Raw genomic sequence first — 1153433 nt, 5'->3', positions numbered from 1 at the left:
ATCATGCCCATTTCAAGTAGCTTATGTTAGATTTTATTATGCAGAACGTTAGTGCTCCCATACACGAGAGAGTGGGAGCACTTTAATAATGATCGTTCTTCCTGAGCTGTATGGATTTCAATTCCCATTATGACGTGTTGGTCCATGCCCTCCTCTTGTCAAGATGAGACCACCCTCAGGGTGAAGAAGCAACACCTTATATTCTGTCTGGGTAGCCTCCAACCTGATGGCATGAATATCGATTTCTCCTTCCAATAAAAAAAATTCCCTTCCTCTCCCTACTTACTCTATTTCCCACTCTGTCCCCTTCCCTCCTCTCAGCTGCCTATCACTTCTTCCTGGATCAATGCCTCCTTCTCTTTCTCCTATGGTCTACTCTCCTCTTCTATCAGATTCCTTCTTCTCCAGCCATTTACCTGTTCCACACACCTAGCCTTGCCTATCACCTTCCAGCTAGCCTCCTTCCCCTCCTCCCACCTTTTTATTCTGGTGTCTTCCCCCTTCCTTTTCAGTCCCGAAGAAGGGTCTCAGCCTGAAACAGTGACTGTTTATTCATAGGTGCTGCCTGACCTGCTGATTCCTCTAGCATTTAATGTGTGCTGCTTTGGATTTCCAGCGTCTGCAGACTTTCTTGTGTTTAGATATAATTTAAGATTATTTTTGAATCAGAAATGTTTTAAGTAAATGGAGTACATGTTTAGAAAGGAGGGTCGTGGAGGATGAAGCTGTCTATTTAAGACTGAACCTCTTTAGTGATATCAATGAGCCTTGGAAACAACCTGCACTCATACAAGCAACATTCAGATGGCAACTAACTATTACAAATCAGTTAGATATGCAATCATTTTTCTGTTAGTATGGCATTCCAAAGCAATTCAATGATTTAAAAATATATGCCATTGAAACAAAAATAAATTAAGTAATCAAGCAAACCCTTGCAAGGATGGTAATATTCCTGATTCAGATTATCGTTGTTTGCTTACATAAAAATCAATGCACAGTGGGATTTCTTTTGTGAGAACAATAAAAAGGCTTATGTAATTTATCTGATTCTCATGAGTACTATTCTAGTGTTTATGATCTTTAGCACAACATTTGATATATTGTAGCCTTGAGGTATCAAAGTTGATTAAAATGGAGTTTATCACAATGATAGTTGAATTGGGGCATCTTTTAATATAATCACTTCCACATTAACTATTACTTTTCCATTGCATATGTTATGCTTTGTTGCTTAATTTGTTGCTTAATAACCCATTGTATGAGTTATTTTATATTGTATTTTCCTTCACATTTGTTTGAGCACATTAAGAGATGCCACATCTTAGTGAGTAATGCCGACACCCTAGTGATCAGGTGCAAGAGTCTGATTTTGCCCAGGGTGTTCTAAATTAACCAATAGTATCAAATAGCCCATTGTCACCCTGCCCAAATATATCACTGACCTAAGTCAATGCAAAAGTAAACTATTGGAGTGCATAATGGTTGTAAAGGTCTTCTCCAGTCCATGCACCCACAAAGAGGGCCATAATCAGAGTCAGACATACTCTCCAGCCCAAACAAATTTCTGGAGAATTTCACTTTCAGACATTAGGTAGGTGGGGTTGGCCCATGATAGAGTAGACTGTATATTGCCAATAAGACACTCCTCGTATTAATACTAAGGATGGAAAGCTGGAATGTAACAAGCTTCTAAGCAACTTACACTGCCCAAGTGGGATTCGTGGAGCAGCATGACGTTGCTGATTGTGTGTGTCGTTCACCCAGCGAATGCATCTGAAGCTTCATATTCAACTTTACAGCTATTGATGACATAAGTAAGACTATTGATGGGATACTGTGTACTTTCCTGGCCATCCTACAAAAGGATCCTATCATTAAACTGAAGAAGGTGCAAAAATATTTATGAGGAATTGAATTGACTTTGTTTCTTACATCCTTCACGTACATGAGGAGTAAAAATCTTTACATTACATCTCCTTCTAAATGTGCAATGTTCAATCATAGTAATTTATAATAATTTATAATAATTAGAACAGTCAATGTAATATAGAGTACACTTAAATCACGTGAGTTCATCAGTCTGATGGCCTGGTGGAGGAAGCTAACCCAGAGCCTGTTGGTCCTGGCTTTTATGCTGCAGTACTGCTTCCCGGATGGTAGCAGCTGAAATAGATTGTGATTGGGATGGCTTGGGCCCCCAATGATCCTACATACCTGTCCTTGTAAATGTCCTGAATCATGGGAAGTTCACAACTACAGATGCGCTGGGCCGTCCACACCACACTCTGCAAAGTCCTGCGATTAAGGGTGGTACAGTTCCCATACCAGGCAGTGATGCAGCCAGTCAGAATGCTCTCATTTGTGCCTCTGCATAAAGTTCTTGGGATTTGGGGGCCAGTGGGATATGCCATCATGTGATGCACACAGGTAACAAAGTTATGGGACACTCACGGGAATCGATACTGTGGACAGGTAACACCTCCCCGTAAGAAAAGAAAAATTTGATCTATCAAGAGCAAAATTTTAACTACAATTTACAAAATATATAGGCATCCGTTAGTCTCATGAGACCATGGATTTATGCCTTGAAAGGTTTCCAGGGCGCAGACTTGGCAAGGTGGTATGGAAGACCAGCAGTTGCCCATGATACAAGTCTCCCCTCTTCACACCACTGATGTTGTCCAAGGGAAAGGCACTAGGGCCGATACAATTTTGCACCGATGTTATCGCAGAGCAATGTGTGGTTAAGTGCCTTGCTCAAGAACACAACATGCTGCCTCAACTGAGGCTCGAACTAGCGACCTTCAGACCACTAGACTGACGTCTTAACCACTTGGCCACGAGCCAACACTTACAAAATATACAAGTATTTAAAATCCACAAAATGCCCAATACACATACAGTTATCTACAAACTAATATAGCATATGGCAGGAGTGTATACAAATATCAAAATTCCACTCCATTAATAAATAAAAATTACATTGCAAGTTCAATATCTGAACAGACAGTGGGCAATTACATTATCTTGGCCTTTAATGTGAGTTATTAAGAGATTATATTCTTGCAAAATCAAACTCCAATTGAACAACATTCTATTTTTGTTTTTTAGTTTACTCAAAAATACCTATGAGTTATGATCGGTGTAAACATACACATCAAAATGTTGCAGAGCCAAAATAAGGGATAATAATTCCTTTTCTATGATTAAGTAATTTCTTTGATGCCCATTAAATTTCTTGGAAAAGTAAGCCACAGGATTGTCAACATCATCGTGATTTTCCATTTGCAGTAACACTGGTCCTGCAGCCTCGTCACTGGCATTCACAGCTAGGGAAAAAGGCTTTGAAAAGTCAGGTGACCTGAGCACAGGTTGGTGACATAGGATAGCTTTCAATTTATCAAATGCAACCTGACAAGGTTCCTTCCAAACAAACTTCTCACCTTTCTTCAGGAGGTTAGTTAATGGAAGGGCAATCTCAGCAAAGTTCTTACAGAACTTGCGGTAATATACTACTATTCCCAAGAATCTTTTGAGGGCCATTTTACTGGTTGGAGTGGGAAACTCTAAAATTGCCTGAACAGGAGCCAACCTGCCTTGACTCACAACGTAACCAAGATAGGTCACGTGGCATGTTCAAATTCACTTCCAGCTAAGTTAACAGTTAGGTTGGCTTCTGAAAGCCTTTCAAACAGATTTTTCACTGCAGAGATATGTGCTTCCCAAGTGTCATTCCCTGTCACTAAATCATCAATACAGGCATCTGTATGTCTTAACCCTTGAATTACTGAATTAATTAGAGGGAGGAGAAGATGGCGGCACGACACAGCTCGCAATGGCCACTCCGTTGGTGATGTCTGTTATTTATCAAGTAGGGTGCCGTGCACAATCCTGATTTGATGGAGATGGACGTGAGAGCATGGAGGAACATCTGGGGAAATTTCTGAAATGCTTGCTTTGCTGCTGCTGCTACTGTGTGATCCAGAATCTCTGGAGTGGAAGGCCCTGAGTCCTCGGCTTTGCTTGTTGCTCGGCGGCTGGGGTGGAGTCAAAGCACTCGGCAGAGGATGGTGTTCGGAGAGGCTGTGTCGGAGGGCTGGTTGGAAGCTCGAAGTTTTCGGACGGACTCAGATTCAGCTGCAGTCGGGTGCTTCCAATAGTGCTGCATCGGCAAGTTTGCGGTGCTTGGGGGTTCATAGCAGGGAGAGTTTCTCCCTTCTACTGTCTGCATGAGATGATGAGGCTATTGACACTTTGAGACTGTTTTTTACCGTGCCCAAGGTCTGCTCTTTATCAATTTATGGTATTGCTTTGCACCGTTGTAACTATGTGTTATAATTATGTGGTTTTGTCAATTTTAGTGTTGGTTTGTCCTGTGTTTCTTGTGATATCATTCTGGAGGAACACTGTATCATTTTTTAATGCATACATTTCTAAATGACAATAAACGAGGTGTCATAAGGCGGTGGCTAGGAATGAACCCAAGTGCAAGACACAGACACTGAAGTACTAGGGACAGGACTAGGATACATGGTGAGGGCAAGGACATGGACACGAAAATCGGGAACCCGGGACAGGACTGGACAAGAGAGCTAGGAGCCTGGGCTTGGACTCCGAGCCAGAGACTGGACAAGGACCCAGTATCTGGGTCTTGCCTCTGGCTTGGACCCCAGAACTAGGCATGGACGAGGCTTGGCTGGCAGGCAGGACAAAGCTGGAGACTTCAGGCTTGAGGCTAGAGACTAGAGGCGAGGCTTGGCAGGAGGCAGGGGGCTGGAGTCTTCAGGCTTGAGGCTAGAGGCTAGAGATGAGGCTTGGCAGGAAGCAGGGGTCTTCAGGATTGAGGCTAAAGGCTAGAGGCTAGAGACTTGAGGCATGGCTTGGCAGGAGGCAGGAGGCTGGAGTCTTCAGGCTTGAGGCTAGAGGCTAGAGACGAGGCTTAGCAGGAGGCAGAGGTCTTCAGGATTGAGGCTAGAGGCTAGAGACTTGAGGCGAGGCTTGGCAGGAGGCAGGAGGCTTCAGTCTTCAGGCTTGAGGCTAGAGGCTAGAGACGAGGCTTGGCAGGAGGCAGAGGTCTTCAGGATTGAGGCTAGAGGCTAGAGACTTGAGGCGAGGCTTGGCAGGAGGCAGGAGGCTGCAGTCTTCAGGCTTGAGGCTAGGCAGGAGGCTGGAGTCTTCAGGCTTGAGGTTAGGCAGGAAGCTGGAGTCTTCAGGCTTGAGGCTAGAGGCGAGGCTTGGCAGGAGGAAAGAGGCTGGAGTCTTCAGGCTTGAGGCTAGAGGCTAGAGACGAGGCTTGGCAGGAGGCAGAGGTCTTCAGGATTGAGGCTAGAGGCTAGAGACTTGAGGCGAGGCTTGGCAGGAGGCAGGAGGCTGCAGTCTTCAGGCTTGAGGCTAGGCAGGAGGCTGGAGTCTTCAGGCTTGAGGTTAGGCAGGAAGCTGGAGTCTTCAGGCTTGAGGCTAGGCAGGCTCCTCCTGGGCAGGGCGTGGTTCACCTGGGCAGGGTGCGGTACTCCTGGGCAGGGCGTGGTTCACCTGGGCAGGGAGCAGTACTCCTGGGCAGGGCGCGGTACTCCTGTGCAGGGCATGGATCACCACCCAATGGAGGCATGGAACAGGAAGGGACAGAACCAACCGCAGGTAACAGCAAGACGGCCTGGCTTACCTGATGGAGGCAAGGGACAGGAAAGGACAGAACCAACTGCAAGTGACGGCAAGACGGCCTGGCTTACCTGGGTGGAGGCAAGGGACAGGAAGGGAGGTAGGTACAGGGTGGCTCCAGGACAAGACTGCAGGCGAGATGAGGCGAGAGTTACCAGCAAGACAAGGCAAGGCTTCAGGCAATGGAAGGTGAGATGTGAACTTCAGATGAGGCGAGAGTTACCGGCAAGACAAGGCAAGGCTTGTGTCAAAGCAAGGCGAGGCGAGAGTTACCGACAAGACAAGGCAGGGCTTCAGGCTAGGAAACAGGAGGCAGAGGAAGAGATACAAGGAGTAGGACAAGAACAATCCAGCAGCCACGCCTTGGTGTCTGAAGGTATTTATGCAGCCAGCCCCAATGAGCATCAGCTGCCTCAATTAGAGCTCAACAAGAACAGAAACAGGGTAGACAGGAAAATCCGGAGAAAGGGTCGATGGACCGGACCGTGAACCGGAATACAGGCTTCACAGACCAGACCATGACAGTACCCTCTTCCCTCTACGGGAGCCTCCTGGCAACCAAACAGGGTATCCAGACTATGGACAACCCGGGTGGGTGGGAGGGTATTTAACAGAAAGGAACCCCGGATGGAAAGAGGAAAATGACAATGTCTGTGTCGCTGGGTCCATGGTTGGCTGGATTGTTCTGTCATAAGGAGGGAGGTGGGAACGGACCCAAGTGCAAGACACAGACACTGAAGGACTAGGGGCAGGTCTAAGATACAGGGTGAGAGCAAGGACATGGACAGGAAAACTGGGAACCCGGAACAGGACTGGACAAGAGAGCTAGGAGCCTGGGCTTGGACTCCGAGCCAGAGACTGGACAAGGACCCAGTATCTGGGTCTTGCCTCTGGCTCGGACCCCAGAACTAGGCAAGGACGAGGTTTGGCTGGCAGGCAGGACAAAGCTGAAGTCTTCAGGCTTGAGGCTAGAGACTAGAGGCGAGGCTTGGCAGGAGGCAGGAGGCTGGAGTCTTCAGGCTTGAGGCAAGAGGCTAGAGACTAGAGGTGAGGCCTGGCAGGAGGCAGGAGGCTAGAGTCTTCAGGCTTGAGGCTAGAGACTTGACGAGGCTTGGCAGGAGGCAGGAGGCTGGAGTTTTCAGGCTTAAGGCTAGAGGCTAGAGACTAGAGGTGAGGCTTGGCAGGAGGCAGGAGGCTGGAGTCTTCAGGCTTGAGGCTAGGGGCGAGGCTTGGCAGGAGGCAGGACGCTGCAGTCTTCAGACTTGAGGCTAGGCAGGAGGCTGGAGTCTTCAGGCTTGAGGTAGGCAGGCTCCTCCTGGGCAGGGCGCGGTTCACCTGGGCAGGGTGCGGTACTCCTGGGCAGGGCGCGGTTCACCTGGGCAGGGCGTGGTACTCCTGAGCAGGTTGCGGTACTCCTGGGCAGGGCGTGGATCACCACCCAACGGAGGCATGGAACAGGAAGGGACAGAACCAACCGCAGGTAACGGCAAGACGGCCTGGCTTACCCAACGGATGTAAGGGACAGGAAGGGACAGAGCCAACCGCAGGTAACAGCAAGATGGCCTGGCTTACCCGACGGAGGCAAGGGACAGGAAGGGACAGAACCAACCGCAGGTAACAGCAAGATGGCCTGACTTACCCGGCAGAGGCAAGGGACAGGAAGGGACAGAACCAACCACAGGTAACAGCAAGATGGCCTGGCTTATCTGGGCGTAGGTATTGGACGGGAAGGGAGCTAGGTACAGGGTGGCTCCAGGACAAGACTGCAGGCAAGACGAGGAGAGAGTTACCAGCAAGACAAGGCAAGGCTTCAGGCAATGCAAGGTGAGACGAGAACTTCAGGTGAGGTGAGAGTTACCGGCAAGACAAGGCAAGGCTTGTGGCAAAGCAAGGCGAGATGAGAACTTCAGGCGAGGCGGGAGTTACCGGCAAGACAAGGCAGGGTTCAGGCGAGGAAACAGAAGACAGAGGAAGGGAAACAAGGAGTAAGGACAAGAACAATCCAGCAGCCACACCTTGGTCTCTGAAGGTATGTATGCAGCCAGGCCAAAATGAGCATCAGCTGCCTCAATTAGAGCTCAACAAGATCAGAAATGGGGTAGACAGAAAAACCTAGAGCAAGGGTCGATGGACCGGACCGTGATCCAGAATACGGACTTCACAGACTGGACCATGACACGAGGACTGAGTGTCCTCGTAATCTAATCTAATCTAATCATTCTCTGGAAGGTTCCTGGAGCACTCTTCATTCCCAATGGCGGAACATTGTATTCATATAACCCAGATGGCGTTACAAATGCAGAAATGTCTCTACATTTATCTGTCAATGGAACACACCAATACCCTTTTAACAGGTCAATCTTTGTAAGAAACTTAGCTTTTCCAAACTTGTCCACACCATCATCTACCCTAGGGATTGGATACACATCTGTTTTTGTTACAGCATTCACCTTTCTGTAATCAGTACAGAACTGAATACTACCATCTGGTTTAGGCACCATGACACAAGGTGAACTCCAACCCAAAGTAGAAGGTCTAATAATATCATTTTCTAACATATACTTAATTTCTTGTTTGGCTCGTGTACATTTTTCCACCTTCATTCGATATGGATGTTGCTTTATGGGTTTGGCATTTCCAACATCTACATTATGTGAGGCTACTGTGGTTCTTTTTGGAATGCCTGGAAATAAATCCCTAAATTTCATAATTAACTGCTTCATTTGCTGCTGCTGCTGTGGCTGTAGATGAGCCAATTTCTCATCAATATTTTCCAAAAATGTCAAATTTGTTAGTCTGGTAGAAATAATGTTCAGTTTAAAATAAGCCTTAGATGGATCAACTACCAAATTCCCAGGGAGGTCAAAATCTTTTTTATTGAAAACAACAGTCATAGCCACGGACTATTTTTCATAATACGGTTTTATCATGTTTACATGACAAAGCTGCGTTGGCCTTTGTCGATCTGGTGTTTTTACCACATAGTCCACATTATTAACTTTAGTTATAATCTTGTAAGAACCATGAAATTTAGCTTGAAAAGGGTTCATTTGCACAGGGAAAAGAACCAACACATTATGTCCTGGCTTGAATGACCTCATTCTAGCTTCCTTGCCATACCAAGTTTTCATTCTTTCCTGAGCAGATTTTAAATTTTCCCTTGCTAAACTGCAAGATTTTTGCAATCTCTCCTTAAGTGTTAAGACATAATCCAGCAAATTAGAACGTAGTTCTTTTTCATCCCACTGTTCTTTTAACAATGCTAAAGGTCCTCGGACTCTGTGCCCAAACACAAGTTCAAAGGGGCGAAAGCCTAGGGACTCCTGCACTGACTCCTGTACTGCAAGCAAAAGCAAATGAACTCCCTCACCCCAATCCTTCTCATTTTCAACTCAAAACAGCCTAATCATGGTTTTGAGGGTAGAATGGAACCTTTTTAAGGCTCCTTGCGATTTTTGATGGTATGCAGATGATATAATTTGTTTGGCTCCCAGTTTATAAACTACCTGTTGGAAAAATCCAGACATAAAATAACTTACTTGATCAGACTGGATTTCTTTTAGCATCCCAAATAAAGTAAAAAAACTTTATGAGAGCCTTCGACAAAGTTTTAGCTTTTACATTCCTGAGAGATATTGCTTCTGGAGACCTAGATGCTGTACACATGATGGTCAGCAAATATTAATGGCCAGCTTTAGTTTTTGGCAATGGGCCAACACAATCCACAATAACTTTAGAAAACGGTTCACCAAATGCAGGAATAGGTTGCAATGGGGCCACTGAGGTGACTTGATTAGGTTTGCCCACAACCTGACAAGTGTGACAAGTTTGGCAAAATGCCGCCATATCTTTCCTCAACCCAGGCCAGAAGAAGTGTTTAAAAACCTTGTTCACAGTTTTATTCACGCCAAGATGGCCACCCAAGGGCATATTATGAGCCAAAGTTAAAATCTCATTCCTATAGACTTTAGGAACTACTACCTGGTGAACATCTGCTCAATCCTCACTTGCATGAATCTCCACTTCCTCATTAGCACTCCACTCTTGAAATAATACCCTACTAGCACCTTCTCAATCTCATTATTTGGGAGAGCTTTTCCTCTTAAGGTGGTAATCTTAGGGTCTCTGCTCTGCTCCACTATAATCTCCTTCCTAGACAGAGACAAGTCTTTATGGTCAGACTTACTACAAAGCTCTTGATCAAACAATGAAGGTAGAAAAATTACTGACAAATCATCAAAATCTGTATCCCGAATTGAATTGTCATGGGTAGCAGACCCATGCTGCAGAGAACCACCTGCCTTGGCAAACTTTTTGGCCATAGCTCTGGTTACTGCACGGGAGGGATGCATGTTGGAATCCATCTTTGGATCATCAGTGATTGGCTTAGTAGTCAGCTGCACTGCTGTAACAACTTTTCCTCCTGCTAGGTCGTTCCCTAACAATAAGGAATCACCATCCACTGGTATTCTGGGACGTAGTCCTATTTTAACAGATCCAGAAACTAACCCTGACTTTAAAACTACTTTGTCCAGAGGTAAAGACATAAGGTGGCCTCCAATACCTCATATAAGATTTACCTCATCAATGGCAGACTCATCACTAAACTCCAGAACACTATCTAACATAGTGACTGAGAAGCCCCAGTATCCCGAAGATTTTTTATGGGTAGTTGGGTGGACATTTCATTCATGGAAACAATTCCCTCTGACATAAAATGATCAAATCCCTTCCTAACTTGGTCAGACCCTGACAGAGCCTCCTTTGAACGTCCCGAACCCTGTGGGTTTATGGGTTTTTCAAAGTGTTGCACACAGGCACCTGGAACTGCCTCCTTTTCCTTCTTCTTCAGATGGAAACAGTTAGCCATAACATGACCAGGTTTCCTACAATAGTGACAAATAGGGCCAAAATATTTTCCCTCACTTGCTTCCCTTCATCCTTATCTTTATCACTAGCTTCCAATTTAATTTCTGGTTTACCCTGGCTATCCATGCTACTCTTTTGGAAAGCTTTACTCAGCGTTAACTTACTCTTGTGGGTTGGAGCAAACTCATCTGCTAATTTAGCAGACTCTTGCAAAGTGGCAATGTCCTTCTCATCCAAATATGCCTTTACGTCATTAGGGATGCACCTTTTAAATTCTTCTATTAAAACCAACTCTTTCAAGTTGTCATACCCTCCCTTCACATTTTTAGAGGTGCACCAGTGCTCAAAACACACAGATTGGTCATAGACAAATTCTACATAAGTCTGGTTCACAGATTTCTTCAGGCTTCTAAATCTTTGTCTATAAGCTTCCAGAACCAATTCATAAGCTTTAAGTATAACCTGCTTCACAGTATCGTAATCAGCTGCCTGTTCACCGGTTAAGGCCATATAAACCTGTTGTGCTTTACCTTTAATTACACTTTGTAAAAGAACAAGCCAGCTCTCTTTTGGCCATGGTGAACTCCGAGCAATTTTTTGAAAATGTTCCAAGTATATATCAACTTCTGCCTCATTAAATGGAGGAACCAATTTAACTTCCTGACTAGCAACAAATAGTACAACCGGTTTCCTCGAACCAGCTTGCTTCTCGAGCCTTAACCTCTGTATCGTTAGCTCAAATTGCCTTTGTTTTTCTGCAGCTTCTGTCTCTTTATCTCTTTCCCTTTCTGCCACCTCTACTTTAAATCTTTCTGACTTCATTTGTTCCAGTTGTAGCTGCATCTCAAGTTTATTTACAGGAAACTTCTCTAACACCTCTTCATCAAACACTTTAGTAGCTGTATAGTGCTCAGCTATTTTCCTCTGAATCATTAGCTTTGTCATAGCCAGCCTTTATGTCAGTAAGCTCCAGCTCTTTAGCAATTTCCAGCACCTCACCCTTTTTCACTTTCTCTAATGCCGCAGGGGTTGATGATTATAGGAAGTCCCTAACATTCATTACTGCTGATTTCCACACACAAACCAATCAAACAAAAGGAATCAGGTATGTCCCTTTCTCCAATTAATAAGCTCTAAATTTGTTCACATCCGGACGAGCCCCCAATTTTTATGTTATGTACCAGCAACAATAGAAATGAAATGAAGTCGGGGTTTTATAGATAAACAAAAAAATTTATTAACCTTTCTTCAAAAACATAGAAAAGTAAACAAACAACTAGCTTAAATGGAAGTTAACAGTGTTATGCGTCTATAGCTATCAAACAGTCGAACTTAGAGACGATTCTTAAAAGGTCTTACTCAAGCACAGTCTTAAACTGGTAGTTTAAGAAGTCCAAGTGATTCATGAAATAAGTGAGAGGAGTAACTTCTCAAAGCAGCGATGAGGCGATTTTTGAAGAAACAAAGAAACCGTTGACACCAATCCCAGTCGAAAAGTGCCATTTACAAAGAGACTACGAAGAGTGAGTTTTCTCAGAGTAACTGACCTTTCACCAAAGTGGTCACCACACAACACCCAAACCATGTAAGGGTTAACAAAAGTGTGTGCCACGTATGGATTATACCCAGTGTCAGTCACACCCGAAATGCACCAAATGCCACTGATTAACCCCAATCCTTTGGGTTGGTTTAAGGCCTGCAATCTTCACTCTCTCCCTCTCTCCTTCTACAATTGCGTAACCACTGACTGTGACGCCCCAACAAAGCGACTCCCAACAATCGATGGCCCCCTTTTTTATACCAGTGGGATATGCCATCATGTGATGCACACAGGTAACAAAGTCATGGGACATTCACGGGAATCGATACGGGAATCACGAGACACTCATGAGAATCAATACTCACAGGAATCACGAGACACTCATGGGAATCTATACTGTGGACAGGTAACAATTGATAGAAAAAAATTCAAGGAATACGGGCCAAATGCAGGCAAAGATGATTCAGTCTGTTAGGCAACTTGTTTGGCACAGATGAGTTGGACCAAAGAGCCTTTTTTCTGTGCTGTATAGATCTACAACACTATGACGACAAAATATTAGGTCTTGTCCACTTGTGAGTGCATTTTTCATAGTAACCTCAATGGCCGTGAAAACTAACTTCTACATATGTAGAGTCTCAGTTCTTCAAATTATAATTATTATTGAAAATACAAAACAAAATACCTTGTTTGCAGTGGAGACTCATTCTTAGTAGCATCGAAAAAATAACTTAGTCTCATTTTCCAAGTTAGTTCTGGTAATTAAAGTCATTGTTTAACAATGGCCACCTCAGCAGCACAGGAAGAGGTGCTGAAAGGATCTTTAGGTCAGGAAGATCTGAAGTGAATCTTGAGTGTAAAGACTACAGAGTTGAAGATTATCTATGGAATATAAACTCCTCTTGGGCTTCCGGCCGGGTACAGGTATCAATTTTAACCAACGTTTCGATGACAAATTTTGCCACTTTCATCAGGGATGATTCCTGGGCAGATCTAGTCTGGTGGTGTATATACCCCCCTTATCTATCCCTCCAGCTTGGTTAGTCCTCATCTAATCAGGTTTCCGCAGTCTCATCTTGTTTACTATCGAATTCCAGTTTTTACTTCGAGCGAGACCTTTGTCTTTGTTAAAATTCTTTTCCTTCAGTTTTATTTCAATGGCTTCCTTCACCAGGCAGTCCCTAAAGCCATTGGTGCGACACTGTAGTTTTGTGCCATCAAAGTCAATTCTATGGCCATTGCAAATGCAATGTTCTGCTGCTACTCATTTCTCCAGGTAACCCAAACAGATTCAGCCGTGATGCAGGTTTCCACTGTGCGCTCAGTCTGGCCGATATATGTTGCTCCACATTCACGGGGAATCCAGTAAATGCTAGCCATCCTGAGTGTCAGGTCATCTTTGACCCCCCCCATACGCTGTGATTTGAGCTTCCTTTCATGTTTGTAGATGGTATTAATTACATAGTTCATCAGGATCGCGACAATCCTTCTAGAAACCGTAGAAATATTGGGAAGACACTCGGTAGCGAAGGTCTCACTATATTTAAGAACTTGAATTTGAAAAAGGTAGGGCAGCAGCAACCTGACTGGATGAGGAATAACAAATCAGGAGGGATAGACAAGTGGGGTATATATACCACCGGACTAGACGTGCTCAGGCCTCATCCGTGATGAAGGTGGCTGATTTTGTCATTGAAACCTCGGCTAAAATCGATATCTGTACCCGGCTGGAAGCCCAAGAAGAGTTTATTTGTTGTATATGCTGGGAAAGCACTAGATCCTTTTTCATTATGTATGGACATTTGTAATAGGAAACATGATCAATGTTAACAAGTTACATATGTAAACAGAGTTATATCCTCCTTAATTTCAAAGTTAATTTAAACACCGGGGGGTTGGGTTTTATTTTGTTTTACTGAAGAAAGCAAATACAAGGAGTACAGAATGTGGGACAGGCAGTTATGATGAGAATAACAAAACTAGGTGTGATGATTCATAAAAACATACACATTAGACTTAGAGTGCTTGAGCATAACTAAACAACATATGTTTAATAATAGGGCACATTGAAACAGGATATAGAGGTGATTAGTGAGTCCTAGCTCAAAAGACGGTCAGTTCATTCTTTAATCTTCACAGGTACGAGATAATAAAGCAATAAAGCAAGGAAAGGAAAAGGAGATGTGTAACAGTGTTGAGTAAGAAAAATATAAAGCTACAGAAAGGGAACATACAACATCCCTGAGGGATCTAAGATTGAATCTATTTAGTTGGAATTAAGAAACAAGGAAATTTTTCTGTTTTTGGGTTTATATTATAAATCACAAGATAATAATAAGAAGCTAAATATATACTCGGGAGGAAAGTGCTGCATAATCCACCACGCTGATAGCAGGTGGTATTGTACGGAAGTGGAATTTTTAGGAGACTCATCAATGTCTTTTGGACACCTTGGTTCTGCTTTATAACACAATACCTTGATGTCCAACTGCACAGTAATAAATCAGGCAGAACTGGATCTAGTCTTAAGAAATGACTTGGATCGAGAAGAAAATACAATGGAAGGGCATCTCAAGGTTTGCTAGAGGGAAAGATAGGAAGAAAGATTAAGTAACATTACCAAGAGTACTCATTTCAATAAATTCAAGTGGGACCTGCCCCTGGCAATTTGGAGACAGAGCTCAGTTCTTCACAAGAGAAGCCCGTACCACCTTTGAGAACATCTACATGGAGTGCTACCACAAGAATGTAGCATCCCTTTTCAAGGATTCCCAGCATCAATTCCATGCTCTCTTCTCACTGCTGCCATTTGGAAGGAGGTATTTTGTTCCCACATCACCAGGTTCAGGAATAATTATTACCTGTTAACTATCAGGCTCCTGAACCAGCGGAGATAATTTCACTCACTTCAATACTGAACTGATTCCACAAGCTATAGACTCACTATCAAGGATTCTACAACTTATGTTCTCAGTATAATTTATTTACTATGAATTTATTGTTATAGTTTTTTTGTATTTACATATTTTGTACATTGGCTGTTTGTCAGGCTTTGTGTATAATTTTTCATTGACTCTATGGTATTTCTTTGTTCTAATGAGAACAAAGCCACCTTCACAAATTCCTGTTGTCTGCAATGGCCCTGCAATTTCAGTCTCAGAGTCCGATATGAGAGTACCCTTCAGGAGGTTGCACCCATGGAAAGCATCCGGCCCAGACGGGGTAGCTGGTCGAGTACTAAAGACCTGTGCTGATCATCTAGCTGTTTACTGTTAATTTTAACCTCTTGCTTTGGTAGTCTGAGGTACCCATTTGCATCAAGCAGGCTTCAGTTATACCACTGCCCAAGAAGAACCTGGTACCCTGCCTCAATGACTATTGTATAGTAGCACTAATCCACTATAATGAAGTTCTTTGAGAGATTGGTGATGAAACATGTATACTCCTGCCTGAGGAGTGACTTAAATCTGCTCTAGTTTGCCTATCGGTGCAAGAGGTCAACAGCCGATGCTATTTCATTGGCTCTTCACTCAACCCTGGAACATCTGAACAGTGAAGATGTAAACATCAGGATGCTCTTCATTGATTACAGCTCTGCATTCAGTACTATAATCCCCTCCAAACTAATCAATAAGCTCCAAGAGCTTGCTTCAATACCTCCCTGTGCAACTGGATCCTCAATTTCGTCACTTGCAGACCCTGGTCATTATAGATTGGCATCAGCATCTCCTTCACAATCACCATCAGCCCCCTGTTTTACTCACTTTATACTTATGACTGACAGGCTAAGCACAGCTCCAATACCATGTTTAAGTTTGCTGATGGCACCACTGTCAGTGGCCAAATCAAAGCGATTAGCCAGCAAAAAGGAGTGAGACTGAAAATCCGGCAGAGTGATGCCACAACAATTACCCCTCACTCACTGTCAGCAAAATCAAAGAGCTGATTATTGAATTTGGGAGGAGGAAACCAGAGCTGATGAGCCAGTCCTCATTGGGGGATCAGAGGTGGAGAGGGTCAGCAACTTTAAATTCCTCACCATTATCGTTTCAGAGAATCTGTTCTGGGATCAGCACAAAAGTACCATTACAAAAGAAGAATAGCAGTGGCTCTGCCTTCTTAGAAGTTTGCAAAGAATCTTCTATAGCTACGTAATGGAGAGTATACTGACTGGTTGCATCACAGCCTGGCATGGAAACACCAATGTCCTTGAATGGAAAAGCCTACAGAAAGTAATGGATACTGTCCAGTCTATCACACATAAAGCCATCCCCACCACGGAGCTCATCCACAAGAAGCACTGTCGCAGGAAAGCAGCACCCATCATCAAGGACACCAAACACTCATGCTATGGTCTTCTTACTGCTGCCTTCAGAAAGGAAGTACAGGAGCGTCACAACGCATACTTCTGGGTTCAGGAACAGTTATTATCCCTCAACTATCAGCCTCTTGAACGAGAGGGGATAACCTGTCTCGTCCCAACACTGAACTGTTCCCACAATCTGTGGACTCACTTTCAAGGATTCTTCACCTCATTTTCATGGATTCAGAAAAGACAGGCCCTGTTTCACAGACTTACTGGAGTTCTTTGTGGGTATACTGAGCGGAGTGGATAGAGGGGAACTTGGACTTCCAGAAGGCATTCGATAAGGTGACGCATAAAGGACATCCATAAGATAAGGATGCATAGAGTTGGGGGTGATAGATTAGCACGGATAGGGGATTAGTTAACCAATAGAAAGCAGAGGGTTGGGATACATGGGTGTTACTCTGGTTGGCAATCAGTGGTGAATGGTGTGTCGCAGGGATCGGTGCTGGACCCATAACCATTTACAATAGTCAGATAGTCAGATATGTGTGGATAGTCAGAGGCTTTTTCCCAGGGCTGAAATGGTTGCCACAAGAGGGCACAGATTTAAGGTGCTTGGGAGTAGGTACAGTGGAGATGTCAGGGGTAAGTTTTTTTATGCAGAGAGTGGTGAGTGCGTGGAGTGGGCTGCTGGTGACGGTGGTGGAGGTGGATACGATAGGGTATTTTAAGAGAGTTTTGGATAGGTACATTCAGCTAAGAAAAATAGAGGGCTATGCGTAACCCTAGTAATTTCTAAGGTAGGGACATGTTCGGCACAACTTTGTGGGCCAAAGGGTCTGTATTGTGCTGTAGCTTTTCTATGTTTCCATGATATATATTAATGATCTGGAAGAGGGGACCAGGTACAGTGTATCCAAGTTTGATGATGATACTAAATTGAGTGGAAAAGCAAATTGTGCAGAAGATACGGAGAGTCTGCAGAGAGATACAGATGGGTTAAGTGAGTGGGCAAGGATCTGGTAGATGGAGTGCAATGTTGGTAAATGTGAGGTCATCCACTTTGGAAGGAAAAATGAAAGAGTAGATTATTATTTAAATGGTAAAAAATTGCAGCATGCTGCTGTGCAGAGGGACTTGGGAGCTTGGTGCATGAATCACAAAAGGTTGGTTTGCAGGTGCAGCAGACTATCAAGAAGGCAAACGGAATGTTGGCCTTCATTGCTAAAGGGTCTGAATTTAAGAGCAGGGAGGTTATGCTGCCATTGTACTGGTGAGGCCGCACCTGGAGTACTGCATGCAGTTCTGGTCTCCATACTTGAGGAAGGATATATTGGCTTTGGAGGCGGTGCAGAGGAGGTTCACCAGGTTGATTCCAATGGTGAGGGGTTTGGACTACGAGGAGAGATTGAGTCACCTGGGACTGTACTCACTGGAATTCAAAAGAATGAGAGGAGACCTTATAGAAACATATAAAATTATGAAAGGGGTAGATAAGATAGAGGCAGGAAAGTTATTTTCACTGGTAGGTGAGACTAGAACTAAGGGACATAGCCTCAAGATTCGGGAGAGTAGATTTAGGATGGAGATGAGGAGAAACTACCTTTCCTAGAGAGTGGGGAATCTGTGGAATTCTGTGCCCAGTAATGCAGTGGGAGCTACCTCAGTAAATATACTTAAGACCGGGTTGGATAGATTTTTGCATAGTAGGGGAATTAAGGGTTATAGGGAAAAGGCAGGTAGGTGGAGATGAGTCTATGGTCAGATCAGCCATGATCTTATTGAATGGTGGAGCAGGCTCAATGGGCCAGGCGGCTGACTGCTGCTCTTATTTCTTATGTTCTTATGTTCTCGATATTTATTGCTTATTTATTTTTTATTATTATTTAGTCTTTTTATTTGCACAGTTTGTTGTCTTTTGCACATTTGTTGTTTGTCCATCTTGTTGTGTGAGGTTCTTCACTGGTTCTATGGTGTTCCTTTGTATTTGTTGTGAATGCCTGCAAAAAATGAACCTCAGGGTAGTATATAGTGATATATATGTACTCTGATAATAAATTCACTTTGACCTTTGAAACTCTCAGGTGGAATGGAAGGATGGGCTGCTTTAAATGAAGAGCTGCTTTGAGTAAAATCTAGTTTCTCATAAATGAAAATGCAATAAAATGAAAGGTGGAGCTCCTTGGCTGATGCAAGAGGTAAAGAGAGCAAATGACCAATATAATCTTGACAACAGGAGAAGAAGCGGGTGAATAGAGAGAAGTGCAAAACTAAAAAGGAGGAGGGTTAGTGTGAGAATAGGTTGGCAAATTTGATGCAAGGAAATTAGTTATCCTCTGCATGTAGGATGAATATGGAGATTAATTGTAGAGGTAAGAGTCGTTGCTGAGGAAGTATCCAGGCCTTGTGGGTTTTGCTGTTGTCATGAGACTGATACTCTAATGATTCAGATTGTAGTTTGTGAAGTCTTGACGAAGAATTTTTGGCAAGTTATTGCAGTACACTTTTAGATGGCACAGCATCACAGCTTATCTCAGAACATCAGCGACCTGGTTCGATCCTAGTCTCTGGTGCTCAGGAAGGGAGTTTTGACGCCCTTCCTGTGACCTGATGGATTTCCTCTGAGTGTTACTGTTTCCACAATATCCAAAAGACAGCATTTTGTAGGTTAATTGACCACTGTAAACTATCCATTATGTTGAATGGATACTAGAATCTTGAGGAAATTGTTGAGAGTGTCTAGAGAAAAACAATGGGATTAGTCTAGGATTGATGTAAATGTGTCTTAATGGTTGGTTTTCTTGACGGTAGGACTGTTTCCATGCGATAATTCACTATGACTCTATGACATTTTAGATAATGACATTGAAACAATAGTACACTGGTGATGGAGGGAATGGACAGGCCAATGATGAATTTCCTTATTGTTGGAGCTCCATTCACCTATCAGTTCTTTTCAGTTGTATATTTCGGATAGTGGAAGAGCTATTGGGAGTCATGAGGTGAGTTAAATGCTACTGAACAACAAGATGCTGACCTATTTCTGTGGCCACAACACATGCTTGGGAGTTGCATTTTCCAGTCAGTGACTATCACCTCTTCTACACTTCAACCCTATGGGTGCAGGTGGCGGGGAACACAAAGAAAGTACCACTGCTGATTATCAGATAGGTTATTAGACTCTCCTCTGTTGGGGATAGTGCAGCACAAATATTTCTTGTCCTTCATCAGCCCAGCTTTTGTTTCAATCACATTGCATGTGGGAATGAAATTTATATATTTAAATAAAGTTTATAAAAAATCTTTATCTCCCTTGAAAACATTCATGTTTTATTGTTTTACAACATTGAACACAATGGATTTAATTTGTCTTTTTTGACACTGATTAACAGAAGACTCTTTTGTGTCAAAACAAAAACAGATCTAAACACAGTGATCTAAATTAATTACAAATATAAATTACAAAATAATTGATTGCATAAATATTCAGCCCACTCCCCCTTTAATATGACACACCAAATCATCACTGGTGCAGCCAATTGGTTTTAGAAGCCTCATAATTAGTTAAATGGAGATCTGGGTGCAGCCAAGATGTTTCAATTGATTGTAGTAAAAATACTCCTGTATCTGGAAGGTCCAACTGCTGGTGAGTCAGTATCAGAGTCAGACTACACCATGAAGACAAAAGAACACTCCAAGCAGCTCTGAGAAAAGGTTATTGAAAAGCACAAGTTAGGAGGTGGATGCAAGAAAATTTCCAAGTCGCTGAATATCCCTTGGAGTATAGTTAAGTCAGTCATCAAGAAGTGGAAAGAATATGACACAGATGTAAATCTGACTAGAGCAAGCCGTCCTCAAAAACTGAGTGACTGTGCAAGAAGGGGACTAGTGAGGCAGGCCACCAAAAAACCTATGACAACTCTGGAGGAGTTACAAGCTTCAGTGGCTGAGGTGGGAGACTGCACATACAATAACTGTTGCCCTGCTGCTTCACCAGTCACAGCTATATGGGAGACTGGCAAAGAGAAAGCCACTGTTAAAAAAAACTCGCAAGCAATATCGGCTAGAGTTTGCCAGAAGGCATGTGGGAGACTCTTAAATCAGCTGGAAGAAGGAAGAAAACAAAATTGAGCTTTTTGCCCTTCAGACTAAACACTTTGTTTGGCGTAAGCCAATTACCGTACATCATCAAAAACATACCATCCCTACCGTGAAGCATGGTGGTGGCTGTATCATGCTGTGGGGATGCTTCACTGCAGCAGGCCCTGGAAGGCATGTGAAGGTAGAGGGTCAAATGAACGCAACAAAGTACATTGAAATCCTGCAGGAAAACCTAATGCACTCTGCGAGAGAATTGAGATTTGGGAGAAGATTTGTTTTCCTGCAAGACAATGACCCCAAGCATAAAGCCAAAGCTACACAGGAATAGCTTGAGAACAACAGAGTTAATGTCCTGGAGTGGACAATTTCGAGTTCAGACCTCAATCCAATTGAGAATTTGTGGTTGGACTTGAAAAGGACTGTTCACTCACGAACTCCATGCAATCTGACAGAGGTTGAGAGACTTTATGAAGAAGAATGTGGAAAAATTGCAGTGTCCAGATCTACAAAGCTTACAGAGACCTCTCCACACAGACTCAAGGCTGCAATTGCTGCCAAAAGTGCATCTACTACATACAGACTCGAAGGGGGTGAATACTTATGCAATCAAGTATTCTGTGTTTTATATTTGTAATTAATTTAGATCACTTTGTGGAGAACTGTTTTCACCTTGACACAAGAGAGTCTGTTTTCATTGATCAGTGTCAAAAAAGCTAAATTAAATCCACTGTGATTTAATGTTGTAAAACAATAAAACGTGATTATATATCTAGTATATAGGTGCTAGAAGGTTTGTGAACCATGTAGAATTTTCTCTGGTTGTGCATAAGTCTAACTTAAAATGTGATCAGATCTTTATCCAAGTCCTAAAAGTAGATAAAGAGAACCCAATTTAATAAATAACATAAAACATTATACTTGTTCATCTATTTATTGAGAAAAAAGATCCAATACTACATGTATTTGTTGGTAAAAGTATATGAACCTCAGAGGTATTGCCTTCTACAAAAGCTATTTGGAGTCATGTGTTCCAATCAATGAGATGACATTGGAGGTGTAAGGTCTATTTCTGCATAAACGAATGTATAATTTTTTTAAATGTTATGTATTTAATTGAGTTCTCTTTATCTAGTTTTAGGAGTTACATGAAGGTCTAATCACACTTAAGTCATATTTATGCAGAAGCAGAGAAAATTCTACAGGGTTCACAAGCTTTCTAACACCACTGTGTATATATATTTCCGTCCATAGGGTGAATGGACAGAAACATGATCAATAAACATCTCCACTTTTGGACATAATAGACGGAAGCAACTTTAATGAATAAATGCCACTTGACAGCTCCTGCTGTCAATTTGTCACTTGGAAGGAGCTTGTCGGGTAAGTGATTTGCCACTTTGAATTTAACCTGTCCACAATATCCTACATGCTAGGATTGTTGCTATGCAGTAATAGCTAAGTTGAGGCACAGCTAATCCTGAAGCACATCTTCAGTGGTGCAACAGAGATGTTTCAATGCTCACAGCTAGTGCACTTAACCATCCCTTGACAATGTAAGAGATTTCAGATGCTGGAAATGGATGCTGCATGTTTTGAGAAAAATATGATAGTCAGGACAGTGGAGATGTCCATGGTGAATCAATCATTTGTGACTTCTGTTTGAAGATGACTGCAAATATTACACTTTGTTGTATGTAATGATCTACTGGTCAGATCATCCTTGATGCTCAGGGAGCCACCTCTTTCATTCATTGTTTAATTGTCAACTAACATTCATAAGTGGATGCAGCAGAACTGTAGGGGCTTGATCTGATTGGTTAGATTATTTAGATCTGTCTACAGCTTATTGCTTTCATGGTTTAAAATGCATAGAGCTCTGTGTTGTGGTTTCACTTAAAAGAGCATTTAATTTATTGTAGATAGGATGCATCGCAGTTTGCTAATCAGGTCTAGTTTGAAGTTAGGAAGATGTTGTCCGCTGATTCCAAACTTTACTTGGTACAATATAGTGCCCCTCAGGCATTATTAAAAAGAAACTATGGCTAATTCTAGTTCTTAACTGGTATTTATCTTTTAATCAGCATCAGTAAAACAGACTATATGATCAATATCACATTTTATTTTAAAGACAGTTGTGCATAAATTTGCTGTGCATTTTCTACTTGTCAAGAGTAGCTAAACTTCACAAGAACACCATTTGCTGTGAAAGTGCTTTAGGATAGTTTGAGGTCATGAAAAATGATGCAAATCAAGGCTTTGTTTTTTTCTTTGTACGTAGATTGATATGGTCAATTTTACCATTTCCCTTCATTGCTGTGAAATCTGTGACTAATCCACATTTCTAATATTCATTTGAACTTGAATCTAGTGCCATGACTTCTTCCCCACACCCTCCCCATTCAGGAGCCACTCAACAATCTAACTAGATCCTCTCTTTCATCGCTTTACTGGATGTTTTCTGTGGACTGTAGCTCAGTTTCTATCAATCTACCACTGCTACCCTGCTCAAGATCTTCAGGGACCCTGACTCTCTCTTTGGAGCTGTCTTGCCACATTAATAACTTTTGAAAACTTGGTACCTCCTGTATTTCTTTTAACAGTTTTATTTTCTCCCTCCTTCTTCCTCACATTGCCATCATCTTCCTCTGCTCCAACCACTTCTATATTTGTTTTGGAATCTCATGTGGATAGGGTGGTGAAGAAAGCTTTTGGTATGCTGGCCTTTATAAATCAGAGCATTGAGTATAGGAGTTGGGATGTAATACTGAAATTGTATAAGGCATTGGTAAGGCCAAATTTGGAGTATTGTGTACAGTTCTGGTCACCAAATTATAGGAAAGATGTCAATAAAATTGAGAGAGTACAGAGAAGATTTACTAGAATGTTGCCTGGGTTTCATCTCCTAAGTTACAGAGAAAGGTTGAACAAGTTGGGTCTTTACTCTTTGGAGCATAGAAGATTGAGGGGGGACTTGATAGAGGTATTTAAAATTATGAGGGGGATAGATAGAGTTGACGTGGATAGGCTTTTTCCATTGAGAGTGGGGGAGATTCAAACAAGTGGACATGAGTTGAGAGTTAAAGGGCAAAAGTTTAGGGGTGACATGAGGGGGAATTTCTTTACACAGAGAGTGGTAGCTGTGTGAAACGAGCTTCCAGCAGAAGTGGTTGAGGCAGGTTCGATGTTGTCATTTAAAGTTAAATTGGACAGATATATGCACAGGAAAGGAATGGAGGGTTATGGGCTGAGTGCAGGTTGGTTGGACTAGGTGAGAGTACGAGTTTGGCACAGACTAGAAGGGCCGAGATGGCCTGTTTCCGTGCTGTAATTGTTATATGGTTATTTAGAGATGCAGCCCGGTATCAGGTCCTCTGGCCCAGTGAGCCTGTGTCACCCAATTACACCCATGTGACCAATTAACCTGACTCATATGTCTTTGGAATGTGAGGGGAACCAGGAGCACCCGAAGAAAACCCAGATGGTCACGAGGAGAATGTATAATCTCTTTGTAGACAGCAGACGGAATAGAACCTGGTTTGGTGGCACTGTAAGAGCATTATGTTAACAGCTACGCTATTGTGCTGCCATGATCCTTCATCTAAAGGATTTCATTTTACACTGTCTTTAATAGGCAGCTATGTGAATAGTTGACAAACCACAAGCTAAAAAAATTAGCAATAGAAAACGTAATTCCTTTTGCCTTTCAAATTGCTGTTTATTTTTACATTTACTTCGACAATCAAAAATCCTGGAAGAAGACTGAATTAACACCGATCTTCTTTGTAATTTGCATTTTTTACAACAATAGCGTGGTAAACCAGGAAAATTAAATGGAGCAATAAATCTTTCGTGGACAACCACTGCTCATAGAATGCAGGCTCAGGAGATTTTAGGTGGCAGTATTTATATTTATAGGGAATGCAACTAATATTAAAGCATCAGGAAGATGTGTTTCGTTTGACATAGTCCAGACAATTAATTGTAGTAGGCTTTAAAACCCAAGGTCTTGGCTTTCTAACTGACACCATGTTAGCAGAAGCTGTTGAGATGTAGGAACTTTGAATGGACAGTGTTTTTATATATTTGGATTGCTTATTGTAGATTTGCAGGATTACTAATATGCTATTATTAATGCTCCTACTGCTACCTAAATTTTACTCATTGGAATGTATTCCTCTTTCAGCCTCGATTTTTTTTTTGCTGTTTCTAAGAGACCGAGAACATTGTTCATATCATGTCACCATAAAATGTTTGCAGGATAATAGTAACTTAGAATTATATGACAAGTAAGAATAATTCAAAATAAGTTATACCAACAGGGCATAGCTGGAGGCAACAAATAATTGAAACCTGCTGGCAGTTCGTAGTGATAGGACACTGCTTAACAATTCATGCAATTCTGAGTCTGCTTGCAGTCTAATAGATGAACGTTAATGTTGTTATATACCACAAAGTAATTAATAATGGCTTCAAGTCCAAGATTCATTGCATCCCCGAAATACACTGCAATTTGTAATTTAGATTAGGGGATTTCCTCTGGCGTGGCTCGTGCTCAGTCAATAATGTTGGAGGAATTTGTTCTTGGGTGGGAGTGCTAATTCTGCAATTTAGTGCCTTGTATTGTCTATATTTTATTCCGCAATTTAATATCAGCTGTACTTGCACTTTCTCCTAGAAATTTGGTTCTGTTGAAGTCACTGGAATCAAATTTCAGCATTGGAATAGAATGCAGAGGAAAGGCACATTTAGCACAGGCTAACGACAAATCTTTTGCCATCTGTATTTCTCTTACTCATTCATCTTACCCTACTCTTTAAATGCCATCGCTCAAAACAATTTCTCTCTTAGGTGCATATATTTCACTACACTCTTAGAGTTGCCAAGAGCCTGAAACTCACATACATTTCTTGCAACTTCCAAGTCACTGCTGATTTTCCAATATAACAGATATTTCACCTAAAGACATTGCAACATAAAGCAATAACAGACTTTTCTCTCTCTCTTGCTGAAGAAGATTGCACATAAGTTTTATCAGCAACAGTCCTACAAGCCTGTGTCCATTGGTTCACTATCCTCTCAGATGAGGAATTCAACAGGACACCCTATAAGCAAAGGCTGATATGTCTGCACAGCAGAATGCTTGGGACATTGAAAGAGCTGTGCGTAAAATGTCATGGCTTTGTGGGAGAAGTCAGTACACAGATTTGTGCAAATCCTGAACAGACACAAAATGCTGTAGGAACTCAGCAGATCAGGCAGCATTGATGGAAATGAATAGACAGTCAAAGTTTCGAGCTGAGACTCTTCTTCAGCATATGCAAATCTTGAATCTTAACCTTTCCAGAATAGAATTGATAATCAGTTTGTTTACACACTTGCAAACCCAGAAAGTCTTGCTGCAAAAGCCATCCAAAGTTTGAATCTATAATGGAATCTATCATCTATAATGGGATCTATAATTGAATCTATAATCTATAACGGAAGTTTAGATTTTTGTTATGCTACCTCAAAGTGCTACCAACATAGGCCGAGGTAACATTGTATAAGAGCATTCTGCCAGTGTATCTGCAGATTTGTGTGTCTCACTGGCCACACCGCAGCCACTGGCGTGGCACCATCTCAGAGTAGTAAGGAGGCAAGCCACGCTTGTAAGGACACAGCTTTTAACTGGAAAACCGCTGCTATCTCACGTAGCCCAACTGGTTAAACTGTGCGATGCAAACTGAGAGATGTTATTTAATCTTGCAGTACCAGCCTTAGAGTTAGATTAGATTATATTTATTTATTAATTGCAGAAACAGTGAAATGTGTTGGTTGCGTTAACAGCTAGTACAAACTGGGGATGTGCTGGAGGCAGCCCGCAAGTGTCAATATCATTCCGGTGCCTGCATAGCCACAATGTTCAGCGGAACAACAGGTAAACTAGCATATAACAAGCAACTGCAAAATGCACCCCCTTTCCCATCCACATATACAGATGGGCCTGCAACCCTAGGACAGGTTGCCTCCAGGCCTGCGATTTCCAGACTGTGGCTCTGGACTCACAGACATCAGGCTTCAAACTCTAGACTTAACAAAACTCAGGGTCACAATCTCACCAATCTTTGACTTTGACCCCAGGACATGCCTCCAACCTCAGGACCTGCCAGCTGATGTTGAGGCCCCAATTCTGATACTTGCTGACCTTCGGGATCACCAGTCCTTCTTGGGCCTGCTGGCCTTCCACCTTGGTGCACTCCGACCTGAACTCTGTCTTCTGGCTCCTCCCCCCAACACTTCATTTGCTGCTTGTGACTGCTCAGTATCTTCGTCCCTGTCTCTACCGCTAATCTGACCCCCAATTTCCCATTCTGTCCCCAAAATCCATTGCTACAAACCTGAAGGACTAAGTTTGCGTCGCATACGCAACAGACATCACAGCCTTCTTCACTCACTGTACTTCACCAGTCCACAGGAAGGAGGAGGTGCTATGACAGCAGCACTCTGACACTGTACGGTGGCTGTTAAGCTGTCTCTATGTGGCTCACCCACAGCCACAACAGTAGTCAGCCACATTACTTCCATGCAAATGTTTAAACCTGCCGATCTGTTTATTCTGCTCTGGAAACCCTGCATCCAGCTCCTTACAATCAGTGCTGGAGTTCCTTCTTCACTTCTCCACACCCCTTCCACCCTACCACCACAACTTCATCAATTCCTGTCCATCACCTTATGTACAGGCACTTCCATGCCCAGCGTTACTCCATGTACATACAATCAATATATGTATATAAGCTATCGAATGTATTTATATTTATTGTGTTTTTTATTATTGAATCCTTTATTTTATCGTGTATTTTTTTGTGCCACATTGGATCCAGAGTCACTATTATTTCATTCCCCTTTACACTTGTATAGTAAAAAATGACACTAAGCAATCTTGAATTTTGAATTTTGAATCTTCAGCTCCTTGACAGTCAATTCAGGTTTCTCAGTGAATCAAGGATTTTATCATGCATGCCCATAAACATCTTGCTGTCCACAGTCTCAGCAATGGTTGCGGCACTGGTGGCTATCAGGGTGAGGGACATCAAGTCAACAAATAAAGTTTAAGATATAGTAGACATTAATGTAAAGGAGAACCATACATAGCTTTATAGAAATTTCAAGTAGTAATCAGTTTTGAAATTAAAATTAAAAGTCTGGCTCACAGCAGGAGGCTGCTTAAGAGATATGATCTGTAAGTTAACATGACTGTAAAGACAGACATAAGAGACTGGAGCAACATGATACATGCTGTTGGAACTCAGTGGGTCAGGCAGCATCTATGGATGGAAATAATAGACAAAGTTTTAGGTTGAGACCCTTCATCAGGACTGGAAGGGACAAAGGGGGAAGCCAGTATAAAAAGGGAGGGGAAAGGGGTCAAGAAGTATGGACAGAATGGATTGAGGTGGGGGTGGGTTTAGGAGGACAGTGGAATTTATATACGGAGCTGGGTGTTGATAGGTGGAAGTGACAAAGTGAAGAAGGTGGAATCTGATGGGGGAGGAAAATGGAACATGAATAAAAGGAAGGAGGTGGGGAAAGTATCTACTAGGAGGAATTTGAGGGTGGTGGGGAAGAACTAGGGTGATGGGAGCTAGGGTAAAAAACAGAAGGGCAAAAAGGACAGAAGGAACTCATTACCAGATGTTAGGGAATTCAATGTTTAAGATCACAAGACATTCTTGTGTGCTTTGACCAAACAGAGGGGCTTATGGAGCCATGATAATTGGTATTTACGTATCCAAAGCCAGTCATGTAACACTTATTTTAAGTGATTTTGATCTCTCTCTTCAGAAGCTTTTAGACATTCATGTGAATTACTTTGTCCTGTTGTGACAGTGATCAAAGTCACCAGAGACACTGAAGCTGGTGTTATAGAAGTCTTTATTCATCGCAACAAGCAGATATCATTCCAGAGACACTCTCAGTAAGGTTCACAAATGCAAAAATACATCAGGTTTTAATACCCTTAAGATCAAAGCTAATTGTAGCTGATACAATACAATTCCAATAGTTACAATGACATCATTTCCTTTTTGTTTGGTTGACTATGCTTCCTTTGAATTACATATTTACAGTGACAAGACACCAAGACACCTCTGAATGTTCAAACATCCTTATCACAAAGTAATTCACACAAACAGTCTAAAAGCTTCTGGGGGCAGAAATCTCACATGCCCAAAATTAATGTTGTCAGGACTGTTTCTGGGCACACAAATATCATAAGTACACAAAAATCCATTGATTGCCTATACCTGTGGCCATGTTTGATATGCTGAGTGACAAAATCCATCTGGTCTGCCAGCTTGAACACAACGCAATTGAACCTGAATCAGAATCAGAATCAGAATCCGGTTTAATATCACCGGCATGTGTCGTGAAAATAGTGACAGCAGTACAATGCAATACACGATAATATAGAAAAAAAAACAAGAAAATCAATTACAGTAAGTATATATATGTATATTCAATAGGTAAATTTAAAATAGTGCAAAAACAGAAATAATAGGCGGGAGGAGGAGATAGCAGCACGCTGCACGTGCACAGCCCTCCGGTAAAAATGATATCGTATCCGTTAAATAGGGGCCGTGGACAATTCTGACGATGGAGACAGGTGTGAAAGCACAGAGGAACATCCGGAGAAATTTCTGAAACTCAGGTTCACTGCCGCTGTTACTGGGCGATTACTCTTCCGAGGGAAGGCCCCAAAATACCCGGCTTTGCCTGTTGCTGGCGACCGAGGCTGAGGTTGAAGCATTCGGATAGAGATGGTGCTCCATACTCGGTGTCGGAGGGCTGATCGGAGGCTCGAAGTTCTCAGACGACTCAGAGTCGGACTGTGGTCGGGCATGGCAGGGAGAGTTTTCATCTTTCTCCTGTCTGCGTGAGATGTGGGACATTTGAGAGACTTTGAACCTTTTACTGTGCCATGGACTGTTCTTCATCAAGTTATAGTATTGTTGCACTGTTGTAACTATATGTTATAATTATGTGGTTTTGTTAGTTTTTTCAGTCTTGGTCTGTCCTGTGTTTTGTGATATCACACCGGAGGAAATATTGTATCATTTCTTAATGCATGCATTACTAAATGACAATAAAAGAGGACTGTGTTTCTTCATAATCTAATCTAATAGAAGTGAGGCAATGGTACAAATAACTTAGTCTATGTTGCTTTGTTTCAATCCTGGTGAATTCCTCCCATAATGGACACAGTGATTAAGATTGACGGGTTCACTGTACGCTGTAAAGATAGGACTGTCGAGTCTCTCAAAAGCAGAGGTGAAGGTGTATACCTCATGATCAGCTCCTCTTGGGGCACAAATGTGTCAGTAATGTCCCAATCCTGCTCACCAGACCTGGGATACCTGGCAATGAAGCGTCATCCATTTCATTTGCCATGGGAGATTTCAGCAATCATTTTGGTAATGGTACACATTCCACCTCAGGCCAATTTCAAACAGGTTCTAGATGATCTGTGTGACGTGATCAACAAGCATAAAACTTGCGAGGGCTATTTCAAGAGCAAAGAAACAATTCCAAGTGACATTGGAGGTGACATTAGATGCACCGTAGGGTTTGCATGCATTACTTCCTACAGAGCAAAACCCAATAGCATGAATGACAGCGATGCTTCACTATCAGACGAGCTCAACATCTTCTATGCCTGCTTTGAAAGAAGATAACTGCAGCTGTGAAGATCCCCGCTGCACCTGGTGACCCTGTGATCTCTGTCTCGGAGGCCGATGTTAGGCTGTCTTTAAAGTCTGGGTGGCTGGTGAAGCTCTGAAAACTAGTAGCAACCAACTGGCAGGTGTATACAAAGACATTTTCATTCTCTCACTGCTATGATCGCAAGTTCCCATCGGCTTCAAAAGGGCAACAATTATACCAGTGCCAAAAAATAGCAGTGTGAGCTGTCTCAATGGCTATCATGCAGTAGCACTCTGTCACAACCACGGATTTGGCAGCGCAGTAGATACGGCAATTGCGCTTGTGAATTTTCACATATCAGGTAATTGTTATTTAATCGTGATAGTATTTAACTCCATTCCTGTCGTCATAGTGCTTGTCGAGATTTGGACAGAGCATAGCAACGCTTTGCTGCTGTTTTGTATTCGGCCTTCCCTGACTTATTGGACTTTCAAATCAACTGGCTCTGAAGACTAGTGGTATTCGTTGAATGTTTTGATGTTCTTTTCAGCCACAGTGTAGGCTTCATTTTCCTTTGAGAGTTTTAGTTAATGGCTCTGTTTGGACTAGCATTTATTGTTTTATTTTCCCTTTTTCGTATTAAAGTCTGTGAACTTCGACCTGCTTCAGTGTCTCTCACACTTGGGGCCAAGTCCGAACCGTGGTGACAGCAAGTCTCGACAACAGAAAGTTGGACCCAGACCCATCTCAACCATTCATTGTTGAGATGGATGCATCCGATGTAGGCATTGGAGCTGTCCTCTCTCAGTGCTCGTCTGCGGATAGCCGGCTGCACCCTTGTGCCTTTCCTTCACGTCACTTGACTCCAGATGAGAGGAATTACGACATCGGGAACGGGCAGCTTCTGGCTGTCAAAGAGGCCTGAAGGAATGGGGACACTAGCTGGAGGGGGCAGAACATCCATTCTTGGTCTGGACAGATCACAAGAACCTCTCCTATGTTCACGATGCTAAGAGACTCAACTCTCATCAAGCCCGGTGGGCTCTCTTCACCCAGTTCAATTTCGTCCTCACTTATCGTCCTGGCAGTAAGAATACAAAGGCCGATACTCTCTCCTGGCAGTTCGATGGATCTGAGGACAATGACAATCCAGAGCCAGTTCTTCCTCACTCGTGTATCGCTTCTCTGGTGATCTGAGGAATAGAGGCAGAGGTGAGGGTTGCCCAATAATCAGATCCAGGCCCAGATGGGGGATCTCCCAAATGGCTGTATGTCCCTGCTGCGTTGTGTTCCAAAGTGTTGGAGTGGGGTCACCCTTCCCATCTGGCTGGACATCTGGGAATTCAATGGACCCGAGTTTATAAAGAGACCATTTTGGTGGCCATCTATGTCCCAGGATGTCCATGAATTTGTATCTGCCTGTCCTACTTGCGCGCGGAACAAGACATCACGCCAGCATCCTGCGGGTCTGTTATGACCACCGCCTATGCCCCACTGCCCCTGGTTCTACCTCTCAGTAGATTTCATCACTGGTCTGCCCCCATCTAATGGAAACTCCACCATTTTGGTTGTTTGGTGGATCGGTTTTCCAAGGCTGCCCACTTCATTGCCGTCCCTAAGCTCCCATCGGCTCATGAGACTGCCACAGTCATGGTTCAACATGTGTTCAGGCTCCATGGCATTCCTCAAGACATAGTGTCCGATCGTGGTCCACAGTTCACTTCCCGCTTTTGGAAGGCTTTCTGCTCTCTTGTAGGGGCCACGGCCAGCCTCTTGTCTGGCTTCCACCCCAAATCTAATGGCCAGACCGAGAGAATGAACCAGGAGTTGGAGGCAACCCTGCACTGTCTTGCCTCTTCCAACCCCACGTCCTGGAGCTGCCAACTGGTTTGGGCAGAGATCACCCACAATAACCTCCAGTCGTCCTCCACTGTTATGTCTCCCTTTGAATGCCAGAAGGGATTCCAGCCTCCACTCTTCCCTGATCAGGAGATCGACGTGGAGTTCCTGTTGCTGAACAGCTGATCCAGCGCTACAAGCGCACCTGGAAATGAGCCAGGGCTTCTCCGCTGCGCGCCCAGAAACAGCATTCCCGGCAGGCAGATCAACTCCGTCGACAGGTAAGGCCATTCAAGCCAGGAGAGGTGGTCTGGTTGGCATCAAGGGATCTTCCCCTGAAAGTCGAGAATCAGAAATCGGCACCGCGCTACATGGGACCATTTGTAGTGGAAAAGGCTGTTAACAAGGTGTCCTATAGATTGCGTCTGCCAGCATCATTGAAGGTCCACCCAGTATTCCATGTTTCCCAGCTCAAGCCAGTTACTACCTCTCCCCTGGTCCCAGTCACCCTATCTCCCCCCTTCCCCGCCTGGTGGATGGTTTCCTTGTCTATACTGTGCGGTGCCTCCTGGCATCTCACCGGGTAGGTGGTAAGGTCCAGTACTTTGTGGACTGGGAAGGGTATGGCCTAGAAGAATGTACCCGGATCCCAGCGAAGGACATCTTGGACAAGTCGCTGATCCAGGACTTCCAGCGGGTACAGGTCTGTGCCGCCTCAGGGGCTGCACCTAGAGAGGGGGGCCCTGTCACAACCACGGATTCAGCAGCACAGTAGATACGGCAATTGCACATGAATTTTCACGTGTCAGGACATTGTTATTTAATTGTGATAGCATTTAACCCCATTCCTGTTGTCATAGTGCTTGTCAAGACTTGGACGGATCATAACAACGCTTCGCTGCTGTTTTGTATTTGGCCTTCCCTGAGTTATTGGACTTTCAAATCAACTGGCTCTGAAGACTAGCGGTATTCTTTTAATGTTTTGATGTTCTTTTCAGCCACAGTGTAGGCTTCATTTTCCTTTAGAGTTTTGTCAACGGCCCTGTTTGGCCCAGAGTTTTATTGTTTTATTTTCCCTTTAATACTGTTGGTATTAAATTCTGTGAACTATCGACCTCCTTCAGTGTCTCTCACTTAGGCCGGATAAATCCGTAACCGAAGTCTTTTCTCTTCGTTTTGACCCTCCGTCCACACTGAAACGGCGTTTTCCTCCCCTGAAAACGGAGCTTTTCTAAAACACCCTCCAGAGTGTTTAAATCTGAAAACGCCGGTTGGCCGTTGTAGTGTGTACGGGGTAACCGGCTATTTTAAAAACTGCTGTCATGACGTGCCGGAACAAATGGTGGCGGCAGCGTGGCATTTCATTGTTTTCTTGAACGCAACCTCCAAAACCACAACAATATTTGGTAATAGATGTGTAACAGCCTAATGTACCATTGTATGGAAATACAAGATAACACTGATGCAGACATGTTTTGTACACTTAACAAGGTGCCTTATTAATGTATTGCTTGTGCAAACATTCAATAGATGCAATTGTCACTTTTGCCCAGTAACTTGTTTTATTGCACATGTTAAATACAGCAAAACAATACACAAAGACATGGCAAAAGTAAAGGCAAACAAATGAGGTAACAGCAAATTTCACTTTTGCCCAGTAACAAGCCTTATTGCATTTAGTTGTAGCTGTCAACCCTTTCATCGGTGAAGAGACTATGGCTGCAGGAAATATCTCTGGACAAATGCGCACCAAGTCTTTTGTTTGGCAATTTCCTTTTAAGTTTTTCTAGTCTGTAAATGGACAAACGTGCACCAAGTATACCGTTTCCTCTTCGCTTGTTTTCTGTGTGTCCTGTGCATGCCCAGTAGGAGAAGATTTGCCCAAATATCCGTTTCAATGTGGACGGAGGTATTTAAAAAAATGTCTGGTGTAGACGCCTATCGTTTTTACGTGAAACCGGCATTTTCAAAATTATCCGGTCTAGTGTGGACATAGCCTTAGGCCATATCTGAACCGTGGTGACACACTCACATCCATGGTGATGAAATGCTTTGAGAAGTTGGTCATGGCTAGAAGGTACTCCTGCCTCAGCAAGAACCTGGACCCTCTGCAATTTGCCTATTGGCACAATAGGTCAACGGCAGACACAATCTCAATGGCTCTTCACACAGCTTTAGACCACCTGGACAATACAAACACCTATGTCAGGATGCTGCTCATTGACTATAGCTCAGCTTTTAACACAGGCATTCCTACAGTTCTGATCGAAAAGCTACAGAGCCTGGGCCTCTGTACTTCCCACTGCAATTGGATTCTCAACGGCTAACCGGAAGACCACAATCTGTACAGATTGGTAATAACATCTCCTCCTTGCTGATAATCAACACTGGTGCACCTCAGGGATGTGTGCTTAGCTCACTGCTCTACTCTTTCTACACTTATGACCTTGTGGCTAGGCACAGCTCTAATGCCATCTATAAGTTTACAGATGATATAACCATTATTGGCAGAATCTCAGATGGAGATGAGAGGGTGTACAGGAGCAAGATATACCAGCTAGTTGAGTGACACCACAGCAACAACCTTGCACTCATTGTCAGTAAGACCAAAGGACTTCAGGAAGGGTAAGATGGGGGAACACAAACTAATCCTCTTAGAGGGATCAGAAGTGGAGAGAGTGAGCAAGTTTCAAGTTCCTGGCTGTCAATCTCTCTGAGAATCTAACCTGGCCCCAACATATTGATGTAGCTATAAAGAAGGCAAGACAGCAGCGGCATTCATTAAGAGCTTGAGGAGATTCTGTTTGTCACCGAAAGCACTTGAAAACTTTGATGGATGTGATTTGGAGAGCATTCTGGCAAGCTGCATCACTGTCTGGTATGGCGGGAGGAGCGGGGGCTACTGCACAGGATCGAAAGAAGCTACAGAAAGTTGTAAAATTAGTCAGCTCCATTATGGGTAGTAGCCTCTGTAGTTTCCAAGACACCTTCAAGGTGTGGTAGTGCAGAAAATTATTAAGACTCTCCATCACCCAAGACACACCCTCTTCTCACTCTTCTCATTGTTAACATCAGGAAGGAGGTACAGGAGCCTGAAGACACACACTCAGCGAGTCAGGAACATCTTCTTCCCCTCTGAATTTGATTTCTAAATGGACTTTGAACACATGAACACTACCTCACTTTTTTTATTATTTCTCTTTTTGTGTTATTTTTAACTTAACAATTTAATATACACATATATAAAGATATATATACTAACTGTAATTGATTCATTGATTTCTATATTTATCATGTATTGTATTGTACCGCTACCGCTAAGTTAACAAATTTCATGTCATATCCTAGTGATTTTAAACCTGATCATGACCCTGATTCTGATTCCGATACAAGCCAATTTGTGTAACCCCATTGTTTCAATGTTTTGCTGTTGCACATGCAAGCTCTTAGGCTGTGAGCCAATTTAACTTCAATTTACTTCTTGCAATTTACAGTAAGAACTGAAGGATAATTGCAAGCCTCCTGAACATTTACATTTACAATAAGAACTGACGCCTGGTTCATGTTTGAATGACAATGACTCATCTACGTATTCAAATACCTCTGCTGGGATTGTTAGGGAGTATTCTGGAGTTTTGTGAATATAGCAGATATTAAATCAAACAAGAACCTGGCTTCAGTTCTTAATATAAATGAGTTATTTTCAGTTGAGATCTGCTCTCATTGCAAATACATGCAATGGCTTTATTATGTTCCTCCTATACCTAATAAAGTTGCTACTGAGTGTATGTTCATGTTCTTTTGCTGCTGTAGCCCATCCACTTCAAGGTTCAGCATGATATGCAATCAGAGATGCTCTTCTGCACACCACTATTGTAACATGTGGCTCTTTGAGTTATTGTCACCTTCCTGTCAGCTTGTCTGACCATTCTCCTCTGATTTCTCTTTCATTAACAAAGCACTTTCACCGACATGGCTGCCACTCACTGGATGGCTTTTGTTTTTTGTACCATTCCCTGTAAACTCTGGAGACCGTTGTGTCTGAAAATTCCAGGTGGTCGGCAGTAGCTGAGGTACTCAAGGTACCTTGTCTGGCACCAACAATCATTCCAAGGTCAAAGTCACTTAGATAATATCTCTTCCCCATTCTGTGGTTTGGTCTGATCAACAACTGAACTTTTTGACCATGCCTACAAACTTCTATGCAGTGAGTTGCAGCCACTTGACTGGTTGATTAGATATTTGTGTAAACAAGCAGGTGGACATGTGTTACTGTTAATGTGGCAACTGAGTGTGTGTCAATATGTCTACACGAAAAATTGTGAAGTAAACTGTGCTTGTAACTGTTGAAAGTGCATTCATTCATTTTGTGCTTAAAGAGTAGAGAACTTCAGAATATTTTTGGGTTTAGAGGAAAGTTTTGGGTTTTTCCCAAGGATGTCAGTGCAATTGGATTGATTAAGTTATAAGGAGAGACTGGATAGAATGGGGCTGTTTTCTCTGGAGTGTTGGAAGCTGAGGGGCACAAACTTTTTCCCAGGCTGGGGCATCTAATTCCTGAAGGCATAAGCTTAATGTGAGAGGGAAAATATTAAATAGGGCAGAGATTTGCTTTGGAAGATGGTGGGGCTGGGTATATGAAATAAACTGCCAGAGGAAGTGGTAAAGGTGGGTACAATTACAACTTCTAAAAGACAATTAGACAGGTACATACATAGCAAAGGTTTAGCAGGATTCCAGCCAAACAAGGCAAAAAGGACTAGCTCAGAGAGCCATCTTGGGCAGTATGTGGACTGTTTTCACGCTGTAGAACTCTATGACAATGACTTTACCCGCCATCAAAATCCAAATTTCTCAGCTCTTTGTCCATAGTCTTGTATGCCATGGTACTTCAAGTGCTCATCAAAATACTTCTGAGGTATTACTTAAGTACCTGCCTCTACAATTTCCTCATCATTTCTGCTGAAGGGTGTTGAAGATGAAATGTCAGACACGGACACCGCTTGACTAGCTGAATTAGTTATAGACTCATAGTACACTACAGCAGAAGAGACTGCTTTTACGCCCATCTAGTTCATGCTGAACTATTATTCTGCTTAGTCACATCGATCTTCACCCAGACCATAGCCATCCAGCCTCTCCCATCCATGTAGCTAACCAAATTTCTCTTAAATTCTTCCAGTATTTCTGTTTTTATTTCTGCTTTCATAAATGTTGTGGAATGATTGAAAATGTAAATCCAAAAGAAAATTTGAATGGCATTTGATGATGGTAAATAAGGTTCCTTCTCTATAACATTCAAACTGAGATAACTGCCACATTTACGACTTAGCTGCCTGTTGGTTTAACTTGATATTTTCTCTCTGATTTTACAAATGCCTTGAATATCCGTGACAGTGCGTGTGATTACTGGTAAAAATATTCAACAGTATTTTACACCTCTGTTGTCCTAACTAAATATCCATATTTATATTTCTTCCTTTCTAACAATGAACTTCAGATGTCACTAACTTTGAAGAGAATTTCAACACAAGACAAAATATTGAATGCAAGTACGTTTAGCAAGGAAATGGCAGAACTAGAAACGATATATGATCACAACAAATTGTCATGCAGTGTGGAGTTCAGAAACATGAATATTGCTAGGGCACGGAAAAGAAACATGGTATTAAAGAGTAGAGAACAATTAGGAAGAATGGAGTGCACAAGGAAAAGATGGCTGTAACATGCTTGTCAGTTTGCTTGGGAAGTGAAGACATTTCATATCTTAAAGAAAGCAATCACAGAGTGCTCTGTTACTCTATTCAAGATCTCCAATACAAAGGCTAAACATCAAGTCCAATGCCAGAAACATTTTGTAGAGCAGAGTCAAAATAGAGAAAAAAAACAGCTGGCTTAAAGCAGCAGATCAGTTCAAAACATAAATACTTTGCTACAAAAAGCTACTTCCCCTAAACATTTACAATTCTAATTAAAGTAAAATCAATTTTGAAGAAATTCTGGAATGACTGAAACAGTTCAAAATGCTTTCATTCTTTGTGGTCACCAATCCCCTGCCTCTGCAACATCACCCAATTCAGCCACGCCTCTGGTCATTCCTGCTGAAGCTCTCTCCCACAACCCTGTTACTGACAAACTTGCCTACTGTGATACCATTGACGCAAGTTCAATCCACTCAGAAAAACTAAACCTGCTCTCTTCACCCATTATTCTTGTGGACAAGTGTCTTGATTTTAAAATTCTCATACCTGTTTTCAAATTCACTGTTGTTGCAACCCTTCCTATTCTGTAAGTCTAGGGAGTATTTTGCTCTTTCAATTTGGACTTCTTCATCATGATTTTAATAGCTCCAACACTTAAATTTTTGCCTTCTGTTGTCAGGAACTCCCTCCTTAAAGCTCATCATCTCTCTACCTTCTCCTCTTTTGAGATAGTCTGAATAGATACTTGTTTGACAGAAATGTCTCCTTCAAAGGTTTGGTTTTGAATTTTGCTTGATGATGCTGCTGTGAATGCCTTGGGACATTTTGCACTGCTAATTGTGTAATAATGATCACAAGCTGTTATTGTTCAACATACCCAAACAACCTAGAACAAGCAATTAACAGAACTAATATAATCTTGAATTAAATTGCTCAAAAAATAGAATGTAAATCAAATGAGATAGTGATCAAATGGTAGAGTGCTCCAATGAAATTACAATCTTATCTAGTCATTGTGCTTAAAGAAGAAGCTCAGGACAGAGAACAATTAAGGTTTTGATTTCTTATTTCAGAGGTCCAGCTTTTGAGGAAGAACTGAGGTAAAATGATCTTTCAAGTCCAGGAATAAGAGCTGATCTTGTAAAAATAAAATAAGTTGAAAGTATAAAAGATGCTGATATGGTAATGACCTTAAATTCAACTTCAGAAGTGCAACGAGTCTCATGTAAAAATTAATTTTAGGAGAAAGTCAATGGAACAATTTTATTCATTGACAATAAATAATGTATGAAGTAGATTTTCAGTCAGAACAGTGAAGGTGGGGCAGTGTGGAGGTGGATGGAAAGCAGAGAACCTTTTAGTAATAAACTGAATGGTGTGTCCTGTAGTTTTTCATTAATTTTAATGTATTTCCTTGTTTTACCGTGAATGCCAGCGAAGCTGTGGATGCGGGGATATGTAATTGAAAATTGATGGTCTGTATGACAAGAAACAATTCTTTAAAATACATAGAGAAAAATAACTGTTTTATTGTAATCCTCAGAAATAAGCAATAAATTAATTAATGCCTGAAGACCAAATCAAAATTAATGTTGATTTATGAATAAATCATGATAAAATTGGCATTCAACCATCTATAGGTCTTCCACATACAAAGAGCCAATAAATTACGTTGAAAGGGGTTGACTGCACCTCCCAAAACACTGAATTCTTGACTTCCTCATCAGCAGATCATACATCTACTCATAATACATATAGTAGGGATCTGCTCTATGCTAAATAGTTCTGATATTCATCAACCTGTGCATGTAACTCACCAGTAAAATAATGAACATAAGAAAAATCCCCTGACATCCCTATAAATACACACTAGCCAGAACTCTGTGTCACTGACTTTTCAATAAATTTTATTGCTGGAATTCCAATACCAAGCAGTTTCTATTTATCTATGCAAACTTCAAAAATAATATCTTATTTTGTGGTGTTTTAGTAACTGCAATTCCCAATCCTAATAATATTTATTAATTCTGCTTACTTCCAGCTATTTTTGTGGTTCAGCACATCAATACTAAATGTTAAGCTCATAACAATACATCATTCATGGTTAAACTGGCTGCCTTCTTCATTCAGAAATGCAACACCTCTTCGCAATTCACTTAACATAGACATTGAGAAAAGATGTCCCATGGCTTGTTGATTTTCCTGTAACTTGCAAGTATGATTGTTCACCCAGTTAATGAGGTCATTTGTCTCCAGGTAAATAGTATATTTGAAAAGCAGTTACACTATCACTGAGGTTGTTTGGGAAGAGAGCTTCCACTTTGGTAAACTTGGCAATGGTGTTGACATTTAGTACTGGGAAATTGGCTTTGATGTGTTAAATAACTACAGTATTAAATGCCAATTGAAGTTCCTCTCAAAATCTTGTAAAACCAAGTAAAAATTGGTATTTGTGTGTTTTCCATTTAGAAGTGTTGCACACCCCTGTCAGTTCACTGTCTCTCTCATTAACATTGTTTCAATGTGATTAGTATATTTCTTACAAATTTATTTACTCTTGACAGTTTTACATCTGTGCGTTCTGCAGCATGCTCTTCAGTTTTATCTTTGCAGTGTATATGGAGAATCCCCTATTTTCTCCTCAGTTCAGCATCAGGGCCCAGGAACAACAGGGAGAGGAATGGTAATAATAAACACAGAGATCATTGTTCGTATATCACAGGGTATCATCAGCGTAGTGGGGGATCTGTAAATTAGGTTAGAGGGACATGTATCTTGGGAGAAATACTACGTATTGATAGGTTGCAGTCTGGGATAAAGTCTCAGGAAAATGGGGCAGGGGCTGATTGGATGGCTGGATTCACACATAAATCATGGCCCAGAGGATCAAGGTGAGGGAAGCAATTGGGATGCTTTCACATCAAGATGATGCCGCATGTGTGAGTGAATGAGAATGTCACAGGGAAGACAAAGGTGGATGCTTTCACAGGAGATTGTACAGAACCAGGAGACTACAAATGGCACAATCCTTCTGTATGAGCAGCGTGCTGTTTCATAGCTCTAATGTTGCCGGTTCAATTCTGATCTCTGGTGCTGTCCGCGTGTGATGTGTGACTTTCTCCTAATCACTGTCTGTCTTTCTTCTGAGGCTTCCAGTTTCCTCTCAGTCCCACTGTACTGGATTAATTAACTTCTCTAAATTGCCTGCTGTGTTGGTGGCTGAAGGTAAGAAAGTCAATGTGGTGTAAAAGGAGAGGGAACAGGAAAATAAGCAGGGGTTACTCTGAGGGTCAGCATAGACTCAAAGGGCCACCTAGCCTGAATCTCTAAAGGAACAACCGGGAGAAGAAAGTTTGATGTCTTCACTGAGCAGGGCAGCATTATCAGGGAGTAGATCATTGTCCTCAGGAATTCCACTCACAAGAAAACAAAGAAAAAGAGCAGGAGTAAGCCACTAGACCTTTCAGACTTGCACTACCGTTCAATGTGATCATGGTAGATCAACCCTAGTCCTTTTTTCTGCTGGCTGACAATTGTCCAGAACCATAGTGATATCACATGTCAGCTGTTATCCGTGAATGGAGAGACCCTGTGTGTTAGCTGCTAGGTTTTTGTTCACTCCACTCATGAACTCATCTCTGTTCTGTAGCGGCAGGGACTTGTTACTGCCACCGACTAATTAACACATTTCCTCATCAGGAGCACAGCCCTGCTCACACTGCACAGAGGGTAAATTCTGAAGACAAGAGTGAACACAGAAGATAGAGATAGAAAATATATTTGAAAGGTTAAGGAATTGAGGTTGTGGCGAACTGGCATAGAAAAGAAATGGATGCCAGAATTGATCAGATGTAATTGTATTGAATTGTTACTCTGAGGGTCAGCATAGACTCAAAGGGCCACCTAGCCTGAATCTCTAAAGGAACAACCGGGAGAAGAAAGTTTGATGTCTTCACTGAGCAGGGCAGCATTATCAGGGAGTAGATCATTGTCCTCAGGAATTCCACTCACAAGAAAACAAAGAAAAAGAGCCGGTCGGGCAGGCTTGAGAGGATTGTTGGTTCACTCCTGCTCCTTGTTTCCTCGTGTTTTTGTAAATTCAGTTTTAAAGACAGATAGGGATTCCACTGGTACTGGGTTCAATGATGATAGAATCGCAATTCTCTAGCTCACGTTCTCTGAATATTAAACATGAGTCCCCTGCAGAATGGAGCTCCACTGATGTGTAAGAAAAAATAGTGAAGAATTTAACACAAAATGCAGCGAGTAATACAACTTGGGTCAGGCAGTGTACAGATAACTAGTCAATAGCAAGTCATTTATGTTCTGGATAGGTGAAAGGGGTTTTCAAATTCTCACAGTTCTGACAGAGGACTGTCATACTTTTTTAAGGGTGTGTGAGGAACTATGTAGGCCAATATTGATTGCAATATTGCAAAAAACCTATTGAAGCTAGCACTGAATATAGTGACAATATTTACCAGAGTAAAAATTGGAAAACAGTAGAGGAGGGGAAAGATTACTTCTCATGTTGTTCAATTATGTTTTTTAATAACAATGTGAACTACAGATATGGACAGAAATATCATTCATTCATTGAAAGAAAAGGGAAATAATAGAAAAATATGAAAAGGAAAAGAGGATTCTAATGATATGAAGTTGCAATGGCTGTTTTCAGTTAGTACACTGAAAAAAATGGTCCCTTATATATTTTTGAGTAGCTTGTGAAATTGTCTTCCAGCTACTGGTTCAGTAAACAGAACCACAGATTCATTAATCCTGCTATTGGTTTTTAGCAGTTACTGTGATTAACTCTGCTTATTTGAATTGGACCAGCTATGGTGTGTGCAACAGACACAATTTCAGAATCAGAATCCAGTTTAGTATGTCCTGAAATTTGTTAACTTTGTGGCAGTAGTAGAATGCAATACATAATAATAGACAGAAAAGTGGTGAATTACAATATGAATATATACAGTGGCATGCAAAAGTTTGGGCATCCCAGTCAAAATTTCTGATACTGTGAATAGCTAAGCGAGTAAAAGATGAACTGATTTCCAAAAGGCATAAAGTTAAAGATGACACATTTATTTAATACTTTAAGCAAGAAAACTTTTTTTATTTTCATCTTTCACAGTTTCAAAATAACAAAAACGGAAAAGGGTCCGAAGCAAAAGTTTGGGCACCCTGCATGGCAGTACTCAGTAACACCCCCTTCGGCAAGTATCACAGCTTGTAAATGCTATTTGTAGTCAGCTGTTACGTACCCCGTAACTGGGTTGCCAAACCAGCAGAAATGGACCACTTAGTTGGAGTCTGGATTACTGGAACTAAGAAAGTTTTATTAAAGAAATAAGTAACACAGTACTCTAATTGTAAGGATATGAATGCAACAGATTAGCAATGATAAAACACACATGTACACAGAACTAGGGTAATAGGAATCAAACAAGCTCTATCGCAGTCTAGGGGTAAAATGATCAGTCTCAAGTGACGCAGAGTTCATTTCAGCTTAGGACAGTTCGCAGTAATCGCTGTTGTGCCGTTGGGGAGAGAGAGAGATAATGCAAATTCTGATTCACACAGACCTTTGTTCTTGGCAGTTAGCCTTTGGGCGAACCCTTTTATGTCTTTTGTGGTCACCGACTGTGACCCCCTCCGTTCCGGATACGACCATTCTTCCGCGGTGAACCTGGCACCCAGGCAAGGGCAGACACACACACCAGGTTCCCGCCGATTGTACCTTTTCACCCTGTGCGTCTATGGTTCGTTCCCGCAACCTGACTTCCAAACTCCTACCAACTTGTGGGGGCACACCGCTTTTCCAGAGTCTCATTATCTCGTGATCTCATGGTGTGTCGTGCCTTAGCGAACCTGTTCCTTTTATCCCCCTGCTGGGGTATCGCCTGTCCATCAAACTTCAAACAGTTCAGGTTCAAAGCAACCGGTCTGTCAATATTCGGAACTGTGTCTCTTTTCGTTAATCTTTCTCCTCTCTCATTAACATTTTGAATGCTTCTCCATTGTCTCACTTATCTCTCTCATTAGCATCAATCTTCTGATAACTTGGTTTTTCGTCACACAGCTAATAGTCTTTCAATTCTTGTTTGGGTGATTTTCCCCCATTCTTCCTTACAAAAAGCATCTAGTTCTGTGAGATTCTTGGGCTGTCTTGCATGCACTGTTCTTTTGAGGTCTACCCACAGATTCTCAATGACGTTTAGGTCAGAGGTCTGTGAGGCCCATGGCAAAACCTTCAGCTTGCACCTCTTGAGATAGTCCATTGTAGTCCTTTGCTCATTGCAGCCAAAAAGTTCTATTCAAAAGGTTCAAAGGAACATCTAAACAAGCCTGATGCATTTTGGAAACAAGTCCTGTGGACTGATGAAGTTAAAATAGAACTTCTTGGCCGCAATGAGCAAAGGTATGTTTGGAGAAAAAAGGGTGCAGAATTTCATGAAAAAAACTCCTCTCCAACTGTTAAGCACGGGGGTGGATTGATCATGCTTTGGGCTTGTGTTGCAGCCAGTGGCATGGGGAACATTTACTGCTAGAGGGAAGATTAAATACCAGCAAATTCTGGAAGCAAACATCACACCGTCTGTAAAAGAGCTGAAGATGAAAAGAGGATAGCTTCTACAGCAAGATAATGATCCTAAACACACCTCAAAACCCACAATGGACTACCTCAAGAGGCGCAAGTTGAAGGTTTTGCCATGGCCCTCACAGTCCCCCGACCTAAACATCATCGAGAATCTGTGGATAGACCTCAAAAGAGCAGTGCATGCAAGACGGCCCAAGAATCTCACAGAACTAGAAGCCTCTTGCAAGGAAGAATGGGTGAAAATCCCCCAAACAAGAATTGAAAGACTTAGCTGGCTACAAAAAGTGTTTACAAGCTGTGATACTTGCCAAAGGGGGTGTTACTAAGTATGGACCATGCAGGGTGCCCAAACCTTTGCTTCAGGCCCTTTTCCTTTTTTGTTATTTTGAAACTGTATAAAAGTTTTCTTGCTTAAAATATTAAAGAAATGTGTCATCTTTAACTTTATGCCTTTTGGAAATCAGTTCATCTTTTACTCGCTTAGCTATTCACAGAAACAGATATTTTGACCCCAAACTTTTGCATGTCACTGTATATATATATATGTGTGTGTGTGTATATATATATATATATATATATATATATATATATATTCAATAGTTAAATTAAGTAAGTAGGGCACAAAAAATATGAATAAAGAAGTAGTGAAGTGGTGTTCGTAGATTCAATGACCACCCAGTAATGGGATGGCAGAGGGGAAGAAGCTGTTTCTGAATCATTAAGTGTCTGTACTTCCTTATCAGAAAAGGCTCCCTTTATTCTCACTCTTTGCCTCCTGCCAAGCAGCTAATTAATCTACTAATCTTCTCTAGATTTGAAAAGGTCTTCTGAACCAGAAGACTTTTGTTACTATTTCTCAAACAAGTTATCAGTGTCTCATTTCACAAACACTGCCACATCTGAGGGCCAGCCCTTCATATACATTGTCATACGTAACAGGACAAGGTAACTTGAATTATCCAAGAAGAATTGAAATAAGAATTGAAGTAAATAACACCAACATCTGCAAACATGCCCATTCACTGCGAGCACTACGTATTATATTCCCACTGGCATGATTCAGAATAATATCCACTAGGCAATAAAAACCACCATGAAATAAACATCCAAGTCTCATTTATAAATGAAACAATGATAAATTCCTTACAAATGTTAGCTAATCGCTCCCCTGCATTCACTTAGTATCCGAGACAGATGCTATCCCAGTTGTCATAGCCCTCTTGTGGGTTGCTGTTGGATTCACTGGAGGTGGCTACAGATTGCAGTCTCAAACTGCAGTAGGCCAAGGAATCTTGGTTTCTACTGGTAACCATCCTTCCTCCACCATCAACGCTGCTCTCAACCACATCTCTTCCATTTCATGCATGTCTGCCCTCACCCCATCCTCTTGTCACCACTCCAGGGAGAGGGTTCCTCTTGTCCTTACCTACCACCCCACCAGCCTCCGCTTCCAGCGCATAATTCTCCATAACTTCCATTATCTCCAGTAGGATCCCACCACCAAGAATATCTTTCCCTACCCCACACATTCTGCTTTTCAAAGGAATCACTCCCTTCACGACTCACTTGTCCATTCGTACATCCTCATTCATCTCCCTCCTGGCACTTATCCTTGCAAGTGGAACAAGAGACAGTCCTTCCAGGTGAGGCAACACTTCATCTGTAAGTCAGTTGGGGTCATCTACTGCGGTCGGTGCTCCCAGTATATTGGTGAGGCCCGATGTGGATTGGGAGACTGCTTCACCGAGTACCTATGCACCATCTGCCAGAAAAAGTGGGATCTCCCAGTGGCCACCCATTTTAACTCCATTCCAACATGTCAATCCATGGCCTCCTCTACTGTCACAATGAGGCCACACTCCGGTTGGAGTAGTAACACCTTATATTCCATCTGGGCAGCTTCCAACTTGATGGCATGAACATTGATTGCTCGAATTTTCAGTAATGCCCCCCGCCTTCACTATTCCCCATTCCTATTTCCCTCTCTCACCTTATCTCCTTATCTGCCTATCACCTGCCTCTGGTGCTCTTCCCCCTCTGCTTTCTTCCATGGCCTTCTGTCCTCTCCTATTAGATTCCCCCTTCTCCAGCCCCCTATTTCTTTCACCAATCGACTTCCCAGCACTTTACTTCACCCCTCCCCCCTCCCGGTTTCACCTATCACCTTGTGCTTCTTCATCCCCTCACCCTACTTTCTTACTCTGACTCCCCATGTTCTTCCCAGTCCTGAAGAAGAGTCTCGGCTCGAAACATCGACCGTACTCTTTTCCATAGATAATGCCTGGTCTGCTGAGTTCCTCCAGCACTTCGTGTCTGTTGCTTCTACTAGCAGCATCTCAGCCTCCAGAAGTCCGGCATGGTTGGTCGATGGAACTTCTAGGCTAGCCGAAGGCAGAAAAGGTCACAGTCTTTCTGTGAGAAGCTGCCATATTTATCTTCCATGAAGCAAATCTTCGTAACATCTGGAAGACTGATTTTTCCTGGATTACTGTGACAGCTTTCAGTTCCCTTTGTCTCCAATCATGAGGACTACAATAACGGACCTCTTGTAAAATGAAGAGGAAATATTGTTTTTGCTATCTACCACATTGTGGCTCTTGTACTTTATTGTCTACCTGCATTGAATTTTCTCTGTAATTACAATATAATGTTCCGCATTCTGTTACTGCTTTTCACATTTATACTACCTCGATGTAATTATGTTTGGAGTGATCTGTCTGGATGACAAAGCTTTTCACTGTATCTAGGTACATTTGACAATAACAAACAATATTAATTAAATGCAGCAGACCAAACTTCCAATGATGGGTGGCTCCTATTCACACTCCAATGAAAGTTACGAAATTAGCATTGAGAAGCTGTATTAAGTTTAGTCGCAGAGGAATACAGATTTGTCCCAAGGTGGACACAGTTGGTGATCTGTTTTTCATACTCTTTGATAATGTGTGCATGCCTCCTGACAATGCATCAGACACCTCGCTGAGCCTGCTCAAGTATCAACCTTCTGGAGCCTGGTCCATTTAGGCACATTTCTGAGTTCCCTGCAGCAGGGCTTTTTGCGAACCTTGCTCTCCAATGAATTTGTACTTAAAACTGCCTTGCTCAATGCTCACGCTTCCAGTCTTTTAATAAGACCATAAGATATAGGAGCAGAATTAAGCCATTTGGTTCATCAAGTCTGCTCCGCCATTTCATCGTGACTGATCCACTTTCCTCTCATCTCCAATCTCCTGACTTTTCCCTGTATCCCTTCATGCCCTGACCAATCATGAATCTATCAACCTCTGGATTAAATATACATAAAGACTTGGCCTCCACAGCTGCCTCTGGCAAAGATTCACCACTCCTTGGCTAAAGATACTCCTCCTCATCTCCATTTTAACAGGACGCCCCTCTATTCCGAGGCTATGTCCTCTGGTCTTAGACTCTCCTACCGTAGGAAACACCTTCTCCACATCCACTCTATCAAGGCCTTTCACCATTCGATAGGTTTCAATTAGGTTATTCCTCATTTTTCTGAATTCCAGTGAATATAAGTCCAAGGTGAAGATCCACTCTCTCTGACAAACTCTAACTTGTCCATTTTCTTTAGCTTCAATTCACTGCTGGGTTGACAATAGGGATCCCACTATTGGGATCATGCTCTCTCCTATATGGACACACAGATATACTTGCCCCTCTTCTATTATGTCCTGGCATCTCTTGGTTATATGTTGTTTTTTTTCATACAAGAGAGAGGCAAGAATGATCATCAGATTCTGCAATCAGTTGCAGAACGTGAGAATCTTGGTTGCATATTTGGCATTGTATGCAAGTTGTGAGGAAGATGAAGTTTATTAGTGAGTGATATGAATAGCAAGTGAATTAGTAAGTCAATTTAGCAATGTCTGAGACTTGAGTGCAGCAGTAAAGTATGCAGAAAATATAGCATTTGAGGATGCATTCACTGATCGTAATCATACTTATATCTTTGTATGATACTGCCACCAAAACCTCTAGCCTTGTCTCCTAGTATTAAGCAATATATTTATCTATTATTACTACCTTCTGAAAATGAACTTGAAGAGTATCCTTGTTCTCATTAATGTTGACTTTGCTATTACATTCCACAACCTTCAAGGCTTCCAGAACAGTTTGCAATTCTTGGAGTTCATTATTTCCAAAGTTTTATCATTCATTACTGATTCCTATGTCAAATTCATTGTTAGTAGGACTATCAGCTGCAGGAAACTATTCAGATTGATACACTTAATTCAGATAATGTTCAATATATTTTTTAGAGTCGTCATTAAATAACTTCTGGTTAGCAAGAAAGGGGCAAAGGGGTACATTGGGAAGCCATCTTCTCCAAATCCCCAATCCAAGTCTCTATGTCCCACATTATACCAATTTGAATAGAAGGTGTATTGCTCTAATCATTGTAGCTGAAGATGTTGTAGCACTTCACTCGAGCAATACGCAAGTACCTTTAACATTTATATAAGTTGGCTCATTACCAGTTTTTCAGTGTTAATAGAATCAGAGAATCGTAAAGCTATACAACATGGAAACAAGCCTTTCAACCCAACTCATTCATACTGAACAGGTAACTTAACTGAACAGTTCGGCCCATATCCTTCTAAACATTTTCTATCTATGGAGCTGTCTAGATGTCTTTTAAATGCTGTAAATGTACCTGTCTCTACCACTTTCTTTGGTAGCTCATTGCAAATACCCAGCACACAACATGTACAAAAAGCTCCTCAGCTCACCTTTAAATTCTCTCCCATACTCTGTGAAAAAAACTGACCATTCATATGTTTACTGGGATGGGAAGAAATGCCCCTGCTCTTGCAAGTAGCTTCCATATGGTTGAGTTGAGGTGCTCTCCAATCTTGACAATTTAGTTGCAAGCCTTTTATCACCATACGAGGAGACATCATTGGCGTGCTGTTAATTGTTAATTAACCTCCTCTTATTTACCCCTCGATCGTGACCCCACTAAGGAGCACCAGGCCATTGTCTCCCACACCATCATCAACTTTATCCACTCAGGGGATCTCCCATCCACTGCTACCAACCTTATAGTTCCCACACCCCGCACTTCCCGTTTCTACCTCCTACCCAAGATCCACAAACCTGTGTGTCCTGGCCGACCTATTGTCTCAGCTTGCTCCTGCCCCACCGAACTCATTTCTGCATACCTCAACACGGTTTTATCACCCCTTGTTCAATCCCTTCCGACCTATGTTCGTGATACTTCTCACGCTCTTAAACTTTTCGATGATTTTAAATTCCCTGGCCCCCACCGCTTTATTTTCACCATGGATGTCCAGTCCTTATATACTTCCATCCCCCATCAGGAAGGTCTCAAAGCTCTACGCTTCTTTTTAGATTCCAGACCTAATCAGTTCCCCTCTACCACCACTCTGCTCCGTCTAGTGGAATTAGTCCTTACTCTTAATAATTTCTCCTTTGGCTCCTCCCACTTCCTCCAAACTAAAGGTGTAGCTATGGGCACCCGTATGGGTCCTAGCTATGCCTGCCTTTTTGTTGGGTTTGTGGAACAATCTATGTTCCGTGCCTATTCTGGTATCTGTCCCCCACTTTTCCTTCGCTACATCGACGACTGCATTGGCACTGCTTCCTGCACGCATGCAGAACTCGTTGACTTTATTAACTTTGCCTCCAACTTTCACCCTGCCCTCAAGTTTACCTGGTCCATTTCCGACACCTTCCTCCACTTTCTAGATCTTTCTGTCTCTGTATCTGGAGACAGCTTATCCACTGATGTCTACTATAAGCCTACTGACTCTCACAGCTATCTGGACTATTCCTCTTCTCACCCTGTCTCTTGCAAAAACGCCATCCCCTTCTCGCAATTCCTCCGTCTCCGCTGCATCTGCTCTCAGGATGAGGCTTTTCATTCTAGGACGAGGGAGATGTCTTCCTTTCTTAAAGAAAGGGGCTTCCCTTCCTCCACTATCAACTCTGCTCTTAAACGCATTTCCCCATTTCACGTACATCTGCTCTCACTCCATCCTCCCGCCACCCCATTAGGAATAGGGTTCCCCTGGTCCTCACCTACCACCCCACCAGCCTCCGGGTCCAACATATTATTCTCCGTAACTTCCGCCACCTCCAACGGGATCCCACCACTAAGCACATCTTTCCTTCCCCCCCCCCCACATTCCACAGGGATCGCTCCCTACACAACTCCCTTGTCTATTCGTTCCCCCCATCCCTCCCCACTGATCTCTCTCCTGGCACTTATCCGTGTAAGCGGAACAAGTGCTACACATGCCCTTACACTTCCTCCCTTACCACCATTCAGGGCCCCAAACAGTCCTTCCAGGTGAGGCAACACTTCACCTGTGAGTCGACTGGGGTGATATACTGCGTCCGGTGCTCCCGATGTGGCCTTTTATATATTGGCGAGACCCGACGCAGACTGGGAGACCGCTTTGCTGAACACCTACGCTCTGTCCGCCAGAGAAAGCAGGATCTCCCAGTAGCCACACATTTTAATTCCACATCCCATTCCCATTCTGACATGTCTATCCACGGCCTCCTCTACTGTAAAGATGAAGCCACACTCAGGTTGGAGGAACAACACCTTATATTCCGTCTGGGTAGCCTCCAACCTGGTGGCATGAACATCGACTTCTCTAACTTCCGCTAAGGCCCCACCTCCCCCTCGTACCCCATCTGTTACTTATTTTTATGCACACATTCTTTCTCTCACTCTCCTTTTTCTCCCTCTGTCCCTCTGAATATACCTCTTGCCCATCCTCTGGGTCCCCCCCCCCCGTCTTTCTTCCTGGACCTCCTGTCCCATGATCCTCTCGTATCCCCTTTTGCCTATCACCTGTCCAGCTCTTGGCTCCATCCCTCCCCCTCCTGTCTTCTCCTATCATTTTGGATCTCCCCCTCTCCCTCCAACTTTCAAATCCTTTACTCACTCTTCCTTCAGTTAGTCCTGACGAAGGGTCTCAGCCTGAAACGTCGACTGCACCTCTTCCTACAGATGCTGCCTGGCCTGCTGCGTTCACCAGCAACTTTGATGTGTGTTGCTTGAATTTCCAGCATCTACAGAATTCCTGTTGTTTGCTGTTAATTGTGGTGTGTCTTCCAGATGCTTGGTCTTTATTAACAGCACATTGATGATGTCTCCTTGTACAAGTAAATTGCTGAGATCAGAGAACAACTCAATCCAATCATCAACATTTTCCGAATTATTTCCAGCATCCGTATCCCAACAATGGTTGTCTTATACCGGATGCAAAAAGTTTTCCTGTACCTTTGATCCAATAATGCATAAGTCCACATTTAACTGCAGTAATATTTGTCATACAATGTTAATTCTATCTTAAGTGCACACATTTTGTATTTTTACAACTGAATTCCAAAAGCTGAAGAAAATCATGCATCTCTGCCAGAAGTTGGATACAGACCTTGGAAATACTGTTTTGATTTTTGTGAAACTATTTCATATTCAGAAGATGCCATTCTGTTTTGAGCAGAAACATCTACAATAAAACTATATAGTAAAAATGGGTGCTATCTTTTAACTAAAACTCATTTTTGGAATGGTTCAGTTGCTTTGAAGTTGAATTGACAACTTCATTTCTTTATGTGTAGTTATGTATAAAACTGATTTAATTGGGGTTAAATTGTCCTGGTCAAATGGCAACCATTGTGAAATCAGATGAGGCGTGTTTACTTGCTATTTCATGACTTTATTGAATAATTACAATAACTCAGATATACAAGGCATGCACAGGCTTACTCTCATCCGTCCTGGCAGGCAATGAGTATAAAAGACAGGAAGTCATGAAGCAATAGTATGAAATTTAGTTCGCTCATACTTGGAGTATTGTGTGCAGTTCCGTTTACTACAGTACAGGAGGGATGTAGAAGGTTTGGTGTGTGTGCAGGGGAGGTTCACCGAGATGTTGGCTGTATTGGAGAGTATTCATTATAAGAACAGTTAGAATAAACTTGGATTATTTTCCTTGGAAATTTGGAGGCTGAGTGGTGTCCTGAAAGAAGTATGTAAAATTAAGTGAGACATGCATAAGATAGATAAGGTAGTCAGAGGACTTTTCCTTGGGTGGAGCATAGTTGGAGACATTATGAAAGAAATTTATGAGATAATATCTGTTTCCACACAGAGGATAATGGGTGCCCAGAATACACTGGCAGGGTAGATGGCGGAGCAGATAAAACAGCAACACTTAAGAGGCATTTAGATAGACAGATGAATGGGTAGGGAATAGATAGATGCAGATGGGATTAGTAAGGTCAGCATCATGGTTGGTGTAGCCCAGTGAACTGAAGGGCCCATTCCTGTACTGTATCTTTCTATGTTCTATGCCCTATGTCAATAAAACAAACAAGGACTGCACCATAGCTGAAATCCCTAGGACATGAATTACATGGTCTTCCTTTTGATGTTGATATATTGATTAAAGCACCTAATCGATTCATATTTCATTGCCAAAATATTTTCAGAAGCATTTTTTCTCACTCCCTCTCGATATATGACTTTTTAATTTTATTGCCTTGGTGTACCATTCTACAGTGTCTTCCTGACTGATCCTCCTATGAAATAACATCATGGAGCCACACATAACATGGGATTCCATCAGGGTCAGTGCATTGCAGAAGGGGCAATTAGCAGAGTTCCTCTGTTCTGCATTTCCTCGCAGTTTCAGGACTGTATTATGCAGCTTGTCTGTCACATCCCTTAAGGCTCAGCAAACACATGGGAGTGGCAATAAATCTTTGCAGTTCCCATTTGCAACTTGACGGGTTCATTTTAAATGCATTTTTAGTGTAACAACTATCCAAGTGCTGTTTCAGAATCAGGATCAGGTTTATCACTGACATATGCCATGAAATTTGACGTTTTTCATCATCAATACATAGGGCAATACATAAAATATACTATAAGTTATAATAAGAAATATATATTAAAATAAATAAGCAGTGGGAAAAGAGAGCAAGATATAGTGAGGTAGAGTTTATGGGTTCATTGTCTGTTCAGAAATCTACTGGCAGATGGAAAGAAACTGTCTCAGGCTCCTGTCAGACCCCATTTTGGCCAATTTCAAGGTTCTTTGGGAAGTAATAAAGATTCAGTGATAGGTACAAGTATGGCTAAACACAACAGAAGTAGATGAAATCTTACAAACACACCACAGTTGCTTTTACATTCCCTTGGGAATTATGTCATCCAAGCACTGGGAGGAAAATGTTTTATGGCAGTAAATGGCTATTATCTTTCCCATTCTAATTTACTTAGTGACATTTCAATGTCAGATTATAAAATTGTAAAGGTCACATTGCTTAATTGGATGCAAAGGTTTTAGGAAAATACGATATTGTCATGATTTGTAAAGTGGTAATTGTTAAATTGTTGAAATCATTAGAGTTGATTTAATAGCATACCAATACTGGAATAATCATCAATCTTCAATAATGAAGATCAGCAACAACTCATGCATAAAGGAAATCAAAAGTGCATATATTATCTACATGGAATACTACATGCATAAATCATTTACACATGGTTTAAACAATTTCATCAGACATGTTAAAGCGCACATTTTTTGTACAATTTTATATAGCGCTTTCAGGATATCTTATGATGTTGTTTAGTTAGAAAACATCCTACTGTGGACTGGAAATGATACTGCATGTATTGAGTCAGATTAATCAGCAATTTTAGGAATAACATTTTCTATCCAGTCTTCTTAGATTTATGGGAAATTTGTTTCATTATGTGTAGGTAAATGCAGACAAAGTTTCTCTTAATGAGTCATTAAAGATCTTATCAGGTTTGGATATGGCCTAAGTGTGGAGTGAGAGAAACTGAAGCAGGCTGATAGTTTACAGACTTTAATATGAACAGTGTTAAAGGGAAGATAAAACAATAAACGCTGGGCCAAACAGGGCTGTTAACTAAAACTCTCAAAAGGAAAACAAAGCCTCCACTGCGGCTGAAAAAAACATCTAAACAGTAAATGAATACTGCTAGTCTTCAGAGTCAGTTGACTTGAAAGTCCGATGTGTCAAGGAAGGCCAAATGCAAAACAGCAGCGAAGTGTTGCTATGCTCTGTCCAAGTCTCGACAAGCACTATGACGCCAAGTATGGAGTTAAATGCTATCACGATTAAATAATAATTAGCTGACACGTGCAAATTCACAAGTGGAATTGCCGTATCTACTGCGCTGCGGAATCCGTGGTTGTGACAGAAGACATTGAGTTTAGGAGTAGGGACATTATGTTGCAGTTATATAAATCATTAGCTATTGTTTTTAAAAACGCACACAACAGGAATTCTGCAGATGCTGGAAATTCAAGCAACACACATCAAAGTTGCTGGTGAACACAGCAGGCCAGGCAGCATCTCTAGGAAGAGGTACAGTTGACATTTCAGGCCGAGACCCTTCGTCAGGACTAACTGAAGGAAGAGTTAGTAAGAGATTTGAAAGTGGGAGGGGGAGGGGGAGATCCAAAATGATAGGAGAAGACAGGAGGGGGAGGGATAGAGCCAAGAACTGGACAGGTGATTGGCAAAAGGGATATGAGAGGATCATGGGACAGGAGGCCCAGGGAGAAAGACAAGGCGGAGGGGAAACCAGAGGATGGGCAAGGGGTATAGTCAGAGAGACAGAGGGAGAAAAAGGAGAGTGAGAGAAAGAATGTGTGTATAAAAATGAATAACGGATGGGGTACACGACTCCCTTGTCCATTCGTCCCCCCCATCCCTCCCCACTGATCTCCCTCCTGGCACTTATCCTTGTAAGCGAAACAAGTGCTACACATGCCCTTACACTTCCTCCCTTACCACCACTCAGGGCCCCAGACAGTCCTTCCAGGTGAGGCAACACTTCACCTGTGAGTCGGCTGGGCTGATATACTGTGTCCGGGGCTCCCGATGTGGCCTTCTATATATTGGCGAGACCCGACGCAGACTGGGAGATCGTTTTGCTGAACACCTACACTCTGTCCACCAGGGAAAGCAGGATCTCCCAGTGGCCACACATTTTAATTCCACATCCCATTCCCATTCTGACATGTCTATCCACAGCCTCCTCTACTGTAAAGATGAAGCCACACTCAGGTTGGAGGAACAACACCTTATATTCTGTCTGGGTAGCCTCCAACCTGATGGCATGAACATTGACTTCTCTAACTTCCGCTAATGCCCCACCTCCCCCTTGTACCCCATCCGTTATTTATTTTTATACACACATTCTTTCTCTCACTCTCCTTTTTCTCCCTCTGTCCCTCTCACAATACCCCTTGCCCATCCTCTAGGTTCCCCCCCCCCCCCGTCTTTCTCCCCGGGCCTCCTGTCCCATGATCCTCTCATATCCCCTTTGCCAATCAACTGTCCAGCTCTTGGCTCCATCCCTCCCCCTCCTGTCTTCTCCTGTCATTTTGGATCTCCCCTCCCCCTCCCACTTTCAAATCTCTTACTAACTCTTCTTTCAGTTAGTCCTGACGAAGGGTCTCGGCCTGAAATGTCGACTGTACCTTTTCCTAGAGATGCTGCCTGGCCTGCTGCGTTCACCAGCAACTTTGATGTGTGTTGCTCGGAGTATTGTGTTTAGTTTTGGCAGCCCCTGTTATAGGAGTGACATTGTCAAGCTGGTGAGGGTGCTGAAGGGATTTGCAAGGATGCTGCCTGAACTAGAGGGTCTGAGTTGCAGGGAGAGGTGGCCTCTCTGGATCTTTATTCCTGGGGCACAGGAGAATCAGAGGTGACCTCATCAGTTTAAAAATTCATGGGGGACCTGGAAAGGGGGAATAGTCATAGTCTTTTTCTCAGTGTGGGGAATCCAAAATGAGAAGGCAGAGACACAAGGTAAGAGCGGAGAGATATAAAAGAGACCTGCCAGAGGAAGTGGGCGAGGTGGGTACAATTGTGACAATTGAAGGGCATTGGGAAGGTACATGGAAGGGGAGCACTTGGAGGGTTATGAGCCAACCACCGGCAATTGGGTCAAGCAGAAAGGATGCTCCTGTCAGTACCTCCAGTTGAACTCTGTCCTCTTGTGTTTCCCTTAGCTGTCAGTCTGCGGTTTTGTATTGCCATGTGCTCCTGTCCCCGCTCCTGCTCTGCTCCAGCCCCTGTATTACTGAGTATTCCGTCTCTCATCTGTTTCTCATTATTACCTGTATTGCTGCCACTTCTGTCTCATTGTTCTCCACCTTCCGTCTGCCTCTCAGTGTATTTCAGTCCTATGTTTTCAGCCGTTTGTTGCCAGATTGTGCCAGTGAGTTTTCCTGAGCCTTTCCAGCATTTGTATCTGAACTCTGTCTGTCTGAATATTGACTCTACCTGTTTCCGGATTCTGGCTTTTGGATTTCTCTGGATGCTTTGATCTCTGCCTGAACTTTGACGCTGACATTGTTTGCACCTCAGGATTTGTTACTCAATTAATATCACTGTGTGCACAGTACTGGGTCTGTGATTGGATCCCTCTTCCAGTGCCCTGACAGCACATTAACATTAAATGTGCTGTAGGTCAGTATGGTCCAGATGGGCTGAAGGGACTGTTTCTGTACTGCGTTTCTCTATGATTCTCAAAGTCACCACTTTGATTACATTAAAAAAAAGCTTTGTAAAGGAAATCAAGACACAATATGCAACCAAATTAGTTTCAGATTTAAAAAAAGCAAACCAAGATTTGGTATTACAATTATAATATTGGACATGGATACTGATTATAATACAGAAGTCACGTTGGAACCCTGTTGTTTTTCAACCATATAAACAACATGAATGTTACAACTAATTTTGAATTTCTCAAATTTATAGCAGTATTAAAATAAAGAAAACAGCAGGGTCAGAAGATAATGTTAATAATTTGTAGAAGGATATAGATCATTTCTGCAATTAGAGAAACTAATGGAAAATTAATTTGAATACTGGCAGATGTAAATTGCATCTTTTAGAGTAGAAAAACAAAACAAAATGAATAGCTAGGGTATAAAATGAAGAGAATACAATTAGGACGAGGAAATATTGAAAGTGGCTTGGGAGCCATCACTAAATGTCAAGGGAGTTGGAGTAGCAATTGCAAAATCAGATAAAATGGTGGAACATGCATGCAGTGAGACGATCCAGCACTTTATAATGCATTGGTCTAAGCCTTAAGGAATATATGTACAGAACTGATTATCCAAGAGTGCAGACACATTAGAAGGTTGCAGAGAAAAGCAATAAAAAATATTTCAAGTATGAGATAAACATGTGCTTTAATTCTGCCTTCTGTAGATGAAGTTAATTAGGTACTTCAATGAAATATATAAAGCATTAAATGGCATAGATAAAAATATTACTGCAAAGGTAGGTCAAGTAAATTGGCTCAGAGAGAAAAATATCAGGAAGTAGAAAACACATTTAAAACTGAATGATTACCATATTAAATAATCTACCCACAAAGGCTCCTCATTAACCATCATTCCAAATGCATTTTGGTTGGAAACAAGGTGAGATAATGACTGAATGTTTCCTGGGATGAATAATCTTGTCTCAGCTTTGTTAATCATATCTTCCTCCTGTTCTATAATGAGATTTGTCTTACCTACATGAATAAGGTATTTGATTTGTGAAAGTGCAGAGAGTGACAATGGGTTTGAAGATTTCTGTGAAAGGATTGTACATTTTTTTTAGGCTGTGGATAAATTGTTTTGAAAAGTGTGAAGTTTCTCTTATTATTTGCACTACATTTTCGTCAGGCATGGTCCTAAAGCAAAGTTTTATTGATTAAAATCAAAGAACAGCAGATGCCTAAAATCTTGAAATACTCAGCATGCAGAGCAACATCAAAGGGGCCACAGAGTTAATATTTCAAGTCTAAGATTCTTTATCATCAAGGAAGGAGGAAATATGGGCAAAGAGAGACTGAAACAATGGGTCTGTCCAGAGTCTAGACAGACCTACTTGGGGAGTAGGAGAAGAGAAGTATATGGGATTGGAGGACTATGAAGTTGGAGTTTATGGAGGGAACATCTCACAAAAAGGTTCGGGGGTGGGGTGTGTGGTGAACAAATGGCTGAGAGTTAGACTGTTATAGACCTATGAATCTCACAGCTTTCTCAACTATATTTCCTTGTATGCTGCATTTCCTCCTAAGTAATGAATCTGCTTTATTCTCCCAGTTTTGACAGCTAGATCATATTTGCTCTGTTGATGAAACTCTACAATTGAATGCCTTTTGAAGAGTCATCACTTTTCCTTAATCATGGCTTCCCCTCTACCACAGTTGAAAGAACCTCTGTCCCCATCTAACGTATTGCATTCAGCGGTCATGAGCCTGTGTTCTCTGTACTGCTTGGGCGATACCTTTTCCAAACATCTCCATTTCTGACTTACCCAATATATTCCTTTCAGCTCTCCCCTGTGTGGCTGTGGCCTACTACACTATTCCAACAATGTGAAAAGTGAGCCTAAAGAATATCATCTCTTCTTCAGTCTGGTCATGTTGCAGCCTCTGGGATTTAGTATTGAGTTCAATAATTTCAAATACCTCAGTTTTCCTGTGTGCATCAGAACTGGCGAATTCTGCTGAAAAGTTACCCATAATAACCCAGTTTAGATTCTCTGCACAACAGCTACATGATCTGCTGGACATTTTCAGCATCCCCATTTGATTTCAAGTTTGAACAGCAGCTCTGCATGCATGTTCCACCATTTTTTCACATCTTCAGCATGCCCCTATGTTTGTCTTCCCTCTTGAACCTCCCTCTTTGTTTTATTAATCGGGTAGCTCGATGCATGTTGAAATTGTGGGGGTGACCATGGCTTCACCCCATTGGACATATTCCTTTTCTCCTGTCCATCTCTTACTTTCTTTATTTCTTCTTCTTTCAGCTATTGGAGTCTGTGGTAATGTGCTTTCAGGCTGATTGAGTGATCTGCGCTTAGCTGTCTCAGAGTGAATTCAGAATCAGAATCAGCTTTATTATCATCGGCGCGTGACGTGAGATTTGTTAACATAGCAGCAGCAGTTTAATGCCGTACATAATCTAGAAGAAGAAAATAATAATAATAAATAAGTGAATCAATGACAGTATATGTATATTGAATAGATTAAAATCGTGCCCAAAACAAGAAATATTGTATATCTAAAAAAAAAGTGAGGTAGTGTCCAAGGCTTCACTGTCGACTTAGGAATCGGATGGCAAAGGGGAAGAAGCTGTTTCATGTGAAATAGGTGGCCGAGAGGCCAAGAAACCTGGAGTCAAGGCACGAGCTCGAGTTTAGCTTCTTTTCTTCCCAATCTCGATGATTCAAGTGTCGAGGAAGATTGAAATCAACGAGGATGAGAGTGGAAGGCAAGCGGATGTTCAGCGCTGTGTGCCTGGTGGTGACTAGTCTCTCTTTTGCTCTCTGCTCCTGGAGGAAGCTGCCTGCATTCAACTGGTTGCTCTCTCCCTTCACTCGTTGCTGCAGGAGGATGGTACTGGGGTTTTGGGACTTGGGCAAGATTTAATCAATGCTGTTTGCAGACTGGACTCTGCAGTTCATATTACGATATGTTTCTGGTTGTTACTCTTTTGTTGTTATTTTGTGTGATTTTGCTCGGGTGGCCTGTTCTCAGTGAGCAATGCGGTGCTAGACTGAGCTGAAACTAAACTTCCCTGGACTTTCGATGACTTTGTAGTTTGATGGTTTTATATTCTGTACTTTCCACTCATTTCTTTTTGCCACTTACATAACAGTGTTGGGGTTTGCTGTTTTGCTTTAATTGGGTTCCATGATTTTCTTTGTCTCATGGCTGTGTGTGGAAAACAAATCTCAGGGTTGTATACTGCACACACACTTCGATAATAAATGTTCTTTGAATCTCGAATCTCTCCTCCATCCTCTCTGCAATATAATATTAACGTGTTTTGTCACTTTCCCATTGGAATAGAGGACCTTTTTTTAAATGAAACATTAGCAATGTTATAACATTCCCCCCAGTGGCCTGAATAAGTTTCTGCTGCAAGTTTCTCAAACAATTTGGACTACGTTGCTAAGTTCTGGCACAAGTGCCCTTTACTGGACACTATCATGAAAGAGAGAATATAAAAGCTTATATTGGCTGAATAAGTTCTGAGAACCCATGTCTGGTAGGATATACATCAGATAATTTAATAATTGCTTCCTCCAGCAAACAGGCAAACAACCCATTTCCCATCAGCAATATTCTGTTAACTTTAATAAACTGAAGTATTAACAGAAATGATAAAAAATTCATTTTTCTTCTGACAGCTGGCTGGACTATTTCATTACTCTGTTTTGTTTTAAATTCTAGGCATTCCAGGGCAATCATCAGCAGTTTTCAAGTGCTTTCTCTGCTGCTCATTGCTTTTGATCAGGCATCACAAGCTCTTGGAAAATTTCATACACTGTAGGATTTGCTGTCTGCTTATACAATTGACTTAGAGTTGTGCCTTCAGTCATGCTGTCTCCATACAGTTACTGCGCCAGCATCTAAATGACAATGTGGATAATTGCCCGGGTGTATCTCATTAACAAATCCAATCTGACTAATCACTGTCCAGTCAGTCTACTCTCAATCATTAGCAAAGTGACAGAAGCCCTCGCTGACAGTGCTATTAAGAGGCACATAGCCACAATAAGCCTGCACATTCATATCCAATTTGGGTTTAAGAGTTGGTTCCAAGATCAGGTATCTTTGAGTGAGTGAATGACCATGTGACATCCCAATACCTTGACACCATTGATGTGGAACAAATCAGGAGCATGATGAAATACTGTCCATTTTCCTTAATGAGAGTGACCCCATTAATTGCAAGATGCTCTCCACAGAGTACCCAGGACATCTTTCGGAAGCAGTGACTCAGAAAGGCAGCGTCCATTATTAAAGACCTCCAGCACCCAGGGCATGCACTTCTCTCACTGTTAACATCAGGTAGGAGATACAGAACACTGAAGGCACACACTCAGTGATTCAGGAACAGCTTCTTCCCCTCTGCCATCCGACTCCTAAATGGGCTTTGAAGCTTTGGACACCACCTCACTTTTTTTAATATACAGTATTTCTGTTTTTGCACATTTTTAAAATAATCTAGTCAATAATGTAATTGATTTACTTGTTTATGTATTATGTTTTTTTTCTCTCTCTCTCTCTGCTAGATTATGTATTGCATTGAACTGCAGCTGTTAAGTTAACAAATTTCAGGTCACATACCGGTGATAATAAACCTGATTCTAATTCTGATTCTGAAAGAAGTCTTCCTGCTGAGTTATGGCAGACACATGAAGGGTAAAGGACTCTACATGATCAGTTTATTGTCAAACCTTCTCACTTGAGGCTAATGGCACAGATGACAAAGACCTTCAATCTAACGTGTTTGTGAGTTCCCACCTTCCAATATCGGATGTGGGAAAGTAAATAAAGCAGAAAATGAGAAGTCATTGCAAGCTCCTGTTCTCTGAAGGATTTGCAGGCACATAATCTGAAGTGATTTCTGAGGTGAACTAACTATTGAACTAGGGCTTATCATAGAAGCCCGGAGAAAAGTTGAATTGGGTAAGATATGTCAAAGCCAGCAAGGAACTGAAAAACCCCCAGAAGTCACCAAATGATGTCTTATGCCGGCCTTGCAGAATGATAAGCAAAAGTGGAATATACAGCGCATACGGGATACCAGTTAAAGCAGGTAACATTCTGAACTAGCCATGGTTGAAAACTGGGACTGATAGATCTGAATTCAAATCAATATATAGTCACCAAGGACATTTTTTTAAGGTTTTTTTCTGGTCATGGAGTATCCATCAATGTGTAAGGGTACAAATGAACATCTAAACAATAGCTTGCCAACACTGGCAGCACAGATAAACTCGTTTTCAGATAATTTCAGGATCATCCGGGAAGCTGAGAGCTTCATAGACGAGGCTTTTATTAAGGTGGTCATAGCCAAGGTCCAGACTTCAGATAAGTGAGTGACCAGTGTGAAAAGTAAGGGGATTACTGAGTCAGTTCAGGGTTCCTCGGTGGCTATTCCCCCCATTAACGGGTATACCCCTTTGGATACAGTTGAGGGGGATTTTCTTTCATGGGCTAGCAGCAGTAGTTTATCTCTGGTAACGTGATGGGCTCTGAGGCTCAAAGTGAAAGGGTACAGTCAGACAGGGTGACAGTAATAGGGACAGACAGGAGATTCTGTGATTGTGGAAGGGATGACAGGAGAATGTGTTGCCTCTCGGATGCCAGGATCAAGGATGCCTCTGAGCAGCTGCAGAAATTTCTCAAGCAGGAGGGCAAACAATCCGAGGTTATTGTACATGTTGGTATAAGTGACATGGGCAGTACAAGCCATGAGGTTCTGCACAATGAGTAGAGGGAGTGAGGTAAGCAGCAGGATATCAAGGGTAGTGATATCTCCAGTGCCACATGCTGACAAGGTCAGTAACAGAAAGCCAGGCCAGAAGAATTTGTGGCTGAGGACCTGACACAGGGGTCAACAGTTCTGGGTCTGGGACCATTGGGTTCTCTTCTGGTGTAGTGGCCAGAACCATCAAGAGACCAAGATCCTTGCAAGGAAATCTGCTTGCTTCACGGGAGGATTTAAACTAGATTGGCGGGGTGGGGGGGGGGTGTGGGTGGTTGTAGCCTGAGCAGGCACAAGTCATGGGATAATGCATGAGAGGACAAAATAAATAAATTTTGGGCACAGCAAAGACAAAGAAAGGAATGCCCAATTAAACTGCACTTGGTTCAGTGCACAAGGTTTAACAGGTAAGGCAGATGAACTCAGAATATGGATTGGGTCAGAGGACTGGGGTGTTATAGTCATGACAAAACATGGCTGAGAGAGAGCGGGTCTGGCAGCTCAGCACTTCAGGATATAGATGCTACAGGATGGGATGATGCTATTTTGATAAGGGAGTGCATTGCAGATTACCTAGAGATAACATTTTTAAGGGATTATTCAGCAAATCCATATGGGCAGAAACTATAAGGGGAGGATCACTCAAATGAGGCCACATTACAGACCTCCCCACACCCCAATGCTCATCAGGAAATTGAGGAGCAGATGTGTAGAGAAATTGCTCATGGTTTTATGAATGGTGGTTGTCCATCGTGTCCGATGATGACAGGAAGCCTGTGAGGGCAGGAGTGCTTTTAAGGTGGAAAAGCTATTGCACTGGGCAGTTCCATTCTTATGACTTCAGAAGTCTGGGTCCAGTTGTACAAACAAGAGTCACAAAGTGGGCTCTTCCTTGGTTGCAGTGGATTGCCATGACAACTCCTGCACCTTGCCATGATCTTTGCTCTCCACAGAGCATTGCAGCACCACTTTCCTGGCCTTTCAGTCTCACTGAATATCTCATCCGAGATGCTTCAAGCTGAAGCTGACTTCACATGCTAGGGCAGGCGTGTTCACATCTCACCAAGGTTTGAGGCCATGGGCTGCCCTAACTTGGTTTAGCCAGCCTGTCAAAGCTGTGTACCTGAAAGTGACTGCTGATGCTTGCAGCTTCTTGGAGCCACAGGTGAGAGCTGAGCGGCTGGTGAAGATGAAAGGTGACTGAGCTACCCCGGAAAGGAAATGACAAGCCCCTTCACCTGCTCCTCTGTGGACACCCCATACACCTCAGTTTGAGGAATAATAGGGTTGTATTAGTGGAAATTTTACTTTCTCCATTATTATCTGGATTACACAGAGTGTTGAAGGCCTGGATGGGGTGGAATGTGTGAAAGATGTTCAGGAAACTTTTCTGAATCAATATATAGAGGGTTCTACTCAGGACTGTGCTATACTGGACCATATTTTAGGGAACGAGGCAGGACAGGTAACTGAAGTAACAGTCAGGGAGCACTAGTGACCGTAATTTGATTAATTTTAAGGTAGTGATGGAAAAGGAAAGAACATTTTCACTTCTGGGGTGCCTTGAAGGCGACAATCCCATGCCGTACAGGTCGATGGATATGATTAAGTATTCCCATTTCAGCCTGATACAGCAGAGAATCACAACTGCTTCCATGGTCTAAACAGTTAATAATGACATCTTGATGCGAATGAATAATCTATCGCTGCTTAAAGACGATGGAAGCAATGCTGATTGTGGCCGTACTTCTCGCTGGAAGAAGCTTCCTCACAGGAAATGTGGCTGCTGGTCAGGGACACCGTTGTGTTTAAAAATAAAACGGGGTTTCCGACTCCCAATACCCACCAACGCACTGGCAAACGTACAGTCTCCAGTAAATAACTCAAACTTCTCAGAGCTAGGGTATTGTATCAGAGGGACATTAAGACCAATTGCATCCTTTGTTTCATGGAATCCTGGTTAACCCCTTGCATACTAGATGCCGTGATTTAGATTGACGGGTGCACTATACACCATCACAATAGGACTGTTGAATCTCTCAAAAGCAGAGGTGGAGGTGTATGCCTCATGATCAACTCCTCTTGGGGGCACAAATGTACCTGTGTTGTCCCGATTCTGCTCACTAGGCCCGAAATAGCTCTCAGTTAAGTGCTGTCCATTTTGCTTGCCGCTGGAGATTTCTGTGATCATTTTGGCAGAAGTGTACATTCCACCTCAGGCCAATGTGAAGCAGGCTCTGAATGAACTAAGCTAGGGGTCGCCAACCCGTCGATCTTTGAGACTTTCCCCGTAGATCCTGAAAAAAATCAAAAATAAATACATAAATACTGCTGTAATGTGAGCATTATAAAAGTAAGTAATACTAATTAGGATAATGGTAATATAGCAATATTTTTGCTACTCAACGCTGTTTATAAAGAGCGATTGTTTCCGGGTTGCAGGGGCACCGCGTTTTCAGCGTAGCTTGTGCTGCATCAAAGTGACCAATCAGATTAGATAAGAGTACAGACTGTCGCAAACATCAATATACGGCAGTGGTCCCCAACCTCCAGGCCGCGAAGCATGCAGTGGTGCAGCGGTAGTCGGGATGCACCCAGCAAATCTTTAAGGAAAAAAAGCCCAAATAAACCAGCTAATTAATTAGGTGCCGCCCGGCACATAAATGTCGGCCCAGATCAGAGGCAACGCAATCGGCAATCGCTTGTGATATCCTGATAACATGGCGGAGACTCCATGAAAGAAGGTGAAAACGTACAAATTCCATCCAGAATGGGAAGAAGAATTTCTATTTACATTCATAAACTGATGGCAATTACTACTGATGGGCCCCCAACAGTGCGTTGGTTTTACAGCACTAAAAGCCAGTGCCTACTTCATGTCAACTTATCTATGTGAAATTGCATTTTCACTGATGAAAGTTATTAAATCTAAGTACAGGAGCTGACTTACTGACAGACACCTCACTGGGGTTGCCAACTTTCTCACTCCCAAATAAGGGACAAAGGTAGTAGTCAAATCTCGGGACATTTGTGTTTACCCCATGAAAGACTACCATGACCATGAAGCCTTGCACAGGCACCTGTTTGCACGTGTATGTATGTGCTGATTTTTTCCCCCATGAATTGGCTTAATCTTCATTATTTCTACTTCATATAGGCTGTGTATTTATCATATCATTCCTGCTTTTACTATATGTTAGTGTTATTTTAGGCTTTATGTGTTATTTGGTATGATTTGGTAGGTAATTTTTTTTGGGTCTGGGAACGCTCTACCTTAGCGGGGGGGAAATACAGGACAAGGCCCGTCCCGTATGGGACAAACCAATTTAGCCCAGTATACGGGATGTCCCTGCAAATATGGGACAGTTGGCAACCCTACACCTCACAGACTGTCTCAGACTGGCTGTCTGTAGTTATGAGCCAAATTTCAGGAACTAGCAGAAAGTATTCAGCCCCAGTCATTACACTGAATGCAACAGTTAATTTTTATTCATTTATTTTTCATGTTGAAATAAAGTTAAATAATGAAACTTAGAGTTAAAGGTGTGAAGTATTGTAATATTCTTAAAGAAAGACAGCTATGGCCCGTTTGATATGATAGTTACAGTGTTTTCTTGTTTGAATTGATTTGAAAGTTTGACAAAAGTATTTTGTGTAATTCAAATACAACTAGCCCAAATAAAAGGTCTCAAATTGGAAGTACAATCTGAGCTGTTTTTTCTCTGAACGATTTAGAAGGTAGATCTTGTCTTTCACTGAGGTCGAGATAGGGAATCTTGGGCTTAAAAAGGTTGGTGACCGCTAATCTAAGCAATGGGATCAACCTGCACAAAAAGCACACCCTGACATCTTCACCATCATTTTGGGGTGTTTTAACCAGGTCAGCTTGAAAACGTCACTAAATAATTACCATCAACAGATCACTTGTACTTCCAGAGGAAGCACACACTGGACCACTGTTACAGCACCTTCAAGAATGCCTCCCGTGCCATTCCATGTCCACACTTTGGAAAGTCCGATCACCTGGCTGAGACTGAAGACTGCAGCACCAGTACTGAAGATGAAGAAAGTATGGACAAGGGAAGCACAGGAGCGCTTACAGGACTCATTTGAATCAGTGGACTGGACTGTATTCAGGATTTCGTCTTCAAATCTGGATGAGTATGCCACAGTTGTTACCAACTTCATTAAAACCTGTGACGATGAGTGTGTGCCAATGAAATCTTGCTGTACATTCCCAAACCAAAAGCTGTGGATGAACCAAAAGGTTCGTCATCTGCTGAGGGCTAGATCTGTGGCATTTAAGTCTGGGGACCCAGGTCTGTCCAAGAAAACCAGGTATGACTTGTGGAAGGCTATTTCAAGAGTGAAGTCACAATTCCGAGCGAGGTTGGGGGTGACATCAGATACATGTCAACACTGGCAGGATTTGCGGGACATTACTTCCTATAAAGCGACATCCAATAGCATGAATGACAGCGATGCTTCACTACCAGACAAACTCAACGCTTTCTATGCCAGCTTTGAAATATAACCACAGCTTTGAAGACCTTTGCTGCATTTGAATCAAACAACTGGCGGGAGTATTCCAGGACTTTTTCAACTTCTTACTGCTTCAGTAGAAAGTTCCCATCTGCTTCCAAAAGGCAACAATTATATCAGTGTCTAAGAATAGTGGTGGGGTTTGCTGTTTTAATAACTATCGCCCAATAGCACTCATATCTAGAGTGATGAAATGCTTTGAGAGGTTGAAGGTGGCTAAAATGAATTCTTGCCTCAGCAAGGACTTGGACCCACGGCAGTTTGCCTATCGCTACAACAGGTCAATGGCAGATGCAATCTCAATGGCTCTTCAAACGGCCTTAGATCACCTGGACAAAACAAACACCCATGTCAGGATGACCATAGCTCACTGTTTAGTACCATCATTTGCACAGTTCTGATTGATAAGCTACAGGACTTGGACCTCTGTACCTCCCTCAGCAATCGGATCCTTGAATTCCTAACCTGAAGGCCACAACCTGTGCAGATTGGCGATAGTATCTCCTCCTCGCTGACGATCATATCAAACACATGTGCTTAGCCCACTGCTCTACTCCCTCTCTGCCCATGACTGTGTGGCTAGGTATAGCTCAAATGCCATTTATAAATTTTCTGATGATACAACCATTGTTGGCAGAATCTCAGGTGGTGATGAGAGGGCGTACAATAGCGAGGTATACCAACTAGTTGAGTGGTGTTGCAGCAACAACCTGGCCCTCAATGTCAGTACGATGAAAGAGCTGATTGTGGATTTCAGGAAGGGTAAGACGAGGGAACACAAACCAAACCACACAGAAGGATCAGAAGTGGGAGATAGTGAGCAATTTCAAGTTCCTGGGTGTCAAGATCACTGAGGATCTAACCTGGCCCAACATATCAATGCAGCTATAAAGAAAGCAAGACAGTGGCTATACTTCACTAGGAGTTTGAAGAGATTTGTTTGCCACCTATAACTCTCAGAAACTTCTATAGATGTACTGTGGAAAGCATTCTGACAGGCTGGATTACTGTCTGGTATGGGGGCAGGGGCTATTGCACAGGACCAAAAGAATCTATAGAAAGTAGTATTGTTAGTCAGCTCCATCTTGGGAACTAGCCTCTGTAATATCCAAGACATCTTCAAGGAGCAATGCCTCGGAAAGGCGGCACCCATTATTAAGGCTCCTCATCACCCAGGACACGCCCTCTTCTCATTGTTACCATCAGGAAGGAGGTACAGAAGCTTGAAGGCACACACCGAGCAATTCAGGAACAGCTTCTTCCCCTCTGCCATCTGATTCCTAAAAGGACATTGTATTCGTGAACAATATCTCACTTCTTAAATATATACTGCTTCTGTTTTCGCACTATTTTAATCTATTTAATTACAAATATATACTTACTGTAATTGATTTGTTATTTATTTATTTATTTCTAGGTCTGCATAGGGCTGCTGTTGCTACGTTAACAGATTTCACGATAAATGCCGATGATAATAAACTTGATTCTGATACGTTCACAGATTAGAGTCCGAAAATGCAACAGGCTAATTTTGGGGGAATTGGGCAGGATCCGGCACAGGTTCATTGGGTGAGTCTTTTTAAAGGGAAAGGAATGAATAACAACTTTGAAGGGTGTGAAATCATGAGTTCACGAGCGGCATGTTCCTGTTAGAGTGAAGGGTTAACATGGCAAGTTCAGGGAAACCTAGCTAATGAGAGATATTGAGAGTCATGTCAAGGAAAAGAAAGAAGCATATATTGGTTTTAGGAGGTGGGAGACAAGTGAATCCATTGATAACTACATAAAAATTAAGAATTAAGAAAATTCTTAAGGAGGAAATCAAGAGCGCACAAGCAGGGTATGAGATGGATCTGGCAGGCAAGGTTAAGAAAAATCCCAAAATGTTCTATAGCTATATTAAGTGTAAAAGGGTGGCTAGAGAGAGAGTAGGACACCTTAGAGTGCAACAGGACCATCTTTGTCTTGGATAAGATTTTGAACGAATGTTTTTCCTCAATGTTTACTGAGGAGAAAATCACTGTGCTCATGAGATACAGGAACCAGGGGAAATGTTTTGGATAACTTTCATATTACCCAGGAGGAGGTATTTGTAACCTTATAGGGCATTAAGGTGGATAAATCCCAGCGCTGGACCTAAACCATCCTTGGACTTTGTAGGAGGCTAGAGGAGAAATTGCAGAGGCCCTTGAGGAGATACTTGCTTTATTGTTAGCCTCTGGTGAAGTTCTCAAAGCCTGTAAGGTGGCTAATATTGCTCAGTTGTTTAAGAAGGGTAGCATAGACAAGCCAGCAAACTGCAATCTGGTCACCCTGAAATCAGTAGCAGGAAGTTAGCATGGTTTGGTTTGTATTCTTTCGTCTTACCCTTCTTGAGGAGATTGCACTTGATTAAGCTTTTAGAGTATTTTTTTTGAAAGGTAACCAAAGGCAGATGCTGTCTATCTGGAATTTGGTAAGGCCTTCTACAAGATCCTGCATGATAGGGTGGCCTGGAAGATTAAGTCCAATGGAATCCAGAAGAGCTAGTTCGGTGGATTCAAAATTAGTTCCGAGGGAGGAAACAGAGGGTGATGGCTGATGCTTGTTTCTCAGAATGGAGGCCAGTGATGAGTGGTGAGCTGTAGGAGTTGGTGTTGAAGTCCTCATTATTTGTTACTTGCGTAAATGATTTGATTGATAGATAGATAGATAGGTAGGTAGATATACTTTATTGATCCTGAGGGAAATTAGGTTTCGTTACAGCCGCACCAACCAAGAATAGAGCATAAATATAGCAATACAAAAACCACAAACAATCAAACAACGATATGCAAACTATGCCAGATGGAAATAAGTCCAGATCCAGTCTATTGGCTCAGGGTGTCTGACTCTCTATGGAGGAGCTGCAAAGTTCGACGGCCACAGGCAGGAACAACCTCCCGTGATGCCCAGTGTTGTATCTCGGTGGAATATGGCCGGAGTCCAACAGCAAAAAGTTCAATATCCGGTCTACAAACACGTTCCTCGATCGTAATATGACCAGGATTGCACCATCTGTTGTTAACCAGAACAGTAAGCCCCCAACTCCTTTACGCTTACCGTTCTCAGTGCACTTCCGGTCAGCCATCCATGGAAAAGTTTTGATCGGGTATGCGAATATGAATTTGGATGTGAATGCGCAAGATTTCATCAGTAAGTCTGTGGATGATACAAAATTAGAAGGTATTGTTGATAGTGAGGAGGGTTATCATCGATTACAATGGGATCCTGATCAGTTAGAGAAGTGGGCCCAGGACTGCCAAATGGATTTCGAAACAGATGAGTGTGAGGTAATGCATTTTGGCAATTCAAACCAGAGTAGGACTTAAACTATAAATGATAGGACATTGGGGAGTAGAATGGAACAGAAGGACTTAGGAATACAGATGCATAGTTCGTTGAACTAGATAAGTTGGTAAAAGTGCATTAGCGCGCTGGCTTTCATTTGTCAGAGCCCTGAATATAGCAGTTTGCACATTTTGTTGCAGTTGTACAAATCATTGGTAAGGTCACATTTGGAGTATTATGTTCAGTTTTGTTAACCCTGCCATAGGAGAGACATGGTTAAACTGGAGAGAGTGTGGAAAAGATTTATGATGATGTTGCCTGAGTTTTCAGGAGATTTATGACTAAAGTGCCTGAGTTTTCAGGAGAGGTTGGTCAGGTAAGGTGTTTATTCCTTGGAGTGTAGGAGAATGAAGGGTGGTCTTATAGAGGTTATAACGTCATGAGGGTCAGTGATAAGATAGATGGTAGCAGTCTTTTCCTAAGGCAGGGGACTCCAAAACTAGAAAGCATAGATTTAAAGTGAGAGGGTAAAGATTTAAAAGGGACTCAAGGGGCAATTTTTTCAAGCAGATGTGGTGAGTATATGGAACTAACTGTGAGAGAAAGTGGTTGAGGCAAGTACTACAGTATCATTTAAGGTGCACTTGATCGGTACATGGAGGAGCAAAGCTTAGAAGGTTATGAACACAGAAAACTAGGGCTAAGATGGATGGGCGTCATGGCTATTGGACCAAAAGGGCTGTATCCGTGCAGTATTGTTCTGTGCCTCTATGACGAATGAACTGCATTTCACTAGGCAAGCATTCAGAAAATTCAGCAAAGCTTTTGGATTCAGATACATACTGTAAGCTTGTCAGCATGGCACCAAGAATCCAATGAGAAATCTTAACAACACTATTAAATAGAAGCTGTAATGTATGAATCTAGTTCTTTTAGAGTAATGACCCCTGCCCCCAACACTACGTATTTATCTGCTGTCAATACCTGCAATTTGTTCTCTCTGTCTTGCTGCAATGTGAGTACACCAGTTAAAGCCATCTCACACATGTGTGCTTTTATTTAATCTATATGTAGTTGTGCACAGACCCAACACAAAAAAAATTTGAAAATAAAATGTCAAGGGACACTTCCAAAGGTCCTTTATCATACTCCTTGGAGATGCCATAGTGTTGTCAGAGAATTGGTGATGGACCATTTCATGACACTAACATTTGTCACTTAAGAATTACTTCTCAAATCAAGTATTACCAAAGAATTTTCATTATACTTGCAGCAAAGAAAAATTTGAGCAAAAGCACATTAATAGCACTTCTTTTAGTGAGGGTGTCCTGGCACTTGTAGAATGAATGGAAACTGCCCTGTGTAAAATCAGATAATCAGGACAATAGATAATCATCAGTTGGTAAAGAAATGAGATCATGTCCAAAGTATTTGCAACTCAGCTGTCGATTCAGAAAGCTGATAGAAGAAACTAAAATGCTTCATCAAAAAATACCAAACCTGACCTAACGGTGAGTGAAAGTGAATGAAGGTGCTTATCAAAAATGTGGAGACCACTCACTCAATTAGATATGTGGTATATTTAACAAAATGCAACAATAATAACAAAAATCCAGTTCAGATCTTTAAAAAAAAATTATTTGCTCAGAGAAAAATCTGGCTTTTGAACTGAAGGTTTGGACATGCTGTCTAGTCGTTTCCTAGGGGACTTGTCAAAGAAGGTTGTTATAATTTATACAAACAGCAATATCCGTTCTCTGCAGTTTGTGAAAATAATGAAGGATAAGTCGGCATCAAATATGTTCTGTTGCACTGGACTGGACTTCGCAGTAGTGGTAATGATGAGGTGATTAGAACTTATGTTATTAAGCAATAAATCAGAGAGCTACTTTCAGAATTGGTATAGTTACACGAAAACTAGGTTGCTGTCTGGTTTGCTCTCATTCTTCAGTACACTATTACTGCACTGAGAGAGTCAGTATTCAGACAGTAGAATTGTGTGACTTTAGCTCCAGATAAATGGCCGGAAAGAGTAGGACATCCATTCAAAGCTAAATGAATTTTTAACAGTTTATTAAATGTTAATTGCACTAAATAACAAACTCAGTCTTCTTCAGATTTTATCTAAGTGGGAACTTAAGATTAAGATAAAATATTTTGTTTTCTTTTTTGTCTTTTATCTTCCTTATTTAATGTTTCTTTCCCCCTTTTGTTATTTTGCCTGCCCTCGCTATGAAATTTCACATTGAATTTACTACTCTGCTTTATATTTCCAGGGTTTTGTTTTGCTGTGCCTCTCAGGAATGATTTTCCAGTGTAACTTGTTGCAGGGCCCATGTAGGTTCCAGATTCATTTAGGAAGTGCCAGAGTAACAGAATCCTGGTGACTCTAAATTGCCATAAAATCTGAAACGAGACAATGAGCAACTATAAGGATTTGAATACTAGGTGCAAAATCAAAGCTGTGATCTGAAGTGTTTTTACTTTTTTAGTATTTAGAAGTTTATGACAAGAGATAAAATCAGTTTAAATGTAATTTCATTTCATTTAGAGAATCAAATTGATTGCATTGGAAAATTCTCAGCTCAGGATTAAAGATCATGAGCTTAGGCCTTCTATTTGATAAAAGTGCGTGATATGCTTTAAATTGACTCTCCAATCCAGTAATGTATAAATGGCAATTTATTTCTTGACCAAGATAGTTGACTGGCAGTCCTTATGTGTATCTTTTGTTATTTATCGATCCCTTCAAAGAAACACACCTTTTTGTGACTTGCTCAACATTTCTTTTTCATCATTCTGGGCTGGTGATTTGTTTGAACACTAAAACAAAGAAGGATTGTGAATTTGAATATTGTAGCATAGAGCAACTTTAAGCATATCTCTTGACGCCTGAATATCCATTGGGAGATTACTCTCTCGACTTTTAGCAGAATTCTCATTCTGCGTAGTACACACTTTCTCATGTTAAATTCCTCTACAATGACATCTACAGTAAGCTCTTCATCCTCTATGACCTGACAAACAACAGCTCTCATTTACTCATGGAGTAAATCAGGCTCTACCAACCTTATATCCGCTGAACCCATGCAGCTTAAAAGGCATGAACTGCTTTCTTTGTACTCACTGGGTTTTATTTCTTTCTTATTTCATGATACAGCATAGAATAGGCCCTCCTGGCTCTTCGAGCCATGACACTCCAGCATCTGACAACTCCACAAGCCCGAATAACCTTAATCTAATCACGGGACAATGTACAATGACCAATTAACCGACCTGGTACGTCTTTGGACTGTGGGAGGAAACTGGAGCACCCAGGGAAAATCTGTGCATTGTTCGGGGATGACGTACAGAGGCTCCTTACAGAACCGTGCCCGAACTGAACTCCAAACGCTGGAATGCACCATCACACCAACCAGTACACTACTGTGGGTTCTGTGGCTTCCTGCAATTTGAAATACAGGACCCCGGGTGCCTCTTCATTATTTGTGTATGGAGGTCAGGATCATGGTCATGTTCAGCTTGCTAACTTCTGGATCATTCTGACTCAGATTCAGATATAGATTAATTTATTGCCATATACACCAAGGTGTATTGAAATTCCCTGTTTACATAAATTTCACATGATAATAATACATAAATCAACCGATAAATACAATTATGAGCACGAAACTGCAGAATTATTCAAGGATTGAAATTGGTGCAAAAGGGAATGCTGAAGTGACAGTACAAGAGCCACAGGACTCGCACCACCAGGTTCAAGAACAGTCACTACCCCTCAACCATCAGGCTCTAGAATAGAAGTGTATAACTACACTCAACTTCACTTGCTCCATCATTGAAGTGTTCCTGCAACTAATGATTTCACTTTCAAGGGCTCTTTATTATGTTCTCATTGTTTATTGCTATTTATTTGTATTTGCATTTGCACAGTTTGTTGTCTTCTGCACGCTGGCTGATCTTTCATTGATCCTGTTATAGATACTATTCTACAGACTTGCTGAGTACACCCACAGAAAATGAGTCTTAGGGTTCTATATGGTAACATATATGTACTTTGATAATAAAACTTACTTTGAACTTCAAACAGAATAGCTGAGAGAGGTAGAGTTACGAGTGCTTAAATGTGGCAGCACTACACGGAAGGGGGTGTGAAAGAGGGGATTGGTTCAGCACAATGACACAATTGAGGAAGAAGCTGTTCTTAAGTTTGGACAGGTGGGATTTCAAGATCCTGCATCTTCTCCTGGAAAATCGAAGAGAGAAAAGAGAGTGGCCAGGGTAGCAGGCATACTTAATTATGCTGGTAGCCTTCCTGAAGTAATCAACAGAATCAGAATCACTTTACTGCCAGTATGTGCAACATAGCAGAACTGATTGTGGTTCAGTGCCAAGGATAAAAAGCAGGACAATACCATGACAGATAATACAATTGCAACTAAAAGTTTATAAGACAATAGTGCAAATGGTCATAAGCAATCAACGATTAGCAAAACAGTTGCATGCGCAAATGTCAATAATCAAACTTAAATAAATGTGAACATATGAACAGTCTCAATAATTATCAACGGAACAAGGAGAGCAGGAAAGACCATTTAATGGATGTTGCGCAGGGACAGTTAGGGTATTACACTTGATGAGTTTTATTGAGAAACTGGAGAGCTCCAGGATAAAAGCTTTAGAGATGGTGTGTAGTCCTGGTGGTGATGGACTTGTAGCATCTCCCCGATAGCAATTTGACTCCGAAGGTGGGTGGCATCAGCAGTAATTTTTTCAACTCTTTTCTTCACTCTGGCAATGAACAGGACTTCTAACGTCAGTAGCTGACAGACAATGATCTTCTCCACCGAGTAGACCACTCACTGCAAGCTGGACTTGGAGAGCGAGGAGGCGGCGGGAAACCAAATGGTGACACAGGTGGTCACAATAATTTCAATGACGGCTGAGTAAAAATTCATCAGGATATGTCTTGAGATGTTAAGTTTCCTAAGATGGCATAGGAAGAACAATCTCTGCTAGGCTTTCTTAGTGATGAGCATAATGTACTTGTCTACTTCAATGTATTGGTAATGGTAGTCTTCAGGAATTTTAATGCCTTGACCACAGACACAGCTTGACCATTAATTTACAAGGTGGGGCAAGTAAGGTGTTAGTAGCAGAAGTTAACACTCACTTTTACCATCCTGATAGCATTAAGCTCCAAGTTGCTATGAGCACTCATGATGCAAAACAGTGTACACTGTTTGATAGCAGATCACATCATTATTAGAGATGAGACCAACTACATTCATGTCCTCTGCAAACATCAGGATTTTAATGGATTTGTCTGTGGAGGTACAGTCATTTGTATAAACTGAGAATAGGAGGGGTGAAAGAACACAGCCCTGGGGTGTGTCAGCACTTATAGATATTGGATCTGATAAGTAGGAGCCCAGCCTTACATACTGCTTCCTTCCTTATTAACCCATTGACAGATACTGTAGGGGACATCTAGCTGGGTTAGGTTGCTATGGAGCAAATCCGAAACATAGTGTTGAAGGTGGAGCTAAAAGCCACAAACAAGATCCTCATATAAGTGTTAGAGGAGTTCAAATGTTGAAGAATGTAGTGATGATACAAGTTAACTGCATCTTTAACTTAGCGATTTGCACTATAAGCAAACTGTAGCAGTTCGAGAAGATCAGTAATGGACTTAAGGTTGCCTCTCTAACTGAAAGCTTGTGAGAAATGGATTGCCTCAGGGATCATGCTGGTCCATTGCTGTTTGTCATCTATAGCAATGATGTGGGGGTATAGTAGTTAACTGGATTAGCAAATTTGCAGATTGCACCAAGATCGGTGACACCAACCCTGTAGCAGGATCTGGAACTGCTGGAAAACTGAGCTAAAAACTGGCAAAAGAAAGTTAATGCAGATAAATGTGAGGACTTGCACTTTGGGAGGACAAACGAGGGTAGGATTTACACAGTGGCTGTGATTAATGTGATAGAGCAGAGGGATCAGCGAATGCAGATCAATAATTCCTTGAAAGTGATGTCATAGGTACATAGGATCGTAAATATATTTTTTGGCACATTGGCCTTCATAAATGCAAGCACTGAATACAGCAGTTAGGATGTTATGTTGAAGTTGTTTTAGACATTGGTGAGGCCTAATTTGGAGTATTTTGTTTAGTTGTGGTTACATACCTACAGGGAAGATATGATTAAGATTAAAAGAGTGCAGAGAAAATTTACAAAGCTACTACCGGTTCTTGAGGGCCTGAATTTCAGAGAAAGGTTGAACAGGTTAGGACTTTATTCCCGAGATCATAGAAAAATAAAGAGAGATTTGATAGATATATACAGATTTTGTGGGGTATTATATAGGGTAAATGCAAGCAGGCTTTTTACTTACTGAGGTTTAGTGAGACTCGAACTAGAGGTCGCAGGTTAAGGTTGAAAGGTGAAATGCTGAAGGAAAACATGAGGGGAAATTTCTTCACTCCGAAGGTGGTGAGAGTATGGAACGAGCTGCCAGCGGAAGTGGTAGATGTGGGTTTGATTTCAACATTTAAGAGAAATTTGGATAGGTACGTGGAAGGGAGGGTATGGAGGGCTATGGTCCAGATGCAGGTCGATGGGAAAAGGTAAATAAATAGTTCAGTATGAAGTAGATGGGGAAAAGGCCAGTTTCTATACTGTAGTGTTCTATCACTCTATAATATTAAAATAAGACCAGACATTTAATATAAAAACATTTTTGAATAGAAATAGACTATTTTATTTGGTGCATAAGAGAATATTCATTGCCAATCAATGCCATTTAAAATAGATTACTCGGTAAGGCTTGCATTTCTGTTTATGGGAGTGCATGATGTGTGCATTGACTATTATGTCCATGAACTTTACATATCATAAGTTCTTCATTAGCAATATTGAAAGCTTTTGAATAAATCCAAATATTGTTTTAAGTATATATTTCAATTTTCAAGCTAAATTCTAAATTAATTTTAAAATACATTCACCAATTGACGTTAGATCTGTCATAAACATCACAAGCACAAATGCAGGCAATGAATTAATTAATTAGAGTGAATAATATATAAACAAATATGCTAAGAGAATCTGTATACAGTATCTAGTTCTGTCTCAAAATGAACAACGTTTGATAGATTAGTAAGAGTGTCAAAGGTTACAGGGAGAAGGCAGGAGAATGGGGTTGAGAGGAAAAACAAACTTTCTATGATCAAATGGTGGAATGAACTCAATGGACTGAATAGCCTGATTCTGTTTCTATGTTTTATGGTCTTAATAAATGAATATCCATTGCTGATACTAATTAAGAAAATCAGGCGAGAAAAAAAGGGTGTTAAAACCATATTGTCACTCCAACAGTTAATGAAAGTAGAACTTAAATGCAGAAATTTCAATTGTGAGTTTCAACAGACCAGTGTTGTCACACATCCCTGTGTCACACTCCACTGAAAAGGTTTAGTGCAGCCTTCCATATTGATGTGCTTCAGTTTATATCAATTGTGAGCATGTAGCCTAGTAGCTGTGAATTTCCAGGCAGTTCTTAAATGAATTCACCATCTTACAGTGAGCACAATACCAGCTGTAAGGGTACCAGTGACTGAATTTTGATGCGTTCATGGGAGGGGTTTGGAGGGTCAGAGGGCCCAAGACAGGCTTATGAAGGACAATGCCCACTGCAGGCACGTGCTTTGTACAGAAGACACCTCAACAATCAGGCTCTTGAACCAGTGGGGATAACTTCTTTCAACTTCACTTTCCCCACCGCTGAACTGTTCCCACAACCTATGGACTCACTTTCAAGGATTCTTCATCTCATGTTCTTGACATTTATTGCTTGCTTGCTTGCTTATTTATTTATCTATCTACAAACGTTTGTATTTATCTATTAATATTATTTCTTTTTTGTACTTACACAGTTGGTTGTTTGTCCACCCTTGCGGGTGTGGTCTTTCATTGAATCTATTATGGTTCTTAGACTTATTGAGTATGCCTACAAGAAAATGAATCTCATGGTTGTATATGGTGACATATGGTGACTTTGATAATAAATTTACTTTGAACTTTGACTCCAGAGCCCTTCCAGCACTGTAATCAGGTGCTCCAGCAGAAAATTACCACAGAGGTCGCCTGTGGACTTCATCTCTTCTCTTTGTCTTAGGTGGTCTTCCTAATGCAGTAGGGAGCAAAAATGCTTGTGTGGTAGCACAGATAAGCATTGGCAGCCTGGGTTGATGATAATTACTGTTATTTGCCGATGTAAGGGTGTATTCTGGAGTTATGGTGTATAGCAATTGTTAATTTCAATAGCAACCTATCTTCAGACCTGAATGTGGATTGTAGATTGAGTTTAAAATGCAGCCCAGAGCAATGCAGTAGTGTTCTTGGAGCTGCAGACTGGGTTGATTGCAAAGAAAGAAACATTCCATTTGAACTGAGATGTCTGCATGTGCATGAATGCAGCTCAGAGTCGATAGTGGTTAACATTCATTTTGGGCATCTTGAGTGTTTGTGCGAAGATCTAGGTGTTTGAAAATTATATATACTTCAAAAGAAGCATTGCAGACACATTGTAACTATAGAATTGTCCTACTGTTACCTTTGATCTTTAACATATAAAACTGTCATGTAATATTAGGTCAGGAAAGTCTCTTTTTCTGAGTGTTTCAACTATGATGCCCGTTTGCTTTTGCTGAAGAAAGACTTCTATATCCACCAGCTTCAGTGTCTCTCCGGTGATTTTGCTTACACACAAGCTATACTGACTAACCCTAATAAGTCCCTGTCTATCTAAATATTTATTGTATCCATTTCCTTTGAAAACTTTCCAATAATTTTCCCACAACTGATGCCAGGCTCACCCACCCATAGTTTCTTGCTTTTTTTCCTTCGTGCCTTTCTTAAATAACAGAACAACATCTGCTATCCTCCAAGCAGTTGGAGTTCTCCTTCACCTTGTCTGAAAGAACAACTTCATTCCCTCTTTCAGCCTCCTGATTTCCTTTGTAAGTGTTCTCTTGCATTTCTTATACCCTTCAAGTACCTCATTCACTCCTTCCTACCCATACCTGCTATACATTTCCTTCTTCTTCGTAACTAAGACCCCAATATCTCTTGCAAACCAAGTTTCTCTAAACCTGTTATCCTTGCTTTTTATTCTGACAGGAACATACAAACTCTGTACTCTCAAAATTTTACTTTTGAAGGCCTCCCATTTACCAAGTACGCCTTCATTGGAAAACAAAGTGTCCCAAATCACATTTGCCAGATTCTTTCTGATGCCATTAAAACCGGCCTTTCTCCAATTTAGTCATAGTCATAGTCATACTTTATTGATCCTGGGAGAAATTGGTTTTCGTTACAGTTGCACCATAAATAATAAATATTAATAGAACCATAAATAGTTAAATAGTAATATGTAAGTTATGCCAATAAATTATGAAATAAGTCCAGGACCAGCCTATCGGCTCAGGGTGCCTGACCCTCCAAAGGAGGAGTTGTAAAGTTTGATGACCACAGGCAGGAATGACTTCCTATGACTCTCTGTGCTGCATCTCGGAGGAATGAGTCTCTGGCTGAATGTACTCCTGTGCCCACCCAGTACATTATGTAGTGGATGGGAGACATTGTCCAAGATGGCATGCAGCTTAGACAGCATCCTCTTTTCAGACACCACCGTGAGAGAGTCCAGTTCCATCCCTACAACATCACTGGCCTTACGAATGAGTTTGTTGATTCTGTTGGTGTCTGCTACCCTCAGTCTGCTGCCCCAGCACACAACAGCAAACATGATAGCAATCTCGCCTGAGGACCAAACCTGTCCTTCTCCAAAATTATCTTGAAACTAATGGCTTATGAAAACTACATGCAAAGTGTTTCCCTATACAAGTAACTAACTTCTTCCCTGTCTCTTTCCCTAATAGGAGATCCACAATTACACTCTCTCCAACTGGCATTTCAATATACTGATTAAGGAAACTTCCCTGAACACATTTGATAAACTCTATCCCATCCAGCCCTTTTACAGTATGGGAGACTTAGTCAATATATGGAAAGTTAAAATACTGCTATCACAACCTTATGTTTCTTGCAACAGTCTGCAACCTTTCTATAAATTTGCTCCTCTAAACTCCTGGGACTGTTGAGTGGTCTGATCCCATTAATGTGGTCATCCCTCTCTTATTCTTCATTTCCACCCATATGGCTTAGTAGATGAGCTCTCCAGTCTGCCTGTCTGAGCATTGTCTTGACATTTTCCCTGACTAGTAATGCCACCCCTCCTCTTTAAGCCTCCTGCTCTATCACATCTAAAACAACAAACTCTACAACAATGAGCTGCTAGTTCTCCCCTCCTGAAACTAAATCTCACTAATGGCTACAATATCGTAATTTCATGTGCTGATCCATGCCCTAAGCCTAGCCATCTTTCCAACTGGAATATACACAACTCAGAACAATATTTCCATCATGTTCAACCTTTCAATTCCTGACTTTGTAGGCTTAACAGCATCCCTCCCCACAAACACTCTACTATCTTTTCTGGTGCTCGGGATCCTATCCCCCTGCTACTCTAGTCAAAATTTTCCTTCATGCACAATATCCTGAGCCATGTGTTAAACTGTATGATGTTCCTACTTCTGGCCTCACTAGCTCGTTGCATGGGTGGAAATCCTAAGATCGCCACCCTGCAGGTTCTGTCCTTTAACTTAACCCTTTACTCTCTGAACTGACTTTGCAGGACCTCCCCACCCTTCCTACCCATGTCATAGATACCAACGTGGACCATGATCTCTGGCTGCTCACTCATATAAGAGTATGACCCAAAATGTTCCTGACCCTGGCAAGTGGGAGGCAACCATCCAGTAATCACATTTTAATTCATAGAACTTTCTGGCTGATCCCCTAAACATTGAATCTCCCATCACTACAGCTTGCCTCTTCTCCCAATTTTTCCTCATGTAGTTAGTAATGCCCTTTTTGGCCCAGACACATATGTCGGGTTTGTTATTGGCCAGGTATTCCTGAGCCACACAGCCAGACTCAATGTCAGAGATCTGACCACTGTGGCTTTCCTCTGCTAGGTCCCCCCCAAAGGTATCCAAAATGGTGTGCCTGTAGTTGATGGGGAATGGCAACAGGGGTATTGGCTGCCTACCTCCTTTCCCATCTTTCTCATCACTCAGCTACCTGCGTCCTGCAACTTGGGTGTAACTACCTCCAGGTATGACCTGTTGATCAACCTCTCAGCCTCCCGAATGGTCCAGAGTTCATCCAATTCCAGCTCCAATTGCTTAATGTGTTCCGAAAGAAGCTGTAGCTGGATGCACTTCTTGCTGGTGTAGGTGTTAGTGACACTAGAGATCTTCTTGCCTTCCCACATCCTGCAGGAGGAGTATTCAGTGTCTCACCTAAAGCACAAATGAGTAATTGGGAGTCGCAGTACTTTCTCAATTTTGCAGTACTGTCAGCCTGAATCATACATTCAAGCTTCTGCATTATGTTATGATTTTACAACCCTCTGTTTCAGTCTTCCATAATTTCATTTCATTTTAAAACAAAATGAAATTAAAGCCCAGGATGCTGCCATCAAGTCTGGTCACAGAACAGCTCTCAGAGCAGACAGGAGAAACCTCATCTTAGGCATCTGGAGAGCAAAGACTGCCTACTCTCAGAAAATTCAGGAATACCTGTCCGATAACAAACCCAACATTTATATGTCTAAGCCACAAAAGGTGTTACTAACTACATGAGGAAAAATGGCGGCGACTGTACCAGTGTACAGTCTGACTGTGAGACTGTGAGACTGTGTACAGTCTGACAGTAAGACTGTACCAGTAAACAAAAGGCATTACTAACTTCATGAGGAAAAAGAGTGACCACAGTACCAGTGATGCCTCTCCAGCTGATGCTCTAAACACCTTTTATGTATGCTTTGAGACATGCAACACAACATTGGCATAAAATCTATCCCTCTCCTAGGTGACAAGCCACTGTCCATAACAGCAGGAGGCATGATAAAAACCTTTGCAGAGAGTCAACCCGAATAAAACGGCAGAACCAGGCAACATCCAAGCCAAGTGCTCAGGGAGTGTGCACACCAGCTCACTGACATCTTCATAGTGTGGAAATATATCTGTAACCCTGAAGTCCTTATGAAATTGTAACTTTTTAAAAATGTAATGTGACAAAAGGGGTCTATGGAATCTCAAGGTGTTTTGCTGCTTTGATTGAAAAAAACTTACAAGTGTGTTTGTGTTATATGGGAGGAAACTATTTTCTTTTATGACAGGCAATTTGTTTTATGGCCGGAGGGTATGTCTTGACAATGGGGAAACGATGGAGCTTCCAAAGATCAAATGGGAGAATGAGATACGGATGAAGATAACAGATGAATATAATATTATGGAATGGAGCAACGTACTTACTGTTCTTGTAAAAAAAAGTATAAAAGCGCTTTGGTTGAAACTTGGCTGGAAATATACCTCCCATTGCAAGTAAAATAATAAACGCATAAATAAGGTGATTCACTCTAAATTTATTGTAGCTTGCTTCTGTATATTAGAAGACCTAGCTGAATGGTATATGACAATGGATATTCAACACTTCATTATTCCAGGCTGCTGTCCCTACATGCTGCAATCAGGCACCATTGTCCCTGTATGAAAGACATCTACAACTTCAGACCTAGATGTCTAATGCCTGGTGGCATTGACGCCAATCATGATGAAGTGCTTTGAACAGCTGGTAATGGCACATATCAAAAACTCCATTCCTGCCCCATTGGACACTCAGCAATATGCTTACCAACAGAACTGCTCTAGGACAGATGTCGTAGCGTCTGTCATGCACTTGGCTCCAACACACTTAGAAAACAAGGACACTTGTGTCAGAATGCTGTTTCTGGATTCAGTTCAGCATTCAACATTATTGTCCCACAGACCTTGGTGAATAAACTCCTATTCCTCAGCCTCCACGGTGGAACTGGGTGTTGGACTTCCCCATCAGCAGACCTCAGATAGTCAGGATGCACAACCGCATCTCCCTCCCCATCAACATCAACACGGGTGCCCCCAGGGCTGCGTGCTGAGCCGAATGCTGTACACTCTGGTCACACGTGACTGCCCGAGTAATCACATTGTCAAGTTCACTGATGATACAACAGTTGTGGGGAGAGGGGTCATCACCAGCAAGGATGAGATGGCCTACAGAGAGGAGGTAGAAGAGATGAAGGCCTGGTGCCAGGCAAATGACTTCTTCCACAATGTCAACAAGACAAAGGAGATGGTAATTGACTTCAGGAGAACTAGCACCATTCACTCCCCTCTTTACATCAGCATACAACAGTGGAAACTGTGAGCAGTTTCAAACTCCTGGGAGTGCACATCTTGCACAACCGTTCGTAGTCCCAGAACACATTCTACACAACCGGGGAAGCTCACCAACATCTTCAGTGTCTCTCACTCAGCACTTGGGCCATATCCGAACCTGGTGACAGTCTATACTGACGTCAATCCACAGATTTGAAGTAGAGAGCATTCGAGCAAGCTGCATTGCTGCATAATATGGAAACTTCACTGTGGCGGACAGGATTGCTCTGTAATGGGTAGTTACAACTGTCCAATCCATCTCCGCCCACTATCAAGGACATATATTCAGAAAGGTGCCAGAAAATGGCCAGTAACATCAATTAGGATCCCAGCCACACTACTCATGGCTGTTTATCCCATTCCTATCAGTGAGGGTGTTATGTAGCACACACGTCATAACCACCAGATTCAAATAGTTAAGAGACATGTTTCCGCACGATTAGAAACAAAGAAAATGTAATTATATCATGTTATTGAAATGCTCCTTACTGCCTCAAAATGAATTGAGATAGCTCTGAAACACAGAGGCTTAGAAATTCATTCCCACAGGAAAACATCATTAGTTATTACGTCCACAGAGTTTACCTCACAAATGATGAGCTGAAATGTGTTTATTTCAGTTCCCAACTTTCAAAAGCCCAATTTACAGACACTGTTACATACAGATGAGGTCCCATTATATTATTACATTCAGAAGTCCAACATACAGTATGTACAAACGATCAGTCCTATCAGGACAAGCCAGTGAGCACTGCGAGGGTCATGTTTTTTGACTTCTCCAGTGCGTTCAACACCATCCGCCCTGCTCTGCTGGGGGAGAAGCTGACAGTGATGCAGGTGGATGCTTCCCTGGTATCATGGATTCTTGATTACCTAAATGACAGACCACAGTACGTGCGCTTGCAACACTGTGTGTCCGACAGAGTGATCAGCAGCACTGGGGCTCCACAGAGGACTGTCTTGTCTCCCTTTCTCTTCACCATTTACACTTCGGACTTCAACTACTGCACAGAGTCTTGTCATCTTCAGAAGTTTTCTGACGACTCTGCCATAGTTGGACGCATCAGCAAGGGAGATGAGGTTGAGTACAGGGCTGCGGTAGGAAACTTTGTCATATGATGTGAGCAGAATTATCTGCAGCTTAATGTGAAAAAGACTAAGGAGCTGGTGGTAGACCTGAGGAGAGCTAGGGTACCAGTGACCCCTGTTTCCATCCAGGGGGTCAGTGTGGACATGGTGGAGGATTACAAATACCTGGGGATATGAATTGACAATAAACTGGACTGGTCTAAGAACACTGAGGCTGTCTACAAGAAGGTTCTGAGCCATCTCTATTTCCTGAGGAGACTGAGGTCCTTTAACATCTGCCAGACGATGCTGAGGATGGTCTACGAGTCTGTGGTGGCCAGTGCTATCATGTTTGCTGTTGTGTGCTGGGGCAGCAGGGTGAGGGTAGCAGACACCAACAGAATCAACAAACTCATCCGTAAGGCCAGTGATGTTATGGGAATGGAACTGGACTCTCTCACGGTGGTGTCTGAAAAGAGGATGCTGTCTAAGTTGCATGCCATCTTGGTCAATGTCTCCCGTGCACTACATAATGTACTGGGTGGGCACAGGAGTACATTCAGCCAGAGACTCATTCCTCTGAGATGCAGCACAGAGTGTCATAGGAAGTCATTCCTGCCTGTGGCCATCAAACTTTACAACTCCTCCCTTGGAGGGTCAGACACCCTGAGCCGATAGGCTGGTACTGGACTTATTTCATAATTTACTGGCATAATTTACATATTACTATTTAACTATTTATGGTTCTATTACTATTTATTATTTATGGTGCAACTGTAACAAAAACCAATTTCCCCTGGGATCAATAAAGTATGACTATGACTATGACTATGACTATGAATGGCAGAATGCCTTTTCTCTCTCCACTTTTAGTAATCGTTCTTTTTTATGGATCTTTATGTGCCTTTGATACCATTCATTACAATATGGTGGAGGTATGGTTATCATAATGAGCAATTTTATGTATTTTCTGCATCATGGACAAAATGAACTTATGGGCATCTGTGAAAAATGGAACCCATTTATTACTTGGGGATGGCTTGTAAGTTGATTCAATCATCTTCTTCAGCAAAGGGGTACTGTCTGCCCGATTGTGAATAGCTCCAGCAGGCTGGCATCTTCTATTGTGGTTGTTTCATTTTCCATTCCTGTCTATGCTATCTCTTCCTAAGGAACCACAGTTGAACGTAATTACAAAATATTTGGTATCGTTGAAAAAAGCCACACTTTGAAAGTTGTTAAATGTGCCTTATCATTTTTATCAGATCAGCACTGCAATCTAGCTGTGTTTTCTTTGAATATATATTTTCAGTCATTAATATAAAGTCATGAAAAAGGATCTAGAGCTTTCCCGGCATATATGACGAATATACTCTTCTCGGGCTTCATGCCAGGTATTAATATCGATTATAACCGACATTTCACTGACAAACTGAGCCATGTTCTTCAGGGATGATGCCCAGGCATGTCTAGTCTGGTGGTATTTATACCCTTGTGTTCCATACCTCCTGATTGGTTAGTCCTCATCCAATCAAATATCCACTCTCCCACCTTGTTTACAACTGAATTCCAGTTCTTACTTAGAGTGAGACCTTCATCTTTGTTGAAATTCTTTGCCTCTAGTCTTATTTCAATGGTTTCCTTTACCAGGCGATCCCAAAAGCCATTGGCATAGCACAGTAGCTTTGTGCTGTTGAAGTCAATCCTATGGCATTGTGAATGCAATGCTCTGCTACTGCTGATTTCCCCAGGTAACCCAAATGGAGACAGCCCCTGTGCTCCTTGATGTGCATTTCCACCGTGCTCCCCACCTGGATGATATTCACTGCTCCTCAATCATGGGAATCCTGTAAACACCAGCCATCCAGAGTCCCATGTCATCTATATATTAAGTCCTGTTTTTCTCACTGTCTTTTAAAGCATTACTCTACTTAAAACCTAGTACTCAACACATGATCCAGAAGTACATCAAAGTTGCAGTGCCATGGAAACCTAAAACTGCTAAATTGGAAAGGAGTGAGAGAAAGGTGATCAATGGTAAGGTGTGGATAAGATAAGGACATCTTGCCAAGTGAGCAGTTAGTGAAGGGGTTTAGGTGTCTAGTGAGATTATGAGCTTCTAGCTGGATGTTCAGAGCAGTGAAGATCGAGTCAGATGAAAGCTGTGAGTATTGGGAATGGATAGGGTACCCAAGGGAGAGCCAATATGTAAATAACTTAAAGGGAACCTTCCAGAAAAATGTTCCATAACTGGCCTTAGACCTGCTGAACATAGTCTTCTTTAAATAGCACAGAAATTACTCACAAACATGATGGAAGCCTTCTTGCATTCAATTGGCCTATGGATGATCGGGACATTACAACCAAAAATTAACGGAAGTGGAAGTGTGGTGCATATTGTTGAATATCAGTGCACATATCTTGGGTCCTTTTGTGAGTTACATGAAAGAAACCAGACCAATAATTACAGATATTGCACTCTATGGAGGAAGTCAACAAACTTAACAACTTACTTTTCAAAGCAATTGATCACGAGACACACTGATACAGCAGGCTGCACAATTTATTTTTCTGGTATTAGGTTATTGTATGTGGTGCCATGTATACCCTTATAATTCACAAGTGCAATGATATTTGATCTGCAGGCAAATAGTCAGCTAACCGGTGAATTTCTACTAATGGCAAATGAGCAAGTAATTAAGAGGTAAGTTCTGCGAACACACCACGTTTGCGCACAGAGTAACCAACTTGACATTTCAGGCTGAAGGCCTGTGAAGTGAGAAAATAAATTGTTGTTTAGTTGCAAAGGGCAAGGAGCAATGTGTAGGAAAAAGAGAACACCTCTCATAAAGTGATGCTAATGATTCCACTCTCTATAAAATCATCTGGGTAACAGATTAATGAGGGCATTTAGAAAGAGAGAAACCAAACTCGAAGGCATACTGAAGCTATGGAATAACATTAGAGCATTGTTGAAATTTAAAACCAAAGAAATGCCCAGTGGACTTTGCAATGCCTCTGGAGAGAGTAAAAAAAATGGAGTTACTATTACAGTTGGATCACCTTAGGGCAGAACTGGCCAATTCAGGTCAGGTGACCTGTCACTCTGTTCAATCCACAAGTGTCTGCCACTTCAATAGAGACTGAATGACCATGTATCAGAACACTTCTATTCTGCAGTAGAACAGGGGTGTTTCGCGACATGGTCATTTAAACAGCATTTGTTTTTCCTTCTTCCTGGTGGACAACCATTGACTCGAAATCTTAATTTTGTTTCTCCTTCCACAGATGTTGACTGCTTTTCTGAGTCTGTCCAGCATTTTCTGTTTTTATTTCAGGTTGCCAGCATCTGAAGTCCATTGGTTTTATATTTGTTTTTAGGATGTGAATTAAGGCTGGACTGAAAGTGGAACATCAAGAGGATATTTCAGATGATTCAACAGGACAAGAACAGAAGCCTCAATTGGATCCTTCACGTGTCATGGTTAAATGTCTCATTTGAAAGAATACTCCAACAACAAAGCTCTTTCTTAGTTCTAATTTCCCTAGCTGATGTATTCTGATTCCTAATGAGACCTAGTCCTTTAACTTTCTAATTCAGTGCTAATTGTTTTCAACCGAGCCAAGACAGCACAGAAAAGAATAATTCAATATGAATCAAAGATTAGATGGAGTACGCTGACAGCAGTTGAACATGATCTTTTTTTTCACAACAACCTGTTGTACAGCTTAACAGTTCTTTTAACTAATGTTAAACCAAACATTGGATTTTAATTTGACATTTCATCATCTCACACTTTTATCACTGAATGTGAGGAACATTTTAATATCACTCATGAATTTCACAGTACAGGGAATTTGTACTTTTCACTTAATGAAAGGTGTATGGAATCATAACATTTACAATATTGAAAAAGGCCACTGCAGACTTTTCAAATGGGAACACCTACTTTAGTTGCATCTCCATGCACTTTTCTCATATCCTCTATATACTATTTTCAAAGACTTTCTAATGTTTCTTTAGTTTCTACATTATCAAGCATCTGTGATAAAGTTTGCCATGTCTGAGTAGCTATCTGTATGAAAACATATCTTTCAACCTCCATCTTCTTATTAACACCTGCATTTCTGGGCCCCAGCCTCAAGCTTGCTTTACTGCATTTTAATATCATTTAAACAGAGTCATATGTTACATGCAACCTTATAAAATGTAAAAAAAAATTGATTTTCAGTGGTGAGAATCCCAGCATAGCACTGTCGTTTTTCTTGTGTAACAGCAAGCCATGCTAGTTTCAGAGCATGCTCCTTTGTTGAACTTACAGCTTCCAGTACTAAATCTTGCAACTGTGATCTTGGCAGCCAGCTCTTAAAGGAGCATACCACAATGTGAGTGGCTGTTATTCCGACACAGGAATGTTTTCCTACTTAAAGAACATTTGTAGCAATAATGAAAGATGTGGGAGCTGTTCCCATAACCTAGTCCTGTGCTCAGAAGTTACTCTTCCTGGAGATCCAAAATAAATTGTATCCACAGAAATACTGGTACCTCTAGAGATAGGAGGTTGGTTGGAAAATATGCCCAGTGTACCCCTCCTCCTGATAGTTATCACTGAATATAGGTGGAACAAACTGCCAATAGATGTTGGGAATGCAACCATCAGGTGTTACCAGGTTCTGAGGTTCTATCTTCCCCTGTATTGTAACGGATGAATCTGTCCGAACTGCTGTGGAATGCATTATGCTGTTCCACCTGTCCTGTGTAGAAAGTTTGTGCAGAAGATCACCTTTGACCAAATACCAGTCAGACAATGGTCCCTGTTGGATGGTTCTTTGGGCACATTATTGAAATCACTCAGCTGAATGCCTTGTCACCAGGATCTTCAAATAAGCCTCAGGACCATTCTTAGCTGGTAATGAGATAGACTTTCCCTGTCAAATCTTCTGTGCCTAGTTGTAGTTTTAGTGTAGTTTGAAACAGCCCTGGTGGGGCACGACCACTATCTATCACATTATGGAATGTGAATTTAATGAGAGGGTCTGGAAAGTGATGCAGTGACTTCACCGAGTTTCATCCTGAGCAGATGCCTAACACAGGACACTTTATTCGACAAGCCCTGTGAACAGGAACTTCAACAGCCATTGGAAGATTCAGTCATGTACCCACTGCCCCAAAACACACCTTCCAGTGCATGGAGGTTCTCAAGAGAAATAACATGGCAAAGCAGCAACCCTGGTTCGATCCTGACCTTGGATAGTGTCTGAGTGGAGTTTCTATTTTCACCTTGTGAGTGTGTGTGTGTTTCCTCCGGTTACTCTGGTTTCCTTCTACATCCCAAAGGGTTGGTAGATGGATTGGTCACTTGTGTGCAGGAGAATGCTGCAAACTGGAGGATGGGGATTTAATCGGATTGTGGAGTGAATAATAAAATGGGATTAATGTGGGAATAGTGTGAATAGGTGGTTGATGGCCAGAACAGATTCAGACAGTTGAAGGGCTGATCTCTGTATTGTACAACTCTGTGGATACTGTGGATTTACACATACTAAGGACCAGGATTACGGGAACCAATGAAGCTTGGTGCAATGGCTGCAAATCCTTATGTCACCGCACACTTGAAGAGCTAGAACCCATGTAGAAACCCTTCAGATATTTTGATCATATTTTGATTATGTGAAAGAACATTTGAAGTTATTCTGATATAAAGCTGTGAATGCCAACGTATGACTGCACCATATTATAGCATTTCTGAAATGGAGTAGCTGGAAAACATCCATGCCAGCATTGAAATAAAATCTTCCTTGGGGAAATGCATTAATACTGGTGTGACCTCAGATGTTCTAGGTCATTGTAAAGTATTCTAATCTTACAGATGCTGCACTTGATGTTTCCTGAATCCCAGGTTGGATTACTAGTTTATAAGAAATTTGAAGCAATCCATTTTCAATTTAATGCCAAATCGTTGTTTACTGCTGGCTAATGTTATGTCTGTGTGCAATCCTGAACATGAATATTTTATATAATCTGGCAATTTTCCACTTGTAGGGGGCAAAGAGTTGTAAAACCTGAGTTCCTACTAATTATTAGAAAAGGGGATAAACAACATTACCTTTACAGTCGAGATAAACAAGTAACATTTAGTTTAAATCAGCTTCCAATATGGATTAGAACCAGTTTCACTGTGGAGAATTGAGTACTTTAGACTAAATCTAATTCAATTAAGTACTTGTCCACAAATGTTTGTATCCTGCATTTTAAATTAGAAAGTGTTCTGATTACACACATTATGGGCTTCTACACTTGATGTTAAGTTCAACAATTTTAGATAATGATTCTCCTGAACTCATTTACACTGCAGCTTTAATTTTAATTTCCATACATGTCCCATTATCATCCACTTTTGTTGGCTAATTATCCATGATCTCTTTTGTTACTTAATCCCTCTGACACTGCACCTTATTACAACCTTTCCCTTTACTCACTCTTCCTCTGTCCACTTTTATCACATTTTAAAAATGACATCATCTCTTTTTTTTTGTAGCTCTGGTTATAAATCAATGATTGGAACACTGACTGTAGCTTTCCATACAAATTGCCTGAACTATTAAGTGTTTCCGGCTTTTTCTGTTTTTAATCTCCTTTCAAATGGTTTACTGGTAGATTTCTAATGCTAGAAAATGTATCAAGCCAACTGGTCCTAAATCACGAAAAGATGATCATGAATTCAATGACTTGAGGCCATTCTGAGAACAATAATCACCCAAGTTCCTATTCAATGGACAGCCAGTAATGGTTTTTGCAAAGTGAGTGTCTGTTGGTTTTAAGTGAGTATAAGGTCTGACTTGTCTCTCAATGTTACTTGAGTTTGTCAATGACATTATTGAAGACTGTTGTGACTTAAAAAAGAGTTATGGTAAAATTGTGCATTGAAATTTTTGGCTGTAGTACTCATTCATGAATTTCATAAATAAGTACTTGTCGTGGAAACTCTAACTAAGAACACCAGAGTGACTTCGAGTTTCGTTTTAAGAGTTCATTAACATGATACTATGGAGAGTCTGCAGCAGTCTCCACAGCCACCAGATCTCTGAATTCTAGGTTATACAGAGCTCATATTTATACAGCAAGACAAGCAACTTCACATAACTTTGTTTGGCTTCCCACAGTCAGTACATGAACAATCGCTTAAATGACTTGTCAATTATTCTCTCAGCGCGAGTCTAACAGCTCTCTTTGACCCTGTTATCAGGGCTCATAACTTACCCCCAGATGCATCCTCCCTCCTGGTTCCGGGGGCCTAGTATCTAATTAATTGGAGTCATTGGTACTGTGCTTATCATCCAAGATTATTCTTGATACGCATCAGCAGTCTTAAGCCCAGCTATTCCAGAATGGTCAAGTATCCCATCAGACACTAGTTTTCAACCATTTCTACTGCAGTATTCATTCATAAATTAATTAAACCAATGTTTGTTAATATCATTGGTGCCAAAATCTTTCAAACTCTGTGTAGCTGTACATCTTACTATTTTGGGATAAACATGGGTATGGTTGTCATAAAGAACTACAGCACATAAACAGACCCTTCAGCCTAGCTAGTGCATGACAAATATTATTCAGCCTAGTCCCATCGACCTGTGCCTGGAGCATAGGTTTTCATACTCCTCCTGTCTATGTAATTAACCAAACTTCTCTTAAATGAATAGAGCTTTGACCAGCGACACTGGAAGTTTGAGAGGAGGGGATTTCGCTCAGGTCCTCTGCCCAAGTAGAAAAATAGAACATTGGGTCATGGCAGCGTAATAGTGTTTTGACCAGTGACCAATCTAGACATTGAAAGTTTGAGAGGAGGGTGTTTCACAGCAACGGGTCATGACAGCATAGTAGAGCTTGGCCAGTGACCAATCCACATTTGAGATTGACTAGCAAAAGCAATTAAAGAAAGACAGTGACCATCATTGCAGCGGCTGTCATCTGCGTGGACAGAGTCAGGGTGGTGAGCTTGGGGCTTTAGCTCCTCAAGGCTTCAGTCAGAGAAGGTAGAAAAGAAAAGCTCAAGGTAAAGTTTTTTTTTCCTTCCCTTCTTTATATCTGCTGAGCTAGGACAGTAGAGATGCCAGGCAGGATAGTGGAATGCTCCTCTTGCGGGATGTGGGAAGGCAAAGAGACCTCTGGTGTCCCTGATGACGACAACTGCGAGAAGTACATCCAGCTGCAGTCTCTAAAAATCCACGTAAAGGAGGTGGAGCTGGAACTGGATGAACTCTCGATCATTTGGGAGCCTGAAGGGGTGATAGATAGGACATATAGAGAGGTAGTTACACCCAGGGTGCAGGACACAGGAAACTGGGTGACAGCAGGAAGGGGAAAGGGGTTAAGGAGCAGGTGCAGAGTACCACTGTGACCATCCCTCTCAACAATAGGATTGATCTAACAGAGGAAAGTCGCGGTGGTTGGGTCTCCGGCATTAATTCTGCCTCTGTGACTCAGAAGGGGAGAAAAGTGTCACCCTGTGGTGATAGGGAATTCGTTAGTTAGGGGAAAAGACATGAGGTTTTGTGGGTGAGAATGAGGTTCCTGGATGGTATGTTGCCCCCCAGGTGCCAGGGACCGGGACATCTCGGATCGAGTCCTCAGCATTCTTAAGTGGGAGTGTTAGCAGCCAGAGGTCATGATCCATGTAGGTACCAATGACAACAAGGATGAATGACAACATTCTGTGTAGGGAGTTCATTGGGAGTTTAACATAGGTGCTAAGTTAAAGGGCAGGACCTCCAGGGTTGTGATCTCAGGATTCCTACCCATGCCACGTGCTGGTGAGGCCAGAACTAGGAAGATTATACAGTTCAATATGTGGCTAAGGAGTTGGTGTAGGATGGAGGGCATAAACCTTTTGGAACATTGGGCTCCCTTCCAAGAAAGTGAGACCTGTACAGAAGGGACTGTTTGCACTAAACTGAAGGGAGAATAATATCCTAGCGGGAGGGTTTGTTAATGCTGCATAGTGGAGTTCAAACTAGAGTTACAGGGGATGGGAATCAGAGTGCCATCACTTGGAAATCCCCCTTCAAGTCACTCACCATCCTGACATGGAAAGATATCGCCGTTCCTTCATTGTCGCTGGGTCAAAATCATGGAATTCCCTCCCTAACAGCACTGTGGGTGTACCTTCACTTCAGGGGCTGCAGCAGTTCAAGAAGACAGCACATCTCCGCCTCCTCAAGGGTATCTAGGGATGTCTTGTCTTGTCTTGTCCGTACTGCACCAACCGCCACTGCTGGGCTATAAACACGCAGTCCCTCATGCATGCAGTTGTAATTTAAATTGCGGTGTTTAGGAGCAGCAACCTGAAGGCTTTACTATCAGTGGCAGATTTAATGTGTGGCGGCAGGGAGTTCCAAACTGGAATGGTCCCAGGGTACAGTGAGTAGCGGTAGCAGTCCTTGTTGGTCTTGAATGGACTTGTAGTTCAGGGATTGGTTTTGTCGGGTTGCTGCTCTGTTCTTCTCTTTGCACAAAAGGTGACTAATGTTGGATGGAGTTAATGAATGAGTTTCCTTGTAAACTGTAGTAAGCCTGGCTAATGTGCGACGTCTTTGGAGGGTATCCCATCTGAGGTCGAGAAGCATCTCTGTAATACTATGGGCAATAAATGCTGGCTTCCCACATCCCATCAGTGAATAAATAAATAAATAAATAAATAAACCCGGACGTAGATATGAGAGAGATGTTCAAGAGACATTTGCATCAGTATATGAATATGTACAAAATGGAGGGGTATGAAACATGTGCAGCTAGTTGGGATTAATGTCATTAGGCATCATAGCTTTATTAGTTTAGCACAAGATCATGGGTTGAAGGCTCTGTTTCTGTTATATATGCTCTATTTTCTCTACATAACAAACCTGCCATCTCAGGGATGAGTCTGGCAGGCCCTTGGTTTATTCCTCCATTCCCAATCTATCAGCTTTAGGGACAGAAACTAGATCTGCACATCATATTTTAGATGTGGTCTCAGGAGGGCTTTATATAATCGGAGCAAGATACCTTTACCGTAGTATTCAAATCCTGTTGTGATAAAAGCCAATATACAATCACTCATCCAACTTCTTGCTCAGCCTACATCGGGATTTGAAGACACTCTGCAGGTACGGCAAAGAAAGGAATCCCTGTACATTCCTAATCAGTAACTGAGCTGTGACCGATGCCACAAGTACATGTTTGGATGTTCAGTGAAGACAGATTCACGCTTGGTAGTGAGAGCTTCTGTGTTCAAATAAACAGCAAACATTTATTTAACTGCCTAGGAACAAGCTAGTCAACAACATTTACTTTGCTTGTAACACTCAAACAAAATGTTAATGTACATCAAATTAGTCCTCTCCAATAAAACTCAGGCAACAATAGTGCAGACATACTTTTCCCTTTGTTACAATAACATTCTGTAGTAAAAGCTTTCATTTTTGTAGTCTTGTAATTTGCTACGTGCATCAACGCCTGCGCACAGTTAAACTTGCTGTCTTATATGAGATCCCTTAAGGAAATGCCCCAATTTCAAAATTCCTACTTTTAAGTTAAAATGCACTATGACTTTATACTTTATACTTTATACTTTATTGTCGCCAAACAATTGATACTAGAACGTACAATCATCACAGCAATGTTTGATTCTGCGCTTCCTGCTCCCTGGATTACTAATCGATAGTAAATATTAAAAATTTAAATTATAAATCATAAATAGAAAATAGAAAAATGGAAAGTAAGGTAGTGCAAAAAAACCTCTCATATTCTCCATGATAACAGGAATTCTGCAGATGCTGGAAATTCAAGCAACACACATAAAAGTTGCTGGTGAATGCAGCAGGCCAGGCAGCATCTATAGGAAGAGGTGCAGTCGACGTTTCAGGCCGAGACCCTTCGTCAGGACTAACTGAAGGAAGAGTGAGTAAGGGATTTGAAGGTTGGAGGGGGAGATCCAAAATGATAGGAGAAGACAGGAAGGGGAGGGATGGAGCCAAGAGCTGGACAGGTGATAGGCAAAAGGGGATACGAGAGGATCATGGGACAGGACGTCCGGGAAGAAAGACAAGGGGGGGGACCCAAAGGATGGGCAAGGGGTATATTCAGAGGGACAGAGGGAGAAAAAGGAGAGTGAGAGAAAGAATGTGTGTATAAAAATAAGTAACAGATAGGGTACGAGGGGGAGGTGGAGCATTAGCGGAAGTTAGAGAAGTCGATATTCATGCCATCAGGTTGGAGGCTACCCAGACGGAATATAAGGTGTTGTTCCTCCAACCTGAGTGTGGCGTCATCTTTGCAGTAGAGGAGGCCGTGGACAGCCATGTCAGAAAGGGAATGGGATGTAGAATTAAAATGTGTGGCCACTGGGAGATCCTGCTTTCTCTGGCGGACAGAGCGTAGATGTTCAGCAAAGCAGTCTCCTAGTCTGCGTCGCCAATATATAAGATGTGCTTTTTCCCTCCCCCCATCTCTCTGCATTCTGCAGGGATCGCTCCCTACGCAACTCCCTTGTCCATTCGTCCCCCCAATCCCTCCCCACTGATCTCCCTCCTGGCACTTATCCGTGTAAGCGGAACAAGTGCTACACATGCCCTTACACTTCCTCCCTTACCACCATTCAGGGCCCCAAACAGTCCTTCCAGGTGAGGCAACACTTCACCTGTGAGTCGGCTGGGGTGACATACTGCGTCCGGTGCTCCTGATGTGGCCTTTTATATATTGGCGAGACCCGACGCAGACTGGGAGACAGCTTTACTGAACATCTACGCTCTGTCCGCCAGAGAAAGCAGGATCTCCCAGTGGCCACACATTTTAATTCTACATCCCATTCCCTTTCTGACATGTCTGTCCACGGCCTCCTCTATTGTAAAGATGAAGCCACACTCAGGTTGGAGGAACAACACCTTATATTCCGTCTGGGTAGCCTCCAACCTGATGGCATGAACATCGACTTCTCTAACTTCCGCTAAGGCCCCACCTCCCCCTCGTACCCCATCCGTTACTTATTTTTATACACACATTCTTTCTCTCACTCTCCTTTTTCTCCCTCTGTCCCTCTGAATATACCCCTTGCCCATCCTCTGGGTGCCCCCCCCCGCCTTTCTTCCCGGACCCCCTGTCCCATGATCCTCTCGTATCCCTTTTGCCTATCACCTGTCCAGCTCTTGGTTCCATCCCTCCCCCTCCTGTCTTCTCCTATCATTTTGGATCTCCCCCTCCCCCTCCAACTTTCAAATCTCTTACTGGCTCTTCCTTCAGTTAGTCCCTGGCGAAGGGTCTCGGCCTGAAACGTCGACTGCACCTCTACCTAGAGATGCTGCCTGGCCTGCTGCGTTCACCAGCAACTTTTATATTCTCCATGATACCTGCATTCCACCAACTAACAGATTTCTGACTTGTTTTTTTTTATCTTACTGGTCACTAAGTTGACAATAATTTAACCTCTGGAATGCCTTTCCTAAAACTCTCCACTTCTCTATCTCACTTTCTTCTCTAAGTTGTACCTATATTTGCCTCTGTGCAAAACTGCTTTATATAGTTGTCTACTGATGCTGCCTGAACTGATTTTTTTTTATTTCAAAATATACTTTATTCAAAAATAAATATATACAATAAACCATTCAATAACTTTTCATCCTTTACCTACGTTTCCATTATACTCAGTAAAATATCCGTGTTTATAGCCACCCACGTGGCACTCCAGTAGTTCAGCTTAGCATCTCATTGTTGAGGGGTATACTCCTCGCCCACCGACCCCTCCCACTCCCACGGGTGGAGAAAACCTATACTGTGGTCCTTCCCCACCGGGCCCTTGCGGTGGCTGCACCAAGTTTCAGTGCGTCCCTCAGCACGTACTCCTGCAGCCGAGAGTGTGCCAGTCGGCAGCATTCTCCCACGGACATCTCCATGTGCTGGTAGATCATCAAGTTTCGGGCTGACCAAAGAGCGTCTTTCACCGAGTTGATGATCTGCCAGCAGCACCGGATGTTGGTCTCCGTGTGCGTCCCCGGGAACAGCCCGTAGATCAGAGAGTCCTCTGTTACGCAGCTGCTGGGGACAAAACGTGACACTAGCCCGTCCATCCTCCTCCACACCCTCTTTGCGAACTGGCAGTGTGCAAAGAGGTGGGTCACAGACTCCTCCTCACTGCAGTCCTCCCGTGGGCAGTGGGGTGCGGGGACGACATTCCGGGCGTACAGGAGGGCTCTGACTGGGAGGGTCCCTCTCACCGCCAGCCAGGCGAGGTCTTGGTGCCTGTTGGTGAGATCTGGCGATGAGGCATTTTGCCAGATGAACTGGACAGTCTGCTCAGGGAACCACCCCACTGTGTCCATCACGTCCTTCTCCTGCAGTGCCTGCAGGACACTTCGTGCCGACCACTGCCTGATGGCCTTGTGGTCAAAGGCGTTCTCCTGGAAGAACTTTGCTACGTGGGACAGGTATGCCGGCAACGACCAGCTGACTGGGGCGTTGCGCGGGAGTGGGGCCAGACCCATCCTTCGTAGCCAGGGCGACAAGTAGAACCTGGGCACATAGTGGTACTTGGTGCCCACATACCTGGGCTCTATACACAACCTGATGCAGCCACATACGAAGCTGACCATCAGGGTGAGGGCGACATTGGGGACGTTCTGATATGTTCTTCCAGCATTTTGTGTGTGTTATTCTGAATTTTTAGCATCTGCAGAATCTCTGGTGTTCATGACTTAGTGTCCTGTTTAGTTTAATAAGACTTCATGAGAAGTACCTTCGAATATCTTACAATGTTGAAAGGTCTTTGGTTATACTGGTTAAGTAAAGATGTATCAAAAAATTGTCCTGTCTATAATAGCCCATAAAAAGCTGATCATGTCTTTAATGATCTTAGGCTATTCTGAGGAAAAATAATCTCCAGGGGTACCAATTGATGACCAAACAGTGATTGTTATTGGAAAGCGAGGATCTGTTGATTTTAGCACAGATCTGACTTTGCTACATTGTTTGAGTTGAACAGCCACTAACATTAATGAAGACTATGGAGGATTAGTACATGGTTACCGTGAACTTGCAGGCTCATTTCTGGACGCAGTGCTCATTCACAATTATCACTGTGTAACTAAACTGCTGTTTGCTATTGTCAATGTAAATATACTGACCTTAAATACAAGCTAATATTGTGACACCAGTTATTGGAATTAAACATGTTATGACTAAAGCCGATTGTACGAGCAATGACTGGGTATTTGGAACTTTGCAGTACAAAATGAATCACGAAAGGCAGGTTTCTTGGCCAAATTACTAAATACCAGAACTGCAAATGTGCTGTGCAGAAACCAGTTGCTGCAGTTTCTTCATTTTAAACAGAGATTATATTTAAAAAAAAATCATTACCTCTGAGGTATTTGAGCTGGCCTTAGGTCATGTAGGAATTGTAAATCATGTGAAGAGAGAATCTGAACATGGTTTAGTATTGATACTAGTATTTGTGTTGGTTTATTATTTTCAGTTGCTCCAAGATACAGTAAAAAGCTTGTCTTGCATACAGTTCATTCAGGTCAAGTCATTGCACAATGCATTGAAGCAGAACAAGGTAAAACAATAACAAAGCAGAAAAAAGTGTAAAAGCTACAGAGAAATTGCAGTACAAGAAAACAATAAAGTGTGAGATCATAGCAAAGTAGATCCTGAGGTCAAGAATCCATCTTATCAAACAAGAGGTTCATTCAATTTGATACCGGCAGGATAGAAGCAGTCATTGAGTCTGGTCATCCACGTTTTCAGGCCTTTGCCAGAAAGGAAAGGGGTGAAGAGAGAATATCTGGGATGGAAATGGAGGGCTTTAATTCTCCTTGCAATGAGAGATATAGACAGAGTCCTTAGAAGGGAGGTTGGTTTCTCTATGTCCGCAACTCTCCACAGTTTCTTGCAGTCATGTGCATAGCAGTTGTCATACCAAGTGATTATTCATTGAAATAGATCACTTTTATGTCTTACATTATGCATTCCAATGTCGCAACTAAGGCTGTGTTTAGACAAATAATTTTACTTAATAGTGTGTGTACATTGGGTTCTATCTGAGTTGTTTTAGTGTCAATGAAAGATTCTATAGTCTCATTATTTTTGCAAAAATATCCTTGTTACTTCATCAAATATGCAGCATCTTCCAGAGATGTACTGATACAATAGTACAAAAATAAATGTTTTAAACATACACTGGTCAGTTATAGAAAATCGAAATTTCAGGAAACAATGTAACTTTTTTGAAGGAACACATATCTTCCAGATGAAACATGGCCAAAATTTATCAAATGGGTGATAAGTGTGGGATTTACAGTGATATGAGAAATAATCATAAGAACCACACAAACAAGGGAAAATGGCCTATAAGTGAGCTTTGGTTTCACAAAGTGTTCCTTATCTCCTAAACACTGTGGCAATGCAGCTTCACAACAAGGCCAAACGTATGGAAAGCAGATGCAGGCCCATTAGGAGAAAAGACCCAGTAATTCTTGTCAGATTGCTCAAGAGAAATGTCACAAAATGTAAACCAATGTATATGGATGAATGCCAAATATCATTGAAAAGATCAACTGAGGTCATAGCATGGAGACTGGGCTTTTGGCCCACTAAATGCATGCTGACCACCAAGCATCTACCGTATCTGCACAAATCCAACATCAATCCTCCACACATACTGACCACCAAGCATCTACTGTATCTGCACAAACCCAACATTAATCTCCACACATTTTTCAGCTTTTGCCAGAATCTTTCACCGATGAAGGCAAGTGTGTCATATACATTCTTTATCACCCAGTCTAACAGTGTCATCACCAATCCTGCCAACATCCTGGTCAGTCCCTTCTGCTTCCCCTCTGAGCACAATTACATCCTTCCTATTCCCAGGCAACTTGAACTGCACACAATATCCCAAGTCTTGTCTCACTGATGTCTTGCACAGTTGTGCACCTGTAACATACTAACATGATATTCAAATTCCCGTACTCAGTTCCTTGACCGATGAAGGCAAGCTTGCCATAGGCTTTTTTCACCACTCTGTCCAAATGTGCACACATTTTCACTGCTGTCAAATTATAGACATCTGTGGGGAAGAATGTCACATACGCAGATGTTATTTATGCTGATTTCAAGACTCTTACATGAAGAGTACAGAATAAGACTCATTGCTGAAAGAAGAGGAGGAGGGAGAAGAAGAAGTCTCTCTGTAGGAGGTGTTTAGGAAGCACTTCTTCCTGAACTGTAGCAATGAAGATTTGTTAGGCAATCTGAAATTCAGCAATGAGGTCATCACTGAAATCTGTCACCTGGTCACAGAGTCACAGAGTTAAACAGCACAGAAATAAGTGCCTTCCTGAGAAGTCCCATTTGACCATGTTTGGCCTATATCCCTCTAAATCAGTGGTCCCCAACCAGGGGTTCACAGACTCCTCTTTAGGGGTCCACGGCATAGAAAAGGTTGGGAACCCCTGCTCCGAATGTTTCCTATCAATGTTTCTATCCAAATGTCTTTTAAATGTAGCAATAGTTCCTGTCTATACTATTTCTTCTGGCAGCTTATTTCATATAACCACCATCTTCTTTTGTGAAAATATTGTGTTTCAGATCACCTTTAAATCTTTCTTTCTCATCATAAACCTGTGTTGTCTAGTTTTACATTCCCTTATAGACTGTGACAACACTATCAATGTCCTTCTTGATTGTATAAATCTCTAAAAGGTCAGTCCCTAGGTTCTTCCACTCTAGGGAAAAAGAGCCCAGCCCATCCAATCTCTCCTTTTACCTCGAGCCCTCCAGTGTAGTTATCATCGTTGTAAATCTCTTCTGCACTCTCTCTCTGTCTCTCGTTTAAGCACATTTCTGTAGTATGACCAGCAATTTCTGTAGTATGACCAGCAGATATGCACACAATACTTCAAGTGCAGTTTTGTCAGTGTCTTGTACAAATCCAACATGATTACATGATATCCCATCTCTTGTAATCAATTTACCACCAATGAAAGCTAATAAGCCATTCACACTCTTTACTGCCTTCTTGGCTAAAACTGTGTCACCACTTTCACGGAACTATGCATTGCTGTTTGGTCTTTCTATTCTACAACACTCCCCTGGATAGTAGCTTTCACTATATTGGTGAAATTATATATAAAAAGATGGGAGACAGCAGAAGTAGAGCATAATTTATGACTGGCTGGAACAAATATGGAGTATCTGAGTTGTAAAATTGACATAATTCTATGTTGATCATAAAGTCTGAAGTAATACAGCATAGAAACTGGTACTTTGGCACAACTCATTCATGATGGCCAAGATTTCCATCTAACCTAGTTCCAGTTGCCTGCATTTGGCTGATGTTTTTCTGAACCTTTCCTATCCATGTACCTGTCTGAGTTGGTTAAGATGGCGCTGAGCTGCAGTCTCTGTCAAGATTGTGGCTCAGGCTAATAGATTCTTATGTTTGTAGGTATTATTGCGAGCCGAAACAGCCAATACCTATTGGTCAGCTGAGAACCAATCTCAGATTGGTTGTCAGCTGACCAATAGCAACAATGACCATTCACTGATTGGTTGTTGTTCCTATTAATGTCTTGAATGCTCTTTTGGCAAACCATTTAAATAGTCGTGCTTTGGGATGTACTGTGGAGGTTTGAGATTTTTGTGGTTGCATGATTTTTATGAATAAAGATTAATAATGAACTCAGGCTTTGTCCTGGCTTTGGGACTCATCAGTACTTATAGATGAGCAAACACAACAAATTGGCGACAAGGTGCTGGATTATATCAACATGGCAATTTTACAGAAAACTTATGTGCAATCCTTCAGCAGCAGCAAGCTCAGTTTGAGTTGGCCCAGATGAAGTTAATCGGAACCTTGAGCAGTGGGTTATCAGTGATCAGACATCGGTGTCAAACACTGAACAGAACTTGTGTGTCAGTTGTTGTATTCATTACCAACTTCCATTTCGATACTGCTTCAGGAATAATGTTTGTTCTTTCTTTTTAAATCTTTTTATTGAATTAGTACACAAAAGGTAAACCATGTAGAAACTAATACACTGTTGCAATATAAATTTACAAGAGATATTAATACACAAAAAAATTAGTACAAACAGTGCAGTTTAGATATAAAATAACAAGGTAATATAATAGTATACTAATTTTCCATGCATATCAATAAAGAGAAGAAAAAACCCAAACCCCCCCCCCCAAAAAACCCACCGTGCAACTAATTTAAAAAGCAAAGCAAAGTAATGGGCTAACTAGGTAACAAGTAGACTTAAACAACTTAAAACAATCACATCCTCAAACCCGACCTCCATTAAAAACAGTTAAAAAGCAAGAAGGGAATGTAAATAGGGGCAAAGAGGAAAAAAAATTACATTAAATGAAAATGTTGAATAAAATATCTCCAGGTCGGTTCAAATTTAACTGAGGTATCATTAAGATTACTTCTGATTTTCTCCAAATTTAAACATAGTATCGTCTGAGAAAACCAAAAGAACGTAGTTGGGGCATTAATCTCCTTCCAATGTTGTAAAATACATCTTTTCGCCATTAAAGTAAGAAATGCAATCATTCTACAGGCTGAAGAGGAAAGATTACTGGAAATTTTAGGTAATCCAAAGATAGCAGTAATAGGATGGGGAGAAATATCTGTCTTCAATACCTTTGAGATAATATTAAAAATGTCTTTCCAAAAAGTTTCCAAAGTAGGACAGGACCAAAACATATGAGTTAAGGAAGCTATCTCTCCATGACATCTGTCACAAAGAGGGTTAATATGAGAATAAAAACGAGCTAATTTATCTTTAGACATATGTGCTCTATGAACAACTTTAAATTGAATTAGGGAATGTTTGGAACAGATAGAGGAAGTGTTGACTAGTTGTAAAATATGCCCCCAGTCATCCGCCAAGATAGTAAAGCCCAATTCCTTTTCCCAATCTAACCTAATCTTATCGAGTGGAGCTTTCCTAAGTTTCATGATAGTATTATAAATAATAGCCGTTACACCTTTCTGACATGGTTTAAGGTTAATTATAGTACCTAAAATATATGTAGGGGGTAACGTCGGAAAGGAAGAAAGTATGGTACTTAGGAAATTTCTAACTTGGAGATATCTAAAAAAATGTATTCTTGGTAAGTTATATTTATTAGATAATTGTTCAAAAGACATAAGAGAGCCATCTAAAAATAAATCCAAAAACCGTAATATACCATTAGTCTTCCAAATTTGAAAGGCACGGTCCGTAGAAGAGGGGGGAAAGAATATATTGCCTAAAATAGGAATTGCAAGCCCAAATTGATTAAGATGGAAAAATTTTTGGAATTGAAACCAAATACATAAGGTATATTTAACTATCGGGTTACAAACCTGTTTATGGCGTTTCAAATCAAAAGGAAGAGAAGAACCTAAAATGGAGCCAAGTGCATAACCTTGAGCAGATTGTAATTCCAATACTACCCATTTAGGAATGGATAGTGCTTCTTGGTCAAGTAACCAAAATTTCATGTGTCGAATATTAATTGCCCAATAATAGAATCTAAAATTAGGTAATGCCAAACCTCCATCTCTCTTAGCTTTCTGTAGATGTATTCTACCCAGTCTCGGGTTTTTATTTTGCCAAATAAATGAAGAAATTTTAGAGTCAACTTTGTCAAAAAACGATTTTGGAACAAAAATCGGTAATGCCTGAAATACATATAAAAGTTTTGGTAGAATAAACATCTTAACAGCATTAATACGACCAATCAAAGTTAAATAAAGTGGAGACCATTTAAATGAAAGTTGTGTAATGTGATCAATTAAGGGTAGGAAATTAGTCTTAAATAAATCCTTATGTTTACAGGTAATTTTAATCCCAAGATATGAAAAATGATTATTAACCAATTTAAACGGGAGGTTCTGATATAAGGGAACTTGCTTATTAATCAGGAAGAGTTCACTCTTACTGAGATTTAACTTATAACCTGAAAAAAGACTAAATTGTGCTAATAAATCTAAAGCTGCAGGAATAGATTTCTGAGGATTAGAAATATATAAAAGTAAATCATCAGCATAAAGTGATACTTTATGAGACTTTAAACCACGAGTTATACCAATAATATTTGGAGATTCTCGAATAGCAATTGCAAGAGGTTCTAATGCAATATCAAATAATAAAGGACTAAGAGGACAACCTTGTCTGGTACCTTGAAAAAGAGGAAAAAAAGGTGAATTTAAAGAGTTAGTACGAACTGAGGCCATAGGAGAATGATATAACAATTTAATCCAGGATATAAATTTCGGACTGAAGTTAAACATTTCAAGCACCTTAAATAAGTAAGGCCATTCGACTCTGTCAAAGGCTTTTTCAGCGTCTAGGGAAATGACGCATTCAGGATCATTTTGTGATGGGGTATAGACAATGTTTAACAGTGTATGAATATTATAAAAAAGAGTAACGACTTTTAATAAAACCCGTTTGGTCTTCCGAGATAATATAAGGAAGTGATTTTTCTAATCTGTTTGCTAATAATTTAGAAAAAATTTTAGAGTCAACATTTAATAAAGATACAGGTCTATAAGATACACATTGAGCAGGGTCTTTATCCTTCTTTAATATTAAAGAGATCGATGCTCTATAAAAGGATTCGGGAAGTTTACCAATTTTTAATGAGGCCTCCAGAATCCTGAATAACCAAGGGATTAATGAAGATGCAAAAAATTTATAAAATTCCACGGTAAACCCATCAGGACCAGGAGCTTTCCCCGGATTCATAGAAAAAATTACATTCTTAATCTCATCAGTGGTAAAGGAAGTGTCTAACATAGAAGATATATCGTGTGAAATCTTAGGGAAATCTAGGTTATCTAAAAAGTCATACATATGTTTAGAGTCTCGTAGAAACTCTGATTGATATACGGAGGAATAAAAGTCAAAAAAGGATTGATTAATCTCAGCCTGATCAAATATCAGTTGATCTTTTTGATTATAAATCTGATTAATTTGAAATTTAGTATAGTTAGTCTTCAACTGATTAGCCAACAGTTTACCAACTTTGTCACTATGTATATAAAATTCGCTTCTTGTTTTCATTAATTGATTTGCAATAGAGGACGAAAGTAATAAACTGTGTTCCATTTGAAGTTCAGTTCTTTGTTTATACAACTTCTCAGAGGGAGCTGTAGCATATTTCTTATCAACTTCCTTTATCTTGTCCACAATAACCAGCTCCTCCTCCTTCAACCTTTTCCTCAAAGCAACAGAATACGAGATGATCTGACCACGAATATAAGCTTTAAAAGTATTGCAAAGGGTGTTCATGGATATATCCTCCGTACAGTTGATTGTAAAAAAGAGATCAATCTGTTCATTCATAAAGTTAACAAAAACTGAGTCCTGAAGCAACAGCGAATTAAAACGCCATTGTCTATTATTTTGTGTATTGGCCGATATTTTAATAGAAAGCTTAAGTGGAGCATGATCCGAAATGGTTATAGAGTCATATTCACATTTAACCACTGAAGAAATCAGACGAGAGTCAATAAAAAAAACAATCAATTCTTGAATAGGAATGATGAACATGTGAAAAAAAAGAAAAATCTTTTTCCTGAGGATGCAAAAAATGCCAAATGTCCGTCGACCCGGAATCTGAGAGAAATGAATTAATCAAGGTTGCGGATTTATTGGGTAGAGTCCGTAAAGGAGCCGAACGGTCCAATAATGGGGATAAACAAGTATTAAGATCTCCACCCCAGATTAGTGAAAACTCATTCAAATTTGGGAACAAATTACATAATGATTTATAAAATACCGGACAGTCCAGGTTAGGAGCATAGACGTTAACCAAAACTACCTTTTTATTAAAGAGTAAACCACTAACCAATAGAAATCTACCACTTGGATCAGAAATAATATCGTGTTGTACAAAAGTGATTGAGGGATCTATAAAAATAGAAACTCCTCGAATTTTGGCGTTGGATTTCGAATGGAAGTGTTAATCCTTCCAGAACTTAAAAAAACGTAACCTGTCCCCCCTCCGCACATGGGTTTCTTGTAAAAATAGAATATGTGCTTTAAATCTCCGGAATACTTTAAAGATTTTTTTCCTTTTTATTGGGTGATTAAGACCGTTAGTATTCCAAGAGACAAAATTAATAGTAGACTCCATAATCCCTAAAGTCAACCCTCAAATAAAAGAGGATTGACAATAGGTTCGACCCACGAACGCGGAAAGGGAACAGAATAAACAAGAGATAACGGGAAAGAGAACGCGACCAATACTTCGGTAATATAAGTAGCCCAAGAAGAAAGAAAAACTAAGAAGTGAAGCCCTCCCCCCACCCCCCCACCCCATAACCACAAAGCTAAATCTAAGATAGACCAGCCAGAAAGAAGCCAGCACTAGAACTACTCCCATGACTTCCGATAGACGCTCACTAAAAAAAGTGTATGTATAAAATGATCAGCTAAAGTTATAAAACAGTAAAAGAATAAAAAAAGTACACCGATTAAAACGAAAACGATATAATACAAAGAAAAAACAGGTACATATAAAGAAAACCGTTACCCTACAACAGACCGTATAATTAAACAAGAAAATGAAATATTAGCATAGACTAGCCAAGAAAACGACAAAAAATACATTTGAAAACTACAAAGTTTAAGGCCTCTGGGGATATACGTAAAATGATGCTGTGGGAATGGCCACCCAGAATCCCCAGGGAAGAAGAAAGGAATGATGCAGTTAAAAATAAGTTTGGTAACCATATTAATTAAACCGAAAAAAAAACCTTTCTGCCCTCCTATAAAGCAAAAAAAATTAAACCCAACAGATTAACTGCCTCCAATCAAACAGAGATGATTTAAGAGTACGATTAAGTTGTTGAAGGCAAAAGTTGATCCGGGTAACTCTGGGCTTCCGATGGAGAGTCGAAAAAATGGGAAGACCCATCAGACAATTGAATCCTCAGACCTGCCGGATAAAGCAACACTGGTTTTAAATCCATCTTGTAGAATTCTGACATCACAGATCTGTAACGGACACGTTGATCACGAACCTGTTTACTAAAATCTTCCACCAAACGAAAGCGAAGATCTGAGAAATCAATGTAACCTTTAGGTTGAGCAAAGCGAAGTAGCTTCTCCTTGTCTTGAAAATAATGAAATCGTAAAATAACATGCCGAGGTTTATCTGACTTAGGCAAATATAATGGGACTCTGTGAGCCCGATCCAATAGTGGTGGTTGATCAGGAAATAAGGTGGGAAATGAATCTTTTAAAAGTTGAGAGAAAAACTTTATTGGGTCACCAGATTCAGCAGCTTCACGAATACCAATAATTTGAATGTTCTGTCGTCGCATTCTGCATTCTAAGTCAGAATTTTTAAAGGTCAGAAAGTCAAGTTTTTTCTTCATTACAGTAATTGTTTTTTTCAATTTTCCCCATCATTTTGTTGCGTGGATACTTGGAGATTAGATATAGCAGTCTGATGTTCCGTGATAGATGTTTTCATTTTATCAATTTCATCGATAATTTTCTGTAATTTAGTTGAAATTTCCGCACGAATCAGATCCGATATAGCTTGCATGGTTACCGTTGGTTCAATCGGAGGGGGGTTGGTAACTTTCGGTCTAACCGGAGGTTTGCCGTCTTTCCCGTTCTTAGACATAGCGGACCTTAAATGCATCCAAATATATAATAACAATCTGCTGCAAAGTATTGTAAAAATCAGTGCCTTAAAAGTTAGCTTAAATATAGCTGATCATAGGATAAAGCTCAGAGGTAATGGAGCGAGTCAAGAACACAACTTTACTCCATGAGCTCTACCGGAAGTCTCCAGGAATTATGTTTGATTCCTGGTTCAAATGTTTTGAAGATATATCCTGGGTCAAGTTCACCAGTTAAGATGACTCATGGAAGACGCACGCTTTGCTCCAAAACTTAGGTACTGCTGAACTTGAGCATTATTTCAACTTTATCCTGCCCCGGAACCCACATGATCTATTGTTTGATGCACATGTGCAACAGCTAACAAGCACTTCTGGAGAGCAATGATCTCTCTTCAGTGTTTGCTACCATTGCGTAAAACTCGTTAAATACGACACTGATTACATCATCACATAAGTCGGTGTCATCAATCGCGAATGTGAAAAGTTCAAGCTGGGTAACATGACTGAATAACAGTTCAAATGACTGATTTTTATTTGCGGACTTCAGGCACCTGATGGTGCAGGCATTCACAAATGGCTCCTGGCCACACTGGGAGCAAGACCCTGATATGATTCTCGAAGCTGTAATTCAAGAATATCAACGTTTGATCAACCTAGTCAAACAGAACTATGTCAATGTAGTTTCCAATGGCCCAGACATCATCACTCAGCAGGTCTCCAAGCAGCAAAACACAGCTTGTTGGAGCTGTGGTGTGTGGCGTTATGCAAGAAACTGCAATACAAGAAATATATTTGCAGCAAATGTTAACACTGTGATCACAAGAAAAGATTTTTGCTGTCCTTCACTTCCTTCTAGGCCAGTGAAACATAAGGGCAAGAGGTTTCAACAGCCATCAAACTTTACAATGAATCTAATGTTCACATTGAAAGTTCACCCCCAGGAGATGGTACATCAACATATTTATCAACAATCAATTGGTTAAGCTACAACTCGATACAGCATCCGGCATCACCATTACCTCTAAACACACGTGGCGGGCATTTGAGTCACTGCCAGTCTAATCAACTCATCATCCCGTTTGCAGTGTATCGGGTGGAACCCTTCAGATGATTGGTAAACTGCACTGCATGGTGAAGCTGAATGGTAACCAAGTTTATGGTTACCTATCAGACCATACAGATCTGAATGTCCTTGGCATTGACTGGATGGAAAAGCTTGTTCAGTGGAACATCCTGTGGGTGAAGTCTTTACGAAGACATTGGCCATTCAAGCCACATCAGTCGAGCCGTACCACCATCAGTATGTGAGACCATACAACAACAACAACTGCAACAGCACTATGCAGCAGCGTTTCAAGAAGGTTTAGGTTGCTGCACCAAACTGCAGGCAGAGCTCCATCTTCATCCAGATACAAAGTCAGTCTTCTGTCCCAAAAGACGGGTACCATATGCAACCTTACCAATCATGGAACAAGAGCTAGCTCACCTACAAGCTGGTGTGATCAAAACTGTCAACTGATCACATTGGGCAGCTCCAAATGTCATCATCAAAGCCAACGGTACAGTGAGACTTCTCAACTGGCCTCAATGCAGGTCTGGAGGCACAGATGTACTCACTACCAGTACTGGCAGGTCTCTTTGCCAAATTGAATCGTGGTCACTACTTTGCAAAGTTGGACTTAGCTGAAGCCTACCTGCAGGTAGAAGAGGCAGAAAATTCACAGGAGCTTCTCATCATTACAACACATCAGGAGTTGTTTTCCTTCTTCCGTCTGCCTTTCAGAGCAAAGGCAGTTCCTTCCATTTTCCAACAGCTGAGTTGTATTAATGATGTTGCCACTTACCTCAATGACATCATTGTGATGGGAATGGATCAGACAGGACTATGCCAATGCCTGGACCACATTTTGAATGAACTACAAGGCTTTGGATTGTGACTTTAGGCAGAAAAATGTCATCCATCAAGTCTCTTGGATTCATCATAGATAAGCAGTCATCGCCCAGATCCCGTTATCTTAAAGATGCCTCCACCATCAGATAACAGCGCCTTACGATCATTGTCGGCGTGATCAATCATCATTCAGCATTCCTCCCAGCAATGCACTGGCTGAGGGAGTCATTCAACAAGGGTGGGAAGGGTGGGAGCCCTTCTCAACATTAGATTAGATACAACTTGATTGTCATTGTGCCGAGTACAGATACAAAGCCTATCTTCCTGCTGTCATCATCATCATCATCAGGTGCCGTGCCCAGTTTGAGCTTCGACTGCCATGGCCCACACACTGCTGTTTCGGGTCAAGTGGATCAATTCATTGGTATTCATTTCCAGTTCTCTGGCTGCTGTCTCCATCATCATTTGTCTTTGTCTTCCTTTTGCTTTCTTCCCTTCAATCTTCCCCATAATTACTGTACTTTCTAACTCCTCTTTCCTAATCACATGTCCATAGAAGTTACATTGCCTTTTCATGATCTCATACATTATTTCTCTTTTTGTGTTTGCTCTGTTCATAACATCCTCATTAGATATTCATTTCATCCATGATATTCTTTGCATCCTCCTCAAAAACCATATCTCTGCTGCTTCACACATCAAAGTTGCTGGTGAACGCAGCAGGCCAGGCAGCATCTCAAGGAAGAGGTACAGTCGACGTTTCAGGCCGAGACCCTTCGTCAGGACTAACTGAAGGAAGAGCTAGTAAGAGATTTTAAAGTGGGAGGGGGAGGGGGAGATCCAAAATGATAGGAGAAGACAGGAGGGGGAGGGATGGAGCCAAGAGCTGGACAGGTGATTGGCAAAAGGAGTATGAGAGGATCATGGGACAGGAGGCCCAGGGAGAAGGAAAAGGGGGAGGGGGGCGGAAAACCCAGAGGATGGGCAAGGGGTATAGTAAGAGGGACAGAGGGAGAAAAAGGAGAGAGAGAGAGAGAGAGAGAAAGAATGTGTGTATATAAATAAATAACGGATGGGGTACAAGGGGGAGGTGGGACATTAGCGGAAGTTAGAGAAGTCAATGTTCATGCCATCAGGTTGGAGGCTACCCAGACAGAATATAAGGTGTTGTTCCTTCAACCTGAGTGTGGCTTCATCTTTACTGTAGAGGAGGCCATGGATAGACATGTCAGAATGGGAATGGGATGTGGAATTAAAATGCGTGGCCACTGGGAGATCCTGCTTTCTCTGGCGGACAGAGCATAGGTGTTCAGCAAAACAATCTCCCAGTCTGCGTCGGGTCTCGTCAATATATAGAAGGCCACATCGGGAGCACCGGACGCAGTATATCACCCCAGCCGACTCACAGGTGAAGTGTCGCCTCACCTGGAAGGACTATTAGATATCAGATGTGATAGAACCAGTCTCTCAAAGCACTTTGCAATGATGGGGGTGAGTGCAACTGGGCGGAAGTCATTCAGGCCCGTGGCAGTGGAATGCTTCAGCACTGGCACAATGGTGGTGATCTTGAAGCTTGTGGGGACAACTGCCTGGGCCAGGGACAGATTGAAAATATCCATGAAGACCCCGGGCCAACTGCCCTGCACAGGCTCTGAGCACATGGCCAGGTATTCCATCGGACCAGCTGCCTTCCATACATTCACTGAGCTCATGGTGGCACAAACATCAGAGGTGGAAAGTGAAAGAGACAGTCAACCAGGTGGAAGATCCGCTTTGAGGGTGACCTCCTTGTTCTCTCGGTCAAAGCGAGCATAGAAGTAATTGAGCTCATCAGGGAGGGAAGCAAAGCTGGAAGGGGACACAGTACTAGGTGGTTTGAAGTCTATAATGACCACATGCACTGGGAGTCCGAGGAGTTGAAATTCTCCTCGATCCTCTGTTTGTAAATGTGTTTAGCCTGAGAGATGCCCCTCCTCAGGTTGGCCCTGGCTGAGCTGTAAGCCTCCCGGTCTCCAGACCTGAAGTCTGAATCTCTGGCTTTGAGCAGGAGGTGAACTTCTCTGTTCACCCATGGTTTCTGATTGGGGAAAACTTTTATTTGTTTTTGTGATGTCACTCTGTCTACACACTTGTTGATGTGCTCAAGGACAGAGTTAGTATATAAGTCAATGTTAATCTGAGAGTCTGTGTGTCATGGGCAGCAAACGCGCTCCAGTCTGTGTGCTGGAATTGGTGCTGAAGAGCAGAGTCAGCACCCTCCAACCAGATCTTAATAGTCTTCACTGTGGTTTCACACGTTTAATGACCGGTCTATACTTGGGAAGCAGAAACAATGAAAGATGGTTGGACTGTCCCAGGTGGGGGAGGGTAGTGGCTTTGTAAGCGTCAGCCATATTTGTGTAGACATGATCTAAGCTTTTATTTCCCCTTGTGGTGCATGATACATTTTGGTAAATTCTTGGGAGCACAGTACGTAGGTTACAATGATTAAAGACCCCAGCGACAATAAAGGCTCCGTCTGGATATGAAGTCTGCAGCTTGCTAATAGTGGCACTGAAGTCTTTCATGGCTGTTTTAGCATTAGCATCCGGTGGAACATAAACTGAGACAGCAATGATGCATGTAAACTTAATAATCAGGTATTACAGATCAGCAGAGCAATAAGTGTCAGCAGTGGTAGAGTTCGTACACCATGATCAATTCACGTAGATGCATAAACCACCTCCCCTACTTTTACCTGTCGCTGTTGCAGCTCTGTCAGCCCTGTAGGCCGTGCGCCCTTCCAGTTCCACCACGTTGTTTGGGACGTCACTGTTTAGCCACGTCTCTGTAAAAAACATGACGTTGCCATCCATAAGCCTTCTTTCTGTGAGGGTCCAAGTCCTTAGATCATCCAGCTTGTATGTCAGAGACTGAACATTAGCGAGGAAGACGCTAGGAAGTGCTGGCTAGGTAGGGTGCCACGTGGAAATGTCCAAACAATGCCAAGAGCCTTTTGATCAGGTAAAGGATATGCTGTCATCTGACATTCTCTTGACACGTTTCAATCCAGAGTTGTCAATAGTCGTCACAACGGATGCATCGATCTACGAGTGGGAACTGTCATATCCCATATCTTCCCTGATGGTTCCAAAAAATCTGTCATGCATCAGCCGGATTACTGACCACAGCAGAAAAGAACTAATGGACAAATCACAGGAGCTTTGCTGTGAAGAAATTCCACAAGATGCTTTATGACGGATGCTTCACTCTCAATATGATCACAAGCTACTGTTGTCTGTCATTGGGTCTAAGAAAGGCATCACAGTGTGTCCGGCTAACCATCTACAAAAGTGGGCAGATATTCCTGTTTCTGACAACAGTGCTCAACTCAGTTCACAGCAGGTTGCTCCATTCTGCCAGAACAGTGGAATTATCCACATCCGCTCACCCCCATATCATCCACAATTGCTGCAGTCTGCACCCTCTAATTTCCCTTTTAAGTCTGTTCTTTAGAATTGATGAAATGATCTGGTGCTTTTACGATCTCCTGGGGGATTCAGTGAACTAGACCCTTGAGAGTGCAGGTATAGCCGGAGCGGATATTGCCTGGAAAGTATGCTGCATCAAGGATCAGTGGCAGAGACGAACCTGTGGTTGGCTCCATTACTCCATGCTGATTGAAGCGTTGAGCAAGGTTAAAGTAGTTGAGGACAAGAGTGGAAAATGAGCAGGTGTCCAGGGCTATCCACCTGCATTTGACAGGTCTCCCTCCTTTCAGGCTTCTACCATTGGGTAGGAGGTGCAGGAGTCTTGGGTTACACACTGCCAGGTTCGGGAGCAGTTGTTGCCCTACACCTGTCAGGCTACTGGACTAGCTTCACTTGCCTCGTTTCTGAGGACTCTGCGGTTAATATTCTGTGTGTTATTTGTTTACTTTTTTACTCTTTGCACATCGTTAATTTGTTTTTGCACATTAAGTGTTTGACAGGGTTTCGCTGTGTGGGGCTTCTTACTGGGTTCTATTGTATTTCTTTGTTTTGTGGCTGCCTGCAAGAAGATGACTCTCAATGTTGTATGCATACTTTGATAATAACTGTACTTTGTATTTCAACAAAGTTCTCATCTGCATCCTCTGAAGCAAAAGCTGTGTGTGAATTCACCTTCTGGTGAACTAGCTCCTTCAGCTCAGTTTCGCTTTTGCTTCACATGTCATGGCTTCTTTGCTGCGACAATCATTCCTTGCTGTCATTTAGGAGGTTTAGGATGTGTGCCTTACCCAAGTAATGCAATCTAGTTACCTGAGGTCCTGTTTTAGCAGAGGAAACTAAGGTGAAACTCCAGCACTGTACTCACTGAGGTCTGCATTAAATATATGCTGGTATACAATAAAATATTAAAGCAATGAGATCACTTCCAGTCAGATGACGGCGTGAGCAAATAGAACCCATTAAAAAGCCCCACACAGCAAAACCCTGTCAAACACTTAATGTGCCAAAAAAACTAGGTTAAGGCTGGGGCACTGTTCATTAAACAAAACATTGGAAATGATAGGGAAACATCAGACAGGATTGTGTGAGGAATGTCAGGAAGAGGAGTCAGTAGAACATGTAGTTCTGAGTTGCAGGAAGTATGGGATACAGAGAGAGACGTTGAGAATTAATCTAAGGGAATTGGGGGTGCAGGAATTCACATTAAAAGGGTTGCTGGGCATGGGTGAGAGAGCACAGGTCAGGATATTTTTAGCTTTCTTAAGGGATACAGGGGTCTTTTATAAGGTATGACGGATAAGCAGGAATAGGGTACTAGGATGGCCAAAGATGGGAGGATAAAGTGTAGGTTAGGGTAGGAGTGTGTGTGTGTGTGATTGGGTGAAGGGATTTAGAATGTAAGTTTATCACACACTCTGGAGCAGAAGGAGGCGGTAATGCCATTAAACTGGGTGCCAACTGCCGTAAAACAAGATGGAGAAGAAGTGGAGAAGGCGCTCACAAATACAGCGGCCTCTTGGGGCAAGCAAAGGTGCGTTTTTCTTTGTAAAATCTGTTTTTTTTTGAAGATCCAAAGACAATTATGCTCCAAGAACATTGGGTTAGTCCATCAGTGAGCTACTTGTTGATTGGAATATCTGGACTGGTGTCGGTGGTGGAGCCGGCTGAGGTGTCGAAGGACCCGGTCAGGAAATCAGAGGAGCCCACCAGTGTGTCGGAGGGGCAGATTTGGGTATGGAGGAGCCGAGCTGGATGCAGACAGTGCTGCCCGCTACTCGGAAGATCAAAGTTGGTGCAGTATAACCGTGGGAGATTGTCTCGGACATTTCATTTGCAATCGCAAGACTCTGTTGGACAGTGATAATGAAAGTTGCCACAGGCCTGTTAACTTTGTCTGGTGGAAGGACAGTCGACATGGGAGCTATGTAGCCTCGGTTGTAGGGAGAACTGGGCCTCAGGTGAACGATGCAGAAGTGCTACAGTATGGTCGAGTTCGGCTGGGGCTTGGCCTCACCCATTGGTGCTGCCCTCCTGTGTTCAAGTGGTGTAATGACAGACTGTGTTGCGTGCTTCTGTACACTGCCTGGAGCCTTTACCATCGACTGCTGGATATTCATTGTTGCTGAGGGTCTGGGACTATATATATGTTTTCTGCTGATTGAATATGTGTCTTTGAATTTGTTACTCACTTTTTTTGGATGTTTGCTTGCTCTTTTTGAATATTTTGCACCTTGGACCCAGAAGAACCAAATTTAACTTTGATAGATTTTTAAATCTGTGAATATCATGGATTTTTAAACACTATTAAAATTCTTGACAACTTTGATAGCTGCATTCCCGAATCTGCTTTCTGTCTAAGCTTGTCAGGGGCCTCTGTACTGCAAAATACTAATCACCAGTAATATGTTGTTGTCTAACTCAAGGCAGCAGAGTGGCAGCAAAATCAGTCCAGGTGAGCAGGAGTGCGGAGGAATTGCAGGTAATGACTCTGGGCCAGGTCCAGCACAATCACAGCTGAACTGTCTCATTCAGCTCTATCTGTGGATGGCTTGAAAGATAACTAAAAACTTGATTTGATTTAACTGCCAGTTCCAATGGCTCAGCAATAAAAGATCTGCCAACATTGAAGGAAGGCTGCAGCACTGTCTGAAGAACAATCTTCCTGCCACCCTATTCCTCTCTGCTCCACCTTCTCTCGAGTCAATGGTTCAGTGGTTCCATTAATTTAATATCAGAGAATGCATACAGTATACAACCTGAAATTCTCATTCTTCGCAGACATCAACGAAACAGAAAAAACCCCAAGGAATGAATGTCAGAAAACTTTGGAACCCCAAAGCCCACCCTCCCCCTCCCCTTTCCCCACTTGCTCCAAACAAAGCACCAACCCCCACCACCCACCATGCCAGCAATAGAAAGGCCCCCTGAAGACTATGATCTAGAGCTCATCAAAAACTACCGTCCGTCCCAACACTTCGATATGTCAACAGGCTCTCTCTCTGCCACTAGTGAGGGAGAGAGAGATGTTGCTGTATCTATAGCAAGAGGGGAGTTTAAGAGCTCGCCGTTTTGATGTTACAATCTGCAGCATCATGTACTTGGGTTCCCCTGGCCTGAGAACCAGACTCTCACTCACCATCAAATGAGACAGAGCGAGATCGCTCGAGCGCAGAGGCCTCCAACAGCTGTGTCCACTGTTTCAATCCCCCACGACACTTCACTTGGGAACATTGGCGGGGAACTGTGTCATCCACACAGCCGCACCCCGAAGGCCCACATCTTCCAGGCTGCTCCTGGAGATCCCGAAACGCAGGCCGCTCAGCAAGTCCTGAACGTGAGAAACCTACTGCCTGTGATGAATGTGGTTTGAGCGCAGCTGTAGATCACTGACTCTGACAGGATCTCAGCAATCTTGAAAAGGAATAAAGAGACATGAGAACAGGAAATTTTTAACATTTGATAAGATGTGAGGACAGAGAATGTGGTTCCTCCTTGGTATATGCTAAAACAAAATGGAAGTCTTTAATAAATAAATAAAATGGTGTTAGCTTGGAGTGGGATTGTCTTGAGAAATAGAAGACAACCTGTCCACAGGGATGCTTTGAGAAAACCAAGGAAGCACAAGTCTGCTGCCATAATAGTGGAGAGTGGTGAAAAACAGGTTTGTCTGGGCTGAAGTTGTAAGACATAAAGGAGGAGGGAAAGCACTAGTGTAGGAGGTTTTGAAGAATTTAAAAAGGTACACTTTCTTTGTGCAGGGGGAGAATTTTGTCTTTGGCTAGGTTATGGCGAGTGCTAGTGCTAAGACAGGAAACAGTACGCTGAATCAGAGTTAGAGTTAGAGAGAGAGAGAGAGAGAGAAAACAGGCTATGTGAAAGATTGTGGGTCCTCTCCCATATTGCAGAGATCGGCTGCTTTAGTGGATGATAAGTATTATTTTGATTTCTGCACTGCGACCATTGTAGATATTTGTTTTATCTTTCTGTGCTGCATTTTGCTAGTTTTAATAAAGTGCTTTCTTGTGGTTTAATGCATGTGAATTGTCTCCTTTGTTTGTGAATGCATATGCAAATACCCTGAGCTAAATAAGAAAAGAACACATAACAAATTTTACAATAATTTTCTTTTGTTACATAAAACTACAGATGATCTTACGATGTCAACCCTGTATTTCATCACTGTCATCTTCAGATTCATTGTCAATCATTTAATTATAACTTGTGGGATGTTGCTTTGTGTAAAATGGTTGGCTATAGATTTATTACTGGCTGGTGTTACTAACTGCACTATACTGTCACGGCAGGAATTTGTTTTTGTTTATGAAATATGAATTTTGAAAACAGAATATAACCGGCTGCCAACTGTGTACAAACTGTTAAGATCTGGATTTCTTGAAGCCTTCCTATCAACAGTTGTTGCACTTTGAAACAATACATTGCACTTGAAGGGCTTTGAAATGTTTCTGACAGCTGTGATAAATACAAGTCGTTAAGGAGGTTGTCAATACCCAAAAGGAAGTCTTGATTCAGGCAGCCTGAATGTGGTCAAATTTAGTGACATTTCAGTGATTTTCATTCAATCAAACTATGGACATTGCTCAAAACAATTCAAGATTACAGCATTATCTCTCTTACTCCACAGTAAAAGGTTGGCTTTGGGTTTTGTGTTCTGGGCAAGGAAAGGTTCTTACCTGAATCAAATGAAGGTTTAATCATGACTTGCAAGGACTTGAAGATCTGCATTTTGTTCCTTTAAATTTTGAATGTCAGAGTCATACTTGCAAACAGACGAATTAAAAGCGTGAGTGGATCACTCCCCGCTCCCCACCCCACCACCTCTCCCTGCCAAGCAATCTCTACCATTTAGAACATAGAACAGAGAACAGCATGGCACAGAACGGGCACTTTGGCCCATGATGTTGTGCCAATCCATACAAACCTACTTCACAATCATTCTAACCCTTCCTTCCTACACATCCCTTGTACCTCCATCTTTGAGCTTATCTTTAAGTGCCTCTCAAATGTATCTCTTGTTTCAGCCTGTACCACCACCCCCAGCAGTGATCTCTAGGCACTGACCACTCTGTGTCTAAAAACCTATTTCCGACATGTCTGATAAACTTTCCTCAACTTACCTTAAACCGATAGTTCTGGTAAGGTCATTTCCATCTGGGGAAAAGGTGCTGGCTGTCCACTTTATCTATGCTTCTCATAAACTTAGCACCAGATTTCAGTCTACCCTTGAAATATCACACCTTTCTCATCAAGTATCCATCTCCCTCAGCCTTAACAATATTCAAAGGTTCGTCAGGAAAACATCTAAAAGAAGGAATTGTTATTGCTGTGTTCTTTCTAATTCAACTCCTTTATATGCATATTTCAGAGTGCATCTGAATTTAACTGCATTGCTTTTTAACTGCTCTAGCATTTTTGAAAAGTTTTAATGAAAAAGCAGGTTCGAGCAATCTCTAACTTTCAGAGGTTAGGCTGCCCTGTCGATACTAAAACTCACTCGACAACATAATTGGAGCATTATTCAAATTGTTCCCACTGTTTGGAATGAGTATGATTATTCTGCTTGCTGTCTCTTAGACAGATGTCTGCTGATACCTGATGGTAGTCAGATTGGCAGCATGCAGAGTCATAATTCCACTCCCTACAAAGGCTATACGACTTGCTGGTGTGCAAATAAAGAAATACTTCTTGATTAAATTTTAAGTTCTCTGAAATTTCGTGGTGGGTTTCCAATGCAAGATTAACCCAGCATTGGAGAGGGATAGGAACAGACAAGTTAGGAAAGCGTTTAATTGGAGTAAGGAGAAATATGAAGCTATTAGACAGGAACTTGGAAGCATAAATTGGGAACAGATGTTCTCAGGGAAATGTACGGCAGAAATGTGGCAAATGTTCAGGGGAATTTGCGTGGAGCTCTGCATAGGTATGTTCCAATGAGACGGAAAGGATGGTAGGGTACAGGAGCCATAGTGTACAAAGGTGTACAAGAAGTAAAGAAAAACTTACGAAAAGTTGAAAGAACCAGGTAATGATAGAGATCTAGAAGATTATAAGGCTAGCAGGAAAGAGCTTAAGAATGAATTTAGGAGAGCTGGAAGGGCTTGGCAAGCAGGATTAAAGAAAACCCCAAGGCATTCTTGAAGCATGTGAAGAGCAAGAGGATAAGGTATGAGAGGATAGGACCAATCAAGTGGAACAGTATTGTGCTGTAGGTTTTCTATGTTTCTATGTAAGTCTTTAATTTTACTCAGTTGTTTAACCTGCATATTCCTTCTGAGATTGGGTTTCAGGAGATCTGAGTGTGAGTGCAAGGGCTGATTCAGGAACAAGGTAGCTGGTGAGTTTTTGGTAGTGGAGTTTGCTGCACTGGAATATGCAAAGACGAAATTGGCGTGCTTCTGTTTCAGTGTAGAGTGTTCTGCTGACATTACTTGCAATATGTTTTATAGACCCTAGGCAAACTTTTCTGCCAGACCATTTGTAGCTGAGCAGTATGGTGCAGATATAGTATGCCTAATTCCATTCATTTTCAGGAATGACTGAAACTGTTCCATAACAAGCTGTGGTCCATTGTCACTGACTAAATACTTTGGAACACCAGTCCTTGAGGTGAGGCTTCTGAACACATCAACAGTGTGCGGAATGTAGTGGAAGTTATAGGGAACATATTTGGACACTTTGTAGCTGTACCACTACTACCAAAAATAATTGTGGCCATAAATGATCCTGCAAAATTCACACAAATCCTTTCCCAGGGATGAAGAGGTACTGCTCCTCGCAACTTCTGACATGTTGGCATCCCAAACAGTGCATGGCAAGCTGTTCAATCTGCTGACCTATCCCAGGCCACCAGGCAAAGCTTTGGGGCAATGCTTTCATTTTGACCACACCCAGATAACCAGTATGTATTGGAACTCTTCCAAAATTTTAGCTCTCAGCTTGGATGGTACTCCCCACGTAAGGCAACCCCTTCAAGAGCAAGTTCATCATGGTGGAGGTAAAAAAGGGGAAAGTGGATTTTCTCTTGTACGTTCCAGCCATTTTGGTTTGCCATGTAGACTTGAAACAGTGTGGGCTCCTTTCTGGGTACCCTTTGGATAATCTCTGCCATAATAAGAAGACTTTCAATTTGCATTAGGGAGAATACATTAACAGAAGTGTCCTCTTTTGTAAATTTTTCAGCTATTTCCTTATCCAGTCATAAATGGAACAATCCGTTAGCATTAGTTGTCCTCTTAAACTTAATCTTGTAATTGTGTGCCCCAAGAATCATAGCCCATCTCTTCATTTTTAGTGGAACACCAATCTGTGGAATGGAAATGGACACGAGGTTGATGATCAATAATGAGGTATATTCTCACACATGCAGGTACTGGTAGAAATGTTTGACACCCCAAGCCAGACTCAAGGCCTCTCTGTCAATCTTTTTCTCTGCAATGGTACGTTAATGTGATGCAAAGGCTATGAGGTGCTCACTCCCATCACTCACAACATGTGGCATGACAGCACCTATACCATAAAACGAGACATCTGAGGCAAAACTTCACTGGATGATATGGATTATAATGTGTGAGTACAGTGTCTGACATCACCATTTCCTTTGCCTTTTGGAAAGCCTCCTTGTACTGCTTTGTCCATTGCCATTTCTTCCTGATCTGTAGTAATGAGTTCAATGGGTGGAGCACAGTAGCCAAGTTTGGGAAGAACCTGTTATAATAGTTGACAAATCCTGCAAGAGACACGTACTTTTGTCTTAGAGCATCCACCACTGCTTGAATTTTCTCAGCACACTTGTATAATGCTTGTGCGTCAACGGTGTGATCACAGTAAGTGATGTTTGGTTTAAAGAATTCACACTTGTTGCATTATACTCTGAGCCCATAATCTTCTAATCTTTTTAACATTGTCTTGAGATTTTGAAGATGTTCCTTGTCATTCTCTCTGGAAACAATGATATCATCTAGGTAACACTGAGTGCCTTGCAGCTTTATAGCACTTGGTCCATAATTTTCTGAAGGAGTGCAGTTGCAGATATTACTCCAGAAATAAACCTATTAAAGCGATAAAGCCCCTAGTGAATGTTTATGGTGAGAAATGCTTTGGACTCTTCTTCCATCTCCATCTGCAGGAAGGCCTCAGCTGACAACTTCGCTGAAGGTTTGCAAATATATCCTTTATCCTAGTTAGAGTGCACTGATCTACTTTCAGTACTGGGTTGATGGTGACCTTAAAATCACCACAGATCCTGACAGATCCATTCTTCTGGGACCACTGGTATTGCCCACGGGCTCCATTCAAACATGGAAAGAATTCCTGCAGCCTCTATACGAACTAGCTTACTGGTTACTTTATCATGGATGGTATCAGAAACCAGACAGGCTTTGTTAAACTTGGGTGTGGCATTTTTATTTAACGCTATTTATCCCTGATATGTTTGATTTTTCAGGGGTCATGCTTGAACATTGTTGCAGCATCATCCAGTACCTTTCCTAATTCACTTTCAATTGGATCTATGGCAGGGAATGTGGCATGCAAATAGTGGATGGATTTCTAATCACATTGCAGTTGTCTCAGTCAATCATGGGCCCACAATGCTGGCCCTCCTCTTTTTACCACACACAAGCCCAATGTAGCTTGTTGGTTGTTATATCTCATTGCTATGAATGTCATTCCCACAGGAATGATCTTTCCTCCAGTATAAATTCTTCGTTGGATATCTTCAGGCTTCAGTTCAGTATCTTTGAAATGTCATTCAAACTCATTTTATGGAATGCTTGAAATAGCTGAGCCAGTGCCCAATTCCATTTTAATTAATTTGCCGTAAAAATATAGCTTCTTTTGTAAGCTATATTGCTTGTTCAATATTTTAGTAGTTCAGTAGCTCCATTTAATATCAGAGAATGTATGAAATACACAACCCGAAATTCTTGTTTTTCGCAGATGTACATAACATTTGGATCGGGACTACAGAGCGTCGTGACAGCTGAATTGTGCAGGAAGGCAGTTTTTTTTAAAAAACTTCTTCAAGTGCAAGAAGGGCGAGACTGCACAGGCGCGTGACGTCAGCAGGACCGCGCGGAGAGTTTAAAAAGGGGACCATCCTATACAGCGGGCAGCTGTCGGAGCGGTAGCAGAGTGTAAGGCTTTGGCTTCAACAGGCTTCGGCAATAAACGGGAAGAGGCGAGAGCGAAGCGCCAACTCTTTTTTTTTCCTCCCCCCCCCACCCCTTTCGCGAATCGGCCTGGACAGACAGGAACAGCAGGGCTCTCACAGCTAACAGTGCAAGCTAACGGTTTAAAAAGTTTGTCTGTTTAGCGAGGTAAGTGGGTGAGTAGACTTATTTTTCCTGTTTCATTCGTGTAAAATTAGATAGCATACCTGCAGGGTTAGTGCTTTATTCAGGGTGTCAGATGTGGGAATCCTGGGAGACCTCCAGCCTCCCTGATGGCCACATCTGTGCCAGGTGCACAGAGATGCAGCTCCTCAGAGACCGTGTTAGGGATCTGCAGCTGCAGCTTGATGACCTACTGCTTATCAGGGAAAGTGAAGAGGTGATAGACAGGATCTACAGGGAGGTAGTCATCCCTAGGCTACAGGGGTCAGAACACTAGGTCACTGTCAAGAGAGGGAAGGGAAATGCCCAGATAGTGGAGAGCACCCCTGTGGCTGTCCCCCTCAGCAACAAATATCTTGTTCTGGATGCTGTTGAGGGGGATGACCTGACAGGGGACGCCCACGGTGACCGGGTCTCTGGCACTGAGCCTGGCGCTGTTGTGCAGGAGAGAAGGAGGGTGAAGAGAAATGCGGTACTCATGGGGGATTCCATAGTCAGGGGAACAGACAGGAGATTCTGTGAGCCTGACAGAGATACCCGTATGGTGTGTTGCCTCCCAGGTGCCAGGGTACGGGATGTCTCGGATCCGGTCCCGAATATTCTGAAGGGGGAGGGTGAGCAGCCAGTTGTCTTGGTACATGTTGGCACCAATGACATAGATAGGACAAAGGAGGAGGTCCTGAAGAGAGATTTCCAGGAGTTAGGAAGGAAGCTGAGAAGCAGAACCTCCAGGGTAGTAATCTCGGGATTGCTACCTGTGCCACGTGGTAGCAAGGGCAAGAGTAGTCGGATCAGGCAGATGAATGCCTGGCTGAGAGACTGGTGTAGGGGGCAGGGCTTCAGATTCTTGGATAATTGGGATCTCTTCTGGGGAGAGTATGACCTGTTCAAAAAGGACAGGTTACACCTGAACCCAAAGGGGACCAATATCCTGGCGGGAAAGTTTAATAGAGCTGTTAGGGAGGGTTTAAACTAATTTGGCATGGGATGGGAACAGGAATGATAGAGCGGAGGAAGGGGAAAACAGAAATAAATCTAAGATAGTGAGCAGTAAAGATGTCAGGAAAGACAGGCAGGTGATGGGGCAAATGCGTAGCCATTGCGATGAGTTGCAGTGCAATAAAGTTGCAGTGAAATCAAATCAAATACTGCTCTTAAGGTGTTGTACTTAAATGCACGCAGCATAAGAAATAAGGTGGATGATCTTGTTGTACAGCTACAGATTGGCAGGTATGATATTGTGGCCATCACTGAGACCTGGCTAAAGGATGCATGTCTCTGGGAGCTGAACGTCCATGGATACACGGTGTATCGGAAGGATAGGAAGGTAGGCAGAGGGGGAGGCGTGGCTTTATTGGTAAGAAATGATATTAAATCATTAGAAAGAGGTGATATAGGATCAGAAAGTGCAGAATCTTTATGGGTTGAGCTAAGAAATCGCAGGGGTAAAAGGACCCTGATGGCAGTTATTTATAGGCCTCCAAACAGCTGCAGGGATGTGGACTACAAATTACAACTGGAAATAGAAAAGACTTGTCAGAAGGGCAGTGTTATGATAATTGTGGGGGATTTTAACATGCGAGTAGATTGGAAAAATCAGGTCAGCACAGGATCTCAAGAGAGAGAATTTGTAGAATGTCTGCGAGATGGCTTTTTAGAACAGCTTGTTGTTGAGCCCACTAGGGGATCGGCTGTACTGGATTGGGTATTGTGTAATGAACCGGAGGTGATTGGAGAGATTGAGGTGAAGGAACCCTTAGGAGGCAGTGATCATAACATGATTGAGTTCACTGTGAAATTAGAAAAAGAGAAGCCGAAATCTGATGTGTCGGTGTTTCGGTGAAGTAAAGGAATTTACAGTGGCATGAGAGAGGAACTGGCCAAAGTTGACTGGAAAGAGGCACTGGCGGGAAAGACAGCAGAGCAGCAGTGACTGGAGTTTATGCGAGAAAAGAGGAGTGTGCAAGACAGGTATATTCGAAAAAAGAAGAAATTTTCGAGTGGAAAAAGGATGCAACCGTGGTTGACAAGAGAAGTCAAAGCCAAAGTTAAAACAAAGGAGAGGGCATACAAGGAAGCAAAAATTAGTGGGAAGACAGAGGATTGGGAAGTTTTTAAAACCTTACAAAAGGAAATCATTAAGAGAGAAAAGATTAACTATGAAAGGAAACTAGCAAATAATATCAAAGAGGATACTAAAAGCTTTTTCAAGTATATAAAGAGTAAAAGACAGGTGAGAGTAGATATAGGACCAATAGAAAATGATGCTGGAGAAATTGTAATGGGAGATAAGGAGATGGCGGAGGAACTGAACGAGTATTTTGCTTCAGTCTTCACTGAGGAAGACAGCAGGATACCGGACACTCAAGGGTGGCAGGGAAGAGAAGTGTGCGCAGTCAGAATTACGACAGAGAAAGTACTCAGGAAGTTGAATAGGCTAGAGGTCGATAAATCTCCTGGACCAGATGGAATGCACCCTCGTGTTCTGAAGGAATTAGCTGTGGAGATGGTGGAGGCATTAGCGATGATCTTTCAAAAGTCGATAGATTCTGGCATGGTTCCGGAAGACTGGAAGATTGCAAATGTCACTCCGCTATTTAAGAAGGGGGCAAGGAAGCAAAAAGGAAATTATAGACCTGTTAGCTTGACGTCAGTGGTTGGGAAGTGGTTGGAGTCAATTGTCAAGGATGAGGTTGCAGAGTACCTGGAGGCATATGACAAGATAGGCAGAACTCAGCATGGATTCCTTAAAAGAAAATCCTGCCTGACAAACCTATTACAATTTTTTGAGGAAATTACCAGTAGGCTAGACAAGGGAGATGTAGTGGATGTTGTATATTTGGATTTTCAGAAGGCCTTTGACAAGGTGCCACACATGAGGCTACTTAACAAGATAAGAGCCCATGGAATTACGGAAAAGTTACATACATGGATAGAGCATTGGCTGATTGGCAGGAAACAGAGATTGGGAATAAAGGGATCCTATTCTGGTTGGCTGCCGGTTACCAGTGGTGTTCCACAGGGATCAGTGTTGGGGCCGCTTCTTTTTACATTGTACATCAACGATTTTGATTATGGAATAGATGGCTTTGTGGCTAAGTTTGCTGATGATATGAAGATAGGTGGAGGGGCCGGTAGTGCTGAGGAAACGGAGAGTCTGCAGGGAGACTTGGATAGATTGGAAGAATGGGCAGGGAAGTGGCAAATGAAGTACAATGTTGGAAAGTGTATGGTTATGCACTTTGGCAGAAAAAATAAACGGGCAGACTATTATTTAAAAGGGGAAAGAATTCAAAGTTCTGAGATGCAATGGGACTTGGGAGTCCTCGTACAGGATTCCCTTAAAGTTAACCTCCAGGTTGAGTCAGTAGTGAAGAAGGCGAATGCAATGTTGGCATTCATTTCTAGAGGAATAGAGTATAGGAGCAGGGATGTGATGTTGAGGCTCTATAAGGCGCTGGTGAGACCTCACTTGGAGTACTGTGGGTAGTTTTGGTCTCCTTATTTAAGAAAGGATGTGCTGACGTTGGAGAGGGTACAGAGAAGATTCACTGGAATGATTCCGGGAATGAGAGCGTGAACATATGAGGAACGTTTGTCCACTCTTGGACTGTATTCCTTGGAATTTAGAAGAATGAGGGGAGACCTCATAGAAACATTTCGAATGTTAAACGGCATGGACAGAGTGGATGTGGCAAAGTTGTTTCCCATGATGGGGGAGTCTAGTACGAGAGGGCATGACTTCAGGATTGAAGGGCGCCCCTTCAGAACAGAAATACGAAGAAATTTTTTTAGTCAGAGGGTGGTGAATCTATGGAATTTGTTGCCACGGGCAGCAGTGGAGGCCAAGTCATTGGGTGTATTTAAGGCAGAGATTGATAGGTATCTGAGTAGCCAGGGCATCAAAGGTTATGGTGAGAAAGCGGGGCAGTGGGACTAAATAGGATAAAATGGCAGAGCAGACTCGATGGGCCGAATGGCCTACTTCTGCTCCTTTGTCTTATGGTCTTATGGTCTTATAAAAACAGAAGGTTACCACCAAAGAAAGAGTGCTGGTAAAAATGTTAGACTGCCAAAACCCTCTCCCATGCATAAGCAGTAGCAAAACATCAATCCTCCCCCTCCACACTTACTTCAGCAAAAAGCATCAACACCCTCCACCCTCCAAGCAAGCAATAGCTAAGCCCCCAAGGAAGACCATGATTGGCAGTGACACAAAAACTAATCATTCACCCAATAACTTGACATGCCACAGGCTACATCTCTCTAATAAAGAGGCAGGGTTGTCACCCAGTGAAAGGGGAGTCTAACAAGTCAAAAAAAAGACATCTTGCTGCTTATGATGTTAAAGTCTGCTGCATCGCTTTTTTTCTGAGTTCTCTGACTTGAGAATTGGCAACGAGCTCTCTCCCACCATTGAGAAAAAGAGAAAGAGAGTGGTCAATTCATCGAGTACAGAGATCTCCGACAGCCGAGCTGTTGTTCCTGTTCTTCTGTTTTCCTCCACAATGCCTCAGTTGGTGACACTGACATAGAATATACTCATCCCAAGGGCCTCACAGCCTCAGCACCCCGAGGGTGCACTCAGCTTCTAGGCCATGTCCTTGGGATATCAAAAAACGGCCAGTCGGTGAGCCCTGGGAACAAGAACCATCGCCAAAAAGAACTGAAGCTTGAGTGCAGCTATAGATCAGGGACTTTGAAAGAACCCCATCCACCTTGAAAAGGAAAAAAGACATTAAAGTAAAAATTAAGCTATTTCCGCAGATGAGCTTGAAGAAGCTGTTCTCTAGCACCATTGTAGCCTTGCCCAATATGCGGCTTGTTAGTTTTCATATTTTAAACCTCAAGGCTTTTCAGTCTTTAGTCACTCTCATCACTATCAGATTTTTCATCAACAACATGCAGATTTTGCTCTTTATGAAACTGCAACTTAACTTTTTATCTTTATCTCTTCCCTGTGCAGTTCATTTATTTCTGTCTACCCAACATGCTCTATCCTACGTTGCTGAATTTTCTGCAGGTTTCACCCTAAAACTGTATTGGTCTGGTGTATGTGAGCCCCTGCCACAATAGTAACATAATTGCTCACCCAGGCAGGTTTCTGTTTAGATATTGCAATTTTGTTCACACTCACTTTGATTGCTGACCGTAACTCAGTTGTATCTCTGGCTGCTGTTTTTATTGATACAGCGATTTCAACTGCTCTGATAATGTGAGTTGTGCTTCAGTTAGGAGATGTTTTTGAATGGTTTCTTGTAAGATACCACAAACTAAATGATCTCCAATTGCCTCATTAATCCCATCACAGAACTGACGGCACTTGGACAATTTTTTGAATTTAGCCGTGTATACTGAAATGGACTGCCCTTCTTCTTGATTCTGCTTGTGAAACCTAAAGCATTCTGCAATATACAATAGTTTTGGTTCTAGATTCTCCTGTATTATATTTATGATATCAGCAAAACTTATTTCAGCTGGTTTGGTTGGAGCAGTTAAATTTCTAAGCAAACTGTATATTTTACCACTTATTGCACTAAGCAAAACTAATGCTCATTTCTTATTAGCTATTCTATTTCCCTTTAAAATACTGTTCAATTCATTCAGTATATGTCAACCAGTTATCTGTTGTGCAATCAACTCCATCTATCTTTCTAATGTAACCAGGCATTTCTGCTTTTTAAATTTATTATTATTATCACTGTTTATGAACCATTGAATTTCATCCATTTTTTGCCTTTTTAAAAACTCGTATCTATCGCATTCCTTCTGAAGAACTATGAGCTGCGCTTTTCTTTTAAATTCAAACATCTGTCCCCCTTTGCGAAGAAAAAACATGTTGCACCTCAATAGATACAGCAGGTAGTCATCTTGGGTTCATTTTAAAACTTCCTCACGCCACTGTTATGTTTTGTAATCTAATCGAAAGATAAACGAAGAATCCAGGATACAGGACTACTTAGTTTCTCTTTAGTACGGTTTTCAAAGATGGCATGCTGGTGTGATGATATATGCCATTCACATACTTCTTACATGTAACCTGCAATGCATTACGTAAACAAACAAAGTTTTATTGAACAGTATTACTTAAACATTACTGAAATACTAAATGCACTACAGTAGTAACCAAAGTTCTGTTACGTTCAAGCCACAGTATTTGTGAGACATTCAAAATGCACATAAATTAACCCTTTACAATATATTCCACCCCTTGAATGTTACAACACCATTACCTTCAGCCTGAAAGCTTTCATTCAACCCCATGGACACCACACCATATTCCAAGCAAATTGCAAAATCACTGAGCATAAAAGCAAAATGCTACTGTAGCACCCAGTGAATGACAGCCGCCTACCAGCCTTCTAGTTCTCCAATGGGTCACCAACTTCCTCCCGGGGAGTTATGGAGCTGATCTCTGACCTTATGTATCTTATCCGTCAACTGTTGGATATGATCAGCCAAATCTATTACACTCTCTGACTCATCAGGGATGTATGTATGACATCCCTAGCCTGTCATGGCACAGGTACCTCATTACTTTGTCAGGATATAATCTAATACCATTCTATTCTGTCAGAGGCCATCAGGATGACCTACCTTCATAACTTGGCAGTACCATGGGAGGGAGGTGTTTGTTAAAGCAATCTGTGAAGCAATCTGTGATACCCCTTTCCTGATGTTTTGACTTGGGTCGGGTGATCAGCCTGGTCATCACTACACATACCATATGGCACAGCATATCCCAGTACAGCAGCCAGACTAACCCGTGGGGAGCCAAGTGTAGGCCCGGGAGCCACACACCCAGTACATGCCTTTGAATGTGGGAAACAAGCCTTCCCCAAAATTTATGTTACCACTATAGTAATGCCACACTGCTCTATGCCATTAAGGTGCATAGTGAGACACGAGCTATTCCCCATCTGAGCCAGCCTATCATAACAGCAATGGAAATTATTCCCAGCTCATGGTATTACATTCAATGTTGGTGCATTGTTCTTACTCTGATCATATGTTGGTACATGCCATCCCTTAAACAGACCCCATTCTACAGTCCCATGACGGATTCATTCCATACATTTCATTCAGAGGAATGGGAATCAGTGCTCCCATGCCAGAGTGCATCAAAATCAGGAAGCGCACCCAACAATATATTCATATGAAAATTCTGAGAAAGGTATATTAATCGAGATCACCATCACTGTTGTGGCAAGGAGCAGCAGTAATATCATGGTCATCTCTGAAATGAAGGAAAACACACTATTACTTCCTTTTAGTTAATTGCTGGGTGTTCAGACACCATTCTCTGCCCTCCCAAAAGCACTACCCACCATGTATTGCCTACAATCCCACAGTCACCCCCACCCCCTTGCAGCCTAGTTGGTTGCTGTACCCATGCCGTCCCCAATTCCTCTTCTAATTCCACCTCCTCTAGTTTTGCAGGGTCAGACACTCTCAAATGTCAGAACATCGGGGACCCTCCCTGACGTGCAGGTTTGAAGTTCAATTTGTCCACTTACCAAATCCGGCTTGCCCCTGTACCCAGGGGCCCACTGGCCATCCCATTAACTTCACCTGCTGGCAAATTGGACAAATCACTGCCGCTGTTCTGGCTTCATCACATCTCGGTGCCACCTGTCGGGTCTCTGTCCATTTCCATACTCCTTCCACCCCTCGACAATAGAAGAGTGCTGAACTCGGCCTTTTTTGTGGTCGTCTTTCACCCATTGCATGATGAGTAGGTAGGGTCTGAAGACCACCACCTCTGAGCCCGTCTGATGCTTGCTGGCTAAGAGAGCCCAGACAAATGCCAAGAGCTGTCTCTCAAAAGGACTGTATCTGGTTGCAGCCCCAAGAAGGGTCTTAGTCCAAAACCTCAAGGGACCCGATGCCCTTTCATTTGCTGCCATAGACTCCAGTCAGCCATTTGAGAAGTGGTAGTTTGTACCCCATGTTGTCTTGGGACCAGGGGGCGGACTTGCTCAACAGCCTGTTTGGCAGGCTCAAAGACTAGTCAGAACCCCACAGAAAAAGGGTCTTTTTCCAAGGCACTTGCTATAAAGGTCTCAGTGTTATTGTTAGGTGGGGAAGATGTTGTTGCCAAATCCAGAGTAGCTTCACAAAATGCTTAGTCTCCTTCTTAAAGGTGTGGGGGGGGGGGGGGTGGGTGGACTGCTGCCCTCATTACTTTTCCTTCTGACTGGGGCCATGGTTCTTGTTGGGATTAATAGATCATCCACCCTCCCTCAGGGAGGTAACCACCTTGTCTAGTCCCTCCCCCACTATCTCCTCCAAGAGCCCCCACATCTCATATCCTTAACAACCACGCCGCTGATGATTCTCCTGATTTCAGTCTGTACCAATTCCCCACCTCCACCAACTCCTTGAACGAGTAATCCTCACTCACTACTTTGGTCATCCTTCTGGGTCTGCACTCCTGCTCTTCCTCTAACTGAATGTTCTGGGGTGTGGGACTCTCTTGGACTGTTGAGAGACCGCGCAGGCTGAGGGCCATTTGAAGGGAGGTTGCTCAGGCCATGTTTTTGTGGATGTAGGAACCCTAGTTGGTTGTGCTTTCAAAGGCAGAAGTCAGCTTTACATCCTGTCCTGCTAATCCCCACCATTGAAGCAAATATCTTTATCCCAAGTATCTGGGTCATTGCCCCATAAAGTAAGAGCCCAGATCTTTGCTGGTTCTGGCTACCCATTAGACCTTCAGTCCATCTTGGGCAGGTGTCAGGCATTTTTGACACTCTTTTCCTTCATTCCTTTGCCCGAGTGTGTGTTGAAAGGGTGGTCTCCACCATGATTGTGAAGCGCCGATTAACTACATCCACCTCATGTTTAAGATTCCTTATTTCCTTCTCTTTTTAAGAGATTGTCATGTGTTGTTGTTTAATGATGGCCGCTAACAGCCAAAATGCCCCCCTCTTGTTCAGAACCCTGACCCCTTTAGTATGGACATAAGATGGTATCCCATCTCTCACCCTCAGGGGCCCAGCTTGTCCATCCAAGTCATTGGCACACCATGCTCTGCCATCAAATTAGCCAGGCTGCCAAACCCCACAGAGTTATTGCTCCACCACAGGAAGGGGTGGGGTGGGTGGAGGGGTACGCCTCCTGCTCTTATTTCTAAACATTTTTGTAAATATTTTTGCGTTCTATCGCACCTGCCAGATCCTTTGCCGACTGTGCCAAAATGGTAGAGCTATACATAACAGCATCTCAAACCATCCAATCAGAACCAATCATCACTTGTCACCACTTGTCACGAGTCCCATCCCTGTGTTCAACTGACTTTCATGTTCCCATGGTTGTTCGCACAGTAGTATCGCATTCTCATGGTTGCATTCCCATAGTAGAAATCAAAGTTCTGTTACATTCAAGGCCACAGTCATGGTGAGATGTTTGGCAAGCACAAAGTTGAATCCTTTACAATACCAGACACCACTGAAGATTTCAATGGCACAATGACATTGGAACCTTGGCAAAATGACACATATCGTATCATCAGTCATGATAGTGAAGGTGACTGAGGTTCAATGAACTTTAGTGTTTGAAAGCCAAATGGACCTGCTGGCTTTAACATGGCAAAATTTGCCTCAATGTATATATCCAAGACATTGCAGATTTAGTTTTCTATTGTGCTGTCAAAGAGCTTCACCAGTATCCTGGATATAAGATTGCAACTTCAGGCAAACATTGAAACTCCTGAAAATACAATGAGTGACATTAATTTTGGGAATGATAATAAATGCAAAAGAGTACCAGCAGCTAGTTTTATACAAGGTACAAACTTACTCTATGTTGGGAAAGAAAACAGCCAAAATCAAGTTGTTAATGCTGTTGGTTATGATCTCACTATAACATTGCAAGAATTGTTTTCCTTCTTAAATAGCTTTTTAATGATAAAGTATTAAACACCTTTGAAATAATAGTAATAATCATAATAATAATAAATAATGTAGGATTGTACAACCTATTGTATATAATTTGCAATTTCATCAGAAGGACTTATCCGTCAACACAATCATTGTACCCACTAGATAAATTGTAACTGCAATTGGAGGAAGGGTTTGGTAGTTTAAGCAAAGTCTGTCATTCAGTTTCATTGCAGAGGGGAGAAAAAGTACGAGGAAGACCTAATTGTGGACATGTATACAAGTTTAATATTCTCCTGGGAAAGAAAAAGCTTTTTCAAACATCTATGTATCATGTTGACTTCTGTTCCAGAATGACATGAAATTTACACAAGATTTTGTTTTTTTCTCCATCTTTTGATGCAGTAAGAATGGACAAACTACTGTAACATATTACCCTTAGCCCATTTATTATGTCTTGAGGATGGTGTTTCCTTATACATGTTTTAATTTAAACTAGTAGCAGAGTAGAAGCAAAACAGAATTGTGAGAATAGGCTTAAATTATTCCTCATTTCTTCTTCAGATTACTCACACAATAGTGGAACACAAATCCATTATTTCTGAATTAGCTTCTGCACACTAAAACAATTCATATTCTATAACTGAAGCATGATTAACTGACTAAGTACAAAATGTGATACTGAATCACACAGAGAATTTCTACATTTAATTCTTTATTTCTCTGACAATCTGCAATGCTTTTTAAACAGGTCAAGTTCTGGTGAGACTCTTCAAACATTCACAATGAAGAATATTCATTGACACATAATAATCTGAAGAAGAAAATATTATTTTAAAATTAGGTACATGGTTTAAATCACGTACAGAAAACAAAGAGATAGAATTAATGGTAGTAATGCAGAAACTGAGTGGAAGATAAAACAACAAAAATAAATTTAATTCCCTGAATGTTAATTGAAGGAATGTGCCTCTACAATTGCAAAATATAACAATTCAGGATCAAGGACTTTGTTCAGCAGTCTGAAAAAAACAAGTTCAATTAGTTTCACTATTATTCTGAGTAAAGTCATTGTACCAGCCTGAACTCTGATGGAATTATATATGTTTCAGTAAGAGATGATTGGCACAAACTGAGATGTGCCATATTCAATTACCACTGAAGCCTAGCTAAGATGATGGGAAATGGCAATGGCTCCTAACGTTGACCAGACCACGTCACGCAGTGACAGGGGAAGCATACATCAGTAAAACACGTCAGTTTTACAACATACTTAAAGAGATGTGAAGTAAATTGTGTGGGCAAGAAAACTGAAATGTAACATTGATCTATTCCTGACAACAACAGGGCCTTGTGTTTCTTTAAGTCGCTTTAATGTAGCAAAATATTCCACAATGTCACTTAGGAATGTTACCAGCAAAATTTAATTCCAAGACACAATGAAGATATAACAGAAGATTTGCTTGGCCATTAACATAGGTTTAAGTGCCTTAAAGGGGGAGAGATGGAAAGAAGTGGAGAAGCCTGGTAAAGGAATTCCAGGGCTGAAAGTCTTGATGGCTGAATATATAACCACTAATGGAGATGGAGCTGTATCTGGTAATGATCAAAGTGCAGGATCTGAAGAGTTCAGACACCTTGAATGGTTGTAAACTAGAGGAGATTAGATAGTGAGGAATGAGGCATGTAGAGAGCTTGAAAACAAGACTGAGAACTTTAAAATGAAACTTTCTTGAACATATAGCAGCAAGCACAGGGTAAAGAAAAGATTATGGTGACCACAGACATTCAGGTAATCTCAAATTTTCCAAGGGTAGAACAATGGAGGAATGCATTAAGATAGTTTCATATACCAAAATGCGAAAGAGAATGGATTAGCATTTTAGTTGCAATAGTAAGGGCAGAAAGAGTAATCTTATAGAAGTGAAAATAATCAATCTCAGTGTTGGAATGATTAAGTTGTGTACAGGTTATCTTTATTCAGGTGGAACACCAATTTTCCAGTCAGTCTGGTTCAGTTTCATACAGATGCCCGAGAGAAGAATAGAATTTATAGCCTAGAGTGGAATTTATGGTAGGATAATGGCCTGGAAATTCCTTCACAAGACTCAAAAAAAGTTTCAATGCTGTTGCAACTTTTTAAACTTAGTGTGTCTAATATTGTATCTTTTTTAGTATTTTCAAGCCCTTTATTTCATAGACTGCTGACATTTCTGTGGGATTTTCATTTGCCCTAGCATGTCTTTTTCCAAAGTAGATCATCATCTGTAGACAGAAGTTGCTCTACAGCAAGCTAACCCAGCTAACTGTACCTTAGAGTATCAGCCAGTGAATTACAAACTTTATGGCAGGAAGACAGCAGTATCTAGGGGTGGGTTCCTACTTCTCTGATCCAATGTCTATAAACACTGGCACTCCCCAGGACTGTATTTATTCACGGCCCCATTCTCAACTTCTATCAATGAATGTACCTCCACAGACCAATCCTAAAGATTGCCAATGACATGACTGTAGTTGGCCCCATCTCTAATAATGATATGACCTACTATCAAAGAGAGGCTGTCTTGCAGTATGTTGTGCATGTAACAACTTGGAGCTTAATGCTATCACAACAATGGAGCTGAGGATTGACTTACACCAACTACCTCCTATCTCCCCCCCCTTAGAAATTAATGGTCAGGCAGTGTCAATGGTTGAACCATTCAAATTCCTGGGGACTATCATTATCAATACACAGAAGTGAGACAAGCATGCTATGTTCATCACTAAGAAAGCCCAGCAGAGTTTGTTCTTCCTATGCCTGCTTAGGAAACTTAACATTTCAGGATATATCCTGCAGAATTTTCACTCAGCCATCACTGAGAGTGTTGTGACCACCTCTATCGCTGTTCAGTTTCCCGCTGCCTCTTCCCTCTCGAAGTTCAGGTTGCAGTGAGTGTTCCACCCAGCAGAGATGATCATTGGTCATCAGCTGCCGATTTTAAAAAAACCTGTTTAGCACCAGAACAAAGAAAAGAGCTGGAAAAACTACTGCTGACTCCATCCACCCTAGCAGTCACCCTATTCACCAAATTACCATCAAAGAAGTCCATCACCACCAGAACTACACGTCATGTCCAAAGTTTATTTCCTGTAGCTATCCAGCTTCTCAACAAAACTCATCCAGATGTAATACCCTAACTGTCCCTGCACAACATCCATTAAATGGTCTTTCCAGTTGATTAATTATTAAATCTATTCATATGTTTGTGTTGGCGCGTGGCCAAGTGGTTAAAGTGTTCATCTAGTGAGTTGAAGGTTACTAGTTCGAACCTTGTCTGATTCAGCGTATGTGTCCTTGAGCAAGGCACTTAACCACACATTGCCCTGCGACGACACGGGTGCCACGCTGTATGGGTCCTAATGCCCTTCCCTTGGACAACATTGGTGGCGTGGAGAGAGGAGACTTGAAGCATGGGCAACTGCTGGTCTTCCATACAACCTTGCCCAGGCCTGTGCCTTGGAAACCTTCCCAGGCGCAAATCATGGTCTCATGAGGCTAACGGATGCCTATAAATTCATATGTTCACATTTATTTAAGTTTGATTTTTGACATTTGCACAAATTGTTGATTGCTCATGGCTGGTTGCACTATAGTCATGTAAAATGTTGGATGCTGTTGTTGTTTCTGTTATGGTATTGTCCTGTGCTTTATCCTTGGAACCGAATCACAATCAATTCTGGTATGTTTGACAATAAAGCGATTCTGATACTGATCATTCTGCCATATTTCACTGTTTGGTAGTGACTGCTGCATTAGGGAGCCACCTGAATTCTATACTCAAGGAGAGAAGTTTTCATCTATCTTTCCTTCACAGGGGTAGTGGAAATATTGTGGGGATGTTCCAACTTCGCAGGCTCTCATAGGGCATGTATTAATTACCATTTTACTTCTTACAGCGACATGGGTCTCCCAAAAGCAGCACCTTGTTCCAGTGCTGTAGTTTCCTTGCTATCAACTTGCATAAAGACTTGTCTCCTGTGAGCAATTTTGTTCAGCAATTGCTCCAGCTCGACGCGGGTCTCTGGAAACACGCTTCCCCCACCCCTTCCATCATCACAGCATTCATTCACTAAGTAGAAACCCTTCCCTGCAGCTGGAAGAACATTGGTTGTATTGAGGTATCTCCCTTTAAGAGTTGGCTGCAGAAATCATGGCTGTGGGGCAAAATGCTGATAAGAGCAAGATTAAGCAGAAGTATCAACAGATCAATAGAATATTCTGCAGTAAACCGACAGTGTGGCATTGTATGAAGAAATTCAATAACCCTGCCCTGAGAATGTTGCAACTGAGGACCAATTTCTTATGAGACTTTCACAGGCAGTATTAAAATGACACATAATATTGTTAAACTGCCATTAGAAGGTCATTATGTTATTATCTGTTTCTAATTAATCATTGGTAATTAGTTTCTTAATGTCACGTACGCTGAAATAGAGGGGAAAACCTTCTTTTGCATGCCACCCACACGGGCCTTGAAATAATACCAACATTCCAAAAACTGAATGAGTAATCAGGAAACATTAGCACCGGGCAACTCCCTAATTACAAACACTGAACAAGCATTGAAGAAATCCAGCCACTGATATCCAATCCATGACATTTCAGACCAAGTTGTTTCATCACTGAAGATATATTCATATCAAAGATCATTGAATACTTAGAAAGATATCGAATTCCTTTTCCCATGCACCACTAAAGGGAATCTGCCAACCAGCAGGGTAAAAAAAGTAGTAGGGGCAAAGCTCTTCCAAAAAAACTGAAACTGGCAGGAGGGGCCAAATGTTCTTCTCTTGTGTTGCATTAAGTTTGCATAAACTGCAATCGCCATGTTTATAACCCAAGAAAGAAAATGTCATGATGCCATGCATATTCATTTGATTATATTATCATTTTTAAATTATCTTTTCTCTCTGCATGCATCCCTCTTAGCTTTTCAATTTTATCATCAGCAATTACTCAGATTACTTCATAACTAACTCTTATTAGACCAAGCAGTGATGGTGGGAGACTCCACATTAGATCTAGGTTAATCTGACACTGCAGGTATATTCCAGAGAGGCGAAAGAATTGGATTTAATATCATCCATATTACTGAAGTCATTACTCCTGCTACCATACAAACTGTGTTAACAAGGTGAAAGGATAATCAGCTTTAAAGTAATCTGATTCAAATGTTTGCAGCACTTTAATATAAATTAAACATTTTTAAGGAACACCTTATTTATCACTGTCCATTGTCATTTGGCAGTAATATTCACCCAGGAAGCTTTTTGCAACTGTCTGCATCAGGATCTATTTTGAAATTAGCAGTGACATTCATGATTGATGGAAAAGTTTTCTATTTTGTTAAGGAATGAAATTTGAAATGTAAAGGTTCTTGAGGGATCCTGGTACAAAGTGAAGTAACATGCAGAGAAGTTAACTGGATATACCAGATTAGAGAGTGGCATGATAATATTGGCTTTTCTCATGGTTCTAGTCTGACTGTGCAGAAGCACACAATGATACACATATGTTCAAATGCCTCCTACAATATTACACTTATTTACATACAGGATAAAACTTATCATCTCTGCTCTGTATTTTTCAAGTTGACGGACCTTTTTTAAAAAAAAAATCATGCAGTTAGATACCTCAACCACGGGAAGAATGACCAATATCCTTTAGGTAAAAGGAACAACTTGGTGGGTGAAAATGTGTTACCTGGGGAGCCCACACCAGGCTTAGGTGGGATTGTGGGATATAGTGATTTTCTTATGTGCCTGATATGTGATGACCATACAGTTAAAAATCATGACTTATTTATGATTACTGTTGTGTTTGTTCACCTATAACTACTGATGAGCCCTGAAGCCAGGAGAAAGAACAAAGACAGAACATGAAATAAATGTTTACTCAGCAACCAATGAGTGAAAGTTAGCCTGGACTTGGTCTGTCAGCTGACCAATAGACCGTGGCTGTTTCAGTTCACCCATAACACCTCACTCTTGAAGAAGGTTATCTGTAGGATTTGAGCCGAGGATTGATTTAGATTGGAATAACTGGCTATCAGTCCTTAGTCATGCTGGCACTGGTAGTTAGTTTGGTTTGGTCAATCCATGGGTTATGTCGGGATAACCACTGGAGACCAAGCACCAGTGGTAGCTCAGGGAATCAACCAGATAGAAGGAGAGTTGTTCCCTATGATTGCCTTCCAGTACAAGTTGGAAGAGTTTAGTGGAAAGGTGGATCTGACTGGTACTCAGATGCCGACCATCCAGGGGCTTGACATTGATCTTTTCTCTCAATTTCTGAGTCAGAAATCCCTAGAGAGATATCCATGAGATTCCTGGCTGCCCCTGAGTTGATAAATACGTGAAGTTCATGGGTCTGAGAACCCAATGACAAGGAAGCTGGAAGCATCACAAGATTAAGGGAAGCCAATTGCAGGGAGAACTGACCTGACAGAATTCCCCTCCCTGCTGAAAGGTATCCACGTTTACTGGATGTTTGGGACATGATGCTTGGAAATATCCTGGATCACCACAACAGAGGAAGGAAACTTCTCCTGAGCTGATCTCATTCCTCCTGAGATAGGCATATGCTTCCCCACTTGCAATGGCTCCTCTGTGGACTGGGTACTGAGTGATGAGGGAGAGGGTGAAGACAGACAATGATCCAAAGAGTAGGAAGGTACTCTTTCCTTGCACCACTCAGTTACCCATCCCTTATCTTGAATGGCCAGATTAATCAGGTCATCCAGACTGTCCTGCCCATCATGGATAGCAATCTCATGTTGGACATCTGTGTTTTGTCTGTGATGGAAGGCAGTGATGAGGAATTGCTCATTCCATCCTGCGTCCATGGCAAACATGCAGAATTTAACTGTATAGTCTCTTACTGTCTCTCACTCTTGGTGCAGGTCTAGGAGTTGATGGGCAGCCTTCTGACCCCATACTGGAAGGTCAAAAACACCTTAACTCAGCAACAAATTGTGAAAACAATTGGGATGCAGGGGAGCCTTGATCCCATAGAGTGTTGAACGGGTTGAGTGGAGGTCCATCCAGGAGATTTACCATGTACGCCAGTTTATGCACAGCATCACCAAACAGACTGGGCTGGGCTTGGAAAGTCAGCTCACACTGAGTAATAAAATTCCTACAGCAGTCAGGGTCGCTAAAGTATCTGCTCAGCAGAGCAATACATGGAAGTCAATTCTGGTCCAGACGCAGGAGCTGGGGCATTAGTAGCAGAAGTTATTGGGCAACAGAAAAGGAGGATCTATGAGATGCTGCAAGTGGGACTGACATGGCCAAAGATTGCTGAATTGCATTTGCAAGAACGCTAATCGCAGTCAGCTGATGTTGGCTGTCGGCTGTAAGCTGATGGACTCTGGCTGTGAGAGCAGAGATCACTGCCACCTGATTATGATTGCTTGTGGTGAGCTGTTGAAGTATGGCTGCCAGGAATGACACCTGTTCCTCCAGCTGAGACTCGGCTTGTGAAACTGAGGTTTTCTGTCGTATTGCTTTGGTCACTTCTCCCAACACAGATTCAATCACCTGCAACTTCTCCCCTACCTGGCCAATGAATCTCAGGGCCAAGGTCAGCTGTTCTCTCTCTCTTCTGGGTCCATTTTCATGGTTGAGACTTGCTGTCAACACGTTCGGATATGGCCCAAAGCGTGGAGAGAGAGAGACACTGAAGTGAGTCAGTAGTTCATTGACTTTAATGAGTACTGTTGCAGAATTTAAAGGAAACGAAAAACAATAAACTTTAGGCCAACTAGAATGAAAAGAAGGGAGCTAAATGCCACCATAATTAAATAGTAATTAGCTGGAACATATATATTCACAACCAGGAATGCCAAACCTGTTCTGTAGCCCACCTACACTAGCATGAAGCTCCTGTTGCAGAGTTCATGGTTGTCACGTGAAGACCGGAAGGCTGAGGCCATAGCTGTGGATCAGCTCTACATGGGATTCTTTGCTGTCAAAAGCACTGAGTACACTGCTTGCATACAGATGTGGTATCTTCATCTACGGAGTACACAAGTCTTCTTGCTAGGGCTTTCTTTCAGTTGATGCCCAGGTGACCACGGTTGAATTGTTTCAGTAGTTTTGGTCGAAGTACTCATGAAATCACTATTCTGTCTCCAAACATTAGGCAGGAAACCACAATTAAGAGTGATGTATAATGCCAGTAGAAGGTTACGACATCTTCATCAACTTTGACTGGCCATCCATCAGTGGGGTATCTGAGAGGTATGATGAACAAAAGACCTGCAGCTGTTTCTGCCCTGATTTTGTTGACCATGACCAGAAAACCTTCAGCTGCATCCAGTACAACCCAGTAAACTTTGAGATCAACTGATGCCACAGCCACAACTGCATCTTCATGTTCAGTATCCTGCTGATTCATAGGTCTGGAGAGGGGATCTGTCTGACCAAGTTCCCGGTGTGTACTTGATTTCAATATCGTAGGCTAGGCTAATAACATCATTGCTCACCTTTATAGTTGGTTTGCGCTGTACACCAGGATGCTTTTATTCATCCCAAAAATGGACAACAGTGGTTTCTGATCAGTAAGGAGAGTAAAACTTCTGCCATAACGCATGTTGTGGAATTTCTTCATAGTCAAGATAATTCCCAAAACTTTCTTCTCAATTTGTCCATAGTTCCTTTCTGCTGTGGTCAATAATCTGGCTGAATGCATGACACATTTCTTAGAGCCATCAGGGAAGATATGGGATATGACACTCATACCCCATAGTTGGACGGATCCTTCACAAATTACGTTTGGCATCTTTGAGTTGAGATGCATCAAGTGAAGGTTGGAGTACAGCATGTTCTTCACCTGATCAAAAGCCTCGTGGCATTCTTTGGACCATTTCCACGTGGCACCCTTGTTGTGCAGGGCAACAAGTGGTTCCCTCAGCCTATCCATTGCTGGGAAGAATAATCAGTAATGACTGATCATGCCCAAAAATGATTGTAAGGTGCTAGCAGAGGCATATTTAAGATAACAGCAATGATTCCTGGATCTGGGCAATGACCATACTCATCTATGATGATAGAACTCAGCAGGCCAGGCAGCATCTATGGAAAAGAGTAAACAATCATCTTTTCAGGCCGAGACCTTTCATCAGTACTCTTTTCCATAGATGCTGACTGGCCTGCTGAGCTCCTCTAGCATTTTGTTTGTGTTGCTTTGGATTCCATGTTTGTCATCTATGATGTATCTCAGATACTTGATTGAAGGCATCAGGGAGCTGAATTTTTCTGCCTAGAGTCTTGTAGTCTGTTCAAAATGTGGTCCAAGAGGTGACATAGTTCTGTCTGTTCCATGGCCATTATAATGATATCATTGTGGTAAATGACAAAACCGTCAATACCACTTCGCATGGTATCCATAAGCTGCTGTAAAATTGAAAGTACTACCTTTACCTCGAAAAGCAGATGGAGGAAGGAATACATCCCCTTATGTGTTGTAATGCTGAGAAGCTCCTGTGAATTTTCTGTCTCTTCTACCTGGCAGTAGACTTCAGCCAAGTCCAACTGCAAAGTAAAGACCATCATTCAGTTTTGCAAAGAGATCTGCAGGTTCTGGTAATGGGTACCGCTGTGTCTCCATAGCTGGTTTGAGACCAGTTGAACAGTTTGCACACATCCTCACTGTACCATTGGGTTTCTTGATGATAACTACTGGAGCTGCACAATGTGATCAGTTGACAGTTTTTCATCACACCAGCTTGTTTTAGGTGACGTAACTCTTGCACCACAATTGGTAAAGCTGCATATGGTATCGGTATTTTGGGACAGGCTTCGTGTCTGGCTGGAGATGCAGTCCTGCTTGCAGTTTGGTGCAGCAACATAAACCATCTCAAAACACAGCTTCATAGTGCTGGTGCAGTTTTTGTTGTATGGTCTTACATACTGATGATGGTATGACATCGAATGACATGATTTAAGTGGCCACTGCCTTCATACAACACTTCATTCAGAGGGATTCACCAGGCACCAAGCTTGTTCATCAGGGACATTCAAATCTGGCTGGTCTGTTAGGTAACACACACCATTAACTTAGTTACCGCTCAGCTTCACCATGCAGTGCTGTTTGACAATCAACTGGAGGGTTCTACCTGATACACTGCAAGTGGGGTAATGAGTTGATTAGATTGATGGGGACCTAAGAGCTCGCCACATGTGTTTGGAGATTATGGTGATGCCAGATGCTGTATGGAGTTGTAGCTTAACCAAGTGATGGTTGATAAATATGTTGATGTACCACCTCCTGGGGATGAAGTCAACCTTGAACGTGAACATTCAACTCCTTTCAGACTTTGATGGCTTTTGAAACTTTTTCACTGGCCTAAAAGACAGTGATGGATGGCAAAAGCCTTCTTTGTGACCAGAGCCTTAGCATTTTCTGCAAATGTGTTTCTTGTGTTGTCAGTTTGCTGCGTAATGCCACACTCCACAGTTCCAACAAGATATGGTTGGCCGCTTGGAGACCTGCTGAGTGATGAGGTCTGGGCTACTGGAAACAGCACTGACCCAGTTCTGTTCGACCAGGATGGAATCGTGTTTCAGGCTTACCCACTGCTGGCGTTTGTGAGTGACAGCCTGCAGAATCGTATCAGCGTCTTGCTCCAGTCTGGTCAGCAGCAGCTTGTGAACGTCTGTATCACCAGGTGCCTGAAGTTCATAAATACAAATCAGGCACTTGAACTGTGATTCAGTTATGTTAACCAGCTTGAACTTTTCACATTCACGACTGACGACTCTGCCATATGTGATGAAGTCATTACTGTCATGTTTAACAAGTTTTAGACAGTGAAAGCAAACATTGCAGAGAGATGACTGCTCTCCAAAAATGTTTGTTAACTGTTGGATAATTTATCAAACAATAGGTCACCCGAGTTCTCAGGCAGGATGAAGTTGACATAACTCAGCAGTACCCGATTTTTGAAGTAAAGTGTGTTTCTTCCACGAGTCATCTTTACTGGCAAATTTTACCTGGAATATATTACCATAACATTTGAACCAGGATTCAAATGTAACTCCCGAAGAGGCATCGAACTGGAAGTTGGTCTTGTGCATTGAGACAGGCATAATTAGCAATCCTGTAGTTAGGGATCATAGAAACATAGAAAACATACAGCACAATACAGGCCCTTCGGCCCACAAAGCTGTGCCGAGCATGTCCCTACCTTAGAACTACCTCGGCTTTACCCATAGCCCTCTATTTTTCTAAGCTCCATGTAGCCATCCAGAAGTCCCTTAAAAGACCCTATCGTTTCCACCTCCACCACTGCCACCGGCAACCCATTCCAGGCACTCACCACTCTCTGTGTAAAAAACTTACCCCTGACATCTCATCTGTACTTACTTACAAGCACCTTAAAGCTATGCCCTCTTGTGCTAGCCACTACAGCCCTGGGGAGAAGCCTCTGACTATCCACACAATCAATGCTTCTCATTATCTTGTACACCTCTATCAGGTCACCTCTCATCCGCCGTCGCTCCAAGGAGAAAAGGCTGAGTTCACTCAACCTATTCTTATAAGGCATGCTCCCCAATCCAGGCAACATCTTTGTAAATCTCCTCTGCACCCTTTCTATGGTATCCACGTCGTGAGGTGACCAGAATCGAGCACAGTACTCCAAGTGGGGTCTGACCAGGTTCCTACATAGCTGCAACATTACCTCTCGGCTCTTAATCTCAATTTCATGATTGATGAAGGCCAATACACCGTACGCCTACTTAACGACAGAGTCAACCTGCGCAGCAGCTTTGAGTGTCCTGTGGACTCGGACCCCAAGATCCCTCTGATCCTCCAGTCTTCCCTACTATTCGATGCAATGAAACTCAGTGAGAGCTGCCACTTAACAGACAGGAGATTTTGCTCAAAAGATCGTGAATTTTCTGACTTTTCAATTAATAAATAAATAATTACAGTGAATAATTGTTACAGCTTGCAGAAACAACTGATGCCGATTGGTCAGCTGATGACCAATCCCAGGCTGGCTTTCGCTGATTGATTGTTGTTCCTAACAACATCTCAAATGTTCTTGGGTATCCCATTTAAATAGTTGTGCTCTGAATGCTCTGCCTTCAGGGCAGATTATACTTGGTGTGGTGTCCATCATGTATTTGACTGATCGCGTGTTCAGAGATATGCACCATGGTAATGTCCTATGTGGTTGCCTTAAGTAAACTCTTACGCGAGGTGGACGACACCAGGATCATTTGTGGGCATTCCATTGCTGATCTCAACACTGGACTTGCTGAAAGAAACAAACTGACAAAACATCTTTACATTCTGCAGGAGAAGGGCTTCAGTCTCCCATTCAGACCTGCTCCTATGGAAGCCAAAAACAATATATGATTTCTGAAAGCTCTGTGGAAACAACAACATCAAAGCTGTTTGTATTGGGCTCCACACATCAAAGTTGCTGGTTCCAGCATCTGCAGAATTCCTCGTGTTTATGTTGTATTGGGCACTGTGGAATTCCTGATCGCTGCCAGTGCTTCATCTTTACATCCTGAACTGTCACAAGAATATAATCCACCATAGTATCGAAATTGTAGTCCACAATATGTTTGACTCATTATAAAATGGGAATAACTGTATGGAAATGTTAACACGTCATGAAAACATGAACAAAATGTAGTTTTGTTGGATTGACATTAATCAAAGCATGATAATGAAAATGACTTCAACAGAATAGAATGTCCTAAGCAGAGTACAATGTGCAGACAATATAACCAGCAGGCAACGGAAGACAGGTTTCTATGAATCTGTACCTACCCTGCACCACTTCACTAGGGCCAGTTCAAGCTGGATGGCTGCTGACAGTTATGTAAGAACCATTTCCTCAGGGGACCATGTCTTGTGAACGCTGGGCCTCAGTCCTACCCTGCAGGCTCAGATTTATGAAAAATTGAGAAGCAGACCAGAGGTCAGATACCACTCTAGCCTCTTCTGCTGTTGACTCACCATTGAGTTCAGCAACGGACACTGATACAAACACCGAGCTCATCTTCTTTGTTTTATAGTTGGGAGAGCAGATGTATGATTGATGACCTCTTTAGTTTGAGTGGTGTCCCAAACATGTGGAAAAAAAAATGAAATATTTTACTTTAATTTCTACGTTTTATTGACTAAGTTATTTCTAATTACCTCTTAATTTTCAATTTGTTTCAATAGTTCTTCAGTATCTCCAAAAGTCAGGGATGTTTAGAAAAACTTGAAACTGATCACGACCTTATGAGATGCCCAAGGGTACAAAAAGTCAGCACACCTCTGGCCCTGCGCATTGAGAATTGGTACTTCAGTGTGAATGAGAGGACACCATTGGTGATGATTCCAGGGAGTCAGTGGTATCCAGGTTTAACCTGATAATTAAAAACCTCACCTTTTGATTCCTAAACACAAGGAAGTACAGTGTAAAATCAATCAACGTATTCTTATATACAGTGCCTATAATAAGTATTCACACCCTTGGCAGATTTCATGTTTTATTGTTTTACAACATTGAATCACAATGGATTTAATTTGGCTTTTTTGACACTGATCAACAGAAAAAGACTCCTTCATGTCACACTGAAAACAGATCTCTACAAAGTGATCTAAATTAATTACACCTATAACACACAAAATAATTGATTGCATAAGTATTCACACCCTTCAAGTCCGTGTTTAGTAGTTTCACCTTTGGTAGCAATTACAGCCTTGAGTCTGTGTGGATAGGTCTCTATCAGCTTTGCACATCTGGACAAAATTTTCCCCATTACAAAACTGCTCAAGCTCTGTCAAATTGTATGGGGATCATGAGTAAACAGCCCTCTTCAAGTCCAGCCACAAATTCTCAATTGGATTGAGGTCTGGCTCTGACAAGGACATTAACTTTGTGATTTTTAAGCCAGTCCTGTGTAGCTTTGGCTTTATGCTTGAGGTTATTGTCTTGCTGGAAAATCAATCTTCTCCCAAGTCGCAGTTCACTTGCAGACAGCATTCGGTTTTTCCCCAGTATTTCCCTGCATTCATTTTACCCTCGACCTTCACAAGCCTTCCAGGGCCTACTGCAGTGAAGCATCCCCACAGCGTGATGCAGCCACCACCGTTCTTAAGGGTTGGGATGATGTGCTTTTAATGATATGTGGTGTTTGGCTTATGCTAAATATGGTGTTTAGTCTGATGGCCAAAAAGCTCATTTTTGGTTTCATCAGACCATAGAACCTTCCTCCAGCTGACTTCAGAATCTCCCACAAGCCTTCTGGCAAATCCTTGCTGAGATTACAAGTGAGTGTTTTTCAACAGTGGCTTTCTCTTTCCCTCTCTCTCATAAAGCCACAACTAGTGAAGCACTCAGGCAACAGCTGTTGGATGCGCAGTCTCTCCCATCTCAGCCACTGAAGCTTGTAACTCCTCCAGAGTTGTCACAGGTCTCTTGGTGGCCTCCCTCACTAGCCCCCTTCTTGCACAGTCACTCAGTTTTTGAGGATGGCCTGCTCTAGGCAGATTTACAGCTGTGTCATATTCTTTCCATTTCTTGATGATTGACTTAACTGTACTCCAAGGGATATTCAGTGACATGGAAATTTTCTGACTTGTGCTTTCCAATAATATTTTCATGGAGTTGATTAGAGTGTTTTTTTGTCTTCATGGTGTAGTTTTTTCCAGTATACTGACTCACCAGTAGTTGGACCTTCCAGGTAGAGGTGTACTTTTACTACAATCAATTGAATCACCTTGACTGTACACTAATTATCTCCATTAAACTAATTACGCAACTTCTAAAACCAATTAGCTGCAACAGTGATGATTTGGTGTGTTATATTAAAGGGGGTGAATACCTATGCAATCAATTATTTTGTGTTTTATATCTGTAATTAATTTAGATCACTTTGTGGAGATCTGTTTTCACTTTGACACAAAAGAATCTTTATCTGTTGATCACTGTCAAAAAGCAAAATTAAATCCACTGTGATTCGATGTTGTAAAACAATAAAACATGAAAACTTCCAAGGGGGGAGAATATTTTTTATAGGCACTGTATGAACCCTGTGCTTCTTGGTTTTGTTCTGCATTTAAATCCCCCATCCCCCCACAGTTATATTTATAAATTTCAGAACTGAATGCAGTATTCAATCATCTGATTAAGGCTTTGTGCAACAGAAGCTGTGCCCATGTTTTTAAATACTAAAATCTTGTTGTTCGTAGGCAATATTTCATTATTCTTTGTGATCAAATTTATCTGTCTGTTCTGTACCTTTAAATGTTTTTTTGTATTTTTCCAGCTACCTTAATTAGCCTGTCAAATGCAAAGTTGAGTCAATTGTTATATGCACAGGTATGCATGTGCACAGGTGTAATTAAAAACTTATTTGACCTGGACTCACTGCAACTTGCCTGTCACCACAATAGGTCTACTACGGATGCAAACTCACTGATGAAGCTGGCGGAGTTTAAAACTATCTGCAGCTTTTTCTGATCCTGTGCAATGGCCCCTCCATATCAGGTGGTGTTCAATGCTCTCCAAGGTACACCTGCAGAAATTTGTGAGTGTCTTTGGTGACATACCAATTCTCCTCAAACTCTTAATGAAATATAGCCACTGCCATGCCTTCTTTGTAATTGCATCAGTATGTTGGGCCCAGATTAGATCCTCAGAGATGTTAACACCCAGGAACTTGAAACTGCTCACCGTTTCCACTTCTGATCCCTCAGTGAGGACTGGTGTCATCCAGTGCACGTGCGCTGCTACCATCATGGAGGAGGTACAGGAGCCTGAAGAAACACACTCAACGTTTCAGGAACAGCTTCGTCCTCTCTGCCATCAAATTTCCGAATGGACAATGGAGCCATGAACACTACCTTACTATTTGTTTCCTCTCTTTTTGCACTAAGTAAATTTAATTTTCTTTTTTTATATGTGCTTCTTAATGTAATTTGCACTTTTATTATTATGTAGTGCAATGTGCTGCTGCCACAAAACAAAAAATTTCATGACATATGCCAGAGATACTAAACCTGATTCTGATTCTCATTTGCAGCAGCATCACAGGCACATGGTATCAGATATATAGCATTCATTGGAAAAATATAAATTAAACATTGATTATACAAACATTGTATGTACCTTCCCACTTCCTTTGACTTTCTTTCTCATATTTGCACACATTGAAGATAGGAAAGCAGAGTTCCATAAGCAGAATACGAGATAATACCAGTCACTTTCCCGACAGTCAGCATATAAGCCCATTGCTTACAGTCTCTGTCTCCTGTCTAGCAACCACTTACAACCCACAGCACTGGGTTACCTACTGTTCTAAATATTCTCACAGTTCTGAAAATAAAAGTCATGCACTGAACTTCTATCAAAATTTTATTGGGATTCATAACTATTCCATTATTCAGGATAAATTATGTCTCCATCAGAAAATCCAACTGTTTTGGTCCAACCTTTCAAAATCCGCACTGACCCTCTTTGATCAGTGAGTGCAGTTCCAGATTTTCAGTCACTCTGCTGAGACAAGGAACAAAGAAGAAATACAGTAAAACAATTGCATGCGCTCGTAATTGATATCAAAAAATTTTTAAAAAATGCTTCTGATAAAGGGCGTTTATCAGAAGCACTTTGGATTCAAATATTAATTCTTTTACTCTTTCTACAGATGCTGCTTGACTTGCTAATTGTTTCCACATTTCCTGCTCCTTTTTAGAACGTTTACCTATTTTTACTTGGATTCCAATTTAATTAAGACAGAAAAGGTTTATAACTATGGAGTTTAACAATAGCGTCAGTAGTTCTTATGGTCTTCTCTCATTTTTTGTTCCCTTGATCCAAATTCAAGGGAAGAAAATTGAACCTAATTTAGGCAACATGGTACCATAATGGTTCGCACAACACTTTACAGTACGGGTGATTCAGGTTCAATTCCTGTCGTTGCCTGTAAGGAGTTTAAAGAGTTTGTACATTCGCTTCGTGACCACATGGGTTTTCTCCGGGTACTCTGGTTTCCTCCCACGGTCCAAAAACATACCGGTTGGTAGGTTCATAGTTCGTTCTAAATTGTCCCGTGATTAGGCTAGGATTACTATTGGGAGATTGTTGGCTGGTGTTATTCAAGGGAAGGGACTATTCAGCACTGTATCTCAATAAACAAATAAATAAAATTATTCAGTTCAATAAGTAAGCTAAGCAGGCATAACACTTTACTAGTCGCTGGTTTAATTGTTTACTGTGCACTTGGTTGTCCAGCTGCGGCTTTTTCCTATACCTTCCTTGTGGATCTTGCCTCTTAGAAAGCACACATGTGCCATTCTTCATCATCTGAAAAAGAGATAATTAAATCTCCAGTCCTCATTCAACCTGACTTGTATTGTGTCCATTCACTGATTCATAGGAACCATTGCTGTAAAAACATGCCTGAGGACAGAAACTCACATGTAATTACTCTTGATTTCAGTCTCATTGACTATTAAATTAATAAGATCTCATTATCCACAGTTCTAAAAACTAACTGTCAGGTGCTTGATGTCTGATGGCTAAACAACATTAATGCAAAATGACATTAATATGATTAAAATATTGCTATAACTTTCAGAGGGAGTTAAAATTAACTGTAGTTGCTACGTATACATAAAAGAAAAAGAGAGAAATGCATTGTTTGTGTCAAATCAAATCAGTGAGGATTGTGCTGGGAAGCCCACAGATGTCACCTCACTTTTGGCGCCAGCGGAGCAGGCCTACAACTCATTACCCTAACCATTCATCTTTGAAGTGTCTTTGAAAGGGCGGGAGGAGAAGATGGTGACGTGCCTGCGTATGCACAGCCCTCCGGTGAAAAATGATATCGTATCTGTTAAATAGGGGCCGTGGACAATTCTGATTTGATGGAGAATGGACGTGAAAGCACAGAAGAACATCTGGAGAAATTTCTGAAATGCCTATTCGCTGCTGTCGTTACTGTGTGGTTAGGAATCTTTCGGAGGGTAGGCATCAAAATCCCTGGCCTTGCCTGCTTTTGGTGACCGAGAAGGAGGTTGAATCGTTTGGACAGAGATGGCGCTCAGCACTCGGTGTCGGAGAGTTGATCAGAGCTCGAAGTTTTCGGATGACTCAGAGTTGGATTGTGGTCGGCATGGCAGGGAGAGTTTTTCTTCCTTCTCCCATCTGCGTGAGATGTGGGATATTTGAGAAACTTTGAACTTTACTGTGCTCATGGACTTCTTCATCAAGTAACACACATCAAAGTTGCTGGTGAACGCAGCAGGCCAAGCAGCATCTGTAGAAAAAGACGTTTCAGGCCGAGACCCTTCGTCAGGACTAACTGAAGGAAGAGTGAGTAAGGGATTTGAAAGTTGGAAGGAGAGGGGGAGATCCAAAATGATAGAAGAAGACAGGAGGGGGAGGGATAGAGCCAAGAGCTGGACAGGTGATAGGCAAAAGGGGATATGAGAGGATCATGGGACAGGAGGTCCGGGAAGAAAGACAAGGGGGGGGGACCCAGAGGATGGGCAAGAGGTATATTCAGAGGGACAGAGGGAGAAAAAGGAGAGTGAGAGAAAGAATGTGTGCATAAAAATGAGTAACAGATGGGGTACGAGGGGGAGGTGGGGCCTTAGCAGAAGTTAGAGAAGTCGATGTTCATGCCATCAGGTTGGAGGCTACCGAGACGGAATATAAGGTGTTGTTCCTCCAACCTGAGTGTGGTTTCATCTTTATAGTAGAGGAGGCCGTGGCTAGACATGTCAGAATGGGAATGGGATGTGGAATTAAAATGTGTGGCCACTGGGAGTTCCTGCTTTCTCTGGCGGACAGAGTGTAGATGTTCAGCAAAGCGGTCTCCCAGTCTGCGTCGGGTTTCGCCAATATATAAAAGGCCAGATCGGGAGCACCAGACGCAGTATATCACCCCAGCCGACTCACAGGTGAAGTGTTGCCTCACCTGGAAGGACTGTTTGGGGCCCTGAATGGTGGTAAGGGAGGAAGTGTAAGGGCATGTGTAGCATTTGTTCCGCTTACACGGATAAGTGCCAGGAGAGAGATCAGTGGGGAGGGGTGGGGGGGATGAATGGACAAGGGAGTTGTGTAGGGAGCGATCCCTGCGGAATGCAGGGGGGGGTGGGAAAGATGTGCTTAGTGGTGGGATCCTATTGGAGGTGGCGGAAGTTACGGAGAATAATATGTTGGACCCGGAGACTGGTGGGGTGGTAGGTGAGGACCAGGGGAACCCTATTCCTAGTGGGGTGGCGGGAGGATGGAGTGAGAGCAGATGTACGTGAAATGAGGGAGATGCGTTTAAGAGCAGAGTTGATAGTGGAGGAAGGGAAGCCCCTTTCTTTAAAAAAGGAGGACATCTCCCTCGTCCTGGAATGAAAAGCCTCATCCTGAGAGCAGATGCGGTGGAAATAGAGGAATTGCGAGAAGGGGATGGCGTTTTTGCAAGAGACAGGGTGAGAAGAGGAGTAGTCCAGATAGCTGTGAGAGTCAGTAGGCTTATAGTAGACATCAGTGGATAAGCTGTCTCCAGAGACAGAGACAGAAAGATCTAGAAAGGGGAGGGAGGTGTCGGAAATGGACCAGGTAAACTTGAGGGCAGGGTGAAAGTTGGAGGCAAAGTTAATAAAGTCAACGAGTTCTGCATGCATGCAGGAAGCAGCGCCAATGCAGTCGTCGATGTAGCGAAGGAAAAGTGGGGGACAGATACCAGAATAGGCACGGAACATAGGTTGTTCCACAAACTCAACAAAAAGGCAGGCATAGCTAGGACCCATATGGGTGCCCATAGCTACATTTTTAGTTTGGAGGAAGTGGGAGGAGCCAAAGGAGAAATTATTAAGAGTAAGGACTAATTCCGCTAGATGGAGCAGAGTGATGGTAGAGGGGAACTGATTAGGTCTGGACCTCCCCCTTCAACTTACAAATCCCTTACTCACTCTTCCCTCAGTTAGTCCTGACGAAGGGTCTCGGCCTGAAACGTCTTTTTCTAAAAAATTTCCAGCATCTGCAGAATTCCTGTTGTTTGCGTTCTTCATCAGGTTATGATTTTGTTGCACTGTTGCAACTATATGTTATAATTATATGGTTTTGTCAGTTTTTTCAGTCTTGGTCTGTCCTGTGTTTTGTGATATCACACCGGAGGAAATAATGTATCATTTCTGAATGCATGCATTACTAAATGACAATAAAGAGTCTTCATTATCTAAAATGTGGGAGGAAACCGGAGAACTGTGCAGTCACGGGGAGAACTCCTTATAGAGAGCAGCAAGAATCAAACACTGATCTTACAGTTGGTACAATGAGGTGTGGCATTAAGCACCATGCTACCATGCAGCCTCACAGAAGGAGGCATATCTTGCAGATAAAGCTCTCTGCTGTATTCATATTAAATAGTTTATATGACCCACATGATGTCGAATAACCTTGTAAGTATTCACCGGCTGCTTCTTGTTTATCGTATATAATGTTTATCACAATGATGATGTTGCTGCTCACAACATCTCAGAATCTGCACTAATGCACTTCCAGATATAAACGTTTTAGACTGGAAGTAATAACATATCTCATGAACGTGTACTTACATCTCATATTTACTTTCAGTACAAAACATTTCATCTGGCAGCATTGTAATGTAGTGGTTAGCAGAACACTTTACAGTACGGGCAACCCGGGTACAATTCCCACTGCTGCCTGTAAGGAGTTTGTACGTTCTCCCTGCGGCTGCTCAGATCTCCCCCTGGGTGTTCTGGTTTCTTCCCACAGTCCAAACACGTACTGGTTCATAGGTTGATTGGTCACTGTCAATTGTCCCGTGATTAGGCCAGGGTTAAATCGGGGTTTACTGATGGTGTGGCTCAAACGGGCCGAAAGGGTCTGTTGCACACTGCAACTTAATAAATAAATAAATACCGGGGGTGATTGGTAAGTTTGTGGCCTAAGGTAGAAGGAGTCAATTTTAGAAAACGTAGCACGTTTATTTTTCAACATAGTCCCCTCCTACATTAACACACTTAGTCCAGCGGTCGTGGAGCATATGGCTCCCTGCTTTGTAGAAGTCGGTGTCTTGGACCTCCAGAAGTGGTCCGCAGCAGGGGTGATTGATAAGTTCGTGGCCTGAAGTAGAAGGAGATGATTTATTAAATTTAAACTTTCTGCATAAAGAGTTGAATTGCATGTGCATGTAACGAGAGCCGCATAACTCATCTCCTTCTACCTTAGACCACAAACTTATCAATCACCCCTGCTGTGGACCACCTGGAGGTCCAAGATGCTCTCGTTACATGCACGTGCAGTTCAACTCTTTGTGTGATAATGCAGAAATCAATCACCCCTCGTATACATTTGCAGTGTGCAGCTAGGGCTGTGACATGTCATATGAATTTAGTAATTTCACAGCACTTAACACTTTCATCAATGTGATGTCAAGTCTGAACCATCCTGTATGGGCAGAATGGAGATTACTTGACATATACTAGAATATTGTGAAAACAGGGGTATCACCCCAATATTGTACCTATTTCATTGTGTGAGCTGTACATTTGCATCTTTGAAAATCTATGCAGAGCTTTCTATTGGATGAGTTCATAGGAAGTCAGTCAGCCTGGCCAGACTGTTTCAGAAGCATATAGTGAACCTGATCTTATCAATATCAGAAGGAAAGCTGTTTTGGGACAGAGGTCCATATTATCTCCTATTTGGTGTCAGTGGAAAGTGGAACAGTAGGCTTAGTTTTATGATCAGTGGTCAAGCTATGGAGTTCATCATTAATCTTGAAGAAATTCTCCCAAATCCCTGCAATGCATTCTTTCTCTATTCCTATAATATATTATTATCTAGTTTTGTGACAGCCAATATCCCAAATCACAAAGCAGGACATAATATAACGATTTTTCTTTCCATAACTTTTTGATACACTGCAAAATAAAGTTTGGAACGTGCATATTAGATTGAAGTATCACAAATTTTTAAAATATAGATTTTATTATTTAACAAAATCAATGTTAAAACTTGCTGCTAGCCAAGCCCCACACAATCCATGTGATAAGCATCCATGAGGCAAGCACACATCTAACTTTTGTAAATCCCTGAGCATTGACTTGCTGTGCACAGTGACAGCATCTTAAATAATAAGATACCATTACAAGATATGAGGGCAGGGCAAAACATTCTTTACCCGATAAATAGCTGAAAAAAAGTCACGTGCCCAAGCTTAGCCCACTGTCAAATTACCATGCACTATGAACATTCTCACTGTGTCAGATTAGGAATATTAGATCTAGTGCAGGTTCAATGTCACATTCCCCAGTATATCTATTGGAATTAAAATTGGAATAGGAATAAAAAAATATATTGAAGAAGTGCAGCAAATTCGCTTTCTGCCACTCAACTTCACAAGGTCTCTCGAATGTACTGGGGAAACTTGGTTATTGTTGACAGGTTGTGATTTTTCCCACTCTTACAGGATTCTCACAACTTAGTAGTATCCACACAGAGAAATGTCAGCACTTTGGATAGAATTGTTTACATCTCCCAACAGGTTCTTGTGCCTCATGTTTTGAAATATTTAGCTTAAGAAATTACAATCTGCTTACATAAAGTTAGTTTACTTTTCAAGTCAGAAATTTGCTAAGTAGTAATTATACATTAATATCTTGATTTAAAATCCTCAAACAAGAATGCATTATATTGTCAGCTTGTTTTACAGACAAAATAACAAATAAATATCTGGTGATTCACTGAATTACCAGTGTGTACCTGGGCATGTTTGCAAAGCAGTGAATATTTTGGAGAAGTAGGGAATAGCAGGCAACACTTGTGAAATTTTGAGTACTTATTCACTCTTTTAGATCTAGGCATAACTAGTTTGGATTTTGTTCTTTAACCATTCCTACCTGCAGTTGAGAAGGTAGTGGTAAGCTCCCTGATTTAATTTTTAGAGTTCTTCTTATCAGTGAAGATACTCCCACAGGACTGGAGAGGGAGTTCCAGGACATAGGTCATTATATTTCTAGATCCATCTGGGGCACAACTTTGAGGGTTGGTCCAGCTGTGCTTGCGATCAGTGTTAACCCCCAGGATGTTAATGGTGGGGTCTTGTTTATGGTAATCCAATTGAAAGTCGAGAGTAGGCCATTGTACCTAGTCTATTGGAAATTGTGATTATATGATACCTTTATAGGTAAATATCACTTGCCACCTTTTAACCAATACCTGAATGAAGAAACTCTCTTTGGGCTTCCAGCCAGGTACAGGTATTGATTTTAATTGATGTTTTAACGTCAGACTCTGCCATCTTCACCAGGGTTGATGCCAAGGCATCTCTAGTTTAGAGGTATATATACTAGACGTACCTAGGCATCATCTCTCATGAAGATGGCAGAGTTTGTCATCAAAACATTGGTTAAAATCAATATGAGTAAGGGCTGGAAGCCTGTGAAGAGTTTATTCATCATATATACTGGGAAACCACTAGATCCTATGCCTGAAAATTTTGCGTATAGATCAGAATCCGAATCAGGCTCATTACTACTAGCATGCATCGTGAAATTTGTTAATTAGCAGCAGTACAATGCATGATAACATAGAAATAAATAAATAAATCACAGTAAATAAATATATATGTACCGTATACTGAATAGATTAAAATCATGCAAAAACAGAAATAGTATATTTTTTAAAAGTTGAAGTAGTGTTCATGGGCTCAATGTCCATTTAAGAATCCAATGGCAGAGGGGAAGAAGCTGTTCCCAAATCACTGAGTGTGTGCTTCTGTATCTCGTTCCTGACGGTAACCATGAGAAGAGGGCATAGCCTGGGTGATGGGGGTATTTAATAATGGATGTTGCTTTTCTGAGGCACCACTCCTTGAATGTCTTAGATACTCTAGAGGCTGGTACCCAAGATGAAGCTGACTTCTTCTTTAAAGCTGCATTAATATGTTGGGTCCAGGTACAACCACAAAGATCTGATACCCAGGAACCCGAAATTGCTCATACTCACTACTTCTAATCCCTCTATGAGGATTAGTTTGTATTCCCTTGTCTTACCCATCCTGAAGTCCACAATCAGCTCTTTCATCTTAGTGCCATTGAGTGCAAGGTTGTTGCTTTAATGTCACAGTCGGATTAGGTTAGCTTGCTGTTGGGACCAATTACACACATCTCACCTCTTGAATACAGCTCTTTGATCCATGTTGGACAGACTTATAATGAGGCCTGAAGTATATGATCCTGGTAAAACCCAAAATGAGCATCGGTGGGCAGGTTATTGGAATACTACTGCTGCTTTATTGCTGACACATTCTATATTTTTGCTGAGTCTTTAGAAAATCTAAATACTATCTTGGTTTCGTGCTGTCTATATCTTTATACTCAATACCATGTTGAGACTTTGAAGCTTCTGTAAAAAGTTGTTTAGAAATGAAGGAAGATTACTTTGTAGGCATGCTTTTAAATTTGGGGATTTTTAGGTTGAACAACCTATTAAACTTAACACTCAAATATATTCTAACTTTAATTACTTTAATAATTGTAATCTAAAAATGTATTAAAACACATTTGGTCAGAATGCTATTGTTTACTCAGTAATGCAAATGTCATTTTATAATATCTTTTAATGAAACCAATTATGAACACTATTGCTTGTTGATCTTTTTTGAGCTCTATAGAGATTGACAGAAACAAGCCTTTGTCTGAAAGTGTACTCTAAATCTTTCAACGAGCAGATAAATGTTACCATAAAATAAAAGGAATAGGAATAGGCCATTCAGCTCCTTAAGCTTGTTCTACTGTTCAATATAATCTGTGTTGAATTGTATTTTGACTCCTTGGGTTCATTACAATTAATTACCTTTCTTAAGAAATAACTTTAGTTCTTTATATTATTTCTAAAATAATTTTAGTTTTGTATTTTCACTTAACACAGACTCAATAACTTTATATACAGTTTTCCACACTTACATTTCCCTTCATGTATCAAAGGATTGTCTGTTATAACTTGTGAATAGGCTAATATTTATTTATAGGGTCATGCTCTCTTTTTCTGGAACTGCACCATAGGAAATAGTTTCTCTCTGTCTACTCAGCCTCCACATTAAATAAGCTTAAACACCTCAATTTATTCTTCTTTGCTGAAGGGAAGTTCACTTCAGCACATTGATCTCACAAATTAACCCTTTCATTCAGATTTCACGTGATTTTGTACTTCATTTTATCTCCACAAGGCCACTTATGCCTAAGTAAATAGTTGGAGAAAAATACGGGTTTAGAAGCATGTCTATTTTACATCTGGACTGATGTACTGTAGACTGACAAAACGTTTCGTGATGTGTCTGAAGAATCAAGGACTTGGACATAGTGCTCATAAATTATTTCAATATCACTGAGAATATTTGTGTTTAAAACTGTGCTTAAAAATAAAATCAAAAATTTGGTCACCATTACCAAAAGAGGGAGCTGCATATCAATGCAAAAATGCTGGACATCTTGAAAACCAGAGGATAGATTTAAACAATAACTGCTTATGAACCCTGACAGTCTACTTTTCATCCCTATTTTCTTAAGCTTCCAAAATATGTAGGAAAGATTTTCCATGAATATCTGAGAACCTTCTGAACTCATTATTCAGTGCAACATACACAAAATGCTGGAGAAACTCTGCAGGTCGGGCAGTTTCTAGGAAGACGAAGGAGCAATTAATTCCATAAGGACTGATGAAGGGTTTCAGCCACGAAACATTCATTTTTTATTCCTCTCCATAGAAGCTGCCTGACCTGCTGAGGTCTGAGTTCTTCCAGCCTTTTGTGTGTTGCTTTGGAATTCCGGCACCTGCAGAATCTCTTGTCTTTCTCATTATTCATCCATGCTTCTCATTTTGTAGGAATTATTCATCGAATAGAAGTATCAGGCTCAAACACAGTCTCTCTGTCTTTTCTCAGCATAATGACTATGCACCCACAATTTCCTGTTGGTTTTCCTTTCCACACCTTGTAGCACATTGGGTGACGACCTTGTCATTCCTTCAGCACTTTTGTCTGTTTTTATGAGGCCGAGCTGCTAGCTCGACACTCAACCTAGCATGGATGGACAGGTTTACTATACACTGTCAGGATAGATCTATAGAGTCTCTCATAGGCAGAGGTAGAGGTATATACCTCATGATCAACTCATCTCGGTGCAGAAACATATCAGTGTTGTCCCAGTCCTGTTCTCCCGGCCTGAAACATCTAGCAGTTAAGTGCCGTCCTTCTTACCTACTGCGGGAGTCATTTTGGTAGCAGTCTACATTCCAACTCTGGCCAATGTCAATCACGTTTTAGATGATCTGAGCAATGGGATCAAGATGCATGAAACAGTACATCCTAAAGCCTTCACCATCGTTTTGGGAGGTTTTAACCAGGCCAGTCTGAAAAAAATCACTAAGCAATTACCATCAACAGATCACTTGAAATACTAGAGGAAACAATACACTGGACCATTGCTACACCACCATTAGAATGCCTACCATGCTATTCCACGCCCTCACTTCAGGAAGTCTGAGTATAGGCAGAGACTGAAGACTGAGGGACCAGTAGCGAGGACTAAAAAGGTATGGACAAGGGAAGCACAGGAGCGCCTACAGGACTGCTTTGAATCGGTGGGCTGGACGGTATTCAGGGATTCATCTTCGAACCTGGACGTGTGTGCTGAAGATGTTGCCGGCTTCATTAAAACCTGTGTGGATGAGTGTGTGCCTACAAAGATTTACTGTACATTCCCAAACCAAAAGCCATGGATGAACCAGCAGGTACGTCATCTGTTGAAGGCTAAATCTGTGGCTTTCAGGTCTAGTGATCCAAGCTGGTACCAGAAAACCAGGTATGATTTGTGGAGGGCTATTTCAAAAGTGAAGGGACAATTTCGAACAAGGTTGGAGGTGACATCGGATGTACAACAACTCTGGCTGTGCTTGCAAGACATAACTTCTTACAAAGCAAAACCCAATAACATGAATGGCAGCAATGCTCCACTACCAGATGAACTCAACGCCTTCTATGCCTGCTTTGAAAGGGAGAATATAACTACAGCTGTGAAATCCTTGCTGCACCCGATGACCCTGTGATCTCTGTCTCAGAGGCTGATGTTAGGCTGTCTTTAAAGAGAGTGGACCCTCGCAAGGTGGAAGGTCCCGATGGGGTACCTGGTAAGGCTCTGAAAACCTGTGCCAACCAACTAGCCGGAGTATTCAAGGACATTTTCAACCTCTCACTGAATGGGCAGAATTTCCTACTTGCTTCAAAAAGGCAACAGTTATACCAGTACCTAAGAAGAAAATGTGGTCTGCCTTAATGACTACCACCCGGTAGCACTCACAGTGATGAAATGCTTTGAGAGGTTGGTCATGATTAGACTGAACTTCTGCCTCAGCAGGGACCTGGACCCATTGCAATTTGCCTCTTGCCACAATAAGTCAATGGCAGATGCAATCTCAATGGCTCTCCACATGGCTTTAGACCACTTGGACAACTCAAACACCTATGTCAAGATGCTGTTCACTGACGAAAGCTCAGCATTTAATACCATCATTCCTACAATGCTGATTGAGAAGTTGCAGAACCTGGGCCTCTGTACTTCTCTCTGCAATTGGATCCTCGACTTCCTAACTGGAAGACCACAATCTGTGCGAATTGGTGATAGTATCTCCTCCTCACTGACAATCAACACTGGTGCACCTCAGGGGTGTGTGCTTAGCCCACTGCTCTACTCTTTATATACTCATGAGTGTGTGTGGCTAGGCACACCTCAAATACCATCAATAAATTTGCTGATGATACAACCATTGTTGGTAGAATCTTAGGTGGGGTGACGAGAGGGCGTACAAGAGCGAGATATGCCAACTGGAGGAGTGGGGTCGCAGCAACAACCTGACACTCAACATCAGTAGGACGAAAGAGCTGACTGTGAACTTCCAGAAGGGTAAGACGAAGGAGCACATATCAATCCTCATAGAGGGATCAGAAGTGGAGAGAGTGAGCAGCTTCAAGTTCTTGGTTGTCAAGATTTCTGAGGATCTAACCTGGTCCCGACATATTGATACAGTTACAATGAAGGCAAGACAGTGACTATACTTCATTACGAGTTTCAAGAGATTTGGTATGTCAACAAATACACTCAAAAACTTCTGTAGATGTACTGTGGAGAACATTCTGACAGGATGCATCACTGTCTGCTATGGAGGGGGGGAATACTGCACAGGACTGAAAGAAGCTGCAGAGGGTTGTAAATTTAGTCAGCTCTATCTTGGGTACTAGCCTACAAAGTACACAGGACATCTTCAAGGAGCGATGTCAGAGAAAGGCAGCGTCCATTATTAAAGACCTCCAACACCTAGGGCATGCCCTTTTCTCATTGTTACCATCAGGAAGGAGATACAGAAGCCTGAAGGCACACACTCAGCAATTCAGGAACAGCTTCTTCCCCTCTGCCATCTGATTCCTAAATGGACATTGAACCCTTGGACACTATCTCACTTTTTAAATATATATTATTTCTGTTTTTGCACAATTTTTAAACTATTCAATATATGTATACTGTAATTTATTTATTTACTTATTTTTTTCTTCTTCTTCTATATTATGCATTGAATTGAACCGCTGCTGCTAAGTTAACAAATTCCACGACACATGCTTGTGGTAATAAACCTGATTCTGAATTCTGAATTCTGATGGAAAGTGTGCAAGGAGCCAGTTGGATTTGAACCTCGAAGTCTGCTGTGGATGCCACTACACCACTGGCTGACAACAGTTCCCTGTTACCAGATTGCAAACAATCAGAAGCTCTGAGATTAACTGCATTGAATCCTGTGAAATTGATTGCCGTATGATTGACAGTGCATATTTTGAGCTTTAGAAAGATGAAACTCCTTCAAATTTGCCATGGGAATGTCAGGCAAAATAAAACAAGAATTACAATGTTATAATTTCCTTATTTGCTGACAAGGATGGCCATTACCAGAGGGAATGCAAGCAAGGAGAGAGTATAATTATTAGCAAGATCGTGTCAAAACAGATTGCCAACTGGATATTGCTCCTGCCCATCATATTGACAATAAGTTAGTAGAAAGAGACAGGAATAGGAAAGCCTGAAAAATTGTATGGCACTCTGTCTGCTTGTCCTTCATGATGAAGAAATATTTGGTCACCAATTGATATATGTTCTTGAAAGTCATTGTAAATTCTGTGTCCTTCATTTGACCAGGACTTCACAGATGAATCCACCAGGCAAACAAATCAACTAATCGTTAAAATTAAACCAAGTGTGTCTCCTGGAAAGTATTCATTGTGCAATAATCAGGTTGAGCAGTTTGACAGCTTTACTTCTTTGCTTCATCTTTGAAATAAAAAATGTCAAGTGATTGGCAGCTTAAATCAGAAATGCTGCTAATAACAATTGAGAAGTTGGGCTAATGCTCAAAAAAGTTTTACTCACACAGCAAGCCAAGTAATGAGCAGCTTCACATAATCAATGCATTTCTGCATGGACCAGCTTCTGCTGACCACTTCTCCCTCCATGATTCCTCCCTTATCTAGTTGTTAGCGGTCCTCTTTCAAACAAGGCTGCACTAAAGCAATGAACTTCAGAGTGGGTACTTCAAAGGGCATCCATTCAACAGAAAAGTGTATTTGTGCAACATTTTGTAAAAAAGTTTTAAAAACTCCTATTGTGCTTCACAAGAGCGTAGCAGGAAAGTATCTGCTGTAGGTGGAGACGTTAGAATGAGTGAGTCATGGAGGAAGGTCACGAAACAAGAGATTAAAAGGTGGAGAGAGAGGATTGAGAGAGAATTTCACAGTTCAAGGCCCATATGGATGCAAGCATGTAATGAATGAAATGAGCAATGCAGAGGAGGATGAAAATTAAGAAAGGTTGCAGAGCTAGAGGTGGCAGAGGGTGGGGAAAGTGAGGAATTGAGGAATTTAAACAAATGGATTGGAATTTTAATGCCAATATGTTTTGGATTTGCAGACATTGGATTGGTGAAAATAAATCAGTTAGTGAGAATGCGAGCAGAATTCTGGATAGTTTTGATGTCACAGAGGTTGGTAGAAGTGTTGAACATTTCAATGCTGCAGAGAATATTACCGAGGAGGAGGCTGGTAGTTCTCTGATGTATGGTCATACAACATGGAAAAATATCTCTTCCACCCCTGGGTCTCCATCCACCAGGGGCAACTTACGGTGAGCAAGAAACGGACATATCTTTGTGACATTGGAGATAACTCACTCAGCCACAGGGAAAACATACAAATTCCACAAGCAGCATTGGAAATTAGGATTTAATCTGTGCCATTGGAGACAATAGACCCTAAAACTGCTGCCCAATTACTTAATGCTGGAGTTAACAGTAGACATGAGGCACCTCCCCAACTACAAATCTCTCTCAGATTGTCCAGGTATCCCTCTGTACCCTGCTCTCTTCTGTAGTCAATAAGCTCTCCCTCCAGCACTTCAAGTGAGATCAGTTTCCATATTCTTGTCATTCCACAGATAAAGAAATGCAATCTAAATCTCACATTCATTTTGTCAGTGACTATCCTTCATATTTTTCTTGATTCAACCGCAAATTGAACCATTTCTCCTGACCCACCATTATCAAGTTCCTTTATATTTAAGAAAAATGTCTCCACACATCTCACTGTTTTTCCAGTGGGAAGGATTATAACTTGACTCATCATTCCTGTGAACTGCGTCTTTTCACTTCTGTCATCATCCCTGTAAATTCACTTTCTCCTGTGTATTAATATCCCTTGCATAGTTTCAAAACAAGATTTTGGAAGAGATGAAGATAAATGTGTCTTGTTTTAACAGTGCAGGGTTTTCAGTGACCACACCGGAAATACTCCTATAATTTTGGTCTCTTATACTTAAGCATGATATGTTTGTTATGAATGAAAGGGCAATTAAGTTTCTCTTGACGGGGTAAGAATTTTAACAAAGACGAAGGTCTGGCTCTAAGTAAAAACTGGAATGTGATTTTAAACAAGGTGGGAGAGCAGAAATCTGATTGATTGAGGACTAACCAATCAAGAAGGATATACAATGGGAGTTGTGTATATATACCACTGGACTAGACGTGCCTAGGCATTGAAACATTGGTTAAAATTGACACCTGCTGGAAGCCTGATAAGAGTTTATACATCATATACACTGGGAAAGCATTAGATCCTTTTTCATTTGATGATGGCTGTCATATTAGGAAACGTTGAATAGGTGAGCTGATATCAAGACCTTCAGGACCTCAGACTTGATGTGGAAATATGTGCTGAGCAAGGATGTAATGGATGTAATGACATCCTTATACAGTATATCATAAATACTCCATGATTTCCATGACCTCATCTGATTGCAAAATGACTTCTTTGAAAGAGAATGTAATCAGGAAGGTAAACACGAGGAAATCTGCAGATTTTCAAGCAACACACATAGAAATTACTGCTGAATGCAGCAGGCCAAGCAGCATCTACAGGAAGAGGTACAGTCGACGTTTTGGGTCGAGACCCTTCGTCAGGACTAACTGAAAGAAGGGATAGTAAGAGATTTGAAAGTGGGAGGGGGAGGGATAGATCCGAAATGATAGGAGAAGACAGAAGAGGGAGGGATGAAGCTAAGAGCTGGAAAGTTGATAGGCAAAAGGGATATGAGAAGATCATAGGTCTGGAGGCCTATGGAGAAAGAAAGGGGGAGGGGAGAAGCCCAGAGGATGGGCAAGGAGTATAGTGAGAGGGACAGAGGGAGAAAAAGAGAGAGGAAAAAAAAATAATAAATAAATAACGGATGGGGTACGAAGGGGAGGTGGGGCATTAACAGAAGTTAGAGAAGTCAGTGTTCATGCCATCAGGTTGGAGGCTATCCAGACGGAATATAAGGTGTTGTTCCTCCAACCTGAGTGTGGCTTCATCTTGACAGTAGAGGAGGCCATGGATAGACATATCAGAATGGGAATGGGACGTGGAATTAAAATGTGTGACCACTGGGAGATCTTACCACCCCACCAGCCTCCGGGTCCAACATATAATTCTCCGTAACTTTTGCCACTTCCAATGGGATCCCGCCACTAAGCACATCTTTCCCTTCCCACCGCCCCCCCCACCGCTTTCGGCAGGGATTTCTCCCTACGCGACTCCCTTGTCCATTCGACGCCCCCCCCCCCAATCCTTTCCCACCGGTCTCCCTCCCAGCACTTATCCTTGTAAGCGGAACAACTGCTACACATGCCCTTACACTTCCTCCCTCACCACCATTCAGGGCCCCAGATAGTCCTTCCAGTGAGGCGACACTTCACCTGTGAGTCGGCTGGGGTGATATACTGCGTCCGGGAGTACTCCCAATGCAGCCTTCTATATATTGGCGAGACCCAACGCAGGCTGGGAGACCGTTTTGCTGAACACCTACACTCTGTCCGCCAGAGAAATCAGGATCTCCCAGTGGCCACACATTTTAATTCCACGTCCCATTCCCATTCTGATATGTCTATCCATGGCCTCCTCTATTGTAAAGGTGAAGCCACACTCAGGTTGGAGGAACAACGCCTTATATTCTGTCTGGGTAGCCTCCAAGCTGATGGCATGAACATTGACTTCTCTAACTTCCGTTAATGTCCCACCTCCCCTTTGTACCACATCTGTTATTTATTTATTAGTATTATATGTATTTTTTTCTCTCTCTCTTTTTCTCCTTCTGTCCCTCTCACTATACCCCTTGCCCATCCTCTGGGCTGCCCCCATCCCCCTTTCTTTTTCCCTGGGCCTCCTGTCCCATGATCCTCTCATATCCTTTTGCCAATCACCTGTCCAACACTTGGCTCCATCCCTCCCCCTCCTGTCTTCTCCTATCATTTTGGATCTCCCCCTCCCCCTCCCACTTTCAAATCCCTTACTAACTCTTCCTTCAGTTAGTCCTGACGAAGGGTCTCAGCCTGAAATGTGGACTGTACCTCTTCCTATAGATGCTGCCTGGCCTGCTGCGTTCACCAGCAATTTTTAGGTGTGTAACCAGGAAGGTACTTGGTTCCTTGGCTGAAGAACTTGTGTCTAGAAATTATGCACTCAGCTTAAAATAATCTCCAGGTAGCTCCTTACTTCCCCTAACATGCTTAGTGCTGCTGCAGCACCTCAGGCTCTGCCTCATGGACCTTGGGCTTTGGATCAATTGGTTTTGTTTCCCATGGCACTGACTGCTGTCTTTGGTTTGCATGATTGTTCAGGATACAACATAAGGTGATGAAATGCCCTCTCCTGATGGTGCGAAGACCAGTGGCTGTCACAGTACTCCTATTGTATTCAATGTATCTCCATTTAGTTAATGTTGTTTGAGAACATACTGATATGGACAGTCTTAGAAGCTGAAGGTTGCCTTTGCTCAGTAGGATTTATCCCATTGACAGTGAAAGTGTCCAATAGTGTGGGCTCCCTCAGGGTAAAGGAGCTGTGCGTGCCCCTCGAAAGCATGACATCCCGCAGTTGCGGCGACTTAAGATTTAAAATGGACCCAGGGGTCTGGACAATACACACATATATTTATCTGGTTGTGTTCTTACTAATACTCTATATGTGCTTGTATGTGTGAAGACTGGTCCTCAAAGCCTCGGTGTCGCCTAGTGGATGTTGGGTGCCAGTAGACAGATGATACCGATGGGTTGTGGGACGTGTTTCTGAGTCTGGTCTATATGTATAGATACATATGTAAGACTCATTGCATCTAGTGGCATGATCTCGGGGATGGCCAAACACCCTGGACCAAACTTTAGCACTCTCGTTTGGGTGGATGCTGCGTGTTGTGTCCCCTGTGTAACATCAGTACCCCGAAATAACATTCAGTCCACAATGTGCAATTAAACGATTAAGATTTTATATTTAAGTATGGGGTTAGTAGAGAAGCAAAAGAAAAGGATAACAAATAAAAGGCGCCAATAATCTCATAAACATGTCTGGTGCACAAACGTTGGAGCTCACGGATTCCCTTTCGCTGATCCTTCTTCACTAGTCAGACTCTAGGCTCAGACCCCGACTCCAGGCCCAGCGGGTCTAGCAACTGTCTCCTCAAGCTACGTCTTCTCTCTTCATCCTCCTCGCGCCTTCTTCTCCAAGCCCGCGCAAACTAACAGCTTTCACACAGACAGAAAGAGTAACACCTATCCCAATTGTTTAGCAAATGAATATAAGTCCCGTTATCACTAATTATAACCCAAACACGCTGCTACAGAGAACGTTACCTCATCAGTTAACATTACAGAGAAGCCATTTCATTATACACTACAGAGAAGCCATTTCATTATTAGCCTTAGCAAGCAACATGAAAGAAGAAACCCTTACATATATTATGTGTTGTACTTTTACTGGTATTCTGTATGGGTTTTGTTGACTTGTTTGTGTGAGGACTGGGCATCAAGATGCAGTGCTCTGTGGGGGAGAGGCGGGGCTCGGGACTCTTATATGATTGCGAACTTGTGTGTGCTTACAGTGTGTGGCTGTTTGTAATATATGTTTGCATCTTGACCCCCCGTATAACACTGTCTCGTTTGGCTGTATTCATGAGTTTTCATATACTGTATAGTTACATGACAATTAAACTTGAATTGAATTCACCATGATCCACAAGAAAATCCATAATGATGCTCCTCTGGATAAAGTCACATTTTGAAAGATTTGCACTTAATAAAGGAGGTGCTTGTCAATTCATTTCTTCTAAAAGGAAGCAGAATAAACTTCTGACCATAAGCCCCCACCTCTTGAATAAATAACAATCTCCTCCAACCATAAATCAGATAACCCTCTGGCATATTAACTCTATTTCTCTTCCTATGGGTGCAGCCTGAACTGTTGAGTTTTTCCAGCATTTTCTGCTCTTTCGGACACCGAACGTCTGTATTTCTTTCTTCTGATTTTCAGTTAAGCTCTTTGCACTTTATAGACAATTGCAATATATAAATTAAGAAGCACTTTGAATGCCTTGTCAGTTGTTGTCACTATATTCTTTTCTCTGTGTTCTTATTTCTCTGCGCCACTCGAGACTGTATTTGACAAAAAAGTTAAGAAGTGGTAGGAAACTGTCTTTTGGGAAATTACTGAGAAAGTTACAACTTTGGATAAAGCAGAGACTTCAGTTAATACCAATCAATTCTTTACAAAAGCAATTCCCAGCTGTTCAAACCCAAGAAGTGCTGTTTGTGAAGAAAAGCTTATGCATACTTGCCTTTTAGTAAATGGGAAAGATTGTCGTTCTTTCTACAATCATTTCTGGATCAGGTGATCTTCCTTTAATTAGTTAACCTATATTCCAGAATACTGAAGAGATTTAGACAAGTGATAAAAACTATATCAAGGTGTGGTAATTTTCCACTTTAATTTTAGGTCTGGGACTCTGTGTCTCAAGACTAAGTAGAACTCCTACATTCAATCTGCAGAAGTCCAAAAATAGATCAAGGTTGAAATTTAAGCAGTTGGTTCAATTGTAATAATCTTCCATCTGCATTTTTAGAAAAGCTGTTTCATAAAACATTTTCATTCTTTGAACGTATTAGATTACTTCTGAGGAAGTGGCAGGTGCGTATGTGGCTTTTTGATGGCGCGGTGAATCGATTGTACTTTCTACTAGCAGAGGGCTTTCATTTTTGGAAGCAATCTTTTGAGTGCGCATGTGTTTTCTCTTGGTGGGCCTGGTTCATTACTCTCATGCTGTAAGTTGCCCAGCGTGTACTGTTGCTAACATGATTCTAAAAACGTTTAATCACATGACTCGGTTGTAGTTCTTGATCTGTGCATTTCTAACATTTGGCGACAAGATCAATGCAGAAATGGTCCCTCTACTCCAAGCACCCAATTCATTTTGGGCTGCAACTTTGTCAAAAGTAACCACCGGAATGCGGCTGCAAATGGAAAAATACCTCTTTGGACTACTCCGAACTCCGCGCCAATTTAACACCAGCAGCAACGCTGGAAGAAGCAGTAAAACTCAAGCTGCCCTGGATGAACTTGAGACAACTCAGGCAGAAATGCTTTGTTACTCTGCACCCAGGGAATGAATCCGAATTAACAATGCGTTGGAGTCTTCGGACAACATTCGGGGGATGCAAGACAAAGTCTTTACAGTGTGCTTCAGGTTCGTGCAGCCATGGCAGAGCACTGACAAAAACGTAGATGATTTCATCACAAGACTGGCCCTAGTGGTGCAGGAATGCAGTGCAAAGCTATTCTCCAAACAAATTTGAAGAAGCAATACTTATCCAAGATTTGATTGTTGGAGTCCAAGCTGGGAGGACACAGGAGAGCCTTTGGTCTGAAAAGCATGATTTGTCCTGAGACACGGCATGCTGCACAGCTTGCCAGGAGGCACTCAATTACATGGATTCAGTGCCACTTCCCACCCCATCAGTACTGATTCAGAGAGTACTGGAGCGAGAACCCCTTCCAAAAACGTCAATGGTTGCTAGCAGAAACCGACTCACAGCTTATAGTCTCCACAGAGATCAAGTAAGCCTTCACAGAGATGCCATCACCGTGGGGAAGCTCACGCCCAATAGTCTGATTGCAAGCATCAAAATGCTGTACTGTCAGAAGGTATGGTACCTCAAGAAAGTGTGCTTCACTAAGCAACGTGCCATGAGAAAAAGGTGGAATTCAATTTCACACAAGGAGATAGCTGGAGCGAATAAGCGGGCACTATTTTCCAAACCAGCTACATGGGCCACCAACGCAAGCCTCCTTACTCGGTTGCACTCACAGTGGACAGCCATGCTGGATACGTGGACAGCTTTCACCTTGGTAAGTGAGTTTGTTTCTGCCAGATCCCAAAATTATGACCACCAAACCCGGTGTTTTGCAGCTGCACAGGAGACAGCAGTGTCTCCGGCAGAAAGGGGTTACTAGGCAGACCTGTTTCACTTACCTGTACACATGGCCAGGGGATGGTCTGATTTGCTCTGTAGAAATTGGATTAAAATGATTCCGTTGGCGTTGTCCTGCATCAACCATATTGTAACTGTAACCCTCACCCGGGGCTCATATACAGATCTGGCCCGTTAGCTAACTCCGTTAACAGCCATGGGACTCTGCAGTGAGAATGCCACCTTTCATAAAAGATTTACATCTAGGGTCAGTATGATTTGGGGTTCAAACAAACAGGAATGTCCTGATCTTCTGACTAAAGGAAGCTCAATTTGAGCGAATGCTGTGTCAATACTAGCCATACACCATTATTGGTAGCCCAGAAATGACAGATACACGAGCATAAAATTATAAAGAAAGTATATTTACTAAATTTTCAACTTTTACAAACAGTTACAGAAAAAGAAAAGAAAGGTAAAGGGCCCATTACAGTTAAACCAGTCCAATGTGCACATGATTGTTGGAGCTCACACTGAAGTAGTTGGGGGTGTATCTCTTTACTCACTCACTGGACCCACGGTCTGCGTGAAAACACTCGCCACATTCCAAACTTCCCTCGAAGACTATCCCGAACTAACAGGCTCCCTCTCTGGAGTATTGGCCCTTCCTCCTTGGAGCCATTCACCTGCACAAAGCACTTCTTGCATGGGAACGCTCCTTCCAACGGTATTCTGCGCAAACTTCCCTTGTGCCTCGCTTCAAATCTCCTGCCAAAAGATCTCAAACCAGTCAACGATCCTTCAGAAAACTCTTTCCCACAGCCTTCTAGAACTTTCTCTCACATCCCACAATCCTGATTGGCTGACTCACATTCCTAAATTGGACAACATGGTCCTTATCTTAGCTAAAGCTAAAACACACTTTCCAGCATAGCACACTGCTTTTACAGAAAACCACTAATATAAACTATCTCACAGCATAGCAGCAGAAATCTTAACCAGAGCATTACAGAGGGAAACCCACATTGAATTCTCTATCACCAAAGCACCAGTGGGTTTTCCAAGCAGTTTGGCAGCTAGGTTCAAGTTCAAGGAGAACTGCCAGTTGAAGTTTTATAAGGCTCACTCAGTGCCATATGTGGTGGGCCTAAAGGTAGAAGATAAACTACTTCTAAAGGTAGAAGAGAAAGTAAACACAGAGCAGATCTCTTACAGCCAGCCATTCAGAAATGTACGGCAAGCAAGAGGCCATGAAACAAAAATACGAAATACACACTAGGCTGTGAATTTTCGGAGCCAGAAACAAAGTCTGCATGTTCATCTCACATGAAGAAAACTGGCTACTGGCTGTCATTCAGCATTGTCACAGTCAAGATGAAGAACTTGAGCTAACCAATGGATGAATTGTTAAGTGATGTTTGAATCATCTACACTAATGAACTGATGGTGGGGGGGGGGGGGGGGGATCCCAGAGAAGCCTTAGGAGATTCCTTTGCTGATGAAGCTAGCAGGAGTCAGAACACTGGGTCACTGTCAAGAGAGGGAAGGGAAATGCCCGGATAGTGGAGAGCACCCCTATGGCTGTCCCCCTCAACAACAAATATCTTGTTCTGGATGCTGTTGAGGGGGATGATCTGATGGGGGACGCCCACGGTGACCGGGTCTCTGGCACTGAGCCTGGCGCTGTTGTGCAGGAGAGAAGGAGGGAGAAGAGAAATGCGGTAGTCGTGGGGGATTCCATAGTCAGGGGAACAGACAGGAGATTCTGTGAGCCTGACAGAGATACCCGCATGGTGTGTTGCCTCCCAGGTGCCAGGGTATGGGATGTCTCGGATCGGGTCCTGAATATTCTAAAGGGGGAGGGTGAGCAGCCAGTTGTCTTGGTACATGTTGGTACCAATGACATAGATAGGACAAAGGAGGAGGTCCTGAAGAGATTAGGAAGGAGGTCCTGAAGAGAGTTAGGAAGGAAGCTGAGAAGCAGGACCTCCAGGGTAGTAATCTCGGGATTGCTACCTGTGCCACGTGCTAGCGAGGGCAAGTGTAGTCGGATCAGGCAGATGAATGCCTGGCTGAGAGACTGGTGTAGGGGTCAGGGCTTCAGATTCTTGGATAATTGGGATCTCATCTGGGGGAAGTATGACCTGTTCAAAAAGGACAGGTTACAGGGGACCAATATCCTGGCGGGAAAGTTTAATAGAGCTGTTAGGGAGGGTTTAAACTAATTTGGCAGGGGGATGGGAACCGGAATGATAGAGAGGAGGAAGGGGAAAACAGAAATAAATCTAAGATAGTGAGCAGTAAAGATGTCAGGCAAGACAGGCAGGTGATGGGGCAAATGCGTAGCCATTCGGATGAGTTGCAGTGCAATAAAGTTGCAGTGAAATCAAAGCAAAATGTATCAAATACTGGTCTTAAGGTGTTGTACTTAAATGCACGCAGCATAAGAAATAAGGTGGATGATCTTGTTGTACAGCTACAGATTGGCAGGTATGATATTGTGGCCATCACTGAGACCTGGCTAAAGGATGCATGTCTCTGGGAGCTGAACGTCCATGGATACACGGTGTATCGGAAGGATAGGAAGGTAGGCAGAGGGGGAGGCGTGGCTCTATTGGTAAGAAATGATATTAAACCATTAGAAAGAGGTGATATAGGATCGGAAAGTGCAGAATCTTTATGGGTTGAGCTAAGGAATAGCAGGGGTAAAAGGACCCTGATGGCAGTTATTTATAGGCCTCCAAACAGCTGCAGGGATGTGGACTACAAATTACAACTGGAAATAGAAAAGACTTGTCAGAAGGGCAGTGTTATGATAATTGTGGGGGATTTTAACATGCGAGTAGATTGGAAAAATTAGGTCGGCGCTGGATCTCAAGAGAGAGAATTTGTAGAATGTCTGCGAGATGGTTTTTTAGAACAGCTTGTTGTTGAGCCCACTAGGAGATCGGCTGTACTGGATTGGGTATTGTGTAATGAACCGGAGGTGATTGGAGAGATTGAGGTGAAAGAACCCTTAGGAGGCAGTGATCATAACATGATTGAGTTCACTGTGAAATTAGAAAAAGAGAAGCCGAAATCTGATGTGTCGGTGTTTCAGTGGAGTAAAGGAATTTACAGTGGCATGAGAGAGGAACTGGCCAAAGTTGACTGGAAAGGGACACTGGCGGGAAAGACGGCAGAGCAGCAGTGGCTGGAGTTTATGCGAGAAATGAGGAATGTGCAAGACAGGTATATTCCAAAAAAGAAGAAATTTTCGAGTGGAAAAAGGATGCAACCGTGGTTGACAAGAGAAGTCAAAGCCAAAGTTAAAGCTAAGGAGAGGGCATACAAGGAAGCAAAAATTAGTGGGAAGACAGAGGATTGGGAAGTCTTTAAAACCTTACAAAAGGAAACCAAGAAAGTCATTAAGAGAGAAAAGATTAACTATGAAAGGAAACTAGCAAATAATATCAAAGAGGATACTAAAAGCTTTTTCAAGTATATAAAGAGTAAAAGACAGGTGAGAGTAGAAATAGGACCGATAGAAAATGATACTGGAGAAATTGTAATGGGAGATGAGGAGATGGCAGAGGAACTGAACAAGTATTTTGCATCAGTCTTCACTGAGGAAGACAGCAGGATACCGGACACTCAAGGGTGGCAGGGAAGAGAAGTGTGCACAGTCACAATTACGACAGAGAAAGTACTCAGGAAGCTGAATAGGCTAAAGGTCGATAAATCTCCTGGACCATATGGAATGCACCCTCGTGTTCTGAAGGAAGTAGCTATGGAGATTGCAGAGGCATTAGCGATGATCTTTTAAAGGTCGATAGATTCTGGCATAGTTCCGGAAGACCGGAAGATTGCAAATGTCACTCTGCTATTTAAGAAGGGGGCAAGGAAGCAAAAAAGAAATTATAGACCTGTTAGCTTGACGTCAGTGGTTGGGAAGTTGTTGGAGTCGATTGTCAAGGATGAGGTTACAAAGTACCTGGAGGCATATGACAAGATAGGCAGAACTCAGCATGGATTCCTTAAAGGAAAATCCTGCCTGACAAACCTATTACAATTTTTTGAGGAAATTACCAGTAGGCTAGACAAGGGAGATGCAGTGGATGTTGTATATTTGGATTTTCAGAAGGCCTTTGACAAGGTGCCACACATGAGGCTGCTTAACAAGATAAGAGCCCATGGAATTACGGGAAAGTTACATACATGGATAGAGCATTGGCTGATTGGCAGGAAACAGAGAGTGGGAATAAATGGATCCTATTCTGGTTGGCTACCGGTAACCAGTGGTGTTCCACAGGGATCAGTGTTGGGGCCGCTTCTTTTTACATTGTACATCAACGATTTTGATTATGGAATAGATGGCTTTGTGGCTAAGTTTGCTGACGATACGAAGATAGGTGGAGGGGCCGGTAGTGCTGAGGAAATGGAGAGTCTGCAGAGAGACTTGGATAGATTGGAAGAATGGGCAGAGAAGTGGCAAATGAAGTACAATGTTGGAAAGTGTATGGTTATGCACTGTGGCAGAAAAAATAAATGGGCAGACTATTATTTAAAAGGGGAAAGAATTCAAAGTTCTGAGATGCAACGGGACTTGGGAGTCCTCGTACAGGATTCCCTTAAAGTTAACCTCCAGGTTGAGTCAGTAGTGAAGAAGGCGAATGCAATGTTGGCATTCATTTCTAGAGGAATAGAGTATAGGAGCAGGGATGTGATGTTGAGGCTCTATAAGGCGCTGGTGAGACCTCACTTGGATTACTGTGGGCAGTTTTGGTCTCCTTATTTAAGAAAGGATGTGCTGGCGTTGGAGAGGGTACAGAGAAGATTCACTAGAATGATCCTGGGAATGAGAGGGTTAACATATGAGGAACGTTTGTCCGCTCTTGGACTGTATTCCTTGGAGTTTAGAAGAATGAGGGGAGACGTCATAGAAACATTTCGAATGTTAAAAGGCATGGACAGAGTGGATGTGGCAAAGTTGTTTCCCATGATGGGGGAGTCTAGTACGAGAGGGCATGACTTCAGGATTGAAGGGCGCCCTTTCAGAACAGAAATGCGAAAACATTTTTTTAGTCAGAGGGTGGTGAATCTATGGAATTTGTTGCCACGGGCAGCAGTGGAGGCCAAGTCATTGGGTGTATTTAAGGCAGAGATTGATAGGTATCTGAGTAGCCAGGGCATCAAAGGTTATGGTGAGAAGGCGGGGCAGTGGGACTAAATAGGATAAAATGGATCAGCTCATGATAAAATGGCGGAGCAGACTCGATGGGACGAATGGCCTACTTCTGCTCCTTTGTCTTATGGTCTTATGGTCTTATGGTCCCAGCAGATGAATCAATGGACGCTTCATCAAAGGACGAGGAGATTCACTGTCCACTGCTCTTGATATCAGTTAACTAGGTGGGCACAGAGTGAGAAGCTGCTCACCTCTGGTGTTTGTGTTTTTATGTGTGTGCATAATAAAGAACCGCAGTTCCCAGTGGGCAACTGGAAGTGACATTGGCAAGCTGGTCGCATTCGCTCATGTCAAGCCGCAAGCCATTACCTGTAACTAAATATGTGATAGCGTTTTTGCCCACACTGTTTGTCTTTATTAAGAACAAATATATTGTGGTGTCAGAAGTCGGTGTGAGGTCTGAACGTGGAGCATAAATATATCGTGAGGGATTAAGAAAGAGATGCTAGGTTCTGACAAAGCAAAGTTGCTGGACAGACAGCAACATTGTGTCCTGAAGCTACCTTTGTTCACCAAATTCACCAAGACAGATTCAGGTGAGAGCCCGAAATATCAGTCATGAATATACTAAGCCCTCCCGCACCTATGCAGTTTAACAGCAATCCATCGGACAGCTAGAAGTGCTTCAAAGAGCAATTCAAAATATATATATAGCAACAAGCAGAGCGGGAGGGGCTGCTGAGTATTTGAAAACATCTATCTTTCTACATGTGTTTGGCAATGATGCTTTGGACATCTTCAACAGCTTTCAAATTGATGAGACAGCCTTGACATTGGACGCTGATGACAAAATTTGAGGAGTATTTTGTCCCATGTAAAAACATCACTTTTGAAATATACAAGTTCTTTTCCTGTGACCAAAAATAAGGTACTAGCCTTGACTTAGCTGAGCCTCACACACTGAGTAAGTTCTGTCAGTTTGGAGATTTGAGAGACTTACTAGTTAGAGCCAAGATAGTCTGCAGGATCCCAGATAATGGCCTGCATGCTGTGAAAACAGAGGGACAGAGCACAAAGCAACAGTGAAGTAAGAGAGGCTCAAACAGCAAATGTGGAGGAAGGCACATTCAAAAGATGTGTCCTGCTTTTGGAAAATCCTGCTATAATTGTGGGAAGAGGAATCACTTAGCAAATTGCTGCAGTGCTGGGGCTACCAAGAGAAAGGCGCACATGGTTGCTGACGAAATGGTGGAAGTCTTAGCGGATTCTTTACAGATTGCTAGAGCTGGTAAAACAGAATGGATTGTTTCAGTGACTGTGAATGAGACAGTAATTCCATTCAAACTTGGTATCGGAACCCAGGTGAATCTGCTGTCCATGTATGGTTTTAAGACTCTCAAAATAAAGGGCAAGGTTTATCTAGTGAAGTTAAATATGACATGCTATACTGGGGAGAATGTACCAGTAAAAGATTGCTGTATAGTAGCCTGCAAGCATAAGGGGCACAGCTACTGATCGTAGAAAAGCCATTAGGTCTGAGTGCATGCAAAAAGCTTAAACTGGTGAAAAGAGTTTTCATAGCGACTCTATAGTCCAAAAATGACAACACTTCACTTATGGAAGAGTACACAGATATCTCTGAGGGGCTCAGATGCTTATCTGGTGTACACAAAATTTATGTAGATGAGACAGTGGCTTCTGTTATCCATGCATGCAGGAAAGTTCCATATGCATTTAAAGACAAACTCAAACAAGAACTAGCATTCATGCCATACGGAAATGCCATACAGAAAATTGAAGAACCAACAGATTGAGTGAGCTCACTGGCAATTGTGCATTGGTTACAGGATGAGTTGCAATGTAAAAGGTGGACAAAATCAAAAAGCATTGATACAGGACTGAGGGTGTTATATTTGACAGCTCAGTATATGGAATGAGGTTGATGAACAAATTAGCAGGCTAGTTGTTGTAGGCATCACTGAATCATTGCTGAAAGAAGATTATAGCTAGCAGCTTAATGTCCAAGGATACGCATTGTATTGAAAGGAACTGCAAGGTTAAAAAGACCCTGATAGGAGTTATATACAGACCCCCAAACATTAGTATGGAAATGATCTGCAAATTACAATGGGAGATAGAAAATGCATGCCTTATAATAGTCATGGGGAATTTCAATACGCAGGTAGATTGGGAAAATCAGGTTGGAGCTGGATTCCTGGAGGGTAAATTTCTAGAGTGCCTACAAGATAGCATTTTAGAGCAGTTCATGGTTGAGCCCTCTAGGGGATCAGCTATTCTGGATTGGGTGTTGTGCATTGAACCAGAATTCATCAGAGAATTTAAGGTAAAAGAACCCTTAGGGGTAAGTTATCATAATAAGATTGAATTCTCTTTGAAATTTGAGAAGGAGAAGCTAAAGTCAGATGTATCGGTATTACATGGGAGTTGACCAGAATTAATTGGAAAAGAACACTGGCAGGGATTTCGGCACAGCAGCAATGGCTGGAATTTCTGGAAGGCACAGGATATATACATCCCAAAGAGGAAGAAGTATTTTAAAAGAAAGATGAAACAACTGTCACTAGCAAAAGAATCAAAGCCAACATAAAAGCCAAAGATAGGGCATATAATAGAGCAAAAATTAATGGAAAGTTAGGGGAGTGGGAAGCTTTCATATACCAACAGAAAACAACTAAAAAAGTTATCAAGAAGGTAAAGATGGAATACAGAAGTAAGCTAGCCAATAATATTAAGGAGGATACCAAACATTTCTTCAGATACGTAAAGTGTAAAAGAGAGGCAAGAGTGGATATCAGTCTATAGGAAAACAATGCTGGACAGGCAGTAACTGTGGACAAGGAAATGGCAGACGAACTGAATAAGTATTTTGCATCATTCTTCACTGTGGAAGACATTTGCAGTATGGTGGAAGTTCCAGGTGTCGGCGGTCAAGAAACGTATGGAGTTAGCATTACTAGATGGAAGGTTCTTAGGAAACTGAACAGTTTGAGGGTAGGTAAGTCACCTGGACTAGATGGTGTACACCCTAGGGTTCTGAAAAAGCTAGCTGAAGAGATTGTGCAGGTATTAGTAATGATCTTTCAAGAAACACTAGAGTCTAGAAGACTGGAAAACTACAAATGTCATTCCACCCTTCATGAAGGGAGAGAGGCAGAAGAAAGGAAACTATAGGCCAGTGAGTCTAACCTCAGTGGTTCGGAAGATGTTGGTGTCGATTATCAAGGATGATAATCATATACTTGGAGGAACATGATAAAGTAGGCCGTAGTCAGCATAGTTTCCTTAAGGGAAAATCTTGCCCGACAAATCTGTTGGAATATTTTAAAGAAACAACAAGCAGGATAGACGAAGGAGATTCAGTTGATGTTGTGTACTTGGATTTTCAGAAGGCCTTTGACAAAATGCCACATATGATGCTGCTTAACAAGCTATGAACCCATGTTATTATAGGAAAGCATGGTTAAAGATGTGGTTGATTGGCAGAAGTCAAAGAGTAGGAATAAAGAGAGCCTTTTCTGCTTGGCTTCCGGTGATTAGTAGTATTCTATACAGTTCTGCGTTGGGACCAACTCTTTTTACACTATATCTCAATGATTTAGATGATGGAATTGATGGCTTTGTTGCAAAGTTTGCAGATGGTATGAAGATAGGTGGAGCAGCAGGTAGCTTTGAGGAAGTAGAGAAGCTACAGGAGGACTTAGACAGATTAGAAGAATGGACAAAGGAATGGCAGATGGAATACAGTGTCAGGAAGTGTATGATCATCAACTTTGGTAGAAGAAATAAAAAGATTGATTATTTTCTAAATGGAGAGAAAATACTAAAAAAACTAAGGAGCAAAGGGACATGGAAGTCCTTGTGCAGGATTCCCTACAGGTTAATTTGCTGGTTGAGCCTGTGGTAAGGAAAGAAAATACAATGTTAGAATTCATTTCAAGAAGACTAGAATATAAAAACAAGGATGTAGTGTTAAGACTTTATAAAATACTAGTGAGGCCTTACTTGGAGTATCGTGAGTATTTGTGCCCCTTATCTTTGAAAGGATGTATTAAAACTGAAGAGGGTTCAAAGGAGCTTCAGAAAAATGATTCCAGGATTGAATGGCTTGTTATATGAAGAGCGTTGGATGACTCTGGGCCTGTATTCGTTGGAATTCAGAAGAGTGAGGGGTGACCTCATTAAAACCTATCGAATGGTGAAAAGCCTTGAGAGAGTGGATGTGGAGAGTATGTTTCCTGTAGTGGGAGAGCCTAAGACCAGGAGGAAGTTTAGTCTCAGTATAGCGGGGAGTCCTTTTAGAATGGAGATGATGAGGGGTTTCTTTAGCCAGAGGGTGTTGAATCTGTGGAATTATTTGCCACAGGCAGCTGTGGAGGCCAAGTATTTATGTGTATTTAAGGCAGAGGTTGATAGATTCTTGATTGGGCAAGGCATGAAGGGACATGGGGAGAAGGTAGGAGACTGGGGCTGAGAGGAGAATTGGATCATCCAAAATGAAATGGTGGAACAGACTCGATGAGCCAAATGGCCAAGTTCTGCTCCTATCTCTTATGGTCTTATGGTCTCAAAAGGAAATTGGTCCTTTGTGGATAGGTCTAGACACAAAAGATTAAGAGAGAGCATTTTAAATTGCCAACACAAGAGGAGATCATATTCCATCTTGCAGGTGCCAAGTGATTTTGCAAATTCGACACGTCATCTGAGCTTAGCAGATGAAGCTTGATGGGGCAAATTCAAGACTGTGTTCTTTTGGCACACCAGAGGGAAGACAGTTTCCACATAGGTCCTCTCCCCACAAGAAGTCTACCATAAAACCATCCACATGATCTTTGAGGGCATGCCTGGTGTTGAGACCATGAACGATGACATTATCATCTGGGGGCCCACCAAGGAAAAGCATAACGCACAACTGAGGCAGGTGCTTGACGTGCCACAGAATGTTAATTTGAAGGTAAATAAAGCAAAATGAGAGTTTGGTGTTAAGACACTGACTTACATAGGAGATGTCATTTCGAAAGAGGGAGTGATGCCTGACACAAAAAAAGACGTCAGCTATTGAGAACATGGAAAGGCCCCAAAACAAAGAAGAGTTGAGATGCTTCCTGGGGTTGTTAACTTACCTGGATAAGTTCATCCCTTGTCTATCCACAGTGTCAGCACATCTAAGTTCACTCCTTGAGCAAGCAGAGTGTTTCTAGAGGCGGAAAAGAATCCCAACTGAAGAGCCCTGTTGATGTTTTATGCTGCAGAAAGATGTACTAGGATCTTGGCCGCGGCACCCTGTTATGGCCTTGGAGCAGTACTACTGCAGCAGCATGATGACACATGACAAACTGATGCCTATGTATCAAGGGTTTTAACAAGTGCAGAAGCCAACTTTGCACAGATAGAGAAAGAGCTTCTTGCCCGCACGTATGCATGTGAAAGGTTCCATCAGTACATCTGTGGACAAGCTTTTGAAATGAAACCAGACCATAAACCACAGTTCTCAAATTTGTCCAAACCACTGAATGACTCTTCCATGAAGATACAGCGCATTTTGATAAGACTGCAGAAATATGATGTCAAGATGATCTACATGTCAGGAAAGTATATGTTTGCTGCTGATGTGCTGTCTCAAGCAGTCAGCAAGAAAGTAAAGATTGACCAAAAGGTTAATGCAGATACACAGGCCTATGTTGACATGATTGTCACCTCCATTCAAGTACCTCCTGATAGAACAGAGAAGATTACGACTGCAGCAGGGACAGATGAAGCAATGGAAGTACTCAAAGAGACAATACAGAAAGGATGGCCAGCACCTAAGAATGATTGTTCAATGTGTATTTAGTATTTTGGGCATGCAGAGTTGAACTGTCACTAGTGGAAGATATGGTCTTCAAAGGGAAATGGTTTCTGCTCTCAAACCTTACTCTAAAGTCAAAAGAGAGACACTACAAGTTGTATTTTCCGGAGTCCAGCATCTTTAGTTGCTACCAGAAGCATACTGAAATTTGAAGTTTGTTGAGGAACCTTTACTGTTGATAACATGCATTAGATGTCATCAACAGTGAATATGTTTCATCCCTTCGTTTGCATTCTGTTACCTGTTTCTGCAATTGTTTGCTGAGAACTTGGGCTTTTGCCCATGCTGGCATGAACTCTTCCAGATTTGGGGTTGGGCCGTGGTTTGTTTTGATTGCCTCATTTAGAATTTTGGATCGAAATATTTTTTAGCTATCTATTTGGCCTGTCTCACTCACAAGAATGGGTTTACAATGCCAGTAGATCTAATAACTTTGGATATTACCCCCTCTGGTCCACCTTTTGCAGTTTCCTTTCAAGCTTCCTCTTCAGATCAAATGGAGAGTTTATAATGGGTTTTGCCCAACCAAATACTCTACATATATGTATCGTTCCAAAATCCAGTCATTTTTCAGAGATGGATATTCTAGATTTGATATTGGTCTTTTCATTTCCAGTCCTCATTTCTGTTCATATGTTTTTGTTTCCGATCTGCATATTTCCCAATTGCTGAGTTGGCAAACTGATCCATATTTTGGGCATTTTTTCCTCTCTGTGAATTTGCCTAGTCTGCCTAAGAGCCTTCCTCAGTCTGGTTCTCATTCTGTTGTGCTTTAGCATCGTGTCAGCTGCCAGGAGGTTGGCATTTTCATCTTTCTACAGGTCAGCTTCTGTTCCCTAGCCACATCCATAGCTCATGCTACAGTAAGTTGCATGTTTTTGATCAAAACTCTCTGCAAATGAATGGGAGTCACTCATGTTCCATCTAGATCCATCAACTTTCATTTTATGCTTTTACTTCTAAGTTGTTGGGGTTTACTTGTTTCTTGTTTACTTTAGAATTCAATTCCTCTTAAGCAGTTTTGTCTCCAGGTGCGTGTTAAGCTTTCCATAGACCTCAACAGGATTTTTATTCTAAGTGTCATTTATTTCACAGTTGTTGAAAAGATCAAATTGCTTTGTTCCTGACCTCATAAGGATATTGCTGACCTTTTGTTTGTCACTCATGCCTTCCAGGGAAAGTAATGATTGTCCGTTAACCCTTCTCAGATTTTACGAATGCTGCCACAACGTCATTAACTTCCCATTTTGTCCTGTGTTGGAACTATGGAGATATCACAGCATCCAACTGCACACAGTACCTCTATCACATGTCCTGATTGAGTTTGTGATGAAATTCTTATGAATTCCTGCTAAGGTGAGGAACTTCGTTATGCTGTACTACAACGATTTCCAGATGAGATTTTCCACTCAGCAATTTACAACTAGGTGGCAGAGCTTGAATGTTGGAATCCCAATGGGATTTGTGATTTAACCCATTCTTTTTGTGTTAGCCATGGAGGTCATTGTGAGGGCTGCAGAATCAGTGGGACCAGGTGTCGCACTTGATGACGGAGGGGAGTTACCATCAATACGAGCATTCATGGACGATCTCACCTTTTTGGTCTTAGCACGGAGGCAGTGGAAAATGTACTATTTAGACTCGAGGAGTTAATGGATTGGGGAAGAATCAAGTTCAAGACCGAGAAGTCAAGGAGCCTTGTTCTTAGGAGAGGAAAGCTGGTTGACTTTCATTTCACCCTTTGTGGAGAGGAGATTCCATCCATTCAGGACTAACCAGTTAAGAGCCTCAGGTGATGGTACACAGAAGAGCTGAGAGACACCAGGAGGGTTCAAGAGACAGGAGAACAGATTAGCAGAGGTCTGATGTCTGTTGACAAGTGTGGCTTGCCTGGCAAGTTGAAGTTGTGGTGCTTGCAATACGGACTGATGCCATGGATAACGTGGCCACTAACTGTCTATGAAGTGGCAATGTCCCATGTTGAGGCAATGGAACGGAAGATCAACAAGTATGTGAAGAAGTGGCTTCGAGAACCAAGCAGCCTCACCAATGTTGCAATTCACAGTAGCCAGACAAAGCTTACCATCCCAGTGCAATCTCTTGTTGACGAGGTCAAGGTAGCCAACGTAAGATCATTCTTGATGCTTCGAGACTCAAAAGACCCTGCCATCAAGAACACCCAGTCGGATGTGAGATCAGGCAGGAAGTAGTCAACCCGTGTAGCAGTTGATGAGGCAGACTCTAGATTGAAGCACAAGGAAACAGTTGGGGCTATCGAGCTAGGCCGCCAGGGACTTGGATGGACAACCCACAAGTGGTGGTCATCTTTTACAGGTGAGGATCGCCATGAGCTTGTAACACAAGAAATACAAGAGGTAGAAGAGGAGAATAGGTTAGCTAAAACAGCTGGCCTGGCCAAACAAGGGGCTTGGACCCAGTGAGAAAGTGTTGAACAACGATATCTAACTTGGAATGCTCTGTGGCAGATGGAACCGCTCTGCATTTCTTTTCTGTGCAGAGCAGCGTACGATCTGCTCCCAACACCAGCCAACCTCAGCACCTGGTACAAAGATAAGACAGACAGGTGTGCTGCTTGTGGCGAGAAGGGAACACTTCAGCATATCTTGAGTGCATGCAGAGTCAATCTTTCCAGCGACATGTACACTTGGAGACATAACAACGTTCTCAAAGTTGTAACAGAAGTGGTTGAGCAGAGAGTACTGCAGCACAACTTATCTCAAGCCCCATGCTGCACAGAACATCACATATCATTTGTGAAAGAAGGCTCCAAGTCAAGGGTGTACAGCACAGGCTCACGATCAAGCATACTTTCTTCAGCCAATGATTGGTGTGTTAAGGCCAACCTGGATGGGAAAGGCAGTTTCCCAGAGCAAATAGCTTTCACCACATTGTGTCCAGATATAATCGTATGGTCTGACAGCAGTAGAGAAGTGGTTATTGGTGAACTCACAGTCCCCTGGGAAGACAACATCAATGAAGCCCATGAGCGCAAGTTAACCAAGTATGCAGAATTAAGATCAGAGTGCAGAGACAGAGGGTGGAAGGTCTCATGCTATCCATTCGAAGTAGGCTGCCGTGGGTTTATTGCGTTCTTTCCAGAAGTGGCTGCGTGACCTTGGCTTCACCAGAAGAGAGATCAAGCCAACCAGTAGGGCTGTAGCTGAGGCAGCAGAGACAGGATCAGCATGGGTGTGGACCAAGTATATCCAGAGGGGCAGATAGTCAGAGAGTGTACACATATCTTTTGCAAACCCTTCAGTAGTTGCATAGACACCTGAAGAGCAGACTATCTGTTGGATGGAAGCGGCCAACAACTCTGATAGAGACAGATGCCAAGTTTTTAAGCTCACCAGTGGGAGGTGGTGCTTTAGTACTGCTCGAGGGAGTCTTGATCATAAGCAGGCCGAATCTCCTGAAGACAGGTGGCAGATCAACTGATGATCCCACTGGTGATAGCACAGGACAGTTAACATCTTAGTCCACGTGTATTTTCAATGCCAGAATCTTTTTCCTTTACTTACTTGACTGCTCTCAGCATGCCATGTATTGTTTTCAGAACACTAGTTGTTAATGAGATCTGTAGCTCAGCAACCTGCTTATTCTTAAGTCTGAGTACAGCAATGTAAATTCCATACATAAAAATATATTGCATCAGTAAGTGAAGCAGTACAAGAACAAAATAATATAAATAGAGTACACCTGATAACATAGCTTATTAATTTTACATTCATATAAAATTTGCAATAATATTTGATGGCTTTGGACCCGTATTCACTGGAGTTTAGAATAATGAAGGCAGATCTCAATGAAAGCTATCAAATATTGAAAGACCAAGATAGAGTGGACATGGAGAGGATGTTTCCTATAGTGTCTGAGCCAAGGACCAAAGGGCACAACCTCAGAATAGAAGGACATCCCTTTAGAACAGAGATGAGGAGGAATTTTTTTAGCCAGTGAGTGGTGAATCTGTGGAATTTATTGCTACAGACAACTGTGGAGGCAAAATCATTTCGGTCTATTTAAAGTGGATGTTTTTGGTTTCTTGATTAGTAAGGGCATCAAAGCTTACAGGGAGAAGGCCGAAAAATGGGGTTGAGAAGAATAATAAACCAGCCAAGATGGAATGACAGAGTAGACTCAATGGGCCTAATGGCCTAATTCTGTGCATATATTTTATCATCTTTGTTATAGCATGTATCTTATCTATTTTATGTTGTGCTTAAAAAGGATATCAATTGTCTGCTAGATACTGAAAAAACAGGTTACATCCAGTGGTAGAAATTTGACCATGGTATTTCATCAAAATGCCAATACCTTCACATTGTCGTTGTCCTACTTAATATTTACATATATTTTGAACAGTATTTTTGCCAGTTGTATCTCACAGAGCCCACAGTTGAACTTAGTCAGCAGGCACGTATCCACAATGCATGCCATTTGTTTGGTTTGCACTGCAGCTGGTGACTTGGTCAGCTTAGAAACCTCAAGGTGGCTGAACGCTTTGTTCAGTTTGGAAGTGAATTTGAAAGCCACACCGATGTGGCAGGTTGAATCCAGAAAGTGTACACTTGGAGTCACGACAAGGAATAGCTTTCTGACAGATCTAATTACCAGTGGATCTCATTGGTGACTATCAGGCCTGCACATTCAGGCTCCTCCCAGTCTCCATCCGGCTAACAGCAGTCACCTGCCATTCATTTCCAACTCATCACCTGCAGGCTATTTAAACTCAGCTCTTATCCACAATCCTTGATCACTCATACGAACCTGCCAGACTCAACCAGTTGCTCCTAGCCGTCAGTTACCTTGTTTCTTTGTCATGTTAAGTATTTCTTCTCTCTTGTTTTGTGGCCACTTGTGGCTTGTTATTTGCAATTTATAAGTAAAATATCATTTACTGCATTGTCTACTAATTGTCTTCATTGCTCAGGTTTTGGGTTAAGACTCCTCTACATCTCCGGACAGGATGGGTGAACAGATGATTGACCCAGCAGAGTACGCTCGCCTAAAGGAAGTCATCCATCAACGGAAACACACGACCCTGAAACAGCAGTTCTATATTTTGTAACTTCTAAATATTAAACTAATTCTAAGGAAGACATAATAGCCCAAAAATATGGGTGTAACTGCAAGTTTCTTAAAAGAGGCAAGCACGTATTATGTGGCAGCATGATGATGTATGGAATTAATGTATTTTTACATATAACTTGTAATTAACTATTTAATCAAAGAATACTTAATCAAGCAATATATATATATGCAAGATTACGAAACATTACTGAAGTATTAAATACAGAACTCTCCTCCCAGCTTAGTTAAAATCTCCAACTCAATGTAGAATGCATTTCAACTATATACACAGTATAAAATTTTAAATTGCCCCCATCCGGGCTGAAAGATTTCATCACTGTGGAGGCTTGTAGGTTAATTCTTTCCTGGCAAGGGAGGTCACTCTGCTTGACTGGTGAGATTTGAGGCTATGGTTCTGAGGCCTCCTCTGTGGTGGTTGTAGGAGTTGACTCTGAGACTACAGAAAGTGGTTCAAACAGCTCTGGACACCTTTCATCTCCTTATCTCCCACTAGATCTAGTTCAATCCCTTTCTTTTTCTTTCTAACACTCCTTCTCTTTTCACACCATTCTCTGACCATTCACATTCTTTTCCACCCATCTCTTTCCTCCTTTTCTTCTATTTTGTGCATCTTGATCTTAGGAAGGCCCACTTAGTTCCCTGAAGTACTCTCTTAATAATCCTTCTATTGCTCTCTTTTCAATCTGATCTCTCCTCTTGATTTCTTCATCCATAAGATCATCTGACAAATCCTGTTTTTGTATCTCCATTGACTCCTTTCTTTTTGGCCTTCCATTCATTTAACTAGGCTTTGGTCTTTGCATTTACTTTTACAAGCAACTTTTTGTCTCCCACTTGAAGTTCATACAATAACCTTAATGCACACAGAGTAGATTCTGGTTCTTTATACTCACAAAAGCCGAATGCTTGTAACTTTCCTGGGGATACTTGAACTCTCTTTCGGCTTAAGGCGTAGGTCACATTTTGCAAGTAACTGCCTTCAGAGACTTTCTTAGATATGCTGCTTACAAGAACTATTGTAGTCAGACCACTGCTTTCATCACTTTCACAATTCCTCTGAGCAACATGCTCCTTCCTTGGTCCAATCTGCTTTCCAACCAGAGCCACAGAAGTTGGCCCTAAAGCCTGTTTGTCCTCTGTTGGGCAGTGGTTCATGGTATCTGGCATGGAGACTGTTGTGGCATCATCCAGCACCTTTCTTAGTTTGCTTTCAGTTGTCTTTATTGTAGGGGATGTGGATGGATCACCAATCAAGTTGTAGTTGTCTCAGCTAATCAAGTCCCCACAATGCTGGTCCTCCAGTTTTTACCATATAGTTTGGCTTGCTGGTTGTTGTATTTCACTGCCACAAATGTCATTCCCACAGGAGTTATCTTTTCTCCAGTATACGTACTTGGTAGAATATCTGCAGACTTCAGTTTGGTAGTTTTGAAATGCCGTTCAAATTCATTTTGTGGAATGACTGAAACAGCTGAGCCAGTGTCCAATTCCATTTTAATTAATTTGCTGCTCACTTCTTGTGTAAGCTATATTTCTTGTCTATTGTTAGATTTCACATTGTAAATCTACGACTACTCAGTCCTGTGTCATTCTCATCATTATCAGATGTTTCATCAACAGCATGCAGCTTAGTGCTCTGTTTGAAACTGAAACTTAACTTTTTAGTATTTTGTCTTCCCTGTGCGACACATTTATTTTTGTCTGCCCAGCATATTTTTTGTACGTGTCCTACATTGTTGCATTTTCTGCAAGTTTCGTCTTTAAATCTGCATTTGTCCGGCGTACGTGAGCCCCTGCCACAATGGCAACACAATTTGTTCACCAGGCTGGTTTCTGTTTCGACAATGCAATCTTGTTCACGCTCACTTTAATTCCTGACTGAAACTCAATTGCATCTCTATTTGCGGTTGCCATTGTAACAGCGATTTCAACTGCTGTTTTAAGTGTAAACTGTGCTTCAGTAAGAGCTGTTTTTGAATGTTTTCTTGTAAGATTCCACAAACTAAATGATTTCTAAATGATGTGTATCATTAAACCCATTACCAAACTTATGATGCTCAGACAGTCTTTTCAATTCAGGCACGCACACTGAGGTGGATTCTCCTTCCTTTTCAGATTCCACTTCTGAAACCAAGTGTGTTCTGCAATCAACAATGACTTTTGTTCCAAATGTTCCTGCATGGGGTCAATAATAGCAGCACATCTAATTTCTGGTCTTTTAGTTGGATCAACCAAACTGTATGGCTTTAAACCTAATGCATTAGCAAAATTGGCACTCGTTTCTCATTGGTTATCTCATTTTCTTCAAAATACTGTTCTGATAGTTCAGTATATTTGAGCCAATTACCCATTGTGTTATCAAACTTGTCAACCTCTCTGATGTAGCCAGCCGTTTCTGCTTTTTTAATGATTATTATTACCTGGTACTCACTCTTTATGAAGTCTGTTTACAGCTTCTCTTTCCCTTTTGAAGAACACGTGCTGATCTGTTTTGCCATTCCTCACTGCGTTCCTTTTAGTTTGAGCATCTCATTGCAATTAACAAAATATTAAACTAATTCAAAGGATGACACAAGAGTCCAAAAATGCAGGTGTAACTTCAAGTTTACTTTAAGCGAGATGCACACGTATCACATGGTAACATGATGATGTATTAAATTAATGTAATACACAACAAGCAAGAAACAATTGATCATCTGCTCGCCACTCTCAGCCAACTGTTCATCTGCATACAGCAATCTCTTGCCAGTCAACCTCCTTGCTCTGAGTTCTGGATTCCAGTGCACAAAAATTTCAACAGATCCTCAACCCGAAGCTGCAACTCCTGTCCTAGTGCACCTTACATTTCAGGCTCCAGCCACCTCTGTATGTTATGGACCGAGTCAAGATTGCCTTTATCGTTTCTCTTTTGACTGGGTGAGTTCTAATCTGTGCTGCTGCTAAATGGATTAATAAATCCCCCATCTGCAACCAATATGAAGGTTTTACCGTTGAAATGTGCCAGGTTTTCTCGAATCCAGGAGGCAGTGGATTGGTTACTTCACCTGCATCAGGGCTTATGCTTGGAGCTGGATTACACTGTTGAATTCAGGAACCTCACAGCAGAATGCGGCTGAAATGCGGAAACACTGCTGGTCCATTACCATTCTGAAAACTGGCAGAAAACTGCCCAGCAGATTATCGGCACCCAATCGCCCACCATTGAGAACATCTACCATAAACGCTGCCTGGGCAGGGCGAAAAGCATTATCAAGGATGCATCTCACACTAACCATGGACTTTTTACTCTCCTCCCATCCGGTAGGTGCTACAGGAGCCTCCGTTCCCACATCAGCAGGAACAGAAAGAGCTTCTTCCCTGAGGCTGTGACACTGCTGAACCTCTCATCACAGCGCTAAGCACTATTGCACCCATATTGTACTGTCTCAGTACCTTTATATTTGTGTGCTGTAGCACTTTTTTTATTCTCAGTTATTTTGTAAATAACACTATTCTTTGCATTTCTGGTCAGAGGCTAAATGCATTTCATTGGCTTTGTATCTGTACTCAGCATAATGAAAATAAAGTTGAATCTAATCTAATCTAATCTAATTCTGACCTCTCGGAGTGCTTAAAAGATCCCAGTTCTGCTCCCGGAACCATTTCAGGCTCCAGGACTCTCAACTGTAATGCCTCCAGAACCCATGCAGTTAGTAGAGCTTCTGTAAGCCACCTCACCTCAAGAGCATGAGCCAGATGGAGAAACAACTTGTGAGCTTATTGCAGACCTATCGATCACTCACATATCAAATGCCCACCGCATTCAGGAAAAATGGCACCACCAAGTAGAGAGAAGTGGCCTTCCATCTAATGGGCTCCGTCTGGACTCTTGTTCCAACACCATAGCCAACTCACTCTCTCTGTCCTCTTCCACGTCCTGATGGCTCTCGGCACACAGGAGGCTCTGGATTCTAGCGCAGCACGCAACTTTCTGAACCAGACTCTGTGTGTGCAGCTTGGACTCTGTACTGACTATTGCTGGACCTTCTTTGGAATCTGGGATAGTGATAACATGGACAGAGCCTGTCCACATCAGCATTGTAAAGCACCGCGAGTCCATCCAACTCCTCCGTATCGACTCACCCAACACTCCTCTCATCTTGGCTTATCCCTGGCTCTAAACACTCTCATTTCAGCTGGTTATTTGATTCACTATTGAGTTCAAAGGTTCAAAAGTACAATTTAATGTCAGAGAAATGTATACAATACACATCTTGAAATGCTTTTTCTTCACAAGCATCCATGAAAACAGAAGAGTGCCCCAAAGATTGAATGACAGTTAAATGTTAGAACCCTGAAGTCCCACCCCCTCCCTCACGTAAGCAACAGCGAGCCACAATCCCCCCTCTGCCCACCGGCAAAAAACAACCAGCAAAGACACGGACTTGCAGTTACCCCAAAGACTTTGTGTTTCACCCAGTATTTGACAAACCACAGGTTGTCCCTCTCCCTAATAAGGGTAAAAGAGGTGTCTCCATTTTTCCCAGCGAGCAGGGAGACATAACAATCAACTCGGTGGTTTACAATGTTAAAAATCCACCATGTCGCTTTTCTGGAGCTCTATAGCAAAAGTCTGGACACACAGGTGCAGATATTCTGACTCCCCTGATGACACATGGGTCTCCTGTTGTGACACCGACCCTTGATCCGCCCATCTCCAGAGCCCCGAGATCCCAGACTTCCAAATACGAGCTGGACTCTTAGGCCAAGCCTTTGGCATGCCGAACAACAATGGCCAGTTGTGAAATCCTGAGAGTTGGTCCCATTCCCGCAAGGAACCTTTGGGGACCCACTTGCCTGCAACCACAGTTGGCTTCACCCGTAAATCCATGGAGATGAAGGAAACTCTCAACCTTACCCAACCTTCACAGGAATACTATGATAGAGCCATCATCTTCAGTAAAGTGCAAGCCAGTAACCTGTTGCCTTGCAGACCACAAGACTGCACAATCAACCTCCTCCCGGGCACCATCCTTCCCTGAATTTTTCTGATCTTCCTCTCCCCTCCTAAGACTCAAGCCATGACTGACTACATCACCGAAGAGCTACAGCATGGCTTTATTTGACCATCCCGTTCCACAGCCAGTTTAGGTATTTTATCTGTCAAAAAGAAAGAAGAAAGGTGGGAGGTGGGGAGTCTTCTTCCCTGTATTAACTATTGTGGACTCAACAAATCACAATTAAGAGCCACGGCCCTCTTCTCTTGATGGATAGTGCATTCAAAACACTTCATAGGGCCCAGAGCTTCACCAAAGAGAACGTACAACCTGATGCACATCCGCCAGGGGCATAAGTGGAAGACGGCGTCCATAATACCCTCTGGCCACTACAGGCCATAACCCACTGGTGATCCTCATTGGGCTTTCCAACCATCCAGCTATTTTCCAAACCTTCACCAATAAGATCCTGCTAGACATTTTACCCAGGTATGTGTTTGTCTACCTCGTCGACATCCTCACTTTCTCTAAGAACCCCCAAGAACACATTTGCCACATCTGTTCAGTCCTTCAGTGTCTCCTCAAGAACCAGCTGTAGGGCAAGTTAAAAAAGTGCCAGTTGTACACCACAGTCATTGCTTTCTATTGTTATGTCCTTTCAGCCTAAAGTATAACCGTAGACCCAGAGAAAGTGCACATTATCATTAAACGGCTCTGACCGCGCCCCCTCAAACAGCTTCAGAGCTTCCTGGGCTTCTCCAACTTCTACCACCATTTCATCAGGAACTACAGTCAAATCGCCACTCCTCTCATCTACCTCACCAGCTACATGATGTGAGCATGGGGACCATCCTCTCTGAGTGAGAACTGGATGGGAAGGCAAATCCTTATGCCTTCTTCTTGCTCAAGATGAACAATACACAGTGCCATTATGAAGTAGGATTCAGGGAGCTACTCACCATTAGATGGGCCTTTGAGGAATGGAGACTTTGTCTGATGTGAAACACCAAGTCCTTCCTGATTGGGACGGACCACCAGAACCTTATATCCATTCAACAGTCTGCCAGTTCAACCAATATCAGGCTCCTCATTGAGCAACTCAACTTCATCATTTCCTACCGATCCAGCCTCAGTGAGTTTGTCCTCTGGTGATAATCCGCAGAAAGAACAAATCAACAGATGGAGTTTCAATGATGCTTTGACGCCTCTAATCCTTTCACCTGGAAAAAATACCTGCTCTGGGCTGAACTGTTCCATAATCTACACGCCTCTTCTGCCACAGGAATGTCACCCTTTGAAGTGCTTCATGTTTACCAATGGAGGAGCCAATAGTGGAGTTCCTGTCTGCCAGGGCCCAGGCTCCCTGATGCTGGAATGCTCGGAAGAATGCACAGTGGGTCTTCCTAACAGCCATCCAAGCTACTGCCTCCAGGCTAACCACTGTTGTGCTCAGCCAGACTACTCTAACATGGGTATTATGTCTGGCGGTCCACCTGAGATCTGAACAGAAGCTGGTGCTGAAACTTGGGTGGTGACTTGGATCTGCTCCAGTTTGTCTACCGAAGCAACAGGTCCACAGGAGATGCCATCTTATTGGCTCTTCACACAATCCTGGAACATCTGGACAGCAAAGATGCATGCATCAGGATGCTCCTTATCAATTACTGCTCAGGAGATGGGACGAGACATGCAATCCTCATTGGATGATTAGAAGTGGAAAGTGTTAGCAACTTTAAATTCCTTGGTGTCACTATTTCAAAGGACCTGTCCTGGTCTCAGTATGTAAATGCTATTATGAAGAAAGCATGGCAGCGCCTCTTCCTTAGGAGTCTGCAGAGATTAGACATGACAGCAAAAACTTTAATAAACTTTTATAGCTGTATAGTGTAGAGTGTATTGACTGGCTGCATCTTGGCCTGGTATGGAAACACCAATATGTTTGAATAGATAATCCTACAGAAGGTAGTGAATTTGGCCCAGGACATCATGGGTAAAGTCCTCCCAACCCTTGAGCACATCTACATAAAACTTTATTGTAGGAAAGCAGCATCCATCATCAGAGACCCTCACAACTCAGGCCATGCTCTTTCTCTTGTTGCTGCCATTGGGTAGAAGGTGCAAAAGCCTCAGGACTTGCACCTCCGGGTTCAAGAACAGTTGCTACCCCTCAACCATCAGGCACTTGAACTAAAGGGGATAGCTCCATTCACTTTCCCAGCCAGTGAGATGCCCCCTCAACCACTTATGACACTTTAAGTACTTACTATCTCCAACTTCCACCATCCTTCAGGATCACACTTACCTTCCTTGTATCCTTCCTCTAGCCCTTTGTCCACAGACAACTGAGTCCACCTGAGCCTGCATTTCTAGAACCTAAGATGATGGAAGGTGGTTCAGTGTACACGGTTCACCGATTGATGGAATCACAGCATCTGCAGTAGCTCTATGGCTCAGAGAAGAGATTTTGGTTGCTGTGTAGTTACATTTTGGATCCATCACTCATCGAGGAGTTCCACTGGACATATCCAGATTATCCTGGGCTGACATGGGCCACTCATAGGGGACATTCCTGTCAGGCCTGCATATGCAGTTTACTCCCAATCCCCACTCAGCTAACAATTGTCACCAGCCACTCATTTCCAACTCATCACCTGCAGCCTATTTAAACCCAGCTCGCATCCACAATCCTTGTTCACTCATATGAATCAACAAGCCTCAACCAGTTGCTCCTAGCCTTCAGTTATCTGGTTGCCCTGTTGCGTTAAATATCTGTTCTCTCTTGTTTTGTGGTCCCTCATGGCTCATTACTTTGCAGTTTATCAGTAAAACATTGTCTACTGTTAAATCATCCCTGCTGCTCTGCTTTTGGGTCAAGCCTCCTTTACGTCTCCTGACAGATACAAGACGTGCAACAGATATCTAGAAAGGTAATTGAAGAGCAACGGTTTTGGTTTGGCGCAAGTTGCTGTGATGACTGCCGTTGCATTGAAAATTAGTCAAGTTTACAGAGTCCGAGGCAGATTTTGCTTGGATTTACCATTGTCCCACTAATTGGGGATGGATGCATGCAGGAATTGAGTTGGTGCATAAAATCAATAAACTTGAGAGTTTGTGCATCTCACTGATATTAGAAATCCAGGAGTGTTCACAGTTCATACATTACAAAATTCTCAATAATTTCAGTGAATGGAATGGTTTCAGTGAATGGTACATAGAATGGAACTTTATTGTCATTGCTCAAGACAATGAGATTGCATTGCTATTGCAGTCTGTGCAATAAATACAAATTATTTTTACAGTGAATCAGAGTTTAGGCAGAACATCAATGAGCTGCAATCTCCATCTGGGCCATGGCTCAGTTTTGTTTGTTTTCTAGGTCTGCTAGGATGGTTTTGGGTGCAGAATGAGCAGTTAGAGATCAGGTTATTGTTTACAGACAGGTATGTGGTGAGTTAGAGGTCAGGCTGGAAGCTCGGACTTTGCTCTGTGATCTACGTTCGAAGGCCAGCGATGATGTAGACAAAAGACATCCTTGGACAAGTGTTAGGCTGGCAAACACGGTGGACGAAGACCAGAGAAGGTGGAGGTTGGTGGCCTCTACCCTCCCTGCAAGGTCAATGAGTTCCCCGTGGGATCAGAGGAATCAGAGGTCTGTTTTGGCAGGAGGTGTGAGGGCCTGTGACCCCCCCACACCCCCCTTGTATGCAAGTCGGCAAATCCCAGAGACTGGAGTCCGGGGGGACCCATCATCAGCGAGTCCTGATGTTTGAAGCCCAATGGTCAATGGCTGGAGGCAGAGTTTAGGAGGGATGATGGTGCCTAATGGCAACTCCTTTGCTCGCATTTTTGGAAACAATTCTATTTCTACCTTTGATATCTCTTTTTTTCCCTTTCAAGGGTCTTTTGAAGACCCTGACCTGGAAGGCTGGAAGACTAGTGTGTTTTTAAGGTGTTGGATTTTCGTGACTCTGGAGACAGGTGGATTCAAGGCCTGTGCTGCTGCCTCATGTGTTGTGTGAGCCGGAAGATCATAAGCAGCAAGCTGACTGCTGGGTGTGTGCCCAAAGACCCAAGTTCTTTGGGCACAGAGCTTGGAAAAAGTGATGCAACAGACTTTTAACACCATAATTCAGTGAATTGCTTTGTTATGAAACCCCTCTTGCTGTGAAACAGGGACACCTCTTTTTCTCTTATTAGGGAGAGAAAGAGAGCCTGTAGTACGTCAGGTTACCAGGTGAACGAGTAGTCTTTGGGATACTGTAATCTGTGTCTTTATCGATGCTTTGCTGCACACTTGAGTGCTTGGTGAGTGGTGCTAATGCTTTTTTGCTGGTGGGGGGTAAGGAAGCTCATTGCTCTGCTGCCACTTACATGTGGGAGAGGCGATTTGGGGGGATTTTGGTTCTAACAGTTAACTGTCATTCAGTCTTTGGGGCACTCTCCTGTTTTTGTGGATGTTTGTGAAGTAAAAGAATTTCAGTAGTTATATCCTATACATTTCTCTGACATTAAATGCCCCTATTGAATCTATTGAACCTATTGAAATTCGGAAGCTGAAGCCCAATGGCCAAAGCCTTGGATCTGTGTGTTCACTGGAGAAAATGGAGGCTAATATCAAAGTTCAAAGTTCAAAGTAAATTTATTTTCAATGTTCATATATGTCACCAAATAAAACACTGAGATTCATTTTCTTGTAGGCATACTCAAGAAGTCTATAGAATAAGAACCATAACAGAATCGTGTAAGACCATCCAACAAAGGCATTCAACCAGAGTGCAGAAGACAACCAACTTTGCAGATACAAAAGAAGAAATAATAATAATTAGATTAGATTAGATTATGAGGACACGCAGTCCTCTTTTATTGTCATTTAGTAATGCATGCATTAAGAAATGATACATTGATTTTCCAGAATGATATCACAGAGACACATGACAAACCAAGACTGAAAAACTAACAAAAACCACATAATTATAACATATAGTTACAACAGTGCAAAGCAATACCGTAATTTAATAAGAACAGACCATGGGCACGGTAAAATTTCAAAGTCTCTCGAAAGTCCCATCATCTCACGTAGATGGGAAACCTCCAGTGCCGCAAACTTGCCAATGCAGCATCCTGGAAGCATCCGACCACAGTCCGACTCCGGTCCATCTGAAAACTCCGAGCCTCCGATCAGCTCCCCAGCACCGATGCACCGAGCACCATCTCTGCCAAGCATTTCGACCCCAGCCCCGGCAACAGGGGATACGCAAGGCTGAGGATTTGGAGCCTTCCCTCCGGAGATTCTCGATTGCGCAGTAGTAGCGGCAGCAAAGCAAACATTTCAGAAGTTACTCCAGATGTTCCTCCGTGCTTCTTCACGTCTGTCTCCATCAAATCAGGATTGTGCACGGCATCCTACTTCACAGATACGATATCAATTCTGAACAGCCGCATGCGCTGCTTCGTACCACCATCTTCTCCTCCCTCCTCCTAATAATAAATAAATAAGCAATAAATATCAAAAGCATGAGATGAAGAGACCTTGAAAGTGAGTCCACTGATTGTGGAAACATTTCAATGATGGGGCAGGTGACGTTGAGTAAAGTTATCTCTGATGGTTGAGGGGTAATAACTGTTCCTGCTTCTGGCAGTGTGAGTCCTGAGGCTCCTGTACCTTCTTCCTGAAGGCAGCAGTGAGAAGAGAGCATGGCCTGGGTGGTGGGTGTCCCTGGTGATGGATGCTGCCTTCCTGTGACAGTATTTCACATAGATGTGCTAAATGATCGGGAGGGCCTTACCTGTGATGGATTGTGCCGTATCCACTATATTTTGTACAATTTTCTATTCAAAGGCTTTGGGGTTTCCATACCGGACTGTGATGCAGCCAGTCAGTATACTCTTGGCTACTCATCTATAGTTTTATATGTCATGCTGAGCCTCCACAAACTCATGAGGAAGTAGAGTCATTGTCATGATTTCTTCATAATTGCACTTACGTGCTAGGCCCAGGACAGGTTCTCCGAAATAATAACAGCTAGTTACCCTTGGATGAGGACTAGTTCATGGACCTCTCGTTTCCTTCTCCTGAGGTCAATAATCAGCTGCTGGTCTTGCTGACATTGAGTAAGAGGTTATCGTTGTGGCACCACTCAGCCATATTTTCAATCATCCTCCTTTGTACTAATTCATTACCACCTTTGATTTGGTCATGCCACTGTGGTGGCATCGGCAAACTTGAATATGGCAATGGAGCTACGGAGGGCCACATAGTCATCAGTGTAAAGTGAGTAGAGCAGGGGCTCAGCACACAGCTAGGTGGTGCACCTGTGCTGATGGAGATGATGGAGGAGACGTTGCTGGCAATCCAGACTGACTGGGGTCAACAAGTGAGGAAATCCAAGACCCAGCTGCACAAGTGGGTATCAAAGCCAAGGACTTAGAGTTCACTGATTACTTTTGGGGAGATGATGGTATTCAATGCTGAGCTGTAGTTGATGAAGAGCATGCCGATACATGCATCTTTGCTGTTTGGATGTTCCAGAGTTGAGTGAAGAGCCAATAAGGTGGCATCTACTGTGGACCTGTTGCTCCAGTAGGCAAATTGCTGTGAACCTAAGTCACTTCTCAGGCACAAGCTGATATATTTCATTGCCAACCTTGTAAAACACTTAACTGTGAGTGTAAAGTTAACAAGTTAAATCTGTCTCTGATTCTGTTACAAGTGCTACTAGGTGATAGTTACTGAGGCAGGCCACATGCTCACACACTGGCTAAAGATCTCAGTGAAAGCTCCAGCCAGTTGATCAGCACAGGTCTTTCATATTTGGCCAGATACCCCATCTAGACTAGATGCTTTTTGTGGGTTAACCCTCCTGTAGTCTGCTCACACGTCATCTTCAGAGACTGAAATAGTAGGATCATCAGGGAATGTGTGAGTTTGTGATGGTTCCTCCAGGTTTTCATGGTCAAAGCAAGAATAGAAGGCATTGAGCTCATCTGTTGTGAAACCCTGCTATCTCCTGTGTCTCTTGGCTACTCATCTATAGTTTTAGATGTCATGCTGAGCCTCCACAGTTTGTGGTGGTAGTATTCAAGACCTGCCACAGCTCTCGAGCATTTTTTGCTGTTTCAAGTTTGGTCCAGGATTGTCACTTCACTCACGAGCAGGCTTTCCAGAGATCATTCCTGGATCTCTTGTAACTCTCTTGGTCACCAGATTTGAATGTCTTTGATCTGGCTCTCAGCAGACTGTGGATCTCATAGTTCATCCGGGGCTTCTGATTGCAGGAAGACAGAATGATTTTGTGGGGACGCAATCATCTACAGCTGTTTTAATGAAGTCTGTGACAACCATGGTGTATTCATTCAGATCCACAGATGAGTTCTCGAACGCAGCTCAGTCCATTGACTCAAATCAATCCCATAGCCTCTCCTTTGCCCTCTGTGACCACCTCTCTGTTGTCCTCATCTCTGGAGTGTTGCTCTTTAGCTTCTGGCTGAATGCAGGACAGCCAAGTGATGTGATTTACTGAAATGTGTTCAGGACACAGAATCCAATAGAGTCTGGATGACCAGCCTTTCCTGGAGTGGGAGGACTGTGTGTGTGTGTGTGTGTGTGTGTGTGAATGAGCTTGTTCTGCTGTTATTTTGTGGCTGTTTTCCTGCTGAACATTGTGGGCCTGCTGTGTTAGCACTAGAATGTGTTGTAACACTTGCAGGCTGTCCCCAGCAGATCTTTAGGCAGTGTCGGTTCCTAATTCGAATGACACATTCACTGTATGTCTTGATATACATGTGATAAATCAATTAATTAAATCTGAAGCTAAATGCTGATACTTAGATTTCTTCTCTCAGGCATTTGGATGCAGAAGTTTTCTCTCCATTCTTTATCCTATCTCAGGTTTGATAAAGAGTTACATCTGCTAAAATCAATACAATTTAGCAATTCATAAGAGCGAAAGACATGTGATGTTGCAGTCTCTCATATACCTGCAACATATAGAAAAACATATGGTCGCTAGTTGGTCACGTAAAAAGCAGAGAACTCAATGACCAGATTATCTGTTGGTTAAGAGATGAATATTGGTCAAGTCCTCAAGAGAAGAACCATGCCTTTCTTGAATGTTGTCATGTGATCTTCTGTGCATACCTGACAGGTTTGTTGTTTTACACCAGGCTAGAAAAGCTGGGGCTTTTATTAATACAGTTTGCCTTTGACATGAAATTCTCTGTAGTAATACTTGATAATACAATTAAGTCTCATGCTCTATTTCTCCTGCTTATAATACCTCTGTACATTAGAGATTTGAGTTCTTCAGTAGCTTGAACCCAGTGGGCAGAATATCAGATGGTAAAACTCCCCTCCACACACACTTTTAGTTACCGGTTTAAAATGCCAGATTAAATTTTTGCTTCAGTTTGGTTGGACCGAGATTTACAGCAGGTACTGTAGTCCACCCTTCAAGATACCAAAACAACATGGAAAAGAAGTCCTCTAATCTTGAATTTCATGTGCCTTATGTAGGCACTGATCTCAACTCAGCTTAATTCTTCACCTAATGTGACATTGACAACATGACAAGTATTTATGGCCAGACATAATTGTTCACGTGCTGCAAGGGCATATACGATTCAACAGCATTGTTGTGGATCTGGAGTTACAAACCTATTGGCTGAGTTAAATGCTGCATCGCCTTCCCTAAAGGACATTACTGAATCATAGATTTGTAAAACAACTTATTATATTCACAGGCACCATCAAAAATGCTAGTGGTTTTTAAAAAATAATCTTGATTTGTTGAATTAACTGGATTTAATTTTTAGTATACAGCAGTGGAATTTGAATGCGGATTTTAGTTATGCCTCTATCCTGTACAATGACTTGGCACCATAAAGCATTTTATTTTCTGTGAACTGGGATTTGTTAGATTTGGCAGAAAATGAATAGTATTAACTTTATTTGTAACACCAAAATCCACTGTTTCTAACATTTTCAATTTAAGAAGTCAGAGAATATTATATTTTAATTATACATCTGCTTAAATTAGGACTTCCAAGATTTTTCAAAGAATCCTTCCGTGAGGCATTTGAAATTTATGGAAATCCGGTCATCAATAAATATTTAAAGCTGTAGTTGATTGTTTCTCTCAACAGCCAATAAACAATTTTTAAGCATCAGTGGCTTCAGGCAATTTAAAAATGTGTCAGTGCTGACATTACAAAGCATGGGTTAGCTTCATCTAATCACATGGCAGACTGGATGCTTGCATTTCTCTTGATGATTGTTGGTTTTTAGAAGGTCTTTCCTTCTTACCCACTTTGCCTTCCCAAAATACTGAAGAACAAAATAACCTAGGATAGCAAGTTGTATTCCAATGTTAATTTGAATGCAATCATTATATCTGCAGTGTGGTTAAAAATAGTTTAATAATGCAATGGCAGACATCTTTGTCTCAATTGATGTTAGTAAATTGAAAGTTGTAGAAACTGTAGTTTACCGGGTCGGTATGGTAGCATAGCGGCTAGCATGATGGTATTACAGCACCAGCTACCTGGGTTCAATTCTACAGCTGTCAGGAGTTTGTACATTCTCCCCCGACTACTGGCTTTCCTCCAGTTGCTCCTGATTCCTCCCACATTCCACAGATTACGAGTTAGTAGGTTAATTGCCCACATGGGTGTAATTGGATGGCGTGGGTGTACAGTCATTAGATGGCATGGGCTCAGTAGGTTAGAGGGGCCTGCTGCTGTGCTGTATTTGAAAAGAAACAAACAAATAAATAAAAATGGGATTCACTGTGACACAGGATTGGTGCTTGCTTTTTCAGTTCAAACCAATTGATTTCTCACATCTGTCTTCTTCTAAACATATCTCCAGGCCAAGGAAGACAATAGCGTCAGATTTAAAAGGCGGATTTCCATCTTATGAGTGATTTTAAATTATGACGTGATTTGCAATTAAGCACTCTTTGAAGATGGCACTAAATGGCCAAAAATATCATAAACTTGTAAACTTGACTCTGCCTTTAGCAAAACGATTCCTTTTAATTGAATGGTGCCATGATGCTTAAAGTTCTAGAAGTACCAGCTATGTAGAAGTGACAGGTTTCTCATTCATTCATTCATTCAGCTGCCTTGCCATTCGGCGTGGGCAATCATTTCTCTCCATCCGTAGGTTTCTGCAGCACTTTATTGCCAGGCGTTCATTTAGCACTGGAATTACAGATATATCATCTCCACCAGTCATATTTTAAGTCATGATGGTCAATTTATTTAAGTCATCATGGAGTTTTTGTAGCTTGTACTTCATTTTATGCTTCAAAGTCCAATTTAAGCTCAAAGTAAGATAGGCATAGGTTAAATGTATGCACATGTACAATAAAAAGTTTACTTGCAGCAGCATCACATGTACATAGCAGCATATAAGCAGCCTTCACAAGAAAATCATAAATCAAACATGAATTATACACAATTTTACGAGAAATTACAAGGTTTTACAATGTTTGCTATGATGTACCGTATACTGCTTCTATGATAGCTTTCGACATTCATGAAATTTTAAAAAACAAAAAATAGAGTATTTACTTCTATTTCATTTATCTCCTCATGTTGTTTTTGACAGTTGCGTGCACAAATTTCTTCCCAGATCGAAAATGTCCCTGTAATGGATTTCTGATGCTGATGTTTCTGCTTTCAGTCATGGAAAAATTTCAGTAGGTATTTTACCTTTAAAACCATTATTGGCAAGAGAAGGAGTCTAACTATAAGATCCTTTACATCTAATTTATCAGCCCATATTGAGCATTAACCAAATTTACAGTGCAGTGTTCCCACAGAGTATGGGAAACTATTAAAGTTATTGGGGTCTCTTCCAGGCGCATGCAGAGATGGCCAAATATGAACTTAAAAAATTCTTCCTGTGCTCACTTTAGAATCTGATTCCTAACTCCATGCGTCCTGGTCAGAGTCCTCAGAAGAAAAGACTGAGTGACATTTCTGTCATATGCAGCCTAACTATGAAGTGGTCCTAATTGAACAGTTTGTCTTAAGAACAAACAGGATGCTGGAGCGATTCAACAGGTCAGGCAGCATCTGTGGAGAGAAATGGACTGTTAACACTTTCGGTTGGGAATCATCATCTGGGTTGAAAGAAGAGAGATAGACAGTATAGAAAGGTGGAGGGAAGGGGTGGAGCAAGTGCTATCAAGCGATAGCTTTATTGCAGTGGATAAGTCATTAAAGTATCAGATTTACAGAAAGATTTTGTTGAGAAACAGTGTGTATAGTTGTTCTTCTGTCAGCAGATTAATTCTGGTTATTCAACCATCTCTGTTCGTCAATATTGCTTTCAGCTTCCCTGATTTGTTCCAATGAGCTCACAAGAGAACTGAGGTTTTGACTGGCAGAAAGACTTCCAAAAAAACGAGTTCAAAATGGTATTCCAAATTACAAGGGAGAAGCTATTTCCATGGATGGTCTATGTAGGGCCAATTCTCTAATCTATATGTTGTTGCTAGATGCTGATGAAATAGAACTGATCTGGGCCTCCTAGGAATATCTGCTCAAAGGAATATCTGCTCCAGCACAGAAGAAACCCACCTAGCCCATCTGACTGGCTCTTTGTAAAAAAAGTATAAAATCATTCCTTTGTATGCGAATGCACTGCATCCAAGTCTTCATCAAGTTTTCTTCTTCAAAGTTTCATCTCTTTTAAAAATCATTGGGGATATTGTTGTCACTGCTGCTTCTGGGACAGTGTTCCATGTTCTAACATTCACTTTTGAAAAAAATCTTCCCAGCTTCATGAGACAACATAAAACGTGTGCCTTCTATGCACCATGAAAATAACTTCTCCCTTTTCGTTTGGAAACCCTTTTAAAACTTTTTTTTAATTGTTTTTTTCTGCCAATCAAAAGAACCTTGTTAGCTCATAACTTCTGCATAGGATCATAGGAAGTAGTTAGGCATTTTATCTATGTTTCTGTACATATATTGCTGTGCATGAAATTTTAAGTGCATTAAACCTCCTTTTCCTGCATGATGTAATTGATTCTTTTTTCAAAGTGAAATGCAGTAATTACCATTTCTGGGGTACTTTGCATCATGGGAAGTTTCATCTGGGCATTTACCAGTGGCCACCATTTACCTTGATGTAATTTCCCTGTCAGTGGCACAAAGTGTGATGGTACTCTGTTGCAGCATTCAAGGAGTACTTGTACCATGTTATCCTGGAGGTTTTCATCATTAGGTATTTATAGACCAAGCTCATTTTACTTTTGTAGTGCTGAACTGAGAAGCTAGTATGAGAAGCCATTATTTATCTCCATCCATGCCCACACCTGTATTTAGCAGCACAGGGTATTTCAGTGCCTTGAGACAGCTCCAGCTAATTGGCCAAGCCCTGCTGAGCACATATCCTAGTTGTTGCAGTCTCCACAGTTGGTTTAGCTACTGCTTTGGGGTGAACCAGCTGCCAAAACTATCAAACAGCTTGATGTTTCCAAGCATGCAAAACATTTTCCATTTTGTTTTTAACTAAGGAATATTAGGCAGGCCAAAGCTATACTCACTTGTTTAGATGAATAAAAGATTATCTCATATGCCATAGTCTCGAGGTAAGAGTCAGCCGTTAAGGACAGAGATGAGAAGAAATTTCTTCATGGAGCATAGTGAATCTTTGGAATTAAAGACTCAATCGCTGAATATATTGAAGTCAGATACAGCTAACATTTTTGATTTTAAAAGAATCAAGGAATATGGGGTTAATGCAGTGAAATCAAACAGAGTTAAAAGACAGGGCATGATTTTACTGAATGGCACAGCAGGAATACTACCTCCTACTTCTATTATGTTCTTAACAATTAAACATGTAATTAAACAAAAATGTTAAATAAAATATATCAAAATATAATATTATGGATGCAAACACTAGAAAACACCTTAAAATAATCAAACACATTTAAATTAATTTAATTCAAAGGCAATAAATGGTCTGAGCTTACCTCTCTCACACAAGTGTTAATTTCTCTTGAATTAGAGTTACCAAATCATCACCAGGTCTGCAGACTCCCAGCATCGGTTGTCCTGTGTGCCTCAACTAACATGGGCTCACTTTCCTGCACTTTCCCAAAACTTATGCTTGGGAATTAAGCATAAGTACAGGAATTTAGCAGTCCATTCCTGGACTCTTTCAAGAATCACATGCCAGAATGCAAAGAAGGGCCCTTAACAAGGTCATCCATGGAATTCATACTTGTGTGTGAATCCCAAACTCTACATGGTTACAGAGAGAGATGATAGTAGCTGCACTTAAATCTAGTGACAATTCTCAGGAAAGTCCAAGCTGGAAAGTATGATTCACTTTGCAACTTTCTAGACAGAAGACGGTGTAAACACTCACTGGTTCATCTGCCAGGGAGGCAGCAGAAGGAAGAATGTCAAGATTTCCGATCATTAAATTTTCACAAAAAAATTGTGCAAAGGATGAAATTCTTATAGATGCAGAGAGTACAGGGAGGAGAGAGAAAAAAAAACAAGTGGGAATCTATGTGATAAATCAGTAGTGAAAAAAATCTAACATCCAGAGGAAGAAATACCAAAAGCACAAGATAAGAACAATAGTGTCTTTGTCTGAAATTGATCAACTCAGTATTAATACCCATAAGCAACAATGTACCTGTTTAGAAAGTGCAATGCTGTTCCTTGAGCATACATGGAGCTTCACTGGAACATTGTGAAGTGCCAAAGATTAACACGAAGGTGGGAGTGGGATGGAGAATAGAATTAATAAATGATCCAAAGCTCAGGATTCTTTATGCAGTGTCCCAATTGATAGTTTGATTTCTTACTGTAAGGAACACCACACTAAGCCATAGAGTTATGTAGCATAGGAGGAGGCCCTTTACCCTGCTAATTCTGTGCCAGCTACTAAGTATCCATTTACCCTAATCTTACATTCACACGTTTTATCAAAATTCCATCACTATTGCTCAGATCACTATACAAAAAAGGCAACAAAGTGGCAGCTTGTCAGTCTGCTGGTCTTTGGATGTGGGCTTTCAGAAGTAACCCGCATGGTCACAGGGAAAGCGTGCAAACTCCATGTGGACAGCACCAAAGGTCAGGATAGATTCCTAGATACTAGAGCTGTGATGCAGCAGCTCCATTAACAGAACAGCAAAGAGTACTATGTTAAAAAGAAGTACAAGTAAATCGTTTCACCTTTTGAGGGAGGGGAAGAGGAACTGGACAGATTTTGTATCTTCTGCTGTTGCATGGGGAGGCCTAAGGAAACAGAAAGGGCTCTAAGTGATGACTGACAATAGGACTAGTATGTGATAGATTTTGTTTCAAAGCATTTTGGATGGGTTATAAAGGGCATGTTTAAAATGCACAAAGAAATTAATATGCAGCCCGCATTGTGAGACAATAGTTTCAAAGCATTATGCTGCGTCTGAGTCAGATTACTATGATTACACTGTGCTACCATGTAGCAAGGCAGAGACTTCATGTAAAGCAGATTTAAAAGTAATTTAAGAAAAACAGAACTCATAAAAGCTGTCCTCCCACAAGCTTTGTGATAAATGCATAACCCTTGAAGCTTTAACATTGCTGTGACATCATCATCTTATGTGTATGGTCAGCAGAATCACTGATTATTATACGTTTGTATATATAGAATTGTACAGCACATTACAGGCCCTTTTGGCCCACAATGTTGTTCCGACCCTCAATCCCTACCTCCCATATAACCCCATACCTTAAATTCCTCCATATACCTGTCTAGTAGTCTCTTAAACTTCACTAGTGTATCTGCCTCCACCACTGACTCAGGCAGTGCATTCCACGCACCAATCACTCTCTGAGTAAAAAACCTTCCTCTGATATCCCCTTTGAACTTACCACCCCTTACCTTAAAGCCATGTCCTCTTGTACTGAGCAGTGGTGCCCTGGGGAAGAGGTGCTGGCTGTCCACTCTATCTATTCCTCTTAATATCTTGTACACCTCTATCATGTCTCCTCTCATCCTCCTTCTCTCCAAAGAGTAAAGCCCTAGCTCCCTTAATCTCTGATCATAATCCATACTCTCTAAACCAGGCAACATCCTGGTAAATCTCCTCTGTACCCTTTCCAATGCTTCCACATCCTTCCTATAGTGAGGCGACCAGGACTGGACACAGTACTCCAAGTGTGGCCTAACCAGAGTTTTATAGAGCTGCATCATTACATCGCAACTCTTAAACTCTATCCCTTGACTTATGAAAGCTAACACCCCATAAGCTTTCTTAACTATCCTATTTACCTGTGAGGCAACTTTCGGGGATCTGTGGACATGTACCCCCAGATCCCTCTGCTACTCCACACTACCAAGTATCCTGCCATTTACTTTGTACTCTGCCTTGGAGTTTGTCCTTCCAAAGTGTATCACCTCACACTTCTCCAGGTTGAGCTCCATCTGCCATGTCTTAGCCCACTTCTGCATCCTATCAATGTCTCTCTGCAGCCTTCGACAATCCTCTACACTATCTACAACACCACCAACCTTTGTGTTGTCTGCAAACTTGCTAACCCACCCTTCTACCCCCATATCCAGTTCATTGGTAAAAATCATGAAAAGTAGAGGTCCTAGAACAGATCCTTGTGGGACACCACCAGTCACAACCCTCCAATCTGAATGTACTCCCTCCACCACAGCCCTCTGCCTTCTGCAGGCAAGCCAATTCTGAATCCACCTGGCCAAACTACCCTCGAAAGCCTTCTGTCTTTCTGAATAAGCCTACCTTGTGGAAACTTGTCAAATGCCTTACTAAAATCCATGTAGATCACATCCACTGCACTACCCTCATCTATATGCCTGGTCACCTCCTCAAAGAAGTCTATCAGGCTTGTTAGACACGGTCTACCCTTCACAAAGCCATACTGACTGTCCCTGGAGACCATGATTCTCTAAATACCCATAGATCCTATCTCTGAGTATCTTTTCCAACAGCTTTCCCACCACAGATGTAAGGCTCACTGGTCTATAATTACCCGGACTACCCCTACTACCTTTTTTGAACAAGGGGACAACATTTGCCTCCCTCCAATCCTCCGGTACCACTCCCGTGGACAACGAGGACATAAAGTTCCTAGCCAGAGGCTCAGTAATCTCTTCCCTCACCTTGTGGAGTAGCCTGGGGAATATTCTGTCAGGCCCCGGGGACTTATCCGTCCTAATGTATTTTAACAACTCCAACACCTCCTCTCCCTTAATATCAACATGCTCCAGAACATCAACCTCACTGATATTGTCCTCACCGTCATCAAGTTCCCTCTCACTGGTGAGTACCGAAGAGAGGTATTCATTGAGGACCTCGCTCACTTCCACAGCCTCCAGGCACATCTTCCCACCTTCATCTCTAATTGGTCCTACCTTCACTCCTGTCATCCTTTTGTTCTTCACATAATTGAAGAATGCCTTGGGGTTTTCCTTTACCCTACTCGCCAAGACCTTCTCATGCCCCCTTCTTGCTCTTCTCAGCCCCTTCTTAAGCTCCTTTCTTGCTTCCCTATATTCCTCAATAGACCCATCTGATCCTTGCTTCCTAAACCTCATGTATGCTGCCTTCTTCCACTTGACTAGATTCTCCACCTCACTTGTCACCCATGGTTCCTTCACCCTACCATTCTTTATCTTCCTCACTGGGACAAATTTATCCCTAACATCCTGCAAGAGATCTCAAAACATCAACCACATTTCCATAGTACATTTCCCTGCAAAAACATCATCCCAATTCACACCTGCAAGTTCTAGCCTTGTAGCCTCATAATTTGCCCTTCCCCAATTAAAAATTTTCCTGTCCTCTCTGATTCTATCCTATAATGCTAAAGGCCAGGGAGCGGTGGTCACTGTCCCCTAGATGCTCACCCACTGAGAGATCTGACCTGCAGCTGTATACAGGCTGTAGCTATTATTTTCTTCCATCTGTGAGTTGCTTTACACACTAGATCCCGAGCTTCAGCAGCAAGGTGCGTTATTATAGCAGAAGTAACATGAGGAACCCAATAACCTAAAATAAAATTGTGCCCAAGTACAAAGAAGAGTTGCATTAGATTGTGCTTCTGAATGGAACACTCCAGCTGCCTGGTGCTCCGTGTCTGATCATTGCAGTGTGGTAATCATCTGAGTTCCATTCGGCCACTGGGTTGAGCAATGAGCCCAGCACTGGTGCTTGATCACAGTGAACTGAGGGCTAGAACACATTTTGTATCTGGACCAATGGCCCTCAGATGCAAATTCTGGTGTATTCATTGCAGCCTGTCTCATTTAAATGGGGTCACTGACACGGGTAGTAGAGGTAAGGGATGTGAAAAGTTTTCATTTCTTTATTTTAATTAATTGGTTAAAACAGTTAAATGTATTTTAGTTAAGTCCATTAAATTTTAAAATTAATTTTCTTAAAATAAATCTATTTCAGCTGTTTTAAATTATTGCTCATTTGTATGTAAAAAGAAGCAATTGAAAAGATTTTGGCAGCACGAGCTGAGCAAAGAGCAAAAGGGTGGACAGAGGCAGGTCATTTGCTTCTGCCACTTGAGGCTTAGAAACTGTGTATGCACTGGTTCACTTTACATCTCAGCTGCAGAAATGACGCCTCATGTTCAGTTCGACCCACTGGGCTACAAAGTGGTGTGTGTTGCTCCAGGCGTTTGGCAGGGATCATAAACCAAGTCTCAGCTCAGATTGAATCCAGCCTTTCATTTGGATTATTGAATTTATGTTAACAAAAAAATCCCTGCTGGAACACTTCCTTTTCTTTTGCCCTGATTTGCTAATTTTAAAAAGCTGCTATTTCATGCCTCATATGCCAGATTATTGATAAAAATAGAGAGATGGGAATGGTTTCATCAAGGAAAAGAAACTGGAGCAAGATGCATTGACTCTAAATTTTAGTTGCCCCTTAGGAAGTTGCAGCTTTCTGAATTGAATCGTGAATTATCCTGGATGCTAACATCCAGTGCCACATGCAATGTCATAAATAGTGGTAGATCTTACATATATAACCACTATACAATTATTAAGAGTAAGAGATTATTGAACAAATTGAAAGGTATGATTCACACTTAATAATAAAGCACACTTTGCAACACTAGTTTATTAGTATAAACAAGTATTCCTCAATGTGTTGAGAGCCTAAAATTTGTCATGCCAATGGATTGTGCAGGATTAGTTATTCCAATTTCCATCGGTTTTATTGCTTTCACAGAGCAACAGGGGGGAAGAAAGACAAAATGGCTGATGAAATAATCCATTAGCTCACAGCAAAGACCCCTCATTGTGCTTATTTCCACAGCAAACCTTATGAGCTTGCGTATCTCAGACTCAGCACCCCAAATTTGAAAGGAAATCATTGTTTCCAGGATAGTTAATTGTTTGCAAAAACAGTGTACAGCTACTTGCATTAATCTATGCTTTAGCCCTAATCACCACCAATGCCTGACAGTTTAAAAAATGCAGTAATCATGTGGAGATTACTGTAATTGCCTCAGCAAATGATGACGGATATTATAACGATTAACTTTTACCTATTTGTTTGCTTCTGTTGGCAATTATGATATTTCACCCATCTTCTAATGATTGCAAGAATTAATTATAATTCATGCATAATTGAGGTGGTCTTTGTCTGCAGAAATTACAATGATAAACCTTCAAAGTTTACCAAACAAATTAGAAGCTGGTTTAGCTGTAGCCAGTGTAAATGAGTGCAAGAACAAAAAATTTAATTTCCACAGCTGAACAGTACATTTGACAGCTGGTAATGTTAAGTAATATATTGTGACTGCTCATACATTTAAATAAAATAGCCAGCAAACGTGAGTATAATATTAAAATAGGCACAAGCAAGAATAGAAAACTTTATCCAATGGTTTCTTGCCCTGAGAAAATAACTGGAATTTTAAAATGCATACTACTAGTTTACCTGCCACACTCCCACGGGCCTCTATAACTAACCAGCTCAAGCTTTGATGATGCCACCGTCTTTGAATGGAAGTAAAAAAGAAGCAACTTTCCCACAAGTTAATCCTGCTGGGAATCTGTTTGTGCATTAAGCATGGCCTTGAAAAATACATTTCTGATCCTGTTACAAAATCATAGGATGCCTCCTTCCACTGTCTCTATGTCCTGGCATAGCAGTAAGTATAGCTGTTATCTCATTGCCAAGTTATTGGAACCTTGCAGCTTCTAAATTGGTTGTTGCATTTGCTGCATCACCAATATGATCGCTGTAAAGTCTTTTGGGATATGCTGTGACTGCGATGCAAGAGAAAAATTCAAAACTTATTTTCCCTGTCTCCTAAGTCCCTTGTGCTGGACTGGTCCTGTATGAATGTTCTTTCATGTTGGCCCCTTTTCTCATCAGCATTTTTATCTTTGTATTGATTTTTGCCTGCTGGAGGAATTCAACAGGTCAGACAGCATCTGTAGTGCTGCTTGACTCACTCAGTTGCTCCAAAAATTTGTTTTCTGCTCTAGCATGTACTTGTATCTCCATTGATTTCTGTCTCTTCCGGGGGATTTGGAATCTGGATTCGGAATTGAGATACAGGCTCAGAAATATCTCTGGTCAACATTCCTGTTGTTCAGGAATTCTGCAGGAACCTGTTTAAGAGAGTAACTGCAGACCTGCATGGCTAAAAAAGCAGATGGCTGTCAACTGAACTTGATATGTTTCCTGGAGATGTCAATAAAATTTAACTTTGGAATCAGTCATGAAAGCTGCAGTACGTTTATGATCCAACATAAAAGTCCCTGAAGAGAAGACAGTCTTGTTCCATCCATCCTTTGATCAAAACTTTTCTGACATCAGGGTGCACCCTACATGAAAGTTTGAATGCTGGCACATCAGTCAAATTTTGGGAGGCTGTCAATGTCTGCTTGGAAATTATTGTCATGTTTTATTCATTGGCTTCACATGCTACTGCTGAAAAAGATGGCACACTAAATTCTACTCAGTACACAGAACAATTTATAAACAAGAGAATACCTGCTGATGCTGTACATCCAAGCAAACCGCAAAATGCTGAAGGAACTTAACAGGCCAGGCAGCATCTATGGAAAAGAGTACAGTCGACGTTTTGGGCTGAGAACTTCTGGTAATGACCTCCTCTCCTTCACCAGTCCCATTCCCATTTCCCTTTCTCACCTTATCTCCTTACCCGCCTATCACCTCCCTCAGGTGTTCCTCCCACTTTTCATTCTTCCATGGTCTTCTGTCCTCTCCTGTCAGATTCTCCCTTCTCCAGCCCTGTATCTCTTTCACCAATCAACTATCCAGCTCTTTACTTCACCTCTCCTCCCACCGCTTCCCCCCCCCCCCCAGCCTGTTTCTTCTATCACCTTGTGGGTCTTCCTCTCCTCCCCACCACCATCATTTTTTTTCCAGTCCTGATGAAGGGTCTCAGCCTGAAACATTGACTGTAGTCTTTTCCATAGATGCTGCCTGGCCTGCTGAGTTCCTCCAGCATTTTGTGTATGTTGCACAGAGCAATTTATAAAATTAGTTTAAGCAAAGTGACAATGTATCTGGTTTCACAGGAAGGCCTGGAACAATCATAACAATAGGTTAACTTTGCAGGGAGATTTGTTTTTGTTGGTTGCCTGGAGAAGTGAGCCACAAAGAAACTTATTATTATATTTAGGTGCTTTAACCCAAACTTCAAAGAAATCTGCTTCTGTTTAAATTCTTTAAATAGCATGCACAATGACTGTGTCCAGATAGCTTAGGTTCAGGTTGGTAGTGATGTGATTTAGGAATCCCACAGTGTGATCAGTACTGCTGCTCGAGTTCCACTAGTTAAAGAGAGCGTTGATTGAAACCGTTTGTAACCGCTTAGGGCCAGGTTGTTTTGTGATGGTTCCCAGCGGTGAAAGACATTTGTCCCTCCTTTCAAAAGATATCAAGGGCACATGAGGAAGAACATATCTATGCAGCAAATGATAATGACCTTGTAATCACTGCTGTGAGGTGGTGGAAGTGTAAATGATCAATGATTTTATAAGAAATTTGGATAGACACTGGCAGGAAAAGAATTTTCAGGATTAAGAGTAAAGAGTAGGTGCTCAGGATTGACTGGATTGCTCTAAACAGTGTGTGAACTCAAGGGGTCATTGTTACATGATTATATCCCTTATGGTGTTTCCTTTGCTGTAAACTTACTTGAAGTAGCATCACAGGTATGTAGGTTCAGGGTATGAATTAACATAAACAGTGAGAGAAAAATAAGACCATAAGATATAGGAAAAGAATTGAGCCAATCGCTCAATTGAGTCTGCTCTGTCATTCCATCATGGCTGATTTATTATCCCTCTCAACCCCATCCTCCTGCCTTCTCCCCATAACCTTTGACGCCTTGTCTAATCAAGAACCTATCAATAGATAGATAGATAGATAAATAGACATACTTTATTGCTCCCGAGAGAAATTGGTTTTCGTTACAGTTGCACCAACCAAGAATAGAGTATAAATATAGCAATATAAAACCATAAATAATTAAATAATAATATGTAAATTATGCCAGATGGAAATAAGTCCAGGACCAGCTTATTGGCTCAGGGTGTCTGACCCTCCAAGGGAGGAGTTGTAAAGCTTGATGGCCACAGGCAGGAATGACTTCCTATGATGCTCTGTGTTGCATCTCGGTGGAATGAATCTCTGGCTGAATGTACTCCTGTGCCCAACCAGACCATTATGAAATGGATGGGAGACATTGTCCAAGATGGCATGCAACTTGGACAGCATCCTCTTTTCAGATACCACCGTCAGAGAGTCCAGTTCCATCCCCACAGCATCACTGGCCTTACGAATGAGATTTTTGATTCTGTTAGTGTCCACTACCCTCAGCCTGCTGCCCCAGCACACAACAGCAAACATGATCGCACTGGCCACCACAGACTCATAGAACATCCTTAGCATCATCCGACAGTTGTTAAAGGACCTCAGTCTCCTCAGGAAATAGAGACGGCTCTGACCCTTCTTGTAGACAGCCTCAGTGTTCTTAGACCAGTCCAGATTATTGTCAATTCGTATCCCCAGGTATTTGTAATCCTCCACCATGTCCACACTGACCTCCTGGATGGAAACAGGGGTTACCGGTACCTTAACTCTCCTCAGGTCCACCACCCTTTACATATACCTGATGTCTTATCCTCCACAGCGCTCAGTGGTAATGAATGCTACACATACGCCACTGCCTGGCTACTGTGAAAAACAAGATACCAGTGCAAAATAAACACCATCAAAGACAAATCTATGGTAGTACAAGAAAATCTTCTGCACACAGACTGCAGTGCTGTGTAGGGGGAGGCCCACCCAGGGATGATTATATCTGTTTTGTTAGATAACAACTACTAGGATAACTTGCAATACATCAATGTGAACACCATGTTGAGAAACGTCTGCTTTGTTGTAGCAGTCCGAAACGAATCCCAAAAACATAATTGTGTGAACCTTATGCTTGAAATCCCTGCTGTGTATGTGGCTTTCACAAGTAGTGTTAAGGTGGCCCATAATGTTGGACTCCCTTCTCCAAATCCCCCACCTTCCTGTTCTATATTAGTTTCTTTGATCAGCTTTTAGCCACTTGCCCAAAAATCTCCTTATATGTTGATGTCACATTTTTTTTTCCTGAACACATTCACAATATCAAAGGCGTTGGTAACTTTTTTGTTGGTCACATTTTTCAAAGGTTTCAAAGGTACATTTAATGTCAGAGAAATGTATACCATATGCATCGTGAAATGCTTTTTCTTTGCAACCATCCACGAAAAACAGAGGACTTCCCCCAAAGAATGAACGACAGTTAAATGTTAGAACTCCATAGCCCTCCCACGCACAAGCGGCAGCAAACAATGATCCCCCTCCCTCCACTGGCAAAAAAAAGCATTGGCACCCGCCACCAAGCACTCAAGCGTGAGCAAAACAACAGCAAAGACACAGACTTGCAGTACTCCAAAGCCTACTTGTTCACCCGGTATTCGACATACCACAGGCTCTCTCTTTCGCTAATAAGGGAGAAAGAGAAAGAGAAAGAGATGTCTCCATTTCACAGCGAGAGGGGAGACATAACAAACAACTCGCTGGTTCATGATGTTAAAAATCTATTGCATCACTTTTTTTGAGCTCTGTGCCCAAAGATCTTGGGTCTCTGGGCACACAGCCTTAGATCTTCCATCTCCCATGACACGCCGATCTCCTGCCTGGACACCGACCTCCGATCCCCCGTCTCCAGGGCTACAAAACCTTGGTCTTCCGAAAGCCAGCAAAGCTCTTAGGCTGTGCCCTTGGCGTGCTGAATAATGGCCATTCATGTAACCCCGAGAGCGGGTCCCATTCCTGCAAAGAGCCGTAATCGGCGTGTAACACCAGGTCAGGGTCTTCAAAAGAACACTGAAAGGGATAAATAGAGATATTAAAGATGAAAATAGTGCTGTTTCCGAAGATGCAAGCAAAAGAGTTGTCCTTGATCCTCCTAAGCTCCTCCTCCATTACTCCTTTATTTGGAACAGTGAAATATATTTTTTGAAATACAAGTTGTTAGAATATGAATGATGACCTTATACAATTAAAACTTGATCACAGAAAACAGTCAGAACATCTTTCAACACTTCCATTCATATCTAGCAGGCAATTACTGATTAACTTGTGTTTTTGCCAGCTCTGGCGTGACTGTCATTAAAAACGCGGAACTGCTCAACAGAAGAGCAGAATCACGGATAGAAATGAGTGAATCAGTGAACTGGAAGAAGATGTAATGATCAGCTGCAAACACTTCACCCATTCAAATAGAATTTGTGCTTGAATTGGAATAGGTTGTGCATTTCCCGTAAATGATGTTTCAGTGATTCACAGTACAAGATTCAACCACCTGTATTAACAATTTTTATTTCAACACCAGGAAGCATTTTTTACTATTGTTTGTACTCCTCTTCTGTGGAACGTGAGCAGTTTTTTCTTTGCTGTCAATCATATAAATAAGATAATTACTTAATTTGCAAAGTGCATATCTAATGTTGTTTTGAGATTTGGGTGTCTCAGACTGTTGAATGAGGATAATAATTTGTAAAACATTACTGTATATTATTCAACTTGTTGTAGTCAATATTTCTCTGTCATAAAATAAGACTAAAAAGATAAATCTAAGTCTGAAAAAATTGTTTGGCTTTCAAGTAGTAAGACAGTGCAGCTCTTTCTTTCCTGGACTTCTTTCATCGACTATGGCAAAGCATTCCATGTAACACAAAGTTACATCCTCCTTTGATGATCTAAATTATATTTTTTCTTAATCTGATTTTAATAAAAATCAACATTTCCTCTTGTTATAATCAATGGCTCTAATGTCAACACCCAAAAATTACTGAATTATTTATTGAGTTGAGTTTTCTCACTAATGCAATGAATAAGATCTTTAATTCAGTCGTCCATTCTCAATGTTGCTGACTTCATTCCCTCTTGCTGTTAGAAATACCTATTTGGAAATTGTAGTTGGGAAAGAAATGGGTGAAATGAAAGAGGCAGATTGCCCTCATCTGTTCTCGCACCATCCTGAAGGTCAAGTCAAGATCAACCCTAAGTCAAATTTATTGTCATGCATATAGGTAATGGTGAGGTTCAGATACATTTGTTTGCAGCAGCATTACGAGCACACGGGTTCAGACAGCACACTAAACATAAATATATATAAATTATACATAAGACGATAAGATCATAAGAACGTAAGATATAGGAGCAGATTTAGGCCATTTGGCCCATCGTGTTGGCTCTGCCATTTCGTCATGGCTGTTCCATTTTCCCTCTCAGCCCCAGTCTCCTGCCTTCCCCCTGTATCCCTTCATGCCCTGACCAATCAAGCATCTATCAACTTTAAATACCCAAACAGACTTGGCCTCCACAGATGCCTGTGATAACGAATTCCACACATTTTCCACTCTCTGGGTAAAGTAATTCCTTCTCATCTCCGTTCTAAAATGATGCCCTTCTATTCTGAGGTTGCATCCTCTGGTCTTAGACACTCCCACTGTAGCAAAACCTTCAGAATTGCTATATTGTCTTTGCAGATAAAGATAATTTTCTTGGTACTCTAAAGAAATTTGAGTGGAACTAATGGAATAAGGTCTCTGATTATGACCTCCTGCTTCAACTATCAAAATGCTTTCAATGTTGAATTAAAATGTACAGTAATGGTAGAACAAGTCTTAATTGATAGCATGGCATTTAAAGAGAACAAAAACTTTGGACTATGTTAAATAAACTATATGACACAAGGTAGGCCAATTTAGATTTCAATAAGTTATATGAATTTCTTGCAGAACATAAAGATGGGCATGTAGAAAAGTGATTGTGAGATTTCCACTGGCTTCCACAATTATTCATTGAACAAACTTCAAGCCTACATCATTAAGGACTTAGGCCAATCGATTCCGCCACACTTAGCTTATACTCCCTAAGCTGTACAAAAGAATATTCTGTATTATTACAATGAAAAGTTGTTTGGACAAACTGAAATGGTAGGATGCACATGAACAAGTCCAATTTCATCTTCTCACGTGGATTGTTAACTATACATAGAATAACATGAATTTATGATTTTTCTCTAATACATCTACTGGTTTTTACTCTCTCAGCTTCAAAAAGGATCTGGGCAGCACAGGAGATGTAAATGTACGTGGCTGATAAAGTACAGCTTTCACATATGTCAGATGCTCAAAAGCCAATTACGATAATAGCTTTCAACATTCAATTCTCTAGTCCAGTTCACTCAGAAACTGGAGAAATAGCAAATCCATCTGGCTGTATAAATCAAAATTCTTATTCTGCAATAGTTTAAAGCATAGGATATTGTCAATTATAATAGTTAAATCATTTGAACATACAAAATAAAAGTAACAGGAAAGAAAACCAGGCAGCTCTATGCATTTCAAATCATTAACCATTCATATCTGCCTTGAACTCTCTATGCACATGGATATGCACATACTATATCTTTTCCTCACAAATATTTTGTCTGGCAGATCTTTCCTTCCTTAAACAAATAACATTCAGATAACATTCTGCAAGTAACATGTGATTTTAACGTTGCAAACCAATGGATAATACCTTTGACTAGTGCCCTCATAACAGAAAAATGGAAGGATCATTTGGTATTTCATATGGAATAAAAAACATTTTTGTTGCATTTCCCTATGTTATTTTTTCCTCACTAGTGTGCAACACAGAATGACCTCGCACAGAGGTTAAGCATTACGCACTTTGTGCCTGTGCTGACTTCTTGAAAAAGCTATCTGATTCACTGTACTCCCACACTCCCCCTTGCAAAAATTCTGCTTTGTTGTGAATGAACCAAATTTCAACTTGCAGTTGGTGCATTGTTGTATGAAATAAGGCGACCTCATCTCATTTCTTGTTTTATTGCCAATTATTTTAATTGCATTTCTAACATTTATCACCACTCCTGCCAGAGGGAACTCTTTCCCTTTGTGCTTTATCAAAATCTCTACTTAGTTTGATCTCTACTATTAAGAATAGAAACCAGTTACTCCAATATCTCCAAACAACAGAAATTCTTTATTCATACATTAAAATCGCTATACAAGTACAGCGATAGTTCTTTTGTTAATCTAACAACAAACTAGCATGTCACAATTTATTACTGAATCCATGGTGGATTGTGCAAGTTTCTATCCAAATTGAACTAACCATATAAATAATAGGGACCAGGACTTTTGTATAAGATAGTTTAGCAAACTGAAATCCATGACATTTACTTGCTTAACAAGTGGTAGAAGCATATAGCATCAGAAATGACCAACTTGTTAGAATAGCTAGCTTTGGTATAAAATGTATTCCCTTCGATGACATGTACTTTTATTTGATCAGACCTTTGCAATATCTTAAGAAAAACAACCAGCATAGTAAACTCAAACACGAGGAATTCTGCAGATGCTGGAAATTCAAGCAACACACATCAAAGTTGCTGGTGAACGCAGCAGGCCAGGCAGCATCTCTAGGAAGAGGTACAGTTGACGTTTCGGGCCGAGACCCTTCGTCCTGATGAAGGGTCTCGGCCCGAAACGTCGACTGTACCTCTTCCTAGAGATGCTGCCTGGCCTGCTGCGTTCACCAGCAACTTTGATGTGTGTTGCCAGCATAGTAAACTACTACAAAGCTACATGCTTCTCAGTGTTTGTTGGCAACACACACAGACAGAAGCTCAAGATATTGATTCATTTGTCCTGCACAAATTCTATCTGAATAGATGAACACCAAATCATTACCTTCCATAGCTACTTCTGAACTCAAGCCACCACCCACAAAAGTCCATCTTTCTCTCAAGCAATTGTCAGATGCATGGAATTATTTTACTATCTTTTGTATGGATGTTGTCCCAGGACCAACACTTCCCAGGCCTAGGGCAATTTTAGCATTGGTATTGAATTATTATTGTCACATGTATCAAGATACAAGCTTGGCTTGCAAACTATTTACACAGATCATTACACAGGAATAAGATAAAACAATGATAATGTACAATAAAGTGTAAAAACTATTGGAAAAGTGCAGTGTAGGTAAATGATAAAGTGCAAGTCATAACGAGGTGGATTGTAAGACCAAGACCTCCAAGAGGACCACAACCTTGTCATGGTTTGGAGGCTTGCATGCTTCAGTGACCCTAAGAGCTACGTTGGCTGGAGTCAGGGCTTTATGATCTGGCTCTTGATAGGATCACCATGCCAAATAGGTCAAAGGATAAAGGTCAGACTAAAGGTGGCCCATCAGTCTTTCAGTTTCAAGGGTTCAGCTCAGGGCTAACAAGCCTGACTGATAAAACAAGATTGTTACAGAAACAGCAGTGAAGAATGCTTCTCCATCTGAGTGTGATGTCTCTATCCGGAACTTGCACAACTTACATTAGTGAAAATCGAGCTACTGACATGATGAAGGAAGCCCTGCATGCCACCAGAGATGGAGGACCTTCATTGTTGCCCTGAACACCAGTGGTATAATGGGCAGTAGGTGTAAGATCGAGAGTCCATGGTATTGTATAAGAGGTCTATTTTAGAGTCTGATAAAAATGATATAGAAGCTGTCCTCGCAACTGGTATGCTAGGGAACTAGGGCTTTATTCTTTGGAGAGAAGGAGGATGAGAGGAGACATGATAGAGGTGTACAAGATAATAAGAGGAATAGCCAGCACCTCTTCCCCAGGGCACCACTGCTCAATACAAGAGGACATGGCTTTAAGGTAAGGGGTGGGAAGTTCAAGGGGGATATTAGAGGAAGGTTTTTTACTCAGAGAGTGGTTGGTGCGTGGAATGCACTGCCTGAGTCAGTGGTGGAGGCAGATACACTAGTGAAATTTAAGAGACTACTAGACAGGTATATGGAGGAATTTAAGGTGGGGGCTTATATGGGAGGCAGGGTTTGAGGGTCCGCACAACATTGTGGGCCGAAGGACCTGTACTGTGCTGTACTATTCTATGTTCTATGTATGCAGTCAGGCTTCTGCCTGTTGGAAGGAGGGAGCAGAGAGAACATCTGGAGTGGATAGGGTCTTTGCTTATGCTGGCTGATTATAATTAGAAATATAGACTAAGTTCATAAAGGTTCCTGTGATGTGCTGAGTTGTGTCCACAGCTCTCTGCATTTTCTTGCCGTCACTTGAAGTGTGTTTGCCATACCAAACCATGAATACTGTTTATGGTGCATCAATTAAAAAGTGGTCAGTTGATGGGGATGTGCTGATGAAGGAACTTGGCACGAAGTGTTGACTCTGCCTCACTTGCAGAGTTCCTCCAGCATTTTTTACGTGTTACTCTGATTTTTATTGGCCTCCTGAGAAAATAGAGGTGTAGGTGAGCTTTCATAGCATGACATTAGTGTGGTTAGACCAGCACAGGCTCTTGGTGATGCTCACTGAATCTCTTAATCCACTCAACCTGAACGGCCGTGCTCCAACAGGGTGGACTGGAAAGCTCGTCTACCGAGGGTATAAGTCTGGAACTAAGGATTAAGAAAGGTATGACCATATTATATTATAGACCACCCAATAATTAGAAGAATTTAGAGGTGCATTGTTGTAAAGAGATGGCAGGCAGTTGCAATAAACATTAAGATTATGATAGTATGTGATTTTAGGTTTCCATATATTGACTGGGATATTGGCACGTGGCCAAATGGTTAAGGCGTCAGTTTAGTGATCTGAAGGTTGCTAGTTCGAGCCTCAGCTGAGGCAGAGTGTTGTGTCCTTGAGCAAGGCACTTAACCACACATTGCTCTGTGATGACACCGGTGCCAAGCTGTATCAGCCCTAGTGCCCTTCCCTTGGAAAAGATCAGTGACGTAGAGAGGGGAGACTTGCAGCATGAGAAACTGCCGGTCTTCCATACAACCTTGCCCAGGCCTGCGCCCTGGAAACCTTCGAAAGCACAAATCCATGGTCTCTCGAGACTAATGGATGCCTATTAGAAATATTGACTGGGACTCCCATACTGTAAAAGGGTTCAATGGGATAGAGTTTATCAAATGCGTTCAGGAGAGTTTCCTTAATCAATATATAGAGGTCCCAACTAGCTAGAGTGTGAAACTGGATCTCCTATTAAGGAATAATATAGGACAGGTGACAGAAATGTGTGTAGGGGAGCACTTTTAATCTAGTAATCATAATTCTATGAGTATCAAGGTAATTATGGAGAGAGACAAGTCATCAGGTTGAGATTCTGATTGGAGAAAGGCCAATTTTGATGGCATTAGAAAGGATATGGCACCTATGGATTGGAACAGGTTATTTTCTGGCAATGAAATGCTTGCTAAGTAGGTGGCCTTGAAAAGTGAACTTTTGAGAGTACAAAGTTTACATGTTTCTGTCAGAGTAAAAGGAAAGGATGGCAGGTTTAGGCATGTGCTCCTCCTCCTTCCCTTTCTTCCATGGTCTTCTATCCTCTCCTTCCTCTTACTTCACCACCTCCCCCTCTCCCAACTTCACCTATCACCTACTACCTTGTACTTCTTCGTCACTTATCCCCACCTTCTTACTCTGACTTTTCATCTTTTTTTTCCCAGTCTTGCTGAAGTGTCTCAGCCCGAAATGTCAGCTGCTTACTCTTTTTCACAGATGCCGAGTTCCTCCAACATTTTGTTGTGTGTTGCTTTGGATTTCCATCATCTGCAGATCCTCTTGAGTTTTCAAAGTCACTACTTGCAACCACTTTCCTCGACATTATCTTTGTCTTTTAGCTCTCCATTTTCCTGCGGTCCTACTCAGTATTCATTGTTAATTGTTTTATGAAGTCATCTGTACTATCTTACACTTTGAGAGATGAATTGCCAATTATTGTTGTGCATCTTCTTTTGAACTGCTTGAGCGGAAAAATACCTTTCTCAGGATACCAAGCTACTCCAATTAATTTAGTTTCCCACACCTTTCAAAATTAACTTCCAAGATTTGATTTAATTGTCCCTTAAACACCACAATGAATTTCCTGTAAGTGAGCATCTTTAGAATGGCTTTGAGTAATTTCTGCAACCTGTCATAAAATTGACAAGATTTTCTGTACTGCTGCAGAAGTTGGCTCTGTCGGTTTGCTAAGCTCTGTCGGTTTGCTATTGTTCAATCTGGAATTTGCAAAATGCCTTCTCCAGCTATTGTGTGCATTTAGTGGAAAAGCAGGAAAATAACTGTGGGGAGTCCTGCAGTCCTATGGAGCAAGGGATTTAAATTCCTAAATATTTTTCACCAGACCATAAAAAAGCTGTGTGTTATAAGCAATGCTGCAAATATATGTATTGAGTGATATGATGTTAATAGTTGGAAATTAATTTGTGAAATTGCTTCGAATCTTTAAAGAGCTGCTTTGAACTCCAGTGTCAAAATCCAATTAGGTTCATAATGTGTGCACTAAACCACCACTACCTTGTTGCACCAGGCATTGGATTCACCTTTGGCATTTACCAGGTTACTGAAGGAGTAATTTCCCACTCTGTTCCTTGCTTTGGATCTGCTGTTGAACTTGCAGAAAGACAGTAAGAACTCTTGCCTGTGAAGGCTTATACAGGAAATTAAATGCTGAGCTAAAACCCTTTCCCTCTGGGACGTATGAAACTAAACAACAATAGCAGATCATTAGAAAGTTACCTGTTAACATTTTACATCAGAACTGGCAGATGGTCCATTACAGGCTACAAAACAGCAGATTACTTTTGTGTGCCTATCCTTGCAGTACTACAGTGCCTAATAAAAAATTTTAGAAACAAGTGTTTGTCTTCATACATTTTATCATTGACAGTATAAAAGACAGATTTACATAATGCTAATTCAAGTTTTTACAGGAAACCACTTAAGTCATGAATATCCTTAACTATAGCCTACAAAGTTACTTCAAAACAGACAAATGGGAGTTGCATTTATACTTAACTGGTGCTAGAATTAGCTTCACAGCAGAGTGATGTACAGTGTGAACAATTGCTTTTCATTGTGCAGATGCCAGGCTTACCTTTTGTCCTGTGCTCAGTAATAACTTCCTGTGATGTGCTGACTTGCACAGAATAATTATTCCACTCAGATCTTCTGTTTGATTTCTCTTGACTGGTGGCTGAATTCTTGAGTAAGCAGTACTGATTGTCATAATGAGATTTGGATCAAGGTGAAATGAGATAACAGAAGTTTGAGATAGCTGTATAAAAATATGGACGTAGCATTACTTTGCACTGACATCAGGGGAGGCAGTGAGTGTGGGGTTCGTTGTTCAGCTCTGTAGGTTCCACCTTTTGAACTGTTACGGCAATTTTTGGGGTTAGGACATATAGCAAATATTGACTTCAGTGACTAACCATCAGATCTGATTATGCATTGAAGATTAAATTTAAAATGCAGCTCAGAACAGTAAAATGCAGACCAGACGGAGCAGGAAACAGGCACTTAACTGATTGTCTACATACTATTCGCCTGATTCCAAACAACATTGTATTGCATGGATATGACATCAACTCATACTTATTTTGGGTGAGATGGTGGGAATATCCAGGCATTTGAAACTGTTACATGTAGCTCAAAGGAAGCATTGTAAATATGGATTTGTTTGAATTGTCCTTTGATTTTTAGCATGTTAAAAATTGTGCAGTGTTTGGTCAAGGAGACATTCTTCCACTGAAAGGGTTCTCAATATGATGTCTATTATATCTCATTTTGTCAGATAAAGAGGCTTCTTCATTCGACCGGTACATCACTACAGTGATTTTGTTCACAAAACAACATGAGCCACGGTCTTGAAAGGTCAAATCTTGATTGGGGCAGAGCAATGTATCTTCTTTAGAATATAAACAAAGAATACCGGATGTACCTTCGCATTCTTCTGAGTGAAATGTTCTACGAGTCTGTGGTGGCCATTGCGATCATGTTTGCTGTTGTGTGCTGGGGCAGCAGGCTGAGGGTAGCAGACACCAACAGAATCAACAAACTCATTCGTAAGGCCAGTGATATTGTGGGGATGGAACTGGTCTCTCTGACGGTGGTGTCTGAAAAGAGGATGCTGTCCAAGTTGCTCGCCATCTTGGACAATGTCTCCCATCCACTACATAATGTACTGGTTGGGCACAGGAGTACATTCAGCCAGAGACTCATTCAACCAAGATGCAACACAGAGCGTCATAGGAAGTCATTCCTGCCTGTGGCCATCAAACTTTACAACTCATCCCTTGGAGGGTCAGACACCCTGAGCCAATAGGCTGGTACTGGACTTATTTCCTGGCATAATTTACATATTACTATTTAACTATTTATGGTTTTATTACTATTTATTATTTATGGTGTAACTGTAATGAAAACCAATTTCCCCCAGGATCAATAAAGAATAACTATGACTATGACTATGAAAGGGGAGCTATGGCATACATTAACACCATCTCACTATTTTTGCTCAACTTCAACGCTATGTAGTTTATTTAATTTTTTATATATATGGTACTAAGTAAAAGTAGCAGAGAAGCATTCTGTAATGATCAATAAACCAATTGTTCAGAATCAAATGACCTTGCCTGCTGTCACAGGGCTGGGTGTGTATGCACGTGCACCACCACCACTCTCCACCCCCGGCACTCCTTCTCTGCCACCCGCCTCACACTCCTCCCACAGTGCCCCACACTTGCCATTCCTTGCATATTTTGCTTCTGCCAGATTTACAAACTCACCCTCCACTCCACATTGACAAGCACAGTACCGTGCAAAAGTCTTAGGCATCCTAGCTATATATGTATGTGGGATGTATTATATTTGTAATTTATAGTATTTTATGTATTGCAGTATAATGCTGCTGCAAAATAACAAATTTCATGGCATGTCAATGATATTAAGACAGACTCTCATTCACATGAACCTCAATATGACTATTGAAAGAAACAGGTTTTGCCGTTTGTGAATTTGAGAGAGCTGGGAGACATTTTCCTCATTTTATAAAACTCTGTGCTTTTTATCAATATCTAACGAGGATGTCATGAACAGAGCAAACACAAAAAGAGAAATAATGTATGAGATCATGAAAAGGCAACGTAACTTCATTGGACATGTGATTAGGAAAGAGGAGTTAGAATGCACGGTAATTATGGGAAAGATTGAAGGGAAGAAAGCAAGAGGAAGACAAAGACAAATGATAATGGAGACAGCAGCCAGAGAACTGGAAATGAATATCAATGAATTGATTCACTTGACCCGAAACAGGAGTGTGTGGGCCATGGCAGTCAAAGTTCAAACTGGGCATGGCACCTGATGATGATGATGATGATGATGACATGCCTTTTATAACTATGTGATCACCTAGGTGGTTATCAATACAGACTAGACTGAGCAGAGTCAGTGAGAATTTATGAAAGGGTTATTATCTTTGACAAATCCATTGGTGTACTTTGGGAACATATCTAATGGAGTAGAGGTAGATAATCGAGCGAATATGGTGTATTTAGATTTTCAAAAGGTTTTTGATCAAGTCACATACAGGAGGTTAGAGAATAAAATTAACATGATTAGAAACTGGGAATTAAAACACTGGCATAGACTGAGACAAGAGGCAAATATTGAGAATAATCAGATCTTTCTTTCATTAGGCGGCCAGATTATGTTACTACAGAGATACCTGGATGTGCTTGATATGTACCTATGTCAACAATTTGGCTAAGGAGGCCAAATATCAGATTTACACTGTTGCTGATGATACGAAATCTGGCAACTCTGTATGTCATGGGGAGGGTGTAAGGAGACTCTGAGAGGATAGCTAAGTTTGGAGGCAGGAACACAGCAGATAGAATATAATATGGAAAATGTAAAGTTATCCTCTTCGGTACAGACAGCAGAGGAGTATTTTTTTAATTGGTTACAGGTTGATGAGACCAGTGTAGCATTATGTCACAGTTGTAGAAATCAGTTAGGTAGGCAAATGAGGTGTTGGATTTATTGCAGTACTGAGTACTAGGATAAAGAGGTCTAACCATGAATAAACTCTTCTTGGGCTTTCAGCCGGGTATAGGTATTGATTTTAACAGACGTTTCAATGACAGACTTTAGCCATCTTCATCAGGGATGATGTCTGGGCATGTCATTGAAATGTCAGGTAAAATCGATACCTGCACCTGGCTGGAAGCCTAAGAAGAGTTTATTTATCATATACACTGAGAAGGCACTAGATCCTTTTGGTTTTACCATGTTTACATAGGGCCTTGATGGCACCACACCAAGAGTTGTGTGTGTGACTTGAGTCACCTTACAAAGAGTGGTTATGCTTGCTTTGAGAAACTGTAATGAAAGATGATTGGACCAGTTTCTGAGATGGTGGGCTCTCTGTATGACCCGATTCTGAGTAGGTTAGGATCAGACTCATTAGAGTTTAGAAAAACAGGAGGTGAACATATTGAAACTTAAAAAGCTTCTTAGAGGGATCAGCAGGCAGGATGCAGGGAGCATGGTCCCCTGGCTGAGAAGTCCAGAACAGATAGATAGTTTCAGAATTAGGGGTTGGTCATTTAAGACCGAGAGGAGGAGACATATTTTTCACTCAGTAAGTCATGTACCTTGGCAAATCTCTGCTCAGTTGGCGAGTTCATTCAAAACACAGATTGATTTGATTTCTGGGTATTTAAGGAATTAACGAAAAAAGGAATTTATGCAGGAACAGGACACAGAATGAGAACAGCCACAATCTGGATGTTTTCTAATTCATATACTCAGAGACACCTTTATCAGGTATACCTGTTTACCTGCTGTTCAATGCAAATATCAAATAAGCCAATCATGAGGAAGCAATTCAATATATAAAAGCATGCAGGCATGGTCAAGAGGTTCATTTGCTGTTTAGACCAAACATCAGAATGGGGAAGAAATGTGACCTAAGTGGCTTTGTCTGTGCAATGATTGTTGTTGTCAGGCAGGGTGGTTTGAGTATCTCAGGGGCAACTGATCACCTGGGATTTCTACACACAATAATCTCTAGCGTTTACAGAAAATGGTGTGAAAAACAAAAAAAAAAAACACCCAGTGGGTGGCAGTTCTGTGAGCGGCAATGCCTTGTTAATGAGAGAGGTCGGAGGAGAATGGCCAGACTGGTTTGAGCTGGCAGGAAGGCAACAGTGACTTAGATAATCACACATTACAACAGTGGTGTGCAGAAGAGCATCTTGAAGTGGCTGGGCTAAGGCAGCAGATGACCACACAGGTTTCTACCCTTGTACCTAATAAACTGGCCACTGAATGTATTGTCTTAAGTTTGTCTCCCAGCTGACTGGAGGAGTCGGACCTTTGACTCTCCGGGATATAAAGACGTCCCATACAGGGAGGTAATCTTCATCAAGAGCTGAGTTTTTCAATATAAATTAAGTGAACCTTACTCACACTGCACTCCTTAACAGATGCCTATTGCATCAATGGTCAGTGGGGAGATGTTACGTGATGTACAAAACTTCCTATATTCAGCTGCTTAGGTTGTCTACATACTATCACACAAAGTAGCACAAGGCAGAATCACAATTAGAATCAGCTTTGTTATCATTGACACTGGTGGTCATTTTTTTTCTGTTTTGTAGTAGCAGCACAGTACAAAGACATAAAAAAAAACTTACTGTAAGTTGCAGTAAGAAGTAAATAAATGAATAGTACGAAAGAGGACTAGCAAGCCAGAGCTCATGGACCAGAGGGAAAGCAGCTGCATGAGAGCTTTCTGTCTATTTTAAGCAACATCAATTTCCAGAACTATTCTGATTCCAACTATATTTCCTTTTTATGCAACTTCATTTTACTCCATCTCATATCTTGCCATACTGACTACAAACAGTGTAATTAAACATTAGATTAAAAAAATATCATGTGCAATTCAGCTCCCTGCTTGACTCCACCATGGTGGCGCGTCAGATAGTGCTGCTGTATCATGGATGTAGTAACCTGGGTTCAGCTCTGACCTCTGGTGCTGTGAGTGTGGATTTGACATATTCTCTGTGTGACTTTGTGGGCTTTCTCTTGGTCTTCTGTGTTTTTATTTCTCCACATTTCAAAGATGTTCTGGTAGGTTAGCTACTTGCAGTACGTTACCCCGGTGTAAGTGGCTGTTGTCAGAATCAGAAGGGTGCTAATGGACAGATGAGGGAATCGTTTACAGGGAAATAAGCGGAGAATGGGTTTGATAGGATTGCTGTGAGCAAGAATGGAACTCTCATCTTTCATAAGGAAATATCCAAACAATTGTTTAAAACTCTTAAACTTTCCACATTTCCCCTAAATTGCTTGTGCTACAATAGGGCATATAGATCTGTACATAGTATTGTATAGAATACTGACGTAATCTCCCTGCTCCTTTTATATTGTTCATCAAAGGAAAGATGTCATATTCCTTTTTTAACTACCTTACTAACCCATCCCACTTCCTTTAAGGATCTCCGGCCATAAGTACCAAGGTTCCTCTAATTTTACACACCCCCTCACTATCTTCCCATTTATTTAACACTCAAAGGCCACTTTATTAGGTAAATTTGCTTACCTGCTCATTCATGTAAACATCTAATCAGCCAATAATGTGGCAGTAACTCAATGTATAAAAGCATGTAGATGTGGTCAAGAAGTTCATTTGTTGTTCAGATGAAACAGCAGAACGGTGATGAAATGTGATCTAAGTGACTTTGACCATGGAATGTTTGCTGGTGCCAGACAGGGTGGTTTGAGTATCTCAGAAGGAGCATATTTTCCAGGATTTTCATGCATAATAATTTATTGAGCAGAGTTTCCCAATCTGAGGTCCATGAACCCCTTGCTTAATGGTATTGGTCCATGACATACAAAAAGGTTGGAACCCCTACTCTAGAGTTTACAGAGAATGGTGCAAGAAAAAAATCCAGTGAGTGGCAATTCTATGGGTGAAGTCTTGTTAATGAGAGAGGTCAGACAGGAAAGGTCAGATTGGTTCAAGCTGACAGGAAGGTGATAGCAACTCAAATAACCATGTGTTACAACAGTGGTGTGCAGAAGAGCATCTCTGAATGCACAACATGTCAAAGGTTGAAGTGGATGGGTTACAGCAGCAGAAGACCATGAACATACACTCAGTGGCCACTTCATTACGTAACCCCTGTACCTAGTAGTGTAAATTCCTTTAACATCTTATTCGTTCCCAAAGACAGTGTTGTACACTTCTCAAAATGGATCCCACTGCAGCACAATCAAAACGCCAAAGGAACTCAGCAGGTCAGGCAGCGTCTATGAAAATGAACAAACAGTCTAAGATTTAAGTCAAAACCTTTCATCAGCACTGGAAAGGGAGGAGGAAGACATCAGAAGTAACGGTGGGGCGTGGTGAAGCTAGAAGGTGATAGGAGAGGCCAAGTTGGTGGGGACAGTAAAGGGCTAGAAAAGAGGGAAACCGTTATGTGGGAAGTGACTATGTGGGGAAAGGGAAGAAGGAGAGGCATTGGGGAAGGTGATATGCAAGTGAGTAAAAGAGGTAAGACCTGAAGAGGAGGGACGGTGGATGGGAAACAAAAAAAAAGAGATAGAGTAAAGAAAAACTCACTGGAAAGAGAAAGCAATGTTCATGTCACCAGGTTGGAGGCTCCTTAGATGGAATATAAGGTGTTGCTCCTCCAACCTGGGAGTACCCTGAGAGGAGGCCATGGACCAATATGTCATAACGGTATTGGGAGTAGAAATCAAAATGGCTGCCCACTGAGAAATTCCACGGATGGCGGATGGAAAGGAGGTGCTTGACAAAGCGGTCCCCCGATTCACATCAGATTTTACCAGTGTAGAGGAGGCTGCGTCAGGAGCACCAGATACAATTGACAACCCCAACAGATTCACAGGTGAAGTGTTACCTCACTTGGAAGGACTGTTTGGGGCCTTGAATGGGCAGGTATAGCATTTTGCTTGCTAGCAGTGATATGTGCTAGGAGAGAGAATTGTGGCAAGGGACAAATGGACAAGGGAATCACAGAGGGAGTGATTCCTGTGGAAAGCGGAGAGTGGAGTTGAAGTGAAGATGTGTTTGGTGGTAGGCACTTACTGCTCTCCTTCCCACTGATTAGTTTTTCAATATCTTTCTGCAGTCCAAAACCATTAAATCAGAGAGGTCGATCTCCATAGGAAGCAGTTTAACACAGGCCCCGCTGTTGGATACAGTGTGGAGTCTAGCAGTGAGGTGGGTTAATGGATCTGTCACTCAGTCAATGCCTGACTTTACAACAGAATGGACGTAAAAGCAATTGGCTAAATGCCCTCAGTACCTCTGAGAACTGCCGGCCACAATCTACTTGATTAGGCACATTGTTTCTCTAGAATTATATCTTCAAGATTGAATCAAAATCACACCATGGTAGATAATAGGTAAACTGCTAAACATTTGTAGAAAGCATCAGGTGACAAGGAAGGAGATGCGTGGAACATAAACATGAGAATAGATCAATTAGGGCAAATGGTCAAATAGAATGTTATTCATTCGATGTAATCACCACAGTCATTGATAATTCCAGTACACTTCACAGCATGGGTTTGACATAAAGTCTGTGCATTAAAACCCACTGCATTTTAAATAAGAATGAAACAACTCTGTAATTTAGAGGAAAGCAAACAAGGAAATTTTTGATGTGTATTTAACCTACAAAAGTGCAACTGTTATGTTTTGCAACTTCAAAATACTAAACTAGAGGACTTGGGGTCTGAAGTGTGAGTCTAACTCGTGTTTACTTTTAACGAGTGCACATGTATCACATGGTAGCCTGGTGACAAATGCAATTATGCAATTCACATATTTTTACACATAACGCATAATTAATTATTTCAATGAACAGGAATTCTTAATCAAACAATACACATATATACACAAGATTACTCAAGTACTACTGAAATACTAAATACGCAATACTCCTCACTGCTTAGCTTCAAGACCAACTCAATGTAGAATGTATCTCAACTGTATTCACAGTATACTACAGAGTACAACAAGTATGTACAGACATCCGCAACATAGTAAGTTTTAAGTTGTCCTATTCAGGCCTGAAGCTCTCGCTGATTTGAGGAATAATATCTTTCCTGACAAGGTGGTGGGCGGGGGTCACTCTGTATGACAGGTGAGACGTGCCTGTGAAACTATCTCGGGTTCTGGAGCCTCCTCAATGGTGGCTGTAGAAGTTGACTCTGGGACTACAGGGATTGGTTCCCTCACTTTCCTTCTCCTTTTCTCATCTTTTCTCTTTGGATTTAGTTCGATCGGTACTTCTCTCCATTTCAACTTCTTGTCTTTCTGTTTATCACCTTTTTGCTTCTTCTAGTTTCGTGCGAGGATCTCTGAATTTGCTAATTTCTCAAGAAATTAGGTCTCATTTATCTTCCATTTCCATCGCACTTATGTCATCCTCCCTTTTTCATTTTTCTTCTTTCTAGGATGTGCATCTTGATCTTGAGAAGGTGCATTTAGTTCACTGGAGTATTCTCTTATGAATCCTTCTATTGCCCTCTTTATGATCCGATCTCTCCTCTTGGGATCCTCATCCACAACATTATCTGGTGAATCCCATGTTTTCATATCTCCCATTGACTCCTTTCCTTTTGGCCTTCCATTCACCCAGCTGGGCTTTGGCCTTTGCAGCTACTTTTACAAGTAGCTTTTGTCTCCCACTTGAAGTTCATGCAATAATCTTAAGGCACTCAGAGTAGATTTTGATTCTTTATACTCATAAAAGCCGAATGCTTGCAACTTTCCTGAAACTCCTTGAACTCTCTTCGAGCTTAAAGCCAAGCCGCATTTCACAAGTAATTTCACATATCAGAAACTTTCTCAGATATGTTGCCTACCAAAACTGCTTTTGTCACTTTTACAATTCCTGTCGGCAACATGTCCTTCCTTGGTCCAATATGTTTTTGAACCAGAGGCACAGAGGTTCGCACCAACATCTTTTTGTCCTCTGTTGAGTTCAGCATAGAGACAGTTGTGGCATCATCCAGTACCTTTCTTAATTTGCTTTCAGATGGCTTCATGGCAGGATATATGGTACGCAAACTGTGGATGGGTCTCGAATTAAGTTGTAGTTGTCTCAGCCACTCACGTTTCCAAAATGCTGGTGCTCCATTTTTACCAGACAAGCTTAACCCATACATACTGTTCGGGTCAAATTTGACCCGTTTTGACATTTGACAGCAGTAAAAAATGCCATTTTTTAAGCTGAAATTTGATGATTTTTCCTAAAGTGACCTGAAATGTGCAAAAATGAAAATATTTAAAAATTTAAAAATTGCAGGTGAACACTGCAGACCAGGCAGCATTTATAGGAAGAGGTATATATGCTCTATAGATGTTGCCTGGCCTGCTGCATTCACCAGCAATTTTTATGTGTGTTGCTTGAAATTCCAGTATCTGCAGATTTCCTCGTGTTTGCATATTTAAAAGTGTTATACTTTTGTACAGGTGCTATGAATTTTTGTACATTGAAGCTGCTCTGGGTCAAATTTGACCCATATCTGTTGAAATGGATTTTAGATCTCTGAAAAATTAATTAAGGATTAATCACCCATTTATTAATGTCAGGTAGGCTATTTATACATCCTAAATAGATCTGTGGTTCAAAATTTGGTATTTATGAGGGGATTCCGGGGTTGGGTCAAAATTGACCCGGACCATACCATGAAGGTATAGAATATGAACAGTATGTAAGGGTTAATATGGCTTGTTGATTGTTGTATTTCACTGTTACAAATGTCAATCCCACAAGAGTTACCTTTTCTCCAGGATAAGTTCTTAGTTGAATATCTGCAGACTTCAGTTTAGTATTTTTGAAATGCCATTCAAACTCATTTTATGGAATGACAGTGAAGCAGCTGAACCAGAGTTTAATTCATTTACATTAAATTGCTGTTCATTAATGGTGTAAGCCATATTGCTCAATTTTACAATGTAGATCTCAAGGCTAACCAGTCCTGCGTAACTCTCATCATTATCTGAATTTTCAATGACAGCATGCAGTTCAGTGCTCTTTTTGAAACTGCAACTTGACTTCTTAGCTTTTTCTGTACCTGTGTAGACCACTTAGTTTTGTCTGTCCAGCATGCTCTTTTTGGCTGGCTGACATGCTCTTTGTTGCATTTTCTGCATGCTTGACCTTTAAACTGTATGCCTTTAACCCCAATGCACTCAGTAAAATTGGTACATGTTGTCTTTGATTCAAAATAATGTTCAATTTGCTCAGTATATAAAGTCCAGTTGTTTGTTGTGTAATCAAACTTGTCTGTTCATGCAATGTAGCCAGCCATTTCTGCTCTTTTTTTAATAATTATTATCCCCAAGAACTCTCTCCCTGAATTCTTCTATTTACTGCCTTTTTTTAACTCGATAGTTTCTGCAGGTGCTGGGAAGTGTTTTTTATTTGCCATTCCTCTCTGCGCTGCGCTTTTTTTGGTTCGAATGTCTCGGTGTGCTTCAACAGGTTGATAGCTGTCAAAGGTACCTCATTGCCATTCTTATGTTTTGTAGCTTCAAAATGTTAAGTTTATTCAAGGGAAGACACAGGAGTTCAAAATGTAAGTCTAACTTTGTGTTTACTTTAAGTGAAGCATGCATGTATTATGTAGTATATGTATACAAAATTACTCAAATACTACTGAAATATTAAATACAAAATGACAACCTCACACAAAATTATCCATATTTTATGAAGCAGTAAATATAACATGAAGAGCTATTATCAATCTGATAAGTATTTTTCTAATGTAAGTACAATTTGTGCAGGGAATCCTTAAAGATAGGGGCATAGAAATTGTTCAACACTGTTTTATTTGAGTTGAAAACAATATAATAAGTTAACTGTATGCTGTTTATGAAAGTCATACATATATTAGATTGATAAGATCACAGAATACCATTGTCAGATTTCTCTGTGTAATTCTCACAGATGAAAGTACCTTGAATTTCTTTTTGCTAGAGTTGTATTGCTACAATTGCAAAATTTAATCCACTAGTGCTGATTGTGCCAGGTATGTTATTAGCAGTGGTAATATAGTGGTATTTATTTGCTTGCCTTGGACTCTTGAAACAGCACAAAAATCTAATTCTCATGGTTAAAATCACAAGTTGACAACTTATGAGGAATGCTAATAATTGTTCAGCTTCATCATTAATTGTAAAATACCATAGTTGTATTGTAGATAACACATCCTCTTTACAGGTACAGGGCAGTGATTCAAATAAAATAAATCCAGCTTATCCATTCTTTCTTCAGTCCTGACAATATACTTCTGAGTTGCCTCTTCACCCTCTACAGTGCAATTACATTATTAGTAAAATGCGGTAACCAGTTCAGTATGCAGTAATCAAGCTCTGTCTTAACCAGTGCTGTATCCATATTTAGCATAAATTCCCTGCATTTACAGTGCATGTCTTGGATAATAAATGAAAGCTTCTCATGTGGCTTTATAACCATTTTGTCAACTGTTTAATCTGCATATCCTGATACCTTTAAGGATCATTCTGTTGCAAATACTCAGAGTTTACAACATGTAGCCCAGATTTAAAGGGCACAGACCACAGTGTAAGCTCTTCCAGTTCCATTATAATGTGGCTATTGACTGAATTCATACTGCAGTAATTGATGAGGTTCAAACAGTGCTTCAGAAGGGTAAGCCTAATGAAGAAGCATGTTCATTGTACAAATGGGTACAGGGATGTCCAGTGTTATAAACATGTACTTTTGGCAGGGCGTTCACAGGGAGGCCCAGGTGTGTAATCTCGAAATGCCTGCACTTTGGAGAAGCTTGTCCTGTAGCAATGCCTAGTCCCGTTGGCTGAAGAAAAAATAGGTGTGGTTCCCTGTCCTTAAGTGTGGAGACCAAGAAACTTCCTAAATGCAGTGGGGAGCAGCAAAAAGTAGTTTGGAATAGTCATGAAACTAGGAAGCTGAGTAACCATGACTCAGACGTCCATGGGTTAAGATATTTGCGGTCATAGGAGGTCATAGATCTCAGTAATCTCAGATTGTTGGCTTATGAGGAAGCATTATTTCAGGAGAAAAGGATTTAGCAGAACTTCCTTGTTCTGCAAATAGGCTCTGCAGTTTTTCAGGCATGTAAGCTTAAAGAACTCAACACTGATTCACTTTGCTTGTACCACAATCGAGGTCATTTCAGGGAGCTTTACATCGTGGAAAAAGTATTTGGTGTACAATTATCCTGTTACAAAATGCAGAACTGAAATTTCTCTCAGATAAAGATGTTTGGAAATGGCAAAGAATTGCTGTATTTCAACTTCAGCTGACTTTCAACAGCCTGGTGAATTTCCAGCCTCATATCAGTGGTGGCCTCTTTAAAGATTATACATATGGTCTAAGGTAAAGTTGAGGCTTTTTACAGGAAATGATGAAGCTGTGCAATTTTTCTTTTGGATTCCTCACAGATTGTCCTCATGATTTTATTCACAGAACTTGGATGTTAGAGCAAATACCCCTTAGAAACGATGGTGCCTTCATATTCAGGGGCAGGTGGCAAAAGTAACTGTCTTATAATTAAGCCTTGAGGAACAAGAGATAGACTAATAGTATGATATTTTTGGCTAATGATATGCATAATAAGTGATAATGGTTATATGGAAAAAATTGCATCCTGATTCACTTTAATCTAATTTTGCTAAAATACAAAATGAACTTGTACCCCAATGTACATAATCTGAACCAGCATTATCAACAATAAGCCACAGATGGGCCTGAGTTTACTTTTTGACAGTCAAACCTTGTTGGAACATATACTCTTTATCATAAGTTGAACTTCATTTGAGTCAGGTCAAATCAAGTCAAGTTTAGTGTTATACATTTACAGACATCCCACCCTGCAAAAACTCATTTCAGGGAGGTATCACCACCATTTCAGGGAGGTAGCACACCCACCCCCACCCCTGCAACACCATATCCTCCCCACCCTGTTGACCTCCAAAGGTGTATGTAATACTTCATTCAGTGATTTTGTCTAATCTGTAAACTAAGTTGGGTATATGCAGAAAATGTGACATTAAAATATGTACTTATATTATATTATATTATCATGTTTATTCTATTACAACTTTAAGCAAGTCTACAGGGAGTTTGGCCTCATCACGTAGGGCATCAATAGCGTAGCTCCTTAGCAGCTAGCCAGCTAGTTCAAATAAGGTTAGCTGTGCTAATGAGTGAATGACACCTATTAAACTCATCTCAACATGTCTTTTACATTTAAACCCACCATGGACAATAGAAAAGTCACTGTTGCAAACAGTGCAGTGAGCAGCACTGTCATTATTTTTGAGGTCGACTGTAACGCCCACCCACAGAAAACTGATAGGTCTACTTAGCAGGGGTCCCCAGCATTTTTTGCATCACAGACCGGTTTAATATTGACAATACTCTTGCGGACTGGCAGACCGGCGAACAGTGGGGCGGTGGGGGTGGGTGTTAATCACCACTGGAATATAGATGATAAGTCAATTATAAGTCAATAGCATCGTAACATTTTAAGTAAAGTTTGGATATTAAACACACATATAACATCATTGCAACACACCAATATCGCTGAATCAGTGGGAGCTCTGGGCTTGTTTCCCTGCAACAAGACGGTCCCATCGAAGGGTGACGGGAGGTGGGAGACAGCGATACTCGAAGGGGGTTCCTTATGTCCAGACTATTCTGCAATTTAGTTTTCGTTGCATTCATTGCAGAAAACTCCGTTTTGCAGCGATATGATGTTGGAAATGGAAACAGCGTTTTCAGTGCTTTCATGGCTACCTCAGGATATTTAGCCTTGACTTTGATCCGGAATGCCGGCAGAGATGTTATGTCAAACATACTTTCAGCCCACCATCATTTGCAAGCTTGAGGAGTTGATCTCCTTCCCGCACTGACATGGATGATGCGCGGGTAATGACATTGCGTGCGTTCAAGCTCAACAGTGGGTGACAGGGAATGAGGAAAGGTGCAGCTGACTCATATCGCCGAATCATATCATTTCCTCGCGGTCCAGTGGATGGGGACCACTCTTAGCACGAAGAGAGACCAATCAGGATGCTTGCTCTCGCTCTCCCTCTCTTTCTCAAAAAAATCTATTTCCGGGATATTGTATATAGTTTCCGGGCATCAGGGAGCCACTATTGATATGCAGGAGACTCCCGGAACTTCCGGGAGAGGTGGGATGTCTGCATTTATAGCATCAAACAAGACGTTTCTCTGAATCAGGGTGTAAAGCACAGTAATATACATAACACACGTGACAGAAAGTAAATTGTCAAAGTAAAGATGAAACCTACAGATGGATTGCACATAAATAAACAAATTAAAGTGCATAAATTAAATTTTGTAAGGTAAAGAGCAGATTAACTAATGACACTTTGATTGCAATGCAGTAGGGGGTTTAGAAGCCTACTGGCCTGAGGGAAGAAACTGTTTCCCATCCTGAACATTCTTGTGTTTATACATCAGAGTTTTCTGCCTGATGGTAGAAAGTCAAAGAGGATACTGGATGGATGGGTGGGATCCTTAGTAATATTAAAAATCTAGCATACACCGCGCTCCTGATAAATGTCCCCGATGGATGGTAAGGAAAGGAGAGCCCTGTGATTCTCACTGGTTTGGGTAGCCAGTATGATTTTTTTTAATTCATCCATACCTTCCTTCCGTAGCGTACCTGAGATGGCCATCTTCCCATGGATAGGAACACTGTCATTGTTTTTGTTAAACAGCATTAAGCAAACGCTTCTCACATTGAATTGTATGAAAGACTGATGTAAATGAGAAATGGGATTGCATGTCAGAGTCCTGTACTGATTGGAAGTTTGCCTGAGCAGCTTGTCAGCACTTGCCATCCAACAAATCGTTGTCTGATGTTAACACTGCTGGAGTTGCTACAGTGATAGAACACCAAAGAATTTGGCGTTGCTGCGTGTGTGTTTGCACCCAGTTTTCAAAATATTTGCCAGAGCATTTTCTCTTTCTGTTCAGTCTTTTATTTGCCTTAACTCACCCTTGATCATAGGAATGGATTCCAGCCACAAGCACCACAAAATCATAGTAACATTAAAAGAATGACACTGATAATTTTTTTGACCGCACTGCTTTCTTGTTCTCACATGCAAAGTGGCATTTCTGGACTAAACTTGAATAACAGAGGATTGCTTGACAACGATGGCAGCGCGAGACTGGTAGCACCTCCTACCAAGAACCAAGGTTTCACTCCCAGATGACCTCAATGTCTTTTATGCTCACTTGACTGACAGAACATAGAGGCAACTTCACAAAACCCCACAGCACCTGACAGCCCTGTGCTCTCTGTCTCTGAGGCTGATGAGAGAGTATCCTTCAGGAGAGGGACCCCACAGAAAGCACCTGGCCCAGGCAGAGTACATGGTTAAGTACTGCAGACACATGCTAACCAAGTGGCTGGAGTGTTCACCAACATCTTGAACTCTCACTTTGGCTGTTTGAGGTATCCAACTGCTTCAAACAGGCTTCAATCATACCAGTGCCCAGGAAGAATGCAGTAACCTGCTTCAATAGCCATCATCCAGTAGCATTTACTGTACATCCACTGTGATGACGTGATTTAAGAGGTTGGTCATGAAACATACCAGCTCCTGCCTGAGGAATGAAATGGATCTCCTCCAATTTGCCCACCATCACAACAGGGAAACATCATTGGCCCTTCAGCTACAGTAGCTCTGGATCACCTGGACAATGAAGATGCATACATCAGCGTTCAATATGATCATCCCCTCTAAATTCATCACTAAGCTCCAAGACCTGCCCCTCAATACTTCCCTGTGCAAATGTGCTTTACTCACTTTAAACCTATGATTGTGTGGCTAAATACAGTTCAGTACCATTTTATGTTTTCTGATGACACCATTGTTGTTAGCTGAATTAAAGGTGGTATTCAATTGGCGTTTAGGTGGGAGATTGAAAATCTGATACAAATGTGCCACAACAATAACCTCTAACTCAATGTCATCAAAACCAAATAACTGATTATCGTATAAAGGAAGAAAAAGCAAGTGGTCAATCACAACACCCAAATACCCCAATCTATTTCCCTGTAACCTATTCACTTACCTTTTAATCAATGCCCATTAAACCTGACCTCTGACCCTCAGTTCTTCTGCCAGCCACCTCCATTGGGGGTAATTTACCATGGCTAATTAACCAACCAAGTGACATAATTTTGGGATGTGGCACGTGGTTACAGGGAAACTGCCAACACCATAGCAACAGGACCAAGGGTGGGACTTGAACCTGAACTTGAACAAGAGTGGTGAGACAGCTGCACTACCTGCAGTGCTATTGTGCTGATAGCAAGCTAGAAGCAGCTGAAGCTCTGTCCTAATACATTGATGTGAGTTTTAAGCTCATTGAGAAATAAATTTTAAAAATTGTGCCTATTTCTTTCCTAACTGTATTTTTTAAATCCAGACTTGAAATTAAGTATATTTATAAGCCATAATAAAATCATTTCTCTCAGGAGTTTTTAGATGCAATGCAGTAAGCAATAAACTTAAGTACATTTCTAAGTAAATGAACAGAATCCCAGTTGTGAATTTTGTCAATGCTTGCATATGAAATCTAGAAAGATAAAATTCATAGTCAGCATATCACGATCACTGTCTTTTAATTGTAAACTAAAGTGGCTTGTCTTTACAGATCACCAAGCTGAAGCACAATGAATAGGACTTCTCAGATGTCTAGCATCATAAACATAAAAATATGGCATAAGCTTGTGAGCATTGATCAAATGGAGTATTGATCTTCCTGACTGAGGGAATTACACTGTGAGCACTCACTCTGGATTCTAAGGCAAAAGTTTACATCTCTGTTTTGTATTCAAGACTGTACCACATACATATAAAGATCTTGGGTTTTACAGAGGCAATTGGTCTCAGAGAACAAAGCTTCAGATGGGAAGAGTAATTAATTAAGAAACCAAGAAGCTGGCAGAATTTTTGTAAAGATTTTCCACACATTAAGTTCAATTCAGATTGTAGCTGAACCTTCACATACACTTATATCATGATTGTTTCAAGTAAAATAAATAATGATCTTTTTTTCAGTTTCAGTTTTATCTTTCTCATTAATTGGACTACTAAAGTGCACTTGCATGTCTGGATATCACAGATCAAGACTGTAATGATGTCATTTGAATAGCTTTTATGAAAAATTCCTACAGTGGCTTCTCAGTACTGTTAAAACAAAGGAGGAGAATTCTATCCAAAACAATATGATGAACGGAAACTCCTTAATGCTATATCAAGCTGTCAATCCACCTCAGAGTTAGCAAACTGATGAAAAGATAAAGGACTACTGCACTCACCATCATGGGGCAACTTAAGAAGGGCACTTCTCCCCTGTCTGTTGGATTCATTGGGAAACCTCCCATAGATCAGCCCAACCAACCTGATCACTGAGCCTGCAATAGGGTAACTGGTACTTCTACCACTAGGCCATTGAAATTAATGAGAGGAATTGGCTGTCGGGAGAAGGATTTTTAATTTGGTTCTGTTAAGTGTGTTAAATAGTTTAATTATTTTAAATGTTCATTCACCCATTTTATGGATTATCATGTAGACCAAACTAGTTATCAGACTTCTGCTGTGAATGAAATCAAACCTGGGCTAGTACTTCAGTCCCACTCTTGATTGTCCTCTTTTCCAGTCCAATCAAATAACTCAGGTGCACGAAAACACCAGTGGTTCAAGAAGTCCAAATTCCACTTTCAAGGACAAATTATAAAATGGAATTCATGGTAGTCGTGTCTGTGATATCTAGTAAATAAAAAGAGTAGGATAGATAGAACTATAAGACATAGCAAAAGATGTTTAATTAGGAGGGGGAATTGTAAGTAGTTGTTTCTCTTCTCATTTTGATGAGTAGATGACAGTGCTTGACATATCTGTGATTCATCTCCAAACCCTTGGTTATCATGCACAATTTAATCCTTGCAACTAGTATATCTTCTGAAGGCGAGGAGGCAGATCAATGAAGTTGAAGAATCAAAGAACAAAGTATGGATAGTGATGGGGCAAGATCAGAAAAGACACGCAGCACTGTTTTCAGTTGAGGCAGATGGGAAAGGTAGATAATCCATCTGATAAGCTTTATGGTTGCTAACTTTTGATATACCTGAGCTCATGTGATGTCAATCAGAAAACGCTGTAATGTTATTTCCATAAATAATAATATTAATAACCATATAAAAACAGATGGCATGGAAATACACAAGCAATGTGCCAGAGATACTTTACTGACATACTTGCTTCATATAAATATTAATTTTTTTTTCCATTTTAACTATTCAGTATGCTCCTAGTCAGTTACTGCCTGTTAGTCCATCTGTTGTAGGCCAGGTGTGGCAATTCTGCAATGAATTTCAATCATATTCATAAAGAGCAGCTTAATAGTTCACTGACATTCAACTTACAGACGATCTAAATGCTAATTCTGTCAGAATTTCTGAAGGTTCTCTCAAGCAGCAATCATTCCCAAGTGTTTGATTTATGATTTGTAGAGTTTTTTTTTTGGTCATGTCCTTTGATATCCAATGGTTTCTTCCACTTCAGAGCTGCTTAAAGCCCAGTGGCTGGTTTTATATCATATTCCAAATGGCACAGGTTTGATGGAATTGTACAGACACATACAAGTTTGTAAGGTTTGATATACAATGGAAAAAACAGAATTCTTTTTCCTGAGGATGAGATGCATATTGATATTCCATAGAAGGAAACTCTATATGATTTCATTTGCCATACTAGTAATTTTGCATGCATTCAGTTCCCTCTCTTTTACATTCTTTAGTCTGAACTGCAGCTATTACATGTTGGGGATTTTATTTCTGCATTTCAAATGTGATTTAGTCACAGATCATTTGTGTCGGCCCACGTTTACGTATTATTTCAATAAAATTGGGAAAGTAACTGCATCCTAAGAGACTGAAAGTACTGGGACAAGGAAATGAATAAAATATAATATTCAGGTTTGTGGATTATAATGGAATGTCAGGAGACTAGGAAGAGGCTTAGAATGTGAAAAATTTGAAGTGTAAGAGTACAATTTTTGTCAAATCAAAACCATTTCAATGTGACAGCAAAATTACAATTTCAACCACCCCCCCAAAAAAATGTGCAATGCCTTCAGATATGTGAGTGAGCTCTGCAGCTTGTGACTGTTCTTCACAATGGGATCTAGAAACCTTTTGGGCTGCAGAGGATTTGTTTGGCATTTGTAAATCTGTGTTAAACAATTGCTGTTTATTTCATGAGTCTGCTGCAAGAAAACTCAGTAGTGTAGAGGATGGGGACAGACTTACAGCGGGACCAGATACGAGGTGGTATGGGAGAGAGGGTCCTAGATGTTAGGATTGTGGATCCAGATGGCTGAAGAGGGTTCTCCCCACTTCCACTCAACTCTCTGCTTTCCACAGCGATCACACCCTTACTTGCCAATTTGCTGGGGCAGTCTATTGTATCTGACACTCACAAAGCGTTTTTGTGTATGTTGGTGAGATCCATTGTAAGATGGGGGACTGCTTTATCAAGCACCTCTGCTCCATCCACCAAAAGTGAAATTTCCTGATGGCCAATCATTTTAATTCCTATCTCCATCCTGTTTTGACATGTTAGTCCATGGCCTCTTCTTCTGTTATGATGGGGCAACTCTCAGGGTGGAGGAACAACATCTCAAGTTCTGTCCAAGTAGCCTCCAACCTGATAGCACGAACATCAATTTCTCCTTCCGGTAACCTTTTTTTCTTTATTATTTATCCCCTCCTCTATCCCTCTTCTTCTATTCCCCTCTCTGGCCTCTTACCTCTTCTTCTCACCTGCCTATCACCTCCCCCAGTGTCTCTCCTTCTCCCATGGCCCACTCTCCTCTCCTATCTGATTCCTTCTTCTCTCGCCCTTTACCATTCCTCACTGATCAGTTTCAAGCTTTCCCTCCTTCCTCTCCCGCCAGTTTTTTATTCTGGTATCCTCCCACTTCCCTTTCAATCCAGATGAAGGGTGTCAGCTTGAAATGTTGACTGTTTATTCATTTCTATAGATTCTCCCTGACCTGCTGAGTTCCTCCGGAATTTTGTGTGACTTTGCATGCAGCACCAATAGGAATCATCAAATATTTCTGTGTTGGACTGCAACAGCTGAAATCCACAGTCACAGCCATAGGTACTTCAATAAACAGCATCATTTTAAGACATTCAAAAAATCTATTGATACTTAAAATCAAACAGCCGATTCGAGTTGTGAGTGCAGTTCCCCCTTAAGAAAAAGGAAGTGGGGATGCTGTGCTGGTCTACAGCTATGATTGAAACTCAGAGGTTTTAGACTTCATCTCTTGACTATCCTGCTGTTGAATGTACAGACTCTTAAAAATAAAACTGAAGACTCCAGAGCAAGATTGCAGTACCAGAGGGACATTGTGCACTGCTGTGTACTCTGCTTTACAGAAACATGGCTCACACCCACAATTTCGGATGCAGCACTGCAGCACTGCTTAACCATTCTTCACAGAGACACGATAGCTCAGTCTTTTAAAGACAGAGGAGGTGGACTATGCTTTATGATTATCTTATCATGGTGCACAAGCATGGCAGTTCTGTCTCAGTCCTGCTCACTCAACCTGGAACATCTAGCTATCAAATGTCATCCATTTTATCTGCTGAGTGAGTTTTCCACCATCATCCTGGTAATGGTGTACATTCCACCTCAGGCCAATGTCAGGCAGGCAGTGGAGGAACTGAGCAACATAATCAATAAGCAAGAAACTGAGCACCCTGATGAGGGAAATTTCAAGCAGTTCAACTTGAAGAAGTCTCTGGACAACAATCACCAACTTATCACCTGTGGAACCAGAGGAGCCAACACACTTGACTACTGAATGCTTACTATGCCATCCGATGCCCATACTTACGAAAGTTCGATCACTTGGCTGTACTTCTACTCCCAGTGTATGGACTGAGACTAGAGACCACAGCTCCAGTGGTGAGGACCAAGAAGGTATGGTCAAGGGAGGCAGCGGAGCGCTTACAGGACTTCTCTGAGTTGGTGTACTGGACAATTTTCAGGATTCATCCTCAAATCTGAATGAATATGTGACAGTTGTCACCAACTTCATCAAGACACGTGTGATTGAGTTTGTGCCTTCAAGAGCATACCAGACATACCCAAAATAAAAGCCATGGGTGATCTAGGAGATTTGTAGTCTAGTGAAGGATAGGTCTGTGGCAAGAAGAACTATGCAAGAAGTCCAAGTACAACCTAAGGAAGTCTATTTTAACCTAAGGAGGTTAGAGATGAAATCAGATGCACATCATCTCTGGCAAGGTTTGCAGACCATTACTTCCTACAAGATGAAACCTAACATCATGAATGGCTGTGATGCATCACCCCCAGATGAGCTCAGCACCTTTTATACATGCTTTGAAAGGGAGAATAAATCTACACTCCTGTGAATCCCTGCAGGATCTGGTAACCCTGTGATCTCTGTCATGGAGGCCAATGTCAGAACATCTTTCAAGAGGGTGAACCCTTGCAAGCCATCAAGCCCTGTTGGTGTACCTGGTAGGGCACTGAAAACCTAAGCCAACCAACTGGCGGAGTGTTCAAGGACATCTTCAGTCTCTCACCGCTGCAGTCAGAGGTTCACACCTGCTTCAAGAGGGTAACAATCATACCAGTGCCCAAGAAAAGTGAGGTGAGCTGCCTCAATGACGGTCACCATGCGGCACTCACATTTACTATGATGAAGTGCTTTGAGAGATAAGTCATGGCTAGAATCAACTCCTGCCTTAGCAAGGCCCTGGACCTGCTGTAATTTGCCTATTGCCACAACGGGACTACAGCAATCTCACTGGCCCTCCACTCAGCTTTGGATCACCTGAACAATAGAAATATCTACGTCAGGCTGCTGTTCATTCATGGCAGTTCAGTGTTCAGCACAGTCATACCCTCAACAGCTCCAAATCAGCCCTCTAATCGACAAGCTCCAAAACCTAGGCCTCTGTACCTCCTTCGTCTAATGGATCCTTGACTTTCTTACTAGAAGACCACCTTCTATGCCTGTCGGAAATAATATCTCCTCCTCACTGTCTATCAACACTGACGTACCTCAAGGAGGAGTACCTAGCCCACTGTTCTACTCTCTCTACATCCCCAATTATGTGGCTAAAAAACAGCTCAAACAGCATCTATAAATGTGCCAATGACACAACTATTGTTGGCAAAATTTCAGATGGTAACGAGAAGGAGGTGTGAGATAGATCAGCTGAGCGATGTCGCAACAACGACCTTGCACGCAACATCAGTAAGACCAAGGAATTGATTGTGGATTTCAGGGAAGGTGAATCTGAGGGAACACACATCAGTCCTCATTGAGCGATCAGCAGTGGAAAGTTTCAAGTTGCTGAGTGTCAACATCTCTGAGGATCTAACCTGGACCCAGTATATTGATGCAGCTACCACGAAGGTATGACAGTGGCTATGTTTCATTAAGAGGTTGAGGAGGACTGGTATGTCACCAAAGACGCTAGCAAATTTCTACAGATGTACCATTAAGAGCAATCTAACCAATTGCATCATTGTCAGGTATGGAATGCCTAGTATACAGGATTGAAAAAAGCTGTGGAAAGCTGTAAACTAGCCAGCTCTGTCATGGGCACTAGCCTACTGAGCATCCGGGACACCTTAAGAAGGTGATGCTGCAAAAAAGCGGTGTCCATCTTTAAGAATCCCCATCTCCCAAGATATGCCCTATTCTCATTGCTACCATCAAAGAGGAGGTACAGGAGCCTGAATGCACACGTTCAATGTTTCAGGAACAGCTTCTTCCCCTCTGCCATCAGATTTCTGAAAGCACAATCAACCCATGATCACTATCTCTGCATTTTTTCTCTCTTTTTTGCACTTATACACTACAAATAGTAATTTATGGTTTTTAATATTATGTACTGTAATGCACTGCTGCCTCAAAACAACAAATTTCACAACACATGCCAGTGATATTAAACCTGATTCTGATTTTGATTCTGTTCGGGGTGAGGCTCAGCCTCTGGGGTGAGGAGATGAGCTGATTGTGTGGGGAAAGTGGTGTGACGGTCAGCTGAGGCTTTGGAAGTCAAATTATGTTGATGGGTAGTCAGGGTTTGGGGTGTATAGTTGGGCACGGTTAACTGACAGACAATTTCATGAGCAATTGATTCAGAGAGTGTGATTATTCAGCTTCTTACGTTGAAATATAACCCTGCTGGATTTTATTCTGTTTGTGCTGCCAACTTTAATTGCGATGGTGCTGCCACCTTTAAATTTGAAAGTCGGTTGGACCATGTGAGGAAAGCAGCCATTTTATTTTCAATGGGGTTTCAGTTAGACTGAAACACATTTGCATAATACTACATTGCTACATTGTCTTTCCTTTGTTTACGCCATCATAAATCATCATCCGTAAATGTTGTACAGTTCATAAATGATTACACTATCTGAGAAATATTTTGTGTTAATATTGCATAAAAGTTTATTCCCGGTTATTGGTATCGTGTTAGCTATGTCTGGCTTTTTGTTGGCTACGTGTAACAATCTATGTTCCAAGCCTACACTGGTGTCACTCCCCAACTTTTCCTACGCTACATCGATGACTACATTGGCACTGCTTCCTGCACCCATGTGGAGCTCGTCGACTTCATCATCTTTGCCTCCAACTTCCATCCTGGCCTCAAACTTAGTTCGTCTGTTTCTGACCCCTCTCTCCCCTTTCTTGATCTCTCTGTCTGCAACTCTGGAGACAGCTCATCTCCTGATGTCTATTATAAACCCTCGGACTCTCACACCTACCTGGACTATACCACTTCCCACCCTGTTACTTGTAAGAATGCCATCCTCTTCTCTCAATTTCTCTGTCTCCACCACATCTGCTCTTAGAATGAGTCTTTTCATTCCAGAATGGAGTCATTCTGAAGTCCTCCTTCTTCAAAGAAATGACCTTCTCTTCCTCCACCATCAACGCTGCCCTCAACAGTATCTCTTCCATTTCACACACATCTGCTCTTACCCCATCCTCCCGCCATCCTAACAGGGATAGAATTCCTCTTCTCCTCACCTACCGCCTACCAGCTTCCGTGTCCAAAATATAATTCTTTGTAACTTCCGCCATCTCCAATAGGATCCCAACACCAAACACATCTTTCCCTCCCCCCTCCACTTTCTTCTTTCCACAGGGATCACTCCCTACGCGACTGCCTTGTCCATTAGTCTGTCCCCACTGATCTCCCTCCCGGCACTTACCCTTGCAAGTGGAACAGGTGCTACACCTGCCCCTACACGTGCTCACTCACTACCATTCAGGGCCCTAAACAGTCCTTCCAGATGAGGCAACACTTCACCTATGAGTCTGTTGGGGTTATCTACTGTATCTGGTACTCCTGGTGTGGTCTCCTGTATATCGGGGAGACCTGACGTAGATTGGGAGACCACTTTGCTGAGCATCTATGCTCCATCCACCTGAAAAAGTGGACACTCATTTTAGTTTCACTTCCCATTCCCATTCTAAAATGTCATTCCGTGGCCTCCTCTATTGCCGCGATGAGGCCACACTTAGGTTGGAGGAGCAACACTTTTTATTCCGTTTGGGTAGTTTCCAACCTGATGGCATGAATATTGATTTTTCGAACTTCCAGTAGTGCCCCCCCTCACCATTCCGCATTTCCTTTTTCTTCTGTAACCTTATCTCCTTACCTGCCCATCACCTCCCTCTGGTGCACCTCCCCTTTTCTTTCTTCCATGGCCTTCTGTCCTCTCTGATCAGATTCCCCCTTCTCAGCCCTGTATCTCTTTCACCAATCAACTTCCCAGTTCTTTACTTCACCCCTCCCACTATCAGCTATCGGCTTCTGTTTCTTCCTCTCATCCCCCCACCTTCTAATCCTGACTTCACATCTTTTTTCCTCCAGTCCTGATGAAGGGTCTTGGCCTGAAGCATTGACTATACTCTCTTCCATTGATGCTGCCTGGCCTGCTGAGTTCCTCCAGCATTTTGTGTGTGTTGCTTGTTAACTTAATGAACGCTTACATGGTATTAATCTTCTCACATAGTTTAAATCTTTGTTTAAACATTTTGTATATGATTTTTGATTATTTATATGTACCTTCCAAGTGAGGCAACATTTCATCTGCAATTCTGCTGGGATCGTCTATTTTCTCTGTTGTTCAGGATGCAGCCTCCTCTACGTTGGTGAGACCCGTCGTAAATTGGGGGACCACTTCGTCAAGCACATCTGCACCATCTGCCATAAGCGGGACTTCCCAGTAACCAAACATTTTAATTCCGATCGCATTCCACTTCCAACCTGTCAGTCTATGGCCTCCCCTTGTGTCAAGATGAGACCACCCTCAGGTTGGACGAACAACAATTTATATTCTGTCCAGGTAGCCTCCAAACTGAAGCCATGAATATCGATTTCTCCATCCAATAAACAAATTCCACCCCCTCCCCACTCTGACTTCTTACTTCTTCTCACCTGCCTGTTACTTCACCATGGGTCTCTTCCTCCTTCTTTTTCACCGATGGTCCACTCTCCTCTCCTATCAGATTCCTTGTTTTCCAGCTCTTGACCTTTCCCACCCACCTGACTTCAGCTGTCACCTTCCAGCTAACCTGTTTCCACTCCTCCACCTTTTAATTCTAGCATTACCTCATTCATTCTCAGTCCTGAAGAAGTATCTCAGCCCAAAACATCAACTATCTATTCTTCTGCATAAATGCTGCCTTATCTGTTGAGCTCATCCAGCATTTTACGTGTGTCACTCTGGATTTCCAACATCTACAGACCTCCTCGTATTTATATTTTATATGCAAGTCGAGCTTCATATAATCCTGATTTCTTATGAATGTGCAAAATAATCGTCATAAGTTTGCTGCATTAAGTACTTATGGTATTTTTCTGAGCAACACATACAAAACGCCGGAGGAAATCAGCAGGCCAGGCAGCATCTATGGAAAAAAGTACAGTCGATGTTTTGGGCTGAAACATCGACCATACTTCTTTCCATAGATGCTGCCTGGCCTGCTGAGTTCCTCCAGCGTTTTGTGTGTGTAACTTGGATTTCCAGCATCTGCAGATTTTCTCTTGTGTATGGCATTTTTCTGGTTTGTTCTCAGTTTTACTCTTACTCAATTTTATGTGTGTGCGCTGCCCGAATAAAACACTCGGAGCTTGGACGCTGCTTACAACTGAATTGTGTACTCCCAACATCACACCCGGAGAGTAGTACAGTAAAAAGATGAAAACACAGGTGGTCAGTCAGCATACAAACAGTCGACAACTGAATAACAAGCATTATGGATGAGAGATACTCAAAACACACAAAACCACAGGAAAGACAAAGCTCACCAGACAGAGTGTCTGACAGCAGTTCTCATCGGAGTTCATTGTGTTTGTGCGGACCATCGGTTGTTGCTGCAGCAGCACGAGCCAGAGTGAAGGCAGAGGTTGCACGAGCATGTGCCACATTTGCAGAGATGGCGATTGTCATTAAAACAGACAAATCTGGGCTAGAGGCTCATTTGGAAGCCCTGCACCTTCAAAAAGAGGCTGCATCTGCTATCGCTGAGGCAGAGATATTGCAGGTAGTGGAAGAGGAAGAGGATGAGGAGCTTTACAATAGAAAAAGCCACCCAGCAACAATACAGGGTACACATGAGTATGTGAGTGATTATGTCAAGCACTAAGCCAAATATCTTAGCCAGCGGTCTGAGTCTGCCTACTGCACAAAACAGGATCAATGGTCTCAACACTCTATTCAATTTACCTCTCACATTTTGCCATCAGTACACTGTAGTCATGGTCATCTCTATCCCCCGCCCCCACCCCTCCCAGTAAATTACTTAAGGAAAGCTCAGAGATACTGAATCCTTCATATACATTATGTAACTCTTACTTACCTGTCCAGCATCAAACAAGGCATTCTTCTACAATTAAAAGAGGTCACAATGGCAAAATTTGACAGTGACAATCCACATTGACAGCCAAAGTTTAACAAGCTTCAGTACAAAGTAGTTTCCCAGAAGGCCTGGTATTTCAGTCTCTTTTCCATAGATGCTGCCTGGCCTGCTGAGTTCCTTCAGCATTTTTCGTGTGTTGCTTGGAATTCCAGCATCTGCAAATTTTCTCTTGGTTGTGTACTTACCTGAAAGCTGTTCGGAGTCTTCAGTCATGATGAATATGGCAAAGTATCTAACACACAAAGAACTCATGAGCACCAGCCTATCATATTTTGATGACAGCCCCAGAAAGTTACCGAGCACGGAAGTCATCTTTTAATAAAGGTGAGGAATTGGACTTGCTGTCAAAATAGCTTGGTAAGGAATCAATGACTATGTTAAGTGTTTTAGAGCAGTTCAAATAAGCAACCGAGCTGCAGCTTTAAGAATGACCTGGGACAGGTTCAATGAATGTCACAATGCAACAGAGGTAGTAGAACGTGGCCTATTTAAGAAGCTGGGTGGTTTTCCAAAGATTTCAAATAAAGGTAACTTAAAGTCAAGAAAACTTGGAAATCTGTTACTGGAGCTGCTTTCAGCAAATGGAAGATTGTTATCTGCTTGGTTTAGCTTATATAGACAGTGCCTGCGGTATTAGTCCTATTGTTGAAAAGCTGCCACATTCTTTGCAAAAGAAATGGATTTATCAAGGTTCAAAGTATAAAAAGAAGAATGCAGTCACATGTCCCGCCTAACTTTCTTGACTGACTTCGTCGGCTATCAACCTAAAATAAGAAAAGACCCCAGCTTCACTCTTCCCAGCCACAGCTCCTCTTGGACTGAGGAGCCGCCTTTGAAGCACACAAACATTAGGACTCCTGTGTCAGTACATAGGTCCAATGTCTCCTAACTGATAGCTCAGGATGAATCTGCACTTAAAGATAACCAGCTAAATATTGCCCTATCCATAACAAACTTCATCCATTATGAAAGTGCAGTGGCTTTAGGTTAAAAACCAATGAGGAATGAAATGCTTACCTGAAAGAGCATGATCACATCTCACAGCTAACTGCAAGGCCATATTAAAGTGTGCTCAATGCAATGACAACAGCCACGTTACAGTCCAACATCCTGGTTCTCCTCCGTGGACACCTAAGGTTCCAGATCACATACAGAGCATTGCGGGGATGAAGAGGAAGAAACTTCGCTATTTGTGGACTCTTAATGCACAGGGGTTTGTAACAGCAATCTAGCACTAAATTTCAAGATATACTCAGTTAAAGTGTATCCTAAAGGACAACGAGAGAATGCTTTCATGATGTATGCTATGCTCCATGACCTTTCCTGGTCAGTGTTCTTTGATCAGTTTGGTATCAATGTCGATTCATCATCCTGCATCTTGAAGACCTGTGCTGGTGTAATGGAAAAATCAGGTAGAGGAGCAATGGGTTATCAGATTAAAGCATGAAATAGTGGCATTACTCGTACACTTCCAATACTAGATAGCTGAGGAGGAATAACAGTTCATGAACTTGGTGGGACAGGTCATATGGCTCCTGTACCTTATTCCCGACAGCAGCAGTGAGAATAGAGCATGGCTTAGATGGTGGGAGCCTCTGATGATAGATGCTGCTTTCCTGCAACAGTGCTCCATGTAGGTGAGCTCAATAGTGCAGAAGGCTTTACCAATAGCAGACTAGGCTGCACCCACTACTTGTTGTAGGTTTTCCATTCAATGGCATTGGTGTTTCCTTACAAGACTGTGATGCAAGCAGTCTAGATATGCTCCACCGCTCACCTATAGAAGTTTATCAAAGTTTTAGATGACATGCTGAAGCTTCACAATCTTCTAAGAAAGTAGAGGTTCTGCTGTGCTTTCTTTGTAATAGGCGTTTATGTGCTAGACCCAAAGTGAATCCTCTGAAATTATAACACTAAGGAATCTAAGATTGCTCAATCTCACCACCTCTGGTCCCCTGAAGAGGCTGATGGACTTCTGGTTTCCTCCTCCTGAAGTCAATAATCATCTCCTTGGTCTTGCTGACATTGAGTGAGAAGTTGTTGTTGTGGCTCCACTCAGTCAGATTTTCAATCTCCGTCCTGTCTGCTGATTCGACCAATGACAGTGGTGTTGTCAGCAAACTTAAATACGGCATTGGAGCTGCGCTGAGCTCATAGTCATAAGAACAGGGGCTAAGCACACGGCCTTGTGGTGCAACTGTGAATCTGGTGATTGTGTAGGAGATGTTGTTGCCAATCCAAACTGACTGATGTCTGCAAGTGAAGGAATTGAAGGTACATTTGTACAAGGAGATACTGAAACTTAGGTTTTGGAATTTATTGATTAGTTTTGAGGAGATAATAGTATTGAGTGCCAAGCTGTGGTCAATGAAGAGCATCCTGATGTATGCACCTTCACTGTTCAGAAGTTCCAGAGTTGAGTGAAGAGCCAATGAAATGACATCTGCTTTTGACCTGTTGTGATGGTAGACAAATTGGTGCATATCCAAGTCGCTCCTCAAGCAGGAGTTAATATGTTTCATCACCAAACTCTCAAACCACGTCATCCCAATGGATGTTATTGCTTCTGGAGAATAGTCATTGAGGCATGTTACTGTGATCTTCTTCGGCACCGGTATCATTGAAACCTGCTTGAAGTAGGTGGGTACATCAGACTGCCAAAGCGAGAGGTTAAGGATATCAGTGAAGACTCGAACCAGTTGTTCAATACAGGTCTTCAGTACTCGGCCAAATACCCTGCCTGGGCAGGATGCTTTCTGTGTTCTCCCTCCTGAAGGATGCTCTCATGTCAGCCTCACAAACTGAAGTCACAGGGTCTTCAGAGGCTGTGGGGGTGAGGGTGACTCCATGGTTTGATGGACAGAGTGAGCATAAAAGGCGTTGAGCTCATATGGGAGTGAAACAGTGTCATCTGTGTCTCTTGGTGTCACTTTGGAGGAGGTGATAGAACTCAAGCCCTATCACAGCTGTCGCGCAACTTTCAATAACTCAAGCTTGTCCCAGAGTTGTCACTGCATATGAGATGGCTTTCTAGAGGTCATACCAGGACCTCTTGTATTTTACTTAGTTGCCAGACCTTAATGCCACTGATCTGGCCCTCAACAGATTGAAGATCTCTTGATTCATCTGGGGATCCTCGTTTGGGTAGACTGTGAATGGTTTTGTGGAGACCATTTATCCACAATTGTTTTTGTAATGTCTGTGACAGCCATGACATATTCGTTCTGATCAGCTGATGAGCCCTCAACCATGTCCCAATCAACCAACTCAAAGCAATCCCATATCCTCTCCTTCTGCCTCCTGCAGTCACCTCTTTGTTTTTCTTATCTCTGGAATCTTGCTTTTTAGCTTCTGCCTGTGTGCATGTAGGAGGACAGCCAGACGATCAGATTTCCTGACGGGCACAGGGCAGCCAAGTGGTTTGGGGATGGAATGATAGGCATTCCTAATCATAGTATAACAGAGATAGAGTGCGTTGGACCCGTTGAGCTGCAGGTGATATGCTGATGACAACTAGGCTGATACTTCTTCAAACAAGCCTGACTGAAGTCCCGAACAATAATTCGAAATATATCGGGGTAGTCTGTTTCTTGTTTGCTAATTGCTGCAATCATACCATAAGACCAGAAGATATAGGAACAGAATTAAGCCACTTTGCCCAACGCATCTGCTCTGCTATTTCATTATGGCTAGCTTATTATCCCTCTCAACTGCATTCTCCGGTCTTCTCCCTGTAATTTTTGATGCCCTGACTAATCAAGAACCTATTAAATCTCTGTTTTAAATATACTCAATCACTTGAGCTCCACAGTCATCTGCGGAAATGAATTCCAAAGATTCACCACCCACTGGCTAAAGAAATTCCTTCTTGTCTCTGTTCCAAATGACATCCCTCTATTTTGAAGTTGTGCCTCCTTGTCCTAGAGTCACTCACTATAGGTGTATCCTCTCCACATCTACTTTTTCTAGGTTTTTCAATATTCAACAGATTTCAATGACATTCCCTTTCATTCTTCTAAACACCAGCAAGTACAGAACTAGAGCCATCAATGCTCCTCATATATTAATCCTTTCATTCCCAGAATCATTCTTGTGAATCTCATCTGGACTCTCTCCAATGCTAAGGGGCTCAAAGTTTCTCACAATACTTCAAGTGTAATTTGACCAATGGCTTATAAAGCCCCTGCATCTCATCCTTGCTTTTATATTCTAATCCCCTCAAAATTAATGCTAACATTGCATTTGCCTTCCTTTCCACTGTCTCAACCTGCCAGTTAACATTAGGAAATCCTGCAGAAGCATTCCCAAGTCCCTTTGCACCTCTGATTTTTGAATTTTCTCCCCATTTAGAAACTAGTCCATCTCTTTATTCCTTCTCCCAAAGTGCACTTCCAAACACTATATCCCATCTTCAACTTCTTTGCCTATTCTCCCAGTCTGTCCAAGTACTTCTGCAGACTCCCTGATTCCTCAGCACTACTTTCCCCTCTACCTATCTTTATATCATTTGAAAACTTGGCTACAACATATCAATTCCATCAACCAAATAGTTGATATATAACATGAAAAGAAAAAGTCCCAATACTGACTTCTGTGGAACACCACTAGTCACCATCAGGCAATCAGATAGGCCACTTCTATCAACGTTGCTGGTGAACGCAGCAGGCCAGGCAGCATCTCTAGGAAGAGGTACAGTCGACGTTTCAGGCCGAGACCCTTCGTCAGGACTAAATGAAGGAAGAGTTAGTAAGAGATTTGAAAGTGGGAGGGGGAGGGGGAGATCCAAAATGATAGGAGAAGACAGGAGCGGGAGGGATGGAGCCAAGAGCTGGACAGGTGATTGGCAAAAGGAGTATGAGAGGATCATGGGACAGGAGGCCCAGGGAGAAGGAAAAGGGGGAGAGGGGGAAACCCAGAGGATGGGCAAGGGGTATAGTGAAAGGGACAGAAGGAGAAAAAGGAGAGAGAGATAAAGAATGTGTGTACATAAATAAATAACGGATGGGGTACGAGGGGGAGGTGGGGCATTAGTGGAAGTTTGAGAAGTCAATGTTCATGCCATCAGGTTGGAGGCTACCCAGACGGAATATAAGGTGTTGTTCCTTCAATCTGAGTGTGGCTTCATCTTTACAGTAGAGAAGGCCGTGAATAAACGTATCAGAATAGGAATGGGATGTGGCTCTTGGCTCCATCCCTCCCCTTCTTGTCTTCTCCTATCATTTTGGATCTCCCCCTCCCCCTCCCACTTTCAAATCTCTTACTAGCTCTTCCTTCAGTTAGTCCTGACGAAGGGTCTCGGCCCGAAACGTCGACTGTACCTCTTCCTAGAGATGCTGCCTGGCCTGCTGCGTTCACCAGCAACTTTGATCTGTGTGGCTTGAATTTCCAGCATCTGCAGAATTCCTCGTGTTTAGGCCACTTCTATTCCCACTCTTTGTCTCCTGTGTCATGCTGCTAGAGTCTTCAACAGTGAAGATTGATTTATTAAGTTCATCTGCTGTTTCTTTGCCTCCATTATTACCTCATTTTTCAAAGGTCCAATATCCACTCTGTCCTCTCTTGTGCTCTTTATATATTTGAAAAAATCTTTTGGAATCCTCTTTTATATTATTGGCCAGCTTACCTTCATATTTCTTTTTTCCTACTGTTTAGGTTTTATTTTTAGTTGCCTTTTGTTGTTTTTTTTTAAAGTTTCCCAATCTTCTAACTTCCCAATAAGTCTTATTATATTATATGCCCATTCTTTTTTTCTTTATGCTGTCTTTGATTTCCTTCTTAGCCACGATTGCCTCATCCTCCCTTTAGAATACTACTTCATTTTTGGGATGAATCGATCATGCACCTTTCGAATTGCCACCAGAAACTCCAGCCTTTGTTGTTCTGCCATCAACCCTGCTAGTGCCCCCTTCCAATCAACTTTCACCAGCTCCTCTTTCCTGCCTCTGTAATTCTCTTTCTTCCACTATAATACTGAAGCATCTGACTTTATCTTCTCCCTCTCAAACTCCAGGGTGAATTATGTCTTTACCATAAGCCCCCATGAAATCTGGTTCATTACACAACATCTAATCCAGAATTGCCCTGTGTCTAGTGGGCTCAACCACAAGCTGCTCTAAAAGCCATTTCATAAGTATTCTACAAGTTCCCCCTCTCAGTATCCAGCACCAGCCTAATTTTTCCACTCTATCTGTATATTGAAATCTCCCATAACGATTGTAACATTGCCCTTATTACATGACTTTTCTATTTCCCATTTAAATTTATATGCCACATACTGGCTGCTATTAACGGGTGGTGTATAGCTCCCATGAGGGTAATTTTACCCTTGTAGTTTCTTAACTCTACCCAAAAAGATTCTACATCTTCCAATCCAATGTCATCTCTTTCTAAGGATTTGATTTCACTTCTTACCAACAGAGGTACCCCACCCCCTCTGCCTACCTGCCTGTCCTTATGAGACAGGATGTACCCTTGGATATTAAGCTCCCAACCATAATCTTCTGTCAGCTACAACTCAGTGATGTCACTACATCATACCTGCCATCGCTAAATGTTCTGCAAGATCGTCTACCTTATTCCATACTGTGTACATACATCTATTGATGCTTCTGGACACACCTTCAGTGATGTTCCTGGAATCATCAGCTGTTTCGGATCTTTCAAAATCATACAACCTCCTCCAGGTGACCCAGCCAGGGCTGATCAGACCCCAGCTTGTGTCCAGATGGCTAGCTACTTATGACTCCATGGCTCCCCTCTTTTGAGCCACAACCATCTTGAGTCCCTCTCTGCCGCATCGGTGGTACTGCGGATGGCTCTCCTCTTCCTGTCTCCCTCGATGCCCAAAATGCTGAAGGCTCTAACTAAAGAACGGGCTACGAATCCCCTACAACCAACCTCCACTGGGAGACACCTCGCTCTCCATCCAGCCTGCTGACAATTGCTGACCAGTCCTGCTTACTTGGAGAGCTTCCGTTCAAAGGCCTCTTCCAAGTTATCTTCCCATGGGACTGTCAGCTCCAGCAGCACCACTTGCTTAGTCGACTCAGACACTAGGAGCATGTCTGGTCACAGGGTGGTGGCTGCGATATGGTTGGGGAACTTAAGGCTGCCCTTCGAGGTCCACCAACAGCTGCCAGTCCCTTGCAGAGGTCAGAATGCCTGCAGATGTTCTTTTGGCAGGTATTGGCTGCTCCCCAGCTCTGACAAAGGCAATGGTCTGCTTGGAGGGTCGGTACTGCTTCACCCACTCAACTCCTGCGCTGACAGCTTCAGTGATGGTCTTCAGGACCTGATCATGCCTCCACCTGTACCGTCCCTCACCAGGTGCCCTTGCACAGCCACTGAGGATGTGCTTCAGAGTTCCTCTCTTGGAGCACAGTGGGCACGCAGATGTCTCTAACTTGCTCCATGTATACAGGTTTGATGGGCTTGGAAGCACATCGTACACTGCCTGGATGAGAAATTGGATGCGGTGTGGTTCGGCTTTCCAAAGATCAGCCCAGGTCACTTTCCTCTCAACCGCATTCTCCCATCTTGTCCAAGCTCCCTGTTGCTTCATTCCCACCGCCTTGCAGGCTCTCATCTCCTCCACTACTGCTCTCACCTCCTCCTGAACTAGACTATGCCTTTCCTTCCCTCTGGTGTCCATTTGGGGAGTTGGAAAGGATCCTAGCCCAGCTCGGCCTCGTGTGACCATTCCCACCAGCCTCCTGTGATGCAGCCTCGCCTCTGCCTCCTGAACAGCTTCCTCTGCCCTCCACTTCCTGCCAGTACTTACTTGGATCCCTGCTGTAGCCACCTTCGGGTCACTTGAGTCCCTATACTGTAGCACTTCTCTGGCTCTTGTTACCTTGAATTCTTCCTCCAAGGATTTGAAGAGCAGTTGCAGTTTGTTGTGGTACAATATACTGTGTGATTCCTTTAGTCCTGTTTTTATCATCCTTTTTGATTTTGTCCCCATGTTACACCAACTCATACCACTGACTGTAATCTTCCCCTATAATCTCCCAATCCTTCCTCACAATCTCACTACACTCCGCATTGAACTGACTTGTTCACCTACTGCCCTCTCATCCTGGTTCCCATCCCCCTGCCAATTTACTATAAACCCTCCCCAGCAGTTCTAGCAAACCTGTCTGCAAGGATATTACTATCCCTAGGGTGTAGGTTTAAGCCTTCTTTTTTCTACAGGTCATACTTCCCCAGAAGGGATCCCAAAGTTGTAGGAATCTGAAACCCTGTCCCTGCGCCACTTCCCCAGCCACTCATTCATAATGCTGTCATCCTATTCCCACCCTGACTAGCACTTGGAGTATCAGAGATTACTATCTTGGAGCTCCTATTCTTCTGCCTCTTCCCTAACTTCCTATACTCACTGCCAAGAACCTCTTCCTCCTTTGTACAAATGTCCTTGTTCTCAATGTACACCATGACCTCTGGCTGCTCACTCTTTCCCTTGAGAGTCTTCTGCAGTCACCCTGAGACATACCTTCAGCAGCTGCATAACATTGGCCTTTGCTGGTATGTAAAGTGGGGCCACAATCTCAGAGGAGAACTTTCTTGGTAAATAGAATTGTTGGCACTTAATCATTAGATGTTCTCTGTCAGGGGAACAAGACCAATTATGTCTGAGTACCACAAAGTGTTGATCACGAAACACAGACTCCACTTTTTGCCCTTCTTGAATTTCCAGTTCATTCCATGCAGAATATCGAGAAACCCTCAGGTCTTACCACTGTAGCCGGCACGTCTTGAGTGAGCAGTGTCTCCATGAAACACAGAATGCAGCAATCCCTCATTTCCCTCTGATGCAGCAATCTCGCTCTTAGGTCCTCAATCTTGTTCTCCGGTGACTGTACATTTGCTAATTTGTTAATTCAAAAAACTCGCAGGATCAGGAGCACAATTCATAAATGTTTCAGACTTCTCTTAAGCTTTCCCACTCTTATTCCAGCCCTGTGGAATCCATCATTTATCCCATTAGTGTCAGATTTAGGTTGCAGAATCTGGTCAGAGCTCATTTTGGACAGAAGTATGGAAGCAATAATATTGTTTTTCTAAATTCGTTTGAGAATGACGTAAAAGCCAGGGACTAAAATCAATCTTACTTTGTCTGGTGTCAGCATCAGATTTGATTCTCTTCTGCTCTGCCCCATCCTACTTAGTGCTCTTTCTTCCTGTTTAGGAAGACATATTTTGAAAGACCATGCAATTTGCAGAGTCTTTTGCACAAGTGGTACCAAAGAACAGAAGGGATTCAATACACTTGGGAGGAAAGTCATTGGACAGTTCTGCCCACGGTAGAGTGAGCAGAGCAGACACCAATTAAAGTATTAAACGGTTAGCTCAGAGGAGAGCAATTAGGATCTAGAACTGAGGTTTTAGCTTCTGAGGACAAAGATGCTAACTCCTAGGATCCAACCTTCCAAAGAACACTGCTATCAGCAGATAAACTGTAGTGCAGGGCCCGAAGGAGCCCCTTCTCTATTATCCTCCTGGCTAATATGTAGTCTCTGGAAAATAACATTGAAGACCTCAGAGGAAGATTGCAATACCAGATGGATATGTGTCATCTGTTCTCTTTACTGAGACAATTTTCTGTCATCATCCTGGTAGCAAAGTACATTCCACCCCTGGCACACATCAAGCTGGCAGTGGAGGAGCTGAGCACTGTGATAAGACAGCACATTCTGATGTCTTCCCAATCATGTAGCGAACTCCAACTATGCCAGATTGAAGAAGTCTCTGACAAACAACCACCAACATGTCACCTGTGGAATCAGAGGAGCCAACACATTAAATCAATGCTATACAATCATCAAGAACACTTACCCTGTGATCCTGCACTCGCACTTTGGCAAGTCTGATATCCTGGCTGTACTTTTACTTATGGTATATAGGCAGACACTGAGAAGCATAGAAACAGTGGTAAGGACCACAAAGGAGTGGTCAAGGAGGCAGGGGAGTGTTTATGGAACAGTATTAAACAAGTGGACTGGACCATATTCAGGGATTCACTTTACAATTGGAATGAATATACCATGGCCATCACTGTCTTCATCAAGACTTGAATGGATGAGCGTGTGGATTCAAAAGCAAATCCAATGTTGCCAAACTGGAAACTCTGGATTAAACCATGAAATTCGCCGTCTGCTGAGGGCTGGGTCTGCGGCATTCAAGATTGGCCATTCAGAATCCTACAAGAAGTCCAGGTAGACCTGCAGAAGGCCATGATGAGAGTGAAGGTAGAGACGCAATCAAATGCATGTCAGCTACGGCTGAGTTTTGCAGGCCATTACTTTCCACAAGATCAAACCTAACAGCATAAATGGCAGTAATGCTTAATTTGCCAATGAGCTCAATGTCTTTTGAGCACACTTTGAAAGGGAGTGTAACACTGTACCTGTGTGAATCCAGACAGCATCCAGTGTCCCTGTGATATCTGTCTCAGAAGCCAACGTCAGAACATTCTTCAAGAGGCATCAGGCCCCAACAATTACTTGGCTGGGTTGGAAAAAACCTGTGCCAACTAACTGGCTGAGGTGTTCAAGGACATCTTCAGTCTCTCAGTTCTGTAGTCTAAGTTTCTCACCTACTTCAAAAGGGAAGCAATCATCACAGTGCCCAGGAAGAGCAGGATGAGCTTCCTCAAAGACTATTGGCCAGAAGAACTCACATTTACTGTAATGAATTGTACCAATGTTTATTGTATGGGGATGTTTGATACAATGTTAGAGTGTTGTTATTTCACTTTGTAGAGAAATAACTGGTTAACCATGTTTTGGAGCTAATCATGTTTGTTCTTGTGTGGAGACACAGGGGCTGCAGAGTATAGAACACACTAAAGGTTAGAGGAATTTAGCAGGTCAGGCAGCAATCGAGAGATATGGTGTAACTTAGTTCCTTGTGTGGTTGTAACCCAGCGGTTTGGGACAGCAGCATGGTGCAGCTGGTGGACCTGTTGTCTTTCAGCTCCAGGAACTGGGGTTCTATCCTTACATTTGGTGCTGTCTGTGTAGCATTGGCACATTTTTTTTTCTCTGGGTTTCTTTCAGGTGCTCCAGTTTCTTCCCAAAGATGTGAGGGTTGATAGACTAACTGGCCATTGCAATTGTCCCCAGTGTGCAGATGAGAACCTAGAGCAGGGGTTCCCAACCTTTTTAATGCCAGGGACCACTACTATTAACCAAGAGGTCCATGGACTGCCAGTTAGGAACCTCTGATTTAGGGGGATTGATGAGAATATAAAGGCAATAAACTGAGATTAATGCAGGGTTATTGTTAATATATATTTCATGGTCAGCGTTGTCTTGCTTGGCTGAAGTACTTGTTTCCATGCTGAATTAACTCTGGGACTCTGGGCAAAGTTAGAAAAAGTTTATGAATGTATGTATGCTGGAGTGGCTTCTCACTGAAAGGTGAGCAAGGCAAACAGTGGGGTCAATCCTGCTGTTATATCTACCCATTTTTTTCTGATGTGCAATGTTTTCATAACAGGCTGAATGAAGACCTCCTCTACAATGGCATGGAGTCTTTTTAGATATTCTCAGCATTCCTTTGATTTGTTCTGTAATATTTCTGATTAACAAATATCTATGTCTTTGGTATTTATTCCTGCATCTTGTTGCTTGTGGTCCTCAGTGGGTGCATGACCCAGCCTTTCAGCTGTTGCCTGAAAAAAATCCTCACAGATTCATTCAAGACAATGCTATTTATTGACTCTTGATTAGTAAGTCATCAAAGGTTACAGGGAGAAGGCAGGAGAATGGGGAATAGTAAGCAGATAAATAATAAGTCAGCCATGATGGAATGGTGGAACAGAATTAGTGAGCCAATAGCCTAATTCTACCTTTGTCTTATGGTCTTATCCTGTTCCCATATTCGCATGATCTTCCCCCCACCATTCACCTGCACACTCTGGATAATTTGCTCTGATTAATTAACCTGTATGTTTTTGGCATGTGAGAGAAAACTAGAACACCTGGTGAAAACCTAGGTAGTCACAGGTGAAATTGCAAACTCCACACAGACAGCACTGAACCTTAATCATTGAAGCTGTAAGTAAGGCTGCAACCTGAAGAGGTACAGCACTCTGCAGCCCAGAGTCACGAATCTGTACATCTTGCCTTCCAGCAACAGCTGAGCAGTGTCAGATGTCACATCTTGACATCAAACATGAAACATCCTGTCATGAAACAGCTTTTAACCTCTTCATTAAGTGATGAGCAACCAGAACGTTTTGATAATTTTGGATTACATCAGTCCAGTCTTTTGTACATACATAATGTATTGTAGCACAGTGGTTAGCTCACATGATTACTAATTTGGAGGCTTGACCCTATAGTACAAGAATTGAGTCGAAGCCATACCACAGCAGCTGATTAACTGAAGTTCTGTCAGTGAATCAGGTTCTGGAACCTGTTATAGAGAACATTAAGCTATCAGACTGTAAAAAAAATTTAGTGGTCCTCTTTTAGAATGAATCTTGTTTCTCCCTACCTGACCTAGTTTCTTTGACTCCGGACTATGAGAATGTAGTTGTCTCTTAACTGCTCTCTGAAATGAGCAAGCAAGGTACTCACAGACAAAATGGAGATGGCTATTAAATGCTGCCCTCACCGTTAACAGCCATATACTGAGAACTTTCTTTTAAACAAAAAGAATATCTTTCTTTTTAGGCAGTCTCTTAGGACCGAGCCTGAGTTGCGGGTTCAGAGACAACTAATGAAACCAATATTATAACTGTATACTTTCAGAACTGCTGACTGGATGAGTGGATAGGTAATTTGGGAGCTTATGTACTCCTACTGCCATTTAATCAGGCTCCTGATGCGTGTCTTATGACTAAACACTGGACTAGCCCATTCTCCGTGGTGAAGTCTCCATGATTACAGGATTTTTCTTTCATGTTGCCCTTCCAGAGGAAGGTATTAAAACAGGCCCTCTCCTGCCCAATATCTCTTGGTCAATGCGGTGATACCTACTGTATGTCAACATGTGGAAGGCACTCACAGTATGGTGGAAGTTCCAGGTGTCGGAGGTGTGAAGTGTGTGAAGTTTCCATTACTAGGGAGAGGTTTCTTGGGAAAATTAAAGGTCTGAAAGTAGATAAGTCACCTGGACCAGATACTGTACACTCCAGAGTTCTGAATGAGTTAGCTGAAGAGATGGTGGAGCATTAGTAATGATCTTTCAAGAATCACTAGATTCTGGAATGATTCTGGAAGACTGGAAAATTGCAAATATCATTCCACTCTTCAAGAAGAGAAGGAGGCAGAAAGGAAACTGTAAGCCAGTTAATCTGATCTCAGTGGTTGGGAAGATGTTGGAGTTGATTTTTAATGATGAGGTTTCAGGATACTTAGAGGAATATGATAAAATAGGCCATAGTCAGCATGGTTTGCTCAAGGGAAAATCTTGCCTGAAAGATCTGTTGGAGATCTTTGAAGAGTGAGCGATAACTTCATTGAAACCTATCAAATGGTGAAAGGCCTTGGTAGAGTGGATGTAGAGAAGATATTTCCTGTGGTGGGAGAGTCGAAGACCAGAGGACACAGCCTCAGAAAAGAGGGGCATCCTTTTAGAAAGGAGACAAGGAGGAACTTCCTTAGGCAGAGGGTGGTGAATTTGTGGAATTCTTTGTTACAGGCCACTGTGGAGGCCAAGACTTTGTGTATATTTAAGGCAGAGGTTGATAGATTCTTGATTTGTCAGGGTATGAAGGGATATGGGGAGAAGACAGGCGATTGGGGCTGAGAGGAAAATTAGATCAGTCATGATGAAATAGTGGAGCAGACTCAATGGGCCAAATGGCCTAATTCTGCTCCTATATCTTATGATCTTATGGTCTTAGGTCTAAATTAATGGGCTATGTTAGTTATGAGGCCATCAGTTTTAGAATTGTTCATGAGTGTTCTGACATGCTAGATCCTGAACTGTGGAGTGGAGCTAGCCTGTAACAGGTTTCTTTTAATGTGCATCCAGCTAATACATGGGCTTCACAGTGCGAAGTCTTGATTCAATGGCAAGAGAAACAAAGATGAGCAGAGACCTGAATCTGTTGTATGGGTATTAGTGTTCATGCATAAAGGTGGGCACACATACAGCTGAAATTGCACATGTGCACACTCGTTCTGATGGCGCACGCGCGCGCACACACACACACACACACACACACACACACACGTGTGCATGCTTGCACACCCATGCACACCCATATATGCTCACTAGGGACAAACAGAACACACAGTTGGGCACAGGCATGGAAGTCCTTCCCATTGCCTTTATCCGCGCTCCTCACCTGGTCATCAGCCTTCTGCTAAAACCCCAACCACACTCCCAGCTCCTGGAACTTCAGGATCAATTTACACACCTTCCCACAACCCTGATTCCCAGCCTTCAGCTGCATTCCAACACCACAGGTTAAAAGATGAAGTAAGGGTCAAGTGCCTAGTTTAAGTTAGGGCTGTAAATTTGCAGCTGGAGCTGAAGTTGGTGTGGTACCTTGTACCACAAGCCAATTACAGTATCATCACCTGCTGCCTTAAGTCAAACACGTTAAGTGCTGGATGACAGGTTCAATTTTTATTTGGAAGTTCTGTTTTAAATACGAATTGTTAGGCATTTAGAAAAAAGGGAGATACAGCAACTTTCTTAGGCTCATTTCCAAGTCTGCACATTTCAAATCAGCAAGTCAGGAGGCAGTTCAAAAACTTCAAAAATCCAAGACTGAAAGTATCTAGATCTTGATATTCTAGAATTTTACATACAGTCACAGAAATAATTTTTATTTTTACAGTTACAATTCTTTCCACAACCACATTTGGGAAAGTTAGTGGATGCCAACTGCAAGGTTATTGGCTCACGTTAGTATGGGCAATTATAGCTACTTCTTGCTCCTTTAAATCTAAGCTTTTATGAAACTCTTCCACTGTCAACGATTTTATGATAGCTGGGATGAATGCAGCAGACAGCAAATTTACCGGTTAAGTTTACTGCCCTTTCTCTGGGTTTGAAAGCAAGGTTAGGCAAATTTAAAAGCGGGAGGAGTTTAGACTCTTTCATGGAATTGATCTAAATAATGAAGGCTGAACTAATATAGAAACATAGAAACATAGAAAATAGGTACAGGAGTAGGCCATTCTGCCCTTCGAGCCTGCATCGCCATTTATTATGATCATGGCTGATCATCCAACTCAGAACCCCGCCCCAGCCTTCCCTCCATACCCCCTGATCCCCGTAGCCACAAGGGCCATATCTAACTCCCTCTTAAATATAGCCAATGAACTGGCCTCAACTGCTTCCTGTGGCAGAGAATTCCACAGATTCACCACTCTCTGTGTGAAGAAGTTTTTCCTAATCTCAGCCCTAAAAGGCTTCCCCTCTATCCTCAAACTGTGGCCCCTCGTTCTGGACTTCCCCAACATCGGGAACAATCTTCCTGCATCTAGCCTGTCCAATCCCTTTAGGATCTTATACGTTTCAATCAGATCCCCCCTCAATCTTCTAAATTCCAATTAGTACAAGCCCAGTTCATCCAGTCTTTCTTCATATGAAAGTCCTGCCATCCCAGGAATCAATCTGGTGAACCTTCTTTGTACTCCCTCTATGGCAAGGATGTCTTTCCTCAGATTAGGGGACCAATACTGCACACAATACTCCAGGTGTGGTCTCACCAAGGCCTTGTACAACTGCAGTAGTACCTCCTTGCTCCTGTACTCGAATCCTCTCGCTATAAATGCCAGCATACCATTCGCCTTTTTCACCGCCTGCCGTACCTGCATGCCCATTTTCAATGACTGGTGTATAATGACACCCAGGTCTCGTTGCACCTCCCCTTTTCCTAATCGGCCACCATTCAGATAATAATCTGTTTTCCTATTTTTGCCACCAAAGTGGATAACTTCACATTTATCCACATTAAATTGCATCTGCCATGAATTTGCCCACTCACCCAACCTATCCAAGTCACCCTGCATCCTCTTAGCATCCTCCTCACAGCTAACACTGCCCCCCAGCTTCGTGTCATCTGCAAACTTGGAGATGCTGCATTTTAATTCCCTCATCCAAGTCATTAATATATATTGTAAACAACTGGGGTCCCAGCACTGAGCCTTGCGGTACCCCACTAGTCACCGCCTGCCATTCTGAAAAGGTCCCGTTTATTCCCACTCTTTGCTTCCTGTCTGCTAACCAACTCTCCACCCACACCAATACCTTACCCCCAATACCGTGTGCTTTAAGTTTGCACACTAATCTCCTGTGTGGGACCTTGTCAAAAGCCTTCTGAAAATCCAAATATACCACATCCACAGGTTCTCCCCTATCCACTCTACTAGTTACATCCTCAAAAAATTCTATGAGGTTCGTCAGACATGATTTTCCTTTCACAAATCCATGCTGACTTTGTCCGATCATTTCACCGCTTTCCAAATGTGCTGTTATCACATCCTTGATAACTGACTCCAGCAGTTTCCCCACCACCGACGTTAGGCTAACCGGTCTATAATTCCCCGGTTTCTCTCTCCCTCCTTTTTTAAAAAGTGGGGTTACATTAGCCACCCTCCAATCCTCAGGAACTAGTCCAGAATCTAACGAGTTTTGAAAAATTATCACTAATGCATCCACTATTTCTTGGGCTACTTCCTTAAGCACTCTGGGATGCAGACCATCTGGCCCTGGGGATTTATCTGCCTTCAATCCCTTCAATTTACCTAACACCACTTCCCTACTAACATGTATTTCGCTCAGTTCCTCCATCTCACTGGACCCTCTGTCCCCTACTATTTCTGGAAGATTATTTATGTCCTCCTTAGTGAAGACAGAACCAAAGTAATTATTCAATTGGTCTGCCATGTCCTTGCTCCCCATAATCAATTCACCTGTTTCTGTCTGCAGGGGACCTACATTTGTCTTTACCAGTCTTTTCCTTTTTACATATCTATAAAAGCTTTTACAGTCTGTTTTTATGTTCCCTGCCAGTTTTCTCTCATAATCTTTTTTCCCCTTCCTAATTAAGCCCTTTGTCCTCCTCTGTTGAACTCTGAATTTCTCCCAGTCCTCAGGTGAGCCACTTTCTCTGGCTAATTTGTATGCTTCTTCTTTGGAATTGATACTATCCCTAATTTCTCTTGTCAGCCACGGGTGCACTACCTTCCTTGATTTATTCTTTTGCCAAACTGGGATGAACAATTGTTGTAGTTCATCCATGCAACCTTTAAATGCTTGCCATTGCATATCCACCGTCAATCCTTTAAGTGTCATTTGTCAGTCTATCTTAGCTAATATGTCGGTACAAAGGTAAAATAATAGAGCTAAATGCATTAATAGCTGTACTATGGAAATGAATTGAGACAATACATTAACACCAACTAGAAATTCTCCACATTGATATACGTACTGCACATGAGAGTGACAGAGCTGTGCAGCAGTCATCTGGTAACCCTAACCCTAACCCTAACCCTGCCACTTTGATCTGGCCCATGTCTTCATTAACCAGGTCCAACACTTGCCTTTCTTGGATCTTGCCCCTCCTGACAAAGGTAATCGGGTTTGTGGGGGTGTGGCCAGGGTTAATCGGGATGTGCCTAGGGTTTGTGGGGGTGTGTGCCTCTTTGGACGTTAGGATTAGTTTTGAGTGTTGGGCTGGTGGATGTATATGTGTGACTGGGAGAGGTAAGGCTGCAGAGTTTTGAGTGGTGAGGTATGAGGTGCTATGATGGTAGGCTCGTGTGGTGAATCCAGGTTAATCTGGCCCATGCCTTTCATTATCGTGGTCCGCATTAGGGTTAGGGTTGTGCTCATCTGAGCACATCCTCAGCGGCTGCGCAAGGGCACTTGGTGAGGGACGGTACAGGTGGAGGCATGATCAGATCCTGAAGACCATCGCTGAAGCCGTCAGCACAGGAATTGAGTGGGTGAAGCGGTCCCAACCCTCCAAGCAGACCATTGCCTTTGTCAGAGCTGGGGAGCAGCCAATACCTGCCAAAAGAACATCTGCAGGCATTCTGACCTCTGCAAGGGACTAGCAGCTGTTGGTGGACCTCGAAGGGCAGCTGAAGTTCCCCAACCATATTGCAGCCACCACCCTGTGACCAGACGTTGTCCTAGTGTCTGAGTCTACTAAGCAAGTGGTGCTGCTGGAGCTGACAGTCCCATGGGAAGATAGCTTGGAGGAGGCCTTTGAACGGAAGCTCTCCAAGTACGCAGGCCTGGTCAGCAACTGCCAGCAGGCTGGATGGAGAGTGAGGTGTCTCTCAGTGGAGGTTGGTTGTAGGGGATTCATAGCCTGTTCCTTAGTTAGAGCCTTCAGCATTTTGGGCGTCGAGGGAGAGAGGAAGAGGAGAGCCATCCGCAGTACCACCAATGAGGCAGAGAGGGCCTCAAGATGGCTGTGGCTCAAAAGAGGGGAGCCATGGAGTCATAAGTAGCTAGCCACCTGGACACAAGCTGGGGTTTGATCAGCCGTGGCTGGGTCACCTGGAAGAGGTTGTATGATGTTGAAAGACCCGAAACACCCGATGATTCCAGGAACATCACTGAAGATGTGTCCAGAAGCATCAATAGATGTATGTACACAGCTTTAATAATCTCTGTTTAAATCCAAGCCAGATTGAATTCCTTTTGAATTTAGACATGCCTCACTTTTTCTACTGGGGATAAATGTTCAGTGCAATTCTTGCGCCCTGTTACAAATTGCTCAGTGTCTTGGAGTTCACAAGAATCTCTGTTGTGGAAAATAGTATTTCCTACCTATACTGTGGCATTAGTCTCCACCATAGATAGCTTGAGTGCGTACATTCTCTAGTGAGAACCCTCAGTAGGTTCACTTTTATTATTTTCATGCTCCAGTGAAAAATGAGCAAGATTTTTTTTAGGCTTCTTTCATAAACTCACCAGCTGAGTTTCATTTCTGGCTTTAAAGGGGTGATGGTGGGGGGTGGACAATGTTGTGAGGAGAGCCTATCTGACCAATATGATTTATTTCTTCAGAGGATCATGAAGTGTGTTGCTGATGGCAATGCAGCTAATGTAGTCTCTATAAAGTTCAGTAAGGGCTTGCACAAGATTCCTTCTGGAAAATTTGTCCAAGAAGTTAGAAACAATAGGATCTACAGTATGTTGGCAAAATGAATCCAAAGTTCGTAATAGGAACAAAGGGATATTTTTGGAAGCCTGCTATCAGTGTTGCGTCTAATAAATTAGGATCGGAACAACTGGGTTCACAGATGATGCATAAATTGGTAGTGTTGTTGATAATGAAGGACATGGTCGTCAGCTACAGAAAGATATTAATAAGTTGGTAAGAATGGCAGATGGAAATTAACCTTGATACAAATGAGACAATGTACTTTTGGGAGGATTAATAAGGCTTCTGTACATACAATATAATGAACAGTAGAGCTCTATGGATTATTGAGACAACAAGGGACGCCCAAGGATCCTTAGAGTTTGTAGCACTTGTAGTTAGGTAACATTAAAAGTGCAAGAGATCAGAGCTAGAAATCCAGAGCCACACTCACAAAATGCTGGAGGAGTTCAGTGGGCTGGATAGCATGAATAGAGAGGAATAGACAGACGACATTTTGAGCCAAGACCCTTCATCAGGAGGAAAGGAAGAGAGAAGCCGGAATAAAAATGCTGGTGGGGTGGTTGTGATGGGAAGGAGTACCAGTTGGTGGGTAACAGGTGAAACCAGGTGAGAGGAGAGATGGGTGGGTGAGGGAGGGAAAATGTAGTGAGAAGCTGGGAGGTGACAGGTAGAAGAGGAAAAGAGCTGACGAAGGGGGATGGTGGACCATGGATGAAAGGGAAGTCGGATGGGCATCTGAAGGTGGTGATGGATAGGTGAGCAGAAGAAAAGTGTTAAGAGGGGAGCCAGAATGGGAATGGAAAGAGAGGGAATGGGGAAGGAGTAGAAATTATCAGGTTAGACAAATTTATCTTCACGCTTTCAGGTTGGAGACAGAATGTGAGGTGTTGCTTCTCTAACCTGAGAATGGCCTGATCATGACTGTATTGGAGATCATGGATCAACATGTCTAATGGGAATAGAAAGTAGAATTAAAATGGATGGCCAACAGGATATCCCGGCTTTTATGCCAGATGGAGCGAAGGGGCTTGACAAAGTGGTCCCCCAGTCTACACAGGGTCTCACTGATGTAAAGGAGGCCACGCCAGGAGCACTGGATATGGTAGATGACCCTGACAAGCTCATGGGTAAAGTGTCAGGAGGATAATCAGTGGAGAGGGATGAGTGGTTAAGGTAGTCATGTAGAGAGCAATTTAAATTACAAAAGCATGGAAGGTTGCAGGGCAGGTCTTGGACAATGGGATAACTATAGATACCCAATGGTCAGGAATGAGATAGCAGGCTGAATATCAGCTGCTCTGTTGTGTGATTCTGTGAGTCCATTGCAATGGATATACTTAGTATGCAAGCTCATCTCTTGAATTGGTAGCTTTGTTACTTTCTCGTCCTATGCTCTCTGAACCACTGAAAACAGCTTCATTTTCTCTTTTTCTCCATAGGCTGTCTCCAAGTAACAAATGGCTTTTGTTTTTAGAGAGGCCTTACGCTGATTTGTCCATAAGATGGAAAATATGCAGTTAACAAAATTACTTTATCTGGTAACTTTTGGCTCCAGAAGCATGTAATGCTGAGCAGAAAGAACAATTGCTAAAAGTGCTGAGAGAAAAGAAACTAGTTCTGCCATCTGTAGGAATAAATATACATACATAAATAGAACTTTTGAATTTAATCAAAGCTTGATCATACGCGTTTTCACAAGTGGGGTGTTCTTAACCTGGGGATGGACCTTCAGGCACCACTTTATTAGGTACACCTGTACCCCTACCTGTTAATGCAAGTATCTAATCAGCCAATCATGTGGCAGAAATTCGATGTATAAAAGCATGCAGACATGGTCAAGAAGTTCAGTTGTTGTTCACACCAAACATCTAGAATGGGGAAGAAATATGACCTAGGCGAATTTGATCATGGAAAGATTATTGGTGCCAGACAGGGTGGTTTGAGTATCTCATAAACAGCTGTTCTCCTGGGATTTTAATGCACAGTAGTCTCTAGAGTTTACAGAGAATAGTCTATAAAACAAAGAAAACAACCAGCGAGAGGTGGTTCTGAGGGTGAAATGCCTTGTTAATGAGAGAGGTCAGAGGAGAACGGCCAGACTGGTTCAAGCTGACAAGAAGGTGAAAATAACTCAAAAAACCATGCATTACAATGGTGTCTTGTATGTCTGTGGCTTGCCGTTGAGCATTGGGCTTCTAGGTTTCTTGAGCACCTGTATTATTAACTGTTGTCTTAATGAGATTCATTAAGCCCTTGTGTTTTCTGTTTAATCTGGTCAGGTTAATTATGACTGGTGTGGGTTTCCCACATTCTAGCATTACTTACTGGGGCTCTTGTTTAGTACCTTAGCGGAGTCTTTGTGGAGAATGATTTGTGTCGCAGTGTCGCTTGGTCATGCTTCCATTGCCAAGTTGGTATTCCTATCTACAACCTCTTGTTTCCATCTCTTCATGGGAAGTCTGTCATTCCTCCTCACCTGGGTTGAGTCATTGCCAACAGTCACCATGGCAGCCTGCTGCTACTCTGCACCTGGGTCCTGTCCTGCCAGCGAACACCATGACAAATGCTGTGCAGAAGACCATTTTTGAATGCTCAACACGTCAAACTTTGGAATGCAAAGGCTACAGCAGCAGAAACACACATTCACTAGCCATTTTATTAGGTAAAGGAAGTATTTATTTAGGAGAAAAAAATTGCACTTTTAAGAGTATACAGTGCAAGTGCTTTTCAAAATCTCATGACATATTAATATTTACAAAGAACATTAGTGATTCAATCACTAATTTTGTTAATAAGCATGGTAGTTAAAATATGCATAGTAAGGTCCCCAAAAATCAACAAGAGCTGACTTAATTATTGTTATTGGTGCATATTGAGGGATAGACATTGGCAAAAATGTTAAGAAGGCACTTTATTTTGTACTCAGCAACACAATACCTGAAACCTCTCAACACAAACTCTTAAGGCATTTGGTCTGTTATCATCTCAAGATGCACTATTAGGATATTCAAAATAGTAACACTATGACCAACTTATAATTTTTTATGTGGTGACATTGACAAAGGTGGACAAAGGGTGAGAAAGAGGTTAATAAGACATAATACATTTGGGGCTTTGTTAATAGAGCTATTTGGTATAAAGATACAAAGTGATGGTGAACCTTTATAAAACACTGGTCCAGACTCAACTACAGTATTACATTTAATTCTGCTCATCTAATTATGGAGATGATAGGAAGGCATTAGAGAGGGTCCAGTAAGATTTATGAGAATGATTTTTGTGGGGGAGGATTACATTCATAATGGCAAATGAGAGAATTAGAGACTGTTTCTTTATATAAACAGATGAGGGTTCTAGATAGATAGTGGGAGGCTTTTCCCTTTGACAGAGGAGATGAGAACTAGAGGTTGCAGAGGTATAAAATAAGAGGGAAGAGAATTAAGAGTAACACGAGGAAAAAATATTCTCATGTGGGATGTGGAGACGATCTTGAAAGCATCACTTGCAGATGTGGTAGAGGCATGTTTCCATCTTGGCCTTCTAGGTGGACTTGGATAAATCTATGGAACAGAAAGCTCTGCAAGATCCAGGAGAAAGGATCAGTGGATAGAATTAGGGAGCTGATAGTGCTGTCATGGACAATGATAGGCTGGAATGACCTCCTTCTATGTTGAAAACATTCTATGATTCTATGACATCCTGAAGTACCAATGGTAGTTCATTCCCGATAGATTCACAGAGCTATGCAGCACAGAAATCAGGTCTTTTGGTTCAACTCATCCATAGCCTCATAGTTGACTAACTGAGTTAATCCCATTTGCATATTTCCATATCTCAATAATTCAAAAAGTTTGAAAGGAATAGTCAATCTATTGCAATAATGATCACTGTTTTAACACAGGCTTTTCACCTGGTGCTTTGCTGCATGATTAAAAACAGAAATCAAAGTGAAGTTGGGTCAATCACTTGTATAATTTAATTAAGAAAGCTGATTTTGAGTCATTTCAAAGTTTTAGATGGTAATATTCAAGCACTCCCAGGTTAAGTCTGGTGGTGTTGAATTTCCTTAGAGTGCATACTGAGGAAACTAAGTGATCATACTAAGATTATATTTGTTAGTCCAATTGCAGCCCTATTAATTCAAATTCTAGTCCAAATCCATAGTTAGAGGATAGATTGATCTCAGTAGCTGCTGAATGCAAGTAAACAGTTGCCTTGTTGACAGATTCCTCACGTATTCACTGAAACTGACACACGGACTGTGGTAACAAGCCAGCTTGTTCCTTTAGAATGCCAAACAGCTTTTTGCATGACTGGTCTTACCCCAGTAGTAGGCCAAGTCAGGCTGGTTGCAGCCAGTGGTCCAAGAGGAAGCACCGTTGTTTAGCTGATTGCTGCAAAGTACATCTTGAACCCGCTTTAAGGCTAGTTTGAGTTGAGTAATAGGCACACATTTCTCACTCTATCCTGTAGATCAACAATGTGTGGATTCAACAGAAGAGACTAACTGTGCTGGGATTTCTCAGTATTTATGCAGTGACATCTGCCTCTATGATACTGTGCCAGCTAACCTGACAGAGAATGGGAATCCCCACTAACTTGAACTCAAATTCCAGCCCAGACATTGGGATATGAAAGTGCAGTGGTTTATTTTACAGATAATACTCTATTTTCATGGTATGTTTGTTCTTGATACTTCAAAGTGATATTAATAAACATTAATATATTTTACCATTCTTGAAATTACTTGCAGAAATAATTTTAATTAATTAATTTTAAATGCTCAGTGTAGCAGAAACCATTAAGACCCTTTAAAAAACTCATAGGCTTTGACAGAAGGCAAATCTCTACCTTCGGTCACACCTCCTGTAGGGTTGTCTGGACATTAGGGGAAAAGGATCTCAATAGTACACCAAGTCAGTTCTAAAGCACCACCACTTCATGCTGCCCAACTCCAGAAGAGAAGGACCCAATTGTCTGCAAAAGTGTTGGAGGAGGGTGAGAAAACTCAGGTGTCTAATCCAGGCTGAAGTCGAACACAAGCATAATTCAACCCAGTAACTTGCCGTCTCCACCTCTTACAACGATGCATGCAGGTGCAGTATATATAACAAACAGATTGTATGTAAGAGGTTTGTGTGCTCAAGTCCACTATGCAAGTGCACAGGGATGTAAATTAATGTTACTGAGGCCTGAGGTATCAATATACCAAATGAGACATTTGTATACTGTATATCAAAATGTTTCTTGGTAGTAATTTACTGAAGCTCAGGGAATTCTATACACAAAACTAAAATGCTATAAGACATGGGAGCAGAATTAGGCCATTCTCCCCATTAAGTCTGCTCCGCCATTCCATCATGGCTGATTTATTAACCCTCTCACCCGATTCTTCTGCCTTCTACCCAACACCTTTGATACCCTTACTAATCAAAAACTTCCACTATCAAATTCAATTGTCATTCAACCACTGGTGCAAAACACTGTACATATGAACAGTCACACAGAGCACATACTGCATACCACATATGATTATAATAGAAGAACAACATTTAGTTACAAAAAAATCTTTCATCTTCTGCTGTAAATATATCTAATGACAAGGCCTCCACAGTCCTCTGAGGTAATGATTTCCATAGATTAACATCCCTCTGGCTAAAGAAATTCCTCCTCATCTCTCTTCTAAAGGGACTTCCTTCTATTCTGAGAGTATGCCCTCTGATCCTAGACTCCCCTCTATAAGAAACATCCGCTCCATGTCCACCCTATCTAGGCCTTTCAATATTCGATGGGTTTCAATGAGGTCACCCCTCATTCTGCTAAACTCAAGTGCATACAGGTCCAGGGCAATCAAACACTCCTCATATGTTAACCCTTTCTTTCTCAGCATCATTCTCGTGATGCCAGCACATCCTTTCTTAGATAAGTGGCCAAAGCTTGCTCACAGTGCCCCAAGTGCCTGACCAATGCCTTATAAAGCCTTCTCATTACATCCTTGCTTTTATATTCTAGTCCTCTTGAAGATAAATGCTAACATCGCCTTCCTTACTACCAACTCAACCTGCAAGTTAACCTTCAGGGAGTCCTGCAAGAGGACTCCCAGGTCCCTTTGTGCTTCTGATTTTTGAACTTGTTCCCCATGTAGAAAATAGTCTATGCCTAGATGCTGATGTGAAAATAGAAAATGCTGGGAATAATCAGCAGATCTAGCAGAAAGAGAAAGAGTTAACAATTTAAATTGGTAATTACAGTATACATCAGTGCTTGATTGTTAAGATGTTGCCGATTGTCATTGGCTTTCAGATTTTCACATCATATAGACTCTGTCCTGGGAATGCCCTGGTAGTGAGGACAGTTTTGCATGGATGATTTAAGTTAATTATCCTCATATAGTCCCTGTGGAGGCACATACGCTCAGCAGAGATTTTACTATCCTATACAAAGTATGTTAAACCTCCTGTCCAATGGAGCTTTTAATTATGGTTGTTGGCTTTAAATCACAGGATTGTGGGAAGGTGATAATTTTCACAGGCGCATGTTTTACAGTGAAGCGCTTTAATTCATACCTATCAGCAAAGGCTAAAAAAAAACTTTAAAATAATCATTTCTGACATCAACAGCCTCGATGTGGCTGTTTGGTTTAATAAGATGGTTGCACATCAGCAATAAATTACAGTTTTACATTCATGCTAGTGAATCAGGTTAGGTATTAAAATGATGACAGATTTAGTGCAATTTCAAATTAACATGTAGTAATTATATACTTTAGTGGAGGAACCAAGCTACAGAGTTGCATTTCCTTAATGAAGCCAGGCTGATTTTTTTTTAATCATTGACTTTCCCAATTTTTTTGAATGTCCTTGGTGACTGTCGTAGCTATTAACATATTGTAACAAACTAGACCGAGGATGCAGTTAGTGCTTTGAAATAATAAGTTTCACATCAGAGCCTTCTTGCTGCCAAAGTCTTTATTAAAAGTTACAGCAGGGGAAAGCTTTTTGAATTTTACAGGGAACCCATTAAAAATTTAGGACTTCAGAGGTATTGGCCTGAACTGACAGCATGGGAGAGAACCTGGCATTCTGAAGGTCATTATGAATCAATTTCCTATTGACACTATCCAATATTTTTCAAATCTTCGCTTTGATTTGGTCAATATTTTGTACATTAAGAAGAATGATACAAGATCCATGGATGCTTATCAATATAAACTCATTTCCATCTATTCATCCACATTTCCTGATGCATTATCAGTAGGAAGATTCCTCTCGTCTGTTCTAACAATGATTTAATTCCAATGCTGAAAAACAACCCTGTTCCATCTTTACAAAATGCCCATGTTATCAATAACAGCTGTCTTTTGGTCTCGCTGAAATACATTAGAATTAGAGCCAATGAAGTACAGTGTGTGTGTTGGATGCATATCTCCTTAAGACTGACTTATGACTGAAAATATTTTCTATTTATGTCCGTTACAACCAACGTGAAGAGAACAACCCGTGCCTTTAAGGAAAAACAAGAAAGCATGGGAGATTTATGGTTACAAAGCATGGTCACCCTACAAATTGTACTGTGAAGGAGCAATTGAATGGGCTTACCCTGATGAACCTAATTGAAACAAAATTCCAGGTCCATTAATGGTTACATTATAAATTCTTTATCAACTATCTTTATTCTTGTTCACAATGAATAGATATTATAATAGGCACTTATTGGAAGGAATTTCTAAAGGATGTGTGGTGGAGAGTATATTGACTGGCTGTATCACAGCCCGGTAGGGAAACACCAATGCTATTGATTGCAAAATCCTATGAAAAGCAATGGTTGCATCCCAGTTCATCATGGGTAAAGCACTCCCTAACTTTGAGCACACCTACATGGAGCTTGTTGCAGGAGAGCAGCATCTATCATCAGGGACCCTACTACCTAGGTCATGCTCTCTTCTCGTTGCTGCTATCATAAGAAGGTACAGGAGCCTCAGGGCTCACAGCACCAGGTTCAGTTTATTACTCCTCAACCATCAGGCTGTCGAACTAAAGGGATAATTTCACTCAGCTTCACTTGCCCCATAACAGAATGTTCCCACAACCTATGGACGCATTTTCAAGGACTCTTCATCTCATTTTCTTGATATTTATTGCTTGCTTATTTATTATTATTATTTCTTTCTCTTTGTATTTACAGAGTTTGTTGCCTTTTGCACATTGGTTGAACACTCAAATTGGTGTTCTCTTTCATTGATTTTATAATGGTTATTATCCTATTATGGATTTATTGAGTATGCCTGCAAGAAAATGAATCACAGGGTTGTATATTGTGACATATATATACTTCCAAAATAAATTTATTTGAATTCTGACCTTGGAGCATTGAACACTAAAACCCTACATTATGTGGAAGTTTAAAGTTTCTTCTTACATGAAGTATTAGTTTAGATTCAGTGGGATCACTCATCACTCTGTGCTGGAAGGTCCTGAGTTCAAACTGCATGGCAGAAATCTGAACGGTTCCCACACAATGTTGCACGGTCAGAAGTTTTGCTCTGCAGATGAGCTGTTAGACCAAGGTAGACATTATATGTTTCTTCAGAACCATTAAAAGAATAGTACCAGAGATACCAACACCTGAAATAGATGGTTTGGTCATTCAACTCATTATTGCCAGTAGGGTCCTGTTGTGAATAAATTGGCTGCTGCTTTTCCAGGTAAGTGTGAGATGCTTCATTTTGGTAGGTCAAATATGATGGCAGAATGTAGTATTAATGGTAAGACTCTTGGCAGTGTGGAGGATCAGAGGGATCTTGGGGTCCGAATCCATAGGACACTCAAAGATGCTGCGCAGGTTGACTCTATGGTTAAGAAAGTATATGGTGCATTGGCCTTCATCAATCATGGGTTTGAGTTTAGGAGCCGAGAGGTAATGTTGCAGCTATTTAGGACCCTGGTCAGACCCCACTTGGAGTACTGTGCTCAGTTCTGGTCACCTCACTACAGGAAGGATGTGGAAACCATAGAAAGGGTAAAGAGGAGATATACAAGGATGTTGCCTGGATAGGGGAGCATGCCTTATGAGAATAGGTTGAGTGAACTTGGCCTTTTCTCCTTGGAGTAATGGAGGATGAGAGATAACTGGATAGAGGTGTATAAGATGATGAGAGGCATTGATCGTGTGGATAGTTAGAGGCTTTTTCCCAGGGCTGAAATGGATAGCATGAGAGGGCACAGTTCTAAGATGCTTGGAAGTAGGGACAGAGGAGATGTCAGGGTTAAGTTTTTAACACAGAGAGTGGTGAGTGCGTGGAATGGGCTGCTGCTGATGGTGGTGGAGGCAAATATGATAGGGTCTTTTAAGAGACTCCTGGATGGATACATGGAACTTAGAAAAATAGAGGGATATGGGTAACCCTAGGTAATTTCTAAGGTAAGGACATGTTCCACACAGCTTTGTCGGCCGAAGGGCCTTTAGTGTGCTGTAAGTTTTCTATATTTCTATGTTTCTACTTCAAAAACATGTAATTAACCATAAAATGTTTGGAGGTCATGAAACATGTTACAAGGCAGAATCTTCTTTATAGATATCGTTTGACAGAAGATTAGCAATTTTGCATATTTGCTTTAAAAATAAATATTGTGCAAAATTACAGGAGTAACATAAGTCACCAGGTAGACCAGATTTCATAAATTGCTCTCAAGACCATAATAAATCCAAAATTTTGAGAATATTGCAATTATTTTGTAGTATGGGAATTCCCATGTGTTGGAGAAAGATGTGCTCTGTGTTTATGAGCTTTGCATCCAATGAACTAGTTTTTAGGAAATCATTCTGTAATACAAGAAATACAAGAATACAAGAGGGTGATAATTTATACGCAGCCATTTTCCACCCATGAAGACAGATCATTTCCCATTAACGTTAATGGAATAAATGGAATAAAAGGAATGCTTGTTTATAAGACAAAGCAGATGCTCCAAAACTGTATTGCAAGGCTATTTTATATCACCTGAAAGAACGAGTGGGTCTTAGTCATTGTCACAATGATTTTAGTATCTGTAATGTCTACAGCTACCAATTCTTTCTTGAAAGGAATATATTCTTAACTAAGGGAGGTGCTTTGTGCAATTATGAATAAAGTCATATCACATGATTGATACACTTTTCAAAGTTACCTTTGAACAATATTGCCTTCTCTTTATAGAGAAATTTAATGTGCAAATCATCAACAATATATATCAATAAACTCACACCAACATTTGAGTGCTTACAATTATGAAGTTATGTAATTGATAGCTGTTTATGTATCACCAGTCTCTCACTCTGTACATCCACAAATATCTTTACTATAAGCCATATTCAACATCTCTGAAAAATCCAATCCAAGTGCAGGTACTTCAAATAGTTTCTCCAGTTTGCCTCTCATTCAGTTTGAATCTTCCTGATTCTCTCAACGTTTTGTGCTTTTGCCTTGTGTCCCATTTCTCATTCTGTCTTCATGGAGACATCAGACCCTTCCTTTCGTCCTTTTGAAGTGTTAAAGCCATCTTCACTGTCTCTCCCTTTCAGAGCTTCTCCAAGGCTTTCAACTTTTCCATGACTGCTTTACATCTGATTTATGGTGCCCTGACTATACCGTATTTGGCTGACATTGATGTATCTTCACCTGCTGTGAAAATTCTCATGGGATCTTTGGAGTTTTTGAACAGCCTCCACATTGCAATGCAGTCCTCTTTGAAAGCATCTATCTCAATCTGCACTTGGATCATGCCATGCAGCAACTCAGTAAACATCAAAGGTCCTGTAGATATTGAGCTCTCCACCAGAACTCATGTGTTCATCCTCTGCATCAATATTATCTGCACCAGATTCAGTTCGTTTTCCTGGATACAACTCTCCATTTTCTATTAAATTCACACTCAGTTTCCGGACTTCAAATTTCTCAGGCAGCAACAGCTTTAACGTGATATTGGTGTCATGTCAACGGGATGGATCATTATGAAGGCAAAGGACAGAGGTAGAGCTGCTGACAAGAATCCCGAACAAAGTATTTTAAACACTGATCTGACAGTTGTGACTGGTACAGAATGTATGGAAGTTATGCTATATGGTGCACCCATTCTTAAAGGTAACACTACATTATAAACAGGACTCAGGCTTCTAAAGTGAGATCAGAGCTAACAATCCACTGAGCTAGAAATGTGTACCACTAGATGAGCCATACTGAATCTAAACACTTCCTAATATTGCAATGTTTAGTTATACAGTCATAAAGTTCTATAGCAAAAGGCCCTGTTTGTCCATGCCTACCTGAACATCCCATTTGCCTGTACTTGGCCTATGTCCCTCTAAACCTTTCCAATCCATGTCTCTCTCCACATATCTTTAAAATGGTATAATTTGTTAAAGCCTCCATCACTTTCTCACTTTCTATATACCGACAATCCCTTGCGTGACTTTAACTTTCAGATCTCCTCTTATCTTAAACCTGTGTTCTCTAGTTCTAGACTCTTGACTTTTGCCTCCTCTAAACACTCTCCAAAGTCAGCACATCGTTTTTTAGTTAAGGAGCCTAAAATTGCTCAAAATACTCCACGTGAGGCTTTGCCAGTGCCCTATAAAGCCTTAACATTATTTCCTTGCTTTTATATTCTAGTCCTCTTGAAATGAATGCTAACATCACATTTGCCTTCCTCACCATTGACTCAACCTGTAAATTAACCTTCACTGAATCCAGCACGAGGACTCCCAAGTCCCTTTGCACCTCGGACTTTTGCATTTTTGAGAAGGCTGCACTTTTGTTTATTCTGCGGAAGTGCATGATCATACACTTTTCGGCACTGTATTGCATCTGCCAATTTTTTGCCCATTATTCTAATCTGTCTAATTACTCTGCAGCTTCCCTGTTTCCACAACACTACCTGTCCCTTCACCTACCTTCATATTGTCCACAAACTTTGTCACAAAGCCATCAATTCCATTATCTGAATCATTGACAAATAATGTAAAATAAGCAGCCCCAGCACAGACCCCTGTGGAACACCTCTAGTCACCAGAAGCCAACCAGAAGAGGCTCCCGTTATTCTCACTCTATGCCTCCTGCCAATCAGTCACTAGTTCATCCATGTTATCATCTGTCCTGTAATACCACGGGCTCTTATCTTGTTAAGTAGCCTCAGGTGCAGCACCTTGTCAAAGGCCTCCTGAAAATCCAAGTACACAACATCCACTAATTCTCCTTTGTCTATCCTGCTTGTTATTTCCTGAAAGAGCTGTAACGGATTTTTCAGGCAAGATTTTCCCTTAAAGAAACCATGCTGACTTCGACATATTTTATCATATGCCGCCAAGTACACCAAATCCACATCTATAACAATCGACTCCAGCATCTTCTTAAACACTGAGGTCAGACTAACTGGCCTACAATTTTTTTTGTGCCTCTCTCCCTTCTTGAAGAGTGGATATCGTTTGAAATTTTCCAGTCTTCCAGAACCATGTTAGAATGTATTGATTCTTGAAAGATTATTAGTAATGCATCCACAATCTCTTCAGCTATCTCTTTTAAAACACTGGAATCCAGTCCGGCTGGCCCAGGTGACTTATCTACTTTCATATTTTTCAGTTTCCAAGCACCATCTCCCTAGTAATGGCAACTTCACTCACTTCTGCCCCCTAACACTATCAAACTTCCAGCGTACTGCTAGTGTCTTCCAGAGTGAAGACTGATGCAAAATATTTATTCAGTTCATCCGCTATTTCCTTGCTCCCTGCCCCCCCATTACTACTTCTCCAGCAGTTCAATATCTACTCTCAACTCTCTCTTGCTCTTTATATATCTGAAGAAACTTTTGGTATCCTCTTTAATATTATTGGCTAGCTTACCTCATATTCCACTGTTTCCCTCTTTATGGTTTTTTTAGTAGCCTTATGGTGGTTTTTAAAAGCTTCCCAATGATCTAACTGCTCAATAATTTTTGTTCTATTATGTGCCCTTTCCTTGTCTTTTATGTTGCCTTTGACTTTTCTCTCAGCCACGCTTGAGTTATCCTGCATTTAGAATAGTTCTTCTTTGGGATGTATCCATACTGCACCTTCTGAAGTACAGCCAGAATTTCTAGACATTGCTACTCTGCTAGTGTCTCCTTCCAATCAACTTTTGCCAGCTCCTCTTTCATTCCTCTGTAATTCCCTTTAGTGCACTGTAATACTGATACAGCTGACTTTATCTTTTCCCTTTCAAATTGCTGAATGAGTTCTATCATATTAAGTTCACTGACCACTCACTGTTCCTTTACCTTAGCTCTCTAATCAATTCCTGTTCATTGCATAACACCCTATCCAGTGTAGCTGACCCCCTAGTGGGCTCAACCACAGGCTGCTCTAAAATGCCATCTTGTAGGCATTCTACAACTGCTTCCATTGGGATCCAGCATCAACCTGATTTCCCCAATCTAGCTGCATATTGAAATTCCCCATGACCATCAGAACATTGCATTTTTGACATGCTTTTTGTAATTTGTCGCCCACATCTTGGCTACTGTTCAGAGGGCTGTATATCCTGCCCATCATTTTTTTTTCCCTCCATGCAGTTTCTTAGATCTACCCACAAGGATTCTACACCGCCTGATCCTATGTCATCTCTTTCGGAGGATTGATTTCACGTTTTACCAACAGAGTCACACCAGCCCTACTTGCCTGTCCTTTCAATGCAATGTGTATTCTTGAATGTTAAGCTCTCAGCTATAATCTTCCTTCAGCCATGTCACAGTGATGCTACAATGTTATATTTGCCAGTCTCTAACTGTGCTACAAGTTCATCTATCTTATCCTGTATACTGCGTGCATTCGGATATAACACTTTCAGTTCTGTAATCATCACCCTTTTCGATTTTGTCCTCCTTTTACATTGCAACTCATCCCACTGACTGCAAGTTTGCCCTGTCCTTGCTAGGAGTCTCACTACACACTGCCTCTGTAAATCAACTGCCCCACTCTTAGCCCTATCACTCCAGCTTCCAACCTCCTGCAAGATTAGCTTAAACCCTCCCAAACAGCTCTCGTAAACCTGCCCGCAGGATATTGGTCCCTTTCGGGTTCAAGTGTAACCCGTTCTTGTTGTACAGGTCGTAATAAGCCCAGGCGGGATCCCAGTGATCCAGCAATCTGAACCCCTACCCCCTGCACCCATTCCTCAGTCATGCCTTTATCTGCCAAATGCTCCGATTCTACCCTCACTGGTGTGTATCACAGGCAGCAATCCAAAGATTACTACCCTGGCCATCCTGCTTTTCAGCTTTCTACTGAGCTCCCTAAAATCTCTCTTCTCATCTTTCCAAACTACGTCATTGGTGCCAGTATGTACCCAAGACTTCCAGCTGCTCAACCTCCCTTTAAAATGCTGTTAATGAGATCTGAGACATCCCTGACCCTGGCAACTGGGAGGCAACATGTCCTCTTTATGTCTCTATCACATCAACAGAATCTCGCCTCTATTCCTCTAACTATGGAACCAACATTCTGTTATAATTTGATTTTCTTTTGTGAAGACTTGGAACTTGTAGTTTGGCTGAAATGGAATAAGCACACACCTCAAACTCATGCTTCAGTTGCTCTAAAATTACACGCAACCCCCGTTGAAGAACGATGTAGAAGAATTAATTTCTGCAAGTGTTACTTTCAAAGCTTCAGTGTTGAAAATAAATTATCTTATCAACATCTGCTTGGGGGTCAAAATTTTTAATCATAATCAGAGTTGGCTGAGCAATGTTTCATCCATGCATTTAATTGCATCTTCAAAATTGTTTACCCCAGTTCCTAGCAGCCTGAGCACCACAGTATAACCATGTTTTTTCTGTGCATAGCATGCTTCAAAATTATCCTGATACCATGTGGCTTGGTGGAAATTGGAACCCCTCTCCAATTCTACAACTATTGCTTGAATTACATAGGGAGATTGAGGTTTCACTTGAATGAGCTTCATTTACCAATTTAATGTTTGCAATATATTGTCATTCTTATTGACGGAGGTAATGAGTAGAAGAACTACAATGGCTCTCAGAGACTTAAGTTTGATCTACAGTTAGGGAAGTAAGGTAATAGCTTTGGTCTACACTGTAGTCTAAACAAATGACAGCACTAAAGTGCACCGAAGTTTTGGCATAAACAAAATCTTAGTAAGCTTTAGAACTGGATTTTCAGCTACTGGATTTATTTGAAACCCTCAGATGCTGTTTTCTTTTGCTGAATTTACTCCTAGGTTTACTTTACCAAAAGGATATTTGTATGCTTTATGCTGTTTGGAACTGCAGGATAAATTGCATTAACATTGCTCACTTAAAATTACAGACCTTAGTTTATGCCCAGGCTCTGCATACACCAGTTACATTGCTCAACTTTCATTCCCTAATTTTGGTGTTCCCATCTCCTTTGATGGTATAAAGTAATCCTTGATATAAATTGATCCACAGTGTATTCGAAATTTCCTTATGCAATTTAAATATTAGCAATAGTCTTCATCATTAACTTAAACTGTATATTAATAAAAATATAAATAGAAGCAAAACAGGTTCTGGAGTCCCATGTTCCTGCTTCCCCATTCAGTAAGGTCATATCTGACATTTTAACTCAGCTCCACAAACTCATATTTCTTGATCCTGAGCATCTAAAAATCTGACTCTGTCTTGAACATACCCAGCACTGAGCATCCTCAGCCCTACTGAGTAAAGAATTCTAAAGATTCTTTACAATCTGGTTGAAGGAATTTACTTGACATTGTGTTCCTGAATAGCTAATCTCTTATCTTGAGGCTGTAGGCCCTGGTTCCAATCATATCGGCTAGATAAAACATCAAAGGTTCAAAGGTCAAATTTAATGTCAGAGAAATGTATACAATATACATCCTGAAATGCTTTTCCTTCGCAAGCATTGCATATTAACCCTGTTATCACCTAAGCAATAGCGTACATTTCATTGAAATATTGCTGCCCTTCCCTTTCATCTGAATGGTAGAGTAGTGCCAGGTCTCCTTGATTCCTTCTTACAGGATAATTTCAATTCCAGGAGTCAATCTGGTGAACTGATAGACACTTCTGGAATGAATAGGGAGATACAATATTCCAGAAGTGGCTTCACTGAAGTCTTCTATTATCGCAGTCATATCTCTTCATTCATGTATTCGTGTTCTCTCGCAATAAAGGCCTGTTTTTAAAATTTTTTTTTAATCTGCACATTGAATTTCAGTGATTCATGTCCATCTACATCCAAGACCTTGTGATCACCAGCACCTTTCAATTTTTCATCTTTAAAAAAAAATCTAGTCTTCTGCGTTCATTCCAAGTGGATGACTTTCACGTTGTTCACATAATATTCCTTTTACCATGTCTTCGCCCATTCACTTTGCCAGCTTGAAATTCCCGGAAGCTCTCTGCATTCTCTTCACAACTCACGCTCTCACCCAACTTCGTATCATTGACACTCGAGGACAAGTTATATTCAGTTCCTTCATCCAAATAATTGACTGAGATTGAAAACAGCTGAGCCTACAGTGGTCACCCCTGCATTATACACCCTCCCAAACTGACAACAACCCTGGTATTTTCAAAAACCTTATAAATTATATTTGGGAAGATGCTACGTTTATTTCTTGCATATGTATGATTTTCTTGTTGCAGCTGTACAAAATATTGAGTGGACAACACTTTAAGTGTGGTGTACAATTAGTAATAATATGTTGCCACAGGTGGCCGTGGAGGCTAAGACATTGGGTATTTAAGGCATAGGTTGATAGGTTCTTGATTAGTCAGTGTATGAAGGGTCACGGGGAGAAGCCAGGGGATTGGGGCTGAGAGGGAAATGGATCAGCCAAGATGAAATGGCAGAGCAGACTCGATGAGCCAAATGGCCCAATTATTCTCTTATATCTTATGGTCTTACATAATTAGAAATTAAAAGAATGTCATTGCAAATAAATATTCTTAACTTTTTGCTGAAAATGCCATTTTACTTAATTTTGTATTTTAAAACTAACGTAAATGTTGGACGAGACAGAAATACAGTAAGTATTTCAAGAAATATACTGGCAAGAAGTACAATGAGTGCACTTTAGGGGATACTGAATTAATGCAAGAAAGTTGCTCTAAAGAATAAGATTTGTGATCTTTATGGAAAACAGAACAGGCATGGGGTTTAAATCCTTTATAGTCCCGGGATCACACCAGTGGGAATTTACAAGATCTACTTTCACTGGGCACACAAGAGTTACTGATTGTGATGAAAATCCATCAAGGAATACAAAAATAGTAATCTGTGATTGTGCATACTGCAACAGTGTGAGATACTAAAAGTTTTATAAGTAATTTTCAGACACCTGGTAAGATAAATTTCAATGCACCCATGCAGAACTACTTAAAAATTCTAAACAAGTAAAGAATCTTTTCTCCATCTGTGCTGATCAAGATGTGCAGAAAAATATGTGATCATAGGACAAGGTACTTTCCAACCTCTGAGCTATGGGTCAAATCCAGTGCTTCATGGATTCAGCACAATGCCAAACATCTGGCTCTTTTCTGAATACTCTCAAAAAAGACCCTCAACTGCAATCTGACTGAGGCACATGCTGCATTTAGCAATGCACGTGAACTACGGCAAGGATAAAAGATATCATCATCTTTTCACTTGGGATGGGAAAATCAGATGGAAAATAGAAAGCATCATATTGGAATGGCTTCTGGTACTTCCTGTTAATGAGCTTCAAGAAGCATTAATGAGAGCCTAGAGCATACCACGAGAGTAATATGATAATCACAGACTCAAGATCTCAAGAATGAAAAAGATAATAATTAGACAAATGAGGGAGTACATTTTCTAAGACATTCCAAAGTAAAGCTAAAAGTGAAATTACTCTTCATCACGTGTTTTGCATTGGTCAACTTAAGGATTTAGTCATCGGTTCATAAATTTATATAACAACAATAGTCCTTTCAGCCCAATTTGATCATGCTGACAAAAATGTAATACTGAGCTAGTCACATTTGCTTTCATTTGGCCCTTACCCCTCTAAACCTATCTTATCAACATAATCAGTTTGCTAATAGTAGGAATTATCTTCCTCCGGGAGGCTGGCTGCAGTGACAAGTCCAGTGTTAACAGCAGTGAGGTCCCAGACCGCTTCCCGCTCCAGGTTCATAGGTTGTCACACCCTAGTGTTTAAATTTCTGCCATTCACAATCGTCCCTAATCATTCCCAATGCTTCCAAGGTTAAAAAAATAATGAGAAGAATTGAAATTGTAAGTAATCTTAAAGTTAAAGATGTAAATCCACATTTCCAATATGACAAGGGGTGATTGATAAGTTCATGGTCTAAGGTAGAAGGAGTCAATTTTAGAAAACTTAGCTCATTTATTTTTCAACATAGTCCCCTCCTACATGTACACAATTAGTCCAGCGGTCGTGGAGCATACAGATCCCTTCTTTGTAGAAGTGGTCCACAGCAGGGGTGATTGATAAGTTTGTGGCCTAGAAGGAGATGAGTTATTAACTTCAAACTTTCTGTATTATCACTCAAAGAACAGAACTGCACATGCATGTAATGAGAGCATCTTGGACCTCCAGGTGGTCCACAGCAGGGGTGATTGATAAGTTCATGGCCTTAAGTAGAAGGAAATAAGTTATACAGCTCTCGTTACATGCACATGCAGCTCAACTCTTTGAGTGAAAATACAGAAAGTTTGAAGTTAGTAACTCATCTCCTTCTACCATAGGCCGCGAACTTATCAATCACCCCTGCTGTGGACCACTTGCTGGAGGTCCAAGACGCTGACTTCTACAAAGAAGGGATCCGTATGCTCCACGACTGCTGGACTAAGTGTGTAAATGTAGGAAAAATAAATGTGCTAGGTTTTCTAAAATTGACTCCTTTCACCATAGGTCACGAACTTATCAATCACCCCTCGTAAAGTTAGCATAATTAAATTAGATAAATGCTTTACATACCTTCCTCCTGGCATCCATTTTCTCACTTTGAGCTCACTGTCTATACATCCACTTAACGTGGCTTAGGTTGAGTGGGAGAATGTCCCAACCTGTGCTGTTCCATTGTATTCCACGAGGAACCCCAACATGCAGAAGCCTGCAGCAGGTGCTCCATTCAGCAGAAGTTTGTGCCACAACCTCTGATGAGGAATTGTCTATTTATGGGCATATCCACCAACAGATCTACTTGGTAATCTTGGTAGAACAGTTTTCTTACCTGATTGATATTGCTTCCGACATTTCCTGATTCGGTCAGGGCATCAAAGGACATGGAGGGAAGGCAGGTGTATGGGGTTGAGTGGGATCTGGGATCAGCCATCATGGAATGGTGGAGCACACTCAATGGGCTGAATGGCCTAATTGTGCTCCTATGATTTATGGTCTTATGGTCTAAGAGGAGCATTGACCTTAAAGCCATCATTTGGTCAAGTCATATAATGAGAGTTTAGCTCACGTAAAATCAGTTGAATTGATTTTTGCATATAAAGCAGGAAAACAGAATGTTATCAATCCGAAAGATTTTCTGTATTTTATGCAGATATTACCTGACTTCTGGCGTCGTCTGTTTTTACTTCAGATTTTTCTCTTCCTAATTTTTACTTTGCAATAATTGTTTTCAATCAGTAATTTTTCTTTGAATGTTATGGGTGAAGTCACACGTCTTCATTATCAAGGTCACGCAAACCTGTCCTCCAGGCAAAAGCTGTCCTGAAAATCTCAATGATAATTATTTAAAATAACTTGGTCATATTAAACTGAGGAACTACTGCAGTTTAACACATGAATGTGGAGTAATTTAAAGCAAGTTACTGAAGTTTCGAAAAGAATTCACAATTGCCACAGGCATGAAATGAATGAAAACTCTATAGAAAACCAGCTAAAATTGAAAACAAAACCAAAAAGATACACAAATGTTCTTCTTGTATTCTTATTCAGAATCCAAGAGGTTTAAAATATGATTATTGAGGTCATCCTGTGCAAACTACATTTAGTCACAACCAGTGTAATTTGAGTTGAGGCTGACTCTAAAGAAAATGAAATATAATTCAATAGCAATGACAAAGTACTATTAGAAATAATGGCTACCCTTTGAGGTAATGTTTATGTCACCAGATGTAACAGGAGCAAGTAATTCAGATAAAATTGGTGCCTTTCTTTCCAAGAGTATTCAGTAAATGCATCAAGTGGTCCAACAGAATATAAGAGTAACAAACTTTATGTCGTAATTGATGTAACCTCTTGACAGTTTACAATCCAAACCTGAGTTATTGCAGGGTTAAGGGTGTTTGTGTCTCTATGAATGATGTTGCCTACATTGAAATCTACTGGACACAAAACTTTAAACAGATAAACGTTTGCTTATTACTGGATAACAGACACACAAAAAAAAATCAAGTACAGAAGGGTGTGGGTATTTAATACTGAGAAATTCAAAGCTTGGACAACATTTTCAAGCATAAACAAACAACTTTTCCAGGATATTGAAAGGATAGCGAGTGACGTGTTGATAGATTCTGCAAGAAGGTAGTAAATCATTCTTGAGCTTTAATACCCCACATACGTACCATAATGCCAGAGCTAACTTGATTCATTCGATGGCACGTCCAGAAGCACTGTGTTTGCAGAGCCCTCAGCACTGTCACAGACCCCTCCCATCTGCCTCATGTTCTCTTTGGCCTCCTACTGTCAGGCAGAAGGTACCTGCACTATCAGACCAAGGACTTTTAGGCTTCTTCCCCCAGACTGTGAGAATTCTAGACACGCTGCTGCCACCCACTACATATTATTTACGACTGCATCAGTAGCATTATACTGTGTATATTTAACTATATGTTGTATATGCACTTTATGTCAACTTGTACATCAACAGAATCCTTTCTATCTGTTAATATTATTGTGTTAATATTACTTTATGTGATATATGTTTTGCACCTTTGTCCTTTGTTTCATTCAGCTGTATATGGGTATATATTTGAATGACAATGAACGTGAACTTGTATAACTCCTTTACGTTCCAGGCTGACTGTAGTTCAGCTTCAACAGCAGTCCTGTGGCACTGGTGAAGTTGCTGTCAGAGGACCCAGAGTTCTCCTGCCTTTAATGGGTTGGGACATTAGAGCGGTTAGGTTTTAGCCACTGGTTAACTTTAGGAGAAGCAGCACTGACTCCTTAGTGAATCTCCAATATAATTACACTGAAAGAGAATGTGATTCCACTGCTCACAATGATCATTTAACTATTTTCCAGAGGTGCTGGTGGAGAATTAGAAATAGCTCTTGTCATTCTACTTCCTTTGAAGAATCCTATCTACATTGTGAATGGAGTAAAACACATGGTATTGACTGTCACAGCATGTCATAGAATCGTGCAGCTTGAAGAAGAACAATAAAGTTTAATTGAATGAATTGATGATAATTTGCAACCTCAATAATTACTGAAGAGCCATATAATCTTTGTTGATTAATGCGGATGTGAAAACTAATGAGCATACAATAGTGCCTAGCAACGAAGTTTAGTAATATACAGTATGTACTTATCAGAGTTCTTGCCCATTATTTCTAAATATGTCTTTGTACTGATACAAACAACACACATCAAAGTTGCTGGTGAACGCAGCAGGCCAGGCAGCGTCTCTAGGAAGAGGTACATTCGACGTTTCAGGCCGAGACCCTTCGTGAGTCCTGATGAAGGGTCCTGGTCTGAAACGTCGACTGTACCTCTTCCTAGAGATGCTGCCTGGCCTGCTGCGTTCACCAGCAACTTTGATGTGTGTTGTTTGAATTTCCAGCATCTGCCGAATTCCTCGTGTTTGCGTCTTTGTACTGATACTGGATTTGATTTAATCTCTCTGGAGTTTTTTCTACCAATGTATATTTAATGTGACTTCATCTCATTACAAGAGGAAATTGAGCACGAATATTTTACTTTTATAGGGAACAAAAATATCGACAATATTTTTTTCAGCGTTTTTTCAACAAGTCCATACAGACCTTATCCTTACAGACAGTCCGTCAGCATTGTAAAATAATCATATCATCAAAGTTAGGCTTGTCTGGCACTTCTAAGTCCCATTGTTTGTGTTTCAGTTACTGAGTTTTTCCAAGTGTGTTATAGAACTCTGTACCCATTTCCTAGAGACTCAGATACAGTGAAGAGTGTTGGAGACCCTGGGGAAACATGAAAATAGATCTTACCAGGATGCCGTCAAACAGCAGTATCATCCACTGAAACGCTGTTCAAGGAACACATACCAATGGGACCACATCACATACCATCCTGAAAGCATTCCTACATCTTTGCAGGGATGAGATCTTGAAGCTCTCCACTCAAACACACAACGGAGGCAGTATTTCAAAAAAAATGGCTCATCAGCTTCTTCGGAGATTAAAGATGGGCAATAAATGCAGGTCTTGCAGTGAGGCCCACATAGTAAGTTTTGGACCAAGTGCTGGTAAGTGTGATTAGTATGGCTCAGCATTTAATGATCAGCATGGATATGGTGGGTGGAGGGATCTGTTTCTGCTTGTGTGTTTGATATGATAAATATCAAATAAAAATTAGCATTAAAAAGGAATAAATGAAAACAACCAGCCTATTAAACTTCCAGGTTACATGGTCTTTCTAAGCACTCAATGCAGTCATCTGTAGAATAATTTCAAATGCAATAGAAAATAACATATGGACTTTAAAGATGAAGTACCAGTGAAAGCTTAAGTGGCTACTCTGATTATACAGTGAATCTGAAGTAAGAGATGTACTGCCATTTAGCGTCACCTCATGGTGATACAACGATTGCAAGCATTAAGTATTTTTTTTAAAGATCAGAAATGTTGCCATGATGGAAGACAACCATACTGCAAACTTGTGAGGATCTCAAATAGCTTGTATAACATGATTCACCAAGAGTTAACAAAAGATAACAAAGTAGTTTATCAAAAGGAGGAACAAATCTGGTAATGGCAGTGTATTAAAACAAACAATGGCAACTTCTGGAGCATGAACAGTGCAGTTAAATTGAAAATCCAGCTGTTTGCTGTCAAATATTCTCTCCCAACCAAGAATGCATTATTTTGTAACAGTAGAGTTCATTGAAGAGACAAATCTTGAGGACAGAAATACAAACATCAGTAAAGAGATGCACTAAAATGATACACACAGAGAACCCCACACTGGTCTCTCCTGGTTCTGAAAAACATTCATTGGTCTGAAATATTCACTCGTTGAAGTTCCTCTTTCTCCACAGATATTATCTGATCTGCTGATTAATTCCAGGCTAGCATGACCTGTTCATGTTAGCAAACAAAAACTTTTCATATATAGGCATATTATCATATGATACTATTTTTATGTAACATAAATTTCCATCCATGCCAATTTAAATTTCTACACATTGACTGTTGAGGAACAATATTAGAAGAACTAGAAGCATAGTGCATTGGATTTTTGCATTTCTGACAACTGAAACTGGCAGACTGAAGATCTTCAGAGTAACTCCTACTATCACCATCTGTTCCTTTTGTTCAATCCATCAGATCTTAACAGAAGAAATGGAGCTAATGCCAGGAAGGCCACAGTTAACCCTTACATACTGTTCAGATTTTATACCTTCCCAGTATGGTCAGGGTCAATTTTGACCCTAGCCCAAGAATCCCCCTATAACAAGTGTCTATACCAAATTTTGAGCCACTGATCTATTTACAATGTCAAAATAGCCTATCTGACATTAATAAAAGTGTGATTAATCCTTAATTAATGTATCGGAGATGAGGGACAGTGTATTTTTTAGGTTTTACAGCACTCGTCATTGGAGAAAAAACAATACACTGTCACACAATTATTTTACCTAAGACATGAAAACATAACAGCCATAAAGAATTAACTATAGTTTATTGAAACTGAAAATGGCAAGAACATTCTAGAACTGTGGGTTTTATTATATAACCATTTGTAACCATTACAACCAGCAAACACTGTCCTCATTGCTATATCATAAAAAGTCCAACTAACTGCTATCTAATTATAACTATTAACTATTAATTCAACATTAAATAACATTTAACCAAAAAACTAAACAAAAAAGTAGTTGCTATTTGCAAATTTGTCTTTGCATTCAAAGCAGTAGTGGGAAACCTTTCTAGATCTTTCTGTCTCTATGTCTGGAGTCAGCTTATCTACTGATGTCTACTATAAGCCTACTGACTCTCACAGTTATCTGGACTATTCCTCTTCTCACCCTGTCTCTTGCAAAAATGCCATCCCCTTCTTGCAATTGCTCCGTCTCCACCGCATCTGCTCTCAGGATGAGGCTTTTCATTCCAGGATGAGGGAAATGTCCTCCTTTCTTAAAGAAAGGGGCTTCCCTTCCTCCACCATCAACTCTGTTCTCAAACGCATCTTCCCCATTTCATGCACATCTGCTCCCACTCCATCTTCCCGCCACCCCACTAGGAATAGGGTTCCCCTGGTCCTCACCTAACACCCCACCAGCCTCCGGGTCCAACATATTATTCTCCGTAACTTTCACCACCTCCAACGGAATCCCACCATGAAGCACATCTTTCCCTCCCTCCCCGCTTTCCGCAGGGATCGCTCCCTACGCGACTCCCTTGTCCATTCGTCCCCCCATCCCTCCCCACTGATCCCCCTCCTGGCACTTATCCTTGTAAGCGGAACAAGTGCTACACATGCCCTTACACTTCCTCCCTTACCACCATTCAGGGCCCCAGATAGTCCTTCCAGGTGAGGCGACACTTCACCTGTGAGTCCGCTGGGGTGATATACTGTGTCCGGTTCTCCTGATGTGGCATTCTATATATTGGCAAGGCCCAACGCAGACTGGGAGATCGTTTTGCTGAACACCTACGCTCTGTCCGCCAGAGAAAGCATGATGTCCCAGTGGCCACTCATTTTAATTCCACATCCCATTCCAATTCTGATATGTCTGTCCACGGCCTCCTCTACTGTAAAGATGAAGCCACTCTTAGGTTGAAGGAATAACACCTTATATTCCGTCTGGGTAGCCTCCAACCTGATGGCATGAACATCGACTTCTCTAACTTCCGCTAATGCCCTACCTCCCCCTTGTACCCCATCCGTTATTTATTTATATACACATATCCTTTCTCTCTCTCCTTTTTCTCCCTCTGTCCCTCTCACTATACCCCTTGCCTATCTTCTGGGTTTTTCCCCCCCTCCCCCTTTTCCTTCTCCCTGGGCCTCCTGTCCTGTGATCCTCTCATATCCCCTTTGCCAATCACCTGTCCAGCTCTTGGCTCCATCCCTCCCCCTCCTGTCTTCTCCTATCATTTTGGATCTCCCCCTCCCCCTTCCACTTTCAAATCTCTTACTAGCTCTTCCTTCAGTTAGTCCTGATGAAGGGTCTCGGCCTGAAACGTCGACTGTACCTCTTCCTCGTGTGTGGCACTTGCATATGACCCTACCACATTTGCTGCAAGGAGTCGATGTTTTGCAGTCCTTTTTTGCAGGGCGGAGGTTGCATCTCCATCTCTTTTGTCCCCCTGTGTTGGTCTCTTGTGGGACTTGTTGAGCAGGGCCAGGTTCAGATTGCTACATTGCCCTTACCACTGCTGCTGAGAATGCTGCATGGGGAATATGTTCTCACCTTTGCATAGAGGGAGTCACAAGGACCTTTCCAAGCTCCTCCAAAAAGAACCTCCTCCAGTTCCTCTTGCTTGCCCTCCAGGTAGGGCTCAGGTCACCCCAGATGACAAAGCCATTGTATGTGGAAATGCCAATGATGTTATGAAATATAGCGAGAGGCCAGCGGGATGTTCTCCTCTTGCAGCTGTATGTGTTTGTGACTTTGTCAAGGTTGTCAAACCCCCCTTTGTTGGCATTGTAGTCCAGGATGATGGCTGGTTTTCTGCCCCCTGATCGCTTACCTCTGCAGCCTTATGTAAAGTGCTCACAAGGATCACATTCTTGTTCTTCTTTGCCATATACGACACAACTGTGGTGTCATGGGTGAAAGCAAACTTCGACGACAAGACGTCTCTCCCCCTTCTTTCAGTCAGAGCAGGTGGCAGCTCCAGCTTGTTCTGCCTCACGGTGCCCACCATTGTGGTTTTCTTCTTCAGGAGCGCCTGACCAAGCTCATGAGATGTGAAGAAGTTGTCACAGGTCACGTTGTGTCCTTTCAGCCCTTCTGTCATGTCCAACACGACGTCCATGCCTTGCTTTCTCTCTGGGCCTCCCACAGCTGGCTTTCCAGGAGAACAGGAAAGTAGATAAAATGTCAAATGCCTGTGACACAGCCAGTCTTGTGGGTCCTGGAGTCTTTTGAATGACATCTTGTGCTGCCATCCTGCCTGCAGCCTTATATGGAAGTGAGGACCAAAACAGGTCTCATTGCCCTTGGACATAAATGTCTCCCTTGCTTCCTCCTCCTCTCTCTCAGAGTCATCTTTGTCTGAGGGGCTGCAATCAGAGTCTTCCTCCATGTAGTCCTCCTGCTCTGAAACTTCCTCCTCCAATTCGCTGTCTGTGTGTTCATCTTCGAACACCTGAACAATTACCTCCTGAGCACAAAGTCTACGTCTAACTTCCATAACTGCCGACACTAAAATGGATGCTCAGCTCACCATGTGCTTGCAGATGCAGATCTCGTGACAGGGTCAAGGCACCTATGACCTTTTCAGGAGTTCTGTGCAACATTAAACCACCAATAGCCGTTGCAATCAGTATGGGTAAAATTTGACCTGGAACAGCTTCAGTGTTGCAAAAATTGTAGCACCTGTACAAAAGTTTAATTTTTTGAAATCTTTTCGTTTTTGTGCATTTTGGGTCACTTTAGGAAAAGTCATAAAATTTCCGCTGGAAAAAAACGGCATTTAGGGAGTTTTCACCATGGTTAATGGTCAAAAAGGGTCAAAGTTGACCCGAACAGTATGTAAGGGTTAACAACTCTGGAATAGTCAGTAGGAGGATATTTTGTTTGAAATACTGGAGGAGAACACCAGCCCTCAGAAATGTTTCATTTTCCCTTGTGTTTCCATTGTTCCCTAAGCAACAATAATTTCATTCTCCTTTACACTTGTGTACTGAAGAATGACAGTAAACAATCTTAAATCTGGAATCTTGAATGTTCCCTTCCATGTTTCCACCAGGATCCAATATATTCAGCAAACTGATGACAAAAAAGATTTGGTATTTTTAACATCATCTCCCATTTTAGCTTGAATCTCCTCCCTTGGAAAATTACTCACAATTAGTTCTTGCCTTTTCAAATGGGGGAAACTAATCAACTAATCAAAGAAAAACAACTAATTTGACATTTTAACATCTTTGACTATAACTCATTTTACAACATGTAATTTGTTGGCATTTTGATGCCTTGTAGTCATCTTCTGCCCAAATTGTAACATTTTACAAAATTAGCACTGTTAATTCCTTCACTTTGATGTAATGTGTCAAGAGGCAGCCCCTCAGTTTACCCCATGTAGTGCCCATTCACTTATCAAAAATTTCAACAATACCATTTAGAGTAAGTGAATGCCTCTCACAAATTTAACGTTCTACTAATGTGTCCTGTAATTTTGTGTTTCTTTTTTCCTTCTCTACTGTTGCTGATCCATTATTATAAAAGGTTAGTCTTTCACTTCCAACAACTGTTAAGGCCAAAGCTGCACGTTTCCAGGTTGCCCTTACCCATCGGGAGTATTTTACCTCCAGTAATAAGAAACTTAACTGCAAGGAGGAAGGACATGTTACTACACAATAAAATTGGCAAACTGGAAGGACTACGGGAGGTTTCAGTGCACCCAAGTATTAAAATATCATGAAATGTTTTCTGAAAGACTTAATTATATCTAAATGTTCTTTCTTTTGCACATTAAAAAATCAATAAATTACTATAAAGTACATTAACAAAAACACAACTGAGTAATAGAATTAAGAGAAAATATTTATTTTAATGGTTTTAAACAAACTATACTCCCCTTATCTTAGAGTGAGTTAAACAAGGAATAACTGTACCATAAAATGGCAACAGGATAACGTAACAGGTTAAACCGGTTTCAACAATTACTGTATGTTATTGTAAGCAAGTCATAAATCAAAATAGTCAATTATCTCTGCTTGCCTTCTGGCATTCATTTTTCTTGTTCAATTATTCTTAGCATCAACTGCAATGAACTGAAGCAAGTTTCATAATTTAATGTTAAGAGAAACTCGGATCAGTTTGATTCTGCAAATGTTAATCTCTCACTTGAGCTGACAATCAACTCAGATCTAGTTGTAATTGTCACCTGCATCTTGCAGTTTAATCCTTGGAATGGATGTCTGCTAATGCAAACATTGTATTGATTAGGATAGAACAGAGCTTGCAATATCAGTCAATATACTGTACAGTCAGTGGTCAGCTTATTAGGTACTCCTGTACACCTGCCCGTTAATGCAAATATCTAATCAGCCAATTATGTGGCAGCAATTCAGGGCAGAAAAGCAAGCAGGCATGGTCAAGAGGTTCAGTTGTTGTTCAGAACAAACATCAAAATGAGGAAGGAATGTGATCTAAGTGACTTTAACTGTGTAATGATTGATGGTGCCAGACAGGGTGGTTTGAGTATCTCAGAAACTACTGATCTCCTGGGATTTTAATGCACAACAGTCTCTAGAGTTTACAGAGAATGGAGTGACAAACAAAAGATCATCCTGTGAGTGGCAGTTCTGTGAGCAAAATTGCCTTGATAATGAGAGAGGTCAGAGGAGAATGGTGAGATTTGTTCAAGCTGATAGGAAGGTAACAGTAACTCATATAAACATGCATTACAATTGTGGTGTGCGGAAGAGCATTTCTGAATGCACTACACATTGAACCTTCAAGTGGATGGGCTAAGCAACAGAAGACTATGAACATACATGCAGAGAGGCATTTTATTAGGTACAGGAGGTACCTAATAGAGTGGATACTGTGTGTATTTCCTAACATATTTTCTAATGACTTTCTAATCAGAAAACCACAGTCTGTGGTGATAATATCTCCTCCTTGCTGATGATTAAAACTGATGCACCTCAGGGGTGTGTGCTTAGCTCTCCGCTCTACTCTCTCTATAGTCATGACTGTGGGCTAGGTATAGCTCAAATACCATTAAAAAATTGCTGATGATACAACCATTGTTGGTAGACTCTCAGAAGGAGATAGGAGGGCATACAGGAGTTAGATAAACCAGCTAGCTGAGTGGTGTCACAGCAACAACCTTGCAATCAACATATCGATGCAGCTATAATATAAAGAAGGCAAGACAGCAGCTATATTTCATTAGGAGTTTGAAGAGATTTGGCTTGTCACCTATAAAACTCAAACAATTCTATAGATGTACCGTGGAGAACATTCCAATGGGCTGCATCACTGTCCGGTATGGGACCAAAAGAAACTGAACGAAAGTTGTAAAATTAGTCAGCTCCATCTTGGGTACTAGCCTCTGTAGTATCCAAGACATCTTCAAGGAGCGGTGCCTCAGAAAGGGATATCTATTATTAAGAACCCTGGCACCCAGGACATGTCCTCTTTTCATTGTTATCATCAGGTAGGATGTACAGAAGCCTGAAGGCACACATTCAGTGATTCAGAAACACCTTTTTCCCCTCTTCCCTTCTGCCATACGATTTCCAAATAGATATTGAATCCATGAACACTACCTCACTTTTTTGTATTAATTCTGTTTTGCACTATTGTTAATTTAACTATTTGATATAAATATACTGTATATACTTACTGTATTTGATCTTCGTATTATCATGTAATGCATTGTACTGCTGCTGCTAAGTTAACAAATTTCATGACACGTGCTGGTGATAATAAACCCGATTCTGATTCAGATTCTGTTTCGGTTGCATGATCAATGATTTTCTGCATTTAGAACTTTCAAATAGCACACTGGTTGGGTAAACAAAATTAGTAGTAAACCTGAGAATGTTGAATTCTTGAAGCATATAAGAGCTGGGTTTCCAGATCAGTTTATTGAGGAACAAATATTTTTGAATGTTATGAAATTGTGTAGGGACCAATGATCATATGATGACAGAGTTTTAAATAAAGATTGAAAGTAAACTAAAATGTTAATCTTAAGAAAGCAACTTATAAAACCATAAGATGAGAGATGTGATTGCATCATACTGATATAATCATTATAAATGTGAACTTGTCAATGCTTGACTTTTAAAGAGTTATATAATGCAACATAAAAAGTGGTTCAGCCATGGCTAACAAGATAAGATATTTTTGGATCAAAGCTTATAACACTGCCGAAAAACAGGCAGTATGCCTGAATACTGGAGAAATTCCAGAATTCAATAAAGGATAATCAAGTTATTGATCAGTAAACTGAAAGAAGAATATGACCTCAAACAAGCAGAAAAATAGATTGAGGAGCATCTGTTGAAAGGTAAAAAGTGAAAAGGTATGCTAAAGTTAACATGGATTCCTTATGGACTGAGCAGACAAAACAATATGATTAATGAAATAAAAAAGAAATTAAACAAATATTTTGTACCTATAATCAAAGAACAGGACATAGAAAACTTTCCAAAACAGAAGAGGACTGCAGGCCTGGAATGAATGAAGACAATAAAGAAACTAGGATGAGAAAAGTTAATGGGATTTGAAGCATGCATCCCAGGGATTTGGAAGTATGGAGAAAGTGACAGTGCCGGTTGTAATCTTTCAAACTTTCATGATTTTTAAGAGTTTTCAATGGATTGGAAGGTGGCAAATATAACCCTATTATTTAAGACAAGGGGAAGAAGGTAGATAGCCTAATATGAACAGCAGGGCATATAATGGAATCTATTGTAAAATGCAGTATAAGTATTTGTTTCGCATGGACTGGAGTAGCACTGCAATCTCATTGCCTTGAGCGATGAAAGTAAAGTTCTGTTATATTACCAGGGAAGTGTTAATGTGTTACCTGGAAAATAATATTAGAATTAGGAAGAGTCAACATGACTTTATGAAGAAAGATCATATATTACATTAACAATGGAATATTTAGAGGTTATAAAAAGCAGACCAGATAAGGATGGACCAGATGATCTGGACAGAGTGACAGAATCATAGAACACTACAACATAGAAACAGACTCTTTGGTCTATCTAGTCCATGCTGAATTGTTATTCTGCTCAGTCCCTTCAATCTGCACCTGCATCTTTCATCCAGGCACATATTCAAATTATTGTTAAATATTGACATTGAACCCACATCCACTTCTGCTGGCAGCTCATTCCACACTCTCACACCCTCTGAATGAAAAAGTTCCCCCTCATGTTTCCTTAAACATTTTACCTTTGACCCTTAACCCATGACTTCTAGTTCTAGTCTTACCCATTCTCAGTGGGAAAAGCCTGCTTGCATTTAACCTGTCTATACTCCGAATGATTTTGTACACTTCTATCAAATCTCCTTCATCCTCATATGCTCTATTGAATAAAGTCCTAAACTATGCAATATATCCTGATAACTCGTGTCCTCAAGTCCTGGGTTTTGCACGGTCAATTCGGCATGGACTAGATGGGCCAAAGATAGGAAACACCTCCTCCTCTGTACTCTATATACATCCTATGACCTCATTGTTGCTTTTCCTCACTTCTATAGACTCCATGTCCATCACCTGAGTAAACAGAGGTGCAAAGAATCCATTTCAGATCTCCCTCATCTCATTCGGCCCACGCATACATATCAACTCTGATCTTCCAGAGGACCAATTTTGTTCCCTGCTATCCTTTTGCCCTTATTTTATCTGTAGAAGCCCTTGGGATTCTCCTTCACCTTGTCCACTAGAGTAACCTCATGCCTTCCTGAGTTCCTTCTTAAATACTCTCTTGCATAACTTATACTCCTCAAGTACCTCATTTGCTTCTTCCTGCCTATACCAGCTATGACCTCCTCCTCCTTCTTCTTAATTATGGCCTCAATATCTCTCAAGAACCAAGAATTCCTAAATCTGTCACCGTTGCCTTTTGTTCTGACAGGAACATACAAACTCTGTACTCTCCAAATTTCACTTTTGAAGGCCTCTGAATTAACAAGTACACCCTTGTCTAAAAACAACCTAACCTAATCCACACTTGCCAGATCCTTTCTGAGACCACCAAAATCAATCTTTTTCCAATTTAGAATCTCAAGCTGAAGACAAGACCTATCCTCCTCCAAAATCATCTTAAACTATTAGCATTATAAACACAAGAAATACTGCAGATGCTGGAAATCCAAATTATTGTGCACAAAATACTGAAGGAACTCAGCAAGTCAGGCAGTATCCATGGAAATGCAGAAGCAGTCAATGTTTCAGGCCAAGGCCCTTCTTCAGGACTGAGAAGAAAGGGGGAAAACACCAGAATAAAAAGGTGGGGGGAGGGGATGGATAGCTAGAAGGTGATTGGTGAAGCCATGTGGTGGGAAAGGTAAAGGGCTGAAAATGAAGGAATCTGATAGAAGAGAAGAGTGGACCATAGGATAAAGGGAAGGAGGAGCTGCATCTGGGGGAGGTGTTAGGTAGGTGAGACCAGTTAAGAGGCCTGAGTGGGAAATAGAAGAGGGTGGGGGAAGTACTTTACCGGTAGGAGAAATCGGTATTCATGCCATCAGGTTGGAGGTTACCCAGATTCAATATTTGTTGCTCCACCAATGATGGTGGCCTCATTGTGGCATAAGAGGAGGTCATGGGCCCAGATGCAGAGCAGAAATGGGAATGGGAATTATATTGTTCAACCTCCAGGAAGTTCCACTTTCGGAGGATGGACCACAGGTGTGCGATGAAGCGATCCCCAAATTTACGATGGGTCTCACCAACACAGGGGAGGCCGCATTGGGAGCGCCAGATAAACTAGATGACCCCAGCAGACTTGCAGGTGAAGCATAATGCCTATATTGACATTATGATCACTGGATGTAAAGAGTTTCCCTATACAAGCTTCTGCCTTGTCTCATTTCCTAATTGGGGATCTAGTATCACACTCTCTCTATTTGAGATCTCTGTATGTTGGTTAAATAAACTTTCCTAAACACATTTGACAAACACTATCCCATCCAGTCCTTTTACAGTATGGAAGTCCAAGTCAATATGTAGCATGTTAAAATCACTTGGTATCATGATCTTATGTTTCTTGCAACAGTCCACGATCTCACTACAAATTTCTCCCTCTAAATCCGACTGACTGTTGGGGGTGTCTATAGTATAATCCATTAATGAAGTCATCCCTTTCTTATTCCTCTGTTGTACCCATATATCCTCAGGAGATGAGCACTCCAGTCTCTCCTGTCTGAGCACAACTGTGATATTCCCCCTTACCAGTAATGCCACCCCTCCCTCTTTCATCCTGTCACTCTATCAGATCAAAAAATACTGAACCCTGGAACAATAAGCTGCCAGTCCTGCCCCTCCTGAAACCAAATCTCACTAATGGCTACAATGTCATAATTCCACATGCTGATCCATGCCCTAAGCTCACCTGCCTTTCTTACAGTACTCCATGCATTGAAATTTACACAAATCAGAACATTAGTGCACCATGATAAACCTTTCGATTCTTGACTTTATACGTAGGTTTTACAACATCTTTCCCTAGTATCATTCTGATGTCTGCTCTGGTGCTCTCACTCCCATCCTCCTGCAACTCTAGTTTAAACCCTCCAGAGCATCACTAGCCAACCTTCCTGTAAAGATAATAGTCCCCTTCCAGTTCAGGTGTGAACTATCCCGTCGGTACAGGTCCCACATTCACTGGAAGAGAGTCCAATGATCTGAAAATCTTAAGCCATCCCTCCTACACCATCTTCTTTGCCATGTTCTAAATTATATGATCTTCCTATTTCTGGCCTCAGTAGCACATGGTATGGATAGAAGTCCTGAGACCACAACCCTGGAAGCCCTGTGTATGAAGTCTGGCTGCTCACCCTCCCACTTAAGAATGCTGTGGATTCGATCCAAATAACCCTGACCTTGACACCCGGGAGGCAAAATACCATCTGGAAATCTCATTCTCATCCATAGGACCTCCCATCTGTTACTCTAAACAATGAATCCCCTTTCATTACAACCTGACTCTTCTCCCCACTTCCCACTGAGCCATTGTCAGTGCCAGAGCCCTGATGCTGGCTTTCAAAAGCTAGGTTATTCCCACCTCCCCCCAAATTATCCAAAATGGTACAGTTATTGAGGGGTACTGCTACAGGGGTATCAATACTTGGGTGCCTAATCCCTTTTGCCCTCCTGATGATCACCCAGTTACTTGTTTCATGCAGCTTGGGTGTAACTACCTCCCTGTATTGCTTGTTGAACAGCCACTCTTCCTCCTGAATGATCCAGAGTTCATCCAGCTCCAGCTCCAATTCCTCATTCTGGTCTGAAAGAAGCTGCCACTCGATATACTTCTTGCAGGTGTAGTTCTCATGGACACCTTGAGGTCTCATTGTCTTCCACTAACCTGTCTGGCATACCTGCTGCTCTAACTGTGTAATAAGAAAGAAGTAAAAATGTTAAAAACAAAAAAAAAATCTAGCTACAGCCTCTGCCTCTTCTCATCCAAGCTTCTATAAACCAAAGCCTCAACTCCCCAATCTACCATTGGCTAACTCACAATGGCTGCTCCCACAAAGCCACTTTAACCTAACATCTTGTTATTGGCCCTTGCCAAGTGGCTAGTTACTCATAATCCAACATCTCCTCGACAACTGTGACATACAGAATGTCACAAGTGTCGTCGATCACTTCTTTTGAAATCATAAACGACTCACAGTCTCGAGTCTCCTTGAGGACTATGGCACGCAAAATATCCCGGCTGCCTCCACTCACTTCTTTTGAAATCTCCTGCTACTCACAATCCAATGTCTCCTCGGGAATTGTAGTGTGTAGAATGCCTCGACTGCCCCCACTGATCTCTACTGATCCTGCTTTAATTCTAAGTTTATTTTTTCAGAAGTCCTTTCAAGCTGTTACAAGCACTTCTATAGGAGATTCTGTAGATTTTCTCATGAACTCAATGCTTCAGGGGAGATGAGGCTTGGGGAGCAGGATTAGGATGTGGGATTATCCCTTTGCCTTTGCAGAGTTGTGCAGTGTGCAGAAGATGAAGTGGCAACATCTACTAAGTTTGTGCTGAATGCATTTTCTGGATCGATAGAGTGAATAAAATCTTATCTTCAGGAAAATCATGGTGTTTCTATTGCAATATTTGTAGTCTTATGGATCTTACTATTCCTATGCTCTACTGTTGTAGAAGCACAGTACACTGACAAAAGACATGGGGAATGATGTGAGCAGTCTTTGATCTCTATTTAGACCTGCATTCCACCTTTTCTTAAAACAAACTATAGATGAATGCAATGGGCCACAAGATGGTGAAGACTCATGTCTTTGCCTGACTTGCTACTCCTGCCATGACTCTGTCTGACCTATCTGGGCAGCTGAAAATGACAGTGAACAGTGATTGAGAATAGAGAACAGTTTAGCACAGGAGCAGACTCTTCGGTGAACCATGTCTACTTCAATCATGATTCCAATCTAAACTAATTTCATCTGCCTGCATATGGTCTCTATTGCTGCATTCACTGCCTAATCATGTATCTGTCTACAAGCCTCTTAAGCATTAAGGTTGTTGTTCAACACCTCTTTAGCAATGTGTTACAGGCACCTATCACTCTCTGTGCAAAAAACCTGCCCAACAAATCTTCTTTAAATTGTGTGCTTTGCTGAAGTCCATGTAGCAACTTTCACAGCCCTACTGTCGTCAATCACCTTTATCAAAATCTCTGCAAAATTTGTTAGACAGGTGCTCTCCAGCATAAAGTCATCCTAACTATCTTTAATATGTTCATTCTTTTCCAAATGAAAGTAAAACCTACTGTAAAGGATCTTCTCTAGTATATTCCCTACCACTGGTGTAACATTGCCCATAAGCCTGACATTTCCCTGCTTTCCACTTCTTAAACACTGGAACAACACTGGTTAGTCTTCAGTCTTCTGGCATTTTGCCCATGGATGGTGGATGTAAAAGATATGTGTCAAGGTTCCAGCTATCTTCTTCCTTTATTCCCTCAGTATCTTGGAATCCATTCCATCAGGCCCTGAGGACTTCTCCACCATATTACTGATCAAGACACCCAATATCTCTTCCTTTTTAATGTGGATATATTTCTTTAAAACATAGCATTCGCCAATGCGCTGAGTAAAACCCTTTCTGTTCAAGTAAAGATGTGGGTTATTAAGGGGAGATATGTAGACGTTAAATCACCACAATAGTGATGGTATTATAGCTTAGGGAGTTGGAGTTTGGAACATTTTGGGGCTACCTGTCAGGAGTTTGCATGTCCTCCCTGTGACTGCTTGGATCTCTCTCAGGTGCTCCGGTTTCCTCCCACAGTCTAAAGACGTGCCATTTGGTAGGTTAGTTGGTCATTGAAAATCGACCTGTGATTAGGTTAGCGTTAAATAGGTGGGTTGCAGGTCAGTGAGGCTTGTTGTTCCAGAAGGGATTGTTCCACCCTGATCTCTGAACAAAACAAAATAAAATAAATGAGTACGGGAGGTAGCAGCCTGAAATTCAAATAATCCCAGAGCTTCCACATCAAAATCAAATCAAATCAACTCATTTCTTTACCAGTATTGTGCTTTGGTAGTCTCTCCAATGTAGCAGGAAGCAGAAAGTAAAAGGGCAGCTGAAGATCTTCTGGTTCACCTGGAAGGACATTGTGATAAGGAAGCAGAAAGATAATGTAACAGGAATCCAAAAATGTGATGACAACCAGGAAAACTTAAAAATACATTGTTCTTCGGAGAGGTATATGGCATGAGGCGTCTCTGAAGACTCTCTGGGAATAAACTCTTCAATGGTAAACATGTCTGTGCCTTTTATCCCAAGGTCCCTGCTCCATCTAAAAAATCATTCAGTATTTTAACTGCACCCTGAGTAATGGAGTGGTACTCGTGTATCACACCTGAGGCATTATTGGAATAACTATCTGGAAAAAAAAACATTCACTGTTAGTTGTAGCACCCTCTGGGAGCTTGGAAAATGTTTGATCAGCTGACAGTACCTCGGTGCTTAGTAAAGGTCTTGATGTTGGCAGTCTGCCCCATAAAGCATAATGAGCTAGTCCTACCAAATATTCACAATGCAAAGACTTTACCTTGAATTTATGTCAGTGCAGGTGGAAATGCGCTTCATTTGGTGTGCAGCTGTTTTTGAGATTGTGCATGATTTATCTGGCGAATTTCATGAGTAGTGTCATTTCCTTCTTATGGAATCTACTTCTGCTCAAATTGAAGTAGATTGGCTCACGTAGAGCTGAGAAAATGGATGACAATTGCCACAATTAAAGATCCTTTGACAAATCCGGTGATCTGCACATGGGTCTGAAAGAGACGGGGAAGGTGTTAAATAGAATTTTTGCATTTGTATATACTTGGGATACGGGGGGAATGTCAACTCGGACCATGAGAGGCCTGTGTCGGGCATTTTCATGCCTTACAAGGCGCAGATTGGAAGTCTGTGTGTAGCGCCGCTCCTTGCACAGACAATAGAGCGATGTGTAATTAAATGCCTTTCTCAAGGACACAAACACGCTGTCACAGTTGAGGTTCAAACTAGCGACCTTCAAATCACTAGACGAACGCTTTAACCACTTGGCCACGTGCCCAACACCACATGTTGGGATACAGACACAAGGTCGATAGACTGAGGAAAAAGGTAGTGAGGCCATGGATCACATCTGGATTAGAGAAGAGTAGTTGCTTGCTGTCTGGAGGCAAATTTGGGTGGATAAATCTCCAAGGCCTGATCAGGTACCCCCTCAGGCTTTGCAGGATAATGGGACAATTGTAGGGGCTCTACCAAAGATACTGAAAGCATCCTTAGCCACGAGTGAGGTGCTGGAGGATGAGAGGATAGGTAATATTGTTCTGTTGTTCAAGAAAGGCCTTAAAAATAAGATAGACATTTCTGGGATAGTGAGCCTGCCTTCAGCTATGGGTAAGTTAGTGGAAAGTATTCGAAGGGACAGGATATTTTACTATTTGGATAGAAAAGGTATGACTAGGGTTTTCAACATGGCTTTGTTTATGGTAGGTCATATTTAACCAGTCTTACAGAGTTTTTCAAGGAGGTTACCAAGAAGGCTGATGAAGGAGGGCCGGTGGATAAGACTATCAGACTATAAGACACAGGAGCATAATTAGGTCATTTGGCCCATAAAGTCTGCTCCACCATTCTATCATGGCTGATTAGCTATTCCACTCAACCCCTGATCTCCCTGTAGCCTATGACACACTGACTAATCAAGAACTTATCAATTTCCGCTTTAAGTATTCTTAATTTGGCCTCCATAGCCATCCATGGCAATGAATTCCATAGATTCACCTCTCAAAGGATAAAGAAGTGCCTCCTCCTCTCTGCTGTAAATGGATGCCCCTTTATTCTGAGGCTGTTCCCTCTGGCTTTAGTCTCACCCTCAATAGGAAACATCCTCTCCATGAACACTCTATCCAGGCCTTTCAATATTTGGTAGTTATCAATAAGATTGTCCCTCTTTCTTTAAAATTCCAGCAATTACAGGGCCAGAGGCATCAAATGCTCCCCATACATTAACACTTTCATTCCTTGAATCATTCTAGTGAATCTTCTCTGGACCCCCTCCTATGTCATCACATCTTTTCTGAGCTACTGGTGTGGGTCATGAGGCTCCAGTATCTTCATTCTTATGGCCACAGCAAGAAGAGAGCATCACCTGGATGGTGGTGTCTTTGATGATGGACGCAGTATTCCTGTGACGGCTCTCCATGTAGATGAGTTTAATGGTGAGGTGGGCGTTTCCTGTAATGGACTGCACCATATACACTTCATTTTATTGACTTCTTCACTCAAGGGCATTGGTGTTTCCATACCAGGCTATGACACAACCAGTCAATTTACTCTTCAACACACATCTAAATAACTTCTCAAAGGTTTAGATGACATACCTAATCTTCGCAAGCTTCTGAGAAAGTGGACGTGCTGCTGTGCTTTCTTCGTAATAGCACTTAAATGCTGGGCCTAGGACAGGTCCTCTGAAATGATAACACTGAAGAGTTTAATGTGGATGACCCTATCCATCTCTGATCCCCCATTGTGGGGTGGCTCCTGGTCCTCCGGTTTCCTCCTCCTGAAGTAGAAGTCAATAATCAGCTCCTTGGTCTTGCTTGCATTGAGTGAGCAGCTGTTGTTGTGGCACAAATTAGCCGGAATCTCCCTCCCAATTCATCACCACTTTTGACTTGGCCAATGGAAGTGGTGTCATCAGCAAACTTAAATATGGCAGTGAACCTGTGTTTAGCCTCACACTCAAAGTATAAAGTGAGTAGTGCAGGGGGCTAAGCTCAGAGCCTGTGCTGACGAAGATTGTGGATGAGATTCTGTTGCCTCTCTAAACTGCAAGTGAGGAAATTGAGGATCCATTTGCACAAGAAGGAATTGAGACCTAGGGCTAGAGGCTTATTGATAAGCTTTGAGAGGATGGTAGTACTGAATGCTGAGCAGTAGTTGATGAAGAGCATACTGATGTATCCATCTTCACTGTCCCGATGTTCCAGGCTGAGTGAAGAGCCAATGAAATGGTATCTGTTATGACGATAGGCAAATTGGAGCAGATCCAAGTTGCTTCTCAGGAAAGGAGGTAATATATTTCATCACCAAGCTCTCAAAGTACTTCCTCACGTGAATGTAATGTTACTTACACTCCAGCCAGCTGATCAGCATACATCTTTAGTACTCGGCCGGTTACCCAGTCTGGGCCAGATGCTTTCTATAAGTTCACCTTCCTGAAGGATGCTCTCACATTGGTTAAACTATACTTAGCTTTTGGGGATGGTTGAAATAATTAGATGTCAATTATCTCAATAAAAATCTCTCACACAATTTTCTGCTATCTCCTCCAGTAATATCTAAAATAATTTAATCATTTGAGATGTTTTGATTGACTCCAGAGCTTTTACATAACCGGATAAAATTGCAAGGAAGTTAAAGGTAAGCTAGTACATCATAGATTCAGATAACTTTGGAACCATTTCATCTCTTTCATAATGTTGGAGATGAGGTTGTGAATTTCTCCATGAACTTCACGTCTTCAAGTTTCAAATCGTCAGGAGGGATGTTGTTGATTTTCATTTGGCGCTTACCTTCTCCAATTGTGTTAGACGTACACTGCAGTATCTATGTTGGATGCACGAATTTGTTTTTAAAACACTCTTTGTAAGAAGACAGTGCTAACACACTGTAAGTGATTGTATCTGTTCCTAAAATTTTGAATTGATCCATATTTTCTCAGAATTTATCATGAATACCTTTGTGCAGCAAATGAAGGGTGCAAAGTAACCTCTTTTGTGGATGGCGTCAAAGGCTGATTGTCATGTATGTTTCAACAAATGAGTTGAGAATGATCTGAAGCTCAGAATGCACAAGTGTTGGTTGCATATTCCAATTCAGTGAGAGTTAGGTTGTTGTGCTTTGTAACTCCAGAAAATAGTAGTGGGCAGCTGTCGATCTCAGGGGACCATGGGTTTGCGGCTCTGGTGGACTGTGTCCTCTTCAGGGCGCAAGCCTGGGTGGGAGGATATGAAGAACTGGCTGTTGCCCATGCAGTGGGTTCCCCTCTCCAAGTCACTGATGTAGTCCAAGGGAAGGGCAAGCGCCGATGCAGTTTGCACCAGTGTCGTCGCAGAGGTTGCCAGAGTGAAGTTGTAAAGAACATCAAACTGCCTTAGGGATCCCAGCTCCAGTTTTCTTCCTCAGGGTTTACTCCCGAAGCCTTTCCCATGGGTGGGTATGGCCGCAAGGCGGTGGAAGTTTAAAATTAGAGTTTTCCTGCTCCCAGGTGGCTGCCGTCCAAGGCTGATGAACCCCGCCTGCCTGAAGCAACTGGTTTTCAGGCACCAGTGGTCCACCTTTGCCCCTTGTCTTGTCAGTAGAAACAGTTCCACCGGGCCTAGTAGCTAAGCCACACATGAAGGCCAAGAGTTGGACTTGGTAGTCAGAGGGTGCTAGAGACGCACGGCATTTGGAGCACTTTATAGGCAGTGGGAGGTTATCCCCACTACCACCCCTGGCTATGACAACCTTGGGAACCAACTCCAGAAAATAATCAAAGGAGAAACAAGGGATCCAGGAGAGGTTCGTGTACTCTTAGTTTTACATTTAGTGTGGTGCTCACATATGACCTGATAGCAAAATAATGGTATGCCATTCACATACCTCTAGTTATGACCCCTAATGAACTATGTGCCAAAGAATGCTTCATCAGACACTAATGACCAGCACTGTTTATTGTTTTTGTGTTAAAATGCTTTTGTGGGATTATGGTGGGAAGTTCCAATTCATTTATTATTGCATTTTAGCTTGGGTTACACAGTTATTTGCATAGAACCATAGAATCATAGAACACTACAGCACAGAAAACGGGCCATTCAGCCCTTCTAGTCTGTGCTGAAACACTATTCCGCTAATCCCATTGATCTGCATCTGGTCCATAACCCTCCAGACCTCTCCCATCCATGTACCTATCCAATCTATTCTTAAAACTTAAGAGTGAGCCCACATTTACCACAACAGATGGCAGCTTATTACACACTCCCACCACTCTCTGAGTAAAGAAGTTCCCCCTAATGTTCCCCCTAAACCTTTCTCCTTTCACCTAAAGCCATGTCCTCTCGTATTTTTCTCTCCTAATCTAAGTGGAAAGAGCCTATTCACATTTACTCTGTCTATACCCCTCATAATTTTGTAAACCTATATCAAATCTCCCCTCATTCTTCTACGCTCCAAGGAATAAAGTCCTAACCTGTTCAATCTTTCCTGTAACTCAACTCCTGAAGACCCAGCAACATCCTCGTAAATCCTCTCTGCACTCTCTCAATCTTACTGATATCCTTCCTATAGTTAGGTGACCTGAACTGTACACAATACTCCAAATTTGGCCTCACCAATGTCTTATACATCCTCCCCACAACATCCCAACTCCTATACTCAATACTTTGATTAATGAATGCCAGGATGCCAAAAACCTTCTTTACAACCCTGTCTACCTGTGACTCCACTTTCAGGGAATTATGTATCTGAACTCCCAGATCTCTTTGTTTCTACAAACTCCTCAGTGCCCTACAATTTGCTGTGTATGTCCTACCTTTATTTGTCCTTCCAAAATGCAACACCTCACACTTGTCTGCATTAAATTCCATCTGCCACTTTCTGGCCCACCGCTCCATTTGGTCTAGATCCCTCTGCAACCTTTGAAAGCCTTCCTCGCTGTCCACAATGCCTCCAATCTTGATGTCATCAGCAAACTTGCTGATCCAATTTACCACATTATTATCTAGATCATTGATATAGACAACTAACAATGGTCCCAGCACAAATCCTTGAGGCACACCATTAGTTACAGGCCTCCAGTCTGATAAGCAATCATCTACTACCACTCTCTGTCTTCTCCCACACAGCTTGTGTATTTGTGGGTCACCCTGACTGTAACTGGGGTGTGTGATGGTCACCTCCCCCGTCTGCATGAGACTGGTTGGGTTCACTCTCTGGGTCATGGTGCTGGTCTGTTTTGTGTTCATCACAATAAAATAGTTGTGGAGTTTAACGAGCTTCCTCGTCTGTCATTTTGGACCAAGTGCTCGCCACATTGGTGTCAGGAACGGGATTAGAAATTGACAACAAGACTGAAGTGCTAAGATGTCAGATAGAGCACCTTAAAACCTGGAGAATAAGTGGAACTTATGCAGGTGGAACTTGGAGGAAGGTTCTGGGAACCAAGCATTGTGCCTTCCGAGGGAACCCCGATGGAGTGAGCATACCTGGGCCCCCAACCCAGGGGTCATGATGGAGCGCATCACTCTCCTCCATCGCGACCCACTCTGGGGATCCCAAGATACTGTAGCCATGGGAGGATGGGCACCATGGCAGATGCTGCCAGAGCAAGATGAAGACCAAGGGGCCTTGACGATTTGCGCCTCAAGGTCCACCCTGAAGCTCCCAAATACAATGGTACCAGTCGCCTGGAGCCTTACCTGGTGCAAGTCAAACTTGCTGCACAGTGCAATGGATGGAGCCCTACCGAGACAGCGGTGCACCTTGCCCTGGCACTGGAGGGACCTAATGCCGGAGGAGCAGTATGATTACAGGGCCCTTGTAGTGGAGCTGGAGAGGTGTTTCGAGCAGAGACCTTTGACAAGAGGCAATGAGGGAGCAACTGTGCAGCAGATGGCGCCATACGGGGGAAAGCCTAGGGGCATTAGCAGTTGATCGCCACCACTGTGCTCAGCATGGCTACCGCCCAGTTCCCTCCCGCGGCCCAGGAAGAGCTGGCCCTCTACACTTTTGTAGAGGTGCTGACGCCAGCGCGCCTTTGGCAGCATGTTCACTTGACATCATCGTCGCTGGATGAGGTGCTGGCCGAGGCAGGGAGAGTTGAAGCAAGGTGTTCCAGCATTGCCCTGCACACTGCAAGCCCAGGCTTGTGTCATCAAGGTGGAAGAGGACACTGACAAGGAGGAGCCCGTGAGACAGGTACGAACTGCACTGCGCCGACCCTACTGCGGGCCACGAAATGATCTTCAACCGGGGAGGTGAGGCAGGCCATTTGGCAGGAACTGCCCTGCACCGGAACCACGCCGCAGTTCAGCGCAGCCATCGGGAAACGCCAAACGGGCAGTGCTGACCGAGTCCACCAGCAGAACCCTGCCATTGTCACTCCTCCAGGTGAGCCATTTTGGTGAAGAACAAGGATTATACGTGGACAGCGTGGTGCCGGGCATCAGATGCCATGCATTGGTGGACCTGGGGTCAACCATCACTATCATCCGTCCTGGTGTTCTCCCCAACACAGACCAGCCATCCCTGCCTAGGTCACTGACGACGGTGGTCCAGCTGGCTATGGTCACTGGTGACTGTGTGGCGATGCGAGGGAAGAGGTGCTGTGCATCGCAGAGGGGAAAAACATGGTGGAGCAGGAGGTGACATCCGAGAGTCCAGCATCTTTGGCCTGAACCTGCTGTCCTGCTGGGGGACTCGCATGAATGTGTTAAGGCCTCTACCTCGGTGCCGAAGCTGTGGCTCTCCGGCGGGGCAGTGCCATGAATGGGACCTAGCGCAGGCAGCAACCACCAACGGCTCGCGGCCATGCGGCGCACCCCGCAGAGGCCCAACGCAACACAGCCGATCCAGGGGCAAGTGATGGTGATGGCCCTTCAGGTGACAGACAGTGACGACCTCCCCCCTCTGGAGCACGAGTGATCTTGTGCTGGCCCGGGTAAGGGGATGCCTAAGCATGGGGTGACGGGGGGATTAGACAGATGTCTCCATCCTGGATCGAGAGACTAAAGCTCTATACTCTCAGTGGGAAACGCTGGAGGTGCGCGACTTGTTGCTGTTCCGGCGGTGGCAGTTGACTGACAGTGACAGACGTCCCTTGCAGCTGGGGAACCCCCGGGGGCTCCGTGCCATGGTGCATGGGCTGCTGGCAACTGGACAATTCGGAGATGCAAAGACATTGGGCAGGCTGGGCAAATGCTTCTACTGGCCTGGGTACAGGCGGGACGTGGAGCTATTCATGTACTGCTGTAATGTTTGCACGTCCCAGAAGGGGCCAGACTGCCAGTCTAGGGTGCCAGTACAGATCTACTGCCACTCCCCGAAGAAGGGACTATCCTCCAGGCTTGGAAGCCACTGGAAGGACAGATGCTCAGTCGCATCTTCGATGTGGTATATCGTGAGCAGTTGCATGAGCAGGGAAAGGCAGTCGTGTTGCGCAGGACTGGCTTGCACTGTGTTGGCCCTTAGCCACCACTAACCCAGCGAGGCCAAAACAAGTAACACTCGGGGTGCCCTGCCTCTTGTCTCACACAAACAGGGCCTTGCCTGGAGGGGGCTCCAGAACCCCCAGTGCCTCAGGCGACAGTGGTGGCCATCACCAGAACTTTTGGACTTGATTATGGACTCTGGGATTGCTGAGGATGGCTGACCCCTCAGGTGGGGGCAGTGTGACACTCTGAGGAAGAGTGGTTGGTAGCCACCCCCGCAGTTTTAAAGACCAGCACTGTTTATAGTTCTTGTGTTAAAATGTCTTTGTGGGATTATGGTGGGAAGTTCCAATTCATTTATTGCTACATTTTAGCTTGGGTTATACAGTTACTCGCTTGTGTCTTTGTGGGTCATCCTAACTGTAACCAGGGTGTGTGATTGTCACCTCCCTCCATCTATATGAGACTGGTTGGGTTCACTCTTTGGGTCATTGTGCCTGGCCTGTTTTGTGTTTATCACAATAAAACAGTTGTTGAGTTAGTGAGCTTCCCCATCTGTCATTATGGACCCAATGCTCACCATAATATACAGTGGTATGCAAAAGTTTGGGCACCCCGGTCAAAATTTCTGTTACTGTGAATAGCTAAGCGAGTAAAAGATGACCTGATTTCCAAAAGGCACAAAGTTAAAGATGACACGTTTCTTTAATATTTTAAGCAAGATTACTTTTTTATTTCCATCTTTTACAGTTTCGAAATAACAAAAATGGAAAAGGACCTGAAGCAAAAGTTTGGGCACCCTGCATGGTCAGTACTTAGTAACACTCCCTTTGGCAAGTATCACAGCTTGTAAACACTTTCTGTAGCCAGCTAAAAGTCTTTCAATTCTTGTTTGGGGAATTTTTGCCCATTCTTCCTTGCAAAAGGCTTCTAGTTCTGTGAGATTCTTGGGCCGTCTGGCAACACTGCTCTTTTGAGGTCTATCACAGATTTTCGATGATTTTTAGGTCAGGAGACTGTGAGGGCCATGGCAAAACCTTCAGCTTGCGCCTCTTGAGGTAGCCCATTGTGGATTTTGAGGCATGATTAGGATCATTATCCTGTTGTAGAAGCCTTCCTTTTTTCATCTTCAGCTTTTTTACAGATGGTGTGATGTTTGCTTCCAGAAATTGATGGTATTTAATTGAACTCATTCTCCCCTCTACCAGTGAAATGTTCCCCGTGCCACTGGCTGCAACATAAGCCCAAAACATGATCGATCCACCCTTGTGCTTAACAATTGGAGAGGTGTTCTTTTCATGAAATTCTGCACCCTTTTTTCTCCAGACATACCTTTGCTCATTGTGGCCAAAAAGTTCAATTTTAACTTCATCAGTTCACAGGACTTGTTTCCAAAATGCATCTGGCTTGCTTAGACATTCCTTTGCAAACTTCTGACGCTGAATTTTGTGGTGAGGACGCAGAAAAGGTTTTCTTCTGATGACTCTTCCATGAAGGTCATACTTGTGCAGGTGTTGCTGCACAGTAGAACAGTGCACCCCAGCTTCAGAGTCTGCTAAATCTTCCTGAAGATCTTTTGCAGTGAAACAGGGGTTTTGATTTGCCTTCCTAGCAATCCTATGAGCAGTTCTCTTGGAAAGTTTTCTTGGTCTTCCAGACCTCAACTTGACCTGTTAACCGCAATTCCTTAATTACATTACGAACTGTGGAAACGGCTACGTAAAAACGCTTTGCTATTTTCTTATAGCCTTCTCCTGCTTTGTGGGCATCATTATTTTTAATTTTCAAAGTGCTAGGCAGCTGCTTAGAAGAGCCCATGGCTGCTGATTGTTGGGACAAGGTTTGAGGAGTCAGGGTATTTATAAAGCTGTGAAATTTGCATCACCTGGCCTTTCCTAATGATGCCATAGCCCTAACAAGCTAATTAAGGTCTGAGACCTTGGTAAAAGTTATCTGAGAGCTCAAATCTCTTGGGGTGCCCAAACTTTTGCATGATGCTGCTTTCCTTTTTTTTCACTCTAAAATTGTACAAAACAAAAATAATACACTAATCTTGCTTAAGATGTTGAAAAGAGTGTTTCATCTTTAACTTCTGACTTTTGGAGATCAGTTCATCTTCCACTCACTCAACTATTCACAGTAACAGAAACTTTGACTAGGGATGCAGTATACATCATAATGCAACTACTCTATAGACATCCACAGCATGGTAAATTTTAAACTGTCTCATTCAGGCCTATGGATTTCATCGCTGTGGAGGATTTCTTACAGTTGTGGGATAACGTCTTTCCTGTCACTGAAGGTCAATCTGCTTGGTGGGTGTAAATGTAGTTATGAAACAATCTCATGTTCTGTGCTTCCTCTGTGGTGGAGGTAGAAGTTGACTCTGGGACTGCAGGAAATGGTTCTGACAGCTCTGGGCACCTCAGTTCTAGATGTGTTGGCATCCTGAACAGTTCATGTTCAGCTGCTCATTCTGTTGATCTATCCCAGGCCATCAGACAAAGCTTTGAGCCAACGCTTTCATTTTGATCATACCTAGATAACCAGCATGTAGCTCCTCCAACACTTCAGCTCTCAGCTTGGACAGTAAATCAACTCCCACATAAGGCAACATTGCTTTTATATTCTCGTCCTCTTGAAATGAATACTAACATTGCATTTGCTTTCCTCACCACAGACTCAACCTGAAAATTAACCTTTAGGGAATCCTGCACAAGGACTCTCAAGTCCCTTTGTGCCTCATTTATTTAAAATTTTCTCTACAATTAAAAAGTATTCAGCCATTTCATTTCTCCTACTAAAATGCATGACCATACACTTCCCAACACTATATTCCATCTGCCATTTCTTTGTCCATTCTCCTAATCTGTCTCAGTCCTTCTGTAGCCTCTCTACTGCCTCAAAACTACCTGCCTCTCCACCTATCTTCATATTGTCTACAAACTTCACAACAAAGCCATCAATTCTATCATCTAAGTCATTGACATATAACACAAAAAGAATCGGTCCCAACACAGACCCCTGAGGAACACCACTAGTCAGCAGCAGCCAACCAGAAAAAGCTCCCTTTATTCCCACTCTTTGCCTCCTGCCAATCAGCCACTGTTATATCCATGCTAGAATCTTTCCGGCAATGGGCTCATAGCTTATTAAGCAACCTCATATGCGGCATCTCGGCAACCAGCAGTCCGATATCCACTCTCGACTCTCTTTTACTCTTTATATAGCTGAAGAAGCTTTTCATATCATCTTTAATATTATTAGCTAGCTTACTTTCGTATTCCATCTTTACCTTAATTGCTTTTTTACTGCCTTCTTTTGGTTTTTAAAAGCTTCCCAAATCTCTAACTTCCCACTAATTTTTGCTGTAATTTATATGCCCTCTTTTTGGCTTTTATGTTGATTTTGACATAACCTCAAGATTCTGGGGAGTGAGGAGGATCTGCTTTTCCCAGAGCGTGGTGAATCTGTGGAATTCTCTGCCCAGTGTAGCAGTGGAGACTACTTCAGTAAATATATTTAAGACAAGGTTGGATAGATTTTTGTACAGTAGGGGAACTAACAGTTAGGGGGAAAAGGCAAGTAGGTGGAAATGATCAGTCATGATCTTATTGAATGGCAGAGTAGGCTCGATGGGCCAGATGGCCTACTCCTACTCGTATTTCTTATGCTCTTATGTTCTTGAGTTGACTTCCTCTGTTAACCATGGTTGTGCCATTTTTCCTTTAGAATACTTATTTCCCTTTGGGATGTATATATCCTGTGCCTTTTGAATTGCTTCCAATAATTCCAGATATTGCTGCCCTGCCACCATCCTTTCCAGTATTCTTTTCCAACCAATTCTGACCAACTCCTCTCTCATGCCTTAGTAAATTCCCTTTACAGCACTGTAATGCTGACACATCTGACATTAGCTTCTCCTCCTTGAATTTCAGGGTGAATTCGATCGTATAATGATCGCTTTCCCTGAAGGGTTCATTTAGCTGAAGCTCACTAATCAATTCTGGTTCATTGCACAACACCTAGTCCAGAATAGTTGATCCCCAATGGGCTCAACCATGAGCTGCTCTAAAAAGCTATCTTATAGGCACTCTAGAAATTCACCCTCCTCAAATCCAGCACCACCCTGATTTTCCCAATCCACCTGCATGACTACTGTAATATTGCCCTTTAGGCATACATTTTCTATGTCCCGCTGTAATTTGTAGGCACACCCTTACTACTGTTTGGGGTCTGAATATAACTCCCATCAGGGTCTTTTTATGTTTGCAGTTCCTTAGCTCTATACACAATGATTCAACACCTTCTGACACCATGCCACTTCTTTCTAATGATTTGATTTCATTTTTTTTAACAACAGAACAATGATGCCCCCTTTGCATTCCTGCCTATCCTTTCGATACAATGTGTATCCTTAGACATTAAGCTCCCAGCTATAATCTTCTTTCAGCCTTGGTTCAGTGATGCCTTCAACATCATACCTGCCAGTCTGCACCTGTGCTACAAGCTTACCTACCTTATTCTGTATACTGCGTGCTTTCAAATATAACACTTTCAGTTCTGTATTCACCCTTTTTGATTTTGTCTGCGTTTTATGCTGGTTATCATCCTGTTGAGTGCAATTGTGCCCTATCGACAGCCTCTCCTCACTACACATTTCCCCTGTTTGTAAACCAGCAACCTCATCTTCAGCAATATTATCCGCCTTTCCTACGATACTTCTTGCATTGAAATACAGGCAGCTCAGGACACTAGTCACACCATGCTCAACCTTTTGATTCCTAACTTTGTCCGAGGTCTTACCAACATCTGCCTCCATGACCTCTCCACTTGCTGTTCCGGTACTCTGGTCCCCATCCCCCTGCAACTCTACCTTAAACTCCACCGTTCAGAATTAACAAACCTTCCTGCCAGGATATTAGTCCCCCTCTATTTCAGGTGCAAACAGCTTCTTCTGTACAGGTCTGACCTTCCCTGGAAGAGAGCCCAATGATCAAAAATTTGTATGTCTTCTCTCCTACACCAACTCCTTAGCTATGTATTAAATTGTATAATCTTCCTAATTCTAGCCTCACTAGCATACGGCATGGGTAGCAATCATGAGGTCACCAACTCTGGAGGTCCTGCCATTTAACTTAGCCCTTAACTCCCTGAACTCCCTCTGCAGAACCTCGTCTCTTGTCCTACCCATGTCATTGGTATCTACATGGATCATGACATCTGGGTGTTCACCCTTCTAGGTAAGAATGCTGAGGACACATTCTGAGATATTCTGAACCCTGGCTCCAGGAGGCAACATACCATCTGCGAATTTTATTCTCACCCACAGAACCTCCTGTCCATTTCCCTAACTAACGAATCCACTATTTCCTCAGTGTGTCTTTTCTCCCACCTTCCCTTGCGAGTCATAGAGTCAGACTTAATGCCAGAGACTCGATCACTGTGGCTTTCCTTTATAAGGGCAATCCTCCCCCACCAGAATCCAAAGTTATATACCTATTGTTGAGGGGGGTGGTCACTAGGGTACTCTTCTCTGGCTCCTGCTACACAGTCTTTTGTGTCCTGCACCCAGGGTGTAACTACCTCTTTATATGGCCTGCCTATCACCCCTTCAGCCTCCCAAATGATCTGGAGTTCAACCAGTTCCAGACCAATTCCTTAATGTGGATTGTTAGAAGCTGCAGCTGGATGAACTTCTCACAGTTGTCATCGTAGGAATACTGGAGGTCTCCCTGCCCTCCCATAAGAGGAGCATCCAACTAATTTACCTGGCATCTCTACTATCCTAGCTGAGCAGAAGGGAAGGGAATAAAAGAACTTAACCTAGAGTTTTTCTTTCCTTTGCTTTCTCTGACTGAAATTTCTCTTTGTTGAAGCCTCAGAGAGCTAATGCCTCAAGATGCCCACTCTGACTCTGTTCACTCAGACTGCAGCTGCTGTGCTTTTCTCTACCTTCCTTTAATTTGCTCTTGCTAATCAATCACAAACACAGATTGGTCGCTGGTCAAAGAATTTATAAAGCACTGGTGAGGTCTCACTTGGAGTATTATGAGCAGTTGGGCCCATTCTCTTAGAAAAGATGTGCTGAAACTGGAGAGGGTTCAAAGGAGGTTTGCAAAAATGATTCCAAAATTGAATGGCTTGTCATATGAAGAGAGTTTGATGGCTCTGGGCCTCATTCTTTAGAATTCAGAAGAATAAAGGGTGACTTCATTAAAACCGATCGAATGATGAACGGCCTTGATAGCATGTATGTGGAGAGGATGTTCTCTGTGGTGGGAGAATCTAAGACCAGAGAATGCAGCCTCAGACTAGAGGGGAGTCCTTTTAGGATGGAGGTGAGGAGGAATTTCTTTAGCCAGAGAGACGTCAGTTTGTGGAATTCATTGCCACAGGCAGCTGTGGAGGCCAAATCTTTATGTATATTCAAAGCAGAGGCTGATGGATAGTTTATTGGTCAGAGCATGAAGAAATATGGGGAGAAGACGTGAGACTGGGGCTGAAAGGAAAATTGGAACAGCCATGATAAAATGGTGGGGCAAACTTAATGCACCAAATGGTCTAATTCTGCTCCTATATCTTATGGTCTCATGGTCTAATATGTCAAGAGGAATATCCTCTTTGGTAAATTTTTTAGTTATTTCCTTTCCAAAGGATAAATGGAACAAACTTTCAATATTTCCGTGATTAGATGTCCCCTTGAATTTGATCTTGTAATTGTGTACTCCAAGAAGCAGAGTCCATCTCTGCTGTTAGTGGAAACGCTTTCTGTGATTGAAGTTGGACATATCGCTCGATGGTCAGCAATGAAGGTAACCTCACTCCCATAATACGTACTGATTGAAACATTTTACACCTGAAACCAGATTCAAGGCCTCTCTGTCAATCTGTGTGTACATTTTCTCTGCAGCAGTAAGGGAATGTGATGCAAATGCTATGGGGCGTTCATTTCCATCATCCATTTTCATGTGGCTAGACTGCAGCTATTTCATATAGCAAAGCATTACACGCAAGCATCATTGGTTGATGTGGATTATAATGTGTGAGCATAGTGTCTCACGTTACTATTTCCTAGCCCTTGGAAAGCCACCACACACTGCTTTGTCCATTGCCATTTTTTCTTGATGTGCAGTAACGAGTTCAAGAGTTGCTCCACAGTAGCCAGGTTTGGCAGGAACCTGCGATAGTAATTACAAATCCTAAACAGGACCACAACTGTGGCACGTCCTTTGACCTTGGGGCATCCACAACTGTTTGAATTTTCTCAGCACACTTGTGTAAATTCTGTGCGTCAATGGTGTGACCACAGTAAGTGAGACTTCATTTAAAGAATTCATACTTTTTGCATCATGCTGGAGCCCATGATCTTTGAATATTTTAGCACTGTCTTGATATTTTAGAGATGTTCTTTGTCAGGTAACACTGGGCAACCTTGCAGCACCTGGTTCATATATTTCTGCCAGAGTGCAGGTACAGATGTTACTCTAAAAATATGCTTATTATAGTGATAACACACTTTGTGAGTGTTCATGGTGAGAAACACTTTCGACTCTCCTTCCATCTCCATCTGTAGGTAGGTCTCAGCTAAGTCCACTTTGCTGAAGTGAGGGTTTGCAAAGATATCCTCTATCCTGGGCCGAGAATATTAACTTGCACTCAGTTCTGGGTTGATGGTGATCTTTAAATAGTTACAGATCCTGACATACACATTCTTCTTAGTGACTGGAATCACTAGCATTGCCCATGTTCTCCACCCAGTCATTGAAAGAATTCCGTTAACCTTCATGTGACCTAGCTCACTGGCTACTTTGTCACAGATGGTATATGGAACCAGACAGGCTTTGTAAAACTTGTGTGTGGCATTTTCATGTAACATGATTTTGCTGTTGATGTGTTTCAGCTTTTGTATGCTCTCCTTGAACAATGCTGTGTCATCATCCAGTATCTTTCTAAATTTTCTTTTTTCCAGTTTACTCATGTGCAGGGAATGTGGCTTGCAAATGGTGGATAGATCTCCAATTAAGTTGTAGTTGTCTCAGCCAATCACAGCCCCACAATGCTGGCCCTATTGTTTTAATCACATACAAGTCCAACGTGGCTTGTTGTTTGTTGTACTTCATAGTTATGTGTGTCAGTTCCACAGGAGTTAACTTTTCTGCAGCATAAGTTCTTAGTTGGATATTTGTAGGTTTCAGTTCAGTATCTTTGAAATGCCATTCACAATTATTTTGTGCAGTGACTGAAGCAGCCGAGCCAATGTCCAATTCCATTTTAATTAATTTGCTGTTCACTTCTGGTGTAAAACTATATTGCTTGTCTCTTGTTAGTTTTCACATGGGAAATCTCAAGGTTACGCAGTCCTGTGTCACTTTCATCACTATCTGATTTTCCGACATCAGCTTGCAGATTAGTGCTCTCTTTGAAATTGCATCTTGACTTTTCTTTTTCTCTTCCTTGTGCTTTCCATTCATGTTTGTCTGGCCGAGATGCTCTTTGCCTGTGTCCTACTTTGTTGCATTTTCAGCAAGTTTCACCCTTAAACCTGCATTGGTCTGGTGTATGTGAGCACCTGCCACAATGGTGACACAATTTGTTCAGCCAGGCAGGTTTCTCTTCTTATGTTGCAATTTTGTTCAGACTCCTTTACATTCCTGACTGCAACTCACTTGTGTTTCCACTGAATCAGTGATTTCCACTGCTCTTTTAAATGTGAGTTCTGCATCAGTTAGGAACTGGGTTTGAATGTCGTCTTGTAAGATTCCACAAACTAAATTATCTCTCTGTGCATCATTAAGCCCATCACTGAACTGACAATGTTCAATTTCTTCAATTCAGCCATTCAAGCTGAAATGGACTCCCCTACCTCTTGATTCCATTTATGAAACCTAAAGAAAACTGTAATCAACAATGGTTTTAGTTCTAAATGTTCTTGCATTATGTTCACAATATCAGCAAAGCTCATTTCAGCTGGTGTAGCTGTTAATCTTATAAGTGAACTGTTTGCTTTTCCACCAATTATACTCAGTGACACTAGCTTTTTATTGACCATTCCATTTGCTTTAAAATACTGCAAAATTCATTCGGTATGCATAATGCAGTTACCTGTTGTGCAATCAAATGCATATATCTTTGTGATGTAGTCAGCTATTTCTACTTTTACTTATTTATTATTATTATCACCCAATACTATTTATGAACCTGTAAATTTTGTCCATTTTCTGCTGTTTTTCTTTTAATTCGACCGTCCCTCTCTTCTCCCTGCTGAGGAAATCATTGTGTCATGCTTCAGCAGGTAGTCAGCTGTTTCAAGTTCATTTTAGAAATTGCTCATCACCACCATTATATTTTGTAATTCCAGAAACTAATTGGAAGAAAAACAATGGGAGCCAGGAAATGCTCATATACTCTTAGTTTTTCATTAAGTCAGGTGCTTACATATGACGTGATGGCACTAATGACGTATACCATTCACATACTTTTACATATAACCTGTAATTAATTATGTAACCCAAAAAAATGGTTAAGATATTTACAATATTTTTATAATATTTCTGAAATATTAAATACATTACATAAGTGACTTTGGTTCTAGAATAGTGACCTATGTTGAAAAGTTTCCCATTTGCAGATCACATCCACTCCAGCAGAAAGTTAATAAGAAATGTCTTGCAGTTTTTCAGAAACATAAATTGAAAACTTTGTACAGTCAATCATGTAACATTGCTTGAAAGTATCCTGCAGATTGGATCTGTTGTAGATCTATTGGTTAAGATCATTGTGCACATCTTACACTGGCCATTAGGTAGCAGATGTAAAAATAAAAAAATAATTTCCACAGGTAACCAAATTGGGGAAGGGTCCCCTGCTGTACATGGAATCAAAGAGTTATAGAAAAATACAACACAGAAACAGGCCCTCTGGCCAACCTAGTCCATGCCAAAACCATCTAAGCTTTCTACTCCCATCGACCTGCATAAGTTCATAGCCCTCCATACCCCTATTATCCATGTACCTATCCAAACATCTCTTAAACATTGACATTACGCCTGCATGCATCACTTGTACTGCCAGCTCATTCCACTCTCTCATGACCCTCAGGGTGAAGAAGTTTCCCCTCATGATCCCTTTCAATTTTCACCTTTAATTCATGACCTCTGGTTGTAGTCCCACCCAAACTCAGTGCCATCTCCTATGGGATCCCACCACCAAACACATTTTTCCCTCGGACCCCAATTTCTGCTTTCCACAAGGATCACTCCCCACACAACTCTCTTGTGTATTCGTCCCTCCCCACTGATCTCCCTCCTGGCACTTATCCTTGCAAGCAGAACAAGTGCTACACCTGCCCATACGCCTCCTCCCTCACCACCATTCAGGGCCCCAAACAGTTCTTCCAGTAGAGGTGACACTTCACCTGTAAGTAGTTGGGGTCATCTATTGTATCCGGAGCTCCCGGTGTGGCCTTCTGCATACTGGTGATACCCGATGTAGATTGGGAGACCGCTTCGCCAAGCACCTATGCTCCATCCGCCAGAAGAAACGGGGGTGGACACAGGAGTACATTCAGCCAGAGACTCATTCCTCTGAGATGTAGCACATAGTATCATAGGAAGTCATTCCTGCCTGTGGCCATCAAACTTTACATCTCTTCTCTTGGAGGGTCAGACACCCTAAGCCGATAGGCTGGTCCTGGACTTATTTCATAATTTACTGGCATAATTTACATATTACTATTTAACTATTTGTGGTTCTATTACTATTTATTATTTATGGTGCAACTGTAACGAAAACCAATTTCCCCTGGGATCAATAAAGTATGACTATGACTATGACTATTTCCCAGTGGTCACCCATTTTAATTCCATTTCCCATTCCTATTCCGATATGCCAATCCATGGCCTCCTCTACTGTCGCCATGGGGCCACACTCAGGTTATAGGAACAGCACCTTATATTTCTTCTGTGTAGCCTCCAAGATGGCATAAACATCAATTTCTCCCCCTCCCCACCACTTTCACCAGTCCCCATCCCCTTTTCCCTCTCTCAACTTATCTCCTTGCCTATCCATCATCCCCTCTGGTGCTCCTCCCCGCTTTTCTTTCTTCCATGGCCTCCTATCCCCACCTATCGGACTCACCCTTCTCCAGCCCTGTATCTCTTTCACCAATCAACTTCCCAGCTACTTACTCCACCGCTCCCGCACCCGGCTTCACCTATCACCCGGTGTTTATGTCTCCCCTTCTCCACCTTCTAATCCTGACCACATCTTTTATTTCCTCCAGTCCTGCCAGAGTCTCAGCCCAAAACATCGACTGTACCTTTTTTTCATAGATGCTGCCTGGCCTGCTGAGTTCCTCCAGCATTTTGTGTGTGATGCTCAGTGGAAAAGGCCTGCTTTCAGTTACCCCATCTAAACCCCTCATAATTATGTATACCTCTATCAAACCTCCTCTCAATCTTCTACATGCTATGGAATACAGTCCTAACCTACTCAATCGTTCCTTATAACTCAGGTCCTCCAGACCCGGCAACATCCCTGTAATTTTTCTCTGTACTTTCCCTTGCTTACACTTTTCCTGTAAGTAGGTGACCAAAACTGCACACAATACTCCAAAATGGCTGGCATACAGCCTTTTCAACTTCTCATCAGTCATGGTGGTAGCAATGATGGAGCAGATAATCTGCTGTGAAATGGAATCAAAAGATCAATTTCAAAGACAGAGCCATGTTTGAGAAGTTCTTTTAAGTGTTTCTTCCAGTGGTCACTGACTGCCTCCCTGAAAAGATCATCATTGCTTCTTGCTTTCAGACGGTGGAGCTCAGGTGCCTGAGCTATAGATTGCAATGTCAGTGCTGAAAAATCAGTGCATGTCAGGAGTGTCAACTAATCGCTGGACCTCTTGTGCACTTTCCACTCCACCATCTGTTCCTAAGATCATGAGCTTTCTGTTAAACATTGGCCTTACAACTGTTTCTTTTCCCTGGAGCTCCAGGGTAGTTTCAAAACCAAGAACCCCTCACTTCCCTAAGAAATTAATTCCCAGCTCTCCTGGTCAAAACTGACATTTTTTGGTATAAAGCTACAAAGCATGGTACTAAGCATTTTTCATTATATGTAAGAATGTACACTGGGATTTACTTCTGACTATTTTCAAAGAGTCAAGTTAAATATTGTATACATGTATTTGCAATCTTAATGTATTTCATAGTTATTGGAAATTTGGAACTGTGGCATAACCCTTGGGATTTTCATTCACCCTGTCTGTCATAGCAAGTTCGCGCTTTCTTCTCGCCTTCCTGATTTTCCTCTTAAGTGTTCTCTTGCATTTCTTTATTCCATAAGTGTCTCGTTTATTCCTTGCTATTATACCTACTATGCACCTCTTTCTTCTTCTTAACCAGGGACTCAGCAAAGTACCCTAAAACTGTTAGCCTTGCTTTTTATTCTAACAGGAACATACAAGCTCTGTATTCCTAACATTTCACTTTTTGAAGGTTTCCCACTTACCAAGCATCCCTTTGCCATAAAAAAATAAATCCACACTTGCCGGATCCTTTCTGATGCCATCAAAATTGGCCTTTCTCCAGTTTAGAATCTCAACCTAAGGATCAGTCCTATCCTTCTCCATAATTATCTTCAAACTAATGGGATAATAAGACCATAAGACATAGGAGCATAATTAGGCTATTCAGCCCATTGATTCTGCTCCACTGTTCCATCATGGCTGATCCCAGATTCCACTCAACCTCATACTTTTTCACCATGTCCTTTGATGCCCTGATTGATCAGGAAACCATCAACTTCTGCCTTAAATATGCTTCTGGATTGGCTTCCGCTGCAGTCTGTGCCAAAGCATTCCTCTGGCTCCCTCTGGCTAAAAAAAAAATACCTCTTTACCTCTGGTCTAAAGGATCGCCCCTCAATTTTGAGGCTATGCCTTCTAGTTCTGAATACCCCCACCATAGGAAACATCCTTTCCACAACCACCCTATCGACTTTTCAGCATTCAATATGTTTCAATGAGATTCCCCCCGCATTCTTCTAAATTCCAGTGAGTACAGGCCCAAAGCTACTAAATTTCCCCATATATTAATCCCCTCATTCCTGGAATCATCCTCATGAACCTCCTCTGGGCTCTCTCCTATGACAACACATCCTCTCTGAGATATGGGGCCCAAAACTGTTGACAATACTTTAAGTGCGGCCTGACTAGTGTCTTATAAAGGGTCAGTATTATCTCCTTGCTTTTATATTCTATTCCCCTTGAAATAAATGCCAACACTGCATTTGCCTTCCTTACCACAGACTCAAGCTGTAATTTAACATCCTGGGAATCTTGCACGAGGACCCCAGGTCCCTCTGCACCTCTGTTATTTGAACCTTCTCCCCATTTAGATGGTAGCACACACTATTGTTCCTTCTACCAAAATGCATTATCATGAATTTCCCAACACTGTATCCCAATCAGCCACTTTTTGCCCATTCTTCCAATTTTTCCAACTCCTTCTGCATTTGCATGGTTTCCTCAGCACTATCAACCCCTCTGCCTATCTTCGTATCATCCGCAAACTTTGCCACAAAGCCATCAATTCCATTATCTAAATCATTGACAAACAGTATGAAAAGCAGCGGTCCCAATACCGACCACTGAGGAGCATCACTTGTTAGCAGCAGCCAACCAGAAAAAGGCCCCTTTTATTTCCACTCGCTGCCTCCTGCCTGTCAGCCATTCCATCGTCCATGGCAGTATTTTTCCTGAAAAGCCATAGGATTTTATCTTGTTAAGCAGCCTCATGTTTGCCATCTATTGCCTCTCCTTTGTCCACGCTGCTTGTAACTTCCTCGAAGAACTCTAATAGATTTGTCAGGCAAGACTTCCCTTTACGGAAATCATGCTGACTTTGACTTATTTTATCTTTAGTCTCTAAGTACCTTGAAACCTCATCCTTAATAATAGACTCCAACACTTTCCCAACCACTGAGGTTAGGCCAGCTGGCCTTTAATTTCCTTTCTTCCTAGGTTCGTTAGGTCGATGTGGATGACCACCAGGTCCAAACTGTTCCCCTACACACACTCCTGTCACCTGCCCTGTCTCGTTACCTGCTAGGAGATCCAGTATCATTTGCTCTCTGGTTGGGACCACTATACATAGAAACATAGAAACATAGAAAATAGGTGCAGGAGTGGGCCATTCGGCCCTTCGAGCCTGCACCGCCATTTATTATGATCATGGCTGATCATCCAACTAAGAACCCCGCCCCAGCCTTCCCTCCATACCCCCTGATCCCCGTAGCCACAGGGGCCATATCTAACTCCCTCTTAAATATAGCCAATGAACTGGCCTCAACTGTTTCCTGTGGCAGAGAATTCCACAGATTCTCACTCTCTGTGTGAAGAAGTTTTTCCTAATCTCGGTCCTAAAAGGCTTCCCCTTTATCCTCAAACTGTGACCCCTTGTTCTGGACTTCCCCAACATCGGGAACAATCTTCCTGCATCTAGCCTGTCCAATCCCTTTAGGATTTTATACGTTTCAATCAGATCCCCCCTCAATCTTCTAAATTCCAACGAGTACAAGCCCAGTTCATCCAGTCTTTCTTCATATGAAAGTCCTGCCATCCCAGGAATCAATCTGGTGAACCTTCTTTGTACTCCCTCTATGGCAACGATGTCTTTCCTCAGATCAGGGGACCAAAACTGCACACAATACTCCAGGTGTGGTCTCACCAAGGCCTTGTACAACTGCAGTAGTACCTCCCTGCTCCTGTACTCGAATCCTCTCGCTATAAATGCCAGCATACCATTCACCTTTTTCACCGCCTGCTGTACCTGCATGCCCACTTTCAATGACTGGTGTATAATGACACCCAGGTCTCGTTGCACCTCCCCTTTTCCTAATCGGCCACCATTCAGATAATAATCTGTTTTCCTATTTTTGCCACCAAAGTGGATAACTTCACATTTATCCACATTAAATTGCATCTGCCATGAATTTGCTCACTCACCCAACCTATCCAAGTCACTCTGCATCCTCTTAGCATCCTCCTCACAGCTAACACTGCCACCCAGCTTCGTGTCATCCGCAAACGTGGAGATGCTGCATTTAATTCCCTCATCCAAGTCATTAATATATATTGTAAACAACTGGGGTCCCAGCACTGAGCCTTGCGGTACCCCACTAGTTACCGCCTGCCATTCTGAAAAGGTCCCGTTTATTCCCACTCTTTGCTTCCTGTCTGCTAACCAATTCTCTATCCACATCAATACCTTACCCCCAATACCGTGTGCTTTAAGTTTGCACACTAATCTCCTGTGTGGGACCTTGTCAAAAGCCTTTTGAAAATCCAAATATACCACATCCACTGGTTCTCCCCCATCCACTCTACTAGTTACATCCTCAAAAAATTCTATGAGATTCGTCAGACATGATTTTCTTTTCACAAATCCATGCTGACTTTGTCTGATGATTTCACCGCTTTCCAAATGTGCTGTTATCACATCTTTGATAACTGACTCCAGCATTTTCCCCACCACTGACGTTAGGCTAACCGGTCTATAATTCCCTGGTTTCTCTCTCCCTCCTTTTTTAAAAAGTGGGGTTACATTAGCCACCCTCCAATCCTCAGGAACTAGTCCAGAATCTAATGAGTTTTGAAAAATTATCACTAATGCATCCACCATTTCTTGGGCTACTTCCTTAAGCACTCTAGGATGCAAACCATCTGGCCCTGGGGATTTATCTGCCTTCAATCCCTTCAATTTACCTAACACCACTTCCCTACTAACATGTATTTCTCTCAGTTCCTCCATCTCACTGGACCCTCTGTCCCCTACTATTTCTGGAAGATTATTTATGTCCTCCTTAGTGAAGACAGAACCAAAGTAATTATTCAATTGGTCTGCCATGTCCTTGCTCCTCATAATCAATTATATATAGATTAAGGAAACTTTCACCCCAGCTTTTGTCAATTTATTTTACATGGTAACCCCAGCAGATAAAATTCATGTATAAAAGGGAAAATATCATTCTGAAACTATGGATGTTTAAGTAGTAACAGATGATAAATTCAGCATTTATCTAAAGAATTGTCAGGATTAAAGTTTGTGACTTTCCAACTGCATTATAGGTGGGAGTCTGTCCACCTTTGCCTTTGTCTCCTTATGCTGAAATGTTTTATTGAAGAGATTTAAATGAGAGAATCTGTAATTTGAAATGAAAACTGATAGTAGAGTTTGAACAACGATTCACACAGATCGGTGTTCCAAAGATTTTAACATAACAGGTCCTTGAGAAATGACAGGTGACTAAAAGATAATATTTTGTCATGTATTCAGTTTAGAGGAGAATCAATCATAGGTTTATAGAATCAGAATTTGTGGTTTAGAAAAAGGCCATTCACAACTATTCACGATAACAAGACATAAATTGTTTTCACAGCAAAAGTCTAAGCTCACATCCTGAGGGAGGTGAATAACCAGAGGTAAAACTCTAAAGTAGATAATATTTTGCTCTGCCTCTTTCTGATCCCTAAAGATAATTGAATGAAAAATCTTTGAGTGCTATCTAAAATTGCAATCTCTAGTATTCAGGCTTGATCAATTACAGCTTATCCTATCAACTGCTGAAAGGAACACATTTTTTTATTTCATACATTCTTATATTCTTAACGGATTTGTGTCACCCAAGCCCAGGGTGTGATGTTTAGTGCATATCTACCAAAACAGTTGCTATGGCTAAAGATGGCAACCATAGTTTTATGCAAAGTATTTGATTACAGCTGTACTTCAGTTACTTTTTTAAATGGCTGTTCATCTGCACTGGTTATCATGGAACTAATTGACATAGATTTGCATTTACTGTTACCATTACATCATCTAACACTCGAGGAAATTAATTTCTTCCATTTCCTCTTCCCAGATGGATTTGTTATTTGCATGTTCATTCATTTTTGTTTTTTTCGAAATAATTTCCTATTAATAAAACGCTATTTTTAAATTGAGGTAATTATATGGTTTTATGATTTAAAGTCCAATATTAAGTCTTTCTGCCTATGAAAGCAATTATAAAGAAATTATGTTTGTAAGAAAAGCTTTTGGCACATTGGCCTGCATAAATCAAGGCACTGAGTACAGAAGATGGGATGTTATGTTGAAGTTGTAGAAAACATGGTGAGGCCTAATTTGGAGTATTGTGTGCAGTTTTGTTCACTAAAACCTACAGGAAAGATGTAAATACAGTTGAAAAAGTACAGAGAAAATTTATAAATATATTGCCGGGTCTGGAGGACCTGAGTTATAAGGAAAGATTGAATAGGTTAGGACTTTATTCCTTGGAATGCAGAAGACTGAGAGGAGATTTGATAGTATACAAAATTATGAGGAGTATAGATAGGGTAAATGCATATAGTTTTTTTCCACTGAGAATGGGTGGAACTACAACCAGAGGTCACTGGTTAAGGGTGAAAGGTAAACAGCTTAAGGGGAACATGAGGGAAAACTTCTTCACAAAGAGGGTTGTGAGAGTGAGGAACGAGCAACCAGCACAAGTAGTGCATGTAAGGTTGATTTCAATGTTTAACAGAAATTTGAATAGGTACATGGATGGTAGAGTTATTGAGGAGTATGATCTTGGTGCAGCTTGATGGGTGTAGGTGGATTAAATTGTTCAGCATGGACTAGATGGGACAAAAGGCCTGTTTTTCAGTGCTGTATTGTTCTATGACTCTAAATAATAATTCTTTATGAGTTTTATATCATGGACTAACCCTATTTTACATTTTACTGAGCCTAATAATGCAGGGGACTTGACATATTACAGAATATTCCATATGTGATTTTATCACTTAGTTTCTCTTTTTCCTAAAATCAATCAAATAGCACAATGTGTCAGGACTTAGAGTCATAAAGATTTACATTTCAGAAGAAGAACAGTTAATCCATAGGATTTTCTTTTCTAGGATAGCCAAAACTCTCCTTTCTCATCAAATATTGAACAAAATGTCTCATAATGAGATATGCTTTGTTTGCTCAGCCATTCCCAATGCCAATGTATTCCAAGCTGTCTGTTCACAGTGTTAATGACAATTTTAAAACTAATAGTTTCACATTCCTTGTTCTTGAAAGTAAGAAAATAACAAATGGAGTAGAGTAGGCCATTTGTCTTCTTGCACTTGATTCACCATTCAGTAAACACAAGAGATTTGCAGATGCTGGAAATTCGGAGCACTACACACAAAATTCTGGAGGAACTTAGCAGATCAGGTATCATCTGTGGAGGTGAATAAGTACTCAATATTTCAGGCTGAGACCCTGTCATCAGGACTGGAAAGAAGGGAGAAGAAGCCAGAAGAAGGTAAGAGGAAAGGAAGCAGTACAAACCGGCAGGTGATATGTGAAACTAGGTGAGAGGGATGGAGGTGGATGGGGAAGGGAGTTGAAGAGAGATGCTGGGATAAATGGAAGAAGTAAAGGGCTAGACGGGTACTTCCAGGTGGTCGTGTTCCTATGCCGTTGCTATTATTTTTAATAGAAGTCAGGTCTTCATCAATTAAACTAATAAAATGCTAAATCATTCAATTCCTACTCTATTATCGGTAGTAACTTCCAAACAAATTATTTCATTTAAGTGAAGACTTGTGATCCTTTTTATCAAAGAAGTTATGCAAACAAATTGGATGAAGATCTAATAGGTGCATAGAAAGACCAAAGCCTACCAAATATTATCATATGGTCTTTCTCTAATGGTTGTCAGACTAAGCCTTGTAGCATTTAATTAATTTGGAATCTCTTCAGCTAATCTTAGGGAGATTACTGTTATAATCCACCCTAGTTCTGAGTTGTCATCTTGAACCATGCTTGTTCATCTTGTTGCTTTGTGTTCTATAATTATGATTTGCAAATGGAAAGTCAATAAAACTGGCTTGACTTCAGACTTAGCACTGGACATTCATTAAGTATGTTTTAATTAGTTGTCAGATGTGAGATGCCTTATGATCCTGCATTAACCACAGGGGACTGTCAAGTAAAATGAGAAGTGTCACATAGTTTCAGTATTGCACCATAGGATAGCTGTTTTAAAATAATGAAGAATGTCAGATCTCAAGGATAGTCATCTATTTTTGAGATAATAAATGACATATAGGCATACAACTGAGAAGAACCCACATGACCTTGATTGATCTTGCATGCATTTCTTTATAACAGTAAACTCAAAGGGTTAAGCCTCTCAGTAAATGAAACTGGGAGATAGTGAAAGAGTAATTCTAAATGATAAACCAAGGAATGTGCACAATAGGTATGATGAGCAAAAAATTCCTGTTTTGTTTAATCTTATCATCAGGCATAATAGAAACATAAGTGTGTTTTCTGACAAAGATAGGCTTTATCAATGTGTCATAACTTTAGCATTGTGCATTTCGGTAAAGCATGGATACAAATAAATTTTCATTGTGTAACTCAATTTATTTCACTATTTTATTCAAGTTACATTCTTTCTGAGTACAAAGCTTGTCTGCCCCCATTAGTTAGTCCATAAATTATACGACTGAAAAGCAATTCCATTATCTATTTGCTAACTTAGTAGTAAACCTAAAGCTTGGGTGTTGAAGTTCGAATAGAATGGAATAGGCATCCAAATAAAACCTCTGAAAGATTCTGAGCATGTAAGTCTCCACTGGATCACCAGTAATACCAGGTCTGCAAAGGTCAGGATGAGAATGAATCACTCCTAGATCTGACTGAGTCACATTGAAGATTTTCCATTATCATTACAATGAACTGGACTTTGCTAGTTTGTGCTGTATCCCAAACATATAGATTGAGAAGGATCAGAATACAGGCAACTTTTACGGAGACTCATTCAGAAGCCATGATTTTAAATTTCATTAAGCCAAACTCCCAGATCCAGTGTCTGATGTCACAGCAACACACCTTGCACTCAGTGTCAGTAAGACCAAAGAACTGTTTGCGGACTTCAGAAAGGCTAAGATGAGGGAACATACTTCAGTCCTCATCGATAGATCAGCAATGGAAAGAGTGAGCAATTTTAAGTTTCTGGATGTCAATATCTTTACCCTGGGCCCAACGTAATGATGCTGCTACAAAGAAGGCACGACAGCAGCTACATTTCATGATAAACCTGAAGAGAACTAGTATGTCACCAAAGACTCTTGCTGATTTCAACAGATGTACCGTAGAGAGCATTCTGACTGGCTGCACCACCATCTGATACAGGGGTGGTGGTGGTGGGGGGGTACTGCACAGGATCAAAATAAGCTGCAGAGACTTTTAAACTTAGTAAGCTCCATCATGGGCACTAGCCTCTGTAGTATCCAGTATATCTTCAAGGAGCAATGCCTCAAAAAAGTGGCTTCCATCATTAAGGACCTCGATCACCCAGGACATGTCCTGTTCTCATTGCTACCATCAAGAAGGAGGTACAGGAGCCTGAAGGTGCACACTCAATGATTCAGGAACAGCTTCTTCCCCTCCACCATCCAATTTCTGAATGAACATAGAACCAATGAACACTAACTCACTACTTTTTTATTTCTATTTTTGCACTACTTATTTAAAGTAATTTAACTATTGATTGTATATACTGTACATACCTAATGTAAATCACATTATTTTTTCTCTATTAATATAGATTGCATTGTACCGCTGCTGCAAAGACAACAAATTTCATGACATATGCTGGTGATATTAAACCGGAAACCAGGTTATGCAAGACGAGTTACTCCTTTAAAATTGTTTAACTTTAGTTTTATATTTTCAATTTGTGCCTTTAAGTGTTCATAGTTACATTTGCTTTTTAAAATAATTTTAAATAGTTAATAATTTTAAAATAATTGAAAATATTTAAATTACTTCCTTGACTTCTAATAGTTTTTAAATAATTAAATATCCATCACAATTTCACAGCCAAAAAGGTGCCACAGAGACGTTCAGTATGTTAAAGAGACTGCTCTAAGTACTCAGCAGGTCAGGACACATCTATGGATAATTCAGGTCAAAGGCCCTCCATTCTGATGACATCCTAAGAAATGTTAACCCTGTTTATCTTCCTAGAGCAGCGGTCCCCAACCACCGGGCCGCAAACCATGTGCTACCGGGCCGTGAGGAAACGATATGAGTCAGCTGCATCTTTCCTCATTCCCTGTCATGCACTGTTGAACTTGAACATAGGGTTGCCAACTGTCCCGTATTTGCCGGGACATCCCGTATACTGGGCTAAATTGGTTTGTCCCATACGGGACAGCCCTTGTCCAATATTTCCCCTGATAAGGTAGAGCGTTCCTATGAAACCTTTCCTGCCAAAGTGGCATAAAGTGAAGAAGCAATTACCATTAATTTATATGGGAAAAATTTTTGGGCGTTCCCAGACCCATAAAATAACCTACCAAATCATACCAAATAACACATAAAACCTAAAATATCACTAACATATAGTAAAAGCAGGAATGATATGATAAAAACACAGCCTATATAAAGTAGAAATAATGCATGTACGGTATAGTCGGGAAGATTAAGCCAAAACCGATTTGTGGAAAAATATCGGTGTTGTGCACAGAGGTGCCCGCGCAAGGCTTCATGGTCATGGTAGTCTTTCTCGGGGTAAACCCAAGTGTCCCATATTTGATTGCTACTTTTGTCCCTTATTTGGAAGTGAGAAAGTTGGCAACCCTAACTGTAAAAGACATGTTGAGGTGAGTTTAACCCTACTTGAACACCCCCACCCAGTCGGTCGGTCCGCAAGAATATTGTCAATATTAAACCGGTCCACGGTGCGAGAAAGGTTGGGGACCCCTGTCCTAGAGTCATGGAAGCAGGTCCTTTGGCCCAGTTGTTCATGCCGACCAAGTTGCCCATCTAAGGGGAACGTCGACTCAGACCATGAGAGGCCTGCATCAGGCATTTTCATGCCTTACAAGGCACAGATTGGAAGTCTGTGTGGGGCGCCACTCCTCGCACAGACTAGAGCAATGTGTGATTAAGTGCCTTGCTCAAGGACACAAACACGCTGCCACAGCTGAGGCTCGAACTAGCAACCTTGAGGTAACTAGGCGAGAGCCCTAACCACTTGGCCACGTGCCCATCTAAGCTAGTCCCATTTGCCTACGTTGTACTTATATTCCTCTAAATCTTTCCTACCTATGTACTGTAAGTGTTCAAATGTTTTTCACACATTTTATTCTACCTGCCTCAGCCACTTCCTCTGGCAGCATGTTCCATATATGCACCATGCTGTGTGGAGGTGTTATTGCTAAAGTGCCTTTTAAATCTTTCTTCCTCACCTTAAACCTATGACATCTGGTTTTTGGTTCCCTTTCCCCAGGAAAATAATTGTTTGCATTCACCCTATCCATGCCCCCTCCTGATTTTGTACAAAAATATAAGGTCACCTCTCAGATTCTTATACTCCATAGAATAAAGTCAGTCTGCCTATAACTCAGGCTCTTAAGTCCTGGCAACATCCTCATTCTTTTTGCACTCTTTCCACCTTAGTGACATATTTCCTATTACAGGGTAACCAAAACTGTACTCAATATTCCAAATGCATCTGACAAATATCTTAGACAATGACAATATTACGTCTCAATTCCGAAACTAAACACAACACCTTCTTCACCACTCTGTCTACTGGTGGTACCATTCTCAGGGAACTATGTACTTGTGTGCAAATGTCTTTCTGTTCTCTCCTGCTGCAGCCTGACCTGCTGAGTATTTCCGGCAGAATGGTCACCCAACATTATATTCATGAAGAAGTGATTTCATTTACTTTGATTTCAACACCAACAGTACGGCATCTTCCACATTGGGATTTGCCATCATTGCTGGCTTCCCGCAGGTGCAGGCAGACAATTACTGTAGTCATGTATCCATAAGACTTTTCCATTAATACATCATCTCTTTTTATCAACAGTGCAGAGTTCTACTCTTCCAATGTACAGGTGGTTGTCGAACATGAGAGGAACTTATATTTGGTGAATATTATGTTTCCAAGTAGCACAAATGACTCCTTCATCCTGGAGTTGGCAACATCAGGCATGTCCAACAATCAGTTCTGCCTGGAAGGATGGACCTTGGGCACAAGCTCGGAAAATGCAGGACCACATGAAAATGAATGAAATCAAACTACCTTTAACCCACTAAGATACTTAACATCAAGGTAATTTTCTAATAATATGCAAATTCTCTTCATATCCAACTGTGACACCCCACCAGCACTGAATGTAATAAAGCAGGAAATTAATTTTATACTTCTACAGATTTTGTACTTTGATGAATGTGCTGTTGAAAGTATCTCAACCGTTGGCATCATTGTCTGCTACAACAATTCAACTGACTAGGAATGTAAGAAGCTGCAGAGAGTTGTAGAGTTCCCCTACAAATTATGGACTCATCCCTATCCACCATCAAACGTACATGAACTGTTGCCTCAGGACGTCTTCTTATCACAACCATCATCAGACAGAAGGTACAGATGTCTGCAGTTCCACACCACTAGCTTATAGATCGTCTACTTCTCTTAAGCATTCAGTTCTTGAACCAACTTGCCCAAGCCTAGTCACTGTCTCAGCATAGCAATATCACGAGCACATTGACTGTTTTGCACTATCATGAATTTTTATTTTGTTCTGATACTGTTCATTCATGTATAATTCTTGGATAGTTTATGTATAATTTAAAGCAACACACACAAAATGCTGGAGGAACTCAGCAGGTCAGGCAGCACCTATGGAAGTGAATAAACAGTTAATGTTTCGGGCCAAGAACCTTCTTCAGGACTGAAAAGGAAGGGGGAAGATGCCGGAATAAAAAGGTGGGGGAGGGGATGGAGGATAGCTAGAAAGTGATAGGTGAAACCAGGTGTGTAGGACAGATAAAGTGCTGGAGAGGAAGGCATCTGATAGGAGAGGAGAGCGACCATAGCAGAAAGGGTAGGAGGAAGGGAAGGGGAGGTGATAGGCAGGCGAGGAGATGTAAGAGGCCACAGTGGAGAATAGAAGAAGAGGGGAGAGAGAGGGAATTTTTTTTTCCAGAAGGAGAAATCAATATTTATACCTTCAGTTTGGAGGTTACCAAAACAGAAAATAAGCTGTTGTTCCTCCACTCTAAGGGTCGCTTCATCTTTGCATAAAATGGATAGACAAGTCAGAATGGGAATGGGAAATGGAATTAAAATACTTGTCAACAGGAATGTTCGGCTTCTGGCAGATGGAGCAGTGGTGCTTGATGAAGGTCATTGTAATCAGTATAAGTACAAATTGAAGAATTGGCTCCTTGTTATATTCAATGCCTACATATTCCAAACCAGTTACGTCAGTAAATTTAAACCTTATAAAGTTCTGACTAAAGCTCATTGAATTTAGTTTTTTCCATCTACATGGAAGGTGGCTGCTGAGTGTCCCTTCATTTTGTGTTTTTGTTTTGAATTAACTATCCATTATACTACACTTTTGCGTTGCTGCTGATTGGAGCAGATTGGGTTTGAACTGTCAGCCAAATGGGGTTCAAGGAGTGTTACATACGATATAGGGGCAGAAGTAGGTCAGACAGCTCTGTCCTTTTCCACAGACGCTGCCTGACTTTCTGAGTATCTCCAGCATTTTGAGTTTCTATTCATTAAATTCTTTTCCAAAATTAGAATATTATCAAATAAGGAAAAATAAACAGAATGATCCAGTATTTTATCAATATTAAAAGAATCGGAGATGATCTAATTGAAAAAAATATAGATTCTGAAAGGGGATGATAGGATACTTTTTGGAAAAATCTTAACAGTAACAGATTTGGAACAAAATACACAAACAGCTGGAGGACTTCAGTGGGCTAAGCATCATCTGTGTGAGCAAAGAGATGGATGACATTTTGGGTTAGGCCCCTGTATAAGGTCGAAGAGCGCAGAGAAGATGGTGGGTATAAAGAAATGAGGGGGAGGGCTGAAACAGGGGCTGGTAGAAAGAGATAGAACCAGGTGTAGTGGGACTATGGGCAGATGGAGCCACGTATGTGTCAGGAATAATTGCTGGAGATTTGGAAGTGAAATTAGGCTGAATTTATTCACTCATGGGGTGGTGGATCTTTGGATGTCTTTACTCTGGACTGTAATGAATGCTTGTGTTGGCACGTGGCCAAGTGGTTAAGGCGTTCGTCTAGAGATCTGAAGGTCGCTAGTTCGAGCCTTGGCTCAGAGAATGTGTTGTGTCCTTGAGCAAGGAACTTAACCACACATTGCTCTGTGACAACACCGGTGCCAAGCTGTATGGGTCCTAATGCCCTTCCCTTGGACAACATCGATGGCGTGGAGAGGGGAGACTTGCAGCATGGGCAACTGCTGGTCTTCCATACAACCTTGCTCAGGCCTGCACCCTGGAAACCTTCCAAGGTGCAAATCCATGGTCTCACGAGACTAACGGATGCCTATAATAATGAATGCTTACTAATTTTAAATCTGAAAGTAGAATTTTAATGAGTTTATGGAGATAAATGGAGCACAAGATTTGCCTACGTTGAGCTGAGGCAGAAGAGCCAAGATCTTGTCAAATAGTGAAATAGCTTGAAATACTGTATGATCCATTTGTGCTTCAATTTCTTATTTCTTGTGCCTTATATAGAAACATAGAAACATAGAAAATAGGTGCAGGAGTAGGCCATTTGGCCCTTCAAGCCTGCACCGCCATTCAGTACGATCATGGCTGATCATCCAACTCACAACCCTGTACCTGCCTTCTCTCCATACCCCCTGATCCCTTTAGCCACAAAGGTCTTATCTAACTCCCTCTTAAATATAGCCAATGAACTGGCCTCAACTGTTTCCTGTGGCAGAGAATTCCACAGATTCACCACTCTCTGTGTGAAGAAGTTTTTCCTCATCTTGGTCCTAAAAGGCTTCCCCTTTATCCTCAAACTGTGACCCCTCGTTCTGGACTTCCCCAACATCGGGAACAATCTTCCTACATCTAGCCTGTCCAATCCCTTTAGAATCTTATACGTTTCAATAAGATTCCCCCTCAATCTTCTAAATTCCAGGGAGTATAAGCCTAGCCAATCCAGTCTTTCATCATATGAAAGTCCTGCCATCCCAGGAATCATGAATAAATAAAATATTAAGTTGAGAAATAAATCATGGTTGCCTCAAGATTGATCTATCTCTTTCTTTACACAATTTACAATTTGATTCAGATTAAAGCAATTAAAATTAAATCAAGATGCTTGAAATTTTTATTGGCAGCTGATAAACAGTGAATGAATGTTCTGGCATGACGTAACATGAAAATTTTTACTCCTAATGTATTTGAAGTATGTAAGTAATACAGTCAATTCAATTCAATGAAGAACCATGTATACAAAAAAACCCACATTTTGTGTTTGTGATTCACTTTATTTGCAATAATTATTTAATCTTTTAATATGTACTCTCTATGGAATACAAAATTGTAAAATCAACTTTACTCAGAATAAGACAAGGATTAAAACTTGCAGAATTTTGGCATGGTGGAGGTATTCTATTAATACTCATTGCAGATCTAAATAAATGATGAATTTAATTACTGGCATAAATCCTCACATTGCAGAAGCTGAATTATTTTAACAGGTTGCTTCAGCATTAAAATCCTGCATTGTATTTAGACAGCATTAAATAAATCATATCTGCAGATAGAGTTCAATTTTAAAAAATACAATGGGGTCCAATTAAGTAATTTTAAACTTGCTAGGACTACTTAGTGATACACTGTTGTGGTACTTGAAAATGCTGTGATGCATATTTTAACACTGCCTAAGTTTGAACTAAATTTGCTGATTAGAGTCAAAACAAAATAAAACATACTGTAATTTCTAGAAATGTATACTGAAATTGCCAAGATCAGCATTGTGGTTAATATGAGAATCTTGAGGTATGGTCATACTTTCAGGTGACTTGTTTAGACATGACTTGACAAACCCTGTCATAAGGTAAGATCTCCTGACTTCTGCCTGTAAACCTTCATGCCCTAGCTAACCAACTAACAACTCTACTGTAAATAGACCCAATGACTTGGCCTCCACAGCTGTCCGTGGCAACGAATTCCACAGATTCACCTCCCTCTGGCTAAAGAAATTTCTGCTCAACTCTGCTCTAAATGGACGTCCCACTATTCTGAGGCTGTGTGCTCTGATGCTAGACTCCCCTACCATATCCTCTCAACATCCACCCTATCAAGGACTTTCAATGTTCAATAGGTCTTAATGTCATCCTCCCTTATGCTTCTGAATTCCAGTCAATACAGGCCCAGAGACATCAGACGCTTCTCATATCAAAAGCCTTTCAAACCCAGAATCATTTTCATGAGCCACCTTTGAACCTTCTCCAATGTTAGTTCATCCTTTCTTACATAAGGGGCCTAAAACTGCTCAGAATACACAAAGTGAAGCCTCACTAGTGCCTTACAAAGCCTTAAAATCCTTGCATTTATATTCTAGTCCTCTCGAAATGAATGTAACATTGTATTTGCTTTCCTCACCACCAACTCAAACTGCAAATTAACTTTTAGGGAATCGTGCACAAGGACCCCCAAGTCCCCTTGCACCTCAGATTTTTGAATTTTCTTTCCATTTAGGAAACAGTCTACACTTATTGCTGCTACCAATATGCATAATATTTTAAATATAATGTAAAAATCAGAATCAAAATCAGAATTTGTTAACTTAGCAGCAGCAGAGAAAAAAATAAAATAAAAATAATAATAATAATAAATAAACAAGTAAATCAATTATGTATATTGAATAGGTTTTAAAAAACATGCAAGAACAGAACTACTGTATATTAAAAAAAAGTGAGGTAGTGTCCAAAGCTTCAATGTCCATTTAACAATCGGATCGCAGTGTCATGATCCGGTCTGTGAAGTCCGCATTCTGGTTCACGGTCTGGTCCATGGAGTTGGGACTCCGGGTCTTCCAGCTGTCCCTCATTTGGTTGAGTTAATCATAGGCACGTGATTCCCATCTTTGAGCTTGGAATATAAGTAGCCTTGGGGGTGAGTGTAGGCTGCTGGTTTGTCTTGTTAGTTCCCCTTGGAGCAACCTGCTCATGGAAGGCTAGTGAAACCATTTGTGGCCTCTAGGCCTGGTTGGAGGACCACTGCTTCATGGAGCCTTGTTGCCACTTGTTGGAGTAGTCTTTGTGGTATGGGTTTGGCTGTTTCCTGGGCCAGCTGAGTGGCTGTCAGCCACTCTGAACTAGGTAGGGATCTGGCTGTTTCTGTAGCCAGCAGAGATTGCTGGCTGAACTGAGACTTGGAACTACCCTGGAGCAGAGATGGAGCTGTCTGTTGTTCTTTGGTGTTTGTCTCTTCTTGTCCTTGCTTCTGTGGGGGAAGTCAAGCTGTTTTGCTGTTGCCCTGTGGGAGGACATGTCTTGTCTTTGCCTCTGTTGGGTGAGTCTGGCTGTTCTGCTGTTACTCAACAGGTGGACCTGTCCCACCTTGGTGTGGAGATAAAGCTGAGTCCTGGCTTATCTATGGATGAGTCCTGGCTCTATGTCTATGTTCAGTCCAGTCTCATGTTAGTGTTGAGTTAAAGATGAGTCTTGGCTTTCTGAAGGATAAGTCCCAGCTCTCTGTTGATGTAAAGACCCCCAGCCTGTCTCCAAGCTCCATGCTCGGGCTCCAGGACCCCCAGCCTGGCTCCAGGATCCGTGGCCTATTGTCCCCAAGTGTCAGGCTCGGGTTCCAGGACCTGCGGCCTGCCGTCCCCAGCCTCAAGCCTCCAGTCTCGGGCTTGGACTTGAAGCCTTGTTTCCTAGTCCATGGTTTCTGGTCCTGGTCCTGCTTTCCCTAGCCCAAGTCTGTGTTCTTGTTCCTGCTCCTGGTCTGAATCCTGTCACGTCCCTACTCTAGTCAAGTTCTGTTCCTTGTACTTCAGTGTCTGTACCTTGCATTTGGGTCCGTTCCCAATGCCCCATCGTGACACGCAGAGGAGAAGCTGTTCCTGAATCGCTGAATGTATGCCTTCAGGCTTCTGTACCTCCTACCTGATGGTAACAGTGAGAAAAGAGCATGCCCTGGAAGCTGGAGGTCCTTAATAATGAGCACTACCTTTCTGAGACTCTGCTCCCTAAAGATGTCGTGGGTACTTTGTAGGCTAATGCCCAAGATGCAGCTGACTAGATTTACAACCTTCTGCAGCTTCTTTCAGTCCTGTGCAGTAGCCCCTCCATACCAGACAGTGATGCAGCCTGTCAGAATGCTCTCCACGGTACAACTATAGAAGTTTTTGAGTGTATTTGTTGACAAACCAAATCACTTCAAACTCCTAATAAAGTATAGCTGCTGTCTTGCCTTCTTTATGACTACATCAATATGTTGGGACCAGGTAAGTTCCTCAGATCTTGACACTGAGGAACTTGAGGCTGCTCACGCTCTCCACTTCTGATCCCTTTATAAGGATTGGAATGTTTTCCTTCGTCTTGCCCTTCCTGAAGTCCATTTCCAGGGCATCTGGGCGTGACTCAAGTAGCAACAGTACTCTCAATGGATGCGATTAAATATTTCTGTTTCAGCCTGATACAGCTAAAAAGCACAACTGCTTCCAAGGTTAGTACACTAACAAAGATGTCTTAATGCATTTTAGCAAACCAGAGCTGCTTAAAACCAACGGAAACAATACCGATTGTAGTCAGAAGTGCCCATGGAGGACACCTCGGAGGAAGCGCAAGTGTAGATCAGGGTTACAAGTGCATTTAAGGAAATGGGGTTTTCAGCTCCCTATACCAACTATCTTGTTGGCAAATGCGATTCTTGAAATATTATTACCTAATGCCTCCACAATCTCTTCAGCCACCTCTTTCTGAACCCTGGGGTATAGACCATCTGGTCCAGCTGATTTATCTATCTTCAGATCTTTCAGTTTCCAAAGCAACTTCTCTTCAGTAATGGTAACTTCACTTACTTCTGCCCCTTGACATCCTGGAACTTCTGGCATACTGCTAGTGTCTTCTACTTACTCATTTCATCTTCCATTTCCTTGTCCCCTGTTAGTACCTCTCCAGCATCTTTAGTGGTCCAATATCTACTCTTGCCTCTTTTTTTACTCTTTATATAGCTGAAGAAATGTTTGGTATCATCTTTAATATCATTGGCTAGCTTATCTTTGTATTCCCTCTTTTCCCTCTTTATGACTTTTCAGTTGCCTTCTGTTGAATTAAAAATTTTCCCAATCCTCTAACTTCCCACTCATTTTTGCTCTGTTATAAGTCTTCCATTTGGCTTTAATATTGGCTTTGACTTCCCTTGTCAGCTGTGGTGGCATCATCCTGTCTTTAGAATGCTCCTCCTTTGAGATCTATCTATCTATCCTGTGCCTTCTGAATTGTTCCTTGAAATCCCAGCCATTGCTGCTGTGCTGTCATCCCTGCTAGTGTCTCCTTCCAATCAACTTTAGCCAGGTCCCCTCTCATACCTCTGTAATTCCCTTTACTCCACTGTAATACTGTTACATCTGTAATCGGGTGACCATCTGCTCTTATCTAGTATTGTTAAAAGTGTACTTAGTTGTCTGTGCCTTTAAGGGAGACGGTGATGTCATTACGCACACGTGGGCTAGTAGGGAGACCATTTTGCTTTCTGCTGAAGACGTGCTAGGGTGTTGGAATTGAGTTCCTCCCGAGGCTGGGCATGGTGAGGAAAGGTGAGCATTAATTGACGATATCCATGTGAATTTGTTTATTCTTGTTGGTGAATCAAGAATATTGGTAATTTGACATGTTTTACATGTGGATGCTTTAAATTTTCATGAGTGAAGGAATCAATGCTGGGTAGTGTGGCTTATACAAAGTTCCTCACCATCCAAGTAGGTCAGTCTTCTTGTAATATAACTACCAGGCAATGCCTTGTAAAAGATGTGCCAAAGTGTACCTTTTGTCTAACTTTATTGTATCAGGATTGATTGTGAATGTAACCGCGTAATGTGAATACTTAGTCTCTGTTCAGAAGTTCAGCACGTGTGTACTAAAAAGTAGTAGATGTCTTAGATGAGATGTACTCGCTTACATTTTTCACTGTTATGTATAAGATGCAGGGTGGGTGGGATTCTAATGTTTGTATTGTGTTCCTTCAGAATTGCCCCTACTGTATTAGTACCGTATTCTGGTATTTTTGATACTGCATATGCAATTCTGTTCATACACAAGGGTGTGGATCAAAAGTTAAACTGAGATTGTAACGGCAAGAGCTAGTTGTAAATTGGTTCGTTTTGTTTTGCGACCCTCGTCTGGCACTTATACATATAAGACAGATAAAGGAATTAAAACCTGAAAAAGTCTTTGTTGTCTTGAGTGTGTACTTTTCCCCAGGCTACAAAACATCTGACTCAAATTACAAGGTGAGTTCTATCATATTATGACCACTGGTTCTCTCAGGGTTCCTTTAGTGTCAGCTCCCTAAACAATTCTGATTCATTGCACAACACCCAATCCAGAATAATTGATCCCCAGGTTCACTCAACTACGAGCTGCTTTCAAAAAGGCATCTCATAGGTATTCTACAAATTCCCCCTCTTGGGATCCAGCACCAACCTGACTTTCCCAATCTACCTGCATACTAAAATCCCCCATAACTATAGTAACATTTCCCTTTTGACGTGCATTTTCTATCTCCCATCTTTGCAGCTGTTCAAAGGCCTATATATAACTACCATCGGGGTCTGTTTACCCTTGCAGTATCTTAACTCTACCCACAAAAATTCTATATCTTTGGATCCTATGTCACCTCTTTCTAAGGATTTGATTTCATTTTTTATCAACAGTCACCCCACACCCTCTACCTACCTGCTTGTCCTTTCAATACAATGTGTATCCTTGGATGTTAAGCCCCCAGTTATAATCTTCTTTCAGCAACAACTCAGTGATGCCTACAACATCATACCTACCAACCCCTAACTGTGCTTCAAGCTTGTCTCCCTTACTCTGTATACTGCATGTATTCAAGTATATCACCTTCAGTCCTGTATTCATCACCCTTTTTGATTTTGTCCCCATTCTACATTGTAACTCATCCCATTGACTGCAATTTTCTGCTATCATCAGCCAGTCCTTGCTAGCAGTCTCACTACACCTGCCTCTGCTTGTAAGCCAGCTCAGTCCTATCAATCCTTTCCCATCCACTGGAACAGCACTAGCAAACCTTCCTGCAAGGATATTTGTTCCCCTTGAGTTCAGGTGTAACCTGTTCCTTTTACACAGGTCATAACTTCCCCAGAAGAGATCCCAATGATCCAGAAATCTGAACTCCTGCCCCTTGCACCAGTTCCTCAACCACACATTTATCTACTAAATACTTATTCTTACCCTTAATATTGTGTGGCACAGGCAGCAATCCAGAGATGACTATCTTGGTGGTCTTGTTTTTCAGCTTTCTACCTAACGCCATAAAATTTCTCTCCAGGATCTTCTCACCTTTCCTACTTGTGTCATGGTGCCAATATATACCAAAAGTTCTGGCTGCTCACCTTCCCTACTTTAGAATATTGTGGACCCAGTGTGAGACAACTCTGACCTTGGCACCTGGGAGACAACATACCATCCAGGTGTCTCTATCACATCCACAGAATCCCATATCTATTCAGCTAACTATGGAATCTCCTATCACTGCTGCAGCCCCCTCCACCTCTCTCCTCTTCTGAGGCACAGCACAGACTCAGTGCCAGAGACTCAGTCGCTGTGGCTCCCCATCTGACAGATCATCCCTCTCAACAGTATTCTTATTACTGAGGGAAATGGTCACAGGGGTACTCTGTACTATCTTCCTGACAGTCATCTAGTTACCTTCCTCCTGCAACCTTGGGGTGACTACCTCCCAGTAGCTCCTATCTATCATTTCCTCATTCTCCTGTAAGAGCTGAATGTCACTGAGCTGCAGCTCCAGTTTTTCAACATGTTCTCTGAGGAGCTGCACCGTGGTGCACTTTGTGCAGATGTGGTTATCTGGGAGTCTGTAGGTCTCCCTGAATTCCCATATCTTACACCAAGAACATAACACTGCCACTGGAGTCATTCTCACTGCTCCATCTATGCACAAACAGATGAGGAATGAAGAAGAAACTTAGCAGATACTTACCTTGGCAACCATGACCTCACTTAAGTTCGATGAGCCAAAGACAAGGCCTCCCCACTCTAACAAGAGCCCACTCCAACAATGGCTACTTCACTTGCCCCTGCCTTGTTTTATCACCCTTGCTAATGAATCATGTTCATGAAATGGCCACAATTCAAACTCCAAAAATTGATGCAAAGTGCTGCTTTTTACTCTTCAATTGTGTCCCTATATGAAATCTCCTCTTTGTCTCGCATTCTTGTTCACTGGTTGGCAACAGTTCAAGCTCCTTCTGTGGTAGAGCTGAGGACACTCTCTCTGCCACAGTGTGGAACAAATGCACTCTAGGTGATTGTGAAGTACCTAATGTTTTTTGATTGCTTTCAAATGATTGTGCTAGTGAGAGATCTATTGATAGCTATTTATAACCAGAAAATAAAATGTTAAAGGCTATTATGTTGTCCAGATTATACTAATTCTAAGAGCCATGTTTTTATCCTTTTAGCAATGCTGATATTCCAATAATATCCCTGTACCACAAGACTGGACCATTTGTAATCATGATGAATTATGTTTGTACTGGATGGGAGGCAACCATACTGACATTATCATGTTTAAATTGGACTGAATGTATCTGAAAGATAGTTACCATTTTTACATTGAAGAGAAAACTCAAACAAGAAAATCTACAGATGCTGGAAATTGGAAGCAACACAGACAAAATGCTGGCATCTCCAGGTAATACCAAACTGGCAAGAGTGGAGTGTCAAACTATCCCCCAACTTCAGCCAGTAGCTCAAAGTAAAAATCAACCAAGATTTTACAGGATCAAATCAGTTCCCCTTTAGTTAGTCTATGTTAATTCCTGTGTTATTTCAACACCAAATATGCAGAAATCAATGTGATAGCAGTAAAAAAAATCACAATCCACAACTATCTTTTTAACTCTAAATATGAGTTGTTTTCTCCTGTGCTGCTAAAGTTCCTAACTTGTAATAGGTAATGGATACACAATGGTTGCATTTTACATTTAAATAACCACTCTTCAAAAGCAGAGAGAGCTTATAGGCATATGTAATAGTGGAGAGAACTGGGGAGGTGGGTGTTATAGTATCAGAGCTTGATCCTGTCCCCACAGTTTCCAAAGTGAGTAAATGGCATTTCCAGAGTCTAGGCTGAATCATTGAAGTCAAATTGGAGTACTTCAGCAGGTATCAGTGGCCTCAAAGCACACTAGACCTCATTCCTGGGGTCGTTATGCTCCGTCTTGTCCCATTCCAGTCAAATAGTTGCAGTATTATCTGAGATATTGGGGAATTTACTATGTAATTTTCTTCAGGAAAACTTATTTTTGTGTAGCATTTGAAGACTGAATAGAATGTTGACTTTCTTTTATGGTAATATTCATCAAGCATAGACATGACAATTGATATTTGTACCTGTTGGGAAGTGGCATTTTCTCTATTCAATAGATTGGTAGATAGGGAAGTAGTTCAGAATTTGAGAGATTTTTAAAGACTCTGCCAAATGGAACTGTCAACCTGATCTTTAATGGAGAACAAACATTATGGAGTTTCTTAATTATAAATGTCAAGCTGCACTAAGCCTCATATATATTCAAGCTGCTAATTTACTTTGGTAGTGATGTAGCAGCTGTGAATTTGTACTGGCCGTCAAAATGCAATATGCTCATGAGCAGTAAGTCAAAACGCAGCTACAAATCTGTTCCTGGTCTCTCAGGTGTCATTTAATCAATTTTCCAGCTTCCATTCTCTTCAGAAAATTCTGACTGATACCACAGTATAATTCTTTGCACGTGTATCCCACTCATAACTTATGCAAGTGACCATTCACGATGCACCAGCCAAATTGCTAAGTGATGGAAAGCAAGCTTGTAAGAGGATGGAGAGGAATGAAATGAATCAAACATCAGTCCAGCAATTCTAAGCTAACTATAGTGTGAGTATGAGAATTTATAGTCCTGCTCCTATCATGGTTTAGATTTCAGTAAAAGAGGAATAATAGATATGCTTGAAAGGTTTTTGTCTCCATGATTTACAGAAAAGTTGTGTTTTCTACAATTCTTTCCTAAGGCAGGTGCACAGGTCCCTGCTGCCACTGATTAACTGGCAACTTGTTAAAGTAGAAGTTACTAGCAGTCTGCTTTAAGGGAAGAGGGATTTACTTGCTGACCTTCACTGCTTTCCTGTTACAGTATGCAGCAAAAACAATTGACAGTGGGTGAACGGGAACCTTCGCTAACACCTATGACCTATGCTTCAGGCAACTAAGCAGATTACGCTCTTTCAAAGCCATTGGGGTTCAACATGAGAGCAAAGCAATTAGTGGAAGTGAGATTAATCTGCCCTGAATATTTACCAGGAAATGACAGGTTCACCTGTTAATCCATGAATGCTCTAGAAATAGAAATAACTTCTCAGCCTTTCACTTAATATTTCCTGATTTCTATTTCCAAACCTAGGAACCAAATCACTGAACATTATTATTATTTTATCACTTTAAAGGTGTTTTGATTTTCTGAATTATTTCTCTCATTTTGTTTACGATATGAATTCCTTGGATCAGATAATCTATTTTGTATACTTCCACTTACATTGAAAACTGTATCCTCATGAATCCTTTGCTCATGTTTAAAACTTACAACTAAATGTGCTACAATCACATTAATTTTAATCAACTCATACAATCTGTGTAGATATATCTACTTAACACTTAACGGGTTGGAAAAATGTGTTGTATCTACCCAAACACTCAATGGGCTGGCAATGAATAGGTTCAATTTATTTTAGAAAGTGGTGACATAATTTACACTACACTAAAACATGTATCTACAACAAATGCTAAAAGAGCTCATGAAGAGAGTGTCATGGAGTTTCCAGGAATGATACCGGGGATAAAGTTTCTCAATTGCATGTGGAGATTGGAAAACTGGGACTAGTCTTTGAGCAGAATAAGATTATATAGATTAAAAAGTGGTGCATTGAAAATCATGCTACTGTTTTCAAGTCATTCAGAAGTAATTTTCCATTAATAATAATAATAAATAAATACTTTATTGATCCTGAGTGGGAAATTGTTTTGTTACTGTAGCAGCATTTTGAAAAATAGCCTTTAACCAGATACAAGATTGAAGAATTCAAAGTAGAAAAACAATTTTTCATATTCTGGTGAAGTATCTTCAGTCTGAACTGTTTCCATAGATGCTGGCTGGCCAGATGAATGCTTCCAGTGTTTTCTATTTTAATTTATCATTTTTTCATTATTGTTTAGAATTTATTGCTTAGCAGGTTTGGCAGTAACATTCTCAAGTGAATTAGATAATTTTCTGCAATTCAGAAGTTTGTTACAGGGCTGCTGAGATAAACTAGGGAATTATAGCTAAGTTAGTTCAAGTCCACACAATAGGATGAATACTCTTCTCCAGGACTGAAAATTCCACATTTCTGTGGAGCAACTGGGAGTTAACTAACTGTGAAGAATAGATCATCACTTTAACCACCTAAGTTTAATAATTGAGAAACAGATGAACGATGGGTAGGAAGTGAGAATCAAATCAGATATAGAAAGACAAGTAAAGAGAAAAAGAAATTTGGATAAAAAGAAAAGGCAAAAACAGAAAAAGAGAGTAGAATGCATCGTAAAACAATAAGTTTCAAAAATAATGAATGATGGTTTATAGAAAAAAGAAGTAAGAATTGTATTTTTTCACTTTTAGGTCAGAAAGTCTGATTAGCATTGAATTATCAATGATAATGACACCAGCATGATGCAAATAATTTAGAAACATAGAAAACCTACAGCACAATATAGACCTTTTGGCTCACAACGCTGTGCCAAACATATCCTTACCTTAGAACTACCTAGGCTTACCCATAGCCCTCTATTTTTCTAAGCTCCATGTACCAATTTAATCACTGTAATGAGCTTAATAAGCAATTGTTATAGAAATCATGTATATTCTTATAAAACTCAAAACTATAAAGTCCAGATGCTGGAAATAAGCTGTGGAAAATGCTGGAAGTACTCAGGTCAAGATGCATTTGGGTCAATGATCTTTGATGTGTTCAAAGATTTGATGAAAGGTGATTAACTAAAGCAATAACTCTGCTCTTTTCTGTGAAGTTGTATAGCCTTCTGATTGTTTCCAGTATTTTCTGCTTTTAAATTGATGAACTAACATGGAGGGTTAGATTATGGTTGAGCAAATCAATGGAGAAGAGCAAGTTCTGGAGATCTGCAACATGCAGTGTTTTAATTAACCTCAATTTGCTGTTCAATTTGTCCAGTGCAATCGAGAAAATTGTCACCAAACTGTCACATTGCCACTAAAAATTGTCTAATTGTACTCCAGTGCAGGGACACTACAGATACAGAAAGCATATACTGTAGAATGTAATTATAGCTGTCAATCAGTCAGGCCAGGAAAGAGCAGTTTGCAATCGACTGTGATTCATTTTAAATAATGAGCTAATAAGTCCTGAGGCCTGTGGTATCAAGTTGACACCAGACACTTGGTAACAATCAACCAGTTGAGCAAGAAATGGTCCTTGAACAGTTTAGCTATTAATTATGCATAAATATATAGAAACACTTACAAATATAGGACAATAAGATCCTGGATAGAAAAAAACGTACATGAAGGATTCCTACTAGGTTCATAAAGGGAAGGTGCTGGTATTAACTCTCCGCTCTGCTATGAGGTGGAGGCAGAAATGTTTGAAGAGAAACAGAAGGGAGATGAGATAATTATCTCTGAGTTGTGTCTTTAAGACAGGACTTCTAGAACCAAGTTTAAATAAGAAGGATTCTAAGCACCCAGTTAAGGCTTTGCTAAAGTTGCCATTAGATTTTTCTCAGATCTGGAGAGATGCTGGGTTCCCTGCTTCTCCCATCGCAGTCAGGGAGTCACTTTCTATTTATAGGCAATGCTAGTGGAGATCTACCCCAATATCTTCATGGCGCTACTTATACTCTTCTGTGGCATTTGGGATAGATTTGATGCACATATCAGAGTATACAGTTAACATCATTTGCACAGATATTAGAGGTATCAAATAAACTTGAATGATTTTAAATGCGGATTGTAAAATAACTAAGTGTAATTATCCGTTGAGAAAATTTCACTGATAATAATTAGGAGCCCGCTACATCCTCTAGCACAGTGTATGTTGCACCTCTCACTGAACTGTCTGGAACCCTGGTGAAGGATCCTTAAGAGTTCAGACTTTTCAACTGTTCAGCTGCCCCCAAGGGTCCTGCTACAAATCGTTTTCTATCATACACTTAAGATCTGAGTTCTGCATAATATTTGCATATAGCTCTCAAAAGACTTGGGGGGTGGTGGAGAAACAAGATTAACCAGAGACTGACAGGAACAGCATTTGTCTCTATTCTAGCATTAGGTATTTTACAATAGTACATCTGCAGGAGTAAATTAGCTCCCAAGCGGCTTCCGTTCTCTATCTTGCTGTGGTCTGCAGCTATATTTCATGTACATGCTGACTTCTTAACTCCGAAGATTGCTCTGGGAACGAGTGCTGCTTCACCTATGTAAGCAAAGAGCAGCACTGAAAAGCTGATATGATTTTGTTCACCACATTAAGATAACAAATTAATGGGATGCATGATGTAATTGTACTGAAAATTATGTCCCAATACTGAAAACATCCATTGAAATTATATTTTGTGTACTGCTGCAGCCAAACTGATTATTTGACCAGATGCCTTCCACTGAGCTGTAACCACAGTAGTAATGATGTCAAACATTACTATTATCAACAGCTGGATAAATAGTTTGATCCTGCCCAGGGGTCTGACATACTAATGGGTTTACACCTTGTACACTCCAGGCCAGAAGGGTTTCACTCACCATTCCTGATTAAGTCATCCAGTGTGTGCCTGAAACTAGGGCTTGAAATCAGATTTTTAAAATCGGAGACGTACACACATTGGGCTCCTTCAATGAACTGGCATAAAATTTACAACAGTTTACATCAAGTGAATTTAATTTTCTGGTTTTCAGAAATTTTGCAGCTGAGTTTGTGCTCATTAACAGGGTCACTGGAAGCTGCCCACCAAAAGATAAGTTTAATATTTTATTTTCAGCAAACCTTGTGGAAAATGAAATTCTGTTACAAAAATACATAAGAAAAATTGAACTTATTTCTGCATAAAAGGCAATAGAGTTCTTGAGGTCTTTCCGATTGTGAAAGGGGTATGTGAGTATGGTACGGGGGTTTATCCTTTAAAAATCATGTAGAATATGAATTGTAACAAGAATTTTGATACATTGTTGTACCATTGGTGCTGAGTGTTGACTTCCATCAGCAAAACGATGCTTTGTTGGTAGCTCTCTTCTCTATTATTGACCTTCATCAGCGGCTATAGCTGCAGACACTGAAGATAGTGAAAAGAAAATGAAATATTATTGTCAGTTTTACATTAGATCTGCAGACACTGCTAATTCTATTTCCAGTGTTGGGAATTCTATTGGTGCTGCAGACTGAATACCCATGGCAAACAGAAACAACATGAATGTGATGGACAACCTATCATTGTTCTTGTTGGTTATATGGGTTTGTAGTCTATCTCACATGTGCACATCCACATTTTTCTCCATGGGCCAATAGTTACCTGTATGTGTTACACTGTAACACACACACTCAGTACCTCCCATATCTAATAAAGTGACCACTGTATGTTCATTGTCTTCTGCTGCTGCAGCCCATCCACTTCAAGACTTGAGGTGTTATGCACGCAAAGTGCAAGGTAAATTTATCATCAAGGCACATATATGTTACCATATACTACCCATAGATTCATTTCCTTGTGGGCAAGCTCAATAAATCCGTAGTAGAATAATAATCGTAATAGAATCAGTGAAAGACCACACCAACCAATGTGCAAAAGACACAAATGATGCAAGTAAGTAAATAAGCAAGCAAGCAAAATCAAGAACATGAGATCAAGAGTCCTTGAAAGTGAGTCCATAGGTTGTGGGAACATTTCAATGATGAAGTGAAATTGGGTGAAGTTATCCCTTTTGGTTCAAGAGCCTGATGGTTGAGGGGTAATAACCATTCCTGAACCTGATGGTGAGTCCTGAGTCTTCTGTACCTTCTTGCTGATGGCAGAAGTGAGGAGAGAGTGTGCCTTGTGTGTTGGGTGTCCCTGATGCCAGATGCTGTTTTACTGAAACACTGTTTCATGAAGATGTGCTCAATAGTGAAGGGGACTTTACTGGGCTGATTGTTCATTCAAGGGCATTGGTGTTTCTATACCAGAGTATTATGCAGCCAGTCAAGGTACTGCCCACTACCCACCTATGGGAGTTTATTAAAGTTTTAAATGTCATGCCGAATCTTTGCGAACTTGTAATGAAGTAGGAGCACTGCTGTGCTTTTTTCATAATTCTAATTATGTGCTGGGCCCAGGACAGGTACTCCAAAATAATAACCCTGAGGAATTTTAAGTTGCTGACCCTTTACACCTCAGATGAGGACTGGCTCATGACCTCTGGTTTCCTCCTTCTGCAGTCAATATTCAGCTCCCTGGTCTTGCTGAAATTGAGTAACAGGTTGTTGTTATGGCACCACTCAACCGGATTTTCTATCTCCCTCCTATATGCTGATTCATCACCACCTTTGATTTGGCCTGCAGCAGTAAACTTGAATGTGGCACTGGAGCGATGTTTAGCTATGCAGTCAGAGATGCTCCTCTATACAGCAGTGTTGCAATCCATGGTTATTTGAGTTACTGTTGCCTTTCCATCAGTCTGAAACAGCTTAGCCATTCTCCTCTGACCTCTCTCATTAACAAGGTGTTTTCACCAACAGTACTGCAGACCACTGTTTTTTTTTTGTTTTTGCACCATTCTCTCTAAACTCTAGAGACTAGTGTGAATGAAAATCCCAGGAGATCACCAGTTTCTTAGATACTTAAACCACCCCATCTGGCACCAACAATCATTCCATGGTTAAAGTTACTTAGATCACAGTTCTTCCCTATTCTGAAGTTTGGTCCGAACAACAAATGAACCTCTTGACCATGTCTGTTTGCTTTTATGCATTGAGTGATGGGCTGGTTAGATATTTGAATTATTGAACAGGTATACATGTGTACCTAATAAAGTAGTCACTGAGTCTATATATTTTTTTTCCAAAAGCAATGCATGTTGAAGGGCATGGTACAATTACACAGCATCCAGTTAACAATTCTACTTTCAATAATGTAGATAGAGCATGTCAGAAAATTGTTGGTTAGTTTGGAGCATTGTTAGAAGTCCATCAAGAGATTAACTCTGAGTAGCAGGGACACTGAACACTGCAGAACAAATAGTTGAAGCCAGTACTTGTGCCAATGAACCCAATCTCAGAGTGTGTCTATTTTATTTGCTTTGTATTAGTTAGAAAGTAAAATCAACCATTGATGGTCTGTCTGAATGTAGGCACGAAGCAACAAAATGCCTCTCTCTGATTCTCTCAATTACTTCTAAGTCATATGTCCTACCTTCAGCTTTTCCTTCCTCAGTAATGCATTACAGCTTGGAAGATAAACTGATGCACACTAACATTGAAATTAGCTGTTTCTGATTATGCATTCTGACTCTTCATTACTGACGTCATTACTTACTTATTTTTATTTTGAGATGCAATGCAGAACAAGCTTCTCAGACCCAGTTAGCTGCATCGCCCAGTAAAGTACCTATTTAACCCTAGCCTAATCACAGGACAATTTACAATGACCATTTAACCTACTAACCGATTTGTTTTTGGACTGTGGGAGGAAACCAGAGGAGTCACGGAGAGAACGTACACGCTCCTTACAGATGATGCTGGAATTGAACTTTGAACTCCAGTGCCCTGCGGTGTGAGAATGTCATGCTAACCATTACGTTACTGTGGCACCCCTATTAGTAGTCTATAGACAGCTTAGAAACAGCAACCAGGTGAAGCATTGTGTACATTGTGACTGATGACAAGAGATAGGTTTCAACAGCCCTGAATCTCTGCCTGATCCCAGGAATAAACTTGCTGCTGGGCCTGACTTTAGGTTTCTACAAACCATGATTAGGGGTTAGGGATACCTAGACCAAATCCCAAATACCATAGCAAACCCTGTTTGATCCTCAGAGCTTGAATTCAGATCTCAGTCCATATGAAGATCTGGACCTATGCAGGTCTAAATTTGTGTAGCATGAGAGTACAGCAGAGGTGGGCATAGGTTTGCCATTTTGAATCAGAGGAATATAATATTAACGGGGTCAGGCTTGAAACTGGCTAACACTATGATACTAAACAATACCCTATCTTCTTTTTATAACCAGCCCGAAAATCAAATACCCTGGCATATTGGCCCATGCCATTTGGTTTTAGTTTTGTAATCTCTATATCTATGGTTTTCTTGCATGGAGAAAACTGCAGACTCACTAACGTTTGGCTGAAGAAATTTTTGAGGGATGGTCAGTCCTTATGTTGAAGCTGTATTTTCCCTGGTTCAATGCTTGGTTCAGCATTCACAGTAATTAGTTATGTACAAAGATCAGAAAACTGACCTCCTCATCTGATGTTGCAATGGTTTCTCAATATGAACTTGATAATTTATCTTCCTTTCTGGAAACAAGTTTACTTCCTATCTATCTTGTGGACCAGTTATAGTTTGAGGAGCATTTATTGCCTCCTGGCTCTGTTCTCTTCGCAAACCTCCTTTGTGAATGAACATAGACAGTGTACATCTGAAGGCTGCTTTACTGAACATCCACTACAAATGAGCCTGCCCCTACCCTCACTTAATGTGTGCACAAACCTCCTGCAGGAAATAATTTTACCGCTAGTATTAACCTTCTTCCTCTATGTTTGAGGTGTCCAGGCCAACTCTAAAGTTTCAGCTTCCTCCCAACAAACAAGTGCCAGATCTGCACTTATTAAATCGAAGATCATCTAGGTCTACAAGATTCAGCGATTTTGTCTTAGCCCTGTGACCCTTTGGGAGAAAATTAATGGGACAAAATCTACACTTCCAGTTATTTTATCGCCATCATTAATATGGTTGTGCACATCAGCAAGTCGAAGTGAAGTGGCTGTTGACATCGGTACTGACACCCAGTAGTCACATGCAGTTGCAGCAAAATTATATCCGAATTTCCCTTAAAAGTTCGAAGCACTGAAGATATTAAAAACACAGGTGTTATTTCAAGGATTCAATCTCATCACAGGGGTTCAGGCAACTTTTACAAATCTCTTGAGCACTGCTGTCATGGTTTATAATGTTACCCACATCCTTAATGAGATTACTACCTTGTAATGCCTTCAAGGGATCAATTATTTTCTATTAAAAAAATAGGCTTTTGAATTAGTAGAGACTGACTTTTGAGATAATATTCACTTTCTTGCTTCATGTATGGAGACACCATCAGAGGTTGGCAGGTTCTACAGAAATTGAAAGGACACCTGGATGTATATCCCTAAGCAGTTATCTCTCACTGAATTCTCTACTAAAACAAGCATCAGGGGACAAGAGCGTGTGATTTCTCTATTGACTTCTGGGGACTACCTTTTTGTCAGGATCAGAAATTGCACGTTATCAGTGCAATTAATGATACCTGCAACTTCTGAGCAATCAGCCTTCAGGTTCTGCCCTGCAGTTGCTGAATGCTTTCAATCAAACAAGACTTGCCAGCGACTAAGAGCCAGGAACGGAATGACTTAGTTATTGACATTTGCTTTCTGACATCATGAAAACACTCAGCTGCTAAAGGGCAGAGCAGTAATTTGTTAAAGGCACTTATTCAGTCTGAGTTTAAAATGTCATGGGCCATGAAGACTTAAAAGGAGCTCAGTGGCTTTGACAGCAGCTAACTGACAAATCACCATCAAGGAGGTCCTGGGACAGAGCTTCAGGGTGTACCAGTGGGGGAGCAGTTTGTTGTGTATTTGATATTTCAATAATATTTGAGTAATCTTGTATAAATTGTTTAAGCCTTTTTTGTTTAAATAATTAATGAAGTAAAAAATGTTAATTGCACATGCTATCACTCGCTTAAAGTAAACTTGACTACACCTGTATTTCGGACTCCCCGCATCTTCATTTGAATTAATTTGATGCTTCTGAAGTTACAAAACTTAACACAATTTGCCCATGACGACTACTCTGTTCTACAGGGCAGAGAGGCCTTGAAACGAGAGGGATATGGGCTGCAAAAGGTGTTGCTACAGTGTGGCTACCAAGGGTGAGCAGGAGAACGGTCTGGCTCCAGAACTTCATACAACAAGCAGAAAAAATACAACATCCTAATCTGAAACTAGCACACTAAATGAAATTATTCAGGAAATTATCGGACTGTGCAGATTGATTGCATATGCTCATCTCAGCTGCAAGATAAAATAAAAATTAGAAGAGTAAAGTGTGAGAGGAAAAGAATCTTGTGATCCTTGTTTGACACAGGCTATCTACAGGTACATAAAAAGACATACTACATCAGGATTCTAATATATAAGTAAATTTATTATCAAAGTACAAGTATATCGCCATATACAACCCTGAGATTCATTTCCATTTTCCTCAGGCATACTCAGCAAATCTATAGAACAGTAACTAAAACAGGATCAGTGAAAGATCAATCTGATGGCAGAAGATCTCAAACTGTGCAAATGCAAATATAAATAAATAGCAATAAATAACAAGAAGATGAGATAATGAGATAAAGAGCTCTTAAAGTGAGATCATTGGTTGTGCGAATATTGGAATGGATGTGCAAGTGACTGCAGTTCTCTTCTTTTGTTTGAGAGCCTGATGGTTGAGGTGTAGTATCTGCTCTTGAACCTGGTGGTGTGAGTCCTGAGACTCATGATAGGATGCACTTTAACAAAATTCTGGATCCCATATTATAAAAACAAAACAAATTAAATAGAAAAGGTGTAAAACAAAGTTCAACAAGGAGAGTGGAGGTACTGATCGCCAATTGCCACAGGATGGTTTGTATTACTGATATGGCCATAACTGATAGCGCTAGATATAAACCCCTTCTCTCTCATTTCTCAGCCAGTGATGTCATATGGCACAATGATTTTAAAAAAAGGAAAAACAAAATATTAGGCAAAAATATTTCCTGTAAACAGAAGGTCATCTGAATGTAATCAATTGTACTTTTGTGAGAGGTAGCCTTAAATTTAGGCATGGTGAATGATGTGTAGATTAAATGTTGTGTCAGGTGCTGAGGGACTGTGTGGCCCAGCTAACAGAGGTCTTAAAGGACACCATCCAACTATATTGGACCCTTTCCAGTTTGCCTATCACTCAAACTGATCCACTGACAATGCCATCACCTTGGTTCCCTGCTCTATCACATCACACTTAGAAAATGATGCGTCATACACCAGGATTAACTTCAGTTCAGCATTTAACATGATTATCACCCAGAAGCTGGTGGGTAAACTGCCATTATTGGCACTCAACACCCCTCTATGTAATTTGATTTTGGATTTCCTGATGGAAAGAACTCTCTCAGTCCAAGTTGGCAACGTCATCTCAAGCTGCTTCACGCTGAGTGCTGGTGCTCCCTAGGGCTGTGTGCTCAGCCTGCTGTTGTTCACACTGCTGATTCATGCTTGCACTGCCAGATCCAGCTGAATCAGCATCATCAAGTTCGCTGATGATTCAATAGTGGTTGGCCACACCAGCAACAATGATGAGCTGGCACACAGAGAGGAGGTAGAGAGGCTTGTCAACAACCTGAGTCAACATTGTCAAGGCAAATCAGATGATCATGGATTTCAGGAAGGGGCAGGGGGAACACTCTCCATTGCACATCAAGCAGATACAGTGCAGAATAGGCCCTTACGGCCCCCTAGGCCTGAGTCGACCTAGTAGTAGTAGGCCCTTCGAGCTACACCGCCCAGCAATCCCCCAATTTAACACAAGCCTAGTCACGCGACAAATTACCATGACCATTTAATCTACTGACGGGTACATCTTTGGACTGTGGGGGGAAAACCGGGCACCCAGAGGAAACCCACGCTGTCACAGGGAGAACGTGCAAACTCCTTACAGGCAGTGGTGTATTGAAATTGGGTAACCTGTACTGTAAAGCATTGTGCAAACCACTTACACTACCATGCTGGCCTGTTGATTTTGGTCTGGGCATTCTATTGAGCAGTAATGTATTGAAGTTCAGAAGACAAACAGATGCACACTAACATTAATTAGTGTGCATCACATGTTTACTGCTGCTACTGCAACATTGATGCTTGCTGAGAAACCATGTGGACTTTGAAAGGAAAAATTAAGCATAAATGGTAAGTCAAAAGGCAATCTTCACCTCGGACATTGTCAAAGAGTCCTGATTGGTTAGTTCTCATCCAATCAGGTTTCTTCTGTCCCACCTTGTTTGCAATCAAATTCCAGTTCTTATAGAACAAGACCTTCTTCTTTGTTAAAATTCTTTCCCTCCAGTTTTATTTCAGAGGCTTCCTTCACCAGACAGTCCCAAAAGCCATTGGCGCAGCACAGTAGCTTTGTGCCGTCAAAGTCATTCCGAAGACCATTGTGAATGCTACCGCCGATTGCTCTGGGTAACTCAAATGGAAACACCTCCTGTATTCCTTGATACAGCTTTCCACAATGCAACTTGCCTCGCCAATATACACTGCTGTGCATTCGCAAGGAATCCTGTAAGCCCCAGGACTCCCAGGTCATCTTAAACAACATAACCTGTGATTATCAGCAATAGGTGGCCTGAATCTCCAAACTTCAAATAAGTCACAGTCAGGAATGAATAATTTTCCAGCACTTTGGGAAGAATTTCTTCCTTTGGAGAGTAGTTGGTATGTGAAACTCCCCACCACATCTGAGCAAAACCTGGACAAACAATGATGGAGAAAGAAGCAGGATATCTTGAAGTGTGAGAGAAAGATGATTCAAAGAAGATCTGTATGGAGTACAAAATGAAGCATAGGTCAGCTACGCTGAATAACCACTTCATGAGCTGCAGATTCTATGGTGCTTCCCACAGAACTCACAGAAAATGTTGGAAGAATTCAGCAGGTCAAGTGGTACCAGCTGAAGTTTCGGGCAGAGATCTTTCTTCAGGACTGAAAAAGAAGGGGGAAGGCACCAGAGTTAAAAGGTGGAAGGAGGGGAAGGTGGATAGCTACAAGGTGACAGGTGAAGCCAGGTGGGTGGGAAAGGACAAGGGCTTGAGAAGAAAGAACCTGATAGGAGAGGAGAGTGGACCATTGAAGAAAGGGCAGGAGGAGGGGACCCAGAAGGAGGTGATAGGTAGGTGAGAAGGGGTACGAGGCCAGATTGGAGAATAGATGAAGAGGGGAGGGGGAGGGATTTTTTTTTAAACTGGAAGGAGAAATCGGTTTGAGGCAACCCAGGTGTTGCTTATTCCACCCTGAGGGTGACCTCATCTTGGCACAAGAGAAGGCCTTGGACAGACATGTTGGAACTGGAAAGAGAATCGGAATTAAAATGTTTGGACACTGGGAAGTTTGGTGGATGGAGTGGAAGTGCTGGATGTAGCAGTCCCCCAGTTTGTAACGGGTCTCACCAATGTGAAGGAGGCTGCGTCGAGAGCATCGGATACAAATGACGACCCCAGCAGATTTACCGAGGAAATGTTTCTTCACTGGAAGGGCTGTTTGGGACCCTGAATGGAGGTGAATAGGCAGGTGTAGGACTCAGGCTGCTTTCAGGGATAAGGGCCAGGAGGGAGCTTAGTGTGGAGGGATGAATAGATAAATGAATTACTGAGGAAGCAATCCCTGCAGGAAGTGGAGACAGTGGGGGGCGGGGGGAGTCCAAAACATCGACTCTTTATTCATTTCCGTAAATGCTGCCTGGCCTGCTGAGTTTCTCCAGCATTTTGTGTGTGTGGCTTTGGACTTCCAGCATCTGCAGACATTCTCGTGTTTATAATTTGCTTCCCACAGATGTCATCATGAAGGGAAGCTAAGAGCTTTACAAAAAGAGAATGTAGCATAACAATTTGTTCAATAATTCCTTAGTACACAAGAAAGGAAAGAATACAAATAGCAAATAGGAAAGCACTGGTCTACTACATACAAGTAAAGCGTTCACTTAAATAGACAAAGGAAGTTTAGAAAGCCAGATGAGTGGATACTTTATTTTTATCAGTACGAATACTTGTAATTATCTGATATTTAACTAATCTCATTAGCATTCTACCAAACATAATGAGGATTACAGTTCATTAAAAAGACAACAAATCAAAGCAGAGCTACTTAAAAAGCAGATATATGAGAGAAGCATCAAACTAATTCATGGGGCTTCTTCAACTTGAGGTAACCAAGAAACTTATTAAGAAATCGAGTAGCTGCTTATAACGAGAAACTTTCAACAAAATAATAATCAGCAACCAGTCAGGATAGGTGTTATCTCAACAGCCAATATCACACCTGAGTCTAATATGGATGCTTCAGGAGAGAGACATCATTACGAAAGATCAAGTTGGGAGTTAATGATAAGAGAGAGCTTCTATGGAACATTTCATATGCTCATGTCCAAAGGATGTGGTGAGTGGTAAAGCTAGGGTAGTCTTGGGTTTTGTGGGCTTCTGAATGAATTTTGCTCTTTTCTATGCCTGATCAAGTGTGGTGCCTCATACTGAAGTGAGAACTTGTGGCACCTGAGGTGGTGAGGATCTCATTCTGGTTGGAATTAAGAACTTTCTTTGAGACATTGAAGGCACCTCCTTCCACTCCGTGATGCAAAATGTTAACTCTCTATGCCACATTGTGCCACAATTCTCCATCTTCCTTCCCCTTTCCATCTCTAACCCAGCTCTCATCCCTACTCTCTCATCAATGAATCCACACCCAGCATTTGCAAAGCAAGCCTTTTGCTGGCTGCTTATCATCATGATTTCAGCTTCTGTTGGATAGCTGGATGACTTATCAGCAGTTCTTTATTGTGGATGGTCTGAACTAGTTAGAACTCTGCAGCATGATCAAAAGATGAACGGCTTTGTGGCTTGAACAGTTTAATCTGATCAGGAGAGCAGCAGAGAATAGTGCTTTATGGGATAGAATAGCTTGCCTGCTATTTGGTTGCTACACTGAAGGCATTAGAGGAGGAGATGTTGAGTAGGAGAGGAGTCTTCTATATACAGGGTTCCTGGACATGCTCAGAAGGGAATAGGAGTACATAGCCTTCATTGTTATCACTAGAAGTTCTGAAGATTTGAATACATCATCACATTGATTGTTGCTAGCCTCATATAGATTTCTCACAATCTATACACGCTCATTCAACTATAATGATCACCGGCCCAAAACCCACTGCATGGTCCTCATTGGCATTCTTGCTTTTCTCTTTCAAAACATAGCTGTGGACAACTGAAGGCACCAGAAATAAACCAGAGCAAGCAAGGAATGGATTCCAGCCCAAAATATCAAGGGCAAGGTGGAAGAACAGTTGCTGTAACAGTAGTTGCTTTAGCTAATATAATATCCTCATGTTTTGAATTTGAACCCAAAATACCTAATAGCATTAAGATGAGTAGCAAGTGACTGGTAGAGTCTGCACCATGCTGAGAGCAAAAAGCAAAAAGTTTTTAAATAGCTCAGTTGGATGTCTTTGTGTTCAAAAAGTAGTGATTTTTTTTTGTCATTGATAGTTGGTGAGAAATAAGCAATAAGACAATTCGGAACCCGTTTTGGCAAAAACAAAAACTTCTGTTCTACTTCTCATCTTCTTTTCTCCAGTCCTGCCAAAGGGTCTTGGCCCAAAACGTCAACTTTACTTTTTTCCATAGTTGCTGCCTGGCCTGCTGAGTTCTTCCAGCATTTTGTGTGTGTTGCTTGGATTTCCAGCATCTGATATTTTCTCTTGTTTAAGACTTTAATTTGTCTGTTTCCACGACCCTTGCCTCATTCCTGTTTGCTGATTTGTAGATTGTGGTTCTTACAGGGCATCATTGAAAGCATTGTATGAAGGCAGTCCATTATCTGTGTTGATTTTGTTCACACCTGCAGTCAACCAAAAGAACATGAAATCATACACTGAATTAATCTCTCCATCGATAACTATTAAGAAGTAATGCACATTATCTTAGTACCATTGTAGTATTGGTAGTAATCTAACTTGCTCTGTATTTCATTTAAATATGTAATGTGAAACTTCAGCTAATTGGGCAGCAGCTTAATTGAGGAAGAACGTATCCTGATATGTCCCATTTAACTTGTGTCCAAAGTATTCTTTAACGGCACCTTCAACAAAATCTCCAACTGCAAGAACACGGACTATTTTGTCACCAGGCCTGAAACCACATGCTCAAATTTCTTTGCTATTTCCTTTCTTTCATCTTGATCATTCTGTCCAAGATGCCTTGAGATTTTCTCCTCTTCCCTTGCCCTAAACCCATATCTTATCCAGTGATTTCCCTCTGCTATTTCCATCTTGCCCATGAAACTCATATACTGCTGTCCTGATCTCTAACGTAAACTTTACTTATAATTCTCTCCAATCCTACAGTACTCCCAGAATTCTGTCATCAAGAAAATAAGAGGAGATATGATAGAAGTATACTAAATTATAAGGGATAAAGGGATAAATACATGAAAGCTTTTCCCCTCAGGTTGGATGAGACTAAAACTGGAAGTCATGGGTTTAGGATGAAAAGTGAAATATTTAAGTGGAAATCTGAAAGGGCACTTCTTGCTCAGAAGATGGTGCGATAAAAGGTCACTGATATGGCCTAGTTCATCTCAGGAAAAACCCTCTCCACCATTGAGCACATCTACATGAAGTATTGTCGTAGGAAAGCATAATCCAGTCATCTATCATCAGGGATTCGCACTACCCAGGAATGTTCCCTTCTTGCTGATGCCATCAGGAAGATGGTACAGGAGCCTCAGGCTCACACCACCAGGTTCAGGAATAGTTATTACCCTTCCACCTTTTGAACCAAAGGGAATAATTTCACTCAACTTCACTACATTACTGAAATGTTTCCACAAATTATGGACTCTCTTTCAAGGACCCTTCATCTCATGTTCTCTATGTTTATTGCTTATTTATTTTTGATTATTATTTCTTTCTTTTTTTATTTGCTGTTTGGTGATTCGGTTTTCCCCCACAGTCCAAAGATGTACCAGTTGGTAAGTTAATTGGTCATTGCAAATCGTCCTGTGATTAGGCTAGGGTTAAATTGGGAGTTGCTGGGCAATGTGACTTGGAAGGACCTATTATGCGGTGTACTTCAGTAAGTTGCTGGTGAACGCAGCAGGCCAGGCAGCGTCTCTAGGAAGAGGTACAGTCGACGTTTCAGGCTGAGACTTTTCATCCTGATGAAGGGTCTCGGCCTGAAACGTCGACTGCACCTCTTCCTAGAGATGCTGCCTGGCCTGCTGCGTTCACCAGCAACTTTGATGTGTGTTGCTTGAATTTCCACCATCTGCAGAATTCCTGTTGTTTGTACTTCAGTAAGTGTTGTCTTTTGCACACTGGTTGAAAGCCCAAGTTAGTGTAGTTTTTCATTGATTCTATTATGGTTATTATTCTGTTATGGATTTATTGAGTATGCCTGCAAGAAAATGAATCTCAGGGTTGTATATGGTGATATATATGTACTTTGATAATAAATTTACTTTGAACTTTGAACTTTGAGTGTGGAATGAGTTGTCAGAGGAAGTGGGAGATGTGAGTTCAGTTGTAACATTGAAGAGAAGTTTGGATGAGAGAGGTATGAAAGGCTTTTGTCTGTGAGCAGGTAGATGGAACTAGGCAGTAGACTGGGCTGGCATGGAGCCAATGGGCCAAAGAGTCACTTTCCTTTCCGTAGTGCTCTATGACTCTATAAGTCTTGGCCTCTTATCCCCACTCCTTTCACCTTGATATTTGTAGACATCTCTTTAGCAGCTGTTAAGTAGTCCTAACGACTGTGTAAGCCATAAAAACCTGGTCACATCTCATTCAAAATATACACACTTTATCAGTGAGAAAAAATAATAAATAGTTGATGTTTTCGTCAATTCGCTGTTGATACAAGCAGCAGAAAATAATTACAAACGTAGCTGCAACCCTTGCTTTTCTGCAATTGACACAATGTGTGCAGGCATTGATGTTTGAAATCCTGTGCCCTGTTGTGAGTACTAACAGCTATACTATCAATCCCATTGTAATCTGCAGGGCATAATACCAATTGGAAGAAAGGACATGATTGATAAGTAGCTAGATGTGGAATCTATATACATTGAACTATAGTTTAGAAAAGGGTAAATCAATCACAGAACTGTGAACATGAAATAGAAAGAAAATTATTTTGTGTTCTTTCACTTTTGAGATGTGGATTTTTTTGGTAAGACCAGCGTTTATTGTCCATTCCAAATAGCACTTTAGATGGTGGTGTTACGTAACCGGCAACAATGAATATCAATCGGGTCAGGTCATAAAAAAACAACCAAACATTTATTAAACACGGATAAACAATAAAAAACAAATGACAACCTTAACCAGAACTGCTATGCGACTGTTCAACAAATCACCACTCAGTACTGGTTCTTAAAGTGATAAATGTGAAATCAGTTCTTAAAGCGGTAAAGTCAAACACAGTTCTTGAAGTGGTGAATTCGAAAGTCCAACAGATTTATACATTCAATAGAGAGAGACTTCCCTGGAGAACGATTTCTTCATAGATGTGACTTTCCTGCTCGTTCTGTCCAAAAGATTCACGATGAAGGAAATAAATGGCTTAAAGCAACTGACCTTTCTTCTGGCGAGCAAATCCTGCATGAACTACCTTTCTCTTTTGGCAGGAGTTATCTTCGATGCAGGTCACTACTTCTTCAACAAAGACTCAATAAGGACAATCCTTTGTTAAACTTCCGAACATTACCAATTTTTCTTAATCCTTCAGATCCTGTACTTCGATAAAGTCTTCATTCTCCAATACAACTGAAAAGGTACATCAACAAATCTGGCAGAAATAGGTAAACTGCCAGTCCAGCACTATTGTACCTTACAATAGAATGTAAAACTCCATTTTAAAAATGAAACTGCGTCATAAAGCAAATACGCAACGGAACGGAGTCTTGAACTAACGTTCTAGCTGGAAAACTGTGTCACCAGGGGTCTTCCCTTTATGCCCGTGGTGAACATGTCATTGCGTGACCTCACATCGGCGGGAAAGTTACATCAGGTGAACTCCAAAAGACCATTACATCATTCTTACAAGGAAGTCACAAGATCTCCTTGAGGTATGTAACACCTCCCTCCAAAAAAAACAATTTGGTCTCTTAAGGAACAAAATTTTAACAATTGACAATTTACACAAAAAAAATACAAAGGTATAAAATTAACAACAATATACACAGTATTACCTTTCAGCACTTTACAAAATAATATACAATAGGAGTGTTACAAATATTAAAATACCAATCCATAAAAAATCTTTCATTGTACATTTAACATCTAGATAGACAATCAGTGATCACATTATCTTTACCTTTAATATGAGTGATCAAAATATTATACTCCTGTAACATTAAACTCTAATTTAATAATCTTCTATTTTTGTTTTTCCTCTTACTCAAAAACACTAATGGATTATGATCGGTATAAACTGTGAGTTGTTTACGAGTAGTACTAACATACACTTCAAAATGTTGTAAAGCCAAAACAATGGATAATAATCCCTTTTCTATTGTTGAATAATTTCTTTGATGGGCATCAAATTTCTTAGAAAAATAAGCTACCGGATGATCAACTTCATCACCATCATCTCTTTGAAGTAGCACTGCTCCTGCAGCTTCATCACTAGCATCTACAGCTAACGAAAATGGTTTTTCAAAGTCAGGGGAATTGAGTACAGGTTGACTACATATTATAGTTTTCAATTTATCAAATGCTTCCGGACAAGACTCTGTCCAAACATTTTTTTTATTTTTCTTCAAGAGATTAGTTAATTGAAGAGCAATATTCGCAAAAGTCTTACAAAATTTTCTGTAATATCCTACCATACCCAAGAATCTTCTGAGAGTTTTCTTATCGGTTGGAGTGGATACTTCTAAAATTGCCTGTACTTTTGCTTGAACAGGAGCTAATTTTCCTTGACCCACAACATAACCAAGGCAAGTCACTGTGGCATGACAAATTCACTTTTAGCGAAGTTAATAGTTAAGTTAGCTTTTGAAAAGCTCTCAAATAGTTTCTCTACTGCAGTAATATGTGCTTTCCATGTATTATTTCCTGTAATTAAACCATCAATATAGGCATCTGCATCTTGTAATCCATGAATCACACTATTAACCATCCTCTGGAAAGTACCTGGTGCATTCTTCATCCCAAATGGAAGAACATTATATTCATAAAACCCAGATGGGGTTACGAATGGTCTGGTCATGCATGCAGCCTAGTACAGCAGTTCCGATCAATTCTTACTTTCTTCTTCTTACTTTTTAATTTATGTTTTTTTGTATATTTTTTTCTCATGGTAACACGTCGAAGCTGCACCCTCTCTAACATACTGGTAGAGAGAGTTTTATTTGGGTTTTCTTTAGCGCTGGAAATGGTTACATCCTGACACGCGGGACAGTAGCAAGGTCGCATTGTGTATTCCACGGACCAGCAAATACCAACCGGTTTAGCGAACAGAGCGGAGGGCACCCCTGCTGAAATCTGGAGGAAAGCACACAGAGGGGGATCACAAAGCCGAGGAAAGAGGACCGGGTCGAGACAACAGAGACTTTTGGAGAAGAGGAGTTCAGTGGGTAATACTGTTCTGGCTGACCGGAAGTGCACTGAGAGTGGTAAGCGTAAAGGAGTTGGGTGCTTACTGATCTGGTTAACAACGGATGGTGCAATTCAGGGCATAATGCGATCAAGAAATGTGTTTGCAGACTGGATATTGAACCTTTTACTGTTGGACTTCGGCCACATTCCACCGTGGTACAACACTTGGCGGCACGGAAGGTCATTCCTGCCTGTGGCTATTGAATGTGCAGCTCCTCCCATGGAAGGTCAGACACTCTGAGCCAATAGACTGGTCCTGGACTTACTTTCCATCTGGCATAGTTTGCATTTTGTTGTTTGATTGTTGGGGGGTTTTGTATTGCTATATTTACGCTCTATTCTTGGTTGGTGCGGCTGTAATGAAACCAAATTTCCCTCGGGATTAATAAAGTGTATCTATTTATCTATCTATCTGTCTAAATGCAGAAACCTCTCTACCTCTATCCATCAATGGAACACACCAATAACCTTTCAACAAATCAATCTTTGTAAGGAACTCGGCTTGTCCAACTTTATCCACACAATTATCTACCCTAGGGATTGGATATGCATCAGTTTTTGTCACAGCATTCACCTTCCTGTAATCTGTACAAAACCTAGTACTATTGTCTGGCTTAGGCACCATAACACACAGTGAACTCCAATTCGAATTAGAATGTCTAATAATGTCATTCTCTAACATATACTTAATTTCTTTTTTGGCAAGTTCACATTTTCCCCTGTTCATTTGATACAGATGTTGTTTTAGGGGTTTTGCATCTCTAACATCTCCATCATGCGTAGCTATGGTAGTTCTTCTAGGAATGTCTGGAAATAAATCTCTATATTTAAAAATTAATTGTTTCATCTGCTCTCTCTACTCTGGCTGTAAATGAGCTAATTTTTCATCAATATTTTTTAGAATTTTTGAATTTGGTAACCTAGCAGAAATAATGTTGGGTTTAAAATTAGTTTCAGATGAATCATCCATTAAGTTTTTAGAAAGATCAGACTCTTTATTGATCACAACATTCATAGTAGCAGCTTCTCTCTCATAATACAGTTTTATCATATTTATATGACACAGCTGTGTTGGCTTTCTTCGATCTGGGATTTTTTATCAGATAATCCGTATCATTTACTTTAGATTTAATCCCGTAAGGACCGTGAAACTTAGCTTGTAATGGGTTCGTTTGCGCCAGGAAAAGAACCAGCACCTTATCTCCAGGCTTAAATAACCTCTTTCTAGCTTCCTTATCATACCAAGTCTTCAACTTCTGTTGAGCCAATTTTAAATTTTCCTTTGCCAAGCTACAAGCTTTCTATAATATTTATTTAAATTTTAAAACATAATCTAGCAAATTAGTGTGTACTTCTTTATTAATCCACTGTTCCTTCAACAAAGCCAAAGGTCCTCGAACTCTATGCCCAAACACAAGTTCAAAAGGACTAAAATCTAATGATTCCTGCACTGTCTCTCTTACTGCAAAAAGTAGTAAATGTATACCTTCATCCCAGTCCTTTTCATTTTCCCCACAATACGTCCTAATCATAGTTTTTAATGTAGAATGGAATCTCTCCAAGGCTCCTTGTGATTCTGGATGATATGCAGATGAGGTAATCTGTTTTGCTCCCAGTTTATAAACTATCTGCTGAAACAATCCAGACATAAAATTACTACCTTGATCCGATTGTATTTCCTTAGGCAACCTAAAATAAGTAAAGAATTTTATAAGAGCCTTCATCACAGTTTTGGCTGTTATATTCCTAAGAGATATTGCCTCTGGAAACCTAGACTCTGTGCATATAATAGTTAACAAATATTGATGTCCAGTTTTAGTTTTTGGCAAAGGACCTACACAATCTACAATGATTTTTGAAAACAGCTCACCAAATGCTGGAACTGGTTGCAGTGGGGCCACTGGAGTAACTTGGTTAGGTTTACCCACAACTTCACACATATGACACATTCTGCAAAATGTCGCTACATCTTTTCTTAAACTAGGCCAGTAAAAAATTTTTAAAAACTTTGTTCATAGTTTTCTTTACACCTAAATGGCCACCCAAAGGAATACTATGAGCCATAGTTAAAATCTCATTTCGATAAACTTTAGGAACTACTACCTGATGATTAACTTCCCATTCCTCACTAGCAGGAATTGTAGGCGATCTCCACTTTCTCATTAATACACCCTTTTCAAAATAATATCCGACTGCCAACTTCTTAATTTCACTATCTGGAAGAGCTTGCTCCTTTAATTTAACTATCTCAGGATCTCTACCCTGCTCTGCTATCATCTCCTTCCGAGATAAAGACAAATCTTCATGGTCAGACTTACTACTAAAATCCTGATCAAATAATGTAGGTAAGAAAATTTCTGACACATCCTCAAAATTTGCATCCCAAATTGAACAGTCATGGGTAACAACCTCATCCTGTACATCAGTCTTTTTAGCCATAGCTCTTGTCACAACACAGGAAGAACCTGTGTTAGAATCCCTCTGTGGTTCCTCAGAATTAGGATTTATTGCCATATGCACTTCAGGAAAAACTTGTCCACCTGCTAAGTCATTCCCTAACAAAAGAGAAACATCATGCACAGGTAAACTGGATTGTAGTCCTACCTTAACAACCCCTGTAACTAATCCTGACCTTAAATTTACTCTATGTAAATGTACTGGCATAAGGGTACTCCCAACTCCGCTTATATAGTTTACATCAGCAATGTCAGACTCATCACTAAACGTTAGCACACTGTCTAATATTAGTTATTGAGAAGCTCGAGTGTCTCTCAGTATTCTTATTGGTACAGGATTGGATCCCTCTTTCAGGGATATATACCCCTCGGTTATAAAATGTTCATATCCCCTCTTAAATTGGTCAGAATCTGACAAAACTTCATTAGTATTCATCAAACTCTGTGAATTCACAGGTGTTTTAATATGCTGCACACAAGCATTTGGGACTGCTTCCTTCTCTTTCTTTTTCAATTGAAAACAGTTAGCTATTATATGTCCAGTCGTTTCTTGCAGTAATTACAAATAATACCAAAATGTCTTTCCTTCACATATCTTCCTTCATCCTTACCTTTCTCACTAACTTCAGATTTAATTTCTGGTTACCTTGACTCTCTGTGCTATTTTCCCTTTTAAAAGTTCTCCCTGGAGAAAATGTATTCTTATGAATTAAAGCATACTCATCAGCTAATTTAGCAATCTCCTGCAATGTAGCAGTATCCCTTTCATTTAAGTATGTTCTCACTTCAACAGGAATGCTCCTTTTAAATTCCTCCAGTAAAATCAACTCTTTTAATTTATTATACTCCCCATTCACATTTTTAGAGGAAACCCATCTCTCAAAACACACAGATTTCTCATAGGCAAATTCCGCATAAGTTTTTTCCACAAATTTCTTCAAATTTCTGAATCTTTCTCTATACGCTTCCGGAACCAGCTCATGTGCCTTTAATATATGCTGTTTAACAATATCATAATTCAGTGCTTGCTCAGCATTTAAAGTTGTATAAACTTGTTGTGCCTTGCCTTTAATTACACTTTGTAACATCACTGGCCATTCCTCTTTCATCCACACTAAACTCAGAGCAATAGTTTCGAAATGCTGGAAATATTTGTCCACTTCAGCTTCATTAAATGGAGGAGGAAAATGACCTCACGGCCAGCAATAAACTGTTTCTCAGAACCAGAAGACTGATTTCCCTTCCTCAATTTCTCCACCTCTAGCTCAAATTTCCTCTGGTTTTTAGCTTCTCTTTCTTTAAATTCCCTAAGTTTACTTTCCTCTCTTTCTTCAAATTCCCTTTTTTTATTTGTCTTTCTTTCGGCCATTTCTGCTTTAAATCATCCAAACTTTATCTGTTCAAGATGTAACTGCATTTCCAGATTACTCATTGGAAACCTATCTAACACCTCATCATCAAACTTTTCCAAACTTATATAATGCTCAGTGATTTTTCTTTGAATTAAAGCCTTTGTTGTACCCTTCGGAATTCCTTTAATTTCCAACCTCCTAGCAATCTCCGATACAACAGGTTTTCTTGCATTCGCTAAAAACAGGTCAGGCAAATCCATAAAGTTGTCAATATTCATTGCAGTCAAATACCACTCACACACCAATCAAACTAAAAAAAAAAATTGGGTATTTCCCTTTTCCAAATCAGAATGGCAATTAAACAAGCTAAAAAATTTGGAACAAAATCTGGACGAGCCCCGACAATTTATGTTACGTAACCAGCAACAATGAACATCAATCTGGTCAGGTTATATAAAAGCAACCAAACATTCATTAAACACGGATAAACAATCAAAAAAAAAAATGACAACCTTAACCGGAAGTTAACTGCTATGCAGCTGTTCAACAAATCGCCACTTGGTACTGGTTCTTAAAGCGATAAATGCGAAATCAGTTCTTAAAGTGGTAAAATCAAATACAGTTCTTAAGATGGTGAATTCGAAAGTCCAACAGATTTATACATTCAATTGGGAGAGACTTCTCTGGAGAAAGATTTCTTCATAGACGCGACTTTCCTGCTGTTTCTGTCCAAAGGATTCATGGTGAAGGAAATAAATGGCTTAAAACAACTGACCTTCCTTCTGGTGAGCAAATTCTGCATGAACTACCTTTTTCTTTTGGCAGGAGTTATTTTCGATGCAGGTCGTTACTTCTTCAACGAAGACTCAATAAGGTCAATCCTTTGTTAAACTGACGAACATTACCAACTTTTCTTAATCCTTTAGATCCTGTACTTTGATAAAGTCTTCACTCTCCAATACTACTGAAAAGGTACATCAACAAATCTGGCAGAAAGGAGTAAACTGCCAGTCCCGCACTATTGTACCTTACAATAGAACGTACAACTCCGTTTTAAAAATGAAACAGTGTCATAAAGCAAATAAGCAACGGAACAAAGTCTTGAACTAATGTTCAAGCTGGAAAACTAACTGCGTCACCAGGGGTCTTCCCTTTTATACCCATGGTGAACATGTCATCACGTGACCTTGCATTGGCAGGAAAATTACATCAGGTGACCTCCAAAAGACCATTACATCATTCTCACAAGAAAGTCACAAGATCTCCTTGAGGTATGTAACAGTGGTGATGGAAAGATTTCTTGAATCCATTTTATATTCCTGATGATGAAAATATACCCATAGTGTTTTAGTTTGTGTGTTCCAGAATCTTGGCTCAATGAATTGGCAATATATTTCTAAACCCATATATTGCCTTCAAGATGTTAGACTTGAAAAAGTCGGCTGACTTTGTCTTTCCACAATGTAAGGCGTACGCGTCTGACAGATGATAAGAAATGACCTTTAGTTTCATAGAACACTACAGCACGGAAAGCGCTCTTTAGACTATCCAGTCCATGCTGAACTGTTATTTTACATAGTCCCATTGACCTGCCCCTAGGCCATAGCCCTCCATACCCCTCTCATCCATGTACCTATCCAAATTTCTCTTAAATGTTGAAATTGAAGCTGCATCCATCACTTCAATTGGCAGCTCATTCCACACTCTCAACGTACTCTGAGTGAATAAATTCCATCTCATGGTCCCCTTCAATGTTTCACCTTTCACCCTTAACCCATGATCTCCAGTTCTAGTCTCATCCAACCTCAATGAAAAAAACCTGTTTGTATTTACCTCATCTCCATACTTCTTAATTGTGTATACCTCCATCAAATCTCCCTTCATTCTCCTACATTTTAAGGAATAAAGTCCTAACCTATTCTACTTTTCCTAATAACTCAGGTCCACAAGTCCTGGCAACAGTCTGATAAATTTTCTCTGTACACTTCCAATCTTATTGATCCTTTTGTGTAGGTCAGTGACCAAAACTGGACTCAGTACTCCAAATTAGGCCTCACCAACATCTTATACAATCTCAACATAACATCCCAACTCCTGTACTTTGATTTATGAAAGCCAATATCCTAAAAGCACACTTTACGACCCTATCTGCCTGTGACACCACTTTCAAGGAATTATGAGTACGTATTCCAAGGGTCTTGGCCTGAAATGTTGACTGTACTCCTTTCCAAAGATGCTGCCAGGCCTGCTGAGTTCCTTCAGCATTTTATGTGCGTTGCTTGGATTTCTAGCATCTGCAGATTTTCTCTTGTTTCCCTCTGTTCTACCATATTCTGCTGTGCCTTACCACTCATAGTGTAAGCCTTACCCTTGTTGGTCCTCCCAAAGTGCAACACCTCACAATTGTCTGTATTAAGTTCCCTCTGCCATTTTTTAGCTCATTTCTCCAGCTGGTCCAGATCACACTGTAAACTTTGATAGCCTTCCTTGCTATCCTTACAACCCCAATTGTTGCTGTCATCCATAAATTTGCTGACCCAATTTACTACGTTATCATCCAGACCATTAATATAGATGATAAACAGAAATGGACCCAGCACTGATTCTTGTAGCACACCACTAGTCACAGACTTCCATTCTGAGAGGCAAACATCTATTATCATTCTGTGGTTTCTTCCATGTAGCCAATATATCTCATCCTGAGGGCCAAGCGACTGAAACTTCTTGACTAACCTCTTATTCAGGACTTTGATAAAGGCCTTGCTAAAGTCCACGTAGACAACATCCGCTGAATTTCCTTCATCAAGTTTTCTGGTAACCTCCTCAGAAATCTCTATAAGATTAGTTAGACACAAGCTGTCACACACAAAGCCTTGTTGATATTCCTTAATCAATCACTGTCTATCCAAATGCTTGTATATCTAACACTCACAACACGCGGCCCGAAACATCCACCGATCTTTTCCACAAATGCTGCCCGACCTGCTGAGTTCCTCCAGTGTGTTGTGAGCGTTGCTTTGACCCCAGCATGTGCAGATTATTTTGTGCTTGTATATCTGATCCTTTAGAATACCTTCCAATAACTTACCCAAAACTGACGTCAAGCTCACCAGCCTATAATTTCTTGGTTTATTCCAAGAACCTTTCTTAAAAAACAGAAAAACATCAACTATCCTCCAATCCTCCGGCAATTCACCCATGGCTAAAGATATTTTAAACACCTCCGCTAGCACCCTTGCAATTTCTACGCTAGCCTTTCACAAGATCTGAGAAGCCTCTTGCCTGGATGTGGAGATTTATCTACCTTAATTTGCCTCAAGGCAGAAGTACCTTCTCCTCCCATTATCTATATATAGTCCATGAACTCAATGCTGTTTTGCCTCACTTCTACAGTCTCCCAAGGCACAGATACAAAATTTAATTTCAGATCTTTCCCATCCCTTTCGGTTCCACGCATTGATGACTACTCTGATTTTCAAAAGGACCAATTTTGACCCTTGCTATTCTTTTACTTTCAATATATCTGTCATGATCCGGTCCGTGAAATCTGCATTCCAGTTCACGGTCCAGTCCATGTTCCTTATTCCAGGTTTTCCGGTTTTCCCCAGTTTCTGCTGAGACAGTTGATTCTCGTTTGGGCTGGCTTTGTAAATAGCTTCAGGATTCAGATTCTGACTGCTGGATTGTTCCTGTACATACCCCCGTCTAAATCCCTTCTGTTCCCCTGCCTTCTGTTGCCTCGCATCGCCTCGTCTGAAGCCTTGCCTCCCCTGAACCGTCTGCACCGCTGTCTAGTTCAATCGCCGGAGCAAGATAAGGAACTGTCTATTGTTGTTTTGAACTGTCTCTGTATCCCCGCCTTCACTAGGTAGGTCTGGCTGTTTACCACTACCTAGTGTTGAGAACCATCTGTATCCATGCCTTCGCTAGGTAGGTCCAGCCGTTTGCTGCTACCTAGTGTTGCGAACTGTCTTTGTCCACGCCTTCGCTAGGTAGGTCCAGCCGTCTGCCGCTACCTTGAGTTAGGAACTGTCTCGTCGTATTCTGCATTTTGTGTAATGAGTCCCGGCCCTACGTCCTGTTTCCAAGGAGGGGTCCCGGCTCTGTTTTCCATGTTCCTGTCTCTCCCTTGACCAAGGCTCTGCATTCCTGTCTCTCCCTCGACCTAACCAAGGCTTCGGGGTCTTGTCCAGTCCTAGCAATGATCCAAGAACCTTGTCCTGTCCAAGCCATGGCTCTGTGTTCTCGTCTTGTCCATGTGTCTCGCCCAGCCCAGGAGTACCTTGCCCAGCCCGGTGCTGGGGTTCCCTCATCCTGTGCTGGGGTTCCCTTATCCCGTCCAGGAGTTTGATGTCCAGTCCTGTTGCCTCTCCTCGTCCTGTAGCCACGTCTTGTCCTCACCTAGCTCTGGAGTCCGAGCCCGAGTCAAGTCCCAGGTTCTGGGTCCTTGCCCAGTCTCTTGCTCGGAGTCCAAACCCAAGCCTCGAAGAACCCTCATGCCTCGAAGAACCCAAGCCTCATCATGTCTTTGCCTAGATCCGGGGTCCGAGCCCGAGTCAATACCCAGGTTTCGGGTCCTTGTCCAGTCTCTGGCTTGGAGTCCAAGCCCAGGCTCCTAGTTCCAAGTTCCATGTCCTGGTTCCGTTAGCCTAGTCAAGTCCTAGCCCAGGCCCTGTGTCATGTCCAGCGTCCTTTCTTCCTCTCTCCCCTTGTTTCCTTGTCACGTCTAGTCCTGCTCCTTGTACTTCAGTGTCTGTGCCTCGCTTTTGGGTCTGCCGCTCCCAGTGCACATTATGACAATATCTGTAGAAGCCCTTGGGTTTCTCCTTCACCTTGTCTGCTAGTGCAACCTCGTGCCTTCTTTTAGCCCTCCTGATTTCCTTCTTCAATGTTGCATTTCTTACACTCCTCAAGTTGTTCCTACCTGCCTATACCTGTAATACTCCTTTTTCTTAATTAGGGCCTCAATATCTCTCAAAATGAACGTTTCCTAAACCTGTTATCATTGCCTTTGATTCTAACAGGCACATACAAGCTTGGTTCTCTCAAAATCACACTTTTGAAGGCTTCCCACTTGCCGAGTACACCTTTGCCAGAAAACATCCTGCCCCAAATCACACCGATACCATCAAAATTGGCTTATCTCCAACTTAGAAACTCAACTCACAGACCAGACCTATCTTTTTTTCATATTTACTTTGAAACTAATGTCATTGTGATCACCAGATGCAAAGTGATCTCCTACATAACCTTCTGTCACCTGCCCTGTCTCATTCCTTAATAGGAGAACAGGAATTGCACAGTCTCACATTGGGACTTCTAAGTACTGATTAAAAAAAAACTTTCCTGAACACATTTGACAAACTCTATCCCATCTAGTCTTTTTATAGTATGGTAGTTTCAGTTAATTGTAGAAAGTTAAAATTATCTGCTATAACAATCTTATGTTTCTTGCAACAGCTTGTAATCTCTCTACAAATTTGTTCCTCTAAATCCAACTCACTGCTGTGTTAGCTCTACGCAATTTGTTGATGATCAACATTTCAGCCATGGTGCTTTGGTGCCAGAAACTGAATGTTTAAGGTAGGGGGTCAGAGGCTCAGGGATTTATGGTTCTTGTTTTTTTTGTCGGAGACAAGTACATAAAAATGTTTAAAACACAGAAATGGAATCCTAGGGGATTTCACCTCCTCATACATAAAGGGTAGAGATATAATGTTGTGTGAAAGCCCTTCCCAAGCCAGGATTTAAGCAGTATGACCAGAAAAGAACCAGAGCAACCAAGAATAGGAAGCACAGTAGAATACTTAGGGATTAATAATGTCAATATGATATAGCTTAAGATAATGTTCATAGTGATAAAGCATTAAGATCTATGCAATTGATAGGAAGAAAGAGCCAATATGAGGGAAAGATTGCAAGGCTAAAGTGGAAAAAAATCCAAACAAAAGGACATAACACCAATGTGAAAATATGAAAGAAGGGATTGAAAGAGATAAGGAGAAAACATATCTATAAGCAATGAAACAACACTGCTGCAAATGAAATGCATTTGTTAAATAAATTGGTAAGACAAGCTTGAATCTATAACAAAATCCACATGTCACAGAGTCACAGCAAAGAAACACAACCTGTGGTGTCCAGGTCAACCATTGGCTTTAAACTAATTCTATGTTAACTATCCTATTTGATTCTCCTAACTGTTTGTCAACTTCATTCAGATTCTACCTCTCACCAACACTGAAGAAAATTTATCATGCACAATTTATCTCCCCACCCATGTGGGAGTGGGAAGAAAGAAGATCACTTGGAACGTTTCATCCTCCATTATCGTCATCACCTCCTGAACATCTTGTTTCTTCTCCTGAGTGCTCTGAGGGGACTCTTCCATTCATGGCACTCTAGTCCTGTACTGAAACACTTGAGTGCCTCCAGAACCCTCCCTTACATGTGCAGGAGTTATGCACCTACATTTTTATTGATCTCTACCAAACTTTTCTTATTTATCTCATATTTTTCCTAATGTCAGGTTCTTGAGAACTCTGCGACTTTGTCCATTGTGTTGTGAAAAGCAGGAGTGATTCAATGATCAAAGGAATGTTGATGCAGCAACTAATGGCAAGATTAAATAACTAAGGTTGGATCTAATGGAGAAAGATTGGAGGATTGCATATCATGACAACTAAGAGCTACTTCCTTCACACTGTTAGAAATCCAACCTAAAAAGCAGCGGGGGACTGTCAGGATATCTCAGGAAGAAATAACAACGATGGCTGAGAAAATGAAGAAAACAACACATTTAATGTGAGACCAACCTTCATCCTTCATCGTGTCCATCCACAGAAGTTTGGTGGGACCCTCAATAGAAAGCTGCTGAGTTATAGTGGGAATTTGGATATATTTTGAAAATTTCCATTGAAAATTTGTATAATTAATAAGCATTTTCTCCCAACTAAGCTATTCTATTGTTTCTAATTTTAGTATTCAGGGGATTAAACTTTAGCTGTGTAGAAACTGGTGAGAGTGCTCCTCGGTGATTTTCCCTGCTCACTTTAACTCTTTCGACTGAATGCATAAATATACTGCTTAGTAAATAAAGAATCAAAACTGAAGTGACATGCTGTTTGCTGATACTGCAGCAGTTGTGACCCACACACCGCAGCACCTCCCGAGCTTGATGGATTGCTTCTCCCAGGCCTGCAAGGAATTTGTTCCATCAGCCTGAAAAAGACAAATTGGATGTTGTTCGACACTTCACGTACCTGGGGTCCATCTTCAGTGACAACCTCTCCTTGGATGCAGAAATCGGCAAGCGCATCAGGAAGGCTGCAACAATTCTTACTTGGCTCATCACGTAACACTGGGATGACTGTGTACAATGCGCCTGTCACCAGCACACTGCTGGTACGGCAGCAAGGCCTTGCCAATAAGCAGGAGAAAAGGCTCAACACCATCAGTACCTTTGTCGCATCTTGGGCATCTCCTAGAGAGAGAGAGAGTATTCAATGCTGAGGTTCTTTCTCATTCTGGCCTCCCTAACATGTACACCCTGCTCAGGCAGCAGAGGCTGCACCGTCTAGGCCATATCTGCCGCAAGCAGGATGGTTGCATCCCAAAAGACATCCTCCATGGTAAACTGGCTTCAGGTAAGAGAACCGCTGGCCACTCACAGCTGCACAAGGTTGTCTGCATGTGGGACATGAAAGCACTAGACATCATCACTGAGTCCTGGAAGGAGCTTGCAGATAGCGGCACAGATGGAGAAGCATCCTGAAACATCACCTGAAGTCAGGTGAAGAAAATTCCTCAGCACAGCAGAAGATGAACGGGCTCATAGCAAGGAATGCTGCCTCACCAGCAGAGTTGAGGCCACTTACAGATGTGAGCTTTGCAAGAGAGTCTGCCACTTTCATATTGATCTCAGCAGCCACAGGTGGCACTGCACCAACAGCGTAGGTAGCTCGGGCACAACCATGACCAATGGAGGACCTCACAATAAAATAATGAGCCAACAAGAGAAAACCTGCTGATGATGGAAATCGAAAGCAACACACACAAAATGCTGGAGAAACTCAGCAGGCCAGGCAGCGTGCGTGGAAAAGAGTACAGTCGACATTTCAGGCCCTTCAACAGAACTCAAATAATGAACAAGATAATTCACAGGGAATTAGACTGACCTGCTGGGGAATAGAATAGAATACTAAGTTCATTTATCACTGAAGGGATCAATAAAGATTGGTTGGGCCAATCCTTGGTAAATCGTAACACTGCATATCATTTCAGGGGATTCTTGCCGTTTTGAATCCAGAACATACCTGCAGTAACATACATAAAGAAAACAGCAAATGTAGGAGGTCCATTAAAATTATTACGTCCTTTTGCTGGGTCTACTCCAAAAGGCAGGTTTAATACCCATAAGTCTTTCATAATCATCTCCTCCAACTCTCCTGAATATTCAAGTTCAAGTTTAATTGTCATTAAACCGATCAGATTATCCAGCTAAACGAAACTTTGTTCCTCCAGGGTCAAAGTTCCAAACACAGTACATACTGTCACACACAGCACACAGCACACATAGTTACAATAGCACATACAGTCACAAAATAATGTGAGCAAAAGTCTTTGAGTGACCTGGCCTGGAGTTTGGTGGTACATGGAATGTTTTCCTGGAGGCAAGGTTCTGCAAGAGCAAGCATGCAGGAGTTCCTCATCTTGCGCTGGGTCAGCCTCAAAGGCAATCCAGCTGCCTTCCGGGGACCGAGCACTGGAGAGCAGCAGAGACAGGAGAGCTGCCCTACAGAGGCCAGCCCCCAAGCCAGCACAGATTCTGGCACACCCGCCGTGCTTCTGTTCTCTCCCACGCCACCTCTGGCTCCTCCTTCCCTGGCAATGCCGCAATGCCAGTATGAGGGCCTGGTCTGCGCAGCAACCTGAAGCCACGGATCTTCTCTTATATCGGTCACACCAATGAACAAATGAACTGGATATACGGGAACCACACCGGATCTCTGAACTCTGTCATATTTAACCTAAGCATAAGTTAGCTGTATGATTTATTTGTTTAGGCTACATATGCTAGTCTCATTTATGCCTCTGTATTATGGATTTGGATCTATTGCACATGACCTTCAATAATTAAGAAAATCAATGGTAGTTACTGCAACCTCTGCTTGCATATTCCATTCTTTGAAACAGTATGGGCAAAACAAATGACACATTCAGGAATATGCAACGTGGAAATTAGAAAGCGGTGATATTTTTATACTTATAAAATTCTATTTGTGCTTTTGGAAATGTCTTTAGGTCATTCATAATTAGATGAATCATCATTTCCAATTTATTCATTTGCATCAAAACTTACAATTCAGAATACCAAACGTGCAGTATGAATCATTAAGAATCGTATTCAAGAGCTTTATTTGCAAACTTTACAGGACCAGATTAAATTAATTCTTCTTTGCATTTTATTTGAAAGCCATTCAATTTAACATTGGTGTTTCAAAGTGAGATTGAACTAATAACTCCAGGTGAGTCCAATTTCAACCAGAATGTGTGAACTTTGAAATCTGTGTGAAATACAAATGGCAGCTTTAGTGTATCTCTTTGATGTCCAATGGTCAGATGTAAAAATGAATGTCCTTCAAGTGAAGGAATCTCAAAATACTGCTTTTGGACACCAAAGGAAACTAAGGCCAAGTCTTAAAACTTTTGCTGGGATGTCTTCCATTCATTCAATTTGACTTAAACTGAAAAATCTCATTTCATATGAAAAATGAAAAGAACTGGATGTTTCTAGTTGAATGTACTAATCTGTCCAGTTCCATTTTCTGTCACCTATAGTACATTTAATTATTTTATGTGATTTCGGGCAAAGAATCATTCCTGTAGTAAGGATGTATTGTTTCACTACCTGTGTTTCATAGCAACACACATCAAAGTAGCTGGTGAGCGCTGCAGGCCAGGCAGCATCTCCAGGAATAGGTACAGTCGACGTTTCGGGCCTAGACCCTTCATCAGTCCTGACATAGAGTCTCGGCCCGAAACGTCGACTGTACCTCTTCCTGGAGATGCTGCCTGGCCTGCTGCGTTCAGCAGCAACTTTGATGTGTGTTGCTTGAATTTCCAGCGTCTGCAGAATTCCTTGTGTTTACCTGTGTTTCATAATTGTGTTGCAACATTAAAATGTACATTTTCTATTTTAATTGACCATGATTGGCCATGAGTGAGTATGATGAAAGGAAACATTTCAAAGTATCATAGGAAGAGTAGCAGAGCAAAACAAATTAGAGGAACTCTCTCTGCTGTATGGATGCAATGTTTTATTGGGTTGATAAGGAAGAAAAAGCTGGGAGCATAGATCGCAGAAGATGCTGTACAAGTGCTTCTCCAGATGGTAGATGGAATGGTGCGAGGAATAATGGGAAAAAAGGAGAGCCATAGGGAGATACATAGACAGTTTAGGAGTGTGCTACCAGAGAATGCAAGATATATCACCGCTTACCAGCTAGGGCCAGACTTGCTGTGCTACTTAATACTGCACCCAGTTGTGTGGATCAGAATGTGTTCTTGCACATTCTCAGTTAAAACTATGAGGCAGAACCTACATTCATTCAAAATCCTTAGGACATCCTGAAACACATCATAGCCCAGGAAGCATTTCTGAAATGTAGTCAATGTTATAAACAAATGCAGCAACAAAATTGGTTACCACAGTACGTCACAAACAACAGTCAGACAATAATCTGCTCACTTACTTCAGTGGTGCCAACTCAGGGATAAATACTGGCCTGGGTCAAATTCAAATTAACTTGCTGATTGATATGTCTGCCTGAGAAGGAAGGCTCAAATTATTGGTGGATATGCACATTTTATGATGTACAATGTCTGAGTCAATGAATGAGGTGTCAGGTGCATTCAAAGCAGACTGAGAACTATTAAACACAATAATTAAGGATTTTTAAAAAAAATTACGACTAGTTTAGCCAGGTTATCAACAAATAATACCAAATTTATAGAAATAACAGTTAGTACTTATCTTGTGTATAATTTGACAGTGTGCAAATTTCAAAATGAAACCAATTTACCTATTTTTCAATTTATTTTACTAAACTGTTGCTGTTTTATTATATACAACATTGGAAAAGTATTTCTCCAAGGCAGGATAATTACATAGTGGGCCTTTTCCTTTTAATACTGTAGAGTTTGTGTTTCCCATATATTGTGTCCAGAATATTATTAAAGATGTTTCAGATCCCACTCCTTCCTTCCCATTTTCTGATTATCCATACTCTTGTCAACCTATTTGATCCTCGGCTGAGTTACCATTACAACATACGTTCAGTCACATACCCATCTCATTCTGCCCCCATAATATTACATATCTCAATTCCATATTAACCTATCTTCTGTTCAACTCCCCCATCAATGATCTTGTTACACACAGACTCAACCATTCCAATGTTTTCTTCACCCACCTTCATAAAGTTCAGCACAGCCAAAACTATAGTCAGTCTTAGTTAAGCCTAGATGTACTTTACCTACATTCATAAAGAGCAGCCCTAATGCAAAGTGGTTGTGTTAATTAATATTAAAATATAATTAATTTAAATAAATTGTAGCATTACTAAGTAGCATTTCCCTCCTGTCTTCTCCTATCATTTTGGATCTCCCCCTCCCCCTCCAACTTTCAAATCCCTTACTCACTCTTCCTTCAGTCAGTCCTGACAAAGGGTCTCGGCCTGAAACGTCGACTGCACCTCTTCCTAGAGATGCTGCCTGGCCTGCTGCGTTCACCAGCAACTTGTATGTGTGTTGCTTGAAATTCCAGCGTCTGCAGAATTCCTGTTGTTAGCATTACTAAGTGTCTTATTGTAATTATTAGGTGGGCTTCAACTCTTTCTATGTGACAGAAAATCCAGTTATTGACAGCACAAGCGTCAGGGGGTCAGCGTCACGGTCTGGAGGCAGGACTTTAGGCTCTGCTATCTGTGGACACACCCTGCTGATGGATCTACTTTATTTAACAGCAGGAACAGGAAAGCCAGCAAATCACTGGAAGCTACACAGCTGTGAATGGTAAAGAGCACTACAGGCAGCTCACGAGGGACATACGGAATATTTGTGCTAGATGCAGTGCAGTCTAACCCAAAATCTCTTTCAGCTACATTTATATTAATATCTGTAAGCTATATGTTACTTTCCTCCCCCAACCACCCACCTTCCTCCTCACCTGGTTTAACCTATCACCTGCCAAATTATACTCCTTCCCTTTCCTTCACCTCCTTATTCTGGATTCTGCATCCTCTCTTTCTAGTCCTGATGATGGTTCTTGACCTGACCTTTGACTGTTTATTCCCCTCCATAGATGCTTCCTGACTTGCTGAGTTCGCTGTGTTCTTCCAGCGTGTTTTTTTTTTGTGCACTGCACAAGAGGGTATCATATTTGCAGTTATTATTAACCAGTAAATAATTTATGTGACAACATCTCAAAGAAATTCCATTATATATTCTTTAATTTACTTCAATACCGCCTTCTCGCTATCTTTCAAGGATTTCCTTAGCCACTTAACCCATAAGCACTAATTTAAAGAAAATGTGTAAGGATTAATATACTCAAAATTGTAGAGAACATGAAGTATTCCTAAATATGTATTTATCATTTAGATGAAATCACAGCCATTTCTCACCAGGAATAAAAACTGCACTGGAGGATTGGTATTCTTTTCTTCATAATCTGAAGCCTAAGTTAAATTGGATTACTAATTGGATTGCAAGTAACAATTAGTGCATCTGTAATATCTAAAGTAATCATTACCTTACTATTTTTATATTTTTTTCCAATCAAGAGAAGATATAAATAACATTTTAAGTGACAAATGTTACTTCCGACAAAACTTACATTCTGAATATAATTCACATCTCAACAATTCTGCTTTCAGATGTAATAGAAATGCATAGAGAATTCCATCAAGGAGAAATGTCAGTTTTTTTTTTGCTGAATGCAGACCATCAACAGAATAATGAAAAAAATTGATATGTAAATGATCATTTGTAAAACAGTAGCATTCAACAGTTAACTAATATAGCATCTTAGTTATACTAGCTTAACTAATAGCATTCTTTAATTATTTTTATATTTTCCAGTATTTCAAATTGTATTGACGAATGGCTGTGTTGAATGATTAATTCTGTTAAGTATGCTATTCAGCGCACAAGTGAGTAAGCAGATAGTAGTTTGTCACAGATCTGATCGCTCATGCTGAGTTACAGTTACATATTCATATTTGATTGGAAGCAAAGGTTTTACAATGGCTTTATCAACTTGAGTCAGGAAGTGATCCATTCAGGTTTATCATTTTTCAGTAACATAAAATGACTCTTGCTGACAAGTATGTGAAGACCCACTGGACGAGGCAATACATGAAGCTGGCTCCTTGTTAAGATGCCACTGACATTCACAGACTCGGCTGATGCGTGAAGGGCCAGACTAGCAAAAACTGAGCATTGGATAGCACCCAAGGAACTGCCTGTATACTTGACTCAGAGTTCAGGGAATATGGAAAAGAATAAAAAGAGGGAATTGATGTATGAGTTCAATTAATTTCCAAATTAATTTTCCATTTTAAGATAATGAATGGTTTAATGGTAGAGCTGAAATCGTCCCATTAATGGAAGACAGCAATAATGAATAGATTTCTTAACAGTACTTTATCGTGTCTAGGATCATCAATAGTAGAAGCAACCAGGTTTCCAAAAAAAATTAGGCTTTTAAAAGATGTTGACTGTTTAACTGTGAATCTATAGGCTATACGTTTCAACTGACAGTAGCAAATTTAGCTCCTCTAAGATTATGCCGTAAATTTGGTACAGAAAGAAATTGGAATTGAATTGAAATTGACCATTCAAGATCATGACAGCATCTTTCTATGAGAGTTTATGACTGTAGGAGAAGCACGTCTTTAAAAGCTTGGTTTATGACCCTCTATTCAGAGAATGGCTGAGAGGAGCAGTGTAAGAGTTAGGTAGAAGGCGTGCTTCAGGAAGAACAGACAGTTGAGTTACAAATGCAAAACTTAAGAAATCACAAGTAATAGGAATTAGCCTAAAATATGGGATTCCTCCCATGGTATTGAGGAATCATCATATATTATATAATATTGCAAATTATTGCATTGGTTAACACATACAAAATGCTGGAGGGACTCAGCAGACCAGGCAGCATCTATGGAAAAGTGTACAGTCGAAATTTTGGGCCGAGATCTTTCACCAGGACTGGGGGAAAAAGATGAGGAGTAGAGTTAAAAGGTGGTAGGAGGAGAGAGAGAGAAAAACACAAGATGATAGGTGAAACTGGGAGGGGGAGAAGGAAAAGGGGACGGGGAATGGTGAAATAGTGTTGTTCCTCCAACTTGAGTGTGGCTTCATTGCAACAGTGGGGGAGGCCATGGATAGACATATTGGAATGGGAATGGGAAGTGGAATTAAAATGGGTGGCCACTGGGAGATCCCAGTTTTTCCGGCAGATGTAGCGTAGGTGCTTGGCACCAACCCCCTCACCATTACCCACCGCCCTTTTCCTCTCTGATCTTATCTCCTTGCCTGCCCATCTCTGGTGCCCCTCCTTCTTTTCTGTTTTCCATGACCTTCTGTCCTCTCCTATTAGATTCCCTCTTCTGCAGCCCTGTGTCTTTCTCACCAATCAACTTCCCAGCTCCTTGCTTCACCCTCCTCCTCCTGGTTTCACGTATCACCTTGAGTTTCTCCCTCCCCTCCCCCCACCTTGTAGTACAAATCCTCATCTTATTTTTCTCCACCAAAGGGTCTTGACCTAAGTATCAACTGTTCTCTTTTCCATAGATGCTGCCTGGCCTGCTGAGTTCCTCCAGCATTTTGTGTGTCGCATGAATTTACAGCATCTGCAGATTTTCCCTTGTTTGTCATTGCATTGATTCTTTCAATTATGCCGTACTGTTATTTCTGATGCATAATGAACTGACTGTGACAGAAAATATATAGATATCAGTTAAGTTTATTGTGCTGGATAATCTTTTTCTTTCAATCTAAAGCATTTATTGAAGATTCACTATTATTTAATGTCATTTCTAGTGGACAAGTGTAAGGAGAACAAAATGATTGTTACTTTGGATCCGATGCAGCACAAGAAAAAATAAGATAAGGAACACAATAATTATCAGAAGATGTTAAATATGTATACAGAAGATAGGTAATCTACATAGATTGATTGTACTTTCATAAAGTGATGCTCAGTACAGTACATAAGATGTCTGACAGGAAATGATAACATTGTGGTGGAGGGTGTGGAGGTGTGGGTTAGTGGGTGAACGTGTTTATCTGCTGCATTGCTTGGGAAAGTAACTGCGAGTCTGGTGTACTTGGTGTGAATGCCACATGGCCTTCTCTCTGATGGGAGTGGGACAAACAGTCCATGAGCAGGGTGAGTGACATTACTGGCTCTTTTCTGACACCTTTCTGTGTATCTTGTAATAATTAAATTGCATTTAGAATTGGCCCAGTTTCCTGCGTTAGAAGACTGACTTCACTTGTATAGAACACATTGACTACAAATTATTTTGGGTCATTCTAAAAATAAAGAAAAAAATGACATTCATAAAAAGACGTGAAAGGGATTGCTTCTTCCTCTACTATTAGATAGGTACTCAGAGATCAACATTGTTCTTCACCTTAAAGATCATGAATTTGCATGGATGTAGACATTTTCTTTGCTGACTGTCTGCATATTGTATCCTGTAGGCATATTCTAAGAGACCTTAATCCAAAAATGATCTACTTTCAGTTCTATTACAGCAAGAAGAATCCAGGAGGATGGAGAAAATTTCTGAAAGCCATTCTCAACATTCTTCTGACTCCTGGGAATCACTGCCCCTCACAATTCAACATGGAGACAGAAGGTTGTGTTTGAATCCTAGTGTTCCAGCATCACTTTCCTCAGACAGCCAAGACTTTGCCAATATACTGCAGGTGCTGGAACATTTTTCCATTAATGTCTGCCTTTATTAAGAAGTGGCTTTTGAGCCATGGAAACTGTTTTATATTTTCCAGTGTCTTTGGATCTTGATTATAAGGGGTCAGAGAAGTGTGGCAGAGTCAGGTTGATAAAGGACCCGTATTATCAAGATATTTAGGGTTGATGATGAGCTAATGCCATTAACTACATATTCTATCCAACACATGGATATTCTGAATTCCATGACTGCACAGAACTGTAATTGGACTGCTTAGTATAAATAACTTGGTTCCATACTAAGTGATCTAACATCATGTAAGGGATCATCCACTAAGTTTATTGTAAGGCACATTTTCTCATATAATTCAGGGAAGGGAACAACTTGGAGCTCAGCTATCAAATGTGATCATATGCCACCATTGACTTTGCACCAGAAATCCATGACTAATGTTGAGGTTAGCTTGAAGACAATGGAGAATGAGCAGTCTCCTCTTTACACTGTAGAATAATTCCACTCTAGCAGGAAGATGAGGTGAAGAACTGAAACAAGGAATTTCGAGAAAAGGTTTAGTGTGATATCCTGAATGTGTTTTTATCCCATTCTGCACTGTATTTGGACCTGTGATGGATCTGTTGATTAGAATCTCCACTTGCAAGTCTTTGTGTAGCAAACATAGACTTGTAACACATTTTCTGAAGGTAGCCAAATTTAAGAAGGAATTGAAGGCACTTGTGAGGTCAAGGAAGGATACTGCCATCTACATTTTTCTTGGATTTGTTTCATGGTGAAGATATACCCATTGTACTTTTGAAGGATATTGCAATGGATTTTCTTTAAATGGTCATTTAAAAAAATTTTGTTACTTTTGGAAATATTTGTCTTTGCTGAACAGAGCCTACTCCCATTTGGATAAGCAGGGCAGCACTGTGAAGATCATGTTCTTTGATTTCTCAAGTGCCTTCAATACTACACAACCCTCATTGCTGGGGGAAAAGCTCCATTCAATGCAAGTTGGCACTTCCATTGTATCCTGGATAATGGACTACCTGACTGGCAGACCACAGTTTGTGCAGCTTCAGAGCTGTGTGTCAGACATGGCTATAAACAGCACTATGGTCCCAGAGGGACTGTATTGGCTTCCTTCCTGTTTACCCTGTATACCGCAGACTTTAGATACAATGCTATGTCATGTCACCTGCAAAAATTCTCTAATGACTCAGCAACAGTTGGGTGTATAAAGAGAGGATGGGAGAATGAATACAGAGCTCTGGTGGAGGACTTTGTCAAATGGTGCAAGCTGAACCATCTGCAGCTCAGCATCAGGAAGACAAAGGAGATGGTGATGGACTTTAGGAAGACTAAGCCTGCACTCTCCTCTGTTACTATTGATGGTGAGGACGTGGATGTGGTGAGGATCTACCAGTACCTGGGGGTGCACCTGAATGACAGACTTGAGTGGAGCACCAACGCAGAGGCTGTTTACAAGAAGGGTCAGAGATGCCTATACTTCCTGAGGAGACTGAGGTCCTTTGGAGTATGCAGGCCTCTCCTTCACATGTTCTACCAGTCTGTTGTCGCCAGTCCAATCTTCTATGCAGTGGTGTGCTGGGGCAATGGCATCAACATGGGTGATGCCAACAGGCTCAATAAACTGATTAGAAAGGCTGGCTCTCTTACAGAAATCAAACTGAACACACTGGAATCTGTTGTAGAGCAAAGGACCCAATGGAAAATCCTGGCAATTCTGAACAATGTTTCTCACCCTCTGCATGCCATCTTGGCTGAACAGAGGAACACATTTAGTAATAGACTAAAATAACTGCGCTGCTCCAAAGAGCGCTATATGAGGTCATTACGCTCTATAACGAGTCAACCTACAACCGGGGAGGTGATGACCCTCTCCCGTTAGACTGTTTAAGATAACTTTTTTTTATTCTTTCTTACGTCTCTCCTAACATTTATGTGTCTGTGTGTTTGTAATACTACTGTGACACTGTAATTTCTTTCAGAATCAATAAAGTATCTATTTATCTATCCATCTTTTGAAAACTGTTATTGCACAAAAAGCTAAAGATATTGTACACAACGACACAGGCCTCACATAATACATGAATAGGCTTTTTCTCTGTTTGCTTCTGACACCGTAGAGCAAGCTGAGTGACTGGGACAATCACAGAGGGCATTGTCAGTGGATTGTGTTGTTGGGAAGGAGGCTGGGGGAGGCCCAGGATAGGGGCAATGGAGTGTCAAACCATCAATGGAGGGGGAGGGATCAGAAAGTCATGAGTCAGACCAAGACATTGGATCGTGGTAGAGAGCTGGTGGTCATGAGTGGAACCGGGACCATTTGATTAGGTATATCTGGGGTAGGTGTAGTAAGACAGTGATGCAGATGTGAGGTTTGGTTCGGATACCTGATTGGGTTGGAGGAAGGTGAAAGCCTGAGTAAAGCTCCAGCAAGGACCCAGAAACAAAATTGTGAATTAAACAATGGTGCCATTTTAATAGTAACTAGACCATAAACAAACTGAAAATTACATCAGCTTAAATGGTTTCCACATAAGATGATTACTGACAAATCAAATGGTGTTTTATTTTCATCAGTAAGGTGATTGTATGAATTTGTGCCATAATGACAAGAATTACTGTACATATAATCAGTTATAAACAGTGGATACAAGGATCCCACTTTTAACATTTGGGTTATTTACTTGGTTGAGCCAGATAAAGAAATAAATTTGTAAGTTATCAACCAGCACACATTTGTTTAAGTCTGTCTCATCATATGATGTCAATTGTAACTTCGTGCAATGTCACTCAAATTGAAGTAGGATGCCCAAGGGGATTTACGTTACGATTCACAGACTCACAGATTTTGTGGTTCAAAAGCCTAGGTTTGTGCCTATAACAGTGACAAGCACTGGTGTTTGTCATACAACAGCTAAAGTTGCATATTCAGGGGAGAGTTTCTCATTGATTTAAGGCATTCTTCAGCTGATGATTTTCTCAAGATATCTAGTTCAATATATCTTAATATTTTGTAACTTCTGGTGAGACAGATTTTCCCCCAATAAATATCTCCATTAAAAAAGTGCAAAAGCAGTGGACAGCTGTATGCAAATGCCAAGAACATCTCATTGGTGACACAGAAGAGTATTGATTAACGCAACAATGTACAGTGCCAGTGATTAGGGTTCATTTCCCACCGCTGTCTGTAAAGAGCTTGTACGTTGACCATGTAGGTTTCCTCCAGGTGATTCAGTTTCATAGTCATAGTCATAGTCATACTTTATTAATCCTGGGGGAAATTGGTTTTCATTACAATTGCTCCATAAATAATAAATAGTAATAGAACCATAAATAGTTAAATAGTAATATATAAATTATGCCAGTAAATTATGAAATCAGTCCAGGACCAGCCTATTGGCTCAGGATGTCTGACCCTCCAAGGGAGGAGTTGTAAAGTTTGATGGCCACAGGCAGGAATGACTTCCTATGACGCTCAGTGCTGCATCTCTGTGGAATGAGTCTCTGGCTGAATGTACTCCCGTGCCCGCCCAGTACATTATGTAGTGGATGGGAGACATTGACCAAGATGGCATGCAACTTAGACAGCATCCTCTTTTCAGACACCACTGTGAGAGAGTCCAGTTCCATGCTCACAACATCACTGGCCTTACGAGTGAGTTTGTTGATTCTGTTGGTGTCTGCCACCCTCAGCCTGCTGCCCCAGCACACAACAGTAAACATGATAGCACTGGCCACCACAGACTCGTAGAACATCAGCATCGTCCGGCAGATGTTAAAGGACCTCAGTCTCCTCAGGAAATAGAGACAGTTCTGACCCTTCCTGTAGACAGCTTCAGTGTTCTTTGACCAGTCCAGTTTATTGTCAATTCGTATCCCCAGGTAATTGCAATCCTCCCACGTACAAAAGTTGTACAAATTAGGGTTAATAAATTGTGGATGCTATGTTGGTGTCAGAAGCATGGCAGACCTTACAGAGCGTCCCCAGTTTATCTTTGAACTGTGTTGGTCATTGACACAAATGAGGCATTTCGCTGTATGTTTCGATGGTTTGAGGTATATGTGACTAATTAGGCCAATCTTTATCTTTATTTACGACTGACTGTAACAATCAGGCAGTGTTTAAAAGTGATTAAAATTGATTGCTTAGTTTGAAGGACGGTGATTGAAATGGACATAATAACAGACAAAATCAGCATAGTTTTACTACATGTAAATCACTTTTGTCAAATTGCCTGGAGATGTATGCAGATGTAACAAGCTATATCAATAGTGGGGAAACTGTAGATGTAGTGTATTTGGATTTTAGGAAGGCATATAACAAGATGTCACATACTGTAGGAGGCTAACCATTAAACAAGAAGTCAAGGTACTAGAAGAAGTATGAAGTGTGTTAATGTGGATTGAGTATTGATTACACGCAAAGGACAGAAAAATCAGAATATATGAGTCTTTTCTGGGCTAAGGTACAGTACTTTGCTCTCAAATCTTGTGCTTTGGAGACTCTGGTTAAGAAGAAGAAGGAGGTGCATAGCAGGTCCAGGCAGGAAGGAGCAAATAAGGTACTTGAGGAGTATAAAAACTGCAAGAGAACACTTAAGATGGAAGGCAGCAGAGCTAAAAGAAGCATGAGCTTGCTCTAGCAGAAAAGGTAAAAGAGATTCCCAAGGGTTTCTACAGATATATTAAGAGCAAAAGGATGACATTTTGGACAAAAATGGTCCTATTGAAGATCAGGGAAGTTGTCTATGTGTGGAGCCAAAAGGGATGAGGAGATCTTAAATGGGTATTTTGCATCTAAATTTACTTGGGAGGTGGACACATAGTTTATAGAAGTGGGGCAAAACATGAGGGAGGACATGGACCTCATAGAGATTATATTCTTGAGGCAAATTAGGATGGATAAACCACTAAAGCTGGACAAGATGCCCTCTTGGACCTTGTAGGAGGTGAGTGCAGAAATTGCAGGGTCCCCAGTAGAGATACTTAAAATGTCCTTAGCAACAGGTGAGGTGCCAGAAGATTGGAAGATAGCTAATGAAGTCCCATTGTTTCAGAAATCACTAAGAATAAGCCAGATTAGGCTGGTGAACCTAATATCAATAGTAGGTAATTTATTGAAAAGAATTCTAAGGGACCAGATATATAGTATTTGGATAGGCAAGGACTGATTAGGGACAGTCAACATGGCTTTCTGCATCGTAGGTCATTTCTAACCAATCCTATGGCATTTTTCAAGGAAACTACCTTGAAAGGCAGTGAATGTTGTCTACATGGACTTTAGCAAGGCTTGTCACTTGACAAGGTTCCACATGGGAGGTTGGTCAGGAAGATTCAGTCACTTGGCATTCAGGATGAAAAAGTAAATAGGATTAGATTTTGGAATCGAGGGAGAAGCCGGAGAGTGGTAGTAGATGGATGCCTCTCTGACTGGAGACCTGGGACCAGTGGTGTGCTGAGTGATATTTTGTAACCTCTGTTGAGGCAGAATTTTTCCCCAATGAATAATTCCATTCAAAAAATGCAAAAGCAGTGGACAGCTGTATGCAAATGCCAAGAATGTCTCATTGGTAACACAGAGGAGTATTGATTAATGCAACACTGTACAGTGCCAGTGATTAGGGTTCAATTCCCACTGCTGTCTGTAAAGAGCTTGTACGTTCTTCCTGTGACCATGTGGTTTTCTCCAGGTGATTCAGTTTCCTCCCATGTACAAAAGTTGTATGAATTAGGGTTAATAAGTTGTGGATGCTATGTTGGTGTCGGAAGCATGGTGACATTTGCAGAATGCCCTCAGCATGTTCTTGACTGTGTTGACTATTGATACAACCGCGGCACTTCGTTGTATGTTTCGATGTACGTGACAAATTAAGCTAACCTTTATGTTCATTTATGACTGACTGTAAAAATCAGACAGTGTTTCAAATTGATGCACTACGGTCCTGCATGGGTGACTGGTCAAGAAGATTCAGTCACTTGGTGTTTAGGATGAGGTGGTAAATTGGACTGGTGTTAAAATGATTGCTGTGATGCGTCTAGTGTGGTAGTTCTTGTCACTCTCACTTTCAGCTTCCACCGCTGGCTAGCAGTCTTGTGAAAAGGAGACTTGAATGTATAAGTCTCTCCCTGCCCATACATAGCCTCTCCAACAACAAGCCTCATATAGTGCTTCCTTGCTGACAAAACACAGAAACTGAACTCTTTTTGGACTGGGGCTGAATTACAGAGGACAGGGAGGAGGTCTGGCCCCTGCACATGTAGCACTCAGGCCCTCCGGTGTGTAGATATTCCCTGGTGCTCGTGAACCAGCTTCCCGGCTATGGGTAAATAGCCCTACTGTCTTGAGGGCAGCCTCAGGAGAGACGAAGGCTAAGGGACAGCAAATCCAGAGTGGAGCCCCTAAGGTGGCTGGACATCATTGAACATCCTTCCAGCAGCTCCTGCAGGCAAGCCGGTGCCAACCATATTGTTTCCAAGCTTTCCTTTGGACTACATTGGTGAGGCCGAGAGGGGGACCTTGATGACTGGGCATCTCAGGATCTCAATAATGGGTGATCATCATCACCCATTGTCCTTCCAGACAGACGTTTACCAACAACTGCAAATAGATTAGACATTGCCATCTGGGGAAAAGCCAGAGGCTGGTGGTAGATAGTTGCCTCTCTCACTGGAGACCTGTGACTAGAGGTGTGCCGCAGGGATCAGTACTGGGTCTGCGTTGTTTGTCACCTATATCAATGATCTAGTTAATCATGTATGAAACTTGATCAGCAAATCTGCAAATGAAACCAAGACTGGAGGAGTAGTAGACAGTGAGGACCTCTATTAAAGCTTGCAACAGGATCGGGACCAGTTGGACAAAAGGACTGAAAAATAGCAGATGGAATTTAATATTGACAAGTGTGAGGTGTTGCACTTTGGGAGGACAAACCAGGTTAGGGCTTCCGTCTTGAATATTATGACTCTGAGAAGCGTAGTAGAACAGATCCGGGAATACAGATCCATAATTCCTTGAAAGTGTCATTACACCTTTATAAGGACATAAAGAGAGCTTTTGGTACAAGGACCTTCATAATTCAGAGTACTGAATTGAGGAGTTGAGATGTTTTGTTGAAGTTGTATAAGACATTGTTGGGGCCTAATTTGGAGTATTACACCCAAGTCTGGTCACCTACCTACAGGGAAGATATCAAGAAGATTGAACAAAAGCAGAGAAAATTTACCAGGGTGTTGCCAGGACTTGAGGACCTGAGTTATTAGGAAAGGGTGAATATGTTTGGACTTTATTCCTTAGAGCGTAGGAGAATGAGGGGAGATTTAATAAAGGCATACAAAATTATGAGGAGGTTTAGATATGGTAAATGTAAGCAGGCTTTTTTCCACTAAGGTTGGGCGAGACAAGAGCCAAAGGTCATTGGTTAAGGGTGAAAGGTGAAATGCTTAAGGGGAAGATGAGGGGGAACTTTACACAGAGGGTAATGAGTGTGTGAAACAAGGTGCTAGCCCATGGCTTTCTAACTCTAATTACTTTTAATTTATATTAATAGACTGAAGGAAAGGTCTTAGATGTCCATGTTTCCTGATAGTTCAAAAGGTGGGGCATGTTGTGGGAGTGGCTTTACTTCGTGAGAGGTTTGAGGAGTCTTGATATATCACCAAACACTCTTGCAAATTTTACATATGTAGGGTAGGGAGCATTCTGACTGGTTGTATCACAGCCTGGCATGATGTCTTCAATGCACAAGATTTGAAGACACTGCAGAAGGTTGTAGTCTCAGTCAGTTCTATCACAGGCACTACTCTCCCCACTGTAGGGATGACAGCATGCATCATTAAAAATCCCCACCATCCGGGACATGCCATCTTCATGTTATTACCATGGAGAAGGCACTGGGGCCTGAAGACACATGCGCAATGTTTTACGAACAGTTGTTTGCCTCTACCTTCAGATTTCCGAACAATTCATGAACCCATGAATAAAGATTCAAAGATTCAAAGTACATTTATTATGAATGTACGTATGCAGTATACAACCCTGAGATTCACCTTCCCACAGACAGCCACAAAACAAAGGAAAACCATGGAACCTGTTCAAAGAAAAATATCAACCCTGAACCACATGCAAAAAAATACCCATATCGCACCAACAACAAGAAGAAAAAAAAGGGCAAAAAACACAGTGTATAAAATAGCAACCCACAAAGTCATCGATAGGGTCCAGGCATACTCAATTCAGCTTAGTTCAGTTCAACCAAGCGCTGTGGTGTTCTTACCTGCAGGCCACCCCGATCAAAATCGCACAAAGCAGCAACAAAAAAAGGAGAAACCAGAAACCAGGAACACATCATAACGTGAATGACAGAGTCCAATCCCCAAACCGTCTTGACTAAACCTTGCCCATGACCTAGGACTCTGGCAGCACCCTCCAACAGCTTCGAGAGAAAGAGAGACCACTCAAACACTGGGACCCTCCTCCGGGAGTAGCCTGTCATACGCAGATACTTTCCTTTGGCAGCAGTGAGCGAGAGGCTGGTAGATGGTTCTGAACACTTGCTCGTCTCTCACCCTCGCCTTGATGATTTCAATTTTCCTCAACGCTTTAGTCAGTGAGATTAACAAGAAATGGACTTGATCATGGGCTCATACTCCATCTTCAGGCACTTAGGCCACAAAACCTCACCGAACCTCACCGAACACTGTCGAAGACAGCAAAGCACCAAAACACTCAATTGGACCGAAAACATAGCACCAAAATGTAGACCAGTCTCCAACAGTAGCAGAATCATACTTGAAAGAAAAATAGGATGTAAAAGAAGTGAAAGAAGTAGCTTCATGAACCGTCTGAAGGATGTTGCCCTTGGTTGCGTTGTTCACTGGCGCCATCTTCTTCAAGCGTCCACCTCAGTATTTGTCTTTTGCGCTATTGATTTATTTTGAAATTTATAGTAAATCTTTGTTGCACTGTATTACTGTTGCAAAACAATAAATTTCATGACATATGTGCTACAGTAGCATTTCAGTTAGGATAACATTTTTCTGGTTGGCTGCCGGTTACCAGTGGAGTTCCACAGGGGTTGGTGTTGGGACCGTTACTTTTTACAATGATTGTCAATGATTTGGACTACAGTATTAATGGATTTGTGGCTAAATTTGCTGATGATACAAAGATAGGTGAAGGAGCCGGTAGTGTTGAGGAGAGCTAGAATATAAGAGCCGGGATGTGATTTTGAGGCTCTATAAGGCACTCATGAGACCACACTTGGAGTATTGTGTGCAGTTTTGGGCTCCTTATTTTAGAAAGGATATACTGACATTGGAGAGGGTTTAGAGAAGATTCACGAAAATGATTCCAGGAATGAGAGGGTTACTGTATGAGGAATGTCTGGCAGCTCTTGGGCTGTATTCCCTGGAGTTCAGGAGAATGAAGGGGGATCTCATAGAAACATCCCAAATGCTAAAAGGCCTTTACAGATTAGATATGGCAAAGTTATTTCCCATGGTAGGGGATCCTAGGACAAGAGGGCGTTACCACAGGATTGAAGGACACCTTTTTAGAACTGAGATGTGGAGAAATTACTGTAGTCAGAGGGTGGTAAATCTGTGGAATTTGTTGGCATGAGTGGCTGTGGAGGCCAAGTCATTCAGTGTATTTAAGGCAGAGATAGATAGGTTCTTGATTAACCAGGGCATCAAAGGGTAGGGGGTGAAAGCAGGGGAGTGGGGATGACTGGATGAAGTGGATCAGCCCATGATTGAATGGCGGAGCAGATTCAATGGGCCGAATGGCCTACTTCTGCTCCTAAATCTTATGGTCTTATTATGACAGGGCCAGAGAGCAGGATTCAATTCCTGCTGCTGTTTGTAAGAAGTTTGTACGTTCTCACAGTGACTGCATGGGTTTTCTATCAGTGCCTGTGTTTCCTTACACACTCCAAAGATGTACAGTTTAGGGTTAGGATTAGCAAGTTGTGGCAATGTTATTTTGGTTCTGGAAACATGGCCACACTTGCGGGCTGCCTAGCACATCCTCAGGCTCATCAGTCATTGGTGCATTTGATGTTTTATGTACATGTGACAAATAAAGTATTCAGCCCCTTCCCTCTCCAGTCCTGACGAAGGGTTCCGGCCCGAAACGTTGACTGATCGTTTCCACGGATGCTGCCCGACCTGCTGAGTTCCTCCAGCGTGTTGTGAGTGTTGCTTTGACCCCAGCATCTGCAGAGAATTTTGTGTTAAAGTAATCTTTTTTCCTTCTTCTTCATTTTTATATAGCAATGATAACCTGATTTTTTAAATTCAAATTTTTATTATTATTTATTCTTATTTTACAAAGCAGCACAGCATATCACAGAGCAGATATAGTACAGCATATTTACACAGCCATCCCATGACAGGAAAACAAATAAAACTTAAAGACAGAAAGAAGTTCTAATTTAAGTTTAAATTAACATACAACCAAAATTGATCCCACGGGTCTTGCACTTTTCCCTCACTGTTAATTCCTCTCAACGTGTGGTCATATGATGAAATCTTAATCATTTCCTCAGTCCATTCCTTCACAGTGGGACATCTGTTTTTTTTCCAGTTTTGCAATATAATTCTTGCAAGCTGTGATGAGACCCACCTTTAAAATAGTAAATTTGTCACCTGATTCAGATTTCGGAAGTATTGTTACAATTGTACAGGTACTGGTAAAGCCAGACATGGAATAACAGACACAGCTTTGTTCTGCTTAATTAAAAAAGAATATACAATACTGCCACTGGAAGCAGTCCAAAAGATATACACTTGGCTAATTCCTGGGATGACATGGTTGTTGTATCATGAGTGGCGAAGAATGCATTTCTATATTGCTTGAAGTACAGAAGAATAAGGGGTTTGAAGGATCTTCTTCTCAAAGTGGGCCATAAACCTCTGGATTCTCTGTCCCACAAGACTGTGGAGGCCAGACCAATGAAGATATTTAAAGAATAAGTCGATACAATTTTGAACTCTCAGAAATTCACGGGCATTTGGGAAACAGATACAGAATAGAAGAAGAGGCCTGTGATACAAGAGGTACTGCAGTTGCTGGAAATACACACAATGTGCTGGAGGAGCTTGTATTGAATGGTGTGGTAGGCTTGAGGACTGAGTGGCCTTCTCTTGTCCCTATTTTCTTATGTTGTTTTATTTTTATGCATGAAAACCAGCAAAAACTTTTGACTGATTCCATTCCTTATCTGTAAGTGATCACTACTGTATTCTAATTGTATGAAACAAATCAGATTGGGGTGTACTTAATCATTTTGTTACCTGTTGAGCATCTTTTAATTGAATTGAGTTACAAACTATGATCTATATAATGATAGTTGCAGCTAAAATCAGGAGTAAATTAATCAGCTGGTGACTATGAATACAATGCAAGTGCAGAATCATGTGTTGCTATGTTGCAGCCAGTAACTTTCCCCAAACTTTACTCTGCATTGTTAGCTGAAATGTGTCTGACAAAATTTTCAGTAGCCCAACTCAAAAAGTTCAAATTTATTATCAAGGTACATATATGTCACCACGTACAACCCTGAGATTAATTTTCTTGCAGGCATACTTGAATAAATCTATAATGGAATAATAACCATCATAGAATCAATAAAAGACTGCTCCAATTTGGACATTCAACTATTAGCTGACTAACATTTCAGTGAAATATTAAAACTAAATTTCTTTTCAATTCTGAAGATCTTGTATTTATCTTGAGCATTCACACTTCATCTTTCTGGAAGATTTCTTCAGGAACCATCAGGCTTTAGTATATTCCTGATAAATACTTCTGTATCTTTTAAGGGGACTTCAAACCTTCTAAGTTACATTTTCAGGCATTCTCAATGGATGACTACAGGTTAGGGTTAAGGGTCTGTTCTCTCCAGTCAGTTAAAACAACCTCTCAACATCTATCTTGCAAATTTCAGATAGAGCAGGGGTGGCCAACTTTTTACATTCCATGCGTCAATCTTTTCACTCACGAGTTCGGATGTACAATACGACTCTTGTACCCCCATTCAATTCTTGTAAAAATATGTTAATATAGAACTCGTGCGTGAAAAAAATTGACGCATGGAATGTAAAAGGTTGGCCACCCCTGATGTAGAGATTGAATCACGTCAGCTATCTATACAAATCCCATTTTCCAGGACTTGACCATAGGTATTTATCCCATAGTAATTCAAATCCTCATCTAACTACTTACTAAAAGGAGAGGACCTTTTGCATACTCTCTGATCCAGTTTTCAAACACTCTCTGAATGAAAAAGTTCTTACACAAATTTAAGATCGAAGACTTTTAATGTTATTTCCAGTACATAAGTGTAAAGGCAAAGAAAATAATAGTTACTCTGAATCAAATGCAGCACAAAAAACACAATAAGAGAAAGAACACAATAATAAAAAACACAATAAGTATAAACACATAAGATATGTTATATGAGTACATAGATTGGATGTCCTTAAAGTGAAGTAAGTCTATACATAAGATAACCAACAGGAAATAGTGAAGCAGTGGTAGTTGGGGTGTGGTGGGCTGTGTTATTGGGTGGAGGTGTTGATCAGCTTTACTACTTGGGGAAAGTAGCTGTTTTTGAGTCTGGTGGTCCTGGCATAGATGCTACGTACGTAGCCTCCTCCGTGATGGGAGTCGGACAAACATATGCAAGTTGGGGCAGGATCCTTCTGGATATTACTGGTCCTTTTCCAGCATCTTTCTGCACATATGACTTTGATAGCAGGTAGTCTGGTGCCGGTGATACATTGGGCAGATTTGACTGCCCGTTGTGGAGCCTTCCTGTCTGCCGCAGTGCAGTTTTCCTACAATGCAGTGATGTCGCATGTTAGAATGCTATCTACTGCACATCTGTAAAAGGGCATGAGTGTAGATGTGCATAACCCAGCTCTTTTTAGTCTCCTCACAAAGAAGAAGCTTTGGTGATCTTTCCTAATTGTGTAGGTTGTGTTCTGGGACCATGAGATATTGTGTGACATGTGCATCCCAGGAGTTTGAAACTGCTTGGTGTTTCCACTGCTGTGATGCCGAGGTAAAGAAGGATGTGAGTACTGAAAGTTGTCCTGAAATCAGTAACCATCTCCTTTGTCTTATTGACACTGAGGAAGAGGTGATTTGCCAGGCACCGGGTCTCAAGCTCTTCCAATTCCTCTCTATAGGCTGTCTCGTTGTTGTTGGTGACGAGCCCCACCACTGTCATGTCATTGGCAAACTTGACAATGCGATTACTCAGTGTTTGGCCGAGCAGTCATGTGTAAGCAGAGTGTATAGCAATGGGCTCAGCACACAGCCCTGGGGGACAGCCATGTTGAGGATAACTAGGAGGGAGGAACGATTGTGCTTCCTAGTTATTTAAGGTCTGTTGGATAGTTGCACAGTGGTGTATTTAGACTGAATAATAGGAGCTTCTTCACCAAAACCTGTGGGATAATGATGTAGAATGCCAAAATGAAATCCAAAAATAGCATTCTGACATAAGTATCCTTATATTCCAGGTGTGTCAGGGCCAGATGCATAACAGATGGTCTGGCATCTGTTGTAGAGTGTTCTGTCCTTAAGCGTGTTGCTGAGTGTCCAATGTGACAGGAATGGAGTTTTTGATATATGCCATTACCATCTGTTCAAAGCATTTCGAAGTTCAAAGGTCCAATCTGATGTCAGAGAAATGTATACAATAGATATCCTACAATGCTTTTTCTTTGTAAGCATCCATGAAAACAGAGAAGTGCCTCAAAGAATGAACGACAGATAAATGTAAGAACCGCAAAGTCCCCCCCCCCAGCTTCCCCCCTCCCGTGCAGAAGCGGTTGTGAGCAACAATATCCTCTCTCCCCACCAGCAAAAAAACAGGCATCGGCACCATCACCAACCACCCAAGCGTGAGCAAACTGATAGCAAAGACACAGACTTTCAGTTACCACAAAGACTTCGCGTTACACCAAGCATTCGACATACCGGAGGTTCTCTCTCTCCCTAATAAGGGAAAGAAAGTTGTCTCCATTTTCCCAGCAAGCAGGGAGTAACATAACAAACAACTCACTGGTTTACCATGTTAAAAAGTCCATTACTTTGCTTTTTTTTGAGTTCTCTGTCTGAAGATCGCAAAGATCCCGAGTTCAGGCCCATAGTAGATATCCTGACTCCCCCAACGACACATGGATCTCCTGTCATGACACCAACCCTCGATCCGCCTGTCTCCAGAGCCCCGAGATCTTAGGCTTCCGAGTTGGAGCCGGGCTCTCAGGCCGAGCCCTTGGCGTGCCGAACAACGGCCAGTCGTGAAACCCTGAGAACGGGTCCCATTCTTGCAAAGAACCAAAGTCAGCGTGTAATTCCAGGTCAGGGTCTTCAAAAGAACCCTGAAAGGGAAAAATAAGGATATTAAAGATGGAAATAGAGTTGTTTCCAAAGATGCAAGCAAAGAAGTTGCCATTTAGCGCCATCTTAACTCTGCCTCCGTCTTATGGTGATCGGTGTCAGTGCCACTGGGAGGTAGTCGTTTAGTTCTGAAGTTGCAGAGTTCCTCTCCCTTACCTTAAAGATATGCTCTCTGATTCTCGATCACTACTCAGGGGAAATGTTCTCACTATCTATCCGATCTATACACTGCGTCATTTTTTATACCTCGATCAGGTTCTCTGAACTTTCTGTGCTCCAAGAAAAATATACAGTGCCTCTCGACTCTCTCCTCTAAGCTGAACACCCATCACAGGCAGCACCTTTGCAATCACCTCACAGACAGAATAATATACCACATTCTCGCTGCAGCATAATGATTTTAAAAATATATTTGTACTATAGCCTCCTTCATGTCATATTCCATGCTGCATGCCTTCACAATACCTTTGTAACCTGTTCTCCTTCATTGTCGAACGTTTGTATATGTATGTACCCCCACTTTTACTGGGCGTCTCTGGAGAACCAGCTCGTTAGCCCCTCGCTAACAGCCACTGGATTCCGCGATGATAAACGCACCTTTCTCCGCCTTCACACATCTACGATGTATACACGTTGGTCCCGCCAAGTCCATGAGGTTCGGATGACTCACCCACCCACAAACCCTGGTTTGTGTGTATGCTGTGTGAGTTACTGCCCCCGGCAAGAAATAACAGATAGTGCGCATGCGCCGGTCGTGCATGCAGCCCGTTACAGTTGCTCTGTAGTTTCTTACTTTTAAACTTTTTAACTTAGGTTATTTGTTGCATTTTTTTCTCATGGTAACACGTTGAAGCTGCACCCTCTCCAACATGCTGGTGGAGAGAGTTTTACTTGTTTTTCTCGTGCTGGAAATAGTTACATTCGGACACGTCTCGTTAGCGTGGCAGTAGGATGGCCACATTGTTTATTCCAGGGACCAGCTGATTGCACTCATGCCCGCCGGTTTAGCGAAGAGAGCAGCGGACACCCAGGCTGAAATCTGGAGGAAAACACACAGAGGATGCAGAGGGGGATCAAAAAGGCGAGGGAAGAGGACCGGGTCGAGACAACAGAGGCTTATGGAGTAGAGAAGTTATAAGCCGTGTCTCCCCTCTCTCATCATGGGAAATGTGAGATCGCTGGGGAATAAAATGGACGAACTGACGGCGCTTGTCAGGAGTCAGAGAACATTTCGGGACAGCAGTGTCATGTGCTTCACTGAGACATGGCTGCACGAGGACATACCCGATCAAAGCATTTCCATAGAGGGCTTCCAGACCGTTCAAGCTGACCGGAATTGCACTGAAAGCGGTAAGCGTAAAGGAGGGGGGCTTGTGGTTCTGGTAAACAACAGATGGTGCAATCCTGGGCATATTACGATCAAGGAACATGTTTGTAGCCCAGATATTGAACTTTTTGCTGTTGGACTCCGGCCATATTATTTGCCAAGGGAAATCTCACATGCAATTGCGGTTGTTGTGTACATCACTCCCTCTGCCAACCCGACATCGGCGTGTAACAGCATTTACACTGTCATAGCCAGATTACAAACCCAGCACCCGAGTGCCCTCATTACCATCTCGGGTGACTTCAACCATGTTATCATGGCTAGAACACTGCCCAACTTCACGCAGTATGTGAGCTGTACAACCAGAGGGGAGAGGACTCTGCTTTTGATGTACGCTAACGTTAATGATGCACACAGATCCTCTCCCCTCCCCCCACTGGGAAGGTCAGATCACAACCTAGTCCATCTAAAACCCTGCTACGTGCCTCTGTTGAAGAGTAAACCTGCAACCTCGAGGACAGTGAGAAAATGGTCGGAGGAGGGTTGTTTAGAGGTGACAGACTGGCAGGCACCCTGTGAGCCACATGGAGAGGATATTGATGGGCTCACTGAGTGCATCACTGATTACATCAACTTCTGTGTGGACTGCAATGTTCCTACAAGAACTGTCCTTTGTTATTCAAATAACAAGCCATGGGTAACAAAGGACATTAAGGACATCCTGAACGCTAAAAAGAGGGTGTTTAGAGATAGAAATAGGGAGGAGCTGAAGGCAATACAGGGGGACCTGAAAGCCAGGATCAGGGAGGCTAAAGACAGGTACAGGAGGAAGCTTGAGTGGAAACTCCAGCAGAACAACATGAGAGAGGTTTGGAGGGGGATGAGGACCATCACTGGGTTCCGGCAAACTAGCGACAGAGGAGCTGAAGGCAGTGTGGACAGGGCCAATGAACTTAACCTGTTCTTTAACAGATTTGACATTGTGGCCCCTGCCCATGCCTCACGAGTCATCTGTTGTCTGCCCCGAATCAACACATATTCCATTCTCCCCTCCTACCCCTCCTCACAGTCCCCCACCCTGCTCACATGACTATACCCCTTCCCCACACGAAACCACCATGGTGGGCTTCACAGCTGAACAGGTGAGAAGACAGATGAAACGTCTCAACCCAAGCAAGGCTGCAGGACCGGATGGTGTCAGTACCAGGGTGCTCAAAGCCTGTGCTCCTCAGCTATGTGGAGTACTTTGCCATGTATTCAACCTGAGCCACAGGCTCCGGAGGGTTCCTGTACTGTGGAAAATGTCCTGCCTCTTCCCCGTGCCAAAGACGCCGCACCCCAGCGGCCTCAATGACTACAGACCGGAGGCATTGACCTCCCACATCATGAAGACCCTGGAGAGACTTGTTCTGGAACTGTTCCGGCCTATGGTCAGGCCACACTTAGATCCCCTCCAGTTTGCCTACCAATCCCGATAGGAGTTGAGGATGCCATCGTCTACTTGCTGAACCGTGTCTATGCCCACCTGGACAAGCCAGCGAGCACTGTGTGGGTCATGTTTTTTGACTTCTCCAGTGCGTTCAACACCATCCGCCCTGCTCTGCTGGGGGAGAAGCTGACAGCGATGCAGGGGGATGCTTCCCTGGTATCATGGATTCTTGATTACCTGACTGGCAGACCACGGTACGTGTGCTTGCAACACTGTGTGTCTGACAGAGTGATCAGCAGCACTGGGGCTCCACAGGGGACTGTCTTGTCTCCCTTTCTCTTCACCATTTACACCTCGGACTTCAACTACTGCACAGAGTCTTGACATCTTCAGAAGTTTTCGGATGACTCTGTCATAGTTGGATGCATCAGCAAGGGAGATGAGGCTGAGTACAGGGCTACAGTAGGAAACTGTGTCACATGGTGTGAGCAGAATTATCTGCAGCTTAATGTGAAAAAGACTAAGGAACTGGTGGTAGACCTGAGGACAGCTAAGTTACCGGTGACCCCTGTTTCCATCCAGGGAGTCAGTGTGGACATGGTGGAGGATTACAAATATGAATTGGGGATATGAATTGACAATAAACTGGACTGGTCAAAGAACACTGAGGCTGTCTACAAGAAGGGTAGAGCTGTCTTTATTTCCTGAGGAGACTGAGGTCCTTTGACATCTGCCAGACGATGCTGAGGATGCCCTATGAGTCTGTGGTGGTCAGTGCTATTACGTTTGCTGTTGTGTTCTGGGGCAGCAGGCTGAGGGTAGCAGACACCAACAGAATCAAGAAACTCATTTGTAAGGCCAGTGATGTTGTGGGGATGGAACTGGACTCTCTGACGGTGGTGTCTGAAAAGAGGATGCTGTCCAAGTTGCATGCCATCTTGGACAATGTCTCCTAGCCGCTAAATAATGTACTGAGTGGGCACAGGAGTACATTCAGCCAGAGACTCATTCCACCGAGATGCAACACAGAGCGTCATAGGAAGTCATTCCTGCCTGTGGCCATCAAACTTTACAACTCCTTCCTTGGAGGGTCAGACACCCTGAGCCAATAGGCTGGTCCTGGCATAATTTACATATTACTATTTAACTATTTATGGTTTTACTACTATTTATTATTTATGGTGCAACTGTAAAGAAAACCAATTTCCCCTGGGATCAATAAAGTATGACTATGACTATGACTAGATTGTATACTGCATACAATTTATAGAGAAGAAGTTATTAAATGAAAGAATAAACAAACAAAAAGGGTCCATTACACTTAAGCAGTCAAATGTGACTTACGTTGGAGCTCATCTTGAACTTGTCTGGCCCTTGGTCTGCGTGGAGGCAAAAACCACCTACTGAACGTTGCTCGCAATCCATCTCAAGCAAATGGGTCTCCCACGGGTGTGTTGGCTCTTCCTTCTTGAAGCTATTCACTTGCACAAATTTGTGCAACAGGGTCGGCATTCTCAGCCACCTTTTTCCACTGTCTTCCACCGGCTCCCGTCAATAAAGTCAAAGACCCAGCATCCTCCAGAACCTTCTCCAAATTCCATTATCCTGGTTGGCTCACAGCGCATTCCCACGTTGAATAACAAGCCTCTTATCTTAGTTCAAACCCAAACAAGCTGAAAGCAGAACAGACTGTTCTGACAGAACTGCTAAAATGAAATATCTACAGCAGAGCAGCAAAAATCTTAACCAGGGCATGACATGAACATCTAGGAATCTCTGCTCCTCAGTACCTCCTGAATTCATTGTGTAAGTTCTTCCAAAAACATCATCTCACATCTTTCAAGTTTGAAATCCATCTGCCACTGATCAGCCCATTAAACAATTAATCAATAGTGTTCTTTACCTGAATACTATTGACTTCATTATCAACACTCTCAATTTTTAAGTCATCTGTGAACTTGCTAATCAGACCTCCAGCACTCACCTCCAGTGGTTCAGTGCCTCATTCTTTCAAACCCTAGAGGAGGTGAATTTATTTTTCCCATTGCCTTCACACAGAAAATGCTTCCTAGATTAGTAATCAATCTTATGATCTTCTGTTTTAATAATTCCTGCATAAAACAGACATTTACTACATGACTTTAAGGCATTGCTCATCCAGCCTACAGGTGATCTCATTATGGCAGCAGACAAGGCCATGGACTGATCTGTCGGAATGGGAATGGAAAGCAGAATTGAAATGGGTGGCTACAAGGACACCTTATATTCTGTCTGGATAGCCTCCAACCTGAACATTGATTTTTTGAACTTCTGGTAATTGTCCCCCACCCTTCTCCTTCATCAGTCCCCATTCCTGTTTCCCTCTCTCACCTTATCTCCTTACCAGCCCATCACCTCCCTCTGGTGCTCCTCCCCCTTCCCTTCCTTACGTGGTCTTCTGTCCTCTCCTATCAGTTTCCCCCTTCTCCCACCATTTATCTCTTCCACCAATCAACTTCTTTGCTCTTTTAACTTGCACTGGACACTTATAACTGATTTTAAACTGACGTGGGGCTGTTGTGTTCTACTATTTATTGTTATGTTTATTATTTAGCATTGCATTTGTTATGTTATGATTGCACTGCCCCTGAGAAATGCTGTCTCATTCTGCCCTGTAGAGCTGATGTATGGTTAGAATGACAATAAATTTTTTGAATCTTGAACCTTTACCTCACCATCTCCCCCGTCCTAGTTTCACGTATTACCTGCCACCTTGCATTTCTTCCTCCCCTCACCCCACCTTCTAACTCAACTGACTTCTCCCCTTCCATTCCAGTCCTGAAGAATGGTCTCAGCCCAAAATGTCAATTGTTTACTCCTTTCCATAGTTGCTGCCTACCTTGCTGAGTTCCTCCAGCATTTTATATGTGTTCGTTTGGATCTCCTGTGTCTGCAGATTTTCTCATGCTTCTGACTGATAGATCTCCCTTGGCAGATAATACGGATGACATTTGACCAAAAGATGTTCCAGGTTGGGTGAGCAGGATTGAGACAGAGCTTCATGTCAGTGCACTATGATGAGTTAATCATAAAGCACAATCCACCTCTTCTTAAATATAGCGGAATCAAAGGTTGTGGGGATAAGGCAGGAACTGGATACTGATTGTGGATGATCAGCCATGATCACAGTGAATGGCGGTGCTGGCTCGAAGGGCGAAATGGCCTACTCCTGCACCTATTGTCTGTTGTCTATTGTCCTCTACCTTAAAAATTTTTAGCTGTCCTGTCTTTGTGGAGAATGACAAAACCACTGGGCTACACACTGCTTCTAAATGGGGAAGAAATGTGATTTAGGTGACTTTGACCGTGGAATAACTGTTGATGCAGATGAGGTGGTTTGAGTATCTCAGAAATTGCTGAGCTCCTGGGAGTTTGCAGAGAATAGTGCAAAAAATCCAGTAAGCAGCAGTTCTGTGGGTAAAAACACCTTGTTGATGAGAGAGGTTAAATGCAGAATGGCCAGATGAAAGTGACATTAAGTCAAATAACCATACATTACAATATAAGTATTCAGGAGAACATCTCTGAACATACAAAACATTGAACTTTGAAATGAATAGGCTGCAGCAGCTGAAGACCATGAACATAGGCTCGGTGGTCACTTAATTAGATACAGGAGGTACCTAATAAAGTGGCCATTGAGTGTATGCAGCTACAAAAAGAACGTGCAAATTCCATACAGACAGCACCGGAGGAGCACTGAATCCAAGCTGAACCCTGGACAAGCAGCTCCACCAGCTGTGTTACTAATTTGCAACTCCTTGAAGGGCTGGTAGCTTATGCAAATAGTAACCAGATTTAGATAAGAAATGAGTCGAATATTAAAACTTGGCTCTCAGTCAGAAACCAGCAGGGGAAGATTTTGGGTAAGATTAGTTCTATAAGTCCATTCTGCCTGGGACCAAATGTGAGCACATTTCATTTCTTTGAGAAATGCTTGCACAAGGAATATCTCCACTGGTTAGTCTGGAAAACAAGATTCAAGTAATAATTATTTTAACGATATCCATCATAAGGACATTTTAGTGTCAATATTATAACTTAGTTTGCTCCTTATAGATACTTGACTCTAGAAGTGGGGCTGTGAACTATCTATATTTATGTACATTCATAGAAAATGGCTGGAGGCACCAGGAGAGAACCTTTCAATTACAATTCCTGTAAGTAGGGATATGGGGTTAATGATTATATCATTAGAGCTTCTTCTGTATGATTTCATGTTCTCCTCAGTCTTTGTATCCCCTCTCCTGAAGGCAATGACAGGGGACCTACATCTCATTTTTCCTTCATCTGATGCCTTCCACTGTCTAGTAGAACCAATAATTTTTCATGTTTGGCATTAAAGTTTCATGAGCTATTTTCATCATAACTAGGCACAATCCTAACCAAAACCTTCCCCTGCTGACACCGGTCCAGGAAGTATAGCAATATCCGCAGTCACACTGAGCCGTTTCCCACCACACATAGTCCTTGCACAGTGGTTGTTTTGAAGCATTGCCATTAGACGTTAGTATAGCCCAGGTTAATTAAACCCAAAGATGTAATGTTAGAAAGCTCCACCTATGGAGGGATGAAAACGAGGTTCACCAAATTTTTAAAAGAAAAGAGAGCTTGAAAAAAATAGCTATGAAAGAATGAGGTGTGGCTAATGAGGCAGCAAACTATAAAAACTAACTAAAAGTATAAACTGTTAAAAATTGAGTTAGTGGTTAGTATCTCTGCTCTACTTACTGGAAATCCTCAGGGTGAAATGTCTGGAGGAGAGACAACATTGATAAAAGACTTCCTGAAGCTACAGCTATAATGAGCACCAGCTACAGAGAGACGAAATCGGCAGAGAGTGATGACCAAGAACTCTACCATGATATTGTTATTTTGAAATAAAAAATAGAATGTGTATAAGAACTGATGGATTGCAATCCTGTTGAATACAGGTTAAGGTTTTATTTGTGTAAGTATTTGTGAATCAACTTTCCGTGGACAAGCCACCATTTCATCCAACAAACCAAGAAACAAGACAGTGAGCCACCCAAGATCGAAGAATCACCACGAGAGTGACATCTTTTGAGACATAGAGGATTTAATACGGTTGGATGTATAAGTTCATTTCTCATTCGAATTATCTGAATCTGATTTTCTGGAAGAACTAATTACTTTTGCAAAGACTTTGATAAGTTACTGAATGATATTTACTTTGTTTAAAAGTTGCGATCTTGGAGTTAAGCTGTTAGAATTTTGGGGGTGCTGAATTTGAATTTGTTGACATACTAGCCTGAACTGAAACTGAAGATAACCATAACACTTAAGAATAGGAATTCCATTAGTTTTCTAACAAACTAAGGGTAAATAAAATGGAAAGGTTAGACTGTAAACATTTAAATAGGGAATAACACTAGATCTAATTAGGTAGAGAAATTGGAGTAATAAAGGTTATTCTAATGAATCTCACTGTTTCTAACTAAAAAGGAATTTGGTTTTTGTTTGATATCGGAGATTTGGAACCGACGCAGAATTTTGTAATTTTGAATTGTTCTTACTCACGTAAATATTTTGTAAATATTGTTAACTTTTATAAACAAACTTACCTCTAGAAATGTGTGTTTTCTATTCACTGCCTCCTTCCGATACCTAGGCTTCTGATGGCCCACTAGCACCTAGTGTAGTACTAGTCCCTAGTGTAGTACTATGTAATTTGATTTTCAAATAAGGAGTGTGGTGATCAGTCACACAAGATGAAACAAGCACTACACAGGTGTTACATTGGTTACATTGAACCAAACAGGATCAGTTCTCCTCAGCAATGCTGGGATGTAAAGGGCAAGTCAACACCTTTTTCTCAAGCTGTTGTGGGCTGATGCAGGCTGAATGTCAATTCTGAATTCTGATCCTATTGGCCAGAAATTCGGGAACAGATTCACTACTATTTCTAAAACCTGCTTACCAAGTGGACTTCAACAGTGGCCCCATAGTGTCTGCTGCCTTATCTGGCCATGTATTAGAAGCTGTGTGGATATAGCTGAGAACCCTAGAGTAAGGACACTGGCAAATTCCCTTATACTCATCATATGGCCTAAATGTATGGTACTCCTATATTAATTTCTACTGGGGACAATATGTCCTGAGGCTGCAGTGTAATTCCATGGGAAAGTCTTAGATACTATCTTCAAGACAGTATTAATTTTTTTTTGTTCTATTTATTGAGATACAGCAGGGCCTTTGTGTCGCGCCGCCCAGCAATCCCCCAATTTAAACCTATCCTACTCACAGGACAATTTACAATGACCAATTAACCTACCAACCAGTATGTCTTTGGACTGTGGGAGGAACCTGGAGCACCTGGAGGAAACCCACATGGTCACGGAGTGAACATACAAACTCCTTGCAGGCAGCGGCAGGAACTGAACCCTGGTCACCTGTACTGTAAATCGTTGTGCTAACCACTACACCACTGCGCTGCCCCTGAGTTCTGCTCATGGAAGTCAAAATCACTGAAGCTCAGATTCTTCAAACCTTCCAGCTATCGTCTGCCATATGTTGCTGCACATTGCAGCACAGGGAAGTCACTATCAGTCCACACAGGCTTTAAAAAGGTGTGCAGCCTTATTATCATCCTTATCCAATTCCACAGTTGCGGAGCCAATATTTGAATTCTCCTATCAACCCAGAAGATAATTTTCCCTCCTGTGTAAAATTTGTGTCCTCCATAAATATGCCTCTCTAATTTAGATATTCCTTGAAGTGCCAGCATCAGAGTAGATTATTGGAGTCTGTTCAGCAAAACATGATCTTCTTCCTAGTCTGCTTCATGCACTATCTCACACACTCTACCAGCATGAAACAGCATTAGTTTCTGCCACACCATTCCTATAGTGGCCTCATTAAGGAGCAAAAAAAATCTGAGGCATCTTTTTTATGACATATACCTGTATCCTTTTATTGCACATTGTAGTGATGACAAACGCGTTGATTGATTCTGATATTGGGAAAGAAACAAGAGAAATATCCATTAGTTGCCAAAAGTACTTCGCAGTTAACTCACAGTAAAAATCGAGTTTACTTCCACATTCTTTTAAAGATTTTCATCAATTTTATGTAACTTATTTGTCACATTTTCAATCATCTGCTAATTCGCTATCCAAAGAGTCCTAGTCATTGCAAATACACAGTCAGACAAGTATTTATACTGATGATGCTGAATTGGCTTGGATAGTCCCTTGGCTTTTTTAACTTTCATATTTCTGGAAGTTGCGCTAAGTACAACTGCTTATCATATGACATGAACCTTCACCAACAGCATTCAGACATTCATACACTCAGTGGCCACTTTATTAGGTACAACTGTACACCTCCTCATTAGTGCAAATATTTAATCAGCCAATCATGTGGCAGCAGCTCAATGCATCAAAGCATGCAGACATGTTCAGGAGGTTCAATTGTTGTTCAGACCAAACATCAGAATGGGGTCGAAAGGTGATCTAAGTGATTTTGAATCAGAATCAGATTTATTATCACCAGTATGTGTCGAGAGATGTGTTAACAGCAGCAGCAGTACAATGCAATATGTGATAATGTAATAAGAAAATAAATAAATCAGTCAATTACAGTAAGTATATATATATATACGTATATTAGACCATAAGACAAAGGAGCAGAAGTTGGCCATTCAGCCCATCGAGTCTGCTCTGTCATTCTATCATGAGCTGATTCCACTCCCCCGCCTTCTCACCATGAATAAGATGATTAGATTAAAAATAGCGCAAAATAGAAATAATATCTATTTGAAAAGTGAGGTAGATAGTGTTCATTGGTTCAATATCCATTTAGGAATTAGATGGCAGAGGGAAAGAAACTGTTCCTGAATTGCTGAGTGTGTGCCCTCAGGCTTCTGTACCTCCTTCCTGATATTAACAATGCGAAGAGGGCATTACCTGGGTGATGGGGGACTTCAAAAATGAATGCACCTTTTAGAGGCACCACTCCTTGAAGATGTTTTGGATACTATGGAGGCTAGTACCCAAGACGGAGCTGACTAATTTTACAACTTTCTGTAGCTTCTTTGGGTTCTGTGTGGCAGCACCCGCACCACCCACCTCCACCCCCATACCAAACTGTGACGCAGCCTGTCAGAATACTCACCACAGTACAGCTATAGAAGTTTTCGAGTGTTTTAGGTGACAAACCAAACCTCCTCAGACTGCTAATGAAGTATAACTGTGAGCTTGCCTTCTTTATAGATGCATCGATTATGTTGGAACCAGGTTAGATCCTCAGAAATCTTGACACTGAGGAACATGAAATTGCTCACTCCCTTCACTTCTGATCCCCTTATGAGGATCTGTTTGTGTTCCCTCGCCTTACCCTTCCTGAAGTCCACAATCATCTCTTTCATCTTACTGATGTTGAGTGCCAGGTTGTTGCTGCGACACCACTCAACTAGTTAGTATATCACACTCTTGTATGCCCTCTCATCTCCTTCTGAGATTCTACCTACAATGGAATGACCATGGAATGTTTGCTGATGCCTGACAAGGTGGCTTGAGTATCTCAGAAACTGCTGATTTCCTGGGATTTTCACACACAACGGTCTCCAGTGTTTACAGAGAATGGTGTGAAAAATAAAGAGCATCCCGTGAGCGGTACTTCTGTAGGCAAAAATCTATTGTTAATGAGAGAAACTGGTCAGAGTGATTCAAGCTGATAGAAAGGAGACAGTAACTCAAATAATCAGATCTTACAACATTAGTGTGCAGAAGAGCATCTCTGAACACACAACACATCAAACCTTAAAGTGGAAGACTACAAACATACGTTCAGTGAGCATTTTACTAGATACAGGAGGTAGCTAATAAAGTGGTCTCTGAGTGTATATGCGCATATCTACCAATTACTGAGTCAAGATTATGCCACACGCAACTTAGTTCTTTGGTAAAATTGTGTGTCCCCTTTTGGTACCTTACCCCTACCTATTCCAGATAATAAGCATACTATATTCTGAAATGCATGTTTCGTGTGCAGCACTTCTCTTACCATTGATATTGTGCACAATTTTATAAGGTCTGCTAATTAATTGCAATGAAAATATTGCACATGTTGAGACCCTATTAACATTCTATCCTAAGAACCTGTTTTGATACTAAAAATATAAATTGTTCTTCACACATTTGAATGCACCTCTCAACTTAATCAATGTTTAGAGAATAAAATAATATAAGTACAAAGTTTTAGCCCAAAACTGTGGGTTAAAATAAAATCTAAATTTTATTCTAGGTTTCTCCTCTAATCATCTGTTCTGCATACAGTTCAGTTGTGCAGTCCAAATTCTGTTTAGTTTATCCAGGAATAAAATTACCTTCAAATCATCAGCAGATCTTCTTGGATAAGAATTCCTGTTTGCTGTCAGCCATGGTTCATAGTTGGAGCTCCAACCTCTAAGTCACATTCCACTTCAATGATCTTAGATTCTAATTCAGGTTAAAATATCAAAGCAGAACATATTAAACAGACCAAATTGATCATATGGCATTGTTTCATTTCAAAGCAGGGTAAGGGAGCCATTACTAATGCTCTTTCTTCAACCAGCACTATTAAAACAGATGATCTGGTTATGATCAAGTAGCTGTTAGTGGGACTAACCTGACTGCCAGAATTTTTACATCACTACACTGTAAAGATTTTTCAATATTTGTGAAGAAACCCGAGACACAAGAGAAGGGGTTAGACAGGATAGAAGTTGAAAGGCTGTTTCCTTTTGCTGGAGAATGTAGAACTATAGAGAAAAATTCACATCAGAATCAGAATCAGGTTTATTATCACTGGCATGTGACGTGAAATTTCTTAACTTAGTAGCAACAGTTCAATGCAATACATAAACTAGCAGAGAGAGAAAAAATAATAATAATATATAAAATAGAACACAATAATAAATAAACAAGTAAATCAATTACATATATTGAATAGAGTTTTTTAAAATGTGCAAAGACAGGAATACTGCATATTAAAAGAAAAGTGAGGTAGTGTCCAAAGATTCAATATCCATTTAGGAATTGGATGGCAGAGGGGAAGAAGCTGTTCCTGAATCGCTGAGTGTGTGCCTTCAGGCTTCTGTTCCTCCTACCTGATGGTAACAGTGAGAAAAGGGCATGCCCTGGGTGCTGGAGGTCCTCAATAATGGATGTTGCCTTTCTGAGATACTACTCCTTAATGACATCCTGGGTACTTGTAGACTAGTACCCAAGATGGAGCCGACTAGATTTACAACCTTCTGCAGCTTCTTTTGGTCAAGTGCCATAGCCCTTACATACCAGACAGTGATGCAGCCTGTCAGAATGCTCTCCACAGTACAACTATAGAAGTTTTTGAGTGTATTTGTTAAACATACCAAATCTCTTCAAACTCCTAATAAAGTATAGCAGCTGTCTTGCCTTCTTTATTGGGGGTAAGGTATTGGTGTGGGTGGAGAGTTGGTTAGCAGACAGGAAGCAAAGAGTGGGAATAAACGGGACCTTTTCAGAATGGCAGGCGGTGACTAGTGGGGTACCGCAAGGCTCAGTGCTGGGACCCCAGTTGTTTACAATATATATTAATGACTTGGATGAGGGAATTAAATGCAGCATCTCCAAGTTTGCGGATGACACGAAGCTGGGTGGCAGTGTTAGCTGTGAGGAGGATGCTAAGAGGATGCAGGGTGACTTGGATAGGTTGGGTGAGTGGGAAATTTATGGCAGATGCAATTTAATGTGGATAAATGTGAAGTTATCCACTTTGGTGGCAAAAATAGGAAAACAGATTATTATCTGAATGGTGGCCGATTAGGAAAAGGGGAGGTGCAACGAGACCTGGGTGTCATTATACACCAGTCATTGAAAGTGGGCATGCAGGTACAGCAGGCGGTGAAAAAGGCGAATGGTATGCTGGCATTTATAGCGAGAGGATTCGAGTACAGGAGCAGGGAGGTACTACTGCAGTTGTACAAGGCCTTGGTGAGAACACACCTGGAGTATTGTGTGCAGTTTTGGTCCCCTAATCTGAGGAAAGACATCCTTGCCATAGAGGGAGTAGAAAGAAGGTTCACCAGATTGATTCCTGGGATGGCAGGACTTTCATATGAAGAAAGACTGGATGAACTGGGCTTGTACTCGTTGGAATTTAGAAGATTGAGGGGGGATCTGATTGAAACGTATAAGATCCTAAAGGGATTGGACAGGCTAGATGCAGGAAGATTGTTCCCGATGTTGGGGAAGTCCAGAACGAGGGGCCACAGTTTGAGGATAGAGGGGAAGCCTTTTGGGACAGAGATTAGGAAAAACTTCTTCACACAGAGAGTGGTGAATCTGTGGAATTCTCTGCCACAGGAAACAGTTGAGGCCAGTTCATTGGCTATATTTAAGAGGGAGTTAGATATGGCCCTTGTGGCTACGGGGGTCAGGGGGTGTGGGGGGGAAGGCTGGGGCGGGGTTCTGAGTTGGATGATCAGCCATGATCATAATAAATGGCGGTGCAGGCTTGAAGGGCCAAATGGCCTACTCCTGCACCTATTTTCTATGTTTCTATGTTTCTATGTTTATAACTACCTCGATATGTTGGGACCAGGTTAGATCCTCAGAGATCTTGACACCGAGGAACTTGAAGCTGCTCACTCTCTCCACTTCCAATCCCCCTGAGGATTGGCATGTGTTCCTTCGTCTTACCCTTCCTGAAGTCCACAATCAGCTCTTTCGTCCTACGTTGAGTGCCAAGTCGTTGCTGCAGCACCACTCCACTAGTTGGCATATCTCACTCCTGTACTCCCTCTCATCACCAACTGAGATTCTACCAACAATGATTGCATCATTAGCAAATTTATAGATGGTACTTGAGCTATACCTAGCCACAAAGTCATGTGTATACAGAGAGTAGAACAGTGGACTAAACACACACCCAGTGTTGATCGTTAGCAAGGAGGATATGTTATCACCAATCTGCACAGATTGTAGTCTTCTGGTTAGGAAGTCAAGGATCCATTTGCAGAGGGAGGTACAGAGGCCCAGGTTCTGCAACTTCTCAATCAGGATTGTGGGAATGATGGTATTAAATGCTGAGCTATAGTAGATGAACAGCATCCTGACGTAGGTGTTTGTGTTGTCTAGGTGGCCGTGTGGAGAGCCATTGAGACTGTGTCTGCCGTTGACTTATTGTGGTGATAGGCAAATTGCCATGGGTCCAGGTACTTGCTGAGGCAGGAGTTCAGTCTAGTCATGACCAACCTCTCAAAGCATTTTATCACTGACAATGTGAGTGCTACCAGGTGATAGTCATTAAAGCAGGCCACGTTATTATTCTTAGGCACTTGGTATAAGCAAGTGGTAACTTCTGCCCGTAGCAGTGAGAGGTTGAAAATGTCCTTGAATACTCCTGCTAGCTGGTTGGCACAGGTTTTCAGAGCCTTACCAGGTACTCCATCGGGACCTTCCACCTTGCAATGGTTCACTCTCTCTAAAGACAGTCTAACATCGGCCTCTGAGACGGAGATTTCAAGGTCATCAGGTGTAGCAGGGATATTCATAGCTTCAGTTATGTTCTCCCTTTCAAAGCGTTCATCGAAGGCGTTGGATTCATCTAGTAGTGAAGCATCCCTGCCATTGATGCTATTGGGTTTCGCTTTGTAGGAAGTAATGGCTTGCAGACCCTACCAGAGTTGCCATGCATCCGATGTCGCCTTCAACCTCGTTTGAAATTGGCTCTTCACCCTTGAAATAGCCTTCCGCAAGTCATACCTGTTTTTCTGCTACAGGCCTGGGTCACCAGACTTGAATGTCAGCAGACAACGTACCTCTTGGTTCAACCACAGCTTTTGGTTTGGGAATGTACCATAAGTCTTTGCGGGCACACACTCATCCACACAGGTTTTAATGAAGTAGGTAACAACTGCAGTGTACTCATTCAGGTATGAAGATGATTCCTTGAATACAGTCCAGCCCACCGATTCAAAGCAGTCCTGTAGCTGCTCCTGTGCCTCCCTTGTCCATATCACATAATAAAGGATGGATGTTCTGCTATTGAGATAGAGGAAAATTTCTCTCTATTTTGTGAATTTATTAACTTCTCTCATATATTTTGCTAAATACTCAGTTATTAATATTTTCATATTAAATGCTCTTTTGACATCTATCAAGTCACTGCCATTTTTCAGAGTAACCCCATCAATTCCATTCCTCCACTTACTTCTTTGGTAACACATTCTTTCTCACACACCTATCAACTCCACACTCTACCTACAGTAAGGGTAATTTATGTTGCCAATAACCTATCAACCAGCATATTCGGTATTTGGGATGAAACTGGATCACCCAGCGGTAGTCAAATCCATCACAGGGAGAACATGAAAGCTCTACACAGACATGTGAATGTACTTGACTAAGCACATACAACATGAGAATATAGGTGTATGGGGATTGGTTAGGAAGATGGATGAGAGACAAGATCACATATTATTGAATGCTGGAAATGGCTTAATGAGCTACGTACTTCACCCAAGGTCCTATGCCTTCATTCCAACAAAAGATACAATATACAGTAGATATACATGATTTTTTAAATGTTTTAGATGCTGGAAACCTGAAATAAAATCAGAAAATGAAGAGAAGATTAAAGGTAAATTTATTTGACACATGTACATTGAAACATCAAAGCATACAGTGAAATACATTGCATCAAATCAAACCAATGCGGATTGTGCTAGGACAGCCCATGAGTGTCACCATGCTGACATAGCATGCCCACAACTCAGTGACTCTAAACTGTATTTCTTTGGAACTGGGAGGAGACACAAGCAGACTCTTTTCAGGAAATGTTAAAAAACAGAAAAAGAGAAAAATATTTTTCCAAACATCACAGACCCAAAACATTAACTGATTTGCTTTCCATCGATGCTGCCTGATTTACTGTGCTTTTTTGGCAGTTTCTATTTTATACTATATAATTCAGTTTTTCTTCTTTCTAAAGAAACTTCATTAAGCCTACGCTAGTGAGTCTCAAGAAGAAAAGCAAAATCACAGTTTGTGTCAGTAAAATATTTCTTTAATCTCTTTTCTATTGTATTAGTCAGTCGCTATCAACAAATTGCATGATTATAATTAATATTTCGGAAATGAAAAACTATAACAATGTTGATACCATACCAAAAATCATTTTGCAAAATGTTGGAATAAGTAGCTGATTACATAAAAAATAATCACAATAAAAGTAATAATCCACCATCTGTTTGGGTTTATGATAGCTATATTGCAGCGAGAAAAACATATACCTCATAAAAGTATCTGGACAGAAACCAGAACTTAAAATATCTGTGGTTTTATTAACAGAATCCTGAAGGCTAGAGGTTTCATTGTGAGCATCTGTGTATGTAAGTTCTGCCTAAAGCACCATCAGCAGTATGAGTCCAGTGAGTTCAAAGCTGTGCCTGTTCAATAAAGTGTCTCTATACCTCCAAGTTTTTACTCAACAAAATTTCAAAATTCCAGAAAATGTTTCAAAGTAAAATACTTTAAATATATGTTTATATTTAAAAGTACTAACTTATATCTGTGGACCTAATCTTCGATCTACCGTTGCTTAATATTAAATAATAATATATAAAAGTTGAAAAGATAAAGCTTATTTTTAGCAGAATTTGCTTACATAAGTGAATACCTTAATAATAAAATAAATCCAAAACTTTCCACAATATATATGCTACAATCTAAAGTTCCATTATCATTTCTGGAGCTCCATTGAATATCAACATAGTCAAATTAGCAGAAGCTCCCAGTGGTTATTTGCTCACATTTTTTAATTTACCACCAAAGATCGTTTTGAAATTGAGTGCCTAGAAATTGGAAAGAATGGCACATTCAATGCAGGTTAGGATTCAATTAAAATTAAAAATCAAACTTAAACGAAAATAATCAGGGACTCAGTAGAAGATGTATAAGCTTCAGTATCTCCAACGCACTACTGCACAGAGGAATCAAAGTGCTGTCTTCATGAATTTCATTCTTGAATGTGTGATCCGTGTACAGTGTAGGTCAATGCTCATGTTACCCACTTCACTATTACTTAAAGAGAACCTGCTTCACTGTGCTTCAGTCCATGGAGCCGAACACAGGTGGGAACTCTATGCAATACACTTAACTGCTTTTGCTATTTCCACACCGTTCAGTCCAGCTCCTGTCAATTAAAACCAAACCCTATCTTGTCAGACTGCTGAAAAACCCTTCCCCAGCAATTGAACATCGATCCAAAGTGCAAACCATCCACGGCGGTTGGCCTGATCAGAGGGGATGATGAGATGGCCTACAGGGACGAGGTCCAGCACCTGGCTGCGTGGTGTGCCGACAACAACCTGGCTCTCAACACCCAGAACACCAAGGAGATCATTGTGGACTTCAGGCATGCTAGGAGCCACATTCGCATCCCCATTTACATCAACGGAGCTGCAGTGGAGCGGGTATCAAGCTTCACTTTCCTTGGTGTCCACACTTCCAAGGATCTCACCTGGTCCCTGAACTCCTCCATCCTGATCAAAAAGGTGCAACAGGGCCTTTATTTCCTGCAGAGCATCAAGAAAGCTCACCTCTGTCCCAGGATACTGACGGACTTTTACCGCTGTACCATTGAGAGCATACTCACCAACTGCATCTCAGTGTGGTATGGAAATTGTCCCGTATCGGACCGCAAAGCACTCCAGCGTGTGGTGAAAACTACCCAGCGGATTATTAGCATCCAATTGCCCACCATTGAGAACATCTACCATAAACACTGCCTGGGCAGGGCGAAAATCATTATCAAGGATGCATCTCACCCTAACCATGGACTTTTTACTCTCCTCGCATCCGGTAGGTGCTAGAAGAGCCTCCGCTCCTGCACCAGCAGGCACAGGAAGAGCTTCTTCCATGAGGCTATGACGCTGCTGAACCTCATATCACAGCGCTAAGCAGTATTGCATCCGTATTGTACTGTCTCAGTACTTTTATATTTGTGTGCTGTAGCACTTTTTTATTCGCAGTTATTTTGTAAATAACACTATCCTTTGCATTTCAGGTTAGATGCTAACTGCATTTCATTGGCTTCGTATCTGTACTCCGCACAATGATAATAAAGTTGAATTTAATCTAAGCTAACTAAAGAAAAACCTGGAAAGCCTGTACCGTGAAGTGCATGGGGAATTGTGGCAAAGAGGCCTGCAGGCAGAGGGAAGCTCAGCGATCAAATGGGGAGCATTAGCAGCAAGAATCAGATGCCGAGGTGAGGGTGGGGAGGGGTGGTGGTGGTGGGATGTGGGGAAGAAGACATTCAGGATGAGTTTTTGGAAAAGTGTGAGGGTGGATGTGAAAACAAAATGGGAGAGGTAAATGTTGACGGATAAATGTCATGAAGGTGAACAGTTTGGGTGTGAAGTCAATAATGTGAGGGGATAGAGCTAATGTACAGCGTTCAATATTCATATGAGTTACATGAGCTGAAAATTAGCCAGCAATTTTATTATTAAAGAATTCTCTCCTGGAGAGAGTTATCAGTGCCAGCTGTGCATCACACACCCTGAGGGCTCTGAAGAGAAAGTGTATCTCCGGAATATACAATTCTCAGTATGTTGAGTTCTTTGTGAATTTTGAACGTTGAAGAGGATAATCCTTATTTGGTATTTGTGTGATTCACTTGGGCATGGTGCAATCACAAAAGGTATGTGGGCCTAGGTGAGAGTAAGAGTTCGGCACGGACTAGAAGGGCTGAGATGACCTGTTTCTGTGCTGTAATTGTTATATGGTAATATGGTTATATGGTATGTGCCTGTTTGGTTCCATCTAATGTTAAGCTTGTTGATAGTTCGTCCTGCTTTACATTTATCATGATTTTATGTAGAAAATTGATGTTACTAATGGCCTGCTTGGCTATCATTGATGGCAACTAAGGATAACATATATTAGTGGATATATGGATCATACAATGATCAAATAGGTAAGGATGGAAGATTTAACTTTTAGGATAAATATTAACAAAATATAAGTTTTGTTTCAATTCCAGGCAGTTTTAATTAACTGTATTTGCATGATTTTTATATCAAATATTGAAAGGTCTAGCTAGAGTGTGGAGAGGCCATTTCCTATAGATGGGGAACCTAGGAGTGGAGGGCACAGCCTCAGAATGGAGAAATGTCCATTTTGAACAGAGATGAGAAGGAATTTCTTTAGCCAGAGGGTGGTGAATCTGGGGAATTCGTCACCACATGGCTGTGGAGGCCAAGTTGTTAGCTACATTTAAAAGAGAGGCTGATAGGTCTTGATTAGTCAGGGTGTCAAAGGTTAAGATGAGAAAGCAGGCTTGAGAGGAATAATAAATCAGCCATGATGGAATGGCAAGCAGAATCCATGGGCTGATTGGCCTAATTCTGCCCCTATGACTTATGGTCTTGTGCAATTACTTTGTCCTGATGCGTAAGTGATTATTTGTGCTCGCATCGGGGCTTTGGCGATAACGGGTCGAGGCGAGGTAGGTTGCCTATGTAGGATAAGGACTGTGTATGTCTGTGAGGCCGATGTTCTGTACTGGGTGTCAGATGTGGGATGTCTGGGAGACTCCCAGCCTCCTGGACGTCCACATCTGCACCAGGTGCGTCGAGCTGCAGCTCCTTAGGGACTGTGTTAGGGAACTGGAGATGCAGCTCAATGACCTTCGTCTGGTCAGGGAAAGTGAGGAGGTGATAGAGAGGAGATGGATGCATTTGTCACGCCGGTACCTGGGGAGACAGATAAGTGGGTAACAGTCAGGAAAGGGAAGGGCAGGAGTCAGAGTCTAGAGAGTACCCCTGTGGCTGTCCCCCTTAACAATAAGTACTCCTGATTGCATACTGTTGGGGGTGACGACCTATCTGGGGGAAGCAACAGTGGCCATGCCTCTGGAACAGAGTCTGGCCCTGTGGCTCAGAAGGGTAGAGAAAGGAAGAGGATGGCAGCAGTGATAGGAGACTCTATAGTTAGGGGGTCAGACAGGTGATTCTGTCGACACCAGAAAGAAGTACGGATGGTTGTTTGCCTCCCAGGTGCCAGAGTCCAGGATGTTTCTGATCACGTCCACGATATCCTGAAGTGGGAAGGTGAACAGCCAGAGGTTGTGGTACATATTGGTACCAACGACATAGGCAGGAAAAGGGAGGAGGTCCTGAAAGCAGACTACAGGGAGTTAGGAAGGAAGTTGAGAAGCAGGACCACAAAGGTAGTCACCTCGGGATTACTGCCTGTGTCACGTGACAGTGAGTATAGGAATAGAGTGAAGTGGAGGATAAATGCGTGGCTGGGGGATTGGAGCAGGGGGCAGGGATTCAGATTTCTGGATCATTGGGTCCTCTTTTGGGGCAGGAGTGACCTGTACAAAAAGGACAGGTTGCACTTGAATCCCAGGGGGACAAATATCCTGGTGGGGAGGAATGCTAAGGCTATTGGGGAGAGTTTAAACTAGGATTGTTGTGATGTGGGAACCAAACTGAAGAGACTGGGGAAGAGGCGGTTGGCTCACAAGAAGAGAAAACTTGGAGACAGTGCAAGAGGGAGGATAGGCAGGTAATAGAGAAGGGACATGCTCAGACCGATGGTTTGAGATGTGTCTATTTTAATGCAAGGAGTATTATGAACAAAGCCAATGAGCTTAAAGCGTGGATCAATACTTGGAGCTATGATGTTGTGGCCATTACAGAGACTGGGATGTCTCAGCGGCAGGAATGGTTACTTCAAGTCCCAGACTTTGGATGTCTCAGGAAGGATAGGGAGGGAGGCAGAAGAGTTGGGGACATGGCACTGTTGATCAGAGATAGTGTCACGGCTGTAGAAAAGGAGAAAGACATGGAGAGATTGTCTACAGAGTCTCTGTGTGTGGAAAATAGGAATAGGAAGGGGTCAATAACTCTACTGGGTTTTTTATAGACCACCCAATAATAACAGGGACATCGAGAAGCAGATAGGGAGACAGATTCTGGAAAGGTGTAATAATAACAGGGTTGTCATGGTGGGAGATTTTAATTTTCCAAATATCAATTGGCATGTCCCTAGAGCAAGGGGTTTAGATGGGGTGGAGTTTGTTAGGTATGTTCAGGTAGGTTTATTGACACAATATGTAGATAAGCATACATGAAGAGAGGCTATACTTGATTTGGTATTGGGAAATTAACCTTGTCAGGTGTCAGATCTCTCAGTGGGAAAGCACTTGGGAGATAGTGATCACAATTCTATCTCCTTTACCACAGCATTGGAGAGGGATAAGAACAGACAAGTTAGGAAAGCGTTTAATTGAAGTAAGGGGAAATATGAAGCTATCAGGCAGGAACTCAGAATCATAAATTGGGAACAGATGTTCTCAGGGAAATGTACAGCAGAAACGTGGCAAATGGTCAGGGGATATTTACGTGGAGTTCTGCGTAGATACGTTCCAATGAGACGGGGAAAAGATGGTAGGGTACGGGAACCGTGGTGTACAAAGGATGTTGTAAATCTAGTCAAGAAGAAAAGAAGAGCTCATAAAAGGTTCAAAAAGCTAGGTAATGATAGGGATCTAGAAGATTATAAGGCTAGCAGGAAGGAGCTTAAGAAAGAAATTAGGAGAGCCAGAAGGGGCCATGAGAAGGCCTTGGTGGACAGGATTAAGGAAAACCCCAAGACAGTCTATAAATATGTGAAGAGCAAGAGGATAAGACATGAGAGAATAGGACCAATCAAGTGTGACAATGGAAATGTGCGTATAGAACTGGAGGACATAGCAGAGGTACTTAATGAATACTTTGCTTCAGTATTCACTATGGAAAAGGATCTTGGCGATTGTAGGGGATGACTTACAGAGGACTGAAGAGCTTGATCATATAGATATTAAGAAAGAGGACGTGCTGGAACTTTTGGAAAGTATCAAGTTGTATAAGTCACCAGGACTGGACGAGATGTACCCGCTACTGTGGGAGGCAAGGGAGGAGATTGCTGAGCCTCTGGTGATGATCTTTGCATCATCAATATAGATGGGAGAGGTTCCAGAGGATTGGAGGGTTGCGGATATTTTTCCATTATTCAAGAATGGGAGTAGAGATAGCCCAGGAAATTACAGTGAGTCTTACAACTCCTCCTTTGGAGGGTCAGACACCCTGAGCCAATAGGCTGGTCCTGGACTTATTTCCTGGCATAATTTACATATTACTATTGAACTATTTATGGATTTATTACTATTTAATTATTTATGGTGCAACTGTAACGAAAACCAATTTCCCCCCGGATCAATAAAGTATGACTATGACTATGACTATGACTATGACTTGAGTGGTTGGTAAGTTGATGGAGAAGATCCTGACAGGTAGTATTTATGAACATTTGGAGAGGCATAATATGATTAGGAATAGTCAACATGGCTTTGTGAAAGGCAGGTCGTGCCTTATGAGCCTGATTTAATTTTTTGAGGATGTGACTAAACACATTGATGAAGGTAGAGCAGTAGATGTCGTGTATATTGTTACATACCTCATGGATATCTTGTGACTGTCTTATGAGGATGATGTAATGGTCTTTTGGAGGTCACCTGATGTAATTTTCCCGCCGATGTGAGGTCACATGATGACATGTTCACCACAAGTATAAAAGGAGACCCCTGGGGTGACGCAGTTAGTTTTCCAGTTAGAACGTTAGCCAGAGACTCCGCTCCACTGCATATTTGCAGTTTCAATTTAAAACGGAGTTTTACATTCTATTGTAAGATACAACAGTGCTGGACCAGCAGTTTAACCAATTTCTGCCAGGTTTGTTGATGTATCTTTTCAGTAGTATTGGAGAGTGAAGACAGGAACCTGAAGGAGTCGTTCGACGGTTGAAAAGGATCGACCATTATTGAATTCGTTCAAGAAAAAGTGATCTGCATGAGATAGCCTCTGCTAAACGTGGCAGAAAAGGCTGTGCAGGATCTAGTATACACAGGAAAAAGGTCATTGCCTTTGAATGGTGTAATTCCCATTGTCGTGAGTCCTGCGGACTTGGCAAGATCCGGCTGAGACTGGCGTGACGTCGTGTCTTCAAGGAATTCTTTACTTCAGGGAGGGAACATTGACCCAGACCATGAGAGGCCTGCATCAGGCATTTTCATGCCTTACAAGGCGCAGATTGGAAGTCTGTGCGGCCGCCACTCCTCGCACAAACTAGAGCAATGTGTGATTAAGTGCCTTGCTCAAGGGAACAAACAGGCTGCCATAGCTGAGGCACGAACTAGCGACCTTGAGGTAACTAGACTAATGCCTTAACCACTTGGCCACATGCTCTTTACTTCAGGAAAGTCTCTCCTAATTGACTGTATAATTCTCTTGGAATTTCGAATTTACCATACTAAAAACTGTGTTTGAATTTACCGCTTTGAGAACTCTTTCACATTTATCGCTTTAGGAACTAGTACTGAGTGGTGGTTTGTTAAATGGCCGCATAACAGTTTACTTCCAGTTAAGTTTCTCATTTGTTTATATTTTTATATTGAGCAGAGTTTAATAAATGTTTGATTGTTTTTATAAAACCTGACTCAATTCAATTCTATATTCATTGTTGCCAGTTATGTGACAACATGGATTTCAGCAAGGCATTTGACAAGGTACCCCATGCAAGGCTTATTGAGAAAGTAAGGAGGAATGGAATCCATAGGGACATTGCTTTTTTGATCCAGAACTGGCTTGTCCACAGAAGGCAAAGAATAGTTGTAGATGGTTCATATTCTACATGGAGGTCCATCACCAGTAGTGTGCCTCAGGGATATGTTCTGGGACCCCTACTCTTTGTGATTTTTATAAATGACCTGGATGAAGAAGTGGAGGGATGGGTTAGTAAATTTGCTGATGACACAAAATTTAGAGGTGTTGTGGATAGCGTGGAGGGCTGACAGAGGTTACAGTAGGACACTGATAGGATGCAAAACTGGACTGAGACATGGCAGATGGAGTTCAACCCAGAAAAGTGTGAGGTGGTTTATTTTGGTAGGTCAAATATGACGGCAGAATATAGTATTAATGGTAAGACTCTTGGCAATGTGGAGGAGCAGAGGGATCTTGGGTTCCGAGTCCATAAGACACCCAAAGCTGCTGCGCAGGTTGAACTGTGGTTAAGAAAGCATATGATGCATTGGCCTTCATCAGTCATGGGATTGAGTTTAAAAGCTGAGAGGTAATGTTGCAGCTATATAGGATCCTGGTCAGACCCCACTTGGAGAACTGTGCTCAGTTCTGGTCACCTCACCAGAGGAATGATGTGAAAACCATAGAAAGGGTGCAGAGGAAATTCACAAGGATGTTGCCTGGATTGGGGAGCATGCCTTATGAGAATAGGTTGAGTGAACGTGGCTTTTTTTCCTTGGAGCAACGGAGGATGAGAGGTGACCTAAGACAGGTGTATAAGATAATAAGAGGCATTGATCGTGTCAATACTAAGAGGCTTTTTCCGAGAGCTGAAATGGCTAGCATGAGAGGGCCCAGTTTTAAGGTGCTTGGAAGGAGATACAGAAAAGATGTCAGGGGTAAGTTTTTTACGCAGAGAATGGTGAGCTTGTGGAATGGGCTGCCGGCGACGGTGGTGGAGGCGGATACGAAAGGGTCTTTTAAGAGACTCCTGGACAGGTACATGGAGCTCAGAAAAATAGAGAACTATGGGTAAGCCTGGGTAATTTCTAAGGTAAGGACGTGTTCGGCACAGCTTTGTGGGCCAAAGAGCCTGCATTGTGCTGTAGGTTTTCTATGTTTCTATATTCCTATCACGTCTAGGGAGAAAGTGTGAATAATACATTGAGGGAAAGGATCAGTCAAGAGCATACTGAATGTGAAACACATTTGAAAGTCTAAATGGCCAACTTCTACTCCTATTTTCCATGTTTCTTTGTTTGTACAGTCCTCTAATGGCAACAGCTGACTCAATGATGCTAATTTTACAATTGAAACCCTATTTCAGGCATAATAACATCAAACCGTCTGTTAAAAACAGAATATTGGTAAATATACAATGAAAAGCAGCGATAGAGACCTGGACAGGAAAACCACCTACACTGGATATTCAATTACTCAACCATTAAAATAATCACTACACCCTGCCATCCTTCAAAATGCAGGAATAGAAAGTACAGGGAGTATAAAGATTATGATTATGCAACAAGAACTTCACAGAGGTGTTAAGTCTAATTTCAGATTTATTTTGGAAACAAACTTTAATAGTTACACATCTTCTGGAGTATTGTCTCTAATTTTTGGTAGATTCAGATTTATTTATTACATGTACAGTATATTGAAATATACGGTGAAATAAGCCATTTGTGTTAACAACCAACACCCCTAAAGTTGTGTCGGAAGCAACACACAACTATCGTCGTAGTTTCTGATGCCAGCATGGCAAGCCCACAATGCTTGGCAGAACAGCACAGAGCACAACAAAATGAAATCACAACAAGCAACAACAAAACAGGTCCCATTCCCCTCTCATGCCTTCTATTGCACCTTCCCTCCCTCCACATACACTGACTCGCCTCCATATCTAGAACAGGCCTGAGGAACTCCATTATTCAGGCTTTGGCCATTGGGCTAGGATATCTTATTGAGTAAGATATTTTTGAAAGAAAATCAAGCTCTTTGAGATGTTCTAGAACAGGGGTTCCCAAACTACGGTCTACAGACTCCTTGGTTAATGGTAAGGGTCCATAACTTAAAAAGGGTTATGACCTCCTGTTCTAGAGGAGAATTATTAGAAAGCTACTGAAGGCAGTTTTTTGAAGAAACTAGCAAAATTGAGATTTTTCTTCTTAGAACAGACATGGTGAAAAGGAAATTTACTGGAGGTATTCAAATTCATGAGCTGTTTTGATAGAGCCAATAGCAAGCATTGGTCTTCATAGCCAATGTGTTGGTAACCAAAGATTTAAGATTTTTTACAAAATTACCCGAGGTGAAATGAAGATGATATTGTTATTCAATGAAAATGATTTCTAAAATGGATGCCATAAGAGAACTCAATAACAACTTATGATTTCTAATAAACCTACAGGGAAAAAGGATTTTACTGTACAGTAAGTTAGTGAAAAGAAAAGGAATCAAATGTAAAAATGTCTCAAAGTGTTAGTACAGCTGAAATGGACTAAATGAAGTCTATTTCTGTTGGATAATTCTATTGTGTTTTTTTCTACACATGATAAAGTGAGTGGCAGAAAATAGTTAATGTTCTTCATGAGTTCTACATTTTTATCTTCACACTGAACTATATTAAAGTTAGCTTTAGAATTTATAAAAGATGGGGATAATTATCCCAGAGTTATAAACATACTCAAAGCAATAAATATTTATATGCAACCTCATCCAGATGGGATACACCCTTGAGTCATTAAGGCTCTGAATGATGAAATACAAGAGGAGCTAGTTAAATTTTCAATATTCTTGATCTTTGAAGCACTGGGAGACTTCCCACATGGTTGCAATTTCCAGAAGAGCATGGAAACATTAATTAGTCAGCTTTTGGACTGTAGTTGAGAAAACTCAAAGGTTCTTTTATGAAATGCTATAAGCTTCATCTAAATGGTATTGAATGTTGATTTAAAAAGCACTGATGCTAAGATAGAAGGTCAGGGTGTAGAGCAGGCTGTGTTTCAAGCATCTACTCGAATTTGCAAAGGAGACCAAAACAATGGACTATATTCAGTCATGGCAATGGGCTTATCCTGCATAAAGCAATTGATAAGGCACCACTTTCAAAGGAGAGCAAAGCGTTTTCTTTCACTGGTAAATTGATTAAACTACATAAATTGCCAATAAATGGAGCGTGCACTGTCTGGCATCCATTAACAACCAAGATTCCTTGTGGATAGCTTTGGGAGTGCTTTTGTTTACACAGTTCAGACAATGGAAGAACATACTATCTGTAATGCTATGAAATTTGCTAATGACTTCAGGCTGCATTGTTAGGTTTTCCTGCAAAGTGGAGATAAAAAAGCAATTTGATTAGAATTGAAGGAGATTTGAAGGTGAGCTAACAAATTGCAAATTTAGCTTGTTTTGAACAGAGTATAAAACAATGAATATTGATGCAGGGACTAAGTAAGGGTAATATGGGACAATGTATGCAATGTACAGTTTTCCATTAACAGGAATAGAAAGAAGATAAGAGTTGTCCTGGGTGCTGATGATTGTGGCCAAAAAACATCCAGTCGACATAAGACAATACAAGATGGTAGAAACTGGGAAGGAAATGTGGGACCTAAACTGGATAGTGCATATGGACTGGAGCCAGAAGATTTACACAAGATTTATGCTGCCAGTAGATTATCATGATTTCATTAAGCCAACCCTGCTACCCATGTTGTTTGTCGTGGTGTATCACCGAGAAGCATATTTCCAAATGCAGATGCAAGATGGCCATTTAAGGAGCTAAAACAGTACTGCTAATAGGAATCAAAGAGGAAATTCTACACAGCCTGGAGTCATACGATTCACAAAGGTTGTTAATGATCAATCTCCATAGCCACTGAATCTAAGACTGAGCTGTAACAGAGCTTAACATAAAGCATAGAACAGTACAATACAGTACAGACACTTCAGCCCACATTGTTGTGCTGACCTTTTAACCTACTCCAAGATCAATCTAACCCTTCCTTCCCAAATAGCCCTCCATTTAATGATGTAAGAATCTCTTAAATGATTCTAAAATATCTGCTTCAACCACCACCCCAGCTGTGCATTCCTTACACATACCACCCTGTATAAAAATAAAATTACCTCTGACACCCTTCCTTCAATCACCTTAAATGTACGTTCTCTTGTTCGAGCCATTATTGTCCAGGGAAAAAGGCAGCCACTATCCACTCTGACTATGCCTCTTTTCATCTCATACATGTCCCTCAATTCGCTTCTCATCCTCATTTGCTACAAAGAGAAAAGGCTGGCTTGCTCAGCCTTTCTGCAAAAGGCACGGTCTCTAATCCATGCAGCAAATTTCCTTTGTACCTTCTCTAAAGTTTCTGCATCCATCCTAGAAATGAACACAATACTCCAGATGTGGTCTAACCAGGAATTTATAGAGCTGCAACATTACTTCGTGGCTTTTGGACTCCGTCCCTCAACTAATGGAGGCCAACACACCATATACCTTCTTAACCACCCTTTCAATTTCCATGGCAACTTTGAGGGATCTATGCGTGTGTACTCTGTTGGATTCGACTGTTTAATATTTATTTTTCTTTGCAGCTTTACAATTAATTGGCTGCTGGTATTTTATATAGTTACTTATATACAAATAACAGTTTAGTATGTTTCCTGGTGATCAGAGTATGTATATGCAGTTGTTTAGTATATCCGCTAGTGGTTACATTTGCATGATTCCGGAAAGCTCGGGAAGCATTGCTGTCACTGCATTACTTGAATAGAGACTTTCTGATGGCTTATTGTTATCTGAGAATTTGAATGGCATTTTTCTTATCACTGTAATATAAAAGGGCTGATCATGCAGAGGCCCCATCTGTTTTTTTTTTGGGCGTTTTGCTTCTATCTCCCTTAGTAAACTCTATTGCTGTTCATTTTCAAAATGTTTTGTATTAGTTCTTAACAAAATGATCATGAAACAACCGGTTTTGTGCCTCTTTCCTGACTTCTGAAAGAAACTTGGATAAAAACTTCTTTTTTAAAAACTTCTTCGAGTCCAAGAAGCACAAGACTGCGCAGGCACGTGATGTCAACAGGACAGCGTGGAGAATTTAAAAAGGAGACCACCCTATACAGCGGGCAGCTGTAGGAGCAGGCAGCGGAGTGAGTGGGAGCAGAGTGTAGGGCTTTGGCTTCAACAGGCTTTGGCGGTAAACGGGAAGAGGCGAGAGCGAAGCACCAACTCTTTTTTTCTCCCTGCCCCTTCCGCGAATCGACCCGGACAGACAGGAACAGCAGGGCTCTCACAGCTAACAATATGAGCTAACAGTTTAAAAAGATCGTCAGTTTGGTGAGGAAAGTGGGTGAGTAGACTTATTTTTCTTGTTTCATTCCTGTAGAGTTAGGTAGCATGCCTGCAGGGTTAGTGCTTTGTTCAGGGTGTCAGATGTGGGAATCCTGGGGGACCTCCAGCCTCCCTGATGGCCACATCTGTGCCAGGTGCACCGAGATGCAGCTCCTCAGAGGCCGTGTTAGGGATCTGGAGCTGCAGCTTGATGACTTACTGCTTATCAGGGAAAGTGAAGAGGTGATAGACAGGAGCTACAGGGAGGTAGTTGTCCCTAGGCTACAGGGGTCAGAAACCTGGGTCACTGTCAAGAGAGGGAAGGGAAATGCCCGGATAGTGGAGAGCACACCTGTGGCTGTCCCCCTCAGCAACAAATATCTTGTTCTGGATGCTGTTGAGGGGAATGACCTGACAGGGGACGCCCACGATGACCGGGTCTCTGGCACTGAGCCTGGCGCTGTTGTGCAGGAGAGAAGCAGGGAGAAGAGAAATGCAGTAGTCGTGGGGGATTCCATAGTCAGGGGAACAGACAGGAGATTCTGTGAGCCTGACAGAGATACCCGCATGGTGTGTTGCCTCCCAGGTGCCAGGGTATGGGATGTCTCGGATCGGGCCCTGAATATTCTGAAGGGGGAGGGTGAGCAACCAATTGTCTTGTCACATGTTGGCACCAATGACATAGATAGGACAAAGGAGGAGGTCCTGAAGAGATTAGGAAGGAGGTCCTGAAGAGAGTTAGGAAGGAAGCTGAGAAGCAGGACCTCCAGGGTAGTAATCTCAGGATTGCTGCCTGTGCCACGTGCTAGCGAGGGCAAGAGTAGTCAGATCAGGCAGATGAATGCCTGGCTGAGAGACTGGTGCAGGGGGCAGGGTTTCAGATTCTTGGATAATTGGAATCTCTTCTGGGGGAAGTATGACCTGTTCAAAAAGGACAGGTTACAGGGGACCAATATCCTGGTGGGAAAGTTTAATAGAGCTGATAGGGAGGGTTTAAACTAATTTGGCAGGGGGATGGGAACCGGAATGACAGAGCGGAGGAAGGGGAAAACAGAAATAAATCTAAGGTAGTGAGCAGTAAAGATGTCAGGAAAGACAGGCAGGTGATGGGGCAAATGCGTAGCCATTGGGATGGGTTGCAGTGAAATCAGAGCGAAAAGTACCAAATACTGGACTTAAGGTGTTATACTTAAATGCATGCATAAGGAATAAGGTGATGATCTTGTCGTACAGCTACAGATTGGCAGGTATGATATTATGGCCATCACTGAGACCTAGCTAAAGGATGCATGTCTCTGGGAGCTGAACGTTCAAGGATACACGGTGTATCGGAAGGATAGGAAGGTAGGCAGAGGGGCAGGCGTGGCTTTATTAGTAAGAAATGATATTAAGTCATTAGAAAGAGGTGATATAGGATTGGAAGGTACAGAATCTTTATGGGTTGAGCTAAGAAATTGCAGAAGTAAAAGGACCCTGATGGCAGTTATTTATAGGCCTCCAAACAGCTGCAGGGATGTGGACTACAAATTACAACAGGAAATAGAAAAGGCTTGTCAGAAGGGTAGTGTTATAATAATTGTAGGGGATTTTAACATGCGAGTGGATTGGGAAAATCAGGTCGGCACTGGAGCTCAAGAGAGAGAATTTGTAGAATGTCTGCGAGATGGCTTTTTAAACAGCTTGTTGTTGAGCCCACTAGGGGATCGGCTGTACTGGATTGGGTATTGTGTAATGAACCGGAGGTGATTGGAGAGATTGAGGTGAAAGAACCCTTAGGAGGCAGTGATCATAACATGATTGAGTTCACTGTGAAATTTGAAAAAGAGAAGCCGAAATCTGATGTGTCAGTATCTCAGTGGAGTAAAGGAAATTACAGTGGTTTGAGAGAAGAAGTGGCCAAAGTTGACTGGAAAGGGACACTAGCGGGAAAGACAGCAGAGCAGCAGTGGCTGGAGTTTATGCGAGAAGTGAGGAAGGTACAAGACAGGTATATTCCAAAAATGAAGAAATTTTCGAATGGAAAAAGGATACAACCATGGTTGACAAGGGAAGTCAAAGCCAAAGTTAAAGCAAAGGAGAGGGCGTACAAGGAAGCAAAAATTAGTGGGAAGTTTTTAAAAGCTTACAAAAGGAAACTAAGAAGGTCATTAAGAGGGAAAAGATTAACTATGAAAGGAAGCTAGCAAATAATATCAAAGAGGATACTAAAAGCTTTTTCAAGTATATAAAGAGTAAAAGACAGGTAAGAGTAGATATAGGACCAATAGAAAATGATGCTGGAGAAATTGTAATGGGAGATAAGGAGATGGCGGAGGAACTGAACGAGTATTTTGCATCAGTCTTCACTGAGGAAGACATCAGCAGTATACCGGACACTCAAGGGCGGCAGGGAAGTGAAGTGTGCACAGTCACAATTATGACAGAGAAAGTACTCAGGAAGCTGAATAGTCTAAAGGTAGATAAATCTCCAGGACCAGATGGAATGCACCCTCGTGTTCTGAAGGGTGTAGCTGTGGAGATTGTGGAGGCATTAGCGATGATCTTTCAAAAGTCGATAGATTCTGGCATGGTTCCGGAGGACTGGAAGATTGCAAACGTCACTCCACTATTTAAGAAGGGGGCAAGGAAGCAAAATGTAAATTATAGACCTGTTAGCTTGACATTGGTGGTTGAGAAGTTGTTGGAGTCGATTGTCAAGGGTGAGGTTACAGAGTACCTGAAGGCATATGACAAGATAGGCAGAACTCAGCATGGATTCCTTAAAGGAAAATCCTGCCTGACAAACCTATTACAATTTTTTGAGGAAATTACCAGTAGGCTAGACAAGGGAGATGCAGTGGATGTTGCATACTTGGATTTTCAGAAGGCCTTTGACAAGGTGCCACACATGAGGCTACTTAAGATAAGAGCCCATGGAATTACGGGAAAGTTACATACGTGGATAGACCATTGGCTGATTGGCAGGAAACAGAGAGTGGGAACAAAGGGATCCTATTCTGTTTGGCTGCCGGTTACCAGTGGTGTTCCACAGGGGTCCGTGTTGGGGCCGCTTCTTTTTACATTGTACATCAACGATTTGGATTATGGAATAGAGGGCTTTGTGGCTAAGTTTGCTGACGATATGAAGATAGGTAGAGGGGCCGGTAGTGCTGAGGAAACAGAGAGTCTGCAGAGAGATTTGGATAGATTGGAAGAATGGGCAAAGAAGTGGCAAATGAAGTACAATGTTGGAAAGTGTATGGTTATGCACTTTGGCAGAAGTAATAAACGGGCAGACTATTATTTAAATAGGGAAAGAATTCAAAGTTCTGAGATGCAACAGGACTTGGGAGCCCTCATACGGGATACCCTTAAGGTTAACCTCCAGGTTGAGTCGGTAGTGAAGAAGGCGAATGCAATGTTGGCATTCATTTCTAGAGGAATAGAGTATAGGAGCGGGGATGTGATGTTGAGGCTCTATAAGGCGCTGGTGAGACCTCATTTGGAGTACTGTGGGCAGTTTTGGTCTCCTTATTTAAGAAAGGATGTGCTGACATTGGAAAGGGTACAGAGAAGATTCACTAGAATAATTCTGGGAATGAGAGGGTTAACATATGAGGAACGTTTGTCCGCTCTTGGACTGTATTCCTTAGAGTTTTGAAGAATGAGGGGAGACCTCATAGAAACATTTCGAATGTTGAAAGGCATGGACAGAGTGGATGTGGCAAAGTTGTTTCCCATGATGGGGGAGTCTAGTACGAGAGATCATGACTTAAGGATCAAAGGGCGCCCATCAAAACAGAAATGTGAAGACATTTTTTTAGTCAGAGGGTGGTGAATCTATGGAATTTGTTGCCACGGGCAGCAGTGAAGGCCAAGTCATTGGGTGTATTTAAGGCAGAGATTTAAGCAATGGGAACCTGTGGAAATGCATTTGTGGATGAAATTGTGAAAAGGGCAGAACTGGCAGAAATAAAAGTACCAAGAAGATATGCAGTGAAACCAGCTACTGGCATTATGGAAACAAAGTTCAAATCAGTGTCTCTGTCAAGCATACAAAATATTCAAGAGATGCAAGCTCAATGTTCCAACTGGGGAAAGCGGTTCTGAATAAAGATTGGTGAGAAGTTAAACAGTGATGAAGTATGAGGATATGGCACTAGTCACTCCAACTGTGTTGTTTCCCTATCTGCCAGACTAAATACACTCCCTAGGACACATCAGAGTGCAAACAATGATTGACAGATTCTTCCAATGGTGATGGAATACAAAGTTCAGGACAGGAGCTCAACAGATGTTTGAAAGGTGCATGGCATGCCAGAAAATTAATCTAGGGGCAAATGAAAAGCTACCACAATTAATTGATCTTGCCCCACCTAGGCCAGTTTTACACTTACAGGTGGGCTGCTTTACTTTACCTAAATTTCAATGATACTCAGACGCACTGGTGATATGGACAAGTTTTCAAGATGGTTGGAAGCTATTCCAGCAAGGAAAGCACTACGAAACAAACAGCAAACACTCTGATCAAGTCTATATTCCTAGATGGGGACTGCAATGTCACATCGACTTTGACCCAGGAACACATTTCACTGGGAGAGTTTGTCAGAAATTATGTCGACGAATGAGCATTGAATGCTTTTTTCATTGTCCGCATCACTCAGAGTCATCAGGACAAGCTGAATGAATGAATGGAACCATCAATCGACGACTAATTAAGTATCATGTGGAAAGGGTACCATGGCTTTCTGCTCTTCCCATAGCCTTGTGCAGCATCAGAGCAGACCGAAAGAAGCAAGCTAAAAGAAATCCATCTGAAGTGGTAACAGGGCATCCTATGTCATTGCCAGTAACCCTCAATGTCAGAGAGGCTGATGCACACATTATAGTTGACAGTTTAGTTAAATATTGTATGAAAGTAATCCAAACTGGCCAGTCTGCTTCTCAATAGGTTTCTGCTGCTCGGAGTGATCCAACAGAGAGAGGACATGCCCTAGTTCCTGGTTGTGTTGTATTGAATTTTGTAAAATACCAGACTCTGAATCTGGAGTATTGTGTTCAGTTTTGGTCACCAAATTACAGGAAGGATACTAATAAGGTTGAAAGAGTGCAGAGAAGGTTTACAAGGATGTTGCCGGGACTTGAGAAACTCAGTTACAGAGAAAGGTTGAATAAGTTAGGACTTTATTCCCTGGAGCATAGAAGAATGAGGGGAGATTTGATCGAGGTATATAAAATTATGCTGGGTATAAATAGAGTGAATGCAAGCAGGCTTTTTCCACTGAGGCAAGGGGAGAAAAAAACCAGAGGACGGGTTAAGGGTGAGGGGGGAAAAGTTTAAAGGGAACATTTGTGGGGGGGGCTTCTTCACACAGAGAGTGGTGAAAGTGTGAAATGAGCTGCCAGACGAGGTGGTAATTGTGGGTTCTTTTTTAACACTTAAGAATAAATTGGACAGATACATGGATGGGAGGTGTATGAAGGGATATGGTCCATGTGCAGGTCAGTGGGACTAGGCAGAAAATGGTTTGGCACAACCAAGAAGGGCCAAAAGACCTGTTTCTGTGCTGTAGTTTTTCCATGGTTTCTATGGTTTCTACAAGTATCTGAACAGTTCAGAATTCCAATTTAATTCTTTGTGAGCTCGTAGCATGTAGCATATCTGTACAAGGTAAACACTGTAGGTTTGTTGATGTCCATTGTTTGCTGATAGCTGCTGTATACTTTCTTAAGGCCAATTTATACTTCTGCGTCAAATCTACGTCGTAGGTATGGCGTAACCACGTATCCTACGCCTAACTTGCGCGTCTCCAAAAATGTAACTACGCGCCACGGCTACGCAGACCACAACAACTGTGATTGGTCTGCTTGGTAGCATCGCATTTCCTCCTACACATTTCCGGTTGCTTCTTCTTCACCACCATTTTCGAATTGAGAAAGAAGAGAGAAGAAGAACGTGAGTTGAGTGTGAAAATGAACCAAATCGAGGAGAGGTTAATTGAGAAAGTCCGAAAATATGTACATTCGTATGACTCTTTGTCGCCAGACTATAAAGACTGCCAAGTGGCATCAAATTCGTAGGAAGAAATTTCCAAAAACAGAGGTCTAGACATCATGGAATGCACAAAGGAATAGAAAAACTTGAGGGACAAGTACGTGCACATCCGGAAAAGACTCTCCAAGAGGAGTGGGGACCCAGGCGGAAAAAAAAAATGCCAGCGTTTTATTTGTTTCTTTCCCAGCTGGCACCACATAGTAGGCACCAGGAAACAGAGTCAAATTATGATGATGACAAGGTAAATGTAACATGTTCTTTGTATCATAAACCTTTATGTTGTTGTAAGTGTTTAGGCTAGCTAGCAAGCAAGCAATGCTGTCTAGTTGTAAACACAGCATACTGATTTACGCAAAGATCGTCGTTGTCGTAGCTATCCCCCGAGGTCAAGGATGATGGTCTTCGTTCTGAAGAAGTGGCCCACAGAGTGAGGATGCCTGTGCGTGTATTTGTTTAACATGTACTTGATGTTGCACTCCAAGAAGCACACAATACTTCATAAATCAACAAACTGATTCCAATGGCATGGAAACCACGACGATTGGAGCAGATGGATTTGTTGCAGCCTTCATCCGCCTTCACAGCCGTTGAGTTCGAAGTAACTTTGTCCGCCTGTTCCACCGTTGAGGTCTTGGTTGGATTGTTCTTTGTCAAGGACCTCACCCTCGACCTTACCGCCATGGGTGACCCTAGGAGCATAGCTCCAGACGGCATTGATCTCAGGATCACAGGACCACACAAGCTTCTCCACTGCGACAAGGTGACATCCATGGAGAAGTGCGCAAAGATAATGCTTCCATGAAAGATTTTAATTGTATCTGGCCTGCCCATTATGCAAACGCAATAACCAGTATTCTGCCAATGTAGCCATATGCCGATTTCTCGTTTTTATAGCTCTGCCAATCTATGTACAGACACTGAATGCATATATTACCTGTATGTATATTTACAAAGAATAACTTAAACTATTTGCAATTCCTTTCATAACCACAGGGTGGAAATGATTCGACCTCAGGGTTGTCCACCTCTTCAGTTGCTGAGGAAAACCAACCACCAGACAATCCATCTTCACGTGCAGAAACATCATACAGTAATGAGCCAGCTCCTCTGTCCCCCCACCCAGCTACTCTGCCCCCCCACCCAGCTCCTATGACCCCATACCCAGCTCCTCTGCCCCCCCACCCAGCTCCTATGACCCCACACCCAGCTCCTCTGACCCCCCACCCAGCTCCTCTGACCCCACACCCAGCTCCTCTGTCCCCCCACCCAGCTCCTCTGTCCCCCAGCTCAAGGATGGCACAGAAGAAGAGGACAGAACATGTGATGACTGGTTTCAGAAGCAGATCACCCAGTTGGATGAACGTAGGGTGGAACTGCAACATAGACTGCTGAAAGAAGATGATGAGGTCTCCAGGTTTGGGCAAGCAGTTGCTAACATGCTGCAGAGGCTGCCGGAGGAGCACAGGCCACAGGCAGTGTTCGATGTCCACAAACTGCTATCTGAGAGGCAGCAGCAGAAACAATAAACAATTGCATATTTTATTATTTTTTTATATAACACTTTGCACCTTGTATAATATTGTGCACGTTACTGCAAGTAAATAACAACTTCATTTTGTAACAGGTCTTTATTTTTTTATTCGAACAGCTACATGTTATTTATGGGTTCATTTATTTTATGGCCTTACAATTTACTGATTAAGTTGGCCATGACACTCTATGTTGTTCTGCCATGGCAAGATTCCATGGGGTGATTGAGAAAAGGCCATCAGGTCATTCCGTACACCAAGGGCAGCTCTGGTGAAGCGGCGCCTTGAAAGGTAATGAGAATCTAGAGGTTCCAAGTGACTGGCGTCCCCTGCCACCACTCTTCGCCACTCGCCTGGCTGAGGCGACCCTGTAGCGCCTGAGTCTGCAAAATGAGCAGGGATGTATCTGCTCACAGGTGTGTTGGCATCATCAGTGTAGGCGAGGAGGTTGTGTAGAGCGATACGAGCTTTGACAATGTTCACTGCTGTGTCAGGCAGGAATTCTAGTGGTTGACCGAGGATTCTCCAACTTGCCACCAAAATGCCAAACGTGTTCTCAATAACCCGCCTGGCTCTGGACTGACGGTAGTTATACATCTGCTTTTCCATGGTCATGTTCATCCCTATTTAGCAAACATAAAACATAAAACATAGAGTATTAATGAATAGGAAATCATTATGTGCCAATGTAGCTGTGATCACTACAAACATTTAGGGGTATATATATATAAAATCACACAAAGCAAGCAGTATTACATAAAATTACATGAAATTAATTCTCATTGAATTCAATGTCTCTGACATACCTTGAAAGGGACGCATGAGATTGTTGTGTACAGGGAACGCAGCATCACCAACAATTACATGCAGGATTGTGACTCCTGTTCCAGGAAGATTGGCTGGCGGGGCAGGTTCAGCTTGTGTTCAAGCAGCATAGAGCCAAATCTGCTCTCCTTGAAGATGCCCCCGTCACTTTCCCGTCCGTATCCCCCTACATCCACCATGGTAAGCCGATATCTGGCGTCACAGACAGCCATCAGGACAATGGAGTGTGCGCCCTTGTAGTTGTAGTAGCCACTCCCGGCGTGCGGCGGTGCCTTGATGTTCACGTGTTTTCCGTCTATGCTGCTGACACAGTTCAGAAAGTTCCATAGTCGCCAAAAATCAGCTGCAATAGCTTCCCATTGGGCGACTGAAGGGCAGGGTAAGAACTCTGGCGGCAATGCTTCTGAAATTATGGAGACCCTGTGCTTGACGCCAGTTTGTAACTAGCTGCTACAGCCTGTTGACTTCCACCTGAAGCTAAAACTTGAATGGTGATTGCCAGTCTCTGAGTATACTGTGCGTACACTGATGCGAAATAAATGGTTGGAGACGATGAACCAAATCGTAAATCTACCTGCCGACATCTGAAAATATTTGAAAGGCATTTCCTCATCCATGTCTCAGTGGCCGGACAAGCACAGAAAATTCACCCTCTTTCTGCCTCAATCCGTTCAATGGTCGTACACACCATCTCCTCCGATGTCTTCGCTCTTTTCTGCATTGCAGTAATTTCAATAAAGGTAACTCTTGTTCAACATTTATTAGCTCCACCTCCAACATGATGCGCTCAGTTTCAGTCGCCATTGTTTGAAGTACACAAAGAAACTCAACACAGTGCCGTAGAAACTCCACCGCCAACTAGCGTTTTGGCGGTGAATTGCAGAGTGACGCAGACACACCAACGCACAAGTATAATTGCTCCCAACAGCGTAGGCCACTTGCATAGGTTACGGCGTAGGCTATGGCGTACAGCCTTCGCAGAAGTATAAATCAGCCTTTAGACTCAGGCATCATTAACATCAAGTTGTCTGTGAATGACTAAATGCCTATTGGTTACTTTAAGAGCTAGGTTGATGGATTCTTTTTAGTGTCTGTCAAATTGGCTATGGTTTCTCTTTTGCATTCAAGCTTATTGTTTATATGTAAAATTAATGTTCTTTTGTAATTAAAGGCATATTAGGTCTGAAGCATTGGTGGACTGATGAATAAAGAGTGACCATTAAAACAAAGGTTCTGAACTTAAAGAGGGGTAACTTTGAAGGTATGAGACGTGAATTAGCTAAGATAGACTGGCAAATGACATTTAAAGGATCGACGGTGGATATGCAATGGCAAGCATTTAAGGATTGCATGGATGAACTACAACAATTGTTCATCCCAGTTTGGCAAAAGAATAAATCAAGTAAGGTAGTGCACCCGTGGCTGACAAGAGAAATTAGGGATAGTATCAATTCCAAAGAAGAAGCATACAAATTAGCCAGAAAAAGTGGCTCACCTGAGGACTGGGAGAAACTCAGAGTTCAGCAGAGGAGGGCAAAGGGCTTAATTAGGAAGGGGAAAAAAGATTATGAGAGAAAACTGGCAGGGAACATAAAAACTGACTGTAAAAACTTTTATGGATATGTAAAAAGGAAAAGACTGGTAAAGACAAATGTAGGTCCCCTACAGACAGAAACAGGTGAATTGATTATGGGGAGCGAGGACATGGCAGATCAATTGAATAATTACTTTGGTTCTGTCTTCACTAAGGAGGACATAAATAATCTTCCAGAAATAGTAGGGGACAGAGGGTCCAGTGAGATGGAGGAACTGAGCGAAATACATGTTAGTAGGGAAGTGGTGTTGGGTAAATTGAAGGGATTAAAGGCAGATAAATCCCCAGGGCCAGATGGTCTGCATCCCAGAGTGCTTAAGGAAGTAGCCCAAGAAATAGTGGATGCATTAGTGATAATTTTTCAAAACTCATTAGATTCTGGATTAGTTCCTGAGGATTGGAGGGTGGCTAATGTAACCCCACTTTTTAAAAAAGGAGGGAGAGAGAAACCGGGGAATTATAGACCGGTTAGCCTAACGTCTATAAACGTTGGAGTCAGTTTTCAAAGATGTGATAACAGCACATTTAGAAAGCGGTGAAATCATCGGACAAAGTCAGTATGGATTTGTGAAAGGAAAATCATGTCTGACGAATCTCATAGAATTTTTTGAGGATGTACCTAGTAGAGTGGATAGGGGAGAACCAGTGGATGTGGTATATTTGGATTTTCAAAAGGCTTTTGACAAGGTCCCACACAGGAGATTAGTGTGCAAACTTAAAGCACATGGTATTGGGGGAAAAGTATTGGTGTAGGTGGAGAATTGGTTAGCAGGCAGGAAGAAAAGAGTGGGAATAAACGGGACCTTTTCAGAATGGTAGGCGCTGACTAGTGGGGTACCGCAAGGCTCAGTGCTGGGACCCCAGTTGTTTACAATATATATTAATGACTTGGATGAGGGAATTAAATGCAGCATCTCCAAGTTTGCAGATGACACGAAGCTGGGTGGCAGTGTTAGCTGTGAGGAGGATGCTAAGAGGATGCAGGGTGACTTGGATAGGTTGGGTGAGTGGGCAAATTCATGGCAGATGCAATTTAATGTGGATAAATGTGAAGTCATCCACTTTGGTGGCAAAAATAGGAAAACAGATTATTATCTGAATGGTGGCCGATTAGGAAAAGGGGAGGTGCAACAAGACCTGGGTGTCATTATACACCAGTCATTGAAAGTGGGCACGCAGGTACAGCAGGCGGTGAAAAAGGCGAATGGTATGCTGGCATTTATAGCGAGAGAATTCGAGTACAGGAGCAGGGAGGTACTACTGCAGTTGTACAAGGCCTTGGTGAGACCACACCTGGAGTATTGTGTGCAGTTTTGGTCCCCTAATCTGAGGAAAGACATCCTTGCCATAGAGGGAGTACAAAGAAGGTTCACCAGATTGATTCCTGGGATGGCAGGACTTTCATATGAAGAAAGACTGGATGAACTGGGCTTGTACTCATTGGAATTTAGAAGATTGAGAGGGGATCTGATTGAAACGTATAAAATTCTAAAGGGATTGGACAGGCTAGATGCAGGAAGATTGTTCCCGATGTTGGGGAAGTCCAGAACGAGGGGTCACAGTTTGAGGATAAAGGGGAAGCCTTTTAGGACTGAGATTAGGAAAAACTTCTTTACACAGAGAGTGGTGAATCTGTGGAATTCTCTGCCACAGGAAACAGTTGAGGCCAGTTCATTGGCTATATTTAAGAGGGAGTTAGATATGGCCCTTGTGGCTACGGGGATCAGGGGGTATGGAGGGAAGGCTGGTGCAGGGTTCTGAGTTGGATGATCAGCCATGAGCATAATAAATGGCGGTGCAGGCTCGAAGGGCCAAATGGCCTACTCCTGCACCTATTTTGCTATGTTTTTCTATGTTTTCTATGTTTAATTGATTTTTAAGGGAATGCTGAGCACTGTGCTAATGAACACAAGTTACCTGAAGGAAGGAAATCAGGCTGAATTAAGGGAATGAGAACTAAACAGCGAAGTGTTTGTCTGCCTCTGTGTACCTCTACGCTTATTAAACTGATATTTATTTTGGGTATCTCTCACTCAGTTCTTTCGCTGAGAAATCATGACTGATACAAATATCTAGGGTGATTCCATGAGAGAGTCAGAATATGGAGCTCCCCCGACAATAGCTACAATCAAGTGTTGCCTAAGGATCATGAGCCCTGGAATCTTTGTGACTAGCTATATAGTTACTACATGGTTTATTTGTGCTTTCTATTTTATGATAATAAATTAGGCTTTAGTTACTTGTTGTGATTGTACGCTTAGTACCACATCTCCTGGACACTCAAATAGTTTGGGTTTTATCAACACTGGTGAGTGAGTCATGATTAAGAAACTACATAAGGATCACTACGGTCTCGATGGGAAAGTCCTTATCAAGCACTGTTAATGACCAACTTGGTGGTTAGAAGGTAGAAGGTAACAGTACAACGATACATGCCAGCCACTGCAAGTGAGTTAAAGTATTACCTTACGAGGACAGCAAGCATTGCGGTTAATGTGTTAGTAATCTCTTGACCCAGTACCTACACTGTTGGGCTATAGTGAGCAAACCCCTATCCAGCCAGAAAACTTCAAGCAAGTCAATAATTGCTGGACATTATGAAATTTATTCCAATATTAGGTATTATTATATTTTTACCATTTTCCCCTACTTACAAAGAGTAGTAAGATTCATACTAAAATGCTTTATCATAATTTGCATCTTTTTACTCATTTAATGGTGATCATTATTAGAATAGTTCATACTCACATCACTTGCCTACTAATCTCCCTAATATTGACATAACCCTATGAATGCTTTGAAGAATATATACCCTTTGAATTTTCATAACTTAGGTAGTTTTTGATTACTTTGTACTTAACCTAGATACCACAAGCTTTTCTGTCTCTGAATTTTCAGATGTAATGATTCTAAATACGTGATTTAGAATCAAAGGAGGGATTCCTGTCTCCAACTGTTTAATTGTCACTTTCTTTGCAGCTTAACAATTAATTGCCTGCCTGAATTTGATATAATTACTTAAATGCACATAACTGTGCAGTATTCTTCCTCGTGGTCACAGTATGTATATGCAGTTGTGCAGTATTCTTCCTAGTAGCCATAATATGTATATTCAGCTGTTTAGTATATCTCCTAATGGTTACTCTTGCATGATTCTGGAAAGCTCTGGAAGCTTGTCTGGCACTGCATTATTTGAAAAGTGGCTCTCTGGTGAGCCCTCTGTTATCTTGAATTCGAATGACATTTTTCTTATCTACGTAGTATAGAGAGCTGGCTGCATAGCAGTGCCTTCTTTTTTTCTTTTTGCTTCTTTCTCTCCATTTAGTGGACATCAATCACTATTCATTTTCATCCCCCTTTGTTCTATTAACACTTAATAACACGATTGTGAAGCAATATGTTTGCGCCTCTTTCCTGACATCTGAAAGAGCCCTGCATTAAAAACATCAGAATCCAACAACCCCAAGATTCCTCTGTTCTTTCACACTGCTGAGAATCCTACCACTACCCTTGCATTCTGTCTTTAATCTCAACCTTCCAAAATGAATCACTTCACACCTTCCTCGTTTGAAATCCATCTACCACTTCTCAGCTTAGCTCTGCAAACTGTCACTGTCCTAAGGTAACCTTCTACACTAGCCACAACACCAAAATCTTTCATGCCATTTGCAAATTTACTAACCCAGCCTTCTACATCTTCATCTAAGGTTACATCCACACTACGCCGGATAATTTTGAGAACGCCGGTTTTGAGTAAAAACGACAGGCGTACACATTAAGCATTTTTCAAAATATCTCTGTCCACACTAACACGGATATTTGAGCGAATCTGCTTTACTGGGCACGCGCAGGAGACACAGGAAACAAGTGAAGAGGAAACGGTATACTTAGTGCGCGTTTGTCCAGTTACAGAGTAGAAAAACTTCAAAGGAATTGCTCTTGGCTCTCGCGCAGGAGGACTTAAAACTAAAAAAAAACAAATACTGGAGTGTGTGGAGGCAACCGACAGGGAGTTCACGGACAGTATGACCCGGCTGACGACGAATATTGAAAAACTGACTAACTCGGTTGCATTAATAAAGCACCTTGTTAAATGTATAAAACACGTCTGCATCAGTGTTATCTTGAATTTCCATAGAATGTTACATTAGGCTGTTACACATCTATTGTCAGAGAAGTACTTGCATAAATAGGTAAACCACCTTCATACAAGCAAGGACAGAAAGCAAAGTGAGTATACTTATTTATTCAGTAAGCTATGGGTCAAAGTATTTGGTGAGCACATTTCTAACTCTTCTGGCTTTAGTCTCATTGTCGTCTGTTCTGAAATTGTTAGGTTATGTGGGGGGTTGCGTTCAAGAAAACAACAAAATGCTGCCGCGCTGCCGCCATCTGTTCCAGCACGTCATGACAGCGTTTTTAAATAGTCAAAAAAGCTCACTTTACAATTTAACTCTCACGCCGTTCACACCGACCGCGCGTTATAACAGCCGTCCGGCAGTGCTTGCGCAGTACCAAGCAGAAGCAGAAAAAGCATTGTTGTTGAGGTGTTGTCATGACAGCATTTTTAAATCTCTCCGTTTACCCTGTACACACTACAATGGATATTCGGCGTTTTCAGATTTATTCACTCTGGAGACCGTTTCTGAAAATCTCCGTTTTCGGGGGGTGAAAACGCTGGTTCAGTGTGGACAGAAGGTCAAAACGAAGAGAAAAAGCTTAGTTTTCAAAATTATCCGGCCTAGTGTGGACGTACCCTAAGTCATTTCTAAACAAGACAAAGATCAGAGGGTCCTAGAGCAGATGCCTGCGGAATGCCTGTAGTCATGGAGCTGCAATCAGAATGCATCCCGTCTACTACTACCCTCTGCGTTCAGTGGGCAAGACAGTTCTGATATCATTAGGATGTAGTGAATCACAGAAAATATATTCAAATGAATAGAAGCTTATTTACAAGACAGCACAGTGACTATTCACATGTTCTCAAAGGTATTGGTACAAAACTGAATGTACTAGTCTGTTAAGGAAACTGCTACATTGTTCATGGCATAACACATAACTCTGCCACCTAACAGGATTATTTTAGATAAAGGGAAGTGTCAAGTTGCAAAGACCTTCTACCAATGATAAGATTGGAAATGGGGATATTCACTCCTGCCTCAGCAAGGACGAGGACCCATTGCAATTTGACTATTGCGACAATAGGTCAATGGCAGATGCAATCTCAATGGCTCCCACATGGCTTTAGACCACCTAGACAACACAAACACCTACGTCAGGATGCTGTTCATCGACTATAGCTCAGAATTTAATACCGTCATTCCCACAATCCTGATTGAGAAGTTGCAGAACCTGGGCCTCTGGACCTCCCTTTGCAATTGGATCTCTGACTTTGTGGTGATATCATGTGTAAGAACATGATTGGAGAGAGTTCTGAGCATGAGCAGAAATGGCAGAATGATCTGGAACATGACTTGGTAAAAACGTGGTTGATGCTGTAAATAAAAGCTCTAATTCTTCCAGAATATGATTCTTTATTCTTAACTCATGGTAACATATAAATATAAGAACACAACATGGTGTCAGAAGTCGGTCTGGAAGAATAATATGTTCGCTAACACGGGAGAAGCGAAGCTAATCGAAGAAAAAAGAGTTTGAACTGTTTTGGTGTTTGTTAAGTTTTAAAGATGGAAGGTTTGCAACTTCCACCAACACTTCAGCTGACTGGGAACGTAGCTGAGAACTGGAGAGAATTCAAGCAGCGTTTTGAAATATATTTATCAGCGCACGAAGCTGATGGAAAACCAAAGAAAAACAAAAGCTGCGCTTCCACTCCACAGTAGAGTTGATAACACAATTGAGGTATATAATCACTTTATTTTTGAAGATGGAGATAATTTAAAATTGGAATCGATAATTGGACAAATTTGAAGCATTTTGTATACCGAAGCGTAATTTGACATATGAAAGGCACAGATTTTTTACACGTGCGCAGAGAACTGGTGAAACAATTGATCAATATGTTACTGAATTGAGACACCGGAGGAAATCATGCTGGTTTGCAGAATTGACAGACTCTCTTATTAAAGACAGAATTGTTTGTGGCATTCGGGATAATGGTAATAGACAATAGACAATAGGTACAGGAGTAGGCCATTCAGCCCTTCGAGCCAGCACCACCATTCACTGTGATCATGGCTGATCATCCACAATCAGTACCCTATTCCTACCTTCTCCCCAGATCCCTTCACTCCGCTATCTTTAAGAGCTCAATCTAACTCGTTTCTGAAAGAATCCAGAGAATTGGCCTCCATTGCCTTCTGAGGCAGAGCATTCCACAGAACCACAACCCTCTGTGTGAAAAAGTTTTTCCTCAACTCCGTTCTAAATTGTCTACCCCTTATTCTAAAACTGTGGCCTCTGGTTCTGGACTCCCCCAACATCGGGAACATGTTTCTTGCCTCTAGCATGTCTAATCCCATAATAATCTTATATATTTCAATCAGATCCCCTCTTATCCTTCTAAATTCCAGTGTATACAATCCCAGTCGCTCCAATCTTTCAACATATGACAGTCTCTCCATCCCGGGAATTAACCTCGTGAACCTACGCTGCACTCCTTCAGTAGCTAGAATGTCCTTCCTCAAATTTGGAGACCAAAACTGTACACAATATTCCAGGTGTGGTCTCACTAGGGCCCTGTGCAACTGCAAAATGACTTCTTTGCTCTTATACTCAATTCCCCTTGTTATGAAGGCCAGCATGCCATTAGCTTTCTTCACTGCCTGCTGTACCTGCATGCTTACTTTCAGTGACCGATGAACAAGCACACCTAGATCTCGCTGTACTTCACCTTTTCCTAACTTGTCACTATTCAGATAGTAATCTGCCTTCCTGTTCTTGCTACCAAGGTGGATAACCTCACCTTTATCCACATGGTCTGAAAGAAAGACTGTTAAGGGAACAAGACTGAGACTTGGACAAAGCTTTAATGCTCTGCAAAGCTTTGGAAACCATGACGTCACAGGCTAAAGAATTTTTCATTGAGAGCTGCAACGTAGACGCTGTAAGAAAAGTGCAAATTTATTAGAAATAATAATAAAATGACAACAAAACTGACGGAGAGCAAAATGTCATCTGAGAGAAAAAAACTAAACAGTGTGCAGCGTATGGGAAAATGTGCAACAACTGCAATAAGAGTAATCATTTTTCACGCTGTTGCAGAAGTAGGAAGAAAATAAAGCAAGTAAGTGCAGTGCTTGGAAATGAACTTGAGGAGTTTTATATAGATGTACTTTGTGAAAACAAACAAAGTGAGAATGACTGGACTATTCCATTGCAAGTGAACCAAAACAATATTCTGTTTAAACTTGATGCTGGAGCACAAGTAAATATTCTTGCAGAATCTGAGTTTAGTGCATTAAAATCAAGACCAAAGTTACATAAGACAAATATAAAAGTGACTGGGTATTCAGGTGCAGACATTCCAGTTAAATGAACATGTGTGGCAAAAGTATCACACAAAAACATTTTGCACACGCTTTCATTTGTGGTGGTGCCAAAGAATGTACAGTCAATACTGGGTTTATCTGCCTGTGAGAGACTGAATTTGGTGAAGAGAGTTTTAGTCCTGGACATTGACACAGAGTCAGAATATAGTGACAGAATGGAACGGCTGGAAGTCATAGAAAGCTCCCAGACCCATCCCTTTGTTACCAGCATCTGACAAAGTATTGTCACCAAAACCAGGAGTTGCAATGTTGCCCTCTGGAAGTAACGTACATGCATCAATGTGCCATGCATTCCATCACAATCTCACCTCCGCAGGAGGACAGAGGCCAAACTTGCCGGTACTGTACAATACTGATCTGAAGCCAAACAGAAGAAGGAGCAGCGTTAAGAAGAAATCGCAAAGTCCTCAAGAAAGAGCCAACTTCAGAGTTTCAATTAACCGATGCAGACCAGACAAAACATGGAAATAACAACGAAACACCAAGAACTGTTTGAACCACTTACAAGGCCTACGTGTTCGTAAACCCTCAGAGAGACTGATAGAGACATGTTAAATTATGTGTTTGTTCTGGTTAATGTTGCTAATTGTGTTTCTTTTTAAGGAAAGGAAGATGTGATGATATTACGTGTAAGAATGTGTTTGGAGAGAGTTCTGAGCATGCGCAGAAATGATAGAATGATCTGGAACATGGCTTGGTAAAAATATGGTTTGGTTTTGTTGCTGTAAATAAAAGTTCTAATTCTTCCAGAATATGATTCTTTATTGTTAACCCACGGCACGTATAAATATAAGAACACAACAGACTTCCTAACTGGAAGACCACAGTCTGTGTGGATGGGTGATAACATATCCTCCTTGCTGACGATCAACACTGGTGCACCTCAGGGGTGTGTGCTTAGCCCACTGCTCTACTCTCTATATACACATGACTATGTGGCTAGGCATAGCTCAAATATCATCTATAAATTTGCTGACGATACAACCATTGTTGGTAGAATCTCAGGTGGTGACGAGATGGCGTACAGGAGTGAGATATGCCAACTAGTGAAATGGTGCCATAGCAACAACCTGGCACTCAATGTCAGAAAGACAAAGAGCTGATTGTGGACTTCAGGAAGGGTAAGATGAAGGAGCACATATCAATCCTCAAAGAGTGATCAGAAGTGGAGAGAGTGAGCAGCTTCAAGTTCCTGGATGTCAAGATCTCTGAGGATCTAACCTGGTCCCAACATATCGATGTAGTTATAAAGAAAGCAAGACAGTGGCTATACTTCATTAGGAGTTTGAAGACATTTGGCATGTCAACAAATACACTCAAAAACTTCTATAGTTGTACCATGGAGAGCATTCTGACAGGCTGCATCACTGTCTGGCATGGAGGGGCTACTGCACAGGACTGAAAGAAGCTGCAGAAGGTTGTAAATCTAGTCAGCTCCACTTTGGGCACTAGCCTACAAAGTACCCAGGTGATCTTTAGGGAGCGGTGTCTCAAAAAGGCAGCATCCATTATTGAGGACCTCCAGCACCCAGGGCAAGCCCCTTCCCCACTGTTACCATCAAGTAGGAGATACAGAAGCCTGAAGGCACCCCTCAGTGATTCAGGAACAGCTTCTTGCCCTCTGCCATCCAATCCCTAAATGGATATTTGAAGCTTTGAACGCTACCTCACTTTTTTTTAATATACAGTATTCCTGTTTATGCACATCTTTAAAAATCTGCTCAATATACGTAACTGATTTACTTGTTTATTTATTATTATGTTCTACTTTATATATTTTTTCTCTCTCTCTACTAGTTTATGTATTGCATTGAACTGCTGCTGCGAAGTTAACAAATTTCACGCCACATGCCAGTGATAATAAATCTGATTCTGATTCTGATTTATTGTTGATTTCAAGAAGTACAATTCTATTCCATACTTCCCGGGTAACAAAGGACCCCATTCCTGTTTCAAGGAAAATCAGGTCTGGGTTGATAAGTAACAAGTGGCAGGCAACAACTTTCTCCAGTAAATCAGATTCAACACTCACCCTCTATACACAATGCAACCACCAGTGCTAGGACCCCCACCGTCAACTTCTTGGACATCATCATACACTAGAAGTTTGATTTCTCAAGCTACATCAGTACTGTAGCGACAAGAGCAGGTTAGAGAGCGAATGAAGAGTACATTCTGGTTCCTCAAAACCAATATGGCATGGTGATAGATATTCCTGGATGAATTCTGAAGGTAGTTAAGAAACTCAACAACACTAAGATGGAAGTGGCTTGGTTGATCGGCACAACACCCACCACCCTGAACATTAATTTCTTCCGTCAGTGACTCATCATAAACTTTGATGTGTTTATAACTTTCAAAATTATGGAATGTTATTTAAGCTAATACATTTTAGAAGTTATTCAGTATCCTAAAGAATTTATGAATACTGTAGAGAGTCATTCTGCATGATAAATACATGCAAATGGAAGCATAGAATTTTGATGAATAAAAAGGAAACTTGTTCTTGAGAAATAAAGGTTGTTATTGTTAAACATCTTACTGTGAAATATGGAATAGGTGAACAGATTATTCATATTTTAAAAAGACCCGCATTTTTAATGAGATTAGGTCTTTTTAATATGCTGTGACTAATAATGCATCTTTGTTTTCCTCATCAGTACTGTACAGATGACCACAGTCGGTACATATTGGTGAAAACATCTCCTCCTCACTGATAATCAATGCAGGTGCACCTCAAGGATGCATGTTAACCCACTGATCTATGCCTCTATACTCCTGTCTGTATGGCACAGCACAGCACATGTTCAATCTAAAAATTTACGGATGATATCGCTGTTGTTGGTAGAGCCTCAGAATCAACAGAGAGGTACACAGCTGTAAGGTAGATCTGCTGGTTGAATGATATTGCAACAACAACATCACACTCAGCATCAGCAAGAAAAAGGAATTGATTGTGGACTTCAGGAAGGGGAAGGCAGGAGAATACACAGTAGTCCTCTGGTCGGTGTTGAAAATGGTGCGCAGATTCATGTTCCTGAGTGAGAGTATCTCGTGGATCTCCCCTGGGGCCAACACATCATGTTGGACATTCCAGTGGTTATACTTCGTTAGGAGTTTAAGGAGATTTGGTATGTCAACAAAGACTGCTGCAAATTTCTGTAGATTTACGAAGGAGAGCTTTCTGACTGGTTGCACTACAACCTGGTAATGAGGCTGCAATGTGCAGGAGTATCAGTGAATACAAAGGGTTGCAGACTCTGCCAGCACAAGCCTCCCTACCATCAAGAAACAATGCCTCAGGAAGATCCTCACCATCAGGGAGGGATACAGAGTCTGAAGACTCACACTTAATCAAAGTTCTAAGTAAATCTATTATCAAAGGACATAGATGTTACCTTGAGATCCATTTTCTTGATGGCATATACAAGGAATAAAAAAACACAATTGAATTTTATCAAAAACTATACATAAATAGACAAAGACTGACAAACACTGATGTGCAAAAGAAGTCAAACTGTTCAAATACAAAATAATGCTGGGAATATAAGTCATAAAGAAACCTTGAATGTAAGTCCACCGATTGTAGAACCAGTTGAATGTTATGGTAAATAAAATTATCCACACTGGTTCAGGAGCCTGCTGTTTGTACGATAATAACTGTTCCTGAATCTGGTGGTGTGAGACCCAAGACTTCTGTTCCTCCTACCCTAGGTTGGGGTCTTTGATGATGGATGCTGCTTTCTTTTGGCAGTGTTCTATGTCATATTAAAGGTGGAGAGGGTTTCGCCTGTGATGGACTATCCAACACTTCCTGTATCCTTACTTGTTCCTAGTCATTGGCATTGCCATTTCAGGCCATGATGCAACCAGTCAGGATACTCTCCTCTGTGCCTCTATAGAAGTTTGTCGAAGTGTTTGGTGATACGATGAATTTATGTAAACCTTTAAGAATGTAGAGGCGCTGCTGAGCATTCTTTGTGATGGCATTTATGTGCTGGTCCGAGAGAACCTCTGACATGTTGATGCGAAGGAATTTAAAGCTATTGACCTTCTCCACCTCAGTTTCAAAATGTGGACTAGCTCATTGGCTTCCGCCTTCTTCTTCCTATAGTCGATAATCAACTCTTTGGTTTTGCTGATGTGGAATGAAAGATTATTGTGGCACCATTAAACCAGATTTTCAATCTACCTTCCTGTATGCTGATCCAAAGCCCACTTTTGATTCGGCCAGTAACAGTGGTGATATCTGCAGACTGAAATACAGCATTGGAGCTGTATGTAGCCACACAGTCATAATTATAAAATGGGTAGAACACAGGGTTTAAGCACACAGCTCTGTGGTGCACCTCTGCTGTTGGTGAACGTGGAGGAGATGTTATTGTCAGTGTGTACTAACTGGGGTCTAACAATGAGTAAATCAAGGATCTAAATGATCCAAATTAAGCTTTCAGTGATTCAGAAACTGCCTTTCCACTATATGATTTCTGAATGGTCCATGAACCCATAAACACAATCTCATTATTTCTTTTTATTTTGGTGCACTTGTTTATTTTGTAATTTTTTAGTAATTTTATGACGTTGTACTGTACTGCTGCTGCAAAATAACAAGTTTCACATCATTTAACTCAGTGATAATAAAGCTGAATCTCATTCTGATTCTGAAAATCAATGCACAGGCATTGGATGAGGACAAAGCAACAATGAAATGTTCAATTAGTGTTTTAACATTGCTAGATTACATAAAGCAGCATAATGGCATAATTTTGTATGATAAGTTGTTTTGACAAGTACTGCAGGCAAATTTTACAAAAAAGGGCAAGCAAATCAATAAAAGCAACATAATATTATTTTAATAAACAATAAATAGAGCACTGTGTTGCACTTCTAATTCCTTCAGTTACGATTGATATTTTCTTTGCATTATAAGAACCTAAGACCATAGATATAGCAACAGTTTTGGGATTTCACCATTCAATCATGGCTGATTTTATTCCAAGCCATTCTCCTGCCTATCCCATAGTGCTTAAACCCCTTTCCAATCAAGAAGCTATCAACCTCTGTCTGAAATAGACCCAGACTTGACCTCAGTAGTGCCTGTGGTAGTAAATTCTACAGATTCACCTCCCCCGGCAGAAGAAATTCATCCTCTTCTCATTTGTATTCTGAGGTTGTGCTCTCAGATCCTAGGCTTCCTACCAAGTTAAACGTCCTCTCCATGTTAACTCTATCCAAGTTATCTGTGTTTTTTTTTTCATTGTGCATGGAAGCTCACCCATCTATTACCCTTGATCAGCGAGGGTCAGATTAAAGGGGCATGATCATACTGTCTTGCAAATTGGAAAATATTGTGAGAAGAAGGAAAAATGTGACGTCAGAGGAATGAATAAATACATGTTGGGTTATCCTTGATGATTTCTGCAATGTCACTGGCCTTGTAACATTGTTGCAATTATCTGTCTAATAATTGTAGTATACAATAGTACTCACTCATTTGTGCATCTTCATGAGAGAATTTCCTGAATAAAGTATCATAGAACTGCTTCCTGATATCCTTTAAAAGTTTCTTTCAAACTTCCAGCAGTAAGTGAACAGTAAATATAGCACTGGAATTTCTCTGCAGTGATAGTTTACTCTCATCAACTGGTCATCCCCAGGAGAAAGCATTATGCCAACCACTATCCTCCTAAATGGTGTGATGTCTGAGCAATACCTGGTAATTTAAGTGGCAATCAGCTGTTTAATGAACCTCTGGGTAGCTATTCCCAGCATAAACTATAGCTCCTTTCACTGGAATATCTGCTAAAACAGCATTTCAGCATAAGACACCATCTTGTCACCTCGAAGGTTCTTAGCATCTAAGGCAAACCAACTTGGTAAACTTATTTAGTGATCAATAACTCAAATTGGAGAATGGATGCCCAATGTTAATCTTCTACTCTGTAAGGATTCCAAGTTACAATTTCACGTTAATTATGTCATGATGATTATGATTCAATTTTTGAACAGCGATAAATTTTCATGACTGGATTTATTTATGAATATTAATTATTAATCATAAATAAATTGTAAGAACAGACAAAATTGGCTCATAAATAAATCTGTTAGAGCCTTGAATTTAGATGATTATCCCTTTATTTGCTACTTAAAAGCATGAACAGGAATGGTGTATGACAGAAATAAATGCATACAACGACACCTCAAATATTTGTCTTGTGAAGTCAACAAAAAAAAAAGAGTACAACCAGGCAACGATAAGAAGAAATGCTGCTTTATAAGTTTGATTTTGATGGTTTTTGACATTACAGAAAGCTTAGGTTGTATAAACTGGGCAAAGTTTTCTAACAGCCTAGAAGATTCTCTGCTAAAGGTGGCTTCATCTAATAAGGGTAGAACGAACATTCTGGCTTGCTCGTTTTTGGGGGAGGTATGGGCATGACTGGCAAATGGGTCTCTGCTGTCCATCTCTAATTAATTTGAGAAGGAGAAAATGACACACATTCAATGTTTTCAGAAGAGCTTTTACCCAGCTGTCATCAGATTTCTGCATGGTCCATGAATGTTACCCCCTTTTTTAGTTTTGCACTATTTAATGTTTATGCAAATTACAGTCAACACATTCCATCACATATGTTAGTGATAATAAACCTGATTCTGATTGATTCTTATTCTGTGAGCCAGTTTTTTGAACTGCTACAGTCCTAGTGAAAACACTTCCACTATGCTGCTGAGTCAGGGGGTTCCAAGAGATAGATCCTGTAACATGGAAGGAACCAGGATATATTTTTTTTAAGGTGGGGAAGTGTTTAATTTGAAAGGTAGTACGAACTAGTGCATGGTGAAAATGATGAACAATGCTAAAGGGTGATATTCTCCAGACTGCTCATACAGCTACTTCTTTTACTTCTCTTACATCTTCCTTTTCTTTCAAATGTGTTTCTGCTACGGTGACCTACTGTTGGAGCCCGTGACCTACTCTTCCGTACCTGTGATCTATATTTTGACGGCGCGTTTTCAAGCCGATTGAGCAATCTGGCGCTTTGTTGTCTCCGTGAGGGTTCCATGAGGCTGTAAATGAAACATGGGGCCTGGAGACTAAGAAGCCTAGATCAACTCCATTCCTCATCAATCTCGCTGATTAGTATGCTGAGGGAGATTGACATCATCGAGGTAACTGTGGAATGATGAGCAAGCGTTCAGCTCTGTCTGCCAGCCTCTTGTTGGCTGCTGCCAGAAGGGGTCTGCGTGTGATGGTCTCTCTCTCTCTCTCCCTCTTGCTTGCTGCTCCCAAGGTAAGGTCTTTGCATTTGAATGATCTCTCTCTCCCTCGATGCTGTTATAAGATAGTGCCGGAGAAAGGTTTAATCAATGTGATTTGTCGGTTGGACTCTATATTTCACGTATGTTGTGTTTCCAGCTTCTGGTCGCTCATTTTTTTGTTGCTGATTTGGATGATTTTGAATCGGGGCAGCCTGCAGTTAACAGACACTAAGCTGAACTGAAATATGTCTGGATTCTTTCAATTTTGTGTTTTCTATTCTGTGTTTTTCATTCTTTTTTTTTGTCGCCACTTGTGCAATTTTTTTTTGTGCATGATGGGGGGAAGTTGATGTTTTTCTTTGAATGGGTTCCATGGTTCTTGTTTGTTTCGAGGCTGTCTGTGGAAAGATGAGTGGGATTAGTGGGATTGTATTACAGACCACCCAATAGTCAACGAGACTTGGAAGAGCAAATCTGCAGAGAGATAGCAGGCAACTGCAGGAAACATAAAGTTGTGGTGGTAGGGGATTTTAATTTTCCATACATTGATTGGGACTCCCATACTGTTAGGGGTCTAGATGGTTTAGAGTTTGTAAAATGTGTTCAGGAAAGTTTTCTAAATCAATATATAGAGGGACCGACTAGAGGGGATGCAATATTGGATCTCCTGTTGGGTAACAAATTAGGGCAAGTGAAGGAAGTGTGTGTAGGGGAGCACTTTGGTTCCAGTGATCATAACACCATTAGTTTCAATTTGATCATGGACAAGGATAGATCTGGTCCTAGGGTTGAGGTTCTGAACTGGAAGAAGGCCAAATTTGAAGAAATGAGAAAGGATCTAAAAATCGTGGATTGGGACAGGTTGTTCTCTGGCAAAGATGTGATTGGTAGGTGGGAAGCCTTCAAAGGGGAAATTTTGAGAGTGCAGAGTTTGTATGTTCCTGTCAGGATTAAAGGCAAATTGAATAGGAATAAGGAACCTTGGTTCTCAAGGGATATTGCAACTCTGATAAAGAAGAAGAGGGAGTTGTATGAAATGTATAGGAAACAGGGGGTAAATCAGGTGCTTGAGGAGTATAAGAAGTGCAAGAAAATACTTAAGAAAGAAATCAGGGGGGCTAAAAGAAGACATGAGGTTGCCTTGGCAGTCAAAGTGAAGGATAATCCAAAGAGGTTTTACAAGTATATTAAGAGCAAAAGGATTGTAAGGGATAAAATTGGTCCTCTTGAAGATCAGAGTGGTCGGCTTTGTGCGGAACCAAAGGAAATGGGGGAGATCTTAAATAGGTTTTTTGCATCTGTATTTACTAAGAAAGCTGGCATGAAATCTATGGAGTTGAGGGAATCAAGTAGTGAGACCATGGAAACTGTACAGATTGAAAAGGAGGAGGTGCTTGCTGTCTTGAGGAAAATTAAAGTGGATAAATCCCTGGGACCTGACAGAGTGTTCCCTCGGACCTTGAAGGAGACTAGTGTTGAAATTGCGGGAGCCCTGGCAGAAATATTTAAAATGTCGCTGTCTACGGGTGAAGTGCCGGAGGACTGGAGAGTGGCTCACGTTGTTCCGTTGTTTAAAAAAGGATCGAAAAGTAATCCGGGAAATTATAGGCCGGTGAGTTTAACGTCAGTAGTAGGTAAGTTATTGGAGGGAGTACTAAGAGACAGAATCTACAAGCATTTGGATAGACAGGGGCTTATTAGGGAGAGTCAACATGGCTTTGTGCGTGGTAGGTCATGTTTGACCAATCTGTTGGAGTTTTTCGAGGAGGTTACCAGGAAGGTGGATGAAGAGAAGGCAGTGGATATTGTCTACATGGACTTCAGTAAGGCCTTTGACAAGGTCCCGCATGGGAGGTTAGTTAGGAAAATTCAGTCGCTAGGTATACATGGAGAGGTGGTAAATTGGATCAGACATTGGCTCAATGGAAGAAACCAGAGAGTGGTGGTAGAGAATTGCTTCTCTGAGTGGAGGCCTGTGACTAGTGGTGTGCCACAGGGATCAGTGCTGGGTCCATTGTTATTTGTCATCTATATCAATGATCTGGATGATAATGTGGTAAATTGGATCAGCAAGTTTGCTGATGATACAAAGATTGGAGGTGTAGTAGATAGTGAGGAAGGTTTTCAGAGCCTGCAGAGGGACTTGGACCAGCTGGAAAAATGGGCTGAAAAATGGCAGATGGAGTTTAATACTGACAAGTGTGAAGTATTGCACATTGGAAGGACAAACCAATGTAGAACATACAGGGTTAATGGTAAGGCATTGAGGAGTGCAGTAGAACAGAAGGATCTGGGAATACAGATACAAAATTCTCTAAAAGTGTCATCACAGGTAGATAGGGTTGTAAAGAGAGCTTTTGGTACATTGGCCTTTATTAATCGAAGTATTGAGTATAAGAGCTGGAATGTTATGATGAGGTTGTATAAGGCATTGGTGAGGCCGAATCTGGAGTATTGTGTTCAGTTTTGGTCACCAAATTACAGGAAGGATATAAATAAAGTTGAAAGAGTGCAGAGAAGGTTTACAAGGATGTTGCCGGGACTTGAGAAACTCAGTTACAGAGAAAGGTTGAATAGGTTAGGACTTTATTCCCTGGAGCGTAGAAGAATGAGGGGAGATTTGATAGAGGTATATAAAATTATGATGGATATAGATAGAGTGAATGCAAGCAGGCTTTTTCCACTGAGGCAAGGGGAGAAAAAAACCAGAGGACATGGGTTAAGGGTGAGGGGGGGAAAGTTTAAAGGGAACATTGGGGGGGGGCTTCTTCACACAGAGAGTGGTGGGAGTATGGAATGAGCTGCCAGACAAGGTGGTAAATGCTGGTTCTTTTTTAACATTTAAGAATAAATTGGACAGATACATGGATGGGAGGTGTATGGAGGGATATGGTCCGTGTGCAGGTCAGTGGGACTAGGCAGAAAATGGTTCAGCACAACCAAGAAGGGCCAAAGGGCCTGTTTCTGTGCTGTAGTTTCTATGGTTTCTATGGTTTCTATGAACCTCAGGATTGTATGCTGTGTACATACTACGATAATAAATGTGCTTTGAATCTTTGAATGATATCTTAACCCCAAACAATATCTGCTGCAGAGTGTATAGATTATTCATAAAACAGAAGATCTCAAACTAAGTTTCATAGTTTATCAGATAGCTCCTTATAAAGTAATTCTTTGGAATAATCTATCAATATTGTTGCACCCACAGAGTAGAGGTCACATGTCACAATCCTAAACATTGGGCCTTAAAATGATAATTATTATTCATAGCCAATATTATATATATAATTTTCCATTTTGTTTTTAAAAACAAAATTAATTTGTTGTAAGATGCTTACAAATATTACAAATTTAACTAGGTCATGGACTTTGCATACTCTGGGATCTTCACTGTGGTACTGGTGTTAATATGCTTTGATCGGCAGATTCCCTTGAAACTGATGGAGTATCATCCTTCTTTCAGCTCAATGATGACTCATTTTGTCTCTTCAGAAATATTTGACTCTCGTTTTTACCCTAAACATATAGTAATTCCCAATCAGATCACCAGCTAAGACTGGTGAAACTGGGCAAAGACAGGAGTTCATTTTGCAGATGGGATCATGCGTCTTCACAGTAACCATTGAGAGCTGCATGAAGAGATTCCTGCATCGATACCCCACTGGTTACTGGACTTTAAAATTCTTTCCCCAGGGCATCCACTGTTGAGCTACATACCTAAATGCTCACAATGGAAGAAGAGAGAAGTGTAGAAGAAAAGGAACATAGCGGTCATCCATGAGTCCAGACTACTTCAGCTGATAGATTGTTCCGATCAACCTCTACACTGTGAGTAGCCCCATGTCACTATGAGATGATTGAGGGACTGCTGTTTGCAGCTCTGAAGTGATTTGTATAAATACATTGTGCACAGTGAACTACCAATTCTGCCTCCATTATCCTGGGGGCTTTCAGATGCAAGCTGCTGATTTAGACCCTTTAAATTATGTCTTATTACAGCACCATGTACTCTTAGTTATTTTGTAAGTATTCAGTGATTACAAAAGCACCTTCAGGCATACCTTCCCCTCCTCTCCCCTTTCATACTTCTGACTGTTTAGTTCTCACCTCCACTCTACTTCTCACAGGACATTCCCATACAACTATGGTTATTGCCCTGTTATCGTTTCCCACTGTGCAGTGACCCAAAAAATACCATGATTCGCTCCTTCTAAAATTGAGCATTGCGCTTGGTCCTCACAACGTGGCCTCCTCCGTTTTAAAGAGAAAGCTCATGCAGATAGGATGACCACACACAGAGTAACTCCATTGTCCACAAGAGCAAGCTAGATCTATACAATATCAATGCACCCCTGTCCTTGCCTGCAAAGTAAACTCTTTTCACTTTTCCAATTTTGATGAAGCTTAAGAGTTGATGCTGTTCTCCCTCCATTGATGTTGCCTGACCTTCAGTATTAACTGTTTTGTCAAAAACATAAGAAATAAGAGCAGGAGGTGGACCAATAAAACCATCAAGCCAAGGAAGAACATGGCTCTTGTTCCCAGCTCCACTTCTTCATTTGTTCTCATAACCCTTGCCTTTCCTTTCAACCAAAAACCTGCCATCTCAGCTTTGATTACCTTCAACAATTAAACTACCACACAGCTCTGAGGCAGAGAATTCCAACCAGTCACAATCCTCTGTGAGGATCTATATTGCCCCACAGAAAAAAAAATCTTCACAGCATTCACATTACCAGGCCCCCTCAGGATCTTTCATCTTTTAATCAGTTCACTTCATTCTTCTAAAGTCCAGTGAGCACAGGCCTGATGTATTCAATCTTTCCTCTTCAGTGCAGTGATTATTTTCTGAACTTCCTCTAATGCAAATTTGCCCCTTCTTAAGTCCACCCATTCATTATGTGCCATGTCATATGATGTGGGCGATTATGGTCTTTCCGTCACCATGATTGTTCTTGGCAATTTTTTCTACAGAAGCGGTTTACCATTGCCTTCTTCTGGGCTGTGCCTTTCCAAGATGGGACACCCAAGCCAATGTCAAAATCTTAAGAGATAGTCTTCCTGGCGTCAGTGGTTGCATAACCAGGGCTTGTGATATGCAGCAGCTGCTCATATGACCATCCACCACCTGCTCTCATGGCGTCACATGACCCTGATCTGGTGGGGGAGGGGATGGTGATAAGCAGGTGCTATACCTGTTGTCTTAAGTAAGGATTCCAAAATTGTAAGCAGTACTCCAGGTGTGGTATTCTTCCAGCTAAAGCAACACTCCCCTTTGATTATATCCCATCACCTTGCAATAAAATCAACATTACATTGACTTTCCTAATTACTTGCTTTAACTGTACATGAACTTCCTGTGTATTGTATTCTGTGCTTTATCTCTACTGAAGCAGTATTTTATTTTTCGGTTCCTAATACCAAAATAAATGACTATTTACTTAACCTTTCCGCAATCCCTTAACAGATTTTTGCATCCTCCTTGTAAGCTGTTTCCAACTACCTTTCCATCATCAGCAAAGTTAACCATAATACTGAGAGCACTTGCCTGTAAATTAGCAGGTCAGACTGTAAATAATTGAAGTATCAGGAATGAGCCATGTGGCCACCTACTAGATTCTGGTGACATAGTCAGCACCCAAAAGCTCCAATACCTTCTGGCAAGTGAATGAATGCACTGCGCATGACTTGTGATAGGGACCGACGTCAAGATATTGTCAGTCATACTATGATTGTTCACCAAAAAAAATGTCCGGCCCAACTTCTCAATGAGTGCAGTTTCGTTCGGAAGTGATTGCTAATGCCACTTAGTCTGCCAGATAACACTCAGGCAGCTCAGTTGAAAATAACTTTCAGCCTCAGATATCAAACATCCAATAGATTTTAAATTAATATTCTACTAGTCACCAGGGAAATATAAGTGTTGTTGAGGTTAGAATATGCTATCTAATCTCTGGATTTCATTAAGATTTGTAAGTGAGTTGTAACACTGGGGGATACTTTTGGTACCTTTATTGACGTTACAGTAGCTGCACCTCAATGCTTTTTAGCTCTATAGAAAACTGAGTAAGGTGCTGTTATTACAGACAACACTGTTAACAGCATAAAATATAATTCTAGTGACAGGATTAATGTAGACCAAGTTTATAGAAAGTCAAAGTGAGAAGAAACTAGTGGTTTCATTTTGTTTTGAATATTTACTTAAGGAGAAAATAGATCTCATTCCTTTCTTACAAAAATAATGCCAACTTAGATGTTTATGCTCAGGTTTAATCAATATAGAAATATGACTTCTGCTTAAGAGTGACAGCATTGTGAAAATAGGTGTTTGGTACTGTTTTGCAAATCACCAAGTAGGCAGTATATCAGTGTAGCTACATCATTTAAACTGATTGATGGATGGCCAGATACACTTCCAATTTACTGTTTCTTACCAGATAATTTCAACAAACTCTGCAATATGTTACACAACTGAAGGAATATTCATGGGCAGATGACAACAGAACCCATATAAATTCAGATATTGGAATCTAGAACAATCAACAAAATGCTGGAGAAACTCGGCAGGCCAGGCACCATCAGTGTACCGAAATGGACAGTTGATGTTTTAGACTGAAACACTTCATTTGGACATATTAATTTTCTTTCCTTATTAATAGTCTTGATTCCAAAGCCAAAATATATCTCCCATCATTTATTTCCAATTTCTTACTTCTCTCACAAGTTCATATTATCTTCTAATTCATATTGAAATATTGCACTAAGGCACCTATGGAAAGCTTAGCCACTGGACATTCTTTGTTTTTTATTCACAGTAGTAAGTGTTGGCCAAGGTTTGGGGACCCTCCTTCAACTGTGTTGATCCATAGCTTCACAACTTCCCTGCCCAAAACATTTGGTGATTCTAGCTCTCCCATGTCATTTAACTGTCCTTAAACAGCTCCTATTTTTGATCAAGTTTCTGATCACTTAATCTAACCCCATTTGGTAGCAACTGTTTTCAACTCAGATCACTGGATCATAATCAAATTTATGTATGTATTAGCATAGCTTGGACTTCAAGTTGACAGCTTCTGGAAGATAAAGATCTCTCTGGAAAATTATTCATCTGGCATAGGAGCTTTGACTATTTTTCTTCTCTAATGGGAAAACTGAATGACATTATTGCCAGCAGGGAGTAACCAACAGCATGATGTAAATAAAAGGCTAAATCTTCAATTATGCTAGAACATAACTTTTTAAAATTCTTTAATTATTGAGACACAGTGCAGAATAGACCCTTCCTGCCCTTCAGACTATGCTGCCCAGCAACACTGATTTAACCCTGGCCTAATCACGGGATGATTTACAATGACAAATTAGCCTAATAACTGGTACGTCTTTGGACTGTGAGAGAAAACCAGGGCATCAGGAGGAAACACACACGTGGTCACAGGAAAAACATAGAAACTCCTTACAGACGGCGGCGGGGAAATGAATCTGAGTCACTGGTACTGCAAAGCATTGTGCAAACCACTATACTACTGTGCTGTTCTATCCTGGGCAATGGCTTTGTTCACTGATGCAACAGGAATAAATGTCTTTTTTTTGATTATCCATAAATAGCTGATATTAAAACTCTAAGCAATAAAATTGCAAATATGAAATACTCAAGAAAGATTGCTCATCAAGTTTACAACAGTAATATGGAGTTTTTATGACACCAGTTTTGAGTTAATGGCTTTACGGCAGATTTTTTTTTGTTGCTGTGAACTCCAAAAGCAAATCATCCTGTGTAATTATTATTATTTATTTCCTTTGAATGGAGGGTAGTTGCTTACTTGATGGTGATGTACTATATGCCTACGCTGATGGCCTTATACTTGGCAATTATTTGCAAGTAAGATTGTTTGTCATATTCTGTCTACAAATATGTCTTTCTGGTATATAATTTATTATATTTGTTGGTGCTATACTATTTGCTAATCCTACCATTTGTAAATTATTAGCTAATATTTGCGTGTAGTATACCTTTTTCAGTGTTCTTCTTTCCAATATTTGTTGATGTGTACCAGCTGCCAATCTGTACATTGTGCTTCAAGAAAGGTCGTAATTACAGTGCTTCGCCCAGAGAGATGAATTATAAAACTGTTAATCAGCTTTGCTGAACTTTATAATTATCGGCTGGAAATATTAGATAAGGTGTAAGATTACAGCCCTATTTGGGTCTGATATTTATTACACCGATGATTAGCATTCACTTGAAAATAATTAATAAGCTCAAAATTATCACATCATTTGAAAGTTAATAGATTCAAAAGTAATCATATTCACAGTAGAATTTGGCTCTAGACTAACTGATTGAACTGGATGAGCAGCCACCTCAATTGCATATTGTGTCCCAGCAAGTCTTATACTTTATCTTCCTTATTTAAACCATGGTGTTCTTTGTCAAAGCTATCCTTACATGATGAAGTTTCATGAAACTGGTCCTCCAATTTCATTATACTCAGTAATTATTACAGTGCATGTAAATATTTTGCATATAAATGCATGCTCAGTTTAGTTAGGGTTGAATAAACATACATTTTTAAAAAAAATTTCTTCATGATAACCTGAACTATTTAGAATCAGAGCAAAGAACGCACACGTACATTAAAATTATCCATTTGTAATTTTTAACATGAACAAGTGGAATGTGCCATTTTGTTAAAGCTGTGGCTAATCACCCTGAGATTTTTATCAACAGTTGGAAGATTAGAGTTGTATTATAATCTGTAGGGTAGAATGTAAAATATCTGCATTATGCAATGGATGATTTCTATGAAGAATTGCTGTGTGTGTGTGTGTGTGTGTGTGTGTGTGTGTGTGTGTGTGTGTGTGTGTGTGTGTGTGTGTGGATATACAATGAATCACAGAAAATCTAGCAAGCCATTTCTATTCCAGTCATGGCATTATGGTGAAGTTACCTGCTGAGCCTTGGTTGAATCACACCACAGGCACAAGGATAAGGTTTTATTTTGACCCAACATGGCAATGTAATCAGTTACACTGGGGGACAGGATGAATGGTTGGTGACTGGACGATTGATTCAAAGCAGAAAAACAACTAGGTCTAATGGGGAATGATCAGAATCAAACTGGTTAGTGTTGCTTGGTCAAAGTCGGCAGGGTGCATTAAGGCACAGACTGATAGCTGGGTTTAGTCGTCACTCAGGTGACTAAGTCAGAAGTGCAATTGTTGATTGAGGCCTGTGATCATGGGTCTGGACTTGATGGTGGTTGGTGATGTGTTGGCTATTGGGATTGTCTGAGCAGCAGCTCATTGGGAGTAGTTATCGTTTGGAAAAGGTTGTGAGCCTAGGGAGAAGGGGGTTGCCACAGCTTACAGGGAGGTATTGTGGGAATTACTGAAAAGTATCTGTCAGTTTGGAACTTGCTTCGGGAAATCCCCTTTAAGTCGCACTGTAAAAAGGGCTTCACAAGTTACGAAAGCCTGAAATCTGACACTGAAGTTGTGGAAGTAGTCAAGAAATGCATCATATGTTTTTGGATGGTTGTAGGCATATCCGGTGCCCTCTGTCCATTTCCAGTAGCCTCCACCAAAGGGTTCCGGCCCAAAACGTCGACTGTACTCTATCCCATAGACGCTGCCTGGCCTGCTGAGTTCCTCCATCATTTTGTGTGCGTTGCTCAGATTTCTAGCACCTGCAGATTTTCTCTTGTCCAGTGCCCTCTGCCCATTAGACTGTCAAATATGACCATTATCCACAATAATTTTCATATGATGCTGTATTCTCCGGTTATCACTTCAATTTTATTTTGGAGTTTTTTTAAAAAGTGGATCACATAACACATAAAATTGCAGCCATATGTGATCCATGAGAGATATGGAGGTCATATTTCTCTTCACCCAAGAAAGCTGTTGCTGCAGCAACTTTAAACTCAGTGCAGCAAAACCTGTGCTGCAGTTAAAACTGTAACCATGGAAATCAAAACCTAATGGGTGCCTCAAAACCAACTGCAACCAACATCCAGTTAGTTACCTAAGGCAAGTCTATAATACACCTTATTATTACATTTACTGTAGCTGTAACAAAGTCAGATCTGCTTGCCAACAGTTTCTGACTTCCAGCTAGAAATTTTTCAGGAAGTATTTGCAACAGGACTAGCAAAGCACAATGTAACGGTTTAATTGGAATCTTTTCCACCTTGAGCTAATCCATATACTGTATGTTCAGTTTCCTTGCCTTTCTTTCAATAACACAGCACTATTCCACATATAATCAATGCCATTAACTCTTTAGATTTCTGTATCAATCAGCAAATATGTTCTTTGATTGATCTGTGAATTTATTAGTTGAATATGCTTGTTGGATTTTGCTCTTTTAGAATGACCTTACACAATGAAATGTGTATTTTGTTGTCTGGTAATATAGAATGAGCTTCCTTTTCATAGCCTTGTAATGTCACATTAATCAAAAGAAAAGGTGAGTGCACAGTGAAGTAGGAAACTGATTGGGGAGAAAGGCAAGGAATGTATTTATGGAAGACAGTCAGCATAGGAGATGAACCGGCAGAAAAGGAGTGATAGAGGAGTGTGAGGAAGAAGCTGAACAGTGAGCCTGGGGAGTACATGGAGTAGGTGCCAGAGATTAGAAAACATTACAGTGAACCAGAGGTGGCAGGGGCAATGAATGCTTGGTGATAAGCAACAGCTTTGAAAATTAGATGATGTCTAGAGCATTAGAGCACAATATATAATGCACAAATCCATTCTTCAAGATTATAGCAAATCTCCTATCTCAGTACCTTTTTTGAACTACCTCCATCTACTTTAGATGATTTCATTGAATCAAGGTCCATACTCAATGGAGAGAATTACAAAGATTCACCATGTGCTTGAAAAAACGTTTTTCATCTTTGTCCAAATAGCCCACCACCTTTTCAGAGACAGTGATCCTTGGTGCTAGACTCCTCAGCTGGCAGAAGTAATGATTCTTCATTCAATCTGTCAGGCCTTTCAAGTTTCAATGTGATCTCTTTCAAACTTCTCAAAAATGCATTCTGTATCTACTCAATCTCCCCTATATTACAGTCATTATCCTTGTCTGCAACCTTTAAAGGCAAATACATCCTTCCTTAAGTTAAACTTCAAAGTTCTATGTATTACTCTAGGTGCAGTCTCACCAAAATCCTATAATATTGCAGTAAAAGTTCCTTCTTCCTCTTTGCAAATCCTCTTGTCATGAAGACTAACGTAGCATTTGCCTTCCCAATTACTTACTGCACCTGGATGTTGAAGAGAGACTTCATAAGAGAAAAAAAAGCCGCACAGGGAACTAAACAGGGTGAAGGGGGAATCGGAGCTGTGAGAGCTTAAGAGAGAAGTGAAACTACGGACAGCATGTCAGGCAATGGAACTACTGTAAATGGAAAGAGAAGATGCCATATGTTGCCCAGCAAGATGCTACCATAAGTATAATAATCACTAGTAGTAACAACCTTGGCAAATTGAACAAGACCACGATACGGGGATCTGATGAACCTGAGATAGGTGGGCAGTGGACCTGAGGTTTGTGTCCTCTTAGCCTTTGGTACATGAAAAAGAAATGGATCAAAGTGCCCATTTGATAGCTGAGAGCCAATCTCTATCTGATGGAGTACTGAGGTACCAGGCACATATAGGCCTCTGAATGACCTCAGCAAATACTGAGTGATTCACTATCCAGTAATGAGTTAAAGGGATTTTAAGGGCTCAGATGCAATGGAACAAGTTTAGATAGGAAAGCATGGAATGTTAAGAAATGTAGAGTCATCCAAGAACCAGCTGTTAGGTAACTGGAACTTCAGCAGCTCTTTTGCAGATGTCAAATAATTTGAGAATATGTAAAAGCTAATGAAAAGTAACAGCTCCAAACCTCTACGCAAATTAAATATGGCTGTTCTGGTTAATTGGGTCATCAGTTAATTGGGGCAGCCACTTATTTGGGACAACTCTTAAAGAACAAAACTAATGAAGAAAACAACTGGAATTCCATTAATTTATTTAGGCCACTTAATTGGGACGGGAGACTGTTGTATAACAACTCCTAATTAGTGTCATTTACATGTGCTTGTGTGGCCATCAGACACTATACTGTGCTTAGAACGATTGGTTTTTAAATAGCATCAGTTGCAGTGATTTTTGTCGCTGATAGCTAGCAAGAAATAAACAGTATGACAATTCAAAACTGTTTTACTCACTGTGTTTTCAAGCATTGAGGCTCGGAGATGCCAGAAACAGCTGGGAGTGAAAATGAAATGATTTCACTACTTTAATGGGCAGACTATTATTTAAATGGGGAAAGAATTCAAAGTTCTGAGATGCAACTGGACTTGGGAGTCCTCGTATAGGATACCCTTAAGGTTACCTCCAGGTTGAGTCGGTGATGAAGAAGGCGAATGCAATGTTGACATTCATTTCTAGAGGAATAGAGTATAGGAGCAGGGATGTGATGTTGAGGCTCTATAGGACACTGGTGAGACCTCACTTGGAGAACTGTAGGCAGTTTTGGTCTCCTTATTTAAGAAAGGATGTGCTGATTTTGGAGAGGGTACAGAGAAGATTCACTAAAATGATTCCGGGAATGAGAGGGTTAACATATAAGGAACATTTGTCCGCTCTTGGATTGTATTCCTTGGAGTTTAGAAAAGTGAGGGGAGATCTCATAGAAACATTTCGAATGTTGAAAGGCATGGACAGAGCGGATGTGGCAAAGTTGTTTCCCATGATGGGGGGGTCTAGTACAAGAGGGCATGACTTAAAGATTGAAGGGTGCCCATTCAGAACAGAAATGCCAAGAAATTTTTTTAGTCAGAGGGTGGTAAATCTATGGAATTTGTTGCCACGGGCAGCAGTGGAGGCCAAGTCATTGGGTGTAATTAAGGCAGAGATTGATAGGTATCTGCGTAGCCAGGGCATCAAAAGTTATGGTGAGAAGGCGGGGGAGTGGGACTAAATGGGAGAATGGATCAGCTCATGATAAAATAGCGGAGCAGACTCGATGGGCCGAATGGCCGACTTCTGCTCCTTCGTCTTATGGCCTTATGGTCTTTAACAACTTAAAAAATACGACGAATTTGAAGGTATCAACATTCATCTTGACTGTTACCTTTGGTCAGAACTGGCCACACCCCAATCCACCACTTCAACAGGCAGGGTAAACCAGATGAGGGTAGCTGGCGGGTCTCATACCCCAGTGAGATGGCGACATGCCTGTTATAGCATGCAACGTCTGCTCCAGCAGACTGGGCAGAATAATTTGCAGTGAAATCCAACAGCCAGGAAGGCAGTTCTACAATGCTGCATTGAAAAAGAAGGACATGACAAGCATAGAAGATGTCATGGTCATCCACTGCACCCAGAAAAGACACCAGTTGTGACATCTACTCAAACCACTGACCCAGACTTATGAGGTCAGGTGAGTGGATCTGCCCCAGTGCAATGGCATTTCCAATTCAAAAATGCTTTTTCACAGGTCTCCTGTCATCTTCGGATACAATGGACAACCATCAGTAGCATTGGTAGTCTTCTAATTTGTCTGTATTTCATTTGAATACATCGTTTTTTAAAACCCAGTTAAGCGGTACTTTGTTTTATTAAACCTTTATAACTGTTTCCATGAAACTTCTGCTATTTTAGAGAGCTGCTTAATTGGGCCAAAATGTACTTGCTCTGATGTGTCCCAATTAACTGGAATCCACTGTACAGTTCTCTGACTACAATGGGAATAATATATTTGACAATAATTTATTAAACCTGGATGCAATTTATGCAATGAATGATTCAACATTGAATTGAATCATGTATGGTATCTGGGAGCCAGTGCAAAATTATAACCAATTACTATACAAGCATATAATATCCAGAAAGATGAATAATTATGTCCTTCAGAAGTTTCCCTTATGTGACATATAAAGTCCGTTTACTCCATAGTTATCTAGCTAAAAAAATATAATTACTGAATAAATGACTGGTTTACAAGTTGAAAGTAAGCTATTAAAGTTTTCATTGTAATGAATAAAGTAGATGCTTTAAAGTCTTTTACTTGTTGAGATATAACATTCTTCCTTGCAATTATTGAAATTCTATGTGTCGTTTGCTTTCCTAATTGTAAGTAACTAAATAGTTTTAGTATGCAACACTGTGGTGCGTGTGAACAATTTCATCCACCATTCCTATCTGACTTTGTTAGCAATATCTGGAATAGAAAACAAAACAAAAATGATGGTGCTGAAGAGGTCAAACAACACCTGTGACAAAATAAAGTAAAATTTTCAAGTTAGTAACCTTTCATCATACTCAGTGCTTCAGGTTAATCATCTTTTCAAGGTCTTTAACCTGAAATGGTAAACTCTCTCTTCAAACATGCACTCATGCTACTTAACTTGCTGAATACCTGGAGTATTTTCTTTTTTTATTATTATAGATTCACCATGTCTGTTATATTTTGCTTTTGACCTTTAATCAGATTGATTTTATAGCAGTTTTCTGCATTGCCTTTCTACAAGATGCACACGGCCCACTTCAATCTACAGGATATTATTTTACACCTATTTTCTATTGTCAATAAACTTCCAGTAAAATATATATCAGTGCAGAATATTTCAGCTGAACTATAATTATAGACCGTGAACATCCAAATATAGGAAGTATTTTGAATTGCATTGGACTGAGGTGAAATTATGGTGATTACTCTTCAAACTCAAATGAAAAATAAAGTGTGCTTCAAACTGCGATACATTGTGATTGAAATGAGTTGTTTCTAATAAATGAGAACACAACAGATGATCAAAGTACATCATACAGGGTTAGGTGAAGAATGCTCACATAGGTAGGGGAATATTTAACTAATTGTAATCAGAAAGTTTGGATAAATGGTTCATTTTGGATTGGCACTCAGTAGCAATTGAAATGGCACAGGGATCAATGCTGGAGACTCATAATATAATCTCCATTGATGATCAGAGACTGAATCTGTTATAGCTAATATCACTGATCGTACAAATATAGTAAGTTGAGAGGAGGATGAGAGAAGCCTACAGTTATGACACGATTCTGAGCGTGCCAGCCCCCAGGGTTTAGATGCTCTAACTCGCCAGAATATGGATAGCTGGCACGACCCCTTTAAAGACCTAGGCCTGTCCCGCGAATCAGCGGCCATGTTTAAGCACCAATATTTTAATATTTAAAGAGCACCTGAACTGAGGTGTGGTGCTTAATCATCAGATCAACTTTGGATTCATGTCTTGCGTCTAGCTTAGAACACTCTTCTTTTCAGTCGTATATCGTGTATTGATTCTAGTCTCCAGCAACTGGTTCCTCACTATCCTCACCTAGGTCTCTCATGACACCTACAAAGGGATGTAGATAGGTTAAGAGAGGAAGGAAGAGATTGGTAGTTAGAGAATAACAGGGGTCAATGAGGAATTGGAAGGAGAGGTTATACATTTCTGGAAAGAAGTTTAAAAAATGAGTTAGTATTTAAATGCAGTGAGAACTCAAAATGTTGCAGCATGAAGGATTCTAGGGTGGGGGGGTGTCATAGAAATACTAAAAAGTTAGCTTGCAAGTACAACAAATAATGAGAGTACTGAGTTGCTAGTCTTTATTGCAAAGAGTAAAGAGTATAAAAGTAGGGAAGTTTTGATGCTTGATGCAGATGAACAGTGTTAAATCCATCTATGGCCTTTATGTTTTGGAAAGAACGTGTTTGCATTGGAGATACTACATAGAATATACACCTGACCAGGGTGAAATGCTTGATGCATTAAGAATGATTGAACCGTTTGAGTCTACGTTCATTGAGATATGGGAAAATGAGTGGTGATATTATTGAAACACTGGCATTGTGAGAGGGATAGACAGGGTGGATATTAAGAGGAAGTTTCCCCTAATAAGTCTCTGGAAATAGGAGGCATTGTTTTAGATAAAGCAGTTATCCATTTCAGATGGAAAGGTAGAGGTACTTCGTCTTTTAGGGGTTATGAACCTTTCTTATTCTCAATCCTAGAAGCTGTTGAGGCCGAGTCATTGAATATACTCAAGACAGAGACTGGCAGGAAGTTGAAGGATGTGGGGAAAGATCTGGAAAATGATGCAAAAGGAAAGATTGGATCAGTTGTGCTCTTATTGAATGATGGAGCCAGCAACTGGGTTACTGTTGGTGATTTTGTATGTGATATATCCTGCTACAATGTGTCATCTGTTTAAATTAGATGCAAAAAGTTATTTTCAGTATTATTTTATACTTCCTCCTTTTCCAGAATTCCTTCCTCAAACACAACAAAACACTTTGATTATTATCTCTATAAGACGTGCCTCAGAGAGAAGATTAGGAATACAAAAACAGTATGACAACTATGTGAGAAAATGAATATGCAGTCAGTGACTAAGCTAGCATGGGATGGATACATAAAGGTTAATGTTGTGAGATTCTTATTAAAATCAACATGACAAATGATTGAATTCTGTGTAGTTGCATGCAAAAGTTTGTTTCATTTGCCATATATTTCCTCAGACAAATAATATTTTTATAATAGAGTTCATCTAAAGTTTCTGTTTGATTGATTTCTAATGAAAGATATGAGGTATTTTGCAAAGCATGGGGAATTAAAATGTTTCTGTTCACCAATAATTAAGTCAAATTTTAATTAAAACCTTCTTATGAAGTGGGGGAAACTAAATTAGCTTTCTAAAATATATGTCCTCAATTGACTAAAAATTTTCTAAAATGATTTCTTTCTAATCTTAATGAAAACTTAGTTCATCAACATCTCCCACTGAATAATTAGGTTAAAATTATCTCCCCAATGGTTAAGTATTCTGCTTAGTGCTCATACAAACAGAATTGCAGATCCAAGTTTCTATGATCTTGCCAGTCTGTGCTAGGTTTAGCAGACACCAGGCAGGATAGTACTAATGCACTCCAGCTCCATATTAGGAAATGTGGATAGCTGAATCTGAACTGAGCAGCACAGTGGCAAACTTGTTGAGCTACTGCCTCATCATTTGACCAACTGAGGTTCAATCCTGACGCTGAGCATTGCCTGTGTAGATTTCAAATGCTCTTCATGTAACTGCCTTGCTTTCCACCCAAATCTCAAACACATGCAGGTCACCCAGCCTCTTAAACTACACTTTGTGTGTGGATGGTGTGGAGAAGTAGAGAAAATGTGGTGAGTGTGAATGGGTACTAGATAGTCAGCACAAAGCCAGTGGGCTAACAGGCCTCTAAGACTTCAAGGCTTCAAAACAATCAAGCATGAATACTTGAGCTCACTTAAGATATTTACTGTATGAACATGGAATGCCAAAGGTCAAAGTTCAAAGTACATTTATTATCAAAGTATATATACATTATAGAACCTTGAGATTCATCTCCTTATAGGCAGCTACAAAACAAAGAAACGCAAAAGAACCCATTTAAAAAAAAAGACCGTCAAGCACCCAATGCTTAGAAAAAGAAACAAATTGTGCAAACAGTAAAAATTAAGAGTCAGAGATAAATAGAAAGAGAGAGGAAGACTGAGGCTCAAGGTGTCTACTATTCATGAATGGCGGAGAGATTAAAGGGGTAGCTAAGCCATAAATTGAGAGGTTGACGAAGGGTTTTGGCTTGAAACATCAGCTGTTCATTTCCTGCTGCCATTGTTGCCTCACCTGCTGATATCCTTCAGCATCTTGTGTGTATTGATCCTGCAGAATTTGTCAGGGTTTTGAAAACAAAAATCTGTGGTTTCAGGAACCTGCAGATGAAGTGAAGCAGAACTAACTAAGTGGAAACATACAGAACTCAAAAGCATCACCACCTTTGCATCCAGTCTTTACTCGACTCTCACTTTCTCCAAGTCTTCCTATCTTGATTTTTCTCAGGGAATTGGTTAGTGGCCAACATACATTACAAGTTAGTAGTTCCCAGAAATATGGAGTTTCAGCTACACATCCTCCCACTCTGGTTCCTGTCGAGATTCTATTCCATTCTGCCAGGTTCTCTATCTCCATCACATCTGTTCTGATGACAGGGCTTTCCATCTGAAAGATTTAAGATTTCTATTTCCTTAATGATGGCTTTATTTCTCAACCCTATCTATTCCATTTCTTGCAACACACATCAAAGTTGCTGGTGAACACAGCCGGCCAGGCAGCGTCTCTAGGAAGAGGTATAGTCGACGTTTCGGGCCGAGACCCTTCATCGGGACTAACTGAAAGAAGAGCTAGTAAGAGATTTGAAAGTGGGAGGGGGAGGGGGAGATCCAGAATGATAGGAGAAGGCAGAAGGAGGAGGGATGGAGCCAAGAGCTGGACAGTTGATTGGCAAAAGGGATATGAGAGGATCATGGGACAGAAGGCCTAGGGAGAAAGAAAGGGGGAGAGGGGAAAACCAGAGGATGGGCAAGGGGTATAGTGAGGGGGACAGAGGGAGAAAAAGGAGAGAGAGAAAAAGAATGTGTGTATATAAATAAATAACAGATGGGGTATGAAGGGGAGGTGGGGCATTAGCGGAAGTTTGAGAAGTCAATGTTCATACCTTTTTCTCCCTCTGTTCCCCCTCCCTATACCTCTTGCCCATCCTCTGGTTCCCCCCCCCCACCTTTCTTTCTCCCTAGGTCTCTTGTCCCATGATCCTCTCATATTCCTTTTGCTACTCACCTGTCCAGCTCTTGGCCCCATCCCTCCTCCTCCTGTCTTCTCCTATCATTTTGGATCTCTCCCTCTCCCTCCCACTTTCAAATCTCTTACTAGCTCTTCTTTCAGTTAGTCCTGACGAAGGGTCTCGGCCCAAAACGTTGACTGTACCTCTTCCTAGAGATGCTGCCTGGCCTGCTGTGTCTACCAGCAACTCTTATGTGTGTTGCTTGAAATTCCAGCATCTGCAGATTTCCTCGTGTTTGCATATTTATATTCCATTTCTTTCTGTTCTCACTCAGTCTCCTACATGCAGAGCAAGGATGGGGCTCCTGCTCTTCTCACTTTATCCAAACAATCCGTATCACGACAATGTTTTGTTCTCTCCTCTATTCTCTCACTAATTATTTCTCTATTGGAGAGATTAGTTAGCATTAACAAGCATTCAGCTCAGTCTCCAAGTTGACAACAATCCATGTCACCCAGCTATAATATTATAACAGATAATAGTATAACCAATATAACAGATAATTTCCCATCAAATAATGCAACCTTCCCCTCTATACCCTTTTCTGAAGGGTCTGTTCCTACCACATTTCTGTTCTTCCATCTCCATCAATATCCAGTTTCCTTCTCACCAAACCTTTCCTTGAACCACAATAACCGCCCTTTCACTTCTTCTCTTCCCATCACCCAAGCACTTCTTCCAGATGAAGATGCAATTTATTTTCATTTCTAATTTAGTTTATTGCATTCCGTGATCCTACTGTGGCCTGTTCTATGTTGTAAAAACTAAATGAAGACTGAGCACTGGTGTTGCAGAGGATCTCCCTTCAGTCCAAAAGAATAACCCTGAGTTCGCAGTTGCCCATCATTCTAATTCTCCATTCAATTCCAACTCTGCCTTTAGACTTTTATACTATTCCAATAATGTCCAATACAAGCTTGAAGAACAATATCTCATCTTCTTCCTAGGCATGCTCCTGCCCTCAAGACTAAATAATGAATTCATCAGTTTCAGATAACCAGCCTTTCCATTTGGCATCAGGATTGATGTGTTTTAGAGGTATGAGCAAAAAATTATCAATGGGTTGTGTACCTGCTAGAAATAGGGCAAGGTTGACATTTTGAGCTGATCAAATTTCAATATTGAGGAGGATCACTGGCCCATAATGTTAGCTTTGCTCCTATCCCCACAGATGCAGCCAAGTACTTACAAATTTTTCTGTTTTGGTTTCAGATTTCCACCATTTATTGGTCTCCGAATATAATTCAGTTTTTTATTCTCTGACCTATTTTTTTTCTATTGCTTTATTAAAGATTTCCAGCAGCTGCTGTGTTCTGTACCTCAGTTCCACCATCTTTTTTGCTCTTATTCTCCCTTTCTTGCTTTACATTCACTACAGAATAACTACCATCAACAAGCCTTCAGCACCATCTCCCAATTGGCACCCAGCACCTGTCTTCTCTTAGTCTCCATTTTATCACAGACAATCCCTTGGTTCTTTTCACACTTTTCTCTTTACTGCGAGCATATGTATGTATTTCCTACTTCCAACAAACGGTCATCAACAGTAACTTAGGTTCCCTCTTCCCAGATGCAGCTTGATTCGCTGATTATTTCTGTGTTTTATTTCCTTTGAGGAAACTTTATATCCTCTTCTCTGGTTACTTTTACATTGATAACAAACCATATCTAGTAAATCTTTACTTGGCTTTTTAAATATCATACTTTTTTATTGAATTGCCAATTTCATTTATTTCAACATTTTGTGCATCTGCACTGAATATTTTGCCTGTGATCCTGTAGATTTGAAAAATCGTTGTTCACTTTTTGTGCCATGGTTTAGTATGTGTATATCCCTGTTGAGTACCTAACTTTCCTAGTCATGATCTACTGCATTATTTGAAGCTCATGTTGACTTTATTTGTGTTAACACTAAAAATCCAATAACACAAGAAATATAATACTGTATTACAACATAGGTATCATCACTCGCACTGTCCACAAGCTATAAATCCATCAGTGTTCTACGACCGGCTGAGCCCAGGATCCATGTAAGTGTCTTTGCAACAAAAACTCTCTCCTGTTGAGTCAATAAATGTAGTTATTGGACAACATAGGCCATAGATTCAATCCTTATCTTTGCTGAGTTAATCAATCTCAGCTATTCAACAGGCTTGTGCTCTTTGCAGTTTCTGAGTCAATGACTTATAAAATCAATCAAGTTACTTGTTATCCAAAGAAAAAGACTTGCTTTTATAAATAGTGCTTTCCATATCCTCAAGACAGCCTTCTAACCTTAATTAGCTTAAATCTACAAGTACTGTACCTTCTTCCCTATGACATGCTACGGAAAACAATCAGGTGAATGACCTCCTAAAGCACTTGTGGTGTTAATAGATGCATTAACACATTTTGAATGGTGTTTACCACTTTCAATGTAGGAGATGTAGCAGAAAATTGAGGATCAAATGAACAACTCTAGAGCCAGGATGGGAATCTATATCTTAGTTAAAGTGGTTGAACAATTGTTTGGGAATCAGAAATAGTATTCCTTCTTCAAAATTGGGCATATTGGACTTCAGTCCAATCTGGAAAAAAAACAGTATTTACAACACAGCACAGAAACACTACAACCTACAGGTTCTTCTCCAGGGAATACACCTTGGAAATACTTTGGTGGGTGTTGGGTCTTAATTTTTTTGTTTAACAGCAGTGTCAGGAGTGTCTTTATCATAAACTGTGATTCATTCAGTGATTCAAGAAGGCACTTCACTGTCACGTTCTGAAGAGCACTTAGGAGCCAGCACTAAGTCCTGACCTGGTAGAATGGCTGCTTGGGTTGAAATGCTTTGTGCCTGGAGAGCTCTCCAGTACAAAGAGGTGCTGCAGATTAAAAAGGGCGCACATACAAAAAAACGTCATCAAGTCAATATTGATTGTCTGTTGTGTTCAATGGACAAATGCACATATGGTCTCAACAATATATTCTGGTCTAATTTGTTGGCTATGTGACTGCAAAAAATATCAATTCCCTTTTTCCACTAACTGTTATCTGCATTAAACCAAATGCTTGGTAAAATAGCCTATTTTTTCAAGTCACAATGGGAGAGCGCAAATAGGAAAACAATCTAAATTCTTTTGTGATTTTGAAAATGTGTTATATTTTGGAGTCATTTTAATGATATCATACACTAAAGTATATTTCCTCCATGAATTGAAGTTCAGAGAAGGAATATGCTTCCTGTGAAAAATCTCTACGTGTGCTTGAATTCACACATTGGACATAAATATTTCAAAGAATGCAACTTAGGATGTCATGTCACCAAAACAGTAAGTAATGCAGATATTGTTTTAATATTAAAAAAGAAAATTTCAGCTATTTTTACAATGATTCAGGTTATATTACTGAGTCCCAAAGGTTGCCAAGTATACAAAACAAATGCAGCCTGTTTAATGCTACTACTGCTGAAAGTATCATCAGTTACTTCCAATGCAATTTCTCACTTAAGTTAGCCTGTCTACCACTGTGGCCAGTCATTAAAGTGAATATTATTGCTGTGACAAACCTGGCTTTCTCATTCAATAATATGCTTCTATACGTCACTGCTAAGAGTTTCCACTACTTTTCTATAGTAATTCACATGGTTAAGTAAACACCCTGCATATAGTGTAGAGTGAATATTTTTTGCTATGGAATTTAATCATCAGATTGTTAGTTGAGTCATACTGTGCCAAATCCTGTATGAACCGCACATGATACTGTTCTTCCTGTTAATAATTAGTTACTAACTTGTTTCTAGTCAGAACATGGACTGTATAGGCCTGGTGTTGAATGATTTTATGAATCTAACAGCCCATACAAATTCTCTTATTCAGTCACTAAATGGATCTATGCTGTGAATTTAGAAGAAAGGGCTGACTCTGCAATGGCAATTTCCCCCGAGATCTTACATAATTGAACAGAATCGTTATTAAATGTATTAGTGACATCTAGTGGCAGATCAATGAGTTTTTTGGTCAACCTTTAACTGACAGGCTGCCAAATTTGAATATTTGCTATTCCAGTCGATTGAAGTACAAGATATCTATTCATAATTTAAACACATGGCTAGGCACAACTGGATGTAACCACACCACTCCATTAACTCTCTTCACATTGCTAGATGTGTCATCTTTCTGATGAGGCAGTGAACTGAAGCTCTGGAAATCCTCTTCCCAGGCATGAATGTTTCTCACAGCCCTACAGTCACTGCCCAGTCTTACTTACCCTTGAGAAGGTTCTGGTGCTATATTAGTAGTCAGCAGCAATCAGATAACGATTCTTTAATGAAAGCAATTATTAAATATTTTACACCTTCATAATAGATGCAGACAATGAAAAATATAGAGGTTTCTGCATTGACAAATAATATTAACTCTCCAGAAAGTTGGTGCAATAGCTACTAAGTATACTGATAATTTATTTTATTGTAATATTATCTTCAACATCTTCCAATGGGCTAGGTGTGACTCAAGGTAACAGAGAGGCTTCTTCTTGATTTCCACAGTTACATATTATTCAAACCCCCTGATGTCATACCTGGGCAAAATCTGTCCTGAGGTTCTGAGTGGTCACTATTATTCACATCTGAAATTTAGCTCTTTTGTCCTTTTTTGTGTTAAAGTTATACTGAGGTAGAACCAAGTTTTCTTGACAGAATCTAAATGGGCAATTGATATGTTAAGTTGGTAAACCTTTCTTGATGACAGTTTCAGTGAGACTTTCAAAGATGGTAAGAATTAGCTTGGTATGATTTGTCTGGCTCTTTTGTGCGAACAATTGTCAATGGCACAGGTACCCCTGAATATCAACCATTTAGTACCACAGCTTGTACATGATCTGAACAATAGGATCATACAAGTTAGTTAACTTCATGTAGAGTGAATTACATTTGTTGAAGATTGTGATGATGAGGACTGCAGGTGGAACTTCAGCTGGAGGACCATCTTCAAACTGAATATGACACTAGTCGCTTTCTGCTTCTCTTCACTCATAGACTGATATTGGCTATGTTGAGAAAAGAGCAGTTCATGAAGTCTCCTCCTTTGATTGGTAGTTTAATTCACCACTACTATTCACAATCAGAGTTAAATTTACTATCACCAGCATATTGTTTTCACAACAGCAATACAATGCAATACATAAAAATAGAGAAAAAAACTGAATTACTGTAAATATGTATATAAAATAGTTAAATTAAATAAGTAGTGCAAAAATAAAAATAAAAGTAGTTAAGTAGTGTTCATGGGTTCAAAGTCCATTCAGAAATCGGACGATAGAGGGGAAGAAGCTGTTCCTGAATTGTTTAGTGAATGCCTTCAGGTTCCTGTGCCTTCTTCCTGATGGTAGCAATGAAAACAGAGCATGTCCTTGGTGACGGGCATCCTTAATGATGGACGCTGCCTTTTTAAGGCATTGCTGCACTATTGGATGAGCGAGGACATGTTTGGATATTGTCAAATTTTACTTACCAATATTTTTTCATGCCTTCCCATTGTTATCTTCATTTACATTTTAATTTCACTCTCAAGCCATATTTTTTCAGTTTGTTTGTACTCAGGAAGAAAGAGCACGTACACTTTGCACAGACCATCTATACTTCTCACTGCCTCAGTAAAGTGGCCAGTATATGCAAAGATCCTACCCAGACATTCTCTCCTCTCCTCCTCCCGTTGGGCAGAAGATACAAAAGCCTGAAAGCTTATAGAACCAAGCTTAAGCTTCTCTCCTGCTGTGATGACTACTGAATAATCCCTTTGTATGATAAAAATGGACTCTTGATCACATAGTCTATCTTGCACCTTATTGTCTGCGGGCACTGCACTTTCTCTGTATCTAACACTTCATTTTGCATTCATCTACTGCTTTTTCCTTGTACAACCGAAAATGCTATTGTAATGAAATGTTCTGAATGGATGGCATGTAAACCCAAGCTATCCCCCGTAGCATGGTACACATGGAAACAACAAAGCAGCTTACTAATTTACTTCTATAGTTTCCATCATCTTCCAGGCGTTATACTGCAGTAAGTTCTTGACATCAGACCTAATATTTCCTTTATTGCCTTAAATTAGCCTTGAATCACTTTCTTAAGTGTCTCTCATGACTTCATTTACCACCAAGTCATAACGTCCAGTACAATTTTGTTCAATCTCTTCACAGTTGTATAAAATTGGACTTAGCCCATTTTAAAACTGACATTCTACGTCTAATTTCATCTTTTCCACAACAGTACTAAATCTAACTGTATTACTGTCACAGCCATAAAAATGCTCTCTTTCTACTTGCTCAGCTTTCATTCTCAAAATTAAATCTAGAATTAATACCTCTATTGTTGTGCTCGTTATATATTGGCCGAAAGAGTTCTCCTGAACAATGAGTTCTTACGCTGTATCTAGTGCTTCCGGTGTAGTCTCCTCTACTTTAATAAGACCAGGTATAGATTGGGGGACTGCTTCATCAAGCACCATTTTTCCATCCACTATAATGGGCAGGATTTCCAACTCACCATCTATTTTAATTCTGTTTCCCATGCCCATCACAACATGTCGAACCATGGCCTCCTCTACTGCCACGAAGAAACAAATCTCAGGTTGAAGGAGCAACAAGTCATATTCCACCTGGGTAGCCTCCAACCTGATGGAATGAATATTAATTTCTCTAGCTTCCAGTAAAGTCTCCCCTCCCCCTTCTCTCTTTTTCTATTCCCTATTTTGGCTCCCCACTTACCCCTTCTCTCCTTTTAACCTGCCTATCATCTCTTTTTGGTGCCCCTCCTCTTTCCCAGTCCTCTCCCCTAACAAATTCCTTCTTTTTCAGCTCTTTAACTCTTCTATCCATCACCGTAAAACCATAAGATATAGGAGCAAATAAGGCCATTTGGCCCATCGAGTCTGCTTCGCCATTTCATTATGGCTGATCTAATTGTCCCCAGTCTCCTGTCTTCTCCCCATATCCCTTCATGCCCTGACCAATCAAGAATCACCTTCCTATTTCACTTATCTTAGCTTCCTCCCCCAGGCACCTACCATCCCCCTCACTTGACTTCGCTGAAACCTACCAAGTTACACTCCTTTCTCTGCCTCCCCCACCTTTTTGCGCTTCTGGCTATTTCCCCCTTCCTTTTCAGTTCTGATGAAGGGTCTCGGCACAAAATGTCAACTGTTTATTGCCCTCCTTTGTTGCTGCCTAACCTGCTGAGTTCCTCCAGCATTTTGTGTATTTCTCCTGAACATAATTGTGAGTATTCTGTACTCTACCTTCCACACTGCTGCATGTCAGTATTATTAGGGCAAGTTAAATCCTCCAGTACTGGTCCCTGTGCACTTGTCAGAACTTTGCTCTTCTCTCTCCCTCAGACTACTTTGAAGCCTATTGTAAAACCACAACAATGTATATGACTCCCTTTTTTCTCTTACATTCAACACATGCTGCCTCATTCAATGATCCTAGACACTAGACACTAGAATACTACAGCATAGTACAGGCCCTTCGGCCCTCGGTGTTGTGCCGACCCATATATTCCTTAAAATATATGTACTAAACCTACACTACCCCGTAACCGTCTATTTTACTTTCATCCATGTGCCTGTCCAAGAGGGTCTTAAATACCCCTAATGTTTTAGCCTCCACCATCATCCCTGGCAAGTCATTCCAGGCACCCACAACCCTCTGTGTAAAAAACTTACCCCTGATGTCTCCCCTAAACTTCCCTCCCTTAACTTTGTACATATACCCTCTGGTGTTTGCTATTCATGCCCTGGGAAACAGGTACTGGCTATGCACCCTATCTATGCCTCTCATAATCTTGTAGACCTCTATCAAGTCCATTCTCATCTTTCTACGCTCCAAAGAGAAAAGTCCCAGCTCTGCTAACCTTGCCTCATAAGACTTGTTTTCCAATCCAGGCAACATCCTGGTAAATCTCCTCTGCACCCTCTCCATAGCTTCCACATCCTTCCTATAATGAGGTGACCAGAACTGAACGCAATATAGTACTCTAAGTGTGGTCTCACCAGAGATTTGTAGAGTTGCAACATGACTTCTCTACTCTGGAACTCAATCCCCCTATTAATGAAGCCTAGCATCTCATAGGCCTTCTTAACTATCCTATCAACCTGTTCAGTGACCTTGAGGGATGTATGGATTTGAACCCCAAGGTCCCTCTGTTCATCCACACTCTTAAGTAACCGACCATTAACCCTATACTCAGCCTTCTGGTATGTCCTTCCAAAATGCATCACCTCACACTTACCCAGATTGAACTCCATCTGTCACTTTTCTGTCCAACTTTGCATCCTGTCAATATCCTCTTGTAACCTTTGACAACCTACAGATCCATCCACAACTCCTCCAATCTTCGTGTCGTCCGCAAACTTACTCACCCATCCTTCTGCCTCTTCATCCAGGTCATTTATAAAAATCACCAAGAGTAGGGGTCCCAGGACAGATCCCTGCAGCTCTCCACTGGTCACTGACCTCTAGGCAGCCTTTTTCCACAGCTCTGCTTATTTCTTTAATGAATATTGCTCAGCCCTCTCTATCTCATTCGAAAGCTCTTGAGATGACAAATGCAGTTCTCCTTGCTTGAAGCCACTTGTTCATCAAAGCATTCATATCATACATCCAGCATTCTATCAATATCTTCAACTGTTTCATTCAACATAGTGCTTGAGGTAAATTCCAATAAACCTACTCAGATTCCCTTCTTTGCCCAGTTCATAAACTATGTTTCCTCTGTCCTTAAATTTTCCCCTTATTGATCAAGCTTCTCATTCTGTCCTTTTTCCTTTCAAATCATTGTTCAACTTGCCATGTAAGTGTCTTTCCACAAACAAGAAAAAGTCTGCAGATGCTGGAAATCCAAGCAACACACACAGAAATGCTGAGGGATCTCAGCAGGCCAAGCAGCATCTATGGGAAACAGTACAGTTGAAATTTTGGACCAAGACCATTCATCAGGACTGTCGAGAAAAGATGAGGAGTCAGAGTTAGAAGGTGAGGGAGGGAGGAAGAAACACAAGATGATCAGTGAAACTGAGAAGGGAGAGGAGTAGGTGAGGTGAAGAGCTGAGAAGCTGATTGGTGAAAGAGATACAGGGCTGGAGAAGGGGGAATCTGACAGGAGAGGACAGAAGGCCATAGAAGAAAGAAAGGAGAAGGAGCATCAGAGGAAGGTGATTGGCTGGTAAGGAGATAAGGTGAGGGAAAAGGGAATGGGAAGTAGTGAAGGGGGAAGGGCATTACTGGAAGTTCAAGAAATCGATGTTCATGCAGATCTCGGACAATCTCACCTGGTCCAGGACCACCACTGGGATTGTGAAACGGGCCCAGCAGAGATTGCACTTTCTGAGGAAGCTTAAACAAGCATCACTCCCTCCGAACATCTTAACTACATTCTACAGAGGCATGGTTGAGAGTGTGCTGACCTTATGCATCACAACCTGGTATTCCAGCTGCAGTGCTGTCAACAAAAAAGCCTTGCAGAGGATGGTTAGTGGAGCAGAGAAGGTTATTGGGGTCTCCCTACCTTCTGTCCAAGATCTCTTTCAGAGTCGATGCCTCCAGAAGACACGGTACATCATTAAAGACCCCTCACACCCTCTCCATGAACTGTTGTTCTTCTGCCATCAGACAAATGTTACAGGAGCATCAAAACTAAAACCACAAGGCTACTAAACAGCTTCCTCCCACAGGCAGTCAGACTGCTAAATAGCTGCTCTACCTGACTCTGCTTTGGACACTTTTAACTTGCACTGGACACTTATAACTTGATTTTAACTGACATGTGGCTGTTGTGCTTTACTATTGATTGTTATGTTTATTATCCAGTGTTGCGTTTGTTATGTTATGATTGCACTGCTCCTGAGAAACGCTGTCTCATTCTGCCCTGCAGAGCTGATGTACGGTTAGAATGACAATAAGGTTTTTTGAATCTTGAATCTTTGAAGCTTTGAATCAGATTGGAGCTTGGGTGCTTGGCGAAGTGGTCTCCTGCCACCTTCTAACTCTGACTCCTCATCTTTTTTTCTCCAGTCCTGATGAAGGGTCTTTGCCTGAAACATTGAATATACTCTTTTCCATAGCTGCTGCCTGGCCTGCTGAGTTCCTCCAGCATTTGGTGTGTGAAGCAAATATCTTTCCTTCTTCTTCTTACGCTGTCCAGTGAGTGAGGATAACTGGCTTCCATTCTGGTTTTATGAGCTCTGATCCACAGACTTTTCCACTGATGGGTCAGGAGGAGTTTGATGGAGAAGACAAGCAGGTAGCTTATGAGCTAGTGCCCTTTCCACAGGACATCTTGTATTCTTAATAAACATGTCAGGTTTCTCAGTACCAATCCAAATGTTCTCAAAGTAGGTCTAAACTCTCCCCATCAACACTGATAAACCTATCTGTGAGGATATTTGTCCTGTCTTGTTAAATGAATCCATCCAGAATGTAGCAGGAACACCTTTCCCAGAAATAGTCCCAACAACCATAAATGCAAATGTGAGGTTGAACCTCACATCCAACTATATTATCATCCTTTGTCGTACCAAGAGTCACAAAGTCATAGAGATATAGAGTGACACTGCATGGAAGTGGGTCCTTCTGCCCAAGTGATCTATGCCAACCACAATCCTTATCTAAGTAGTCCTATTTGTCTGTGTTTGGCAGTGTTCTGAAAATTACCACCTTTGAGGTCCTGCTTCTCAGATCGCTTGTTTAAATATTCACGGTCTGTCTTCAAGAACCTCAGCTCTTTTACTGCCTATGTTATATTGTAGGAAACTGAGTTATTCGGCATTTTGGGTTCTTACTCCTTGGAGAATAGGAGATTGAGGGATGATTTCATAGAGGTAGGGTATAGATAGGGTGAGCGGTCTTTTTTGCAAGATTGAGGGATTGAGAACAAGAGAGCATAGCTTAATGATTAGAAGTGAAAGGTTTACTAAAACCTGATGACAACTTTTATTACACAGCGGGTGGTAGATATATGGAACCAGCTGCCAGATGAAGTGGTTGAGGCAGATACATTAGATATATTTAAGAAGTAGATATGTGGGTAGGTACATGGATGGCAAGAGTTTAAAGGGATATAGATCAAGTTCTAGGAAATGGGACTAGCCTGAATATACTGTATATTTTGATCAGCATGCACATGTCTGGGTCAAGAGTCCATTTTCTGTACTGTACAGCTATATGACACTATGCCTATTCAGTCACAGGCTATTCAGTGCATCCCTCCAGAATGTTCTGCCATTCAGCCATATCTATGATCCTATAGATAATATGTGTGACCACACCATCACCTACCTGTCCTTTCATTACTATTGCTTTCTTGAACTTACTCCTTCCTGTTTCTACAGCTTAGTTATCTATACTGCCCTCTCTCAAAAGTCCACCTTGTTGAAGAAACATTCATTTGGCAAGGGAGATTATTAAAATTTATGCATTGAATGTATTGACCATAGTAAAGGCTAGGAAATAACAGCATTTTGCAGTTCACCGTTTACTGTACAATTTACTGTTTACCTGTTTGTTAACTTACTTGTGAAAATATTTTGTCAATGTGCTGGATATTTTGTCTAAGTCCTGATGAAGGGTCTCAGCCTGAAATGTCAACTATACTCTTTTTCATAGATGCTGCCTGGCCTGCTGAGTTTCTCCAGCATTTGGCATGTGTTGCTTGGATTTTGAACATCTGCAGATTTTGTCTTGTTAATGATTGTCTATGTTCTGTGTGTGATATATGTATTGTGGATGCACCGTGGTCCGGAAGAGCATTGTTTCATTCGATCAGAAGACAATAACCTTGGACTTGAACGTAATACCTGCCATTAATTTCACCCAGAAATTACTAACTTGCTGGGTTATTTCAGAAGCCAGTTTAAGGGTCAATCACATTGCTATGGATCGTCCATTCCAAATAATGGAAGGGAAAGTAAATAGTATTATACACTGACCTTTAGCCCAGTTGCATCATAGTCAGTTTTACCGATAGCAGCTTTACAATTTGAAAACTCATTTTATTATCTCAATTTCAATGTGTCAACTTTTGTACTGTTGTCTCAGGAAGTAGTCATCTGAATCCCTGGGAAGTAACTTTGCTTTTCTATTTGCAACTCAGGCATCAGCACAGGCAATTGTAACTCTCTAGTGGCATAAATCAAAGAAGAACTTCATTATTCTCTCAGAGTTCTGGTCAATATTTATCTTTTAATAAAAGATAAAAGAGATAGGTGCTGTTACATGTTATTGAGTGTATGACATTGTTTTGCATGTGAATGGCATGTCTCCTACATGATGAGTATAAATCTTCTCAACTTTGTTCTTTTTTATCGAGGAACATACTGTTTAAACAATAGTTTCTCCTAATATTTGCAATGAATGCGATATAGACTATCACTGTCATATCTATCTGAAAATCTGATTTCTTTAGTTTTAAGTATTTTGAATCAATTTTACTTCAATCATAACCTTGTTTTTCTTCTATTTTCCTCCTTTTTGAAAAATAAATGATGAGGCACTAGAAGTGAGTGCAAGGTAATAAATATGTTCAAAAGAAATTTCAACGGCTTATAAATGGTGTCGAGATGAAAAACAAAATACAAGCAGAAACGGTAGAAGAAAGAGAGAGATGATATATTAGAAGTCTTTCACATTTATTTTCTTACTTGATATGCAGTAACTTGTTTCTGAATAATTGTCTATTGTGACAACAGTGTTTTAAAATGTGTACAGGTCAGGGTGAAGCCTGACTCAGGACATGGAGCTTTTCCTGGTCCCACTAGCAATTGAAAGTTTCAGTGGAAGTTGTTTCAGCATCCTAGTGTGTGACTTATCATTTCAGCATATGTAAATCTGACACCGCACTTACAGCACGTATGCATTGTTATGCACATATGCACAGTCGGAAATGATCCTTGAATAAACTTGACTTACTATTGCAGCTTTCTGTACTTACCATGTATCTTTCTGCATATGTGACATTTTACTGGCTTTAAGTTTAGTAGCCCGTAGGAGCTTATATGCATTACACAAATTGTTCCTACTCATTTATAAAGTTAAGAGGTTTTATTCCATGTGAATGGCTAAGGCAACAAACTTGTTACATTGCTGTAACTATATGCAGAAAACCAGTCAATTTATTGATTCAGCTCTACTTATTGTCAAACTCCTTATTCTTCCCTTACTCAATGGTCAGAAAACACTCCACCGATATTTCACAGCCTCTTGAAAATAGGAAAAACCAAATTAAAATAGCTTCCAACCCACTTGATGAAAGATAGACATTTTGGTAAATTCCTGCCTTCTGTCTAAAAGTTTCCGATCCATTGATTACTATTACTATAATGTTAACGTGATTACTTCAGATTATTACTGGTATCTTTCACTCACAACAGCCTTCTCCAGGCAGATGGGGCTTGTCAGCCATGGTTGGCATCTCATCCAGGAAAAGGAAAACTTTGATCTGAAAACTTCACTGGCTTGTGGCTTTACCCACTCATGGAGAAGACTTTGGGAGTAAACCCCAAGGAAAAATCTGGAGCTGGAGTCCCTCAGGCAGTCCTACACTGAGCTCAATGCTGACTGGCAATGCCTGCAACGCAGCTGGTGCCAAACTGTATCAGTCTCTGCCATTCCTTTCGATTCATCAGTTGGAGAGGGGGAGCTTGCTGCATGGGCAACAGCTTGCTTTCCATATTGTACGGTGCTGGCATGTTGATTTTGACAGCTATGACACAACATCCATGGTCGACCCTGACCAACGGATAGCCATTGTGATCACAAGTGCCTTCTCTTTGAGTAACTACAGAGAGCTCCCACCAACTCTGCACTACTCTCAACAAAAGAGTACATTCTGTCATGTTTTTGTAACTGATAATATTCCCTAATGCCGGCCGGTTTAGCGAGCAGAGCGGCGGACACCCCTGCTGAAATCCGGAGGAAAACACACAGAGGATGCAGAGGGGGATCACAAAGCCGAGGAAAGAGGACCGGGTCGAGACAACAGAGTCTTTTGGAGAAGAGGAGTTCAGTGGGTAATACCATTCCGGCTGACCTGAAGTGCACTGAGAGTGGTAAGTGTGAAGGAGTTGGGTGCTTACTGATCTGGTTAACAACAGATGGTGCAATCCGGGGTATATTATGATCGAGGAACGTGTTTGCAGACTGGATATTGAACTTTTTATTGTTGGACTTCGGCCACATTCCACCGTGATACAACACTGGGCGGCACGGGAGATTGTTCCTGCCTGTGGCCCTCGAATGTGCAGCTCCTCCCGTGGAGGGTCAGACACCCTGAGCCAATAGACTGGTCCTGGACTTATTTTCCATCTGGCATAGTTTGTATTTTGCTGTTTGATTGTTGGGGTTTTTGTATTGCTATATTTACACTCTATTCTTGGTTGGTGCGGCTGTAACGAAACCAAATTTCCCTTGGGATTAATAAAGTATATCTATCTATCTACCTATCTATATCCCCTTCTTATCCTAAATAAAACACCTATTTACCTGGAGAGATGATCTTATTTCCCTTATATGGAAATTGTCAACCAAATTTTCTCAATGTTCACAATTTTTTAGGGTGATGCAAGTCCATGATACTTCATAGACAGTTAGCGTTCCACCCTTGAACTTTTTATAAGATCTTAACATGCTCCATCATGTGAAAAATTGACCCCAGGATTCCAAACATAGCCTCAACCTCCTCCCCCACAGCAGCTTATATAAAGTAAGGATAATATTTAGAGATACATAACTATCAATGTCCTATTTTAGTATCGTAACACCTACATTTTCTTCACAGTAGATTATTAAACAATAGCCTCCACATAGTCCGTTTGAACATGCTTCCTGCATGGTGTAAAGTGGATTGGCATTGCTGTTACTCAAGTAGATCTTGCATCCTTTATTAACATTAAATTAAATTTGTCTGGCAATGCTCATTTCCTCATTCTATCCACATCAGTCTGCATGCTACCGCTCTAACAATGAACCCTTGTTCAAGTGCCTGGATAACTCCCAAATGCCCTCATAAGGAATGCAATGGAGCAACTTCACCAGTGCACTGAGAAAGGCAAGTTACCAAGACCAAGCTAATTAAATAATAGTACAAAATTATGACAATTTTTCTCGCAAACAACAGGAATTCTGCAGATGCTGGAAATTCAAGCAACATACATAAAAGTTGCTGGTGAACGCAGCAGGCCAGGCAGCATCTCTAGGAAGAGGTGCAGTCGACGTTTCAGGCCGAGACCCTTTGTCAATTTTTCTCATCCATTTTCAACAGTCATCCACAGAATGGCTAACAGTTCCTCCTTAATTTGTTGGTATCAAATGAATTTATTTCTCTGAGAGCTCGTATTCATCTTATTGTTCGAAATTCCAACCTCAGTTCTCCAGTCAGGGGAATTGGAGAAGCGACGTGAACGATTGTAACATTGGAACAGCAAGTTGCTGACCTCCTGCTCTTGCTTTTGCAAGAGAGCGATCTCTCTCTTCCTCGATGGACGCAGACAGAGAGAGCCTGTCTGAGACACCAAAGTGCTGGGTAATGGATTGTAGTTTTGGATGGACTCTAGATCAAGGTCACTTTGGGGAATTTTGCTATTGCTTGCATGGTGGAAGTTCGGGGTGTTGGCGCTTCTGCCGGCACGAGTGGGGGGAGGGGGATGAGGGTCCATGCTTCTGCTGCTGCTTGTGCATGGGAGGGGAGGGGGCTTTGGGGTTCTAATGTCTCTATCATTCAGTTTTTGGGGAATCTTGTTTCGCGGATGTCTGTGAAGAGTAAGAATTTCAGGTTGTATACTGGATACATTCTCTGATGTTAAATTAAATCATTTGAACCAACACATAATTTGCCATTAGATGCATGTTGTAACATGCAACCACATCATTATGAGCATAGACATCTTTCAGTCAATCCTGTGTAAAACAATTGGCGGTAAGCTTGGATCTATATGCTGTAGGTGTGATCAAAATATGTGCTTTTACTGTTTCTCAGGAATGTCTATCAAATTAGTCGTGCGACTTGTACATTAAGTAATTCTTGTGTGCTGCACTGTATATGTAGCTTTACTATGGAGCAGATTTAGCTAAGTTTTGCAGCATCTCTGCACTACGTGTTTGGCATGCTTGTGAGAATGTGGGAGATCTGCATTCTAATGGGGTTTCCAGGCTATGCCTCATCACTGGAGACTTGTGCAGAATCCAATAGCGGAGCTCAGCTTTAATAATAGGCAACTTGCAATCTCATCCCACATTATGTTAGACATGGTACCAGATCTTTAAGCCCCTATAGAGTTTCATAGCCAAAAGGAAGATAAGAATTAGAAAGGTCAACAACACACACAAAACACTGGAGGAACTCAGCAGGCCAGGCAGCATCTTTGGAAAAAAGTACAGTCGATGTTTTGGGACGAGACCCTGCAGCATGTCCCACAATGTCGACTGTAATTTTTTTCCATAGATGCTGTCTGATCTGCTGAGTTCCTCCAGCATTTTGTGTGTGGTTGCACGGATTTCCATCATCTGCAGATTTCTTCATGTTTGTGATTAGATAGGTTAAGTTCCTTTTAATTATTAGTGTTTTAAGTAATATTTGAGTTATTTAAAATCCTTCTCATGCCATAGGTGATTTTATTTATTTTCATTTGATTTAAATATCAATAGTTTTTTTAAAATGTTTAATTGTTTATTTAATGTTTACCATAACTTTTTTCTGAATATCAAGAAAATTCAGACAAATTGAAAAAGCTTGACAGGTTTGACAGGTGGCAGAGTTAGAATTGTGATCTGCCGTTAGTCACAGCTTTTCAGAGAAGATTCATGGGTGAAGTTTTGTCCAAATGCACGCGGCCTTAATGCTTGGTTCCAAGGCATTCTTTGTCAGCAAGATGTGTTTCCGGTTTAAATAAGGCAAGGGCAAGATATTATTACCTGTACTTCACTGAAGGCTAATTCAGTGAAGTCCAGGTAATAACATATGATGTAATCTAAGTATAAGATCCAGGAAATGCTATAAATTTGATAAACAGAGAGGTGGAAATGAAATACAGATGAGTTGTACAGAACAAATTATGGAGTTTTGCAAATAAATAATGGGATTTAATACAAATGATATACATGGAAAGAGAAAATAATGTAACATTTCAGGTCAGAAGTCTTGAGCATGCAACCTTCATGGTGTAGAATTGGTTGGATTTGCTATTATTCAATAACGTCTTGTTTCTCCTGCCTATTCAGCTCTGATGAAGAGTCATCGACCTGAACCATTAATTTGGTCGCTTTCTACACAGACGCTGCCTGACTTGCTAGTTGCTTACAGCATTCTCTGATTTTATTTCCATTTCCTTTTACCTTTTCAGAAAAAAAAGCGTCGCATTAAATCAGTGATCTTAATATAACACCATTAATCTCATATCTCACAATGGTAAACCAAATTTGCACAACTCTATCTCTCTCCACCGCTTTTCCTGTATAATTTCCTACTCTCCTTGGGGTTGTGACATTGCTTCCAATCAAATGTTCTGGATTCTGATGTGGCTGGTGAGACTAACATAGGATCTACAAACTTTGTTAAAGGTGGGGAGCTGAGGGAGTCACCTGAGAGAGGATGTGCCGCCTCTACTGGATCACCTCTTATTCCCAGTGAGGTGACAGATGTTCAGATAGTGGTATCTCAGATGTTCCTCCATTTTGTGGCATCAAGGGTTGGGCATCCAAATGTATCAATGAGGATGTGACACTTTTCCAAAGTGGGCCTTGAACATAATCCTCAAACATTTCATGTGTTCACCTGGTAATCTTTTGCACAGCAGAGCTATGTAGGAAGCCTGGTATTAGACGTGCAAACAATGCAGCTTGTTCATCAGAAGTGACAGAACATAAATAGGTGTTTGGTAATAAAAATGCTGACCTGTGTGAAGTCAGTGATATAGGTTTCTCTTGTTAGTAGAGGGGGAAGACTTTGGACTTTATTAGTGGTAACTCTCTGGTGCTCTGAGATGTCTGTTGATGATATAGGTTGACCTTCACTAATCCGACTACCTGTCATCCAGTTCCTTCAATAATCCACACTGATTTCAAATCTTCCGCACAACTGTAATTTCAAATTTTCCGGGCCACCGCACTAATCTGCTGCACATTGTTTTGGTTGCGCTAGATCTGTTCACGTGTTGTCGTGCTCTTGTAAGCACAGATAGGCGATTCCTGCTTGTTTTCCTGCATTTATTAACATCATTTGCGTGAGGCGCGACCGCCCGGCACCTGCCTGTCTCTCCCGCCCATGGCGGGAGAGCTGGTGCATGCTGGGTCGGTCCGCCTGCTGGCAGATGCGCACTGCCCTCCGGGTGTCGCCCGGCCAGCACTCCGTTCTCTTCTGCCTACAACCTCAGATCAGACATGGTGACCCACTGAATTTAAGCATATTATTAAGCGGAGAAAAAGAAACTAATGAGGAACACTGTAGTCTTTGGGGTAACCGCAAGTCTGTGTCTTTGCTATCGCTTAGCTCATGCTTGAGTGCTGGTAGTGGGTGCGCTTTATTTTTTGCCGGTGGGGAAGGGAGATTATTGCTTGCTGCCACTTATGCGTGCGAGGGAGGGGGGAACTCAGGGGTTCTAACATTTAGCTGTCGTTCATTCTTTGGGGCACTCCTCTGTTTTCATGGAAGGTTACAAAGAAAAAGCATTTCAGGATGTATGTTGTATACATTTCTCTGACATTAAAGGAAACTTTAAATCCTTTGAATTCTTTGATATTTAAGGTATGATGAGGCGGTTAGCTATTGCTTGATGTGATCCTTCTGTAATTCGGCATTTTCACTAATCCGGCACTCCTCAGGTCCCAATGGTGCCGGATTATAGAAGGTCGACCTGTAGTACCTGCTACTGAACAATTGCTTCACAGCAGATCGTAAGCTTTGTGCTTGGTTTGAGTCTTGATCTTTGAATGCTCTTTTACTCAAGGAAGCAAAAACTTAACTGCACACTGAAGGCAATGGTGCACTTTAACATAGATGTCTGCTTTCAGTGAAACTATCCCGCAAGATATGCAAAATAGTTCACATCTTACTTGTTGACATTTATTACTGGAGTGCAGTGTGCTGCAATGGGAATGACTGGTAGAGGACTTCTCTTTTGTGGGTATTTAATATGCTTTAGTTTGTGCTTTGATGATGACTTGGTATATGGCCTCTGAATGTGTGCACATTTATTCTGATATCTGCACTCAGCAGCTCGGTGACTCAGGTTCAAGTGACCTTGAGGCTTAAATGGAAGAGAAGGAGTTTGAACAGTTTCTCTCTAGCACTCTAGATTAGCATCATTCTGGCAAGAAGCGGGATGAATGTTCATATTAGCCAATTCTTTACTTCAAAATTAATGGAAAAGGATATTTGCACATGAATGTTTCAGCTACTTTAAATGATAAAAGATGCACAATTAAACAAAACAAGCCAAAATGTGACACTGAAAACTGCTATCACATTGACTGGCTTGCCATTGAAATTCATTGGCAAAAGTTTCTACAATAGATATGAACCTGTCAGAAATGATAAAAGAAATCTGTTTTAGAGCCATTACACTCTGCATGCTTAATTTAATTCATTTTAACAATGAATTCATTGCTTATTATGGCTAGTAAACTTCTGACATTGAAAATTAACTATTTGAAGTTATGTATTACTTAATATCATTTACAGCTGTGAAGATACTGAAAAATAAAGCTCTGTTTTCTTTTACTTTTTGTCTCTTTTCCCCTCTTCCTCACTCACTTGAAATCAGATATTTTCCTCTCTTTATATAACTGTTACAGTAGAGAACTCACCTATCATTTAATGGTCTTTTCATTTTGTTGTCCTTCTATCAGAATGGTTAGATGATACAGAATTGATTTCGCTATCCTTTCATGTCTCAGGTTTTCTTCACTGGAAAACTATTAGGTTGCATCTCTGGCAGTACATGGTGTGAAATATCATTGAACAACTAAACCGTGCTTAACTAAAAGCAGACAGTATCAGCTTCATTATAAATGAAAATCCATTTCTCCCTCCTTTAACATCAACCACTTTGTCTAAATGCTTGTACACTCTTCCTTAATGTGACTCACTCCAACTCTGTGCTTTGTGATAATTCTCTTTTTTATGGATGCTGCATAAATATAAATTAGTGATTTTAATACAGCACCATTAATCTCATATCTCACTTTTGATGTTCCTTTAAATTATATAATTTGGGAAGATCATAATTTTAACAAACACAAGTGCCTTATTACATCTTAAAATTTATAACTTAGAATATTCTGTATTTTGGCAAATCTACTTCAGCATTTTATTGTGAAGTAAGAATAATATTCTCCCTTTAAATTACTGCTTGACGGTTTATGCTGCATTTGTATTTTAAATACATGAATCGTGACAAGCTTTAACTCAAAAACCCACAATGGTGGACCAAATTGGCAATTTATTACATAGACGCCCCCGTGTCTATCCTTCAGTAATTAAAAAAATCTATGATGATGAATCATTGGCTGTGCTGAAGGTAAGATAATATGTCATTGCTTCATTTGCAAGCTAACTGTCAACCACCATTTCCCATGACAGGTTACATCCTCTCCCATTCCAAATGTTTTAATTTACCCACTTTGGTATCTATTGACAAATAGCTATTCATCAAAAAGTGAGCTTAACCGTTTGATTATGGAGTTTTGTCAGCATTGTTTTCCAGTCATCCAGCATATGGAAAGATTAGGATTAGGGGCAAAATCAGGAAACTGCCATGGAAATACCTGTAGGAATGTTCTGTGTCTTTTTGTTGCATGCTCAGTAAACTAACATAGGTTCATTGCATGGAAAGAAAGAGGCCATATGATCCCCAGTGCTTGTGTTGGCCCTAAGGTGGCCCATCCAGTTACCAATTCTCCATAATACTGCATATTTTTTCCATTGAAAATTCATTCAATCCCCTTTAAATGTGTTGTTTAGCATTTTTTATCTACCCTTTCAGGCAGCTTACTATAGATCACAGAAACTAATTGTACCTTCTTTTCTGAAGAAACCTCTGTTTTTGTTGTCACTCACATCATTTCGATATCTATTGGTAACTAGCTCTTCCACTACCGGGAACACTTTCTCTTCACTTATTCAATGAAAATCATTCACTATTTTGAACATCATTATTAAACCTCCTTTCAACCTCTTTTGAATTAAGAAGAACATCGTTTCCAAATTTCTCCTCATAAACGTGAATTCATCCCAGTCCCAGAAACAAATCTCAGTTTGTCATTCAGCATCAACAGAAAGAAATTTACAGTTGACTTTTTTCGGATGAGACCCTTTATCTAGATCTATTTCATCTGGTCCAGAAGAAAGGACATACACTGTCTATTTCTCTCCATAGATGCTATCTGACCAATTGAGTTTTCCTTGCATCTTGTGTGTTGCAAAACATTGCAGTCTCCTGCATTTCCAGTCGACCATAGTCCTATCACTGTGGTATTACTGTATGTAAATATGTACTTGTGATGTAAGCATATATCTGATGGAATGATGTTTGGTACTTGGCTGTTCATCTTCAAAAAAAGGATTTGCTCTTGTACTGAAGCTCCAAGTATCCCATGGGTTTACACTAGTTGTACACAAACCACATGCCCAACACACTACAAGCACAGTACCACAGAGATTCATAAGGAATTCTTTCCACCCATATGTCCAATTACATAAGAAAGATGCTGAAGTTACCTAAGGGTGTTAGACCCAGATTGCTTAAAGGCTGTTTAAAAATGTAAATTGTACACCAAAAGGTTTGATTTCAGAATGAAAGATTACTGTTATTTCTCGCTGGAATTAGATGTTGAAGATTTCATGAAAGGCAAAATAAAAACCAGAACCTATTCAGATACATGCAACCCTTGAAGGTTTAGGACAGGATTTCACGGAATTCTCATTTGGAAGAACTACAACATCATTGTCTAATACATGAAGTCACCATTAATTATCCTGTATTAGTTATGTTGTGCAATTATAAAGATTTCCTAAGATATTTTATACATCAAAAAATCTCAGTATTAAAATTATCAGAAAGAAAGCAGCAGAATAATGAATCAATTGAAAATTTAAGTGGTGTTAAAGAGTATAGTGATTGATAAGTTTGTGGCCTAAAGTAGAAGGAGTCAATTTTAGAAAACCTAGCACATTTATTTTGCAACATAGTCCCTCCTACATTTACATTGTTAGTCCAGCGGCTGTGGAGCACACGGACTCCTTCTTTGTAGAAGTCGGCATCTTGGACTTCCAGAAAGTTGCCCACAGCAGGGGTGATTGATAAGTTCATGGCCTAAGGTAGAAGAAGATGAGTTATTAACTTCAAACTTTCTGCATAATCACTCAAAGATTTGAACTGCACGTACATGTAAGGAGAGCTGTATAAGTCATCTCCTTCTGCCTTAGGCCACAAACTTATCAATCACCCCTCCTATGGACTACTTTCTGGGGTCCAAGACGCCAACTTCTACAAAGAAGGGATCCGTATGCTCCACGGCTACTGGACTAAGTATGTTAATGTAGGAGGGGACTATGTTGAAAAATAAATGTGCTAGGTTTTCTGAAATTGACTCCTTCTACCTTAGATCATGAACTTATCAATCACCCCTCGTGTAAAATGATAGTGTACTTGGTTTTGTAATTAGAAAGAGAGGCCCAGTAAATGCATTGAGATATACAAACGTTTGTAGATCTGGAAATGAAGAATTTTGGGATGACTATAGATGATGATAAAACCTATTTCCAGTGTAGTCATACTTTAAATATATTTAGTAGAAGAAAGGAAAGTAAACTAAAAAGAATCTATGAAATAGAAAACATAGAAACATAGAAAACCTACACAATACAGGCCCTTTGGCCTACGAATTGTGCCGAACATGTCTGTACCTTAGAAATTACTAGGCTTACCTATAGTCCTCTATTTTTCTAAGCTCCATGTACCTAACCAAAAGCCTCTTAAAAGACCCTATCGCATCTGCCTCCACCATCGTTGCTGGCAACCCATTCCATGCACTCACCACTCTGAGTTAAAAACTTACCCCTGACGTCTACTCTGTACCTACACTCCAGCACCTTAAACCTGTGTCCTCTTGTGGCAACCATTTCAGCCCTGGGAAAAAGCCTCTGACTATCCATGCGATCAATACCTCTCATCATCTTACACACCTCTATCAGGTCACCTCTCATCCTCTGTTGCTCCAGGGAGAAAAGGCCGAGTTCACTCAACCTATTCTCATAAGGCATGCTCCCCAATCCAAGCAACATCCTTGTAAATCTCCTCTGCACCCTTTCTATGGCTTCCACATCCTTCCGGTAGTGAGGCGACCAGAACTGAGCACAGTACTCCAAGTTTGGTCTGACCAGTGTTGTATATAGCTGCAACATTACTTCTCGGCTCTTAAACTCTATCCCACGATTGATGAAGGCTAGTGCATTGTATGCCTTCTTAAGCACACAGTCAACCTGTGCAGCTGCTTTGGAGTGTCCTATGGGCTCGGACCCCAAGATCCCTCTGATCCTCCACACTGCCAAGAGTCTTAACATTAATACTATATTCTGCCATCATATTTGACCTACCAAAATGAACCACCTCACACTAACCTGGGTTGAACTCCATCTGCCACTTCTCAGCCCAGTTTTGCATCCTATCCATGTCCTGCTGTAACCTTTGTGTCATCAGCAAACTTACTAACCCATCCCTCCACTTCCTCATCCAGGTCATTTATAAAAATCACGAAGAGTAAGGGACCCATAACAGATCCCTGAGGCACATCACTGGTGACCAACCTCTATGCAGAATATGACCCGTCTACAACCACTCTTTGCCTTCTGTGGGCAAGCCAGTTCTGGATCCACAAAGCAATGTTCCCTTGGATCCCATACCTCCTTATTTTCTCAATAAGCCTTGCATGGAGTACCTTATCAAATGCCTTGCTGAAATCCATATACACTACATCCATTGCTCTTCCTTCATCAATGTGTTTAGTCACATCCTGAAAAAATTTAATCAGGCTCGTAAGGCATGACCTGCCCTTGACAAAGCCATTTCTAATCAAATTATGCCTCTCCAAATGTTCATAAATCCTGCCTCTCATGATCTTCTCCATCAACTTACCAACCACTGAGGTAAGACTCATTGGTCTATAATTTCCTGGGCTATCTCTACTCCCTTTCTTCAATACAGGAACAACATCCGCAACCCTCCAACCGTCCGGCACCTCTCCTGTCTCCATTGATGATGCAAAGATCATCGCTAGAGGCTCAGCAATCTCCTCCCTCGCCTCCCACGGTAGCCTGGGGTACATCTCATCCAGTCCCGGCGACTTATCTAACTTGATGCTTTCCAAAAGCTCCAGCACATCCTCCTTCTTAATATCTACATGCTCAAGCTTTTCAGTCTGCTGCAAGTGATCACTACAATCACCAATATGTTTTTACATAGTGAATACTGAAGTAAAGTATTCATTAAGAACCTCGACTATTTCCTTCGGTTCCATAAATACTTTCCCACTGTCACACTTGATAGGTCCTATTCTTTCACGTCTTATCCTCTTGCTCTTCACATACTTGTAGAATGCCTTAGGGTTTTTCTTAATCCTGCCCGCCAAGGCCTTCTCATGGCCCCTTCTGGCTCTCCTAATTTCCTTCTTAAGCTCCTTCCTCTTAGCCTTATAATCTTCTAGATCTCTAACATTACCGAGCTCTCTGAACCTTTTCTTTTCTTCTTGACTAAACTTATTACAGCCTTTGTACTGTACACCACGGCTCCTGTTCCCTACCATAACTTCCCTGTCTCATTGGAACATACCTATGCAGAACTCCACACAAATATCCCCTGAACATTTGCCACATTTCTTCCATACTTTTCCCTGACAACATCTGTTTCCAATTAAAGCTTCCAATTTCCTGCCTGATAGCCTCATAACTTCCCTTACTCCAATTAAACAGTTTTCTAGCTTGTCTGTTCCTATCACTCTCCAATGCTATTGTAAAGGAAATAGAATTATGATCACTATCTCTAAAATGCTCTCCCACTGACAGATCTGACACCTGATCAGGTTCATTTCCCAATAACAAATCAAGTACAGTCTCTCCTCTTGTAGGCTTATCTACATATTGTGTCAAGAAACATTCCTGAACACACCTAACAAACCCCACCCCATCTAAACCCCTTGCTCTAGGGAGATGCCAATCGATATTTGGGAAATTAAAATCTCTCATCACGACAACTCTGTTATTATTACACCTCTCCAGGATCTGTTTCCCTATCTTCTCCTCAATATCCCTGTTACAATTGGGCAGCCTATAAAAAACACCCAGTAAAGTTATTGACCCCTTCCTGTTCCTAACCTCTACCCACAGAGACTCTGTATACAATCCCTCCATGGCGTCCACCTTTTCTGCAGTTGTGACACTATCTCTGATCAACAGTGCCACACTCCCACCTCTTTTGCCTCCCTCCCTGTCCTTTCTGAAACATCTAGAACCCGGCCCTTGAAGTAACCATTCCTGTCCCTGAGCGATCCAAGTCTCTGTAATGGCCACCACATCATAGCTCCAAGTACTGATCCACGCTCTAAGCTCATCCGCTTTGTTCACAACACTCCTTGCATTAAAATAGACACATCTCAAACCTTCGGTCTGAGTGCGTCCCTTCTCTATCACCTGCCTATCCTCCCTCTTGCACCATCTACAAGCTTTCCCTATTTGTGAGCCAACCTCCTCTTCCCCGGTCTCTTCAGTTCGGTTCCCACCCCCCAATAATTCTAGTTTAAACTCTCCCCAGTAGCCTTAGCAAACCTCCCTGCCAGGACATCGGTCCTCCTGGGATTCAAGCGCAACCTGTCCTTATATATTGTAGAAACATCACAAACAAGGTCATACATTTACTTGAAATAAATCAGACTGCTAGAAATACTCAATGAGGCTGTGGAAAAAAATACAGTTAACATTTTTTTGTGGATCACCTCATAAATATTTGTGCTTTGATACCTTGCCTTCAACATAATAAAATATGCGAAGGAACTTCACAGGTGCTTTGTCAAACAACACATGATGTTCATATCAGACATAAATTTTGACAGACTTACTGTGAATTTCTGTAGGTCAGACAGCATATAGAGGAGGAAAACAGTCAATGTTTTGAGTTGAGACCTTTCATCAGGGCCAGAAAGGAAAGGTGTAGATACCAGAATAAGAAGGTGGTGAGTGAAGGAGTACATGATAGTGAGGAGCAGGTGAAGGGGAATGTAAGTTCAGGTGGGGGATGATGTATCAAGCTCAGAGAGGATAGGTGGAAGACGTAAAGGGCAGAAGCAGAAGGAATCCCATTGAAGAAAACAGTGGACCATGGAAGGAAGAGAAGTAGGAGAGGAACCAAAGGGGGGTGATGGGCGAGAAAGAGAAAAGAGGATAACTAGAATGAGGAATGGAAAAAGAAAGGAGAGAGAGGGAAAATATTACTGTAAGTTAGAACAATCAATGTTCATACCATCAGGTTGGAAACCATCTAGGTGGAATAAAATGGAGGTCATGGCAGACATGTGAGAATAGGAATGAGCAGTTGAACTGAAACAGGTGGCCACCAGGAGATCCTGCCTTTTGTGGAAGACTAGGGCGTTGTCAGTCTGTGTTGGGTCTCACTGATGTAGGGGAAGCCATATTGTGGACACCATATACAATAGATGACATCAACAGATACAAAGGTGGAAACACTAATAGCGCTTGAATGGAAAATCCTGCGAAAAAATAGTGGATACAGCCCAGTCCATCATAGGTAAAGCACTACCCACCATTAAGCACATTCCCACAGAGTGCTGTTGCAGGAAAGCAACATCCATCGTCAAGGACCGCAGACCATCTAGGCTAAGCTGTCTTCTCACTTGCTATCAGGAAGAACGTATACGAGCCTCAGGTCCCACACCACCAGGTTTAGAAACAGTTATTGTCATTCAACCATCAGGCCGTTGAATCAGAGTTGATACCTTCACTCGCCCTATCACTGAACTCTTCCTTCAACTTATGGAGTCATTTTCAAGGACTCTTCATCTCATCTTCTCAATATTTATTGCTTATGTATTATCATTATTTCTTTTGTTGTATTTGTTCAGTTTGCCCATCCCATTGGGTTCAGTCTTTCATTGATTCTACTGGGTTTCTTGTATTCACTGTGAATGCCCACAAAAAATGAATCTGAGAGTTGTATATGGTGACATATATGTACTTCGATAACAAGTTCACTTTGAAGTTTTTGAATTTTGTTTGGGGCCCTGAATGATGTTGAGGAAGGAGGTGTAGGGGCAGGTGCAGCACTAGTTATAGTTGCACTGATAAGCAGCAGAAGGGAGATCAGAGGGAGAGATGAGTGGACAAGGGTGTCACGTTGACAGTGATCCACATGGAAGGTGGAGGTGAAGGTGGGGGAAGATAAGCTTAGTGGTAGAATCATTTTGCAAATGGTGCGTTACAGAGAATGACATACTGGATTCTACTCAAACACGAGAAAATCTGCAGGTGCTGGAAATTTAAGCAACACACACAAAATGCTGGTGGAACACAGCAGGCCAGGCAGCATCTATAGGAAGAAGTACAGTCAACATTTCCGGTGGAGACCCTTCATCGATTTTGTGTGCAAAGCATCTTGTGTTTGTTGCTCGATTCTACTCCCTTCCTTTCCAACCCCGATGAAAGATCTCGGCCTGAAACATCAGCTGTTCATTCCACTCCATAGATGCTGTTTGACTTGCAGATTTCCTCCAGTATTTTATGTGTTGCTCAAGATTTCCAGCACCCTGCAGAATCTCTTCTCTTTATGCTGTGTCTTTTGCTGGATTCATATTATTTTCCCAATCCTTCACCACTTCCAGAGGAGAGAGATTATGAATATGGTTTTAGTTTTGTCCATTTGGATTACAACAGGTCTGTGTGTGTGTGTGTGTGTGTGTGTGTGTGTGTGTGTGTATGTGTGTGTGTGTGTGTGTGTGATGTATATAAAGCAATCTGCAATATTAAATTCGCAGAACTTTATGACAGAAATCTACCCCCTATGTCTGAAAGTGTAAGGGTGCTTGCTTCTCTTTCTCTTGTGCTAATAGACCTGCTGTGTTTTCTCAGCACCATTACAGCTGAAGTTGAATTAATTCTGAAAGCCTAACAGTAAATCACATGCATCGTGATTAAGTCAGGCAATACAAGCTTCCTTACTTAGAGTGTTGCCCCAGTCTGCACAAAAGCAGGTGAGACTTTGGTGCTTCAAAAACTTAGTGCAAACAGGATATTGTTTAGTATGAAATATGACATACAAAGCTCACTGTAATCTATGGCAGAAAGCAATCTGATTAAACCCATGGTCAACCACATGAAAATGCTATTTTATATTGAAATTGTCACAATAGGTGACTATGTCTTATTGATGGCACTGAAGTATAAGTCCATCTTTACTGTGATTAAAAAGCTGATGAACAAGAATCTGCCAAATTACTCATAACATAAAAATATGGCTGTAATGGCTCAGTGATTTACTATATTTTAATTTAATACATCCAGTAATTTCATTTCATATACTTTTTTTGTAAATTGGATTGCTTTTAAAAAATGTGCTTCAGTGGCACATAAAACATTCCAGGTTTGCTCCTTTCATTCTTGGTCTCCGAACCACTTAAACAAGTGACAGCTTTCATTCACCATCAGTAAGAGGGTCATTACAACTTGAAATCCATTATGTGACTGTCAATTATTTAACAATATGCAGTGATTGATAGATGACAAACAAATTAGAATCCAGGGATTCTCTTTCTCATGACGTTATCATCGGAAAGGAGGTACAGAAGCCTGAAGACACACTCAGTGATTCGGAAATAGCTTATTCCCCTTTGCCATCCGATTCCTAAATGGACATTGAACCCATGAACACTATCTCACTGCTTTTTTTTTATTTCTGTTTACTACTTAGTTTAACTTAACTATTTATATATATACATACACACACATATATATATATTTACACTATATACATACCTACATACTGTAATTCAGTATGTTTTTCTATACTCATTTATAATGTATTTCATTGTACTGCTGCCATAGAGTTAACAAATTTCATAACATTTGCTGGTGATATTAAACTAGATTTTGATTATTGGCGGAACAAAGTGAGCTCAAGACATCGTAATCCTACGTAAATTATATTGAAATGTATGCTACCACCCAATATTTTTAAGATAGCTATTATTTTGAGAATGTCAGTGCTTCATTAAATATTAATCATTGCAGACTGGTTCAGTGGCTTTGCTTGTTCTATTTAATATATCCACCAGCTCTACATGAAGGAATAAGATGCAGATAGACCTCTTCTGCTTTTCTTTTGTACACTATCCTTTATTATGTCACACGGTATGTGGCATATTTATTGAAAAGCTTTCACTGATAGTCCTCTGGAGAAGGATAGACACAAGGATACTCAGGAGAGCACAATGGAATGCATAGGCTTCATTCATTGTGACAAATCATCCAGATTGGGTTTCTCTGAAAGCACAAGTTACACACAAATACTTCACTCTTTTATCAATGTGCTACTGACATCTTTTGAAAGGGGCAGCCCAATTAACTGTAAAAGCACAGACGCTCTGATAATTAAGGAACCAATGAATAATTACAGAATGGCACCAGCAGTACTTTGAAGAAGCTAAAGAAAAACATATTTGTATGGATAAAAGCAGAACTGATAGCTGTGTAATTGGCACTAAAGTACCAAGTAACACCTCTAAGGCTGTACGAAGAAACTTATAAAAGGGTGCCTCATCAGATAAATGACAGCTAGGACTCAAGAGACAAACTATGGAAGAGTTGTGAAACTGAAAACTTAGTAAATATTGTCTAGAACTAAATAGTTAACCTTTGAGTTGTTTGAACTAATCACAGTTAATAAAGTACAATTATCAGTCAAAAGCATTGTCTGCTGAGTTTTATTGAGTGTTGTATTTAACTTGCAACACTCATTTCCCAGGCCAATGCCCAGAGCAATAAGACTTGAATATAGGCAGTCAGCTCTGTCAAATAGGCCACACTATGCAAACACCAGGATCCCAAAGCAGAAGCTCTATTCTGAGTTCTTCTGAAATTGCCAGGTGGAGAGAAGAAAAAAAAAATTCAAGGATTTTCTCCTTGTGTCTCCTTGAAATAAATGTAACATCCCCACTAACTCGTGGGAATCTGCACTCCAGAACTGCTCAAGGTTTGGGATGACATTGAGAACCTTAAGTCTATGCATCAGTGGTAAACAGAAGTAAGTCCAGTATCACAGGTTATGTATTCGTCCACCCTTTCAGGGACTTAAAGGCCCACCTGTCTTTGGCTCCTGTATTGACCTCATCAACCTGCTCAGAACTGGAGTGGGAGAAAGATATCTTCAATCTCATGGGATGGTTTAAGAAGTAGAATTAACTGGCAGCCAGTGATGATGTGCTCAAATCTCTGGATGAGTCTTTCAAAGTTCCAGTAATGGCAACTAATTATTTAATATATGATTTCATTAAAATAATTTACTATGATTAATATGTGCAGCTGTAAAGCTCATCTCCATAGCAAAATGAAATGAGTATTGTTATGCTTTACAAGCACTATTCAAAGAAGCATCCGGTTTAAGATCATAATAATGAGGAAACCTGCAGATATGAACAATATAAATGATAGAATAGGGGTCTGCATTTTACAGCCCTCTACATGGTCATGGAAATCCCAGTGAGTAATTAAGCCAATTTCATTGCTACTGATACAGGTCAATTGCCAAATCTGTGTTGCTGTTTTATTTCTGTGATTGGTGCGTGCAGGCAGCATCAATTGCTTCTTTCACTGGCTTGTGCCTTGGCAATGGTTGGCCATTAAAATCAATCTGTGCTACCTAAACTCCACCTGACTTGTTAAAATGAAGTGTGTTTTGGTTGTAGGAGATCTGGCAGATGTTCAGAACATTGTCTGATTTGGAAGACGTTGATAAATCACATTCAGAAGACATAAGAACATAAGGAGTAGGAACAGGAATAGGATTTTCAGCTAATAAGATCATGACTATTTTTTCTGCTTTAGCTCTACGCTCCTGCACTGACTCCATGCCTCTTGATTCCCTTAACATCAAGAAATTTATTAATCTCTGACTTGAATATATTCAGTGATTGAACCTCATAGTCCTCTCGAGTAGAGAGTTCTGAAGATTCACCAAATGAAGACATTTTTCTCCTCTCTGCCCTGAATGGTGGACCACCTACTTTGAGACTGTGACCCCCTAGCTCTTAAAACCCCAGCCATGAGAAACAAAATCCCTACCAATCTCTTCTAGAATGAAATCCATTTCAATAAGATCATATCTCACTTTTGTAAAATCAAGATAATATTTAAATCTCCATCCCCAGGATCAATTTGCTGAACATTTGCTGAATTCCTTCATTCACTGGATGCCCTTTCTTCGGTACAAAGGGAAAATAATATACCAAATGGCTGAGTAGTTTTAAATGGAGGTATTTCAAAACTTTTGTTAATTGTCATAAACACAAAGCTAGTAAGTATCTTGATTAGAACAGTTTATGTCCTAGAACTGGCAAAGAGATTCTTGCATTCCATATTGAATAATGAGTGCTATTTGGATAATATTTTAATGATGCATGAACACAGACACATTGTCTTCCAGCAGTCTGCAATCAGGAAACTATCTTGGGAAAGGCAAATTATCAATTTAAATATTTTCCTTAACAGCAACCTTCCTTGGAAGCCTGGAATTTTACTACTGGGTTCCCCAGGCTCCGTGAAGTTATTCAGTGAAGAGAGAGTAGCAGAGGTTGGAAGCTGAAGGTTGAAAACCAAACTCTGAACCAAACACAGTTGATTTATTAAGTTAATTTTTCTTCCCAAGTGTTGTGATGGTTATTTCCTTGGCGATCTCTAAAGAAAGTTTGGAGCCAACTTGGGTTAACTTTGGCAACCAAGCAGTAGACTTGGTCTGACAACCTCTCTTATTGCAGCTTCAACAAAGATGTGGCAATGATGCTGTTCATTTAACAATGCAATGGAGGCCCCTGAGAACGAACAGGCTGGACAGCCACAGGATCCACATGACAAAGGATAGCCTCATGCTGGACCATCTGAACACCAAAGAAGAGCTTGTTATAGAGGAGTTACTCTGAGCCCTCAGCTACAAATGACAGCACAGATTGCATTTTTGAAGGCCCGAATATGAACATAAAAATTAGGAATAGTAGACCATTCAGCCCTTGCACTTGTCCTGTTATTCAATAACATATACAGCTTGTCCCACATTCCAGTACATCTGTTGATATGTTAGTATCTAAAAATTTAGCAATAGTGAAGGATACTGCCTGTGAAGTCTAAGGTTTACACGGGTTGTCAGTGATAGGAAGAGTTTTAGAAGGGCTGGAGAGGTGCAGTGAAGTGGTTAAGAGTGTGAAATGCCTATCTCAGAGCCATTACTCCCATGTCCACTCCTTCATATCATTTTGCCTTGTTAAGTGTTTGGCTCATGGGTCACTGTAATGTAAGAGGAGCAACAGGAAGTGATCTGTCATCCCATTCAAGGTGGTTTTCATCACACTGAAATCCTTTGGATGGGTTGGCATGTACTGATAAACTGCAGTCTCTGATGTTCGACTGAAGTGGCCATTCTTTCCATTGGCAAAGCAATCACTTGAGAGTTCTTTGACACCATATCCTTCATGCACAAAGTGAGAACTTCCACTCTTATCAAAGCTGCATATCTGCAGACACTCACCTCTTCTTTGTTACTCATCGTATTCAGCAGATGCTTTATCTGACTGAACAAGCCACATTTTGTACTTTATCCACTGACTAAACACATCTCGTTGGGTGATTCAACTGCTGTTTTTACACTACTCAGAAAATAATTTGTCCACTGATTGGACACAGCTCATTGGATGATTCGCCCACTGGGTGAGCAGAGCTCCTTGTGTGCTTCACTGGCTGATGTATGCTTTCCTTTGATGTCCCCATCTTCATGAAGACCTATTTTGATGTGAGAGACAACAAGTGAAAACACACCTGCTTCATCTATGTGAAACTTCAAAGCTGGTGGATGGTGTCATAGTATTATTTTCTTATCATCAGTCACAGTATACTAAATAAAGCATAAAAGAATACTACCATAATAGAATCAATGAAAGATTGCCACAACTTGGGCATTCAACCATGGTGCAAAAGACACAAACTGCGCAAATACGAAAAGAATGAAGTGATAAAAATAAAAAGTAACAAGCAATAGATATCAAGAACATGAAATGAAGAGTCCTTGAAAGTCAATCCATTGGTTGAGGGAACATTTCAATGATGGGGCAAGCCAAGTTTGGAGAAGTTATCCCCTTTGGTACAAGAGTCTAGTTGCTGAGGGGTAATTACTGATCCTGAACCTGGTCAGGTGAGTCCTAAGCCTCCTGTACATTCCTCCTGATGGCAAAAGTGAGATGAGAGCATGGCCTAGATGGTGGGGGTCCTTGATGATGGATGCTGCTTTCCTGCAACAGAGCTCCGTGTGGATGTGCTTCATAGTGGGAAGTGCTTTACCCATGATGCTCTGAGCCATAACTACTACTAGCTGTAGGATTTTCTATTCAAGGATATTGGTGTTTCTATACCAGGCTGTGATGCAGTTGGTCAGTATACTTTCTTCTGTGCACCTATGGAAGTTTGTCAAAGTTTTAGATGTCATGCCATATCTTTGCAGACTCCTATGGAAGTAGAGGCACTGCAGTGCTTCCTTCGTATTTTCACTTACATGCTGGGCCCAGGACAGGTCCTCTGAGTTAATAACACCAAAAGAGTTTAAAGTTGCTGACCCTTTCCAACTCTGATGGTCCGATGAGGACTGGCTCATGGATCTCTGGCTTCTCCTTCCTGGAGACGATAGTCAGGTCTCCTGTCTTGCTGACATTGAGTAAAAAATTGTTGTTATGGCAGCAGATTTTTAACCTCTTTTCTCTATGCTGATTCATCACCCCCCCTTTGATTTGGCCTACAACGGTGAACCTGAATAAGGCTGCGCCTAGCCACACAGTCATAAGTGTAAACTGTGTAGAGCAGCAAGATAAGCACATAGCCTGTGGTGCTCCTGTGCTGAAGGAAACTGTCGAATTTTTGCTGCCAGTTAGAACTAGCTGGGGTCTGCAAGTGAAGAAATCGAGGATTGAAGTGCACAAGGAGGTATTGAGGCCAATGTCTTGTAGCATATTGATTAGTTTTGAGGGGATGATGGTATTGCATGCTGAGCTGTAATCAATAAAGAGCATCCTGATGTATACATCTTTGCTGTCTAGATGTTCCAGGGTTGAATATAGAGCCAGTGAGATGCTGTGGACCTGTTGCTCCATTACGTAAATTGAAGCAGATCTAAATCACTTCTCAGGCATGAGTTATAACGTTTCATCACCAAACTCTCAAAATACTTCATCGTTGTGGATATACCATTCAAGAAAAAGTTTGTGAACCCTTTGAATTTACCGGGTTTTCTGCACTAATTACTCATAAAATATGGTCAGATCGTTATCTAAGTCACAGGAGTAGACAAACACAATCTGCCTAAACTAATAACACACAAACAAATGTACTTCTTTAGATTTAGATTATGTGAACACTCAGTCCTCATTTATTGTCATTTAGAAATGCATGCATCCATTAAGAAATGATACAATGTTTCTCCAGAGTGATATCACAGAAAAACAGGACAAACCAAAGACTTAACACTGACAGAACCACATAATTATAACATATAGTTACAGCAGTGCAAAGCAATACCATAATTTGATAAAGAACAGATCATGGGCACGGTAAAAAAAGTCTCAAAGTCCCGAGTCGAACAACTCCCGAGTCCCCGATTGCAGGCGGCAAAGGGAGAAACTCCCTGCCATGAACCTCCAGGCACTGACAACTGCCGATGCATTGGAAGCACCCGACCACAGCCGACACTGAATCCGTCCGTCCGAAAACTTCGAGCCTCCGACCAGCCCCTCTGAGACAGCCTCCCGAGCACCATCCTCTGCCAAACGCCTTCCACCTTGTCCCAGCCGCCGAAACAAGCAAAGCTGAGGATTCAGGGCCTTCTCCTCCAGAGATTCCGGACCACACAGTAACAGCGGCAGCGAAGCGGGCATTTCAGAAGTTTCTCCAGATGTTCCTCCGTACTCTCACGTCTGTCTCCACCAAATCAGAATTGTGCACAGTCCCCTCCTTGACAAATAACTGCACGTGCTGTGTCACGCCACCATCTTCTCCTCCTCATCATTACTGAGTACACCATTTAAACAATCACAGTCTAGGTTCAAAAATGTATGTGAACCTCTGGAGTAATGCCTTCTACAAATGCTATTTGGAGCCAAGTGTTCCAATCTGTTAGTTGAGATTGGAGGTGTGGGTTGTAGAGGTGGTCTGCCCAATGAAAAAGACACACTACGTCAGGTTACTATCAGAGCCTGCTCTTCTCAAGAAAAATCTGTTTATGTGCACCATACCTCAATCTAAACAACTTTCAGAGGACCTTAGAAGAAGAATTGTTCAGATGCATGAAGCTGGAAAAGGCTACAAAAACATTTCTAGAGACCTGAGTGTTTATCAGTCCACAGTAAGAGAAATTATCAACAAATGGAAGGAATTCAGTGCAGCCCTTAGCAATGGACATCCTGCAACGACCACATCAAGAGCACAACGTACAATGCTGAAGGAGGTGAAAAAAAACCCAAGGGTAACAGCAAAAGACCTGCAGAAATCTCTAGAACTTGCTGAAGTCTCTGCTCATGTGTGCACTATAAGAAAAGCACCGAAAAAGAATGATTTTCCTGGAAGAAACCTTGGAGGAAACCATTGCTCTCCAAAAAAAAAAAAATTGCTGCACGTCTCAGGTTTGCGGAGACCACCTGGATGTTCCATAATGCTTCCGGGACAATGTCCTGTGAGACAGAGTTGAACTTTTTGGCAGAAATGCACACTGCCATGTTTGGAGGAAATACGGCACTGCACACCAACACCAAAACCTCATTCCAACTGTGAGGCATGGTGGAAGGAGCATTATAGTTTGGAGCTGCTTTACTGCCTCATGGTCTGGAGAGCTTGTAAGCACCGACGGAAAAATGAATTCAAAATTGTATCAAAACGTTTTATAGGAGAATGTAAGGGCGGTGATCCATCACCTAAAACTGAATAGAAGTTGGATGATGCAACAAGACAATGACCCAAAACACAAGATTAATTCAAATACAAAACAGTTTAAAAAGAAGAAAATTCGCATTTTGAAGTGGCCAAGTCAGAGTCCAGATTTTAACCCAATTGAAATGCTGTGGCATGATCTGAAGCAAGTTATTCGTGCAAAGTATCACAAAAATATTGACGAACATAAACAGTTTTGTCTGGAGGAATGGCCTAAAATTTATCCAACCCAATGTGCAAGACTGATCAACGATTACCGGAAACTTTTGATTGAAGTTATTGATCTACAAGGGAGTCACACCTGTTATTGGAAGCAAAAGTTCACATACATTTTCCAACAAATCCATCTAATATTGGATCATTTTTCTCAATAAATAAATGAACAAGTAAAATATTTTTTGTGATATTTGTTTAATTGGGTTTTTAATCTTGTTTGAGGACTTTCATGAAGATCTGATCACATTTTAGGACATACTTATGCAGAAATAGAGAAAATTCAAAAGCATTCACCAACTTTCTAGCACCACTGTAAGTACTAATGGATAATATCCATTGAGGTAGGTTATTACATTCTTCTTGAGCACCACCAGTATAATTGAAGCCTGGTTGAAGCAGATTATCTCAGACTGCTGACGTGAGAGGTTAAAGATCTCAGTGAACACTCCAGGCAGTTGATCAGCAAAACCAACAATATGGTATTTTACTAATGAAACAGTTTAGAGTGCTAGCTGTTATACCTTAAAAAAAATATTTCCAGCAGTCAGCCTCTGTAATATCTTTATTTGCACTAATGTAGCAACCCAGAGAGCAGCAGGTCACAAGATAATCTCTGTAAAGGTCTTAAAACCAATATTAGAAATGTCACGGAATAGTTGGAAAGCATACGCTAGGAGATAATGTGGCTTCAGAGTGAAGGACCTCAGCTTCCAGCTGTAGGTCTTGTGGGATAGGTGACAATCTCCTGGGACGTTAATAAATTAAATTTTTCTAGGTAGGAGGGTTTAGACATTCCAGTATGTACGTAAACACTTTTCTCGTGTTGTTGACATCCAGTTTGGTTGCTGAATGCAGTGTGGGAGAGATAGAATTCTGAAACCAGGTTAGTTCTTTCTCATGTTTCCCACAGCCATGCATTCTGATACCTCAGTCCCTCCAGGACCACCTCCTCAGCAGAAGGTGAACTCTGCATTTCTGTTATACTACTTTGAGAAGGTAAAGAAGGGAGCAATGAGTGGAGCTAATGGGATAATATTCACCAGGTAGGGTGTCACTGTGACAAACTTTCCTCAGCTACTGCAAAGTTAAATCATGGAACAGTGAAACCACCTCTCTATTGTTAACTGCTGCAGCCATTTCCTGCCCTGTTGGCTATAGGCACCTCCCTCCCATACACAGGGAATAACTCTGTGTAGCCTTACTGCCCCACCATAACACCCAGTAACATGTCACTGAGTCTGAACTCTGCTTTGACATGTCCAGTGTTCATTTCTCTTTCTCTTGAGATAGGAAATACCAGAAAAAAATCAAGTCTAATTCTCCAAAGACTCCTTTAAATACTGTAATGGACTGTATCTGAGTCATGATCATCATCTTTACCCAGCTTCTCAATTGCTCAGGGAATGCAGAACCAGGAGCTAATGAAAAGGCTGAGTTATAGCCCAAACTTAGCATTGCTCTGAGCAATCTGAAATTTGAAATTCAGCCATTTAAGTTGGTCATGAATTTATTAATTATTCACTGCTGGTAAGGTGCAGAATAAGGCATTAGAATGTTCTTGCAGTTATATATTCACAATTGCACTATTACTGTAACCCACAAAGCTTCTGAGCCTACAAATATTTTCACCCACCAGCACCAAGTTGGTGACATGACGGCATGTGCTGAATGCACTAAAATTATTTTTGGATATTGCCTGAATTTTCTTTTAATGTTTGAATATCTTTTTCAGTTGCATCTCTCTGATAATTATTCTGTTTACAAAATACCTCAGAGATGTACCAGTTCATTACTTAAAGCAACCAGAGGTAAGCATGTCACAGAAGAATGTGAAGCATATTTTGTAGCTAAATATAAGGGGGAAAAATTTTGATTTTGCACTATTATTTTGTCCATCTTTCCTCAACTTTCTGCTTTTGTCCCTTGATAGAACTTAATTCATCTGAGTATGATTTTCCTTCATTCCCCCACTCACATTCTGACATGGCCTACTCTACGGCCATAATGAGACCAGGTTCAGGTTGAAGGAGCAACAGCTCATATTCCATCTGGCTCTTCTCAAACTTAATGGCATGGACGTTGATTTCTCTAACTTCCAGGAAATTTTAACCCCTCTGTCTTTCTCTTCACTCTTTTTCCATTCCCTACTCTTGCTTCCCTTTTACCTCTTCCCTATTCCTCATCTGCTTCCTCTGGCTGATGAGCCTTTCTTCCATGGTCAACACTCCTCTCCTAACAAGTTCTTTTTTTCAGCCTTTTATTTTTTTCACCTGTCTCCTACCAGCTTCTCACTTCATTCCCCCTCCCCACCCCCCTGACTTCACCCATCACCTTTCAGCTTGTACCCCTTGTGCCCCTTCTTCTCCCCCCAACATCTAATTCTGACTTCTTCCCCTGTCCCTTCCAGTCCTGATGAAGGGTCTCAGCCCAAAATGTCAACAGTTTGTTCCTCTCTATAGACGCTGCCTGACCTGCTGAGTTCCTCCAGCATTTTGTGTGTTTTACTCTAGATTTCCAGCATCTGCAAAATCTCTTGCATTTATTAATTCTTCTCATTTGCCTTTTTGCTCTTCAGTCATCCCTGGACATTGAGGATGACTTCCTACTACTCTAGTTTTGTGGGTTTTTGAAGTGGTTAATAAGGCCGATATGAGAACTGCTGACTCCTCTATAGATGGGCCAGTGATCAGACAGTAGGTGGGTATCTTGAGAGGTGGTCCACTCCTACAACTGCTCATGCAATCCTGTACGTGCTCTCTGCATATGCCTGGATCTGAGGTTCTCAACACCACTCCAAAGGTTCCTTCTGCTCTTCATTGGTTAAGGCCCTAAGGTTCCCAAGAGTCAGGGGGAATATTGCCTTTCTTCAAAGAAGCCTTGAGCACCTGCTTGAATGTTTTTTCTCTGTTGGCTTGGTAATCCCCTCACCCTACTATCTCCTTTGGGACATTGGTGGAATAAAAAAGGTGCATGAAGATCAAGACACAGACCTGGCACAAAGCTAATGATTGACTGGACTCCTATATACTTGTGAGACCTGGCCTAGCTACAGCAGGTATTTGTCTATAACCATTAACACACTGGGGTAGGAAATGGTTTCCAATCTTTCATTCTTAATGAACTGTGCAATTTTCCCCTAATGGAGATACCATTATGACATCACAGAATCAAAGGTCTCACAGTTTTAAAAATAAAATGCTGATGTGCATTAAAATCCATTCATGAAATGCTGCCACATTAAGGAAAATGAAATTACAATCAGGAAAGGAAGGTGTATCATTAACAGAGAAATACTGTTTCAGAAACAGATAGGACAATTCACCTTACTTAATCATGAATTATATAACACAAACCATGCCAAAAGAGATGATACAAATGTTGGTTACTTAAAAGATAGTGTAGAAGGGGGTATAAAATAAAGAATTGGTATTGATGAATTAGCTGACTCTGAAATACTGTGCAAAATGGATTCCAAGCACATTTGAGTGCAAATTAATTTTGATTAGATACCTGATGTCTATTATACCCCAGAAAATAGATCAGACCACACCATTTCTATTGGTACTGCACCCTGATTTAGTCATAATTTTAATGGTGTGCCTTGCATTATTTTTCAAATAGACAGTGTTACGTACCTCATGGATATCTTGTTATTGTTTTATGAGGATGATGTAATGGTCTTGAGGAGGTCACATGATGTAATTTTCCCGCCGATGTGAGGTCACGTGATGACCTGTTCTCACCAGGTATATAAGTGTAGACCCCTAGTGACACAGTTAGTTTTCAGTTAGATCGTCAGTCAGATACTCCGCTACGCTGCGTATTAGTCGTATGACACAGTTTAATTTTAAAACGGAGTTTTACTGTCTATTGTAAGGTACAGAAGTGTTGAGCCGGCAGTTTCACCAATAGCTGCCAGGTTTGTTGATGTACCTTTTCAGTAATATTGGAGAGTGAAGACGGGAACCTAAAGGTATCGTTCGTTGGTTTTGGAGCGGATCGACCATTATTGAATTCATTCAAGAAAGAGAGATCTGCATGAGATAACCTCTGCTAAAAGCAGCAGAAAGGTTGTGCAGTATCTAGTCGACAGAGGAAAAAGGTCAGTGCCTTTAAACCATTTTATTTCCGTCGTCGTGAGTCCTGCGGACAAGGCAGGTTCTGGCTGGGATCGACAGTAACGTCACGTCTTCAAGGAATTCTTTACTTCAGGAAAGTCTCTCCTAATTGACTGTATAAATCTCTTGGACTTTCAAATTTTACCATTCGAAGAACTGTGTTCCAATTTACCACTTTAAGACTGTTTTCACATTTACCACTTTAAGAACTAGTACTGAGTGGCGGTTTGTTAAATGACCGCATAGCAGTTTACTTCCAGTTAAGGTTTTTCGTTTATCTTTTTACTAATTTTGAGCTGAGTTTAATCAATGTTTATTTGTTTATAGAACCTGACTCATTACTATATTCATTGTTGCAGGTCACGTGACAACAGGCATACTCCTTTATTCTGTATGTTGCACACCCAAGTCCAAAACATTCAAAGGAGTAGTCTCAATTCTGTGCAACACCAATTTGATACTTGCCCTAAAAACGTAGGATACATACGTAAAACAAATGCTTTAACTGAGAAAAGTAAGCTAAGTTTGAACAACATTCAGTTGCCCAGAGACCCTCTGGCGCAGAGAATTCCAGATTCACTATCCTCTGAGAGAAGTTAGTCTGGGTAAATTGGTGCTGAAGACAGGCTGCAGAACATCACATCTCTTGGTAACAGCCTTCGGAGACCTGAGCCGAAGAATATATTCTTCATTAAAGTGATCCAGGCGGGATCTTGTATCTGAGCGTTTCGATTCGGTATGTTCAGTGCACGTGCACAGTCCTGTGCCTTCAGAAACTGGCTGGGACGCCTGCAATTCCCTAATCTGCAGCTTTCATTCAAAATATATTCCAATGGTATAACTACAGTGGAACTCATTGAATAATTGGGTTTGATATCGATATTGGTTTATTATTGTCACATGTATCAAGACACAGTGAAAAACTTGGCTTGCATACTGTTCATACAGATCTAATCAATACACAGTGCATTGAGATCGAACAAGGTAAAACACAGCAATGCAGCATAAAGTGCAAAAGCTATATAAACAATAAAGTGCAAGATCATAACAAGGTAGATTGTAAGATCAAGAGCATTTTGTCATGCAAGAAACACACATCAAAGTTGCTGGTGAACGCAGCAGGCCAGGCAGCAACTTTGATGTGTGTTGCTTGAATTTCCAGCATCTGCAGAATTCCTCATGTTTGTCATGCAAGAAGTCTGTTCAAAAATCTATTTCGAGTGGGATAAAAGCTGTCCTTGAGCTTGGTGGTATATGCTTTCAGGCTTTCATATCCTCTGCCTGAAGGAAGAGAGGAGAAGAGAGAATGTCTAGGGTGTGCAATGTACAACGTCCAGTTATGCTGGATGCTTTACTGAGACAGTAAGGAAAATAACAGATTTCCTAGAGTAGAGGCTGGTTTATTTGATGTACTGGGTTGTGTCCACAACTCACTGCAACTTGCAGTCCCGTGTGGAGGATGCCATATGAACCTGTTATGCATCCAGTAAGATGTGTTTCATTGATAAAGATTGATAAGGATGAGTTTGTCAGTAGTGAAATACCACATCAAACAACTCCAGATAATCTGAGCATGTCCTGAGGACTTTGAGAGTATTTTTCTGAAGTTACCTAGGAGCTGTCCTGATATCAGCAGAATGGACCTCTAAGTGGTGACATATAATGAACACAACTTGTTGTGCTTCATGTTTTTCTGTGACTCGTCAATGGCAGACATTTTCTGAAGATTATGTTTCTGTGGGAAGGGGATGAAATATGATTGAGATGAACAGAAGTGTGTCTAATGCTATTAAAATGTCATAACCACTAATGCGGATTGCAACAGAAGTGTCCAAATTCATTTTGGCATTGGTGTAACTACATTTAGAAATGATCACTAATGTGATTTACCCTGGATTAAATCAATTTTGAATTGCATAGCACTGAAAAAAAAGTGTTGTTTTGTCCCAACTCTTGGCACACAATTGCAAAGTCACAGTTCCTTCCATTTATTCTACATTTCTTCAGATTCCAAGATAACCTAGAACACTTCACACCCAATGAGTTGCTTTTGAAAATACGATATTCTGTTTTTGTGATATTGATCGCAAGGTAAGTGCTAATGGGAAAAGGCAACAAACTCCCCTGGAGTTCAATTCGGATAAGTGCAAGTTTTGCATTTCAGAAAGTCAAATCCAGGTAGGACTTTCACAGTGAATGGCAGGGCCTCAGAGGAGTGTTGTAGAATTGGGGGACTTTGGAGAACAAGTACATGGTTCCCTAGAAGTGCAGTCCCAGGTTGACAGTGTGGATGCCTTTTGGCACACTGGCATTCATAAGTCAGGGCAAGTTGAGAGGTCATAATGCAGTTGGACAAGACACTGGTGAGGCTGCACTTAGAGTATCATGTTCAGTTCTAGTCACCCTGCTATAGGAAAAATGTAATTAAACTGGAGGGGGTGTGGGAATGATTTACAATTGAGTGACTGAGTTTGTCACGTCACCGGCAACAATGAAAATAGAATTGAGTCAGGTTTTATAAAAACAAACAAACATTTATTAAAATTTGCTCCAAAATAGCAAAATGTATTTAAACGACTAACTTAACCGGAAGTTAACTGCTATACGGCAACTCTGGAACAGTTCTTAAAAGGGTAAATGCGAAAACAGTTCTTAAAGTGGTAAATTCGAACACAGTTCTTAGAATGGTAAATTCGAAAGTCCGAGAGATTTATGCAGTCAATTAGGAGAGATTTACCTGAAGTAAAGAATTCCTCGAAGATGTGTCATTACTGCTGATCCCAGCCAGAACCTGCCTTGTCTGCAGGGTTCACAACGACGGAAATAAATGGCTTAAAAGGAACTGACCTTTTTCCTGGCGAGCGAACCTTGCACGAACTTCCTTGCTCTTTTGGCAGGAGTTATCTCAGATGTAGGTCACTATCTCTTGACTAAAGAATCAATCAATAAGGTCGATCCTTTACGAAACTGCCAAATGACACCAACTTTATTCGACTTAGCGAATTCCTGAATTTTGGTAAGGTCTTTACTCTCCAATACTACTTACAATAGAAAGTAGAACTCCATTTTAAAACGAAACTGCGTCATCAGCCGAATACGCAGCAAAAAACGGAGTATCTAACACAAAACTAAACTGAAAACCCAACTGTGTCACATCAGGAGTCTCTTTTATATACCTGTTGAGAACAGGTTATCATATGACCTCACTGGTGGGAAAATCACATCATGTGACCTCCGCAAGACCATTACATCATCCTCATAAGACAGTCACAAGACATCCATTAAGTATGCAACAAGTTATAAGGGAGAGGTCTAGGATTTTAGATAGGGTGGATGTGCTCAGTCTTTTCCAAGATTTGAGGAATCAAGATGTAGAGGGCATAGGTTTAGGGTGAGAGGGGAAAGATTAAAGGGGAAGGACTTTTTTTTTTAACACATAAAGGGTGATATCTATGGAATCATCTGCCAGAGGAAGTGGATGTTAGGCTCAATAAAAATGTTGAAAAGACAGCTGGACAAGCACATGGATTGGAAAGATTTAGAAAGTTATAGGCCAATTGCAAGCAGATGGGTCTAGCTTTGAGGGGCATCTTGTTTGGCGTAGACCAGATGGCCGAAGGGCTTGTTTCCATTCTCTCTGACCTCTTCTCTCCAATAGTTCTATCGCACTAAAAATTGAATGATGCTATGGGATTTTCTCCAATCCAGTTGAGAGGAAGATAGCATCTCAATCAGAACAGTACAGTAGCATAATGGTTAGCAGAATGCTTTACAGTATCAGCGACCCAGGTTCAATTCTCGCCACTGTCGGTAAGGAGTTTGTATGTGCTCCCCATGACTGTGTGGGTTTCCTCCAGGTGCTACGGTTTCCTCCCACAGTTGGTAGGTTAATTGGCCATTGTAAATTGTTTTCATGATTAGGCTAGTGTTAAATTAGGAGAGGTTGGACAGTGCAGCTCAAAGGGCTAGAAGGGCCTATTCCATGCTCTACCCCAATAATAAGTAAATAAACAAAGCGACAAAAGGGTCACCTCTGAGAATACAATACTACATCACTGCATTGAAACATCAGCCCAGATATGTTCTCAGGATTCTGAAATGGATCTTGGACCCATGTCTAGTCTAAAGACATTGTAGCCATCATTAAGCTGGGATTGGACTAATGCAAAAGCCATAACTGAGACCATAGTAGAATTAAATCTTTGCTCCTCTGATGTGACACTTAAGCAAGACGCAGCTTCCGTGCTTTTACCTGTTCCCAAGGTGAAGGAGATTGTTGAGGGTTTACTCTCTTATCTGTGATAATACATCTCACAATACTTCAGGAAAGTTATATAACCTGGAACTAATTTAAATTGCTTCAGTTCAACTGTGTATGTTATTACAAAAAGAGGTTAGATGTGACGGAAGTACAACGGGGCACAGCCGTTCATTAATAAATCTACAGGCAGGAGATATGAAAAATGTAGAGGATATGTAATAACACAGGAAAGCTGAAAAACCTAGGCCCTTTCTAACTGTTTGTTTGGAGATTGCGCTTTGAAGCTGAATTGTTATTTTCCATCATTTCATAAATTCAAGCTTTGGGAATTGCACAGTCCAATGACTGAAATGTTTAACAATTGAAGCTATTGAGTAAATTGTGCCACTTTTTTTTCCATTTTGGCTGACTTTTTGACGGCATGATCAATATGCACAGCAAATCCATACACTCTTTAGTTAGATCTGAGTCTATCAAAAATGATGACACATTTCATTCATAAAATGAGGGAAGAAAATATGAGACAAAACAATGAATGAATGCGAACTGGGAAAGTGGGCAAGATGAGGAAGCTCAGACCAGCTGTTTTGCAGTGACTAATAATTATCTATCATACATATGTAGACACATCTGTATCAACAGCTATAAATATCGAGCCCTTTGTTGAAAAACTAATAAATTGAAATTAAAACTATGGCATAAAAACATTAACTTATAAAATTAAGAAATCTATTTTAATTTTAGCAGAAAAGTCTTTTCAAGAGAGTTTTGGAAATTTCCATTGTATTGCTGATTTTGTAAGTATTTTCATTCTGTCCTCCTGAGTACTTCCTTTGTAGCTATAAAAGCATAATTATGGTATGTGTTTAAATTTTCCACTTCTGTTTTCAGATTTCAGAGGATTTATGGATGTGATATTCACTTTAATTATTTGACTCGAAGTTCTTCAAGATTTACATCACCCAGCAGACCCTTGCTGTAATAAGTTATTTTGTGAATGTATGTACAGAATAAGGTAAGTTTCAGGCCATATAATTAACTAGTAACTAAATTACAGTGTCAGCTTTCTCAGTGATGGCATGCATTTTCAGCTGACAGTGCACAAAATCAACATATTATTGCCGTGCTTTGAATTTTTAAAGGTTTTTTTCAGAAGGTAAAGAATACACTTCCAGTATTAAAGAACAGTAATTAAATGGTCATTTGCAATGGAAATCACTGTTCACTTTGTCTCTAGCTCCACTGCAACCTGGTCATCAATTATTAAGCACAGGTACAAGAGAGGTCATTCTGTTACTCAACACCCATTTATTGAACTCTGTTTTGCATGTCTTAGTGCCTTTATATATATATGATTATGAAGACACGTAGTCCTCTTTTATTGTTATTTAGTAATGCATGCATTAAGAAATGATACATTATTCCTCCGGTGTGATATCACAAAACACAGGACAAACCAAGACTAAAAAAACTGACAAAACCACATAATTATAACATATAGTTACAAACAGTGTAACAATACCATAACTTGATGAAGAAGTCCATGAGCACAGTGAAGTTCAAAGTTTCTCAGATGTCCCACATCTCACGCAGGCAGGAGAAGGAAGAAAAACTCTCCCTGCCATGCCAACCACAATCCGACTCTGAGTCATCCGAAAACTTCGAGTTCTAATCAGCTTTCCGACACCGAGTACTGAGCGCCATCTCTGTCCGAACAATTCAACCTCCTTCTCGGTCGCCAAAAGCAGGCAAGCCCGGGGATTTTGAGGCCTACTCTCTGAAAGATTCCCGACCGCACAGTAACGACAGCAGCGAACGGGCGTTTCAATAATTGCTCCAGATGTTCCTCTGTGCTTTCACATCCATTCTCCATCAAAAATTATTCTGAATTTTGATGGCTCAAATTTTGTAATCCCACATTCATTTTCACTTTTAATTTGAGTTTTAAATCCAATTCAGATTTGGTGTGATTGGTGATGCTAATATGAAGGACACTGAGAGTGTTACATCCTAGGTACTTGCTGTCACACGGTTTGCAAAGTTTATGCTGGGATATTAAGGGGACAAACACATCTTCCTTGTAAGTTAACAAAAATACACATTTGTCGAAATAAAATGAATTTTCTAACTTATGAAGCATGGATTCTGGTTACCCTTGGAAAAGAACTAATATTTGCAATTGAGTTAATAATACATTTTAGTCCATAGTAGAGCCCTGTTTACTCATAGACCTACATTAAGGTCTGGGTCAACTGAATTGGGTATATGAGCTCGTATTAGGTAAAACAGAAAGTTTCAAGTTTTTGCAGCTTAGAAGCCAAGCCAGATCCCCAGTGCAATAATAGTAGATTGTAAATACCGCCTTAAATAGATGTTAAACTGTGTCTCCAATCTGTCTCTTGAACGGGGTTTCAGAGATGCCTCACATCAGGGAGATCTGGTATCCTGTTCAACTTTCTATTCTCAGCTCCTCCATTGGAGCTCAGCCTACAAATTAGTCTCTGCTCATCGAAGTGCATCGTGCAAATATTTCACAGCCCAAATACTTTCCAATATTTCAATACAGTAACCTATTGCATGGAATCAGATCTGGTATTATAAATGGGGTGTATTTAATACTTCAATAATATTAGAGAAAAACTGTACGTATATTGTTTGATTGAGCATTCTTTGGTTGTTCACATAATTCATTATGGGTTATATGTAAGAAGTACATAGATGGTAGACGTCATTAGGACACCAAGTCTTATGTATGCAACTCACTGAAAGAGAAATGAAGTGTCACATTTTCCTAAATGCCTTTACTTTTCCTTTCAAATAGTTTCTGGAGTTACAAATCACAAAAGTGATGATGAGGAATTTTTTAAATGAACCCGAAGAGTCTTACTACATATTAAAGCACAACCCGTTTTTTTTTCCCTTTGGAAGGGGAGAGAAACATTCCTCTTAAAAAAAGAAAGAAAAATGAAATTCATGGATACATAAGTAGCGAGTACTGGGTGATAATAATAAATAAATAAATAAATAAATAAATAAGCAGAAATGCCAGCCTATATCAGAAAGATAGATGCATTTGATTGCGTAACTGGATGATGTATACTGAATGAATTGTGCAGCATTTTGAAGCAAATGAAATAGCTAATGGAAAAAAATGAGTGCTAGTGTTACTGAGTGCAATAGATGGTAAAGCATAGAGTTTGATTACAAGTTTAATTGCTCCAACCCAAACAGCCAAAATGAGCTTTGCTGATATCATGAATGTAATTCAAGTATATTTAGAAACAAAACCATTGTTGAATGCAGAATGCTTTAGGTTTCATAAGTTGAAACAAAAGGAAGAGGAGTCCATTTCAGCTTAAGTGCCTAAAGTGAAAAGATTGTCTGAGCACTGTCAGTTCAGTGATAGGTTGAATGATGCACTGAGAGATCGTTTAGTTTATGGAATATTATAAGCAAGCATTCAAAAATAGCTCCTAATTGAAGCACAATTAACAATTGATAGAGCAGTATGAAGGGAAACAGCAGCCAGAGTCACAATTGAGTTGCAGTCAGGAATGAAAGCGAACATGAACAAAATCATAATGTCTAAATAGACACCTACCTTAGCTTAAAAAATGTGTTACTAATGTGGCAGGGGCTAACATACACTAGACCAATGTAGGTTTAAAGTTGAAACTTGCAGAAATTGCAACAAAGTAGGACACATACAGAGAATATGTTGGCCAGGCAAAAATAAATGGATGGCACAAGGAAGAGAATAAGATATAAAGTCAAGTTGCAGTTTCAAAAAGAGCAATAATCTGCATAGTGTTGATGAAAAATCTGATAACGATGAGAGTGAAGAGGAACTGAGTTGCCTTAAGATTTACAATGTGAAATATAACAAGTGACAAGCAATATAGCTTACAAAAGGAGTGAAAGGCAAGTTCATTAAAATAGAATTGGATGCTGGCTTGTTGTTTCAAACAATCCACAAAAGGAATTTGAAAGGCATTTTAAAATACTGAACTGAAACCTGCAGATACCCAGCTAAAAACTTATACTGGAGAAAAGATACATTAACTCCTGTGGGAATGATATTCGTAACAGTGAACTACAACAACCAACAAGCCACAGTGGGTTGTATGTGGTTAAAAACAGGAGGGCCAGCATTGTGGGATTGTGATTGGATAATACAGCTACATCTTGATTGGAGATCCATCCTTCATTTGCATGCCACATTCCCTGAAACAGAGTCAACCGAAGGCAAATTAAGAAAGGCAATGGATGATGCTACAGCAGTGTTCAAGAATAGCAAAAGAAAACTCAAACATATCAAGGGTAAAATAGTGTTGAATGAAAATGTCACACTCAAGTTTTCCTTTGCCTATCTGGTTTCTTATAACATCGGTAATAAAGTAGCCAGAAAACTAGATTGCAAGGAGGCTGCAGGAATTCCTTTCAAGGTCCAGTGGAGCCCACAGGCCATGTCAGTGCTCTCAGTAACCAAGAGGTATGGGTCTGTCAAGATCTGTGGTGATTTTGTCACCATGAATCCAGTACTGAAAGTAGATTAACTCTGCCTGGGATAGAGGATATCCTTGCACACCTTTCTGGAAGGAAACACTTCAGCAAAGTAGACTTAGCTGAGGTTTACCTACAGATGGAAGTGGAAGAAAAGTCCAAAGTGTTTCTCACCACAAACACCCACAAAGGGCTTTTTCACTACAATAGACTTATTTTTGGAGTAGCTTCTGCACCTGCTGACAGAAAGTTATGGACCAGGTATTGCAAGGCTGCACTAGTACTCATTGTTACCTGGATGACATCATTGTTACCGGTGAGGATGACAAAGAGCATCTCCAAAATCTCAAGATGGTGTTAAAATGATTAGAAAATTATTGGCTCAGAGCACAATGCAACGAGTATGAAATCTTTAAAGCAAGAATCAAGTGGTCACAGCATTGATGCACAAGATTTACGTAAGTGGGCTCAGAAAATTCAAACAGTGGTGGATGCCCAAGGCCAAAGAATATGTCACAGTCATAGTAATTTTTAGGATTTGTACATTAAGATAACAAGTTCCTGTCAAACCCAGCTACTGTGCTCCACCCCTTGCACTCATTACTACAGATCAGGAAGAAATGGCAATGGCAAAGCAGTGTGAGATTGCTTTCCATTTTCAATCCACAAAAAGGTTTTTCCCTAACCGCAACAGCACAAATGCAGAGATGGGCTCTATTTTTTGGAAGACCAATAACAAGATTGAATTCTGGAGGACAATTAATCATGGAAATGTTGATGGATTGTTTGGTTTGTCCTTGGAAAAGGAGGTACTTTGAAATTTTTCAAAAGTGGACACTCTTTTTAACATCTCCCCAATGCAAATCGAAGGACATCTTATTATGGCAGAGATGATCCAAAGGGAAACTGAAAACGACCCCATGCTCTCTCAGGCCTACATTGCAACCTAAAATGGCTGGATTGTGTAGCAGAAATTCCAGTTCCCCTAAGTTTACCAACACCGAGATGAACTTGCCCTTGATTAGGTTTGCCTTATGTGGGGATTGAGAGTTGTTGTACCATCCAAACTGAGAGAAGAAATATTGGAGGAGGTATACCAAGGCATTGTCAACATGAAAGCATTAGCTTGAATCTTTACCAGGGATAGATCAGCAGATCAAGCAGCTTTCCATGTACTGTTCAGGATTCCAAAACTTCTTGAAGATGCCAAGAGCAGTACCTTTCCATCCCTGGGAGTGGCCTGAATTGTCTTGGCAGAGTTTTTCAGGAAAGACATTATTCCACAAGCTATAGATATAGATATATATAATGACTGGAGAGAAACATGTTACATATTTGAGTTGAGATGCATTCTATATTGTTGGAGTTTATAGCTAAGCAGTGGGAATGTACTGTATTTAAAATTTCAGTAATATATGAGTAATATTGTAAATATTCTGTTTGAGTATTCTTTGCTTGTTTACATAATTCATTTTGAGTTATATGTAAGAAGTACGAGAATGACTTATGTATGCACCTTACTAAAAGATAAATCAGGTAGACATATTTTACCGGGCTCTTGTGTTTTTCTTTCAATTGTTGGTAGTTTCTGGAGTTACAAAGCACTACAATATATTTCAAGGAATCAGGTTTTCCTTTATGCCACTTCAGATACATCAATTCCATAAGGATTTCTTTGTTAGTTTGCTGGAATATTTTCCTTTTTAAACTACTATTTCCACTTCGCAGAGACCATCCTTAAAATAGGATAAAGACAAAACAGCAAATGCACTTCTTTACTCAAACATAAAGAAAAAGCGCATGCATCACTTCACATGATATTAACCTACTGCATAGAAATGAATCTTTGTTGAGAACTACACTTGCTTCTCATTCCCGATCTCCAGTACTTCTCAATTACAACCCTTTTCATTGTTCTTTATTTTCAGCATTGAATCTCTTGTCTCTTTTCTGGAGTAAACTAAGAGAGTGTACTGTATATTGCAATGTACAGTGGAAGTGTGTACTCCGTTAATTACCTTGATTCCACTTGACCTGGTAAAGGATACACACAAAATTCATGGTCCCTTTCTTGCCATGATAGTGTTATCCAGACAGGAGTAGTTATAATATTAGTTCCTGAATGGGGTCGGGGGCAAGTTCAAGTGTGGATTACATAAATGGAATGTCAAAGGAAGGCTGATGAGTTTACAAGTGTGATCAAAGTTTGTGAAGGCAATCCCCCAGTATTTGCACTAACTGATAAGGAAGTAGTGAAGCATGCCTGTCACTGACCTCAGGAAATGCCCCCACAAAGAAATGACCAAATGAACCATTCAGACCCAGACCAGTTACATTCACAGCCCAGCATCTGGCATTACAACCCAAGTAGTGAAGTGGAAATTAATCACCAAACTGCTTTGCAAAACGTACTTCCTTTCTATCATGATATTTGTTTTAACCCATATGTTGAAACAGTAAATAAAAACTTAGAGCTCTCCTACATTCACTGTATTAAGGCCATGAAGACTTCAGCTTTGAGGAAATATTTCATCTGGGCAATATGGGGTACTCTGTTTCATTCTGTTCTGCTATATTCAATATAATAATAGCAATCTTGCAGGGCAGCCAATGCTGAGACCTGACCTCATTAATAAATCTTTATTTAGCTTTGTAAATCAGGCCATGTGATGCTGGCACAGTGAAACCATGAAACAGTCATTTTTTTTAGTAAATATAACGTTTTGATAGCTATTGCTTTTTAGTATAACACACTCTTTTTAGTTTGCTTGGAGATATGTTTTTGCACATGTTGCAAATTAATACGTAGTTGGGAATTAAATTAGAATATTTCTTTAATTAAGACTCTGAACATTTCACAAGGACAGAATGAACATAAAACTTATGTCACCATATTTCACAAAATGCCAAATATGAGGATGAGTTTTAATTAAACTTTAATTCTGAAGCATCATTTACAGGTCTAGAGCTGCAGTCAAGATGGACTTTACATTGAACAGAAACATGAATAAGAAAAAAATAACATTGAAATAGCTCATTTCATGACCTCCTGAAGTGTTTTACAATGGATGCAAGACCCCTAAGCTTCTGTACTAAAAAAAGGAAATTCAGCAGCAATTTATCTCTGACAAAAGCAGGCAGAACTGCTTTCGTGATGTTGATTGAGAAAGAATCCTCAGATCAACATGGATAACTTGCTATTTTTGAAAGGAGTGACACAGGATCTTATAAGTCAACTTAAGAGGGGGCCTTGTCTCCTCTATATGACACCAACACTTACAGTGCAGGTTTAACTCAGCATGGCAATGGAAAGTCAGCCATTGTGCTCAAGGTTTACCCTGCACAAGGTTGTACACAGAGACATGGGATTCTTAATAATTACCTCAAGCAACTATGAGGCTAAAGACTTAAGAATTCAAATTCACCTAAAGGCCTAAATGACATTCACATACATTCCTCCATAAGCCAGAAAATTTAAAATTTTGGATGCCATTGGAATCCATATCCTCTGATTCATAAGTAAGACCACCAACAACAGAACGCCAGATGACAATTGATTTATTTACTCTGTCAGATGCTCCTCAATCAGTGGGCACATGTGAGTACTGATGGAGGTGAAGTGTAGAAGAGCATGGTTTCTTGGCCCATTTTTCCCACAAATTATCTTCTTACTATTGCTTGATAATGGAACATGTTCAAATACTAACTAAAAAAACAGTGGATACGACATGTTTTTTTAAATGTTGTTCCTGTTCCCGAATAACAACATGTCCTTAACGACAGCATAGCTGAATGTCACCCTGCAGGTAATAAGTAATAATTATAACATTTATATTCTAAATACTTACTCTTCAGAGAAACCACCATGGACATTTAGGAGAAGTTGGAATACACTTTCAGCTCCTCAAGGTTTTTGTACCATTCAATTCTTCACCTTACTTTACCTATTAAGAGTTCCAGAGGCCTTAAAACCTTTCCTAATAAACTCCATCAAATAGCTTTGACAGTAATTAAAGAAGATAGTTCCAGATTTACATCATACTTCAGTGAAAATGTCCTTGCATCAGCTTCACAGTACTAACTTTCATATCGGATTGTATTGTATTGGCAAATGGGCAACTGTTGCATGGGAAATCACTATCTTGTATGGATCAGCACTTTCCACACCTGTAATGGTGCAGTGAAGTTGGGAGCAATCTGTAACATCCTCCACTGAGGCCCTGGTCACAATTTGTTTCTCATTCCTCAACTTTACATCAACGATAATGGTCTTTCAAGTGTAGCCACATTCTTCTGGTTAGGGATCACTGATCTTCATTGAACATGTAGGTGTGCTGGAGAGGCCAGAATGAGAAGCAGGGTGAGGTGCATGAGCTAAGGTAGTGTGTCACATTGAGAAAGATCTCACCCATTATGTTACTTTATTCTATAAACTCCACCAGAGGCAGACACTTTTATCTGTCTCTTCAGCTCTCCTTTAATCACTGTAGACCTCTAAATTAGATCATTCCTTATTTTTATTGCATTTAAGCAAATACAAGCCTAGTTTGTGCAACTTATCCTCATAGTTTAACCCCTTTATTCAATTCATCTTTTAGTTAATGTTTGTTATCCCTTATTCTGGTGAACAGTTTAAGTATCCATTTAATTACAAGTATGAACGGAATCTATCAACCTCACAGTTTGCTCATTGAGTTAATAGTTGTAATTCCAGTTAAAACAGTAGAGTGGATATAATTGTGAGAAATTATGCTTGAAACAAATTAGACTACATGCACTGACAATGGTGCTTGAATATAAATGTCTTGATTGCAGGTATGACTTTAAATTACTTCCCCCTTTGTACAATACTGGAATGGTTTACTTACACTGTCGCTGTTGTGTTTTGTGATGGAATAATGGTGAGCAGAGAATGATGCTAGTAATATCTGAAAATGCATCATTGAGAATGAAGTTGCCAGAGAGTATTTTAAATATATTCTCATCACTCTCTCCTCCTCCATAATTACCACCATCATTGCCCGCTGTTTTAAAATCCAGTCCTATTTTCTTTTTTTACCTGTGCAGTTACTGAATTAGTGCCAATATATTTCAACCAAAAAAAACAAATGCCGATGAAATGCTTTCATTTGTTCCCATAGTATTAGCTGATATTTGAAGTACTCTGCCAGATGACATGGTTATTATATTTCAGTGTTCAGATTCTGCACTCTTTTTCTCTCCCACTTTCATGGCATTCCTCCTTCCACAAACACATTATAATACAAATTAGGAACTAAAGTAGGCCTATTGCTCCACCACTCATGGAGAATCTAATTGAGACCCCAGCTTCATATTTCCAAGTGCCTGCACTACGTATTGTGCTGAAATGTTCTATGTTCACATTTTTTACACACCCTGCCAACCCTTCTTATCTTTGATTATCAAGAATCTATCTTCCTACTGTCATCATCATCATCATCAGGTGCTGTGCCCAGTCTGAGCTACGACTGCCATGGCCCACACAATCCTGTTTCAGGTCAAGTGGATCAATTCATTGCTATTCATTTCCAGTTCTCTGGTTGCTGTTTCCATCATCATTTGTCTTTGTCTTCCTCTTGCTTTCTTCCCCTCAATCTTTCCCATAATTACCGTGTATTCTAACTCCTCTTTCCTACTCACATGTCCAATGAAGTTGCGTTGCCTTTTCATGATCTCATACATTATTTCTCTTTTTGTGTTTGCCCTGTTCATGACATCCTCGTTAGATACTCATTTCATCCATGATATTCTTTGCATCCTCCTCAAAAACCACATCAATTCATTTCCTCATGTTACTAGATATTGTCCAACATTCTGATCCATATAACATAACTGGATAAACGTAATATTTCAGTACTCTGAGGCGAGTTGTCATGCCTACTTTAGTATTGGTCAGTATACTCTTCATTCTCGTAAAGGTGTCTTTTGCCATCCCTATTCTTCCTTTGATGTCCATGTCGCACCTGCCATCTGATGTCACCCAGCTTCCTAAGTAGCAAAAGTTCTGTACTTGTTATATGTCTTCCCCATTTATTCTCAGCCTGCAGATAGGGTTCTGCTTCTTTTTGGATATCACCATACATTCTGTCTTTTTGCAATTGATAGATAGACCCATTTTTGCACTTTCTTCAACAACTATATCAATTAAGTTTTGTAGTTCTTCCTCCGTACTTGCAATTAACACAGTGTCATCTGCATATCTGAAATTATTGATGTTTTCACCACCAACTTTGATTCCCAAGATGTCTCTTATTTTTTGTAATATTGTTTCACTGGACACATTAAATAAAACAGGGGAGAAAACACACCCTTGTCTAATGCCTCTCTTGATTTTCGTAAACCGACTCATTTCTCCATCTATTCTTACAGCGGCAGTTTGTTCCCAGTACAGATTTCTGATTAGGCAGAGGTCTTTTGAATCTAGATCTAGAGTTTTCTGTAATATTTCAAATAACTTATTGTGCTTCACTTTATCAAATGCTTTTGTGTAGTCAATAAAACAAACAAACAAATCTTTTTACACTTGAATAACTTGTTCTGATAGTATCCTTATCATCAATATTACGTTTCTTGTACCTTTGTCTTTCACAAAACCACATTGTTCTTTAACTATTTCAGCTTGTATCTTACTTTTAGCTCTTATCATCAAAATTCTTAGAAGTATCTTGGTGATATGACTCATTAAACTTATGGTCCTATGTAATTCACATTCTATTATTCCAGGTTTCTTAGGAAGAGTGATAAATACTGTTTTTTTCATCTCTTCTGGTATCATTCAGTGTCATAAATATCATTGACTAAATCAGTAAGTTTTTCAATTCCATAATCTTCAAGGGCGATAATTTGTTCAATTACTAATTCATCAGGACCTGCTGCCTTTCCTTTCTTCATCTTATTTATTGCATTATGAACTTCAGATTTTAAAATACTTGGAGCTTCAATGTTTTTCTTAATTTCTGGTTTTCACCTCGATCGTCTTTAAACAATTCCTGAATATACTCAGTCCATCTGTTCATAATCTCATCTTTTTCCATGATAATGGTACTGTCCTTTGCTTTCAAACATCCACCTGAAGAACAGAGGAGCTTTTTACCAGTGATATTCTTGATTTGTTGATGTAACCTTTTTGGATTAGTAATAGGGATTCTTTCTATTTGCTCACATTCCTGGATTAACCATTCTTCCTTGGCTTTTTGACATATGCTTTTAACTTTTTTATCTGAGGACTTATATTCTTCTGTCTCCTTTCTTCCATTAGATCTTTGATTTCAGCTGTCATCCATTTATTCTTTGTACTTTTTTCTTTTTTAGGAATCGCTGACTTAAATAGGGAAGACATTAAAAGATTCAGTCCAAATTCTACCTGCTGTATGCCTTTAAAATATTCAAGCTTTGTCTTCCACCACCCTTTGAGGAAGAAAATCCCGAAGTCTCAAGATCCATTGAATAATAAACATTCATCTCATTTTTGTCTTCAGTGGGGTGATGGCCTTAAACAGCGACCACTAGTTTGAGATTTTCTCACAAGGGGAAATATCCTTCCACACCAATCCTCAAAACCTTACGTTTCAATCAGCTCCCCTCTTGCACTTAAGAGTGATAATCATAGAGTCATACAGCACAGGAACAGCATCATGCCATCCTCATTACATACCTACATTACTCTGATATGACTGAATTTGGACTGAATCTTTCAATGTCTTTCCCATTTAAGTGTGTATCAAGAAGAAGAAAGAAGAAAGCCCTTAACTCCGAGTGGAATCATCAGGACGCCGTTGTGATGGCGTTTTTTTTTAGCAGGCTTTCTTATTTTTATGAGGCCAAGTTGCTAGCTCGACGCTCAACCCAGCACGCATGGAAAGAGTGCAAGGGAGCTGGCTGGATTCGAACTCGGGAGCCTTCGCTCCAAAGTCCGGTGCCACTACGCTACCAGCCGGCTAACTGTGTATCAAAATGCCTCTAAAATGTAGTGATTGTATCTAATACCACCTCCTCCTCTGACACCATACTCAGGTAGCAACTTATATTATGTGAAAAATTAAAGCATTCCCTCACCAACTTTTTCTTCAGTTGGATGTTTTACATATAATTTTAGGCCACCATACTCAACTCCAAATCTAGTTGACCATCACAACTTAACTTCAGCTTTGCACTCTGCTGATTTCCTGTTGCTCAGGACTGTTTAACGTAAATATTTTCTGCACTCTATTCAAATATGAAGCATCAATCCAACTATATGTGCTACCCAGCACAGTGATTTAATTGAATTTGGTATAAAGTAAGCGTTAAGTGCCTATGACCTGTCTTGCAATCAAAATGTATTTGCATATGATATTTTTTAATACTACTTGCCTAGAAAGTAGATGTCATTTCTTTTTGTGGTGTGCTGAACGTGTGTTAATGCGCATGTGAATCTCCTATAAAAAGTGAAATGGGCCAAAATTATACTAAGAATACAGTAGATTGTGGTGGTTTACATCCAGAATCAAGTCTAAAAACAGGGCCTGTCCAGTTCCCAATGGGTGCTGAATGGAAAATGTGTATCTTTGATGTGTTGTTTACTGCGAAGCATTTTGGACCATTGAGGTTCTTACCATTCGGGAGCCACAGAAAGAGCAGTACAATACATTGCCATGAAGGTGAGGGAAAAGTCAGGAGAGGAGTGATCTTATGTGCTTGTAGACATAATTATATGGCCTGTGTCATGAGTGATATCATTACTCTCTCCTCAAGGAGAGGGATGATCAGTGAGCCAGAGGTTACAGTAGATTGTACTGACATACTTTATATGTTGCCATCAGTGAAAATGCAACCAGTGACGAGGTTTCAAATTTCCCAAGTGCAAAAGATTGAGGCTGGGCAAGATATCAATGTCAGAACGGAGGTCCTTTAATTGATGTCCCACTGCTGATATCAGTGTGAGGTTCTTTCTGTGGATGTTTAATGTGACCAAGGAAGGGAATGAATGCAGTGTGACGTATTTCATATGCTGGCTGTGAGATTGAGAATGAAGAAACATTGGACACACCAAGTAAAATTGCAGACAAAATTGCCAGTCAACTTGCCCTTGGGTTCAATTTCACCCAGAAATGATCAGGGAACTGGGTTATATCTCTTCTATTCAATTCTGTATACTAGTCACTCATCTGCATTTTTATCAAGTTGGAAAATAACAATAACCAGATTTTAATTGTTTAATTCCCACACCTCAGTAACAGATAAAATACAGGTCTTTGAATTATGACAGAACTCTTGTTGCAGTGACACAAACATTATCAGTGTTAGGCACTGAATTGCAATTTGGAGCAAGACTGGGGCTGATTTTCCTCTTGAGACGCTGGTGCTGAGGTCGAAATGCTGATATTTCTGCTGACCACTACAGACATTATATAGGCCAGGAATTTAAATTGTGGCCTTGTTGATTGGTTGCAGTATGATCTTATCAACTGAGATTCAAACTTGTTTCAATTGATTAACCTGCATTTTAACCTAAACATTTTTACTTTTAAAGCAAGTGAGCCATCAGGAAAATATTCCTTGCAGGTAGAAACGACAACCTTGTGCTTCTCACACTAATATAAATGACACTGCTAATGAGTCCTTAATAAACGTAGGCATCTGCATTTCAAACGAATACTTCATCAGCTGAAAGGTGAACATTTAATCTGCAGATAAATGCAATTTAAATGGGCTAACCTGTTCAGAATTTATCAGAGTTGGTGAGATTCCTTCTGTAGCAGGTTACTGCATTGCCTGTTCCTGTGCAATGCTGATTATGTCCAATGAAAGATTGTAAATGATGACAATAATTGATTTACATTACTTCCAACTGTGTAGTGCTCTCAAAATGGGCTCCCCTACAGGGGGGAAAGCAAAATCAAATCTGGTGCCACCGTGGCAGAACACTTCCATTACCTGCCACCTTCGAGTTCAAGTTCAAACTTATTGTCATTCAACTGTACTCATGTGTACTGCTAAACAAAACACAGTACATATATCACCTACAGCACATAAAATAACATTAACACAATAATATCAACAGATAGACAGTATGCTGTAGATGTACAAATTGACATAAAATGCATATACAACATATAGTTAAATATACACAGTATAATTCTACTGAGGTTGTCATAAATAATGTGGACTGGGTGGTAGCAGGCTGTCCAGAAGTCGTACAACATGAGGGCAGAAGCTGTTACCCAGCCTAACAGTCCTTGTTCTTGTCCTGTGGTACTACTTCCTGATGGTAGAGGGTCAAAGAGATTGTGGGATGGATGACACGGGTCCTTGACAATCCTGAGGGATCTGTGAACACAGCACTTCTGGTGCTTATCCTGGATGGCGAGGAGTGAAATCCTGATAATTCTCTCAGTTGTCATCTACTTTAATGGTCCATCTCACTCTGACCCCCTCATTCAGTGAAACTTAACATAAGCATGAGAAACAACGCCTCTACTTTCAACTCAACAGTGAATTCAACATTTTCTGATACCTATCTTGAGTCTCATAGTTTTACAATTCAGTTTTGCTTTCTTCATTTCATCATGTTTCATTTGCCCCTCCTAGTTAGACATTCCTTCAGAACCCTCTTTCATCTAGTGTCACCAGCACATAATATTCAACCTTTCCTGGTATCCATCCAATTACAAACATTCCATTCTGTTCCTCCTTTTTTGCTGCTCAATCTTTAACTTGCTTCATATTTAATCTTCAGATTGAAATGTTAACTCTGTTTATCAGATGCTGCCTGGTCTGCTGAGTGTCTCTATTTCAGGCATCTATATAGCTTCATATTCCCATCGTTTTTTTTCCTGTGGCAGTATCTTCACTGCACACCAGTTCAAGGAGGTAGTGCACCACCTCTTCTCAAAGCTAATTAAGGATCAGCAATAAATGTTGTCCTTGCCAGTGATGCTGAAATCCCTGTATTGATAACAGTAGAAAGACTATTGATATGCAACTCATTTCTCTTGTTCTTTGGATGTCTGGATATAACTTCTTATTTCAATGTAGGTTGCACTAAATCATTAAGTCAGACAGGACAGTTATTTATGTTCAATGGAGAATGCAATCTAGGGCAACCCCTTCCAAGAAAGCAATTGCCAAATTAAGTGACTAGAGATGTTTGCAATCATTTAACTGGGGCAATTCCACAGACTGGACTAGTTTCAGGTATTCCCACATGATGGAAAACATCTTTAACGTTGACACAGAACATCACTGTAAAATGAGCCTGTTAATCCAGGCTCCAGTGGATTTATCTACAACACCATGGACTCACCTACGATGGTCCAAATGGGTAGTCTGAAGCCCCATAGATTTCCCAGGTCTCAGGACGGTAATTCTGTCCACTGAACCTTCACTATATTTAAAATAAGCCTGTTGTGTATTACAAACTTTACATAGTAAGTAGCCTTACACTTCACCAATTAACCTGTTATCTACATGTTATCTAGAGTTCAACACTCCTGGGTGGTAAGGTGAGGTGAGAGATAATAGGCAAATAATGATCCAACTTTAATGCCTCAGAAGCAAAGTAGGTAAATGAAGAGGGCTTCCTTCTCAATGACAGGATTGGCAGATGAAGGCTATCATGGAAGATGAAACTCTGGCTGCCTTGGTTGCCCTGCCATAGGATTTAGATACATCTGCCAAGGTTTATGTAGTCACTGATCCAATCGCTTCCTCTTGTTAGAAGAAACCATGCACCAATTTCTTCCCCATTATAAATTCCTTCCCTGCAGGACTCCTGTGGAAAGTGAACAAGGGCAACAGCGGCAAATAAAGCGATCCTTAAGTCTCTCTGACATGTAGGATTCTGACGTGATATGTACGATTTTGACAAGAAGAGAGATGACACTCTACGTAAGCGCAACACTATAATTAACTACAATGAGAAGAAATGGGAATCAGGAGAATTAAAGGTTCAGCATTTTACTTTATGGAATTAACTTCATGTACACAGTGTATATAATGGTTTCCAAATGTGCATCTGGTTTTTGTGTTCTGTTTTACAATTTAATTTTTAAAATTATTGTAATGTTCTAATTTTAGCTTTCTTCTTTTAAAACTTCTCAAGTGATTTTTATTAAATTCCATGAGTGGTTTGATTGTGATCCCAGGGGTTGCTGGTTGGGTAAGGAGAGGCTTCATGAGCTGTGAGGATCATTCACAGAGTATGTCTGGGAGAGATTCTGTACTCTACAGAGGTGATCCTGATGTAGAAGATACTGAGTTCACAGCAGATTACTATATTCAACAGCACACAAGGGTAGATAGCTGGTGGTATAAGAAAGAGCTGGTGATCCTTTATTTTACAGAAATGTCTATTGATCTTGAACTTCTGCTTTCGAATTATTAGTTTAAGAACCCTTTAATGCGGGCCTTAAAAGGAGATCAGATACAAATGATTTAGTTGGAATCCAACAGTGACACATCTGGTAGAAATGCTCCCTCACAGCTTCAACAGCTGGGGTTAAATATTGACCTCTGGTGCTGACTGTGTGGAATTTGATTGTTCTCCCTGTGACCGCACTGGCTCCCTCCCACATCCTCTGTTGGGTTGATGAATAAACTGCTCCAGTGTGTAAGTGAGTGATTGGAACCTGGGGCAGAGGGAGGGTGGAGATCTGATGGGAAATCTGGGGAGAATAAACTGCAATTAGTTCCGGCGGGTGTATGATGATACGTGCACTCTCTGGGCAGAAGGACCTGTTTCACATCACTCTGTGACCTTATAACAATGACTAAGTTTATTTACAAAGTTCATTCCATGATTTCAATTCCATTCTCCCACCCAGTGATCCTATTACACTTGCTTGGTTATCGCTGAGCAAACTGGAAAACTGAGGTTGCCATAACCAATCCATCATACCAGGAAAGAACATTGCTTTAACTGTAAGGTTAGCATGCTGTTCCTTTATAACATCTAAAGAAACAGGGGTTCTCATAAGCTTTGAATGTGTACATCTCTTGCACCTCCCTTTGCTGCATGGCTAACAATGTGATGAAGTAGATCTGTTTACTCAACTGTAACAAAGTAGATGTAATTATTACGCTGGAACAAAAATCCAATCAGCATGGGAGGACTGATGCAGGTACCAATGAAATAGACCTTGTTCTAGGATTACCTCAAATCTCACACCTTGAGGTCAAGATCATTGTCATCCGCAGCTTCTTAGTCTCAGGAACACACCAGGTAGTAGCAGCAGATATATTCCAGGTGTCTTGTTTGCCACAGAATCAGGGCTGTCACTACAGCTCTGTACGTGAGGACCAGATTTTATTTCTCTACTTTTGCTTCAGCAGGGAAAATGAAGCCAAGTGGATGCATGGAATTGCCAGCATTATGATCTTAATGATGACCAAAAGTGAATATCCATTGAGCTCACCTCGGTTGCTCCTTTTCCAAGCTATTCTCCTTGCTTAATGTATGTCAGGAGCACATTAGCCCAAGGGCAGTAAAATATCGATAGGTTATATCCTCTCTTTCCTTGACTTTTTGCTGATCTCGTTGAAAGTTCTAGCAGAGTTCAACACCATAGGAGCAGGTGGGTTGTTTCTCTTGACTGAGCTATCTAGAAACTTGAGGTACAGTCTCAGAACAATGTAGTCCATTTAGGAAATGATGTGATTTTTTTTTACTTAAAGGGTCATGAATCTTAGGAATTATCTGACCCAGAGGTCTGTGGAGATTTAGTCTTTGAGGTCATTCAAAACAGAGACCAAGTGACTTCATCTTCTGAAGGGAATCAAGGTATGATGAAGATAAATGGAGCTCACCCATGTTCTTGAAGAATTGAAGAATAGGCTGGTAGGGCCAACTGCTACTTCTAATTCTTATGCCTTGAATCCTGCCCACTTTCCACTACCATTTGAATTAGACAACAGGAAGATTGGCAGAGATTCCCACTGGACTCTCTGGAATTTGCTTCTACTATCTGCATCATTTCAGGGGTACCATCCACTGCCCACCAGAAAGGCATTCTTATTCTGTTATAGTCTGCTACATCCTATACAACTAAGTGGAAGAACTGAAGGAAATGAAGGAAACATGACAAGCACATGCAGCAGGAGTGATAGGAATCAAATTGTAACAAATAGCTTAGAATGAAAGCCTTCTCCAGGCGTACATTCAAGAACTGCCTAATAGTCCACAAACTCCTATGAAGACCCAGAAATTTCACTCTAACAGTGTCATGACGAGAACCTTCACAAATGATCACAAATACTGTACCACCAGTAATTATCATTGCTCTGACAATTTCCATTTATTTATCTCTATGCTCTGGATTTGAAGATATGCTTCATTTCCTTTGTATCATTATCCATGTTATCAAATTACGAGTACTATCATGCTAAAACAGGAAATGGAATTTTGTCAATACACTCATGATATTCTGTTTCATAAATGCACAACACAGGGGCTGATTGATTGCTGACTGGCAAGCATCAGCACATTTAATTTCACAACTTAATAAGAATTACATAAGAGAGGCTGAAGGCTGTGGAACAATGAGCTAATTATGAACAACAACCTAAGAGCAACAAAGGTATTTTCCTTCCTGCAGATTGGGGGCTTCTTTTGTAGCAATGGCGTGAGTAAACGTCTGCACAGCATAGGCGCAATTCTTGTCTTGGCATAAGTTATATTGACATCCATGAAGTAAAGCAAGAAGATTTCTTCTGGTGGGTGACAAGACTCCTCCTGTCTGCATTAAAGAGATTTGTCTTCCTGGAAGTAATTCGGCAATAACATGCCCAGCACGGAATCGTCTAATGCTGTGCCATCAAGGATTTAATATACAGCAGTAAATAGGTTGCCAAATGTTAAAGAAGCAGTCCAATTGTTAAAATAAAAGGTATGACTTGTGGAGGGCTATTCCAGGAGCCATGAAACAATTCTGAGAGGGGATGCATGTCAACTCTGGCAGGGTTTGTAGGCTTTTACTTCCTACAAAGCAAAAACTGACATGAACAGCATGAATGGCAACAATGCTTCACTACCAGATGAGCTCGACACCTTTTATGTTCACTTTGAAAGGGAGAATCAAACCTATGAGATTCCCTGCAGCATTTGGTGATGCTGTGACTTCTGACTCGAAGGCCGACGTCAGGCTGCTCGCAAGGCAGCAGGACCTAATAGAGTATCTGGTAAGGCTCTGAAAATCTGTGCTAGCCAACTGGCAGTGATGTTCAAAGACAGTGTCAATCTCTCATTACTGTGGTTGGAAGTTCACTCCTGCTTCAAAAGGGCAACAATTATACAAATGCCCGAGAAGATGAGCATGAGCTGCCTTAACAATGGTCATCCAGTAACGCTTACATCTATGGTGATGAAATGCTTTGAGAGGTTGGTCATGGCTAGAATCAACACCTGTCTCAGGAAGGACCTGGACCCACTGCAATTCACCTATTGCAACAATAGTTCTACAGCAGATGTGATCTCAATGACTCCCTACATGGCCTTGGAACACCTGGACAATACAAATACCTATGTCAGGATGCTGTTTATCGACTATAGGTCAGCATTTAACACCATCGTTCCTATAGTCCTGATTGACAACCTACAGAACCTAGGCCTTTGTACTATAGTCCTGATTGACAACCTACAGAACCTAGGCCTCTGCTACTGGATCCTTGATCCAGATCCAGCTAGAGCATAATCTGTGTGGGTTGGTAGTAACATCTCCAGCTCGCTGCCAATCAACACCAGTGCACTACAGGGATGTGTGCTTAGCCCACTACTCTATTCTCTCTACATCCACAATTATGTGGCTAGGCATAGCTCAAATGACACCTATAAATTTGCTGATGATACAACCATTGTTGGAAAAAATTTCGGATGGTGACGAAAGGGCTTACAGGTGTGAAATATAGCGGTTCGTGGAGTGCTGTCACAGCAACAACCTTGCACTCAACATCAGCAAGACCAAAGAGCTGATTGTAGACATCAGAGAGGGCAAGAAAAGGGAACAGAAACAAATCCTCATAGAGCGATCATAAGTGGAGAGAGTGAGCAATTTCAAGTTCCTGGGTGTGAATATATCTAACCTGGACGCTATATATTGATGCAGCTATTAAGAAGGGAAGACAGCAGCTATATTTCATTTGGAGTCAGAGGTGATTTAGTTTGTGAACTAAAACACTGGAAAACTTCTACAAATGCACCGTGGAGAGGATTCTGACTGGCTGCATCACCATCTGTATGGGGTCGGAGGGTAGGGGAAGGAACCGCACAAGAGCGAAATAAGTTGCAGAATCTTGTAAGATTAGCTAGCTCCATCATGGTTACCAGCCTCTGTAGTATCCCAGACGTTTTCAAGGAGTGGTGACCATTATTAAGGACACCCATCACCCATGATATGCCCTCTTCTCGCTGTTACCGTCAGGAAGGAGGTACAGAAGCCTGAAGGCACACACTCAGTGATTCAGGAACAGCTTCTTCCCCTCTGCCATCTGATTCCTAAATGAACATTGAACCCATGAACACTAATTCTCTGCTTTTTATTTGATTTTTTTTTGCACTACTTACTTTAACAGCTATTTAATAGACATATACATGCTCACAGTACTTCAGTTTTATTTTCTCTGCATTTATTTATCATGTTTTGCAATGTACTGCTGCCATATAGTTAACAAATTTCATAACATATGCCAGCGACATTAAATCTGATTCTGATTCTGATTCTGAAATGGTCCAAAACAAGATCAAGTAGAAGAAGACTGTAATTGTGAGGATATTTTCTTTGCTGTCAAAATGAGAGCCATTTTCGATCTAAACACAGTACAGTTGTGTTTCTCTTTCAGCGTCACTTATCTTCTAGAATTCGTTCCGTTTCCATAAGTCTGTTGTTTGCTTCTAAATTCTTCTAGACAGGAAATTGGATCAGTTGGACCTTATTTACCACTGGCAATATGACTGGCTCAGTGTTGTTGGTGTACAAGGTTACATATTAGATCAAATCATGCAATAGAGCAATAAATGCTTAATTATGCACTAATATAAATCATTTACCAGTATATTGTACAGTAGAAAATATCTTGGATCCATTCAAAGTTCAAAGTAAATTTATTATCTAAATATGGACTGTATATTTCACTATATGCTACCTTGAGATTCATTTTCTTGCAGGCATTCACAGTAGAACAAAGAAATAAAATATATAATTAATAAAAATCCACACACCAAGACTGACGAACAGCTGATGTGCAAAAGATGGCAAACTGAGCAGATGCAAAAATAAATAAATGCATACATATGTACTGATAACATGAATTGCAGAGTTCTCGACAGAGAGCCCATAGGTTGTGGAATCAGTTCTGAGTTTAGTTTATTCACATTGGTTCAGGAGCCTGATTGTTGAAGAGTAGTAACTGTTCTTGAACCTGGTGTTATGGGACCTAAGGCTCCTGTACTTTCTTCCCCATGGCAGCAGCAGGAAGAGAAAATTGCTTGGATTTTGGAAGTCCTTGATGCTGGATACTGCTTTCTTAAGCCAGTACTCCTTGCAGATGTATTCAATGGTAGTGAGGACTTTGCCTGTGGTGGACTAGGCTGCAACTACCACTTTTTGTAAGTCTTTTCCTTTCTTGGGCATTGATGTTTCCATGCCAGGCTCTTACACAATAAGTCAGGGTATTCTCCACTGCACATCTCTAGGAGTTTCACCAAGTTTTAGATAACATGCTGAATCTGTTGAGCAGCTGCCATGCCTTCTTGTAATGGCACTTATGTGCCCATGCCAGGACAGAATCTTTGATATGATAACACCCAGGAGTTTAAAGATACTGACTCTGTCCACCTTCGATCCCCTAATGAGGACTGGCTCATGGACACCCAGTTTCTTCCTCCTGTAGTCAAGAATCAGTTGTTTGGTTACAATGATCTCGAGTGAGAGGTTGTTGCTGTGGCACCATTCAACAAAATGTTCAATCTCCCTCTTATATTCCAATTCATTATCTCCTTTAATTCGGCCAACAACAGTGGGATTATCAGCAACTTAAATATGGTATTGGAGCTGTACTTAGCCTTACAGTGGTAAGTATAAACTGAGTATATTCTGGTACCTATTTAAAATTACTTTCCTTTTTCAGACATGTTGTTATTGGGGAATGGATTGTGGTAGAACTTCAAGAAATAAAGACAAATTTTTTAAAGGAGTTAAATCACAAATACGATACACTATTTGATTGCAGTAATATGTATTGACGAAGGTGTAATTATTCAACATAATACCAAGTTTTTGTCTCCAGGTTGTCTGAAGGTCTCTCAAAAGTTTGCAGTTTTTCATGCATGGGTTCAAATCCCAGGCTAACTACATTGCATATTTTAAGAGAGTTTAGCATCAGGTTTTCATGAAGAGAACCTATCCAAAGCATCCTGCAGCATTATCTCATTAAACTGAAAGTTGAGTATAGAACTTGCAAGCACTTATAAAAATCCCCAAGGTAGCAAAGGATTAGAACAGTGCTCATGTTCTGACCCAATTTTAACTCTACAATAGACAGTAAATAAAATATTGAATTCTATTCATAACATGAAAATTTCTATTTTTTTCCAGATCTTTTGAGATGTACAGTGTTAAGTATCAAAATCCAACTCCACCTGCTTCTGTAAGCTGTTTTGAATTGACTGTAATTATTACTTTAACACAAAAAGAATGGTGCTGTGTTATTTATTTTTCAGTTAATGGACATATTCCAAATTTATTACAGACAAATGCAGGCAGTTAATTGACCAAAGTAATGAGAACTAGAAATAGCTCATTTTAAAAGCCCTCAAAGATATAATTATTGCTTTATGAGCTGCAACTGCAGAAAGCTGGGCATGAAGGTACCACACTTTATTTCATTGGAAATGAACTTGGTAAGAGTAAGAATTTAAATTTCTTTGTCTATTGTATTTCTTTCAGTTTATACTTCAGATTTCCTTTGATGCTTCAATGAACAATTCTTCAAAAGTATTAGTTTCATATCAAAGCAGTTAACCATTATCAGTTTCACTCAATTAGACATGGGAAGCCTAAAGTACAATAGCTTTTGATTAATAGAAAGGGCATATGGAAGATATGGCAAAACATAGTAGTAAAGCAAATAGAAACAACCAGCCAAGTTTAATCTTTGTCTCCAGTACTATATGTATGGAGTTTGCACTTCTTTCTGTGACTGTGTAAGATTTCCTGGGTGCTCTTGTTTCCTCTCACATACATGCAAATTGGTAAGCAAAGTAGCCACTGTAAATTCCCCGTGTGCAGCTCAGTTGCAGGACCTGTGACAATTGAAGGCAATGTGGGGAAAATTAGTAATTGAGTAGGAATATTCTGAGCCATCATGGACTTATAGATTCATACAGTTCTTCAGTCCAAATAAACCATGCCAGCCCAGATGTCCCTCCAAGCTACTCCAATTTGCCTGAATTTGGTCCATATTCCTCTAAACCCTTCTTAATCATGTACCAGTTCAATTATCATTTAAAAACTGTTATAGAACCTGACTCAACCACTTCTTGTGGCATCTCATTCCATATGTGTACAGCCCTCTGTGTAAAAATAGTTACCCCTCATGCTCCTAGTATATTTTTCCTCTCACATTTCAAACTTAAGCTTTGTAGTTCTTGCTTTTCCAGCCTTGGGAAAAGATCTGAGTGCATTCAGCCTGTCTATACCCTGTCATTTATACACTTCTATAAGTTCAAATCTCGGTTTCTAATGCTCCAAGGGAAAATCTCCCTGTAACTCAGACCCTTGTGTCCTGGAAACATCCTTCTAAATCTTTTCCTGCACTGTTGTCAATCTGAAATCATCTTTCCTATTGCAGCGTGACTGAAGATGAACGCAAATGAAATCCTCCCTAAGGAAGGGTCAGGACTTGCTGCAAATTGGCTACCACCGCAATAGATTCTACACTCGATGTAATCTCACTGGCTCAGCCTTGGACAACTGGACAATACCAATACCTGCATCAGGCACTATTTATTAATTATAGCTCAGCATTCAATACTATCATACCCTCGGTTCTAATCAACAAGCTCCAAAACCTGGGCCTCTGTACCCCCCTCTGCAAATGGATCCCTACTTCCTCATCGGGAGACCACAGTCAGTGAAGATCAGAAATAATATCTCTTCCTCACTGACAATCAACACCAGTGAACATCAAGGATGCGTGCTTAGCCCACTACTCTACCCTCTCTACACCCATGTATGTGTGGCTAGGCACAGCTCAAATGCCATTTATAAATATGCCCATGACACTACTGTTGGCAGAATCTCAAACGATGACAAGGAGGTGAACAAGAGTGAGATAGATCATTTGGCTGAGCTGTGTCACAATAACAACTTGACGTCAGTAAGACCAAGAAATTGATCATGGGTGACAGAAAGGGGAAGTTCAGGGATCACACACAGAGTCCTCATCAAGGAATCAGTGGTGGAAAAGGTAAACAGTTTCAAAGTCCGGCATGTGAACATCTCTGAAGGTCTATCCTGGGCCGAAAACATTGATGCAATTACAAAGAAGTCATGGCTATATTTCATTAGGAGTTTGAGGAGAGTCGGTATGTCACCAATGACAGTCACAAGTTACTACAGATGTACTGTGGACTGCATTCTAACTGGCTACATCATCATACAGTATGGAGTGGCCACTCAACAGGATCAGAGAAAATGGCAGAAAATTGTAAACTGTGCCATCTTCCATCATGGCCATTCCCCTCCCCAACATTGACGACATCTTCAAAAGACAATGCCTCAAAAAGGTGGTATCCATTATTAAGGACCCCCATCACCCAGGATATGCCCTCTTCTCATTGCTACCATCAGGGAGGAGATACTACCCTGGAGCATCTGGACAGAAAAGATGCATTACATCAGGATGCTCTCCGTTGACTAAGCTCTGCACTCCATAATTATCACCTTAAAATTAATCAATACGCTCCAAGACCTTGGCGTCTATATCTCCTTGTGCCTCTGGATCCTTTATTTCCTCACCTGCAGACCCCAGTCATCTTGGATTGGCAACAAATCTCCATAATCACCATCAGCACAGCTGCATCACAAGGCTATGTACTTAGCCCCCTGCTCTATTAGCTTTATTCTTGTGACTATGGGGCTAAAACGTAGTTCCAATGCCATATTTTTGTTTGCTGATGACACCAATGTCATTGGCCTAATCAAAGGTTGTGATGAATCAGCATATACAGCATAAGGGAAACTGAAAATCTGGCCGAGTGGTGCCACCACAGCAACCCCTTACTCAAAGTCAGCAAGACCAAGGAGCTGATTACCTACCTCAGTAGGAGGAACCTGAAGGTCCATGAGCTAGTTCTCATCAGGGGAGGCGGAGAGGGTCAGAAACTTTAAATTCCTCGGTGTTATTATTTTGGAGGACCTGCCCTGGTCCCAGCACTAAAGTGCCATTGCAAAGAAAGCACAGCAGGACCTCTGCTTTCTTAGAAGTTTGTGAAGATTTGGGGCATAATCTAAAACTTCTATAGTTAAGTGGTGGAGAGTATACTGACAGGTTGCATTATGGCCCAGTATGGAAACACCAATGCCCTTGAATGGAAAAGCCTACAAAGAGTAGTGGATACAGCCCAGTCCATCATGGGTAAAGACCCCCCCCCACCACTCAGTACTTCTGTACCACTGAACATATCTGCAAAGAGTGTTGTCACAGGAGAGCAGTATCCATCATCAAGGACCCCACCATCCAGGCCATGCTCTCTTTCCACTGCTACATCAAGGAGATACTGAAGCTTCAGGACCTATGCTACTGGTTTCAGGAATGGTTATTACCTCTCATCTATCACGTTGTTGAACCAGAGGAAATAACTTCACTCAGCTTCATTCATCCCAGCACTGACCTGTTCCCACAACAGATGGACTCACTTTCAAGGACTCCACCTCATATTCTTGATATTTATTGTTTACTTGTTTTCTTTTCTTTCTGGATTTGTATAGTTTGTTGTCTTTTGCACATGGGCTGTGTGCAGTTTTTCATTGATTCTATTGGGTTCTTTGTAATTACTGTGAATGCCCGCAAGAAATTAAAAATGTTGACATATATTGAGGAAGGAGGAGAAGATGGCGGCGTGACGCAGCATGCGTGGCCGTTCCAAATGATATCATACCTGTGAAGTAGGATGCCGTGCACAATCCTGATTTGATAGAGACAGACGTGAAGAAGGACGGAGGAACATCTGGAGAAATTTCTGAAATGCCTGCTTCGCTGCTGCCGCTTCTGTGCAATTGAGAATCTCCGGAGGGGAAGACCCCAAATCCTCAGCCTTGCCTATTGCCCGTTGCCGGGGCCGGGGTTGAAGCACTCAGCAGAGATGGTGCTCTGTGCATCGGTGTCGGAGAGCTGGTCGGAGGCTCGGAGTTTTCGGACGGACTCGGAGTCGGACTGTGGTCGGATGCTTCTGGGATGCTGCATCAGCAAGTTTGCGGCGCTGGAGGTTCACTGTCTGCGTGAGATGATGGGACTTCTGAGAGACTTTGAGATTTTACCGTGCCCATGGTCTGTTCTTATCAAATTACGGTATTGCTTTGCATTGTTGTTACTGTATGTTATAATTATGTGGTATTTGTCAGTTTTTCAGTCCTGGTTTGTCATGTGTTTCTGTGATATCATTCTGGAAAAACATTGTATCATTTCTTAATATATTCATTACTAAATGACAATAAAAGAGGACTGCATGTCCTCATAATCTAATAATATATGTAGTTATAATAAATTTACAGAATTTTGAAAAGGAGCCTGAATACACATACCTAATGTTTCAGAAATGGTTTGTTCCCCTCCGACATCAGATATCTGAACGGACAAAGGACCAATCCATGAACATTCCCTCACTAAATTATTTTGCTCTCTCTTTGAACTACTGATTTAATTTACATATACAGTGGATTCCAGTTAATTGGGACACATCAGGACCAGTACATTTTTGGCTCAGTTAAGCAGCTGACCCACTGAGCCGAAGTTTCAAAGAAATAGTTAAAGACATACAAAAAAGATAAATTAATGTTTAACTGAGTAAAAATGTAAGTGGTTTAAATGAAATCAGCACAAATTAGAACACTATCAACACCAGCTCAGTACCATAAAACTGTAGTTCCTAATAGTTATAGACAAAGGAATTCATCTACAGTGTATACTGCCATGTCATTTTGATTGACAGCTAACACATAAGCGCAGACACCTAGTGCAGACGATGGACTACCTTCATACAATGCATTCATACATTGCATCCTCCAAATCTTCATTTTATTGTAAAATTCAAGATAATTGGCAAAACCTTTAAATTCTTCATAGTTCCTAACTTATTGAAGTAGTGCAATCATTTCATTTTCACTTCCGGCTATTTCTGGCACCTCCAAGCCTGAATGCTTGAAACCACAGTAAGGAAAACAGTTCAGATGTGTTTTAATGCTTATTTCTTGCCAACTACAAATGACAAAGATCACTGCTTTTTGAACACAAACACACACAGCTCACGCTATTTAAAAACTGTTCACTCTAAGCACAGTGTAGTCGGCAGCCACACAAGTGCACGCAACTGATACTAGTTAGAAACATCGGCAGCAGTTTCCTGGCCCAGTAAAGCAGTACAGTTTGCCAAATAAACAAAGGGAATCCCAGCTATTTTTTGATTAGATTTTGTTCTTTAAGTATTGTCCAATATAAGCAATTGCCCCTATTAACCAATGGCCCAATTAACTGCATATCCACAGTATGTATATATAAACTATAATATATAGAATGATAAATTACAATTATACTTTTATAATTGTTGTAATTAGTGTCATTTATAGTTTTAATATATTATACTATACTGCTACCACAAAACAAATTTCATGACATGTACCAGTGATATTAAACCTGATTCTGATTCTGATTCACAATGCTCACCTATGCCCTGTACAAAAGCAACAGAACTGCTCAGCTTCTACACTCGGTGTTCTGACTGATGAAGGTGTGCACGCCAAAGGCTTCACCATCCTGTCTACCTCTGACTCCACTTTCAGAGTACAACATACCTAAACTGCAAGAGGAAATCTGCGGATGCTGGAAATCCAGGCAACACACACAAAATGCTGGAGGATCTCAGCAGGCCAGGCAGCATAGGTGGAAAAGAGTACAGTTGATGTTTCGGGCCAAGATCCTTAATCAAACATGGAGAAAAACAGGTGAAGAGTCAGGATAAGGAGTTGGGGAGAGGTGAGGAAGAAGCACGTTGTAGGTGAAACTAGGACACGGGGAGGGGTGAAGTAAAGAGCTGGGAAGTTGATTTGTGGAAGAGATACAGGGCTGCAGAAGGGGGTATCTAATAGGAGAGGACAGAAGACCATGGAAGAAAGAAAAGAGAAAAAGAAAAAAAGGGGAGCACCAAAGGGAGATGATGGGCAGGTAAGGAGATAAGGTAAGAGAGGGAAATGGGAGTGGGGACTGGAGAAGGGGATGGGGAGAATTACCAGAAGTTCAAGAAATCGATATTCATGCCATCAGGTTGGAGGCTACCCAGATGGAATATAAGGCATTTCTCCTCCAACCTGAGTGTGGCCTTAAAGTGACAGCAGAGGAGGCCATGACTCCTCATCTTTTTTTCTCCAATTCTGATAAAGGGTCACGACCCAAAACATCAACAGTACTCCTATACATAGATACTGCCTGGCCTGCTGAGTTCCTCCAGTATTTTGTGTGTGTTATCCAAACTGCAAGATCCCTTTGTTCCGCAGCACTCTGCAGGGACCTGCCATTTACTTTGAATGTCCTACCTTGATTTGACTTTCCAAGATGCAACACCTCACACATGACTTGATGGATTGAAATAGCCTCAACCACTTTCGCAACTAACTATGGAAACATAACCCAAAATATAATTGGACAGCTGCCTTTCAATTGTCATATATAATGACAGTATTTATAAAAATTACAATCCTGATAAAAATGCAATTGTGTGTAACATTGAATTAGTTTATTCTATCCAGCTGGCTTCATTGAAACTAATCCTGCTTGCATATGATATAACTGGACAAAATTCAGGAGATCATGAACCAAATCAAAGGAAAAGTTAGCAAGGAAGTAGAAAGTTCTTAAGAAAATTTTAAAAATTAAACCTGTAAAATACAATTTATTTGAATTGCTAGGTAGTTTTTCCTTTGTTACTATGATTTATGACGGCAAGTATGATGTACAAATGTATCAGTTTGAACGCATGTCCAGGCATCTGGTGTTTCTTGTAAAAATCATGACCCTGACTGATATGAAAACTTGCCTGCAAAGCCAGCATTTATAAATATATAATGGGAAGGGTGTATAATACAAGATGAAGGAACATCGGAATGAAGAGACAATCATCGAGTACTGTGGAATCATCTCAATGTCATAGAGTACCACAGCACAGAAACGGGTCTAGACTACGCCAACTTCATCTTCTGCCTGGTCTCATCCACCTGCACCTTGGCGAAATCCCTCCAAAGCTCTCTCATCCATATTATTTTGGACAATAATCCAACCTGCTCTTAAAGGTAGATAGAGAGATAGATAGATAGATACCTTATTGATCCCAAAGGAAATTACAGAGTCACGGTAGCATTACAAGTGAGGAGATATAAATATTGGAAGAGAAGTAGGAAGAATAAAAAATAGTATACCACAAACAGTCTATCAGGAGGGTGTCATCACCTCTCCGGCTATAGGTTGACTCATTATAGAGCCTAATGGTCAAGGGTAAGAATGACCTCATATAGCACTCTTGTAGCAGCGCAGTTGACTTCGCCTATTACTAGAAGTACTCCTCTGTTCAGCTGAGGTGGCATGTAAAGGGTAAGAAATATTGTCCAGAATTGCCAGGATTTTCCAGTGGGTCCTTTGTTCTAACACAGCCTCCAGTCTGTCCAGTTTGACTCATATCACAGAGCCAGCTTTTCTAATCAGTTTATTGAGCCTGTTGGCATCATCCATGTTGATGCCACTGCCCCAGCACACCACCATATAGAAGGTTGTACTGGCAACAGCAGACTGGTGGAACATGTGAAGGAGACTCCAAAGGACCTCAGTGTCCTCAGGGTGTACAGGTGACTCTAGCCTTTCTTGTACACAGCCTCAGTGTTGGCGCTCCACTCAAATCTGTCATCCAAGTGCAGCCCCAGGTACTTTTAGGTCCTCACCACGTCCATGTCCTCACCATCAATAGTAACAGGGTGCAATGCAAGCTTAGTCTTCCTTAGTCCATCACCATCTCCTTTGTCTTCCTGATGTTGAGCTGCAGATGATTCAGTTTGCACAGTTTGACTAAGTTCTCCACCAGGGTCCCGTATTCATCCTTCTGTCCTCCCTTTATACACCCAACTATTGCTGAGTCATCAGGGTATTTCTGCAGATGAAATGATTCAGTGTTGTATCTGAAGTCCGAGGTATACAGGGTATACAGGAAGGGAGTGAATACAGTTCCCTGTAGGGCCTCAGTACTGCTTATAGCCCTATCTGACACACAGCTCTAGAGCCGCACAAACTGTAGTCTGCCAGTCAAGTCGTCCATTGTCCAGGATACAATGGAAGTGCCAATCTGCATTGAACGGAGCTTTTCCCCCAGCAGTGAGGGCTTTACACTTTTGAAGGCTCTTGAGAAATCAAAAAACATGATCCTCACAGTGCTGCCCTGCTTATCCAAATGGGAGCAGGCTCTGTTCAGCAGGCAGATGACAGCATCACTGACAGCATGCTCCTGGTAGGCAAAAGGCAAATAATATAATTGAACCCATATCCATCACTCCTGTTGTCAGCTCATTGCACACTCACACTACCCTTTGAGCAAAGAAGTTCCCCTCAAATTCCCATTAAATATTTCACCTTTCACACTAAATCCATGACACCTGCTCTCAGTCTCATTCAATTTGACAGGGAAAAGTCTGCCCTATTCTGCCTTCTCCTTTAACTCAGGTCCTCAAATCCAGGCAATATCCTTGTATTTTTTTACACGCTTTCAAGTTTATTGATATCTGTGCTGCAGGTAGATGACAAATGACAATAACTGCACACAATACTCCAAGTTGACTGAGGTTAGAGGTGGAATCAGATGCACATCAAGTCTGGCAGGGTTTGCAGGTCATTACTTCCTGCAAAGTGAACCTGACATTATGAATGGCAGTGATGCTTTCGACTTTTATGTGCGCTTTGAAAGGAAGAATAAAACTGCACCCTGCAGCATCTGATGACCCTGTGCTCTCTGTCTTGGAAGCCAATATCAGAACATCTTTCAAGAAGGTAAATCCTTGCAAGGTGTCAGGCACTGATATTATGCTGGGAGAATTCTGAAAGCCTGCATACAAGAACGTACAATCTCTCACTGCCACAGGCAGAGGTTAGAATGTGTTTCAAAAGGGTGACAATCATACCAGTGTCCAAGAAGAGCAGGTTGAGCTGCCTCAACAACTATCACCCAGTGGCACTCACATCTACTGTGGTGAAGTGCTTTGACAGGCTGGTCATAGCTGGAATCAGCTCCTGCCTAAGCAAGGACCTGGGCCTACTGTAATTTGCCTATTGCCACAAAAGGTCTACACTGGATGCAATCTCATAGGCTCTCAATTCAGCCTTCGATCACCTGGACAATAATAATACCTATTGTATGATCAGTCTGCTGTTTATTGATTCTAGCTCAACGTTTGACACAATCATACACTCAGTTCTAATCACCAAGCTCCAAAACCTGGATGTCTGCACTTCCCTCTGCAAATGGATATTTGACTTCCTCACCAGGAGACCACAGTCTGTGCAGATTGGAAATAACATCTCCTCTTCACTGGCAACCAACACTGGTGCACCTCAAGGATGTATGCTTAGCCAACTGCTCTACTCTGTCAACACCTATGACTGTTGGCTAGGCACGGCTCAAACAGCATCTATAAATCTGCTGAAGGCACAACTATTATTGGTAAATCTTCCGATGGTGAAGAGAAGACATATTAAAGTGAGATAGATCAGCTGGTTGAGTGGTGTTGCAACAACAGCCGTGCACTCACTATCATTAAAACCAAGGAATTGATTGTGAACTTCAGGAAGGGGAAGTGAAAGGAACACACACCAGTCCTTATCCAGGAATCAGCTGTGGAAAGGGTGAGCAGTTTCAAGTTCCTTGGTGTCAACATCTCTGAAGACCTACTCCGGGTCCAACATATTGATGTGAATACATAGAAGGCACAACAGTGGTAATACTTCATTAGGAGTTTGAGGAAACTCACAAATTTCTGCAGATGTACCTTGAACAGCATCTCCAACTGGGGCCACTACACAGGATTGGAAAATGCTGCAGAAAGTTGTAAACTTAGCCAGTTCCATCATGAGCACTATCCACCCCAGCGTCAAAAGATGATGCCTCAAAGAGGTGACATCCAGCATTAAGGATCCCCATTATCCAGGATATGCCCTCTTCTCATTGCTGACATTAAGAAGGAGGTACAGGAGCCTAAAGACACACATTGAACTATTCAGGAACAGCTTCTTCCTCTCCACCATCAGATTTCTGAGTAGACAATGAACCCATAAACACTACCACACTATTTTGTTCCTTTCTTTTTTGCACTACTTATTTAATTATATATACATTTTAAAATAGTGATTTATAGTGTTTTTATTAATATGTATTGCAATAACCTGCTGCCGCAAAGCCACACATTTCATGACATATGCTAGCAATATTAAACTTGCTTCTGAAGTGCAAATTTGTCCTCACCAACACCTTATACAATGTCATCACAACAGTCCAACCCCTGCACTCAATTCTCCCATTTATGAAGTTCAATGTACCAAAAGCTCTCTTTATGACCTATCTACCAGTGATGTGAAATTCAAGGAGTTAGAGATTTGTATTCCCAGATCATCTTATTATGTCACACACCCCAGAGCTCTACCATTCACTCTCTCATCTTGGTTTGGCCTAAAGTGCAACACCTTCCACTGGTCTGCATTAAAATCCGTCTGCCATTTTTCAGCCCATTTTTACAGATCACACTGTAAGTTCCGAAAATATACTTTGCCTCCAGTCTTGGTGTAATCTGCAAGTTTGCTGATTCAGTTTACCACATTATCATCAATATCTTTAATATAGATGTTTGCTGATTCAGTTTACCACATTATCATCAACATCTTTAATATAGATGTTTGCTGATTCAGTTTACCACATTATCATCAATATCTTTAATATAGATGTTTGCTGATTCAGTTTACCACATTATCATCAATATCTTTAATATAGATGATAACCAACAGCAGGTCCAGCACCAAACCCTCCGCCACACCAGTAGTCACAGGTTTCCAGTCAGAAACAGCAACCTACAAGCACCTCACTGGCATCTCCCATTTAGGCAATGTTGAATCTAATTGACTACCTCATCCTGAATGCCAAGGGACTTAAACTTCTGACCCAGTTTTCCATGTGGATCTCTGTCAAAAGCCTTGTTAAAGTCCATGAGAGCAACATCTGCTGCCTTTACTCCATCAGATGTATGAAGAGTAAAAGAGAGGTGAAAGTGAAAATTAGACCACTGAATAATCACTCTGGACAGGTAGCCATGGGGGAAAATCACAGACAAATTTACTAAGTATTTTACGTCATTCTTCACTATCGAAGACACTAGCAGTATGCCAGAAATTCAAGAGTGATAAGAGGCAGAAGTGAGTATTGCTGCCATTACAAAGGAGAAGGTGCTTGGGAAGCTGAAAGATCAGAAGGTAGATAAGTCATTTGCACCAGATGGACTACACCTCAGACTTCTAAAAGAGGTAGCTGAAAAGATTGTGGAAGCAGTAATAGTGATCTTTCAAGACTAGATTCTTGAATGGTTCCGGAACCCTGGAAAGTTGCAAAGATCAGCCCACACTTTAACAAGGGAAGGAGGGAAAAGGCAGGAAATTATAGGCTAGTTAGCCTGAATTAAGTGGTTGGGAAGATGTTGGAGTCCATTATTAAGGCTGAGGTTTCAGGGTACTTGAAGGCACATGATAAAATAGGCTAAAGTCAGCATGGTTTCCATAAGGGGAAATCTTGTCTGACAAATCTGTTGAAATTCTTTGAAGAAATAACAAGCAGGATAGATAAAGGGGAGTTACTGGATGTTGTAGGAATTAGCCAGATTAAGATAATAGGCAAAGAGTGGCAGATTGAACATAGTTAGGGAAGTGCATGGTCAAGCACTTTACTAGTTGAAACAAACATGCAGACCATTTTCTAAACAGGGAGAAAACTCTGGAGTGCAAAGGGACTTTGGAGTTCTTGTGTAGAATTCCCTAAAGGTTAATTTGCAGGTTGAGTTGGTAGTAAGGAAGGCAACTGCAATGCTAGCATTCATTTCAAGAGGACTAGAATATAAAAGCAAGATAGTAGTGCTGAGGCTTTATAGGAATTGGTCAGACTGCACTTGTAGTATTATGAGCACTTTTGTGCCCCTTACCTAAGAAAGGGTGTGCTGGCATTGGAGAGAGTACAGAGGAGGAATGATCCCAGGAATGGCAGGGTTAATGTATGAGGAGCATTTAATGGCACAGTGCTTGTACTCATTGGCTCACAAGAGTTTGAAGAATGGGAGAGGGGGATTTCATTGAAATCTGTTGAGTACTGAAAAGTCTGGATAGGGACATGGAGAGCATGTCTCTTATGCAGGGGGAGCTCAGCGTTGGAACAGAAGGACATCACAAAAGAATGGAGATGAGGGGTTACTTCTTTAACCAAAGGGTGGCAAATCTGTGGAATTCATTGTCACAGATAGCTGTGGATGCCAAATCATTGGATACATTTAAAGCAGAGGTTGATTGGTTCCTAATTAGTGTGGGTGTCAAAGATTATGGGTAAAAGGCAGGAGAATGGAAGGATAATAAGTCAGACATGATGGAAAGGCAGAACTGACTCAATGGGCCAAATGGCCTAATTCTGTTCTTTGTCTTATGATCTTATCGGTTTTCATGGTAGCCTCTTCGAAAAACTCCATGTGATGAGCAAAACACAACCTACCACGCATAAAGACATGTCAACTATCCTAATCATGCCCGTCTAATCAAATACTTACATATCCTGTCCCTTAGAACACCCTCCAGTAATTTACCCATGACTGAAAAGAGGCTCACTTTCCTATAAATTCCAGACTTATTCTTAGGGACTTTCTTGACCAACAGAACAACATTAGCTATCTTCTAGTCATCCAGCACACCACCCATTGCTAAGGACACATTTAGCATCTCTACCAGACTCCTGCAATTTCTGCACTATCCTCCTGCAAGGTCTAAGTGAATACCTTGGCAGGCCTGGGAATTTATTCATGCTAACTCATCTGGATAGCTGTAATCTAGATATGCTCCACAACCTCACTACACTTGTACCTCAGTATTATAATCTGTGTCTGTCTCTAGAGCAAATATGGAAGAAATTCATTTAACATCTCCCAATCTCTTTTTCCCTCCATACATAGATGACCATGTTGATCTTCAAGCAGACCAATGTTGTCCCTTACTACCCTTTTACTCTTAATACAGCTATAGAAACTCCTGGTATGCTCTTTCACTTTGTCTGCCTGAGCAACATCATCTCCTCTTTAGCTCACCTGACTCAAGGTACTTCCGGTATCCCATCAACTCCAACACTATAACTACACCAAAAAAGTTTTCTTTAACCAAAATCCCAACTATTTCTCCTGAGCTGTGAGTGTATTGGGTCACGTGTGCTTGGAACTCACCAATTATACATATTAAAATCATTATAAAGTAGTTCTTCTCCTTCTCATTGCAATTTTATTATAGGCAGTGAGAGCACAATGAAATCCTGAAGGCTGATGAGAAAACAGTGTCAATGAGCATCAAGACTTGAGCATCTTTTGTGTTTCTGCATATGCCGGGGCAAACTCTATATCATTGTGCTGAAATACTGTAACTCTGTTACATTTTGCTCACTGCCTGTCTTTTTCTCTTTCAATGTTGTGAAACCTTTACCACTCTAAAATTTTTACCAGGTACTGTGTTCCATTGTTAGAATTTAGCCTCTGTGTTGTTTCAAAACTGATTTCTGATTTACCATGTCATTTCTTCCAATATTTACAAATAAGGGACCACTTGATCCAGTTTTAAAAATCAATACTTCAACAAGAACAGAAAAAACATGCATGGAATATCATGACAATGATGGAAAATTCCACAGGCTTCCATCCACTATTGAAGCAGTATTTAGCCTCTAAATATAAGAATTCAAGGAGTCATTTTAATGATTATGCAAGGTAGAAATATCAAAGAGTTGGCTTTATAGTAGCAACAGGTAATTCAGAATAATTTCTGGGTCTCCACTCTTTAACCTCGAGTGTGAAGGTTATTCTAAAGTGAACTGCTCATGAATCCCTCTGTTTTGTGCCTTTGTAAAGCTCAGCCTGGAATTGTAGGTCATGATCAGTGATTGAAGTGCCTCTGCACCATTCTGAAGAACTTCAACAAGGATACTATCTGTTCCTGAGTGATTGCTACTTTCACTTGGTATACATCGCCCTGCAATGGCAGTGATTCTGGAGCAGATCATTTACAATGGCAAGGACTAAGTGGCAATGCTGTTATGGGTTGAGTCATGAGTAAGAAAATACTCTTTCTGAAGGACACTGATTTACCCTTTGTCCTTGGTAACCTTTCGATTGTGCTTGATTTCAGCGTGATGGCTCCTCGGCCACTCGCATTACAGCGCTGAAGAATCCACGGATGTTACTGTCATCAGTGATTTGATGAACCTCTTGCACGCTCCTATTCCTCCACAGCATTTTAAAACTTGGATTTTCTATGGGACATTGGCCTTCATGTACCTATAAAATTTGTTCTTTTATTTAAAGGTGTAATGTATTTCAGTGCAAGGACATCCTGAGTACCTTTTGTGTAACATAGAACAAAGAACAGAATCAGCTCCTTCAGCCCACAATATCTACGTCGAACATGATGCCAAATTAAACTAAACCTATCTGCTTGCATGTGATTCATATCCCACTATTCCTGGCATGATAATGTACCTATCTAAATGCTTCTTAAATACCACTATCATGTCTCCTTTTGCCAATAATCTTGGTAGCTCATTTCAGACTCCTGGTACTTTGTGTAAAATAACATACCCCTCTTATCTTAAAGCTATATGCACTAGTATTTGGCTATTCTACCAGATTTTCACTATGCCAATTAGTCATCAACTTTAATTCAGCCAACAACAGTGGTGTCATCAGCAAAATATGGCATTGGAAATTGTACTTGGCCACAGAATCATAGGTATAAAGCAATGGTGATTGTGGAGGAGATGCTGTTGCTGCTCTGTACTGACTAGGGTCTGCAAGTGAGGAAATTGAGGATCTAGTTGCAAAGGGAGATCAAGGAGCTCAGTGATTTGCTTCAAGGGTATGAATGCTGAGCTGTAGTCAATGAAAAGCATCCTGATGTATTGTCCGTTCATTGTCTAGTGCACGAATGAAGAGCCAACAAAATTACTTTTGCTGTTGACCTGTTGTGATGGCAGGCAAATTAGAATTGATACAGGTCACTCCTCATGCAGGAGTTGATATGGTTCATGATCAACCTCTCAAAGTCATTCAGCACAATGGATATAATTGCTACTGGACAATAGTTATTGAGACAAACTACCACATACTTATTGGGCACCTGTATGATTGGTTGAACTAGCTGAATGTCTCAGACTACCGAAACGAGAGGCTGAAGATGTCTGTGAACATGCCAGCCAGTTAGTTAGCACAGGTCTTGAGCAGTCAGCCAGATACGCTGTCTGGGCCAGATGCTTTCCACATGCCCACATGCCTGAAGGATGCTCTCACATGGGCCTCAGAGACTGAAATCGCAGGATCACTGGGGGCTGTGGTGGTTTGTGAAAGTGCCTCTATGTTCTGTCGGCCAAAGTGAGCATGAAAGGCATTGAGCTCATCTGGAAGTGGAACCTCGTTGTCATTTATGCTGCCTGGTTTTTCAGGAAGTGATGGCATTGAAGACCTGCCACAGCTGCTGAGCAGCCCTCAGGTTTAGTCTGGAATTGTCACTTTACATGTGAGATAGTTTTCCAAGTGTCATGCCTGGACCTCTTGTACTCTCCTGGGTTGCCAGTCCTCAACACCACCAGTTTAGCCCTCAGCAGAATGCGAATCCCTTGGTTCAACCGGAGCTTCTACTGGGGGAAAATACTGAATGATTTTGTGAGGACACAGTGTCTATGAATGTCTTTATAAAGTCCATGACAACCGTGGCGTATTCATTCAGGCCTTCTGATGAGTCCTTGAACATGGACCAGTCGACCGACTCAAAGCAATCCTGTAGGTGGTCCTCTGCCTCCCATGGGCATCTCTTTGTTGAAATTATCTCTGCTGCTTTGCTCTTTAGTCTCTGTCTATATGCAAATAGGAGGAGGAGAGCCAGATGATCAGATTTCCCGAAATACCCTCAAGAGGTGGAATAGTAAGCATTCTGGATGGTGGTGTAACAGTGGTCGAGTGTGGTGGGTCTTCTGTTGCTGCAGGTGGTGTGCTGATGGTAGCTCAGCAGAGATTTCTTCAAGCATGCCTGAATGAAGTCCCCAGTAAGGATGTGAAAGGCATCAGATTAGACTGTTTGTTGTTCCTTATGGCTCTCAATATATCCAGTGCCTGGGTGATATCTACCTTTGCCAGTATGTATACTGCAGTCAGGATCATGGCAGAAAACTCTCGTGGTAAGTAGAACAGTTAAAACTTTGTCGTTAGAAGTTCCAGGTCGGAAGAACAAAAGTGATTCAAGTCCTCTACTTACAAGCACCAGAATGAGCTTATCATATGCAGATATGCCATCTCTGCCACCAACTAGTCCATCAGTTAGATTGAGAACCTCTTGGTATGGATCGTGATGTCTGGAATGTCAGGGGTGAACCACGTCTCAGTGAATCAGAGAACATAGCAATCTCTCATTTCCTTCCAAAACAGTAACCTTGCCCTTAGGTCCTTTACCTTGCTCTCCAGTGACTGCACATTGGCCAGGAGAATGCTAGGGAGAGGTGGTCATGCTCCCTGTACATTTTGTAAACATCTATCAGGTCTTCCTTCAGTCACCAGCACTCCAGAGAAAGTAATAAAAATACAAGTTTGTCCAATCACTCCTTACAGCTAATACTCACTAATCCACGCAGCTTCTGGGTGAACCTCTTCTGGACCCTTTCCAGAGACGCCATATCCTTCCAGTAATAGGGCATCCGGAACAGCACACCTATTACAAATATGGTCTAAACAAATGTTTATACAGTTGTAACATGACTTTCTTTCTCTTATATTCAAAGGCCTGACTGATGGAGATGAGCATGCCATGTGCCTTCTTTACCACTTTCAGGAGCTATGGATTTGCACCCCAAGATCCTTCTGTACACAGATGCTCCAAAGTGTTCTGCCATTTACTGTACACTTTCCCATTACATTTGACCTGCCCAAGTGCAACACTTTGTGCTTACCCAGATTAAACTCCAAATGGCAGGCCAATTCCTTCTCCTGGGATCCAACACCAACCTGATTTTCCCAATTTACCTTCATGTTGGAATCCCTGATGACCACTGCAACATTGTCCTGTTTATGTGCTTTTTCAAACTCATGTTGTAATTTGTATCCCATATTCTGGCTACTGTTTGGAGGCCTGCATTCAACTCCCAGCAGTGTCTTTTCTTTCTAAGGATCTTGTTTCATTTTTTTACCAATAAATCCACTCTCCCTCTTCTGCCCACCTGCATGCCCTTTCATTACTATGCGTATCCTTAGATATTAGGCTCTCAGCTGTGGTTCTCTTTCAACCATAACTCAGTAATGTCCAGTGTCATACCTGCCAATTTCTAACTGCGCCACAAGATCACCTACCTTATTATGTACACTGTGTGCATTCAAATATTATATCTTCAGTCCTATATTCACCAGCCTTTTCAATTTTATCTCTGTCTTTCCTGAACTTAAACTCTTATCCCTTTCTAAACACTTTTATCTTATTCTTTATTCTGGAGAATTCTTTAACCTCTCCTGCACTCTCTTTCCCTGTTACATTATCCATACCTTTCCAAGTTGTTGAATACACCCCCTATGATTTAGTTTAAAGCTATATCCACAGGCTTAGTTATATGATTCGCCAGAACTCTGATCCAAAAATGGTTCAGGTGGAGTCCACACCATTGGAACAGCTCCCTCCTCCCCCCATTACTGGTGCCAATGTCCCACAGATTCAAACCCACTTCTCTCACACCAATCTTTGAGCTACACATTTAATTTTCTGATCTTCTATTAATCCTGTGTCAACTTGCACATGGCTCAGGAAGTGTTCCAGAGATTATTACCTTTATGATTCTGTGCTTTAAATTTGTCCCTAGCTACTCAAATTCCCTCAGCAGAATCCCCACCTGTGATTCACGCGTAAGGAGATTTGCTCTTTTACTCTTTTAAAGCTGTTACATTATTGCAGGTTGTTGCTATGCTGGCTTTAATGGCACAGATGGTGGGTCTGTAACTTGGCAAGAGGGGAATCAAACTGATGAAGTGACAGAAGCACACCTGAGGAAACGATTTCCTGCTGTGGGAAGGTTTACATCCTTTTGCTATCCTACTGAAAACCTCACTGAGTGAGTGAATGGATTTCTAGGGCATCATGCAGGGTCACTGCACCTGATATTACATTTCAGGTAAGTTGAAAAGGACCTTGCTTTACTTTTGCTTTGTTTGCTTTAAAGTTAAATTTATATTTTGTGAAAGCCGAGTGGAGCTTTAACTCTTTTTTTTTTGTTTTTGGATAGGATTTAGGGTTTAGAGATGTGAGAGAGGTGAGAAGTTCCAAACTGATGGGTGCAAGTTCCCAGTGGATAGATGCCAACTGCTGATGGATAGGTTAATTTATTACCCAGCCTTAACAAGCTCCAAGTTTACCTGGTACTAGCTATGGGAAATCTATACATCCAAAAGCATCACCATGTAATTCAAGTCATAACAGAACAACCCTTGAATTTGTCTTTTGCAAATTGAAGTCCAATTAACAATGAAAAGATAGTTTGTAGCATTTTACAGGCTACAACTTAATTTATGAAACTATGAATAAGGAACATAAATAAGGAAGAGATGACGACTTTAACCTGAACAGAATTTATTTTATAGGAACAATAATTAGCTGTGCAAGCAATTGCGAAACATAATGAAATACATGGTTTCTAATTAAAACACTTATTTGGATTACGCATCTGACGGCACACCAACAAAATTATTTTATTTGAAACTTAATTTTGAATAAATTAATTTCATTTTTTTCATTTCTAACGATTAGAGTTCAGTTTGTGCTACAAGTTGTCCCCACTGCTCAATAATTGGCTTTGCAGTGGTATTATAAAACCTCATCATTATAAATGTAATGATATTACTCCTTTATTGCACTTTGCTTCACTTTTGATGGGATCAAGTTTGCATAATGGATTATTAATAACTTTCCATATTTCTCATTTCTTTGCCTGCAGATTCAAATGCCTTCTTTATGACAAACCTTACTGTTACCTTGTAGGAGGCTAAGAAACAAAAATTCTTTCCCCCTCTGTCAATTGTTTTGTGTGGGATTATCTAAGAATGATCCTTGGAGATTTGTGCAAGATCTGCAACTTAACAACATGGCTGTTCAGTTCGCAGTAACTTGAAAGGTCATGTTTTACCAAAGTACTCATTTATTAATGGCAAACATTGAAAATTAAAATAACTAAGTACATTAAAATACAATTTGGCAATTACTGGACAGGTTTGTGAATGGCAATCTCTCTCACTTTGGGAATTATGAAGAAACTGTTATCTGATTAGCTGTAATATCTCAAATTCTATTTTGAAGAAGCATTATGAATGTGATTCATCTAGAGAATTCAAAGGAAGCGCGTGTTTTATACCTGCAAATTGATATAATATTATGAAACTCAGTGCTGTCCAAAAATAATGACTTTTTTTCTAGACAGAAAAGAATAAGATGTACAGGAATATGCCTCCAGCTTGATGACTTCAATGACTTTCAGCCTATGGCTGCCTGCATTAAATATTTATAAGTAAATATTTGTTGAAACAATTCCAAAATATAGAATTTGCATAACCAAGATTCTAATTTGTAACCAAATTTCACTCAGCTGTATCAAGATGACAGACTTATTACTCAGAGTTATGGGGGCTAATTCTTGGCTGTAGAAATATCATGACCTCTTCGTACATTCAAACAATCTAACAATTATTGCTCAGTACGGAGGGCTGGCTGGTACAACTGTTTTATTATAAATGTATTATAGATATAATTATTAGCCATTTTCAGAGGCTATTCTCATGCTAAATTAATCTACAAGGAAGTATACATAATACTGATCTTAACTTCTTTGAGTTAATGACAACCTTTAACTGTATTTTTATGAAAGCACTGTAGCTTGCTTTACAGAAGTCTCATTGGTGAAGGTGTAATGGTATAGAATGTAGTCAGCATTCAAGGCTTTCCATCTGTTTAAATAAGGAATGTAAATGGAAAAAGGATCTAGTGCTTTCCTAGCGTATATGATGAAAAAACTCTTCTTGGGCTTCCTGCCGGGTACAGGCATCGATTTTAACCGACATTGTGATGACAAATCCCACGTGATTGTAAACAAGGTGGGAGAGCAGAAACCTGATTGGATGAAGACTAACCAATCAGGAGGTTCAGAAGACGGGATATAAATACCACTGGATTAGACATGCCTAGGCATCATCCCTAATGAAGATGGCAGAGTCTGTCATCAAAATGTCAATTAAAGCAATACCTGTACCGAGCTGGAAGCCCGAGAAGTGTTTATTCATAATGTAAAGGGAAGTTTGTGGCCAGGGATTTGTGGGGGAGTTGAAGGGAAAGACGGGGATTGAGTTGATAAGTGGAAGAGTCAATTACAAAAGCTGATGTTAAGAGATGGAGTGAGGATTAGTTGCCAGCGATGGGGGCTGCAATTGTGCTGGTGAAGGAAGGCACACGGAGGTCACAATCAGTGCACTTAGCTTCAGATTCATTTATTTACCATGTGTACATTGAAACTTACAGTGAATTGTATTGTTTGTGTTAACAGCTATCACAACCTAATGATGTGCTGAGGGCAGCCCACAAGTGTTGCCACACATTCCAGCACCAACATAGCACGCCCACACCATGCTCAGCAGAACGGCACAAGAGACAATGCAGTAAGCAACGAGCAACAGCAAAACAACCACACACACACACACACACACACACACACACACACACACACACTACCCCAGGGCAGGCCACCCACCGGGTCCAACCTCCAGTGGATTCACACACAATGGACCTCCAACTTCCCCAGTGATCTCAGACTCGTAGATGCAGGGCTTTGGCCTTTGGTCTTTCAGCCTCCATACTTCTGATCAACCGCTGGGCTTCGATCTTCAGTATCGGCCGCAGGACTCACCAATACTGGGACCCTGAACTCCAGTGCTCGAACTCCGATTCAAGGTTAGTAGTTGACTTCATGGATGCAACCAACAGTCGAAGAGAGGCTGGTGACTGAGGATCACAACGAGTACACAGTAATTGTTTCATCATTTAGGCCTGGCAGCAAATACTTGGGAGGCAAAAGCTGGCAGAGGGTCACATTTGGGTGATTGGATGTGGTCATGGTTGGGGATGAAATTGGTGATCTTGTGGGAGAAATGGTTAAATACTGTATATTCCTTAACCTAGTTGAACTAGGTGCCATTACTAGCCTGGGACTTGTTCAGAGTAGTCTTCTTTAAGTTGCATGCAGAATGGCTGTAGGTTTTTATGCATTGCTGTTGTATAAGCATATAGCAGAAACAGAGCTATAAACAGAACATTCCCTTATAAAGCAAAAACCCACAACTAACAGCAATGACAAGTTCAACAATGTATCAGACATACCACTTGGTATTGTCAGTTCTTAGCTGTACACTCATTGAAAAGCACAGCTTTCCCTTTAAAAAGGTAACTTAACTTATGCAAGTCATCATTTATTTACATTTATATTTTGGATTATATAACACTGGACAGCAAAGAGTTTGCTTCCTGAATACTTATAGGTGTACCTTATGGATTTTGGACTGCTGATCATGAAAATCAGTATGAAATTTCCCTATCACGCACCATTTTTTTGAAATCATCAATAAGTGTTACTTCAATTCATAATTCAAGTCAGAATAACTGATACCAAGATTAAGTAAGAAATTTTTGTTGGGCCACAAATCAAGCAGGTCATCAACGACAGGCAATTCAAAGAACTTCTAGTGGGACTGCAGAAAATCACATGAATGGCATTCAAGGATGTTTTGAAAATTATCTTGGCAATTACAGAGCACCAAACTATGTGCAGTTGGTTGACAACATGCTTCTAGCATACAAAACCATCAAATGCAACACGTCACTAAAGACTCATTTTCTACGTTCCCATTTAGAAATTTTCCCTGCCAATCTTGGCGCTGTCAGTGATTAGCATGGTGAAAGGATTCACCAGGACATTGCAGTCATGGAGAAGCAGTATCAGGGCACACACAAAATACTCTGCAGATGCTGGGGTCAAAGTAATATACATAACACGCTGGAGGAACTCAGCAGATCGGGCAGCATCTGTGGAAATGAACAGTCAACGTTTTGGGCCAAAACATTAACTGTTGGTCCTGGTCCGAAACGTTGACTGTTCGTTTCCACGGATGCTGCCCGACCTGCTGAGTTCCTTCAGCATGTTGAACAGTATCAGGGCAACTGGAATCCATCAATACTAGCCGATTATTGTTGGACGCTTAAGTGTTGGACACTCAGTATTTGCCTCAGATACTGAGTACAAATGAAAATCATCAACAAAATATTTTTAGCTTAGCTGGTCTATTGCAAAGTGTCAGCAGCGTTATGCAATTAAGCTTATTATATTTAATAAAAATTATTTTTTATTTCTCCGAATTCCTATGTGATACAAGTAGTCTGAAATCATATTTCTGTTCTGCTTCATACAGTCTATCATAAGCAAAAAAAAAATTCAAAGAAATTAGTCCTCCAGTGTAATCAGTTAACATTTACATCCATACATAGTTTGGCATACAATCAACTATAAATTCACTGGAGCTAATTATACCTACATTCAATGAACTTTTGACTTTGCTGTACTATGCAGTCCAGGTACTGATAATTCCATCGGATCACTTTTCAGAGAAGTCCCCGGTCTGTTCTGTAATTGCTGCTGAACATAAGAATCTTCATTTTTTTGGAATATATTTCCATATATCCCTTGGATCATCAGCTTCTCCATGTCACCTATCCTGACACCAAAAAGACTTAATAGAAGCTACTAACTCTTATCTGTAACCACGGTAGTTAAATTTGTACATTGCATTTGGGATACTGTATTGATACCATAGACTTTACCACTGGCTCTGGACTCAGACACTGATTACATCTTCAGACTCTTTATCTTTGTCCATCTGTGTTCCCACCATCCTGCAACCTGGCTCCTATTCTACGTCAATGTAAACACTGAACTTTCACCTTTTTTTCGCTACAACTTTTGAAATCTGAACAACATCTCCTTTGGCTCATCCAGTCTGAATCGCCTCCAAGTCCTTCAGTTCTACTGTGACTGTTTTCAGTCTCTCTTGACACTCTCCAGCTGCACAATACTGGACTGATATTAGTAAGTTTGTACCTGCCATGACAACCCTCAAAGCGTCATTGGAACTTTGAACTTGTCTCTATATTGCAAAGCAGTTCTTCCTTAAAGCATCCAATTCAAACTGTGTTTAGTTCAATAGTTTTACCAATTTTGTAAATAGCAGAAGTCCTGTACACACTGAACTTTTCCACAAAACGTACGTGGTCTTGCCAAAGTCTCACCTAACTTGGCACTGATCATTTTGTAGGTTCTTGCAAAGGAACTGCTGTTATCCTGAATTAAGTATAGACTGATTCACTCATATTGTTTAAAAAAAAGATGCAGATGGAGAAGGGGGAATCTGATAGGAGTGGACAGGTCATGGAAGAAAGAAAAGGGGAAAGAGCATCAGAGGGAAGTCTTGAGCGGGTAAGAAGGTGAAGGAGGGAAATGGGAATGTTCTGATAGGAAAGGGAAAATGGCCATGGGAGAAAGAAAAAGTTTCTCCCTTTCCAGTCCTATATCTCTTTCATCAATCAACTTCCTATTTCTTTACTTCACCCCTCCCGCCACTCCTGGTTTCCCTTATCACTTTGTGTTTCTTCCTGCCCTGCCCCCTCTGAATCCTCTTGTTTTTTCCTCCAGTCCTGATGAAAGGTATCGGACAGAAATGTCGACTGTTTACTCTTTTCCATGGATGCTGCCTGGCCTGCTGATTTCCTCTAGCAGTCTGTGTGTGCTTCTTTGCATCTTCTGCATCTGCAGATTTTCTCTTGTTTGTGACTAAACGGTTTTCGGACGTCATCGTGTTCCTGTTTCACATCATTCCTCATTTTTGTATCACCTAATCTTTCAGTTTCACTTTGTATACAACACCTGGACACTTCTAACATACTATAGGTTTAACTAAAAATTTAAAAAAAACCTCAGATGTTGGAAATCTGGAAACACTCAGTAGATCTGAGCACTCAAGGACAAGGGATCAGATCAAGATTCAGATGAAGACTGATTAACTTGAAACATGAACTCTTCTGTATTTCTCACAACATATGCAGTTTGCCTTCTCAGTATTGCCAGTATTTTCTATTTTCTTACTTCTTCTCTGGAAAGTCTCAGAAATAACTGATTAGCTCTCCTTTCAATGAAAGATTCACAGTCTTTGCCACGTGGACACTGGGCAAATTCAATTGACAATTGTGCTGTGCTATATCACCTCTTCCCTGTTCGCAGGACCTTCCTATGAGAAGAAAAGTATCTGCAGCCACTGCAGTCTCACCTTAGTTTTCTGCCACTACCCTAACTGATCACACAGTGTATACTGAACAATTATTTTCAACAGCAAACTTATTGCAGACATAGCCTGTAACCCTGCATTGCCTGTATCTGGAAGCTGAAGGCCAATGATCTGCTGGGGTAAGGCCAGTGTATATCAAGGTGCAAACACAGGTTAGATCTCTTCTCTGTCCAAAGTTCCTATCAAATAGACAGTGTCGGTGATACAATCTTACCTTTTCCAGGATCACTGGTGAATGGGCATTGTCCCCAACTATGATAGGCAACTCAAACCATCCTCTTGTAGTGAGTCAGCAATTTATTTCCTCCAGATCCCAGAAGATTCCCCCTTCCTGTATAAACTGTGCTTTGTTTTGCCTCAGTAGAATATGGTGCAGATATTTCACACATCCTATCCTATGAAACAAAACAAATTGCTGCAATATCAAAGCACATGTTCGCAGGAAAGAACGCACATGGACGCAGGAAAGAAACACGGATGGTAGTTTGCCTCCCAGGTGCCAGGGTCTGGGATGTTTCAGATCGCATCGACAATATCCTGCAGTGGGAGAGAGAACAGCCAGAGGTTGTGGTACATATTGGTACCAATGACAAAGGTAGGAAAAGGGAAGAGATCCTGAAAAAAGACTTTAGGGAGTTAGGAAGGAAGTTGAGAAGCAGGACCGCAAAGTTAGTAATCTCAGGATTACTGCATGTGCCACGCGACAGTGAGTACAGGAATAGAATGAGGTGGAGGATAAATGCGTGCTAAGGGACTGGAGCAGGGGACAGGGATTCAGATTTCTGAACCATTGGGACCTCTTTTGGGGCAGGTGTGACCTGTACAAGAAGGACGGGTTGCACTTGAATCCCAGGGGGACCAATATCCTGGCAGGGGAGGTTTGCTAAGGCTACTGGGGAGAATTTAAACTAGAGTTGTTGGGGGGTGGGAGCCGAACTGAAGAGACTGGGGAAGAGGTGGTTGGCTCACAAATAGAGAAAGCTTGGAGGCAGTGTGTGAGGGAGGATAGGCAGGTGACAGAGAAGGGACAAGTGCAGACGGACGGTTTGAGATGTATCTATTTTAATGCAAGGAGTATTGTGAACAAAGTGGATGAGCTTAGAGTGTGGATCAGCACTTGCAGTGATGATGTGGTGGCCATTACAAAGACTTGGATGGTTCAGGGACAGGAATGGTTACTTCAAATACGGGTTTTAGATGTTTCAGACAGGACAGGGAGGGAGGCAAAAGAGGTGGAGGCGTGGCATTGTTGATCAGAGATAGTGTCACGGCTACAGAAAAGGTGGACGTTATGGAGGGATTGACTACAGAGTCTCTGTGCATGGAGGTTAGGAAGAGGAAGGGGTCAATAACTTTACTGGGTGTTTTTTATAGGCCGCCCAATAGTAACAGGGATATCAAGGAGCAGATAGGGAAACAGATCCTGGAAAGGTGTAATAATAACAGAGTTATCGTGATGAGAAATTTTAATTTCCCAAGTATCGATTGGCATCTCTTTAGAGCAAGGGGTTTAGATGGGGTGGAGTTTGTTAGGTGTGTTCAGGAAAGTTTCTTGACACAATATGTAGATAAGCCTACAAGAAGAGAGACAGTACTTGATCTGGTATTGGGAAACGAACCTGGTCAGATGTCAGGTGTCTCAGTGGGAGAGCATTTTGCAGATAGTGATCATAGTTCCATCTCATTTACAATAGCATTGGAAAGAGATATTAACAGACAAGTTAGGAAAGTGTTTAATTGGAGTAAGGGGAATTATGAGGATATCAGGCAGGAAATTGGAAGGTTAAATTGTGAACAGATGTTCTCAGGGAAAATTATGGAAGAAATGTGGCAAATGTTCAGGGGATATTTGTGTGGAGTTCTGGATAGGTATGTTCCAATAAGACAGGCAAGTTATGGTAGGGCACAGGAACCATGGTGTATAAAGGCTGTAATAAATCTAGTCAAGAAGAAAGGAAAAGCTTACAAAAGTTTCAGAGAATTAGGTAATGTTAGAGATCTAGAAGATTATAAGGCTAACAGGAAGGAGCTTAAAAAGGAAATTAGGAGAGCCAGAAGGGGCCATGAGAAGGCCTTGGCGGGCAGGATTAAGGAAAACCCCAAGGCATTCTACAAGTATGTGAAGAGCAAGAGGATAAGAAGTGAAAGAATAGGACCTATCAAGTGCGACAGTGGGAAAGTGTGTATGGAAACAGAGGAAATAGCAAAGATAATGAATTCTTTACTTCAGTATTCACCATGGAAAAGGATCTTGGTGATTGTAGTGCTGACTTGCAGCAGAATGAAAAGCTTGATCATGTAGGTATCAAGAAAGAGGATGTGCTGGATCTTTTGGAAAGCATCAAGTTGGATAAATTGTCGGGACCGGATGAGATGTACCCCAGGCTACTGTGGGAGGCGAGGGAGGAGATTGCTGAGCCTCTGGCAATGATCTTTGAATCATCAATAGGGACAGGAGAGGTTCTGGAGGATTGGGGGGCTGCAGATGTTGTCCCTTTATTCAAGAAGGGGAGTAGAAGTAGCCCAGGAAATTATAGACCAGTGAGTCTTACTTCAGTGGTTGGTAAGTTGATGGAGAAGATCCTGAGAGGCAGGATTTATGAACATTTGAAGAGGTATAATAGGATTAGGAATAGTCAGCATGGCTTTGTCAAGGGCAGGTCATGCCTTACGAGCCTGATTGATTTTTTTCAGGATGTGACTGAACACATTGATGAAGGAAGAGGCAGTACATGTAGTGTATATGGATTTCAGCAAGGCATTTGATAAGGTACCTCATGCAAGGCTTATTGAGAAAGTAAGGAGGCATGAGATCCAAGGGGACATTGCTTTGTGGATTCAGAACTGGCTTGTCCACAGAAAGGAAAGAGTGGTTGTAGACGGGTCATATTCTGCATGGAGATCGGTGACCAGTGGTTTGCCTCAGGGATCCGTTCTGGGACCCTTACTCTTCGTGATTTTTATAAATGACTTGGATGAGGAAGTAGAGGGATGGGTTAGTAAGTTTGCTGATGACACAAAGATTGCAGGTGTTGTGATAGTGTGGAGGGCTGTCAGAGGTTACAGCAGGACATTCATAGGATGCAAAACTGGGCTGAGAGGTGGCAGATGGAGTTCAACCCAGATAAGTGTAAAGTGGTTCATTTTGGTAAATCAAATATGATAGCAGAATATAGTATTAATGGTAAGACTCTTGGCAGTGTGGAGGATCAGAAGGATCTTGGGGTCTGAGTCCATAGGACACTCAAAGCAGCTGTGCAGGTTCACTCTGTGGTTATGAAGGCATACAGTGCATTGGCCTTCATTAATCATGGAATTGAAATTAGGAGCCAAGAACTAATGTTGCAACTATATAGGACCCTGATCAGATCCCACTTGGAGTACTGTGCTCAGTTCTGGTCACCTCACTACAGGAAGGACATGGAAGCCATAGAAAAGGTAAAGAGGAGACTTGCAAGGATGTTGCCTGGATTGGGGAGCATGCCCTATGAGAATAGGTTGAGTGAACTCGGCCTTTTCTCCTTGGAGCGACGGAGGATGAGAGGTGATCTGATAGGGGTGTACAAGATGATGAGAGGCATTGATCGCATGGATAGTCAGAGGCTTTTTCCCAGGGCTGAAATGGTTGCCACAGGAGGACACAGGTTTAAGATGGTGTGGAGTAGAAACAGAGGAGATGTCAGGGATAACTTTTGTACGCAGAGTGCGGTGAGTGCATGAAATGGGCTGCCGGCAACAGTGGTGGAGGCGGATATGATAGGGTCTTTTAACAGACATTTGGATAGGTACATGGAGCTTAGAAAAATAGAGGGCTATGGGTAAGCCTAGCAATTTCTAAGGTAGGGACATGCTCGGCACAACTTTGTGGGCCAAAGGACCTGTATTGTGCTGTAGGTTTTCTATGTTTCTATGTTCATGGTTACTTCCTTAATCAACAAGCAGCCTTAAATTTTTATCTGTTTGCTTTTGACTTTAGCCTGACCATATACTCATGGACGAGATCTCGGACCCAATCTCACAGCTCTCAAGCCTATCTGATGGTGCTGGATTAAAAATGACTCTTCGAGGCTTTAACTATGCTCTCAGAAGTAACAGGATCAACAGAACGACATTTAATGAAGGCAGTAACCCAGCTAAATGGCAATGTTTGGTATGACATTGTACCAAAGACACACCACATTCAGTCCTTAAATGGATATTCACACTGCTGTACACAGCAATATGAATATAGAGGCTCTGAAGGCCTGCTCTTGCATAAGTAGCCCAGGAAATATGTTGTACATACCTCTGTGCATAAAAATTAAAAGGTACTGCATATCTGCGCTCCTTAAGTTATTAGTGCGAAAGATTTGCATGAAAAAAAAATTCAGACTTCTGCAAAACTGAGTGGATTAAAATCTGATCTGAAAAAACTAGATTTCCATTGCTCTGGAGAAATCTCCAACTGCAGCAAAGGTAAGTTCAACGAGTATATGTTCTTTCCCCGCTTTACTCATTCACGTTGTTTTAAGTTTGCAGTTGACAATGCTATGCGAACGCAAAAGATCTGATTCTTTCACTTATTATTCCACATTTTCTGGAATGTGTTATAATTGTTTGCTATCCAAAAGGAGAAAATACACTTTTATAATCATTGCAGCTCATTGTGACTTGCACATTTTTAAATTCTTGTCACATGGGTTTACTTACATAACAGTGAGTGCCTGTGTAAATCTCACACATTGGTTCCAAAGTGTTTTGTAGAACGGGAATAAATTACTGATTATTACTTCATTTAAAGTGTCAGATTCATGTGGATCCTCAAGTTCCATCCAATGTGGTCAAAACAATTAGGTCTTTCAATTTAACTTGGAACTCATTTTGGGGTAATATGTTTGCCAAAAAATTCAAGAGATTATGAACTGTATTCTATAATATGTAAATGACAAACAAATCCCACATCACAATCTCTGTTAGTTTAAACATCTTTGGCATGATCTACATTCTAATTTTACTGTCATTGAATTAATGGAGCAATGGGATTAGACCGTCAATTTTGATCACATCATTAGACAATGTCTGATGATTCTACACCTTGTGCATAAAAGTGATTTTGGCTCAATCTGCAATCAGAATCAAGCGGCTCTTAATAGAAATGCATTAAACATACACATGCTTAGTGTGATCTCACTAAAGTTCTATAACACTGTGCATGTGTAGCATCATCAACAACACTTGACTATGACCATCATTCCTAATAATGGGTGTTAAATTGAGTTGTAGGTTAACCTCTGGGCTTCGCAGCCAACATTCATTGGCACCTGTTCTTTGTTTCTTTTACCTCTTTTTGCTAGAACAATAACTCCAAGCTGCACTCACAAGGCTGCTGAGGAAAAAATGAACTGTCTGTGCCTCTGATGCCTCATGTTTCAGATTTCCTTTCTTGTTCAGGCTCGTATTGGATTTCAAGCTGTCTTTATGAAAGAAGTTCACTCAGCCAATAACTGAAACTCATGTGATTTACAATGGCTTTGGAAGAAATGTCGTAAGTGAACTGAAGTTGAATAGCACCCATCTTTTTGGTGATACGTGTGCTCTGATTGGCTCATGACTCCCATGTGGATCATATGGTAGCCAGGTACCATTTTGATATGTACATTCATGCATCCACACTGAGTATTGGCCATAAGGTGTGCAGAACAGTGGATTGGGCTGCCAGAATTAATCTAATGGTTTACCTAAACTTCACTAATAGAGAAGATGTTCAGCAGCAGGAAGAGAAATCCCTCAAGCCCCCTCGCCATCCTGTTAATCATAGGCATCATTAATTGTTTGCTGGTTAATTGCTGGTTGATTTATTTTGGATGTTTCTACAACCATTTTGTGTTTGGGGGGCCAAGTGAAATAGTTAAGAGAGAGCAAAGTCGAGACACCCTTTCCACATCCATGGAAAACTAATCTGCTAGTAATAGCAGTCACTGCATCCTCAGTTCCTCAATCAACCACAATTCCATGCCTGACTTGTTCTCTGTAGTTGCTAATCCTAATATCTGCTTGACCACAAGGTGGAATAAAATAAACACCAGAAAACACGCGTACCAAATCGAAATTTCCCATAAAATGTACTCAAATTCTGAACAAAAATCAGAAGTCACCCTAGTGCTGCTTTTGTGCGTGACTTGCACTGTCTGTGCTTTAGCCAGTCTCTGTTTCCCCAGTGGAATCCCACTGGCTGCTGCATACCTAGCAAAAAGCTAGTCACTTCTTTGCTTGTAGGTATCAACAGTGAAAGATTGGTCACTTTTAGTGCAGGTGTCGATACTGGGAAAACATTCATTATGCAATTTGGATTCAGATTTGTTTACCACATGCATATGGAAACATACAGTGCAATGTGTTGTTTGCGTTAACAACCAACACACCTAAGGATGTGCTGGGGGCGGGGGGCAGCCCACCAACTGTTGCCACATATTCTGGTGCCAACAGAGCATGCCCACAATAAGTGGCAGAACGGCACAGAATACAATGTGTAACAATCAACAACATAAATAAGTCTCTTCCCATCCTTCCAACATTCCTCCCATCCACCCACTCACGCGCACAGTCCTCTAACTCCAGCACAGGCGTCAAGTCTCTGTAGTCTCTGTGCTTTGACAATCAGGCTTTGCCTCTTTTCCTCCATCAAGTCCTCAGTATAGTGTGTGTCAATCTTGCTTCCAGATTAGATTATCCTTCATTATCTCTACATCCACCTGAAGAGAGCCATTTTAGAAAAATTGTGGATTTCCTTCAGAAATTTTCAGCAGCATTAAACTTGGTACTGTCAGTCAAGGACTATCTCCAACAATGGAGAGACTATGCATCTACAAATGAGATCCATTGGCACTGCCAAATCACCATCGTCAATATCCTGTGGGCATCTATTGACCAGAAACACACCTGGGCCAGCTGTATAAATACCGTGGAAACCAGGGCACTTTAGAAGCACCGTGGCAACACAAGATACCACAAATGCTGGAATCAGTAGCAACAAACAAACTGATGGAGGAACCCTGCAAACATTGAATCATGATCCAAAATGGTGACAATTCATGCTGATCGACCTGTTGAGTTCCTCCATAATATGGTCAGAGAGAGAATGTCTTGCGTTAAGTAACTCAGTTTCCACCATCCACAAAGCACAAATGAAGAGCCTGCTCTTTGGCCTGGTTAAGTAAAACCCCAACAACATCCACCAGGATAAGCCAATTACTTGTCTTGTAACTCACCCACAATGCTTGAAAATTCATGCCCTTAAAGATGATTTCAACAAGCATCATTTACAAAATATACTGCACTTGTGTAATGCCCTGGTTAAGATTTTTCTGCTATGCAGTAGGTATTTCAGTTTAGCAGTTCCGTAAGAGCAGTCAGTTCTGCTTTTAGCATGTTTGGGTGTGAGCTGAAGATAAAGGCCTATGTTGTTCAACTTGGGAATGTTGTATCAGCCAATCAGGATGATTCAGTTGGGAGAAAAGTTCCAGAGAACGCTGGGAAGAGCTGTTTTAGTGACGGACTCTAGGGCGGGTCGAGGTCTTTTTGGTGGGAGCTGGGAAAAGACAGGAGGGAAGATGGCTGAGGATGCAATCCCTGCTTTGTGCTTTGTGCAAATGAATGGCTTTAAAGAGGAAGGACCAATACTCCAGTGGGGGAGCCTGTATGTTCAAGATGGATTTCGAGCGACATTGAGAAGGTGATGCATGCTTTCACGCAGACTGTGGGTCCTGCAGGTGAGTTAAAGACAACTTCAAGATGAGCTGCACATTTGGACTGGTTTAACTGTAATAGGCCATTTTAATTTTTTTCCCCCACTAACTGTTCAATAAAGCTGAAATTTGTGAATATACTTCCTTTATAATTGTATGTGGTATGTTATTTCTTGCTGGAGGCTAATTGCTTGGGGACCAATAAAGCTGAAATTTGTGAATATACTTTCTTTATAATTGTATGCGGTGTGCGGTATGTTATTTCTTGCTGAAGGCTAATTGCATGGGGACAGTACTTATACAGTATTTGCACAGATCAGGGTTCGAGTGGTTGAGACATCCTAATTTCCCAAGTCATACCGACCTTAGTAGTACGGAGCTTGAGTAAGGTGGTTTTCTCCCACTGAGTCCAGTGGTTCTTAGTGAGGGGCTAATGAGCTGTGTCTCTAGAGATACCCTTTGACTTGGAAATGTATTGCATTTACATCTTTGCCATTGAATATGTTAGATCAAAATTCTGGAACTCCCTATCCAACACAACTCAGGAAATACTTTACCAGAAGAACTGCAATGATGCAAAAGCTTTCTCATAAACAATTACAATTGGACAATCACAGTTTACCTTGCAGGTGATGCCCACATCCAGGTATTCCGTTGTGTTTGCTGCCCTTGTCCTCGCAGAATAGTGAAGATATTCGTACAAGAGGTTGAAGAAGATTCTTGATAATTTGTTACAGTAGTGGAAACACAGTGACACAGGTACTGGATGGGTTAATATCGCGTGGGCTACTTCTACTGGGTGGTGTTGTGGTTTGGATTTGCATTTATCTAAAGAAGAGAAGAGTAGTGTATCAAACTCCAGTATAGTGCAATAAAAGGTTAAGCAAGACATCTGCTAACAGTGTGAAATATTTTAAGCACCCTGAAAATAATATATAAAATCTTCTACAACAAGGCTGAGTCCAGCCACATCCCACTGAATCAGACTCACTGAATATCACTGGCATATGTAATGAAATTTGTTGATTTGTGGCTGCAGTACATCGCACTACATAATAATTTTTTAAAACTATAAATTGCAATGAGAAATATACATATAAAATTAAATTAAGTAGTTCAATACTCCAAGTGAGACCTCACCAATGTTTTATAAATCCTGGAAAAAAATGAAGACCATATTAACAGACAGAAAGATGAGCACGTACACTAAAAACAGAATACTGCAGTGCTACATTTATTCTATCCTGCCTTATGGAAGTGAATGCTGGACAATTTCCCCAGCAATGGAAAAAAGACTAGAAGCAGCTGAATTATGGTTCTACAGGAGAATGTTAAAAATATCATGGACAACACACACATCAAATGAAGAAGTTCTCAGAAGAGCCCAAGCAGTTCGATCACTCATACCAACAATAAGAGAAAGACAACTCAGATTCCTCGGACACATCATGCGGAAGGATGAATTAGAAAAACTCATACTCTCTGGAAAGATTGAGGGGAGCAAACCTAGAGGAAGACATCGGCTTATGTACAGCAATAGTATAGCTAGCTGGCTACACATCGAGGAAATGGAAGTCATCCAAGAAACGAAGGATAGATCTATATGGAAAACCATGGTCACCAAAGTCCGCATCAGATATAGTACCTAGACAGACAGAGAGTTCAAAACGGGAGTAAAGAAAAAAGTGAGGTAGTATCTATGGGTTCATTGTCCATTCAGAAATCTAACGGCAGAGAGGAAAAAGCTATTTCTGAAATGCTGAGTGTGTGCCTTCGGGCTCCTATAACTCCTCCTTGATGGTAGCAGTGAGAAGAGAGCATGTCCTCGGTGATTGTGGTCTGTAATAATGGATGCTGCCTTTTGGGGCATTGCCTTTTGAAGGTGCTCTTGATGCTGAGGAGGCTAGTGCCCATGATCGAGTTGGTTGAGTTTACAACTTTCTGCATCTTTTTTTGATCCTGTGCAATGTTTTCCCCATGCCAGATAGTAATGCAACCAATTAGAATGCTCTCCACTGTTCATTTGTAGAAATCTGTGGGAGTCTTTGGCGACATACAACATTTCCTCAAACTCCTAATGAAATATAGCCACTGTCGTGCCTTCTTTGTAATTGCATCAATATGTTGGGCCCGGATAGATATAAGATCATAAGAACTTAAGATATAGGAGAAGAATTAGACAATTTGAATGATTGAGTCTGCTCCACCATTTCATCATGGCTGATCCATTACTCCTCTCAGCCCCAATCTCCTGCCTTCTCCCCGTATCCCTTCTTGCCTTCACCAATCAAGAATCTATCAACCTTTTCCTTAAATATTCATAAAGATATAGCCTCCCCAGCTGCCTGAGGCAACAAATTCCAAAGATTCATCACTCTTTGGCTAAAAGGATTCCTCCTCATCACTGTCCTCAATTCTGAGGCTGTGTCCTCCAGTCTTAGACTCTTCCACCAGAGCAATCATCCTTTCCACATCCACTCTATCAAGGCCTTCCACCATTCGACAGGTTTCAATTAGGCCACCTCTCATTCTTCTGAATTCCAGTGAATAAAGGCTTGGGGCCAACCAACGCTCTTCATATAACAAGTCATTCAATCCTGGAATCATTTTTGTGAACCTCTTTTGAGCCCTCTGCAGTTTCAGCGCATCCTTTCTGAGATAAGAGGCCACAAACTGCACACAATACTCCAAGTGAGACCTCACCAATGTTTTATAACTCCTCAAAATTACATCTTTGCTTTTATATTCTAGTCCTCTTGAAATGAAGGCTAACATCATATTTGCCTTCCTCACCACTGACTCAACCTGCAAATTAATCTTTAAAGAGCCCTGCACAAGGATTCCCAAGTCCCTTTGTGCCTTGGATTTTTGTCTTTCTCCCCTTTTTGAAAATAGTCTACCCTTTTATTTCTTCTACCAAAGTACATTACCATATATTTTTGACATTATATTCCATCTGCCACTTCTTTGGCCATTCTCCTATACTGTCTAAGTACTTCTGCTGCCTCTCTACTTCCTTAAAACCACCTACCCCTCTACCCACCTTTGTATCATCTGCAAACTTTGCAACAAAGTGATCAATTTCTTCATCAAAGTCATTGACATATAATGCAAAAAGAAGTGGTCCAAACACAGACCCTTGTGGAGCACCACTAGTCACTGGCAGCCAACCAGAAAAGGCTCCCTTTATTTCCGCTCTTTGTCTCCTGCCAATCAGCCACTGATTTATCAATGCTAGTATTTTTCCTGTAATACCTTGGGCTCTTAACTTGTTAAGCAGCTTCATGTGTGGCACTTTGGAAAAGGCCTTCTGAAAATCCAACATCACAACATCAACCGATTCTCCTTTGGTTATCCTGCTTGTTATTTCTTCAAAGAATTCCAACAGATTTGTCAGGCAAGATTTTCCCTTCAGAAAACTATGCCAACTATGGCCTATTTTATAATGTGCCTCCAAGTGCCTCCACTTTGGAAAAGGCCTTCTGAAAATCCAACATCACAACATCAACCGATTCTCCTTTGGTTATCCTGCTTGTTATTTCTTCAAAGAATTCCAACAGATTTGTCAGGCAAGATTTTCCCTTCAGAAAACTATGCCAACTATGGCCTATTTTATAATGTGCCTCCAAGTGCCTCCACTTTGGAAAAGGCCTTCTGAAAATCCAACATCACAACATCAACCGATTCTCCTTTGGTTATCCTGCTTGTTATTTCTTCAAAGAATTCCAACAGATTTGTCAGGCAAGATTTTCCCTTCAGAAAACTATGCCAACTATGGCCTATTTTATAATGTGCCTCCAAGTGCCCTGAAACCACATCCTTAACAATCAATTACAGCATTTTCCCAACCACTGAGGTCAGACTAACTGGCCTATAATTTACTTTCTTCTGCCTCTCTCCTTTCTTGGAGTGACATTTGCAATTTTCCAGTCTTCCAGAAGCATCTCATAATCTACTGATTCTTGAAAGATCATACTGATGCTTCCACAATCTCTTCAGCCACCTCTTTCAGAACACCATTGCAACATCATCTGCTCCTGGTGATTCATCTACTTTCAGACCTTGCAGTTTCCCAAGAACTTTCTCCCTAGTAATGCAACTTCACACACTTCTGACCCTTTATACTCTGGAACTTCCACCATACTGCTAGTGTCTTCCACAGTGAACAATGATGCAAATACTTATGAGTTCCTTGTCCCCTATTACTATCTCTCCAGCATTGTTTTCCAGTGGTCCAATATCCACTCTCAACTCTCTTTTGCACTTTATGTATCTGAAGAAATCTTTGGTATCCTCTTTAATATTTTTGTCCAGGTCACTTTCATATTCCACCTTTTCCTTCTTAATTACTTTTTAATTGTCATTTGTTAGTTTTGAAAAGCTTCACAATACTCTAACTTCCCACTAATCTTTGATCTATTATATGCCCTCTCTTTGGCTTTATGTTGCCTTTGACTTCTCCTGTTAGCCACAGTTGTGTTATCTTGCCTTTAGAATACATCTTCCTTTGTGGGATGTATATATGCTGTGCCTTCTGAATTGCTTCCAGAAAAATTTCAGCTATTGCTGTTCTGCCATCATCCCTGCCAGTGTTCTTTTCCAATCAATATTGGCCTGCTCCTCTCTCACGTCTCCGTAATTCCCTTTACTCCACTGTAATATTGATATGTCCAACTTTAGCTTCTCCTTCTCATATTTCAGGGTGAATTCGATTATATTATGATCACTTTACCTTAAGGGTTCTTCTACCTTAAATTTTCTTATCAATTCCGGTCATTGCACAACACCCAATCGAGAATAGTTGGTCCCCCTAGTGGGCTCAACCATGAGCCACTCTAAAAAGCCATCTTGTCACTTTAGAAACTCCTCCTCTTGAGATCCAGCACCAACTTGATTTTCCCAAGTCTTCCTGCAAATCTTCCCAAAGCAGGATGGCAGGAGGAGAAGATGGCAGCGCGCCTGTGCGTGCGCAGCCTTCTGGTGAAAAATGATATCATATCTATTAAATAGGGGCTGTGGACAATTCTGATTTGATGGAGAATGGACGTGAAAGCACAGAGGAACATCTGGAGAAATTTCTGAAGCACCCGTTCGCTGCTGTCGTTACTGTGTAGTCGGAAATCTTTCGGAGGGTAAGCCTCAAAATCCCCGGCCTTGCCTGTTTTTGGTGACTGAGAAGGAGGTCGAATCATTTGGACAGAGATGGCGCTCAGTACTCAGTGTCGGAGAGCTGATCAGAGCTCGAAGTTTTCAGATGACTCAGAGTCGGATTGTGGTCGGCATGGCAGGGAGAGTTTTTCTTCCCTCTCCTGTCTGCGTGAGATGTGGGACATTTGAGAAACTTTGAACTTTACTGTGCTTATGGACTTCTTCATCAAGTTATGGTATTGTTGCACTGTTTGTAACTATATGTTATAATTATGTGGTTGTCAGTTTTTTCAGTCTTGGTCTGTCCTGCGTTTTGTGATATCACACCGGAGGAAATAATGTATCATTTCTTAATGCATGCATTACTAAATGACAATAAAAGAGGACTAAGTATCTTCATAATCTAATCTAATCATATTGAAATCCCCCATGACTGTTGTAACATCGCTCTTTTGTTATGCCTTTTCTATCTCCCATTGTAATTTGTAGACCGCATCCTTACTATTGTTTGGGGCCCGTATGTAACTCCCATCATGGTCTCTTTACCCTTGCAGTTCCTTAGCTCTACCCACAATGATTCAGCACCTTCCAACTCTATGTCACCTCTTTCTAATGATATTATTTTATTTATACCAGCAGAACCACACCAACCCCTCTGCCTACCTGCCTGTTCTTTTGATACAATGTATTCTTAGACATTAAGCTCTCTGTTATAGTCTTCTTTCAACCATGATTCAGTGATGCCCACATCGTACATGCCAATCTATAACTGTGCTATAAGTTCATCTACTGTATTCCATATACTGCGCGCATTCAGATATACCAACTTCAGTCCTGCGTTCAACCTTTTTGATTTTGTCTGCTTTTACATTGCAACTCATCCTGTTGACTGCAATTTTTCCCTGTCATCAGCTTCTCCTTGTTAGGAGTCTCATTACAGATTGCCTTTGTTTGTAAACTAACTACCTCATCCTCAGCACTATTACTCTGGTTCCCATCTCATTGCAAGATTAGGTTATCTTCAAAGATATTGACACCCAGGATCTTGAAACTGTTCACCCTTTCTGCAGATGATTTCTTGATGAGGACTAGTATGTGCTCCCTCGACTTCCCCTTCCGAAGTCCACAATCAATCCTGATGAAGGGTCTCGGCCCGAAACGTCGACTGTACCTCTTCCCAGAGATGCTGCCTGGCCTGCTGCATTCACCAGCAACTTTAATGTGTGTTGCTTGAATTTCCAGCATCTGCAGAATTCCTCGCGTTTGCATTCCACAATCAATTCCTTGGTTTTACTGATATTGGGTGCAAGGTTGTCGTTGCAACCCCACTCAACTAGCTGATCTATCATGCTCTAATAACTTCTCGTCACCATCTGAAATTCTACCAGCGATAGTTGTGTCTTCAGCAAGTTTATAGATGCAGTTTGAGCTGTGCCTAAGCACACAGTTATAAGTGTTGAAAAGAGTAGAGCAGTGGGCTAAGTACACATCCTTTCGGTACACTAGTGTTGATTGTCAGTGAGGAGGAGATGTCACTTTTGATCCCAATTGATTGTGATCTCCCAATGAGGAAATCAAAGATTCATTTGCAGAGGGAGGTACAGAGGCCAGGTTTTGGAGCTTGTTGATTAGAACTGAGGGTATGATTATGTTGAATGCTTAGTTGTGATCAATAAGCAACAGCCTTATGTAGGTAGTGCTATTGTCTAGGTGATCCAAGGCCAAGTGGAGAGCCAGTGAGGTTGCATCCACTATAGACTTATTGTGGCAATAAGCAAATTCCAATGGGTCCAGGTCCTTGCTTGGGCAGGAATTGATTCAGGCCATGACCAGACTCTCAATGTGTTTCATCATAGTAAATGTGAGTGTAACTGGATGGTAGTCATTGAGGCAACTCACCCTGCTCTTCTTGGGCACTGGTGTGATTGTCGTCCTCTTGAAGCAGGCAGAAACCTCCAACTGTATCAATGAGAAATTGAAGTTGTCCTTGAAAACTCCCACCGGTGGGGTGGCACAGGTTTTCAATGCCCTAACAGATACAGCATCAGGGCCTGACCCCATGCGGGGGTTCACCCTCCTCAAAGATGTTCTGACGTTGGCCTCCAGGACAGAGCACACAGGGTCACCAGATACTGAAGGGATTTGCATAGGTGTAGCTTTATTCTCCCTTTCAAAGCATGCATAAAAGGTGTTGAACTCATCTGGAAGTGAAGTACTATATAGACAATCACGAAATTAGGTTTTGTTTTGTAGGAAGTAATAGCCTGCAAACCCTGCCAGAGCTGATGTGTGCCTGATTCCATCTGTAACTTCAATTGGAATTATTTCCTGTCTTTAAAATAGCCTTCCATTGGCTGTACCTGTATTTCTTGCATAATTTTGGATAACCAGTCATGAATGGCACAGATCTAGCCCTCAGCAGACTACGAATCTCCTGGCTCATCCATGGCTTTTGGTTTTGTTATGTCTGGCATTTTCTTGAAGGCACACATCCATGCATTCAGGTCTTGATGAAGTCGGTGACAACTGTGGGATATTAATTCAGATTCAAAGGTGAGTCCCTGAATATTGTCCAGTCCACCAAATCAAAGCAGTCCTGTAAGCGCTCCTCCGCCTCCCTTGACCATACCATCTCAGTGCTCACCATTGGCTGTGTGGTCCTTAGTTGCTCCCTATATGCCAGGAATAGAAGCACAGTCAGGTGATTGGACTTTCCAAAGTGTAGACATGGGATGGCATTTCTACACTTTTGATGGTGGTATAACAGTGGTTAAATATGTTGGCTCCTTTGGTTCCTCAGGTGATATGTTGGTGGTACCTGTTCAGAGACTTCTTCAGACTGGACTGGTTCCCCACAATGACAGGGGCATTTCAATATTACTTACCAGTGTGAAACAGCTGCATCAACATCCTGGGGGTCGTCACTGATCTAATTTCTAGCAGATCAGCCATGTAATGTTGGAGCTGGCTTGGGACTATGTATTGATCAGTAAATTATTTTATATCATGTGACTTGGTGAAGCATTTCCCTCATCAACAAAGCACGAGCACTGGCATATGATAGGCTACTCTTCACTTGGCAAGGTCACAGTACAACTCAGCAATCTTAACACCATCCTGGAAAAACTGCCCGTCACACCCTTCCAACAGGTCTAGCACTAGTCTGAGAAAGAAAGAACGCTCTGGCTCATAGCTTGTGGAAAATGTTTAGAATATCAGCAAGCAAGCAAGTTCATTTGTAGAGCACTTTTCAAACACAAGGCAGTTCACAGTGCTTTACATAGAACAAGATACAACAATCACACATCAAGTTTCAGACAATATATAAGAGAATAAAATCACACAAACAATAGATATAATAAATAGAAGTTACAGTGCAGGAGATTCTAATTAAAAGCTACAGCAAAATAAAAGTTTTAAGCCTCACTTTAAAGGACCTTAAAGTTGGGGCAGACTTCAGATCCTCTGGAAGGTTAATCCAGATATGTGGAGCATGGTAACTGAAAGCTGCTTCACCGTGTTTAGTTTTGACTCTGGGGATGGTAAACAGATCTGTCTCAGATGACCTGAGAGTTCATAATGCAGCAAGAGATTGGCGAAGTACTTTGGCCCTAGACCAATCTGTGCTTTATAAACCAGTAGCAGTATTTTAAAGCCAGTCCTCTGATGGACAGGAAGCCATTGTAGCGATCTGAGAACTGGAGTGATATGTTCTACTTTTTGGTCTTAGTGAGGACTCCAGCAACAGTGTTCTGAATGAGCTGCTGCTGTCTGAGAGAATTTTTACAGGGACCTATGAAAATGCCATTACAGTAGTCAAGCCCACTAAAAATAAATGCATAGAAGAATTTTTATAGATCTTGCTGAGACATAAGCCCTATAAATCTTGCTATATTTTTAAGACGGTAGTAGGCTGACTTGTAATTGTCTTAATGTGGCAGATAAAATTTAGGAGTATTTATTACTCACAATTGTGATGCATTTGTGTGCCGCGACACTTTGTGACATCAGGCTCTCTGACAAAGGGAACACCAGTATCAATCTGTATAAGAAAATGAAAGGATATTCTCAACAATATTTCATACCAACAACTTTTAAAAGATGAGAAGGTTGGTCTATCATTAGCAGTTAAGGGAATTAGATACATATATTTTGGAAACACAAACACGAGGAAATCTGCAGATGCTGGAAATTCAAGCAACGCACATCGAAGTTGCTGGTGAACACAGCAGGTCAGGCAGCATCTCTAGGAAGAGGTACAGTCGACGTTTCAGGCCAAGACCCTTCGACCGTACCTCTTCCTAGAGATGCTGCCTGGCCTGCTGCGTTCACCAGCAACTTTGATGTGTGTTGCATATATATTTTGGATCTGGAGTGATGATGCTATTGAGTCAAATGAGAACCTGAAGGCACATGACTGAATGACACTGAGATGCTGCCACCCGTGGAAGAATCTCAAATGGAGGGAGACAGTACAGATTAAGGGATGGTCATTTAAATCAAATAATGATGAATTTCTAGAATTTTCTACCCGGGATATTGTAGAGGACACATCATTGAGGATACTTAAAGAGGACATTGATACAATTTTGAAAGATTGGGGAAGTAAAGGGCAATGGGGAACTGACAGAGAAGAGGAGATGAAACCTGGGGTATTACAGTCATAATCATGCTGAATAGAAGGGAGGGGTCAAAGGTCTGAGTTCTGCTTCTATCTTTTCTATGTTCTTATTTTCTTTATTATGCAAGGACCAGGGCTACAAGTCAATGGAAATATCACTATCTGCAATTTCCCATCTAGTCTCATATCATAGAGCACTAGAAATATTCTACAATTTTTTTTTATCATCAATTGATTAAAATCTTGGAACTCTTCACCTTACAGCATTGTGGAGACACCCACCACAGAAAGTCTGCAGAAGTTCATGAAGGCAACTCATTAGCACTTTCTAAAGAAAATTTGGTCTGGGTAATTCCACACATATAATGTGAATAAGTAAGATAATTACACCATGGCAAGGATTTTCTTCTGATCCATGGGCTTCACGCAAATTTCACTAATATTGCTCTGTGAAAGTAAGTCCAGGCATTCTGTGTCCTTATGGAAGTAATTCATACAGAATTATTAAACCTGGGAAAATTTCTGGAGTATTACTCACAAAACTGAATATTATAATGCATTTTTGTGCCATTACACTGAATGTCGTCAGGATTCCTGACAACTCAGGAACATCAGAATCAATCATCATTATGTCCTATTCTAATATCTACAACACATGCCCTTCAGGCATTCAGGATGATTTGCCAAAGAATGATCAAAGCTAGATAGCTTTCTCTTCTCATTTTGGAGTGATTAAACCAATTGTGTGCTCCCTATGACAAAACTAACTGACATCAGTTAACTCAATGACGTGCAGAGATTAAATCTGAGGGTTCTTTTGTCTGTGTGTTCCCAGTGTCATTGCTCAGAGAGACATCAAAATCCAGCTTTGTTTAACTGTCGGTTAAATTAATTCCAGTCAGGTTCATTGATATCACACCGAGAAGAACAATATTTCTTTTATTGCTCTTCATCCATATGACTGAACAAAGTCATCAATAATCACTAAAATATTTACACTTAGTGGTCACTTTATTAGGTACTGATGTACATGCTAATGCAAATATCTAATCAGCCATTCATGTGTCAGCAACTCAATGCATAAATGCATGCAGACACGGTCAAGAGGTTCAGTTGTTGCTCAGACCAAGTACCAGAATCAGGAAGCAATATGATCTTAGTGACTTTGACTGTGGAATGATTGTTGGTGGCATATAGGGTGTTTTGGATATCTCAGAGACTGTTGATCTCCTGGGACCACGACAGTCTCTGAAGTTTACTCAGAATGGTGTGGAAAGCAACAAAAACCATCCAGTGAGTGGTAGTTCAGTGGTCAAAAGTGCCTTGTTAGTGAGAGAGGTCAGAGGAGAATGACCAGACTGGTTCAAGCTGACTGGAAGGTGACAGTAACTCAAATGCGTTATGACAGTGGAGTGCAGAAGGACATCTCCGAACACACAACACGTGGAAGCTTGAAGTGGATGGGGTACAGCAGCAGAAGACCAGGAACGTATATTCTGTGGTCACTGAGTGTATGAGGAAATAATATTTGCATATTGAGCAAAGGGTGGTAACAATACTTGATACATATTGGATAAAAAAATAACGCAGAAAGAGAAAATGATCTTAATACGTCGAGTAGTCTGGTCTAGCTATAAGCTAACTAGTTTAGCTCTGCCATTGCTCAATACCTATACCTTAGGAAACTATCATAAACTCAACTTCGGGAAATAGTAAAATATAACCAGGCGTTTGTCACTTTGCGTGAAGTTAATAAACGTTTCTAAATGGATATGTTCCAATTCAGTTCAGAATTGTAGTGATTCAGCTCTGTAGGGCTCCCCCGAAAATAAAAGGTGTGTTTAACCCTGAGCGTGGCGGTTAGGTGTTTGGCTGATTTCGTGTCGGTTATTCATTTAGCCGTCAGCCCGAAAATACAATGCAACAAACGAGGAAAGGAGAGAGGGGGCAAGACAAGCAAAGGGCAATGATGAAAAAATGCAGATGCTGACCAGAAAATAAAAGGGGAAGTTCCAACTGCCGAGAGAAAATGCCAGAAAAAGAGATCAAATAATAATAGAAAAAAATAACGAGGGAGCGGGATATGGGTCGTCAGCTGCTAAAAACTAACAAACTCCAAACGGCGACACATCATACTTAGCCATTGGAAAATCAGACGGAGTTCTGACTGGGAAAGTAGTCAGAATCTCTTGTCATTTCGACAGCGGCCAATGCTTGTGAGAATTCAGTGAGCGAGTGGGGGTAACATTTTGACCTTCCACAAACTGCGACCTGGATCAGTTCATCGACAGGGGTGACCAAAATGCAAAACAATTCTATATGCGAAAGTATGAAAATTGAAAACAAAGATGATGATATGTCCAATTATTTCTCAGGAGAGAGGGAACGTTGTGGAAGCAATTGGGAATAAAAAGGAAGAGTGTAAGGTCTAGGTTTATCCTGAAACGAGATCACTTTGATTTAATCATATCCATATAGTATATATTCCTCATATATTAACAGCACAAAGTTTTTCATAAGGTTCTATATTATTTTTCGTCTTGCAAACACAATTTGAATGGTTTCTACACCATTTAGACCATCGATTCAGCATTTTATTGCTTTTATGCAATTCCTATATCCAGGCAGGAAGAGAGAAGTGCGTAACTTTGTTAGTAGCCTGGCAACGGGCTACAGTGATTTTAAAACTGAGAGATGATACAGCATGAAATGTGACATAAGCACTTCCTCACTTTGCAATAGGTTGGGTTAATAAGATATCCCAATAAGAATCAGACTTTATAAGAAACCGGCGGTATGTCCCCATTTATGTATTTTAAGTTCTTTTTTCCTCGCTGTATATTTGAATAAATCAGAAATTAACTACTCATTTGTTCAAATGTAGGAGGAACAGTAATAAGGAGAGAGTTATTGACTTTAGTTATTCATGTGCTCACAGAATGTTGTGATTTTTGTCCATACACAATTTACAGTTGAAGCTTCCTTGAATCCTCCGGAGTCAGACGATGAAGAAGAGGTTGCAGTCACAGTACTGTATCATCTTCCAGCAGCGTAACCTTTCCATCAAAAACGGCAAACACTATTACATTAAAAGTAGTTTTTCTGTGTCCAGTGCACATAGAGTGCTTATAATGGACCCACCCACTAATATTAATATATTGCAATATATACAATGCTAATTCGATAGGCAGCTGTCCTGTGACCGTGTTCCATCTATCACGGCCCTGATTTGTTTCAACTTCCGCTAATCTATATCATGTTTGAAGTAGATTGTATGAAATGGCATTCATTTCTATGTTGTCCAGCTGGTGCTGAAATGAAATCTCTTCGGTTCACAGGGGTTTGATGACTTACTAAGGAAGACAAACGCCGGAGCAGGGCATTGTCAGGGTTATTATCTGTAACTGAAACGTATTGAAAAAGACAAAAATAATTTTTAAAAGAATCAGAGGCAGCAGTGAAACTCGGTACCCACGAGATGTCTCCATTTAAAGGACAAGACCGATGATTCACTTTTAAATACATGAACTGGTTAATGTTTGAAGAACAGAAAGATGTCTGATCTGTGGTGATCTGTCCATGGGTGACGAGGATGTGTCTGGCGCCTTTGTTTCCCTGTGTACATTTCACTCAATCTCTAGTAATGCCCATGCCGGCCGCGGTACTTCCATGGAGGGAATGGGTCACTCGGTGTGAACAGTTTTTAAAAAGAGCACAGCCGGCACCACCGAGTCTTCAGAAACGATGAAAGCAAATCATGTTTTTAAAACTGAGATTTCGCTAGTAACTTTGATCTTCTCCAGTTGCTCAGCAACAACAACGCCTAGCTACATCTTTTCGATTTGAAATCTTCCCACTTCCTCCTGATCTTTAAACATGTCAGCGCATTAAAATGAAGGGAGAGTGCGGGGCGGCGTCCGTTGAACAAGAGGGCGTCATTGTCAAGTACCTTTTGTTCAGCCTGTTGGTTTTATTGTTACTCAGAGTTCCGTACCTACACTAAATGCACAGCCTTTCTAATCCACTTCCAAAATACTCATTTTTAAAGACTTCCGTTTGTTAAATCGCACTGGATTTGAACCGATTCCCTAGACAATTGTTCGCTTAATAAGTCCGAGTGGCAGAGCAATGCGTGCATTAAACTAAATCAGACCTTTTATTATGGGTCATCTCCCCCGCCTCCTACACTGACATTAAACCAGTCGAAGATATCACTCCGAACAAAACTGAGTAAATTATTTACAAGCGAAATGATACCACTCTCGAGACTCCACTGTAAGTCTCTAACTCTCCTTGGTAGGTTAGTGGCAGAAGATAATGTTCTTCTCAAGAGTTTACTTGAAGCAGTCCATTTCAGACTCCTAATTCCTTGCACTGTAATGAATTCTCCTCCAAATCGGAAGAAGTAACCCTTCAGTGGGAACTCCTGACGTGATATTATGGTGTGCTGGACTGGTCACTTTCGTGATTTAGTCACAAACTAAGGGAATTCTGCGTCTTAAAATATGGGCTTGACATATAGTTTAAAACACACGCCTACACACAGATTACACAAGGGTTTGGATACGCGCCGCATTGACCCGTGAGTAGACGCGAAGCCGATGAATTCCAGCTTCTGTATTTGAGGAGTATTCCATTAACTTTAACGCGCATTGAACGCCTGGCGCGGCGGAGATGCGCGCAATATAAATGCACGACTTCACTTAGAGTGAAATCTAATCGGGTGCAAAAATCTTTATCTCCGTTGATCCGACGGGGAAAGTAAGTGCAATTGCAACAGGTGGAAACTAAACAGGGCAGCAAGGACGTTATTGGGGCACACGCTTACAATTGGCGATAATGGCTAGGAATAAAATCCATGGGTGTGTAGTTAGTAACAAAAGATTGAAAATTATCGGTTCAGTTTGTTCAGCTCACATTTCCAAAATCTCCCTTACTGTGGCCTTGAGTTATCATAAATACAATATAAGCACTGCGGTAGAGAAATGCGCATACTTGATATTTTTTATTGCAAAATGACTGAAGTTGATTTTATAAGCATTTGCCAACTGTTACAGTGCAACTCTTCCCGCGGAAAATCTAGTAATGGTTTAATATTTCAATCCTACACATTAAACGACTGAGAAAATAAATCATATGGGTCCTTACGAGCTTCCAAGCGAGCAATCCCATTGATGAAAAACAGAAAATGCTGTAAACTTCCACCGGAGAGAAGCATCTGTGAAAGGGGGACAGAGTTAATCTTTCTGTCATAAACGAGTCTTCGAGGCGAAATGTCAACTCTTTTTCTCCTTCCACAAATCTGCTTCAACTGCCGAGTGTTTGCAGCATTTTCTGTTTTTATTTCAGATTTCCGACATCTGCAGTGTTTTTTTATATCTTCACTGGAGCAAAGACACCAGTCGCACCCCAGTTCCCCTATTCCCAATACCTCGAAAATGTGTCCTTTTTCAGGTTCCTCCTTGAGTTTGTTTTGCCATTACCTCATGCAAATCTGCGCGTCTTTGGAATGGGAGAGTAAACCGGAACAGCGCGGGGGAAATCCTAGTAGTTACGAGATATATGGACAGCCGCTATGGTACCCGATTTTTGGGATAAGTACTCATGACATTTTTTCCCCCCTGATGCCTGCTATCTTTACCGGCTTCTCTGTATTTACATTTTCCATTGATATTTTACCATGTTGCTAGAAATAGCGATCTCAACAATTCCTCCTCCTTCCCCTCCCCCCCTCCCCGTTCTACCTTGCCGAAAACACGGTCATCATTTAGAATGCTTAGTAGCTAAGATATACACTCACTCGTCAAGTTGCAAGGAATAGAATTGCTCGCTCCAACAGCTGCAGGAGATGAGTGACTCCTTGCCAAACCTAACCGTGACTAGCTGCGATCTAGTATTTGTCAACTGCTATCGCAGAGGCGATCGGCTGAAGAATTGGGTCCAATAAGCTTTTGCAGTGAGATGGCAAGAAGGTTCTGTGCGGTTTGATCCCCTTTGCCCACGAGTTACTTGGCTTATTTAATATGCAAGGAAGAAAAAGGGACATGACTTGCAATATAAATACGTTAACCAGAGTGTATCACTGGTTAATACGTGATCGCCACGTACCCTGCAATCTGATGTTTGCTTTCATTCTCCCAAAATTGCCAATGGGTTTTGAAAACGTTCTTTGAGCTTCACGCTAATGTGGATGTGTGCATTGGGAAATTTCTGAAACCCCCACTGCCCCAATTCTCAAGTAGAGTTCGCTCACCCATCTCCTCAGGTTGATAACGAATCCACTTTCTCAGACTTATGGCGAGAAGCCAAAATTCAAGCCCATGAATGAAGTTGATAGACAGCTTTAATTATTTGCTTCAGTTTCTAATAGTTCAACATCAATTCCAAATCCCTGTAATAAAGTTTTGCTTTGGGGATTGGATACTGTCAGATGAGAACGTGGCCTCTTTACAAAGTGTTCCATTAGCCCCGACCAGTTCCTCACCAGACAGAGACTTCATTAGATAAGAGCTTGATCGACCAAGGATCGATTTAAGCTTGTTTAGTTATTGATTAGATGCAAACAGGCGCTTAAACTCAACGCCAGCTCCAGAAGTACCCATTCTGAATAACCGGCTGTGCCAGCCTCCACATATATCTCCGCATGTGGCAGATATACTGGGGGGACGGCATTCCAGATGCGTTCAGCAGTTGTTTTTTTTCCTCTCTCTCTCGCTCCCTGAATCTTCCCCTCTGTTTTTGGAAATGATCTTTAAGTAGAAGGCAGGGTCTGATGCAGTGACGTTGGTTGATTGGGGGGAGTAGTGCGTGGGTTGGACTGCTGGGGTGGTGGTGGTGGAGGAGGCGGAGTGGGATCGGCGCTCAGCTTCACTCTCTCTCTCTCTCTCTCTCTCTCTTTCTCTCTCTCTCTCTCTCTCTCTCTCTCTCTCGTTTTCTCATCTCGGTGCCAACGTGAGTACCATCAGGAGCGACCGGAGCGAACCGCGCACCGCGGTAAGTGTTGGCATTTTTATTTAATTACAAGAGTATTCGCCGCTGCACTTAATACCAATTCGCGGCAGATCCCAGCGCAGCCCAGTACTCGCTCAGCCAGCGGGGATGTAAATCAAATAAACGGGTTCTCGTCTCCCCTCTTTAAATGATCCGGAGCAGTTGTTACTGTTCTGTTTGCTGGTCCTCGTCTCAGAGAAACGGTATTTTGCTAGTATGTAATGCATGCTCTCCTGCGAGGCTTGGGTGCGCCGCGCCGTTTTTGTGATATTTAGTATGTAGATAGCGATCTCTCTCCATCAGACACTGCTGTACGAGGCATAAAAAAGATCTTATTGCTGCCCCCCTTCTGAACCCCTCCCACTCCCCGCCACCCCTAACCCACAGCCTTGCTCCTATATATCAATAGTACCAACCCGGGTTAGTGGAAACAGATCATATCTCTCCCAAGATCTGATGTTCTGAGAGAGACAGAAAAAAATGCTCTCGAAAACTTCCACATCTTGGTGGAACCGAAGGAATTTTCGACTGCGGTCGGGTACTGGGATTTAGTACAAGCCCATCCTGATTCTCTTTATTAAAAATAAGACTTTTTTTTGTTTTCTTCTCCTCTGTGGGTAGAGATTACCCAGTTTGCCGCAGTGGAGAGCGCTCCTGTTTGATTTATACTGTGTATATCTATTAAAATAGATACCTCAAGCCGTTTGTTTCCTCGGCGGATTGAAAGAGATGCTTCTGGCGAGCTCATGGGTCACGAGCATGTGGGAGCTGATCGTTAGCGGCGGGATCGGGAAGCAGGGCAGGAGGAGCTAGTTTGTGCTCGGGGAGAGATCGCTGGAGAGAGGACCGCGAAGACAGCAGCAAGGCGATGCAGCACCTGCTTCTCTTCCTCGTCTACATGGACCCACTGAACTTGCTGCTCTGCACAGGGAGGACCCGCAACAACAGGACGCTGGCCTCTCCCCGGCGTCAAGGGGGCTACACTTCCAAGGTGCAACAGATCAACACCACCGTGGTGGTGCCGGTTCTCCAGATCAACAGGATGAAGCCTTTGGTACTGCAGCACTCCGAGAAATGCCGGGGTCATTACGACGTGGCGGGTCAGTGGGACCCCGATTTCGAATGCAACAGGACTTCCTACAATTACTGCTGCGGAACCTGCTACATGCGCTACTGCTGCCAAGACAAAAACTACCGCCTGGAGCAAAACAGCTGCAAAAACTACGTGACACCCAAAGTGGAAATCCAAGTCACCACCGACCCAGATCGGGACGAACTGGAGAACGTGTACGATCCCAGCAAGGACAAGACCAACAGCACGGTGTACATCAGCTGCGGGGTAGTCGCCTTTGTAATTATTGCTGGTGTTTTTGCCAAAGTTGCATACGATAAAGCGACCCGACCTCCTCGTGAAATGAACGTGTCTAGGTAAGATCACGCTTTTGGCTTTTGATTGAGAATATGTGTGTGTGTGTGTGTGTGTGTGTGTGTGTGTGTGTGTGTGTTGTGTCTTCCAAATGTCCACAAATTCCAAGTAGTTCTTCATTATAACTTCTTCGTCAAAGATTCTCAAAGGAAAATCGCCATCATTACAAGCTTATCACGGAGATGTGTTAATGTCATTAATATAGAGGAAAATAAAGCATAAACCTGACAAAGAATGCAACAGGAATATGGGTGATGACCTCAGGAAAAGTCTGGAATATCATCTCTCAGCCTAGATATTGATATGGAATAATAAAATTACCTCAAGTGAGACAAAGTTTGAGAGACCTCTTGGAACGAATTTAGATTTTGGAGCGGTGGGTTACAGATAACAAGTTTTCTAACTCAAATTGAAGAGGCACAGCGCAAAAAATCAAAATTCTGCACTACAATCAAACAAGGTATCCACCAATTTACTTTAAAGTGCTGGGAGAAGAATTTTAAAAATTATTTGAAATATTGTTAAAAAGGTGACCAAGTGATTTTTTTTCAATTCACTTGTCAACAGATCCAGTTTGAAATTGGTTTTGTAGTATATAGCCAGTAAATTGGGTCTGTAGTATGTTACTGAGTATGGTAGAATATATTAACTTATTGGGATCTCGTTATATAAATGAAGCTTATTTAGAATAAACCTTAGATTTAAATTATCTCTGCCATTAAAAAGTGGTAAGGTCTGGAAATGGGCATTTGTAAAAGCACTGCAGCATAATGCTTAGTTCTATGTGAAAATTAAGTAACATTCAGAAAAAAAAGGACAGACACTGTCTTGTGTTGACTCTTGGCATATTACCTAAATTATCAGCTGTGCAGGCAAATCTTATTGCTTATAATCATGGGTGACGGTTAAAGCCCAAAACTAAAGGTAAAGTTTGGGATCATCAGCATCCACTTTCAAAGTGATAGATTTTTTTCTATATTTTTGTAATTTCTTCTCAGTTACAAAAGAGAATTATTCCTTTAGAAAGCAACATGAAACTGTGCAGGGAATAATATGTCTATTATTATTACTCCTGATGGAGATTTTCTATGTAAAATAACAATACATTTTTTGGTTTTCTATCTTTCAAATTATACAGTATCAGAGAACATCCTGTACATTGAACAGTGTACAGTTATTGCGTAAAGGGACCTTTATTTCTTTTGCATTGCTTTTAATTTCATCTGCCCATTTTCTGATATAAAACTTACTGCACAAATATCTGCTTGTACTGTGGAATTAATTCCACATTACCACATTGTCATTGATGATATCAGATGTGCACCTTTGTTAAATCTACTGAGCACATTGGGCAGAGATGTGTGCTTGCCTTTGGTATATTGAATCACTACATGGACTGTGTACTACTCTAAGCTTATCTTGAGCCCTTTACAAAGCTACAAGCAGTATATTGGACAACCTTATGGTTCAATATTTTCAATGCAGGAAAACAAAATCTGATACTCCTCTTCCCATTTAACTGACATCAAAATAACAGAAACCTGCTCAATCAAGCACACTCAAAAACTATTTTTTTTTTTTGCAAGGCGCTGGCAGAAGAATAACTTATGGCTGCTATGTGTAATGACACACTTCACAAGCTCTGGCTCAAAACTAAGAGTTGTTGTATAACTATTAATCACATCATCATTATCTCTGGGCTGATTGCCATTCTTCCATTTATTTTTCCAACATTCGCAAACTTCACACATCAGCAGCTGAAGATGGAGAAAGTGTGAGAAGTCAAATGACACCAGCTGTAATAATCTTGTATTTTCATAGTGAATGGAGTATGCTAGCAGAGATATGAAGCGGTAATTGCATCATAGAATTATGTTACAATTACAATGTGTTTGAGTTTTGCTCTCTGAGTTATGGCACGATTAAAGACTGTTGGTTTCATTGAGCAATGCACAAAATTCTGAAGGAAATCAGCAAATCAAGGAGCATCTATGGAGAAGAATAAACAGTCAAAGCTTTGTGTAGAGACCCTTAAAGTGGACACTTTCAACTCCTCTGTAGATACTGCCCGACTTTGCTGAGTTCCTCCAGAATGTTGCTCAAGATTTCCAACATCTGCAGAATCTCTTGTATTCTTGCTTTCATTAATGCTTTATATCTTACCATCAGCCATTCCTTGATTTGCATGTAAGAAGACAACATCTTTGTACCAGTGGATTGTAAGTATTTTGCATAACCAAAGTGTGGGGCAAAAATGAATTAAATGGATATTGCAGCAACCAACCATCTCACAAAACAGTAGGCATCGCCTCAGGTTTTCAATGAATTCCTGCAAAGCGTATTCATATGTGTGTAAGGGCTTTATTTATTAAAGATGATATTTAAAAATAATATGTCAATTTATCAGTTCTAGGAATGTTGTCAATGGTAGCATTGACTCAATAATCTTTAAGCATGGATGCTAGATTTTTCAGTTAAATTCAAAATATTTTCAATTAAAAGCCATACTTAATAAATTACTTCAAGAGCTTCTTATTTCTATGCATGTCTGGTAGATTTTCTGTAAGGAGATAAGTGAGTATTTTTAAAATAAATTAGAAAAAAATGGTGTGTGAGGTGTGAAAGTCTTAAATTATGAAGTTCTACTTTATTGTATATAAAATTAATTTCGAAATTGAACCACTCATCCTTCTTCTGTATTATCTAAATGATAGATGTATAACATAACCAAGTATGCTGCCAGTATAGGTATGGCGCCTAAGCCATTGGAAATCATACTGTGCAGTCAGTGCAGTATGCGGTAGTGTCCAGTGCATTGGAAATCCATGTTTGTTGACAGCATAGTATACAACATTCAATGCATGGATTGTCCTAATATACTCTTTAGTGCTCTGTACAATGCTATAAAAGATCAGAACATTTAGTAGGCTCTAGAATGCCATTGCAAAAGGACTCACATTTTTGATCTACTGTCAAGGCAATGCATGATTTCAGAAATTGTAGGAATCTTGATTTACTTTCAGTGTAACAAGTAACTCAATGTTTGGAAAATTGATTCATACATAGAGAAGTATAAAGTGCCCAAAGAATCATTGCAAACTATTAGATTGATAAACAATATCCGAAGTACTAAGATTCATAGTACATAGTCAGTAAGCATTTGGTTTTCTGGTCCAAGGTCAAAATGGTCTACAATACCTAAAGCATTGCAAATCCGGCAAGTTGTTGATATGGTGTACAATGCACAAAGCATGCAAATTACTAAAATAACTTCAAGTGAAGCTTTAATGAGCATTGTATACTGCCAGTGTGGTGTAAAATGGATGCATAAAATTCTAACAGTGTGAACTATTGTTACTGAATGCAATATATAATGAAAACTGCATTGGTTCGCTGTCAGTGTAGTGCACATAGCTTCAATGATTAAGAAAATGTTTGTTCAGTTCGAGGCAGACAGCAGTCATAAAGCACAGAAATGGGCAATTTGATCCGCCATGATCATATCGATCTTTTTTGTTTAACAACACGAATACTGTCACTAGCTCTGCTGGCACCCTGTTTGAGATACTGACCGCTTTCTGTATCATGAAACATATTCCTCAGATCCCCTTTAAAACTCCATTCTCTCAATAAGGCAATGCACTCTTCTTTTTGATGCTCTTATCATGAGAAGGAAAGATTCTGACTATCCCATCTATCTATGCCTCTCATAATCTTATACCTTTCTGTCCAGTCATCTGAGCCTTCTAAATTCCAGGGAAAACAATCCCAGTCTGTCCAATCTCTCCACATTGCTATCGTCCTCTGATTCAGGCAACATTCTGCAAACCTTCTCTGCACTCTCTCCAGCACAACCACATTTGTTCTATTGTTTGGTGATTAGAAGTACACTCAAACCTTCATTTTTGGACTCAGAAGTGTTCATAGCATCGCAACTGTTATACTCTATGCTCTGGTCTATGGCCGCACACATTCCTTATGCTTTCTTCACCACCCTATTGTTCTGTGTTACCATTTTTAGGAAATGGTGGGCTTGCATCCGGAGGTGTCTCTGTTCATTCTCATACCTCGTTGCCCGAAAATTTATTGCATTATTTCCTGCTAACAACTTTCCTCACCTCTAATACCTCCCATTTATATGTCATCTGCAGGTGCACTAAAATATTGGTGGGGAGTGGGAAGTGGTGCTCAGTAAATCAGGCAACATCCATAAAAAGAAATAGTTAACATTTCAGATCAATGCTGTGTAGCTACCAACTAACTAACCCTCAGAATATGTGTATTTCTATACACTTGTCAATTCTAATGCAAAGAATCATGCTGATCAAAATGCATATGGCAGGCTTGACAAATAATTTTATATTTTTGATGTGGTAAAGACCTTTTAATATCAGTTGTATGATTGTATAATTATTGATTTTGGTAGATTCTGATGTGAAAATCTAATTTACAGAATAATGGCAAATTCAACAGATTAAAATGATGTTGGGAACATTGATAAGCAGCGACTGAATGAAGCGCAGTAATAATTTAATGAGTAAAGGTCACTGAAATTATTAAAGATCCCTGTGGACTGGATTGTTAGTCTCAAAGTGGAATATGAGTTGAGTGAAGTAATCAGATAATTAAAATTAGAACAAATTGCCCAATACGTAAATGTACAAACCAAATCAATAAATCCGCATGCTAATCAACTTCGGGTTTCCTGTCACCCCCACGCAGCATACTATCCTTTGAGCTTCCAGCAAAGGAACCTGATCGAGCCTCTGCTCTGTGAAGTAGTACTGCTAAGTCATTCCAATGCCTGAAACATCTAGAAAATACACTCTCTATTCAGAGTTATCAACCCTTTAACCATCAATTAGCCAGGCCAATATTCTAGCACAGGTGACTGGCAGGTCACACTTAAGCATAGATACTTGGCACTAAAGAACTGGTGAAAAGATCAGTTTTATATGGTACAGAATAATTGTGGAAGACTGTAACTCAATTTATGGCGGGGAGGGAACGTCGACTCAGACCATGAAAGGCCTGCGTCGGGAATTTTCATGCCTTACAAGGCACAGATTAGAAGTCTGTGTGGGGCACCACTCCTCGCACAGACTAGAGCAATGTGTGGTTAAGTGCCTTGCTCAAGGACACAAACACGCTGCCACAGCTGAGGCTCAAACTAGTGACCTTCAGATCACTAGACGAACGCCTTAACCACTTGGCCACGTGTCCAACTTCTGTAACTGTGCTAAGTTATGAAGCTCTCTACAGTTGCAGTTCCATTCCCAATGTCTGTTAATTTGTCAGAGCCTCAGTTGGGAAACTATAAGTGCAAAAATGCTCTGTGCCAAGAAAAGAGAATTCAAAAAGTCATTCTGTTCAAAGCCACTAATTCAAGGTCCAGTTTATTGTCATGTGCATAAGTTCATGCATACACAGGTGCAAAGGAAAACTTACTTAATGAGGTCTGTGGGAAAATGCATATTTAGATAGATCTTTATTGATCCCAGAGGAAATTACAGTGTCACAGTAGCATTACTAGTGCACAGATATACAAATATTAAAAGAGAAGTAAGAAACAATAAAAAATAAGTCACCTCAAACAGTCTAACAGGAAGGGATCATCACTTCCTCAGCTATAAGTTGACTCATTATAGAACCTAATAGCCAAGGGTAAGAATTACTTTGCTCTGTGGAGCAGTGCAGTTGTCTTATTCTATTGCCCCAGCACATCACCAAATAGAAGATTGGACTGGCGACAACAGACTGGTAGAACATGTGAAGGAGAGGCCTACATACTCCAAAGGACCTCAGTCTCCTCAAAGAGTAGAGGTGACTCTGGCCCATTTTTTACACAGCCTCTGTGTTGGCACTCCACTCAAGTCTGTCATTCAGGTGCACCCTCAGGTACTTGTAGATCCTCACCACATTCGCATCCTCATCATCAATAGTAATAGGGAGCAGTGCAGGCTTAGCCTTCCTAAAGTCCATCACCATCCCCTTTGTCTTACTGATGTTGAGCTGCAGGTGATTCAGCTTGCACCATTTGACAAAGTCCTCCACCAGGGCCCTGTATTCATCCTTCTCTCCCCCCTTTATACACACAGCTATTGCTGAGTCATCAGAGAATTTCTGCAGATGACATGACTCAGTGTTGTGTCTAAAGTCTGGGTATACAGAGTAAACAAGAATGGAGCCAATACAGTCCCCTGTGGGGTCCCAGTGCTGCTTATAGTCATTTCTGACATACAGCTCTGAAGCTGCACTAACTGTGGTCTGCCTGTAGGTAGTCCATTATCCAGGATACAATGGAAGTGCTAATCTGCATTGAATGGAGCTTCTCCCCCATTAATGAGGCTGTATGGTATTGAAGGCACCTGAGAAATCAAAAAGCATGATCCTTACAGTGCTTCCCTGCTTAACCGAATGGTAGTAGACTATTCAGCAGGTCAGTGACAGCATTCTCGACTCCAATATGTCCCTGGTTGGCAAACCGCAGGGGATCGAGGGCTGATCTAACCAGGGGTCAGAGGTGAGCCAGGACCAGCCTCTCTCGGGTCTTCATGATGTGTGAGGTCAGAGCCACTGGACGGTAGCCATTCAAGACTTTTGCTTGGCCCTTCTTGAGTACTGGGACCACACAGTCAGTACCCTTTCCAAGCTCTAACTCAGACTGGAAGTGCACTGGAGAACTCCACATGGCTGCTCAGCACACGTCTTCAGGACCTTGGGGTTCACACAATCTGGTCCCAATGCTTTGTTGTATCTGAGTTTCTCCCAGAGCCCCTTTTATTTAGAGATAAGAAGGAAAAAATGTTGAAAATACTCAGCAAGTTAGGCAGCACATATGAAGAGAAAATAAATTAGAACTTCAGAATTTCAGGTTCATAACCTCTCATCAGAAATGGCAAAAGTTAAAAATCAGATATCTTTTAAGTAAGACATAGCTGCAGTGCATGATAGTTGACTAACTCTGAGCACAGATTACCCATCATCACACATCGTTTCTTTCTTGAAGCAAGAACTGGAGATTCAGAACCTTTTTATATACTTCATCTGTTTCATTTGGGACATGCAGCAGATATGCTGACCGGCCAATCCGCAGCTCCCAAAATAATCCCACAAAGACAGCAAACGCTGAAACTTCAGAGTGGGTTAGGGACAGGCTTTTTTTTTTGGTTGCAAGGAATTTATAAAGATAGAAAGGCGCAAAGCATTAAATGAGGACATTTAATCACAGTGGTGAGAACTGTACATCTAAAGCGCCTTGCTCTCCGTCAGTGGTTCCACTGACTCTTTCGGTTTTCATTTTTTTCCCCACTTTATTCCTGTCTAACCATTCCCTGCGCCAATCAGTTATTTTGAGATGACAGTGTGTTATCCTTATGTGTTTTATTATTTAGTTTTTATTCAGTTAGGTGTTTGATTTTGTAACGAGTAAATATAGCTTTTTATAATTGGATTAAGCAGGTTCTGTAGAATCATTGACCTGTGAAAAGCCATGTCCATAACTCAAGACATTGGATGAACTAACTGCCAGCCACACCAGACTGAAGGGAAGCATACCCAACTCAGCACAGGGAATGTTAGCTTTTGAGCTCCGTTCAACATATTTTTGGTTTTCAATTCTTCATTTTGGAGATTGACATCTATCAGACTGCCAGACTATAAAACCCACCTGATATTGGAGGGACATCAGCAACAAGCAATATTGCTTTTTTTTTAATAATAGAAATGAAAAATCAATCATTTTAATTTAAACATAAAATACATATAAATTTTCAGACATTTAAAATTTTTAATGAACTTTTCTATATAATTCATGGAGTTTGAAGTTTTGTATCACACTGAGAATTGTTTTTTTCTTCAACCAATATCGCATATAACTCCACATGTCAGGGAGGTTTGGTTTTTTTGAACAATCAAGCAGTATATTTGCACAAGATATTGATCCGTAATGTTGCACAGAAGGATAAAAAGGAGGAGGGATGTAATTGAAGGTTGAAAAACAATTGCAGGTTTGAGAAAATTTGATAAGAATGGGAAAATATAATAGTAATATATAGCTCTGAACAAGCCTCAAGTTAAACCTATAAGCAGATGGGGGTCCTTCTGTAGGATGTTGGTTTATCATAGCAAAGTTATCCATGTGGCATACAACACAATCTTTGCTCCTTTAATACGTGCATTTATCCAATCATAGAATCTCCTGTTAGTATTTACCGTTCTTTAAGGTTGCTGAAAATTACACAGTGCAAATATACTTCAAGCACAATTCGAGGATTTTAACTTTGTTTGTCTGAGGCATTGGGAACTGAGGTACTGGGAACTGTTTGCATTTATTGTAAACAGAGATAGGTTGCATGTAATCTTTCAATCTAAGTTATTACTAGCTAGGATTAAGGCTGTTAAAGAGGATTGTGCTGCTGGCTCTAGTGGAATTCAGCCGAAGACCAACAAATAAGTGGGGAATGGCTTTTGCAATCCCTGTTCACATATATAGAGGCGAGTGGTATAGATTTATTGTTTGGACGTCAGAAAGTATTGAGGAAATTGTCATTAAAATTAGATTCGTGAAATTAAAGGATGAGTTGCTTGACACGGCTGAAAAGAATTTTCTAGAAAGGATCATGATTAATACATTCCATTGATAACTTGGCTGAGAAGAAATTTTTGGAGACTCTTAGCATGGCCTCTAGAAAATGTTTGCGAGGGTATTTGAGGAAGTAACAAAATTGTTAGATGATAAATGCCTCTGCATTCCCTGATGAAGCTCACTGATGAAAAGCAACAAGATTGAGTTTTGTGGGACTTGCAGGCCAATTTTATATTGGTAAGGAATATCTTGGAGATGGTACTTGCTAATAGTCTTAGCCCTTGTATTAATCTATAGGAGTAAATATTTGTTGCCTATTTAATATTTGAGTAATATTATAAATATAGTGTTTGATTAAGCATTCTTGTTCATTTAAATAATTCATTACGGGTTATATGTATAAATATGTGATTGCATACACCATCATGCTACCACACGATATGCTGCACCTTGCTTAAAGTAAACATGAAGTTAGAACCATATTCCCGGTCTCCTGGGTCTTCCTTTGAATTAGTTTAATGTTTTGAAGTTACAAGATATAACATTTACAATGAGGTATATTTAAAATAAGCCTGAGATGGCTATCAACCTGTTGAAGTGCAGTGAGACGTTTGAACTGAAATGAAAACAACGAGGAATGCTTGTAAAATACACAGTCTGGCATGTGCAGAAACTGTTGAATTTAAAAAAAATCAATAAATGGAAGAATTTGTGGGTTCAGAAAGTGTGAGTGCCTGCTGGTAGTATTACTTATAAAAAGCACAAGTGGCTGGCTACATCGGAAAGATTGACACATTTGATTTCACAGCAGATAACTTGATTTTATATATTAAGCAAATGGAACAGTATATTGAAGCAAATGAATTAGCCAATGAGAAATGTGTACAAAATTTGCTAAGTGCATTGGGTTTAAATGGATTTAGTTTGCTTCCAATTTTAACTGCTCCAACCAAACCTGCAGAAATGAGCTTTGCAGGAACATTTAGAACCAAAACCATTGTTGATTGCAGAGTGCTTTAGGTTTCATAAGCAGAATCAAAAGGAAGGGGAGTCCATTTCAGTGTATGCGGTTGAATTGAAGGAGTTGGCTGAGTATTTTCAGTTCAATGATGGACATAATGATGTACTGAGAAATCACTCAATTTGTACTCTCTGGCTATCCATCCCATAGGATGATGATGGATCTTTTCAGTCTGTTAGTGGGATTTGATATGTGCGTCCTGGAGTGGCTGTACAGGCCGATCATTGACAGGCGCTGCTTGCCACATACTTTGCAGGTGAGGCCTGGAGGGGCAGCAGGGGCAGAAGCTCTGTTGTGGCATTTCCTGTGCCTTCCCTCTGTTGCTTCATTGAGCTTGTTCTCAGCAGCATCCACACCTTTTCTGATGGCGCCCCTCCACTGTGAGCGATCTTGAGCCAGATCCTCCCATGTTGATGGGGCAATGTTAGCTTTCTTGAGGCTCCTGTGCAGAACATCCTTGTACCATAGTCACTGGCCTTCTCGTTTTCGGGTACCACTGGACAGTTGGCCGTACAAGATGCCCTTGGGCAGTCTTCCGTCAGGCATTCTGACAACATATCCTGCCCAGTGCAGTTGGCCTGACATCACCAAGGTTGAAACTGTTGGCATTTCAGCTCGAGTGAGGACCTCGGTATTGGAGACCTTGTCTTGCCAGGTGATCTTCATCAGAGAATGTAGGTGACGCTGCTGCAGTTGGTCAAGCTGGCATAAGTGTCTCTGATATGTCTCACATCCGTATAACAAGGTTGATATGACAATGGCCCTGTATATCTTGCACTTGGTGGCCAACCTGATGTTTTGTGACCAAACTTGATCTTTCAGCTGACCAAAGGCAAAGCAGGCTTTTCTGGTTCTTGACTCAATCTCTACATCCAAAGAAGCTGAGGATGTTATTATGCTGTCCAGGTAGCAAAACTTGTTGACAGCATTGAGACGAGTGTCATCAATAAGGACAGTTGGTTCTTTGTAGCTTGACCCAGGAGCCGGTTGGTACAAAACTTCCATCTTTTTCAGGCTGATTGTCAGTCCGAAGCTTTTGGCTGCACTGGCAAAGCGACTGGTGATCTCCTGTAAGTCTTGAGAGAGTGGGCAACCAGTGCACAGTCATCAGCAAACTGTAGCTCATGCACCACAATGTCTCTGACTTTTGTTTTTGCTCTCAATCTTGCGAGGCTGAGGAGCCCATCATCAGCCCTCATTCATAGAAAGACCCCTAACTTCAGGTCTGATGTGGCATCCTGAAGAACAGCAGCGAAGAATAGTCCAAACAGAGTAGGAGCCAGAACACAACCCTGTTTTATGCCGTTGCTGATAGAAAATGGGTCTGACAACTCACCACACATGTTGATGCGGCCTTCCATGCCCTCGTGGAACTGACGGATGTTGTTTGTTAGGCGTGAGGGGCAACCGAATTTTAGTAGGAGCTTCCACAGGCCATCTCTACCAACAGTGTCAAATGCTTTGATTTTATCAACAAATGTGAAATAGAGACTTTTCTGCTGCTCAACACATTTCTCCTAGAGTTGCCTCAGCGAAAAGATCATGTCCACTGTACTACGGCCTGTTCGAAAACCACACTGGCTTTCTGGAAGGATGTTGTCTCTGATGTCGGACACCAAGCCTCTAAGGATGATCTTCACGAGGCATTTTCCTGCAACTGACAGAAGAGAGGTGCCACGGTAATTGTTGCAGTCTCTCTTGTCTCCCTTGTTCTTGTAGATGGTCATGACTGATGCGCCTTTGAGGTCTCGTGGTAGTTCTGCAGCTCCCCACAACTTTGTGAACAGCTGGTGCAGGCATGATGTCAGTGTGTGACCACCATACTGGTAGATCTCGGCTGCGATACCGTCAGGCCTTGGTGCTTTGTTGGGTTTTAGCTGTCTGATGGCTTTGATGACCTCATGAAGAGTAGGGGGAGCATCTAGCTTGAACAGTATGGGTCGAAGGTGTACTCTGCCCAGTGCTTCATGAGTGATGGTTCCTGGTCTGGTCAGCAGCTCGTGGAAGTGTTCTTACCATCTTTTCATGTGCTCTGGTTTCTCAGTGAAGGTGGAGTTACTGTCCTTGTTCAGGAGTTGTGAAGTGCCTTGTTTTGATGGACCATACACAACCTTGTTTGCTTCATAGAAGCTTCTTGAGTCATTACAGTCAGTGAAGGCTTGTAACTCCTTGGCCTTGTTCGCCCACCACTGGTCTTTCATAGCTCTGAGCTGCCTCTGCAAAGTTGATTTTGCACTCAAAAAGGCACATTTTTTTGTAGAATATTACAAGAAAACATTCAAAAAGGGCTCCTAACTGAAGCACAACTCACATTTAAAACAACTGTTGAAATTGCTGTTTCAAGGGAAACCACAGACAAGAATGCAATTGAGTTATAATCAGGAATCAAAGAGGCAGCTCATTCAATTCAGCTGAAATGGTATTCCTTCCTTTCGATTCCACTTATGAAACCTAAAGTGTTCTTCAATTAACAATTGTGTTAGCTCTAAATGTTCCTGCATTACTTTGACAATATCAGCAAAGCTCAGTTCTGCAGATTTGGTTGGAGCAGTTAGACCTTGAAGCAAGCAGAGTGGTTTTAAACTCAATGCATTCAGCAAAATTGATACTCAGTTCTCTTTGGCTGTTTTGTTTGCTTCAAAATGCTGTTCAATTTGCTCAGTTTATAACATCCAGCAATCTGTTCTGTAATCAAACCTGTCAATCTTTCCGATTTAGTTAGCCATTTTTGCTCCTCTTTTTAAAGATTATTATCACCCAGTACTCATTCTTTTTGAACCCGCAAATTAATTTATGGATTTATTTTAACCTGGCCGTACAAATTGTGTTACTGTTGTGGCAGGGGCTCACATACACCAGACCAATGCAGGTTGAAAGGCGAATTTTGTAGAAATTCCAATAAAGTAGGACACATACAAAGAATATGTCAAGCAGACAAATATAAGTAGATTGCACTGACAAGAGAAAAAGATAAAAAATCAAGTTGCAGTTTCAAAAAGAGCACTAATCTGCATGCTGTTGATGAAAAATCTAATAATGACTAGCCTTGAGATATACAATGTAAAAACTAACAATAGACAAGCACTGTGACTTACATTAGGAGTGAATGGAAGTCGATTAAAATGGGATTGAACTCTGGCTCGGTTGTTTCAGTCATTCTGCAAAATGAGTTTTAATGACATTTCAATGATACTAAACTGAGCCTGCAGATACCTAACTAAGAACTGATACTGGAGAAAAGATAGCTCCTGTCGGAATGACATTCGTGACAGTGAAATATAACAACCAACAAGCCACATTGAGCCTGTATTTGTTAAAAACAGGAGCACAAGCATTGTAGAAGCATGATTGGCTGAGAGAACTACAAATTGATTGGCGATCCATCCATCATTTGGATGTCACATTCCTCCAATGAAGCCAACTGAAAGTGAATTATGAATGGTCCTGGTTGATGCCACAAGTGTCTCCATGTGGAATACCATGAACTATTGTGCAACAGTATACAAACAGGTGTTGGTGCCAATCTCATATTGGACCAAGGAAGGACCATGCTGCTTGGAGGATTTGTGAATGTGACAAAAGCAGTGGTCCCACTTCAACACTTTTTGTAGGCAACATATCCAGAGAAAGATAACATGATAGCAAACTGTGTCCTGACCACTCCCATCAGGTCTGTCATATCTTATCCTCCAGGAGCTCAAAGTTATCCAAAAATCTGCACCCAGCACCTCAATTTACACCATTCTGTTCTCCTACCACTTCTTACATTAGCTCAACTTCGGCACCACAGTCACGCCCTGATACAGCTGGTAGCAGTGGTGGTAGAGGCGGATACATTAGGGCCATTTCACAAACCTTTAGATAGGCTCATGGCGATAGAAAAATGGAGGGGTTATATAGGAGGAAAGGGTAAGATTGATCATAGAGTAGGTTAAAGGGTTGGCACAACCTTGTGGGTCACAGGGCCTGTAGTGTGCTGTAGTGTATTATGTTCTATCTGAGGAAGCTTCTGATATGTTAATCAGGCAGTTATAAAATCTGGCTTGGTTTTAAGCTGGAACAGAGTGCATGGAACTTCAGGAAAGTTGCAAGCATTTGACTTTTGTGAGTATAAAGAATCAGAATCTACTCCGCATGCATTAAGATTATTGCATGAACTTTAAATGGGAGACAAAAAGCTGCCTTTAAAAGTAGATGCAACAACCAAAGCTCATCCCAATGAATGTAAGGCCAAAAAGAAAGGAGTCAATGGCAAACAAAATCAGAGAACTTGTCAGATGATGTTGTGAATGAGGAAACCAAGAGGAGAGATCAGATCATAAAGGGAGCAATAGATGGATTAATAAGAGAATACTTCAGTGAACTCAATGTACCTTTCCAAGATCAAGATGCACATGCCAGAAAGAAGAAAATGGAAAAGAAAAAGAATGACAATAAGTTGAAAAGGAAAGAAAAGGTTCCAGGGCTGTCAGAACCGCTTCCTGCATTCTCAGAGTCAGCTCCTACAACCAGCACAGGGGAGGGCCCAAAGCCTGAGATTGTTTCACAGACACAGTTCTCACCTGCCAAGCAGAATGACCCCCCTTGTCAGGAAAGATGTCATCCCACAAGAGTAAGAAATCCTCCACAGTGATTGAATCTTTAGGCTTGAATGGGACAATTTAAAATTAACTAAGCTGTGTCCACACTCTCTGTATATAGTAGATGTATTATATAATATACTGTGTATATAGCTGAGTTGCATTCTTTATTGACTTCTTTATAGCTAAGCAGGGAGGAGTTTTGTGTATTTAATATTTCAGAGTTATCTGAGTAACATTTTAAATATATTGCTTAATTGTTCATTTAAATAGATCATTATGAGTTATATGTACAAATGCATGAATTCCATATGTCTTCAAAACTATCACGTGTTACAGGCATGTCTCGCTTAAAGTAAACATGAAGTTAGACCCATATTCTTGGACTCACATGTCTTCCTTTGAATTAATGTTTTGAAGTTACAAAACGTAACAACATTAATTAATGAACGTTTTCTGTCCTTTTGTTTTATAAATGGAGGCATCAGAAGAAGTTTGCAAAAGATACAAAGATATATGAAAATGTAATAGCCTTAGACAGAATCAATTTGACTGGATAAAATGAAGGAATGGTTCTGGCAGACAGCATTTAATACACAGAAACATAGAAACATAGAAAATAGGTGCAGGAGTAGGCCATTCGGCCCTTCAAGCCTGCACCGCCATTTATTATGATCATGGCTGATCATCCAACTCAGAACCCTGCCCCAGCCTTCCCTCCATACCCCCTGATCCCCATGGCCACAAGGGCCATATACAGATGCATAATTCAAGTGGCAGGTTCACTGCCAAATGTTGTGTACCATTGCTTTTTCAAAGCTGGTGAATGAGGAAGGAACTCTTGTGTTATCATACATTAGTCTCTGAAAGCTCTTCACAGGAGACACAAATAATTGTAGAAGAGGGTAGGATGCTAGTTCGATCACATATAAAATATGGACTTTGACAAACAGGACCTTGATTTTATCCAGTTGCATAGATATGGAATTCTTGAAAATGATTTTCATGACACTTTATGGATGGTTACCTAACTTAAAGATACTTAATAGAAACTTAGAGAGTTTCAGCTTCATCATATATAGACAAATGGGTTAAAGGGGGCATAGTGATGACCTTTAAAATTCTAGTAGGATCATATGTTGTCCAAAGGGACAGGTTATTTGACCTTACAAAGTTATTCATAGATATATGAAGAATTAAAAAAATCAATACAGTTGAGTAAACATAGACCTTCTCTGAGAAAAGATTTGTAGGTGTTTTCTCAATTAACAACATTAAATGAGAGTTTGGTACATCTTTGTTAGCTGTTTGCTTTAAGAATCATTGAATTAAGAATATGGATAAGCCATGAATATTTTGAATGTCTTAACTGTCTCAGAAGACTGAATGCCCTATTCCCGCTTCTGTGTCCCGAATATAAAACTAGGTTAGATGTGAAGAGGTACTTCTGTTTGCTAAAAATTATTGACCTTGGGATTTATTACAAGTGCGCAGAAATCCAGTACGCGGTTAAAAATGAAACTGGATGTGTTTCTATGAGCACATCAATTTATAGATGTAAGGTGGTCAAAAAGGGCTGTGACATGTCACTGTTCTGAAACTTGATAACTTTCGGTGATTAGAGCCCAATTTCTCACCTCTTTCTCCTGTTTAGCTTTCTCCATGAGGCTTCATGATATTGTATGAGGGTCGATGAAGGTGTTGGAGCCCGGAACTCATGTAGTGTGTTAGGTTGAATGGGCCTGGTCTTTTCTGTTTTGCTGTCTGAGATCATTTGATAAATGATAAGCTTTTATCACTCAAGCTTGGAGTTAACTAACCATAACCATTTTACTTATTTCCTGCCTTATATTAACATGGAGACACAAGAGACAACAGACAAGATGCCGGAGGAACCTGGTGGGCTAAGCAATACTTGTGGAGGGCCCTGATCCGTGCCCAAATGAAGAGTCTTGACTTAAAATGTCGACTCTCCATCTCCCTCCACAGATGCTGCCTAACCCTTTTGTTGCTTGTAGAGACATGTGGCAATACCCTGAGTCCATCAGTGAGGCTTGTCAATAAATAAAGATGAAAGAGGTGTCAGTTTTCAGTTATTTCAACCATTCCCATATTAGCTCTATCACTATTTATTCTATTGAGGTATAATTTGGTGATATTTTTAATTATTTCAAATTAACTAACAATCAAACTGTAAATTTCTAAATTAATTTACTTCATGGTTCTCAAATACAGTTAGGGTATTCATTCATTTACATATTTTATGTTGATCTATAATAGCAAGATTTTAATTAGCAGACAAGAACAATGATACAATTTAATTTAATGATACAATGATACAATGTGGGTTATGAAGAGAATGTTTTAAATATATTGCACAAAAATGCCAAAATTTACACTTATTATGCATGCTCAGCAAAATACATTGCAAAATCTTTTCTTTTGTTCCTAAAGTGGAGTGTAGAGGGAACTGTTTCCAAGTTAAATTACAGCACTTTGGAATTCAACTGGCAATTTTCAATTATGGTCACTTAACAGATCTGACAATATTTCCATATCAGGGGCATATTAAATGATGTCCCTCCTCCATGATGCCAGAGAAATTAATGCACGTTGTTTTGAGGACAGCCTGCAAGAACCAGGTTTTAATAGTGCTGCTCTATGGCAGGACCCCAGTCTTGCAAATTCCTTTATTTTGGAACCTCTCCATTGTACAAATCTCTCACCCACCAATCTTCTTACCCTCTGACACATCACCTTCATAACCAATCCTCCCAACAACTTCCCAATGACTCTGAAACCCTCTGAGATTCTCTTGTCCATGGCTCTTCTGACCCTCTTTAACCTCAAATCTTCCTAAGCCCATGTCTCTCCTGCTTACCAAATTCCTAGACTCCATGACAATCCAAATTCCAACCCCCAATTGACCAATTCCTGACTCCTTCACTGTTTTTTCTCCTTGATTCCCCAACACTTAGCCCTCAGTCTGCCTTACCACATTGCATTCCGCTCCCCCTTACAGGACACATTCAGAAAATGTGCAGTTTCTTCTTTCTTTTGATTAATGATGACCACCAAAGGTTCACAGCTCTAAGGTAATATTTTCAAAACCACTGTTCACTGGTATGATAAATAAAACTGCCTATAAATATCCTACTCATGAAATGGCAAATATTCAGTCTCGTGTATTAGATTGGAGCAAATACAGGTGCATTCATTTTTTGGATCTGTGAAATGTGTCACTTGAATCTCCAACATATGTTTAGTCATTGTTGACAAGAGAGGGCAGCTGTTACAACTGGCATTTACAATCAAGGAATGAAAATGATCACATATTCATTTAAAGATATGTAGCTAGTCTATTTAGTTTGTTTAAAACATTGGAAGAGCTGGTATTTTTAATATAAAAATCCAAGTTTAATTTCTTTTGTGAAAGGCTATAGCAACCAAAATTCTTAACAGGATGATGAAGGGTTTTGAAAAAATAAACATGGAAAACTTTATGCTAATAGAAGGGTTGAACATTTTTAGTAAATGTCCAGTGCTGGATAATGAAAAATTAGGTAATAATCCACTCCCAACAAAGAGCATGAGGTGCCTGGGTTCTTGTTGCTTGCTACTGTTTAGGAATGTTAAATTGATTACTTATGAGTAGAGAATTCCATAGAAAAATGTCAGCTTTAAATAAAATAGATTTGTATAGCAAATACCTCTCATTCAGTTCAGACCGTTCTTTCTTGGGTTCCAGATAGTTATGAGAATACTTTTGGTAAATATCCAGAGATGGACATTATAGCTTTAAATCCCTTCCATTACCAACTATATTTGATAATATCTTATTGCTTATCTTATCCATGTTATGAGGAAGTACAATATATTGGAAAATAATATTAGTCTTATATCAACAGTTCAGCTTCCTGGCTATGAGATGTCATCTGTATTACTAAAACTATTGTACAGATGCAGACAGTTCCTGTTTTGCTACTGCTTGATTTTTAAGAATTTACATGGTGCTCCAATATTCAAACTGAACCAACCTAATCAAAGTAGCTTCGGTCTACTTCATACTATTTCCTGTTAATTAACTGCTTAAGTATTCACTGAGGGCACCACTGAATGATCTGTTCTTTACCTCTGCCAACATAGCTAAGCATGTTCTCTCATGTGGAGATAATTTGTTGCTTTCGCTTGGCATTTTCTGGAATGGTTCTTAAGGTTTACTTGGGTGCCTGTGTCGTGGGATGGAAGTGGGAGTATTTGACAGTCCCGAACCCTAATTAGTTTGTTTCTTAAAAGACCTATCTGTAATGTATTCCTGACTCTATTGAGATACAGCATGTATCTCTATTTAGAGTGCAACACCACCATCAAAGTTTGAATAACAATTGTGATGGACATTAGGAAGAAGAGAAGATAGAGAAATCATGAAATAAATGCCACATTACATCACCGAGTATTAGACCCCATCATGCAATGGTTTATTGTGCCACTCTAATGCCACCCTTTTAACAGGTTAGGATTAAATTCTTGTTACTTAAAACAAACTGCCATCCTTTCTTGGCCATATTAGTTCTAGCTTCAGTAATTCATTATTTGTGATCAATAAAGGTTGCGTACAGAAAATGCAGAACAAATCCACCAGCATTCATCCAAAAGGAACCATTTTCTTCCATATTATTTATTACATGTTTACTACATTTATTATAGTTAGTACCAATTAATATGATATTTTGATTGCCTTTGTTCAAAGTATAGTCTGTGTAAAGGTTGAAATTTGAAAACACAAGGCTGGTACTTTAGGTCTTATATTGGTATTTAATGCTAAGGATGAATTTGAAAATTATAGGGGTTCTGTTAGAGCCTGCAGTTGATTGATAGTCTCATGCTGACCATACTAGTGACCTATATATATTTTTGAACATCCTGACCATGAGTGGAATACTTATTACGGAAATAAAAATGATTCATGAAAGTAAATGGCTTTAATAGAAGGAATTGATAAATAGCAGAGTTTCAAATGAAGCAGGGAGAATCAAGGCCAGACAATTTTGTGCTCGCTAATTGAAGAAAATATTATTAGAATTTAAAATAATTAATTTTTCCAATGTCAACTAATGACAAATTTAATTATTGACTGATGTGGAAAAATCAATTGGTGGCTGTAACTACCCAATTAAACACTTTCTGTAAATTGGCTACACTGCATTAATAGTCGGTGAAATTACACTATTGTTACACTTTAAGGATTGTAAATTTGCACATCTCTTTGCATATTTCAATATTACTTGAGAACTAAACCCAGAGCTACTGCTTGTTTTGAAACCTCAGAACATCTGCTTCTTTGAGGTATAGATCACATACTTCAACTCAAAATTTGACAGTGCGAAACATGGCTTGCTGTGAAGAGACTGAGAGAACGCAACCATAAGGGCCATGCAATTTGCCTTGGATCAATGCTTTTAAATTTAAGCATAATCACCCATACAAATACAACAAAATCATAATCCTCATTCTCTTGGTGGTTTGTTATTCATTTCTGGGAAAATGCAACCTTAAATTTCCATGGATTGACAAAATAAGCTCCAGTAACATTTAAAAGTTAATTTTGAAAAGAGATGCTTTAGCTTAAAAAAAAAATCAGCTTCAATTCTTGTAAACTGACGAAGACAAAACTGTAGTTTGGAAAGTAAATAGCTATGTCTGTCATTCTTGTCTAATTGGAAAGCTTGAATGTCTATCCTACTGTGTATCAACTATGTTGCTAATAAATGCAGTTAATAGTTCAGGCTCTAAAATATTCTAAATGTGTGCAGTTAAAAAAAGACTAAATGACTTCTGCTTTAATTGTGATCCCTGTTGAATACCATTTGTTACATCCTATGAATTAGGATATCTATTCATGATCCCAATTCTCTGATGGACCACATACGTTTGGAGACCAGAACATGACTAGTTTGTGACATTAGAATGTTACTGACAAGAACAGGTAATTCGGCCCATCAAAGGTGGCCAAATTCCTATTCACATAGTGTGTTGAAATAACTAATGAGTTTAAATTTGTAAGTCTCTAAGGTACTACACTCAACTACACAACTAGGTAGTTTGTTCCATGTGTCCACAACTCACTATGTAAAGAAATGCTTCCTGGTGTTAGTCTGAAATCTTTCCTTAACCAGTTTCCACCTATCGCTCTGTGTCCTTGATGATGCATTAATCTTGAAGTAGCAGCTGGCATCCACCTTACTTACACCTTCAATAATTTTGAATACTTCTATCGTGTCTCCTCCCATTCTATGTCAACCTAGGCTAAAAAGAATTAATTCTTTCAATATTTCTTCCAAGCTCATACCCTGCAGACCTGGAATGAGTCTAGTCACCCTTCTCTGGACTCTCTCTAGTGCCTTCCCATCCCTCACACAATATGGAGACCAAAATTGCACACAGTATTCAAGGTGTGGCCTCACAAGTACATTATACAGCTTAAAGAGAATGTTTTCTGACTTGAACTCCACTCAGCACATTATATAGCCCAACATTCTATTAGTCCTCCTAATCGTTTCTGTGCGTTATCTACATGTTAAAAGTGATGAGTCTACCAGGATGCCCAAATTCTTCTTATACAGTGCATTTTCTAACTCAATTGTATGTTTATATTTAATAGTTCTACATGCTATATGTAATACTTACACTTACATTAAATTTCATCTGCCATTTATCTGCCCACATCTGGATTTTGGTTAGATCGAACTGTATTGATCCAGCTGCCTGAGTTTCATCAGCCCGTCCCCCTAATTTTATGTCGTTGGCAAACTTTTCTAGTTTACTTGTTATGTGCTTATCCAAATCATTAATGTAGATTAAAAACAGCAGCACCCTCAAAACCGATCCCTGCAGAACCCCTCATCATTACTCGTCATTTTCTGTTTTTGAGCCAATTCTGTACCCATTTGCACAGCTTACTCTGAATTCCTACCTCCTGTCATCTGATTATTAACCTCTCATGGTGTACCTTGTCAAAGCTTTCTGAAAGGTCAAGTAAATGGTATCAGCCACTCCATTGTTATCATAAATTTTAGTTGTCTCTTCAAAGAACTCCAGCATATCAGTAAAACATGATTTCTCCTTTCTGAATCCATGCTGACTTGTTGCTAACATGCCTGTTCTTATCAGCTGATTTTCCATTTCATTCTTTATTATTGTTTCCATTATCTTGCCTGCGATGTACGTTAAGCTTACTGGTCTATAGTTACCAGGGTTAGTGTGGTCACTCTTCTTATTTACTAGGACAATTTCCAGTCATAGAAACATAGAAACATAGAAAACCTACAGCACAATACAGGCCCTTTGGCTCACAAAGCTGTGCTGAACATGTCCTTACCTTAGAAGTTACCAAGGGTTACCCATAGCCCTCCAATTTTTTGAGCTCCATGTATTTGTCCAGGAGTCATTTAAAAAACCCTATCGTATCCGCCTCCACCACCATCGCTGGCAGCCCATTCCATGCCCTCACCACTCTCTGCATAAAAAAAACTTACCCCTTAAATCTCCTCTGTGCCCACTTCCAAGCATCTTAAAACTGTGCACTCTCATGTGAGCCATTTCAGCCCTGGGAAAAAGCCTCTGACTATCCACACGATCAATGTCTCTCATCATCTTATACACCTTTATCAGGTCGCCTCTCATCCTCCGTCGCTCCAAGGAAAAAAGGCGGAGTTTCACTCAACCTATTCTCATAAGGCATGCTCCCCAATCCAGGCAACATCCTTGTAAATCTCTTCTTCACCCTATCTATGGTTTCCATATCCTTTCTGTAGTGAAGCGAATAGAACTAAGCACAGTACTCCAAGTGAGGTCTGACCAGGGTCCTATATAGCTGCAACATTACCTCTCAGCTCCTAAACTCAGTCCCACGATTGATGAAGGCCAATGCACCATATGCTTTCTTAACCATAGAATCAACCTGCACAGCAGATTTGAGTGTCCTATGGACTCGGACCCCAAGATCCCTCTGATCCTCCACACTGCTAAGAGTCTTACCATTAATACTATATTCTGTCATCATATTTGACCTACCAAAATGAACCACCCCACACTGATCTGGGTTGAACTCCATCTACCACTTCTCTGCCCAGTTTTGCATCCTATCAATATCCTACTGTAACCTCTGACAGCCCTCCACATTATCCACAACATCCCCAACCTTTGTGTCAACAGCAAATTTACTAACCCATCTCTCCACTTCCTCATCCAGGTCATTTATAAAAATCACGAAGAGTAGGGGTCGCAGAACAGATCCCTGAGGCACATCACTGGTCACCAACCTCCATGCAGAATATGATCCACCTACAGCCACTCTTTGCATTCTTTCTCAAGCCAGTTCTGGATCCACAAAACAATGTCCCCTTGGATCCCATGCCTCCTTACTTTCTCAATAAGCCTTGCATGGGGTACCTTGTCAAATGCCTTGTTGAAATCCATATACACTACATCTACTGCCCTACCTTCATCAATGTATTTAGTCACATCCTCAAAGCCATGCTGACTATTCCTAATCAAATTATGCCTCTCCAAATGTTCATAAATCCTGCCTCTCAGGATCTTCTCCATCAACTTATCAACCACTGATGTAAGACCATACACTCGTCTATAATTTTCTGGGCCATCTCTATTCCCTTTCTTGAATAATTGAACAATATCCACAACACCCCAGTCCTCCAGAATCTCTCCCATCCCCAATGATGATGCAAAGCTCATCACCAGAGTCTCAGCAATCTCCTCCCTTGCCTCCCACAGTAGCTTGGGGTACATCTCATCTGGTCCCGGTGACTTATCCAACTTGATGCTTCCCAAAAGCTCCAGCACATCCTCTTTCTTAATATCCACATGCTCAAGCTTTTCAGTCTGCTGTAAGTCATCCCTACAATCGCCAAGATCCTCTTCCGCAGTGAATACTGAAGCAAAGTATTCATTAAGTACCTTTGCTATCTCCTCCGGTTCTATACATACTTTTCCACTGTCCTTAGGGATTTCACCAGTCTTCAATGACTTTTGAAAAATATATGTTAGGGGTTTGTACATATAACCTCACTCCTCTTAAAGTACTCTTGTGTATATTATATGTTGTCGGGCCCTGGAGATTTATTAACTTTCAGCCTTTTTAGCTCAAGCAAGACCTCACTTTCTAATATCTCCAAGTCACTTAAAACAACCTTATTTTTCTCTACACTTACTGGCATTTTGCTAACATCTTCGCAAGTGAAGTATCTACTATGTTGTTTTCTGCCTAATTTAACACCACACTATTATTCCGAACCACAACTCCTTTCCTTGACTCTTCTTTTACTTCTAAAGTATTGAAAAAATCCCTTCGGGTCAATCTTAGCATTATCAACAAATTCTATCCTGATTATTAAAGACTATCAGATGTAGACAAGCCTCTTCTCTTGTTGGTGCATTAACACAGGGGTCCCCAACCTTTTTTGCACCTTGGACCGGTTTAACATTGGCAATATTCTTGAGGACCGGCCAGCGGGAGGGTGGGGAGATGTTCAAGTTCAACAGTGCGTGACAGGGAATGAGGACAGGTGCAGCTGACTCATATCATTTCATATCGCCAAATCAGGAGGGAGGAGAAGATGGTGGCGCGACACAGCGCGCGTGGCCGTTCCGAATGATATCTTATGTGTTAACTAGGGGCCGTGCACAATCCTGATTTGATGGAGACAGCCGTGAAAAGCACGGAGGAACACCTGGAGAAACTTCTGAAATGCCACTTCGCTGCCGCTGCTACTGTGCGATCGAGAATCTCCGGAGGGAAGGCCCCAAATCCCCGGCTTTGCCTATTGCCTGTTGCCGGGGCCGGGGTCAAAGCACACGGCAGAGATGGTGCTTGGTGCTCGGTGTCAGAGGGCTGGTCGGAGGCTTGGGGTTTTCGGACGGACTCAAGAGTCGGCTGAGGTCGGGTGCTTCCAGGGTGCTGCATCGGCAAGTTTGCGGCGCTGGAAGCTCATAGCAGGAAGAGTTTTTTTTCTTCCTTCTACCGTCTGCATGAGATGATGGGATCTTCAAGAGACTTTGAGACTTTTTACCATGCCCATGGTCTGTTCTTCATCAAATTACAGTATTGCTTTGCACTGTTGTAACTATATGTTATAATTATGTGGTTTTTGTCAGTTTTTTAGTCCGTTTGTCTTGTGTTTCTGTGATATCATTCTGGAGAAACATTGTATCATTGCTTAATGCATGCATTACTAAATGACAATAAAAGAGGACTGCATGTCCTCATAATCTAATCTAATAATCTAATCATATTGTTTCCTTGTGGCCTGGTACCGGTCCACAACCCGGTGGTTGGGGACCACTGCATTAACATACTGAGTCAAAAATCAATCATTTAATAACTCAATTAATTCCCTTTCCTGTAACCATTATTCACTGGGTTTTCCCACACAATAGTTGGGAAATTAAAGTCTTCTATAACTATAACATTACCCTCAGAACTTGTGTTCTTAATATTCTGATAGAGTTGCTCAATAAAATCACTATCTGCACTCTGGAGTCTATAACATACACCTAATGTTATTCCTTTATACTTATAGCTTTCAATTTTCATCCAGATATCTTTACTAAACCTCAATTCATCTCCTATCTTAAGCAGCCCCACATTTAAATTCTCTATTCTGTATATGGCTACTCCTCCACCTTTATGATCTTGCCCATCTTTCCTAAGTAAAGTATATCCTTTAATACTAGATTCATCACCATCCTTTGTCAGCCAGACGTCAGTAATTGCTATTATGCCACACTTGCATATAGTTACAACGTATTTATTTTATTCTTAATACCTTGAACTTATACAGGCCATCCTGAGTCTATTACTGATGTTTTTCAACCTATTTCGGCCAATTTTTAAAATAGTTTTAAAGCCTATGATCAGTTATTCTCCACTGAGGAGTTTAAGCAGTTGAGGCTGGTCTGTTCTAAGAGCTCTGTCTCCCCTATTTCTGCCCAGTACAGGTTCCATCTGCTCCAAGAGCTGCCTCAATATCCTGGGCTGGGGTGTCCATCCTAGGCTTTCATCCAACATCTGGAGTTTGCTACACATTGGCACTGCTTCCTAGAAAGCTTAATTTGGGCTCTTCCCTTTATAGAAGAGGTAATGAAGTTCACATAAACATTATATCACTTTATCTTTCAGTCATACATACCCATCCATGCATTAGTCCTTTCTGATTATCTCTGTCTCTCCATCCAACAGTACTGTAAATTCTGAAAGATTTGCCTTTGTGTTTCAACTTGAGTTTAAAACACTGCCTTACTTCTTGCTCTCTCCATCTGCTACAACATTACAAAATCAGAATCAGAATCAGGTTTAACATCACTGGCATATGACATGAAATTTGTTAACTTAGTGGCAGCAGTACATGATGAAAAAAGAAAAAAAAAGACTGAATTACAGTAAACATATATTCATTTAGAAATCAGATTGCAGAGGGGAAGGAGCTGTTCCTGAATCATTGAGTGTGTTCCTTCAGACTCCTTGCTGATGGCAGTAACGAGAAGAGGGCATGGCCTGGGTGATGGGGGCCCTTAATAATGGACACCACTTTTCTGAGTCACTGCTCCTTGCAGGTGTCTTGGATACTACAGAGGCTAGTTCTCATGATGGGGCAGACTAATTTTGCCACTCTCTGCAGTTCACTTTGATCCCATGTAGTAGCCTCCACCCCCATACCAGATGGTGATGCAGCCAGTCAGAATTCTGGTGCTTATCCAATTCTGGCCTTCTGTCCATCTCTGAATTCTCCAGAGCAACCAATCGCTTTGGGAGGTTTGCCACTGCAACTTGGAATGGATTAAGCTAATGTGGCAGAATGGCTGGAGCTGTAGCAGTAGGTCTGAAAATGATGGGATTGAGAAGGGTAAGTCAAGTAAGCCTAACAGGAAAAACAGGCAGGGCCAAGGTAATGAACGTGACAGGAATAATTATCTAAAGTGCATTTTATTTTAATGCAGGGAGTAAAACATGTAAGGCAGATAAGTTTAGTGTCTGGATTATTGCAAGGAACTATAACATTGCAGCCACCACAGAAACTTGGTTGAGAGAAGAGTAGGACTGGCGACTCAATGATTGAGTGTATAGAGGTTTCAGATATGATGCAGAGAGATGTCAAATTGGTGAGCAGTTGTACTGCTGTTTCAGGAGAGTGTCACAGCCGGAGGAGAAGGGGGCATCCTTAAAGGCTCATTCAAGGAGATCATATGCTGGGAACTCAGGAACAAGAAAGGTCTGTTACTATGATGAGTTATACTCTAAGCCTCCCAATAGCTAGGGGGAGCTAGAGAAACAGATATACAGTCAGAGCATGCAGAGATATAGGTCAACAGGTGTGAAAGATATTCATGTTCTGGGGCCTAAGACACATTTTGCTGACCTCAGCTTTCAACTACAGCATTGTGACCTTTTCTAAGGGTTAGAGTTGTTTGTGACAAAGTTAAACTTCTAACAAATATTCCTTGTTCAGTTTCTTGTTGTAAACAAGTAAACAGTGATGTCTTGTAGGCCCATGTCTATTCAACGTAAGACAATGGGTTTATGTTAACTGGCCTGCATCAAACCAGACAACATTATTGTGAATGAGTTCAAGGAAACTTGCAGACCAGACTGAGTTCATGGCTTAACACTTCAAACATGGTCACAGGTTGATCAATAAATTATTGGGATATTTGTGTACTCCTATAGTCAGCCCTCACAGCATTAATTGTGGTCTAAGATTGTGGTCTAGGATCTGTATCCTCGGAAGCTTTTTGACCATCTATGTGAATTACTTTGTCCCAGCAAATGTTTCTGAAAAATATCACATGTAAATAATGTCAACTCATGTCATGTTCAGCTATACTGTATAAAACATCAGTTAGACCACATAAAAGTACTGTGTGCATTTCTAGTCCCCATTACAAGAAGGATGTGGAGGTATTGGAGATGGTGCAGAAGAGATTCTCCAAGACGTTGCCTGAATTGAAATGCATAGGCTATCAAGAGCTTGGATAAACCTGTATTGTTTTATTTGGAGGCTTAGGAGTGACCTAATAGAAGTGCACACAATTGTAAGAGGGTTGCATAGGGTAGATAGGCCAAGCCTTTCTCCCAGCATGGAAATATCGAATATTAGAGAGCATAGCTTTAGGGCGACAGGGGCAACATTTAAAGGGGATGTGCAGGTATTTTTTTTGCATAGAGAGTGTTAGGTGCTTGGAATACAGTACCAGCAGCAGTGGTGGAAGAAGATACAACAGTGATGTTTGGGCACTTTAGGTAGGTACATGAATATGCAGGAAATGGAGGGATATGGATATATTCCTGGGATGTACTGTTCTGAGTTCTATGCTCCACTTTGCAAAAGAGCAGAGTATCTGACCTTGTGAAAGTAAGGAAATAAATTACAAAGGATGATAAATCTGGAGAATACCTTAAAGTATGTCAGAGAAGTAGGGCACTTACTGAGACTCAAACTGGTGGGATTGTAATTAGGGGCAGCCTCAGCTGCCAGTGGTTGGTGATGGTGGAAGATTGAAATCTTTGGTTGGGATAGCCATGTCTGGAGAGATGATTCCAACAGTCAGGTCAGGAGATTAGAGCGTGGGGAGTTAGTTTGAGAGATCAGTGACTTGGGCGTAGTCTGGTGCGACCTGTCATCTTCAGGGGGTGGCTGAGTAAGGTGATATCTCATGGGTGTGCAGTCAGAGTTCCAAGAGAGAACTGGGTAAGTCCACAAAGGGCACTTATGCGTATCAGGTTCTCAGTACTGTCCTGGGGTCTCTTCGAGTGTTCCCTTTAAAGAGCACTGGAAGTCTTCTTCGGGCAGACTGCTCTAGGGATAGCTTAGTGCAGCTGAAAGTTATGAAAATGATATGCAAATATGCATTGCACACAACTGTATACCCATTTACATGTCCAGGGGTCTCTGTTACATGCAGAATACACAAAAGATGCAGAAGAAAAAAAATTCAGACTGTGCAAATTGCCTAATCTTTTATAAAAATAGAGTCTTCAATGAAGTTGCTTAATGCAATGTGAAAACACATGATTCCATGCAATCCAATTTTGCTACCAAGGTAACTTATTTGTTGAAAATGATGCTGTACAAAGAGCTGAATGAACTGATTGGCAAATCATTGTTGTAAGTTGACATGTTATTGATACCCTTGTACTTTGCATGTTTTTGTATGAAAGAAACAAATGTAAGTTGAATCAGTCTTTTAAATTGAAACATTAAGGCCTTTCCAATTGATTAGAAGTTTGCCTCAAACCCAGCAGTATCCCAGTTTTGACCTTGCTCTGAGCAGTACTTGCAAGGTCCATTTAGATTGAGCTTAAAGGTGTTGTAAGTGTCCTAAGAAGGGTCCCATAGAGGGTCTCCCCCTCTGTGGACTCAACTTCTGCTGGAGAGCTAACGCACACAAAAAATGTCAGGCAAGGACAGTAGGCTTGTCACTGAAGAATGCGGGTGGTGAGTAACTCAATTTTGTTCATTATGTAGAACGTGAAGAATTGGGACTTATTGTTGATGATGCTGGCAGTTAAAGTCTGACAATTGGCCATAGCTCTATTGGAACAAGAGCAACTTATTCAGCCCTCTGAGTCTATGTTACCATTGAATGAGATTGTGGTTAATTTGGGTCCTATCTCTTTGACACCGCAGTGCCCAATCAGTTAGATATAAAGTTTAACTATTTTTGAACTTGTATTAAACTCCAAGGTCAAGACCATCAATTGCTGATGAAGGGACAACAGCTAGAATTTCAGATTTGATCTTGACATACTGGAGCAGGTATGGAGGTCAGAAAAAGTACAGATTACTGTCTTTGACAGCTTGTAGAGTGAGGAAAGAGAATGTAGGGAAAGGGGGAGCGCTGTGCACACCATGACATAGACACCATGGGTCAGCATCTAATACAGGTTAAGCTATCAGCACTCTTGGGCAATCTGTTCCCCTGAGATGCCGAGAATGTAAAAAGAATTCATTTTGCTGGATTTCCTCCTGATTTTTCCTAATCTTTGTACTGGGGAATGAGTGCTCCCTGAGGGTATTGTAAGGGAACTTAGTCCTGTACTCTGTGTACCTGCTGCACAACAGAAGCAAAACAATTATAAATGAATTGCAGTTCTCTTATTATTTACATGGTGACTAGCAACAATCTGATTTATGTTTGGAATGTTGATATTGCAGTTGTCTTAGTGATAAGCCTGTTTATCTTATGTACTTTATGTACTGGCTACATTTCTGTATTTTCCAACTGAAGTCAAGAATATGTTAATATAAAGCATAATAATTCCTAATTCCTTTCATACTCTTTAACACTCAGCAAATAACATTTCCAGAGAGTACCCTAATACTTAGAATACTATTTATGAACATTTCAATGATCAGTGAGCTTCTTCAAGGCATGTTTTTCTTGTTCTCTGCTTCTTTCTGGATGTCCAATCCCTATAGACCTCTATCCACAATTAAGAGTGGATTAAAGCTCTCTGCTTCTTTCTGGACAATAGACCCAACCAGTTTCCCTCCACCATCACTCTCCTCGTCTCATGCACCTGGACCTCACCCTCAATAATTCCTCCTTTAGCTCCTCCTACTTCCTTAAAACAAAAGGTGTAGCCATGGGTGCGTGCATGGGTCCCAGCTATGCTTATCTTTTTGTCGGCTACATGGAACAGTCTATGTTCCAAGCCTATACTGGCATTGTTCACCAACTCAGCCTACGCTACATCGACAACTGCATTGGTGCCACTTCCTGCACCCATGCTGAGCTCATCAATTTCATCGACTTTGCCTCCAAATTCCCCAGTTTACTTTGTCTGTTTCCCACACCTCTCTCCCCTTTCTCGATCTCTCTCTCTACACCTCCAGAGACAGTCTTTCTACTAATATCTTTTATAAACCCATTGATTCTCACAGCAGTCTGGACTACACTTCTTCCCACTCTGTCACTTGTAGAAATGCTATCCCATTCTCTCAGTTTCTCCGCCTCTACAACATCTGCTCTCAGGACGAGGCTTTTCATTCCAGAACAACTGAGACCTCCTCCTTCTTCAAAGTGAGGGTCCTCCCTTCCTCCACCATCAATGCCGCATCTCTTCCATTTTGCACACATCTGCCTTCACCCCAAACTCCCACCGCTATGCCCGAGAAAGGATTCTACTTGTACTGACCTACAACCCCAAGCCTTCGCATTTAGCACAGAATTCTCCTTAACTACCACCATCTCCAATGGGATCCTACCACCAAACACATTTTTCTCCCCACTCCAAACACATCTTTCCCTTCCTCGCCCTCCCCCCACCACGTTCCACTTTCCGTAGGAAACGCTCCCTACGCAACTTCCTTGTCTACTCATCCCTCCTGGAACTTATCCTTGGAAGCAGAACAAGTGTCACACCTGCCCCTGCACCTCCTTCCTCACTACCATACAGGGTCCTAAACAGTCCTTCCAGGTGAGGCAACACTTCAACTGCAAATCTATTGAGGTCATCTACTGTATTTGGTGCTCCTGATGTGGCCTCCTGTATATCGGTGATACCCTACGTACATTGGGAGACTGCTTTGTTCCGTCCGACACAAAGAGCAGGATCTCCCGGTGGCCACCCATTTCAATTCGACTTCCCATTCCCATTCTGACATGTCAGTCCATGGCCTGGTCTGCTGCCGTGATGAAGCCATACTCAGTTTGGGGGAGCAACACCTTATATTCTGTCAGAGTAGCCTCCAACCTGATGGCATGATCAACGATTTCTCAAACTTCCGGTAATTGCCCCACCCCTTTTCTTTTTCTGTTAGCAACCAGGGTGCCCAACAGTTCCCTTTGACTCGTGGCACAGAACGAGTTCATGCAATTTAACAGTTATTAAGTCAAGTACACCCTCTCAACTCTTTCTACAGATCTACAGAAAGCAGGTCGTGCAACGATGCTGCGCTGGCTGGAACTAAATGGTGAAATAGTTTCCCCATTCCCCATTCATTCTCCATTCTTGTTTCCCTCTCTCACTTTATCTCCTTAGCTGCCCATCACTTTCGTCTGATACTCCTCTCCCTTCCATTTCTTCAATGGTATTCTGTCCTCTCCTATCAGATTTCCCCCTTCTCCAACCCTTATCTCTTTCTCCAAACAACTTCCCAGCTCGTTACGCCACCCCCTCCTCCTCTCCTGGTTTCATCTATCACTTGCCACCTTGTACTTCTTTCTCCCCTCCCTCAACCTTCTTACTCTGACCTCTCCCCTTTCTTTCTGATGAAGGGTCTTAGCCTGAAACATCAACTGTTTATTCTTTTCCAAAGATGCTGCCTGACCTGCTGAGTTCCTCCAGCATTACGTGTGTATTGCTTTGGATTTCCAGCATCTGCAGATTTTCTAATGATTTTTCTTGATATTTCTTAACTCTTTTTGTCTTGCTCATGAGTAATAACAAGCATGGAGATAGTGAAGTCACACTTGAAAACATTTTCCGAGCATAGTTATTAAAGAAAGGGTGAAAAACCCACAAGTAAGCCGTGAAACTACAATGGCCGATGTGAGCAAAACTCAGTGCCATTTTTGGTTCTTATTCTAGGAGATGACCATTTTGGTTTCAGCCAAAAAAAAAGTTTTTAAAAAGATCAACTACTTTCCCAGTGTATATGATGAATAAACTCTTCTCGGGCTTCCAGGTAGAGATGTTGATTATAACCAACGTTTCAACGACAAACTTCACCATATTCATCAGGGATAAATAGCGAAGTTACAATTGCCAACGTTTTCTGAGCACAGTTATTAACAAAAGGGTGAAAAACCCATAATTAAGCCGTGAAACTATGGTAACTGATGTGAACAAAGCCCAGTGCCTTTTTACAGTGCTTCATCCCAGATGGAGATGGCAGAATTTGGCATCGAAACGCCAGTTATAATTGATACCTGTACCCATCTGGAAGCCCGAGAAGCGTTTATTTGAAAAAATAGCTTCTTTAGGCATCTCTGATTTGCCAGTTTTGCTGCAGTACGTCCTGGATCTAATATGAACTGGATTTCTTCCTATAAGTTCAGGGTTCCCTCCTGATATAGGTGCGATGATACGACAGAACATAGAATATAGAAAATCTACGGCACATTACAGGCCCTTCGGCCCACAATGTTGTGCCGACCATGTAACCTGCTCTAGCAGTTACCAAGAATTTCCCTACTGCATAGCCCTCTATTTTTCTAAGCTCCATGTACCTATCTAAGAGTCTCTTAAAAGACCCAATCCTATCTGCCTCTATCACCTTCACTGGCAGTGCATTCCACAAACTCACCACTCTCTGTGTGAAAAACTTACCTCTGACATCCCCCTTGTACCTACTTCAAAGCAACTTAAAACTATGCCCCCTCATGTCAGCCACTTCAGCCCCGGGAAGAAGCCTCTGACTATCCACACGATCAATGCCTCTATACACCTCTATCAGGTCACCTCTCGTCCTCTGTCGCTCCAAGGATAAAAGGCCAAGTTCACACAAACTATTCTCATGAGGCACGCTCTCCAATCCAGGCAACATCCTTGTAAATCTTCTCGGCACCCTCTCTATAGCATCCATAAATTGCTCTTATTTTATTCCCATTAAAGATGGCAGTAATTTCAAATGAGGAAAAAATAAACTATGCTAACAATTTACTGTTTATTCTATGTTCCATGTTAATTTCATGAAGCAGCAATTTCACAGTGCATTAATGGCACATGGTAAAGTCAGGAGTAGAGATTCACTAAAATCAAAGTCTCTATTCTGTGAGTTTGAGTTGTACTAAGGAGTGTTATCTTTATTAAGAAAAAAAGTTATTTGTGCAAAATTATATCTATTCATGGGACATCAATTACTAGCTAACTACTCTAAAAAAGATTGAGTGCTCCAATAAATCTATATTGATACACCAATTATATGTGAATTGCTAGAAGTGATATTTTTGGAATGCTTTCCATTGTTTGGGCAAGTACTCATCATTATACAGGTTGATGTTTCAGTGATTACATGGGCTTGGTGCTGTGAAGAGTTAATGTAGTGCCATACTTATTTGAAATAGTCAGCTTGCATAAATATCTGAAGGATTACAGTATAACTGCAGCAAGGTCAAAACTAGAACAACAATTATTATTTTGAATCAGTACTCTAACTCCATGTATTAATAGAAAGTTCGACAAGATGCGTTCAGAAGGAAATCAATAATTTCAAAGTCAGGAACATCATTAAGGAAATAAAAATCTAATTATAATATTGAAAAAGTAATCAAGAAATGGCTAGCTCTGCTGAGTAACTTAGAACCTCAGTTGTAAAATGGATACGGTCAATTGATCTGAATTGTCCAACTTATGTTGGTCAAAAATCCTGCTTAGTGACATTTCAGTATTTGATTGCTTTTGCAGGGACTGGAAACAATGATCATTAGAATGATCATTTGTATGACACAGGAAAGTGTAGCAACACTGTTCTGTGAAACTCACAATTAAAATTCTTGTATTTAAGTGTGACTTTCATTAACTGCTACAGCAGCGTTTCTCAACCTTTTTTAGCCCAACACCCCCTAAAGCACCTTCATACTTGCCAATGTTCCCCTAAAGCAGCTTCATGCTTGCTAATGCCCCTCTTAGGCACAATATACTTTCCAGCATCCCCATAGTGTGAAAATATGTCTGCCATATGCCACCATGAAAAAGAATGATTCTGCTTTAAATTTTTATTTGTCTTTAAACCCAGTTTACACAGTACCTGTGAGTTGTACAGCAGCTTCAATATCAACGTGATCTTTGAGCTTGATGATTTTCAGCACGAGTTGAAATATCTGGTTCAAGATGTGACAGCAAAAGCCATAAGTCCCCACATGTAACAATGTCCAAGCAGTTGCTGTATTTTGTGAGTATGTGGTTCACTCCACTGAAGCCTCTTTCAACAAGGTAGGAGGATGGAAATGCAATGAATAGCAGTTTGGCTTTTTTTTCTGAAGACCGGGAAACTTTGTATGACAGTGTAGCCACATACCACAAAAGCTGACATTTTTGAATAGCATTTTTGCTTCTTCACCATTCTGAATTTCAATAATTTCTTCTTACAAGCTCTCTTCCTGTTCTTCCACCTTGCAAAGAAATGGGTTGATTACCCAGTCCAGAATTTTCATATCATTCCAATCCTTAAATCTATTCGGAAAATCCTTCTTCAGTGACTGCAGGTGTGAGCAGTACTCTTGCAAATCACTGTCTGTGAAAGAGAATGCCATACTTTCCATGCAGAGAAACTGTGAGAATATTCTTCTCTCAATGTTTTGCTTATATATTTCTAATTATCTGATAAAAGTGGACACTGCACTTTTTGTCTGGATTAAATTGAAATTCTCACCCTGCAGTTTCCTATTTAGAATTCACTTTGCCATACAGATAGTTTGGTATGCCACAGCTCCACGTAAAAGTTCAATCTTGTTTCCCAAGCTCTTGTTGACTTCGAGAAGAAATTCAACCAGAGTCCAAAAGATCAAAGAAACAATTTAAGCAGCAGTCTTTTGTCAGCCAATGCACTTCAGTGTGAAGAAGCAAATGTTCAAACTCTTCATCGTTACCTTGGCATAACTGGAGAAATATTCTGCTATTTAATGGATGAGCTTTAATTTTGTTTATAGCAGATATTACAAGAGTCATGCTTGAAAAAAGTCACTAGTTGAGTGTTTTGGCTGTGAGATGTGGATGATGAATTGCACAATGGATTGCAAACAGTCTTGGAAGTTATTTTTTCATAAATGCCACTGAACCAGCATGGCAACCTGTCATATATGGCGCTCCATCTGTTGCACAAGAAATCATGTTCCTAATTGGAATACTGTTATCCTCAATATACATTTTGACTTTGTCATAGACTGGCTCTCCATTGATATTTGTTTTTAGCTTTTCATAAACTTTCCCATTTTTGATAAACCGTTCATATGCCATTAGCAATGCCTTGTTGTCTCACACAATTGACTCATCCAGTTGTATTCCAATTTCTGTGTTTTTTGTAGCTCTGTGCATAGCTGATACTCAATGTCTTCACTCATTTTGTCAGTATGACAAGCTACAGAGTTATTACTCAGAGGAACTGATTTTAAAATATTGGCATCCATTTTGAGAACAGTGGTGAGCTCTTCTGATATAGCGGGCATTATTAAACTTTCAGCAATTGTATGAGATTTTCTACACTTTGCTATCATTTTGGAAATGTTATAAGAAGGAATGAGACCATTTTTAGCTTGGTAAATGACTCAAGTGTGCAACGCTTTTCAAATGCTTCTCTCATCTTCTGGAACTGAATAATTCCATAAGTAGCCTTTTCAGAGTGTCTTTTACGGAAGTGTTCCTACAATTTTTATGGTTTCATGGCTTCATTAGACAATTGTTGTTTAGTTGTTAAGTCTAGTCTGACTGTTTCTGACCTCATGGAATTTATCCATAAGCTTTTCTTGGTAAATTACTAGAATGGGTTGCCATTTCCTTCCTCATTAGACCATATTTAGTCTGACCTCTCTGCCATGACCTGTCCATCTTGAGTAGCTCTACGTAGCCTCACTGAGATGCACAAGCCCCCTCACCATGTCAAAGTAATGGTCCATGGGGAGGTTGTTAGACAGTACAATATTACAAATAAGACACATGAGGTGTCACTGATTTGATGGGAATGGAATAAATCCATATTCCAGGTATGTAACAGTGTATTGATGCACTTTCTATAGTTCCTGTTTCTTCTCAGGCTTAGAATTCAAGACCTTACAGGCATAGAGATCACGCTATTCATATATATCCAAGATTAATGGAGCTCAGTTAAATTAAAAAATGAACACAAACTGGGAATGCCTTTTGGATGTTGATAATGGTAGTGAGTTGACACAAATAGAACGATGGTAGCGGTAGCAAAGGAACGGCGAGGCGAAGATGAAGATGATTGCAACAACGAAAATTACGTTGACAAGGATTCAGATTGGAATCTGAATGTTAGTCACGCTACCTTTATACAATGCCACTTAACACAAATGACCAATCATGTAAGGCCACATAATCCCCAATGATGGTTCCTGACTGTGCATATAAACACTTCAAGAGGAGTCCCCAGGGATGGCAGGTTCACTGATAGACTCTATTTCAACATTTGGTTCCAGCCAGTGCTGTATCGTTGCACAACCTGCTTTCCATAGATCTGTAGAAAGAGTTGAGAGGGTGTACTTGACTTAACAACTGTTAATTTGCATGAACTCATTCTGTGCCGTGAGTCAAGGGGAAATGTTGGGCACTCGGGTTGCTAATTTATGCATCCCCAACAATGCCTGTTTTGTTGGTTAGTTTGGATGAGATTGCTGAGTTTCAGACATGTTGCGATGAGTGCTGACCGCCTGCAGAGCTCTGGTTCTTTCCATGTTCCAGTGCCTCATCTTTTTTTTTGAAAGAGCCAGCTCTACTAACAGCCTATTTCTCCTGATGCCTCCTTTGGACATGTAGCCTCCTCTTTGGGGGAGGGGGGTGAGGCACCATCTCCGTTTAGGAATCACTGTTCTGTCGGGTTTTGGAAGAGGAGCCACCTGCTGTTTGCCTCCATTTTGGGCATGACCCTGAACTGGTCAATATAGCAGTACTGATCTAGCATCCTCAGTGTTCCTTTTGATTGTGGTGAGGTAAACCTAATCAAGTCAGTGTTTTGGGGAAGCTGGGAAGGTTCGCTCAACCAACTTTCATCACAATGATTGGGTTGAAACTTTCATTATTTAGGCCACTGGAGCATTTTAATAATTTCCTTCTCTGGGAGATTTATTAAAGGAAAGAATGAATTGTATTCAAATTAAACTTTTCAGGTAGCTACTGAATTTATATTTATCTTCTTACAGAGCCTTTTAAGTACATCCAAAAGGGACTTTCTACCAGTGAAGCAGTTTTGAACTGTAGACCTGTTGCAAAGTGTCTTAATATCTGGTTGATATAATAGTGTTTTCCCTTCTCTGTGAACATAGTTACTATTCAATGAAAAAAGGTTTTCCATGCATGGATTTATAAATAAAGGCAAACATCAAAATGCAACATTAAACATTTCTATATTCCTCTTTACTTTGAACATGAGACTTAGTCATCCAAACCCTGGCACTATATTGACAATATGGGAATGCCGGAACTGGTAGTAATCAGAACATTTCAACCGGAGTGGTCGGAGTGCCATAAATGAACTGATGGAATGATAAGAATAATGCTGTAAATAAAACTTATACTTAGTTTACTTCTGTATATTCTGCAGAAATGCAGAGGTAGCCTGATAATATCAAACTTTCTTCACTTGGGAAAGTTTAGTGCTCCATGCCTTCCTTAAAAATATGCCACCTATTTGAACAGTTATTTGAGTAGGCAAAGAATAAGCCAATATGGTTCTATCTGAAAACCTTGCTCCTGAGCTATTTTTAAAATGACAGAAAAACACACATTTTTCTCTTTTAAATCTCGTCGATCATTGATATACTCAGCCCTCTTTCAGATGATGAGGAACTGCTTATTTTATAAAAGATACTGCAGCAAAGACGCCCTCTGCTCCCTGATTTCTCAGCTAGAATGGAATAGAACTTCTGGGCTTTCAAAATTATTAGTAATGTTCCACTGACTGACCTGTCCAGAATCAAGTTCAGATCATACTATGATTAGACCTAAAATGAACTATCATGGAAATGAAAAATGGCTGCTCCATTTACTGTCCATTTAGTAGGAACATGCAAGGGAGGTTTCCTGTTAAATTAAACTTTAAAGCTATCTAATTGTGAGCCTAGCACTTCAATTGCTGTCTTGTAAAAGCAAATTTTACATCTTGGTTTTGGAAGAATCTCACTTTAAGATCTAATTTATGAAGAATATTGCCTGTCCTTGCAGCAAGCATAGGATTCTGAAGCAGAACAGAACTAGGAAATGTAATGTTCAATTTATAATTGGGACTTTGAGAGCAGGCTAATTAAAGGTTTAAATTTCATTTTCATTCCTTTCTTTTTGACAGGTGTATAGAAAGCTAAAGTTCAGAAAGTATTTTGCTCCAAACCATAAAATTATTAACTCTACCTGTATTTATTAGAGCTTCAGATGTGTGAAAAACAGAGTTTTGCTCTGGACATTTTCAGTACCATTATTGTAGGAAACAGGTGAGTGGATAGAATTTTCTATTTGCATGCTTCTCACAAGTTTAAATCAGCTTCTGGATGTATTCTTCATATGGCCACAAAACTCCAGGCACATGCTTTTTTAAAAAATTTACTTTGATTGTCTCATCAGACGGTCCTTTTTTGTATTCACACTTCTTGTGAAACCTTAAAACCTCAAAAGAGATCATGCTTTGGTCTTTGGAAGCACAGGAATGCATGGTCATTTCAAGGGAAATCATCTCAAATTAGAAATCTGTTGCAATTAATTTTGCTCTTCCACAAACAACGCTGCTATCCATTCATCAGGTTAAAAAGAATAGGTTGCCTTTGCTTTGTGCCTTTCATTGTCTCAGAAAATACTACTGCAACTGAGGTAATTCGTGATGATGTGTAATCACTTTTGTAGATAACCAATTGGAACACAGCAGGTTCCCACAAACAGCAATGTTAATTAACAGTTTATGTTGATAACCTGATGATGATAGCTATTTGATATTATGCTAATTACAAGATAATAGCTCATAATTTACCTTAGTCATTTAAATAAAGTGCATATAGCAGTTGACGCATTTGTATTCTGCCTCCATTGGGGAATTAAATATCAGGATGGGACAACAGTGTGCACCCAACACTATACTGCCCATTTAGCACTTACAATAACCAATGACTTCTTCCCCAGGTGTTTAACTTTTCACTGTCAGTTTAGTTGTTTCCATTTGTGTCCTCTGTAATGTCAGAATGTCCTCAGTGACTAGAACAACAATCTTAATTAAAAATTACTTAAGTTGACTTAGATTGCATTAGTAATTATTTTAATCATAGTCATAAAAAAGTACACCACAGAAACAGACCCTTCAGCCCTTCTAGTCTGTGCTGAAATATTTAAACTGCCTAGTCCCATCGACCTGCACCTGGACCATAGCCCTCTACACCCTTCCCATGTACTGCACCTATCCAGACTTCTCTTAAACATTGAAATTGAGCTCGCATGCACCGCCTGCACTGGAAGTTTGTTCCACACTCTCACAACTCTCTGAGTGAAGAAGATTCCCCTCTTGTTCCCTTTAAACTTTTCACCTTTCAGCCTTAACCGTTGACCTGTAGTTGTAGTCCCACTCAGCCTAGGTGGAAAAAATCCTGCTTGCATTTACCCTCTCTATACCCATCATGATTTTGTACACCTCTATCAACGCTCCCCTCAATCTTCTACATTCCAAGGAATGAAGTCCTAACCTATTCAATCTTTCCTTAGAACTTAGGTCCTCCAATTCTGGCAACATGCTTGTAATTTTATATGTACTCTTTCAATCATATTTAATTCTTTCATGTAGATAGGTGACCAAAATTATGCATATTCCTCCGAATTAAGCCTCACCAATGTCATTTACAACTTCAAAACAACGTTCCATCTCCTGTACTCAGTACTTTGATTTATGAAGGTCAGTGTGTCAAAAGCTTTCTTTATGACCCTATCTACTTGTTACACCACTTTCAAGGAACTATGGATCTGTATTCCCAGATCCCTTTCTTCTACCACACTCCTCGGTATCCCTACCATTCATTGTGTAAGAACGACCCTAGTTGACCGTACTGAGGTGAAACACCTTGCACTTGCCTGCATTAAATTTCATCTGCCATTTTTCAGCCCATTTTTCTTGCTGGTCCAGATCTCTCTGCAGCTCTGATAGTCTTCCTTGCTGTCCACCACATCCCCAATCTTGGTGCATTCCACAAATTTGCTCATCCAGTTAAACGCATTATCATCCAGATCATTGATATAGATGACAAACAACAATGAATCCATCGCCGATACCTGTGGCACTTCACTAGTCACAGGCCTCCAGTCTTAGAGGCAACCATCTACTAACACTTTCTGGTTTCTCCCACAAAGCCAATATCTAATCCAATTTACCACCTGATCTTGAATGCCAAGCAACTGAACCTCTTGGCCAACCTCCCATGTGGGACCTTGTCAAATGCCGTGCTGAAGTCCATGTAAAAAGCATCCATTGCTTTTCCTTCATCAACTTTCCTGGTAAATTCCCCAAAAAACTCCTTGATTAGTTAGATACAACTGACTACACATAAAGTCATGCTGACTATCCCTAATCGGTCCTCGTCCATCCAAGTACTCACATAACCTGGTCCTTTAGAATACTTTCCAATAACTTTCCCACAGCGTAACAACATTAGCTATCCTCCAATCCTCCAGTACCTCCCCTGTCGCTAAAGACGATTTAAATATCGCTGCTACGGCTACTAGAATTTCTGCACTTGCCTCCCACAGGATCCGAGGGAAAACCCTGAGAGGCTCTGAGGGTTTAACCACCCAAATTTGCTTCAGGAGAGCAAACACCTCCAGCTCTGTAACCTGTATAGAGTACAGGATTTCACTGCTACTTTGCCTCACTTCTATAGGTTCTGTGTCTATCTTCCCAGTAAATGTAGATGCAAATAATCTATTTTAAATCTCCTCCATATCTTTTGGCTCTACACATAGATTACAATTCTGATCTTCCAGAGGACCAATTTTTTTTCCTTTACAAACATTCTGCTCTTAAGATAACTGTAGAATCCCTCAGTATTCTTCTTCACCTTGTCTGCTATGAAAACTTTATGCCTTCTTTTAGCCCTCCTGATTTCTTTCTTCAGTGTTCTCTTGCATTTCTTATGCTCCATAATTACCTCATTTGTTCCTACCTGCAATATTTGCTATGCACCTCCATTTTTTCCTTAACCAGGTCCTCAATATATCTTGAAAACCAAGGCTCTCTACACCTGTTATCTGTATCTTTTATTCTGACAAGCACATACAAGCTTTGTACTCTCAAAATTTCACTTTAGAAGGACTCCCACTTACCAAGTACACCTTTGTCAGAAAATGGCCTGTCTTAATCCATACTTACTAAATCCGTTCTGATACTATACCACCAAAATTGGCTTTTCTCCAATTTAGAATCTCAACCATTGGACAAAACCTATCTTTTCCCATATTTTCTATCTTTGAAACTAATGGCATTATGATCACTAGATGCAAATGTTCCTTACAGAAACTTCTGTCACCTACCCTGGCTCATTCACCAATAGGAGATCAAGTATCGCACACTCGCTTGTTGAGACTTCTATGTATTTACTAAAGAAACTTTCCTGAACACATTCACAAAATCTATTCCATCTGTTTCATAGTATGGGAGTCCCATACTGTGGATAGTTAAAATCACCTACTATTATAACTTTATGTTTTTTGCAACTGTCTACAGATTTGTTTCTCTAAATCCTGTGGACTACTGGGTGGTCTATAATATAACTCCATTAATGTGGCCATAACTTTCTTATTCCTCTGTTCCACCATGAAGCCTCATAAGACGAGCTCTCCAGTCAGTCCTGACTGAGCACTGCCATGATATTTTCACTGACTAGTAATGCCACCAGTCCTCCTTTAACCCCTCCCACTCTATCACATTTAAAACATTAGAAACTTAGAATACTAAGCTGCCAATCCTCTCTCTCTTGCAACCAAGTCTCACTAATGTCTGGAATTACATCCATCAAGAAATTAGGTTGGGCATTTGCATGATCTATTCACACTAGCATGTGTGGCATTTTCTCAGGTCAGATAACATACACATGGTACAGTATGTTTCTTCTTGTCAATATGAGCTAGACCATTGAATAGTCACAATATAACCACAGCTACCTTGCTCTGCTTTGTTGCTTTAATCTCTATTTAACGGGCCATTCTGCAGAAATACTTGATGGGTTGACTTCAGATCTAATTGCAGGCTTCTCAAGACGCCTCCAAAGGTCCACAGAACATGCTGCAACTAACAAGGAGAACTTTTGTCAGCATTTAGCAGCCGACGTCCTCATTGACTGGAGACTCAATGGAGACAAATCTGAAGATGTCACTGAGGTGATGGAGGGTGGATTAGGGATCGCAAGGAAAGAGGCTATGACATCCTCATCAGCTAGGTATGCATGCCCACAGAGCTTTTGGAAACATAATATCCAGAGTTTTCTTCTCTGATGAATAATATCTTCACAGTCTCAGGTTTCCAATTTGATATCACAAAGATGTGTGAAATACTGCAGGAAGACCGTTGCTCCGGTTCTTGTGCTCTGATAGTTTTCTCTGTGGTGATCAAAGTCACTCTACATCTCAGCTTCCTCACCAGAGGACCTTCCCTACCTCCTGCAGCATACATTGTCTTCCAGTTTGCTGCTCAATACTGCATCAGTGAGGTTACCTGGGCTTTGTTTCCATGGAGAGGTGTATTCAGTACTGACCAGGTAACATCTCAGTCAGTGGGATTTGCTAGTAAGTACAGGCAACTATTGATAGTCACAAGACTTTTCATCTTAGTAAGCTGGAGATTTTCCTCAGCAGGGAAGATTTCCATTCCTTCATTATCCAGTGACAGTGAATCATTGGAAGATCAACCTCAAAGCAAGTATACGTGACTCATTCATCATCAGGGAGACAAGCTGCCAGTCATGTTGAGCAACAAGTACTGCCTGATGAGAGGGATTATGGGAGACAAAAAGCTATACTTCCTTTGTAACACACACAAAATGTTAGAGGAACTTAACAGGTCAGGCAGCATCTATGGAAATGAAAAAAACAGTCAACGTTTTGGGCTGAGAGCCTTCTTTAGAGCTGGAAAGAAAATGGGAAGGTGCCAGAATAAAAAGTTGGGTGGAAGGGAAGAATGATAGCAAAAAATTGCAGCAAATCTGGGTGAATACACTGTCAAAGAGTCAGAGGGCTGCAGAGATCACAGAGGGGGAGCAGAGACAAAGGGTTTCCCTGCTTGTTAGACCAATTTACAGCTAAGAACCTCTACAATCATTATAAAGACTTCATTATTGCTTTTGTGCTGCTCAATCTAATTATTGAAAGACCATAGACAGTGTCGGTGAAGGAGGAGCATGCAGAATGAACCCTGAGAGATGTAAGACTCGGGCTCAAGAGTGACAGGATGAAGAAATAACGGATAAAGAAAACTGTCAGAAGAAGAAGATCACCAACCTCATCTACCAGTGGAACAGAGGCAATATGAGACTCCCTAACAGAGAGGAACTGCTGAACTAGAACATAGGACAATGCAGTATAGGAACAGATCTTTCAGCCTACAATATCCACAGCAAACTTCATGCCAAATTAAAAAAACAAAACTTATTCTTCCTGTACAGGGTCTATGACCCTTTATTCCTTGTACATTTATCTGTCTATCTGAAAGTCTCATAAATGACACTAATATACAGTACCTGGTTCCAACCCTTCTTCTAGCAGACCGTTCAAATAGAGACTGTACGTATCACTCTCTGTTAAAAAAAAACTTGATTTGCACGTGTCTTCTAAATTTACCCCCTCTCAACTTAAGTACATGTCCTCTGGTATTTGAATGTAGTTTCCAAGTCGGACAAAGTGATCTCTTCCAAGCTCTGACCCTCAATATCAAAGTAGCTTAACAAAGTATTCACAGAAGAAAGTTATTTAATCTTCTATATCAAGCAATCAAAAAATTGATACACTTAGCCTAACCCCACCTTCTGGTGTCAGCTCCATAGTGTTGCAGATCAGCTGTACACCCAACTACATCATAGAATGTGTTGAGGGTTTCTGCCTTTACAATCATATCAGGCAAAAATTCAAATCCATTCCATCTTCAGTATGAAAAATCATTTCTCTATTTCCTGTCAAATCTTTCTACTAATTATTTTAAATCTTTGTCATTTGATAAAGGTAACTTGTCCTTCCTATTTATGGTATCTAAGCTCCTCATAGTTTACTACCCCATCAAAGTCTTCTTTCAACCCCTCTTTGCCAAAGCAACTTACCCCAAGAGAACTTCAGCAGTTAATTCACCTGCTTCCAAGCATGCAAGTCCAGGACTTAGGCAAAGTGACCAGTGATTAATGGGATGTCCATTATTCTTTAGAAGTGGAGCTGGAACTCCACAGTGTTACAGAAGGAATCCTCCTCTATTAACATGTATCAGTCAGACCTGGAATGGGGATGATAATCACATTGATTTGGATGGGCTACCCAGCCCTGCAAGTTAGGTGGTAAAGGTAAATTTGTTGTTTATTTTTATTTTAGTTTTAATATCTTAATTACTTGTTAATGTCTGCAATATTTTGATTATAGAACTTTTTAAAGACAGCGATCTTATTAACTTTTCATTGTTTCTGAATATCAGACACTGTGGCACAACTAATCGAGCTGTTACTTCACAGCTCCACACACCTGAGTTAAATCCCGACCTCTAGATGGAGTTAGCATTTTCTCCCTATGTTCCAGTTCCTGCCATATCCAAAGGACATCCGGGTTGATAAGTGTAAGTTGCCCCTCATTGTAGATGAGTTGTAGAGTTGGGGGAAGATGTGTGGAGAATACAATAGGTAAGGATAGAATTAATGCAAAAACAATGTGTTTGGTAGTGAGTATGGATTTGGTGAGCTGAAAGGTCTATTTTCATGCTGTATCTTGGAAGGAAGAGAGACGGAGTGGCTCAGTGGCTATCAGAGTCCTGATGATAGGCAGATGATACTCCACATGAAACCCACTGACCACAGAGTCTTTACCATCCTCGGGCTAGTGCAGTGAGCTGCGTGTTATTTTGGCAGGGGTCATCTCATTTGGCCTTTAACATTTTGCTCAGATAAGTTTAGATCAGCTGGGATCAAATCCAGCTTGACTTGGCCAATTGTTATATCAAGTACGTTGCTTAAATCTTAGTGCAGATTCTTCCTTTCTGCTTAAAGGATTCCAACAGATTTGTCAGACATGGCCTCGTCTCTAGATAGAGTATTATTCCTGCCTTCATTATACTGTCTAATGTTTTAATTGCTGCGGATGTCAGAGTTATTGGGTTATAGTTCCCAAGGTTACCTTTATATCTTTTTCTATAAATTTAACATATTTGCTGTTCTTTAATCTTTGGACGGTAATCCTATTCTGAATGCACCTTTGGAAATGCTTACCATCTATGCTGGTTATTTGTCTGTATTTATGCCCAAAGCGCACCTCTCACCAGCTGTGGCACAGTTGGTAGTATCCACACATCTGGATCAGATGCGTTGTAGGTTAATTTTTCGCTCCAGTGAACAGTCTGAGTGATTTGTTTATTTACTTATTGAGATACAGCACGCAATATCTCTTTCTGGCCCTTCGAGCCATGCAATCCCAGCAATCCCCCAATTTACCCCTAGCCTAATCACAGGACAATGCACAACGACCAAGGGTTTCGGCCCGAAATGTCAACTGTACTCTTTTCCATAGATGTTGTCTGGCCTGCTGAGTTCCTCCAGCATTTTGTGTATGGTGCTCGGATTTCCAGCATCTGCAGACTTTCTCTTGTCAAATCAACTTCTTTTGGACCATTGGAGGAAACCAGAGCACCCAGAGGAAACCTGTGTGGTCACAGGGAAAACGTGCAAACTCTTTGTGAGCAGTGGTGGGAATTGAACCCTGATCGCTGGTACTATAAAGCATTGTGTTGATCACTACACTATCATGCCTGATGTCCCTTTGGATGTTGTGATTAATATAAGGCCTTGTGGCTTAAGGTGAATGTGGCATTATTTTAAAGAGTGGCAGGGTATTCTCTGATATCCTGGTTAATACTTATCTCCCAATTAATATCTCCAAAGCCATTTATCCAGCCATTGCCTTCAGCAGTTTACGAGTTTGCTGTGTGTAAATCGACGGCTACAGTACAATACAATACAATACAATACAAGAAGGGTTTCACATCAAAACGATTTAGTTGGAAAAGAAGCATAAGATAGATAGATAGATAGATAGACATACTTTATTGATCCCGAGGGAAATTGGGTTTCGTTACAGTTGCACCAACCAAGAATAGAGTATAATCCTGAGATCAGGAAAGCGATTACTTTCATGATTTTTTTGATTCAGCTTCTAATATCTTAATATTTACTCGTCTTGACAATTCTCTAATGTATGTACCTGTCATCTTAACAAAAAATGCATCAATGCAATGCAAATGAGGATTTTTAGATTTATGTCTATAAAGGTTCTCAGTCATCCAGGTTATTTTATATCAAGCAATAGTAAATCAAGGCAACTGGACTTGCTGTGTTGTCTACAAGATATTTTGCCACTCATCCAAGAAGCTTCTTCAATTCTAACCCATGGTCGGCAGTTTTCCAGTTTATAAACTCTATGAGTTGTTTAAAGGTATAGCAATCACATGAGGGTCGTTAAAAGTCATAGAGATAATGAGAGGTAATCTTTGCATGAGTGGAGGTGTGAACTGTTGTGGAGACGCTGGGGTAGAGATGTTAGGACTGCATTGTAAGTAGCTGATAAGTGGTGTCATACCCCACCCCCTCAATTCAGGGATGGGTTTTCCAATTTGGCAAAGATAGCTTCTTTAAACCCTCTTTCAATTTGCCTGTCCTCCCTGTCCAAAATGTGCACATTGTTATTATCATTATCAGTGAAATGACGGCAATGTTAGAAGCTATAGTAATTGTTCAAGCACCACTGTCACCTTGGGTACTGCGAGTGTGTTCCTGTAGTCTGACAAATCTAAAATGCCTGTTTCATGTTTAATGACATGCATATCAAATGTGTGCATTGTACTTGTGTGCATGGCGCATTTTAAAAACGCTGCAATAATTTCCTAAAACCTTGGGTTTCTAGCAGAAATTAGGTGACTGAAATTTTTAACAGTATAGATTCCTGCTGCCAGTATGACACAGGATTATTTACTGTCCTATTTGGGTGATAGTTATGGCTCAACGGTTGTATTCTCCATTCTGAATCAGAAGGTTATATGTCCCTAAACAAGGACTTGAACATAAACTGTGGCTAGCGTTGTATTATGACAGTGAAAGTAGTTCATTGGTAACAGGTCTATAGAGGTGGTAGAAAACATAAAACAATGTGTTTAAAAGACATTAGGCTGCTTTTTTTTGTTTGTTTGAGAAATAAAAGAAAACAGGAAGATTTTGCCTCAATGTCATACCACATGAATGAAGCCATAGGTTGAGTACTCAGTATTGTTCTCGACACCACATTACAGAAAGGACATGTTTACATTTTAGGTGTGGTAGATCGCACCACTGCTTGTAAGGAGTTTGAACATTCTCGCCATGACTGCTCCAGTTTTTCCGGGTGCTCTGGCTTCCTCCCACAGTCCAAAGACATACCAGTTGGCAGGTTAATTGGTCATTGTAACCTGTCCCGCAATTAGGCTAGGTTATATCGGGGAATGGCCGCGTCGCTTGGCTCAGCTCGAAGGGTCAGAATGGCCTATTTGTTCTGTACTGTATCCCAGTAAATAAATAAATAAATCACTAAGACTACTTACATCTCTGGAGTGAAAAATTAACCTACAAGGCTTCTGATTCAGATGTGTGGATACAACCAACTGAGCCACAGACTAGGATACCTAACTGTGGTATTTAAAGTTACGATTCCGCAAACAGAAATGATCTATTTCCCTTAACAAAAATCAAGGGAAAAAGAAAATCATTGAGAGGTTGATAGGAGGTTTGGAACAGCTTGAAGGGACTTAGAGCATAAAGCATATTTAAAATGTATTTGGATAACATACTTTAAAAAAAAGTATAACATGCAGAGCTGCACGCTAATGCTGAAAGGCAGAATAAGGTCAGGTAATATTTGACTGACGTAGACACAACGGGCCAAGTGCCTCCTTCTGTGCTGCAACTTTTCAATGGTCTAGTGTAAAGCACTTTGAAATGAGGTTGTGAGAAGTACTTTAAAAGCCAGGTCTTTTGATTGAGTAATAATGCATAAGTACATCAAATCCATTTAAATTTGGGAGCTGATAAAATGTTGATTTTCAAAGTTATGAAAGATAAACTGATCTCCCAACAGCAAAAAAATACCAAAACATGGAACCAGGCAATCATGGGGAGTTTGCTAGAAGTATATAGCACATTGAAGAAAGAAAAATATATATATTGCTCGTGGAAATATGACTATTAATAATATCAATTAACATATTAAGTTCTAGAAATTCCTTGGTCTACTTCTCCAGATGATTTCGTATTTTTATATGAAGCATTGTTATTCCCTATCATCATGTATGCTTACCACTTTTAATGCAGGTGACTTTTGGATTTTCACACAATCTATCTCTTGTAAATGGTCTTAAGTCACTCTACCAGATTCAAAACCGAGCAAGCCTTAGTTTACTTCATTGCTCTATACCAAGATGCAGAAGGTAACTCCACCAATTTATACCTGCAATTTAGACTGACATTTTCATCCAGTTTATCTAGTAAACCTGGTATCTCCTCCTCCTCCTCCTCCTTCATTACAGTTAAACAGGTATAACTTTTATTCTCTTGCAGTTTGTGGTAATACTGTGTGTTATTCTGATTTCATGCTGGCACTTTGCAAAGCCCCTTCAGTTATGGCTGGTTCATTCTTTTTAAAGTCCACATTTGATCTCTTCAATTTTTATCAATTTTCTCTTTTGATTCCATGTTTTCTTCCTCAGTCATTCACTAGTTATCCACGTGCTTCCTGTTCCATGGTGTGGGTTTTGCTAAATTCTGGCATATTGAAAGCTGCTATTCTTGAAAGAACACAAGAAAATAGCCAGAGTAGGCCACTAAGCCTGCTCCACCATTCAAAATGATCATGGCTGATATATGCTAGACTAAACTATTCTCTGTGTCAGTTCCACATAAACCTCAATTTCTCAAACTATCAAATATTTATCTACTGTAACTTGTACCCAAAGTATAATTAGTGATCTGGCCTTAGCCACTCTCAGGAACAGAGGATTCAACAGATTCACAACTCTCTAAGAAAATAAATTTCTATGTATCTAAGTTTGAAATTATCAGCCCCTTATTTTGAAACTATGGCTCCGTGTTTGTGACACTGCCCCTATTACCACAGTTTTCTTTCCCTTCTTATTGGAAGATATATTAAAAACTTATTATGGGACACCACTACATCGACCAGTTTTCAGTATTTCTCCAGATAATGATCACTTCCCTGTTCAAAATGGCTCAATTCAGGAAATGAACAGGGAGGGAAATCAGATCTCAGCTCTTGTCAGGCAAATTCCTACTGGTAGTACTTTGTTTTTGGCCAGAAGGTTGTAGTTCAAGTGCTGCCCAGACTTGAGCATAAAGCTTTGGACTGGAACACCAATGGAGTACTGTAGGACTACTGTACTGTCCTTTCTGCTGTCATATGGATGAGGAATCAAATCTAGACTCTCCTATTAGATGAAATGTAAAAATATCTCCAGCTGCTTTTTCAAAGAGAAGTCAAATTATTCCTTATGTTATCCTGAAATTGATATCATAACACTGGATTATCAGTGCATTATAAAGTTATTACTTGTGGGAATATCTGTGTGGAACAAATGATCTCCAGGTATTTCTTCAGATTCCAACATCTGCAGTCTCTTGTGCTCTACATTCCATGTGCAAACGGTTGCTATACTTCTGTATTAGAACAGTGATTACTCCAAAAAGCAACTGAGTTTAGAAAGTTTTGAGTTGTAACAAATGATTGCAAGTGCTTCTTGAATCATATTCTTCGATTCCCTTTACTGCAAGATCCCACAATGAGCTAATGGAGCAGGTAATAAGAAGTGGATAACATGGAACTGAAGAAGATTGGAAATGTTTCTCCTTCTTTCAGCATTATCAGAAGACTTTTTTTTAGCCATATGAACTGGCATTGTCTTCAGTTTAATATGAAAAACATCTCCAAAAATTTAAATGCATTGATCTAATCATTGATTAGATCTTAAACCCAGAGCATTGTCATCAGATATAAGAATATTAGTAACTGAACAGAGTTGCATGGTGTATATAAACAAACTATAAGACCGAAAACCCATAAGGGATAGGAAAAACAGAAATAGGCCATTCAGCCCATAAAGTCTACTCCGCCATTTCATTATGGTTGATTCATTTTCCCTCACACCTATTCTCCTGCCTTCTCCCTGTAATCTTTCATACTTTAACCAATCAAGAACCTTTCAACCTCCGCTTTAGATACATGCAATGACCTGGAAACCACTACTGTCTGTGGCAATGAATTCCACCTCACCATCCACTGGCTAAAGAAATTCCTCCTCATCTCCATTCTAAATGGACATCCCTCTATTATAAGGTTTTTGTCCTGTTCCTAGATTACCCCATAATGGGAAACATACTTTCCTCATCCACTCTATCTAGGCCTTTCAACATACAATAGGTTTTACTGAGATCACTCCCCCATTCTTCTAAATTCCAGTGAGTACAGACCCTGAGCCATCAAAAGCACCTCATGGGATAACCCTTTCATTCCCCGAGATATGCTCGTGAACCCCCTCTGAACCCTCTCCAATATCAGTAAATCCTTTCTTAGATAAAGGGCCCAAAACTGCTCACAGTACTCCAAATGAGGCCTCACCAGTGTCTTATAATGTTGCAACATTACATCCTTGCTTTAATATTCTGGTCCTCTTAAAATGAATGCTAACATTGCATTTGCCTTCTCAACCTGCAAGTTAAACTGTAGGGAATCCTGCGCAAGGACCCCAAGTCCCTTTGCACCTCAGATTTTTGAGTGCATTGACCATGCACTTCCTGTCATTGTCTTCTCTTTGCTACTTCATTGCCCATTCTCCTAATCTGTGTAAGTCCTAAGTCCTTCTGCAGCCTTCCTGCTTCCTCAACACTACCTGCCCCTCCACCTATCTTTGTATCGTCTACAAACTTGGCCACAAAGCCATCAATTCCATCATTGACATAGTGTAAACATAAATGGTCCCAATGTCGACCTCTGCAGACCACTACTAGTCACTGGCAACCAACAGAAGAAGGTTCATCTATTTCCAATCTTTGCCTCCCGCCAATCAGCCAATCCTGTATCTATGTCAGTACCTTTCCTGTAATACTGTGGGCTCTTAATTTGTTCAGCAGTTACCCAATAATGTTAGCTTGAATCTGTATGGTAGCATAGGGTAACAACTACTCACAGATTCCATTTAAGTGAGACCTAGGGCTTTGAAAATTACTTTTACCCCTTGGCCATTTTAGTCTCTGATCATTCAGCTAGATATTCAATTTGTCTCCTGAGGTCCAAGATGCAGTAATATCTTGTCTTAATAAAAAAAAAAATCAGATGTTTAGCAAATTCAAAAGTTTGGCAAACTACAACAACCTTCAAAAGAGGCATTGCTTTAAAAGGTGAATTTCAAATTGAAAACCATTTCCAAAATAGCACATGTTTGATTGAAAAAAGGTTTCCAAAACAGTGCATCTTTGATTCTGTTTGAATGGCTGTTCCATTCACAATTGAATTATTAAAAATTGCCATTAAGTGGTAATTGCAAGGCCTTGTATAGGTAAGTATGGTTTAAAATTATTTCACTGATTCTTCATTATGGCAACAATTCTGTTCCTTCTGAATGGGTTATAAAAACACATTCTTATTAATCAGCATACAAAAGTGCAAACTTCTAGACAGTTTTCAGTTCACACATCTAACTGCATGTTGCTACCCTCTTGATCATTCGTATTATTCACAGAAATAAATGTCTCACCAGTGATTCTGACTTTCTTGAACTCTGTAACAGTGGTATTCCTTCAGCACCAACTGCCTCCCACACATTTCAGAAAGATCACAGAATCTCATCACACATTTCAGAAGAAAGTAAGAATTGCTAGATGAAAAAAGTTATCTCTTTCATCTTGTACCATATTATAATATAAAATCATGACAGAGTTATTGATTATGACAAAATCACTATAAATTGTTCTCCAACAGATTCGGAAATAAAGTGAGAAAACACTTTGTGAATCATAGTTCCAAAGTCACATATTTTTTCTCACTTATCACAAATTTAACACTCAATCACTAACATAATTGCTATGATTTTTCAGCATTTGTGTTGATAGATTTTGGAAGATTCTCTTGTCAATTAGGAAGTTCGGAAAATCAAAGTTCAAAGGAAGTGTATTATTAAAATACATATATATCACCATATGCAACCCCGAGATTCATTTTCTTGCAGGCATTCACAGTAGATACAAGAAAACAGAATAGAATTAATGAAAGGCTGCATCCAACAAGCCGGACAAGTACCAATGTGCAAAAGATAGCAGACTGCCAATACAAAAAGGAAAAACAATAAATAGATAGATAAATAGATTGACAGATAAATAGCTAGATAGATAAATGAATAAATAAATAGATAAATAAATAAGTAGATAAATAAATAAATAAATTGATTAATTAATTAATAAGCAAGCAACCTGAGCTGAAGAGTCCTTGAAAATGAGTCCATATGCTATGGGAACAGTTCAGTGAGGAGGTAAATGAAGTTATCCCTCTGGTTCAAGAGCTTGATGGCTGAGGGGTAGTAACTTCCTGAACCTGGTTGTGTGGGTCTTAAGGCGTCTGTATCTCCTTCCTGATGGTGGCAGTGAGAAGAGACCATGGCCTGGATGGTGGGGGTCCTTGATGACTGATGCTACTTTCCTGTAGATGTGCTCTATGGAAGGAAGGGCTTTACCTGTGTTGGACTGGGCTGTTTACACCACTTGGTTCCCCAGCTCATCAGGTTAGTTCCTGGCTGCAATTGCTGGTGCAGCCCATTGAATCCATCTGCAGAGAAAATTTTTTCTGGTGTTTGATTTGGTGTTTTTTTTTATCAGTGGGTTGTGTTTTTTTAATTTTATATTTAGAAGTGTGATTATTTTTTAAAATGTATGAATTATTTATTTCATTTGCAATAAGTTTAATCCTGAAAAATGCTGATGCTTTGAGAGATGGCAGTCTGTTGGACATTGCCACCTGTCAAAGACTATCAGAGGAGTTTTCTGGGCAGAGCTTGTTCTAGACCATCGAGATCACTCTGAGGCCCTCCACTACTCACGTGCTTGTCAACAAGGTCAGTCCTTTACAACTAGTTAAGATACCCTTAGGGAATGGGAATCTGAAATGCAGGTATGGACAAACCAAAATGTAGGTAAAATCCATGCAAAATCCTACACAAGTTAACATCATAATTAACTCCCTTCAGGTAAAGTCTCTGTCTTCTGGATCTGCTGTTCTGGAACAGCATAGTTTACATGATCAGCAATCAAAACAGCAATTACTTCACCTCTTTGACTGACAACATCTGCTTATGGGGTAGTTTTCAATTGTGATTAGAATGCTCCACAGTCTTCTGAGGCTGATTGCAACATTTCTATATAGGTACAGCATCATTTCATAAACTGAGCTCTACACTGACCTTTGAGTTGATCCCAATATCTATTTACTTTCTAATTATTGAGCATAATTGTAAAGCCTTCAGTTTTTTATAAACCTGGATCCCTCAATCTCTTACATTTGCCATTCATCTTATTTCTTCAAGTTTAAGCAGAAGACCTTAATCATTTTACATTTCTATTCATTGAAGTTTGCATGTTACTGGTCTACCCACCCAATTTTCAGATATATTCAAATTTGTCCATTCTTTGCTGATGTTTCTTTAATCATTAGCTTGGTTTAACCACAATGCTCTTGTTCTGTAGTTTCAGAACATTTAGAAAGATATTGAACAAAAGAGGTGCTAATATAGACCCCTGTGGGATCTTAGTAGTAACATTCTGGAGTTTGGTGACAATTTCAGGCTCCAGGCTTTTCTGGTCATCTAATTTTGAATCTATTCTTAAATATTTCCACTAACTCTTGCTTTATTTATTTGTAATATTAAATATTCTTGAGGAATCGTAAATACATTCAAATTAGATTTGTAAAGCTGGTATAATGCAGAATTCATGAAACCTCAGAAGCAGTCTTTCATGATTTCGCTTCTGTTCAGGAGCTACATAATCTTAAATGATAGGTTTATTTAGCTTCACATAACATCTCTCTTTGTCCAGTCCTCAGGCACTTCTTGAGTACTTGGTGATTTCTTCAGAGGTGGTGTTAAGTTATTTAGATGGCTCCTTTATTTCCTGAAGGATACCCTTCTGTACATTCCACCCCCTGAGGGTTATGTTCCTTTTCAACAGTCATGTTAGCAGTGTGAATAATGTTACCACTTATTCAGCAGTAGCCTCTGCGTCCCTTTCAAGATCAATAAATTAACTGCCTCCTTCCTGCGAAGGCAAGGTGGAAAACGATGAAATATATTTAGAATTTACGTGACATCACGTGTTCCAACTTGAACCCATTTTCAGTTCTCTCTCTCTAACCTTGCCTTTCCTTGATAAAACTAAGCTGTTTTACTTTCGCACCCTTCTTTTCTCCTTGCCATGCCATATTCAACTTTTTCCTTTTCTCTTTTGATGCCATTTTTATACTTCAGTTGTGCTTTTGGTGTTGAATGTGACTGGAATTCCAGTTTTGTTTGTAGGTTTAAATATTTTATTTCCTCTTTGTGCTGATAGGTAGTGTTGTTCAAATGCAGCACTTAAGCTTGGTACCTGCCTTTACTTGCGTTTCGTTTCACTCCGAGGGAGACTGGATATCAGAGAAGTTGATGAGTGACACTAGGAGAAGCTGCTTTTCCTTTCCGTTTTACCTGGGTATTTCATAGTAAATTTTAAAAAAAGTCCAAGAACTAAAGGTGAAGTAATACAATTCAAATAAAAGCAGTTACATTTGTACAGATAGCAGCTGCAAAGTACCTAAAATGAGGATAGCTCCTTTTTTGTGTAAATTGATCGAGAGAGAGAAAGGCCATCACCAGGCAAAGTATTTCTAAGAATAGTAATTAATTACTCATCCATTGAGAGCATTATTCATATTGCCTTATGTTTTAGATCCTTGTAAGGTGAATAGGGAGACATCAAATCAGCTGGGAGCATAGCAAGGTTCACAGGTGCATGTCTAATGAATAATAGCTACGTTTGAGGAAGGCTCCCAAAGGAGGAAAGGGAGCAAAGCTCAAAGTCAAGTAACAAGACAGAATGCATTGTTAATTTCTATTCATAAAAGCAAAATGAACAATTCACCATTTGTGTTCAGAGGGAAAAAGAGGCTTGCCAAATCCAAAAGTTATTGCAGAATTGTTGAACAACATAGAAAAAAAAAATCTGCTTGTGATGTTTAAGAAACACTTGATTTCTGCTGGAAGCAATTGCTCCAAGAAGGGAAGCTGAGACTAGTAGGAACTTTGGCTTTTTGCTCTTCATTCCCTCTCCTGACAACTGTCTATCCATGATGCATGCAGAGCAAAGGAGGCTTATAAAGTGGAGAGAATAAAAGAAAGACTTACAGTTCATGGAGGAACATGAGTGAATTTAACCCTGCCAAGCAATATGAACAAAAGTTGGCAAAGTGTGAGAATATAGAACTGACCAGCTTTAAAAGCATAAGAAAAATATGATCTTCACAATTTAAAAAAATTCAGGCATGACTAGTTCCTTTGCCTCCCACACAGAAAGACAACAAGAGTCAGGAAAGTGCGGGCGGGGGTGGGGGGGAGCGTAGAATAGAGCAGTGGGTGTAGAGTTTGTAAGACAAGCAGAAATCAGTTAGTATGTGAATTTGACGAGGGCCAAAGCTAATTGCATGTGAACCTGACAGACTCGAGTAGATAATTTATCAATAAGCATTTGTGAAGAATCAAACCAAGAAAACATAGGGAACAAGAGAAAATCTGCAGAGGCTGGAAATCCAAGCAACACACACAAAATGCTGGAAGAACTCAGCAGGCCAGGCAGCACCTAGGAAGAGTACAGTCAACCTCTCGGGCCGAGACCCTTCGGCAGGATGCATAGTGACACACCTTCCCTCCACCTTATAATTCTGCTGTCTCCTTGTTTCAATTCATATGAATGGTCTCAACCTCAGATGTTGACTATGCACTTCCCTCCACAGATGTTGCCTGTTCAAGTGTGTTTTTCCAACATCTCAAGTATTGAACTTAGTAGCGAAGTTTCCAGGATGGGAACTTTACGAGAGAGCATGCTCCCAGTTGATCAGATTATCTTCTATACATCTTATCAACAAACTAAAAACCAAATTAAAATACACATATGAAGGCTCACACTACATTAAGAAAAGAACACTTTGAAATAAGCTAAATAATCAAAGTTGGAAATAACAAGGGGAAATTTATAATTGATCATCGTAAATTTTTCTGTGATTAGGCTAGGGTTAAATCAGCGATTACCGGGCTGGAGGGCTTGTTCTGCACGATATCTCAAAAAATAAATAAACTAACTGCAGGAAACACTACTGGTAAAAGACGTGAGAGAACAAGCAAATATACAAGCACAGGCCTGGCCACTTACCAGAATGATCAATACAAGTTAGCCATGGAGCAAAGATGCACTGCATCAAAAGCATACCGGGTAGAGTGAAATCAAAGTATCCAGAACATGAGAGTGGGTTTAAAATCAAGTGTAAATGGGTCAGGGAGCTTAACCTACGCATATCATAATGGAAACGAAAGAATAGATATTAGTTACTGCCAATATTTCCTAATGAAATGAAGTTAACAAAGATCCAAAGCTTGAAAGGGGAAATACCTAATATCAATCACTTCCAACAAAATCAAGTTGTCTGCAAGGAACATTGATTGCAATCACAATTTATTGAACAATGGCTTGGAATCTGTACAATCATTTCTCTCCAATGAAATATTCACTGATGAAAGGTCATCAACTTGAAATGTTAACCCTGTTTCTCTCTTTGCTGATTATGTTTGAGATGTTGACTGTTCCTTTTTAATTTTCTTTGTGTTGTGCAGGAATATTATTTCTGAGCTAGTTGCCTAGCACAAAAATTGTTCCTACCGTGCTTGTGTTGATAGCTATTGGAGAAATAAGCAAGCAGGTCCGTGTTGCCTGTCAACAGCTAAGATATCAAGAGCTGTTAAAGTGATGGAACTTTTGGAATACTATATTCTTACACTTGTAGGAAGGGGCAAGATGCTATCTTTAAATTTATGTCTGTACTTAGAGCTGCCATAAGTAACTATATAACATGGAGAATAGTTTCATTGTAAATTGGTTTTAATTATAGGAAATGAGTGACTGTCAGATGAAATGAAAAGTATTTTTAAGTGAAAGATTAGCACAATAATGCTAATCAAATGAAAGATATGGACAGACTGTCACAGTCAGCATTGTTTTGCTGCAGGTTCAGCATTAACATAAGTGCGGATATAGGCCTCCGTTAGTCTCATGAGACCATGGATTTGCACCTTGGAAGGTTTCCAGGGCGTAGGCCTGGGCAAGGTTGTATGGAAGACCAGCAATTGCCCATGCTGCAAGTCTCCTCTCTCCACGCCACCGATGTTGTCCAAGGGAAGGGCATTAGGACCCATACAGCTTGGCATCGGTGTCGTCGCAGAGCAATGTGTGGTAAAGTGCCTTGCACAAGGACACATACGCTGCTTCAGCCAAGGCTCGAACTAGTGACCTTTGAATCACTAGACGAACGCCTTAACCACTTGGGCATGCGCAGATACGATGTAAACAAAATGGTAAATAGTGAAAAGTGAATTCATTAACTAAAGAAGAGAATTGGCACGTGTAGTATGTCACAATGATTTGTTTCTAGGGATGTTCACCCCGTCTTTCATACCAACTCCACTTACACTGTCATCCCTTGCCTCCATTCCCCTTAAGCCTTCTGTGGTCATGAATAAGCAGCTGTCCAAACTCTGTAGCTATGGTTTAGGTCTACAGGTCAGAAGTCACACCTGAATAGCTATTTAGAAATAGGAGCTGCTACAAACTAAGCAATAAAGCCTGTGCTCTTTCATTTTCCATTTTTTTTATCTTCCATGACTTTTTGACTTCCATAATTCTCATTACCTCCTACACCACCCAACCAAATCTTGGAAAATTCCCCATTTTCTAGGCTCCAAACTTTTAAAGTTGCTTGCCAATTGGTGCATAAAGGTTATTTTTTAAATAAATAAAGCTACATTAGAAGTGAGGTGAATCATGTTTCTTCCTCTAAATCAGGATGTCTGAGAATCCAATCATCTGATCCATTGTTTATCTGTGCTCAGTAACAAAGTTTGTACAGGACAGTGGGTGAGATTACTCATGGATAGTTTGTGTTCAGCAGAAGCACCGCTTGCAAGTGTAGCCTTTACAATATGTATGAGGTTTGGTCAGAATTAACTGTAGCCCTGGGTCATAGAAGCCAGTTCTGGGAAAATTACTCCTGGTTGGTGTTCTTTCACCTCAAAACGAATCCGCCTCCCCTAAATCAGAAGCACACTCCTCATCACTGGCAGCCGAAAGCTGTCATCCTCTGATTGCTTGACCTGATATTTGAACTCTAGTCACAGTTTCACAACTTGCAACCATAATGCCCCCCCCAACCCAATAGTTCTAATATGCGATTCATTCCCAGAACAATGATGTATCTATGTGACTTTACTTGCTGCATAATGGTGGGAAGCATGAAGAAAACTTATCAATACAATGTGTCTGATGGTCGATGCTTAGCATTAATGCTAACATATGATGGATTTACTGGGCTGTAGTATTTCGCAGCAGTTGAGTGTTGAATAATGCATTCATCGGCCTGAAATCCCAATGAATTCAAGAGATTGTTTTAAGTCATTAAAAGTTTTTTAAACAATTAATATACTACATATAATGACATGGAGACACAAGATTCTGCAAATTCTGGCAATCTTCAGCAACAGAAACAAAATGCTGAAGGAACTTATCAGCTCAGCCAGAACCAGTGGAAGGAACTAAACAGTCACTGTTTGAGGCTGAGACCCTTCATCAGACCTATTGAGTTCCTCCAGCATCGTGTGTGTGTTGCTTAATAAATATAACAACTCATTACTCAACAAAATTGCAAGTATTGGTCCAGAGTTCTTTAATGTTCGCAAAACACCTGCGTATTGGTATTAGTTTATTATTGCAGTAAGATCAGAAGCGATAAGAGCAGAAATAGGCTATTTGGTCCATTGAGTCTGCTCTGCCACTTTATCATGGTTGATCCATTTTCCTTCTCAACCCCATTCTCCTCCCTTCTCTCCATAATCTTTCACATCCCGACTAATCAAAAACCGAGCAAACTCTGCCTTAAATACACCAAATGCCTTGGCCTCCACAGCTGTCTGTGGCAACAAATTCCACAGATTCACAAACACAAAATACTCTGCAGATGCTGGGGTCAAAGCAACACTCACAACACGCTGGAGGAACTCAGCAGGTCGGGCAGCATCTGTGGAAACGATCAGTCAACGTTTCGGGCCGGAACCCTTCGTCAGGACTGAAGAGGGAAGGGGCAGAGGCCCTATAAAGAGGGTGGGAAGGGGAAGGCTGGTAGGTGCCAGGTGAAAGACCAGTAAGAGGAAAGATAAAGGGTTGGGGGAGAGGAAGCAGGGAGGAGATAGGCAGGAAAGGTGAAGAAAGAATAGGGGAAAACACAATGGGTAGCAGAAGGAGGCGGAACCATGAGGGAGGTGATAGGCAGCTGGGGGAGGGGATAGAGTGAAATAGGGATAGAGGAAGGGAGGAGGAGGGAATTACCGGAAGTTGGAGAATTCTATGTTCATACCAAGGGCTGGAGACTACCTAGATGGCATATGAGGTGTTGCTCCTCCAACCTGAGCTTAGCCTCATCATAGCAGTAGAGGAGGCCATGTATGGACATATCCGAATGGGAATGGGAAGCAGAGTTGAAGTGAGTGGCAACTGGGAGATCCTGTCTGTTGTGGCGGATGGAGCGGAGGTGCTTGATGAAGTGGTCCTCCAATCTGCGTCGGGTTTCACTGATGTAGAGGAGGCTGCACCGGGAGCACCGGATGCAATAGATGACCCCAACAGACTCACAAGTGAAGTGTTGTCTCACCTGGAAGGACTGTTTGGGGCCCTGAATGGTGACCACCCCACCAGCCTTCGGATCCAGCACATTATCCTCCGCAACTTCCGCCACCTTCAACAGGACCCCACCACTAAGCACATCTTCCCCTCTCCACTTTCCGTAGGGACCGGTCCCTTTGCGACTCCCTGATCCACACGTCCCTCCCCACGGATCTCCCACCGAGCACTTATCCCTGTAAGCGTAAGTGCTACACCTGTCCCTACACCTCCTCTCTTGCCACCATTCAGGGCCCCAAACAGTCTTTCCAGGTGAGGCAACACTTCACTTGTGAGTCTGTTGGGGTCAGCTATCGCATCCGGTGCTGTGTCCTGGCGAGCGGAGCGAACCCTGAGCGGGGGCTTGGGACCCGGTGGAGTTCAGAGGAGATCAAATGGTGGAAAGTGGATATTGCGTGAGCTCCAATGAATTATTTGTGCACATACTGAATAAAGATATAGTAGCACCTTTCTAAAATTTTATATTTTGGTTCTCTACTAACCCCATAGTTCAAGTAAGAATTATAAAATCTTATTTATTTAACCGCATCCCGTGTATGGCTTGTCATTACGGGGTACTGATTTGAAACAGGGGACACATCACACAGTTTTCAACCAGACGAGAGTTCTAAGGTTTGGCTGGGCAGCGGGTAATCACCCAGAGATCACGCCACCAGGCAAAGTGAGTGTTACATATAAATTCTTGATTTCCCAATCTACCTCACCAGAGATGATCTGCACTGTACCTGTACCTTTACTGCACTTTCTCTATAACCTCATAACAAGAAGTAGTTTATGTGATTTCAAAGCCTCTGCATTTTCTGGCCATTGGGAGAGGACAGAAGAGAAAGTGATTGAAATGAACTTGATTCTGTTGACTGTTTGTTATGACATAAAGGCACTGTACTTTTTCTCAATGCTTTTTAAATGGAATTTCACAGGGCCCTGGCAGATATTTTACGAAACCAGGGACCAATCCCAGTACCACACTTCGAGAGGGAGAATATGACAGCAATAGATGGATCACCCAAGGATAGCTCGCCTGTCAGAACCACCAAAAACCATTTTACGCCAGTTCGAACATCCAAGGGTAATCATGGTAAGTCAAACTTCATCTAGAGACTGGGTTTTTATGTTTTTCATGACTTCATCTTTCATTGTGACAATAAATTTCTGCTTGGTGCAGAAGCTCTCTAAGACACTTCATTCACGTACTATGTAATAAACTAGACCTAGATCAGAGCAAGGTAAGTCGAAAACCTAAATCAGCAATAAAATCTGAACACATTTGATTTTTTTTCATCATTATGGCTGTTAGACATTGATAAGATTGAATATGACAACCATTAGAAGACTAATAACTGAGACAGATCAGTTATATACCTGGAGGAGTATTACATATAACTGTCTGACACATGGGCAGAGTTGTGCTGTCAAGTAGCTGTTTCTCATTTTTGGAGTTGGCAGTTGATAAGGTCCTTCTTCTTAATCTGATGTGATTGATAATCACGCAAGCATTAAAAACACCAGTGAGCCGCCCAGCATTTTCATTATCCCCCATTCCAGATAAGTTTCCAGGCTGGAGATTGTCTTGCGGCTTCAGTACAGCACAGATATGTGCTGGGTTATTTGACCTATTGAGTCCATTCTGACTCTACATAAGAGCAGTCCAACCAATTCCATTCCCTCAATCTCTCTCCACAGCCCAAAATCATTTTCAAAATATTGAAGAAAGGACCTCCAGAGAACAATGAAATTGATGCATCTACTGTATTGTTTTTGTTTGGATTTGACTCTGGTGTAAATTAGCTGCTGCCATAATACTTGCTTCATTCCTCTGATTTCCTAATTCTCAATGCCATATTGATTTTAGTTCAACTTTCACCATTCTCAACGACCCGTATCCTTTTTTTTTTGGCCATTGCATCACAAATAGAGCAGAGCAGGACAGATAAAGGGCCTTCAGCCCAGAATATCTCTGCCAAACATGATGCCGAATTAAGCTAATTCTCCTCTACTTCTACTTGAGCCAGATCCTTCGTTTCTTGCATATTCGTGTGTCTGTGTCACAGGCTCTTTAATGCCATTCTTATATCTGCATCCATAACTACCCCAGTGACCCATACCAGACAGTAAAAAAAACTGTGTAAAAAAAAAATCTGGCAAACACATCTCTTTTAAATTTCCCCCATTCAGCTTTAATGCATGTCCTCGAGTACTTGACATTTCTACCCTTTGGAAAAGACTCTGACTGACTACTCTATCTACGCCTTTCATAATATTATAACTTCCTGTCAGGTCACCCCTCAGCTTCCAAGGCTCCCAAGTCTAAGCTCTCCTTGTAGCTCATACTTTCATGGAGGCCACACCCTTATAAGCCTTTTTTGCACCCTTTTCAAAGTATTGACATCTTTCCTGTAATGGGGCAACCAGAATTGCGCACAGTGTTCCAAGTGCAACATAACTGAAGTTTTATTAGTTGTAACCTTACTTCCAGACTCTTATACTCAATGCCCTGACTAGTAAAGACACTTGCATTACTTTGCATTCATTGCTTTGATTGCTTAAATCTATCTACCACCTGTTATGGTACTTGCATTTGGGGCAGCAATGAAGGTCCTCCATCTCTGGCGGTGTTCAGGGTTTCTTTCATTGTGTCAGTAGATTGGTTTTCACAAACAGGACAAAATTTGCAGATGCTGCAAATTCAAGCAATACACACAAAGTGCTGAAGGAACTCAGCAGGCCAGGCAGCATCTATGTAAAAAGGGGCAGTGGATGTTTCGGCTTTTACTTTTTTTCCGTAGATCATGCCTGGCCTGCTGAGTTCCTCCAGCATTTTCTGAGTGTAGTTTGGTTTTCACTACTGTCATTCATGCAGGTTCTGGATGGAGACTCAGGAATACCATCGCACTCAGATGTAGAAGAATTCTTCAGTAACAGTTTTGTTTTACCCAGTCAGGGTTGTTAGCACTGAGCTGAGTCCCCGAACCTGGAGGACGGGTGCACCACTCTCAGTCTGGCCTCTACCCTTTGATCTGTTTTTTGTTTGATCTTTGATCCTACCAAGAGCCAAAGCATCAAGCTCTGACTGCAGCCAACATAGATATGCGGGTCATTGAGACACACAAGCCTCCAAACCCTGTGACAAGGAATTGCCTCAATATTAAGCCATAATGATACCTCGCTTTTAGTGATGTGATCTAAAAATTGGATGCACATGACAATAAAAGTAGTGTTTTGGGTTTTATGTTCGGAATCAGTCTTCCATAATAAATTGCCATTTTCTAATTGATGGACATAGTAAGTATGACGATGACGGTTTGACTATGATGTAATCGTAATTTGGTGGATTATAGTGTTCTGAGGTTGAACAAAACACTTGCTTATCAGGAGTTGGCAACACTTCTTAAGGGGAATAATTAGGAGACATTACTTATGAAAGACCATCGCTATTTATCAACAAAACACAAGATTGGCTATTAATAACTGACCTGCATTTCAGCACTGGCCTGCGTGATCATCTTCCAGAGCTTAAAGAGTCAATGATACCTCACATTGTCAACTTTTCCTCAGTGATAAGTTCTTTCTCCCTTTCCCAGTTCCAAAAATAAAGCTCTGTCATTCTCAGTTTGCACACCTTGCATTTCCAAATTCTAAGCTCCTGGAGAACATAGAGAAGGCTGTGCCTGAACTAAATGAAAATCAATGAAGAAAATGGGTTATAAAGCTCTCCTTGTACTTCATGAATCTGAATTCAGATATTATATACAGTCTGCTTCCACCATAAGAGCTAAGTGTTAATGTAGGTTTTAACAGAGATGAGCAAATCAGAAAAAGCAATCCTTCATTCAATGTTAAGTTAACATGAAACTGATCCAAGAATAAACAGGATATTGGGGTAGGGAACTAGCGTTGTGACAGAAACTCACTGCTATTGTGGCTCTGAGATTAGTGTTACGGTGCTGTATTGAGGCAAAATGACTGAAGATTTGTTCTCCACCTCTGTATCATATTTAAGGTCATTCTTGGAGACTAATTCAATGAAATTTAGATGTAAAACCAAACTCTTTTTTGATAAAGGACACTTCTTTGGAACTTAGATTTCATGGTCATTTTCTTCAGCAGTATGCAATTGAAAATCAATATATCTCCGAGATTTCCATGTTTTCAAACAAGGCAAATGGGGAATTCAACTGAACGTCTTTAACTTTGAATCCCCATGCTGACCCTGGTATAAATTCTGTGTTGGAAGCACATGGTACCATTCTTTGTACAGTGAATCATGCAAAGCAAGGGAATTTGGACCATTCTACCCAGGGAAAATAGATCATAGGATAGTCCCAGGAGAACGGTATTCACCAAGATACATCCTTGGAAGTCTGTAGGTGAGTATCGTAGTTGTCTATGTTTTCAGGAGTTCAACCCATACTGAGAAGTTTCTATGACACCCCTTATCTAACTGTCTTTCCATTCCATGACATGAAGTCAATCCTTTCCCACATTCCTCCTCCACTGCCATTTCTGACAACCTTTCCCATATTGATGCCTGTGCTTCCAGTCGATATCTCCTTCCCCTCATCAGCAATGGCCACCCCCTGATTATCTCTCCAAAAATTTCTCCAGCCTCCTCCAAATCCCAATGCCTTTGACTGGCTGGTGACATTTCTCCAATTTATAAGCTGTGCTCAGACATCAATTCCAACATCTAACTGGTCTTTTACTCTGAAAATGGGCCTGACCTCTCAAGCCTTGCATCAGAAGAAAAACACTGGATACATTTTCATCCAGGTGAAATTGTAATACTCAATAGCCTGAAAGCGAGGTCTCAGGCCATAAGATCATAACATAGAGGAACAGAACTAGGCCATTCAGCCCATCAAATCTGTTCTGCCTTTAAACCATGGGTGATTTATTTTCAACTCCATTGCCCAGTCGTTTCACATAACCCTTTACCTTCTTACCAATCAAGAACCTATCAAATTTACCCTTAAATACACTCAATTGTTTGGCTTCCACTGCCCTCTGTGGCAATGAATTCCACAGATTCACCACTCTCAGGCCGCAGTCTCAGGTCAATGTTGATGCAGTGAGATTGCGTCAGTTTCTGTGCTAATGCATTTTCATCTTTCTGGCACATCTTTGAGAGTGGACTAGAAATTCAGGGCATTGTATTTAATTATTGTAAATAGAATAGATTCTTGGGAGTTTGAGTTTTACTCAGTATTGTTAACCTTTGCAGTTTTATGAAGGCATGTAATACAGTTGCCAATACAATTTAGTATATACTTGCTTCCATTAGGCCACACTAGTAGGTTTCAGAAAAGGAATAGACCATTGAGACCCTCAGGGCTTTCTATCAGTTCAAGCAGGTCATAGTTCAGATGCAACAAACTCCATTAACCCATTAGTTTTCAATATCCTTCAGCTTACTTTCTATTGATTTTAGTTTTGGAAAGGTCAATTGACACAACAACAATAATCATTTTTGGGCAGATTTCTATCATTTTTGGTGTTTCATAATTTGATTCTGAAATATCAATGACCATGTTCATGCCTTCTTATCCTTCCTTTATGTACCCCGTTAAATCATTTTACCAGTTTACTGAGTCACTTTTAAGAAAAATTTAGCACATTGATGCAACCTCACACAAGTTAATCCTTTAGGTGTGAACAATTCTGTTATAGCTTCCCTGAGGCCAATATGTCTTTCCTTGCATTTAATGGTAAATACTACAGTAAATAGAATATTTCTGGTGGTTTGTCTAAGGCATATCTTCCTCCTCTTTTTATTCAAGGCTCTTTGAGAGAAAGTCTTGTTCTTTAACCTTTGTATTTAGAACTTAAACATCTCTAAAAATGCCACATCTCTCACCATCTAGAATATAGGAGAGATCTGTCTTTATGAGTTTAAAGGGTATGACCACACATTTTCCTACATTAAACTGCATCTGCCACTGTAGTCTTCATTTTCAAGTCCTTTCTCATTCCGTATTCTTTTTTTCAGAATTGGAATCAGGTTCATTATCACTGATATACAGTAGGTCATGAAATTTGTTGTTTTTGGTGGCAGTACAATACAATACATAAAATATACTCTAAATTATAATAAGAAATATGAAATATAAATATATGCAAAGAGAGAGAGAGATATAGTGTTCATTCAGAAAGCTGATGGCATAGGGAATGGAACTGTTCCTAAAACATTTATTGTGCATATTCAGGCTCCTGCACCTCCTCTTTGATGAAGAGAGCACGTTCTGGGTGGTGGGAATCCTTAATGTCGGACGCCGCCTTTTTGAGCCATCGCTTTTTGAAGATGTCCTCAATGCTGGGGAGACTAATGCCCATTGTGGGCTGGCCGAATTTACAAACTTGTGCAGCTGTTTCTGATCCTGTGCAGTGGTCCCTCCAGACCAGATAGTGATGCAACAAGTTAGAATGTTGTTCACGGTACATCTGTAGAACTTTGCTAGAGTCTTTGGTAACATACCAAATCTTCTCAAACTCCCAAAGAAAGGCAGCCACTATATTATGAAGAAGGAATGCCTCCTCAATAAGAAATACTGGGTGTTGCCTTGACTCCATTGTCCTGAAGTCAGCAATCAATTCTTTGGTGTTACTGACATTGAGCTCAAGGTTATTGTTGCAACACCATCAACTAGCCGATCTGTCTCACTCCTGTACCATCATGATCATTCCCATATGAGATTCTACTGACAATGCTGCACCCTCAGCAAATTTATAGGTAGCATTTGACCTGTGCCTAGCCGCACAATAATTGGTATAGAGACAGTAGAGCAGTGAGCTAAGCACACATTTTTGAGGTGTGTTGGTGTTGATTGTCACTGAGCAGGAATTTTTATTTCTGATCTGCATTGACTGTTGTCTCCTAATGAGGAAGTTAAGGATCCAGATTCTGAGGGAGGTACAAAGGCCCAGGTTTCAAGCTTATTGATTAGTACCGAAGGGGCGATTGTGTTTAACACTGATCAACAATCAGCAGCCTGACAGTAGGTGTTGTTGTTGTCCAGGTAGTCCAAGGCTTAGTGGAGAGCCAATGAGATTACATCCACTGTAGACCTATAGACCTATTGTGGCGGTAGGCAAATTGCTGCAGACCGAAGTCCTTCTAGCCACGATTAACCTATTTATTTCTTATTTATTTTGATTTATCCTATTTATGTTGAAGCATCACTTCGTACCAGTGGTAAATATAGGTGTTGTTACACCTCTTTTCTGTTTCTTCATCCTCACTTTAATAAGGAGTCGGCCATTTATGATGAAGTTGCAGAAAAATTTCCTCAGTTTGCAGGTGCTGAAGATTTGAAAATTTTTAATCCAGGAAGGTCATGATCGATTGATTTATTTCCAAATATTAATGGGAATGAGGATCATGATGAAAAGTGATAGTGAGGTGGAACGGAACCGTGAATTGATGGATGGTGGAAGGGCCAAATGGTCGACTGCTGCTTTTATTTCTTCTGTTCCTAAATACATGGAAGGCAGAAGCCCAGTGTAAATCCACATGTTACACCTAGGTATTTGGAAAATGACCTCCTTATTCCTACCATCCAAACATTTACATATGAATATATCAACCGCAGATGCTGGAATCTGGAGCAACAAACGAAGTGCTGGAAGAACAAAGGGCCAGGCAGTATCAGTGGAGAGAAATGGGTTGTCAACATTTCAGATTAACGAAAGACAGAGGGGAAGAAGCTAGTGTAAAAATGTCAAGTGAAAGGGTGGAGCAAGAATACAGTTAGTGTGCATTTGTTTTCTAATAACTTATCATTTGGAACCTTATCGAATGCCTTTTCCAAGTCCATATAGAGAAAAAATTATTGATACCTGCATATATTTGGGTGACCTGCTCTGAAAAGCCAGCTAAATTAGTGAAACCTGACCTTGCTTTCACAATTCATATTGACTGTCTTGCCCTAAATGTTCAGTCATTCTATCCCTAATGATAGAGTCCAATAACTTTCCCACAATTTAGCACTGCAGCGTGAACACAGAATTCAATGACCCATTTATAAATTACACTCTTAATATATTGCAAAAATAGGTTATAGAATTTCACTTGGAAGCATAGCGACTTCTTGTGAGGCTTAAAAAAACAACTGGGTCTCTATCATGTACTGTGTTTCCCAATTAAGTAAAACAGTTATCTATTAGTATGGATCCTTTCCCAGCTGTGACTTTCTAACTTTGACCCTTGATTAAGGATAGGTAATATATTAGTTTTTGCCAGATTTCTGAACTGAGTTATAACTTGTGGAGTCCGTTTGTGAAAAGGATGCCCTGCCCACCTATAGGAGTTGCCTGACTTTTACTGGGAAGTGTGATATGATTGCTTTTTGTTGGGGTTGTTCCCTAGGAGGTGCTGCTATTGCTTCAGTGGGTACAAGCTCACAAGTTGACTGAGCTACAGTCAGAGGAGCTGGAACTGCACGCTTTTGAATGCATCCTTTGATTCACAGGCAAATCCAGTGAGAAGCCAGAAATAATCACTGAACCAAACACCACTGAGGTTCTCAAGAGTGCTCAAGCATATGTAGTGATCCAATCAGAGAACACCCTTGTTCACACAGGAATTCTCATAGGAACGAGGTCCCCAGTCCCTCCTTGGGAGTCAGTAACCAGCTCTCGGCTATTCAGTGTAACAAGTTTCCTGTGGGGACTGCTCATTTTACACCCTCCATCGCTGTGCCTCATGTCTCAGTTCCTCAGTACCATTTTACTTTTCAGTTGATGTGATGATGGCATTACTGAAGATTTCTTCCTCCGTCTATTGGAGGTAGAGTACAGAGGGGTTTTGTTTGGATAACATTTACAGATAATCAAGCTGACAGCAACCTGAAACTTCAACAATTCCTTTCCTCCCGCCGATGTTATTTGACCTGCTGAGTTCCTCTGGCACCTTGCTTGTTGCTCAAGGTTTTGGCATCTGCAGCTTACTGTGTTTCTCTCTGCTTGTATTGTCTTTAGCCGAGAGGAGTCTTCGCTCTGAGTTTATTTGGAATGAGATCAGTTGCAACTGCTCTTCTGCTGTTTACAGAGCTGCTTTTCAGTTTAATGCTGCACCAGCCCGCACTCCTGGACTTTGTGGCCCCCTGACATGGAGGAGAGTGAACAGGTTGGGGAATGGCTCATGAGCTGCTCTTGGGCCAAGCCAAATTGGCAGTCAATACGAACTGGGCAACCTCTTTGTTGAACACATGTGCTCCATCCACAGGGGCCATCTGGATCTCCTGGCTGCCAGCCATTTTAATTCTCCTCCCCATTTCCACACCAGTATGTCTCTCCTCTGCCTACTCTACTGCCAAGGTGAAGCTAAGCACGAACTAGAGTAAAATGATCTCATGTTCCACTGGAGGCACGAGCACTGGATTCTCCAACTTCCAGTAAACTGCTCCCTTCTTTGTCCCTCTTCTCTCTATTCCTGATGTACCTAATCTCCATCACCCTTTCTCTTTTCCCTCATCCACTGCTCTCTCGGCCCTCCTCACCTTACCTGTCCCCCCTCTTTGACTACATGCTTCACCTTCCTTTCCTATCAGATTCCATCATTCCTTCAGCCCTTTTGTCACTTCCACCAATCACCTCCCAGTTTCTGGCACTATTCCCACTCTCCCCTCTCCCACCTTTCCAACAGCCCTCATCACCTGAATACATCTTATCACCTACCAGTTCATGCTCCACCCTGTCCCTTCAGCTTATTACACTCAATTTTTCAGTCCAAATGAAAGGTCTTGACCAAACTGTCAACCATCCATATCCCTTCATAAATGCTGCTTGAATTGTTGGTTCCTCCAGCCTTTTGATTCTTGGCCATCAGAATGTCCAGGCCATAGATCACCGGGTGGTTTTGTTTAGCCAACCTGCTTCCTATAGTCTGCAACCCTGCAGTCTCGCTAGGGGAGAAAGCACCCAACCATGGGTAATTTTGAAACCTTCTGCAACCATTGGAACAGAGGTATCTTAGGACAACATTTTTTTTGTTTTGGTTTTCTGTTTTCCACTTCTTAAAAGAGGTTTCTTTTAATGTGTACAATTTATGGGTTAATTTAAAAAAAAGCAGTTTTGGAGATCTTGAAAAGTCATCAGATGTAGTTTATGGTGTTGTAAGTAACTGAAGGAAAGGCAGTTTATTTTTAAAGTGCATCCTCTCACTGGGTAACATTAATGTTTTTAATAGAATTTAAAATGTGCTTCATAATGTTGATTGAAGATGGCAAATAAAGAAAAATCAGCATATATCAAGAATTCAATTTCTATCATGTGAAAATGACTCTTTCAAAATATACTGCTGAGTTTAAAAAAACCATAATCTTTCCAAAAGCGAAATGGGACACTTGCTCCCTTGGGTTGTCAGTTTTAGGGACATGGGGTGTAGTGGACACAAAGCACTCAGTAACCAATGGGATGTGCTCAGCCTTTCTTGCCTTTGAACTAAAAATAAAGTGGGTCAGAGAAACACACTGGCAAGCCTGTGATGCACAATGCTTATAATTGATTCGCTTCTTGATCATGATTTCCTGTTTCTGAATACACTAATCTCCATATCTGGCATCTGACTGTACTGCAGTCTTAAAGTGATGGACGATATAAAATTTACTTTAAAATTTTCTTTTAAACGCATGAGGATAAGACAGGTCCACAGCTAGTTCACAACGGATATGACAAAAGACAAATTTCTACCTTTACAAGTTCAATATTTTGGCAAAATTGTGAACTATATATTGTTTGTTACATAATTACATTCCAATATTTGTTAGGTGTCGTAGCTACTTCAATCCATAATAAATTCTGTGTTGATTGACGATGAGACCACTTTATATTCGAAAGCTGTTCACTCTTATTTTAAAAAATGGGTTAATAACTGAACAATATTTAACTGTGCCAACATTTTTCAATGAACGATAGTGCAAACTGCCTGCAATGATTTATTTTCCTCAATGTGCTGCGTAACGTGTACCTTCCTGCCGGGTATCGAACATGAAAACTAGAAGGTCAATCTCGCATTCCACATCAGTGCATTGCAACTAGGAACAATATTTCTTAGTAAATTAAGAATGCCTGTTCCACAAAATGGAAAATGCATCTATTAAAATTTTCTAGTTATTAACTGAAATATGGATGTATAAGTGCTGGTGTCCATGTTTATCCAATGTTTTAAATAAAGCAGAAGTCACACTCATAAAACAGAAGTGTTGGTTTTCTCCCTTCCCTGGATCCAAACCTTGACTGCAGAACAGAACACTGGTAATGTCAGGCCCCAGAGGTACAAACCTGCTGTGACGTGGGGCATGTGGGCTGCTTTTATAAGTCCTACACCATCATCTCTAACAACAAAAAAACTTGATAACATATTGCCCTGGTAACAGCAACAAAATGCACTGAGAAATTACGTATCTCTGACCAAAAGAACTAACCAACTAACGTATCTCTGACCAAAAGAACAATCAGAAGACAGTGCCTCCTTAAGATGACTGGATTAATAATTTGCAAAGAAATAAAGAAAAGGAATAAAGTGAGTAAATTGTAACTTTTCATGAAGTAAATGAATTTACTAATAACCTAATCACACAGTACTAAAGTTTTTAAATCTTTGAAATTCTGTAAATATCTCCTCTTCACTAATTTTCTGTGAGGTGCTCTTAAAACCAACTTTATTGATTAAGCCCTGATTATTTGCTGCGTATCAGCTTATTAGCTGGGGTCAAATTTCGATTATACTCCTGAGAAGTGTCTTATGAAATTTTATAAAACTCGATGTACTATTTAACATGAATCATTGAACATATTTTGAAGAATTGACAGAATTGAATGTTATTACATTTCAGAGGTGTAATAATTGAAATGTGGCATGGTAGTGTAGTGGTTAGCACAGCGTTTTCCAGTGCAGGAAACCCAGGACCAATTCCCAGAACTGTGTGGATTTCCTCCTACAGTCCAAAGACGTACCAATTGCTACATTAACTGGTCATTGTAAATTTTCCTGTGATTAGGCTAGTGTTAAATCCGAGGACTGCTGGGCGCAAATGGTCGGAAGAGCCTATTCCATGCCCTATCTCAATAAATAAATAAATTATTTTTTATGGAAGTAAAATGAACAATCCATTTTCACAATTCCATTGAAGCCCAATATAAATGCAAAGACTGACACCTCCTGCCTTTGGACTCAATGCTGAATTCAACAATTTCAGATAGCTGATCTTATCTGTTACTGTCATAACTGTCCAATTTAGATAGAAGAATGGAAAGTTCTCAGGATGTTTGGTGGGTCAGGCAATGTCAGTGGGTAGGGGATCCAAGTTGGCATTAATGACCTTTCATGGTGAGCCATGTTGCCATCATATCTCTGTGCAAAATAACTGGCCTTCTCAGTCTTTCCATTGTTTTTATTTCAGATTTCCACCATTTGCTGATTTTCGTTTGCTCCTCAGTCACTGTCCATTTTTGATATGCATTCATCAACCTGTAATGTCAGCACAATTTTCTCTGTCCACATGTTATCTGATCTGCTAGGCTTTTTCTTCAATTCCCTTTATTTCATATTTTCACCAACTGCTATGTACTATGTTGCTCTGTTCCAACATGTGTTTTTATTGTTTCTGTCTCTCCCTTTGTTCTTCTTTGATTTACATCTCCTCCAGGCAAATTAGCTTGCCATCCTCCACTGTATTCTGTCAGCCAAAATTAATCTATTTCATTTATTTTCTTTTTATCCCCTCCCTGTCACAGATTCCTTTGTGCTCCCTGCCTTCTCCTCCTCTACAAATAAAAACTGCTTGTGATGAGAGATCATCAGCCTGAAATGTTAACTCTATTTTGGTTTCAACAGATGCTGCCTGACCAGCATTTTGTCTTCTTTCTATTGCAGATATACTTTTTAGTGTGTACAGTATTTATATACCAGGTCATTGCATCTGTAATGAAAATTAAAGTATATTGCATGTAAACGTGTTGAAATCTTGTCTCTATTACAAGGAGCATTTCCTGCTCAGCTTGAATAATGCAAAATATTCATCTATATCATTAGTGTAGAATGGGAGTGCGTCAATCTGATCTATTGTGAAACAAATAGGAATGCAGTAAAGTAAATCGCAGATGCTGCAGATCTGAAATAAAAACAAAAGATGCTGGAAACACCCCGTGGACCATGCAGTGGAAGTGGACATAGTGTTACTAGTTCATTTCAAAGACTTTTAATCAGAGTGCTTCTATAATGTTTTTGATCCTAGGCTGAAACAACATCAGTTTAATGATTTTTTCTTGCAACAATCTTTTCCTCCTTAATTAAATAGTTTGTTTGGTAGTGGAACATTCACTCCATAAAATTAATGCACTGGAGTATTTGTGACAAAACCAGAATGCATAAAACAGACTTTTTTTTCTTTTATTTCACCTGATGCTGTAGAAAAGTAAAAGAACAGAATCAAAGACAAAGAATATCCAAGACAATAAATATGATTATTTCACATGCCTCTTAGATTTATTATGTTGCATTGAAATAGAAGAGGATCACAAATGAATGCAAGTGGTGGACGATTGTATGGTATTAGATTGCGATGGTTGCCCATAGCAACTTTACTACCTGCGAAGAAGTTCACATTTAAAAATGTACTGCAATCAAGTAAGGACTTAAAATAGATTAATTGAAAACTAATGTTCAAGGCGGCTGAAAAATAGGATTATAATAATGCAGCATGGTGACACATCTATAATGATTACAGTGGGGGTCCTATTTTATGAGTGACATGTACAATAAGGTTTCACTACTGTGGCTGCAAGGCTGACCTGGACATTTTGGAGTTCAAACTCACAGAATGAGTCATAATGCTAGTTTGGGCATTTCAACAAAACAAATAGAACTCAAGTTGAGATCACTTTTATTTTTTCTGTGCCTTATTGTATTAGCTCTAAACTGATTTTTGTTAATTTTACTTGTATTGTTTTAAACAAACTAGAAAATAGAATTCACTGATTTTTTTTTCTCTTTCCATGAGATGTGTTTAATGGCAAAGGGTTAACGTCACATGCCAAATATTGCAGTGCAAGATCTCCAGTGTGACAGAAGCATGATTTAATTTGGATACTATGCAAATTTCATATGTGCTTCTGCCTTGCACAAGAACACTGGCGTTTAACGCCCCCATAATGCTTATGACAGTCCTTTAATGCAACTTTAACTATGAAAGAAAGTGCTACCATGCGTAAATGAAATCACAATATCACTAATTTTAAACAGTAAATTTGATACAATGGGGATAAGCGGTTGGCACTTTGAGACTTCCTTGCTGTGCAATGAGGTCATGACTGATTTGTAACTGCATGCACTAATACCTTCTATTAACAGCAATCCACCAACCTCGTTTATAATTAACAATTAACTCAGTATCAACTGAATGAGAGTTCTGGATTTCTATCACATTCTGTGTGCAGAAGTGTTTCCCAATTGAAAAGACTGTAATTATTTGACAATGCTATCCAGTCAGAGACTCTGTGACAGAATTATACTTAGAAATTGCTGTAAACCATCATGGGTGTGATAGAATGGCAATATTTTGGTATTGTACCACTAAGTCGAAATTTGGCTGCAAAAATGAGTGTTGTACATTTTTAGCTGGGTCAAGTTGGGAACTGAGTGAAGGCGGGTGCTTTTGGGGATGGTAGCTGGAGATTCGCGATCAGAACTCAGGTCTGGATTAAGAAGCTGCACTCAGAAAGTGGCGGCTTCATGTATCAAGGTCCAAAGATTAGGGACAGAGGCAAGTATGGGACAATGAATGGAGAGAGTAGATCAAACTAAATTACTTTCACTCGGCCTTTTCTCCGTGGAGCGACGGAGGATGAGAGATGACTTGATAGAGGTGTACAAGATAATAAGAGGCATTGATCATGTGGATAGTCAGAGGCTTTTTCCCAGGGCTGAAATGGCTAGCACGAGAGGGCATAGTTTTAAGGTGCTTGGAAGTAGGTACAGAGGAGATGTCGGGGTAAGTTTTTTACGCAGAGAGTTGTGAGGGCGTGGAATGGGCTGCTGGCGGTGGTGGTGGAGGAGGAAACGATAGGGCCTTTTAAGAGACTCCTGGATGGATACATGGAGCTTAGAAAAATAGAGGGTTATGGGTAAGCCTAGGTAGTTCTAATTAGGTAGCTTTGTGGGTCGAAGGGCTTGTATTGTACTATAAGTTTTCTGTGTTTTTATGATAACTGGCATGGTGTACCACAGCAATCAATGTTGGACTCTCAGCTTCTTGTCATGTATATTTCTAACTTAGGTGAAAAGGTGGAATGTAACATGTTCAGGTTTGCTGATGATTCAAATCTAGGAAGGAATTTAAGCTGTAAGAAGATCACACAATGTTTGCAGAAAACATAGATATGTAAATGAAGGGCAAAATGTTAGCAGATACTGTTTTAAATTTATTTGTCTTTGGGATACAACAGTTTCTAAAAATGCTAGCTTTAACTGCACATCCCCAAAACTCATTGAGAAGATAGCAGTGAACCACATATGCTTTGTCCATTTTGGCATTAAAGCTTAGGAGGACTGAATAGATCACCATGTATTTTGTAGACAGCCCACAATGAAGCAAATATGCACTAGTGGAGCAGAGTATAGATGTTTAAGATGATGGATGGAATATCAATCAAGCAAGCTTCTTTATGCTGGATGGTTCAAGCTGCTTCAGAGTTGTTGGAGCTGTATTTGCCCAATCAAGTTGAGAGTATCCAATCACATTCCTGACTCGTGCCTCTGAGTTGATAGAAAGGCTCTGGGGTGTCAGGTGGTGCAGGATACCACACTTCTGACCTATTCTGTAGACTCCACATTGATGTGGCTGATCCCGGTGAGTTTTTGATCAATGATAAAGGGTCAGAGATTTAGTTAAAGTAACATCATTGAACATGATCTCATAAGCTGCATCCATCGCAGTATGAATGTTACTTGCCTCTTATGAAGATGTGGAAGTGCCAAGCAATGATTAGCTCAAGAGAGTGCATCTAACCCCCTTTCCTTGATGCTCACTAACCTTGAGTCACTTCATTCACTGAAGAGCTGAACATTGTGCAGTCATCTGAAAACATTCCTACTTCTGATTCTATAGAAGGCAGGGCATTGAAGAAATAGATGAAGATGATTAAATCTAGAGAACTGACTTGGAAAACTTTGGTGTTGATGTCCTGAGTGTGGGATAAATGATTTCAAACCCCTCAATCGAAGAATCACTTGAGCCATTGGGATGTTTTCCACTTAATATCTATTGATTTACCAGTGCTCCTTAATATCTCTCTCAGTAAAATGCTGCTATGATGTCAAGGTCCACCACTTTCACCTCACCTCTAGAATTCAGCTGTTTACTCAATGATTCTAACATATTGTGGAAAAATGAAACATTATTCACTTTGGCAGAATGCAGAGAAAACATGGTTTTCTTTTAAATGGTGAAAAGATAATATTTTTTGGTATAGTGAAAGAGCTTGGTATGTTGGTTTATAAAAGGCAGAATTTAAGTGTGCTAGAAGAGAAAACAAATAGAAAGACAAAAGAGCAATGTTTTTATTTATTGCAAGAAGGGTTGGAGTAAAAAAGTTAGGAAATCTTGCAGAGGGGTTGATGAAATCCCATTTGGAACATTGTTTTGTCTGCTCACATTAATCAAAGGCCTTGCCTTTGAATCAGTAGATTAATTACTGCTTTAGAAGTGGGAACATCCGATGAGAAGGGTCAGATGGATGATACTGACAGGAATTCAGAAAAATGTTGGATGATCTCATTGGAAAATACAAAATTCTCAGAGAGAATCTGTAGGCTATAGAACAAGAGGATGTGGTTTCAGGCTAAGGAGTCAGTCTTTGATGACTATGGTGACAAATTTCTCTACACTGAGCAATGTAAAGTTTCAGAATTCTGCAGTCAAGTTGTAGTTTCAAAAAGAACACTAATCTGCATGCTATTGATGAAGATTCTGATAATGGTGAGAGTGACACAGGACTGGGTAGCCTCTGGCATTGCCTACAGGCAAAAAGGGATACACTTTCTGCTCTTGATTCCAATAATTTGCAGCAAACATCATTTAAAAAATTTGTTTTGAATCAGAAGAACGGACCAATCATGCCAAAGAAACAAAAATGGCTTGGAGGGTCTGTATCCCAAATGTCAACTATCCCTTCCCCCCCGGCCGCCACAGATGCTGCTTGACCTGCTGAGTTACCCCAAATTCCATCATCTTCAGTCTCTCTTATGGCTTAAAAATGCAAATTCACCAAAATAGCATGAAGAAAATAATAGTAATACAGTAAGCAGTGTATTGAAGGGTGAAATATTTCAGGAGCTGATAGTTCTCAACAGAAGGAAGCATAGCAGTGCCCCTGACTATTGTATTCCAATGCTCGCTCTCTTCAGGAAAATTTCTGTAATCTACAATTCAGAATTAATTGACTGAGCACCTTGGAAATTTTGGCTAATCAAAGAGAGAGCATAGATTTGTGTTATGTTTTGTAACTCCAAATCATTGAAGTAATTGAAAGAAAAACAGGGAGCTGGGGATAAACTCTGTGCATTTAGTTTTTTACTTTAATAAGACGTACTTTAGTAAGATGTAGTGCTGTAATGACGTATGTAATTCATGTACTTCTTACATATAATGCATGCTGTAATGAATTATTTAAACAAAGAATGCTTAATCAATCAACTTATTTATAATATTACTCAAATATTACTGAAATACTTTGTTTTAAATGTTTATTTTTTGTCTTCTGCACTAGTCCGTCAGTAGAAAAGAACAAAGTTTAGATTTTCAAACATTCATTTTCCAAAAAATGAAATGTCACAGAGAAGTTTTTATATTTCATTAGAGGAAGTAACCTACTAAGTAATAGAGCACTTTGCAAGTCAAAACGTAATTACCTTTTAGGTGTATAATCCAGTGTATGATTAAACAAACATAATAAACAGGTGCTAAAGATGAATGACATAATGCGTAGAATGAACTAAATTGATAACCTGAAACAGAAATGGGAATCAAACTAGGTGAAGGAAAACCAAACTAAAAGGTGAGGCTGTGGCAGATGTGACAGTTTAACCTTCAAATCATCAATTCTGACACCGTGGCAGGAGTGAGCATAGCAACAAGGCACAATGCAGTCATCCCGCGTCAGCAAGGTCTCTCCCAAACAGAAATTTCATGACAGGCAGGAGTTTCAAGATGTGTTGACCAAACTCTTCGGAAGAAGCTCAGAGAGACAGGCAAGGTTGAGTATCAGAAATGCAGTGGACAGCTATGGAAACTGAATGCAGCAGACGAAAAATACATCAAACTGACGTTCCTACTAAATCAGAAGAAATCTGGCGCTACAATCAGCTCTGAGCTCACCCAAACCACTGGAACACAAGAACACCCCTCTACAGTCCAGTGATACCTTGTTAGAAGTGGTCTTCATGGAAGAATTGCTGCCAAAAAGCCATTTCACCACGGTGGAAACAAAGCCAAGGGACCCAGCTATGCACAAGAACACAAGGACTAAGGTGCTGAAAAATGGCAGCCAAGAGCTCTGGACTGATGAGTGAAAATTCTAAATTTTTGGCTCGAGCAGGAGGCGGTTTGTGCATAGAAGAGCTGGTGAGCACTACGTGGATGAGTATCTGCAGCCAACCGTGAAGCATGGCGGAGGTTCCCTGCAGGTCCGGGACTGCGTTTCTGCCAATGGAGTTGTTGATCTGGTCAAAATTAATGAAATCTTCAATGCTAAGAAGTACAAGCCGATTCTCACCCATCACACAATATTATTAGGGAGACATCTGATTGGTCCCAACTTCATTCTGCAGCCGAGTGATATTGCCTTCTCGGTGTAACTTTTGAAACTCTTGCTAATCCAGGATATTTCAACCTCCACTTTAAAAACCAAATGACAGATTCACCATCCTCTGGCTAAAGAAATGCCTCCTCATCTCTGTTCTGAAGTGATGCCTTTGTATTCTGAGGCTGTGCTCTCTCCTAGACTCACCCACAATTGGAAACCTCCTCTCCACATCTACTGTATCCAGACCTCTCAATATTTAGTAGGTTTCAATGAGATTCCACTGATTCTTCTAAACTCCAATGAGTACAGGCCTAGAGTCATCAAATGTGACTCATTCGTTAAACTTTTCATTCATGGAATCATTCTCGTGAACCTCCTTTGGCAGCTCTCCGACACCAACACATATTTTCTTAGATATGGGGCCCAAAACTGCTCAAAATTCTCCAAATGCAGTTTGCTGTTTGTTTTTTAAAGCCTCAGAATTACATCCTTGCTTTTTATATTCTAGCCCTCTCAAAATGAATACTAACGTTGCTCTTACCTTCCTTACCACTGACTCAACCTGCAAGTTAACCTCTAGGGAATCTTGCATAGGACCCCCAAGTCAGGAGAGGAGGAGAAGATGGCAGCGCGACGCAGTGCGCGTGGCCAGTCCAAATGATATCATATTTGTGAAGTAGGATGCTGTGCACAATCCTGATTTGATGGATACAGACGTGAAGAATCACGGAGGAACATCTGGAGAAACTTCTGAAATGCCTGCTTCGCTGCCGCTGCTACTGTGCGATCGAGAATCTCCGGAGAGGAAGGCCCCAAATCCTTGGCTTTGCCTATTGCCTGTTGCCGGGGCCGGGGTCGAAGTGCTCAGCAGGGATGGTGCTCGGTGCTCAGTGTTGGAGGGCTAGTCGAAGGCTCGAAGTTTTCGGACAGATTCAGAGTCGGACTGTGGTCGGGGTGCTTCCAGGATGCTACACCGGCAAGTTTGCGGCACTGGAAGCTCATGGGAGGGAGAGTTTCTCCCTTCAACTGTCTGCGTGAGATGATGGGACTATCGAGAGACTTTGAGACTTTTTTTAACGTGCCCATGATCTGTTCTTCATCAAGTTATGGTATTGCTTTGCATTGTTGTAACTATATGTTATAATTATGTGGTTTTTGTCAGTTGTTTTAGTCTTGGTTTGTCTTGTGTTTCTGTGATACCATTCTGGAGGAAGAAATTGTATCATTTCTTAATGCATGCATTACTAAATGACAATAAAAGAGGACTGCGCATCCTCATAATCTAATCTAATCTAATCTAATCTAAAGAAGTCCCTTTGTATTTCTGATTTCTGAATTTGCTCCTTGTTTAGAAAATAGTCCATGCCTTTATTCCTTCTACCAAAGTGCATGACCATACTCTTCCCTACAATATATTTGATCTGCCATTGCTTTATCTGTTCTCCTAACACACCTAAATCCTTCTACAGATTCCCTGCTTTATAAACACTGCCTGTACCTGCCTTTGCACCATCCACAAACTGGGCCACAAAGTCATCAATTCTGTCACCCAGATCATATAACGTAAAAAGCAGCGGATCCAACACCAACTCTTTCAAGGCACCACTAGTTACCCAGCAGCCATCCAGAAAAGACTCCTTTAGTCGCACTCTTTGCTTCCTGCCGGTCAGCCAATCTTCTATCCATGCTGCTTACCTTGTTAAGCAGCCTCTGTGAGGCACCTTGTCACAGGCCTTCTAAAAATTCAGTAAGCAACATCCACTGACACTCCTTTGTCTATCCAACCTGCACTTTCTCAAAGAATTTGAACAATTTTGTCAGGCTCGCATTCCCCCTTAAGGAAACTATGCTGACTTTGGCCCTCTTTATTATGTGTTTCCAAGTACCCCAAAACCTCATCCTTAATAATGGACTCCAAAATCTTACCAACTACTGAGGTCAGACGAACTGACTTATCATTTCCAGTTTTGCCTGCCTCCCTTTTTAATGAGTAGAGTGACATCTGTGATTTTCAAATTTGGAACGATTTGAAAGTCAAGTGATTCTTGAAGGATTATTACTAATGCCTCCACAATCTCTTCAGTCACCTCTTTCAGAACCCTGGGGTGTAGTCCATCTGGTCCAGGTGACTTATCTACATTCAGACCTTTCAGCTTCCCAAATACCTTCTCTTTAATAACCACAGCTACATTCACTTCTGCCTCCTGACACTCTCAAACTTCCAGCGTACTGTTAATATCTTCCATAGTGATGACTGGTGCAAAATACTTATAAGTTTGTCTGCCATTTCTTTGTCCTCTATTACTGCTTTCTCCAGCGTCATTTTCTAGTGTTTGAATATCCACTCTTTATATACCTGAAAAAACTTTTGTATCTTCTTTTATATTATTTGTTTGCTTACCTTCATATTTCAACCTTTCTCTCTTTATTGCTTTTTTTAGTTACCTTCTGTTTATTTTTATGTTTCCCAATTCTTTAACTTTACACTAAATTTTGTTGTATTATATGCCCTCACTTGTGCTTTTATGCTGTCATTGACTTTCCTCGTTATCTACGGTTGTCCCATCCTCCCTTTAGAATCCTTTTCCTTCTTTGGGAAGTACCGATCATACATCTTCTGAATTCATCTCAAACTCCAACCATTGCTGCTGTACCATTATCCCTGGTAATGTTTCCTTCCAATCAACTTTGGCTAGCTCTTCTCTCCTGCCTCTGTAGTTCCCTTTACTCCACTGTAATACTGATACGTTTGATTTTTGCTTCTCCCTTTCAAACTGCAGGGTGAATTCTATCATATTATGGTCATTGTCTCCTCAGGGTTTCTTCAGTTTAAGCTCCCTAATCAAATCTGGTTCATTACACATCATCCAATCCAGAATTGCCCTTTCCATAGTGGGCTCAACCACAAGTTGCTCTAAAAAGCCAGCTCGTAGGCATTCTGCAAATTCCATCTCTTGGGATCCAGCATCAATCTGATTTTCACAACTTACCTGCATATTGAAATCCCACATGACCATCATAACTTTGCCCTTTTTACACGCCTTTTCTGTCTCCCATTGTAATCAGTACCCCACCTCTTGCCTGTATATGACTCCCATTAGGGTCTTTTTACCCTTGCAGTTTCTTAACTCTACCCTTTGGGATGCTATATCTTTAGATCCTATGTCACTTCTTTATAAGGATTTGATTTCATTTCACCAGTTCTTGCCTCACTTGGACTCACCATGCAAAGAATTAACTATGTTAAATAGATTAAATTGTTTATTCAATGTCATGCCTGATAGTTTATTAATTATATGTAAAAGCTACTGAATACAACAGTGGGACTACAGCAGGTACATTGGGGCATGCATTTTTACTTTTAATGATTCTTTGTTTCTTGCAGAAACTTTAGGGCTTCCTTTGGGGTTAATTAATGGAACCAGTTTAACTTGTTTACCTCCAAGAAGCTGACTGAATTAGAATGACTTGTATTGTCCACAGTAATCATTGCATTTAATCAGTAAAACAAAGCCTTTGTTAAAGTCTTACATTTACTGTACACAGGACTTTTGAAGTACAAACACCAATACTGAGCTCAGTTGTAGTCTGATGACAAACAGACTGGATACGGACTGTAAAATTAAATATCTATAACAAGTGTCCAATGATATCTAGACTCAGATTAGTTTACACCAGGGTACAATGAAATACCTTGCTTGCATGAAACTCACAAAGTAAACTATATTCATGGTAATAATAAGCTTAACAAGAACAAAATGGTACAAAGATAGTAGTAAATAAATAAATGCTAAATTGACAATAATAAAGTAACTGAAAGAGGTAGAATTAGAGCATAGGGATGTGGCAGCAACATTGGGAAGCGAGTGTCAACTCACCAATGAACGACACTTTTTATTTGTGGATTTGTTGTTTAAACTATCAGACTGTGTTTGCATCGTTAATATATGGCATGTTTAAAGTTCAAAGTAAATTTTAATATCAAAGTACATATTTCTCACCATAAGCAACCCTGAGATTCATTTTATTGTGGCATACTCAGGAAATCTATAGAATAGTAACTGTAACAGGATCAATGAAAGATCAACCAGAGTGCAGAGGACAACAAACTGTGCAAATGGAAATATAAATAAATAGCAATAAATAACAAGAACAGTAGATAATGAGATAAAGAGCCCTTAAAGTGAGATCATTAGTTGCAGGAACATTCCATTGATGGGACAAGAGAGTGAAGTTATCCCCTTTTATTCGAGACCCTGATGGTTGAGGGGTAGGAACTGTTCCTGAATCTGCTGGTGCGAGTCCTGAGGCTCTTGTACCTTCTACCTAATGGTAGCAGCGAAAAGAGAGCATGGGCTGGGTGGTGAGGATCTCTGATGATGGATGCTGCTTTCCTACGACAACGTTTCATGTAGATGTGTTCAGTGGTTGGGAGGGCTTTACCCATGATGCACTGGGCCGAATCCACCACCTTTTGTAGGATTTTCCATTCAAAGGCATTAATGTTTCCATACCAGGCCATGATGCATTCAGTCAATGTACTCAAGTGTAGGTCTTTGGTATTTTTATGGTCCTTCACCTTGTATTCAGAAAGTAGAGGGTCCATATTGGAGCTACTTCTAATTCATTGAGCTCCTTTCATTAGTTTTCTGGTTGTGATTGGGTAACTTGCCAGCTTTTGGTTTCAGCTCCAAACCTTGTGAGCTCCTACTTTCTATGGTGTTTATCAGCGAGGATATGGTTTACTCAAGTAAACTGCACAGATTCCCAGAGGAACAATCCCAACGTTCATAATGTGAGCTACTACATTCTCAATTACACATTGTATTAAGAGGTGGGTTAGAGAGGGGCAGGTTTTGAGATAATCATCAGAAACCTAGCGATGCTAATTTGCATTGGTGCTTGCTGTGAGAACAGCCAGTACCAGCAAGGAACAATTTGGGTGGAATATCTCCAAGGGAATTTGAACCTTATCAGAGAACTTTTCTTGTTAAAAGAATAATGAAGTATATTATGTTTAATGTTACAAATTTGTCTGTTTGCTCCTCAAATAATTGAATCTGTTAATTAGCTGAGTAACAAAATGGACTTTTTTTTCATTTTTCCTCATTCTCTCTCTCCCATATCACTCATCATAAGAACCCTGTAATTTTTTTAAACTATAAAACTGGGTTCCATTTCAACCTTATGTCACGAATGCTTCTGACTTTATTTCAATTTTGACTCAAAATGCAGATATTTAAACACACTCTGTGCAGTCTGACAATTTAATAAAAGTGCCATGTGTGCATTAATTGCTTCATTCTCAATGCTAATCTGACACTGTATTCCATGTTGAACCAGGGTGACAACGTGCTAAGCACATATGGAGAATATGTGAATATGTGTAACAGGGCACCACGGTAGTGTAGTGATTGGCACAATGCTATTATAGCTTGGGGCACTGGAGCTCGGAGCTCAATTCCGGTGCCATTTGTAAAGAGTATGTACGTTCTTCCCATGATTGTGAGGGTTATCTCCGGGTGCACCAGTAGTCCAAAATGTACTGGTCAGTAGGTTAGTTGGTCATATTAAATTGTCCTGTGATTAGGAAAGGGTTAGATGGGTTGCTGGGCAGTTCGGCCCATTGGGCCGGAAGGGTCTGTTCCACTCTGTATCTCTAAATAAATAACAAAAAAGAGCACGCATTTAGCAGCAAGAAGAACCATCCACTACTAACAAAGCTCTTGACATAATATGTGGACAAGGCAACTAGAGGGGCCATACTAGATCTAGTGGTAGACGATGAACCCAGTCAGTGGATGAGCATTTCAGAGTCAGTGATTATGACTCTCTGCTTTTGCATAACATTGGATAAGGATAGGAGCAGACAGTATGGGAAAGTACTTAATTAGGAGGGAGCTAATTATGATGCTAGTAGGCAGGAAGTTGGGAGTGTAAATTGGGAACAGATGTTGTCAGGGAAATGTACAACAGAAATGTAGAGGTTGTATAGGGAGCTCTTGCCTGGCTTCTGGATAATTATGTCCCACTGAGGTAAGGAAGGGATAGTAGGGTGAAGGAACCATGGATGAAAAGAGAGGTGGAACATTTAGTCAAGAGGAGGAAAGAGGCATACTTATGCTTCAGGAGGCAAAGATCAGAGGGCACTCTTGAGAATTATAAGATAGCCTGGAAGGAGCTTAAGAAGGGACTTAAGGGAGCCAGAAGTAAATATGAGAAGGTCCTGGTGAGTAGAATTAAGGAAAACCCCAAGGCATTTTACACATATGTGAAGAACAGGAGGATGACTATAGTGGAACAGATCAACATAAAATGAGGAAATATGCACCTGGAGTCAGAAGAGGTAAGAGAGTTCCTTAATGAATACTTTGCCTCAGTATTCACCAGTGAGAGGGACCTTGGTGAATATGAGGTCAGCATAGGATAGCCTAGTGTGCCGGAACATGCCAACATTAAGAATGAAGATTGTGCTGGAACTTCTGAAAAGCATTAGAATAGTTACGTCCCTGGGACTGGATAGGATATAACCACTTTACTATTAGAAGTGAGGGAAGAAACTTCTATGCTGTCGGCGGTAATTTTTGCATTCTCATTGGCTGCTGGAATAGTACTATAAGATTGGAGGATGTCAAGTGTTATTCCCTTGTACAAGAAAGATAATACAGATAACCCTGGGGATTATAGACCAATGTGTCTAACATCAGTGGTGAGCAAACTATTGGACAGGATTCTAAGAGAGAGGATTTATTAGCACTTGGAGAAGCATAATCTGATTAGAGATAATCAGCATGGCTTTGTGAGCAAGAAGTCACGTTCACAATCCAATTGACTTTTAAGGAAGTGACAAAACACATTAATGAAGGTAGGGCAGTGGATGGGTGTATAGAGATTTTAGTAAGGCATTTGACAAGGCTCTCCATTGTAGGCTCACTCAGAAGGTCAGAAAAGATGCAGGGTAACCTGGGTACATGGATTTGGAATTGGTTTGCCCGCAGAAGGCAGAAAGTGATAGTAGATGGAGCATATTTTGCCTGGTGCTCTGTGTCTGGGACCGCTGCTCTTTGTAACTTTGTTTAAATGATTTAGATGAGGAAGTGGAAGGTGGGTTAGTAAGTGTGCAGATGACATGAATGTTAGCACTGCTGTGGATAGTGTAGAAGTTTGCAATGGAATATTGATAGGATGCAGAGCTGGAATGAGAAATGGCATATAGAGTTCAATCTGGAGAAGTATGAAGTGATACACTTTGGAAGATTGATAGAGAAAGCAGAGAAGAAGGTTAATGATAGGATTTTTAGCAGTGTGGAGGATTGGAGGGATCTCAGGGTCCAAGTCCATAGTTCCTTCAAAGTTGCTGTGCAAGTTGATAGGGTGGCTAAGAAGGAGTATGGTATCTTGGGGATTAATCAGGGAATTGAGTTTAAGAGCCACAAAGTAATGCTGCAGCTCTATAAAACTCTGGTTAGACTGTACTTGAAATATTGTGATCAGTTCTTGTCATCCCATTATAGGAAGGATGTGGAAGCTTTAGAGAGGGTGCAGAGGAGATTTACCAGGATGCTGCCTGGATTAGGAAATGCGTTCAAAGGAAAAGTTGGGCAAGCTAGGGCTTTTCTCTGTGGAGGAAAGGAGATTGAAAGGCAATTTGATGAAGGCGTGTAAGATGGTAAGAGGTGTAGATAGCATGGAGAGTCGGAGCCTTTTTCGCAGGGTGGCAATGGCTATCATGAGAGGACAAACTTTTAAGGTGATTGGAGGAAAGATTGGGGGGGGAGGATGGGGAATATCAGAGCTTGGATTTTTACAGACTGGAGCATACTGATGGAGTGTTGATAGTAGAGTAGATACATAAGGGACAAAGGGGTTAAAAGGCACATGAATGAAAGAAAAGTGGAGGATTATGAGGGACAGAAACATTAGATTGATCTTGGAGTAGGTTACAAGGTTGCCACAATATCAAGGGCCAAGGGGCCTGTACTGCACTGCATTGCTCTATGATCTATATTCTAATATTTATAGAGAACCTATAACCTGAAGTCAGCATTGAAGGTTGAGAGTACCAACGTTGACCATACAATTATTAATAGCCATTGTTTTGTATCCCACTTTAAATTGTCACACATTTATATGATACAGGATAAGGCCTTTTGGCACAACTCATCAATGCCTACCTCGATGGGTACATGAGCTAGTCCTAGTTCCCTGCATTTAGCCCTCTTAATCTTTCCTATCCACCTACCTGTTTGCAATGTATCTGCAATACCAGATCACATGCGCCTAAAAATGCCTGCTGGCAAACATTGCATCTTGTCAATTAGCAGAAAGTCTTTTCCAAGATATGTACAAATTGAGACCTGGGCAAGACATTTCAGTGAAGTGGCTTTAAGATCACATTTTAAATAATTTAACTGCAGCAATTTGCAAACAATAGAATGACAACTTTACTGTTCAGAATCATTAACTATTATGCTGAATTTAATTAAATGTGTCTACTTTATGGCTTGAAAGGAGAAAAAAAACACTTTTGCAAGTAATGAGTTGCTTATCCTAAAATCAAGGCAAGCTGCTTAAAACTGGAGAGACAATGAAAGACATTAAAGATATTGAACATGGCCTGGTGAGTCAGTGGTTTATTTCTCCATTAGCTTTCATGATATGGCATTCTTAGTTCCCTTCTTATTGGGCATTTATGGGTGCATAATATTGAGTGACACATTTAGCTTGGCAAGTCTGAAGAGCGTCATGCACTTAGAGCGACCATTTCCTCCCTTTCTGCAGAGGTGGAGAAACACTAGAGAACAGGGGTCTGATGATGCAAACGTTTAGTGTGGGATTCAGAGCAGAGGGGGTTGCAGGTATACCAGAAAATATCCAACTCTACATAAACAAGTACTTGTTGAGACTCCACAGGAGAACGAGAATAAAGTTGAAAAATAATTCTTTAAAGTACTGGCAGTTTTCAAAGATTTCCGATGAAGAAGTGTTCCCAAATTATATGTTCTTCTAAAATGCAGATGGCCTGGAAGTAAACTGCGAAATCAACAGAACAGTAATTGGCATATGCACCCGACCATAGCCTCCACACCCCTCTCTTCTGCATAATTCTTCAAAGTTCTACTGAATGTTGCAACTGAACCAGCATTACCACTTCTGCTGGCAGCTTGTTCAATACTCGCACCACCCTCTGAGTGAAGAAGTTCCCCTCAGGTTCCCTGTTAATATTTTGCCTTTCACCCTTAACTTATGACCTCTAGGTATAGTCTCATCCAACCTCAGTGGAAAAAAGCCTGTGTGCATTTACCCTATTCATGCAACTCATAATTTTGTATACTTCTATCAAATCGCCCCTCATTCTCCTACACCGGAGGAAATAGAATCCTAAACTATTCATCCTTTTCCTATAACTCGGATCCTCAAGTCGCAGCAACATCCTTGTAAGTTTTCTCTGAACCCTTTGAGTTGCTGCCTACCCTTATTGATCATGGTCTACTGATCAAGAAGTTGAGGATCCAGTTGCAGATGGAAATGTTGACACCCAGGTCTCAGAGTTTGGCGATGAGTTTGTTTGGAATTATAGTACTGAATGCAAAACTGTAGTCAATATCATAGTGGTCCTTGATGTCCAGATGGTCCAGAGATGAATGTAGGACGAGGGAGATGGTGAGCTCTGTAGGTCTGTTTTGGCAGTAGGTAAGTTTCAGTGGGTTAAGGTCGCATGGAAGGTTGGAGTTAATATGTGCCATGACCACCCTTTCGAAGCACTTCATGATGGTGGACGTCAAAGCCACTGGGTGGTACTCAATAAGGGATATTACCTTGTATTTCTTAAGTATTGGGATAATAGTGGTCTTCTTAGAATCTCAGATTGAAGCAGAGAGAAGAGGTTAAAGTCTCTGCAAATACCCTTGACGGCTGATCCACACAGTATGTAACAATATGGCCAGGGACACCATCCGGTGTCATTATTAGAATCAAACACTTCTTCACTCTCTGTTCTCAATATCAGCATTAAGTGATCATGGGACAAATGGATTAATGCTAGTAAAGCAGAGTTTCTTCCTTTATTCCAATAAAAGGAGGGGAAAAGCACAAACTTGAAAAGGCAGCTGGTGCATAGACAATTGTTTTTTCTCAGCCATCCCCATTGCTCACTTTCTCAGGTCAAGGCTACCAATTCTGAGATATTCGGCAGGAACAGCATTAAGGGCAACAGTTGGCTTCATCTAGATATTGCGATAGTACGTCAAGCTGATAGTGGATCTGCAGCGGGTTTTCCGTCTCTCCCAATCATTCATTTTATCCTCACGCAAAATCAAGAAGTGTCGAGCATTTTGGAGAAGGAAACAAAAGACTGACCATCACTTCTCGAAATTTCTTTCAGTAGGTAGCTATTGGCTGAGGCTGTGTTGCCTGAAACTCTGCCTTCACCAGTCTAGACTTATACGTGGAGGATGTCTGCTTGACTGAGAAAGAGGAAAAGAGCACATCAAGGAACTTAGTGTGTTATGAGAGATGGGTGAGAGAGGCGCAAATTTAGATTGACCACAGTCCCAGTAAACCTTACAACATTCTTTGTTCATTATTCATTCATGGGTTATGAATGTTATTAGCATGGAGCTTGTCATTAGAATATACTTAAAGACGGTAAGTTGCAATGAAATGATGCTGTTAATTTGGCAGAATATTGGGTAGCTCTTTTTTTGGATCTTGTCCCTTAGATGATGAAGGAACAAAGACCTTTTCCCATGTCAGAACGCTGTATCAATTGGAAGGGAATGCAAGTTGTGGTGTACCCATGTACATACTCTCCTTTTTCTTTAAGGCTGTAGAGCTCATGGGTATGATTGACACTATCGAGAATGTGTTGGCAAATTGCTGGCATGACACTGTGGCGGAGATGCTTTGCAGTGAGGCTGTTCAGTTGTGGGGGAGTCAATGCTTGAAGTGGTGGGTTGTATGTTAATCAAGTGGGCTGCTTGTCATTGCACTCACTCAATTGGTTGAGTATCATTGGAGGTGTACTCACTTAAGCAAGTGAAGAACATCTCACACTCTGGGTTTGAGGATGGTGAAAATTCTTGGGGAGTCACTTAACAAGTTAACAGCATTGGACTTGTTGCAACCTTAGTACTTGTGTATGATAAACAATAAGCTCAAGGATGTTGATGGTGGTTTGTTTGGTAATGTGATGATTCTGCAATATTATCTCCAGTTTTTTCACCATGTCAGTGCAATTCTGCCATCAGCTTCAGTTGATCCATTTTTTAGTCATTTGTATCTTAAGGGCGAGGTCACTTGCATCTGAGTGATTCTTTCAGAGGAATGCAGGCAACGAACAGGCCATAGACTTAGTCAGTATTTCTCATGTATCAGTCAAATGACAGGATGCGCACTCATTATATTAAAGCAACAGTATTTCCACAGGGAATGATGTCACCATAATAATGCTTCTGTGTGATGTGGGGTTCAAATGAAGTGTGGACGATGCATAATACTGAAAAAGACTTCAGATGTAAGTTAAAAGCAATAAAGCCATTTAGTGCTGTATTTGCAAATTCAGCAGCCGGGTAGTTTCTGTGCAGCATCAAGAGGTTGCAAATTTGCCTAAACTTTATATTTAGTAGTCCAAAGTAAATTTCTTCACTTCCAGATGTCATGGCATGTGCTCATTTAGGGATTTAACTCTTACTGATGTTATACAGTAACATTAAAGGCATCCATTAGTCTTGTGAGACCATGGACCTGCGCCTGGAAAGTCTTCACTCTCCAGGGCGCAGGCCTGGGCAAGGTTGTATGGAAGACCAGCAGTTGCCCATGCTGCAAGTCTCCCCTCTCCACGACACCAATGTTGTCCAAGAGAAGGGCATTAGGATCCATACAGCTTGGCACCAGTGTCGTCGCAGAGCAATGTGTGATTAAGTGCCTATATACTGTAGCTAGGGTGTTTAAGACTTTTGCAGAGCACTGTAGTTATGTCATGTATTGCACTGTACTGCTGCAAAAAAAAAACAAATTTCATGACATGTGAGTGATGATAAACCTGATGCTGATATGGGTCTCTGTGATGGACTGAGAGTGGGAAAGGGGCTGGGAGAGGGGAATCATGGTTGGGAAAAGAGGAAGTGGAAGGGGCAAGAAGCACCAGAATGAAATTCTGTAAACATCAAGAAACAAAATGCTTGCCTGGTGTCTCAGGGCTGGCTGTGTCTTCATCAGTGCTACCACACCCACCCCTGGCACTCCTTCTCTGCTACCTGTCCCACACACCTCCTGTGGTGCTCCACACTCACCATTCCCAACATCCTGTACTCTTGCCAGATTTACAAACTTGCTCTCCGCTCCACATTGATAGATACAGCACAGTGCAAAAGCCTTAGGTATCCTAGCTATATGTATGCCTAAGACTTCAGCACAGTACTGTACATAGAATATTTCTGGGATTGGGTTCTATATCCAGTATCAGCATCAACAACCTATCCAGGCAATGAATTCCACTGCAGAACTTCTCTTCATATTAAAACAGTTTCTCTCATTTTCCTCCAATGTAAATGTCTTACGGCTATTTACCTTTCCACCAGTGGAGTTATAGAATAATACAGCATGAAATAGGCCCTTCAGTCCATCCCAACAAGCTAGCACTAGTTGCCATACAGCAGCAACCAATTAACCTACCAACTGGTACGACTTTGGACTGTGGGAGGAAACCGGAGCACCCAGAGGAAACCCACGTGATTATGGGGAGAACGTACATACTCCTTACAGGCAGCAGTCAGAACTGAACCCGGGTCGCCTGTACTGTAAAGTGTTGTGCTAACCATTACGTTACTGTGCCGCCCCAAAGGTACCTATCCAAATACCCGTTAAGTGCCTGCAATTCTGTTGACCTGGACTACTACATAGACCACTTTCTCTGGCAGCTTGTTCAAGCTACCCACAATCCTTTGTAAAAAGATATTGCCTTTCAGGTCTCCTTTAAATCTCTCCCCTCTTTTATCTGGTACCTGTGTACCTGTACCCTCTTGTTGTGCACTTCCTCACCCTGGAGAAAAGATGATGACCGTTCACCTTATCCAAACTCTTCATGATTTTATACACTTCTCTGACTTCCCCTCATTCTCCTATTCTCCAAAGAATAAAGATCCATCATGGCTAACCTTCTCCCATAACTCAGGTCCTTTATTCAAGGCAGCATGCTCATGAATGTTGTTTATACCATCTCCAGCTTGACACTGTCTTGCCTACAGCAGATAAAGTGCGGCTTCATCAACAATTTATATAACTAACTGCAACATAATGTCCCAACTCCTGTGCTCAGTGCTCTGACTGATGAAGGCCAGTCTGCTAAAAGCCTGCTTCACCACACTGTCTACTTGCATGGCTGCTTCAGTGAACTGCTCACTTGTTCTACACGACATGTGTCAGTGCCCTGCGCACTGACTGTAAAGGTCCTACCATGATCTGAATGTTCAGAATGCACCATCTCAAGCTTATCTAGTTGAAGACTATTAGCCTTTCCTCAGTTTATGTCTCTAACTGATCAAGAACTCTTTGGAATTCATTGTAACCTGCTTTGCCATCATCAGCTAATCATGCCATATACGTTTGCACCCAAATCATTTGTATATATAGTGAACAACAGAGGTTCTGACACTGACCCCAGTTGCAGCCTATTAAATGTAGGCCTCCAGTTGGAGAAGCAACCTTCTACCATTGCTATCTGCTTCCTATCATTGAACTAATTCTGAATCCACCTCACTAGCTCTCTGGAATTCCCTGTGACTTACCTCCCAGATCAGCCAGTTGTGTGGTCCTTCTCAAAGGCCTTACTGGTGTCCATATAGACAACATCCATTGCCCTACCTTTATCTGTCCCTTTAATTATCTCTTCAAATACTCCCAAAGATTCAGCAGGCATAATCTCTCACTGGCAAAACCATGCTGACTATTTGTGATCAGCCCTTGACTATCCAAGTGATGGTAGAACTTGTCCCTCAGAATTCCCTCCAATAACTTCGCTATAACTGAAGTCAAGTTCCCTAGCCTGTCTTTGCAACACTTCTTGAACAATGGAGCAACATTAGCCACCGCACCCCCTGCCCCAAGTCTGCTGGAACTTCATCAGTGACAAATGATTAAGCAAATATCACTACAAAGGTCTTCCTGATTTGTTTCTTGGCCTCCCTTAAGGACCAAATGTGTACCTGGGTATTTGCCAAATTTTGTACACTTTAAAGCTGTAAATACCATCTTCCCTGTAATGTGAAAATGATCCAAAGACCTCAGTACTTATTATCTCAATTTCACTGGCGTCACGATATTCTTTTTAGTAACAGAAATAGTTATTAAAAATTTCAGCTATCTCCTGAAGCTCCACACACAGGTCACCCTAATGTTCTTTAAGATACCTACTTTGTCCCCAATTATCCTTATACTGTTAATCTAACTGAAAAACCTCTTGGAATTAAGATTATCTTTAGTATTGCCAAAACCATCTCATATCCTCTTTTTGTCCTCCTGATTTCCCTCTTTCAGCTGCTTTGAAACTTTTTTTATATTTGTCAAGGGATTCATTTGTATCCAGCTGCCTGAAATGTACTCCACCTCCTTTTTCCTGACTAAAACCTCAATATCTCATCAGCAAGGGTTCACTCAACTTGTTATGTTACCCCTAACTCTAACAGGAATATGGACATTTTATATGATCCTCTTACAAGCGTCTGACTTGCCAACTGTTCTTTTGCCTTTAAACAGAGTTGCCCATTTGACCCTGACTAGAACCCGCCTAATGCCTTCAGAGATAGCCCAGCTCCAATTCAGGATTGTACCTGTGGACCAGTTCTATCTTTTTCCATAACTATTTTACCACTAAGAGAATTGTGGTCACTGGACCCAAAGTGCTCCTTAACTACAAAATCAGTTACTTGACCCACCTTGTTTCCTAACAGGAGGTCCAGTATCGCTCCTTTCAGAGGAGATTCCTCTACATATTATGTTAGGAAACTGTCTTGAACACACTGCACAAATTCCACCACATCCAGGTTCTTGGCACTTAGCTAGCCTAGACTACACTGGGAAAATTGAAATCTCCCACTAACACTGCCTGATTATTCTTACAACTATATGCAATTTCTAGATATATCTGCTCCAAGTTCCCACTGACTATTGAGTGGTTTCTTCAATCTTTCTAAATAATCCAGATCTCTGATCCCTATTATGTCCCTATTATAAATTTGTTTTGTGATCTCTCGAAGGCCTTAATAGCCTTCCAAAACATTAGTATCACAAACAGAGCACAATTGTCCAAGTAAGGCCTCAGCAGCATTGTACAAAGATTTAGAACAACTTCTTTGCTCTTGTATGTTTGTAAAGCCAATGTTTTCTAAAGGTTTCCTTAAAAGCTTTGTGTTTCTATGTTGAAAGATTTGTGTTTGTAGAAAACTGACTTAAAGAGTTAGTAGAGCATATGAAACATTATAAAATCCTGTTCTCCATTATTAAAATGTTTTTCTATATGGAGGTCATCTCCTCACTGTAAAGCACCTGGTTAAACTAGCCTCACCCACCAATATCATGCAGCCTCACCTATTCTTTTCTGCAGTGTGGATTCAACTGCCTCTGGTGTATTGCTTTCTGAAGTCCATGCATCCAATGAATCTTCTACTGCTTCAGTTCTGAAAACATGCAATTTTCCTGATGGGATCATATTCTATTTTGATCTCAAATTTCTTTTTCTGTTAGGTCCTTTATCATCCCCTTGAACCTATTCCACCCAAGTTATTGATCACCCAAACCCATTTTCCTGGCCCAACATTAGTCAAGACTATTCCTACTTTCCTTCCATCAGTTACCATAGCACTACCCATCTGAACACCCCAGTCTATCTTTGTCATCCTTGTTCTCAAATAATTCACCCCATTTTAGTGCAGAGTCCTTGAATTTGTTCTCCTTTCCAAATGTGCGCTGATGTTGCCATGGATCATGTGCATTTCTGATGATAAGAGAATCTGCAAGGGTATGAATATCAGAAAAAGATGTACAAACTTTCTCTTGAAAAGAGCAAGCTGAGGGATGACCCACATCAGATTTTAAACTATGAGGGATTTTGATAGAGTGGAAGCTGAGAGTGGTTCTACTTGAGGGAAAGAACATAGCTAAAAGCTGTCATTTTAGGACATTTATCAAGAAATCAAAAGGAGGATTCAGAAGAACCCTCTTTCTCCAGAGAATTATGAGAATTGGAACTTATTACCACAGAGAGTCATTGAAGCAAATGGTGTAGGTGCATTTTAGGGAAGGTTGGATAGATATACAGAGGAAAATGAAATAGAGTACTTCACTGATAGGTTCAATGAAGAATACCAAGAGGAAGCTCAAGCACATCATGAATATTGAAATAGATGGTTGGGCTGAATGGCCTATTTCTAAATAACATTCTCTGCTAGAATCTTTAATCTCAACATGTCAACCTCCAATGGTATGAAATATCGGTTGGTTATGGGAGATTAGAAACAATGTAACAGAATGACAATAAATGAGCAATATCTGACATTTAAAGAACTATAAATAATTTAAAGATAATATATGTATTTTCATTGAAAGGCACAAAAACCCAACAGGAAAAGCAATTCAGCCATAGATTTCAAGAGTTAGTATTAGATTAGTATAAGATAGTATTAGATTAAAGGAAAAAGCTTGTAAAGTTGCCAAGACAAAGGATTGAGAACAAAGGAAGATTAAGAAATTGATAATGAGTGGGAAAGTGAGATACAAGCATAATCTAATGGGAAACAAAAGCAAACTGTGAAAGCTTCTATCAATATAATAAAAAAATATAAAGTTAATGAGCAGTGATCTCACTGAATTCTAATGCATGTGGTAGCGTAGATAAAGGGACAATGTTTCGAAACACATGAGAGTGCAGATGCTGGCATTTGGAACAGTACGTATTCTGCTAGGGAAACTCAGTAAGTTTATCAGCACCTACAGGGGGAGAGGAGCTGTCGCTATTTAAGAGTGAAACCCTGCATCAGGACTTAGATAGAGTTGAAAACCTGATGCAGGATTTCGACACAGAACTTCAATTCCTTACAACTCCTTTGTCATACTTGACCCACCAAGTTCCTCTAGCAGATTGTTAGTTGTTCAGCAATGATGTCCCCATGACTGGAGTGCCTAGAACCTGGTTCCTGATCCCTGATCTTAAATAAAAGGATCTAACATTCAACGCTGAGAAGAGAAGCTTCTTCATCCAGAGAAAGGTCTCTACCCAAGAGGTCTATAGAGGCTGCGCCACTGACACCGGGATACGTTTTTAGATATGAAGGCAACCAAGGGAATTTGGGGTTAGTGAAGGAATGAGATGCTGACCCACTGTGATGTTGGTCCGATGTTATGTATAACCAAGCTAGTATGAGGGGGAAAAGTCCTATTCCTGCATCCATATTGAACTTCATTTTTGAATCCCTCCAGTGGGACCTCAGGCCTGCCAGACTATTAGGTCCGCTCCGGTTAATGTTAAAATGGCAATTTTCATGCTTTTGATTATGGTGAACAAGTCCTTCTCGTTGTTCTCCATCATTTTTGCAGCCTTAAGTAACTGTTGGAGATCCTCTTCAGGCATCCTTATTGAGCCATGTGCCACATTAACCACATTGCCCACATCATCTCAGAGACTTCAATAACAGAAGAATAGTTAAAAATAATTTGCCCTGAACAAATCCATGCTGACTTGCCTTAATCCATTTTCTTCCAGATGGCTGTTAATTGTATCCCACATCAATATCTCTAAAAGCCTTTCCACCACTGAAGTTAAATTGACCATGGACATCTTCACAGCGATTGCGCAACCACCAACTGCGACTCCAGCCTTGAACTCCAGGCCGCGTCTTTATGTGCTGCTATTGTGACTCCTGTCTCCCCTTCCCTCACCAATACTCTGCAATCCCATCTCCCTCAGATCCCACCGTCAGCTCCTGGGTCCTCAGAGGCTCCATCTTCCTCTCACCCCAACCCTCCCCTCTCCACTGACACCCCCAGCCTCCCCCCTCCCCCCTCTGATCCCAGGTCTCATCCGTGCCGGACCCTTACCATCCCCTCCGACCTTCAACTGTCGGAGGCAGAACGCTCTGTCCTCAGTAAGGGCCTCACCTTTGTCCCCCTTCGCCCACACCTCAGCGAGTTCCGCATTCGCCATGATGCGGAACTCTTCTTCCGCCGTCTCCGTCTCCGAGCCTACTTCTTCCGCAAGGACTCTTCCACCCCCACCGATGACCCCTTCTCCCGTTTTTAACCCTCCTCCTCTTCATGGACAACCCGCTCTGGTCTTCTGCCTGCTCTGGATCTCTTTATCGCTAACTGCCGACGGACCTCAACCGTCTCAACTTCACCACACCTTGTCCCCATTCCAACCTCACTCCTTCGGAACGCTCTGCTCTCCACTCCCTCCGCACTAATCCTAACTTATTATTAACCTGCCGATAAGGGGGGTGCTGTTGTAGTCTGGCGTACTGACTTCTACCCCGCCGAGGCACAGCGACAACTCACAGATACCTCCTCTTATTTACTCCTCGATCGTGACCCCACTAAGGAGCACCAGGCCATTGTCTCCCACACCATTACCGACTTTATACGCTCAGGGGATCTTCCATCCACTGCTACCAACCTTATAGTTCCTACACCTCGCACTTCCTGTTTCTACCTCCTACCCAAGATCCACAAACTTGCCTGTCCTGGCCGACCTATTGTCTCAGCTTGCTCCTGCCCCACTGAACTTGTTTCTGCATACCTCGACACGGTTTTATCCCCCCTTGTTCAATCCCTTCCTACCTATGTTTGTGACACATCTCACACTCTTAAGCTTTTCGATGATTTTAAGTTCCTTGGCCCCCATCGCTTTATTTTCACCATGGATGTCCAGTCCCTATATACTTCCATCCCCCATCAGGAAGGTCTCAAAGCTCTACGCTTATTTTTGGATTCCAGACCTAATCAGTTCCCCTCTACCACCACTCTGCTCCGTCTAGCGGAATTAGTCCTTACTCTTAATAATTTCTCCTTTGGCTCCGCCCACTTCCTCCAAACTAAAGGTGTAGCTATGGGCACCCGTATGGGTCCTAGCTATGCCTGCCTTTTTGTTGGCTTTGTGGAACAATCTATGTTCGGTACCTATTCTGGTATCTGTCCCCCACTTTTCCTTCGCTACATCGACCACTGCATCGGCGCTGCTTCCTGCACGCATGCAGAGCTCGTTGACTTTATTAACTTTGCCTCCAACTATCACCCTGCCCTCAAGTTTACCTGGTCCATTTCCGACACCTCCCTCCCCTTTCTAGATTTTTCTGTCTCTGTCTCTGGAGACAGCTTATCCACTGATGTCTACTATAAGCCTACTGACTCTCACAGCTATCTGGACTATTCCTCTTCTCACCCTGTCTTTTGCAAAAACGCCATCCCCTTCTCGCAATTCCTCCGTCTCTGCCGCACCTGGTCTCAGGATGAGGCTTTTCATTCTAGGACGAGGGAGGTGTTTTCCTTTTTTAAAGAAAGGGGCTTCCCTTCCTCCACTATCAACTCTGCTCTTAAATGCATCTCCCCCATTTCACGTACATCTGCTCTCACTCCATCCTCCCACCACCCCACTAGGAATAGGGTTCCCCTGGTACTCACCTACCACCCCACCAGCCTCCGGGTCCAACATATTATTATCTGTAACTTCCGCCACCTCCAACAGGATCCCACCACTAAGCACATCTTTCCCTCCCCCCGCCTCTGCTTTCCGCAGGGATCGCTCCCTACGCGACTCCCTTGTCCATTCGTCCCCCCCATCCCTCCCCACTGATCTCCCTCCTGGCACCTATCCGTGTAAGCGGAACAAGTGCTACACATGCCCTTACACTTCCTCCCTTACCACCATTCAGGGCCTCAGACTGTCCTTCCAGGTGAGGCAACACTTCACCTGTGAGTCAGCTGGGTGATATACTGCGTCCAGTGCTCCTGATGTGGCCTTTTATATATTGGCGAGACCCGACGCAGACTGGGAGACCGCTTTGCTGAACACCTACGCTCTGTCCGCCAGAGAAAGCAGGATCTCCCAGTGGCCACACATTTTAACTCCACATCCCATTCCCATTCTGACATGTCTATCCACGACCTCCTCTACTGTAAAGATGAAGCCACACTCAGGTTGGAGGAACAACACCTTATATTCCGTCTGGGTAGCCTCCAACCTGATGGCATGAACATCGACTTCTCTAACTTCTGCTAATGCCCCACCTCCCCCTCGTACCCCATCTGTTACTTACTTTTATACACACATTCTTTCTCTCACTCTCCTTTTTCTCCCTCTGTCCCTCTGACTATACCCCTTGCCCATCCTCTGGGTTTCCCCCCATGAAGCACCTTCAATTACTCCAAAAGACTGAGGTTTGGTAAAATACTGAAAGGCTTTTATTCGCTGTACAATATGACCTCCACAGTGAGTATCTGCCCCCGGACTGAGGGGGAGGGGCAAGGCAAACACCTTTATACAGGACAATTTGGGAGGAGCCACAGGGGCAGTCAGCAGAAGGGTGTGTCCAGACAGGTAACCGAGTTACAACATATATACATGGTTTACCACACACCCCCTTGTCTTTCTTCCCGGACCTCCTGTCCCATGATCCACTCCTATCCCTTTTGTCAATCACCTGTCCAGCTCTTGGCTCCATCCCTCCCCCTCCTGTCTTCTCCTATCATTTTGGATCTCCCCCTCCCCCTCCAACTTTCAAATCCCTTACTAACTCTTCCTTCAGTTAGTCCTGACGGAGGGTCTCGGCCTGAAATGTCGACTGCACCTCTTCCTAGAGATGCTGCCTGGCCTGCTGCGTTCACCAGCAACTTTGATGTGTGTTGCTTGAAATTCCAGCATCTGCAGAATTCCTGTTGTTTGACTGAAGTTAAATTAACTGGCCTGTAGTTACTGGTCTAACCTTATTCCATTTTTGAGCAAGGGAGAAACAGTCACCACTGTCAAATCTCTTTTCCCTTAGTTTAGGTGTTTTAAAGTTATATTCCCCCAGAAAATGAACAAGCCTCCTGCTTTCTGCAAATTACTACAATTTTTCAAAGTAAAGATTACTCTTCCACAATTATCTATGGTTTAGCTGCATTCTTTTCCTAATTTGTACCCCAGTTTGTAAATTGTTACTGAAGATTAAAATCTCTCTACTTCTTTCCCTGAACTTGAGTGACCCAGTGTTAAACTTTTGTTTGATATTACTTGCTAATTTTGCTGAGATTTAGGTGCCTTTTACATTTAACTTCAAGGTTTTGTTTTGAAATAAAAAGGAGTGACACTTGTGGTAAATACGTCTTCGAGACAGGAAAAAATTCAAAGTTCAAACATCAAAAAATCTGACTGTTCTTTTAAATCTAGCTGCTGGATTATGAGTCACTGAAAAGATTTTTTTTTCATGTTTCTATTGTGCAAATCATTCATCTGTTTGAGAATCTGTTAACATCCCTGAAGGTTTATCAGATTCCTCAACCAGACATTAACCAGAAGTTGGAGCATCCATATTTAATTCTAGCATGACTAAGAGAATGAAGAGCTTTATATTTTTGCTTCCATTAGTACGAATACTAGTGATATGGTTAGTAGTATACATGGGAGTATTGAGTAATGGTGTCTTCTCCCAGGTTGAGGAGAACTTTAAAAATCAGCGCTTCATAGCAATTTCTTCAGAGCTTGAACAGTAACCAACTGGAGTTCAGGATTAATTAGCAAAGCCAAAAAATAGACAGGAGCAAGTGGAGTGGCCATTGTGTGAGTGGATCAGTGAGAGATTTTTGCTCTGGGTCAACGGACTTGGGCAGTAACAGGCATGGGCGATGTAAGCACCTGGTAAGCTTTTCCTTGCTCATTCTTCATCTGTAAGTGTATAATTAGGGCAGTGTGAATGGCTCAGGGGCTGTGTTTTGTTCTTCGTTTGAGATGTGGCAATTCTGGAAGACCTCCAGCCTCCCGGATAGCCACATCTGCTCCAGGTGCACTGAGCTGCAGCTCCTCAGAGAACATGTTAAAGAACTGGATCTGCAACTCGATGACCTTTGATTCATAAGGGAAACTGAGGAGATGATGGATAGGAGCTACGGGAAGGTAGTCACCATGAGGTTACAGGAGGCAGGTGAATGAGTGACTATCAGGAGTGGGAAGAGAAATAGAAGCCAATACATAGAAACATAGAAACATAGAAAATAGGTGCAGGAGTAGGTCATTCGGCCCTTCGAGCCTGCACCGCCATTTATTATGATCATGGCTGATCATCCAACTCAGAACCCCGCCCCAGCCTTCCCTCCATACCCCCTGACCCCCGTAGCCACAAGGGCCATATCTAACTCCCTCTTAAATATAGCCAATGAACTGGCCTCAACTGTTTCCTGTGGCAGAGAATTCCACAGATTCACCACTCTCTGTGTGAAGAAATTTTTCCTAATCTCGGTCCTAAAAGGCTTCCCCTCTATCCTCAAACTGTGACCCCTCGTTCTGGACTTCCCCAACATCGGGAACAATCTTCCTGCATCTAGCCTGTCCAATCCCTTTAGGATCTTATACGTTTCAATCAGATCCCCCCTCAATCTTCTAAATTCCAACGAGTACAAGCCCAGTTCATCCAGTCCTTCTTCATATGAAAGTCCTGCCATCTCAGGAATCAATCTGGTGAACCTTCTTTGTACTCCCTCTATGGCAAGGATGTCTTTCCTCAGATTAGGGGACTAAAACTGCACACAATACTCCAGGTGTGGTCTCACCAAGGCCTTGTACAACTGCAGTAGTACCTCCCTGCTCCTGTACTCGAATCCTCTCGCTATAAATGCCAGCATACCATTCGCCTTTTTCACCGCCTGCTGTACCTGCATGCCCACTTTCAATGACTGGTGTATAATGACACCCAGGTTTCGTTGCACCTCCCCTTTTCCTAATTGGCCACCATTCAGATAATAATCTGTTTTCCTATTTTTGCCACCAAAAATAGTACCCCATGGCAGTTCCTCTCAATAACAAGTGTACCATTTTGGATGCTGCTGTGGGAGTCGACCTCCCGGGTGGAGCCACATCGACCATGTCTCTGGCACTCAATCTAGTGCTGAGGCTCAGAAGGGAAGGGACCAGAGGAGGAATACAATGGTGATAGGAGATTCCATAGTGACACAAATAGATAGGAGAGTCTGTGTACACGATAGAGAGACCCAGTTGGTATATTGCCTCCCAAGCGCTGGGGTCTGGGACGTCTCGGACTGTGTCCACAGTATTCTAAATGGGAAGGCTGAGCTGCCACAAGTTTTGGTACATATCAGTGCCAGTGACATAGGAAGGAAAAGAGAGAGTTTAGAGAGCGAGGTAGAAAGCTGAAAAACAGGCCCTCCAGGGTAGCAATCTCTGGATTGCTGACCGTGCCACGCTCCAATGACGGCAAGAATAAGGTGATTTTACAGATGAATATGTGGCTGATGAACTGGAGCAGCAGGCAGGGTTTCAGATTTATGGATCATTGGGATCTCCTCTGGGGTAGGTATGACCTGTACAAAAAGGAGCAGGCTACACCTGAACCCAAGGGGGGGAGGGCAATATCCTTAAGGACAGAGTTTAAACTAATTTGGTGGAGGAGGAGAACCAGAATGATGGGGCTGAGGTAGGAATGCTGGTTTACAAGCAGACGTGACATATAGTCAGGAAGGACAGGAAGACCACAGGGAAAAATTGCAGTCAGTAGGGTGCAGTATTTTAAGGGGGACAAAATTGAAAAGGATGAAAAAATACAGGACTGAAGGTGTTATATTTGAATGCATGCAGTATTTGAAATAAGGTAGATGATCTTGTAGCGTAGTTAGAGATCAGTAGGTATGACATTGTGGGAATCATGGAGTCATGGCTGAAAGATGATTATAGTTGGGAACTAACTATCAAAGGATACACAATCCTTCAAAAGGACAGACAAGTAGGCAGAGGAGTAGGAGAGGCTCTGCTGGTAAAAAGTGAAATCAAATCTTTAGAAAGAGGTGACATAGGATCAGAAGATATAAAATCCTTGTGGGTAGAGTTAAGAATCTGCAAGGGTAAGAAGACCCCAGTGGGAGTTCTTTACAGGCCCCCGAACAGTAGCCAAGGATGTGTTCTACAAATTACAGATGGAGATAGAAAAAACATGTCAAAAAGTCAATGTTACGTTAGTCATTGGGAATTTCAATATGCAGATTGACTGGGAAAATAAAGAGAGGTGAGAGTAGATATTGGACTGCTGGAAAGTGATGCTGGAAGATAATAACGGGAGACAAGGAAATGGCAGACAAACTGAACAAGTATTATGCATCAGTCATCACTGTGAAAGACACCAGCAATATGCCAGAAGTTCAAGAGTGTCGAGGGACAGAAGTGAGGGTGGTTGCTATTAGCAGGGAGATGGTGCTTGAGAAACTGAAAGGTCTGAAGGTAGGAAAGTCACCTGGACCTGAAGGACTACAGCACAAGGTGCTAAAAGAGGTAGCTGAAGAAATTGAGGAAGCATTAGCAATGATCTTTCGAGAACCAATAGATTCTGGCATGGTTCTAGAGGACTAGAAAATTGCAAATGTCACTCCACTCTTCAAGAAGTGAGGGAGACAGAAGAAAGGAAGTTATCCAGTTAGCATGACCTCAGTGGCTGGGAAGCTGTTGGCATTGGTTGCTAAGGATGTGGTTTTGGGGTGCTTGGAGACACATGACAAAATAGGCCAAAGTCAGCATGGTTTCCTTAAGGGATAACCTTGCTTAACAAATCCGTTGGAATTCTTTGCAGAAATAATAAGCAGGATAGACAAAGGAGGATAGCTGAATGTCATGTACTTGGATTTTCAGAAGGCTTTTGACAAGGTGCCACACAAGAGGCTGCTAAAGAAGATAAGAGCCCATACTAATATAGGAAAAGTACTGAAATGGATAGAGCACTGACTGATTGACAGGAGGCAAAGAGGAGAAATAAAGGAAGCCTTTTCGGATTAGCTGCTTGTGTTCCACTGGGGTCTGTGTTGGGAATTTTTCTTTTCACATTGTATGTCAACGATTTGAATGATGGAATTGATGGCTTTGTGGCCAAGTTTGTGGCAATGCGAAGACAGGCGGAGGGGCAGGTACTGTTGAGGATGCAGAATAATTTAGACAGATTAGGAGAATAGGCAAAGAGGTAGCAGATGAAATATAGTGTTGGGAAGAGTATGGTCATACACTTCGATAGAAGGAATAAAAGCATAAACTATTTTCTAAATGGGAAGGAAATTCAGAAATGCGAGGTGCAAAGGGATTTGCGAGTCCTTGTGCAAGATTTCCTAAAGGTTAATTTGCAGGTTGTGTCAGTGGTAAGGAAGGCAAATGTTAGCATTCATTTCAAGAGGACTAGAATATAAAAGCAAGGATATAACATTGAGGCTTTATAACACACTGGCAATGGCTCGCTTGGGGAATTGTGACCACCTTTGGGAACCTTATTTAAAAAAGGATGTACTGACATTGGAGAGGGCTCAGAAGAGGTGCATGAGAATGTTTCTGGGAATGGAAGTGTTTTCCTATGGACAGCAATTGAAGGTTCTGGGCCTGTACTCACTGGAATTCAGAAGACTGATGGGACATTTCATTGAAATCTATCAAATGTTGAAAGGCCTAGAAAGAGTGTGAAGAGGATGTTTCCTTTGGTTGGGGAGTCTAGGACCAGAGGTCACAATGTCAAAATAGAGGGGCATCCATTTAGAACAGAGATGAGGAGGAATTTCTTTAGCCAGAAGGTGATGCATCTGTGCAATTCATTGCCATAGGCAGCTGAGGAGGCCAGGTTACTGGAGACCAGGTTAAGGCAGAGGTTGGTAGGTTCTTGATTAGTCAGGGCATGAAAGGTTATTGAGAGATTGAGGTTGAGAAGGAAATCTGTCAGCCATGATGAAATGGCCTAATTCTGCATCCAATGTCTTATGTTCTTATAGCGTAAATGAGCAAAATTTTAACAGAAGCATTTCCACAGACCAAGATCAGATAGAGATCTATTTTCCAGAAGCACTTGTTTGAGGACAACTATCTCATCACCAGAATTAGCCTGCAGAATCTTTTGAATCTATTAAACTAGCTGGATTAAGTTAGAAGGAGAGATGGGATGTTTGCCAGGACTGTTTTCCCTGGAGCGAAGGAGGCTGAATCGTGACATTATAGCAGTTTATACACTTATGAGTGGAATAGATAGGGTAGATAGGAATAGTCTCTTTCCCATGGAAAGGGAGCCTAAAATAAGGGGGATGGGTTATAGGGAGAGGAAAATAAATTAAAGGGTTCTGAAGGTTAGGATTCTACTCCACATGATGGGTGGTTGGTATATGGACAAGCTGCCAGAGGTTGAGGTGGGTCCACTTACAACTTTTCAGAGAAAACCTTGGAGCAAGTGCATTTAGTTTTTGATTATTTTAAAGACACAACACGGAACAGGCCCTTCGAGCCTAACGAGCCGCACCATCCGACAACCCACCTATTTGACCTTAGCCTGATCACAGGACAATTTACAATGACTAACTACTATGTCTTTGGACTGTGGGAGGAAACCGGAAGACGAGACTGAAACCCTCGCGCTAAGGGGTAGAACTTACGAGCTTCCTTGCAGAGGACAATGGAATTTCAGGATGTATATTGTATACATTTCTCTGACATTAAATGTTGAGACCTATTGAATTGAACTGCAGACCCCAGAGCCCCGCGCTGTAATACATGTGCACTAACCGCTACGCTGCTGTAGCAGAAGTTCAGGAGGATGTAGGCAAATGGATTTAGTTTAGGCAGATATCCTGATGAGAATGCATGAGATGGGCTGAAGGGCTTTTTTCAGTGTTGTATAACTATCAGTCATTGTGAAATGTTTTGAACATTGGAAATCTTCTTAGAAAGCTTGAATTCAGACAAGGAATTGAAAGAATTCTGATAACGTCTTGGCACAGGATTTTGTGTAAGACACTAACGCAACCTTTCCCTTGTGGAGATGCTGGCCAGCTTGCACCAAGGACCCAGCTGTGTGCATCTTCTGATAGCTTATTCTGCAGCTGCCAGTGGAACATGAGTAGCAACCAACCAATAGCTGGGCTCTGCACTTGGAGCTCAGACACAGTGAGGCAACTTCAGTTTATCACTAAGATGGCCTTAATCACCCTGAAGTCTGTCCGCCAGTGGAACACAGGGTAACTGTGCTTGGCGAGTGCCATTGGCTCTCTGATTCATGGTCCCACCATCCTCTCAAAGGAAAACTTTCTCGTCCCTTCCTGCTTTTAGTTCGGTTTCTCTGCATGTCAGCTCGCAAGCACAGGCTGCGATGGTGGCCCCAAGGTGCCGTCAGACAGAGGCAGAATAGACTCAAGGGGCTGAATGACCTGCATTCCATTCCCTTATTCCTAAATTAATATTCCTTCATAATACAATTTGCAACTGCAAGTCACTGTATGACTCTGGTAAGTTGTTTGTCCAAGAAAACTGTAAAACCATAAAAAAGTCCAGTGACCGACATTTCAGTGCTGTGTTGGTTAAAGGGGCAGGTCCTGATGGATGACCAGAAGAGGATTGGGACCAGCTTTACTGGGTGAGAGTGAAGTATCAGAAGTCTAAAAAATATATTGTTCTGATGCTCACCCTTCTGATGTGGTATTGTATTTCTTGGCTACTGTTTGCCTTGAACGAATAGCCTTTGAATAGAACATGTCTGGCATATATCAGTGAACTATTTTATCATGGGATGTAGATTAGAGCTAGACCTTGACCTGGTCTCAACCACCTCAGTGGCATACTGCCAAGAAACTGAATTCCACCTTATTATGATGAGCTGAACATTCTGGATAATAAGGATTAATGCTCACTTGGATCTCTCATGTCAAAATCAATGTTGTCACATTCTAAGATGGAAGCTGTTTAGGTCCATTCAGGGACTACATACTTTATACTTTATTGTCGCCTAACAATTGATACTAGAACGTACAATTATCACAGCGATATTTGATTCTGCGCTTCCCGCTCTCTGGATTACAAATATTAAATATTAAAAATATAAAAAATAGTAAAAAAATTAATAAATATTAAAAATTTAAATTATAAATCATAAATAGAAAATAGAAAAATGGAAAGTAAGGTAGTGCAAAAAAAAACGAGAGGCAGGTCCGGATATTTGAAGGGTACGGCCCAGATCCAGGTCAGGATCCGTTCAGCAGTCTTATCACAGTTGGAAGGAAGCTGTTCCCAAATCTGGTCGTACGAGTCTTCAAGCTTTACATACATGCAATGGCCACTTTATTCGGTACCTCCTCTACCTAATAATGTGGCTACTGAGTGTAAGTTTGTGATCTTCTGCTGCTGTAGCCTATCCATTTCAAAGATTGACATGATGTGCATTCAGAAGTGCTCTTCTGCACACCACTGTTGTAGTCACCATTTTTACTGTCACCGTCCTGTCAGCTTGAAACAGTTTGACCATTCTCCTCTGACCTCTCTCACTAACAAGGCGTTTTCGCCCACAGAACTGCCACTCACTGGATGTTTTGTTTTTGTTTTTTACATCGTTCTCTGTAAACTCTAGAGATTGCTGTTTGCAAAAATCCCAGGAGGTTTGCAGTTTCTGAGATACCCAACCACCCCATCTGGCACCAACAAGCATTCCATGGTCAAAGTTACTTAGATCACATTTCTTCCTCATTCTAATGTTTGGTCTGAACAACAACTGAACCTCTTGACCATGTCTGCATGCGTTTATGCGTTGAATTGCTGCCACATGATTGGCTGATTAAATATTTGCATTAACGAGCAGGTGTACAGGTGTAGCTAATAAAGTGTATATGAGTGTATATTGCTTATAGCTGCTATGTCATTATCCCACTGTCAGCTGGGAAAAAGTCAAGTTTCACTAAAACTCCTAAAGGCAGGTACCGTACAGCTGCAGAAATGCCTTTGAGATGTGGGAAAATATAGCAGACAGGGGTTATGCTGTTGTCTTGCTAGTCTGAGCACCCCTCATGTGATTGCAGAGCCCAGATAGCTCCAGTGATGTGAGGAGTATCAGACCACTGCAAGATATGGTCTAATCAAAGTGGCTGTGAACCAAAATAGGAAGCTGTTGGCAGTGTAGAGAGGGCCAACCATATCTTCTGCTGAACACTGAGAACTGAGGCTGACAGTTGTTGTTCACAGATGGTCAATATGTCATCTTGGTGATACTACATTTGGAGTATTGTATACATTCTTGGTTGTAGGAAAGTCATCAATAACCAGGAAATTCAGGATGCTACCTGGATTCGAGGCCTTGTGAAGAGAGGTGGCTAGAACTTTATTGCTCTGAACTTATGAGGGGTGTAGATAGGGTGAACACACATTGTCCATCTTTTCCTCAGAGAGGTGGAACTAAAAGCTAGAGAATAAGTGAAAAATGAAAGATTTTAAAAAGGACCTGATGGGTAACTTCATGCAGAAGGTGAGGTGCATGTGGAATGACTGTCAGAGGAAGTGGCTGATGCAGGTACAATAAAAGACTTTGATTATTACATATATGGAGGGATATGAATCAAACTCGGGCATTTGGTACTGACGTGAAAGGTCCTTTGGTTTGCATGGATAGGATAGGCTGAAGGGCATGTTTTCGTGCTCACTTCTGGATCATGTGTGATGTGATTCTGATGTTATTGAGACTGAGCAGTGAATGCCATACATTGCAGTCAAATGTTCCAATTTCTGTTGGCACTGGGGGAAGTACGGTATAACCTGTGAAAGGCCTTGGTGTATGACTGACAACAGACAAGGTGAATAGTGTCCAGGTCCGCCTGAACCAGTTTTCCCAAAGTGTGCTATTGTGTCCCATTATACCCGGAAGTTATCACTGCTTCAATAAAACCACTGTTATGTGCAAATGGGCCCAGTTTCTGGACTTGTATTTCCTCACAGTTAAGAAATATTTTTATTCAGGTTTAAAATAGTGGATGAGGGAAGAGAAGAATGGAAAATTGGGAAAAAAAAGTAGTCAGAATATTGCATTGATGAGAGTTAACCCAGATTCAAGAACTGCAGCATATTCTCAGAGGAAAGTCATGTTATAATTAGCTGAGTAACAGGCCTCTATATAGTCTGGAGCTGGCCCAGTTATTTAATCACGTGCATTAAACTGTGCATTAAAATAGTACTTTCTTCTGTGTTGGCAAATGGTAAAAGTCACTTCTGCTATTTGAAGTCTTTTCTGAACAATATCTACAAAATACCTGATTTATAAATACTCAATTCCGACAGGCAGTGAAGCTCAAGCAAATAGACATGAAACAAAATTAGAACTGAATTTTTTCCAAACCCTCCTTTTCTTTTCCCACTTCATCACTAATCAATTGGTTACAGATTTCATTCTTTATGAAGACTCCTTTTACAACTGTGTATCCATTTTCCTTTTCTCTTGTGTGCTTTCATTTCTACCATGTTATTCTTTCAGGGAGCTGTTTCTCTAAACATTATAATCTTCCTATTCAGCTTGTTTTGTCTTTATTTTTTTATCTGAATTGACATGAGTGAACCCAGTACATCAATTACATCCATTGCAGGTCAATGCAATGCAATCAATCTCCAATATCAACAATGAAACAACTTCACATTTTAATTTGGGTTGAGTTTAAATCATTTTGGGAAAAACTGGAGAATTTATGAGCGTACAATTTGATATTAGATTTTGGGAAAGTAAAGCAATTCCAAATATGACATCAAGCAAATTATCGTCATTATGGATAAATCTTGCTGGAGTTACTGTCTATGCTGTCATATGAGACACCACTGGAGAGTAAGAGAGGTCAGGAAATGAGATATGGGATTTCTGACTGCAAAGAATTTCTTCAGTAAACTTTGCAGCTGGGCAGACTCTTTCTATTCCTGGTATGGGGTTTATGTCAAAACTGAAAGAGAGAGGCAGAAGATGTCAGAGAAAATGCAATTGTGATACTTGTGTTTGATTCTCCTTAGCCATGATTAGACAAGTTACCACGCAGTCATGTTCATTTTTTCTTGTACATCTTGAACACCAGGCAGCACGCACCAGGTTAGATCAAATTTGAGAGAGCCCATGCACGATGAATGTGTGTGCTCCATATAGAAAAAGCTAAACAGTCTCTAGCAGTGTTAGCTCATTTAAAATGGAAAGAGGGTGAGGCAGAAATACATTGAGGTGTCAGCCAAGAACAAAGTTGGAATCTTTAAAATATTGAACAAGTTCGGAATCAAAATCAGATTTAATATCACCTGTATATGTTGTGAAATATGTTGTCTTTACGGCAACAGTACAATGCAATATATAATAATAGAAGAAAAAATGTGAATTCCAGTAAGTATATATATTAAGTAGTTAAAATAAATAAGTAGTGCAAAATAAGAATACATTTTAAAAAAGTAGAGTTATAGTGTTGATGGGTTCAATATCCATTAAGAAATCAGATGGTAGATGGGAAGAAGCTGTTCCTGAATCATTGAGTGTGTGCCTTCAGGCTCCAGTAGCTCCCTGGTGACAGCAATGAGAAGAGGGCATGTCCTGGGTGATGGATGTCACTTTTATGAGATGTCACTCCTTGAAGATGTCTTGGATGCTACAGAGACTAGTGCCCATGGCAGTGTCCATGGAGTTTTCTTTATTTGGGCTTTTTATCCTAAATCAAGGTATAGCAGAGGAAAATAGAAGGGATTTACTTCTTCCTCCAATATGACAGGGTTTTTAGAAATAGTAGTCTGGCAGCAACAGAACAGTACAGACAAAAAGAGGCCCTTTGATTCACAATAATGTGCCAAACTAATTCCTCTGTCTGTGCACATTCTATGCCCCTTCCTGTGCCTAACTAACAAACCTACACTACCACACTAGTGCAATCAACACTCTGTGTAAAAACTTGTCCTGTACATCTCCATTGAACTTCCCCCTCCCACCTTAAACCTATTCACTCCAGTATCAGGAGCATGAGGGATCAATCAGAGTTGCCCTTATTATAAATATGAGTAGGTTACAACTATTTAATTTATTTCACAGAAGGATGTATCTTTGAAGGTCAGTACATACTGCCCATTACTGGATGCTCCTGAGTTACAATTTTGAATTAGGTTAGATGGTCCTTGCAGTGTGCGACAGTTTTTGCATGTAACAAACTGGTTCATTGGGCTATTTTAAAAGACAGTTAAGAACTAAAGATGTTGCTGTAGGTCTGGAGCCACACGTTGGTCTGACCAGAAACAACAGCAATTTTCCTTCCTTAAAGAGCATTCATAAAACAGGATGGTCCTTTATTCCAGATTTGTTATATTAGCTAGATTATTTTTCTGGTGAGTTTTTGGAATTTGATCCAATATCTCCAGATATTTTTCCCAGGAAAGGGGTACCAAAAACTAGAGTGTATAAATTTAAGGTGTGAGACCAAAAACCTTAAAAAGGACCTGATCGATAACATCTTCAGGCAGAAGGTGGTGCTCATGTGGAATGAGCTGGCAGAGAAAGTGGTCGAGGCAGATATAATAATAATGTATAAAAGATGGTTTGAAAAGCACATGATTCAAAAGGTTTAAGAGGGATATGGGTCCAATACAGGCAAGCTTGGTGGGCAACATGAATGAATTCGACCAAAGAGCCCATTTCCCTGCTGTTACTCTATCACTATTAATAGAGCAGACTATTGGGTTATTATTCATGATGCAACACTGTGCCTAGAGTATCCCTAATCTGCTATGTGGAAACGCTTTGAAAGACTACCGCTGTAACATTGTACAAATGTATAAATATTATTGGCAATTTTTAAAATTCAGGTTTCATCTATCTATATGACCCGATATTTGATGTGCATGGAGGAAATATTAGAAATTGCATAATAGATGCAAAGAATTTAGAGATCTTCAGAGGGAGGAAGGCATATGGGAAACTTGCCTGGCATCCATGGCATAGAATATAAGAGCAGAGATATCAGAATCAGGTTTAATATCACCAGTATATGTTGTGGAATTTGTTAACTTAGTGGCAGCAGTACAATGCAATACAATATAAATACAGATGAATTACAGTAAGCATATGGTCGGCATCCATCTGTCATGAAGGACAATGGGTGATGATCATCATCATAAACCTGGGCAGAAGGAATGGAGATCCTGATCCTGAGATGCCCAGTCGTCCAGATCCCCCATATATATATATATACACACACAAACTTTGTATATACACACACTTATTAAATAGTTATATTAAAAATAATAGCACAAAATCAGAAATAATAAATAAAAAGCGAGGCCGTGTTCATGGGTTCAATGTCTATTTAGGAATCCAATGGCAGAGGGGAAGAAGCTGTTCCTGAATCGCTGAGTGTGTGCCTTCAGGCTCCTTCCCGACAGTAACAGTGAGCAGTTGTGACTACATGTTACAACTTAATGAAACATTGGTTAGTCAACATCTTGAGCACTGCGTACAGCTCTGGTTACTACATTACACAAAGGATGTGGTTGCACTGGAAGAGATTCACCAGCATGTTGACTGAATTGGATTGGATTTCCATGCGGCCATGGCCTTTCTGAACTATGTCCAGAGAATGGAGATACAAATCACATCACTTACCATTCACTTTCTCCACCGAGGATTGCAATACAATGGTCTTGCATCCTCTATCTGACTCTCTGCTGTGCTTAGTAATCTATTTCATCCTTCCATCCTATCCTCACCGCTTCCAAGACTGGACTCCCCTCTCACATGACTGTTTACGCCACAGTGAGACTCCCTTTTAGAAGCGGCAGGCAAGTTTTGTTATTCTGGCGACTCACAATGTTGATTCCTTGTAATGGTATCTAATTTATCACCGGTATGGTGCCCTCTGGCTGTGTGGCAGTGTCATGTGCATAAAACAGTCTATCATTTAAACACAGGACATAATCTTTCAGAGAAGCTGGATCAAACATGCATGTCAATTCCTATGCAGTCAAAGGTGGCTGCAACACTACTTCAATAATAAAGCATTGTAAATAGATTGCACTTTCAATGTGTTAATTTAGCCTCTAAGTTAATTTGAAAATTGTAGTTCCTTGAGCTTTATTTGCATGGTTAAAAATTAATCTGATCACTTATTTGGAGCAACAAATTACAACCACTCTTGTAATTAATTTTGTATATATAATTAAAATATGTCTATGAATACAATAAAACACCAATTGCTCAGTTAACATATCTAGGAGTCCAGTTATAATCCATGCTTTGTTCCCTGAATTTGCAGGGTTATCTGCTCTCATCTGTGTTGACAGTAGAGAGATGACTAATCCTAAATTAGAAGAGTAAAATTAAGTGATCTTAACACCTTATTAATGACGGTTGATGGAAACTGTTTCAGAACACAATCAAGCAGTGCTGGCTGACCAATCCGTCATGATTGAATAGGCACCTGATACTTACTATCTAGTTTCCAATATAAGAGGATTTCAGCACCCCAGGGAATAATAGTCCATCAAAGGCCAAATGGATCAAGAAGATGCGTGAAGGTGAGAACATTTATTAGAAGGATTGAATTGCTGTGCCATTCAAAATGTTCAATGTGTGAATCACAAGGTGCTTTTACAAGTTCAGGCCAGAGGATCCAAAGTCAAGTTTAATGGAACATAGACAGACCAGCGTTTAAAACAGTCATGTGTTAAAAGAGCCCAACGATTTTCAAGAAAATATCTCATTTCAATTAAGTCATTGAAGCACAATCATTTATTTCTCTGAATTCAGATTACAATTGTTCACAAAACACAGAAGAATGTAAAAATCAGTACAGGAGCTAAAATTGCAGCAGGAAGCACTCAGGCACCATTCACTCAGAGAGAAAAAAGAAATAGATTTCAAAAGATATTAGAAAATTGATTATGAGCTCAGGACATTTATTAAATATGTTCTTGTACAATTTGAATTTTTGAGCTCTCTAGATGTCAGATTGCTGATCTTGCTCCTATCTTTGTACAATTATGTTCCATAAGTAGAGAAACCCATTTCTTTTTATTTGCTAATGTATTTTTGCAGCCCCAGAGGTGACCTGCTCTCAGGGCATTGTTGTTATGCTTACTTTATTAGTTTTTAGAAACAGTTTACCTAATTCCCATAGAAATGTTATAGATGTGCCTAGAGCAAAAGTAAATATCTAAGTCTGTTAAAGAATACGTCCATCAGGGGTATGTAATTTCTGTGCAAAAAAAACCTAAGGATTATGAATGCACTTGAGGGATAACAAGAGTATTCATTAAGCCCTTCTATGCTGTGAAATACGCCTAATACTGTATTGTGTAATAAGCATGCAAGGCTGAAGGAGCTCCTGAAAGAATCAATAAATACATATCAATAACATTCATAAACACTCGAGATTCTGCAGATAACACATACAAAATGCTGGAGGAATTCAGCAGACCAGGCAGCATTTATGGAATAGAATACAGTCGACGTTTCAGGCTGAAACCCTTCAGCAGGATTCTGCAGATGCTGGAAATTTTGAGCAACACACACAAAATACTGGAGGAACTCAGCAAGTAAGGTGGCATATGGAGGGGAATAGTGAGTTGATGTTTTGGGCCGAGACACCTCATTTCCCATCATAGATCCTGCCTGACTTGCTAAGTTCCTCTAGCATTTTGTGCATGTATATCAATAGCACTGCAGTATTCACTCTTTTATGGTGTGGAAAGTCAAGTGAGATATTACAACTACTTTAGTAAATGGCAAGAATTAAATCTAATATTTAGTAGCCACAGTTTTATTAAAAAGAATAAAAGTAATGTTTCATGTAACCTTATTCAGGAACAGAGATGTGATCAAATTCCTGTCTTGGGAGATGAGAAGGTTCAATGCCAATACCGTCTTCCCAATATATCACACATTGTTCTCCTAATAGACTTTATTTAGACCTTTCACTTGTCCAGATATATTCCTGGATATAATTTGAATGCTTTCAGTTCGACTGCTTTCTTCTCAGTTCCCAGTGTTTTGTTCATAAACCTTGCAATAGTCAGTGTTTTGGCAAGTTTCTACCTAGAGGCTTGACAGGGCTCCAGACAACCCAGATGTCACCATTTCTTTCTAAACAGCTCCAGCAGGAAGTAAAACTACGACAAAAAGAAAAAAATCTGGCTTTGCCATCTGCCAATTGTGATCTTTAAGTGCTGTTTGGTCAGATGCTAACTAATATCTACCTACCCAGTAGCCTTTTCCCTGTCCACTCCATCAAGCATTTCCTGCCACATATGTAGTTCCCACACTGGCCTCGTCATTCACCACAGAACTCACAAATTGGAGTGCAACTTACCATCACTCGTAAGGGACTGCCAAAGAATAAGAGTGTCACTCTGATCTTTGAGTCTTGAGGCTGTGATTCAAGTGAATTCCAGACACTCAAGTACAGAATTCAGTGCAACATAGAAGTTCTGCACTGTTGGAGATGCTGTTTTATGAAATGAGGTGTTAAACTGAATTCTCATCTGTTGTCTCAGGTAAGGATCATTCTGATAGACTATCTCAGAGAACATGATGTGCCTAGCTATTATTTATCTCTCAACTAATCTTTTATGAAATCAGCTTATTTGGCCATTACCAACCTGTTGTTTGTGGCATGATGCTGTGTACAGTTGGGCAGTCATCTTTCCTACATTAACAAGGGTGAGTTAATTTCAAAAGTTATTGGCTTTAAAATGCTATGGAAGATTCTGAGTTCATAGAAGACACCCCCCCCCACCCCCTGAGTAAATCTTCGGTAGTAGAGGCCAAGTCATGCTAGAGGTCCTTCCTAAAAATGACTAACTATGGAATATGGAAGAGGTTTTATTTTACAATAAAACCATTAATTCCACAATTCAGTACTCAAGTGGGTTCTAACTTGAAGCTCATTACTCTCTAAGTTGAAGAGCTAGGTCATTTTAGCAGTTCAAACAATATCGAGGTTCAAACTCAGAAATCCCTAATCCCTGAGTACTGCTTATATTTACCCAGTTCTTCAGACAGGAATGGGAAATGTGCCACTGGAAGAGGAATATGATCTGTATGGATTTTGCAGTAACTTGGTTTGGAGATGTTTGATGGGGTTAGATATTCTACTCATTAAAAAGAACAACTTTCAGTGAACTAGAGTGCCAACAGACTTTCGCATAAAACATACTCACAGGGAAAAATTGATGATGGCTTGTAAGCAGATCTAGCAGCCAATTTGCGAATTGTACATTTGTACAAACAGATGAACGAGGGAATTAATCGAGATTTAATGTTGACTCAGGGATTGAGAATATTGGCCAGGAGAGCAGAAGGAATTCTTTTTAGAAAATGTGTGGTACTTTGCGCATTCAACTGAACTGGCAGATGGATCGTAAGTTAATGTCCGTGTTCCAGGGGCTGAGCTTCTGTTAATGCAGCACGTTCGTACTCTGAGGTATCACCTTAGGTTATGTGAAATTCTGAAGTAAATCCAATAGCAATTAGTCATCTCTATATAATGCAATAAGGAGTTATCGAGAGCCTGGGTTTCCCTTAATTGAGTAGGAAAATACAAAAACAAGCTACATGAATAAAAAGTGGAAAATGAAATCCAGACACCTGATTCAGCGATGCGTTTGAGTCAAGGTGATGATTATGAGCAAGCTTATTATCACTCAAATTCTTCAATTTATAACCGATGTCCATTTAATTGCTCCACTTTCTGTAGCTACAGGTGACTTTCTCAAATGGTATCATTTGTTCTCTACATTCAAGTATCTCAGTCACTCAGGAGTTCAATGGTCAGATGCCAACGTTTCCTGCCCAGAAACATTTAAACATTTACCCCAACCACATATCTATAGGTCAGAAATACAATGGGGTATTTACACCAGAATTTACAAGATGGCAGGTTCACAGATTTTTGTTTTAGTATTCTGTGACATTCACTGTGGAACAGACCAACTACTCAGTAGTTGTTCTTCACAGTTCTAGAGACCTTCAAAGAGCGTGATGTAAATCTAAGAGCCTTCAGTCTCAGTGAAGCATATGGCTAACTAATACAGTACCTTATTTAAATGAAGATATTCAGTTATTGTTCAATTGCTTTATGTTGTTTGGATCACATATCCTTGACAACTGTAACTGTTGCTTTACTTTTGTGATGTAGCTTCATTTTTAGACACCACAACCCAATTAAAAGGGAACCTTTTCCTTGCCATCTATTTTTGAAGGCCAGCATGAAACAGGAGAATTCAGTAGCAGATGACATACATAGTTTTTCTATTCGTGTATACAAGTAGGGCAAATTACAGAAGTCAAAATAGCTGCCACCAACCAATCTCCCATCTTAAAACCATCAATACTGGTGCATGTCCTTTATGCATTGTTTTGATTTAATGCTGCTTGATGCTTGTGAGCTTCATAAAAGCTCACCAAATAGAAGTTTAATGAAAATCATTTTCATAAACTATTACTACTAAGTATGGTGCAGATAAAATTGTTGGTATCCAGATTTAGGCTTCGTTATGGAAGTTGCAGATGTCAGTCAGAGTATATGAGTAAGATTAAAATCTTAAATCCCTGTTTGAACTAATACTATTTTAAATTTTATGACTCAAAATTAGAAATGAATAAATCTGTACCAATCTGCAAGCCTGTCTAGACAACTACTAGCAACAGAAAGTAACAGTCAGTGACGTGCCAGGTTAAACACAGCTCAATCTCAATAACAGAATAAAACACATATATTAAAAGGCAACACAGCCTCTCTGGATCATTGCTATAAATCAACATAACCTGAGTCACATTGCAGATGGAATCAAAAGCCATATGAAACAAAAGTTTTTTAAAATTAATTCCTCAGCTGGTAATTTCAAAAATAAATTAGGCTAATTTAATAAAGAATTGAGAATGATTTGTGTCATGTGTACAATCTCAACAAAAGCGCTTCAGTGATGTAATTAACCCTAAAAGATCAACACTAATTCAGATGAGGTGGCAACCAATTTGTATTAAATGCTTTAATAATAACTTCATATTTTTATTCTTAGTTGTGGGTTTCAAATTAAAGTAAATGATTAAATTTGTTTAATACAGTGGACAAGTAGAGTACTTTTTGCTCCTTGCAATGAGGATTGAAATTGAATCAAAGATGGTAAATTAGTTCAACATCGCCTTGATCCATATTTGAGCAGGTGTCGTCTACAGCTCAAAGCTGTCTATAATTTGGAACTAATTAGGGCTAAATTGGAATCTCACTCAGATGTCACAAGGACAACTGCTGTGTGAAAAAAAAGAAAATGAATAAGGACACTCATCAAGATCTTACAGATTTATATTACTTAGTCTTTGCTCCAGTGGTTTACTGTTTCATTATAAATGTCATTTAAAGCTCTGTCTTTAACTCACAAGTAACCATTAGCTATTTCTATGTGTTGAATCTGCACCATATTTAGTGTGTAAGATACTGCTGTTCCAGGTTTGGAACTAAAATAATCTACTATATTTAATGTATTATTATTTTATTCCTTGTAAATGATGTAGTGAAATTTTCAATTTAGAAATGGGATTTGCATTGTTGATAACCTATTCAAAACATTACTGAATACATTGTCACATTTTAATCTGTCCTGCTGCTGCAAGGAGCAAACTTTCATGGAATTACACCAATGGCAACAAACTTGAACTTAAAATGATCACTCGTGCTCAACCACACCAGATCTATTACAATCGAGTTCATTTGTTGTCTGTAACTTGTAAATGACCAACAATGTACACAGGAGCTAGTTGTTAATGTTGTTCAATAATGGACAAAAGCTTTACTGTATGATGATGGACAGCAAAACTGTATTTGACTTTTACACACAATTGCCCACCACTATCCAAAACTGCACAAGATCTTTTGCATACATTATAATGCTGTTGACTCACTGCTGTGTTGATTGAGCTGTGTATTTAATATTTCAATCTTGTAAATATATTGTTTAATTAAGCACGCTTGTTCATTTAAATAATTCGTTACAGGTTAAATGTGTAAATACGTGAAATGCATACGTAATCACATGTGATACATGCACGCGCCACTTCAAAGGTTCAAAGGTATAATTTAATGTCACAGAAGCCTATACAATATACATCCTGAAATGCTTTTTCTTTGCAACCATCCACAAAAACAGAGGAGTGCCCCAAAGAATGAACGACAGTTCAATGTTAGAACCCCGAAGTCCCCCCCAACTCCCCCCTCCCGCATGTAAGCGACAGCGAGCAACAATCCCCCCACCCCCCACCAGCAAAAAAAAGCATCAGCACCGTCACCGAGCACTCAAGCTTGAGCAAAGCAATAGCAAAGACACAGACTTGCAGTTACCCCAAAGACTTCGCATTTCACCCGGTATTCGACATAGTAAGGGAAAAAGATGTCTCCATTTTCCCAGTGAGCGAGGAGACATAACAAACAACTCGCTGGTTTACAATGTTAAAAGTCTGTTATATCACTTTTTCAAGCCCTGTGCTTGAAGATCTCAAAGATCCTGGGTCTTCAGGCACACAGCAGATATCCTGACTCCCCTGACGACACATGGATCTCCTGTCGTGACACCAACCCTCGATCCGCCCATCGCCAGAGCCCCGAGATCCTAGGCTTCTGAATTTGAGCTGGACTCTTAGGCCGAGCCTTTGGTGTGCCGAACAATGGCCAGTTATGGAACCCCGAGAGCAGGTTCCATTCTGGCAAAGAACCGTAGTCAGCATGTACTCCAGGTCAGGGTCTTCAGAAGAACCTTGAAAAGCAAAAAATAGAGACATTAAAGATGAAAATAGAGCTGTTTCCGAAGATGAAAGCAGAGGAGTTGCCGTTAGGCGCCATTAACCCTCTTAAGATTAAACCCAAAGTTAGACTCGCATTTTGAACTCCCATGTCTTCCTGTGATTTATTTCAATATTTTGAACGTAACAGATTAGTCATGTCAGTAATGTTTCTTGATCATGATCTTATGGGCTGGTGTTCATTGAAATTCAAGCAACTTTTCAAGTAACGATCTAAAAAGGGATGCAACAATTAATCAAGTATTTGTCAATAATGACTCGCGCAGACAGATAAAAGCAATTGATGTTTGAGGAGATGAGGGATGTGTGTGTTACTGAGAAAAATTAGTCTCAGGTTTGCCATCCAGCTCCCCAAGCAATTCAGAACACTGATCAGAATCCAAGCAAATTAATTATTTCAGGCAGATCTATTGGTGCCGAGAGCAAGTCTGAAATGACTGAGGATTTTCTATGAAGTATTTATATGGCTTGTAGCACACCACATTATCAACTCATGACAAATAATTAAAAATAAAACATCATATGAAGAAAAGCCCTTTTAACAATTGGGCAATATGATGTTCCAAAAGAATTAATAATTTCTAACAATGATTTATGAAATGCAGTTACAAATATTTTATCCTTTTGAGCTATGCAGTAAAATATCTTGAGTGTTCGTGTGACAGGTGATTTGGATGAAGGGTTATAGTTCAAATGGCAACATCCTATGTGGAATAAAGATTTAGAAGAGGTAAAATATAGCACGGTTAACCAGATTTAAGAAGGGAGAGGAAGGGTGACGCATTCTGAACGATTAAGGGACATGAACAGTGAGCAATCAGAACACAGCATACGAAGAAATTTCAAAGCTTGTCTTTTAATGAAGGAGAGATTTATTTTATTAGGAAAATTGCCGATGATTAAACATTGTCTCACTTTGGTCTTACAGTCAATTTCTAATGGTCAGCAATCAGGAGAATTTTCCTTTTTGATTCTCCCAACACAGCAAATACTGCATCTGGTGATCTACTTCTCCCTCTAACTTGGCAATGAGCAAATTAAGACAAATGCATCACTGGAGATCCTTGTTTTTTTTTAAATTCACAATGGGTCAGCCTTTAAACACAAACGTCAGGATTAATTTTAACTTTTATTCCACTCTTCACAACTGTAATTATGGCCTTCAGACTGGGATTTGGCTCATTACTTGGTTTCCTTAACTATAAAATAGACGTAATAATGTCACTATTGAAAACTAGACACTAGAATGCTACACACAGTACAGGCCCTTTGGCCCTTGATGTTGTGGCGACCCATATATTCCTTAAAAAAACAATGTACTAAACCCACACTACCCCGTAACCCTCTATTTTTCTTTCAACCATGTGCCTGTCCAAGAGGCTCTTAAATACCCCTAATGTTTTAACCTCCACCACCATTCCTGGCAAGTAATTCCAGGCACCCACAACTCTCTGTGTAAAAAAACTTACCCCTGATGTCTCCCCTAAACTTCCCTCCCTTAACTTTGTACATATGCCCTCTGGTGTTTGCTATTTTTGCCCTGGGAAACAGGTACTGGCTATCCACCCTATCTATGCCTCTCATAATCTTGTAGACTTCCATCAAGTTCCCTTTCATCCTTCTATGCTCCAAAGAGAAAAGTCCCAGCTCTGCTAACCTTGCCTCATAAGACTTGTTTTCCAATCAAGGCAACATCCTGGTAAATCTCCTCTGCACCCTCTCCATAGCTTCCACATCCTTCCTATAATGAGGTGACCAGAACTGAACACAATACTCCAGGTGTGGTCTATCCAGAGATTTGTAGAGTTGCAACATGACCTCTCTACTCTTGAACTCAATCCCCCTATTAATGAAGCCTAGCATCCCATAGACCTTCTTAACTATCCTATCAACCTGTGCAGCGACCTTGAGGGATGTATGGATTTGAACCCCAAGGTCCCTCTGTTCATCCACACTCTTAAGTAACCGACCATTAACCCTGTATTCAGCCTTCTGGTTTGCCCTTCCAAAATGCATCACCTCACATTTATCCAGATTGAACTTCATCTGCATAAACTTCAATAAAAAAGACCTTTCTCTTAAAAAGAGGCAGCTAAGTGTGAACACAAGCTCACAAGCTCAGTCTATGCTTCTTGTTCCTATTAAAGACTGTATGGGCACATAAAACTTCAGTATCAATGAGTGTAGAATGGAGAAGAATTTTAGGCAAGCACATGCCAAACAGCTGCCAAAAGCAAATTGGCTTTCAGCATTTACTTACAAATGTTATGCCCATAAGCATGACTACAGTGGACTGCATTCTACTCCTTTTCCTGTAGTGGTGTCAGCTATAGTTCAAATGCTGTATAGTTCAATACTTTGTCCTATTGAACCGTGACAATAGGTATCTTCAGAATCATGTATCTGGCTGTATTCTTTACTATATCTTTCCTTTCATGCCAACCGTGCTACTTAGGATTTGTCACATATCTGTTTGTCCTGTTAAATGGCGAGCTGTCAGGTTTTCTGTTGGATGGAATCTGATTATGGAGAGAGATGACATTTATTCTGTTAGACTCTCTTTAACCTAAGTCTGATTGGCTAAGGACTGCAGTAGAGAAAGCAAACCTGCTTTTCCTGCTCCCTGTAAAGTGACATTAGAAACATTTTAAATGTAATTTCAGTCTGCATTGACAAGGATTGCTAAAACTGCAGCCAATGAATTGGTTACGGATTATTGTTCGCTGAATTTGTTGCAGTGGGTTCTATCTGCGATGTCGGCAGTAATTTCACCCTTCTCACAGTAAAAGATTTTTCTCTCTTCTTTCCGGAGCACTGATTCCATTGACACCAATGCTGTCCCAAGTGACCATTAAGCATCTGTGAATCTGGTTGTTGTGTCCTGGCGAAGCCCAAACTTATTCTCACCTGACATCCTCACAGATATACCGTCCAAAAAAAAGAGATGCAAGGGGGGAATGCTTACTAACTTAGCCATTCATGCACCTGAAAATTGTGGAGCTAATTTTACCACTGCCCAAAGCACGATGGTTCACACTCTCTGCTATGACCCAACATTATCACTTGCACAGCATATTTATTCATTAGCTGCCAGGAATGGCCATATTTAAATTATTTTAAAATTTATATTAACTTGAATATTTGTTTAAAAACTATCAGAGAAAATTATGGATATTTTGAACTTATACATAGAGAAATGAAGGGGGTGGAATTGACAATATAAGTACCCAATTATTAATGTATTCATCTCACACAGCTAAAAGAGCTACTGTGGAAACAGCAGCCTTCAGAAATGTAGACAGAAATCAAAGGTTGATACTGAAAGTAGGTCTGTCCAGGGTGGTACTTAACAATTGCTGCTTATTCCTTCCAGATCCTGGTGCATTTACAGCTTGGCCACTGGAAGGTCTGCAGGAATGAATATCCCTGCATCACTATGCGGTGAACCATTACTTTGGTGATTAAGAATTATGTTGCTGTAGTGAATGGCTTACAGCCATGACATGACATGTCACTTGTACTCTTCAGCACTTGTCAAAACAAGATCTGATGTCAGTCCATTTTGCAATGTAGAAGGAACAGCTGAAATTCCATTGGTAACACTCTCACCTCTGAATCAGAAGGTTATTGCTAAAAGTCCCAAGCTGGATACTTGATAATACATAATAATCTAGGGTGAGTCTTCAGTGCTGAATCATGTGATGGATTGCTCGATGTATTGTCTTTCAGATGATACATTAAGCCAACGTCCAATCTGCCCTCTCAGGTGAACTGTAAAGATCCCAAAGCAATATGTTGGAGAAGAGCAGAGCTCTTCTGGAGCCTCAGCTAATTTTTGTCCATCATTCAACATCACAAACTTAGGAAACTTACTGTGCACAAATTACTTGCGTGTTTCTCAAATCCCACAACTGTAACTGCAATTCAAAAGCACTTAATTGGTTGAGGGCATTTCGGAACATGAAAATCATATTTGGTGGTCAATATACAGTGGTGCCCAATACTTTTCACTGATTGTAGATAATGGGCCGATCACCTCTGTTGGTATAATTATTAATGCTATTGCCAAGCTTGAGTAGCAAATGGGCCTGGGTCAAGCCCTGTGCATGAGCCCATTGTTATTGTTGTGGGCACAGTTGTTTTTTAGAGCCTTGTTTTCCAATTGACCTGGAAGGTTTGCCACTGCTATTCTACAAAGCAAAGTGATCGCAATCACAGAAAGTTCTTAAGGGACCGAACTGGAGGCTCCACTTTAAGTCCTGATGGCCCATAGACACTGATAGCACAGGCCTTTGAATGACTTTTAAATTAAAGATATATTAAGGGATTTAGATGATTAAATAAAAAGCATACAAATAATAAACTTACTTGAAGCTATATTTTGTTGATGGAACTTAAAAGTATTAAGATTAGTTAAACGAAGACAGAGCAAATGACTGGTTCACCAACGTTTTCAATCAGTGTAAGCAACTGCCTTCAAATGAATATGTCACTCAACATATGTCCGCCAAGGTTTGGATAAATCTGGAGGTTGGATGTACTTTGCATCGAGTATCTTAGCTCAGATTACTTACGTTTCACCTCCGGATTCTGGAAAGCCCAGTGGGCACCAAGAGTTCAGTTGTGCTTGCACCAGATCTTCAGCTCATTGCTATACTGCTGTGCAGAACTGTAGCAAGAGGTAAATATGTTTCAAGCCAAGATCATTTAATTGGAAGGCAACCGTTCATTTTGACCTGTAAGTTATAATGATTGCATTAGTTACCATCATTAAACTTTATTGCTGGAAATCATGTGATTCAGTAAAAACGATCCACATATGAATAAAGTAACCCCTTGAAGCTCCATTAAATGTATTTCCAGGTTTGATTTCCGTATTGCTTTTTATTTCTATGAAGTGACTCATGCTAGAAATGCCAGAAGATCAGTTAAGTTTATTTATGGTGAAACTGCTTGCATCTGGGTGTCTCTGCTCTTCTCCAGGCAAGCACAGTGGACAACCAACTAACTGCCAGACTAGTGAGGCATTCCATTGTACAAGGCCTCGTCGCCACGGGGGACCTAATCATTTAGAATCAGGACAAATTCACAAGCTTACAGCAATAGATTTGCAAATAGGTAAATTCATATTTTTTACAAGATCAGCAGTTAATGTAGGCGGCTCATGGCCAGCAGTAAGTTCTGGCCCAATTTATTTAAATGCATGCGTTATGTAATAATTTACAGAGTTAAAAATGTGTTACATATTTTTAAAAGAGGCTGTGTGTGCGTAAGATCTTCTTTCACCTCTCCCACTTATTCATTTATTTTCATTTTCATTTTCTTCCCCTTTCTGCTCTACTCTTTTTCTCTTCCTCCACTTCCTCTTCTTGCTTTTCCTGTTCTTTCTCATATTCATTTCTTATCTCTTATATATTATTTCATCTTTTTCTGCATTTTCTGTTTCTTCCTCTTCTCTGTCCTCCTCATTTTCCTCTTCCTCTTCTTTCTACTTTTCCTCCTTTTCTACTGGTTCCTTATCTTTTTTCTTCCGCTCCTTGAGAGGGAGGGACCGTTTGCACCCATTCTGCTCCTGAAGTGATTGATGAGAGCAATGCTTGACCCACAGATTTTGCAACATGTGGGACATGAGGTGCTTAGCAATGAGAGCACGAATGATATTTTGTGAAGTGAAGCATTCCTTCTGCAGCACACTCAGGACTTCTGCATTCTCTTGGCATATGGCCTGAGGTTCTCAATGCCAAACCCAATGCTCCTTCTCCATTTCAAATGGTCATGGGCTACAGATTCCAGTGAGTCAGCGGGGATGTTAAATCTCTTCATGTGGTAGAGTAGAATGTCTGTTTTGGGAATCATCTGATTTGCCCTGCTCAGTGGAACCAACAGCCAAAAGCCTAAGCGATAGATGACCAAAAGCAGATCGTTAAAATCTTAGCAGGGTTCTCTAGGTTAAATAATCGTTATAGAGGGAGTACAAAGAAGGTTCACCAAATTGATTCCTGGGATGGCAGGACTTTCATATGAAGAAAGACTGGATGAACTAGGCTTGTACTCGTTGGAATTTAGAAGATTGAGGGGGGATCTGATTGAAAGGTATAAAATCCTAAAGGGATTGGACAGGCTAGATGCAGGAAGATTGTTCCTGATGTTGGGAAGTCCAGAACGAGGGGTCACAGTTTGAGGATAAGGGGGAAGCCTTTTAGGACTGAGATTAGGAAAAACTTCTTCACACAGAGAGTGGAAAATCTGTGGAATTCTCTGCCACAGGAAACAGTTGAGGCCAGTTCATTGGCTATATTTAAGAGGGAGTTAGATATGGCCCTTGTGGCTACGGGGATCAGGGGGTATGGAGGGAAGGCTGGTGCAGGGTTCTGAATTGGATGATCAGCCATGATCATAATAAATGGCGGTGCAGGCTCGAAGGGCCGAATGGTCTACTCCTGCACCTATTTTCTATGTTTCTATGTTTCTATGTTATGTTCATGTGTGGAAATCCAGTAAGAGAATCACAGATATAAGGTAATCACACTTCAGTCAGAATGACTAAAATGTTCCCAAATGGAACTGATTAAAATAGCTGCATTTATATAATTATATAAGGGAGAAAAGAATCAAAAGTTGTGATAATGGCGTGAGATGAAGTATGTTTTGAAGAGGCTGGCGTATAAAATAAATAATGACATATGCCTGTTTCGCAGCTGTGTGGCAAACTTTATGTAAGCAAATGTTACAACGTTTCTGTAATCTACTACAGAAATGATAGCAGAAAGACAGCAGGAAAGTTACTTGGTTGATTTATGTAAGAATTTCCAACATTCACTAAATTATCACATCCTTTTTATGAGTAATTTTGGAAGGAAACAAGTAATGGGGCCAATTCTGTAATCATGCACTTCCAATGAAGCTTGTCACATACGGGAAGTGCTGATTAGGAAATCGTTATTCGATTACCCAGACTTGCACCCCAGCACATGAAGCGAGCACGTCTTCATGCCCTCCGGAACAGCCAAATGTGGAACCAGTCTTAAGGTGCAGCCACACAGTTTAGAGTTAAATTTTGCAGAATGATTTGACCAGGAAAATAAACATTACTGCTTCTTCATGTCAAACCAATTAAGCATGCCATTGCTTTTTTAACAGAAGGTTTTAAAACATACGAGGATTCAATTTTGCACTGTACTGGCCTTGGTGATAATTTTCAGATTTGTCTGGAAGGAACTCTTTTATTTTCCTGGAAGCTTGCAATGAGTTTTCAGAATTTTAGGTCAATGGATTTTTTTTTTGTCCTAGTACACTTAAAGCAAGCAAAGGAACATTGTACTTTAGCTGAGCTGGAAATAATTCTTGTTCTTTCAGGGTGGTGGGTACAGAATCAGAAGATCCTTGCAACAATCTGTATGAAAATGTTCAACTGTTTAGGACTCAAATATTTCTGCCATCCCCAGAAATAGGAAGATCATAAGTCTAATACTATTCAAGTTGAATGAAGTATAATAGTTACAGAAGTTATGAAAATCATAGTGTCATACAACACAGAAGTAGGCCACTCACACACCCATTTACACTAATCCTGTGCACATTAATAAGACCATTAAACATTGGAACAGAGTTAGGCCATTTGGCCCATCAATTCTGCTCTGCAATTCCATCATGGTTGATATATTGTCCCTCTTAACCCTATTTTCCTGTCTTTTCCCCATAGCCTTAGACGCCCTCACTAATGAAGAATCTATCAAATCCTTCTTTATATATACCCAATGACTTGGCCTCCACAGCTGCCTTAGGCATTGTATTTCACAGATTCACTGCTCTCCGGCTAAAGAAATCCCATTTTATTCCTCCCAATAATTGTCTGAAGCAGACCAAAATCAAAAAGCTGCAGATGCTGCAGGTCTGAAATGAAAGCAGACATTGATAGAAAGACTGTTATGGAAGACACCGAGCCCCAGAAGTTAGCACTGTTACCTCACTGCTCTGGATGCTGTTAGACTGGAGTTTGTACGTTTTGGTTTTCCACTGATGTCTGATTTCCTTCACAGGCCGAAGATAATCTGGTTGGTAGATAATTGGTAAGCACATTGCCCCTTGTGTAGTGGGTGGCAGAAGAATCAAGAGGGAATTGATGGGGATGAGAAGAATAATTTGTGGTTTGTGACAGTGGAATCTTCATGGTCAAGCAGATGCATTGGGCTCAGGTGTCTGTTTCAATAATGATGACTCTGACTCAGCAGGTCTGGAACCATCTGTTAAAAGAGAAACAAGGTTAACATGAGCTTTTGCTCTTAAATACTCCTCTTTCCAGAAGTCTGAAGCATGCTGTACCCAGACAACTGTAGAACAATACATTGACATCCAAACATGAGTTATATTTACATGAAAAATCAGTTTGTAAATGCTTTACTCCCTATTTTCTCCAAAATTGGACAGCTTGCCGACACAAACATAGCTTGTTAAATATTTTAACTGTCATTAGCAACATAAATTCAGGCAATAAAGACCAGGATGGAAGTGAAATAAATGATACAATTTTATCTCCCATCCAACAAAGACTTCAGACTTATTGTTCTGGAACATGGCTGAGACTGCTATAGGCAACAGCTGGTGTTCTATGCATTGGCTTCCAAATAGTGATAATGGGATTTCTCTGTTCCCATCCATCCATTGGTTAAGATACTAAACTAATCCCCAGCTGAGCTCAGATAGATATAAAGGATCACATGCTGTCATTCTGAATATGAGAAGAGCAATTATCACTTATTTCCTCGCCAATATTTATGCCTTAATTCCATTGAAAGTTTGTTAATTGTTCGAATATTGCATGTGGGCACGTGTGAACATTAAATTGGATGCCATATTTCCTGCCTAACAATATTCACTAGAGTTTATCAGATGTACTTTACACACTTTGAGATGTCCTAATATTGTGAAAAGAAATATATAAATGCAGGTCTTTTGCTGTTCTGTTTTTACAAATGGCTGTCATAAACTGTACAATTATAGTAGCACGACGATAGTCCTTTAGGGACTAGCTGGGAGAGTTGAGTGCTGTAGAATTTTTGAAGCTATACTGTTTTTGTTTGGGGGTAGCTTATGAAAACAAATGCATACAAATTTTCAAATCAGGAATTGTTCATGAGTAAGGTGTACAGTTGCATCCAGATGTCAATTACTTAAAAACTCTGTCACAGTTACTACAGTGGAAATTGTGAACGCTGTTCCTTTTGCCAACAGGGCTTTATGGGAAGGATCCAGGCACCAGTCATGGCTATCGCAGCGGAGGACCAGACTTGCATAACTTCATCTCTTCAGGATTTGTGACACTAGGGCGAGGACATCTCAAGGGTACAGTAGAAACCGCTTCTTTGCAAAAACCATTTAATACTCATAATCTGCAGTCCAAAGGCCCCCAGGATGAAATGCTTGTGTGCCCATTAGAAGGGAAGGGAATTCTAGTGTAGGCCTTTGGAGACAAAGGACAACTAAAATGGTAATCTGAATACCCATTCAGTAATAAATCTAATTCAGCTCCTTGTGTTGTAATTGTAGAGCATGGGATCTGTTCATAATAATCCTGGGCTTTGCATCAGTAAGCCCATCCAAAAGGAAAACAATGTTTTGCAGTAGTGCAGTATCATGTAGCAATGTTGTTGTCTGTCTGTATTAAAGCTGATCTGTTGATGCTAAAATATTGTAAATGTTATGTTACACTGTGAGGCAATAAATATATTTGTTACTCATTTACAAAGAGAAAGGTACAAGGACTTTCAAGCTGGAACTCTCCATTCAGGAGCAGATGGCTGATACAGGACAGGCGTTTGTATAATTCTAGATGTACTTATATATCCTCGTTGTTGTGGACCACAGTTGTTCAAAACATAAGGGCAGAAGACTTGTTTGTGCAACCCAAAACTGCCACCCCATTCAAACACTGGGAATTATGTTCTGTTTTAGCTTGCTCTGAAGTAAAATTGCACAATAGATGTTACCCTAACTAATGTCTGACAATTTATTTTCTCCGTATCAATATATTGACCCTACTTCCCTTTACCTCTCATTCTAATAGTCCCTATGCATGTTAGTCCCTATGTACAGTACACTCTTGTGGATCACACCCCTGTATCTGACAACCACAGTAGTCTCCAGCACATTTGAACTATCCCTTGTATTTACCCGATGTAGTGGTACACAACAAGAGTTGTTAATCCACTTATACCTACTACGTAGAACAACTATACTATTTAACAATAACCCTGAATACATTTTCCCAGATTTGATGGGATGACATTAAAGTCAACATCCACACTAAACCAAAAATGAAAAAATATCAGCAGGGGATTAATTAGCATTTGGAATTGATTTTGTTCCAAATTAGGTTGTTGTTATTCCAAGTGGCTCCGTTTATTATCATCTGCTAGTTCATTACTATATAAATAAATATGTCATAAAGATATTTTTATCTAAATCGCTCCTTAAGCAAATTATGCACAGTTCAAATCAGCATTTAAAAGTGGTGTGCTTGCTAAGGTAAAAAGTTCAATGCATTGTGCTTTCTACATTTATTGAGTCTTTATAGACTAATATCATGTCAAATATTCTGTGTTGCCAGTGAATCTTCCTCTTGCCATTTGGGTCAATATTTTACAGATGACTTTGCTGTGTTGATGAAACCAGTTTCCCAAAAGAGTTTTTATGAGCTGTTTAAATGTCTATTAGAGTGCTGTGATTTGCTTGATTAATTGTGGACACGGTGAATGGACAATCAATTAAAGGCAGAAGCCCAGGTTTCCATTTTACTTCTGCCCTCGGACCATTAATTTTTCACCCTTTTCAAATGAGACATGACTTTAGTCTTCTGTGCCAAACACTGGACATCACGTCAAAAAGGTTTTGTAAGTGATTTCAGAATTACTCACCACCCATTACAGATTTAGAAAGTTGCCAAGGCAAAAGTACAATTTGAAAACGATATAGTTCACATTGATTTTCTTGCACACCAAAGCTCATTAGTCTGCAATGGATAGAGGACAATGGCCATTAAAGTATCATATTTTTACAATGCATATTTTTCCAGTTCCAATAAAAAATGCATTTGGCTTCTGTCTAACATCGTTGTGAAGAAGTAGTAAATATTCCACTTTTAATGCAATAGTGTATGGAGGCTTACTTATTCTGCTGGCCCCACCAGAAACTGGCATTAAGTATTCTGCATTTCCCAATGCAAAAGAATCAGTTTATGCAGAGTAATGCATGTTGGGTGACATCAAGTAATGTAGATAGCATTGGTCACAACTGATCAGTCCTTTTCTGGGAAAGTTTAAACATTAATCAAAACATTTATATCTGGATCTAAGCTGGTACTAAGTCGAAATTGTGTCTCTATGTTGTCTGTAACCATAGAAACCATAGAAACTACAGCACAGAAACAGGCCTTTTGGCCCTTCTTGGCTGTGCCGAACCATTTTCTGCCTAGTCCCACTGACCTGCACACGGACCATATCCCTCCATACACCTCCCATCCATGTATCTGTCCAATTTATTCTTAAATGTTACAAAAGAACCCGCATTTACCACCTCGTCTGGCAGCTCATTCCATACTCCCACCACTCTCTGTGTGAAGAAGCCCCCCCTAATGTTCCCTTTAAACTTTTCCCCCCTCACCCTTAACCCATGTCCTCTGGTTTTTTTCTCCCCTTGCCTCAGTGGAAAAAGCCTGCTTGCATTCACTCTATCTATATCCATCATAATTTTATATACCTCTATCAAATCTCCCCTCATTCTTCTACGCTCCAGGGAATAAAGTCCTAACCTATTCAACCTTTCTCTGTAACTGAGTTTCTCAAGTCCCAGCAACATCCTTGTAAACCTTCTCTGCACTCTTTCAACCTTATTTATATCCTTCCTGTAATTTGGTGACCAAAACTGAACACAACACTCCAGATTCGGCCTCACCAATGCCTTATACAACCTCATCATAACATTTCAGCTCTTATGCTCAATACTTCGATTAATAAAGGCCAATGTACCAAAAGCTCTCTTTACGACCCTATCTACCTGTGACGACACTTTTAGGGAATTTTGTATCTGTATTCCCAGATCCCTCTGTTCCACTGCACTCCTCAGTGCCTTACCATTAACCCTGTATTGTTCTACGTTGGTTTGTCCTTCCAATGTGCAATACCTCACACTTGTCAGTATTAAACTCCATCTGCCATTTTTCAGCCCATTTTTCCAGCTGGTCAAAGTCCCTCTGCAGGCTCTGAAAACCTTCCTCACTGTCTACTACACCTCCAATCTTTGTATCATCAGCAAACTTGCTGATCCAATTCACCACATTATCATCCAGATCATTGATATAGATGACAAATAACAATGGACCCAGCACTAATCCCTGTGGCACACCGCTAGTCACAGGCCTCCACTCAGAGAAGCAATTCTCTACCACCACTCTCTGGCTTCTTCCATCGAGCCAATGTCTAATCCAATTTACCACCTCTCCATGTATTCCTAGCGACTGAATTTTCCTAACTAACCTCCCATGCGGGACCTTGTCAAAGGCCTTACTGAAGTCCATGTAGACAATATCCACTGCCTTCCCTTCATCCACTTTCCTGGTAACCTCCTCGAAAAACTCCAATAGATTGGTCACCGGCCTATAATTTCCCGGATTACTTTTTGATCCTTTTTTAAACAACGGAACAACATGAGCCACTCTCCAATCCTCCGGCACCTCACCTGTAGACAGCGACATTTTAAATATTTCTGCCAGGGCCCCCGCAATTTCAACACTAGTCTCCTTCAAGGTCCGAGGGAACACTCTGTCAGGTCCCGGGGATTTATCCAGTTAATTTTCCTCAAGACAGCAAGCACCTCCTCCTTTTTAATCTGTACAGTTTCCATGGTCTCACTACTTGATTCCCTCAATTCCATAGATTTCATGTCAGCTTCCTTAGTAAATACAGATGCAAAAAACCTATTTAAGATCTCCCCCATTTCCTTTGGTTCCGCACAAAGCTGACCACTCTGATCTTCAAGAGGACCAATTTTATCCCTTACAATCCTTTTGCTCTTAATATACTTGTAAAAGCTCTTTGGATTCTCTGATCTTCAAGTGGACCAATTTTATCCCTTACAATCCTTTTGCTCTTAACATACTTGTAAAAGCTCTTTGGATTATCCTTCACTTTGACTGCCAAGGCAACCTCATGTCTTCTTTTAGCCCTCCTGATTTCTTTCTTAAGTATTTTCTTGCACTTCTTCTACTCCTCAAGCACCTGATTTACCCCCTGTTTCCTATACATTTCATACAACTCCCTCTTCTTCTTTATCAGAGTTGCAATATCCCTTGAGAACCAAGGTTCCTTATTCCTATTCAATTTGCCTTTAATCCTGACAGGAACATACAAACTCTGCACTCTCACAATTTCCCCTTTGAAGGCTTCCTACCTACCAATCACATCTTTGCCAGAGAACAACCTGTCCCAATCCACGCTTTTTAGATCCTTTCTCATTTCTTCAAATGAGAACTGTTACCAGTGTTTGCAGTATTCTGTAGATATTCTTGCTAATTGCTCATTGTGAATGACTTTTCACTATCACAGAATGCAGCATCTGTGTGATGCTCTGTTACAGCCATGGTAAAGGAGTCTGTTTATAATGCTCTTCAATTGGTGTGAGCAGCCATCAATCAGAACACTTGAAATGTGTGCATTAACTTTACTTGGCATCATTGGTTAATAAACTGTTAGGGTATAGCTGCTACCAGTAAACCTATTCATTAAAAACAGTCTTCAGTTCCCGAGGACAGAAGTAGAGACAGATCTGTATGTGAGGTGTCCCAGCCATTTCTCATGTCTTTCCAGACTTACTACCTTAAGTACATGCTCCAAACTGAAGACAGTCCATTTCTTATGCATTTTCCATCTCTGCTCTGGGACAATGAGAAGAGAGGGCCAGAAAATGAAATAAGGAAGAAATATGATAGGAAAGTAAAGACTCGAAAATGGGGCACACTAAATGTTAAATTCAAATTAAGAAGGGTTCAGAACAAAACTAGACGCTAGTGAAGTATTTAATGATTTAAATATTTATCAATAGTTATTACTATGATTAAATCATATTTTCATGATAATTTAGATGACCTGTTGATAGAATATTAATTTTACCCAAGAGAAGTAACGGAATAATTATTTTTTGTTAAGACTGAATTTGACGACACACACATATGCCACTTAAAGACTGGTGGGAACAGTACTGTTTACAGAGGGCACCTATTCCATATCCTCATCCTTGGCATGTCAATTTGGTGTGTCATTTATCCATACAGTGACCATATGCTCATTAACTAGTACAGGCACTACCACTGATATCAGTGCTCTGGCACAAGTGGATGATCTCACTTCCGAATGCTATCCAAGGATGGAGTCATGGAGTCCAAGAGGTGGAAGCAGATCCTTTGATCCACTGAGTTCACACCAACCATCAAGCTTTGCACTTGTCTTTACACTCATCTTCACATTCGTCCTACCTTGACCCATTTTATCCTCTCACCTTTGTTGAAAGTGAGCATATGTGAACAATTAAAAGTGAAAATACTGGCTAGTTTGGGAGTACTGAAGTTAGTGATGGTGCTGGATCATTACTCAGTTTAAAGCTAGCTAATTAAGACACTAGTAATCAAATGTGGATGGTGAAGTCACATAGGGACAAGCCTGCGTTTTTTGATCTGGCCAAACTTCAGCTTCCCATTATCAAGATGCGTAAGAGTAATAGTCACATATACAGAGTACTGAAAAGTATGGCCTATTGATGGCATTGTACTTTGGTGATGGATAAGGATGAAAAGGAAACACTGTGATTCTCTTGTTGGATATTCCAATCCAATCAGAATATCCATCAAGGACACCAACAATTTTTTTATCCTTTCACACCAACCACCGATCAGATTTCTGTTTAAAACTGACTACCAAATCATCACCTTGGAGACAACATTGTTTTGTGCTTGCTTAACCAGGCTTTCTAGTGACTGAGGAAGTCTGGATTATTTTATTGATTTTTCACCAAATTCAAAATCCTTCTGCCACTAGATCTCCCACAGGCAACTGATGGAGTAAGTTCATTGATCACAGGAATCAGATTGCAAAGATGCAGACAAACAATTATCTGGTAATATGGGTCATATTTAGTAGCAGTTAAACTTAAAGAAATAATAAGCAAGTAATCAGTGGATGGGACAAATTGATTAAAACAAAAGGATTTTGGAGCTACACAGAGTAATTCAACATTATCTGCAGTTGATTACAAACACCGCCTGGTGTTAGTGCTTAATAAAGTTTGGTGGCCTGGAAACTTCTGGCAAGTTTTAGGGTAATTAAATCTTGCAAAAAATTAGCCAGCAAGCAATCACTGCTGTGTTTCTGTCCCATTTCTTTTTCTCAGTTATTTGCATATTTTTAAAAATGTTATAGCTGACCTTCTCCATTAAACATTTCCCCACTCCTATGGAAAAGATCAACTTGGGTATATTATGTTGATTTAATGAATAATGGACAGGAATAAATCTGTGCCCAAGCATGTAGGACCAGTTATCATTTAATATCAGTGCATAGGATTCCTTCAGTTTGGTTTCCCCGCAATGGGTATTTTTGATCTTTTTTTTATTTTGTCAAAGTGTTGTCTACCTCAGTTAATCCAGAACATTGTAGCTCATTATCTCACCAACATTAGCTCTCCCTGAAGGAACAGCCGATCAGAATGCTTTTCCATAAAGACTCCAGCATTAGGTAATAACTTCAAAAACTGCAAACATTATTACAAAAAAGAAAATAAAATCTAAATGTCAATGTCAAAGTCAGCATCTGTATATCCTTAATTTCCAAAGAAACCTCTAATCTTATTGAGCTACATAAATGACCGGTATGTTAGAACAATTCTGCTATTGTCTGTCATTCACCTGCCATAATGATGTGGGTAATGTGGATGATCTTTAGGTCAATAGTTTTCAGACACAGGAGTTGTACACTCACTATCTAGTTTTTAAGTTCTTTGTTCACAAGCATTTTATGTAATACAGGACATTTTTTCATCCCACAGCCCTGTGACTTCAGTTTTAACTACATACTATTCCTGTGAGGAGTGCTTCTCTTTGTAGGTATGAATGGTTATATAGCGTTGGCAATTACTTTTCTCACTAATCATAGTACAGTGTTTTGAGCATGCATAAGAAACTTCTTAGATCTTTATGTTTCTACTTGCAACTGTGGCGAGCATATAGATACGTGCAGAAGCAGGGTCTGTTAAACCACCAAGTTGTATTTTCTTTTTTTGCATTTACAGGAAGATTTCTAGAGTTGAAATAGTAAATGAAGGGAGGAGAGGATTATAATTGGCCCATAATTTTAACAAGGAACTGGACTAAAGATGAACTTCATCCAGTAATCAAAATGCTTACAGAAGTTTCATACTTAATAATAATACTTAAATTTCATACTTATTAATTGAAGGAGGCACAAATTTTCACAGTTTAAAGTCAGCAAATAAAATTATGCCACTGGACTGTCAGACTGTATTTTTTTAAAAATCATAACCTGAACTATGCTTGGTTGAATTTTCAATGCTTCAACCCTTAATTACAGTAACATATTATAGCATTCATAAACAGTGTCATTAATCTCTCTTGCAACATAATTATCACTTTTAATTAGTTAACATTAGCAAAACAAACAAACTTGCTGCTTAGCACTTCACTCATCTTTACAGGGAGGTGCTTACGCTATGAGACCTTATTCATCCCCAGTGAAATAGTTTTAAGTAAGAGATCAATAATGCTTATAGCAGAAGATGAGGTTTCATAAGAAGTTCAAAATCACCATGTGACCAAAGCTTGATGTAGATGATCAAGGATGTAGCTAGTACAGTAAGCTAATTATTAACAGTATGCATCAACTCTATTTTATCACAAACTTGCAAATTAATTTTTACATTTCTGTATACACTTTGCAGTAACATATTATTCCTTTTAAGCTTGTTTTCTTGTACTCCAGAAATTCCAGTACCGTTTGCAACTATGTCTGCAGTATCCTTGGAGGTCCATGGAATAACTAATAGTTTATCATAGCTGATCTCAGCCAACTTGTGTGTGTGGTGTAGACTAAGGAATGGACCTCTTAGGTCTTGGATGAAGAAATAATTCTTAACTCAGAAGGTGGTGAATCTTTGGAATTTTTTAACCCGATGGGCCATATAGAGACTACATCATTGAGTTCATTCAAAAGGAATCAAGGAGTGTGGAGAGGGTCTAGGAAAATGATGCAAGGTAGCATAATCTATGATCTTAATAGTTGTTGAAGCAGGCTCAAGGCATAATGGCCTTCTCCTGTTCTTGCTGATGGCCATAAATTGTCACTCCTGCAGCTCATAGGCCGGGTGATGCACAGCTGGAATTAGAGTTCGGGATTGAGGCTATTTCCACAGAGGCAACATTTATTGAAAAAGAGAGGTGGGCCATAGCATATGTTATACTGGATTCCAAATTTAAAATAATGACGTTTGATTAATGCTCAGTAACCATAACAGAATAATTGTAATTGATAAGATTTGATCCCTCTATGAATTCTGCACGGCCCATCACATTCTGCCTCTTATTCATTTCAATGAAACATTGATGATTTCCATGTCAAAGTGACTACCTTCTGGGCATCTATAAAACTACCAAAACTTACATCACCCGTTACTCAGTAGCTTCCAGGGTCATTTTTCAAAGGCCCTGCTCCTCATGTCAGTTACCATTGGCCAGATGGGCCCATGCTCTTGTTATTTGCAAATATTCTATATATAACATTTTGATCCTTAATATCCACTGACATTGCTTCCAAATGTTACATGCTAATTTTTGACACTTGCTTTCTAGTAGAATTATCATAAAAGAGTTCAGTCTTGAAATTTATGCAATGACAATTATTGGCCATTGCTAGAGTATCAAATACCATTAGTATTATAACAATACATCTCAATTTTCTCCCTCCTTGACATAACCTTCTGCCTGAGGTTCATGTGGTTAATCACAATACCATTAAAGTTAAGAGGAGTGATAATTCTGTCATCACCATCCCTGTCCTGTGAAAAGCTACACTTTGTTAGTTTTAATCTTCACTGCCAATCTTTGACCTATTCAATTAGGAAGTGGGAAAGTAAACTAGCATTTTTAATCTAGGAAGTGACAGACCTGTGTGTTTCTGACCAGCTATGGTCTTACTTGCCTTGGAGACCTGAGGCAGTGGATTCAGGTCCATTTTTACAATTAATCCTGACCAAAAGCAAAGAACCAACTGAAGCAGGTCACATATTTAAAAGGTACTCTTAAGAGAAAATTTAAAAGAAAATAAAAATGCTTCTTCTTTTAAGTATTTCACTGCATTGAGCAAATAAAACAGGCTCAAAACACTTTCACTGCTGTTAAGTCTGTACCACTCCAAAGTGTATATATGAACTTTTTCTGGAGTGATTAGATGTTGGCCAATGCATGACACTCTTTAGTCAATGTATCCTTTAAGCAGGCCAAGCTATTTCCCCATGAAGAGGAAAAATATAGTGTAAATCAGGGGAAGAGTAAATTGAAGACACTATGAACTGCACATTCTTGTTGGGAACCAGTCTTCCTGTGTGTGTGTGTGTGTGTGTGTGTGTGTGTGTGTGTGTGTGTGTGTGTGTGCGCAAACCTGAATAATCCAAGGATGCTTCAAAGGGAAGTGCCTTCAGTTTGTACCAAACATGAAGCTGATAGTTATTCTTCATAGCAAATCAATGTGTTCTCATCCTCAAATTCATGCTGGGCAATATTGCCCTTGAGTATGATAAGACTTAGCCACTACGTTATCTCTGTCTAGAATCCAATTGTTAAAATTCTGGGCCATCAGCATGAATCAAAGACCCCTCAGCAACCACATAGCTGAATCTGAATATTCTCTGATGAATACCTCACTTCTGAATTCACCTTCATATTTACATGCCTGGTAAATCATCTATTGCCTGGATGAGTATAGTTTCCATAACCTCCAAGAAGCTAAACAGCATCCAGCAGAGAGCTATCTTCTGAATTGTCAGCTCTGTCACTGCCAGCATTTCCCAGGCTTTTTTAAAAAAGAGCAAGAGGAGCATATTTACAAGAAAACCATCACTTTGAGTTACCTTTTAACTGGCGTACTGTTAGCTATAATGTAAAATCTACATCGTAGATTGTTATTCCTCTCCCGATAGAGGCTGTAGTGTCACCACGGCAAAGGCATTTGAGAATCAAGATGACCTTTGCCATTAAATACATCTCAAGGTAACCTGAAACGGCCATTAATTGCTGTCTTGCTCCTGTTACTCACCATCAGGGAGTAAACATTCCTTTCAAAACTACTGAACATTTTGACTTTTACGTGGAGAAAGAGGAGGACGGTGCGTTTGATTCTTTTCAGCATCAGCAGTCTCTCAGATGTTGAATGTAGAGGAGCGTTAAGTCAAGCTGAGTAAAATTCATTGACAAGTGCAATACACTTGTCCTGAGAGAGCAGCAGCACTAACTCCAGCATGGCCCAAGAGGAGACTCAGAGGAGGCAATAAAAGTTAATGGGGTGGAATATAAATGCAGAATCTCAAATCAATAAACCTAGCAGTGATTTATGGCAGATCAGAGGCTCAGAGGGACCTATGCGAGCCAGTCTGAGTATTGCTGCTTTTCATTGGGGTCATTGAATGGAAGAGGAAGCAGGTGGGAGGCTCCATTGCCTTCAGATTTGCGGAGATTCAGCGCTTATTGCAGCTTGCAAAGATACCAGACTCCAGTAAAAGTCAGATATTGGTGGCACGCTGCTGATTGGATTACAATGGGAAATAGATCAAAAGAGTTTGAAGTGCAGCAACTTCATCTGACTGAGCACAGCGGTGCGAGGGAGGGGGTTGGGGGTTTGAGTTTTGATCTTCTAGCTGCCTAGCTGCGGTCTGTTAGTTTCCAAGCAAGGGAGGTTGGGGGGATTTGAGGTTTAATGTTCCAGCTACCATTTTCTGTGTGGGCGATCTGTTAGTTTTTTTGTGTGAGGGAGATAGTGAGGGGGGGGATGGGGTTGGGGTTTGCTAGTTTTGTTTCTTTTTCTTTTTCCTTTTCATGCAGGGGCTGGGGTAGGTTGATATTTTTTATTTCAATAACTCCCATGGTTTTTCTGTATCTCGTGGCTATCTGGAGAAGATGAATATCAGAGTTGTATTGTACACGCATACTTTGACAATAAAATGAACGTTTGAAACTTTGAACCTTTAAAATGGACCAAAATATTGCATCTATTTAAAGGTGTTTATTTTATTCAATGAAAGGAAATAAGAATCATATTAATTGCATATTCTGTCTTAATGTTGCAACCCTGGGTATCCATATTTGCTGGATGCATTATCAGGGCAGAGTCATTTAGTGAATGCATCATTTATTAAACAGCTTTATTGTTCCAGTGCACTCTCCCTCTTACAACCCACTAACTCAAAAACAGGGTGCATATTACAAAGCTAGCTTTGATGATTTAACACCCTGAGTATGGACCCTCATTTCACCTTCAAAAGGAAATTGTCATGTCGACATTTACAAAGTGATATCTCTGTTGCTAAATTTCAAGCTTACAGAATTAGGCCAGATGCAGAGCATGATTCTGAAAAGGGCAATGTTTCTGGTCCTTTATTTCCATTAAATTGTGGTACCCAATGATGCTTTACCGCGATTACAGTGGATGCTATTTTTATGCTGTTAATTTAAGTCTGTCCTGGTTAGCAAACCATCATTTAACAACTCTTCACTACAAGGAAACAGCTTCACTTAAAGGGCAGGAAACACATATTTGTTTATTTAGAGATACAATGTAGAACGGGTCCTTATGGTCCAACACCTCACAATGCCCAGCAACCCACCTATTTAACACTGGCCTAATCACAGAACAATTTACAATGACTAATTAACCTATTAACTGGTATGTGGGAGGAAATCAGAGTACCTGCAGAAAACCCATGTGGTCACAGGGCATACGTACAAACTCCTCACAGACGGAGTTGAACTCTGAACTCTAAACTCTGGGGTGCTCCAAGATGTAATAGGATCGCGCTAACCGCAATGATACTGTGGTGCCCACATTTCCAGGCTGCTTTCAAAAGCAGGCCCACAAAACAGGTAACATTCAACAGTTTTTTTTTAAATCAGGTTACTGGACAGAGTCTGTGAAATGAACAAGTTATTTGAGATGGAGAAAAATTCAATCAATCATTTGCACTCCTCTGACAGGCAACAATAGCCATTGGATGACTGGCTAGTAAATTTCAGTTTGTACGTTTCAATCTAACCAGCCTGGTTTGCTCTTAATTTTTTTCACCCTTACTGATGGTGAATTGATTAGTCTCTGACTATTTTCCCCAGCCACCATGGCTCACCCCCATGAATATTAATTATTTACTGCAACACCTGCTATATGAATTTTCACATCACAAACATTTTTTCGTAGTCTCAATCCTCCATTTACCTGTGAACCACCCTGGTTTCCTTGGCTGCGTAACCTCTTCTCTCTGGCATTTTCCCTCTTCATCGCTCTTGAACCAAAAAAAAACCCCAAGCCCAACCTTAGCGTCGCTCGCCAGAGAAATCTCCCCTTCAACTTGACCATCCTAACTGGATGGCCTCACCTGTTATCTTCAACAATAACCCAAACATAAGCTGAAAACAAGCAGCTCGCGCAGAACTGCCAAAATGAAATACAGAACAGCAGAAAATGAAATACATATAACTTAGCAGTAAAAAATGTGAACCAGGGCATTACACCTGAAAAGGGCAATACTGCATGATTTGATTTATTAATTGCTCTTGAGATTTCTGACAGGAAACGTTCAGCAGCTCATTGGGTGATGAAGGGTCTCTACCTAAAACATCGACTGTCCATTTCTCTCCACAGATGCTGCCTGACCAGCAGAGCTCTTCCAGCACTTTGTGTCTTGCTCCAGTTTCCAATACCTGCAGTCTCTTGTGTCTCCAACAATAACTTTCACTGCTCTTTCGGTAGGGCTTGACAGAGTATCTTGGACGTCTTCTGACCATAAAGACAGACAACTGCTTCCTTTCCTCTAGATGACGATATAATTTCGAATGTTGTAAGGATCGAGTCAAAATGACAATATTATAGATATTAATATATATATAAAATACTAGTATATAAAATTTCAGATTCTCTTTCAAAATTTAAAGCATTGACTCACGTTAATTCTAATCTGACTGGCAGACCTCCAGTAGGTAATGAATAAATAGGTGTCAAAGCAGTATGTTGAGATAAACATTTGAAATATTAGCATTTCTGAAGGTGGGAATTACTGCTGCTAATCTGGTGTTCAAGTGCATTATGTGAATGGACTACAAAACTGCAGAGAATGAATCTTTTTCATTTTAATCTCCTGGTAACAGCAAACAATGCTAGAAATGGAGGCAAACATTCTGTTTTTCTTTACTTCTCTAAATTAAATTTTACCCTTTCACATTAAAATTGAATTCCATGCTTATCAATTAAAAAAAAATCATGCTGAAGAATATTTATTCTCTGATCCAGGCTGCTAGTATCAGGAGTAATCACAACCTGGTTAGATGTAGCATGACTAGGTAAATGATTCAAACAGGATTGTCAACCGTCCCATATTGAGTGAGATCTCCAATATCTAGTAGATAGCGTGACTGTCCTATATGATTTTGGGACACGGTTTATTGTCTATTTATCCAACACAGAGACTGGGAATTTGGTTGGGTATCCTACTACTCGTCCTAATCCCACTGAAGGAGTGAACAGGGCAAGCTGTATCTGTGAGGCAAAGGAATGGTCAGTGTTTCGAGTCGAGACCCTGCATCAGGATGGACTGACTTCCTTTGGCAGTCTGATTTTTACTCTAAATTCTATAGTCTCTTGTGCCACCCAAAAAAAGAAGTGTCCAGTGAGGTAACATAGAAAGACAGAAACATAAAAAACCTACAGCACAATACAGGCCCTTTGGCCCACAAAGCTGTGCCAAACATGTCCTTACCTTAGAAATTACCTAGGGTTACCCCTAGCCCTCTGTTTTTCTGAGCTCCATGTACCTATCCAGGAGTCTCTTAAAAGGCCCTATCGTATCTGCCTCCACCACAGTCACCGGCAGCCCATTCCACGCACTCACCACTCTCTGCGTAAAAAACTTACCCCTGACATCTCCTCTGTACCTTCTTCCGAGCACCTTAAAACTGTGCCCTCTCATGCTAGCCATTTCAGCCTTGGGAAAAAGTCTCTGACTATCCACACAATCAATGCCTCTCATCATCTTGTACATCTTTATTAGGTCACCTCTCATCCTCCATCGCTCCACGAAGAAAAAGCCAATTTCACTCAACCTATTCTCATAAGGCATGCCCCCAATCCAGGCAACATCCTTGTAAATCTTCTCTGCATCCTTTCTGTGGTTTCCACATCCTTCCTGTAGTGAGGCGACCAAAACTGAGCACAGTACTCCATGTGGGGTCTGACCAGGGTCCCATATAGCTGCAACATTTCTTCTGGGCCCTTAAACTCAATCCCACGATTGATGAAGGCTAATGCATTGTATGCCTTCTTAAGCACACAGTCAACCTGCGCAGCAGCTTTGAGTGTCCTATGGACTCGGACCCCAAGATCCCTCTGATCCTCCACACTGTCAAGAGTCTTACCATTAATACTATATTCTGTCATCATATTTGACCTACCAAAATGAACCACCTCACATTTATCTGGGTCAAACTCCATCTGCCACTTCTCAGCTCAGTTTTGCATCCTATCAATGTCCCATTGTAACCCCTGACAGCCCTCCACACTATCCATAACACCCCGAACGTCTGTATCATCAGAAAATTTACTAACCCATCCCTCTACTTCTTCATCTAGGTCACTTATAAAAATCATGAAGAGTAGGGGTCCCGGAGCAGATCCCTGAGGCACACCACTTGTCACCGGCCTCCATGCAGAATATGACCCATCTGCAGCCATTCTTAGCCTTCTGTGGGCAAGCCAGTTCAAAGTAATGTCCCCTTGGATCCCATGCCTCCTTACTTTCTCAATAAGGCTTGCATGGGGTACCTCATCAAATGCCTTGCTGTAACCTTGAAGATTCCAGTGAAATTAAAAACCCACGCCATATGGTGAACAGGATTATCAATGTCAAATAAGTCTGTGGCTGTAGACCAGAGATGAGGAATTTAATTCTTATTGTTATTATTGTTACAGCCTTACCAACCTGGATACTCCCTTGACAGAAATCCAGTTGCTGAGTGGACCAAGTGGTAGGCTGCTCTTGTCACACCTGCCCAGTTGACCAGAATCACGTTTAGTTAGACTGCACTTACTCTGAAGCAGAGCTTGTAGGTTTAAATCACATGGCAGGGAAAGAACAAGTAATCCAGGAGCAGTTCCCCATTAATCTCTGCTTCAAAAAATACTTTAAAAACTATTGCTGATCTTTTCCCCTCCTGATTGGTATTATATGTGATGACAACATATTAAATTACATTACTTGTTTTTTGTTGTCTGCAATATCACATGCTTATAGTTGGTGCAAACATTGTGGCCCATGACTCACGACCTGTCCACTATTTTTGGCATATATTGATGGCCTTCCAAAAACTTTCTTATCTATAATGTTTTGGTACGACTACCACTGTATCATTGTAAGCATTTTGAATTTCCTGCACCATATCTGAATCCCCATTTTATTGGCATTTGTACCACTGGGTGCTGTAGGTTTCCGTGAGGTTCAAGATTCAGTTTCATTCAAGATTGTTACTTTCACTGCCAGTTCCAAGGTTGTACTCACACTTCAGTGTGTTCTGGCATGCTTGAATGTGCTGACTTTAAAGAAAAACTTTCATTCATTCCTAAAATGCTTCAGGACAAATACAGTAATTGTGGAGCATTGTCACTGTTATAGGAATTCATAAATTTTCCTTCTGCACATTGGAAGTTTCCACAAACAGTAAAATAATCATCAGCAAATAATTCCTTTGTTAATAATCTTCAGTTTGAGATAATCATTGGATACAACTTTTGAGATACTTCTCCTTCTCTTCTATGCAGTTGTCCCATGAAATTGTTAATGGACATCTGAGAGAGTTGAGAGCAGGCAAACCTACAGGCGTTCCTTTGGTGTGGCACTGGACTACAAGTCTGGTCCTTAGTGCTTAAGTCCCTTCAAGCCTATAACTTTCTATCACTGAAACACGACTGACATCTTATTCCTCTACTTTGACAAAATACTTAATTCTGCTAGAGGACTGGACCCATCTCAGTTTTACACGAGCTGGCACAGGTTACTATGTCCCAGAGGCAGGCATGCTGAGGAAAATGTGCAAGCAGGTTCTGGCAGAGGAGGCTGCCAAGACAGTAGGAGAGAATAACTGCTGGATACTTTAAAATGCCAGTGCCATAATGGAAGTTACATACAGATCAACAAATTGTTTGTTTCTTCTAACTAGATAATTTTTAATCACATTCTCTCCTTACCATTCCTTTTTCTGAAAACACTGAGAAAGTGTCTACCTGTATATTTTCAGTTGTTCATTCTTCATACCAATGGGTCACCATTTTTTTAATATATAATTGTGCGTGTATCCATTACCCTCAGAAAACGCACCTTCCTTTCTTCCTTCAATTTTCTATTTCTCCTGAATTTTCTTCCTAGGTGGCTAAACAAAAAAAAGATCAGTATTATCCACCCCTAGACTAATGAAACAGACCATACGTGCAACATGATAAAGTTTGCAGAAGTACCACGAGCTATACAGTCACCAGACTTTGAAAGGGCTACATGCAGCTTCATATAACAGCGATCTTTAAATAAGGCAGGCCACGTTAAAATTAATTCTGATTAAATATATCTATTTAGGTGGTAAAAGGGACAAATCTCCCACTTCCATAGGTGCAATAGTTGTTCAGAGAAGGACAGAATAATATGACTCTCAGCTGAGGAACTTACTTTGATGCGCGGGATCTGTTACCTGCATTGCTCCTTGTGTCATGAAGATGAAAATGCAATTTCCGAATGCTGTCACGCTACTGTATAGCACAATCTGGTTTGAAGCAGAGGATAGAAAATACAACATAGTCTCTGTTTCTTTATTAATGTGCTTGATAGGTATCACATTCCACACCATAAATTTTGTTTCTTTATCCTGTGCAAGATTTAATTCTCATGCCGGTTGTTTTGAAGTAGATAAAGGTTCAGAGCTAATGAAGCTTGGAGCTATGTCATCCAATTGTCTTCAATTCACTGATGAATGGTAATGTTTCAGTGTTTTTTTTATTTAGGTTCACAGGCACGCAGGGTGAAATACCACTGCCATTGTTATAAAAACGGATTGTCCTTGGTTAAGTTGCTAGGATAAGTCAGAGACTTAAATGATGCAAAAACAATTAAAATATTATATGGCTGTCAGGTAGAGCTTATAGGATAAAGCTTGAAACTGAATATTACCTTACATTACAATATAGGAATATAACTATATATTTTTGAAAATAGAAGCTTATTAGTGAAACCCTGCATCCAGAAATGTTATTCTTTGTTCTCAACTATGTTGAAAGCATTCTTGCCTATGATGTTTGTGATGTCAATGCTAACCCAGGATTTGATCACGTGTGCTTTTAACGATCTAGTGGAATTTTCAAAGGGTTCTCAGTGATGTGATGAGAAATCTTTCTTCAAGCAACATCACCAAAATCGTTCTTTCAAACTCATTACTCATCGTGAGCTGCTGGTGAATTATGACTATTTACATAACAATATATGGGAAGAGCTTCCATTCTAACGGCTGCAAATAAATACAATAAAATGCCTTCAGAAAACATTTTTTCAAGTTTAATTCTAATTTTCAACATTTCACTCTGTTCACAGTATTTATGTAGATGAATTTCATAATGTAGTTTACAGTAGTTTCAATAATGACGACTATTGGAACAATATGTGTCAGTGATACCAGACATTTTTGTATTGACTATCTAACAAATTAAACTCCAGTGAAGCGTAGCCATTAAAATTAAACATGATGTTATTATAACAGGCTTATTATTGAATAGCTGTCAGTTGTTGTGATATTACAATATTATCTTTCAAAATTATGTTAATTATTATATTCGTAGCAAATAGTCCGTGACCTTCCTCCACTTCACCTGACTAATTTTCTCCCAATGTGTTTCCCAGTCTTTTGGAGCCAGGTTTAATGTCTGATCTGTATATCAGCCATTGAATTGATACAAGAACATAGGAAATAGAAGCAGGAAGAGGTTATTTAGTCTTTCATGTCTGCTCCACCAATCAATAAGACAATAGCTGACCTCCATTAGCCCTTGATTTCTACGTGTCCCTTGATTCCCTGATATTTGGAGATCTCTCCATTTCCCTCCATTAGCCCTTGATTTCTACGTGTCCCTTGATTCCCTGATATTTGGAGATCTCTCCTAATGACAATCAGGCTTTAAATATTACAAATATGTTCTGAGATTGTCACAAACTCACGGTCATACAACATGGAAACATACTCTGTGGCCCGCCACGTTCAAGCAGACCATCGCTCACGATTTACACGAATCACTTACAATTCCCATTTTATTTTATCCATATTCCTATCAACTTTATTTAGTTATTTTATTGAGATACAGTGTGGAATAGGCAGTTTCGGCCCTTTGAACCACACCGCCCAGCAACCCTCAAATTTAATTCTAGTTTACAATGACCAATTAATCTACTAACTGGTATGTCTGTGGGAGGAAACCAGAGCACCTGGAAGAAACACAAGTGGTCACGGGGAGACTTAGAGACAGCGATAGGAATTGAGCCCAGATCGCCTGTACTGTAAAGCATCATGCTAACTACTACACTCCCGTGCTTTGCTCCAGGTCTACCATCCAGCTACACATTGGAGACGGTTTACAGAGGTCAGTTAACTTTTAGGTCTTTGGGATGTGAGCTAAACAGGAGCAAGTAAGAAAATCCACACAGTCACAGTGGCAATGTACAAATTCCGTACAAGCAACACCCAAGGTCAGGTTTGAATACTTTAAAGGATTAAATCTTGAATTCCTGATCTACTTCAAAGTTCAAAGTTTAAAGTACATTTATTATCAAAGGATGTATGAATTATACAACCTTGAGATTCGTCTACCTAGAAGCAGCTAGAAAGCAAGAAACCGGAAAGAACCCAATTAAAAAAAAGACCAACCCCCAATGCATAGAGAAAGGAAAAAATACAACTCATGCAAACAATAAAAGCAAGCAACAGCATTCAGAACCAAATTGAGTCTGTAGACCTGAAGCCCGGGTATCTCTGTACATTTGACAATGATACCTCAGTACCAACACCAGTGGAACCGTGAAGCGGCTGCTCTCTCAGCTGTACCACTGTGTCATCCTTATGTCAACCGACGCTCAGCAAAATTACTGATGAGCCAGGAATCAACAAGCCTTCCAGCAACAATCAAAGGTCAGATGTCCTATGAGCTAGGACATCAGTCAGATAGGTAACCTGCCAATAACCCCAGAAAACTACTTGTTCTAGAAAATATAGAACATAGAACATAGACAACCTACAGCACAATACAGGCTGTTGGGCCCACAATGCTGTGCTGAACATGTACTTACTTTAGAAATTCTGACAAAGTTTTATATAACATTTAGCAAAACATATAAATACACAAAGTATAGTTCTTTCCTTGCAGCAGACTGGCTTGCTTCATTTCATGATAAGTACTTAATCAGACCGCGAACATGATCTGTGTCTCACAGTGGAGATGGGTCGACTTATTACTGAGTCCCACAGACAAAGATTTATTTTACGACAGCACTTCACAGAGCACTTTAATACCCAGTATCCTGAGCAATAACTTGAAAGAACAGTACTGATATTGGTAACTGAATAACCTGAGAGTGTAGTTCCACTCTGCTTCACATGCTCTGTTGGCTGCTGCCCTGAATCGCCACCATAGCTGCAAGTAGCTTTGCTTTTGAACTCACCATTTAGAAATTGAGTAGTTTGATTGCACCCGTATGTCACTTCCATGTTTTCCAGTTTCCTTGGGATGTCATAACACCAGAAGGTAATATTATGCCCTGATTAAAACTATAAAAAGTTTATAAAACTGTCTTTAACTTATTAATTATTCTGGAAGAAAAGTGATACAGTGGCCACATCAAATAACCCTGCAACAGCCCTCTGCCTTTCCAAGCGTTTTTTAAATTGTCATCCTCCCCACCTACTCTTATATATGTACACACATACACACAAGGCTCTTAACCCTAGCTACCTTGTAAATGGGCAATTTTTCTTTGTGGCAGTTTTAGAAAGCCAGGGTGCAATGCACAAGGAGTCTTAAGAAATAGATAAATTAAGATGTTCTGGTCTATAATCTGACACATCCTGTTAGACTAGTGTTTTGATCATGCATAACAACAGGCTGAACTGTTAGTATGTATAACTGAGGTAGCAGCTTCATAACATTGACCTTGACACTTGCTGTGTTAATGGAAAGGAAAGACAAAGGGGGATGTTGAAGTCTTGCTGTGCAGAGACAGTAAAATTCATGAATTCATCTCACTGAAGAACTGTGCTGCATTGCCTTCCTGTGGACCGGAGCATAGAAAATGATAGTAAATTCACAGCATCCCAATATCAGCAAAAGGGGAATAAGGGTTGCGTGTGATGGATTATAAGCAAGAGTGCAGCTTGCTGATAATATTACAAAAATGATTTGGAATTACAGAGTGAGATACAACATTAAGACATGCCCATCAGACCTTCAAGTCCATGTTGGCCATCAGTTAAGACAATCCCACCATAATCCCAATCTTTTTTGGGTGAGGGGACGGGTGGTGGTTGGGTGGGTCGATTTCTTTGAACCAGCTGCAGTACCAGGCTGTAGCCCAGGCCTCACTCTAGCCTCATACCTCTTCTCACCTGCCTTTCACCTCCCCTCTGTCTCCTTCTCCTTCCCTTTCCCCTGTAGTCCACTCTCCTCTCCTGTTAGATTCCTTCCTCTGCAGCCCACCCACCTGGCTTCCTCCATCACCTTCCAGCTATTGTTCTTCACTGCCACCCTCCCCCGCCCCCACATCTTTATTCCGGCACCTTCCCCCTTCCTTTCCAGTCCTGAAGAAGTGGCTCGGCCCTATTTGTCGACTGTTTATTCATTTCCATAGATACCCCGTGACCTGCTGCGTTCCTCCAGCATTTTGTGTGTGTCGCTGTGTGTAGTGGAGTTTGTGCAGTGTTGGGGGCTTGGATGGACGGGTTTTGCTGGACACAGCAGCAAAACCATATACCTATGTTGAGGATGCACATATTTGTGTAAACGTATAACATGCATTCACAAAGCATTCAGCTTTAAATTCATACACACACCCCGGCTGCAGCCACTCAGGAAACAAACAGTAAATGCAATGCGGAAAACTTTATTGCCAACAATTTCCACGCCACCTACTTTGATTCAGTAATGGGATGCATTGGCAAGCTTTGTGTGAGGGCTCATGACAACAAATTTCTACAGCACGGAGACATGGTACACTCGCAGGTGTGGGACATGTCAAGGAAAATGGGTAAATCAGGGTTATGGATGAGGTAGCTAGTGGTGTCATGGATGGAAGAGATCCAGGAGTTACATTTGTCCACTGGAATCAGTAGTTCTTCACCTTGAATCCACTACTGATTTCAGTGGCCAAACATAACTCCTGCAGTTGAACAAGGATGGGTGGTGTGGTGTTGCATTGACGTGGCACGTCGGTTATTGTAAGGTGGGGTGGTTACAAAGTTTGTGGCTGATTGATGATGTGGGCCATGCGGAAGACCCTTCAAGAAGTTTAAATATAATTCATGAAGGAGCCCAAACCTGATGTCAAATTCTCAACACCATGACCTTGGAGCTACTCAGGTAGTTTCCCTCTGAATGACACTGAAGAGGACCACCCAAGCATTGTGAAGACCTCCTTCGGCATGTGCTGCCCCTGGCGTCTGCATTTGTCATCGCAAGTCCTTGAAATGCACGTGTTGTGGCGGTTTCCTGCACTAGCACTCCACCCACAGAGGACTCGGAAGGAAAACTGCTGACTCCATACATTTCACAGTAAGTCCACAGTTTCTCATTTGGAATGTTTTGTCTTCAAATTGAATCATGTGGTGCATGAAAAACTGGGTAAAACATAGGGGTAGAACGTCCAAGATAGAACCAAATTTTGGAGGTGGAGCACAGCTGCTACAATATGAGACCAAAAATGAAATTCTATCTGTGATATATTGTTGGTATGGTCGACACTGACGGTATTATATCCACTGAACATCTCATTTGTCTCGCAGTGGTAGAGTCCTCGCCCCAGAATTTCCAGCAGTTGGACCACACCCATGTTCCCCATGCACTCGGCCGCTCAGAGCACCTATTTCAAAGTCAATTAAATGTATCCATATTGTTCTGCACTAAAAATATGGCCCACTGAGGATAATGGAAAATCAGAGGTCCTGTGGCCAGAAATGCCATTATTTCAATAAATGTATAAACAAAGAGTCAAAGTAATCTCTCAAAAGTGACAAAAATGATGAACTGCTAGAAGGTTACAGTGGATCAAGCAGTATCAATGGAGGCAATGAAATAGTGCAAACTTAAAGCCCACGGTACTGGGGGTTAGATATTGATGTGGATAGAGAATTGGTTAGCAGACAGGAAGCAAAGACTGGGAATAAACGGGACCTTTTCAGAATGGCAGGCAGTGACTAGTGGGGTACTGCAAGGCTCAGTGCTGGGACCCCAGTTGTTTACAATATATATTAATGACTTGGATGAGGGAATTAAATGCAGCATCTCCAAGTTTGCGGATGACACGAAGCTGGGTGGCAGTGTTAGCTGTGAGGAGGATGCTAAGAGGATGCAGAGTGACTTGGATAGGTTGGGTGAGTGGGCAAATTCATGGCAGATGCAATTTAATGTGGATAAATGTGAAGTTATCCACTTTGGTGGCAAAAATAGGAAAACAGATTATTATCTGAATGGTGGCCGATTAGGAAAAGGGAAGGTGCAACGAGACCTGGGTGTCATTATACACCAATCATTGAAAGTTGGCATGCAGGTACAGCAGGCGGTGAAAAAGGCGAACGGTATGCTGGCATTTATAGCAAGAGGATTCGAGTACAGGAGCAGGGAGGTACTACTGCAGTTGTACAAGGCCTTGGTGAGACCACACCTGGAGTATTGTGTGCAGTTTTAGTCCCCTAATCTGAGGAAAGACATCCTTGCCATAGAGGGAGTACAAAGAAGGTTCACCAGATTGATTCCTGGGATGGCAGGACTTTCATATGAAGAAAGACTGGATGAACTGGGCTTGTACTCGTTGGAATTTAGAAGATTGAGGGGGGATCTGATTGAAACGTATAAAATCCTAAAGGGATTGGACAGGCTAGATGCAGGAAGATTGTTCCCGATGTTGGGGAAGTCCAGAACGGGGGGTCACAGTTTGAGGATAAGGGGGAAGCCTTTTAGGACTGAGATTAGGAAAAACTTCTTCACACAGAGAGTGGTGAATCTGTGGAATTCTCTGCCACAGGAAACAGTTGAGGCCAGTTCATTGGCTATATTTAAGAGGGAATTAGATATGGCCCTTGTGGCTACGGGGATCAGGGGGTATGGAGGGAAGGCTGGTGCAGGGTTCTGAGTTGGATGATCAGCCATGATCATAATAAATGGCGGTGCAGGCTCGAAGGGCCAAATGGCCTACTCCTGCACCTATTTTCTATGTTTCTATGTTTCTATATTTTGGGTTGAGACCCTGCGTCAGAACTGACAGTGCTGAGCATAGAGAACTATGTAGACAAAGAGAGGGCCAATAGTTGGTTGGTATGTTATAGGTGGAAGCCAGTAAGGATGGGGAGGGGGGTGTAAATAAGGCAGATGGATCTGAGTTGCTGGAAGGGGATGTGGAGGCTAGAGACAGGGGCTGGTAGATGATGGATTAGAGGTTAGAGAGGAACGATGGGCAGTTGGAACCAGGTGGATGAAGTGGGTAGGAAAGGTGAAGTTTGGGAAAAATAAACTCAGTGGTTAGATATGGGCAAATAGAACCAGGTAGAAAGGAAATTGAGTTATGGTAAAGAAAAGGGAAGAGAAAGTATACGAAAGATGTACGAAACTAGGTGAGCTTGTGAGAATAGGAAACGAATGCAGGGGTGTGGGTCAGTGTACTTATCATTGGGTTGGAGGCTACTCAAGTTGCTCTTCTTATTTGCACTTGGCCTCACCTTGGCAGTGCAGAAGGCCAAGGATAAACAGACATGGGAATGGGAAAGAGAGCTGCAATGATATGGAACCAAAAGTTCAGAGCTCAAGATGGACATTAGACGCAGCACAAGCGACTTTTATGTGAAGGCAAAGTAGTTTCATCAGATACACTGCTCATTCCAGTCCAGTCTCTTCTTGATGCTTGCATTAGACCACAGGGTGAAGTACATGACAAATATATTGTTTCACCTTGGGTTATCTTTGGTTAACCTTGTTGGTAATTTAAATGAAACAACACTACAGTGATGTTATTTTTAATCCTTAAGTAGCAGTGGTGTAAAAATAAAACTGGTGAAAATCCTGGAACTTATAATTATTATTGTTTTCATCAGAAAATGAGAGAAAGGAGACTGAAACATGCCACAAAAGAACATTACCCATGTCAAAAGTCAAGTACATAATAATTTATGATTTATCTTTATTCTATCGTATCAGTAACATATAACATGACACTATAACAGTGCAAATCCTGAGGAAACCTTTTCAGAATTTTTCTTTATTAAAATACAAGATAATACTGATTTTGATCTGTGTACAATTCTAACTTTTATGGAAGGTGCATATAATTAAGCTTATTTTAATAGTTTTCCCCAGTTTTGTCATTGACACTTCTTTTTCTCACAAGATGCTTTGTTTTGATTCGAATAACCTATGTTGCAGGCAAAAATAAGTTACTTATTTCTTCATGGCTCAAGTTTTATTGTTTTTGCTTTGAGATGCTTTTCAATATGAAATTAAGTTGATATCAACAGACATCAATTATCAAAATATATAAAGCAGTATTCAGTGAGGCAAACAAATGCTTTTGGCCACTTATTACACACATCACTGATTGAAATATTCAAAGTATTTATTGGATTTTGTTTCAGAATATTACCCAGGGTTTCCCTGGAAGGCATTCTCAACTTCTTTATCTCAGGAACAATACAGCTTTCTGCCACATCTCATAGTTTCCTTATAATTTCAATTTAAGAAGCTTACTCAAACTTCATATTAAAAAACAGGAAAAACAGCCTGGACCTAAATTTCCCAAATACCTTGCTTTGTTACCCCTTCTCCATTCCCTTCCCCAGACCTAGCCACTGTTTTCCCTCATCTCCATGGGAGCCTGCCACAGTGCTGACCTGCTTCCCAGCAGGCTGTGCATGACACGTACAGCAGCCGTGAGCTGTGCAACTGGCTTTCTGTAGAAATGCATATCAGTTTTTAGTGCCTGAGAAAACAACAAAAATTATTCCTTAAAATGAGGATGTACTATTTTAAGGTTTTTCTTTTTGCTGATCCCTGATTTTGCTTGAGGTAAACATTTAATGGCCATGTAACACACCAAAAAAAAATATATAATTTTGAGGTTAACATGCTTTTTGTGGCCAGTATTCTTCACTAGCCTGTCCAGGTCCCCCCACCTCATTCATCATGGACTGCAGCACCTATTCTTTAAGCAGAATAGCTGGATGGTTACTGACAGGTATGCAACCATGGTTTTGATGTCTACAGCAGCAAGTGCTGAAACTGACAAGGTGCAGACATGCACAGGGAACCTTCCAATTGAAGATTATAATGGTTGTGAGACTTATGGAAACAGTGTTAGGATGAGAAACGATACTGTTTCACACCATTAAAATGAGATAAACCCACTTATGGGCTCCTGTTTAACTGTCCGAAAGAAAATCAGTGCAAGTATTCCAGAAGATCCAATGGCATTAAATTTAAGCAATGGCCAATAATAAATTATGAGCAAATCAGTAAGAAAAAATAGAATGGGATGTCAGTGGGTGATATTAGTGCAGCACATTCCCAAATCTGATGCCAAAAATTATAGAATCTGGTTACTATAATTTGCAGTGCCAAGGGATGTCAATGGATTTAGTGACATCACTTCAACTGGTAACATGTTTGTTCTCTTGTTTCCTTGTGGGTTAACTTCATTATATCACAGCATAGAACAATTTATTCAGTCCTGCAATGGCATCTACAAATATTTCTGGAAACTAAATTAATGAAGTAATTGTCAAATTTTGTTCAATAATTGTCTTCCTGGCTTTGTAAACCCTGCAGAGCTCAAGACATTCAGAATTTAATTCAGCCAGTGAATCTCCCCAGATTGTGTTTTAGGCAAAGGAGTTTTACATCATGTAACGCACACCTATTAGTGGTTTTGAGATAACATTGTAAAAACAGATACTTTTTCCAAGTCAATTTGAGGCCAGCTCCCCTTAGGGAAATCCTGAAATTTGTTGTAGGACGATTGGTGCCAATCCCTAGGGGTAAAATGTAAGGTCAGTTCTCCCCGGGATTCCCAATGGATCTGTCACCATAATTGTGCAAGTCCTGACCAGAGGCTTTGGTACCATTTTTCACTCAGCCTTGAGCCAATGTAAACTTTTTCAACTGTAGAACATCCATTTGCTGAATCGACATCAGGTCAACTTACCACAAGTATATCGAGCCTTTGAAACCAGTGGCAGAAGTTGGTTGAAAGGAGATCATCAACTAAAAGGTTTTCATTGAATATAATTAGACCATAATGACATAGGCCATAGAAGTAGAATTAGGTCATTCAGCACATCAAGTCTGATCCACCATTCAGATTTGGCTGATTTAACTCTCAACTCCATTCTCCTACCTCCTCCCCATAACCTGTGACACCCTTGCTAATCAAGAACCTATCAACCTTTGCTTTTAAATATACACAATAACTTGACCACCATAGCTGTCCATGACAATGAATTCCACAGATTCATCACCCTCTGCTTTAAAAAGTGGGATTTTAGTTTTGTTACTTTACAATATGTTTTCATTATTTACAATTATTAAAATTATCTTTATTTTTTGATGGACAATGAATATTTACGAATGTCAGAGATAATGTCATTTTGAACGACAGGTTGGGCAGACAGTGAACTGAGGTGGGGGAGGGGCAGTATGTCATCAATTTGATTGCTGCTGTTGGCACTGAAGTCAGCCACTTGTGTTCGGGGGGCTTCTGTGTCACGCCCACGTGATCTCCCAGAGAACGACTGGGTTCTGGGCCAGGCTGATGGTACAAGCAATAGTTAACTAGTAACAGTGGAAGATCTGCAGTGCTCTATCTTTATTTGGTCTGTGACATTTCGCTCATGGAGCTGCTCACAGCAAGTTGGATCACTTGCAATTTAAAATGTTTAATCCAGCTTGACATTTCAGTCTGGTGCTAAGGAAATGTTGCGCTGTAGAAAGTGGCATGTTGTAGATGAAATCACCACTGGTCTCTCAGGTTGATATAAGAGATCCTAGGAGATTCTAATCTGTGCCATTCAGATATCTCTGAGGAAGACAGGTGAGGTCAAAATGAAATAAAGGTTGGAATACATATCAGGCTAGGGAGCATCTGTGGAGCAATAAAGAGTTAATATTTCAGGCAGATGACTTTCATCAGATTTCCAGTATAAGAATTTTTTCACCATTATTGTAATACTTTACATTCTAAGTGCCTAACAATTTGGTATTTTGGCTGTTAGATATACTGTATGTTCATGACACTTAATTAATTTTTATTCTATTAGACTTATAATAAATACCTGTAGAAGGAAATGTTGATATGTAACAGGTAAATGTGGGGCTGACCCAATGTGACTGACCCACTGAGCATTTAATGAAAGGCAGGTACAGTGCCACCTGAGGCAAAGGCTATGAAATGGAGTTCTATAACTCTCACTGCCCAAAAACTGGAGGTGAAATGTGGGCTCAGTTTTGTTTGCCGTTGGAAAATTGGTTACATGTCATGTGCATGCATTGAAAATTAAAGGAGTAGTCAGCTTTGATGAAAGTCCTGAAAAACTGGTTCATGGCCATCCCACTGGTGCTGTGTTAGGAACCAAATAGCAAGGAAAACCTAATCTACACTCCTTCGATCAACTTGTACTTTCTAAAGGAATTGTCAATAACCTGCAGGTTTCTTGATAATTGACTGAAATGAGTTGGAGAGAAATGTGGTATTACTGTTGTCAAAAGAGACGATTGATTCCAATGCCGCCAGGGAGTGCTATGGCTTTGGTTATGACTTCACTTTTAGCCATCTTTTCCTGAAGAATCGGTAGGATAGAATCATGTTTTTTATCCCTGTCTTATATAACATGAAGTTTGTTGTTTTGCAGCAGCAGTATAGTGCGAAAGCATTACAAAATAAGTAAAGAATGCAAAAAGAAAAGGAATAATGAGGCAGTGTTCATGAGATTATGGGCCACTTAGAAATCTGATGTCTGAGTGTAGAAACCTGTTCTATCTTTTTTCCTTCCAGCAGTAGGTATATTGGTGGTCATTTTTCTGGGGTTTTAACATAGAGGGAGAAGACAACACTGCAAGACCAGCCTTCTGGGAAGTGAAGAACAAGACAAAAGCCCCTCGGTAGAAGGACCTGTTCGCAATTTGTGAACAGGACATATTTTCCTTTCTGCACTTCAGTGTGAAACAGGGATGTACTGACTGAGATCTGTCCCAGCTGTAGTCCCAGTGCGTTATCAGAAGCAGATCTCAGTCAATGGAAAACTGGAGAGTTGACGGAAGTTTTGAAGTTTGAGGGGGTAAACACTTCACCTTCTCCTAGAGGCAGCGAGCTGCTGGAAGTGAATGTCATCCTTGGGAGCCTTCATCACCTTAGGGCTGTGATGCAATGTGAGGAAATATACTTGAAAGGCAAAGATTATGTCCCCAGTGTGCAGCTGGTCTGAGATTATCCTGACAACTGCACTGCCTAACAATGCAAAAAAATTGCAAGGAATAGTGAACGACCTTCTCTCCATTGACTCCATCTACTCTTCCCACTGCTTCAAGAAATCAGTTACATATTCAAGGACCCCATCCAACCTGTTGATTGTCTCTTCTCCCCTCTCGTGATAGGCAGAAGATGCAAAAGCCTAAGATCACAAACCACCAGATTCAAGGATGTCTTCTATCCCACTGTTATCAGACCCTTGAATGGACCTCTCAGATGTTAAAAGATGAACTGCTGAACTCTTGGCCTTCTGTTGCACTTCATTTTGACCCTTGTAGTTTATTTGTCTATCTGCTTTGCACTTTCTCTGTATTCTACATTCCATTTTCGGTTTACGACCTCAATGTAATTATGTGTGGTATGATCCATCTGGATGGATCACCTGCAAATCAAAAGCTTTTCACTGTATTTTGGTACACAAAATGAAAATGAACCCTCTGAGGACTTGGTTTGTCAGGGTAAACCATGGATGCTGGGTCCTAGCTGTCTAGATACACATGCCAGGGCAGTACGATTTGGAGAGCAAGCTGTTGCCGTGTAGCAGGCTCCACCCTTCCATGCATCTGGTGGACACAAAGAAGCCATAAGACATAAAGAGCAGATTTAGGCCATTCAGACTATCCAGTCTGCTCCGCTATTCCATCCTGGCTGATCCTGGATCCCACTCGACCTCATACACCTACCTTCTCCCATCATAACCTTTCAGGAAACTATCAATTTTCGCTTTAAGTGGACTCATGTTCTCGGCCTCCACAGCTGTCTGTGGCAGAGCATTCCACGGATTCACTACTCTCTGGCTAAATAAATTCCTCCTTACCTCTGTTCTAAAGGGTTGCCCCTCAATTTTGAGTCTGTGCCCTTTAGTTCTGGACACCCCCATCACAGGAAACATCCTCTCCACATTCACCTTATCTAGTACTTCCAACATTTGGCAGAGATTGAAGCAGTTTGGCACCAGCAGTGTTTCAGGAGTTGCCGGTCAATGTTGAATTCAGTGTAGTATTGCCTTAGGGACTCCAGCTTCAGATTTTTCCCTTGGGGTTTACTCCCAAATCCTTCCCCATGGGAGGGTATAGCCTCTAGGCAGTGGAGGTTTGAGATCAGAGTTTTTCTTCTCCGAGATGAGCTGCCAACCATGGTTGATGAGCCTCATCTACCCAAAGCTACTGCTTTTAAAATGCCAGTAACCTGCCTTTGCCCCTTCTCCTGTCAGTAGAAATGATTCCTCTGGGCTTAGTAATTAAGCCACATGTGAAGGCCAGGAGCAGGACTTGATTGTCAGAGGCTATTTCCCCCTCTCATTCCTATAACTCCAGAACCCCCTCTCATTCCTCTAACTCAGAACCCCCTCTCATTCCTCTAACTCCAGCAAGTATAAGCGTAGAGACATTAAATGCCCCTCATACATTAGCCCTTTCATTCCCAGAATCATTCTTATGAACCTCCTAAAGGACCCTCTTCTGTGCCAGCACATCTTTCCTAGATAAGGGGCCTAAAACTGCCTACAATGCTCCACGGGCAGTCTGACCAATGCCTTATAAAGCTTCAGCGTTATATCCTGAATTTTATACTCTAGTACCCTCAAAATGAATGCTAACATTACATTTGCCTTCTTTACTACCAACTCAACCTGCAAGTTAACCTTTAGGGAATCCTGCACGAGTACTCCCAAGTCCCTTTACACCTCTGATCTCTGAATTTTTTTCCTTGTTTTGAAAATTGTCTGTACCTTTATTCCTTCTAACACTCCCCTTACTATATTCTATCTGCCACTTCATTGTCCATTCTCCTAATCTGCCTAAGTCCTTTTGCAGACTCACTCCTTCTTTAACACTACTTTCTCATCCATCTATCTTTGTATCATCTACAAACTTAGCAGCAAAGCCATCAATCCCTTCATCCAAGCCATTGACATATACTGTAAAAAGAAGCCTCTCAGCCATTGCCAACATCTGCATTTCAAGAAGCGAAGGTGATGAAAATGAGGTGTAAGGAAAGATTCTTCCATTTCATTTGGAAGAGACTGATAACATTCTGCTTTCAGTGAAGTAAATATTACTGTTCCTCCACAATAAAGCAACCTGTGCCTGTACTTACCAAGGCATGGGGTATGGATAACATCAGGCATAGGATGGTAAGTGTCAAGTATTGTTCATGTCATGTGAGATGGAATGACCACTTCTCCCTGACATTCAATGACAGGACCTTTACTGGATTCCTCCATGGTGAGATACATGGAAGTTGTGATTGTCCAGGAACATAACTGGATGTGCCTGCAGGAGCAAATCAAAAGCTATTTATAGATGATAATTGACTGCATCTCTGACTTCCAAAGCAGTCTTCTGTCATCTGATACACATGAGTCAATCATTCCATTGCCTAGATGATTGCAGGTTCAGCAAGGTTCAAGAAGTTCAACAGAATAAGGGCAAAAAGGTCATTTGATTATCCCCCTAATCCTCCACCATCTCATCATCATGACCATACTTGTACTATCTACAAAACGCTTTGCTACAACTCACTATCAATTTTTTGACAATATCTCCAAAAAGTAAACCAAGAATGTAATGGTCATTAGAAGTATGGGAACATCAATATGTGTAGGCAGTCCTCCAGGTTGCATTCCATCCTGATTTGAATATCTATCACTGTTTCTTCATCTTTGCTTGGTCTGTATCTTTGAGATCCCACCCCAGCTATTTTGTGACTCAACACCATCATCTCCAATATAATTGTGGGTGGACAATAAATGCTGGCCATCAAAGAAATGTCCATGTTGCTAGTGGCTAGATGTAACGGAAAAACGAATTACCCATTTTTTCACAGGTCCTAACTTTCCTTTTTACATTTCTTGATGATCTCATGTCTGATGAATACAGTACAAATGCAAATTGCATAGCTAATAATAAAAAAAAATAAAAGTCTACAAGTCACCCTGTGCATGTCTGAAGTTTAATCCTTCCATGTGCCCTACAATTTGGTCTAGTGGTTCCAGATTCCACACAGATCATTCTTCTAAATGCCCTATACAATGCACCATTTTCTCAGCAGATGTTTCAGCTACAGTCAAATCACTTTAAGAGCTGTCCTTGCCTTAGTCTTATGCGGTATTTCTTGCACAAAGTTAGGATAGACCTCTCAGCAGCTAGAAAGGAGAAAGGCAGCAGAATCAAAGATCAAAAGCCAACTTTATTTGCATATATATTTACACGTATTAGGAATCTGCTGTGGTGTGTTGATGCAACATGCACCAAAAACAATAATCACAATTATAAGAATAAAGTTATTTAAAAACTAAACTAAGAGGTTAAGGTACGAAAATGGAATAAAATGTGCATAAATAAATGCCAGCACATATTTCTAATCTGCCGGCTGGTGGCGTAGTGGCATCAACACCGGACTTTGGAACGAAGGCTCCCAAGTTTGAATCCAGCCGGCTCCCTTGCACACTTTCCATCCGTGCTGGGTTGAGCGTCGAGCTAGCAACTTGGCCTCATAAAAATAAGAAAGCCTGTTTAAAAAAAAAATGCCATCACGACAGCGTCCCAATAACTTCACTTGGAGTTAAGGGCTTTCTTCTTCTTCATATTTCTAATATACACAACATTACAAAAAGTGGATTAAAGTGCTTGCAATGCAGTGACTGAGGTAATAGAGAGGGTGGAAGTGGCTAACTTGAATGGTTGATCATATTAACTGCCTGGGGGAAGAAACATTCGAGTTAGCATGAAATTTTTGTCTTAATAGCCCTATAGTGCTTTCCAGAAGATAGCTTTTTGTGAAAAACAGCTTACTGGGTGGGTAGTGTCTGCAATGATTTTTTTTTCTCCCAGCTCCTCTATCCTGGTCACATACAAGTTTTGCAGTGATGGCAGACCGCAGCCAATGACCTTTTCAGTTGACCTGACAGTTTGCTGTAGTTTTCAGATATTGAGAGGGGATACTGCACTAAAACAGACAGTAATGGCTTATGTGAGGATACTCTCTCTATGGTGGCAGTGTAGAATTGCACCAGTCGGTTCTGGGGACGGTGCAATTTTACCAGCTGCCATAACAGGTGTATCCTATGCTGAGCCTTTTTTTGCACATGAGGTCCTGTGAAATAATAATGGCCAGGAACACGAATGTTGAAACAGTGCTAAGTGTAGGGTTGTTGATGATGAGTGGGTAGAGAGGAGACACGGTTCTCCTGAAGTCAATATGGAACTCCTCAGTTTTGAAGGCATTCAACTCCAAGTTGTTGTGATTGCACCAGGACTCTTAGCTTGCTAACTTCCAGGCAGTATTTGTATTCACAGCCTCTGGTAATTAGTCCAACAACAGTGGTGCCGCCCCGCAAACTTTATCAGTTTAACAGATGGATCAATGGAGATGCAGTCTTTGGCATATAGAAAAAAAAATAGGAGAAGGGAGAAAGCACACTCCTATGGCGCTCTAGTACTGAATAAGCAGGATGTGGAGATGTACTGTACCTATGTAGTCTCATATACTGCCTCTTCATACTGAGCATCATCATTGTAAAAGAGCGCCTGAAGGCTTTGTGTGTCAATGCAAGGAGCATTCGTAATAAGGTGGATGAATTGAAAATGCAGATTGTTATTAATGATTATGATATAGTTGGGATCACAGAGACATGGCTCCAGGGTGACCAAGGATGGGAGCTCAACGTTCAGGGATATTCAATATTCAGGAGGGATAGACATGAAAGAAAAGGAGGTGGGGTGGCGTTGCTGATTAAAGAGGAGATTAACGCAATAGAAAGGAAGGACATAAGCCAGGAAGATGTGGAATCGATATGGGTAGAGCTGAGTAACACTAAGGGGCAGAAAACGCTGGTGGGAGTTGTGTACAGGCCACTTAACAGTAGTAGTGAGGTTGGAGATGGTATTAAACAGGAAATTAGAAATGTGGGCAATAAAGGAACAGCAGTTATAATGGGTGACTTCAATCTACATGTAGATTGGGTGAACCAAATTGGTAGAGGTGCTGAGGAAGAGGATTTCTTGGAATGTATGCGGGATGGTTTTTTGAACCAACATGTCGAGGAACCAACTAGAGAGCAGGTTATTCTGGACTGGGTTTTGAGCAAAGAGGAAGGGTGAATTAGCAATCTTGTCGTGAGAGGCCCCTTGGGTAAGAGTGACCATAATATAGTGGAATTCTTCATTAAGATGGAGAGTGACATAGTTAATTCAGAAACAAAGGTTCTGAACTTAAAGAGGAGTAACTTTGAAGGTATGAGACGTGAATTAGCTAAGATAGACTGGCAAATGACACTTAAAGGATTGACGATGGATATGCAATGGCAAGCATTTAAAGGTTGCATGGATGAACTACAACAATTGTTCACCCAGTTTGGCAAAAGAATAAATCAAGGAAGGTAGTGCACCCGTGGCTGACAAGAGAAATTAGGGATAGTATCAATTCCAAAGAAGAAGCATACAAATTAGCCAGAAAAAGTGGCTCACCTGAGGACTGGGAGAAATTCAAAGTTCAGCAGAGGAGGACAAAGGGCTTAATTAGGAAGGGGAAAAAAGATTATGAGAGAAAACTGGCAGGGAACATAAAAACTGACTGTAAAAGCTTTTATAGGTATGTAAAAAGGAAAAGACTGGTAAAGACAAATGTAGGTCCCCTACAGACAGAAACAGGTGAATTGATTATGGGGAGCAAGGACATGGCAGACCAATTGAATAATTACTTTGGTTCTGTCTTCACTAAGGAGGACATAAATAATCTTCCAGAAATAGTAGGGGACAGAGGGTCCAGTGAGATGGAGGAACTGAGAGAAATACATGTTAGTAGGGAAGTGGTGTTAGGTAAATTGAAGGGATTAAAGGCAGATAAATCCCCAGGGCCAGATGGTCTGCATCCCAGAGTGCTTAAGGAAGTAGCCCAAGAAATAGTGGATGCATTAGTGATAATTTTTCAAAACTCGTTAGATTCTGGACTAGTTCCTGAGGATTGGAGGGTGGCTAATGTAACCCCACTTATTAAAAAAGGAGGGAGAGAGAAACCGGGGAATTATAGACTGGTTAGCCTAACGTCGGTGGTGGGGAAACTGTTGGAGTCAGTTATCAAAGATGTGATAACAGCACATTTGGAAAGCGGTGAAATGATCGGGCAAAGTCAGCATGGATTTGTGAAAGGAAAATCATGTCTGACGAATCTCATAGAAATTTTTGAGGATGTAACTAGTGAGTGGATAGGGGAGAACCAGTGGATGTGGTATATTTGGATTTTCAAAAGGCTTTTGACAAGGTCCCACACAGGAGATTAGTGTGCAAACTTAAAGCACACGGTATTGGGGGTAAGGTATTGATGTGGATAGAGAATTGCTTAGCAGACAGGAAGCAAAGAGTGGGAATAAACGGGACCTTTTCAGAATGGCAGGTGGTGACTAGTGGGGTACCGCAAGGCTCAGTGCTGGGACCCCAGTTGTTTACAATATATATTAATGACTTGGATGAGGGAATTAAATGCAGCATCTCCAAGTTTGCGGATGACACAAAGCTGGGGGGCAGTGTTAGCTGTGAGGAGGATGCTAAGAGGATGCAGAGTGACTTGGATAGGTTGGGTGAGTGGGCAAATTTATGGCAGATGCAATTTAATGTGGATAAGTGTGAAGTTATCCACTTTGGTGGCAAAAATAGGAAAATAGACTATTATCTGAATGGTGGCCGATTAGGAAAAGGGGAGGTGCAATGAGACCTGGGTGTCATTATACACCAGTCATTGAAAGTGGGCATGCAGGTACAGCAGGCAGTGAAAAAGGCGAATGGTATGCTGGCATTTATAGCGAGAGGATTCGAGTACAGGAGCAGGGAGGTACTACTGCAGTTGTACAAGGCCTTGGTGAGACCACACCTGGAGTATTGTGTGCAGTTTTGGTCCCCTAATCTGAGGAAAGACATTCTTGCCATAGAGGGAGTACAAAGAAGGTTCACCAGATTGATTCCTGGGATGGCAGGACTTTTATATGAAGAAAGACTGGATGAACTGAGCTTGTACTCGTTGGAATTTAGAAGATTGAGGGGGGATCTGATTGAAACGTATAAAATCCTAAAGGGATTGGACAGGCTAGATGCAGGAAGATTGTTCCCGATGTTGGGGAAGTCCAGAACGAGGGGTCACAGTTTGAGGATAAAGGGGAAGCCTTTTAGGACCGAGATTAGGAAAAACTTCTTCACACAGAGAGTGGTGAATCTGTGGAATTCTCTGCCACAGGAAACAGGTGAGGCCAGTTCATTGGCTATATTTAAGAGGGAGTTAGATATGGCCCTTGTGGCTATGGGGATCAGAGGGTATGGAGGGAAGGCTGGGGCGGGGTTCTGAGTTGGATGATCAGCCATGATCATAATAAATGGCGGTGCAGGCTCGAAGGGCCGAATGGCCTACTCCTGCACCTATTTTCTATGTTTCTATGTTTCTATGAGCATCATCATACTCATGGTGATGGGGCGCGAGATATAAGCCATATCAACACCATATACAGCTTGCAGTTCATAAGAGAATGTGATTGAGGCAAGTGTATTAGTCACACCCGCACTGTCATCTTCAGTATCTCTGTGCCACTCTTAGCTGCTCTAATGACAGACAACCCTCTCATTTAAAATAGCAAGCTATTTCTTAGTAGTTTTGCTATTGTTGGCTGGTTATGCCCCACATTTTCCTTCAAGTGTAAGTGAGTGAATAATTTGCTATGTATTTCAGTAATAAGCTTCCATGAATGAATAACTGGAAGGGTATGGAAGTAATAAATTGTGGAGTTAAGTATTGAATCAATGGAAAGTGTGTGAAGGTGTTGGGAAGGAGACAAAAGAGTCTCAGGTGTTTGAGTAAAGGTGGTGTAAAAGTTAGAAGAGTGCATGAGGTTGGCAGTAAAGATGTTGGAAGATCAGACTTGATGATGCATTTCCTGACAACCAATAAGAGCTCATTAAACATTTTGTATTAATGTGGGTCCTTACTCCTGGCATTGAAGTTGTATGTAATCTCCTTCTACCCGTGCTTTGGCTTCGGATCTGAAGGGTTTGTTGGACCCTAATGATGAGAAGACATCACGCTTTCTCCCCACATTAACCAAGGCAAAACGTGAAAGCCAGTGTGAACACCCTTTTCCGGGTTCATCCTGGGCTTCCTGCAAACTTCCAGAACATGTATAATGACTTCTGACAGAGCACCTCCCATCTGAGATTCAGCTATGGCTTCACTTAGCACCATCACTCTCAGTCATTGACATAACTTGCCTCCATGGATTCTGCCAAGCCTGACATTAACCTGGATGCCAAAGACTGGAATTAATTCATGTGAAAGTGGGAGCACAAAGTCTGTGATCTTTATGCAGAGAGCCAAATGAGAACAGGTTAATGATGATCATGATCCCAGTGCAGATTTTTTTTTTAAATTCCTGTAAACGTCAGATTCAGTTCAATACAAAATTAGCATGAGTAAATGTTGAAAAGGCAGGTGATAAAAATCAGAAGAGTAAAACAAACATTTCATAAAGATATCCGCGGTATTAAAACAAACGGAGATTTAATTTGCTCGGATGATCATTGCCTGTAACAGGAGCATCATCAGGGAAGCAGACCCCAGATCTACAAAGGCAAACTAAATAAAAACAGACAAATATCACCGTTGCTGCACCATCAATCATTACCGATCGTCATCGAGACAGATCTTATGTGAGAATCTTCCTAGCTTTCAACCACTGTCACACTAGGACCTTAATATCAAAGCATGAAAGCAACTGAACCAAGGTTTAAAGGAGACTGCTGGGAGTTACTCGAAGAGGGCAGAAGAGATGAGATGAGCAATTCAGAACCAAGCAATCTTGTATTACATCAGAAGGCAATAAATCAGGTGGTTTGAGCACCGGTTGAGGACAAGGGAAGATAATCTTTCACCAACAGTATGTTACAGGGGAAAGTGGATGGAAAGCAAAAGAGGATGAGTACAATTTGAGATATAGTACAAATGGCAGATTTTACCTGCAACCATAAAAGCCAAAAAATGACATTTGTATTTTGAAACGCTGTGGTAAGAGAGGAATGGGTAAAAATAGAAACTTTGAGATTACAATAGTGACTAAACTTCACAAATGAAACGGCTTGAGACATGAAATGTACAATATAGATGTAACTTCAGATTATACAATTATTTCTCAAACATATAGGAGCTTTTGTTTAAATATTTATATCTCTGGTTTCAAGCTTTGAAAGCACATCTAGGTTTCTGCTATTGATTAAATACTGGAGATACATGAAAGATAAAATCCAAGTTATAACCCACCTTTCATTAAAATTATAAAAAAGAGAGTTACATTTTAATAAAGCTCTTTGGGGACTATAAATAATATAAAATTACCGATTGTTAAAAGTCATTCCACTGTTTGTCCTAGTTGATCAACATTTATGGATTAACTAATGTGCTTATTGTGTAACATCCCAGACAATGAACTAATTATGTCATGTAATTAAGGAAGACACAGATGCACATCCTCGTGAATGTGCTGTTTAACCTTAAGCACTTTTATTTGAATGATGAGCTATCAAGATTAATGTGGGTGCAGCTGGCAGCATTCATTTCCACAGAGAAATCAGCTAGAAAATTGATGTCTCATAAAGCAAAACAAAAGTGGGTAGAGGGGGGTAGGAGTGAAAGATTACTCAAAATACAGCTGAATAGTATGGTAACAAATCCAGTCGTAAATCTAGTCAGATCCACCTTTCAATAAGCCAGGACAATTTTTGTGATCTTCAATAGGAACGGTAAAGCTCCTAGCAAGTATGTCAGCCTCTAAGTGATAGATTTATCCTACATTTCCAACAGTGCAACAATGACACTCTGTATATTGTAAGCAAAACTTTAATACATGGTGTGGTCTTGACAGAAGCACAAACAGTATGGTAAATTATTTTTTTCCCTTCTGATTCCTTTGTTTTATTATTTCTTTCCTTGATTTGAATAAAAATTTAAGATTGAGCTCATTAAACTTGCATTTACTCCATGGGATGAAACTTGGCTTTGGATGGTAGCGACACCCATAGATTATATTCACATGCCTCATTCAGTTCCATGAAACTGGAGAACTGGAAATCAATACTAATGGAGGTCAATGATTAATTTCTTCCTAGAATATTTAGTGTTGTAAGACAAATCAACTTAATTCGCTATCCTGCTGAAGGGTCTTGGCCCAAAACGTCGACTGTTCTTTTTTTCCATAAATGCTGCCTGGCCTGCTGAGTTCCTTCAACATTTTGTATGTGTTGCTTGGGTTTCAACATCTGCAAATTTTCTCTTGCTTGTTATTTTCTATCCATTTGCTCTTTTAAATTGATTTCAGCAAAGTGTAGATAGGCACGTCAGAGGAAGAAGCACTTTGACAGGGCAGCGAGGTGGCTAAATTATTGGACTAGTAATCTGGATAACAATCTGAAGATCAGAGTTAAAATCCTACCATCGCCTCTGTGGAGCTCAAATTCAGATTAGTGATTCAAAATTGAGAGCATGACATTACAAGAAAACTACTGGATTGGGAGTGAAAATCTATCTTGTTCTCTAATGCCCTGCATAGGAAGGAGTAACGATGACATTTTTTACCAGGTCTAGCCCAGCAATATGACTGTCCATGTGCTGACATGGGAAACCAGTTAGGATGCAGTTAGGGTCGGGCAATAATGTTGCCCGTGTCAGTGACACCCAAATCCTGAAAAATGAGCTATAAATTTGAACATGGAGGCTTCAGGTCCTTGAGTGAAATAGCCAGTGTTTGTACTATATATAATTCTTCATGTGCCTTGCGTGTTACACGCTTGGGCGATCATGGCACTCCACATCGAACGATCCCTCGCAGCGTCAATGATATCCCGCAGACTTAGATCTGTTAGTTCTTTCACAGTGTCCATGTATTTCTTCTTTGCCTTCTTCTTTCGCATTTCCCAGGCATACGGCCTTGTAATGTAAGGCATTCTATTTCTCCCTTTCTGATGACATGGCCCAGGAATTTAAGTTTCCTCTCATTTAATGTTCTCATTAAAGATCTTTTTGTATGGGCACGTTGGTGTACTGTCTCATTAGTTACCCTATCTCTAGATGATATTTTTAGCATTCTTCTAAGAAACCACATTTCTGTTGCTTCTAAGTTTCTTTGAAGTTCTGGTGTTATAGTCCATGTTTTGGAAGCATACAGCAAGATTGACCAGATGTAACATTTTAGTAGCCTAAGCCTTGTTGTCATAGAAATGTGTCCGTTGGTAAAAATGGGTTTCATTTTTTGGAAGGTGGTTTTGGCAATGGCAATTCTTTTTATTTCTACTTTAATTCTAGCATCTTGTGATATAAAGCTACTAAGGGTATTAAGGCTGGCCTTTTGTTCAATCTCTTGGTTACCGATGTACAATTGGCAATTGGGAGTAGCCTGCTGTTTTGATATTACCATACATTTGATTTTTTTACAGTTGATGGTTAGACCAAAATCTGCACTTGTTTATACTGTTTTGTCTAGGAGGATTTGTAGGTCTTCTGCAGCACTTGCTATTAGGGTCGTATCTTCTGCATATCTTATATTGTTGATGTTAACACCTTCAATTTCTATCCCATTAGGTCTATTTCTCTGAGAATCATTTCACTATAGATATTAAATAATTCAGGTGAGGTAACGCATCCCTGTCTAACTCCTCCTTGAATTTATACACATAGTTGTAATCAGGTCATGATACCTGGTGTTTTGAGCTTATCACATCAAATATGACAAAATAGATGACCTGCATAATATTACAAAAGGTGTCCCTGTGACATCCATCATTACTGAGTTATTAGGAAAAATAGCCGCACTCCAAAAAAATGCCCAGTGACAATCTACACGCCAGATCTGGACATGGCACCAAATCATTCAGTTTTAGTCCTTGTGAAGATTTGGTGCCTTGTACTTAAACTGAGAAAAAATTGACCTTAGGCTATTTGAGCAGCAACATGGAATAGCCATGCCCACAGAACCATGTTTTCACCTTAGAGAAATCATGACACGTTCCTTCATTATAGTTCTTGAGAATGTCCTATCCCATGAGCAGAACAAAGCACTGTTGATGGTGGTCCAGTAGTACACAAAGAGAACATTCAATATATGGCCAAGCCTCATGAGGACCCATAACATCAGATCACGCACAGCCAAGGAGTCTTTCTACTGACCAGCTTCCCTCAAATAATGAGAATGTGTTGCTCCATTCTGTGTAAAACATGGAAGAAGCATGAAATGTATGAAGAGGACAGAACATATTTCCCGGAATTCTTCACTGGAAGACCTCAGTCAGTTTGGATTAGCAACAACACCTCCTTCACAATCTCCATCAGCACAGGTGCACCGCAAAGCTGCGTGCTTATCCCTCTGCTCTACTCATTTTACACTTAAGTCTGTGTGGCTAAGTACAGCTCCAGTGCCATCTTCAAGTTTGCTGATAAAACCACTGTCATAGGCTGAATCAGAGGAAGTGAAAAATCAGCATATAGGAGGGAGATTGAAAATCTGGCTGAGTAGTGTCATAACAACAACTACCCACTCAATATAGCGAGACCAAGGAGATGATTATTGACTTCAGGAGAAGGAAATTGGAGGTCCATGAGCCAGTCTTCATCAGAGGATCAGGGTCAGGAACTTTAAATTCCTCAGTGTTATCATTTCAGAGGACCTGTCCTAAGCCTAATGCCTAAGCACAATTATCAAGAAAGCATGGCAGTGCCTCTACTTCCTTAGGAGTTTAAGAATATTCAGCATGCCGTCTAAAACTTTGACAAACTTCTGTTGATGTATAGTGCGGAGTATATTGACTGGCTGCATCACAGCCTGGTACGGAAACACCAACCCCCCAAAGTGGAAACTCCTACAAGAGTAGTAGATACGGCCCAGTCCATCATAAAGCATTGTTGAAGGAAAGCAGCATCCATCACCAGGGGCCCCCACCACATAGGACATGCTCTCCTCTCACTGCTGTCATCAGGAAGAAGGTACAGAAGCCTCAGGTCTCACACAACCAGGTTCAGGAACAGTTATTTCCCCTCAATCATCAGGCTCTTCAACCAGTGGGGATAACTGCACTTGCCCCATTATTGAAATGTTCTCACAACCTATGGACTCACTTTTAAGGAATCTTCATCTCATGTCATTGATGTTTGTTGCTTACTTATTTATTTTTCTTTTAAAATTTTGCACAGCTTGTTGTCTTTTGCACACTGGTTCTACAACCGAGTTGGTGTGGACTTTCATTGATTCTATATGGTTGTTATACTATTATAGATTTATTGGGTATGCCCGCAGCGTTGTATATAGTGACATGTGTGCACTTTGAAAATATATTTACTTTGAGCTTTGAACTTTGAATACAGGACCAGATACACACTCAGTGGCCACTTTATTAGGTACACCATGGTCTTCTGCTGCTGTAAGCGATCCACTTCAAGGTTTTGCAGATGCTGGAAAACCAAAGCAGCACACACAGAATGCTGGAGGAACTCAGCAGGTCAGGCAGCATCTATGGAATAGTGTAAACAGTCAACATTACGTGCCTAGGCCCTTCGTCAGTACTAGAAAGGCAGGGGGAAGAAGTCAGCATTAGAAGGTGGAGAGAATGGAAGGAGTACAATCTCGAAGGTGATAGATCAGGTGTGTGTGGGAGGGGGGATGAAGTAAGAAACTGACAGGTGATAGGTGGAAAAGGTAAAGGTTGGAGAAGAAGGAATCTGATAGGAGTGAAGAGTGGAACATGGCAGAAAGGGAAGGAGGAGAGGCACCAGGGCAAAATGATAGTCAGATGTAGAGAACAGGTAAGAGAGGGCAAGAGTGGGGAATTGAAGGGGAAGGAAGGAGGATGGGGAAAAGTTAACAGAATTTGGAGAAATCGAAGCTCATGCCATCCGGTTGTAAGATACCTAGACAGAATATGAGATGTTACTCCTCCATCCTGAGAACCACCTCATCATGGCAGTAAGGGAGGCCATGGACCAATATATCAAAATGAGAATAGGGATTGGAATTAAAATGGTTGGCCATTGAGAAATCTTGCTTTTTGCAGATTGAGCAAAGGGGCTCAACAAAACAGTCTCCCAGTCCATGTCAGACCCCCAATAGTCCTTCCAGGTGAGGCAACACTTTACCTGCAAGTCTGTTGGGGTCATCTACTCTATTCAGTGCTCATGATCTGACCCCCTCTACTTTGATAAGATCCAATGTTCAGATGAAATTCATTGGTCTTTTCCCTGATCAGAACTGATATATGAAAAGAGATTGAATCATTGTCATTTTAGAGATGTGCAGTTCTTTCACTCCCCGTCTCCTCATCTCTTCTGCTGTTTGTTCTTTGTCTCTGATCCTGGAGACGTGCATTTCTCAGCACCTTTGTCTCTTCCTCTCTCCTCCTTCTGTGCCTGTTTTTGTCATTCTGGAGACATATAGCCCTTACATCCCCTGTCTCTTCATCTCTTCTGCTGTTTGTTGTTTGTCTCTGATCCTGGAGACATGCATGCCTCTCCTCCTCTGTCTCTTCTTCTCTCATTTTTTTTGTCCTGACTGTTTGATCCTGGAGTTGTGCCGCCCTGGCCTCATCCGATTCTTGTTCTCTCCCTCTCCTTGCCGCTTCCTGACGATGTTCGGCATCATCTCTGGACCGTGATGTACCCCTTCCCTTTCCACGTGGCATAATTAGGCTCACCATTTTTTTTACCCTGATGCTGGATAGAAGAAACGAAGCAGCAACACCAAAGGATGCTGATTATTCTTGATGATGTGGTTGGCGCTCACCTAAATGGACATGATATAGACACCACTGTCCTTTGACTGCAGCAAAGGGTTTTATGGGTGTCTCAAAGTATGTCATTATAATAAGATTTAATTACCTCTTATTGATGGGTGGCAGTTAGATCTGCCTCAATCCTGCACATGTTGATAGTGATTAGCAGAATGTGACCCCTCAAAATAGAGCTGCCCTGCCCTTTTGCTCCAGTAGGCGTTGCTGCTGAGGCTGGCCGTGCACATGCATCAGCCTGTCGCGTCCCGGTTTCCATGATGGCGGATCGGCTCTCGGGTGAAAGTGAGCCTGTTGATTTTGGTGAATGAGCAATTTTATACAAATATATAACCCCGAACTTTGCCTGCATTCTGTAAGTTAGCACATTTTAATTCAATCTAGCCAAAAAAGTGCCGCTATAATGCATCGTTTGAGCTAATTGGAGGTCACAAACAGACAAACAGACAGACAGAGCATGAGAGTTTTAGTAGTATATAGATTGACTACCCTGTTGTACATAATATTACTATAAATTGCACATTGCTCATTTAGATAGAGACATAACAAAGATTTTTACTCCTCACGTATATGAAGGATGTAAATCATAAAGTCAATTCAATTCAATTCAGTGGAAAGATAGCTGGTGCCAGACAAGGTGATTTGAGTGTCTCCAAAACTGCTAATCTCTTGGGATTTTTATGCACTACAATCTCAAAACTTTACAGAGAATGGTGCAAAAACCAAAAATATTCAGTGAACGGTAGCTCTGTGGATGAAAACACCTTGTTAATGAGAGAGGTCTGAGGAGAATGGCCAGACTGGTTCAAGCTGACAGGAAGATATACAAGATATTAAGAGTAATATATAGAGTAGACAGCCAGCGCCTCTTCCCCAGGGCACCACTGCTCAATACAAGAGGACATGGCTTTAAGGTAAGGGGTGGGAAGTTCAAGGGGGATATCAGAGGAAGGTTTTTTACTCAGAGAGTGGTTGGTGCGTGGAATGCACTGCCTGAGTCAGTGGTGGAGGCAGATACACTAGTGAAATTTAAGAGACTACTAGACAGGTACATGGAGGAATTTAAGGTAGGGGGTTATATGGGAGGCAGGGTTTAAGGGTCAGCACAACATTGTGGGCCGAAGGGCCTGTACTGTGCTGCACTATTCTATGTTCTATGTTCTACGATAACAGTAACTCAAATAAACACACGTTACAGCAGTGGTGTGCGGAGCACTAAACATGCCAATTATTGAAGTACAACAGAAAAAAAGTGTTGGAGGAACTCAGTAGTTCAGGCACATAGTTATAAATAAATAACCATATGACTTTTTGGGCTGAGACCTTTCATCAGGACTGGAAAGGAAGGGGCAAAAAGCCAGAATAAAAAGGTGAGTGGAGGGAAGGAGTACAAGCTAGAAGGTGATAGGTGAAGCAAGGTGGGTGGGAGAGGGAGAGGGATGAAGCAAGAAGCTGGGGCTGTAGAAGAAAAAATCTAACAGGAGAGGAGAGTAGACCGTGGGAGAAAAGGAAGGGGGATGAGACCAGAGGGACATTACAGGCAGGTGAGGAGAAGAGAAGATTTGCAAGGAGTTGGGATTTTGGAAGATGACAACCAATGCATGCATTATTTCTCTGGCTACCTCCTTTAGTACTCTGTTATGCAGATTTTCAAGCCTTGGGGATTTATTGGATTTCTGTCCCATTATTTTTCATTGATGCTAATTTCCTTTAATTCTTCCTTCTCATTAGACCCTTGGTTTCCCAGTAATTCTGGTAAATTGCTTGTGTCCTCTTCCATGAAGGCAGACTATAGTATTTATTGATGAATTCTAATCTGCACCCACATTCGGGCTTGCTAGTTCCGGTTGGCATTTCATGTGATTTTTCTTTTGTTCTAATATTACCTGTAAATTCTTTTGTTGGCTACAGTTTTTGCACCAGAAAAGAATGTATAACATTTGCATTTCCTGCATCCATTACTGTAAACTTAGCTATTGATAGGTAGGATAGTTTTTCACTTCCTGCTAGCAATGATACTCTCCAGTCTGTTATAGCCAATCCACTCCTCATATCTTCATAGTTTCCTTAATTTAAATTTAGGATCTTTCAGATTGAACAATTTTTCATTCCATCTAAACAAAGAATTCTAGCCTATTTTATGGTCAGTCCTCCCAAAGTATGCTGCAGGGTCACAACAGTGGCACAAATGGTAGGCTACCACTCACATTTCCAGTGACCCAGCTTCAGTACTGACCTACAGCTCTGTCTATGTAGTTTGCCCACTCACTTTGTGACGGCATGCAGATCTTCTGAGTGCCCTGGTGTCTCTCACGTCCCACTGACTTGCGGGCTGGTGGTTTTATAGGGACCTGTAAATTACTCCTGGTGTGTAAGTAGGTGGCAGAATCCAGAGGAAGATGATGGGAATGGGGATAAAATAAAATGGAATAAGTGTTGGATTGGAATAAATGTATATTTGATGCTCAGTGTGGACTTAGCAGTGTGAATGGCAAGTTTCCATATTGTATGATCCCAACACTCTTCAACAAGTTTAGGTAACACTTTCAATTTGCATAGTTTTCAATTTGCTCCTGAGTTGGCTAGCTAAATTTCTGGTCAGTAGAACCCAGAATGAAAAGAATGGTTTTCTTTCCATTTTAAAAATATCTCTTTCATATTTAAAAAGATCATTGAAAGTCCAACCAACACTTTCAAGATTATAAATATGGACACAACATCCTTTATGCTGCTCCTGTATAAAACAAGTCCAAATTTTCATCACATTAATTAACCAACAAAAGATCGATCATTATGGTACTTAGGCAGCTAGGAATCAGGTGGAAGATATGAATTTAAGCATCAAATCAACATTGCCCTTTTATTGCATATAAATATTATGCCATACAAAAAAAGGCTCTGTGTCCATTGCTTTCATGAATGCTTCACAAAGATACAGACTGATCGAGAGCAGTCCTCTTCCATGACCTTATATTTTCTGATGTTGTCATGTTACTCAAGGTCCAAAATCAGATGCAGAAGATCAATAATGCTATTTCCGGCAGGGGAGAACTGTGGGTGTTAGAAGTATTGTACAACAAACATTAGAGTGCATACATAACCAGCCAGTGAATTTCATACAAAAAACACCCACAGCTTTCCAAGGCAAACTTGATCTATTTGGTGATTATGAACTCTTTCAACAGGATTAGTATTATGTAATTTACTGAGAGTTGCTTGTCACTGTCAGTGCATTCAGGTGTGAGACAAGTACTCCGACAGAAAGCCCTGCTGAGTATCACAGCAACATCAGAATCAGAATCAGGTTTAATATCACTGGTACATGTCATGAAATGTGCTGTTTTGCCGCAACTCTACAGTGCAATACATAATTTTAAATATATATATACATATATAAATTTTTTAATTAAATAAGTAGTGCAAAAAGAGAGCAAAAAAAAGTAAAGTAGTGTTTATGGATCCATCGTCCATTTAGAAATTCAATCATAGAGAGGAAGAACCCGGTCCTAAAACATTGTGCATGTCCACAGGCTCCTGTACCTTCTCCTTGATGGTAGAAATGAGAAGAGGGCATGTCTTGGGTGATGGAGGTCCGTAATGATGGACACCGCCCTTTTGAGGCATCACCTTCTGAATGTGTCCTCAATGCTGGGGAGGCGAGTGCCCACGATGGGGCTGGCTGAGATGGCAACTTTCTGCAGATTTTTCTGATTCGGTGCAGTGGTCCCTCCACATCAAAGCAGTTAGAATGTGCTCCACAATGCATCTGTAGAAATTTGTGAGAGTCTTTAATGACTATTGAAATCTCCTCAAATTCCTAATGAAATATAGCTGCTGCCGTGCCTTCTTTGTAATTACATCAATATGTTGGGCCTAGGAATAATGATTATGTCACAAGATGGCAGCATGCACAGTCCCACCTGCTACTCTGGCACCAATCAATGGTGAAATTTCTTGTCCTATTCTTCTTCGCTTCACTAATCATGATATACTTAGCATGACTGGTAATGGATCATATAAAGTCCCACCTTCCAGCTACCTATCCAGTTGGATATTGGACACTTTCCAGTGTGCCTACCACTCATACTGGTCCACTGATGCCATTGCCTCAGCCCTCCACTCTGACCTATCCCACTTAGAGAATGATACCTCACACATGAGGATGTGTTCGCCAACTTCAGCTCGGCATTTGACATGATCATACCTCCGAGGCTGGTGGGTAAACTGTCCTCGTTGGGACTCACTCCTCCCCATCCCTAATTGGATCTTGGACTTCTTGATAGATAAATCCCAGTCAGTCTATGTTGACAGCAACATCTCAAATTCCATTACGCTGAACACCAGTGTCCCCCAAGTCCACGTGCTCAGCCTACTGTTCATGTTGCTGATTCACAACCGCACTGCCATAATTGGCTCAAATTACATCATCATGTTCACTAATGATAGTACAGTGGTCAACTTCATCAGCAACAATGGTGAGTCGAGAGACGAGACAGGAAGGCTTGTCAAATGGTGCGAGAACACAACAACCCAAGTTTCGATGTTGCCAAGACAAAAACAATGATTGTGGACTTCAGGTTGACCACTGTCCATTGCACATCGATGGTTCTGACATGGAGAAGGTTCCTTGATGTTCATTAACAAACGAGCTAACCTGGACCCACTACACCTCCTCACTGGTCAAGAAGGCACAGTGGTGTCTACACTTTCTGAGAGGATTGAGGCACGCAAGACTCCCCGTTCCCATTCTAACGATGTTCTACAGAGCACCATTGTCTGGCTGCATCATTATGTGGTTATGGATGCTGTGGCCCTATAGAGTTCAGTAAAAACAGCCAAGAGAGTCACTGGGGTCTCTCTCCCCTCTATTTGTAGCATTTACCAGGAACTTGGCAGACAAATGGCAAGGAACATTGTTGAAGATTCCTGCCACCCATCCTAGAATTTCTTTAATCCACTACCATCAGGAAGAAGGTACAGAAACATCAGGACTCGGACTGCCAGCCTGGGTAGGTAACAGCTTTTTCCCTCAGGCTATGAGACTAGTGACTACCCTGCTACCACCAAGGTCTCATCACTAGGACAGTGAACTGTTTACTGTACCGTTTACTGTTTACCTCTACTACACACTACATGCATTTGAGTTATATTTTATTAACTGATTTATGGTAATATTTTGATTTACATGCTTTGTAGGTGTGCCATTATCCAGAGGAGCGTTGCTTCATTTGGTGGTATATATGTACAGTTAGATGACAATAAACTTGAACTTGCTAGATCTTCAGAGATGTTGACACCCAGGAACCTAAAACTGTTCATCGTTTGTATTGCTGAATCCTTGATGGAGAGTGATGCGTTTTCCCTTGACTTCTCCTTTCTGAGGTCTACAATCAATTCTTTGGTCTTACAGATGTTTAGAGCAAGGTGGTTGTTGTGACACCCACTCAGTCAGCTGATCTATCTTACTTCTTTATGGCTCTTCGTCACCATCTGAAATTCTGCCGACAATAATTGTGTTATTGGCACATTTATAAATGGTGTTTGAACTGTGCCTGGCCACACAGTCATGGGTTTGGAGACAGTAGAGTAGTGGGTGAAACACACAGCCTTGAAGTGCACCTGTGTTGATTGTCAGTGAGGAGGAGATGTTATTTCCAATCTACGCAGACTGATCTCCAGCTGAGGAAGTCGAGGATCCAATTCAAGCAGAAAGTGCAGGTCCTTGCTTAGGCAGGAGTTGATTTTGGCTATGACCAACTTCTCAAATTAATTCATCATAGTAGATGCGAGTGCAATTGGGTAACAGTCATTTAGGCAGCTAACTCTACTCTTCTTGGGCACCATTATGATTGTTCCCCTTTCGAAGCAGGTGGGAACTTCTGACTGCAGCACCGAGAGATTGAAAATATCCTTGAACACTGCAGCATACAAGTATTGACTCAAAAAAATTTTTTTAACTGTTTGTTAAATTTATCAAACTCTTGTCAAACCCATAAGAATCCACTTCATGTACAGTGTTGTCTGTTATGTTATGCCTTCATTCACAAATCTAATTAAAAGATATGATCCAAGTTAATTCCTCACAATATATATGTGGAGAAGCTGCCCTTTTGCTGATCTTCAATTAAGGAATGTCTGATGAGCAATTTTTTTTTGCTGTAACAACATTGACTCATTAGGGAATGTGTCTTGGGTTAAGAAACTATTTTTAATAAGTGAGACCAGAAGTTGCAGTACATTAATGCACTGAATAGTTTGCCATTCAGTCATAGGGAATCAGAAAGTATAAACACGGTCTAGAGGACATTACATTGGTGGATCTGGGCTCCAGAGAAATTCCCTAAGAGAGTTCAGATATGACCTCATGGCATTATGTGCTTTGTCTAGAAAAACAATTTATGGCTCCTATCTCTAATACCCCTATAATTAATGAAGAAAAACCTCCACAGAAAACAATAAAGGGAAGCATTTGACCAGAGATGAACTAAGTATATTAGGAAGAAATGATTAGAAAGTTACACTGAAGACATGAGCTGAAATAAGATGGGGAGAGGTTTGTCTGAAGCACACACTGGCATAGGCTTGCGGAGACAAATAACGTGCTTTCTTAGAGATCATGTGCAATGATGTACAACTTTGTCATGCTCCTCGAAGTTACTTCTCCCCAGTTGTCCAAGTCAGTGTCTTGTATACTAATTAGTTCTTAGAGATCCTGGAAATATTCCATCTTAGTTGACAATAGAGGGAAAATATTCTGCTGATAGTTCATAAATATACAATACGTAATCAAACTTACAGAATGAATTGCAAATGACGCCGCAGGACAGTGTGCCAGCAAAACATCTTCACCTACCCCATCAATGATATCATGGGATGAAAAGGATTGTGCTATAACCACCATGTTCACTATTCTGCAGCAAATGATGTAGTCCCTGCCTGAATGCTGCAAGTGCTATGCATGGATTAGAAAATTGCAAAAATTATTTAAGAAGCCCGACACCAATAAGGACAAATCAGTCCTCATTTTTAGGAACCCCGTCATAAGCATTTCTTCCACAGTGGCTGCTTTGTGAACTGTATGCAAAATGTGCTGCAATTACTCACCCAGCCTGCTTCTGCAGTTCCTCTAAAATCTGTGACGTCAGAAAGAAGGCAAGAGCAGTAAGCATATGGTACCACCACCACTTACAAGTTTTACTTTCAAGTTACTCCCCATCCTGACTTGGAAATACAGCACTCTATGCCAAAGTTCTCTTGACAATATTGGATCTACATTTCTGGATCTCTCTTTGTGGAATGTTTATGGAAGCATCTTCAATAGGAAGTCTATGTGGAACAAGAACATAGTTCGTCACCCGCGTCTCGATACAATTTGGGATAGACTATAAATGCTGCCTTCCACATCCGGAAAGTGACTAGAAGCAAAACGGACAAGAAATCAAAATGATCTGAAAAATAATTTGAAAAAAAATCTACAAGTATTAGCAACCTAACGTATGTAATGTTTTATTGGTTTAAACTTCACAAAGTAGACTGTGAAAAAACTGCAAATAAAACGTTTAGCCTCAGTCATAAAATAATATTTAAGTGTGTACTCGTCTATAAGTAAGGATGCATTTGTATAATGTTTCTTTCATGGCCACAGGAGGTTCCAAAGCACTTCAAAGGATATGAAGCATAACAAAGTGCTGTAACTTAGCAACAAAAGCCAGGTCTCATGAAACGGCAATGAAATTAAAAGATGCTTAAATCATCTCTTTTTCAAACATTAATTGAGGGATAGACGTTGACTTTGATGGAACACCTCTCCACGTTCTAAAGCAGCGCAGGACAGTACTTATGCAGTGCAGTGGGATTCTTTACACCCACCCAAGATATAACTGTTCATTTCTAGAAAGGAAGCTAAGACATTGTAGCACCAATTCATAGAGCACAGAAGTAACAGTCTGAATTCTCCCTCAAGGCTCCGACCCCACAAACTCCCTGTCACCAAGTCAAGGCCGCACCAGTGTTAATTAAGGCGAGGTTAAGAAGAACGTCCTTCGTGACCTCAGAATAAACTGTACGCCCTGAAGATTACCCGTGCGTCAAATAGCTTCTGCATCAAATGGAATTCTGACATTATGACACACGGAGTGAATCTCGAAGTGTTTCTAGAGACATTCTGCAAACTAGCTCCAAAGGACTAGATAATTGGAATCAGACTCAGTTGGTAAGTTCTCCAAAGATTTTGTCATCAGGTCAGTTGCGCTGGCTCATTTCATGAATGCCAGAAGTAGAGTATTCCTTGGTTGTCAGGATTATCTCTGGAGACAGGGCATTGGGCAAGAGAGGATTGTGATGCCTGTCTAACCTGAAAATGGTGATTTTAATGCTAACCAGCTGAAGGACTAACAGTATGTGTAAACCTAATTAATTGGCTTCTTATTTACCTTCCACAACTAAACCTGTGACTGCTTTGCTGCCTTGTTTCCTTCACAGAAGTTAGAACTATGTGATTTATTGCCAATTACTTGGCAACTGATGATGAAAAATGACTGAAGGTGGTGATTACTGTTAATTACTGTGTAATTAGCCCGAGTGAAATTGACAAAGCCTGACTCTTAACCAGCGATCTGAGACCAATTCACTCTTTTGAGAGATCTCCACAATGAAAATGCTGTGGTTTTGAGAAATCCATTTAGTCTATCAAAAAGCATTACATAATTGACCGAAAAATTTCCAATACGCTGACGCAGCTATAGAGTGGTGAGGTATTATGAGGGGGTCAGGCAGACTGCAGCTCCGGGAGTGAATTACCAGCTTCCAGTTTCACCATGGAGTAGCTAGGAGCTGAGCTATTCCCAGGAGAGGAAGCAATTATATTCAATATCTGTTTTACACAAACACATTCTATTGAAAACATGCCTTGATTCTGTTTAACACTGTTGCCGTGGTTTCAGTTCTACTTGCACTTCAGAGTGGACTCTATAGCCCCAGTAGTATTAGAATGCCATGGCAAATGAGCAAGGTCAAACTTGTGCATGTGTGTGCGCACTTGCACCTAAGTATTTATAACTCACATTTCCATTCTCAGCATGCCTGTTCTGCATTACCTCGTAAATACCAGTGTAAGCCAAGATCATGACACTGTGCAGGTAAGCAATTTTTTTCCTCTTTCTTTGCTTCTTGGCTAACGACAGCAGCATTTATTGCCTATTCATTTCCACCCTTGAGAAGATGATGGTAAATCACTTCCTTGAACTGCTGTAGTCCTTCTGCTGATGGTGCACCCACAGGGTGGGGTGCTTTGGGTTTGAGATCTTGGGATCAAGATGACACATAACTTGGTGGGAAGCTTCAGGTAGTGTTGTTTCCACCAAAAACACAGAACAAACATAGAAACATAGAAAATAGGTGCAGAGGTAAGCCATTCGGCCCTTCCAGCCTGCACCACCATTTTGTATGATCATGGCTGATCATCCAACTCAGAACCCTGTACCAGCCTTCCCTCCATACCCCCTGATCCGTTTAGCCACAAGGGCCATAACTAACTCCCTCTTAAATATAGCCAATGAACTGGCCTCAACTGTTTCCTGTGGCAGAGAATTCCACAGATTCACCACTCTCTGTGTGAAGAAGTTTTTCCTCATCTCGGTCCTAAAAGGCTTCCTCTTTATCCTTAAACTGTGACCCCTCATTCTGGACTTCACCAACATCAGGAACAATCTTCCTGCATCTAGCCTATCCAATCCCTTTAGAATTTCATACGTTTCATTAAGATCCCCCCTCAATCTTCTAAATTCCAGCGAGTATAAGCCTAGTCGATCCGGTCTTTCTTCATATGAAAATCCTGCCATCACAGGAATCAATCTGGTGAACCTTCTTTGTACTCCCTCTATGGCAAGAATGTCTTTCCTCAGATTAGGGGACCAAAACTGCACGCAATACTCCAGGTGTGGTCTCACCAAGGCCTTGTACAACTGCAGTAGAACCTCCCTGCTCCTGTACTGGAATCCTCTTCCTATGAATGCCAGCATACCATTTACCTTTTTCACCGCCTGCTGTACCTGCATGCCCACTTTCAATGACTGGTGTACAATGACACCCAGGTCTCATTGCACCTCCCCTTTTCCTAATCGGCCACCATTCAGATAATAATCTGTTTTCCTGTTTTTGCCACCAAAGTGGATAACCTCAATTTATCCACATTAAATTGCATCTGCCATGAATTTGCCCACTCACCCAACCTATCCAAGTCACCCTGCATCCTCCTAGCATCCTCCTCACAGCTAACACTGCCACCCAGCTTCGTGTCATCCGCAAACTTGGAGATGCTGCATTTAATTCCCTCATCTAACTCATTAATATATATATTGTAAACAACTGGGGTCCCAGCACTGAGCCTTGTGGTACCCCACTAGTCACTGCCTGCCATTCTGAAAAAGTCCCGTTTATTCCCACTCTTTGCTTCCTATCTGCCAACCAATTCTCTATCCACATCAATACCTTACCCCCAATACCATGTGCTTTAAGTTTGCACACTAATCTCCCGTGTGGGACCTTGTCAAAAGCCTTTTGAAAATCCAAATATACCACATCCACTGGTTCTCCCTTATCCACTCTACTAGTTACATCCTCAAAAAATTCTATGAGATTCGTCAGACATGATTTTCCTTTCACAAGTCCATGCTGACTTTGTCTGGTGATTTCACTGCTTTCCAAATGCGCTGTTATCACATCTTTGATAACTGACTCCAGCACTTTCCCCACCACCGATGTCAGGCTAACCGGTCTATAATTCCCCGGTTTCTCTCTCATTCCTTTTTTAAAAAGTGGGGTTACATTAGCCACCCTCCAATCCTCAGGAACTAATCCAGAATCTAAAGAGTTTTGAAAAATTATCACTAATGCATCCACTATTTCTTGGGCTACTTCCTTAAGCACTCTGGGATGCAGACCATCTGGCCCTGGGGATTTATCTGCCTTTAATCCCTTCAATTTACCTAATACCACTTCCCTACTAACCTGTATTTCCCTCATTTCCTCCATCTCACTAGACCCTTGGTCCCCTACTATTTCTGGAAGATTATTTATGTCCTCCTTAGTGAAGACAGAACCAAAGTAATTATTCAATTGGTCTGCCATGTCCTTGTTGCCCATGATCAATTCACCTGTTTCTGACTGTAAGGGACCTACATTTGTCTTAACCAATCTTTTTCTTTTCACATATCTATAAAAGCTTTTACAGTCAGTTTTAATGTTCCCTGCCAGTTTTCTCTCATAATCTTTTTTCCCTTTCCTAATTAAGCCCTTTGTCCTCCTCTGCTGGACTCTGAATTTCTCCCAGTACTCAGGTGTGCCGCTTTTTCTGACTAATTTGTATGTTTCTTCTTTGGAATTGATACTATCCCTAATTTCCCTTGTCAGCCACGGGTGCACTACCTTCCCTGGTTTATTCTTTTGCCAAACTGGGATGAACAATTGTTGTAGTTCATCCATGCGATCTTTAAATGCTTACCATTGCATATCCACCGTCAACCCTTTAAGTATCATTTGCCAGTCTATCTTAGCTAATTCATGTCTCATACCTTCAAAGTTACCCTTCTTTAAGTTCAGAACCTTTGTTTCTGAATTAACTATGTCACTCTCCATCTTAATGAAGAATTCCACCATATTATGGTCACTCTTACCCAAGAGGCCTCGCACGACAAGATTGCAAACAAACCCTTCCTCATTGCTCAATATGCAGTCTAGAATGGCCTGCTCTCTAGTTGGTTCCTGGACATCTTGGTTCAGTAAACCATCCCGCATACATTCCAAGAAATCCTCTTCCTCAGCACCCTTACCAATTTGGTTTACCCAATCTATATGTAGATTGAAGTCACCCATTATAACTGCTGTTCTGTTATTGCATGTATTTCTAATTTCCTGTTTAATGCCATCCCCAACCTCACTACTACTGTTAGGTGGCCTGTACACAACTCCCACCAGCGTTTTCTGGCCCTTAGTGTTATGCAGCTCTACCCATATCGATTCCATATCCTCCAGGCTAATGTCCTTCCTTTCTATTGCTTTAATCTCCTCTCTAACTAGCAATGCTACCCAACCTCCTTTTCTTTCATGTCTATCCCTCCTGAATATTGAATATCCCTGAATGTTGAGCTCCCATCCTTGGTCACCCTGGAGCCATGTCTCTGTGATCCCAACTATATCATATTCATTAATAACTATCTGCACATTCAATTCATCCACCTTGTTACAAATGCTCCTTGCATTGACACACAAAGCCTTCAGGCTTGTTTTTACAACTCTCTTAGCCCTTATACAATTATGCTGAAAAGTGGCCCTTTTTGATTTTTGCCCCGGGTTTGTCTGCCTGCCACTTTTACTTTTCACCTTACTACTTTTTGCTTCTACTCTCATTTTACACCCCTCTGTCTCTCTGCACTTGTTCCCATCCCCCTGCAAAAATCCTCCTAAACAACAGTAAAATCCTCCTAACAATAGTTTAAATCCTCCTAAACAACAGTAGCAAACGCTCCCCCTAGGACATTGTTGCCAGTCCAGCCCAGGTGCAGACCGTTCTACTTGTACTGGTCCCACCTCCTCCAGAACTAGTTCCAATGCCCCAGAAATTTGAATCCCTCCCCCTTGCACCATTTTTCAAGCCACGTATTCATCTGATATATCCTCCTATTTCTACTCTGACTAGCACGTGGCACTGGTAGTAATCCAGTGATTATTACCTTTGTGGTCCTACTTTTTAGTTTATCTCCTAACTTCCTAAATTCACCTTGTAGGACCTCATCCCGTTTTTTATCTATATTGTTGGTACCTAGGTGCACCACGACCACTGGCTGTTCACCCTCCCACTCCAGAATGTCCTGCAGCCGCTCAAACATTCCCCACATTTTGCTCCATGTGTTTAAAATATTTTACTTCTTCACATTCTCTTCTTTCCCATCTCTCCTGCCTACCTTTGTATCATCAGCAAATCTGGCACAATCTCGCAAAAAGCAGTTGGCGGTGAAGCTTTATTTTCATAAGTTGGATACTCACTGTTTGTCTTCATTCCATCTTCATTTTCCATTCTTTTTAATTTGCTGTTGCAGTGGTGTAACTAACATTGTTACATGCGGTAAAATTGTGAACAATAGTGAATAATACCTAAAATAGATCTGAGCTTTGCCACATTAGACCATTTACTTTTACAGTTCTGTTAGCTTTGGCCTTGATAAGTTGTAAGGTATTGCTATCCAGGTTTAATCTGAGATAGACAAGAGGGTAGACAACTGGTTGGACAAATATACATTGATTTTATTTGTACTTCACATTATGATGCTATTATCTTGTTTGTGGACTGTTGACATCGTGGTTGCAGTTGTAGTCTGTTGGGAGGCGATATGTGAACAAGGTGAGTTGTAACTATAATAGGAGCCTCTTTATTACCTGAAAAAGGATCTAGTGCTTTCCTGACCTATATGATGAATAAACTTTTCATCCCTGAAGAAGATGGCAGTGTTTGTCATTGAAACATTGGTTATAATTGATACCTGTATCTGGCTTGAAACCCAAGAAGTTTATTCTTTATTACCTCTTTAGTGCAGACTAACATTAACTTCCTTGTGTGCATTGTGACATCATTATGGCACAAGTTACCTGCAAACTTGACTTTTCCAAGTATTCCTAGCTTAACATCCATCTTAAAATCTGAGTTTATTGTGATTTCCTCCATCCACTTTAATGATTTTTTCTCATCCTTGAGTCACTGAAGCCATAGGTCTTCAAGCATAAAAGGTTTAAAGGAAATTTGGTAGATGTGTTCCAGAGGAAAATAAATAAAAATGCAAAGGAAAAAAAAAACTAGTTGGCAAGCAGAAGGGTGATGGTGAAATTCTTCTTAAATGAAAATATATAACGGATGAATGCTTTGGAATTATGATATTGAATAAAGTTGCACATTTACCTATATATGCATTTTGATTACATCTGGATACATGCAACTGGCAAAGGATTTGACTTATTTATTACAGATGTATCACTTTTTTCCCCTTTACTAAACCTTGCAATGGGTGGAATTTCTTTAAATCAAGTTAATAAAAGGTGATGAAATATTGCACAGTTTTGCTCCAACAAATTAAATGCTGAAGTATGACGGGAACATAATCTTGCCATGTTTATGGTACTAGACTTGGTAAATACAAGTCATTTTGATGAGTCACTGTTACAGTATAAAATGAACCAAGTCATTTTGTAAAGTTAGTGTTCTACTGAGCCATATAATTTACCACTAAAGGAAAGAGCAATTTTTGCAGAAACACAGATATTGGTTTCAGTTCCACAGCCAGACTGTTAAGTTGACGGAAATAAAGCTGTTGGCAGAGTAATAATAGTGTCTCAGTTTAGAGGCTGATTTCAAAAGGTGGTATCTTTTTGGTTTCGTTGACCTATTTTCCTTCAGTTCATCAGATTCATGATGTAGTTGAATCAGAATTCTGTAACACTTTGAATATTCCTGAAGCTCGTGGAACATACAGTATAAAACTAGAATTTCCATTTACATTTCGGCATCTTTCTAAGGAGTAACCACTGAATGCTGAGACAAATGGTAAAGTGGATTACCTACCTGCTTGAAGATTTTCTTACTGACATTTTAACTGGTTGCCAAAAAATTTGATTAACTGTCTTTCTTGACAAGTTCTTTGCTCCCCCTCATTGATGAAGTCTTTGCCTGGGAACTGGCATGGCATGAGTTCAGGAGGTCAATAATGTGAAGAGGGGAGTGTGGGATGGACTGTTTCAAAATACTTCTATTCTGAGAAAGGTAGCACATAGAAATAACCTCAAAAAAGAATCAAATTAGGGAAGGAATAATATAATGCAAACATTCTAAACACAATTGCTAGAAGCGGGATATAACAAAAGTATATCATAAAATTAAATGTATTTTTTAATGTTATTCACGGGATCAGGATTTTTCAGTATCTCACACTAATGCTGGCCAATTGCTTCCCATCTTGCTGTTCCTTAAAGACAGAAAGCTCAGATCAGATTTCCCTCAATGTGTCAGCAGGAATTTTTTCTCTTGTAAATTATTATTCCGTTTATGCTCTAGGTGGTAGAATAACTGTCAGTTGTGATTAAACAAGTAGGTAATAAGGAGATCATTGGGTAAAGTGCACAGTTCCAATTAAGATATGTTGTTTGGCCTCATTTTTGAGAAAGAGAATAAAATGCAGAGTAAAAGAACCAACAAATCAAGAACTACTTTATTAATTAGATAAAATATACAGAAATACAAACAAAATTGATTAGAAACTACCTGTTATTCCTTTATGTTCCATTTCTTGTATTCTAAGGAGGTTTACAGACAGTGGTTCCCAACCTGGGCTCCATGGACTTCTTGCTTAATGGCATAAAAAAGTTTGAGAAACCCTGTTTACAGACTCACTTGATGAAAAGTTTTCCAAGTGGGTAATTGAAATCAAACACTGTGGGTTTTATAATACTAACAGTGTTGGATTTTATATTTATTCATACAATGTCAGAAATCTGAAAATCAGGAGGGTAACAAAATGAATAATGATAGACATAATTTTTACATTTAACTGGAGAATCTGAATCAGATCAACATATGTTGTGAAATTTGTTGTATTGAGGTGGCAATACAGTGTAAGACATAAAAATTAGTGTAAGTTACAACAATTAATATATAGTGCTAAAAAGAATAATGAATTAGAGATTATGGACTATTTAGAACTCTGATGCAGAGGGAAGAAGCTGTTCCTAAAATGGTGAGTGTGGATCTTCATGCTCCTCTATCACCTCCCTAATGGTAAAAATGTAAAGAAGGCACGTCCTGGATGGTGAGGGTCCTTAATAATGGTTGCCACATCCTTGAGGCATCTACTCTTGAATATCGCCTCAATGATGGGGAGGTTTGTGCCCTTGATGGAGGTGTCTACAACTTGTTTCAGTTCTGTGTATTAGAGCCTCTGAAGTAGGCTATGATGCAACCAGTCCAAATCCTGTACAGATGTACAATGGAGAAGTTATACCAGGCTGAAATATCTACCTTACCTGGTAAATCCTTATCCAAACATTAATTATATTGGGAATACAGTGGACTCTTAATAATATGGATGTCAGGGGACAATTTTAATACTCTATAAGCTCTTCCTGTTAGGAGTAAAACTAACATTTACCTAATTTTTCTTCTTGGAAGGAGAGGAACATGATTATGTCTACGGAATATCTGAAAACACAATAAAACGAGGCATTATATATATATATAGAATGCACTGTAATATATTAGGTATCAAATCTGGCACTTTTGTACAACATTGGACGTTGAATACAAAGAATCACCCATCCCAGCACATCCTTTTTAATCAGTTTACAAACTTTGACAATTTGCCATCGTTCTCCAAAATCTGCATTTAATTGACTAGTTGCACTCTCTGGGCTCCATTCTTATGATAGCCAATGAGAATCTCCTGCAGTGCATACTCATGCTGCTTCCTTTGTAACCTCTTTCTACTCCCTTACCTCAGCTGCAACTTCATCGATATCCCTCAAGTTGACCATAGTAATCCCATATGTCCAACATGTTATTCTCCATAGGTCTGACTTCACCAAAAATTAAGCTGTCTCAATTTATACTAATTTCCATCCACTCAGTGCGTTGATTCCTGGTTAAATTGTGTCTCCATTTTAAAATTCTCAAATCTTTCCATTGTGTCCCTCATTTTAGTAATCTCATCCAACTCTATAACCTCTCACTCAATATCATCAAGACCAAGCAGCTGATTATTGACTTCAGAAGGAGGAAGCCAAAGATTTATTAGCCAGTCCTTAACAGAGAAGCAAAGGTGGAGAGGGTCAGTAACATTAAATTCCTCAGATATGTTCTGGGACCATCACGTAAGTGCAATTACGAGGAAAGCATGGCAGTGCCTCTGCTTCCTTAGAAGCTTACGAAGATTCGGCATGACATCTCATACTTTGACAAACTTCTATAGATACGTAGTAGAGAGTATATCAATTTGTTGCCTCACAGCCTGGTATGGAAACACCAATGCCCTTGAACAGAAACTCTTACAGAAAGTAATGGATGTAGTCCAGTCCATCATGGGTTAAGCCCTCCCCACCATTGAGTATATCTAGATGGAGCACTGTTGCAGGAAAGCAGCATCCATCATCAAGGACCTTGGTGCCAAGACCATGCTGTCATCTCGCTGCTGCCATCAGGAAGAAGGTACTAGAACCTCAGGACTCACACTACCATGTTCAGGAACAGTTATTTCCCCTCAACCATCAGGCTCTTGAACCAGTGGGGAAAGCTTCATTCAACTTCAGTCATCCCATCACCGAACTGTTTCCACAACCTATGGACTCACTTTTAGTGATTCTTCATCTCATGTTCTCAATATTTATTCCTTTTTATTATTATGATTGTTTTTTCTCTTTGGTATTTACACATTTTGTTATCCTTTGCACATTGGTTATTTACCCTGTTGGGTGTGGTCTTTCATTGATTCTGTTATGGTTTTTGGGCCTACTGAGTCGCCTACAAGAAAACGAAGCATAGGGTTGTATATAGTGACATAAATGGACTTTTTTTAATAAATTTACTTTGAATTTTGAACTTAATGAACTCTGAACTCCTCAGATACTGTATATATAGTCCTTCCATTTTAGTATGATGAACATCTCGGGTCCTAATGAAGAATCTCGGCTGAAATCATCACACGTTTATTTCCTTCTGCAGATGTTGCCTGTTGTGCTGAGTTCCTCCACCACTTTGTATGCGTTGCTCTGCATTTCCAGTATCTGCAGTATCTCTTGTGTTTACTATCTCAACTCTCTGTTTTTCTTCACTTTAAGGCACTCTTTAAAGCCTACCTCACTGACAATTTTTTACTAGATTATAACTGTTCTATAAATGCAGATCATTGCACTTAAAGGAGGAGATTGCTTATTCTAGTCCCACTCAGAATTTAGGAACATAATTTTAGTAGATGCAAATCCAGCATGCCATCTGATCAATGAAATATTAACCTAAGTTTCCACCAGTCCCCATTTGGAATTAATAAACCCAATAATACAACACAAAGAATTTTGTTTTGTTTTGTATAGAGAATAAATGCAGACCTCACCAAGAGCACCAACAGAAGTACCACTAGAATTTCTTTGAACTGCCTGTCATTGATTACCTGTTTGATTTGTGGACCAAGAAAAATGGCTTCCTTAGTCTTGGCATCAGTTGTTCTGACTAGAATTTTGAATTGAAATAACAAATATTGCCAATTTTTTAAAAAATGGTGCGTGATAGGGAAATTTCATGATGATTTTCATGATCTGCAGCCCAAAATCCATAAGGTACACCCAAAAGTATTCAGCAAGCAAAATATTTGTTGTCCAATGTAATCATTGCACCGTATTGTGTGAGGATTGATTTTTGTGTTGACCCAGAGTCCAGTAATGATTATATTTCAAAGTAATTCATTTGCTGTGAAGTGTTAAAATGCACGTTATAATTCAAGTTCCTTACTATCAGTTTATATGAAAGGGACATGTTTAAAGTTTTCTCTAATATGCAGTCCAATGAAATCATGTGATGAAATTACTGGCTAGTAATTATTTAAAGTATTCATCATTCTTTTGTGTTCAATATTATGAATAAATCTTTCTGTAATCCATAGCTACAGGTAACAATGAAATATTGTGAAGTCTAGCCAAGTCAAAATATAAATCCTTAGATGTAGACTATTCAGATAATGAAATTGTTTATGTCTCATCAAGAATCATTAAATTTATCTTCATGCGCCACTGAAAATCTTTTCAATCTAAAGCAGGTTTCAAATCACATCACACCATTTTTAAAAAAATAGGTGATGAAAAGAGCCTTATCTTTAAATGAGTTTAAAACATTAATCCTACTTGAGGATTAGCTCTTCTGGTTTAGTCTCATTTTAATTCTTTGAATGGATTATTTAGAAATATCCATTAAGTTTCCGTACAAAGGTAGCAGGTAAACCAACATAGGCACTCTAGATTTCTAGCGATATATAATGAATGCCTGGAGATTGGTATAGTGTGGCATTTAATAACACATAGAATAGTTGAGACTAACAGCTTTCATCACTTAAGGGAAAGTTAACCAAGTGTGTGAAAGAGAGAGGAATAGAAGGAATGTTGATAAAAGAATAATGGGAGAGGCTCACATGGAGTGAAATCACCAACATGAGGCTGTTGGGTCAGTTCACATATTTCTGTGCTTGAACTGTGTGTAGTTTGATGCAATTTATTGCAATTGATGTAGGAAACATATTAATGACAGGAGAAATATCAAACTATAACCTAGATATCTCAATCCATTCACAAAGATATTATTTATAAATTGTCAAATTTGTTTGTAGTGTAAAGCAGTTCAACCACTGTCATAGTCTTGTTGCTGGAGGCTCATGGGGAATCCAAGGGTAGTTTTCAATGAGATTTGTTTCTTCTGGTTCACACTCAGCTCTGGTAAATACAACTAAGTTTAAAATGCTCCCCATCTGCTCCTCCAACCTACCATTGTAAACATTTTGATTACCCTTATCAGATCTCCTTTCAGAATAAGTTTAGTCAGATTATGCCTCATTGAACCATTGGTGCACTTTATTAATTTGTTGTTTTTGTTCATTTTCCCTCAGCTTTTCAAGCCACCTTCAACATCCTAAGATATATCAAAGTCTCATGAATAAACAGTTAACTATTGCATACTTTAAATGATTGCAACAGTGAGCATGATTGTGGAAGCTCCACACTCCTCTTAATGGGCTATTTGGGTAGTTTTAGATGTTGATCAATTTCATGTTAAGTTCGTCAGTCTTGGTAGACCAGTCTTAGAGTCTTAGAACAGTACAGACCCATCATCCATCTCTCACCCATCTAGTCCATGCTGAACTATTGATATGTCTAGTCCCATTGACCTGCACCTGGACCATAGCCTTTCATACCCCTCCCATCCATTTACCTAAGTTACTCTTAAATGTTGAAGTTGATCCCGCATCCACCACTCCCGCTGTCAGCTCATTCCACACTCTCACTCTTACTGAGTAAATAAAGTCCCTCACATGTTCCCCTTAAACCCCTAACTCATGACCTCTATTTCTTGTCTCACTCAACCTCAGTCGAAAGATCTTGTTTCCATTTATCCTGCGTACACCCATCATAATTTTGTATACCTCTGTCAAACTTCCCCTCATTCTCCTACATTTTATGGAATAAACTCCTAACCTATTTAACCTTTCCCTATAACTCATGTCCTCAAGTCCTGTCAACGGCCTTACAAGTTTCTTCAGCACTCTTTCAATCTTATTGATACCTTTCTTGTATGTAGGTGACCAAAACTGCACATAATACTCCAAATTAGGTCTCGCCAATGTCTTATACAACTTCAATATCCTAACTCCTGTATTCAGTATTTTGATTTATGAAGGCCAATGTGCCAAAAGCTTTCTTTACGACCCTATCTACCTGTGAAACCACTTCCTGTATTCCCAGCTCCCTCTGATCTACTGTACTTCTCAGTGCCCTGACACTCATGTGTAAGTCTTATTCTGAATTGTCCTCCCAAAGTGCAATGCGTCATATTTGTCTGCATTAAATTCCACCCACAATTTTTCAGCCCATTTTCCAGTTGGCGCAGATCCTACAGCTAGCTTTGATAGTCTTCCTTGCTGTCCACGGCACCCCCAACTTCGGTGTCATCTGCAAATTTGCAGATCTAGTTCACCACATTAGTTTTCAGACTAGTTAGCTCTTTTCAAATTTGAAAAAGCTAGTGCATTAGAATATTGCATCTAAGTTAATAAACAGCTCATATTTTAAAAGACTATCATGTAAAAATGCAAGATGCCTGAGTAGAAATACAATACATAGAGTCAGGCTATTTGTTCAACAATTATTTGCTTTATTCATTTATGGAAGTATTTAATTCATGCCAGTATCTTTGGCAGGACTAGTTTATAATTTGCATCTCCTTGATTGCCATTGAGAAAGTGATAGTGAACTTGGATCACCACAGACATTCTGATGAAGTTATCCCTTTAGCATTGTCAAACAGGGAGTTGCCCACTCACCTTTTTTTGCATGAGAACCCTTGGACCTTCTGGAATCAATGGTTTTGGCAAGCACTGCCAACAAAATCTCAATAAGCCGTGCATCATCTTAATGATATGCATACTACCCACTGTATGTTCATGGTGAAGAAAGGGAATGTTTAAGGAGTGCCAAACTAGAGCATTGCTTTGTCAGTGATGGCCTTGAACTGCCTGAGCATTTTTGACCAATAGACAAGAACATAGAACTGCACAGCACAGGACACGCCCTTCTGCCCAAGATATTATGCCAGACTATTTAAATTGCTATTCAAATGACAAACTAAACTACCACTTCTGCCAAAACAATGTCCATCTCCTTCCATTTCCTGCACATTCATGTACCTATCTAAGGTACTTCTATTGTAATTGTGTCTACCACCACCCCAGGCAGTGCATTCCAGGCACCCACCATGCTCTGTGTAAAGGAAAACTTGGCCCGCACATCCCATTTGAACTTACCCCCATCACATTAAATGTATGCTCTCTGGTATTAGACATTTCAACTTGGGGGAAATATCCTGGCTGTCTACTCTGTTTATGCCCCTCTTACCTAATAATATAAACCTCTATCATATCTCCCTTCAGCCTCCACTGCTCCAGAAAAAAAACAATGTAAGTTTGTCCAAATTCTTCTTATTGCACATGCCATCTGATCTGGGTAGCATTCTGGTGAACATCACCTGCACCCTCTGCAAATCTTTGACATCATTCCTATAATGTGGTGACCAGAATTGAATACATCTACGCAAGTGGAGATAATTCCACTGAGTTCTTGATTTATGCTTTGCTGTTGGTGAAAAAGCATTGGAGAGATGGGTGATTAGTAATTAGTAACAGATTATGTTCTATCTAGCTGCTTTTGATTCTGCTACATATTTATGTGGATCAAACCATAATTGAAACTTGTCAGCAGAAATCTGTATAGTGCCTTGCTGAATGTAGGCACAATCTCTGGGATTATTTGAGTTAAGAGTCATCCCCAGTCCTGATATCATAACACAGAATAGTAATGAATCCAGGAGTGCTTGGGCCTGGAAGTTTAGTACCATCATGAGAGTGAATCAATTGGCCTCCAACAACCAGAAGCAATGAGAAGTTTAATTTTGATTTGGCCTGACTTCTATCTTACTAGGGCGATATTTCATTGATACCAAGGGTACACGCTCTCAATATTTACTTGGAATTCTTTCTTTTTCCCAGTTTTGTTTTGGGATCATGGCTGGCATAAGATCTGAATTTGAGTTCTCCTAGTGGAGAACAAACCGCACAGTTGTCAGTGGGTACTTGTTGATTAGCTGTCAATTGATATCACATTTGGCATCCCTTTTCATTACATTACCAATATCTGCGAACAAACTAATAGGCCAGTTTGTTTTTACCCAACTGTGTTGGGCTTGGCATATATCAGCAATTCTCATTTTTGTTCGGTAGTTCTCAACGTTTCAGTTTTAATGGAACAGCTTGGTCAGAGGCATGGAGAGTGCTAGGCACATCCCTACCACCACAGAAGGGATGATGTTGAGGCTATATCTTTTGTATCCAATGATCCTGTCATTTCAAGATATCAGAGAGATATCTGTAAAGACTTTAGGAGTGGACAAAGATAAAAAGCATTAATTCTACACTTAGGGCTGAAAATGTCCTTTCTGTTATAGTCAAATGTTTATCCTAGCCCACAAAGTACTTTCATTTAATTTTCTGTCTGCTCCCCACCATTCATGATTGATTGTGGCAGTATTACTAAACCTTCATCTGATTTATTAGTTATTTAGCTCAATATGGACCTGAGTTGCACCACCTCATTTTGAGATTTACTAGCTTCTCTTCGCTGAGCCATGTGGTTGTAAGTTGTGATGCATTGAAATTCTGCTCCTCCTAGACCACAACACTTCATGGGTGCCTAGAATCGTAGTCATAGAGCAATATAGCACAGATGTGGGTCCTTTGGCCAATATATCCGTGCCGACCAAAGTGCCTACCCAGCTAGTTCCAGTTCCTTGTGTTTGGTTCACATCACACTAAGCCCTGCTCCTCCATGTGCCTACCCAAGTGCTTCATAAATGTTTCCACCACTTCCTCTACCAGCTCATTCCATATGCTTAGCAGCCTCGGTGTGAAAAAGTTGCCCTTCTAAAGCTTTCCACTCTCACCAAAACTCTATGGCCCCTATGAAAAGTATGTTACCATCCACCTTATCTATACCTCTCATCCCCTCATAATTTCAGGTTGTCCCTCATTCCCCTATGTTCCAAAACTTGGCCTGGTCAACCTCTCTCTTTAACTCAGGCCCTCAAGTTCTAGAAGCATCCTCATGAATCTCTTTTTTCATTTTAACCATATCTTTCATATACCAGGGTGACCAAAACAATACACAGTACTCTGAGTATGGTCTCATCAATGGCTTAAACGACTGCAACATAATGTCCAGCTTCAATAATCAATGTCCTTCTGAACTGCTATGTCTATTTGTAATCTATCACATATAGCATGACATAGCAGAAGAGAGGTTGCTGCCAGTAGGGAAACTGCTCAAGAACTGTGCAGTGCTATTCCTACCAGCATCATTCTTTATGAAAATAAAATCCACACCAAGTTCACCCCGATCATGCTGTGTGACAGTAAATCTTCAGATAACTTAATGTAATTCACTGCAGTCTACACAGGTTACAATAAAAATCTGTGGGACAAGGTAGCACCTCGGCTGTAGTATTAAAGATATTTACTTTAGCTAAGCTGTTCCTTTACAAGAAAAATGCAGATATTATACCCAACAATGTTAGGTATGTAAAATTATGATGGGTATAGATAGAGTGAATGTAAGCAGGCTTTTTCCACTGAGGCTAGGGGAGAAAAAAAAACAGAGGACATGGGTTAAGGGGGAAGGGGGAAAAGTTTAAAGGGAACATTAGAACATAGAGCATAGAATAGTACAGCACAGTACAGGCCCTTCAGCCCACATTGTTGTGCCGATCCTCAAACCCTGCCTCCCATATAACCCCCCACCTTAAATTCCTCCATATACCTGTTTAGTAGTCTCTTAAACTTCACTAGTGTATCTGCCTCCACCACTGACTCAGGCACTGTATTCCATGCACCAACCACTCTCTGAGTAAAAAACCTTCCTCTAATATCCCCCTTGAACTTCCCACCCCTTACCTTAAAGCCATGTCCTCTTGTATTGAGCAGTGGTGCCCTGGGGAAGAGGCGCTGGCTGTCCACTCTATCTATTCCTCTTAATATCTTGTACACCTCTATCATGTCTCCTCTCATCCTCCTTCTCTCCAAAGAGTAAAGCCCTAGCTCCCTTAATCTCTGATCATAATCTATGCTCTCTAAACCAGGCAGCATCCTGGTAAATCTCCTCGATACCCTTTCCAATGCTTCCACATCCTTCCTATAGTGAGGCGACCAGAATTGGATGCAGTATTCCAAGTGTGGCCTAACCAGAGTTTTATAGAGCTGCATCATTACCTTGCGACTGTTAAACTCTATCCCTCGATTTATGAAAGCTTTCTTAACTACCCTATCCACCTGTGAGGCAACTTTCAGGGATCTGTGGACATGTACTCCCAGATCCCCCTGCTCCTCCACACTACTAAGTATCCTGCCATTTACTTTGTACTCTGCCTTGGAGTTTGTCCTTCCAAAGTGTACCACCTCACACTTCTCCGGGATTAGGGTGGGCTTCTTCACACAGAGAGTGGTGAGAGTGTGGAATGAGCTACCAGATGAAGTAGTAAATACGGGCTCACTTTTAACGTTTAAGAATAAGTTGGACAGGTACATGGATGAGAGGTGTATGGAGGGATATGGTCCAGGTGCAGGTCAGTGGGACTAGGCAGAAAATTGGTTCGGTACAGCCAAGAAGAGCCAAAAGGCTTGTGCTGTAATGTAATGTTCTATGGTTCTATGGTTCTAATGTTGAAAACGCCTCGAGACAAATCCTATCTAGACAATGCTGACCACTTGTTCTACTCTTAATCATTAATATAGTGATGAAGATTGTCAACATCTGTCCAATAAGCTCCCCACCGAAGCTCGCTTGGTACTATACCTCATCACGGTCTTGGTCCAAAGAGCTTTATTCTAGAACTGAGGTGAGAGTGAGCAGAATTTAAGACAACTGCTGTCCAGGTCTTTCAACTAGTCCTGGTAAAACTGAAGTCAAGAGGCATCAATGGAAATACTCTCTAGTGGCTGGAGTAATTCCTCGTGGAAAGGAAGCTGGTTGTGATTGTTGGATCTTCAATCATCCTAGCCCTAAGGCAGCACTGCAGAAGATCATCTGGGGAGTGCCCAGGTGACATTATGTTTAGTCGCATTATCAAAGACCTTTCTTCCAACGTAATATCAGAAGTGGGGATATTCATTAGTGATTTTTTATAAAGAAGAAAAGGCATGGATTCCTCAATATTCCCATTCCACAGGAACTTGGCACAGTTTGTTAGTTTACAAAATTAAGTAACACACACCATTATTTAAATGTTAGCAGGCTATTTGAGTAGTATGTTAACACATTTGAACTGTAGTTGAACCCAGTGGAGTAGACAGTAGTGTTGTTCTTGCATAGTTCCAGCCACCTGCATTTAACTCTGAGCCAGGATGCTGTCTAAATGAAATTGTATGTCCTTCCATTGACTGGATTTCTTCTGGATGTTCTGTTTCTCAGCTGTGGCCCAAAAATGTGCTGTTACTTAGTTAGCTCCTGTAAAATGCTCCTTGTATAATTTGGTAGCTGGAAAAACAGGAGGAATTAGAGTCAATGCGTCATCTGTGTCATCCAGCACAGAAACAGGCCATTCAACTCATAATGTGTGTGCTAACCATCAAAAACTCATTTACACTAGTCTCATTAACATTTGGTCCATGGGCCTCTGTCTCTTGGCAATTTGAGTACATGTCTTGGTACTTCCTAAATGTGGTGAGAGACTTCACTTCCACAACCCACTCCTGTGGTGCTTTCCAGATTCCAAACAGCCCTGGGTCAAGAAAGTAACTTTCTTTCTCATTCTAAAACTAAGCTCTATTTTTTGACAGCTCTATTTTTTTGACTTCTCTATTATGGTGGAAGTTTTCCTAATATCAATACTCCAATATGTCTGCGTGAGGAGTGGCGCACCACACAGTCTCTCGTTCCGCGCCTTGTAAGGCATGAAAAGGCCCGACACTGGCCTCTCAGGCCTGAGTCAACGTCATCATCATCATCATCATCATCATCATCATCAATATTCCAAATCATTTTGTATATCTCAGTTAGGATCACCTTCAGCCTGCCTTGCTTCAAGAAAATTGAACCTAGCCAATCCAGACTCTTGTCCTAATACAAAACTCTGGTGAATCTTCTCCATATCTTCTCTAGCACAACCATGTCCATCCATTGGTGGTATAACTGCGCATAATATTATGTGCAAAACTGTACATAATGTTCCATAAAATTGTACCATAACCTATCTGATCGTATGTGTTTGACTGACAAGGGCTACTATCCAACACGTCTTCTTTGCTAACCAATGTACTTGTGCTGCAACCTTCAGAGGTCCTTAGATATGTGCATCAAGTTTCTCCTGTTTCACAAAGCCCTATTATTCATTTTGCATGCCCTTTCCTTATTAGTCCTCCCAAAGTGAATCACTTCACACTCATCAGGATTAAATTCCATCTGCTCTTGTTCTGGCCACTATACAAACTGATCAATATCTTCCTGTAATCTAAGATTGTCCCGCTTAAACATTAGGAATATCTGCTTCAATATCAAGTGAGGAGTTGAAGGTTATATGGATGAGACAATGTTACAGGGACATAGATTGGGAATGGGATTGATGGGAATAATTTTTGAGCTGGCATTGATGTGATGGGCCTAATCAGCTCCTTTTATTTCTTATGGAAATGCTAAATCTCCCAGCAGATAGGACTAAATCTTAATATAGAGTGTAGTTGTTATCTGATTTCCCTTTCATAACCCAGGAGACTGAAGCCAATTCCAGTGCCTTATCTTCTCCCTTAAAGTAATTGTTGAAGTGGAGTGGACAATACAGAGAAAGAAAATGTCAGTAATGCAAGAAATAGCAAAGCATGCCTCCACACCACTTGTACTTTAACCTGTGGATATTCTTAAAACACAGTAAAACACTTCACCTTGTCTTAGAAACACACTGTACATTCCTGGTCTGTATAATGTTTTCATTTACTTGGGTTTATAAAAACTAATAGCGATTTCCCTCCCTTTCAGCATACATCTACTTTACTTAGTGGAACCTTTGTTGAGCAGAACACATTCCAAACACAAAGAGCAATTCCCTCCCGTTGAACAATCACTGAATATGTTGCCTCTGGCTTGAGTTCACTATGTGCAGGAGTCAAATGTACTCTGCTCCCTGGGATTACTCGGTAATTACACTCAGAGTAATCAGTGCAGCAAGCAATTCACGAATCAGTAATTAGTAAATACAATATATACTGTATATTCTGTATATTTCAGATTACGTAGTCTCATTGATTTGTGCAAGTAATCGGCCGCTCAGATGTAAAAGTGTATTCTAGAACAGATGCCAGTATGAGCTAGTTTGTGTCAAAGGTACAATTTTAAACTGGATACAAGGGAATAATAAATTCATCATCCGAGATGCTTGTGGCTGTTAAAGTGAGAATGCAGGCTCCATCTCCACTACATGGGTTTGAAAGCATTGAAAAATATATATAACAAAGAATTGTCTGTTGAATGCAGCTGTGGTTAGGCTACACACACAAATGCTGGAGAAACTGAAATCACACAGCGTGTATTGAGGGGAATAAACAGCTGATGTTTCAGGTCAAGGTCCTTCTTCGGGGAAGAGTCCTGATCAGGTCTTGATGAAAGGTGTTGGCCTGAAATGTTTATCCTCCTCCATAGATGCTGCCTGACTTGTTGAGTTCCTCCAATGTTTTGTGTACGTTACTCAAGATTTCCAACATCTGTAGAATCCCCTGTGTTTATAAGCAGTGCTTGGTGCCTGCAATTGTTATCTGTTTCTCCTTTGTGGATGTCTACATGAAGGACTTGGTGAAAGACATGGCCAACAATGAAAAATTCAAGAATTATTAATCTGAGAACTATAGCATGCTATTTGAATGGTGCAACTATTATTTCAGTTTTGATATAGTGGAGACAGTTGTGAAAAAAGTAGGTAATGATGTTAATTTACATGTGTTGGAGTGTACAGTGTAAACAGAAAATGATAAGAGTCCAGGTGGTTTTTATTATGGAATTCAGCATTTCCGCTAAGAATGAAAAGCTGTTTCTTCAATAGTCACTATTACATTAATTATCAAGTGAACCTGCTGATTGTTGTATATGTGACCTAGTCACGTTGCTAACTTTTAACTGCTTTCTAAAATTGGCAAACAAGATAAACAAGAGAAAGTCTGCGGATGCTGGAAATCCAAAGCAACACACACAAAATGCTGGAGGAACTCAGCAGGTCAGGCAGCATCTATGAAAGTGAATATTCATTTAGCAGAAGGAGAAATTTCAATATTTCATTATATTGAAATCTCCAGAGTTCTGCTGTAGACAAATCAAGCAATAGCTTAATATTTTTAACTCAGTTAAGACTTTCATCAAACAAGATATTTAGTTAGTTCATGAACACAAGAGATTCTGAGTTAGACTGTTTCAATAAAAAGTACTGAACAAATAAAACCAGGGTAAATAGTTTTTTATTCCTACACAATGGATTCAGACAGTCCAATCTCTTCTAGAAAATTCTTGAACATTAATATCTAAATCTGCAAAGTTCATAGACAAATCAAGAAATAACCTGGTATATTTAACTCTGTCATGACTTTCATCAGACAACCTGGAATACTCTGTTACGATAAGTGGACATGACTAGTCCAATGGCAGTTCATAGCTAGAGGTAATACATAGTCAGGAGAGAGTCATCCTGTGGATCCACAGTAAATATGGTATTTAATGAACAAAGCTGTGTGCGGTTTAATAATTATCAATTAGTTGGCTGAGTGGGGACAGAATTGAGGGACTGAGTTTCTGGTAAGCAAGTAGAGAAACCATCTGAGTGAAGAATCTTCTTGCTTTCACAAAAGTGGGAAGTTCCCACTTGCTTCAAAAAGGCAACAATTATACCAGTGCCTAAGAAGAAGAATGCGGATTGCTTTAATGACTATTGCCCGGTAGCACTCACATCGACAGTGATGAAATGCTTTGAGAGGTTGGTCATGACTAGACTGAACTCCTGCCTCAGCAAGGACCTGGACCCATTGCAATTTGCCTATCACCACAATAGGTCAACGGCAGACACAATCTCAGTGGCTCTCCTCACAGCTTTAGAGCACCTGGACAACACAAGCACCTACGTCAGGATGCAGTTCATCAACTATAGCTCAGCATTTAACACCATCATTCCCACAATCCTGATTGAGAAGTTGCAGAACCCCTCCCCCTGCAATTGGATCCTTGACTTCCTAACCGGAAGACAACAGTCTGTGCGGATTGGAGGTCACAACCCTGGAGGCCCTGTCCTTTAAATTAGCACCTAACTTCCTGAACTCACTTTGCAGGACCTCACCACCCCTCCTACCCCTGTCATTCATACCGATGGAAACCATATTCACTGGCCACTCACCCTCCCACTTAAAAATGCTGTGAACACAATTCAATATGTCCCTGACCCAGGCACATGGGAGGCAACAAAGAATCCGGGAACCTCGTTCTCACCCACAAAACTTCCTTTCTGTTCCCTTAACCAATGAATCCCCTATCACTACAGCTCGAATGCTCTCACCCCTTCCCTTCTGAGTCACAGATCCAAACTCAGACCTGACTGCTGTGGCTCTCCTCTGCTAGGTCTTTCCACCAAGAGTTTCCAAAATGGTACCCCTGTTTTGGGGGGAACAGCCACAGGGGAAATCTACACTGGCTGACTACCTTGGGTGTAACGATCTCCCAGTTTGTCCTGTCTATCAACTTGCCAGCCTCCTGAATGATCTGCATTTCATCCAGTTGCATCTCCAACTCTGTAACATGGTTTGTTAGAAGCTGCAGCAGGATGCATTTCTTGCAGTTGTAGTCATCACGGACACTGGAGATCTCCATGTCTTCCCACTTCCCGCAAGAGGAACATTCCAGTAACTGGCATCCTCGCTGAAGTTTACCATTGAAGTTTGCACAAGTTTTTGGAGAGATTTTAATTACCTTTTTAAAATAATTTATGTTGTATTAAACTTGACACAGAGGATAGTGGAATCTGATCTTTGGAAAAATGAGAATGGAAATCAGAGTAGGAAGGGAATGAAAGGATTTGATTTTAAGTCTGAATGAGATAATTGGGAAGGGACACAGTTTAGGTGAACTATGAACACCAGCATAGATCAATTCAACTAAGTTGGGTTGTAAATGCTATGTAATTCTATGTAATTACAAATGCACCATTGTGGCACATTTTTTACTTCCCATGACATCCATCTTATTGCTGTCTCACTCAGGGTTTTCACAGATGGCTGGTGTGGGAACCGGAAAACACCCGACAATGTGTTAGAAAGTACTCTTCTGAGATTAGTTCTGGGGAATGTTGTTGGAATAGAGTTGAGGGAGTTGTGCTCTGGACTGTCACCAGGATTTCCCGAGGCTGACATTAGGTGCCTGAACTAGGAGCTTGGTCTTGCTATGCATTTGCTTACCTGTAGACCAGATCCTAGAAGGACAAAGGAAGAAAGCTGCATTTATAAATGACAGGAACTACATTTATAACTGGAAACTAGAAGACAGAACGAAAAAAACATGAATAGGTATAAAACAAGAAAATGTCCCTTATAAGGTAAATTAGCATCATCACATGTTTTTAAAGCATTTCTCAATTACATTTGCTTAAGGAGTCCTTGGTTAGATTTAAGTGGCTCTGCTCTTGTCCAGCAGTCCTTTAAATATCATTCATATATGTCTACCAGTAAACAACTGAATGGCCAACATGATCACTTTCCTGAACAAAGACTTCCATACCTCATTTTGAATTCTTGTCTCAGCTACCTTCTTCAAATAATCCTACACCATGACCCGTTTTCCTGCCGCACCATTGAATTATTACTGGTCATTGTGAGTAAAAGGAGTAGCTTTGCTATCATGGATTTTCTACTTATTTTTAATGGCTCAATTTATTCACTTTTCTCCTTTAATTTTTCTTTGTGCTTCTCTATTTTGGATGATTCCTTCAATCCAGTTGCATTAGTTTGAATGAGTAGCCTATTCATTGTGTTAATATCTGAGGATTCACACCAAATCTGCATAATTACATAATGGCCTATGAGTACTTGATAGGTTGCCTATAACTTTACCTATAAGATTCTTCATTAAACACGTTTTTCAAAATTGTGCACCTCCAACAATCTCAGGTTTTCCTTGATATAAATATTTCACAAGCATTGTCATGAAAAACTTCTCCCAGGAGATTCCTTTTAATATAATCTCCATGAGATATCCAACCTTTAAACTTCCTTCACATACTTCACCTTGATTTCTTTTCAGTCTTTGCACAAGTTCCTTCTAATTTTAAATTACACAGTTCATACTTTTCACTTTCTTGAATTTGATCCTAGTTTAAATAATTTAATGAAGGGGGGGAGGGGGCATGAGGAACCATAAAGATCTGCCGCTATTGTTATTGACCAAGCCTTCAACTCTGCTTACCACAGGCCTATTGATAAAGCCTTAGGTTGGATGGGGAGGGGGTTGATTTGGTGCCCGTATGGGTAGGAAAGTAAATATTCTGCACTAATAAAGCAACAATGTAAGAGCAGCTATTGAAAGTATGGTTTTGTAACCTCCTGAGGGAACCAGTAATGACAGATATTGCATAAAATGCTAAAGGCACTTGGGCTGGTGCACATCAATGAAAGATCTGTATTGATTTGTTATGTTTTTAAACATTTTATTTTCAAGAACAATGACTGTCTTTTTTCATTGTTGTGAACACATACAGGAAAGGGTTTTTGCAAAATGTTAATCTATCATCAAAAGTTTATTGTGTGATGCACAACTGTAGTGTAGCGGTTAGCACAACGCTCTTACAGCTTGGGACATCAGAGTTCGGAGTTCAGTTCCTCTGTAAGAAAGTTTGTATATTCTTCCCATGTGTACCTGGGTTTCCCTGGGTGCCGTAGTTTCCTCCCAGAGTCCAAAGACGTACCAGTTACATAGATTAATTAGCCATTGTAAATTGTCCCGTGATTAGGTTAAGATTAAATTGGTAGTTGCATGGTGGTGTGCTGGAAGAGCCTATTCTGCGCTCTAGCTCTAAATAAATAAAATGCTGCAACAAGTTATAAATTAACATATCCAAGATGAATCCTCAGCTGAATTATTACATTCAATGCTGGGAACCATTTTTTTAAGACGGTTTGGAGAGGGTGCATCAGAGATTTATGAGAAATGTCAGGACTGAAAACTTCAAATACCTGGAGAACTTTAAGTAAAAGGGTTTGGTGTCTTTTTCACCACAGAAAAAGTTAAAGGAATATTTGAAAGGGATTCTACATTGTGGCAGTAATTATTATTTGAATAATGAATGCAGGAGTGCTTTGAGAGGCAGGAATTCTTTGAAACAAGGGAATCAGGTTTTCAGTAACACTTAAAGGAACCCATACATAATAAATAGTCATAGCCTAAAATGAACTCCCTGATGGGTTATTGGAAACATCATTCCATTAAGTGAATTAGAAACATATTGGAAATGTAAATATTTGCCCTGAAGCAGTGTTTTGACCCAAAATGTTGATATTTCCCTTTTCCCACAGCTTGATTCCCACCAGTAGATTGTGTTGCTTCAGATTTCAGCATCTGAAGTCTCTTGTATCTCAATATTTGTTAATGTTGAATACAGGGAAATGGAACGGGTTAATAGCATAGCTCTTTCAATGAGTTACCATAGGAATAATGGACTGAATGAACTCCTTCTGTGAGGCATGAGATCTTCTTAATCTGTTCATCTGATATTCTATCGCATACTTTACTAAAGAATTGGCATGATTTTGTAAAATAAATTAATATTAGCTTGTAACAGAGGAGCTGGGTGAGCTAGGAGAGCAGTATGGCCCAATAATCATCAAACATTAAGAATACTCATGTACATGAACAATATTTCTTCTTAGGCAGCACCTTGGAGTTGAGCATGACTTGTTTCCACTCTAGTTTAGTTGGTTTGGAGTTATCTGATGTGGGCACCACAGACTCTTCTGCAGAATAACTTGTGAGGTGGTGTGCTTCTCCTGCTGTTGACACAGGATTTCTGTGTCCTTTGTGCTTGAACCCAGTTATCAATATAATCCCAAATGCTCCTTCTCCTCTTCGTGTAATCAAGGGCCAGGATTTGCCGGAGACTGTAGGGATGTTTCAGTTCCTCAAGACATCCCTGAACCTTTTCTTCTCTCCTAAAAGAGCAGAGAATAGCATGTCTGTTTTGGGAGTTTGGTGCTGGTCATGCCAACAATATGGGCTGCCCAGCATAACTGACTGAATGTAATCAGGGCCTCAGTACTAGGGATTCTTGTTTAAGAGTGAACAGAAAAATGTGTTTATGTTCTTCCTGTGAACTTGAAGGATTTTGTAGGTGTAGAATTGGTGGTATAGAACATATAAAAAACATAGAACAGTACAGAACAATACAGTACAGTACGGACCCTTTCTCCATAATGCTGTGCTGACCTTTTAATGCAAACCAAGATCAATCAACTCCCACATAATCCTTCATTTTTCTTTCATCCACGTACCTGTCAAAGAGTCTTTTAAATCTCCCTAATGTATCTGCCTCCGCTATCTTCCCATCAGAGCTTTCCATGCGCTTACCACTCTCTGTGTAAAAAATGTACCTCTGGCATTCCCCTATACTATTCTCCAATCACCTGAAAATTATGCCATCTTGTATTTGCCATTGCCGCTTTGGGGGGGGGGAGGGACACTGGGACACTGGCTGTCCACTCTATTTATGCTTCTTATCATATTATATCCCTCTATCAAGTCACATCTTATCCTCCTTCATTCCAAAGGCAAAAGAAGGTAAGTGTTCTAATTCAGGCAGCATCCCGATAAGTTTCCTCTGCACCCTCTCCGAAGCTTCCACATCTTTCTCATAACGAGGCATACAGACCTGAACACAATACTCCAAGCATGGTTCTAACGACAGATTTATAAAGCTACAAAATTACCTCATGGCTCTGAAGTGACTAACGTAGGTCAACACATCATACACCACTATAATCACCCTATTAACTTTCCAAGTCCTTGAAATGCATGCAGAAATCTGTTCAGGTATCAGGAGCAAAGAGGAGGGCAGCAGTCATTACTGCCCAGTACACCATAAGTTTTGAACTAGGCCTGAAGTCTTGATCTTTAAATACATTTTCCTCGTTTGACTTCAGTGTGCTCAGTGTGCTGAGTTGGCAAACTGACAAATTTCAGTATTGTATGAATCGATGTCCCCATTGGCCAAGAGTGGCTCCCAAGATTTGAGAAATAGTCCCCATATTCCAATATGATCTTATGATCTTATGATCAGGGAGTAGTGTGGTGCAATTAGAGATTTGTGTACCTTGTGGGTATTGTGTAAGGCCCACATGCCTTTTTTATCATAACAAAAATATATAAAGAATAAACTGCAAAAACTTTTCATTCTTAGGCGATGCATTAAGTAGTGCTAGCTTACGTTTTTAAAACCAATAGCATCATTGCCACTCATGTGGCACCCTCGGGTGGGGTGATATGCTAATACAACGTTTGAAGTGTTTCTCCACTTGGCCCATCCCCTCCTTGTCCAATAGTGGCAGAATCTTAGACTGGGGCCCTTCTCTACCGAGCCCTTGTGTTGGCTACACCAGGCTTCAGAGTGTCCCTCAGCATGTCCTCCTGCAACACCTAATGTGCCAGTTGGCAACATTTCTCTACGGACATTTTGATGTGTTGGGAGACCAACAAGTTTTGGGCAGGCTACTGGGCATCATTCACCAAGTTGATGATCTGCCAGCGCACTTTCTGTTTGTCTGCGTGTGTCCCTAGGAACAGCCCCTAGTTAAGACAGCAGATGCCTGAGCTAAGTCATGACAAGACCCTTGCACCTTTCTCCCCACTCTCTGTGTGAACCCACAGCCCCCAGAGGAATGTACTCTTCTGTGAACAAGTAACATAATGTAAGTGTGGTTCATACCTCCCCACAACAGAGATCAAATTTATGTTTCTTCTCAAGTTCCTGACTCGAGTGGTCTAGCTAACCATCCAGAAACATTCAGTTGAACCTGCACAAGTAGATTACCTCCTTGTAACAATGCTGATTTCTTGATTACGTAGGTTGGGTTGATGCATTACTAACATTGGTTGCCTTAATACAAATTAGGTGCTAAAACTGAGACTGGCATTTCACAGTCTAATATACACAAAATGGTGAAGGAACTCAGCAGGTCAGGCAGTATGTATGGATAGTAATAAACAGTCTACATTTTGGCTCGAGACCCCCTCATCGGTACATTCATTTCACAGACTATTGGTTTCAATGGTATTCAGTGCAGTTGCTTCACTTCATGTTTCCATGTACCTCCAGTAATCAAAAATTAAGATCAAAGTCATGTGATATTAAGGAACAAGGCATTAAATGGCCTTGTTAGGAACATAACTCTCATTTCTCAGCGAATGACTGTAAGCTAGTTAAGATTTTGATATGCATCATAATACTGCAGAACAGGGATAAGAAAATGTGAGCTTTCCCTTCTTACTGTAACTGACCACTAATTGTCACAGCTCACTGACCTTTAATTAAAGTATAGATACAACTGTAGAGTATAAATACCTATCACACCAAGTGACCAATTGGATCAGATGTTCAAAGTTAAATTGCACTGCATGCCCATTGAAGCAAATTGCAGAGTGCTTTAGCCATCAAGAAATACTCTACGGAGCAATGCCATTTAGCTGCAGCAGCGATTACTGAGAGCTGTACTGCTGTTGTGTTGACTCTGATTCTATGAAAGTTAAGTGGACCATGAAATAAGAGATACTGGTTTCCTGAGTGGAAGTTGTTACACAGAGAGGTAAAATGGTAGAAAACTGGAAAATCTCAGTGACATAATGCTTGACCATCTTACACTAACACCATTGAGAATACATTGAGCAAAGACTCTTAGGAGAATGTAAAACTTACAAATAATGGAAGTAAGGTGTAAGAGACAGTGCTGGCCCGATGCCCATCCCCTCTCTGTACAGCACTGCAATACTATGGGAAGCTTACTGTGGTCTCCTGGTGCGTTCACATCCTGGTGGCAAGAAATCAAGATGACTGCTTCATATCAGGAAACCTGGCATATGTTCCATACTGACATATTGGCAAATTGGGGTTTATATCAGTCAGGATGCACCTGAGACCCACAGTGGTCAACAGCAGTCTTGATTTCAATAGAAGGACTATTAGAAAGTCCAGCATTGATCTGAAAGAAATGCTGTCAGCAGGATGCTAATACACAGAGACATGCTTTGCTCTGGATGACTCATGCATATAGTTACTCTTGAACTTCAAGTATAATGTATTGTATATACAAAACAGTCTCCGAGTTAATACATAAACAAGCACTGCAGGTGCAAGAGAACCAAACTAAAAGCACAAAATATTGGAAGTACTCAGCAAGTCAGATTGCATCAATGAAGATTGTCAATTTTTATTCTTAGCTCAGATCTAACTGTTTTTGTGAGTTGACAGATCTCAGCTAAAGTAAATTGCTTTTGTAATCTCTAGATTTGCAAAAAGAATAAATCAGCAAGAATTCCTGCTTCTGATTCAACTCTGTCACTCCTCCATGTACAAAATCTGGTCTTTAGCAACTGGTGGACACTTTACCAATGATATGACTATTGAACTTTCAGATTTTTTCCAGCAGCTTGATTATTAGGCTGCAGCACTTAAAATGGGTTGTTTCAACATGTTGAATTGTTGTACAGATGGGTATTTTAGACTTGCAGAGAGATGCATTTAGTACATTGCATGTGAATTCCTGCCCTGTGTTCTGATATCATGGAGAATTTGCAACAATCCATTAAACCAAGTTTTGTGTTAACAGCTGTCTATCAAACTCCAACACATAATTTAACATATATCTTTTGCATTATTGCTGAGTACATTTGTATCAAAGATGAGAAACCACCACGAAAATATGTTAACTGGGATCAGGCATGGTATGAAGCAAAAATCCCCAAGGATTCTGCCAGTACTTCAAACCACGGACTCTTTTTAGAAGAACTCCAGGCTGGTAACAGGTCTATTAATTCAAACTACAGTATCCTCAGGGCTATAGTCCTTGTGTATATTATTATAATAAACCAAGTTTACTATTGCATTTGAAATGGTACCTCCTAATTGGCAGAGAGCTACTCGATAATAGAAAAAAAATATGGTTAGTTTACAAGTAAACTTTTGGATAAGTTAAACAAGTAAACTTATTCATTTTGGATCACCTTGTGATGAAATGACACTTTCTGCTATTTACACATCTTTGAATGAACTGAATAAGACTACTATTGTAAAGAATTCAGAATGGTTGTTCACAAATGCCACAGATTAATTCAAATCTCAAAGTAAGTTTATTATCAAAGTACGTATATACTACCGTGAGGTTCGTTTTCAATAATGAAGTGAGTTCAGTTCTGTAGATTAGTGGTTACGTTCAGTTGTGGAATTATTGCACAAGAAAAGAGTCAGTTCCACTAGCTCTTCCTGGACTGGTGTCCATGTTACCTAACAAGCAGTCAAAGTAAATAAATGGGAAGTTTTCTTGGTAATAATCTTAAAAGAATTCATAATTGCTGTTCTGTCAATCATTGATTTACGATGTTGTTACATCTTAAATCAAAAATTGACAGCTTCACTCTGTATCAGTGGAAGAGAGTAAAGTGATGGTCGTTAATGCTAATAGTCATTGCAATTCACAGAACACCATCCCACTGTGCTTCCTCAAGAATAGTTGACAGTTCAGCTAGTGGGATTCATTTTGTTCTCTCTGTGTGAGCATAATTCAATTGCTATTAGTCATGTGGTGTATCCACATTCCACTTGTGCTCCTGGAGATCTGATTAATTTCATAGGAATGCTGAAGAATTGTGTGGCTTCACTCCACCCACCTCCTGTGGAAAATTTGATGGATTAGAAATTCAAATCTGAGTTAGAGATATAGGAGGTATAAGGAGCAGCAATTTGTAGAGGTGGGTGGGTCATGCTAATATATCTCAGAATCTCCAGATTAGGGCTAAAAATGTCTCAATGTAGGAAGCTGACCAGAATGTAGTGAACTGTAGGAAGGAGAAAGTTGTGAAATAACCTAGGAGCTGTTGTCTGTATTATTAAAAATATCAAATGGACAAGGATACAAAGCTAATTTAATGTTCCCATTTCCCTTCTCAGAGAAAATGCACATTGCAGAGGTTTCTCCTTGAGAACTATTCTAGCAAAAAATCTCATGTTTTCCTATCTATAACCGAGCAACCGTATTAATTTAGTCCCTCGATTGTCAAGTGAAATTGATTCATATAACATCAAATTAGGTTAAATATTAAGTCTATAAACTCGCTCATGTTACTGGAGTATCCCAGCCTTTGGTACAGTTTGGTGACAGAGAGATGACAGAGCAAATCTGATTTCCGGACCCTCACTCACTGTACATTGGCTTCCGGAGGAAAATGCATGGTTGCAAAACATTGTGCAGATACTTATTACACTTGTATTCCTCTCCAGTATTTCAAAGCAAATTTAGAGCAGGATTAACAACTTTGAGGATTAACATCAGTCGCAATGCCTTCTGAACCATTGTATTCCAAACAGGTCCTCAGTAAATACAAAGCATTTTCAACATCAACTATTTTTTATCACCAGTCATGGAAGGATATTACTAAACTTGAGGCTGTGCTAGATAGATTCTGGCTGCCAGCTCTTTAAGCTAGGAAGAACAATCAAAGTTAAGAACCTCTGTGAAGAGCTGATAACGCCTCAATCCAGCAGAAAATTTTAAGGGTGGGGTATATGCAGAAAAAACTGATTCATAATTTTCAATTAGGGTTTCAGATAATGAGCTGAAAGGATTGCTTTAGATTACAAGATACACAAGCCAGGGCAGTAGCATATGGAGAGCAAGCTGCTGCCCATGTAGCAAGTTCCCTCTCTCCATGCAGCTGATGAACCCAAAGGAACGGCAGAGACTGATACAGTTTGGCACCAGCAGCATCGCAGGAGTTGCCAGGCAGCATTGATTTCAACGTAGGACTGTCTTAGGGACTCCAGCTCCAGACTTTTCCCTCAGGGTTTACTCCCAAAGCCTTACCCATGAGTGGGTTTAGCTGCAAGGCAGTGGAGGTTTGAGATCAGAGCTTTCCTTCTTTTAGAAGCGCTGCTGACCACGGCTGATGAGCCCCATCTGCCCAGAGCGACTGGTTCTAAGGCGCCAGTAGCCCACCTTTGCTCCTCGTCCTGTCAGTAGAAGCGGTTCAGCTGGACTTAGAGGCTAAGGCGCACATGAAAGTCAAGAGCTGGACTTGGTTGTCAGAAGCTAGTTGTGCTGCGCGCCATTGGGAGCATTTAATAGGTAGTAGGAACGTGAACACCTTACCACTCCCAGCTCTAACAACTTTAAGGAATCTCCAATGCTGAGGACTGTGTGTAATAATAGACTGTATCCACATTAATTAAATAATTTGCAGCCAACAGCCATGAACAGTAATTATCTCATTGTATCAGCAAGATCTCCCCAAGTCTTTGCACCCAACTCAACTATACTTCATCTATATTGATTTTTTCACATATCCTGAGCCCAAGGAAATTGTTGATATTTCATGGAGGGTTTTGGCCAAAACATCTGTTCCTTTCCACCCACAGATGCTGCTCAACCTGCTGAGTAGCTCCAACATATTGTTTCTTGCCCACCTAAGCAGATAATCTACTTTTTTACTCATTGCTATTTGTGGGTGAAAACGATATGTTGACTTTTGTGAGAATGATACTCTTTAAAAATACATTGTTGATTGTGAAACACTTGGGAATAACGTAAGGTTATAAATACACATTTTCACTAGTGGGAATATTCATGTTTCTGTTGTTTAATCATTCAACAAGTGATGGATCATGCAGACCTTTTTCTGAGAATGCATTGAGATTAATGGATATAACAAAAGCCTCTCTTTATCTCTCAAACTTTGCAAAATGGTAGAATGATATATGAATCAGGATGTGACTACAAGCTATAAAGTTGCTTTGTTAGAGATAGCAGATAACAAAAAAAAAGTTTTTTTCAGTTGTGTATCTACGCTTCTTTGAATATGGTGACAAACATAGTCTCATGCTAATATTCTTATCAAATAATAACATTATTGGTTGTCTCACAAATAGCACACCATTACAAGTCTGAGACACCTCGGAAATATGTGTTGGATCTTGAGCCACTTGAAATTGGGACTGAGGAGGTAAGGCAAGTCTTCTAAGTGACCCAACAGGGTGTTTTTTTAAACTCTGATATTTTTACAAGGTCATCATTATTACAAGTAGTTAGCATTTATTTCCACTCCATCTAACCAAAATTAAAGGTTGTTAATTGAGTTTAAATTCCACAGCCACTGTGGTGGAATTTGAACTCTGGACTATGAGTTTGATTGCTTTTACCACAGCAACGCGACTGTATCACCACAATGGGACATGTGAGGAAACGAAACAGCAATTTGCAGGAAATGAGAATGGAAGTAGAATCATTGTCTGACATTACCAGAGTTAATGTACTGTAACAGTTGGAAACTGTTTAGCTGAAGTTGTTACACCTTGATTTCTGAAGGCTGTCATGAGGTTAATCGGAGCTGTGATATGAAAAGGGGGTAGCTGTTCCATGGTATTAAATTGAGCATATTTAGAGTGTTGAAGGATGATGAGGACAAGGAGGTTAGAATTGGAATATGACTGATGGATCACTGGAAGCTCTAGGTTTCCGAAAGTGACTAGTGAATCAGGATTCAGCTCTAACGCAGAGGTTCCCACCCTTTTTTATGCCTTTGACCCCTACCATTAACTGTGGACCCCAGGCTGGGAACCCCTGCTCTAAAGTGTGGAAAAGAAGATCACACCATGAGAAGTGAGTACAGAAAAGTAAAAGTACAAGTCAGTCACTGTTTCTCATGGAAAGAGTGCTTGCAGTTCTGAAAAACATTGAGTCTCCTGTCCCTGCAAGAATGGTGATATGGGAAGGGAAGTGTCTATTCATAGATACGGAAGAGCAAAGCAAAGAGCCCCAAAGGGAATGGGACCTTTGGAAAGTTGAATGTGGGATACAATGAAGGTGTGCTCAGGTTGACCTTTTCATGGAAGTATGGAAAATTGTAGCTGATTATTAATGGGGTGCAGAAAATAGTGGAATAGTAAGGGGTTTGTGTTTCTTTTGTGGGAGGTAAAAGCAAAACTATGGGAAATGGAAGGGTGTGTTTGGGAGATTGTTGACAATATGAGAGAAGAATTTACAATTGAGAAAAAAAATAAGATATATGAGAATCAGGTTTACTATCACTGTCATATGTTGTGAAATTTGTTAACTTTAGGGCAGCAGTACAATGCAATACATGATAAATAGATATGGAGAACAAAAAGTAGTGCAAAAAGAAACTAGAAATAAAATGTAGTGAAGTAGTGTTCATGGGTTGAACATCCATTTAGAAATCAGATGGGAGAGGGGAAGAAACTGTTCCTGAGTTGCTGAGTATGTGCCTTCAGGCTTCTGTTCCTACTTCCTGATGGTAACAATGAGAAGAGTGGCGGGGTTCCTTAATGATGGACTCCGCATTCCTAAAGCACCGCTCCTTGAAGAAGTCTTGGATACAGTAAAGGATAGTACCCAAGATGCAGCTGACTAATTTTACAAGTTTCTGCAACTTATTTCAATCTTGTGAAGTTGCCCCCACACTCCCCACCCCCCCACCATACCAGACGGTAATGCAGCCAGTCAGAATGGTCTCTATGGTACATTTGTAGAAGTGTTCAGAAACACTGTGTGGATGGTGGCCTCTTCAAAACAGGTACAATGGAGTCCACTTTGGATATATTGTAATTTGAGAGGACTTATAGTCAAGAGCCGTAGTGGTTACTTTTCCCTGAAATGGAGGTAGGAAACTGAAAATCCACCTGTTCTGACCGAAATTCTTTCATAGAACTTGTGTTAATTGATTTTATATTTCTTTAATCAAATTGGTTAAGGTGATATTTCTCTTATTTCAATGTTTTCAGCCCTTAGTCACAAAAAAAACTCAAATATGCAATAGCAAGTCCAACTGCCGTGCAATATTTACTCAGAATGAAATCCAACTCCATTGTTACTTTGTTAGAATCACAAAATTTCATAAAAAAGCACTTCAAACAGGTTGTGTGGTGAGATTTATGAGAGTCTAATCTGAACAAAATACACCATTCTTTCTATCTTCTTTACATTATGTTCTTAATGCAAATTCCTCTTCCTCAATATCAACAAGATAACGGAGATAGTCATTGACTTCAGCAGAACTTGCAACATTCATATTCTTCTTTACATCAGCGGCACAGCAGTGAAAACGGCAAGCAGTTTCAAACTCCTGGGAGTGCACATCTCGCACAAGCTCTCATGGTCCCAGAATACATTCTACACAATCAGGAAAGCTCACCAGAGTTCCTACGTTGTGCGGAGGCTGACGAGAGCTGCACTATGGACCTCCACACTCAATAGACCACAGATGCGCAGGAGGGAGCATCTGAACATGCCACATCACTGCATGGTACAGAAACTGCACTGCAGCAGACGGTAAGGTAGCTAGAACTGCCAAATGCATCACCAGCACCAACCTATCTGCCTTCAAGGAAATATATACAAAATGATGCTGGAGGAAAGCCCAGTAATATCATGAGACTACCCCCCTTGATTATAGACTGTTTTCCCCACTTTCTCCAAGCAGTAAGGCTGACAAACACCTTCACCCACTAACCAACCCTCACCACCAGAGTCACCTTATGTACAGACACTCCTGTGCCTAACGTCACATTATAGACATAAAATCAATCTATGTATATAAGCTATCTTATGCATTTATATTGCATTTTTTATATTGTGTCTTTATCTTATTGTGTTTCTTTTCGTACCATAAAATTTATGTCATTCTCCTTTTTATTTGTGTTTTGGAAATGACATTATACAATCTTGAGTCCAGAGTCTTGAATGTAGGGGTGTCTGGTCCCATTTTGGTAAAGGTGCATAATTCAATATTCATCAGTGCAGAAGCATTTGGTCAAGAAATTTATTAGATCTGTTACATTTCATTTCTTATTTATAGCCCTGAATATCAAGCCCTTGTGCTGCCATTACTAGGATCTTTTTTGGTCATAAGCACTAAACACAAGGCACCATCAAACAATTGGACACATTCAGTTTCATTTACTTTAAATTAGCTCTAACAATCAGGGAGGAAATTCTCCCTCTAAGACTCAAGTGTCAAAGTAATTATTACAAACATTCTATTAGAGTTTTGGTTGAATAAATAGTTTTAAGCTTTAGAATAATTCAACATGGGTAAAATAATACTGTGGGAACAAAATAAGCAACCTTGGTGGTGTCTATATCAGACTTTGTTGACCCCTCTAAAACCAATTTTGAGGTTAAATATTTATCTATAATACTGTTTCATTGAGCCTTTATGTCCATAATGACTCACAGTAAGTTTATGACATACATTCAAATCAACTGTTCCATATTGACATGATCTAGAGTTTTGTCAGAATGAAATGAAATCTAGGCTAGAAAGAAAAAGATAGCATTAATTATATTTTCCATCCCAGATCTACTCTCATTTTTAAACACCCCTTAAGATTTTGAAGATTTATTTTATTTTAGAAGATCTATATTATGACGAGAAATATAATCAGATAAATTTGACTTCATTTTGGAATAGCAATTTGGTGCATTGTATAAATTCCAGAGGAAAACTCTCCAGAGAATATGAATGTGTAAGTATGAAGTTCAACGTTTAAAACATTATTACAATAAGAATTAATTATTTATGATTTCTAGCAACTTGATTGCTTATAGTCACAGTACACATGCAAAGCTGAAGAAACTCACGATTCATACTGTAGTCTAGCAATTCACTATAGAATTTCATTGTAAAGTGACAGTGGACATATAGGATTCTTTATTTAGATTTTAATTTAGTCATAAGTTCGACGAATAACTCATCTTATCTGATTAGATTTTACTGATTAGATTTTTATTACTGGGAAATGCATTTTACACCAAATGGTTGGAAAATTTTTCAAGGTTAAAAGTTGATCTTTCAAATACATTACCAACATTTTTCACTTCCTGCATATCTTCTGCTTATTTATAAGATTGTGTTTCTTCCCAGTGAAATTGTAATGGCAATTGCATCGTCAAATAACAGGGTATGGAAGGAAATGGCTCACTATATAAAATGACTCAAGTAGTGTCAGCTGTGGCTCACAGTTGAGAGCACTCTTGCCTCTGTCAGGAGAATCTGGGTTCAAGTCCCACTTCACAGTCTTGAGTGCCGAAGTCCAGGCCGATGCTCATGAAAGAGTGGCGCAGTCGTTGCGATAAGATAATAAATCAAGAGCATACTCTGCTTTCCCAAGTGAATATGTAAGATATAACACCTTTCATCTTGGCGTTATCACTTGTACTGGACCAACATCTGCCTCCCCATCAATGAGCTGAAAATAAAAGTTTATCTGCTTCATATCACATTGCAGTTTGTGTAACCATGCCGCATATAAATGGGCTGCCTTCTTTCCTATGTTACAACTCTGACTACTCTTCAGGAATACATGGTTGCTGTAAATAAGTTTGGGATCTCCTGAAAGAAATGCATGTGTGATTACATAAATACATATCTTTCTTGATGTTATCCACTTTGGGTACGTGCAGAGAGAAAAAAAAAATATATATATATATACTCTGTCACTGGAGCACACTTTGCTTAAGGCCCATAGGTCAACAATTGGAGAACTAGGGAGATATGTTTTTCATGAATAGAAACAGAGCCATAATTATCTGTGGCCATCTCCTGCAATGATTTAGGCCAACGTACATAGATGTCCTCAGTGGGTTGCAAAAAAGTTTGAAAATATTGTTCTCAGGATATGTCTATTACTAACTTTAAACCATTGATCTATTCACAGGAGAAGCTGTACAGGTTAAAAACGTGCCACATGTGTTATTTGGAATGCATGTAATATCTCAAGGTAAAAATCCATTAATGTCCAACTTGGCTTAGTGGTGCTGCCTTCATGCAGACCCAGTGGTACCAATATCTGCTCCAAATAAACCCAAAGTTGGCTTCAGGGCCTGACATGGCACCCTGGGTGAGTTACTGATTCTGTCACATCTCCCAGTGCCACAGTAATGTAGCAGTTAGAGCAAATCTGTTACAGATCAGGGCATCAGAGTTCAGAATTCAATCCTGGCATCCTCTGTAAGCTGTCCCTGTATGTCCTTCCCGTAGAATGTGTGGGTTTTCTCCAGGTCCTCCTGTTTTCTCCAGGTCCTCCAGTTTTCCCCAGGTCTTCCCGTTTCCTCCTACAGTCCAAAGGCATACTGGGTGGGTTAATTAGTTATTGTAAATTGTTCTGTGATTAGGTTAGGGTTAAATTGTGGTTATCAGGGGTTGCTCAAAGGGCATATTCCTTGCTGTATTTCTATATAAATAATTTACCTGGTAGGCAACTAGAAACTGGGATACTAACTTTGCTAGTAACAAATGAGGGAAAGATATACAGCATAGAATGAGAGAATACCTAACTACAAAATGGAATCACTTAGATCTCATTTGCTTGGACTACTAGTTTCCTGAGCTGAGCTATTTTGATGTCCAACTGATCTCAAATATTTGCTTCCAAGGAATCCATCTTCCAAACAAGCAATCATTCTAGCTCTTACCAAATGTACGATCAAAAGTTCATTTATTATCAAAGCACGTATCTGAAATTAGTATTCTCCAGTTAGCCACGAAACAAAGAAAGAACATGAAAGTTGTTCAGAGAGAAAAATCAAACACAGCACCCCCCTCTGTACAAAAAAGAATGGCATCCCGATCATCAAACCCCCTTCCCCCACACAAAATGGGACAGGAACATCAACCCCCAAAAATCAACCCCTCCCCCACACAAAAAAGTAACAGTTCATAACAGAATATCAACCCCTAACCACCCTCCCCTTGGACAACAAAATGGAAGAGGAACAGGCAATAGAAGGCACAGAATATAGAAGCCATAAGTCTGAAAAAGTCCACAGTCCATAAATGCCATCATCCAATCCATAAACGCAGAACTACGATACCAATGCTACAATGTCAACAACATTGGTTGAAAGAGAGGGATACCACAGGAGGCAGAGAGGCCTACCCGCCTGCCGCCACGAGCCACACAGCAATAGGGCCACTGATGGACTCCTTCTCCACTGGCGACCAAAAGGCAGGCAGTCTCTCGCTCACCTTCTGCGTTCACCTCAATGCCTCTTCTGCATGTTGGAGCTTAAGGTGTTTTCCAGATCTCTGATTTTACTGACCATCAATGGAGCATTAGTTAATTTATACATGCATTCGTCTCAAGTCTAATTTAGTACCACGCAGGTTAGTGGCCAATTACCCACAATTAAGAAGGTGCTCCTACTAGGGCATCAATATCAAACATGCAATGTTCCTTTCATCAAAACCTCCTCCTGTACTCCCCTAATAAACAGTTGAAGTCATCCTTTCAAAGTAGGAATCCTGTAAAGGATGTATATTTTGTAGTAGAGAAAATGCAACTTTTCAGCACATATAGTTTTAAACTCCAGGGAAGGTAGTGAAAAATTCCACATTTTCAGTGAAAATAGAAACATAGAAAACCTACAGCACAATACAGGCCCTTCGGCCCTCAAAGATGTGCCGAACATGTCTCTACCTTAGAACTATCTAAGCTTTACCCATATCCCTCTATTTTTCTAAGCTCCATGCAGCCATCCAGGAGTCTCTTAAAAGACCCTATCGTTTCCACCGCCAGCAGCCTATTCCATGCACTCACCACTCTCTGCATAAAAAACTTACCCCTGACATCTCCTCTGTACCTACTTCTAAGCACCTTAAAAATACGCCCTCTTGTGCTAGCCATTTCAGCCTTGGGGAAAAGTCTCTGACTACACACATGATCAATGCCTCTCATTATCTTGTACAGCTCTATCAAGTCATCTCTCATCCTCCATTGCTCCAAGGAGAAGAGGCTGTTCACTCAACCTTTTCTCATAAGGCATGCTCCACAATCCAGGCAACATCCTTGTAAATCTCCTCTGCATCCTTTCTATGGTTTCCAGATCCTTCCTGTAGCGAGGTGACCAGAATTGAGCGCAATACTCCAAGTGGGGTCTGACCATGGTCCCACGATTGATGAAGGCCAATGCACCGTATGCCTTCTTAAACACAGAGTTAACCTGCATAGCAGCTTTGAGCGTCCTATGGACTCAGACCCCAAGATCCCTCTGATCTTCCACACTGCCAAGAGTTTTACCATTAATACTACATTCTGCCATCATACTTGACCTACCAAAATAAACCACCTTACACATCTGGATTGAACTCCATCTGCCACTTCTCAGCCCAGTTTTGCATCCTGTTAATGTCCTGCTGTAACCTCTGACAGCCCTCCACACTATTCACAACACCTCCAACCTTTGTGTCATCAGCAAATTTACTAACCCATCCCTCCACTTCCTCATCCAGGTCATTTATAAAAATCACAAAGTGTAAGGGTCCCAGAACAGATCCCTGAGGCATAATAATAGCATAAATGCATCAACCCTCGAGATAGTAGCATGAGTGTGATAAGATGGACTCTTGGCCTCACAACCAACCTTATTGTTTGCCTGTACTCATTGGAACATAGAATATTACAGTATGGTACAGGCCCTTAAGCCAGTGATGTTGTGCCGAACTTTAGCCTACCATAAGATTAATCCTTCCCTCCCACATAGCCCTCCATTTCACCATCATCCATGTGCCATTCCGTTATTGCTTAGCTTTGTACTATTTCAACGCACTGATGTAATGAATGATTTGTATGGACGGCATGCAAAAGAGAATTTTTCACTCTTGTGTTGATGCACAGTAATCAAGCAATTTACCGACTAGTTTTACTTCATATAGTGAGGATAAATAATAATAAATAAGAGGTGTCTTACACTAGACATTAAGAAGTTCCAGTTTCCACCACAATTGAAGATAATATGCATCCTCTCCCATTAGATTCCTTCTTCTTCAGTCATTTATCTCTTCCACCTTCACCTCCGGGCTTCTTACTTCTTCCACCCACTCACTTTCCCCATCACCTGCTCTCACCTAGCTCCTGCCAGCTTGTACACCTTCTCCTCCTCCCATCTTCTTACTCTGACTTCTGCCTCCTTCCTGATGAGGGGTCTCAACCCAAAACATTGACTGTTTATCCCCTCTATAGATTTGTCTGGCTTGCTGAGTTCTTCTAACAATTTTTGTGTGTTATTATCATCTTAATATATTCAGGATACTGTGATGTTTCATTGCAAGGACTAAATCACAATCTTTGTTGCAAAGATGGTTTTGCATGAAATATTTCAGGATTTCCAGCCAACATTAAGCTATACTTATTGCCGATGTACATCGTGAGCCTGATTTTCTGCTGGCAGAGTATGGTCTGATCCTCAGTGATGGAAATCAGTATGGTAGCAAGGCCTTGTGCGTATAAATACTGTTGTGTGATATGACATGGCTAGTATAAAACACAGTCTTGAAAAGATCTTTGACAGCTGACTAAGTTGACAAAAACATTGACTGTTTCTGAATACCTAAAATATTCAAACATTTTAAAATGCAGTTAACATTTTATTGAACATCTCTAATCCTATTAATAATACTTAAATATGAAAAAAATGAACAAAATTGTAGAACACATGAATACAACTAATAAATATCTAAGTGATCACAATTAATTCAAAAAGTTTTAAATTATGTTATACTTACATTGTCTCTCTATTCAAATTATTAATTATGACCTGCATTAATATGGCACAGGTTTGGCTGTTTGATTCTTTTAGGAATTCAAATGATTTTGTTTTCATCTGTGAGTACTGCAGTCGAGAAAGGGTTAATTTGCGAAGTGCAAACAATCAGTTGCAACTTTTATGCTCAAGTGTGCGCACACGCGATTGCCAAACTTGCAGCACGCTTACAGACAGAATTGCATACCTGCTCGCATTTCCTCAAAACTTAGAGTCACAGAGTCATCAGAATCAGGTTTAATATCACTGGCATAGGTTGTAAAATGTGTTGTTTTGCGTTAGCAGTACATTACAAAACATAATGATAAGAACTATAAATAACAATAAGTATATTTAAAATATAAATTAAATATGTAGTGCAAAAAGAGAGGGGAAAATAATACTGAGGTGGTGTTTATGGATTTATTGTCCAATCAGAGGACTGATGGCCGAGGGGAAGAAGCTGCTCCTGAACCATCAAGTGTGTCTTCAGGCTCCTGTACCTCCTCCTTGATGGTAGCAATGAGAAGACAGCATGTCCTGGGTGGTGAGGGTCCCTATTGATTTTGAGGCATCCTGGATACTGTGGAGGCTAGAGTCCGGGATGGAGCTGGCTGAATTTACAAATTTCTGCAGCTTTTTCCAATCCTAGCCCCTTCATGCCAAATGGTAATGCAGCCAGTTAGAACGCTCTCCACGGTACAGCTGTAGAAAATTGTGTGTCTTTGGTGACATACCAAATCTCCTCAAATTCTTAATAAAATATAGCCACTGTTGTGCTTTCTTTGTAATCAATATGTTGAGCCCAGAATAGATTCTCAATGATGTTGACACCCAGGAACTTGAAACTGCTTACTCTTTCCACTTCTGATCCCTCAATGAGGACTGATGCGTGTTTCCTCGACTACCCCTACCTGAAATCCGCAATCAATTCCTTGGTCTTATTGATGTGGAGTGCAAGGTTGCTGCTGTGAAACCCCTTAACCAGCTGATCTCTCTCAGCCCCGCACACCTCCTCATCGCCATCTGAGACTCTGCCAACAATAGGTGTATCTTCAGCAAATTTATAGAAGGCGTTTGAGCTGTGTCCAGCCACACAATTGTGGGTTTGGAGGTAGTAGAGCAGTGGGCTAAGCACACATCCTTGAGGTGCACCAATGTTAATTGTCAGTAAGGAGGGGATGCTATTTCTGATCCACATCGACTGTGGTCTCTTGGTGAAGGAGTAGAGGATCCAGCTGGAGAGGGAGGTACAGAGGCCCAGATTTTGGAGCTTATTGATTAGAACTGAGGGTATGATTGTGTTGAACACTGAGCTGTAATCAATAAATAGCAGCCTGGTGTAGGTATTACTATTGTCCAGGTGATACAAGGCCAAGTGGAGAGCCAGTGAGATTGCATCTGCTGTAGACCTATTGTGGAAATAGGCAAATTGCAGTGGGTCCAGATCCTTGCTTAGGCAGGAGTTGATTCAAGCCATGATCTAGACTGCTTGTATACTTCTGGATCACCAGTCTTGAATGCCACAAATCTAGCCCTCAGACTCCTGGTTCATCCACAGCTTTTGGTTTAGGTATGTCTGACATGTTCTCGAAGACACACACTCATCTACACAGGTCTTGGTGAAGTTGGTGACAACTACGACATATTCATTCAGACTCAACGATGAATCCCTGAATATTGTCTAGTCTATCAAATCAAAGCAGTCCTGTAAGTGCTCCTCTGCTTCCCTTGACCATACCTTCTTGGTTGTCACAACTGGTGTAGTATTTAGTCTCTGCCTATATGTTGGGAGTATACAGACTTAGAACCCAAGAATTATATGGCACGAAACAGATCCTTTAGAAAATCATCAAATCACTGATCATCAAACACCTATGTGCTCTAATCATACAATACCCCTACTTTTTAAAAAATAAATTTTCACCACATTCTCAGCAACTTACCCCGGATTCTACCACTTACTACTCACAAGGGACAATCGACAGTGCCGATTACCCAAGCAACCTGCCCTTTTTCTGAATGTGGGAGGGAGCTGGAGCACTCTAAGGAAATACATGTGTCGGGTGGTTACATAGGCTGGTCCCAAGGTTTCTGGCACTGTGAGGCAGCTGCTTTATTAACTGTGACACTAACTGAGGGGATTTCTGGTAATATTGTTGGCATTTTCCCACAAAATACAGGCCAGTGGCGCATAGGCTATCTTCATCATCCCTATGATAGTTTATCGCATAATACAGGCAGCATAATATCACTCCACCAATTATTTATTCATCCACTAATCCACCCTTCATGTCCACTGCCTTTCCAAATAAAATATTTAAACAGAATTAGTTCTGGTGTATTGTAGACTTTTCTGAGGATGCTGGCGAACTAGGATGGCACAATGGCAGAGATATCCGAGTTCCTGCCTACAGCTTCATAAAGCCAAGTTCAATTCAAATCTGTGTTGTCTGTGCTGTGATTTCACATTTACCCTATCAATGTGTATTTACCACAGGTGCCTCCGTTTCCTTCCATATCCCAAAGATGCTCAGTTGGTCTGTAAACTGGCCACAGCAAGTTGTCCTCAAGACCACAAGACATAGGGGCAGAATTAGGCCATTCTGCTCATTGCGAATGCTCTGCCATTCAATCACAGCTGATTTATTTTCCCACTCAGCCTCATTCTCCTGCCTTTACCCCGTAACTCGGCCTCCACAGTTGCCTGTGGCAATGAGTTCCACAGATTCACCACCCCCTGCTTAAAGAAATTCCTCCTTAACTGTGTTCTAAAAGGGCATCCTTGTGAGTCTGTGCCCTCTGCTCCTAGAATCTCGCACTATTGGAAACATCCTTTGAAAGTACACTCTATCTTGGCCTTTCAATATCCAGCAAGTACAGGCCCAGAACCATCAAATTCTTCTCATATGTTGACCTTTTCTTTCCCAGGATCGTTCTAGTAAAATGCCTCTGGACTCTCTCCAGTTCCAGAACATCCTTTCTTAGTATAGGGTCCAAAACTGCTCACAATGCTTAAAACATGGTCTGACCATGCCTTATAAAGTTTCTGCATTATATCCTTGCTTTTATATTCTAGTCCTCTCAAAATGAATGCCTGCATTACATTTATCTTCCATACTACCAAATCAATTTGCAAGTTAACATTTAGGGATCCTACACTAATGCCCCAAGCTGCTTTACACCTCCACTTTCTGAATTTGCTCCCCATTTAGAAAACAGCCTATACTTATTCTTCCTTCTTCCTTCTTTATTCCTTCTTCCAAAATACATAACCATACACTTCCCTACATTGAATTCCATCCACCTCTCCTTTGCCCATTCTCCTAGTCCATGCAAGTCCTTCTGCAGCCTCTCTGCTTCCTCGAAACTACCCGCCATTCTTCCTATTGTTGTATCATATGCAAATCTGGCCACAAAGCCATCAACTCTGTCCTCCAGGTCCTCGACGTAATTTGAAAAGGTTCCAGCACGGACCCCTGTGGAACAGCTCTAGTCACGGACTACCAACTAAAAGAGGATCCCTTTAATCCCACTCTTTGCCTTTCGCCAGTCAGCCAATCTTCTGTCCATACTTGTATCTTTCCTGTAATACCGTGGGCTCTTATCTCATTTAGCAGCGTCTTGTGCAGCACCTTGTGAAAAGGCCTTCTATCCAAATAAACAACATCCACAGACTCACCTTTGTCTATCCTGCCTGTTATTTCTTCAAAGAATTCCAACAGATTTATCAGGCAAGATTTCCCCTTAAGAAACCATGCTGACTTTGGCCTGTTATATTGTGTGCCTCCAAGTGCCCCAAATATATAGGTCACTGGTACAATCAGGGGATGGGGGTGAAGCCGATGGGTTGAGAAAATAAGATTATATAGGAATAATGATATGGTCCGTCAAAGGGTCTGTTTCTGTTCTGTATGACTTTGTGATTCTATCATCGTTCACTCTGTTTCAAAAGAACATTCTTTATTTAGCAAGATTCAGGCTCACAACCAAGACTCCAATCAAAGTTAAGTTCCTGCGTTCATCCCAAACTACCCATGATATTGAAGTGCTTCATGAGCACACGAGAGGAGCAGCTGTACTGCACCTGCGAGCAATTCATTACATAACAACATGGGGGAAAGAGACCAGGTTCCAGCTAGTGGAACTATTCCCTCAAGCAGGAAGTGGTGTGAGACATAACAGAGCCTAAAGGCCAGGAGAAAAATAATAAGTACAAAACAAAAATAGAAAGTTCTGGGGATTTAGCACATTAAATCAGCATACACTAAAAGAAAACACTAATCCAAGTTAGCTTGCTTAATTTTGTCCATTCCAGGCTAAATTATATTGTCTTGAAAAATATTTAATTTTCATTCATCAAAATCTATATTAGATTCATATATATAAGCCATAGCCGAAGCTGCTCGATTTCCAGTAAATAAGCCATGATTTATACATTTGTTTTAGATATACCTATAGGAATTATAGTTACAGGGTACAAAATATTCATAAAAGCCACTTATTACTGTACTCTTACAATTGATGTTTATTGTGTTTGGAGGTGTTTTTTGACCTGCACTATTTCTGTGAATAATTCCCCATATTCAATATTGCATACACAATGTACTGTATACACTATGGCAGTATGGGCTTATGCTGCATTGTATTACTAAACATCAGGATTGTTATACAGTAATTGAGTAATAACTGTTGACATTAGTGCATAAAGCCTTGAATGGGCAATGAGATACGTATTACCCTACTGAAAAACATTCAGAACTGTTTTCAGCAAGTGAGGTAGATTTTCGTTTTAATTCATTGGTGTCACGAGTGGTTAAATTACCAAACTGGCTGAAGAACCAATTTAATTATTTAACATCCACCAAATTGCCAACTTACAGCAGAATACAAATGCAAACTTTTAACAGGAACTATCTCAAGGCCAGACTGATGAAAGGCATTTTCATGACTTGCGCTGGAAATTACTTCTGACATTCTCATATTTTTTTAAATGAATTAAATGTGTTTCCACAACAACAATATTCATATACGCCTCTGTTGAGATGTATGTAGATTTAATCAATAATTTAAATCATAACCCGAATCCCTGTTCCTTGTTCCATCTGTGGTGTCCTAGGTCAGATGATGTCATAATTCAGCACCTTGTTTCCATTAGAATTTAGGAAAGCAAAAATGATGCAAAACCAGGAAATTATCAACCCTTTTCATTGCAACAGGGTTGCTGACACAGCTGGAAGCAGCTGACCTCTCAGAAGTATCTCTGCTCATAAATCTACAACACTCAAAGCCAAAGTATTGTACTAAAATTATAATGGCTTTGACAGGACTTGTTCTGTATAGGTATATACATATAGGTTTTGCCACATTTTGACATTCTAGTATCAATTACATTTCTACATATGATTTGTGGCATTAAAATTTATCATAGCAAAGCATATCATATCCTAACCCTGTTTCCTCTCTCATTTCAGTCCTTGGCAATTACATAGGTGCCACCGTAGGCCATGTCCAATAAAACCAGCTAATAATTTCACACCAGGAAATATTCAATTTCCCTGAACAAGCTGCCACCAATAATTAAAAAAAATAAACCTTCCATATGGCAAAAGCCACACACAAAATGAGTCATTCTGAGTGAGAGAAAGAAGCTATTTAAAAGCTACTGTTTATTTATGAAGTGAAGGAACAAATTGTGATGAATTGAGGCTATCGCTTTCCAGAAACAATATACACGTACCTGTTCCCTCAAATTTATGATGACAAATAATAGTAAATAAGAAACCAGTGATCAATCCCAAAGTAGTTCTCTAACCTATCTAATTCCTTCGGGCTCAAATGACCTGATTAATTGATAATAAGAATTTCCAGTGCAAATCAATTGCACTGCTTTATCTTATGGAACGTAAATAATTTGACAGATGATATAGAAAACAGAATATTTTTGATGATGTGCTAAGCAATGACATTTGTAAAATTCTAATAATAACATAAAATCTATGTAATTCAACCATTACCTGAACATGTAACAAAATTAAAGTAAACAAACTTACTAAGATACTGTTTCAGTAAAAAGTACTAAATAAGGTGACGTGACATCCTGCTTAATGTCTGACTGCTTTTTATTCTCGATTTCTTATCTATATTCTCACCTAGCAATATATTCATGAAAGACATTGTCAATAAAGCATTTGTTGTGCAGCTCTATATACTATTTATATTTGTTATATTTTGGTATTTATAATATTCCAGTGCAGGCAAATGTCTGAAATACACAAATGTCAGAAATAAGCATTATGAAGTCAGATATATCTCTGGATTTAAGGCAACTAAGCATTCGGGTAATTTTGTAAATGTGATTCTGGGTAAAGTACACATGTTGAAGAGCTGAGAGAGAATTCACTTCATCCTCCTACCCCTCATGCCCTTACATATGGAGGCTCAGGAGACTGTAGATTCTGTAATCTGGAGCAAAAAAAAACTGCTGGAAGAACTCGTAGTCTGTAAGCCAGTAGGGTTGGTCGGTACCATCTGAGGGGAATAATGCTCATAGTGATTTTTGGCAAGGTATACATCTCTAGAGTTAGAAAATATGTGATAGCATTCCACCAGTGGTAGCTTTATTACTTAAAATAAGTAATCACTTTTTGTATATACAGTATTCCATATTAACAACAGTACAGCAGAAAATGTTACCACACCCCCCAAATGGTAAAAAACCTCATTTGGAGAGATTTCTGGAGTTTTATCAATGTCATGATATTTTCCATATTGTATCAAATCAAAATAAAATTAAGCTTTTGTCATAGCATATAGAATTACAGTACAACGATTCGAATATGGGGTTCCACACGGCCATAACCTAAGCCCTATTTGGTTGTAAAATGAAGACTGCTTTCCATACTTTGTTTTCCATACTTCCATAACCTATTTAATAATCATAATAATTTTCCAAGTCTTTCATGTCTTCCACATCTTCATCTAATCATTCCACACTCTCTGAGGTGGATGCCTTTTTCTCACAGTCTGCCAGTCTACGCATGTCAGTACATCTGAGGCCATTTGCAAACACATACATCTTGGGAGTGAACATTTTTTTGGACAGTTACAGGCCAGTGGATCCTGACCCAACTCGAAGAATGTGTCCTGAGTTTTCCTGTTCGTGGTCAGAAGTTCCAGGCACTTGTCTTCCCTTTGCCTGCAAAAGCGCTTACAGTGTCACATCCTATATATGCGTGCAACCAAATGAGAGCCCTACAAACCTCAATGCCAACAGTGACAGCAACATTCCTGATGTCTACAAGCCTTGTACGGGTTCTAGTGCCACACTTCTGGAATAATCGGGCCTCAATCTTGTCACAAAATAATAAAGACATGATAAAGACTTCTGTGTCTTCTGAGCAGATCACTACAGACTGGTGTCCTTCTCTTGTGGCATGGGCAGCATGGAGAAGTAGATGGCCATCTGCTTCTTCTTGTTGACACTGAAGAGCTGACACCTCCTCACTGTCTTGAGATGTGATTCTGTAACATTTGTCATTCACAGTTGCATACAGAATCTTCTCCTGTAGCTTTGCTCTGTACTCTGCCTTCCTCCATTCATGGACTATGAAGCTAATGAGACAATTTTTGTAACTGACTTTGGTCAGGAAGCTCCTCCACAGCCTCACCATCTGTGTGCCTGTGATACCTTGCAACTCATGACCAGTCTCTTCACCCCGTAGAGATCTTTCACTATTCTTGATAGAGTTCTCCTTGTTTGTGTCGAACACAACATCTATTCTGTTACTCTGACTGCCTTCCCTCAGAGCCATACCCACAATTGTTGTGGCAACATCTCTGAAAGTAACTTGATCATCTTTCACTCTTTGGACCGAGTTCATTCCATCAACTACTGTAGCAGAGTTTCCTGGGAGTTGCTCTTCTACTGCTACATTTTTCTGCAAGGTTGTGGCTAAAGTAGCTTTATTTGTCTTTCTCAGCAATCTTTCTGGCGTGGACAGGGCCCAGGGCAATGGTCTAAGGGGATGAGAAAGGATATCCTCCATACGTAGACTGCGCCCTTGTGCCATCACTATGATGTGTTCAAACAAAGACCTGTCTGCTTTCAAGATGATCGCCCTCCCATTTGATTTCACTTCTCTCTTCTTACACATATCACTGAATGCTTTCAGCTTGTTGGCTTTCATTGGGTCATGGAGTTTCTTTGCTGGTGGGTCTTCCTCTAGTCTCTCATCCTTGAAGGTTGCATAGCATTGCTCACCAATCTCATATGCCTTCATCAGGTCGGAGGCAATGTCCTTGTGGGCTGCCTTTGCCGTAGAGATTCTAATGAGGTCCCGCTGCTCAGCAAATGGGTTGACCCATGCATGTATGAGGCTAACCACTGCTGAAACTGCTTCCTCATCTTTCTGGATTCTTGGCCGCTGTAGCTCCGCATGACAAAGCTCTGATTTGTTGCCTTGCACCATCTCCCTTAACTGTCCCAGGAATCCACTGCGGTGCTCAGCTGTTATGTAGTAACGCTTGATAGCTCCAGCATTCACGCTGAACCATGATGTGCCTCCAGGAGTCTGTGTGTCTTTGTTCACTGTGGCTTCAATAGCCTGGTCCACAGGGAACTGCCCAAAGGGGTTGTTACTTGACAGCTGCACTGAGAATTGGCCTGTCTTGAAGGTTTCACAGAAGGTTTCTTCTCTGGGAGGTTCATCATCTGAGCAAAGTAAGGGGACAGGTACCTGGCAGAATTCATCTTATCATAGGCAAAGGATGATTCTTATAGCATGGAGGTGCAACTCCCAGTCCTCCTCACAGAAAGCTACCACCGCTGCAATGTTATCACATATTTTCTAGCACTAGTGGTATATACTTTACCAAAAATCACTGTAAGAATTATTCCCCCCAGATGGTACCAGTGGCCCAAATTTGGGGTCCTGGCTCACGGACTACCAGCATGTAGAGAAAGAAATTTTCAGTATTTCAGGTTCAAGCCCAATATCAATACTGAGAGTGGAGAGGGAAGTTCCCAGAGTAAAGTGGGGAGCGGGCTGTGAAGTAGCAGTGGGCTAATGATTTGTGAAGGGATACAGACTGAAGAAACCAAGTAGGGGAGTAGGAGGAGTGGAGATGGGCAACAGATAGGTGGGAGACAGGTAAAGCGAGACATAAGTTTCTCCTGAGAGCATCAGATCATGGAATTATTTCTGTCAACTCCGAACCCAAATATTAAATTATTCTTGGTATCGCAGGAATAAGTGATTCTTTGTACTCCAAGGTTCATGGAGAATATATGCGGTCAAAATGATAAAGAAAATACAATGTAATAAAACAATTTTGTTTGACTGTTGTCTAGGGCAACATCACCATCAATTGGCAATAAAAAAAAAATATGTAATCAGCATGAGGATCGTTAAAGTCAGTGTGTGGAAACTACATTTCCAGGATTCATGGTGGCATGCCCTACAGAACTCCTTGTAACTCAGGGGGCATAGAATGCTCTTTTCTCCAATGGACTGCAGATTACTACTGACTGTTTTCTACAATTCTGTAGGCACATTTGATGAAATAGCATTGACCAATAAATCTTTGTCTTTCATCATCATTAATAGGGAAACCTTTCTAACTACTTTTGCCAAATCAGATGGTTATCACAGAATACAATACTATAATGACTGATTAACTGTTTAAAACATATTGAGTGAGAATAGCAAATCATAAGCAGGAACATGTAAAATTAGATACTGGGAGCAGGGATAATTGGGGAGGGTGGGCAGACATTTTCTCACATTTTCTCACAGTGTTACCACCAATGTAAACATCAGGACCTATCACTAGTTTCTTGAAGGGAGAGTTGTGGCATACAACGCAAACTTTAGATCACCCTTTGGTGTGAGAAGCACAGGAAATTAGATCATACAAAAATTCAGCCGGTTGAACAAAAAATGATTTCAATGTGTTCAAAGAAAATGGAAAAAAATACATTTATGTTCTTTTGATTTTAATTTTGGAATGTTTACCATCAGGTATATGAGGTCAATATAAGTTATTTATGATCAATCATTAAATGGCTCTTCAAAAGATTGATCCAACCTTTATTTTCATGTTGGCACGGTGGTCGTTGCTAATAATGGTAGTGATCCCAGGAGGCAGAGGTGATAAGGAGGCAGATATTACTGCTTCTGTTGGTTATTCCATATCTTACGCCAGAAGTTATGGAAGTTGAATACTAAACATAATCAGATTCATCTGTAATGTTCTCTGCAATCTAGTATTCCTCAAGGTTGAAACATTAAGGCTTATATGTAAAGGTCAAGTCTGGAGCTCTCAGAGAGTTGGTGGTAAAACTACTCACTTCAACCCTTTTTAATGCTCACATTATATAAGAAGATCTTTTGGTGATATGGAAAACAAATTAGGTTTAGTTAACTGTGGCAATGTTATAATTCTACTCCAGTTAATAGTTAATAAAGATTATGATTCAAAGATAATTCTTCAGATTAAGATGTTCCCACATTTAGAAATACTAAATGAGGGCTTTTAACCCACACTGAAGTTACAAAGCTTGTCTTGCCTCCCAGAATCAAAATAAAAAGAAACAATTGCATTTTATTGTGTAATTACCTATCGCAGTACTGGTTTTCTTTTCCAATATTAGAACCAGAAATAACGCAACCAAAATATTTCATGATTTCATATTCAGATTACAATTATGTCTGGGAAGGCTTTGTGATAGTTGAAAAGATTTTACCTGAGATAAGTTTAGAAAGTCTTGGTCTAATTCCCACAGGCTGCGAACACACAGCAGGAACATTTTCTATTAAACTGATGCAAATTGGCATTAAATGACCAAATTGCCCTGGGTGATCTGTGCCAGTGGAATGTTGCATTGCTAGATCTAAATTCATATTGGTGGAACAGTAATAGTTTTGGAGCTGGAATCAACCAATACTACAACCAACCAGGAACTTTAAAAATATAACTTCAGAAAGTGGAAAGATGCACATTTATCTTAGCAAATGATCCTTGTAACATGCTGGTACCTCACGATGGTATAACCCTGCTGTAGCAGCATGTTCCTAAAATTAACAAATGTTCTCTTCCTTAAAGTGGATTGTTCAGAAACTGCTGTGATGAAGATAAAAGATGCCTTAAAGTTGTATTGGTTCTATGTTGTTGGGTCAATAATATCTTTTTTTGTCCAGAGGGTTGTTGAAAAATGGAATACATTGACTGAATGGGTCGTGGATGTGTGGACTCTCAGAACATTTAAATAGGATATGGGCAAACACTTGAATTGTCCAGACATATAAAGCTATGGACCGAGTGTTGGGATATGTAATTAGCAAAGATGAATACTCAGTGGGACAAAGCATTTGCTTTTGCACTGTATGACTCTTCGATTCTGAAAATCTCCATCTTGAATTTTACTCTGCACATTCATCTGACCCATTTACACCCCAATAAATTCCCAATTTTAATACTAATAAGATCATTAGAACTAATGTCCATGCTTTGTCAACAAATGCTACTTGGGGCCATTTTGGGAAAAAGTAACCCATAACATGTTCCCTTTAATGTTTTTCATTACATTCAAGGATTCAAAGTGCATTTATTATCAAAGAACGTATAAATTATACAACCTTGAGATTTGTTTGTTTACTGGCAATCACAAAACCAGGAACCCAAAAGAACCTAATTTAAAAAAGAATTAAGACAAACCTCCAGTGCCTGCAGAGAAAGAGAAAAAAACACAAAACAAATCATGTAAGCACAAGAAGCAACTACAATAGCATTCCAAATTGAGTCCTTAGGTCCAAATCCCTGGAGCAGCCCAGAGTAGGCCCAAAGCCACGGTACTCAATTCATCATATTAGTGGGGCAAACTGCCGTAAAGTTCGCAGACACGAAGCACAGCAGCCAGGGGCAGTCTCACAGCCTTAGCATCATGAAGAGAGGAGCCCCCAGACTATCTGGGCCGGCGTTTAGATTGTCCAAACCTCACAATAGGACCCGGCCCCACTGTGGTGAATAACTCCAGGCCTAGACCGCTGTCGGAGAATGTGTTTTTGACCTCTCCAAATCAGCTCGGTGCCCAGAGTGATCCAACTTCACTCGACATCCTGCCTTTCAGTCTATCCTGGCTGGCATTTAGATTGTCCAAACAGCATATTGTACCTCGCATTAGGACCCGGCCTCACTGTGCCGAAGCACTCCAGGTCCAGAACGTGCTACCAAGTGATTCTCTTTGGACCTAGATTTCGCTGTTAAAGAAGGCATTCTTGACCTCTCCAAATCAATTGGAATGATCTACCCTCTTACCCGATGCTGGATGGGCATCGGAGCTCCTCTGTCCTATCCTGCCCCGTCTGAATCGTTCACTCCAACTAGCACGGCTCCAACTCCAAGTGCGTTGATTTTGCAGTGCATCTTGCGAATTTGCTTTCGCTCACGTCTTCATTGTTTGATTTGATAGTTTACCACAATTTACTTCAAAAAAAGTGTTATTAGTAATGTTTTTAATCAAATTCCTTTGCTTTCCAACTACTAGTAAGCTGTTGCACGCCTTCAGTAGCACCATCTTAAACCGCGGAGGTTCATGTTGGGCCAGAAGTTGCTATCAAGCATCGTGTCTTTGCAGACCAGGTACATAACCTGCCCAATGCGTTGAAAATGCCTGAATCAGATGACTATGTCAGAAGTAAAGCTGAACAACCCAGAGGGAAAACTTGTACGAAAGTTCTTATCAAATTTCTTTTACTAATCAAAAGTAAATCCCAGGACAACAACATCAATTTACAACCCACACTACTCAATTCCGGACTACTCCAATATTTGCAGACATTATTTTCTTAGCAGCACATCCATGAAGCATGAGCAACTTTTTTCAGTAAGCACCTCTGCACTCTTTACTAGTCACCCATTGTGTTTTGTGAAGCTCTCAACACTAGTAATGGGATGGTAACTAGACAATAATTTTGCATTGCTCTCACAATTTTTCAGTATATCAGGATTAAAATTTGATTTCATCAGCAGCAGTCATGTATCTATCAAGCAGCTCAAGACATTAACCATTCCATTGTGTTTTCCTGAAGGTTCACATCTCATTTTCCTCAGTAGCAAATGCTTTATTTTCCTGTAGATTTCTGGTAGTTGCCTACATCCTTCCTTTGGAAAGGATGATGGTGAGACATTATTTAGCACATCATCTTCAATAAAAGGCTTGCCTCAATGTGTCTTTTAAGGTCAAAGTGAGAGAACTTTTATTATTATTTATTTATTAAAGATTTACACAGAAAATTGCAAATCTCAACATTTCAACAAGTAATTTCATTCATCACAACATAGGAAATTTCCAAGAGGGTAAAGACAGTGTGATCCTAGTAAAGTCAGAGTTTTGAGTAACATTATAATGGGACTTAACTTCAAATAGCAGTATTAAAATAGTGAAAATCAAGGTGTCCAATATATACTTCAGTAAAAATTAATGTAAACAGACACCTGGTCTATACCATGATGAGAGCTGCTGGAGTAGTAAACAAAGTATGCATAAATTATGTATTATGAACCTAGGTGCAAACAGAATTGATAAGGAGGGCGCAATATTGCTTAGAAAAGCTGTAGATATAATTCTGTGAGGATTAGGTCTTTATTCTATCTTGGAAACTAGCATTTAGGCAATTGCCTGTAGAAAGAAGTCTCGCTAGCACAATTGCAAATCAGTTCCAGTAATGCATAGTTTGGATTATTTGCAGAGAGAAAAAATTTAAGACTGTGTTCTTAAAGTGAGTTATTACTCTGATATCCAGAATATCAGAGGGTTAACTGAAAAGCAGCCACACTTACCAAAAGACAGAGAAAAACACGGCTGAATTGAAGGCCCAGAGCAAGATCGCAAGGATCTCAGAAGTCCGGGTGAACTTCTGATGCTCACTATTTTCAGGTCCTCAGTCACCATATAGGGAGCCACTAAAAAAAGAGGGAAATCTCAGAGTTCCATAATGTATACATACTTAGATAATAAATGTACTTTGAACTCTGAAATTTGAACTATCAATGTTAAAAAAAATAAGTTGTCCACAAGTGTGATGCCCACTATGGACCAAAATCACTTCCCAATGGATTTAAACCTGAGGATGTATCTAAGGGATCGGCAAATGAATATCAGCTCTGCCATATGTTTGGATTACCAATGTGAAAGTATCCAGGCAGGTATTGTAAATGTGCTGTCTGTTCTGGTTCTCTCATTAGACTCGACTCCGTAGACTATCCTTCCATCATAATCTTCTTTTCCCAAATCATTTCATACTGACATGGTGGCCTACTGAGAGATGAGAAAGAATTTTCAAGATAGCATTAAAAAAATCATATTTTGTTTTCAGACCAAAATCCATACTTAGATATACAAGATATGCACTGTAATTTATAGAAAACTAACTATAAGTAGTACCCACAAATTAAATGGTCCATGCAAATTAATTGACCATTATCCAGAAACTAATAATGCAAAAATTGCATTTACATTTATAACAGATTTTTATAACTGGATTGAGATTATTGCACAAAATGTATCTACTGAATTATATCTAATTAAATAGACATAAATGGATTAAGAATATTCACTAATCAAATCTTTCTAGCCAAACCAAGTTCGAATTACACAGCTAATTGCATGTGTTGAGATTCCACTTCGATGTTTACTTTGAAGTGTGTACTACAATTTCAAATCCTAAAGTGCGGCTCTTGCCATAATCACATACGTTTAATTAAGTTCTGCATTAAAGGCTGTGTGTGGTCAGCAGCAGTAGCATAAAACTGTCATGAAAAGCCATAGTTCACATGCAGAGTTTGGTCACACCTTGAGAAATTGGAATTAAGTAAAGGCAATTCAAATCTATAGGGAAACTGGAAGTAACATCTACTGTAATTATCTGAGTCTCCTTAAGACTCAGCCAGACCATTTAATTAATCTGAGAATTTCCCCAACAGCAATTAACCTCTAAATGACCTAAAGGGGACCTAACAATTGTCCCTTGCTGCATTACAGAAAACAATTTCGTAATACATAGCCACATTTCATTGGCATTGTAATGCACCATTCATTCCATCATATGATAGTCCTGTCCTTTTAAGCAGCACACTTTTGAATTTATTGCATGCTGGTGAAATAGTAATAAGCAGTTTTGAGGTAATATGCTGTGACATATCTCTCCAAACGCAGCATGGTATTTCTATCTAGTATATATTCTGGCTTTACGGGGCGAGGGTAGTGATGTAAATACACCAGCTCTCCCCATATAATCTAGCAATTTGATTCCCCATGCATGACTCCACATGCAAGCTGAGTCTAATGTTAATGATAAGGTCTGAGGTTCTTGAATAATTTTGTGCATCAATGCCAAAATGCTCATTGTGTTCAGAGAGGTCTTGCAGTATAAATACAATATAATTTGCACAAATGCAAGTTGGGGGAAGGAGGATCTCTTCCACCTATCTGAGATATTTATCAGGAGCGCTGCATGCGTAGGGCCCTTAACATTGTCAATGTTCCCTCCCATCCATCAAACAATCTCTTTGATCCCTAACCATTAGGCAAGAGGTACCGCAGCATTAGGACAAGGGCTGTTAGGATGGGAAACAACTTCTTCTCCTTGGGCATGAGAGTACTGAATGCTGCCACTACCAAGGTCTCATTACATGTGAAGCACCAGTAGTTTATAATGTTTACTTGTGTCATAAATGCATCTTATTATTTGTTAATTTATTTGTGGTAATATTACCTTATGTGCTATGTCTGAGTTCTATGTACTGTGTTGTATCACTTTGGTCCGGTGGAACATTGTTTCGTTTGGCGGTATACATGTATACGGTTGAATGACAATAAACTTAAACTTGAAATTGAATTTGATGTGGGTGGGTAGCATTTTTTTTAACCATTTGTTGCTAAATGGCAACCACAGGTATGATACGCACACCCATCTCTTTTTAATCACTATTCTTTAAATTACAAAAGTTAAATTTATATATGGGTGATATGATATGATGCCTCTGCGTGGCACAAGTCCTTGAGCAATAAATCTATTCCTTGTCATAATGAATGAACACCTCACCCTCTGTTGACTGGAATACACTGCACCAAAATAGCCATAATTCATTTCACCCAGCCCTTTTTCTATTACAAAATTTTGTTCAAAGAAATATTTTTCAGAAGCACTTCCCTTTTTGTAATTTGGAGAATAGCTGTGTATTAAGTTCAAATATCTGCCATGCGAGTTGCTTGTTTTTACCAATTAGAAGTCAATTACAACTAAGGATTTGAAAGAAGCACTCCTGTTTATTTTATATGTACATCCTTCATGCACATGTTTTAAAATTTTTATTTACTGAGATACAGTGTGGAGTAGGTCCTTCTGGCCCTTCGAGCCACATTGCCCAGCAACCCCCGATTTAACCCTAGACTAATTATGGGACAATTTACAGACCAATTACCCTACCAACCGGTATGTCTTTGGACCCATCAGCTGGTACACCTTTGAAACCAGAGCACCCAGAGGAAACCCAAGCAGTCACGGGGTGAACGTACAGACTCCTTATAGGCAGTGGCAGGAAATGAACCCAGGTCACTGGTACTGTAAAGCGTTGTGCTGATCACTACGTTACCATGCCACCCCAGGTAATGAAACAAGATGAGAGATGAAAAGGAGGGACAACTGAAATTTTGCAAAAAACAACATATCTAAAAGGATTACGCAATCACTTAGTAGTTTAACCTGGTGACATTTAAACAGACTGCTCATGATGAATGCAATAATAAGACAGGCAGACAGTTGAAATAAATTAAATTAATTTAAAAATATTAAAATTAAGAAAAAATAGTGAATTTTTCAATACACATCTATAAAATAAAATTTATTGAAATAATTTTGAAAGAGAACTTTTTCCATTCTGGTTGATTCCTATCCCATTCAAATAGTGGGAGCAAAGAGTCCAAGTAAGAATGAAGTTAATGGTTTATAAATTGTAACACTGTCCACTGTCTTGAATCATACCTAGCGTGCTGTATAGGCATACTGTGATGTACAGAAGCATGCTGACCCATGCAATGCTTTCAGCCAGCTGCCCTCTATAGAAGGGAAGCACAATATGGGCCAATAAAATGACAAAGTTTGGTGGATCGAGCATCAGTAAAAAGCAGAAGTATGGCTGACAGAGTGGATGTACTGTAAATACAATGGATACACGAGAACGATGAATTCTGGGCATCCTAGAGTGAGTGACTCAACTCCTGATATCCAAAGCTTCACAAGGTCAGAACATGGGAAGATTCTCCACTTGCCTGCACAAATGCAGTTCCAACAAGGTCCACTTGATTGATACTCTATCCACCTGTAAGTATGTAGGCTTCTTCAGTAATTCCTCCCATACTCTCAACCTTGACCATTAATGAGTTCAAAAGCAGTAGGTGAACTGGATTAACTTTATTCTCACATTCCTTCCAATTCACACACAATTCTGATTTTGAAATATGTTCTCATTGCAGCATGTAAATTTGAGATCCTGACCCAGATACGGTGTAAGTATCTTCAGCATGCACCAGCAATTCAAGACCATTTATTCGAGGACAAATAGAGTGAAAAGTACATGCTGGCCTTTAAACAACCCTTACATTCCATAAATGCATGAAGTCTGCATAAGATCACAATAAAATGGGATTTATAGGTGGTACAGTTAGACAACATTTCATCAGAAGATTCCTCCTTTGTAAATCCTGGTAAAATATTGAAAGTGGGTCTTCAAGCTCCTGTACCTCCTTCATGGTGGTGGTAATGAGAAGAGGAAGTGTCTTAGATGCTGAGGGGATTTAATAATGCCTTCTTGAAACACTGCCTTTTGAAATTGTCCTCAATTGTGGGGAAGTTTGTGCCCATGATGGATCTGGCTGAGTCTACAGCACTCTGTGGCCTCTTTTGATCCTGTGCAATTGAGCCTTTATACCAGGCGGTGATAAAACCAGTCAAAATGCTTTCCATGTTACATCTGTAGATATTTGCCAGAGTCCTTGTCCTTGGTGGCATGCTAATTCTCCTCAAATCCCAAATGAAGTAGAGCCTCTGGTGTGCTTTCTTCATAGCTGCATCATTATGTTGGTCCAGGATAGATCCCCTGAGATATTGATGCTCAAGAACTTGAAGCTGCTCACCCTTTCCACTACTAATCTCTCAATGACCTCAGTAACTGCTTCATGTCTATTCCACCTGCATAAAATATCTTTAAAGAGACACAGGTACATAGCCAACTCCCTTTAAATGCAGTTATTCACTTAGTTTCCATGTAGCTCACCCAATGGTTGACAGCTTTCAGTCCTAGATTCCTAAAAGTAAACACTTCACTGACTATTCAATGTCAACATCCTCAAGTTTTTAGCCACAGCTTTTTTATATAATTAGAGAACACAGATAATGAAGAATGGTACATCAGTGTAATTTTCACAGCTTCTGACTGATCAGTTGAACAGTTTGGAATTGAAAACTGCTCATGATTTAATGACTTTGCACAGAGAGATGCAGTTTTAGAACTTGTTGATGTCAATGGAACAGTATTCATAGATCTGTTTTTCAAAAAAAACTTGTTCACAGCACTGAAAATCGCTGTGACCCAGAATTCTTTTTGCACTGCAGTTCCGAAGACAAATATGATAATGCTTATAGGCAAAATACTTCTGAAGTCAGAATCCAGCATTATTACAGTTCTACTTTCATTTTGAAATACTTGTTTGCAAGTGCTCATTCTCTTTTCAAACACATGTTGTGGTCAGAATGATAGAAACAATGCCAAAAAGCACTGGTTCCTGATGTTGTAGTCTCCTTTATTTCAATTGGGAAATAGCATGAGCGGTGAAGTGCATTCCCTCCCTGCCCCCTCCACATCATTTACCCACAATCTCCCTCAGTAACACCTATACAAACACTAAAGCAATTTGTGAACCTTTTTGACACGAGGTAGCCTAATATTCATGCACAGTGCTCATGATCGTATACATAATGTATATGATCAGTAGATCAGTATTAAATGCTGAGCATTAATGCTGATCATTCCAACAGCACTGATCAATTCCAAAACCCCAACTTCCTGGCGGCCAGACATTTTAATTTCTATTCCCATATCCGTTCTGACATGTCGGTCAAAGCAGGATCTCCCAGTGGCCACACATTTTAATTGCGAGACCCGACGCAGACTGGGAGATCGTTTCACTGAACACCTGCGCTCTGTGTGCCAGAGAAAGCAGGATCTCCCAGTGGCCACACATTTTAATCCCACGTCCCATTCTCATTCTGATATGTCTATCCATGGCCTCCTCTACTGTAAAGATGAAGCCACACTCAGGTTGGAGGAAGAACACCTTATATTCTGTCTGGGTAGTCTCCAACCTGATGGCATGAACATTGAATTCTCAAACTTTCGCTAATGCCCCACCTCCCCCTCGTACCCCATCCGTTATTTATTTATAAACACACATTCTTTCTCTCCCTCTCCTTTTTCTCCTTCTGTCCCTCTCACTATACCCCTTGCCCATCCTCTGGGCTCCCCCCCCCCCCGCTTTCTTTCTCTCCAGGCCTCCTGTCCCATGATCCTCTTATATCCTTTTTGCCAATCAACTGTCCAACACTTGGCTCCATCCCTCCCCCTCCTGTCTTCTCCTATCATTTTGGATCTCCCCCTCCCCCCCCACTTTCAAATCTCTTACTAGCTCTTCCTTCAGTTAGTCCTGACGAAGGGTCTCGGCCCGAAACTTCGACTTTACCTCTTCCTAGAGATGCTGCCTGGCCTGCTGCGTTCACCAGCAACTTTTATGTGTGTGGCCTCCTTTTGTGCCTGGATTAGCACCCCCGCGCACTCCCCCCCCACTCCAGGGTGGAGGAGCAATATCTTATATTCCATCTGTGTAGCCTCCAACCTGATGGCATGAATATTGATTTTTCCTTCAGTAAAATAATATTTCCTTCCCCCTCCCGCTTCCTCTATTCCCCACTGTGGTCGCTTACCTCTTTTCACCCTATCACCTCCCCCTGGGTCTTTTCCTCCTTTTCTTTCTCCTACCATCCACTCTCCTCTCCTATCAGATTTTCCAGCTCTTGACCTTTCCCACCCACCTGGCTTCACCTTCACCTTCCAGCTCATCTCCTTCTGCTCCCCCCACCTTTTTATTCTGGCGTCATCACCCTTTGTTTCCAGCCCTGAAGAAAGGTCTCTGCCCAAAACGTTGTCTGTTCATTCACTTCAATAGATGCTGCCTGACCAGCTGAGCTCCTCCGTCATTTTTTGTGTGTTGCCGAGTATTTCAAAGGTTAGATTTTATCATTTCACTTGCTATGCAGTAATCAATTAATGGGAAATGCTTTGTTGAGATTGAGCTCAGTCTGTCCTTCATTGCATTACTTAAAATGTTCAGGTCATGACTAAAGTGGTGGCAATGCACGATAATAATCTCAGGCACCAGAGTCAAGCTCCATCAATAATCAGCATCTTCTAAAAAAGAAGGGTGAAAGGTGAGTAAGGAAAGATGGACAAATGGCGACTAAGGCAAATAGAACCTGTACCTTGCAGAAAATGTTAATCAACGAAAGGTCAATGAGAATGCAATGAACACATGCATTCAAGTTATAGGTGAAATATTAGTGCTTTGCTCTTGTTACTCGATGGCACCTCTGTAAAGCATAGCTCACTTGAAAACCATTATCAGCCATTATCCTGCAGATATAATTGCAGTATTCCAAAGAAAAACAGTCAAATAAAGAGGGTACTTAAGTAAATTCTACAATAACCTATCGAGTCAATTCTCATGCAAAGAATAATTCAATAAACAATATATTTATCAAGGAATCTTAAGAATTAGCAGTGATAAAATATGTATTTTGTTTTAATAATTCATGCTTGTTTCTGACACATCTTATGCAAGTTGGTTATATTAGCCAACAGGAGAATAATAAATCCTTCAATATTAGTTGGCATTAATTGTGGTCATTAAAAACATGTTAATGGGCCACGTTGCAAATGGGTAGTTTGTTAACAGCTACCTCAAGTTTCAAGTTGGGCAAGGTGCCAACCTGAAATAGACAGAAGTTATTGAAGCTCTGCTACCAGGCAGAATTCATTTGAACATATCTCTACTGTCTTGTAGAGACAGAGATATAATCCACAAGTGTACAATGAATTTCTTCAGATAAAGCGAATGCACGCATGCACAGTCCAGATAAATGGCTGAATGAATACTTGTTCTTAGAAATGTCATATAATCTGATGGAAATGTACTACTTCTAAACACTAAGGCTGTCAATTTTAACCAATGGGTGGGAGTGTGGTGGGAGTGTAGATTGCAGTGTGGGCTGTTGGAACGTCTGGATTGCCAGATTAATGATGTGTAAATCAGTGAACATTTCATCATGCTTTTAGGGAAAGTAGTATTATCCATTCAAACACTTCAGCAGTGGAAGTAAAGAGGTCAGACATGGTTTATTTTATTGAAAGTGCAGACTGATTTGTTGTAGATAACTGTTGGGTGTACCATATGATTTCTTTTTACCAGAGAGGCATGGGTGATAAATGTTTGTATTACAAAAGCTAGAATTATGTGTTTATTTCCAATTCTTTGATCTGCACTTTCCTTGAATTATAATTTTAAAAGAATTCTTTATATAGTGTTGACCTGGTTGTTTGTATTCACTGGAGCAGATTTTTTTCCCCTGAAATCATCTCCATCATCATGTGAAGATTTCAACCTGACATGTAATTTGGGAAAATGGTTCAGATATAAGGTGGAGGTGTAAGGATCTGTAGATGCCAGAGTCCTGAGCAGAAAGCAAACATGTGGACGATTTCAACAAGTCAAGCAGCATCTGCTGAGGCAAAGCGATAGTTGCGATTTTGGGTTGAGATTCTGGAACTGAGACACTATTGGGGAAATGACCAGTACAAGGAGGTGAGATGAAAGGGTGAGACAAGGGCTGGCAGACGATAGTTGGCAAGAATTAGATTTACAAGCATTACTGTGATTTTTCAGCCAATAAGAATGAATGAATTTCTGGGCAATCCTTTGGAATCAAAACTATTAGTCATTTTCTTCTCAAAGCACACACTCCCTGATTCAGGAACAGCTCGTTCTGCTCTGCCATCTGATTTCTAAATGGACATTGAACCCATGAGCACTACCTCACTACTTTTTTATTTCTGTTATTTTGCATACTTCTGTTTAATAGACTTATATATTCTTAATGTAACTCAGTTTTATTTCTCTCTATTTATTTATCATGTAGTTCATGGTACTGCTGCCATAAAGTTAACCTATTTCACGACATATGCTGGTGATTTTAAATCTGATTCTAAAGTTTTCATTAATTTCTTGACGGTCAAATAGAAAGAAGAAATTGGTAAATTGGTTTATTATGGTTGCACGTACCGAAGTACAGTGAAAGACTTTGTTTTGCATACCGTCCATACAAATCAATTCATCACATTAGTACATTGAGGTAGTACAAGGGAAGAACAATAACAGAATGCAGAATATAGTGCTATAGTTGCTGAGAGAGTGCAGTGCAAGCAAACGATAAGGTGCAAGGTCAGGACAAGGTACATTATCAGGTCAACAGATTTTCTTATCATACCATGCAATACAATAATGTTATAACAGTGGGGTAGAAGCCATGGACAGGAGGCTTGCAACAGTGATTTCCTGAATCTTTGTTACCACGGAGGGTTGTTTAAAGTATAGCACTCATTCTTCTTGAATTCTTCGTCCCATCAGTCCTCCCACAGCTCAACAAGTTTTGAAAAGCAAAGCTACGCATCATTTATCCATTATCACACAGTTTCCTCTTTTCCGCTCCTGCGTGTGGTCGATCACCTGAATGTTTTTCAATAATATAGAAAGAATGTCAAAAAAGCTGTGGATACACTGGATTCACAGGAAGTAGGAGTAAAGCGTACAAGACTCAGGAACAGTCTGTTAATAATTAGGAATCCACACAAAATGCTGGTGGAATGCAGCAGGGCAGGCAGCATCTGTAGGAAGAGGTATAGTCAATGTTTCAGGCCAAGACCCTTCGTCAGGACACAATAATTAGGAATATTGTTTTAAAAGAAAGTAGTTTGATTCCTACAATGACTGCATTTGCTAAGACCTACAAATTGGCTGGACTACTATTTCATATCATTTTGGAATTTTTCTAAAAGGTTGCAAGACCAAAGAAGACTAGCCCCAGTATTTGATTCTTTGCATACAAAACATACCAACAATTCCAGACTTCTTACCCCACTCTACTTGTGGAACATCTCCGAACAATTGGGAATCAAACCTGTAATGATAAGGACTGGAATTACATCCATACGCTGGACCAGAAAGGATTACTTGTTTCTTTACATTGACAAAGATCCAAATCATTAGTTTTCATTATCTGCAGTCATTCATAGTTACAACAGTTATGTTATAGTATTTAATTGTATAAATACCCACAAATTGATTTGAACTCCGAAGTTTCTGGTTTACCACTATTTACCACTATTTCTGTAATACCTTATTTGACGATGACACCTTGTTATTTAAATGAGGATATACTCATACAGGAGAGAATCACTAGCATGATACATACAAGAAATGTGAGTGTTGTCCTACCAAGAATGGCTGAAGATACTAGATTTGTATTCTTTAGTAGAAGAAGGAATGTTCTTAGTAGAGCATATGAGGGTGCATAACAGGATAGATGTCAAATTATTTACTCTCGAAGGAGAATCTCAAACAAGGAGGCATAGCCACAATATACTGGGACCATTATTTAACGATCGTGCATAGGAAGCCCCACTCCTTCTCCCATTTTCTGTGTTCTTGTGATTAAAGGTGGAATTATAATTGACTTCAGTGTAACCAAGATAGGAAGCACTTGAAATAAAAGTGTTATGTTTTCATTGCTGACAGAGCAAGCATTCCCATTGAGTACAGTATACGTTCTAATACCTACTGTGAATCTATCACCTGCAAGCACTGCCTTGCATAGGAGATCGGAGAGCGATGAGTCAGTACCTTCAGGGGAAGATAGAAAAAAAATGCTAGGGAATATGTTCTTAGAAGATTTTCATCAAATAAATCCAAATGAATCAGCTGGCTAATAAAGCACAGCTGTAAATTAAGTATCAAAATGTCAGTGAACATTTCCTAGAGGCCATTTCAGAATGTTCGTTTGGATGCTGAACCCAGAGATAAACAAGATTATCCATCCACCGCGAACAGGTGAGAATGGCAGGGATTAAATATAGTTCATTCTATCCAAGAAGGAGTGAAGAATAAGATGGATATATAAAATAAATATACTAGGTTAACTTTGATGAAAGGCATAATCTAATCTGTCATTCATGAATGCAAAAGTTAGAATGGGAAGTGAGCATGTTGTTTAAAGGGATACTGGTTTAGTGCCACAGCTGACGAATATGCAATTCTCTCAAGGTAAATCAACAGGGCGATGTTTCCTGTTGTGACCAAATTCCTCAGATTCGTTATTTCCTAATTTGAAATTGTGATATTTTGCCAGTGCTGAATAATTTCTACAGTTTTGTCCATTTTCCTGCAAATAATTGAGTGCTGTTGGATTTGATCATCAGCACTGTCTGTAGAAATTGGTGCTCTTGGTCAGGCTGATGTGGTTTAGAAGCTTGGAGTTGAAGGGTTAGCTGTAAGCATATAGGAAAGAAAATCGCAACTATGATGATGGTACATATTTCATTGTAGTTTAAGTTATAAATACATACTGTACATACCCAAAACCTTCTTCGTTAAGATCGCCAGAGACACCCAAGCTTTGCAGTTGTTGTTCCTTTCCGTGCCTCATGGCACATCGGGCAGCAACCTTGCCATTTCCTTAGCATTTGTCTATTTTTTATGAGGCGGAGTGGCTAGCTCGATGCTCAACCCAGCAAGGATGGAAAGCATTCAAGGAGCCAGCTGGATTTGAACCTAGGACCATTCACCTTGAAGTCCGATGTGGATGCCAATACAACACCAGACGGCCAAGCTTTAGGGTATCCCTCTTCTAAAACACTCAACAAAAGCACACTACCTCTTATAATCAAAAATACATGCAGCAATAAATGAGATTTAAGCACGCGTTTAATTTAATTGTCCAATGATTCGACAAACTGACCGACAATGCCATCAGAGCCATGGATCAGTTCCACTCACAGTGAGATTCACACTGAATTCACTGTGTACGTGGGCTGTAGAAGCAATGCTCCATTGAGCATTGCGGTAACACTGTGCCCTGGGGAATGTGGAAGTGGTGCATTTGAATCACTGTGAGAACTTAGTGCTCCATGTTATAGTTTACAGACTGAAAAATGGTTAAAGCTGCACAACAAATGAAAAAACAATGTATATAATTGGCAGCCGAAGACTCCGTGAATGTTTTGTATCAATATTTTTTTTTAACGTGAAGCAGGCAAATATTACCTAGGTTATTCACTTTTCAAGAACAGGCATGCCTGTGAATATTAATAATCACTCACCATGATAAATCCTCATATCCTTTTTCACAAATGGCACTGTACTGTATACTAGAACTTGGAACAAATCAAAGCAGCTAAGGAATAGAGGATATTGCAACTTCTTCTCTTCTCTTTTCTGCTAGTACTGAGTGCATCCTTAATTTTAGTTAGTTAAATGTGCTCCCGATACAGCCTCCTTTGCATTGGTAAGACTTGTCGCAAATAGACTGTTTTGTCAAACAGCTCTGCACTATCCAAATAAGCGGGACTTCCCTGCGGGCAAACATGTTAATTCCCATTCCCATTTCCATTGAGACATGTCAGTCCATGGCTTCTTCTTGTGCCAAGATGAGGCCACCCTCAGGGTGGAAGAGAAATGCCTTATATTCCCGTCTGGGTAGCCTTCAACTTGATGGCATGAATATCGATTTCTACTTCTGGTCAACAAATTTCCTCCCCCTTTTTCTGATCCCCACTCTGACCTTTTACCTCTTCTCATCTGCCTACCACCTCCCCCTGGGTCCCATCCTCCTTCCCTCTCTCTCATGGTCCACTCTCATCTACAATCAGATTCTTTCTTCTCTAGTTCTTGACCTTCCCACCCACCTGGCTTCACCCCTATTACCTTCCAGCTAGCCACCTTCCCCTAATTCCGCTTTTTTATTCTGGCATTTTCTCCCTTCCTTCTCAATCCTGAAGAAAGATCTTGGTCTGAAATGTTGCCTATCTATTCATTTCCATAGATGTTGCCTGACCTGCTGAGTTCCTCCAGCATTTTGTATGTGCTGCTTGAATTTCCAGCATCTGCAGATGTTCTCTTGTTTGCGAGGGGTGAAGCCATGTGGGTGCATGCTTTATGCAGTAGATAAGTGGATAGGGCAGAAAGGAAAAGAGAATGTCCATGATAAACCAGAAAACAAGCTAGGCTTAATAACACAAGTGTGGAGGTAGCTGAATGAGGGTGTGGAGACTTGGTGGAAGGTGGCTGGAGTGATCAGTTTCTGGGGAAGGATTCCATGTGGTGTAGAAGAATGCCATAGGAAATGTCATGATTTCACAAGGTAAGTAAGACCACTGGAGATACTGCTTTCTCACATTGAGACACTTATTCAGGCATGAACTCTATGGAAACACACTCACACGCTCTCACACTAAACATTACTCCATTCAGCTACATCACCATTTTAGCCCCTCCACTCCAACATCAAACCTCCAAAGACATGACAATCGATGTCACTTCCACCATTCAGGGTAACGCAGCATGAGGATAGGAGAGAAACCACCCATATAGAGTGAGGGCTTCACAAGTTCACCACTTCACCAACCTGGACTAGGCCCTGTTCCTTTCAGTAAAAGTCCCTAACAATCTCAAGAGCAGAAGATATAAGAAATCTTGTCAGATAAGCTGACTATCTGTACCTCATTATAATGATTACAAACTCACTGATTTGATTTAGAGTTTCTAAACTATATGATTTGACACAAACTATTTGATTTATAGTCATCTAAAACTTTGACAAACCTGTATAGATGTACAGTCAAGAATATCCTGACTGGTTGTATCACAGCCTGGTGCAGAAACACAAAAGCCCAGGAACAGAGAAGCCTACAAAAGGTAGTGGATACAGTCATCACAGGAAACAACCCTCCACTCCATTGAACACACTTACAAGGAGCACTGCCATAAGAAAGCAACATCCATTACCAAAGACCCCCACCATCCAGGCCATGCTCTCTTTTGACTGCTGACATTGAGAAGGAGGTCCCTCACCACCAGGTTTAGGAACTGTTAATATCTTCAGCATGAATAGGTTCACTCACCCCAGCACTGAACTGACTCCACAACCTATGGATTCACTTTCAAGGACTCGACAACTCATATTCTCAATATTATTTTTTTCAATTTTTGTATTTGTATAGTTTGTCCTCCTTTGAACGTTGGTTGTTTGTTCATCTTTGTCTGTGCGTAGTTTTTCATTGATTCTATTGTTTTCATCTGTTTTCCTGTGAAAACCTACAAGAAAATGAAACTCAGAATAGTGTATGGTGGCATATACATACTTCAATAATAAAGTTACTTTGAACTTAGTTTTCGCCTTCATTACCAATAATGTAGCTGCATCACAGATATTTTGGATGATGCCTATAAGTATGCTTATCTTTTGTTTAATCTTTGCAGCCTATCAGCAGAGGCCACCTAAATGCCACCTCCCAGAGCTGAGGAGCTGGAGCAGGACAGAAAAGGACAGGGATGATGATAATGAACATATTGTATCACATAGCACCAGCTCAGGCACTGCACCATGAGAGGTGAACAGATTAGAGTGAAGTATGCCACAGGATAGTACACTGGGCAGTACTTGTGCACACATCCACATTACCACAGATGTCCAATATAAGATCCACATTTGGGACTCTCCATGACAGGGGTTCCCAACATAGGGTCCACAGAGCCCTTGTTTAATGGCATTGGTCCTTGGCATAAAAAGGTTGGGAAACCCTGCTCCATAATAAGGTTGATGAAGATCACTCTGGGATGGCAGGTACCTCATCATAACTGCCCGGCCTGTTGCAGGAAATGGTGAGGAGGATGGAGTCCACCTCAATGTTCTGGAGGGGTGTGCCATGGAATCAGGAGGCCACGACCTCCATTCTGGTGGTTATTACTAAACAATTGGCAACAGATCCACGGGTTTTGATTTCAGCTGGTGGGAGGATGCCCCGTCATGTCTTTCGTCCTCTCTGCAGGCTACAGTGATAGGTCTCAGTTCTGCCACATAGGAGCAACTTGAAGTTCTACAGAAACAGAGAGAGGCCTCCAAGGACTAACACAGTCTTAATTTAGCAGAATGATGACACTCTTGAACAGATCAGTGATGGCATTGAGTAGGGTGATGCCAATTGAGAAGATAGAGTCAAAGGTTCTTACGGCTTGGAAAAATTTGCTTCAACATTTCCAAGTGTGCTGTTAGTGGGCATAGGGAGGCTAATTATGAGCTGTTCTCCAATAGAAAAGTGATGTTTGGCATGGCATAGAGGTACAGAGACCTGTCCTTTCTGTGCTCCCTCCTTCATCCAATTTATACCCACCAACATGAACAGAGGCTTGCTCAAGAGATAACTGCAAAGGGAGGTGTGAAGGCAGCATGACTCAGACGTCTGCGATGACGGTGGTGAGGGTGGGTGTGCGTTAGTCTTTCACCTGGCTCAGTTCCAGGCCTGGAGATTGTAGCAAGTGTGTCATGACAGTCAACGGGTGATTAACCATTGTGTAGCCAGCACCCCAGCTTATTCTTACCCCACTCATGAAGGCACCAGGTGCAGTTTGAGATTCCTTAATTGTATTATTCATCGATGCCTGGGGCATTCTGCACTCGACCTTGCAATAGATGTTAATTTCTGAACTTTTGTGATTTCTATTCATATTTACAAAGTTCATTGGTGCTGAAATCAACTTGTTGGAGGTTGAACACATGGTTCTAGAAGGACCTGCTTAACGTTAAATGATTAAATTGGCAAAGTCCTGGTTCAGGAGATAAGCTTCAATAGAAACAGATCCATCAATGTTCTACTTTTGCTTGAAGCATCCTGAAATACTGAAGGTGATTAATTTGTGAGAGATTGTGAAGTCATGATGTTACAGAGTCACACAGCTTTGGAGAGTCATGCACTCTATTGAGCCAACATTGACTACCAAGCAACCATTTATACCAGTCCTGTACTAATCTCACCAATTTCCCCCTGATTTTACCATCACCCATACTAGGAACTACTTATAACATACCAGCCATGTCTTCGGGGATATGGATGAATTTCTTGCAGTCATAGGGAGAATGTGGACATGCCACATCAACAGCACCAGAGGAGTCAGAATTGAAACAGGCTTACTGTGAGATAACAGCTCTAGTGAGCGTGTTAAGAGAGTTCTGCGCATAATCTTCTGCCTTCATTCACAAGACATGGAGGTCACTAGCAATCTTGGCATGCATCACCACTTTGAAATGAGGAGGCTGCCAAAGGCCAACCAGATTGTTAGACCTAGAATTTCATACTGGTTCTACCTGAAACCCTACCTCAAAGAACGTTAGTGAATCAGATGGGTGTTTACAACAGCCTGCTAATTTCACGGCTAAAGGTAGAAACACCGGGTTTTACTAAATTACACATTTTATTTCATTTCTGCTTTGGTGCAATTTTAACATGGGTCGGTCAGATGGACCAGAACTCTGGCTTTTGTAACTTCACAACATGCTACTGCTCCATTAAAAAATGTACTTGAAAAGCACATATTTCTGAATGCTAAAGATGCACTGGCACATTCAGATTTGTAACCCTGACTACTGAAATATTTAAATTGTTTTCATTATTTTAGTTTAGTTTTAGTAGGCTCATTCTCATCTCTCTGGAATACGCTGGCTTCCTGTCCATGCTCCTTCTGTTTTCTTAATCAGGTGAACAACATTCACTTGAGACCATCAATGGCAAGTGACGGTATTTTGTTCAAGTATGAGTGTAAAGTGGTAGGGGTGGAGTGCGGTACACATAATTCACCGGATGTATACGAATGCATGAAGGCTAGCAGACTCCCGAATGATCTCTTCAGCTGTGTGTCATTAGAATGAATATATTATGTTCGTATTACGCCTCATCCATCACATTAAATATATTTCTGAAGTGTGGTCACTGTCGGACATTTGCCCATTACAGACTGTCACAAATAACAATGAGGGAGTGATCAGATAATTTGCAGCAATAACCTTTGATTCAAAGATGACAGAGCAACCAAATGGTAATTTTCAAAAAACAGCAATCAGACTGTTGAATCCCAACAGGCCAATTTTCAAACTTTACAAGCACTTGCAATTAAAAGCAGCTGACATTCGCTCATTAATATTCATTTAACTTACACATCTTGGAACTGTTCTTCAACATTACTGTGGCAAAAAAAACAAGTTGAATAAACACACACATAATCAAATCCATAAGGTATTGTAACCAAAAAGAAAACTTCAAACAGTATTGGTGTGAGCTAGTTGTTTATTCAGTCATAACAAAAGAGAATGCAATGTGCAGTTCGAACCAACACGCTTTTGGGAATTGACTCTAAGTATAGTTAAATCAATTGGATTTCAGGTGCGTTGTATAAAGTGTAAAAGCTGGAAGTGAAGGGCAAAAAGCTTCAGTGTCTTCTCCTCATCATCGCATTGACCCTTGCTGTGATGTGTTTCGATCTCTGATGTTACTAAGGAGAAAGTACTAAGGAGAAAAGTAAAAGTGGCAGGCCGACAAATCCAGGGCAAGCATTAAAAAGGGCCACTTTTCAGCATAATTGTATAAGGGCTAAGAGAGTTGTAAAAGAGCGCCTGAAGGCTTTGTGTGTCAATGCAAGGAGCATTCATAATAGGGTGGATGAATTGAAAGTGCAGATTGTTATTAATGATTATGATATAGTTGGGATCACAGAGACATGGCTGCAGGGTGACCAGGGATGGGAGCTCAACGTTCAGGGATATTCAATATTCAGGAGGGATAGACATGAAGGAAGGGGAGGAGGGGTGGCGATGCTGGTTAAAGATGAGATTAACGCAATAGAAAGGAAGGACATAAGCCGGGAAGATGTGGAATCGATATGGGTAGAGCTGCGTAACACTAAGGGGCAGAAGACGCTGTTGGGAGTTGTGTACAGGCCACCTAACAGTAGTAGTGAGGTCGGAGATGGTATTAAACAGGAAATTAGAAATGTGTGCAATAAAGGAACAGCAGTTATAATGGGTGACTTCAATCTACATATAGATTGGGTGAACCAAATTGGTAAAGGTGCTGAGGAAGAGGATTTCTTGGAATGTATGCGGGATGGTGTTTTGAACCAACATGTCGAGGAACCGACTAGAGAGCAGGCTATTCTGGACTGGGTTTTGAGCACTGAGGAAGGGTTAATTAGCAATCTTGTCGTGAGAGGCCCCTTGGGTAAGAGTGACCATAATATGGTGGAATTCTTCATTAAGATGGAGAGTGACATAGTTAATTCAGAAACAAAGGTTCCGAACTTAAAGAGGGGTAACTTTGAAGGTATGAGACGTGAATTAGCTAAGATAGACTGGCAAATGACACTTAAAGGATTGATGGTGGATATGCAATGGCAAGCGTTTAAGGATTGCATGGATGAACTACAACAATTGTTCATCCCAGTTTGGCAAAAGAATAAATGAAGGAAGGTAGTGCACCCGTGGCTGACAAGAGAAATTAGGAATAGTATCAATTCCAAAGAAGAAGCATACAAATTAGCCAGAGAAAGTGGCTCACCTGAGGACTGGGAGAAATTCAGAGTTCAGCAGAGGAGGACAAAGGGCTTAATTAGGAAGGGGAAAAAAGATTATGAGAGAAAACTGGCAGGGAACATAAAAACAGACTGTAAAAGCTTTTATAGATATGTAAAAAGGAAAAGACTGGTAAAGACAAATGTAGGTCCCCTGCAGACAGAAACAGGTGAATTGATTATGGGGAGCAAGGGCATGGCAGACCAATTGAATAATTACTTTGGTTCTGTCTTCACTAAGGAGGACATAAATAATCTTCCAGAAATAGTAGGGGACAGAGGGTCCAGTGAGATGGAGGAACTGAGCGAAATACATGTTAGTAGGAAAGTGGTGTTAGGTAAATTGAAGGGATTGAAGGCAGATAAATCCCCAGGGCCAGATGGTCTGCATCCTAGAGTGCTTAAGGAAGTAGCCCAAGAAATAGTGGATGCATTAGTGATAATTTTTCAAAACTCGTTAGATTCTGGACTAGTTCCTGAGGATTGGAGGGTGGCTAATGTAACTCCACTTTTTAAAAAAGGAGGGAGAGAGAAACCAGGGAATTATAGACCGGTTAGCCTAACGTCGGTGGTGGGGAAACTGCTGGAGTCAGTTATCAAGGATGTGATAACAGCACATTTGGAAAGCGGTGAAATGATCAGACAAAGTCAGCATGGATTTGTGAAAGGAAAATCATGTCTGACGAATCTCATAGAATTTTTTGAGGATGTAACTAGTAGAGTGGATAGGGGAGAACCAGTGGATGTGGTATATTTGGATTTTCAAAAGGCTTTTGACAAGGTCCCACACAGGAGATTAGTGTGCAAACTTAAAGCACACGGTTTTGGGGGTAAGGTATTGGTGTGGGTGGAGAATTGGTTAGCAGACAGGAAGCAAAGAGTGGGAATAAACGGGACCTTTTCAGAATGGCAGGCGGTGACTAGTGGGGTACAGCAAGGCTCAGTGCCGGGACCCCAGTTGTTTACAATATATATTAATGACTTGGATGAGGAAATTAAATGCAGCATCTCCAAGTTTGCGGAAGACACGAAGCTGGGTGGCAGTGTTAGCTGTGAGGAGGATGCTAAGAGGATGCAGGGTGACTTGGATAGGTTGGGTGAGTGGGCAAATTCATGGCAGATGCAATTTAATGTGGATAAATGTGAAGTTATCCACTTTGGTGGCAAAAATAGGAAAACAGATTATTATCTGAATGGTGGCCGATTGGGAAAAGGGGAGGTGCAACGAGACCTGGGTGTCATTATACACCAGTCATTGAAAGTGGGCATGCAGGTACAGCAGGCGGTGAAAAAGGCGAATGGTATGCTGGCATTTATTGCGAGAGGATTCGAGTACAGGAGCAGGGAGGTACTACTGCAGTTGTACAAGGCCTTGGTGAGACCACACCTGGAGTATTGTGTGCAGTTTTGGTTCCCTAATCTGAGGAAAGACGTCCTTGCCATAGAGGGAGTACAGAGAAGGTTCACCAGATTGATTCCTTGGATGGTAGGACTTTCATATGAAGAAAGACTGGATGAACTGGGCTTGTACTCGTTGGAACTTAGAAGATTGAGGGGGGATCTGATTGAAACGTATAAGATCCTAAAGGGATTGGACAGGCTAGATGCAGGAAGATTGTTCCCGACGTTGGGGAAGTCCAGAACGAGGGGCCACAGTTTGAGGATAGAGGGGAAGCCTTTTAGGACCGAGATTAGGAAGAACTTCTTCACACAGAGAGTGGTGAATCTGTGGAATTCTCTGCCACAGGAAACAGTTGAGGCCAGTTCATTGGCTATATTTAAGAGGGAGTTAGATATGGCCCTTGTGGCTATGGGGGTAAGGGGGTATGGAGGGAAGGCTGGTGCAGGGTTCTGAGTTGGATGATCAGTCATGATCATAATAAATGGCGGTGCAGGCTCGAAGGGCCGAATGGCCTACTCCTGCACCTATTTTCTATGTTTCTATGTTTCTATGTTCAAAGTTCAATGTGCACTTATTATCAAAGTATGTATACGTTATACAACCTTGAGATTCGTCTCCTTACAGGCAGCCAGAAACCAAAGAAACCCAAAAGAACCCATTAAAAAAAACGCCAAACACCCAACGTGCAGAGAGCGAGAAAAAAACAAACCATGCAAACAATAAAAAGTAAGCAAATAGCATTCAGAATGAAAGTGTGTCCACCGACATGAATCCTGTAGCAGCTAGAGCAGGACGCAGCCTCAGCCTCAGTTCGGCGCAAATCTGAGTAAACGTCGCGGAACAGCGAGTGGAACCAGCCTGATCCTCGCTCTGATCCCAAGGCTCTGCCTTTCAATCCATCTGGCCCAGTGTTTAAATCAGCCAAACACCGGGTTCTCCCTCACTCTAGGTCTCGGGCCCTGTCACATCGATATGCCCTGGGCCTGGAATCTGTCGCCTTGTTTCACCCCGTAACCAACCCTTCCAAATCGGTCTGGCACTTAGATTGATGAAACCCCGCTCTCACTTTAGGTGGACAGGTCTCAATTCTGCCTCTCCTCCACTCCGCTCACCCTGATTTTGCCTCGAATATGCCTCGCGTCACATCCACACATTTCGACCCTCAGCTCAGTCTTGCCTTTGCTCGCCTCCACATTGTTTGCAGTGATCGTTTACCATAAATCTTTCCAGAAAATGTGTTATTAATGAAACATTTAGTTGTATTCTTAGTTTTGTTTGCTTCCAATAAGTAGTCACTGGGCTTCACCAGTGCCATCTTAAACCAGAAGTCTAATTCATCAATTATGAGAAGGATAGATAAGATAGAGACAGGAAAGTTGTTTCCACTGGTAGGTGAGACTATAACTAGGAGACATAGCCTCAGGATTTGGGGGAGTAGATTTAGATCAGAGATGAGAAGGAACTGCTTTTCCCAGAGAGTGGTGAGTCTGTGGAATTCTCTGCCCAATGAAGCAGTGCAGGCTACCTCAGTAAATATATTTAAGACAAGGTCGAATAGATTTTTGCATGGTAGGGGAACTAAGGGTTATGGGAAAAAGGCAGGTAGGTGGAGATGAGTCCATGGCCAGATCAGCCATGATCTTATTGAATGGCAGAGCAGGCTCGACAGGCCCGATGGCCTACTCCTGCTTTTATTTCTTATTTCCTTTAAGTAAAGATTCTTTACACCTCTCCTGAGATAATGAGTGTTGCAGTGCACTTTAGAAGGCAAAAGTTTCTCCAAATAATCAACCAGAGTTGTTAGTATGAACTTAGTTTGTTGCTGTGATGCTCTCCACTTCAACAATTTCTTTTGAACATGAGTCAACAAATTAACACCCTGGATTAAGAATCTTTAGTGCTTTCTCTTCCTGACCCTGTTGCACTAATACCAATATACAAAATGCTGGAGGAACTCAGTAGGTCAGTCAGCATTTATGGCAGGGAATAAGCAGTCGACATTTCGAGTCAAGTCCGTAAATGAGCACTTCATTGATCTTGTGTGTACGAAAACCAATGAGTGCTCAGAATACAGCCTGGTGTATCAGACTGCGCCCCGTCAGGCAGTGCTGATATTCACTATACAGTGTAGTGGTCCTGGAATCTCGTCTGATGTGTGATCATGACTTAGATAAGAGCAGGAAGGTAGAAGTGATGTTGAAGTATCATGGTCATCCTGAATAACTGATAGACCCTTTACATCAAATGATAACCACCTATTCATTTTCTTTTTGTTAGGTTCATCTAAGCCCTGGTTTGCCTCTGGAATTAGACTGATTACAAGCATAGATTCTCCTGATGGATATTACCATCATGTTAAGGCAGATCCATCATCATCATTTTTAAAAAAATATTTTATTTTAGTGATAAGCCACGGAGTAGATCCTGCTGGCCCTTTGAGCCACGCCGCCCCAGCAACCCCCGAAAAGCCCTATTAACCCTAGCCTAATCACAGGGACAATTTCCAATATCCAACTAACCTACCCGGTACATCTTTAGACTGTGGGAGGAAACTGGAGCACCTGGAAAAAACCTACACGTTCCATAGGGAGGAGGTATAGAGACTCCTTACAGAAGACGCTGAAATTGAACTCCAAACTCCGGAATGCCCTGAGCTGTAATAGAATTGCACTAACCACTACGCTACTATAGCAGTATGACGTGGGCAATCACGGTCTTTGACCATAACTGCTCTTCGCAATTTTTTTTCTACAGAGGTGGTTTGCCATTGCCTTCTTCGGGTGGATCTAAGTCTAAATAGTGGAAATGATCTAGGCACCATCTAGTTCAAATTAAACACCAATTATCTCTTCGGAAATTGTTTATATTCTGCTGATTACTGCAGAGCAATTAATCATTCTGTTATCAGTAGTGCTGGTCTGTAGTTCCCTTTAGTTCTCCATTCCACTTCCGCTACATTAGGTATACTTACGGCCAGGAACACGTGCGCAGAGTTTGAAGCTAAAAAGCAAACAATTGAATGAAGGGGGTAAAAGGCTCTTATGCGCTAAATTTGCAAAGGTGTTGATGATGAAAAATATGTTGGATAACCTATAGCATCCTTACCATGTAATTTAGTGCCTTTAGCCCCCACTATCATTTCCAGAAGGGAATTCCACAAATAACAATGGAGACCAGGCAGTTGGTGGAATGACTCACATCGAACTGCATGTCATTACTTTCAGACAGTGTAAATTGTACTTGATTAACACAATAACATTCCAACAAGTTTCAGCTGTATTTTCAACATTCATCCAAATTTTGGGCTTCTATTTGGATTAGGGACACAATATTATCTGGCAACGTTACTTCATCTGGAATGTTACTTTATCTAGTTTCTGCTCAGCAATATCTTGAACCCATTCCTCTATTCATTGGTCAGAAGTGGAGTGCGTAGTCACGGAGCTGAATTGTGGTGGATCTGATGTCCATTTGCCAATTTTACCTTTACCGCAACGTCCTCACAAGTGGATGAATCTGGCGATCTGAGACTGCAGCCATCCCATGAGGAATATGGGCAACAGCAGAATTTGAGGTCCTGTCTCGGTGGCTTTTTAATAAATGGCCTGTTTTCATGATTTCACATATAGCTGACAGGAGAGACATTGTGACACCATTTAAGTGGATCTTATGAAAGGTTACAGTTATTAAAAAAAATACAACAAAATGTAACATAAAGTGAATGAATAAAATTAAACAAACAGTTACCTGTGTGTTACTGTCAGTGATCACAGCCAAATTTATTTATTACTTATTGAGATACAGTGCCCAATAGACCCAGCAATCCCTGATTTAACGAAGGGTCTCGGCCTGATAAGTCGACTGTACCTCTTCCTAGAGATGCTGCCTGGCCTGCTGCGTTCACCAGCAACTTTGATGTGTGTTGCTTGAATCCCTGATTTAAACTATCCTAATTTCAGCACAATTTACAATGACACATTAACCTACCTTCCGGTACAGCTTTAGACTTCGGGAGAAAACCGTAGCACCTGGAGGAAACCAATGTGGTCATGGGGAGAATGTACAAACTCGAACTCCTTACAGACAGCAGTGGGAATTGAACCTGGGTCGCCTGTACTGTGAAGTGTGTGCTAAGCACTACGCTACCATGCTGCCGGTGCAGGCTGGCGCTATTGATAGCAGTCCAGTGAAGCTAACGTACTTTTGCATAGGGCTAGGAGCTTCAGCATCTCAAAATAACATGGATTTCCCTGCCTCCAGATGATCGTCATAGAATCACAGAAATATATTGCACAGATTGGGACCATTCAGCCTCCACCATCCTTGATGAACATGATGGCAATTTTAGCTAATCCCATTTGCATACCTTGGGCCCAAATCCCTCTACTCCTTTCCAATCCACGTACTTGTTTTTATTTACAACCTTGTCCACCTGTGTTATCACTTTCAATGTGGTGCAGACTTACACACCAAGGTTTTTCTTTAAGTCATTTTATAATTACTGGATTAATGCATCTTCCCAAAAATATGAAAATGGACTCACTTTAGTAGCATCTTCAGACTACAGTGCTGTTGACTTCTTCTGGAATAAGTCTCACCCATAATCTTCAGTAAACTGCCATTTTAATTTGCATAATGTAGAAGTATTTTTAATGTTTACTTTGTTCTATGAAATAATAAATAACTATTAACTTACAGTGCAGTATAAGTCCTTCAAACTACGCTGGCCACTCAACAAGCCCCAATTTAACCTAGTCTAATCACGGGATAATTTAAAATGCCCAATTAACCTACCAACCAATACATCTTTGGGCAGAGCACCCGGAGGAAACCCACCTGGTCATGGAGAGACCTGAAGAAGGCGGTGGGAAATGAACCCAGGTTGCTGGTACTATGAAACGTTGTGCAACCTCTATGAAACATGCACATTCTGTAGATCTCTGGTGGAACCCCAGAATATCACTGACTTAAAACAGACAGTTATAAAAGGACACAATAATAAGCCATTACCAAAAATTAAATTAAGTACACAACAATAAAGTGAAATACAGAAAATTAAAAAAATACCAGATGCTGGACGCTATATCAAGGTCAGTGACTGGGGACTGGAGCTAACCTTGCCAGCTGTAGTTCACCTAACCTCTCAGCTTGCGGCTGTGTTCACAAATGGGTTCACTTCTGAACATCAGAATGAAAATTGTGGATGTTGGAAATGTGTGGGCACATGGCCAAGTGGTTAAGGCATTGGACTAGCGACCTGAGGTTCGTGAGTTCGAGTCCCAGCTGAGGGAACGTGTTGTGTCCTTGAGCAAGGCACTTAATCACACATTGCTCTGTGATGACACTGGTGCCTAGCTGTATGGGTCCTAATGCACTTGGACAACATTGGTGCCATGGAGAGGGGAGACTTGCAGCATGGGCAACTGCTGGTCATCCATACAACCTTGCCCAGGCCTGCGCCCTGGAGAGTGAAGACTTTCCAGGCGCAAATCCATGGTCTCGCAAGACTAACGGATGCCTTTACTTTGGTAATGTGAAATACAAAAAGAGAAATTGCTAGAAATAGTCAGTAATCTGGTAAGCAACCACAGAAAAAGAAAAGGGTTGAGTGGAGCTGGGGGTCAGCCTCAGTCATACCTGATCTCCAGCTGACATCTGCCATTTCGTGCACAGGCACGTAAGCCAACGTCGTCAGCCTCCATACGGAAGATGTTTCTGGTATCTTTCCAAAGAATCCCAGCCAGAAGTGAATACGATTTGCTTCTACATTTGTGTGCATTAGGTGATAAGTAGCTGTGGGTATTTTATGCATGCTTTGAAAGAGAGAACAAAACTACAACAGTGCAAAACCCCACAGTGCCTGATGACTCTGTGATCTCTCACTTGGATGCCAACATCAGAACATCCGTTAAGAGTGTGTAACCCTTGCAAGACATCAGCCCTGAAGGCGTACACGGCAGGGTACTGAAAACCTGCTGGGTGTGAAAGGTATCTTCTATTTACCATCTATTATAAACCATTATACCATTGACTATAAGACATAGGAGCAGAATTAGGCCATTTGGAGCATCGAATCTTCTCCACCATTTCATCATGGCTGATTTATTATCCCTCTCAACCCCATTGCGCAAGCTTCTCCCTGTAACCTTTGATCTGGACAATCAAGCAGCTTTTAAACTCCGCTTTAAATATACCCAATCATTTCACAGCTGCCTGTGCAATGAATTCCACAATGAATTCCATCGGCGAAAGAAATTCCTCCTTATCTCTATTCTAAATTGACATCCCTCTATTCTGAGTCTGTGTCTGCTTGTCCTAGATTCTCCCACTGTAGGAAACATCCTCTCCACATTCACTCTATCTAGGTCTTTCACAATTTAACACCTTTCAATGAGATCTCTCCTCGTTCTTCTAAACTCTAGCGAATACAAGCCTAGGGTGATCAAACACTCCTCACACATTAACTCTTCCATTCCCAGGACCATTTTTGTGAACCTCCCCTGAAACCACGCCAATGCCAGCACATTTTTTTCTTAGATAAGGGGCCCAAAACTGCCACGTTATTCCAAGTGCAGTCTGACCAATGTCTTATAAAGCCTCAGCATTACATCTTTGCTTATTCTAGTCCTCTGAGTTTTTGAATTTTACATTTAGAAAATGGTCTATGCCTTTATTCTTTCTACCAAAGTGCATGACCCTGCACTTCCCTACACTATATCCCACCTGCCCGTCTGCCACTTCTTCATCCATTTTCCCAATCTGTCTAAGTCCTTCTGCAGACCCTCTGCTTCCTCAATGCTATCTGCCCCTCCATCCATCTCCGTATCATTCACAAACCTGGCCATAAAGCCATCAATTCTGTCATCCAAATCATTGATGTGTAAATAGGTCCCAACGACGGAACACCTCTACCATCGGCAGCCAACCAGAAAAGGCCACCCTTATCCCCCCTTATTCCCACTCTTTGCTTCCTGCCAGTCAGTCAGGCGGTCTTCTATCCATGCAAGTACAGTACCTTGCCTGTAATTCCAGAGGATCTAATCTTGTTAAGTTGCTGTACCCTGTCAAAGGCCTTCTGAAAATCCAAGTATACAACATCCACTGACATTCCTTTGTCTATCCTGCTTATTATTTCTTCAAAAGATTCCAACAAGTTTATCAAGCAAGATTTCCCCTGAAGGAAACCATGCTGACCTTGGCCTACTTTAACATGTGTCTCCGAGCATCCTATAAACTCATCCTTAATAATGAACTTCAACATCTTCCCAACCACTGAAGTCTCCTTCTTGAAAAGTGGAGTGACATCTGTACTTTACTAGTCCTCTGAAACCATTTGAAAATATAGTGATTACCGTCAGGAAGGAGGTACAGAAGTCTGAAGGCACACAGTCAGCGATTCAGGGACAGCTTCTTCCCCTCTGCCATACGATTTCTAAATGGACATTGAACCCAGGAAGAGTACCTCACTTTAAAAAAATATATATTATTTCTGTCTGGTACTATTTTTAATCTATTCAAAATACATACATATACTTACTATAATTGATTGATTGATTTCTATATTATCATGTATTCCATTGTATTGCTGCTGCTGCTAAGTTAACAAATTTCATGGCACATGCCGGTGACAATAAACTTGATTCTGATTCTGAAATGCCATTACAAATGCCTCCACAATCTCATCAGCTACCCCTTTCAGAACCCTGCGGGTGTACTCCATCTAGTCCAGGTGACTTATCTATCTTCAGACTTTTCAGCTTGGCAAGCATCTTCTCTTTAGTATAACAACCACACTCACTTCTGCCCGCTGACACTTTCGAATTTTTGGCATACTGCTTGTGTTTTCCACAGTGAAGACTGATGCAAAATACTTATTAACAGTCTTTATTGTTTCCTAGCAGTATGATATCTGCTCACACAACTATTTTTACTCTTTATATATGTAAAAAAAAAACTCTTGGAATCTTCTTTTATATTATTGGCTAGCTGACCTTCATACATCATCTTTTCCCTCCTTATGTTTTTTTTGGTTGTCTTCTGTTGGTTTTTAATAGCTTCTCAATCTTCTAACTTTCCTCTAATTTTTGCGATATTATATGCCCTCTCATTTGCTTTTATGTTGTCTTTAACTTACCTCATCAGCCACAGTTGCGTAATCCACTCTTTAGAATATTTGTTCACCATTGGGATATATCTATTCTGCGCCTTCCGAATTGCTCCCAGAAACTCCCGCCATTGCTGCTCTGTTGTTATCCCTGCTCATGTCCCCTTCTAATCAAATTTGGCTAGGTCCTCGTGCATACCTCTGTAATTCCATTTGCTTCACTATAATACCGATATATCTGTCTTTAGCTTCTCAAACTGCAGGGTGAATTCTACCATATTATGATCATTGTCTTATAAGGATTCCTTTACCTTAAGCTCCATTATCAAATATGGCTGATTACACAACACCCAATCAAGAATTGCCTTTCCCCTCGTGGGTGCAACCGCAAGCTGCTCTAAAAAGCCATCTCAAATGAGAGAAAATCTGCAGATGCTGGAAATCCAAACAATACACACAAAATGCTGGAGGAACTCAGCAGGCCGGGCAGCATTTAGGAAAAGAGTCCTGCTGAAGGGTTTCAGCCTGAAACATCGACTGTACTCTTTTCCTAGATGCTGTCTGGCCTGCTGAGTTCCTCCAGCATTTTGAGTGTGTTGGTAAAAAGCCAAGTTGTGACTTTCTACAAATACCCTCTCTTGGAATCCAGCACCAACCTAATTTTCTGAGTCTATGTGCATATTGAAACCCATGATGAATATCATTTCCTTTTTTGACATGACTTTTTTATCTCCGATTTTAATTTGTATCCCAAATCCTGGCTACTGATTGGAGGCCTGTAAATAACTCCCATTATGGTCTTTTTATCATAGCAATTTCTTTACTCATAATGATTCTACATCTTTCAATCCAATGTCATCTTTTCCTAAGGGTTAGACTTCTGACAGAGCCACCACACCCCACCCTGCCTACCTACCTGTCCTTTTAATACAATGTGTATCTTTGAATGGTAACCTCCCAGTAATGATCTTCTTTCAACTATATCTCAGCGATCCCCACAAAGTCATACCTGCAAATCTCCAACTGCGTTATAAAGTCAACTACCTCGTTCTGTATACTGCGTACATTCATTTATAACACATTCAGTCCTGTATCATCACCCTTTTCGATTTTGCCCCCATGTTACACTGTAACTCACCTGACTGACTGCAATTTTGCCATATGACCTGATTGTCCTTACCCACTGGTTCACTACACTCTGCATGTACTTGTATGCCAACTGCCCCATCCTCAGCCCTCTCACTTTGGTTCCCATTCTCCTGCTGAATTAATTTAAACCTTCCCCAACAGCTCTAGCAAACCTGTCCATGGGTATATTGTTTCCCCTTGGGTTCAGGTGTAACTCGTCCTTTTTGTACAGGTCACACCATCCACAGAATAGACCCCAATGACACAGATACCTGCAACCTGCCCCTGCACCAATTCCTCAGCCACACATTCATCTCCTAAATCATCTTATTATGAGTGGCTTCTACCCTGGAGGTCCTTCTTTTCAGCTTTCTACCTAACTTCCTATACCATCTCTTCAGGACCTCCACCCTTTTCCTTCCTATATCATTGGTACCAATATGTACCACAACTTCTGGCTGCTCACTCTCTCCCTTTTGAATGCTATGGAATCGATCAGAGGCATCCCTGACCCTGGCACTGGGGAGGCAACATACTATCCAGGTGTCTCGTTCACATCCACAGAATCTCCTATCTGCTCCTCTAACTATGGAATCCTTTTCACTACTACACTCCTTTTCTCCCCCTTCCCTTCAGAGTCACAGAGCCAGGCTCAGAGCCAACCACCGCGGATTCCCCCAGTTGGACTTCTCTCCCAACAGTATCCAAAGTGGTGTATTTACTCTTGACTGGAATGGCCACAGAGGTACTCTGCTTTGGCTGCATATTCCCTTTTCCTCACACAACAGTCACCCAGCTACCTGCCTCCTGCAGCTTAGGAGTAACTACCTCTTTGTAGCTCCTATCAACTTCTCATTTTCCCTTATTTCAAGTAGGCCTTTCCTCTTGCTCTTCACCTACATTCCGTGTCTTTACTCATCTATGATCAACCCACTCTCAAGAAAACATTAACCCAACTATTTCTTCATGGTCCACAGTGCCTTTCAAATCCCCATCTCCTCCAAACTGAACAATCTCTTTCATCTTCCCCCGACCCATTTCGTCTGACCCAGTCACCCTCTCCTCGGTGCCACGGTCTGAACATTTATATTCCCTCTGCCCTCTTGATCATTAATACTACACCTCACTCAACACTCCCTTCCCCCATCAATTTGTAGCCTGGCTGACTTCCTCTATGAGCTCATGGACAATGGATCACATTTAAAGTGGAGGTGGATGAATATTTGATAGATTGAAGAATAGTTGGTTGTGGAGAAATGGCTCAGCAGAGGTTGATATTGATTAGCCATGATTCTTTTGAATAGCGAAACAGGCTGGGTGGGTGTGGTGGCCTACTCCTGTTTCTATTTTCCTGTTGTCTTGATTTCCTATGCTCTTGCATGGAAACACATTTCAGCATATGCTATTGTGTAGACGTCTTACTGTTATCCTGTAGAGTCTGTTCAACAATTCATGTGTGACTAGTGCTGATGACAGGACTGAGCACAGAAACAATATTCCATTCTGCCAACTCCCTGCGAACACCATTGATCTTCAGATATGAACAACATTATGCATGGGGTGGAATGGGAAGATTGAAAATTTTGACGTCATTAGCCAGAGACGAGGAAACTGAGGAGACAGTGAGAAAGTGATGAGACATGTACAGATACTTTGTGACCTGTAATCTGTCTGCTGACCTTCAGATTGCAAACATCATACCAATCCACTCATTAATGCAATTAGTGCTCTTCAATCATATTTTCAAATCAGTCATCTGTTTTCATCATTCCCTGCTTTTTTCTTATCTGGTTCCATCTGTTGTTGCCGTGGGGAGTGCCTTCCCGTGGAGACAGCTACAAAGGCTTGAGTTTCAATCTGCATGCCTTGAATTGTATGAATTCACGTGCATCTCATGTGTTGGTTATGTGTAGGTGTTGAACAGATAGGACTGTCAACCTGCCTTTGCCAAGTCCAGAAGTATAATTAGAAATGAAAAGGGAAGGTGACTTAATTCTAGAATTTACAGTATTTTGTAGGAATTAATCAAACGGCCAAATAATTAAAACATTCAGAATTGTTTAATTGCATTCTCTGTCTTGTATGTCAGGCTCATTCCCTTTCTCTGCAAAATCAAATCTGAATGCTACATTGACAACCTTCTGCCTCTTTGATGTCCCGGTAGCGATTGTGACACCAGATACCTTCAGTTAGTTATCCAATTTTGCCAGGATCACAACACCACGATATCTAGAACATTGAGGACAAACATAACTTATGAGTCATTCAGAAAAAAGAATGTATTTTGGAGATCAAGATTCAATAATTTACTCACCTGTGAAGCTGTAATTAGGGTTCACACAATGGGAAATAAGAACTTTTAAAATTTGATTATTTATTGATCCCAACGGGACACAGGCAACTTACAAATATTTTGCAAGCTGAACAAGATTTGGAAATCAAGTCTTAAAAGTCAAAAATATTCAGAAATGCAGCTTATGTCAAGAAAAGAGCTTTTAAAATGCTGCAACTTTTAATCAAATTTATAATCATCCTTCTATTCAATTTTAGAATCCCAGTTAATGACGTGATTCAACTGAGTATTCGATATAAATCATCTGACACTTTCTCCTCCATGTAAGGGCTTGGGATTGCATCTATATTTGAATGGCAATAAAAGCAGCAGCTCATTATAAAGACACTCACTCCACAGTAGAAGATTAACCTTGGCATTAAAGTGTGTTTTAATTAATTCAATTAACTTTTCCAAAATCAGTGGCTTTCGAGTTTTTTTGGGGGGCAATCCACTTTCACCAAGTGATTCGTCTATGCAACCTGACAATAATAAGATCCCCAGTTTATGGAGCAGCACTTCTTTGAAGAAGCAGAGATTACAACCCAAATTTTACTGTACCACAACCAATTTGAGTGTTACACCAACTTTAAAAACTAATGACTTAGGCAGTTCTCAACCACTGAAACCTGCTCTTCCAGCAGAAATAAGCAGAAGTTGATTTTTAATGCAACATCTACCTCAGCTTTTCTGGATAAACAGACTAAAACATCTGAATTTGTTTACAATAGTGTATCGAAGTACTTGATTTGAAGTAGTGTACTGAGGTGCCAGATTCAGCCCAGTATATCATGGGTAAAGCCCTCCTAACCATTTAACACATCTACATGAAACACTATCTTAGGAAAGCAACATCCATCATCAGAGATCCCCACCACCCAGGTCATGCTCTCTTCTTGCTGCTGCCATCCGATAGAAGGTACAAGATTATTGCGACTTACACGGTTTGCCTTCTGCACTCTGGTTGATCTTTCATTGATCTTGCTATAGTTACTATTCTATAGATTTGCTGAGTATGCCCACAGGAAGACGAATCTCAGGGTTGTATAGGGAGACGTATATGTGCTTTGATAATAAGCTTACTTTGAACCCTGATGCTTGCCTCATATGAAGGTGGTAGAATTTGACCAGAAGAAGTAGGTGGGTCTTTTTTGATATGATAGTTTGAATTGATTTTCAATATATATGCAGCTTGTTCTTCTGTGCATTGTAGTGCAGGACTGGAAATGTGCCAGATATTGGATGTTGGTGCAGCTCACCTCCTGTTCGACCATTGAACCCCTCTCTGGGTCCAGTAACAATTGAGCACCATACTGAACTGAGTGGCGAGATCCACTTTGCTTCACTCAATCCCTACAATACACCCATGTATTTGAATGGCATTGTTGACCTTCATTAAAAAGAAATGAACATATTAAGATTTTCGATTTTTTTGAAGTTTTGCTTTACTCACATTTTTCATTAAATCAAAGTAGTTTAATGTATTTTTAATTATTTTTTTAAATGTCAAAGGTTGAATGATAATAAACATGAGCTTGAACTTGTGTGAGCAAAAGGTTGGACTGAGCAAGACTGACCTGTTATAAAGTTAAGAGAAAGAAATGCTAAGAATAAAAGATAGTGAAGAATAAAATGATGAAATCAGCATTTTTAGATATTTGAATGGTTCCAGGTAATAGCAAAACATTTGCAAATAAAGCTGGCATGATGAAAAATAACATTCATGAAAAATTGTATTAAGTTTCATGTATAACAATGTATTGAGCGTCAGCAATATGGGGCAATATCTATCATTATTTAAAGTAAGCAGGTGAAAGGTATAATGCAAACATGAATACTGAAAGATCATGATTGGCAATTAAATATTGTTATTGCGTATCAGGAATTAAAAAGGAAGGTAGATGGTGTTCATCATATTAAATGAAAGAATAGTATAGCCATAATGAGATTAGACATAAATAACTATGCAATCAAACAGATTCTACATGGGTTGATATAAAGCACATGAAGAAAATGGCCATGTTATTGGAAGACCTTTACAGATCATCAACTAGTACAAAAATTAGTGCTAAAATATAAAGTGAGTATAAAGTTTGAAATTACTAGTTGAGGTGTTACCTCTTCCATTAATCTTCCATCTCCAAGGAATAACATGGTGACTTTATTACGTGCAAGGCTCCTGTCACAGAATCTCAGATTGTGATGAAAGGGGCATATAGGAGCAAGATATATCAGCTTGTTGAGAGGTGTTGCAGCAACAACCTTGTACTCAATGTCAGTAAGACCAAAGAACTGACTGTGGAGCTCAGAAAGGGCAAGGTGAGGGAACACAAACCAGTCCTCATAGAAGGATCAGAAATGGAGAGAGTGAGCAATTCCAAGTTCCTGGGTGTCAATAACTCTGAGGTCCTAACCTGGACCCAGTATATCAACGCGGTTATTAAGAAGGCAAGACAATGGCTATATTTCATGAGGATTTTGCGGAGGTTTGTTATATCACGAAAACATACACAAATTTCTAGAGACGTACTGTGGAGAGCATTCTAACTGGCTGCGTCATCGTCTGGTATGGAGGGCTGGGGGTTACTGTACAGGATCGAAGTAAGCTGCAGTGAGTTGTAAAATTAGTCAGCGCCATCATGGGTACTAGCCTCCATAGTATCCAGGACATCTTCAAGGAGCCCTGCCTCAGAAAGCTGCCATCCACCATTCAGTTTTATTTCTCTCTGTTATCATGTATTGCATTGTACTGCTGCCGCAAGGTTAATAATTTTCATGACATGCCGGTGATATTAAACCTGATTCTGGTAGTGTAACACAACTATTGCACTGAAGTTGTGGCATCTTTTTAGAAGAACAATCCACCCACACCCCAGATCCTTCACTGTACTCCACTTATACCACATACACCTAGTGTTAATTCCAAATCTGAACTACTTGTTACATTAAAAAATATTTTTCAGTCACCTTCCTTCTGTCAATCAATTATAATCTGCATCCTCACAACGCTCTAGCTATTGATAGCAGATGTTTTCTTTATAAAAATCCTTCATAATTTTTAAACACAGATCTAATCTTTGCCTAGTGTAAGATCATTACCTTAGCTCTCCACTCTCTCTACATAAATGTAATCCCCAATGCCTAGAACTCTTCCAGTAAATCTCCTCATGAAAAGCTTCACATCCTTCTTATAGTGTGATGCTCAGAATTGAACACAATACTTCTGGGACCAAACTAATATTTTAAGTAGGTTTAGCTTTGCGTCCTGGCTTTTGTACTGCGTGCTTTTGTTTATAAAACCTGAGTTCTTCTCGGCTTTGGAAACAATATTGAAACTCACTCTGCTTCTTCAAAGATTTGCACATCTGCACCTGCAAGTTTGGATCCTTTTGAAATGGTGCAAATTAGTTTATTTTTTGCCTCTGCTCATTAGTTTTTCATACTTTTCTATGTTCAATGTAGTAAATCCAGAATATAGCAAATCTTCCAAATTCTCCGAGGGCTGGGTTCAATAAGTTTTTGGAATTTATGTGGAATCTGTATTCTGCATGAAAGTGATGCAGTACAAAAGATCAAACATGAATGGCATCATAGCCATGAGGGGCTGAGTGGACTATACCTGTTTCCATTTCTTAAGTTCTCACATTGATCCCATTGAATTATCTATATTCTTTTTGAATCTATTGATGTTTTCCTAATTGTCAATATATCACTTCATCAGCAAAGTTTGAAGTTGTGTCCTGAACTGCTCAGGTTCAAGTCATGATTGTAAATGGAAAACAGCTGAGGGAACAGCATTGAAACTGAAAACTCAGCCATTTACTGTCCTCCATTCCTTCAATTCTTTTATTCCAATTCTCCTTAATATACATTAGTCAATTTTATTTCCATGCTCCATCTGACCTAAAAACCTCAATTGTATTACTAAACCTATTTTGCAATGTATAGTAAGATGCTTTTGAAAGTCCACATATACAGTATCAAATGCATTGTATCATCCTCCCTTACAGTTACGTCAAAAATTTATAATGACATTCATCAAACACTATTTGTCAAATACTGATCTCTACTGGGGTGTCTTCTCCTTATTAGTCAATACTTATCCAAGTCTCTGTTGATTTTCTTATAAAGCTTTCATACCTCAGGACTGGAATGTCTTGCAATTGGCCTGGTTAATTGTCTTTTATCATTTGAATAAGGCTTGTAATCTTCCAAGCATTTAGCATTACTGTATTATCTAACAGGAATTTAAAGACAGTAGCCAATACCTCTGCAATTTTTGACTTGTAAAAATTGCAGAAAAAAGCAGGTGATGAGTGATATTAATGGGAAATGAACAGCAATAAGAACAAGAATAAATCAAGAGGGGAAAGACATGGATAATGATTGCAGTGTAATAAGGTTCAAGGAAAAGATTGTGGAAGAGGTAGCTCAAAGATCCAAAGTTAAACTGTGTAAATATGAAAACAAGCTGAATATATTAAACAGGAAACAAAATATTGACAGTACAGACAATATTTAAAAAGGAGTTTACAAGAAATATATGTCACTAAAGAGCAAAACAATCAAGAATAATTGGCTTAGCAGACTGCAGAAGTAAATGTAAAATGTATCTGGGAAAAAGACTATACTCAAGAGAAATTATACTGTATGGACACAAGCCCTTCTGGCCAGCTTGTCCACAGTGTCCACCAAGCTAGTCATATTCACCTTCTACCCATGTGCTAATCTAAATGTGTTTTAAATGTTGTGACTGTACCTGCCCCAGCCACTTTGTCTGGCAGCTCATTCCATGTATGCACCACTCTCATGATGAAAGAGTTGACCCTCAGATCTCTTCTAAATTTTCACCTCCGACCTTAAACCTATGCCCTTTGCATTCTAGTTCTCCTCTGGGAAAAAGACAGCACATGTTCACCCTATATGTACCACATGATTTTACAGTAGATAATTCCAAAACTTAAGAGAGCACAATGAAAAGATATATAATCCTGTTGCTAAAATTTAGAAGATGTAACTATTAGAAAGGATCAAACAGGCTGTGTTTCTTTTCTGCAGATTGTTAGCAATTACAAAGAGATTTGATAGTGTAGTTTTGCTAGCCAATTGAGGCCAAGAAATAAGATAGCCAATAGTGAATCAAATAGGACATTTAGGTAAAATTTCTATGAAAGGTAGTGGTGAGAATATGGTAATCGCCATCCTATTGAATGGTTAGACAAATGATGCTTATGTGTTTAAGGAGAAACTTAATGCTTTTATAACAATGAATTGAATTGTGGGTGCAGAAAGAAAACAGGTAATTAGAATGTGAAGAGCTGATAAAGAAGATAAACACTACCGTAGACTAGTTGGACCAAATATCTATACTACAGATTTTATCTGATTCAATGTAACATTTCATCAATAACTGAAGTATTAAGAAGGCTTGTGGAATAGAATCATAATAAGTCTGTTCCTGTGCCAATTCTAAAAGAAAATGGTTTCTATCAACAAAATTTTATAAAGCAGTACGTTAAATCTTGAAGCTTTCTTCATGCTTCTATGCAACTGATGTAGGGGTACATAATCAATGTTGTAATATAATTTATCCAATTTTTCAAATATAAGTGTGCCTGAGCATGTCCTAAATTTTCAAATAGCCAGTAAGACTCATCCTCTGCAAGTGGTTAAGACACTAACACTAAGGTTTTAACATGATGTTATAAATGGTGCAGTTTGTCAATGATTTGATTACATCTCTGACAGTGTTGCTTTACTTTGATTAGTACCATGACAGGATAGGAACAGCAGCTCCCGCTGGGTAAGAACAAATCCCAGGAAGCTTTCTGGAACACTTTGCTATTGAGGGAGAATGCACTCTGCACTAATGCTTGTGATGAGCTTAATATCATACTGAAACTACACTGTCAGGAGATAATGACGACACCTTAATTCATCTTCTTCACCTTTAAGTGCTCTTCTCAGAACAGGAAGCAGGGAAGATAGCAGGGGGCTAGTTTGCATTGTGAAATTAAACATATATGGAACTGAAGCTGTTCTGTAATACGTCAGAAATCACATGGCATTTATTTTAGCCTGGTTGTTAGGCATAAGTACAAATAATAAAAGGAGCCTCTTGTTTAAAGCACTGACAGTTCCTATTTTCTAACATTGGAACTGTGAAATTAGGTTTTGGTCTATAGACCTTGCTCAATGTTAGCTCGACAAGGTCTATACTGTTGCTGTTTGCATGAGACAACTGCTGTCTGGCATCTTAGTCACCACTAATGCTCTCCCAAAAGTGTAGCTTCTTCCCAGTTAAATTCATAGACTAGTGTCAAGATTCCTAGAATATTAATTCAGAGACATTCATTGAATTCCACCATGGCATTTAGACGAACTTAAGTCAGTGAATCTGGGATACAAAACCACCAATAGAAATGGTGATTGTTAAAGACATCTGGTTCATTGTGTCCTTCATAGAATGAAATCTACTATCACTCCCTAGTCCAATCAATACATAACTTCAGACCTACAGGCTTAACCAACCATTCATCTAAAGGGCAGAGAGAGAGAGATAATAAATATTCGCCATGCCAGTGACATTAACATCCCATAAACAAATATAAAAATGAGACTTTCAGAAATAATCACAATTTCTGACTGTATTGCCAACGGGTTAAGCCATGGAGCGTGGCTTAGTCAAAACTTCTGCTTGCTACATGTGCAGAGTTTGACCTATCATTTCTGTCAGGTAGATTCCTGCAGTTAAGATGATGGCAGTTTGGGAGCACCAGTCTTTCTCAACACCTGGAACAAGACTGTCTGGCATGTCAGCTTACCCATTTTCAGAAGCAACATACATACACGAATTACAGGGTTTTGCTGCCACTTTTTGAAAGCAAAGCCCAAACTCTCCGATTTTATGATTTATTTCACAGCCTGATGTGCAAAGAAAACTTGGAATGGAGCAGATAGTTGTCATCATTTAATGAGATAGTCCGTGAGCCAGTGAGGATGGTCGGTACCATCTGAGCGGAATAATGTTCATAGTGATTTTTGGCAAGGTATACATCTCTAGAGTTAGAAAATCATTCCACCAGTGGTAGCTTTATTACTTCAGGTAAGTAATCACTTTTTGTATATACAGTATTCCATATTAACATCAGTACAGCAGAAAATGTTACCCCACCCTCCAAAAGGTGTAAAACCTCATTTGGAGAGATTTCTGGAGTTTTATCAATGTCATGATATTTTCCATATTGTATCAAATCAAAACAATCTTAAGCTTTTGTCATAGCATATAGAATTACAGTACAATAATTCAAATGTGGGGTTCCACACGGCCATAATCTAGGCCCCATTTGGTTGTGAAGTGAATATATTTAATCAAAGACTGCTTTGCATACTTTGTTTTCCATACTTTCATAACCTATTAATAATCATAATAATTTTCCAAGTCTTCCACGTCTTCATCTGAACTTTGCACACTCTCTGAGGTGGATGCCTGGTTCTCACAGTCTGCCAGTCTAAACATGTCAGTACACCTGAGGCCATTTGCAACACACATACATCTTGGGAGTGAACATTTTTTTGGTCAGTTACAGGCCAGTAGATCCAGGATGGCATTAGGTGCTGGCTGGCCTTCCATTCAATGCACCACCAACTGTTCAGCTTCCTCTTCTCTCTCCATCTTCCGTCCTCTGCCAACAGGGCTTGACACTTGTGGGTCCTTCTCCAAACATCTTCTCCATATATCAGCCTGGTAGTTGGCTCACTGTGCATATTTTGTTAAGCAGTCATTGCATGGTGGGAGTTGATGACTTTCGATTTCATCTTTTTTGGCACAGAAAAGGTGATACCTGAGCTCATTGACCTTGGTGGTCGATACTTTTGGGGCATACAGGAGTCATGTAAATGCCTCCAGTTTGTCCATCAGTTCTGGGGAGAGGTCCCATTCCTGATCCAACTCTAAGAATGTGTCCTGAGTTTCCCTGTTGCTGGTCAGAAGTTTTAGGGTACTTGTCTTCCCTTTGCCTGCAAAAGCACTTACAGTGTCACATCCTGTATATACGTGCAACCAAATGAGAGCCCTACAAACCTCTATGCCAACAGTGACAGCAACCTTCCTGATGTCTAAAAGACTTGTACGGGTCCTAGTGCCACACTTCTAGAACAATGGGGCCTCAATCTGTCACAAAAATGCTAAAGATATGGTAAAGACATCTGTGTCTTCTGAGCAGATCACGATAGACTGGTATCCATCTTTTGTGGCATGGGCAGCATGGAGAAGTAGATGGCCATCTGCTTCTTCTTGTTGAGACTGAAGAGCTGATACCTCCTCACTGTCTTGAGATGCGATTCTGTAACATTTGTCATTCACAGTTGCATACAGAATCTTCTCCTGTAGCTTTGCTCTGTACTCTGCCTTGCTCCATTCATGGACTATGAAGCTAATGAGACTATTTTTGTTACTGACTTTGGTCAGGAAGCTCCTCCACTGCCTCACCATCTGTGTGCCTGTGATACCTTGCAACTCATGACCAATCTCTTCACCCCGTAGAGATCTTTCACTATTCTTGATAGAGTTCTCCTTGTATGTGTTGAACACAACATCTATTCTGCTACTCTGACTGCCTTCCCTCAGAGCCATACCCAGAATTGTTGTGGCAACATCTCTGAAAGTAACTTGATCATCTTTCTCCTTTGGACCAAGTCATTCCATCAATCACTGTAGCAGATTTTCCTTAGTGTTGCTCTTCTACTGCTACATTTTTCAGCAAGGTTGTGGCTAAAGTAGCTTTATTTGTCTTTCTCAGCAATCCTTCTGGTGTGGACAGGGCCCAGGGCAATGGTCCAAGGAGATGAGAAAGGATATCCTCCATACGTAGACTGCGCCCTTGTGCCCATCACTATGATGTGTTCAAACAAAGACTTGCCTGCTTTCAAGATGATCGCCCTCTCATTTGATTTCACTTCTCTCTTCTTACACATATCCCTGAATGTTTTCAACTTGTTGGTTTTCATTGTGTCATGGAAATTCTTTGCTAGTGGGTCTTCCTCTAGTCTCTCATCGTTGAAGGTTGCATAGCATTGCTCACCAATCTCATATGCCTTCATCAGGTCGGAGGCAATGTCCTTGTGGACTGCCTTTGCCGTAGAGATGCTAATGAGGTCCTGCTTCTCAGCAAATGGATTGACCCATGCATGTATGAGGCTAACCACTGCTGAAACTGCTTCCTCATCTTTCTGGATTTTCGGCCGCTGTAGCTCCGCATGACAAAGCTCTGATTTGTTGCCTTGCACCATCTCCCTTAACTGTCCCAGCAATGTACTGTGGTGCTCAGCTGTTATGTAGTAATGCTTGATAGCTCCAGCATTCAGGCTGAACCGTGATGTGCCTCCAGGAGTCAGTGTGTCTTTGTTCACTGTGGCTTCAATAGCCTGGTCCACAGGGATCTGCCCAAAGGGGTTGTTACTTGACAGCTGCACTGAGAATTGGCCTGTCTTGAAGGTTTCACAGAAGGTTTCTTCTCTGGGAGGTTCATCATCTGAGCAAAGTAAGGGGACAGGTACCTGGCAGAATTCATCTTATCATAGACAAAGCACCATGGCATCATGGTTCTTATAGCGTGGAGGTGCCACTCCCAGTCTCCCTCACAGAAAGCTACCACTGCTGCAATGCTATCACTTATGTTCTAGCACTAGGAGTATATACCTTGCCAAAAATCACTATAAGAATTATTCCCCACAGATGGTACCAGTGGCCCAAATTTGGCATCCTGGCTTACGGACTAAGATGAAGCCTCTGCAGGTGGTGCTAATGAGAGGCATGTTTACATTGTATGGGGCATGGAAGGTGCTTTTCATCTGTAGAAAATGGGGTTGGAATGAAAGCAGTGTCTGTTTTGGAAGGAACAGAAAATCTTCTGAACTAGCTGCAGAATTAAATGTTTAGTTTTCAAATGAGCAAAGGCTTAGACTTCATTCCTTTCAGCACAGTCTGGTCATGTAGTCCAGAGGGACACAGTAATTGTTGGTAAAACTATTCTAATGTTAAATGAAAAATAGAGCCATCAAGTTAACTAAGAAATATGAGGCCAAGTAAATTGATCCGGAATATTTTATGCATGTTTTAAAATCTAATTTGAAATCAAGTCATGTTCACTGACCTTGTCATTTCAATTTGGATTTTTTTTCCATTTTATTTTGGAAATTTTTGCGATAGGGTGCCAATTGTAATGGAAGGGAAATCGAGGAATAAAAGAAAGGTTTGCCAATTGATAATTATATAGGAATTATGGATTGATGTCACAATTAAGTTAAAATATAGAACTGGATAATGCGAAGTATTGGTTTTTCTTAAATAGATTCATGTCATCATAATGTAAAGCATTTGTCTGATTATATATGGATGCCAAATTTTAGTGTACTTTGTCAGCCAACAAACAAAGCCTGAAATTTTCAGCTGTTTTGTTGTAGTCTGAAAACATATCTTTGCTTTTATCAATAGGCCAAGATTTTGTTATCAAAGGAAAGTATGTTTTGGATTTGAATAAATCTTTCTAACTGATTTTTAACTGATAACCCTGATGAAGGGTCTCGGCCCGAAATGTTGACTGTTCATTTCCATGGATGCTGCCCGACCTGCTGAGTTCCTCCAGCGTGTTGTGCGTGTTGTTTTTAACTGATACCAGGTGCTATATGATACTCTTGAGTTTATGGTAGGCCTGGAGAACATATAGAAAAAGTTGAAGTTACTGTAATAAAGAGGTAACGAAATTAGTGGAAAAGCTTTACACTGTTAGATTATTTGCAAAAGAATTTGAGAATTATGAGAAGTTGTTCAGCCAAAGAGTTGTAAGGGTATAGACCTCACTGCTTCAATAGCTGGTGAGAACAGAAACCCTCATCACATTTTAAAAAGTTCATGGATAGTCACTTGATCTGTCACATGTGTACAAACTACTGGAAAGAATAGACCGAGAACTGGGAAGTGCAATTAGTAATAGCCCATTTTCACCTGCCATGGACTCGTTAGGCCAATGTTTACATATTCGGTAATTGGGTAGAAAGTGCAGCAGCTAAACAAAATTTTTCCATTTGCAAATTCAAACTATAACATCTCTGAGCAAAGTAACAACTTCAAGCATCAGAATCTGTAGCCTTTAAGTAGAAGCTTAATAAAGACATTAAAACTTACAACATAATCTAATCATGTTATTGTAAAAGAATTAAAAAATTCATTTCAGTCATTATGGTGGTTACAGGGAAGAAAATAATGTGTTTAAACTAACCTTGAAGGTGATTTTTCATTGAAATTAAAGAGTGCAACAATTTTCAGATGGTGACTGTGGCAAATTACTCCTTCTCCTCCTGTTTGAACTGTCTGCAGCTTTTGACATGGTTAATCGAAGTGTCGTCCTTCAGAGCCTGTCAAGCATATCTAGATGAATGAATAAGCCAATGGTTGCACTCTTTACCAACCATTTGTGGTCGGAGATTTGAAATACCGTCTGTTCCAACATTCACAGGTTAACTGTGGAAACTCTCAAGCATTTCTTTGCAGCTTATTGCCCACTTCCTGGTTTCCCCATGGGCTTCCAAAACTGTATTTTAAAGCAGTACATGTTATTACTGCTGCTCTTATCTGCCTTCTAGGCATTCACTCCATTCACTTCCCTCCTACACCAGCAGAAGTCAGGTTATCGTTTTTGAAAGCATATTTTGATTGCCCAATGTTCTGGGTGGAGCATGTAGCATGCAATGTATATTATCAACAGGAAGAATTCTTTCTAGCTATTCATAGAGGTTGGATTCATGGGAAGGATTGCTCAGAAATTAGGTTCATCATACAGAGGTCAGCAAGAAGTCTAAATGCTTGCTATTGGCTGAAATATCCAGGCTGCTGTTCCTATAAGGTTTCTCAGGATGACTCAGAATAAGAACTGAGCCAGAATCTTTCATTTCAGTCTGGTCAAGCACTCTTGTAGTGTGTTCAGGTTAGGAAACTTATCGTGGGGAAGAAATGGTAACTGATTTTCCATTTAAGCACAGACAATCCTGTCCAATATGGGAATATTGACAACCCTAATTAACTTTCTACAGCATCATTCGAAAGCATGTCAACTCCAGATGCATGCTAATAATGCCGAACTCTTCCCCCATTTCAGCTCTTAGGCACATCTTGCCTCTTGAGGTATAATGTTGTATTTCCTACATTCAATCCACAATTTGCAGAAATTTTCTTCAGCTAAGTATTTGCAAGACTCAAGTTGGTATCTCCGTTCCCCAACACAGACATGGTTCCTTCTCAATAATGCATTTCCTCACTTTATTCACTGTCTCAGACTAAATCAGGTTATTTGTGGCTACAGTATTCATTTGACTCTGAAGTAAGTCCTCTAAACATCAATAAAATGGTCAATTTCTACTTTTATTATGACTCATCTGTTGGACCTACAGGAAGAATGCAGCATTCAGCCCTTTGAAGTAATATGAGTGCTATATAAGAGCAAGTTTCCCTCCTTACCCACTCACTTCCTCTGGCAGTGTATTCCCCATTCTAACAATTCCCTATGTTTAAGATAAAAGATATTCCTTCTGTTATACTTGGTCCTTTGGCAAATTGATTGCATTCTCTTTTCAGTTGTGTTAATGGGCATAATTTCTCTCTGTCTACCAGTTCCTCCAGAATCTACATGCTTCCTGATTTCTATATAGTAAAAATTCCCCACAATGCTTCACTGGGCCGTTAATTGAGTCATATCAAGATTCACTTAAATCTTGCTGAATTTTTCAAGTCAAAGTCAAAGTCTGTCCCGAGCCTTTGTGGCCCATAAGGCCGGTGCTTATGCCGGTTTCTATGGCGTGAAGCGACTGAGCGTACGAGATTCTCACCCCCCCCCCCCCCCCCGGATAGGACGCCAGTCTTTCGTGAGGTTAACCCCCAGCATTTTGCCAGTACCCATTTTCAGCTGGCTGGACTGGAGCAGTGTGTGGTTAAGTGCCTTGCTCAAAGACACAACACACTGACTTGGCCAAGGCTCGAACCCACAACCTTCAGATCGTGAGCCCAACGCCCTAACCACTTGGCCACACGCTATCCTGCTGAATTATTAGTTTTAATGAAAAACAAAAGCTAAGTAGACAGCTTGAGGAGGTTTTGAGGGTTGGGATGATAAGTATTGGATGGGGACTTACAGAACATAGGGTCTCAGAGCTGATGCATTTGACATGGGGGGGGGCATAATTAAATCATAGGAAGTGCAAGAAGGTCCAATAGGAGCAGTGTTGAGATCCTGGAGTCTTAAAGAGCTGGAGGAGGTTACAAAAATTGGAAGGACAAGAGTCCAGGGAGTGATCGAGAATGAGGAACAGCAAATGGTTAGAATGCGAAATGCACTGGAGTTACATGAGAATGAAAAGATTCTTTAGAACTGATAAATGTAAACTAGCTACAGCTCACAGGATAGTGAGATGTCCAACACCTTTGGAATCCAAATTTGGTGATCTTAGGTCTGTAAGAAACCAAGTTGTATAAGGTCATTGCAGAACTATAAGAGCCCATACATAATTAGTGTCTATGCACAAAATATTTGCACTATATACACATGAAACAGAACAACCAATAATTTTAATTAAGTTTAAATAAGCTTACTTAAACATCCATAGAATAGATGTTACACGGGGCAAGGAAATGTGATGCAACGCAAGATTTATTTTTGCTAAATGTGTTTTCAGCAGCAGAGTACTGAGAAATTAATTATGCACTTGTTTTGTTTCTAATATCAACTCAGAATTTAAACATCAGTCACATCTGACAAATGAGTGCAAAATTACATTTTAATCAATTGTTTTTCTTTCAGACATATGACTGAGTAGAAACTACAAATAAAAGGACCAATTCTCCCTTCCAGGCTAAAACATGAGCTCAGTGGCTTTACTTTAAGGTGTCAAAATTAAATTTTCAAGATACAAATAGTAAGTTAACTATTGCTCTTGGTTTCTATGGCTGAATCACATACTAAGCCCTCAGGAGAGTACTTTTTTTTTCTCTGTTCCTTGAATTCTTCACTTTATTTCCCACTTCTGATAAACCTTTTCACTTTTTACTTCTATTGCTGTTAAAATATTACTATTTGGTTGATCTTAATTAAAAGGAATAATCACAACTAGAAAATCTACATAGACCAGATTTTGACCATTTTGCTAAGGGAAATACACACCAGATTGGTCTCCTTTAGCTTTGAACAATCTCCTTTTCCTCAGCTTATTTCAAATATATCAATCCAACAAAATCAAAGGATGTATTTCCATAGATATGCCAGAGCTTATATTTGTAGAACATATGGAAAACCCAAACATATGATGGAGAAAAATATATTGCAATGGAGAGGACTTGTTGTAGGAAGAGGGGAAACCACTTACAGTATAATGCTTCCTTGTATTGAGGCCAGGGTAGGAAACTGAATAGTCAGCCATTTAATATGCTTAATGTATTCATGGTCAGATGTGCAAATGGTGGGACAAATGGAGAAGGTAATATTGAGTTGCACACAAGCCAAGAAAGGAGAGAAAAAAACAAAAAAGAAAGAAACGAGTTTCAAGACATTGCAGAAAGGAGGAAGGATATCGTGCGCTTGGGTTTATCAGTGCTACGCTTCTCACTTCTTTGATCAATACCTTACCTGGGAGTTCAGAAATAGCATTTAGCCCTGGGAATATTCCCGCTGACTTGAAATACAGGCTAACTCTATCTGTATCTTTCAAGTTCACCAATGTTTCCAATGCATCATCTGCCTATCTGCCTGTCATAATCTCTTCTTCACTACTTTTTTTTGCATTAAATCACTGTCCTATAACTCTCTCAAACATGTCACCCACCCTCATTGCTGACATGTGATCTAAACCTATTTCCTTCTGTCACTTGCACAAGCAAAGAGCAAAGAGGGATCTATCAAGAAACTTCCATTTATTGAAGACTGAGCAGGTAACTCATGGTATGGGGGGGATAAACTGTTGGGTTTTGAGAAGAAACGGATAGCTTCAGTTGCCTGTCATATTTAGGAGAGTGAGAGTTCGCCAGCAATGATTACTTTACTTTACCTCAATGAGAAAAGATACATCCTCACCTGCAGCTTGTTACTCATATTTTCTTCTTCGATCAACAAGATGCTTTTTAATGTTCTGTCCTTGTCACTTTCCTCAGTTGCACAATGAATACTGTTCACGATCTAATTCTGCAGCTCCTCTGGCACCCAGCTGATCGATTCCATTACTTCACCACGTAGAGACTGACAGACTTTAATGACCATTTCTCTCTTGAAGGGCATGCACCCACATGAAGAATACCCTACCCCATGCATGCACAACATAGGGTACCTTAAACAGGCACTCCAAACTGGGTGATTCCCATACCATCCATGGCATTCATGTAATATTTGGTTTCTGCTGTTTCCCAGCTGTGAAGAAAGGGACCACACTACCATTACCGTCTTTGTAGACTTATTCCAATTGCAACTTGGAACTATACTCTACCTTACACTCCCCCTCCGCCCCCCCCGGAATCCATGCTGCCTTCTCCCTCGAGAAACCTATCCTGTTAAATAGCTTCCTCAATTCTCTCATTCACCTTTTCATATATTAAGTGATAGATCAATGTCCAACTGGAATTGTAGCTTATTATTGCTGTTTTCAAACTCACCACATATTCAATAGCTGTCTTCTCTGGTATCTCGTTATACATGCAAAATTTGTAAATCTCAAGACTATCGATACTTGTCTCTGATTCATGGCAATCAGCCTCCGAGCTTCCAGCTCAAATAACAGTAAGAATATCACAACATCACTTTCTCCTTCTCACATCATGTTCCATTCTTCATCCTCACTTGGAGCTTAACAATACTGTTGGCTCTCGGGAACTTCTCTCAACATATTCATGTACAGGATGAAAGGCTGACTGTTTGTGCTGCTCAGACAAAGCCATATAAATGTCCTATCCTTGACAGCAGAGGATGTCCTGACTCTTGTTTGTCACTTGCATTAGCAAGTATGAGAGTACAGTAACCAACAGAACATGTTGATTGAAGCCAGTAATTTTCAACCCAGAGCAAAGTTTGTTACAAGAGCAAATTGAAGTCTTACCAATCTTGGGAGACTCAGTACTTAAAGATAAACTTACATATAAACAATACATGGGAAGGGGTTGTGGTGGCTTGTGTGCATGTAGGATAAAGTTATACGTCAGGGGTTCATGTTCGTCAAGAACTTTGTTCACTAGTCACCAATTTCATCAGAGGAGAGCAAGGACATCCAAAGTGATGAAGTGCTCTGAAAGGCTGATGACGAAGCATATCAACTCCTGCATGAGCAGGTGTGGCCTGTACAAAAAGGACGGGTTACACTTGAATCCTAGGGAGACCAATATCCTGGCAGGGAGATTAGCGAGGGCTACTGAGGTGACTTTAAACTAGAATGGTTGGGGGGTGGGAATCAAATTAAAGAGGCTAGGCGAGAGGAGGTTAGTTCACAACAGGGGGATGGAAACCAGTGCAGAGAGACAGAGGGGTGTAAAGTGAGGGTAGAAGCAAAAAGTAGTAAGGAGAAAAGTAAAAGTGGCAGGCCGACAAATCCAGGGCAAGCATCAAAAAGGGCCACTTTTCAACATAGTTGTATAAGGGCTAAGAGAGTTGTAAAAGAGCGCCTGAAGGCTTTGTGTGTCAATGCAAGGAGCATTCGTAACAAGGTGGATGAATTAAAAGTGCAGATTGTTATTAATGATTATGATATAGTTGGGATCACAGAGACATGGCCCCAGGGTGACCAAGGATGGGAGCTCAACGTTCAGGGATACTCAATATTCTGGAGGGATAGACATGAAAGAAAAGGAGGTGGGGTGGCGTTGCTGGTTAAAGATGAGATTAACGCAATAGAAAGGAAGGACATAAGCCGGGAAGATGTGGAATCGATATGGGTAGAGCTGTATAACACTAACGGGCAGAAAACGCTGGTGGGAGTTGTGTACAGGCCACCTAACAGTAGTAGTGAGGTCGGAGATGGTATTAAACAGGAAATTAGAAATGTGTGCAATAAAGGAACAGCAGTTATAATGGGTGACTTCAATCTACATGTAGATTGGGTGAACCAAATTGGTAAAGATGCTGAGGAAGAGGATTTCTTGGAATGTATGCGGGATGGTTTTTTGAACCAACATGTCGAGGAACCAACTAGAGAGCAGGCTATTCTGGACTGGGTTTTGAGCAATGAGGTAGGGTTAATTAGCAATCTTGTCGTGAGAGGCCCCTTGGGTAAGAGTGACCATAATATGGTGGAATTCTTCATTAAGATATAGAGTGACATAGTTAATTCAAAAACAAAGGTTCTGAACTTAAAGAGGGGTAACTTTGAAGGTATGAGACGTGAATTAGCTAAGATAGACTGGCAAATGACACTTAAAGGATTGACGGTGGATATGCAATGGCAAGCATTTAAGGATTGCATGGATGAACTACAACAATTGTTCACCCAGTTTGGCAAAAGAATAAATCAAGGAAGGTAGTGCACCCGTGGCTGACAAGAGAAATTAGGGATAGTATCAATTCCAAAGAAGAAGCATACAAATTAGCCAGAGAAAGTGGCTCACCTGAGGACTGGGAGAAATTCAGAGTTCAGCAGAGGAGGACAAAGGGCTTAATTAGGAAGGGGAAAAAAGATTATGAGAGAAAACTGGCGGGGAACATAAAAACTGACTGTAAAAGCTTTTATAGATATGTAAAAAGGAAAAGACTGGTAAAGACAAATGTAGGTCCCCTACAGACAGAAACAGGTGAATTGATTATGGGGAGCAAGGACATGGCAGACCAATTGAATAATTACTTTGTTTATGTCTTCACTAAGGAGGACATAAATAATCTTCCAAAAATAGTAGGGGACAGAGGGTCCAGTGAGATGGAGGAACTGAGCGAAATACGTGTTAGTAGTAGGGAAGTGGTGTTGGGTAAATTGAAGGGATTGAGGGCAGATAAATCCCCAGGGCTAGATGGTCTGCATCCCAGAGTGCTTAAGGAAGTAGCCCAAGAAATAGTGGATGCATTAGTGATAATTTTTCAAAACTCGTTAGATTCTGGACTAGTTCCTGAGGATTGGAGGGTAGCTAATGTAACCCCACTTTTTAAAAAAGGAGGGAGAGAGAAACCGGGGGAATTATAGACCGGTTAGCCTAACGTCGGTGGTGGGGAAACTGCTGGAGTCAGTTATCAAAGATGTGATAACAGCACATTTGGAAAGCGGTGAAATCATCGGACAAAGTCAGCATGGATTTGTGAAAGGAAAATCATGTCTGACGAATCTCATAGAATTTTTTGAGGATGTAACTAGTAGAGTGGATAGGGGAGAACCAGTGGATGTGGTATATTTGGATTTTCAAAAGGCTTTTGACAAGGTCCCACACAGGAGATTAGTGTGCAAACTTAAAGCACACGGTATTGGGGGTAAGATATTAATGTGGATTGAGAATTGGTTAGCAGACAGGAAGCAAAGAGTGGGAATAAATGGGACCTTTTCAGAATGGCAGGCAGTGACTAGTGGGGTACCGCAAGGCTCAGTGCTGGGACCCCAATTGTTTACAATATATATTAATGACTTGGATGAGGGAATTAAATGCAGCATCTCCAAGTTTGAGGATGACACGAAGCTGGGTGGCAGTGTTAGCTGTGAAGAGGATGCTAAGAGGATGCAGGGTGACTTGGATAGGTTGGGTGAGTGGGCAAATTCATGGCAGATGCAATTTAATGTGGATAAACGTGAAGTTATCCACTTTGGTGGCAAAAATAGGAAAACAGATTATTATCTGAATGGTGGCCGATTAGGAAAAGGGGAGGTGCAACGAGACCTGGGTGTCATTATACACCAGTCATTGAAAGTGGGCATGCAGGTACAGCAGGCGGTGAAAAAGGCGAATGGTATGCTGGCATTTATAGCAAGAGGATTCGAGTACAGGAGCAGGGAGGTACTACTGCAGTTGTACAAGGCCTTGGTGAGACCACACCTGGAGTATTGTGTGCAGTTTTGGTCCCCTAATCTGAGGAAAGACATGCTTGCCATAGAGGGAGTACAAAGAAGGTTCACCAGATTGATTCCTGGGATGGCAGGACTTTCATATGAAGAAAGACTGGATGAACTAGGCTTGTACTCGTTGGAATTTAGAAGATTGAGGGGGGATCTGATTGAAACGTATAAAATCCTAAAGGGATTGGACAGGCTAGATGCAGGAAGATTGTTCCCGATGTTGGGGAAGTCCAGAACGAGGGGTCACAGTTTGAGGATAAAGGGGAAGCCTTTTTGGACCGAGATTAGGAAAAACTTCTTCACTCAGAGAGTGGTGAATCTGTGGAATTCTCTGCCACAGGAAACAGTTAAGGCCAGTTCATTGTCTATATTTAAGAGGGAGTTAGATATGGCCCTTGTGGCTACGGGGATCAGGGGGTATGGAGGGAAGGCTGGTGCAGGGTTCTGAGTTGGATGATCAGCCATGATCATAATAAATGGCGGTGCAGGCTCGAAGGGCCGAATGGCCTACTCCTGCACCTATTTTCTATGTTTCTATGTTTCTATGAGAAATGCCTAACATCACAACAGGTAAACAGCAAATGCCATTTCACTGGCTCTTCACTCAACCCTGGGACGTATGGATGGTGAAAATATATACATCAGGATATCCCTCACTGACTGCAGCACTGCATTCAAAACTACCATCCCCTTAAAACTAATCAATAAGCTCCAAGACTTCAGTACCTCCCTGTGCAACCGGATCCTCACTTGCAGAACCCAGTCAGGTAGGATTGGCAACAACATCTCCTCCACAATCACCATCGGCACAGTTGCATCATAAAGTTGTGTACTTAGCCCTCTGCCCTCCTTGCTTTGTATCTGTGACTGTCAGGCTAAGTACAGCTCCAATGCCATATTCAAGCTTGCTGGTGACACAAGCTGAATCAAAAGTGGTGATGAATCAGCATAGTGGGAGATTGATAATCTGGCTCAGTGATACCACCACAACAACATCTTACTCAACATCAGCAAAACCAAAGAGTTAGTTATTGACTACAGGAGGAGGAAACAGGAGGGTCCATGTGCCAGTCCTCGTTAGGGGATCAAAGGTAGATAGGGTCAGCAACTTTAAGTTCCTCAGCATTATCATTTCAGAGGACCTGTCCTGGGTTCAGCACTAAATACCATTACAAAGAAGGCATCTACTTTCATAGAAGTTCATGTAGATTTGGCATGTCATCCACAGATGTGTGGTGGAGTGTATACTGACTGGTTGCATCACAGTCTAGCATGGAAACACCAATGTTCTTGAAAGAAAAGACCTACAAAAAGTAGTGGATACAGCCCAGTCCATCATGAGTGAAGACCTCACCACCACTGACCGCCAAAGTACGGGGAGCACCGTCGCAGGAAAGAAGATCTATCATCAAGTCAAGTCAAGTCACTTTTTATCGTCATTTCGACCATAACTGCTAGTACAGTACACAGTAAAAACGAGCAATGTTTTTCAGGATCATGGTGCTACAATGAAACAATAGAAAAAACTACACTGGACTACAGACCTACCCAGGAATGCATAAAGTGCACAAAACAGCGCAGGCATTACAATAAATAATAAACAAGACAATAGGCACAGTAGAGGGCAGTAGGTTGGTGTCAGTCCAGCCTCTGGGAATTGAGGAGTCTGATGGTTTGAGGGAAGAAACTGTTGCATAGTCTGGTCGTGACAGCCTGAATGCTTTAGTGACTTTTGCCAGATGGCAGGAGGGAGAAGAATTTATATGAGGGGTGCGTGGGGTCCTTTATAATGCTGTTTGCTTTGTGGATGCAGCGTATGGTGTAAATGTCTGTAATGGTGGGAAGAGAGACCCCGATGATCTTCTCAGCTGACCTCATTATCCACTGCAGGGTCTTGCGATACAAGATGGTGCAATATCTGAACCAGGCAGTGATGGGCAGTCCAATAAACTGGACTGGTCAAAGAACACTGAGGCTGTCTACAAGAAGGGTCAGAGCCATCTCTATTTCCTGAGGAGACTGAGGTCCTTTAACAGCTGCCGGATGATGCTGAGGATGTTCTACGAGTCTGTGGTGGCCAGTGCTATCATGTTTGCTGTTGTGTTCTGGGGCAGCAGGCTGAGGGTAGCAGACACCAACAGAATCAACAAACTCATTCGTAAGGCCAGTGATGTTGTGGGGATGGAACTGGACTCTCTCACGGTGGTTTCTGAAAAGAGGATGCTGTCCAAGTTGCATGCCATCTTGGACAATATCTCCCATCCACTACATAATGTACTGTTTGGGCACAGGAGTACATTCAGCCAGAGACTCATTCCACCGAGATGCAACACAGAGCGTCATAGGAAGTCATTCCTGCCTGTGGCCATCAAACTTTACAATTCCTTCCTTGGAGGGTCAGACACCCTAAGCCAATAGGCTGGTCCTGGACTTATTTCCTGGTGTAATTTACATATTACTATTTAACTATTTATGGTTTTATTACTATTTATTATTCATGGTGCAACTGTAATGAAAACCAATTTCCCCCAGGATCAATAAAATATGACTATGACTATGACTATGATTACGCAGCTGCTCAGGATGCTCTCAATACAACCTCTGTAGAATGTGGTGAGGATGAGTGATCAGAGATGGACTTTTCTTAGCCTTTGCAGAAAGTAGAGACGCTGCTGGGCTTTCTTTGCTATGGAGCTGGTGTTGAGGGACCAGGTGAGATACTCTGCCAGGTGAACACCAAGAAATTTGGTGCTGTTAACGATATCTACAGAGGAGTCATCGATGTTCAGCCGAGAGTGGTCGCTCCATGTCCTCCTGAAGTCAACAAGCACCTCTTTTATTTTGTTCACATTCAGAGGCAGGTTGTTGGCTCTGCACTAGTCCGTCAGCCATCGCACCTCCTCTCTGTATGCTGACTCATTGTTCTTGCTGATGAAACCCACCACGGTCATCGGCGAACTTGATGGACCCTCACCATCCATGCCATACTTTCGTCTCACTGCTGCCATCAGCAAGGAGGTACAATAGCCTCAAATCCCACATCACCAGGTGCAGGAACAGTTATTTCCCCTCAACCATCAGGCTCTTGAGGGGATAGCTTTACTGAACTTCACTTACTCTTACATTGAACTGGTTCCACAACCTATGGACTCACTTTCAAGAACTCTACAATTCCTGTCCTCAGTAGCTATTGCTTACTTATTTATTACAGATGCACATTCCTTTACCCGAAATTCTGAAATCCAGAAAGTGCCAAAAACTGAAGTTTTTTTGCCAACAGCTGACGTCACTCAGGTGTAACGTGGCAGCACTAGCAGAAGCCGCTAGTCGTCAGTTGTGGCTCATCGCTCGTACTGGTTACACGTGCATTTGCTGTTCGTTGATATTTTGTGTTCATTGTTGACTTTGTGTTTAATTTCACTGTGAAAATGTCAAAAGGAGCTGCAGATACCCCTATGGGTAACAATGAGGAAGAGAAGGAATCTTCTCTATTAATAATGCAGAAAGTGGAGTTATTGCAGAAGCTTGATCGTGGTGTGTCTGTGCGGCATCTTACTGAAGAAAATAGTGTCGGAACTACCATTGTATATGATTTAAATAAACATAAAGACAAGTTACTGAAGTTTTATAGTGACAGTGACGTTCTACATTTATTCCAATAAGTCATTTACCACGTGTTTGATTTGGTTCGTTTGAAGCTGTATATTTTTGTTTTATTGAATGTTTTTGTTGGAAATAAAATTTCTTCTTGTCATTATTCCCTAAACAATACAGTATAACAATCATTTACATTGTATTAGGTATTATAAATAATCTATAGATAATTTAAAATATACAGGAGGATGTGCGTAGGTTTGGTGTGCCGCTAGGTCCTAAAGTCCATCGCACTAAGACAGGTTAAATAAGGGACTTGAGCATACGTGATTTTTGGTATCGGTGGGGGGCGATGTTATGAAATCCGAAAAATTCTGAATTCCGAAATGTAACTGTCCCCAAGGATTTCGGATAAGGGATTATGGATCTGTATTATTATTTTTTTTTCTTTCTCTTTTTGTATTTGCACTGTTTGTTGTCTTTTGCATATTGGTTGGTCGTCCATCCTATTGGATGTGGTGTTTCATTGATTCTACTGTGTTTCTTGTATTTACTGTGAATGCCTGCAAGAACACAGATATCAGGGTTGTATATGGAGACATATATGTACTTTGATAATAAACTTACATTGAACTATGATTGAGGTTCAGTTCTCACTGGTGCCCATAAGGAATTCATACGTTCTTCCCATGACCACGTAGATGCCATGTGCTCCAGTTTCCTCCCTCATTCCAAAGACGTATGGGTTAGGGTTTGTAAACTGTGAACATGTTATGTTGGCAGCAGAAATATGGCAACACCTGTGGGCTGCCCTTAATACATCTTTGGACTGCATTGGTTGATGCAAACAACGCAATTCATTGCATGTTTCAATGTACATGTGACAAATCAACCTAACATTTAAAATCTCTTTAACAGTCTGGGCACACAATAAGGTGCAATGTCATAATGAGGTAGAGTATAAGGTCAAGAGTTCATCTCGGCACATGAGAGAATCTTTCCATAGTCTTTAGCAATGGGATAGAAGCCGCCTTCGAACCTGATGTTACGTGATCTAAGGCTATTGTATTTTCTGTCTCATGGCAGAGGGAAGAAGAGAAAATGTTAGGGTGAACGGAAATGTTTGGTTATGCCGGTTGCTTTACTGATGTAGTGAGAAATGTAGACAGAGCCCGTGGAGGGGATGCTTGTATTTGTGATATGCTGAGTTCTGTCCATAGCCCTCTGCAGTTTCTTAGGGTCATGGGTAGAGCAGGGCCACACCAATGCATGGTGCATCCAAATAGGATGTTCTCAGTGATGCATTGATAAAAACTGGTGAGAGTCAAAGGGGACGTGTCAAATTCCTTTAGCCTCCTGAGGAAGAGCATGTTCAATGCCCTATAGAACTTCTGCTAGACAGCGAGGTCCTTGGGCTGTGATGACTACCTTCAACAACAGACACCTCCTGAGTAGGAATGCCTTTGGCTATCAGAGGTCTTCACTTTGTTTCCTCCCATGTTTCCCCTTTCCCTGACACACCATGTCCTTGGCTTTGACATTTTACCACAGCTACTTTCCGTAATAACTTGGAAATAGTGACAACAGTTGGCCAAGGAAATTAGGAATCTTACATTAAAAATCTTCTCTAACATAAACATGAAGCCAATGGTATAACTGGCATTTAGGGAACGACGTTACAAGTGATAAATATATCAAGCTTCAAATAACCGACATAAATCAGAGCTTCACAAATCTTTCATCAATTTACTGTGTAAGTCCCATTGCCATTCTACATATGTTCCGTAATATCTATTATTCAACAGTAAATATATTGCAGCTCAAATCTAGACACAACCCCTAGTTAATAGGAAGCATGTATGAATCTTTTCTTTTTCCACTCCACACCCCATGGCACATGGGGCAGCAATCTTGCTGTTTCTTTAGTATTTGTCTGTTTTTTACGAGGCCAAGTTGCAAGCTCAATGCTCAACACAGCACGGATGGAAAGCCTGCAAGAAACCGGCTAGATTCAAATCTGGGACCACTCGCCTCGAGTGGATGCCACTACACCATGGGCTAGCTATGTATGCATCAGAGAACTTGAAATTTTCCATGGAGCTATCTAGGTTTCAGCAGCAGATACAGTATATCTTTTGAATTCTTCTACTCTCTTCCCTTCACCTGCACTCTGATACATTCATTGTTTGGGAATCCCAATTTCTCTCTCCCCTATCATATACTTCCACAGAATGTACAATGCTGTAACATGCAGTGTGCTGATCTAAGTCTATGCTTATGTTCACATAAGGCTTATCCCATCCTCACGGCAGAATAACACATTTCGTCTCACTTGTGTGGTTCTCTGCGCACCTTTGTTATTCACCCTAACCAGGTGCAGGAGGATGTTCCACTTTCTAATCAAGCTGGAGATATTTCTCCTAAACCGCTTGCTAAATTAGTGACCAACTTGTATTTATGACCTCTAGTTATCGACAATTTCCCAAGTGGAAGCATCTTCACCATTAAACCCCATCACATTAAAGACCAAATAACTTAGTAATATTATGTGTATAATGAAACTTACTGTTTCAAGTAGTAGCTGAAATGCTTATCTAAAAATATTTAAGGGGAATATTCAGAAGGGGGTAGTAGAAATGTTTCTTGATTATACAAGATAATATTTGCAAAGTAAGATCTTCTGTTTTACACAAAAATTGCTGGAGGAACTCAGGTCAGGCAGCACCTATGCAAATGATTAAACAGTTGATGTTTTGGGCCAGGACTGGAAAGAAAGTGAGAAAACGCCAGAAGAAAAAAGCAGGGTAGGGGCAGGTAGAAGGTGATAGGTGAAGCCGGGGGTGTAGGAAAAGTAAAGGGTTGGAGAGGAAGTAATCTGATAGGAAAGGAGAGCGGACTGCAGTGGAAAGGGAAGGAGGGGACCCAGGGGGATGTGATAGGTAGGTGAGAAGATGTAAGAGGCCAGAGTAGGGTATAGAAGAAGAGGGAAGAGGGAGGGAATTTTTTTTTTTAATCAGAAGGAGATATTGATATTCATGCCATCAGTTTGGAGGATATCCAGGCAGAATACAAGGTGTTGCTCCTCTACCCTGAGGGTGGCCTCATCTTGGCACAAGAGGAGGCCATGGACTAACATGTTCGAACGGGAATGGGAATTGAAATTAAAATGTTTGGCCACCAGGAAGTTCCCTTTTGGCTGATGGAACGTAGGTGCTTGACAAAGCAGTCCCCCAATTTACAATGAGTTTCACCAATATAGAGGAAGCTGCATCAGGAGCACCAGACACAATTGACGACCTCAGCAGTTTCGAAGGTGAGGCATTGCTTTGCCTGGAAAGGCTGTTTTGGGGCCATGAATGGAGGTGAGGAAGGAGGTGAATGGGCAAGTGTAGCACTTCGACTGCTCGCAGGGATAAGTGCCAGGAGGGAGATTAGTGAGGAGGGTTGAATGGATGAGTGAAAAGCAGAGGGAGCAATCTCTGGGGAAAGCGGAGGGTGGGTGTGATGAAGGCCCGTCACTAACTATGGATGGCACATAGCGCACTCAGTAAAACACTCATCCCCAGCAGTGATAATGACTGGGTCTGAAACAGAGCTGCTGCATGGAGCTGTCTCATATAGAGGCATCTTTAATTGGATAATTGAGTTAATTAGCTTTTGGTTGGTCTAGGGGAGGGGCTTAGCAGTTATAAGCCTCAGGTTACCAAGGCTTTGGGGTTAGTTTTCTTCTGTGTTTAGTCTGAGGGTGGCTATATATATAGTTTCTTTTTCCAGTTTTTGTTTTATTTTGAGGTAAATAAAAGCACCTCAATCTAGTTTGTGACTCAAGCCATCTGGTTATTTTTCTTAAACAATTGACCCAAGTTTTTTGTGACAGTGGGAGAGATAAAGATATGTTTGGTGGTAGGATCACTTTGGAGATGGTGGAAGCTGTGGAGGATGTGTTGGATGCAGAGGGTGATGGAGGAGGAAGATAGGTGTGGGCAGTATCAATGGAGGAAGGGAAACCCCATTCTTGGAAGAAGGAGGACATCGCTGAATCCTGGAAAGGAAATGTGCATCCTGGGAACAGATGGCGCAGAAATGAAGGAACTAAAAAAAAAAAAAAAATATCATTTTTACAGCAGACAGTGTGGGAAGAGGGAGAGTCAAGATAACTGTGGGGATTGGTAGGTTTATAAAAGATGCCAGTTGAAAATTTATCTCCAGAAATGGAGACAGAAAAATCAAGAAAGGGGAAGGAGGTGTCAGAAATGGAGCAAGTGAATTGAAGGGCCAGGTGGAAACTAGAGGCAAAGTTGATGAAATTGAAGTTCAGCATGGGTGCATGAAACAGCATCAATGCAGTCATCAACGTGGCAGAGGAAGAGTTGGGACGCATTAACGAAGAAGGTTTGGAACAAGGACTGTTCTACTTAGCCAACGAAGAAGCAGGCATAGCAGGTGAATGCCAGACAGAGGAGGGTGGTAGTGGAGGGGACCAGGGTTTTTCTCTTATTGAGAAAGAAATCTTCTATTTCACCTTTTTTTCCTTCTATAACCCTACCTCTTAAGTAGATGGTAGCTATTTGGTGCTGGTATTGCCCTTGTAAGTCAACTGAAAGCGAAGGTTTTCTCTGGGTGCTCTGGTTTCCTCCCACTGTCCAAAGACATACCAGATGGGTTAGTTGCTCATTGTAAATTGTCCCATGATTACGTTAGGGTTAAATTGTGGTTGTCAGGGGTTGCTGGCTGGTGCGGCTGGAAGAGCCGGAAGGGCCAATTCCATGCTGCTTCTCTAAATAAATAAATAACCTGTTGGTGTGAAGTCGGCACAGATCTGCTCTGCCCCACGGGTGGACATCAAGCAGCACTTCCACTCAGAATACAGAGTCTTCAATCTGCCACCCTGATCTCTCTGCGAAACAGCCACAAGCATTGCACCTGTTTCTACTTAGCTACTCGGCCACGCTACTGAACTCTCTCACACAGCCACCCCCACTGATAAACCTGGAGCTGAGAAACTGCACCATGAATCACCTACACCCGTAAGGGACACAGGCCCGACAGGTTGCTCTGCTGATATCATCAACATCCATGGTGATATTATTGTCATATGGATCTCCTTCTCTACTAGCTACTATTCTACATTAATGCATACAAGTTACGTAACTATTTGTTTAATTATAGTTAAGTAGATATTCACAATGTCTGTGAAAATCCTCCCCAGTTAAAACTGGTCATGAATCATGAGTTACAAGTAGAATGACCTTTTGAATACACGGTTGTCATGGGGATGATTACAACAAAACTCCAACACATGATGGAACTGGAATAAATGTTAAGTATATTTTAGAGCTTGAGAGAACCCACTGAAGCTATTTGTGATTCCTAACCAGTTCCTTTATTTTCAACGGTATTTCCAAAAGTAAATATTAAAACTACTTTCTTTTTTGAAGAGTTGCAACCCAACGCCAGATTCAAATTCAAAAAATTTATCACTGCAAGCAACACACACAAAATGCTGGCCCTGATGAAAGGTCTCAGCCCAAAATGTCAACTGTACTTCTTCCTATAGATGCTGCCTGGCCTGCTGCGTTCCACCAGCATTTTGTGTGTGTTGCTTGAACTTCCAGCTTCTGCAGATTTTCTCATGTTTGCGTTTTTAATTTTATCACTTTCTTTCTTCTAAACACAAGAAATTCTGCAGATGCTGGTAATCCACAGCTCTCACACAAAATGCTAAAGGAACTCAGCAGGTCAGGCAGCATCTATGGAAATAAACAGTCCACATTTCAGGTCAAGACCTTTCTTCTGCATTGAGAAGGAAGGAGAAAGATAGCAGAATAAAAAGTGGGGTACTGGAGGAGAAGGAGGCAAGTTAGAAGGTGATAGGGGAAGCCAGGTGGGTGGGAAAGGAAAAGGGCTAGAGAAGACGGAATCTGATAGGAGAGGAGAGTGGACCATAGTAGAAAGGGAGGCGGGGGGGGAGTTGCAGGGGGGAGATGATAGGCAGGTGAGAAGTAAAAGGCCAGAGTGGGAAATAGAGGAAGAGGGAAAAAATTACCAGAAGGAGAAAACAGTATTTATGCCATCACTTTGGAGGCTACCAAGATGGAATAGAAGGTGTTGCTCTTCACTCAGAGTGGCCTCATCCTGGCACCTGACATGTTGGAACGGGATTTAAAATTGTTAGCCACTGGGAAGTTCCACTTTTGGCAGATGAAGTGGAGGTGCTCGACGTGCTTGCTTCTGTTGTGATAAAGTTTGTTGAACTACACTCAACTGCATGTTTTCATTTTCCTCAACTTACCTAACCTTTTAATTTCCACTGTCCATTAACTTTGGTTAAGCTCTACTATTTCTCAGCAAATGGGTTAACCATCTGATCCTTATTGTTTCAGATCAAAGAGCTGAGCAACTGTTGATTGGCTGTTCAGACTTGCCCCTATGTCATGCCCAATAAACTCTCTTCAGCCATCGGTTATTGATACCTTAGTCATATTCCAAGCCTCTATACCATGGACAGATCCACTAATACAGGCTTAAAAGAAGAACTTTTAGGGGCTGGTTTTGTATGGTACTATTTTCCCATCCAAAGCTTTGGTTCTGTGATACTGTCTATATGCCTCATTCCCAATCAAATATTGGCAGCTGGCCATGACCTGGAAGAACTGCTCAACCTTTTCAATTTGATGGCCTAATATTCAACAGCTGTGTTTCTTGTTCTGCAGCAATTGTCCTCAGAGCAATCTTCACTTATGTTTCCAATCCACACCAATTCATATAAATCAGAAATTTAGAAAGGTTTCGTCAGCAGCTGCCTCTTCAGATTTGAGTTCAATTCCTTCCATGCAGAATTTTCGCAAAAGATTGCTGAACTACTTGTGGTGAAGTATCTGACAGCTTTAAAAGAGACTGCTAGTTTATTGTGTGGTCTTCCTGTGTACACTTTATTCTGTCCAATCTGTGATTATACTAACATCCCCAAATCCCAGATGGCCAAAATGGGAGCCAGTAATTAAAATACCTAATTGCTAAAGAGAGCACACATGATAAAACAAAAATCCAGATGGCAAATGGAAAGTTAAAGCAGATAACAAGAGACAAATGTGGGATAAGTATTTTACTTAATCTTAACGAAGCTTCATATCAAAGAATACTAGCCTTGATCCCTAGACTTTGTTTCTTCAAAGTGGTGCCGGAATTAATATTTCAAATATTTTTGATACAAAATAGAAAAAAGTAGAAAATGTTTTATACCTTTGGAAGATGGTTAATCAGAAAATATAAAAGAAAACTTGGATGATGTATTTATGTATAAATGATCATAATTAAATAAGTTTTAAGAAAATATAAGAGTTGCATTAAATGCACTGTACCTCAAAGCATAATAATCACCATCAATCTAATATGACTTAAACCAAGCAAGCAGCAAAGAGTGAGGTAGAGGGGAGGATGGGGGTGATCTAAAAATGAAGATAAAGGTTAATTAATATTCTAACAACTGTAAATGCCTGACAATCATGATAGAAATCAGTAAGTAGAGAAATATTCAACACTGTTTAATCAGAACTTTCCAAACAAAATTTCACACCACTTAGAATGGCATGAGTATAGATTTCGGGACGTATAGTGAGGGTTTTTAATCAAAAGCCCTTTTATGTACAAATGAATGGATGATGACCCATTGTTTACTTAACAGCCATGGTTAAAGGAACATTTCTTTATGGAAATTGCTTTCATAATTATTTGTCTTCGATAGGCAGAGTCACAATCTTTATTGAGACATTAGATATCAAACAGCATTATTCAAAAGGTTTAGGGTTGGTTGATAAGTAATTATCCAATAGTTGCATATAAATTTGAAACCTTTAAATCAGTTGAAATGGGGTGGACAGGGCTGTGAAATTCATTGCATGTACTTTTTTGTGTTAGCATACAGTTTCAAGTCATCTACCCAACAGCCAACGATAAGTTACCGGTAAGAAAGACAGATAGCATCCTTTCCCGACCATCCGCAACGAACTTTTCCAGTTCATGCTCAGCTGAAGCCAGGAAAATTTGGCCCTGCCTCCTGGAATAGTTCTAAGGGTAAATTATTTACAGTGAAATGGCCTTGACTTTAAATCCACCAACCTCTCCAAAACACTGTGAAAGTGGAAGTATATCTCTGTGACATCACTGTGAAGTGTGTGATGTGATTATGTTGCCCCTTGATTTGTTCAGTTTCCGGATGGCAACCAGGTGACGCTTTAAGGTGCTAAATGTGCCACATTAGCCTTGAAAAAATCTAACTAAATTATAAAACACTATGCATACACAAAGACTGATAAATGACTAATGTGTAAAGGAAGAAGGCAAACTCGCAATTTTTAAAATGGATAAATAATACTGAGAAGATGAATAGTAAAGTCCTTGAAGGTGAGTCTCTAGGTTGTAGTATCAGCTCAGAGTTGAAGTGAGTGAAATTATCCACACTGGCTCAGGAGCCTGATGTTGTCACGTAATAACTGTTCCTGAACCTGGTGCTGTGGGACTCCGGTACCTCCTTCCCAGTGGTCCTCATCTCATTTTGAATTGCCCATATGTTCTGTGGGAGGTTGATGTTCAGCTATTGAATTAGATTCAAGATGTTTGTAAAGCTACTGAAGACAGCAGATGCTGGAATCTGGTGCAGAAATCAAACTGAATGAGAAAATCTTTGGGTCAGGCAGCATCCATGGAGGAAAAGATAGTCAACATTTTGTTTCAAGAACATTCATCTGGATTACGGCCTCCCTAAGCTTTCCTCCAGGATGTTTTGATGCCATTGCTAAGTTCTTTTCCAAAAGGGGTTTCCAACCATCATGGGTCAAGTTGGCTGGGACTCCCACCACCCAGGCCATGCTCTCTTCTCTGTGCTGCCTCAGGACCCTCACCACCATGTTCAGAGACAGTTAATACCCTTCAACCATCAGGCTTTTGAACCAAGGTGTATAACTTCTCTCAACTTCACTTGTCCCATCACTAAGAAGTTCCTACAGCCTATGGTTTCCTTTTCAAGGATGAGTCATCTCATATTCTCTATATTTATTATTTATTTATTTACTATTATTATTTTGTCATTTTTGTATTTGCTCTGTTATTTGTCTTTTTCACATTGGGTTGAATGTCCCAGTTGGTATGGTCTTTCATTGAATCTGTTGTGGTTATTGTCCTATTATGGATTTATTGAGTTTTCCCACAAGAAAATGAACCTCAGGGTTATATATGGTGACATATTTACTTTGATAATAAATTTATTTTGAACTTTGGTCTTGAGGGTTGAAGATATTTACATAGTTACTTATGCTTCTCTGTAAATGCAGAGAGAGATTTAAATCGAAGAGAGATGCTGTTTGAAATGAATTAAATCTGGTCACTGCCCTAGGAGGCTAAAATAATGAAGTGCAGTTATTGTGACTTGTAGCAATGTTCCTGAGTACAATCACCCTCACTGGTGGCTGGAATTGTGTATCAATGAGATTGGTATGATGAATTCAGCTCCAACCTTCAACAGGAGCCTTCTTCCTGACCCAGTGGATGGAATTAACCAACAGAGGAAGTAGCTAGAATTGTTTGTGGTAGAGTAGATGGTTTTATCTGTGCCCACCTGGTGAAGTGTAAAAGGTGGAACATTGGCATTTTACCATGCACGTTCCATTCTATATCGACTTGAATAGAGAAGAAATTCTCGTCAACTGTAAGACAGCTTCAGTAACCTTTCTGCCAAGTAGAGCAAGCTAGATGATTGTCCCCACAGTCAGTTGTGTGGTGCATGTTGAGTGGTGCACAAATTAATCAAGTATACAAGAGAATTAATTTATTGAGTTCCATCTGGCAATCACTTGTTGTTACCTTAAGATCTAATGGACACATAAATTCTGAATATACATGGAGAGGCTCCAAAGCTGTTCCAAAATCAAAACCTGTATTTTGCAAACATGCAAGAATACAATATTCTCAGGATTTATTTCTTTTGAATGATAATTCTGCAGGGAGCTGGAAAGGGCAATTTACATCATACTTCTTTTGTTTGACTCCCTTAGCCATGCTGGCAGTAGATTGATCCTTCATTTACCTAAAGGAAAATTGTTGAAAGTTTTGTGGAAAGAGAAAAATCAAGGTGGAACAAGTATATCATAACAGTTTAACCAGAACACAATGCAGGTAACAGCTACAGCCCGTGTTAGGTCAGCAATGCGGCATGGGTGCCATTAGCTAGTGTAATTAAAAGCAAAGCCACTCGTTGATAAGATGTTGCTCGATAGGTTTTTGAACCAGTCCAGCTCAGAGGAACGACAGATTGGCCAGAAACCAAATCACTTTGGAGAGTGGCAAATTTAAATGTAAGGCACAGGAGTCCTGTAAAATAAATACATGCAAAGAATTACACCAATTGACAGCAACGTGAAGCAAGGAATGTTAATAGATGAATGAAAGGGATTAGAGGGCCTGTCATTTTAAGGACAATGCTACAAGTCATACCAATAGTGCTTCATTATGCGATCTTCCTAAAACAGTTACCACCTTTAATTGGTTTTATATGTATTAATTTTATAACACTAGTTACATTTCTTATGTGTATATTTGAAGCTTTTGTGTTGATCATTCATCTTTGGTCTTGCGGTAACATGCCAGTATGAAAGTGATGCGACATTTAGAAACAAACAGCTGATAATAAGTTCTGAACAGGAAGAAAATAAATCATAATGTGGCAGCTACTCTGATGCTGCATCATCACATTCCCTAAAAGAAACCAAGCATCTGTTGTACAGTAATGATGTATGGAGCTCAGGGCCAGACAAAGAGTAAGTTTAAAGGATTATTTATGGTCAGAGTCCCGTCAAATCACTTTGCGTCATTTGTATAATAAGCAGTGCACAATGTTCATGGGTGATGCAGTGAGGTAATTGAGACTGAAAGTATGGGAGGATGGGCTGTAGACAGATCATCTCGCATTTCATACTGATTCAACGGCTCACATAGAACAAACACGGAGCAGTACAACACAGGGACCAGCCCTTCAGCCCACTGAGTCTGCACCAACTCCAGTGCTAATCTAACCAATCCCACCTGCCTGAACATGAGCCACATCACTCTATTCCCCATCTGTTCATGTGTGTGTTTAAATGCCTCTTAAGTATTACAATTGTATCTACTTCTACCGCCTACTGTCTCATTGTTTCATGAGCAGACTTGCTGAATTATCTTTTGATATGTGGTTCAGTACACAGTGTGATGTTTTATATCCAAATTTACAAAATGGCTGGGCCAGCTGGTCCACTCAGCTTGCTCCAAGCCATTAGTTATACCCCTGGAGGGATGAAAACCTGCCTACATTACACAGTGAAAGTTCTTGCTTTGACTAACTTGCCAAAAAAAGCACTGCCAGGAAGTAAATAGGTACTTTATTGCACATTTTTTGTTCATTTCCCTGCTTCTGTAATTAAAGTGCCCAGAGTTCAAAATTCCTCAGTAACAGCAGATAAGACAAGTTGTCTTTGGGCAATTACCTTGACTTGCAAATTGAATATCAAATAAATTAAATGTGGTATAGCCCTGCTTGAGGGATTTTGGTAATGGAAATTTATCTTTATGGAACTCACTATTCACTACTACAATATTTGAGAATCAGACTAAAAATTCACTGTAATAGAATTTATATGAGGAAAAATTTATATGACTGAAAACAAAATGCATAAGGAACAAGTTTGTCAATTTTTGTCAAAGGTTTACATTATAGAAAATTGCAATACAGATAGTTTTCTAGGAATGCAACTCCTCTATAATGTGGCTGTTCTTTATACCTGATGCTAAGGTTGGCTTCATGTCTGAATAAACAAATATTCTGATGCTTGATAGAAGTCCTTTAAGTTATTTAGTATTCAGCCAGTTTATTATCTCAGGTCCATTATCATAAAATTTCCTCTTCTACATCAGAGTAAATGTAATGTTGATTTCAGTTTCCTGATAACTATACCTGCTCAGTGGTTCTGGAGCAAACTGCCTTTCAGTTTGGGACTGGCTTGGGTCTCGATCCTAGCAGATTGGATGTCCAAGCTGAGAAAATTATAATGGAGAAAGGAAGTCTTATACTGATGTCTAATTGAATTATGAGGCACCAGTTTCAACATGGGACTATTGACCACCTGAGTTTACTTACATTTTTGCATGGGTTTCCATTATGGACATGTCCATCTATATATTTTTGATCTCAAGTTATCTTTCACCCTCTCACCAGAGGATTAATATCTTACACTTTCAAGTCTGCCAGAAGCCACCCAACATAATGAGAAGCAACATGCAGGGACTTGTTTTCCTCTCAGTGTTTTTGGGATCTGGAACAGTAAGATCTTCATGGACAGCAACAGATCTAAAGGTTGTTTCGCTAATATAGTCGTGAACGCAGATACTTAGACAATGCTATATCTGCCCTAAGGGAAAATATGTGGAGAAAATGGCCACTTCAAAGAGGGTACACTTTTTAAAAGAGCACAACACAAGAAGAATTCCATTTTCATGTATTGAACTTTGTTCTCAAAATGGATTTGGTCTGGTGTCTCAGTGCTTTATTTCGAGAGACAAGTGAATCCCACATAATTTTCTGGCTCACTCTAACATGGAACATAGTCAGTGTATACATTCCAGTCTAGAAGCTAAAAATTAAGCCAAGGAGGGCTTCTAAGTCACCCTTGAAAATATCCTTATCGGCATTTCAGAGGGTGTCAACTTAATCCTCCTAAAAAGAATAATCTTCTGACAAAGCACAATTGGCAAGGAGGGAAAAGGCAAAGTAATCTTCCTGACAAACTGCTTACTCCACAGTCTTATTACATCAACATGCTGGTTCAACAGCAAGAAGAGACAAGGTGTCATGGTGAAACCCTGGATCCTGGATTATCTGAGAAACAGACTGCAGGGATGACTACATCATTCAAGTCACAATAGTTAGCAATTACTGTTGGATTGACTACTGCATAACCTGCTGTTACTTCTGTCAGCCTGGCCCCAAAACAAAAATAGCAACAGAAGTAAACCTAAAGATTAATAGTGAGAAGTCCTTGGGGACACCACAAGAAAAGGTCTTCTCAGAGATCCTCCCAAGTAAAATTGCAACTTCTAATCAATGAGAGTTGCAGAGTGTCCACAACATCTGGGCAGACCTGGAATCTGTCATTACTAAATAAACAACATAAGGCTTGATGATGAAAATTATCCAGAGTTCAAGGAGTTACTTAACCACTGTTGTACTAGGATTGAAAACTTCACAGTCTTCCTCAAAGGAATCAGAACAGCTCCATGGCATCTGAAGTCTGAGGTTAGGCAAAAGGACCATGCATTAAAGAGGGTGGAAAGGGTGCAGAAAATCTATCAACCTATTGATAAAAACAGCACCCAAGGCATCTACTGCCCAAATGCCAAGCTCCCACTATGCTGAAAGCCGCAAACCTCTTAATAAAGTCAGAGACAGTCAGAACTTGCTGGTGAAAACTTGTCACTGAACTCCACAGGCATGTCATTGTTCTTGACGTGAGAGTTCTTAACTACTCTACAGTGAATTGTCCAATCTAGCACCACCCATGATCAAATAACAATAAGGTGTCAGGTGCAGAAGGTATCTTTGCTGAAGGCCCAAAACATGAAATGGTAAACTTCTGTTACAAGTTTGCAACCCCATCTCCTAAGTCTAGGAAGAGGAGGGCATGCCAGTGGATCACATAGGCATTGTAAATGTGATGAAGTTCAAAAAAGAAGATAAATCTAACTGTAATAGTTGCAGAACAGTCATCCCATATTGAAAAATTATCTCTTTAGCTTTCTCCTCCCTGTTTTTGAAGAGCCATTTCCAGACATCCCGCCTCTCCTGGAAGTTCCGGGAGTCTCCCGCATATTAATAGTGGCTCCCTGATGCTCACAAATTATATACAATATCCCTGAGATCAATTTTTTTGAGAGCGAGCAAGCGCGAGAGCGAGCGAGAGAGCGCGAGAGTGAGAGCAAGAGAGCGACCACGAGAGAGAGAGAGAGAGAGAGAGAGAGCGCACCATGGCAGAGTGTTCCAGAAAAAGAAAATATAAAACGTATGCCACCCCAGACTACCCTAAAGTGTAACACTGCCAAATAGGGGTCAAAAATAATGACAGTGTTGCTTGCTGCACTGTTTGCAACAGTGACTTTTCTATTGCCCGTTGTGGGTTAAAATGTAAAAGACATGTTGAGGTGAATTTAACAGGTGTCATTCGTTCATTAGCATAGCTAACATTATTTAAACTATCTGGCCAGCTGCTAAAGAGCTACTCTATTGCAGACATCCCACCTCTCCTGGAAGTTCCGGGAGTCTCCCGCAAATTGATGGCGCTACCTCCTTGAAGTGAGTTTTTGCAGGGTGGGATGTCTGCATTTCAAACATTGCAGTGTGAGTCCCATATACTTAAGACATTGTGGAATTGATCCTCAATGCATTAAAGGGCCAAGAGACACAGAGAGAGCAGCATCAATTTAAGCTATTACAAAAAATATTTAACCCTGTCAGTTGAGGTCTACGGAGCACTTTTCTCAAATTTGGCTGTCTGAAGAATTTATCTTCGTACTGTGCCTGCTAACATGATGTAATAAATGCTGTGACATTAACCAAGAAATTCACAGCAGACTTAGTCCCGGTACAGAGAGAGAAGCCCCCATCATTACTCCAACTCTATTCTAAGTCTTTCTCACTCCAACGCAGCTCCTCAAATTAAAAAAAACACTAATCTTCAATCCTGAGCATAAATGCAAAATATATTGCAGATTCTAGAAATTCAGAGCGATACACACAAATGATAAAGGGTCTAGGTCCAAAATGTCAAATGCTTATTCCTTCTTGTAGATGCTACCTGACCTGCTGAGTTCCTTCAGCATTTTACGTGTTCAATCCTGAGCAGTTGCCTTCCTATCAAAACTTCTCAAATAGTGCAAACTGAAAATTAGCATAGTCTTGAAAATGTTGACACTTGCAAATGACTGGAGCAACAGAAGCTGCTAGGTGAAAAGAGTCAACAGCTTTTCTCCCGGTGGAACCATTTCTAGGATGTTTAACAACAACATAGAATTCTAGTAATTAAGGAAAAGGAGGCTGGCAAGCATTGGTCCCATGGTTTCAATTGCTCATGGGTAGGTTTGCATGAGTTGTTTCAGATTGCACAGTATTAAATGCCTCCATGGTGCAGACTTTATCACAGATTAAATTTCTGTATTTTTCATCAAATGGCATGATTCATCAAATGTGAGAGGTAGCTGATATGTGGGAAGGGAATTCTCTCCGCTTGATCAAATGGAGATCTTGCCATTGCCTAAGAGTAAAGACATGCCTGAAATAGACTGCCCTCTGCAGAAACACACCCGTGAAGTTTGCTTCTGCATAGCTGAAGAGGTCCATCCTGACCAGGCCCCAGCTGGTATTGGGAACCCATCTCGGACAGCTGCACATTGGCCCACATTCAGTTTTTTACCCCAACCAAGCTTATAAGGGTCTCGGCCCAAAACGTTGACTGTACCACTTCTTATAGATGCTGCCTGGCTTGCTGCGTTCACCAGCACTTTTTGTGTGTGTTGCTCATACCTTTCACGTGTTTTTGAGCAATAACTCTGTCCAATCACCTACCATCTGGCCCTTTTTTCTTTCTATCCTCCAATCTTCTGCCCATCCCACATCCCCACCTATTACCCAGTACCAACAAACCCTATCCTTGGATCATGGAAGGTAATATCTATCGTTAAAAATGCTCACCAACTGGGCCATATCATCTTCTTGCTGCTACCATCAAGAAGGTGGTACAGAAGCTTCACACCACCAGACACAAGAACAGCTACTTTACTTCTGAACCCTAATCACTGTCTCAGTAGAGCAACATTATAACTACTTTGCACTCCACAATTTTTGTTCTAATTGTGTTCTTTTTCATATAATTTGTGTTTAATTTATACCTTCTTGTGATTTTCCTGTGATACTGCATCAAGTTTTCAATGCACCTGTGTATGCATAGGACAAGGAGCTCAACTGTGACATTTATAATTCACCCCATCAACACCAATCACACGAATCACATGCAGGCTCCCTTCAGAAACATTCCTCCTGATCCATGACCAAGTTGCTCCTCTAGTGTCTGGGCTGACCTCCCCCCATGCTCCCATCTCAATCCAGGACATACTGAGGAAATATCCATGACATCAAATAACCTTGGCACTATTGAATTTTAATGGATGGACCTTCATTGACAGATTCACCATGCGGCCACAGTTTAACATCTTTTTGCAGGCACTGATGAAATTCTAGGATGCATTTTTTTTTACTGCGAAAATGAGCCAATTTGAAAATAAAATTCTGTGATTATATATGCCTTTCATGATCCTGGATATCTGAAAGTGCTTTACAACTAGTACTTTTGAGGTGTGGTCATTGTTGTAATGTGGGAAAGTTAGCAGAGAATTTGCACTTAAGTGTCTTACAGATACCTGGATATAAAATCTGTGGTGTTTGATGGAGGTGGTGGAAGGGCTGTAAGTATAAGCAAACACATTGTTTTGAACTCCCCTACTCTTCTCTTAAAAGTCATAGAGTCATAGAACAATGCAGCACAATACCAGACCCTTTGGCCCATCAAATCTGTGCTGAACTATTAGTTTGCATAGTCCCATTGACCTACACCCAGATCATAGCCCTCCGTACCCACCCCCATCCACGTATCTATCCAAATTTATCATCAATGTTGAAATCAAACTACAATTCACCACTTTTGCTGGCAGCCATTTCCACACTCTCACCAGCCTCTGAGTGAAGAAGTTCCACCTTATGTTCCCATTAAACATTTCAAAGTGCAAAGAAATATTTTACATTCCACCAAGGAAGCAGATGGGGCCTTAAATTAGCATAACATCTCAAAGGCCATAACTCTGAGAATGAATAACTGCCCTAGCACTGCCTGAAGTGTTACATTAATTCTGGGCAGTACATAGCCAACAAGCACTCAATCGAAGCTATAGCGGAGTGATGGCAGAACCAAGACCTAATCAAGCAGCTTGCTTTAAGGCTGCTGAGAATAAAGACACAAAGTTGAAAAGCACACACTACCTTTGCCTATTGGTTTAGATGCCAACCTGGACAGTAGGAAGACTACATGTCTTTATCTCTATATCTGACCATTTAAGTCTAGTCCCTGCTGACTTCTTATTCCAAATCCTTCGTAAACTCCAATCACCTGGCACAGCATTTCATGCATCCTCTTTTATTATCTATGTAACTACTGAACTGCATAGCCTTCACCATTAAAACCCTCAATGGTAAAATTTAACTTGACATCCATCTGCCAATGTACTCTTAGCCTCTGTCAAGGTCTCCCTGTCAACTCCTATAATATCCATTGGAAAGTCTTCAATTTGCATGAGTCCTACTGCCTAAAGTTGTCATTACCTCTCTGCCTCCTTTAAAGATCATTACTTGAACCAGACTTGTAGCCTGATGTTAGAATTCTAACCATTTAGTTTCCAAATTGTAAAGTACTTTCAAGTGCTTTCCTTTACCATAAGGAAATTCTATATGCTAGAGATCGAAGTGATGTTTGCAGTAGTTTCTTGCCATTACTGGTCTCTGCTATAAGCCACTCTTCTTTATTGTTCTTATGTGCTTGCATTTGTCAGATGTTGACATTAAAATGACACCTCTTCTCTGTGAGAAGATGAAAAGGCATAAGAGAGCTTTGTTTATAGGGAGACAGTGGTCAGACTAGATCTTTACTCCTTGGAACATAGGAGAATGAGGGACTATTCAAAATGAAGAAAGGCATAGATAAAGTGGATGGTCTTTTCTCTAGAATAGGGGAGTCCAAAACTAGGGATGTAGGTTTAGGGTGAGAGGGGAAATATTTAAAAGGGACCTGAGGGGTAACCTTTTCACATGGATTGTATGGAATGAGCTGGCAAAGGAAGTGGCTGAGGCAGGTACAATTTTATCATTTCAAAAGCAATTGGTTAGGTATATGGGGGGGGGGGGTGCTTAGAAGGATATAGGACAAACACATTGAATTTGGAACTACTTGGGTGGGCACTTTGGGCTAAAAGTCCTACATCCATGCTGTGTTGACTGTGACTCTGTGACTAAGTAAGTTAATCAAGGGATATGGAGAATGGTTAGGACAGATCAGCCATGATTGTCTTGTAGTAGGGACTAGTTGCCAACTCCTGGTCTTGCCTGCTATGTTCCATTGCTCTTGCTCTCAAGAAGGAATAAGCTGAGGCAGTGTGATGAAACTTAGCTTCTTTTGCATTAGAAGGACAAAGTAAGTCACAGTTCAAACAATATATACTTGATTTAGGTTTATGGCACAGAATCCATTGCATTTCAATGACACAGTTGTTCTCAGATTCTCAATTCGATTGAACCAGATGGAGGCAAAATATTAGACAGAAATTCAGCCTTATCTGCATGCTTTACACATACAGTATAACATTGTCACATTTTTGCATTGTAATGAACTTAGTCAATTCCCATCTATCAAAGTCAATAAATCTGAAATACAAACTAGTTCTAGTTATGGTAACCATGCAGCCACCAATTATCATAAAGTCCCATCTGGTTCACCAAGATCCCTGATGGGAAGAAATCTGTCATTCCTACCTGATTTGGCTTGCTTGTGACTCCAGACCCATTGAAAAGCAGGTGATTCTCTGGATGAAATGGCGCCTTTGTACAGCAGCACTGATGATGGGTAATAAATGTTGGTCGCTCCTGTGACGGCCTCGTTCCATGAATGAAAACAAAATCAAACTGAATTAATTTCAAAACTATTCTTAATTGGCCATTTATCATTACCTCTCTGGTTCAGCACAGAGTCTGTTCTTTTAAGGCCAAATACAGCAAATAAGGTATTGCCTCAAATATGCTATAAGTACTTGGGGCATTACTTTATTATACTAGTCATCTGCAGCTTTGAAAAACCAATTATCAACAGAAGCTGTGCTCTCTGCTGGCATGGGCTGGGGGTGGGTTTGAGCAGGGAGGAATAACATGGCATCCTGTCATCATCTCCCGAGGACATTTCCAATTGCAGATGTCTCTCTATTCTTCAGTCTACCTAGACTGCAAATAATTCAATATTCCAGTTTAAAACAATACAACTCTTTAAGGACACATCAATATTACGCTTTTGTGTTAAATGCCTTTATTCACTAATGTCAAGATTATAAGCTGTTGCTGATGGGCAATTTTCAGTTATTGCAATTTAAGCCAAGCACCAGTTAAAAAAATCAAAACAGCACTAAATTTACAGTACCTTTAGCCCTTATAACCAACCTGTGGAAGCCTTTAAATGTATATTGTTGTTTGTGCTGAAGAGAAGAGTGAACAGCACACTGGCCTAATATACTGAGACATGCCAATGACACTGCAAGTTCAGCATCAAATGAATAAGAAATGTCCCTAAAATCTATAAACTATAACAGTTTGATGGATTGTTATTTTCATATCAATAATAATATATTAATTTCTGTGAAGTACTATTATTTATTTCTGCAACGTTCCCTAAAATTTAAAACAATGGCATTTAATTAATTGCCAATGAGCTAAATGCTTGAGAAACTCAATAATTCAAATAAATTGCACTGTGTTTAAAGTTATCTTTCTAATTCCAGGTTCACATTATGAATGGGTTTAAAGAACTGGAATCTAGAAATATATATATATATATATATATAAATATAAATTATTGCAGCGTTTGAACTGTGATTGCTTTGCTATCCAGCTTACCTCTGCTGTTGAACATCCACATATACAAAGTGCTCCTTACACAGTATTAACCACTAATGCTGGCTACACCAACAATGCACAGTGGGCGTTAGAAAAAAAAGTCATTGGAGTTTTACCTCTGAGCAGCACGAGGATGTTGAATGCAAATAAAGAAGATGTGATTCAACAGGAATGCTAGCAGGATATTTAAAAGAGCGAGCCACTTTCCGTGCTTCAGTAGATTATACCTTGCACTAAAAATCACAATTGAATTTTAATTCAACAAGCAGTTACTTTATGATAGGTTATGCTGTTCTAGCCCTTTTGGATTTGACGTTTTCTGCGCCCTTGCAAACAACAACTAGGATACCTATTTATTTTTGGAGCTACTACATATAGAGATAACTATGTAAATATTCCCGGATTAGACTGTGCAATGCTTGCTACAAATGGATATAACTTTCACAGAATAATTTCTGTTGGAGTCTAACAACACACATTAAAATTGTATCTACAATTCATAAATTACTTTAGTGGTAGAGACATGAAAGACTATTCAAAAAGAAACTCTCCCTTTGCAAACTGATGAAGAACCACAAGCCATGTGTATTCAAGGCACACCTCGTACATTCCATGCAAGAAGGATCCTCAGGCACCTCAACCTTCAGTGTGGACCTTAAGCTGCTAAACAATTGGACCCTGCTGCTACCCACTTTACCAGCTCAATCTTGCACTTTTCATTTGGCTACTCTCACAATTGCTATGCTGCTAGGCAAGAAATTTCTGACATAATTTGTTCCTGAATTTAATTAGCAATCAGTTCTTCAGGGTCATTCCTCTATAAGCAAGTGGAGGAAGTGGTACATCTGCCCATTCACTTCTTCCTTCACCAATGTTCCCTTTAATTTATAATGACCAGCGTGTGCAAAAATCTTGTGCTATGCAATTTTTTTCAGTGACAACAACAGGTATGCACCAAATTTTATATATAGAGGTATTCATTTTAACAGCTAGCAAAACACTGTCAATAAGAACTTTGATCTCCTCCAGGTTTGATTGTTTTCACTCTCGTTCATCTGCACTCTCACAAAACATATGTTGCAGGCCAATTGCAATTAATGAAGGATTTTCTCGCCAGAGCTTTTGCACGCTGTCCACATGTGACTTGCTTGCTAAATGATGCTTTAAGAAGTCAGGTTTCCAAATATCACTTCATTCCTTCCCACTTGCAAATTCTCCAGCAACTTTTACATTGCAACAATAGACAATAGGCAATAGATGCAGGAGTAGGCCATTCAGCCCTTCGAGTCAGCACCACCATTCACTGTGATCATGGCTGATCATCCACAATCAGTACTCTTTTCCTGCCTTCTCCCCATATCCCTTCACTCCGCTATCTTTAAGAGCTCTATCTAACTCTTTCTTGAAAGAATCCAGAGAATTGGCCTCCACTGCCTTCTGAGGCAGAGTATTCCACAGAACCACAACCCTCTGTGTGAAAAAGTCTTTCCTCAACTCCATTCTAAATTGTCTACCCCTTATTCTTAAACTGTGGCCTCTGGTTCTGGACTCCCCCAACATCGGGAACATGTTTCCTGCCTCTAGCATGTACAATCCCTTAATAATCTTAAATGTTTCAATCAAATCCCCTCTCATCCTTCTAAATTCCAGTGTATACAACCCCAGTTGCTCCAATCTTTCAATATATGACAGTCCCATCATCCCAGGAATTAACCTTGTGAACCTACTCTGCACTCCCTCAATAGCTAGAATGTCCTTCCTCAAATTTGGAGACAAAACTGTACACAATATTCCAGTTGTGGTCTCACCAGGGCCCTATACAACTGCAGAAGGACCTCTTTGCTCTTATACTCAAGTCCCCTTGTTATGAAGGCCAACATGCCATTAGCTTTCTTCACTGTCTTCTGTACCTGCATGCCTACTTTCAGTGACTGATGAACAAGGACACCTAGATCTTGTTGTACTTAAATACATGTAGGTAACACCATTTTCTGTATTGTACTTAAATATTTCTCATAGCTGCATATTCCTGACCTCATGAGCTTTCAGTGTAGCAGTTTCTACTGTTTCATTAAGCCATTCTGCTTTAAATGAACTTGCAGTTCTTTTGTGCTTCACACCCTTTGCTTCTTTGGATTTCAACATAGTGAATCAATAATTCCTTTAAGAAAAACAGTATAAGTAAGCCAGTTCTAAAATCTGCGGACAAATCTTTGCAAACTCCACTTTGTCAACACTGGCTGCATCAGAAACTGAAAAAGAAAATGAGATTGTGTTCAATTGTGAAATATACTTAACATGCCGATAAGGTAGAGGGTGACAACCTTTTGTGCGCAGTTTAAATTCCCTTACACTCTAGTAGCAAAAGATTCTGTCACCATCTAGTAGCATGCGCACACACACACACTTTAGAGGGAACATTGTCCCTCACCACCATTCAGGGCTCCAGGATCTCCTGAAGGCCAACCTTTTATTGTCGAATCCCCTTTCCCAGACCAGCTTGTCAGTCCGTGGTCTCCTCTACTGCCAAGATGCGGCCGCCCTCAGGTTGGGGTAGCAGCACCTCATAGCCTCCAATCTTAGGCATGCACGTTGATTGCTCTAACTTACTGTTATTTCTCCCCATCCCACTTCTCTCTTCTTCCATTCCCCATTCTAGCTCCTCTCTCACTTCGCCTTTTTTCCTTACTTACCTATTACCTCCCTCTGGTGGCCGTCCTCCTTCATTATCCCCATAATCCACTTTATTCTCCTGTCAGATTCTTTCTTCTTTTGCTTTTCCACCTATCACCTCCCAGCTTCTCATTTCCTCCCTCTCCTCCTCCTACCTACCTTCCCCCTCACGTGGCTTCACCTATCACTTTCTAGCTTGTATTCCTTTCCCTCCCTCCATCTTCTTATTCTGGCTCCTTCTCCCTTCCTTTTGAGTCCTGATGAAGGATTTCATCCCAAAGTATCAACTCTTTATTCCTCTCTATAGATGCTGCCTGGCCTGCTATGTTCCTCCAGCATTTTGTGTGTGTTTCTCTATTTTATTTATTTTTTAAGTTTTATTTTATTTTAAAAATACAGTACAGAACAGACCCCTCAGGCCCTATGGGCCAACCCATCCAGCAACTCAACTATTTAATCCCAGCATAATCACAGAACAATTTACAATAACCAATTAGCCTACTAACCAGCAACCCACATCAAAGTTGCTGGTGAACGCAGCAGGCCAGGCAGCACCTCTAGGAAGAGGTACAGTCGACGTTTCAGGCCGAGACCCTTCGTCAGGACTAACTGAAGGAAGAGTTAGTAAGAGATTTGAAAGTGGGAGGGGGAGGGGGAGATCCAAAATGATAGGAGAAGACAGGAGAGGAAGGGATGGAGCCAAGAGCTGGACAGGGGATTGGCAAAAGGGATGTGAGAGGATCATGGGACAGGAGGCCCAGGAAGAAGGAAAAGGGGGAAGGGGGGGTGGGGAAACCCAGAGTATGGGCAAGAGGTATAGTCAGAGGGACAGAGGGAGAAAAAGGAGAGAGAGAGAAAGAATGAGAGAGTGAGAGAAAGCCTACTAACCAGTATGTCTTTGGACTCTGGAAGGAAACTAGAGGAGCACCCAAAGGAAACTCATACGCTCAAGGGAAGTATGTAAGGACTTCTGACAGAGGATGCTGGAATTGAATTCTGAATTCCAAAGCCTCGAGCTTGTAGTTTTTATATTTTGTATTCTTGAGAATTTTATGTGGATCTGCTTACATCCTTCAAAATAAATCTTTATTGCACCAGAACTTCTAGTTCATTTTGGGTCGTATTTGGTAAAAGTAAACTCAGAATGGCCTTCTCCATTATAGTGCGGCCAATAAATTGTAAGGAGGCAATTTGACTTGTGTGTCGATGGTTTGTGATTTTTACTCACTCAGAAGGAAGGGCAGCAAAATAATCTTGAGATCTGTCTCAGCTGTTTCGTGCTTGTGTAGGTAAGTTTGATACTGTGGGTTCTCTTCAGTCTCTGCGAATACAAATATTTTATTCCTATTGTATTGAATGTTCAAATACAAACAACGGGGTTTATAAAATGCTTCTGAAATATTCAAAGAAAAACAAAGATACATTTCCTTTGAACTACTCGTAAGAAAAATCTGCCTGAAAAAGCAGTTCAAGTGATGGTTGTTAAAAGTCAGCTCTTAGCCAGAATGCATCTTGTTCATTAGGTACCCCTTTAAACTGGCAGCTAGCAATGACTTACATAAACAAGTCTTTCAAGCCCTTAAATATGGTCCCTTAAATTTTAGGAAAAAAATGTGAGCATTTTTATAAGAGTGCAAAACAGCATTTACGTATGTTATCATACCTTGCAGTGCTGTCAGGTATGAGAGTAAACATTTGCGAGTACAGTACTTCCTAATGTAGTGTGGAGTATAGCACCACTTTGGATTGTTAAACAGCTCAGTTGTGGTGCATGATTTTTAATACTAATGTTATTATGTAAAAAAAAACCTGCTGCTAAGCTGTAATGAATGTACTTCTATATCCCTGTAACATATTAATATTTTCACCAAAGTTAAATGTAGTGCCAGTTGTGTGGTAGGAAAATAATTCAAAGAATCGTTTGATGTTCCTTCATCTGCTTGGATAGAGGTAAGATTACCTGCAGGTAGGGGCTGATAGTTTGTGCATTTCACAAATACATATTCGAAAAAATTTGCAGGTACAGAACTGGCTTGAATTTTTGGGCTAGATCACATTACCTTTTTTTCATCAAATATTCTCACTATATTTAGAGGCCATTATATTGTCTCCTGAATTAATTAGTTTCCAAAACTTCAAAGTGACAGGGGGTAGTTACTTCATATATATTTTTCCCAAACATGATTGTCTATTAATACTGATCTTTGATATCATTCATTTATCCTGTTCTTTTCAAAGTTTGTGTTTCATTGCATCCTAGGACTTAATTATTCAACTTCTATAGAATTCAAGCAAAATATTCTATTGTTGAACATTCAAGCCTCTATTCTGTATTAGTCCTCTTCCTTTCTGGCAATAGATAGAAAATGACCATTACAAGCAAGGCAAACAGGAGCTTCTGATCAGGTAATACAGAATGAAAACAAGTCCTCGGGCCAGGCTTGTACATACTGACCAAGGTACCCACATGTTTGGCCCAAGTGCCTCTAAGCCTTTCCTATCCATGAACTTATCCAGATTTCTCTTTTATTTTATAATTGTAACTACCTCTACTATATTTCACATGAAAAAATTGCCCCTCCAGGCCCTTTTAAATATCTTCCTTCTCATCTTAGGCCTCTGTCTCCTAGTTTTTGTTTGTCCCCTTTCCCTGGGTCAAAAGGCTGTGTGTATTCATAACATCCATGCCCCTCGTGATATTGAAAACCTCTATAGATTGTGCAAAATGAATGAAGGCTTACAAACCCCACCCAAATGCCATACAGTCTTTTCTGCGTTTAAGCATCTAGGCAACATCCCTTGCCTGTGCTGAGATAAGACCTTTTAACAAAAAAAAATTCTATGATATATTATGGATAAGGGTAATATATTTAACATCACTATTATGTTATGCAAAAAAAAATGAAAACAAACAAAAGACAAGTACTTTTAAAATTCTACATCTAATTACACATCTATGCTTATAACCTGTGACAATAGATAACAATATCCTTGAATGTGTTTGCGTTAAAGAAAATTCAAAGAAAGATCACACATTTAACTTGCAATAGATAGTTTCTAATGTGAGTAATATCCTGTGAGTATTTCAATATAAAATGTATCAATACAATTTAAATCATTTTTTTAGCCCATTGTACAGTTCTCGCTCACTAATACTTCATCAAGGATAGTTATTAAAAGCAATTGAAGAAAAATAAAACAAAAACAGAACAAACCAGATCCCATTCTAACCATTTCACATGCCAATTTTCTCTTGATCCCAAAGACAAGCAGTGTAAATATATCCAAATCTTCTCAAACACTTGTAAACTGTCTATTTCTGTAAATTTAATACCTCCATGCAAATTACTTACTGTACAATAGCTGAATTACTATCAACCCATTTTAATCCTTTTAAATCCATGTAAATTTTCAAAAAGTATATTTACATTTAACCAGTGAACACTTTATTGTAACACAATGGTCAAGTATTTAAGATTATATTTATATAAATAAGATGTATTCATTTGCTGACTAGAAAACCCTCTAATCCACCCTGTTTGCTAGTTGTGACTATTTTTTAAATCTCATTATAGTATGTCATAGTTGGGGAACAAAGAAGCGGCAGACAAACTAAATAACTATTTTGCGCGAGCCTTCCCAGTGGAAGACACCACCTTCAGCATGTCTGAAATTTGAGAGTGTCAAGGGGCAGAAGTGAGTGTAGTTTCTGTTACTGGGAAGAAGGTACTTGAGAAGGTGAAGGGTCTGAAGGTGAATGGTATCTAGACCAGTTGGACTTTACCCCAGGGTCCTGAAAGTAATAGCTGAAAAGATTGTGTGGACACTTTAATGGGGATCTTTCAAGAATCACTAGATGCAAGCATGATTCCAGAGTATTGGAAAATCACAAATGTCACTCCACTCTTTAAGAAAGGAGAGAACCAAGAGATAGGAAATTATAGCCTAATTTCAGTGATTAGTAAGATTTTAGATTTCATTATTAAGGATGAGGTTTTAGGGGACTTAGAAACAGGTGATAAAATTGGCCAAAGTCAGCAAGATTTTTTGAAGGGCGATCTTGCCTGACAAATTTGTTGTAACTCTTTGAGGAAGTAACACGCAGAGTAAACAAAAGAGGGTCAATCAGTGTGGTTTACTTGAATTTGCTGAAGACGTTTGACCAGGTGCTACACCTGGTGCTGAAAAATAAAATAGGAACGCATGGTATTGCAGGAAAATACTAGCATGGACAGAGCAATGGCTGAGTGGCAGAAGACAGAGTTGGAATAAAGGGAGCCTTTTCTGGTTGGCTGCCGGTAAATAGTTGTGCTCCCAGATGTTGGTGCTGGGTCCACTACTTGTTCTGTTATATGTCAATGATTTTGATGGCTTTGTTGTCAAGTTTGCAGGTGATAGAAAGATTGATGGAGAGCCATGTAATGTTGAAGAAGCAGGAGGTCTGCAGAAGGAATTGGACAGGTTGGCAGATCGAACACAGTATAAGGAAGTGTATGGTCGTGAACTTTTGTAGAAGGAATAATGTAAAGGCAAAGACTAATTTCTAAATGGAGACAGAACTCAGCAATCCAAGGTGCAAGGGACTTGGGAGTCCTAGTGCAGCATGTCCTATAGTTAATTTGAAGGTTGAGTCAGTTTTAAGGGAGGCAATTTCAAAGTTAGCATCCATTTCAAGAGGACCAGAATATAAAAGTCAAAGTGTACCAATTAGGATTGTTAAGACATTGTTCAGAACATATTTGGAGTATTGTGTGCAGTTTTGCACCCCATATCTAAGGGAGGATGTATTAGCATTGGTGAGGATCTAGGAGTTTATGAGAATGATCCTTGAGGTGATAGGGTTAACACGAGGAATGCTTGATTGCTCTGGGATTTTACTCACCAGAGTTTAGAAGGGTGAGAGGGTACCTCTTTGAAACCTCTTGAATATTTAAAGTCCTGGATAAAATGGCTATGGAGAGGATGGTCCAATAGTGAAAGAATCTAGGGCTAGGAGGCACAGCCTCAGAATAAAGTAACGTGCATTTAGAATAGAGTTGAGGAGGAATTTCTTTATCAAGAGGGTGTCAAGTTCACAGATGGCTGTTGAGGTCAAGTCATTGGGTATTTTTAAAGTTGAAGTTGATAGGTAAACACGTTTGCAAGCTTGATTAACAAACATGCAAAGGTTACAGGGACAAGGCAGGAGAATGACGAAGAAAGGGAATAATAGATTAGCCATGATTGAATGGTGGAACAGACTCAATAGGTCAAGTGGCCTAAGTCTGCCCCTATGACTTATTGTTTTATGGTCTAACTGCTTGCTGCAGGTTTGAGTAATTAGTCCATTGATTTGTTTTGATAATTAGCAAACAATGACTCATCAATTCTGCAATGTGTTTAGTTGAAATAGATTAGTTTTACTCACAGAGTAAACATGGTTTCACATCAAACAACATACACCTGTCAATATTTCTGTCTTTCCTGTATCTATGTATCTAGCTCCAAATCGTAGCACCCTGTTAGTAGTAGGGGTGCAATCACTCTAGTTGAATACAATGTTCTCCTAAGGGGTTATTTATTGGTGAGTCCTCGCATGTCTGCAGAGGCCTATTGGGGACCCACATATTCTGGGATGTTAAGGTGGATTCCCTTCATGAAGAACACCTGTGCCTGACTTTGTTTAAAATAGATAGGCTGATACAGGGGCAGCCACCACATGGCCCTTCACAGTTCGGAGTCAGGGTCCAGTAACACGGAACGCAAGACAACTGGGGACCCTTCACTGCTGCTGCTTCCTCCGCCTTCACTGCCATGGTGATGTTTCATCATCTTCAACCAACTCCTCCATTGAGGACTTGGTTGCAGTATGTAGATAACAGCGTCAATCAGGACGGTTCAAATACTTGAGTATTATGCTCTGACATGCTTATCCAAAGGAGAAGGTTGTGGACATACCAACACTTGCAAACCAAGCTGCAACCTTTGAAGCATATCGCCCTTCTTTTATCGCCACTGAATTAAAATCTCTTTAGCTCTTATCAATTAGCATCATTACTCCCGGAGCTACGGTGGTTCAAGTAATGTGTCTCACCCTCACCTTGAGGTGATAGGGTTAAGAGAGAATAAGAAAAGGTGGCCCTGTGTTATAAAGTTGGGTTTTTAACTAAAAGATCTACAAAGCATAAAGAACTTTGACAAAGGAACTGCAATGCACTGTTCCCCTTGCAGATGCCACCACACCTGCTGAGTGCTTTATATGTGTTATATAATATACTGTCAATTAATTTAACTAAAGGAAACTGTGGCATAATGCTGTGATTCATCTGCCAGTAGTTATCAGATGTTTTTTAATTGTTTGATCCAGACAGGATGAAATGCAAATAGCTTAATTGGATGCTTCAACAAAAAATATACTTCACTTACAGTACATCTTCCCTTAAAAATATCCAGGCTTTGACACTTTTGGTTTATGAATTCAGGTTGTGCACACTTGATGTGAATGTTTTTTTTTAAGTGTGTATTGTTTCATCCGGACCTGGGCATCACTAGCAAACCAGGATTTATTTCCCAGTCCAAGTTGTTCTTGAGTGATCCACCTTCTTGAACTCCTACAGTCAATGAGTCAGGGAGTCATAGAACACTACAGCCAATAAACAGACCCTTCTAGTCCATGCTAAACCATTATTCTGCCTAGTCCCATCCACCCTCACCTGGACTTTAGCGCTTCCTACCTCTCCCATCCTTGTACTTATCCAAACTTCTCTAAAATGTTGCAATCATACCCTCATCCATTACTTCCACTGGCAGCTCATTCCACTCGCATCATCCTCTAAGTGAAGGAGTTCCCTTAAATATTTAATTTTTTACCCATAACTAGTTCTAGTTTTAGCCAGCCTGAGTGTACAAAGCCTGTTGCATTCAGCTTATGTATATCCCTCATAATTTTGCATCCCTCTATTAAATCCCCCCTTCATTCTCCTACACTCCAAGGAATAAAGTCCCAACATATTCAACCTTCCCTATAATTCAGGTGTTCAGGTCTGGGCAATATCTTTGTGCTCCTTCAGTCTCATTGAGAACCAATCTCAATGGCGCTTCACACGCCCTTAGACCTCCTGGACAATAGAAACACCTCTGTCAGAATGCTGTTCATCACTATGGCTCAGCATTCAACACCATCATTCCCACAATCCTGATTGATCAGTTACAGAACCTGGGCCTCTGTACCTCCCTCTGCATTTGGATCCTCGACTTCCTAACTGGAAAACCACAATCCGTGTGGATAGGTGATGATCAATACTTGTACACCTCAAGAGTGTGTGCTTAGCCCACTGCTCTACTCTCTCTATACCCATGACTGTGTGGCTAGGAATAGCTCAAATACCATCTATAAATTTGCCGATAATACAGCCATTGTCGGTAGAATCTCAGATGGAGACGAGAGGGCTCACAGGAGCGAGATATGCCAACTAGTGTAGTGGTATTGCAACAACAACCTTACATTCGAGATCAGTAAGACAAAAGATTTGATTGTAGACTTCAGGAAGAGTAAGACAAAGGAACACATACCAATCCTCAAAGAGAGATCAGAAGTGGAGAGAGTGAGCAGTTTCAAGTTCCTGGGTGTCAAGATCTCTGAGGATCTAACCTGGTCCCAACATATCGAAGCAGCTATAAAGAAGGCAACACAGCAGCTATACTTCATTAGGAGTTTGAAGAGATTTGGTATTTCAACAAAAACACTCAAAAACTTCTATAGGTGTACCATGGAGAGCATTCTGACAGGCTACATCACTGTCTGGTATGGGGGTGGGGGGGCTACTGCACAGGACCAAGAGAAACTGCAGAGAGTTATAAGTTTGGTTGGCTCCATCTTGGGTACTAGCCTACAAAGTACCCAGGACATCTTCAAGTAGCGGTGTCTCAGAAAGGCAGTGTCCATATTAAAGACCCAGGGCATGCCCTTTTCTCATTGTTACCATCAGGCAGGAGGTACGGAAGCCTGATGGCACACACTCAGTGATTCAGGAACAGCTACTTCCCCTCTGCCATCCAATTCCTAAATGGACATTGAAACTGTGAACACTACCTCACTTTTTCAATATGTATTATTTCTCATTTTGTACAATTTTTAATTTCCAATATATATATACTGTAATTGATTTACTTATTTACTTGTATATATTTTTCCTCTATGTTATGTATTGCATTGAACTGCTGCTGCAAAGTTAACAAATTTCACAACACATGCCAGTGATAACAAACCTGGTTCTGATCTGATATCTTTCCTGTAGGTAGATTAGACCCAGTAATGATTAAGGATTTGTGATGTATTTCCAAGAAGGGGAATTTGTAGGTGGTGGTGCGTTCCATGTGGCCACTACCATGTCCATGCACTTGAGAGATACTGCTAGGGAAGCCTGAGAGAGTAACTGTGGGACATACTGCATATGAGGTATCATAATCATCAGCAAATATCCCTACATCAGACCTAACAATGGAAGAAATGTCTTGAAGAAGCAGTTGGAGATAGTTGAGTCAGGTCACTGCCCTGGCTACACCTGAGCTAACATTCTGGGGATGGGATGTTTGATTCCCAGGAACCACAGCCTTTGTGCCAGGTGTGACTACACACATTGGACTACTCTCACTTTCCTGTCTGGTAATTCTACCAGAGCTTGATGTCCAACTATTCTCACTTCACTTGAGGAATTCAGCTCTTTGGTCCATGTTTGGACAAAGGATATGAGAAGCGGTCCTGGAAAATGTTAAAATGGACATCTGTGAGCAGAGTATTCATAAGGAAATGTTAACTTGGCAACACTATCGTTGATAACTTCCATCTTTTTTTGATGAGTGATTGAGAGTAATCTTATTGGGTGATTAATAACCTGACCGGACTTTTCCTGCTTTTTTTGTGAACGGGACATTCTGGGATAACTTTCTACAATATTGGGTAGATTCCATACCAGATACCGGAACAGCTGGGCTAGATCTGCAGAACAGGCCCTCAGAACTACAGCAACAACATTGTCTGGTTCCACAGCCTTTGTTATGTCTATGTTCACAAATGTTTCTTGTTATCACATGGAGTGAATTGAAATGTTCAAATGAAGTTTCAATGAGGTCTGATAGGGGTATTTAAAATCTTGAAGGGTAAAATCAAATCAGAGAGAGGAGAGAGAGAGTGAGTGAGAGGGAGAGAGACAGTTTGTAATGATGGCATTAAGAGATGAATGATTAGGGTCTGAAATGCAATGCTGGGGTAATAGTGGTGGCAGATTTAAATGTGGAATTCAAAAGGGAGTTCTAGTAAGTATCACATGACAAAAGATATTTTGGGGTACAGGGAGAGAACTGGGATTGCGACTAGCTGGATAGAGCGAGTAGAGAATGGATATGCACTGCCGGAAATTGACACTGGAGAGGTAATAATACATAGAACATAGAATAGTACAGCACAGTACAGGCCCTTCGGCCCACAATGTTGTGCCAACCCTCAAACCCTGCCTCCCATATAAGCCCCCACGGTAGATTCCTCCATATACTTGTCTAGTAGTTCTTAAACTTCACTAGTATAATGAGAGACAAAGAAATGGTGGATGAATACAATAAGTATTTTGCATCGGTCTTCACTATTAAGGACACCAGCAGTATGCCAGGAATTCGAGAATGTCAGGATTCAGAAGTGAGCGTAGTCACCATTACTGAGGAGAAAGTGCTTAACAAGCTGAAAGGCCTGAAGGTAAATGAGGCAGCTGGACCAGATGGACTACACCCCAGGGTTCTGAAAGAGGTAGCTGAACAGATTATGGAGGCACTAGCAGAGATCTTTCAAGAATCACTAGATTCTGGAATGGTTCCAGAGGACTGGAAAATTGCAAATGTTACTCCACTCTTTAAGAAGGGCAGAATATCGTAGGCCAGTTAGCCAGACTTCAGTGGCTGGGGAAGATGTTGGAGTCCATGATTAAGGAGGAGTCCATGATTCGGGCTAGCTGGGGGCACATGATGAAGTAGGTTGAAGTCAGCATGGTTTCCTTAAGCAGAAATCTTGCTTGACAAATCAGTTGGAATTCTTTGAAGAAATAACTGGCAGAGTTTACAAAGGAGAGTCATTTGATGTTGCTTACTCGGAATTTCAGAAAGCCTCTGACAATGTGGCGCACCTGAGGCTACTTAACAAAATAAGCCCTCATAGTATTACAGGAAAGATACTAGCATGGATAGAAGATTGGCTGACTGGCAGGAGGCGCAAGATGTGAATAAAGGGAGCCTTGTCTGATTGGGTACTGGTGAGTAGTACTGCTCTGCAGAGGTCTGTGTTGGGACCACTTCCGTTCATGTTATATGTCAGGGATTTGGATGATGAAATTGATAGATTTGTGGCCAAGTTCGCAGATGATAAGAAGATAGGTGGAGGGGCAGGTAGTGTTGAGGAAGCAGGGAGTCTGCAGAAGGACTTAGACAATGGGAGAAGAAGTGGCAGATAGAGCATAGTGTACTGAAGTGTACGGTCATGCACTTTGGTTGAAGGAACAAAAGCGTAGACTATTTTCTAAATGGGGGAAATTCAGAAATTAGAGGTGCAAAGGGACTTAGGAGCTCTCATGCAGGATTTCTTAAGGTTTAACTTGCAGGCTGAGTCAGTGGTGAGGAAGGCAATTGCAATGTTAACAATCTTTTCAAGAGGACTAGAATATAAAAGCAAGGATGTAATGCTGAGGCTTTTTGAGGCATTGGTCAAAAGATACTTGGGGTATTGTGAGCAGTTTTGGGCTGCTTATCTAAGAAAGGATGCGCTGGAATTGGAGAAGATCCAGAGGAGGTTCACAAGAATGATCCCAGGCATGAAAAGGTTAACATATCAGAAGCGTTTGATGACTCTGGGCCTGTACTCATTGGAGTTTAGAAGAATGAGGGTGAATTTCATTAAAACCTTTAGAATATTGAAAGGCCTAGATAAAGTGGATATGGAGAGGATGTTTCCTATGGTGGGGAGTCTAGGACAGAGGACACAGCCTCAGAATAGAGGTACATCCCTTTCAAACAGAGATGAGGAGGAATTTCTTTAGTCAGAGAGTGGGAAATCTGTGGAATGCATTGCCATAGATGGCTGTGAAGGTCAAGTCAAGTCATTTAAAGTGGAGGTTGATAGGTTCTTGATTAGTAACGTTGTTAAAGGTTGCGGGGTGAAGGCTAGAGAATAGGGTTGAAAAGGACAATAAATATCCCATGAATGAATGGTGGGGCAGACTCAATGGACCGAATGGCCTTATTCTGGTTTTATGGAGATTTAGCAGACCAAATGGCCTTTATTTATGCTATAACCATTCTGTGGTTCTCTCACAAATGAGTCAAAATTATAACCCTTGATTTGTTGGTATGTATTATTAATTCATGATAATGCTCGAGTTTTCAAATTAGTTTACTTGACAGGTGTCTGTGACAGAAAACAATCTTAATTTATCTTTGTCTAAGAAGGTTTGTGCCCAGATTGCAAGGACTAAAATTACTCTCTTAACCATGCTGTGCCACTTTGCCCTAAAGTCAAAATGTTTGACTATACTAGTCAATCTGCCAGCAGATTAAACTATGCTGAACACCTGCATCGTTGTTTCTCTGACCCGCTTCCGTCAATATTTCTGGATGCCAATAATTTCTTAAGCATGGTGTATGAGGATCATATAACTATGAATAAATTATTTACTATACTCTATGAAATGAATACTGCCTTTAAAAAATTACAAATTGCCAATGGCAGTATTAGTTCTTTCAACAGGACATATGACATTGAGATCCCAAACAATAAGATGTCCTGAATTTGAGTGTATGTTAAAACCAAGGTGCAGAAATATAACTAGGTTGAATTTCAATCTGCCATTTTGCTCACATGTCAGATTCACATTTGTGATCAAGTTAAAATCAGGGAACAGAACCAATTTTAGCAAATGAATGTGAAAACTATTCAAAAATCAATTTGAACATTAATACATGTACTCAATTAAAGGATCACCACCACATGACTGCTGGCTTCCTTCTCTCCTCTAGTTAGGTCTGATAAAAATGTAACAACCCCAAAGGACATCAGCTTCTATGCTTGCCACATTACTGAGCATCAGAGCACTGCTGTACCATCAGATGTTTGCTATAAGCCACCTATGAGCCTGCAGCTAATGTTGCTTGCTTCCAATATCCTATCATAGTAGATATACTACAGCATCTAGCAGGTTAAAGCAAAGACATCCAGAACACAAGAGTGTGCAGGTTTAATCTCTAGGCTCTTCTTGTAATCTTATTTCAAACATTTAGAAGTCCGAGAGTACTGGAATTTATTTTGACCATGCAACATGAAGATTAATGGAAAATTGGAAATGGCCGATGTTCCTTGTTTTTACAGCTCTTGCATCCTTTGTGTTGAAAGCAGCAGGCACTTGAGGTTGTGTAGTCAGGCATCATTGTCTGAACTCTTAGATGAAAATGAGATACTGTAATAGGAAAGTAGACAAGCAGGTGTAAGAAAGCATCTGGAAAGAAACAAATCAGCTTCTTTTGCATGGGCAAGCATTGTTTTGACTGGCCTGCTAAACTGTTCCGTGATTAGCAAAACTGCTCCCCTCAGAGCGGTTTCAATATATGAAAAGTGTATGTGAACTGTAGCTGTAAAATAAACTGAGAATTCAACACCTGGTTCAGAGCAGTCTGAATGATAGATTAACATCTGCTGTTCTGAGTTATTAGTAGAATGTGTCAGATTCATTCACTGGCCCGGGAGAAATATTAGTAAACAAAATTTACACTGTTACAATTCAAAACTTCTTTTGAAAGTTTTCATTGCGATTGGCAACAAAAAGTAAGTGAAGATGATTTGAAGAAGTCCTTAAGCATCTTAGATAAGCTATTGAGGCTCTCGGAGAACCGCGGATTTAGAAGATCTCTATCTTATAGTTGGTTAGAGATTCAGTACTAAACCAAGCAGTACTCGTGTTGCAATGGTAATATAACAGGCCCATAAAACTGTTTTATGAAGAAAACCACAGACAATAGGCATTCTTCTGCCTTCTGGGTTCGGGATTTAGGCACACTTACTTGTTAATGAAAGATTTACTCTTCCAGCCTAGGATCATCAGAACAGTTAAGTCAAACTGCTGGAGGAAATCAGTAGGTCGAGTAGCATCTGTGGGGGAGAAGGAATTGTCAATATGGTCTTAATGCAGGTTCTCAACCTGCAATATTGACAATTCCTGTCCAGCAGATATTTTTTTTGCTCCAGATTCGTCTGTCTGCAGTCTCCTGTGTCTCTATGAGAAAAGCAAGAATGATTAGACAAAGACCATGTAAGAGGAGTTCGAGATTGGTTGGCAGCATCTGAAACTATGGTGAGGAGGGAGATGTAATCAGATGGTGCTGGGTTCAAGTCCCCTTTGGGGTGGGAAATTGGAATGCTGAATGGAGAAAAACACTTATTGTATAAATTCACAGTTTTCCCACTTCTTCTGGCCTACCACAGCTTCCAAAAGTTACAAACCAAAGCAGCACTTAAATGGAAATTCACAACCTCCTATAAAGGTTGCACTGGCCAATGCAAGTCATGAGCATTGATGATTGTCTGTTGTCTGTTGCTCAACTGTCCAACTGAGAGTGGATTAGTCACTATTTTACCTCTACGAGTGAATACATCAGATGCTCTTAATCCACCCCCCAAGTGTGGTTGGTCATCTATTCCTCTGCTTGTGATCAACTTCCCGAGTATGGATAAATCATTTCCTCGCTACCTGCCCCAACCACACCTCCACCCCCTCAACATTTTATGATGCACGTCTGTAAAGGGCAAATTTTTGAAGGTGGTGTTAGATCTGTAACTTAAAATTCTATACTTCTTGCAAGCACCCAGCCATCCATCTGCAGTTAGTCCTACCTCTAACACCAGCACCCCCATTGCCACACCCTATTGTTTCTAACTCTCAACAGGTTTGATCAAGACATGCTCTACTATTAGATGAACAAGTGAAGAGCTCTGATCCCAGCAGTGACAGGAATTGCTTTGATCAACACAATAGGAATAAAAATTCTGACATATAATCAAACCAGACAGAACGTAGGGATTACAGTTTCACGCAGACCTGCAAATATTAAATATACAGTACCTAGATTACACAAACTTAAAACACATGACCTATTTGTCTAAGTCAAGACTGACCAGCAAGGTAGTGACCCTCAAGAGGTATATTTTTAATGCAACCTTACACAACGAAAGCCACAACAAATCTGTGAGCTTAATAGATTCTACTAGTGGGCAAAGTCAATTAAAATACATGCACATCGTCAGATTTCACTGAGGCTGAATATTTTCAAAGAAGGTTCTAGTGGCTGAGTTGGTATTAGTTTTCCCCAAAAGAGAAAGTTGTGGATTTAAGTCCCCCTCAGTACCTGAGCAAAAAATCTGGCCTACATTCACAAACATTTCAAAAAAAAAGCTATTAATAATTAATATAATTAATATTGCAAACAAATACTAAAACATTTAAAAGATGAGCATTCACATGACACTTAAAATAATTAAAACACAAGAACAGTTAAATACTTTTAAGTTCAATTAATTCAGCAAATGTAAATTATCGGAAACTGCCTGTACCACCACTATTGCTGTCTACTAAAATGAATGGAATTGCTGAACCAAATCAGAAACTTGTAAATGTTTAGTATCAAGATACTGTACTGTAACGTAACAATGGGGGAAGTGAAGGATTTCAGAAGACAGCTACTGGAAAGCAAGGTTAGAATACAAAAGGAATGGCAGTGGCAAAATCTATGAGAAATCTTAAGATTTTTTGTCAATGTACATGGCCCTCAGTAGTGTTTTGATAGTCATGTTGTCACTACCCACAAACATCTGCAGTTCTAGCCTAGATTTGACTCAGAAACAAGATTACATACAAAACTGAGATCTGTCAAGCAACACACGCAAAATGCTGGAGGAACTTAACAGGTCAGGCAGCATCTATGGAAGTGAATAAATAGTTGACATTTCAAGCAAAGACCCTTGTTCAGGACTGGAAAGGAAAAGGGAAGATACCGGAATAAAATAGTTGGGGGGAGGGGGGAAGGAAGTTAGCTGGAATGTGATGTGTGAAACCAGGTGGGTGGGAAAGGTCAAGGGCTGGAGAAGAAGGAATCTGATAGGAGAGGAAAGTGGATTGTAGAAGAAAGGGAAGGAGGAGGGGACCCGGGGAAGGTGATAGGCAGATGAGAATTGAAAAGAGGCCAGAGAGGAGAATATAAAAACGGGGGAGGGAGAGGGAATAATTTTTTTAGCAGAAGAAGAAATCGATATTCATACCATCAGGTTGGAGGCTCCCCTAACAGAATATTAAGGTCGCAAACAACAGGAATTCTGCAGATGCTGGAAATTCAAGCAACACACATCAAAGTTACCAGCAACTTTGAAGGATATTAAGGTGTTGCTCCTCCACCCTGACCATGACCTCACCTTGGCACAAAAGGAGCCCATGGACCAACATGTCAGAAAGGGAATGAAAATCAGAATTAAAATGAAATAGCTTTTCATGGTGTGAATAACGGAAGTAATGTTCTAGATGGGTTATAGATATAGATTACGAAGACACGCAGTTCTCTTTTATTGTCATTTAGTAATGCATGCATTAAGAAATGATACAATATTCCTCCGGTGTGATATCACAAAACACAGGACAGACAAAGACTAAAAAAACTAACAAAACCACATAATTATAACATATAGTTACAACAGTGCAACAATACCATAACTTAATGAAGAACAGTCCATGAGCACAGTAAAAGTTCAAAGTCTCTCAAATGTCCCACATCTCACGCAGATGGGAGAAGGAAGAAAAACCCTCCCTGCCATGCCCGACCACAATCCGACTCTGAGTCATCCGAAAACTTCGAGCCTCCGATCAGCTCTCCGACTCCGAGTACCGAGCACTATCTCTATCCGAGCGATTCGACCTCAATCTCGGTCACCAACAGCAGGCAAAGCCGGGGATTTTGAGGCCTTCCCTCCGGAAGATTCACGATCGCACAGTAATAACAGCAGTGAACGAGCGTTTCAGAAATTTTTCCAGATGTTCCTCTGTGCTTCCACGTCTGTCTCCTTCAAATCAGAATTGTCCATGGCCCCTATTTAACGGATACGATATCATTTTTCACCGGAGGGCTGGGCACGCGTGGCGCGCTGCACTTTCTCCTCCCACTTGTTAAGGTACAAGCTAGTTGATGTATCTGAGTCACAAGCTTTAAGAAATATGAAGCACCATGTCATACTGTATAAGAAAACATCCAATATTTGGCGGATGAGGGCACAAAGCAGGTACAATTCTTGCTGATGTACCAGGGCAAAGATTTCCATAACTTCTTTTTCTAACAATCTTTATATTTTATCATCTGTGCATGTTGTAATTCGTTTATGTGTCTGATGTAAATAGTATTTTCATATTATTTGCCAGTTTGCCCACATTACCTATCCTCTTTATCCTTTTCTTGATGAATGAATTCAAAGCCAATTATTTCTTAGTATGTTCTGGGCGGTGGTTTGAACCATTGTGACTAATTCAGGGATGTTAAGGTTTACTTCAGATTTTAGGAACATCAACACCGGCTCAAAGAAAAATGAGTTTGACCAACCCCTTTCTTCTACCACCAAAGAATGGTGAATAGATACACATTCAACAGACAAACAAAAGCCGTCTGACATCCAGTGCATTTACTGAGAAATCTTATTGGGGTCTATCATTCTGAGCTGTGGGTGTTGCAATATGTCCATTCAAGGGCAGTGAAGAATCAACCACATTACATTGGTCACACATAGACAACAGTATCTTAAGGATAACAGATTTCTTTCCTGCAAGTGTACTAGTGAACCATATGGGCTTTCATGACCATGCAGTAGATTCAACATTACCATTCATTCCAGATTTAATTACTTGAATTTTAACTTCCCAGTTGTTTTATAATTCAAAATTGCATCTCCACATCAGTAAGTTCTCTGTAAGTAAGTTCAGTACTTTAATTACTATGCTGCCATATATCCACAGTGTGCTTAGTGCAAATTGCAGTGCAGTGCTTGCGGCAGTAGATCACGGGTGCATTTGAACAAGGCTAGCTATTTAAAAGGAAGGGGAAGCAATGAGCAACATTAAGGCCGAAAGAAGAAGGGTCTGTTATTCAATAAAGTGTTGAAAAGTATAGAGGATTAAAATGAAATATGAGAGAAAAAATTGGAAAGAAACATTTATTTTAAAAAAGCTGAGAGCAGTAATTAAACTTTGAAAATAAATTTGACTTTACAATTTTAAGGTTAACATTCAGTGCCAGAAAAATTTTCTGCTTTTGACTTACGGTTGTATTGTGCTTTTGACTTACGTTGGTATGGATAAGACCTAAGTTCTACTGGCACCCTTAGTGGGAATCTGGAATGTAAGCAGAGTAAATTTCACACTGTTCATTGTGTTTCCAGGTAGAAGTTTTCAGTGCATATTTGTAGAAACAGCAAGGTAACTTACAGCAAGTTTTTAACAACCATGACTTACTATGCAGAGGCAGACCACAACATAAACTTTATTTCTTCTTCAACCCTCCTAGTTCTTATTAATGTGATGTTCCTGCAAACATCAGCTGTAGCCATGTACACATTCACCACACATTGCTTTACCTTACTATCACCTCTTGATCCTTCCTGCTCAGAGTTGAAGTTTCTTCCAGTCGGTTATTGGAGAGACTAAATTATCGTCACAGTTCAGTTCTGGAGCCACTGGCTTCATGTTTTTCCACAGAGATGGATCCAGGCAAGTTGTAACTTCACATTTTTTCTATCTTTCCTTGAATTCATCATGTCCATTACTGAGTTATGTCTTAAACACCAAATCTGTTCTCCTGTCTCCCTTCAAATGCTACTGAAACCCTCAATCATTTCCTTCTCATACAGAACACATCCAATTTATTAGGGTGAACCATCAGCCTTGCATTCACTGTAAGTGTCATTCAAACCGAGGTTATTGCCTGTAAAGCAACCTGTTTGCCAATCACCATTAAACTCAATGACTCACATTGCTGGTCTGGCTGAATTCTGGACTTTAATATTCATATTATTGCTTTCAAATCACACACCTCTTTCTGCCTCTGTCTCCAGACCAACCACTAATTAATGTTTCTGCTACCCTCCAGTTCCATCCTTTTGATTCTTTTAACGTAAACTTTGAAATTCCCATCTTATGTTTCTCTGCCTCTCTACGGTCACTCGTTAAGAAATATTTTCTCCGCATGCTTACTCTTAGTGGCTCCATTTCAGGTTAAGGCTGATAACGCTCCTGTGAGATTTCCTCGGGCATTTCACTCATTGTATTAGCACCCTGTACACTGCTGTTGCTAAAATTAAAGGAATGGAATGATAGCACACGAAATCACAGGATTGATAATCAGTTGGCCTTAGTGATGAGAGTTCAAACTATATCACAGGAGTGAGTGGGACCCTCCGTTGGTCAAGGTCGACCATGGATCTTGCTTTCTATCTATCATGTACAAGCCAGGGCAGTACGAAATGGAAATCAAGCTGTTGCCCTTGCTGCTGATGAATCCAAAGGAATGGAAGATGCCAATACAGTTTGGCATTAGCGGTGTTGCAGAAGATGCCAGTCAGCAATGAACCCAACACAGGACTGCCTTAGGGACTCTAGCTCCCGATTTTTCCTCAGGGTTTACTCCAAAAGCCTTCCCGCAAAGCAGTGGAAGTTTGAGATTAAAATTCTGCTTCTCTTAGATGAACGGACAGCCATGGCCCATGAAGTGATTAGTTTTCAAGGCACCAGTAACCCACCTTCACTTTTGCCTGTTCTCCTGTCAGCAGAAATACTTCTGTGAGGTTTATTAGCTAAGCCATATGTGAAGGCCAGGAGCTAAACCTGGTTGTCAGAGACTATTTGGGATGGACACCATTTTGAACATGCAATAGGTAGTGGGAGCTACCTCCTCCAGCTCTGACAACCTTAATTTATAATCACAAGAGCTGTACAATTTAAATGCAGTTAAATTATCAATTAATTAAAAGACATTCGGATGCTGTGAAACTACTGGATGCTTGTAAAATCTGTCTGAATGACAGTGGCCTTCAGAGAATAAAATTTGCTCTCCTTACCTGATATGACCTAAATTTGACTTTAGACCCATTGATGTGCTTAACTCTTAATTGCCCTGTTAAATAGCCTTGCAAGGTCTTTGTCTGTATTAAAATTGCCAGATTAAAATAATAGCAAGTATAATTAAGGGCGTGCAATCAATGTTGGCCTGAAAAAATGGAACCTACATCCCTTCAAATAAAAAGAGAAAGTAAACTCATCACAAATCAAAGATCAAACCTGGGTATCCTTATTGGTGTTGATCAGTTGATTTTAGGTAGTTTATTCAGTTTACTATCCGGCTCACAGGAGGCTGTTGATGTTGGTATTGATATTCCCAAGCACTTCATTCAAAACCTATGGTCGGCAGTTTTACTGATCTTGCACCAGTACTAGGTATGCACAGCAGCCACCCTCCTACCAATGTACTGCTCCAGTGAGATTCAATATCATTAGCAGAATAGAATGTACATTGTTTGAATGTTAAGTACAGTTCCTGTTGGTGCCTCACCTTTCAATAGTTTTTGATACTGAAAGCCCTTTTTTACCTAAACAAACCTCCAAATATTGATGCTGTCAAAGCCTTCACTTTCATCTATAATTAAGATTTATATTCATAAAATTAATTACGGTATGAAAGACTCATTTAAATTCCTACAAGTGTCTGTATGTCCCTGCTTGGTGCACTGTAGTATCTGAGTTGCAATACACAGAATAAAAAAAATCAGATACTGGCATGACATTTGTAGAAGGATGAACGTTTTGATAACACTTACACTATTGCTGCCTCTATCTGCAATGCCATCCAAATAAATATTAGTTCTTTTCTATCATCATTGCGTCTTATCCTGCTTCGAAAACATCAGCTGTACAGATACAGCATGCAGATACGCCCGAAATTTAAAGCACAAAAGAAAACGCTACAGTGGCTAAGTAGTCAAAGCCAGTTCTTTAGGCTCCTCATGATGTCCCTCCCTCCCTGTAACATCCAGAATAGCATTTCTTTCTATTTCTTTCTTCACATATAAGTACCCAGCTTCTCTGTAAGTGGCATAATTGAACAAAAATAGAATAAAAATAATAGAAAATGAGAGGGCTATGTGGGAGGGAAAGGATAGAATAATTTTAGAGTATATTAAAAAGTCCGCACAACATCACAGGGCGAAGGGTATGTAATATGTTGTAATGTTCTATGTTCTAATGCTATTCGTGTCAACTGTAAGCTCAAAAATGCAACCTATACATTTTACAGCATACACATAGAAAGGTTGAACAAATAATCTACAACCTATCACTGATCAGTGCAAGAATTGTGAAGCTCGCAACATACGTATAATGAGTACCATCTTCCTTAAACTATGCTGCATGTTCTTCATAAAAATTAAAGCATTTTCCTTTCTGTTTTTTGCATGTAAGGGTGTGTGGAATATCCAAGTGTTGAATACATATGAAGAGTGGAAGGGCGAGGTGGGATAGTAGAGCATATTCCCGTTTGCACTTTTAGCAGCCAAACACACATCACGTGGTGGACTATTACTGACAAGAATGGGTTTGAATGCCAATAGCCACATTCATGTGCTGCAGGAGTCCTCTGGGTGTTCAATGTTTTATGTCGTGCAGTTCCTGCCACTTTATTAATCCTGACGGTGCAGATCTTCATCCAGATTTCAGCATCTAACTACGCATGATACTTTCCCAGTGATGGCTCTTGAACTTGGTTCCTTGATAGCCCTCAAACTGGATCTTCATGTTTGAAGATCAAGAAAAAAGTGCAGGATCTGTACTGCTGTTGAAAATAATAAATAAGCCACAAAGCAGAAAATTAAGCAAAAGAGCAGTTAAAATCCAAAAGGAAGGCAGCCTGAATACTATATCATTAAAGTCTAAGTTGCTGAATTGCATGATGAAATTAGTTTTGTGATTTTAAGCTCTATTACAGTTATGGTATTTTAACTATAGAACAAAGATCTAAATTCTGTAGTCAGTCACTAATTCATTACAGTTGCCTGCAGACTTTCTGTGAAACCTGTAGCTGTTACAGATCCAAGATGAGTACTGTACTGTGTATAGTGCACAGGAACCGATGTGAACAAGACAAACACTGGTGGGTCCTTAACCACTTTGAAAAATTATTACCGACTAAGGTAGAGTCTAAATCATGTCATAATACCGAATTTAGAAACAAATCATGTACTGAGAGGAAGAAAGAGAGAGAGAGAAGGATAGAAACAACAACAATAAAGTTATACAGAGAGAAATAATAAGAAAGGATACTTGTTAAGTTGGTAATTTAAAAACTTTTCAACTCCTGGTGTATGAGTCTACATTTAGAAATATCAGTTTTCAGTTGACAAAAAGATTATTTAGAAGTAATTAGGATCTATCCCATGAAAAGTTACTAACTTTCTCAGGCAGATAAAGACCACCTTTCATGAAGGTGAAGTTATTTTTGACTTTTCTGTATGTTTGAATGAGAAGAACAGCCATATGGTTGAGCTTCTAGAGAAACAGGACAAATGTGACAATACTTTTTCAGATCTTCACATTTACATCGAAATGCTGTTAATAAAGTGAGCACTGAGAGCTCAACTGATTGTTTCTACAGCAAAATCCAGGCTGGTATATGATAGGTGTTATTGGGAAGGATACCAGATTTGCATTTAACATGGGTTGGAATGAAAGGGAGAACATAGCAAAACCAGCATTTATATTATCCAGGATAAAGTGATAGAGCGGGAGAGATGCAAGAAGAGGACGGCTGGCACAGATATGAGGAAGGCCATCACCTTCATCAAAGAGGGAGCTAGGCCTTTCGTAACCAAACAACCAAAGCCCAATCTGCTGCTAACGGCCAGGTCCTGGGAGATGAGGGTTGATGTGAGAAGGAGGTTGCAGTTCCCAGATGTGGTGCACACAACCCTACGCCCAGACATTGTACTGTGGTCAATCGAAGACAAGAAAATAATTCTGGTTGAGCTGACTGTGCTGTGGGAGGAGCGATGGGAAGAGGCCCACGAGAGAAAGGCCTTGAAGTACCAGCCCTTAGTGCAGGAGTGTAAAGACAAGGGATGGCAGGCATGGTTGTTCCCTGTGGAGATCGGCTGCAGAGGTTTCCCAGCCAAATCAGCATGGCGGCTGTTGTCAGATCTGGGCCTGGACGAAAGGAGTGAAAAACAAGCAGCTAGTAGGATGAGGGAAGAGGCAGAACGAGCCTCTTGTTGGATTTGGAGTAGGCGAGAGGAGGGAAGCTGGAAGCCAGGAGCAGATGGGCAGTGATTTGGCCACCACTGCCGGCCCACCAACTGGAGAGTGTCGTGGTTAAGGGTCGAAACACTCGGTGAAGGTTGGGAACCACCTGATGACATCTGCTCCTGGCTGAAGGCTACGGTTACCTTATAAGTTAACTGCAGAATGCACACTAATAGGTGTATGTAACAACGTATTATGTTCCTTTTCAATCTCCTGAGTGACCTGCATTTATGTCATGCATGAAATAGAGTTTCATCTTATCATTTTTATCATAATGGTAAATCTCACCTTTAATAACAGTTAAGAGATATTGACTAACTCAGAATTTCGCATTGTTACAACTCCCACAAAGTATTTAGACCAGCAGTCCTGTTGGCAAGAGATCTAAATAGCTAACAACTGTTCACATAGAAATCCATCTGACCATTTGGCCATTTATTCTATGGAAACTATCTAATTTCTTGGACAGTCCTTTCCTGGATCCTTTTGACAAAATTTCTGTCCTTCCATCAAATGATGAAATAATATTTTCATTGCATCTGTACAGTGAATAGTGTTGTATCATATCGATTATATCTCAAAACATTGCAAATTGAGGATATAAATATGTTTTCCAAGTTAACTTTCAAATAGAATCTTTGCCATATGCAATGTACTTAAGGATATTTTAGAAGAAACGGAATAGGAGAGGCAATAAACTGTGCAATTTTTCTTGAACGCTCTACCATTTTGAAGTCTTTGGTTGACTACCTTGGTGCTTAAATTACATCCTCTGGCTATAGTTCAGCTCTCTATCCATCTGCCATGGGGAGTATCAAAGGGTTTCACCCTGATGGAGGGGTTTTGTTTCTCATATCCTGAGACAATGAAAGAGAAAGGCTCCAGCTTGTTCTTTCAGGAAAGAAGCCTAGTAGCATCTACTATCACAACTCCTCTTAATAGTTTATAATTCACCACCAATTCCTCTCAACTACAGAGTATACAGGCCCAATCTTCTGTGGTAAAGTTCTACAATTAATAGATTAATTTAATGTTGAATTACGTTGATAAATGTTAAGAACTTGAATGAATGTAGTTAAGCTTCATGGAACAAATTGGAAAACACCTGCTTTAAAATGTTTTGCCATTGCTCAGCTGTCCTTAGGACTTTATGACTAGTTCTTCTATTTAAAAAGCATCAATTCCACTTGGAGCTGATAAATTTTTCCCAAATAACTAGGCAGAACTTCCAGGGTCTCGAGCTAAGCTTAAAGACTCAAACTTCCAAACAGCTAATCACTATTCTTGAAACTAAAGTTGTCCGATGCTGGATAACTGATTAAGTCCAGTAGAAAAATGTAATTTCCACAGAATTCACTGTAGGGAAGTAATTTTTATTTTCATTGAATCAATTTCAATATATTTAATTGCTTTGGTTCTTTCTCACTGGTTTGTTTATATATCTTAATGCGATGAGAGGTCTAGGCGAGGATGGTAAGGACCCAAGTACCGGAGACTCGGATCGAGACACGGTTTCAAGACTGAGATGAGAACAGGGTTCTTGACTAGATGCCAGAGGAGAACCTAGCAAGACTAGATGAGAATCCAAATGAGACAGAAATCCTAAACAGAATCACAGACTGAACCAAAGTTGAACTGACGGTGGAGCCCCGAACCTGAGTTCAGGTGCTCTTTAAGTATCCAAACCTTGACACCAAAACATGGCTGCTAATTAGCGGAGCAGGCCAGAATCTTTAAAGGGACCGTACCAGCTATCCATACTCTGGAGAATCAGAACATCTAAACCCCGGAGGCTGGCATGGTTAAGTGCATACCATAACACTTAATTCTTTAATAAATTAAAAAGATTATTTGGGAACCTACCTGGGAGCATCAGATACCCTGAAAAGAGAAGTGGCAATGAATTCATCCCGGGGAAATGCTTAACCCCTGGCTCCCAAAACATATGTAGCAGTGAGGCATGGCACACTCAAACAAAACACACCTGCGCCTCACAGGGACTTACCTACAAGGTGGCTTGATGGAGCGGCAATGTACCCAGAGGAACACTTCGTGCATACTTGAGGTTCAAGACTGAGTGATTGACTAGCTCAGGCAATTTGCCGGTCAGGGCAGACCAGGGTAATGACTTCCAATTTGTTTAAGCAAGTATACGCAATGACAGCATGCAAGTGCACTCATTTGCCTTTGTGCCAAAGATGATCAATTCTCAGAATGATACGATGCATGGAAAGAGTCCTTCTTTTCACCTTCTAATTTGGAAAGCACAGCCTGAAAAGATGGTGGAAACAAACTTCTTACTAACTTTCAAGAATTAATTGGCTGTAAAGGAAATATTTCCAGAGCTGCAGGGAAAATGCAATGGTGTTTGACTAATTGGATAGCTCCTTCAAAGTGCCAGCACAGGCGTGATTGTCCAGCAGCTTCTTTCTCTGCTGTGTGAATCCAGGCCTTGTTACCAAACACAGATCTTGTTTGAAGTTGTAACACATTGGCTGGTTATCATACAGATTTATAATTCCAGTTGGTCACAGCATTTCCAACAATAAACTAACAATTATTTTCTTAAGAAACATCTGGAGAAGCTCTTGAATTACCAAGCCACAGAAGTGCTGGGCAGTGAGACTAGAGGATCTATTATTTGATGATCCTCATGTATGGGATGGGCTGACAGACCTGTTTTAGTGCGGCGTGATTACATGAGTCATTTGGAGATGGTGTTCCTATTTCAGTTCAAATAAATGTCCATACAGATCTTAACATTTGGAATCTATATCATAATTTTATAAACCATGAACGTCATTAGTTGAGAAAAAAACAACCTTAAATGTAATTTTTCTAAGTTATTCTGTCAAGTATTGTCATCCCTGAATAATTGCAGATAACCCTGCCTCCCAACTAAGTCTAATATCCCCACAATGAAATCTGCATTTATCTAATTTAATGATAAAATGATTCAAGGGGCTTCTCTGTGAAAATAGCATATGTAAACAATTTAATAAGCTGTAAATAGTTGATTAGACTGAGAACCTCTATAACTCCCTATGGGCAATGAAGAATGTCAAGAGCTTGAAGCTACTGCATGTGTTCAAGTACTATAGACTCAGTATCCTAAATAGAGTCAATGTGGTAGACAAGGCATCACTCACCTTTCACAAAGAAGTTTAGTTTACCGTGGATATAGTATTGGTTTATTGCTGTCACGTGTACTAAGATACAGTGAAACGCTTTTGTTACACAAGTCATCCAGACAGATCATGCCATGCTTAATTACACCTCAGGAGAAAGCATTTATATGTAACAGTGTTAAGCTGCTTGAACCCAAAACATTACATGTAAGATAGATGTCTAGTCATGAGATATTGCACATAAAATAGGTGTCTAGTCATTAGATAATTAATTGAATTTAAGAATTAAGAATTCTTGAGTCCTTTACTTGCATATCTTTTTTTTTGCATTTGATTACTTTAAAATCATGTAACAATCGAATGCTTTGCTAAGGCCTTTCTCAGAGATTCAAAATGACAGCCTAATTCAGCCATTATGTTATGAACTGCACATTCATGGATTTCACTGCTTGTTCTATGAAATCAAAACCCTTATAAGCAGAAGAAATAATTAACAATATTCAATTAAGCATCACCAATATCTCCTGAGGCACCCCCTTCCCCGCCTCCCTAGCTCCAACCCCCGGCTAAATATGCCACAAATGGCATTGTAAATTAAACAAAGAATTACTCACACGTCCTCAAGAGACTGAAATTTTCAGCAAGTGCAGTCACAAATATAACCACAGCCTCAATGCCAGTGCATCTATACACAGCAAGCAAGTAAATCAGTACCTTCTCTGCAAGATTTATTTTGTAATAGATACGCTTGCACATAAATGAGATAAATTCACTGCATATGATGCAATACAATAAATCATTTCAAAGTCACAGCAAATTCTTTAGGTGATCGGGAATATTTTCAAAGCATTAGAAAGGGAATGCAGCAAACTTTTTTTGACTATGCAAATACAAGCTACTTCACATAAATTTCTGTCTGCCTTGAAATGAATAAGGCCTTAGAGATAATTTTACAAACCTACATCCTCAATGGGGAGCCCACATCTGCCAGGAACATGCATTTATTAAATCATCCTTACATGTAAATAGTACGGGAAACTGATGCATTGCATCTGTATATCACGTGACTAAATTTAATTCAAGGAACTCTTCTGATGAGATATTTTAATCAAATAATTTAGTGACTTTGCTCAGTGCTTAATTATATCCTCTCCTCCTCCTTTATATGAGGTCCTCATTTGCATTTTCTTGTTAGGCATAGAAAACATGAGGCCTAATTTAGGATGGATGAATTTAATTTTGGGATTATTTGGGAACATCTCGAGATATGCACAGAAACTACTGCTGGGGATGGGAAGTTGAGGGAAGAGGGTTTGGAGGAGGAAAAGATATTGGAGGTTGGAAGAGGGTGGGTGGAGGAGTGAATGGGAATGAGGGAGGAGGGAAGGGATATGGTAGGGTATCAAGGTGGTGCTGGATATTAAAGCCAGCAAAAGGTGCGTTTTCGATCAGAGTGAACTCACCAAAATTATACTGGATATCCATTCTAAGAATTTTCACCTACTTATTTTTAAAGTCCAAAGTAAATTTATTATCGAAGTGTATATATGTCATCATATACAAACCTGAGATTCATTTTCTTATGGGTAATCACAATAAATCCAAGAAACACAATAGAATCAACGGAAGACTGCATCCAACAGGACAGACAAACAACCAACATGCAAAAAAAAACCCCCAAGCTGTGTAAATACAAAAAGAAAGAGAAAAAAATAAGCAATAAATATTGAGTTTATGTTAAATTTCAGTGATGAAGCGAGGGAAGTTGAGTGAAGTTAAGTGAAGTCATTCCTTCTAGTTCAGTAGCCTGATGGCTGAGGGGCAATAACTGTTCCTGAACCTGGTAGTGTGGGTAGTAACACACCTGTACTTTCATCCTAATTGAACCAGCAAGAAAAGAGCATGGCCTGGATTCTGGCAGTTCTTGATGGCCGATACTGCTTTCCGGTGACAGCACTCCATGTAAGTGTGCTCATTGGTGGGGACAGTTTTACCTGTGATGAACTGGGCCATTAATTTTTGTAGGGGTTTCCATACAAGGGCATTGGTATTTCCATACCGGGCCTTGTTGCAATCAGTCAATACACTCTCTAGTACACATCTGTAGAAATTAGTCAAAATTTTAGATAACTTGCTGAAACTCTGCAAACTTCTAATAAAGTAAAGGCACGACCATGCTTTCTTCATAATAGCACTTATGTGCTGGCCCCAGAACAGATTCTCTGAAATGATAACACAGAGGTATTTAAAGTTACTGACCGTCTTCACCTCTTATCCACTGATGAGGATTGGCTCATGGACCTCCAGTTTCCTCCTGTTGTTGGGACACCACTCAGCCAGATTTTCGATCTCCTTCCTATATGCTAATTAGTCACTGCCTTTGATTTGGCAAATGACAGTGGTGTCATCGGCAAACGTAAATATGGCATTAGGGCAGTGCTTATCCACATAGCCATAAGTATAAAGCAAGTAGAGTAGGTGTAGTCATATTGAAGTTATGGATTGATAAGGGATTTCAGAGATACCACTCTGTAAAGAACTGATGATGGGAGTCACAATTTATACCATGCCATCATTTTATTGAGAATTCAGAAAGAAAGCTTATTGTCTGCATCAAAGGTAAGGATATTGATCTAGAATACCCAGTTGGTTTGATAGTAGTGGGTCACCAGGCTTAGTGAATAGTTTAAAACTACTGCTCTTCCTCAAAATATCACCATATGCATTGTTACTTTGTCAACACTGACAACTGCAGTAGGCAACTTAAAGTCCTTTGTCAATAGCTTCTTCTATGCCAAATGTCAGGCCACCCTTTCCCACGAGCACAGATGACAGAGCTGAAGATGCTAATGTTGATTTCGGTTGATTCCAGCTCTGTAGCAGAGGAATAACTGGAAAAGTCCCAGCATGAACATTGAGATAAGTCAGCTCGAAGATATTTCTCTCTGCATTCCCAAGATGCTCCTTTTTGCTCTTCCTTTATCCAGCAAAATCTAATTTTCTCTCTCCCCCATAAAGCTGCCTTAGTTTCTGATAGTTTTCAGTCAATTCTTCAGTTTTCTAGTACAAGTTTATCGTGAAGTGGACATGGCTGCAAATAAAGTGCTGGGTTTAAACAGAGAACTTACCATTCCATGTACAGTATATTCTAAAAGTAAATGCTTGTTCAATCAAGTCCTTCATTAGTCATTTTGCAGAACACTGACATTTGGAAATTGCGATTCAGTTTTATAAAGATATGTGATGAGTGAGGTGAGGGTCTCCGTTGGTCCGAGTTGACCATGGATATTGTGTCCTAGCTGTCTAAATATGCAAGCCTGGGCAGAACGATATGGAGAACAAGCTGTTGCCCATGTGGCAAGCTCCCCCCTCTCTATGCATCAGATTAACCTAAAGGAACGGCAGACACCAATACAGTTTGGTACCAGCAGTGTTGCAGGAATTGCCAGTCAGCATTGAACTAAATATAGGACTCCAGCTCCGGAATTTTACTCTGGCTCGGGATTTACTCCGAAGCCTTCCTCATGAGTAGATATAGACGCAAGGCAGCAGAGGTTTGATATCAGGGTTTTCCTTTTCCTAGCTGAGCTGCCAACCATGACTCATGAGCCCAATCTGCCCAAAGCAACTGGTTTTAAGGTGCCAGTAACCCGCCCTTGCCCCTTGTCCTGTCAGTAGAAACAGTTCAACTGGGCTTAGTAGTAGGAGCTGGACTTGGTTGTCAGAGGCTATCTGAGGTGCATGACATTGGGAGCATTTATTAGGTAATGGGAGCTTGTCCCTATTATCACCCCTGGCTATAACAACCTTACGGAACCTTATCAAGATAAAACTACAGTTATAAACACAAGAAACACAAGATGCTGGAAATCCAAAGCAATACACACAAAATGTTGGAGGAACTCAGCAGGTCATGCAGCATCTATGGAAGTGAATAAACAGTCCATGTTTTGGGCCGAGACCCTTTTTCAGGACTCCAAAGTGCGCAGCCAAATCTGGAGAAAAATTTGTCAATGTATCAACTATTTTGAAAACAGGAAGTAACATTATGCTGAGTTATTGTTTAAATAAGATAAGAAAAATTACATTATTATAATTCAGCAAACTGTTGCTTTCAAATTGATGAGTAATATCACTCTGCGCATGGACATAATTTAATGTGAAAATGTTTTCAATAAGCAGAACAATGGCTGAACAAGTCATGGTTCATGAGAATAAATCAGAAAACAATTTTTGTCCTTTGCTGCTACAAACATCAGAATTTGACTATGACTTCAGTTTCTTTTTTGTTTGCTTCAAAAGAATCCCAACCTTCAATGGTTAAATTCCACTCGATACCTCCTACCAAAAGAAATAGTCATTCTGATGAGAGGAAAGGTCATAATTCTGTTTAGATGATAAGAATGAATTTTCCTGTCTCTGCAGACAACATTATGAAGTCATTACTTGTCTATATATCCAAACTAAAGTCAACTTGCATATCATTTGCCCAGCTGACTAAAAAAAACAACCTATTTTAAAGCAACTAAACACTGATTACAAATATAAATTCAAGAGAAATTAAGATATATCCTCTCAGATAAATAATGAAATGTAACTTCTTAATAAGGATATGCCTCTAGTGTTTGTATCAGCACCACATAGGCTTAGAATGAGGACTATTTTTGAATTGTAACCTTTAAAAAAGCATGCAGTGTAGTGATTTGCAGGAGACACTGGGTGATGGCCAAATGTCATGAAAGGATAAACGGAAATTAGGCTTAACAGAGGGTCTAGAGAAATTTCACTTGTGCTTATTATGCATTGTGCATTTAATAGATGGGAAAATATATTGTGTTTTCATGGTGTCGCACTTGATGTGAGTATACACTTTTAGTAAATAGAAACAAGACTACCACTTCATCGTCTACAGCAGAGCGACAGTGCTCTTCCTGTTAAGGAATGAATAATGATGAATGAATAACTGGTCAGGCACTATCCTTTAACCTTGAAGAACAACACTCAAGATACAGTATACTGTATTCTGTGTGTAATAGCCCAGGTTAATTAAACTCAAAGACGTAATGTTAGAAAACTCCGCCCGAGCAGGGATGAAAGCGAGGCTTCATTTTCAGTTTTCAAAAAAGAACTTGTGAGAATGAGATGTAATGCCAGAGAAGAGAGGACATGAAACTTGATGACAGAAATGCAGCAAACTATAGAAACTAACAAAAGATATAAACTCCTGGAGGAGAGATGATATTGATAAAAGATTTATTGAAGCTACAGCTATAACGAGTACCAGCTACAGCGAGACGATATCGGCAGAGACTGGGGTCCAAGACCTCTACCATGTTCCGTTAAGCCATACCAAAGGATTTGATCAGGTTTTCTTCACCATTTCATCCAACGAACCAAGAAACAAGATGGTGAGTCACCCAAGGTCGAAGAACCAGCTCAAGAACAGAATGCTTCAAGATGTAGAGGATTTAATACGGTTGATGTGTAATTGTATTTCTCAGTCGAAGGATCTGCATTTGATTTTCTAGAAGAACTGATTATTTTTGCAAGGACTTTGATGAGTGATGATCAGATTTACTTTGTTTAAAAGCTGTGATGTCGGATAATTTGTCATAAAAGGAGTTAAACTGTATAAATAGATACATTGTGGTGGAGGTGGTTGAATTTGAATTTGAATACAGGTTAATTTAATGAATCCCATTCATTCTAACTAAAATGTAATTTGGTTTTCATTTGAGATCTAAGATTTGGAACCTAAAGCAGAATGTCAGAATTTTTAATTGTTCTTACTCATGTAAATATTTTCTACATATTGCTATTTTTTATAAATAAAATTTACCTCCAGAAGTGTGTGTTTTCTGTTCACTGCCTCCTTCTGATACCTACTGCTTCTGATGGTCCACCAGCAGCTGGTGTAGTACTACGCAATTAGAGTGCGGCGACCCGCCACGCAAGATCACACCAGCACTGCACAAGTGTTACATGTGATTGAAAGAACTGGTGCAGCAACTGTTACCAATATATGCATCTAGATATTGAATTGCACTCATTTTTGAGGGTCCTCTATAGCTGCAACATGGTATCTCTTGGCTCCTAAACTCAATCCCACGATTGATGAAGGACAAAGCACCGTATGCTTTCTTAACCACAGCAGCCTTGGGTGTCCAATGGACTTAGACCCCAAGATCCTTCTGGTCCTTCACACTGCCAAAAATCTTACCATTCATACTATATTCTGTCATCATATTTGACCTACCAAAACGAACTACCTCACTCTTATCTGGATTGAACTCCATCTGCCACTTCTCAGTCTATTTTTGCATCCTATCAATGTCCCATTATAACCTCTGACAACCCTCCACACTATCCACAACACCTCCAACCTTTGTGTCATCAACAAATTTACTAACCCATCTCTTAACTTCTTCATCCCGGTCATTAATAAAAATCACAAAGAGTAGGGGTCCTAGTACAGATAGATGTTATATTTACCTCAGTATGCAGTTGGACAACTTGCAAAGAAATCACATATCTAGAAAAAGTTAACTTTAAAAAGTGTTAAAGGTCATCTGCACCTTTGGCAGAATAGATTCAATGGGCCAAATAGCCTAATTCTACTGCTATGTGTCTTATGGTCTCATGAAAAGCTCTTCCCAATGTTAGCAATGTGCAGTGCTTGCAAATTTCATGTCACGTCCCCACTGATTACTGGGAAGACAGGCCTTCTTCTTAGACAACCTCTCTAGATTGAGGATGTCTGAATTCCATCTGAACTTTAGTGGGGTCTGAGGTGGCTGATAATGCAAAGATGAGAACCGCAGATGAGGGTTGTTGGTTTTCGATGGAGTGAGTATGAAGTTAGTCTGTGAAGAGGTCTGCTTTTCTGAGCTTCAGCTGTCAGCCTGGTAACCTCTTCAAATGACAGACTTTAGTGTCACTGTATGTGTTTTGAGAGTCTGATATTGGGTGTATGTTTACGTAGCTTGTCTAATACTGCTGAATTCAACTCAGGCCTCAGTACCAGGAATGCTTAACAATATGTACATTCTCCATGGCAACTGTAGCAAAACAGCATAATACTGCCATAATGGGGAGAGATAGTGGGTGGAAGGAGGGAGGGGAAGCAGATTACAGGCTGTAGAAACAGATTGTTTCCACTGTAGCTTTGGAGGCTGAGGAGCAAGCTCATCAAAGTATATGAACGACATAGACAGAGGAGATAGAGCCTTTTTTCCCAGTGTAGAAATGTCAACTACTATAGGGTTTTGCATTAAAGGAAAGTTTATAGAATTACATGGCAATTTTGTTACACAAAGATGGTACAATAGGTGCTTGAAATGTGATGACAGGGGAAGTGGTCAAAGTAAATAGGCAGCAACTTTTAACAGCCATTTAGCAAGGCACATGAACAGGCAGGGAATAGGGGGATATACATACATGCAGGCCAACAGGATTAATTTAGATTGGCATAATTGCGGGTGCAGACCAAAGGCCTGCTCTTGTGCAATCACTCTACAAGTTTCAGTCCTTATTCTGGATAGGACATTGTGCTAGTTAGTAACATCAGTATATGCATTTCAGACTGCGGAAATGACATGTGATTGATAGATCATACTGGAAACAGATCAATTGTGTTAAAAAGAACATACTTCAAATAACTTCTATGCAAGTTTCTTAATGATAGTTTCCAAATAAGGAATAGCAAATCAATGTAAATAAAGAATGTCATGAATAGCTGAACAGCGGGTCATTGAGTTTATTTAGAAAACAGCTGGACACCATGGAAGTCAGTATATTTGTTGCATGGAAAAAGAAATGAGCAGAGATCTGTTTTCTTTGATGCCTAATTGAGGAATACTATAAAATATTTTCTGCCATCCTGGAGATGAATCTGCATCCTTGCTTTACTGAGCTGTGGCAAGCCAGATGGTGCCTTCGCCATTGACGCATTCAACTCTGATACAGTAGGCTAAGAACAGAACAACCTTTCAATTCAAGATCTTACAATGTTGCCAAAGATGAATCAAGGTACTGAATTGTGTCATATTAAGCATACCACTACTTAATCTGCCCTCCACGCAATTCCCTGAACCTTTGATTCCATCTTTTATTTTGTAATAATGTGTGATGTATGTATGTTCTATGTTAACACTTCCCTTGCAAACTTTGACCAAAAACTGTAGTGTTCCTATCCATTTGGATTAAAAAGGATATCACTTTAACACAATGTGAACATTAAGTGGTGGCATCAATCTTGAGGAATTATTACGGTATCTCTAAACTACAGAGTCAAGTTAACATTTATTTTAATTCCTTCAACTCTGATTGTGGGATTTGATAAGTTTTGAAGCGTAGGAAAGGCAATGGAGGAAGTGTAATCACCTTCAGACTTGGCTGCAGAATCATTAATTATTGAAGTTTTGAGATCGGAATCAGGTTTAATATTGAAATTTGTTAACTTAGTAGCACGGAATACATGATAAATATAGAAAAAAGTATATATATGAATTACAGTATATACATTGTTGTTGTTGAGTACTGTCAAGTCATCGTCAACACATGGTGACCCTATGGATAGTGCAGTTGTCCATAGGGTTTTCATGGAAGTAGATTTCCAGGCCCTTCTTCAGCATGGATACTGCTGCTGTCCCAAGTTGGAACCTAGCCAGATTTGAACTCAGGACCACCCGCTCAAAGTCCAGTGCTGATGCCATTACACCACCAGCTGGTCCATGTATACATATCTATATTTAATAGTTAAATTAAAAATAGTAGTGCTGATGGTAGCAATGAGAAGAGGTCATGTCCTGGGTGAAGGGGGTCCTTCGAAATAGATGTCGCCTTTCTGAGGCACTGCTGCTTGAAGATGCCTTGGACACTACGGCTAGTAGCCATGATGGAGCTAACTAATTTTACAACTTTCTGTAGCTTCTTTCTATCCTGTGCAGCAGCCACCACTTGCCTCCACACCAGCCCCACCACCATACCAGACGGTGATGCAGCCTGTCAGAATGCTCTCTATGGTACAGCCGTAGAAGTTTTCAAGTAGTTTAGTTGACGAACCAAATTTCCTCAAACCCCTAATGAAATATAGTCACTGTCTTGCCTTCTTTATAGCTGCATCGATATAACCTTGGGACCATGTTAGATCCTCAGAGATATTGATACCCAGGAACATGAAATTGGTCACCCTCTCCACTTCTGATCCCTCAATGAGGATTGGTTCATGATCCCTTGTCTTAGCCTTTCTGAAGTCCACAATCAGCTCTTTGGTCTTACTGACGTTATGTGTAAGGTTGCTGCTGTGACACCACTCAACTAGCTGGTATATCTCGCTCCTGTATGCCCTCTCATCTCCATCTGTGACTATGCCAACAATGGTTGTATCATCAGCAAATTTATAGATGGCATTTGAGCTATGCCTAGCCACACAGTCATAGGTGTAGAGAGAGTACAGCAGTGGGCTAAGCACACATCCCTGAGGTGCACCAGTGTTGATTGTCAGCGAGGAAGAGATCTTATTACCAGTCCACACAGATTGTGGTCTTCCATTTAGGATGTCGAGGGTCCAGTTACAGAGGTGGTTACAGAGGCCCAGGTTCTGTAGCTTCAGAATTCAGCATTAGGAATGTGGAGTTACAGTTTTTGCAACAATGTGTCAAAATCTTCAGGAAATAATCAAAGTTCAAAGTAAATTTATTATCAAGGTGCAGATATGTCCCCTTGAGATTCATTTTCTTGCAGGCATTTATGGGAAAATAAAGAAATACAATAGAATGTATGAAAATCTATAAGTAACAAAAACTAACAAATAACCATTGTGCAAAAGAAGACAAATCTTGCAAATTAATTGATAGGTGGATAGATAAATCAGTAACACTGAGTTGTGAAATTGAGTCTATCGGTTATGGAGGCAGTTCAGTGCTGTGGTGAATGAAGTTATCCACAGTGATGCAGAAGCCTGATTGTTGAAGGGTAATAACTTTTCCTGAACTAGGTGGTCCGGGAACTTGGACTCCTGTACCCCTTGCCCAATGTTATTGTATATTTATATGGCTGAAAAAAGGACAGCATCTAGTTAATATAATATGAAAAGATATATGTGGACTGTTCAGGTTACAAACCTGGCTTTGAACACCTCATTCTTAGAAAATGAAGTTTCAAAAATTTAAAAAAATGTTTTATTTGTAATGTTGCCTCAGATCCATGCACTTGTTTCCAAAATACACAGTGATAGGACCCAAAATGGGAAGTTCAACATAAGTGGTGCTCTTCTAATCCAGCATTTAAAATGGATCACAGACAGGGGGAAAAAAAGGTGACATATATTCCTGAAGGGAAATCCTGTACTTGGGTTACAAGACCTTTAAAAGTTCTTATTTTTCATTTCAGCTTCTGAATAGTACTTTGTAGACCATGTTTAGCAATCCCTGATGGAAAGTGTGAATTTGACAATTATGTCATTCAGAATTAATTCCAACATGTGTCCACATTGATTGGTGGGAATGAACTGACCGCGCTGCTGAAATTATGCACAAGATAACTTACTCCCTCGGCAGAGCAATAATAAAAAGAGAATAAAGCAAGGGACAAATGGCCTACTTCTAGCTCATGTGAACATATCTAAGTATGAATATAATTTCAATGAGGGAATGAGAAAAAAGTAACAACTTTTCATTTTCAATGGGATTTTCAATATTGCAAGCAGCAACAAATGCCATTTTCACAAAATACTTTAAAGAAAGTTTTTTTTCAAGGAGTTGTGTTAAGGGGAGAATAACTTAGTCAAATAAATGTGATGCTATTCCACTCATGAATTAGCTAACAGATTAATGTTGGGTCAGTGCACACTTATTAATGTTCTTTTTTGGAATGCCAAATAACTCAACATGTTGCAAAAGAATTTGACATCTGCATTCATCTTGGTTGCATCTTCACTTTGTAGGAATATCTGATGTGAATTCTATCAAGACAGGCAATGTTATGAAATTACTGTATTAAAATTTTTTTAATATATTTAGTATTAAAATGTCATGGCCTGGACATTACTTGACTGTTAATTAATGATGTTAGACCAGCATTAATAGTTATAGTTATCCTAATAATTTTTGTAAAAGCTCCATTAAAATCAAGGCCTTCAGTACTAAGAACAAACAAGAGAAAATCTGCAGATGCTGGACATCCAAAAAACACTCACAAAATGCTGCAGGAACTGAGCAGGTCAGGCCTGCTATTTCTCCAGTCCTGCCGAAGGGTTTTGGCCCAAAATGTCGACTGTACTTGTTTCCATAGATGTTTGCCTGCTCTGCTCTGCTATTCCAACATGCCTGATTTATTATCTCATGGCCGATTTCTCTCCCCATTTTGAAAATAGTCTACAGCTTTATTCTGTCTTTTCATGTTGAGTTGTTAGATTTAGATGTGGTCTCCTACCATACTTTGCTATTGGAGTGGATTGAAAGAAGGGTGGGATGAAGAAGGGAGGCATTTGTATCTTTCCGTTACATAATGCAAAGCATAATCTCTGCTTTCCCAAATCTGATTTGAGACTGTGAGTGCTTTGCCCTGATTTATTGACTCTCCTGGATTTTGTGGAACAGTTTGACATAATGGGCATTCAAAAGAATCAATGCCTCAGTATGGCACATTACATGTGTTCAATTAATAAGAGGTGCAACTGGCAGTTTGTACTAGACTAGAATTGTAACCATGGTTTCAGCAGCACTAGAATAACTCTTGAATTATATGTGTACCTGGGGCTAGGCTGTAAATATTTTAGCAGAAAATAACCCTCATCAACTGCAAGGAAACTGCAGAGTTCATTCTTTCACAGATAATGAACCCTACTAACAGACTGATAAAAATGAGTAGCTAAATGTGTCTTTTCTAAAGTCAACTCTAACGACTGGTGGATGATAAATAGTATTTGACTGCTGCCAAACAGAGCTGCCACACATCCTTGAATGCAGCTTATTGAACTCCTACAAAGTTCATGGCAGGCAAGGTCTCTCCCTGGGTGAAGGCCTGGGCAAGCTCCAGCAGTTCAGATAAAATAAAAACAACCATATCTGCTTGCTTAACCGCCTGTGATGGAGGCTATCAGCCAGCCACAAGCATGAGGAGCCAAACCTATGCCTTGGCTCAACACACTTGCAGAAGCCTTTGGAATGATCAGAGTGCAGAATTTCATTCAAAATGCAGCTTTTCATGATGACAAGTTGGCGTTCATGATGGGTGCTTTATGTGGCTGTTGCCAGGGACATATTCTAAGTGTAAAGTCTGTCATTTGTGAGCTACACCAAAATGAGGCCATAAATCGAACAGAGTAAAACCAGCGGGTGCCACACGTTACTTGAGTAATTCAGAATAGTGAATTAACGTCAGTGAAGGCTTCTCTGGTATTGCTTTCTCTCTCTCTCTCTCTCTTTCTACTTTTGCCTTCTTGCTTAATTCCTCACAATATGCCCGATACTCCAACAAGCCCAGACTGCTGGCTGGAGCATCATAAACAAATCCTCATAGCTCTCTCCACTAAATGCTGGACAGTCCACTGGTAAGTTTACATTAGGTCTCTTCTTCTCCCTCTTCTCAATTTCACATTGTATCTTCTTTTCAACGTAACATAGCGATCAAGTAGTGGTGTAATCGTTCACCAGTTTGCACTGTGTATAAATTCTCATGGAATTAGGGCCCCGTTTGGTAAAGGTAAATTTTTGATTACAGTGAAAATGCAAGATGACAGTTACCCAGACCTATTCATAATGCTTCAGGTGCAGAGTGAATACAAGGACTTTTTGTGCAAAATTACTAACATGAAACATTCCTAACTAGCTAGATTTGACACTTTCAGTGTGAAAGCGTCAAAGCCAGAAATGACTGGGGAAATCTTCACACTTGACTCATTATCTGAAGGTTTTACCTGGATCAGTTTCTATGTCAGCAGTGACTGAATATGGTGCCGAGGTACAAAGCTCTTAATTTGAAATAAATGCATTTGCAAAACAGCTAGATTTTTTAGGGATTGAAAAGTAATGTTTAAAGGACTAAATGCCGGAGGGTGGATTGTTTTTGATACCGCTGGCATCAGTGCTAATGTAAATATGTCTGGTGATTTGCCATGCTCTGGTGCAAACATTGGTCTGATCATCAGCTGCGGGACAATCTAAAGTGGTGAATAGGAAGAATATAATCTGTTTTTGATGCTGGAAGTCTGCCAGCAAATCTCCAGACCACCTGAAGCGTCATGAGGTTAAATGGTCTGTTGTCCTCCAGCAACTCCAGAATAAGGTGAAACGGATTACTTTCCAGTGCTGCCTGGCACCAAGGCTTTCATATTTATAATTTGTCTGATTAATATTATCTTAAATCAATGCTATTGGTCTGGAAATTGCATTACTATCTTACAATGGAGACAAAACAGCATTATGCATCAGCTGACGGGCACATGAAAACCAAGATCTTTCTTTGTATTGTTCACAAAACAGGACTGTGATCTTTGCAGCTGTAACCCCACACTGAAGCTGCCAATAATTGTTTTAGTGCATTATTTCTCATTTAATGCTTTGGAATTTCTTACATTTGCCACTATTTAGAGCAGCAGGTGTAACATCTGCAATAATATAAAGAGAGAATACCACTCATCTTAAAAGAATACAGACCCAGACTATCCAGCCTCTTCAAGTAGGATGGCACTCTTACCCGAGGTTTGGTGAATTTCCACATTCTCATTTCCTCAATGAGCAACCAGACTTCACCAGTCCTTTTCTTCTGAAACCAGGCTAAATAAAGAGCCAAAACATTCTTTGTAGTTTGGGGCTGTATTCTTTTGAAATGTGTGGTGTTCTTATTTAAAATTGTAAGATCCTAAGGAGCCTTGACAGGGTAGATATTGAGATCATGACAGTACAGGTTGGCAATGCTAATTTTCCCACTAGCCTTGCCTCTTTGCCTGTTTAGTCACTCCTCCTCATTCTGTCCCTGGTCTAGTTTCTCCAGTGGTTCACACACTTTGCCCTCCCAATCTACAATTCTTGGGAATTCGACACTTACACACCCCAACAGTAAAACAATCGCTAGCTTGGCTAATCAAAACAATCCCTTCAGTTAACATGCCCTACTGGTTTATAACTCATAAAAATAAGTATTCTAGACACAGGCATTCCAGCCAGTTTCATTTATTTTCATTCACACCAGAACAACCCCAAAGGACACAAGGGACAGTTTGGGACATCCTAAAATAATCCCTGGGTTAGTGGGATCAGGCGCACTACACCTTACAGAGGCAGATTTAAACTCTCAGTCTGGCTTTGCTGAGAGGTATGGAGGTTGGAGCTGACAGTTGGTGAAAAGTTATTTTGGAAAATTAAAGACAAAGTGCGTCATGTAGAAAGCCTCACATACATGTTTGTTTTCGTTTGTCGAATTGTGAATACATTTTTCTTCACAACTTTTGGGCAGCTGTTGTTCTTTTTTTCACCTGGCACCAAAGTGCTGTTGCGGCTTCCCATCTGTGTTTTTTCCAACTGGTGACCCTCATCAGGCATGCTTACCTGCACCTGAGAGCGAGGTGTGACAGGGACATTTTCACAAATGGAAGAGTGACAAACAAGGGGACATAATGACAAGTGAGGGGCCATTCATTTAATACAGAGGTGCACCGAAATTTCTTCTCACAGAAGGTAGTGATTCTCTGGAATTCTCCAACCCTGATAGTGTTGGAGGCCAGTTCATTAGAAGGTAGAAAATTGAACACTACACAACAGTACAGACCCTTTGGCCATGATGTTGTGCTGACCTTTTAACCTACTCTAAGATCAATCTAACCCCTTCCTCCTTCATAGCCCCCATTCTTCAATCATCCATATGTCTCTTTCAGATTTTCTTTTAATCTTGAGTGTATCTGCCTCGACTACCATGATCCATGAACTCACCACTTCCAGTGTAAAAAAATTACCTCTAACATCCACCTCCCCTCCCACACTTTTCCTCCAATCACCTTAAAATTATGCTCCTCGTATTAACTATTTCCATCTTTGGAAAAAGTCTCTGGCTATCCATTTGAACTATATTTATCATCACATACACCTCTATCAAGATGGCTCTCATCCTTCTTCACTCCAAAGAGAAAAATCCTCACTTGATCGACCCATCCTCATAATACATGCTCTGTAATCCAGACAGCATTCTGCTAAAAATCCTCTGCACCTCTCTAAATCTTCTATATCCTTCCTATACTGAGGCAACCAGGACTGAACACAATATTCCAAGTGTGGTCTACACTGGCTTTTATAGAGATGCAACATTATCTCATGGCTCTTGAACTCAATCCCCCGATGTGTGAAAGTCATTCAATATAGTAAAGGTGGCGATAGATAAATATTTAGAAGATAGAGGAACTGAGGGTTATGGAGAACTGGCACAGAGTACTAGAGGATAGATAAGCCATGATCATACTGAATGGGTTGGGGAGGCTTGAAGAGCTCGGTGGCCTCCTTTTGCTCCTATGACCCTTTGGTATATACCTGTATGCCTGTGTGTTTTCATGAGAAGAAATATTGTTCTGCAGGCCACTGAGATGAAAAACTCACACCAGAGAAAATATTTTGTGTGTTTCCCTGCTCTTGGCATCATTTGGAGGGAGGTTTACACTAAAGAGTCAGGGATTTGCACTAAGATGTCCAATCCATCAAAGCAAATGCTTAACACATTTCAGTATCAGTTAAATCTGTGTGAATAAATTTCTATCAAGCACATTGACCCAAAGCACTTATAAATCTTTGGAATGTTTATGTATGTGTTCATACAGTAGAAAACAAGCCGTATTGTGTTGGACTACAGACTGCTTCTACATTCAAGGACTCAGGGTCTTGGATTGTATATCTTATATATGCTACATGTGCCTTGTGCTGTGTATGACAGTTGGTATTGTGTTTTGCACCTTGACTCTGGATTTCATTTGGCTGTATTCATAGGTAGTCATGCATGGTTAAATGACAATTGATCTTGGATTGAATTGAATTGAATGTTTAATCAAACAATATATTTATAATCTACAGCGTAATCAATTTACATTGTTCTATTCAAGCCTAGAGATGTAATTATTGAGGGGGATTTATTACTCTCGCTCGATAACGACTTTCCTCTCAAGGGAGGTCACTCTGCTTGGCAAGAGAGACTTGTGGCTGCAAGACAATTTCAGAATTTGTGGCCTAGTCTGTGGTGGTGGTAGGAGTTGACTCTGGGAATACAGGAGGTGGTTCTGACACTGATCAATGTGTTGGCTCCAGATGACATCAGAAGCAATCTCCACTTTGTGAGAGTGGTCCAGTTCTGGCTTTAATCTTACCAAGTACCCACTTCTGTAGTCCCTCACTAGGACTACTTGTCAAAGAATGAAACATCCTTGTTTTTGGGGCCTTCAACTCAGATTGTCTGAGCTGTTTGTCCGCATGATCCTGAGATTGGATTTGAGCAGATCCAAGCATGAGCACAAGGGACAAACCAGGAACAGCATAGCTGGTGAGTTGTTGGTTGGGGAGTGTGCTGTATTGTGACAGGCAAGGAGAAAGTAGGTGAGCTTTTGATTCAGTGTTAGTGTAGTGTGTTCTGCTGACACAGTGCTTTCTTTAGACTCCAGGCAAAACTTTCTGCCAAGCCTTTTGTAGCTTGGTGGTATGGTGCAGATATAACATATCTTATTCCATTCATTTTCACTAAATGTTCTGGAACACCAGTCCTTGAGAAGGGGCTTCTCAACACATTAACAGTGTGCGAGGCCATAGAGGAGGCTATTGGGAACACTTATGGCCATTTTGTAGCTGCATCCACTACTACTGAGAAACTTGTGCCCCCATGAATAGTGCAGGAAAATCAGCATAAATTCTCTGCCAGAGGGCAATCCAAGGATGGAGAGGCTCTGCTCTTGGCATCTTCTGAACATGTTGGCATACTGAACAGTGTATGGCAAGCTGCTCAATTAGCTGATTTCTCCCTGGCCACCAGTTTCCAGCCAATGCTTTCATTTTGACTGCGCCTCGATGTCCCACATGAAGCTCCTCCAACACCTTAGCTCTTAGCTTGAATCGTATAACAACTTGAATTCCCAAATAAGGGAAACCACATCAAGTGTGAGGTCATCCAGCACTGGTAGAAATGGGGAAACTGCTGCATTTTTTCTGCTGCATTTTCCAGCCATTTTACCATGTAGACCTGAGACTTTCTGGATTCCCTTTGGATCATCACTGCCATAATAGGAAGACTTGCAATTTGCATTAGGGAGAATATATCAAGAGGAGTGTCTTGTTTTGATAATGTTTCAGGTATTTCCTTACCAAGGGTAAATGGGACGATCCATCAGCATTTCCATGATTAGTTACCCTCATGATTTCAATCTTGTAATTGTGTCCTCCAAGAAACAGAGCCCATCTTTGAATTTCTGCTGCTGCTGTAAGTGGAACACATTTCCGTGGATTGAAAATGGACACTAATGGTTGATGATCAGTAATGAGGTTAAACTCTCTCCCATACAGTGCTGGTTGAAACGTTTTGTGTGCCAAACCAGACTCAATGCTCCTCTATCAATCTATGTGTAATTTTTCTTTTAAGTGGTAAGGGAATGTGATGGAATGGCTATGGGGAATTCACTTCCATATTTCATAATATGTGACATGACTGCATCTGTACCACAATGCGAGGCATCACAGGCAAGCTTCACTGGGCACTGTGGATCATAATGTGTGAGTACGATGTATGACATCATCATTTCTTTTAACATTTGGAAAGCTACCTCACACCGCTTTGTCCACTGCCATTTCTTTCCGATCGGTAGTAATGAGTTCAAGGGGTAGAGCACTGTAGCCAGGTTTGGCAAGAATCTGTTACAGTAATTGACAAATCCTATAAAGTACTGCATCTGTGACATATCCTTTGGCCATGAGCATCCACTGCTGCTTGAATTTTTCAGCACACTTATGTAATCTTTGTGCATCAATGGTGTGACCACACTATATAATAAATAAGTGAGCCTTGGTTTAAAGAATTTACACTTGATGTGTCATGCTCTGAGCTCATAATCTTCAAATCTTTTTAACACTGTCTTGAGATTTTTGAGATGTTCCTTGTCATCCTTACCAGTAATATAGATGTCATCCAGGTAACTCTAAGTGCTTGGGCAGCCTTACTGCACCTAGTCCATAGCTTTCTGCCAGAGTGGAGGTGCAGATGCTACTCCAAAAATAGCCTTTTACAGCAATAAAGCCCTTTGTGAGTGTTCATGCGGAGAAATACTTTGAACTCTTCTTTCATATCCATGTAGGCCTCAGCTAAATCCACTTTGCTGAAGTGTTTCCTGCTAGAACGGTTTGCAAAGATATCCTCTATCCTGGGCAGAAAGTATTGATTCACTTTCAGTCCTGAATTGATGTGACCTTAAAATCACCATAGGTACTGACAGAGCCATCTTTCTTGGATACTGGGTCAAGTGGCACTGCCCATGTTCTCCACTTGACCTTGGAAAGAATTCCTTTAGCCTCAACTGAATTTGGCTCATTGGCTACTTTATCCAAGATGGTATAAGGAATCAGACAGGCTTTGCAAAACTTGGGTGTGGTATTTTCATTTAACACTATTTTACTCTTGATAAGTCTGAGTTTTCCAATGCTATCCTTGCACACTGTTGTGACACTGCAAAGTCAGTACCTTTCTTAATTCACCTTCAGTTGACTGTATTGCAGGGGATGTGACACGCAAATGGTGATGGATATCCAACGAAATTGTAGTTGCCTCAGCCAATCACAGCCTCATAATTCTGGTGCTCCTATTTTTACCGCATACAAACCTAGTGTAGCTTGTTGGTTGTTGTATTTCGATGTCATTCCCACAGGAGTTCTCTTTTTTCCAGTACAAGGTCTTAGTTGGATATTTGTTGTCAGTTTCTTAGGATATGGCCCAAGTGTGGGGAAAGAGACACTGAAGCAGGTCGATAGTTCATAGACTTCAATGCAAACAGTACTTTAAGGGAAAAATAAAACAATAAATGTTAGGTCCAACAAGGCCGTTAACTAAAACTCTCAATTGAAAAACTAGATGTCAACCCTGCAGCTGAAAGGAATGTCTAAGTATAAAATGAATACCACTGCTCCTCAGCAACAGTCAGCTCTACTATCTTCAGGCAAGGCCAAATGCAAGCAGGCAGCGTAACATTGCTATGTTTTGCTCAAGTCTCGACTAGTGCTACAACAAAAAGCAGGGAGTTAAATACAGCCATTATAGAATAATAATTATCTGATACATACATATTCATGAACACAATTGCCGAATCTGCTACACAGCTGCGTCAGTGGTTGTGACTCTGCACCTTCAGTTCAGCATTTTTGAAATACTGTTCAAACTCATTGTGTGGAATGACTGAAACAGCTGAGCCAGTGTCTAATCCCATTTTAATTAATGTAGCATTCTCTTTTGATGTAACCCTCTTGTTAGTTTTCATATTGTAAATCCCAAGGCTACTCAGTCCTGTCTCACTTCCGTCATTATCAGATTTTTCATCATCAACTGTATGCAGATTACTGCTCTTTCTGAAGCTGCAACTTGACTTTTTATCTTTTTCTTTCCCCTGTGCAGTCCATTTATTTTTGTCTGCAACATGATCTTTGTATGTGTCCTGCCTTGCTGCATTTTCAGCAAGTTTCAACTTTAAATCTGCATTTGTTTGGTGTATGAGATCCCCTGCCAGAACGGTAACAGAATTTGCTTGGCCTGGCTGATTTCTGTTTAGAGGTTGCAATTTTGTTCACATTCACTTTCATTCCTGACTGGAACTCAATTCCATGTTTGTCTGCTGTTTACATTGATACAGCAATTTCAACTGCTCTTTTCAATGTGAGCTGAGCTTCAGTTACAATATGTTTTTGAATGCTTTCTAGTAAGATTCCACAAACTAAATGATCTTTGAGCCCACAAATAAGCTCATAACTAAAATGACATGTTCAGACAACTTCACTATTCAGAAGCTATTCCTATGGTCTTGCTAGGTTGGACTAATCTGTATTCCCATGTTATGAATTCAGCTTTGAGTTGTTTTCATTGAAATACTCCTACAACCAATTATCGCACTTTCAGGGATTCTTTATCTCATTATCTCATGTTCTCATTATTTATATTTGCATTTGCACAGTTTGTTGGCTTCTGCACTCTGGCTGATCCTTCATTGATCCTGTTATAGTTACTATTCTTTTTTTGTAATTTATCTTTTATTGAATTTCATCAGATTTGCTGAGTATGCCCCCAAGAAGATGACTCTCAGGGTTGTTTATGGTGACATATATGTACTTTGATAATAAAATTTACTTTGAACTTTAGAAGTTCAATATTGAAGCAATGACTTTACAAATTTATAATAAATCTTTCCAAAGAATTCAAACATCCTCAAAATTTCTGTCATTGGCAGCAAAGTGTGTTGAGGCAACCTCAAATATTTAGCAGCACATGTCTTGTTTAGGTTTCACTTAAAATCCTTATTAACAGGCTACTTTACATTCAGCACTGTTTACTTGTCAATTCTATTGTTCCTCCCAGGAGTACGCACCCACTCAGTCACTCCTGGCACCCCCACCCCCGCCCTCCTGCCGTTGGTGATTGGCAAATAAGGCCAAGACAGCAGCAGTTTTTCTCTACAGAAATAACTTTGCCTTCCCCCACCCCCAAGTGACTGCAAACAATTTTGCTGTTGATTTTTGCAGCATTTTACGGTAGGAAGCTTTGATCAAATTCCTGCTGTACTTAAAGCTGTAGATGTTACTGTCTTAGTGCCACACATCACTAGTTATTCACATTACCTATCACAGCAAGGCAGTCAGGAGCAGTCGGAACAGAGACTACATAAATTGGACTTTGCCTCCAGGAATTGTGCCTCAAGGCTTTGGCAAACTTCTGATTTTCCTCAGGAGCCAGTCATGTCTCATTGACAGATCATTTAGCCCTTATGCTGTTCTTCAGAAGTGCTATCAAACCAACCCGACTTCCCTACTGATTCCCCTTTGTCCTGCACTATTCCCTTTTCTGAGTATTCATTCAAATCATGTCTGATGGCTGCAGCCTATTCTGCTTCCATTATCTTTTCAGTTAAAGTTACATGAATTTCAGTTTGCCTCCAATTAACAATAACATAGAATAGAATTTTCAGGGTCTAACCCCATTGCATGGCGATGAGGGAGGGTTTAACTGTGGCAGTGCATCTGTTACTTGCCTTCTAAAGCCTAGGATTTGTCTTAAAATTTCAGCAAAACCAGCAGATCCAGAATAAGATGCTCAACAAATAATAAGGTGCATTTACATCACAATTTAAGAAGTGAACAGTACAACATTACTGGTGCTTCATGTGGTGAGACCTTGGTGGTGGCAGGAAGTTCAGTAGTCTCATGATCTGGGGAAAGAAACTGCTTCCCACCCTAGTGGTCATTGTCCTAGAGCTATGGAACCTCTGGTCTGATAGGATAGGTTCAAAGAGATTGTTGGGCAAACGTCAGGGATCATTGACAATGCTAAGGGCCCTGTGTATGTAGTGCACGAGCCAGGTATCTCGGATGGGTGGAAGAGAGACACTGATGATCCACTCAACAGTCCTCAGAATCCTTCATTGGGTCTTGTAGTCAGATGGCTTACAATTCCCATACTGGAGGATGGTGCCAGCTGGTCAGGACACTCTCAATGATACTCCTGTAAAAAATTGGTTAGAAGTGGGGGCGGGAGCCTTGTCCTCTCAATCTCCTTGGGAAGTGGAGATGCTATTGTGCTTTTTTGACTAAAGAGGTGGTGTTAGGGGACCAAGTGAGATTGTCTATTTGGTGCACAACCAGAAATATGGTACCCCTATATCTCTCCAAAGAGAAGCCATTTATCTGCAGTGAGGAGTGGTTAGTCTGCACCTTCCTAAAGTGCGCAATCATCTCTTATCCACATTGAGACTCAAGATGTTGTGCTTGCACCATTCTACAAGCCGCACTACACCTTCTCATTGGTGTTGGTGATAGGGCCAAACTTGATGTGGTTGGAACTGGATTTGGCATATGTCAGCAGTGTGTACAGCAGCGGACTGAGCATGCATCCCTGTGGGATGGGGTGCTCAGCATGATGGGACCAGAGATGTTGCTGCCAACATAGACTGACTGTGTTCCTTCTGTCAAGAAGTCTAAGATCCAGTTACAGAGAGAGGTATTGAGACTCAAAAATCATCTTACTGAAGTAATTCAGATCATAAAGTGCATAAACAATTTAAATGCCACCATAGTGGTCAACTTCCTTGTAAGATGATAGATGGAGTTAGATAAAGTGTAAAAACATGAATTGGACTACCAAGCAAGATACTGCAACATAACTGTACCAAAAAATTAGGAGAATTACTGGGGGAAAAAAAAACATTAGGAGATGTCAGGCCTTCACATTCAGCTCCTCTAGTTTCCACCTACCACTCATTTCCAACTTAACTCCTGCAACCTATTTGAACCCAGCTCTTATCCACAATTCTTGTTCGTTTATTGAACTAGCCAGGCTCAACCAGTTTTTCCTAGCCTTCTGATGCCATGCTGCCTTATCATGTTAAGTATTTGTCCTCTCTTATTTTGTGGCCCCTCTTGGCTTGTTATTTTGCAGTTGATTATTAAAGTTATCCATCACTACTAAATCATCTCCGCTGCCCTGCTTTTCGGTCAAACCTCCTTTATATCTCCTGACAGAATGAATGAACTATTGATTGACCCAGCAGCGTATGCTTGCTTAAAAGAAATTGTCCGTCGACATGAGCACACAATCCAGAAGCAGCAGGAAACCATTGACCATCTGCTCACCACTCTCTTCCAATTCTCTGTCTCAATACAGCATCGCTGTGACAGTCAGTCTTCTTACACTGAGAACTGGATTCTGATGCCTGAATGCTTTGATGGATCCCCAACCCAATGCTGCAACCTCCTGTCCCAATACATCTTACACTTCAAGCTCCGGCTGTCTCTGTATTCTGTAGACCAAGCCAAGATTGCTTTCATCATCTCTCTCTTAACTGGGCAAGCCCTGACCTGGGCCACCGTTAAATGGACAATGAACTACTGTTTGCAATAAATATGAGGAATTCAGCACTGAGATGTGCCAGATTTTCAACCATCAGGAAAGTGGAAGGGGACCAGTGGATTGGATACATTGCCTGCATCAAGGGTCATGCTCGGTGCTGGATTGTATCAGGAAATTCAGGACCCTCACAGTGGAGTGCAGCAGGAATGCAAAAGCATTGCTGGCCCGTTGCCAAAGGTTCAATAGTTCAAGGGTTCATTTTATTATCAAAGTATGCATGCAGAATACAACTCTGAGATCTGTCTTCGCCAGATAGCCATAAAATACAGAAACCCATAGAAGTAGTTGAAAGAAAGACATCAATCACCCCCCCACGCACAAAAAGAAAAAGAAGCAAAAACTTACAAGCCCCAAACCTCCCCACCCCTCCTCACACAAAAGCTATCAGATCACCCACCACCCATGGCGAAACAACAACAACAAACCCCAAGCACCCAGCCTGCCATAGGCAACAAGAAAGAATTGGCGAGAACACAAAAAAAAACATAGAACTGAAAGACACCAATACGAACTACAGTCCAATCCATAAATCTCAGAATTTCGATCATGTATCAGGACGCAACAACCCCCATCAGGGCAGTGACTTGAACCAGCAGCCGCTCCAAGACCATCACGGCCACTCAGAGCTCTTGAAAGAGCTGCTTACCCAGGAGATGGCCATTGATCTCGAAAGCCTCATCACTCTGACTCTCCAAATTGACAAGCATCTTATGGAATGACCCTCCAGATCATTAGCTGGAGCCCCAGTTTAACTCCAAGAATCATTTCAAGCTGCAGAACCCTCATCATCAATGCTTCCAGAACCCATGAGTTGAGGGAGATCTCCCTTAATCGCTCATCCCCCAAGAACATGAGTATCGGTGGAGAAACAACGATCATGCTTACTGCAGAGTAGCCGATCACCCGCACATCAAATGCCCACTGTGTCCAGGTAATGGCACCACCAAGTAGAAAAGAGGCCTTCTATCTGGAAATCTCCTCCCACCTGATCCACTCTCTCTGTCCTCCACCACATCCCAACAGCTCTACGCTCACAGGAGGCTCTGGTGGATTCCAGCGCAGCAGGCAACTATCTGAGGCAGGCTCTGTGTGTGCAGCTTGAGCTCTCTCCCAGGCCTATCTCTCACCCCTTCTCTACCATGGCCATTGGCGGACATCCTTTGGGGTTCGGGATGATCAGCGTGCATATATGGCCTGTACACATGAACTTCAGAGAGCACCACAAGTCCTTCCAATTCCTCCTGATCGACTCATCCAGAACTCCTCTCATCTTGGGTTGCCCCTGGCTCTCCACTCACAACCTTCGCTTTGCCTGGTTGACTGGTCCACTGTGAGTTGGGAACCCACCTGCCTAAAACCTCTGTTGACCTCACCCTATAAATCCGTGGAGCCGGAGGAAACCTTTGACCTCACCAAACTCCCACAGGAATACCACAGCTTCGCCATCACCTTCAGTAAAAGGGAAACCAGTACCCTGCTGCTTCACAGACCCCACGACCGCATGATTGACCTCCTCCCAGATACCACCCCTCACCGAAATTGTTTCTTCTCCCTCTCCCTTCCCAAAGCCATGAACAATTACATTGCCAAGGTGCTACACGTGACCGTCCCAGTCCCCAGCCAGTGTTGGCTTCTTTTTTGTCTCTGCATTGACTATTGTGGACTCATCAAAATCTCCATTAAGAACTGCTACCCTTTCCCCTTCATGAATAGTGCACTCAAAATGGTCCTCAAGGCCCAGCTGTTCATCAAACTGGATCCACAGAGCGCTTACAACCTGATCCACGTATGCCAGGAGGATGAGTGGAAGTCGGCGTTCATAACACCCACTGGCCACTACGAATACTTGTCGATGTCTTTCAGACTTGCCAACAGCCTAAACATTTTCCAAGCTTTGATCAAAAAATCCTCCAAGACATGCTACACACACAGGTATGTCTTTGTCTACCTCAGAGATATCCTTATCTTCTCCAAGGCCCCCCAAGACCATGTCTGTCACAAGCATTCAGTCATTCAGTGGTTCCTCGAAATCCAGCCACACTGCAAATTAGAAAAATACACATTCCACACCCCAGTCAGTTCTTTCCTGCGTTACGTACTTCCACCCCAAGGCATAACCATAGACCTAGAGAAAGTGCGCATCATCGTTGCAAGCTCCACTCATTCCCTCAAACATCTACAGTGCTTCTTGGGCTTCTCCAATTCTACCACTGGTTCATCAGAAACTCACCAAATCATCACTCCTTTCAACAATCTTGTGCCTTCTTCTCATGTAAATTCAACTTTACACAGCACCATTACGGCTTAGGAGACAGAGATCTACTTGCTCTAAAATGAGCCTTGAAAGAGTGGAGACATTGGCTGATGGGAAATGAGCTCTTCCTGATTTGGACTGACCAGCAAAATGACATATCCCGCCAGCTGAAACTACGTCAGGCTCACAGGGCCTTCTTCTCTGAGCAGTTCAGCTTCACCGTCTCCTACTGACCTGGTTCCAAAAACACTACAACTCAGCTGAAACGGAGATCAATTCTCAGCCCATCAGTCCATTCTCGCCGATCCTTCCCCCATCATCTAGAGAACCAGATCTGCCAGGCCCTACAACACGAGTCTGCTCTGCCTGAAATACCTGACAATTGCATGTTTGTGCCAGTGGCGAAGTGCTCTGAGGCTCTCCGGTGAGACCATTCTTCACACCTCTCCAGACATTCGGATGCACAATGGACTCTGGATTTTCTGCTTCACTTGTTCTGCTGACCACTACTGCCACTAGGCTAACCACGTCAGCACCAGCCAGACTTACTCTGGCCTGGGGACCACCTGAGATCTGCCCTTGCAAACCGACTCCTGCATGCTTTTAACCTGGTTCATTGGTCCCTTGAAGATTACCCTTTGTGTAAATCCAATCACTTACTGTCTCCAGCTGCCACTGTTCCTCAGGATCACACCTACCTTCCACGTGTCCTGCCTGAAGCCCAGTGTCTATGATCTAGGATGGTGAAAGGTGGTCCAGTGTACATATTCACCAGTTTATGGATGCATGTCATCGTGGACAAGAAGTACAGCCCGGAGGAGAGATCTTGGGTGCCATCCAGTTAAATATTGATCCATTGCTCATTGGGAAGTTCCACCAAAACCATCTGGATCATCCTGGGATGTGGCTGTCTGTAGATGGGGGTGAGGAGAGGAGTGTCCTGTCAAGTCTGCACATGCAGGCTCCTTGTTGTCTCCACCCAGCTAACAGCCAAACAGTATATTGCATCCTAACTGAGTTAACAAACTTAGGAGACTTGCTGGGGAACAAAGTAAACAGGAGCTTCATCAAGGGATATCAGGCCTGCATATTCAACTGAAGCCCGATGAACTCCGGATCATTTGGGAGTCTGCGGGATTGATCAACAGATGATGCAGGGAGGTAGCTACACTCCAAGTGCAGGACACAGGTAACTGGGTAACTGTCCGGAAAGGGAAACAGGATAGGTAGTTAGAACAGAGTATACCAGTGGCCATTTCCTTCAATAACAGACTTTGGATGCTGTTGGGTGGCTGACCTGACAAAGGAAAGCCACAGCGATCAGGTCTCTGGCACTGAGTCTGGTTCTGTGGCTTAGAAGCGAAGATGAAAGAAGATGTAAGCTTTAGTGGGAGGAGATTCATTAGTTAAGGGAACAGAAAGGAGGTTCTGTGGACACGAGCTAGATTCCTGGATGGTATGTTGCCTTGCGGGTGCCAAGGTAAAGGACATTTTAAATTGAGTGGTTAGCATTCTAAAGGGGAAGAGTGAGCAGCCGGAGATCATGAACCGCTTTGGGACCAATGACATGAGTAGTTTGGTGCTAAGTTAAAGGACAGGATCTTCAGGCTTGTGATCTCGGGATTGCTACCTGTGCCACATGCTCATAAGGCCAGGAGTAGGAATATAATACTGTTTAACATGTGGCTAAGGAGATGGTACTAGAGGGAGGGCTTCAGATTTTTAGATCACTGGGCTCTCTTCTAGGGAAGATGGGACATGTACAGAAGGGACAGTTTGCGAGGTGGGGAGCTAATATCCTTGCTGGAAGATGTGCTGGGGCTGCACAGCTGGGGATGGGCTGTGGTTTGGGGTTTAAACTAGAGCTGCTGAGAGGTGGGAAACAGAGTGCCATAGCAGATAATGGAGCGATAGTTGGGAAAGATACTGTTAAGTCTACATACAAATCAGGAGTGAAAAGCTTGAGCTTGGTGGGACTAATATTCTAATTTATGTATATTTCAATGCAAGGAGTATTGTAGGGAAGCTAGATGAGATTAAGGCATGGTTCAGCACATGGTATAATGACATTGTAGCCATTAGTGAGACGTGGTTGCAGAGAGGCAGGACTGGCAGCTCAGTGTTCTGTGGTTCTGTTGTTTTAGACATGGTAGAATGGGAGGTATTCGAAGAGGAGGGTGACATTAATGGTCAGGGTAAATGCAATGGAAATGCTCTGACAGGTCAGATTGGAGAGCTCATCTACTGAGGCCACATGGGTGTATCTGAGGAATAAGAAAGGTATGACCATGTTAATGGGATTATACTATAGGCCACCCAATAATCAGCAGGATTTAGAGGATCAAATTTGTATAAAGATCACGCACTGCTGCAAGAAACATAAAGTTGTGATAGTAGCTGATGATAACTTTCCACATATTGACTGGGACTTCCATATTGTAAAATGGCTGGATGGGATAGAATTTGTCAAATGTGCTCAGGGAAGTTTTCCTAATCAATACATAGAAGTCCCAACTAGACAGAGCAGATACTAGATCTCCCATTAGGGAAAGAGACAGGGCAGGCGAGAGAAGTTTGTGTAGGGCAACACTTTGTATCTAGTGATCATAATGCCACTTGTTTCAAGATAATTCTGGAGAAGTATAGGTCTGGTCTCCAGGTTGAGATTCGAAACTGGAGAATGACCAATTTTGATGGTGAAGGAGAATCCCAAGGGCTTCTACAGATATATTGAGAAAAGGGATAACAAAGGACAAAATTGGTTCTCTTGAAGATCAAAGTGGTCATATGTGCATGGAGCCAAAAGAGATGGGGTAGATCTTACATGGATTTTCTGTATCTGTCTCTACTTGGGAGATGGACACAAAGTCTACAGAACTGAGCAAAACAGCGGTGAGATTATTAACCACATACAGATTACAGAGGAGGGGGTGTTAGCTGTCTTAAGGCAAATTACGGTTGAGAAATCTGTTCCTTTGGACCTTCTGTGAGGCTAGCACAGAAACTGCAGGGGCTCTAGCAGAGATTTTTGAAACATTTGTGACTACAGATGAGATACCAGAGGACTGGAGGATAGCTAATGTTCTTCTGTTCTTTAAGAAGGGCTCTAAAACGAAGCTGGGAAATTACAAATTGCTGAGCCTGACATCAGTAGTGGGTAAGTTATTGGAAGGTATTCAAAGGAACTGGTTCTTTAAGTATTTGGATAGACAAGGACTGATTAAGAATAACCAATGTGGTTTTGTACATAGTAGGCCACTAACCAATCAAAAAATTTTTCAAGAAAGGTACAGTATTAGGATAGTTGGTGTTCTCTACATGGACTTTAGCAAGGCCTTTGACATGGGAGGTTGGTTAAGAAGGTTCAGTCTCTTGCCATTCACAATTGGCTTTGTGAGAGAAGCTCAGAGAATGATAGTAGATGGTTGCCTCTCTGACTGGAGGCCTGTGGCTAATGGAGTGCTGCAAAGATCGGTGCTGGGTCCTTTGTCATTTGTCATCTATATCAATGATCTGGATGATGATGTGGTTAACTGGATCAGCAAATTTGCAGATGACACCAAGACTGAGGGTGTAGTGGCAGCGAAGAAGACTGTCCAAGCTTGCAGCGGGATCTAGGCTAAATGGAATTTAATGCAGACAAGTGCAAGGTGTTGCACTTTGATAAAAGACCAACCAGGGCAGGACTTACTTAGTGAGTGATAGGGCACTGAGAAGTGTAACTCCCTAGAGCATAATACAAAATTTTGAGAGGCATAGAGTAAATGCAAGTAGACTTTTTCCACTACAGTTGGGTGAGTCAAGAATTAGAAGTCATGGGTTCAGGGTGAAAGATGAAATGTTTAAGGGGAACTTCTTCACTCAGAGGGTAATGCAAGTGTGGAATAGGCTGTCAGGTGAAGCACTGGATGCACAATCGATTTCAATATTCAACAGAAATTTGGATCAGTGTATGGATGGGAGTGGTATGGAGGAATGTGGAGTGGTATGGAGGAATGTGGAGTGGAAACACGTTGATAGGACTAGGCAGAGTAAAATTTTGACACAGACCAGATGGGCTGAAGGGCCTGTTTCTGTGCTGTTGTACTCTGTGACTCTATAGCCATCCTCAAGAACGAAAACATTTCACAAAAAGTATAGAAATTCAGCACTTACAGTATGTCTTAGAAAAAGATGATTAAAAGACGTTATGGTTACCTCTGGAAATTTGAGTTATGTCAACACTGAAGCCAAATTGGAACTCACTCTGCTTGTAATTAATTAAACCTAAATAAGTTTAGTTTCTTCATCTATTCTTGATGTATTTCAGGAATGGATAAGGTGGCATTAATAGGGGAAGTGGTAGATGGTAACATCATGGACTAATCTAAGCAAGGCAGATTCACTGATTTCTGACACACAATCTGATTTCTAGACACAGGCAGTTAGGAACCAAACACCGAGTAGAAGGACCCGGCCATATCACTTGATTGCTGAATTTCAAATGTTCTTCTTTGAAATCATGCATCAGGCTATAACTTGTGCATTACACTGTTCCTGCCCCTTCTTTCAGAAAGAATCTCTGATTCACCCTTATCAGGTTATGCCACAGTCGAGTTTGTCCATTCACTGTGGTTGATTTTCTCAATTACCCCATCTACTGACATCTTTTCCTTTAGAGTGCTTTCCAACATGTGCCGATATGAAAACAAAACATGAGGCAGACAACGACCCAGCTATCATTGTTCAGTCTTTTTAATTATACACAATCTCAACTCTTGCTGCTACTGCACAAACATGGAACTTGATGTGTTAAATCTAATCCCTTCCATTCCCAGACCAACTTAAATGTTTTATTCAGTATATTGAAACAGTACAAGTGAGCTATTAGAGGGCATTTATTCAAACAGACTCATAGATTCATATACTTTTAATGTTTACTGATATGTCTAAATCAAATTTATGATAATAATTCTATTGTGAGGACCTTCTGATAAACAGGTTTCATTCCAGTTAGCTAATATACAAGTGATTTGAAAGGTGCTGCAGAAATGGGAATGTCATATCAGTTTAATAGAATGTATACTTCAGTGGTTGTTAGACACACTGTTGATACCAAATAATTGGGAGGTCTGCTTAACTTGAGGTTTGTGGTGTTTTTTAATATATGTTTCTCCAAATATTATCATCAAAGTTAGTTACAGCTAGCAATAGGACAAGCTTCAATGGAGGCAGAAGAAATAAGGATGTCTGGTATAAAAAAGTGTTAAGGCTATACCCATGTAGTACACTCAATTCTGAAAGATAACCTAATACTTATGCAGATTATAATATTCACTGGTGATGCAGGATATTCATGAAATATAAATTAAGGAACAGAAGTGTGGGTGATACTCAATGGGTTAGACAATATTCATGGAAGAAGAAACAAAGTTATAACTTCAGTTCAATTATCTCTCCTTAACATCAAAGAGTACATTTTTAAATCAAAGTATGCACACAGTATACAGCCCTGAGATTCATCTCCCCCACAGACAGCCAAGAAACAAAGAAAAGCATGAAACCCATTCAAAGAAAACCATCAATCCCCCCACACATGAAGTTCAAATTGCACACATGGCAACAAAAACATCAACCCCACCACACAAAAAAAAATTGCACAAATGGCAACAAGACAGAATGAGCAAAAATGCAGAATATAAAATACAAAATCGAAAGAGTCAATATTCAGTTCAGTGTTCATTATCTGCAGGCCCGAAACTGAGAAAGCTGAAAATACCCTACATCTCAGGTAGCTCCTGTGGAGAGAGAAACGGAATTAACTTTCTAATGGATAACTGGAAGACCATGGTGCCAGTCAATAATGCTACCAAAGGAAACATTCTCTAAATGGTCCTCAAAACTGTTTCGTTCACTTATTTTACATATTCTTTTGCTTTTAAATGGGGTTCTGCTACTGTTGGAGCCTGTGATCTACAGTCTGATGGTGTGTTTTTGGGCTCATTGAGCCCAGCATCTTGGTGCTTTGCTGCCTCCGAGAAGATTCTTGGAGTCAAGAAGCTTAGAGACAGGGCATGGACCCATGATCAACTCCACTTCTCGCTAATCTCTTTGATTAAAGCATCAAAGAAGATTGAAACTTTGAGGTGAGTGTAAAATGCGAGCAAGTGTGAAAGGTGCGCGAATCTTCAACGCTGTCTACCAGCTTCTTGCTCACTGCTGCTTTCAAATGGTCTTTCTCTCTCCCTCAGTGTTGTCAAAGGATGGTACCAAAGTTCTGAGTCTGCAGTTTGTGGATTGGACTGTAGTTCCCAGTCAATCCTTTCTTGGTGCTATTTTGCTATTTTGGGAGACTTTGGGAGTGGGACAAACAGCTCCAGAGTAGGTTAGGTGGCATCCTTCATGATGTTACCTTTCTTTATATCTGTCCTTGATGGCGGATAGGCTGGTGCCGCTAATGCATTGGACAGTTTTGATTTCCCATTGTAGAGCCTTCCTTTACACTGCAGTGCAGTTTCCGTATCATGTCGTGATGCAGCTTGTTGGGGTGCTCTCTACTGCGCATCTGCAGAAGGACATAAGTATAGTCTAGTTCTCTTCAGCCTCCTCAGAAAGTAGAGACATTAGTGAGCTTTCCCTATTGTGTAGAATTTATTCTGGAACGGTGAGAGGTTGAGTGTAATGTGCAGTCCCTGGAGTTTGAAACTGCTTACAGCTTCCACTGCTGTGTCACCAATGTAAAGAGGGTGTGAGTGGTGTTGAAGTTGATAACAATCTCCTCTGTTTTATTGACATTGAGGGAGAGATTATTGGCCTAGCACCAGGCCTTAAGCTCTTCCACCTCCTCTGCTGGGTAGGCCATCTCATTGCTGTTGGTAATGGAGTCTACCACTGTCATGTTATTGCCAAACTTGACAGTGTAAGTTCTTGGGTGTTTGGCCAGGTAGTCATACGTGAGCAGATAATTGTACAGCAATGGGCTCAGCACACAGGCATGGAGGGAAGCCATGTTGAAAATGATGGGGATGGGGGGAGGTGGAGAGGTCGTGCATCCTGACTATCTGAGGTCTGTTGGTCGGGAAGTCCAACAACTAGTTGCACAGTGGGGTACTTAGAATGAAGAGTTGGGAGTAGGAGTTTGTTCACCAACAACTGTGGAACAATAGTGTTGAATGCTAAACTAAAATCCAGAAACAGCATCTTAACCTGTGTCCTCGTTTTCTAGGTGTGTCAGGGCCAAGTGCGTGACAGATGCCAGATGCTATGGCATCTGTTGTAGAGTGGTTCTGTTGATAAGTATATTGCTGACTGTCCAGTATGACAGAAATGGAGTTTTTGATATGTGCCTTTACAAACCATTCAAAGCATGTTTTGAAAGTTAAGAACACATGTTCTTAAACTTTAACTGTAGAATTCATTGAGCTAATTCATCTTGGACCTGGCCAACCACCTTGAATTATCACCTGGGATCCTTGCATATCCATACTGACCTTGGCTGGATACAGTGTATATCTTTCTGACCCTCAATGCCCTTGAGTCAAGTCAGGCCTCTAGTGATGTAAAGTTGAATAACTACCCCAGAATGGTCCTGATATGCACTGACAGGAAGCAACACATCCATAAATCTTTTTCTCCGCCCTCCTGATGATTTCGTCCTGAGTAGTGTCTATTCCAAGTGTCTGATGTTGGGTATATGAACAATGTGCAATTCCCAATGTAGCACATTGGATTGTAAGACATGAATTAGGTCATTTGGCCCATTAAGTCTGCTCTGTCATTCAAACATGCCTATTTTTTTTTCAAACTCAGTCTCTCACCTTCTTTCTATTTCCCTTAACTCCCTTAACAATCAAGAACGTATCAATCTCTTCCTTAAATACATCCAGTGATTTAGCCTGCACAATCCCCTGTGCAACAAATTCCATAGATTCACCACCCCTTGACTGAAGAAATTTCTCTTCATCTCAGTCTTAAAGAGAAGTATATTTATTCTGAGGTTGTGTACTTGAATTCTAGACTTTCATATCTAAGGAATCACCCTATTCACTTTCACTTTATTCAGGTATTTCAGTAATTAAGAGCAACTTGGGGCTAAGTACGAGGGATATTGGCCATGGAGAGGATGCTGACATTGGTTTGCTTTTCCATCGAGTACATTTAAAGGATTTTGTCGACACAGTATTATATATTTTTCCAGAGCCTTGGGATGTCTCCTGTTGGTAGTCGAGAAGCGTATTGGAGTTCAGGGATCACAGTGCCAGGTCTGAGAACTAGACTTCAAAAAAACCTTTTCTTCACCCAGTGAAAGACTATTTTGGCACATTGAAGGCAGTGGTGAACTTCATCGTTAATTACTGAGATGTTTGAAGTGGGCATAGGTCAATGTAATACAGCAGCAGCAGATTGGTAAAAGGCCTTGGACTTTGGGATCTTGCATGAGAGGCTCTTCCTCCTGTATGCTTCAGTGAAAGTGCTTATGATCCAAGTGACACTTCCCCTTTGTGTTGCCTGGGAATCCCAATAAGGCTGTTTCCCCACTGGACTGTATATAGAGTCAGTCATTAGGTCTTGCACTTTTGTGTTCAATAGCATGTGCAATGTCTGAGATAGTGTACTGGCTATGATATTCAGAACACCACAATATTTTCAACAAGTTTATTCTAGATTGACTTCCATACATTGTTGTTTAGATCATATTGGCATAGATTAATATTTCACAGAAATGGGCCCTTGTCCCACTGGGTCTCTGCTTACATTAAAAATGATGAAACAGAGAACTGTTGATGACAATATTACTGTTAGCTAAGGTTGGTTTCAATCGGACAATCTCTGCTTCTGGGCCAGCATGCTCCTGCTCCTGCAATAGATGTTATCAAACTTATAGACCTGATTAAAGTTAGGAAAAATAACCATGGTCTTGTAGCTTTTCAAATGGCCTGAACTGAAATTACCAGGGTTCACAGCTCGCTCCTGAGTTTTGTTTTGTAAGATTGAGTGGTGAAACATCAGGACTGGTAAATAAATTCCACTTTCTCTATGTGATGATCAATTGTTCTGACAATGGTTTCTGACTTGAAACATTAACTCTGATTTTTCTTCTCATAGATACAGTCTGACCTGCTGAGTACTTCCAGCACTTTCTGTTTCATTTATTCTACTGCCATCTAGACAGAAGGTAGAAGTGAAAATCACAAATGGAAAATGAATACAAATATATGAGAAAACCAAACAACTACCAGTGATAGAAATCCAAAGTGAAAATAGAAAATGCTGTAAAAACTCAGGTCAGGCAGCAACTATAAGTCAAGAAACAAAGTTGATATTTCCAGTTGACCACCCTTTTATAGAATAATGAGTAAATCTGAATCAGCAGAAGTTTCAGGTTTGTGAAATACAGACTATCTGAAGACCAGTAGACTGTAAGAAATGGTCATGTTAGTTACAGGCTTGTGAAGATTCCATTGCTAATGAAGCCTTGGAAATAATGTTAAATGTTTCTTTTAATAGTAGTAGGTTGGAGGAAATGGACGGAGATACCTTTATCCCAATGATGCACAGCATGAGTTTTAAGAGCAAAACTGAGTGCAAAATGAAGTGCAGCTAGAGGTGGCTATGAACTCTATTTTATTTTGTCATGCAGTGCTCCAATCTGACAAGCAGACCTTCTGTCAGTAGCACAGAACAGTTCACAAACGCATCCAACTGTATTCCACAGATTTGCGAGCAAAGGGTTCCTTTCAGCCAACTTTCAATGTTGCTCCTCGCTACTAGTAAATAAAAAGGCACCCAGTAGTTGGCTTTGGAATGCTTAACACAGTTGGTTACCAAAATAGTTAAGTTATCTGGTTGGTAGCCAGACTTAACAAATGGAAAATACAAGTGGATGCGCAGGGAGTAAATGATGGGGATTGTGTTGTATTTATTTAATCAAAATGCTTCAACCTACTACCCAAATCTATCATTTCTCATCTAATATCAAAAATAAGCAGATTTATTTTCTAAAGAAAACTTAGAAAATGTTAAATTATAAAATAAGATCTGACATATGCAGAATGGGAAAATGTGAAATGATCTTTTTGCACAAGGTGGTTTGGAATTCTCCAACACAGAGATTAGAACTTTGGAAATATTTAAAGAGGAGGACGTAGCCTCAGAATAGAGGCCATCCTTTTAGAACAGAGTTGAGGAGGAATTTATTTAGCCAGAGAGCGGTGAATCTGCAGAAGTCATTGCCACAGGTGGCTGTGGAGGACAAGACATTGGGCATATTTAAAGCATTTGATTAGAGTTTGATAGATTCTTGATTAGTCAATGCATGAAGGGATACAGGGAGAAGGCAGGAGATTAGGGCTAAGAGGGAAAATGGATCACCCATGATGTAATGGCAGAGCAGACTTGATGTGCCAAATGGCCTGAGTCTGTTCCTATATCTTATAGTCTTATGGTGATCTTTTGAAAGATTTTATAATTGGGGAATTTGAAAGATTGGGGCTATGGGGATCTGGCATAGAAGTGAACTCAATTCCTGAGGTAAATCAGATATGATCAGGTTGAATGGTGGGTCAGGTGTGAGGGGCTAGATGGTCTATATCCTCTCCTATTTTTGTCTTCTTTTTCTTCTCTTCATGTTATAGGAAAAATATTAAAATATACTTATTATTTAGTTGGTGAAAGATTCCTGAACCCTGAGATGCACAGATATTTAGGTTTTCTAAGGAAGCTGTGGGAAAAAAACGGTATGCAGATCCCGCAGGTAATTAGGAGAACTAACTGAATTGAAATCTCGAGAATCTTTTCTTTTAGCCTGGTAGATTAAAAGGAATTGCAAAGAATTGAAGAGTTGTAACATTTTCTCCTGTGGATATTGTGCTAGTAGGGAGATCAGACTCCATCAATTAGTGCAGCTACCTTGACTGTGAAACATATGGTCCTTGCTGCTTTAATGACTGGAGAACACTAAGAAAGATTTGTTGGCACAAAAAACAAGTAAAGGTTATTTCCAGATTAATTTTCCCTTCTTAGTCTGGATTTCTGTGCTGCTTTACTGTTTTTTTTTCCAAGTTCTTAAATGTCTCGTTGATAGATAGGTTGATAATTGGGTAGTTCTGGAGGTACAGTCATTATGATCTTGGGATTGTTGTATGTGTATAATTCAGCACAAGTATGTGTGCAACTTAGGCACACTCTATTATCAAAATCAGGAAATAACTTGTTCCTCCTCTTTCCAAATGTAGTGTCTCTGATGTTGTATTTATTATCAGCAGGAGCATTTTACCAACACAGACCTTGTATTAGACTGTACTGGGTCTGTTGTCAAAATGAACACATCAAGGTTGCAAAAGTCCAAACATGTTTGCAATTAAAAGTAATTATCTCTGTTTTTCTTAATCCAAGTGGATCAAAGATCCCTTAGGTATCCTTAAATGGCTCAATAATTAATCAATTTCTGGATGTCCTAACAGCAACAAAGACATATTTTCACTCTTTCATTTTGTAAGATTTTATTGCAAGAATGGAACCAGTATTAAGCAATTGACAGCAGCAGATGTGGCATGCTTTGCAGTGCCATGAATGTAGTGCCTTTGCAATGTGTATGTGCTCATTCAATCTTTCACAAAATTCACACTGAGATCGGGAAAACTGCGCTGCAGATGAAATTAACCTACATTTCTCTCCGCACAGCTAGCTATGATTATTTAGTTTGCACCTGCAGGACACTCTGCGAATGAGATACAAATTAACCAGATGCATCTCAACAGGACTTTGAGTAAAATTATAAAATAATTATCATGCTTGCACAAAAAAAGGATGCAGGGTGATTTAATTAATTCTCCATTTCCCTTTGCCTTCAGAGACATTTCGGCTTGGGAGTGAATATTGCTTAAGTTGCATGTATTTAGTTTGTTGGAGTGGACAGGATCTGAATGTCTGAATTTAATTTGCATCAAAGCTGAATCTGATAAGCCTTGATATCAAAAGTGTACTGTAACTGGCTAACTGTGAGAGGTGACAATGTGCCACATGAAAAGAACTCCTTTGAAGTAAATATTATCAATAGGAAAGCCAGCAATTTGTGTATTTGATGCATGTACTATGTTATGAGGAGTAAACTGTTAACTTTTAGCTGAGTGAGAAATTGCTATATGCCTTCAAAATGTCAAGGGATGTTTGCTGCTCCGTTTTTCAGCTAATTCTGGAAAGTCAAGTGAATATTGATAATTTTGTTGAAATGTTCAAATTTAAAGCAAAATTAAATATGCCTGATTTTACAATGTCACACCCCAGCAGACTAGTAATACATACCTCTCATTTGGTTCTTGTAGAAAGAAAAACACATCTTCTTTCATTCTTACTGGAAAATTTAGAGAGCCGATGAGAATAAAATCCACAGCTAACCAGCTGCATGTCATTTTTATGCAAGATGCAGTCATCCATACAGACCCAACAAAAAGTGACTTCATCTAAGATCTCTCATAACTTATACTATTTCAAAGCTCGTTTTGTATAACATTAAATTCCATTCCCTATAATTGTAATTACATCTAGATAATATTTTAACTGTGAACTGTTGTGACATACATTCAATCGTAGGAACATTAATTCACAAATTTGCTCATTTTTTCTTCCTAAATCTAATGACAAAAAACTAAATCAGGTTTTCTCTGTAATCGAACTGCATCATTTATTTACTGGTTGTTGGCTTTCTTGTAATTCCTTCATCCCAGTGGATGCCAAAATCTGAATTATATCTATATGTGCAAGATAGCCAAAGCGTACATTTTTTTAAGGATAGCAACCCTATTTTTGTGTCCTCTGTGCATCACCACTAACAATTTAGTGCCCAAATTGCTCTTGCTACCCTTTCTCTTTCAAATGTGCCACCATCTCAGAATCAAAATCAAATTTATTATTACTGACTTAGGTCATGAAATTTGTTGTGTTGCCTCAGCAGTACAGTGCCATACATATACATACAAACTAGCAGAGTTCATAGGTTTATGTACCATTCAGAAATCTGATGGTGGAGGGGAAGAAGCTGTTCCTAAAACATTGAGTACGTGTCTTCAGGCTTTTGCACCTCCTCCATGAAGGTAGTATCTGTACTTCGTTTCAAAAGAAGCCTTTCTCAACATTCCTTCCAGCCTATCCTAGTGAATAATTCTTGGAGAGTGGTGAGTTCTATCAATGCGCATTCTCAACTAAACTATATTACCAACACTGATCTGATTGATATTTGTATGATATTGCTGCTTTACTGGATTACACCAAGCAATTTATTGCATGGGAGACATTAGAGAAAATATGTCAGATCACATTTTCTTCGCATTATTCCATGCTTTGTTGGCAGAAGTAACTTTCTTGCACTGCTTTATTCTGCATCAATATATTGAGAGATAAATTCTTCCCTACTTAACTAATACCCCTGCACCACACCCCACATTTAGAGTGTTGGTGGGAAACAGATCTCCTGTTAGTCTTAATCTGGAGGGAAAGGAACAGTCCATTTCCCTCAATAGATGTTCCTGAGCAGGTGAGTTACTCCAGTGTGTTGTGTGTTACCCCAGATATTAGCATTTGCTGTCTCTTCTGACTCTTTCTTGGTCATCTTCATCCCTGCATCCATGAATTCTGATTTTCATTCTTCAGCCAATTTTCCAGGTACTTTAAATTTTAACTTCAATTGTGTTCCTTTTGCTCTTCAACTAAGTCATCTGGTGATTTCAGTATCCTGGTTTACATTGGAGCCAGTTTGTAATGAACAGAGGGCTATAATTATTTTATTTTCCATTACTGAATTATGTCCCATAAATGTTTGAAGCAAACAATGGTAGAATACAAAATACCACTGAAAATCTTGTTTCTACCTTTACAACTGCAAATTCCAAAGCACCATGATGTTTGTTGTATTTTCATTAATAGTTCCATTGATAATGTAGTGTCTTAGGATACAGAATGATACAGAAAATGATTTGGACCTTCAGCCCATTATGTCTGTGTGCATCATGATGCCATATCAAAATAAATCTACCTGTATGTACATGATCAGAAATTTGCCATTCCCTACATGTTAAAATGCCTGTCTAAATTCCTCTTAAATGTCACTATTGTGTATTCTCCCACTACAATCTCCAACAGTCGATTTTGAATCTAATCTGCAATATTACCATTGCTCCTATGCATCTTATTCATCTGGATCAAGTAACCAGGAAGGATTTTGTAAAATGCCTTTCTGAGACCCATAGAGACAACATCCATTGCCCTACCCTCATCAATCATTTTCACCATCTCCTCAAAAAACTCAATTAAGCTAGTGAAACATTACCTGCCCCACACAAGGCCATGCCCATAATGAATACATTTTTCCAAAAGTAAGAAAATCCTATCCCTAGGCACTTTCTCTCAATAATCTGGGATAGGTCCCATCAAGCCCTGAAGACTTAGCCACCTCAGTGCTCTTTAACAGAATGAATGTCACTTCCTTTTTGATCTCAGCATGCTCTACATTATTGTCATTCACCACACTGCTCTTACTATACACTATTCCCTTCTCCTTGATGAATACTTATGTATTTAGTAGCTCACCCACATCCTTTGGCTCCATGCATAAATTCCCTGCTTTATCCTTGAGTGATCCTATTCTCTCCCTAACTAACCTCTTGTCTTTAACGTACGTATACAATGCCTTTAGATTTTTTAAAGTCCTATTTATCAGGGACAATTCATTACCTCTTCTTGCCCACCTAATTCCCTGCTTGAGCTCTTTCCTGTGCTCTTTATATTCCTACTTTTTCTGAACATTAATTCCTGTGAAACCTTTGCTTTCTTCTGCATATCATCCCCTGGATTGCAGAGGTTTTAATTCATTAAACAAATGATGTTGCACTCTACAAATTCCTATTTCACTTCGTCAAACATCTAAAGGGCTGCCACTATGTAACATGATAATTATACTTACACAGATGAAAGGAAGACAGAAATGAAATGGATTAACCGCATTTGATCAGGTCTCCTGTCAGCATGGACTTTAATCCGGTACTCAATCTGTTCTACTGTCCCTTCCTCTGGTGTCATTCATTTAATTAAAAACCACTCAGGCATCATTAGAAGATTACAAGATTTTACAGTATTGGGTGGGCTTCCCTTTTTGAATTAATTTCACATTATAGATATTCCAAGCACCTGAAGTTGCCAAATGATATCATTCTGATTTAATTTCCTATAATCTACAGAGCCCAGCTAAATTTTCATTTAAGGCAACAAAATGTATTGTTGTCTTCAGCCAAAAAGTTATCAATAAATTACTGCCGGACAAGTGTACCATTAAAATTCAATATGCACTTCACTAAAGTGTTACAATAGTCTGATAAATAGAATTAAGTTTTCTACTAGTTATCTCAATGCATTCAAATAACTTATGATTAATAAATTGTAAATTTGCTTCTATCCTTAAAATGGGAAAATATTTTCCATCAGTTTTCATGCTCAGATGTTGCTCACATTATATAGACTCAAAGTCTCTCCACTTGTTTTACAGTCCATGAAGTAATTTTGAAGTACAGTCACTGTGCTTCAAAAGATGGTAAGATGGCAGCACACTAGGATGCAATGGCCACTATGGGTCCTATCAAAGGTGTATTTGTTTGTTTTGTAAGTATTTTTTATGATTGCAAGTAACAACTGGGTACTAAGAACTTCAAGTATTCTAAGACTATCTCATTAGTAAGTTGCTCAATAGCAATGGAGCTGGTCTTAGTGCATACCATTGTTGTGTTGTCACCTGGCTGGACTTGTGTAGAGCTGATGGTATGCATTTTGAGTGATTGTCTCAGATTTTTTTACTGTGATTACAAGTCCCTATTGGATATCAGTAACGTAGAATTCTGCAAGTCTAGTTTACTGATTCATTGGGGAAACCTACGTTGGGGGAAGCTGTGTTCCCTTGGTTGTGGCAAAAACTAGGCTGAGGCCATGAGGTTGCCTGTTGCAGCTGACCTGGAGAGGAGACACTGAGGCAGTGTGGGAGAGCCCTTGTGCAGAGCGCTGGAATCTATATTTAGGGTGGGGGCTGACCCCATAATGTTGGTGCTGCTCTCCAGTGTTTACTCAGGGGAATAATAAGCTGGATCAGGAGAACTTACTGTCAAGTTTACAGTTATGACACTCAGGAATGAGCTATATTAGTATTTTTTCTTTATGACTATGTTTTTTTCTGAATTCGTAACCATATTTATTATTTGTACAATATGCTGTGTGCAGTGTGCTGTGTGCTGTCGATAATGAGATTTGAACCTTATTGTACTGTAGGAAATAGAATCAGCAGACAAAGCAGTTGCTACATCCAGCAAGCTCTCCAAAAACAGCAATTTGATACTGAGCAGGTAATCTGTTTTAGTGATGTTGCAAGATTCCTGGAGGCAAAGGTACAAGTCAGTAGGTCAGGTAGCTTCTGTAGAAGGAGCAATAGTTATTGTTTCAGGTTTGGGGTTCTGCTGAGTCTTTCACCCCGCCCCCCCCCCCCCCCATCATTTTCTGTTTCAATTTCAGATTTGTACAGCCTGCAGTCCATTGATTTTATACGGGAGAATTTCCTGACTTTTTGCATTTGCAGATTGTTGTCTTTTGCACATAGTTATTTGTCTGTCTTGTGTGCAGCCTTTCATTGATACTATTGTGTTTCTTTGTATCTACTCTGAATGTCTGCAAGAAAATTAATCTCAGGGTTGTATATGGTAACGTATACAGTATGTATTTTGAGAATGAATTATTTTGAACTTTGAACATCTAGATGATAGTGGCTTAGGATATTTTACAGCCACCTAAGGGTGCAAATAAGCCCTTGGTTTTACGCCTTAACCAAAATGCAAAGCAAATCTAATTCAGTCATGCACTGGAAAGACAGGCTTGATTTTTTTTTTGTGTTTGAACCTCCAAAGTGCTTGATCTTTCCGTACTACTGATCACTGTAATGTGAGCAAAGTCACTGTGTTATGTGACCCAACACTACATGACATTTTATATGCTAAAGATCAAAGGAAAATTCCATACTTACAATGCTTCCTTTGAACTACACAAAACTGTCACACTTCTCTCTTCACATCCGCACTACAGCCACAACAGTGAATTTAAATTAGTATTGTCTGGTCTTCCAATTAACTGTGGATCACGGCTCTTAGGAACACACTGTTCAGAGCTGCATTTTAAATTTAATCTACAGTCCATATTCAGATCTGAAAATTGATGGTTGAAGTTAGGCATTGAAGTTATTTGCTATATGTACTAACCCGCAAAAAGCCCTGAAAAGGTTTTTGGCCCTCCTAGATAAAATTAAATTGTACAAGGATAGGCTAACCTTGAGGACCATCTACTCAAATAGGACAGCAGAAAGGTCCCGCCTTGGAATTTCTTCCCCCCCCACCAATTACTTTATGTGCATCTACATCTACCCTATCATCCCTAATAGCTACCTACAAGATACTAAGCAGAGAGATTGTTCCAGGAATTTGAACAACAGACTTTAAAAATGAAGCTTCATCATTCCTCCTTCGTTGTTGGCTGATTGCAGTTTAATCACATTCTATATCTTCACCGTTTCATTTTCTGATAGCTAAAGTTTTGTTTCCAGGGGCACCAGCAAGGTAAATGTATCAGGCTCACAGGCCCCCTTGTCGATGTACAGGAAGGGTTTGGGGCAGTCTCTTTTTGAATGACTGCAAGAGCCTCTCCCCAGCGCCACCCCTTTCCAACTGTCCAGTCAATCACTAGCCCAACTGCAAAAAGTGCCCAGTTCATTTATATTCACTCTACATTCAGGCTGGTAGTGACTGCCTTCAGATGCTGTGTGCAATTTATTCTCTTTCTCAGTCTGCCATGCCATTGCAGTTATGGAACCTGAAGTCTCTATTGTAATTTGGATCCCTTCCCATCTATTCTCCCCAATATCTGTTCTATTCCATGCGATTCAACTAATCATCTACCTTCATCAACCAGCCTTTATTAGAAAGTATCGTAACCATTACACTTCAAAATGCTATTCAAGCCTTTCTGTTGCATTCTCTCTGTGTCCTCTGCCTTTGTATTTGCTGTGGGTCTGCTTCCATCGTCTGTGGTCTGGTCTAGTGCAGCCAGCTGGTGTTCATCTCTTAGGTTCTCTGAATTACACTGTTACTGGCTGCACTTGATCTCCCACTCTGAATGTGGGGCAACAAGAAAGTGAATCGTATGGTTTAACTTGAGTCCAGTGTTTCCACTCGCTGCCTCGCCATGTCTGCACACAGACACAAGTGTCATTATTGAAAGTACCATCTGGGAAAAAACCCTGCCTTTCCAGGCAGCAACATCACCAGGATTTGGTCATCTGGGTATGGGAGTACCATCTCCTTTCCCTCCAGCTCTCTCATCAGCAATGTGTTGCTGTTGTTTTGCTCAGTGTTTCAACACTTTACCCTGGTTACAGTGGTCCTTCACATCTCCATGTAATTTTGCTGAATTGGTAGTTGTGGTTTCTTTCTGTACACTTGGCATTTTCTCTGCTGCCCTTCTCACACTGTTATCTGGCCACTCATTCCCTTTCTGTGTCTTACTATCCCTTTTCTGGTGAGCCTTAACTGCAATCACCTCAGGCAGATGTACTACTTCTAACAGAACCTGACTGTGCTCAGCCCCTCCCCCGGGACTTCCTGACATAATTCCCTCCCATCACCCTATCTCTCCTCCCCGCTTGAGGCTGCTGTCTCTCACTGGGCCATGTTAGCTGTTTCGCAGGTCACACATGTTCACTGTCCCTGTCTTGTTCATGTTATTTCTCCCTTTCCTGAGTCTGTGATCACACCTGCCTTACTTAGTGTGTCTATCCCCAGGATAGTACCTTCATCGTTTGGGCACACCCAAGAATCTACAGGAAGCCGCACTCCCTTGATCTCAAGTACCTGGGGCTGATTTATCACTGCCCTTTGTCTCAGCACCTGCACTGGTAATGTAAATCGCCTCTCCAGTCATGGGCAAGGGTAGATCAGTTATCGATACTGATGATTTTGCATTGCTGGCCCTCTAATAAACCTCTTGTGTACATCCATGGATGACCACCACTGGCAACAGAGGCTACGGTCATCCATTTGGCTGACCTTGCCAGCTCTCTAATCTGGTCAGCAGTCAACTTGGAAAGAGGGTGCTGCTGCAGATTCTGCCTGCTTTGCTGAGTGATTTTCATACCCTCCTCGTTCCTCAGATCACTGCCTCCAACCATAGCTTGAGAAGCCACAACTGTAACAAATCTCCTTTAACCTGCCTTCTATTCCAGCAGTTCCTTGCTCCGTGTCCCAGCTGCCGGCATACAAAACAAGTTATCTGTGACATCACGGCAGCTACATTTGCTACAGCCACTTTACAACTTCTCTTGCCCCTCCTCTGGTCTACCTCACTGGCCCATGATACCATCACGGGTTCAGTTGATCCCACTCCTATCCCCAAATCTAAAGCTTCCTCGTGGGCTGGGCTTGGGCCTTCCTTCAGCATTTTCAGGAAGACTGGGCCATCGCTCCCTGATTATCCAACCCTGAATACTGCTCATGTGCTGGATATTTATGTCTACATAACCCATGGCTGGTTCTTCAGCTCTCTGAATCACTGACATTATTGCTTCCCAGTTACTCTTACCTCGCCCCAGTCACTACCACACTTGCCCTTTAAAAAGCGATTTCTCTCTTCATTGCTGGCATTTTCAGTAGTTGCCCATGTACCATCCTGCACCCATCAGGCCACACTGTCCCACATATCCCTCGGGCACTTCATTTTTATCAATACATGGATTTCTTGAGAATTCTGAATCTCCACCTGCGGCTTCAAGTGAAGGCAACTCTGACAAAATGCTCTGGCTCTCCCCAGGGCTGAAGGGCTTATGAATGGTTACATTCAAGATCAAGGAGTGACTCAGGCCATCAGAGCTCTTGCCCAGACGTTGCCTGACTTCAATAGGTGCCATCCTGACAGATATATCTGGGACAGACTGCTCCCTGAAATATCTCCACATTAATTCCCACATTATGCAAAACATAAATGATGGTACACACTTAAAACCACAGAGTAGGTACTCTGCAATCTGCCATTTATGTGTATCTGAACTCACGGATGCCTGCTGTATTCATTTGCATCTAACTGTTACACCAAGGCACACACACTCTCACCAAACGCGTACACTAAAATAGAGTTCCTAGAGTGAGAATACACACCCCACTGGCGTCTCGAACTTGCAGTTACCACCCTTCACAACTGGTGGCCCCATCTCACCAAACGAACACACAGTGTTTAGTCCCTTACATAAAATCACATGCATGCACACACACACACACACGCACACACACACACCGCACTACTTTTATCTACCAGTTCAGCTCTCCGCTGATTTTGTGATACCTCACGATCCCGGGTAGCTACTGACCCAAATAGGTCCAAGTGCGAGTGTTAACTTTAAAAAGACTCATCCACTTGGACTGCTGAGATTGTTGGCCACACTCTGGGTTGCAAGAAGGTATCCCCGGATGAGACCCCAAATATTGTCACGTGAACAAAGTCTCCAGAGAGACTTACCTGGTAGGTATTAAGTCGTCTCCTTATTCGACAATATGAGACACAGCCGGTATCACCGTGAGACCCTTTTGGAGAAAGAGGCCTGCTTGATCCAACACTGCACAACATTTTAAATGCTAAAGATCTCAGGACAGTCCCAGCTACAATAACTTTGGCTGTCCGCAGATATACTTCTGCATTTCTCAATCAGTGATGTGATAGCCCAAACGAGGTCAGAATTTAAATCAACTGCTGAAGGACTCAGTAGACCTTTCACATCAGACAATTCCTCCTCACCCCGCAGAAATAAGAGGCACTTGTCTTTAAAGTCTCCGCCCTCAGCTCAACTTCCAATTCGAGCATAGCAGTAAAAATCCTCACTGGAGTGTTACATAAACATATAATATGAGTGGTCTTATTGAAAGAAATGTACATACCCGACTGTGCCAGCCTCCAGGGTTTAGCTGCTCCAATTAGGGAAGACAAGTCTAGGTTCGGCTCGAGGAGTGGCGGTTGGTGGTGCTGGCTGTGAATGGTGTCGAGATGTTGGGAAACAGTGTAGGTTTAGGTAGGGGGCTGAATCTGGAAAAGGAACCACAAATGGAGGGTTGGGGTGAGGGCAGGTTTGGCAGGAGCAGTTGGAGTGAAATTGACTCTGAATCTGGAAAATGGAAAATCAAAAATAAGGTTGGAATGATTTCAAGTGATGGCAAGGGAGGGCAGAATATTTTAGGGAAGAAAAAGTGAAAGAAGACTTTAAGGTATTGTTTAAATTTGACCTGGAATAGCCGCCCTTTATCAAGCCCATTATACGAACATTTGTATTTACTACAGAGTAATTAGGGAATATAGATTGTGCTCGGACTTTAAGGGGAGGGAAGGTGTTAGGCATTTGTAAGGATAAAAAGCAGTGTGAGAAGGCATTATGATTGAAGACTTTATTTGGGAAAAAGATAGTATCTATGTTGCCTAATGAAAATAGAGGTGTTAAGGGTGTTATAACGGGTGTTCTGGTGGAGATTTCCATAGAAGAGGTTAAATCTTATTTGGAGACTAGGTTAAGGAGGTAAAGAAATTGCAAGTAGTCAGAAAAGGGGAAAGGATGGATAGTTTATCTATATTGATATGTTTTGATGAAGTGAAGCTCCCTGATAAAGTTAGTTTGGGGTATGTCAGTTACAATGTACCAACTTGTATTCCATCCCCTGCTTAGATGTTACAAATGTGAAGGTGTAAAGTTTAATTGTTCTAATTGCAGAGGAGAACATAGGACAGCTTCTAGAGGATGTGAAGTGCTTAAGAAGGCAGCGGAAGTTCAACAGTACAGTTAGGTGTGTCTTATGCAGAGGCTGTGCAAAAGGTTAAACCAAATGTTGATAAAGTATTACCAGTCAGAACAGAGTGTGAAGTCAGAGGCTATATGTCGGCATCATGGTGCACTTATTAAAGATAATTTACTAGTTGATAAAATGAAGTTTGTGATGTGCATAACAGATGTATTGAATTGTACTGCTCAAACATCTAGTTGTACTGAGAAAATTAAAATTATTGTGAAAGCTGTTGAAAGGTTTCTGGGTATAGCAGATGTTATGTGGGAAGCTGTAAATGAAGCTTTAATGGGTGGGTTATCTGTATTTCAGTCTCCTTGTGAAGGTACAAAATGGGCATAAGAACAGTGCAGTGGAATGTGAGAAGCCTGATTTCTAATGGTCAAGAGTTTAATCAATTTATTTCTGATTTAGCAAATGATATTATATGTATTCAGAAAACCTGGTTGTTACCACATTTAAGTTTATCCTTGCAGGGTTATATTGTAATTAGGTGTGATAGATTAGTTGGTAGAGGGGGTGGCGTTGCAAGTTTTATAAGGAAAGGGTTAGGACATACAGTTGTGGATGTAAGTGAAGTACAAAGCATATGAGGCACTTGTAGTAGAAGTATTTGATTCAACAGGAAGGAGCATTAAAGTGGTAAATTTTTATAACCCTTCTGGAAATCTCTCTACTGATTTGTTGGAAAGCATATGTAGCTCTAGCTCACTAAGGGTCGTATGATAAGCGGATTTTAACTCACATAGTTTACTGGAGTTATTTGCAGAATGATGGTAATGGTTTGATTGTAGAAGAATTTTTTGATATTTCACATGTTGCGTGTCTTAATGATGGGACGGGCATGAGATTTAATGTTCATAATAGTTCTGAAACTGCTATAGACTTAACTTTAGTTTCGAACGTTCTGGCTGGAGTGAGTGGGATGTCATGGGAGATGAAACATCGGGAAGAGATCATTTTCCTGTATTTATAAGCTTGAGTGTGGATTTGTATAGGGGACAGAAGGCCAGTTTTAGGAGGTGGAATTTGGTAGAGCAAATTGGGAGAGGTTTAAGGTTTTGTGTGATGAACGTCAGTCAGGGCTGAATGTTAAGGATAATGTGGATTTCTGCAATGAAAGGTTATATCACATTGTTCATCAAACTCCTGGAAGTGATTCCTATTAAAAAGGGTATTAATAGGAGAAAGGCTGTACCATGATGGACTGAGGAGTGTGTAGAGGCAATTAGGGAGAGAAATAAGGCATTTAGGAAAGTTAAGAAGTATTACCCTCTAAGTGACCTTATTAAGTATAAAAGGGCACAGGCTGGGATGAGGAAATTAAAGATTGTGAAAAGGGTTAACTGGAGGTCATATTGTGATAGTATTGGAAGGCGTATTAAACTTGGAGATGTTTGGGGAATAATTAAAAAAAAAGGGTGGGGGAAAATTATAGGGTTAAACATTCCAGTATTGATTAAAGAAGATAACTTGATTGTTACTGAAACGTAGAAGGTTGAGTTACTGGCTTGGTCATTTGCTGCAATTCATAATCAAGATAATTTAAGTGAAGAGGGATAAGGGATAAGGTTCTAACTGAATACCCCGATGTGTTGGGAGCTAGCTATGGCAATGATAGTATTAGTGATGTAGAGTTTTCTTTGTGTGAATTTAAGGAAGCTATTACTAGTACAGGTCAAACCGCTCCAGGAAAGAATGATATATAATGTTTGGTCTTGGCATATGGTTGGATAATAAGCTGCCTTGGAAGCACCACATCAGTAACATAATTGACAAATGTAAAGGGACGTTAAATATCCTTGGGTGTCTATGTGGGTATTCTTGGGTGCAATATGAAAATATGACCATATATATTTGTTTAATTAGATTGGTACTTGATTTTTGGCTGTGTGGCTTATGGATCAGCGTCACCTTCAAATTTAAGATGTTTCAATATGATTGATCGAAGCACAGGCTTTGAGACTGTTGTTGTCCAGTAAGGTCGTTTCCTGTTTCATCTGTACTGGTTGAAATGGGGCAATTACCCTTACAGATTTGGAGGGTGAAGTTGTTGTTACATACTGGGTTAACTTGAGGGGGCAGAGGAATGATCACCCTGTTAAGTGTGTTGGAAGACTGTTGGGAATATCACAAGAAGAGTATTTTTAGTTTTGAGAATGCTAGGAATATGTGTTTGTTGGATTATGCAATTTGTCCCACTGTAGCTTTTTCAATAACCCCACCATGGTCTTTTCCAATGACCTTAGTTGATTTTAGGTTGCATGATTTAATGAAATCCAAGGATCCTGATATGCCTGAGAGTCTGTTGGTTCATCAGTATGTTAAGGAGAGTTATTGTGATATGTTAACCATTTTACTGATGGATCAAAAGATAATTTAACAGGGAATGTCAGTGTGGCTGTTCTTTTTGTGCCAGAGTTACAGGTAACAGTAAAGAGATGTCTTACTAACTATTTATTAGTGTATCCTGCAGAACTGGTTGCGATCATTTTGTGCTTACAGTGGGCGGGGGAAATCTGTCCTTGCAAAATTATAATTTGTTCAGATTCTTTTTCGGTTGTGACTAGTGTTAAAACAGATCATTCTAGCAGTAGGTCAGATCTACTGCTGGAGGCTCTTCAAACTTTATTTCCCATTCAAAATATTCGTCTACATGTCATCTTATTGATCCTTCCTTTCTTTTTAAATCTTTTTATTGAATTAGTACACAAAAGGTAAACCATGTAGAAACTGTTGCAATATAAATTTACAAGAGATATTAATACACAAAAAAATTAGTACAAACAGTGCAATTTAGATATAAAATAACAAGGTAATACAATAGTATACTAATTTTCCATACGTATCAATAAAGAGAAGAAAAAACCCAAAAAAACCCCACCGTGCAACTAATCTAAAAAGCAAAGCAAAGCAATGGGCTAACTAGGTATCAAGTAGATTTAAACAACTTAAAACAATCACGTCCTTAAACCCGACCTCCATTAAAAACAGTTAAAAAAAAGCAAGAAGGGAATGTAAATATGGGCAAAGAGAGAAAAAAAATTACATTAAATGAAAATGTTGAATAAAAGATCTCCAGGTCTATTCAAATTTAACTGAAGTATCATAAAGATTACTTCTGATTTTCTCCAAATTTAAACATAGTATCGTCTGAGAAAACCAAAAGAACGTAGTTGGGGCATTAATCTCCTTCCAATGTTGTAAAATACATCTTTTCGCCATTAAAGTAAGAAATGCAATCATTCTACGGGCTGAAGGGGAAAGATTACTGGAAATTTTAAATAATCCAAGGATAGCAGTAATAGGATGGGGAGAAATATCTGTATTCAATACCTTTGAGATAATATTAAAAATGTTTTTCCAAAAAGTTTCCAAAGTAGGACAGGACCAAAACATATGAGTTAAGGAAGCTATCTCCCCCATCTTATTGATCCCTGCACATAGAGGTGTTGAGGGGAATGAACGGGTTGATTGTTTCTCCAAAGAAGCTGTTAAAAGTTCATCTGTGGATATAGATCTTTCATTTTAGCAAATCGGAAGGTAAGGGGTTAGTGGGGGCTAAGAAATAGGGGATTATGGGAAGACCAGTGGGATAATGTTCTTAAGGGGAGACATCTTTACAAAATACACAAAACTGTTGGATTGATGGGAGAAGGAGGTAAGACAAGAAGGGAAGAACTTACATTAACTTGACTTAGAATTGGGCCCATTATGCTTAATCATTCCTTGTATCTTGTTGGAAAACATTACTGTGGGGTGTGTAGTATTTGTCATCATTATTAAACAGCTGAACATTATCTTTTACAATGTGAAGCATACAAGGTTGAAAGAAAGCAAATGCAGGCTGCACTACTAGCTTTGGGGGTTTAACAATTTTCATTGAAAAACTTTAAGTTATGAAACTGGCTTTAATTCAATACAAGATCATAAGACCATAAGTTATAGGAGCAGAAGTAGGCCATTCGGCCCATTGATTTTGCTCCACTATTCAGTCATGGGCTGATCCAATTCTTCCAGTCATCCCCATTCCCTTACTTTCACCCCATGCCCTTTGATGCCCTGGCTAATCAAGAACTTATCTATTTTTGCCTTAAATACACCCAATGACTTGGCCTCCACAGCCCCTCGTAGCAACAAATTCCACAGATTTACCACCCTTTGACTAAAGTAATTTATCCGCATCTCTGTTCTAAATAGACGTCCTTCAATCCTGAAGTCATGCCCTCTTGTCCTAGACTCCCCTACCATGGGAAATAACTTTGCCATATCTTATCTGTTCATGACTTTTTATGCGGAATGTTTCAATGAGATACCACTTCATTCTCCTGAACTCCAGGGAATACAGCCAAATGTTCCTCATACGGTAACTCTCTCATTCCTGGAATCGTTTTCGTGAATCTTCTCTGAACCCTCTCCAATGTCAGAATATTCTTTCTAAAATAAGGAGCCCAAAACTGCACACAATACTCCAAGTGTGATCTCAAGAGTGTCTTATAGAGCCTCAACATCACATCACTGCTCTTATATTCTATACCTCTAGAAATGGATGCCAACATTGCATTCGCCTTCTGCATCACCGACTCAGCCTGGAGGTTAACCTTTAAGATATCCTGCACTCCCAAGTCCCGTTGCATCTCTGCATTTTGAATTCCATCCCCATCTAAATAATAGTCTGCCCGATTATTTCTTCCACCAAAGTGCATGACCATACACTTTCCAACATTGTATTTCATTTGCCACTTCTTTGCCCATTCTCCTAAACTATCGGTCTCTCTGCAGACTCTCTGTTTCCTCAACACTACCCGCTCCTCCACCTATCTTTGTATCATTGGCAAATTTAACCACAAATCCATTAATCCCATAGTCCACATCATTGACATACATCGTAAAAAGCAGCGTCCCAAAACCAACCCTTGTGAAACTGCACTAGTAACTAGCAGCCAGACAGAATAGGATCCCTTTATTCCCACTCTCTGTTTTCTGCTGATCAGCCAATGCTCCACCCATACTAGTAACTTCCTTGTAATTCCATGGGCTCTTATCTTGCTCAGCAGCCTCATGTGTGGCACCTTTACAAAGGCCTTCTGAAAATCCAAGTACACCACATCTACTGCATCTCCTTTGTCTACCCTGCTTGTAATTTCCTCAAAAAATGCTGTAGGTTAGTCAGGCAGGATTTTCCCTTCAGGAAACCATGCTGGCTTTGGCCTATCTTGTCACGTGCCTCCAGGTACTCCATAATCTCATCCCTAACAATCGATTCCAACAACTTCCCAACTACTGACGTCAGGCTAACAGGTCTATAGTTTCCTTTCTGCTGCCTCCCACCCTTCTTAAAGAGCGGAGTAACATTTGTAATTTTCCAGTCATCCGGTACAATGCTAGAATCTATCGATTCTTGAAAGATCATTGTTAATGCCCCCACAATCTCTCCAGCTACCTCCTTCAGAACCTGAGGGTGCATTCCATCAGGTCCAAGGGATTTATCCATCCTCAGACCATTCGGCTTCCTGAGCACGTTCTCAGTTGTAATTTTCACTGCACATACTTCACTTCCTTGACACTTTTAAATGTCCGGTATACTGCAGATGTCTTCCGCTGTGAAGACTGATGCAAAATACGCATTCAGTTCCTCTGCCATCTCTGCGTCTCTCATTACAATATCTTCAGCATCATTTTCTATTGGTCCTATATCTACCCTCAACTCTCTTTTACCCTTTATATACTTAAGCAAGCTTTTAGTATCTTCTTTGATATTAGTCGCCAGCTTCCTTTCATAATTCATCTTGTCCTTCCTAATGACCTTCTTAGTTTCCTTCTGTAAGTTTTTAAAACCTTCCCAATCCTCTATCTTCCCACTAGCTTTGGCTTCCCTGTATGCCCTCCCTTTTGCTTTTACTTTGGCTTTGACTTCACTTGTCAGCCATGGTAGTGTCCTTCTTTCATTCGAAAATTTCTTCTTATTTGTAATATATCTGTCTTGCACTTCCCTCATTTTTCACCGAGACTCCAGCCATTGCTGCTCTGCTGACCATCCTACTAGTGTCCCTTTCCAGTCAACTTTGACCAGTTCCCCTCTCATGCCATTGTAATTTCATTTATTCCACTGAAATACCGACACATTGGAATTTAGTTTCTCCTTCTCAGATTTCAAAGTGAACTTGATCATATTGTGAGCGCTGTTCCCTAAGGGTTCCTTAACCTTAAGCTCTCTTATCACCTCCGAATTATTGCACAACACCCAAGCAACAAGCTGTTCTAAAAAGTCATTTCTTAGACTTTTTACAAATTCTTTCTCTTGAGGTCCAGTAGTGGCCTAGTTTTCCCAATTCACTTTCATGTTAAAATCCCCAATGATTATCATGTCATTATCCTTCTGACACACCTTTTCTATCTCCCGCTGTAATTTGTAATCCACATCCCAGCTGCTGTTTGGAGGCCTGTATACAACTGTCATTAGGGTCGTTTTACCTTTGCCATTTCTTAACTCAACCCATAGAGGCTCTACACCTTCTGATCCTATGTCATCCCGTTCTAATGATTTAATATTATTTCTTACACACAGGGCCACACCACCCTCTCTGCCTACTAACCTATCTTTCCGATACACTGTACATCCTTGGATGTTCATCTCCCAATGACAGCCATCCTTGAGCCAAGTTTCAGAGATGGCCACAATGTCATACTTGCCAATCTGTAGCTGAATTTGGAGACTGTCCATTTTATTTCTTAGGCTGTGTGCATTTAAATATAACATTTTCAGTCCAGTATTTGTTTCTTTCTGTTTTAACTGCACCATGCCTCTATCATCCCACTGGCCGTGATTATGCCTCATCTCCTGTCTGTCCTTTCTATCATCTCTGTTGCGTGTTATCTTTGATTTATTTCTGTTTCCCCCTTCCTGAGACCTATCTCTGCGGTTCCCATCCCCCCGCCAAATTAGTTTAAACCCTCCCTCGTAGCTCTATTAAACCTACCTGCTGGGATATTGGACCCCTGTGGGTTCAGGTGTAACCCGTCCTTTTTGTACAGGCTATACCTCTCCCAGAAGAGGCCCCAGTGATCCAGGAACCCGAAGCCCTCCCCCTGCACCAGTCTCTCAGCCACATATTAATACGCCTGATCATGCTATTTTTGCACTTATTAGCATGTGGCACAGGCAGCAATCCTGAGATTACCATCCTGGAGGTCCTGCTTTTCAGCTTCCTACCCAACTCCCTGAACTCTCTCTTCAGGATCTCCTCCCTTTTTCTACCTATGTCATCAGTACCAACGTGTACCAAGACTTCTGACTGTTCACCCTCACCCTTTGGAATACCCTGCACCCGATCTGAGACATCCCGTACCCTGGCACCTGGGAGGCAACACACCATGCGGGAATCTCTATCAAGCCGACAGAACCTCCTGTCTGTTCCCCTCACTATGGAATCCCCTATGACTCCCGCATTCCTCATCTTCTTCTCTCCCTTCTGCACCATGGAGCCAGGCTCAGTGCCAGAGACCCAATTGCTGTGGTCATCCTCTGTCAGGTCACCCCCCTCAACAGTATCCAAAACAAGATAACAATTACTGAGAGGGATGGCCACAGGGGTGCTCCCTGCTATCTGAGCTCTTCCCCCCCTTCCCTGACAGTCACCTACTTATCTAACTCCTGCAGCCTCAGGGTGACCAACTCCCTGTAGCTCCTATCTGGCCCCTGCTCACTTTCCCTAATAAACTGTAGGTCATCAAGCCACAGATCCAGATCCCTAACACAGTCTCCCAGGAGCTGCATCTCAGTGTACCTGTTGCAGATGTGGCCATCTGGGAGACTGGAAGATTCCCAGGATTCCCATATCTGACACCCAGAGCAAAACACTAACCCAACAGACATGCTCCCTATCCCTTAAAAAATGCAAGGAAAAGAATAAGTCCACTTACCTCGCTGAAGCCCAAATGAGCCAAAGCCCTACCACTCTGACTCAGACCACTCCATCGATGACTGCTCCTTTGATGGCAGTGTCTTCCTTTTATGCTTGAACCTTTCCTGTTCTCCAATACACAATTGGTGCGCCGGTTGCAGCCGACTTCCCGCGAAGCTTTCCCCTTTTAAACTTCACTCCGGGACCTGTGCGCTGCCTCATTTCTTGTAGCTCTCCGACTCACAGTAGGTGTGCTGGTTATGCAATATTGTCTTTCATTATTTAAAATCTTTAGGGCTTTTTTGGGGTAATTTAGTTTTCATTTGATAAAGAACTAGTAGGGTTTTTTTTCCCCACTCTCTACACCATACTGCAGTCCAGTTGGTGGTGGTAATGCACCTTTAAATTGAACTGCCAACCGCCATTAAAAGTCAGAAGAAGGAGGTTTGGTGCTTGATCATCAGCTCAACTTTGGTTCAATCTACGATTGTGCTTAGGATTTCTGTTTTGTTTTGATTCTCATCTAGCATCAAGGTCATGAACCCTGCTCTCCTCTCAGTCTCGAAATCATGTCTTGATTCTAGTCCCAGATACTCCAGAACATGAGTCTTTGCCATCCTTGCCTAGGCCTCACATCACAGGAATAGGCACAACTCTAAATGAAAGTCAACAAAACTGCATAATTCAGAGGAGAGAAGACGTAAAGTGCTTTCAGCACATATACTTCCCTCTGTGTCAGTGTTCCTCCATCAACTTAGTAAGTGAATTTTCAGCTTCAACCAGAATGTGTTCCTAGTCTGAGAAACAGAATAGACAATGGTGGCCAGTGAGGATTTTTATTCTGAGATTGTAGTTTAGTCATGTTGTTATACTGAGTTCTTCCAACTTGCTTTTGTAATAGTTTCCAACATTTATAAAACTCTTGTATCTCTTCTGTTGATTGCTTCATGTTATATATTCTATTGCCTGTACTTAAGCCATGCCTATTCACAATAGAAAATTATGGAATGGCTATTAGTAGGTTGGTAACCTCACTTTAATAAACATATGGAATAGTACTCCAAGAAGTAAAGTCGAAAAGTGATTATAAATGTCAAAACAATTCAAAATAGATTGAATAGACTGCCCTTGATTTCCTTCAAGGGATGTTCCCAAAAATGTGATCTGTGGAATTTGCAATATTTGCCAGGCCAGGGAGCAAGATCTGTAGTTGCTCCCTACTAGTTGTGATGGAAATCTATGTGACAGCTTGATAACTGGTTGCTTAAAATTAAAGTATGTCCTTTTTAGCAAGGATGTATCGTATCAAGTGACCTCAAGCTGTCATTTTACATAGTAAAGGTATTTTCAACATTTTGTTGGGGGAAAACAAAGCAACTTCATGGAAATACTCTTTACAGTCAAAATTTGCCATTTCAAAGATTAGATTTAAGTATCTAAACAAGAGAAACTGATGTATATTCTTAACATAGTATCTGCAATTATCATGTAATATTGGAATATTTTTTGCCGCAGTTATTTGTCATTTGTGCACTGTGACTCTGCTAGGGATTACTTCAGATTTATCATATCACTTGAATCTCAATCACTTTCACATATAATTAAAAAGCAGAAAATGTTGGAAACACTTAGCAGATCAGGCACCACCTCTGGAGAGAGGAATAGTTATTATTTCAGATCCAGATCACATGGATGGTACAACAGATATTTTGCGGTTTTGCCTTCAGGTACATACCTAGGGCTTCTCCAACCAAAATTTTAATAGCACAATATCAATTCAGAATTGTTCATTGCCACTGAGTCCAAATCATGGAGCATCCTGCCCATCAGAATTGTGTGAGTACCTTCACCAGAAACAGTTCAAGAACTAGCCTCATCACCACTTTCTTAAGGCCTTTAGAAATACATAAATGCTTCCAGATTTCAGTAAAATGATGGCGTGCTCTGGGTCCAAACAAAAGTGAAATTGTTCATCCTTTGTTTTTTTTACAATTGCATGACACTTCTGGATATTAAGAACATCACATATGGCAGATCTTCCTCACTAGCGAGTTGCTAGATAGCAATGGAGTTGGACTTGTTGCACGCAGAGTTGTAGCCTACTTCAGTGGGGAACTGTGTACAATCCAACAGACAGTATGGGTGATTGTCTTGGACATTTTTCTTGTGATCACAAGATTCTGTTGGACATCAGTAATGTAGAATGCTGCAAGTCCCCCAATTCACTGGCTCAGTTGTTGTGTGGACAAGGCCCTCATGCCTTTTAGTTGCCTGTTGCAGTCCCCAGCGAAGGAGACACCAGAGCTGGTTGTGGGCCACTGGATTCTGTACTGGGTTGGAGAATGGCCCCTTCTGTTACTGCTGCCCTCCGTGTTTGCTCTTGGGAAGACAATCTTTACTGTGTTCATCTGTGGCTCCACTTGCATGAAATAAGGAATTGCTGCAGGCTTGTTCTTGCAGGAACATGGCTCCAGGACAACATCATTGTACCATTATTCTACAGGCCATGTCACTCAGGGACTTTGCTGTATTATCATTATTCTGTTAATTATTTGGTAACTTTTTTCTGCTATCATAATTATGTTCTGTGTAACTGTTGGTCCTGTATATTGCATCTTACCCCAGAGGAACGCTGTTTCATTTGGCTGTATTCCTACATATAGTTAAATGACAATTAAACTTGAACTGATGAAAGGTCGTGACATGAAATATGATTTCTTTCCACTGCTATCTGACCCACAGAGTATTTATTTTTTTGTCTCCTGATTGCAGCATCTGTAGTCTCTTGTGTCTGCAATAAAAGCTGGCTTACCAGCAATATCCTCGCCCATAAATAAATTAAAAGCTCTATTTCTAATGCTCAAGCTCTTGGTTTTATAACCACCAGTAGTCAAGGGAAGGCTATACTGTGTCTGAGTCTGTACAACATATAAAGAGTGTTCTTGCATTTAGTTTCCTAGTGTAATGGCTGAGCTAGATGTATGAGCAAGCAGTCTGACACTAATATAAAACTATAACAAATTTTATTAACAAACAAAAGTTTTTAAAAAAAAATTTGCACTTAGAAAGGCACATCAGTTTTCAAATAAAATGCAGCTCCTGAGTTACCATCAGATTGAATAAAGTGCAAGAATAGCATCTGTGTGCCATATGCTAAAGATTGTAAAGTCTCAAAACTTTCCATCACAGTGTAAAATAAAATGCATCAATGCAATAAACTGTTTAAATAAAGTTGCTACATCAATAAAGTGTGTCAGTGCCTCAGGTTCACATGGAAATTTGAGACTACCCAAGTACCACAGGTTCAAGCTAAACAAAAGGCTAACACAGTGTTTCTCACAAAGTCTTCTACTATAAACTATACCCTGGCCTAAGCACATGTGAACAGCAAGCTTCTTCAAGGTGACCTGCCCTAGCCAACCCCGTACCATACTACCCCCATCTATGAATTTGGATGGCAATTAAAGCATTCAAAATGCACACCTTTGAGAGCCCAGGTACCTAGCTTCTTGTCTCAGAGGAAATCAAAAAATAATGTTCCTTTATGCCAGGCACAGAATAAACTTTGGGGAGGAAAGTGCGCCACTATTTTCCTTCCACCAGAAAACAACAGGCACAATTCCCAGTTCCACCTGGCTACACCAGTTACACCTTGTTATTTCCACTCTAAAGATCTAAGTTCAATTATTATCAAAGTATGTGTACATTATAAAACAGAGACGCAACAATGGTCATTGAAGGTGAAACAAAGCTAAAAAATCTCAGCCCGGTGTACAGTTTAAGTTTTAACACAGGAAATCAAATAATCCATTCAGCCAAATCTACCAACGTATTAATACTGAATCACTCATAAATTAATAAAGTGTCCATTATAGCCAATTGATTGCTTTGTACACAAGTGAGCAGAATCGCATCCTACTTAAGAAAAATGAAAATAGGTTATCTGGAATTTGTAAGTTCAATGTACAAAACTGATAATTCTTTATATGTAGATGGCAGACAAAATTTTTATTTGGTGGGTTTGGTGAGGGATATTGTATCCCTTGGTTTCAAATGATCCCGTAATTATTGCTGTCTTTTTACTTGAAGGCAGTAATTGCTTTTACCTCACTGTCTTCCACAAGTGCATGATCTGGAGCCTTAAAGTAAGTTGTATAATTATTACTTATTCAGGAATTTGACATTATGAAGGTATTGTAATATTTTAAAAATGTCCAATGTGTCATATTCCCTTTTCTGGTGCATGAACTGAGTTTGCCTTGTGATATAGACACCCTGGAATGTGCATGAAAAGTCAGTTCCCTCTCAAACTGTTTAACAAGTACTGTCCAATATGATGGATGACATGTAACTGCACCAGCCTGTGGTCTGTATGGAGAAAGGGAACAAAACAAATTTAGAGAAATACTATAGTTTTCACCCAAAAGCATTCCAGGCCATCATTTAAGTTTTTTTCCCGAGCAATTTAAATGGTAATTATTTTGATCTGTAGCAAGGAACAGATGATATTGCCATATGCTATCGATCTTAAATTTGCTATGTTGTAGAGCTGGGTTGGAGATCTGTGTGCCATCTTCTATGGCAATTTCTACACAGCATCGGTCTGCTGCCTGACTCAACAGAGAGGTGGGGCTAGGTTCAATTACTTTACACTGGCGTTAACAGATTGCAGTATTTGAAATAATGTCTTTTGCAAACACTTTGTTTTTACAGCATATGTAGCCAGTCAGTTTTCTGTGTATCAGGGCACATGTTGGATATTTCAGTTAATGTGGCTGTTTAAAAGGTGTGACTTTAAGTGGTCTTTAGGAAAGGAGGAGAGCCAAGGAAAAGGGAAGAGAGTAAGGAATTGTGTAAAGTTGTCTCTCTGGGGACATCTTTGTTTCAATAGCTAATTGTTCATCCAGTCAAACATTTCAGTTTCCAAGTGTTTCTGAAGCAATATATCAAGGCAGGGTTGGAGCTTTGGCATTCTACTCAGAATTGCAGAAGTTAGATGACTGATTAAACTGAAGAATACTCTGTGCTCTCACACGAATATAAAATGTCCGATGGCACCTTCTTGAAGAGCTAAGGTATTCTCCTTGATATCCTGAGCAAAATTTATCAATCAAGTGACATCAATTAGTTGATCATCATATTATACTTTGTGGTCCCTGGCTGGGCCTAAATCAGTTGTTGTGTGTCCAATATTGTTATACACTTTGCAACAATAATCTTTGTCCCCAGAAGCTTTGGGACATCCTGAGATTTTAAGTAGCACTCGAGAAGGTCCTTATCTCTTTTAGCTATAGCCATACTTTGTCTGAAAACAAAACTGCTCTGAATAAGCTTTTTTGCAGAAGTGAATAGAATTTAAGCAAGATTAACATTGTCCCAGGTGTTGCACAAAACGTGAACTGAGCCAAAAAAAAAAATTTCTGGTCTAAGATGGTACTGTTGAAGCACAGCCACAACTTGCTGGCAGCAAACACAACCATTAACTACATTATTACTCACTTTTTCTCAAAACTGGTCACTGCAGTCTAACTTCTCTTTTGGAACCCCGCTTTTGAACTGCCTGTACGACCTGGCATTTTCTTGTGGATGTGTCTTGAAGGGGTTTAACAGTTGCAGTTTTGCGCTCTGAATCTAGGTGGTGGGATCCAAACCCAAGCTCGGGCCTGAGAGCAGGGAACAAGCCAATGCTTGGCCATAGCTAGAGTGAACTTCGAAATGATTTAAAGCAGTAGAACCAAGATGAAGCAGAGTTGAGGCAGAGCGGCTTGGCCCCGAGAGCAAGGAACGACCCTCTGTTTGGCCAACTTAAGCACCAGGCCAGATTGTAATGGTTGGGTCAAACCAGCCATCAGGGCCCAGGCCAGGGAGTCTATCTAAGCAGCAGGGCCTGGGCCTGAGAGTGAGAAATAATCAAGGTTTGTCCATTTTAATGCTGGGCCAGAATGGGGGAAAAAGTCAGAGTTAAGGCCAGAGGAGAAGGACGGGCTGGTGTTCAGCTCATCTCTGTACTGAACTGATGCTGTGGCCTACAACTAACAGGCTCCTGGATTGGCTGTGACTGGCTTCGTGGTAATTGACTCACTTTCGTTAACTTCAGTTCTGAAAGTTATTTGCTTACTTCTATTGTTTGCACTACTTGTTTTTTGCGCTCTCTTTTTAATGAATTCTATTGAGTTGTGGTTACCTGAAAGAAGACGAATCTCAAGGTTGTGTATAATATAGATACTTTGATAATACATGCACTTTGAATAAATGTGAGAAGCAACTAAATAATGGAAATGTCAAGTTCTTTAGTCCCCAAATTAATGAAACAATCTGGATATTCTATACTGTTGAAATACTTTGATTTCCATTTCAATCAAAGTGGGACTACTTTCAGAGGCATATGCAGTTTTTAGTGGAATATACAAAATGGATTGTGTATATTTATAAGCCAACACTTGAAATTAAACTATCTTATAACTGAGTCAGTTTTTTTGTGTAGAAGGTTGCCACATCAGTTAAGAAACTCTGTGTGTTTATAGTTTTTCAACATATGTGGTTTAAGAAATTAATTAAATTCAATATGTATAAGGTAAATTCTGAGAAGCCTCGAAGGAAGTGAATAAACAGTTGAAGTTTTGGGCCAAGATCCTTCTTCAGGACTCGGTCTGAAGCGTCAACTGTTTATTTATTTCCACAAATGCTGTCTGTCCTGCTGAATTCCTCAAGTATTTTGTGTGTGTTGCTTTGGATTTCCAGCGTCTCCAGAATTCCTCATGTTTATTATTTTTGCAGAAATATATGTTGAATGCCTTCAATATAAGAACCTGCATTAGTGAATATTTATACAGGAAAATATCCAATTAACAGCACATAATTTGAAAAGAATTCAATTACATTTACAGAATCTTGGCATCACTGTACAGTCCATCCTTTATCGTCTAACACTACGTACCTTTGATAACGCTCCAGGATTGAATCTTTGCATGTAGACGGCTCCACAACCTTGTTAAAGAATTTCTTTTGATTGAGCCAGTAACAGAAGGAGTAGTGATACATATCCAAGTCAAAGCTGGTGCATGAGTTGAAATTGGAGCTGATGGTGTTCTTGTCCTCCTATTTCTTTTGTTCTTCCTGATGGTAGAGGCTGTGAAGGGGTAGGTGTGCCAGACCTGACTTGGCAAGTTGTGGTTACACATTGAAAGGTGGCACTGCTAGTAGACCTGCCACCACATACAGTAGCTCCAGCAACCCAGGTTCAATCAAGTGCATGGAGTTTGCTTGTTTCTCCTGTGACCATGTTCGGGTTCCTGCCCACAATCCAAGGATGCGCAGGTTACCCACTGTGTAACAGATGACTGGTAGAATTTGGAGGAGGTTGATGGGAAAGTGATGAGGATAAAAATGGCATTGGTGCATGATAGTCACTAAGGACTGAGGTTTGAACCCCAGTGATAGCTAAATATGCATTGAGCAAGTAAATTTTAACCTCAGGATCATCTGATTTAATATGTGTATGCATTTATAGCAATGCAAAGTTTTCCTTAAGTGAGAAGAGTTTGAGAACAATGGCTAAGATTCGCTACGTTGGCTATAACTGCCATTTAAACACAAATGTTAATAGTTTAAAGAAATCCTGTTTAATCTCTTTTGCATATTATTGGACATGTTGGCTATTGGTTGTAACAATTTTAAAACCTGCATCTAAAAATCTTATACTTAAGAAGGTAAATTGGTGTGACGTTATTAGCAGACCTAAAATATACGAGAGGTGATTGATAAGTTCATGGCCTAAGGTAGAAGGAGTCAATTTTAGAAAACCTAGCACATTTATTTTTCAACATAGTCCCCTCCTACGTTTACACACTTAGTCCAGCGGTCGTGTAACATACGCATCTTGGACCTCTAGAAAGTGCCCATCGCAGGGGTGATTGATAAGTTTGTGGCCTAAGGTAAAAGGAGATGAGTTATACAGCTCTCATTACATGCACATACAGTTCAACTCTTTGAGTGATAATGCAGAAAGTTTGAAGTTAATAACCCATCTCCTTCTACCTTAGGCCACGAACTTATCAATCACCCCTGACAAGTTATTAACCTCAAACTTTCGCAATAATCACGCAAAGAGTTGAACTGCATGTGCATGTAACGAGAGCTGTATAACTCATCTCCTTCTACCTTAGGCCACAAACTTATCAATCACCCCTCCTGTGGGCACTTTCTGGAGGTCCAAGATCTGTATGCTCCATGACCGCTGGACTAAGTGTGTAAATGTAGGAGGGGACTATGTTGAAAAATAAATGTGCTAGGTTTTCTAAAATTGACTCCTTCTACCTTAGGCCATGAACTTATCAATCACCCCCCGCACCCCACCCCCCTCCCGTATATATCTCATATACAACTCCTGATGAAGGTTCTCGGCCTGAAACATCGACTCTGTTCCTCTCCATAGATGCTACCTGATGTGCTGAGTTTCTCCAGCAGTTTGTGTGTAGTGTGTAGTGCACTGGATTTCCAGTATCTGCAGAATTCCTCGTGTATATGTATATCTCATATGGAACATGGAACTATGTTATATCTGTTTGTAATAATTTGGTTTATTGTACAATACATTTCCACCAAGCCTGTAAAGGAGAATCTATTTGGAAATGTCATGTCACACAAATAATTATGGAGCATATCTTTTGTGATCCCTTATTTTGCATTTTCAAATAGACTAACAAATACATACTAGAGTCCATGGATGAAAATAGTGCAGATTAATATCTAATTATTATCAGTCCAAAAGATTTAACAAAGCACAGAATATGTCAGAAATACTTTCATGGTGGATGGCTTCCATTAAGTGGAGCACAAAACCAACATTACAAAACACCTGATTTCTTTTGTCTCACTAGACCACAAATTCCTGACTGATGGGTTTGCTTAAAATTGATAATTGAATAATCCGATAGCATTGTCTCTTGATTTGTGAGAGAAAATCTATGTTGTGAATTTGATTTGTCCTTTGATGTTCTAAATCACGTCAACATTCTTTAATGACAAAGCAGGTTGTAAGGATAGCACACTAAACAAAAATCAGAACTTGCTGACTTGGCAGTCGTGCACTTAACAAGGTGCTGACTGTTCAGGTCCACAGGTGCTTTAAGTTGTTTTGTCGTGCAACTATTTAAGAAACTTATTAATATTTGTACAAAAATGTATGGTAACATTTGACAAAGCTTGACAGAGTAAAGTATTATTTTTTGTCGGATATACAAAATGCTTTTTTTCTGTTAGATTGTAAGGCTGAGAACCCTAAGGGTACAAATGTATTACAGCAGAAATCGGAAGCAGAGCAGTCTAATGGATAAAGTATATTGTAGATAAGGATTCACTATCATTATGTAAGTATCAGCTGGTAGATAGGAAAATAATCAAGCATAGATCAGAAATAACGACGACATGGACCAGGGAGCCTGGAAGAACGTTCTGTTGCATCTGTCTCCACCATGCCATAACGCATAGGCGGCATGATGACGTTTTTGCGACGCGATGACGTTTTTCGACACAAGTTACATCATCACGACGCGAATTACGTCATCGCGTCGCATGATTACGGAACAGGAAGAGCCTTGCCTAGAAACAGGGCAACGAATGCCTCCTCAGACTCAGAAGGCAACTTACGAAAAGGAAGACAGCTGGGCAATTGTGTTCGTGCGTCGCTTGGTGTCACCAAGATCCATGGAGTGTTCCTTAACTGCCAAGTTATAAAAACAAATGAGTTTAAACATTAATTACTGTGGTGGTGATTAACTACTGCTCATGAAACCACATGGCACTGGTTCAATGATGTTACACAGCACAGCAGCTGGAGCATCACTGAATTTAATGTTCCTTTGAATAACTGTGGCATATTGAATAACTAATATAGTCTGGAAGAAATTATCTCCTCATTCAATGTAATGCTAGGTAAAATTCTGCACAAGGTTCCTTTGCAATGCAAAAATAAAATATAAGTTTCCTTATTCAATTCATATGCTCAAACTGGAAATGCATAATGAAGAAAATGCAGAGAAAACTGAAAGGCAGATTATTTTATAGTTTTGTTGAACGTCAGATTATAAGTCTGTAACACAAACTTTGTACAAATTGTGCTACAACTTTACTATTTGGGAGGAAAAATGTCATGTGGAGTTCAATGTTGCTCTCTTTGGGGAAAGTGGTCAAATTAAAGAAGGTTCTGCACTTGCTTGTATCCGACACCTGTCCATTCATATCCCAGCACATTATTTCCAAATCATGAGATCATTGGGAATCAAAGTGCAACCTGAAGCAGGATTTTTTTTTGTAAAGCTTCACATTGATTGACAAGGATAAAAATATCTTTGCTATAAAAAGAGGGGGGAGATTGTTCTGTGCCAGAGATTAATGTAGGGCTCTAAAAATGGCAGACAGCCCATAAAGAACCTCAGATCTTTGGTGATATGAGCTAAAAGATGTGTAAAGACTGTTAGCAGGTCAGTGCCTACTCAAGCTTTTCTGATTTTGACAGTAGATATGATATAGAAATCTTAAAGCAAATAGTGAAAAATGACTTTCTTGGAGACAAAACTTTGAAGTTGAATATCTAGAAGTTGAAAATCAGATTGGAAGAGTTTGTAAACTGACCTAATCCTCATTTATTGGTAATTGATAATAAGCATTTCATTATTGTTAATAATATGTGAAAGTGCACATTCACCTCTTCCCTCAACTCCATTCTGGACCATAACCGTCCTTCCAGGTGAGGCAACATTTCACCTCCGAGTCGGTTGGGGTCGTTTTTTGTATCTAGTACTCCCGATCCGGCAGCCTCAACACTAGTGAGATCCAACATAAGTTGGGACCGTTTTGTTGAGCTCCTCTGATTCATCCGCCAAAAGTGGATTTTCCTGGTGGCCAACCATTTTAATTCCTATTCCTATTCCCTTCTGGTTCTGACATGGCCTCCTATTTTGTCACAATGAGGCCACTCTCAGGGTGGAGGAACACTACCTCATATTCCATCAAGCTGATGACATGTGCATTGATTTCTTCATCTGATAATTTTTTTCCCTCCCCCTTCCCTCTTCTTCCATCCCCCACTCTGGCCTCTTACCTTTTCTCCTCATCTGCCTATCACCATTCCCTGGGTCCCTTCTTCGTTCCCATCTCCCTTGGTCCACTGTCCTCTCCTATCAGATTCCTCTTCTCCAGTCGTTTACCTTTCCCATGCACCTGGCTTCACCCATCACCTGCTAGGTAGTTCTCCTTTCCCTAGCCCAACTTTTTTTTATTCTGGTGCCGTCCCTCTTCCTTTCTAGTCCAGATAAAAGAAGCCCAAAATGTCGACTGTTTATACACTTCCACGGATGCTGTCTGACCTACTGAGTTCCTCCAGCGTTTGTGTGTTTTACTCTGGATTTCCAGCATCTACAGAATCTCATGTGAAAAGGAAAATGTGGGTCAAAATTACGATTTATCTGCTAATGCAAGATTTGAAAAACAACACACATTTTCCTATGAAGCCCACTCTAACTCATCAATTTACTACACAGTGGCTGGTGAAGGTGGTTAGAAGGCCACAGGTTTAACTCTGGTGCCAGATCGCAGTCTCACTGAATAATCTAACTGTATGTCAAACTTCTTATTTTGTTTTATCGTACAAAATACCTATGTAGTTCATCTTTTGATTTAGTTCTTCTTGTGTATGTTAATATATTAAATGTTGCTATCTGTACTTCTATCTATACAGTTACTTGGAAGCAAAGTATCTATTTATTCTGGTATAGCAAACATGTCTATGATCCACAAGCACACAATTCTATATTAAATCTCTTAGCATGATGATTTGTGTCGTATTTTAACTGTGTTGATGTAATTACCAAATTGCATTAAAATGTTCAGTAAACTTTCAGTAGCATTTTCTGAATTTTGTGTAAAGGACTATGCTTTGCATACTCAATTTCTTGCACAGTTACTGGCCTGAATGAACAAGTATGTACAGTTAGGAAATTGGCGTAGAATCACTTGATTAAACAGATGCTTTAGTTCCAGATCACAATTGGGTCAAGTGAGACAAGTGGGTGTGTAGTTAAAATTCTGCATACAGAAGGTGCATTTTGCTGCAAATAGCAATTATGCAATTTTTGGGGTAGCCAGAATTATAATACAGACAAAATACAATTGTTTGGCAAATGTAAGACTATGGTAACTTCATCACTAATTTAAAAAATGATAACTCCTGTTCAAAGGAGTCATGCTGTAGTGTGTTAGCATGCCAGACGGTGGAATCATGACACCCATGTCCAGCACTGAGCAGCACAAGAGCATTAACCTATGCAACAACTCTGTGTATGAATATTGCTATGTGGATGTGGGGTGAATAAAGTTAGAAAAGGATCAATAATTTTCCTATATTGCTGTGTTTCTCAAAGATTGAAATAACCTGAAAATCAACCACTTGGTGTTATTGAATTCTTATTTTTCACTGTAGATATAATTACCAAATTAGACTGAAAAATGTACAGGAGTGTTTTGCAAATACAATTATGTAGTTTCTTTCATCACCTTGAATTGCTTTACTACCAGCAAAGTAATTTTGAATTGTGTCATCCATTCTAAAATATGGCAGCCAGATTATGCATAACAAGTCCTTAAAAATAGGATAATTAGCAGATAACTAGAGATGGAAATTTATTTGCAGAAACACCAAAGAAAATAGAACCTTGCAGTTGAGCATTGAGCTATTCTGGAATAGAATAATGTTGAATAATTTTCTGTGACTTCTAAAGAAATTGCTTCTTTATTAATGTACAATACTGAATAGGCCCTCCCAGCCCTTTGAGCCACGCTGGCCAGCAACCCCTGATTTGACCCTAGCCTAATCATGGGACAATTTACAATGACCAATTAACCTTCCAACCGGTAGGTCTTTTTGAGTTGTGGGAGGAATCCAGAGCACCTGGAGGAAACCCATGCGATCACTAAAAGAACGTACAAACCCCTTACATGTAGCTGCAGGAATTAAACCCGTGTCGCCTGTACTATAAAGCATTGCATTAACCACTATGCTACCATATCACCCCATGGTATTAATCTCCTCATTTTACATATGCGTTTTCATTCTTTCCAGATTTTGCTATAACACTCCCCCAAATAATATAAACAACAACAGAATGTTCAAAGTTCACCTGCCGTGAAGATTTCACATTGGAACTTGACAGTCTGTTTCATTCACAGAATAACGACTTTTATTTCCCCTTCAACTGTGATTCATTCTTGGATGTACTGGGACACATCCTTAGTGATGTAACCTGGGGTCATCAGGTGTTTAGTGTCTTTCAACATCATATACTTCCACTCAAGCGACCCAGACAGGGTTGATCAGGCATTGGTCCACAGGTCATAACTCTTCATCCACAGCCATCCGAAGACTTGCTCTCTGTTGGTCCTGATGGCTCTTTTATTTGCTGCCCCCATAATGGCCAGGAAAGGGTAGGTTCTGCACAGTGAGCAGCCTGCAAAACGGCTACAGTCCACCTCTATAGGCTTGTGTCATGCCACTACCTCTGTCTCTGGCACTGCTCTACTAGCTCCTGGTTTTTGACTTTCTTATGCTCAAACGCCTCCTAAATCTGGCTTTTTCAAGGAATTATCAGTTCTACCATGACTACCTACTTAGAGTAATCAAAGGGGAATTATTGACGCTGAATTTGTTGTTCTCACCTGAATTGGTGAGCTCAGGTACAGGTTCACAGGTATGCCTTGACATGGAAGTCCCACTGCTGATCTCAGTCACATCTAACAATTTTCCTTTTCACGGGAGCAGACAGGGCACCCACATGCATAGTAGAATTCCCCAAAAACAGAAATTCCTGTTCTTCCTGAGTCCTGGCAACTTCTTGCTAGGAAAGACAGAGATTATTGTACAGATGCTAGAAATCTGGAGCAATATACACAAAATGCTGGAGAAACTCAACAGGTCAGGGAACATCTATGGAGAGAAATAAACAGTCGATGCTTCACAGCATTTTGTGTGTGTTGCTCCTACTAGAAAAACATGACTTTTGTGGATCTGGAAGATCTTTGATATATCTTTGCAAAAAGAGCACTCCTTCTGTGGGTACCAGTGTTTACCAGTCCCTCTAGCTCATTGACAGGACTCTCCCATCACACTTCCATCATTGTACCATCTATTATTTCAATTGCAGCACTCTGCTGTAGCAGGAAGATATTATTACAATGTAATAATGTAAGTTATATTCTTCCTTCTTTCCACACAGTTAGACCAATAAATATTATCCATTCTAATAAAAGCCACTGACCTGAAAAGTTACCTCTGATTCTTTCTCAGTGGTGTTACTCAAAGTGTTGTGCATTTTCAGTATTTCAGTTTTCATTGTATGAATTATATTTTTTTCCAATGTGCTGTACTTAATTTTGGTTTCAACCAAGTTTAACAAATTGTTTTCTATTGATGTACTTTGTCCAGTGCATAAACATCAACCTAGAAACTGCAAAAGGTGATCAATGTCATAAAAAACATTAACACAGGCAAAGAAATGCCAGCAACTCCAAATGTCATGTCTGTAAGTGTGTAAGTCCAAGGCTCCTGCTTCAATTCATTGCAGAAGAAGTAAAGTAAAATATTCTGGATTTGGTTAATTGGACCATTACTTAATTGGGGCAGCCGCTTATTTGGGAAAACTCTTAAAGAACAACAACTAAACAAGAAAATAGCAGGGATTCCCTTCATTTATTTAGGACACTAGGCCACTTAATTGAGACAGAAGACTGAACTTTTACTAACTAGCGTCAGTCGCATGACCTTGTGTAGCTGTTAGATACTACACCGTGCTTAAAGCAAATGGTTTTTAAACAGTGTCACTTGCGTGTTTTTGTGTTCAATAAGCAGTGATTTTTGTCACTGATAGTTGGGGAGAAATAAATAGTAAGACCATTTAGAACTGTTTTGCTCACTGTGGTTTCAAGCATTCATGCCAGAAATGGCCAGAAGTGAAAATGAAATGATTTCACTACTTCAACAATTTAGGAACTATGAAGAATTCAAAGGTATCGATAATCATCTTGAATGGTACAATGAAAATGAAGATTTGGAGGATGCAACCATTGAGAGTATTGTATGAAGGCAGTCAATTATCTGCACTAGGTGTCTACGCTAATTTTGTTCATTTACTGTCTATCAAAAGAACACTGCAGTATGTTAGTTGTCCATCATACCCAACAATGCCAGTGAAACTGTGGAAGAGTTATTGAAATGGAAAAGAAACTGCACTGGAGCAGTTCCACACACGTCCTTGGAAGTCCAAGTTCATTGGTACGAATAGTTGTCACAAACTGGGGTCTTCCTTGGTTATAGTGAGTAACCATGACCTGGTCCATGCCTTTGTCATGCCTTCATTCTCCTCGAAGCATTGTAGAACTGCCTCCTTGACCATTGGATCTCACTGTTGATCTTATCTGCCCAGTCTTCTGGGTCACATGCAAGGTCAGGCTTGTCCTTATTTGACCAGGGTATGAGGCCTGACAGCTACCCTCACCCTAGTTTAGCTCACCTGCTGGAACTGGAGATACCTGCATTTCAGAGAAAGTTCACATGATTGACCCTGCAATTGAAGAGGTTACCTTCTGAGGTATATTTAAAGCCGAACCTGTGTTCAATGCTTTCTGAAACATTTTGAGGAAACTTGACATGCCACATACTGACAGGGTCTTTCCCCTCATGGGGGCATCCAGACCAAAGAGTTATAGCTTCAGAATAAGGAGAAGTAAGAGAATGATAAGGAATGTCAACTCTTGGAGACTTGGGAATCTTTGGAATTTTTTACCCCTAGTGAGTTACAGAGGCTAAATCATTAAATAATTCAAGGCTGAGGCAGATTTTAGGCCAAAAAGGAAGTCTAGGAAAATGAGGAACATGTAGGACAATGTTAAGGCCAGAGAGCAAAGGAAATATGTTATTGAATGGCAAAATAAAGGGAAAAAGTCACATTACCTACTTCTGCTCTAAATCACATGTTTTTAATAGAACATAAAAAATAGGTGCAGGAGTAGGCCATTCGGCCCTTCGAGCCTGCACTGCCATTGAGTATGATCATGGCCGATCATCCAACTCAGAACCCTGTATCTGCCTTCTCTCCATACCCCCGATCCCTTTAGCCACAAGGGCCATATCTAACTCCCTCTTAAGTATAGCCAATGAACTGGCCTCAACTGTTTCCTGTGGCAGAGAATTCCACAGATTCACCACTCTCTGTGTAAAGACGTTTTTCCTCATCTCGGTCCTAAACAGCTTCCCCTTTATCCTCAAACTGTGACCCTCGTTCTGGACTTCCCCAACATCGGGGACAATCTTCCTACACCTAGCCTGTCCAATCCCTTTAGAATTTTATACGTTTCAATAAGATCCCCCCCTCAATCTTCTAAATTCCAGAGACTTTAAGTGTAGTTGATCCAGTCTTTCATTATATGAAAGCCCTGCCATCCCAGGAATCAATCTGGTGAACCCTCTTTGTACTCCCTCTATGGCAAGAAGTCTTTCCTCAGATTAGGGGACCAAAACTGCACACAATACTCCAGGTGTGGTCTCACCAAGGCCTTGTACAACTGCAGTAGTACCTCCCTGCTCCTGTACTTGAATCTTCTTGCTATTGACTTCCAAGAGCATTGTATTTTCTTCATAGTTAACCTTAGTGGCAATCCTCTGTGTTATAATTATAATCCGGGTCTTCAACCTAACAACATTTATAATAGACAAGAAGACAGAAGAATGTCCAGTTCAGATCAGATCCATTTCCTTCCCTTTTCTTTGTCCAATGTAACCGTTTGGCTGGGAGTTGACGACACTTGTGTTTGGATATCAGAAGCAATCTATCAATGAGCTACTGATGGGGTTAAAAAATCAAGAGCCAGTTTTTGATCCATATTTCACAATAAATAATTTTTCTCTACAAGTACATCTCTTCTCGCACCCCCCCCCCACAAATTTTACAGGAATACTATTAAGTGTGTCCTGACCAGCTGCATCACTGCCTGGTACACGAACGGCAAGGCATTTGAGCACAAGTCCATACAAAGGATTACAGGGACTACTGAGAGGTTTATTGGGGTTTCTCTTCCATCCATCTGAGATATTTATCCTGAGTGCTGCGTTTGCAGGGTCCTTAGCATTGTGAATAATCCCTGTCATTTGATAATCATCTCTTCAGCCCCCTACCATCAGGCAGGATGTACTTTAGCATTAGGACAAGGATCGTGAGGACAGAAAGGCTTCATTGCCCAGGCCATAAAACTATTGAACTCCCTGCCACCACCCAGGTCTCATCACATATGAAACATCAGTAGAGTTATACTGTTCAGTTTGTAACTTGTGTTGTAAGTGCACCTTAATAATTGTAAATTTATTTGTGGTAATATTACTTGCTGTGTGTAGGCCGTGTGTACTGTACACCTTTGTTGGGAGGAATGTTGTATTGTTTGACAGTATACATGTGTACTGTTGAATCTCAATAAATTGGAGTTGATAGCAGCTTTTATTTTGTAGTGCATGAGGTGCCTCATCAGATTCTGCCTCTGTCTCCAGTTTTGCTGTGTCTTGGATTTTAACGTTGAACTCCAAGCGATTACTATCAACAGGAGTGATCAGAACTTTCACCATCACTAGTCATCAATTTTCTTCACACCTCCACTACCTATCTGGCTGTTTTTTTTTTACACTCAGTTTCTCATCAGAGTTTGACTTGAATCCCCACTGCTGTAAGCATTAATAGTTTTTTTATTAATATGTCCCAGGTATTGAAGGACTAACATTTTGTATCATGAATTGTTGCAAGTAAAATATTTTGCATTCTAGAATTCTTATTCACTACTGTATATTTTTAGAATGGCGTTTTCTCTATGCTACGCCATTTTTCTACTTGGAAACAACAGGAAAATTAATTTTTCAGTCGGTGTTTTTTTAGTGCTAACTCATCACCATACATCCCTCTTCCAAGCACCCAAACATGCTTCCAACATTTTATGACTGAGAATTGAAAATGGGCAAAGAATACAGTTTACGTAAATATGGGAATTTTTTTTAATGCCGCTGGAATTTTTCCTTTCGAGTTGCCTGCAGCTGAAACAAATAGATCAGTCTTTAATTCCTGAACACCGCAAGGAGACCTAGAGGCTTGGTAATCCTGTTAAGGATAATGGCTAATCTTTTATCACCCTAAGGCATATGCTGCTGCATATTTTTCGCCCGGAGCATCAGCTTCTCAACAATGAGATTTACCTGACATTTCCTCAAATTACTGAATGGAAATGCACAATTTAAGGGTGATTAGAGCATACGAATTACGGTGGTATCTTTTAAACTGGCTGTTTTTCAGAATCAGAATCAGGTTTATTATCATTGGTATGTACCGTGAAATTTGTTCACTTTGCAGCACCAGTTCAATGCAATACATGGTAATATAGAAAGCAGTAAATAAATTAATTAATTACCGTTTATTTATATATATATATCTGTATAGTAAATAACTAGATAGTGCAAAATAGAAATAATATATATATTTTTGTGAGGTATTGTTCATGGGTTCAATGTTCATTTAGGGATCAGGTGCCAGAGGGTTCCTGAATTGCTGAGTGTGTATCTTCAGGCTACTGTATCTCCTTCCTGACAGTGACATTGAGAAGAGGGCATGTCCTGGATGATGTGGGTCCTTATTAATGGGTGTCGGCTTTCTGAAGCACAATTTCTTAAAGATGTCTTGGATGCTAGTACTTAAGATGGAACTGACAAATTTTACAACTTTCTGTAGTTTCTTTCAGTCCTCTGCAGTAGCTTTTCTGTACCAGGTGGTGATGCAGCCTGTCAGAATGCTCTCCACTGTACATCTATAGAAATCTGAGTGGTTTAGGTGGCAAACCAAATCTCTTTGAACTCTACTGAAACATAGCCACTGTGTTGGCTTCTTTATAGCTGCATCAATATGTTGGGACCAGGTTAGATCCTCAGAGACTCCCAGGAACTTGACACCCATGACCTTGAATTTATTCACTCTCTCCACTTCTGATCACATTATGAGGATTGGTTTATGTTCCTTTGTCTTACCCTTCCTTAAGTCCACAATCAGATCTTTCATCTACCTGACTTTGAGTCCAAGGTTGTTGCTGTGACACCACTCAACTAGCTGGTACATTTCACTCCTGTATGCCGTCGCATCTCCTGAGATTCTACCAATAACGGTTGCATCACTAGCAAATTTATAGATAGTATTTGAGCTATTGCGACACAGTCACGGTATAGAGGGAGTAGAGCAATGGGCTAAGCACACCCCTGTGGTGCACCAGTGTTGATCATCCGCGAGAAGGACATACTGCACAGATTGTGGTCTTCCAGTTAGGAAGTCTTGCAGAGGGAGGGACAGAGGCCCAGGTTCTGTAGCTTATCAATCAGGACTGTTGGAATGATGGTGTTAAACACTGAGCTATAGTTAACTAACAGCATCCTGACATATGTGTTTGTATTATCCAGGTGATGTAAGGCTGTGTGAAGAGCCATTGAAATTGTGTCTGCCATAGACCTATCGTGGCGATAGGCAAATTGCAGTGGGTCCAGGTCCTTGCTGAGGCAGGAATTCATTCTAGCCATGACCAACCTCTCAAAGTATTTCATCACTGTAGATGTGAGTACTACTGGGTGATAGTCATTAAGGCAGCTCACACGACTCTTCTTAGGCACTGGTATAACTGTTGCCTTTTTGAAGCAGGTAGGAACTTCCAACTGTATCAGTGAGAGGTTGAAAATATCCCTGATTACACCTGCCGGCTGGTTGGCACAAGTTTTCAAAGTCTTACGAGGTGCTCCATCAGGGCCTGCTACCCTGCGAAGGTTCACCCTCCTGAAAGGCAGCCTGACATCGGCCTTCGAGACAAAGATCACAGGGTCACCATGTGCAGCAGGGATCTTCACGGTTGTAGCTATGTCCTCTCTTTCAAAGCACATATAAAAGCTGTTGAGCTCATCTGGTAGAGAAGCATGGCTGCCATTTATGCTATTGGGTTTCACTTTGTAGGAATAAATGTCCTGCAAACTAGGAAGGAGAAAACTCAGCAAAGCTGGATGCTACTCAGGCTCCCATGTAGGGCCTAATCTTACTTTCTGTATTTGATCCTCTCCTCACCCATGAGGATCCGACAGTTGCATGTCCAGTAAACTAATAGAATAGTAAGGCAAAGAACAAGGAATTTATAAAATTCAACGTGTCCCTAAAGCTGTGGCATTAACATAAAGAAAATTAATGTTTTTCAGTCCTGAAGAAGGTTCTTGGCCCAAAATGTTTATTCTTTTCCATAGATGCTACCTGGCCTACTGAGTTCCTCTGGCATTTTGCGTGTCATGCTTTTCATTAGTCATAGAGAAGTACGGTATAGAAACAGGCCCTTCAGCCCATCTAGTCATGCCCAAACCAACGTTGGTGTTTGTCCCTTTAATAAGAATAAACAATCAGCCGTATATTTTTCTGTGCAATTGTCAGGAATAAATGATCCTACAATATCATAGTGAGGATATCTGTGAAGGCAAAGCCAGTGTTAAGTCAACTGCTGATGTGCTCAGAAGGATTCTTAAGCAGTTGGTTGTTAGGGACATTAATGTGGGAAAGTACCTTCTTGCTACCTTTTGCTTCATCATTGAGATTAGGATAATGTATTTGGAAAGATTGATTAACCGGATTCTTCTGCAGAGGCAATCACACTAAGCATAGGTTTTAAATGATTAGCAAATTAGACTTTATAAAATGTTCACATAAACTAATAATTCCATTGTGATTCATTAGTTGGTGATTACTCCAGCCAGTCACTGCTGTATACAGCAGGTGGAAGTGAATTATAAGGCTGGTGATTGGCCAGGGATTCAGCTGAAATATTTCAGCTAGAGTGTTAACAGCAGCAGTTAAACCCTCCATTTTTTCTGGACTGTCTGATCCAGCAGTTTCATCTTTTGCTGTACTGGGAGCTAGAGGACTAGTTTAATAAAGAACTGTGCCGGAGTACTTTAATTAACTGGAGGTCTCCCATTGCAGCAGAGAACTTGCAACGATCAAAATGTTCTGGTTGAGCTGCTTCCACAGTCAGGCTGATGTTACTTCATGAAATGTGACAGTTATTCTTTACAGTTCAAGCAGCTTTCCCATTTGCAATAATAGTGCCAATAGCCAGAATATACGTATCATCTTTATTTGTCTCATTCATTGCCCTTCTCCTCTCACTTGCCATGTGCATTGATAGCAAAGCTCACTATTTCAGAACATCCAAATCTAGCTTTACAGCCCATGGAATAGTGATTTTTGGGTGGCTGAGAGATACAGCTCAACCTTCCAAGGAATAAGTATGTCTGCCCTTTAAACAATGTTTGAGAGTTTTTATATTGACCTAGGAGATCTGAAAGGCTTTAGTGTTTAATCTATAAGGCAGGACCACTAACAGTTCAATATTCTGTTAGTCCTATAACTGGAAATTTAACCTGGACCATTTGCTCAGACTCTAGAAAAAAATGACCTAAACCCACCACTTTTGGTTCGAAGGTAAATGTGGTGGCATCCGCTAGTCTCGTGAGACCATGCATCTGTGCCTGGAAAGTCTTGCAAATGTCCTCTCCAGGGTGCAGGCCTGGGCAAGGTTGTATGGAAGACCGGCAGTTGCCCATGCAGCAAGTCTCCCCTCTCCACCACACCCATGTTGTCCAAGGGAAGGGCAAGGGTTGATACAACTTGCCACCAGTATCGTCACAGGAGTTGCCAGAATGAGGTTGAAGGCAACGTCGGACTGCCTTAGGGACTCCAGCTCCAGATTTGTCCTCAGGGTTTACTCCCAAAGCCTTTCCCATGAGTGGGTACGGCCACAAGGCAGCAGAGGTTTGAAATCAGAGTTTTCCCTCTCTCCCAGGCTGACGAGCTCCACCTACCTGTAGCACTGATTTTAAGGTGCCAGGACCCGCCTTCGCCCCTTCTCCTGTCAGTAGAAACAGTCACACGAGAAGGCCAGGAGTTGGACTTGGTTGTTAGGGGCTATTTGAGGCGCATGCTGTGAGGAGCACTTTTAGGTAGTGGGAGCTTCTCCCCACTACCACTCCTCGACTTGACAACCTTGGAACCACTGTGGTACCGTTGAGGAAAAGTGGTTGACCTTTTTGTCCAGAAGTAGGTTGTCATACCATATGTGTAAGGCTCAATTTTGAATGTGAGGAGTTTACTTGTCATTATAGAGAAAATCACAATAGATTTTCATTATTTTATAAGGGAGATGTTCTACAGTTAGATAACTGATTAGACTCCCATCTTGGGTGCTATATTAAATTCACCTGAATTACAGCGGGACAAAGGACAAAGCATGAGGAAGCAGACTAGTAATTCAAAAGCAATTTCAATGAAAAGCCATTATCCTCAAATATTAGCCATTTCTATTTCAGCAGATGCTGCTGACCTATTTCAGTACTTTCTATATTTATTGGAAAGGGTCATCTTCTGTTCCTGCAGTTGATCTAATTATGATGTCTGATGGATCTGAGATGATATATGGGGAAAAGTATTTCTTGTGGTGAATATGTCTCGAATAAAGATAATGTTAAACTTGGCCAGTTCAAGGAAAATTTTAAGAGGTAGATCTTCAAAAGGTAGCATCAAAAATATATGAAATTCCTCCCCCTTTAGATCCATCAAAGTTGCAATGCAAGTTGATAGCGTGGTTAAGGTGGTATATTGTATGTTGGTCTTCAGTAGTCAGAGAATTCAGTTCAAGAACTGCAAAGTAATAGCACAGCTCTAGAAAACTCCGGTTAGACTATACTTGGAGTACAGTTCAGGTCTGGTCACTTCATTATAAGAAGAATGTGAATCTTTAGAGCAGAAGTTCCCAACCAGGGATCCAAGAACCCATAAGGCAGTAAGATATAGGAACAAAATAAGGCCATTTGGCCCATTGAGTCCACACCACCATTTCATCATGGCTGATTCATTTTTCCTCTCATCCCTAATCTCTCCTCCCTCCCCCCATATCACTTCTTGCCCTGAACAATCAAGAATCTATCAGCCTCTGCCTTATATTTACATAAAGTCTTGGCCTCCACAGCTGCCTGTGGCAATGAATTCCACAAACGAGGAGAAATTTCTCCTCATATCTGCTCTAAAAGGATGCCCCTCTATTCTGAGGCTGTGCCCTCGGGTCTTAGACACTCACATCATAGGAAACATCCTCTCCACATCTACTCTAGCAAGGCTCTTCATCATTCGATGGGTTTCAATTAGGTCACCCCTCATCCTTCTGAATTCCAGTCAATACAGGCCCAGAGCTGTCAAACAGTTTTTGTATGACAAGCCCTTTAATCCTGGAATCATTATCATGAACTTCCTTTGAACCCTCTCCCTTTCAAAGATAAGGAGCCCAAAACTGCTCATAATACTCCAGGTGAGGCCTCAACAGTGCTTTATAAAGCCTCAACATTACATCCTTGCTTTAATATTCTCATCCTCTTGAAGTGAACACTAACTTCACATTTGCCTTCCTCACCATAGACTCAACCTGAAAATTAACCTTTAGGAAATCCTGTGCAGGGACTCTCAAGTCATCTTGTGCCTCAGTTTTTTGTATTTTCTCATCATTTAGTAAATAGTTAACCCTTTCATTTCTTCTACCACAGTGCATGACCATACACTTCCTGACACTGTATTCCATTTGCCACTTCTTTGCCCATTCTCCTAAGCAGTTCCATCATTCACAACATTGGTATATAACATGAAAAGAATAGTCCCAACACAGACCCCTGTGAAACACCACTAGTCACCAGCAGCTAACCAGAAAAATATCCCTTTATTCCCATTCTTTGCCTCCTGCCAATTAGCCATTGCTTTATCCATGCTAGAATCTTAACTGTAATACCATGGGCTTCTAGCTTGCTAAGCAGCCTTATGTGTGGCATCTTGTCAAAGGCCTTCTGAAAATCCAAATGCACAACATCAACCAAATCTCCTTTGTCTATCCTGCTTATTATTTCGTCAAGGAATTCCAACTGATTTGTCAGGCAAGTTTTTCCCTTAAGGAAACTATGGTTTATTTTATCATGTGCCTCCAAGTACCCAGAAACCTCATCCTTACAATTGACTCCACCATCTTCCCACGCACTGAGGTCAAACTAACTGGCCTACCATTTCCTTTCTTCTGCTTCTCTCTCTTCTTGAAGAGAGGGTTAATGGTAAGACTCCATGGCATAAAATAGGTTGGGAACCCCTGCTTTAGAGACATTGCAGAGAAGATTTACCTGTTACGTTTTGTAACTGCAAACCATTAAACTAATTCAAAGAAGACATGGGAGTCTGAAATCCAAGCTTACTTTAAGCGAGGTGCACATGTATTACATGGTAGTGTGATCATGTATGCAATTCATGTATTTATATATATAACCTATAAAGAATTATTTAAACAAACAAGAATGCTGAATCAACCAACATATATAGAAGATTACGCAACTATTATTTAAACATTCAATACACAACACGCCACCCTGCTTAGCTATAAACTCCAACTGAATAGACAATACATCTCAACTATATGCAGAATATGTTATGTGGTGGTTGTAGGAATTGTCTCTGAGACCGCAAGAGGTGGTCTGACAGCTCAGGACACCTTTCTTCTTCCTGCTAGTTGATGCAGCTTGATCTTGGGAAGGTGCACCTAGTTCACTGCAGTATTCTGTTATTAATCCTTCTATAGCTCCCTTTATGATCTGATCTCTCCGCTTGGTTTCCTCATCCACAACATCCTCTGACGAACCCTCTGCTTTTGTATCTCCATTGACTCCTTTCTTTTTGGCCTTCCATTCATCCAACTTGGTTTTGGTCTTTGCATCTACTTTTACAAGCAGCTTTTTGTCTCCCACTTGAACTTCATGTAATAACCTTAATGTAGACAGTTGATTCTGGCTCTTTATACTCACAAAAGTTAAATGCTTGCATCTTACCTGAAGCTCTGTGAACTCTCTTCCAGCTTAAAATCAAGCCACATTTTGCAAATAACTGTCTGATTAACATATCAGAAGCTTTCTCAGATATGTTGCCTATGAACACTGATATAAGCGGACCACTACTTTGGTAAATTTCATGCTTCCTCTGAGCAGCATGGTCCTTCCTTGGTCCAATATGCTTTCCAACCAGAGAAACAAAGGATAGCAGCAACACCTGTTTTCCCTCTGTTGGGCAACAGTTCATGGTGTTTGGCATGGAGACATTTGTGGCATCATCCAGTACCCTTACTAATCTGATTTCATATGACTTCATTGCAGGGGATATGGCATACAAATGGTGGATGGATCTCCAATCAAGTTGTAGTTGTCTGAGCCAATCATGTCCCAACAGTGCTGGTCCTCCAGTTTGTACAACATACAAGCCCAATGCGGCTTGTTGGTTGTTGTCTTTCACTGTTACAAACGGCATTCCCACATGGTTATCTTTTCTCTGGTATAAGTTCTTAGTTGGGTACCCGCAGGCTTCAATTTAGTATCTTTGAAATGCCTTTCAAACTCATTTTATGACTGAAGCAGCTGAACCAGTGTCCAATTCCATTTTAATTAATTTGCTATTCACGACTGGAGTAAGCCATATTGCATGTCTATTGTTAATTTTCATACTGTAAATCTCAAAGTTAGCCAGTCCTGTTTCCTTCACATCGTTATCAGATTTTTCAATAGCAGCCTGGAGATTAGTTTTCGTTTTGAAACTGCAAACCGGTCTTTTTAGCTTTTTCTCTTCCCCGTGTAGTCCATTTATTTTTGTCTGCCTGGCATACTCATTGTATGTGCCGTACTTTGTTGCATTTTCTGCAAGTTTCACATTTAAACCTCTGTTTGTTTGTTGTATGTGAACAGTAACACAATTTGTTTGCCAGGCTGGTTTTCGTTGAGATGCTGCAATTCTGTTCACGCTCACTTTCATTTCTGACTAACCCAATTGCGCTTCCATTGAAATAGCAATTTCAGGTGGTCCTTTAAATGTAAGTTTCAAGCCACTTTTGAATGCTTTCTTTTAAGATTCCATAAACTAAACTATCTCAGTATATCATTAAGCCTATTACCAATTGACAACCACTTTAATTCAGCCAGGTGCACTGAATTTCCTTTTTAAATCAGCTTAAAGCATTCCGCAATCAAGAATGGTTTCATTTTTAAATGTTCCTACATTACTTTTACGATAGAAGCAAAGCTCATTTCTGCTGGTTTGGTTGGAGCAGTCAAACTTCAAAGAAAACAGTATGCCTTTAAACTCAATGCACTCAGCCAGGTTGGAACTTTTTTCTCGCTGGCTGTTACATTTGCTTCAAAATATTGTTGAATTAGCTTAGTATATATGAGCCTGTTACCTGTCATGTAATCAAATGTGTCTATCTTTCTGATATAGCCAGCCATTTCTGCTCTTTTTTATACTAACTAACTCCCGGTACTCACTGTTCATGAACCCTGATTTCTTTTGTTGACTGACATATTAAAAAAACTAATCGTGTCTTCCTTTCTGAAGAAAATGTGTTGTGCTGCTTTTTATATATAAAAAAACTCGACTATCTTTGCACAAGCTGGCTGCAATTTTTTAGTTTGAGCTGCTCACTGTGCTTCAACAGGTTGGTAGCCGTGTTGGGTTTCTTTTAAAAATACCTCCTCACCAACGTTATGTTTCGTAACTTCAAAACATTAAACTAAGTCAAAGAAAGACATGAATGTCTGAAATGTGGGTCTAACTTCAAGTTTACTTTAAATGATGTGTGCACGTATCACGTGGTAGCATGATATAGGCAATCCACTTATTTATACATATAACCTGTCATGAATTATTTTAATGAATGAGAATGCTTAATAAATATATATATATATCTGTCTTGTGTGTGTGAGTGTGTGTATGTTTTGGCGCGTGGCCAAGTGGTTAAGGCATTCGTCTAGTGATTTTAAGGTTGCTAGTTCGAGCCTTGGCTGAGGCGGCCTGTGCGTCCTTGAGCTCTGCGACGATAATGGTGCCAAGCTGTATGGGTCCTAATGCCCTTCCCTTGGACAACATCGGTGGCGTGGAGAGGGGAGACTTGCAGCATAGGCAACTGCCGGTCTTCCATACAACCTTGCCCAGGCCTGCACCCTGCAGACCTTCCAAGGCGCAAATCCATGGTCTCATGAGACTAACGGATGCCTATATTTTTATGTGCGTGTGTGTGTGTGTGTGTGTGTGTGTGTGTATGTATGTATGTATATGTGTGTATATATAATTACTCAAATATTACTTGGATATTAAATTCACAACATTACCAGTATGCAGTCTGGATTGGAAAGTGTCTTACTGAGAGAGATTGAATGAACTAGGCTTTTCCTCTTTGGAGGAAAAGACAGATCTCGGAGTAGGTTAAAAGGTCAGCATAACTGTGCTGTACTGTTCTACAGTATGTTGAAAATTTACTGAGGCAAGTTCAAATGAAATTTTTATAACAAAGGTCAATAGATTGTTGCTCGGTAAGGGTTCTAAGCATTTCAAAATGCGAGTCGATGGAGTTAGGTGAGGGACATATAATTTGATTGAATAGCTGGAAATGCTGAGTTATCCCCTCTATTTCCATGTTCTCACAAATGAAAACAAAAACATTGGCTTGCAGGGAGATCGAAGTAAAACTATAGGACACAGTTCTCAAGACCTAGGGTCAATTGCTGGACCATTAATACAGTGATTCTGAATTAAGGTGAATTTGGTGAGGGGGAGCCAAATATGGACCACCCTGGCCTTGAGTCATTTGGTTCCAAGTTGAGCATTCTATTTACTAAACAAACCATCAAAAAGAACATGAACATGGGCATTATGAATCTCACAGTACATCACATTTGTTCGCCCACCAGAATTCACAAAACATGTACAATAGAATGATTCACTCAGAGGTGCTGCACTTACTGTAGGAAATAATGTGTCAATATCTGACTTCTGCCTGCGGATAAAATATTCTGAGATGATTACAACAGGTGCTGCTTACTGAGTGCATCAATCAGCTCTCTGTTCCTTATCTGATTGTAAAATTTATTCTTCAGTAAACTAAAGAATCTTTGACATTTATAGGAAAAGCATTTCTCTACTGTTACTTGACAGAAATTATGAACATTCTGAAAACTACTAAGAAAATTCAGTGATCCAGAATGAATAAGAATGAAACAAATTGCACAGCAAGTTAAGATAATGGCAGACACAGACTGTAACTGCGTAATAAATGCATTTAAGAGAACACTTTAGATTTTTATTGGATAAATATTTGAAGGATGAAAATAAAAGGCTGTGGGCAAAGAATAGCAAAGTGTGACTTATGGGATAATATTTCAAAGAGCAACACAGAAAAATCCTGGAGAAATTCAGTAGGTTTTTAAAGACACCACACAAAGTATGAAGGGCTAAATAGCCTTATTCAGTATTTCCGTGATTCCATTTAGAATCTTAAAGAGTCCTGAAATGGTGACTTTGGGCTTATTAGTTTTCTGATACTGATCTAACACATGACTAGGTGACAAAAATGTATCTTAATCATTGATAAATTCTATTGCTGTTGCAATCATGAAAACCATTAATACTGGCTGAGGCAAGGCAGTGCTGTGCTTCACAAGAAAGCTTGTAAGATTCAGAGTGAAATTGTGGATGTCTTCAGTTTTAAAACAACAGTTGTGAGTCACAGTTGATTTCCTCAGTCTGTTATGTATGTTCTCAGTTTTGTGACATAGCATGACTTTTGTAGTCCCATACAATTCCTGTCTGGTAGGGAATTGCTCTTTATATAGCCATATATTTGTTCTGATTTTTCCTTAAAATTCTCTGGTAATTAGAGTGAAAACAAGTGTCACAAGTAATTTGAATATTTCAAGTCAGGGTGCAAGTAGGTGATGACAGAAGAATGATGTGGAAGGAAATCAGCTGAATTTTCTGCTTGTGATCACCATGAAAAAATGCTTACTAGATGGTGAAGAATAAACTGCCAGGAAACACCCGTCTCAAAAGGGATGGTCAATGCTTCCCATCAAAACCGTATCAGGGTCTCAACATAAAACATCAGTTACCTCTTTGCTTCCGCAGATGCTGCTCAACCCAGTAAGTTCTTCCACCAGCTTGCTGTTTGCTCCACCTTCTAGCATCTGCTGTTACTTGTGCCTCATGCTAGAATAGCTATACACTGCAACAGACTGCAACAGACTGCAATGTAAAGTATAGAAGAATTGTACGTAAAGAACATAATTAAAACAAAAATAAATGAAGTTTATTGTTGTGCAAAGTAGTCAAGGTGGTGACAGTGTTACTGTACTGAAATAGTGATTGGGGATGTGCAACTTTGTTCAAAAACCAAACGATTGAAGGGAAGAATGATCAAATCTGGTGGTATGGCACTTCAGGCTTCCGTACCTCCTACCCAAAAAGATGGCATGGCTAGGTGGTGTTTGATGATAGATGCCTCCCTTTTGAAGAAGCATCTCATGTAAATGCTTTCACTGATGGGGAGGGATGCACATATAACTTTTATAAAAAAATAAACACAATTAGAACTTGTTGCATATACCTGTTAGGGTGCATTCTCCGGATACCTTATAGGTAACTGTAGCCTTCAGCCGGGAGTGGATGTCATCAAGTGGTTCCCAAACTTCACCGAGTGTTTTGACCCTTAACCACGACACTCTCCAGTTGGTGGGCTGACAGTGGTGGCCAAATCACCGCCCATCTGCTCCTGACTTCCAGCTCCCCTCCCCTCACCTACTCCAAATCCAACAAGAGGCTCATTCTGCCTCTTCCTCCATCCTACGAGCTGCTTGTTTTTTGCTCCTTTCGTCCAGGCCCAGAGCTGACAACAAAACAAAGAGCTCATTGCATTGCACGACAGTCATAGTGTTGTTATACTGAGGTAGTGATTAGGGTTGTGCAGGCTGGTTCAAGAACTGAATATTTTGAAGCATAGAAAATTGACAGGGAAGGAAAGGCTACTTGAAATGGCACAACATGATACCTGGGGGATTATTCTGTCCCCCAGTTGGGCTCCCTCTACAAAACATGTTTCAAGCCCTCCTCCCAAAACCATGCTATCTGCTCTAGAAAGCAGAAAAGATGGACTGACAAGAAAAATTAAATGCTCTTCTCTGAGCTTCTTATATAACCAAAGGCTGTTCAAGTAATTTTGTAAACTAAATGTCATTCACAAAGACCTTTTGTGTGTTGTTCTTGTCTATGTTCTGGTCAAAATCTACCTTAAAGATATCTAAAGGTTATGTCAATAATACCCCAACAGGGAGAAAAAGATTAATGATTTCCTCCTATTGACTATCCAGTAAAATAATCCCTCAGTGATGGGGTTTTTATTTCTGCCACACCTTGCTTTGAATCTATTTGACCCATCAATCTTAATACTAATTAAAATGACTTGCAATGGACAAGGTGAAAACTCTTGGCATTTTGGGATTGTGGCTCAATGGATCAGCAAGCACTTTGTTTAGAAATTAAACAAGCACCTGTGCTAAATGTCCATTGTGCTTTTGTATTTGGTTTACAAATTCAGTTCTCTTGTCTTCAGGGGAATTAAGTTCTGAATGCAACATGCTTCTGTATTCGATATTGCATATACAATCAAGGACAAATTACTGCTCCATGATTTTTATTCAATGTTGAAAATAATAAAATTTAAATATTACTATAAAATGTGAAATAGTTCTACTTTGTGACCAACCGTAACTCCACATAATTTCTGAGTGACCTTTGGGCTGTCATTAATCATAATGGACAACCTTTGGAATTTTTAATAACTGCTTGATAAAAATGAATTGACAAGACTCTGGTAACATCATTAAACATTACGATAATCGTGATAGTCTGGTCCTGGACTTATTTTCCATCCGGCATAGTTTGCATTTTGGTGTTTGATTGTTTGTGGTTTTTGTATTGCTATATTTACGCTCTATTCTTGGTTGGTGCGGCTGTAACAAAACCAAATTTCCCTCGGGATTAATAAAATATATCTATCTATCTATAGTTCTGACATTTCCCATGAGCTTTTACTGTGATTGTAAATTGAAGCCCATTTAGATGGAGCCCACAACTTGTCTGTTGTCACTGTCCTTGCAGTAACATCTGTCTACAGTTTGAAGTAGTTTCATAGTAGGCATTCAGCCAACATAAATTAAATGTACTGAAGGACCATGTGCTGAATAAAATTTATGGAATTGTGGAAATGAAGTTCAAAATGAAGCACCAGAAAACTTTTACTGAAAATGGAGATCATTTATATAAGGTGGTTGTGGAACGAGCTGCCAGTGGACATGGAAGAATGTGGATTTGATTGTAACATTTAGGAAGAGTACATTAAGAAGGGAGATATGGAGAGTTATGGTCTGGGTGCAGATAGGTTGGACTTGGCAGGCCAGGGCGGTATGGCTCGTTTCTGTGCTGTAATGCTCTATTCTATGACTTTCATTTAAAGATTTTTTTTATTGTAACCTTTCAATGAAACCTATATCTTACACAGATCTCTCGCTCTCTCATCTCACCTCTTTGTGTGTGTGTCTACCACAAAAGCTTATCAAAGATTGTACTGATCTAATCTCCAAGCCTCTCAGACCATGAAGCAGAGGACTACGACTGAGGATGGAGAGACAGATGAACTATGGCCCTTTTACACCTGACAATCATCATTACTCCCACAGAATACAGTTAAGGAATTACTGGTAGTCCTTCGGATTTGAAGATGACACGCTGTTGTGTGGTTCATCTGTGAGATGAATTGCACAACAGAAACCTGTGTGTGATGCTGTTTTAAGTGGAACAGCCATTATACAGGGGCAATCCCACTCTCCTGGCAGAAGAGACTTTGATCCAGTGGCACGGACAACTGTTACGGCTGGAGACCTCTCCTGCTGTAGTGGATGACCAGGATGTCTAAGTGTCTTATCGTGCTCTTAGCGCTCCACAATGCCTGCTAGGCCTGCCTTCTTGACCGTTGGACTATTAATCGGTCTCCTCCGGTCAATCTGCCAGGGCCAGACTTCACACGCTGGGATAGACAGATCCCCTACCTCATCAAGGGTCGAAGACCTGTTGGCTACCCTCACCTAGTTTGGCCTGTCTGCCGAGACAGTTTACCGGGGTGTGGGCACTGCACGTGTTACAGCTACTTGGAGCCACAGGTGAGAGCTGAGCGCCAGGTGGGGACCAAAGGTGGACGAGCTGCCCTGAATAGGGCACGGCAAGCCCCCCACCAGAGGTGCTACTCCTCCCTAGACACTCCATACACCCCACAGTAAAGGAATAGAGAGCTGGAATCTATGAATCTTAGCTCTTGAATGCGAGTAAAATGACTGCCCTGAAGAAAATTTAAATGTTAATTCTCCTATTACTCTCAGGGTAATCTTTTAATTTTAGGTTTAAGTAATCATGGAAAATTTATTACAGACATAATTTATAATTCTTTACTGCTTACACTAAACAAGAGATTATCCTAGTATCACACAGGAGGACAACTCCATGCATGATGATGATGATGCATATGGGCTTCATTACCATTTCAACATTGTGTGGGTAGAGGAAGAGGCACTGAAGAGTATCAAATTGGTATGATTATATGTTCACAGCATATGTTTACAGTAGCATAAGACCATAAGATATAGGAGCAGAAGTAGGCCATTCGGCCCATCGAGTCTGCTCCGCCATTCAATCATGGGCTAATCCAATTCTTCCAGTCATCCCCACTCCCCTGCTTTCACCCCATACCCTTTGATGCCCTGGCTAAATAAGAACCAATCTATCTCTGTCTTAAATACACCGAATGACTTGGCCCCCACAGCTGTTCATGGCAACAAATTCCACAGATTTACCACCCTCTGACTAAAGTAATTTCTCCTCATCTCAGTTCTAAAAGGACGTCCTTCAATCCTGAAGTCATACCCTCTTATCCTAGAGTCCCCTACCATGGAAAATAACTTTACCATATCTAATCTGTTCAGGCCTTTTAACATTCGGAATGTTTCTATCAGATCCCCCCTCATTCTCCTGAACTCCAGGGAATACAGCCCAAGAGCTGCCAGATGTTCCTCATACGGTAACTCTCTCATTCCTGGAACTATTCTCGTGAATCTTCTCTGAACCTTCTCCAATGTCAGTTTATTCTTTCTAAAATAAGGAGCCCAAAACTGCACACAATACTTCAAGTTTGGTCTCACAAGTGCCTTACAGAGCCTCAACATCACATCCCTGCTCTTATATTGTATAACTCTAGAAATGAATGCCAACATTGCATTCACCTTCTTCACAACCAACTCAATCTGGAGGTTAACCTTCAGGGTATCTTGCACAAGGACTCCCAAGTCCCTTTGCAACTCATGCATTTTGAATTCTCTCCCCAATTAAATAATAGTCTACCTGTTTACTTCTTCCAGCAAAGTGCATGACCATACACTTTCCAACATTGTATTTCATTTGCCACTTCTTTGCCCATTCCCCTAAACTATCTAAGTCTCTCTGCAGGCTTACTGTTTCCTCAATACTACCTGCTCCTCCACCTATCTTTGCATCATTGGCAAATTTAGCCACAAATCCATTAATACCATTGTCCAAATCATTGACGTACATTGTAAAGAGCAGCGGTTCCAACACCAACCCCTGTGGAGCTCCACTGGTAACCGTTAGCCAGCCAGAATAGGATCCCTTTATTCCCACTATCTGTTTCCTACCGACCAGCCAATGCTCCACCCACACTAGTAACTTCCCTGTAATTCCATGAAAGCATAGCAAAACATAGAAAATTGCACAACTGCTGTCATATATTTACTATGATCCAAACACAGAACAACGTGACCGATATGTTAGATTAGATTAGATTCAACTTTATTGTCATTGTGCCGAGTACAGATACAAAGCCAATGAAATGCATTTAGCATCTGACCAGAAATGTAAAGAGTAGTGTTATTTAAAAAATAACTGAATAAAAAAGTGCTACAGCACACAAATATAAAAGTACTGAGGCAGTACAATATGGATGCAATACTGCTTAGTGCTGTGATGAGAGGTTCAGCAGCGTCACAGCCTCAGGGAAGAAGCTCTTCCTGTGCCTGCTGGTGCGAGAGCGGAGGCTCCTGTAGCACCTACCGGATGGGAGGAGAGTAAAAAATCCATGGTTAGAGTGAGATGCATCCCTGATAATGCTTTTCGCCCTGCCCAGGCCTATGTCATGACGAAGTTATACATTCAGTTGAACTCCGCAAACATCTAAGTAGGAAGTACTGCTGGGACATTAGTTTTCTCCTGAAAAATATTTGTGAAGAGAATCCATTCATAATCATTTTAGTATCTTGGATACTCAAGTGTTAATGCAATTTTTTCCTTGTGCAACATATCATTTTCACTCACCAGTTATCCTGTATCCCCTAACTGGCCCAACTCCACTTGGATTTGTTGTTACCCAGAGTAGCAGTTATTTGAAGGCTATGGATAAGGGGATATCGGACTAGAAGGTATATTGTGCAGTGTAATGCTTTTGTGTACTGTGAGATAGGATTTTATCCAATGCATGGTTATCAAATATCATTGGGTACTTGAAGCAGATGTAAACACCAGCGATTCTTTCGAGGCTGCAAATCTTGAGACACACACAAAATGCTGGAGGAACTCTGCAAACCAGGCAGCATCTAAGGAGAGAAATAAACAATTTTTAAGGTCAAGGCCCTTCATCTGGACTGGAAAAGAAAGGGGCAGAAGTCAGAATAAAGCGTCTTAACCAGAAATATCAATTACTTATGAATACACATATATAGTTTGATGCATGGTTTTAGTTTACCATGCAGTCTGGTTGGAAATTGAGCCTATCTGGGAGTCTAAAGTATCTGCCTCTACCAACACTCTTGGCAGTGCATTCCATGCACCCACCACTCTGTGTTTAAAAAAACCACCTAAATTTGACATTTCCCCCTTATATTTCCAATTAATCACCTTAAAATTATGCCCTTTTATATTAGGGATTTCTGCCCTGTTGGAAAGATGCTGGCTGAATGCTCTGTCAATTCCTGTTATACACCTCTGTCAAGTAACCTCTCATCCTTCTTCACTTGGTAGAGAAAAGCCCTAGCTCACTCAACTTTTCCTCATAAGATATGCATTCTAATTCAGGAAGCATCCTGGTAAATCTCCACTGCACCCTCTCCAGAGCTTCCACATCCTACATATAATGAGGTGACCAGAACTGGACACTTGATGTTGCCGCTATTAGTGATTTGGCTGTCACCGGGACAGGAATGGCTGCTGAATGTTCCAAGCTTCAAAAGTCACAGGAAGAGAGGTAATAGAGTGGAGGGAGTAGTATTGCTACTCAGCAATACTGTCACAGCTGCAGAAAGGGAGGATGTATTGGAGGGATTCTCTAATGTCTATGTGGGTGGAAGTCTGAAACAGGAAGAGAGGAATCACTCTGCTGAGAGTATTTTATAGCCCCCCACCTCCATCCTATGGCAACAGAGGCACTGAGGAGCAGATTTGAAGGCAAATTTTGGAACGGTGCAAAAATAACGGGGTTGTTGTCATGGTTGACTTCAGCTTCCCTAATATTGATTGGCAGCTCCCTAGCACAGAGGTTTAGATAGGGTAGAATTTGTTCAGTATGACCAGGAAGCTGATGCTGACACAAGATATAAACTGGATGACTAGAGGAGAGGGCGTACTGGATCTAGTACCAGGTAATGAACCTGGCCACTGACAGATCTCAGAGACAGTGATCACAACTCTCTGATTTTTAGCATAGCCTTGGACTGATATAGGAGTAGATGATATGGGAAAGTATTGAATGGGGGAGGGGAATTATGATTCTATTGGACAGGATCTTGGTAGTGTGAATTGGGTACATTTCTCAGGGAAATGGATAATAGAAATGTGATGGGTACTTAGGGAGAACTTGTACGGGGTTCTGGACAGGTTTGTCCTATTGAAACAGGGAAAGGGTGAAGGAACAAGATAAGTGACACATTTAGTCAACAGCAAGAAGGAAGCATACTTTATGTGTAGCAGCAACGATTAGACAGGGCTTTTGAGAGCTGTACGGTGGCCAAGATGGAGATTAGGATAAGACTTAGGAGAACCAGGAGATATGAGAATGCCCTGGGCAGCAGAATTCAGGAAAACCCCAAGGCACTCTACATGGATGTGACAAGCAGGAGGATGACCAGAGCTGAGGTAGAACTGATCAGGGATAAAAGAGGAACCATGTACTTGGAGTCAGAGGAGGCAGGGGAGGTTCTTAGTGAATACTTTGCTTCAGTATTCACCACCGAGAAGGATCTTGACAAGTGTAAGGTGGGTGTCAAACGGTGTTGAATGTGCAGGGGCATGTTGAGTTTAAGAAAGAGGATGTTCTGGAACATTTGAAAAACATTAGGATAGATAAGTCCCTGGGGTCAGAAAGGATATATTGTTGGTTGCTGTGGGAAATGAGGGAAGAGATTGTCATGTCTTCGGCAATGAGTTTTTGCATTCTTACTAGCCACAGGAGTAGTACCACAAGATTTGAGGGTGGCAAATGTTATTCCTTGTTCAAGAAAGGTAACAGACATAATCCTGTGAATTGTAGACCTGTGAGTTGTACATCAGTTCTGGGAAAACTATTCGAGAGGATTCTTGGAGACAGAATTTATGAGCATTGGGAGAAGTATTGTCTGATTACAGGTAGTCAGCATAGCTTTGTGAGTGGCAGGTCATGCTTTGCAAGCCTGATAGACTTCTTCAAAGAAGTGACAAAACAAATTGATAAAGGTAGATCAGGAGATGTGTATATTGATATTAGTAAGGTATTTGATAAGGTTTCCTGTGGTACTGTAGGCTCATTTAGAGGGTAATGAGGTATGGGATTCAGGAAACTTGGCTGCAGGAAAACTAATGGTAGTAGAGGGAGCATATTTTGACTGGCGGTCGGTGACTTGTGGTCTTCTGCAAGGATCTGTTCTGGAATCCTTGCTCTTTTTAATTCTTATTAAAATATTTAATTCCTTATGTGTGTGGGCTGAGAACTGGCAGGCGTATTTCAGTCCAGAGAAGTGTGAAGTGATACACTTTGGAAGGTCAAACTTGAAGGTAAAGTATGAAGTTAATGGCAGGATTCTTAGCAGTGTAGAGGAACAGAGGGATCTTTGGGACTACATCCACAGATGTCACGCAAAATGATCGGATGGTTAAGAAGGTATATGGTGCGTTGGCCTTCACTAGTTGTTAGATGGGGTTCAAAGGCTCAGAGGCATTGTTGCAGCTCTATAAAATGCGGGCTTGACCACCCTTAGAGTGTTGCGCATATTTGAGGAGAATGGCATGAACCACCTCAGCACAAGTTTTCGTGTCAACAGATTCTAATCATATGGTACATTCTGAAAACAGGGAGACATTATATGTGGGACTTATGAAACAGAAAATAATTTTGAAAGATAGCACGAAATGGCAGATCAGCATCAAATGAATGATGCACTTCAATTTAATATCAGTTTTGTGCTCCTATCTAAGCTAAATTTCTCCGCCTGTAAAGCCACACACCTTTGTACAAGCTTTTGAAAGTGGAAGTACTCATTATGGGCATGTTCTAATGGCTGCATCAAATAAGCAAGTCTCATTTATTTCTGGGAAAGAAAACATTCTCTTATTCAATCATTGTCAGTGTGAAAAATCAAAAATTGGAAGACTGATGTAATGTTGCCAACAGCAATGGATACACTGTTTCCATGCACGAAATTGATCTTGTGTCCATAGTATGTCAGGTGTGCTGTTTGGAAGAAGAGCTTTTGCACCTTTGTGAATTGTTATGATGACAAAGGTGAAGCATATTAATGTTGAGTAATGGATAATTTTTCACTGTTTTTAGTATTAGCTTCAATCTCTCCCAGGTAAGGGAAATGTAAAACAAGTATGTTTCAATCCTACAGAGCAGACCATCACAGTGTAAACAGTGCAGTGCAAAGTAAGGCAATGGGACTATACGCACTAGCTGCCAGCCAGACTGCAAGAAATCCAACTCACGTAAAATCACAGGCAAGCAGAAAAAAGTACTCCTAGAAAAAAAAAGTTAACGAGAAGTTTAGATGATGAAAATCTGAAATAAAAACAGAAAATGCTGGAAATACTCAGCAGGTCAGGCAGCATCTATGGGGAGAAAAACAACAGTCATGGAGAACAGTGTTAAAAAAGAAACGTCTATATCATCAGTCTCAATTACATTTGAATTCAGGAAACAGAGGAAGCAGACCAATGTATTAACACATTATGCAAAATGTCAACTTGTCCCTGACCTTGGACTAAGAACAACAACCTTCCCTTACAATACCCTTCCGGAGGGAACCACTACCGCCATGGGAAATATTGCACATTTAGTGAACAATACTTGTCAACATCTGGGAGGTGATGATGTCATGACTCCAAACTAGGTCATAATATCACAGCTTAACAAACATTCGGAATAATTCTGAGATAATGGAAAATACTTCCATTTTTTAAAAAGGGAAAAAAAACACTAAAAAATCAAAGTATTAAGAAACTTAAAACCATAAGACCATAAGATATAGGAGCAGAATGAGGCCATTTGGCCCATCGAGTCTGCTCTGCCATTTCATCTTGGCTGATCCATTTCCCTCTCAGCCGCAATCTCCTGCCTTCTCTCTGTATCTCCCTGACTAATCCAGAATCTATCAACCTCTGCTTTAATCATACCCAATGACTTGGCCTCCACAGCCACCTGTGACAATGAGTTCCACAGATTCACTACTCTCTGGCTAAAGAGATTTCTCCTCATCTCCATTCTAAAAGGACACCCTCTATTCTGAGCTACCAGCGACCCGGGTTCAATTCCCACTGCAGTTTGTGCAATCTCCCTGTGGGTTTCCTCAGAGTGCTCCGGTTTCCTCCCACAGTTAATTGGTCATTGTAAATTGTCCCACAACTAGGCTAGGGTTAAATCAAGAGTTGCTGGGCAGTGTGGCTCGAAGGACCAGATAGGTCTACTCCGCACTGTATCTCAATTGATAAATTGATAAATAGGAAACACTATCTCCACGTCCACTCTAACAAGGACCAGAACCTTCAAACACTGCTCATATAACAAGCCCTTCAATCCCGTGACACTCCTTTGAACCTCTCCAATGCACATCCCTTCTTAGACGAGGGGTTTATCAAGTTAATTTTAAAGTACTTCTGAAAACTAAAACACTTTGTACATTTTACACTTTTAAAAAAAATATAAAATTGACAAGTCAACTTGCTGAACAATATTAGATAGAATCAGGTGACCATGAAAATCAAAAAAATCTGTAGCTGCTGGAAATGTAAAATGAAAACAGAAAATGCTGTAAATGCTGAGCAGGTCAGGTCGTATCTGTTGGAAGAGAAATGGAACTAAGGATTCAGGTTGAAGACTTTTAATCAGAATGCTTTGACAAAGATTCTTAACTTGAAACATTATCTCTGTTACTCTTCCCACAGTATTTTAAATGGTCCTGGGTGTTCTATTACATAAGATACTGGAAGCTTACAGCAGGTACAACAGACATTTTGGAGTGTAAGTGGTAGTTTGGTCTTTATCAGTGGAAAACTTGCCAAGAATGAAGCTAAATTAGTACAGTAATATAATGCTTTGGTCATTATACTGAAAGCATCGTGTACAATTTTGGCTTTCTTGCATAGTAACCAATTTATTTGTTATTTAGGGAGCATAACATACGTTTGTAGTTACAGCAGATTTGGTTCTTAGGATAGCAGGCTTCTCATATGATTAAAGACTGAGTGGGCTAAGTCAATATTCTTTAAAGTGAAACGGAACAAGAGTGCTGGATAGGTCAGATGAGGGAGGATGTGTACCCAGACTAGGGTGTCTCCAACCTATAGCTCACAGTCTTGATATTGCTATTAGTTCATTATTATTGTCACATGAACCCAGGCACAGTGAAAAGCTTGTCTTCCATACTGTTCATACAGATCAAATCATTACACAGAGCATTGAGGCAAAACAAAGTAATTCAGAATAACGCACACAAAAAACGCTGGTGAACGCAGCAGGCCAGGCAGCATCTCTAGGAAGAGGTACAGTCGATGTTTCGGGCGGAGACCCTTCGTCAGGACTAACTGAAAGAAGAGATAGTAAGAGATTTGAAAGTGGGAGGGGGAGGGAGAGATCCGAGATGATAGGAGAAGAAAGGAGGAGGAGGGATGGAGCTAAGAGCTGGAAAGTTGATTGGCAAAGGGGATATGAGGCTGGAGAAGGGAGAGGATCATGTACTGTGCAAAAGTATATAGCTAGGGTACCTCAGACTTCTTCCTTTCCCACTCATGATTCCCCTCTCCCTGCCTGCTCCCCACTCTCAGTACACAATAGTGACCCAGATCAGGTTCAGGTTTATCATCACCCATATATATCATGAAATTTATTGTTTCTTTTTTTGTGGCAGCAGTTCAATGTCCAAGACCTACCTATGCACAATATGCTAAGACAAAAAGAAGTCAATGTACTGTGAGCCAGGTAGAGGGAGTGCAGTGGATTAACAACTGATTGTACAGCTTAGGCTACCCAGAGAGAGGAACTAGTTTTATTTTCTAAGATTGGTTTGTGATTTTGGAATACTGGAATATTCAAAGTTTGTCAGATAAACATAATATGATACCAATGTAACATGAAGGGGCTATATTTGTAAAAAATATTGACAAAGAAGCATTGCATGGCATTAGCGCTCTGTAAATCTGCAGCAACTTGTAACCAAGTAGATATTCCTGATCAATTGGGAATGGCCAAATAATACTGGATAATTTGTGCCATCTTGCTACTTTTTTCATGAAAATATCTTGTCTTGCCGTTAACTATCATGTGATTTTCATAATTTAGTTCTATTGAGTCATTCAATTCCAATTAAACCCAGCAGAAAAACATATGTTAGTAATTAAGAGCTTAAATAATCTTTTAGCAACATTACAAATATGAATAAGTGCCAGGATTCTGTTTTGACTCCAAAAATGATCAATTAAAAGGAAAGTTCATTGTTTTGGCATGTAATATATCTTGAGGATTTTAAGATGTCAAAGATTAAGTTTTAAATTTGATTTGTGCTTAATATTTTCTTGCTGTCTTTTCTCTCTATTTGTTTTAATCTAATCTCTTTTGTCATTATTTATTTCCCTTTTTCATATTGATTTGATTTTGATTTCTTCCTTTCTAATTCCCACCTCTTCCAGGTTGTTATTCCTCATTGAAGGTTATTTCCAATATACAAGTGTAGAGAACGAAATAATTGTTACTCGAGATCCAAAGCAGTGCAAAAAAAATCCACGATTAGATAAGGAACACAATAAATATAAATATGTAGGATAACTTATACATAGATTGTATGTCCATGAAGTGACTCTAGGCACAAGGGTGTCTGTACATAAAATGACTGACAGGAAATGATAAAGCAGTGGTGGTTGTGGGTGTGGAGGGGTGGGTTAGTGGGTGGAGGTGTTGAGCAGCCTTACTACTTGGGCAAAGTAACTGAGTTTGGGTCTGGTGGTCCTGATGTGGATGCTACATAGCAGCCTTCTCCCTGACAGGAGTGGGACAAACTGTCCACAAATATGAAAAAAATCTGCAGATGATGAAGATCCAAAACTACACACGCAAAGTACTGGAGGAACTTAGCCAGCCAGGCATCATCTGTGGAAAAGAGTGAACAGTTGATGATTCAGACCAAGACCCTTCATCAGGATTGAAGAAGATCAGGAAGATGAGAAGTAATAGGTGAAACTGGGATCAGTGAAGTAAGGAGCTGAGAATTTGATTGGTGAAAGAGAGAAAGGGCTGGAGAAGGGCGAATCTGACAGGAGAGGGTAGAAGACCAAGGAAGAAAGGGAATGGGGGAGGAGTACCAGAGGGAGACGATGGGCAGGTAAGGAGATAAGGTGAGAGATGGAAACGGGAATGGTGAAGGTGTGGGGACTCAGTTACTGGAAATTTGTTCATGCCATCAGATTGGAGGCTACACGGACGGAATATAAATTGTTACTCGTCCGACCTGAGTGTGGCCTCATCATGGCAAAGGAGGAGGCTTTGGACTGACATGTTGGTGAGCAGAGTGGGTGGGATCCTTCATGATGTTACGTGAAGGTAGGTGTGATTGTTCATGATTAGGAATTGAATGGCATGTATGTAGATGCAATGAATAATCGGTCCATTTTCTTGGTAGCTGTGCGCTACTGAATGAATCTCACTTGGATAAAAAAACCTTCCCGTTGCATGGTTCACCAAGTCACAGCGCATAAATTTTGCAAAGGAAATCTAGTCCTGATCACTCAAGGTCAGATGCTGGTTGAGGAATAGAAAACCTGGAAATGATAATCAGGAATCGGAGCACATAAAGTTGGTGTTGTTGAGCAAGAACTGGAAGGAGGTATGGGCCTACATGTAAGAACTGGAAGGAGGTATGGGTCTACCTGTAAGCAGAGCAGTCAGGAGCAGGGTTATCACTTGGGGAATAGTTGATGAATTGGTGATTGTGGATGCAAGTGGCAGGGTCAGTGGATTGGTGTTAGGCAGCTGGGTATGTTTGGTAGATTGGAAGTTGACAGATGGGCTTGCCAGAGGTTCTAAGCTAGGTTTAGAGGAAAGTTAATACTTGGGTAGCAGTTTAGGTTGTGTTGCTGACATGCAAGTATAATATGTCAATAATACCTACTTGATAGAAAGGTTCTTCATCTGCCAGGCTCCCTTTGAGTATTGCTGAACCAACCATCACAATCCCAGGATTACCCATGTAGTCCACAAGCTGTGCATTAATAGCTTGAGTACTACCAAACCCAATAGCTTGTTCAACACATTTACCACTGTGTTAAATTTAACAGCCCCCCGAGGGGTTAGCTCCAGATAGTTGTGCTCTGTGAGTTTACCAACATTTCTTCATTTGCAGGTAATAGATAAAAGAACAGTACATAGTAAAGGCCCTTTGACCCACGAAGTTCTGCCTATCTGAGAGTCTTAAATGTTGCTAACATATCTGCCTTTACCACAGTCCATGAACACACTACCTCACTACAATTTTATTTCTATTTTTGCACTACTTGTTTAATTTAACTATTATATATATATACTACTGTAATTCAGTTTTCTCTATTATGTATTAACAAACTTTATGACATATGCAGGTGATATTAAACTTGATTCTGACATTCTGATATTAAGGAAGGCTAACACACCATACACCTTCTTCACCATCCTAACAACACGCACAACAACTTTGAGGGAGCCATGAATGTGGTCCCCAAAATCATTTTGTTCCTCTACACTGCTAAAATCCTTCCTTTGAGTTTAACCTTCCAAAGTGTATCACTTTACATTTCTCTGGAATGAACTCCATCTGTAACTTCTCTGTTCAGCCCTGCATCCTATCAATATCCCATTGTAACTGACAACTAGCTTTGATATTATCCACAACACCACCAATCTTCATGTCATCTGTAAATTTACTATACCATCCTTCCACTTCCTCATCCATTTATAAATATCACAAAGAGCAGGGTTCCCAGAACAGATCCCTGCGGAACTCAACTAAGCACCGACCTCAATCCAAATACGCTCCATCTACTAATACACTGCCTTCCTTGGCAAACCAGTTCTGTATTTATGCATGCAAAGTTTCCTGGAAACCATGTCTCCTGACTTAACAAATGAGTGTATCATGAAAACTTTGTTGAAGGTTTTGCTAAAATCCATATACACCACATCCAGCACTCTACCTTCACCAATTTGTTTTGTCTCTTCCTCAATAAAGTTAGTCAGGGTTGTAAAGCATGATCTGCCCCTCACAAAGATGGGATGACTATCTGTAATCAGATCATGCTCCTCAAAATGCTCACAATTTCTGTCTCTAAAAATTCTCTCTAATAGCTTGCCCACCACTGATGTAAGACTCACTGATTTATAGTTCTCAGGGTTACCTCTATTATCTTTCCTGAACAAAGGAATAACAATTGCAAACCTCCAATCTTCTGGTACTGCTCCCGCAGCCAGTGAGGCCATTGCCGTAGATCATTGCCAAAGGTGCAGCAATCTCTTCCCTCACCTTCGGTAGTAACTTGTAGCATATCCAGTCCGACTCCGGAGACTTATCTATTTTCAAGCAAAAGAAAACCTGCAGATCCTGGAAATCTAAGCAACACACACAAAATGCTGCAGGACCTCAGCAGACCAGGCAGCATCTATGGAAAAGTGTATAGTTGATGTTTCAGGCTGAGATCCTTCATTAGTTCTGATGAAGGGCCTTGGCCCGAAACATCGATTGTACGTTTTTCTAAAGATGCTGCCTGGCCTGCTGAGTTCCTCCAGCATTTTGTGTGTGTTGCTCTAATTTTCTTCCTGGCTACTTTATAACTTTCAAGAAACCTATCTGAACTTTGCTTCTAAACCTTAAGTGTGGTTCGTTCTTCTTCTTGACTAAATGTTCCACATCACTTGTCGACCTTGTTTTCACCCTACCATCCTTTCCCTGCTTCAATGGGACAAAACTAATCAGAACCCCATGCAAGTGCTCCGTAAATAACCTCTACATTTCCATTGTCTATATCCCTGAAATCATCTGTTCCCAAAGTACGCTGCCAACATCCTGCCTAATAGCAGCATAATTCTCCTCCCCTAATTAAATACTTTCCGATACTGACTGTTTCCATCTCTATCCAAAGCTAAACTAAATGGCAGGGAGTTGTGGCCGCTGTGACGATCCCTTTATGATAGAAACAGAAAACCTACAGCACTATACAGGCCTTTCGGCCCACAAAGCTGTGCCGAACATGTCCTTACCTTAGAACTGCTTCGGCTTACCCATAGCCCTCTATTTTTCTAAGCTCCATGTACCCATCCAAGAGTCTCTTAAAAGATCCTTTCGTTTCCACCTCCACCACCGCTGCCGGCAGCCCTTTCCACGCACTCACCACTCTCTGCGTAAAAAAACTTACCCCTGACATCTCCTCTGTACCTACTTCCAAGCATCTTAAAACTGCACCCTCTCGTGATAGCCATTTCAGCCCTGGCAAAAAGCCTCCAACTATCCACACGATCAATGCTTCTCATTATCTTGTACACCTCTATCAGGTCACCTCTTATCCTCCGTCGCTCCAAGGAGAAAAGGCTGAGTTCACTCAACCTATTCTCATAATGCATGCACCCCAATCCAGGCAACATCCTTGTAAATCTCCTCTGCACCCTTTTTATGGTTTCCACATCCTTCCTGTAGTGAGGTGAACAGAACTGAGCACAGTACTCCAAGTGGGGTCTGACCAGGGTCCTATATAGCGGCAACATTACCTTTCTGCTCTTAAGCTCATACCACGATTGATGAAGGTCAATGCACCGTATGCCTTCTTAACTAACACACATAAAAGTGGCTGGTGAACGCAACAGGCCAGGCAGCATCTCTAGGAAGAGGTACAGTCGACTGTACCTCTTCCTAGAGATGCTGGCTGGCCTGCTGTGTTCACCTGCAACATTTATGTGTGTTGCTTGAAATTCCAGCATCTGCAGATTTCCTCATGTTTGTGCCTTCTTAACCACATAGTCAACCTGCATAGCAGCTTTGAGTGTCCTATGGACTCGGACCCCAAAATCCCTCTGATCCTCCACACTGCCAGATGTCTTGCCATTAATGCTATATTCTGCCATAATATTTGACCTACCAAAATGAATCACCTCACACTATCTGGGTTGAACTCCATCTGCCACTTCTCAGCCCAGTTTTGCATCCTATCAATGTCCCTCTATTACCTCTGTCAGCCCTCCACACTATCCACAACACCCCCAATCTTTGTGTCAACAGCAGCAAATTTACTAACCCATCCCTTCACTTCCTCATCCAAGTCATTTAAAAAAATCACGAAGAGTAGGGGTCCCAGAACAGATCCCTGAGGCACACCACTGGTGACCGGCCTCCATGCAGAACATGACCTGTCTACAATGACCCTTTGTCTTCTGTGGGCAAGCCAGTTCTGGATCCACAAAGCAATGTCCCCTTGGATCCCATGCCTCCTTACCTTCTCAATAAGCCTTGCATGGGGTACATTATCAAATGCCTACAATGATGTCCTAGTATGATACTATCATAGCAGCTGTGGTACTATCTCTGAGAAGCAAACCGCTCCCTCTCCTCTATTACCTCTCTCGTTGCCCCTTGTGAAACACTTAAGCCCTGGAACATCCGGCAGCCATTCCTGACTTTGTAACAGCCAAGCCTCCGTAATAGCCACAACATCATGTGTTCAGTTCTGGTTACCTCATTATAGATAGGATGCTTAAGCCTTAGAGAGGGTTCAAAGGAGATTCACCAGGATGTTGCCTGGATAAGAGAGCATATTTTATGAGGAAAGGCTGACTGAGCTAGGACTTTTCTCTTTCAAGGGAAGGAGGATGAGAGGTGACTATAGTTGTGTATTAAATGATAAGAGGCATTCGTAGAGTGGACTCCCTGTGCCTTTTTCACAGGGCAGAAATATTTAATACAAAAAGGCATAATTTTATGGAGATTGGATGGAAGTATATCAGGGCACATGTCAGAAATAGGTTTCCTACACAGAGAATGGTGTGTACATGGAATGAGCTGCCAGGGGTGTTGGTAGAGGCAGATACATTAGACCTTTAAAAGGCTATTAGATTGGGACATGGATGAAAGTGAAGTACTATGTGGGAAAAAAGTGTTAGATTGATCTTGGAGTAGGTTAGAAAGTCAGCACAACATCATGGGCCAAAGAGCCTGTACTATATTGTACTATTCTGTTTTCTATGTTCTATCGTATTTCCGTGCACTGATCTGTGCACTAAGTTCACCACCCTTGGTCCTAATGCTTCTCAGATTAAATTAAACACACTTCAGCCCATCCAGTGGACTGCATTTATACACTATCCACTGCCTATCTTTCTTCAGTCTCACAGCACATTGCATCTACTTTTATATTAACTGCTCCAATATCTAACATTCCTGACCCTGGGTGGGGTGGGGCAACATACCAGCCAGGAGTCTGTTTTACATATGTGGAATCTCCTGTCTGTTTCTGTTCCCTTATCTACTGGATCCCTATCATCACTGGTCTCCTTTTTTACCCCATGCCCTTCTGAGCCACAGGGCCAGATTCAGTGCCAGAAACCTGGTCACTGAGGCTTCCCCCTGGTGAGTTGTCTCCCCCAACAATCTCCAAAACAGTATATTTGTAAGTTGAGGGGAACAGTCTGACTTTTCCATTCATCTTTCCTGACAGTTGGCCCCGCTACCTGCCTGCTGCAATTTAGGGGTGACTACCTCCCTGTGGCTCATAGCTACCCCCTCCTCTTCCCTCTCAACGAACTGTAAATTATCCAGTTCCAGCTTTCTTTCCCTAACACAGCCTGTAAGGAGCTGCAGCCAGATGCACTACTTATAGGTGTCTTCAACCACGCTGTTAGACCTTCATAAAATCTCCACTCAATTTTCTTTGCTCTAACTACGTCACTGACTTCCTCATTGCAACAGGGTAGCTGAACCCTGCTATGTACCTGCTATGCCAGCCACCTGTCTGCCAGAAGGCCTGGTAAACTTAGGAGTACCACGAATGCAGGTATGGATCAACTAGCAGTCATCACAATGAAACTACTAAATTCATTACTGCTGCAGAAATTTCAGTTTCCCGTTCAGAAAGGTATAGACGGATAGGTCCTCCTGCCATTAACGTCATGTGTTGCCTGAGTTCAGTTCAGAGAGTAAACACTGGATCAACTGAAAAATGGATTTACTAAACTAGCAGGACAGTTGTAATTTTTCCATTTAATATTTTCTGACTTGTGATCCTGTCGCCTATACACATTCCTTATCTAATATAGCAGATGGCACATTTCAAAAGGAAATGCGTGCACGTTATCTTCCTTTCATACTGGGAAGATAGTTTGGGATTGAAGAAACTGCTAAATGAATGGCTGAATTTCCAGTCCCAAGTTCATGCTGCACAGATGAGTGAAATACAGAATAGAAAAAAATTAACTCTACACTTTTATAACCATAAATGGGTTTCTTTTTATATAGGAAAAAATAAACTAGGTACTGTCGCATTTATATAAATATAGAGCATAGTCCTTAATCCTATGAATCAATAAAAAATTTCTTCAGGGACAAGACCAACCTACTTGAACTGCATACTGAGAGTACAGATCTCTTTTACATGTACTTATAGAATTAACTTGTCCGCTCATCAGTTCTGAGTTTGGAATATGCTCTTGACATTCACTGGTGAGAATTAGGCAGAAAGCTAGATCCCTTGTCTGCTATGTGGTAAAGAAGTTAATAGCCGGATCCTTTGACAGGATCCTGAATGGTGGCTGGGCCCAGAGCTTTAAAGCATAGAGGCATAGAGTCATAGAGTTCTGCAGCAGGAACTAGGTCCTACAGTCCACCTTGTTCATGCCAACAAAGTTGTCTACATGAGCTGGTTCTATTTTCCCACATTACTTTAAAGTTTCTTATCCATATATGTATGTAAATGTCTGTTAACATTGTAATTATGCCTGTCTATACTACATCCCCTAGCAGCTCATTCCAAATCTCCACTGCCTCAGATCCAGCATGAGCTAACCAATTCGATTCAAAAGTCCTTCTGCAGCTCTTGACCAGTGGTGTGCTGCAGAGCTTAGCACCTCTGTTGCTTGTCATGTATATGGATGAGACCATAGGTGGATTGATTAGTAAGTTTGAAAATTGATCCCAAAATTAGTGGCACAGAAACAGTGAAGAAGATCATCTGAGGTTACAATAGGAAAGGCCAGAAGAAAATAGTAGAACAAAAGAAAAGGTGAAATAATCCAGTGTAGCTAATAAATGAACTTTCTTAACAATATAAGCTACTTACTTTCCAAACACTTCATCGGTCCTGATGAAGGGTCTCGGCCCAAAACGTTGACCATGTCCATAGATGCAGCCTCACTTGCTTTGTTCCTCCAGAATTTTGTGTGTGTTGCTCTGGACTTCCAGCAACTGCGGAATTGCTTGTGTTGATTACTTTCCAAACATACGTTTACATCTGAAGTGATCGGTAAGTCAATATAGTGAAAGTCAATAGCAGTATCCCAATGTTTGCTCCATCTCTAACTAAATTCAGAAACTGTATTGTTCATCAAAAATTTCCTATAAAATATAGAACCACCTTTACTCAAAAGTATTACTATGACAAATACTTTGTGCAAAATCTTAACTTCTGTGATGAATTTCTATCATTGGTATACAAAATGGATTTACTCCATTGGAAGTGTTGGCAGTTTCCATGTCTCCAAGAAGTTCATATCAGTAAAATACTGAAATATCTAAAATCCCATCATATAGTTTCATTTCATCAGCCTAACATTTAATAGCTAATCCTTACTTGCAATAGAGAGAATGCAATGAAGGTTTACCAGATTGTCTACTGGGATGGTCGAGTTTGTCCTGTGAGGAGAAATTAAGCAGTCACCCATCACTCTCTTGAGTTCAGAGTTGATCTCATTGAACCAGATAGATTTTTTTTTAGTTTAATGGGCTAGATGCCTTGCTGTTCAGTAACAATGATCATAATTTCAATTTAAGAGATCGGTCATTTGGGGACTGATATATAAAACTCTATACGACAAATCTCCCAAGCCTCCTCTGCTCCAAGGAAAATAAGCAGCCAATTCAGTCTCTCCTTATTAGTGAGTAAAGAGAGACTGAGTAAGGACTATATTTCATCAGGAGCTTGTGGAGATTAGTTTGCAGTACTTAATTTATATAATTATGAAGGACAAACAGTAAATAGGAAACATTTCCCATTGGAATGGCTTCCAAAACTAGAAGGCACAAGTTTAAGATAAGGTTGAGGACATTTGGAAGGGATCTGAAGAACCTTTTCTCTCTGCGAAGGGTATGTTTGGAATCTGGAACAAACTGCCAAACTGAGAAGCTGAGACTCTCACAGTATTGAAGAAGTGTCAATATAAGCACTTGAATTGCAAAAGTTTAGACCACTGACTAAGTGCTATTACATGGGACTAGTGCAGAAGGGTACTTCATGGTTGGCATTGACCATCTGGGCCAAAGGACCTTTTTCTGTACTGTATGACTCTATGATATTATGACTTTATAACAACAATATTGACAGAAACAATGGGCAACCAAGTTGGATGTGTGTTTGGTTCTCTCTCCACTGCACTTTTCCTACCTACCATCGCTCAGTTATACAATTTTGAGCTCTTCTGTTAACATCAGCAATTAGGTCTATTGAGAATATTTAAAAAGATGTAAGTTAACTACTATGTTAATTGCACTATTAAACAATAATTGAATTCTAATCTCATTTGTATGATCGATGAAAAATGCTTCCTATACAGTAAGTTTGTGATTTAAAATTCTGGGTGCTTTCAAATTCTGCTGCCTTTATTCACAAAGTCCTCTTGTCTGTCTGCTGTCTGACCTCTGCACTTCTCCAGCTTCAGCCTTGACCTTCACTTCCTTTATCGCATTATTGTCACCAGTTACCCTGGGACAGACATGGATGACTGACCAAACTGATTCACTTACCACTTACCATGCAGAAAGTATCCAGCTAGGTGCGCTGAGGCCACAGCAGACTGTAACCTTTGCACCGTGCACAGCTGAAAAACCCCAACTACCTTTTACAAGAGACACATTTCGAACCTTATTTCAAAATCAAATAAGAAACTTGACAACATTTAGGACAAAACAGTTCTCATAACTAGCACCATATCAATCCCCTCTAAATCTCAAGACATTTTATCCCTTACCATAAACTTATGCCATCTCTGTAAAGGCATAAGTTATACCTTATATCCTACATGTGGGCCTGTGTAATTATCTGGATAAGAGAAATACCTTGGTTATAGCCCTATGTTCTCATTATTTCCATTTACCTTCAATTTCCCTACTTTGCTTTCCTCTATCTGTACCCTTGGAAACGTTTTGCATAAGGAATTTATATCTATACTTAATGACTTCAATGAACAAAGGGAATGTGAAGTATTTTATTCTTTGTCAGATTCCACTGGGTGGGTTATTCCATTTAAGGCCATCCTTTGCTCAGGCCAATTTTTAAATTCTTTTTCTTCCCCTTATGAATCTTGAATTCATAAGCAAACCTCTCTCTGGCGTTTTATCTAAAGTCCTTTGGAAAGTCAAATGCCTACTATGATTGCTTAATCACAAGTTTTAATTTATTTTTTCAATAAACTGCTCAGGTTTGCTAAACCTACCCTTTGATTTTTGACGCAAACAACAGGAATTCACCAGCAACTTTGATGTGTGTTGCTTTGATTTTTGAAGTCATTTTGGGTGCTATATACTATAATTCCAATGTGTTCTAAGTACTTACTAACAGTATCTCTTACAGTACCCTCCATTACCTTTCCCAGCAAAGTCTGGTGCACATCATTGATGCAAAATCCCCATGATTTGGCATTAATTCTCTTCCTGAGTAGGTGGGTGGAGACAGAGAATAAAACATGCTTTCCACTAAGGCACTGGCATAACAGTATTTTCCAGCAAACTAATAAGAAATTATCCATTACGTCTGCCACTTCTTCAACAGTATGGAATTAATTCACACTCAGTAGTCTTTTCTTTATTGACCTCTTTAATATATTTAATGGAACACCCTTTGTCACCTACACGTAACCAATTAGAATCTGGATCCCATGCACAAGGCGCACAAGTTATAATAAAAACAGATGCAAATCAGTCTTAGTACCTCTACACTATCCTCTTCTCTATATTACCAAATTTTGTTATTTTTATGAATGCTACTTGTGAGCGTTTCTGAAATTTGAGTGCTGACTTACCTCTCCATTTAATTAACAACATTCTCTCAACAAAAGGTTTGGAATCTGTGAGGCTTTTATTTTGCTTAGACATTTTAAGTATCTTTTTCCCTGAGTGTTTCTGTTGTCTGTATGCAGTTTCTTCTTGTGAATAGATCACTGTTGAATTAAATGAAAGGCAGAGTTAGATTGTGTGGATTAGGAAAACATTGCAGTCAAGAGTACTCAATGCAAATACTATGTGCTAAATTATATACCTTCTGACTTCTGCTGCTTCTATAGTCTCATAAATAATAATATAATTTTACAGAAGAATCATGTTGGTATCAACAATTTTTACTCCAGCTGTAAATAGGTTGTAAAAAGGAACACAAAAAGAGGAAAACAACTCAAATCCATTCCTGTTAAGTACATTACGTAATTGTGTCAGTGTGACATATTTCCCCTCCAAAATTCATTTCCATTAACTTCAGTGAAATTAGTTTCAGAGACAGGGTACAATGAACTAAATGATGTGTTTGATGCCCCTTTCTGCGAACCCTTTTGATTTCTCAATCAGTATGGCCATCCATACAATTAAAAATCTTATCAATAACAATCAGGGAAGAATTAGAACTGAAACATACTACTGTGGCCAGAGTATCACATTACCCCCCCTCCCCCCACCGCAGTTTTACTATTTAAAAATAATGTTGGGATTCTAGAGGAATGAATAACTTGAGTTTGTGACATCGAATTATGATTATGATTATGAGGACACACAATCCCCTTTTATTGTCATTTAGTAATGCATGCATTAAGAAATGATACAATGTTTTTCCAGAATGATATCACGAAAACACATGACAAACTGACTTAAAAGTTAACAAAAACCACATAATTATAACATATAGTTGCAACAGTGCAAAGCAATACCGTAATTTGATAAGAGCAGACCATGGCACAGTAAAAGTCTCAAAGTCTCTCGAAAGTCCCATCATCTCACACAGATGGTAAAACCCCAGCACCGCAAACTTGCCGATGCAGCATCCTAGAAGCATCCGACCACAGTCCGACTCCAAGTCCGCCCGAAAACTCCGAGCCTCCGACCACCTCTTCGACACCGAGCACCGAGCACCATCTCTGCCGAGTGCTTCGACCCCAGCCCTGGCAACAGGCGATACGCAAAGCCGAGGATTTGGGGCCTTCGTCTCCGGAGATCCTCAATCGCACAGTAGCAGCGGCAGCGAAGCAGGCATTTCAGAAGTTACTCCAGATGTTCCTCTGCGCTTCTCACAGCTGTCTCCATCAAATCCAGATTGTGCACAGCCCCCTAGTTACAAATAATCGATATTCATTCAGAACGGCCATGTGCGCTGCGTCGTGCCGCCATTTTATCCTCCCTCCTTTTATCCTTTCTATTATAATACCTTCATGCAATTCACATGTGTTAAGAAAATAAGAAACAGAAGCTGATATTGGCCATACAGATTCTGAAGTTTGCTTTGCCAGCTTGTAAGATCATGACTCACACTGTGCCCCAAGTACAACTATCCCTCAGATCTGTTTATTCTGAATGCTTTAGTGTCCAGAACATATTTTTACACTGCCCTCGAATATAGACAATTTTGTATTTACAATCCACTTAAGAAAATGCTAAAGGAATACTAAAATACTAAACTTCTGCTTAAAGAATTTCTCCTCATCCCAGTTTTAGATGTACTGGCCCTTTATCGTGCTCCAAGGTTCCTGGCTCTCGAGGTAATGGGAACTATTCTTTAGCACATCTTATCAATCTCTCTCCCGATCTGCACATGTCAATCAAATCATTTCTCATTTTTCTGAATTCTGAGGTGCAGGATTCAACCTTAATTGCTATTAATTATTTTAGAAGTCAGTGACTATTATCATGTAGGGTATGTCTGCAGTTGTTTTGTACACAAGATCACACAGATAGCATGCAATTAATGGCCAGTTCATCCAGTTTGATGACATTTCATTGAAGGAGTGAGTTTCACCAATATGTCAGGAGATATCCTTATTGTTTGCTGAGTTCTGTTGAATGTTTAATATCCATCCATATTAACAGAGCAGCCAGGTTAATCCTTGTTTTGTTTCATTTGGAGATTGCTCTTGTTTAGAAGTCATTATTCCATCACCAATATATTGGCTACGGTTAACTAACCAGTATAACTGATGCTTATTATTGTGTTCTAAGTTTCCAGAGTGGGAATTGATCTGAGAACTGTCAAGCCAGAACAGAAACTAGAACAAAATGAATCACACCAAACCTTTAAAGAAGCAGGGAGGAAGCTATACACAGAACAACTGTGAATATCAACACTACAATATCAGTAATTAATTGAGGGCAGGATTAGAAATCACTATTTTGATTTAATAGAGTCTTTGAATTCATTGATGAAAAATAACCAGTAGTACTGTATATATAATTCCCCAGAGAGTGAATGGCAGGTTTTAAACATAAATTATATGAGAAAAATCAATCACTGGTGTGGTGGCAAAGTTTGAAATGACACAATCATTTCTGTTCTGCCAGGAATTCGTGGTGTCACAATATGCAACCTCAACAAATTGACAAGGGAAAAAAATCATTATAGTAATAAAGACAAACATGAATGATGCACAAAATACTTTTATCAATATCTGTTATCAGTGTGTACTGTATATGAGAGAATAGTGCTGATTCCATATTAATTTTATTGCTGCAAGTGTATACTCAAAGGAAAGTCAGGTTGAGAGACTTCAAAATATCCTCTTATTTGAATCAATTCACAAGCAAAATCAGAAATAGAAAGGTATCTTGAATGAATATGCATCTGTGGAGATGATGTACTGGGGAGATTCAGACTTCTGAGACAATGGGGCAGGCTCTGGGAAAGGTGGCACCAGTATAAACACATATACCAGGGCAGGACAAAGACCAATGACCTCATTTGGGATATTTAAGCTCAAAGTACATTTATTATCGAAGTATTTATGTATACATCATACAATCTTGAGATTTGTCTCCTTACAAGCAGCCATAAAACAGAAAAACCCGAAAGAACTCATTAAAAAAAAGACTGTCAAACACCCAATTTGCTGAGAGGAAAAAAACAACAAATTATGCAAACAATATAAACTAAGCAAATAGCATTCAGAACTGAAGTTTCAGTCTACAAGCTCAGTTTAGCATAGAGCCGAGTAAACGTCATGGAACAGTGAGCTGAATCATCTCTTCCCTTGCCTTTGGCCCTGACACTCCGATATTGAGATATTTACAATGGTTATACAGGAGGGTTTAAATAAGGATGGTAGAGGCTTAGGAAATTGAGCAGGGATAAGGAAAAAGGGGAAATTGGGTAAGAAATAAGTGACAGCAAAGGAAGGAGGAAAAATGGAAGGTAGGGAAAACCAGAGTGAAAAGCAAATATGGCTAAAGTATAAACAAAATGAGGTTTTAAACTAATAAAAAGACACACAAAGATATCGTGACTTAATACATGGAGCATTCAGAGCAAGGTGAATAAATTAACGGTGCAGTCGGTATAAACAGTTCTGAATTTATTGCTATTACAGAGCAGAGTGACCAAGGGTAGGATATAAACATACACAAGTATTCAGTATTCATGAAGGAAGATTGGGAGGCAGATTTTGGAAAGGTGCAAAAATAACAGAGTTATATGGACATGTGGTTGATGTTTAGGGATCTCTTGCAGGTATATGGAGGAATTTAAGGTGGGGGGTTATATGGGAGGCAGGGTTTAAGGGTTGGCACAACAATGTGGGTTGAAGGGCCTGTACTGTGCTGTACTTTTCTATGTTCTGTGTTATCATGGGTGACTTTAACTTCCCTGAATTGATTGGCACCTGATTAGTTCCAAGGGTTTAGACGGGGCAGAGTTTGTTAAGTGTCCAGGACGGATTCCTGTCATAGTATGTTGACAGGCTGACTAGGGGGAATGCCATACTAGATCTGGTATTAGGTAACAAACTGGGTCAGATCACACATCTCTCAGTGGTTGAGCATCTGGGGGACAGTGACCTCCGCTCCCTGGCCTTTAGTATTATCATGGAAAAGGATAGAATCAGAGAGTACAGGCAAATTTTCAATTGGGGAAGGGCAAATTATGAGGCTATAAGGCTAGAACTTGCATGTGTGAATTAGGATGACGTTTTTGCAGGGAAATGTACTATGGACATGTGGACGATGTTTTGGATCTCTTGCAGGATGTTACGGATAAATTTCTCCCGGTGAGGAAGATAAAAAATGTTAGGATGGAGGAACCATGGGTGACAAGTGAGGTGAAAAATCTAGTCAGGTGTAAGAAGGCAGTATACATGAGGTTTAGGAAGCAAGGATCAGATGGGTCTATTGATGTTCTGGAGCATGTTGATATTAAGGGAGAGGGGGTGTTGAAGTTGTTAAAATACATTAGGATGGATAAGACCCCGGGGACTGACGGAATATTCCCCAGGCTGCTCCATGAGCTGAGGGAAGAGATTGCTGAGCCTTTGGCTAGGACCTTTATGTCCTCATTGTCCACAGGTATGGTACCGGAGGATTGGATGGAGGCAAATGTTGTCCCCTTGTTCAAAAAAGGTAGTAAGAATAGTCCAGGTAATTATAGACCAGTGAGCCTTATGTCTGTGGTGGGAAATCTGTTGGAAAAGATTCTTAGCGATAGGATCTGTGGGCACTTAGAGACTCATGGTCTGATCAGGGACAGTCAGCATGGCCTTGTGAAGGGCAGATCGTGTCTAACAAGCCTGATAGAGTTCTTTGAGGAGGTGACCAGGCATATAGATGAGGATAGTGCAGTGGACGTGATCTACATGGATTTTAGTCAGGCATTTGACAAGGTTCCACACGGTAGCCTTACTCAGAAAGTCAGAAGGCATGGGATCCAGGGAAGTTTGGCCAGGTGAGTTCAGAATTGGCATGCCTGCAGAAAGCAAAGGGTTACATTCGGATTGGAGGGTTGTGACTAGTGGTGTCCCACAAGGATCGGTTCTGGGACCTCTACTTTTCGTGATTTTTATTAACGACCTGGATGTGGGGGTAGAAGGGTGGGTTGGCAAGTTTGCAGACGACACAAAGGTTGGTGGTATCGTAGATAGTGTACAGGATTGTCGAAGGTTGCAGAGGACATTGATAGGATGCAGAAGTGGGCTGAGAAGTGGCAGATGGAGTTCAACCCGGAGAAGTGTGAGGTGGTACACTTTGGAAGGACAAACTGTACAAGAGGTGCAGTCGACGTTTCGGGCCGAGACCCTTCGTCAGGACTAACTGAAAGAAGAGCTAGTATTCAAATCTCTTACTAGCTCTTCTTTCAGTTAGTCCTGACGAAGGGTCTCGGCCCGAAACGTCGACTGTACCTCTTCCTAGAGATGCTGCCTGGCCTGCTGCGTTCACCAGCAACTTTGATGTGTGTTGCTTGGAGCACTGCATCCAGTTCTGGTCGCCTCACTATAGGAAGGATGTGGAAGCATTGGAAAGGGTACAGAGGAGATTTACCAGGATGCTGCCTGGTTTAGAGAGAATGGATTATGATCAGAGATTAAGGGAGCTCGGGCTTTACTCTTTGGAGAGAAGGAGGATGAGAGGAGACGTGATAGAGGTGTACAAGATAATAAGAAGAATAGATAGAGTGGACAGCCAGCGCCTCTTCCCCAGGACACCACTGCTCAATACAAGAGGACATGGCTTTAAGATAAGGGGTGGGAAGTTCAAAGGGGATATTAGAGGAAGGTTTTTTACTCAGAGAGTGGTTGGGGCGTGGAATGCACTGACTGAATCAGTGGTGGAAACAGATACACTAGTGAAATTTAAAAGCCTACTAGACAGGTATGTGGAGGAATTTAAGGTGGGGGGTTATATGGGAGGCAGAGTTTGAGGGTCGGCAGAACATTGTGGGCCAAAGGGCCTATACTATGCAGTACTATACTATGTTCTATGACAGGCCAAAGGGGAAAGAAAATGCCATCATATAGTTTGTAAAATAGAAGGTAATGATAGACATTGGCTCAAAAAAAAACATAATGTGGAATCTTTACAGGTGGAACCAAGATGCAGGGGATGGAATTAAACAGGAATGTAAAGATGCATGTAAGAAAGATGAAGCTGTAATCATGGAGACTTGAATCTACATGCAGATTAGTCAAACCAGGCTAGTAATACTGTAGAGGACAACTTCCTAGGATATATACATTATGACTTTTTAAATCAATACATTGAGGAATTTCAGTACATTGAGAATATACTGGGGAGGGTTTAACCTAAGTCAGCAGGGGCATGGGAACCAGTGTGATAAGGATGAGGATGGGGCAGTTGAAGATACAGGGTGCGGTGAGATTGTCCAGAAGGACAGGCAGATAACAGGGCAAAATTGCAGTCAGTGGGATGAGCTGAAGTGTAAGATGGGGTAATATTGAAAAGAATGACGAATACAGGACTGAAGGTGTTATATATGAATGCACGCTGTACACAGAATAGGTAGATGATCTTGCAGTGCAGTTAGAGATTGGCAAGTACGACGTTGTGGGTATCACTGAGAACTGGCTGAAAGAAGATCATAGCTGGGAGCTTAACATCCAAGGATGCAGCTTGTATTGAAAAGACAGGCAGGTAGGCAGGTGGGATGGGGTGGCTCTTGATAAAAAATGAAATCAAATTTTTAGAAAAAGTGCCATAGAATCAGAAGATGTAGAATCCTTGTGGGTAGAATTAAGAAACTATAAGGGTAAAAAGACACTGATGGGAGTTACATACTAGCTCCTGGACAGAAGCCAGGATATGGGATATAAATGTCAACAGGAAATAGAAGTGGCATGTAATAAGGACAATGTTACAATAGTCATGGGAGATTACAATATGCAGGCAAATTGGGAATATCAGGTCGGTGCTGAATCCCAACAGGGAATTTGCAGAATGCCTAGAGGATGGTCTGTTAGAGCAGCTTTTGGTTGAGCCCACTAGGAGAAATGCCATTGGGATTGTGTGATGAACCGAATTTGGTTAGGGAACTTAGGTAAAGGAAACCTTGAGAGGCAGTGATCATAAGATGATAGAATTACCCTGCAGTTTCAGGGGGTGAAGATAAAGTCAGATTTATCTGTATTATAGTGGAGTAAAGAGAATTACAGAGGCATAAGAGAGGAGCTGGCAAAGTTGATTGGAAGGAGACACTATCAGGGATGACAGCACAACAGCAATGGCTGAAGTTTCTGGGGGCAAGTTGGAAGGCACAGGATATATGTATTCCAGAGAAGAAGAATTATGCTAAAATAGGGGTTGCCAACTGCTTTTATGCTGTGGACCAATGCCATTAAGGAAGGAATCCAAGGACCCCAGGTTAGGAACTCCTGTTCCCGAGGTAACCATGACTGAGAAGGGAAGTCAAAGAAAGTGCATATAATATTGCAAAAATTAGTGGGAAGCTAGAGAATTTGGAAGCTTTTAAAAACCAGCAGAAGGCAACTAAGAAAAACCATAAGGAGAGAAAAGATGAAATAATAGAGTAAGTTTATTGAAAATATCAAAAGGAAACCAAAAAGTTTATTTCAGGTGTATAGAGTGAAAGAAAGGTGAGAATGGATACTGGACTGCTGGACAATGATCCTGGAGAGGTAGTGACGGGGGATAAGGAACTGTCGGATGAACTTGTATTTCGTGTGAGTCTTCACTGTGGAAGACACTAACAGGATGACAGAAATTCAAGTGTGTCAGGGGCATAAGTGAGTGTAGTTGCTATTATGAAGGAGATGCTTGGGAATCTGTAAGGACTGAAGATAGATAAGTCACCAGGATTATGAAAGAGTTAGCTGAAGAGATTGAAGAGATGAGAAGCAATAGTAATCACTAATTCCAGAATCATTCTGGAGGACTGGAAAATTGCAAATATCCAGAAGGAGGGGAGGCAGAAGAAAGGACATTTTAGGCCAGTTAGCCTGACTTCAGTGGTTGTCAAGATGTTGGAATCCATTATTAAGGTTGAGGTTTCAGGGTACTTGGAGCTGAATGATAAAGGTAGCCAAAGTCAGCATGGATTCCTTAAGGGGACATCTTGCCTGACAAATCTGTTGGAATTCTTTGAGGAAATAACAGGCAGGATAGACAAAGGAGAGTTAGTGGATGTTGTTTACTTGGATGATCAGAAGGCCTTTGACAAAGTGCCTCACATGAGTTTGCTCAACAAACTACAAGTCCATGGAAAGATATTAGCATGGATAGAAGATCGGCTATTGGCAAGAGCAAATTCTTGGAATAATGGGGGCCTAGTCTGGTTGGCTGTCGGCAACAAGTGGTATTCCACAGGAGTTGGTGTTGGGACAACTTCTTTTCAAATTATACGTCTGCAATTTGAATGACAGAATTGATAGCTTTGTGACCAAGTCTGCAGATGATACAAAGGTAAGTGGAGCCAGCAAGTGGTGTTGAGGACGCAGGAAGTCTGCAGAAAGACTTGAACAGTTTGGGACTCTGGGCAAAGAAGCGTCAGATGGAATATAGTGTAGGGAAGTGTATGATCATTCACTTTGGTGGAAGAAATAAAGGCTTAGGATATTTTCTAAATGGAGAGAGCATTCAAAAATCAGAAATACAAAGGGACTTGAGAGTTGTTGTGCAGCATTTCTAAAGGTTAACATGCAGGTTGAGTCAGTGTAAGGCAGGCAAATGTAATATTAGCATTCCTTTTAAGAGGAGTAGAATATCAGAGCAAGAATGTGATGTTGAAGCTTTATAAGGCATTGGTCAGACTGCATGGAGTGTTGTGAGCAGTTTTGGGCCAGTTATCTAAAAAAAAAGATGTGCTGGCATTGGAGAGGGTCTAGAAGAGGTTAACGAGAATGATTCCAGGAATTAAAGGGATAACGTGTGAGCAGCACTTGATGGCTCTGGGCCTACATTCACTGGAGGTTAGAAGAATGAGGGGAAATCTCATTGAAGCCTGTTGAATATTTAAAGGCCGAGGCAACGTGGCTATGGAGAGGATGTTTCCTATAGTGGATGAGTCTAGGACCAGGGGATACAATCTCAGAATAGAGGGACTTACATTTAGAACAAAGATGAGAAGGAATTTCTTTAGCTAGGGGGTAGTTAAGTCTGTGGAATTCATTGTCATGGACTGTTGTGGAGGCCAAGTCATGGAGTATATTCAAAGCAGAGGTTAGGTTCTTGGTTAGTCAGGGCGTCAATGTTTATGGGGAAAAGGCAGGAGAATGGGGTAGAGAGGTGTAATAAATCAGCCCAGATGGAATGGCAGAACAGACTCGATGGGCCAAGTGGCCTAACTCTGCTCTTATGTTTCATAGTCTTATGGAAGTACCTGGAGAACACACTATCCTAGATTAGGTATTGTGTTATGGGAAGTGAATATTTGATAATCTTGTTGTGGGTGGCTCTTTCTAGATAAATGACCGGACAGGAAAGTGAAGGCATAGAGTCAGTCACAAGGGTGTTGACTCTACACACAGACAACTGCAAGGGTATGGAATGTAACCCACACAAAATGCTAGAGGAACTCAACTAATGAAGTTGCATGTGTGGAAGGGAATAAACAGACAATATTTCATGGCCACGCACTTCAACAGAACTAAAATTGATGAAGTGCAACTTGCCTTTCGTAGATTGCGAACTTTACTAAGTGAATTGAAAGTGGAAAGGCCACCAGCATTGGTTAACAATGTACATGTGAATTAAAATTATCCATTCCTATCTGGTCCACAAATAAGTTAAGCTAAAGGGGTCAACCGTAGTTTACTAATAAAATTAAGTCCAAAGTAAAAGCAGCAGGCCTGAGGATTACAAGTTTGAATTCAACAAAGGAGGACATATAAATGATTAAGAGGGGAAAAATATATTATAGGAGTAAGTTTACAGCAAATATAAAGAATGCATGTATAAGTGAAACACATGAAACTGATGTAGGTCCTCAATAGTCAGAAATGGCAGCAATTATTGCTGAGGACAAAGGAATGGTAGAACAATTAAGCACTTACTTTGGTCAGTCTTCACAAAGAGGAACATTCATGTTGAGGAACAATGGTCTGAAGAGAGGGATGAACTAAGTGAAATTAATATCATTAAAGAAATAGACCTACGGAATTAATGGGATCAAAGGCCAACAAATCCTGAGGGTATGATATTCTACACCCCAGAGTCCTAATGAATGTGCACTGGATGCATCAGTTGTCACTTTCCAAATATCGTTAATGTGGAGAAGTTCCCTCAGATTGGAAGGTGACAGATGTAAGTCCACACGATGCAATAATAAAATACTTGGAAGTTATTAATGGGTCTGAACACATTCAGCATAGGGAAATCATGCTTAACAAATCTACTGGGGATTTTTGAGGATGTAATTATTAGAATAGACAAGGGAGATTCAATGGTTATGGTGTATTTTGACTTTCAGAAATCTTTAGATAAAGTTCCACATAAGAGATTACTGTGTAAAATTAATGCACGTAGAGCTGGAAAGGGCTGAGAATTAGGAATAAACTGGTCTTTGTCAAGGTGGTGAGTCCAATTATATCTATCCTTTAGGTGAAAATAATTAAATGTAACATCTCCAAGATTGCAGACAACACAAAGCTAAGGGCTTAGTTTGAGCTTTCAGAAGAATGGAGAGGCTGCAGTATGATTTTGACAAGTTTGGAAAGTGTACAAATGCACAGCTGATGCAGTTTAACATGGATAAATGTGACTTTATCTACTGTAGTTCTAAAAACAGAAAAGTATTACTATCTAAATGCTGCAATAGATTATATCTGAAATGGTAAAGGATGTGTCCTTGTCTAAGCAGCATGCAATGGGCAATTTGGCTTCCATCTTAAGAGGATCTAATTACAATAGCAACAATGCCCATCTACAGCTTGGTACAGCCTGAGTGCAACTTCAGATGGAGTCTTCATCTCCTTATCCAAGGAAAAATGTTCTCCTATAGGGGGAACATAGCAATGACTTACAAGACTCATTCCTGGGCTGGTGTATGAGGAGAGTTTGGGTTGATTGAGCCATTCTTCCCTGAGTGTCAAAGGATGGGATCTCATGGAAAGCTATAACATTCTAACCTCAGGGCAGACTACATACAGGGAGAATATTCCAAATGGTTGGAGAGTCCTGAACCTTTATATGATGCATTTTACTGAGATCCACATCATAAGACATTATGTCCCCAGAAGGTGGTGAAACTGAAATTCTTCATCACATCATTAAATATAATCAAGAAGGTGTTAGATATACAGTATTTCTTAATGCCAAAGGATTCAAAGGATATGGCAAGAAGGCCAGATGTTTCATTTATCATCTACTGTTTCCCTTTCCCCTCCCTCCACCTTTCAAATCTACTCCCCAGCCTTTTTTCTCTAGTCCTGCTAAAGGTTTTGGCCCGAAGCGTCAACTGTACTGTTTTCCATAGATGCTGCCTGGCCTGCTGAGTTCCTCCAGCATTTTGTGTGTGTTGCTAGGCTAGAACAGGGCACCCGAATTGAATGTTCAGTCACAATTATATTGAATGACGGAGCAGGCAGTAGGGCTGCATGGCCTGCTCCCGAAACTATTCTATTTTTCAATGTTTTGAATTATGAAACTAAGAATTTCCCTTTGTGTTCAAAAGATCAATACAGGGATATTTAAATCTTTTTTGTGAGTTAACACAGTAAGCTTTAGAAGGGTTGCTGAAGGAGGAATTGGTTCTTGGTAGCAGGTATTCCATAGAGTAGCTGTAGCTTGTCCTGTACTTCTGAAGGTTGCTTCGGTTGCAGTCAGTAAAAGTAAACTTTGGAATCAGGGATCAGCACGTTATCTGCTATGTCACCTTTTCAGCATATGAGATTGAGGGCAAATTTCGGAAACCCTTTTCATACAATTAAACACTGAAAATGATGTATGCTTTGAAAAAAAAAGCACTGGCAAAGGAGAATTCTACATCATGCTAGTTTTGAATGGACACAGTTAAAATTGCACTAAATCATGGCCGAACAGAAATGGCACTTCGCGTTTAGGTTGTGCCTTTAACGTAATGTGACAACCCAGGTTTTTCCAAACAAGCGTTATTAGCCAAAGCTATTAAAGATATCAAGGCTATCAAAATCTTGGTCAAAGAGTAAGTTTTATAAAATATATGAATAAGGAATAAGGATTCATATTAATATATGAATCAGGCACCCAAACTTTTATTCTTAAAATCTATTTAAACCAAAATTAAATAATTTTGATAAAAATACTGTGAATGAAAATATTAGTATTCCAAATGATTTAAATCTGTACAATTGGAATATGGTTGAGGAAGAGGTTAAAAAATCAGAGTAAATAGAACCAACTTCCTCATTTTTTTTAACCACACATTCAATACAAAAAAATCTTGGTGCAACTCTGTTTCAAGTCATTGCAGCTCCATCTCCTTGTTGAAATAAAGAAGGATAGAGGAGTGTCACAAACAGCAGCTCTTCATTTAATAATTCATAGAATAAAATAAATCCCTGTTCTTTCTTGTTGCAAACTGTGGATTCAGTATGTGAGAATGCCAATATCAAAGTTCACATTCTATCTGCCTATAAGAATTTATTTTTTGTTGGAGAGATAACACCTATGCCAGTGGAAGGTCTAAGAAAGGGATCTGTGATTTCAAACAGCAAAGTCTGAATTTTATGCAGATAGCAACACGGTGTGTGGGTACTATACCTTGAAGCAAGGCTGTTGTGCCTTGAATAGTATACAAAATTCAATTTCATTCTCCTTCCCAAGACAATGCAGTATAGAATTTTAAACAGAGGATAAAACAGAATGTAAAAAGAGTAAAGAACAGTGTAATCCAATTTCCCATGCATTCAACACACTGCTCACTGATATGACAACAAATGACTTTCCTAATCCTGCTGTCCTTGCCTTCTATGGCTCAAGTCTAATTCCACAACTATAATAATGTGCTTGCTTCTCATCCGACCATCCGACCACTGAGATAGCCATCTAATTAAACAAAAGTCTACTGATCACGGGTAATCTGAAATAAAAACACAAAATGCTGGAAACAGTGGGCTATGGGGCATCAGCGGAAAATGAAACAAGATTAAAATGCTATTTAGGAAAACAGCATTCCATTGACTTTTCAAAACAATTACAGAAAAGGCAAGCCTCGTTACTGATGCCCATTCAGTGTAACTGAATAAAACAAAGGATCAGCTCATATAATGATTCTTTCAACCTCTTTGTATGGATTACTGTTTCAGCAACACAGCTGCTTAATTGGACTGGAAGAATATATTCACACACCTGAATTCCAAAACAGCAGCAGCTCAGACTTATCATATTGTGGCCGTTTAAAGGAAAATAATGGTGCATTGAAGTAAAGTGCAATGTCTTTCTACTTAATTTGCACTTTATAGACCAAGGTGCCCAGGAGTGAAACAACCGGAAAACAAAGTGTGGCTGAGGCCAGGACTTACCGTCAGCTACAAGCTAACTCAATTCCCTCCCCACCCACAGGATCTTGTCAATCCTGATATTAAATGGTTAGGGCTAAAAGTAAATTTACTGCAGGCAAAACCTTGCCCCAGCTGTGTGAGCTGTCAATGATTATAAATCCCTTTGAATCTTAGTACTCAAAGATCCCAAATTCATCAAATAAAACAATTAGAAAGATAAAAAATGCACTCAATGACGACTTTATTAAGTACCTCTTGTACCTAATAAAGTAGCCACTAAGCGTGTGTTCATCCTCTTCTGAAGCTGCAGCTCACCCACTTCAAGATTTGATGTGTATTCAGAGATGCTCTTCTGCATATCACTGTTGCTGTTACTGTCCTGTCAGCTTGACGCCACCAGACCATTCCACTCTGACCTCGCTCATTAACAGGATATTTTCATGCACTGAAATGCTGCTTACTGAATTTTTTTTTTTGGTTTTTGCACCTCTGTAAACACTAGACAATATTGTACCTGAAATTTGCTAAGGTATCAGTGGTTTCTGAGATACAAAAACTACCCCTTAGAATGAAAGAACAAAACAATACAGAAACAGACCCTTCAGCCCTTCTAGTCTGTGCATAGTCCCATCGACCTGCACCCAGACCATAACCCTCCATACCCCTCCCATCCATGTACCTATCCAAATTTCTCTTAAATATTAAAATCAAGCCCACATCCAAAATTTGTGCTCGCTGCTCATTCCACACTCTCACCACACTTTGAGTGAAGAGGTTCCCCCTCATGTTCACCTCAAACATTTGACCTCTCACTCTTAACTCAGGATCTCTAGTTGTAGTCTCACCCAACCTCAGTGGAAAAATCTGCTTGCATGTACAATATCTTTATCCCTCATAATTTTGTATATCTCTATCAAGTCCCCCCTCTACATTCCAAGGAATAAAGTCCTAATCTATAACTCAGCTCCTCAAATCCAGCAATATCCTTGTAAATTTTCTCTATGATCTTTCAACATTATTTACATCTTTCCAGCCGGTCAATAACTGATGTTGTACACAGTGCTCCAAATTAGGCCTCACTAATGTCTTACAACTTAAACATAACATCCACCCTCCTGTACTCAATAGATTGATTCATGAATGCCAGTGTGCCTAATGCTTTCTTTAAGTCCCTGTCTATTTGTGACAACACCTTCAAGGATAGAAGAGGGATATATATTCCCAGATCCCTCTTCTATGGCACTCATCAGTGCCCCACTACTCACTATGTAAGACATACCCTGGTTTGCCGTCTCAAAGTGCAACACCTCACACTTGTCTGCATGAAATTACATCTGCCATTTTTCCAGCCGCTCCAAATCCCACTGTTTTCTCACTTTCCACTCAGTGAGCCAAAACCTCAACTTTTCACTCTACCACCACAGAATGGCCACTTCATTTAAACCTAATTTCTTTTTATTGGGTCTTGCCATACATAATAATGCAAAATCCAATTTCTTTCAGGGATTGTGGCATGCAAAAATGTGCCAATTGCCCCCACTTGCTTCTTGTAAATTCTCCCTCCCTCTATGCCTTCTGGCACCAACAATCATTCCATGCTTCAAGTCACAGATCTAACTTCTTCCCCATATTGATGTTTGATCTGAGCAACAACTGGACCTCATGACCATGTCTGCGTGCTTTTTTGGATTGAGTTGCTGTTACATGATTGGATGATTAGATATTTGCATTAACAAGCAGATGTACTGGTGTACCTAATAAGGAGGTCAATGAGTGCATAGTGAAAATATAATAAATGAAATGTGAAATCATTTAATGACATAAAACTCTTTAGAATAGTTAAATAATTGAAACAAACATATTTCAAAGAAATGTAACTTAGCTTAAACTTTTCTTTTGCAACTGCTGTTGATGGTCTAATCTAATTAGGTTCACTATGCAGGTTCCTCAGTGTATGTCCAGGAGGTTTTTTTTCCGTGGACTTGCATTTCAGGAGGAACTGCTGATATCTTCCAGTAAGTTCCACCCCATGCATCCTGAGAGTGAACGGTGATGCCATGTGATATATGATGGCTGGTCAAAGGAACATGAATATTTGGATATATACGATCTTTTATGGGCATTTTGGTCAGCATGGATGAGTTGGAAAGAAGGGTCTGCTTCCATGGTTTAATAGTCTATGATTCTATGACTCAAATTCGAGTTTAATTGGCATTCAACCATACATAGGAATACAGTCCGACCAAACAGCATTACTCCAGGGCCAAGGTGCCCTGCACATATAGTTACGACAGAATCTGAATCAGGTTTAATATCACCGGCATATATCGTGAAATTTGTTAACTTAGCAGAGGCAGTACGATGCAATACATGATTATTTAGGGGAAAAATAAACAAGTAAATCAATTACAGTAAGTATATACGTATTAAATAGTTCAATTAAAAATAGTGCAAAAACAGAAATGATAAAAGTGAGGTAATATTCATGGGTTCAATGTCCATTTAGGAATTGGATGGCAAAGAGGAAGAAGCTGTTCCTGAATCACTCAATGTGTGCTTTCAGGCTTCGGTACCTCCTTCCTGATGGTAACAATGAGAAGAGAGCATGCTCTGGGTGGTGGGGAACTTTAATAATGGATGCTGCCTTTCTGAGACACTGTTCCTTGAAGATGTCCTGGGTACTATGGAGGCTAGTCCCCAAGATGGAGCTGACTAATTTTACAACTTTCTGTAACTTTTACTGATCCTGTGCAGTAACACCTCCCCCTCCCCACACCAGACAGCGATGCAGCCTGTCAGGATGCTCTCCACAGAAAAAAACATACAGTCACAAGTAGAGTATTGCCCACGTCCCTGAGCGTCATGGCTTGTAGATTGATTGTCCTGGAGCCACGTTTCTGAAAGAACAAGCACACAGCAGTCCTCCTCACACGCTCGCGCAGCTGCAGGCAATCCAGCTTGTTTTCGATAGAGCGAACACTGGACAGCACCATTGATGGGAGGGCCCAACCCACAACCCAACACGGACTTACAGTGCAGCCACAGTGCCTTTCCTCTCTCAAATTACCTCTGGTGTCTCCTCCCCCAGGTGGCTGCTACAGGCAACCCTATTGTGTGAGGGCCTGGTCCGTGCAACAACCGAGGTCACGCAGCTTCTCAGCTGTCAGTGTCACCAATCAACCAGTGAGCCGGACTTGCAGTATTCTACACTATCCATGTTCAACAGGGTCTTGCAATCACAAGAAAAATGCCCCAGGACAATCACTTGCACTATTTTCTGGACTGAGCAACACTTCCAACACCTTTCTCCTTGGGTGGCTATAGCAGGCGGCAGCGCGATATGCAACAAGCCTGGCCTCACCGCCATTGAGCAGACCACCAGCAGACAGACATGCAGCACTTGATGTTCTCAATATCCAGCAGTATCTTACGATCGCAAAAAATATCAACGTACAAAAAATTACACCCTTGTCCGGACCAGGAGAAACCACTGTGAACAAACGTGCCACTATCTTCTTGGAAGACTAGATTCAAGTCTATATTCTGCTTGCCCCAGAAGGCGACAGAAGAACAGGCTTAAACTTGAGCTTGCTATGGCAACCTTGCCAAAAGCCACCCAAATGTGATGTAAATAGAACACAGAAGGGCAGAAACAACAGCTCGTTTCAAGTTGAGTGGCAGAGCCATCATTCTCTTACACCTTGCCGTAATTTTTTCCAACTTCAGCATAAGCATATTTGCACATTCAGCATGCACTCAGTGGCCACTTTATTTGGTACACCTGCTTATTAATGCAAATATCTAATCAGCCAATCATGTGGTAGCAACTCAACGCATAAAAGCATGCAGACATGGTCAAGAGGTTCAGCTGATATTCAGACCAAACATCAGAATGGGGAAGAAATGTGAGCTAAGTGACTTTGACAGTTGAATGATATTTTGGTGCCAGGCAGGATGGTTTGAGTATTTCAGAAACTGCTGATCTCCTGGGATTTTCATGCACTACAGTCTCAAGGGTTTAGAAAATAGCATGAAAAGAAAAAGAAAACATCCAGTGAGGGGCCGTTCTGTGGGTGAAAATGTTTTGTTAATAAGAGGTCAGAGGAGAATGGCCAGAGTGGTTCAAGCTTATAGGAAGGTGACTGTAACAACAGTAGTTACGACAGTAGATGGACTACAGCAGCAGAAGACCATGAGCTCACACTTAGTGGGTACAGAAAGTACTAATAAAGTGGCCACTGAGTATATGTAATGTAGTCTCGCTGTGAAGCCATGACAAGTGGCAAACTTTCTAACATTTTTACCTTTGTGTCATTATAGGCGTGGACTTCAGTCATTAAATGCTTGCTGGCGGTTTGGACTGTGGCAGCAGCACACATCACCTTGGTTAGCAAGCACATGCAGAGACACTCTGTAAATTGTTGAGTCCGAAAAGGGGAGGACAATATGAAAATGGCAAAACCATTTGAAACTCTTCATCAGCCAAACCACGGAATTTCTCACAAGCAGCAATAAAAATGTTTTTATTACTTAATAGTGGGAGGGGAGTCCTTTGACGAAGGAGATATCAGTTACCGTTTGTTGAATTAAATTGATTTTATTTCCTACATCCTTCACATACGTGAGGAGTAAAAATCTTTACGTTGCATCTCTATCCAAATGTGCAATATGCAAATTATAGTAACTTGTAATAAGTAGTATGTACAGTAAGATATACAACAGAACAGTCAATATAGCTTAGAAGTACAACTGTGTCAGTGTGAATTAATCAGTTTGATGACCTGAAGGAAGAAGCTGTCCGGGAGTCTGTTGGTACAGGGTTTAATGCTGCGGTGCCATTTCCTGGATGGTAGCAGCTGGAACAGTTTGTGGTTGGGGTGATTCGAGTCCCCAATGATCCTTCTAGTCCTTTTTACGCACCTGTCACTGTAGATGTCCTGAATAGTGGGAAGTTCACATCCACAGATGCGCTGGGCTGTCCGCACCACTCTCTGCAAAGCCCTGTGATTGAGGGAAGTACAGTTCCCATACTAGGCAGTGATACAGCCAGTAAGGATGCTCTCAATTGTGCCCCTGTAGAAAGTCCTTAGGATTTGGGGACTCACGCTGAACTTTTTCAACCGTCTGAAATAAAATGGTGCTGTTGTGCTTTCTTCATCACACAGCTAGTAGGTACAGACCAAGTGAGATCCTCGGTAATGTGTAACTTGAGTAACTTGAAGCTTTACACCCTCTCAACCCCAGATCCATTGATGTCAACAGGGGTGAGATGACAATCACTATGCTGTGTGTAAGCAGCATATTATTTAGTAACGTGCCATAGACAGAAGAGATCATAATGACTTTGACTTTGACTCCCCATGACATTTACATCATAAGTAGATTGTAAATTAAACTATTGCTTGGTACCCCACAAATCTAGAGAACGTAACTACTGAAGATCGGTGGTATATGTATATACGTATGTGTGTGTATGTGTATATATACTGAATAAAATTCAGAATATATTCTGAATAAAAATTCCAAATTGATAATCTTTCCACAGCAAAGTAACAGTTTGCTGATTTTATACTAAAAGTCACCTTCCCCTTTAAGAATTTCTTCAGGTATGCTTTGTACTGCTTCACAGTGATCAAAGTAGCAGAAGTTTCAGGTAGTTACTCCACAACTTCAATCATTATTTGGGACTTGCACATCTATAACTTAAATATGACTACATTTATAAAAGGGTACTTCAAGCAACCCCAGAAAGTTGGTATTGGACAGACAAAGTAAGAAATAGCAGAAGTCAACCAATTGGCACCCTTGGCCTCCTCCACTATTCAATAATATCACAGCTGAACTTCTATATCCAACATTTTTTTTTGAAAAGCCTATTCTGTACTTGAAAACTTGGCAAAGTTGACTTCAAAATCTAATCTAGTCTTCTGTCATCACTGCTGACTTTGTTCATGGTCATTCCCTGGCTACTCTTAGAGTTGTGGTCTTAAATAATCCTGACTATTCTCAGATGAAAAAAATTGCAGTCACCATGGTAGCAGAGGACACAACTCCATATCAGAACTGGAAATACATTATGGCATTTGAAGGCAAAAAATGAGCACGTCTCCAATGCTGAGAAGTAAGCATGTTCAGCAATAACAGGAAGGTCACCATTATTTACAGAATGAAAAATGTTAGCACATATAGAATGTTAGCTCAATTATGAGATTTTTGTGATAATTTGCATATGGAAACCACTAAAATATGCAAATACAACATAATGCCCTGGGCACATATAAATCGTAACATGCTTCTTTAAATTATAAATGTGCAACAAATCTCAAAGTAGGGCAACAGCTATGTGATCTGGCTTTGAGCTGATTAATGATGGAACCGGCAAGTGTTCCCAAAGGAAGCATAAATCAGCTGCATGGTAATCCTGTAAAAGCAAAAAGAAAATCATCAAGTTGTTACTCATTTAAAGCTGCTCCAGCTATCAGTGACACATCAAATTATCTTGCACCTGTATTTGTGAAGGGAAAGAAAATAGCGTATTTTCAAACCGAAGGTTTGATCCTAACACAGACTCCATTTTCTGTTGATATGTGCCAGTCTTTCTTGACGGGCAGAATTGACTCCAATCCTTTTCCTTTTTTCTAGACTGTTTCCGAGATCCTTTCCAATATTCCAAACCAGCAAGCCATAAGGAAAAAATTGCATATCTGGACTGGGAAGCCAAAAACGTTGAGAGGTTTCCCCAAAGATACAGAGAACTTGGATCCCTTGGTATGTTAAATTTCTCAACTTCCATACCTGACCTTCCTTCCTCACCCCACCCCTTCAATAGAAATGTTCAGGGTGCTAATGACTTCTTTTTGCTTTAGCAATATACAGGCTCAACATCTCTGCTGTCATTAACACATCTAAACAATTCCATAAAATAAATTAAACTACAGAAGTCTAAGGCTCACTTTCAAATGAATCTTCTGTATGCACTGGATGATAACAGATTAGGCATATTTAACTGTTCGACAACATTTCTTCCCTCTGCTATTTTAACATAAAAGTAAATTGGTTGACCCCACAATTGAAATAGATAACAAAACAATTCAGGCAAATGCATTTAAATGTTCTTATATAATCATTCTACAGGTTAAAACCAAAAGGAGAAATCTTACAGATCTGCCAAAATCAGATTTATTTGACTGTAAGTATGAAGTAAAAATAGAAAATGCCAGAAATATTCAGAAGGGTAGACAATATTGATGGAAAGAAATTCTGTACCCTTCATCAAAACCAAGAAAAAGAGCAAAATCAATGAATTTTCAGTAATAGAGAAGGTGTGGTGGGGAGGGAAAGAATATCTCAAATGGGTTGGGGGGAGGATTTAGAGTAGCTGTGAAGAACATTATGTTTCCTTGTTTGTGTGTTGTGTGGTTAATAGTAAGATTGAGAGACATTTCCAACAAGCCAAACAATAATAATAATAATAAAGAAAAAAACAGAGTAAATTATGACAGGCAGAAGTGGCCAGTTCTGATTCAGGTAAAACGAAAGAATGAGTTAAATTGGAAAATTGATTGTCGATTCAGGAAGGCTGGAACACATGCCGACAGAAGATGAAATGCTTTCTTCTGGCTTTCATTAGGCCTTGTCATAACATTGCATGAGGTCACAGATTAAAAAGGTCAGAGTGGATCTGGAATGGAAAACTGAAATGATGTGACCAGAAACTCAGGGTCACTCCTGTACACCGCACTCAGGTGTCCCGCAAAATGATCACCCCATCTACGTTGCCTTTCTGCAACGTAGAGAAGGCCGCATTGTGAACAATGACTGGAGTGCACTAGATTGGAAGAAGTACAAATGAATTTTTCACCTGGATAGTTTTGGTCCCTGGATGGTAGGACGGGAAGCGATTAAAGGACAGTGCTATGCGACTGGTAGATGGGAATGGAGTCATGAAGTGAGCAATCTTGTTGAAATGATAAGAACGTAGAGCATATGAAATAGAAACAGGAATAGGCCATCTAGCCATCAAGCTTGACCTGCCACTCAATAAGATTATGGCTGATATGGCCTGGAAACAGGTCCGTCTACCTGTCTTTTCCCTATAACACTTAATTCACCTGCTGTGCAAAAACTATTTAACTATGTCTTAAGTATATTTAATGAGGTAGCCTCTGTTGCTTCCCTGAGTGGAGAATTCTACAGATGCATTACTCACTGGAAAAAGTAGTTTCTCTCCATCTCTATCCTAAATCTATTCCCCTGAATTTGAGATCATGTCCCCTCATTTTATCCTCACTCCCCAGTGGAAACAGCTTTCCTGCCTTCATCTTATTTATCCCTTTCATGATTATATATGTTTCTGTAAGATTCCCTCTTATTCTTCTGAACTCCAGCATGTATAGTCCCAGGGGACTCGATCTCTGCTCGTATGCTAACACCTCTCATTTCAGCGTCAACCTGTGTTGTGTATTTAAGATTTCAGTAATGTTGTAAATATATTGATTGATTAAGTGTGTTTTTGTTGTTACATAATGCATGCGGGTTATCTGTAAAAGCACATAAATGGCATACGTCATCACAACAACACATGATTGTGTGCACTTTACTTAAAACAGAAATTGAACTAAGTCTCGCATCTCTTGACTCCCTTGTTTTTCTTCCAATTCATTTTATGTTTTGAGTTGCAAAACATAACCACCTGAACCACCTCCAAAACCAGTATATCTTTCCTCAAGTAAGGAGACTAGAACAGCATGCTGTACTCCAGATGCAGCCTTACCAGTACCCTCTAATGTTTCAGTACAATCCCCTACTCTTAAATTCAATCCTTCTCATTATGAAGGCCATTTGCTTTCTCGATAACCTGTTGCACCTGCAAACCAGCCTTTTACGATTCAAGTACAAACACACACAAGCCCCTCTGCACAACAGCATGTTACAATCTTTCACCATTTAACTAATAATCTGATCTTATATTTTTTTCCTTCCAAGGTGCTTGACCCCACATTTACCAAATTAGTACTCCACCTGCCAGACCTTTGCCCACTCACAACCTATCTACAGATCCCTGTGGAGGCTCCGCATCCACTACATAATTTGCTTTTCCCTTCCATTTAGTGCCATCATCTATCTTAGATAAACTATGCTTGATTCCTTCTTCCAAATTGTTAATGTATATCGTGAACAGTTCTGGACCCAGCCCTGAAAGGAAAAGGAGGGCAATATATATCTGGGGTGGAATTTTGCTCAAGCTGGCAGACATTGTGGATGACTTATTGGGTGTAAGTACATTCTTTCTCTCTCTGCAAAATTTTGCAGTGAGTTTTTACTATTATTGAACCTTACCTTCGGGCGCCTAACTGTAATATGCACATCTTCAGATGTGTTGTATGGATAGATCTTCACAACTGCATAAAATAAAGTGACAGAATGACGTAATAAAGTGGGTATGTTTTCATGTGAAAACTTTATTCCGTTTTTACTACCTGCAGAGAACTGAACAGCATGCACATGTCGGGAAAGGGCTCTCAGTTCCTATTGGTAAGGTAGTTGAGTGAGAAAAATCTGTTATTTTGATGGACTGTTTACATGTCCAAAGAATACTACCACCAACTGGGATCTCCATATTTTAACAATCCCACTTTTCACCCTTACAAAGAAGTAATTTGCAAATTCTTAAAAACAAACAGTATGCGTTTAATATGTTATGTAATCTGTTTGAGAACATCCCTGGTAATTGTTAAATATGAATTTGTAGTTTTACTTTGTAAAATTGCCTGTAACTAGCTTCCATCATTCAAATACAGTAGTATTCTTGTTTCAAATTTGGGAGAAATTAAGATTGAGCCTCAATGTCAAATGTAGATAATTCAACATGTAAAGGGGTCCTGTATTCTGGGTCTACAGAATGAGTGATATGATGGTGTATTTTTGAGCATTAACTTCAATGTTTTTGTGTTATTCGTAGAAGCACAGTCATTTGTCATAGTGCACGGAGTTACCATGGAATTATATTAGCACACAAAAAAAAGCTGGAGGAATTTAGCAGGTCGGACAGTATCTATGGAAGGAATAAACAGTCATTGTTTTGGGCGGAGATCCTCCATCAGGATTCAGTCCTCTCCAGAGATCCTGTCTGACTTGTTGTTCCTTCAGTATTGTGTGTATGTTGCCCTACATTTCCAGCATCTGCAGAATCTCTTGTGTTTACAGAATTATATAATCTGTCATGCAACACTGAGAGGGAGACCTACGATTGAAAATAATATTTTTTCTGTTTTATAAGTGATATGAGGCACTCAGAGGGACTTGTGTTTATACCACTATGTTCAAAATACCTGTGCTAATTTATACTGAGGCATATGTCACTTATCCTGGGTGTTGCACTGAACTTTCAAGAATCCCTGAGGAATCAGGAGATGACTAAAACCTGTCTGCACATGTTTGGGTAATGTGCATTGCCGCATTGCCATGGGATTTTTAGTTGTGGTTTTGATGGTAGTTCTGAATGAACCGGGGCTACAGTCAGCAGAGGTGCATGGACCCTGTCAGAGGAAATAAGGAAGCCTCATAACCTTTCATTTCACTGCTCAGGGGAACAGAAGCTGGACTTCATTTTCAGATCTCCAAGAAGCAACATGACAACATTTAAAAGGCACTTAGACAGGTACATGGATAGCCCATAAGACATAGAGGCAGAAGTGGGCCATTCAGTCCATTAAGTCTGCTCTGCTATTCAATCATGGGCAGAGTTTCTTTTACCACTACGCCTCTTCTGCATTTACCAATCAAAGGTTTAGGAAAGGTTCAGAGAGAACTGGGCCAAATGCAGGAAAGTTGGATGAATTCAGTTAGGCAACTTGGCTGGCATGGATGAATTGGTCCAAACGTCCTGTTTCTGTGCTGTATACAGTGCCTATGAAAGGGATTCACCCCACTCCCCCTTGGAAGTTTTCATGCTTTATTGTTTTACAACATTGAATCACAATGGATTTAATGTGGCTTTTTTTACACTGATCAACAGTAAAAGACTATTTCTTGTCAAAGTGAAAACTGATCTCTACAAAGTGACCTACATTAATCACAAATATAAAACACAAAATGATTGATCGCGTAAGTATTCACCCCCTTCAAGTCAGTATTTAGCAAATGCACCTTGCTCAGCAATTACAGCCTCGAGTCTGTGTGGATAGGTCTCTATCAGCTTTGCACCTCTGGACACTGCAATTTTTCTTCATTCATCTTTACAAAAGTCCTCAAGCAGGGTCAGATTGCATGGGGATCAGGCAATAGCCCTTTGAGTCCAGCCACAAATTCTCAATTGGATTGAAGTCTGGACTCTGTCTTAACCATTCCACGACATGAACTTTGTTTTTAAACCATTCTTGTGTAGATTTGACTTTATGCTGGGGTCATTGTCGTGCTGGAAAATAAATCTTTTCACGAGTCGCAGTTCTCTTGTAGACTGCATCAAGTTTTCATCCAGGATTTCCCTGTATTTTGCCGCATTCATTTTACCCTCTACCTTCACAAGCCTTCCAGGGCCTGCTGCAGTGAATCATCCCCAGAGCATGATGCATCACCATGCTTCACAGTTGGGATGGTCTGTTTTTGATGATGTGCAGTGTTTGGCTTATGCCAAACATAGTATTTAGTCTGATGGCCAAAAAACCCAATTTTGGTTTCATCAGACCATAGAACCTTCTTCCAGCTGACTTCAGAATCTCCCACCTTCTGGCAAACTGTAGCTGAGATTTCATGTGAGATTTTTTCCAACGGTGGCTTTCCCTTTGCCACCCTCCCATAAAGCTGTGACTGGTGAAGCACCTGGGCAACAGTTGTACGCACAGCCCCTCCCATCTCAGTCACTGAAGCTTGTAACTCCTCTAGAGTTGTCATAGGTCTTTTGGAAACCTCCCTCACTAGTCCCCTTCTTGCACGGTCCCTCAGTTTCTGAGGTCAGCCTGCTCAAGGCAGATATACAGCTGTGCCATATTCTTTCTTTTCTTGATGATTGATTTAACTGTACTCCAGGGGATATTCAGTGACTTGGAAACTTTCTTGTATTCATTTCCTGACCTGTGCTTTTCAATAACCTTTTCATGGAGTTGCTTGGAGTGTTCTTTTGTCTTTGTGGTGTGGTTCTTGCCAGGATACTGACTCACCAGCAGTTGGACCTTCCAGATGCAGGTGTATTTTTACTGCAGTCAATTCAAACACCTTCACTGCACACAGTGATCCCCATTTAACTAATTATGTGACTTCTAAACCCAGTTGGCTGCACCAGTGATGATTTGGTGTGTTATATTAAAGGAAGGTGAATACTTATGCAATCAATTATTTTATGTTTTATGTTTGTAATTAATTTAGATTACTTTGTAGAGATCTGTTTTCACCTGACACCCCCCCCAAAGAGTCTTTTTCTGTTGATCAGTCAAGAACCCAAATTAAACCATTGTAAATCAATGTTGTAAAACAATAACACATGAAAACTTCCAAGGGTGGGGGGGGGGGGTGAATGCTTTTTATTGGCACTGTAATTCTGTGACTCTGTATCAACTAGCTAGTAATTTGTAAGTCAATGGATTCTGATTAGTAATCTTCTATAGGTAGAGCTTAATCATGTTCCCATGCCCAGGCTATTTTGCCATTGGAAATTGAAGTTAATATCACCATGAATTTCCTCATCTCCATTGATGCCAAGCAGTAATTTCACAGTATATCCCTGTTGGCCTCTCAGTGCAGTGTGCCTTTCGCTCAAAGAAACTGGCATATGGACTTGTGAGGATTGCACATCCCAAACATTTGGAGAATGCATCCTGCATTCATAATGCTTTGGACTTCCCTTGAGAACCTAAAGCTCGACATGGATCTCAAGGAATCTCACTCCATCAACGTCCATATCATTAGGAGAAGAAATTTGTCTGGTCTTCAAGGCATGAACACGAAAACAGATTATTATCTGAATGGCAAGAACAGGAAAACAGATTATTATCTGAATGGTGGCCGATTAGGAAAAAGGGAGGTGCAACAAGACCTGGATGTCATTGTACACCAGTCATTGAACGTGACCATGAAGGTACAGCAGGCAGTGAAAAAGGCGAATGGTATGCTGGCATTCAAAGCAAGAGGATTCGAGTACAGGAGCAGGGAGGTACTACTGCAGTTGTACAAGGCCTTGATGAGACCACACCTGGAGTATTGTGTGCAGTTTTGGTCCCCTAATCTGAGGAAAGACATTCTTGCCATAGAGGGAGTACAAAGAAGGCTCACCAGATGGATTCCTGAGATGGCAGGGCTTTCACATGATGAAAGATTGGATCGACTAGGGTTATACTCTCTGGAATTTAGAAGATTGAGGGGGGATCTGACTGAAATGTATAAAATTCTAAAGGGATTGGACAGGCTAGGTGCAGGAAGATTGTTCCCGATGTTGGGGAAGTCCAGAACGAGGGGTCACAGTTTGAGGATAAAAGGGAAGCCTTTTAGGACCGAGATGAGGAAAAACTTCTTCACACAGAGAGTGGTGAATCTGTGGAATTCTCTGCCACAGGAAACAGTTGAGGCCAGGTCATTGGCTATATTTAAGAGGGCGTTAGATATGGCCCTTCTGGCTAAAGGGATCAGGGCGTATGGAGAGAAAGCAGGTACAGGGTTCTGAGTTGGATGATCAGCCATGATCGTACTGAATGGCAGTGCAGGCTCGAAGGGCCGAATGGCCTACTCCTGCACGTATTTTCTATGTCTCTATGAATTGCTTGCCTCCTTTATGTTGTGTATTCCGTGTTGACTGCCATATTTCAGTCACCACTTTGCACAAAGGCCCACATCTCGTGGTCTAGGGCTCACCTAGTTCCCAACACTTGTCTTCGTGAGATACCAGGCCTTCATGAATACCATTTGCAAACCTCCAAATGAAAATATACAGTCAGCACTGCACCACAGGTGTCCTATAATTCTTTCCAGAAAAACTCAGAAAGCAATAATATCAGCTGTGGCATCCTTCATGACCTAGCCCACAGAAAGGCAAGCTTTGCCTAGAGGTCTTCAGTATGAGGTGGAGTTGGTGGCGTGCAAGGTGGAGGTGGAACCATTACAGAGGAGAATATCAACAGATGATTTCTGGATTTGATGTCCAGCCATAACACAATGTCCAAAGATTCTCCAGGACCCCACTTGACAAGGTTTTCATACAGTCAGGCAATAACTAGGACAACAACAGCTCCTTTATTTCATTTATCAATGGCCCTATTTCCTGTGTAACACAGACTACCTGTTTTGATTTCAGTGGACCTCATGTTTACCATGTGGGCACGTGGCCAAGTGGTTAAGGCATTGGACTAGTGACCTGAAGGTCGTGAGTTCAAGCCCCAGCTGAGGCAATGTGTGTTGTGTCCTTGAGCAAGGCACTTAATCACACATTACTCTGGGATGACACTGGTGCCAAGCTGTATGGGTCCTAATGCCCTTCCCTTGGACAATATTGGTGGCGTGGAGAGGGGAGACTTGCAGCATGGGCAGCTGCTGGTCTTCGATACAACCTTGCCCATGCCTGCGCCCTGGAGAGACTAAAGGACACGGCAAAAGCTGACTAGAATGGGCACAAGGAGGCTGAAGGGAGCTGGACTTTGCACAACCATACTCATCATTCTACAGATACACAGTAGAGAGCATCCTGACATGCTGCATCACTGGTTGGTATGGTAACTGTCCTGCAGTAGACAGGAAGGCTCTACAATGGGTAGTCGAAAATGCCCAAAAGATCATTGGCTTCAACCTACCCACCATCAAGGACATATATACAGAAAGGTGCCAGAAAAGGGCCATAAACATCACAAAGGATCTCACCCATCCTACTCATGGACTGCTAGTCCCACTCCCATCAGGGAGAAGGCTACACTGCATCCATGCCAGTACAACCAGACTCAAAGGCAATTACTTTCACCATGCAGTAAGGCTGATCAACACCTCCACCCACTAACTCCACCTCGACTTTATTATTTCCTGTCAGTTATCTACGCCGGCTGATGGCATAGCGGCATCAGTGCTGGACTGCGAGGCGGAGGTTCCAAAGTTCAAATCCAGCCAGCTCCCCCTGGCATGCTTTCCATCCGTGCGGGGTTAAGAGCTGGCGATCTCTTTGGAAAAGAAACTCACCCGGCAGAAGGCAATGGCAAACCACTGCTGTAACTTGCCTCGTACGCAAATTCCAACTATGTCAGAATGGCGTGGGAGGAGGTCGTCCACTACCCGGAAAAGGTCCGGATGTGACCTACATTAGATTATATTTATCTAACGTACAACCAAGCCTCACTTTATTGGCACACAATCATTCTATACACAGGGTTTCTCAACTGGGGTTCTGTAAGAGTTCAGTAGGGGTTCTGTGAGAGAGCGTGATTAAAAAAAAAACAACATTTTTTGAACTTCAAGGAACATGCAATGCTAGCACTCGCAGTGGTGGGCAGTGACTGAGTGACCGAATAGCCCCATAAGCAATCTCGTTAGAGATCTCTCAGCCCAGTGTGGCAGTGCGCAGTAGGACCGCGTTTAATTGGTTGAGTCCATTCTCAGTTTTTGACACAAGATAGGGGAGGCCATCGATAATTGGCTAACACTGTACTGCAGGGAGGGGAGGACGGTAGGTTGATGAGGAGTGTGAAGTGCATTTTCCAAGCATTGAATGGACTCGCCCAACTTGGGCCGTGACATCAAACTCTGTTTCCTGAATTACTTCCCCAACTTCCCCCTTATGCATCACCAACTGACTTATGGAAGTGAACAAATTCTACCCGTGTAGTAGAAAATTGGAGGAAAATTTTCATTCTGAGGAAGAAATTTTTACGCACCACGACTCAGCTGATAGCCAGCCACTTTGCTGCTGTTATAAACATTACAAAAGGTGAATTATATTGTGAAGTTTTCATATGTTTTGCCATTCTTTTTTATATTTTATTAACCACTGTGTTAGGACAAGATCCTGTATGAGAAATTGAAACGGTTTCACTCTCAAATGGTACGATAAATCGACATATTGATGACATGTCACATGCTGAAGAAGTTTTGTGTGATAAACTGAAAAACAACAATTTCTCTATCCAGGTTGATGAGTTGATAAATTTCACAAATAAATGTCATGTTGTAGCATTTGTAAGATTTGGAAATTTTGGTGAAATTCAAGAAACCTTTTTCTGTTGCAAAGGGCTGCACAAAACAAGCTAACGCCAAGATATATTTAATGTATTGTCTTCCTATCTGGAAGCAAAAAGTCTGTCTTGGAGGAACTGATTTGGCATCTGTGCTGATGGTGCCCTATCAATGGTTGGCTTCATGAGAGGTTTCGTTTCTCTTGTAAAAAAGGAAAATCCTTTCATTGTCACAACACATTGTTTTCTTCACAGAGAGGTGCTGATGTCAAAAAGACTTGGAGATTAAATTTTAAAAAGTTCTGGATGATGCTGCAGAAATGGTTAACTTCATTAAACAAAGACCAGTTAACTCAAAAACGTTTTTAAAAATTGCGAAAACCTGGACACAGCACACTAGTCTCCTGCTACGTACAGAAATCTGGTGCCTTAGCAGAGGAAGAACTCTCAAAAGGGTGTTTGAGCTGAAAAGTAAATTACAGGGGTATTTTCAAGAAAATAGTAGGACAGATTTTGCTGAGTGCTTTGAAGATGAAGAATGGCTGCAGAAACTAGCCTACTTAGTGGACACTTTTCATCAAATGAATCAGTTGAACAAGCCTCTGCAAGGCCCTGGAGAAAATGTTTTGACTGCAAGTGACAAGATTCTTGGATTTAAAAGGAAACTGAATTTTGGAAAAATCATGTTGCAAAAGGAAATCTTGAAATGTTCCCACTGCTGCTTAGGATTCAGAGTGAGAAATGATATCAGAAAGTCACAAGTCTTATTGAAAACAGAAACTTATGATGTTTGCCTTATGAGTTTCTTAAATTTATGAAAGGGGGCAAAAGAAATTAATTTCGAGAAAGGTAAGCTAAACTTAACTACCTGCCCTTTTTCAAGAAAGGTTGGCTAAAAATTCATTCTCTACTCAAAAGAGCATTGACAATAATTTTTGGGTTACTATATCTACAACTTCAAAAAGAGAAAATCAGCAGATGCTGAAAATCCGAGCAACACACACAAACTGCTGGAGGAACTCAGCAGGCCAGGCAGTCAATGCTTCTGTCCAAAACCCTTCGGCAAGACTGGAGAAAAAAAACTGAGGTGTAGACTTAACAGGTGGGGGGAGGGGAGAGAGAACCACCAGGCCTCATCACGACAGTGGATGGGTATATTGGAATGGGAATGGGAAGTGGAATTAAAATGAGTGGCCACTGGGAGATCCCGCTTGTTCTGGCAGACGGAGCATAGATGCGCAGCAAAGCGGTCTCCCAATCTACATCATCACCGATGTACAGGAGGCCACACCGGGAACACCAAACACAGTAAATGACCCCAACAGACTCACAGGTGAAAGTGTGACCTCACCTGGAAGGACTGTTTAGGGGCCTGGATGGTAGCGAGGGAGGAGATGTAGCACTTGTTCCGTTTGCAAGGATAAGTGCCAGGAGGGAGATCAGTGGGGAGGGATGAATGGACAAGAGAGTCATGTAGGGAACGATTCCTGCAGAAAGCAGAAAGTGGGGGGGGGGAAGGGAAAGAGGTGCTTGGTGGTGGGATCTTCCTGGTGGAAGACAGAAGTGTATAGGGATTGAACATCCATAGTAAAAATGAGATCATGGTGGCCAGGGGACCTGAAATCCTTGAAAAGGTCAAGAGGGGGTGAGGTGTCAAGGATGTAGGTAGGAAGGGATATAACAGAGTCAAGGTAAGCCAATATGACTTCAGTGGGGCAGGAACAAGCTGAAACAATGGTTCTACCAGGACAAACAGGTTTGTGGATCTCGGGTAGGAGGTAGAAATGGGAGGTGCAGGGTGTGGGAACTATGAGGTTGGGACCAGTGGATGATGAGATTGTACAAGTTCCCAGAATATTCAATATCTACAACATATTGATCACGCTAATGTACTGTAAGCCGTAGATATATTAAGTTTTATGCAGGGATACCCTGAGACCTGGAAATTATTTCAAGGGTTCCTCCAGGGCAAACATCTGGAAAGCAACATCTAAACAGCATCTAAACATCTGGAACGCAGCATCTAAACAGCAATTGTGCTTGGAAGGATTGCTCAGTAAACCTAGAGGAATAAATTTAGTGAAGTTGACTGTAGTTGGAGGTCCCTGGAGAGAAAGGATGTAAAGTATCTACACTTGTGGCTGGACTACAACATACAAGATACATACCCTGCCTTCCCAGTGTCGTTGACAGCAGAAATCCTTAGTGGTGGTCCTCCCAATGTAGTTATGGCAGCCTCAGCAGTTGTTTGAGGAATCTCTTGTTGCAGTGATTAAATGAGTGGTCCCCAACCATCAGGCCGTGGACTGGTACCGGGCCGCAAAGCATGTGCTACCGGGCCGCGAGGAAACAATATGATTTGGCGATATGAAACGATATGAGTCAGCTGCACCTTTCCTCATTCCCTGTCATGCCCACTGTTGAACTTGAATGCACGTGAGGTCATTATGCACACGAGGTCATTACCCACACGTCATCCATGTCAGCGCGGGAAGAAGATCAACTCCTCGAGCTTGCAAGTGATGGTGGGCTGAAACGTATGTTTGACATACATAATATCTCTGCTGGCATTCTGGATCAAAGTCAAGGCTGAATATCTTGAGGTAGCTATGAAAGCAATGAAAATGTTGCTTCCATTTCCAACATCATATCACTGTGAAGAGGAGTTTTCTGCAATGAATGCAACAAAATCTAAATTGCAGAATAGACTGGACATAAGGAACCCCCTTCGAGTATCGCTGTCTCCCATCACCCCTCGAAGGGACCGTCTTGTTGCAGGGAAACAAGCCCAGGGCTCCCACTGATTCAGCGATATTGGTGCATTGCAATGATTTTATATGTTCATACGAGGAAAATATGCGCTGTGTGTTTAATATCCAAACGTTACTTAAAATGTTATGATGCTATTGACTTATAAGTTACTTATAATTGACTTATCATTATATTCATGCAAGGAAAATATGCGCTGTGTGTTTAATATTAAATTCATTAGATAAACCCTTTTAAAAACGAATTTGAGTGTATTAGCCACTTATGAGTGACTTACAGTTGACTTATCACCTATATTCCGGTCATGATTAACACCCCTGCCCCCCCCAACCCCTCCCCCCATCGGACGGTCTGCAAGGATATTGTCAGTATTAAACCGGTCCGCGGTACAAAAAAGGTTGGGGACCCCTGGATTAAGCGATCCTTTTCACGATGGCTCAATATTGTATCTAAGGCATAAATACAATACAATCATGAACAAACCAAATAGCCAGTGCTTTAAGCCTCACCAGTGTGAGGACTGAAAGTACCCCAGACACTGCATTTTCTCCTTGACATCACTCGTAGGCTAAGCAACAGGCCAGATAATGCATCAAATATTCCAAATTGCATGTACTGCTGTTTTCCTCCGTATGCTTTCTGATTATAGTTCTTATCCAAGTCCTCTTGAATAAAAATTATATTTGACCCCTACGTCATTAAACCTTTGGTTGAATAGCAGCCTGCTAGTGCCAGGTGCCTCTGTATGTGAAAGATGCACTTCCGCTCCTGTTTTAGCTGCACAAAGTGTCTGAAGTAGTGCCTGTGGGTGTCAGGTGTAGTGAACCTTACACCTCTCTTCTATCTCAGCAGAGCGCTCCTTATGGAGGAGAAAAAGCCTGACTGGGTTGTGTGATTCTGTGATAAAAGACAGAAAGATGAGCATGTTCATGATGACATTGTACAAGTTCCTAGAAGATTCAATTCAAGTTTGATTGTCATTCAACAGTACAAGAATACTCATAAATACAGCATTACTCCAGGACCAGGGTGCAAAACACTACCAACAGTCACAAATAGCACATACAAGACAGCAAGCACACAAAGGTATCAGTAAGATACAGCCATGCAATAAAATAGCCCACATTCAAGCTACCAAAGCCGCAGAAATCTACAGTCGACCACAATAGAGTTTGTCTTCTGCCGAGTGAACAATGGGGGGACAGCACCAACTCCAGCCCGGAGGCTGAACCACACTGCCCCCGGTGGACGCCTCTCTGCTGGCAGCTGTAAACAGAGCTGTCAACAAACCTGTACTATTAACAGCTAAGAAGAAAGGAGGTGTGTAAAAAGGACATTTAGAAATCCACAAATCTTCATCTCAGCTCCAGCAAGTATGATGGCAGGACAACCCAGTAAACAAATATCTTAAAATCCTTTTGAAATCCAGGGTGTGAGTGGGACAAAGGGAGGGGAGGAATGGAGGAGTATTGAGGAAGGAGTCTTGGCCTGTGTCTGCTGTAAACCTGACTTTATTAGTTACATTAAAAAGAGAACAGTTACAGAAACGCCGACTGTACCTCTTCCTAGAGATGCTGCCTGGCCTGCTGCATTCACCAGCAACTTTTATGTGTGTTACAGTATAGTTTCTAGATTCACTCACCGGTGATTTCATTGGCCACCTACCGCTCAGAGCACAATCCCTGGTATGAATGGTACAGAATAAGATGCCTTTCTCTGCACCTCATCACAAAGATGTAGGTCCTTAAGTATGAGATTTCTACCTTCCCTGGCAAAGCCACCCTCACAAACATTTCAAAACATACCTCAGTAACTTTTCAGTGGGTCACATAATTCACTTCCAGCAGTGTTCTAACCTAGCAGACAAGTGCCCTTAAAGGTCTGGAGCACCTGATTGCCTGGAGGGATACATAATATTGCAACATGTTGTTGGCCAGGCATTAACACAAAACAAAGCTGTGTATGCTCAAACTGAGCTAAGTCGCCTTCACCTGGCACCAGTGCTATACTGGTTCCAGAATGCACCAGCATGAGGTGATGTGGCTAACCACATGATGCAGGTTTAGAGGAGAATGAATTTCTGTGCCTGTCTTATTTGCTTCACTGGTCTGGAAAAGAAAACCTGGTGTGAAAGGTAATCCAGGGCAACTAATTGAAGCTTTATTGTCCCTCTGCTACCAAAGGCACCTGAGGTAGAATTAATCTGGCAGGGCCTTAAAAGGGTCATGGTGTTGCAAATACAATACCCATAGTGAAAATTTATTAGCACACCGTTGAGTTCCCCTCGGAGATAAAAACACTGCATTGGGAAAGTGGGAATACACACTGGAATAATACTGTTCCCAGAATTGGAAGCAATTATTTATTTATGTAGCACTGCCATTCATCATAATTGTTGCTGTAAGCTGAAGCTGATGAAATCTAAAGGCAGATATTTTCACCAAAGGTGATGTAGAAAGCCTTAATGGCACTAGTAAAGCCCACCTACGCAGGCAATATGGGTCACACCCTCTGACAGCAACAGTCATGACATTTTGTCCCGTGATGTTTACTTTTGATATGTCACTTCACAGTGAGGCTCTCTCTTATAATTGGTGTCAGAAATGTCTGTGTTAAATGTTACATGCACATCAATGAGTCAGTAAGTCTCTAGCACAATGGGACAGTCCTTATTCGGAAGCACAGTGGGACAGTGCATTAGAGTTCGCCAACAGCAGAATGCACAGTGGGACAGTGAATTAGAGAGATGCTTGCAGCAGAGCGCACAGGGAGACAGTGAATTAAAATCTGCCTATAGCTGAGTGCACAGAGCGACAGTAATTTTTGTTACCTATCGCAGAGCATACAGTCCTCAAAGAGGACCATAACTTTGTTGTGGTTTGGAGGCTTGTGTGCCTCAATGACCTGGAGAACCATGCTGGTTGGAGTCAGGGCTTTATGTTTTGGCTCTTGGTAGGGTCAGGTCAAAGGGTCGAGGCCAGACTAAGAGTGGTCCACTGACCCTCCAGGTTTGGGGGTTCAGCTCAGGACTATCAATCCTGAGTGGTCCAACAAAACTGTTGCAGAAACAGCAATGAAGAATCCTTCCACATCTGTGTGCGATGGTATTTCTGTGTCCCCAGCCGGGACTTGTATGACACACTGTGAACCAAGAGTAAGCTACTGACATAATGAAGGCAGCCTTGAACACCGCCAGAGAAGGGGGACTTTCATTGCTGCCCTACACACCAGTGGCATATCAGGCAAAAGCAGGGTGTACAGTAAGTCAGCGAATTAAAGAGAGTGCCAGCAGTGGAAGGTGCATTGGAATTCAGCTGCTTACCAGGCCCGTGTAGTCGAAGCCCATCTGCAGACGGACACTTGGCCAATTCTCAAACCCAAAAGTGGAGAAGTAACATTCAGGATGGTATTGGGAACACAAAGACCTTACATTGGAAGCACAAGAAAGCAGTGAAAGGAGTGCATGGCCTCACAAACTATCTGCACATCTGCCCCTTTAACTATGTCCAGCTCCATCTATGGAAGAGTATGCAGTTCTCATTAGTTACTTCAGAACCCACCGTACAGAGTAGAAGCAAAGCATCCTTGATCCCAAAAGATTGTCTAAGAAGCATATTGGGACAATAAATGAGAAAGTTTTACTGCATCGCAGTGCACAGTGAGTTAGTGGACTCAGATTCAAACGTGTTGCAGTCTATTGATAGGATGCAACCTTTTGAGAACTTTACCACTGAGTTACTTGTTGATCAGAAGAACAACATTCATATCAATCTCTAATGTTGTTTGTTCTACATATATTATCACAATAAAATTATCCTTATCTCCATTACAGATAAGGGATAGAGGCAGTAATGAATAGCTATCAAGCAACACACAAAAAATGCTGGAAGAACTCAGCAGGCCAGGCAACATCAATGGAAAAGAGTACAGTTGGCACTTCAGGCCAAGACCCTTTATCAGGACTGGAGAAAATGATGACAAGTTAGAATAAGAAGGCGCTGAAGGGCAGCAGAGATCACAGACAGGGGACAGTGAGAGAGGATTTCACTAAACTCCCTAAGGGAAGATTTAAACTACTTCAGGGTAGGCATCCCTGGAAGAGAGTTGGCTGTGTAGTAGTCCAATCACTCTTTACTCTTTTCCATAGGTGCTGCCTGGCCTGCAGATTTTCTCTTGTTTATGAATAGTATACATCTGGTTAGGAGAATTCCTGGTTTTCTTTGAAGTTTGAATTATTTAGCATGGAAAAAAATTAATAGCATAAATTAGATAAATCTATGCATGATCATGAATGCGTGGTTTTATATATTGTAGAACCATTAGGTTACTTCAAGATTTGAGTTTACAGATGGAACTCAAGGGAGAGTTTGGCTCATTTTCAGCACAATAATGTGGTTAAATATTCCTTTGTTAATGACTTTTAACCTGCAGCCAAAGTAATGAATAAGGTGAAAGGATTTTTATAAACTGTGGTCTATAATGGACCATATATTGCTCCTCCCTGCTGCCTGTGTTATTAATCAAAACACTGCAGCTACTTCAAAAAAGACTATATTTTAATTTAATTTTAATATTTTAACTATATTTTATCAATATCAGCAGCTCAAATAATTGTGCTAAGTATATCTTTACGGATATGCTGAATATTTCTTTCTTCGTGGTTGCTGCACATACATTCGATATTGAGTTGGATGCTGAAGGGGAAAGAGAAGGTGGCAAATTGTACGGCAAGTAGGTCTGTGAAAGGTCTCAACTTTACCCAGATGGCACGTGAATTATCCTACGTGCCATGAACTGGTTTTCTTCAAGCACAGTGTCTAAGTCGAATGCATCTGTACAGGGAGGCAATAATAAATGTGTACTATCAGCTTGAGGAGGATTTGCAAACACATTGATCCATTAGCTCAGCATGACTCTAGCTGTAAGAATGCCCATGGTTCTTAATGTTTACACAGTATAGTTGTACCACACAGCAGTTGATGATCTACCCACTGACAGTTAAATTAACACTCACTATAACATAAATTCTCAGGTGTCTGGTTCAGTCATGCTACTGGATGTGTCCAGCAATGACTGGTAGCTGAGAATCCTCTATTATTATAGCTTCCCCTCCACATTCTGACCTGAAGTTTAGGCACTGCTCCACAATCCCCAGGCTTAGCCACACAGGCAAGAGACTAACTGTTAAAGAAAGCAACATCAGAAAATGCCAATTTCCCAGAGATTTTGCAGTGCTTTTGGGCACTGTTCTTGGGAACATTGTTAGCCATTGCAATGTGATCAATACTACCTATATAGAAACTTATATTTCAGCAGAATACTACACGGAGACAAACACCTAAATAAGAATCCTATCCAAGCAAATACTTGCCATGCACCCCTCGTATATCTGGGCTGCACACAGCATTGTGAATCAAACTGAGCTTCATTAGTGGTAGGAGGCTACATGCTTGAGTCATAGAGGTGGACTTTCTCAATGAAAAGGATGAAGAATAATATCATAGCCAAAAAGAGGAACAGATGTATTAAAAGACATGGCAAAAAAAAAAGGGAATAGTTTCACTGTACGAAGAACAAGGTAACATTATGTTACTCTGAATGACGAAACAACATTCATTGTCTACAGAAGGATTCGGGATCATAGAGTCATAGAAAAGTACAGCACAGAAAGAGGCCCTTCGGCCCATCTAGTCTATGCTGAACCATTTAAACTTGAAATCAAGCTCGCATGCATCACTTGTGCTGGCAGCTCTTTCCACACTCTTACCACCCTCTGAGTGAAGAATTTTACCCTCATGTTCCCCTTAAACTTTTCACTTTCCACCCTTAATCCATGACCTCTAGTTGTAGCCCCATTGAATCTCAGTGGAATAAACCTGCTTGCATTTACCCTGTCTATATCCCTCATAATTTTGTATACCTCTGTCAAATCTCCCTTCAATCTTCTACGTTCTAGGGAATAAAGTTCTAACCAATTCAATCTTTCCTTATAACTCAGGTCCTCCAGTCCTGGCAACATCCTTGTAAGTTCTCTGTGCACTCTTTCAAAATATCTTACATCTTTCCTACATCTTTCCCGTAGGTAGGTGACCAAAACTGTGCACACAATACTCCAAATTAGGCCTCACCAACATCTAACTTAACATCCCTCCTCCTATATTTAATACCTTGATTTATGAAGACCATTGTGCCAAAAGCTTTCTTTATGAACTTATCTACCTGTGATGCCACTGTCAATGAATTATGGACCTGTATTTCTTGCAGAAAGACATATTACACACTTCTATTAAGATGCTTCAGAGTAATGTAGGACCCACAAGATATACCTGCAGAAACACAATATAGAATTGACTGCAGATGCAAATCTCTAATAAAAAAAAACAAATTCTGATTATAGTCAGCAGGTCAGCCAACAACAATAGAAAGAGAAACAGTCAACCTTTCAGAACATTACACTTCCACAGTTGCTGCCTGACTAGTTTATTATCCAAATATCAAACTTTCAGTTGCTCATACATTATTCTCCCATTCTTAACTCTATGTCAACAAATATAAAAGTTCTCATGTTTGATAATCTCAATAGAATAATGATTGACTTAAATGTAACTAAGTGATTTTTATCAAAAAATGCCAATGCCACAAGGAACTTCCCAGCCTAAATCAAAAAGACTCAAAAATTCATAGGAAAAAAAGGCATTAACTGTGCACATCAGAGAGCTGTCAAGCAGAGGCAAAACTCATTTCATGACAAAGTATTAAGATAATACTTCTCTGGATAGGAAGAGCTCCTCATAAGTATATCATACAGAACTTCCCCTTGTTTCATTCCTGTGAACTGAGCATCAGAAGATGCCTGGGGCCCCAAGACAGTCATGAAATCGATCCTGCCAATTTCACAAATGCTTGTTCATGTGCAAGGACTGTATAAAGTTGGGCGTTTGTAACATGCAGGGGACCTGGCATTTAATTGAAAGAAAAATGTTAAGATTCAGTTTTTAAGCAAATTGGATCTAATCACATGAAGGCTATGATGCATATCAGTACTCGTTGCCTCAAGATGCCTTCACCATGTGACAAAGCACAACATTATAATGAGCAAAATAGGCCAGACAGAAGTTCAATTTCAATGAAAATCAAACAAAATGCAGACGCTGGAAATCTGAATTAAGTTAGAAAATGCTGGAAAAACTCAGCAGGTTTAGGCAGCAAAGATGTTTTGTTCTGCATAACTTCATCAGTTTTAAATCTGAAATGATAGCTACGTGACTCCCTTAAAATACTGGAGGAACATGGCAGGTCAGGCAGCATCTATGGAAAGGAATAAAAGTCAACGTTTCAGACTGAGATCTTTCATCGGGGCTGAAAAGAAAGGGGGAAGAAGCCAGAATAATAAGGATGGGGAGGGGAAGGAGTACAAGCTAAAAAATGATTGGTGAAGCTGTGTGAAGAAGGAAGCTGGGTGGGGAAGAGGGTGAAACAAGAAGCTGGGAAATGGTGGTTGGAAAACGTGAAGAAGAAGGAATCTAATAAGAGAGGAGAGTAGGCCATGGGAGAAAGGGAAGGAGGAGGGACACCAGGAGCAAGTGATAGGTAGGGAAGGAGAAAGTGTAGAAATACAGGAAAGGGATGCTCAATGTGCAATGGTTACCAAACTTGTACATAGTGTAGATACAGCAGGCTGCATTCCCAGCCTGATGTTTCTATCAAATCCAAGTGAACTCTATTAACAAGCTACCAGTTGCATTTGAAACCTTTCAACAGCAGAGAAACACCTTGGCCTGCATCACTCAACATCTGTTAGCACTTCCTTGACTACCATCCAAACATCAAGGGAAGTGTTCTGTGTTGTTTTGTTACACTGAGCACTGTGAGCAGAAGGGCAATGGTTGCACACAATATTTCATATAACACCCTTGAGAGGATGGTGGCTGGCCTTGGATCAATATTAGACAGACTGTTTTTGGTGAACATCTGCAGACATATCTACAACCATTCTGCACTGAAGTCAGCATCAATTTAAAAGCATCAATTAGTATTAACAGTAAGGTTTCTACTCAAAAACAACATCTAATAATTAAAAACCAAGCCAATATCTTACTTTTGAAATTTGTTTCTCATGGAAATGATATTTTGTGATGCTAAATGACTACACTAGGAAAACAATTCTGACAATGAATTTCCATCAAGTTAAATCCTGAGGAAGTTACAAGGAGGTCTGATACATTTTCAACTGAGCTAATGACAACTGATGTGATTCAATCATTACCTCAGTTTATGCTCTAAACTTTTTTGACACAGGATCCGAATCAGTAGCATACCTGAGTTAACATTCTATTCAGCATTCATGCCTCAGTTGTTATTAAGGATTTTTTGTTCTGCAACGGTATTACAAAAGGTTTTTCTTTATTTTCTCTGTACAATGTAACACTTCATTTGCTTAATCAACAGTAACATGTAATAATATACCCTCAATGTCTTAATTCTTCTGTCCTGGTGCATTTAGGCAAAACTTAAATAATATCCAAATCTTGTTAGCTATAGTTAATAACTAAGCAGAAACAACTTAAAATTCTTCTGCTTCAGGTTGGTTCTTACTTTCTGAATCATGATGTGACTCCAACACAGAGTTATGAGATAAAACTCACTGCAATAAGTTAGAGTAAATTTATTTTGGAAAAATGATAAAAAAGATTAAATGTACCTTTTTGGTTAGCAAACTGGCACAGTTAGTAGAGTTAGTGTAACTCTGGCCTTCTGTGCATTCTGTGCGGAGTTTGCAAACTCTCCTTGAAACTGTGTGGACTTTTTCCCAATTCTCAAAAAGGGTGGGTCAGTAGATAAATTGGACACTATAGAATAACCTAAATGTGCAAGTGAGTGGTAGAATCTGTGGAGAGTTGATGGGAATGTTGGGAAAATAAAATAGTATTAATATAAAATTAGTGTAATACGGGTTTTAATGATCAGTATAGATTCATGGGCCAAAAAGCCTCCTTCATACACTCCATGAGTATATCACTGACTTTTCCCTAACCCTGCACCATCATACGTGCTTGTGGCTCCTCTGTCTCTAGATCACTTCTATCCCCTTTTGTTCTAGCGTTGAAGGCTGATATTTTAGTTATTGCCTTTCTGTAGCAACATACAAGATGATGGAGGAACTCAGTCAGTGGACAAGAGCTAACAAGCAATAGGTGGATGCAGGCGAGGAGGTGTGGCTGGCAATTCTAACTGACCATCACTATCTCTTCATCCCATCCATCTGATCATTCTGCAGCATTAAACATTTGAAAGGACAATAAAAAATAAATTGCAAGTTTATTATAGTTTTAAACAACCAGGTCTTCTGAGGATCTTTCCTTCTGTTTAATCTTTTTTTCCACATAGTATGCATGACTAATACATTAAATACTGTACACAGTAATTTGTTCTCATATTAATTGCAAGTTAATTCAGCCCTAGTTCTAGTTAATAGAAATGCTTCAGTGCATTTAAGAATGAATTCTTGAGCAATTACTTATTCAGTGACTTGAAATATCATCATGTCACCAATTATGTCTGTGCTTTTTTTATTTCATGCAACGATATTTCAGAAGTCCTCCATATTCATTGCAAATGTGAACTAAAATCAGCAGTATTTACAGTGAGCTTTTATGTTACAGACTATTCCTGGATGGTGTGAGCTGATATTAAAATCCCCAAGTATTGCAATAACTTTGTGTCTTTCAGGAAAAGTAAGCAATTCACTTACAAAACAAGAAATAGCATTTTCATTGTCTCAGCATCTCCATTAAATCATTTAAAGCTGAGATTCAGTTCTCATCTGCCCACTAAACCAACTCTTACTTTAGTGTACCCCTAAGTGGGCATCCTCAGTTAAGCTAGTACTGAACTCATCAGTGAGGCCCAGTGTGTATCAATGTCCGATCAATTGTTAATGACAGGTTCTGCCTACAGAACTGCATTGGCAACCAATTATGGCACATATCTAAATTTACCGGCCATGAAAGAATTTAAATATGTTTGAATATAATTAGTAAATCAGTTTTTCATTACCACATGTACAGAAGACCAGTGATAAAAACTTGTCTTACAGGTCAATTCATTACAACAGTGCGTTGAGGAAGTAAAAGGTAAAACAATAACAGAACACAGAATAAGATATTACATTTTCGGAGAAAATGTGGTTCAGGCAGACAAAATGGTACAAGGTCATAACGAGGTAGATTGTGAGGTTAAGGGGCCACTTTATCATATTAGGGAACACGTTAATAGTCTTTTAACAGCGGGATACATGCTTTTAGGATTTTGTATTTTCTGCTTAATGGGTGTGTTGGGGGAGGGAGAAGAGTGAATGTCTAGGATGGGCAGGGTCTTTGATTATGTCACCTGCTTTACCGGGGCAGCAAGAACTGTAGACTGAAAACATCAAGGGGAGGCTGGTTTCTGTGATGAGCTGAACTGGGTCTACAGCTCTGCAGTTTCTTGCGGTTACTTGCAGAAATGTTGTCATACCAAGTCATGATTCATCTGGGTGGGATGCTTTCTATGGTTCATCAATAAAAACTGGTGAAGATCGTAGGGGACATGCCAAATTTCTTTAGCCTGCCAAGGAAGCAAAGGCACTGGTGGGCTTTCTTGGCCATGGGATCCATGTGGCTGGACCGAGACAAGCTGATAGTCATATTCACTTCTAAGAGCATGAAACTCTCAACCTCAGCACTGTTGACCACAGGAGCATGTGTACCATAGTACTCCTTAAAGTCAATGACTAGTTCTTTTGTTTCACTGACACTGAGGGAAAGATTATTGTCATGATAGCATGTCAGTAGGCCCTCTATCTCTTCCTGTACTCCACTTCATTACTGTATTTGAGCTACAACCCATTACATTGGTCTCATTTGGAAATTTGTCGATGGGGTTACATCAGAAACTGGCCATGCAGTCATGATCTGCAGAGAGTAGAGAAGGGGGTTGAGGATGCAGCTTGTGAAGTTAGGGTCATAGAGCATTAGAGCACAAAAAGAGCCATTTCAGCTCATCTAGTACATGGCAGATGGTTATTCTGCCTTGTCTCATCAACCTGCACATAGACCCTAGCTCTCTGTTCCCTTCCCTTCTATGTACTTTTCCAAAACAACATTGAGGTTAATTGGAGATGCCGTTACCTTTCCCACTGATTGAGATCTATTGGTCACGAAGTCAAGTTCCAAAGACAGGTGTTGAGCCTCAGGTTGAGGGGTTTAGCGATGAGTTTGCTTGGAATTATAGTACTGATGGCAGAGCTGTAATCATTAAGTAACAGTCTAACATACTGTAAGTGTCTCTACTGTCCAGAAGCTCCAGAGATGAGTATGTGCCTGGGAGATAGTGTCTACCATAGACTCATGCTGGCAGTAGGTGAATTGCAGTGGGTCAAGATTGTCTGGGAGGCTGGAATTAATGCAAACCATGAGCAGCATCTTAAAACACTGTATGATGGTAGATGTCACTGGCATTGAGGCATGTTACCTTGCTTTCCTTAGGTACTGGGATGATGGAGGTAAGTAGGAACCTCATATTGAAGCAAAGAGAGGTAAAAAAAAAGTCTGCAAATACACCAGCAGCTGATTTGTGCAGAATCTAAGGAAAATGCCAAGGATATCATGTGAGTCGACTGCTTTCCCCAGACTTACTTTCCAGAAGACTGATCTTTTGTTCATAACGGTGACTGTGAAGGCTGTTGGGGCAGAGATGACAGTGCAATCACCTTCTGTTTAAATGTGCATAGAATGCATGAAGCTCATCGAGAAGGGATGCAGTGCTGTCAGCAATACTGACGATCTTGTAACCTGTATTAGCATGTAAGCCCTGTCACAACTGTTAGCTTGTCTGGGATTCTATTTTGGGGTGATGTTGTCTATTGACATCCCAGACAGATTTATGGAAGTTGTGTCTTGTTTTCTTGTAACAGTCAAGATCACACTGCAGTCCTAAATTTCACTCAGGAATGGATCTCCCAGTTCATCCATGGCTTCTAGTTTGGGATCTCTCTGACTGTCCTCTTTGGTACACAGTCCTCAAAACACTTGTTGATAAAAACCTTGATGGAAGTGACATACTCATCTAGGCTGGCTGTTCAGTCTTTGAACATGGACCAGTGTATTCACTCAAAGTAGTTGTATAGAAGCTCAATTCCTCAGACCAACGCTGAATGACTTTCTGTACCAGATCCTCCTGTTACAGCTTCTGTTAGCATGCTGGGAGAAAGAGTACAGCTTGGTGGTCTGATTTACCAAAGTGTCGGTGACGCATGGCTCAGTAGACATTTTTGATGATTGTTTAGCTATGGTCAAGGGTGTCTGGACCCCTGGTGGAACAGAAGATATGCTGGTAGGGTGAAACATTCATAATTATTTACAAATTCAAAAATAAAAAATAGACTTTGTTAATTCTTAAAATTGTTTAAAATATATTAAAAAATAGAACACTTAAAATCAATTCAATACGTTCAAATTTTTGAGAAAGAAAGAAAATGGTCTTTTATTTACTCTTCACCTTTGCAGCCAATCTTAACCATGCATTCCAATAGGTCCTCTGTGCCTGAGCTAAATCTGACTTGGGATTGGTTCAGTAGATAGGTCTGTAGTAGAAATACTGAAAAATCAGAAATTACTGCTGGACTGAATGGAGAGTCTCAGCGAAGCAAAATCAGAAAGTCACTTCACATCTATAAACTTCTGCATTAATACAGACATAAATGCCGAAAATGTTGAACAGTATTGGCAGTATTTCTGTGAAAGTTTCAAAACTTTTTTTTAATCTTAAGTGTACTGCAGCCAAATAATTTATTTTAAAATGTTATTTTTTATTATATAATGTAAGAAAATGAAACAATCAAGTTGATCATAGCATAATTCATTAACTGCAAAGAGATTAATGAACAACTAATGTAACACACATAAAAGTTGCTGGTGAACGCAGCAGGCCAGGCAGCATCTCTAGGAAGAGGTGCAGTCGACCTTTCAGGCCAAGACCCTTTGTCAGGACTCATGTACTTGTACTTGTAATGTACTTCCCTAATTTTAGTTTGAAGATAGATATTGTTCAGATCACTTGTGTGGAAAGTGTCCTATTCCTTAGACAAATTCATGAGAAGGAAGTCATGGCCATTATTCTCATCAATTGGACACCATCTCTTACAAAGCTGCAAACAAGTTTCATCACTGGAGTGGGCATTGAAGAAAACTAACCTTAAGATCAACTTTGAGAATGTAATCACCAAGCCATGGCTGAAATATTTCTGATCTTCATTCATTATCCTAAAATACTTCTGAACACTATTGATTGTCTCCTATCCCATTTATTTTAGTAGTTTCTGATTCTGTACACCCCTAGTTGAATTAATTTGATCTCTATTCCATTAAGTGATTAGTCTTACTGCGATGGAACTCCAACAAAAGTTGTGCCTCAGGGCCATTTGCTTTTCAACCTAACCATTTTTCATAAAGGATCTCTTGTGCACCTTGAAAGGAAAATAGCTTTGTATTGGGAAGAAGCAAGCCATTTTAACATCGTTGAGTTTAATGGCAATTTGCTGACAAGCAGACATGATTGGTAATGCCGAACATTTAAGACAACAGTGGAGGTGGATCTCCTACAGCACTGCAAAAAATACAGAGCTGAGGACTAGTGAAGTGCAATGGAGTCGAGAATTCTCTAAACAATCTGTTGTAGGCTTGCCTTCTAAATAACAAAGTAAATCAAAAATGATCAATGAAAACTGATATATCAATAATCATAAAATAATAACAACTGCCTTTGCTGTGTAAATTTGAAATGTTTATATTGCGGCAGAATTTTGTGATACTCTGTTAATCATTCATTTCTTTGTTGTGATTGATGTCCTTGTTTTTAATTATAAATACACTCACTTCTGTCTTTTACTTATTATGACAAATGGTTTGAAGTATCCACATTGTTTAAATATTAATGATTTCTCCACCACACTATATTCACTAGCTAGCAGTTGGGATGAATAACTAATATATTTTGTTGGTCTGGTCCCTAGTTGATTTGTGGCTGTGATGCTGGTGAATAAATTTACAGAAATTGGTTTTCTAAATCTCACGAGTTTGTGGAAAGATTAATGTGTTGTTATATTGCTTAAGTGTATTAAAAAGGAAAGAACAGCTGCTTTTAAGGTAGGGTCATTTTAATTCAGACTCAAAGCAAGTAAGTAGTATTCATAAGTCAGCTGCCTGTATCCCCACTAATTTATCCAAGCAAGTGACTTACAATCTGAACTATCTACAGAATTTTAAATGGAATAATCTATATAAACACCAAATTCACACAAAGCATTCTTGTAGATTCCATTTTCCATCACAAGATTCCCTATAGAGAAAATAAAAATGTTTATGTCACCTACATTTGCAATGATTTGCATATATCACGACTGTAGTACAATCACCGACAAAATGGTAAAAATGCAAATGTTTGCTATATTCAGTTATGACATTTTTGTACCTTTCAAGACAGTTATTATATAAAGATACAATTATTAAACAATTAAAATGTTTATCGATGTATAATTTGCCAGCATTTATTTTTGCTTTACCCCTTCTTTCTTTGCTTTGTAGGTAACCATCACCATAATTACAATCACCTGGGGTTGATCAGTCCCACTCAAACTCCCACTAATGGTGAGTACAAAGTTGATATACTGCTGAAGGATAGGATCCAGCTTAGTAAGGGTTTTCCTCATACCTTGTTCTTTATGATAGCAGGGGAAAACGTTTTTGTGTAAATATCCGGGATGGAGTGGGCCCATGGACTAACTTTGAACTCATTTAATTTTAAAATTCAAACAGCAGTTAGGAATTGATAAGATGCCAATATTTGCTCAGTCCTCTTTTTCAACTTTCTTTACCTAACTTCAGCATTTCTTCATGCTAGAATTCAGGTAAATATGGAGAATAGTATGCATCAATATGGACACTTGTCCCCATTGTGACCCCAATTTGTTCTAAAGCAACAGTATTTTAAAGTGGATATACGATTGCATTCTAAGACTAAGAGAGTAATCCACCAGTCCTCCAGGTTCAGAGATTCAGCTCAGGGCCAACAGCCCTGATTGGTAAAATAAAATTGTAATGGAACAGCAATAAAGGATCCAAATGGGACCTTCACTGCTGCCCTAAATGCCAGCAGCATAATGGCAAAATAAAGAAAGATACTATTGCATTGTAGGAAAACTGAACAGAAGTTTTGCACACAGCAAGTTCTAAAAACAATGGCATTAATACAAAGATAATTGATAGTCAATTTAATGTAGAAGCTTGGTATTGCCTAGTTAAACTTACCGGGAAGTTTAATGAATATCTACATGCCGGAAATGTTTCTGTACTGCAGTCTTAACAGCTTCTTGCACTAATGAATCTGTGTTCTTACCAAGCTATACATTTTTGGTATAATAATAGAAACATAGACATAGAAACATAGAAAATAGGTGCAGGAGTAGGCCATTTGGCCCTTCGAGCCTGCACCGGCATTTATTATGATCATGGCTGATCATCCAACTCAGAACCCTGCACCAGCCTTCCCTCCATACCCCCTGATCCCCGTAGCCACAAGGGCCATATCTAACTCCCTCTTAAATATAGCCAATGAACTGGCCTCAACTGTTTCCTCTGGCAGAGAATTCCACAGATTCACCACTCTCTGTGTGAAGAAGTTTTTCCTAATCTCGGTCTTAAAAGGCTTCCCCTTTATCCTCAAACTGTGACCCCTCGTTCTGGACTTCCCCAACATCGGGAACAATCTTCCTGCATCTAGCCTGTCCAATCCCTTTAGGATTTTATACGTTTCAATCAGATCCCCCCTCAATCTTCTAAATTCCAATGAGTACAAGCCCAGTTCATCCAGTCTCTCTTCATATGAAAGTCCTGCCATCCCAGGAATCAATCTGGTGAACCTTCTTTGTACTCCCTCTATGGCAAGGATGACTTTCCTCAGATTAGGGGACCAAAACTGCACACAATACTCCACGTGTGGTCTCACCAAGGCCTTGTACAAATGCAGTAGTACCTCCCTGCTCCTGTACTCGAATCCTCTCGCTATAAATGCCAGCATACCATTCGCCTTTTTCACCGCCTGCTGTACCTGCATGCCCACTTTCAATGACTGGTGTACAATGACACCCAGGTCTCGTTGCACCTCCCCTTTTCCTAATCGGCCACCATTCAGATAATAATCTGTTTTCCTGTTTTTGCCACCAAAGTGGGTAACTTCACATTTATCCACATTAAATTGCATCTGCCATGAATTTGCCCACTCACCCAACCTATCCAAGTCACCCTGCATCCTCTTAGCATCCTCCTCACAGCTAACACTGCCGCCCAGCTTCGTGTCATCCGCAAACTTGGAGATGCTGCATTTAATTCCCTCATCCAAGTCATTAATATATATTGTAAACAACTGGGGTCCCAGCTCTGAGCCTTGCGGTACCCCACTAGTCACTGCCTGCCATTCTGAAAAGGTCCCGTTTATTCCCACTCTTTGCTTCCTGTCTGCTAACCAATTCTCTATCCACATCAATACCTTACCCCCAATACCGTGTGCTTTAAGTTTGCACACTAATCTCCTGTGTGGGACCTTGTCAAAAGCCTTTTGAAAATCCAAATATACCACATCCACTGGTTCTCCCCCATCCACTCTACTAGTTATATCCTCAAAAAATTCTATGAGATTCGTCAGACATGATTTTCCTTTCAAAAATCCATGCTGACTTTGTCCGATGATTTCACCGCTTTCCAAATGTGCTGTTATCACATCTTTGATAACTGACTCCAGCAGCTTCCCCACCACCGACGTTAGGCTAACCGGTCTATAGTTCCCCGTTTTCTCTCTCCCTCCTTTTTTAAAAAGTGGGGTTACATTAGCCACCCTCCAATCCTCAGGAACTAGTCCAGCATCTAACGAGTTTTGAAAAATTATCACTAATGCATCCACTATTTCTTGGGCTACTTCCTTAAGCACTCTGGGATGCAGACCATCTGGCCCTGGGGATTTATCTGCCTTTAATCCCTTCAATTTACCCAGCACCACTTCCCTACTAACATGTATTTTGCTCAGTTCCTCCATCTCACTGGACCCTCTGTCCCCTACTATTTCTGGAAGATTATTTATGTCCTCCTTAGTGAAGACAGAACCGAAGTAATTATTCAATTGGTCTGCCATGTCCTTGCTCCCCATAATCAATTCACCTGTTTCTGTCTGTAGGGGACCGACATTTATCTTTACCAGTCTTTTCCTTTTTACATATCTGTAAAAGCTTTTACAGTCAGTTTTTATGTTCCCTGCCAGTTTTCTCTCATAATCTTTTTCCCCTTCCTAATTAAGCCCTTTGCCCTCCTCTGCCGAACTCTGAATTTCTCCTAGTCCTCAGGTGAGCCACTTTTTCTGGCTAATTTGTATGCTTCTTCTTTGGAATTGGTACTATCCCTAATTTCTCTTGTCAGCCACGGGTGCACTACCTTCCTTGATTTATTCTTTTGCCAAACTGGGATGAACAATTGTTGTAGTTCATCCATGCAATCCTTAAACGCTTGCCATTGCATATCCACCGTCAATCCTTTAAGTGTCATTTGCCAGTCTATCTTAGCTAATTCACGTCTCATACCTTCAAAGTTACCCCTCTTTAAGTTCAGAGCCTTTGTTTCTGCATTAACTATGTCACTCTCCATCTTAATGAAGAATTCCACCATATTATGGTCACTGTTACCCAAGGGGCCTCTCACGACAAGATTGCTAATTAACCCTTCCTCATTGCTCAAAACCCAGTCCAGAATAGCCTGCTCTCTAGTTGGTTCCTCGACATGTTGGTTCAAAATCCATCCTGCATACATTCCAAGAAATCCTCTTCCTCAGCACCTTTACCAATTTGGTTCACCCAATCTACATGTAGATTGAAGTCACCCATTATAACTGCTGTTCCTTTATTGCACAAATTTCTAATTTCCTGTTTAATACCATCTCCGACCTCACTACTACTGTTAGGTGGCCTGTACACAACTCCCACCAGTGTTTTCTGCCCCTTAGTGTTATGCAGCTCTACCCATATCGATTCCACATCTTCTCGGCTTATGTCCTTCCTTTCTATTGCGTTAATCTCATCTTTAACCAGCAACGCCACCCCACCTCCTTTTCTTTCATGTCTATCCCTCCTGAATATTGAATATCCCTGAACGTTGAGCTCCCATCCTTGGTCACCCTGGAGCCATGTCTCTGTGATCCCAACTATATCATAATCATTAATAACAATCTGCACTTTCAATTCATCCACCTTGTTACAAATGCTCCTTGCATTGACACGCAAAGCCTTCAGGCGCTCTTTTACAGCTCTCTTAGCCCTTATACAATTATGTTGAAAAGTGGCCCTTTTTGATGCTTGCCCTGGATTTGTCGGCCTGCCACTTTTACTTTTCTCCTTACTACTTTTTGCTTCTACCCTCACTTTACACCCCTCTGTCTCTCTGCACTGGTTCCCATCCCCCTGTTGTGAACTAACCTCCTCTCGCCTAGCCTCTTTAATTTGATTCCCACCCCCCAACTATTCTAGTTTAAAGTCACCTCAGTGGCCCTCGCTAATCTCCCTGCCAGGATATTGGCCCCCCTAGGATTCAAGTGTAACCCGTCCTTTTTGTACAGGTCACGCCCACGCCAAAAGAGGTCCCAATGATCCAAAAACTTGAATCCCTGCCTCCTGCTCCAATCCCTCAGCCACGCATTTATCCTCCACCTCATCGCATTCCTGCTCTCACTGTCGCCTGGCACAGGCAGTAATCCCGAGATTACTACCTTTGTGGTCCTTTTTCTCAACTCCCTTCCTAGCTCCCTATATTCTCCTTTCAGGACCTCTAATAATAATAATAAGTTCTTAAAATATTTATAAACTACACCTAATACTTTGGGGAAATTCCTACAACACCTGATGAAGCCTATTATAATCACCCTATGTATTAACAATCAAAAAAGAACAGTCACCATTCTCAAAATAAACAAAGCCATTTTCCAGAGCAACTCTCTAAGCCACTACAGTTCTTTCTAGCTTTGAACTCACACTCTAATTTACTGAATTTCGATAAAGATTGGATATTAAATCAGAGACAACCAAATGCATTATACCTCAACACACCTCTATACATGGACAATTTGAAATGATATGCTCTTTCATCAGTGAACCTAAGACAATTAATTCAAGTAGAAGAACTATTTTCTGAAGCTACAATAATGAACTTTGGACCCAATAAGTGCAGAAAATTAAACATAAAGAAAGGCACAATAGAGCTAGTAGAATACAAAGCATAGCAGCAGGATGCAGTACAACTCATTGATGAATATGAAACATCGAAGTACAGTATCTGGATACCAAAAAACAAAGAAAATAGATCATAGTATAATAAAGGTAAAACTTTTGAAAGAATTTTCAAGGCTTAACAAAATCTGCCAAACAGAACTCAATAGTAAAAATTACACAAGGTTAAAATTACCAGGAAGCGTTCCTTGTGGCAATACAGGACCAGGTGGTTAACACAAAAAAATGATCAAAAATACATGATGAAAGACCAAAAAGACTCAAGATGATAAATGCTGAAAATGCGAAGAGAATCCAGAAGCAATATCCAACGGCAGTTTAATTCAATCTGATTTCTTACACAGGCACAATCAAGTGGCAAACATCATTCATGAAAATCTTCTTTTAAAATACAAACTTATACTTTAAATATAAGCCTGATCCAGTTTTAGAGGCAGGGTCCTATAAATTATATTACGACTGGTACATTGTTACAGTTAGGGCAATCCATGATAACCATTCAGATATAATATTACAGGAACAACTTACTTAAGCAAGAACAACTTAATAGATATAAGTATTCCAAACACACACAACATACAGAAATCAATAAGTGAAAAACAGCAGAAATATGATGAAATAGAAGAGGAAATTGTAAGACTATGGAACACATACAAGGTATACAAGGTTCTAACAGTATTAACAGAGATTGATAGGTATCTGAGTAGCCAGGGCATCAAAGGTTATGGTGAGAAGGCAGGGGAGTGGGACTAAATGGGAGAATGGATCAGCTCATGATAAAATGGCAGAGCAGACTCGATGGGCCGAATGGCCGACTTCTGCTCCTTTGTCTTATGGTCTTATTATCTACAACAGGTATTATTTCAAAGTCACTATGCAATAGCATTAAACAATTAGGCCTACACCACAATATTTATATAAACCTTCAGAGAGCCGCAATGCTGAACACCACTAGAATAGTCCAAAAGATCCTATCAATTGGCAATGTGTATGCTTGGCTGTGCTCGTAACTCAGGTTTTACCAGCTTGAGCTGAGAAATAAATAAAAAAATATAATAATAATAATAATAACTTCATAGAGCACTTTTCATACAGATGATGTAGTTCAAAGTGCTTTACAATGGGATAAAGGTATAAACATGAAGACAAAAGGATGTCTGTTAAAAGTAAGTTTAAATAAATAGATTTTGTGCCGGTGTTTAAAAGTGTCAGCTGAGTCTGCATTCCTCATAGTTTTAGGCATTGAATTCTACAGTTTGTGAGTGTAAGTTCATAAAAGCTGACCTGCAATTATCTTTTGAGGGAGATGGTTTAAATTTAAGAGACAGGCGGAAGAAGACCTGAGAGGTTGAGCAGGATCATAAAATGGAAACAATTCTGTAAGGTACTCCGGTCCTAGACTATTAAGAGCTTTAAAACAAGTAAGAGAATTTCAAAATCAATTCTAAAAGATACAGGAAGCCAATGCAGAGTAGCTGGTATGAGAGTGATGTGTTCTTTCATCCTGGTTTTAGTTATAAGTTTAGCAGCGGTATTCTAAATGAATTGAAGTTGTCGATAGTAAAAAGTGCATTACGTGTAACCTCGTCTATTTGATAGAAAGGCATGTGTTAGTGCTTCAGCATCATTGTGTGACAGAAATGAACGTACATTTGCAATATTTCTTAAGTGCAAAGCTGCTACTCTAGTCACTTTCTTGATGTGGGATTTAAATTTAAAATCTGAATCTAGGATAACAAAGCTCTAAGTACATTTATAATCAAAGTATGTAACTATATACAATTTTGAAATTTGTCTTCTTACAGGCAACCACAAAAACAAAGAACCAAATAGAGCACATTAAAAAAAGGTTATCAAATGCTCGATGCGAGAGGAAAAAAAGAACAAATCGTGCAAACAATAAAATGTAAACAAATAGCACTCAAAACTGAAGTTTATGAAAGTGAGTCCGCAGCCATGAAGCCAGTTCATTGCTGCAGCCGGTCCAGGAGCCTGTTAGTTTCAGGCCACAGCCTCAGTTCCTCACAGAGACAAGTAAAGCTCATGGAGCTGTGAGCTGAACACCAGCCCATCCCTTGCCTCTGGCCCTGACACCCCAACCTTTTCAATTTGGCCCTGCTCATAAATCAGACAAACATCAGTTCATTCCCTGCTCTCAGGCCCAGGCTCTGACACTTTGATTTGGCCTCAGGTCTGCTCCACCGATGGCCAAACATCGACCTGTACCTCGCTCTCAGGCCCATGCCCCAACCGCTTAGATTTGGCCCGAACCCGCCACAGCACCTTCAAGACTCCAGATCACCAAAACCCCCAGAATAGTGCAGAAATGCCAGGTCGTACAGGCAGTTCAAAAGCACAACTCCATAAGGGAAGTTACAGGCTATTGATTGCAGTAAATCAGTACATGCAGGCTAGTTACTTCTGATTTACAAGGGCAGCCAAGTTCCCAAGTTTATCAAAGGTTTATTTCTTTTCAATTTGGGACCAACCAAAAGGATTTCAATTTTATCTTCATTTTGTTTTAGGAATCATGATACTTAGACTTATTATTCCGCTTTAAAGATTGCTTCATACTTGACCTTTTATTTTCTACGTTACACAGTGTTACGTTTTTTAACTCCAAAACATAAAGCTATTTGAAAGAAAAACACAGGAGTCATGTACTTGTGTACATTTAGCTTTTATTCTATTGAGGCACTCACTTATGATGTGGTGTAATGACGTGTGCCATTCCCGTACTTTTACATATAACCCATAATGAATTATGTAAACAACAAAGAATGATTAATCAAACAATATGTTTACAATATTACTTAAATGTTGCTGATATATTAAACACACAACACTCCATCCTGCTTACTCAATAGATAATGTATCTCAACTATATACACAATAAACTATATAATATGACTACTATATAGACATCCATTGCATAGTAAGTTTTAAACTGCCCAGCCAGTCTTAAAGATTTAATCACTGTGGTGGATTTGTTACTCTTGTGGGATATTGCCTTTCATGACAGGGTGGGGGTTACTCTGCTTGGCAGGAGAGGTGTGGCTGTAAAGCAATCTCAGGTTCTGGGACTTTCTCCATGATGATTTTTAAGAGTTGACTCTGGGACTGCAGAAAGTTGTTCTAACAGCTCTGGGCACCTTTCTTCTCGAACAATTGACTCTGCTCTCTTCAACTGTTTGATGTGTTGTATCCAGATGACATCAGACGCAGTCATCTCTGTGTAGAAAAGTTGTCCAGTTCTGTTCTTAATCTTTCCAAGTGCCCACTTTTGACCACCTCTGTAGTCCTTCATCTGCTTGGCCAGGAACGAGATATTGAACCCCCTTGCTTGAGAACCTTCTACTTGAGTCAGCGGTTAGAACTGTATTCTCATTCTGATATTGTGTTAGAGGAGATCCAAACGTGAGTGCAAGAGCGACCCATGGACAGCATAGTTGGTGAGTTGTTTTGTTGTAGAGTGTGCTGCATTACGATATGCAAGGAGGAAATTGGCAGGCTTCTGATTCAGTGTTAGTGTAGTATGTTTTACTCATGTTGCTTGCAATATGTTCCTTAGACTCTGGACAAACTTGTCCAACAGGCTGAGTGGTATGGTGAAGATGTAATATGTCTTATTCAATTCGTTTTCAGGAATGACTGAAACTATTCTGCAACAAAGTGTTGTCCATTGTCACTGATAAAGTGTTCTGGATCACCAGCCCTTGAGAAGAGGCTTCCCAACACATCAGCAGTGTGTGACGCTGTAGGGGAGGCTGTTGGGAATACCTCTGGCCATATTCTAGCTGCATCCACTACCGCCAAGAAATGGTGTGCACATGAAGGTTCTGGCCAAATCCATATGAATCCTCTGCCAGGGAAATGCAGGTCATTCCTGGGGATGGAGAGGCACTGCTTTTGGCACCTTCTGGATGTGTTGGCATCCTGAACAGTGCATGCAAGCTTCTCAATCTGCTGATCTATCCTAGGCTACCAGGCAAAGCAAATGGTGGATGGATCTGCAGTCAGGTAGTCGTTGTCTTAGCCAATCACACCCTCACAATGCTGCCCCTCCTGTTTTTACCACATACAAACCCAACATGGCTTGTTGGTTGTTGTATTTCACTGTTAAAAATGCCATTCCCACAAGAGTTATCTTTTCTCCAGTATAAGATCTTAGCAGGATATCTGCAGACTTAATTTAAATGTCTTTGAAATGCTATTCAAACTTATTTTGTGGAATGACTGAAACAGCTCAACCAGTGTCCATTTCCATTTTAATTAATTTCCTGGTCACTTCTGTTGTAAGCCATATTGCTTGTCTATTGTTACTTTTCACATTGTAACTCTTAAGGCTACTCAGTCCTGTGTCACTCTCGTCATTAAAATATTTTTCATCAACTGCATGCAGATTAGTGCTCTCTTTGAAACTGCAACTTAACTTGGTATCTTTTTCTGTTCCCTGTGCAGCCCATTTACTTTTGTCTACCCAACATGCTCTTTTTATGAGCCCTACTTTGTTGCATTTTCTGCAGATTTTGCCTTTAAACTTCATTGGTCTGATGTATATGATCCCCTGCCACAACAATAACAGAATTTATTCAGGCAGGCAGGTTTCTGTTTAGACAATGCAATTTTCTTCACGTTCACATTCATTCCTGTCTGCAACTCAATTGCACCTATGGCTACATCCATAATATTAGCAGAGCTCATTTCAGCTGGATTGGTTGGAGCAGTTCAACTTCTACCCAAACTGTATGCTCTTCCACCAATTGCACTCAGTAAAGCTGCCACTCATTTCTCATCCACTGTTCCATTTGCTTCAAAGTACTGCTCAACCTGTTTAGTAAGCATAACCCAGTTATCTCTTGTGCAATCAAACGTGACTATCTTTTCAATGTAGCCAGCCATTTATGTCTTTTTTACTACTTATCATTATCACCTGGTACTCACTATTTATGAAACCATCAATTTTGTCCGTTTCCTACTTTTTTTAACTCAACTGTCTTTCTCTCCCCCCTCTGAAGAAGAAAAAGCATGCTACGCTTTGTCTTTAACTCGAATGTCTCTATGTCCCCTTCCGAAGAAAAAAAAGTACTGCACTTTTTTTTTAACTGGAACGTCTCACTGCACTGCAGCAGGTACGTAGTTGCCTCGGGTTCATTTTAAAAGTTACTCGTCACCACTATTATGTTTTGTAACTCCAAAATATAAAAACTAATTGAAAGAAAAACACTGGACCCGGAGATAATTCATGTACGTTTAGCTTTACTTTTAGTGAGGCACTCTTTTATGACATGGTGACATAATGGTGTATGCCATTCATGTACTTTTACATTTAACCCATAAGAATTATGTATGACTCTCTTGGCCATGGCATCGTGTGGCTGGACCAGGAGAGTCTATTGGTGTTGTTCACTCCTAGCATTGGTGGAGTTTTGGAATTTCTCTGCAGTTTAATATTGAAAAGCTCAGAAACACAAAGCAGGACAAAGTACTTTCACCAATGAAACAGCAGCTTCAACAGTCTCGCCAGTAACAACATTTAAATATTCACTGGTCATTACAATTGCGGATATTAGAATAAATTGTGGGAAATGTTTGATACAGAAATCTGAGAGTAAAATTGATGGGATAAGGTTTTTTAAAAGAGGAAAAGCAAGCAGACATAAGAGTTTAATATGTTCCATGGATATTCAGAAACTTAGGTTTATGCTTTTGCTGGAAACATTAAATGAACTTTTAATGAAGATGCATACACATTGACAAAAGGAGTCTCTAGAGTGTTGTATTTAGCAGCTACCAGTGTTCCATAGGGTTACCTTGCTCTTCAGGTTCCTCAGGGGCCAAGCTGATAACTTCATCACTAGGAAGCTGTTTACACAGAGCTTTGCTATTTTATTGGAATGTTTCAATTCACAAATTCATAGTTACACATCATGGAAAATAGGCCTTTTATCTAACTCACCCATGCAAACCAAGATGTCTGCCTACTCTAAACCTATTTGCCTGTGTTTGGTCTATGTTATTCAAAACTTTTGCTATCCATGTAGCTGTCCAACTGTCTTTTAAACATTGTAATTGTACCAGCCACTACCATAACCTTTGGTATCCCATTCTATGTATCCACCTTTGTGTGAAATCTTGTCCCTCAGATCACCTTAAAATCTTCCTCTCTCACTTTACACCTTTACCTTCTCATTTTAGGCTTCACTACAGCAGAGGGAAAGAACTGTGACTATCTGTACTATCTATGCCTCTCATAATTATAATAATTCTCCATAAGGGCAACCCTTAACCTCCTTCGCTCCAAGCTATTCCGTCTCTCTTAATAACTGGAGATCTCCAGTCTAGGCAACTTTCCTGGGAGTCTTCCTTGCATTTCTCTAGCTCAGGGGTACCGCCGACCGGTTTAATATTGACAATATTCTTGCGGACCGGCCAGCGGGGTGGGGTTCAAGTAGGGTTGCCAACTTTCTCACTCCCAAATAAGGCTCAAAAGTAGCAGTCAAATACGGGACATTTGTGTTTCCCCGAGAAAGACTACCATGACCATAAAACCTTGTGCGGGCACCTGTGTGCACACGCATGACGTGCACATACATGATGTACGCATGCGTGTACATGCCAGTACTTTTCTACAGATTGGTTTTGGCTTGATCTTCCTGATTCTGTTAAGTGAAACTACACTGTACATACATTATTTCTACTTCATATAGGCTGTGTATTTATCATATCATTCCTGCTTTTACGATATGTTAGTGTTATTTTAAGTTTTATGTGTTACTTGCTATGACTTGGTAGGTTATTTCAAGTTCAACAGTGCGTGACAGGGAATGAGCAAAGGTGCAGCTGACTCATATCATTTCATATCGCCAAATCATATAATTTCCTCGCGTCCTGGTAGCATATGCATTGCAGCCCAGTGGTTGGGGACCACTGCTCTAGCTTACTCACATCATTCCTCTGGTGTGGTGAACAGAAACGCACATGATACCAGCCAATTGTCCAACTGTAACATGACGCTGTAGCTCCTATAGTCAATGCCTTGGCAGATGAAGGTAAGTATGCCACATGCCTTCTTCAGCACTCTACCTGTGTCAGCATGTTCAGAGAACAATGAACTTGTACTCAGTGGTCACTCTGTGCAGTAACACTACCCAGGGTTAGAGTAAGAGAGACTAATATTCAAATCAATCTGGCAGCCACAACAGGGCTGAAGTGTGTACATTTCCAGATCATTACATTGGAATATTTATGATAAAAATTATTAATGATATGCTGTTTTCAGGCTATGCACAAAATTCTGTTAATACATAAAAATAATTAGGTAAGTTGCACTCAGCAACTTTGTTTTTTTCCATCTCTAGTTACATTGACTGAAGTGTTTTCATTGATCATCTGGGTATCTGAAGTTTGGAAAGCCATCACTATTTTTAAGACACTACACATGAGACAATGAAAATCCCTACATACTTTCTGTTTACTCTCCTCTTACTAAATGTTCTCTGGCAAATAGACACTTCCTAATTATTAAACTAGAAAGTGAAGGTGCACACAAGTAAATCCAAGTCACCATTTACTGAGGTTTAAATACCTACAGTTGTGCTTCATTATCAGGACTATTCCTACTTGTTCTGTCATCAAGACCAGCCTTGCCATTATGGTCATGGATTGCAGAATAAGTTAGAAGTGGTCTGACAGCATCAGCAGATGCCACATGAGGCCTGAGTGTGGTAGGTTGATCAGATGCTTGACTCTGTAGAGTTTCCACTACCACATCCTCTGATAATCAAGGCGGTGGAAAGATTACCCCAGATAGGTGTGAATACAGTGTTGAGGTTACAGTCCAATCAGCTATGTACTTACTGAGTGTTTGAGCAAGTTCAAAAGGGCAAAAGGCCTATCCCTGGTCCTAGTTTGATGTTCACATACTTGTACCTAGTCTTAAGCTCACCCCACTCTTAAAAGATTACAGATTCTGCCCTTTCTTCCACTATGATGCACAAAAAACAATATCAATAAATTGCTAGAGAGAAGGAAGGAATTAACTTTGTTCAATCTGAAGCACTAAGTTTTATGGTGTCTGGACTCATTACTAAAGTATCACATTAATGATCCAGCTCAAAGCAGAAGGACTTCTGAGAATGCCATTGGGAAAGGGGTGGAGGTAGGCCCAGTATCAATAGAAAAACAATAATGTTCTTCTAAATCAGGAAGATATGCAGCCCTGAGGGGCATCTGTAGGTGGCGGTGTTCTGATGCACCTACTGTCCTGGTGCTTTCTGTTCATAGAGCTTGCAGGTTTGAGAATTGTTGTCTAAGAGGCCTTGATGAGTAACTCCAGTCTATTGTTGAGTTGAATATCACAGGGAAATCTCCTATTTCTGACTTTATGATGAAAGGGAGGACCTTAATTGACTAAATGAGGAGAGTTGTGACCAGGACACTGTAATGAAGATCTGGTGCAGATATCCTGATGCTGGAATGATTGACCAATAACACAATAACTTCCACTTTGTACGAGGCATACTGTGGTAAATGAAGAATATATCGCCTAATTGTCCTTGACTTCACTTTTACCAGATCTACGTAACACCTCACTTGGAAAAATACAGCCTTGATGGCAAAGACAGTCACCCTCACATTGTCACTAATTCTAAACAATTACAGCACTGATTTATGAGAATTACATCTTTATTAGCCTTTACAGCAAGAACAGGGAATAGCAAAATAAGATCCCAGTGAATCAGCAATTCTGAATTGATGACAACTGCAGCACCTCGCAAGGAAAGCAGAATGTCTCTGAGAACAAATTCCTTATTTCCAGATTTAGAATTGCAAAAGTGAGCATAAGTTCCTCAAGTTCAAGTTCATTGTTATCTGACTGTGCATGCGTACAACCAAACGAAACAATGTTCATCCAGGCCACAGTGCACCCACAAAACATATATCACACACAGCACATAAACCAAAATATTACCATAAATATGGTAATAAAATATAATTCAAAATGCAGGTAGTGGGCAGCACAGTTGAACAGCAGACAGCACAAATAAATAAATTAGATCTCCAAGGATTTAACTTGGTCCCAACATATCGATGCAGTTATAAAGAAGGCAAGACAGTAGTTATACTTCATTAGGATTTTGAAGAGATTTGATATGTCAACAAATACACTGAAAAACGTCTATAGATGTACTGCGGAGAGCATTCTGACAGGCTGCATCACTGTCTGGTATGGGTGCGTGCTACTGCACAGGACCGAAAGAAGCTGCAGAGGGTTGTAAATTTAGTCGGCTCCATCTTGGATACTAGTGTACAAAGTATCCACGACACTTTTAAGGAGCGGTGTCTCCTGTACATGGCTGGAAGCTGAGAAGAGTTTGTTAACCATTTACACACAGGAAAGCACTAGATCCTTTTCTCAGTAAACAGCTCGCTGTCCTAGAGACGAGGCCTTGGTGGTGTCTGGGTATTCATTAGCTTCACAGCCTGAGAGAAGAAGCTGTTACCCAGTTTGGAGGTCCTAATCCTGTACCTCCTTCCTGAGACCAGTGGGTCAAAGAGATTGTGGGATGGGTGGTAGGGATCCTCAGCAATGCTTCAAGCCCCGCATCTGCAAACTTCCTGGTAAAATTCACAGATGGGGATAGGGAAACCTTGGTGATCCTTTCTGTGGTTTTTACTATCCCCTTGAAACCCCCTTTTACCAGATGTCTCTAGAGTTGTGGCTCATTAGCCCCTCGCTACAGCCACCCGACTCAGCAGTGAGAAAACCACCTTTCTGAGACTCCATACGTCCAGGGTCGATATGACTTGGGCCTCAAAATGAGAGGGGGCTTTCTTCGATTTCACATCGTTCAATGTATCAAATTGTTCATATAAGGCATTCAGCCCATCAGAAAAGAAGGTGTGGTTGTCATTGACACGCTGGGTGGATTTGCGGTCGGTTATGGGTTGTATACCTTGCCACATGTGCCAGGTGTCTCTGGTGTCACAAAAGTGTGTGTGAATTTTCTGTGCATACTCATGCTTTACCTTCCTGATGGTTTGGGAAAGTGCGGCTGTGGCTTTCATCAGAGTTGTCCTGTCCCCCAATCTGAAGGCAGCTTCCTTATTCCTAAGTAGTGCATGAACTTCTGTGCCCCGGGGTGTAGTGTCTAATCCTGGTAATGTCCTCAATATTGCTATTTTCCGGTCACTGATCCTGCAGATTCATCAACATTGATGTTATGAATATGCTCCAGTCTGTGTTTTTGAAGTACCCCTGCAGTGCTGTGGTGGCTCCTTCTGGCCAGGTCCTGATTTCCCTGTGAGCTGGTTGGACCTGTTAATCCAGTGTTCTGTACAGGAATTAGCAAAATGGATATGTGGTCTGAGAATCTGAGGTGAGAGCAGGGGGCAGTTTTGTAGGCTCTATGAATGTTGGTATAAACCAGGTCTAATTTATTCCCTGCACTGGCTGCAACGTTGACATGCTGGTAGAAATTTGGCAGGACTCTTTTTAAGTTGGCATGATTGAAGTCACCAGCACCATGGGGATGAGTAGCTTTGAGGTCACAAATGGCACCACAGGGCTCCTTCAGCACTTCCTCATCACTAGAAAAGGAATCTAAACATCAATAATCACAATGACGGTGAACTCTGTCACTGAGTAGAAGGGCCTGCACGTCACCATTCTGGATTGGGTGTTGTGCAATGAACCAGATTTAATTAGGGAATTTAAAGTAATGGAAGCATTAGGAGGTAAAGATAAAATGATAGAATTCACCCTATAGTTTGAGAGGGAGAACATAACATCAGATAGACCACTCTTGAGTGAGTGAGGCCTCTGTCGGCCGGGGTCAACCTTGGATGTTGCATCCTAACTGTCTAGATACGCACCGTTGGTAGTATGATATGGAGAGCAAGCTGTTGCCCAGGTAGCAGGCTCCCCCTCCCCACGTATCTGTTGAACCCAAAGGAATGGCAGAGGCTGATACAGTTTTGTACCAGCAGTGTCACAGGGGTTGCCAGTCAGTGTTGACCTCAACATCGGACTGCCTTAGGGACTCCAGCTCCAGATTTTTCCCTCGGAGTGTACTCCTGCAGCCGTCTCCATGAGTGGATATAGGCACATGGCAGCAGAGGTTTGAGAGCAGTTTTCCTTCTTCTAGATGAGCTGCCAACTACGGCTGGCAAGCCCCATCTGCCCAATATGCTCAGTATTACTGTTGAGTGAAGGGAATTGAAGAATTGAAGTGAAGAAGCATGAGAAAGACGCTGGCCAAAGCTGACTGGAAGGGTACACTAACAGGGATGATGGCAGAACAGCAATGGCTGGAGTTTCTGGGGGCAATTCAGAAGGCGCAGGAAAGATACTCCCTTTAGAATATTTCTTCATCATTGGGATGTATGAGGCAATGTGGCTGACAAATTAAGTCGATGATAGCATAAAACCAAAAAGTAGTGGAAAGTTAGAGAATTGGGAAGCTTTTAAAAACCAGCATAACGCACCAAAATCAAAACATAAGGAGAGAGAAGATGAATGCTGAATTCCTCGATTTTGTGTGTGTTTCATGCAACCACGTCTTAGTTCATTTCAGACTCTACTTGCTGAGACTTGTCACCAACCTTATGGAAGTCCAAATAAATAGCATCTATCCTTATATTTCTGTCACATTCTTCTTCTCCTCAAAATGTTCAATCAGTTCAACTAGACTTGACCTACTTTTGCATACCCATGATGACCTTTGCCCATTGTTGTCCTGCTTGATAGCCACTCTGCCCCAAATAATAATATGGGCATTTTACTGTGACACTCACATTTTGAAACATTAGTTTAAACAATAATGCAAGGTAATATTCCCGCTCAGTTAATAAAAACTGGACTTCATACATGGATGATATAGCAATATTGAGTAATATTTTATAATTTGGAAAGTTCTTCAGTGCTTTATGTTAAAAGTTCACTAGTTCCATTTTTTATATTTCAGCATGCTAATTTATGAAATGATTTTAGTAAGTGAGTACAAAATGCAAAATTGATTATTCATCAAATTTGAATCGACTATGAAATGATGTATTTATAGTACACATAGTTCATAGCCCACTGTATTTTTCACAATATTTCATTTTGATTATACAAGTCATGGTGTAAGGTAATTTTGCGTAGCTAGATGAGAAATTTTGAACCTTGAAATTCAATTGTGTGGTGCAACTTTTCATTGCAGTCTGCAATTGATTTTTAACCAAAACCCAATTGCTTTTAGATTCTGCAAAAAATTCTTTGATCCACAGACTATGGAGTAGGATAATGTCTGATTAGTATCATTTTTAGCAATTTCCTACCATGAATGCACAATGCACACAACGTCAAGACTTAAGGGCAGAACCAAGTCTCATCAAGAGGTTTAAGCCTGCTTCTGCTTTAACTAACAGGTTCAAAACCAGCTGGAGTGGGGAGGTCCATCGCTGAAGATTCGAGCAAAATGAGTTGCTCTTGTTTTGGATAAGATTTTGCTTTCAAACCTTGGCCTTGTTTCTCATTCTCAGTAACTGACCCTTCTTCCGCACACTGCGATCAATTTTAACTCCTGTTTGTTACCCGTCACACTCTGTTAGTCAGTGTCTGTCCTTTCTATCTACTGCCCCACTTCCCCAATTCCCCACAACTTCTTTCCTACTGTTATTTCCTGATCTATTCCTCGGTGGTAAGGGTTCATTGCAAGTAATCTGATAGGTTAGATGGTGTTCTGCAGTTATTATCAAATGAGTTACTGTAAAACAGTTTTAGATCAGTGGTTCTTTTCACTAAACTGAACATCATATTAAAGACCTTTGGCTTTGCTTTCTCATTTACCTTGCTGTGACCTGTAATGACTATTAAGCAGTCAGAGCTGAGAACTGATTTTCCCAAATTCCTTCTTCTCTCTGACACTACTCTTTGATTCAAATGTATGATTCCATATATCTGTATTATAATTAGAGCCAACAGTGCAGAAACAGTTGATGATCTCCATGTTGTTTAGTGGGTTGCTGCAAAACAACCTCGACTGGAAGAGTTTCCTCTCCTTCAATGATTGTGATGATTTCCGAACATGCTGGCACCAAGTGTGCCAGAATTTTTGACAAAGCATTAATTCTCCTGAATTTGGCTTTCTTTTAACTTTAAGGAAACCTGTCCCCATGCTTTTGTTGTGGATGAATTGGGTCAAAGAGCCTGTTTTCCATGCTGGGTAGCTTGAATGCTGTCATTTCAATGAGTTTGAACAACAGCAGTTTAGTCTAATTAATTGGTAATAGATTTTTATTGTTGCATGCACCGAGATGCAATAAAAATCTTTTGTCTGCATGTCATCCACAAAGGTCATTCCATATTTCAGTACTTTGAAGTGGTAGAGAATGAAACCGATATCAGAATACCGAATATAGTGTTACAGTTTCAGAGAAAGTGCAATGCAGGTAGAGACATGCAAGGGTCATGACAAGGTAGATTAAAAGACCAAGGGGTCATTTTTATTGATGGAAAGGTCTTGTAATAGTAGCATAGAAGCTGTCCTTGAGCCAGGTGGTAAGTGTTCCCAAGCTTTTGTATCTTCTGCCCAATAGAAGGGGGAGTGATGAGAGAAAGGATCCTTGATTATGTTTGCTGCTTTTCTGAGGTGGAATGACACATCGACAGAGTTACTGGAGAGGAGGCTGGTTTTCGTGATGGACTGAGCTGCATTCACTATTTGCAATTTCTTACCATCTTGACAGAGCAGTTGCCATCCCAAGCTGTGATGCATCCAGCCGGGTGCTTTCTATGGTGTAGCTATGAAAACCAGTGACTGCCTTCAGGGACATACTGAAACTCCTTAGCCTACTTAGGAAGCAGAGGCACTGCTAGGCTTTCTTGGCCATGTAATCTACCTGGCAGGACCAGTGCAAGTTGTTGCTGATATTTATACCATGGAACCTGAAGCTCTCAAATGTCTCCACCTCAGCACCATTGATAGAGACAGGTGTGTGAGCTCCACCTGCTTTCAGAGGTCAATGACTAGCTCCTTTGTTTTGTTGACATCGAGAAGAAGGTTGTTGTCTTGAGATCATCCCACTATACAATCTCTTTACTTCCTCTACCCTGTTTCATCATCGTTTGGAATCTTGCCCACAAAAACAGTGTCATCTGCAAACTTTTCAGATGTCATTAGACCAGAATCCTATACAATTGTGAGTGCATAACAAGTAAAATAAGGAGCCAAGAACACAGCCTTGTGGGGTACAGGTGCTGAGAATTTGCTGCGTATCGTTACTGATTGCAGTTTGTTGGTCAGGAAGTGAAAAATTTGGTTGCAGAGTTCTCAGTCTAGGAGTTTGTAGATGAATTTGTTTGTCCAATTTGTGAGACCAATACAAGTTATTTTTAGAATTATCAATTTCTCTCATTATTTTAAGGGCAGGCAGGCATTTTCTCTTTTCCTTTGCCATCTTTAATTTATTAAAAAATATTTTTAAAAATATGAAACATTCCCCCATTCAATTTTCAGAAACAAGAGAAAAATTTAATTCACCCAATTTATCCCAACATTGTACCAAAATAAGCAATTACCTTCTCGTTTCTTATTGGTATCCCTTCTGCGAATGCTTATTCTGTATCTCATAAGGGACCAACACTCTGCACTAACAAGTGATCTATCTCAGGTTGCATTCAGCACAACTTATTAGCAGGCTGTGCCAGAAATTAACAAAATGACAGGTTTAAGTGGATTGAACTGTAAGTTTTTTGACTTACCATTATGTGGCCTTTTTCTCTATAAACTCATTCCCCCTTAAAGTTAACAAAAGTTATGAGATAGGATCAAATTTATTATCATTGAAACGTCATGAAATTTGATTTGTGACCGCAGTGGAGTGCAATACCCAATTATTTACAATAGGCTATAATAAATATAAAAATGAATACATGCTGCAAAAAGCAAGCAAAATAGTGAGGTATGGTTTGAGTTCATGGACCATTCATAAACCTGATGAAGGGAAGAGCCTGTTCCTAAAACACTGAGTGTGCATCTTCAGGCTGCTGTATCTCCACCCTGTTGGGAGTGTGAAAAGAGGGCAGATCCTGGATTATGATGTCCTTAACAATGGGTGCTGCCTTCCTGATGCACCGCCTGGATACCTTTTCCATCTGTCCTTTCCATAGATGCTGTCTGGCCTGCTGAGTTCCTCCAGCATTTCGTGTGTATATACAATGAGTTACTTTAACCTTATGTTGCATAATTGGATTTTAGCAAGGCCTTTGATAAGATCCCCAATCTAATCAATCTAATCTGGAAGGTTAGGTCCCATGAAATTAGATTAGATTAGATTAGATTCAACTTTATTGTCATTGTACTGAGTACAGATACAAAGCTAATGAACTGCAGTTAGCATCTGACCAGAAATGCAAAGAGTAGTGTTATTTACAAAATAACTGCGAATCCAGGAAGAGCTAGCTGGTTGGATTCAAAATTAGCTTGGAGGTTGGAAAAGGGTGGAGGGTGAAGGTTATTTCTCAGAATGGTGACTAGTGGAGGCTGACATGTGGCTATTGTGTTTTACTATTTATTGTTATGTTTATTATTTAGTGTTACGTTTGTCATGTTATGTTCGCACTGCTCCTGGGAAACGCTGTCTCATTCTGCCCTGCAGAGCTGATGTACGGTTAGAATGACAATAAAGTTTTTTGAATCTTGAATCTTGATGTGCTGCAGGAGTCGATATTAGTACCTTTGTTTATTAATCATGTATATAAATAATGTCGATGCAAATGAATAAGGCTGGATCACTAAGCTTGCAGATGACACAAAATTAGATGTTGATGGTGAAGTAAGTTATTTTATGGTCAGTCACGCCATGGAATGGCAAATAAACTTTAAAGTAGACAAGTGTGAGTTGTTGCATTTTGGAAAGTCAAACTAGCAAAAGACTTGTACTATGAATAGTAAGGGCATTAGGGGTGTATTGGAACCAAGGAGTACAAGTGCACAGTTCATTGAAAGTGGCATATGAGAAAGGCAGTTAGCACAGTGGCCTTCAACAGTCAGGGAACTGAATATAGTAGTTGGAATACTATGTTGCAGTTTTATAACTCATTAGTGAGACCATACTTGAAGAATGTAGGACAATGAGGTCCGACCTTATAGAAATGTTTAAAATTATGAAAGGTAAAGGATGGTCTCAGTGTAGGGAAGTCAAAAATTAGGGGATATAGGTTTATGGTGAGAAGGGAAATGTTGAAAAGGGACAACATTTTCATGCCGAGGGTGGTGAGAATATGGAATGAGCTGCTGGAGGCCAGACCTGAGACAAATATAACGGTATAATTTAAGAAGCACTTGGATAGGTACATGGAGGGGCAAGGCTTAGAGGGATATGGGCTGAACTCAGGTAATTGGAACTAGCTGGGAGAACATTGTGGTCAGCATGGACTGGTTGGGCTGAAGAGGCTGCATCCTTGTTGTATTACTCTATGACACTATGCATCTATGGAATTCTCTGTCTTTTAATGACACTTTACATTTGTATAGTGGCTTAAAATAGAACTATTCTGGAATTCTTCAGAAATTAATCAAGCAATAGCAGACACTGAGCGAGCCAAATTGTTGGAAGTTTGATCAAAATCTAAGCAAGTTGTTCAGGTTTAAGGAAGGTCACAATAAGTTAAGTTTTTATATTAGTGTAAAGGTGATATTGGGAAAAATGTAGGTGGAGGGGTTTATCATAAATTTGGAATGATTGTTGATTGAAATTTTTCAAAGGCTTAGTCTCAAAAGCATCATAGAAGATAGTTTGAAAACCATTTGCCTAATATTAAGATAAAAATGTCATACCACTACGCATGTACTATGTATTATGTTGTGGGATTATTTGTTATTGAGATGACTTAAGGCTAGACTAAAATAAATAAATTTAATTAATATAAACCTGTTTTAAAGTTTAAAGTTATCAGATACTTTACTTCTGATCATTATGTAGTAAGATTGTGCATTGCTTAATGTTGCAGAAATTTGTAAAATAACAAATTAAAAGTCCATCAGACAGCTTGATCAACACCAAATAATTCAAGTAAAAAGCAAGCAGTGTACAATTTCCTTTTACCAAGACAAGCCATTCATATTTTGATGTTAAGTTCACCACAAGATTATGCTACAGTTTTACATGGAGGGTGTAGAACATTTCAGTTCTTTGTTATATTAAATCTACCCATTCAAAAAGCTCAAAGGAAAGCCCAATATTAAGTTGCCAAATGAGTGAAACTTCTTATTTTCATTTGAAAATATATTAATGATCATTAGTTAGCATAAAATTCAAAAGCAAAACACCTCAAATGCTGGAAAATTTATAATTGGAAATAGTGGAATACTCAGTGAGATCAGCAGCTTCTATGGGGAAAAAGAAAAAGTATAAGTTTTCATTATAACTAGGGGAAGTTGGAAAAGAAAGAGTAGTTGCACAGAAAGACAGTCCATGTAGAAAAGATGGACAGGGATACCCTGAAGGCCAAACCCAACCCTACAAAGCAAAACCCAACATCATGAATGGCAGTGATACTTCACTACTAGACGAGCTCAACACCTTTTATGCTCACTTTGAAAGGGAGAATAAAACCACAGCTATGAGGTTCACTGCAGCATTCAATGACCCTGTGATCTCTGTTTTGGAGGTCAACATCAGGCTGTTTATCAAGCGGGTAAACCTTCGCAAGGCAGTAGGTCTCAATGGAGTACTTGGTAAGGCTCTGAAAACCTGCGCCAACCAACTGGTGGGGATATACAAAGACATTTTCTACCTCCCATTGCCACAGTTGGAAACTCCCACCTGCTTCAAAAGGGCAGCAATTATAACAATGACCAAGAAGAGCAGCATGAGCTGCCTCAATGACTATAATCCAGTAACACTCACATCTACAATGATGAAATGCTTTGAGAGGTTGGTCATGGCTAGAATCAACGCTTATCTCAGGAAGAACCTGGACCCACTACAATTTGTCTATTGCCGCAATAGGTCTAGATCACTCGTGATCTCAATGCCTCTCCACGCAGCCTTGGATCACCTGGACAATGCAAATCCCTATGTCAGGATGTTGTTTAACTTTTGCTCAGCATTTAAGACCATCATTCCTGCAGTTGAGATTGAAAAGCTAGGCCAAGCCCTCTGTACCTCCTTCTGCAACTGGATCCTCAACTTCCTAACCGGAAGATCTTAGTCTGTGCAGATTGGAAATAACATATCCACCTCGCTGACAATTAACCCTGGCAAACCACAGGGATCCGTGCTCAGCTCTCTGCTCTACTCTCTCTACACCCATGACCGTGTGACTACGCATAACTCAAGTACCATCTGAAGATACAACCATTGTTGGCAGAATTTCAGTTGGTGACGAAATGGCATACAGGAGCGAGATATACCAGTTAGTGGAGTGGTATCCCAGCTTCATCCTTGCATTCAACGTCAGCAAGACCAAAGAGCTGATTAGGGACTTCAAGAAGGGTAAGAAAAGGAACACAAACCAATCCTCATAGAGAGATGAGAAGTGGAGAGAGTGAGAAATTTCAAGTACCTGGGTGATCAAAATCTCTGAGGAACTAACCTGGACACAACATATTGTTGCAGCTATAAAGAAATCAAGACAGCGGCTATATTTCATTAGGACTTTGAGAAGATTTATTTTGTCAATTAAAATACTCGAACTTCCACAATTGTACCAGGGAGAGCATTCTGACTGGTTGCATCATAGTATGCGGGAGGGTTCTGCTCATGATTAAAATTAGCTGCAGAAACTTGTAGAATTAGTCAGCTCCATCATGGTACTAGCCTCTGTAGTATCCAAGACATCTTCAAGGAGCAGTGCCTTAGGAAGCTTGCATCCATCATTAAGGACTCCCACCATCCAGAACATGCTCTCTTCACACTGTTACCATCGGGAAGGAGGTACAAAAACCTGAAGTGACACACACAGCGATTCAGGAACAGCTCCTTCCCCTCTGCCATCCAAAATCTAAATGGACATTGAACCCATGAACACTACCTCGCTACTTTTTTATTTCTGTTTTTTTTTCTACTACTTATTTTAACTTAACTATTTAATAGGCATATATATATACTTAATGTAACTCATTTTTTACTCCATATCTATTTATCATGTATTGCATTGTACTGCTGCCATAAAGTTAACAAATTTGACAACATATTAAGTCTGATTCCGATAAGATTGAATGACACAAGTAATGATGGTGCTGGGTGAGGGGAAAGTGTAGTTGGTGAATGTGCAAGTAGGAGGAGATGAATGAAGTCAAAATGGTAGCATTAATCTTACCGAGAAATTCCGATAGATAACCAAACAGCATAATGTGGGATTCTGCTAAAGATAGCTGAAGAAATTTGGATAATGGCTGTTGGGAGGTGCCATGACTCAGAGAACTATTCACAACAGAAAACACATTGATGTATTGTAGTTACCCAACAAGTATTACGTTCTGCTACTTTTGTTTTGTCTTTTCAACCATTTATACAATTCTCATTTGAAAGTGCTGCAGATTATACTTACTTCACTCTTCTGTGCTGTTCGTTTCAGATTACATTGACTCAGTACAAGAAAAAATCTCATTACTTTGTGTTCCTTTCACTCTCTTATTTGAAATCTCCCCCTAAGTTGCTGACACTCATGCAATAGGAAGGAAATTATAGGCTAGGTAGTCTGACATTGGAGTCCATCATTAAGGATGATTTTTCAAGATACTTGGAGGCACATGATAAAATAGGCCAATGTCAGCCTGACAAATCTGTTGGAATTCTTAGAGGAAATAAGAGGCAGGATAGACAGTGGGTGGATGTTGCTTACTTAGATTTTCAGTATGCTTTGATAAGATTCCATACATGAGGCTGCTTAACAAGATAAGAGCCAATAGGATTACAGGAAAAATACTAGCATGGATAAAGGATTGGCTGACTGGCAGGAGGCAAAGGATGGGAATAAACAAGGCCCTTCCTGGTTGGCTGCCATTAGTGTTATTCCTCAGGGGTCTCTGTTGGGACTGCTTTTCATGTTATATGTCAGTGATTAGGGTGACAGAATTGACGGTTTTGCGGCCAAATTCATAGACAATATGAAAATAGATGGAGGGGCAGGGGGTGTTGAGGAAGCAGGGAATCTGAAGAAGGACTTAGACAGATGAGGAGAATAGATAAAGAAGTGGCAGATAGAGAATATAGTGTAGGGAAGTGTATGGTCATGCACTTTAATAGACAGAATAAAGGCATAGACTATTTTCTAAATGGGGTAAAAATACAAAAATCAGACATGCAATGGAACTCGGGAGTCTTTGTGAAGGATTCCCAAAAGATTAAGTTGCAGGTGGAGTGATGGGTAAGGAAGGCAAATGCAATGTTAGCATTTGATTCAACAGGACTAGAATATAAAGAGAAGGATATAATGCTGAGGATTTATAAGGCATTAGTTAGACTGAACTTGGGGTATTGTAAGCAGTTTTGGGCTCTTTATCTATGAAAAGATGTGCTGGCATTGTGGGAGTCCAATAATTCTGCAGATCCTGCAGATGCTGGAAACCCACAGCCATACACACAAAATGTGGGAGGAACTCAGAATTTCAGGCAGTATTTATGAAAATGAATAAACAGTCAATATTTTGGGCCAAGACCCTTCTTCAGTACTGGAATGGAAGGGGGATGATGCCAGAATAAAAAGAAAGGTGGGAGGAAGGGAAAGAGGGTGTGATAGGTGATGCCAAGGAAAGGTAAAGGGTTGGAGAGGAAGGAATCTGATAGGAGAAGAGAGTGGACCAATAGGAGAAAAGTAAGGAGGTGGGTCCCAGGGGGTGGTAATTGGCAGGTGAGAAGAGATAAGAGGCCAAAGTGGAGAATAGAAAAAGAGGGGAGGGGGGATTTTTTTAATGGAACACAAATCGATATTCATGCCATCAAGTTGGAGGCTATCCAGGTAGAATGTAAGGTATAAGTCCTCCACCCTGAGGGTGACCTCATGGTACAAGAGGAGGCCATGGACTGATGTGTCAGAAATGGAATCTGAATTAAAATGTTTGGCCATTAAGTTATTCCCCTTTTGGCAGACGGTGCAGAGGTGCTCAACGAAGCACTCCCCCAATTTATGACAGGTCTCACCAATGTAGAGGAAGCCAAATCGGGAACACCAAACACAATAGATGACCCCAGCAGATTCACAGGTGAACTGTTACCACACCTGTAAAGACTGTTTGTGACCTGAATGGAGGTAAGGTAGGATGTGATTAGGCAGGTGTAGCAGTTAAGCTGCTTGCAGGGATACGTGCCGGGAGGGAGATTAGTGGGGAAGAACGAATGGACAAGGGAATCATGAAGGGAGCAATCACTGTGGAAAGTTGGGGGGGGGGGTGGAATAGGTAAAGATATGTTTGGTTGTAGGATCCCTATGGTTGTGGAGAATGATGTGTTGGACGTGGAGGCTCATAAATTCGTAGGTAAAGTCAACGACTCTATCGCTGCTAAGGCGGCGAGAAGATGAGGTGAGCACGTATGTTTGGAAAATGGAAGCTATGCGAGTGAGGGCGGCAACAATGATGGAGGAAGAGAAATCCTGTTCTTTGAAGGAGGACATCTTTGATGTCCTGGAAAGGAAAGCCTCATTCTGGCAACTGATGTGGAGGAGACAAAGGAACTGAGAATAGGGACTAGCATTTTTACGTGAGACGGGGTAGGAAGAGGTATTAACTGTGGGAATTGGTAGGGTTATGAAAGATGCCGGTTGACAGTTTGTCTCCAAAGATGGAGACATAGAGATCGAGAAAGAGGAGGGAGGGGTTAGAATGGGACCAAGTGAATTTAAGGGCAGGGTGGAAGTTGGAGGCAAAGTTGATGAATTTGATGAGCTCAGCATGGGTGCATGAAGCAACACCAATGCAGTCATCATTGTAACAGAGAAAGAGTTAGGGAGCATTACCTGGGAAGACTTGGAACATGGACTGTTCCACATAGCCAGCAAAAAGGCAGGCACAGCTGGGGCCCATGCAGCTACCCCTTGGGTCTGGAGAAAGAGGGAGGAGTTGAAGGAAAAATTGTTGAGGTAAGGACCAGTTCCACCGGATGGAGGAAGGTGGTAGTAGAGGGTAACTGGCTGGTTCTTTTATTGAGAAAGAAGTGGAGAGCTTCAAGGCCTTCCTTATGGGGGTAGAAGTGTATAGGGACTAGACATCCATGCTGAAAATGAGGCCAGCAGGGCCAGGGAATTGAAGTTTATTTAGGAGATTGTGAGCATGAGATGTGTCGTGGATATGCATGGGAAGCAACTGAACAAAGCAGGATTGATGGACTCAAGGTATGCAGACATTAGCAACCAGAGACAATAGGCCTACCTGGACAGTCAGGTTTGTGGATCGTGAGTAGGTGGTAGAAGCGAGCTGTGCGTGGTAAGGGAACTAGGAACGATAATTATTCAAGGAATGAAAGGGTAAACTTGTGAGGAGCATTTGATGGTCCTGAACCCTGTGCTTGCTGGAGTTTTGAAGAATGAGGAGTGATCTGATTGAAACTTATTGAAAATTGAAGCGCCTAGATAGAGTAGATGTGAAGAGGATGTTTTCTACAATGCGAGAGTCTAGGACTGAAGGGCACAGTCTCGGAATGGAGGGACATCTATTTCCAACAGAGATGAGGAGGAATTTCTTTTGCCAGAGAGTGGTGTATCTGTGGAATTCATTCACTGTTGAGGCCAAGTTATTGGCTATATTTAAAGTGGAGGCTGACAGGTTCGCGATTAATTAGTGCATCAAAGGTTATAGGGAGAAGGCAGGAAGATGGGATTGAGAGGGATAATAAATCAGCCATGATGTATTGGCAGAGCACACTTGATGGGCTGAATGGCTGCTGCTATGCCTTGGGGCGCAACAGAAATTAGTAAATTTGGTGAATTAGTTTATTATTGTCACATGTACCTATGTACACTGAAAAACTTGTCTTCAGTACATTATATACAGGTCAATTCTTTACAACAGTGCATTAAAAGTAGTGCAAGGTAAAGCAATGAATAAAATTTTAAAGTACAGAGAAAGTATAGTGCAGTTAAAAGATCATAATGAGGTAGATTATGAGGTCAAGATTCCATCTTAATGTACTAGGAAACCATTCAATAGTCTCTCAACAGCAGGGCAGAGGTGGTCCTTGAGCCTAGTAGTGTGAGGTTTCAAGCTTTTGTATCTTTGCCCTGATGCAAGAAGGGAGAGGAGAGAATGACCATGGTTTGATTACATTGTCTTTGGTACCTTGTTTCTGGCTTTCAGGGAGAAGTGTAGGCAGAGTCCATGGAGGAGAGTCTGATCTCTGTGATGTGCTGAGCTGTTTTCAGAACTGTCTGCCATTTCCAGCAGTCAGAGGCAGAGCAGTTGCCATACCAAGACAAGGTGCATCTGGATAAGATGCTTTCTATGGGGCATCAATAAAAAAAATAGTGAGGGTCAAAGGGCACAGGCCAAGTTTCCTTAGTCTCCTGGTTGCGACATATATGTGGTTGATCCAGAACAGGCCATTAAAGTTATTCACTCCGAGGAACTTGAAATTCTCAGCCGTCTTTACCTCAGCACCACTGATGTAAACAGGAGCCTGGGCAGTGCGTTCCTTCCTGAAGTCAATGACCAGGTCTTTCAGAGAAAGATTGTTGTCATGACAGTGTAACTAGGCACTCTATCTCCTTTCTGTACTCTGATTCATTATTTGAGATGCAACCCACTATGAGTTAGAGCCGAATATGTCCATGCAGCTGTGATCTATAGGGAGTAGAGGAGGGGGCAAAGGACACAGCCTTGTGAGGCACCAGTGTTGAGATGATCATGGCAGAATATTTTTGCCTATCCTCATGATTGTGGTCTGTTAATCAGGAGGTCAGGGGTCCAGTTCCAAAAAGAAGTGTTGAGTCCTAGGTTTAGGAGTTTAGGGATAAGTTTGCTTGGTTTACAGCACTGAAGACCGAGCTGTAGCCAAAAGCAATAGTCTAACATTGATGTCTTTACTGTTCTGAGATGAACATACAGCCAGGAGATGGCATCTGCCATATACTACCTATTTTGGCAAATTGCAGTGTGTCATGTTTGTCTGGGAGGCTGGAATTCATGTGTGCAATGAAGAGCCTCTTGAAGTTCTTTGTGATGGTGGATGTCAGAACCAGGCAATTGTCAGTAAATGCCTTGTTTCTCTTCAACACCAGAATGATAATGGTATTCTTAAAGCATGCTGGAACCTCAGAATGAAGCAAGGAAAGGTTAAAATATCCGCAGGTTAAAATCCATGCCAGATGATCTGCGCAGGATTTAAGAACATAACAGGGACACCTGTTACTTTCTTTCCCCGGGTTTATTCTCTAGAAAACTAGTTTTACATCCATAATGGTTTAGGTGCATTGAAGACATTCCAGTCCCCTTCTGTTCAAAACATATTCAACTTATTGGGAAGGGATGTGCTGTTGTCAGCGATGAAGCCTGGTTGTAGCCCTTTATAGCATGTAGGCCCTGCCATGCCTGGTCTGGGACTTGATCTATTATCTCTTGCCATCACTAATAGCTTTGCAGAGCTCATATCTCGATTTCTTGTATAGATCAGGGTTACCAGATTTGAATGTCAGATTCCTGGACTTCAGTAGAGGGTGGGTCTCCCTTTTCATCCTTGGTTTCTGGTTTGGAAACACCCGGATTGTCCTCTTCAGTCCACAGTCTTCAACACACTTGCAGATCAAGTCCATGAGGGGGTGAAATTCACTCCTATGTCGAATGCTGAGTCTTTGAACATGGACCAGTCTCCCGATTCACAGCAGTCGTGTCAAATCTCAACTGTTTCCTCAGAGCAGCACCAGGCAACTTTCTGCACCAGATTACCATGTTTTAGCTTCTGTTTGTATGCGTGGACTGGTGGTCCGATTGCCAGAATGTGAGTGACCCAGAAACATTGGGGGTATCAGGTAGAGCTCCTTCGGGCAGAGGGATAAGAGGAAAACTAAAACCATTACTTAGGATAGCAAACATGTTTGCTAAATGTGGATTGTGCGCGAGAAAGCCTTAAAGTATTAACAAGTTCTCAAACGGCAGGTTCCATTTGAAAGAACACAGAAGCAATGTTGTAGGATAAACATACCTCCTGTACCAAATAAAGTCTCCACTGAGTGTATTTCTTTATGTTCATTGTCTTCTGCAGCGGTAGTGCAACCATTTCAATGTTTGACATATGTGTTCAGAGATGCTCTTCTACACACCACTGCTATAACATGTGGTTATTTGAGTTACTGTTGCCTTCCTGTCAGCTTGAAACAGTCAGGCCATTCTCCTCTAACCGCTCTTATTAACAAGGCATTGCCACCAATGGAACTGCCACTTACTGGATGTTTTTCTTGTTTTTCTCACCATTCTCTGTAAACTCTGGAGACCGTTGTGCATGAAAATCGCAGCGGTCGGTAGTTTCTGTGATACTCAAAGCATTTCATGGTCAAAGTAATTTAGATCTCATTTCTTCCTCATTCTGATGTTTGGCCTGAACAGCAACTAAACATCTTGACTAGGTCTGCATGCTTTTACGCATTGAGTTGCAACCAAATGATTGGCTGATCAGATATTTATATTAATGAGCAGGTGTACCCAATAAAGTAGTCACTGAGTGTATGGAATATTGTTTGAGATCAAATATGGCTCTGTCTGACTGTTGTAAATGATTGAATGGTACATACTTATTGTGCACATTTCAGGAGACTACTAAATACCATAGTAAGAAACATTAGTCTTGTAAGCATTTACTTAACAAAATTTCTGTTGTTCTTTGAACAATGGGGTGTACTATTCTACAGCATGCTATATCAAAATACTGAGTCATGGTAATAGAATTATTGTTTGAAGTAATTATGAAATTTAGAAGCTGTACCTAAATTGAATATTGAATGTTGACAGTGAAACCTCCCAATTCAGAAAATAGATGCGAGTCAGTAAGCTCTGTGATTCAATTGAGAAAATACACTGTAAAACAGAGAAATTCACTCAGATTGCTGGATTTCCAAGCTTACAACTGATCTCAAGAATTGAGAGAGTGGAAGGAGGGGTTTGTGCTGTGTTATGGCTATGATGGATAAACCAGTACCGTTGACAATTATGGTGCTAATATATTGTATTTTAGTGGTCAAATGGGCAGAGAATGGTATTAAATCATAAAGCCCTCAAATGAAAGAAAAGAGAACATGCACATTGGATTCATTTTAGAAACAAAACAGTTGATCATTACCATATCTTTATATGCAACCAGAAGTAGGAGGAATCATTTTGCACTTTCAAAATGGAGCTTTGACCGTTACAGGATATTTGCAGATTTGAAGGATGATTTTTCGGAAATCGAGTTACTTATGAAATCCAGCCTGAAGGAATGCTTAGTTGTGAGACAGATTTACTTCTGGAAAGTGCATGCTCCATGCGAAGCAATGGAACTATACAGAGCCAGGCTGGAAATATTATTTTGGCAATTGTAGGAAGTACATATAGTGAAATGCCAGATTCAGAATAGGGTGAGCATAGCCAATATGGCTCAGTAGGCATTTAGAGTATTGTAGACTGCAACATGAGCAGCAATGAAAGACATAACCTGTATATGGGTGAAAATGCTTTGGAAGATGATATTTATAAACTTTGTGTAATAACCAGGACGTAAACTGGATGAGATGAGTTCTGTCAGGTCAGATCCAGAGTCAGGTACCGAGCATCAGCTGAACACAATATACCTTCTGCCACGTTAGGTCATTACTGTAGAAGGAACAATGTGTAACCAATTGGGAAATTGGTTTATTATTGTCATATGTACTGGGCTACAGTGGAAAACTTTGTTTTGCATGCCATCCATACTGAATGTTTCGTCAGTCAGAGCATTAAGGTAGTCATTAAGGGATTAAAGGCAGATAAATCCCCAGGGCCAGATGGTCTGCATCCCAGAGTGCTTAAGGAAGTAGCCCAAGAAATAGTGGATGCATTAGTGATAATTTTTCAAAACTCGTTAGATGCTGGACTAGTTCCTGAGGATTGGAGGGTGGCTAATGTAACCCCACTTTTTAAAAAAGGAGGGAGAGAGAAATCGGGGAATTATAGACCGGTTAGCCTAACGTCGGTGGTGGGGAAACTGCTGGAGTCAGTTATCAAAGATGTGATAACAGCACATTTGGAAAGCGGTGAAATCATCGGACAAAGTCAGCATGGATTTTTGAAAGGAAAATCATGTCTGACGAATCTCATAGAATTTTTTGAGGATATAACTAGTAGAGTGGATAGGAGAGAACCAGTGGATGTGGTATATTTGGATTTTCAAAAGGCTTTTGACAAGGTCCCACACAGGAGATTAGTGTGCAAACTTAAAGCACACGGTATTGGGGGTAAGGTATTGATGTGGATAGAGAATTGGTTAGCAGACAGGAAGCAAAGAGTGGGAATAAACGGGACCTTTTCAGAATGGCAGGCAGTGACTAGTGGGGTACCGCAAGGCTCAGTGCTGGGACCCCAGTTGTTTACAACATATATTAATGACTTGGATGAGGGAATTAAATGCAGCATCTCCAAATTTGCGGATGACACGAAGCTGGGCGGCAGTGTTAGCTGTGAGGAGGATGCTAAGAGGATGCAGGGTGACTTGGATAGGTTGGATGAGTGGGCAAGTTCATGGCAGGTGCAATTTAATGTAGATAAATGTGAAGTTACCCACTTTGGTGGCAAAAATAGGAAAACAGATTATTATCTGAATGGTGGCCGATTAGGAAAAGGGGAGGTGCAACGAGACCTGGGTGTCATTATACACCAGTCATTGAAAGTGGGCATGCAGGTACAGCAGGCGGTGAAAAAGGCAAATGGTATGCTGGCATTTATAGCGAGAGGATTCGAGTACAGGAGCAGGGAGGTACTACTGCAGTTGTACAAGGCCTTGGTGAGACCACACGTGGAGTATTATGTGCAGTTTTGGTCTCCTAATCTGAGGAAAGACATCCTTGCCATAGACGGAGTACAAAGAAGATTCACCAGATTGATTCCTGGGATGGCAGGACTTTCATATGAAGAAAGACTGGATGAACTAGGCTTGTACTCATTGGAATTTAGAAGATTGAGGGGGGATCTGATTGAAACGTATAAAATCCTAAAGGGATTGGACAGGCTAAATGCAGGAAGATTGTTCCCGATGATGGGGAAGTCCAGAACGAGAGGTCACGGTTTGAGGATAAAGGCGAAGCTTTTTAGGACTAAGATTAGGAAAAACTTCTTCACACAGAGAGTGGTGAATCTGTGGAATTCTCTGCCACAGGAAACAGTTGAGGCCAGTTCATTGGCTATATTTAAGAGGGAGTTAGATATGGCCCTTGTGGCTAAAGGGATCAGGGGGTATGGAGGAAAGGCTGGTGCAGGGTTCTGAGTTGGATGATCAGCCATGATCATAATAAATGGCGGTGCAGGCTTGAAGGGCCGAATGGCCTACTCCTGCACCTATTTTCTATGTTTTTCTATGTTTTCTATGTCATCATCATCATCAGGTGCCATGCCCAGTTTGAGCTTTGACTGTCATGGCCCACACACTCCTGTTTCGGGTCAAGTGGATCAATTCATTGAGGTAGTAGAAGGGAAAATAAAAGAGTACGGAATGAAGTGTTACTGTTAAGGCTAATTTATACTTCTGCATCAACTCGACACCGTAGGTACGGCGTAGCCATGAACCCTATGCAGTGCCTACATGGATCCCTACGCCGTAGCATGATGCGCACCTCTCCCAAAATGTAACTAAGCGTTGCGGCAAAGCAGACCAAACAACTGTGATTGGTCCGCTTGGTAGCATCGCATTTCCCCTTATGTTGCAATAGCTGCCCATTGGGCGACAGAAGGGCAGGGAAGGAACTCTGGCTGCAATGCTTTCCATAAAGCTTTACAGACCTCCGAAATTATGGAGGACACATTTCGCTTTTACGAAAAAAGACGCTCGCTTTAAACTTGTTTACCCCGAGAAAGACTACCATGACCATGAAGCCTTGTGCGGGCAGGTGTGTGCGCATGCACGACGTGCCTGAATTGCAGAGCGATGCAGACACACCAACGCACAAGTATAAATACTCACAATGCGCGTAGGCCATTTGCGTAGGTTACGGCGTCGAGTTGACGCAGAAGTATAGATCAACCCTTACAGAGAAAATGCAGTGCAGGCAGACAATAAGGTGTAAGGCTATAATGAGGTAGACTTTGAAGTCAAGAGTCCAGCTTATTCTACTAGGAGACCATTCCATAGTCTTATAACAGTATGATAGAAGCTGCCCTTGATCCTAGTGGTATTTACTTTCAGACTTTTGTATCTTCTGCCGAATGGCGGGAAAGGAGAAGAGAAGAATCCAGAGTGTGCGGGATCTGTGATCATGGTGGCTACTTTACTGAGGTAGTGATAATTATAGAGAGTCCATTGAGGGGAGGCTAGTTTCTACAATGTACTAAGCTGTGTCCACAACTCTCTGCAGTTTTTTGCAGTCCCAGGGAAAGCAACAAGATCTAAAGAGGATGCTTTCTATGGTGAGTCGATCAAAAAAATTAGTGAGGGTTGACTAGGACTACCAATTTTCATTAGCCTCCTGAAGATGTCAAGCCTCTGGTGTGATTACTTGATCATGGCATCTACTTGGTTGAACCAGGAAAGGGTAATCAACTTAATTTGGAACCGACAGGCAATTTCAAGGCATGTAGCTAAATCCAATGAGACCTGTGCGCAAATTTAAAAGAAGACTACATCAAGGCCATCAGGTAGATGCTCTCTGATGATGATGAACCCAAAGAACCATAAGTTACCCAGAAGAATTGGTCTGGATACTTAAGCGTCCTTTTCGGGTAAAGATCATTGTAGGAGAAGGAGAAAATAACAGGAGAGGTGTTAGACCCTGGTCAAAAGCCGGGTGTCCTTATTATCAAGTTCAGGGGAAGCAACTAAAGATGAATGAGTAAAAGATGAAGTTCAAACTAAAGGAAGTATTTTTCCTGTGTCACTTGATTGCCAAGGATGGTCTAAAGTCCGATTCAGGAAAAGGCCTGGTGTAGAGATGAAGCCAAGCCCGGCAATATGCTGTAAGAGTTCAACACTTCTGTGGTTTGTCATGAAGTGAGATGTGTGAGCCACTCATACAGTTGACTGGCATGGATGTGAAATGAAGAGCTCAAAATAATGAAAGTTACAGTCAATGACCTCATATTGCGATGCTTTGATAAAAGGAGGGTTCAAAGATTAAAAGTACATGTTATAGTGCAATGTCTCAGAAATTGGCTTTTCAGCAATGATCTTACAGGAGGATCAGGTGACAGTATGCAGATGCACAAACTGAGAAGAAGCCACTTACTATAATTTTTGTTCAGAAAGGATTCCCAAACACACATCTAGGAAAAATCCTATCTACACAGTAATCACATACCGAATGAGATCATGAAAATCAGAAAGCGGTAGATGCCGGAAATCTGAAATACTGTAAAAACAGAAAGTACAGAAAACACTCGGCAGGCGAGGCAGCATTGTGGAAAGAGAAACTGTTAACGTTTTCCATTGCTCTTCCCACAGATGCTGCCTGACTTGCTGAGTATTTCCAGTCTTTTCTGCTTTCACTTGAAATCCTTGCTGCACTTGAAACACTTGTAACAGTGCAGGCATACATTGTTAATATTTGATACTCTTCAGGACAAGACTTGCAATTAGATATGGTGCTGGTGGTGGCATCCGTTAGTCTCACGAGACCATGGATCTGCGCCTGGAAAGTCTTGCTTCAGTCTGCATTAGAGCAGCATCTGTTGTGGCTGTAGAGGCCCACACAGGAGTGACAGTCTCAGCTGCATTGACTGCACTTGAAGGCGCTGTCCTCCAGTGTTGTCTTGGTGCTGTTTTTCCGACAAGTGCTCTTTTCTTCAGCAGCAAGCCTCAGCTTCTCTCCTCCTCTTTTTAGACCACTGCGTAGTTCCAGCCTCCAGTGAGAGCGATCGCTTGCGATGTCTTCTCACCTTTCGACGTTCATTTTCAATGACTTCATGTCTCTCTTGCAAACGTCTTTGAAACAAAGATGGGGCCGCCCTTGTGTTGTCTTGCCAGAGGCCAGTTCCCCATATAGCAGGTCTTTCGGGATCCTCCCATCTGACATGCAGTGTACATCAGTGGTCCCCAACCACCAGGCCACGGACTCGTGCTGGGCCGCAAAGCATACGCTACCGGGCCGCGAGGAAACAACATGATTTGGCGATATGATGCAGCTGCACCTGTCCTCATTCACTGTCACAGCCACTGTTAAGCTTGAACACATGCGAGGTCATTACGCACGCGTCATCCATGTCAGCGCGGGAAGGAGATCAACTCCTCGAGCTTGCAAATGACGGCGGGCTGAAAAGTATGTTTGACATAACATCTCTGCCGGCATTCTGGATCAAAGCCAAGGCTAAATATCCTGAGATAGCCACGAAAGCACTGAAAACGTTGCTTTCATTTCCAACATTTTTCTGCATTGAATGCAACGAAAATTAAATTGCAGAATAGACTGGACATAAGGAACCCCCTTCGAGTATCACTGTCTCCAATCACCCCTCGATGGGACTGTCTTGTTACAGGAAAACAAGCCCAGGGCTCCCACTGATTCAGAGATATTGGTGTGTTGCAATGATTTTATATGTTCATATGGGGAAAATATGTGCTGTGTGTTTAATATCCAAATGTTACTTAAAATGTTATGATGCTATTGACTTATATAACCATATAGTAATTACAGCACGGGAACAGGCGATCTCTGCCCTTCTAGTCCGTGCCGAACACTACTCTCACCTAGACCCACAGACCTGCACTCAGCCCATAACCCTCCATTCCTTTCCTGTCCATATACCTATCCAATTTTTCTTTAAATGATAATATCGAACCTGCCTCTACCACTTCTACTGGAAGTTCATTCAACACTTACTTCAACTCCCCTGTCCTCCCCTGATAATTGACTTATCACTATATTCATGCGAGGAAAATATGCGCTGTGTGTTTAATATTAAATTTGTTAGATAAACCCTTTTAGAGACAAAATTGAGTGTATTATCCATTTATCACCTATATTCGGCAGGACACGCGTGTGCACTGGTGCCCGCGCAGGGCTTCATGGTCATTGTAGTCTTTCTCGGGCTAAACTCAACGTGTTTGACTGCTATTCTTGGCCATTGGCAACCCTTACCATCCCCCCCCCACCCCATCGGCCGGTCCGCAAGAATATTGTCAATATTAAACCGGTCAGCAGTGCGAAAAAAGTTGGGGACCCCTGGTGTACATGGCCCAGCCAGTGGAGACGGCGTTGTTGGAGCAGGGTGAAGAGGTTGGGTATCTGGGCGTGGGCCAAGACCTCATTGTTGGTGACTCGGTCAGTCCACATGATGTCCAGGATGCGTCTCAGGCTGCGAAGGTGGAAGGCGTTGAGACGTCGCTCTTGTCTGTAGTAGAGGCTCCAGGTCTCGCTGCCGTACTGAGTATATATAAAGCTGAGTATACCGTATTTCAAAGGGGCAAGCAATGTAGAAGATATTGAGTCTGGGATGAAGGGGTAAGACATATCTCAATCTCTCAGCGACTGATATCAAGGGAGCTAGCAGACAAGACAATACATTTCAGCTCTTGAAGTGATTGTTTCAGACATTATGAAGAAAAAACTTCATGCTAAACCTTTCCCCAGACTATATTCCATATGCAAGATAAACTAGGGACTCCAAGTCATTTGGTCTTCAGTTATTGATCCTGAGTTATAAAGAAGTGGTCAAATTAAAATATGCTTAGTTCTTGGAAAGCAAAATGTCTACTTTTGCAAAGGTGAGAGAAAATATATACTAGTCAGAGATGGACAGGAAGATCAGAGTTCTTGTGCAAAAGTGCAGACCTCTAGAATGGAAATAACCAAAGTGAAGGGTTTAATAGAGGGTTAGGGTGTCTGTGGGCAGCAGAGTATGTTTCTCTCTTACAACTGTTATTCTCATCACCTGAGATTATTAGCCTCACTAGTAGTTAACTGCCAGTTTGATCTGATCCAGGCTTGAAGTCGAGTTAGGTCTATTTTCCTGGATGGGAAAGTGAATCTCTTGATTTTGTTAGATTTGTGGAAAACAGATTTCTTAATAAAGCACTCATTAACAAACTCAGAGGACAGGTTTGTAAGATATGGTATTGGTTGCGGGTAGAGTTCAATTCAAATAATTTTACAAGTTTGGACAGTTTGATCACTAGACTATATCACCTCATTCCCACAAATAATTAAAAGAAAGCAGAGTGCTGTGAAAGTGGATAAATTCAAGAAAGTTAAATCATACAGCCACATTCCTACTTCAACATCCTCACTTTTCAGAATGCCCTAATCCAGGAAATAACAAACAGTCACATGCAGAGAAGACAGAACAGAACTCCACTACAACACCAGAAATACAAGGAAATGCAGAAAAATAACTGCAGATGACAAAAGGAAGACAGGAACATGACCACAACAAAAGTGCCATCATCAAAAGTCGGAGAGTCACTGAGGATGAAGTCTGCATAACACATAATCATTGTCTACGTAATTCAGTCTACACAATCATTGCTACAGACAGCTGAAGAGGCTAAGTCATTGTGTATACTTAAAGTGGAAGTTGATAGGATTCTTGATTAGTAAGGGCGTCAAAGGTTATGGGGAGAAGGCAGGAGTATGGGATTAAGAGGGATAACAAATCAGTCACAATTGAATGGTGAGACAGACTCAATGGGCCAAATAACCTAATTTTGCTCCTATGTCTTATGGTCTTATGGCCTTATGACAGAAGGCAGTGGAGAGTCAATATATTTCACACCCAAGAGGCATCAACTCAGGAATATAACCCAAGAAGTTTGCTTGACAGAAGCACAGAAAAAACACTGCTAGGCTTAAATAACACAAGTTACCAACATATCCTTCAAGAACTATCACCTAGATACAGATAGGCAGTCTTTTATCCACATATCTAGAAGCCTTTATGTCAAAGCAAAGACCTAGAGAAAGGATAGTTTTGTTTTAATTTTGTTTTCATTAGTAAACAAGGGATTTCAGAGAACAGCCTCATGCAACCAAAGTTTTTTAAAGGCTGTACCATTCTAAGCTATACCATACAGCTATACAAGATCTTAGTTCGACCCCACTTGGAGTACTGTGTTCAGTTCTGGTCACCTCATTAGAGGAAGGATGTGGATACCATAGAGAGAGTGAAGAAGAGATCCACAAGGTTGTTACCTGGATTGGTGAGCATGCCTTACGAGAATAGGTTGAGTGAACTTGGCCTTTTATTCTTGGAGCAACCGAGTATAAGAGGTGACCTGATAGAGGTGTATAAGATGATGAGAGGCATTGATCATGTGGATAACCAGAGGCTTTTTTCTCAGGGCTGAAATGGCTAACATGAGGGGGCATAGTTTTAAGATGCTTGGAAGTAAGTACAAGGGGTATGTCAGGGGTAAGTTTTCCACACAGAGAGTTGTGGGTGCGTGGAATGCACCGTCAGCGAAGGTGGTAGAGGTGGATACAATAGGTTCTTTTAAGAGACTCTTAGATAGATACATGGAGCTTAGAAAATAGAGGGCTATGTAGTGGGAAGTTCTAGGCAGCTTCTAGAGTAGGTTACATGATTGGCACAACATTGTGAGCCAAAGGGGCTATAATGTGCTGTAGATTTTCTTTGTTTCCATGTTTCTAAGAAATGTGTCATGTGAATAACTGTCCTGAATGTTGTTGCAACTATATTAACTGTAGGCTGTTCTAGAGGCACAGTAAGAGTTGGTGTCCTGACACTGTAAGCTCTTTGTATATTAAATTATGTGTCTATATTGTTTGAATTGAGGGAGAGTTGATAGGCATGTGAAAGAGAATTGGTTACAGGGAAGTACAATGCTGAGTGGGACTGATGGGAATGCTCTGAAATCTAGCATTGACATGAGGGGCCAAATAGGAAATATTAGAGATAAATCTGAAGCCTCATACTTTTTTATCCATTCTAATATGGAAATTGCACAGTGACTTTATCAGTGGGTGCAGAGCCAACAACCTGTCTCTGAATGGGAACAAAACAAAAGAGATGGTTGTTGACTTCAGGAGAGCATGGAGCGACCACTCTCCACTGAACATTGACGGCTCCTCCGTAGAGATCGTCAAGAGCACCAAATTTCTTGGTGTTCACCTGGCGGAGAATCTCACCTGGTCCCTCAACACCAGCTCCATAGCCAAGAAAGCATAGAAGCATCTCTACTTTCTGAGAAGGATGAGAAAAGTCGATCTCCTAACCCCCATCCTCACCACATTCTACAGAGGATGTATCGAGAACATCCTGAGCAGCTGCATCACTGCCTGGTTCGGGAATTGCACCGCCTCAGATCACAAGACCCTGCAGCGGATAGTGGGGTCAGCTGAGAAGATCACCGGGGTCTCTCTTCCCACCATTACAGACATTTACACCACACGCTGCACCCGTAAAGCCAACAGCATTGTAAAGGACCCCACACACCCCTCATACCCTTATAAAAACTCTTCTCCCTCCTGCCATCTGGCAAAAGGTACTGAAGCATTCAGGCTCTCATGACGAGACTGTGCAACAGTTTCTTCCCCCAAGCCATCAGACTCCTCAATACCCATAGTCTAGACTGACATCTACATCGTTTATCATTATATTGTAATTTTTCCTCTACTGTGCCTATTGTCTTGTTTATTATTTATTGTACTGCCCTGCACTGTTCTGTGCACTTTATGTAGTCCTGTGTAGGTCTGTAGTCTAGCGTAGTTTTTGTGTTGTCTTGCATAGTCTAGTGTAGCCTTGTGTTGTCTCACTTAGTCTAGTGTAGTTTTGTGTTGTTTCATGTAGCACCATGGTCCTGGAGGAATGTGGTTTCGTTTTTACTGTTTACCGTACCAGCAGTTTATGGTCGAAATGACAATAAAATGCGACTTGACTTGACTTGTCTGAATCATCAACAGTCAAACAGTCAAATTTGCCTAAGAAATTGCAGAATGGGAGTTTCTTTCTCCATCTCTGTTTTGGACAGAAATTGCAGGATGCCACACAACTCCTTCAGAAATAATATTTCAAATAAGGAGCAAAACAATCTGTATGAATTAATTCATAAGCAAGGAAGCCGCAGCACAGATCAATAGCCCTCTGGAAAAAAATCAAAAAATTTACTTTCGAAGCAGTGTGGTGGCACAGAAATCAGAACTGATGCTTCATAGCTCCAACAACTCAGATTCAATCCCGGCCTCTGTCCGTATGGAGTTTGCATGTTGTCTCTTTGACCTTGAGAGTTACTGTCTGATTTTTCTCCCACATCCTGAAGTACTTGCAAGTTGGTTGTTTAATTAGCCATCAGGCATTGCCCCTAAAATGTAGAATGCTAGAATCTCTGAGGAGCTGAGGAGAACGTGCAAAAAATAAAATACGATTAGTGCAGGATTAATGAAAATTCATGATTGTTGGTCAGTGTGTGCTTGAAGGCCATTGGTTCCATTTTTGTACAGGATGATTAAGATTGTATTGTGATTCATTTCCAGAGAGACCTGAAATGTAAGGAGACCATATTAAGACTATAGGAGCATAATTAGACCATTCAGCCCATCACATCTGCTCTACCATTTCATCACAGCTGATTTATAATCCCGCGCAACCCCATTCTCCAGCCTTATACCTGTATCCTTTGATGCCTTGAACCTATCAACCTCCACTTTAAATATACTCAATAACTTGGCATCCACAGCCTGTGGCAACGAGTTCCACAGATTCACTACCTTCCGGCTAAGAAACTTGCTCCTCATCTCTGTTCTAAATGGATGTCACTCTGTCTGAGGCTGTGCTATTAAGCCTGTAGGAAACCATTCAGATCACAATTACATAATATACTCTCTGGTCTCCATTTTCTATATTAGATCAAAAGGAAATGGAGAAACTACAGAAAGGATTCAGGAGGATATTACTGGAACTGATAGAACTTTACCTCCAAGTTAATAGAGACTCATTTTTGTAGAAAAGGAAGGCTGAAAGTGAACTGATAATGTCTTGACTAATTAAATAATTTGATGCAGTTGATGTTTCCATTTCAGAGTAAACTCTCATAGAAAACAAATTTTTCAAAAATTGTGAGATGGCTAGTGAAAATTTGCAGGCTGGAACTGCAAGGTGCTGTTTAGAAATATAACTGATATAAACCAATAAGTACAGCAGTTAACATTTTAAATGGATTATAATTGTATTTCTTCATAATCAATTTTTGATTAAATAGGACAATCAGTCAATATTATCTGGGAGGTTGTGTTTGTCTCTTACAACAAATACTCTCTTGTATTTTTCACCATGGTAATGATATTGGATTTAAATAGCTGATGCACATTTTGGTAAATTGAATAAAAGGCTTAATGTCATTTGAAAATAGGGAAATTGCAGTTTGATATTAGTAGACAAAACATCAAGTATTTTTCTTCAAATTCCTCTGCATTTGTAAGGGACCTTTAATATAAGGAAAATAATATTACATCCACTATCGTAAAAGAGTCCTTTCAAGGTACTTAATATCTTGAGTGGGAGAAACCAAATTAAGATTTTGTCTCAATGAGCTACACAGTCATCAGCTTCAATATTCAGTCTGTTTTATTCTTTCCATTGCTATTACCTGACCTATTAAATATTTCTAGTAATTTATTGCTTCTGTTTTAGACATCCAGCAACTACAGTATATAGATTTTCCCCGTTTTTTTCACTCCTGTAAGATTAATTGAATGACATCCATAGCAAAATTCTACAGGCATCGATAATTGAAGGACCAAACGTTGTCATAAGAGAAAGAGAGAACATCTGATATTTCTTTCAACTGGTGCCCAAGGATCCTTCGCAACAACTTCAGCAATCAGCTCTTGTTGATAGGATGAGTGCAAGTTGATGACTACTAGGCCACTTTGACATTGATGTGGAGTCCAACAAGTAGTTAAAATGAAGTGTAATAATCTCTTTGTTCAGTGATATCTCTAACTGCTCATCTTAGAAATGCATTCCCAATTTCTCATCTTTCACACCTCTATCATGGCCTCTGAGTGCTATTTGACACCGGATCAGTTTAATAAACACACATGGATGGACAAAAAAATGCTGTGTAGAAAAATGGAATAGGAAGGTAAGGTATAAAAAAAGAAAAGAAGGAGGTGTGAAAGACCAAAATATGTTACTCACAAGTCAGTGAAATTTTATTGAAAGTGCAGCATTTTCTCACTTTACTAGTGAGGTCAACATTTAAATTAATCATGTCACCGGGAGAAACCTAAAAATCTCTATCATGTGAAATTCAGCTGCTAGCAGTCAAAAAATGTTTATTCTCTATTCTGATACGTACAGATTTTACTGTACTTTATGAGTTCTTGTCCTCAGACACAAAGCTATTCCTTGGAAAAAAATTAGCAGAGAGAGCAAGATCCAGCTTTAACTTTGCACCTTATTATCGGCCTGCACCACACTTTCTCTATAACTGTATCACCTCATTCTGCATTTTGCTATTTTTGTTTTACCTGGTACCATCTCTGCACTGTTGTAACGAATTGAATCTGTCTGACAAGTTTTTCACTCTAACTTGGTACATGTGACAATAATAAATAAATTCACTGTTATGTATTTGGAAAAGTCTGTTTAGGCAAATAATGCTGTTTTGCCACTTCTTGTATTCTGCGTTGCTCTGCTGAGCGAGGTGGGCATGCTCTGCTGACAGCGAAATGCATGGCAATTCTTGTGAGCTGTCTCCAGCACACCATCAGGTGTGGTGGTTGTTAACACTAATGACACATTTTACTGTATGTTTCAATGTACATGTGCTAAATAAATTTGAACCTAGATATGAAGCTTTGGTTTTGAAAGACTGCAGAAAGAAAAATTGAGAGCTCTGCCCTGTCTAGATCGTGGCTGGAAAGTTAATGATATTGTCCTGTGGTGACATGGCAGCAAATCATTCCCATCAATAGCATATCTCTCCCATGATGAGCTTGTGTAGATAAAAAAGCAGCAGGGAGGAACGTTTCAACCAGAGTAAGAGGAAGGAATGGAAAGTTCAAAACTCTCTGATTCAATGTTTGAAGGCTCTGCTGCCAATAGTGAGATGAATCAGACAAATATAGGAGATCACTAGCTGAGTTGCCAAGACCAAAGGGTTTCAGTTACGTGGCAAGATTTGTTTGGCATCAGCTATCTCCTATGGAGCACAAGATGTCAGGGGAGATGAAATAATTTGAAGATGCGATGGAAGTATTTACTAATTGGAATTGTGATGAAATGAAAACTCTGATCACATTTAACAGGATTATAGCTAGGAATGTAATGAGACATCACCTACAAGGCATCAGACTGAGAGGATTAATCCAAATTAGTTTTTCTTGTTTGGCGTTTATATGATGGGCTAAATAGTCTTCTCCAGCACTGCAATTTTCAATGATTCAATGATTTCTTTGATTGTAAGGACATGAATCGATCATTTAAATCACAAACTACAAAAAGTAGTGGACACATCCCAGTCCATCTCAAGAAAGCCCTTCCCCATCATTAAGTACGTCTAGAAGGAGCACTGCCATAGAAAGCTCTATCCATCATCATGGATCCCACCATCCAGGCCATGCTCCCTTCTCAGGGCTGCCATCGGGAAGAAGACACATGAGCCTTGGGTCCCACACCACCAGGTTCAGCAACAGTTACTACCCTTCAAACTTCTGAACCAGCATGTATAAGTTCACTCACCTCAACACTGAACTGATTCCATAAGCTATCAGCACACTTTCAAGGACTCTGCAACTCATGTATTAATTAATTTATTTACCTATTTATTCCATTTGCACAGTTTCTCTTCTTTTGCACATTGGTTGTTTGTCAGGCTTTGTGTGTGTAGATTTTCATTGATTCTATTGCACTTTTTTGTTCTGCTGTGAATGCCTTCAAGAAAACGAAGTGGTGACAAACAGTTGAAATCAGAAGTTTACATACACCTTAGCCAAGTACATTTAAACTCAGTTTTTCATAAATCCTGACATTTAATCCTAGAAAACATTCCCTGTCTTAGGTCAGTTAGGATCACTACTTTATTTTAAGAATGTGAAATGTCAGAATAATAGTAGAGAGAATGATTTATTTCAGCTTTTATTTCTTTCACCACTTTCCCAGTGTGTCAGAAGTTTACATACACTTTGTTAGTATTTGGTATCATTGCCTTTAAATTGTTTAACTTGGGTCAAACGTTTTGGGTAGCTTTCCACAAGCTTCTCACAGTAACTTGCTGGAATTTTGTTCCATTCCTCCAGACAGAACTGGTGTAACTGAGTCAGGTTTGTAGGCCTCCTTGCTCGCACACACTTCTTCAGTTCTGCCCACAAATTTTCTGTCGGATTGAGTTCAGAAAATGATGTGTAGGCTGGAGCTGGGGATGCTTCGGGCAGTTTTGACTACCTGTTTAGGGCCTTCCTGTCCAAAACAATGCAGTTTCTGTACCCACCAGTGAAGTTGCTTGTTAGGATGATCTCTACTGCATATCTGTAGAATGGCATGAATACAAATGTACATTGTCCTGCTCCCTGCAGCCTCCTTGGAGTGTAGAGGCATTAGTCAGTTTTCCTGATTGTGGTTGACATGTTCTGGGACTATGAGAGGTTGTGTGAGATATGCACTCCCAGGAGATGGGAACCGCTCACAGTTTCCACAGCTCTGCTGCCGATGTAACGAAGGGTGTGAGCAGCACGAGTCCTCCTGAACTTGATGGTTGTCTCCTTTGTCTTGTTGATGTTGATGAAGAGGTTATTTGCCTGGCAGCAGGTCTCGAGCTCTTCCTCCTCCTTTCTGTAGGCCGTCTCATCATTGTTAGTGATGAGCCCAACCACTGTTGTGTCATCAGCGAACTTGACAATGTGATTACCCGGGTGGTTGGCCATGCAGTCACGTGTGACTGCATCTATCGTACATCTATCATTCCATCTAGCCCACCAGAAACAAAGGACTAAAATTCTAATATCTATTTTGCTTAAATTTTTCTGACTTACAACTCTAAACTGACATTGAATTGCCACTATGTCTACTCTAATCATTTTGAATGTTCTCTAATTTTATGATCTCACATACGACATTAAAATGATTTTAGCACAATTTTCTGTATTTCCTTAATCAATCAATACCCCTATGTAATTTAATGCATCCATTCACACTACTAACAATATCACCAATCTTTAAACATTGGGAAGCTTGGATGCATATCTTTCTATCCCCTCATCTAGGTTATTCAAAGCAGAATGAATTGCTCTGGTCCCACTGTAGACTCAGCTTGGTTACCTCTTGTAACTCAAGTAGGTACATCTCTCTTACGCTTTTGTCTTACCTCCTCATACATTTTGTATGTGTTGCTTTGGATTTCCAGTATCTACAGAAGTTCTTGAGTTTATCTTTGAGCTTTAGGTTTAGCTAACAACCTTCTCTAAGAAGATTTATCAAATGAAAAACATAGAACAGTACAGCACAGGAAGCGGACTTTCAGCCCCTGATGTCTGCACTAAGCAGGATCCCAATTAAACTAATCGCTGTCTGCAATAATTCCCATAAATAACATTCATGAATTTAGTTCTATCACTACATGAAGACAAAATCCTCAGTCATGACCCAACGTTTACAAACCCCGCTGACTTTCTCTGATCATCTGGAAATTTTCAAGGTGGTTAACTATAGAATAGTAATGTTCTGTCAATAGATGTTATACTAAATGGTCTATAATTTCTTTGCAACTGTTACGTACCCCGTAACTGGGTTGCTAAACCAGCAGAAATGGACCACTCAGTTGGAGTCTGGATTACTGGAACTAAGGAAGTTTTATTAAAGAAATAAGCAACACAATACTCTAATAATAAGGATATAAATGCAACAGGTTAGCAATGAATAAACACACATGTACACAGAACTAGGATAATAGGGTCAATCAGCTCTATCGCAGTCTAGGGGTAAAATGTTCAATCACAAGTGACCGAGTTCAGTTTAGTTCAGTTCGCAGTAATCACCGTTGTGCCGTTGCGGAGAGAGAGAGAACGAATGAATATGCAAATCGGATTCCACACAGACCTTCGATATTCCTCGCAGTCAGCTTTCGGGCGAGCCCTTTGTACTGTCTTCTGAGGTCACCGACTGTGACCCCTCCGTTCCAGACACGGTCGTTCTTCAGCGGTGAACCCGGCACCCAGGCAAGGGCGGACACACACCAGGTTCCCGCCGACCGTATCTTTCCACCCTGTGCGTCTATGTCTGGTCCCATGAGCAGACCTCCAAAACTCCCACCGACTTGTGGGGGTGCACTGCTTCCAGGGTCTCGTTACCTCGTAGTGTTGTGTGTCTCTTGCCTTAGCGAACCTGTCCCTTTTTATCCCCCTGCTGGGGTATCGCCTGTCCATCACACTTCAAACAGTTCAGGGTTCAAAAGCAGCCGGTCTTGACAATACTCAGACCGGCGTCTCCTTCCATTAAACTCTCTCGTCTCTTCATTAACATTTCCAAATGCTGCTCCATTGGCTTACTTATCTCTCTCTCCTGAAGACAGGTGGCAGATCAACTGTTGATCCCACTGGTGCTAGCACAGGACAGTTAACATCTTAGTCTATGTGTACTTTTGTAACCCTCTTTCGTCACACAACACACACACACAATGCTGGAGGAACTCAGCAGGTCAGGCACTATTTATGGCATTGTATAAACTGTCCCTTTAAATTCCTCACTTTCCTTAAACTGCCATGTGTCAGATATAATATTCCAGCCTAAGCTAACAATTCCCAAATGACAAATTTGCATCATTGGTACCTGTTATTTTTAATTTGTAAAATGAGATTAACTGCCCTGGGGACGGTGCTCTTTGCTGGGATTATCTTCTTCATAATCGATATTTTGATTGCATGAATTCCCTTCCATGATTTGGTGTTGACCTCCTTGGGTTGTTCAACTCGTTACTTGCTTTCTGAACATTCATTATTTATGTAAAGTAATTATTAAACATATTTGTCATTATTTTTATTTACAGTAAATATCAATATTATCAGTTTACAAATTGTTTCTGAGCACACTTCGTTCACAGTCTTCATTTGAGTTTTTGATATCCCATTCGAGGACCTTGATTTTGCAGCTCTGAATATGTTTGATTAATGTTTGCTGTTCTTCACGCCTTCCCCCGTTGCCAGTAATTGTGCTAGTCTATGCAAGCTTTATCTTTTACCTTAATGTTGTTCCTTTTTTGGCTTTTTGATCAATAGCGTTATTACCTCTGAATGGCATAAGCTGACTCTGAACCACATTAAATTATCTTTGAGCATCTTTCACTGATCTTGTTGCTTTAAATATTAACACTTTTGCCAGTTTAATGTCAACACTCTCAGTCCTTTGAAAGGCGTAAACTGATTCTGATTCACATTAAATTTTTTGAGCATCTTTCACTGATCTTGTTGCTTTAACTATTAACACTTTTGCCAGTTTAATGCCAACACTCTCCTACTGAATGGCAGGCAGCCTTTTCTATGTTTAGTGTTAGTACTGCAGTTAATTCTCATTTCCATCTTTCAAAGTTTAACCAGGTCTTATAATTATTATTATAGTCTTAGAATAATATAGCATAGAAACAGGCCATTTGGCCCATCTCATCTGTGCTGATCAAGATAACCATCTAAGCTTATTCCATTTGCCCATGTTTGATTTGTATCTCTCCAAACTTTTCCTCTCCCAATCAGAGTTTGCCTACCATATCTCATTACTCATGATATATTTATTGTGATCTTCTCCCTTGTTGGTTATGAAGCATTTCAGACATTGCTGTCCCATACACAATCAAGACTTTCTTAGAACGTTTACCACAAAGTAGTCTGGCTCTCTGGAAACAAATGGAAGTTAAACCTTTGCTTGTATCTATTCTACCATCCCTCAGCCATTCTCATTACTGGGACAGGGAATTGGTTGCAGTGCGTACACAAAACTCGTAATACACTGTGATTTTTTTCCCCTTATTTTTATCCACAAAAATAACCTTTACCTGATTACTTCGTAGTTTATTCTGTCTCATTACTGAGAATATTTCAGCCTTAATTGTAAAGACTGCTCATTTCACTCTGCCATTTTACTGATTTCTTCTATAGAACTTTGGTAAACTGGTTCCTAGTGTTGACTTCTTGTAGCTAAACCTCAGTGATAACAGCATTATTATTCTCTCCAAGATGACCCATGATTCAATTTGTTATATTTGTTTAAATGGCTCTTAAAGACAAATCTATCCCTCTGCTCTGATGTTTTACTTATAGCTTTTTTTTCTTGCTCCTGAGGTAGAGACATCAATTAGAGATGTGCTTACTTTTAAGAATTTTGCAATCTGCAAACTTCCAAACTGCATTGTAAACTCAAAAGCATTTGATGGCTTTGGGTCTGTACTTTCTTAAGTTTAGGAGAAATGGGGGTGGGGGGTGCAGGATCTTATTGAAACCTATCAAATATTGAAAAGCCTGTATAGAATGGTAAGCAGAGGATGTTCCCCATAGTGGGATAGTCTAGAACCAGAGGGCTCAGCCTCAGAATAGAAAGACGTCACTTTAGAACAGAGATGAGGAGGAAGTTCTTTAGCCAGTGAATGGTGAATCTGTGGAATTCATTGCCACAGATGGTTGTAGAGGCCAGGGCATCGGGTATGTTTAATTTGGAGGTTGACAGGTTATTGATTAGTAAAGGCATCAAAGGTTACTGGAGAAGGCAGGAGAATAGGATTAAAAGGGATAATATTTAAGCAATGATCGAATGGCCAAGAAGACTCAATGGGCATAATGGCCTAATTCTGTTCCTATGTTTTAAGGTATTATGGATAGTTAAATGTATTTATTATGCACTTAGTAAAGCAAGCAAACTCTGGGAATTATTATTAGTAATCTATGGCAATAGATTATTTCAGTCCACATTTATAAAAAGGACATGATTTTATCGGGTTATTCTTTATTATTTCTTGCATTTTGAACATTTTATTTTATGTCAAAATCCTTCAGATAACATTTAAAAAAATCAGAATCTGGTAGAGGTGGAAAGGTCTCCAAGGCCACAATATATCCTTTCTTCTTGAACACACAGCAAATGCTGGAAGAACTGAGCAGGTCTTTATCAGTTGGTTGTTTGAAATTTGCAATCCAATCTATTAATTGAAGTGGTCCTTAAATTGTTTCAGAATTAAGCACCTGTTGTACTAACTCCTTTATTGTGAATAAACCCTTACATTCTTCACATGTGGAAGTGGATTCCTGGAGGGAGATAACAATGTGTTTGCTTACTGCAAACTGTCACAATTACTGTGTGCAGGTGTGCTGATGAAGAGATGGTATTCTCCCTCAGTTCACATGCTGCTGCAGCTAAACATCTAATTAGTGCATACCATGACCTACACCAGCACAAATCCTATGCAGGTTCTCAGAGAGAAGAATATAGACATTGTAGGTTAACTGCTTACAGTTCAACAGTAGTGGGTATCTATTTGGAATGTTCTACAGCAAAAGAAATAAAATGATAGCCTCAGCTACAAATGTTTTAGAACATGGGACAAAGTTCAGAACAAGAACAGGCCCTTTGTCCACAATATCTGTGCTGATCATGATGCCATTCTAAACTAAACTTGTCTGCCTACATCTTGTCCATATCGTTCTATTCACAGCCTGTTTATATGTCTGTCTAATCTCTTCTTAAACATTGTGATCATATCTGTTTCTATCGCTTTGTCTGGCAGCAAATTTCAGCACCAATCACTTTATGTGCAAAAAAGTTATAACTTCACAAAACTTCCCAGTGCTTATTCAGTAACCCAGACAATGAGGACAATCTTTGGCACATGCTGCTGATATCAAGGAGCTATGGACGTACCCCAAGATCCTTCTACACTTCAGTGCTCCTAAGGGTGCTGCCTTTTCGCTTGTATTTGACTCCAAAATGCTCTACTTTGCATTCGTACAGATTAAACTTCATCTGTCGTCTTTGCCCAAATTTCCAATTGATCTTTACATCCTTTGACAACCTTCCTCGCTGTATGCAACTACAATTTTTGTCTTCTACATACTTACTAAATAGACTACTTACAGTTTTGTCCAAATAACAAAAGAGATTCAGTTGTGGATTAATGTCCCCACAAAATCATCTAGATCTGCAATCTGCTGAGAGCCAGATAAGTGACATTCAGTCTGGTGACCAAGTAAAATGCAAGAGTTCCAGGTATGACCTCCAGAAAGCAACTTCACATACAAAGTGGCAATTCTGGGCCAAACTTGAATCATTGAAGGATTCTCAAGAATGGAGGCAGAGCTTGAAATCTATCACCTCCTACAAACTGGAACCAAGCAAAAAATATGACAAGGTTTCACTCCCAGATGAACTTTTAGACTCACTTTGACTGACAAAACATGGAAGCACATTCACAAACTCCCACTCCTGGTGACCCTGGGATTTCAGCCTCTAAGACAGCATCTTTCAGGAGAGTGAACCCCCAGAAAGCACCTGGAGCAGATGGAGGATCGTGGCCGAGTACCGGAAACCTATGTTTTTCAACTAGCTGGAAGGCTCACTGATATTTTTAACCTTTCTCTTCAGTAGTTTGAGTACCAAGCTGCTTCAGGCAGGTTTCGATTATACCGGTGCCCAAGGAGAATCTGCCTCAATGACAATCGTCCAGTAGCACTTACATCCACTGTGATGAAGTGCTTTGAGAGGCTGGTGATGAAACATACCAACTCCTGCCTGAGGAGCTACTTGGATCCGCTCCAATTCACCCACCGAAACAGCAGATGCCATTTCGTTGGCTCTCTTTATACTTAGAGTGTGAGACTAAACACAGCTCCCACACCATATTTAAGTTCGCTGATAACACCAATTTTGTTGGACAAATCAAACTAGTGACAAACAAGATATAGGAGGGAGTTTGTAAATCTGGCTGAATCATGCCTCAACGACAACATCTCACTCAATGTCAGCAAAACCAAAGAGTTGATTATTGACTACAGGAGAAAAGCAGAGGTTCATGGCCCAGTGAGGGATCAGAGGTGGACAGGATCAGCAGCTTTAAATACCTTGGCACTATCATCTTAGAGTATCTGTCATTGGTCCAGCAAATAAGAGGCATTACAGTGCCTCTACTTTTTCAGAAGTCTGTGGAGATTTGCTGTGTCATCTAAAACATAGACAAACTTATATAGATACGCGGAGGAGAGTATAATGACGGGTTGCATCACCTCCACAAATGGAAAAGCCTACAAAATATAGTGGGTACATCCCAGTCCATCACAGGTAAAGCCCTCCCTACCACTGAGTACAAGGAGAACTGTCGCCAGAAAGCAGCATCCATCATCCAGTACCTCTGCCATCCAAGCCATGCTCTCTTCCTGCTGCTGCCACCAGGAATGAAGCACAGAAGCCTCAGGTCCCATACCACCAGGCCCAGGAACAATCATTACCCCTCAACCCATCAGGCTCCTGACTCAGGGGGGCTAACTTCACTCAAATTTGCTCACTAAACTAATCCCACAACCTATGGACTCATTTTAAAAGATTCTACAACTCATGTTCTTTATTTATGGCTCATTTGTTTGTTTATTTGTTTATTTTGTATTTGCGCAGTTTGCCGCCTTTTACACATTGGTTGCGTACGCTTCGTTCTTTGTTGTGTTTGTTTTTTTCATTGATTCTATTGTGTTTTTGTTTACTATGAATCCCCACAATAAAATGAATCTCAGAGTAGTATATGGCCACTACCTTCTATCATCTATGGTGAAGTCAATTGTAAATTCAACTAAATTATTCACTGTGAATTCCTGATGCAACTTCATCTTCTGGGTTCTGAATACTGGAGTGGATCAATTGTAAGTGACTAGGAGCCAGCTTCCAGAAAGTTTCTGCAACTGTCCCAAATTTATATTCAGTGGATTGTCTTGAATACAACGTTAGCCATTCACAAGGATAGTGACACATCAACTTTAAGCATGGTTAGGTTCAGACAGGATATATCAATGTGTATGAACGTTATGGAAATGGCAACAATAGTTCCTTTGTTCATTATGGTACTTTACAAAGACTAATATTTGTGATCTTGATGAAATGCCACAATAATTCAATTTCAGTATAAATCATATCCTGTTTAAAATACAGGTTCTTTAAAGTTGTTGTAGCTGGAGATGGAGTAGAGGGTAGTGGGGGTAATCTTCCACTACCTATAAAATGCTCCCAATGGTGTGTGTCTCAGGTAGTCTCTGAAAACCAAGTCCAGCCCTGGCCTTCAAGTATGGCTTAGCTGCCAGGCCTGGCAGAACTGTTTTTACTGACAGGAGAAGGGGCAAATGTGTGTTATTTGCATCTACCAGTCACTCAGGGCAGATGGTGCTCATTAGCCGTGGTTGTCAGTTCTTCTAGGAGAGGAACTCTGGTCTCAAACCTTTGCTGCCTTATGCCAATACCCATTCATGGGGAAGGCTTCAGGAGTAAACCCCTGAAGAAAAAATCTGGGCTGGAGTCCCAAAGGCAGTCCTGCATTTAGTTCAGCTGTCAAAGTACCAAAGTGTGTCAGTTTCTGTCGTTCCTTTGGCTTCATCAGCTGTGTGGAGAGGGGGAGCCTGCTGCCTGGGCAACAGCTTCCTCTCCATATTGTACTGCCCCGGCTTATATCAACTGACGGTGCTGCACCAACAATTTAAACAGCTAGAATGCACCCCAACCAATGGAGGGCCCGCTACAAGAATATACAGGTCAGTCTATGAGTTCTGTGGAAACAAAAGTTTAAAGTAAATTTATTATCAAAGTACATATACAACCCGAAGATTCATTTTCTTGTGGGTATACTTAGCAAATCTATAGAACAGTAACTATAACAGGATCAACACACTGTGCAAATGCAAATATAAATAAATCGCAATAAATAACATGAACATGAGATAAAGAGTCTTCAGAAGTGAAATCATTAGTTGTGGGAACGTTCCCATGATGGTGCAAGTGAAGTTGAGTGTAGTTATCCCCTTTTACACAAGAGACTGATGACTGAGGAGTAGTAACTGTTCATGAACCTGGTAGTGTGAGTCCTGAGGATCTTGTACCTTCTACCTGAGGGCAGCAGCACAAAGAGAGCATGACCTGGACAGCTGGAATCTCTGATGATGGATGCTGCTTTCCTATGACAGTGTTTCATGTAGATATGCTCAATGGTTAGGAGCACTTTACTCTTGATGTACTGGGCCAAATCCACTACCTTTTCTAGGATTTTCTGTTCCAAGACACTGGCGTTTCCATACCAGGCTGTGGTGCAGTCAGTCAATATACTCTGCATGACACATCTATACAAGTTTGTCAAATTCCTAAGGAAATAGAGGCACTGCCGTATTTTCTTCATAAATGCACTTGCGTGCTGGGTCCCGGACAGATCTTCTGGAATAGTAACAGCAAGGAACTTAAAGTTGCTGACCCTCTCCACCTTTGATCCTCCAGTGAGAACTGGCTCATAGACCTCTAATATCCCTCCCCCAAAGTCTATATCCATCCCATTACAAGAGAAGGGGAAGAAAACAAAATTCATGTTATGCCTATAAAAGGTGTATGTGTTTGTGCATCTTTGGCCGGTTATACAACATAGAAACAGTGCCTTCATTCCACCACTTGTGCCACTCAATTGCTTGCGTCAAATTCACGTCGCTCTGAGACCTGTCCAGATGCTTCTTCCTGTTCCTGGTTCCACTACCTCCTCTGGCCTTCAGCTCAACTACTCTTCCAGATACCAACTACTCTTTTTGTGATATGTTTACCTCTCTGTTTCCATTTAAACCTCCTCCCTCTATTTTTTGTCACTTCTACCATAGGAAACAGGCTTGGGTGTCCAAGTCTCCCACAGTTTTATATATGACCATCACGTCACCCCTCAGCTTTTTTTGCTCCAGGAAAAACATACCCAACCTTTCCAATCTCTCTTTGTATCTCAAGCTCTCCAATCCTGGTAACATTCTTGTGAGTCTTTTCTTCACCTTAATCACATGGAGTATTGTGCACAGTTCTAAATGCCACTCCATGGGATGGATGGACAGATACTTAATCACATCCATCCTGCACACAACATTCTAAGTGTGGCCTAATCGATGTCTTGCTCTACTGTAACACGATGTTCTATGTGGGTGTGTAAACAGTCTATGCAGAAGTGTTCAGCACATATATAGCTAGGGTGCCTAAGACCCTTACACAGTACTGTATTTGTCAAAGTGGAACAGACAGCGAGCTTGTAAATCTGGCGGGAGCAAAGCATGTTGGGAATTGTGAGGGTGGGATGCTCTGGGAGTGGTGTGAGATAGGTGGCAGAGCAGGAATGCTGTGGCGGGGGTTACTGGCACCCCCAACCATGAGACACCAGACAAGGTCATTTGATTCCAAAAAATTGGTTTATTGATCATTACAGAATGTCTCTCTGGTACTTCCCACTCCCTCCTCTTCCCTTTCCTTTTTTCCCAACCATGATTCCCCTCTCCTTACCCTTCCCACTCTCAACCCACAAGAGAGACCTATATCAGAATTGGGGTTATCATCACCAAGATATGTCATGAAATTTGTTATTTTTCGTGGCAGCAGTATAGTGCTATGCATAATTACTAAAGTAGTGTGCAAAAGTTTTAGACACTTTTGCTATATGTCTATGCCAAACCCCTTTGAACAATACTGAATGCGCACATAGAGTACATTTCTATGGTTGTCTTATCAGGGTATTCCTATAACAATAATCTTTGCTTGATTTAAATCTGGCAAACTTCATATGCTTTGGCCAAAATTAGTACAGTTCTTCTCCAACCATTATACAATTTTACAATGAATTGTATTAATAGCATCTGTTTCCTGCATGAATTTCAGAATCAAAATTAGTATACCGGCATATGTCATGAAATTTGTTAACTTTACGGCAGCAGTACAATGAAATATATGACAAATAAATATAGAGAAAAAAGTTACGATAAGTACGTATATATATGGATGAGTTAAAATAAGTAGGGCAAAATATCAGAAATGAAAAAAGTAGTGAGATAATGTCCATTTAGAAATCGGATGGCAGAGGAGAAGAAGCTGTTCCTGAATTGCTGAGTGTTGCCTTCAGGCTTCAGTACCTCCTAACTAATGGTAACACTGCGAAGAGAACAGGGTGGTGGAGACCCTGAATGATGAACACCACCTTCTTAAAGCATCGCTCCCTGAAGATGTCTTGCTACCATGGAGGCTGGAACCCATGACAGAGCTGACTAATTTTACAAGTTTCTGCAACTTATTTTGATTTTCTGCAGCAGAATACTCATTTAGGCTCGAAGATGACTTCCTGAATTCAGTCCTGTCCACTGATTCAAAGCAGTCCTGTAGGCGCTCCTGTGCCTCCCTGGTCCATATCTTCTCTGTCCCCGCTCCTGGTGCTGCAGTCTTCAGACTCTGCTTATACCCAGGGAGTAGAAGTACAGCCAGGTGATCAGATGGGGAACAGCATGGATGGCACTCTTGAACTTAGTGGTCCAGTGAGGTACCACAGGTGATTTGTTGATAAATATTTAGTAACTTTATCAAGCTGGTTAAAATAACCTAAAATGATAGGGAAGGCATCAGGATGTGCTGTTCGATGCCTGTTGGATACATCGTTCAGTTCATCTGCAGCCTGTTTGACATGAGACTGAGATGGAATAAACCAAAATGTACCACTACCAAAAAGATCGCTGAAATCCCTCGCAGCAGGTAAAATGGCCGGCACTTAATTGCAAGGAATTCCAGGTCTGGTGGAGCAATATTGGGACATCACTGACACACTAGTACACCACAAGGAGTTGATCATGAGGCATATATCTCCACCTCTAATTCTGAGAGACTCGACCGACCTATCTTGATGATGCGTTGTGAACTCTTCTATTGGAATCGCTGTGGCCAGCATGGAAGGGATTCACCAAGATTCCGTAAAACAAAAGACACATATGTACCTAATGTCCCTCTGATCCAGCACCCTAGCTCTGAGATCGTCAAATTTATCTACCAGAGACTGCACATTTGCCAGCAAGATAGTTGGTATAGAAGTCAAAAACCTCGTGTTTTTTTTAAAAATGCATCGTCAGACCAGCACGTCGAGCATTCTTTTGCTGGCGGCTTCTTAAAGGGGCACTGTGCCGGCCGCAGACCAGCTTATTTCCCAACAAGAGAAAATCTGCAAATCCTGGAAATCCTAGCAACACGCACGAAATGCTGGAGGAACTCAGCAGGCCAGGCAGCACCCAAGAAAAGTGTACTGTCGACGTCTCAGACTGAAACCCTTCGGCAGGACCCCAGCATTTTCTGCGTCTGTTTCCCAGTCTATTTCCATCGGTTTTAAGCAACATAGATCATTCAATCACATTAGAACTTCATAACTGACCACACACATCATAGATGAAGCCGTGGTTCTCCACCGCAGTAGGCTAAAATGAGAATATTTGATATTTTCCATCATTTTCAATGAGAGCTGTCAATAGGCTCATCTATGTTGGAGCCCCGGAAGTAATGGAAATTCAAACTACAGGTATTTGCTGCAATTAAGAAAATGAACTTACAGCTCTCCCAGAGATCCTTGGAAAGTACAGGACAAGTCCTTATATTGCTGGGCAGCCTGTATATATAACACACTTGTTTTCTTTGATGAACTAGCTAAGACATGGATGCAGACTCGGAGTATCCATGAGTGACCAGTCAGCCTTGTCTGCATGTATTGTCTCTGTCATTGTCTGGATGTTCAGCGTTTATACCAAACCAAAGTCTTATCTATAACCTCAGCCAGCATATCACAAGGCCACTGTTATGTGTTGCACATTTAAAAGGTGCATACTGGGAACATGTCAACTAAAGTGGCCACTAACAGATACAGATATTCTGCTACTTAATAGTTGGTGTAATGTCTTGGGGCAAACATTTCTAAGTGTATCCATCATTGATTGAGCACCTTTAATGTGTGTTTTTTTCATCTTGTAATAAAAAGGCCATATAAATCCTTATCACTTTACAGTCATTGCATTATATTACTAGTTATTACTAGCTATTCAAGTACATATTAAGCATAAATTATTAACAGGATCTTTTCCATTAATGATTAGCTCACTCACTCATCCTTATGAAACAATGAAAAGTAAAATTGAATTCCAGAGTGCAATTTATCTTGATAACTTCTTTTTAATATATTCTGTTTATGCATAATAGTTATCAATTCCTGCAATTTTATTAAATCCTTCAATGTTTAATCAACTCTTATATCATTCATTTCCTACCTGGATTAAAGGCTAGCTAAGCTGAAAACTAAATCATATTTTCCCACTATGTACAGCTAAGGGAATATTTTATAAATATTGGTATATTTGTCTTGAAGCTGATACAAACTCAAAGAGAATTTCAACATTATTTAATGAAAATTCCCCATCAATAATATGAAGAATAAAAATTGAGAAAACTTCTTGGCAGCTACAGTACAATTTTCATTCATGTTGTAACAATCCTATTCATCAGCTTCATCATTTTGCAATCATTTGAGCTGAAAGCGATTTCCCTTTGGGTTTGTGATGGGCTAATTGTCATTGTCTTAAGAAGGTGCTGCCCATCTTTATTATTCAATGGTCAAAATTAATAGTATTTTAATGATACTTTAAACAAATTAAATTAATGCAAGGGCTGAAAGTGTTTATGAGCTGGGATATATAGGAATTTAAAATTAATCCCTGGATAATTCCTGTGAGTAAACCAAAGAGAAAAGTCATAGGGAATTAAAACTGAGATTATTTATGAGTTTTCTTTGTCTGTAGTAATATACATAGTCAGAAAGAAAGCCCTGACTGACTAAGGGTCTCATTGATTCATTTGAGGAATGGGAAATGGTAGCCTTCTGATTAGTGCAGGAAGGGAAATTATGATTGTAAATGGTATGCTCACTTGTCAATGGTGACGGCTTGCTAAGAATGCTTGAATACTGCAGTACATGGATAAAACCACCAGATGAACATGCAGCTGGAGATTTTAATGCCAAATAATAGGATATGCACTGAAATCCAATGTCCCCCTCAAGCACAGCATGATAGGAAAGTTGACAAGGGTAAAGCGGTGGATGTTGTCTATATGGACTTCAGTAAGGCCTTTGACAAGGTTCCATATGGAAGGTTAGTTAGGAAGGTTCAGTCGTTAGGCATTAATATCGAAGTAGTAAAATGGATTCAGCAGTGGCTGGATGGGAGACGCCAGAGAGTAGTGGTGGATAACTGTGTGTCAGATTGGAGGACGGTGTCTAGCAGTGTGCCTCAGGGATCTGTACTGGGTCCAATGTTGTTTGTCATATATATTAATGATCTGGATGATGGGGTGGTAAATTGAATTAGTAAGTATGCAGATGATACTAAGATAGGTGGGGTTGTGGATAATGAAGTAGGGTTTCAAAGCTTGCAGGGAGATTTAGGCCAGTTAGAAGAGTGGGATGAAAGATGGCAGATGGAGTTTAATGCTGATAAATGTAAGGTGCTACATTTTGGTAGGACTAATCAAAATAGGACATACATGGTAAATGGTAGGGCATTGAAGAATACAGTAGAACAGAGGGATCTAGGAATAATGGTGCATAGTTCCCTGAAGGTGGAATCTCATGTGGATAGGGTGGTGAAGAAAGCTTTTGGTATGCTGGCCTTTATTAATCAGAGCCTTGAGTATAGGAGGTGGGATCTAATGTTAAAATTGCATAAGGCATTGGTGAGGCCAAACTTGGAGTATTGTGTACAGTTCTGGTCACCGAATTATAGGAAAGATGTCAATAACATTGAGAGAGTATAGAGGAGATTTACTAAAATGTTGCCTGGGTTTCATCTCCTAAGTTACAGGGAAAGGTTGAACAAGTTAGGTCTTTATTCTTTGGAGTGTAGAAGGTTGAGGGGGGACTTGATAGAGGTATTTAAAATTATGATGGGTATTGATAGAGTTGACGTGGATAGGCTTTTTCCATTGAGAGTGGGGGAGATTCAAACAAGAGGACATGAGTTGAGAGTTAAAGGGCAAAAGTTTAGGGGTAACATGAGGGGGAACTTCTTTACTCAGAGAGTGGTGGCTGTGTGGAACGAGCTTCCAGCAGAAGTGGTTGAGGCAGGTTCGATGTTGTCATTTAAAGTTAAATTGGATAGGTATATGGACAGGAAAGGAATGGAAGGTTATGGGCTAAATGCAGGTCAGTGGGACTAGGTGAGAATAAGAGTTTGGCACGGACTAGAAGGGCCGAGATGGCCTGTTCCCTGCTGTAATTGTTATATGATTATATGATTCCTGGGGGTTTACATTGAGCACAGTGTCTTTGCCATGGTTGAGACTTGTGCCTGCCTCCCAAAAATATAATTAGCAAAATGTAATAAAGAGACCTTGGATAGGCAGGGAAGACCATTCTGTCACCTCTGTCTAGTACACGATGTGATTTGAGACTAATGGAATCTTATGGTAGAAGGAAATTTAAGGGTTTAAATGTTCCTCTAAATGTATTCATTTTTTGGTACAAGCCAAGCACAGTGAGCCAACTTTAATAGGGCCAAATGAACTAACAGACTCCAAAGGAGTCGAGAGTGCTTGCTGCCTTAGAAATTAATTTTCTCCGTGAACTTGCACATGTAGCAGACTTTTTCTATGTGCTTCTGAAAGAAATCAGATGCACTGTTGTAGATTCAGCTAGATATGAGATATGCCAGGCATGTTATTGAACATATTACAAATAAATGCCAGCCACATTACCTACTTAGAGAGATTACTGTTGTGTTCATCACTGCTGTCTATGTGCCCCAAATGTGAATGCCAAGGATGCACTGGGAGAGCTTTACAGTATCATCAGCTCTCTACAAAACGAGCATCTCGACAGTCTCTTCATAAACGCAGGACACTTCAATCATGTTAACCTGCAAGGCCTTTTACCCAAATTCCACCAACACGTCACCACGGCCACTAGGGGAATAAATAGACATAACCATCTTCATACAAATAGATGTGGTGCTTACAAAGCTATCCCACGCTTTCATCTTGGTCTCTCTGACCACATCTCCATAATGTTAATCCCAGCACACTGACCTCTGCTGAAACCAGTCAAGAGAAACCATCAATGTATTGCCTAAAGAGGCAACCTCTATATCTCAGGACTGTTTTCAACAGACTAACTGGCAGATGTTCAAAGTTGATGTCACGAACACACAGACCTCAAGGAATATGCCTCATCCATCACCAGCTACATCAGTAGGTGTGTAGGTGACGTTGGCTCTTTAAGGGCAATCTTCTCGCAGCCCAACCTGTGAACCAGCTGAAGGCTGAGCTGAGGTGCATTCCCCACTAAAAGTCCGGGATAATGCTTTCAGGTCTGGTGAGAGAACAGCTCTCACAGCAGCAAGAAGAAACCTCATCTTAGGCTTCAAGAGGGAAAAGTCCACCTACACTCAAAAAAATCAGGAACGCCTGTCAGATAACCATCTTCAGTGTATGTGGCTGGGCTTCAAGGGCATTACTGATTACATAAAGAAACAACATGAACTATATCAGTGATGCCTCCCAGCCTGACCCTCCAAACAATCTCTATACAAGCTTTGAGGCACGCAATGCCATGCTGGCCACAAAAGCTACCCCCCCCCCCCAGGAGTGTATCCACTGTCTGTAGCAGCAGATGTAGGAAGGACTCGGCTGAGGGTCAACCTCTGTAAGGTGCCTGGGCGACACTACATCCGAGGTCAAGTACTCGCGCAGTGTCCACACCACTCACTGATGACTTCATGGACATCTTCAACACTTCACTCATCTAGGCTGCTATTTCCATATCAGCCACCATCATCCCTATATCAAGGAACTCTACACCTTCAGAACTAAATGACTATGCCTGGTGGCACTGAAACAATCATCACGAAGTGCTTTGAACGGCCGGTAATAACACATATCAGAAACCCGATTCCTGCCATATTGGGCATTCACCAATGAGCTCAGTGACAAAATCACTGTACAGCAGATCCATAGCATCCGTCATGCAACTGGCACTGACGAACCCAAAAAAACAAGAACACTTATATCAGAATGCAATGCCTGGACTTCAGTTTGGCATTCAACACTATTGTCCCGCAGACCTTGCTGAACAAACTCCTAATGTTCGATCTTAAATAGACCACCTTGTAACTGGGTGTTGGTCTTCCTAATTAACAGACTTCAGATGGTCAGGATACACAAGTGCTCCTCCTGCCCCATCATCTTCAACACGGGTGCCCCCAGGGCTGTGTGCTGTACAGTCTGCTCACTTCTAGCTGTATGGCCAAATGCCCAAGTAATCACATTGTCAAATTTGCCTATGACATGACAATGGTGGGACGCATCACAATGATGAGACTGCCTACAGAGTGGAGGTGGGTGAGCTCGAGACCTGGAGCCAGGCAAATAACCTCTTGCTCAATGCCAACAAGATGAAGTGAAGGAGATGGTTATTGACTTCAGGAGAACTTGCACCACTCACAACCCCTTTACATCGGTGGCACGGCAGTGAAACCTGTGAGCAGATTCAAACTCCTAGGAGGGCACACCTCGCACAACCACTCGTGGTCCCAGAAGACATTCTACACAATCAGTAAATCTCACCAGCTCATCTTCTCCTGAGGAGACTGAAGACAGCTGAATTAAGCACATCTATACACATCCTTCTACAGGCATGCAGTAGAGAGCATCCTAACTAGCTGCATCACTGCATGCAATGGAAACTGCACTGTGGTGGACAGGAAGGTGCTGCAATGAGTAGTCAATACTGCTCAATGCATCACTGGCCCCTCCAGTCTACCCGGCATCAAGGACATATGTACAGAAAAGGGCCAGTAACATTACAAAGCATCTCACTCACCCTGCTCATAGACTGTTTGACCCACTCCCATCAGGGAGGAGGTTATGTAATTATCACTTTATGCAACCACTGCTTTAATCATTTGCTGCCAATCACCTTCTGTACAGACACACCTGTGCCTAGCATCTGTTTATAGACATGGAGTCAATCTAGGTATACAACCTATGTCATGTATTTATATTTATTGTGTATTTTTATTGTCATTATACTCTTTATCTTATTGTGGTTTTTTCTGGTTCTACATTGAATCCAAAGTAAGAATTATTTTATTGCCCTTTGCACTTGGGCACTGGAAATGACATTAAACGATTTTGAATCTTGAATGCTACCATAGTGCGTACTGGTGGGGGGTGGGGAGGGGTTTCAGTGGAATGCTTGCAGATCAGAAGTAGGATTGGCAGGTAAAAGGGACCAATCAGTAGCTAAGTGGATTGGTTTAGGGTTAGTAGAGAGGTCAAACTGAGTGACAGCAGAGACTCCTTTGGTAGAGATGTCAAGGAGGTGTTTGGATGGTAGAAGAATGCTGTAGGTAGTGATAATGGAGGTGCAGGTGTTCTTGGGTTAATGGGCAACCTAGAAGTGAGGTTGTGAGTGGTTGGTGAGTGTGGGCAGATAAGGAGAATAAGTGAAGTTGGGTTTTTGCGTGAATGGAAGAACCAGAAGGAAAATTGGTTGGTTGGTTTATCATTGTCACATATGCTGAGGTACAGTGAAAAGCTTGTCTTGCATATTTTTCATACAGATCAATTCATTACTCAGCGCATTGAGGTGGTATAATGAAAAAACAATAACAGAATGGAGAAATCATGCATTCATTAATTGTGTATTAGACTCACAATTTTCCATTACATTTTATATTTACTGTTAGATGAGTAAGATTATACTTGGGCAACTAATGTTGGTTTCTGCTCTGATAAACTGAGGGGAGAACAATTAACCAGAATTACCATTGCTAAGTTTTATGAAAAGTCATTTTTTTCAGGATATGCAAAAATGCAAGTTGGACTAGCTCTGACAACCATTTAAAAAAGTCAATCATCAAAATATCTAGTGTGGAGCAATTTTTTTCATATATTCTATACCTTCCAAAAGTAGAGTAGAGGAGAAAGATGATTTATATGTTGTTGAACTTTCACATTAGTCATTCTTAAACAAATCTTTTTTTTTAACCTCCACAGAAAAACCTCGGATGAACAGCATTCTTACTTCTGCGACTGAGCCATATGACCTGTCCTTCTCAAGGTCTTATCAGAATCTGTCACACCTTCCACCATCGTACGAGTCTGCAGTCAAATCTGACATAAGCAAGTATTCTTCACTAAAACGATTAAGTAGGTGTCCCATAATTTTCCATTAACATTATTTTGCACCATACCTAGGATCTTGGATCTGGTAACTTATTTTACTTTTAAATGCCACAAACTTGTAAGTGTCTTGGTCTTTCAGTGTCCCAGCTGTTGCTCAAGCAAGAGTAACAACTGTTCAACTTCATCGTGATGCATTCTTCATAGATGGTCAAGACCTTATTGCCATTATGAAGTCCTGCAGACATTGCAGCTCGAGCAGGGCTGGATACAGTTCGATGTGGTGTTACATGAAATGCAGATGCTGGAAATCTGAAACAAAATCAGGATATGCTGAAAACATTCAGCAGGTCAGGCAGCATCTATGGAAAGAGAAACAAGCTAACATTTTACGTTGACGATCCTTCATTCTCACCAAGTATTTCCACCTGAAATGTTATTTCTGTTTCTCATTGTAGAGATGCTGCCTATCCTGCTGAGACTTTACTTTAAATGTGTTCTTCCTTCATGTTGTGACATCTATCACTGATGTTATTATACCTCTAATTTTGTCGCATCTATTACAAGACAACTGTGGCATGACCAACTGGAAAGACCAGTGAAGATCTCCCTTTAACAGTGCACAATAGTACTGTCAGAAGCAGAAACTCTCATTGTTCAGGGTGTTGATAAACTAATCCTCCTAGTGGCTCATAGGAGTCAGAGACATGGCTCCCATGATCTCTGACTGTGGGAGAAGGATCATTGTGAGGATGCTGCTCTTTTGCTGTGGTGAATAATGAAGTCCATTCTGCAATATGAATGAAGCCAATTGCACAGAATCAGCTACCTTAGGATTTTACACAAACATTTTCTTCTTAAAGTAATTCTATCTAGTATAATATGATCAATGAATGTCTGATAGGGTTGGAAAAAGAAATCAAGTTATTGGCTACGCTGACGAGAAGGACTGTGTGCAATAATATCAAGAATCTAAAAATAAGAGGAATGTAGCACCCTAGGAAGAAGGAGGAAATATAACAAAATGTGTCATAAACAAAGATAATTGTCATAAAGAATTTGAACAATGTAAAGAAAAGCAGATCATTCTTAAAAAAAAAGATTATGAATCCTTACAAACAAGGTATTGAGTATTGAAGACGGCAATTACTTGGGTTAAAAAAAAGGGAAAGAAATTATATAAAGTTGAAAATGGTGCCAAACCTTAACATTGTGAAATATAAGAAGAAAATATTAAAATATAAAAGGAAAACAATTCAAAGGAGATTTTCACTTTAAAAAAAGTAAGCACACACATAAGTTGCAACAAATATTAACAAATAAAATCCAAGAAAGATGCCTGAAGTTTCCTGAAAATATAAGAAGTTGGAACATTTTACCAGGCCTGGTGAGGTATACCTGGTAACCTTGAATAACATACAGTAGACAGAAATAACTTCATAATTGCCAGTCTTATGCAAGCACAATAATTTCACATCGGACAACTGAGTCAAGTGAGATGTATGTACCATGATAGTTGCAGTTACGCTGCTGATGCCTGTCTGCTCCAGCTATGTTCTTTCATTTATACCTGTCCTCATGGGAGACATTTCTGTCAGTCTTTATCTGTCAGAAAGGAAGCTCATGTATTCCACAATCAAATGCATTCTATGTTGCACATACCTCCGCATGAATATCTATGAATAGTTCTGTTAATAAAATCATTCATGACTGTTGTATTACAGGAAAGTACACAAGTCTTACAGCTATACATGTTGCTTAGAACAGTTGATTGAAACCTAAATGTTCTAAATAAAATTACATTTAAGGCTGCTTTTCTTTGTTTAACCAAATCCAAAACTGGATTGTTGATTGGTTTGAAAAAGTAAGATTATGGTAAGAGCTTTGCTGATTTTTTCGTTGTTATTAAAAATTCTGCAAAACAATAGCCCTATTTTGTAATATACAGCAAGAGGGGATAAACAAAGGGAGCCCCTTTTCACTATTTACATCTAGTTTATATTCCTGGAATCTGAGAGCATCTTCTTTGAAAATGGGACCACCCAAATGAAAATTGGATAAGGGACAGCCTTAACTGTGGTTAATGCATTCTTTCAGAAATGTAAGCTCTTTTGTTGATGGCAATCTAAAATGTGATTCTAACTCATCCCCGCAGGTGAGAAGGAGATGGATGAATACTACATGAAAAGAAGGCATCTTCCAGACTTGGCAGCAAGAGGAACTCTGCCTCTCCATGTTATTAAAATGAATCAGGAACACAGTAACCATAGGGAGAGGCCGAGGCGACCAGAGCGAGCCATGTCACAGGACAGAGTCCTGTCCCCAGACAGAGACGTGCCTCAAGAATGTGTCTTGTCTTATGAGCGCATCCTATCTGATGAACAACTATTGTCAGCTGAACGCCTTCAGTCCCAGGATCCTCTACTCTCTCCAGACAAAGTTATGTCCCTCAAACGCTCCGCATTCCGTGAGAAGGCCATGTCCAGGGCTTTGTCTCAATCCCACACAGATGTCTTTGTATCTACGCCCGTCTTAGATCGTTATAAGATGACAAAAATGCACTCACATCCCAGTGCCTCAAACTCTTCGTCCAATACCTTAAGTGTAAATCAGACGAATCACACTGCTGCTAAGCGACATGCCTTTGCTTCACGTCGGCACAACACAGTGGAACAGCTCCACTATATCCCAGGACATCACCGTAATTACCATACAGCCAGCAAAACAGAAGTGACTGTTTGATCTTAAAAAAGTCAATTGCCGATTCTACAGTAACAGGAGTGTAGAAGGTTTTGTCAGTGAACCACAGGACAATGGCACTGTCAGACTACGCTAATTACTCACACTCTAATTTCTGATATGTTATTTAGGCAAATGTATTTGTTTATCTAAACGAAATGGTATACTATACAAGGCTTCAGTCTTTTCAGAGATACTTAACATCAATTCCTAGTTTTATTCAAGGTTTTCATTTTAGTTGGTACATTAGCACAACAGAAGGTGGTGAACCAACCAGGTCACCTGACAGTTTCTATCAAAGGAAGCCATATGGTATGGTAATCGATGAAACAGGCCTGATCAGAGCAACAAAATCAGAGGTTAAATTTCTAACCGACTACTATTGCTACTTTTGGAGATTGAAGTTATTTGTTTGAAAGAGACTGATTTTTTAAATTTGGGAATTAGAATTGTTCAGATTACGTGACATGAAAACAAAGACGCTTGTACCATATCATCCCAGGCAGTGCGTTAAGATTTTCCATCTTCTAAGCATGTACAGTTAAAATTTAATTCGGCCAACTTATCGGTAACCATTTCCGTACACAAGATTGGGGCACAGCTGGCTTTTCTTCCATGCTTATTTTGCCCTTTGAATGGTTGCTTAGAATTCCAGGCCTGGGATGGTCAAGTAATACCATTATAGAAAGAATTAAAGGTTGCATTATTGAGCATACCTCTACCACTTTTGATAAGTGGCAATGAGTTCCATAATTTTTTTCCAACAGTATGACTTTTTTACTGAGCGGAAAAATTTCTGAGAAATCTGTAGCATTTACAAGATGATAATTTAATTTCGTGGGCATGGGTCTCTGTAAATGAATTTTTGAACCTGGGAGGATGTTGCTTACCTTTCTTTTTAAACTTCATGGACTTTACTATCAGATTCACTTCTGACATATGAAATGCCACTCGGGCATTGAAATCACTAATCATGCCAAAGCGCTGAAATTAGTGATGGTTTGAGGTGAACCTCGTGAATCATTTATTTATGTCAGTCAACAAGAAGAGGTGGTACCCAAGAACTTACAGGCATGCAGATAACATAAAGTGTACTGTAGAAGGTGGAGGAAAGCAGCTTTATACATTTGTAATGACAGGAGTGCCATATTTCATTGTTTTCTTCTTTCTTTTGATCTGTACTTCGTCTTTCTCTTATTTTACATGTAGTTCACTGTATTCAGTGTTTCATCTGCTCAACGTCAATTATTTATTTTACAACATCTGCGCACATTTGTTGTTTTCAAGTTTTCAACCATTCCCCTTGTCACTTCCTGCTCACTTTTACTCTCCTTAAACACTGATGATTCGT

General features: G+C 40.8%; 1 protein-coding gene and 1 pseudogene across 1 annotated transcript; both read left to right on the top strand.

Annotated features, from left to right (window-relative positions):
* The first annotated feature begins 380986 nt into the window (after nt 1–380986).
* Nucleotides 380987–440036, top strand: LOC140187028 (uncharacterized; annotated as a pseudogene).
* Nucleotides 440037–592682: 152646 nt separating this feature from the next.
* LOC140187141 (protein shisa-6-like) lies at nt 592683–1152085 on the top strand. Its single transcript, XM_072242125.1, has 8 exons — nt 592683–592720; nt 593408–594145; nt 655254–655411; nt 723177–723287; nt 1058481–1058606; nt 1085368–1085430; nt 1149218–1149370; nt 1151499–1152085. Exons 2-8 carry the CDS (start codon nt 593586–593588, stop codon nt 1152083–1152085), a joined length of 1758 nt encoding a protein of 585 aa, XP_072098226.1. The 5' UTR covers nt 592683–592720; nt 593408–593585.
* Nucleotides 1152086–1153433: the final 1348 nt, after the last annotated feature.

This window comes from Mobula birostris, chromosome 24 (genome assembly GCF_030028105.1).
Source record: "Mobula birostris isolate sMobBir1 chromosome 24, sMobBir1.hap1, whole genome shotgun sequence".
Taxonomy (NCBI): domain Eukaryota; kingdom Metazoa; phylum Chordata; class Chondrichthyes; order Myliobatiformes; family Myliobatidae; genus Mobula; species Mobula birostris.
Note: the sequence above shows the minus strand (reverse complement) of the source record. Positions and strands in the feature narration are given on the sequence as shown.

Excerpts from the sequence above, each read along its gene's own strand:
- LOC140187141 (XM_072242125.1), top strand. The coding sequence starts at position 593,586 with ATGCAGCACCTGCTTCTCTTCCTCGTCTACATGGACCCACTGAACTTG. Across the intron at positions 655,412-723,176 it reads AACATCCAAGGGTAATCATG|GGCTTTATGGGAAGGATCCA; the intron begins GTAAGTCAAACT and ends TTTTGCCAACAG. Across the intron at positions 723,288-1,058,480 it reads AGGGCGAGGACATCTCAAGG|ACTGTTTCCGAGATCCTTTC; the intron begins GTACAGTAGAAA and ends CCTTTTTTCTAG.